This window comes from Cavia porcellus, unplaced genomic scaffold, assembly GCF_034190915.1.
Source record: "Cavia porcellus strain 051 isolate PalLab524CR breed Dunkin Hartley unplaced genomic scaffold, mCavPor4.1 scaffold_6, whole genome shotgun sequence".
Classification (NCBI taxonomy): domain Eukaryota; kingdom Metazoa; phylum Chordata; class Mammalia; order Rodentia; family Caviidae; genus Cavia; species Cavia porcellus.
The window spans coordinates 103623251-104733574 of NW_026947489.1; the positions used below are offsets into that span (position 1 = coordinate 103623251).

At 39.6% G+C, this 1110324-nt stretch overlaps 9 protein-coding genes, 2 long non-coding RNA genes, 1 other non-coding gene and 6 pseudogenes across 39 annotated transcripts; 10 read left to right on the forward strand and 8 right to left on the reverse strand.

The window, feature by feature from the left end:
- The first annotated feature begins 10357 nt into the window (after positions 1-10357).
- Sbf2 (SET binding factor 2) lies at positions 10358-507429 on the forward strand. Of its 7 annotated transcripts, none has more exons than XM_013148062.3 (41): positions 10358-10555; positions 123586-123671; positions 230813-230950; positions 251741-251863; positions 252974-253084; positions 254334-254439; positions 275719-275851; positions 277191-277299; positions 279242-279355; positions 281598-281675; positions 282755-282868; positions 283469-283597; positions 286457-286555; positions 304663-304867; positions 307665-307774; positions 308673-308822; positions 360985-361053; positions 393394-393564; positions 395377-395639; positions 416743-416915; positions 417853-417926; positions 419502-419694; positions 424037-424164; positions 425536-425711; positions 431588-431733; positions 435059-435272; positions 441356-441552; positions 443371-443511; positions 444374-444469; positions 452722-452906; positions 455735-455911; positions 458377-458478; positions 459462-459647; positions 492655-492781; positions 497100-497227; positions 498368-498601; positions 499615-499719; positions 501481-501674; positions 502219-502306; positions 504768-504899; positions 505769-507429. In XM_013148062.3, exons 1-41 carry the CDS (start codon positions 10501-10503, stop codon positions 505865-505867), a joined length of 5658 nt encoding a protein of 1885 aa, XP_013003516.2. In that variant the 5' UTR covers positions 10358-10500; the 3' UTR covers positions 505868-507429. The 7 variants fall into 7 exon arrangements, with proteins under 7 accessions (XP_013003516.2, XP_013003517.2, XP_013003518.2 ...); XM_013148063.3 differs by having other exon boundaries at positions 435077-435272; XM_013148064.3 differs by lacking the exon at positions 444374-444469.
- On the reverse strand, positions 29129-29425 carry LOC111755603 (eukaryotic translation initiation factor 1-like). Its single transcript, XM_063251917.1, has one exon. The coding sequence runs from the start codon at positions 29423-29425 to the stop codon at positions 29129-29131; it is 297 nt and encodes a 98-aa protein (XP_063107987.1).
- On the forward strand, positions 203852-230795 carry LOC134476593 (eukaryotic translation initiation factor 3 subunit E-like; annotated as a pseudogene).
- Positions 507430-523835: 16406 nt separating the features above from the next.
- On the reverse strand, positions 523836-598376 carry Swap70 (switching B cell complex subunit SWAP70). 12 transcript variants are annotated; one of them, XM_063251924.1, is made up of 15 exons: positions 598184-598375; positions 576405-576545; positions 556908-557081; positions 546746-546973; positions 543966-544112; positions 542734-542842; positions 539773-539954; positions 534551-534658; positions 533759-533925; positions 528814-529012; positions 528005-528101; positions 525985-527652; positions 525705-525784; positions 525018-525121; positions 523836-524558 (listed from the first exon to the last, which is right to left on the reverse strand). In XM_063251924.1, exons 1-12 carry the CDS (start codon positions 598280-598282, stop codon positions 527546-527548), a joined length of 1758 nt encoding a protein of 585 aa, XP_063107994.1. In that variant the 5' UTR covers positions 598283-598375; the 3' UTR covers positions 523836-524558; positions 525018-525121; positions 525705-525784; positions 525985-527545. The 12 variants fall into 12 exon arrangements, with proteins under 12 accessions (XP_063107994.1, XP_063107998.1, XP_063107996.1 ...); XM_063251928.1 differs by lacking the exon at positions 525705-525784 and having other exon boundaries at positions 523836-524229; XM_063251926.1 differs by lacking the exon at positions 525705-525784.
- A 27729-nt stretch (positions 598377-626105) lies between these two features.
- LOC100727653 (small ribosomal subunit protein eS8-like) lies at positions 626106-626725 on the forward strand (annotated as a pseudogene).
- Positions 626726-646181: 19456 nt separating this feature from the next.
- Positions 646182-658127, reverse strand: LOC100727098 (tripartite motif-containing protein 59-like; annotated as a pseudogene).
- A 26821-nt stretch (positions 658128-684948) lies between these two features.
- On the reverse strand, positions 684949-701070 carry Wee1 (WEE1 G2 checkpoint kinase). 2 transcript variants are annotated; one of them, XM_063251931.1, is made up of 11 exons: positions 700487-701070; positions 699077-699279; positions 698430-698490; positions 698086-698258; positions 697353-697474; positions 692037-692183; positions 690282-690377; positions 688975-689060; positions 687942-688112; positions 687715-687860; positions 684949-686248 (listed from the first exon to the last, which is right to left on the reverse strand). In XM_063251931.1, the coding sequence occupies exons 1-11, from the start codon at positions 701051-701053 to the stop codon at positions 686095-686097; spliced, it is 1926 nt and encodes a 641-aa protein (XP_063108001.1). In that variant the 5' UTR covers positions 701054-701070; the 3' UTR covers positions 684949-686094. The 2 variants fall into 2 exon arrangements, with proteins under 2 accessions (XP_063108001.1, XP_063108003.1); XM_063251933.1 differs by lacking the exon at positions 700487-701070 and adding an exon at positions 700260-700415.
- A 28269-nt stretch (positions 701071-729339) lies between these two features.
- Positions 729340-768574, reverse strand: Znf143 (zinc finger protein 143). Of its 4 annotated transcripts, none has more exons than XM_003465691.4 (16): positions 768461-768574; positions 759995-760113; positions 759325-759417; positions 757850-757933; positions 757266-757346; positions 755719-755915; positions 755191-755265; positions 749901-750020; positions 746670-746745; positions 746335-746460; positions 745109-745288; positions 741072-741299; positions 737951-738099; positions 735596-735757; positions 731386-731535; positions 729340-730361 (listed from the first exon to the last, which is right to left on the reverse strand). In XM_003465691.4, the coding sequence occupies exons 2-16, from the start codon at positions 760104-760106 to the stop codon at positions 730278-730280; spliced, it is 1917 nt and encodes a 638-aa protein (XP_003465739.1). In that variant the 5' UTR covers positions 760107-760113; positions 768461-768574; the 3' UTR covers positions 729340-730277. The 4 variants fall into 4 exon arrangements, with proteins under 4 accessions (XP_003465739.1, XP_005001906.1, XP_063108004.1 ...); XM_005001849.4 differs by having other exon boundaries at positions 757266-757349; XM_063251934.1 differs by lacking the exon at positions 768461-768574 and adding an exon at positions 758028-758094 and having other exon boundaries at positions 759995-760011.
- A 114-nt stretch (positions 768575-768688) lies between these two features.
- Positions 768689-785448, forward strand: LOC134476595 (uncharacterized). The gene is made up of 3 exons (XR_010048429.1): positions 768689-768808; positions 779525-779653; positions 781727-785448. It is a non-coding gene; the product is annotated as an uncharacterized LOC134476595 (long non-coding RNA).
- LOC101788839 (small ribosomal subunit protein eS27-like) lies at positions 768875-772778 on the forward strand (annotated as a pseudogene).
- A 2149-nt stretch (positions 785449-787597) lies between the features above and the next one.
- Positions 787598-847046, reverse strand: Ipo7 (importin 7). Its single transcript, XM_003465690.5, has 25 exons — positions 846798-847046; positions 834106-834187; positions 830309-830462; positions 828918-829076; positions 821555-821711; positions 819369-819458; positions 815241-815335; positions 815043-815127; positions 810104-810238; positions 809434-809533; positions 808566-808642; positions 807824-807940; positions 804387-804476; positions 803872-804037; positions 803447-803607; positions 800754-800882; positions 799059-799125; positions 798854-798979; positions 798424-798521; positions 796408-796503; positions 795817-796037; positions 795523-795728; positions 793702-793908; positions 790497-790613; positions 787598-789583 (listed from the first exon to the last, which is right to left on the reverse strand). Exons 1-25 carry the CDS (start codon positions 846879-846881, stop codon positions 789486-789488), a joined length of 3117 nt encoding a protein of 1038 aa, XP_003465738.1. The 5' UTR covers positions 846882-847046; the 3' UTR covers positions 787598-789485.
- On the reverse strand, positions 804107-804287 carry LOC111755616 (small nucleolar RNA SNORA23). Its single transcript, XR_002790181.1, has one exon. It is a non-coding gene; the product is annotated as a small nucleolar RNA SNORA23 (small nucleolar RNA).
- Positions 847047-857788: 10742 nt separating the features above from the next.
- Positions 857789-858580, reverse strand: LOC100725993 (large ribosomal subunit protein eL8-like; annotated as a pseudogene).
- Positions 858581-891119: 32539 nt separating this feature from the next.
- Positions 891120-914950, forward strand: Tmem41b (transmembrane protein 41B). Of its 2 annotated transcripts, XM_063251936.1 has the most exons (8): positions 891120-891250; positions 891373-891498; positions 898416-898533; positions 899871-899999; positions 904726-904819; positions 905742-905846; positions 909659-909797; positions 912225-914950. In XM_063251936.1, exons 2-8 carry the CDS (start codon positions 891378-891380, stop codon positions 912392-912394), a joined length of 876 nt encoding a protein of 291 aa, XP_063108006.1. In that variant the 5' UTR covers positions 891120-891250; positions 891373-891377; the 3' UTR covers positions 912395-914950. The 2 variants fall into 2 exon arrangements, with proteins under 2 accessions (XP_063108006.1, XP_063108005.1); XM_063251935.1 differs by lacking the exon at positions 891120-891250 and having other exon boundaries at positions 891269-891498.
- Positions 914951-962038: 47088 nt separating this feature from the next.
- LOC100725183 (serine/threonine-protein kinase PAK 1-like) lies at positions 962039-963418 on the forward strand (annotated as a pseudogene).
- Positions 963419-1020557: 57139 nt separating this feature from the next.
- Positions 1020558-1034046, forward strand: Dusp8 (dual specificity phosphatase 8). The gene is made up of 7 exons (XM_005001848.3): positions 1020558-1020696; positions 1024292-1024604; positions 1025832-1025970; positions 1029919-1030085; positions 1030492-1030651; positions 1030783-1030906; positions 1031014-1034046. Exons 2-7 carry the CDS (start codon positions 1024374-1024376, stop codon positions 1032020-1032022), a joined length of 1830 nt encoding a protein of 609 aa, XP_005001905.1. The 5' UTR covers positions 1020558-1020696; positions 1024292-1024373; the 3' UTR covers positions 1032023-1034046.
- Positions 1034047-1035001: 955 nt separating this feature from the next.
- Positions 1035002-1037920, forward strand: LOC134476297 (uncharacterized). The gene is made up of 2 exons (XR_010047873.1): positions 1035002-1035055; positions 1037740-1037920. It is a non-coding gene; the product is annotated as an uncharacterized LOC134476297 (long non-coding RNA).
- An 11241-nt stretch (positions 1037921-1049161) lies between these two features.
- On the forward strand, positions 1049162-1106971 carry Mob2 (MOB kinase activator 2). Of its 6 annotated transcripts, none has more exons than XR_010048435.1 (6): positions 1091483-1092997; positions 1096238-1096585; positions 1099481-1099641; positions 1099790-1099883; positions 1105412-1105532; positions 1106012-1106064. XR_010048435.1 is itself a non-coding variant. In XM_013148051.3 (6 exons), exons 1-6 carry the CDS (start codon positions 1092888-1092890, stop codon positions 1106317-1106319), a joined length of 1146 nt encoding a protein of 381 aa, XP_013003505.1. In that variant the 5' UTR covers positions 1092723-1092887; the 3' UTR covers positions 1106320-1106971. The 6 variants fall into 6 exon arrangements, 5 of the variants coding, with proteins under 5 accessions (XP_005001904.2, XP_063108024.1, XP_023419028.1 ...); XM_013148051.3 differs by having other exon boundaries at positions 1092723-1092997; positions 1105408-1105532; positions 1106012-1106971; XM_005001847.4 differs by lacking the exons at positions 1091483-1092997; positions 1096238-1096585 and adding an exon at positions 1049162-1049345 and having other exon boundaries at positions 1105408-1105532; positions 1106012-1106971.
- The last annotated feature ends 3353 nt before the right edge of the window (positions 1106972-1110324 follow it).

Here is a 1110324-nt window from a genome sequence, read left to right on the forward strand (position 1 = left end):
AGTGGGAGTACATCAGGAATCAAACTCCTCTTTGAGCTGCAGGCGGCTTCAAGAAGGAAAGCAATCCCAGGATTGCTGGGCTCCACTAAACTGCACTGACTAAGCCAGTGGCAGGAATTGTCAGACATTCCTAACTGGGACTCTGGGCACATCCACAATCCGCCTGCATGCTCATGGTCACTCTTGAATTTAAGTGCTTTGTCACTTGAAAACAATTTTTTCTTTACATGAAGTTGTGGATTGGCAGTTTAGGGGATCTTGCTGGAAAGCCTGCATCTTGGAAACTGTTGTTTATGGGTGAGCATGAGGAGGGGCCAGAGTGTTCCTCAAAGTGTCAAGGGGTTTAAGTAGAAAAAAGATAAACAGTTCCCCAAATCTGGCCATCTTTTTTTCTTTTCTTTTCTTTTCTTTTCTCTTCTTGTGGAATCAAATTGCCTTTTTTAATCATTGTAGATGGGGTTAAAAAAAAAAGTCACTAAATGAATGTGTTTTGGATTCAGTGGGCCTATCGAGAAGGAAACACCATAGTGGTTTTTTAACATTTTTTAATCTTTTTATTTTAAAGGGAATCATACAAAACAATAAAATGGAACCAAACAAAACAGTGAGAACTATATTGGATTTCAAAAACAAGGCAAAAGGAAATCCTCTATAGTTGTTATATTGCGTATTTTTATCCTCCAATTAGATGCTCAGACTACCGGCTTTAGGCCTGCAAAGTTAATCAAACAATACAAGCATTACAGTTTTTGTTTTGTTTTGTTTACTTCAGTAGTTATCATCTTGGCCTGTGTTCCTGTGAATCAACCAGTTGCTTATGGGTGCATGTGCGAGGGCGCTTGTTGTCTCCCACCCTAATGCTAGCCGGCTGACAAGAGGGGCTTGACCTTTTGGTTCTCCTTCCAGCCCACATGGCTGCCTCCGGCTCTCAAGAAGCGGGGTGGCTTCTCCGTTCTCTTGGCCTGCATGGCTGCTGCTGGTTTATGGGAGGGGTCTGCATGGGTGATTTGTTAACACTTTGGTTCATTTAGGTTCCAAGGATTATCAATTATCATTGAGCAAGAACAGTTCAAGAATGAAAGGAAAGAAGGAAAGAAGGAAGGAAGGAAGGAAGATTTTAAAACCTTCCTTGAAAGAAAAGAAAAGGGAATAAGAAAAGAAATTCTGGTTAATGAAGATGATTTTTTTTTCTTCTGTGTAACCAAGAATTTTAATACATTAAACCCCAACACTGTAATAAACATATATATCCTGATAATGCATATACAGGCATAAGTATACAAATACTAAAGTCTTGTTGAATAATGAAATTTCAATTTCTTCTTCACATTTCTGTTGAATTATATTCTAGGCTCTAAATATAAGATTTATTCTTAGCCATGTTTGGAGTTTTAAAAAATGTGTAGCAGTGGTTTCTCAGCTAATATTGTGGACACTGTCCCTAAATCTAATATGAGACATATTCAGAGTTTTCAGAAAAGTAATAAGGAGTGATAAACAATATTAATGATATTAATAAGAGTAACTAAAATGTGAGTAGCTAAGTATATTGTGTAATGTTCTCAGATGCCTCTTTTTTCAAAACAGGAAATTTTATAATGTGTTTATTGTTCAGGTAGTTCAAAGTCTGCTGTGTTTAGAGCTTGTTTACAAAGTTCTCTTGAAAAAAGTTTCAAGATGCATCCTGAAGTCATAAGATCAACTGATTTACAGAAAAGACAAAATCACTCTTGCAGATTTGGTCTGATAGACAGAAATAAAGCAGAATACATGGCCCAGGGCACTTTTTTGACAACTCAGAAGAACTAATAAAAACATAGATACTTCTCAGAAAATGAGCATGTACATAAAAGCCAATTAAAGAATAAAATAGACATACATTTCAGGAGATCAACCAAGTTAAAAACTCTGACACAGAATAAAGAGCACTTTTTATATCTCTAATTTCTATTTGGTTCAGAATAATGGAGTAGAGGGCCTGGGGATTTAGCTCAGTGGCATAAGCACCTGCCTTGCAAGCAGACGGTCATGAGTTTGATCCCCGGTACTGATAAAAAGAGAAAAAGAAAACAAATGTAAAAAAAAAGAGTAATGGAGTAGAAAAGACAGTTAACCTCTGTATTTACAACACAGTATTTTCTAGAGTGTCAGCATAAAGTGATGCTTTTGGTGTTTTTCTTTTTCCCTCATTTTCATTTTTGAGTTGATGGGAGTTGAACAACAGGGCCTCGTACATGCAACTCTCTCACTGAGCTATATCTTCACTCAGTGCTGCATTTCTGTGCTCCTGCACAGTCCTTGTATATGATAAAACCAAAGTTGAAGCTTACAGGTTAGTTTGTAGGACAAATGAAAGAGAACTCGGAGAAAGTAGTACACATAAAAACGTTGTTAAATACCAATAATAGAAGAAGATAAAATGACATCAAGAGAAATTATTTTCTTTGAGACAGGGTCTTGCTATGTAGTTCTGGCTGGCCTTGAAATCACTATGTATCCTAGGTTGCCCTTGAACTTACAGCAATCCTCTGCCTCAGCCCCAAGAGCTGGGATTACAAGTGTGTTCCACCACAGCTGGCTGGAAACATAATACTGATGGCACAATGGATGGCATTCATGAATAGGTGACGAGATGCTCAAGCATTTGATGTCATCCTTTACCAAAGAGAATGGTGTTAACGAGAGCATCTATCATGCTACCTACTTCCAAGAGTCTGTGCTTTACAAGTCTGTGCAAGGAAGCATATTTTTTCCTTTTTAATTGTTGTTCTTTTTAAAAAATATGGTACTGGGGACTGAACCCAAGACATTCATGATAATCTTTTTTTTTTGGAGACATAGTCTCACTAAGCTGTTAAGTTGCACAGACTGTGCTCAAACTTGTGATCCTCTTGCCTTGGCTTCGTAGAGTACTAGAATTATAGGCATGCAGCTCCATGCCTGGCTAAAGTAAAGCAATTCTTATGTATGGACCTGCATAATTTGAAGTCTATTCATTTTTTCACACATATTTTCTGTATTAGTCAGTTCTCTACTGCTAGGACAAAATATCTGACATACACAACTTAAAGGAAAAAGAGTCTGTTTTGACTTGTAGTTTCAGAGCTTTCAGTCCATGGTTCGCTGGCCCAGGGGCAGAAACATCATGGCAGAGGAAAACTGCTCACCTCATGGCAGGCTGGAAAGGGGCAGAGAGGAGAAGGCCAGGGCCCAAATATATCCCCCAAGGTCATGCCCACCATGACCCACCCAGATACCTAGAAATGTGCTTTCCTAATTTCCTAGGGGTCTCTCAAGCCAATCAAGATTAACTTCAGAATTTACTGATCATTATTGAACACTGTGCTAAATTCTGACTATATAGTAACCACAAATGTAAATGTCATTTTTGATATCTCAGTGAGCCTACAGCCTAGTGGAGTAGCCTGTGTGACAAATTCTCACAGAAATGCATATACCATGGTAAACTGTAGGAAGTGTTCCAGAGGAAAAGCAAGACTAAAGGCGCCTAATATTCCAAGTAGAAGGCGGTATGTACAAAGGCCTAATGACAAGAAGAAGGTTAGTACATCAGAAAAAATTAAAGGAGGTTCATACGGTCAGAATATACTACATAAAGAAGAATAGAGAGGTGAGATTAAAGAGATCGTCAGGGTCAGAGTAAACAGGACACTATGAAACACACTGAGATTTTCACTTTATTCATGGCGATATGGGAAGCTATTGACAAGTTTGAAGAGAGAAGCAGCATGATCTGATATATATTTTATTTATTTTTATTAGTCCATGTTTGCAGTATACAATGCTTACACTCCTTGTATGGAGTTGGTCCCTGTGCAGAATATCATACCTTTATTGTGCCTTTCTCCAAACCTGTCTCTCCCTTCTTGATCCCCTCCACAGTTGAGAAAGATCTTTTTCCAACCATTATTCTTTTCTTTGCTTATAATTTGGGCTTATCATGTAATAGAAGCTATGTGATATTTAAGCTTCTGTGTCTAATTTATTTCACTTAATGTTATTTCACTTAATGTTATAGTCTCAAGGTGCATGCATTTTCCTACAAGTTTATCTTGTTTGCAACAGAGTAATACTCCATAGTGTGATTAAAAATTTAAAGAGGCCCTGGGCTACATTCCCAGCCCTGGAAAGAGAGGAAAGAAAGAAAGAAAGCAAGAAAGAAAGAAAGAAAGAAAGAAATAATTTTGACTATCAAATGTGGTAGAGGAATTAGAGAAGAGCAAGAAGGGAAGCAGTGGTGGCACTCGGGAGAGTTTAGAGACGGCTAGAAACCCCATAATTTCTATTACATCCTCATTCCCATACATGCCCCACCGAAACCACACCAATGCAGCCAGCTTAATGGACACACACTCTGGGTATCAGGGCCTGTACTCTGAAGAGCCTGCACTTGGTTTAGTGTTCTGTTGAAGCTATTTTGAAATTCTTAATAATTTTTGAACAGGAGTCATATATATTCATTTTGCACTGGGCTCTGCAAATTATGTAGCCAGAAACCAAACATGAAGTCTAAGTAAAAGCAGCCTGTAAACTCTCCCAGTACCTATTTATACTGTAGCCGCTAATGTCAGGGGTACTTCAAATGCAGGTCAAGATTCAATCATTTATCTCATCACACACACAAAGGCAACTGTCAAACACTTCAGTCATCACTGAAGCCCTCTTTCCTGTACCCAGACTTACACCCAAGATAGGAACAGTGCATTTGCAATACAAATTTAATTTTAATGTAGGGTCAGCCTGCTTACTGTCTTTGAGTTTTAACCAGTATAGAAAGTAGGGAAACTAGCTAGGAGGCCACTGCAACAATCACTGTGGGAGGTGATGAAGGACCACTGTGGTGTGGTGGGATGGTGGAGAGAAGCAGACATGTGGGAGGAGGAAAAGCAGTAGGACTGACTGATGAATGTGGGACTGAGACATGAGCATCAAGGGTAGCAATCATTAAGTTTCTTGCTTAGGCAACCGAGTCCTTGGAAATGTGGCAGTGAGTTAGGAAACTTTCTACTACAGCCTTAGACTCTCTTGTTGTGAGTTAGTAGAAACAATCTGAAGAGGCCCTAGCCTTGGACATTTGATCAAGTCTCTCATACTCCTTCTTTGAACTGTAGTGGCTAACCACAGGAAGCACTTGGAATGACTGTGCAGATCAGCTGCTTACCTGATGGCAGCCCACTGCTTGAACAAGGGCTGATAAATCTGCTCACTACTAATCAGCTCCAGTTTGTCTTCTAAAGCAAAAAGGCAGGCATCTACTTTAGGTACATGTCAGTACTGTGCTGTTAGTCTTTCTCCCGTGCTGCTCCTGCCTGCCCTAAGTAAAACAAATCAGGGCTTGCTTGATTTCCTCACTCTTTTGATAAAAGATAACGGTGGTTATCTTGGGTATGGCTTGACCTTCTGCCAGCCTCAGGAATCAGGCTGCTTTACTTATCAGGATCTATCAGTTTCAGCAGCCTGGCAGCTACTGGCTGAAGAGAAAAGTGCAGCTTCAGTGTATGCTAAATATGTTCATGTGTATATACAAATACAGTACCTTTAAATATAAACCTGAGACAGGTGAAAATCCCTATGCCTTAAACATCTATTTGCAAATGGCTGGCAGTCTAAGACCTTAAAAAATGAAATAGTGCATATAGCCTTAGATGCTAGGCTTGAAAATAGCTACACACTGATTTTTCAAATAGAATACTTGTGCAGACTATAGTAGTAAATACCTATAATCTTGGCTAGTCAGGAGGCAGAATCAGGAAGATAGCAAATTCAAATCCAGCTTGGGCAAATTAGCAAGACCTTGTCTCGAATAAGAATGTATAGAAGGGCTCAAAAGGCTCTGGATGTAGCTCAGTGGTGGATTACCTGTGTAGTTTGAGCTAGATCCTGGGTTCAGTTCCCACTGTGTCTACACACACACACAAATTAAACCAACACATGCAAATAAAATTAAAACCAATACATTTAAAAAGTAAAATGGGCTGGGCACGGTAGTGCACACCTATAATCCCAGGCTGAGGCAGGAGGATCACTGTGATTTGGAGGCCATCCTGAGCCTGAGTAAAGTTAGCCTGAACTACATAGCAAGACCCTGTCACAAAAAAAAAAAAAAAAAAGTAAAATATACTTAGTGTGATGGTTTGCCTGTAATCCCAGAACTCTGGGATGCTATGACTGGAGGATTCCAAATTCATGTCCAGCTTGGGCAATTTAGTGATTGTCTTGGTTACTTTTCTGTCACTGGATGTATATTCTGTAGCCACAGTGTAAAGGAGGAGAGGTTTATTTTTGGCTCATGGTTTTTAGGGACCAAAGTATGTGGTTGACTGGCTCCAAGAGACAACATAATAAAAGGACGGCAGAGGAAAGGTGTTCAACTCATGGCAGACAGGAAGCAGAGAGAGAAGAGGGGCCAAGGACAAGAGCATAGCTTCCCAGGTCACACTGCCAGTGACTTGTCTTCCTAAGAGCACTTTCAGCTACTGAGATTGTGAGTTGATGAATCCACTGGTAAGTTCAGTGCCCCATGATCCAGTCACCTTCCAAACACATGGGACTTTGTGGGGATAGTTTAGATTTAAAGTATGGCAGTGACTAGGTGAGACCTTCATTCAAACTAAAAAATAAAAAAGAGCTAGGGCAAAGGTCCTTGAGTCATGATTTATAGCTAGATGTTGCCCCCAAGCCTCATGCAGAGGCAGGTTTTTTTTGCAAGGTGATCGGACTACTGGGTGCTATAGCTATCAAGATGTTAGGAGGCAGGTCCTGGCTGGAGGAGGAATGTGAGTGGGGTGACACCTGGAAAGATGGACTTCGTTTTCCTCCTTTTGCTCTCTGCTTTCTGGAAAATGTGATGTGAATAGCTTTCCTTTGTCCAGGCCCTTCTGCCATGTCACTGGTTTGGAACCAGCTGACTATAGACCTGTAAATGTGAACCTCTCCTTTAAGTTGTGACTGTTATGTATTGTGTCCCGGCCATGAAATAAACTGATTTAGCAGGTCTGAATTCATTCCTTAGCACCACCAAGTTAAAAAAAAAAATTGGGAAGCTTATCACCACAAAATTGACTCAAAATGGATCAAAGGCTTAAATACAAAAGCTAAAACTATGCAACACTTAGAAGAAAATATAGAAAAAAATCTTCATGATCTTAAATTTGGCAACAGTCTTAGATATGGCATCAAAATCACAGAAAAAAATTTAAAACATTGGACTTCATAAAAAAACTACAGTGAATCAAAGGATATTATTGAGAAAATGAAATGACAATCTAAAGAAATATCTGTGAAGTTTATATTTGATGGAGATCTAGTACTCAGTGGACAACAAAAAGTCAAATAAAACTGAGAACGCAGCTCAGTAGTGGAACATAGGAAGCCCTGGTTTCAATCAATTTGCAGCACAGAGAAAGAGAGTCAATAAAAAAAATGGACAGTGCTGGGGGTATAACTCAGTGGTAGAGCATTTTGTTAGCTTGCAGAATAGCTCAGGGTTAATCCCTAGTATGACAAAAGTGAAAAAAAAATTCACAGGCCTTGATTAGATATTTTTCCAAAGGAGATTTAAAAATAATTAGTATAAGGGGCTGGGGGCTTGGCTCAGTTCCATAAGTGCCTGCTTGGCAAACTTGGGTCGTGAGCACCAAAAAAACAACCCCCCCCCAAGAAAACTGGTATGTATATGAACAGATGCTCAATATTACTAGTTATTAGATAATGTACAAATAAAGACCACAATAAGACATTACTGCATATCTAAGATGGCTACAATGAAACAAAAATAACAGGAAAACAAGTATTAATAGAGATGTAGAGAAATAAGATCATTGTGCATTGCTATTGAGGTTGTAAAATGTTTCAGCCAGTGTGGAAAATAGTTTGGTGGTTCCTCAAAGCTAAACATAGATTTACCATATGATCCAGTAACCCTACTCCTAAGGATATCCCACAAAGAACTGAGAATAGATACTCAAACAAATATGTGTGTATGCATAGTAGCACTGTTCACAATGCAAAAAGGTGGGAAAAAAATCCCCAAGTGTCTATCAGTGGTGACATAAAATATGATTTATACGGGGAATACTATTCAGCAAAAAAAAGAGAAATGAACTACTGGTAGTTTTGTGTACTTTTCTAAGTAGTACTAATGCTACAATATGGATACAATTTGAAAACAATATCCTAGCTGGTCATGATGGTTCATGCCTTGTAATCTCAGCATTCTGGGAGGCTGAGACAGGAGGATCTCAAGCTTGAGGCCAGCCTTGTTAATTTAGCAACCTCAAAAGACTCTTTTTCAAACACACACACACACACACACGCTAAACGACAAAAACTCAAGACACAAAAAGTGATTGTCAAATATATATGGAATACCCGTAATAAATTATTACAGTAACGACAGCAAGTTGATTGTCAGGGCTGAAGGATGGATAAATGGGAATGACTATTTAATAGGCATGAAGTTTTCTTTTGGGTGATGAAAATGTTTTGTAACTAGGTATACATAGTAGTTGTGCAAAAGTAGTAAATGCCATTGAATGGCATACAGTACTTCATTTTATAATGTGAACATTTTACTCCAACAAAAAAAAAAAAAAGAAAAAATCAGGAAGGGACATAATTGCCTTAATAATTTTAAAGAATATCGTATGAAAATGGATTTTTGAGGGAGTAGTTTCAGAGAGCAGCATCAGGGGAAGTTAATAGTAGGACAAATAGGATAGTCTAACAAAGAAGAACAACAGGGTTGTTAAATCCTAACAGTGAAAGGAGCCTGGTGGTGAGCATGTAATCTTAGCATTTGGGAGGCTAAGGCAAGAGGATCACTGGGAGTTCAAGGCCAGCCTGGGCTACATAGTGAGACCTAGTTCAACAAAACAAAACAACTAAAAAACCATGAAATGGTTACCTGGCTACCTTGCAAGGAGGTTAGATTTTCTTTACTGAAGGTGATCGAAATGCTAATAAGCACCCAGAGAAGTTATGAAGAGGATTTCTACACGGGGTAAGATTTCTATATGGGTATGACGTGAGGTTTGTTTTCCGTTGTTGTTTATTTTCAGGATCAATTTATCTTTTCCCTACCTCTGGAATTAAACTGATTCAGTTTGCCTGTTAACAATTTACAAATGGTATCCTAAAGCACTGTATTCATTCAGTTTCCTTTCCTCCACCGCAGAGGAACCCTCTCAATCTGGTGAAGAAAGTGGCATAGAAAGGGGAACTAGGTTCTTTACAGCGACAGAGAGGCCAACCCACTGGACTTTCAGTTTAAGAGTTTCAATCAGTGCAGTTTCCGGCTTGTAGCAGGGGAAAGTGAGTAGTCACTAAAAATATCTAAGCTACTACTATATGCTACATTTTGCTAAGAACACATATATAAACGTTAAGGTTCAACCCCTCAGTTAATAGTGATTAAGGATGCGCAAACACGAAGGTGATTCCCAAACCACAGCGATTCTCAAAACTTCAGTGTCACACAAGCTAAATTCAAAATGAACAATAAGAGATGTAACAAAGAAGCAAGCGATCTGGATATTCTTTAGACTGAATGATGAGAGCTAGATTCATTTCATCTCGTGTGTGTGCAAGGAACTCAGAAGTCACCACCTGCTTGGCTGCCGGAGCCCCGGGACCGCTGTTTGGAAAGCCAGCGAGGCGGGCGGGGCTCCCCGGGGACAAGCCAGCCCGGTCCAGGAGGATCCCCGGGATGCCGCGTGCGCGCAGGAATCCAGCATTCCCGGGCGCTCGGGGGAAGCCCAGGCTGACCGCCCCCGACCCAAGCAGCCTTGAAATCCGAGGCGCCTCTTGGGGATTGCGCAAAGGCCTCTCCTCCCCCGCCTGCTTGGTGGCATGTTTCTAAAATTCCCATCTCCACATAAACAGGAAACGTGCAGCAAAAGCCCTGGCAGTGCAAATTCCTTGCTTCCAGCCGAGGGCGGGAGAATCTCATCTCTGGTCGCGGTGGTGGCAGTAAGCAGCGGAAAGAGCACTTTCCAAGCGATCCTTCCAAGTCCTTGCTCTCAAACCCAAAGATAAAAAATAAAAGATGCAGGCAAGGGACTGCAAGTCCCGTGTCTCCCTGCTTTAAGGGGGAAAAACACATAGCCAAAAGAACCGCGAAGCCACAGACTGGGGGCCTCATGAACCACCTTTAGTGGCTTCGTGGCGGCGGGTGGCGGGAACACGCCCAGCCACGCACTCCCAGCGTCCGCCTGCCCGCGCGCGCGCACGGCCAGCTCTGGGTGGGGGTGGGCTCGCCATAGCTCTGGGCCGCCAGGCCGGCGCGGGTGGGGGTGGGGGAGGAGCGGGCGCTAGGCGCCGCGCAGGCGCACAGCGCGCCCCGGTTGTCAAACATGGCTGAAGCGCCGCCGCTGCCGCTACGGCCGCTTCAGGGAAAATGCTGAGTCCTCTCGGGCTGGGTGGGCGGCGGCGGCGAGGGCGGCGACGGGGGCCCGCTTCCCGGGCGCGGGGGCGGCGACCATGGCCCGGCTGGCCGACTATTTCATTGTGGTAGGTTACGACCACGAGAAGCCAGGTAAGGGTGTGGGGCGGGCGCCGCCCCCGAGCCTGCCCGCCCCCGGCTGCTGTCCAGTGGGCTCCGCTGGGCCGGGCGTCGCGGCCGGGAGGCGGAGAGGCGCGGAGGGCCCGGCCCGGTGGTGGCGGATAGCGGGCCTTCGCGGCTGGGCCAAACGTCGCGGTGGGCGTGAGGGATCCGTGCGACGGAGCCGGTCGGGGACTGGAGGCCGCGTCTGCTGGGCGCGGGTTTAGTTGCGGGTTTAGCCGCGACCTTCGCCGGAGGCGTCCGGGAGCCGGTCAGCGCCCTGGTGCCGACGGAATTGGGCCCAGAACCGCAAGGCTAGGAGGGTGGTAGCCAACTGTGCTAAGTTCCCCGGAATTAACTTCTGCTCTGCATCCCGAGTGTGTAGCGAATGACGCAGGGGGCTGTCCTTTCCAAAAGGAAGTGCCGAGACTCGGGTGCTACCTCATCCCTGTGCCCTGGGGGCCTGGCGACCGCCCCACCAAATGGGCGTGCTACGGGGGAGAGGAAAGGATCCTTGCGCTTTTAAACATTTCTAGGAAATGAGCTCTGTTCTTTTAGGACAAACGTGACTGTCATTTTCAGGACAAAATGACCATCTTTTAAAAGTAAATCAACCTATTGACCGCCTAGGATCATCTTCCTTTCACTTCCATGAGCGTTTTGATTGCTCCCTTCATTCGTCCTAAATTTCCTTGACAAGAAATTTGCAGAATGCATTACTTTAAGTAATGGACTTCCACTTAAGCGAATTCAGGGTACATGCATGTGCGTTTTTGTGTTTGCATTCCTTTGTGTCACTACAAGCTAAGCATAATGTAGTAACACATAGAGCCCTGGAAGCCTTTTATTTCAGGGCAGTTCTAATCTCAAACTTGCAAGGAATTTTATTCAGCTTTGTGGTGCCTTCATTTTTCAGAGGAGATGCTGAGATTGTGTTTTGCTAATGTTTATGGACATCAGTAGTGTCAGAATACCATTGTTCTGCCTCCTCTTGGGCCTCTGCCTCTGCTGTGATTTCAAAGAACTTCTCTTCTTTAGTGAGAGACTTTAATAGCCTTTCAGTCTCTTAACAGTCATGTGTGATTGAGGTCAGTTGTTAAGAGCAGTATCAAAGTGGCTTCTGGCTCCAAAATTTTGTATTATTTTTTGGTAATTTTGCATAGTCCCGTGTCTCGTTCCTTCCAAGATTAAGCATAGTAAATCAGTTTTGTTTTTAACTTGTTTCATTTTTAGTGACATTGCTTTCCCCCTACTTTTAAACAATCACAAACTTGAAAGTTTCAAGTATGGTAAAAGAATTCACATTATCGGAACAATTTGATAGGAAGCTGCTGACCTGATACCGTCACCTCAGTATGTTTTAGTTTGCATTTTCCAAACAAGGTGGTTCTGCATAATCACAGTACAATCATTGAAATAGGAAATTCACTCAGATGTCTTCCATGTAGCTCAAGTTTTATTCATGTGCTGTTAATCTATTCATTGGCAAAGTGATGCAATTCAGAATGTGTGTTACATTTGTCATGTCTTAGTCTCCTTTAATCTGGAACAGTTCCTTCATCTTCTCTTGACTTTCATGAACTTGACAGTTTTGGCGATTACAGTTCTTATTTTATAGAAAGCCCTTCAATTTGGAGTGCCTCTTTTCCCTTGGGTCCATGCATACAGGTTTTGCACTTGGACTAACATGTTAGAGAAGAGATGATCACCACATTCTGTCTGGTGATGCACAATTTCACTTATTAATGATTTTCAGTCTGATTATTTGATATATAATCACTGTCTACTAGGTTTTTCAACAGTAAAATTAATTATTTTATAAGACACACTTAGAAACTATTTGAGTATCTTTTTCTTCAAAAATCTTTTGGTTCTTTTTGAGACAGGATCTGGCTGTGTAGTTCAGGCTGACCTTGAACTCACTGTGTAGTCCAGGCTGACTTTCAGTTTGTGGTGGTCCAGTTGCCTTAGCTTCCTCCTGAATGCTGGAATTATAGGTCTGTGCCACCATGCCTGACTAAATCATAGCTTTTTATGTTTGATTTTTTCCATTTAGCATCACATGAGATTTATTTACATTGTTTATATTGGCAGATGTTCCCTGTTTCCAACTTTTATTTTTTCTTTTTGGTGCTGGAGATTGAACCTAGGACTTCACTTAGGCTAAGAGTGTTCTCTACTACTGAACTACACTTTTCAGCCACAATTGTTTTTATTGTTGAGTTTGATGCAATTTGTATATCTGTTCATCAGTTGGTAGATATTTGAGTTTACAGTTTTTGGATATTATGAATAAAGTTGTTCTGAATGTTTACATTCTGATCTTTCAGTGTTCAAAAGTTTTCTTTAAAACCACGTTTATGGTATAATTTAGATAAGCATAATGTCATATTCATCATAAAGAATTGTACCTTTACATGTATATCTTAGTTCTTTCTTCTCCCATTTCACTCTCTTCCTTTCACACTTCTTCCCTTATTTACAAAGGTTTATTTCTATTTATCCTTTTTATTTTTTCAGCATTCATATATTTATCTATTTCCATTTCTTTTGGGTAAATACTTAGAAAAAAGAATTGCTGGGTCATGTAATTATATGTTTTACTTTATGTAAAATTACCAGACTATTTCCAAATTGACTATACCATTTTATATCCTCATTAGAATGAGAGTTAATCTTTTATTTGAAAACTTGTTTTCTTCATTGACTAATAATTGTATACATTTATGTTGTACTTTTTTTTTTGAACAGAGATGGATCCTTAAAGTCCCAGCTACTAGGAAATCTAAGGTGGGAGGATAGTTTGAGCCCAGGAAGTTGAAGACCAGTCTGGGGAACATAACCAGACCTCTGTCTCAGTTAGGAAATAAAAGCAAAACCAAAACCAAAAAACCAAACCTATTTCTAATTAATGGAAACGATTTTGAAATAAGTAATGATAAAGGAAGAATGTGGACCCACTTTGCTGAGAGAAAGAAAAGACTTTCATGAGAGGTGATGTTTAAACCAACTTTTATAGGATGAGTAAGTGTTTGCAGTGTGGAAAGGACAGTAAAAGGAGATTGTTAAAAATATGTGTGTGAATGTCTTGTTATGGGAATGGAGAGAAGTATAGTGCAGGTGGGAATTGAAGTAGGCTTTGATGCTTAATGGATTGGGATCAAATTATCAAAAGCTGTGTATTAAGCTATAAAACTTAGTCTTGTCTCTGTAGATAGCCCTGTTGAAAAATGGAAGTTCCTTTTTTTTTTTTGGTCTTGGTTTTTTTAGACAGTCTTGCTATGTAGTGTAGGCTGGTTTTGAACTTGATATGTAGCCCTATGCTAATTGGAAAGCCAATGTTTGAAAAATGCAGGAGCATTTACAGTGGAAATGGAAAGGAGATATTGTTGTTAGAGAAATTTAAAAGCTCAAATTAGCAAATTTTAGTGATAAATACATGTGAGGAGGTAAAGTAGGAAGAATATTTGAGGGTAACAAATTTTATAGAGCCTGAGTAACTGGGTTGGTAATGATGCTATAAATATAATTAGGGAATTTAGGAGAAGACATGAATTTAGGTGAGGGAAGGAAATGCTGGCTGTAGTTTTCAACATGTTAAAGATGACTGTAATTAAGGTAGAAATATCATTTAGGTGTTTTAAATATATGGGTTAGGTAGTAAAGACAGGTAAAGATTAGAGACTGTCTTGGTTACTTTTTTCTCGTTGCCGAGACAAAGTACCTGACGCCCAAAATGAAAGAAGGAGAGGTTTATTTACGTCACAGTTTGTGGAGGTTTCAGTCCATAATCAGCTGGCTCCAAGGCAAAGTGGCACTTGGCAGAGGGCAACAGTTCATGGTGATGGAAAACAGAGTAAACGGGGAGAAGCCTGGAGAGAAGACTCTTTCTGACTCTTATATTGTATGTAGGCCACACCTACTTGTGTGTTGCACTTACACCCATAATCCCAGCATCGGACCGTGAGTCATTCACAAGCTCTAGAAGCCTGCCTCCATAACCATATGAGGCTTTAGGGGGCATCCAGACTCAAACCATAACAGAGACTTAATTTGGCAAAAAATCAATAGCTAATGGATTGCAGATATGAAGAAAAGAATGACACTGTTTAAGAAATGTATAGAGTAAAAAGAGGTAATACCTAAGTTGAACCCAGAGAAAAATCATTATTCAAGAGGTAAGCTGTAACCGCCAGGAAACTGAATAGACATGGTCAGAGGTGTTGTAAGAGAATCAAGATAATATGATATCATGGAAGCCCTGGCAGTAGAGAATATTGGGGGAAAATAATAAATAATGTTGTGTGTTCTGAAGGTATGTATAATAAGGACCAGAAATGGGCTTACAGGTTTGATAATTAGGATAATGACTTTAGAACATTATACAATTTTCTCTTGCTGTATCCCTGGTGGATTGTGTCCAGGATCACCTGCCCACTCCCTAGCTCTAGGATACCAGAATTTTCAAATGTTTAAGTCATATGAATGTTGACTATTTATATATAACCTATGTATATCTTCCCATATACTTTGTTATCTCTAGATTACTTGTAATAACTAATACAGTGGGCTATGTGTGATAATTTCTGCCTGTTATCCCAGCACTGGTAGGACTTAGTGAGAGACAAAGATCACTAGTTTGGGTCCCAGCTGAGCAACTTAGTGAGAACCCTCTCTCAGGAAAATAAAAAGGGTCAGGTAGATCATTAGTAGAGCGCCTATGGGTCTATCCTCAGTACTACAAAACAACAAAACCAAAACTAAAACAAAATTCTGATACAATGTAAATGATATGTAAATAGTTGTTTGACAGGAAAAAGTCTGTGTTCAAAACAGTATAGGTAAAACATTTTTTTCCTGAGTGTCTCCAATCTGTGATTGGTGAAATTCATGAGTGCTGGTGAATATGGGACTAGTGATACTTAGGGCTGGTGGTAGAGAACTGACGGGAGCCAAAGTCCATTTGATGAATGCATTTCCAAGTCATATGCTGCATAAAGTTGTAGTACATTGTCTATGTCGTTTCTTTTTAGAAGCTCATAATAACTTGAAGCTCATGGCTTCTGGAGATTACAAAGAGGAGTTAGGAATGACATCAGAATTTTAAACCAGCAGCTCTGGGATACTTGTGACACTTGACCTGTAGGACACAGATGTTTAATAGAAAAGGATGTTTTTCTTTTAAAATTGCTTATTTGCCTTTGTGGGTTTGGGTTTTAAGAGTTCTATTTTATAATATTTTAAAAGATGGGAGAGGGAGACTGGGCTTGAAAACTTGATAGTCATTAGAGTAGACAGAGCTATGACATTGTGTAGGTGCCCTCAGAAAGTTGGTGTAGAGTTAGAGTGGATAACCAAGGTTCAGGCTTGGGGGAGATACCATGACTAAAAGCGTGGAAAAGAAAAGGAAAGACATAGAACAAAGATTTAGAGACATTTGGAGAGACCTTAGTTTTCTCCATAGCCATTCTTCTTTTCTTTTTTATGTTTTTTGAGACAGGATCTTGCTGTGTAGTTCAGGCTCGCCTTGAATTCATTATGTAGCTTAGGATGGCCTCAAACTTGAATCAGTCCTCTTGCCACAGCCTTCCTGAGTGCTGGGGTTAATGGCACCATATCTCGTGCCATTCCTTTCCTCCCATTTATTTATTTATTTGGTTTCTCACTTTGTAATCCAGGCTGGTCTTAAACTCACTATATAGCCCAGACTGGCCTTGACATTTTGAGTCTTCTGGTCTCAACCTCCATAGTGCTGGGATTATGGCTGTGGGCCACCAAACCCAACAGCCATTCCTTTTCTTGATGGTGATAATGATACAGGGTATATGGTATAGGGATGATATAGGACCTTCATATAATCCAAAGACTATAAGGGAAATATAACTCCTGACCTGCTAATCTCTGATATATGGAGTTTGTGTTCTCTAAAATTGAGAATGAGTTCTAGAAACAATGGCAATTAAAAGCAGAAAGTACTTATTGTGAGAAAGAAAGCTTCAAAGAAAAATAGAAGGGAGTCCTGAGTGTTTAGCCCCAGGGAATCCACTTCTCGAGGGATTTTTTATACAATAAAACTATGAGGTGAGGTGGGTATGAAGTGAGACAAAATTATAGTTAACTAATAGGAATAGAAGTGTAGTCACTTGGTAATATTAATTAAATGAGGATCAAATGGAGAAAGTAGGCATTCATGGGAAAACAAGGACTTTCCTCAAAGGGTTGAATTAGGAAGGTTTTGGTCTTCCATTCAAGGTGATTGATGCCTATGTAGAACATCAATTACTGCTGTTCATCCCTAGAGAAATTATGTGGGTGGTCATTCCTTTTTGTCCTGAGGCCTGGCCTTCAGTGAGTGTTGCCTCCACCCAAACTTGTCTTTTGTCTTCTGCAGTGACCTCTGAGAGCCCAACCCTGTCTGACTGGCTATAATATTTCTAAATTCCTTAGCTATCTATAATAATATCCCTTATCCCCACTATCCTTACTGTGGTTAGGGACGAATAGGTGGTTTTCAGTGAGCTGCTTTTAGTTGTATAGGAGTGACCAGAGTCAGTGGCCTTCTCCAGAGAACTAATCTAAGGAGCCTCAGATAGAAGTCATGTTGAAGTTTAGAAGTTATGAACTCCCTTCACAAGGTCTATTTAGTGAATCCCAGTAAAAGGAGTCTGACACATTTGTTGCTTCCTTCTGCATAATCACTTGGAGTTTGATAGAAGACTGGCATATTTGTTGTTGGTTCCATTTGCATGATCACTTGGAGTTTGGCAGCCTCTAGGCAAAATGAAGAAGTTTTTAAGAAATTAAAGTTTATATAATCAAATCATGAGCACTAGAATGGAAATGCAGATTTTGGAAAGAGCCACGTCCAGAAACTGCTTAAGGGACTGGAATAGCGACAGTAACTGACTGGCTCTTAAACCCTTTTACTGATAGAAGTTATCTATAAGTCTGATATTTCTTGTTATAAGTCCTTCTAGTTTTAGCTGTAAGAAGATGGAGAATTTGGTGGTTTTGATAGATATTTGTAGCTAAAGAACTCAGACCCTTGTTGAGCTTTTATCGCTTCTATTATATGTTGGCTGGCATTTAAGACACACATTAGAATGAGACTGGTGTTAATCAAAATTAGTCTCTTGTTAGCTGTCAGCATCAGTTAAGTCTCCTCAGGCATTACTTTTGGAACCATATATGGAAACTCTAAGCTTATCTGTCAGTGTCAGCCATCAGGATGGGTGACAGTCTTGCTTGACCATGTTGCTTTCTCTGAAAACGTGGAAGACTTTTCCCTCTTTGGTAAACCTCCTTTGATGCACTGTACATTGGTTGATTCTTGTCCTCTGGGGCCCAACAAACTCTCTGCTCAGGAGATTGGGTGACTCTCCAAAGTTGTAAAATCCAGTAGAAAAGGTTCCCTCATGTCCTGGGTCCTGGCTGACCTTGGAGGGCCAGGGCCAAAATATTGGCTGTCTGTTTGTCAAGTTACCTTTTTAGTTGTGGTTCCCAAACTTTAGTTGCTGAACATCCAGAAGAAAAGATCATTTATATATCAGTATTGAAGTGGGAGCAGTGAGGTTATTATAATCTCAATGTCAAGTACTTTTGAGATGTAGCCATACAACTGTTATTTTCTATCAGTCTTGGGTGTTGTGGTTGCTACATTGTGTCAACTGGAGAAGTTTAGAAATCTAACTAAGAGACTCAGCAGGAAGCCAGGATCCTTACTTTGTAAACATCCTGAGACTGTGCAAGAGAAGGATATCAAGGTGATTTGAATGCTGCCCCACTGTGTGTGTGTGTGTGTGTGTGTGTGTGTGTGTGTGTTATCCTCAATACAGTGTAAGTGAGAAGCTTGCTGCATGCTGAAAGTGTTGCCCTGGTGCCATGCTACTCTGCCTTGGAGCCAGCTGATTATGGACTGAGACCTCCACAAACTATGAGCTAAATAAGCCTTTTTCCTTAATATTTGGGTGTCAGGTGTTTCGTCTCAGCAACTAGAGAAAAGTAACCAAGACTGGGTCTTTTTGTTATTTTCGTTATTTATTTATTTGGTAGTTGAATTCCTGCAGAATGTTAATAGACAACAATTATAAAAGTTTTACAGAGAAAACTTGATAAATCAAGAGCCACACATAGTCAGCATAATAGTCATGATATTATCTTTGAAACATATTTAAGTGTGTATCTTAATATAGAATAGTCTTTTTAGTCAGTCATCTCTACCTAGTACACAAAAGAGTTCTTACCTAATTTGTTAGCCTTTAAATGGGATGTCATTGAAGAAGTGTTTGAGATTCTCAGTGCATGACCATCTTTAAGTGTAGTGACATGTATAAAATCACATAAGCTTTTTTTTTTTAAACTGTCATCTGACTGGTGGTCTCATGCTGGTTTGACCTACACATCTTAATACAAGTAACTAGAGCACAAGAGAAAGGTAGATATCTGAGTACAAAAAGATTAGCACCATCAACAGTCCCAGTTTTACATCATCTTAGAAGACCTGTAAACCTGGAAAGCCTGAAGTTACTTAGTATACTATGGGAGTAGCAAAATCCTGAATATCATAGCTGTATGGAAACTTTCCGTCTCTTTAGTTTTGTACCAAGAGCATATTTTAGTATTAAAAAACTTACCGTTTTTCCTACAGAAGACTTAACCTTTTGACGATGGTCAGTGTAAACATCAAAATAATATGTTTACCAATGATTATTAGGGTGTATCTTTTATATTAGTGTGTGTTTCCTAGGCTATGGAAAATGTTTGGGACCTATTAGTGAACAAACACTAGAAGAAAATATTTCTAGGCAGCTTCTCTTTTATTCATCAAAGAGGGTCTTGTTTAGCAATTTTCTTAAGCCTAAGGTGTTCCCATTTAATCATTTGAACAAATTTTTTCGTGACCTATGAGACCCAAATCAGAATAATGAACACATTATTCTTGATCAGTGAAAGACTCTCGTTATTATATATAGATTGTATTTGTAAAACCAGCCTTGACATTATGTTGATTACCTACCTGGTAACCTGGATGGAAGCATGTCCTTAAACTCTAGTGACATTTGTAAGCAAACTTAAGTTGTAGATAGTTACATTAAAATCTAAAAAGGCAAAAAGGATAATTTTTGAGCTCAAATGAAAACAGCTGTAAATATTGTAATCAGTCAGAAACTGAACAGACAGGCAGATAGGCTCATATATGATAACTGTTAATAGACCAGACAGAGTCCACTCAGATTTTTTTGGCCAAGTTGAATTATAATAATTTTCACAGTTTTTAAGTTTGTAATTATAAATAGACTAGTAAGAACTTTTTGTTGGTCAGTTATCAGAGATCTCTTGTTAATAATCAAAAAGGAATAAAAACCTTTTACACCTGTGAAAGCAAAGATAGTTTTTAAGATGGGCCCCAGGCTGATGGTTTATCTGACTGAAATATCATGTTCTATAGGCCTCCCGTTGTTTTAATAGCAGTGGTTGTTGGATAGTCACAGCTGATAACCAAAACTGCTGTTTTCATAGCCACAAGTAACTGTTTTCTATAAAGGGACAAACTGTTAAAAGTAATTTTGGGGGCTGGGGATTTAGCTCGGCGGCATAAGCGCCTGCCTTGCAAGCAGGCAGTCGTGAGTTCTATCCCTGGTACCGATAAAAAGGAAAAAGACAAAAAAAAAAAAATTTTTTTTAAACTATTTCCAGAGGGATGTGAAGCCCAGGTTTGGGTGTAGAAAGAGACTAGGTGGTACTCAAACGACGTATGGATTCAAAGCATTGGAGAAAGATGCCCTGTGTAGCTCCAAGCTGCCTTGCTACAGACATCTACCTGTGACAGTTTTTCCCATTTTGCCTATGACCCGTAGACCATACTTAGCTGTAGGTCTTTGTTTTTAGAGTTCAGTTAACATACTTCTGAGAATAGTGAGTGGCCTGGTAAGATGTGCTGGAGAGAAATCATGAGAGAGGCAGTCCTCTGGGTTCTTCCTATTTTTAATACTTCTTCTATTTTAAAACTGTTATTAAACTTCTAAGCTTCTCTAGGAGTGTTTTGTCTCATCAGTGAATTTATCTGTTGTAAAAATCAGCCAGTCCCATCCTTTAAAAATCTATCAGTATCATTCTTTAGAGGAAAGAGAAGTAAGAGGAATTAATTTTTATTTCTGCCTAAGGACTGAAAGGCAGATAAATTTGGATTAAAACTTTTACATTTATTCTTTAAGAGTTTTAGGATTAAATTTAGACCAGTTTTTTGAATATGACCCAGAGATACATGAAGGTCAGCTTCACTCTGGAAGGATCCCAGTGTGGGGAACCCACTATTCTGGAAACTTGATCCTGAAATCCAACAGCCACAAAAGAGAATTGCCTTGCACCAAACCCTATTGTAAACTGCATTATTTCTCAGGAGCAGGACGGTGGAAAAGGGACCAAAGAGTGACTCCAAGTATGGCACAAAAACTAAATCTTAACCAACTTAAGTATAAAAAGCACAGTAATATCAAGAGCTTTCCCAGGGTGGATCTCTAATCCTTAGCCAAATATTTCCAGAGGCAAAACCTAGCATTGACTCCAACTGTATTGCCAAGGAGAAAATCAAACCAATAATCAAAGAAGTGAATGGCTGCTTTGTAATCTTTTGAAAGAGAGAGAAAATGAAAGTGTCCCAATTATATTGTTTAGGGTTTATCGTTTTATTTTATTTTATTGAGACAGTGTCTTACACTGTAGTTCAAGCTGGCCTTGAACTCATTGTGTGGCCTACAACTCCCAGAAGTCCTCCTGTGTCCGCCACTTGATTGCTGGGATTATAGGCATGTGCTACCGTGCTCAGTTTATGGCTTACTTTTTAATAAATGACTGAATCAAAGGGTTCAAAAATGCCAGCCTGCAGAACAGCTCTATCACCTCTGGGAAGAGACAGACAAGTAATAGTCCAGAAGAAAACTTGGCCCTAGGACAAAGAAGTCTTTGGGACATTTTTGGCTTTCTATCTAGTCATCTAAAGTAATTTTCCTCTGTAGCAGTGCTGACTAGGCTCTACTTGAACCCACTCTGAAAGTATATGTCGCTGGATATCTGTAATACTGTCACAAAACTTGCAGATTAAAGTCTGTACCTATTCTCTCATTAGAAGTCAGTGATTTAAGTATGATATTACATCTCCCCAATCTAGTTCACAGGTTTCAGAAGTAAGTCCTCTAGAGACCTCAATGTACTTATCAGGCTTGTCTCAAAACTTCTAGATCTAGCTTGGTCTGGTTTAGGTCAGTGGGAGAAAAGGACACAAGAACACTGGTGGTTCCAAATTCCTCATTTACTTTCTGTAAGGGATGAACTTGATTCAGCTAAGGATGACTATCACCTTACAGAGGCTTTAATTATGGCTGGCCTAGAGACTATACTTTTGAAGCCTGAAGGCCGCGTAGGGGAAGCCTCAGACTCAGTGATAGTAGATGAGCCTTTGATTAAAGTTAACTTGGAAGCCTTGTGCTAGGTTTCAAAGGGTGAGGAAGAGTAGCCCCAGGCTCAGGGATAGTGGATGCCTTAAGGGACAGAGATGTCTTGTTTTCCTGTGACTTACATTTACATTTTGAATACAAGGAATATTTCTTAAAGCAAAGAAAGTCTGAAGGAAATTAATTCTAACCATTTTTTCTTATAGTAAAATTCTAGTTGCAAAGTAGCATCATAACTAATACTTCGCTCTGTGTTCCATTTTGACTTTGGGGCTGGATAGGTCATGTGTTGCAGAAAAATATTAAATGACTCTTTAACATGTAAAGGTGGACATTTTCCATTGTTTAAGAATACATTCCAAAAGAGTAAAATTTTGACATCAACTTCCCCATCTGAATGTACAAGAGGAAGAATTGGTGTCCCTTTAATTTCTGCTTGGTTTCTATATCCCCAAGATATCCTCCGAGGTAACCCACTCCAGAGCAGATGACCGCCATCTGGAGAGGGGCCAGAAGATAGGCTGGCTGGGTTGAACTAACTTACCTTTTGCCATCTTACGACTCTGTCTTTCCTGGGAACTCCAGTTGTTAACTCCAGTAGGTGTTTTTAAATGCACAGCTGTTGCAGTCATGTTTAGCACTAAATCTGCTTTCTAGTTTTTTGAAAGAGAGTGAGAGTAAATGCCAAGGAGCTAGTTGGAAATGGCGTGAAAATGAGATCACCTCTAGCGATAAATAGAGAAAAATCCCACCCTGGGAACTAGGGTGAAAAAGTCTCTAAAACATTCCTTTATCTACCTAATCACCTGGGCAGCCTTCTTTAGCAGTAAGACAAGGCTGTGCTTTTTTGGTTTCACTCTAAAATTTCTACATCTCTGAAGCTCATAGGTTAAATTTATGTCTATCACATAGCAACCATAGTTCACGTGTTCTGCAACACATGAAGGAAAAGAAAGGTTGACTAAAATCTTTTTCTTACTCTTAGTTAGCATATGCAAGACACAAATGTAACCTGTTTCCCTGTTAACTGCCCTCTTCTATTAAAAGCAAGTAGTTGTTTGCAAGCTTTCTTGGCCTGATTTCTGGAGGGAAGATGATCTAACAACAAGGTAGTTCTAAAGTTAACCCACATTGAGTTAACTAGCTGGCAGAGTGACCACTGTTAAAGTTCTACAAAAGATAGGTAAAAAGCCTTAGCTAAATATAGACTAGATTTCATAAGAAGACCCATTTTACAGAATTTTATATCAAAGTCCACTAGAGGGGGATCTAATATTACTCTTTTCTAGCACTGCTAACAAGTCAAGCAAGAAACACCAGTAAATTCAGCGAATAGTCCAAATACAACATATACAAAACAGGAATAAGATGTCCCATTAAAGAAGCATTGTAACCATGTTCTCAACTTAAACTTGTCATTTTAACAAAACTGCACGAGACAAAGCATAAACAATTATAAGCAGTTGACAAAGATATAACATAAAAACTTAAAGCATAAAAAATTTTGATCACATAAGTGAGTCATAATCTACAATCTATAAAACAAAAGCAAAGTCTTGCCTCCATCTACTTTTCTTGATGGGCTCTCCAAATGATATAGGGCATATGATACAGAGATGATACAGGACCTATATATAATCCAAATAGTATAAGGAAAATATAACTCCTGACCTTCTGGTTGTCTGATATATGGAATTCTCTAAAATTGACACTAAATTCTAGGAACAATCAAGGCTAGAAGTAGGAATTACTTATTTTGAGAAAGAAAGCTTTAAAAGGGAGAGAAGAGGGTCCTGAGTGGGTGGCCCGAGGGAATCTACTTCTCAAGGGAGTTTTATAGAGTAAAACCACAAGGTGAAAGAGGATAAGGTAGGACAGAATTATAGTTAACTAATAAGAGTACAACTATTAGTAATTTAGATAATAGTAATACAAGGGAAAATCTCAAGGTTGAGTATGAAGTAGGGCAAAATTATAGTTAACTAATAAAGGGTACAAGTACAACTGGTAATATTGATCTAATGGGAAATCACAAGGTAGGTATGAGGTGGAACAAAATTATAGTAAACTAATACAAGTAGAAGTGTAGTCACTTTGGTAATATTAATTAAATGGGGATCAAATGGGGAAGTAAATCACATACCAGTCACTCATGGACAATGAGGACTTTCCTCGAAGGGGCAAATTAGGGAGGGTTTGGTCTTCTACTCAAGGTGATTGATGTCTGTTTAGAACATCAATCACTGTTTTCATCCCTAGAGAAATTATGTGGGTAGTCATTCCTCCTTGTTCTGAGGCCTGACCTTCAGTGAGTGTTCCCTCCACCCAAAGTTGAATTCTGTCTTCTGAAGTGACCTCTGAGAGCCCAGCCCTGTCTGACTGCTTACCTATAATATTTCTAAATTCCTTGGCTATCTCTAATAATACAAACCCCTGAGTTTTGGCTAGTTATCACGCTTAACAGAAGAGAGATTTTTTTAATAGTGGGAATTAAACTCCAGAGAGATTGTTTTAAAATATAACTTGTGAGTACATTCTGGTCAGTTGGATTTAACTGGAATTGTTGAATACAATATCCCAAAAGTATTTTTAAAAGATGAGGATATACATTCCTAGCTTTTCTCTTTCTTAAGACTGGCATTCTGGTAACAAAGAGGGGAAGTTTCAACAGTCATCTTGAGCCAAGTAGGTATGGGTCCACACCATAGAGATAACAGAGCAGAAATTTAGAAAGATCCTAGGTGTCAGTTGACTTATAGTATGATTGTCATAGTAGAGTTGAATAGCTGGCCTCTGGATATATTTTTCAACATGAAAGGCGATAAGTCTGAGTTTCCCATTTTGTATAGCTAATGTAGATACAATGAAGAGGAGGTTAAGATCAGACTCTGGAGTCATAGAAAGCAAAGGAATGTATCTCACTGTCAGGTATGGCATGGGGAAATCAAGAGATGAGTCAGTGAAGAACTTTGTAATTGAAAATATAGATCATCTGTTGGCATTCAGTGTATGGATAAGGAAGAACCAGTAAAGGCGTCCTCCTCCCTTTGGTCCCAGTAGTTACTTGTGAATATGTAAACAGCTATTGTGTGGTAAATCCGGAACTAGTATGTTCAAATTGCAGAAGTAAGAGAAATGATGGGACATAGAGGCATCAAAATAAGACCATTTGTTTGAGTAATCTTATTTTGATAGGCAGGACTCTTATGGTTGGAAATCTTTGAATGTGTGCTTGTCAAAAATGAATGAATGAATCTAAGTGTTGTCTGATTCATTAGTGCTTCAATAAGACTTTTTAAAAAAATCAGTGCAAGGGATTAGTATAGGGCCTGCCTGGCATGTTCTAGGCAAGGACTATATTATTGAATGATGTTGCAGTCCTTGAAATAACTTTTTGAGGAGGAATTTTCTTTCCCAGTTATAGGTTAATTTATATATTATAGCTTATTGTGCTCAGTATGATGATTATCTCTTTAAAACTGCTATAGAGTGAGTTATTAATTAAATCATTTTGTTGGTAGACTACTATAATATTTTGCCATGGTATTATTTTATATATATATGAAGCGTATACCTGAACAACATACAAATATATTTTAAGAGATACAGTCTTGATATATTGTTCAGGCTGGCTTGATCTCCTAGGCTAAGGCAATCCTCCTGCCTTAGCTTTCTGAGTAGTTGAACTGCAGGCATGTACCACTGTGCCCAGCTAGAATAGTATTTCATTGAGGTCAAAATTGAGATAATTAAATATTGCAGTAATATCATATTTATTGCTGACCTCTAGAAATGGTTTAGATTATGAAATTATTTATTGAGTAAAGATTACTCAAGTGCATAGTTTTGTAATTTGCATTGTGAAAAAATAGCTTTTATAGTTTTATGGATATTTTACTTTTTCCTATACTTATCAATGTCTTCATTGTTGACTTTTTCAGAAGAATTTTTTTCAGTTATATCTCTATATTTCCATTGTTTACTTGAAAAAATAGTTTTGAGTAGTGAAGTATTTCATAACAACCATTTGAATGAATTTCAAAAAAAACTAGAGGTTTTTATTATAAATTCATTTCTAGATACTGATAATTCTGGAATATAGGAGTAAAATGATTGTTAACTAAGAAAAGAAAATGTATTAGTACTATTTTAGAAAAGTATCAGAAATAATCCTTATTAAAATGTCTTAATAAATAGTACTCTGTGATGTATTATAATACCTACAGGTTAACTCTCTAGCACTATGTATGCATTAATTTCTTAGGGAAGCCAAAACAAATGATCAGAAACTTATTGCCTTAAAACAATGCAAGCAGGCAGTCGTGAGTTCGATCCCTGGTACCGATAAAAAAGAAAAAGACAAAAAAAAAAATTAAAAAACAAACAAACAAAAAAAAAACAAGACACTCTCTGGTATCAGCAGGTGCCCTGCTGAAAGCTTTTGGGAACACTCATTACTTGTTTCTCCCAGATTTTGGTGTTCCTGGGGATTCCTTAAATTAATCTTTGTCTTCCTCTTAATGGCTTTTTTTTTTCTGTGTTTTTGTTAAAGTCTCCCTCTCTGGAGACATCACTGAATTTAGGATGATTTTAATCTTAATCCCCCCTCCCCATTAGGGATTGAATGCAGGACTTTTGCAGTGAGCCACATCTCCAGCCCTTTATTATTTTGGAATAGTCTTGCTAAGTTGCTAATTACTCCAGGTTGGGCTTTAACTTGGGATTCTCATGTCTCAGCATCCCAGATTGCTGGAATTGCAGACATGCATTACCATGTCTGATGTACCTCAATACTTTTTTAATTTAAAGAGAATTAAACCTAACAAAACAAAACAGAGGAAAGCCAATCAAAACAAGGTAGTGAAAGTGGTACAGAACTTTGAAGCAGGATAATAGGAAATCAACAGTGGCTACCATCCTATATCTTCTTATCTTCACAACAGTTGTCCATTCCACTAGACGTAGTAAAATCAAAACAAAACAGAACAAAACCAATTAAAACAAAACATTGAATGAAACAAAACAAATCAGAACAAAACAATGAGAATTGATACTGGATTTCAAAAACAAGACAGAAGGAAATTCCCCATATTTGCTATATAGCATACATTTACTGTCCTAGTAGGTGCTCAGACTATTGGCCTCAGGCCTGCAAAGTCAATCAAACAATACAAGCCTTTAATTATTTTTGTACCTCAATTGCCTGCCCTCTGAACTAGTCAGCCAGCTGATTACTTGATGGTGATGGCAGTGGGGAGTTCTTTATTCTAAGCCCCTGTGCCAGTTGACTTATGACACCTCAATATTTTTAACTAATTATATTTGCAGACACTCAATTTCTAAATAAGATCACATTTTGAGATGCCAGTGGACATCATTTTGGGGATAATATTAACCCACTACAAACACAAAGGCTTGTGAAGTGGTTTTTTTTTTGTTTTTTTTTAATACTGTGGATTGAACTCATGACCTCACGCTTGCCAGGCAGGCTATCATGCTACCGAGATAAATCCCTGTGTGAAGTTTTTATAATGTCAGGTATTTGTCAATATTAGGAACTTTGGACAGAACAGTGTTAAGTTATCTTATTTCCTTAGAAGTAAATTTGAGGTAGAAGATATATTCAAATGCCAAATATATTTTTAAAAATCATTACTAATACATCACAAGTTAAAATAACACTTGCTTTAAATACTTAGGTGAATATGTTATAGAAAATTAAGAGGATCTGGAAGTGTAAGCTCTGTATTGGTGATCGAACATGTTCTTGAGACTAACATACACACATACATTTCTTGGAAGACAGATAGTAATCTTGGAAGTAGTTTCAGAAAAGTAAGTGCTCTACCACTGAGCTGCATCACCAGTCTTTTAATTTTTTTAAAATTTTGAGACAGGATCTTATTAAGTGGTCCAGTTAAGCCTTGAACTGAACTGAACTGAGGAGGTCCTGCTTTAGCCTTCTGAGTACCCAAGATTACATTATACACCACCATATTTAGCTTATATGTGTTCTTTATTTGTAACTAGTTTACTGCCTATTCTTTCTGTATTATATTGTCAATAAATAATTTCTTGGGTCATGGTCTCATAGCCTACATTTTTTAGAGGCATTTGCTTTATAGGCACAGAACTATCAAATTAAATCTTTAGTTGATTTAAAAATTGAGTGTTTTTACAATACAGTATTTCATATCTCATTGAATCTTTATAGTAACAGTGAATTACTGTGGAATGTCCATAAAAGTTAAATAATTTGCCCATGTATTGAGGCCAGAAGAAGAAAACTGTTATGTAAAGGTGCTGATTATATCAAAGCAACTAAAACTGATTGTATTCTCCCTTGCCTCTCTTTCTTATACTTCATCTCTGGAGTTAAAATTCTTGACACTTTGGTTCCTAGTTATGAGAAAGTAGATACAGATATGCAAAAACAAAACACAATTTAAAAAACAGAAAGATATCCTGCTTTTGAAAATGTTTTTGTGTTGCAAAGTGTAGTTTTTTTTTTTTTTTGTACAATAAAACACTCCTGATTGTAGTTAAAAGCCATTTTCACCATGTCCTCAGTGTCTTTTAAACACTTTTCTTTTGGAGGAAGGGTGTCGTGGGAATCAAATTCAGGGCCCCATGCTTGCCAGACATGTGTTGTGGTACTGATCCCTGGCCCCTAAACAGTTTTAAACTGCAAAATGACCAATATTAAAAGGTCATTAGCTATAACCTGAGAAAAAATTTTTTCTAAGCTTTCTGAAATCAGTGCTTTGATTTTAACTGTGACCAAAACTTGAAGAAAAATTTCCAGTATTAAAACCTATAGCATGTTGTAACTTGTAGTACTATGAAAATTCCTTGAATTCAGAAACAGTAATTAAATAAATTATTTTACACACAATTTTTGTATGGCTCTTTGCCGTTTATTGGATGAAGGAGGTTATACCCAAGTGAACGTAGACCCTAAATGGTCCCATTACACTAGCTGCAAGGTTTTAAAACTGTAGTAAAAGGACAGAAGAGAAATTTTACTAATTTCATGGAGATTCTCACTTAAGTTTCAGTGAACCACACCAAGCACTTACAGCCCATTAACTTTCTTTAGCTGGTTGTTTGTAACCAGTCAAGTCTCTGTTAGGAATTGGTATATTGTTTGATACTGGTCACCTTGTTGCTGAATTACTTCTTTATATGCTGGATGCTCAGTTACAGTACTGTGGTAGGCACATTTCTTCTCAAACACCCTTTCTAGTTTCTTTTTATCATAATTACCAGCAGTCTCATGGACAGTAGTAAGAATATTCTTGCCATTTCTCTGTTGAATATGGATGTAATCCTCAGTGGCTGCAGGAAGCAGGTCATCACCCTTACTTGCGTCAGCAAAAGAGTTGAAAGAATAGAGGTTCTGGATAGTGGGCATAAGATACCATTCCTTTTCCTTGGTGAAAGCCTGCTGGGTAAGGCACTATGGGAGAAGGTAGACCAGAATTTAAAGGGTGAGCGGTAATGTTAGGAGGAGGCTGGAGTTCTCAGTGGTAGATTAGTGACCAGGGTCTATTTTATATACTCTTTAAGTGTCAGGAAGGGATCTGGAGATGGAGGTGAGAGAGAGCAGAGGGGAGATGGAATAAAAATTAAGGAATGTTAAGTATGTATACCTGCTCCCTAAGGTAAATGTAAACATGATGTACTACAAGCATGTACTAATAAAAAATAAACATTAAAAAAGAAATACTGCTCTTGAGTGGAGGAAATAAGGGAAAAAATATCAATTTAGGAAGTCTTCACCTGCTGGCAAGCATGAGGTCCTGAGTTTGTTTCCTGGTGCCTCTCCTCTTAAAAAAAAAAGTCTTGGAGGATATGGTGGTGCATGCCTGTAATCCCAGCACTCAGGAAGCTGAGTTGCTACAAATTTGAGGCCAGTCTGGAATGTATAGTGAGTTCAAAGGCTACCCTGAACCACATAGCAGACACTTTCCCAAAACACTGTTAAAAAAGTAACTCTTAAGTGTAATATATCATTTAAATTGGAGTCGGGTGTGGTTAGTGTGTGCCTGTAGTTCCAGCGCCCTGGGAGGCTGAAGCAGGAGGATCACAAATTTGAGCTAAGCCTTGGCAATTTAGTAACTTAGGTCCTGTCTCAAAATAAAAATTAAGAAGGACTAGAGCTGTGGTTTAGTCTGAAGGCCCTGGGGTTCTATCCTCAGTAGTGTGTTTGTGTGTATATATGTAGGTGTATGTATATGTATATATGTACACAAAACATTTGAATTTCATTTTTTGTTAAAATATTATTTTGAAATAATGAATGTGACCTTCAAGAACCAATTTTATAGAATAAAAGTTAATGAGAAATCATATAATTAAAAGCAATTTTAGGTTTGTAATACAAGTATGTTTTACCTTATAAATGAAAAGCATAGAAATTAAAATAATATTCAATCTTTCCAACAAATACAGTTTAGTTTTAATATTCTGTAAGTAAGAATCATGGGGAAATGGGTTTCATGCCCACCAAGATGGCCCTACAGAGAATTAGCCTCGTAGAGAATATCAGTCTTGGAACCTAGGGTGTTACCACTAAACACTTTGAGAGCCATGTCCTTTCACAGTTACAAGAACAAATCAGGTAACGTCTTATGAAAAGTTTTGCCTTTATTACTATAGGAAACAGATTGTCTTTGGTTTCAGATCCCAGTCTTCCCATGTGAAGGAAGGCCTCCACATGGGAAAGATTTTCTTAACCTAAGAGTTTCAGTTCTTCTCTTTCTCCGGTGATCTCATGAAGTACCACTTTTTCTTAACATTCTGGCCCTATTACCTCCCTCTAAAATAATTTTTTCCCTTTATTTTGTGAAATAGGCTGTACTGTTAAAGTAAGATTTCTACAGGTTAAAATCAGTGCAAAAGAATTAATGAAGCCAGAGAGTAACTTTTAAACCAGTGGTCTGGTTTGTAAGATATAATTTAGTTCTTTAGGCCTGTGGTCTCTTAAAGGGATATTGTTCTGCTTAGTTTTTAATCCTTCATTATATGATAAAAATCATCTTTCCTTTCAGCATCTCTCTTTAAGTCTTTAGGTGGGGGCTAAGCAGAGAATTCTTTCTTGTCAACTGTTACCAAAGTTTCTTGCCTTTTCCTAGTATTCTGCCCAAAGATTTGGGATGGATTTTTCTGGATGATTAGTATTAATACTATGCCTTAGGAAACATTCTATTCCTTACCCTTCACATCAGCACCAGCTTGTGTGAAATATTAGGAGTCAGCATGAAAGGAATATACACATGCAATGGTGTGGGATAGAACATCTTTATTTTTATATCTGTTTGCCACTCATGGTCCTGGCATTGATAAAATTTTGATGTAACCTGGCAACATGGTCATAACATTCATTTATAAATCAAAGCATAGCTAAATAGTCATTGTATTTCTTTGTTATCTTTAAAGGAAAAATAAATTCTGTAAAATTTTGCATTTGTATTTATTTTTAATGGATGCATTACAATCTTTCCTGTTTGATTTCGATGTGAAAAAATGATACCATTTTTATTATGCTAGACATCCTGAATGTTAGTTTGAAGCAGTTTAAAAAGAAACCGTGGTTCAAGTCCAAAAACACTAGATCCTGAACTGATTTAACTTGTACAATAACGTTGTAATGGTTTTTAAAATCTGTCCTTTTCATTTTACTCCTTTATATAACATGTCTATTTTTTCTACTATTGATTAAACAGAGTAAGTAATTCTGGAAGTATCTCATTCAAAAAAGAAAACGAAGTCTTCTCTTTTAAGTACATATCATGTAGAAGCTTATTCTAGGAACTGTTTTAAATGAATAAAGAAATAGTATGGTGAAATCATTGTGTTTACCAAGGGTTGTCTGTACTTGTGGGTCATATGGTTTGAAGTTACTGAAGAAATTTGTTATAAGGCTCAGGAAATTGTGTGAGTAGTTGGATGCTTGGCAAGTAAGGCTCAGCTATAGTGAACTACTTGCTGGTCTACTAAGAAGTAAAGATTGCTCACCTTAATTTTACAGGTACTACTCTCTTATTATTCTGTGCTTAAAAAAAAAATCACGGCACCCCAGTGAGTATAAAATATTGTACTTCTAACATTTTAACATGTATCTTTCTAGAGATTTTTGCAGGTATTTGTGTATGTATATATGCTTATAATTTACTTCTGTAAAACAGACTCATAGATCTTCAGCTGCCCTTCTGCCTCAACCCCCTGGACCTAGGAGGGTGTCAGATCTTCAGCCACCTTTCTGCTCAACCCCCTGGACCTAGGAAAATGGTGCATCTTTGCTGCCCTCCCTGCTCTATCCCTGGACCTAGGAGGGTGGCAGATCTTTGGCTGTCTTTTCCCCTTGATCCCTTGACCTAGAAGGGTGGCAGATCTTCAGCTGCCCTTCCCCCTCGATTCCCTGGGCCTAGTACTGCTGTGGATCTTCAGATATCCCTTCTCCTCCTCATCCTGGACCTTGGATTAACCTTGGTAGGCTGATGGGAGACTCAGTAACCCCTCATCCAAACAGGGGACCTCAGCTGGCTTGCATCAGTGTGATGAGTCTCCCCCTAAAATAGAGGACTTCAGTGGGTAAATAGCAGTAGTAGCGAGGTCTCCTCCAGTTATAGGACTTTGGTGAGCCTGAGAAGAGTGTGGGTGGGAGTCCTTTCTCCATACAGAGAACATCAGGTGAGTTGAGGAGAGTGCTGATAAGGCCTTTCCCAACCTGGAGGAAATCAGAAGGGCTTATGAGACACCCATTGACACAGTAGGGTCCCAGCCAAGGCAGACACTACAACCAGGTAGATCTGGTGGCCTGGAACAACCTGAAGACATAGTAACAGCAGGAATTAAGGGTTGACTTACATCAGTACTCCTACGCTAGTTAGCCTATAAAGAATATAGGACTCAGTGAACAGGCCCTCAGGAGGAATTCAGGTGACTGGCCTTCCTTTTCATTGTGGTACCCAGCAATTGGACAAATATCAACCACATAGTAGGACCCTAAGACACACACTACTGACAGTTGAGACTAATGGGATTGAAAGACCAAATGTTAGCCCAAAAGGAGAAAATGACAAAATGAAAAAGCAAAATGCAATCTCAGACATCTAGTCCATCAGGAACAAGTACAGGAGACATCGAAATAGGGGACATTAAAAGTCATACACCTGAAATTTCTAAAAATATAGCAGGTGAAATAAAAAAAATTCATAAGGTATAGAGGAAATCAGATTAGAAATAGTCTCTCATGTAAAGGCAGAAATGACAGCCTGAATAAAGGAGTTGCTCAGCATTGCTAGGGAAGACATAGATAAAAAAGTATAGGAGCATGGGAAAATGATGGAAACCTTGAATGAACAGTACAGAAAAGAAACAATGCGTGAAACAAATAGATATCCAAGAAATAAAAAATTCTGTTGAAAGCTGGTGAAACCATTTGAATGAAGCTGAAGATAGAATTTCAGACCTAGAAGACAGGATCACAGCTAGCAATCATAAAGGAAAGAACTTTTAAAAATAATAAGGCAACATGAAATGACAATTCAGCTTCAAGGTGATGCCAAGAGAAACAATATAAGACTAATAGAAGACAGTGAAGATGCAGGAGTCAATGCAAATGACACTAATAAACTATTCACAGAAGTAATAGCAGAAAATTTCCGAAACTTGGGGAAAGAACCTGATATACAGGTAAATGAGGCATATAGAATGCCAAACAGCCATAACCAAAATAAATCTACAACCAGACATATAAAAATTAAGATCCCGGATATACAGCCTAAAGACAGAATACTAAAAGCTGTTAAAGAAAAGACCCAACTCACCTATCAAGGAAAGCCCATCAGGATCATGGCAGACTTTTCAGCACAAACCTTTAAGTTAAGACATGGCGTGAAACACTTAATACCCTGAAAGAAAATAACTTTCAACTCAGACTGGTGTACCCTGAAAAACTTTCTTTGAAATTTAATGGAGAAATAAGATACTTGCATGACAAAGAACAACTGAAGAAATTCATGTCCACCAAACTACCCTAGAAAGAGTACTGAAAGACATATTAGACAGAAATAAAAGTGACTACAATTCCCAGAGCAACAACAGAAATCACCAGACAGGGTAGACAATTAAACAACAGGGAAAAGCAGAAAACTAACAGCAGGAAAATAACATGTCAAGCCAGTACATATCAGTTATATCCATCAATGTAAATGGCCTCAATTTACCTATTAAAAGAAACAGGTTGATAGAATGGATCAAGCAACAGGATCTCACAATATGCTGTATACAAGAAGCACATCTGACTCAAAAGGAAACTCGTAGACTAAAAGTCAAAGGATGGAAAAACAATATTCCATGTGACAAGAACCCAGAAAAAAGCAGGGGTAGCTATTTTATTTGCAGACAATGTGAAAAAGGATCAAAACGAAAAAAGATCAAAAGATATAAAGAAGGTCACCACATACTTGTCAAGGGAATAATTTAGGAAGAAGAATAACAATTATAAACATATATGCACCAAATACAGGAGCTATATAATCCTAATACTAGTAGATATGAAAAACCAAATAAGCAACAACACAATTATAATAGGGGACCTTAGTACCCCATTGTCACAAAGAGATAGATCAACTAGACAAAAAGTCAGCAACTAACAGAACTGAATCAAACCTGTGAGCAAATGGACTTAGTAGACATTTATATTCATCCAAACACATCAGAATACACATTGTTCTCATTGTTCTCACACTGTTCTCAGTGCATGGACATTCTCCAAAATAAACCATATATTAGCCCATAAAACATTCCTAAATAAATGTAAAGGGGTTGAAATTGTCCCATGCATATTATCTGACCATAGTGCACTGAAATTGGAAATTAATGGTGAAGGAAATTGCAAAACCTGCATAAATGGAAATTAAATAACAGCCTCTTGAACAACTAGTGGGTTACAGATGAAATTAAAGAAGAAATTAAGCAGTACCTATAATTTAATGAAAATGCAGATACAATGTTCTGAAACCTGTTGGGACTCAATGAAAGTGGTCCTAAGACGAAAATATATAGCAATAAATTGTCAAGAAAGCAAACAAGCACAAATAAACAACCTAATGCTACATCCCAAGTTTCTAGAAAAAGAAGAGCAAGTAAAACACAAAGATCATAGAAGAGAGGAAATTACAAAGGTCAGAGCAGAAATTAATGTAATTGAGACCAAAAAAACAATACAAAGAATTAAAGAGCTGATTTTTTGAGAGAATAAATAAAATTGATAAGCTTCTAGTGAATCTTATCAAGAAAAAGAAAAAACTCAAATTCATGCAATAAGGACTGAAAAGAGAGAAATTGCCACACATCCCATGGAAATTCAAAAGATCATGAATATTTACTTTGAAAATCTTTACTCACGCGGGTTGGAAAACAGAGGAAATAGACAGATTTCTACAAATGTATGAACTACCATGGCTCAAGCAAGAAGATATAATAATTTTGAATAACCCAATGTCAATATCAATCCACTAACGCAATATTAACCCAAATCTATTGAAATAAAAAATGTGATTAAAAACTTACCAACAAAAAAGCTCAGGTCCTGATGGATTCATGACTGAATTCTACAAGAAATTTAGAGAAGATTTAAAGCTAATATTTCTCAAACTCTTCAATGAAATTGAAAAGGAACCAATCCTCCCTAACTCATTCCTGGAAAAGCAAGTGTTACCCTGATACCAAAACCAGAGAAAGACTCAACCAAAAAGGAGAACTATATGCCAGTCTGACTAATGAACATTGATGAAAAGATTCTCAATAAAATACTGGCAAATGGACTGCAGCACATCAGCAAGAAGATTATACATCATGACCAAGTAGAATTTATCCCAGGAATACAGGGATGGCTTAACATACACAAATCAACAAATGTAATACACCACATCAACAGAGCCAAAGACAAAAATCACATGATCATCTCAATTGATGCAGAAAAAGTTTTTGATAAAGTCCAACACTTGTTCTGAGAAACTCAGAATAGATGCCGTCTACCTCAGTTTGATAAAGGCTATCTATGACAAATTAAGGAGCCAATATTAAATGGGCAAAATCTGAAAGCTTTCACTCTAAAATCAGGAACAGGTCAAGAAGATCCATTATCGCCACTCCTATTCAATATAGTTCTGGAAACATTAGCCGGAGAAATCGGACAAGAGAGATAAATAAAAGAAATAAGGATAGCAAATGAAGAAGTTAAATTATCACTATTTTCAGATGACATGACACTATACATAGAATGCCCCAGAACACTATTAGAATTAATAAACAAATTCATCAGTGTAGCTGGATACAAAGTCATCACTCAAAAATCAATACTATTCCTGTACACAACAAACTTACTGAGAGAGAAATTATGGAAATAACATGTTTCACAATAGCATCCAAAAAAATGAAATACTTTTCTATAAAAGCCTCAAGATCATCTTTTTATAGCTAAGTAATATTCCATTGCATAAAAATACATCTTTTTCAACCTAACCAAGTCAACCTAACCAAGAATGCAAAAGACCTATATGCTGAAAATTATACTACTATAAAAAAGGAGATTGAAGAGGATATTCAAAAATGGAAAGATATCCCTTGCTTTTTGTTAGGAAGAACCAACATTGTGAAAATGGCCGTACTCCCAAAACTGTTACACAGATTTAATACAATCCCATCAAAATATCATTAACATACCTTACAGATTTAGAGAAAACATTCCTAAAATTCATTTGGAAACAGAAGGAACATAAAATAGCCAAGGCAGTTCTGGGCAACAAAGACAAAGCAGGAGGCATTTCCATTCCTGACTTGAAATTGTACTACAAAGCTACAATGATAAAATCAGTATGGTACTGGCAAAGAATTAGACCCGAGGATCAGTGGAATATATTAGAAGATGCAAATTCAACTATAGGGCCACTCAGCCACCTTATGTTTGACAAAGGGGCTAAACATGTTCACTGGAAAAAGGAATACCAAATGGTGTTTGGAAAATGTTCCATTTTCCAAATGGTGTTGGAAAAATTGGCTTTCCACATGCCAGAGTCTATGACTACATCCATGTGGATCATCATACACTAAACTAAAGTCAAAATGGAATAAAGATCTAAATAGTAAAACAGAAACACTAAATCTACTGGAAGAAAAGATAGGTAGAAATCATGTAGACATAAGGGTAGGCAAAGAGTTCATGAACAAAACACAAACTGCAGTAGAATTACTTCAAAGAATCAACAACTGGGATCACATCTTATTAGAAAAGTTTTTGCACTTCAAAAGAAATCACCCACAAAGTGAAAAGAAAACCCATGGAATGGGAAAGAATTTTGACCAGCAGTCCCTCAGACAAAGGACTTATATCCAGAACATACAAAGAAATGAAAAAACAGGGACTCCAAATTCAAAGACTCACTGCAAAAATGGACATCTGACATGAATATGCATTTCTCAGATGAAGATAGAAAAATAGCAAACAAATGCATTTGCCATTTGAGAAATGCAAATTAAAACAGCATTGAAATTTCATCTTACTCCAGAAAAAATGGTTGCCGTCAAGAAATCAACCAATAACAAATGTTGGCAAGGCCGTGGGGGAAAAGAAATACTTTTCCACTGTTGGTGGAGTGTCAAATGTACAGCCACTGTGGAAGTCAGTATGGAGATTTCTCAAAAAACTAGGATTGGAAGTCCCATTCAGTCCAGCTATTCCCCTCGTGGAAATTTTCCCAGAAAATTTAAAAATGTTATGACACAGTGATATATATGCACCCATGTTTATAGCAGCACAATTTGTAATAGCTAAATCTTGGAAACAACCAAAATGCCCATCAACCACAGAGTGGATGAAAAAGATGTATTTTTATGCAATGGAATATTACTTAGCTATAAAAAGATGATCTTGAGGCTTTTATAGGTAAATGGAGGCAACTTGAGACTATACTCATGAGTGTAAAAAATTAATAATAATAGAAAACTGAAAGAGTAGTAAGATCCAAAATGTACAATAGATACTGTAATAATGGAAAGTGCTCAAAAGGGAAAAACAACTTTATATATACACATAATTGTATATATGTTTAAGTGTACAAGATACTACTGTTTTTGATGTTTCCTTGAAAAGATTGGTTTGTGCTGTCACTGATTGTTCATTTTTTATGCTTTGAATTTTAACTTTTAACAGCTACTTCAAGATAACATGTAATATGTTACTTAGTGATGATTTCTTAGTGTTACTTTTTGAAATTCTGTATTTCTATTTTTTTTTTAAGAAAACGTAAAACAGACTCATAACATCTGTTCACTTACACAATCTGTCTTTTTAAAACTTAACTGTATATTATGGCAACTTCCCACGTAACATTTATAAAGTATTTTTATTAGCTAAAATTTTCTTATTTTAATATAAGTTTAATGTGTTTATAATTATTAGCAATGAATCTATTATATGAGTTTTTTGTTTTTTTGACAGAAATTTTGTTGTTGGGCTGACTTGAACTCATTCTGTAGCCTGTGCTGGCCTTGAACTTGCAGCAATTTTCCTGCCTCAGCCTTCTGAGTGCTAGAATCAGAGGGGTCAGCCACCTCACCTGGTATGATGAGACATTTTGATTATTTTCTTTTTTTGTTTTTTGTTTTTTCGGTCTTTTTCCTTTTTATCGGTTCCAGGGATTGAACTCACGACTGCCTGCTTGCAAGGCAGGCGCTTATGCCGCTGAGCTAAATCCCCAGCCCCTGATTTTGATTATTTTCAGTGTTTTACATTTATAAGTAGTACTGTTCTACATCTTTTAATTTCTTGGGATACAAAAAGAAAGTAAAGTTTAGTACTAGTAAGAAAGACAGTAAAGTTTAGTACTAGTAAAGTTAAAAGCACAGGATGGAGTTGTGTTACTTGATTTCTGGTTTTACTTCTTGGTGGTTCTGGACTTAGATAAACTATTTAATTTTTCTGTGTCATAGTTTCTGTACCTGGAAGATGAAATAATAGTAGTGCTATCTGTCTCATAGTATTTGGCTGACGATTAACCTCTTTTTTATAGTACTGGGAGGTTAACTCAGAGGTACCCCACCACTGAGTTATAACTCTAGTCATGTTTTTCCTTTTTATTTTGAGACAGTAAATTATCTAGGTGGGACTCAAACTTGAGATCCCCTTGCCTTAGTCTCCCTAAGTGCTAGGATTACAGGTGTGTGCCACTGTGCCCAGTAAGTTAACACATATAAAGTATTTAAAACAAATGTTTGATATATAATTATAGTATAAGTTTTAATATAGTATTATATTATTATAGTATTATAGATATATAATTATAGTATAAGTTTTAATTCCTGGAAGTAGAGCTTCTAGAGCAAAAGAATATGCATATATGAATATATGCTAATTTCTTTTGAGCATTCTTTCCTAGGAACCATAACTTCTCTCCCTGCTGTCCTAGGGAAAGTGTCAGTTCTTGTTACTTCTAACCTTAAACTGGTCCAGTTAGAGCCATCTTTGGTTTCTACTCTACTTCTCCTTCTCTTTCTCCACCTCTTCTTCCTCTTCCTCCTTTTCCCTACTTTTCTTTCCCCACCTCTTTTGTTCTTGAACAAAGTCTGTGTCTTTCTACTGGCCTGACTAAGTTAGGATACTAAGTCAAGGCTCCTAAGGTATATTTTGCCTGCCATATTTAGAGAGACTGTGATGCAAAGATAGTCAAAAAGTAAAGGGAAACACAGACCTTTGGAAACATCATTTATGCCTCTGGTTCCAGCTGTTCCTGAAAGCCAGAAGAGTGTTTTTAACAGTATAAAGGTATTAGCTAAATTATCATACAAGAAGATTATGTCAACTTAGCAATATAAGAGTACAACAGTTTCCTTCAGGGAGATTTTAATTAGAGAAAGAAAGTTACTCTATAGGAGCTGCTGCTTAAGCAGGAACAGAGGAAACTGCATAGCTTCATGAAATGATGCTAAAGGGCAGTTCAGGGAAATCAGACTTTATACCTAATTCACATTATATCTCTGGAACAATACAGATTGCTACTGTCTTTTGTCTTTATTGTATCCTAGCAATATTTGAAACTGGGAATCTGAGTTCTGAAAATTTCAGAGTTTTATTCCCTTTTTTGTGTTTGTCTGATTTATTCAGAGTGAAAGAGATTCTTGAGGATATGGTCCAAATACATCCCAGTATTCTATGAGTAAAGATTGTTTTTTTTTTCAGACAAGGTCTCAATGCAGTACAGACAGTCCTTTAACTTACTGTGTAGCACAGGCTGGCCTCAAATGTGAGGTGACCCTTCTGCCTCAGCCTCCTGAGTGCTGGGATTACAGGTGTGTACTACCACACCTGGTTTGAGAAACTCTTGAAACTTAAAAAAAAGTGCTTTTGTCTGAGGAGACAGCTTAGTGGCACAGGCATCTGCCTGGTAAGTGTAAAGTAGTGAGTTGATTCTCAGTACAAAACCCCCCCAAAACAAATAAACAACAACCAAAATATCCCCCTTTTTTTGGGTACTAGGGATCAAATTCATGACCTAGTGCTTGTTAGGCAGACGCTTAGGCCACCGAGCTAAATCCCCAGCTTCAAAAAAAAACCCTTTTAAAAGTGTAGCATTTCGTACACTTATTTTGCCATAGAACTGTTTTATTGTAGGATATTTCACTAAATAGGGTTTGGGAAACTTGCATTAGAATATGGTAGAGATGTTTTCATTTTGTTTTTGAGGAGATAGGAAGTAGGATTAGTGTTAGAAAATGTAACTGATGATATAGTTAAATATGGTTCGATATGGTTATCGAAAACAAGGGCCATGGGGCTGTGAGAGAAGATGGTGGATTGAAAAATGTCAAGGTGAAGAGCCTTTCTGAGAGAAACAGCTCAGATGCTAGAATTTACCAACATGGAGAAAACTAGACAAAAGGAGAGGGATTCTCATGACACAGGAAGAAACTAAAGAAAAAGAAAAAAAAAAAAAAAGAAAAACATGGACAGAAGGCTGGAGCCAGATGCACTCTCACTGGAGTTGGTCTCACTCGCGGTTGTGGAGCTCTCATCAGAGTCAGCCCAACTTGTAGTTGTGGTGCTCTCACCAGAGCTGGTCAGACTCACTGTTGCACTGCTCTTGCTGGAGCCGCAGTTGCGCTGAAATTGAGGGTTGGCTAGCCCAACAGAGAACAGAGCTGGCGTGGAGACCTGCAGTAACCTGCAGTGAGTGCTCGGAATTTGGTCTTCCTGCGAGAGGGGGGATGATATATTGGACTTGGGCAGGACAGGCTGAACAAGGAACAACAGTGACTTCAGTTGGCTGCTTGCTACCTAGAGCAGAGTGGTGGGATCTGCTTGGGCCGGGTCATGTCCCTGGCTGGGACCCAGTAGCCAGGAATGAAATTGTCCCTGTAGTTGTCCCAAACCGGTTCCATCTGTGTGGCACACACTAACATGGTGAAGGCCTCTGCTGGTTGATTCAGAGGGCAGGGGCCAGCTTATACCACTCCTTCTTGTACCTCAGTGACCAACAGCAAACTGGAGAGGGCAGCAATCCCTAGCTAACACACTTCAGAAGAACAATAACCCAACACGGAAAGGGGCTGGGACCTCCATCATACACTTGTATGGAAGAAACCAGAAAAATGACAACAGAAAGAAGTAAGAAAAAGCCTCCAGCCCCAACCCAGGGAATATGGGGCCAGGAAAGAAGAGCTCAAGGGCAGCAAACATGCAATATCGGACACGGCATCAGCTGACATGAAGAATTATCTGTGTGACATTATAGACAAACTCAAAACTGAAATACTAATACAAGTAAAGCAAGATATAAGAAGATTAATAAAAGAAATGCTAAGCCCCTCTCAAGAAAAGGATGGAAGAATGGAGGAACACAAAAAAAGGAGAGAAACGTTTGATAAAGAATATAAAAAAACCCTGGAATACATGAAACACATTCAGAGAGATCACCAGGAAATTAAAAACTCCATTGAAAGCTGGCAAAATTGCCTGAAAGAAACTAGAAATAGTTTCCAACTTGAAGAGAGGTTTCCAATGTGTGATTGCAAAAGGAAAGATCTCTAAAAATAACAAGGAAACAGGCAGTAGCAATACAAAGACTAGAAGACAACAAGAGGATCTATAACTTAAGAATAAAAAATGAGTGAAGAAACGGGTAAACACAAAGAAAATATAAAGGCTCTTCACAGAAATAATTAAGGAAAACTTCCCAAGCATAGGAAAAGGAAATGATATTCAGCTATATGAGGCATACAGGGCTCCAGCCAGCTACAACCAAAACAGATCTACACCCAGACATATATTAATCAAGATCCCAGAAATATTACAAGAACAGAGTATTAAAAGCCATCAGAGAAAAGAAACATCACCTCTAAAGGAAAAGCCATCAAAATCACAACGGACTTCTTGACACAAACTATCAAATCAAGAAGAGCTTGGAGTGAAGTATTTCAAGCTCTGAAAGATATACCCTTCAACCCAGATTGATGTACCCTGCAAAACTGTCTCAAAATTAATAGAGAAACAAGATGCTTCTATGACAAGAATTGGGGGAGTGCGTGACCATCAATCCAACCCTACAAAAAATACTGAAGGACATTCTAGAGAGGACTAGATTTCAGAACAGTGGCAGAGAGGCCTCAACGAACGGGGCAGACAGTGGAATAGAGGAGAAAAGTAGACAACCAGTGGCAGAAAAATAGCATAGCAGGGATGAGGCAGAGAAGGTTGGCTATAATCTCTAACATAGATGGCCTTGATACACTAATAAAAAACACAGGCAGAGTGGATCAGGAGATAAGGTCCATCAAGATGCTCTGTATAGGAAATGTAATTAACTTGAAAGAGGGTTTATGGACCGAAAACCAAATATGAGAAAACAGTGCTCTGTGTGACCGGGAACCAGAGAGAAATAGGGGCAGCTCATCCAGCAGCTGCAGATAGGTTGGCAAAACAACACTTTTGTGCAGAGGAGAACTACTCAGCTATAATGAAGGAAAACCTGGAGGCTTTTGTAGGTAAAAGAATACAACTTAAGATCAAACCCAGGGGTGAAAGGGTTCAGAACCACTTAGGTAAATAGCGAGTTGCCCCCCTAATCTAAAAACTAAAGTAGTTGGTGGGACCCAAAATGTACAATGCACCCTGTGAAAGTGAAAGGGGAGGAATTGTCTAAAAAAGGAAGGCAGAGCACATTGTTAATAGTGTATCAGGTTTTAAAATCCACATTATTCTCATCACTCTGTTTAGTTTGATTATATTCTGTTCCAGGCTGTCTACTTGGACTAGATTTGAGGGCACAGACAGCTATTTCAAAAATAGCAGGATATACTGTGGTTACCATCCTTAACTTCCTATTAGCTTAATCTGAAGCCCTGTATATCTTACACTGTCTTATGACTGATCTTATTTGAATTTGGTTTGTTAAATCGCTGTTTTGTCTTGACTAATTTTATTCGTATCTGTTATGATTGATAGTATCAAGTCTAAGAGTATATGTAAATACTCTGCAGATGATACGATTCACTAGGATACCCACTCTGGTTTGACTATTACTTGCTTTTGAAGTCTTATAACGCCTCCAATGTTTGTTTAATATTATTAATATTAAACATTATTATGTACTGCTATGTTCAATTATACTATGCCTGATACAGACAATTCTATTGACGATAATAGACACCATAGTAACCATTGTGTATCACCTTGTATTATTGTCGTTTTATATGTCTTTTTAGTGGGATTTTTTAGGAATTTGTTTTGTTTTTCCCTCTAATACAGGAAGGATAGATATACATGTAGAGACTCATGCATGCATAGAACTTCTAAACAGTTTATGAGAACTGATGATACAATGTGCAATGAAATGAACATTTACTTTGAAGAAAAAGAAACACTAAGGTACTCAGTGCTGATTCCGTAGCATCATGATGTGAAATTCAGCAATACTATTATTCTTTGTTCAGAGTGATTTTAGTCTGTTTTGTTTCATTTAATTTCAACATACGTGAAGGTATGGACAGCTATTTTGAAGAGAATGAGAGACACTATAGCCATTGTTGACTTCCTTAATGTCTGGTCTTAAAGACCTAAAATTTTAGGCCTTCATCATCCTGTTCTGATCCATTTTATACTATGTTGTTTTGGATGAATTCACTGTATGTGAATTCATTCCATTCATTCATTCATTCATTCCAAACAACTGTTTGGAAGAAACAAGAGACAGTGTGATAGATAGTGAAGATCTCCAGTTGTTTTGCTTTGAAATCTGCGTCTTTTACATTATTTTCTTATGTTCTGTTTCGTTATGTTTAATTTTATCCTCTTTAAAATAAAAAGAATAAGGAAAACAAGGGCCATGGCATCACACTTATAGGGTCTGAATTAAACTTGTGCTGTTTATTAAATGTCATCTTGGGGGCTTCCGGGAGAACATGGCGGACAGATAACAGCAACTACCGGAGGCTCTCTGAAAACTAGGCTCAGAAGCCAGGTATGGTGCGGACTAAAGAGACATAAGCAGGTGGAGTTATGCTCTGCTGACTCAGGAACGAACTCGGCTGAGAGAAACCAACTTGGAATGCAGTCCTGGTGCTAAAACAGGAACAGAAAAGCCTCCCTGCTGAGGCTGGACCCCACGCCATTGGAAGCTGCGATTTGGGTTTCCCGCCGCGCGGCGGCTGGCTGCCTCTACATCGGCTCGGCAAGGAGAGAGACGCACGGAAACTCTGAGAACGGGAGTCTGCGAACGGAGTCGAAAACAGGACGGGCAGGGAGGCATGTTCTGACTTGTGGCGAGATGAGTGAGAGAAACTGACACTCCACCACAGTTTGACTCCAGCGGACTTTCTGGGCCCGGGCAGTCCTGCGGGAGCAGGGCGCGGTGGCGACTCCAGCCACACATTCCCCTCTCGGGCGGGATTGGTGAAAAGTGCCTGGCCTGCGTGACCCCGTAGGCTGGCCCAACCCAGATCCCAGAGCCCGAAGGTGGCCGGGAGGGGCGGGCCCCACGTAGGCTGCCTGGTGTGCAGCGGTGAGTGGGAACACCTAACCGGCGCAATTCGATCAGGCTGTGGCTGACAGGGAGAGAAGCTGGGCCTCTCATATAAGCTTGCATATATAAGGAACAGAGAATATGGGAAGAGGCAGCAACAAGAAAGGCTCCTCGGCCCCCAATTCTGAGAAACAGGCAATAGCAGACACCGCACCATTACACATAAGGCGCCATATAGAGAGCCTCATAGACCAATTCAGGAATGAAGTTATCAACGACCTGAAGCTAGAAGTATGCAAAATAGTTAGAGAAATGCTAAGCACCACCCAAGAAAAAACAGATGGTGGAATGGAAGAACAGAAAAAGAGGGGAGAATTGTTTGATGGAGAAAACAGGGAAAGCATACAATACGTGAAACAGGTTCAAAGGGACTACCAAGAAACTAAGAAGTCTATCGAAGACTGGCATAACAGCTTGAAAGAAACTAAGGACAGACTATCTGAACTGGAGGGCAGAATTGTAATATGGGAGAATGAAATGAAAAACTTCTTAAAAATAACAAAGAAACAAACAGCAATAATACAAAGACAAGAAGATGATAAGAGGATCCATAACTTAAGGATTAAGAACATAAAAGAAGAAGTAGGGACACAAACAAATGAACTACAAAAGCTACTCACAGAAATAATCCAGGAGAATTTTCCTAATTTAGCAAAAGGTAAAGATACTCAGATGTATGAGGCATACAGGACCCCAGCTACCTACAACCCAAACAGAGCAACACCCAGGCATATAATAATAAAAATTCCAGAAATTCAATACAAGAACAGAATATTAAAAGCTGTCAGAGACAAGAAACAGACCACTTACAAGGGAGCACCCATCAGAATTACAGCAGATTTCTCTGCACAAACCATCAAATCACGAAGAACGTGGGGGGAAATAATTCAAGCTTTGAAAGATAATAATCTCCAGCCAAGATTGAGATATCCTGCACAACTGTCCCTGGAAATTGATGGAAAAACAAGGTACTTCCAGGATAAAGAGGAACTGGGGGAATTTGCAACCACCAATTCAACTCTACAGAGAGTATTGCAGGATATTCTAAAAAAAGAAAAATACAAAGAATCCAGAAATAATGGAGGCCACAACGAATGGAGCAGAGAACAAAGTGAAGAAGACAAACTGACAGCTACTGACAGAATAAGAGCTCAACAGAAATGAGGCAGAGAAGATTGGATGATAGGAACAGCTATTTTGGAGAAAATGACATCTTAATAGGTAATACTGATTTAGTATCATCTTGTTTTGAAGTCTCATCTAGCTTTTGTCCTTCTGTCTCCAATGGTCCAAATAGGTTGTGTCTTACTTGATTTTATTATGTACGATAGTATAAGCAAAAACCTTTTAAAGACAAGGAGATTATACAGAAACCATTATTCATTTTCTGTTAGTCGATTCTAAATACTCTGTAATGCTGTCATTCTCTTAAATGGTTTTACATTGTTTTGATATACTTAATGCTACAGTATACGAAGTTGTACTCAAGGATTTCAAGGAAAGAGATAATATGGTAACTACTTTTAGGTCAGGATTATCTGGTGGTGAAACACTATTCTGCTTAAATGGTTATGTTTTGATCTGCGCTGTTTCGTTGTTATGCCCTCTTTTATCTCACTCTCCAGTCCATTATTTACTTTTTTATTTTTATCCTTTTAATTAAAGAAAAAAAATAGCAGGATATATTATAGTAACCCACTTTGACTTTCCATTACCTCAATTTAAAGCCCTGTATTACTCTCACCATCTGGTTTTTAACTGATGTTCCCCTATTCTGTTTTGCTGGATAGTATCAGGTTCGAAAATTTAGGCATCAGCTGTGAAGATAATGAGATTCATTATAACACCCATTCTCGTTGACTTTTATCTATTTTTGAAGACCTACAATGTCTCCAATGTTTTGGTTTTGTTGGTTTTATTCTTTACTGTTTTGTTCAATTGTATTGTAACTAACGATATAGGCAATTCTATTAGAGATAGCGGGAGGCAGTATGGTAACCATTGTTGATCACCTTGTATTATGTTTTCACATTATCTATTATGTCCACCCTTTTGACTTGACCGATTCTGTTCTGTTATGTCACATTTGGTTTTACTCTCTTCCAAAAAAGTAATAAGAACCATGGGAGCAATGAAACGCAAAATGTGTAATAGTCATTGTACAAAAGAGAGGAAAAGAAAGTGCTCTATACTATATAACTGCATGTATATTTAAGTGTATAAGATAGAAAATGATATCACAGAGTTTTATTGGATCATTGAACAGAACTGTTTGCAGTATCATTGATGGAATGTCCACTTTACAAGCTTTAATTTTGTGACTTGAACAATTATTTCTAAGATGACAATATGTAATCCATTAACTAGTGATTTCCTACTGTTCATTTTTTTTCTGCAAATCTGTATAACTTGTACCCTTTCTCTGCTTTTTTTTCTTTTCTCCTTAAATAAAATTAAAAAAAAAAAGAAAAAAAAATAAATGTCATCTTGGATTAACCTTTGTGGCCTTCAGTTTGTTGATCTATGGTTTCCTGTCAAATGCTCACCCCAGTGATTGACATGGTAAAAAATGATGATCAGTAAAATTACCTGGGTTTTTATCAGAAAATATTTAGGTATACCAATTGGGCTATCATTCTTTTAGAATAGGAAGTTACTATCTTATGTCTGAATATAGTTTTATCTAGTAAAATTGATGTGAAGACTTAGGAAAAATAACAAATAAATATGAGGTCAAATTGGAATCTTAATCCAGTGAAAACATTTTCATGGGAAAGAGAATATTAAAATTCTGCACCCAGGAGTAGAAATTACGAGGAGTAGTGTGAAATGAGGTCACTGTTCGAGATCTGCTATGTAGGAAGTGAAGGGAACAGCAGGGTAAGACTGTACTCTGAAGAGAATGGGCCAGATTTTTAAGCCTGCATTTACCTAAGGATACTTTGATTTATTAACATAATGTGTATGGATAGCCTATGCTTTGAGTGTGAGCTACAATCAGTCTGAAAAAATGCAGCTGTGAAGGATTGTATCAGTTATGCTTTTTGCCTCAAGTCCCTTTCCTTTTATTACAGTTACCAGGGATTAGTACTAGTTGTGTGTAGAAAAGCTTGTAAGTTACACATTGGATAAGCCCAACAACCCTAGTAGTTCTGTGTTACAAAATGATGAATTTATTCTGTATGGTCTCTTCTTTAAGGAATTTGAACATCAGGTAGCAGAAAAATCAGTAAATAGATATTATACTATAGTAGAAACAATGTAGTGGAGAGAGTAGTCATTGTTGAGAATAAAATATAACCAGTCATCATGGAAGCAGAATTGGGAAGCTAAATTATGATGAGGATTAACTAGGGTTTCTATGGGGATACTAATTTAACTTTATCTTGACTGGTACACCAGTTCTCAGGATACATCCTGATTGCATGACTGTCCTTGTGCTCTCATAACTTCTTCATTAAGTTTTCTTTTCCTTTTTTGTTTTTGAGTGGTACTAGAGAACAAAGCAATGGCTTTGCAGTTGCTAGATAACCACTATCACTGTGATACATCTCCAGATGTCACTAGGTTTTCTTGTGACATAAACTACATCAGAATATAGCCCTCCAATCAGAAGGAGCCCATCTTGTACACTGCTACTACTGTATAGCTATGTCCTTTAAATAAAGTGCAATGATTCATTTAGTTAACTGATGACAGGTGGTAGGAGCCAGGAATTTTTTTTTTTTTTTTTGGTGCCAGGGATCGAACTCACAACCTTGCACTTGCCAGGAAGGCACTTAAAATCCCTGTCCCTCTAGGAGCCAGAATTTTACATGGCCTTATTAACCAGGTAATGTGACTGAAGTTATGCTGCTTCCTTGTCTTGATGTAGTTGTCTTGGTATTGTGACAACTCTGTCTACAACTGTGTCTACAACTGTCATTCATTAGCTATGTATAGTCTTATAACTCTTAATTTTGTGGGACATATTATTCTTTTTATAATTTGAATTAGGCAGGCTTTTTCCCTTTTGTTTAGAAGAGACTTGGCAAAATGGACTATTATTTACAAGCATATAGAAATGAGAGAAAATACATGGTTTATCTGTGTTAACATTAAAATATTGATGCAGCTGACCTAGCAAGGCTGTTAGTACTCAGCATTACTCTGCCCTTCTGTCTATGAAAAATAAATGTCTGGAGGACAATAGATCTTGACATATATAACATTAATTTGTTTTGCTACTATTTTTTCTCCTTTTGTATGTTTCACATATTTACAACCATTTCCTCCAAAGAACTTGGCAAAAAAGACCTTTTAAAATTTTTTTTATTTTTAATTGACAAATATTAATTACAACATGATTGTTTTGAAATACATGTAAATTGTAGAATGGTTAAATTGAGCTAAAATACAGTATTTTTTTTAAAACTACAGATACCATGATATACAATAGACTTGCGAACTTTTTCTTCCCATATGAAGTTTTACATTTTGGCCAACATCTCCCCAATATCCCCCACTCCCAGCCTATGGTAACCACCCTGCTAATATTTTCTTTTATTAGTTTATCTTTTAAAAATTCTAAATATAAGTAGGATCATGTGATATTTCTCTTTTTGTGCTTGACTTAATGACCTCTGGTTGTTTTACTAATCTGCTAGGTGTCTGTGAATCCAGTCACATTCATAGTCATGATTAATGGTCACAATTCCAAAATGAACCCACTTGTGTATTCATCATTCAGTTCAGGAAATACTGACTGTATCAGTCTCCTGGAAGCTCTCATTATGATACATTCCAGTCATTCACCCTTTTACTTCTTCAAAAATACAAATTGTTCTTAGAATACTATACATTACTTTGCCTGTGTTTACAACTTTATGTGAATGGAGGAAGGTCGTAAGTATTCTTTTTGTCTTGTTTCTTTTTTTAACATTATGTTTTAAGATTTAGCCATAGTATATGTAGTTGTGGCTTATTTTCTTTGTGGTATTTCATTTTTTAAATAAATCACAGTTATCTATTGTAAATGTTGATGAATTGTTCCTAGTTCATTTTGTTGAGTTATACATAACGCTTAGTTTTTTCCTGGTAACCAGGCATTCAGTAAATATTTGTTGAATTTCAGAATGAAATGTCTCACATTTCTTAAAATTGCAACTGAGTTTTTTTCTTACTAATTTTCCTGGATCTTATTGTTTTTCTTTGCAGTTATAGCATCATTTAAAAAAGTCTATTGAAGTGTAGCATACAGGTTGACAAGTACACAAAGTATGTATCTTTTAGTGAATACTGTTGTCTACATGACTTTTTAAAAATGTAAATCTGTTTTTCTTTAACATATATGTAGGACTGAAATTGCTGGACTATGAAAGTTACATGTAATTCAGTTTGAATAGTTTCTTTTCCAAACTGATAATGTTTTATGTTCCTACCATCAGTGTTTACACATTCATAACAGGCTTTCATATTATCTGTACTCCTAATTTTATTCATGATACACACACATATATATGTGTTTATGTATATATGCATATTACATATGTACGTATGTATGTATGCATGTTTATGTGTGTAGTGTGTTTTTTTCGTGTGTGTGTCTGATATGGAGGTTAGAAACAAGGGTCTTGCGCATACTAGGCAAGCATTTTGCCACTAATTGCATCTCTAGCACTCATTGTGATTTCATTTTTTTGATTATTAGTAAGGTTGAAAATATATTTGTGTATCTTCTCTAAATTACCTGCTGAAGTCTCATGCTCATTTTCTCTTGGGATATCTTTTTGTTTTTTTATTGATTTCTGAGAATGAATTTTGTGTTTGAGATATAGTCCTTATTTCTGTCATAGATATCTTCTCTGTCTCTTGCATTATACAATTTATCTTTCCCTTCACGGGAATCTTTCCTTGTCCAAAAGGCATGAATGTATTTTTCAGTATTATTTCTAGAAGCTTTAGTTTTTTGTCCTTTATATTTAAGTACATGAACTACCTATAATTAGCTATATTTAGCTTCTTTAAATGATGTCAGGGGTTATGTTTCATTTTTCTATATAAATATTTGTGTTAGCTTTCCTGTCGCTGTGACATAGTACACTTTACGTACAATTTAAAGGAGGAGAAGTTTAATTTGGCCCATGATCTTAGGCGATCTGGTCCATTTTCAGCTGTCTTTAAGACAGAAACATGACAGCAGAATGGTATGGCAGAGCAGAAACATTTAATTCATGGTGGTCAGGAAGCAGGGCCGGGGAATAGCACCAGAAGGAAGGAGAGAGATGCCATATTTAGACCCCAAGGTCACACCTCTATAACCCACATACACATACACAGAAGTGTGTTTTCCCCCAGGCAGTTCCTTGTCAAATGACAAGGTTGGTCATTGCAGAAACATTATCATTTCAGCACTTGGATGAGAAAGAGACTTGGATAGGCCATAGTTTAGCATGCTTAAGATAAAGCTAATTGCATCAAGAGACAAAGAATTAAAACCAAATGGATGAGGAATTTTCTCTTACCTTATTTATGATGCTGAAGATAGAACCCAGGACCTCTTATGGGATGGCCATTAATCATGGCATGTCAGCTTGTCTGGTTTTAAGAAATGCCTAACAGACGAGTAATACACAGTTCTAGATGTGTCTGTGGAGATGACTGGCATGTAGATTAGCAAACTGAGGAAAAGAAGAACCATCCCAACGTCAGTAGCACTAACCATGTTGACTAGAGTGAAAAAGGGAAAGAAGGAACTTCATGTATTTTTCACGAGCTCCAGTTGATTTGAGTGGGTGCATCTTCTACTGCCAACTTGTTTGAACACTGTTTTCCAGTTTCTCTATCCTTCTAAAACAGACTCGTACCAGTGACTCTCTGTTGGGATTCTAGACTTCTGACTTTGGAATGCTGCTGCATCCTTGATCCTCCTGTTCTGCAGCTTCCACTTTCTTGGGCTGAGCAATTAATGGATCCTTTGGCTGTCCAGTGTGCAGATGGCCATTGTGAACTACTATGGTTTATATCTATACTGTTTCCTGCCAACAAAAGCTTCATATACTCATAGGCGGGGATATTGGGAGTGGCTGGGCCATGTATGTGATACTGGACTAATCTACTCATTGGTTTAACATAGTTCTGGGTATAGATGATGGATTTACTGAAGAGGGAAGACCCACTGGTTTTGAGTGGCACTAATAGGCTTGCAGCATGGATGGATTAAAAAAGGAATGCAGAAGGAAGGCTACTTTCTCATGATTGTTTTTCTGCTAGGCCTCTCTTCCATGCTACCTTGCTTTGGAATCAGCCATCTATGGACTGAAAGTTCTATAAAATGAGCTAAAATAAACCTTTTCTTCATTAACTTGTGGGTGTCATATTTTGTTCCAGCAACAATAACAATACTATAGACTCTCTTGCCTCTCCTTGTATAAGCCTACCTAATAAATCCCTTAGTATAATTATAACAATTCCATTCCCCTAAAGAACCCTAAACAATACAGATGATAGGCAGATGCTCAACCACTGAACTGTACTTCCAGTTCCCTTTATAAGTATTGCTTTTTTTTATTATTCTTCTGAAGGTAGTAAAATAGAACAAGAGTGAACAAAGCCAATTGAAACAGTAGTGAAATAGTTCAGAACTTCACAGCAGGTTACTGTGATAACAGTAATAGGTATCACAATATATCTTGATATCTTCACAATAGTTCTTTCAATCATGTATAGCAAAATAAAATGCACTACAGAATATTATAGATCTTATCAAAACAATATTGAATAGAGCAGGACCATTAATCAGAATTAAAGCAAAACAGTAGTAAAAATACTTGCCTTCCAAAAGATGGTGGAAAGAAATCCCCCTTATTTGCTATATTGCATATGGTCATCCTCCCAAGAGATGCTCAGACTTCTGGCTGGCTCCCATTTGCTAATGGGGGGCAGGGGAAGTGGGATGTTTGACTCTCAGCCTGTGCACCAACAGGCTTACTATTGCATAGCAGGGAAGCAGGCTGGTTGCTTGGTTTCCCAGCGCCCTAAGTTCCAACATGCTGCGAATCTCAGGAGACACTGATGGTTCTTACCCTGGAGAGGCTGCAGCCTGCCACACCACAGCCACTTACTAGGGAGGCGAGCTGGTTGCTTGGTTTCTCAGCACCCTAAGTTCTAACATGGTGCGAATCTCAGGAGATGCTGATGGTTCTTCCCCTGGGGCAGTTGCAGCCTGCCACACCACAGCTGCTTACCAGGGAGGCAAGCTGGTTGCTTGGTTTCCCAGTGTCCTAAATTCTAATATGGCACAGATCTCAGGAGATGCTGATGGTTCTTCCTCTGGGGTGGCTGCAGCCTGCCACACCACAACCACTTACCAGGTAGGCAAGCTATAAGTATTGTTTTAATACTTAACACAAAATTTCTCTTAGCTTAATTTTGAATATACAACAAAATATTGTTAATTATAGGTACATTGCTGTACAGTATATCTCTAGGACTTATTTATGTGTTGAACTATAAACTTGTGTTTCATGATTAGTACTTCTCTCGTTTCTCACACGGCCCCCACCTGTGGTTACCACCATTCTGTACTCTTTTTTTTTTTTTTTAAACCAGCTTAACTTTTTAAAAAAATTTTTAATTTTTGGTGCTGGGAATCAAACGCAGGATCTTGTGCTTGCCAGACAGGCCCTGTGCTCCTGAGCTATATTCCCAGCCCAAGCTTACCTGTTTTAGATTCTGCATGTCAGTGGTGTCATGTACTAGATTTGTCCTTCTGTCTGACTGATTTCTCTTACTATGATATCCTCTTCCCAATGTTGTCACAAATGGCAGGGTATCATTTATGGCTATACCACACAGAATGTACCTAAATTCATCTGATCTTAGAGTCTAAGAAGTGCTGGGTCTAATTAGTATTTGAATGTGAGACAAATGGAGATTTATTTATTTTTGCTGAATATAACATCCTATTGTATTTTCCATATTTTCTTTTTCCATTTGTCTGTCAGTAAGTTGCCTTTCATTTTGTTGAATGTTTCATTGGCTTTGCAGACATTTTTTAGTTTGATGTAAGCCTACCTGTGTATTTTTGCTTTTCACTGCCTGTGATTTTAATGTCATAGCCAAGACATTATTATTAAGGCTGATGTCAAGATTTTTCTTTACATTTTTTTCTAGGAGTTTTATGGTTTTAGGTCTCACATACATCATTAATCCATTTTTAGTAGATTTCTGTGTACAGTATAAAGCAAGGCTCCAATTTCATTTTTTTTTACATTTCATATATCCAGTTTCCTCAGCACTGTTTATGAAGAGATTGTCATTTCCCTATTGTATTTTCCTGGTACCCTTGTGAAAGATTGGTGGACTTTATGTGAGGGTTTATTTCTGGGCATTCTGTTTTGTTCCCTTTTTTGATCTCTCTCTCTCTCTCTCTCTCTCTCTCTCTCTCTCTCTCTCGGTACTAGAGATTGAACTCATGACCTTATGCTTTCCAGGCAGGCGCTTGTGCCACTGAATTAAATCCCTGGCGAAATGTCTCTTTTTACTAGTATCATACCTTTTGTTGGGGAGCAGTGCTGGGGACAAAACCCAGGACCTCACACTTGCTACTTTTTTCTTAATTTTAAAGAGGATAAAACCAAGCAAAATAAAACAGAATAAAGCCAATCAAAACAAAACAGTGTTAAGTGATAACAGGGTTTCAAAACAAGATAATAGAAAATCAATGGTTATCATAATGCCTCTCATCTTCAAAATAGCTGTCTATACCATCAGACATAGGAAAATCAAACAAAACAGAATAGAACCAGTAAAAATAAAACAGTGAATGCAGTACAGGACTTCAAAACAAGATAATAGTAAATCCAAAATAGCCATCATAATATATTTGTTATCTTTGAAATAGCTGCCCATGCCATCAGATGTAGCAAAATCAAACAAGACAAACAATAAAACCAAACCAAACAAAACAATGAAAATGATACAAGATTTTAAAGCAAAATAATAGAGAATTAATCTTCAGAAGGAGATACCCCATAGATGCTATACTGTGTATTGTTATCCTCTAAATAGATGATTAAATTGCCAGCTTTAGGCCTGCAAAGTCAATGAAATACTAAACAGTACAAGCATTAAGTTGTATTTTACTTCAATAGTTATCATCTCAGCTTGTGTTTCTCTGGATCAGCCAGTTGTTCATGGTGGGTGCAGAGAAGGAATGGGAATCTTCTTGGCTCTTCTTGTCTCCCAGTCTGTGCTCTGGGAGGGGCTGGTGTCTGGTTGTCCTCCCTGCAGCCCACTCATGGCCCTTCTATCTTTATTAGTGGGATTAGTGCCTTCATAAAGGTGGCCCTAGATATAAAGAACTCAGAAAAAAAATCAGTCCTCTCAGCTTTAAAGACCCAGTCCAAAAATGGGTGTTTGAGATGAACACACACTTCTCAGATGAAGAAGTACAAACAGCAAATAAATACGTGAAAAAACGTTCAACAGCCCTGATCATTCGAGAGATGCAAATTAAAACAACACTGAGATTCCAACCTTACCCCCAAAAGAATGGCTAGTATTAAGAAATCAATCAGTAACAAATGCTGGAGGGACTGTGGGGAAAAGGAACCTTTCTGCACTGTTTGTGGAAATGCAGACTGTGCATCACTGTGGAAATCAGTGTGGAGATTCCTCAAAAAACTAGGATTGAAGGTCCCATTCAACCCAGTTCTCCTTCTCGATATCTTTCCAAAAGAATTAAAGACATCATACCACAGTGATATTTGTGCACCCATGTTTATAGTAGTACAGTTTGTAATAGCCGGATCTTGGAAACAACTTAAATGACTATCGACTGAGGAGTGGATAAAAAAGATGTGATATTTCTATTCAATGCAATATTACTCAGCCATGAAGAATGATAAACTTGACACTTTTATAGGTAAATGGATGCACCTTAACATACTTATTAGTGAAATGAATAAGACATGCATGTATAAAAATTATATTGTTTCATTAGTGTGACAAGCTGAAAGAAAAAAATGTGTATATGTAAATAAAAAATAGTAAAGGGGCTGGGGATTTAGCTCAGTGGCATAAGTGCCTGCCTGGCAAGCACAATGTCATGAGTGTGATCCCCTGTACCAAAAAAAAAAAAAAAAAGTTAAGATAGTTAAAAAGCAGCAGCATAATGGTCTCCTTTGTCATCCATATAGTCTTCAGAAGCAAATCCAATGCCTCCCTTTACTGAACACCTCTGTAGGTTCTGCCTTCCCTTCTCCAAAGCAGTGACGCAGGTCACACTTGCCTTTAACCCATTGTGAGCCATTTTGAGTTGATTTTTGGATGTCTTAAATTTTTGATGTGCTATAAGGTTTGGGTTTTTTACATGTGAATATCCAGGTGTTCTAGTATATTTATTGAGGGTACAGTCCTTTCTTCACTTAATTGATTTTGCTTCTTTGCCCAAAATCAATTGTTCGTTATGTGATTATTGTGGGACTTCATATCGGTACTATGGTGGCTTGTCTGTTTTGACATCAATGCCTTTTTGTCATGATTGGTGTAACTTTGTAATAAGTCGTGGGATTGGGGTGGGTTGGAGCTCTAATTTTGTTCTTTTATCAAACTTGTTAAGACTATTGTGAGTCTTTTGCATTTTTACAGAAATATAAAAATCAAAATGTTAATTTTTATGAAAAATGGTGTTGGTATTTTGATGAGGGATTGTGTTTTCCAATCTTTATTATTTTCTTCTATTTGTTTGGTTTTATTCTGTCTTTTATTTCTAGTTTTTAAGGAAAGGTGAGGATATTTCGTAACTTTTTTTCTAATAAATGTACTTGGTGTTAAATAAAATAAAGGAGGCTCTAGAAAGCTACTTTACTCCTTCTAACCTGTGAGGATACAGCCTGATCTTGGACCCAGCCTCAGAACTATGACAAAAAGTTTCTTTTGTTAAAAATTACCCATTCTGCTAGATGTAGTGGGGATGCCTGTAATCCTAGAACTTTGGGAGGATGATGCAGGACCATCAGTGCAAGTTCAACTCCTGCCTGAGCAGTTTAGCTAGACCCTGTCTCCAAATAAAAAAGAGCCAGGGAATATTATTCAGTGCAAAGACCCTGGGTTCAATCCCTCCCCCTAAAAGTTTTTTATTGTAATGTATTTTGTTATAACAGTCCAGATGGACTAAGAAAGTAATCTGTTTCTTGATTTGTGTATGTGGAACTATCGTTGCATCCCCCCTGCCCTCCCGCTCTTGTCTTTGTCTCTGTCTGTCTCTCTATATTGGGGTTGAACCCAGGGCCTTTGCACTGAGCTACATGTACAGTCCTTTTTATTTTAAGACAAGTGTCACCCTAACTTGCTTAAATTGCCCAGGCTGGACCTGAACTTATGATCTTCCTCTCTTATTTCCCAGAATGTGCATATTTTTCAAAGATAACTGACTTGTAATTTTCTTTTCTATGGTGTCCTTATCTGGCTTTGGTATAAGCATTATACAGCCTTCATAAAAATAGGTTGAAAAGTGTTTCTTGTTTTTTGGGAGAGTTTAAGCCTATCTTTAAATGTCTGGGGGAATTCATCTGTTAAGTCATTCGGTCTGTTTTTTTCTGTACTGAGTTTTTCTTTTTTAAATTTATTTACTGATTTAGTTTTCTCATTTACTGTTGTTCTTTTCAGGTTTCCAAATGCTTCTTGAGTCTCAGTAGATTGTATATTTCTAAGAGTTTATTTCTTATACCTGAGTGTGGTGGTCCAAGCCTGTAATCCCAGCAATCAGAAGGCTGAGGCAGAAAGATCCCCATGAGTTTGAGGCCAATTTGGACTATATAGTAAGTTCAAGTCCAGCTTACACTACAGAGCAAGATCTTGCTCAAAAAAACAGATTTTATTTTTTAAAAGTTGTACAATTTGCTTATAATGCAATTGTTCATAATATTCTTTATTTTCATCTGTCTCACTCTTCTTTTCTTTTTTTTTTTTTTTTTTTTGTACCAAGGATCAAACTCATGGTCATGTGCTTGCAAGACAAGTGCTAATGCCGCTGAGCTAAATTCTCCACTCTTGTCTTGTCTGGTCTGGTCTTTTCTTTTTTCTCTTCTCTTCTCTTCTTTGTGTGATCAATCCTATGGCCTCATGCATGCTAAGGAAGTGCTCCTACCAGGTATATTGTGCTGTGCTTCTTGTGTAGTATTTTAACTTATGTAATTTTTTAGTTCTGGAGATCAAACCCAAATCCTTATGCATACTAGGCAAGTGCTCTACCACTGAGTGATATCCCCAACCCCTTCTAATATTTAAATTTCTGTAGCATTGATCATAATGTCTTCTGAAATCAGTGTATGATTTTATTTATTTGAATCAACTCTTTTTCTCTGTTTAGTCTCTTTGGTCAGTTTCATCTTTTAAAACTCTGAGTTTGATTTTTAAAATTGTCTTTCTTGTTTCTTTCCTATTATTTGGCTCTAATTTTTATTACTTTTTTCCTTCTGCTGACTTTGGGGTTAGGCCTTAAGTGTGTCATGTTAGATTGAGATCTTTCTTTTTTAAAAAAATTTAGATAATTATTATTAGCAATGATGTTTTTGCTGCATTTCATACATTTTATAATATTATGTTGTGACTTTTGTGTGACTTGAGATTATTTCCTGATATCCCATTTTTTTTTCCTTTGACTCCATGGTGTGTTCAAGAGTGAGGTAATTTTCAAATATTTGCAAATTTTTTCTCTCTTTGTTTTGTTACCAGTTTCTTGCTTCATCCCTCAGTACTTTGAAAAGATGCATAGGATGATTATACTATTACTAGATTTATTAATATTACTTTGTGACCTAACATTCCCCAGGAATCTGTCCTGGTAAATGCTGTGTAAATTTGAAAAGAAAGTGCATTGTACTGCTCTTTAATACAATATTTTATATGTGTTAGGTCAGTTTGGTCTACTATGTTCACATTTTCTGTTTTCTTTTTGATTTTCTATATGAAAGATGCATCCATTATTGTAAGTAGTGATTGAAGCCTATTTTTTGTAGCTACCTATTTCCTCTGTTGAATCTATTGGTATTTTCCTTATATATTTAGCTACTGTGATGTGTATGTGTGTGTGTGTGTGTGTGTGTATATATATATATATATATATATATATATATATATACATATATATGTAAATTCAACAATAAGCTATAACAATTATAGAATTTATCCATTTAGCATTATAAAATGATCTTTGTCTCTTTAGGCATTTTTTGAATTAAAGTCTATTTTGTCTGGTGTAAATATAGCCCTTTTATCCTCTTTTGCTTATGACCACCATGGAATATTTTTGCCCATACTTCACATTTAACATATAATGTATGTAACTTAGAGCCATGATGTATCTTTTCTAGATAGCATATAGTTGGATTTTTATTAAAGTCTTATCAGCCATTTGACATCTTTTGATACACTTGATGTGATAGGTAAAGACTGACTATTACCATTGTTTTTCTTTTAGGCTCATATTATAGTTCTTTTATTTATTGGGTCTACTTTTATTGTCTGTGCTTTAATGATCTTATGGGTATGTAACAGTATATTTTCTTCTTAAAATTAAAAAAAATTTAATTTTTTTTTAATTTTAAAGAAAGTAAAACTAAACGTAACAAAGCAGAATAAAGCAGATCAGAAGAAAACACTGTAAGTGACACGGATTTCAAAGCAAGATAACAGGAGATCTACAGTGGCTGCCATAATGTCACTTGTTTTCTTCTAAATAGTTGTCTATATCTTTTGCACAATGAATCTTCACGCACAATGAATTCATATAAAACACAATAGTATAAAACTGATCAGAACAGAGTAATGAAGGTATTACAGGCCTTCAAAACCAGACAATAGGAAGGTCAACAATGACTGCCATAATGTCTCTTGTTCTCTTCAAAATAGCTGTCCATACTTTCATGTATTTTGAAATTAAACAATGCAAAAGAGACTAAAGCCACTCTGAACAAAGAATAAAAGCAAAAACGAAGAGCAAAGATGGTGGATAGATAACAACTAGCTACAGAGGCTCTCTGAGATAGTCAACTTAGAATTGAACATAATACAGAGTGGGGAGCCCCAAACAGAGGGAGATGAATCCTCTTGTCCCAAGAAGAAATTAAGGTGAGAAGAACCAACCAAACATACAGTCTTGGTGCTATTATTGGAACAGCTAAAGGTTCAGTGTTCCCGCTGCAGTGGGTGACTTGCCAACCATTCGAGGTCCCACTGTGACTTGCTAAGGGCCTGCTGCGACTTGCTGAGCCGTCCGAGGTCCCGCTGCTTAGACTCACTGGAGGCACAGTTACACTGAGTTCGGGGATTGGAGAGCTGTATGGAGAGCTGAGTTAGCAGGGTGCCTACATTGACCTGTGGTGAGTGATGGGAGTGGAGCCATTCCATAGAAAGGGGGGCTCCAGTGGATGACATTCTGGGACCCAGCAGGACTAGCAAGTACAAAGGGCAGTAGTGACTTCAATCAGTTGTTCCCTTCCCGAATGGGATTGGTGGAGTGAGTTAGGCCTGGGTCTTGCAACCTGGCTGAGACCCAGTAGGTTATCCGAAATCAAGTCCCTGCAGCGGTGGCGCACACTAACCCAGTGAAGTCTCAAAAGTTTGACTGAACGGAGGGGAGGTGGCGCAAAGTAATACAGTGCAGGCCACAGCAACTTGACTGATCTGGAGGGGGGGGGCCAGCGTATGCTGTCCCTGTTTGCAACTCACTAGCACACGGCAGTGGGAAGTGTCATCTAGCCAGCATGCTTCAGAAGAATTGTAACCAACAAAGAAAGAAACTGGGGCCTCCTGGAAGAAGCAAAAAAGATGGGAAGAGGAAGCAACAACAAAAAGTTCCCAGGTCCCAACCCGAGAACATTGACCCAGGACAGGTAAATACAAAGGAGAATGAGAACAGCAAAGATGCAATATCAGACATGATGCCAGTTGACATAAAGAGATATATCAGGACCTCATAGATGAGTTCAAAAGTGAAATATTTAGCCAAGTAAAGCAAGATATAAAAAGATTAATAAAAGAGATACTAAGCACCCCTCAAGCAGACACAGATGGAAGAAGGGAGGAACTCAAACAAAGGAGAGAACCATTTGATGAAAAAATAATATAAAAAAAAATAATAGAATACATAAATAGAATACATAAATTAATAAAAAAATAGAATACATGAAGCAGATTCAAAGAGATTACCAGGAAATTAAAAACTCTGTGGAAAGATGCAAATCTGCTTGAAGGAAAGTAAGGATAGATTATCCACACTGAAGGACAATTTTGCAATGCGGGAGTATGAAAGGGAAAACTTTTTAAAAATAACAAGGAAACAAGCAGTAACATACAAAGGCTAGAAGACGACAAGAGGATCTATAACTTGAGAATAAAGAATGTGAATGAAGAAGCTGGGGCACAAACAAAGGAACTACAAAGGTTATTCACAGAAATAATTAAGGAAAACTTCACAAACATAGGAAAAGAAAATGATATTCTGATATATGGGGCATACAGAACTCCAGCCACCTACAACCAAAACAGAGCTACACTGAGGCATATAATAATCAAGACCTCAGAAATTCAATATAAGAACAGAATATTAATAGCTGTTAGAGACAAGAAACATATAACCTATAAAGGAAGGCCCATCAGAATAATGGCAGACTTCCCGACACAAACCATCAAGTCAAGAAGAGCCTGGAGGGAAATATTCCAGGTCCTGAAGGAAAATAATCTCCAGCCCAGATTGATATACCCTGCAACTCTGTCTCTAGAAATTAATGGAGAAACAACGTGCTTCCAAGATAAAGAAGAACTTGGGAAATTCATAACCACCAATCTACTTTACAAAACAGGGCATCCTAGAGAGAGAAAAGTATTAGGATGCCAGGAACAGTGCAGAGAGGACTTAATGAATGGAGCAGAAAACAGAATGAAGAAGATAAGCAGACAACTGATGGCAAAAAAGAGCATAACAGAAATGAGGCAGAGAAAATTTTATTCAAAACTGATACGATTGATAGTATCAAATCTGAGAGTATAGGCAACTATACTGAAGATGACAAGACTCTATGATACACATTCTGGTTTGATAACTGCCAGTTTTTGAAGTTTTATACTATATACAAAGTTGTGTTTTTATTAATACTGTTATGTACTGATATATTCAATTATACTATGTCTGATGATATAGCCAATTCTATTGGAGATAACAAGAGACAACACAGGAACCATGGTAGAACTCTTTGTGCAATGGTCTTCCATGTTGTTTTTGTTTTATGTGTTTATAGGAATATGTTTTGTTTTGCCTTGCTTTGTTTTGTTTCTCTAATATAGAAAGGATAGAAATACATGTTAAGACTCATGCATGTGTAGAATCTATAAAAAGTTTATGAGAACTGATCATATGACACATGATGAAATGACCAGATACTTTGAAGAAAAAGAGACACAAAAATACCCAGTGCTGACCCTGGAGTGTCATAATGTGACACTCAGCAATAGTATTATTCTTTGTTCAGGGTGATATTAGCCTTCTTGGGTTATTCAGTCTCAACATAGTTGAAGATATGGATAATTGCATGTATGTTTAAGTGTATAGGATTGATAACCATATTTCTAAGTTTTTGTTGGATAGTTGAACAGAACTGGTTGCAATCTCACTGTTAGAACCACCACTTTATATGTTCCACTTCAGTATCTTGAATGACTATTTGTAAGAGGACAATCTGTAATCATCAATTAGTGATTTCTTACCGTTTTTCTTTGAAATTATGTATTATTTCTACCTGTTTTCTGTTTTGTTTAGTCTTTCTTTAAATTAAATTTAAAAAAGACACTACAGTACTCAGTGCTGATTACAGAGTTTCATGATGCGAAATCCAGCAATACTATTTTTCTTTGTTCAGAAAGATTTTAACCTGTTTTAGTTAATTTAATCTAACCAGAAACGAAGATATGAGTAACTGCGTGTATGTTTAAGTGTATAGGATTGACAACCATGTTACTAAGTTTTTGTTGGACAGTTGACCAGAACTGTTTGCAGTCTAGCTGTTTGAATTCCCACTTTACATGTTCCATTTTTGTATCTTGCACAACTATTTGTAAAACAATGATATGTAAACATCAACTAGTGATTTCTTAATGCTTATTTTTTTTCCCTGAACATACGTATTGTTTCTACCTATTTTCTGTTTTGTTTAGTCTTTAAATAAAATTTAAAAAAAGAATAAAAGCATTACTGGATTTCATAGCATGATGATATGGAATGAGCAGTGGATACCATAATGTCTCTCTTTCTTCAAAGTAGCTGTTTATTTCATCATACATAATATAATCGATCTTGTAAACTGTTTAGGAGAAGTTCTATGCATGTATAAGCCTCTACATGTATACCTATTCTTTCTGTATTAGAGGGAAAAACAAAACAAAATAAAACAAAACAAAACAGATTACTAGAAAAACAAGAAACAAGAAGACAAATAAATAACAATAGCAAGGAACCCAAAACAGTGAGGATACAGGCCTTCAAAACAAGATAGTAGCAACATAACTAAGATTGTTATTTTACATAATGATTTTTAATAGTTCCTCCGATCATGAGACACAAACCTGCAAAATTGTTCCAATCCTAGGAATGTTCACTGTTTTGTTCCAAGAATTTATAGAATTTGTAGTGCAATCATCTTAGCTATCATGAGTGTTCATACAAATTTAGATATTTTTTCATTTCCCTTCCATTTTCTTTTTCCTAACATACTGTTTTTCCCCCTTTGAGCATATTCTTACCCTTTGACTGTATTTATTGAGATTTTGTATCTTATGTACTTATACCATTTCTTACACTGGGGAGACAATACAGTAGTTACACATATAAGTTTGATTTATTTCACTTACAAGTATGGTCTCATGTTGCATCCATTTGCTTATAAATATCTCAATGTGATCATTCTTTTTAGCTGAGTAGTACTCCATTGTATAAAAATAGCACATCTTTTTTATCCATTCCTCAGTTGGTGGGCATTTAGGTTGTTTCCAAGATCTTGCTATTACAAATTGTGCTGCTATAAACATGGGAGCACAAATATCACTGTGATATGATATTTTCAGTTCTTTTGGGAATATGCCCAGAAGTAGAATAATAGCTGGGTCAAATGGAATCTCCAATCCCACCCAGCTTTTTGAGGAATCTCCAGACTGACCTCCACAGTGGTTGCACCAGTCTACATGCCCAACATCAGTATAGAAGAGTTCCTTTTTTGCCCCAGCCTCTGCAGCATTTGTTGTTGGTAATTTTCTATTCTAGTCATTCTTTCTGGAGTGAGATGGAATCTCAGTGTGGTTTTAATTTGCATTTCTCTAATGACCAATGATGCTGAACATTTTTTTTGTGTATTTGTTTGCCATTTGTATTTCTTCACTTGAGAACTGTGTATTCATGTCAGATACCCATCTTTGGATTGGGTCTTTGAATTTTGGGGATCTGATTTTTAAAAATTCTTTATATGTTCTAGACAGAAGTCCTTTGTCTGAGGGACAGTTCACTAAGTTTTTTTTTCAAAATTTATGGATTTCCTTTTTACTGTGTTGGAGATTTCTTTTGACATGGAAAAACTTTTTTGTAAGACGCGATCTCAGTTACTGATTCTGGGTAGTATTTCTATGCTGTATGAGTTTTGTTCATGAATTCTCTACTTACCCTTAATGTCTTCAAGATTTCTATCTATTTGTCTTCCAGCAGATTTAGTGTTTCTGTTCTAATACTTAGATCTTTAATCCATTTTGACTTTAGTTTAGTACATGGTGAGAAGCATGGGTCTAGTTTTAGTTTTTGTCATATGGAGAGGCAATTTTTCCAGCACCGTTTATTGAAGAGACTATCTTTCTTTCAGTGGACATGTTTGGCCCCTTTATCAAAGATAAGGTGGCTGAGTGTGTTTGTAGTTGTACTTGTATCTTCTGATCTATTTCATTTATCTTCAGGTCTGTTTTTATTCCAGTACCATGCTGATTTTATTATAGTAGCTTTGTAGTATAACTTCAAGTCAGGGATTGTAATGGCTCCTGCCTTGCCCTTGTTGCTCAGAATTGCCTTCATTAGTCTAGGTCTTTTCTGGTTCCAGATGAATTTTAGGAATATTTTTCTAGATCTGTGAGGTATGCTAATGGCATTTTGATTAGGATTGCATTATATATGTATCACTATTTTGAGAGAATGGCCATCTTCACAGTATTTGTTCTTCTTATCTATGAACTTGGAATGTCTTTCTATTTTCTCAGGTCCTCTTCAATTTCTTTTTTTAGGGCATTGTAATTTTCCCCGAACAGATCTTTTACTTCTTTTGTTTGATTGATTCCTAAGTATTTCATTTTTTGGATGCTATTATGAAGGATGTAGCTTCTCTTATTTCTTTCTCAGTGAATTTGTTGTTAGTGTATAGGAATGCTATTTATTTTTGAGTGTTGACTTTGTATCCAGCTACATTACTAAGTTTATTTATTATACCTAGGAGTCTTTCAACATAGTTTTGGGGCTTTTCTACATAGATTATCATGTCATTTGCAAATAATGATAATTTAACTTCTTTTCCTATCCTTACTCCTTTTATTTCTCTCTTTTTATCTGTGTATTTCCTTTTAATTTTCCTCTTGAATTCTGTGGGTATTTTCCTTGTGATTTTTTTTTTTTTTGGATTGGTGCATACAACTTCTTAAATAACTATTAATTATTAACTGATAAAAAATTAACTTCAGTCACATTCAAACTATACTTTACTCTTGCCCCACATTTTGTTTGTTTATTGATGCCATGCTTCTTTTTATATTGTATATGTATATATGAATTGTGACCATAGTTTTTTTTTAATAATTTAAAGTCTATTAACTTTTATGGTAGGGTTCAAAATGTTTTATGTACCACAATTACAGCATACCTTGTTCTGTATTTGTTAATATATTTATGTTTACTGGTGAGATTTATACTTCCATATACTTTGGTATTGCTGGTTAGCATTCATTTATTTTAACTTGAAGAGTTCTTTAATGCCTCTTGTACTGCAGTTTATTTTCATGCATGATAAATTTCCTCAGTTTTTGTTTGATAAAATTTTTTAATTTTAAAGGGTAGTTTAATCCAGTGATGGTGATCTTTTAGAGGTTTCAGTGATATAAACAGCTCACTGTAGCATGTATACCATAGGTCACCACTGACTTAGTCAGTTATAGTGTTCTTTGGTAGTACTTTTTTCTTTCAGGACATTTATTGGGAGTTGATCAGGCTGCTGATCTCCTAAAATGATTATGTGGTGAAGGCATATATAAAAGAGACAATGTGATATTTTTGTGGGGTCCAAGAAGGTCAGAACTGTCCTGGAATTAAGACAAGGCTTCTCTGGACTGCTAGTATTTTTTGGGTCTTTAATAATTCAGGAGATGTGAAGTGGAGGACATATCTGAAGCAAAAATCCACAAAAATGAGCAGGCCTTGAGAAATCAGAAGAAAGACATTCTAGGCAGTTAATCTTGCTAATTAAAATAATTATCTTATCTCTAAGGTTGGCAATTTATTGCTCTTGAATTCTGAGATTCAGCTCCTGTAGCTGCAGTGTTATGTTGTCTTCAAAGACCCTGAATATGAGCTTTCCCTAACACAGCCAGAAAGTACTGTCAGTAACGTAACCCTTACACAGCCCAGTTCCCAACCGAAGTTAAATGTGTTATCCTGCTGTCTGCTTATCTGAAAGATTTCTGCTGGAAAATCCACTGATGGACATATGGGTGCTCTCTTGTATGTGACAAGTTACTTTTTGAATAGATAATTTAATTATAATGTGTTTTAGTATAGATTTCTTTAAGTTTTACTTTAAGAAAATTTCAGCCATCATTTAGGGAAGTTTTTATTTATTTTCCTTTTTCTTTTCCTTCTTTATCTCACAATTCATTTACTGGTTTACTTAATGGTGTCTCGTAAGTCCTGTAAGCATTCTTTACTCTTATTTATTCTTTTTTTCTTTCCTGATTGGATAATTTCATAAGACCTTTCTTTGAGTTTGCCATTTCTCATTTTGATCAAATGTGTCATTAAAACTTTATTGAAGTTTTCATTTCAATCATTGTATTCTTGAGCTTCATTATTATTATTTTTTTGTTTCTATTTCCATATTAAACTTGTTCACCTATTATTTTTCCTGGTTTTGTTTAATATTTTTGTATAGCATCTGTATTGTTACATGCTCCTGTACTTTCAAGATAATTGTTTTGCCTTTTTTTTTTTTTTTTTTTTTTTTTTTTTTTTTGCAGCTCATAGATTTCTATTCCTTCCCTTTATTCCAAGATTGAACCTAGAACCTGGTAGATCCTAAGCACATGTTGTACAAGTGGTCTGTATCCCAAGCCCTGATTTTCTATTTTTTCAGAATCGGTTACTGGTGCTTTTTTTTTTTCTGGTGATATTGTGATCCCCTTATTCTTTATGATCTTTTGTTTCTACCTGTCCATTTAAGGAACAGTTACTTTTTCATCTTTACAGAATGAATCTTTTATAGACCTGCCAGGTAAGAGATTTTGGATGGTCTTGCTGAAAGGTGCATAGTTGGGTTTGCTGCTAGGTCTGCAGAAAGGAGTTGGTGCCATGTAGGATTTGTGAGTAGACATATTTAGTGCTACAGTCTGTAAGAGGCAGGCTGTGTGCTGGGGTCTGCAGATGGTGATTTTTGTTTAGTGCCATGATTTGTATATGTGTGGGCCTGATGCCAAGTCTGTGGTGAAGTTGGATGTTTATTTCAGTGTTTCTATTCTCCATTGGGTACTTAGGTCTAAGGCTATCTTCTTGGCATTGTGCTGCAAAGACTGAATTCTGGACCTTTTCTGAACTTACTTTCGTTAGACTGAATTATTGTAAAACTTATTTTTCTGCTGTGAGATGAATGCTGGAACTGCCTGTTGTGCCATTTTGCTGATAATATATCTCTACTTCTTAGAAACTGAAAAGTTTCTTAAAGAGGTTTTAATAAATCATTCTTTCTAGGAAGTTGTCCATTTCATTTTGATTTCCAAATTTATTACCATCATTGTGTTGATGAAGTCTCTAAAATCTGTAATAATTTTTTTTTTTAAACTGAGGATTGAACCCAGTTGAAGTATATCCCCACCCCTTTTTTAATTTATTATTTTGAGGCAGCATGTGCTAACCCAGTTCGTTGCCAGGCTGGGCTTGACCTTGTGATTCTCCTACCTTAGCCTACCAGAGTGCTAGAATTATAGGTATGAACCACCATTCTCAGCTTTCTTTCTTTTTCATATATGCATTTAAAGGTATATATGTACTTCTGTGCACCATCTAGTCTGTGACATAGAAGTTTTTTTAATAATCCATTTTTATTATTGATTAAAACTGCTTAGTCTATGACACATAAGTTTAATAATCCACTTTTATTATTATTTTTAAAATTCTTATGTTTTTATTTTAAAATAAAAAAATAAAAACGATGATGTAGAATTTCAAAACAGTAATAGGAAATTAACAATGCTTACTATATTGGTATTGTTATTTTCAAAGTAGTTGTTCACATTACAAGATCTAGGCATGAAAAAATGATCAAATAATGAGACAATGAAATCACAAATTTTTTTGATGAATTAGCAGAGAAAAGAAAATATACATATTCTTTTTTCCATCTTTCTTTTCTCCTTTCTCTTATCCTAGCTGTCCCTTCCGTTTTTGGGTTTGGTTTTTTTTGGTACTGGGGTTTGAACTTGTGCTTGCCAGGCAGGCGCTTATGCTACTGAGCTAAATCCCCAGCCTGACTTTTATTATTGATTAAAATCTGGTGGCAAATAAAATCTCTTGACAAAATCTAGATATTAAAATTTGATTTGGGAAAAATAGAGTTGATTTTGGAAAAGGAAACAATACAGAAGAAATTTTGCTTCCCACCCCTTCAGAATTTACTATGATAGGATCTTACTTTGGTTGTGGGACAATACTTAGGATTGAACCCTGGACTTGCACATGCTAGGCAGGCTGTCTACCACTAAGATATATCCCCAGCTTTTTTAAACAAAAAAAAATTATTTGGAGATAGGATGTTGGTAAGTTGCGTAGGCTGGCTTTGAATTTGCAGTTACTGTTAGGCTCATGGACAGCTGAGATTACAGCTGTGTACCACCATGCTCAGAAGTAGTTTAAATTTGATTTTGAGATGGAGTCTCAATGTTGCCCAGGCTGACTTTGAACACATGTGCTCAAAATATCTTCCTACTTTCTTCTGTCAAGTAGCTGTGAATACAGGTGCATACTAGCATGCCTGTTGAAGCTTACATTTTAAACATTTGACATGGACATAAAACTGAATTATTATTGTGGTATGAACAAAGCAAAATGTATTTTTCGCCTCAAGATAGGGTCATGCTAGTGGCCCAGACAGATAGCAAGTGATCCTGCCGTTTGACCCTAGAATGAACACTTTAAAAATAATTAGTCTAACTGTGCTATACAGAAAATTCATCATATTAGGACATTGGTTTAGTAGAATAAATTCAGAAGTATATCTTTGATATCAGGATAATACTTTTACAAGGTCAAAATGAGTGATTAAAAATGCTACTTCAGACAATATCTAAAATTCTACTGCATCCCTTTTTGTTATTGTTGTTGTGCTGTGGGGGATTGAACTGAGGGCATTTCCACTGATGTATATCCTTGTGCCTTTTTACATTTTTATATTGAGACAGTCTTGCTAAGTTGGCCAGGTGAGGCTCAAACTTGTGATCTTCCACTTCAGCCTCCCAACTGATAGGATTATAGGTGTGTGCCACTGTACCTGGTTTTCATAAGTTTTTAATATAAAGAAATCATAGTACTAATATTTATATGTGAGAAGTGGATGTTAATGAAGTATAATTTTGTATGGATCTTTGATGAATAATGTTTATATGAAAATATTAAATCAGTGTGTCTGTTGTCTTTTTGTAGAAGGTATTGAGGTAGAGGTAGGTAAACGAGATTTATCAAGAAAAATCCCTGTGAAAAGTTAATGAAAGCAGGATAGAGCCAGGAGAGGGCTGGGAATTTAGTAGCACAGTGCCTGCCTGGTAAGTGCGAGGTCTTGAGTTCGATTCTCAGGACAAAAAAAAATAAAAAATAAAAAGAGCCAGGAGAGTTGCTTCAGCATCATGCACTTCTGAAAGTTTTAGCCAAGTCAGTAGGGAGTTGTCTAGTAAAGATTGCTTGTTTAAGGAGTCTGATGTAAGGCAGAATGACCAGGTCTTTGTACCTGAGCTGTGCTTAGTCATTGGTTGTGGGATGCTTGGGAAGGTTTTCGTTTTGGCTGGAAAACTGAGGTAGAATATAAAGGCTCTTATCAGCTAATTATCTTTCCTACAGCTTAATTATACATTCTTTCGAGCTCAGTGACTCATTTCTTTGACCAAGATACTGATCATTATTTTACTTGTTTTCAAAGAATTATCACTGGTTGTTCAAAATAATATGTAATTTTAGTAAAATGTCTTTGGCTAAGAGTTACACTACGGGGTTAAGGAAAATGACAACTTTAATTTTGAAAATCTTAAAAATCAGCATGATTATGAGATACGTATTACTCAAGAACATATAGCAAGAAAATGGTTTTTTAAAGGAAGAAAATGTTGGCTATGTAGTTCTTATACTTTAAGAAAGGGCTAGAGTAGCTCTTCTCTTATACTGTTGTGATGATTAGAACATGTTTCTGTACCTTGAAAATATCATGTTAAGTGAAATAACTCAGATACACAAATTTAAATACCACATGGTTTTTCTTATAAGAGAAATACAAAGTAGAAAAAGAACAAAATTAAAGCCAGATAATAGGATGTAAAGGGGATAGATTTTGTTCAATTGGAAAGAGAAACAAGAGATAGAGGGAAGAAGGAAGGGAGGAAAAAGAGGTAGAAAAAAGAAGAAAGATTGTCATGTACATGTGCCAACAAAGAATTTGTGCTACAAAGAATGTCATGATTATGTAATGGAAACATATAGTGATAAAAATTAAAAACTGAAAATAAGAGAACATAATGCTTATATGTATAAAATCTTTAATTAAACTATGTAAAAATGAAAAGAATTGACAGAAATGGCACAGTTACTACTTTGTAAGGTATAATTTAGGAGTTGAAATCCATGTATAAGTGTAAAACTTCCAGAGATGACATGATAATTTGACAGGTCAAAATGGGTCTTTGCACTTGAAGGGCTTGTGTGGACTATGTTTTCAACATTTTATATCAGACAGCACTTCTGACTCCAGGCAGCTAGTTCTGCCTAGATAGTAAATTTGTATTCTTGGTCACCCTGGGACTGTAGGGAATATAAGTAAAACAACACAAATTTGTCCCTCCCTACAAGACAAAATAATGTCTACCATAAAGCAGATGACTTTTCTGAAGGACTTCATATTCTTATAGATGTAACAGGTTTTAGTTTACAGAAATTTAAAAGTTGGCTTGCTATTTAAGAAATAAAGTTTTTTCCAAATGAAAGCATATTTTTCCTCTTGTAATAAAGGAAGTAGGTGCTCATTTTAAAAATTCAGAGAAATTAAAAATATATACAAGAAATTTAAAATGGATTTGGTGGTTTATGCTTGTAATCTCAGCTCTTTGTGGGACTGACGCAGGAGGATCACTATGACTTCAAGACCAGCCTGGGCTACATAGTCTAGGCCAGCCAGAACTGCATAGTGAGACACACCCGCCCCCCCCCCCCCCCCCCCCCCCCCCCCGGTCTCAGAAAACAAACAAACTTACCATTAGATGTATTTTTTTTTTTTTTTTTTGTACTGGGAATCAAGCCCAATGCTTTCATGTGGAGCTATGTAGCACCCTTTTTTAGACATAGAGTTTTGCTAAGTTGCCCCAGCTAGGCTACACCTTGCTATCTTCTTGCCTCAGCCTCCCAGATAGCTAGCATTACAGGTGTGCACTGCTACACTCAGCTGTACTTATAATTTTTTTTCTTGTTTTTTTGAGTTTTAATTCTTTTAGTGTTTTAGTGTGTGTGTGAGTGTGTATTTCCTGACTTCTGAAAAAATGCATGTATATCACTTGTGTAAAATCTGTTGTTCCTAATATATAGGTAGTATTTGCTGTTATGTGAGCTATTTTTCATTTAGTACGTTTTAGACATCCTTCTATGCTAATAAAGATGTTATTTTTAATTTCTGTATACTTTTTTCTTTAAATGAACAGTATTATTATTAGAATTTTTTGGAATGAGACTGCTAGCTTAAAAGGCATGAATATTTTAACTTTTGAAATATATTAGTAATTGGCTTCTATAAATTTTGCCAATTTGTCCTTCCAGCAGTAAGATATTAGGGGTATTTTGTTTTTGCATGGTGCTGGCGACTGAATCTAGGACCTTATGTATGCTAAGCTCATATTGTACCACTGAACTACATCACCACTCTCTTATTATTTTCTAAATATCTCAGGTATGGATACTACTACTTTAGGTTAACTTTTACCAACTTTATAATAATTTTAATTTACTATAAATATTTGCATCTAGAATGATGAAATATTTTTGGGAAGTAGTAGAATAGTTTCCGTTGGAATAGCTAGAAGTAAACTGTGCAGAAATTTTTAAGAACTTTCGTGGTGGGAGGGATGAACTTTTGACTACTTTTAATAGATTAAAGAAATGAGAGAAAAATCCAGCTTGCTGTTTCTTTAGGAATTTTAGTCATTGTCATCTAGGCCTTTTATAGATAATGAAAGAAATAAAAATAGAATACTTACTAGGAAATAAATTTCTATTTATAATACCACAGATATGACTTTTCTGACTATTTTCTAAGAACAGAGAGTACTCTGGATTTAGATGTTTACTATTTTCTCAAGAACTTTTTAATACCAGTTAGGCAATTGTTTTTTTTTTATATGAAATTGAATTTTACATCTTTTTTTCATTTGGCATAATTTTAATTCCATTTGGGTTTATTTTATAGAAATGGAAGTGTTTTTACTCTATTAATTGAAATTGTTAAGTATTACCAATAATATACCCACATCCCCTTACCCCAGGTGCTTATGCATGCTAGGCCAACTGAGCTACATTCCCTAGAACAAACTGATACATTTTAAGATATATTCCTATGGTAGGCTCATTTGGAAGATTGCCAGTGGTTTGTTTTTTGATTTATATATTTAAATGTTTTTCATCCTAATTCTGAGTAACATAGATTCTCAGGAATAGTAAAGAAAAATACTTTTGTGTTCTCTTTATTTTTAATGAAAATTTTATCTGAACATTTATTTGTTTTTTTAAAAATTTTTTTATTTTTAAGAAAGATTAAGATAAAAGAGGACATAATAAAACAGGTCAGAACAGAACAATTTAAGCAAAATAGTGCTTCACCACAAGACAACCCAACATAACAGTAGCTACCATAGTGTCTCTTTCCTTGAAATATTTGAGTATACCTTTGTACACTATGGTATCAAACATAAACAAGACAGTATAAAACCATTCAAGAGAATGAAAATATTACAAGCTATTCAGAGCCAACTAACAGAAAACAAACAGTGGTTACTGTATTATCTCCTTGTCCATAAAAAATTTTGTTTATACTATCACATATAATAAAATCCAATAAGATGCAACATGATAAAACCAATGGAGACAGAAGAACAAAAGCTTGGTAGGACTTCAAGACAAGATGATATTATATCAGCACTAGTTATTATGATGTCTTGTTTTCTTCAAAATAGCTGTTCATACCATCATAGACAATAAAATCAAACAACCCAGAATAAAACCATTCCACCTAATGAATGAGAACATTATAAGACTTTAAAGCAATATAATAGGGAATCATGATTACCACATACTTTTATGTATTCTTACTATTTCTTACACTAGGGAGACTATTCGGTATTTATACATGTGAGTTTGATTTATTTCACTTATGAGTATGTCTCAAGCTGCATCCATTTATTTATAAATATCTCAATGTGATCATTCTTTATAGCTGAGTAGTATTCCATTGTATAAAAATACCACAACTTTTTTTATCCATTCCTCAGTAGATGGAACCTTAGGTTGTTTCCAGGATCTGACTATTACAAATTGTGCTGCTATAAACATGAGTGCACAAATATCACTGTTGTATGATGTTTTCAGTTCTGGGAATATGCCCAGAAGTGGAATAGCTGGGTTGAATGGGACTTTCAATCCCAGCTCTTTGAGGTATCTCCAGACTGACCTCCATAGTGGTTGTACCATGAACATTTATTTGTTAAATCAAACTTCTCATACCTCCGCACTTTCAAGGTGCTAAACTAAGTTATTTAAAATGGAGCAGTATTTGAAATTTTTGAAAGTGTTTTTCTACTTTAGGTTTTCAGTTAATAAATAAAAATATATTTTTTAGTGCTATTGATATTCTTGTTTTATTTCCTATTAGGCAGCGTGGTAAGCCATGTACATATGGTCACTGTTCTAATAGATCTGTGGTAGGATTGGCATCTCTTAAAATAAAAGCAAAGCAAGACAAAACAAAAACACTACAATTACAATTTGCAACATTGAAGAGAAAAATAGTCCAGGGTTAGAGAAGAATGGAGAGATCTATTTTCAAGAAAGTGTCAGGATAGGCATTCTGAAGAAGTGATGTATAAACTAATATGCAGGGTTAGAAAGAACCAGCTATAGTTGTTAATTTATCCTGGAGTTTTTCCTACCTCCTGTAATGTTGATTGCACTTGCTCTCAAGCAAAAACTTGTGGATGGGAAATTCACTGAATACCACTTTCTTCCTAGTATTGATTCTCTCCAGTATTTATTTATTTTGCTGACTACTCTTCACTGGTTTTAGGTAGCTGAGTTATACTTTGTTCAGAATTTATAATTGTTATCTATGGAAAGATTAGTGGATGCTTATTTGTCCACAGCGGAAGCAAAACTCTCATTCCTTTTGTGTCACAAAATTCTATTGATGATTGTATGTATTTCCTAATGTCCATTATCAGCTTTGTAGAAATAGTAGTTTTGAATATTGTACATTGCCTGATTTGGAAAAGTCAGTTCCTGATCTTAATAGAGTGAACAGTCTAGTTGGGAAGATAGTCAGGTAAACGAAGATAGTAGTATAAGTCGAAGGAGACATACTAGGGGAATAAACAAAATTGCATGAAGGGCAAAGAGGAAGGGAAACTTAGTCTGATAGGGAAGAGATAGGATGAGAAATGCCTTTTAGAAGAGGACATTTCTGTGTTGTATCTATGAGAAATAAGGACATGTCAGATGAAGAAAGGAATAAAAGGCTTTTTGTGAAGAAGAGAAAGAGCATAAATAAACATCTATGGACCCTAAGAATGAAGTTTACAAGTACTCATTTTGGTGTGGCCGTAGCAGAGTGCGTATGTAGGGAAATACTGAATAGGAAGCCAGAGAGATTGGACCCATCTGAAAGGGCCTTGAATGTCATGCCAGGGACTTTGGACTTTATAAATAATGGGAAGCCATTGACATATTTTAAATGTCCGTGTGATATCATCGCATTCGTTTGTTAGAATGATGTTTTGGTAGCAGTCTATAAAAGAGGGAGAAATATAGGGGCTAGAAATACTAAGAAAGAGGTCAGGAATACCAAGTTGGTCACAAAAATTATTAAAACCAAGTGGCGTGGTGATAGAGAAAAGGAGATGAACCCAGGTGAGCATTTAAGAGTAGGAAAAATAGGTCTTGGTAATAGATTTATTGTATGTGTTGTGCTAATGATTGGAAATTATCCTTTCTTGCAGAGGTTGTTATAAAATATACTTATCATATCTCTAGGGCCCAGATTTTTATTTCACAAATATGAGGAAGAAGCAGCACATTTGGCCTCTGCTGGAGGCATTGCCTCTGATTTATAGGAATGAGCATTTTGAGTTTATAAAAGTGATACTTTAGCACTAAATAGAAGAAAACTAAAGTTGTCATTGGTTAATTTCTTTTTATTTTCTTACATGTTATCACTTGTTTTCTTCCATTTTATGTGTCCTAAGTATAAGATTTGTCATACTTAGTTTTTGTCTTTTTAAAAGCAAAACAGCAAATAAACAGAAAAGTATAAAAGGTTTTCCCTCCTAAAAAAATGAAAAGTCTGCCTTCTCTTGCTTGTCATCAGTTCTTCATTCCAGTGAGACCGCTTTTCAATCTGTTTTATTGGCAGACGCTTTTTAGAGGAATAACTATATTGAATAACTTTGGATGGTATCTGTTGGTTCTTCAAACTGAAAGATGGGGAATTTAGGAAATTTAAAACTTCCCTTCTGCCTTGTTACGTGTGTTAATATTGTTAGTTTAAAGAATATTTTATAACTTTAAATGATACTAAATTTCTTTTTAGTAGGAGTATGGGATGTTGAATCCAGGGTTTTTGTGCTAAGCTACATCCTCAGCCCTGTTTTAAAATTTTGAGATAGGGTCTCACTTAAGTTACCTAGGTCAGGCTCAAACTTGTGATCCCCCGGCTCAGCCTCCCAGAGTGTGATGAGATTACAAGTGCGGTGGACCATTCCTGGAAATTTCCTGTTTCAAATGTATAATATCTGTTGATTACCTATTACTAAGGATAAGGAAGTCAGTATACTACTTAGCTTTCTTTAACATACATATTATTTGTTGACTTTAAAAGTATTCATTTATTGATGTAATTTAAATGATTGCCTTTTCTTAAGATGAATTGTCTCTTTGTTATCTCTTTCTACATTTTAATCACTTAAAAGTTCATACTCTGTACTAATTATTCTACATTCCTTGGAGCAATCTATGATATATAATGGGAAAAAGTATTACTGAGTGCCATTAAAGGACCTATAAAACAAGGATAGGATTATTATTATGGTCTTTAAAGAAGGAATAGACACATTTTTCTTATTTCAGCTGACACAAATTGGTAAGAATATGTGAAGATTTTACTCAGTGTAAGGAAAAATAGTTTAAATAGTTTAGATCTTTCTAAAAATGAACCAATCTCTTAGTTCATTTTTGTCACCTTATTTATTTATTTATTTATTTATTTTATGTTTTAGAGCTCATAATTCTGCTGGAGATTACATAACTGTTTGAGCTTCCCAGGTTCAAGATTTTGAGTACGATATTATAGAAATGCAGGAAAGGAACCCTTGGTCTGGGTGTCAGAAAACGTTTCTAAAAGGACATAGTACTTGAACTGAGTCATGTAAAATTTGTAAGAGTTTACCTAGTGATGGAGAAAATAGGGATAAAAGTAGTCTATAAGAAAGGCAGAGGAGTTTGAATGGACCTGATTTGTTTAGTTGTTGAAATTAAAGTGCTTACAAGGACATAAGAGTTAGTAGGTTTGCAGTATTAGGAATTCAGGTATTATCTTGAATATGATGAGAAATAGGTTAGCTGTAGTAACACAGTACAAATTATAGCAGTATTGGGGGAAAATGATTTGATGTGGACAACTGTGAGGTCAGGGAGAACAATTAGGAAGATATTGCAATAAATGATAAGGATCCATTGTACTAGACATGGGAAAATGTTGCAGTTTAAAATCATAAGTACGTGCTTGTTATTGATGTGGGGAATTTTCCTTTTTGAAAAGCTAGATGATCATGCAAAGAAGTTCTCAGAAGGTGGCATTTACTGTAGTCTAGAACCCAGTTTCTAGTATTACAGGCCCTGGAAATTGTACTTTGTGTGTATGTGCCTTTTTCACTATGTAGTTCCGACTAGTTTGAACTCACTTTGTACCCCCAGGCTTGTCTTGAATTTGCAGTGATCCTCCTGCCTCAAACCTCCTCAGTGCCAGTATTATAGATCACCATGCCTGACCTGGAAACTGTAGTTTTGATGGGTTAAAACTTAAAACTTTGATGTTTTTTGGAGAGTACTAATTTTTTAAAATGACATTGAGTAATAATAACTTTAAGGATGAGAATGTTTAATAATCTTCCTGACCAGTATATTCTTTCCCTATTGGTTATTTTTGTTTTGGGCGTGATTTAGGCTTTACCCTTAAGATGCACTTTGGGTTACAACTGAGCAACCTGGAGAGAAATGCAGAGGGTGTGGGCTTGATTTTACAGGATTGTGAGAGAGCTGGGATGGTTGTAAGCTAGCACTTTGTGTAGCTGCTTCCCAATTTAGCACTAGCATTCTAATCTGGCAGACTCTATAGCAGCTTCCTTCCTTGCCAGCTTGCTGCAATGATGTTAGCAACTTTTGTGATTGTGGTTGAAGCAAAGTAGTTCTGTGGATTAGCATTTGTTTCTGGGAATTTAGTTACTCAGAGCCTGTCTCTTCATGTTTTTCAGTTATTATTGTGAGCATCTGATTCTTATATTAAGTTCCGTTTTCATTAAATTACTTGGAGTAGTTTCCAATCCTGAGCCAGTGCAGTAGTCATAATTACAAATGACAGGCTATACATCCTTAAGGGATGTGGAAGGGTCACTGGTAGTTGGTTTGTGGCACACAGTGGTAAAAGTGACTTTTCACCTATGGTCACCTGAAATGAAGTATTAGTTTAAGGCAGAGCTCTGGTGGACTGAGTGATGATACATTTTAGGAGATAGAGGATTATAAAGGTTATGGGAGGAATGTTTGTAATTCCACTGCAGAGTTTAAAGTAGTGATTCTCAATCTAGGGTGATTTTTACTCTCGAGGGCATATTTAGAAATGTTTGGTGACATTTTTGTTTATAGTGACTGGGTGAAGAAAGAAACTGCAGCTGGATCTCGTGGCCCCAGACCAAGGAAGCTTCTGCATAGGAATGCCCCTTTGTTCCAAAGTTGTGTAACTCAAACTGTTAATAGTGCCAAGTTTGAGAAACTGGTTTTAAAGGAAGTGACAATGTTAGTGTTTTTAAAACTTGACTGAAGTTATGGTTAAAGAACTAAGGAGGCATGATGCAGTGGCATACATCTGTCATACTAGCTGTGTGAGAGACTGAGGTAGGAGAATTACATCCTGTCTCAAAAAATAAAAAAGGTTGCATATGTAGTTCAATTTAGAGTGCTTAGAGTTTGATCCTCAGGACCACTAAAAACAAACAAAACACAAAGCTAAGTTTTTGTAATTGACTTAAAAGAATCTTTTATGTCTCATAACTGCAGAGCTGTCATAGCCTATAGTTTCATCGGATTTCTTAGGTGTTAGGTCATCAATTGGGAAAGAATGAGGTTCAAAGAATTGGAATAAGATTTAGAAGTATTTGGATGATTAGCTATTCTTAAACCATAAGCCCAAGGAGCCAACTTTACTGGTAAAAGACACATTTTATTTGTTAAAAGAATTATAAATGAATTTTACTAACTTACATTAGCAGAACCCCAGGAAGTACATATGAAATTGGCTTCTGAGAATGCTGGACAGTGAAAGGAGGAATCACTTATTTCAGGCTGAATTTATTAAGATGGCTTCATCTATAGGAGATTTCAGAGTGGAAGCAGCTGTTTGCTTGTTTAGAGGTCAGGATCATGAGTTTTGTATTGAGCTACAGGTGAATAAAATTGAGCTTCTAGATTTGGGAGCTGGGGTAGATTTATTATATGCAGCTGGCTACATTATTCTTTATTATGTCCCTAAGACAGATGTTCTCTACTACCTTTAAGAAAATACAGTTGTGAAGTGAATGTTGGGATTCTTAAAAAAAGTCTTCTCTGTCCTTGGTATGAATATGAGAGATGCTACATTAAACAAGATCCCTACATTCAGTGGAATCTTGGAATGGCAGAGACTAGTGTACCAAAATGTAAGCATTAGAAACAAGGTGGCATGGTTGGCATATTAAACAAATTGATTCCTACAGCTGACATGGAAGAGCAATTTATTAAGATCCTAACCTGGATTATGGAACTATAACAAATAAATAAAAACAAAATACTTCAGTTTCAATGATCATAGGATTAATTTTATGTCACCATAATATAATTGCCCAATCCCCATAACTTTATCATTTCAGAGATCTAGAACTCTGAAGAAAGAGGGGACAGGTAGTGATATCACAAGTAGGTACAATTAATTTTCTTCATAGCTTTCTGTAAATGATGAACCTTTTGGCTATTTTTAAGCATAACTGAGCATAAAGGAAAGGACTGTACTCAAACCTTCCAGGGATTATTGGAATATAAGGTAATGATTAACTCCTGCTGATTTAAGGTACCATTGTGTTTTACCAGGCAGGTTGGGTACTTGTGAGAATCAGATGTGGACTGAAGGACTGACTTGAAGTTATTTTACAGTGGGCTTAGTGAATCCGTGAATTCATCCTGTGGTTGTTTCTTAGTACGTATTTGGAATAAATGTATTCAACAGCTGGGAGAATTCTTCAATTCATGTTTATGAATGGAGGGCCATTGTGGTGGGGAGGACCCAGTGTAACTTTTGGGGAGGTATTTCTTTAAATTTAAATTTAAATTTTTATTTTGAAGAGGATGAAACCAAGGAAAATAAAACAGAACAAAGCCAATCAAAACAAACCAGTGTAAGTGACACAGGACTCCAAAACAGTACTAAATCAACAATGCTTACCATGATGCCTCTTACTGTCCTCAAAATAGCTGCATATAGATTCAGACATAGTGAAAATCAAACAGCAGAACAGAATAGAACCAACAAAAACAAAACAATGAATGCAATAAAGAACTTCAAAACAAGACAACAGTACATCCAAAATGGCTACCATAATATATCTTGCTTTCTTTGAACTAGCTGCTCTTGCCATCAGATAAAACAAAACCAAACCAAACAAAACAGAACAAACTCCAACTCAGCAAAGCAATAAAAATGACACAGGGCTTCAAAACAAGACAACAGGCGGAATTAACAATGGCTATCACTCTCATAAGGGTCCTCATAAGGATCCTCTGAATAAACGATCAGACCACTGGCTCTAGACCTGCAAGGTCAGTGAAACACCAAAATGCCACAAGCATCAAATTGCATTTCACTTCAATGGATATCATTACAGTCTGTGTTTCTCTGGATCATCTGGTCACTTATGTGGGGGTTGGGGGTGGGGATTGGTTCTTTTTGTTTGCCAGCCCACGTGCCAGAAGGGACTGGGGTCTGGCTATCCCCCTGTTGCTCACACTGGTTCACAGTGAGGGCTTGCTTCTTGGTGAGGCTTTGTTCTCTCTCTCGCTGCAGTCCATGAATGGCACTGACTCATGGGGAAAGGTATGGATCTGGCTGTCCCTACTCTGGCAGTGGCCCACACATGGCACTGGTTTGAAGGGAGGGCTTGCCTCTTGGTGAGGCTTTGTTCTCTCTCCCTGCAGTCTGTAAATTGTACTGATTCATGGAGAAAAGCTTGGGTCTGGCTGTCCCTACTCTCGTGGTTGCCTGTGCGTGGTGCTGGTTCACAGGGAGGGATTGCTTCTTGGTGAAACCTTGTTCTCTACCCCGAAGTCCATGAATCTGTTTTGTTTTTAATTTGCCAAAAATAATTTAATCATTTTTTTTTACGTTTTTTTATTTAAGGAGAAAAAAAAAAGCAGAAAAAGGGTTCAAGTTACACAGAATTTCAGAAAAAAAAATAAATAGGAAATCACTAGTTAATGGATTACATATTGTCATCTTAGAAATATTTGTTCAACTTATAAGATTAAAGCATATAAAGTGGACATTCAAACAGCGAGACTGCAAACAGTTCTGTTCAATGATCCAACAAAACTCAGTAATATCATTGTCTATCTTACACACTTAAATTTACATGTAGTTATACCATTTAGAGCACTTTCTTTTCCTTTCTTTTGTACGATGACTATTACACATTTTGGGTTTTATTGCTCCCACAGTTCTTACTGCTTTTTTTGGAAGAGAGTAAAACCAAATGTGACTTAACAGAACAGAATCCGTTAAATCAAAAGGGTGGACATAATAGAAAATGTAAAAACATAATACAAGGTGATCAACAATAGTTACCATAATGTCTCCCACTATCTCAAATAGAGTTGCCTATATCATCAGTTATAATAAAATTGAACAAAACAGTAAAGAATGAAACCAACAAGACCAAAACATTGGAGACATTACAGGTCTTCAAAAGTAGATAATAGTCAACCAGTAAGGGCGTCATAATGAATCCCACTATCTTCACAGCTGTTGCCTAAATTTTCGAACCTGGTACTATCAAGCAAAGCAGAATAGAGGAATGTCAGTCAAAACAAGATGGTGAGAGCAATACAGGGCTTCAAATCAAGTTAATAGAATATCAAAGTGGGTTACTATAATATATCCTGCTTTTTTAAAATTTATTTTTCCTTTAAAAGGATAAAAATAAAAAAGTAAATAATAAAATGGAGATTGAGATAAAAGAGGGCTTAACAACTAAACAGTGCAGATCAATACATAACCATTTAAGCAAATTAGTGTTTCACCACAAGATAATCCTGACATAAAAGTAGTTACCATATTGTCTCTTTCCTTGAGATCTTTGAGTATAACTTCGTATACTGTAGCATCAAATATATCAACACAATGTATAACCATTCAAGAGAATGACAGTATTACAGGGTATTTAGAATCAACTAACAGATAATGAACTATAATCTGTATAACTCCTTGTCTATAAAAGTTTTTGTTTATACTATCACATATAATAAAATCCAATAAGATACAACATGTTAAGACCTATGGAGACAGAAGAACAAAAGCTTGATGGGACTTCAAAACAAGATGATACCAAATCAGCACTACCTATTATGATGTCGTTTTCTCCAAGATAGCTGTTCCTATCATCCAATCTTCTCTGCCTCATTTCTGTTGAGATCTTTTTCTGTCATTAGTTGTCAGCTTGTCTTCTTCATTTTGTTTTCTGTTCCATTCATTGTGGCCTCTCTGCCACTATTTCTGGATTCTTTGTATTTTTCTTTTTTAGAATATCCTGCAGTATTCTCTGTAGAGTTGAATTGGTGGTTGCATACTCCCCTAGTTTCTCTTTATCCTGAAAGCACCTTGTTTTTCCATCAATTTCCAAGGATAGTTGTGCAGGATATCTCAATTTTGGCTGGAGGTTATTATCTTTCAAAGCTTGAATTATTTCCCCCCATGCTCTTCGTGATTTGATGATTTGTGCCGAGAAGTCTGCTGTAATTCTGATGGGTATTCCCTTGTAAGTGATTTGTTTCTTTTCTCTGACAGCTTTTAATATTCTGTTCTTACATTGGATTTCTGGAATTTTGATTATTATATGCCTGGGTGTAGCCCTATTTGGGTTGTAGGTAGCTAGAGTCCTGTATGCCTCATATATCTGAGTATCTTTACCGTTTGCTAAATTAGGGAAATTCTCTTGGATTATTTCTGTGAATAGCTTTTGTAGTCCATTTGTTTGTGTCCCCACTTCTCTTATGTTCTTAATTCTTAAGTTATAGATCCTCTTATTATCTTCTAGTTTTTGTATTATTGCTGTTTGTTTTTTTGTTATTTTTAAGAAGTTTTTCATTTAATGCTCCCATATTACAAATCTGCCCTCCAGTTCAGATAATCTGTCCTTAGTTTCTTTCAAGCTGTTATGCCAGTTTTCGATAGAGTTTTTAGTTTCCTGGTAATCTCTTTGAACCTGCTTCATGTATTCCATGTGTTCCCTATTTTCTCCATCAAATAATTCTCTCCCCTCTTTTTCTGTTCTTCCATCCCACCATCTGCTTTTTCTTGGGTGGTGCTTAGCATTTCTCTGACTATTCTGCTTATGTCTTGCTTCAGGTCATTAATAACTTCATTCCTGAACTCGTCTATGAGGCTCTGGAGATAGCCTTTTATGTCTATTGGTGGCATGTTTGCTATTACCTGTTTCTCAGGATTGGGGGCCGAGGAGCCTTTCTTGTTGCTCCCTCTTCCCATATTCTTTGTTCTTTATATATGCAAGCATATATAGGAGGCCCAGCTTCCCTCCCTGTCGGCCACAGTCTGACTCAATTGCGCCAGCTAGGTGTTCCCGCCCACTGCAGTGCACCAGGGAGTTACAGATCAGGCAGTCTATGCGGGCCCGCCCCTCCAGGTCAACCTACTGAAAGGCCTCACCGCTAGGGTGCACCTTCAGGCTCTGGGATCTGGGTTGTGCAAGCCTACTGGGTCTCAGCGAGCAGCGTCACATAGGCTAGGCACTGCTCACCAATCCCACTTGAGAGGGGGATGTGTGACTGAAGTCACTACAGCTCCCTGTTTTAGCACATCTGCCTGGTCCCAGAATGTCCTCTGTTGGCGCCTCCTAGACCGTGGGAGAATCCCAGTTTCCCTCACTCACCGGAGGTCGATGCACTGCTCCCCACCCACCCAGCTCTTAACTCCGTTCACCGGTTCCTGTTCTCAGCGCTTTCGCACGTCTCTCTCCCTGCCAAGCCGATTCAGATGCAGCCGCAGCAGCAAGAAACCCAAATTGCGGCTTTCAATGGCGCGGGCTCCAGCTTCCACACTCAGGCTTTATCTGTTCCTGTTATAGCACCAGGATTGCATTCCCAGTTGGTATCTCTCAGCCCAGTTCGTTCTTGGGTCAGCAGGGTATATCTCCTCTTGGTTAGGATTCCTCCCTCTGCACCATTCCTGGATTCTAAGCTGGGTCTTGGAGAGAGCCTGCATAGCTGCTGCTATCTGTCCGCCATGTTCTGGAAGTCAAAATAATTTAATCTTGAGGCTTGAAAGTTTCAGGTTGCATGTAAATGTCTTGTTTGCCTGTTTAGAAGATAGATTTTGGGGAGGATTCAACATAGCTGAATAGATGAGGAGCCACATTAGAGTTACTCAGAGAAAAATCATCTAAAAGCACAGTAATTGGAAGAAATGGAGGGACATACCTCCTGAAATCATTTGGAAGTAAGTGATTTGTAGATCAAACAAAATATAGGACTTTATAGAATGGCAAAGTAGCCTACATAGCTGCCTGTGTGAACTCTGCCTACATGGAGAGCAGGAACCACCATTCTGGAAAGTCACAAAACAAAAACAAACAACAACAACCACAACCAAACAAAGGACTGCAGTAGTGTGGCAAATCCAAGCTTCACAGGATAAATTTGGGGTAAAAGACCCCTTGCCTTTTTTACATTACTCCAAACAGAAGATGAGAGATGCTACATTAAACAGGATCCCTACATTTAGTGGAATCTTGGAATGGCAGAGACTAGTATACCAAAATGATAGCAGATTTAACTACCACACACAAGAGTGAATGACCAGGAAGCTGTCCCCTTCCCATGGGTTGCTAGTTTGTTTTTTACTTTTGTTCTGTGCCATAGCAGGTAACTGGAATTTTTAGCCATAAGATTAGGCAATATGGCAGTGGCAACGAAGGTAGTAAGCGCAACAGCACCACCCCTCTTATTCTGCTTCCAGTGGTGTGTAAAAGAGATGCAGCCTACAAGCAAATGAAAATACAAATACAACTTACCGGAATCTGTGGGATGAAATGAAAGCCATCCTCGGAGGAAAATTTATTCCACTGAGTTCCCACATCAGGAAAACAGAATGAATACAATAAATAACCTGATGTTACTCCTCAAACATCTAGAAAAAGAAGAGCAAGTCAAGCCCAAAGCCAAAAGAAGAGAGGAAATTATAAATCAATGCAATAGAGACTAAGAAAACAATCCAAAGAATCAATGAATCAAAGAGTTGATTCTTTGAAAGAATAAATAAAATTGATAAGCCCCTAGCCAACCTTATTAAAAAAAGGTAAGAAAAAGCTCAAATTCGTGCAATAAGAAATGAAAAAGGCGAAATCACTACAGACTCTATAGAAATACAGAAGATCATCAACACCTATTTCGAAAGCCTCTACTCTCAAAGGTTTGATAACACAGAAGAAATAGACAGATTCCTAGAAACATATGAAGTACCAAAGCTAGGTCAAGAAGATGTAAAACGCTCAATAACCCAATTTCTATTAATGAAGTTGAAAATGTAATTAAGTCCTTACCTACAAAGAAGAGCCCAGGCCCAGACGGATTCACTGCAGAATTCTACAAGAAATACAAAGAAGACTTAATGCTGACACTCCTCAAACTCTAGAGTGAAATTGAAAAGGAAGCAATCCTTCTTAAGTCATTCCTGGAAGCAAAAATTACTCTGGTACCAAAACCTGAGAAAGATCCAACTAAAAAAGAGAACTATAGACCAATCTCCCTAATGAACACAGAAGCCAAAATCCTCAATAAAATATTGGCAAATAGAATGCAGCAAATCATCAAGAAGATTATACACCATGACCATTGGGATTCATTTCAGGCGTGTAGGGATGGTTCAACATACGTAAATCAATAAATGCAATCCACCATATCAATAAAGCCAGGAGTAAGAATCACATGATCATTTCTATAGATGCAGAAAAAGTTTTCGATAAGGTCCAACATTCATTCATGATGAGAACTTTACAGAAAATTGAAATAGATGGTCTTTACCTCAATATAGTAAAAACCATCTACAACAAACCAACAGCCAGTATCATACTAAATGACCAAAAATTGAAAGCCTTTACTTTAAAATCAGGCATAAGACAAGGATGTCCTTTATCACCACTCCTATTTAATACAGTACTGGAAGTACTAGCCAGAGCAGTTAGACAAGAGAGAGAAATAAAAAGGGTAAAGACAGGAAAAGAAGAAGTTAAATTATTGTTTGCAGATGGCATGATACTCTACATAGAAGACCCCCAAAACTCCATTGAGAGATTCCTAGATATAATGAATAAATTCAGTAATGTAGCTGGATACAAAATCAATACTCAGAAATCAGTAGCATTCCTATACACTAACAAAATCATAGAGAAATAAGAGAAGCCACACCCTTCACACTTGCAACCAAAAAATGAAATATTTAGGAATTACTCTCACAAAAAGAGTGAAAGACATATACAGGGAAAATTATAATACACTGAAAAAAGAAATTGAAGATGATCTCAGAAAATGGAAAGACATCCCTTGCTCATGGATAGGAAGAATAAATATTGTGAAATTGGCCATTCTCCCAAAACTCTTATACAGATTCAATGCAATCCCAATAAAAACACCATCAACATACTTCATAGATCTAGAGAAATCACTACTAAAATTCATCTGGAGTGAGAAGAGACCTAGAATAGCAAAGACAGTTCTAAGCAGCAAAGGCAAGGCAGGGGGCATCACAATCCCTGACCTGAAGTTATACTACAAAGCAACCGTAGTAAAATCAACATGGTAATGGAATCAAAACAGATCTGAAGATCAATGGAATAGATTAGATGATACAACCACAACTACAAACACACTCAACCACCTTATCTTTGATAAAGGAGCCAAGCAGGTTCACTGGAAGGACAGTTTCTTTAAAAAATCGTGTTGGAAAACCTGGCTGTCCATATGCCAAAAACTAAAACTAGACCCCATGCCTGTCACCATGTAATAAATTAAAATCTAAATGGATCAAAGATCTGAATATTAAAACAAACACCAAATCTATTGGAAGACAAATTGGGTAAAAACCTTGAAGACATAGACATAGGTAGAGAATTCATGAACAGGATTCAAACCGCATGGAAAATACTTCCTGGAATCAATAGCTGGGATCATATCTTATTAAAAAGTTTCTGCATGCAAAAGAAATCTCCAGCATAGTGAAAAGAAAACCCACAAACTGGGAAAAATTCTTTGTGAACTGTCCCTCAGACAAAGGACATACAAAGAATTAAAAAAAATCAGACCCCCAAAGTTCAAAGATCCAATTCAAAAATGGGCATCTGAGATGAATACACACCTCTCAGATGAAGAAATGCAAATGGCAAATAAATACTGGGATTTAGGTCAGCAGCATAAGTGCCTGCCTTGCAAGCAGGTAGTTCTGAGTTCGATCCCTGGTACCGATGAAAAGGAAAAAGACAAAAAAAAAAATAAATGTTCATCATCATTACTCCTTAGAGAAATGCAAATTAAAACCACACTGTGATTCCATCTCACTCCTGAAAGAATGGCCAGGATCAAGAAAACCACCACCAACAAATGCTGGAGAAGCTTTTGGGAAAAAGGAACTCTTGCACTGTTGGTTGGAGTGTAGACTCCATTGTGGAGGTCAGTCTGGAGATTTCTCAAAAAGCTGGGATTGGAATACCCATTTGACCCAGCTATTCCACTTCTAGGCATATTCCCAGAAGAACTGAAAGCATCACACCACAGTGATATATATACACTCATGTGTATAGCAGCACAATTTGTAATTGCCAGATCTTGGAAACAACCTAAGTGTCCATCAACTGAGGAATCGATAGAAATAGATGGTAGTACAATGGAGTACTACTCAGCTATAAAGAAGGATCACATTGAGATATTTATAAATCAATGGAAGCACCTTGAGGCCATACTCATAAGTGAAATAAATCAAACTCACATGTATGAATACCAAATAGTTTCCCTACTGTAAGAAATGATTCAAATATATAAAAGTATGTTGTAATCATGATTTCCCATTATGTGGCTTTGAAGCCTTATAAAGATTTCACTCATTAATTGGAATGTTTTTATTCTGGGCTGTTTGATATTATTGTCTGTGATGATATGAACAGCTATTTTTTTTTGTCTTTTTCCTTTTTATCAGCTCACGACTGCCTGCTTGCAAGCATGTGCTTATGCTGCTGAGCTAAATCCCCAGCCTCTTGAACAGCTATTTTGATGAAAATTAGACATCATAATAGTTAGTGCTGATTTAATATCATCTTGTTTTGAAGTCCCACCAAACTATTGTTCTTCTGTCTCCATTGGTTTTAGCATGTTGTATCTTACTGGATTTTATTATATGTGATAGTATAAACAAAAATTTTTATAGGCAAAGAGATAATACAGAAACCATTGTTTGTTTTGCATTAGCTGGTTTTGAATACCCTGTAATACTTTCATCCTCTTGAATGGGTTCACACTGCCTTGATATGTTTGATGCTCTGGTATACAAAGTTATACTCAAATATTTCAAAGAAAGAGACACTATGGTAACTACTATTAAGTCGGGTTATCTTGTGGTGAAACACTGTGTTCCTGAAATTTTTCTGCTTTGGCCTGTATTGTTATGTTGTTATGTCCTCTTTTATCTCAATGTCCCTTTTTAAAAAAAAATATTTATTTATTATTTTTTAAATTAAGGGAAAATCAAAAAAATAGTAGGATATATTATAGTAACTTTTTTGATTTCCTATTAACTTGATTTTAAGCCCTGTATTGCTCCCACCGTCTTGTTTTGACTGATTTTACTCTGTTCTCTTCTGTTTGATAATATCAAGTCTGAAGGTATAGGTAACTACTTTGAACGCAATAAGATTCACTATGACGCCCGTTATGGTTTGACTGTTATCTTCTTTTGAAGTCCTGTAAATCTCCATGTTTAGGTTTTACTGGTCTTGCTCTGTACTGTTTTGTTCAATTTTATTATACCTAATGATACAGGAAATTCTTTTTAAGGTAGCAAGAGGCATTATGGTAACCATTATTGATTACCTTGTATTCTGTTTTTATATCATGTACTGTGTTCATCCTTTGTTTTGACTGACTGCTTTGTTTCGTCATATTTGGTTTTATTCTCTTCCAAAAAAAAGTAATAAGAACTATGGGAGTAATAAAACCCAAAACATGTAAACGTTATTGTAAAAAAGTGAGAAAAAGAAAGTGCTCTAAAGGATACGACTGCCAAGTGTGTTTAGGTGTGTAAGATAGATGGCCATATTACTAAGTTTTTGTTGGATCATTGAACACAACTGTTTGCAGTCTCACTGTTTGAATGCCCACTTTGTATGCTTTAATCCTGTAACTTGAACAACTATTTCTAAGATGACAATATGTAATCTATTAACTAGTGATTTCTGTTTTTTTGAAATTCTGTATTACTTGTACCGTTACACTGTTTTGTTTTTTTTCCCCTTTAAATAAAATTTAAAAAAAGAGAGAGAAATGCAGCCTTAAGCTGAGCAGAGAAATGACTCACCCTGCAGTACTGACCCTACCCTGCTCCTAGCTATAAGATGAGAGAGATGCACCAGTGGGAGTGGATTTGCAGACTGTGCAAAGGCTGGAATGGGCTATGTACTGACTGGAAGCAGCCTCAGGCTTTCTCTGTCTGAGGGCCCACAGCAACTGGGAGAGCAATATAGAGACAAACAGGATAAGGCCGTTTGAGTAGGTGGGTGGCTGAGGAACATACAGAAACTTGCTGGCTGAAGATTTTGGCCCCAGCCCCAAAATCTAGAGGTCAAAATCAGCTCTACACCCAGTACTAATCCTACTACAGACTTGGCGGGCCTACACAGTACAGATTCTGGCTCTGATTTGGACACTACCACAGTACTGAAGGCATCAGAGGAATTTAATTACGGTGGTGGTGTTGTTTTCTTGTTTGATTTTCCTTTTTCTGTCTTTTTAATTGTTTAGGGTTTTACTTTTTTGTTTTCTTTTTTTCCTCTTTCAACTGTCTTTATTTTGATATTTTCATGTGAGTGAACATTTTCTCTAGACTTTCTGATTTGCTTTGCTTCACTATTCTTCTGCTGTCTCCCTCATTCTTTCTTTCCTGTCCTTTTCTTCAGTTTCCCAGAGATTAGGTGATCATCCTTTGTCTGCCTTGTATATCCCAATCAAAATACCTTTGGTATACTTCACAGAACTAGAGAAAATATTCCTGAAATTTATTTAGAAAACCAAGAGAGACATGGAATAGCAAAATAATTCTGGGCAACAAGGGAAAGGCAGGGTGCATTATTATCCCTATCTTGAAATAATACTACAGAGCTAGTGTGATAAAAATAGTATGGTACTTGCAAAAAGCAGACCCAAAGAGCAGTACAACAGATTAGAAGATGCAGAAACATCTCTAAACACACTCAGCCACCTTATTTTTGACAAAGGGGTTGAACACCTTCACAGTGAGAAAGATAGCCTCTTTAATAAATGGTGTTGAATTAAAGAATGGGAAAAAACTTTAGCCACCTGTCCCTCAAAGAACATATTAAGAATCAAAAAGCATCAGGCCCCCAAAGTCAAAGACCCAGTCCAAAATTGGGCATCTGAGATGAATATGCACTTCTCAGAAGAAGAAATACAAATGGCAAATAAGTACATGAAGAAATGTTCAACATCACTGGCCATTTGAGAAAATGCAAATTAAAATAACACTGAGATTTCCTCTCACTCCAGAAAGAATGGCTGTCATCAAGAAAATAGCCAAAAACAAATGTTGGTGTTGCTGTGGGGAAAAAAGGAATCTTTCTTCACTGTTGTTGGGAGTGTAGACTAGTACAAATTCTGTGGAGATTGACAGAACTGTGGGGGACCGTCACCGGCTGAAAAGATAAGAAGTATGAAATATAAATGACCTTTATTTTGAGAAGGTGGGTAGAGACACCCCCGACCCCCTGGGGCGCAGCATCTCCACCCCAGCGTCGGTCATCTCTGCGTGGAACCAGTGGAGTGAGGCACATAAGTAGCCTCGGCTTGGGGTGGAACCTAAGGGGGCATTAGGGATGCACATGTAGCTCATTGGTCTTTGTTTGGCCCCATAGGTAAATTCCTAGAGGTGGGGGAGACGGAACTCCTTGGCTTTACGGGCTACAGTGTCCAGCCTGGGCCAAAACCCTTTCAGAGATCAGTGTGGAGATTCCTTAAAAAACTAGAAAACTAGAGGTCCGATTCAATCTAGCTATTCCCCTTCTGGGTATTTTCCCAGAAGAATTGAAATCATCCCACAGCGATATATGTGCACCTATGCTTATAGCAGCACAATTTATAATAGCTAAATCTTGGATACAACCCAGATGCCTTTCAACCATGGAACAGATAAAAAAGGTGTAGTATTTTAATACAATGGAGTATTACTCAGCTATAAACAAAGATAAACTTGAGGCTTTTATAGGTAAATGGATGTAACCTTGAGACCATACTCATAAGTGAAATAAATCATACTGGCATGTGTAAATATTGTATTGTCTCCCTAGTGTAAAAAAACTGAAAGAGTAATTAAGATCCAAAATGTACAATAGATGTGAAAATGAAAGGGAAAGAAATTGTTCAAAAAGAAAGAACAACTGGGATAGAGGAAAGGAGAAAAGAAAGAAAAGATTATATGTGTGTATGTGCATATATACAGGATAGATAACTATACTGCTAATCTCTGTTAATTCATCAAAAAGAAGAGTTTTTGTTTTCATTATTTGATTTTTTTTTTTTTTTTTTTTTTGGTACCAGGGATTGAATTCACAGCCTTGTGATGCCAGGCAGGCACTAGTGCCACTGAACTAATCCCCAGCCCCGTTGTTTGATTGTTTGATCATTTTTTTCATGCCTAAATCTTATGATCTGAATAACTACTTTTATTATAACAATATGCACTATCCTAGCTTGTGTTAATTTTCTATTTTTTGATATTCTGTATCATTTTTATCCTTTTTAAAATATTTTATTTTTAGAGAGAATAAAACCAAACAAAGTAAAACAGAATAAAGCCAATCCAAACAAAGACAGTGTGACACAGGATTTCAAGACAAGATAATAGGAAATTAACAGTGGTTACCATGATGTCTCTTGTCTTCAAAATACCTGCCCATACCTTCAGACATAATAAAATCCAACAAAACAGAAACAGAACAGAGCCAATAAAAACAAAGCAATGAATGCAGTACAGATCACCAAAATAAGATAATAGTAAATCGAAAATGGCTAAGATAATGTATCTTATTTTTGAAATAACTGCCCATGCCATTAAATACAACAAAATCAAACAAGATAAACAGAGCAAAACTCCACCAAACAAAACCAGAATGATATAGCATTTTGAAACAAAGTAATAGGGAATTTTCAATGGCCACCATCTTCAGAAGGAGATCTCCCATCTCCCATATATGTTACATTGTTATCTTCTGAATAGACGATCAGATTACTTGCTTTAGGCCTGCAAAGTCAGTGAAATGCTAAACACTACAAGCATTAGGTTGTATTTTACCTCATTAGCTATCATTGAAGCCTGTGTTTCTCTGATCAGCCGTTTGCTTTTGGGGTGAGGTGGGAGTGTTGGCTCGTTTCCATGCCCGTCCACCATGCCCGTCCACCGGTCCGGGCTGGAACCCTGCTCTCTCCTAATCAGCCCACGGATGGTGCTTACTCCAGGAGGTCTTAGCTTCTTTTTGACTTCCTGTTCTCCTTCCCTACAGTTCGCAAATGACACAGATTCATAGGAGAGGGCCGGTGTCTGGCTCTCCTCAGTCAGCCTGTGCATGGCCCTTTTGTTTGTTTGTTTTTTTTAAAAAATAAATGGTGCTGGAAAAATTAGCTTTTCATATGCCAAAAATTGAAACAACAGATATGTGTCTCAGCATGCACTAAGCTAAAATCAAAATGGATCAGAGATTTCATGATTAAAACAGAATCACTTTATCTGCTGAAGAGTGAGTAGGTAGAACTGTTGAAGACATAGATGTAGGCAAAGACTGTGAATCAAACACCAGTCATATAGGAAATATTACAAAGGATCAACAATTGGAATCTCATTTTATTTAAAATGTTTTTGCACAGTAAGAGAAACCACCAATAGAATGAAGAGACAGCTGACAGAGTGGGGAAAAAGTTTTGCCAGCTGCTCCTCAGACAAAGGACTAATACCTATCGAATATGAACTGAAAAAAATTAGATCCCCCAAATTTAAAGACCCAACTCAAAAATGGTCATTTGTGATGAATATATACTTCTCAGATGAGGAAGTCCAAATAGCAAATAAATATTTTTAATGATATTTTTTTTGTTGTTTTTTTCCTTTTTATCGGTAACAGGGATCGAACTCACGACTGCCTGCTTGCAAGGCAGGTGCTTATGCCACTGAGCTAAATCCCCAGCCCCGCAAATAAATATTTTAAAAAATGATCTACATCACTGCTTATTCAAGGATGCAGATTAAAACAATATTGAGAGTCCGTCTCACCCAAGAAAGAATGGCTGTTACCAAGAAATAAACCAATAACAAATGTTGGTGGTGCTAAGGGGGTAAAAGAATCCTTCTCCCACTGATGGTGGGATTGTATACTTGTGTTAGCACTGTGGAAATTCATTAAAAAATTATTTAATTTTTAAAAAAAAATATATCAACCAATAAAAAATGCTCCTGGATCTGTAGGGAAAAAGAAACCCTTTACAACTGTTGGTTAGAGAGTAGACTAGTACAAACACTGTGGAAATCAGTGTGGAGATTCCTCAAAAAATTAGGATTAGAGGTCCCATTCAACCCAGGTATTCCCCTTCTGTGTATCTTCCCAGAAGGATTGAAAAACATCACACCACAGTGACATATGTGAAACCATAAGGTTCAAAATTTACAATAGTCACTGTGAAATGGGAGGGAATTGTTCAATAAAAAGAAGAAACTAAGGGGAAAAGAGAAAGGATAGAAGGGAAAAGAAAAAAATGCTAGTTATACCATTAGTGTCACTTAGTTCACTGAATAGGAAAGGTTGTGCTAATATTGATTGAAGAAATTTTTATGCCCATATTTTGTACTTGAGTGACTAAAGATAATGATGTGTAATTTATCAGCAATTGTTACTTTTTCATTATTTTGTTGTGAAAATTTGTTTTACCTTTTCTTCTTAATGTTATCAAATAAAGTAATTAAAAAAGAAAAAGAAATGAGTGTGGAGATTCTTCAAAAAACTATGACTGATATTCCATTTGATCCAGCTATTTTTCTTCTTGGTATCTTCCTGAAAGAATTAAAAGCATCATACCACCATGCTTTATGCACATCCATGTTTATAGTGGCACAGTTTGCAATAGCTTGAAAACAGCCCCAGTTTTCATCAACTGATAATAGAGATGTGGTTTGTTTATTCAGTGGAATACTACTCAGCCACAAAGAAGGGTAAACTTGAGACATTTCTAGGTAAATGGATGCACCTTCAGGCTATACCAAATAAATTGGACACATAAGTTCAAATATTGTATGGTTTCTCTGGTGTGAGATACCAAAAGGTTAAATAAGGACCAAAATGTGTAATAGATATTATGAAATATGAAGAAAATGTTCTAATGGGAAGGAGACTAGGGAGGGTGGAGGAAGAAAGAAGGGACAAAAATGGGAAAAGAATAAAATGGAAATAAAGGTTTTGTAAATAAGGAGGGAAAGACTGGTTAAAGGGAAAGGAAGGGGAAATGGGGAAAAAAAAAGAATCAAGATATATTGTGTTCTGGTGTAAATTCTCTATAATGAATGTGATCATTATGTAGATCCAAATTGTACCAATAAACTTAATTTAAAAATTGAAGATAGATTTCATAAAATGATTGTTATAAACTTTTTCTCCCGTTCCTGTCTTATTTAGTGTTCTACATGTGGTTACCTTGCTAGACAGAGGCCTAGCACACAGTAATTAGATACTGACTTATAAAATGCCTCAGATGTCTAATTTACTTGAAACATCAGAAATAGCCAACAGTCAAGTACATTGCCACTATATTGGCTCTACAACTAGATCAGCTTTTTAGTTCTTTGCCATAATTTATTTATAGGGAATCTTTTTCTATCTTACTATCCTATCCTGGTCCTCTTGTATAGTAATGGTATCCTGGTAATTGACAGGACTTTGTGATAGAAAATAGTAGGCCAAATCATTTGGAAAACACAGGTAATGGCAGAGTCTGAAACCCATCAAAAATTGAAGAATGTGACACTTCAGTTAGGTTTTTGGAATTATAGTATTTTAGGATATGTTGACATGTACTTACTGATGTAGATAGTAAGCTACAGCATTGTGTATTCCTTGGTGCCCAAAAGATGGTAATAATGTGTGGATTCCTTTTGGTTTAAAGTTAACATATAGTACATTCAATGCATTTCCCTATCTCTTTATTAAGTAATCCACAAAGTTTCATTTAGGTTGCTGTATCTAACTTGTAGCAGGCCCTGACATGAGAATCACTGTAACCCCTTCTTTTTGGACTGAACTGTATATTCTTTCAAAAAGGCTACTGGCTTGCTATTAAATTTGATAGAGAACAAATGCCCAAATACTAGCTACCAGTGATATGAGTTATTTGTGGGATTGTGCAAAATGCAGATACTGGAAGAACATGTATGTTGAACAAAAAGAAGGTCTTTCTTTACTGCTATCCTTATAGCCTTACACACAGAGCTTTGTTCTGGGGGAGTTCTGAATATGCCAGACTGTTCTGTACAATGCATTGGCACTTATTAGAAGACTCTGGTAGACACTGGTAATGACCTTATAATATCTATTCTTTTCTCCTTGTTTATAAGCAAATTTTTTTTTTTTTTTTTAAGGAGCACCACAATTGTTATTTAACTAAGAGTCTTCATTGCCATAGAGTATAGTTGTGTGACTAGGTATTGATCAGTGATGCATAAACAAAATTGTTCTTCCTGGAATTTTTTTTTGTGAAATAATCAATCTGTCTTCTAATTTCTGTTTGAAACATTTGTGATTTTTTTTGACCTTTGGCAAACATAGTAAACAGTGAGAACTAAGAACCAAACTTTGTTGTAGTGAGATGATAAACCTGATGAAACTGGATTCCTTGAAACCTTAAGTTTGCTATTAGTCCTAAGTGAAAGTATGTATAGCTACTGATATTTTAGTTTTTTTGCATATGCTGCTGAATGTAATCTGAAGTGACACACTGAATTCCTTGATGAAAAAACGTACCATTCTTTGAGTTGGGTAATGGAGCAGGGAGGAAATACAGGTTTTGCAGATATGATGAAAAATACTTGGTTGTCATGATTAATTTGCCCTTTGGAGAAATAGGAGTGTAGATGGTTTTGGGAGCTTGAGAAACACTGTTTCATTTGTTAGGAAAAGGCACTGGTTATTTTTAGAAGATAGAAACCTTAAGGAAAAAAAAAACCCCTACAGTAAACTCTTTTATAACCAGCTTTATAATTTTAGTCACTTAAGCTCTAATTCATTTTGTAGTATGGAATATTTGACTTTTGAGGAGAATAGAGTAGAACTCTTACAGCCTAAACTGTCCTTGCTGTTCTATTCCAAGTTGGAGGTAAGGGATTAGAAATAGGAGAAAGATTTGTGGAGGGGACAGCATTGTAGGCAGAGGACAAATTTATGTTAAACTACCTGGAAAGAAGAAATTTGTCATGTTTATCTAAAAAGAAAGGCATAAAAATTCCCCAGGTTTCTGAGGAGCCTTTAACATTTTGAAGTTATTATTTCCTCTTTATTGACTAGGGATCATTTGATAGGGACACATTAAATGAGTTTTAAGGTAAAATGTATGTGTATTATGCCCAGGTGCACTGAGTAACAGCAGTAACAATCTTTTGTTTAAGGAAGATAAACATGGTGGTTTTTGCTCTTATTCAGTTAATAACTTTTCCCTTGATTTAACAGTGTTCTGTTGTAATTTTTTTTATTTTTTTGTGTCTGGGTCTCACTATGTTGTGCAGGCTGGTCTTGAACACACTGTGTAGCCTAGGTTACAGTGATCTTCCTGCCTCAGCCTCCTGAGTACTGGGATCACTTCAAAATTTTTATGCTATAATTAAGCATCTACTATTTAATAATTTATCTTCAATAGGAAAGTAACTTAAGTAACATAATAAAAGTGCTTAAGTCGTAGTATAAAATTTCTTTGTACTTTCAATTCTTTTATAAAGAATGTTTTATAGATACTATAAATATATTCATATTAAGGCTGTAAGAAATTTGTGTGACAGTTTAATGTATTTTTTGTTGAATTGTCAGTTAATTTTGTTGGGAGATTTCGTTCAGCAGCATAAGTGCCTGAGGTCGGAAGAGTGAGGTCGTGAGTTTGATCCTTGGTAGAAAAAAAAAAGAATGACTATTTTGTTACATGATAGTAACATATTTCTGAATACTTCAATAGGCAAAGATACTGCAGAAATTTTCATAAAACAGCAGTTGCTTTCTTTATCCTGTTTTTTTTGCGTATGCTTTTTTATCCTGTTTTTGTTCCCCTTTCTGTAATATTTGTGTTCTAGTGTTATATAAACTAGCACGACTTTGAGATAGCCACTTGGTTTTGGGATGGTGCATGCACTAGCGCCTTGTGTGTGATAAGCATGTACTCTACTATTGAGTCACATCCTTACTTCTTAGTTTGGTTTAAGATGAAATTAACCTATCTAAAAAGATGTCTGTTCTACATGATGCAAAGGAAGTCTTTAGGCAGTAACCTGATGCTTTTTTTCAGAAGGCAAGTTGTCGAGATTTAATTTAAATTGTTACTTTAAACTGATGCAGTTTTCCTTTGAAAGTAATCTTGTCTGAGAGAAAATTTAATCTGCTTGTCAGCAAACACAGTTTTGTACCCCCTTGTGGTAGATATGTAGATTTCACATTTCCTTGTGATTTATCATGGATAGAAATTTAGAGCCGAAGTTGGTAAATTCATGTTGCAAGTGGGAGAACTGGGCTCAGGGAAGTTAGAGGATTTGTTTAAGGCCACATTAGTTTAAGCAGAGCTAAGACAAGCTTCAGATTTTCTTATCAAATAATACTTTTTAAAACATGATACAAGAGTAAATATGTATACCAGGTATAATGTATGATACTTGTAATCCCAATACTCTGGGAGAGTGAGGCAGATAGATTACAGATTTGAGCGCAACCCATGCAGTTTAGCAGTTTAGGGAGAGCCTGTTTCAAAATTAAGAATTAGAAAGGGCTAGAAGTTTAGCTTAGTGCAAAGGCCTAACTGTCCTCCATAGATTCATGTGTTAGAAACTTGGGCCCCAATGTAGCAGTGTTGAAAAGGACCTCTGGAAATGACCAGAGCAGAGCTTCCATAAACGGATTAATCCATGACTAGATTATCATGTTATAATGGAGTGGTACGGCAATCTTTCTGGCTCACTTAGTCTCATCATACGATGCTCTCCATCACATTACAATGCAACAAGAAAATTCTCATCTTGCCAGAACCATAATCTTAGACTTCTTAGGCTCCAGAACAATGGGTTAAATAAGCCACTATTTTTAATAAATTATTCAATCTGTGCTATTCAATTAGTGACAGAAAACTAACTAAAACACGTATCTTTACTGAGGTTTTGTTTTTTGGTTTTTGTTGTTGCTGTTTCCAGTACTACAGATTGGCCTTGATTGGTCTCAGGGACTCTGTACTGAGGTACATCCTACATTGGAAGCCCATTTTTCATTTTGAAACAAAGTTTCACGTTCATGTTTAGACCAGCTTTGACTTTGGGATCCTCTTGCCTTAACTTTCCAGAGTTCTGAGATTAGAGGTCTGAACCATCACACCGAGCTAAATTTATTTCTTTATGTGTAAAATGGAGACTAATTTTTAATGTAATAGATTGTTAACCATCAATACATCTTAAGTAGTAATTATACAACATTGGTTGCATATGGACCTGAGGGTGTCAATCTTAGGCAAATAGAAAAATATAGTACTAGGGAATCTTGGATTTTGAAGATATTTCAGCATTCAGAAGGACTTCCTAATAATTGGAAATAGTGATTTCATTTTCACTCACAATAGGTGTTAAAACGGTAGGTAGGTGGTATTCAGACATCAGAAATAGTCAGACACTAAATTGTTACAATTTCTGTTTTAATAGATATGATTTCTAAAATTCACAATGACAATGATTTATTTACGTTTTCATATTTTTGTTCTTAATTTTTGACACTTCAGTATTGCTTCTGTTCAAACAATTTCCTTTAGCTGGTCTGTAAAGATAGGTTTTTTAGTGACAGATTCTTTGGGGTTTTTGTTTTTGTTTTTCTCTTGGTGTATCTTCTTTATTCTTGAAGGACAGTTTTTTCTTATAGTACTTGAAAAATGTTCACCTTTTGGCCTCTCTGGTTTCTGATGAGTAACTTGCTATTATTTGAATTGGAATTCTTTATGTAAAAGCGGTTTATCTCTGGTCTCTGTCAAGATTTCTTCTCTGGTTTTCAGATGTTTAATAATATGTCTTCTTATAGATTTCATTGCATCTTTCTAATTTAATATTTACTAATCTTTTTGAAGATATAGTTTTGTTTTTTGATATGTAGAGATGTTTCAGTCATTATTTCTTGAATACTCAATCTTATGCTCCTATCTCTTTTCTAGGGCTTTAGTGATATAAATATTAAGTTTTTGTTAAAGACATATGGCTTCTCAGGTTCTGTTCTCTATGTTTTAGTTTTTTTTTTCTAATGTTCAAATAAATTCTCTTGATCTCTTTATAGTTTCATTAATTGTATCCTGTGCCATCTTTGCTAGACTATCGGAACTATTCAGTGAAATTTGAAGTTTGATTTTTTTTTTTTTAGTTTTTGTGATTTCTATTTGGCTTATAACTTCTATTTTCTGATATTTACTATTTTGTTCATTTCAAGAAAATTTTTAATTATTGATATTTTTTAATAGCTATGTAAAGTCCTTGTCAGATAATTCTTTCATCTGATTCATGTCTGTGTTGGCATCAGTTGGTTATCTTTTCTCATTCAAACTGTAATCTTTGCGGGGCCAGGGAACTAGCTCAAAGGCATGAGCGCCTGCCTGGCAAGTGCTAGGTCGTGAGTTCGATCCCCAGTACCAAAAAAAAAAAAAAAAAAAAAAAAAAAAAAAAAAAAAGAAGAAAGAAAAACAAAGCTGTAATTTTTCTGATTCTTGGTTGATGAGTGATATTTTTAATGCCCTATTATATTTTGGCTATCATATTTGTCATTATGTTTAGATTTAGCATGTAGAGTTTGGCAAATTTTGTGGGGCCTTATTCTAATAGCAGGTCAATTTCAGAGCTTTTGAAATGTTATTTTGGTAACTTCTTGGTTTAACTGATGCCATACAAGTGCTGCTGAGGTGGCAACAGGTACTTTCCAGGCTGTATTGTCCCATTTTTTGCTTTAAGGGTGGTAAGAATCTCAGGCCCACAGGGACAAAGAGGTTTCACTGAACTAGACTGCTTTTTGTAGATCAGTCCTCATTTCTGGTACTGTTCCATTCCCCTGATACACTTGTAGAAGTACATGAAAGATTCTGATCCATAGGAGCACAGGGGTCCCTGGCCTGCTTGCCGTGGTAAGAGTCACTCTTTCTGGTGTCTTCCTAGCTGCCCAGTGTCACTGAGTTGGTGAGCAGGATTGTCACACCCATGGGAACAATGGGTGAGTCACTTGTTATGCAGGGATCTTTTTGTTAATGCAGTTATCCTTTGGTTGGATAGAAAAGCTTTATGCCTGTGGAGATAAAGGCTTTTCAAGGCAGGCCATTACTGTGACAGTGTCTCTGTTGCTGATGCTGCCTGGTTACACTGATTCCTTTCTGTGGGAACGGGGTCTCAACCCCAGTGGTAAAGCTAAGTGTATCTCCTGGCTATGTGTTATCCATAGATTCCCTTGTCCATGGTTGGGGCTTATCTTGTACTCTATATGGAGCTTTAGTTTGATCTGGGGTAGCAGTCAACGTACTTGGACTGCCTTCTTTTGTTTAAGTGGGATTGGATACACCAGGTCTGGTTTGATTTCTGCTGTGGATGGCAATGCATAAGATGTCTTACCCATGTGTTGTTTCTCCATTTCTGGAGTTCCCAACCAGTTTATGTACCTCTTGCCACCTTTCAAAATTCTCTTTTGGTTTTCTGTTGTGTTGTTTGTAGTTTTATACTTGCATTGAGTAGGGAAGAGCAAGAAGAAATGTGGCTACACTATGTTATATGGACTAGAGGCATGACATTTAAAAAATCCTTTTGAGACATAATTCACACACAGTCATCTCATCCTGTTAAAATTTTTTCTTTAAAACTTATTTTTAAAAATTTTTATGGGTATATGTTTGCAGTATATAATGATTACATTCATTGTGGGGAGTTGGTACATGTAGAATTGCACGTTAATACTTCTTTTGTCCTCTTCTTTTCCCTTTCCCTCCATCTCTTGATCCCCTTCCCAGATAGAAAGATCTATCTCCCAACTTCCTGTATCACCTTTTATTTTGTTCTTTATTTATATTTTTGAGTTCTCATATAAGAGAAACCATGCAATGTTTAAGCTTGTGTGTCTGATTTATTTCACTTAACCTTACGGGCTCTAGATGCATCCATTTTCTTACAAATGACTCAAGTTTTTTTTCCATCTTTATGGCAGAGTGTACTCTATTGTGTATAAATATCATGTCTTTATCCATTCATCTATATACAGGCTATTTTCAAGATTTAGCTGTTATGCATTATGCTGCTACAAAGAGAGATTTGCACGTTATCACTGTACTACGGAATCTTTAAATCTTTCAAGAAGAGTCCTAGAAGGGGAATAACTGGAACTTTAGTTTTAGTTTTTTGAGGAATCTTCATACTGATTTCTATTATGATTGTACTAGTTTATATGCCCACCAATGATGTAGAAAGTTTCCTTTTAGCTTGTAGCCTCGACAGTATTTTTTGTTTGATTTCTTGGGAAGACTGTACAGCAACAGAGATTTTTTGAGTGGGAATACCAGGTATCAAACTCAGGACCTGGCACTTGCCAGGCAGGTATTTATGCCACTGAACTATATCCCTGGTCCTGTTATTTGATTTCTTGATGATAGTCATTCTTTCTAGAGTAAGTAAGACTCTTTCTAGAATCTCAGTGTTATTTTAATTTACATTTCTTTAATGGCTAGTGACGTTGCACATTATTGTCCATTTGTACTTCTTCTGAGAACTATTTCAGTTGCCCATTTTTTCATTGGGTCTTTTGTTATAGAGGGTCTAATTTTTTTGAGTTCTTTATATATATATATTCTGGATATTAGTTATGTCTGAGGAATAGGTAGCAATATTTTTCCCCATTCTATAACTTGTCTTTTCACTCTGTTGGTTGTTTCCTTTGCTATGCAGAAGCCTTTTAATTTGATTTGATCCCATTTTTGATTCTTGGTACTATTTCCTATGCTGTAGGAGTTCTGTTCAGAAAGTACTTGCCTGTGCCTGTAACTTCAAGAGTTTTAACTATTTTATCTTTCAGAAGATTGTTTCTGCTTTAACATTTAGTTTTTGATTCATTTTGATTTTGCTTTAGGACATAGTGGAGGTATATAGGTATAAATTCCATCTTTTGTGTGTGGATAGCCAGTTTTCCCAGTACCATATGTTGAAGAGGCTGCATTTCCTCCAGTATATGATTTTGGCACTCTTGTTAACGGTCAGATAGTTGAATGCATTTGGGATTATGTCTATATTGTCCCTTCTGCACCACTGAGGCACATGTCTGTTTTCATGCCAGTGCAATTGTTTTTATCACTGTAGCTTTGTTATATCACTTCACATCCAGGATTGTGGTATCTCATGTTTTGCTGCTGTTACCCAAGTTCACTTTTATTATTTTGAGTCTTTTCTGATTCTATGTGGATTTTCGGATTGTTTTCTCCAGTTCTGTGAAGAATTCTGTTGGTATATGGATTGTGATTGCATTAAATCTGTATACCAGATCTGCACACCAGTTTTGGTAGTATTGCTATCCAGGAACAGGGCATATCTTTCCATTTTCTTTCCTTCTTTTTCTGTGGTAATATGAGTTGAGCTCCAGACCTTGTACTTGCCAGGCAGGTGCTTATGCCACTGAGCTATATCACCGGCCCCAAAATGTGTAATAATGGTGAAGGAAAAGACAGATAGATCAACAGAGCAGAATAGAGAAGCAGTACATACATTGCCAACTAACCTTTTTGGGGGTGCTAGGGATTGAACCCAGGGCCTTGCACATGCTAAACACATGCTCTGCCACTGAACTATATCCTTCACCAAAAAGGCATATTGAGTCTGCTTGAGATCAAAGGGCAACATAGTGAGCCCATGTTTCTTTTTTTTTTTTTTGGTACTGGCAATCAAACTTACAACCTTACTGAGCTATATCCCCAACCCTTCCATTTTCTAATGTCCTAATCAGTCCCCTTTTTCCAAGAACTGTAATTGTAATAATTGTAGAGGTCTTTCACTTCCTTGGTTAAGTTAATTCCTAGTATTTAATTTTTCTTGGTGCTATTGCAAGTGGTATTTTTTCCCAATGTTTTTCTCAGTTTATTATTGTTATATGGGAACACTAGTTTGGTGTGTTGATTTTATATCCTAATAGATTGCTAAATTTGATTATTAGGAATCTTGGTGCAATGATTTGAGTCTTCTATGTAGAGGATCATGTCATCTCAAAGTTATGGTAATTTAACTTTTTCATTTTCTCTACACATGCTTTTTATTTCTTTTTCTTGCTTTACTGCTCTTGCTGATGCTGAACAGGAGAGGTGATCCCATCTATGAAGAGAAGTCTTCTGTCACTGTTACCTTTATTCCTCTGTACATAATGTGTTTGTTTTTCAGCTGTTTTAAAAATGTTTTTCTTGCCGGGAGTATAGCTTAGCGGCATAGTGCCTGCCTGTTAAGTGCAGGTTGTAAGTTCAATCCTTAGTGCCAAAAAAAGGAGAAAGTTTTTCTTTATATTTGAGTAACTTGATGTATCTTGATTAGTTTTAGTTAAATTTTAAAAATCAAATTTCTCAGATATGACCATTAATTATTCAAATAGTCTAACCCTCTAGAACTTCTGTTACATGCATATTAGGATTTTATAAACACAGTCTGTTCCTCTGTGTGAGCTCTTTTCTTTCCATGTGGTTCATTCTTGATGTCAGGTGATTATCTTACACTGAATCATACTCAGTACTCAGTTGAGTTGGGGAGACCCTTTGCACACCTGTGGACTTCTCTCTGCTTGTTATTTTCTCTTCTCTTTGGTATTCTGCTCTATGACTTTTAACTTCCTTGAATTTCCTGAATTCTTAGCTCATTTACTTCAGCTCAGACTGCTAAACTTTATCTGGATTCTTTCTCCTTGAACTATAGTTTGGAGTTCAACTGAATATCTTACCAAGAAGTAATTTGGGGTAATTATAGGATTCAGATCATTTGTTTCTTTTTTGTCAAGGTCCATTAGCCTCAACTCCCTCTCTGGTGTCTGAACCATTTGCTTTATGTATCTTGTATATTTTTAAAGTTGTTGCAGATTAAAGGGTACATTTAGTCTATGTAACTTTGTCTGGATAGGAAAAATTTGCTGAGGTAATAATTTTAGACTATTTTACTGTATAGCCATTTGGAAAAATCAGTGATTTTGATTGAGGGAATTAGTGTGATGAACTTTGATTTTGCAGAACTTATTTCCATACCATTAGAAACTTGAGCAGACTCAGAGTGAAGTGAAATAGGACGCAGAGATGATGAAGCTGCTGCTCTCATCCAGGTGAAACAGGAGAATTTGAATTACATATTAAATTGATTGTGACTGATGCTGGAGATGGGAGCACATTAAGTGGCTACTTGGAGGACAAGCCGAATAGGATTTTCTTATAATAAATTTTGATATACAACTTTAGATTTCACAGCGTTAAACCACTGCCAATTATTCGTTCTTCATTACTGTTAAAGAAGGAATTTTAATTCCGTAAGGTGATACATTATTAACTTTATGAAAATGTTAGATCAATAAATTTTAGTTTCTATTCTTTTCTTTTTTTCTTATTGTTGACATTTATTCTTTTATGTTGAAGTTACACATTATTAATGAATTGTGAATTTATAGAGAATAAAAATCACTACTGTGGTTTATTATTTTCAATAGCATATCTCATTCTCTGTATTATGTTCAGTTTTAAAATGCATTTTTACTGTGCAAAGTCTGTGAGCTCTTTGCTAAGTTTAATTTTGGAAAGAATAGTTTGTGTATGCAAATAAACTTTGTGAATAATAGAAGGTGATACTGGAAAATCAGAGAATTGTATTACATTCCTATCTACATTTTAAAAATAACCACAGAAAGACTTGTTTCATTTGAAATAGACTTCATTAAATGCTAAATGGTACAAATGGGAAAGCATTTTGTGGAGTGATTTCCTGAGTGCTTTCTTGTCAGTGAATGAATGATTTTTTCTTTTCCTTGTCCTTGGAAATTGGTATTTATTTGATACAGTTAAATCTACTTATTTTGGTGAGCTTTGATTTTCTGGTAATTGTGACATTAAAATACAAATATTCTGGTGAATAAGAAAAATTTTTAAAAAGTTGTTATTTGCTTAAAGTAGAGTTTATAATCAAGGATGTGAAACTGGAATCTTACAAATTGAATGTGGTTTTCATCTTTTGTGTATGCACAAGTAAAATTGAATTTCTTTTGATTAGCATCTGCTTTTTAAGTTAATTCTGTGTGCCCAAAAGGTCAGAAATCTGGTTTTCTTTTTTTAAAATTTTATTTTAAAGAGGGTAAAATTAAATAGAACAAAACAGAACAAACAGATCATAAGAAAGAATGTAATAGACATAGATTTCAAAGCAAGGCAACCAGAGATCTTCACTGTCTATCACATTGTCTCTTGTTTTCCTTCCAAATAGTTGTCCATATCTTCGCATACAATGAATTCATACAAAGCGAAATAGTATAAAACTGATCAGAACAGGATGATGAAGACATTTTAGGTCTTTAAGACCAGACAGTAAGGAAGTCAACAATGGCTGCTATAATCTCTCATTCTCTTCAAAATAGCTGTCCATACATTCACATATGTTGAAATTAAACAAAACAAAACAAACTAAAATCACGCTGAAAAAAGAATAATAGTATTGCTGTATTTCATATCATGATGCTACAGAATCAGCACTGGATACCTTAGAGTCTCTTTTTCTTCAAAGTAGCTGTTCATTTCATCATGCATTCTATAATCGATTGTCACAAATTGTTTAGAAGTACTATGCATGCATGAGTCTCTACATGTATACCTAGTCTTTCTGTATTAGAGGGAAAAACAAAACAAGACAAGACAAAAAAAGTCTTAGAAAAACATGAAATGAAAAAGACATATAAACAACAATACTAAAGAGCCCAGGACACTGACAATATAGGTCTTCAAAATAAGGTGGTATGAGCGTAAGTAGGGTTGTTATTTTACATAATGATCTTCAAGAGTTCCTCAGATTACCATACAATAATATGCACAATTGTTCCAATCCTATGAATGTTAACTGTTTTGTTCCAAGAACTTACGGAATTTGTAGCACAATCATCTTAGCCCTACTAAGTGTGTTTATATAATTTTATATTTTTTCTTTTGCCTCATTTTCCCTGAGATATTATTTTCTCCTCTTTAAGCAAATTATTGTCCTTTCACTGTGTTTATTTTTTGTATCTTATGTACTCTTACCATTTCTTACACTAGGGTGACTATATGGTATTTACACATGTGAGTTTGATTTATTTCACTTATGAGTATAATCTCAAGTTGTATCTATTTACTTAGGAATATCTCAATGTGATCATTTTTTTTGCAGAGTAGTATTCCATTATATAAAAATAGCACATCTTTTTTATGCATTCCTTAGTTGATGAGCATTTAGGTTGTTTCCAAGATCTGGCTATTACAAATTGTGCTGCTATAAACATGGGTGCACATATATCACTGTGGTATGATGTTGTCACCTCTTTCAGGAATATGCCCAGAAGTGGAATTGCTGGGTCAAATGGGATCTCCAATTCCAGCTTTTTGAGGGATCTCCAGACTGACCTCCACAATGGTTACACCAGTCTACCCTCCCACCAACAATGCAGAAGAGTTCCTTTATTGCCACAGCCTCTCCAGCATTTGTTGTTGATCGTTTTCTTTATCCTGGCCATTTTTTCTGGAGTGAGATGGAACCTCAGTGTTGTGTTAATTTGCATTTCTCTAATGACCAATGATGCTGAACATTTTTTTGTGTATTTATTTAGCATTTGTATTTCTTCATCTGAGGATTGTGTATTCATGTCAGATGCCCTATTTTGGATTGGGTTTTGAATTTTGGGGATCTGATTTTGTTTTAATTCTTTGTATACTCTAGACAGAAGTCCTTTGGCTAAGGGACTGTTCACTAAGATTTTTTCCCCCAATTTGTGGGTTTTCTTTTACTCTGCTGGAGATTTCTTTTGACATGCAGAAACCCTTTTATAGGACACAATCCCAGTGGTTAATTCTGGGAAGTATTTCCCATGTAGTTTGATTCTTGTTCATGAATTATCTACCTACCCCAATGTCTTCAAGCTTTCTACCTACTTTGTCTTCCAACAAATTTAGTATTTCTATTTTAATATTTAGATCTTTGATCCATTTTGACTTCAGTTTACTTGCATGGGTCTAGTTTTAGTTTTCGGCATATGGAAAGCCAATTTCTCCAGCACCATTTATTGAAGAGACTATCTTTCTTCCAGTGGACATGTTTGGCTCCTTTATCAAAGATAAGGTGGCTGAGTGTGTTTGTAGTTGTATCTCCTAATCTATGTCATTGATCTTCAGGTCTGTTTTTATTCCAGTACCATGCTGATTTTATTACAGTAGCTTTGTAGTATAACTTCAAGTCAGGGATTGGGATGCCTCCTGCCTTGCCTTGTTGCTTAGAATTGCCTTTGCTATTCTAGGTCTCTTGTGATTCCAGATGAATTTTAGGAGTTATTTCTCTAGATCTGTGAGGTATCCTAGTGGCATTTTGATTGGGATTGCATTATATATGTATTACAATTTTGAGAGAATGGCCATTTTCACAATATTTGTTCTTCCTGTCCATGAACTTGGAATGTCTTTCTGTTTTGTGAGGTCCTCTTCAGTTTCTTTTTTCAGGATATTATAATTTTCCCCAAAGATCTTTTGCTACTTTTGTTTGATTCTTAAGTATTTCATTTTGTTGGATGCTATTGTAAAGAGTGTGGCTTCTCTTATTTCTCTCTCAGTGGTTTTGTTGTTAATTATAGGATTGCTATTTTTTGAGAGTTGACTTTGTATCCAGCTACATTACTGAATTTTTTATTATGCCTAGGAGTCTTTCAGTGGAGTTTTGATGGTCTTCTATGTAGAGTATCCTGTCATCTGCAAATAATGATAATTTAGCTTCTTCTTTTCCTATCCTTCTTTTATTTCTCGCTTGTCTAATTGGTCTGGCTAGTATTTCCAGCACTATATTGAATATGAGTGGTGATAATGGACATTCTTGTCTTCTTCCTGGTTTTAGGTTAAAGGCTTTCAGTTTTTGGCCATTTGATATGATGCTGGCTGTTGGTTTGTCATGGATGGCTTTTATCATATTAAGGTAAAGACCATGTATTCCAATTTTCTGTAAGGTTTTCATCATGATTAAGTGTTGGACCTTATCCAAAGCTTTTTCTGCATCTACAGAAATGATAATGTGGTTTTTATTTTTGGCTCTGTTGATATGGTAGATTACATTTATTGGTTTGCATATGTTGAACCATCCCTGCATTCCTTGGTTGAATCCCACTTGGTCATGGTGTATAATCTTCTTGATGATTTGCTGCATTCTGTTTGCTAAAATTTTATTGAGAATTTTTGCATCTATGTTCATTAGGGAGATTGGCCTAAAGTTCTCTTTTTTAGTTGGCTCTTTCTCAGGTTTTGGTATTAGAGTAATGTTTGCTTCCTGGAATGAGTTAGGGAGGATTGTTTCCCTTTCAGTTTCACTGAAGAGTTTGAGGAGTGCCCGCATTAAATCTTATTTGAATTTCTTGTACAATTCTGCAGTGAATCCATCTGGGACCTGGGCTTTTCTTTGTTGGTAGGGATTTTAATTACATTTTGAATTAATTGAAATTGGGTCATTCAAAAAGAAGAAGAGAAATTGGGTTATTCAGCAGTTTTACATCTTCTTGACCCAGCTTTGATACTTTATATGTTTCTAGGAATCTGTCCATTTCTTCTGATTTATCAAGCCTATGAGAGTACAGGTTTTCAAAATAGGTATTGATGATCTTCTGTATTTCCACAAGGTCTGTAGTGATTTCACCCTTTTCATTCCTTATTGCATGAATTTGAGTTTTCTCTTTACTTTTTAAAATAAGGTTGGCTAGAGGTCTGTCAATTTTATTTATTCTTTCAAAGAACCAGCTCTTTGGTTCATTGATTCTTTGTATTGTTTTCTTAATTTCTATTGCATTGATTTCTGCTCTAACTGTTATAATTTTCTTCCTTGTTTTGGCTTTGGGCTTGTCTTGCTCTTCTTTTTCTAGATTTTGAGGTATAGATCAGGTTGTTTATTTGTGTTCATTCTGTTTTTTTGATTTGGGAGTTCACTGCAATAGATTTTCCTGTTGAGGACTGCTTTCATTGCGTCCCACAGGTTCCGGTAAGATGTATTTGTATTTTCGTTTGCCTGTAAATATTGTTTAATTTGTTCTTTAATTTCCTCTGTGACCACTGATTGCTCAAGAGTGTATTATTAATTTTCCGTATGTTTGTGGGGTTTTTTCAGTTTCTTTTGTCATTAATTTCTTGTTTCATGGTGCTATGATTTGATAACATGCATGGGATAATTTTTATTCTTCTGCATTTACTTCAGCATGTTCTGTAGGCTGGTATACGGTCTATTTTAGAGAATGTTCCATGTGCTGCTGAGAAGAATGTATATTCTGATGTTGTTGGATGGAACACTGTGTATATGTCTACTAAGGCCATTTGTTCACAGATGTGATTCAGTTCTGTTATTTCTTTGCTGATTTTCTGTCTAGTTGATCTGTCCCTGTATCAATAGGGTGTAAGGTCTCCTGTTATAATTGTGTTATTGCTTATTGGTTTTTCATTTCTGTCAGTACTTGTTTTGTATAGCTGGGTGCTCCCGAATTTGGTGCATATAAGATTGTTATCTCTTCCTCTTGAAGTTTTCCCCTAACTAGTACATAGTGGCCTTTTCTATCTCTTTGGATCATACTTGGTTTAAAGTTTACATTGTCTGCAAACAGAATAGCTACTCCTGCTTTTTTCTGGGTTCCTGTTGCATGGAGTATTGTTTACCATTCTTTGACTTCCAGTCTATGAGTTTCTTTTTGGGCTGGATGGGTTTCCTGTATACAGCATATGGTTGGATGTTGTTTCTTGATCCATTCTTCCAGTCTGTTTCTTTTAATTAGTGAATTGAGACCATTTACATTAATGGTTATAACTGATATTTATTGGTTTACTTTTGACATGTTATTTTCTGCTGTTGATTCTTTATCTTTCCACTCTGTTTGTTTGCTTTGCTTAGTGTTTTTTTGCTATGTCTGTCTAGAATGTCTTTCAATATTCTTTGCAGGGTTGGTTTCGTGGTCATGAAATTCTTCAGCTGTTCTTTGTCATGGAAGTATCTTATTTCTCATCCATTTTGAAGGATAGTTTTGCAAGGTACATCAGTCTGGGTTGGAAGTCGTTTACTTTTAGGATCTGAAATACTTTACTCCATGCTCTTCTTGACTGTATTGTTTGTGTTGAGAAGTCTGTGTGATTCTGATAGGCTTTCCTACTGTTTCTTCTCTCTAGCAGCTTTTAATATTCTATTCTTATGTTGGATTTCTGGGATGTTGATTATTTTATGTCTGGGCATAATTTTATTTTGGTTATGGTTATTTGGAGTTATACATACTTCACTGATCTGTATGTCAGTTTCCATTCTCATGTTTGGGAAATTTTCAGCTATTACTTCTGTAAACAGCCTCTTGATATTATTTGTGTTGTCACCTTCCTTTTCATTTATACCTATCCATCTTATGTTGTTTTTCTATTTCTTTCTTTTTTTTCTTTCTTTTTATCGGTACCAGGGATCGAACTCACGACCACCTCCTTGCAAGGCAGGTACTTATGCCGCTGAGCTAAATCCCCAGCCCCTCATCTTACGTTGTTTTTCTTTGTACCATCTTGCAGTTGATGAATTGTTATTTCCTGGTTTCTTGTTTTTTTTTTTAAAAGATCTTTCATTTCCTGTTCATAAGCTGCAATCTTGTCTTCGATGTCTGAAATTCTATCTTTACTTTCATTGAGGCAGTTTTGCCAACTTTGATAGAGTTTTTGATTTCCTGTATATCTGTTTGAATCTGCTTCATTCATTCTGTTTTTTTCTTATATTGTTCATTCAGAGTATCCATCTTTTTGCCTTGTACCTCTTATTTTTTAACTGTGTCTTCTTTAGATGTGTTTAGCATTTCTTTCATTACATTTATCATTTCTTCTATTACTTGGGAGACTATTTCTGATTTGAGTTCTTTTATTGCTTCCCAGAGTTGTTTCTTTATTTCAATTGATATCATTTCAGGAAGTTCAGATGTATGGTTTATATTATTTTGTTCTTTTGTTTTGTCATTTTCCTATATTTCCAGGTTTTGAGCGATGTTTCAAAGCTTCCCCCCGGGTACTGGGAATCACCTGGCCCACTTTTGGCTCCCGGGGCTGACTGCTGGCAGCTATTATCCATTTGCTGGGTGTAGGCCAGTTGGGCCTGTGGGGACTCCAGTGTGTCCTCCAGTGATTTCAAGTGTGGTCTTGTGTGGTCTTACTGCTTGGGAACAAAGTTCCAAAGCTTGTCTGTGCGCCGGAATTCAACCTGAGTGCGGGTTCAAGGTCTAGGACTGGGTTCTGATCCTTACTAGCTGCTTGGAGTTTACTGGGCATGGCCCAGTTAGGTCCTTGGGTACTTGCCTTGTGTCGTAAGGTGAAGAAATCTGTTTTTCTAGAAATGTACTTTTGCTTCAGTAGTTACCTCTGAGGTATAGATCTCAATAACATGAGAAGAAGTAGTGTAAGGTATCATGCTGATATTTTGGAATAGAATGGAACAGAAGAACTGGAACCAGTGTCTATAATAATACATGTAGCATGTTTTAACCATAGATTTTTCTCCAGTGGAAAACCAAAAATTTTAATCATACTTATGCTAATATAAGTGAAGATTTTTGGCAAAATATTTTCTAAAGGCACTTCTTGAGTGATACTTACTATAATAAAGATAATTGCGTTTCCCTCAATTTTTGCTTTATCACAAATGTTTTCTTGAGGACTTATCAGTATCTATTAAACTGTTAATAAAATGGTTATGTTTTATGGTACATATACCTTAACTAAAAATAAGTTAATAAAAATTGAGTGATGTGTGTATTGAAGTGACTAAATAAATTTAATAGGGATATAATCTTTTTTTTCTCCAGATTTCTCACTTTATTTCAGAGAAAAAAGAATAAAACAAAATTTCAAAACACAATAGTATGGGGACAACAATGGAACATACACTGTGCATTGGCATAACAGGACTATAAAATGGGTCTGAAAAATCTTTTGTATAGGTACAATATAACATCAAATGTGCTTTAATACATGTGCTACCAAAATGAGCATCATCAAGGATGTTTTTTTAAAAATAATTTACATATCTCATTTTAAAGTACCTGCAATAAATAAGAATCCAGGGCTGTGGATTTAGCTCAGTACCAAAAAAATAATAGGAATCCTGTGATCACTAAAAGGCCTAATGCAAAACGCAGCTTCCCTGTTGGTAGCACTAGTTGTTCAGAGCAATAGATTCTCTTGGGGATTTTGTTAGTCATGCTGTCTTTTTTATCTCAAGTATTATATTCAATCTTGAGTCTCTTACTAATGTATATTTTATGCATATATTACATTTTTCCTTATACAAACTATGAAATAGGTAATAATATGTTTATTTTATATATTGGGGTAAAACAAAGCATAGAGAAATAATGCAATTTTCCTAGGGTCATATAGCAAGTAATGGTGGAAATGGATCTAGAGCCTAAATCTATGTTTCTTTTTTTGGTGTGTGTGTGGGGCAGAGTCTAGCTGTGTAGCTCAGGCTGACCTTGAATTCCTTATGTTGTCCAGTCTGGCCTCAAACTCACGGTGATCCTTCAACCTCGGCTTCCCAAGTGTTAAGATTACCAGGTGTGTGCAACCACATCTAGCTAAATCCATGATTCATATAAAAATATCTAGTAGGATCCTTGGCACAAATTGAAATAGTTAGAGTTGAAAAAGAGACTGAAGGACTGGGAGAGGCATAGAGAATGAGGGAGGAGAAAAGATTTGTTTTGGCTGTCATGTAGAAGTGGGACTGAATTATTCCTATTTAGCTCTAAGGCCATTTCCAAACTTCAGCTATTATGAATTGTACTGCTATGGAACTTTAGTACAATGACTTTAATTCTTTTGGGGAGATACTTAGAAGGGGAATAGCTGGGTCGAATGGCATATCTAGTTTTAGTTTTTTGAGGAATCTCCATACTGATTTCCATATTGGCTATACTAGTTTACATTCTTACCAACATTGTGGAATGTTCCCCCACACCCAGCATTTGGTTTTATTTGATTTCTTGATTATTTACATTTTTTGGGTCTTTTTTTTTTTGTTGTCATTTGTTTTCTTTTTTCTTTTTTTGAGATAGGGTCTTATTTATGCAGTTCGGATTGGTCTTTAACTCACTATGTAGTCCAGGCTGGCCTGGAACGTACAGCCATACCCCTGTCTCAGCCTCCAAAATGCTGGAATTAGAGACATGGGAACATTATGCCTGGCTAATTTAGTGGCCAGAGATGTTGAACATTTTTTAAATTATTTTTATTTATTCACATATTTTCATTTATTTATTGGCTGTTTGTATTTTCTTCCACGATACGTCTGTTAACCCACTTTTTAATTGGGTTTTTAATTTTGTGGGATCTAATTTTTCTGAGTTCTTTATATTTTCTAGATGTTAGTCCTCTGTCTGAAGAATATCTGTCTGAGGAAAATTGTTCCCATTCTGTTGTTTGTCTCTTCACTCTGTTGGTTGTTTCCTGTGTTTTGCAGGAGTTTTTTTTATTTATATGATCTCATTTTTTTTTTTTTTTGATTCTTGGTATATTCCTTGTACAATTGGGGTTCTGTTCAGAATGTCCTTGCCTATGCCTATGACTTCAAAGAGTCCTACCTATTTTATTTTCCAGCAGATTGTATGTGTCTGTTTTAACATTTAGATCTTTGATCCTTTTTTATTTTAATTTAATACATAGTGAGAGATACAGATCTAAACTCAATCTTGTGTGTATGGATGGTCAGTTTTCCCAGCACCATTTATTAAGGAGGCTATCTTTCCTCCAGTGTATGTATTTGGTTTCTTTATCAAAAATCAGATAACTGAATGGGCCTGGGGTTGTTTCTGCATCTTTATTCTGTTCCATTAATGCACATGTCCACATTGTGCTCGTAACATTATTTTTTTTACTAATCGCTTTAGCTTTGCAATACAGTTTCAAATCCATATCATCCTGTCTCACACTTTGTTACCCAGGTTTGCTTTTGCTATTCTAGTCTCTTCTTTTGTATGAATGTTAGGATTGTTTTCCTTAGTTCTGTGAGAGCAGCTGTTGGTACTTTGATTGTGATTACATTGAATCTGTGTATCAGTTTTGGAATTACATCCATTTGGACTCTATTGGTTCCGCTTATCCAGAAATAGGAATATCTTTGTGATGCCCTTCTCCTTTTTCCGAGTACTGTAATTTCAGTTGTGGAGATCTTTCACTTCCTTGGTTAGGTTAATTTCCAAATGTTTAATTTTTCTTGATGCTATTGTGACTAGTACTGTTTTTCTAAAATCATTTCTCAGAGTATTCATTATTGATATATAGGAACATTATTGATTTTGTTTTTTGTAGGGGGAGTTCCAGGAATCAAACTCATGACCTTATACTTGCCAGGCAGGCACTTGTGCTGCTGAAGTATATCCTTGACCCACATTGTTGATTTTTGTATATTGATTTTGTATCCTGCTGCACTACTAAATTTGGTTATCCTGTTAGTCTTTTGGTGGAATCTTTCGCTCTTCTAAGAGAATTGTGACCAGCAAATAATAAGTCACATTCTTTTTCTACAGCACTTGAAACATGCTTTTCTTGTCTGTTAATATGATTGATTTATTTACTAATACTAATTTATTGACTTCTGTAGCATTATATAGTTCAGCAAGATAGTGTAAATCCTTTTCTTAAGTCTTTATAATATAGCTATTAACCAGCGGTTCAAGATCATATTGCTTGCCTTTCCGCAAGAAATACGGGTAGCCATTTATTTTAGTGGAAAGAAAAAAGTTTATTTATAGGTAGCTCAGAAGTAGATGAAGATGCCTCTTGGTAAAAAGGAAAAAATGTATTCAAAGCTCTGAAAGGCATGAAGGTGCCTCTTACTACCTCAGATCTCCATCTCTCCTTGTCTAGGTGTGCAAGGGTTTTGTTTAAAGGAAGGAACGGGAGGAATACAGTGAAGCAACAGATAAGGAAGATTCCTGTGCTGTTTCATCCTCCAGGCTTTCGCAGATTCTTCTTTTTCTTCTGGAAATGAAACTGAACCCCCCCCCCCCCAAACTCCTGGAGCCCCAAATTACTCAAAGTACTGCCAATGTTCACTATTTCCTACAGTTTCCAGAGGATGCAAAACAGCAGTTTCCTTGTAGGCCCCACTCCACTTCCCACCCCTGTGGCTGTTCTGACACAGAGACGGCCCAGAAGCCTTTGGAAACCATGAAGCCCTAGAGAAATGTTAGCTAGCATGGATGGGCCACTGCTTCCTCCTCCCAAGTGGGAGCAAAGGTATATTCCTTTCAGACAGATAAGTGCTTGTTTTCTGGTCATGGTGTAAGTTTTCTGTTTGTTTATCTGAGCTGAGGAAGGGAGGGAGTGGCAGCTAATGCTTTCAGCATGAGGAGGTTGGAGAAACAGCCTGTCTGTCTCTAAAAGAAAACAATTTTATGTGTGCACATGTGTTACTGGGGATTGAACACTGGGCTTTTGCACTAAGGTACATGTCCTGTGGCTCCCACCTCCTTTTTTCTTTGATTTCCCATGCCTCAGCTTCCCACATACACCATGCCTGGCTGTTAAGAAAAAAATTAGTTTTTAAAGATTTATTTTACCCTCTTGGTTACATAGGGGTATACAGGACTCCATCAATTTTAGTCTTTCCTATAGAAATTTTGTTCTAATTTCAGCTGCTATTTTCAAATTGACCATTCTGCTTTCTAGTGAAAATTTATTGGCTCTTTTGGTCTGTCTTCTGTTCTCAAGCTGTTTTCATTATTTTCTTCTTGTTCCTATGCTAATATTTTGCATACTTCGTAGAAACTTGCAGTTGTTCTCCAATTGCAGAATTTTGGAAGTTTTCCACCTAGTTTTGTTATAAATGCTGTCCATAAGTATTTAGTTATGTTGTCTTTTTTTCAAAATTGTGGTAAAAACTAACAAAATGATGATTTTTAACTATGGTACAATACTGTTAATTATATATATTGTCATGCAGTAGTTCTCTAGATATTTTTTAATCTTACAAAATTGAAGCATACTGAACTACCCTCCCCTAGCTTGGCTTATCACTGTTCTTTCTAAGAGCTTGACTCTCATGGAATCATTCAATGTTTGTCTTTTTGTGACTGGCTTATTTCACGTATCAAGATGAAGTCCAGTTCCATCTGTGCTTCTTCAAATGATAGTATTTCTTTCCTTTTTAAGGGTGAATAAGTGTCTTTGCTGATGGACATTTAGGTTAACCACATGTTCCCTTTGTGGATAATGCTACAGTGAACAAGAGTGTGCAGATACTTTTGTGAGATCTTGCTTTCAGTGAATGTTTGGAGGTATACTCAGTTAAGATTTTAGTTTTTTCAATACCTTCTGTGCTATTTTCTGTTGTGGCTGTGCCTCTTAATATTCCTATCAGAATTATACAGTGGTTCCAATTTTGCCACATCCTTGTTAATACTTGTTATTTGTCTTGTTTTAGAAAGTAGAAAACCTATTGCATTTGAGGCAATATCTTACTGTGTTTTAATTTGCATTTCACTATTGATTAGTGACGTCAAACATCTTTTGCTTGTGCTTTTTGGTCATTTGTGTATTTTTTTTTTAAGAAATGTCTTTTCAAGTCCCTTGTAAGAAATGTCTTTTCAAGTCCCTTGTCCATTTTAAAAGTTGTTTATTTTTGTTGTTGACATGTTGATATTCTTTATATATTCTGAATATTAACTTCTTATCCAATTATAGTTTATGTGATACATAGCTTGTTACATAAATACATATTGACAGGTAGTGTCATCTAGCCGTCCAAGGACAAATCAATCTATGTTTATTCTTTTCTCCCTAGAGACATGAAGATGGGATAATAACTAAGAACAGGCAAACAGGGTTTAGAAATCTTTGGTGCAAGTAGGAGGACATTCTAAATGGTTTATTGTGCTAGATTATATATTCATTAGCTTACAAAGCTACATGAAAGGTCAGTGATAATGAAAGGGAACTATTGTATTTCTGTAACATTCCTATTCAAAGGTTTCTGCTAGTATCCTTTTACATTAATAGCATTAAAGAGAAATCTGCCTCTGCCTGTAATAATAATATATTTAGTCTGTTGTTTAGTTTGTATTTGAAAATGTGTTAACCAGCAAGGAAGTCCATACTTAACGTCCCACAATTCTTGAATTTCTTGGCAGTATTATAAGTGGGTTGAATATAATGTTTGCTAAATGTATAAATTATTTGCAGAATAAAGTCACTGTGAGAAGAAGTCATTGTTTACTTTTAGATAGCTGTGAATTACTTCTTAAACCTAGACAGAATGTCTTTTTCAGAAGATTTTGATTTTAGATACTCTTTTTCATTATTTCATTTTGGCTCTCAAAAGCCTACATTTCTTATATTAGACTTTAAAAGATGCTGCTATTACATTCAAAATATAAGAAATTTTTTTGTTACGGAATTTGGAATTTCTTAGTTTTTCTGTCTCTGATTTTTTTTTTTAATAAGGCTTTTTTTTTTTTTTTTTTTGGTCTTTTTCATTTTTATCGGTCCCAGGGATTGAACTCATGACCGCCTGCTTGCAAGGCAGGTGCTTATGCCACTGAGCTAAATCCCCAGCCCCCTGTCTCTGATATTTGAAGAAAGTTCTCCTGTATCTCTTACTTTCCTCTAGATTTTTTTCTGACTAAATCTTCTTTTTATGAAACTTTCCATACTCAGTTTGAAAATGGTTAATTTATGAAGGTGCTTTTACTGTTTGGCCTACTTTGGTTTTTGATGACAGGGAATACAGGCCCATTCTAGGTTAAGTAAGAGAGAGAGAGTTGTACGTATAGCTCAAATATTTGCTGACAGATACTATAATATTGCCTGAATTTATTGGAAATAAATCCTGAATAGCTACATTGGCTTTTCTTATGACATTTCTGTTCATTTCTGCATGTCTCTATTGTTCTGTTTCTATGGACAAATCTTTGCCTTCTTAGAATATCTCCTGTTTTATGAGTTTAGTTTTACATGTGACCCCCCTATGGTTGCCTGGGTTCTCTTCAGCATATGTTGGTATACTTTTTAATTATTTTTTTCTAATAGAAGTTCCTTGGTATAGGAATATATATAGGATATCTCTTAAGAGTAGCTCACCCTGGTCATGTCTTTTGCCAGTTTATAATGCCCTTACAAATCTAATAGTCTCATTCATTTATTCAGTAAGTAGTTTATTAAGTACCTATTATAAACCTGACATTATTGTAGGTAGGTAGTTTATCACTGAACAAAGCAAGCCAAATCTCTGGTATCATTCTGGTGAGACAGCCAAGTAACTGTAATCGTTGAATGAATTACTTAATAATTTCTCTGGTAAAAAAAAAGGTGGTATGATCATGAGCTCCTAAACATGCTTCTTGCCCTTCAATAAAAGAGAATGGAGGCAGTTGGACATCATAAGAAAAGTCTGGTATACATAACCACTGATTTAGTTGTTTCTATCATCAGCTTGATAGAAAAAGATGATGTAGTGAATGATGTACCAAGTAGCCTTTCTTAAAATTTGAAATAGTTTCTACATCTGCATTCTAAGAATATTAATTCTTGTCACTTGGTATAATACCATGTATGCAGTTTTGGATAAAACAGAATATTCTTTTTTTCTTTCTTTCTAATTCCTATTCATTCTTTAGTTTCTTTTCAGTTGTTTTTTTTTTTCCCTTATAGTTACTGGAAACTCCACACTTATATCATAGTATTTAACAACTCCAGAAAATATTGTTTGGCTTCACTGGGGTCATTTGTTGAGGCTAAAATAGCATGACTGACTAGGGTAGCCCAGCAGCCTTACAGTGACCTCTACAAAAGTGAATTACCAAAGAAGAGAGGGAGAAGTATCTGATGGAGCAAGCATTATCTGACCTTTTCTGAATTTGGTTTGGGCAGTTTGTCTACCATCCACATACAGTCTTTTCATAGAAAGCCATTTACAATATATTGTTACTCCATAAGGGTCCACTCCTCTTTAAAAAAATAAACAACTCCATTTGGTCATCATACTTCTTAATGCTTTGATAGATCGGGTATGAGAATAGGAGAAGAAAAGAAAGGCACAAAAGTGCTAATAATTTCCATTCCATAATTTCCTCAGAAGTTGTTAACTTACTTGGGAGGCAGAGGCAACAGAATCACAAATTTGAGGCCAGCCTGTGCAAGATCCTGTCTCAATACGAAAGGAGTGGGAATATAGCTCAATCAGAAAGCAGTCTCCTCCCCTTAAAAGTTGCTAACTTTAGCTGTTTATACATTCATTATTTGAAAACCAAGTTATTACAGGCCTTTTTATTTCTTCGTGATACTGGGGATTGAACCCAGGGCCTTTCACTGAGTTGCATCTTTTAGCTCTCTGTTTTTGTTTAATTTTTTATTGAGACAATTTCTGGCTAAGTTGCTATGTTGCTTGAGATGGGCTTGAACTTGCAGTCTTCCTGCCTTAGCCTCCTAGCTTGCAGGAATAAGTGTGTGTTACCATGCCTGATTTACATTTTGTGATAGTAAAGCATCATTTACCATTTTGACTTTGTCTTTTCTAATTTGCATTTTCAAGTAACATTGTGACAATCTTATCACATGTAAATCATATTTCATATGCATTGACAAATGTATTAGTATTTCAAACTATGTCATCATGCTACTGAAATACTATGTATCATGAAATCAGTAAATAATATGTTACTTCTGGAGAACCTTTGAAAGTTATGCTTCTTCTAAGGAGATACTTTTCACTCTTAAATGGCAGTAATTAAAATGATTGATTGATTGTGTTCAGTGTTGGGTATTAAACCTGGGACCTGCACATTCTAGACAGTTATTCTACCACAGAACTACATCCTCCTTCCCAAAGAAACTAGTTTTAAAAATAATGATTAATAGTACTGATGTTGTGAAATATGCCAGTCTAACTCTTACAGATAGAATATAAATAAAATTGTTAGTATCTTTCAGCTGGGTCCTTTATATTTTTGTACCATGAATTATTAATATTTTACATTTTTTGATTATATAGTTGTATATCTAAGAGCATTTTCTAAGGAAAAATGAGATCAGGAAAATATTTATAAACAAGATGTTTATTGTACCATTGTTACAATAGTGAGAAGTTAGAAAATGTTTGTTGAAAACAGCATGAGCCTTAACAAATTCTTAAGTAAACAAATCAGCATATAAAGCCAGATTTAAGGCATGTTATATAGTGCATGATTATAATCACAGCTACTAAGAAGGTTGAGCAGAAGGATAGAAGTTTGAGACTAGTCTGGGCAACTTAATGAAACCTTGTCTTAAAACACAACCCAACCCAACACTCCAACACATCACAACAAAACAATCCCAAGGGTGGGGATGTAGCTTAGTGGTAGAATACTTGACTAGCATGCTCTGGGTTCACTCTTAGCACCAGCAAAACAACAACAAAAGAAAAACAAAATAAAACAAAAACCCACAAACCTAAAAAACTAGCTTCCTTATTAATTCCTTAGTAAAATATATATAGATCTAAGAAAACCTAGGATGAAATAGTCCAAAATGTTAATAGTGATCTCCATGTATGGGATTATGAGAGATTTCCTCTTTATATGTTTATGTGCTTGACATTTTTTCTGGAATTAATATTTACTGCTTTTATTATTAGTAGAAATTAATATAAAGTATTTCTTTAGCCTAAAATGCATTAGATTCGATTTTTAGAATTGAATAAACAATATGGGATACCAGATGAGATAAATAATATGAATTTCTCTCTTTACAAAGGCATAGAGATATACATTTAAAGCAATTTCTCTTACTATTAATGACTTTATGAAAATGAAAGTCCGAGTACTACATACTACAGTATATGACAAAAATTAATTATGCTGTGTACTTCGAGATACAAAGACGGATACTAAAAGAAAGCAAGCATGCTGCCATTTCTTCTAGAAAATTTTTTGTCATCTTCTTTACTAAGCTAAATTAGGTTCTCTTCTATCATTGTCATTACCATGATACATTGACATCATTTCCTTATCAGTTCATAGTGTCAGTTCATTATCCCTCTGCCAGAGAGGCTGATGCTTGAGGTGGTTTTTAAAGAATGATGAACCACATTTAGTTTAGTTGACTTTTAATAAAGTCCTTCATCCCTCTATAATGAGGAATAGATAAGGAACTATTGTACTGCAGTGGTTATTAATTTTAATTGAGATTATTTTTTCCAATGGATTTTGGTTATGAGTCAGTGAAATTAATAATATGCATTCATTTTCTAAAGGTAAAAATTTGGCTATAAAATGATAACACTGTGGGTGAAGAGGGAGGAAAATTTGAATTCACAGGGATGAGATAGATCATAGTGGGTGAATTTTTAAAAATATGTAACAAGTGGAATCAGTTTTGTTAAGGCTTACATTAGTTACACAATCAAAATGTTGCTGCATTTACTTGTGAGCAAGTTGGAAGAGCATACAGAGTAAGCACATGAAACTTTGTAAGAAGTAGTTAGGAAGTAGAAGTTGGGGGTGTGGTTCAGTGGTGGAGTGCTTATTTAGCATGCTCAAGGCCCTAAGTTCAGTGCTCAGCACGGCCAAAAATAAAAACAAAACACCTTAAATCTAACATGTACTTTCCATACCCAGCGTACTCACATATTATGTCCTTGAAATTTCATATAAGTTGATCTGATCTTTGATTTAACAAGCTAATTTTTTAAGGACAGTGGTTTTCAACCCAGAGGACATTCACCAATGTCTGGAGACATTCTCGTTTGTAACAGTTTGTTGGTGGTAGTGGTGCGGTCTACTGAGCTCTAGTGAGCTGAGGTTGGGGGTGCTGCTAAACATATTACAGCACACAAGTCAGTACTGCTCCCAGCCATAGTAAATAACAATGCATTAAGTAGCCCCAAATTGCATTAGTACTGGAGTTAAGAAACTTTACCTAGACTATGGTCAAGGTCCTAGGTCAGCCTGAGAAATTTTATTTAACTCATAACAACTTACAAACCATCACTAAGCTTAATGCTAACCATGTCATTTCACTGATCATTTACAATTACTTAGTCTTCTTAGAAAAGCACTTTTAAAATTTCAGTTTGGAATAGTGAGGTTACTTTTCTTATTAGGACACAGACAGTAGTAATTTCCATGATGTGGCAGAGATACAGATTTTAATGTGTTTTTCTGTTTTCCTTAGTATGTGTCAACCAGTTTTTAATAGTTTATAGAATAGGAAATGCCTGCTATTTAAGTATTGTATTTAGAATATTTTTATATCCTTTAAAACTTAAAAATATTTAACTCATCTATTTATTCTAGTATTTATTTAGAAATAAGCAGTAGTATAGTTAGTATTAAGATTTTTTTAGTATCTTGTAACTGGTTCATTTGATTTTATTAACAGGGTCAGGAGAAGGTTTGGGGAAAATAATCCAGAGATTTCCACAGAAGGACTGGGATGATACACCTTTTCCACAAGGTATTGAGTTGGTAAGTTGATACTGTATTACTGCTCTTTTATAATGATATTTTCTTTTTATATTATTTATGTTTATATTACATTTCCTCTTAAATAATTGATTTAACTGCAGTATATTACTAGAAATAATTGTTTTTCCTTCTGCTAGAACTCTAGATAAAGTAACCTTTGAATATATTGAGTTTGGAATGCCTGTTGTGCTGGGGGTTTTCCCATTTAAAATTCCCTCTAACATTAAAGATGAAATTTAGCGGGGGCCAGGGATATAATACAGTGGTACAAGCACCTGCCTAGCAAGCACAAGGTTGTGAGTTCAATCTCCAGTACTCCCCCTGCCCAGAAAAAAAAAACAAGATGAAATTTAGGATTTTATGATCCAGAACCAAAAATTCTGCTGATTGTTTAGTAAAAATCGTAACCTAACTAGCTTGAGGGAGTGTGTATCACTAAACAAACATTGATAGTATTTTTTGCTGAGAATTTCTAGGTTATTGTTTGAATGAAAATAAAATAGAAAACTAAACAAAAAAACCCCCAAGTTTGTTTAATGGTGGTCACAGTTTGATTTTGACATCACAAATCTGAATTTTTCTCTTTTCTGCTGCAAGCTCTATGAATCGCACCATTACTATGATGCAGTTTAACTCCTCCCATTCTGATCAGCCATTTTAAAGGAATTTAAATTGTTGAATGTAATTTATGAAATCCGGGACAGTCTTTCTGTTGGCAGATCCATTGTGGTGAAATAAAGGACTAAGAAGGTGCTCGGTGGAGTATATTTTTGTTGTATGACTCTAAAATTTGGTTCTTCAAATACATAGGATGAGGGTGTTACAAGTGTGTTTCTATATTGTATACACATACACATAAACAGTTTTTTTCAAAGTAGTTCTTTGAAAGAGCATTTGGTATAATGTCACAGAGTACAGGCTCTCTGGAGACAACTGTCTGGATCAAAATCTCAGTTACATGGTATATAACTTGACAAATACCTAAATTTTTTGAACAGCAGAGTCTTCATCTATAAAATAAGGATAGTAGCAGTAGTAATCTCATAGTGTTGTTGTAAAGAAAATGGAAAATAATGCACATAAAATGCATAGGGCAATATATTCATGTAGTAAGTGCTCAACAAATGAAGTAGATGGTTGTTTATTATTATTATTGCTCTTCGTTTAATGTCTTTCAGCCCTTTATTCAGAGGAAAAATTTTTCATTCTCTTGTTAGTATGGATCATTAGTATTAGGAATAAAACTGATGTTGAAGAGTGTAAATTTTCTTATCCTAGCTAATGACGGTCCTATTCTGCTTTACTGAGAATAAGAGAGACATTGCTGAGTACTTAAATTTGATTCTTAGAATCTAACCGTGTAAAGAATGTTGTGAGTTTGTGGGCCCATGGAGAGGGAAAATCTTGAATTTTAGCAGTAAAAATGGAGACTGTCAGGATCTAATGAGAAGTGGCTTTTTGGAGAGCCACTTACATTCCTTTCTTTTCTCCCCCATGTATCTTTACATATCAGTAATTAGCCTTATGATATGAGTAATTAGACATTTTTATTATAAGAACTTTTAAACTATTTTCAGTATTCCTCTTAGTGGTGGTCAAAAGGGGAAAGCTTTAGTGGTAGGGACCTATTACAAGTCTCTGGGTTTCTACTTTCCTTGACATCGAGTGTAAGGGAATATAATACTACATCAGTTGGACAGTATGAATAGTGAACCAGTTTCATAAGTTTCAAGAACACAGACGATATCAAAGCAAAGAGAAATAATGGACTGGCATAATCGTTTTACTAGAATTTAGACATTTTTCTGTTTTGAAAGACAAGTAAACTGATGCCTATGATGCCTTCAATGTTTTTCTAGTAGCAGAGGAGAGACATGGATTGATTTTTTTCATATATTGATTTTACTGTTTAATAAGTAAAATTTTTTTTTTTTGCATGACAGACACAGTCATGTTCAAGCATTGTTGGTGTCAAGTAACAGGTGAGGTGTGTACCACTGGATTAGTGAGACAGGTATCAAGAGGTAGACAACTTTTTCTCACCTAATACTTACCTAGATTACATCTTGGATGATTGTTAGAAGTTCAGAATTTGTGTTCTTGATTAATATTAAAGAATATATGATCTGTTGGATTGTTTGAAATTTTCTTTAAAGTTTTCCATAATTGATAGCAATTCTAATTACTTAATGGCTATTGTGCTTTGTCAAATATAAGATAAATTTCTTTCACATGCTAATTTTTGTTCTTTTAAAATTATTGTCCTATTCTTGCATGTATTAGAGATACGTAATTATTATGTATATAAACGTCAATAACTTGAGTAACAGACATATTATTTGATCTTGAGTAATTTCTATACCTTCACGACTAAAGATGGAAATAATAAAATTTTAGTCTAAATGAAGGTGATCTAGTTCAATCTCTAAGTGGTTTGTGGATTCCAGGACAGTAGTGACCCTTTTCTGATGATGTAGTAGAAAAAAATTATATCCTTTCCAAGTATTTAAAATTAAAGTTAGTACCTAACAGTTGTATGATGTTGATAGTTTATGATAAACTCTCATAAATTAGGTGATCGATGATAGTCACCTTCCAATGTTGGTATACTCTGGACTAATCCTTCCTTCACAATGGACCCTTGAGGGATATCCAAATTCTATTTAGTTGATAGCATTGAATAGAGACCTACTTTCCTTGCCTTATCTGAGGATACATATGCATCAGAAAATAATAGTAAATTGAAATTATTTTATATTGCCATCTTTTCACTCAGGGAACATGTGTTTGATGCACTTAAATTTTGAATGAAAGATCATTTGTTCAACCTGAACACTTAAGTTTCTAATTTGTGCAGAATGGTTTTAGGCATTCATTTACTAATCAAATCTCAAATTTAATTTTTAGAGGATACTGAATTTATTCTTTCCATTTTTACATAAAGCAAGTGTGTTCTTATTCTTCTGTTTAGAAATAGTGAACTTTAATTTGGTTATATTTTAAAAATAAAAATATGAAAATAAGCTAAACCAAACATAATGACTACTTTTCCAATTCTGGGATATTTCTGTCTTTTCCTTGTGCATTTTCAGCATACATGGAAACCACAGACAGTCATATAAATAAAGTTGCAGTTAATTTTAGTGACAGTGTTTCAAAGAAAATTAAAGAATTGTTTTCCACAGGTATTTATGGCTAGAAATCTATTTATTATTATGGGAACAAATGTTTTTATTGGTTAGGTCTTAGACATTAGCAAAATAGTGTTGTTTTGGTGCTAGCTCCTTTTTAAATTTTAGCCCATCCCAGAAGTGAATCTTTATATCATGATCAGAAAATACATAATAATACCAAGAATATAATATAATATGACCGCAGTGAGGCATTTGTTATCTCATTTTCTAAGTAAGCTACTATACTGTGATAAGTAAATTTTGTGCCTTGTAGAAGAGGAAGAAACATTGATAGAATTTCAAAATTTGAAGTTCTTTAGTTATTTATACACTAATGATTTTACGGTCTTTTCTATGAACCCCGTGTTCAATAAGTGTAGACTGTAGAGAAGTGGTGGGAGGGAAGCTTATAGTTAACATTCTGCAGATGAAAATAGAAGTAACTTCATTTTAAGATGCTGTTTGAAAGCAGAGGTGTAAGTATAAGTGCCACATAATACTTTAATTCTTTAAGCTATTTAGAGTGTGATAACTATAACAAGTAAGATACCCATATTCCATTGACCTATATGTAAATACTATTTGGTCAAGCAATTTAGTGTGGAATGGATAACAGAGAATTTTGTTTCCTCTTAGTAGAGAAATATGTGTAAAAGGAGGATGAGAAGGGTGGTGAACGTATTTTATGGCAGAATTCAAATACACAAAGATTCTAATAGTTTAGAGTAATGGACAACTTATCAAAAAGATGAAATGAAATAGATAAACATAAAAGTTAATACAGGTGACTGTAAAAAGACAGCTGTGTGTAAGTCACTATTTAAAATAAAAATAGGTTGATAATAGGCCAGCAAGCCATATTTGAGAAATATGAGAAAACAGATTAAAGTAAATCAAAGATACTTATGAAAAATATAGGTAGCATTTAAAACCTAGTGCTGTGGTAGGATGCTAGGTGATGAGTTTAGTGTTAAAGATGATTCAAATCTTGATATGAAGAATGTGTGAGAGGACATAACACTAAGACATAATTTTTTAAGATAGAGGATACAAAAAGGATTTTGAAAGTCATGTGTATAGCAAAGCAAAGCAAATGATATAGTAAGGTTAAAGTTAGAAAGTAGTGATTGTGCATAGGTCAACTTTAGTTTGCCACATTCAGACTGTTGTTTCTTGGGTAATACTGCATGACAAGGCACTTGATAGAATATAGAAGGTGCATTGGGAGAAGTAGATCGTTTGTCTGTCTCTCAGAAAGATAATAACCAATCTTTGTGATAAGCTTTTCATTCCTCCATGCTCACTGGAATGGTTTTCTTTCCTTCTACTAGGATTTCAGTTCAATTCTATTTAATGTGCATTTATACTCTCGGTTCTGCCAGAATCTTACTCCTAACTGTCTACTGATCTTAGAACCACCTTTAGATAAGACTTCCTTGCAATGTTGATTGAGGTTCTGCTATACTTGGTGGCAGAGGCCATGGAGAACTTCCAGGGGAAGATGGAGAACAACATAGGTCTCACCCACTATAAATCTATATTGTTTGCTAACAGCCTGGTTTTCATTCTCTAATGGAACCATATAACCATTTATTTCTTATACAATTTTGCATCATGTCATCCTATAACTTATACTGTACTTTTAAAATTCTAGTTCTTTTTCACTCCTATTCTTCCATTTCCACTAATATCATTTCCATTGTGTCCAAAGTCTAGGCTAAAAAAACTTTTTTAAAATCTTAGTTATTATAAAGTGTTTCAAATGATCCTTTTGTTATCTTTATTTATCTACAAGCTGGATGTGGTATAAACAATATGGGACTGGAAAGTTAGGCAAAGGTAATTTAGTATTTCTGATAATACTTCTCTTACAGGACTGTTACCACATGACAATATTTTAATACATCATAATGTTGTTATTCATTGTCATCCACTCTCATCTCACATAGTCATTGTGCCCACATTTCAGGGTTCTTCTCTGGAATAGTTTTTGTTCTCTTAATTCTGAAATCATATAGTTGAAGAGGTTTTTTTGTTTTGTTTTGTTCCATTTTCTCTTTAACTACATGAAGGCTGATTAATGGCAGTAAGGTAGATGAATGTAGGTTTGATAGGCTCAAAACATTGTCCTGAGCTGTGGTTTACAGTGCAGATATGGCCAAGTCCAACCATACCACACACAACCAGTCCGCAAAATGGCACAAAAATGGCATCAAGAAAACCCAGTTGCAAAGGTAAGAATCTCTGAAGGGGTTAGATCCCAAGTTCCTGAGGAATACGCATTTTGCCAAGAAGCACAAGAAAAGCTTCAAGAAATTGCAGGCAAACAATGGTCATGAGTGCATGTAGAGGCTATCAAGACCCTCCTCAAGCCCAAGGAGGTCAAACCCAAAAACCTAAGGAGAGTGAATTGGAAGCTCACTTGACTTGCCTATATTGCCCACCCCAAGCTGTGGAAGCATATCCATGCTTGTGTTGCCAAGGGTCACAGGTTTGCCAGCCAAACGCCCAGGCTCCAGCCAAGGCCCAGGTCAGATTGCTGTTCCAACTTCTGTATTAGCTCAGGCTCCCAAAGGTCCCCAGCCCAGACCTGTGTGAAGGCTCCACAGTAGTGGCTCCTATCTGCCAATGTGAGGACAGAAGGACTGGTGTGACCCATGGGTTGCCATTTGTAGGGGCGGCTGATGTCTTCCTCTGCTCTTCCCACAAATGAACCCGAGGCGGTTTCTGTTTAAAAACAAAAAACAAAAAAACCCCATTGTCCTCAGGGTTATTTTAAACATTCAACAGGCAGAGGCTTAAGAGACCATATGGAAGATGGTAAAAATGAGTTGTGAGGGATATACCTGCAGGCAGTGTATATCACTTCTACCTGTATGTTATTAATCAGAAGTCTGTCACATAGTCACAGTTTACTATGTGGGAAGTTGGCAGATAAAGCCTAGATATGTGCTTACAAGAAAACAGATTTAGTGAAGAAATAGCTTCACTCTGCTGTAGTTTAACTGATTCCAAAGATCTTTTCTATATCTTTTTGACATCATTAGTTTAGTCTGTGTGGTATAAAAATAAACAAATGTTTGGTCTCTGTCTGTGTTTTCTGGCACAGAACTCCTAAAACTGTTGGAATTTACTGTCTTGTGTATGCTAGTGGGATGGCTCATGGCTTGAGAGAATGTAGATAGCTCCAGGAGGGGATGATCACAATGGAAACCAACTATGTGATTACATGATTGGAACTTTAAGTCCTACTGAAAGGAGAAATGGGGCTAGATACTGTGTTTAGTTTCCAGTGGCTGATGATTTAATCAGTTTTGACTATCTGTGAAACCTACTTAAAATCCCCTGAAAGATAAGTTCATAATGCTTCAAATTGGTGAATACATTGATGTCCTATAAAGTTGACACACCCAGAGAGGGTATGGGAGACTGCACCATCATACCTTCCATCATACTTTTTGTCCTATGAGTCTCTTTTACTTACTGTTCCTGAGCTGCATTTATTCTAATAAACCAGTTAATATAAGTATTTTTCTGAGTTCTCTGGACCACTGTACCAAATTGTCAAACCTGAGGAAAGGGATCATGAGATCTCCTGAATTTCTAGGCAGAAGTTTGTGAGTAACCTAGCTGCTACATTTATTGCTGGAATTTAAGAACCTCAAAAGTGGGAGCTGTCCTTTGGGTCTGAGTCCTTGATCTATGAGGTCTGTCCTACTTTTGGGAAATTACCATCAGAATTGAGTTGAATTTATTAGAGACATAGTTGGTGTCAGAATTGGTAGGGGTTGGAAAAACCATACTTTTGGTGTCAGAAAATGTGATACATCTTCATTATTTTATATATTTTCTTAATTTCAGCTCTAGTTACTTTTCATCTTCCATTTTTCTCTCTGTAAGGTTCAAGTTTTTTATTTTTTTTCAGTTTTGGTGTTTTGTTTTCTCTGGAAAAAGGTTTCTAGTATTCTGTATTGGAATCCTAATTATACCTTTGGTTATTCTTTTCTGTACTTACTGTAATCTATTTGTACTGTCTGCATGTCTCAGAGCTAATCAATATTTTGATTGTTTTGATAACATTAGGTTTCCAATGTGAGGTGAATTTTGGTAACAGCCTGGAAAGTTAAATAAAAATTTTGTCCAATTTCACTTCTAGTAGTTTTTCTATGTTTAAGCAGAAGCTAGGATATTATTTTAACAAATGCTTTTGAGAATGAAACTTTAACTGGAATAAACTGACTTATGGCTATTTATATATGTATGTATGTATGTATGTATGTATATATGTATGTATGATGCTTCTTATGGTAAAAACTGGGAACTACATAGATATTGTTAGGGGACTGGGTGAATTAGTGCTATCACAGCCATTCATCAAAAAGTACTACTACTGTTAGAAAAGATGAGATAGAAGACAGTATGTTGGCAAATGGCTAACAAGCATATGCAGTGACACTAACATCGCTAATCATTAGGAGATGCAAATCAAAACCAGAAGATGCTACCATATGTCTAAATATGAATGCTGTCAAAATAAGCAGAAATTGGAATACTTTGACACTATTAGTGAGAATGTAAAACAGTGCAGCTGTTGTGGAAAGCAGTATGTAAGTCTTCAAAAAATCGAAAAAAAAGCTGGGCATAGTAGCACAAACCTGTAATCCTAGCGCTTCAGAGGCTGAGGCAGCAGGATCACTGAGAGTTTGAGGCAAGCCTGGGCTACAAAAGTGAGTTAGTTCAAGGCCAGCCTGAACTGTATCTGTGTCAAAAAGACACACACACACACACACACACACACACATACACCATCAAAACACCCAAAATATGACTGAAAATATTTCTCTCAAAAAGCAGTATGTCATTATACAAAAACCAAACCAAACCAAAACACATACACAGCAAAAAGACTTTGTTTCATAGATTCTCTTGAATCTGTGCACTTTCTGGATGTCACTTGAACCTTCTATATTTTGCTATTTATGTTTAGTGAGGCAGAGGTCACTAGATGGAATAAGGTTAAATAGGACAACTAGTTGCAGTTCAGCTAGGAATGCAGTGCCAAGTTTCTCCAAGCATTACCTCTTCTGCCTGATGTCAGATATTCTACAGTTAGAATTTTGAGTATATTCAAATCTTTGAGGTGACTTTGATATAAGACTTCTTCATTGAAATTTTGATTGGTGTAGATGGTAGTCAACTTTAAATATTAAAAACTTTATATCATGTGAAAGACTTTGTAATATGGAAGAGAATACTGAACTATGATTTTATTATATATGGATGTGTGTTTATAATACAGCTAGCTTATCAAAGGCAACAGCTTTTCAGAGAAAACAGGAACTCTCTAGGTCAGTGATGGGTAACCTTTTGGAACTTTTAGTGATAACCAACAGCCGCCTGTGGCATGTGTGCCATAGGTTCATCACCACTGCTCTACGTCATATAATCTATTTTCAAAATTATTTAAAAATAGTAATTTTTCAGGGTATGATGGTGTACACCTGTAATTCTAGCACTCAGGAGGCTGAGGCAGGATGATCGGTATGAGTTCAAGGCCTGCCTGGTATACATAGTAAATTCAGTGCCAGCCTGAATGACTTTATAAGACTCTGGCTCAAAAAATGAAAAAACAAAACAATAAATGTATTTTTGTACTATTTAACTCTCTTCCTTCATTCTTGGTCTAATAAAGTTCTTTATTGATTCAGACTATAAAAATACTCGTGTTGTTCTTTCAAGATCAATGTGGAACTCTCCTAGTTATTTTTTAATCGTTTCTTTATAATCTAGCCTAACTTAAAATGTCTTAAAGCTGCAAGGATAAGTTGCAAATATGCCAATTTTAAAAAATGAAGTATTTGGTGGCCTCTAGTGGTACTTATATGTCTGTAATACTTAACGTGTCACCAATATACAAAATTTCACAGTAAGAGAATTATTAAGGTTATAAAATAAATATATTTATTGAAGAAAAGTTTTTATTTCTTAAGAACTAAAAATTTATTAATCAGATTTATCAGTGGTGTGGCCACGTTACTAAAATATCAGATAATCACTATTAGATTTCTCTTACTTGCAAGAAATGCCTTGAAATTATACACCTGTATCTTACTTGGAAGTATTTCTGTCTGTACTTAATGTTTAGTAATAGTTTACTAGTTGTATTGCACTGAGATATATTTTGAAGAATCATGGGGAAGATTTCTGACATTTTAAATATAATAGCCTAAAACAAGGTTAATGCAAATAAATAGCCAGGGTTGGTGGCACGTGCCTGAAATACCAGCACTCAGGAGGCTGAGGCAAACTTCAGTTGCTTGAAGTTTGAGGCCAGCCTGGGCTATAAAGTGAGGCTAAGGCCAGCCTAAACTGTGTAGTGAAACCCTGTCTCAAAAAGACCAAAAACAAAAAATATATGTATATACATTTATAAATACATAGTTCTTAGTAGGGTTTATTTTTTTAAACAGTTAATTCTAACTTAAAGATACTTTAAGTTAGGCCAGTGCTTGTCTGGAATCTGAACTATATATGGAAATTTAGAGATACAATTTTAAAAATTAGGGACATTTGTATTTGTGTAAAATCAATATTTGGAAAGCCAAAATGAAAAATGGTAGTTTTAGGAAAGTTGAATTTAAGTGTTTAAATTTATCTCTATTAATTGTAGAAATTAGAAATTAAAATCTGCAGAAATTCAGCAGCTTTCTGAGTGTCGTTATTATTAGTTACTAATAAAACACTGTCATTTGATTTTATTGAAGATTTTCTAAAACTAAAATAAAATACAATACTGTATTAGATTGGACAGGCCGATTTTTTCCCTGTTAATTCTTTTGGAATATTAATAGGATAAGCCTTAAAAGTCTAAATAGGAAGATTTAAGTAGTGTTAGAAAGACATTAATAGGAAAGTGTTTTAACATAGAAATTAGAAGTCCTAATGATATAAATCTTTGGTATTTAAGGAGTTGGTAGATGTTATTTCTTTCAAAAATAGTCCTGCATCTGTCTTATCTGTGGACTTTGATTATGATGTCTTCCATGCTCTAGTGAAAAAGTTAGATTTTACTATTGGATTCATTACTCAATGAAAGATTTCACTAGGTAGTATAATCTTCAGAATTTTTTTCCAGTTTAGTTCTGTGTACTTAAGGAAAAGGAATAAGCTTGTTTAAAACTTGGATAAATAATGCTATATATTTGTGAATTAATTGTGATTTCCATTACTTGAGGTGTCTTTCCTCAGACAATCACTACTTTTCCTAAGATTTCTAACCTCTGATAAGATGAAATAGAACTCTGGATTGTGGTTTTACATGTTTTACTTTTTGATAGCCAGAGAGAAGAAACATGCTAGGTAGTCATATCTTTTACTCATTCTACAGGTAGAGAATTTCATTTTTTGATTTTTTTTGTCTTTTTCTTTTTTATTGGTATCAGGGATTGAACTCACGACTGCCTGCTTGCAAGGCAGGTGCTTATGCCGCTGAACTAAATCCCCAGCCCAGAGAATTTCATTTTTTTAGTACTAGGTACTGAACCCAGCATCTTTGCACTGAGCTGTATCCCTTTCCCTTAGCTACATGTTATTGTTTATTTATTTTATTCTGAGACAGGGTCTTGCTAAATCACTAAGATGCTCACACTGGGCTCAAACTTGTGATTTTCCTGCTTTAGCTTCCCAGAGTGTACCATGCCTGGCTAAAGATTCTTTGGTTTTGTGTGTGGGATGTGTGTGTATGTCTTTTAATTTTTGAGAAAGGCTTTTGCAATGTAGTTTAGGTTGACGTCAATCTCACTATGTAGCCCAGGTTGGCCTCATATTTGTGGGGAATCTTCCCAACCTCCTAAGTGCTGGGAGTATAGGCATGCATCACTGTGCCCATCTTAGAGATTCTTTTAGATTGTTTTTGGCTACTTTAAAATTTGTGGAAACTATAGTACTTGATTTCACATGAATATTTACTTGGATTAATATTATTCTGCCTATGTATTGTCTGTAATTTTATGTCACCAATAACCTGTTGACCTGTGGGTAACAGTGACACCTGTGAATAAAATGAACACATCATTCCAGCATTATTATGCATTGAAAAAATGGTAAAAGTGAAGTTCAGAAACTAATGACTTCCATATATCATATTTTCTTTTTAAAAAAGATCATCAACAAGCTGGATTTTAATTACTTAAAGTAAATTTTTTTGTACTTTAGTCATTTGTCCAAAATTTTACTTTAAAATTTATAGCTATTTGGAATATTTAGCTGTGATTTAATGCCAGTTCCTTTAACACATTTGAGTATGTACTATGTACCAAGATAAAGAGATAGCTATGAACAGGATATAATCCTTTTCTTCATAGAACTTAAATATCTAATGGGAGAAACTGGCACTAATTATAATAAATAAGTAAAGTATATGGTATGTGATGAGTGATAAGTACTATAAAAATAATCAAACAATAATAGGTAGAATAAGGCTTATTCATTTGTAAATAAATGGGGCAGCTAGATTTCTTTTGCTGTTTGCCAGATACAATCCAAAGAAAGCAGATGAACTAGGTAAAATTTCATGTAGCAGTTTACATAATTTTTATTATCAGGCAGACTGAAACCAGTTTCTTTTAACCATATCAAATTACTAAAGAACATATTAATATGAATTACATGAAATTCATAAATCATAGACATCAATCTCTTGGCTTAAACTTGACATTATACATTCAATATGTGACCTATACTAGAAATTTTTTTCCTCTTTAACTGTTAGAAAATAGGTATTTTAAAATTTATTTTATTTATTTATTTTTTAAGATACTGGAGATCAAACTCATGACCTCACACTTGCCAGGCAGGTGCTTGTACTGCTGAGCTAAATCCCTGGTCTCTAATAAATTTATCTTTTTAATACAAATCATAGATCCCTTTAGTACAAGTCATATATAGGTTAATATAATTGCTTCATATATAAAATATAGAAGCATAAAGGTTAGCATAAGGTTAATGTGTTCCTTAAGATCATAGTACTTAATGATTTTCTTTTACTTCTTTTTTTCCCTCTGCTTGACAAGGATTTGTATTAAAAAATTGACTGTAAGAGTATGATGCAGTCACTGGTTATTGTTAGACATTTCTCTAAAAGTTCTTCCTATAATAGAGTATGACCTTGATTTAAAATCTTAATGGAGATAATGATAAAAATGTGATTATTTAAAAAAAAAAAAGAAAAGAAAATGTGTTTATTAAGGTCCAGAAGGAATCTTAAAGAATAGGTCATGAAATTTCACCCTTCCTTTTTTTGGTTAATAAATCATTTAGATACATGATAATCAAATGATTATCTAGTTTTGGTCAATATTAAATACTTGCAAAAAATTTCAACCTTAACTGTTTTTGTAGTGCCTGTTATATTCCTTTCAGTGTGTGGGAGACTGAGGCAAGATGACTGCAGATTGAATCCCACCTGAGCAATTTAGCAAGACCTTGTCTCAAAAAAAAAGATAACACTGTCTACCTGAAGTACTGTATAGCAATCTGGGAAGCCAACTGTTCATATGAGATGTGTTCAAGGTTGTTCTAAGGCTTCCAGTGACTCTTTGATTCAGGATGGATTGTAGTGTTTGAATGCTGAGAGCAGATAAACTGTGACAGCTGAGTGTGGAATTTGAGTGATGTCCTGTGACACTTGGCCATAAATTTGTTGAGATAGTGAGATCTTTGACTATGAATAGCCTTGTGATTTGTGTGATATGCTGTGTTATGTCATTTATATTATGTGAAATGAAAAAGGTTGGAGAGCACTGTGATTTATTTTATACTGTGGGCTGTTGTTAAGCTTCTTGGTGCCTGTTTCTGTTTGGTTATCCCTATTTGGTAAAGTCAGTCTTAACTATGTCAGGAATACTCAGTGGAACCAAGATAGATTAAAGGAAGTTTTGTGCTCCCTTGATGATTATGATAATTGAACTGAGAATAACTCATCAAGTGTGGTAGGTATTAAAAGTCATTTGGTCCAACTATTTTCCTTTCTCTTAGATTTTATTTCCAGTGCTAAAATCTTAAAGGATCTTAATTTTTGTAAGAAATGTGCTTGATTCTTTTTTACAAGTTCCATTTCATTTCAAAGCTTTGCTTATCCAGCTTGTGTTTGGTATATATCTGGAAGAGAAAATATGTGTAGACTAGAATAGTGAACTAAAATTAGTAATAATCATTTATAGGGAAATGTAAAATGCTTTATTGTAGTTATGTTTCTAAAACTATGATGTAATTACTTGTAGTTCATGTGAAAAAGACCTGGATGTTTTATTAATGAAGAGCTATTAGGTTTTTGAAAAGCTGTGTAGGCTTTGGCTATGGAATGACCTGGTGACAGTAGGAGTAGACGTGGACTAGGGTTTGGTTGGATGGCTACATGAGTGTGGAATGCATTGAAGGACCAAAAGTTATCTCTCACGTTGAAATTGATATGACTGGAGGAGTAGCAATACTTTAATAGAGTACTGAGAAGGTACAAATAATTTCAACACTGTCCAGTTTGGCTCTCTGAATGAATTTCAGGTGATTTAGATCATTGACTCAAGAACTGGACTTCTTCACTTTTCCTTCTGGCTTCTCCTCTCAGTAGCTTTGTGGCCTTGGATAGATTATTTAAGGATGTGTGCCTCTTTTCATTAGTCTAAAAGAAATAAAATGGTATCTAGGGATATAGCTCAGTGACACAGTGCCTGCTTGGCAAGTGTGAGGTTTTTAGTTCAGTACTAAGAAAACAAAAAAAGCAAAGCAAAGAAAAAAAGATGGTATCTAATGTGTGAGGGTCTGGGTTTAATTCCCAGCACTTCCAAGAGAAAACTACCTCATAATGTTAATAGGATCATTGTGAATAGTAAATTAATTAATATACAGAAAACCCTTAGAATTATTCTTGATATATAGTAGCATGATTAATGTTAGCTATTATTACTATTACTGCTGTTATTGAGGCATGCTTTTCAAAATAGTGCTGTGATTTCCATATAAAATCTAATGATATAAAAGTTTTTTTTGTTTGTCCCCCCTCCCCTCGCTAGCATACTCTGGGAGCATGAGGGACGAGGAACACTACAAGTTTAAGTTTCTGAGCCCAACTTGGGCAACTTGATAACCTAAGAAGAGACCATGTTTCAAACTAAAAAAGTAGCTTAGGATGAATGAATGTCTTGGGTTAAATCCCCAGCAATGTACCCAGTCCCCCTGCCTTTACCTGACTTTTCAAATGTATAGAAACATAGAAGAGATGTTTGAAATGTTTTATTACTGTGATTAAAATTCTTTTTTTGATTAATTATACAGTGGCATATTAAAAATATTTATTTCCCACTGCTGTTACCCTCGTCTAGATACTATATCATAGTTTAAGTGCTAAGCTCTAATTTTTCTTTTCATTTTTTCCCTAATAATCTTCAGTTCATAATGTTAGCTTTGCTCTTCAAAGTATTTATCTGGTCGTTTGGACTATCCTACATGTTTTATGGTCATTGCTACCCTCATACATTTCTTTGTGTTCTCTTGAAATCTATAGTAAGCAGTTTGCTTTCTCAGAGCCTAAAGACTCATCTGAAAAAGCATCCCTTCTTTGAGTTTTCTTAAGCTGATAAAATTCAACAGAACAAGACAGAATAAATCCAACCAAAACCAAGCAGTGAAATTGGTACAGAACTTCAAAGCAATAGGAAAATGGCAATGACTACCATCGTATATCTTGTAATCTTAGCAATAGTTGTCCATTACATGAGATATAACAAAATCAAACCAAAGCAAAATAGAATAAAACCAATCAAAACAGAATATTAAATAAAGTAAAAACAATTAATTGGAACAAACAAAACAGAACAATGTTGGATTTCAAAAACAAGATAGAAGGAAATCTCCCATACTTGCTGTATTGTGCAATGTTAACCTTTCTATAGATGCTTGGACTGTTAGCCCCAGGCCTGCAAAGTCAATCAAATAATACAAGCATTCATTTGCTTTTGTTCCTCAGTTGCTGTCACCTCAGCCTGTCCTCCAAACCAGCCAGTTGTTTATGGTGGGGAGGGAGAACAGGCTCACAGGAGGTGCTATCTGACTTTTTTCTTCCTGGGCACCTGCATGACTTGTGAGGCTTACCAGAAAGACTGGCTAGTTGGCTTGTTGGTGGCTCCTTCCAGTCTCAGCATGGCCAATTCTTGGGAGGTGCTATCTGACTTTTCTTTTTCTGAGCCCTGCATGACTTGCCCCTTCTTTTGAGTTTTCTTCGCTTATCCCCATTTAAACAAGCTGTGTATACTCATTTCTGTTATTGATTGAAAAATTTTAATAAGCATATGTAAACTGTATGCCAAATAAGGATGATAGAATTTGGAGCAGCTGGAATTCAAGGATGATGATGTCACTGTTATTTTGGTTCTGATAATTTACCTACCAAACTTGTGACAGCGATGAAAAGAGGGAGGAAGAGAAGTAGGAAGGAAGAAAAGAATTTAAAAGTTTCCTTAAAATAATGTTTCTCAACTGATACTTTTTTTTATTTGAAGAGAAAATAGTGCCATTTTAGATACTGTTCTAACCAGTTGCAAGGAAGAGCCTTACATGGTTTTAAACCCTGAGTTTTGTTTAAAAGATGCAACAGAGAAATTGCATTGAATCTGTTGATTATTTTGGTTAGTGTGGTTATTTCGACAATATTCATTTAGTCCATTAGCCTAAGAAATCTTCCATTATTTGAATTTATTTTACCAGTGTTTTATAATTTTTCAATGATAAGATCTTTTATCTACTTGGTGGGGTTTATTCCTAAATACTGTATTATTCTTGGTACTGTCACATATGGAATTATACCCTTCATTTAGTTTTGGATAGTTTGTTAGTATGTAGAACACAGATGACTTTTATATGGTCCTTTTATTATTATTATTTATTTTTGTACACTAGAGAGGCAATACGATATTTACAAATGTGAGTGATTTATTTCATTTATGAGTATAGTCTCAAGTTGCCTCCACTTACCTATAAAAGCTCATCTTTTATATCCTGATCATCATCTTTATATCAAGATCATCTTTATATCCTGCAATTTTATTGAATATGTCTAACATAGTTCCAGCAGATTTCTGGTGGAGCTTTTAGTGTTTCCTGTTACATAAAATTATGTCATCTACAAACTGACAATTTTACTTTTTATTTCCAATTTATGTGCCTTTTATATCTTTTTCTTGACTGATCTTCTAGCTAGGACTTCCAGTCCTTGAATAGAAGTAGTGAGTGTGGACTTGGTTGTGGTGATCTTATTCGTTTCAGCTTTCATCATTGACTATTGTGTTAGTGATGGGCTTGACAGACATGGTTTTATTATATTGAAGTATATTCCCTTATTTTATTGAAATGCATTCCTTTTATACCTAGTTTGTTTGAAGATTTTTATCATTAAAGTTAAGATATCAGATTTTGCCAAGTGATTTTTGTGTATCTATTGAAATGATCATATATATTTATCCTTCATCTGTTAACATGATGTGTCAGATTTATTGATATGTATCTGTTGAGTCATTGTAGCACCCCCACAATGAATCCCATAGGAACGTTATATGATCTTTGTAATGTGAATTGTTTGCTAGCATTTTGTCGAATAATTTGTATCTATGTACAACAGAAATACTGTTTTTATCTGATGTTGGCATGAGAGTAATGCTGACCTTATAAAATGAATTTGAAACATTTTCCTCCTCTTAAACTTGGAAGTGTTTAAAAATGATTGATATTAAAATGTTGGTAGATGCCCTAGGAGGTTTGGTTCAGTAGAAGAACATTTGCTTCACTTGTGTGAGGCCTGGTTCAATCCCCAGTGTATCACCAAAGGAAGAAAAAAATATTTTTGGAATTTACCAGTGAAGCCATCTGGTTCTAGGTTTATCTTTGCTTGGAAATTTTTTGTTAACTGATACAGTCTTCTTGCTTGTCATTTATCTGCTTAGGTCTTCTGTTTCTTCATGATTTAATTCCTATGTTTTTAGGGATTTGTACATGTCTTTCAAGTTATTCAGTTTGTTTATAGATAGTTTATAGTGTTCTCATGACCACTATAATGTCTGCTTTTTTTATTTCAGATTTTGAATCTCCTGACTTTTTTGTTTAGCTAATGACTTGCTTATTTTGTTAACCTTTTTGAAACAGTAGCTTAATTTCATTGGATTTTTTTGTTCCATTAATTTGTATTTCATTTATTTCTGCTCTAATATTATTTCCTCCCTTCTGCTGGTTTTGAGCTTTTTCCCCCCTCTAATTCTTTGAGGGATAGAGTTGTTTATTTTGATTTTTTTCTTAATGTAGGCATTTATTATTATAAACTTCCTTTTTACAATTGATTTTGATATATGTACTAAGTGTAGGTATGTTGTGTTTTCATTGTCATTTGAATTAATTTAGTAATGTCATGTTCCTGTTCAATAATTTTTTCCACTTTCTTTGAAGTTTTACTTTTACTGTCTTCTCATTTGAAGAACCAGTCCTTATTACTGATTGCCTCTGGTGAGAAACTAATTATTTAGGATGAAGATTTGGAGGCTCTGGTATTGATTCTTTTTTTTCAGGTTTATTGATATAATTTAGATATACTGATCATATTCTTTATGGGGGATCTGTAGCTATATATGATATATCGTGATTCCTTTTTTTGCAAGTTCCTCCCTTCCCTTCAACTCCTCTTCTTCTCCTTATTTATAAAGCTTTGTTACCATTTTACTCTACTTTTTTTCCCTTCCTTTCCTCCATTCCCCTCCCTACTTCTTTTCTTTTGAATAATTTCTTCCCATTTTGCAATATCTGTTGTACATTTTCGGTGTTATTTACTCTTTCAGTTTCTCATACCAGGGAGACAATGTATTGTATTTCTCTTAAGAATATGGTGTCAAGGTGCATCCATTTGCCTAGCAATGTCTTAAGTTTATCCTGCTTAATGGCTGAGTATTATTCCATTGTATAAAAAAATCTCTTATCCATTTCTTAGGCATTTGATTATTTCCAAGATTTAGCTATTGTAAACTGTACTGCTATAAACATAGGTGTGCATACGTTTATGTGGTATGTTCATAATTCTTCCGGAAAGATACCCAGATGGGAATAGCTGAGTCAAATGAAACCTTTAATCCTAGCTTTTTTGAGGAATCTCCACACTGATTTTTCACAGTGTTTTTACCAGTCTGCATGCCTACCAACAGCAGAGAAGCCCCCCCCCCCCCCCCCCCCCCGGTCTCACCAGCATTTGTTATAGATTGATTTCATGATGATTGCCCTTCTTTCTGGAGTGAGATGGAGTCTCAGTGTTATTTGAATTTGTACCTCTTGAATGACCACTGATGTTGAACATTTTTTCATATATTTATTTGTAATTTGTATTTCTGCATTTGACAAGTGTGTGCTCATCTCAGATGCCCTTTTTTGGATTGGATCTTTAAATTTGAGGAGCCTGATATTTTTAATTCTTTATATGTTTTAGATATTAGTCGTTTGTCTGAAAGTCAAGTGACTAACATTTTTTCCTACTCTGTGGGTCATTTTACTTTATTGGTGATTTCTTTGGCTGTGCAAGGTTTTTTAATAGGATGAGATCTCAGTTGATTCTTTGTAGTATTTCCTCTGCAATTGGGCTTTTGTTCATGAAGTCTTTGCCTATACATGTGTCTTCAAGAGTTCTGTGTATTCTCTTTTCCAGCAGATTTAATGTTTCTGGTTTAATATTTAGGTCTTTGATGCTTTCTGATTCTAAGTTTTAGTGCTTGGCATGTGGAAAATCAGTTTTTTCTAAAGGCTATGTTTCTTCCAGTAAACGTGTTTGGCTCCTTTGTCAAAGATAAGATGACGGAGTGAATTTGGAGTTTCTTCATCTTCTAATCTGTTGCAGTGATCTGGTATACTCCCCCCCCCCAATGCCATACTGTTTTTATCACAGTAGCTTTGTAGTATAATTTCAAGTCAGGGATTGTGATGTCCCCTGCCTTGCCATTGTTGTCCAGAATTATTTTTGTTATTCTAGGCCTCTTCTGGTTTCAAATGAATTTTAGGAATGTTTTCTCTATGTCTGTCAGGTATACTAATAGCATTTTGATTGAGACTGGATTAAATCTGTGTTCCAATTTTGTGGGCATGACCATTCTCACTACATTGGTTCTTCCCATCCAAGAGTCAGGGATATCTTTCCATTTTCTAATACCTTCTTCAATCTCCTTTTTCTTAGACTAATTTAATTTTCAATGTATAGATCTTGTACTTCTTTTGTTAGACTGATTTCTAAGAATTTCATTCTTTTGGATACTAATGTGAGAGGTGTAGTTTCCACTAATTTATCTCTCAGTGAGTTTGTAGATTGCATACAGGAATACTATTGATTTTTGAGTGTAGACTCTTTATCCAGCTACTCTATGAAGTTTGGTTATTAAATCTAGAATTTTTCTGTTGGACTTTTTGGGGTCTTCTATGTAGAGTATCATGTCATCTGCAGATAATGATAATTTAACTTCTTTTTTCCCCTGTCCTTATTCCTTTTATTTCTTTTTCTTGTTTGATTGCTTTAATGTTTCCAGAACTATATTTAACAGGAGTGATGATAGTGGACATCCTGATCTTGTTCTCAATTTTAGTGTGACCTGATTTCAGTTTTTGAGCATTTAGTGTGATGTTAGCTATTGGTTTATCATGAATGGCTTTTATCAGATTGAGATAAAAAGCATCTATTCCAATTTTCTGTAAGATTTTTAATATGAACTTTGTGAAATGCTTTTTTCTGTGTTTATTAAGAGGTGCATGTCTTTGGATTTGTTGATATGGTGTATTGATTTGCATATGTTGAGCCATCCCTGCATACCTGGTATGAATCTACTTGCTTATGGTGTATAATCTTTCTGATGATTTGCTGGTTTCTGTTTGCCAGTATCTTTTTGAGAATGTTTACATCTATGTTCATTAGGGAGTTGGTCCTGTAGTTTTCTTTTTTGGTAGGTCCTTCTTTGGTTTTGATATTAAAAGTAATACTTGCTTCCAAGAATGATTTGGGGAGTATTGCTTCTTTTTACATTTCATTAAACAATTTCAACATTAGTAGATTAGATCCTCTCTAAACTTTTTGTGGAATTCTGCACTGAATCCATCAGGACTTGGGCTTTTCTTTGTTGGTAAGTTTTTAATTACATTTTCAACTTCATTGAATGATATTGAGTTACTTTGAATTTTTATATCTTCTTGATTCAACATTATGGGTGTCCACTTTTTCTTACTGTGCTTGTCTCTGTGGGGAGCTTTCCCAGTTGCTATGGCACCCTCTGGTAGGAAAAGCCCAGAGTTGCTTCCAGACCTGTGTACAATTTGTTTCTTCGGAACCTTGTACAGCTTCATGTTTTCCACATCATTGACTCTTCTTACACTCTGGTCATTGGCAGGGAAAGTGACCTTGTCTCACTGCAGGCCTAGGCTGCTTGCCTGCTTATGCCACTGGGCCAAGGCTGCTCTCCTGGTAGTTTAAAGGGAATTTTAAAACTTAGAGCCAGACACTATACTAACAGCACGAAAGGCAGGCCCTTCCCATTTAGACTCAGCTAGCTTTGAGATTCCAAGGCTAGCTCCAACTTGCAAAATAAGTGTAACTCAGCCATAAAATGCATCTTGTTATGCTAACTTGCTTCAAGGACAAACTGATTTTTGTGGCTCTGATTTAAAGAAACTCCCAACTAAACTTGACCAAAATAGATCTGCCTAACAACATATGACCCAGTGTATGTAACCAATATCTGCTGTCTGCCTTTTGTACTTCCTGTATAAAGTATATATAAGTGTTTGTTTAACCCCAGGATGAGGCTGGTGATTTGGAACTCAGTTTCCCCCAGCCATAATAAAGAGTTGCCTTCCAATTCTTTAGTGCCTGTGTGTCTTCCATCCAGTTCAGTCTTGCAGGGTTTCACTGTGTATCTCAGGCTGACCTTGATCTCACAGTGATCTTACGTTAGCTTCCTGAGTACTAGGGTTTATAGGCATTTGCCACCATGCCCAGCTCTTATTTGTAACTGTTATATAATGTAGAAACACCAGTAGGAATGAAAAACTAAAATTATGAAGGTATTTTAAAAGTTACAAGATATTTTAGAATAAGAAGGAGTTGAAAATATTACAAGTATTATAGCAAGCCAGTTCAGGCTTGTTGCAATCTGGAGGTGTTTATCTTTGTAATCCTAGGGAAAAGTTATTGGAATTCTAGTAAGTAAATTGTAATCTACCACTTCCAGTGCAACCCATGGTGAGAATAAAGACACAGAGATATATCTATAGTTGTGGGGAGCCAAAGGGATTCTGTCTTGGTTACTTTTCTCTCATTGCTGGGACAAAACACCTGACACCTAAAATGTTGGCTTACAGTTTTTGGAGGTTTCAGTCCATACTCATCTGGCTCCAAGGCACAGTGGCATGGCTGAGGGTCAACTGTTCATGGCAGCTTGGCAGATACCAGAAGGGACCAGAGAAAAAGGGCAAAAGAGAAAAAGCATGCTTCCTTTCTTTATATTGTATGCCACCTACCCATCCCTGGGCAGGTGCAGCATCCACATTGCCAATCCCAGTGCTAGAGAGGGAACCAATCACAAATGGTAGATTTAACCACCTACATGACTACATGAGGCTTTGGAGGTACATCCAAACATTAACCATAACAGATCCTAAATTCAGTTGAAACAATGGCTAACTGGAACAGAGGCCATGACCCAATGCTGAACCCAGGTTTTATTGATTTGTGAAGAATGGAGTGACTTGGGGTTAGGTCACTGTGAGAATGGTGAGAAGTATGTGAGTGTTGTGAGCTGGGCTAGGTAAGAAGCACAATAGCATCTGTACAATACTCAGAGAGGTATGCAGAAAGAGTACCAGATTCCAGGATGAGATAGCCTCTAAGTTTGGAGGAATCTGCTTAACACAATTTGAGGAAATATTCTGTGATTTTGGTCAGTTGCCTTAGCTTTGATGTCTATCCTTCCTGCCCTAGGATGTCAGGGACTTTTTCTTGAGGCTTAGTCCTGGCTAACAGCATGGAGTCTCTCTCAGCCTAGTTCATGCTTCATAGGAAGCTATAGGCAGGGCATCACTGTCCTGTTGCAATGTTTCTAAAGCTATACACATCAGCTCCTCAACCAGACCCATTTGCGTTGCCTAAAGCCAGTTGAGGGGCTAAAGTATTATCCTAGCCTGCTCTGTATGTGTTAGTACATGGAATTAGGGCAAGATTGAGCCAAAATAGAGACAAATGGTCTTTTTTTCAAGGAGAGCTTTTTGTCCCAGTGGTCCTCCACAAAGTTTGAAAGTTTGTTATATAATCACATTTGTCTATCTGAGCCAAATATATTTACAGTTATGTTATATAAGTATGTAATTGTATACATTTATAATATATAACTGTATGGATATGTATCTGAAACTTTAATATTAAAACATAGGGAGTTGCTAGTCTATAAATGTAAATACTATATTTTCGCATCATCTTTAAGTCCTCCTTGTAAAAAACAAATGTATGAAAATTATTTGAATTTCTGTTACAATTTTCCTTGAAAACAAGAACACTTACACTTTCACAGTCTCAAAGCTCATTTATTTCACCTTCTTTTAAGGTATCATGACAGAATAACACTCTTGTTACAAAATTTAATGTCTAGAGTAACTGTCCGCTGAAAGAAAACATGCACTTTGAATACTAAGATAACATCTAGAGATTCAAATTACATCTTTTTTTTTTAAGGAACATACATTGTTCAGCATTTGATCAAAAATAATGAGACATTCGATAAGACAATATGATTGAAAAAAAATAATGTGAACACTTACATAGGATTCAGCAAATGGCATTGTCATATATGGCTTTGCTTAATCTGCTTAAAGCATTTAGTATTTTGGCAGAAAATTGGAAACTTACTTGTTTCTTTGTTGTTGTTTTTGTGTGTGTGGTACTGGAAATGAACTCAGGACCTTCCCCCGAGCTAACTCAAATGCTTAAGAAAAAAAAATTGTTTTTTAAATTTTTGAGATGGGGTCTCACTAAGTTGCTAATTACTCAGATTTGGCTTCAATGTGTGGTACTCCTGCCTCAGTCTTCTGAGCAACTAGGATTACAGATTTGTACCACCACACTGAGCCAAAAGTTGAAAATTTACAATTTATAAAATAAACTAAATTAAATTCAAGAACTGAAAAAAGTTAGAGTAACTGAAATTAGTAATTTAGCAGATTGATTTAGAAACATATTAGATATTGTTGAAGAAAGAATTAATGATCTGAAAGTAGGGAGAAAATATCCAAATTATTTCATGGGGAGGAAAAAAGGGAAAGAAACACAAAATAGATAAAACAAACTTGTATATAAAAGATCCTGAGGAATCTCCAGGCAGAACTAATGAAGTCTGGAAAGTTGCAGGATACAAGATAAATGTGAGAAAATGAATTTTTTGGTATATATTAACACTAAACTGTTAGAATTTAAATTTAGTAAATATAAGACATAAAATATGCAAAAACAACTTTGAAAAGAACAAAATTGGAACTTACTAATTTATTTGAAAAATCATTATAAAACTTTTAAAAATTATTAGCATTACACATAGTTCTCACAAATAGAGTTCTCAGGTCAGTTTTTACTAAATATTAAAGTAAATCAATGACCGAATTTCACTGTGCTATAAAACATAATGAACTGAGCTCAGTGCCATGTGTGGGCCACTGGAGGGACAGCCAGACCCCAGCCTTTTCCCATTAGTCTGTGCCATTTGTGGACTGCAGGGAAAGAGAACAAGAAGTCACCAAGAACCAAGCCCTCCCTATGGATCAGCACCATGTTTAGGCTGCCAGGGGAACAGCTAGCCCCCAGCCCCTTCTGGGTCGTGAGCTGAGTAACAAGAAGAGGCAGCCCTTACCCCCACCACTCATAAGTGACCAGCTGATCTGGAGGCTGCAATGATAACTATTGAGGTGAAATGCAATTCGATGCTTGTGTTTTGGTGTTTCACTGACCTTGCAGGTCTAGGGATAGTGGTCTGATCATTTATTCAGAGGATGGTGGTATGCAGTATGGCATTTAGGGAGGATCTCCTTGTGCAGGTGTAGCCATTCCCTATTTTCTTGTTTTGAAGCCTTGTATCATTTTCTGTTTTGTTGGGTTGAGGTATATTATGGTGTAGCCATTTTGGATTTACTGTTTTGTTTTGAAGTCCTTTATTGCATTCATTGTTTTGTTTTTTCTGTTCTGTTCTGTTCGATTTTTACTATGTCTGAAGGTATCTGCAGCTATTTTGAGGACAGAAAGAGGCATCTTGGTAACTTTTGTTGATTCCGTATTATTTTAGAGTCCTGTGTCACTTAGACTGGTTTGTTTTGATTGACTTTGTTCTGCTTTATTTTGGTTTTATTCTCTTTAAAATAAAAATAATAAACTGCAAAACTAAAAATAGTTTATTGACTACTATCTATAAAATTGTTTAGTAAAGATGATATATAATACTGTAACAGTGAGGGTTAGTTGAAAAACAAAATTAAAAGGGATATAATAAAAGTCACATATAGTGATAATAGATGGATCTAAATATAAAAAGGAGGAGAGGCCCCAGAATGCTGCCATGGGCTACCACTCAGCCTGGAATGCCTGTGATGCCGCCATGGATCTGCGCCTCATCCTGGAACGCCTGTGACACCCCAGAATGCTGCCGAAGGCCCACGCCACATGTCCCCCGCCCCCCACCACTGGACCTTGTACGTGGTTGATCTTTGGCTGCAGTGCCTTCTTTCAGAACCTTAGACTACAGCAGATTACCATGCTGGCTCAGTGGGAGACTCAGGAATCCCTCACCCCAACAGAAGACTTCAGCAGGCTCCAGTCAGTGTGGTGAGTTTGCTCCTAAAATAGAGGTCTGCGGTGGGTAAGTAGGAGCAGTAGTAAAGCTCCCTCTAAGACCTTGGTGAAGCTGGCAAGATAGTGGGTGATCCCCTCCTCCACACAGAGAACATCAGATAGGTTAAGAAGCGTGCCAATAAGGACTCCCCCAAATTGGAGAAAATTAAAAGAGCTTTTGAGACACCCAGTGGCACATTGGGGCCTCAGCCTACCCAAACACTATAGACAGGGAGATCTGGTGACCTGCAATAACCTAAAGACATACAACAGCAGGAACTAAGAGTTGACCTAAATCAATACTCCTAGACTAGTTAGCCCAGGAAGAATATAGGACTCACCCAACAGGCCCTGCAGGAAGAATTCAGGTGACTGGCTTTCCCCTTCACTATGATACCCAGCAATTAGACAAATATCAATCACACAGTAAGACCCTAAGATTCAATCTACAGATGAGACTATTGAGGGATTGAAAGACTAAACATTTGCCCAAAAGGTGAAAATGACAAAAAGACAAAATATATCTCAAACATCCAGACATTCAGGAGCAAGTACAGACAATGTTGAAATAGAGGATTTTAAAAGTCATGTCCCAGAAATCTCCGAAAAGATAGTAAATCAAGTAAAGAAACAAATTCATGAGGAAATCAAATTAGAAATAGTTTCCTATGTCAAAACAGAAATAACAACCTTAGTAAAGGAGTTACTCAGCATTCCCAGAGAAGAAACAGATAAAAAAAATACAGGAACATGGGAAATTGATCGAAACCTTGAATGAATAATATAGAAAACAAGCAGAATCTATGAATCAAATTCAAAGAGATATGCAAGAAACAAAAAATTCTATTGAAAACTGGAAAAACTGTTTAAATGAAGCTGAGGATAGAGTTTTGGATCTTGAGGATAGGTTCACAGTTAGTGATCATGAAAGAGTAGAACTTTTAAAAGCAAAGCAGCATGAAATGACAATACAACCGCTTCAGGATAATGCTAAGAGAAACAATTTAAGACCAATAGGCATCAGTGAAGATGCAGGAATCAATGTAAATGACATAGGTAAACTATTCACAGTAGTAGTGGAAGAAAATTTCCCAAACATGGGGAAAAATCTGATATACAGACAAGTGAAACATACAGAATGCCAGTTACAAGCAACATAAACCTACACCCAGATTTATAATAATTAGAATCCCAGGCATACAGTATAAAACAGAATACTAAAAGCTGTTAGAGAAAAGACACAACTCACCTGTCAAACAAAGTTATTAGAATCATGGCAGACTTTGCAGCACAAACTTTCAAGGTAAGACGAGCTTGGAGTGCAGTATTCCAAGCCCTGAAAGAAAACAACTTTCAGCCCAGACTGATGTTCCCAGAAAAACTGTCTTTCAAATTTAATGGAGAAACAAGATACTTCCATGATAAAAAACAGCTGAAGAAATTCATGTCCACCAAACCAAACCTAGAATGAGTATTCAGAGACATACTAGATAGAGACAAAAATGACCACAATTTCCAGAACAACACCAGAAAAACACCACCAGGCAGGACAAGCAATTAAACAAGGGAGAAAAGCAGAAAACAAACAACAGGAACATAACATGACAAAGTTGAGCCAGTATGTATCAGTTATATACATAAATGTAAATAGCCTCAATTCACCTATCAAGAGAAATAGGTTGACAGAATGGATCAAGCAACAGGATCCCACAATATGCTGTATATAAGAAACATGGATGACTCAAAAGGAAACTCACAGACTAAAAGTCTCAAAGGATAGAAAACAATATTCCATACAACAGGAACCTAAAATAAAGCAGAGGTAGCTATTCTGCTGTAGACAATGTGAACTTCAAACCTAAGATGAGTAAAAGAGATAAAGAAGGTCACTACATACTTGTTAGTGGAAAACTTCAAAAAGAAGAACTAACAATTATAAATATATATGCACTAAACAGGAGCACCCAACTATATAAGACAAATACTAATGGACATGAAAAACCAAATACACAAGAACACAATTATAATAGGAGACATTGTCACATAGAGATAAATCAATTAAACAAAAAGTCAGCAAAGAAATAATAGAACTGAATCATACCTGTGAGCAAATGGACTTAGTAGACATTTACAGAATGTTCCTCCCAACCAGATCAGAATATGGAACATTCTCGAAAATAGACCATATATTAACCCATAAATTATTCTTCAGTTAATGGTAAAGGGTTTGAAATTATCCCATGCATAATATCTGATCATAGTGTACTGAAATTGGAAATTAATGGCAAAACAAATTATAAAACCTGCATAAATACGTGGATATTAAATAACATTCTGAACAATCAGTGGGCTACAGGTGAAATTAAAGAAGAAACAAAGCAATACTTGCAATTCATTGAAAATGTGGACACAACATACCATAATCTGGGGGACACAATGAAAGTAGTCCTAAGAGGAAATATGTAGCAATAAATAGTCACATCAAGAAGACAGAATGAGCACAAACAACCTGATGCTACATCTCAAGCTTCTAGAAACAGAAGAACTAGTCAAACCCAAAGCTCATAGAAGAGAGGAAATTGTAATGATCAGAGCAGAAATTAATGCAGTTGAAACTAAAAAAAAAAGTACAAAGAATTAACAAATCAAAGAGCTGGTTTTTTGAGAGAATAAACAAAATTGATAAACCTCTAGCCCAACCTTATAAAGAAAAAAAAAAAAAAGAAAGAAAGAAAGAAAGAAAAAACTCAAATCCATGCAATATGGCCTAAAAAGAAATAACTGCATAGACCATGGAAATTCAAAAGCTCATGAATACCTACTTTGAAAATCTCTCTTTACATAGGGAGAAAACACAGAGGAGATCGACAGATTTCTAGAAACATATGAACTACCAAAGCTCAATCAAGAAAATATAACAATTTGCCATCTTTGACTTTTGAATAACCCAATATCAGCTACTGAAATTGAAAATGTGATTAAAAACTTACCAACAAATAAAGCCCAGGACCTGATGGATTCATGGCTGAATTCTACAAGAAATTTAGAGAAGATTTGATGCCGAGACTCCTTAAACTCTTCAATGAAATTGAAAGAGAAGCAGTCCTCCCTAACTCATTCCTGGAGGCAAGTATTACTCTGATACCAAAACCAGAGAAAGACCCAACCAAAAAGGAGAACTATAGGCCAATCTCACTAATGAACATTGATGCAAAGATTCTTAATAAAATACTGCCAAATAGGATTCAGCAAATCATCAAGATTATATACCATGACCAAATGGGATTTATTCCAGGAATATGCAATCAGTAAATGCAATACACCACAGCAAAAGAATCAAAAACAAAAAATCACATGATCATCTCAATAGATGCAGAACACTTGTTCATGATAAAAACTCTACAGAAACTTGGAATAGATGATATCTACCTCAATTTCATAAAGACCATCTATGACAAGCCATCAGCCAGTATTATACTAAATGGTCAAAAACTGAAAACATTCACTCTAAAATCAGGAACAAGACAAGGATGTCCACTGTCACCTCTCCTATTCAATACAGCTCTGGAAATATTAGGGCAGTCAGACAAGAGAGAGAAGAAAAAGGAATAAAGATAGGAAAGGAAGAAGTAAATTTATCATTATTTGCATATGACATCATACTTTATATAGAAGACCCACAAAACTCCATAGAGGTAATAAATTCAGCAGTATAGCTGGATATAAAGTCAACACTCAAAAATCAGTTGCATTCCTGTACACAAACGGAAAACTCAAAGAGAGAGAAATTATGGAAATATTGTCTTTCACAATAGCATCTAAAAAAATGAAATACATAGGAATCAACCTGACCAAGAATGTAAAAGACCTGTATGCTGAAAAGTATACTACTCAAACAAAGGAGATTGAGGAGAATATTAGAAAATGGAAGGATATTCCTTGCTCTTGGTTAAAAAGACCCAACATTATGAAAATGGCTATACTTCCAAAACTGTTGTACAGATTTAGTGCAGTCCCATCAAAATACCATTAACATACCTGACAGATATAGAGAAAACACTCCTAAAATTCATTTGGAAACAGGAGAGACCTGAAATAGCAAAGGCAGTTTATGGGCAACAAAGGGAAAGTAGGAGGCATCTCAATTCCTGACTTTAAATTATACTACAAAGCCACAGTGATAAAATCAGCAGGGTATTGGCAAAGAAATAAATGTCACAACTACAAAGACAATAAGCCACCTTATATTTGACAAAGGGGCTAAACATGTTCACTGGAGAAAGGATAGCCTCTTTAATAAATGGTTTGGAAAAACTGGCTTTCCATATGTTGAAGACTGAAACTAGACCCATGACTATCATCATGCACTAAACTAAAGTCAAAATGGATCAAAGATTAAATATTAAAATAGAAACACTAAATCTATTGGAAGACAAGATAGGTAGAAAACTTGGAGACATAAGCATAAGCAGAGAATTCATGAACAAAACACAAACCGCATGGCAGATACTTTAGGGAATCAACAGCTGGGATAACATCCATTAAAAAAGTTTTTGCACTTTAAAAGAAATCACCAACAAAATGAAAAAAAAAATCCACAGAATGGGAAAGAATTTTAGCTGAGAATCCCTCAGACAGGGGACTTATATCCAGAGTATATAAAGAATTGAAAAACATCAACTCCCCAAATTCAAAGACTCTTTTCAAAAATGGGCATCTGAGATGAACACACATTTCTCAGATGAAGATATACAAATGGCAAATAATTACATGAAGAAATGTTCACCATCACTGATCATTTGAGAAATGCAAAATAAAACAGCTCTGAGATTTTATCTCACTATGGAAAGAATGGCTGTCATCAAGAAAAGAACTGAAAATAAATGTTGGTGAGGCTGTGGGGCAAAAGGAACGTTTCTCCACCGCTGATGGTAGTGTAGACTGGTGCAGTCACTATGGAAATCTCCTCAACAAATTAAGATTAGAGGTTCCATTCAACTCAGCTATTTCTCTCCTGCATATTTTCCCAAAAAATTTGAAAAGATCATGCCACAGTGATATATGTGACCCATGTTTATAAAAGCACAATTTGTAATAGCTACATCTTCGAAATAACCAAAATGACCATCAACTGCAGAGTGGATGAAAAAGATGTGGTACTTTTATACAATGGAATATTACTCAACCATAAAAAGGATGATCTTGAGGCCTTTACAGGTAAGTGGATGCAACTTAAGACTATCCTCATAAATGAAATAAATGTCACATTTGTAAATATCATGTCTCTCTAGTGTAAAAAATTATAAAAACTGAAAGGGTAATAAGATTCAAAATACATAACAGATACTGTAAAAATGAAAAAGAAGGAAAGTGCTCTAAAGGGTGTAACTATATGGACATTCAAGTGTATAATATAGATGGCCGTGTTACTAAGTTTCCATTAGGTCACTGAACCAGAGTGGTTTGTACTGCCAATGTTTGAGTGTACAGTTTTTATGCTGTGATTTTGTAACTTGAACAGCTATTTCTAAGAGGACAACATGTAACTTATCAACTAGTAAACTTCTTAATGTTTTTCTTTGAAATTCTGTATTGTACCCTTTTGTCTTGTTTTTTTCCTTTTCTTTAAATAAATAAGGAGGAATTAAACATAAAAGTTTCTTCTGTGATATGCAGAGCTGTGCAGTCCATAATTTAATATTTAATGCAATTAAATTATGAAACAGTACAGTGAATATCATCAAGTAATTATATTTCTTTTAAACAATCTAAATATTTCTCTTCGTGGTAATTGATACACATTTATGCTTTAAGTTAAAATGTTAGAGGTGCTTGTCATTTTTTTAACATTCCCTGGTGTAGCCAACTTGTTTAAAAACCAATTTTCTGTTGTATTATTTGTGATCTAAATGAAATTTTATATGAATGGAATTATTGTTATACCTAAGAAAATAACAATGTTTGGATACCACTTTGCTCTTTTCCAAGTGGTTTTCATTGTGGCATTTCACTGATTTCATCAACATTGGGAGGATTGAAGAGCCCAGGCCCAGACAGATTCACTGCAGAATTCTACAAGAAATACAAACAAGACCTAATACCGACACTCCTCAAACTCTTCAATGAAATTGAAAGGGAAGCAATCCTTCCCAAGTCATTCCTGGAAGCAAATATTACTGTAGTACCAAAATCTGGGAAAGACCCAACCGAAAAAGAGAACTACAGACCAATCTCCCTAATGAACACAGATGCAAAAATCCTCAATAAAATACTGGCAAATAGGATGCAGCCAATCATCAAGAAGATTATACACCATGACCAAGTGGGATTCATCCCAGGCATGCAGGGATGGTTCAACATACGTAAATCAATAAATGTAGTCCACCATATCAATAAAGCCAAAAGTAAGAATCACATGATCATTTCGATAGATGCAGAAAAAGCCTTCGATAAGGTCCAGCATTCATTCATGATAAGAACTTTACAGAAAATTGGAATAGGTGGTCTTTACCTCAATATAATAAAGGCTGTCTACAACAAACCAACAGCCAATATCATACTAAATGGCCCAAAATTGAAAGCCTTTATGTTAAAATCAGGCACAAGACAAGGATGTCCTTTATCACCTCTCCTATTTAATATAGTACTGGAAGTACTAGCCAGAGCAATTAGACAAGAGAGAGAAATAAAAGGGGTAAAGATAGGAAAAGAAGAAGTTAAATTGTCATTATTTGCAGATGACATGATACTCTACATAGAAGACCCCCTAAACTCCATTGAAAGACTCTTAGATACAATAAATAAATTCAGTAATGTGGCTGGATACAAAATCAACACTCAGAAATCAATAGCATTCCTATACACGAACAACAAAATCACAGAGAGAGAAATAAGAGAAGCCACACTCTTCACATTAGCAAGCAAAAAAATGAAATATTTAGGAATTACTCTTACGAAAGAAGTGAAAGACCTATACAGGGAAAATTATAATACACTGAAAGAAGAAACTGAAGATGATCTCAGAAAATGGAAAAACATCCCATGTTCATGGATAGGAAGAATAAACATTGTGAAGATTGCCATTCTCCCAAAACTGTTATACAAATTCAATGCAATCCCAATAAAAATACCATCAACATACCTTACAGATCTAGAGAAATCACTCCTAAGATTCATCTGGAACCAGAAGAGACCTAGAATATCAAAGGCAATTCTAAGCAGCAAAGACAAAGCAGGAGGCATCACAATCCCCGATTTGAAGTTATACTATAAAGCAACAGTAGTAAAATCAACATGGTACTGGTATCAAAATCGAGCAGAGGATCAATGAAGTAGATTAGAAGATACAACCACAACTACAAACACACTCAACCACCTTATCTTCGATAAAGGAGCCAAGCAGGTTCACTGGAAAAACGACAGTCTTTTTAATAAATGATGTTGGAAAAACTGGCTCTCTATTTGCCGAAAACTAAAACTCGACCCAAGCCTATCACCATGTACTAAATTAAAATATAAATGGATTAAAGATCTGAATATTAAAACAGAAACACTAAATCTATTGGAAGACAAATTAGGTAGAAACCTTGAAGACATAGGGGTAGGTAGAGAATTCATGAACAGGACTCAGACTGCACGGGAAATACTTCCCAGAATCAATAACTGGGACCACTTCTTATTAAAAAGTATCTGCATGTCAAAAGAAATCTCCAGCATAGTGAAAAGAAAACCCACAAATTGGGAAAAGATCTTAGTGAACTCCCCCCTCAGACAAAGGACTTTTGTCTAAAATATGTAAAGAATTAAAAAAACTCAGACCCCCAAAATTCAAAGAGCCAATCCAAAAATGGGCATCTGAGATGAATACACACTTCTCAGAGGAAGAAATACAAATGGCAAATAAATACATGAAAAGATGTTCATCATCATTGGTTATTAGGGAAATGCAAATTAAAACCACACTGAGATTCCATCTCACTCCTGAAAGGATGGCCAGGATCAAGAAAACCAACAACAACAAGTGCTGGAGAGGCTGTGGGGAAAAAGGAACTCTCTTACACTGTTGGTGGGAGGGTAGACTGGTACAACCTTTGTGGAGGTCAGTCTGGAGATTTCTCAAAAAGCTGGGATTGGAAGTCCCATTTATTCCAGCTATTCCACTTCTAGGCATCTTCCCAGAAGAACTGAAAGCTTATCATACCAAAGTGATACATGCGCATCTATGTTTGTAGCAGCACAATTTGTAATTGCCAGATCTTGGAAACAACCCAAATGTCCATCAACTGAGGAATGGATAAAAAAGCTGTGGTACTTGTATATAGTGGAGTACTATTCAGCTATAAAGAAGGATCACATTGAGATATTTATCAATAAATGGGCACAGATTGAAACCATACTCATAAGTGAACTAAATCAAACTCACATCTGTGAATTCCAAATAGTTTGCCTAGTATAGGAAATGGATCAAATATATAAAAATATGTGTTAATCATGATTCCCCATTATATGGCCTTGAAGCCTTATAAAATTTTCACTCATTAATTGGAATGGCTTTATTCTGGGCTGTTTGATATTATGGCCTGTGATGCAATGAACAGCTACTTTGAAGAAAATAAGACATAATAATAGCTAGTGCCAATTTAATACCATCTTGTCTTAAAGCTGCACCCAACTATGGCTGTTCTGTCTCCATTGATTTTGTCATGTTGTAACTTGCTGGATTTTATCGTATATGGTTGTATAAACAAAAATTGTTATAGGCAAAGAGATAATATAGAAACCATTGATCATTTTTCCTGTTAGCTGGTTCTAAATACTCTACAATGCTTTCATCCACTTGAATGGTGTTACACAGTCTTGATATTTTGATGCTATAGCGTATGAAGTTATATTCAAATACTTCAAAGAAAAAGACACTATGGTAACTACTATTAAGTCGGGTTATTTGGTGGTGAAGCACTAGGTTGCTGAAAGTGTCACGCTTTAACCTGTATTGTTATGTTGTTATGCCCCCTTTTATCTCATCCTCCCCCTTATTCATTAAAAAATTATTTAATTTAAAAAAATATCAACCAATAAAAAATGCTGCTGGGTCTGTAGGGAAAAAGAAACCCTTTACAACTGTTGGTTAGAGAGTAGACTAGTACAAACACTGTGGAAATCAGTGTGGAGATTCCTCAAAAAATGAGGATTAAGGTCCCATTCAACCCAGGTATTCCCCTTCTGTGTATCTTCCCAGAAGGTTGAAAAACATCACACCACAGTGACATATGTGCATCCATAAGGTTCAAAATATACAATAGTCACTGTGAAATGGGAGGAAACTGTTCAATAAAAAGAAGAAACTAAGATAGGGGAAAAGAGAAAGGATAGAAGGGAAAAGAAAAAAATGCAAGTTAGTTATACCATTAGTGTCACTTAGTTCACTGAATAGGAAAGGTTGTGCTAATATTGATTGAAGAAATTTTTATGCCCATATTTTGTACTTGAGTGACTAAAGATAATGATGTGTAATTTATCAACAATTGTTACCTTTTTATTATTTTGTTGTGAAAATTTGTTTTACCTTTTCTTCTTAATATTAACAAAGTAAAAAAAAAACATTGGGAGGATAGTAGTCCTAGTTAAAGATATTAATCAATATATGAAATCTTATGGCCTTACTACCTAATGGATGGAAAAAGAAGCATGAGTGATAGCTAAGTAAGCAAAGAAATGTCAGGAAATTTTCTGTTCAGCATGATAGAACTTTTGTAGAACTAGATTACTTGAACTGTACATAGACATTTTTAGAGTTGTAAAGTATGGTGCATATATCTATGCATATTGAATATAAACATTTTCAAATGTTACTGAGTCTTTGAAAATTAGAGGTCATCTATTTTAGAATATAAGATTTGATGATAACATACAAATAAATATGCTTCCTTCTAGGAGAAATGCATGTCAGCCTTCAACTAGAAGGTTAGGAGGAACACTTTTATCTAGGAATCCTAGAAGAAATGCTGACTGGTATTTCTGTAATGAGTTCAGTCCAATTCCAGAGGGTTTATGTCACACATGATTATTAATTTTAATATGTTGGGTAATTGCTGTGTCCTGTCTTTATCTTTATTTGGTCATTTAACCTTCTATTTCATGCTTGTTCTTGTTTTTTACCTAGCAGCTGACATTTTTATGCAAATTCAGGGACACACACACACCCTGAATATCTCTGTGTCATGACTGCTGTATTTGAACAGTGTTTTTCTTTGAAGTATTTAAGTATCAACTGTTTTATCCCTTTGCAAAATGGGGAATATTTATTTAAGGTAGAGTTGGAATACATGATTATTTCTAGGTGAAACATTTCCACCTGAGCAGCTTAAAAACTAGCTTTTATAGTCTGTTTCTAGTCAATAAAATATATTTAATATATTTATTTGAACAAGATAGAATAATGTAGTAGAAACTGAATTTTACTCTTTGAAGCAGGTTTTCAAATGTTTTAGTCAATTTAAAATAAGTCGAAACATTAAATTACCAGAGTTACATCCAAGTACCTCCACTTCCATCAATAATCCTACTCTCCAGAAAGAGCTAATCTTAATATTTGATCTTGATCTCTTCTACATTGATAATTTGGGCAGGCAATGAAAATGATATTCTGCCTCTGAAAAGATGTAAGAATTTTCTGTCGTAACTTTGAGCCTGTCATGCTAGTCTGCATTAATCTTACAGAATAGTTATTAAGTGTTCATAGTTTTATTACGCCCATATAGTTATGCCAGAGGTATAATATAATTACAGACCTAAAATAGCTAAGTAACTTATTGAATGTGTTTATTTGGTATTCCTCACTTATGTGCTAAAGGTGGTCTACTTGTAATGATAGTTTGGTTTTACACGAGATACGAGTACACAGTTTTTATTCAAGGGTGGGCACGAGACAGAGAATGAATAGTTATTTTTCTGTAACCTTTTTCCCTTTTCCATGGCAAACTTTCTGTATCATATTTCTTAGTGTATTTTGTATTGTTGTAACAAAATAAAGGAGGCTTTGTATTTTATAAAGAAAAAATGATTTTTTAAATTATTTAATATTGGAGGTGGAGTCTCACTATGTTGCCCAGGCTAGTATTTTTTTTGTCCTGTATCTCTGATTGTTATTATTTTTTAATTTTAAAAAGCAAAACAGAAAAAGGATAGAAATGATACAGAATTTCAAAAAAGCCCCAGGAAATTAACACTAGTTAATACATTGCATATTGTTATCTTAGGATAATTGCGTGTTGTTCTCTTAGTTGTTCAGGTTACAAGATTTAGGCATGAAAAAAATGATCAAACAAACCACAAACTGTTCTTTTGGATAAACTAACAGATTAGTAGTATAGTTTTCTATCTTGAATTTATATACATATATAATATATATATATATATTTACCTATATACATGAAATTTTTTCCCTTCTTTCTTTTCTCCTTTCCCCTATCCTAGTTGTTCTTTCCTTTTGAGCATTTTTTCTTTCTTTCTTTCTTTCTTTCTTTCTTTCTTTCTTTCTTTCTTTCTTTCTTTCTCTTTCACTAAGGATTGAACTCACAACCATGCATTTGCCAGGCACTTTCCCTTTCATTATCACAATATCTGTTGTACATTTTGCATCTTTTTACTCTTCCAGTTTTTTTTTACACTAGAGAAACAATGCAATACATGTGATTTTGATTTATTTTACTTATGAGTGTGATCCTAGGTTCCCTCCGTGTACTTATAAAAGCCTCAAGATTATCCTTTATAGCTACCAGATTTCAGTGATCTTCCTGTTTTACCTTCCCAAGTCTTGGGACTATATGTTGAATGGTAATGATCCCCCTTCAGGGTTTATTTAGATTTATGGTTGGAGGCCTAGAACATCGCTTGGAATACCACATCTGGTGAGGATCCATGTTACATTGTGTGGTAGAAGAAGGTGTGAGAGGAATGAGCAGTGTATGTGGAACAGAAGTAGTTGTTCAGGTTACAATATTTAGACATGAAAAAATGATCAAACAATATTAATATGTAAACTGACATTTTATATTAATATTTTTTGGTGTCTTTGGAAACGGCACTCTCAATTACTTATAGTGTTTTAAGGCCGCATACTAAGTATTCAACATATTGTCATCTCTACTACCTCTTCACTTGAAGTAAATGTGTTTAGTCCTGTAGGAATCTGAAGTTTAGAACATTTATGACTATTTGGTTCTTATTTTATTATTTTATTTTGATACACTAATATTGTAGGAAGCAAAAACAAAGTTTGTCTCATTCATTGTTACATATTAGTAGTGACTAATATCGTTTGTAGTAGTTGTGGAATAAATACTGAACACAGGTATCAGTGACATTGGCATAGATCACTATGCTAGATGCTGTAAATGGATGTACAGAATTTTAAGTTCTTTTATCTAGAAATTCTCAATCAAATAAAAGATTATATTATTGAGAACAACTATAAAATACTAACAGTAAATTGGGAGAATATATGTTTGCCTAGGAGGAATTTGTGAAGACTTGGGCATAAAACTGTACCATGGTTGTGAGGTAGGTTGTGGTGGTTTTAAAAAAATGTCCCTAAATTTAACACTTTTCTCATCAAGGTACATACAGCTTTCTTCTTTCCTTGAATTGGGATGACCTCATATTTAATTGGGACAACAGAAAATGGACTTCAGAGACTAGTTCAGAAACTGTAATCCAGCTGTCCCTCTTTCTCTTAGACCAGTGGTGATAAACCTTTGGCACACATGCTGCAGCAGACTGTTTATATCACTGAAAGTTCTAAAAAGTTTGCCATCACTATAGACTATTTGAATCCTTAAGCCACAATATAAAAAGTCTGACTTTTCCAGAGCTACTATCTCTGAGGAAATCCAGCAGTGCAGAACCTCAGGGTTGACACTTGAGTTGACAGTCATAGTCTTTGAACCTTCTATTCCAAATGCCAGGCATGTGAGTAAACAAACATTCAGATGATTCAGCTCCCTAGCCGTTGATTCATCTCCAGTGTCTTAAATTATAGAAGCCCCAGACATAGCAGAACAAATATAGCCTTTTTCTGAATTCCTAACCCATAGATTCCATGAACATGATAAAATAGAACTTAATTTAAACTATAATATACCAAAAAGAAAAGATATTTACAAAGCATTGGCAGAAGTCTTGAGTAGGATGCTCAGTTGTTTGACAGTACTATATTTTTAATTTGGGAAGACTTCAGGTTATCACAGAGGAAAGGCCTGCAAAGGGTATAGGGTCCAATTGTTTATAATAACCCTTTATATTTAATTATACCTTTTTTTCTATGTACCATGAGAAGATAAAGATGATTTTGAGTGTAGAAGAACATATAGAAAATATCTTTATGTAACTTTTACTTTTTATATGATCCCAACTTCCTGGAACATATTCAGAGTGCTTTTTGCCTTATGTTTATCACACGTGTACTTTCTGCCAGGTTTTTCTTGGAAAGTGAGTCCAGCTTTGTATTCATTTCATGCTGTAAGAAGACTTCACAATATAATTCTCTTAAGTACTGAAAAATACAAAGCAATTTAATATTTCTAAATTTCTGGCTGGTATGGAAATTAATTTACAAGTAAGTGGTATTATCATTTGCTTTTTTGCAATACTTTGTTACAGAGTTGCTATTCTAGATCAGTCTTTTGCTAAGGGAAATGTCTAAAATGTTCAGAAATAGTAAAGTTTATATCTGTGACACAGATTACCTTTTTGCAAATGTTAACTTCAGTATGTGCTTCCTTTTCAGAATTTCAGTATTTGAAATAAATCTATGCTGATATTTATAGGAGCGATCTTCTAAGAAAAGACACAGAGCTGCAGGCTTAAAAGCTTAAAGATTATAACTCTTTACTTCCTATTCTTATTAACCTGAATATTAATATCTAGTGTTCTAAGTCAGATTTGAACACTTCAAGGCTCAGAATCTCTGTAGCAAAATTTCTTGATGAATACAAGTTTTATATAGGATTGATTTGACTAATTTTTAAGGTTACATTTGAGATGACTTATTAGTTAGGAATCTTGTTGAAAAACAGTGTAAGTACTCTACTAAGCTATGTTTTTTGATAGGATTTCCTATTCTGCACTTGCAGGTGTGAGGACAGCTATGATACTGGTTACCAGAAAACATTATTATAAGCCTCCTCTTAATGTAAAACATGATACTGCAACCATTGCATAGGCTCTATGATTTTATTTACAGATGTAGATTTAAGTCTGATTTTGGTAAAAAGAAATTATTTTTGTGTTTGCCGTATAATAAAGATGTGCACATCTCTGGACTAAATTTATTTGCTTGCCTTCAAATAAAATTATGTGAATAGGAAGGAAAAACAAATTGATTTTCTGTACTAACAGTATTTTTGACAACAGATATATTGGAAACATTTCCTATATCAATCTATTTCCAAATCTGGACCTGGACTACTTTTTCTGCAATTCAGTTTCTTTTTTCCTCCCAAATCCATTTTATTTTAAGGATAAAAAGAAAAACATAAAAAAAGGAAGAAGAAAAAAAGACAGAACTGCAACAAAATTTCAAAACACATCAATTAGGATGGAATTCAGTTTAATTCTGGCATTATCTACCTGGGGTTAGCACAAAACGTTAAGAGCACACTACTGTCCCATACTACTGTCCTTCTCCCTCTTCAGATGTCTGTTATGACTCCAAGTTGTTGCCTGTACTTCTCACCAACTGGCTATTAAGTGCTGTCTCACAAGAGTAAATTAGGCCTCATTCCTTGAGGCTTCCATGACACTCTCTCCAAGTTTAATAACACTGTAGAATGACTTGCTATCTTAGTTACTTTTCTTGTTGCTGAGACAAACTATTCAACATCTAAAGTTAAAAGAGGAATGGTTTATTGTAGCTCACAGTTTGCCAAGGTTTCAGTTCATAGTTGGCTGGCTTCAAGGCAGGGTGGCATGACAGGGACATCACAGAGGAGAGACAGTTCATGGCAGGCAGAAGAAAGCAAGGAATCAGCAAGTGATGGCAATAGTCTTCTTTCTGTCCCTTATATTCTATCCAGGCTACACATTTTTAGCGTGGGTAGCACTCACTTTCAAAGTGGGCCTTCCCATTATCCATACCTAGAACTATGCCAGAGCACTCGCTGCACTAATTTAATAATCACCCACCCTTAATCCCAGCATCATACACTTAATCCTAGCACCACACTCTCTAGATCCAACCACTTCTGAAAAACCCCACCTATGACCACATGAGGCTTTAGGGGGGCCATCTAGACAGAAGCCATAACAATCATAGAACTCAGGGAAACTATAGGAAATGATTTATTAGGTACAATTCAGGGACAGCTAAATGCAAAAGATACATTGGGTCATGTGTGGGGGAGGGCCATGGATTTACTGTGCCCCTTCCAGGACCTTCATATGTTCAATCCAATTCTTTCATCTGTAATTTTGTGGTACTTGTAGAGGTTTCTTTATATAGGCATGATTGGTTAAATGGGTATAGGGCAGCAATGGTAAATCTTTTATAGCTTTTAGTGATACAAACAGCCCTCACTACCACTGCTGTAGGATAACTCAGTGGTAGAGTGCTTGCCTAGCATCCATGATGTTCTGGCTTCAATCCCTAGCACTACATATTCAGTCCATTGCTGAATCATTGGCAGTAGTGGTTAACTCAACCTCCAGCTTCTTTCACTTCTTGAGAGAGAGGTCAGAGGGTAGTTCTAAAATTTCCTTTACTATACTATTGTTGCTTCTTCTGATGAACAGCTCCCATCCTAAGGCTGGGCAGGATCTTTTTGCACTGCCTGCCACCACTCCATTGTATACCACCCCTACCACTACCCCTAGCATAGAAAAAGACATTTAAAGATTCATGAGTTTCAAAAACTGAAGTTAGAGACTAAATACTGGGAAATATGATGCTGCTATCAGGGAATTAAAAGGGTTTTTGAGGCTTTGTGCCAATAAATGGGGACAAGTTCAGTTATTCTGTATAGTAGTATCACGTTAAAATTCAACTTTAACCTCCTACATTCAACATGTTCAAGGGCCTTTGTACATGGATACCACTTCTCTTTAGAGTTTCTGGGATAATCATAGAAGACTTACACTTCTGTTAACTTGGGCCCATAGGGTAGAAATAAAATGATCTGAAATTCCAAGGGTTAGAAGAGCTAAGTGTCAAGTTAAAGACTACACTACCATCTCAGAAAATTACAAGACTTTCGGGAGCTTTGTGTCTGGAATCAGGAGCAGAGACCCAATATATATTTCATATATCACAGATACATAGGCTAGTGCAACAAAATAGCAAGTCTTGAAATAAACTCATAAAATTATAGCAACCTGATTTTTGACAAAAGTGCAACAGGAATTCAGTGAAAAGAAAGTGTTTATAAGAAATTAAGCCAGAACAAAATTCTGCCCCATAGACACTGGCTTGAACTTAGTTTAGCAGTTTGTATAAAAATGACTCAAGATGAATCTTAGATTGAAGCTTAAAATGTAAAATATAAAACTTATGGAATAAAACATAGAACATGTTTGGACATGAACACTTGGTGAACATTCTTAGACATAACAAAAAATGCATGCTCCAAAAAGAAAAATCGGTAAGCTACAACTCACTAAAATTAATGTTTTACTATGCTAAATATCCTGTAATAAGAACAAAAGACTGAGATAAAATATTAGCGAACCACTTATTTGACAGGATACTTACAAGATAGAATATTAAAAACTAAATTTCAAGCAAAGTACTAAAACAGTGTTTAGAAAATGACATCACTGTCTCTCAGACATTTATTACTTTCCTGTGGCAAAAAATTCAAGGTTCTTCTTTTTTTAGATTTTTTTTAATTTTAAAGAGAACTAAAGAAAACAATGAAACAAAGCAAATCAGAACAGGAAAATGCAAGCAACACAGCACTTTACAACAAAACAACTGGTCATCAACAGTAGCTAACATAATGTCTCTTTTCTTTGAAATAGTTGAGCATACCTTCACACAATAATATCAAACATAACAATATAGTAAAAAAACATTCAAAAGAATGAAAGCATTACAGGACCTCAAAACCAAATAATAGGAAATGAACAATGGCTGCTATAATACTTCATTTTCCTCAAAAAATTTGTCTATAACATCACATATAATAAAATCAAATAAAACAACAGGATGGAACCAATCAAAACAGAAGAACAAAAGCACGGTAGGACTTCAAAACACGATAATAAATCAGCAATAGTTACCATAATGTCTTGGTTTCTTCAAATTAGCGTTCATACCATCTCATATAATAAAATCAAAACAAAATAAAATCAGACCAATGAATGAAAGCATTATAAGACTTCAAAACCATATAATAGGAAACCATGATTACCATATTTCCCATTATATTCAAAATAGCTGCCCTTACCATCTGAAAGCATAAAATCTAACAAAAGACAAACCTAATAAAATTATGTAAACAATGTAAGAGTTCAAGATAAGACAATAAGAAATTGACAGTAGTTTACACCTTTCCTTCCCTTTGTTCTTTTTTTAAAAATTTTATTTAAAGAAAGACTAAACAAAACAAAATGGGTAGAAATAATACATACTTTCAAAGAAAGAATAAACTAAGAAATCACTAGTTGATATTTACATATTGTCCTCTTACAAATAGTTATTCAAAGATACAAAAGTGGAGCATATACAGTGGGGTTTCAAACAGTGAGACTGCAACCAGTTCTGTTCAACAAAAAAATCACTCTGAGCAAAGAATAATAGTATTGCTGGGTTTCACATTATGATACTCCTGGATCAGCACTGGGAACTGTAGTGTCTTTTTCTTCAAAGTATTTGCTCATTTCATCATGTGTCATAAGATGAGTTCTCATAAACTGTTTATTGGTTCTGTGCATGCATGAGTCTTAACATGCATTTCTATCCTTTCTGTATTAGAGGGAGGAACAAAACAAAGCAAGACAAAACAAAATATATTCCTGTAAACACATGAAATGAAAAAGACATAAGATTGCTGTACAAGGACGAATTCCTAGAAAAACATGAAATGAAAAAGACATATAAGACCACAATATTAGATGATCTACAGTAGTTACTATGCTTTCTCTTGTTATTTTCAGTAGAATTGTCTACATCATCAGATATAATATAATTGAACATAGCATTACATAGCTATTTTAATAAAAATATAACTTTGGAGACATTGTAGATCTTTGAAAGCAGTTAATAATTAAACCGGAATGGGTATCTTTTATATCTTGTCATCTTCAGAGTAGTTGCCTCTACTCTTAGACTTGATACTATCAAGCATACCAAATTCGAATAAAAACAGTCAAGGCAAAACAGTGGTCTAACAAACCAGCTTCAAATAAGATCGGTCATAGTAAGATAGTGTAAGTAATACAGGGTTTTAGTTTAAGTTAATAGGAAATTAAGGATACTTCCCATGGTATAACCTGCTATTTTTGGGATAGCTATCTGTGCCCTCAAATCTCATATGAGTAGACAGACCGGAACAAAATATAATCAAACTAAACAGAGCGATAAGACTTCTATGGCTTTTAAATTCTGATACACATTTAACCATGTCCTCTGCCTTCCTTTTTTAGGCAATTCCTCAACCTTCCCCCTTCTCAGGATGCTTTCTATATTTTGGGTCCCACTAGCTCCTTTAGTTTTAAGATTAGGGGTCAACCCTTTATCTATCTGAGTGTTGCTGAACCTTTTTACCCCTGAGCTTGATCCTGAGCTGTACTCCTTTACTTACTAAAGCCACAAGGTTTTCCTTCCTTGCAGCTGTGTAGTTCTACACTGCCCAAAAGTGTCATAGCTTTCCAATCTATCTGCAGCTGCTGAATGAGTTGTCCCTATTTTTCTCTGTTTTCCTGCCACATATAGCATTGTTTTCTCATCTTTGACTTTCAATTTATTAACCCTCTTTTGGGTTGAGTGTATTTCCTATTTAGAGCATCTCGATGGAACCTGCCTCCTAATCTACTCTGCCTATATTTCTTTTTGTTAGTGTATCAAAACTATCTATATTTAAGATTACAGCCTAACTTCTCTGCCTCATCTCTGCTATTCTATTTTTCTGCTATTATTTGTCCACTGTCTGCCCTGTTCATTGAGGCCTCTCTGCCACTATTGCTGGAATCCTGGTTTTTTTTTTTTTCTCTTTCTCTGGAATATCCTTTAGTATTTTTTGTAGGATTGGATTGGTGGCCATGAACTCCAAGAGTTCCTCCTTGCCTTGGAGGAAATATCTTATTTCTCCATTCTTTTTTTTTTTTTTTTTTTTTTTTTGTCTTTCTGAGATAGGGTCTGACTATGCAGTTCAGGCTGGCCTTGAGCTCATTTTGTAGCCCAGGCTGGTCTCAAACTTACAACGATCCTCTTGCCTCAGCCTCCCGAGTGCTGGGATTACAGGCATGAAACATCACACCCGGCTTATTTTTCCATTAATTTTGAGAGAGATTTTTTTCTGGGTTAATCAATCTGGGTTGGAGGTCATTTTCTTTCAGGGCTTGGACTATTTCCCCCAGGCTCTTCTCAATTTGAAGTTTGTGTTGATAAGTCTGTCATTATTTTGGTGATTTTTCCTTTGTAGATCATCTGCTTTTCTCTGGCTGCTTTTAGTGTTCTATTCTTGTGGTGGATTTTTGGGATCTTGATTTTTATATGTCTGGGTGTAAATCTGTTTTGGCTGTAGGTGGCTGAAGTTCTGTTTGCCTCATTTATCTGGATATCATTTCTTTTTCCCATGCTTGGGAAGTTTCCCTTAATTATTTCTGTGAATAGTCTTTGTAATTAATTTGTGTTACTCTTGTTTCTTTGCTCATGCTTTTTATTCTTAAGTTATAGATCCTCTTGTTTTCTAGCCTTTGAATTGTTTCTTCCTGGTTCCTTGTTATTTTTAGGAGACCCTTTCTTTTACGATCACACATTATAAATCTTCAAGTTACAAAAGGCTAACTTTAGTTTCTGTCAAGGCATTTTGCCAGCTTTCAATGGAGTTTTTTGTTTTCTGGTAATCTCTTTGGATCTGTTTCATGTATTCTAGGTTTGGTTTATATTCTTCATCAAAGGTTTCTCTTCCTTTTCTGGGTTCCTCCATTCTTCCATCTGTGTCTTCTTGGGAGGGGCTTAGCATTTCTTTAATTAATCTTTTCATATCTTGCCTCACTTGGATTAGAATTTCAGTTTTAAGTTCATCTTTAAGGTCACAAAGGTATTTCTTTATGTCCGCTGATGTGTCTAATATTGCATGACTGCTGCACTGGTGCTCTTCTGTATTTACCTCTCCTGGGCTTATACTCCCAGGGTCAGCATCTGGAGGTTTTTTTTTTTTCTATCTCTTGTCATGTTTCTGGTTTCTTTAGACAGGTGTGTTGTGGAGGTCCCTGACCCTCTCCGTATTGCTTACAGTTTTTCTGATGCGTGCTGACTGGGGTTTTGCTGCCCTCTCTAATTTGCTGGTATCTGAGGTGTATGCAGGGATGATGCAGGCTAGCCTATAGTCTCTGAGCCAGTCACCCTGTAAGTGCCTTCAGCAACTTAGCCTGTGCTTTGTGGAGGTCACAGGGTCGGGACAGTTTTGTCCCTGGCTATTGGGTCCCATGCAGAGGCGTGGCTCAGCCCAAGCAGACCCCACCAATCCTTTCTGGGCCCGGGGTACCTGGCTGACGCCACCGCGGTGCCAGGCTCTGCCCCGCTCCAAGATGTCCTCCAGCCAGCGACAGCCATGTGGGACCCACTCTGCAGCACTCACCGGGAATCAGTGTAGTTCTCCATCTTGTCTCTATTCCATGCTGCACTGCGTCCTCCTACCAAAGGCCTGGGACTCACCAATTCCCGTTATTGGTGGCCGTGACTTCAGCGTGGTCTTGAGTTGCCGAACTCCATGGTGCTCATAGCACAGCACAGACCAGTCTCAGTAAGCGCATCGGGCTCCAGCCCTCCACTCATGTTTTTCTTTCCTCTTCCTATTTTTCTTTTTACTTCAGTTTCCTCCTGGGTTCGTGAGAATCCCTCTCTGCTCATCCAGCCCTCTCCATGTTGTCTAATTCCAGCGTCTGAGCTGATTAGTTTTTCCAGAGAAGCTGTCCACCCCGGGACCTAGCAAGCCACCATCTTCTCTAATCTCCTCAAGATTCTTTTTAAAAATTTTTTATTTTAAAAAGATTAAACAAAATCAAAACAGAAACAAAAAAACCAAAAGTAATATAGCAAAATTCTTTTTTTCCTTTAAAAAGTATACATGTACATTAGTACAACTTATATTTACTATATTGACAAACACACCAGAACTTATTTCTTTCTCCTCTTTAAGTTAGTACTCAATGCACAAAATATGCATATATTGAAACAGCACACGTACTCCCATAAGTGTGTACAATTTTGTGCCACTTAGTAATATATAAAAGCTAGTAAAATTTAAAGGACATGTGGAGGAATTTTGTCAAAAAAGATATAGGGATCAGAAATGAAAAGATTTTCACCATTTCTCCATTTTCAGGAAAATGGAGATTGAGTCTATAGTAAGTTTTCACTACATACCTCTTTTATGTTAGCAAGGATGAAGAGGTAGTGAGTCTCTCAGACATTGCTGCTAGAATTGTAAAATAGTATTGTCACTCTTGAGAGCAGTTTGACAATTTCTTAAAATAAATGTTGCCAATTCTTTCTGCCAAATAGGGTCTTTTTTCTCTCTCAGAATTGTGGAATAAATAACAAGCCTGTCACCATCTGAGCAGTAAAGACTTTTATTTTTGGCAAGGAAGAGATAAACTTGCATATCAACCTCACCTCCTCTTGGAGGTTTAGAGATTGTAGAAATAGTATAGGGTAAAAGAAATGAGAAGGAGGGGTAGGCAAACAAAAGGGAGGAATAGTCATACCTTTCTGGGTGTTGGAAGTTAGGTGACTTGTATTTAATTGCTTTCAAGAAAATTAAGGGAGGATCTAATTAGGTTGTGAGCACCTGCCTTACTCATAATTTAATTTCTTAGTTTCCTCAGTGCTTCGCTATGCATTTAATAAATACCTTTCGATTCCTTTGAAGAGAGGAAGGAATTTGAATATAGATAACAATACTGGTTTTTCAAGCGTTTATATCTTCTAGAAAATAGCAAAAGAGCAAGAATATTTCATGGGAAAACATGACTTTTTGCCCTGTCGTCAATTTGTTTGGATACTATTTGCATTGGCTAGGTTGAAAAAAGAATCCCTATTTTGTTAGCTGAATCACATTAGGTATGAAAGCAAGCAGGAAAGTAAACATTTATTCATAAAAAATAATAGCAAATACAATTTGCAAGATAACACAGCTATTTCCCCTATGTATTTTAAGCTGATGAAATGTTTACAACTCTCTGAACTCACTACCTTTTGTGTTGTTGTACATTTTCTCCTATAGGTTGATTTTATAAATAATAAAATTTCTCAAATATACCATTTAAAATTTTTCATTCTAAACAACAGTGTTATAGTATTATTTAATGCCATAGTCATCAGAGTCTTTAACCAGTGTGTGATGTAGAACTACAGATTTTTTTTTCTTTATCTGGAATGTGTTCTTGGGATTTGAATATGTTGTAAAACAGATTGGTATTCTGTGGTGACCTTCATCAAACTGAAACCTCTGCTTTTAAAGTTCAAGAAGGGAGAGTCACTCTATTTTTTTCTCCTTCCTTCCTTCCTTCCTTTCTTTCTTTCCTTCCTTCCTTTCTTTTCTTTTTTTTTTATTTAAAGAAAAGGAAACGAAAAAAAAAATACATGGAGATTAAAAAAAAAGGGTAGAAATAATACTAAATTACAGACAAACAAAAGGTAAGAAATTGCCAGTTGATAAGTTACAAATTGTCATCTTCGAAATGGCTGTTCAGGTTATAGAATTAAAGTATATAGAATGACATTCAAAAAAATGACCCTACAAACCATTCTGCTCTATGGCCGAACAAAAACTCCGTAATATGATTATCAGTCCCACCTATTTGTTTTACATCTCTAAGAGGATAAGGTTAACCATATCAAAACAGAACAGAACATTTAAAAAAAATAAAAAACAATTTAAAGAAATACAGATTTCAAAGCAAGTCCACTGGAGATCTACCTTATCTAACTGTCTCTAGCTTCTTACAAATAGTTGTCCCTAACTTCACCCACTTTCTATACTTATTGCATATTATAGAACTAATCAAATCATTACAGGATGATGGAGTCTTTTTAGGTCCTCAAGTTCCAAATTAGGGAAGACAATACCAACTACCATCGCATCTCTCATTCTCTTTGTGATAGCCGTCCCCATCTCTGCATATGCTGAAGTTGAGCTGAAGAAACCAGTCCAGAGTCATTTTAATCAGCAAGCAATAGATTGCTAGAATTTATATTATAATGCTACAAAATAAGCCTCGGGTTTTTCAGGTCTCTTCTTCAGAGTATTTGTTCCTATCCTCTCTGTATTATAGGGAAAACCAAGTCATAACAAGACAACGAAACAATTTCCTAGATAAACATGCAATGGATAGGACTTATAAAACTATAATATAAATGATCTTCCGTAGCTACTATGTTTTCTCTTGTTATTTTCAATAGATTTGTTGACAACACTGGCTTATTATAGTTAAACATACTATCACCTATTTTTATAAAAACTTATCTTTGACTGCATTGTAGTATTTGAGAGCTGTTACTGATTCATACCAGTATGGATATCCTTTACATCTTGTCATGCTCAGAGTAGTTTCCTCTACTTTTAGGGTTGATTCTAACACGCATACCGATTTCAAATAGGATCAGTCAAGGGCAACCAATAGTCTTATGATTCAGATACAATTAAGATCAGTCATAGTAAGACAATGTAAGTAATACAGAATTTCAGCCTGAGTCAATAGGAAAGTAAGGATAGTTACCGTGGTATAACCTGCTATTTTTGGTTCTAGAGGTCTGTGTCCTCAAATCTGATATGAGTGGACAGACCAGAACAAATTTAATTCAATCTAAATATGGCACTAGGACTACTGTGTCTTTTAAATCGTTATACACCATTAGCAATGACCTCTGCTTTTTTTTTTTTTAAATATAGTTTCAGAGCTGTCTCTACTAAAGACTAGCTTACCGTCTCTGCCTCATGTCTGCTACTCCACTTTTCTGCTATAATTTGTCCACCTTATTCCCTCATTCCATGGTCTGCCCCATTCACTGAGGCTTCTCTGCCACTGTAGCTGTAATCCTGATATCTCTTCCTCTCTTTCTCTGTAATGTCCTTCAGCGCTCTCTGTAGGGTTGGATTGGTGGCCACGAACTCCCACAGTTCCTCCTTGTCTTGAAAGTATCTTATTTCTTCATTAATTTTTAGAGAGAGTTTTGACGGATATATGAACTTAGGTTGCATATTTTTTTCCTTCAGGACTTGGAATATTTCTCCCCACTCCCTTCTTGACTTAAGAGTTTGTGTTGATAAGTCTGCTGTTATTTTGATAGATTTCCCGTTATAGGTAACCTGCATCCTTTCTCTGGCTGCTTTTAATATTCTGTTTTTTTGGTGGATTTCTGGGATCTCGATTATTATATGCCTAGGCGTAGATCTGTTTTGGTTGTAGGTAGCTGGCGTTCTGTATGCTTCTTTTATCTGGATATCATTTCTTTTTGCTATACATGGGAAATTTTGCTTTAATATCTCTGTGAATATTTTTTGTATTTCATTTTTGGATGTTCCTGCTTCCTCACTCACATTCTTTATCCTTAGGTTATGTATCTTTTTATCATCTTCCAGTTTTAGAATTGCTTCTTTCTGGTTCCTTGTTATTTTTAAGAGGCTTTTTCTTTCACGTTCATAAGCCCTAAATCTCTCTTCAAGTTTCAGAAGGTTGTCTTTAGTTTCTGTCAAGGCATTTTGCCAATATTCAATGGAGTTCTTAGTTTCCTGATATTCTCTTTGGATCTGTTTCATGTATTCTAAGTTATGCTTAAATTCTTCTTCAGATGCTTCTCTTTCTTTTCTGATTTCCTCAGTTCTTCCATCTGTGTTCTCTTGGGCGGGGCTTGTCGTTTCTTTAATTAATCTCTTTATATCTTGCCTCACTTGGATCAGGAGTACATCTTTAAATTCCTCTATGAGATCATGTAAGTACTTTTTAATTTCGGCTGATGCTGTGTCGAGTAGAGGATGGTTACTGTGCTTGTTCTCTTCAGTGTTTAGTTCTCTTGGGTTTAATTTCTCCTGTTGAACAGCTGGAGATTTTTTTTTATTTTTATCTCTTGTCATGTTTCTGGTTTCTTTCAGACTGTCCTGGAGTTCTCTGGCCCTCTCCGAATTGCTTAGGGCCTTTCAGAAGTGTGCTGGCTTGAGTTTTTGCTGTCCTCCCCAATTTGCTGTTATCTGGGGTAGGCTGGGATGTAGGGGCGGTACAGTCTAGTCTCTAGCCTCTGTGTCAGTTAGTTCATAAATTAGGCTGTACTTTCTGGTTGTCACTGAGTTGTGACTATTTTGTATCTGCTTATTGGGCCCCAAGCAGAGGCTTGGTTTAGCCCCAGTAGCTCCTGCCAGTTCTCTTTGAATCAGAAGCAGCTGAGTAATGGCACAGGATTCTGCCCAGGTCCCAGCCGTTCTCTTCCAAACCTCTCTGTGATAGGAGCACCAGAAAAGCAGATCTGCCCAAAACCAAGATGGCTCCCACTAAGTTCTCTGTGTGGAGCTGAAGCCAGCAAGTAATCAGGCTCTGCCAGGACTCAAGATGTCTTCCACCAGTCCTCCCTACAGGGGGATCCGGTGATGTCACCAAGCTGCGGTTTCTGCCGCCAGGCTAATATGTCTGCACCAGACTCTGTGTTATTGATTTCCCCGTGGTGGCGGGCCAGCTGTTCTCTGGCCAAACCCAGCAGCCGCGGGGTTTTCTGTACTCACCAGAGTCCGGTGCAAGTCCTCGTTCCGGGACCGCCGCACACCAAACTGTCCACTTTTCCCCCACTCGCGGCTCAGCGCTGACCAGTCAGATTTCTGTGCACCGTTTAGATTTGAATCGCCAGAGCTTTGTACATCCGCTCTGGTGCAGCGGTGCAGAACTGGCTGCTACTTGGAGTCTCGATCTGGGTCTCAGTTTCCCGCGGTCCCCAAAAGCAACTCAGCTTTTCGTGCTGGGTCCACGAGTCTGTTTGTTGATTTAAGGGCGCGGGATTTGCAGCCTCCGGTCTCAGCACGACTTTAAATCCTCCAGCTGTACTGTCTTGGTTAATAAGAATCGCTATCGATTTGTCTGGTCCTCTCCATGCTGTCTTTTTTTAGCTTTGAGTTTGAATTCTCTGGAGAGACTCTTCGCTCGATCCCCTAGCTCGCCGCCATTTTCAGCACTCTCCCTTTCTTTTCTTTTCTTTCTCCCGCTATCTCTGTCTATCTCTATCTGTCTCTCTGTGTCTCGTCTCGTCTCATCCCATCCTGTCCCATCCCTTCACTTCGCTTCCCAACAATCTGACACAATGGTGAAGTTTAAAAGCGGTTATTAGCCAAGTGGTCAAGGTTAACATTATCAATAATAAGGCATGTTGAGAAATTCTACCACCTTCTACTATATAATGGAAAGGTCACTCTCTTCATCTCCAGAGGATACTTGCTAAAACCTGTAAATGAGTCTACTCATGAGAACTCATCACAAACCCAAATTTTGGGAAAATGCAACATTCTGAAGAGTGCTTTTTAAAATTGTCAAATTTGTGGGGCAAAAAAAGAAAAACTGAAAACTGTCACAGAACAGAGGAAATTAAAGAGCTATGATACTAGATGCACTAAAGGTACCAAATCTATAGACGGTGTTAATGTTAGAGAAAGCAGAGTGAGTTAAAATATTCAGGAACTCTATTATATTTATAACTTTCTCATAAGTTTAATTATTCTGAGATAAAAAAATTATATAAATAATTAAAAGAGTTGTAAAGATCTGTCACAGAAAAAGGGCAGCCAGCCCATGAGATTTTTATCTGCTTGGTGTTCTTTTGAATGTAGCTCATTAACAAGCAATTGAAAAATTTTAAATTGCTAGAACTATTTTAAAATATTGAAAATAGGATTGGAAGTGTAGCTCTGTGTAGATGGTGTCTAGCATGTGTAAGTCTCGATTCAATCCACAGCACTGCCAAAGAAAAACCACAAAATTTTGAAATATAGAGCAACACAGTTATTATACAGAGGAGCATTACTTTAATGCACAGTCTAAAAAGACAGCAAAAAGAGAAAATGTAAATATAAAGGTCTTTTGCAAATATTAGAAAATTGAATCTATGTTTAAAGTTACATGCTATGCAATTTTTATTCTGAAATTATAGCAAATTTCACTGTAATGAGATAGGTAAGTATAATTGCATATTCAAAGAGTGAAACTACATGAACACAATATTTATAACAGAATTTAAAAAGTTTTTTAAACCTCTGGAAGATATAAAAGAGTGTATATATGTATTTTGTTTTTATAATGTGCAGATAGAGGTAGCTTTCTTCATTTAATGAAGAAGCCCAGATTTAAGGGATGGGAGAAGATTGGTTTAATCTGCAAATAAATACTGATTTGATGGCTAATTTTCAAATGTTGGAAGCACATTTGTCATACAAATACAGATCAGTCATGCATCAACAGCTCATTCAAAGTGTAATTAATGCAGGAACAAGTACGATTAATGCAAGAACCAGTAAAATAATAAAGCTAGGTATCAGAGTGTTTAAAAAATAGACTTATTACCTTTATTTGGATAGACATTTTAGTTTAGTTTAGTTTTAGTTTTTGATATTGGGAATTGAACTCAGGACTTCATGCTTGCCAGGCAGGTGCTGTGCTGCTGTGCTAAATCCTCGAACCTGGAAAGGCATTTTAAAAAGAATACCTACCATCAAAATGTTAAAATGGTGTTTTACTATTTAAAAAAAAAATGTGCCACCATGCCTGGCTTAGTCAAATTTTGAATTAAAAATAATTATTTTTTTAATTACTTTTGTGCTGAAGATTGAATCCTTGGCCTCAATCATACTAAGCAAGTTCTCTATCACTGAGTTATGCCAGTTATAATTTTTTAAAAAAAATTGAAATAATTGTGAATGAATATTTTGCCTATCAGATTGGCCAAATTGTAAAATGTTTCTAACTGTTAGTAACTGTGGTAGGGATATTCACATTTTATGGTGAGATTCTAATTTGTTACAAATGTGTTCATTGTTGTTTCTTGTCAGAACAAAATACTTAAAACCTTTTCAAATATTTGGGATCAAGGTAAAGTAAGGAAAGGAAAAGAGTTTTATTTGGAAAACTATCTAATTTTTTTTGTTAAGTGAGAAACACAAGATGTGGACAGTTAGAAGTTTGTATTAAAAATTATGTATGTGTATTTATAGCCAACTTTGAACATAAGAAAATTTGCTATGTTAGTATGATAAGAAAAATTTTGTATCTTTTTTATTGAAATGATTATAAATTTGATATTTTTCTTTTCTTTTTTTTTTTTTTTTTTTTTTTTTTTTTGGTACTGGGGATCGAACTCACAACTGTGCGCTTGCAAGGTAGGCGCTTATGCTACTAAGCTAAATCCCCGGTCCCAAATTTGATATTTTTCAATAATTTTGTCATGTTAAATACAAAAACTTAAGTTCTTCATTCTCTTAGAAGATTTCCAATTGTAGGACATTAAGAAACTATGCAGATAATAGAGAAATACTTAATTTTTCCCTACTGCGATAGTTCAGGTTATTTAAAGTATGTTTCTGAAAGTGGTGATATTAGGAGGTAATGAATCCTTTAACTTGTAGGCCTAGTATTTTGTTCTTGGGGACTTGCCCTTTAGGAGAGTTGATTGAACCCTATTGCTTTCTCTCATTCCCTTTTTATTTCCTGCCATGAGATAAGGCAGGAGTAAATGCTGTTCCATGCATTCCCTGCCATAATGCCCTACCACAGGCTCTGAAGAAATGGGGCCAACCAATCATGGACAGAGCCTCTGAAACTATGGACCAAAATATATCCTTTCTTTTAAAATTGATTATCTCAGGTATTTGATAAAGGAATGAGAGCTAATACATCTACTATCAGAAAAGAGGTTGTACAAAAATAGTTTTATTGTATAATATCTTAAAGTGTCTACAATAAACTGCTTAGGAGCAACAAATATTTTTCCTCAAATAAATTGCAAACATTTGTGAGCTGGACTCCACCCTCATACCCCATACCCTCTGTACTGGGCTTTCTTCACACTGAGCTTCATGAAAACCCTTTTTAATTTTAATTATGATATAGGATCTTGCTAAGTTGCCCAGCCTGGACTCAGACTTGCCATCCTCTTGCATCAGCCTCTCAGAATGCTGGGATTACAGATTTGCACTATGCCTAGCTTCACAACTGCCCTCTTACTCCCATTTCTTTTCATCAGATTCTTCCTCCCTAACTTTCAAAGATGAGAATACATGGATGTAGATTTTTACTATTTTGTGACATTACTACTGATACATCTTTGAATTCGACAGGGAAAATGGCAGTTCTTTAAAATGGAGTTAGGGAGTTGGAATGCTGGGACTAGACACTGTGAATAAAGCTAGAGAAATGAGCTGCTTATGTGGTGAATCTTAAAGAGTCCAGTTTCTGGCAGGTAGGAGAAGAAAGATGTAGGCAAGGTAGGGGTCTGTATTTGTGTATAAGTGCGAAACTATACACCTTAGAAGCTATGTGCTTTTAAGTACATACTAACATAATTTAACTTTTGTTTGATGACTAAAGCTATAAAGTATCAGTTTTCATCATGTGCTGTAATAAGTGATGGTTTCAAGTAAAATGTATGCAGATATGAAGGGCTTAGTCTACTGTGCTTGTTGAAGCTTCAATGTTCCTACCTTTAACATTAATGTAGATGTGTTTGTTTTATATTGGAAAGTCACTTAACTGAATTTTCTAGAATTTTGTATAAAAATGATAATGTCTAATAGTGAAAAATGGTTCTTCTATGAGAAAAAATGAAGTGCCTTTTAATAAGTATTTGTGATAGCTAATTTTATTCCTTTCCTGTTTGTTTGGCCTACTAGTGTTATGCCATATAATTGAAGGTGCTGTATAAGAGAGATGTTATAATGCTGTCATGATTCAAATATTTAGCAGGTGTTCAAGGCCTGCTCTTAAGTTCTAGCTCTTTACTCTAAATTGCACAAGAAATATAGTTTATTCTGCAGGTCTCTAAGTAAGTATTTGGTTTGTATTCTTGTATCAATGCTGATTATTTTGTTTAATAAAATGTAAAAAACTTGAGCAGTGTGTCATGACACACATTTGTAATTCTAGCACTTGGGAGGCTAAGGCAGGAGGATTGCTGCAAAGTAGAGGCCAGCACGAGCCACATCATCAGTTTAAAGCCAGCTTTAGCCATAACAAGAACCTGTCTCGAGAAATAAAGCAAAAAAAAATTTTTTTTTAAATGTGAAACTTAGGTGAAATAGGAGTCAATTATTAGTTATCTTTAAAACTGGCTTTGAAGGGCTGAGGGTTTAGCTCAGCCGCATAAGTGTCTGCTTGGCAAACATGAGGTCGTGAGTTCAATACCTGGTACCAAAAACAAAAGCAAAAACAAAAACTGACTTTGAGAGTACAAGCTCTGTCTTGTAGACTAAGGTATAAAGCTTTCCCCCTCCTCATTACCTTGTGAGGGAAAATACCTTTTCTTTTCTGAGCAGTGTTAAGATTGTGTGTGTAAATATTTCTAGGAAGAATCAGAAATTTTTTCAAATTCTCTTTTCTTAACTGATTCAGATTGAAAGAGGAGCAGAAGTAGAGGAGGTTTCAAAGTAGAAAGCAGGTTGAGGCTAAGGTGAAAGAAAACCACTCTTCCCTGAACATTTGTCTTTTCTCTTGATTAAATTCCACCTATTATGTGCACATGATCTTCACTTCTAAGTGCTAACTCCATAACTTTTAACTTCATGATATTATTTGGATGTTGTGTAGCATAACTAGTTATTAGAGAAATGCAAGCTGAAAACACGGAGATACCATCTCACAAGATACATTTGAACCTATGCTCATTGCATTGCAGTATTATTCATGATAGCTAAGGTGTGGAAGCAACCTAGATGTACATCAGTGGATGAATGGAAAATGTGGCATATAAGTATAATGAAATATTTTCTTACTTTAAAAATGAAAAAAAATTTTATGACTACATGCAGTATGATTACATTATTATGAGAAGTTGGTACATTTTAATTCTTTTTTCATCTCCTATCTCTCCCATTCCTTTCTGCTCATTCCATCTCTTGGTTCTCTAAAAATGGAAGGAAATCTTGATATGCTACAAGGGCAAACTTTGAGACCATTATGAGAAATAAGGCAATCACAAAAGACAAATACTGAAAGATTTTACCTGTAAGAGGACAGAAACAGAAAATGGAATGGGGTTGCTAGGAACTAGGGGGAGGATTAAATGGAAAGATGTCCAGTGAATATAATTTTATCTTTGCAACACAAAACGGTTTAGGGATCTGTTGTACAACAATATGAACCTAGTTAATAAATTCTATTGAACTGTACACTTAACATGTTTAAATGATGTATTTTATCTTACGAGTTTTTACTATATTAAAAAATTTTAAAATGCTGATACTTAGACCTAATTGCCAGTTGTCTGGTTTATATGATTTGAGATGGAATCCTGGCCCTAAATAATCTAAAAAGCCTCTTGGCAATGCCAGAGATACCTGTAATCCCAACTACCCTTGAGGCCGAGGAAAGAGGATTGCAAGTTTGAGGCCAAACAGCAATTTTATCAAGCCTCTGTCTCCAAAATTAAAAAATATCTGCCTGCCTGCCTATGTATGTATGTATGTATGTATCTACCTATCTATCTATCGATGTAGCTTGGTGATCCCTGAGTTCAATATCAAGGACTGCAAAGAAGGGGGAAAAAAATCCTCCAAGGTGACTCCACAGGATAATCAGGGTTGATAACCACTGAATAAACAAGAAACTATTAGGCAAAGCAGTAGATAGATCATTTTACATGATTCATCAAATAATTTCATCACAGGAGATTGGCTAACATACTGTTAAACTCTACTACTTTAGCTGTCAGAATTGAAATTAGAGAACCTTTTAATTAAAAATTGAAGATATTTGCGAAAACAAATTTCTAAGTTTTCTTATGAAAAGTTTTCATTAGTATTTGCCAAATAACAGCACTTACTTGGCTCAAAAATTTTAAATCTACTTTTAACTTGTAGAGGCATATATAAGTGCACATTTATGTAAGTTAAATGTTTGCCTTTATTTGAAAAATAGTTCATTTTAACTATAATTGTGCCTTTTCCTATATATCTCCATTGTTTTTGTCTGTATAGATCTCTAGATTCTTTCAGTATTTTTCTAAATGAAATAAATCTTTAGATGAATATCCCTTATCAAAAATCTTTGAAACTAGAAGAGTTTCAGATCTTAATTTTTCAGCTTTTAGAATATTTGCATGCATTTTATGTGTTGGGTATCCTCAGTCCAAAAAACTCAAAATTCAAAATGCTTCAAAACCATTTTTGAGTTTTGCATTTTTAAATTAGGAATGTGCAATCTGTGCTAATATTTACACATGGGAATCATAAATGGTAAATGTATTAAAAGACAGGAGCAGGAAAAAGCAAAACAGTTTTTGTTATATAAAGTTTCAGAATACATGGTACAAATCAGAGTCTTGGGCAAATGTGATACTTATTCGGTAAAATATATCAATAATACAATTTTAAAAAATTTTTGAATCCAGACTTTCCATCTTAAATATATGAGCATATGCAAATATTTCTTAAGAAAGTTATTTAGTCCTAAGTATCTACTGGGAGGATATGAACTTGGAAGAGCAGACTGTTCTTTTTTTAGTAGTCTTTTTTCCTTCAGTTGCGACTTTAATAGAGGGAGACCTCCCCCACTCCACCTCCCATGCTCTGCAGGTACTCAGCAGTAGACAGTAGAGATTTATTAAATTAACTCTGGTGAATTTAGATATACAAGTTGTACAACTGTTTATAATGTTTTAGTGCTTTTATAAAATATCTGTTGAAATTTTGGAAATAAAATTTTTTTTTTTGGTCTTTTTCGTTTTTATCGGTACCAGGGATCGAACTCACGACTGCCTGCTTGCAAGGCAGGCGCGTATGCCAATGAGCTAAATCCCCAGCCCCCTGGAAATAAATTTTAACTTGTGGCGTTATTTTTGATTTTGGACAAAACAGTTAATTTTATTTTAAAATGAAAAATGAGAAAGTGATAGTAAAATTTCTTTTATTTGACTATCACATGATAGTAGAAAGACAGGATATACTATATAACCAAATATTTATTATAGAATTAAAGAAAAGTCTTTGTAAATATTTTATCCCTACATGTTAGAAACATACACTTTCTGACACGTTGTGATCATGTTTTAAGGTTTGATAAAAAGTTAGAACTAAGAATCATTAAGGATAAATTGAGTAATATTTCTTTTAAAGTTTTTATAAAGATTAGTATCTTGTTGAAGGGGAACATGCTTCTAAGTCTTGTCTTGCCTGACACTTGACTTTCTGCATTTTTTTTTTGTTGTTGTACTTTAGTCCCTGTTGTAATCTGGAATGCAAAAAGAACTTCCCGGAAGGACATAAGTCTTAGTTTAAAAATGTACATGTAGGAACAGAGTCATCAGTCAGTGACTAAGGATAGCTGAACTCAGTTTGCTGATGTCTTTCAGTGAGTTCAACATTTGGCATTCAGTATCTAGGATTGTGAGTGAGGTAAAAAGCAAGGTGAACTCTAGTAATGAATCAAGGCTGGAAACTAAGGAGACTTTGTTTGTGTCTTTAACGTATTTTGTAGTAAGATCAGTTGGTTCAGTGAATAATCAAGTTGTAGTAACCTGAGGAATTGCACATTGCTTTTGAGATGCAGAATGACATTATTGAAAGTGCCAAAATTCTTTTCATTTATCATGAATTCCAGAAGGAGAACTTTTGACCAGAAGTATCACATTCTCTGTGTGTGTGTCTGTGTCTATCTGTCTTTTAAACTAAACCCTCTTCATTCTTTAGGGAATATAGCATTCCAGTTTTACTTGAAATCCCAGATAGAATCATACTGCATGGTTATAATCAGAGGGAAAAATGTGTAAATAGCACCCAAGAGAGACTCTTAAGGCTGTTTTATCAAGTTTAAATACATCTTTGTGTAACTAATGCCCCCCCCACCACCACCACCATGACCACAGCTAGTTTATTTTGGGACATCACTTCAAAGTTCATAAGCTTTTAGTATAATTAAGAAAGTGGAATGTCAGCAGGTTAAAATGAGAGAAGCAGAACTGTGTAATGGGCCTTTTTTATGATTTTAATTTTTCTATTAAACTGAAAAGCAAGTAGAATAAGGGGTTTGACAGGTATCAATAATATGAAGATAAAGATCACTTAACTGGAGTTTTAATTAGTTTAAATTACTTAGCTTTTTGATTCAAGTTATAATCTCAATCCCTAATGGCTATTATTGTCCTTTTTTTTTTTTAATCCCCTTTCTTTTTGGGAATCAAACTCAGTACCTCACTCTTGTCAGGCAGGCAACAACCCCAACCTTTTTCTTCCTAATAAAACTTCTCTCTTCTAATGTAGAAGAGATATATAATGTTTTCCATATTCTCAAAGCTTTTAAGATCTGTTAAGAAAAGCTGATAATTTTGAAAGAGATAGGTACCGTTAGTAATTTACGTAATAGTGTTTCTAGCTATAATAGCCACTCACAAATGAAGTAGATTAAAAACTTAAATTGAGTTTGAAGGGTGGTTAGGATTTTTTCACTAGGAAGAGTCTTGGGAGTTGAATGGACTAAAAGCAGAGTTGTAAGAAAAATGGAGACTTGTTTAAAGAAAATGATCTAGCTGAAGCAAAGAGCTAAGTGGGAGAGAAGTGGTAAAAAGGATGGGACTTAAAATTATAGTAGTTATTAAAGGACCTTGAAAATTGAATAGGAGTTTTTATTTGAAGTAGGAGACAATCAGAAGCCATTATAAATTTTTGAATAAGAAAATAACAGGACAAAAGCAGTATTTTAGAAAGTTAATAAGTGCTTTTGGGGGAAAGTTTGGAAGAGAGTATCTTGAATTTTTTCTGATGTATCAGTGCTTTCCTGGCATTGTAATTCATCAACCAGTCCTTAAAGATTTCATATTTTCCACTGTATTTAATTGCATTACCTGGTTATGACAATCAACTTTATAGTCTTTGTCTTTCAGAGTAACATTACTGCATATAATCATTTCTAGACAAGTAGGGGTTAAATGAGTTAAAATCCATTCATAGTTGACATTACAAGTGCTGATACTTTAACCAAATTAATGTCCAGATGAACAGGTAGCTTTATATGCACAATTATGTTTGTAGTGGTGTCATTTTCTACATGATCACAAGATTTCTTTTAACATAAATTGGAAAATCTATCCTGACTGTAGAAATCACTAGTAAGTGAAAGATACGTTTTAAATTGAGTTTTCATAATGACTTTTACAGTGTGTCTAATAGGAATCTCAATTAGTATCATATTACTACTTACTAGATTGGTAAAATAGGTAAGAAATGTTACCTGATCTAATTCCAAAAATTAGTAGGAAACAAAACAAAAAGTTACCAATAAAAGGAAATCAAGTATGTATATACCTAATGAACAGTTAGAAGAAAAGTTTATTTCTGTGTATATGCAAGACCCATTAGCTTTGGATTTCTGATTTTTATGTCTACAATGGGAGTAGTAAACCCTGTATCTTTCTGCTTTTATGGTTTTGAAAAAAGACATGGGTTTTAAGTTTACTTCAAGGATATGTAAACTCATTTCCCAAATGTATTTAATATCATTAGACCACTATGGTTTGAATGTGTGTTCAAAGTTAAGTAAGATAGAAACTGGATTCCCAGTGCTATGTGGTGGGAAGTGAGGCCTAAATGGGAGACATTTGAGTCATGAGACACTGTCCTCATTAATGGATTAATTCAAGTATTGATAGGTCTTTATGCTGCAAGTGGGTTTGCCTTCTCTCACTTCCTTTCTCTTTAACCCTCACTCTCTGCCCTTTCTGGCTTCTACCATGTGATGATGGCAAAAAGGCCTTTGCCAGAAGTTGACCTGTCAGTGTTGGCATTCTCAGCCTCTAACTTTGAGAAATAAATTTCCCTTTATTAGAAATTATTTGGCCTTTGGTATTATTGTAGTAACAGAAAACAGACCTAAGACCTACCTTAAAATACATAGCAATTTATTGTACTCTGTTATAAGAAAGGTAGTTTGAGGAAAAGATTAGGAAGATTAGGGTTGCTAGTACCTGAGCTAGTTATATATTTGTATGGTATGATTTGAATTTATTGTTGAGAAAAACATCTAAACAAAACATCTAAAAATACTATATATACTTGTTTATGAGCAATGCATTTTATGACAAAATCATTTATATTATAGCTAGAAATAGTATAAAATAAATGAAAACTCTGTATGTAAATAGTTCATACATGCTCATGAACCTCTCCCATCTCCCTGGATTGGAACCATAAGTGCATCTCTCCTGTGTGTTTTCATGGCTCCAGGCATATAAAGATTCCACAGAATAAAATAGTCTGTGCTGAAAGTTGTACACATTAAATTCAGGATAAAGTGGCACAACATGCATGAAAATGAATACCACAAGAACTAGAGATAAGATGAAACCCTTAAGACTGTAAACCAAATTTGTTTAACATGATTATAAACAACACAGATATAAAGAAAAATATCTAGGAATTGTTAACATGGAAGACAGAATGAGAGGATCCAATTTATAGCTTTTAAATTCAGAGAACAGAGATGAATACCTGAAAGAGGATAAAGGCTGTAAGCTTGCTAAACTATGGGCTTTCAGAGTGAGAATACATAAGGAGTTCCAAACAAGGTAAAATGAAAAATAAATCTGTAATTAGTACTACGTAACATTGAGGACTTACTATGTGTCAACATGTTCTGAGTATTTTACATATAGTGCCTCATTTAATTTCTTCACTAATCCATTAAGGAAGATACTGTTTCCATTGCTGCTTCAAAATCAAGGGAGCAAAGGCCTAGAAAAATGGAATTAGTTATTTAAGGTCACACAACTGATAAAAGATACAGCCAGTATTTAAAGTTGGCAGATTTTCCTGACAAAATTGATAAAAAAAAAAAAAAAAAAAAAAGAGGCACACACTAATAATGTTAGGACTCAGAAAATAGCTCAGTGGCACAGTGCCTGCCTGGCAAGTGCAAAGTTCTGAATTTGATTTCTGGTACCTGCCCCTGCCCCACCAAAACCTAGATGAAAGAAGTATTTCTTCGTTTCTCTTCTCCTTCATAAATTTACAAATTTAACTCATTTTTCCTGTTCTTCATATTGTTTTCAACGTATATACTATGTAGGTTTTGTTTTAATAAAGAACATTCTCATAAGTTATTCTGTAACATGCTTTATTATTTAAATAACTGTCATATTTAAATGATTTTTCTTTCACTGATCATATATTCTCTATTTTTTTGTGTGTGTGTGTTTTTTTTATCTGATGGTAAGATTTTGATTGTTTTCATTTCATGAGTATAAATAAAGGAAAAGACAAATGTGTTTTAAAAATCAAGAATTCAATTGTGTCAAGTATGAAATGTGACATTTTAGTTCATGGCAGACCTCATTCATGCTTTTTTTCTTTTTTTTGAGACAGAGCTCCCTATGTAGTTCAGTTCATGTTGGCTTTGGAGTCACTATGTAGGCCAGGCTGGCCTTGAACTTGTGGTGATCCTCTAGCCTCAGCCTCCTGAGTACTGGGATTACAGGCATACACTGTCATGTTTGGCTCATACTTTAGGACTGTGGACTTTTTGTCTTTCTGCAATTTAAAGTAATTTTTATGTTATTAAAATTTGACATTTAAATAGAAAATGTTGTCCTTGATAGATTTTATTTTTAAACTGGGGACTGAATCCAGGCAGTGTAGAGCTACACTTCTAAGCGCCCCCCTACCCTGCCCTTTTTTTTGAGACAGGGTCTTCTTTGAGTTGCCCAGGGTAGCCTCCAACTTTCTGTTCCCTTGCTTCATTTTAGTAGCAATAATGGGATTATAGACATGTACCATTGCACCTGGTTAAAATGTTGCTATTCATAACATATTTCCTACTTGGAAAAGTTTCTTCTTTTAGTTTAGAATTTGAACTTTCAGAGTAATCATAATTTCTGTGAAATCATCTAAAATCATATTGGGTTAAAATTAAAATAAGTAATTAAATTTAAATTTTTCATTTTTATTCCAGGATACAATTTTAAGATTCTTACTAAGTTCTTGAAAACATTAATTGTATAAAAATTTAAATTACTTTGATGTGTTTTATGTGTATATATTTTACTTATATAATTTCTGGTGACCCATAACCTTTTTCATATGCATTAAGCAATTATATAAAATAAGTATTCAAACTACACCTGCTTGCCACTATCGTAACTCAACAGTGTGTGCGCACATTTTTTTTTCCTGGATAAAATTAAACATTTCAACAAATATCCATTTTTCTATTGAAACTTTCATTAATATTTAAATAGGACTGGCCAAGCATTTGAAATATCTCTTGTAGAGTTCAAATGAAATATATTTATCAAAAGAAACCATTTGGTTGTCGTTTGCTGTACTGGGGATTGAATTTAGAGCCTTGCACATGCTAGGCAAGTGCTCGGCCACTGAGCGACATCCCCAGCTAGAAGAACTGTTTTGGTTTTAAAAATCTTATAGAGATTTTGATTTTTGTAATACTAAATTTCTAACTTTTGAACTTGTGTCATTGGTATTTTAGATAATTTCAAAGCTTTGAGACCATGCAACTAGATCCAGGTATATTACTTAACTAACTTGATGAAATTTCCTGTGTTCATTGTAGACCTGTTTTTTCTTTGTGTATCTTAGATCTTGAAGTCATGGCCTTTACTTAGAAGTAAGGATGTATTTTTCCTCTTTAGTTTCTATTTAATATGAAGATAAAAAATGTTTAAAACAGTTTTGTTTAATTAATATGGCCACAGAAAACTGGTGGATTAGAAATGTTAAATAGATTTTGATTTATCAGTTAAAGTTCACTGAAAATGAAGCAACTACGTACATAGTTTGATTTATTTCAGTGATTCCTTTAGACTAGTGTAAGATTCAAGATTTGTAGAGTTTCCTTTTTGTTATTTCCATCTACTGTATTTTTAAGTGGCTTCAAATAAAGACAGTGCAAAAGTATTTTATTTTTCCTTGTATTTATAAAAATCATCTGGAAGAATAAATTCACATCTGGTTCATGGATTTCCTCCATGGAGATTATCCAAATTCAGTGTCAAGATTAGAGTTTGTACTCATGGGTTTGTTGAATCTTGTGTGGAATTTGAACTATTTTGTTTGGAAGTTGTTGGGGAAACAATTGATTCAGATGTTTGTGTTAAATTCTAATTTTAGATGTATTTCCCTCTCATTAAAAATAAAAATGTTTTGTACTTCATAATATAATCAAAGCAAATGTAAACATTGTTTACATTTGACAAGATGTTTTAAATAACCATTTTCAAAGACAATTTTATGAAAAAGATTAAGTTGTTTAAATTATCAAGTTATGATCATTGGTAATCATAATCATTGTTAGAAATGAACTTCTAGTATATAGTGTTGTATAATCTGAATCGCAGTCACAATTTGTTGACTCCATTTAGAAGCAGCAACAGTTCTAAATGTCTACTCAAATGAAATGGGTAAGTTTGGATTCTCACAGTATAACAGTGTATGCATCAAGTGCCTCCCTTCGCCTCACAATGACTAACAAATGTATTTGTGTCTGAATGGAGTCCCTGGAGTAGCATAAAGTAGAAGCATTTATGGTCAGAGTCCAAGAAGCATATGAACTAAAAATAATATTGTCAAACTTTTATGAATTATTTGTCATGTGCGTTGAGATTGCCAAATCAAGCTGCTAGTCATGTGAGTTAAACTTGATACAGTGGAACAAATGGTGTTGCTTAATAAATCTCCCACATTAAAGATATTTAATCTTTTTCAGAGTCTGTTTTTTGGTCCTTTAATATGTAATACATTTTCTACATAATAACATAAAATTTATTCATAGATAAATCTATATCTATGTTCTATAAACTTTTAATTTTAAGCTTTTTGTCAATTAGAAAAATGCATTTTGCATATGTATCGAATTTAGTATTTTCTGAACAGGACAGCAGGAATTTTTATGTTTCACAGATTTTCCAGGATTATATGTTAGGTATTATAAGAGTCCTATCTAGAAGGGACCAGCCTTTGAGGATTCCTGCTTCTTTCTTTCATCTTCATTTCTTCTAGTGTTTCCTCTCCCTTTAGTCATTTCTTGGTAAAATTTTGTTCTTGTTAAATGAGAACTGAGGTGGAAACATTAATTTATTTGATTACACGTTTGCTAGTGTTTCAGTCCAATGTGTCAAACTGGTATGTGTTTCCCCTTAAATATATGCATACATGCATGTGGTACTAGGTGTTGAACCCAGGGCATTCACAAGAACTACACCCCACATCATTTTTATTGTTTTATTTTGAGATGGAATTCACATTCAGTTGTCCAGGCTAGGCTTCAACATGAGTCCTCATACCTTAACCTCCCAGAGTTTTGGAATTGCAAATGTGTACCACCTTGTGCAATTTAAATATTATGTATTATTTTGCAACTATCTTGCATCTCTTTCTCACCTTACTTTGGTCTGTGAAGCAACAGAATTGCTTGGTTCTGTAAATACCACATGAAAGTTAACACAGGGAACTTTGTGAGTTAGTAGTTCATTGGCTTATTATACTAGTATTTATTGAGGATTTATGTGGAAGATAGTATTGTTAAAATGTCTGATTTATCTTCCTTTCCATTTAGGTGGGAAAATTCATTCTTCCACAGGTTCCATCATTCATTAAATTTATACTTCAGTTTGTTTTGGTATTCTTTCCAGTTCTACGCAGTTTTAAATCCTATTCTTGCTTGAAATTTGGATCACTTTCTTAGGCCAGTATTGTTTCATGGATAATTAAATATGGGAGATCATGGTGTTCTTATTGCAAAGTATATATTTGAATAACTTTTAATATGTTTATATCTGTGAAGACACTACCAAAATAATGGATATCTTCCTCTCTCATGCTCCTTTGTAATTCATTTTTCTAATCTTTGTCTATCTCCAAAGACCACTGATTTGTGTTCTATTACTAGAGATTTGTAATTGGTTGGCTGGTGCTCCCTGGAATGAAAATCTATGAGGTTGTGATCTTATTTGGGGGAAAAAAAGGATTTTTGAAAATGTAATTAAGTTTAGGATCTCAAAATGAGATCATTTTGGTTTAGGACCTTAAGTCTAACGACAAGTGTGCTTTGAAAAGAAGAGAGGACATAAGAAAAGATGGTTTGGTAGAAGTAGATGATTTGAATGATGGCACTTAAAAGCTAAAGAATGCCAGGTATTGCTAGCAGTCTCCAGAAGGTAAGAAAGAAACATAGAGTCTCTTCTTCAGAGACTTCCGAATGAGCCATCCCTGCCAACAACTTGCTTTTGGAATTCTAACCTTTAGGATGAATTTCTATATTTATAAGCCACTAATTTTGTGGTAATTTGTTACAGCATCCCTGTGTCACTGACAAATGGTCAATTTGCCTTTCTTAGAATTTCATCACATCAAATATATTCTTTTTATGTGAATTCATTCATTATAAGTGTTTTGAGATCCATCTTTGTCATTGCATGGTTTAGTAATTTTGTTACTGAATAGTAGTAGTTCATTGTGTGTATAACATAAGATACCTACATAACAACATTTACCTGTTGTTAAACATTGGACTATTTACAAGTTGGCTACTGGTATAAAGTTATTGTGAAGACTCATGTCAAGACTTTTCATGGGCATATGATTTCATTTCTCTTGGATAAAAAACTGGAAATTGAATGGACATGTTCAATTAAGGTGTATATTTAGCTTTTAAAAGAAACTCCCATCTAGGTGTGGCGATACATGCCTATAATCTTAGCACTGGGAAGCTCAAGGAAGAATTTAAAGTTCAGGACCAGCCTGGGCAATTTAGCCACTTAAGGAGGCCTGTCTCAAAGTAATAAAAGATCTGAGGATATAGCTTGGTGTGAAAGCCCTGGGTTCAATCCTCAGTCTTTAAAAACAAAAACTGCCAAAGTATTTTTAAAGTGTACCATACCATTTTAGAGTTACTTTGGTATTATCTGTGTGTTCCTTTGCTCCCACATCCTAGAGTTCTTGGTAGGATCAATCTTTTTTATTTTAACCATTGGATTAATTATGTAGTAGAATCTAATTGTAGGCTTAACTTTCATTTCTCTAATGAATTATAATATGCCCCTGTTTTAGTTTATTTCTGCGTGTAAAATGATATGAATTGAAGTTCATCTTTTACCTGTATAAATCAAATTACTCCAGATGATTTATTTAAAAGACTATTTTTGTTCCATTGAATTTGCTTTTGTATATGTGTCAAAAATTAGCTATATATATGAACTTGTATCGGAACTATCCTTTTCCATTCATCTCTTTGTTTGTCTTGACATCAGTGCTTTATTATCTTAAATATTGTATCTTTGTAACGGCTCTCAAAATCAGTTCATGTTAAATTGCCAATTTAACACTTTTTTTTCTCTAGAGTTGTTTTAGCTAGTCTAAATCTTTTAATTTCTATATAAATTTATCATCTATTTCTCAGTCTCTAAAATATGAAAACCTGATGGAATTTTAAGAGTTGTTGACTCTGTAGTCCATAGTGGGAGGGGCTGACAGTATACATCTGTTGTCAGATTATCTGTAATCTGTGTTGGCACTAATACAGAGTAGTATATAGAAATACTTTTTGTCTTTCTATATTTATCTTGTATCTTAAAGTTTGTTCGTATTGGCTTTTTTCATACTAATATCATATTTTCATACTAATCCAGAGATGCTCAAACTATATCATTTTTGTCAGCTGATTTTATAAATAAAGTTTAATTTCAGGAGTTATGGTCATTACTTACTGTATTTTTTGTGAATGCTTTCCGTTTTCAGTGGCAGAATTGAGTAGTTGTGACAGAGATCATGTGGCATCTAGCCTAACATATTTATCATTTACATCTTGTATAAAATGTGTACTGACCCTACCTTACATGATCATCTAGTCCATGAATAAAGATCATTTACTTTCTTGTTTGCATGTCTTTTATTTCTTCTTTTTTTATTTTAAAAACAAAAAAGGATAAAAAGATAGTGAATTTTTTTAAAAAGTAGGTAATTAACAATAGGTAATATATTACATATTATTATCTTAGAAGTAGTTGTTCAGATTACAAGGTTTAAGCTTGAAAAAATGATCAAAGCACAAACTATTCTTTTTGATGAATTTACGGAGATTAGTAGTATAGTTATCTGTCATACACACATACAAACACACACATACACACACACATATATGTATACCTATGTATATATAATCTTTTCCCTTCTTTCTTTTCTCCTTTCCCTCTCCCAGTTGTTCTTTCCTTTTGAGCACTTTCTTTCCCTTTCATTTTCACAATATTTGCTGTACATTTTGGATCTTATTACTCTTTCAATTTTTTTTTAACACTAGGGAGACAATATAGTATTTACACACACAAGTTTATTTCATTTATGAGTTGGTCTTGAGTTGCATCCATTTACTGATAAAAGCCTCAAGTTTATCCTCCTTTATAGCTGAGTGATACTCCATTGTATAAAAATGCCACATCTTTTTTATCAATTCCAAAATTTAGCTATTACAAATTGTGCTGCTATAAATATAGGTCCATTTCTTTTCTTATTATCCTATTTACTTTACTCACTGATGGGACATGATACCTGACACCCTCATTAAAGGAGGAGAAATTTATTTAGGCTTGCATTTTAAGTCAGTAGTTGATTGATTCCAAGGCACAATGCATGGTAGGAGGGACTGGAAGGAAAGCTGCTCATGTCATGGTGGCCAGAAAGCAGAGAGATACAGAAAGAGCTGAGAAGGTAGGTATACCCAGGGCCATGCACTCCCTCCTCCCAACAACAACATGATCCTTCTCCAACCATGCCCTGCCTCCTAATAGCACATTCATCACTGAATATATTTCCCTCCCATACCCCATGATCCAATCACCTTCCAAAAGGTCTGCCGCTGAGTGTATGAGAATTTGGGGTCATTCTTAATACAACCCTAGAGCTCTTGCCATTGTTGTAAAACACTTCTTTTAACAGAAGTTACTTCTGAGGGTTTGCAAATGCTAACCCCCCTGCCCTATTTTCCTATTATTTATCCTTTTATAAAAGAGATATGAAGGACTACAATATTCAGAAGCAACTGTGCATATGGCAAATACTAGGCAATGATCACCTGTGCTGTAGAATAACTATAGGCTCCAAATAGGTATGAGAAGGACCTTAAAACTATACCTCAGACTGACTCACGTCACAGAGACAGCCTAAAACAATGAGAAATACTGCATAGGCACAACAGTAAAAACCATATAAACTCCATGGAAAAGAAACTGATTTCTAGAATTACCACACTTGCTAGATTCAGATGTTTGTTTAATAAGCAAACCAAACCAACCCCCCACCCCCCGCTAGCCTCCCAAAAAGACATGAGAAAATATGGCCTATTTAAAGGGAAAACATGAAAAACTTTTCTTGGAAAAGGTGTAATGACATAAAGATATTAAAACAACTGTTAAAGATGTTCAAATAATTAAAGGACAAGATGGAAAATGTCACAAACACCATCAAGGTTAACTGAATTCAGTAGATGCTTGATCAGAGACCTCTAATTGCTCTCATGAAGTATCTATAAGTTTGCTATTTTATAAATGTGTTCTTACATTAGAATTATGCTCCAACGCTTGCAAATCAGGCTTTTCATTTCATGAATTGGTCTACTTGAAAAATAATTTAAAATTTTTTTTAAAAAAACAAGTCCTAAATGTACAGAAATTGAGCAGTGAGCATTTCATGGGTAAAACTCACCTGTTGCTGCTTTGGAGCTCCTGTACCTACCTTGTCGGTTCGTCTGCCAAGTGGGTGAATGTACAGATGGATTTTTGCTTTTCCTAGGTGTGGCTGCTATGAGTCACATCCACATTCCATTACAGTAACATACTTGTTCATCTAAAAGAAGAGTGATGTGAGTGTATTTTACCCTCTGTGATACACAAATCTGTTAAATTAAGCAGTCAGTGGGTAAAAATCCCAGGTTGACATTTTTGCACCTGTGCAGACACCTTGCTATTCTTATTCTTCATACGAAATAGATAAACACAAAGATTGCTTCCTATATCCCCCAGGCATGCCATTGAGATGCATAGTAAGCTACTCATATGCTAAAGTACAGATTTACAGTGGAAAAGTGTGAGATGAGTTATAACTCAATGTTATGCCCTGGTGGAATTTCTTAAAAAAGTTGAAAGGATAGAAAACTATATTCAAAAAGCTGAAAGGATAGAAAAAGTTATTCATGTGAATAGTGACTCAAAGTGAGTAAAAGTAGCTAAACTAATACTTGACAAAGTAGACTTTAAATGAAATTGTTATGAAACAAGGATGTATATTAAAAGTTTTAATATTGCAATTTATGATATAAACATTTATATACTTACTAGACCATCAAAATACACTATTCAAAACTGGTAGAATTAAATAGAAAAATAGTTCTACAATAATGATTGTAGACTTTTTTTTCTTTGATACTAAATATTGAATGCAGGGCCCTCACATTGAGCTACAACCCGAGTCTCTTTTTATTTTATATTATGAGACAGAGCCTTACTAACTTGCAAAGTTTTCCAGGGTGGGCTTGAATTTGGAATTCTCCCGTCCCAGCCTTTCCCACTACTGGGATTACTGCTATGTATCAACCATGGCTTGAATGGCCCACTTTTAATAAGGGTAGATTAACTAGAAAGAAGATAAGTAAAACACAGTAAACTAACTCAGTCCAACAGATGCAGAGAACACTGCAACATTAAAAACACACATTGTTCTTAGATTCTCACAGAATATTTTTATTTTAAACCTTTGTTTATAGTCTTTACTTGATAATGAATCAGGTAGCATTTAGAAAGATACAATTTTCTGCCTTTAGAAAATTTGTAGCTTCTTTTAAGTATTTACATAAATATAGAAAGATTGGTTTATGAAAGCTTCCTTTGTTCTTGAATCATTGTGGCATGGTTTATCTGCAATTACTAAATGTTAGGACATTTGTTCTTGGTCAGTTTACTTTTGAGGTAGTTCATTATTAAAATAAAATAATGATAGATCAAAATAAAGATAATATTTATTTGTCCAGATATTTGCTTCTGATGTTAATTTGATACCTTTTTTGTTAGCCTTTCTGTAGTGCCCAATTATTAATATTGGGGCTGATCTCTGATGATATGTGTCACATACTGAAAGAGTCAGCGATGACCACTCTATTTATTAAAGGGATATTCTGTCTTAAAGACATAAAGAGAAGAAAGGCACTTAGAGAAGTCCAAAAGATAGTTTGAAAAAAACTACTTGTTACAGTTGAACTGATACCATTGGGAACTGGGCTGATAGGCTAAGGTAGATAGGCTTGAGAACACTTGCGAAGAGTACAAAAAACATGCTTTTACATTCAGTGGCTGCAAGGCTGTAGCCTCTAACCAAATCATGCATACACTGTCTGCAGTTCTTAGTTGATCTGTCAGAATGGTCACATCTATAGCCTGGATGTGAAATACTTCATATATACATTTTTAGTGTTAACGCATACTGCCTTCTCAAGATCAAGGCTGGGCCTGCTGACCAACACCTGTAATCTCTCAGCACTCACAAGGCTGAGGCAGGAGGATCATTGTGAGTTCAAGGTCAGCCTGGGCTACATAGTAAGTACAAGGTCAGTCTGAACTACATAGTAAAACTATGTAGTTCAAAAGAACAACAAAAACGACTATTTTGAGGTTATTTTCAACTTTGTAATACTATAGTGTAAGTCTAGCATTAGATAACTGTAACAACTTGTTTTTAATCTTTGTGGCCATAACTTTGTTTTCTAAGATAAGAACTTGCATGTTTTTTTAATCTTCATGCAACTTTCTTTTACACCTTTATTTAATAAAAATGATTACTATGGAATCTGTTTTATCAAATGTAACATGTGCTGATTTTCTTAGTCTTATTTTATTGCATCTAACAGAAATTGACTTTTCAAAATGTTTGTGAAGGTCACTGATGTACCTTTTATTTGGGGCATAAATGCAGGATACTATACTCGAGAAGAGCTGAATTGGGATTAACATCTGTTTTTTAAAATGATTTCTGTGTTTGATGTCTTAAGTTCATAATGTTTATATTTTCTGTAGATGTTTAACACTCAGATCTTATTTCAGGAATGGTTTCAGTTCTGATACAGACTGTTTTCCTTCATTGCCAATGTTTTCTTGCCATTTAAATGGGTGTAATAATTTAAAACTGATACTATTGTACTGCTTAATTGCAGTTCTCTTTATTTTTCAACTAGCTATTACTATGCTGTTTGTTTGTTTATATATTTGGTTTCTCCTTGCTGGCCTTGAACTCATGGCAAAACTTCCGTCGTTGTCTACTGAAGGGATTACAGCTATGCTGTTTAAAAATTGGAGTTCATAGGCAAATCAAGCATCGGGAACTTATAATAGGATTACTGTTTTTGGATGGATGGTAAATCTTGAAAGGCTTGTTAATGACGCTAATCTTCCCCTCTACACCTGTCCCCATTCCCATTCCTGAAAAATATTATATGTTAATAATGCAAATGTCTGCATAGATTTTTAGTGCAGAAAAATTTTTTGACACATACAGCTACATACGTATAGATTCATGTGCACAACCATTAGTAGGCAGTTGAATTTAATTGTTAAACATATGTGCATATAGGTTCAGGATGATTCTAGGACTTATTTTGAATGAAAAGTTGCAATATTTATAAGAGCTTTTAGGAAACCAATAATTACCTTTAGAAGCTTATGGTAGATCAAATAATATTGTTTGTATTCATAAAATAATATAGGTGTTTTGTTTTGAGGTATAGGGTATTAAAACTAAGTCCTTATACATGGTAGGCAAGTGCTCTATCATAAGTATCGCATCCCAATCTCTTCAATATTTTTTAATTTTTATGGTATATGGCCGTTAAAATACTGTATGCATTTTTAAATTTCTGTTATTAAAATAATATTGTTAGTATTTACTTATTGTTCCATAATTTATCAAGATTTCAGTCTATGACAAAATATTACAGGTTAATATTACTGTACTGTTACTAAGTATTACTGAATACTTACTGATATTTTGATGTAACTCAGTCTATGACAAAATATTGCAGGTTAGTATTACTATACTATTACTAAGTATTAGTGAATACTTACTGATATTTTGATGTAACTTTTTCCTACTTGGAAAAAAATACTCAATACCATTGTTTTCAAAAGTCGTAATTTGATGAGCAAACTAGAGTTCCATATACTTGTTTATTCGCTTTATGAACACTAGAAAGATATCTAATGTATGTTAATTATTATATTTAGTTCTAATATGTAGCATATGCAAGAATTTATTTCCAGAGTTAACACTTAGACAAAAATCTTGTATTACCAAACTTAAGTTTGATAAAGCATCTCTAATATTATAATTATCTGTATAAAGATATTAAATTAAGTTTTGTCTTTTTTATAACAATTGGAAATTTATTAAACAGTTGCCTTAATTATCTGCCATAGTGATGCCAGTGTCCACTCATGGCTCATTAATGATGGATATAATCTGCTTAACAATCTTAGGACAGTGCAAGTCAGAGTGCCTCCTGCATTCTCATGTGGTTACAATCCCATGTCCCTTCACCACAAGGTGCTTTTTTTGGTAGTGATTTCCCTACTAAGATAAGGATGCAAATAAGTCCTTTTACTTTGAGATTCTTTTCCTTTGGACCTCTGTGATGGTTACTTTTCCCGTGTTGCTCGGGCAAAATATCTGAGACCTAAAATTAAGGAAGGAACGGTTTATTTAGCTCAGAGTTTGTGGAGGTTTCAGCCGGTAATCAGCTGGCTCCACAGCAGGGTGGCATGACACAGAGGCAATACTTCAAGGGTGCAGCAGGAGCAGGAAGAACAAAAGATGAAGGGGAGAGCAAACCTGTTTTCCTCCCCCATATTATAAGCAGGCAACTCCCAACCCAAGGTTGGGTGTAGCACTCACACTGTCTCTCTGCTCTCCTCTTGTACATGCTCAGTGAGGCCCTTGGCACCCTACTGAATCATTTGATTGAACTTCTCAAGTTGACACAATGAACAATATCCTAGGGCCATAAGGGCCTGTACTCTATACCCTAGGGTGCAAAACTGTTGAGTTACTTAGTTAAGCTTTTAGACTTTTCAAGTTGACAGTGTATCAACCATTACAGACCTGTCAAATCACCACACATCTTTTCCAGGAATTTCACTGTATGAGTTGGCTTTGTGACCAACTTGTTCCTTGGCAGGAATAAATAGTAGTGAGTCAGGAGCAGATGGTGATAGAGAAGTCCATTGTATCCATAATCATGTCTCCCTCCAGAAAAACTAAATCTGGTGCTGAAGATTTGGCTTAGTGGTGCAGCATCTGCCTGGCAGGTATGAGGTCCTGAGTTTGATTCCTAGTAAACTTCTCCACCCAAAAAAAAGAGAGAGAGAGAGAGAGAGAGAGAGAGAGAGAGAGAGAGAGAGAGAGAGGAAGAAAGAAAGAGGAAAGAAAAACTAGATGTTATTATTTTAAAGCATTGGTTGCTTTGTTTTATTTTGTATTTTTGAGACAGGATCTTGCTGTGTAGTTCAGGCTGGTGTCAAGTCATACTTTGAATCATTTTCCTCTATAGTTGAATTTGAAATTTTAAATTTCACATTTCCTAAAATACAGGTTATAAGGATTAAATTTTATTGAACAAGAAAGTTAAACTTTTATTTGGTTTGGGCCAGTACCCTGTGGATCTCTTGCAATAAGAGAAATGGAAGCAAAATCTAAAATCTTCCTAGAAATCTGAGGGCTAAAATTTCATAACTGACAATTTTGTTGATCTTAAGTAATTTCATGCTTCATTTAATGTATCTTCTTCTGCAGCAAACCACAAAAATATGCAGTAGGTCACTTAGAAAGTATAGAATTATCCTGATATAAAAGCAGCAAGTAATTTTTGAAAACCTGCCATTTCTACAACATTCATATTTTTTATAGAGAGGAAAAAGATAATCCTTCTCTGCCACAATCTCCCCACTAAAGTTATCTGTGTTATAAATATTGAATAATAATAATTGTTAGCATATAGTATATATACGAGGCAGTATTCATGAGTGCTTAACTTATTTGGGAACATTTGTTGGGTCTTTACACTTTTCTTTATGTACAGAATTATACAGAGCCGTATCGATAATTTCTGTTTTCTCAGCAGTTGAAATAACATACTTGTTAATAAGAAATGAAATACAGCTTGTGGCTTTGTGTTAGTCACTTTCTCAGTGGTACCTAGAACTTAAAGGAGAAGAGGATTTGTTTGGCTTATGGGTTTAGTCCAGAGTTAGCTGGCTCCAAGGCAGAGAAGTAGGATGGCAGAGAAGTATAATGGAGTAAAGGGTGCTCAACCCATGGCAATCAGAAAGTAGAACTGAGGACAGAGTCACAACTTAACTCTACCAAGGCTGTATCTCTGCATGTGAGACTTTTAGAGGATGTTATAGAGCTGACCCATGACATTCCATCCCTGGGCTCCAGAAGATTCATGTCTGTTTCATTTTGTCAAATCCGTTTAATTCATTGCTAAGAGTTGCCTGCCTGAAAAGTTCAGCATTGCTGAAGAGTCCAAGTCTAAAATCTCCTCTATTGTATGTTTATCACGATTACCTGTCTCTAGAATTCTATCCATTAAACATTAACTCCACATTTTCCTTACCCTATCCCCTGATACCTACCATTTTATTTTCTGTCTTTATGTTTATGACTGTTCTAGGAACCTTATATAAGTGTAGTCATACAGTGTTTGTTCTTTTGTATCTGTCTTATTTTACTTAGCATAATGCATTCAAGTTATAACACGTATCAGGATTTCATATCATTTCAATAGTATTTTTATTGTGTGTTTATGCCAAAGCTGCTTTGTCTATTTATCTATTGATGGACATTTTGGTTGTGTCTACTTTTCATCTATTCTGAATAATACTGCTGTGAATTTTCGTATAGTCACTGGAGGTTTTGGTTTTGTTTTGCCTTTGCATTGCTAAGGATCAAACCTGGAGACCTGTACATGGTAGGGATATGGTCCATCACTGTGATACACCACTAACTTGTATTTGTTGAGTTTATTTCTGAATACTTTTTCCAATTTCTTCCCCCTCCTTCCCTGTTTAATATAATTATTTTAAAAACATGTTTACAATGACAATTACACATTTTGGGTTCTATTACTCCCACAGTTCTTATTACTTTTTTTTGAAGAGAATAAAACCAAATGTAATATAACAAAACAAAGTCAGTCAAATCAAAAGGATGGACATAGTACATAATGTAAAAACAGAATACAAGGTGATCAATAATGGTTACCGTAATGCCTCTTGCTATCTTAAAAAGAATTGCCTATATCATCAGTTATATAAAATTGAACAAAACAGTAAAGAACAAAACCAATAAAACCAAAACATTGGAGACATTACAAGACTTCAAGAGAAGATAATAGTCAAACCAGAATGGGCATCATAGTGAATCTTATTGTCTTCAGAGTTGTTGCCTATACTCTCAAACTTGGTACTATCAAGCAAAACAGAACAGAGGAAAATCATTCAAAACAAGATGGTGAGAGCGATACAGGGTTTCAAATCAAGTTAATAGGAAATCAAAGTGGGTTACTATAATATATCCTGTTATTCATGTTATTTCTTTCAAGGAATATTAGATAAAAGTTTTATGGATACCCATGGAAGTGATTTTAATTAAATTACTTCAATAACAATAAACCAGGAAATAAAGGAGATGTGGTCAAGGTGGGCCTTAAACGATCTGTAGTACTTTGGTGGTAGTTGGAGAATGAGGCAGTTGAAGAAGAAACATTTTGAAAGACACAGAATCAAGCAACAATGAACATTGCCTTGGCATGTAAGTTGTTTAGACTAAGAAAAGTATCATGAAAAATAAGCTATTTTGAAAATAAGTTATGAAAGTCTTGTGTGGAAGTGTGCTGGATATTGGTATGGGAGTCAAACTCAGGGCCTCCCACTTGCCAGGCAGATGCTGTGCACTGAGCTATATCTTCAGCTGGTTGCTGAGTACTGAGTCCAGGGCCTTCACACTGAGTTACATCCCCCAACCCACTCACCCCTACTTTTTTTTGAGACAAGTTATCACTATAATTGAAGTTCCTTGCCCAGGCTGAGATTGATTTTGTGATCCTCCGGCCTCAGTATTTTTTATAAAAGAGTCTCTTATGGGGCTGGGGATTTAGCTCAGCGGCATAAGCACCTGCCTTGCAAGCAGGCTGTCATGAGTTCAATCCCCAGTACCGGAAAAAAAAAAAAAAAAATTTACTGTTTTAGATGACCAAGTATTTCAAGCGTTCACACATTTATTTTTATATATTGTTCCACATTTCCACTTTTTAATGTACAGTTTGATTTGGGGCATCTTTGTAACTTGAAAGGTATCCTTTCCATAATTAAGGAAATGATTATATATCCATCATCTTCTAAAACTCCTTTTATCTTTTCTTTGCCTTGTATTTGCAAACTGTCTATTGTTATAGGTCAGTTTATATTTTCCATAGTAATATGCATAGAATCATGCAATATATTTTTTGAGGGGAAGATCTGGTGTCTGTCACTCAATGATTTTATTTTGAGATTTGTATTTGTTGTTACATGTAGGAATAAATCATTTCTTTGATTACTGAGTGGTATCCCATTTTATAGGTCACTGTATTTTGTTTATTCAGTTCACTTATGGATGTATATTCGATTGTTTGCATCATTGTTTCTTATGGGTAACATCCTAAAAGTTGAATGACTGGATCACAGTTACCTTTTTAAGAAAACTGTTTAAGTGTTCTCAAACACACATTACTAATTTATATTCATGGTATTCTTTCATATCCTAACACTTGGCAGAGCCATTCTTTTGATTTTAGCTGTTCTAATGGAAATCTGTTGGTAACTTATTGTGGTAGTTCACTATCTGAAATATGCTTTAGTAAAATATCTGTTCAAATATTTTATCCATTTTAAAAACTGAATCATTTTCTTGTTATTGAATTATAAAAAAAGTTCATTACATAAGACCTACATATATATATATATATATATATATATTTTTTTTTTTTTTGCTTTTTTTTGTTTTTATCAGTACCAGGGATCGAACTCACGACTGCCTGCTTGAAAGGCAGGTGCTTATGCCACTGAGCTAAATCCCCAGCCCCTAATATATATATATATATATATATATATATATATATATATATATATATATAAAATTGTTAAACTTGTGGTTTGTCTTTTCATTCTTTTTACACTTTATTATTTTTCAGTTTTTAATTTTCATTACTACATGTTTGCATTGCATGATAATTATATTACTTGTGTGGGGTTGGTACATATGTATAACACATCTCAATTCTTCTTCTCAAGTCTTTGCCTTCCTCTTCCTCCTTACTCTCTTCATCTCTTCAGCCCTTTCCCATTTGAACAAAATCAGTCTCCTTGCTTCACATTATTTATTTTTCATTTTGCTCCTTATTTGCATTTTTGGCTTCTCATATAAAAGAGAAACTAGAATTTAAGCTTTTATGTCTAATTTATTTCACTTAGTTTTTTCTCAAGGTTTGTCCATTATTCTACAAATGACTCAAGTTTATATTTGTGGCAGAGTAGTATTCAACAGTATGTAAATGCTATGCTTTCTTTATCTATTCATGTGTTGATAGACATATAGGGCACTTCCAGGATTCAGGTGTTGTGACTTATGCTGCTGTGTGTGTATACATCTGTCACTCTCATATGATGTCTTTACTTCTGTTGGAAAGATACCTAAACGGAGAATAGTTGGATTGAATGGAATTTCTAACTTTATGTTTTTTGTGGAATTTCCATACTGATTTGGATAATGGTTGTACTAGTTTGCATTTCTATCAACAGTATAGAAAGGTGCTTTTTTTCTTGCAGCTTCACCAGCATTTATTTTTATTTAAGTTTTTGATGATTGTCATTCTTTCTGGAGTAAGATGAAATCTCAGTTGTTTCAGTGTGCATTTCTCTAATTGTCAGAAATGTTTAACATTTTTTCATGTATTTATTAGCCATTTGTAATTTTTCTTCTGAGAAGTGTCAAGCCATTTCAGTTCCCCATTTTTTACTGGGTCTTCTGCCTTAGGGATCTAAGTTTTTTGAGTTCTTTATATATCCTAGATGTTAGTCTTCTGTACAAAGAATAGTAGCACAAGTTTTTTCCATTCTGAAATTTGTCTCTTTGCTGGTTTTTTTCTTTGCTGTGCAGAAGCCTTTTAATTTTAAATGATTCTCATTTGTTTATTCTTAATGCTGTTTTTTGGGCCATTGGGGTTCTGTTCAGAAAACACTTTCCTACTCCTATATCTACAAGGGTTTGGCCTATTTTGCCTTGGAGCAGTTTAAGTATTTCTGTTTTAACATTTAGATCTTTGATCCATTTTGATTTTATTTTAGTATATGATGGAGAGATACAGTGTGGATTCAATCTTCTGCATGTGAATAACCAATGTGTTTGTTAAAGAAGCTATCTTTCCCCAGCATAGACTTTCAGACCCCTTTCCAAGAACAGCTAGCTTAATTGACTGGAGTTTTTTCTGCCTTTTCTGTTCTGTTCCACTGATACACATATCTGTTTTTGTGCCATTACTCTCTCTCTCTCTCTCTCTCTCTGTGTGTGTGTGTGTGTGTGTGTGTGTGTGTGTGTGTGTGTGTGTTTATCACTGCGGCTTTTAATATACTTCAAATTTAGAGTTGTGATAACTTTTGTTTTGCTTTTTTTTTTTTTTAACCTAGGATTGCTTTTGTTGTTCTAGGTCTTCTGGTTCTATGTGATTCTTTTCTCTTGTTCTCTGAGGACTGCTGTGGGTACTTTGATTGTGACTGCATTAAATCTGTGTTCATCAGTTTTGTGTGTGTGTGTGTGTGTGTGTGTGAGTTTTAGAAGTATGGCCATTTTGACTCAATTGGTTCTACCTATCTGGTAATAACAGGATATTTTTCTGTGTTCAAATGTCTTCAGTCTCCTTTTTCACAGTAATACACTTTTCACTGTAGATGTCTTTTACTTCCTTGTTTAGATTAATTCCTAAGTAGTTACTTTTTCTTAATACTATTGTGAATGACATCATTTTCTTAATTTTTTTCTTGATGAATTTGTTATTGATACACAGCAACATTAGTGCTTTTTGTGTGTGTGTTGGTTGTGTATCCTGCTGTGTTTCTGAATTTGGTTAGTAATTCCAGGAATCTTTCAGTGGAACTTTTTGGGTCTTCTATATTAGAGGACTATGTCATCTAGAAATATGGAAATATGATTTCTTCTTTTCCTATACATGTCCTTTTCATTTGTTTCTTTTGCCAAATTATCTACCTAATATTTCAACTATATTCTGAACAGAATTGGTGATAGTGAATATCTTTGTCTTGTTCCTGTTTTTTGAGGAAAAACTTTTGGTTTTCCCCTATTAATATGTTTGCCATTAGTTTGTCATAATTGGTTTTATCAGATTGAGATAAGGTCCTTTTGTACCTGTTTTCTTCAGGTTTTTTTTTTTTTTATCATGAATGGCTGTTGGATTTTGTCAAAGGCTTTTTTCTGTGTCAGATAAGATGGGCATATGTTTTTTGTCCTTGCTTCTGTTTATGTGATGTATCAGATTAATTGGTTTATACATAATGAATCATCCTTGCATCTCTGGGAAAAGTCTACTTGGTCATTATGTGTGATCTTTTTTTTTTTTTTATGTGTGATCTTTTTGATGATTTGTTACATTCTGTGTGCCAGTGTCTTATTTAGGATATTTGTGTCTATGTTAATTAAAGAGGTTGGGATGCAGGTTTCTTTTTTGATTTGATTTGATTTGGGAATCTGTTAGTGTGAGCTGTAAGCAGTGATTTGTAGAGTACTCCTTCCCTTTGGATTTCATTAAAGAATTTGAGGAAAATTGGCCCTTGGATATTCCGTGAAGTTCTTGTAAATTCAGCTGTGAGTCCATCAGGACCTAAACTGTTCTTAGTTGGTAGGTTTTTTATTACCACAATTTCAGTGCCTGTTATTTTGTTATTTAGGGTTTTATACTTTCTTGGTTCAGTTTTGGTAATTCCTATGTATCTAGGAATCTACCCATTTCTTCTGAATTTCCAGTCTATTGGCATACAAGTTTGAAATAGTTGCAAGTAATCTTCTGAATTTTGATTTCACATTTTTCATTCCTAATTGCATTGATTTGGGTCCTTTTGGTAAGATTGGCTATGAGATTGTTTATTTTTTTCATGTTTTCAAAAAATAGCTCGATTGTATTGTTTTTAGTCTTTATTTCATTGTGTTCTGCTCTGATTTTTATAATTTCCTCTCTTGAACTAGCTTTGAATTCAATTGTTCTTGGTTTTCTAGAGCCTCAAGGAGCACAATTGTTTATTTGGGCTTGCTTTGTTTTTCTGATGTGGGCATTCATAGGTATAAACTTCACTCTTTCCACTAAGGACTTACTTTCATTGAGTCCCAAAGTTCTAGTATGTTGTACTAGTATTATTGTTTAATTCTGGGATATGTCTTATTTTTGTCCTTGTCTTGTTCTGTGTCCTATTGATTATTTAATAGTGTGTTGTTTAATTTCCATGAATTTGCATAATTTCTTTGATTTTGTTTTACCATTGAGTTCTAGTTTCATTGTGCTATTGTCTTATACTATGGATGGTATAATTTTGATTCTTCACTGACTTGTCTGTGGTCTAATTCTATGTTTTATTAAGCAAAGTGTATATTCCGTTGTTGTATGGAACACTTTGTAAATGTCTATTGAGTCCATTTGTTTAAAGGTTTTGTTCAGATCTGATACTTCTCTGCTGAGTTTTTTGTCTAGCTGATGTTTGTGCCATTGGGGTATTGAGATCCTCAATGCTAATCGTGTTTAGGTAATTTTTTGTGTCTAGTAGAACTTGTTTTATTAGGTTGAGTATGCCATTTTTGATACATATATGTTAATAATTTTTGTCTTCCTGTTAATTGTTCCCCTAACCAATACATTGTGACCTTCTTTGCCTTTCCTGATCAGTTTTGACTTGAGTTCACTTTGTCTAGATTGTTTCTGGGTTCTTGTTGCATAAAATACTGTTTTCCACCTATTAGATACAGATAAGTGGACTGTTACTCGGTTTGAGCACCATCTAAGACTCAAAATATCAAAATGTTCTTGATAAATAAATGTTCTTGCTTATTGGGAATTGGTTGCTTTGTCTCTTGAACATGACCCATCTTTACCTTAGGAAATATTCAAGGTACTAGAACTTGTGTCATATCTCCCTCATAGAGTCTGTTTTTAAAGCTTGTTTATATTATCTCATATAACGCCAGAGTGGTTGGCATAGAAACAGCAAGCCTCTCCTAAGGCTACGCATAAACCACCTTTTTTATGAATAATAGGTCTAGACCCCTACAGTTTTGGAGAACTATTTCCTTCAGAGACTCTAGGGATTATTTCAGTTTGGATACAGAATGTTTTAGTGTTGTCAAATCTTTGTCTATTAAGGCACTTAGTTCTCGATAGTTTTAGTCACCAATTATTAAGCTTGTAGTTTCCAATGCTGTGGCTACAGAGAGACCTAGTCCCATTAAAACTGGTATTAACATAAGGACTGCTCGAGCTGTCCTAACGAGGTCAGATTCTAAATTTAAGTGTTTTCTTCCACTAGTGCCACAATATCAGTAAACTTGGGGAAGTACATGTACAAGAATACATAGTTTAGTATGCCTAGTAAAAATATCAAGCATGACACAAGGAGTTAAACCTGAAGTACAAGCAAACCAAGATCCTCTAGGAGCTTCCAGGTGTTGACCCAGCATGTAAGAGACATTAGTTATTAGAACAGAATCAGAATATAAGTTTGCCTAGAGGCTAGACAACACTAGAACATTCTGTATCCAAACTGGAAGACTCCATGAGGGAGAGCAGCAACGATAAATTGACCAGAATTGGTTTCAACATCTGTTCTCACTGTCCCCTTGGCTGACTACCCTGCTCTCCGCTCTAACAGGACCAACAGTTCTCTTTTTACTTGCCATAACCATCATGCCATACATTAGTGCCTTCTAAACCATATCCAGGACCGACTTCAAGCTGTTAAAATGTTTATACTTAGGCAAGAAAGATATAACCAGTTACCTACATATGATTATGCAACAAAGTCAAAGATTTAACTCAAATGACCAAAAGCAGTGGGGAATATTATAAGCTAAAAAACCCAAAATGTGCTGTACTTACTATAACTTGTTCTTTTCCTGTAAAACTTGCGTAATTGTCAATAAGTTGCAACCTTGTAACATACCCACCATGTAACCCCTCCCTACCTCCCTGGTTCCTGTAACTGCTTGTTCCATCTCCCTGGTTCCTTTTATGGGGACAAACTGATCTTAAGACCCTGAGTCCTCCCCTTGTAGCTTGCTACTTTATAACTCCCTGCACCCCCTGCCTGGGGTACACTTTCCTGGCTGCTTTTCTAGGACAATGTCTCCGCTGAGCTCAGCTAATAAAGGGCCTTTTTAAAATTTTTGGAGTCTGTCATTTTTCTGCCCATATCACCACCCTTGGATTTTTAGTGTATGTATTTTCTTTTGGATTAAATGTATGTTGTGTATACAGCATATTATTGTATTTTGTTTCTTGATCCATTTTCCAAGTTTTATTGATTGGGCAGTTGGTACCATTAACATTTAGAGTTATTTTGAAAGGTGTTGACTTATTTTTGACAATGCATTATTTTCCTGTTGCTGAGTTCTTTGCCTTGCCTTCTACTTCACTTTTCACCCAGCTTCATGTATTCATTCTGTTGGACCTTTTGGCATTGTTAATTCTGTTGTCCCTTTCAAGGATATCCTTGAGAAAGTTTTGGGGTGCTTACTTGATCGTCACAAATTTCTTTGGACAGTCTTTATCATAAGTATTATTTTTCAGGGTATGTCAGTCTTGGTTAGAAGTTATTTTCTTTCAGAGCTTGAAACACTTCACTTCAGCCTTTCATAGCCTTTATGGTTTGTGCAGAGAAGTCTGTTGTAATTCTAATGGATTTACTTTTATAAGTGATTCTTTGCTTTTCTCTAACAGCTTATAAGATTCTTTTCTTGAATATGAAGTGTTGTGGAAAGATTATTTTCTTAGGGTGGCTTTTGGAGTTATATATGTCTCACTTATTTGTATGTTAAAATTTACCCATATTTGGGAGGCTTTCTGGTGTTATTTCTATAAACAGATTTTCTTATGTCATTTGTGTGGTCTTATGATTTTTCACTAATTCCAATTAATCTTAGTCTTCCTGTGTCACCTAGCAAGTATTTATCCATTTTTTTTATCTTCCTTTATTGTTTTTAAGGTACTGTTCAGTAATTTGTCACCTGTATTTGCTCTTTGTTGTAGTTCTTACACTGCCTTTATGTTGGTCATGTCTGCTGCCTATATTTTTAATAGAATTTTTAATCTGAATTTCTATTTAGTACCTTTATTTTTAAATGAATTTTAACTTTTCTGTGCTTGACATTCATGTTTTCTGTTGTTTTGTTCAGTTCAGGTAGCTTTTTATTAATGACTTCCTTAGACTCATAGATTATTAGAACCATTATTTGTTTGGTGTACTTTCCTTATAGTTATCAAGCACCTTATTAATCTTTTTTTGTAATCTCCTCTGTTACCTTTTGAATAATTCATTTTTGGGGCTTTTGAGTTCCTCCTCCTTCATGCTCCATGGATCAGGTCTGTGGGAGTTGGGAGTTTTGAGAAGCATTTTGTTGTCTTATGTTTCTATTTGTTTTTCTTCTGAAGTTTGTGAGTATGATGGAAGGCTTTGTTGGTACTATGGGGATTTCTTTATTTAATTTCTGCTTTTTAGCAGTATTCTCTGGGTGTGAATAACTGTAGACTTGGCCTCTGAGTATCTAACTACCTCCCTTTATACTAGTGAGGAGGTTGCAATGTATTTGACTTGATACCCAGTTCTCTGGGAATGGCTTGTAGTGTCGTCAGTGATACAAAGGCAGGCAACCCAGATATTGATGTATATAGATGATGTAGGGCGATAGAAACTCCCACTCGCTAGATGTCTGGTATGAGTTCGTGTCCTCTAAAATCAAATAATGAGTTCTAGGAATAACAGAAGTTAATTGCAGGATCTATTTCTTGGGGAAGGAAAGATTCCAAGAGAGACAGTAGAGGTCCCAAATGGGTTGCTGAGGACCCTGTTTTTCAAGGGAGTTTTACAGAGCAAAATCATGAGGTGTTTAAGGTGGGAATGTCTATAATCAACTAGTAAGGTTACAAGTATAGTCACTTAGGTACCACTGATCCAGTGAGAAATCACAAGTAAGTCAGGCATGAGGTGGGACAAAATTATGGTCAACTAAAAAGGTTATGGGTATAATTGTTAAGTAAAATGGATTAAATGGGGAAGCATATCATGCAGCAAGCATACTTGTAAGTGAACATGGTCCTTTCCTGGGTGGAGTGGGTTAGTGGTTCTTCCTGGCCCCCTACCCAAGGTGATTAATACCTATTTAGGTTATCAGTCTCACTCCTAGGGAAAATAATGTGGATATAGTCATTCTGTCCTTTGTCTTAAGGTCTGGCCTTTAAAGAATGCACCACAGTTACAGTTACAGTGTGTTCTTATCGTTGGCACTGACTCGAGGGTTTATAGCTGTCTGACTGCCTATAATATTTCTACCCAACTTAGTTGCCTACAATATTAAGAAAACTGGTTAATAGCAATCACTATGTCACTTTGGCTATACTAATAAAATCAACAATAATAGTAGCTTCAGAGACAAATTAGATATTGACATACCCTAAGAACCAATAATATACCAGTCATAACTGTATAAAAGAGATCTATAATTAGTATATAAACTCTAAGACAAACCAAATACTGATCTATCTATAGTAAATATCTAATAAATGAAACAACTTTACTTCCAGCAACAATAGAACAGCATTCAATGCTAAAAGCTTAAGAGTTAACTCTGTTAAGATTTTTAAAACTTAATAGTTATACCAGTAAAGACAGAGGGGTTGGGAAACCAGAGAATGAGAAAAGTAAAACTGGAAATATTGGCCAGTGAAAGATAAGAAGGAGAGAAAATTGAGTAAGGGGTCCATCATATTGAGAAGTAAAAAGGAACTGAATAGTATTTAATAATAGTATCAGTAAAAAAGAATTAAGAAAAAGAAAAAACAAAAACAGCAAAGTGAAGGAAACATCTTGAATAGAAAAAAGACTAAACAACAAAAATACTAGTGAAGGGAAAAGCAAGGAAAAAACTGACTCAATGAAAAAACCTATTTCTGTGTTTTTCAATGAGCAGCTGTAGGCACTAAATGATTTATAAATATTAGAGAACAGAGCTATATCCTCAGTCCAGAAGGACAGTTGTGGCAGGAGGATCATTCATTGAAGGTCAGGCATCCCTGGGATGAACAGCAGAGCCTGATATTCTAAATCAAGCCCAAGATCCTGAGTTTGATTTCTGGTATCACCCCCCAACAAATAAATAAGTATACTTCAATCACCGTGGGTGGGGGACCAAAACCTCCTGCTCATTCCTTCCCAGAAAAATCCTTGTTCCTTCCAAGTAAGCTTGCTACTCCATTTTATCCCAAATTTAATCAATATTACTGAAGCAACTAAGCAACTTTACTTGTAATCTTATTGGTTCACCATAGTTTTGTCCCACCTCATACCACTTTGTGATTTCCCATTGGATCAATATTAGCGAAGTGATTGTACTTGCAGTCTTACTAGTTGACTATAGTTTTGTCCCACCTTGAACCTACCTCACCTCTAGGCTTTGCTCAATAAATCACTCTTGAAAAGTGGCAAACACCAAGCCCCACCTCTTATGGCCTTAATCTGAAGCTATCTTTCTCTCCATAAACTTTCTACACTTAGCAAACTTCCTAGAATTTATGCCTCAATTTTAGAGAACATGAACTCAGCATTTCTAACATTTAGCAGGTTAGAAATTATAATATTTTCCTCAGATTGTTTGGAGATCCATATATCATCCCTATAATTATATGCCCTATTATCAGTTTCTGCAGTCTTATAATCCAGCAAGTCATGAGTTTCTCCTTAGGCTGTTCTTGGGGTCAGTGCTACAGGCAGATCTCTTATTTCTCCCTGGAGCTTTCTTGTTGACAAAAATGCTTGAGCCATAATTTTTACAATATACAAAAATTAGGTCAAGGGCTCGGGGTTTAGCTCAGCAGCGAACACAAGGTCCTGATTTCAATCCCCGGCGCGCGCGCACACACACACACACACACACACACACACACACACAAATTAGGTTAAGATGGATTCTAGAACTAAATATAAACATGAAGACTGGGATGAATTGGTCTTGCCACTGCTGCCCAGTGTCAAGGGGAAACAATAACTAACTAGCTTTGAATTTGTGGGTGCCATGGCCAAAGGATAGAATTCACCAGTACAAAGTCAGCCAGGGGCAAGTGCAGCATGTGGTTAGGGGAGGCTCCTTCTCTGACTGGCTGGGGTAGGGTTAGGAATAGGGGACATTGGATCTTGGATCCTATCTTTTCATTTTTATGACAGTGCCTACGTGTGGAAGCTTTTTGTTTTGAAATCCACTTTATCAGTAGTGTGTGTGTGTGGGTGTGTGTGTGTGCGCGTTCTTGGTATACTATCTCCACTTTGCTTTTTATCCAAGGTCAAAAGATTTTCTTTTATGTCTTCTAGTAGCTTTATAGTCATAGTGTTTATATTTAGTTTCAGAATCTGCCTTAACCTAATTTTTGTATAGTGCAAAAATTATGGCTCAGGCATTTTTTTCAACAAGAATATCTGATTGAGAAACAATCTGGTGCTTTTTTTTTTTTGAACAAATACTAATTTTCTACTGAATTGCCTTTGTGAAAACCAAGTATTTGTAGAAATTCACATATATTCTGGATTCTTCTATCCTGTTCCATAAATCATTGTGTATTTTAGCCAGCATCACTTTCTTTTGCTTACTGTACTTCTATACTATCATTTGTTGAGCCCTTTATTTCTTAATGATTGTAAATTTCTGTGTACATACCTTTTATATATTTTGTTAGGTTATTCTTTAAACATTTATATTTTCTGTTGTGTTTGTAAGTAAATATCTTAATTATTAGAGTTTTACAGTCTTACTAAGCTCAGTTATTCTAGTTTTTTTTTGTTTGTTTGTTTGTTTGTTTCCTAGATTCTTCGAATTTTCTTTGTGGGAAATCTTGTCACCTGAAAAGAGATAGTTTTGTTTGTTCAAAGCTGCGTGTGTCTTACTCCATTTTTTTCTATCTTTCTCTTATTATACATCCACCACAAGACTGAGTAGTAGTGATTAAGATTGAAATTTTTGCTTGTCCCACATTTCAGGGCAACAGCATTCATATTTTCTTGTTAATTTGATACTAATTTTGGATTGATATACATTTTTAAATTTGGGGAGATTTCCTTCTAGTTTTAGTTTTCTAGTGGAGTTTTAATCATAAATAGGTGTCAGATTTTTTTTGAGTATTTTTTTGTCTATGTTAAACTGATCATTTAGTACAGTTCTTTGGTCTCTGAATATGGTGAATTATACTTTCAATTTCCAAACATTGAACCAGTCTGGCCTTTTTTGGATGTCTATTTGGAGATTATTGCTAGTTATAATTTGTTGATATTATGTTGGAAAATTATCATCTGTGTCTATGAAAGATTCTGTATTCTCGTGAAGTTTTCTTATAACTTCTTTTTCTGGTGTTGGCCTCAGGCTAAGCTTATAACTCAGAGATACAGGATCATTTAGATTACTTATTAGTATCAATGTTTTTCAAAGTGATAGAACTGTGTGGGGACCAGCGGCAGCTGAAAAGATTAGAAGTATGAAATATAAATGACCTTTATTTTAAGAATGCAAGGAGAGACACGTCTGGGGCATGGCATATCACACCCCCCCCCAGTGGTCTCTCCGTGGAACACATGGAGTGGGGCATTTAAGTAGCCTAGGTTTGGGGTGGAACCTGAGTGGACATTAGGGATGCACAAGTAGCCCATTGGTATTCTTTTGGCACCATAGGTAAATTCCTAGGGATGGGGAGAGATGGAACTCCTTGGTTCCACCTGAGGCTTTTCCAGCTACAGTGTCCGGCCTGGGCCAAAACTCTTTCAGAAAGAATTTTTCCTTTTAATCTGAGTTGTTGAGTTTATGAACATGAAGCTCTGTTATTTTAATGTTCATAGGATTTGTATTTACATCTTTCTTTTTATTCCAGATATAATTTGTATTTTCTGTTTTTTCCCTTTTTCCGGTGGCTTGTAAATTTCATTGAACTTTTGATATTTAAAAAAAAATTCTTTGTTGTTTTTCTGGGTTAGTTTATTTTTGGTTGTTACCTCTTTGGTCTTTTTTTACTTGTCAGCTTCTGCTTTTGATTCATACTTTACTGGATATGTGAGAAACTTTCAGAAAATCTGTAGAATTTTTTTTTTTCCTTTTTGAGAACTTCTCTTTGGTCCATAGCTTTGCAAATTCTACCTGCCTTGACATTCTGGATTGTAGTTGTTTGTTGATTGGTTTGTTTTAGTGTGGTATTGAAGATAGCATCTAAAGCATTGCACATAGTAAACATGTATACTCCCATTAAGCTATACATTTAGGGCCTTCCCTTGTTTTCTCTGTATCTCTGTTGTCTTTTCAATCCAGGAAGTCTTTTAAACTTTATTCCTTTTTGAACTGTGGCCTTTATACTCAGTGTAGAAAACTGAAGCAATCATTGTGCTCATTTATTTTATTTCCCATCTCCCATGGACCTGATGTACAGTGTCTTGAAAACTGTTACTTTATATATTTTGTCTAGTTTTTTAAAATCTGTTTCTGTCAGAATATTATATCTGTTCCCATTACTCTCATGTTTGTCAGAAATATTGCACTATGTGCTTTCCAATTTTTTTTAATCTGGTCTCTATTCAAATGGTAAAATCTTTTTTTTTTTTTTTTTTTTGTCTTTTTCATTTTTATCGGTACCGGGGATTGAACTCACGACTGCCTGCTTGCAAGGCAGGCGCTTATGCCGCTGAGCTAAATCCCCAGCCCTTTAAATGGTAAAATCTTGAAAGAACACAACTTGTGTTACTTTTTAATTCCTAATGTTGTGATTAGTTTACTTATTCAGAATTTGGTACTTTAGTTGCATCTATTTGCGCTCAATGGAAGGAGATAAAAGGAAATAGTTGTGGGGGGAGAGCAACCCCTCCCCCCAGCACCATGAGCAGGCAGCCACTGCGGTAGGAACAGCCAGACCCCAGCCTCATCTGCTGCGCAGGCTGACAAACAAAGCACCATCTCCCCACCCCCACAAAGCGACCAGCTAATCTGGAGAAACACAGACTGAGAAGATAACTATTTAGGTGAAAGGCAGTTATTTTGGTGTTGCACTGACCTCATAGGTTTAGAACCAGTAGTTTGATCATCTGTTCAGAGGATAGTGGTATGGCATCTAGACAGGATCTTCTTCTGGTACCCATTGTTGATTCTCTATTGTCTTGTTTTGAAGTTCTGTATTGTTTTCATTGTTTTGTTGGATTGGGTTTGATTCTCTTTTGTTTTGTTTGCTTTTGTTATATCTGATGGCACGAGGAGCTATTTGAAAGGTAGCAAGACATATTATGATAGCCATTTTGAATTTACTATTGGCTTGTTTGAAGTCCTTTATTACAGTTATTGTTTGGTTTTTACTATTTCTATTCTATTTTGTTCTGTTTGATTTTTACTATATCCAAAGGTATCTGCAGCTATTTAAAAAACAACAAAAGGTATTATGGTAACTATTGTTGATTCTGTAAGGTTTTGAAGTCCTGTGTCACTTAACACTGGTTTATTTTGATTGGTTTTATTCTGCTTTACTTTCCTTGGTTTTATCCTCATTAAAATAAAAATTCATAAAAAGGAAATAGTAAATAAAGTTACTAGTTGATTGAATGTCTTCCTTGTCAAATAAATGTTCTCTAGTGCGGTAGTATAATTTTATTCTCATCTGACAATTATGATTCCTTTTTTAAAATTTATTTTTTGAAACGCTGAGAATTAAATTCAGACAATTCTGATTCTTACAGCCAGATTAGTAGAGCTACATATCTTTCCTTCCGCTAGCCATCAGTGATGCAACTAGACGGTTTAGCCTTAGTTTTGCGATAATGTGTTAATTTGAAATACTGTTAAGATGTTGAGGTAGGGAGAAACCTATAGGAAGATCACAGATTAAGAAACGATCGATTTCTCTGGCAAGATGGCTGAGTACGACCTGACCATGGGCATCGCCCACTTTCTGGACTGGCACCTGGTCTTCCCCATCCTGGAGTTTCTCTTTGTGAGAGAGATATACAATGAGAAAGAATTATTACAAGGGAAGTTGGACCTTCTTAGTGATACCAACATGATTGACTTTGTGATTGATCTGTACAAAATCCTTTATTCTGATGATATTCCTCATGCTTTGAGAGAAAAAAGAACCACAGTTGTTGCACAACTGAAACAACTTCAGGCAGAAACAGAACCAATCTTGAAAATGTTTGAAGATCCAGAAACTACGAGGCAAATGCAGTCAACCAGGGATGCTTGGATGCTACTTGACTACTGGCAGATAAGCATGGGGTTAGGCAGGAATATTTAGATATACTCTACAGGTATGCAAAATTCCAATATGAATGTGGAAATTACTCAGGAGCAACAGAATACCTTTACTTTTTTAGAATGTTGGTTCCAGCAACTGACAGAAATGCTTTGAGTTCCCTCTGGGGAAAACTGGCCTCTGAAATCTTAATGCAGAATTGGGATGTGGCCATGGAACACATTACTTGCTTAAAAGAGACCATAGATAACAATTCTGTGAGTTCTCCACTCCAGTCCCTTCAGCAGCGAACATGGCTCATCTACTGGTCTCTGTTTTCTTCAGTCACCCCAGAGGCCAAGATAATATTGATCACTTCCTTTACCAGCCACAGTACCTTAATGCAATTCAGACAATGTATCCACATATTCTCTGCTGCCACACCACTGCAGTTATAACAAATAAAGATGCTTGAAAGCATCGACAGGTGCTAAAAGAGCTAGTAAAAAGTATTCAACAGGAGTCTTACACATTTAAGGACCCAATTACAGAATTTGTTGAATGCTTGGATGTTAACTTTGACTTTGATGGGGCTCGGAAGAAGCCAAGGGAGTGAGAATCAACGCTTGTGCATGATTTCTTCTTGGTGGCTTTCCTTGAGGATTTCATTGAAAATGCTCCATCTCTTCACATTCGAGACCAGTGTATCTGCATTAATATGCTGGTAGATAAATTGAACATGACTTCAGAAAAGGCAGAAAGATGGATTGCGAATTTAATTAGAAAGGCCAGACTGGATGCCAAGATTGATTCTAAATTAGGTCACGTGGTAATGGGTAACCATACAGTCTCACCCTATCAGCAAGTGATTGAAAAGACTAAAAGCCTCTCTTTTGTTTTTTTTTACAAGTAATACAAAATTTAAAAAATAAACAGTAAGAAATCACTAGTTAATAGATTACATATTCTCTTCTTAGAAATAGTTGTTCAAGTTACAAAATTGAAGCATATAAAGTAGACTTTCAAACAGTGAGAGTGCAAACAGTTTTGTTCAATGAGCCAAAAAACACTCAGTAATATGATTATCTATCTTATACACTTAAACATATATGCAGTTATAACCTTTAGAGCACTTTCTTTTCTTTTCTTTTGTACAATGACAATTACAATTTTGGGTTTTATTACTCCCACATTTCTTATTACTTTTTTTGAAGAAAGTAAAACCAAATGCGACATAGCAGAACAGAGTCAGTCAAATCAAAAGGATGGACATAATAGATAATGTAAAAACAAAATATAAGGTGATCAACAATGGTTACCATACTGCCTCTTGCTATTTTAAGAAGAATTGCCAGTTATAATAAAACTGAGCTAAACAGTAAAGAATAAAACCAAAGCATTGAAGACATTACAGGACTTTAAAAGAAAATAATAATCAACCGGAATGGACATCATAATGAATCTTATTGTCTTCACAGTTTTGCCTATACTTTCGAGCTTGGTACTATCAAGCAAAGCAGAATAGAGGAAAATCAGTCAAAACAAGATGGTGAGGGCAATACAGGATTTCAAATCAAGTTAATAGAAAATCAAAGTAGGTTACTATAATGTATCCTGCTATTTTTTATTATTCCCTTAATTAAAAAGATAAAGAGAAAACAGTAAATTTTTAAAAAGGGGATTCAGATAAAAGAGGGCATAACAACAGAATAGCGCAGGTCAAAACATAACCATTTAAAATAGTGTTTCACCACAAGATATCCTGACATAAAAATAGTTACCATAGTGTCTCTTTCCTTGAAATCTTTGAGTATAACTTCGTATACTGTAGCACCAAACATCAAGACTCTATAAAACCATTCAAGTGAATGACATTATTACAGGGTATTCAGAACCAGTTAACAGAAAATGAACAATGGTTTCTGTATAATCTCCTTGTCTATAAAAGTTTTTGCTTATATTATCACATATAATAAAATCCAATAAGATACAACCTTTTAAGACCGATGAAGACAGAAGAATACAAGTTTGATGGGACTTCAAAACAAGATGATACTAAATCAGCACTAGCTATTATGATGTCTTGTTTTCTCCAAAATAGCTGTTCCTACCATCCGATCTTCTCCGCCTCATTTCTGTTGAGCTCTTTTTCTGTTTTTTGTTGTCAGTTGGTCTTCTTCATTTCGTTTTCTGCTCCATTCCTTGTGGCCTCTCTGCCACTATTTCTGGAATCTTGGTATTTTCCTTTTTTAGACTATCCTACAGTATTCTCTGTAGAGTTGAATTGGTGGTTGCAAATTCCCCTAGTTCCTCTTTATCCTGGAAGCACCTTATTTTTCCATCAATTTCCAGGGATAATTGTGCAGGATATATCAATCTTGGCTGGAGGTTATTATCTTTCAAAGCTTGAAGTATTTCTCCCCGCGCTCTTCATGATTTGATGGTTTGTGCCCAGAAGTCTGCTGTAATTCTGATGGGTGTTCCCTTGTAAGTGATCTGTTTCTTGTCTCTGATGGCTTTTAATATTCTGTTCTTATATTGGATTTCTGGAATTTTGATTATTATATACCTGTGTGTAGCTCTGTTTCGGTTGTAGGTGGCTGGAGTCCTGTATGCTTAATACATCTGAGTATCTTTACCTTTTTCCATATTAGGGAAATTCTCTTGGATTATTTCTGTGAATAGCTTTTATAGTCCATTTGTTTGTGTCCCCACTTCTTCTTTTATTTTCTTAATTCTTAAGTTATAGATCCTCTTATCATCTTCTATCCTTTGTATTGTTGCTGTTTGTTTTTTTTTTGTTGTTATTTTTAAGAAGTTTTTCATTTCATGCTCCCATATTACAAATCTGCCCTCCAGTTCAGATAATCTATCCTTAGTTTCTTTCAAGCTGTTATGCCAGTTTTCTATAGAGTTTTTAGTTTCCTGGTAATCTCTTTGAACCTGCTTCACGTATTCTATGTTTTCTCTATTTTCTCCATCAAACAATTCTCCCCTTTTTTTCTGTTCTTCCATTCCATCTGTTTTTTCTTGGGCAGTGCTTAGCATTTCTCTAACTATTCTGCTTATGTCTTGCTTTAGGTCATTAATAACTTCATTCCTGAACTCGTCTATGAGGCTCTGGAGACAGAGCTTTATGTCTGTTAACACCATGTCTGCTATTGCCTGTTTCTCAGGATTGGGGGCCGAGGACCCTTTCTTGTTGCTTCCTCTTCCCATATTCTTTTTTCCTTATATACAAACATATATAGGATGCCTAGCTTCCTTCCCTGTCAGACACAGTCTCTTTGAATTGCGCCAGCTAGATGTTCCCGCCCACCGCAGCGCACCAGGGAGATACGGACCAGGCAGCCTATGCCGGACCCGCCCCTCCAGGTCAACCTACCGAAGGCTTCACCGCTAGGGCGCACCTCCAGGCTGCTGGGACCTGGGTTGGGCTAGCCTACTGGGTCTCAGCCAGCAGTGTTATGCAGGACAAGCACTCCCCACCAATCCCACTTGAGAGGGGGGATATGTGACTGAAGTCACTGCAGCATCTCGTTCCGAGTAGTCTGCCCAGTCCGAGTATGTCCTCCACGGAAGCCTCCTTCTCTATGGAAGGGTCCCCGATCCGCTCGCTCACCGCAGGTCGATGCAGGGCATCCGGCCAGTCCCACTCCCAACTCCATTCAACACTTCCCACTCTCAGAGCTTTCGCGCCTCTCTCCCCATCATGCTGACTGGGACACAGCAGCTGCAAGAAATTCAAATCGCAGCTTCCAGTGGCGTGGGGTCCAGCTTCTGCACTGAGACCTTATCTGTTCCTGCTGTATCACCGGGATTGCGTTTCCAGTTGATTTCTCTTAATTTAGTTCATTCCTGGGTCGGCAAAGAATATCCCCCCTTGCCTAGGACTTCCTGCCCAGCACCATTCCTGCATTTCAAGTGCGGTTTCTCAGAGAGCCTCCGAAGCTGCTGGTATCTATCCGCTATGTTCTCCTGGAAGTCCCCTAAAAGCCTCTCTTTTAGAAGCCAGATGTTGGCCATGAATATTGAAAAGAAGCTTAATCAGAATAGTAGGGCAGAGGCTCCTAACTGGGCAACATAGGATTCTGGCTTATACTGAGGAACTGTAAAAAAACATGGAAAAAATATAAAATAATAAAATCATTATGTAAAGGGTAATATACATTTTAGAAGCAATTACTATTCAGGGTAAAATTTGGAGAATTTGAATAAAATTGGCTGTGATTCATTTTAAAAAAAAAATCGATTACAAATGTCCAGTTTTATCATCAATCTGAAGATTGATTTTTCTTATGCATGCAAGGCTAGCATTCTTATTACTGAGCTTATATCTGTATGATTTTGAATTTTGATTTATTGGCTCAGAGTGGAGTTATTGTTCTGCTGTTGTTCTCTTTCCCTCTCTGCTTGTTTGTGTCTTTGAATATTTACTTTTTCAATTTGACATTCCCCTCCTTTCCTTGTACCCAGTTCAGAACCAAGTCTTATTTCAGAATCCAGTAATTTTTATCATCATTTATAGTATATTACAGATATGTCAGATCCTTTAGCAGAAACAGTAAGTACTTTGATTTAGTTTCTCAGTGGGTTAATGTCAGCTGCCTCTACTTCTTAGGAAGACAGTTTGCTAAAAAACCTAGATGAAGGTTGACCTCTGTGTATATATTTTATAACCCACTTCCTCCCTCCCCCTTTGGGTTTTTAAAGAAGAGGTCTTGCCATATAGTTCAGGCTGGCCTTGAGTTCACTATGTCACCAAAGTTGGCCTTAGACTTAGAGAGTGATCTTCCTTCCTCAGCCTCCCCAGTGCTGGAATTACAGGCGTACACTACCACACCCAGCCTATAGCCCACTTTCTTAAACCAGTTCAGTGTTAGAGACAAGGGCTGGTGTTTTACTGAGCTCTGTCATTTCTGTCTAACATCTATAATCAAGAAGCATGAGTCTTTAACCAAATTTCCTTTTATTGGTCTTTAGAGATGTTTACTTTGCATTTGAACCTAGCTATTTTTTTCTTTTACTTTTTTCTTTTTTTGTACTAGGTCTCAAACCCAGAGCCTTGTTATAATGCTACACAAGTATTTTACCACGCCAGCTGTATCTTTTTATATATATATTTTTTTCATGTTTTATTAGTTCTGGTTATATATTTTATGTATAGTCAGTGGTTGATATTTGACTGTCATGTCAGTCTTTTAAAGTTTTTATTTGTGTTAGTACATTTTTATACTTCATAATGATTACATTTATCAAGGAGAAGTGGTACATGTACAATAATTCATCCCCTCCTCTATTTTCTCTGTCTCCATCTCTTGGTCCCTTTCTCTTTTTCAAAAGATCTATCACATGCCACCCTCACTTAAAAGCATATTCCTAGAATAGTAGAATTCAGATGCAAAGAAGACTCAAGATTATAAATCTCATATTCTTTTCTTGGTTCTCTGGAATAAATACTGCATAAGTGATATTTTTTATAGAGTATTGCTAACTCTTGATGGCTTGGTTTCATTTTAAATTTTATAACTTTTCTATGAATTTATGTACTCCAAGTCTAGTAAGCCTTGTGGTATCTTTAAAATTATTAGCCAAGTCATCTGTGGTTCTTAAGCCTAGGTGAACCTGCACACATTACTTAACCTGCTTACATTTCAGTTTTCTCCTTTATAAAACACATATAATACATACTTTTATCAGCTTTAGGATTGTGGTAGACATTGTAGAAGATAATGGAGTTCAACAAAGCTTTATTTAGTATCTATTTGGAGAGAGACATTATTAGTTATAGAGAAATGAAAATTAATTTATGATACAGTGGTATAGACACAGCCATTTTACAGTAAGTTATAATGCAACGTGGACTCTGATAAATTCTCAAATACGTGTATCAGTTACTTTCTTATTGCTGGGACACAACCCGACAAATATCAATTAAAGGAAGAAAGGTTAATTTTGGGTCACAGTTTGTAAGTTTTCAGTTTATAGTCTACTTACTGCAAAGAAAAGTGGCATGGCAGAGGGGGGTGGCATCACAGAGCCAGCCATAGCTGCAACCAGAGTCATAGCCCTCCCTTCCATTCTGTCCCATCCAGGCTACAAATCTTTTGGGTGGGCCACCCATACCATCTTGGCCTTTCCATTATCTACACTCAGAACTATGCTAAATGTATCAGTGGACTAATCTAGTTATCATACTCCTAGTCCACGTTTACACATACCCTAGATCCAACCACCTCCGAAAAGCCCCAACTGTGAGCACGTAAGGCTTGGTGGGGGACATCTTGATACAAACCATAAAAATATACACAGTGAATTAAGACAACATTGTCCCCAGAAAGAGCAATTTATACTCTAGGAAATGAGCAAAGATTTTACTGAAAGAACCATTCTTTGACCTAAAACTGAGATAGTGACAATGTGCTATAACACATTGCTAGTGACAATTGCTATAATACACGTGAGGTGTGTTATTACTTTAATCTACCAAAGTTTTCAGATATATAAGTGAATATGATTAGAAACCACTTAGCTATTTTTTTAATTTGCTGCGTAGATCTAACCTTGCTATTAAATTTTCATTCTACTTGGTTTTGATGTTTCTTTCTAGGCAGACACTTGTAGGACAGCAGTCTTTCTGTTTTCGGGTTTCAAGTGAATTAATTGTTGCTTTTTCAAGGAAAAAGTTTTCTCTTCATGTTTTGTTTTTCATAATTTAATTATTGAAAAGAAGAATTTTTTCCTTTAGGCTACTTTTCAAGTACTGTTACCTCTGAAGTTCCAAGGAACCACCCACTTTGCTATTATCCAGATACATTCAGACTGAGCTTTGGCAGCAGAACATTTTGTTCTCTTTGTTGTATTCTTTTCAAGGGACAAAGATAAATAGATAACCATCTCTTGTTGTTTCTAACAATAATATTTAGCAACGAGTGAATATTCTGCAAGTACCTTCTCATAACAGGCTGCGTTAAGTAAATAAGCAGTAAATATTCTGGTGACTGGTAGATGTTAGAATTTAAAGTTAGCAAAAGTCCATATCAGAATAAAACATTATTTTTCTGTTTTGATAAATAATACTCATCTTGTGTAGACAGGTTTTATCAAAAAATAGCCTTAGCATTTCATACCAAACATTTTTATGAAGCTCATGAGAACTAAAACTAACAAATAATGAACCGCTTGAATAATATTTCATTAGTTTTCTTTAGCTATGTATTTTGATTTACTTCCAAATCACAAGTTATACTGTATACTGTGTTTTGAAGACTGATAGCTATTGTGCACTATTCCAATAAATTAACATTTACAATAAAAGTAAAACTTACCTTATTTTTTGCCATTGAATTCTCAGCTATGGCTTGAATTGGTACCCAGAAATTTGTTTTCATTTGATCCTTGGCTGCCAAAGGATAATTTTGTATATGGGTGATACTCTAATGTAAAATGTCATTCCCTTTGGAAACTTTATAGTCTCTAAGCAATATAACCATTTCTAAAATCATCCTATAGCTACTATATATCATGTACATGTTTCAAGTCTGTATTTTCTTCAATTATTTTGTGTTTAGGTAGTAATCATTTATCATTGAAATTGCCAGAAATACCAGACCCTAAACTCCTACGGGGCAGGAATTTTGTCATTTTTACTGTATTTTCAGTTCCTGAAAGAGTTATTGACACATAGTATTGTTCAATAAACTAATTGACTTAATTGCTATTAGCCTTATGGTGATCATCAGTACTTTCAGTTGCTTATATAAATATTGACATGTTGGTCTTGTATGTCTCTTACAAAGAATGACCCTCTGGTTCCCTCTTCTACTCAACCCATTATGCCTCAGGCTAAAGGTTTCCTCTGTTCGGTTCATCAACTGTCTCCTATTTTTTAAATAATATTAACAATAGCAATAACAATGAAGATAATACCAATTCCTTGTACACTCAGTACCAGCTGGGTAACTAATCGTAATAGGTTTAGTATGTAATAGGTTTAATATGTCCCAGGTACTATGTTAACCAATTTACTAGCATGTCTTTATTTAATGTTGATAGTAAAAGTATGTGACATTTGTACTGAAGAAAAATTTAAGTTCAGAGAAATTAGGTAACTTTGCAAAACACCTTCTTCATGAATCTTTTTCAGTATACCTGATAAATTGCTATCTTAACTTTTGGGTTTAATACATTCATGAAGGGCTACTCATTCTTTTTTAAAAGAGAATAAAACCAAGGAAAGTAAAGCAGAACAAAACCAATCAAAATAAACCAGTATAAGTGATACAGGACTTCAAAACCTTACAAAATCAACAGTAGTTACCATAATACCTTGCCTTTAAAGTAGCTGCAGATACCTCGGGACAGAGTAAAAATTGAACATAACAGAACAGAATAAAAACAAAACAATGAATGCAATAAAGGACTTCAAAACAAGCCAATAGTAAATCCAAAATGGCTACCCAACATGTTTTGCTATCTTTTAAATAGCTGCTTATGCCATCAGATTTAACATAATCAGACAAAACAAAAGAGAATAAAACCCAACCCAACAAAACAGTGAAAATGAAATGTTTTCCAGGCATAGATCGCTTCCTGGTGAGACCTTGTTCTCTCCCTCCACAGTCCACAAATGGCTCAGACTCACAGAGAGAGGTTTGGGTCTGGCTGTCCCTACTCCAGCAGCAGCCTGTGCATGATGCTAGTTTCCAAGCAAAGATCACCTACCTCCTTGTGAGGCCTGATTCTCTCCCCTCACACTCCACAAATGGCACTGACTCACAGAGGAAGTCTGGCTGTCTCAACTCTGGCAGTGGCCCATGTATAGCTGGTTTCTAGGCAGGGATCACCTTCTGGTGAGACCTTGTTCTCTGCCCTAACAGTCCGTGAATGGCATTGACTGACAGAGAGAGACTTGGGTCTGGCTATCCCCACTCTGGTAGCGGCCCAGGGCTACTCATTCTTTAGGAAATATTTAATTTTATAGGTTCACAACTTTCATTATTGAGTTTCTTCTAGGATTGTGGATGTGGGCTCAGTGTTAAAATTTTTTCTGTAACTTGTAAACTACTATATCTTAATAGAACTCTTCCAAAGATAGCCAAGATAGAACAAATGGGTCCTTATGCATAGTCTATTCTTACGCACGTTGGTTATATGTACTAAGAGTAACGATACACACACACACATTTTCTTGGCTATAAGCAAAAAATTTCTTTTTAAATGGTAAACTTGTATTTAGAAAGAAAATATGTGATATTTTAAAGAAACCTAGAGATCTTATTGGACATTTCATATTATAACTATTGTTCTAAATATACATGTATACCTAGTAAACAGAGAGGTAATAGAACTCAGTGCAAATGTATTTCAGTGAGCCCAAATAAAGCCATATAAATTACAGATTAAAAGTAAGTGAAAGAGATGGTAGTGTGAGGAAAAATATATAGCTGTCATAAGCTCAAAGAGTGAAACCTGCAGAATGAAAATAAGCATCGTAAGTCATATGTAACAGTTCTATAAAATATGAAGACTGTTATTTTTTTGTCTTTCTTCCTTTGCCAATTTAGATTATTGCCATTGTCAATAAGCTGTGTTTTTATGAACCCATCATTTCTTACAGTTGGGCCTTTGTAATTGATTTAGATAGTATTTTGTATTGATTTAGATAGTTTTCAACATCTGTGTTTTTAGTATTTATCATATGTCATGGTTAGTGCTAACAAGTATCATATGAGGCACAGTTATATAAGTAGGTTTGTCTCATCCTGTTTATTTTCATAAAAACAGTACTAAAACATCGCAGTACAAACCAGTGAATTCACAGGCACTCATAATTTAGCTACAATAATCATTTATTCTGAGTTAGTCTTCTTCATCTGTAACACTCAATAGCCTCATACCTTCCCAACTTGACTGTTGTGATATAAGTCACAGATGTTATATGCATTGAACTATACGAAGTTATATCCAATCATTTGGACATAAAAAATGATGATTTCATATAATTTAACTTAATAAAATGTTACTTGTAAATATTTGAAAAACATAAGGTACTTTTTTGAAACATAATTACAATATCATTATCATACCTAAAGATAATTCATTAGTATTACCTAACATTCATAATTTTCATAAATTCATATTTGTATATGTCTAGGTGTAAGTTGCTTTTTTACTGTCTTTCCATAATTGGTTTATCATCCAAACAAGGACCACATGTGCATTTAGTTGATAGGTCTCTTAATCTGTAGTTTCTTCTTTCTTTGATTTTCATCGTAAGCCATTTTTTAAAAAGAGGTTAAAAGAAAAGAAAAGAATAAAAACAAAATAATAAAAATGACATAGGATTTCCAAACAAGCTGAAGGGAAATTAACAGTAGTTACTGTATTACATATTGTTATCTTCAAAATAGTTGCTCAGATTACAAGATACGAAAATGTAAAACAAATCAAACAATATAAGCAACTACAATTTCTTTCCATGACTAATAGAATTAGTAATACAGTTATCTTAACTATCTTGTGTGTGTGTCTGTATATAAATATATTTTTCCCACTTTCCTTATTTTCTCTTTCTCCCTATCCCAGTTGTTCTTTCTTTTTGAGCAGTTTCTTTCTCTTTCACAACATCTATTGTACCTTTTGGATCTTATTTACTCTTTAGTTTCTTACACAATGGAGACAATATGATGTTTACACATGTGAGAATCTATTTCACTTATGAGTATGGTTTCTAGTTGCATCCATTTACCTATAAAAGCTTCGAATTTATCTTCTTTCTGGCTTTTAAATTGTTTCCTTAATTTTAATAAATTAAAAATTTAGTAATTTAAAATTAAATTACTTTAATTCAACTTTGTGAAGAATATAGAAAGCAAATGTAACTCAGTATATGTGAAAGCCTATTTTACTTCATTCACTCTAAGCACTTTCACGTTCAAATAAACCCAACAAAGGAGAGATTATTGATTTTTGTATTATAATGTGGTCACAGTTTCTCAAATCACATTATATATAGACCTTTGGAGGGGTCAATTGACAAGAGTCCACTGAATTTTATGTTGAGAACATGGTAATGGAATTAGGAGTGGAAAAGCCCCAGATGATAGCATTGTTTATATTTGTTATCCAGGAAATTGATAAAATTCCATTGTTCATAATTTACCAGAAAGGAAGAGGTATTATGTCAGAACTCACCTTGTTTCCTCCATGTAAGCACTAAATTTTAAATTAATTCTTAAAACCAAGTAATTCTTTGAACTCTTCACTAATTCCATAGTTTTAAAAGTTTATTTAGAATTATTTTTGAGCCATTATACTTGATTTTGACTCAAAAGAGTGAGCTTGAAATGAGCACATTTGGCTCATTCTTAAAGATTTTGAAATGTCAACCATCTGTACCTTTTAGAGTTTTCAGTGATAACAGATAGCTTGCTTGTTAGACCATAGATATGTGTTCCAGCACTGCTTTGTATTGTTTATTTTTATTTTGAGACAGTGTCTCATTTTGTAGTTTAAACTGGCTTTGAATTCACTAAGTGCCCCAGGGTGGCCTTAAATTTACAACTATCCTCTCGCCCTAGCCTCCTGAGTGCTGACATTACAGACATGTGCCAACACACCCGGGTCCCTCTGTACTGTTTAAAACTTAAACTTTTCATTAAATATACAAAGCTTTGATGATTCATTGTTTTTTTTAGAAGCCATTTATAAAATTTTGATTTTAGTAACTACAGTTTTAACAGATACCTGCTTTAAAGACTTTGTGATATACATGAAATAGTATATATTAAAAAATCAAAACAGTATTTTTATGTGGTAAAACATTGGTAAGTACTGAATCTAGATAGGGAAAGATGGGCTTTATTGTTGTATTTAAATTAAGCCTTAAGGTTTATACACACGTATATGTAAATGGATGCAACAGTATTTGGAAAGGAACCAGTTAAGTTGTTGAAAAAAACTAGTAGAGGTGAATTTGCAGGGTAGAGTGGTAGGATTATTTTACAATATGCACACAAAGAGTGAAATGCAGAAGAGTACAGATCTGTCTACACACTAGAGACCCAAAGAATCCAGCAGAGGGCCTTGATCCCACTGCAGTGTCCTACACAAGTCCTACTGAAGACCTAGAGCCTAGGCAGTGTGCCCCATGAGTCCAAATGGAGGTGTAGAGCCCACGACAATGTCTCATTGAAGTCTGTATCAAGGATCTGCAGTGGGAAGGCCCACAGGTCAGTGGTGGAAGCTACAAAGTCTGGGGCCAGGGGTTGAAGGATCTGTGTCAGCAGGCTGAGGTATCTGCCCCTGAGCCAGGAAGCAATGCTCAAGGTAAGGAACAGATCTCTTTCAAAGAGAACCACAGCCATCCTCAGCAACAGTGAGAACCCCAGCTGTCCAGTGATAACAGCTGAGTTCATACCAGGAAAGACAGCATGACAGGCTTCTCCAGGAGATCAACAACACCATCTTCTCCTCCAGTTCTCCTTTTATACTAGTGGCAACAATCCTCAGACAGGCCTTCCATACCCAGCACCACACTGATTCAATTCAGCTGGGTGTTACAAGTTGACCATTAGTTAATCCACTACAGTGTACATTCCAAAATGTCTCTAAGAAAATACTGTAACATGTGCAAAGGGGTTATATAATTCCATGATAATTTCATCATCTGTTTAAAAATTGAAATGTCTTAACCAACCAACAATAGGAAATTGACTTATAATACTTTATATGATGGATAGTAGTCATTAAAAAGAATGTTGTTAAAATATGTAAGTACATGAGAAATTTACATGTTATAGAAAGTGAAGAAAGAATTTATACTTGTATATATGATATGTCTTCTTTTATAAAGTAAAAAAAAAAAATACAGAGGGCTAGGGATGTGGCTCCATTGGAAGAAGAGCACTTACCTAGCACATGGAAGGCTCTTGAGTTTGAGCTCAGCATTGGAAAAATCACCCCCCCCCCATGCTTGGTTGCAAGGAAATGTGAACTGTTAAAAGATTTATTTCCTATTCATGATCCAGATTTGGTATATATCTGTAATCTTAGCACTCAGGAGGTTGAGATAGGTTTCCATGAGTTCAAGGCCAACTGGGCTAGATAATGAACTTCAAGCCAGCCTGAACTACACAGCAAGACCCTGTCTCAAAAAATATTAGTTCATTCTCATATTATTTAATTTTTCCCATGAATTAATATGAACAGAAAATAATGCCCATATGGCAATTTGTAACAATAATTCAGCAGTGAAAGTACATAGTTCTTAAAAAGGCAGAGACTTGGATTCTAGTCCTGTCAGTGTGAGAAACTAGCTATGTGAACTTAACATCTCAGTCTTAGTCTCATTGTTGGTAAAATGGGTTTTGTGAAATATCATTATATACACTGTGTAATGTTTCACAAATAAGTTATTTTTGTATTTGTAAACATATGGATGGCCTGTCCATAAGTGACCCGCTTCATATTATTTGGCAGTTAAGAAAGAAGCAAATAAACAGTTGAAACCATACACCTTTAAAGTATCATTTGCTAAGTTATGACAAAGTGTTAAAGAAAACTGAAAATAAACAAAGACAGCATCCTGAAAAAAGAATGGCTCTTCTCAGACATGTTCTAAAATGTTTATGGGCATGATCTGTGTGAAATGATGAGGTCAAGGTAGAGGGAAGTCATCAAAAATACAAGCTGTTGTATATATTCTTGTGTATGTATGAAAACCTTGTCAGCTTATGTTATTCTGTCATTGATAAAGTCATTCCAAAAGGATATTTTCTCAGTGACTTGAAGAAAGGAGGGCAAAATATAAATCCATCAATTATAGTAATGAATTCTAAACATTTTAAGTTTTGCACCTGTGACAGCATTTTTTTTCCTGTTTGCCAATGCAGACACTGGTGTGAACAAAATTTTGATTTTTATCCTGTTTGTTTCATGCTTATCACTGAGCTGTTTTTTGGTGGCTATCCTGTCCCCAGCTGTCTAAACATTCTCTCATTTTTGTCAGAAATGGGAATTATAGTGTGTACTCCTTCATTGTTTATTATCTCTTCAATACACTTCTAGTTAAAAACTGAAATGACTGAACCAGCTAGTATTACTAAATTTGAAATCTAAATCCTGTGGAAAACACTGTCCAGTAAGTGGTTGCATCATACTCTGATACACAGATTCTGTTGTTTAATTTATATTGCAGTGAATTTGAGAAGTATGCATTTTAACTTCAAGTTAGGACCATTTCTTTCTGTGTATTGCAAAACAGTTTCATTAACTCGCTTGTGGGAACTACTGTTTAATTTGTATATATTTGTGCATTAGTGTATATGTTTGAGAATATAGAACTCAAATTTTCTTATAAGATATGATAGTAATGGTTTTTTAAATGTAAAACATAAAATAATTCCCATTTATAATGTGATTTTATGTATAGAATAAGTTAACTTTCTTGGCAACATTTTTGTGAAAATTTAGTAAAACATTATCTCATCAGGATAACCATGAATTACCATTACCCTTGTAGCTGTAGTCACAGTGAGCTGAGTTTTGAAGCTTACTGAATCTGAAAAACGAGTCTTGGAATTTCCCAAAAGTTTCAGGTTAGTGCTTCTTTAAAATCACAGAATTCCTATTAAAATGTAAACTGAATGAAATGAAGCTTTTTAAGAAACTAAAGTCTTTTTTAAAAATTTTATTTAAAGGAGAAAAAAACCAAAACAGTATAAGGGTACAAGTAATACAGAATTTCAAAAAAAAGTAGTAAGAAATCACTAGTTAATAGATTACATATTGTCATCTTAGAAATAGTTATTCAAGTTATAGGATTAAAGCATACAAAGTGGGCATTCAAACAGTGAGACTGCAAACAGTTGTGTTCAAAGATCCAACAAAAACTCAGTAATATGGTTATCTATCTTATACACTTTTTTTACGTTGGCTAAAATTGGCATACCATATCAGGTAGACATTTTGAAAGATAGAAACATTTAGTATCTCAGCTATTAAGGAATGTTTTCTATTACATTTTAAAATGTGACGATTTTTTTTTTTGTCTCATTTAGTTTTGTCAGCCCGCGGGGTGGCAGCTATCCAGAGAGAGGAAGCAGCCGACGTTCTTTGTGGTAGTACTAACGGATATTGACTCGGATCGACATTATTGTTCATGCCTAACCTTCTACGAGGCGGAGATTAATCTTCAGGTAAAAACCAAAAGAACAAAAAAACTTTGGTAGCCAAAGTGTAGTCATAGAGATAGCATTTAGGACTCTTTTATGCCATACTCGTTAAAAGCTACAAGTTTGAGTTTCCCAGGCTACTTTAAAAACCATAAAGAATTTTTTATGTGAGGCTAGCCTGAACTACATAATGAGATCCTGTTTCCACAAATTAATTAAATTAAAATTTAAAAAGTAAAAAATAACCATAATACAAATATTTCTGAGAATAGGATACCTTCAAGTTTGTTTATTAAGAGTAGTTTTCTCCTGTGAACCTGGATTTTTTCCCTTCAAGTTTTTCCCCCAGGGGATCATTCATAGAACATTTAATAAGACTGTTTATAAATCATTTACTATAATGCTTGACATTATTGAAGCGCCTAAAGTGTGTGTGTGTGTGTGTGTGTGTGCGCGCGCGCGCGTGTACGCGTGTGCGTGTGCGTGTGCGTGTGTGCGTGCGTGCGTGCGTGTGTGTGTGTGTGTGTGTGTGTGTGTGTGTGTTTTCCTGACATTAGAGGGGGGGCATTGAACCAGTGTGTCTGTATGCATTGAGGTGTGTCCTTCAGGTTTATATTTCGGTGTATTTGTTTGTTTTTAAATTTTTGAAATAGGGTCTTGTTGAATCCCCAAGTTGCCCAGGATGAGCTCAAACTTGTGACCCTCCATACATCACCGTGCCTGGCTAAGTAAATGTTAACTCATTCTTATTAGCGATGGTATTATCCACATGATTGATTTATAATTCACAGGCTAGAACTATAGAAATTCAAAATATTTGCTCATTCAGAGTATTGGTTTAGGTTTTTAGATTCAGACCAACTAGATCTGTTTTCTTTAAGCAGAAAGGATTTATGACAAAATATTGGGCAACTGATGGAGTTTTAGGGACAGAGCTTCAGGGATAAGGTGTAAACTGGAATTTGGTTTTAAGTACAAGGAATAGTCTGGTTTGGGACTGCTCCATAGAAACTACATTCCTTTCATCTTTTACCACTTGGTGCTTTTGGTGCTGCATATAACTTACATTATAGTTGCTCTAGAAAATCCCATCCCCTATGTGTGGTCACCAACTTATACTGCTGACTTCTGCCTCTAAGTCTCAAATGGGTGCTTCCTTGTTGAATTGCTTGCAGAACCTACCTTCATGAAAGGAACTCAGAAAAAAAAAGTGTAGGATCTTTGTTGGTGGTGATAGTTGTTTTGACTTTCAGGTTCTGTAGTACATGAAGGAAGCTATAAAGGGGTTTCGAGGACGTTAGGTAAAGTAGTTTGCATTATTTGCTATAGCTTCTGCTACAAGCAGATAAATTAGTATTATCACTGAGAGAAATGACTGACTTGCTTTCTGAAATGGCTTTATAGAGAGCATTTGTAGTTTTGATTATCTTCATTAAACTATGAAATCTGAATTTTCTGGATGCAGAAACCTGATTTTTCAAAACAGAAGGAAACAAATATCATCTCCTGACACACACTTACATTAGACTTCTGTGTTAAAAGCAGCATACTAATTCACTGACAGTGAACTATTAAAAGGGTATAGAGAATGAAATATGCCATATCTGCACCATCAGTGTATTCTTTCTCAAATCTTTGTGGGAAGCCATATCAAAATATGAAGGATTTTAAATTATGGAATGCAACTAAAAGTATTTGATGTGAAATATTTAATGAATATCAGCATATTAAAATTTAAGATTACATTGTCAATAGTCTGTGAATATAACCTCTTAACATTCTAGTGTTCAGATGGATATACTGAAAACTAGTTGTTAAATTCATTTTTTGAATTCAGTCTAAATAAGTTGGAAATTCTCTAGCTTATGTGCTACTCTCATTTCTATGTTGATATTTAGAGTTTAAAATAATGGTGAAATGCAGTGTATTTTTAATTTTTGTGTTCTTCACATTTTCCTTGAAGTGTCTAACAAAGCTAACTGATAAGTATTCCCTTCACTATCCTCTCTTTTTCCCTCCAGATAAAGAGACAGGTAGTACATTAAGACATTATCACAGGTGTTTATAAAGAGGTTCTAGAAAATCTTGGGTATTTTCCAAACATTTTTATTTGTAAATGATTGTAAATTTACAGAAAAAGTGAATTTATAGAATTATCCAAGTTATGTATCCTTTATCCTTATTCAGTGTTAATCTTTTGTCCCACTGATTTATTGAGATGTTTCTCCTTTCTCCTTTTCCCTCTTTCTTTCCTTCCTTTCTTTCATCTCTTATCTTTTTCTCTTTTCTGAGTACATATGTACATACACATGCACATCCACGTAGATTTTTTTCTGAACTATTTGAGAGAAAGTTATGTTTCATATCCCATTACCCTAAATTCTTTAGTGTACTGTCTTAGAAACTTACTCATTGATGTGGCAAAATACCCAACACTTCCCAGCTTGAAGGAGGTGAGGCTTATTTTTGATTTAAAGTTTATGGAGGTTTCAATCCGAAAGACAGCTGACTTCAGGGGCATAGCAGAGGAAAGTTTCTTATTGCATGGCATCTAGGAAGCAGAGAAAGCAAAGAGAAGAGCTAGAGAGAGATAAACCTTTCCAGGCCCTGCCCTAGTGACCTGCCTTTTCTGAACAGACATTACCTCCTACTGGCAGGTGAGTTATAAGCTCCATAATACAATCACTTTTCAGCCGCCATCCCCTCCATGAGAGCATGAGTGACTTGGGGGGACATCTAGATATAAATCATAATATATATATTTTAAATGACCATATAAGGTGCAACTATCAATCTCAGGCAATTTACCATTATTAATACAATACTTTAGCCTACTGTATATATTTTTATTTTGTCATTTGATTTCCTCCCTCCTACCTTCCCTCCCCTTTTCTGAGACTGCATCTCACTCGTTGTTCAGTCTGTCCTCTTTGGCTTAAGCAGTCCTGTGTTAGCCTCCTAAGCAGCTGTTTCTACATTTGCACACCGTGCATGGCCTAATAATCTTCTTTGTAATTCCTCCCCTCTTTTCCTCCAAGACAAGCCCAGCACGTATCACATATATTATATTTAATTATAATTTCTCTTTTGTATTGTTTCATCTGAAATAGTCACTTAGCTTTTCTTTGTCTTATGCATTGACATTTTTGAGAAATATAATCTGCTGTATCCCCTCCTAATGAAATATTTTTATTTTGTGATTTTTGACATCTCTCATTAGGTTCAGGTTGCCCACCAAAAGTTGGGTTACTACTTAAGTGTGTGTTCTCTCTGAGGATTCATACCTGGAAGTACAGAGTGTCTGTTTATTCTCACTGATGATATTATGGAAACCTGGCCTAGTGATTGTCAGATTTCTCTACTATATAGTTGTTATTTTTTCACTTGCAAATAATAAGTGATCTGTAGGAAGATACGATGCATATACAGTAACCCTGTTACTCATCACTCATCCTCCCTTAGATATAGCATTTTGGTGATACATTCTGGGCCAGTTTTGATTATGATGATTATAAAATTATTATTTTCCAACTCTATGCTCATTCTGCCTTTACTTGTCAACAGTTAACATTTTGTCATAAGCAAGAATTCTCTCCTACCTGTCTGAGCCATGAACCAGTCTTTTTTCAATAGTGTATACTTCATTAATGGTTTTCATGACTTTAATGCACATGTTATCCCATATTTGACAGTTGGACATCTCTCAGACTAGTTTCTGTATTTTTTAAAATAAGCCCCCCCACTTTTGGTACCGGGTATCAAACTCATGACCTCATGCTTGCCAGGCAGGCGCTTATGCCACTGAGCTAAATACTTGGCCCGCGTTCTTTTTAATTTTTTGTTCTAATACTGTAATTTATCCAGACTCATTGTTTTTCAGCCTCCGCCATAATTTTAGCCATTTCTTTAGGGAGCCTTGACTCCTTTGAATAGAGAAAGATTTTCAAATATTTCAAATCAAAGTCATTTTTCTTTTTAGCTCAGGTATTGTACCACTTGTCCTTTTAAATGGACAAAAATATTATAGTTTAGTTTTTACCAAATATAAAGTTCAAAATTTTAAAAGTTGTTTCATATGAGTTTTTTCAAGATTGTTAAGATATATATTTATAAGTTGCAAGAACTGGAGCTTCTATATAATTGTGCTTAGGAACTAGCCAAAGTTGCAAGCCCAGTTTTCTATGAAGAAGCCAAAAAATTAGTCCTTTTGAGTTTGATCCAAATGTTGATACAAATTGTGAGGTAGAATTTGAAAAAAAAAAAAAAAGAAAAACCCAAAAGATACTCTTTTCTAGATCATCAGTAAGGTTTTTCTCATTTTTGGCATCAACTGTTTAGCCATGTCCTTTTTAAAAAATGTGTTTTTCTTTTGATTTTGGATCATATCATCAGTTCAAAATAGATCTTTTAATTCTCACATGGTGTGAGTTATTTCATATCCAATATCCTGTGACTCATTATTTGGAAATCTAAAGAATAGGAACTTAGGGACACACACCATCTAAAGCATAATTGTGCAAGTTTAAAAATGTTAGCTCAGTTACTTTTTTCAGGATGCAGTAACATGGTCAGTAATTGCATGCCAAGTTTGGCATTGATCATAAGCAGCTTTGTCATTAACCTTTTGGTGACATGTTTCCAGAATTATTCAACTAGGCAATGTGATCCTAGTTGTCTTTTTAAGTAATTAGTAGAGTATGACCAATTTGACATTGACATTCATGTTTTATGTAAAATGTGATAGACCATTCTAAATTTTTTTAGTTTTGTATCTTTTAAAAATTTTAATGTAATTATATACCTATTTCTGAACCAGTGATGATTATTTTCTAAGTGAACATGTTTGCCATATCAGCACACATATTGCTGTCAAAGAGAGTGAGAAAGGGAAATGAAAGAGGATGATTTGCAAAGGTAAGAAGAGAAAGAAAGAAAGGAGAGACATAGACTGTGTGATAGGCTTCTGCATCCCAGTGGGTTTAAATTTTAGTACAGAAAGCTAATCCAGAACTTACAAAAAAATACTCCTTAATACTGTGTGCTAAAAGTATTACTCACTGAAATAGATAACTAAAGGTTGAGCAACTGGAATAAGAGTTTTAAAAAACTTGGCTGACTGTATTAAAAATAAGACCTAAGACTAAGAAGAAAAAGAAAAGAGGCAATGTGGGCAAAACTATAAATAGATTTAAAAAATTTTTAGAGTTTATGATAAATGTTTATATTCTGTGTACTTTACAAAAATTTTATACTATTTTATTCCACTTTACCTAATCCACGTTTATTTTATTTTATTCTCACAAAAATACCATTTGATAGGTTTTAACATTTCCATTTTAAAGATGAGATTAAAAGACTTACCCAGGAATATTTAGGTGCTAAGTCAAAGAGCTTGAGTATAGCTATTTCTACAGACCAATCACTAAAGCATACACTATAATACTGCAGAAAAATATATCATTATGTTGTTGGTTCATAAATAAAATCTATTATGCATACAGAAAAGACAGTTGAGAAGTAGATCCAGATAATTGTATAAGAAAACAATATCCAACAATGGAAACATTACAAATCATTGGTATCTGTAGATTTCTGCAGATGTTATTTAAACAATTAGCTATTTGAGAAAATAATACATTTAAATATTCATTAATATGCAGTTATTTATGGCCAACCAACAAACCAACTAGCCAGCTTTCCTGGTAAGCCACACAAGCCATGCAGGGCCCAGGAGGAGAAAAGTCAGATAAGGAGGCCTCCTGAGAATTGGCCTTGTTGGGACTGGGAGGAGCTGACCAACAAGCCAACTAGCCAGCCTTTCTGGTAAGCATGCAAGCCATGTGGGCCCCAGAAAGAGAAAAGTCCGATAGCACCTCTTGTGAGCCTTGTGGCATGTGGGCTGAGAATCACCAAGTCCTCCTATGTGCCCACCTCCCCATTGGCTTTGGGTGGCCAGCTGCTTTGGAGGATAGGCTGAGTTAATGGCAACTGAGGTACAAAAAGCAACTGAATGTTTGTATTGTTTGATTGATTTTGCAAGCCTGGGGCCAGTAGTGTTAGCATCTGTAGAAGGATAACAGTGTACTATATAGCAAATATGGAGGAATTACTTCTATCCTGTTTTGATATCCAGTATTGTTCTCACCATTTTGTTTTGCTTTATTAAATATTCTGTTTTGATTGGTTTTATTCTGTTTTGTTTGGGTTTGATTTTGCTATATCTGTTGGAATGGACAACTGTTGTTAAGATAACAAGATATACTTTAATAGCCATTGTTGTTTTCCTATTGTCCTGCTTTGAAGTTTTGTACCAATTTCACTGCTTTGTTCTGATTGGATTTATTGTTTTGTTGGGTTTTATTATCTTTTTTTAAATTTTCTAACAGTATATTTCTTTTTTTTTTAAAATTTCATTTAAAAGGAAAAGGAGAAAAAACAAAACAAAATAAAGTGGTGTAAGGGTACAAGTAATATAGAACTACAAATAAAAAAAAGTAAGAAATCACCAGTTAATAGATTACACATTATTATCGTAGAGATAGTTGCTCAAGTCACAGTATCTAAGCATACAAAGTGGACATTCAAACAGTGAGACTGCAAACAGTTGTATTCAATGATCCAACCAAAAACATTAATATGGTCAGCTATTTAACACCCCTAAACACATTTGCAGTTGCATCCTTTAGAGCACTTTTTTTCCCTCTCGTTTTTACAACAAAATGTACACATTTTGGGTTTTATTACTCCTTAGTTCTTATTACTTTTTTTTTGGAATAGAATAAAGTCAAATATGGCAAAACAAATCTGTCAGTCAAAACCAAGGACAGACATAGTACATGATGTAAAAACAGAGTACAAAGTTATCAACAATGGTTACCATAATGCCTCTTGCTTCCTTAAAAAGAATTGTCTATCTTATTAGGTATTATAAAGTTGAACAAAACAGTAGAGAACAAGACCAATAAAACTTAAACATTGTAAACATTACAGGACTTCCAAAGGAGACAATAGTCAAACCAGAATACGCATCTTAGTGAATCTTACTGCCTTCAAAGTAGTTGCCAATACCCTCAAACTTCATACTATCATACAGAACGGAACAGAGTCTAATCAGTCAAAACAAGATAGTGGGAATATTACAGGACTTCAAGTTAATAGGAAATCAAAAAAAGTTACTATAATATATCCTGCTAATTTTTAAATTTTACCCTTAATTAAAAAACCATAAAAAATAACTAAATAATTTTTTTAATGAATAAGCGAGAGATTGAGATAAAAGAGGACATAACAATATAACAATATAGGTCAAAGCATGACTGTTTCAGCAACCTGGTGCTTCACCACCAAATAACCCGACTTAATAGTAGTTACCATAGTGTCTGTCTTTTTCCTTGAAATATTTGAATATAACTTCATATACTATAGCTTCAAATATTTTCATATCAAGAAGCCCAGAATAAAGCCATTCCAATTAATAAGTGAAAACTATATAAGGCTTCAAGGCCACAAAATGGGGAATCATGATTACCACATACTTTTATATATTTGAATCATTACTTACATTATGGAAACTATTTGGTATTCACACATGTGAGATTGATTTCTTTCATTTATGAGTATGGTCTCAAGCTGCACCCATTTATTGATAAATAACTCAATGTGATCGTTCTTTATGGCTGAGTAATACTTCATTGTATAGAAATACCACAACTTTTTTATCCATTCCTCAGTTGTTTCCAAGATCTGGTGATTACAAATTGTGCTGCTATAAACAGAGGTGCACATATATCACTGTGGTATGATGCTTTCAGTTCTTCTGGGAATATGCCTAGAAGTAGAATAGCTGGAATAAATGAGAATTCCAATCCTAGCTTTTTGAGAAATCTCCAGACTGACCTCCACAAAGGTTGAACCAGTCTACACTCCCACCAACAGTGTAGGAGAGTTCCTTTTCCCCACAGCCTCTCCAGCATTTGTTGTCATTGGTTTTCTTGATCCTGGCCATTCTTTCAGGAGTGAGATGGAATCTCAGTGTTTTAATTTTCATTTCTCTAATGACCAATGATGATGAACATTTTTTCATGTATTTATTTGCCATTTGTATTTCTTCATCTGAGAAGTGCGTATTCATCTCAGATGCCCATTTGATCTTTGAATTTTGGGAGTCTGAGTTTTTTAAATTCTTTATATGTTTTAGACGAGTCCCTTGTCTGAGAGGGAATTCACTAAAATCTTTTCCCAGTTGTGGGTTTTCTTTTCACTATGCTGGAGATTTCTTTTGACATGCAGAAACTTTTTAATAAGAAGTGGTCTCAGTTATTGATTCTGGGAAGTATTTCCCGTGCGGTTTGAGTCCTGTTCATGAATTCTCTATCTACCCCTATGTCTTCAAGGTTTCTAACCAATTTGTCTTCCAATAGATTTAGTGTTTCTGTTTTAATATTCAGATCTTTGACCCATTTAGATTTTAATTTAGTACATGGTGATAGGCATGGGTCTAGCTTTAGTTTTCGGCAAATGGAGAGCCAGTTTTTCCAGCACCATTTATTAAAGAGACTGTTGTTCTTCCAGTGAACCTGTTTGGCTCCTTTATCAAAGATAAGGTGGTTGAGTGTGTTTGTAGTTGTGGTTGTATCTTCAAATCTATTACATTGATCTTCGTCTCTGTTTTGATTCCAGTAACATGTTGACTTTACTACTGTTGCTTTGTAGTATAACTTGAAGTCAGGGATTGTGATACCTCCTGCCTTGCCTTTGCTGCTTAGAATTGCCTTTGATATTCTAGGTCTCTTCTGGTTCCAGATAAATTTTATGAGTGATTTCTCTAGATTTATAAGGTATGTTGATGGTATTTTTATTGGGATTGCATTGAATCTGTATAACAGTTTTGGGAGAATGGCCATTTTCACAACGTTTGTTCTTCCTATCCATGAACAAGGGATGTTTTTCCATTTTCTGAGGTGATCTTCAATTTCTTTTTTCAGTGTATTATAATTTTCCCTGTATAGCTCTTTCACTTTCGTAAGAGTAATTCCTAAATATTTCATTTTTTTGCTTTCTAGTGTGAAGAGTATGGTTTCTCTTATTTCCCTCTCTGTGATTTTGTTGTTAGTGGATGGGAATGTTGTCGATTTCTGAGTATTGATTTTGTATCCAGCTACATTACTGAATTTATCGTATCTAAGAGTCTTTCAATGGAGTTTAGGGGGTCTTCTATGTAGAGTATCATGTCATCTGCAAACAATGATAATTTAACTTCTTCTTTTCCTATCTTTACCCTTTTTATTTTTCTCTCTTGTCTAATTGCTCTGGGTAGTACTTCCAGTACTATATTAAATAGGAGAGGTGATAAAGGACATCCTTGTCTTGTGCCTAATTTTAAAGTAAAGGCTTTCAATTTTTGGCCATTTAGTATGATGCTGGCTGTTGGTTTGTCATAAATGGCCTTTATTATATTGAGGTAAAGACCATCTATTCCAATTTTCTGTAAAGTTCTTATCATGAATGAATGTTGCACCTTATTGAAGGCTTTTTCTGCATCTATAGAAATGACATGTGATTCTTACTTTTGGCTTTATTGATATAGTGGATTACATTTATTGATTTACGTATGTTGAACCATCCCTACATGCCTGAGATGAATCCCAATGGTCATGGTGTATAATCTTCTTGATGATTTGCTGCATCCTATTTGCCAATATTTTATTGAGGATTTTGGCATCTGGGTTCGTTAGGGGGATCGGTCTATAGTTCTCATTTTTAGTTGCGTCTTTCTCAGGTTTTGGTACTAGAGTAATATTTGCTTCCAGGAATGACTTAGGAAGGATTGTTTCCCTTTCAATTTCATTGAATAGTTTGAGGAGTGTCGGCATTAGGTCTTCTTTGTATTTCTTGTAGAATTCTGCAGTGAATCCATCTGGGCCTGGGCTCTTCTTTGTAGGTAAGGACTTAATTACATTTTCAATTTCATTAACAGAGATTGGGTTATTCAGCAGTTTTACATCCTCTTGATCTAGCTTTGGTACTTCGTATGTTTCTAAGAATCTGTCTATTTCTTCTGTGTTATCAAACCTTTGAGAGTAGAGGTTTTCGAAATAGGTGTTGATGATCTTCTATATTTCTGTAGAGTCTGTAGTGATTTCACCTTTTTCATTTCTTATAGCATGAATTTGGGCTTTTTCTTCCCTTTTTTTTAATATGGTTGGCTAGGCCCTATCGATTTTATTTATTCGTTTACAGAACCAACTCTTTGATTCGTTGATTCTTTGTATTGTTTTCTTAGTCTCTATTGCATTGATTTCTGCTCTGATTTTTATAATTTCCTCTCTTCTTTTGGCTTTGGGCTTGACTTGCTCTTCTTTTTCCAGCTGTTTGAGGTGTAGCATCAAGTTATTTATTTGTATTCGTTCTGATTTCCTGATGTGGGAACTCAGTGCAATAAAGTTTCCTCTGAGGACGGCTTTCATTGCATCCCACAAATTCCAGTATCTGCATTTTCATTTTCTTTTAGGTATTGTTTAATTTCTTCTTTAATTTCTTCTGTGACCCACTGATTACAGAAGAGTGTGTTATTCAGTTTCCATGTGTTTGCGGGATTTTTGCAGTATCTTTTATCATTAATTTCTAATTTCAGAGCACTATGATCCGGTAACATGCAAGGGATGATTTCAACTCTTTTGCATTTGTTTAAATATGTTCTGTGAGCTAATATATGGTCTATTTTAGAGAATGATCCATGTACTGCTGAGAAGAATGTGTATTCCGATGTTGTTGGGTGGAACATTCTGTATGTCTATCAAACCCATTTGTTCGCAGGTGTGATTCAGTTCTCTTATTTCTTTGCTCATTTTCTGTATGGTTGATCTGTCCCTTGGTGTCAATGGCATATTAAAGTCTCCTGTTACAATTGTGTTACTGATAATTTGAGTTTTCATTTCTGTTAATAGTTGTTTTATATAACTGGGTGCTCTGGAGTTTGGTGCATATATATTTAAGATAGTTATCTCTTCCTCTTGGAGTTTTCCCCTAACAAGTATGTAGTGACCTTCTTTGTCCTTTATGGTCATTGTTGGTTTAAAGTTCACGTTATCTGCAAACAGAATGGCTACTCCTGCTTTTTTTTGGATTCCTGCTGCATGAAGTATTGTTTTCCATCCTTTGACTTTCAGTCTGTGAGTATCCTTCTGGGTTAGGTGGGTTTCCTGTAAACAGCATATGGTTGGATTTTGTTTCATGATCCATTCTGCTAGTCTGTTTCTTTTGATTGGTGCATTGAGACCATTTACATTAATGATTATAACTGTTAAGTGCTGGTTTATTGTTGACATGTTATCTCTCTGCTGTTGCCTCTTTATATTTTGTTCTGTTTAATTATCTGCTTTGCTTAGTGTTTTTTTTTCCTTTGTGTATCTAAACTGTCTTTCAATATTTTTTGCAGGGTTGGCTTGGTGTTCCTGAAGTTCTTCAGCTGTTCTTTGTCATGGAAGTATCGTATTTCACCATCAATTTTGAATGATAGTTTTGCAGGGTACATCAGTCTAGGTTGGAAATCATTTTGCTTTAGGATCTGGAATTCTTCACTTCATGCTCTTCTTAACTTTATTGTTTGTGCTGAGAAGTCTGCTGTGATTCTGATAGGTTTTCCTTTATAAGTGATCTGTCTTCTCTCTGACAGCTTTTAATAATCTGTTCTTGTGTTGGATTTCTGGGATGGTGATTATTATATGTCTGGTTGTAGTTTTTTTTTTTTTTTTTGGCTATGACTATTTGGAGTTCTATATTCTTCACTGATCCTGATGTCGGTTTCTGATCTCATGCTGGGAAATTTTCAGCTATTACTTCTCTAAATATCCTCTTGACATCCTTTATGTTGTCCCCTTCTTTTTCATTAATCCCTATCAATCTTATGTTATTTTTTTTGCATCATCTTGCAGTTGTTGAATTGTTATTTCCTGACCCCTTGTTATTTTTAGAAGATCTTTCCTTTCCTGTTCACTAGCTGCAATCCTGTCTTCAAGGTCTGAAATTCTATCTTCACTTTCATTGAGGCAGTTTTTCCAACTTGCAGTGTAGTTTTTTATTTCCTGTATATCTCTGTGCATCTGCATTATGTATTCTGTTTGTTTCTTATATTGCTCATCTAGGGATTCTATCTTTTTGTTTAGTTCCTCCAATTTTTTAACTGTGTTTTCTTTAGATGTATTTAGAATCTCTTTCTTTTTTTTTTATCATTTCTTCTTTTACCTGGTAGATTATTTCAAGTTTTGAATTCCTTTAAAGCTTCCTGGAGTTGCTTGTTAATTTCAGTAGCTATTATGTCCGATATTTGAGGTGAATGGCATATATTTTCTTCTATATATATTGCTCCTAGGGTTTCTTGAGATGGACTGCAGGTTTGTGGTTGTAATTTGGTCTTTTGTTTTGTCATTTTCCTATATTTCTGTGTTTCAAGTATTCTTTGAAAGCTTCCTCAGGGTCTTTTGGAATCTACTTCTATGTTCCCAGCTCCTGGGACTCTGGCACCCAGTTCCCCCAAGCCACTGGGCCTGTAGAACCAATGGCCCTCTTCTTCCTGTTTAGAACTCCATAGTTCCAGATAAGCTGGGCTCCAGGGACACTGTGCGCCCACCTCCTTGTTGGAAGCTCCACAGTTCTCCAAGTCCAGCCAGAATGGGGAGGCAAATGTAGATGCCTCAAACCCACTTATGCCCTTCACTGCGGCGGGAAACCTGGAGGGTCCCAAACAGTCTGAGCTTGGGGCAGAGTGCAGTGGTGCCGCGGGGCCTCTGGAACTTGGGTTTTATTATCTTTAAAATAAAATTTAAAAATTAGTGTGTAATCATTTTGAAATTATTAAGGAATTATTAGGATAATTACAAAATTATTTCTCTATGATCTGTAGGTTAAAAAAACTTGGAGCAGTAAAAAAATCGTATGCAAAACATTTACTATATTTATCCAAAATACAACCTAATCATTTCTCTTTTTCCTTAGTTTTCAAAGCATATTGTGCTTGCTATAGAAAATGTAAAATGTTTATATGGAAAAGTGAAATTAAAGAAAAAATAATTAGTTTTTTTATGGTAAAGATTTTTTAAAACTAAAATGGCTGTACACTAATCTACCACTTTAAATCATTCTCCTGATGGCATTTATTTTCTATTTTTTCAATATGATGAGTAAGACTGTTATGAATATCTTGTTAAGAAAATCTTTGTTTCCCCCAAGAGGTTTAGTCAATGATTACTTACCTTTAGTCAATGATAATGTATTAAACCAGAAATTATGAATAGCAAAATGTAAATACTTGGTTTGCCATTAATATAATCAACATTATACTTGGTCACATTCTAGAGACTAATTTTTGGAACTTACTCAACAGAGTCTAGCATAAGTAGTATTAATAAAGACACAGAAAAAAGTCGGAGACTTGCATATTTTGAATTTATTGTGTAGTTTATTTGATGAGTTATAATATATGCAAATACCCACATGTGATTCTTGTTATACTAAGAATACTAAAGGTTGTGCTATTACCACAGTGTTCTGTCTTCACTCTTCTTTTATTATTATTTGTTTATTTATTCTTTTGGTTTTTCTTGCAACAAGGTCTCACTGTGTCACTGTGCAGGCTGGCCTTAAATTTTTTTATGTAGCCCAGATTGGCCTCAAACTCACAGCAATCCTGCCTCATTCTCCTGAGTGCTGGGATTATAGGGATGCACTGTCATGCTCTACTTCACAACTTTTTAAAAATAGGAACTGGCCAGCAGACAGGATATTGAATTTTAACAGTTTACTTGATAATCTTCATGTGAGTTTATCATTTCCTGATGAAATCTTCATTTTATCAGGAAAAACTATCACTAAATTATGATTAATTAATGGTTATGATTACTTACTCCATAAGTTACATGAGAATTTAATACAACAGGAGAAACTTTGAGAGTTAGTTTCCTAGGTCCTTCAATCTGAAATGATTTTTCTTAAATTTTAACAATTTCAGATTAGGAAAGACTTAACTAGTATGAACTGTATATTGCTATTGCTATTTTATTTAAACACAAAAAAGATTATTGATAAAAGGAAAAAAGTTTTAAACATCTTTTCAGAGTGACAATTTGACATCTGAGATATTTCTCTTAGCTATTTGGCACTGAGAGTCGAACTCAGGACCTCATGCTTGCCAGGTAGGCACTTGTTCTCCTGAGCTATATCCTTGGCTGTCTCTTGGCTGTTTGAACCAATACCTATGTTTTGTCAAGGCTATATAAGAGTACAACAAGTAGAAAGAAAATTAGTCTATATTAGAAGACTTGGTTTATAATCACACCCGCGCCTTTAATGAGCCTTAGTAAGTCATTTTAGGGGATAGGGATTTATTAGTTCAGTGGCAAAGTGCCTGCCTAACAAATGCAAGAGCCTGAGTTTCATTTCCTGCATCAACACTCCCCCACCAAAAAAAAAAAGTCATTTAAGGGCTCTGGGCATGATTGTAAAGTGAAAAAGTAGGTAGGTTTCAAATTTTTTCTACTACTGTATTGTTTTTACTATTCTGGAATGTTAATTGTATTTTACTTTAGGTTCTTATTTTAATGGTATTACTAGTAAGTAGACTTTAAAATTTGCATCTAAATTATAATTCACAGAGTACTATTCCAAATTATCTTCTGAATAAGGTTCAGGTTTTTAGGTTAGTGTGCTTGTAGAATTTATTGCATAGCATTTGTTTATAACTAAGTGTTCTATTTCTTTATTGAATGCTTGACTATGCCATGTTACATCATCATTAAACAAGGTTTTGGCATATGTTCCTTAAGAAAGCAAAGCTGAAATCTTGATCATTGTAACCTCATTATTGTAAACTTCTCCATCTGAAATTTAGGAAAATATATTTTATTTAACTAAAGGACTAGTGAATTGAAGTTTTGATGCTCTTACAGCTCACCAAACAATATATTATAATGATCCATCTTAGAAAAATAATTTTGCATTTTGTTTTTAGTTTTTTTCACTGGTTTTATTAACTAGCGTGATGACTGATGTTGACTGTCAACTTGATTGACTTGTGGGCTGCCTAGGAAATTAGTAAAGCATATTTCTGAGTGTGTTTGGGTGGGCCACGGAGGTGTGACCTTATGAACTGTGTCTGGTGCCTGGCCTCTTCCCTGTGGGTCTTTCTTTTTTGCTCCTGCTTCTTGGCTGTCATGAGATAAGACAGCTTTCTTCTGCCGTGCCCTCCTGCCAGCCAATCATAGACTGAAACCTCTGAAGCCATGAGCCAAAATAAACCTTTTCTCTTTCAAGTTATTTGTATTAGGTATTTTGTCCTAGCAACAGAAAGGTGACTAAAACAGATAGTGAAAAAGAACTTTAAAAAAATTCATTGCCTGTGGTAGTTCTCAAAATAATATTCTTGAATTCATATGACACTAATTTTGAGGTAATTAATCTTGTTAGAAAATAAATGTGAATTTTATCTGTTTTCCCATCTCACAAAAATGTATTATCTTTTCTTTAAAAATGATTAGCATATTATTCAATATTCTGTTTTGATAAGTTCTATAGTGTTCTATATTTCATCTCATTTTGATATACGTGATTGAAAGAACAACTATTATAAAGATAACAAAATATACTATGATACCTATTACTGTTATCCCGGTAACCTGCTGTGAAGTTCTGTACCAATTTCACTGTACGATCTTAGTTGGCTTTATTCTGACTTGTTCTGTTGTATACTTTCAAAATTAAAAAAAAAAGATAAGCATAATAATATTTCTCCTAATTTCTGTATAGTCCATTTTAAACATCTTTGTTTATGTATTGATATATTTTTATGTCAGTGCATTTATAATTACCTTCAAGTGGCTTTTATAGCCATTCTTTCTAAATGTTTGAACTTCTTGTCATCTTTTTGTTGTTGTTGTTATTTCTGTTTTTGTTTGTTTTTTTGAGACAGTCTCACTGTGCAGTTCAGGCTGGCCTTGAATTCACTTTGTAGCCCAGGCTGGCCTCAAATTGTCAGCGGTTTTCCTGTCTCAACTTCCCAAGTACTGGGATAGGCTTACCACGACCTCTAGCTCTTTATTATCTTATTTTTAAAAGAAATGGAACTCCCATTTATTGAGCCTTTCATATGTGTGCATTGCCTCAATTACTTTGCATTCTTTTGTTCTCGTTCATGTTTTTTCACTAATTTTCCTAATCTCAATAAGTGGCATTACATGCTATCCATTCAGGTGTCCACATTCTAGACATCAGCAAATCCTGTTGACTGTCCTTCTAAAATAAATCTTTAGTCATCTCATCGATGTCCCTTCCTGTTACCATTCTGACAATCCAGACAAGCCATATGTCTTGTCTGAACAACCAGTCTTCCTTTCTACTTTTGCCCCCTTACAAATCACTCAGCATCAGAATGATCTTTCAGAAACAGAATTAAAAGCCAGACACCATAGTATATATTTCTAATCCCAGCACGCAGGAAACTGAAGCAGTAGAGTTGAAAGTTTGAGGCCACATAGCAAGACCCTTTCTCAAAAACTAAAAAGGAAACTATTGTCCTTGCTTAAAACTCTTTAACGAATTCTCCTGGCATTTAGAATAAAAACCCTTGCTTTGGTTTCAAGGTTGTAGACAATCCAGTCAGAACCTATTATTCCAGGATCTTCTGCAATAATTTGTCCCCATCTACTTAGATTTTGTGTGGTCTGACTGATTTTTTGTTTCATAAACTGTACCAAGCTCCTTCCTGACATAAGCCCTTTGCATTTCCCTCTGTGTTTGTCTGATAAGGTTTGTTTTGGTTTATTTTTCCTAGATGTCAACTGTAGCATCAGCTATGGCCTTTCTTGATTTCCTTGCCTCTTTTATTCCTCTACTCAATTTTTCTCCTCCTTTTTTCCTTACCTTCTCTTTCTCCTCCACTCTGCCTCCCTCCTCTTCCCTACAAAACAAAACAAAACAAAACAGCTTGGGATATAGTTGAGTGCAAAGGCTCTGTGTTCAATCCCCAGTAGAGAAAAGAAATCAGAATTTTGTAAGTCTTATTAAATCTAAAACTTTGATTTGATTTGATCTAAAAAAAGGATGCCTTATCATTTTACTCATAACTATTTTAGCAAGCCTGTCATCAAGGTGGTGTAGGCTTGCAATCCCGGCACTCTGGAGGTTGAGTCAGGAGGATTGTCATGAGTCTGAAGCCAGCCTGGTCTACATAGTGAGTTCAGAGCCAGCTTGGACTACGTAGTAAGACCCTTACTCAAAAAAAATCAGAAAAAAAGAAAATAAAAAAACATTTTAGCATATAGCATATATCTCTAACTGATAAAGGGTCTTGTTTACATTACTACTCTGCTATTGTAATGGTTAACAGGATCAATTTTAATTTTGAGTAATTCTTTAATGCCATCAAAATATATAGTCTGTATTCCATTTATTTATTTAGAGACATGGTCTCACTATGCAGGTCAGGCTGGCCTTGATTTTACTATATAGCCTGGGCTGCCCTTGAATTCATGGGCATCTTCCTGCCTCATCTTCCTAAGTGCTGGGATTACTCATGCCTGGCCCAAAGAACAGCTTTTAACAAAGATCAATACATTCCTTTTAATATTTTGGTGAAAGTAGTTTAATGGTCATTTATTTGAGATGGTTATCTACTTACTCAAGCTGTCTCTTAATAATACTGTGGAACATTTATCCCAGTCTCATAGTAATGTGGATAGATTTATCTCTCCAAGAATTTAAATAATTCTTTTGTCATTTTGAATCTATTAGTGATCCACAAGTAATATGACTCATGTGTGGAAATCTTTAATGAATTCGTATTTATTACATTTTTATTATTTCTAAGGATTCCAGAATCCTGCCTAATTTGTTTTTACTTTATAGCAAATGAAAATCTCAAGAGTACATGCATAATTTCCTTTGAATATATGCATTCCATGTGTAACTAATAATTGGTTGTATTACACTGTAGTAGGACCTAAAGAGGCTCTAAAGGAAATAAAAAATATAGTTCTTGCCCTTTATGACTGGGGCCAGGGGTGTCCTTTGGTAAAGTACCCAGAAAACCATTCCAAGAAAATTTAGGTCTGCATTTATGCAGGAAACAGATACTAAGTATCAGCTATGTTTCCAACCCTTGTTTTAGGAACTGGAAAATAATCATTGAACCAAAGACAGAAATGCTAGACTTCATGGAGCATAGTCTAGTGAGAGAAACATAAATCAAAAAAACCAAGGTTAGTAAGATGTATAACACGTTACATAATGACAAGTGATGTGAAGATAAACAGCAGGGAAAGAAAATAAGGAGTGTTAGGCCATTACAGCTTCAAGTAGAGTGGTCAGCAGAGAGTTATTAGAGTGAGATGTTTGAAGAGCTACAGAAGATGAGAGACATATTTGTTATGGGACATATCTGTGGAAAGAGGATTCCAAAGCAAACAAGTCTATAAACCTGTAGATGGGAGCATGCCTAGCATGTTTGAAGAGCAGCAAGGGAACAAAGTAGAGCCCAGGAAAAATAAGGGAGGGAGACTATTGTAATAATCCTACTAAGAGATTATGGTAGCCTCCAGTATTGTGGTAACAGTGGAGGTGGTGAGAAATCAGAACTTGATGACAGTTGTATATTGTTTTGTACATTGTCAGTGAGTATGTCTAGGGCAGTGATGGCAAACGTTTTTAGAACTTTCAGTGTTATAAACAGCCCGCTATGCACCTGAGCAGTAGGTTTACCACTGGTCCAGCAGTTTCCCTAAAGAAGAGATGGAGACATCAGTGTACTTTATCCACAGGGTAGATTATGGGTTCTCTGACTTCTGCCATGGCAAAAGTCAAGACAAGTTAATAAGAGGTGTAAAGAGGTTTATTAAAAAGAAATACACACTCAAGATGGGGGGCTGTGTAATGTAAACTTTCAATTGAAACATGATGATCCAGAATTTGGGTTTTTATGTGGCCTTGGGAGTACCCTCAAAATAGGTGGCACAGAATATGTAGTCTTACTTTCACACCACCATCCTTTTCGTTGGCTAGGTTTTAATGTAAACCATTTACATGTGTTTTAAATTTACAGATATGCTGCCTACTTAATAATGCTGCTTCCTTGAAATTGGAGATTTGTGGGATGAAAAGCACAGGCCCATGTCATAGTTGCTAAACAAGGACCCTCAATTTATAGACTTCTTGTATCTTTAAAACCATTTAGGGGGGAGTGAGTTTTCTGCAGGGAAAAAAGGCGTTGTACACTTGGGTAATTTTTATGTACCAAAATTCAACTTTAAAATTACAAGTTTTTGTCTCCTTTCTATTTATTTTTATTTTTTTCTATTCTACTTCAAATATAAGCCACGAAAGTCAGAGAAGTTAGAATTTTTGTATATGTTTATTCCATTTATGAGGAGTTAGAACAACTGTAAGGAGCAGGATTTAGGGGAAAAAACACCTAGAACTGTGTTTTGCATATATTAATGCCTATTAGTAATTGGAAATATCAATCAGACAGCTAGATGCAGCATTTTGTAGAATTTGGTAGAAAGTTTGGCAGAAGAAATCATTATAAGCAAGCGTGGTATATTGTTAAACAATGCTAGAAAGGAGGAGAAAGAAAAAATTAAGAACAAAAGTCTTTAGGGAGGAAGATGTTTTAAGTTGGACCTTTTAATTAGTGAAAGGAAAGCCAAAGAGATTCTAATCAGGAAATTTTCCTAGAATCTTAGAATATCCTGAAATAAATCTGAATGCTTTTTTAAAAAACCTTTTCCATTTTTTCTCTCTTGAAACTCTCACAGTATATCATAGAATCTTGCCCAACAGTAGTTGCACATGAAAGAGTATCTCATTACCTAATTCAAGAAGACTTTGAACTTTTGACAGTGTTTCATTACCTAGTTCTGGCTGATCTTAAACTTTCATTCTTCCTAAATCAACATCTCTTTCTGGGATTACAACCGTATACCATCACTGATGGCTTTTCAGTTTATTAACCAGTATTTGGTTGTGGAAACTTAGGTGTTTTTTTAAGTGTCTCAGTCTCTCTGTCTCTGCCTATCTGTGTCTGCCTGTCTGCATGCCTGCCTGTCTGTCGGTCTATATCTCTTTCTCTAAATTCTTCCTGAAACCATTTTCTTGCCATTTATTATTGTGCATTTCAAGTACATCCTGAAACTCCCTTCTGTATGTGAAAATGTTCTTCCTTCTCAAAATACCAGCACTGTTGCTTATGAGCAAAGCAATTTAGAACTGATTGTGTTTTGCTTCTAAGAGCATTGAGCATTCTACAAGTCTTAGAATCTTCATTTGACAGATTGGGCCAAACAGAAAAACAAACCCAAAAAATTATTACCTCATTTCTAAAACAGATTTTTCTTATCTCTTGAAAACTGACTTTACATTTATGTGTCATTTTTAATTGTTGTGGTTACTACTTAAAATAATTTTAACATGTCATGTTAAACCTTAAAGCCACTGGCACATGGAATTTCAGCTAATAGGGTAGCAGAGGCAGAATATCCTTGAGCCCAGGAGTTCAAGACCAGCATGGCTACATAACCAAGACTCTTTAAAAGTGAGGAAGAGAAGGAAGGGAAGAAGAGATGCAGGGTACATTTTTTAGTAATTTAAAGAACTTTTAAAAAATGAAACAAGTATTCTTTGCTTCATAATTTCTTTGCTTAATTTTTGCAAAATATGCTTTAATCAATTTTGGATTTTTGTAAGTTACCTGAAAAGTATGTGACATGTATTTCTTTTGTGAATTATGAACATAGGAAATTCTGTTGATTGCAGTGTTGCTTTCTCTAGGGAACAAAGAAGGAAGAGATTGAAGGTGAAGAGGAAGTGTCTGGTTTAATTCAACCTGCAGAAGTGTTTGCTCCCAAAAGCCTGGTGTTGGTATCCAGATTAGATTATCCAGAAGTATTTAGGGTAAAGAACGCATAGTGATCATTATTAAATTATTGTGTGACTCTGTTTTGAATGAACAATTATAGGTCCTTTGCATTAAAAATATCATTAAATTGGTTTAACAACTGATTGATAAAATTCTCATGAGCAGAAGAAATAAATTCATGTTGGTGAAAGGAATATCTGAATCAGTTAACGTGACTCTTTGCACCTCTAAAGATGTAGTGTTTATCCTTAGATCAGTCCCACATTAATTAAATACAAAAGTTATAAATCCTAAAGAAATAATTTGATTACCTATAGCAAATTTAAAATGTATTAGTAATTACAACCTTATACATGTTTATTCAATTTATGAGTTGGTGGATCAAAGCAAGTAGGATTACTTGAGATTTCAGACAATCCTGATCATACTGTTGCCACATATTGTTAAAATATTGTTTACTTTGTATTTTTTTTTTATATATACTGGAAATTTTCAAATTTAAGAAAAAAATTACTAGTAATTTATGAAAAACCTTTCCAGGCAGTGAGATAATATAGCCTAGGAAATAAAAGTGTCACGATTTTAGTGACAGTGGATAACTGTTTTAACAGTTACCAATTTTCAAAGTCACGAATTTCAAAGAACTGAAAGAACAATAAAGATTGAATTTTATCTTGTTTACCATGTGCCTTCTGCTTTTAATCTTATTATCATCTCTGTTTTACTACCTTGTGTTATTCACGTTAGATTTTCCATTGAGTAAATTATAAGAATCATAAAATAAGATCAAACATCTAATTTTTATAATCTTGAAATTTAGAGTTTTGCAGAGTAAGTTGAAATAATAAGGCAAAACGGGAAAGCAAAAATAGTTTAGATCTGCATGTTGATTAGAGTAGTTATCTGGGCACAGACAACTGTTTAACAAATTAGGGGCTTTCTGTTTTCTAAAAAGCATCTCAGAAACTCATTAGGAAGTCCTGGTCCTCAAAGAAAATTTAATAAATTTAATATTTGCTGCTTAACATTTGTTCCATGTTCACTGTAGAATATGTTGAAAGAGAAATTTTCCAGGAGCAGATATCATGCCAATTTATTTTTAGTGCTTTTTCCATAAAATAACTACATGTATCTTCTCTTTGCAGGCTTGCCTAGGTCTGATCTATACTGTGTATGTGGACAGTCTGAATGTCTCCTTGGAAAGCCTCATTGCAAACCTTTGTGCCTGCCTTGTCCCAGCAGCTGGAGGGTCTCAGGTAAACACAATAGAGATTTAGGTGGAGAATGACCACTCTTTCTCTACAGTAAATTGATGAGAAAGGAGAGAACAGAATTCTTTTTGTTTTGTTTTAAAGAGTTAGCCATTGTTCCTGTAGTTTATCTTCTAGACACCTAAGATTCCATTCTTTTCTTGGGTTGTAAAGTTAATTTTAACACAGGATTCACCTTTCATATAGCATAATTAGAAGTCACATTTTGTGTAACTTGAACTCTGTATTTTGTGAACGTTTACTTTTTCAGACTGAACTTTTAAATGGGCTCTTCCTGCTTTGCTTACAGCTGTATATAGTTATACCTCATTTTTATTAACTTAAAATAAAAGAATTGACGAAAATTACAAGACAACAGTAAGAAAACTCAACAGTTTTTTTGAAACATTGTGTTCATTTCTCAATAGATTCCTTTATTTTGTAGATGTAAAGATTTTTACATTTGCCTTTGAAATAGAAAACTAAGAATCTTAGCTGCTATCATGTGTTTTTGATTTCTAGAGCAATCATTCTTTAAAAGAAATGAACGTGGGCTTACAGGGTAATTGATTGGTAGGGTGTGTAGTTAGCACTCACAAAGCTGTAAGTCTAATCCCCAGCATCAAAAACAAACCCGGCACTTTTCCTTTAAATCATAAAAATAGATGATTATTTATTTTCCTTATTTTTATCTAATATTGAAGAAAAGGAAAGCTCCCTAAAGGTCACATTATCTTCAGTCTGACAGATATGTTACATACAATAAAATGGACATACATTTTCATTGCCCTTTATATTTTTAACTGTCCTCTTGCTTTTTTAGTTTTTTCTCTTTTTTAAAATTATGTATCCCCTTCAAATAGTCTTTCTCTTAAATTTTTACCTCCTTTTCCCCCTGTTATCAGGTTTCTCATCTTTGCTACTTGGCAAAATATTAAATGAGGATATATTCAAAATTGGGTCTAAACTTTAAAGAAGCAGAATTGTCATATAAACCTTTACTAGAGCTACTGAATTTAACTCTTTATTATTTTTTAGTCAAATTGTGAATGATTTTTTTTTGTTTCATCTCTAAATTTTCAACCATTTTTGGTTGTATACAAAGTTACTTGAATGTTTTGGGTTATATATTATTGCCCTTTACCTCTGTTAATTGGCTCTCATGTGGTCATTTGCTCTAAAATTCAACTTCAAAGGGAGTTTTATCTTAATGTCTGAAATCACTTCCTACGTGTACATTTCTCCTATTCTTCAGAAGCTGTTTTCCTTGGGTGCAGGAGACAGACAGCTGATTCAGACTCCTTTGCATGATAGTCTTCCTGTCACAGGCACTAGTGTGGCTCTTCTGTTCCAGCAGTTGGGTATGTCTTTTCTCCCATTTTCAATGCCTTCTTATTAAAATCTATTAAAAATTAAAAATTTATTAGTTGGTATAAATCAGAAAATATAAAATCATTTTATCTCTCCCAACTTGGGGAGTATAGGGAGCAGGTAAGAATGGAGTTTGCTGCCCAAGTTCCAGTTGTTGAGTAGAAGGGCATCTGAAGGACAAATTTTTGTGTCTCCTCATTGGGAGTATGACAGTAAACTGTGCAGATTTGGGTATCTGGTGGTAACTGAGAATAAAGAAATGTATGAGTAGGGAGACACTTGCTATGGCCAGAAAAGTTTAATGTGGTAGTAAAAAAAAGCATACAACCTGGACGTGATAGACTCTTTCCATTTATCCCAGCACTTGTAATCCCAGCACTTGGGAGGCTGAGGCAGGAGGATTCCCTATGTGTTCAAGGTCAGCCTGGGCTACATAGTGAGACCTTGTCTCAAAAAACAAACAAAAAAACTAAAAAGGACCACAATTTGAAGCTGATCCTTCAGGAAAGAGAAGTATATTTCAGAGGGCTCTTTGTATATTGGCAAAGAGTCTGAGAAATTAGAACTATTATTTTTTTAATAAGAGTATGAAATGGTATGGCACATTGCAATACAGTTTAACAGTTTTGTTTTAAGTTAAGCAAACCATGTAACCCAGCCATTCTACTCATAGGTATTTACCGAAGGAAAATAATAGATGTGTTTTTTACACGAATGTCCATATTCATTTCACTTATATAATAAAAAGTTGGAAACATGCTCAGTGTTTATCAGTGATAATGGATAACTGATAATGGAAATGAATTTAAAAATCTGGTTTTTCTGTACAATGGAATAAATGATGCAAAGGAAATGAATTGCATTGATACATACAATAAAATGGAAACAATTATGTTAAAGAAAAAACACCAGACAAAAAAGAATGTATACTCTGTGATTTAATTTTACTAAATTCTAAAAATGCTGTCTGATGGGACTTACAAATGAAGCAAGGCCCCTTCCCAACACTGGTGCCTCACAGGCCCTGTGAGAGAGGAGAGAAACTCCACCCATCTCTGCTTCAGACACCTGTACCTCATGTGCCCCTGTAGTGAGAAGGAAGTTTTCACCACACCTCCACTGTCAACACCAGGACCTTATAGACTCAGTGGAAGAGGAGAAAGGTCCCATTCAGCCCCTACCCCTGACACCAGCACCTTGTGTACCTTGCAGGTGAGAAGAGAGTGTGCCCTCCCTCCCCTAGTCATAGGCAGTATACCTATGTACCCTGTACCCTGCAATATAGGGTATCAGAGGGGACAGGCAAAGATTGATCTCATACAGGAAGAGACCAACACTTAGCAGTAGAGTTTTGTTCCAGGACTAAAATGTTACCCTGCCACAGAAGCTGGGTGAGAGATAGCTGTGGCAGACAGGTTTGGAGAGGGTAAAAGCTAGACAGAGATCTGCTGAGATCCTCTCAGAAGCTCTTCTCAGGCCAGGAAGATCATAGGGCAGGTATTCTATGATGGAATGCCATGTGTGGTTACTGTAGTCTTTAAAAAGGGTGTATATATCTGAAGGAGTTGGAGTTTGGCCTAACTGGTGTGCTTAAACTTTTGAAGATGCCTATCTGCAACAGAAACTAGCTATCTAATTTACTATAGGTCACTATAATAAATAGACGGTAGCGTAAGTGTATACACTAAAAGAATTGACCTTTATGCTCTTGTTAAGGATGGTTTCATGAGTGTTTCTTAGAATTTGTTAGTATCTAGTTCATATTTGATATCATTGTAGTCATGGACTTAACTGCTATTGCCAAGATGGCATAACTGGTGCTGTTAGTTTTATCTATATGCCAATATTTGGATTGTCTGAAAGTGATAAACAGTATTGAAGTTTATTCTTTAAGATTGGGCACTGGACTGAAAAAGCTGCAAACCCCAGCACAAAAAAAAAAAAAAAAAAAAAAAAACCTAACAAAAAATAGAAATACAAGAAAACAGAAGTGCCTCCAAAAACTCCTGACTTCCCCAATGCTGATCCAGGAGGTATTAAGGGGGTGGAAATCATAAGCTATAAAGTAGCAATGTCTAACAGAATATCAATGGAGGTAACAGTTCAATAAGGTCCTCAGCAGGCTCAGAGAAAATAGTAACTAAACAAAGAACGACCCATATGAAACAAATGAGCAATAAATCTAGAGAAGACTCTAGTGGAGTTAAAGAGATAACAGAAAATGAACAATGCCTTCTATAATACCTCATTTTCCATGAAAAATTTGTTTATGCTATCATACATATTAAAATCCAATGAGACACAGCATGATAGAACCAATGAAAATAGAAGAATAAAAGCATGGTAGGACTTCAAAGCAAGATGATATTAAATCAGCAATGGCTGCTATAATGTCTTGTTTTCTTCAAAGTAGCTATTCATACCATCACGCATAATAAAATTAAACAAAACAGAATAAAACCATTCCAACCAATGAATGAAAACATTATAAGGCTTCAAAGCAATATAATAGGGAACCATAATTACTATAAAATCTTATGTACTCTTATTATTTCTTACACAAGGGAGACTATACAGTATTTATACATGTGAATTTGATTTATTTCACTTATAAGTATGGCCTCAAGTTACCTCCATTTATTTATACACATCTCAATGTGATCATTCTTTGTAGCTGAATAGTACTTCCATACATAGCTGGATCGAATGGGACTTTCAATCCCAGCTTTTTGAGGAATCTCCAGACTGATCTCCACAGTGGTTGCACCAGTCTACATTCCCACCAACAGTGCAGGAGAGTTACTTTTTCCTCACAGCCTGTCCAGCACTTGTTGTTGGTAGTTTTCTTGATCCTGGCCATTCTTTCTGGAGTGGGATGGAATCTCAGTGTTGTTTTAAATTTGCATTTCTCTAATGACCAATGATGAACATTTTTTCATGTATTTTATTTGCCATTTGTATTTCTTCATCTGAGAACTATATATTCATCTCAGATGCCCATTTTTGGATTGGGTCTTTGAATTTTGGACCCAATCTGATTTTTTTTAATTCTTTATATGTTTTAGACAATAGTCCTTTGTCTGAGGGATAGTTCTCTTAAGATTTTTTCCCAGGTTGTGGGTTTTCTTTTCACTATGCTGGAGATTTCTTTGTACATGCAGAAACTTTTTAATAAGGCATGATCCCAGTTATTGATTCTGGGAAGCATTTTGATTATGAACACATTATGAAGTGTTCATATCTTTGATCGATTTAGATTTTAGTTTAGTACATGGTGATAGGCATGGGTTTAGTTTTAGTTTTCGGCATATGGAGAGCCAGTTTTTCCAGCACCATTTATTAAAGAGACTGTTGTTCTTCCAGGGAACATGTTTGGCCCCTTTATCAAAGATAAGGTGGTTGAGTCTGTTGGTCGTTTGCGGATGTATCTTCTAATTAAGAATAGGTCCATTTTTTAAAAAATAATAAATAGAAATCCGAGAGGTTAAAAGTACATATGGAAATCTACACAGTAAAAGTGACCAACAGGAGTATGCGTGTCAGACCTAGAAAACTGGGCTGTGATTAGTGATCAGTTAATGAGAGACACCTTAGAAACAATAGAACATGAAAAATAGACCTAACAGCTGTTAGATGACTCAAAGACTAATGTAAGTATAATTCAAAGCAATGAAAACTCAGAACATAGCACATAAACAGGACATAAAAAACCTGTTTCCAAAAATAATCATAGAAAACATTCCAAACATGGAAAGAGAATTTAATATACAGATAAGTGAGGCATATCGAACCAGAATACCTTCATCATAAAAAAGCACTCTGCCATACAATAATTAAAGTAAGAAACGTTCAATCCAAGAACAGAATCTTGAAACTTTATGTAGAGAAAAGCAACAAGTCACCTATAAAGGAAAACCTCTCAGAATTACAATAGACTTCATGAAAGGAAATTATGGAGATTAGAGCAGAAATAAATAGGGACTTACAAAACAATGCAAAGAAAAAGTGAGTTGAAGAGCTGGTTCTTTAAAAGAATAAACAAAATAGATATTTAACTAATGTTACCAAAAAACGAAAAGAAAAAACACCAGGCACTACAAGTGGAAGTGAAAAAGATGAAATCACAACAAATACTCTTGGAAATCAGAAAATTATTAGCAACCACTTCACAAATCTGTATGTCAAAAATTGAAGAACTCTGCAGAAACAGAGATTCCTAGAATACATTAATTATCAAAACTGAACCAAGAAGACTTAAAAATCTTGAATAATCCAATAATAGGCGATGAAATTGAAGCAATAATCTGCCAGCTAAGAAATGTTCAGGACCTGATGTGCTCATTGCTGAATTAAACAAGATCTTAAGGGAAAATCTAACACCATTACTTTGCAAAGTCTTTAATGAAATCAAGGGGGAAGGAGTACTCCCAACATCAGTCCTGGAAGCTAGCATTATCCTAATACCAAAGCCAAACATAGATCCAACCAAAAAAAAGAGAACTCTAGGTTGTTCTTTCTAATCAATATAAATGCAAAAATCCTCAACAAGATACTGGCAAACAGAATACAACAACTCATCAAAAAACTTACATATCATTACCAAGTAAACTTTATCCCAGGGATGCAAGGATGGTCAAACATACACAAATCAACAAAATAACGTATCACTAAAAGATTCTTAGACTTAACAAACTCAGGCCAAGGGTTTAGCTCAGCAACATAAGCGCCTGCCTGGGAAGCACAGGGTTGTGAGTTTAAGCCCTGGTACCAAAACAAATAGGTGTGTGTGTGTGTGTGTGTGTGTGTGTGTATGTATATGTATATATATAATCAACAGTGTCCTAAGATGATAAATACTCAAAAATCAATAGCATTCTTGTGAATTAATAATGAAATTACTGAGAAAGAAATTAAGAAAATGGTAGCATTCATGGTAGCATCCAAAAATTAGAATCTTAGGAATTAACCTAACTAAGAAAGTAAAAGACCTCTACCATTACAGTTATATCACTCTGAAAAAGGAAATTGAGCAGGGCATATACCTTCTTAGTCTTATTAACATTTGGCCCATTCTTTTTAGGATCATGTATGTGGTTTAGTGACCATTGTTATTCTATAATTGTTTTGTTATGAAAGTTCCTTTTGTGTTTAGATTCAGTTGTGGGGTTTTTTTGGTGATACCTGGGATTGAACTCACAACCTCATGCTTGCAGGGCAGGCACTTATGGCACTGAGCTAAGTCACCAGCTCCTTTTGTATTTAGAATAAGAATATTTTTATTAATATCTACTTGTCTATATTAATATCTACTTGTACTGCATTAAAATTAAAAATAAATATATAACTAAGTGACAGCAAATTTACAAGCCAAAAAAAATGCAGTTTGTATGGTGACCAGAAACAGGTCACTGATTGCTTGTGGATGACAGATTACAAGGGACTTGAAACTTTTTGGATAATTTGTGTTCAGAATTTTAATAGTAGTGATAGCTTTTTAGGTATCTATGTCTCTAGAAGTATATCATATTTTACAAAAATTTTAAAAATACTCAAAAACTTGTACATGACTGTTCACAGATGCATTAATACATAATTGACAACTCAAAAGGCAAAAAAGAATAGATAAATAAACAAATTGTATAGTATGTTTATATCCATATAATGGAAAATTATTCAGCCATTAAAAAGGAGTACTGTATTTCAAATACTTTAATATAGATAAATCTTGAAAATATGTTAAGTGGAAAAATCTAGACATAAAAGATCACATGTGTGATTCTGTTTATATGAAAGGTTCATAACAAGTAAATCTGTACAGACAGAAAGTAGACTAGTTACCATGGGGTGAACTAAGGGAAAATTGGAAGTGACAGATAATAGGCACAGGGTAATGAAAATTTTGGGAGTTGATGCTAATAATGGTTGCCTGCCCTACTGCATATACTAAAAAACATTGAATCAAACACTTTAAAACAGTGAATTTTGTATCATATGAATCATATTTCAGTAAATAAGAAACTATTAGGGCCTAACCTAGAGGCATCTTAAAGAGACTTTGATTTAAGATGATAAGAATTCTTAAAAAATTATAATTAAAATTGATTGAAACCCAGAAAATACATTGATTCCTGAATTCATAATATTAGACTGTAAAAGAATATGGCAGAGTACCAATTTATTGTCTTAAAAACTTACCAGTAAAGGAAAAAGAATCAGGATAATACATGTAGTAGATGGGAGGAATCGTTTCTTTCTAGAAATATTCTAATTAATAAATGGAAAGGAAAAGATTTTCAAGCTTGAACAACTGAAGCTCTAAGCACCAACAGCTGTGATCTCTAAGTATCACAAGAAAAAAATAAAACAGTGGGGGCTAGCTAGCTTGCTACACAATACCTATAATTTTATCAGTCTTATGACAGATAAAGCAGAAGATAGAGCTCATTAAATTACACCAAGAGAATATAATTATCAAAATACAGGTTTTAGAAACTATTATTCAAATATCCCAAGTCCTTTACAAGCATATAAATTATAAAGAAAGAACATGAGAGGAAGAATCTCTACATTGAAATAGATTTAAAAGACATACAGGTTTTTAGTAGCATGAGATTGAACTATAGTATATATAGTAATGTGAGAATGTACCTGTCGACGCTGGAATTCAGTAAAGTGATTAATGTTAAAGTCAGGGTGTTTACTTGTGTTAGTAAAGAATGATTGGGGACATAACTTGTTGACATAGATGGTGTTTATAACAATTCATTAAGCCATATATTTGTCTTGTGTAGTTTTCTATATCTGTATTTTATATTTCAGTAAAAAGATTTGTTAAAGATTTTTAACTTATAAAACTATTTCATTCTAATCTGTGTAGCTATTTTTTTCTTTTAAAAAAACTTACAAATGCAATGGTTTGAGCAAATTAGGAATTTTATCCTCAACAATAAAAAAATCTTGGAGTAGGCATTTTAGGATTGATGTATATTGGCTTCACTTTCATTAAGATAGAATGGAAAGTCTATCCTATGAAGTTGTTTTCTTTCTCCACTCCTCCCCTTGGTATTTATAGTGCCTTTTCCTCCAGACTGTAAGCTGCAAAAACTACTATGTTATCTTATTCTATGTTCTGTATGTCTGTCACAGTGCCTCAGCCACTGAAGTCACCAATAGTTATTGAATAAATGAATGAATATACTCATTTTGAAATGGTAATTATATCTCACTATAAGATTTTCAGGGGCTGGGGCTTTAGCTCAATGGTGTAAATGCCTGCTTGGCAAATGCGAGGTGAGTTCAATCCCCAGCACCAAAAAAAAAAAAAAAGCTTTTCAGTGTACAAAATGATACAAGATGGTTGGTCATTTGAAGATCGGATTTTATTATTTTACTCTATTATTTTGAGCTTCATTTTCCTTGGCTTCCATATTCTAAATGTGTTGTTTGGGGAACAATAAGGAAAAGGTAAGGAAAGTAGAAAGAAAGATGCACTACTCTGCACAGAGTTACATTTTCAAAAGCATATGGTGGTAATAATTCTGTCTAGAAGTATTTGTTTATCAGAAGTCATTTTGGTTAAACTTACTGAAGCTTCCCAATATTACAGTTCACTATTAATTTTTACTGCATGGGTTGGGGGCAGGATGGTGGTAGTTGATTTTACAAAGCATGGAGAGGAAGCAGGTAAGATTGTAAGATTCTTTTGTAACCCTCACTAGTTTTCCTGTGAAAGGTCTAATGTAATGAATGATAGCATTTCCTTTGTTCTTCTTTCTGAAAATTAGGATAATGATTTGTTTTTCACAGTTTAAAAACTTTGTGTTTTCCTGAAATGGTTATGTGGACTAAATGCCATTGGATCCTCACTCGCAGTAATTTCTTGTTAATCATCTTCATTTCTCTTTGTTTCTTTTTTCTCATTGCAGCCTACATGGAATATTTTTGTTTACTCAAGATTTGTTTTTTTAAGTTCAGTAAAACGCAGTTGTTTTTGTTAGTAGGATTCTATTCACAAGAACTGGTTTTTATGGCCCTACAGGTATCTAATCCATACCTGTTTAATATGGAAATCCCACTCTGACCCAAATAATCTTGTAAAATTCTCTTGATATTTTTTCATATCTACTCATCCTTAGTTTGAATTTTATTGAGAAACATACCAGTTTTAGAATACTTATTGCTGAATTTTCACGGTATATACTTTATCATTGCAAAAGTCTTTGACTAAAATGATCTGAGCCTTCAGCTCCATAGCTAAGCATTATTCTTGCACCATCTGTTTATACTTTTTATATGCATACTTTCTTTTTTATTATACATACTTAACTGCTTTTTCATTAGATACCATAGGGTAAATAATTCTTCACTGATTCTTTACAAGATACTACATGTAAGTTTTTTAAAATCATTAAAATAGCTAACTTTTTTCAGTTTATCTTCAAACTTTGTACTTGTTTTATACATTAAAAAATCCTTAAAATGTTGATTGTAAAGTCACATTACTATTCTGATATTCTAATGGAAAATCTTTGACATTTTCACTTTTGTCTTCTCCTGAAAAGTCTTGTATTTATAATACTATATAATTATTCTTTAAGTGATGTGAACTTTGTAGGAATATTTTAAAATATTAGGTTCCCAAAATAGATGAAAAATGCCAACAGTAAAAAGGCTTTAAGAGGTAAAAAAAATTACTTATTTTAAAGGCAATATCTTTCAGAAACATGTTGGTTGGTAACTTTATAAACCATCAAATTAATGTCACTTGTATTTTTTTTTTTGGTCATTTTTCATTAAGTGGACAAAATCTCTTACCTTCAACCATGTTCCTATCTTCATTTAGTTTTCTGAAGGTGGCATTATTTAGTCTTATTTTGACTTAGAATGGGAAAAAACAAAATACTCATTTTCTTTTTCAATACTATATGGTTTTAAAAGATAGTTTTAGAATTTGACTAAAGAATAACTTATACTATTTTTTATTTTAAAGAGAATAAAGCAAAACAGAACAGAACAATGCACCCAACACAGGACTTCACAACAAGACATCAGGATATCAACAGTGACAACCATAATGTCTCTTATTTTCTTCAAAATACTTGTCTATTCCTTCACACACAATAATATCAAACATAAGAAGATAGTATAAAACCAATCAAAAGAATAAGAATTTATACTATTACTATGAATGGTATTTTGTGTCCTAGATGGAAAAGAAGAAAACAGGAAATACAGTTTTTACTATATCTGTGATTATTTTTGACAGTTTGAATATCAGCTGTATTCTCAGGCAATTTGAAACAGAGTAAATCTTCTCACTAGTTCATTATGGAGTACTTTTCTAAAGAAGGTCCTTATAATATGTAGTCTACTTCAGAGACATAAGGATCTATAAGGAAGAAGATTGTTTAGCTTAATTTCTTATAGTAAATAATGTCTACAATAAAGTCTTCATCCTGCTCACCTTCTGATATCACCTTCTGATATAAGTATATATTTGATTAAATATTTATAAAGTTATTACTATATGCTAGGTGCTGTACTAGTCACTAGGGACATAAAGATAAAAAAAATCATAGTTCTTGGTGCAGAAGTATTTTTAGTCTAGTGAAGAAACAGGTATGTTTTCAAAATTATAGTGGAAAGCAATCAGTTCAGCACAGTTACAATAAGCAAACTTTTGATAGCTAGAAAAGTAGAAGCACATTCCAGGAAAAAAAAAAGGTATATATGTACCATTACAGGAAGTCATGAAAAGCCATTAGTGGGATAGTAAGATGTTTGGTGAACCCTCAGCCAACAGCTGAAGGAAGAAGTCAGAATGATACTATTTATTTCTAGTCTGGGGATGTAGCTCAAGGGTAGAGCACTTGGATAGCATGTGCAAGGCCCTGAATTTGGTACTCAGCATAAATTTTTAAAAAGCAAAAAACAAGAAGAAAACCTTGGCTATTTTTCATTTCACAGTTAAAGAGTAAGCATTTATGCTAATCCTGTAAAGGAGTCATTTTATAAATACCGAAAACAGACAGTTGTGGATTCTTTGTTGACAAAAACATATATGAAATATTAGTTACTACATAATTTGGGGATACTTCAGAAAGATCCTATTTAAAACTATCCTTCCCACTTCCCTTTCATGCTTCAGTCGTACCATTAAATAGATCTTTGTATTGAATTATCTTTTGTTGAAAACAAATGATCTGAGGCAAGATAGACATTACAGTGTTTTCAATGTCATTTAGTTCTCATCTAAAATTTTAGTTGGCTTCTTAATCACTGGGGCAGTTAAATTGGATTGTCAGTTTGATTGGCTTGAGAGTTGCTTAAAAGATTAGTAAAGCACACTTCTGGATAGTCATGTAGGTGTGTCCTAGAGTCCTTTCCTCTCAGGTGCACTTTTCTGGCTCTGCTTTCTGACCACCATAAACTATATAGCTTTGTTTGCCACACTCTTCCACCATGATGTTTCTACCTTGGGGCCAGCCAATCATGGCCTGTGTCCTCTGGAACCAGGAGACAAATTAAACTGTCCTCTTTAATTTCCGGTTGTTGGATATTGTGTTCCAGTGACAGGAAGTTGACCGATACAAGCACTTTAGAGATTATTTTTTTATAAAATGTAGCTTCTAATGGTGGCAGGATAAATAGCCCTGTTTTTCTGTGCTCCATATGACATGGTACATGTCTACATTATGTCGTTCTTTATTTATTTGGAAATCTGCCACCTTCACTGAACTGTTAGCTCTTAAGAACATAACTCAAATTTCTTTTTATCGATCCCTAGAAATATATGTATATATCTCAGTAGTTCATTAGTGACTTAATAATGGAAGAAGGAAGAAAAGGGAAAAAGAAAGGAAAATTTCTAATTAAAAGAATTATTTTTGCTAAGTTTATGCCCTCTCTTTTGTTTCTTATACAGTCTTTATCCTTCTCCAATGTTTGCTACTTAACTCCTAAGTCTCTTTTGCTTCCTGGTTCTTAAGTTTAGACTTAAAGTTAGATAAAAACCTGGTTAATCAGAACAAGCATAAACTGGAAATGTGAGCCAATTTAATGTGATTATCCTAGACCCAGAAAGAAAACCAGTTACTATTCAAGAAGGAAGAAAATGTGCCATATATTTTTATAGTTTTGGTTGAGGTGGCCTTTTATGGATTCCTATTTGGATATACACAATTTTAGTTTTGAATTCTTCGTGGTCTTGTGTATTTGGTAATTGACTTCTTATATTTAGAGGTTCCCATATTGCTAAGCTCTATTTATTTGTGCATAAAATATATTTAATTCATGTTATATTCAAGCCTATGTTTGTAACCCCTAAAAATATGCTCTTTTCATTTATTCAACTCAGCCAAACTTCTTTTTTTTTTTAAACTTAGGAGATTTGCCATGTCTAACATGTAGAAATAACAGGCTAAATTTGTAAATACCAAATATTATATCTCAGTGATAATTATGAAACCATATGTAAAACTTTAATCTGTGAAAGTAGATATTATCTTCATTCAGTCCTGTATTGCAGTACTTGAAACAATAGGTACTGAATAAATGTTGATTGAATGAGTGAGAAATATCCATTTTCATACTTCTCCATCATGGATAAAACAGAGCTATAATAAATTGTGTAAGGCTCCAAAATATATCATGTCTTCACAGCATGATCTGTTCTTCAGTTTACCCATTTGAAAACTGAAATTTGTGCAACATATGATTATTAGTCAGTAAAAGGGAGAATTCTGGAGAAAAGGATTTTTTTTCAAAACAAGAAGCAAATACACGTTAATGTTTGAGGCAATGAATTTTAGAACATTAACCCTTCCAGAAAACTGAGATCAGGAAGCATTTTTTTCAGAATGTTTCATTCTTTGAATAATCGATAGGACGTGTATATACTATTGTAGTGAAATCAGTAGTAATTATCACTGGGATATTTTTCATTTTTCTCTAAAATTGTGCAACTTTGAGTAGATATTGGGTGATAGAAGACAAGAAAATAATTCAAGTTTTTATAGAAAGCTGGATATGACTTAAGACATTCAAAGAAATTGAATTGCTAAATAACAGTACAACTGTGAACACAGCAATAAACATAGCTATTTAAGAATAAAAGTCATTAGTATAAGTTCTTAAAATTTAAGATTGCTAATTATGTAAAACAAAGCATATGATATTTAAGAACGCAGAATTTAAGTAATACCTTGTTTAGGTATGGGAAAATTGTTTATTTGCATTACTACTTTTGGACTAATGTAAAATTCACTTTTACACTAGAATATTGTCCTAAACTTATTTCTAGGTTATGAAACATATATCGTATCCTCTTTTAGTAAATATAACACATTTTTCCCCTTTGATAATATAAACTAATTGTTATGGTTTGGATCCAAGATGTCCTCTGTGTGCTGAATAAAGGCTGATGAGCTTTTGAGAAATGATTGGACCAAATGAATTAGTCCAATGATGAATTCAAAACTCAGTGATCTTATTAAGAAATGGAACCTAACTGGATGGAGCAGATCAATGGAGGCATGATGTCATGGTTACTTTTACTTTTCTCTCATTATTAAGACAAAATATTTGACTTCCAACATGAAGGAAAGAAAGGTTTATTTCTTACAGTTTTGGGAAATTTCAGTTCATTCTCAGTTGGTTCCAAGGCAGGGTATAATTCTATTTATAACATATCCAAAAAAAAGTGAGTGTAGTTTAAAGAAATTAAAGATTTGTGTTCATTCATAGATTGTAAAACTTGATACTGTAAAGATATCAGTACAACCCAATGGAATTCAATGCATTCCCTAATAAAATTACAATGTTCTTTCTTTTCTAGAAATAGAGACAGCTGACCCTTAAATTCATACAGAATTTTAAGGTACTCTAAATAGCAAAAGTAATCTTGAAAGGACATAATTTGAGGTTTCACTTTTTCTGACTTTAGAGCTTAACAAAGTTTTATTAAGCAAACAGTGTGAGCTAGACATATAGCTCAGTGGAACAGCACTTGTCAGGCACATGCAAGGCTTTAGGTTTTAACCCAACACACACACACACACACACACACACACACACACACACACACACACAGACTCCTCAGACATCTATATCAATGGTCAGAGAGTCACCATTCAATAGAAAAAAGCACTTTCATTCAAGAAGTGTAATGCAAATCTGGATACCCACAATAAAAAGAATAAAGTTGTATCATTACCTTATACTATGTACAAAAAATTGATTCAAAGTGCACTAATGTCCTAAATATAGAGTTGAAATCATAAAATTCTTTTAGAAAAAAGAAGGAGGCACATTTTCCTGATCTTGGATTTACAATTGATTCTTAGATATGCCACTAACAGCATGAACAAAAAGAAGATACATTATATCTCACTGAAATTAAAAACTTTTGTGTATCACAAGATACTAAGAAAGTAAAAAAAATCACTTGTTAAATAGGACAAAATATTTGTAAATCAGATCTAAAAAATGGTTTACTATGCAGAATATATGCTATCCTTAGAATTCAACAATAGAAGTACAGGTAGCTATTAAAATTTTGATAAATTGTCCATTAAAATACATATTTTCAAAGAAGAAACACAAATGCCCAATAATCATGTGAAGAGATGCTCAAGTTTACCTGTCATTAGGGAAGTGTAAATCAAAATTACAGTGAATGGGCTGGGGATGTAAGCTCAGTGGTACGCAAAAGCACTAGGCTCTAGGGTTTAATCCCTAGCACTACAAAACCAACACTAGTATAAAACCAACAATGAAGTACTCAGTAGGGTAAGTAATGTTAAAAAAAAATTAAAGAAAATAGCTATGCTATTGAGAATGTGGAAAAAATGAAACTCTCACACATTCAGGGAACAAAATATTTTGGCCACTGTATGAAGCAGTGAATTAAAGATTAAATGTAGAATTACCATATAACCTTTCCATTCTTAGGTATATACCCAAATTGAAAATATGTACTCTAAACATTTAGCTGAGTGTGGAGATGCACACCTGAAATTCTAGTGCTTGGGAAGATTAAGCAGAGGATCAAAATTTCACTACGTAAGTTCCAGAGCAGCCTGGACTACCTAGCGAGATACTTTCAGAGCAACAAGATAAAAAGAATGCATGCATATATATTTATTTTTAAAAAGTTACAATAGCCAAAGAGGAATGTGCTTATACACAGAGTACAGCGTGCGTGCGTGCGTGTGTGTGTGTGATGCAGTACATACAGAGTCTGCAAAAAGAAAAGTATATGTATTTCAGGAAAAGGAAAAACTAGTATAAATATTTTAATACTAAATTTATTGAGACATCAAGATCAATACAAGTCACCTTTGTCCTCTACAATTACGTGGCACTCAAAGTGGTGGCCAGTAGCTTCCACACCTTTATTAGTGTGACAAATTGCTGCTTGGGTAGCCTTTGTTATTGAGATTGCTGCATGTACATTTTCAAGTTTTTTTTTCTTAAAGCCAGCAGTGCAGTGGGTTTTCTGTGATATACAACACCCTATAGGATCCCCCCTATGCAGGTAACACCGTCTGTTGAAAGCACGTTGTACTATTTTTCTTTTCTTGAAGTATTAATGTCTTTTTTAGTGCAGTCTATATATACACACATATACTAAAAAATACAGTATATATGCATATAATACTGAATACTTTTCAGTCGTAAAGAGGAATCATGTACTGTCCTGTAAATTTTATAAGAAGAATGGACTTTGAAAAAAATACATGAAATGAAAAAAGGTCAAATATTGTATGATTCCATTTATATGAAATTTCCAAAACAAGTATATCTATGTAGAAAGAATACAGATTGGTGATTACTAGGAACAGTGTGTGAGGAGAATGGAGAGCAACTATTTACTAGATCTAGGCTTTCTTTCTGAAATGATGAAAATGTTTTGGAACTAGAGATAGTCATTTTACATCATCACACATGTACTAACACCACTGAATTGTTCATCTTAAAGTAGTTAATTTTGTGTTATATGAATATTATTTCAACAATTTTTTTGTGTACCAGAAATCGAACTCAGGATCTTGTACTTCCCAGGCAGGTGCTGTGCCAATTGAGCTATATTCTGGGCTTCACTAATTGTTGTTTTAAAAAGAAAAGCTATGGAAATGCTTCATATTGAAAGGAAAAAGACAAAAAAAATAGGATTAAGAATGTATGAAAACTAAATGGGATGTCTGATACTAGATTTTTTTTTGTCTTTTTCCTTTTTATTGGTACTGGGGATCGAACTCACGACTGCCTGCTTGCAAGGCAGGTGCTTATGCCGCTGAGCTAAATCCCCAGCCCCAGATGTCTGATACTAGAACGAATCCTGACTGGAGGAATAAGGCTCACAAGGAATATTATTTGAGTCAGCTGACAAAATTGGAATACTGTAAATTAGATTTTAAGTATTCCATTGGTGCTAAAGTTGCTGAAGGTGATTACTGTGGGTATGTAAGAGAATATATTCTTAGGAAGATGAACAGAAGTGTTTACAGGTAAACGTGAAGACATGTACAACCTACACTCAAATGGCTCAGAAAAAGATCGCATTATTTGTGGGGACAGAGAGTGCACACTCAAGAATGCTCTAGCATGTGTATATAATTATTGAAGCAGATGAAATAATCTTAACAGATTAATTAAAATATATTGGCTATATGATTTTTCTATGTAGTTTTTTCATTTGTTTTGTTTTGCTTTTTTTGGTACTGGGAATTGAACTCACCATCTCGTACTTGCCAGGTAGGTGCTTCTGCCACTGAGCTAAATCCCCGGCTCATGTGTAGTTTTATTTTGTTTTGTTTTTTAAGATACTATGTAGTTCAGGCTGGTCTTAAACTCACTATGTAGCCTAGGCTGACCCTGAACTTGTGACAGTCTTGCCTCAGCCTCCTAAGTACTGGGATTATAGGCATGTGCCACCATGACCAGCTCCATGTACTATTCTTATACATGTTACTTTTCTATAAATTATTCCACAGAATAATGTTTTAAAAAATCAGTACACTTAATGTTTAAATGTTTAAAAATCAATATACTTATGACTTAGCTTATTAAAATAGCATCATAAGTATGAAGTAACTTGTCTATGATTGCTTTCTCAGAGATAATGTTAGTCTCAAGCATATCTTTATACTTTGCATATTTACATTAATGTAAGCCATAAACAGCTGTGGTTTGCATGGTTCAAACATTATATAGTGCTCCTGTACTAAGCACTCATTATGTACTATAGTTTCCTCAGTCAGTATTACATTTGTTAAATACTTGAAAATTGTATTTAAATTTCTTTAATGCTTAGTTTTGTCAATTTTGAATAATAAAATTTAACTTTTTGTCAACACTTGCCACCTTCAATCACTACCATAATTTCATAGTATTATTTTACTATAATTCATTTTATTTTTAGGATGAATGCTTTTTTCTATTACTTCAGTAATGTGTCACTTTATATTTGTCTCTTGTGCTGCAAATACAAGGATATTTCTGTGGTAAACGCCAGGTCATGAAATGTCTAGAATCGATGCAGTAGCTAAGGTATAAGGTATATGCATCTTAACTTTATTTATATTCCTCACAGTAATATTTATAATAGTTCCTTTTCTCCCCCAATCTCATAGAAATACGATTGTCAGGCTTAAATTTTGACTGTTGTGATAGTTGAAAATCATGTCATTGATTTATTAGTTTAAACTTCGTTACTAGAAAGGTTGGGGATGTATGTAGCTTAGTGGTAGTTCACTTGCCTAGTAGGTACGGGGATTCAATCCCCAGTACCACACACAAAAAATATTGCTACAGATATTGGAACCTCTTTTTCATATGTATATCATCTCCTGTTTTGTTTACTCAAATACAAATTATAATTTCATATTCAGTTTATGGACTTAAACATTATTTCACATTTATACACTTTTCCATTTGTATACTTTGTAGGTAGTATCTTCATCTGAGACTTTCTTTAAATTATGTTTTTACACAGAAATTTAAAATTTAAGAGAATTGAATTTTTCAATTTTTCATTTAGGATTTATATATTTTTTTCTATTGGAATTCATAAATTTATATTCCTTGAGATTAAATTTTAAAGTAAGTATATTAAATTGAGAAATAATAATCGTATACATTTATAGGACACAATATAACATTTATATGTGTATGTATCTACAAATTGGAGTGGTTAAATGAAACAACTTATCACCTCACTTCCCATTTTTTTGGTGAGACTTTTGAAGTTTACTTTGACTTAATTTCAAACATGCAGCTGGGTGTGGTGGCATAACCCTGGCTGTGGTGGCACTCAGGAGGCTGAGGCGGGAAGATCGTGAGTTCGAGACCAGCGTGGGCTACAAAATGAACTCAAAGCTGGTCTGAACTGCATAACAAGACCCTGTCTCAAAAAGACCATAATAAAAGTAATTCGAAACATACAGTACATTTTGTTGACTATAGCCACACAGTACAATAAGTCTATAAAATGTATTTCTCTTAACTGAAAATTTTTATCCTCTAATCAGCAGCTTTCTATTTGTGTATCACCTACTATAAAAAAAAAAGTTCTATTCAGACAGCTTGCCAGTTCCAATGAAGTATTCTTGAGTGTCAACTGACTAGATACTAAACAGCCAGGAGGATACAGTAGTGACTAAGGCTCCACTATAGTCTTTGAGATACTAACATTTTGTTGATAAGGACATCAAGCAGAGAGAACATGGGGAAAAGAAACAGAGATAGTAAAAAAAAATTCTGAGAGCTTGGTATGTAAGTTCCATGTTGATTACATAGTGGAGTTAGAAAGATGTGGTTGCCAGGTGTCTTGGTTACTTTTCTCTTGTTGCTGAGACAAAGTATTTGAGGCCCAAAATGAAGGAAGGAAAAGTTTACCTAGCTTACAGTTTTTGCAGGTTTCAGTCCATACTCAGCTGGATCCAAGGCAGGGTAATATGGCTAAGGGGCAGCCATATATGGCTGCCACTAGGGACAAAAGCAAAAAGGGAAAAATGGAAAGGCACACTCCTTCCTTATATGTCAGTTACCCGTTCCTAGGCGGGTACATGATACACCCCTCCAATTCCAGAGCTAGACAGCAAACAAATCCCAAGTGCTAGACTCAACCACCTTGGAAAGATCCACCCCCGCATAACCACATGAGGCTCTGGGGGGCTGTTTAAACACAAACCATAACACCAGGTCTGGTGGTGCACGCCTGTAATCCCAACATTCAGGAGGTCAAGGCAAGAGGATCACTGCAAATTTGAGGCCAGCCTGGGCTACAATGTCAGTTCAAGGCTAGCCTGAACTGCATAGTGAAACTCTTGTCTCAAAAAGACCCCCCAAAATCTGGTTGTCTGGTTTTGAAGTCTTATAATACATTCATTCTTCTTAATGGTTTTATACTGTTTTATTATGTTTGATACTGTTGTGTATGAAGGTATGGTCAACTATTTCGAAGAAAACAAGGGACATTATGGTGTCCTGTTGTCTTGTGAAGTACTGTATTGTTGCATTGTTCTGTTCTGATTTGCTTTGTTCTGTTTTTTGTTGTTGTTGTTGTTGTTGTTGTTTTATTCTCTTAAAATTGAAAAAAAAAGGAAAAAAAACAAAAAAGGAGAGAGATGTGGTTAAGATCATTGGAGGCCTAGACTTTATGTGTTTTCTAACATTTTGGTATAGACTTTATGTTTTCTAACATTTTGAGCATCAGAGCCGTAACTTCAAAAGAAATTAATGGTAATAACTACAATAATAAAAGTAATAATTATAATATCAGTTAATGTAGATTGATTGTTTTACCATGGTATTATGCTAAAATTTATCACTTACCTCATTTTCTCTTCATAGCAATGTTCTAAAAATAGGCCTTTGAGATTTTTTTTTTTCATTTCATTTTACTGAACACAACTCAGGGAAATTACTAATAAAACAAGTTAAAGCAACACCTCCTCTCAAGTGTTACTTCTGTGGAACAGAATTCATTTGCAGATTGTTGCCCAAAAGAATTGAAAGATGTAGAGGAGTTTGTGGAGGTAAAAATGACAATCAGATTTTTCTTTTATGTCTACCATTCTAGAAACTAGAGGATTGATTTGAAGGGAATAGGGACTGAGTTGAGAAGAGCAATTATGAGGCTATTGTATTAGTCTAAATGAAAGTTTAAAAATCTAAACCACAGGTTCTGGTGTTTTTCATGGAATAAATTGTCATGATAAAAAGGAATAGTCCAACTAATAATGGACTTAGAAATTTGTGCATGTCATAGTAAGGGATGAGGAATAATAAAGAGGGATACAGGAAATATTGTGGCTTGAGAAAACAAAAGGGACTCTTAATTTAATGGATCTGTGTGACTAACGTTGAAGAAATAGAATAAAGATCATTTGAGTTAGTAATAAAAAATGTAATTATTTAATTTCAATTTGGTAAATATGTACAGTGTATCTTCTAGTGTTGTCACTAAAATATTATCAGAAAAGAGTTCAATAAGAGAGCTTTTAAATTCTACATAAGCAGAAGGAATAAAAGAAGCAAGAGAATTTTTTTAAAAATTAGAGGTAGAACCAGTAAAATTGTAAAATAGGTTGCTATTTATGTAGTGTCTAAATCATGTAGATATGTAGTGTAATTCAGTTAAATTATTTAAAAAACCAAGTTTGTCAAACTAGATTTTAAAAAAATACATTGGGGCTGGGAATGTTGCTCAGTGGTAGAACACTTACCTAGCATATGTGAGGTCCCAGGTTCCATCCTTCGTACCACAAAACAAAAATTTTTACAAGAAATTGAGAAAGAATAAAATAAAAAAAAAAGATATATAAGGCAGATTACAAAAACAAATCTGGTATGATCATATTATCATGTGTGTCTTAAGAACAGGAATATATTCTGAGAAATGCTCTGTTAAACAATGTCATCATTGTATAAACATCAAGTATACATATTTATAGAAACATAAGAGATGTAAATGGTATAGCCCACTTAATACCTATTGTATGTAGTGGAGAAAGAAAGACTAATATCCTGTTGCACCTAGGACCATGATACACCAAGCAATGTGAGAGTAAATCAAGAATGAGAGAAGATGGTACAATCAGGAGACATAGTAAATAAAGCATTTACAAGGTTGTTGTCAGCATAACATAGCCTGTTTTATATGTATATGGACCTACTACAGAGCCTTTTTTTATTCTTGGCCCCAACCAAAACTAGCACCTTTCCAAGACACTTGGCCAGAGTAAAACACCTAAGTAAGGAACATACAGCCTCGAAAATCCAAACAGGTTCACTAGGGATTGTGCCTTTGATTTTGACTATAGGAAAGCCAGATGCAACAACTTCTCTTTCACCTTAGAAAAGATAATTTTGAAGAAAAATGCAGTGAGCCAATGTTGATATAAATATAAGAGGAAGCCTCAAATTAGAACACATCATCAAATAGCATTATTCAAGTCAACATACAATTTTCATGTGATGCATTATAAAGCCAAAATATCACATATAAAGTATTTTTTATAAAAGAGTTTCTTATGGGGCTGGGGATTTAGCTCAGCGGCATAAGCGCCTGCCTTGCAAGTAGGCAGTCGTGAGTTCGATCCCTGTACCAATAAAAAGGAAAAAGGCAAAAAACAAAACAAAACAAAACAAAGAGTCTCTTATGCACGTATGTATCAGGAGTACATTCTAAGGTAATAAGTACAATATAAATACACAAACCAGTTACATAGGAATTACTATCAAGTATTATGTACTGTACACAATCATGATTGCTGTATTTTTATTCAGATGACAGCTGAGTAGGTTGTCAGCAGCATCATCACAATCATGTAAGGCATTTTACAACAGTCTTAGGAGAGGTATACTATAGACTTCACTATAATCTTTTGGCACCACAGTTGTCTATGTAGTTCATAATTGACATAAATGTCATTATAAAGTAGACTTTAAAGGAGAAGAAAGTTAGAAGAGTGCCAGCATTTAGACCAGAACTTAAGTACACACTTTAGAATGAAGTTGAAAAGAAAATAATTGTATATTTCCAAGCAACAAATATGTTCATTGAATGTTACACTAATTTAAAGTTGAAGGCAAAACTGAAAGTTTGAGGAAATGGCTATCTGTAGGTTATGGAGAATTATAGTTTAGCCAAATATTTCCCCTAAATATTGGCTTTTTATTTACCTGTCATTGTAAGTTTATGAATGTTAGCAACACAAATACAATTAAACGTACTTGGTCTACCTTTGTTCTTATGATTTCAGGAATTCAAAATGTCCTCAGCCTGTTTTGTGCAGTTCTCACAGAAAATAAGGTTCTCTTCCATTCTGCAAGTTTCCAGAGACTTAGTGATGCCTGTAGAGCCCTGGAATCTTTAATGTTTCCTCTAAAATATAGGTGAGATTTTTAATTGGTTATTTACGTATACCCAAATTATCCTTCCTTATTGATAAGTCCAAGTGTCCTGGCACAGTGATTTTGAGGGCATAGCTTACAAAGTTATGTCATTACAAGTTGTGATTTTAATAAAATCTCAGATTTTGGAACTTTTCCAAGTTGTCCATTATGATGTGTTGATTAATTTAGTGAAAATAATTTTATTTATTTATTGAAAATAATTTAATCTGAATTGTCAGCAACACTTAATTCCCTTTGAATACACTCAGCAAATATTTAGTTTTTTGATATTAAAGGATTATTTTTTAGAGTTATAGGGATATTAAGGCTCCATTAATAAAAAACTTATTTAGATTCTCTGTTGAAATATTTTTGTATAAATGATATAGTATCTTGAGTTGTTTAAAATAATATAATAGAGAACAAAAATGGGTAGAAATACATGTGTAATTATGCACTCATGATTGTCAAAACTGAATTAGCTACCTGGGGCTTCATTATAATTTTTTTTCATTTCTGTTTATTTTAGTAAATTTTTTCACAAAATAAAAAGTGAAAAACAAAAAATCTGATACCTGATAGTGATAAGTACAATATTTTCATCTAATATACTGCTTAATCAATGTGAGAACCATGACATAGGAAATTGAACTTCATATAAATTTAAATAAAATTTTAGATTACCTCTAGAATTTCTTATTAAAAAGTTTAAAAATACATCTTTCAGATAAAACTGAATGTTCTTGACTTTATTTTTGCCATTTCTATTGAAAGAATACACATCAATTACTATAAGAAAGTGGAACCATGCATTGGTGGTTCATCTCTGTAATTCCAGCACTCAAAGAGTCTGAGGCAGGAGGATTACCACAAGGTCCAGCCTGGGCTACACAGTGAGTTCAAGGCCAGCCTAAACTGTGCAGCAAGACTGTACCTCAAAAAAACAAATAAAAAGAAAAGAAAATGATGCTTGAAAGATTATAAAAATCATTACTTGGTCTTGAAAAAGAAGGTTCCATTAGTGTTAATCACTAATTTCAAGTTTTTGCTTAAGGAGAAATGTTCTCAAACTATATTAAAAGACCAAAAGATACTGCTTACTTAAGGGAAAGAAGCAATAAGGGGCTTAACCTGGGTCCCATTTATATTGTGTCTTGTGTTTCATTGTATCTTGAACATGAAAAAAATTTTTTAAGTGTTCCTTTCAAACTTTGAATATTAATCATAAACATATTGATAATTTCTAAACATAATCTACACACAGCATGAAGATGAAAATATATATGTTTATATTGTGAAAAAATAAATATATTTGATACATATTTTTTGTTATTTCCAGCTATCCTTATATTCCCATTCTTCCAGCTCAGCTACTAGAAGTTCTAAGTTCTCCAACACCTTTCATTATTGGAGTACATTCTGTCTTTAAAACTGATGTCCACGAACTTGTAAGTATTCATCTTTAAAATTTTCAGTTACTAAGTCTAGAAATTTCTTGTATTTTTTTGAATACTATAATATTTCAACTGTTACCATTTTCAGATCGGTTACATTTCTAATGGAAAAGATTGATTGGAAGTAAAACATCACTGAAAAGTCTAATATATATATGAATTTATTGTAAGTAGGGAATTATAGTAAATAGGGAGATTTTTAAAAACTCGTTAATATTTTAAGACTATCCCTTTTGGCACAGTAAGCTTATCTCTCTGCAGTCTTTATCCTTGTGTATGATATAACAAGGTAATAATCCATGAATTAAATTTTTATTTGTACTCATCAGTGCTTAAATTTATTCATTTGAAAGTATAATCTGTCTTAATTACTGAATGGCTAATAACTAACAAAGCGAGAGTATCTGAAGAAGATAGAGCACAAGTTTGATATGAGTCCCCACCAAATAGTTTTTTATTCCTAATTCCATATGAATAGAAATATTAGAAAAGGAAAAATTCAGGAATAATGTGTTTGGTTCTGGGTATCATATTTTAAAATGGATTTTAACAAAATAAAGTATTTCAGAGAAGGACATGAGGATTGGCAAGAGTTTAAAAACTATGTTATGTAATGAATGCCCTCAAGAAATTTTCTCAGATGATAATTGATTATTGTTGAGAAAAAGTACAAAATAGAATCAGTGGGTGTAACGAATATAGAAACATTTCTGTTCAGTATAAATGTTTCCAACTATTATAGCTGCTCACCTGTTTGAGTGGGTTTTCTAACGTGAGTTGAAAAATCTACTCACAGGTGTTGTAAGTAGATCATAAGGAATAGATATCATGATGATTTTAAAGCAGTACAAGAAAAATCCTTCACTGAAAAGATAAGGGCATATGATATTTTGATCCAAAAAGACTCTAATTTTACTTCTATTTTAGTTTTTCAGATGCTTCCAAAACGTTAAGCTTTAATGATGTATGTACAATTATAATCAAATCAGAGATGTCATTTAAACAGCAGATTATAACAGATTATTAAACAGCATAGTTATGAGTAGGATCTTAATTGTATATAATATTCTTCTTAACCTTACATGTCGATAGCTAGTTTCTGCTAAACTTTTTCATTACATATAAAAATAAGTAGAAATGAAACATATTTGGTATAGCCTACTAATTAGTATTAGAAACACACTAATATATTTGTATATAGTTTTATTATCATTAAATATAAATATTTGCTGTGGATAGGACAAAACAAGTGTTGCCAAATAAGTTTTCTTAAATTTTAATGAATAAAAAATGAGAACTATAATCACATTATCAGTGTAAAAATTTAGTCTTGCTTTTTTCTTTCATATTTTTGTTATTTTTAAGTATACTCTTGTAAAAAGGTTAAAAATTGGGTTTTCTGTGCATCTAAACAGTACTCTTTTATGTACTAATTTTTTCACTTGTTAACTATTGTAATATTAATTCATTTAAGATGTGACTAGAATACAGTAATAAGCACCTAAAATACAGTGAATGACACAGCAAAAAATGGAATTTTGTATAACATATATCAGTCTATAGAAATGTTCCAATATGTCAGGCTAGGTTCCTCTATGAAATCATTCAAGGTTGATGCTTCCTTCTTGTTGCTCTATCAGAATCCCCTCAGGTATTGTCACCATCTAAATGTTTAAGGCTGGGCTGCTACCAGTTTGTAGTTTCAGCCCATGAAAAGAAAAAGAACATGAGAGAGCCTTATAACATCCCTTGTCTTGAAGGGCTGGAGTACAGACATCACTTCTCTTCCAACTGGCAGAAATGTAGTCATATGAAACACCTAATAAGAGTTTCTTCCACAGTTGATTCTTTGCCTTTTTAATTAACTAGCCAATTTAATTTGTTTAACAAGAAATGTCTTTATCAATTATTGGTTAATTTTTACCATCTTTTTCAGTTAGATGTAATCATAGCAGATTTGGATGGAGGCACTATTAAAATTCCTGAATGTATTCACCTGTCTTCCCTCCCAGAACCACTTCTACGTCAGACTCAAGCAGCTCTTTCTTTGGTATGAAGAATTATCTGTCCTTCCTTGATTCAGTTCTGAAACTAACAATTGGAATTAAAAATTATCAGTGTGCTTAATTTTAAAAGAGCATTATATATTTGAAACATAAACATCTTATAGTACTGAGAATAAAATTCTTTGCCAGGTAATTATCTAAGTGGTGTACTTAGAATCCTAACTGAACATTTGTTCTCCATGTATTCCTTCTTTCAGCATTTTACTCAGTAACTGCTATGTACCACTATTGTGCTAGCTATTAGAAATAGACCTGTGAACATAAAACAGAACTGTCCCTTAGAAACCCTGATTCTTCCAAAAAGTCCCTGCTTCTGTTCTGTAATGTCCATCTTGGCATTGGCAAATGCTGTGATATTGTCTTGTCAGTGTTTTCAGGTTAGTACAAAAAGATTTGACTTACTGTAATATTAACTGGCCAGTATTCCATGCAGTCATGTTCTAAAAATTGTGGCCTGAGTTTTTCAGATTGAAACAAATTGAATTTGGTTATGTTACCTTAGTTCATTTTTAAAAACATTATTTTACTGATAGCCCCTTAGATGCTCAATTATCTATCATCAAAAAATCAAACCTTAGAACTTCTGCATTTCTTTTTAAAATGTTAGTAAAATTAAGCTAGGTGTGGTAGTACATTCCTGTAATCCTAGCACTTGAGAGGCTGAGGCAGGAAGATTGCCACAAGTTCAAGGCTACCTTGGGCTGGCTACACGGTGAGTTCAGCCTGAACTACCTAGTGAGACTCTGTCTCAAAAAAAAAAAAAAAAAAAAAAAAAAAGTAGAAATAAGGCCTTTGTATTTTTCTAAATAATAATCCAATCAGAGAATTTAAAAATGTTTTTTAGGGGGTTTGTTTTCCTTAAATAGAAGCTGAGAAGTCTAGGATGGCCAAGAAGTGTTTTTATTCACAGAATACTGTCAGTTTTATATTAGTCTTTATGTTATTACAGTGGTTATCCATTAAGGGGAGCATTCAGAGAAAACTGACTTTTTGTAATATATTTGTAACCTGGGATATAAGGGCAGATAATACTCACATTCAGGGTGAGCCTTCCCATTATCCATATCCAGCACCATACCAAACCAATCAGTGAACTAATTTAGTAACCTACATTCTAGATCCAGTTACCTCTGAAAAACCCCACCTATGACCAAATGAGGCTTTGGGGCAACATCTAGATACAAACCACAATATAAACTAATTGAGGGAAAAATACTAGTGCAGGACTCAGTCTGTATTCTGCTGCTTGATATTATTAAGCCAATCATATCCCATCTCTAAGCCTGTTTTTTGATCATTTATGTATAGGATTAGTGATTTATACAGAGGTGAATATGTGACTTTTGCTATATGAGGCCTGATGGTGATTTTGGATGGAATATGATAAATCTTTTTTGTTTTCGTTTAATGATTATGGATTTATTATAATGTATATTTAAAATAGTACCTAAACTTTTGATTTTTAAATATAATATCATCTAAGAAAATACTCGATTTGAAAAGCTGAGTTGATTTAAAGACAATTTTAAAAAAACTAACCATATAATTATATAGATGACATGGATATGGACATAGCTGAGAAGATATCTGAGTGATTTAAAAAATTGTTTCTAGAAATCTTATTAAATCATCTGTGATTGCTTAATAGGGATATTAGTGGTTATTAGGAAATTAAGTACCAAAATTCTTATATTTCATCTATTATATTATAGCAGTTATCACATTACATTATACTTTTCCCCTTGTGGACTGTACAGTTCAAAGCATGTTCCTTCTCTCCTCCATATCTTAGTTTGTTTCTAATTATACTAGAAAACATAAAAACAAATACTCATATCTATTTTTTTAAAAAAATAAACTTTATGGACATGTCTGCCCCAGATTATTCCCTTCTCAGTGGTCACTACAGTTTTACAGTTTACCAAATATTTTTTGAGAGCTTTCCATTCATAGGATTATCTGTGTCTGTGTGTGTGTGTGTGTGTGTGTGTGTGTGTGTTTGAGGCTTATTTTCACTTTTTCTGTGACTGCTTTTCACTTAATATTTTTTGTCTTGATCTTTCCACAATAGTGTATACAGAGCTACCTCACCTTACTAAATTGCATTTCATAGAGGAAATTATGATATATTTTATGTACTAACATTTCAGTGTAATGCCCCAAACAGATTAAAGAGTGAATTTGCTGATATTTGGATATCTTACATTAAAAACTTCTTTACTTCAGATTTTACACCCCGATTTGGAAGTGGCAGATCATGCTTTCCCTCCTCCACGAACAGCTTTGTCCCACTCAAAAATGCTGGTAAGAAGTTTAATATTTAAATTTGATACTTTAGAAAACAGCAACAGTTTTATTCATAGAGTTGTTAAAGAAGTGAGTGAAGTTATAGTTACATGGACATCATAATAAAAATTATGCCCCAAATTAGAAATTAGAAATGTCCCTGACTCTCCTTATATTCTACTCAAGGAGTCACCACAGGCCAGTGCACTGGCCAGGAGAAGAGTAGAACTATAGCTGTTGGCTGAAGAGCTAAGAGTAAGTACAGGACAGAAATCTATGGCCTGAAAACTGCCAAGTGTCACATATATGCCAAGCAAGGACTTTAAAGGAGGAATCTTACAAAAATGGAAACAGTGAGTGTTGATTATTGGAGAGAATCAAGTTTGAAGAGTGAACAAAAAGAATTTACAAAAAGGGTTAATGAGTAACAGAGATCTCTTTTTAACTTTTCCCAGTGTAGTTCTTAGAGGTAAAATGTATGACTAGTGTGACTCTCATAGAGCTAACCTCCTTTGACAACTATTTTAACTATTCTTGGCCTTTATTTCCAATCCCTTCTCAATAAGGGATTGGCTCAATAAATCTGACTTTCCTTACATTTTTGAAACTATGATTCTATTAAAACCTCAATTGTCAAAATTTTTAAATTATACATTATTAAAATAAGAATAGATTTTTGTAAGTCAGATAAATTTTGGAAGAATTTTGTAAGCTTTTAAGGTCTCTTTTGAAGGTACTTTTTTCTTTTATATTGTTACTATAATTCTTTTGGTGGTTTAAATATCAAAGAACTTGGGATATGTGCCCTTTGAAACATGATAAAAGAAAAGAGACTGTGTTACTTACTCCCCAGAAGAAAACTGGATGTACTAGAAGCAAATTTTCTTTGGTCCAGTATGAAGCCCTGTTTAGCAACCTAACCTGTGCAATAGTAAAATGGACTAGAAGCCCACTACTCATGGTTACCACAAATGACACAAATGTGTAGTAAGCAGAAAGAGACAGTCTTTATAGCTTTTCCCCCCATCTTTTTGACTTGATATTTCATTTTTAAGGAATTAAATTACCAAGTGTGGGTTTTTTTCTTATATTTTCAGGATAAAGAAGTCCGAGCAGTTTTCCTTAGATTGTTTGCACAACTTTTCCAAGGGTATAGATCATGCCTACAACTTATAAGAATTCATGCAGAGCCAGTAATACATTTTCACAAAGTAAGATACAGTTCTATGTTTTATTTATCCAACAAGTAGAGTCTAATTTAGTAAAACTACTGCATTGTTTTTTTCTAGTCATATTTCAGCCTTAATTTTTGTGTGTTGAAGATGATAGGTTTTGTTGTGTTGTTTTGTTTTTGTGGTAGTGGGAATTGTTTTCTGGTACTGGGTATTCTATCCACAGGAACACCCTCAGCTCCTTTTTTTTATTGTATTTTGAGACAGAGTCTCATTAAACTATCCAGGCTTGTCTCAAACTTTTGATACTTCTGCCTTAGCCTCCCCAGTAGCTGAAATTACAGGCGGGCACCATCATACCCAATGATAGTTTTTAATAATACTATGGAACTGATAATACTTTCTTTAAAGTAGTTTAATAGAATTTTAAAACTTCTCTTAAAGTTGTTAATTTATGCTTTCTTCTTCCTACTGAATAAACAGATTCAGTTTTATTTCTAAAAGATATACTATTTCAGGATGCCAGTAGTTATACATAAAAGCATTTATGTAGACGTCTGTTATATTTTTGTTTTGACCATACACCCATTACCAAATTATAAATAATAAATTACCATTTTACATTTTCTTTCTTTACAGACAGCTTTCTTGGGGCAGCGTGGTTTGATTGAAAATGATTTCCTCACTAAAGTACTCAATGGAATGGCATTTGCAGGTTTTGTTTCAGAAAGAGGTCCTCCCTATAGAACCTGTGATCTCTTTGATGAGGTATAGTTCCTATAAAATAAATGCATTATTTATAGATATAGTTAGAGTAGTAGTTAAAAGTAGATAGGTGTTATTTTTAATATTTACCTAAAATTTTATAAATTAAATATCCAAATATTTATTATGTTAATCAAATATACTTATAGGGTATCTCAGAAGTATGTAAAAATTTTAAACGATGAATTTTAAATATTTGGTTAAAATATGACAGATGCTATATGTCAAACTCATTTTTTAAGGCAATAATAAGTGATTTCTTTATTAATCTGTGAGGGAGAAAGGTCTAATTTTGATACATAGACAGGTGACTTCAAATTGCAGTATATTTAATCCATCAGTATCATAAAACCAAAGTTTGACTTTATGGCATTCTTACTAACCAATATTCAACATTTGTCTAGCTCCCTTAGGAGATAGGAAATATATAGAAGACAGATTTAGTTTCTAAATACTAAGGAACTGGCCATTACAACAGAGACACAAGGCCAGTATGACTCACAAAAAGGATACATTTTTATATTTTTTTCTTTTGTTAAAAGCACCTTTGCATTTATTATTTATGTTCACAGCAGTACATTTTGGGATATAAAATAATGAAGATTATTTCTTTTTCTGAAATGAGCATTGTATTAGAACCAATAAATCTAAAAGTTCCTAGAAGTCAATAAAAAACAGTACCCAAGTTAATGGATAATATATTAGTGGTCATATTTTGGTACTAGTGATTTTATTTGAAAACATATGAGTAGAAAACATATGAGTCAAAGTCTTAGAAATGCTCGCTCCAGAGGAGAAAGATCTTTTATCATTTTTAATGATAGATAAGAATTATAGAAGAGGGTTGTGTTTTAGTTGTAAGAAGACCTGAACCAAACGCTGTAGTTCAGTGATCACTAACCTTTTAGAGCTTTCAGTGATACAAATAGCCTGTTACAGTACACATGCCATAGGTTTACCACCACTGCTTTAGTTGAAGTATGTGACGAGATTATCCTGAGAAACACAGTTCTTTCTAGCCAATTATTAAACATTAATTCTCTGTTGAGAATATGATTATACATTGATTATACTAACATCAGCTTTTGGATTCTAAACTGATTGATACATAATGATGTTTTAAGAGTTTTAACTTAGATGCTCTCCAAGATCCTTTGTAGTTCTTACAGTGTGTTAGTCTCTATAACTTTATTGTTAGTAAAATTGGTTTAGTCCCTTATTTCTTTTCTATTCAATTTTTTCCTCATTCATTCCTTATAGCAGCTTCATCACAACTAAAAAATCAGATTGATTATTTGCAGAAAATTTGCTTTCCTCTGCCTTTATTTGTTCCCTTGCCATCGAATATCTTGCCTCTACCCTTTAACTCAACCATGATCCTCTGTTCTTCATATTCAGATCTTATCTAAGCCTACTTCAGAGTTTCTAAAACAAGTTAACTTTGAGAGCTACTTGACTGCATTAATCTCTGACTTTATAGGAAGCTATTTTATTTTATTTTATTTTTTGGTATCAAGAACCAAACTTAGGACCTTGTGTTTATCAGGGAGGCACTGTGCCACTGAGCTATATCCCTGACCTAAGGCAGTTTATTTTTTATCATTCATATAGATATATGTGTATATATATATATATATTATGATTATATCCTTTAGATTAGAAATAATAATAAAGACTCTAAGATTCTAAGGGGATCTCCCCTTGGTGTTTATCCAGTTCTGTGTTCTACATGCAGTGGTGGTGGTGGTTTTTGGTGTCTTACTATGTGGTTGCTTGAAAGCCAGTAAGTCATATATATATGTTAGTGCAAGGCATCAGACCTGAGTAATTTCTGGTTTTACTCTTTAGCCTTTTATGTGGAAATATGCTTTTGTAGGAAAATAATATTTGCTCTGGGGAAAGGGATACCTATTTAGGGCAACCTACCCCATGGAACCTTTGGAGGGTGTTAAGAAGCAGCTTACATTGTTTTTTTTGGTTTTTTGGTTTGTTTGTTTTTGTTTTTATTTTTGTTTTCACCTCACACTCATCAAGTAGGCATCTAAGATGCCTGTATGGAATGCTTCTGTATGGAAGTCTCTTAGTCCCTGGCCTAAAATAAGAGAAATTATGGTTTTATATAGCTCTCTGTTCCAATGAATGTATTAGTTCCTAGAAGGAAGAATCTTTATTGTTCCTTTTCTTTTTTGTCTTCCCTACATTTATCCTCCGGCTTTTCCTATCAGCACTGTTCTCTGTCCTATGTGTACAAATTCGTATGGTTCTCCCAGTAATCAATAAGCAATGGAGGATAGATATGTGTATATATGTATAGATATACATGTACATATATATATACATATATATGTATATATATATGTATGTGTGCATATATATGTGTGTGTGTGTATGTATATGGAGAGGGTTATTTTATTGTTGTCTTATTTTAGGGGTAAGAAAACTGAAGCACAGGAGTTTAAAGTAATGTATTCCCGTTTAAGTACCAATGTCAACAGAGCTAGGACTGGAGTCTGAGCAATCTGACATGAGCATTTGGTTCATGTTTTGTCTGTTCAAGAACTATTTGAAGACTTTCTGAGTTTCTCTGAGTAAGAGAATCCTCTGAATGCGACCTGTAGAAATTTCTGAGTTCCAGAAATAGGGCTGTTAATCATCAAGGAGGGACCAGCAAGAATGTAAGAATTTAGTAGGCCTCTGTTACCCTAAAATAGAGGTGAAGCCCAGTAAAAATCTGAAATATTTTGTTTTAAAATACTATCTATTTTAAGTGGGTTTTGGTTTGCAAATTACATAGAATTATCATAATTTTTTAATTCAGTGTATTTTGGAGTTGATATTTTGCCATTTGATTCTTTTTCCAAGTTGGTAGCTTTTGAAGTAGAAAGAATTAAAGTTGAAGAAAATAACCCATTGAAGATGATAAAGCACATCAGAGAACTTGCTGAGCAACTATTCAAAAATGTAAGTGTATTTGTTTAAACATTTATTAATTTAAAAAGTGTTAATCAAATGTTTCATTTGTATAACTAAAATCTTCATTTTTTGTGATAATCTTTTTGCTTTGGATTATAAATTATAATATAATATAACTAGTGTAATCTCTAGCCTCCCAAATTCTAGTGTCTGCATGAGAGCACACTTAGCTACTTACCTGCCTTGTCGCTATGATTCTCAATGTATACTTATAAAGAAATACTCATTGCACAAAAATAAGAATATTAAAATAGACCAAGACAAATTTTTATAAAATCTCCATTCCAGGGCATTAAGATCACTCGGACATACATGTTACTATTATACATAAAATGATTTTTAAGTTTGTTTTGCAGATATAGTAGTACATAAATATTTGCTACCCTATGTAATTTAACACTTTAAAGTTAGAGAAAAAAATTAAAGGACTTAGATTTTCTTACAGATGTTTCTGATTGTGCCTTGGAGGTATTTTATTGCTAAGCATTGAACTAAATAGGTATTAAAATCTATAACCTTTTGGGAATTAAATTCCCAAAGTTCAAACATAGGAATAGCCATTCCACATTTTACAGGGTCTACATCCTTTCATTTTTGTAGAAAGTTAACCTTATTACCCCAGTAAACTTAATCTGTAGTGAGGGTATTTGTACTCCTTACTAACCATTAATAAAGGTTTTTTTTCCATTCTAGAGAAGAAGTAAATTATTGTGACTATCTGTAGTTTCAGAGTAATAAAATATTAGATGTAAACCACTTAAGACTATTATGATGAAATAAAGGCTCTAATCCAAAGCATAATCTCATCCTAGGATTTGTTTGTTTACTTATCAGTCTGTTCTTGTGATTTGAAGTAAGTAACATTAAACTTTCCAATGTACACTTCTCTGGGTCTTGACAAATGCATAGTATTATCTAACCATAAGCACTATAATAAGTATATGGGAATTTTCTGTCACTCCTTAATAACTGTTCATAATCGTGTCTTCTCACTATCTCAAACATTTCATAACCACTGACCTGTTTTCTGTCTCTAAAGTTTTGTTGTTTCTTAATATCATCATACAGATTTTTGAGTTTGGATTCTTCACTGAAATATAATGTGTTTTGCATTTATGTGTGTTGTTTCATATATTAACTGTTTTTCCTTTTTATTGCTGAGTAGTATTCCACTTTATAGATGTATTAAAGATTTATTTATCTGATGACAAAAGATAAATTTGGCAATTATGAATGAAATCATTCTAAACATTCACCCAGGCTTTTGAGTGAATTTAAGTTTTCATTTGCCTTAAATAAGTACTTGGGAGTAGAATGCTGGCATATGTGATAACACATTTAACTTCTTGAGAAACTGCAAAACAATTTTTCTAAGTGTCTAGCATTTTGCATTCCCACCAGCAGTCTGAAAGTTCTATTTGCTCCACATCTTTACCTCCATTTGAAATTGTCAGTTGTTTGTTGTATTTGACTAGAATAGGTATAACTTGTAGTCTAAATTTACATTTATTTCAGCAGGTGAATGAGAATACACGTATTTTAATTCCATTCTATGCTGCCTTGGTACTTGTTACAAAAGTATTTATGTTAGAATAGGAAACCTGCTGGAGATTTTAATTAGAGTAGTGGGCCTCAAAGGGACAGTCCTCCTCTATTCACACCATGAAAGTTCACAGTGTCTGGGGACATTTTTACTTGTCACCACTAAAGGGAATATGCTTTCATCTAAATTACAGAGACTAAGGATGATTTCTAAACGTTATACAATGTGTAAAACACACCAGCCTTAAGAAAGACAAATAATCATCGAGCCCAAATGTCCATAGTGAAGAGGTTAAGAAATAAAACCTGGATGAAAGAAGTTAGCACATGCAATAGGAAAGTCATCCACCAAATTTATTTATATTGAGCATGAGATATTAATTAGGTGAGCACTTAAAGACCTGTGAGTTTGGAAAATTGAGAGTATTTCATTTCCATCAATATTGTATATACTGTGAAGTAAAACATTGTTTTGCTAATATTGGAAGATTTACTCTCTAGGAACTGTATTATCTTCCACTATATATGAAAAGATACATATAATGTACTATTTATATAGCTCTAGGTTTACTTTGTGCATTTTAAATAACTTTAAATATCTGAATTAATCTTTTTTAAAATTTTATTTAAAAGGAAAAAGAGAAAAAACAAAAACAAAACAAAATGGTGTAAGGGTACAAGTAATATAGAACTACAAAAAAAAAAAAACAGTAAGAAATCACCAGTTAATAGATTACATATTATCATCTTAGAGATAGTTGCTCAAGTCACAGTATCAAAGCATACAAAATAGAAACTCAGTGAGACTGCAAACAGTTGTATTCAATGATCCAACCAAAAACATTAATATGGTCAGCTATTTAACACCCCTAAACATTTTTGCTGTTGTATCCTTTAGAGCACTTTTTTTCTCTCTCTTTTTTACAACAAAATTTATACATTTTGGGTTTTATTGCTCCTTAGTTCTTATTACTTTTTTTGGGGGGGGGAGAATAAAGTCAAATATGGCAAAACAAAGCTGTCAGTCAAAACCAAGGATAGACATAGCACATGATATAAAACAGAGTACAAGGTTATCAACAATGATTATCAACAATGTCTCTTGTTTCCTTAAAAAGAATTGTCTATCTCATTAGACATTATAAAGTTGAACAAAACAGTAGAGAACAAGACCAATAAAACTAAAACATTGTAAACATTACAGGACTTCCAAAGGTGACAATATTGAAATCAGAATGGGCATCTTAGTGAATCTTATTGCCTTCAAAGTAGTTGCCTATACCCTCAAACTTGATACTATCCTACGGAATGGAACAGAGTCTAATCAGTCAAAACAAGATAGGGGGAGTATTACAGGACTTCAAAACAAGTTAATAGGAAATCGAAAAAAGTAACTATTAAATATCCTGCTAATTTTTTAAATTTTTCCCCTTATTAAAAAAACCATAAAAAATAACTAAATAATTTTTTTAATGAATAAGGGAGAGATTGAGATAAAACAGGACATAACAATATAACCATACAGGTCAAAGCATGACTGTTTCAGCAACCTAGTGCTTCGACACCAAATAACCCGACTTAATAGTAGTTACCATAGTGTCTGTCTTTTTCCTTGAAATATTTGAGTAAAACTTCATATACTACAGCTTCAAATATTTCCATATCAAGAAGCCCAGAATAAAGCCTTTCCAATTAATAAGTGAATACTTTATAAGGCTTCAAGGCCACATAATGGGGAATCATTATTACCAGATATTTTTATATATTTGAATCATTACTTACATTAGGGAAACTATTTGGTATTCACACATGCGAGATTGATTTCTTTCACTTATGATTATGGTCTCAAGCTGCGCCCACTTATTGATAAATATCTCAATGTGATCCTTTATGGCTGAGTAATACTCCATTGTATAGAAATACAACTTTTTTATCCATTCCTCAGTTGATGAACACTTGGGTTGTTTCCAAGATCTGGCGATTACAAATTGTGCTGCTATAAACATAGCTTCACATGTATCACTGTGGTATGATGCTTTCAGTTCTTCTGGGAATATGCCTAGAAGTGGAATAGCTGGAATAAATGGGACTTCCAATCCCAGCTTTTTGAGAAATCTCCAGACTGGCCTACACAAAGGTTGTACCAGTCTACACTCCCACCAACAGTGTAGGAGAGTTCCTTTTTCCCCACAGCCTCTCCAGCATTTGTTGTCATTGGTTTTCTTGATCCTGGCCATTCTTTCAGGAGTGAGACGGTATCTCAGTGTGATTTTAATCTGCATTTCTCTAATGACCAATGATGATGAACATTTTTTCATGTATTTATTTGCCATTTGTATTTCTTCATCTGAGAAGTGCGTATTCATCTCAGATGCCCATTTTTGGATTGGATCTTTGAATTTTAGGGGTCTAAGTTTTTTTTTAATTCTTTATATGTTTTAGACAAGAGTCCCTTGTCTGAGAGAGTTCACTAAAATCTTTTCCTAGTTTGTGGGTTTTCTTTTCACTATGCTGGAGATTTCTTTTGACATGCAGAACTTTTTAGTAAGAAGTGGTCCCAGTTATTGATTCTGGGAAGTATTTCCCATGCGTTTTGAGTCCTGCTCATGAATTCTCTACCTACCCCTATGTCTTCAAGGTTTCTATCCAATTTGTCTTCCAATAGATTTAGTGTTTCTGTTTTAATATTCAGATCTTTGACCCATTTAGATTTTAATTTATATGGTGATAGACATGGGTCTAGCTTTAGTTTTCGGCAAATGGAGAGCCAGTTTTTCCAGCACCATTTATTAAAGAGACTGTCGTTCTTCCAGTGAACCTGCTTAGCTCCTTTATCAAAGATAAGGTGGTTGAGTGTGTTTGTAGTTGTGGCTGTATCTTCTAATCTATTCCATTGCTCTTCGGCTCTGTTTTGATTCCAGTAACATGTTGACTTTACTACTGTTGCTTTGTAGTATAACTTGAAGTCAGGGATTGTGATGCCTCCTGCCTTGCCTTTGCTGCTTAGAATTGCCTTTGCTATTCTAGGTCTCTTCTGGTTCCAGATGAATTTTAGGAGTGATTTCTCTAGATCTATAAGGTATGTTGATGGTACTTTTATTGGGATTGCATTGAATCTGTATAACAGTTTTGGGAGAATGGCCATTTTCACAACGTTTGTTCTTCCTATCCATGAACAAGGGATGTTTTTCCATTTTCTGAGATCATCTTCAATTTGTTTTTTCAGTTTATTATAATTTTCCTTGTATAGGTCTTTATTTTTCTGCTTGCTAATGTGAAGAGTGTGGTTTCTCTTATTTCCCTCTCTGTGATTTTGTTGTTTGTGTATAGGAATGCTATTGATTTCTGAGTATTGATTTTGTATCCAGCTACATTACTGAATTTACTTATTGTATCTAAGAGTCTTTCAATGGAGTTTAGGGAGTCTTCTATGTAGAGTATCATGTCATCTGCAAACAATGATAATTTAACTTCTTCTTTTCCTATCTTTACCCCTTTTATTTCTCTCTCTTGTCTAATTGCTCTGGCTAGTACTTCCAGTACTATATTAAATAGGAGTGGTGATAAAGGACATCCTTGTCTTGTGCCTGATTTTAAAGTAAAGGCTTTCAATTTTTGGCCATTTAGTATGATGCTGGCTGTTGGTTTGTCATAAATGGCCTTTATTATATTGAGGTAAAGACCATCTATTCCAATTCTCTGTAAAGTTCTTATCATGAATGAATGTTGGACCTTATCAAAAACTTTTTCTGCATCTATAGAAATGATCATGTGATTCTTACTTTTGGCTTCATTGATATGGTGGATTACATTTATTGATTTACGTATGTTGAACCATCCTTGCATTCCTGGGATGAATCCCACTTGGTCATGGTGTATAATCTTCTTGATGATTAGCTGCATCCTATTTGCCAATATTTTATTGAGGATTTTTGCATCTGTGTTTATTAGGGAGATCGGTCTGTAGTTCTCATTTTTAGTTGCGTCTTTCTCGGGTTTTGGTATTAGAGTAATATTTGCTTCCAGGAATGACTTAGGAAGGATTGTTTCCCTTTCAATTTCATTGAATAGTTTGAGGAGTGTCGGCATTAGGTCTTCTTTGTATTTCTTGTAGAATTCTGCAGTGAATCCATCTGGGCCTGGGCTCTTCTTTGTAGGTAAGGACTTAATTACATTTTCAATTTTATTAACAGAGATTGGGTAATTCAACAGTTTTACATCCTCTTGATCTAGCTTTGGTACTTCGTATGTTTCTAAGAATCTGTCTATTTTTTCTGTGTTACCAAACCTTTGAGAGTAGAGGTTTTCGAAATAGGTGTTGATGATCTTCTGTATTTCTATTGGGTCTGTAGTGATTTCACCTTTTTCATTTCTTATGGCATGAATTTGAGCTTTTTCTTCCCTTTTTTAAACCAACTCTTTGATTCGTTGTGATTGTTTTCTTAGTGTGTATTGCATTGATTTCTGCTCTGAGTTTTATAATTTCCTCTCTTCTTTTGGCTTTGGGCTTGACTTGCTCTTCTTTTTCTAGTTGTTTGAGGTGTAGCATCAAGTTTTTTTTTGTATTCGTTCTGTTTTCCTGATGTGGAAACTCAGTGCAATAAATTTTCTCTGAGGACGACTTTCATTGCATCCCACAAATTCCGGTAAGTTGTATCTGCATTTTCATTTTCTTTTAGGTATTGTTTAATTTCTTCTTTAATTTCTTCTGTGACCCACTGATTACTCAAGAGTGTGTTATTCAGTTCCATGTGTTTGCGGGATTTTTGCAGTATCTTTTATCATTAATTTCTAATTTCAGAGCGCTATGATCTGATAACATGCAAGGGATGATTTCAACTCTTTTGCATTTGTTTAAATATGTTCTGTGAGCTAATATATGGTCTATTTTAGAGAATGATCCAGGTACTTCTGAGAAGAATGTGTATTCTGATGTTGTTGGGTGGAACATTCTGTATATGTGTATCAAATCCATTTGTTCGCAGGTGTGATTCAGTTCTGTTATTTCTTTGATCATTTTTTGTCTGGTTGATCTGTCCCTTGGTGTCAATGGCATATTAAAGTCTCCTGTTACAATTGTGTTACTGATAATTTGAGTTTTCATTTCTCTTAATAGTTGTTTTATGTAACTGGATGCTCTGGAGTTTGGTGCATATATATTTAAGATAGTTATCTCTTCCTCTTGGAGTTTTCCCCTAACAAGTATGTAGTGACCTTCTTTGTCCTTTATGGTCATTGTTGGTTTAAAGTTCACGTTATCTGCAAACAGAATGGCTACTCCTGCTTTTTTTTGGATTCCTGCTGCATGAAGTATTGTTTTCCATCCTTTGACTTTCAATCTGTGAGTATCCTTCTGGGTTAGGTGGGTTTCCTGTAAACAGCATATGGTTGGATTTTGTTTCATGATCCATTCTGCTAGTCTGTTTCTTTTGATTGGTGCATTGAGGCCATTTACATTAATGGTTATTACTGTTAAATGCTGGTTAATTGTAGGAAGGTTATCTCTCTGCTGTTGCATCTTTATCTTTCTGCTCTGTTTAATTATCTGCTGTGCTTAGTGGTTTTTTCCTTTGTGTATCTAAACTGTCTTTCAGTATTTTTTGCAGGGTTGGCTTGGTGTTCCTGAAGTTCTTCAGCTGTTCTTTGTCATGGAAGTATCGTATTTCACCATCAATTTTGAATGATAGTTTTGCAGGGTACATCAGTCTAGGTTGGAAATCATTTTGCTTTAGGATCTGGAATACTTCACTCCATGCTCTTCTTGACTTTATTGTTTGTGCTGAGAAGTCTGCTGTGATTCTGATAGGTTTTCCTTTATAAGTGATCTGTCTTTTCTCTCTGACAGCTTTTAATAATCTGTTCTTGTGTTGGATTTCTAGGATGGTGATTATTATATGTCTGGGTGTAGTTTTATTTTGGTTATGACTATTTGGAGTTCTAAATGCTTCACTGATCCTGATGTCGGTTTCTGATCTCATGCTTGGGAAATTTTCAACTATTACTTCTCTAAATATCCTCTTGACATCCTTTATGTTGTCTCCTTCTTTTTCATTAATCCCTATCATTCTTACGTTATTTTTCTTTGCATCGTCTTGCAGTTGTTGAATTGTTGTTTCCTGATTCCTTGTTATTTTTCAAAGATCTTTCCTTTCCTGTTCACTAGCTGCAATCCTGCCTTCAAGGTCTGAAATTCTATCTTCACTTTCATTGAGGCGGTTTTTACAACTTTCAGTGGAGTTTTTTGTTTCCTGTATATCTCTGTGCATTTGCATTATGTGTTCTGTTTGTTTCTTATATTGCTCGTCTAGGGATTCTATCTTTTTGTTTTGTTCCTCCAATTTTTTAACTGTGTTTTCTTTAGATATATTCAGAATCTCTTTCATTTCTTTTATCATTTCTCCTTTTACCTGGGAGATTATTTCAAGTTTGAATTTCTTTAAAGCTTCCTGGAGTTGCTTGTTAATTTCAGTAGCTATTGTGTCCAATATTTGAGGTGAATGGCATATATTTTCTTCTATATACATCCCTCCTAGGATTTCTTGAGATGGGCTGGAGGTTGCGGTTGTAATTTAGTCTTTTGTTTTGTCATTTTCCTATATTTCTGTGTTTCAAGTGAAAGCTTCCTCAGGGTCTGTTGGAAATCCCCTTCTATGTTTGTAGCTCCTGAGACTCTGGCACCCCGTTACCCCAGTTCTGCACTGGGCCTGCACAACCAATGGCCCTCTTCTGCCTATTTAGAACTCTGTAGTTCCAGATAAGCTGGGCTTGAGGGACACTGTGCGCCCCCCTGCTTATTCGAAGCTCCACAGCTCTCCAAGCGCAGCCGGGATAGGGAGGCGGATGTAGAGGCCTCAAACCCACCTCTCCACTTCACTGCACCCGGAAGCGTGGAGGGACCCGAACAGTCTGGGCTTTGGGCAGAGTGCGCTGAGCACTCACCACAGGCCATGGGGCCTCTGGAACCTGCGATGCTCCCCTGCCCGCTGAGACATCCACAGACCTCCAGACACACGGGGAGGCGGATGCAGGCCCCCCCCCCACAGATCTGCCCAGCCCCTCCTCTGCACACCGATGGCAAGGTGTGGGAGTCCCAAACAGGCTGGTCTCCGGGCATAGCATGCGCCTGCCTACTTGTTGGAAGCTCCACAGTTCTCCAAGTGCAGCCGGGATGTGGAGGCAGATGTAGAGGCCTCAAATCCACTTCTCCCCTGAATTAATCTTGATAACCATTAATAAGATCACATTGCTTTGTCACTTTTAAGACTGATGTGCAGAAAAAAATTTTCTTTTTCTTCATTGTGACTATTGCCTACTTTGCATTTCCATTGGGAATTGAACTGCTTTGCTTTGCTTTTTTGCTTCACTTTGCTTTGCTTTTATTTGAAGTGTATTCTCAACCTTGCATTCTATAAGCCATTAACATATTCTTTAGCCTTCCCAAGGGGAAGAACAAAGAGAAAATTCCATGTTTCTAGACTAGCTGACATGTGTCATTGTTTTAACTGACAAAATCATTGAATATCCCATTACTATACTGTACTTTCAAATCAGGATTGAAAATCATTATCCAAATTCAAAATTCATTGTTTAAGATAAGACATTTTGGTAGACTTCTTGCATTGTTCATTTTGGTTGTCTAGGCAAAAGTGTTGCCATGTTCACTGTTAAGTGTTTAACTGTCTAACTCATTGGCTATTAGTCTGAATTTGCATTTCTCTGGAAGCAGAGATGAAAATTTGGCTGTTGCTCATACTGTTAAAAAAATAGATTTGGTTGTGAAATTCAGTAATAAAGCTGCAGTTTTTAATGAACTCACTAACATACAAAGGAGCACTCCAAACTCATTTGGAGAAAAGTAAGAGGAGATTTTAAAAACACAGTTTGTAGGGATATGATAAACCCTAACCTGATCCCCCTCTATTGCTGCTGTTGTAATGAAAGTTCTTATGGGATGAAATTAGGTTTAACATGGCAAGTGTGGTGTTTTACATTCATTCTACTGCCATTAGGGGGCAGCAGTACACAAACACAGCAGCCAAGAAACCAAATACTGGATTTAAGTATGAGTCTTTTTGAATTTTCTAAACAAAGCTGCAATTATCATTACTTAGTAAATTTAACCCATAGTCTATGTTTTGCTGTAGAATTTCTATATAACGACAGATAGACTAAACTTTTAACATTTTTATTCAAACAGTGCTTTCGTTAATTTGAATTATGTATAGGTTGCATTTCCAGTACTTTTTGCTTTTCTTTTCTTTTTTTTTTTTTTTTTTTTTTTGTTTTTTTTTTTTTTTGAGCTAGTGTCTCACTATGGAGTTCAATCTGGCCTTGAATTCATTGAACAGCCCAGGCTGACCTTGAACTCACAGCAGTCATCCTACCTTAGTTTCCTAAGTGCTGGAATTACAAGCATATACCATCACACCTAGCTAGGTTTACAATATTTCTAATTGCTTATGGGAAAATTAATAAACAATACTATCATATTTTATGTAATAAGTTACTTATAGTTAAACCCTTACTGGGTGCTACCTCTAGCACTATTACTAGTAGCAGTAGTAGTATTAGTAGTGTTAGTAGTACTAATACTCTTATTATAAAAATACAAGTACCTAGTGATATCTTTCCCCACAAGACCGGGGAAAAGGAATGGTTGCAGTTCAACAAAAACGGTACTGTAGCAGAGAATACATAGTGAGTATTTTTCAAATAAAACAGTCTAAACATTTGAAAAGTCTAGATTTATTATGGCAAGGTATAGTGTATGTGTATGATCATCTTTTAAGAGTTTTCCTGTAGCAACATGCAACATCTTCACAGACCCTTATGACATAGATACTGTGATTAGCTTCAGTACAGATAAAAGAACTAAAATGCAAAGTGGTGAGTGAATTGACAGTGTACCAAGTCACACAGTTAGTAAGTGGCCAGGCTTGAGCCTGTGGAGCATAACATTAGTTTTGTCATAAAGGCACATAAATGTTCTTTAGAATATTTCTATTGGTGAAGTATTAGTTTTTATGAGTTTTATGAGTGAGTACTTAACAGTAAACAAATCACAAAAATATTGTTTATAAAACATCAAAACTTTCAATGTCAACTATGTTCTGGTGAATAAAATCTAAAAAAGAACAACACAGATTGTTACGTGAGCTACAATGAAAATACCAATAATACTTTATAAAAAAAATATTTACTTCAGTTATCATACCAACAGCAGTCTGTACACATGACAACAGCATATGCAATACACATTTATCAACATACTGACAACACATGCTTTTTGCTTCCCTGGCCTTTTTGTAGGACATACTTGACATCTCAGTGGTCTTGCTATTTTGTCCGGAGGTTCTTATTATGTTATGCAGTGTGTAGTTATATGAACTCAGTGAAAATACCAATAAAATTCTACTAGAAAATAAACTTTGCTTCAATTGTCACACTCAAGGCAATCTTCATACATTACAGCTACATAATCCAGTGTCACACTGGCAGCACATGTGCTTAGCTTTCCCTTTTTATGTGGCAATCTTGTCACCTTTCTTTTCTTTCTGTTTTTTCAGGACCTTCCTACTGTATTGTACAATGTACACTTAGCAGTGGTATAAGGTATCACAATAAAATATCCAATATGTAATGAGTGCTTAGAATAGGCATCAGTGTTTTCACATCAGCTGTTTACTTGCTTGCAAAACCTAAAAGCTAAATATCAAAAATAAAACCTATGTGCACTACAGTGTGAACCAAACAAAAGTCAACCACAGAAATAATCTTTCCTCCAACTGTCATACCCAAGGCGGTCATCACACATGACAACTGCATGTTCCATACACAAGCACGACTCACACTGACATGTATGTTTTGTTTTCCTGTCCTTTCTTGTAGGGTACACTTGACATTTTTTTGTTGTTGTTTTTCTTTTGTTGTTGTCATAGTAGGTTATTGTGATGCTGCACCTGCCTGGTTATCTATCAGCTCACCAGTGTGCTCCACAATTTTTTTGTCTAAGTCCCCAGGGAAGAAACATTTTGTTTTTCCTCTGATATAAATGATCTCTTTTGAGTTCCAGTCCCAGTCTGCTAAGAAAATTTCTCCATAATATTTTGCACTTGTTATTTTCTTTGTAAACTATGAAACTATTTATGCCATATATGTTTAGGATCAAGTAAAACATAACCATTGGCCAATGCTTTTTGTTTCCAGTGACATCATGGGTGCTGTGTAACTCATCAACAATGTCAACTCCATCTTTGGGTTTGTTGTAGAAAGTTTCCATCTCAGGCTTCTGTTTTGTTGAGGTTTCCCTATCAATATTTCCCCATTATGGTGAAATATTAACATCAGCAGTAACAGTTTTTCTTTGCCATATAGGAGGACAATGTTACATCTTTCTGAAATCCAAAGATAATACCATACAATTCTCTGTTTTGGAATTAGAACATTTCATTTGGAATTTCTGCTTTGTTCTGTGTACATTTCCTAGCTTGGTCAACTTGTGTTCTGTTAGCAAATGTAGTATCAATAGGAAACCAGTAAACCAGTTGTTAGTGTCACATTCCAGTAAGTTTGGGATATGGGAGCAACAAGTCTGTTTACAACATCACTCCATTTATTTGAATAAGGACCCAATGACTGAATTCTAGGATAAATGTCTAAATTTAAAACATAATAAGTCTTTGCATCTACAAGGGCATAAATTTTTATGCCACATTTTGACCCATCCCTTTTGCATAAGTCTTTTACATTCCTGCAGTTACCATGAATAATCTGCTAAGTATAGTGGACCTATGAATGGTTGCAGTTCAGCCGTTTGTATTTCACAGCATTTTATAGCATTTTGTCTGTTGCCATTTCCAACACTGAATGGCAGTACTGACATTCTATCCAATACATTTCACCCTTGCAAAGACCCTTACTATATTTTCAGACCTAGTTCTAACAATGGATTATTCCATTTGGTTGTATGGCCATTTTGCAACATTTTGACTAGTCAAATATGTGCTTGCATTTCGGGTTTTTTTTTTTCATCATCTGAAACAAGGAGATCTGTATTCCTTGCATCATTATTAATTCATTCTTGCTGCATTTCACTGTCTTTGTGACACTGTCACAGGGTTGATGTCAAAATCATCATTTACTGTTAGTGTTTTTCGGCACAATAAAGAGCAAAAATATAAAAGTAAAAAGTGGCCTTTATTATACCAAGGATGTAGACAGGGACCCACAACCAAAGGCAGTCTGGCTTCTTAATGACCAGAACTTGGAGTATGGGATATACATATACCCTCTGACCAGAGGTGATGCTTAGGGTGGACATTGATGACTCGCAAGGAGCTGATTGGAAGTTTTTTCTCATGCACTGGGGCAAGGAAAAAGGAAGTTATAAAGGGGAAGGAGGAAGTGACCTCAGGGTAAACATCCCAGATTCAGCCTCCCACCCCTATAATGTCCTGTAACTTATTCTAGGGCAAAACTCTATCAATCATCAATCACCCACCCACTCTACTCTTTTGTAATGAAAGCATGTATTTTATCATAATAGATTATCTTAATCATGGGTACAGGAGTAATCTAATGATTCACTTTTGACCTCTTCCAAAACTTGCAGATCTGGTTTTTTGTGTGCTGTTGTACTAAGCTGCGCCACTTCTACCAGCAAAGCCAAAAGAAAACTTTTTTTAACAAATCCTGGAGTGGTGTGGGTCTCTTAGACCCTCTGTGATATGCAAGTAAGCATACACAAAATCAGTTAGATGGAGCACAATGTGGGTAAAAATACCATTTTGCCACTTTTGCACATGTGTGTACACCTTGCCTTTTGTCACACCAAAGTAGCTAAACACATAGATTGACTCCTGTATCCCTCAGGAAAGATACTGAGATGCAACAGCTACTATTAAGCTAAAGAACAAATTTACAGTAGAAAAGTAAGGGAGGGGACCACTGAATGCAGTGTTGTGTTCCATGGCAAAGGTATCCTGAAGTCAGATCATGAAGTATAGTACTTTAGTATACTACAGCTCTCACTGAATTATGTAACCTTTTCCTCTGAATTGTTATGCTACTGTACTTTTTTTTTTTTTTTTTTTTTTTTGTCTTTTTCCTTTTTATCGGTACTGGGGATCAAACTCACGACTGCCTACTTGCAAGGCAGGTGCTTATGCCGCTGAGCTAAATCCCCAGCCCCTCTACTGTACTTTTTTTAAAACACATTTTCACATCTAGTCTTGTTTCTGACCATTCTGTTCCATTTGTATTTTTAATCCTTCACTCATACCAATCATTATACTATATTAATTTTTAAAGATTTTCTAAGATTCGACATCAGACTACTTTCTGCACAAAGCAATCTCAGACACTATAGACAAGTGATGTTTATAAGTCAGAGGTTTATTTTTTAACTATTTTATTTTATTCTGTTTTAGTACATGTTTATAATATACAGTCATTACATTCACTGTGGGGTTTTGGTTTATGTACATAACACACTTCAGTTCTCTTTCTTTTCTCCTTTAGTCTGTCTTATTTTTTGAGCATCAGATTCATTTAGCATATATACAGATTAAAGGCCAAGGAACATATAATACATGTATGACATTTGTACTAAGTCAAATTGTCTGTCCTTTATTTTGTACTTCATAGATTTTTTTTCATGCAACAGAACTATGTAATATGCTTGAGTCTGAGTTATTTCACTTGACATGGTTTCACAGTGCATCCATTTTCCTATGAATGACTCAAGTTTACACTTCTGGTAGAGTAACTCCATTGTGTGTAAATAGCACATTTTCTTTATCCATTCATCTGTTGATGGACGTACAGGCTGTTTTCAGGACTTAGTATTGTAAATTGTGTTGCTATAGACATTGTGGTATGATACGTTTAGCTCCTTTGGGAAGATACCTAGAATAGTAATAGCTGAGTCAAATGAAATTTCCATTTTTAGCTTTGAGGAAAAATTTCCAAACTGATTTGTATAGTGGCTATATCAGTTTGCAGTTCCCAGCATTTCTTATTGGTTCATTTCTTAAGGATGACCATTCTTTCTGGAGTGGGATAGAGTTTCAGTGTTGTTTTAATTTTCATTTCTTGAATGGCCAGTGATGCTGAACATTCTTTATGTGTTTATTTGCCATATTGTATTTCTTCATCTGGTAAGTGTCCATTCATTTTAGATACCCATTTTTTAATTGAATCTTTAAGTTGGGGGGGGTCTAACTTTTTTAGTACTTGCTATACCCTGGATATTAGTCCTTTGAAGAGTATCTGGCAAATTTTTTTTCCATTCTGTAGGTTGTCTCTTCACTCTGTTTGTAGTGTTCTTTGCTATGCAGAAGCTTTTTAATTTGACATGATTTCATTTGTTGATTCTTGGTATTATTTCTTGTGCAGTCAATGTTTTGTTCAGATTTTGCCAACTGTGTCTTCAAGAGTTCTACCTACTTTGTCTTCCAAAAGATTGAGTGTTTCTGTGGTCATGTTTGGATCTTCATCCATTTTGATTTTAGCTTAGTATGTGGTGAGACATATAGGTCTAGATTGATCTTCAATGTGTGCATAACCAGTTTTCTTGATGCCATTTCTTAAAGATTCTATCTTTCCTCCAGTGAAGGGATTACCCCTTTGTCAAAGATAAGGTGACTGAGTGTGCCTGAAGTTATTTCTGTATCTTCCATTCTGTCCCACTGATCCACAAGTCTGGTTTTGTTTGTTTGTTTGGGGGTGTTTTTGGCAATACAGTACCATGCTGTTTTTATCACCATAGCTTTGTGATACAAATTCATATCTGGGACTGTGATGCCCCCTCCCTTTCCCATGTTGCCCATAATTCTTTTTGTTATTGTAGGTCTCTTCTGTTTCCACATGAATTTTAAGGTTGCTTTCTGTAGTTCTCATTTTTTATTTTATTTTATTTTATTTTATTTTATTTAAAAGAGAAATAAAATAAAAAAGGAAACAAAAGGGACAAACCAACAACAAACCCAAAACAGTAACAATGTAGACTTTCAAAACAACATGATAGGGTTTTCTCCAGTTCTATAAGACATGTTACTGTTACTTTGGGATTACATTAAATCTCTGTAATAGTTTTGGAAATATAGTCACTTTAACTGTATTAATTCTTCCTATCCAGGAACAGGGAGTATCTTTCCATTGTCTAATAGCCCCTTCAAGTCACCTTTTTCAGAACACCATAGTTTTCATTTTAGGGCTTTTCTTTTACTTAGTTAGATTGATTCCTAATTGTTTCATTTTTCTTAATGCTATTGTGAAAGGTATTATTTCTCTACTTTCCCTTTCAGTGAGTTTGTTACTGGTGTATAGACATGCTATTGACTTTTGAGTGTATTGGCTTTGTATCCTGCTACACTATTGAATCTGGAATTTTAGAAGTTTTTTTTTTTTTTTCAGTGTGTGCTTTAGAACAAGTGTCCTGTTAGAGTTGACATATGAATTTATTTTCCCTGTCTTTGCTAGTAATATGGGGAAAAAACAAAGCATGTATGAAGGCTACTTTGATAAGAACAATTTTTTAAAATTTGACTTCACCTCAGAAACTCATCAATTATGATAAATTTCAGTGTATGTTATAGAGACACTTATTTGTCCAGCATCACATTGATGTGTAGAAGCAGAACCCAGGATTTTTGATGCTTAAAGCAGTCTTATTTACATCATATTACTGAGATATTTTAACTATTTCATGTCTGAGCCTAGCTTTCCTTTTTCAGGCCACATAACCAAAAAAAAAAAAAAAAAAAGAAAAAGAAATGTGGGGAATATTTATAATAATTAATGATAGCTGGACATTTTTGTCAGGAGAATGTATGGAGTAGTACTGAGCTTAATCTATACCAAAAATGACAGTTTCAGTGGTATAAGGAATTTTCTGGTTGCAAAAGATAATAAATATTAGGATTGGTTGAAGAATGATTGTAAATAAGCCTTCCCTAATTAAAAAAAAAAAGTACAGAATGAATAGATTCCCCTCTACCTGTAGTATTTGAAGTTAGAATCTTACTTAATGGGGTACCAGGTAAAAGTTCATGCCAGCTCTAAGAGTCTTTAAAAGTATTAGCTAATAGGAGTTGGTGTATACATCAGTGGTAGCAAGTATGAGGCCATGGATTCAAATCTCAGCACCAAAATATATAAATGAAAAACAAACAAGTGAAAATATTTTAATTAAATCATTTAGTACAGGTAGTTATACTATTACAATATTAGTGTGTATTCAACATTATGTTCTACTCATTAGAATGAAGTGGAAAAGAATTCAGAGTGCCTGCTCTATGCCACGCTGTTTGTAGATGTTATCAGTGTACTGCAGAGAACAAAAATATTCTGTGTGTATGCGTTTGTGTTGGGGATATGTTTGTGTTGATAGTTTTAATTCAGTGAAATATCTGACCCCATGAAGCTTCATTTTAGTGAGAAGATAGACAGTAACTGTGTTAAATAAAATCATAATACTAATACATAAGAGCGTTGTAAGTACATATATAAGAAAAATATAATAAGGATAAGGAATATGTTGGGAAGAGAGTATAAATTCGGATAGAGTGGCCAGAAAAATGGCATTCGAGTAAAGAAACACAAATTCAAGAGAGAATTGGCATTCCAGGTAGAGGAACTAGGTAAGTGTAAAAGCTGTGAGACAGGAAAAAAAAGACCTGTTTGGGAAAAAATGAAGAAAGTAGTTTGCCAAGGGAACTGATAATTTGGTGTTAGAGGCATTAAAGAAGGCTCAAAGTAGGCCACATGTAGTGGTGCACATGTGTAATTACCTGAGGCAAAGGGATCCCAGGATGGGGGAAGCCTGGGAAACTTAGTGACTTAGCAAGATTCTGTCTCAAAATAAAAAAATTTTTAAAAGACAGGGTTTGGGATATAGTTCAATACAGAAGCACTGGGTTCAATTGCCAGTATCCCCCAACACATACACATGCACATGATGACTCAAAGCTTTTCACATAATTGATAGAGGAAAAATTAAATATGCTGTTTAATAAAGCGGGGAAGACTGAAGAAAACAGCTTTAGAGATGGGTTAAAATAAAGAGCTCTGTCTTAGACTAAAATCGACAATAAATACAAGCAGAAATTGGTTGTGTGGATAGTTGACTATGTAGGCAGAATTCAGGAGAAAGCTCAAGAAGAAATAACTATATATGAATCATTGGTGGTTTTGTGGTTAACAGATAGGAGAATAGATATGATTTCCAAGGAATTTGTTAATAAAAAACAGATCCAAGGACTGAAACCTGTGATATTCGTATAGTCGAAAGACTAGAGAAATTAGAAATATACAAAGATGTAGCTAGAAAACCTAGATACCAGGTGGAGAAAGTTTATGGGGGAAGATAAGTGACCAACTATCTGAGTTATTGCTCATAAATCATGGGGAAAAAAAGATTCTGGTACTCTCATTTTGGCATATTTATGAATGTATGTGTAAATACTTTGCCGTCTGATTTCAATATGTGCCCCCTTGAGTCTTTGTGAGTTACTTTAATTTTTTAATAATTTTATCTATGTCTGATACTGTAGGAGAATCCAAACCCACATATGGCATTTCAGAAAGTTCCACGCCCAACAGAAGGATCGCACTTGCGTGTTCACATTCTCCCTTTTCCAAAGATTAATGAAGCTCTGGTTCAGGAATTAATACAGGAAAATTTTGCCAAGAATCAGAATGCACCTCCTGCTACGCGGATGGAGAAGAAATGTATTGTGCCAGCAGGTCCACCTGTTGGTATGTATTTGTTTGTCTGTCTGTTTTATAAGTAAACTTTTTATCAAGCTATAACAGAAATACAGGTATACAATTTGATGAATTTTCACAAACTGAACAAACTCATATAATTTAGAATCATTGTCAATCAGAAGCTCTGTTCCACTCACTGTCACTCACAAAGAATGATCATTAACCCCACTGCTACCACTATAAAATCTTTTCTTTGTTGTGATACAACTCACATACCATAAATTCTTCCATGTAAGTATGTATATTTCCAGAGTTGTTCAACCAGTATCACGTTTCAGAACATTTCAATAAGCCAAATAGAAATTCTATATCTGTTATTAACAATAACTTCCTGTTTACTACCAAAACCTTCTCCCTACATTTAGACAGTAATCTACTTTCTTTTTTTATGACTGAATAATATGGATATTTACCACATTTTTTGTCCATTTATCAGATCATAGATGTTTGGGATAGTTCAAGTTTTGGGCTATTACAGATAATACTGATGTGAGCATTAATTTTCAGTTTTTCATGTGGACATTATATTTTCATTTCATTAGGAACATACCTATGAGTAGAATTGCTGGGTTGATAGTAATTAATTTGTATCTGATGTATTGAGGAACTGTCAAACTTTTCAAGAGCTGCTATATCATTTAGCATTGTATAACGATACTTAACAATGTATAAGGATGTATAAGCAATGTACAGTGTATAAGGATATATAAGTAATGTATAAGGATGCTGACTTTTTCCACAGTCACTGATGTCCAATAGACATCTTCCTATGTTTATTGTACATTAAATATCTTCATTAAATAAATATTTGTCTTAACTTTAAATTGGAGTATTTGTCTTTTTATTATTGAGTTACTACAGTTCTCTGTGTATTCTACATTCAAGGTCCTTATCAGATATATGATTTACAAGTATTTTCTCTCATTTTGTGGGTTGTCTTTCTTTACTGATCTTTCTTTCTACCTACTGGGGAGATGTGTTAAAGTCTCCTATTATAATAGCTGAGTTTTCTCTTTCCCATTTTAGTTCTATCCCTGTTTTTCTTGATATGTTTTACAGTTGATTTATATGTACAAGTATTATAGCATCCTCTCGTGATTAATCCATTTATCATTGCAAAATATGAATTAGATTATATCCTCCAAAGGCAAATTATAATTCTCAGGTAACAAACATGCTCTTTAGAAGAAAATGTGTTTTCCAATAGCTAAAGAAAATTTTAAGTTCCGCTAAATAGGTTTAAAAATTTATAAACAGAATCACGTTGCTCACAAAAAAAGTATGTGGTATTATTTGGAAACTATAAGAAAGTTTTCTATGTGATACAGATAGATTGCTATTTCAGTACATGCCACTGAGCTACATGTGTATAAAGCACCAGAGCCCACAATTAACAGGGGCATTTCAGACAGCAAACCCGTGTGATATAATCAGTTTAACCATTATAGTCATGTAGAAAATTAATGTTACATGATTAGAAATTATTTAAAGAAAACTGTTAAAATCCAAGTAAGGACCATAATATAGTTCATTGTATTATATCAGTTGATTTCCTGAGTCTGATAAGGCACTACAGTTATATAAGATGTCATCATGGGAGAAATGGGCAATATGTATATAGATCCTTTTTGTACTCTATTTGCAGCTTTCTGTGAGCTTATGATTATTTCAGTGATTTAAAAAGTTTAAAACATTTTTTGATGAATATTAGTATACTAATGAAATTAAAGAGATGCTAATGAATAAAATAATAGGGCATATAAAGAGCCTTGACAGTGATTAATCTCAGCTCATTTATACATATGAAACAGTACTTTAAAATTGTATATTTTTTTTACAACAGTTGCTTTCATTTGTATCCTTCCAGTATTCTTTAAATAAATTAAATTTGTTTAGGTAACTATAACCTGTATCATAGGCTAGAATTTTCCAACTCACTTAATGCTGAAGATTGCAGTTTTTTGAATTTTCATATGAAATTCATTTATATTATCTAGAACAATTCAAAGAACAAGAGTTGGAAGAGAAAAAATTCATTATGTTCTATTGTAATGAGTGTTCTGAAAATTGAACACTAGGCATTGAAGGATTAAGTGGAAAATGGTATTAAATTTGCTGAATTAAAAAAGCACTGAAATGTAATTTTTTTTTTTTTTTTTTTGTCTTTTTCACTTTTATCGGTACCAGGGATCGAACTCACGACTGCCTGCTTACAAGGCAGGCGCTTAGGCCGCTGAGCTAAATCCCCAGCCCCTGAAATGTAACTTTTGTAAGCCAGTGTAGCAATTCATTGGTTATGATCATTCTTCTTTTAGTACTATTTCTTGCCTTCAAGGTTCTTCCATTCCAATTTGTAGTGTTTAATTTGGTGGGGGGAAGATATAGTTTCTTCTTTGTAATGTCTTAGAAATAATTTCTATTTCTTTCAGTGGTCTTCTCACATATGATTATTGTTTTATTTTTATTGTTACCCCATACCCATATCATGTTTGTTTATAAGTAGCTTTTTATCGTGTTTAATGAAATTTTATTTTATAGTGAATAAATTTGTATAATCTAAGCATATCATTAGACTATCATGTGACATTATTCTTTGACTAGTCTGATAGTTAAAAATTAGAAAATGTAATCAAAATAATGACATGGAATTCCTTCAGTACCTTCTAAAAAAGGAAAAAATAAATTATGAATGTTGGTCATGTCAATAGTCCTAAAATAATAATTATCCTTGCTTCTGTAATTGGCAGAGAAGTTTATTTGTGTTTTCTTTACATTCTTTTACTAGTTTCAATAATGGATAAAGTGACAACAGTTTTCAACAGTGCACAGAGACTGGAAGTTGTCAGGAACTGTATCTCATTCATATTTGATAAGAAAACTTTGGAGACTGAAAAGGTAATAAAATGCCATCTTTTCCAAGTAAACATTTAATCATTTCCATTTTAGATTCATTTGCTGATGTTGCCAACTTCTCTAAATTCTGTCCATTACCCTAATAAAATATCCTTTCATTGCTCAGTCACTTTAAATGAATATAATCTTAAGATTTATGTTGTAGTCTAAGCCAAATTATGTAGCCACAAGAGAAATATACAAATTATGGTAATATTTTTCCCTTGAACTTTAAAACCTAATTGTTCTTTAAACCCTAATTTGACTTATTACTTAGAAATTTAATATTTAAATGTAATTTCATTTATTGCAAAGAATCTAGATTGTGTCATAGATTATAAAAACTGGTATTAAACTTACATATCTCCTTAAATTTTCTTACTTCATTGAAACTTGCTGAATATAATACAGCCTTCCCTTACTAGTTTACTATGTCATAGTTTTAAACATTTGCTTCAGGGAGTGCTAAGACATGTACAGGTGTTTACCCTTATAGTAAATGACTCTTGCCTATATAGGATTTGCCCTCCTTCTCTACCTTCTTTCCTTTTATTTCTATTTTTTTTATGATGGAAATGTAGACTTTCTTTTGCTTCTCTTTCAGCTTTTACATGGTAATGTTTTGTTAAGCTAAGGAAAAAAGCAAATTTAATGTTTTGTTTTTTTTTCATTTTACCATATAAGCTAGTTCTACTTACCTTTCATCATGGCTTACAAATAAGAATAATCACAAATATATTTCTTAATAGTGTTAATAGCAAATTACTTCTTCCCTAGTGATTTAATTTTACTAGTAACTTCATTAAATAGTTGACATAATTAATTTGAGTATTCATTGTTGTTGTTTCAGTTTTTTTCCCCAGTGGTACGTTTTGGTCACTTGTAAATCTCTTGTCCTCAGACCCTTCCTGCTGCATTGAGGGCTCTTAAAGGAAAGGCAGCAAGACAGTGTCTCACAGATGAACTGGGTTTACACGTCCAGCAAAACCGGGCGATATTGGACCATCAACAATTTGATTACATAATAAGGATGATGAATTGTACTCTACAGGTAATTTTTAGCCCTTTCAGATTACTCACCATGTTTAAGAATACTTTTATTTTTCCAGGATCTTTAGTAGTAACCAACATTTTAAGTTCTTAAGGCTTGTCACAGCTTATAGAATGAAGACCAAGTATCCATACTGTTTTCCTTAGAAATGTTTACTCATTTCTTTTCATAAATATTGTTTTCCATTCTTTTGTTGTTTTCTCTTGAAAAATAGTAGGTTGTTTTGTTAGTTTTATAAGATAGCTTTTTGAAAAGTTATTTTTAAAGCACTAAGTCATAAATTTATGGTCACAACAGCCCTTTTCAGACAATTGTTAGTTGTGCTAAAGCCAGTGAGCAATTAATGGTGGATAATTCAAATGATGAATGAATTTATTATTTACCAAAGAATTTGTAAGTATAAAGTACAACAGAATTTTCTGTTGGTTTTGTTTTTTAAAATGTGTGTGATTTATAGAGATACGTATCAAAAAAATAATAAAGACCTGAATTAGGTGAAGCAGTTAATCTGATTTTCTTATTAGTTTTTCTAAGATACTAGCATCCTTTTCTCTACAACTGATGCAAAAATCCTTTTGGAAGAAAAAAAATACTTAAATACTGAAAATTCAAAAACTAAATATGGGATTCTAAATAAATAAAATGCATGTAAAGTAACATTATATTAAAAAGGAAAAATTACAGGATATACTAGTAAAATTTGTAGGTGAAAGAAAGCTTAAATAAATAAGAAAATATACCATGTTCTGGATTGATAACTTCATATAATAAAGGTGCCAGTCCTCCCCAAAATAATCTAAAGAGGCAGTATAATTCCTATGCCAAGTAGAAACGCAAAGGTATTATAATTGCCAGCATACTGCTAGAAAATAACAACCAAAGAATGAAAATTTACCTTATTAGTAATCAAAAAAGTTGTTTAAGATTATAATAATTAAGACAGTGTGAAGTTTATATTACTCAAATTACCAATAGAATCATGATCTACAAAACAGATACTATACATGTAGTATAGTACTTGTACTTGTGACTTATGGCAGAGTTAGTACCTTAGACCAGTGACAATACGATGAGCAATTCAATAAATAGTGGTGAATGTCTGGGTAACCACATACAGTGAAACAAGTTCACAAAGACTGGTTGTAACTCAAGGTGATTAGAAGTCAAGACTATTTTCCCTTAAGAAATAATGGAAATATCCATAGTGTATTCCAAACCTCCCAAAGCACTCCCTAACTAATCTTTTCATGATAAGAGGGTTGCACAGTGTACATAATTTAGTAGAGATACCAATAATTTTCCTAGTGTATTCACCAAAAAATTATAAAATATGCATTAGGTTACCAGAAACACCAGTTTCATAATGTGCTCATTAGCACCATTCAAGTTGACGTCTTTAGCTTGCAGGAAGGGAGAATGAAATGAAAGGTGGTTATTGTTTGGAAGGAGAGTTCCCTTCCATAAAAATATCAGTAAACCAGTTGTGGTGGCATACACCTGTAATCCCAGCACTGTGGAGGCTGAGGAAAAAGATAGTTGTAAGTTCAAGACCAGCCTGGACTACAAAGTGAGCTCAAGGCCAGCCTGAACTGCATAGTGAGACCCTGTCTCAAACAAAACAAAACAACAACAAAAAGAAAGAAAGGAAGGGCTGGGGATTTAGCTCAGAGGTATCAGTGCCTGCCTGGAAAGTGTGAGGTCATAAGTTTGATCCCTGGTACCCCCACCCCCCAAAAAAAAAGGGAATCTGGATCTCTGGTGTCATTTCTGTCCTGGCGAGAGTCTATAGTCCACTACTACCTGCTTCTGGCTCACTAGATCTTAACCTTTTCAGAACTAAAAACTGTTCTAAGGTTGCCTGTTTTGGTCTTTTTAACACTATTCTGTGGTATGACACGACATTGTCATTAAGCAAGTAAATGCAGCAATTAATTTTTTCTCTGGGTGGATCTTCTCTATGAAGGCTTGTGGTTCCATTTTTTCAGAATTTCCTTTATTTTAGAGAAGTTTGTTGCATTGGTTGTTGAGGCTCCCCTTCCTCTTTAGGAAGCTCCTCAGCTGCCATTCTATGTTGCTCAGCCAGAAGTTGCTAAAGTTCCTCTGAGACAAGTTCTCTGAATGTCTCTTAATATCATCATTGTCAATCTGCAAGGCTATAGATTCTACTATAGTGATAGCGTCATCAATCACAGGATCATTTGAAGGTGCAAACTCCTCCACATAGCCTTGAAAAGTCTCTCTCCTCTATAATTTTAAACCATACTTTCTTCCAAACAGACCTGATTGTCCATAGTATATTCTAAACCTCTGAAAGCACCCCCTAACTAATCTTTTCATGATAAGAGGTTTGTACAGTGTATAGGGACATTGACCCAGGATTTCTCAATTAAACCCACATAGGAAAAGATGTTGAAATGTTCCTTTTGGAACTTTTTAAGGGTTAAATCTGTACCTGAGACTATCTAAAAGCACTTTAGGAACAGCTCTTTGGTATATACTTTCTTAAAGTTACTTGTAACCTCCTGGTCCATACACTACAATAGAGGAGTTGTATTAGGTGGGAGGAACTTGACTGATAGCTATCAGAATTCCTCAGCCAATTCTTTTTCTAAATCTCATGGATGAACAGGAACATTTTCCATGATGAGGAGAGTCTTGAGTGGTAAACCTTAATCTTGTATTTATTAATAGTACGACAGAAAACTTCCCTGCTCCACTCAAGAAAAAGTACTTTTTGTTACCCAGGTTTTTGCATTAGATCTCCAGTAGATCCCTAGTCTATGCATGACCTTATGTTTTCTGAACGTTCTCAAAGTGATACACCAAGAGAGGCTTTTTCTTGAGGTTTCCATTAACATTGGCACATAGAAGTAAGGTTAGACTGTTCTTCTTAGGCTTGTGCCCTGGTATTTTCTACTCTTTATAAGTAATGTATGTTATCATGGGCATTTTCTTCCAGAAAAGGACAGTTTCATCACAGATAAAAATCTGATGAGAGTAAAAGCCATTTCTCTGTGTCATCATTTTGAAGTAGGATGATTTTCATCAGCCTTTTATCATTACTGGCTGCTTTACCATGCCCAATTACTCTGTGAACCCAGTTCTTGCTTTAAAATTGTGAAAATACCCCCTTAGTGGCACAAAATGGTTCACTCATTGATGGGTTAGCCTTTATAAGATCTGTATTTCTAGCCCTGGCTTTTTCACATATTACAAACTGAAGCTACCAGCATATACCTTTTGCTTACTCATACTAATAATAGCTTTTCTATCTTGTTTGACATTGTAGTTTGTAACTTACTAATTTGAGTAACGTAGTTAGCAACACTAGCTTCCTTATATAAATGCTTTCTCTTGTAAGATTATCAAGATGATGAATTTCATATTAGCAAGATCAATCGCATAAACTTTCTTATTTCTCTACAGTTTCCTTCTTTTTGATTCTGATTGCTTTTTTTTAACCTTTCCTTCCTTCCTTAATTTCTTTTCTAGCTTTTTTTGAGGCCATTTTGATAGCAGTAATTATAGTGATTATATAAAGTACTGACCAAATCTCATCTACAGTCACATGCATCTGGGCTGACTGATGCTTACAGATACTTACGTACACTATTCTGGCATCGCAAGTCTGTTTATAAGCACACAAGTTACAACCACAATGCCATACCTGGCATTCAGGTTGAAATTCACGAATTTGGTTTCAGAAGCAAAATATAACCCCAGACCTCCAACCCACCAAGGACAAGTCCAGGGAACAATGAGATAGAGGAAATAAGAAACAACACACCTAAATTTTCTGAAGTAAAAAAAAAGAAGAAGAAGAAGAAACCATGCATGAGATGAATGAGGCTATAGAGAAAATCAGATCAGAAATAATGTCTCTAGTTAAAACTAAAAAGAAGATGACAATCAATATGAAAGCTATGGATATAGCTCAGAAGCATAATGCCTGCCTGGCAAGCACAAGGTCATGAGTGCACTCTCCAGTACCAAAAAAAAAAGAAGATGAAGAAGGAGGAGGAGGAGGAAGGTGGAAAAGGGAAGAGGAGGAGGGGAGGGGGAGGAGGAGAACTTGCTCAGTGACTCATTTAAATCTTCTTGAAATCTGAGCAGACACAGATTAAAAAAAAATAGAAGAGCTTAGGAAAATGATGGAAACTATAAATGTCCGACATAGAAAAGAAATGGAGCACATGAATCAGATTCAAACAGATATCCGCTGAAAGTAGTTGCAACCTAATGAACCAAGGTGAGGATAGAATATCAGATCTAGAAGAAAGGTTATGATCACAAAAAGAAAGATTTCATAAAAATACTGAGGAACTATGAAAGTCAATCTAAAAACTGTGAGACAATGTAAAGAAGAACAGCACAACATCAGTCAGAGTCAGTGGTAAAGCAGGCAACAGCACAAAACTACATAAACATATGGAGAATAACACCCTCCTGAACAACGATTGGGTTACAGATGAAATTAAAGAAGAAATAAGACAGTTTCTACAATTAAACCACAATGCCAATACCAGAATCAATACCAGCATCAGGATGGGTCTAAGCTATACCCACAGCCCTTCATATTGATCATCATCTTTTTTTTAGTTTTAATAGTAAAGCTGTCTTATGAGGAAATGTATAGCAGTGAAGTCTCACAACAGGAAAATCGAGTGAGCTCAAATAACAACCTAACGTTGAGCCTCAGACTTCTAGAAGAAGAGGAAATCAAGTCCAAAGCTCTTTTAGGACATACTTTTCTGTTAAGTGTCTAAGACAGAGGTAAAGTGAGATCTGTGTTAATTAAAAATAACTCTTGCTGTCTATCAAGGTCAGTTAAGTCTCTTCAGGTATTATTTTGGAGCTATACATAGAGCCTTTCTGTTCCTCTGTCAATGTCAGCATCAGGATGGATCATAGACTTACTTGACCATATTGTTTCTTGTTAAAGCATAGAAGACTTTTCCTTCTTGGTGAGCCTCCTTTGGCACACTGTATACTTGTTGATTCTTATCTCTGGGGTCATTGTAATTTGTGACTTACTAATTTGAGTAACATAGTTGGCAACACTAGCTTCCTTACACAAATACTTTCTCTGTAAGATCATCAAGATGGTGAATTTCATCATGCTGTACATATTAGCAAGATCAATCACACAAACTATCATATTTCTCCACAATTTTCTTCTTTTTGATTCTGATTGCTTTTTTTAACCTTCCCTTCGTTCCTTAGTTTCTTTTCTAGCTTTTTCTGGATGTTGGGTGACTCACCAAACTGATAGCATCTCATGGAAAAAGTTTCTTCATATTCTGGGTCCTTGTTGACCTTGAAGGGCCAAGCCCAAAATATTAGCCCAGTTACCTTTCTATTTCCAGTCTCTAAACTGTAGTTACAGAACACTCAGAAGAAATGATCAGTGACATTAGTATTGCAGTGGGGCCAATGAGTTCAACTATTATAATTTCATATGACTATCAATCATTTTGAAATACAAAGTATAGCCAGAGGACTATTATTTCTTATCAACCATGGTTGTTTTCTAGTTCTATCTCTGAAGAATGTTTCCAGATAGCATTTATATATGTTACAATTTGAGATTGAGTCACACATTGTATTTCAGCATGACAATCATGATGACATTATTTTTGTATTACACTTAAATGTCCATCTTAGAATACAATAGCCTTTTAAGTCAAACATTTCCAATTGATCAAAAGACATTAAAGACAAAGAAACTCTCACCTTATTTGTTATCTTTCAACTGGATGCCATCCAAGAAGAATGCACCTATTTATAAATGTATCTTAGAAGTGTGTAGTATCTAGCCTTAATTTTTAGTGTGTTACATTACTTGTTACTGCTGCATGCCTGAGCATTTCTAAGTGTAGTGATACATACATAAATACACATCATAGAGGTTTAAAAACTTATCATTTGACTGGTGGTTTCATGTTGGTTTAATATATACCTCTTATCACAAGTAACTGGAACACAAGAGAAAGGCAGATATCTAACTCTATAAAAAGGTTAGCACCATAAACAATCTCAGTTTTACATCATCTTAGAAGACCTATATACCCAGAAAGCATGAAATTAATTAGTATATCATGAGATCAGCAATCATGAGTGTCATAGCTATATGGAAATCTTTGTCCCTTAAATTAGTTTTGTACCTAGAGCATCTTTTAATAAAAAAAAAAAAAAACACTGTTTTACCCACAGAAGATTTAATCTTTTGACAATGGCCAATGTAAACATATCACAATAATACATTTAGCAATGGTTTCCCTAAGCCTAAGGTGTTCCCACTTAATCACTTTAACAAATTTTTGATGGCCTATGAGAATCAGTTTATAAAAATTAACACATTAGTCTTGAACAATGAAACACTCTCAAATTATTGTATGTAGAGAACAGTATACTTTGTTTTTGTGAAACCAGTCTTGACATCATCTTGATTAGCTCATAACCTGAGTGGAAGCATGTCCTTACCTCTAGTAACATCTATGAGCAAACTTAAATTGTAGACAGTTATATTAAAACTCCAAAAAGGCAAAAAGAAAAAAATTATTAAGTTCAACCAAAAGCAGTATATTGTAACCAGTCATAAACTGAATAGACAGACAGGCAGGCACCCATAGGACAATTGGTAATAGACCAGTGTACACTCATATGTATTTGGCCTAGTGAAATTATGATAACTTTTATAACTTTTTTATCGGTACTGGGGATCAAACTCATGACCACATACCTGCAAGGCAGGCACTTATGCTGCTGAGCTAAATCTCCAGCCACATTTATAGCTTTTGTAAGTTTGTAATTCTAAATAAGAGTAGTGAGAACTTTTGTAGGTCAGTTAACAGAGATCTCTTGTGATAAGAATCAAAAGAAATAAAAACTTTTATACCTGTGAAAGCAAAGACCATTTTTAAGATCAGAGTTAGGCTGATGGCTTATCTGATTGTAATACCCAGCTGTACAGTCCCCTTGTTGCAGCTTTGATAGCCACAGTTGTTTAATTGTCATAACAGCCCAAATTAACGTTTTGTTAGTCCCATGTAACTATTCTCTATTAAGGGACAGGCTGTTAAAGATAATTTTAACTTATTTTGGTGGAGTGAACAATCTGTGTTTGGTATAGAAAGACACTTAAGTGGCACTCTTTGGAGCCAAATATGAATTCAAAGCAGTGGAGGGAAAGTCCTGCCAAGCCTCCAACCGCCCTCCTCCAGGCATCTATTTATGGCAGTTTTTCCCATTTGCCTATGATCCTTGGACCTTACTTAGCTATTGGCCTTCCTTTTGAGAGCCTCAGTTAGCATATCTCCAGGAATAATCGCCAGCCTGGGAAGATGTTTTGGAGAGAAATCATAACATCCGAGGTAGTCTTCTGGGCTCTGGGGCCATTACTATTTTTTAATATTTGTTCTCTTTTAAAACTATTATTAAACTCATCAGATTCCATAGGAAAGTTTTGTTCTTTTAATAAACTTGTCAGTGTTATAAAAGTCAGTCTGTCCTGTGCTGGAAAAAGCAGTCAGCATCATTCTTGAGGAGGTAAAAGATGAGAGCAGTCCTTGAGTTTTGGCTAAACACTACAAAGCAGATAAACTTGAACTAAAACTTCTACATTTATTACTTGAGAGTTTCAGAATTAAATATAGACCAGTTTTTGAATATGACCCTAAGAAAAATGAAAGTGACTTTTATTCTTAAAAGGTTTCAGCAAGTGGAAATTCACCATTCTGGAAACTTGGTCTTGAAATTCAGCAGCCATCGAGGGAGAATTGCATTGGAGCAAACACTGTTGTAAACTGTGTTATTTCTCAGGAGCAGTGCATCTGAGAAGGGATAGGAGAGTGAATACAAGTGTGACACAAGAATTAAATCCTAACTATCTCAGGTATAGAAAGACAATTAAGATCAGGAGCTTTCCAGGGTGGATCTCTAATCCTTACAAAACATATTTCCAGAGTCGATACTCCAGCTGCGTGCCAAAGAGAAAATTGAACCATAATCAAAGAACCTCAATGGCTATTTTTTAACCATAAAGAGAGGAAAAGAGAAAATGAAAAGGTTCCAACTGTATCATTTAGGGTTTACTTTGTAATAAATGACTTGGAATCAAAAAGTTCTATAATTCCAGTCTGCAAAAGAGATTTATCATATCTGGGGACAGACAGGTAATAATCCATACCTGTCTTAGTTAGCATGCAAAGTCTTAGTCTTAGTTAGCATATGAAGAAATATTGGCCCTAGGACAAGGAGGTCTTTAAGATATTTTGGGTTCTCTATCCAGTCACCTGGGTAACTTCCCTCTACAGCAGTACTGGCTAGGTTCTGTTTAAGCCCACTCTGAAAATATGTATCCTCGTGTGTGTTATATACTTAAGAAACTCACAGATTGAAGTCTGTACGCATTGTTTCTGATTAGAAGTCAATGTTTAAGTGTAACATTACATCTTTTCAATGTAGTTTCTAGATATGAGTAAGTCCTTTGAAGATCTTAATGCACTTAACAGTGTCATCTGAAAACTTTCCTAGATCTTGCCTGATCTGTTTTAGGTCACTGAGAGAAGACACATGAACATGGGTAGTTCTAAACTCCCCATTTAATCCCTGCAAGGGATATTGTCCTTGAGAAGCGTGAAGAAAATTAAGGATGGATATAACCCCAAAGAGGCTTCAATTATGGATGGCCTAGAAGCTTCACCACCAAGACTCAATTGACAACTAAGGGAAGCCTCAGACCCAGTAATAATGGGTGAGGTGTTGATTAAAGTTGTTTTAGAAACCTCATATTCATGTTCCAAAGGTCAAGGAAGATAGTGTTGGGCTCAGAAATAGTTCCTTAAGAACTAGAAGTTTCTGGTCTTCCATGACTTACATTTAATAATTTGAACACAAGGATTATTTTTTAGTGCAAAGAAAGTCTGAACATGAGGCAATTTTGACCTCTGACAGTACAATTCCAGTTGTGAAACAGCATCATAATCACTACTTTCTTCTGCATTCTGGTATGGCTCTAAAAGACAGGCAGGCCATTCATGGGTGCACAAAAATATCAAACAGCTCTTTTTCAACATGTAAGAGTTGAGCATTTTCCGTGCCTAAGAGTACATTCCAAAAGATTAAGAGATTTTGACACTAAGTCTCCTATTTCCAAAACACTAAAGGAAAGAATTTATGTCCCTTTAATTTCTATTTGATTTCTATACCCTTGGGGTATGCCTTGGGTCATCTCTTGAGTCAGCTCCAACTCAGTGCATGTGGATGCCATGGGAGAGAGACCAGAAGATAAAATTTGGCCAGCCTATCCATTCTTATACTGGTGCATATTTTTATATCTGTTGGAAACTCAAAATACTCCAGTAGGTAGTTTTAAAAGCCTAAATTACAGTTGAGTTCAGATGTAACAGTCATGTTTAAAGCAGAAAGCATTTCTTAGCACTAAACTACTGTTTTCCTGTTCTTTACGAGAGTGAAGTCAACCACCGAAAAGCAAGTTGGAGTACTTGTCTGCCTGTAGAGATAACCTTCAGGTAAAAATGGCTGAGAGAAAAGTCTCACACTGGTCCCTATGGCAAAGAAGTCTTTAAGGCATTCCTGTTAACTACCTAATCACCTAGACAACATTTTCTACCATCAAGACAAGGTTACACTTTTTTAATCCATTTTAAGAATTCAGTATCTCTGAAGCTCACAGATGAAACATATCTATCACCTAGCAATCACAGTTCACATGTTAGGGCACATTTGTCAGTCTCCTATGCACACATGAAAGAAGAAACTTTCTTACTCTTAGGTAGCATATGCAAGGCACAAATATAAATTGCTTTTCCTGATAGCTTTTTTCCATGAAAGGCAAACAGTCATAAACAGTCGTAAGTTACCTCAGTTTAGCCTTCTGGAGGGTAGGGGGACCTGTAATCAAGGAGTTTTAACTCCCAATGAGTTAGAGAAAAATTAGGGTTTCTAATTTATTAGTGGAGAGGAAAATCCAGGCCTGTACCATAACTCTTAATGGACACTTTAAGAAAAGACTCTAAGAGCATCATTTCAGGTCTTTCTGAGTCAGAGGATACCAGATGATCATTGAAAAGGTTGAGAATTGCAGATGTGGACAGTAGATAAATGGAATTTTCTGTTGGTTATCCAGCTGAGCTCTCAGTACTCAGTGTTCATTGAGGAACCTTCAGGTGTCCACCAGAGAGTTGCCCTAGCCAGGCAACTGAGCCTCAGCAACTGAGTTTATTTTACTTTACATAACCAGAGATCTGTCTTTAAAAAGGAATCCAGCTTTGGATCAATGTTCCTTTGGCCATTACACTCCATTTGGGATTTAAAACCTAATCCCAAAGTGAGCATCTGACATAAATATACACTTCTTAGATGGAAGAAGTACAAATGGCAAATAAAATATGAAAAAATGTTCAACATTGCTGGTCATTTGAGAGATGCAAATTAAGATAACACTGAGATTCCATCTAACTCCAGAAAGAATGGCTATTATAAAGAAATGAGCCAATAACATGCTGGCAGGACTGTAGGGAAAAAGAAACCTTTCTCCACTGTGTTGGGAGTGTAGACTGATACAACCACAGTGGAAATCAGTGTGGAAATTCCTTTAAAAACTAGGTACTGGAAGTTCCATTTGACCCAGCTGTCCCCTTCTTGGCATCTTCTCTAAAGAATTAAAAGCATCATGTCACAGTGATACATGCACACCCATGTTTATAGCAGCACACTGTGTTAATAGCTAAATCTTGGAAACTGCTCAAATACCCATCAATGAATAGATAAAGAAGGTGTGTGTGGGGGGGGTTATATAATGGAGTACTACTCAGTCATAAAGAAGATACACTTGAGACATTTCTAGATACACAAATGCAACTTGAGACCATACTCTTTAAGTGAAATAAATCAGACATACATATGTAAATATCACATTATTTCTTTGGTGTAAGAAACTGAAAATGTATACATAAGTACCAAAATGTAAACTAGATATTGTGAAGTAGAAGAAAGTATTTAAATGAAAAGGGGAAGCTAGGTGTGGTGGTGCATACCTGTAATCACAGCACTGGGGAAGCTGAGGCCAGAGGATCATCATGAGTTCGAGGCTACTCTAGATGGACTGCATAGTGAGACCCTATCTCAAGAAAACAAATAAAACCAAATGAGAATGGGAACTAGAGAGCTGGGAATGGGAAAGGAAGGAAGGGAAAAGAAGATGAAAAAAGTGTAAAATGGAACCAGTGCTTTTGTAAATAGGGAGTGGAAGGAAGATAAGGAGAATGGGGAAAAACAATCAAGATATATCATGTACAGGTGCAGATTCCCTATGATGAATGTGATCATTATATATGTATATATCTAAGTTGTACCAATAATCTCAGTTAAAAAGTAAAAATAAAATTGTAGAAAACTTGAAATAGCTCATATGCCAACTGGCATTAGAATTGGATAAATTGTTTTCTTGCAATGATTTTATTTAGTAGAAATAAGAAATGAATCTCAGTTACAAAGGATGATGTGGGTGAATCTTAAGAAAATTTTGTGCAAAAATAAAGAACTAATTACAATGTAGTTCAAATTATCTAGGTTAGGGATTTAGCTCAGCAGTTCAAGTGCTTGCCTGGTAAGCATGAGGTCATGAGTTTGATCCTTGGTACTCCCCCAAAAAAAACTTATCTAAAACTCAAAAGCATATATTCAGGAATATTTAACTTAATGATATAAAAATATACTAAAATAAAACCAAGATAATAAGAAAATAAATTTATTTCTGGACTATTGAGAAGGCTAGTGAACCTTGAGATTTCCAAAGGTGATGATACTTCATTGTTTTTAAAACTATGTGTGTAGATGTTTAAAAATCATTATTCTTTAGTATCTTTTATGTATTTTATTCTTAGGGTATTGCTATTAGATTTTTTAGCAAGCCATATTGTCTCAACTTCAAAATATGTATTTTCAAAAATTCTTAATAGCTATAATGATTCAGTCTAGCACCAAAAATATAATCTTATAATATACACTTTGTACTTTGTGGAAAAAAACAACAAAGCAGATGGTTCACCATACCTGTACATACATTCTTCCTTCAGAGTATAAGACAGTGTAATAAAGAAAAGGATAGATTTGAGTCAATTCATGGGAACATGAATGCACTTTGAGACCATAATGCTAAGTGTAGTATATCAGACATAGGTTAAATATCATATGGTTTCCCTTATTTAGAAACCAAAAGTGTAAATAATTTAAAGAGCAAACTACGATGGTAGAAAGCAGGGAGACAGATTTTATGGGAAGGAAACAGAAGGGAAGAGGATGAGTAAGTAAAAAGGATCGAGATTTAGTATATTTATATACCAGTTCCCCAGAATGAACGTATTCATTATGTACTGCAGATTTATAGAAATAAAAAAGACACTTATGATCATTTAACGTGTCAAAAATTCAGAACTATTCAGTATTTACTACTGTATTTGGATATGGATTAATTTTATTATGGTAATCCTCTTTATAATACTGCTCAGCTTCTTAAGAGCAACAATTGTAGTAGTAGAATGCATTTTCTTACCATAAAATGTAAGTATGTAAGGTATTGTATATGCTAATTAGCTCAATGTAATCATTTTTCAATGTATATGTATTTCAAAATATGCTGTTCATAATAAATATACATACAATTTTTTCTCAGTTAAAGAAATTAGAGAAAATGGACAATATGAACACCTTCACAGACAGCTCACAATAAATAGTATGTGAATTGTCAATAAGTTTATGAATTGTCAGTAGCCACAGAGAAAAGTACTCAGTACTAATCATCAGGGGAATGCAAATTAAAATAACCACGAGACATGCGTAACTGTCAGAATGACTAAAAGGGCTAACAATGCTAAGTACCGGCAGAATTGTAAAGTAAAGATTCTCACACTTGTTTTTGAGCATGTAAAATGGTACAGTCACTTTGACAAAAAATCTAAGATTCCTGTATAACTTATGCCTATTCCAGGAGCCAGCAGCTTCAACTCTTGGGTCTTACCCAAAAAAAAATGAAAACATATGTCCCCAAACAGCTTCTGAAAAATAACCACAGAAACTTTATTCATAATAGCCTAAAACTAGAAGTAGCCCAGGTATCTATCAAGTATCAGGTTTTCAAAATAATTCTTTTTAAAAAGTAAAACTAGAGGTTCCATTTGACCCAGTTATTACCCTTCTATGTATCTACCCAGAAGAGCTGAAATCACCTTACCACAGTGATACATGCATACATATTGATGGCAGTGCAGTATACACTAGCTAAATCTTGGAAATAACCCATATGCCCATCAACAGATGAATGGATAAAGAAATTGTGGTGTTTATGTATAATTGAATACTTCTCTGCCCTAAGAAAAGATAAACTTGAGATACTTTTAGGTAAACAAATGCATCTTGAAATCATAACCCTATGTGAAATAAAACAAACACACAAGTTTAAATATCACATTGTTTCTCTTGTGTGAGAAACCCAAAGAAAAGAATGAGCAAAATAGAGGGCAGATATTGGGAAGCAAGAAGAACTTGTTCAAGTAGAAATGGAAACAAGAGATGGGGTGGGTGGTTAAAGGAAAAAAAGAATTCAAAGAAAAAACTGGGAAGTGGAACTTTGTAAATAACAAGATAGATGGGTTAGAGGGAGGAGAAGGGAAAGGATTTATTAAAAAAAAAAGAATTGAGATGTGTTAGGTACATGTACAAGTCCCCCATGATCAATGTGTTCATTGTGTACTACAGACATAGATATAAACAGCATAACAATTCTTCTATATCCTACAGTGTAGGATACAGTGTAAAACTGTTCAGCAGTGAAAACAAATAGTGATACATACAACTCAGGGATACATCTCAACAGTATTAAGACATATTTATCACAACTTGCTAAATGTGTGTTTAAGTGTAAGGTATATAAATTGTATAGCAAGAGAAAAGCCTATAAACAAATATTGCATGCTACTTACATGCATGCTGGCATTTTACAGAGAAGTATAACTAGTGTCAGTTAATTTGAAATGCACTAAACATAAGATGGATTAATGAATAGACTGGTGCACAGATGAAGGATAAAGCAAGCATTGTAAAATCTAATTGCTGCTTATATAAAAGTTTAGTGTAAAATTCTTTCAACTTTGATGTATATTTGAAATTTTTTTCAAAGTAAAATAAGATGAATTATATCTTCATATAGTTTTTATTTTTGTAGTGAAAACACTTAGCATCCACTCTAATTTTGAAATAATATTAATATCATCACTAATAAACCATTCCAGTGAATATATCCTTCCAAATATCATTTTGTATCAACAAATACATGCATTTTATTCTGTTATTTAAAATACATGTATAAATTTGAATATTCTAAGAATAAATTAATAAAAATTCAGTGAATGGGTTGAACATCAGACAAGAAACAATGAAAGGAAAACAGTGAATTGCAAAACAAATCTAAAGTAGTTATATACTAGAACAGAGAAAGATAAAGTAAAAATATGGTATGGAAATTAAATACATGGAGGACATAATAAGATGGCTTAACACAGTACTCTTCTAAGTACTAATCTGTGAGGCAAAGACCTTTGCCAGAATGTAACTCAGTGAGCTACTTTATTCATGGAGAAAGTGTCAATATGGAAAAGGCAGGAAAATGTAAGCTTACACAAAACAGTGTGCTTAATATAACTTTAGCTAGCAGTGGCAATGGCCAGTATCTCTAAATATATCCAAGCCTCCTGCTTTGTTAAAGAGATTTTAGAATCTCACGACTGACTTTGCTTTTTTAAAATTTAATTTGCTGTATAACTTCCTTTAGGCTTCTTAGACTAACAGTTTAGAATAATAGGAAATCACATAGAAGTTTAAAAGTATAAGGGAAAAAATCCTTCTCAAACCTCAATCTTCCACATTAGATTAATTAACAATCTCGAAGTTTTAAAGGATATTCAAGTACTTTTGAAAGCCAGTGTACATGAGGTAGTATATTTAGGTGTATCATTAAGAATATGTTAATCAGTAAAACACATGCTGTTTAATCAGGATATGTATTTACTCCTTTCCTCTCTTCTATTTTCAAACATTTACCAACTTCTGTCACATATTAGTGTCTCTAGTAGGTACTGAACATACTGAGATGAGAAGATATAATCCTGGTTCTCAAAAAGTTGACAATCTAGAAGAAAAGACTCATCCATACACCAGCATTTATGATGTCATAGAATAGGCACTGACAGAGATAGTATATGAAAAGTACTACAAAAGATGGGGCAACTGGATTGCCATGAGTTCAGGACCTGACAGCAAGACCCTGTCTCAAAACAAACAAACAAAAAAACCTGTTTAGTTCAGTTCTTCTCAAATAGCCCTTAACCAAATAACTGGTGAAATTCATAGATTTAATGAGAACTTTTCAGTTCTTATTTGCCCCACAGTATGAGTATTTAATGATGACCATTGCCCTCTGTGTAAAACTTTCTTTCCTTGTGTTTGATTTTATCATTTCTCTTTTTGATAGCTACTATAGAAATGCTCTATCATATGTGGCTGCTTATGCATTTATTTTTAAGAAAGAAAGTTTCTCACAGACCTAGGAAATTTAAGTGTAGTTGAGAGAAATTTTGTCTTGCTGCAAATCAGTTTGTATGAATGCCAAATACATATTGAGAATGCCGACAGGCATTCTCCTCCTTTCCAGTTCCCCCTCCAGAAACTGGCAGTCTGTCCTCAAGATTAGGGATTGGAAGATTATTTTCTGAGAAATATGACCAACATAAGAGAAAGGAACTTTATTAAAGATACTGAGATTAGGAGGTTCTCAATAGAAAACCTCTGCCAGGTAGTATTCTAAAAAACCTCTGAGTCAGCAGGCTTTATCTATGAACACATTGTTTGCTTTTGCCATTTTTTGGTTTAGTTCTCCTTGTAACAGATGACCTGAACGAAGAGGTCTTTTAAACAAAGTTACTGCTTCCTCATCATTGTTCCCCAATTCTGCTTCTGTTTTCTGCTTCTCCTTGAAAGAACCATCCACTCAGAATCTATAATGTCTTGTCTTCTTCCTTCTTGAGTACCTATATCATATGGACTGCATCAGATAGCCTGATCCTTCTTTTGACTCTATTGGGTCGGCCATAATTATTATTCTCCTTTAATAAAAAGGCTTACAGAAATTTATTTTCCTGAATTACACAGCTAGGAAGTTGAAAAAGTGAGTTCTGAATCTTTTTTTAACTATACTCTTTTAGATGACTTATGCTTTGTTCTTCAAAAAATGTCTTAATAGGTGCTTTACAACTAGATTTAAGTCTAGATCAGAACCTGTTTCCAGGACATTTGTGGATCTTTATTTTTATTTCTTCAAGTAAAAGTTGCTATTGAAATCCCAGAACTTGTGAATAAAGACAGATCTTTTTATATCTCATTATTATATATCCAACATCCTCACATGCACAACACTTCACATGTAGAAAATATTCAGATATTGTTTGAATACATGAATGATTGCATATCAGGAAAGCAATAATTATTAAAATAAGAGTATACTTTTCTAGGCAGGCGTGGTGATGCACATCTGTAATCCCAGCACACTGAAAGGCTAAGGCAGGGGGATAACAAGTTTAAGCCCAGGCAGGGAAGTTCAATGAGACCCTGTCTCAAAATAAAAAACTTTGAAAGAGCTGGGGATGTAGGTCATTGTGAAGGCCCTGAATTCAGTCCCTATTTTGCCAAAAAAAGAAGTCTGTTTTCTTTTATTTTTTTTTTCTTCTTCTTTTTGGTATGAGGAATCAAACTCATAACCTTGCACTTGCCAGGCAGGCACTTATGCCACTGAGCTATATGCCCAGCCCAAGAAGTCTGTTTTCTTAAGTTACTTACTAGGAACTAACTTTAGCTATCAACTGAGTTTAATTTCAGATTTAGGATAAATTCATTAAAATTAGCTATTCTAGTGACCGTAAAAGCTTAGTTCAGCTGGGCGTGGTGGCACACACCTGTAATCCCAGCATTTGAAGGGTGAGGCAGGAGGATTGCCATTAGTTCAGGACCTGACAGCAAGACCCTGTCTCAAAACAAACAAACAAAAAAACCTGTTTAGTTCAGTTCTTCTCAAATAGCCCTTAACCAAATAACTGGTGAAATTCATAGATTTAACGAGAACTTTTCAGTTCTTATTTGCCCCACAGTATGAGTATTTAATGATGACCAATGCCCTCTGTGTAAAACTTTCTTTCCTTGTGTTTGATTTTATCATTTCTCTTGTTTTTTGATTTCTCTTTAATCTATTTTTCACTTTGTGGTAGTGTTTTCCTTCCTTCTTGCACCCTGCAAATGGTGTTTTTAATTTGCATCTTTAGATTGATTTTCCCTTAGTCTAAGACTCTCCCTACTCATCTGCATTGCCCTCTCCTGCATATGCCTTCCAAATCTATATCTCAAGTCCAAATCTATGTCCTAAAGTCCAGAACTGAATATCTTGCTTGTTACTGTCTTTACTTGGATGTCCCAGAAAAAGTTTACAAGTCCACATCTTCCATATTCTTTTCCTCCTTGTTTGTTTCTACCACTTAAAACCTCTTCTTCCTGACTCTCTAGTTCAATAAATGGCACCAATAAATAAGCAAAAATATAGAAATAGTCTGTCTCTTTATCTTAACCCCAAATCCAATTAGTTGCAGAGTGCTATAGATTATACTTTCTGAATGTTAAACATACTCATCCATTTTAAAATACAATTGTGCAACCATTTATTATCTCCATAAGACATTTATTGTGGGGAATTGCTACATGTACATAATACATCTTAATTTGTTTCTCATATTCCTCCCCTCTCTCTATCTATTGGTCCCTTGCCTGCTGCAAAAGATCTATCTCCCTGGTTCCTTTTATATGTCTTTTATTTTGCTTTTAATTATACTTGGATTTTTTAATACAAGAAACCATGCAGCAGTTAAGGTTGTAAGTCTAATTTTAACCATTCTTAAATTCCAACACTTTGGTATAAGTCATCAATATTTCTTATCTCTATTATTTTTGGTTTTGGGTAGCAGGAATCAAACTCAGGACCTTGCATTTGCCAGGCAGGCACTGTGCCTGCTGAGCTAAGTCCCCTGGTGTTACTGCTGTTCTTAAACCAACTTTCTTAATTAGGTATCATACCTCCATATTGACCCATCCTCCTCATACATCTGTTCTCCTTGCTTCCTCAAAGTGGAATTTGTATAATTGAAGTAAGATACTGTCATTTTCCAATTTAAAATCCTTCCTCTTTGCCCTCAGATTAAAGTATTAAAGATCTTATCTTGGCCTGTGCCTACCACAGCCTCCTCATCTCTCACTGCTCTCAATCCTCAGTTCTTAAATATGTAATTACCTTAGTTTGAAGCACTAATGCTTCCCTTTCTGCTTTCTATTCCCACTTTCTCAATGCTGCCTTCCACTCAGCCAACTCCTACTTACCCTTCCTCTCAGTTTAGATGTCACTTCTTCCTAGAAGCCTTCCTCACTTAGCAGTTATGGATTGTGTGCTCCCACTTTAACTTGCACTTCTCTCATTCTCTACAGCATGATCAAGCAGTAGTATTTAGCCACATTTGCCTTTATTATCTGTTGCCCCCTGTGTGTCTGGCATAAAGTCGTGTCTTAGTAAAAATTTGATGACTGAAGAAATGGATAAGTAAATACAATATAAATAACTTCTTACATTAGCATTTCATTCAGTTCCTACAAAGAGTTCCCATCCCGACATAGACTAGTAAGTTTTATCTCTTTCTTGGCTATAGTCTTATTCACAACCTGAGCTAGCCTGGCTCACCTTTGTGTCTGTGCATAATAGTCTTTAGAGAATATGGATGCATAATTTGGTAATTTATCTCTGCTTGAAAATAAAATTCACATGCAGCCAGTCAATACTGGACATCTGTGTCATCGACACATTTAAAGTACAAACATTCATACTTTTATTTTCATTAATATATCTGGAGCACATATATTCATACCTTGCTGCATTGGTTTCACCATGGCAGGGCTCAGGCATCCGTGGTTTTAAGGTTTCATTGCATCCATTTTCCTTTGCTATCACTGAATAGCACAGAGTGAGGAATTTATAAAGACTAAGTATTTATGTAGCTTAAATTTCTTTTTCGTTTCTATCGGTACCAGGGATTGAACTCAGGACTGCCTGCTTGCAAGGCAGGCGCTTATGCCACTAAGCTGAATCCCCAGCCCCTTATGTAGCTTAAATTTCTGAAAAATGAAAAATTCATGATGTAGGAAACTACATTTAGTTCTTGACTGAACCCCATCATAAGGTACTATGGACTGTCCTAGCTCAGTTCTCTCTTATAAAACCATACCCTTTATATTCCATCGAATGACAGCCCACTCTAGTAGCCTCTTTACTCTTAGTTACCTCCCAAAGTCTCACCTCCAAATACCGTTGTCAAATTAAACTTCCAGTACCTCACAGTGGGGATTAAATTTAACATGAGTTTAAGTAAGGACATTGAAACGATAGCACACAGGTAGATTCAAGATGTAGCTACCTAGAATTAAAAAATCAGTGTCTTTTTATCTGGAATAATTTTCAGAACTTTTCACAAATTTTTAAAATGTTTATTTCTAAGCCACACTTTCTAAGATTCTGACTCGGTAAGTCTAGAAAGGGGTAGATCAAAACTAACATTTGAAACTTTTCAACAATGAAGTAGACAGCTTAGTAGAAATTCAATCTCCATTGCATATGATGTTCCATTAAACACTGTAGTCATTCGTCAGGAAAATGGAAGATTTGCATGTTGTCAAGGAAGTTGGACCTGATTTTTGTTATGATTTCTGCTACCTTTGAATTCTGTGGCTTAATAGGAACAATGCTAGCTCTCTCCATTTTATAATATATTATCATCTTTGCTCTATGCAGGGTCTCTTCTTTATGTTATTTATTTTTATCATCATTATATTTTCAATCTCATTTCAGTCTGGTGAATATATTATTTTATACAGAAGTATACCCTTAAAATGTTTATTGAATATGTACTTTTTAATTTATACAAATGATATTTTACATCATTATGTTTATTTTGTCACTCAGCATTATGCTTTTTGTATTTTATGAGGTTAGTGTAAGTCTGATTCTAGAAATACATAAATACAATAAAAAGAAAAAGTACTTCCATTATTTTCTTGAATGTAAATGTAGGACTCTTAAATAAAATATTGGCTAATTGAATCTTGTAGTGCATTTGAAGTGAAACATTATGATGTAATGGAATTTATCTCAGAATCCTTTCATTGTAATTCACTATATTAATAAAGGAGAAAAATTGTAATATTTCAGTGAGTAAAGAAAAGGCTTAACAAACTATTTGTGGAAAAGTTCTTGAACTATGATTAGAGGAGAGCATCTGTACTGTAATACATACAGTAAGCCTTGTAGTTAATGAAGAAATTTTATATGCATTCCTATAAGATTGGAGGAAAAGATGCTTATTGTTATTAATACTGTTAACATTATTATAAGAAGAAAAAAGAAATGAGATCTAAGGATTAGAAGAAAATGAGAAAAATCATTATGTTCAGATGATCTTATCTTTTACCTAAAGGATCAAATTGAGCAAACTATGAACTAATAATTTAAGTCTGTTAGATTTCTAAATACAAGATCAGTCTGTAAAAATGAGAAGTATTTCTTTTTACCCTCTCCCAAAAAAACCGTAAACTTTTAAAAAAAAAAGTCTTCATCCCACTTTCCCTTCTTTCCCTCCCTTGTGTTTTCATCTGTTCCCCTTTCCTCCTTGCTCCTTTCCTTTCTTCTTGGTGGGTCCAGGCACCACTAAGCAAGCTCAGGAAGGGCAGTAATGGCTGCCAAAAAGAAACTGAGCCCTATTCTTGCATACAAAGTGTTTAAATGAGGTGGCTTAGATAGGTCATAATCAAAAGACTTTCCAAATAAATTGATAATATTGGTAGCCACTATTTTCACTGATAGAAAGGAAGGTAAAAATTTGGAAATGGGAAAAGCTAGAATGCATGTTAAGATGAAATTAAAGCTAAATGGTACAAACTCATAATTATCAGTATATTATATTAGATACTAAAACACAGAAATGTGTATATACCTATTACATGTGTTACTAAATCAGTTATTTTTGTGACTGGCTTATTTTATTTAGCATAATGTCCTCAGCGTTCATTTGTGTCATAACATGATTCAGAATATCTTTACTTTTAAGGCAAAATAATGTATTATGGCCATGATACATTTTGTTTGTTCATTCATCACACCTTGGGTTCCTTTTACCTTTTATAAATAATGTAATGGACTTAAATATACAAATAGCTCTTTTGAGTCCATGCATTCAGTTCTCCTGAGTAGCTACCTAGAATTCCTAGGTCATATAGTAATTCTGTTTTTAATTGTTTTCCAATTTTTATGTCTGTAGTTTTAATTTTATGAGGAGTTGGCACATGTATATAAATAAATTCCTTTTTCATCCCTTTCTCTCCACCTCCATCTTTTTGTCCCCTTCCCATTTGCAAAACTTCTGTCTCCCTATTTTGTATTAGCTGTCTTTTATTTTGTGCCTTTTTTAATATTTTGAGTTTCTAATATAAGAGAATCCATGTAGTATTAAAGCTGTGTGTGTGACTTGTCGCAACACTGTGGTCTCCAGGTCATCCATTATCCTTTAAATGGCTAGAGTGTGTTCTTGGCTGACTAGTACTTTGCTGTGGATAAATACTGCACTTTCTTTATCCATTTACCCATTTTGTCTTCTAGTAGCTTAAGTGTGTCTATATCTACATTTAGATCTTTGATCTAATTTTATTTTAGTATGTGGTAGAAAGAGGCATGTATATACCCAGTTTTCCTTTCCTCCAGCATGTTTTTTGGCCCCTTTGTCAAAAATCAGATAGCCAGGTATGCGTAAGGTTGTTTCTGCATCCTCAGTTCTGTTCCATTGATCTGTATGCTCTGTTTTTGTGCTATTAACATGCAGTTTTTTCACTGTAGCTTTGCAATAAATTTAAAATCTGGGATTCTGATACCTTCTGCCTTGCCGTTTTGCTTAGAATTGCTTTGGCTGCTCTGGGTCTTCTGTGTTTCTATCTAAGATTACTTTTTCTACTTTTGTGAAGAATGTCAAAGGCATTTTGATAGGGCTGCATTGAATTTGTAGATTGCTCCTGGCAATATGGCCATTTTGACAGTATTAAATCTATCAATTCTTGAATATGAGATATTTTCATCATCTATTGTCTTTTTCAATTTCTTCAGTGTTCTGAAATTTTCATTGTAGAGGTCTTTCACCTCTTTGATTAAATTGCTATCTAGGTATTTTATGTGATTTTATTTGAGGCTACTGTGAATGGAATTGTTCTGATTTTTTTCTGAGGTATTCCATTATTAGTGTAAAGTTCCTACTTTTCTAATGTTGATTCAATAACCTGAAACATTATTAGTACATTTCTAACTACTGCGTTAGCAGCAGTCAATAAATTTTGATGTGATATTCTTTTCATTTTTATCCATTTTTAAATACTTTCTCATTTCCTTTTTGATTTGAGTCCTAGGATTTTTTAGATTTATTTCATATGTTTTCATATCTTTATATATCTTCCACAGATTTTTCGTGTTAATACAATACTTTCTAATTTGATTCTGTCATGATCAGAGAATTTTTTATGACTTGAATCTTCTTAAATTTATCGATGTTTCTATAATTCAGTATATCATCTATATTCCTTATACATGTGAAAAGAACATGTATTCTAGTATAAGAATTTCTGTAGGTAAAGCATCATGGATTTTTAAGTAGAGCCACGATTTGATTCATTTTTTTAATTCTGCTTAAGATCTTTATTCTTTCCAGTGGTCATTGTTTAGAAAATAAATAAAAAAATATTTAAAAATGAAATTTTCATGTTTCTCAAGTGCACTTCAGTTTTCAGGGGTCATCAATGGAAAAAAAAGTCTATAAAATTTTGTAACATCCACAGAGGAATCAAATACAATTTTCCCAAATATTTTCTACTAATTAAGCATAGAAATGATCAATTTCAATATGAAAAAAAAAATAGGGCTGGAGATTCAGCTCAGGGGTGTAAGCACCTGCCTGGAAGGTATGAGTAAGGTCCTGAGATCAATCCCTGGTAACAAAAAATAAAAGAATACTAAGAGAATAAAACATTTTTATAAATACAATTTAAGCCAGATTATAGGAGTAACTCAGTTTAATATCAAGGTCGAATGAAAAGATCACATCTCATTCTGAATCTGCCAATTTCTGATACACTTTGAAGCTCAGACTGTTATTTTCTTTCTGTTATCTATGACTATGACTAATTTTATGGAAATCACTTTATTAATATAGTTCCAAACCTTCTTCTTTAACATGATTATGTTGACATTTTTAGTTGTTCTGTAGGAAGCTTAGTGCCCCAGTTGGATTTTTATCTGTCATAAACTTGCTAAACAATGTTCAAAAAAATAGCAACCACAGCCCAAGGAAAAGGCAGTTGAGGGGAGAAAAGACAGGAAACATCACAGTCTGTGAAATTTTGAGGCTCTAAGAACCAGAGTAACGGTGAGCTACAGTCTAATGCAGCATTACTTTTTATAACATGTAGACTGATATGGACAGCTTGATATGTGAGTAGTCCAAACTGAGTTGTGCTGTTAATGTACAATGCACATCAAATTTTGAGAACTTTATGTGACCTAGGGAATGTGAAATCTCAATATTGATTTTAATTTGAAATGTTCATATTGTATGTGCATTGGGTTAGATAAACTTTTATTACATTTAGTTTTACCTATTTCTTTTTATGAGTTTTTAAATAGGGTTACTAGACAATTTTAAATTCCATAAATATCTTAGATTATTCTGTATTTCAGTCAGACACTGTTATTCTAGCATCCTGTGCTAGAAACTCAGCTGAAGACAGTGGTCTTGCTTCATTTTACCTTCAGTTCCAGGCCTTAATTTGTCTTGTAGTTGTTAATTATTGTTTGTTTCAAAATTGTTTTTACAGTTTAAGAAATTACTTTCCTATCAGAAATACACTGGAAAATTGTTTAGCCAAGATTTTACCTATTGTACTATTGCCATGACCTTTTTTTTTGGTACCAGGGATTGAACTCATGACCGTGCACCTGCAAGGCAGGTGCTTATGCTGAGGAGCTAAGTCCTTGGCCCTGCCATGGCCTTTTGATACATCTCTTTAGAGATGAAGTAATGTTATTTTTATGGACAATATAGTCTGTTATGAACACATATCAGATCTAACATTGTGTGCTATAAACTTGATGCAACTAGTTTCTGGATTCTACCCTTATAGCCAGAGTATTTTCAAAAGCTATAATAGAATAAATAAATAAATAAAATACATTCTCTTTCTTAGTAATATTTTGATTGAAATAAGTTGAAATAAGTAAAATGTCAAAAAAGTATAGACAAGAAATAAAGGTCATTAGAGATCGAGTCCAAAGTCTTTCTGAAGGAAAAAAGTAAGGCCCACAGAGGTGAATTCATTTGTTCATGACCACAGCAATAGAACATAACATACTAGGGATAAAAATACCATTTCTATTAATGTTCAGTTTTGTGCTTTTTTTAGAATACTGCTGAAGATCTTTAGACAATAATACTATTCAGTCCATAATAAGTATCATTTCTTCATACTTACTGAAAGGAAAATATTCATATAAACTCTACTGATGTTGGAACTTTTATTGAGGCAAAACAGTGTTTCACTTGAAACAAAAATCAGTACATCTTGATTCTAATGTATTGTGTAAGAGCTGATGTACATTATAATCAGAGTTTTAAAAATAATGATCATTGTATGTACATGGCTGGAGTTGTGCATACATGTAGATTGGTTATTATGTTTAAGCTGTTTATGTTTTTTAAACAACTAAAGTGATATGCATAACAGCCATTAACTAATGGCATATGGAGTTGGAAAGGAAAAGAATTAAGTCCAGATAGCCTATACGTCTTCCAGTCTAGCTCAAATGCTTCACATTCATAGTACCTTTCCTGATTGCTATGATGGAATCACTCACACCCTCCCTCTTCTACACTTCCAAAACACACTTCTTTACTTTTAGTGTGGCATGCTGAAACACATTTTTGCATTAGCTATCACTGGCCCTGCCAGTGTGTTACTTCCAGTAGCTTATAAATTCCTACAAGATGAAATGTAGACATTTTGTAGGTATATTATCCTTTTCTATTAGAGAAAAAAATAAAAACATACAAGAATAAATGAAGTAATATCAGCTTATATCTTTGAAACATTTAAAATTTAGTCTTAAGAATTTGGGACAAGATTATTTTAACCAGAGATTCAATATGGCTGAATAGAGGAAGAGCCACATTGCACTTAGAAGAAATCATCTAGTAACACAGGTAACTGGAGGAAAGGGCGGGACATACATTTGGATGCCAAAGTTGATCTGAAATAAGCTTTTATATTAAACAAAAATATTTGAGTAGGACTTTATGAAACAGTGAAGCAGCCTACAGGGCTGGTTATGGGAACTCCCCCTCTGCATGCAGCAAAACCTGCCATTTTGAGAACTAGCCAAATAAGTGATGGACTGCAAGACTGTGGCAGACCCAACAACACAGGATAAATTTGAGATACTTTTTTTGCCCTCCTCCAAACAGAGGACATTGCAACCTGACAGGAAATTTTGCCAGCACCCACAAAGGTGAGTGACCAGAAAGCTGCTTTCTCCCCAATAAGCTGCTAGTTTTTTTATGTTTTTGTTTTTCTTCTTTTTGTCCTGCATCACAGCAGCTAACTGAAACTTCTAGGGACAACAAGGTTAGGGACCACAGCAGCAATGGTGAAGGTACAAAGTGGAACAGCTCCAGCCCTTCTAACCTGGTCCCAGCTGTGTGAGAGGAGAAAAACGCAGTGGAGAGGACCAGACAAAGTTGTGAAAGAGCCAGGCAGGGCCAACTATATAAGGGACTGGAAGTTCCTGGTGCTTTCTCTGAGGGTGCCACAGCAAGTGGGAGAACAATACAGAGAAAAATAGGTTAAGAGTCATGGGTGGGCCACTAAGAGACATACAGAAATTTGCTTTCCTGAAGACTGACCCGTGGTACCCACCTCCAGAAGCCAAGATCAGCCCTGGACCCGGCACTAATTCTGCTGCAGTCTTAGTTGGATTACCCACCAGAAACGTGGGCTCTGAGTTAGACACTACCATAGAAGAGAGAACATCAGAGGAATTTTACTGGGTTTTTCTTTTTGTTATTGTTTGTTCATTCCTTTTTTTCAGTCTTTTTTTTTAGTTGTTTAGGTTTTTACTTTTATTATTTCATCTTTTTTTCTCCAGTTGTATTTCTTGATTTTTTATATTTCCATATAATTAAACATTGTCTCTAGTCTTTTTAGTTCACTTCAATATTCTTTTGCTTTGTCCTTCATTTTTTTCTGTCATTTTCTTCAGTTTCCCAAAGCTTGGGTCATTATCTTTCATCTTTCAAGCTTGCTTTCACTCATTTCTATTCATTTATTTTCCCCATCTTTCTTAAACTTTCACATACACATAAGGTAAAACTACTCTACTAAGGGGAAAATGACAGCATATTAATAGTCCTGGTTTATATTAGATTTTGTAAAATAACTGTAGATCATGGATCTATGGTTATAGGTACTAAATTGATAGTTATCACAGTTTCATGCTGTTATTATTGCAAATTATACTACTTTAGCCAGGGTGTCATACTATTCTAAGTTGTTGTTCTCCCTTGTATAACAACACTGTGATTGGGGCATAATCATCTCCAGAGTCCTGTACCAAAGAACTGGAAGCTGAGTAGAGATAGCAACTTCTCCCCTTAATAAATTGGAAAGGTAGGATCTTGGGACAAAAACAAAGGCCAAAGAGCCAGATAAACCTAGAATACATCCCTGAGGAATAGACATTTCCTAAAGAAGGCTCAATACTAGAAATAAAGCTACTACCATAAGCAGTTTATAAGCATCAACACAGAAAACAAGTTAAAATTTGAAAAAATTGAAAATGGAGTCAGCCATTCACAAACTGCAGGGGGAGAGAACCAGGCCTCACAAGGAGGTGTGATCCCTGCCATGTGCAGGCCATTGCCACAGTGGGATAGCCAGACTCAAGCGGCTCTCTGTGAGTTAGTACCATTTGCAGACTGTAGAGGGCAAGAACCAAGCCTCTCCAAGAGGTGATCCTTACCTGGAAATGAAGGCTCTGCGTGAGTCACTGCCCAAGTGGAGACAGCCAGACCCAAGCCTCTCTGTGAGTCAGCACCATTTGTGGACTACAGAGGGAGAGAACTAGGCCTTACAAGGAGGTGATCTCTGCCTGGAAACCAGCTCTATGCATGGACCACTGTCATGGTTGGGACAGCCAGCCCCAAGCCTCTCTCTGTGAGTCAGGGTCATTTGAAGACTGTGGAAGAAGAGAACTAGGCCTCACAAGAAAGTACTCTGCACCTGTAAACCAGCACCATGCACTGGCTGCTCCCAGAGTGGGGATAGCCAGACCCAAGCCTCTGTCTGTGAGTCTGTACCCTTCGTGGACTGCAAAGGGAGAGAGCAAGGCATCACCTGGAAGTGATCTCCACCTGGAAATCATATGATTTTCATTGTTTTGTAGGATTGGGTTTTATTCTCTTTTGTTTTATTTGATTATGTTAAATCTGATGGCATGAGCAGCTATTTAAAAGATAGCAAGACAGGGAGATTAGAGAAGATGGTGGCTTGCTTGGTCCCTGGGTGGAGAGCCTCTCTGGAAAAACAGCTCAGACACTGGTATTTGACAACATGGAGAGGGCTGGATGAGCAGAGAGGGACTCTCATGAACCCAAGAGGAAACTGAAGTAAAAAGAAAAATAGGAAGAGGAAAGAAAAACACAAGTGGAGGGCTGGAACCCGATGTGCTCACTGAGACTGGTCCGTGCTGTGCTATGAGCACCATGGAGTTGGGCGACTCAAGATTGCGCTGAAGTCACGGCCACCAATAACGGGAATTGGTGAGTCACAGGCCTTTGGTAGGAGGACGCAGTGCAGCATGGAATACAGACAAGATGGAGAACTACATTGATTCCCAGCAAATGCTGCAGATTAGGTCCCACATGGTTGTCGCTGGCTGGAGGACATCTTGGAGTTAGGCAGAGCCCGGCGCCGTGGTGGCATCAGTCAGCCGCCCCAGGCCCAGAGAGGATTGGTGGGATCTGCTTGGCTGAGGCACGCCTCTGGATGGGACCCAATAGCCGGGGACAAAACTGTCCCGACCCTGTTACCTCCGCAAAGCACAGGCTAAGTTCCTGAAGGCACTTGCGGGGTGACTGGCTCAGAGACTAGAGGCTAGCCTGCATCATCCCTGCATGCACCTCAGATAACAGCAAACTAGAGAGGGCAGCAAAACCCCAGTCAGCACGCATCAGAAAAACCGTAAGCAATACGGAGAGGGTCAGGGACCTCCACAACACACCTGTCTAAAGAAACCAGAAACATGACAAGAGATAGAAAAAAAAAAAAAACCTCCAGATGCTGACCCTGGGAGTATAAGCCCAGGAGAGGTAAATACAGAAGAGCACCAGTGCAGCAGTCATGCAATATTAGACACATCAGCGGATATAAAGAAATACCTTTGTGACCTTAAAGATAAACTTAAAACTGAAATTCTAATCCAGGTGAGGCAAGATATGAAAAGATTAATTAAAGAAATGCTAAGCCCCTCCCAAGAAGACACAGATGGAAGAATGGAGGAACCCAGAAAAGGAAGAGAAACCTTTGATGAAGAATATAAACCAAACCTAGAATACATGAAACAGATCCAAAGAGATTACCAGGAAACTAAAAACTCCACTGAAAGCTGGCAAAATGCCTTGACAGAAACTAAAGTTAGCCTTTTGTAACTTGAAGAAAGATTTATAATGTGTGATCGTAAAAGAAAAGATCTCCTAAAAATAACAAGGAACCAGGAAGAAACAATTCAAAGGCTAGAAGACGACAAGAGGATCTATAACTTAAGAATAAAAAGCATGAGCAAAGAAACAAGAGTAACACAAATTAATTACAAAGACTATTCCCAGAAATAATTAAGGGAAACTTCCCAAGCATGGGAAAAAGAAATGATATCCAGATAAATGAGGCAAACAGAACTCCAGCCACCTACAGCCAAAACAGATCTACACCCAGACATATAATAATCAAGATCCCAGAAATCCACCACAAGAATAGAACACTAAAAGCAGCCAGAGAAAAGAAGCAGATGACCTACAAAGGAAAAATCACCAAAATAATGACAGACTTATCAACACAAACTTCAAATCCAGAAGAGCCTGGGGGGAAATAGTCCAAGCCTTGAAAGAAAATGCTCTCCAACTCAGATTGATTAACCCAGAAAACTCTGTCTCAAAATTAATGGAGAAATAAGATATTTCCAAGACAAGGAGGAACTGTGGGAGTTCATGGCCACCAATTCAACACTACAAAAAATACTGAAGGACATTCCAGGGAGAGAGGAAAAAAAAAATACCAGGATTTGAGTAACAATGGCAGAGAGGCCTCAGTGAACGGGGTAGACAATGGAATGAAGGAGTAAAGTAGACAAATAAAAGCAAAAAAATAGAATAGCAGAGATGAGGCAGAAAAGGAATTCTTCCTTGTACAGCGGTCTTATATGTCTTTTTCATTTCATGTGTTTCTAGGAATATGTTTTGTTTTGTCTTGCTTTGTTTTGTTCCTCCCTCTAATACAGAAAGGATAGAAATACATATTAAGACTCATGCATGTGTAGAACCAATAAACAGTTTATGAGAACTGATCTTTTGACACATGATGAAATGAACAAATACTTTGAAGAAAAAGAGACACTACAGTACCAAGTGCTGATCCAGAAGTGTCATAATGTGAAACCCAGCAATACTATTATTCTTTGCTCAGAGTGATTTTTTGTTGAACAGAACTGGTTGCAATCTCCCTGTTTGAAACCCCACTGTATACGCTCCACTTTTGTATCTTTGAATAACTATTTGTAAGAGGACAATATGTAAATATCAACTAGTGATTTCATACTGTTTATTCTTGCTTTGAAAGTATGTACTATTTCTACCCATTTTCTGTTTCGTTTAGTCTTTCTTTAAATAAAATTAAAAGAGCAAAGGGAGGGAAAAGTGTAAACTACTGTCAATTTTTATTTTCTTATCTTCAACTCTTGCATTGTTACAGTTTTATTAGGTTTGTCTTTGTTCTGTCTTTTGTTAGATTTTATCCTTTCAGATGGTAAGGGCAGCTATTTTGAATATAATTGGGAAATATGGCAATCATGGTTTCCTATTCTGTTGTTTTGAAGTCTTATAATGTTTTCATTCATTGGTCTGATTTTATTTTGTTTTGTTTGATTTTATTATGTGAGGTAGTATGAACACTAATTTGAAGAAACCAAGACATATGGTAACTATTGCTGATTTACGATCATCTTTTTTGAAGTCCTACCATGCTTTTGTTCTTCTGTTTTGATTGGTTCTTTCCTGTTGTGTTTTATTTGATTTTATTATGTGTGATGTTATAGGCAAATTTTTTTGAGGAAAATGAGTTATTATAGCAGCCATTGTTCATTTCCTGTTATTTGGTTTTGAAGTCCTGTGATGCTTTCATTCTTTTAAATGTTTTTTTTACTATATTGTTATGTTTGATATTATTGTGTGTGAAGGTATGCTCAACTATTTCAAAGAAAAGAGACATTATGTTAGCTGCTGTTGATGACCAGTTGTTTTGTTTTGAAGTGCTGTGTTGCTTGCATTTTCCTGTTCTGATTTGCTTTGTTTCATTCTGTTTTCTTTTGTTCTCTTTAAAATAAAAATAAATAGAAGATAGCAAGACATATTACAGTAACCGTTTTGGATTTACTGTTGGCTTCTTTTGAAGTCTTTTATTGCATTCATTATTTTGCTTTTATTGTTTCTATTCTATTCTGTTCTGTTTGATTTTTACTATGTCTAAAGGTATCTGCAGCTATTTTGAAGACAATGAAAGGCATTATAGTAACTATGCTAATTTCATAAGATTTTGAAGTCCTGTATCAATTATACTGGTTTATTTTGATTAGTTTTATTCTGCTTTGTTTTCCTTGGTTTTGCCCTCTTTAAAATAAAATTTTAAAAATTGGCCAAAAAATGGAAGTTATATCACAAAAGAAAAAAAATAGAATATGGCACAAAAGCAAAATCCTAGCACAGATTTCCAGCCCACCAAAGACAAGTCCAGGGGACAGTGTCATAGAGGAAATCAGTTGCCACCCACCTGAATTTTCTGAAATGTTAGCATCAGAAGAAAAGAGAGAGAGAGAGAGAGATTAATGAGGCTATAGAAAAAAATCAGAACAGAAATAATGTCTCAGGTTTAAAAAAATGACAAAATGAAGGAATTAGTTACTCTGTAGCAGACATAGATTTTTTAAAAAAAAGAGATAGAGAAGCTTCAGATAATGATAGAAACTGTGAATGCCCAATGTAGGAAAGAAATGGAATCCATGAAACAGATTCAAACAGATACTCAGTATATTAAAAATTCATTGAAAGTATATGCAACCAAGTGAACCAAGGTGAGGACAGAATATCAATTCTAGAAAACAGGATTGTAGTTAGTGATCATTAAAGAAAAGATTTCTTAATCATAGGAAGGAACCTTGAAGAATCAATTGAACAGTTACAAAAGATGATACAGAGAAGAGCAATGTAGAATTCATCAGAGTCACTGAAAAAGCAGGGTAAGTGATTTTAAAACCTTTTCACAAAAGTAATGCCAGAAAATTTCCCCAACATGAAAAAAGAATTGGAAAGTTATGTGAGGTATATGCAACTCCAATTAGTCATGGTAAAAAAAAAAAAAAATCTACACCAATACATATAGTAGCCCGGATTCCAGAAATTCAACACAAAACAGAGTATTAAAATTTGTTAGAGGAGGAAAAAATCACATACAAAGGAAAGCCTGTCAGAATTATAGTGTACTTCTCAACAGAAACTCGCAAGTCAAGGACAGCTTAGAGTAAAATATTTCAAGTCCTGAAAGTATAAATCCTCCAACCCAGATTGATATATCCTGCAAAACTATCTTTCAAAATCGATGCAGAAGTAAGATATTTCCATGACAAAAACACCTAAAGAAATTCATGACCATTCGACCAGCCCCATAATGTTCTGAAGCATATTATAGAAAGAGATAAATAAGACTACAATCCTAAGAACACCAGTAGAAACAATCTATTAGGAATGACAAACAGTTAAACAGTGGGGAAAGAAAGGGAAGCAACAGGAAAACAATATGACAAGGATAAAGTCACTGTATACCAGCTATTGCCATATATGTAAATGGTCTCAATTCACCAATTAAAAGAAACAGACTGGCAGAATGAATGAACGAACAAACTCCAACAATATACTGCATGCAAGAAAAGTATGTAACTCAAGAAATTCATAGCAAGTCAAAGGATGGAAAATAATTCTTCGTCCAACAGAAACCCAAAAAAAAGTAGGAGTGGCTTTTCTGTTTGCAGACAAAGTGAACTTCAAGCCAGACTGATCAAGAAAGACAAAGAATGTCACTATATACTTGTTAAGGGTAAACTCCAAGATGAAGAGCTAACAGTCATAAAGGTGTATGTACCAAATACTGCTGCACCCAATTGTATTAAACAAATATTAAAAGACATGAAAAATCAAATAATCGCTAACACAGTTGTAATGGGGAACCTCAATACCCCACTCTCACAAATAGATAGACCCATTAGACAAAAAAGTAACAAAAAATATCAGAACTGAACCAAGTTTTTGAACAAATGTAACTGGTAGACATCCGCAGAGTGTTCTCACATTATCAGAATACATCCTTCTCAGCTGCATGTGGGATGTTCTCAAAAATAGCCTACATAGTACATCATAGAAGATGCTTAAGTAAAGGCAAAGGAACTGAAATTGTCCCATACATGTTATCAGACCATAGTGCAATGAAATTAGAAATCAATGGCAAAAGAAACCACAAAAAATACGTAAACATGTGGAAATTAGATAACACCCTCATGAACAACCAACCAGTGGGTCAAGGTGTAATTAAAGAAGAAATCAGACCGTTTCTACAATTAAAGAACAATGCTGATACAATACACCAGAACTTATGGGATGCAGTGAAAGCATGAGGAAAATTTATAGCAGTAAATTCCCACGTGCAAAAAACAGAATGAGCAGGGGGCTGGGGATTTAGCTCAGCGGCATAAGCGCCTGCCTTGCAAACAGGCAGTCATGAGTTTTGATCCCTGGTACCGATAAAAAGGAAAAAGACAAAAAAAAAAAAAAAAAAAACAGAATGAGCTCAAATAAATAGCCTAACGTTGAACATCAAACTTCTAAAAAAGAGCAACACAAGACCAAAGCTCATACAAGGGAGCAAATTATAAAGATTACAGCAGAAATTAATGCAATTGAGGGTAAGAAAACTATCATACAAGGGAGCAAATTATAAAGATTACAGCAGAAATTAATGCAATTGAGAGTAAGAAAACTATGAGGTCCAGTGTAGCTCTTGAAACTCTGGAGGGAGTACAGTAGGAGATGAAGAAAACAAGAGTCCAGATGCAGAAAGCTGAGATCAAGTGGAGCCCTTCTCCTAATGGGAGAAAGGAGCTGCCCAACACTTGCATTGCATTTATTTATACAATCAGCATATAAATACATTCATGAAGAGTTTAAGGGGAGGGTAAAATCTGAGACAGGAAGCATATCTAATCTATAGCACAAAGGTATTCGTTGATGGCTTCAGGGGGACAAAAGGAAACTATATTATTTCAAGTGAAGGTCAAGTCACTGTGTGCATCAGATCTGTAAGCTGTGCACACTTCTCATGGTGTCCTGCCAAATTCATGAGAAGCAGTGGTCTGGTCCTAGATTCTTGAGGTACAGACATTTGCCCCCAACAGAATACAATACAACGAATCAATACAAAGAATTCAATACAAAGAATCAGTGAATCAAAGAGCTTGTTTTTTTTAAAGATTAAATAAAATGGAAAACTCTTAACCAACCTTAGCAAAAAGAAAAGTAAAGAAAACAACCTTATCAAAAAGAAAAGAGAACACTCAAATTAATGCAGTTAGGAATGAAAAGGGAGAAATCACAATAATCCTGCAGAAATCTAGAAGATCATCAATAGCTACTTTGACAATCTTTGTTCTAATAAGATAGAAAATACTAAAAATGGACAAATTCCTAGACACATACAAATTACCAAGGCAGAATTAAGAAGATACAAAGATCCTAAATAACTCAATATCAGTTCATGAATTGATGATGCAATTAAAAGCCTACCAACAGAGAAAAGGCCAGGCATGATAGATACACAGCTGAGTTCTACAAGAAATTTAAAGAGACTCTACTGCCATTACTCTTCAATCTCTTTAATGAAACTGAAAGGGAAACAGTATTCCCAGACTCATTCCTGTAAACAAGCATTATCCTCATCCCCAAATCAAAGAAGGATCCAACCAAAAAAGAGATAGAATCTCCCTAACAAACGTTGATGTAAAAATCCTCAGTGCGATACTAGCAAACAAAATGCAACAAATCATCAAGAATGTCAGACACCATAAAAAAATAGATTCATCCAAGGGATGAAGGGATGGTTCCACATATGCAGATAAATAAATGCAATGCACCATATCAAGAGAGTCAAGGACAAAAAACATATGATCATCTCAGTAGATGTAGCAAAAGTATTCCACAAAGTCCAACACCCATTCATGATTATAAATTCTGTAGACAATTAGAATAGTAGATGACCTTTATCTCAATTTGATGAAAGGTATCTATGACAAACCAACAGCCAATCTTCTGGAAGAGAAGATAAGATAGAACTCTTGAAGACATAGGTGTAGGCCAAGACTTTATGAACAAAGCCCTGATAACATAGGAAATAAAGAATCAACAATTTGGATCTCATCTTATTAAAAGGCTTTTGCACAGACCAAAAAAAACTTGAGTGAAGAAAGAACCCTTTTTGTCAGCTGTTACTCAAAGCACCAATATCTAAAATATAAAAGGAACTGAAAAAAATAGGACTTGCCAAATTTAGAAACCCATCCAAAAATGGGCATCTGAGATGAATCCCCATTTGTCAGATGAAAAAGTAGAAGTGGCAATAAACATATGAAAAAAATATTCAACATCACTGGTCACTTGAGAGATTCAAATTTAAAAAACACTGAGATGCCCTTTAACTCCAGAATAAATGAATATTTTGAAGAAATCAACCAATAGCAAATGCTGGTGAGGACTGTTAGTGGTGTTGTGGAGTGATACAACTACAGCAGAAAACAGGGTGGAGAGTCCTTAAAAAACTAAAACTGGAGGTTCCATTTGACCCAGTTCTTCCCCTTATTGGGATTGTCTCTAAAGTATTAAAACCTCATGCCAAATAATGTATGTATACCCATGTTGATAGTGGTACAGTTTGTAATAGCGAAATCTTAAAAAACAGCCCAAATGCCCATCAAGCAATGAATGAATAAAGAAAATGTGAGGGTTTTTTAATACAATAGAGTACTAGTCTGCCATAAGAAGGATGTACTTGAGATACCTTGAGACCATAGTCTTAAGTGAAATAAATCAGACACACATATTATCAAGGCTTTCGACATAATAGAGAAATGTTCTAGTCTGATTAGCATGATGCTTAGAATATCAGTGTAATTTTCTGTATGATATTCAGATGGTCTCATTTTCTTGAAACTGAATTTTAGCTGGGCCTGGTGGTACATGCCTGTAATCCCAGCTCTCAGTAGGCTGAAATAGGAAGATCATTCCAAGTTCGAGACCAGCCTGGGCTATGAAATGAGCTCAAGGCAAGCCTGAACCTTGCCTCAAAAATAAAAAAATAAAAATAAACTGAATTTTAATTGAAAAAATATTTAATCAACACTTCTGTGAGGCAAAATTGTCTGTGTTTACCAGTGTACACTTCATACAAATACAGACTGTTTCTGATCCTTTTCTCTGACAGATAGAAAAATTTTACCAAATCAGTGGTTGCATGCAACACACCTGAGACAATAGTAATCTGCTCTAGCAAAGATTAACAGAACTCTGCCATAATTGCAGCTGGCGCCCCTGCTTGTTTGAATTTGTGGTAATCTACTTTCAACTTTCAGGATCTATCTGGTTTGCACAGGCACCAGACTAGAAAAATCACTAAGTCAGGAACGTCACTCCTACATCTTTTGGATCCATAAAAATAGCACTAATTGTCACTACAAGCGAATCCATATGAAACGGATACTAAGATTTCATGCCAAATACTGGGGGGTTGTTAGTACATTGTATTTGAAAGAAGAAATAATTACAAATTACTTTATGTTAACAAATACTGAAGTTAACGATTTTAGCTGTGTACAATTTGTTTTCCAAGTATCTCATTTCCAGGTCGCAAGAGAGGCTGTATTTTGCTGCCAGTTTTTACTCCAATATTTAATCTCCTAATTTCTGCATTTTAATATTGTTGAATTTATCTTTCTAAGATTCTATTTTTTTGTATCTTAGTAGTCTCTTAACTTACAGTCATGATTACAAATACAGTTAATGTTTAAATTTATAAAATGTATTGCAGAAAGACAAACACTGCTATTAATCTCCCTCAAAATACTTCCCCTCACTTCAAACATACTGATTTCATTATTCTTGTCACCTGAAGCAGTTCTAGAAGCTCTCTTTTGTGAGCATCGTTAGGTGCGTTTTCATGGCTACCTAAATGCCTTAAATCGATTCAAAATGTTCACCTTACACAGTCATTTAGACTTTGGGAAACAGCTAGAAGTTGCACAGTGCCAGATGCAGTGAATAAAGTAGATGACAACACACTGTAAATTTTTATAAGCTTGCCTTTCTGTTGGAAGGCAATTAGCAGCATCACCATAGTTTTGATCACACCTCCTAAAGACAGGATAATGTGTTGTTTATTGTAGTAAATTTTTAATATACACGTAGTGTAGTTTTCAATCAGCTCTTGTATGATCATTTATCCTTAATCTCCTAGAATTATACTTGCTATCTCTCTCCTTCCCTTTTTTCTTTTTCCTCAGCAGTAAGGAATGAACACAGCACTTACACTACATTCCCACCCTTTTTCACTTTTCTTTGACATAGGATATTGCTGAGTCACTAAGCTGGCTGGGCATAGCTTGAAGTTGGAATTTTCCTGTCTTAGCCTCCCAAAGTACATCAGCAAAGCAAGCTGATTTTTGTATGTATTTTGAAGTGGGAGTCTAATTTCATTCCTTTCCACTCAGCACCATTTTTTAAAATCACTATCATTTTTTCTTTAGTCTACCTTTTCACATCTGTCAGGATTACTATATTTTAGTCGGCAGTCCTAGATTAAGACATTTTGCCTATAATTAATTAGTTTCTGAAATATAGCTACTGTTAAGATAACTTCTTTAAAAGAATCCACAGGGTATAGGTGGTTTCAACTTAACTTCTCAGTGTGATTTGTGTATTTTTGCCATAAAAGCCTCAAGATATCTTTTTTGTAAGCTGGGTTTTAATGCCTTTCTTTAAAAGTGAAAAGAAAAAAAGAGAGAGCATAGGAAAAATTATAAAACTAACAGAAATAAAGCATGAGCCCTCTCTTTGAGTAGGCTGTTTTTAGTATGTTCTAGAAACTACAAGGGATTAATAATGATGTTTTCCTTTGGTGACCAAAATCAGTTTTTTTGAATCAGTGAAATTTTGAAACAAGTTTACATATTGATGCTATGTATATTATAAAGTGAAAGCTAGTTTGATTTACTGCTGCAGCTAACTTTAGTTGATCAAATAAGTAAAACTGTTTAGTGAATATATTAAAATAAGTATGCTGGTGAATTTTACTAAACTGTTAAGAAAAAGATGATACATCATGAACCATTGGGACTTTTCTCAGGATTGTAAGTTTGATTTAACAGTTGAAAATTAGTTCATCATATTAACAGACTAAGAACGCAAAACTATAAGATTATCTCTATAGACATTAAAAAGCATATGACATCCTGTTCATGATCAAAAAATACAGACTAGCAGGAAACTTTCTTAACCTGAAATTTCATAAATGAAATGTATAAAGAATTATAGTTATATCATAGCTAATGGATAACTACAGTTATATCTAATGGAGAAAGACTGATTGCTTTCCTTATAATATATGAGCAGAAAAATGATGAGGTCTATTTTCATGATTTTTATAATACTTTAATGGACTCTGTAGCCAGTATAACAGTGCAATACAAAGATATTAAATGGATAAGATTGGAAAAGAAAAACATCTCTAAGGAAATTATTTTTTGAAAATCTTTTAAGTTCACACACATACACACAAAAAAACTTCTAGAGATCAAAAACAGAACAAAATTTTTAAAGCCAAGTATATTTATTTTTTAATTTTTATTTTAAAGAGAATAAAATCAAGCAAAATAAAACAAAATGAAACTAATCAAAGTGTAAGTGATACAGGACAAGATAGTAGGAAGTCAACAATGATTACCATTTTGTCTCTTGTCTTCAAAATAGATGCCCATGGGGCTGGGGATTTTGCTTAGTGGCATAAGCACCTGCCTTGCAAGCAGGCAGTCATGAGTTCAATCCCTGGTACTGATAAAAAAACAAAAAATAAAGGACTTCCAGGAGAACATGGTGGATAGATAACAGCAGCTATGGAGGCTCTCTGATTTAGCCAGCTTAGAATCCAGGAATGGTGTGTCAGGAGTCCCAAGCAAGGGGAGATATACCCTGCTGACCCAGGAATGAACTAAGCTTAGAGAAACCAACTGGAAATGCAATCCCGGTGCTATAACTGGAACAGATAAAATCTCAGTGCTGAAGCTGGAACCCGGGCCTCTGGAAGCCGCAATTTGAATTTGCTGCTGCGTCTGAATCAGCACAGCTGGGACAAAGAGACGAAACCTCTGAGAGCGGGAATCGGCGAACGGAGTTGAGAGCAGGACTGGCAGGGAGCCCTGCATCGACCTGCGGTGAGAGAAACAAGGACCCTTCCATAGATTAGGAGGCTCCAACAGAGGACATTCTGGGACCGGGCAGACTAGCCCGAACAGGATGCTGCAGTGACTTTAGTTGCATATTCCCCTCTCAAGCGAGATTGGTGGGGAGCACTTGGCCTGGGTGATGCTGCAAACTAAGACCCAGTAGGCTAGCCCAAACCAGGTCCCAGGGCCTGGCGGTGCACCCTAGCAGTGAAGCCTTCAGTAGGTTGACTGACCTGGAGGGCCAGGTCCAGCAGAGGCTGCCCAGGTCTGTGTCTCCCTGGTACACTACTGTGGGCGGGAACACCTAGCCGGTGAAATTCAAACAAACTGTACCTGACAGAGAAACTGGGCCTCCTATATACACTTGTATGGAAGGAACAAAAAGTATGGGAAGAGGGAGCAACAAGAAAAGGTCCTCGGCCCCCAATACTGAGAACACTGATCGAGGAAAGGTAAATGCAAAGGAGAATGAGGACAGAAAACATGCAATATCAGACACAGCACCAATAGACATAAAGCGTTATCTCCAGAACCTCATAGAAGAGTTCAAAAGTGAAGTATTTAATGAACTAAAGCAAGATGTAAGTAGAATAGTTAGAGAAATGCTAAGCACCGCCCAAGAAAAAACAGATGGTAGAATGGAAGAACAGAAAAAAAGGGGAGAATTGTTTGATGGAGAAAATAGAAAAAACATAGAATACGTGAAGCAGGTTCAAAGAGATTACCAGGAAACTAAAAACTCTATTGAAAGCTGGTATAACAGCTTGAAAGAAACTAAGGATAGATTATCTGAACTGGAGGACAGATTTGTAATGTGGGAGCATGAAATGAAAAACTTCTTAAAAAATAACAATAAAGCAAACAGCAATAATACAAAGGATTCAAGATCATAAGAGGATCTATAACTTAAGAATTAAGAACGTAAAAGAAGAAGTAGGGACACAAACAAATGAACTACAAAGGCTATTCACAGAAATAATCCAGGAGAATTTCCCTAATTTAGCAAAAGGTAAAGATACTGAGATATATCAGGCATACAGGACCCCAGTCACCTACAACCCAAACAGAATAACACCCAGGCATATAATAATCAAAATTCCAGAAATCCAATATAAGAACAGAATATTAAAAGCCATCAGAGACAAGAAACACATTACTTACAAGGGAACACCCATCAGAATTACAGCAGACTTCTTGGCACAAACCATCAAATCACGAAGAACGTGGAAGAAAATAATTCAAGCTTTGAAAGATAATAACCTCCAGCCAAGATTGATGTATCCTGCACAACTGTCCCAAGAAATAGATGGAAAAACAAGGTGCTTCCAGGATAAAGAGGAACTAGGGGAGTTTGCAACCACCAATTCAACTCTACAGAGAATAGTGCAGGACATTCTAAAAAAAGAAAAATACCAAGATTCCAGAAACAGTGGCAGAGAGGCCACAATGAATGGAGCAGAAAGCAAAATGAAGAAGACAAACTGACAACTAATAACAGAAAAAGAGCTCAACAGAAATGAGGCAGAGAAAATTGGATGGTAGGAACAGCTATTTTGGAGAAAATAAGACATCATCATAGCTAGTGCTGATTTAATATCATCCTGTTTTGACATCAAGCTTTTGTTCTTCTGTCTCCATTGGTCTTAACATGTTGTATCTTATTGGATTTTATTATATGTGATAATAGAAACAAAAAATTCTATAGACAAGGAGATTATATAGAAACCATTGTTCATTTTCTGTTAGTTGGTTCTAAATACCCTGTAATACTGTCATTCTCTTGAATGGTTTTACCTTGTCTTGATATGTTTGATGCTACAGGATACAAATTTATACTCAAAGATTTCAAGGAAAGAGACACTATGGTAACTACTTTTATGTCGGGATATCTTGTGGTAAAACACTATTTTGCTTAAATGGTTATGTTTTGACCTATGTTGTTTTGTTGTTATGTCCTCTTTTATCTCAATCTCCCTTTTTTATTATTTACTTTTGTATTTTTATCTTTTTAATTAAGGGAAAAATAAAAATAGCAGGATATATTATAGTAACCCACTTTGATTTCCTATTAACTTGATTTGAAACCCTGTATTGCTCTCACCATCTTGTTTTGACTGATTTTCCTCTATTCTGTATTGCTTGATACTACCAAGTTCGAGAGTATAGGCAACAACTGTGAAGACAATATGATTCATTATGATGCCCATCCTGGTTGACTATTAATCTTCTTTTGAAGTCTTGTAATGTCTCCAATGTTTTGGCTTTATTGGTTTTGTTCTTTACTGTTTTGTTCAATTTTATTATAACTGATGATATAGGCAATTCTTTTTAAGATAGCAAGAGGCATTATGGTAACCAGTGCTGATCACCTTGTATTTTGTTTTTACAGTATGTATTATGTCTATCCTTTTGATTTGACTGACTCTGTTTTGTTATGTCACATTTGGTTTTATTCTCTTCAAAAAAAGTAATAAGAACTGTGGGAGTAATAAAACCCAAAATGTGTAATAGTCATTGTACAAAAGAGAGGTAAAGGAAGTACTCTAAAGGATACACTGCATGTATATTGAAATGTATAAGATAGATAACCATATTACTGAGTTTTGTTGGATCATTGAACAGAACTGTTTGCAATATCACTGTTTGAATGTCCACTTTATATGCTTTAATTTTGTAACTTGAATAACTATTTCTAAGATGACAATATGTAATCTATTAACTAGTGATTTTTTTTTTTTTTGAAATTCTGTATAACTTGTAGCCTTTTTGGGTTTTTTTCCTCTTTAAATAAAATATATTTAAAAAAATAGATGTCCATAATTTGAGACATAGTAAAAATAAACAAAGCAGAATAGAATAGAGCTAACAAAAACAAAACAATGAACACAATATAGGACTTCAAAACAAAATAATAGTAAATTCAAATGGCTACCATAATATATCTTATCTTTGAAGTAACTGCCCATGCCATTGGATATAAGAAAAAGACAAAACAGAATAAAACCCAGCCCAACTAAACAAAGTGATACAAGACTTTAAAGCAAGATAATAGAGAATTAATAATGGCTACCACCTTTAGAAGGAGATTCCCCCCAAAATGCTACATTGTATGTTGTTATCCTCTGAATAGATGATCCAACAACCAGCTTTAGGCCTGCAAAGTCAGTGGAACACTAAACACTAAAAGCATTAAGTAGTATTTTACCTCAGAAGCTATCATCACAGCCTATGTTTCTCTGGATCAGCTGGTCGCTTATTGCAGGTTGGAGTAGGGAGCGGCTTGGCTCTTCTTGTCTCCCAACCCGCATGCTAGAAAAGGCTGGCATCTAGATCTCTCCCCCCCACAATGGGCTCACACATGGGGCTGACTGGCAGGGAGGGCTTGGCTTCTTTTTGCCCTCTTGTTCTCCTCCCCCACAGTCCACAATGGCACCAACTCACGGGAAAAGACTAGTGTCTGGATCTCTCCCCATCGGCCCACACGTGGGGCCGACTCACAGGAAGGGCTTGGCTTCTTGTTAGTTTCTTGTTCTCGTCCCCGCAGTCTGTAAATGGCACTGACTCAGGGGAAAAGGTTGGCATGTGTATCTCCCCACATCAGTCCACCCAAGTGTAAATCTATACACCAGTAATAGCTTTTAGAAAAACGATTTACTGTAGCACCAATAAATGAAATGTTTAGAGATAGATTTACATACAAGCCTTGTACAGCAGTATAGAACACCGCTGAGAGAAAGAGACAAATAAGTGAAAAGATTTATGTGATGTTCATAGTAAAAAGACTCAAAATTGTTCCAGTGTGAGTTCTCCACGAATCAGTGTATATTCTCTGTAATTCCAGGCAAAATCCCAACAGGCTTTTTGCAGAAATTGGTAAGCTGATTTCAGATTTTATGTGCAAATACACAAAGTATGGAATACCCAAAATAATTTTGAAAAATAAATTGGAAGACTGATTTATAAAATGAGTTTGCCACAATAATCAAAGTGTGATTTGGACATAATAAATGAAAGAGTAAATGAATGAATTAATAAATAAGGTGAACAGAACAGGAGACAAGTAATAGAACTACATATATAGAGATAATTTTTTTTTTTTTTACAAATATGCCCTGGTAATTCAGTGAAGAAAGCATAGGACTTTTTAGCAAATTTTTCAGGAACAGTGGATTATCCACATAGAACACATGAACTCTTAATACTACTTACAATAATTAACTCAGATTGTAAACCTAAATACAAGAGCTTATGTTAAAATTTTTTTTGAGACAGAATCTCACTGTGTAGAGCAGAATGGCCTTGAACTCACTTATGTAGCTCAGGATGGCCTTGAATTTACAGGGATCCTTCTGCCTCAGCTTCCAAATGCTGGGATTATAAGCATGCATTGCTACACCCAGTGCTATAATAAAACAGGAGGAAATCTTTGTAAAGGGAGTAAGGCAGACATTTCAAAGCATACAGATAAATAATGACATTAGGCATTATCAAAATTAGAAATTTTTGCTCTACAAAAGATAACTGAAAATTTTAAATGCAGCCATATATTACAAGAAAATACCAGCAAGACATAGATGATAAAAGACTTAAATCTAAAAATATATATTCTTGTAACTCGGTCATGAAACAAGTCATTTGATATTTTTAAAATGGATAAAAGCATTGCACAATAATTTTAAAGAAGTTCCACTACCCACCTTTTGAAATAGCTAAAATTAAAAACACTAAAATACCAAGTGCTGGCAAGAATGCACAGATACTAGAACTAAACAGGACAGCCCATATAAAAATGTTTGGCAATTTCTTATAAACACAATTTCTTATAAACACATACCATGTGACTCAGAAGTCTCATTCTTAGTTATTTACCTCATAAGAGATGAAAACTTATGTTAACACAAAAATATGTACATTAATGTTAATATCAGCTGTATTTATAATTGCCAAAACCTGGAAACAATCCATATGTTTTTCAGTAGACATATGGATTGTTCAGTAGATGAATATTTAGCAATTAAAAATACCACAGTAGGGGGGCTGGAGGTTTAGCTCAGCAGCATAAGCGCCTGCCTTGCAAGCAGGCAGTCGTGAGTTCGATCCCCGGCACCGATAAAAAGGAAAAAGACAAAAAAAAAAAAAAATACTACAGTAGGACTAACTCCCCAAAGACATTGTCCTGAGTAAAATAAGACACTTTCAAAAGGTTATAGATCTATATTTGTGCTAAAATTCATAGAACTTTACAACCAAACCACAAGTTAATTTTGCTTTTATTTTTTAAAATACAATTTTAAAAGTATTTTTCCTTGGAACTCTGGAGACAATATTATCTATCATTTTCTGTCATTCAGCACTGTTGAGCTTTGGTTTTTAGACTGATTATTATTTCTTTGTGGGTAAATTGATTTTTGTCTTCCTTGTCTAACAGTGTTTAGAATTGTTTTATTATTCCTAGTTTAATGAAATTTCATCTCAGGCTAGACTTTTCTCATTTGTCTTTCATGACTCTCCTGGCCTCTCTGCATCCAAGACTAGATTTTTTTTTCATTATCTTTTATTTACTCCCTTATACTTTCTCTGTTCCCTATTTCCAATACTTCTGCTAGACCTATTTCGAAGCTTTAATCTTCTTTCTATGTTTCCTTTTGTATGTTCCATAATATAGAGGTAAATTTTTTAAAAATCATGAGGAATTATTTTCTGTCCCCTGCATTGCATTTTAATTTTTTCAGTTTTTTTACATTGGCTCATATTGTAATACATAATGATTACATTCCTGGTGAGGTGTTGGTACATGTATACATCACATCTCAATTCTTTTTTTCATGCCACTCCCTTTCTTCCTTCACCCTTTGTTCCATCTTTTGGTCCCCTTCCATTTTGCAGTCACATTTTTAAAACTTCAATTGGTTTTTATAGATGAACTATAGTTTCAAATTCTTGAGGATATTATTTATAGTTTACTAGAATATTTCTTATGCCTATATGTCTACAGATGCCATGGTTAAGTAATTCAGTATCTTAATGCCTTTGAGAGACAAGAAAACAAGAGAGTTTTAAAGCAAAGCTCTACAGAAAGACTAGCTGGGTTCAAATTCTAGGTGTGCCATTTGTAGCTGTGTATTCTTAGGCAAGTAATTTAACTTCATAGGCTCAGTTCCTTAGTTCAAAAAACGGGACATAATTATAGTATCTGTGCATCAAAATACTAGAAGATTGAGTAAATTAGTAAGTTTGTACTTAGAATATATCTGATACTTAGTAAGTACTCAAGCTATTATTTCTGTATGCCAGATGTAGAGCTCTAGTTTCCAGGCAAATAAAGCTGAAACATTGTCACATAAAGGCCTTAAAACAAAGGTCAGTATTTGTAAAGCCTAGCATTTATCTTCTGTCTCAATGGGGCTGGGATGAATAACCATACAAATCAAAACTATAATGCATTCTCTATGACTCTATGTTTATTTAGCCTTGAAATATAACCTGATACTAAAAATGTAGTAAAAATTATTTTGCCTGTTTTACGCTTAGCATTGTACTTGGAAAAAGTCGAGGAAATACAAGAGCATGCACATAGAAGGAAAAAACATAAATAAATGACAGTCCTTTTAGGAATATTAATGTGATGGAAGTAAGTATGATGTGGAACAGAAAATGATAAATAATCTGAGTGACTAGAATTTCAGCTTACAGCAGGGAGACCAGGGGTCCACACTATGAATGTGCATCCACACCCAGACAGGTCACAAACCTGGGAGAGTAATTGGTCTTTATCCTTTAAAGTCAGAGCATAGGTAAGATTTTTGAACCAGAGAGTGACATGATATAAAGAAGTATTTTTGTTTTGAATTTTTGTTTGTATGTAGAAGATACAAGTGTTTTCAATGTTTCGGACAAGTTAAAACATTTTTTCTGACTTGTGTCTAAACTCTAAAGGAAAGTCAGTTTTGTAACATATTGTATCTTTCATTCTCATTTTTTCTTTAATGTTTAAATATGTAACTTCTTGAGAGATTCCAAAGTTCTATGAAATAGGAATGTTGGCTATGACAGTTCAAAGGTATGTAGGTTAAAAGTATGAAGTTCTTGAGGATAATGAGAAAGATTGCCAGGCTCACTCTTCAATTGTACCAGGAAAATTAAAGGTAAATTACATAGCAAAGTTCAAAATAAAACTTGTGTACTCAAGTTTTTGCAAGTTTATAAATTGCCTGGTATGTTTGTAACTACAGTGTAGCCAAAGCACAGGGGACTTCAGGATGTGTATTTATGGACTGATTCCCCAACAGATAACTGCAGTGTTCTGGAATGCAATTGCTATGTCACTAGTTGTAGTCTTGCTGTTTTAGAATTTTTCCATCCTTCAACCTAATTAAGTTAAAATGTCTCTAATGTGATTTACAAAGAATTTCATATTTATATTTTGCAATCAGCATTTGACTAGTGCACAGGTTTTAGACATGCACTACAATGTGTAAACATTTCGTAAGATAATAAATAGCTCTTTCCTGCCGAAATGTTTTATGGTTGCCTAGTCCCTACTAATTGGTCATGGCCTGAAATCCCCTATTGTTTAATATTTTTAATTTGTGGGAAATTTTTATAAATGAGTCTGTGGGGCTTCATATCACAGCTGTTGTCATTTAAAGTTTGGACTGCATCATTACAAATGAAGCCCTGCTGTGAAATCAAAGTCAAAAGGCATCTTGGCATTCCAACCATTTCCTTGGAAGATTATAGCTCAAGACTGTTGAACTTTATTGCTTTGGGCCTCATGACAGTTTTCAGAAACATCCAAGGCATTTCTGCTAAAGAAATTCAGATGTGCTAGGACACAAATGACATTCTTGCACATAGAAGTGTCCTAAGGGGTCAAAGTATAAGTCAAAAGAAAAAAGTTACTCCTTTTGCTACATCCTAGGATTATTTTATAAAATCTATGGAGATGGTAAACACCATCATGACATGACATCATGTGGAAGGAGGTATGGAGTTTTTCTACATAGCCTGACTGTCTTTTACAGTAAAAACTTAGCCATGACTCCACTCTAAAGTATTGACTTCTTTCAAAATCATCTTTGTTTATTTCTTCCTTTCTTTTTTTTTTTTTTTTTTTTTTTTTTGGTGGGGGCTTGGTGTGGTGCTGGTGCTAGATGGCCTGAAATTGGCTAGGCAAGTGCCAAAGTCATTTTCCAGTTGATTTTGTCATTCTTTTTGAGAAGAGTTCACATTGATTCACATTTCTCTTCTCCCTCTCCCCTCCTGTTTCTTAACACACATGCCTGAGGGAAAAACATCACTCAAGTACAGGAGTTCTAATTGTCAGTCTTTATATCCAAAACTCGTGTTTTTTTTTTAAGTTAAACATCACTTGATCCAACTTAATGGCTATATAAATAGTAACCCAGTTCCAGTAAAGGTCCCCCAAAGAGACCTCATGAAAAAACATAATCGTTCTTCAGATTTAAGGATGTGTCCCATTCAGCCGTGAATTTATCTGAGCCCTTTAAAATGTGTTCTTATTTGTCATCTGTTTTCCCTTTTAGGAGTATCCTGAGTTTGTTAGCTGCAACATATATGACATATAATAGATACCTGCTAAGTAGTCATTGAATGAATGAAAATTGTTATTCAGAAGAATAATTACTGTCAACATTCATTTTCTAAACCTAAGACCTACCAGTATTATTTGCGCCTATTGATCTTTTGGCTTTGAAATATTCTGAAAAAGCATAATTCATTCAGTAGTTTGCCATAAATATTGTTACTACCTCTTATTTGGGGCAATAAAAATGTCATATCAGGAATGGTGGCATGTATCTGTAGTTTCAGCTACTCAAGAGGCTGAGGTAAGAGGATTACTTATCCCAAAAATTTGAGACTGGACAGCAGAGTGAAGCCCTGCCTTAAAGCAAAAATGCTGTCAAATTGCTTCTATAGTTTAGTAAGGAGGCTGATCAGTAACTACCATAGATAATAATAATGTGGTCTGCTAAGCACTTCCTAGCTTTAATGATAGTGGTTATTTAGTATTATATGCCAGATACAATTTTAAGTACTTTTTATGCACTGTTAATTTCGAACAATTGCATTGTGGTCTGACAACTGTGTCTCTGTGACATTAATCTTTGCAATGTATCAGTACTTATTTTATTGCCCATTAAATTAATACATATAGTTGTGGGCAGCATTAGAATACAGTTTTCGGGGGCTGGAGATTTAGCTCAGCGGCATAAGCGCCTGCCTTGCAAGCAGGCAGTCGTGAGTTCGATCCCTGGTACCTAAAAAGACAAAAAAAAAAAAAAAAAAATACGGTTTTCATTGAATCAAGGAAATGTTTTGCATATGTATAGATGTTCATTAGTACTAGCTTTTGAAAGCATGTCTAAATTTTCTGCAAGATTTGTTTCCTGTTTGGCTTGTCAGTGATTGACAGAATGTTAAATTTTTTCAGTTCAATTGTCAATTTTTCATGTATCAATTTTGCTTTATTTTGAGGTTACTTTTTAAAATTATTATATTTTTCTAGTAAGTTGAGTTATTTACCATATGGAATACTACTTTTTATCTCCATGAATGCTTTTGCCTTAAAGATTGTTTGGCTGTTTTTTTGTTTTGTTTTGTTTTGTTTTATCGGTACTGAGGATCAAACTCACAACCACGTGCTTGCAAGGCAGGCGTTCATGTCACTGAGCTAAATCCCCAGCCCCATTTGTCTGTTTCTTAATATAAATACCTCAACTTATTTTGGTGTTTGCCTGCTATATCTTTCCAATCTGCATACTTTTTATATCTTAAGGCAGTGATAGATTGACTGATCGATTGATTGATTGATTGTTGGTAGCTGAAATTGAACTCAGGACCTTGTACTTGCCAGGCAAGTACTGTGCCACTGAACTATGTCCTTAGTCCAGAGATAGATCTTTTTAAACAACAGGTAAATTGTGGTTTTTGATTCAATGATATTCTTTGTTTTTTAATCCAGACTATTTGGCCCATTTGTGCTATTATATTTATGTTTATTTCTGCCATCATAGTTTGTTTTTTTCCAGTTGTTTTATTTTTCTTGATTTTGTTTGGTTTGTTTGTTTGTTTGTTTGTTTGGAACAGTGTCTTGCCATGTAGTTTGGACTGCCCTTGAACTCACTGTGGATCATAAGCCGGCCTCCGACACAAGGGTTCTCCCGCTTCAGCTTCCCAAGTGCTGAGATTACAGGCGTGTGCCACCACATCCAGTTTGATTATATCTTAATTTTATTTAGTACCCTAAGAAGTCATTACCTTTATTTATGTTAGTTAGTACATGGTTTAGCTGGATGTAATAATGCATTCCTGTAGTCGCAGCACTTCACTGCTTAATTCCAAGAATTAGAGACCAGTATAAGCAACATAAATTAGACACATTAAAAAAAAAACTTGGGAAATTTTATTTGGAAATACTGCTACCAAATTTCCCTCATAGAGTCACAGTTAAAGCTCTGAGAAGTCCTACAGTTTAAAAGATAAAATGAGGTAGAAAAATTTGCTTAATTTTGTTTACTCAGTTTTTCCCGAGTTAACAGCTATCAGTACCCTAAAGAACTAGTTATGTAACTAGTATTTGCAAAACAATTTGAGGAGCTGGTGGACCCAAATTTCTTTCTCTCTATAGGTTACATTTCCTGATATCATCAGGGACCGTGGTATTTGATACAAATTCTACATATTTTCTTTTTATGGAAATGAGATGTTTCTAAGTCTTAACCCTGTCTTACAAATGGAAACCATCTTGACTACCAGGTATATCTGAGAGAGTATTTTGCGGGCACTGTTTCTTTTTCATCTCTGTCCTCCACTGACTGTTCACTGTAGTGTGCTTGAGTTTGGTCTAATTTTCAGAGAATCAAAGGACTGGATAAAATCTTAGTATTCATCTGATTCTACCCCATTAAGATTCATAAATTGGCCATTTCAAGCCAATAACTGCTCTAGTGGGTATTTTTATTGCCTTCCTTTCATTTTTACTGTACTCACCTTCATCACGTCAGAAGCCACCAGTGATCACTTATATTCTTGGTTTTTTCCTTCAGTCATATATTTAATGAATTTCCTCTGAAACATTAAAAACCGTTGCTCTTTCTCCTCTGGACATCTGTAATATCGCACTTTCCTAATTCTCCTACTGCATGTTGATTTTCCATTATACCTTCTACATAAATATGTATCTTTCCAAAATATCTATCCTTAACTCCTTTTTCTCATTAATTACTCTCTTTACATTTATTCCTTTATTCATTTATTTATCCAATAAACATTAATCAATGTATGAATTAATCATAAGTGTTACATATAGTATAGTATAGGAACTCTGGCCTAACTCATAATTATTTCTTTAAATTGAGTCAGAAAATATGAGCTGTACAACAGTGATTTTTTTTTTTTTTTTTGCAGAGGTTTCTCTTATTTTTCTTGTTTCATTCTCTGGTGTCATATGTTCTATTTATTCTAAAACTGTTGTATAGAACAATGCATAAAATTTAATTGAGAATTCTTTTAACAAATCATATCAAATGTACCCATGCAAATGGCTACCAGCAGCTATGGCTTATAGAAGAAAATTGCTTTTATCTTTAGGGCAGTACTACACCTTCCCCATCCTTATGGCTCACCCGGTAGTAGTTTTGAAACAATCTGTAGTGTATTCTCATTTTGCCTTCTGACTGTTACTATTTTCCAGAGTTCTTGTCCCTAATACCAGGTCCCTTATTCAGCTGTAAACTTCCTACTCTTCTCTTGATCAGACTTTCTTCCCATCTTTACTCTCTCATACCCCAAAATTATTGCTGCAAACTCCAATATACTCATATCTCCCACTTCTGGAAGGGCATGAAAGCAGTTCGGTACAAAAGACAGTGTCCAGAGGGAAAATAATGACACTGATGAGTAGATAAATCTAGAGACCAGTCGTCACTGTGGCTAACTTCTAGGCTTCTTTTCTCTCATCTGGAAAGTAGAGAAATTGTACTAGACTAACTCTGTGCATTTAAAATCAGTTCATTCCAACTTGATAACCAATGAATGATAAATTTGTGTTTTAATGGAAATAGCTACATTATTTAAGGTTGAGGCTTTAATCATTGTACTTTACCTTCTAGGGAGGGTGTCAGTTGTAGATTTTGCTACCTTTGGACACTGTTCCAAGTACTGGCTTCCCAAAGGCTCATTTTATGTCCTACTAACAGAGGAAGGACTGGTTAATCTAAATACATAAACATCCATCTAGCATGATATCACTGAGTTTCATCTATGTTACAACATCTGTCAGAATGTCCTTCCTTTTTAAGATTGAATAATACTCCTGTATGTGTGCATGTGTATGTACCATATGCAGTAGGTGAGTGTTCATATGTGTGTACCAGTTTCCTTTCAGTTGTTTTCAGTTCTTTAGTCAGAAGTAAAAATTCTAAAACATAAATTAATTCCATTTTTTTTGTATATTCTGTTTGCTAATTCCATATAGTGCTCTGGTTGTTTGTTTACTTCTGTTTAAGGAACCACCATACTTTTTCTCACAGCAGCTGTACCACTTTGCATTCACGCCAAGATTTCCGTTGTGCTGTTCCTCAGCATTTCACCCAGTAGATTTAAGCATCAGTGATATTTCTCATCAATAACAAGGTATCTTTTTAGATAAAGACAAAATACCCTCCAATTAACTGTAAAATGCATCTCAATCTTCACAATGTTAAAATGTGAAGAAAAAAACTTAGTGAAATAAAGTAGGTAAATCTAAAGCCCCCTAAATTAAAAAAATATATACAAAAAAGGTAGCTATTCTATAATAATGCATGAAAATGATACTCTTCTCAAATGAATGTTTACTTCATTTCCAAAAGAATGTGCTGCAGGAACAGTTGCCCATACTCTCTCCCCAACCCCCAGATTTATCTAACTCTGCCTTTGTGGAAAAAAAGTTAAAAACCTCATAGTACAATAAACAGTTACCCAAGATTTTCATTTCTATACGTATGTGATTTCTGTTAAATGTCCTAATAATGTTCATTTGTCTTTGTTTCATTTAAGGATTGTTCAAGTTTGGAAGAATATAACATTGCTGCAGCATTACTCCCTTTGACCAGTGCTTTCTATAGGGTAAGTTTCATTGGTCTCTGTATAAGCTAGTTATGATTTATATGAATGTATTCATGGAACTATATTAATCTTGTCCTCTTAGTATAACTGAAATGTGTCTGTGGTTATATTTAATATAATATTTTATTGTGTAAGACATTTAATATACAATGCTAAAGCTGGGTGTGGTGGCTCATGCCTATAATCCAAGCATTTGGGAAGCTGAGGCAAGAGAATCCTTGGGAGTTCAAGACTAGCCTGGGCTACAAAGTGAGCCCAAGACCAAATGGCACTGCATAGCTAGACCTGTCTCAAAAAGACAAAAAAAAAAAAAAAAATATATATATATATATATATATATACACACACACACATACATACACACACACAATGCTAAATAATCTAATGCAGCACCCCCACTCATTCTACCCTAATTTATTTTCCTTATAATTATGTTATAAAGTAATTTATTTACATATTTAAGAAAGTAAATTTCTTGAGACTGTATTCCTTGCTGCTATATCCTAGAACCACACAATAAATATTTATTAAATTGAGTGAGTGACATCCATACAGATGGAGCAGAGTTTAACATCACTGGTGGTAGTTGTGTACCTTCTGAGAATTCTGTGGACTTTTCAAAGTGAGTTTTAAAATTCAGTCATTTATTACAGTGCTCCTCTCCATGTCTTTTCATAAATATATTAGTTCGATAATTCCAACAAATTCTCCTTATTGACACTGTATAAAGAATTAGATAACCCCACTATGAATAATGCATTTAATATATCCTTTTGAGATGTGCAATAGAAAATAATAATAGTAAATAAACCTGTAGCAACAGACTGATTCACTATTTAGCCACATGAACAGTCAGCTTCAGGAAGTAATAAGTTAGCAAGTTTGGTCAAATGCCTTGCTGCTCCTCTGCATTATCAAACTCAAAAATACCAATTTATGCTTAGGAGTAGGTTTATGTTTTTGAGTCTTTGTTTTTGTCTTTTTTTTTTTTTTTTTTTTTTTGGTTTATTTTGGTATGATTTGGGGGGACAGAGTGGAGGGAAAGGGGGTGTAAAAATAATTAAAACATGTTTTATGTGTGTACCAGTTCCCCACAGTGAATGTAGTCATTATATACTGCACACATGTGCTAATAAAAATAAAGTTTAAAAAAAAAAGAAGACCACTTGTTAGAATAATTATAAAACTGATGTCATTGCATTCATTAAAGAGAACCAGGACTGGCAGTAGGAAACTGCCTGCTAGGGTGCTGTTAAGGCTTCACTGAGAAGCCACCTACCAGGGTGGTATTTAAACTTCTAAGATACCAGTGACAATAGGAAACCAAGTGGAGTGCTGCCAAGATTTCATAGATAAAATAAGCATCTCTAGGTGTCCTGTACCACTACCAGGTATATGCCACAGGAACAAAAAGGTAAAAGCACACCAGAACCAGGAAGAGAAGCCAATTTGTACTGCAGTGTCCCTGAAGCAACTTTTACTGACAAAGTTTAATGTTATGCCTGCTGGCAAAAAGTGTTTATAAGGTCCAGTTCTTATATCACAAAGCAGAGCAAAGAGAACGATTTGGAAGACTCACTGCATTAATAACATACACAGGACTAGAGAAAATGGGTAATACTGAGTGTTAGATATTTTCTGAATTTATATTCCTTGTGCATACTGGATTTCTAGTTCAGGAAGAAGATACAATTTTCATTTTTCTGGCCACAAATTTCAGATGTCTACCTATGATTAAATCTTGGGAGTTGCTCAACATTACTTCAAAAACAAATACTTTATAATATTTTGAATAACTATCTTTTCAATGCAATTAAAATTTATTGATCATCTCAATCTAAAACACTATGATGCCCAGCAACATCATGGGTAACAACATTAATACCATATTCACATGGTTCTAGGGAAGTTAAATTAGTAATCTGTCTAGTACAAATGTTTTTTTAAAAAAATAAATGTGTCCACAGAGCTACCAACCATATGGGCATTTGGTTAAATAAAAATTGTGTATGATATATATGTTATAGAATGGTATAAAGTACAAAGTATAAATTCCCTTCCCCAACTCCACCCTATTTCCTCCAGATAGGAAGAGGAATTACACATTATTGCCATCCAGTAGAGATAAAACATACCTTTTTTTTCTTCTTTTAAGAAAAAGAATCAAGCGAGGCATGATGGCTCATGCCTGTAATACCAGCACTTCGAGAGGCAAAGATAGGAAGATCACATATTCAAGCCCAGCTGGGCAACCTAATGACCTGATGAGAACCTGTCACAAAATAATAAAAATGACTTTGGAGTATAGTTCAGTGGGAAGGCTCTGAGTTCATTATTCAATCCCCAGTACCATAGAAGGGAGGGAGAGAAAAATAAATTATGTCAGAAGTGATCTATAACAGATGTAATCTATGTACAATAAAAATACTTTAATTCCTGGTGAATTCAAGATGCTACAAAGACATTGTGACATGTGCCCATGAAAGAGGTAAGAACATGTATCTTAAAGGTCTGGCTAAATTTAGTGAAGAGTAAGGAAAGAATGAAAAGATACAAACAATACAGGCAGGGAAAACACTATGAAACTCTGGGAATTATTAACTGGAGATAGAAGCAGGAGGAAAAGGTAGTTTCTGGCCCAGTGAATCACCTCATGTGCCCTGTTAAAGAAGTCAAATATGTAAACAAACATTTTACTTCTTTCCATGATTTTTTATTTCTTTTGAGATCGGGTCTCACTGTGTAGTTCAGGCTGGCCTTGAGCTTACTAGCTCAGGCTGGCCTCAAACTCCTGTTGATCCTCCTACCCTCAGCCTCCCAAGGGCTGGGATGTTCCATGAGTTTTTTAAAAAATATTTTAATAAGCCAGTAGCACAGAGATGATTTGAAAGAACATTGCTTGCTTATAATTACAAAATTAAATTAAACCCCTTTTATGGGAAAAATTTATTTCAACAAAGTCTCTGGCTGACTTCTTAATGTAAAATTTTGTATTTGGCATTGTGGGGATCACATTTATGTATAAGACTTGGTTTCTGCTGTCCCTTAGTTAATTATCTAGTCTAATAGCAGATTTGAAAATGGGAAAAGAGGAAAACAAACTCAGTGTTGTACTAAGAAGTACACTGACCTTTTTGGTTTTTTTGATGGGTGTTTGTTTTGGAAGGAAAGGTTTAGTTAGCTCACAGTTTGTGGAGGTTTCAGTCCATAATCAGCTGGCTCCTGGGCAGGGTGGCATGGCACTGAGGCAACACTTCAAGGCAGCAACCATAGCAAAGATCAGCCAGAACAGAAGAGGGGAAATAACAAGCCTCTTTTCCCTACGCTGCTGCAACCAGGGCTGGTGCAACATTCACATCACCTCTGGGCCCTCTTCTTGCACAAGTTGAGGATATTTACAAAGTAAGGAACCTGGATCCCTGCTGAGTCCCTTAGTTCAATTTTTAAACTTGTCAAGTTAACAGAAATTGTTTTGTCTTTTTGAGACAGGGTTTCACTGTGCAGTTCAGGCTGGGCTTGAACTTACTTTATAACTCAGGCTGTCCTAAACTCACAGGGATCCTCCTGCTTCAGCCTCTTGAGTGCTGGGATTATGTGCATGTGCTACACAACTAGCTACCTATATTTTTAAAGGGGAGTAGCTAGTAAGACTTTACCCTTGTAACATCTATGTCGCTACTATGGATATGATAAACTCTGAGGAACAAACTAGCTGCCTCTTCTAATCACTTGCCAACAGATCATGTGTTGAGTGCCTACTATGTATGAGACTGCAAGAGTGGAGATGATAATTATGGTAGTGATAGTAAATGCATAGTGAGTACTTCCTATGTGCCAGATACATAAAGCCTTTGTGTCCAAATGCATAAACTTCACAATCTGTATGTTATTGTGTAATCTGCATATTATTGTCTCTTTTTTATATTTGAGGAAACAGAGTCGATAAATTTAAGTAACTTGCCAAGGTACACAACTAGTAAATAGGAGAAGACAGGATTCAAGCCTGACAGTACAACATACTTCAATGGATGTTCTAGAATATTCCTCTCCCCAGTGACAACCACTAGCTAGTAATAAAAGTCCAAATATATAAGCTAGAATATAAAGTATTTTATCAAATGCATAACTAAACATAGGAAAATAAGAGAACCCTGCACTGGTGGGAAAAAAGTAAAAGTCTGACTCTTAAGGTAGTGTCCTGGGGCTGGCTGAAGTTGCAGACAGCAGTCTACAAAAGGAAAAGCCTTCAGCAGTGGTAGGGAGACTAAAATTTGTAAATATACCTATAAATGCAAATTAAAGAAACAATCTCTAAATCACAGTAATTTCTTGCCTTTGACTTTGTTTATCCTCTGAAATGTATCATTCTCATTTTATTAATCTCTTTCATTAATTATTAAGCAGTGTTGACACCAAATATAGTCTAGCAGATGAGGACACATCAATGAGAAAACAAGGATTTCTTAGGTTCATGGAACTCACATTCTGTGATGAGAGAAATCATTGCAATAAGTAAGGCAACATGTGTCTTCTGCACATCACTTAATCACATTTTTACCCTCTTACCAGTCTCCCTGCCTTTTTCTTTGCCCCCTTTCATTCTGTTATCAACACAGCTGCCAAAGTTAGACTTACAAAACAAAAGTCAACACTTGTTATTCCTTTGCTCAAAATCCTCTACTTGTTTCTCATCCTATTCAGAACCTCTTCTCTAAACTAGCCATGGTTTTGTCCTGCAGGTAGCTCATTTCCCTACATAAATATCCCTTTCTCAGTGAGGCCTATTTAGATGAGCCCATGAAAAAATGTTGCCAGCACTCTTACCTCCAACTTCCCTCCTGGCTTCTGGGGTGTGTGTGTGTGTGTGTGTGTGTGTGTGTGTGTGCGCACACACGTGTATTTGTACACACATGTACAAGTCACATCTTTCACCTTATTTCTGTTTATTTTATTTGTCTTGCTAATAGCAGTTAGTCTAAGGAGTAAACATTAGAGTCAACTATCTGGAATTTCATAGCTCTCGCTTTGGGCATGTTATTTCACTTCTCTCTGCTACAATATCTTAAAATAAGGATGATAATAGTACCTGTAGGGTTATTATGAAGACTAACTATGATAGCACATGTATTTATTGCCTAGCACATAGTAAGTCTTCAGTAAATGTTAATAGCTGCTGTTGATATTTTTGTTGTTGTAATTGCTGTTTATCTCCCTTGCCTCCTTTCTTTCTGTTGTCTAGCTTAGCTCAATTCCTCCATAAAGGCTGTCTTACTCTCTCATTGCTGAGACTTAATACCCAACACCTAAGGTTAAAGGAGAAGAGATTTATTTTGGCTCACGGTTTATACAGATTTCAGTCCATGGTCAGCAGGGAAGCATGGCAGAAGAGAAAAAGTTCATGGCATGGCAGCCGGGAAGTAGAGAGGGGTCAAGGGAGGAGGTGGGGCCTATACCCTTCAGGCCATGCCACACCTTTTCCTACCAGGCTTTTCCTCCTAACATCACACCCAGCTATAAACTCATCAGTGGACTAATCTACTGATGAGTGTTACATTTAGCTATAAACTCTGGGCTAACCCACTGATGAGTATCATACTCTCATGATCCAATCATCTCTCCAAAGTACCACCTATGAATGAGCATGAAGCTTTGGGCGGATATCTAGATACAGATCATAATAAATGTTATAAAAATAATAAAAGCTACTTAGAAGACTTATGACTGGGTATACTATTCGGCACAAGAACCAACAGTCAAACAGTTGGGGTGCCAGAGTCTCCTTTTGGAGATGGGTTTTGGTTTCTTTTTGTCCAGAGCAAATTGGTCAAGTCAAGCACAAACAGTAGCAACGTTTATTAAAGGTAGGAAAAGAAACAGGCTCTGCAGAGTGAGTTTGGGTCAAGTAAAAGCAAGAAAAGAAATACAACCTACAGTTTGAGGGCAAACCACCATGCAAGTGCAAACACAGTGGCCAAAAACTCAATGTGTACTGTCATTTCTGTACCACCCACTCCCCAAGCTAATCTCAGGTCTGAGCCATCCTTTGGAAAACCTGCTGCATTTCTCAAGAGAAGTCCTTGTGTGTGGCTTTGGGAACTGTTCTTCACATCTGTTCAGGGGCCTAATCTCCTGCCCTAATCTCCTGTTTCAAATAAACTGTTCATTCCATATGGGCTCTGTTCTGATTTTGTTTGCCCCCCACTGCTGCTTTTTTTTATAGTACATATTTGATACATAACGAATACATTCATTGTGGGGAATTGGTTCTTATACATATCTTAATCCTTCATACTTCCTGTTTCCTTTCTCTCACTCCTTCTCCCTCCCTCCCTAGCTCCCCTTCCCATCCACATAAGCTTTACCTCCTTGTCACCCATCATCTGTCTTTTACTTTGCTCTTTAAATTTTTATATTTTAGGGCTGAGGGTTTAGCTGAGAGGCACAAGCACCTGCCTGGCAAGTGCGAGGTCATAAATTCAATCCCCAGTACCAAAAAAATTATATTTGGGGTTTCTTATATAAGAGATACAGATGACTCAAATTTATCTTTCTTTATGACTAAATAGTACTCCATTTGTTACCAGGTTCTGGGGTACTGGAACTCCTAGAGATTCTTTCTAGGTTCTTTTTGTCATGATCAAGAAATTAGGCAAAATAAGTGCAAAAGTAAGTGAAGTTTTAATCGTGTACTACTACACATTTTCTTTATCTCTTCACCTGTTGATGGGCCCATAGGGTTCTTCCAAGACTTAGCTATCAAGAGTTGTGGTGCTATAAACATGGATATGCATGTATCACTGTGATATCTTTGGGGAAGATATCCAGAAGAGGTGTAGCTAGGTCAGATGCAGTTTGTGTTTTATTGTGAGGAATCTCCATCTGATTTCTATAGTGATTCTACTAGTTTTCATTCCTACCAACAATGTAGAAGGGTTACTTTTCCTCTTGCAGCTTTGCCAGCATTTGTTGTCTTTTGATTTCTTGGTGATAGCCATTCTGGAATTTTGATGGTAGTGACAAATCAGTAATGGGTAGAGGGATGTAAAAGACTGGAAGGGATGTTGGGGTTCTGCAAGCAAAGGGAAAATAAAGGGTCGCATACACTAGCAAAATGACTGCTGCCCAGCCAGCCTAAAGCAAGTAGGCTTTTCTTGAGATAAAGAACAAAGAAACCTCAAATTGCCGTGCTCAGTTTATATAACTTGTTTACTTCTTGACCTTACTGGACCTTATGTTTTTACCTTGAGTTGGGGGGGATGTTTCAAGGCCTGCACTTTTCCCATAACATTGTCAACCAGATGTGCCCAGGACAAAATGAGTCACTGTGGCCTCTCTACAAAGCGGGTGACGAAGTGAGTGGTAGAGTGCTTGCTTAAAATGTGTGAAGCCCTGGGTCAGATCTCCAGCACCTTAATCAGTTAAATGGAAGCTGTAATTTTTGCATTGCTCTTGGGTCAAGAGAACTTTCATGATGTCTACCCCTCCACCTGCTCATTTTGCCCTTTCATGTACATACTCCTTAGTCTACTTGTCAGTTGTACATTCCCTACTGCAAGGTCACATACTGATTACTTGAGCAGAAAGTAAACAAAACTCTCTCCAAAGTTATCACAGCAAATAGATGTGCTTTGGGTAGAAGGAATCTAATAAAAAATTTATTCAGTCTGACATAGTATTAAAAATAGGCAAAAAAAAAAGGGCGCACAAAGGAAATAATAGTTTTAAAAATGAAAACTTAGCTTTGGGACACAAGTACAGAATAATTTGTTTTTTCTCTCTCTCCTCTCAGAACACAGTAAGTCTGGGCATTTCTCTTGCAGCTGCCAAAGGACTTAGCTATTCTCTTTTAACTTGTATGTCTCTTTTACTTGGGAATAGGCCACCTTTTCACCTATAAATTAGACTGTCCTGTGTACATAGGCCATTGGTTTGGGCTATGGGAAGCCATCCCCCTCTCCTCTGATTTTTACAACCTAAAACACAAGGATTCCCAGTCTCAAATTATAGCACAGCTAGTTTTTCTCAGGGCCCACACGCTACTCTTGAGTACATCCTAAAATTATTATTAGGTAATAAACCCTTCTCCTGCCTTTTACTATATATCCTGAAAATTATTTTTCTTTTTGACAAGAGTCAGCAAACCTGCAAGCACTCTATGTTTAGGGTGGGTTAAATTCTTCCACTCAGCTTTGGAAATCTCTCAGGCCCAGCCTGGTATCATTTTCTCTCCTTCCAGTTTTCTTTAAAAAGGTTACTAACTTAAAGAAGTCAAAAAAAAATCAATATAAAGGATTTAAGTGGAAACTGTACTGCAGCAAAAAAGAACACTTTTTCATGTTAAAGAAACATCTGCTATTTAGTTTCAGTCATTTTTTATGAGGCAAAAGATGTGGATATAGTGTTGTAAGGCATTCTAATTTCCAAAAGATGACACGTCTACATTTAATAGATTTCCTAGATTATTAATAATAAAATTCTAAATAACTACAGACTGCCAGTTTGTAGCTTAAACTTTGTGCATCTGTCCACAAAACAATGAATATTTCAGAACTTGAACTTCAGTGATAAGTGTTATCAGAGTTTTGGGATGCCATGAGCTCCTTTTAGAGATCTTTTCTAGGCTTTTGTTGTGCTGAACAAAAAATAGCTCAAGACAATCACAAAAGGTAGCAAAGTTTTATGTTTATTTAAGATAGAAAAAGAAGTTTGCTCTGCTGAGTAAGGCCAATTAAAAGTAAGAAGAGAAATACACACTGTGCAAAGCAAGCCACTGAAAGAGCTCATGGTGGCAGCCAGGTTAATGATGGAGGTCTTTTGTATCCCCTACTCTTCAGGATGACATCAGATGTAGGCCATCGTATCAAAAAAACTATTTGGTCTTGCACTAGAAGAATTAAAGGTAGGTTTTTTTGGTTTTGGTTTTTTGGCGTTTTGTTTTGTTTTGTTTTGTTTTTGAATTGGTCCAGGTGCTGGGCTTGGGAACTATTTTTCAGTACATATGTTCTGGATCTCCATGATTCACTGGTGATTCCCACTTGCCCAGTTGACTGGCCATACCCTAATCTCCTGCCTCAGGAGGTCCAAATAAAAGTGTAAATTTGAGAAGTTTCTGCAGAGAGATGATTACTAAATAAGGTGGAAGAAAAGAGAAAAAGAGTTCAGATCAGAAAGTTGGAAAAAGCTACAGAATGACAACAAAAAACAAAGACAAAGAATGAAACAGTACAAGAAAATCACATGAACAAGATTAGGTAAAGTTGCAAAATTCCTACTTTGGAATAAAAGTTAAAATTGCAAATTTAAGGGTGCTGTCTTTCTGTGGCTTATATAGTGCCATTACAAATTAACTGTTCATTTATTTTGTGAGAAAACAGTGAGGAAGAAAATAAAATTATAAGCTCAAGTGAGGCTCTAGTTTATTCCACAGTAGCATAGAATTTTGTTTATTCTGTTTGTCCTTTCAAGGATATTTTCTTTTTAGAAGATTGTGAGAGATAAAAAGACTCCTTGACAAAAAGAATGATGCCCTATCCTCCCCAATTCTGAGATAGTAGGATGTGAGGGCAAATGAATCCCTGAACTCATCCCATCCACTAGAAGGACACTCAAGAAAGGGAAGTAAGGGTTCCTTTGTGAAGCAGGTTCTATTCTAATTTAGCCTCCTCTGTGCTATTCTTGACATCCTCACTTCTGTTGCACAAGAATTACAGGATAGTCAAAAAAAATTCCAATGTAGTTTTAAAAATTAAACTTTTACAACAAAATAATTTAAGACTTTTTCTTTCATGAGTTTATGGATAGAACCCGGGACCTTGTACATACTTGACAGGTCCTCTACATTGAACTACATCTCCAGCCTAAGAAATAAAATTTTTGATCATATATTTTTATATTCTAGGGAAAAAAATAAAACTTCTCCAAAAAGATTCTCTTCCTACTTTGCTATCATCATGTATAAACTGCAATGTAATATATTTATGTCCCCCCAAATTGAAAACAGAGCCAGCAAACCTTAGTGTGGTTTTCTCAAAACTATAAGATCTTTGCTGCTTTTGCCCATTGTCTTACCTATTATAAAACTTGGAAAAGAAAAAACAGGCAGGTTATATAGGACATTCAATGATGCAGCACTTACCTTGCAAGTACAGGGCCCTGGAATCAATACTCAGCACCAAAAAAATTTTTAAAAGATAATAGACTAAACAGGATTTTATCCATGGAAAACACTAAAATTGAAGAAAAATGCTGGACAATGCAGATTTCAAAAAAATTTTTTTTTGTTTTTCCTTTTTGGTTTTTTATTTGTTCATTTTTGGTACCAAGACTCTAACTCAAGACCTGTGCTTGCCAGGCAGGCACCGTGCCACTGAATTGTATCTCTAACTCTGTGTTTTTGAGACAGGGTCTTGCTATGTAGTTCAAACTGATTTTGAACTCACTATGTAGCTCAGACTGGCCTCAAACTCATGGCTATCCTCCCTTGCCTCACCCTCTCAAGTGCTCGAATTACAAGTATGCACCATTATGCCCAGCCAGATTTAATATTTTTAATACTTTAATATTTTTAAAGAATGCAATTTAAAGTATAGGAGTCACTCATCAGGAGTATTACATTGTGTTCAGTTATGGGAAATAATTACACTATTTGAATGTCTAGGTCTCAAAAAAGCTTCAGACTATACATTTACCAACTTAGAACAATTCAATGAAATGTTCAGAATATGTTTACGTGATTGAATGTATAAATTGTTTTCTTAGGGTTTTTTTTTTCCAGAATATTAATTTGAACAACTGGAGAAAAGTGAGTAAGTCTTAATTTAGTTCAGAAAACACAAGGGGAAATTTACAAGTGGAAAGTCAGGAACTGAGCACAGACTGCAGTGTCTCCCACATCTTGAGCTGATAGGACCCTTCTAATCTAGAATACTGGTCAGCATAAGTATTTTGTACATTCACAGCCCTGTAACAATAGCTTGTCTTATCATTGTGTACCAGGAAAACTAAAATCTACATAAGAACCACTACTCAAACTATAGGTCAGAAGCAGATTAAGAAAGTCAGTTTCCAACCAAAGGACAGTGATATATCAGGAATTCCTAACCCTGATCCACTTTTTTTTTCTTTTACATATTTTAAACCAAAAGTAAGATTTAATTTGAGGACAAGTTAAAACTGCATTAAATAGTTTGAAACTCACTTGCATTTTTCAGTGGTCAAAAATCAATAAACTAAAGTCTAGGTAATTGGCTTTTCAGTCCTTTATAGTAATCAAGCACAAAAGGTTTGTCACAAAAAAGGTTTGTTGAATTGATTATCCAGCATTCAATATAAAAGATCAGGCCTTTTGATTATCTATGTGAGCCCTAATCTTTCTACCTAAATCTGGACATGCTGCCCAATAGAATCACCTAGCATGCTTTTCAAGACAAACAGATGCAAAGCACCCATCAAAAAAGCAGTTGAAAGCAAAATCTTTGGTGTTAAGACCTGGACATTAGTGTCTTAAAGGTTCCATAAATGCTAGACTCAGAAGGATTTAAAGATCTTAAAACTCTGAGAGTGAGAGTCTGTCATTCAATCTTATGTAGATGCTGATGAGGTCTAATATAGTTTAATGACATCCTTCACCAGCAGAAACTGATTATGGCAGTGCTGTCCAGCTGAGGGGAGGGGAGAGCATTAGAGCCCAAAAATAGTTTGATGCCCTTTTTTCTTTAGATCTTCAAGTTTAGAATTCTAAAAAGTACATTAATGAAAAATGAGGATTATTTATTTAGAATCCTTTGGTAGACTGAATGAGAAACCTCAGATAATTTGGCCTAAGCATTTCAAGAATTTATGATTTAGTAGAATTAAGTTGGAAAAAGAGAATTTATAAAATATAATAGTTATTGTAACACTTCCTTGTGCTAGGTAATGCACTGTGCACTTTATATAAACTAATGCAATGTCTTCCCAACCTTAGCCTTGAGTTCAGAACCTCTGTTTCTAATCACCAATCAATTGATGTGATTAGTGAGAGATAATCAAGGGGTTGGTTTTGGGGAGTTTTTTGTTTTTTGTTTTTTGTTTGTTTGTTTGGTCTTTTTGAAACCAAGGTCTCACTATGCAATTCAGGCTGGCCTTGAGCTCACTTTATAGCCAGGCTGGTCTTGAACTTTCAAGGATCCTCCTGCCTCAGCCTCCCAAGTGCTGGGATTACAGGCATGCACCATTACACCTGGCTAATGTAGTTGTTTTTAAACCACTAGTTTTCACTGTTTTTATTCATCAGTAGAAAAAATTACTGTCACCTAGTAAGTGCCAAGGAAATGCAAGCTGGTGTCTATGTTGTCAGTATGTAGACTTCTGTTGTCTAGTGGTGAGTCTAGAAATAATCAGCAGAGAGCTAGTATGGGTACTTGGGCAAGGGAACCAGATTGAATTGATATTTTATTAATTTTACGTGGCTAATTTTAAAAGAATTACTGATTAGGGAAAATTTCTTTGTTGGTTTTTTTGAGATAAGAGTCTCTAGCCTCAAACTCATAGTGATCCTCCTGCCTCAGCTTCCTGAATGGTAGGATTACAGGTGTATGCCACCACACACAGCAGTATAAGCACTGTATTAGAAGTTTCAGAAAACCAAAACACTATATATTTGGAAGTACTGATCAACAGTCCTATACCAAATTGCTTCAACGTATTATAAATACCTATATAAGTTACACAATTGTATACCTTTTGTGACTCAGGATATTATGTCATCATTAATAAATTCCTTGTAATTATAATCAAGTTTTATTAGCTTCATTCCAATGCTTATAACTTTTGTTGGAGCTTTTCTATAAAATAATAAAAGAAACTATTAAAAGCCCTCAAGATTACCAAGTAACAAAGAGGTTTGTTTTTATTCAAGTAATTTCTAGGATACTTTTCCTGAAATGTCCTTTGGCTGTTATTTATGTTTTGCTCTCTCTCTCTCTCAAATTAAGGAGACATTTGTATTAGACTACAGTTCTTGTCCATTTGCTAAGTAATTGATTTCCCAATTGCATGTTTGATGACTTGACTCGTGTTGTCAAAGATCTGTGGTATTACAAAGAAAGCTGTGGAAAAACGCATCTTTGCTTTATTATTTTTCTTATAAAAACAAATACACTGGTTTTAATTGGGGGATATGGAGTGAGTTGTAGAGACCATACTTGGCCAAAGCTAATATTTGCTTTCTTTCCATCCCAGAAAGTTAACTTCTGGGAAGCGCATTACAGCTGACATCTCGGGGTGCTCCATGCCAAAGTGTTATCACATGAGAAATCAGTCCAATAGTAGTGGAATTTGAATCATCTTACTGGATTGAGTTAATATATTACCTGCACAATATCACCTTACTTAGAATTAATAAACTTTAAATTGTTAAGCTTAACTCCCTGTAGTTAAGGGAAATAAAATACTATGTAACTAAAACAACCATATACTCAATTTCAGTGGCATGATGTCAGGGTTGAAAACCTTGCACGTTTACATTTTAGAATTACCAGTAAAGTGAAAAACACATCTTTGTTGCCTCAAAACCTATTCATGGTTATTTTCATTTATCCTTAGGTGTCAGTGCTGTGCAAAGAACCCTCTGTCCAAATGCAAATCTTATCTTAATCATTGTTTTAGTTCATTTGTATGTTTTACCTGTCATTTAATTTTTCTTCTTGCTGTATGGAATATTGAGATTCCCTATCCAAAAGTACTTTAGTAATGCTTATTTACTATGTTTTTAAAAAGTAAAGGAACATTAGACTCAGTGTTTGTGTTTCACATATGTATACTCCTAAAACCACTACCAATCCCGTATGTTTTTGTTTTTCATAGTAAATGACAAGTACTTGCCAAAGGCTTCTAAAGGCAGTAAAATAGGTAAAGCACACATCTTTTTGAGATATTTCCTATCCTTCCACTTAAACTTAAAATATCATACTTGTTGCAACACAAGTCATTGTTAAAAACGTCAAAAGTAGCAGAATTTCATAGGAGGCTATTTGATACCTCCTTTTATGATACCATCAGTCTACTTAGTCATTAGTTGTGAAAATATGATAGGAAGGGTAATTTGGAATATCATATGAAACTGTCTAGACTAATATTCTCTAGTTATTAAGGAGTACATGCTGCTAAACTCTTGAACAAGGCAGTGTCATGATTGTGTTTCAAAAACTTATAGCAGAGGAGAGGCCATTAGTAGGCTAGCATAACAAAAGCAAAGATTTTATTACAACTTGTCCCTAAAGAGAATTTTATAGATTATTCTTCTAGCTTAATTTTGCTTAGGTAGCACTGTTCCTTTTATATTAGTCAGCACTGTTAACATTTTTGAGAAGTCATAGACTTATTAGGAATTTGTGGAGGAGCTGCGGAATTACAGAAGAAATTACTACAGCAGAAAATGAATTATGTGGCACTATAAATACTCAACTCAGTGACTCAGCAAATTCCCTTTATGTCTAACATGCAAACGTTTTGTAGCTAACTCATGAGATCTGATTTTAATTTCTGCAGTATTACATAGTCCCTATTTGTCACTAGTAGATTTTTCACATAATATGAAAGACGTAATGACAAAGACTACTTTTAGGAACAGATTTAAGTTTTAGAGAAACAAAAGCACAGAAAACCCACAGAAGTGTTTCAGTGTTGATGGTGAAGGATTTTCAGGGGGAAAAAAATGAGAAAACCGTTTGGAATACCTGAGAAATTAGCTGGTTTTATTATACCTTTGAGTGACATTTCTAGCTAATGAAAGTAGATTTAGAATTGTAAATTTAGAAACAAATCTCTAGCAAATATGTAACTCTTGAGAATCTAACAGGCATTCTTTATGCCTCCAATACCTATAGGAATTAAAAAATTAAGTCATACATCTCTTCAGATGAATATAAATTACATAGATTTCTTTGGTTGGGGATGTAGCTCAATGGTAAAGTACGTATTTAGTATATATGAGGCCCTGAGTTTGATCTGCAGCATCACTCCCAAAAAGGAAACTACTTAAATTCAAAAATCGTATTTAAAACCCAAACTACATGTAAATATATCAAAAGAGAAAGAATTTTGTGGCAGGTCACTTACCACTTCGTATTAGAATATCAGTCTACTCAGTCGTTAGCATTATTGCTCCAGTACAATGCTTAACATGAGACAGGCAGTTTTTTCAATTGATACCAAGATTGAAAGATGCAGTCTCTGCCTTTAAAAGCTGTTGAGAGAGATTATATGTATATAATTTTTATGTCTAATAATTAACAGTTTAGGGGCTAGGGATTTAGTTCAGCAGCACAAGCACCTGTGCCTGGCAAGCACGAGGTCGTAAGTTTGATCCCCAATATCCCCCCAAAATTAATAGTTTAGTATTTAGTTTTTAACCATACAAAACTGTTGGCATTTTAATAAATATTTATTATCTTAAGGGCCATGCAAAAATAGGAAAAATACAGGAATTTGTTTCATATAACTTTTTTATAAACAGTATAGTACTATTTTTTAAAAAAGCCTTTGTACCTTGGTCATTTTTGTTTCAGTATAACCACTAACACTGTTTATTATTATTACATTGTATGACATTAGCAACTAAAATCTATTAAATGCTATGATCTTATATTACCCTTAGAAAGATTCTAACATGGCATTTCAGCACATTCTTGAGGAAACATAGTTTAAATGTCATTTAAAAAAAAAACAATATAATGATTGTTACAGAAGTATAGAAAAATTATACAAAAGATAGTGTCTTAATCTGCTCAGGCTACCATAAAAAAATACTATAAACTGGGTGACTAAAACAATAGAAATTTATTTTCTTATAGTTCTAGAGGCTAAAAATCCAAGGTCAAAGTTCTAGTCATTTCTGTTTATGATGAAGCCTCCTTTACTGTGTCAAACATACCTGTTTTATCTCCCTTACATCACCTTCCCTCAGTGCACACAGAGAGAGAGCATGAGTGAGAGAGATACACAGACACAAACAGAAAGTGAGCAAGCTTCAAAGCTCTCTGGTTTCTAAGAACAATAATCCCATTGGGTCATATCCCTACTCTTATGACCTCATTAACTTTATTTTATTTTATTTTATTTTATTTTTAGAATTTTTTTTAATTTAAGGAGAAAAAGAAAAAAAACAAAAAGGGTACAAGTTATACAGAATTTCAGAAAAAATAAACAGTAGGAAATCACTAGTTAATAGATTACATATTGTTATCTTAGAAATAGTTGTTCAAGTTACAAAATTAAAGCATATAAAGTGGACTTTCAAACAGTGAGACTGGAAACAGTTCTGTTCAATGATTCAATAAAACTCAGTAATATGGTTATCTTTCTTATACACTTAAATATATATGCAGTTATATTCTTTAGAGCACTTTCTTTTCCTTTCTTTTGTACAATGACAATTACACATTTTGGGTTTTATTACTCCCACAGTTCTTATTACTTTTTTTTTGAAGAGAGTAAAACCAAATGTGACATAACAGAACAGAGTCAGTCAAATCAAAAGGATGGACATAATAGATAATGTAAAAACAAAATACTAGGTGATCAACAATGGTTACCATACTACCTCTTGCTATCTTAAAAAGAATTGCCTATATCATCAGTTATAATAAAATTGAACAACACAGTAAAGAATAAAACCAAAACATTGGAGACATTACAGGACTTTAAAAGAAGATAATAGTCAACCGGAATGGGTGTCATAATGAATCTTATTGTCTTCACAGTTTTGCCTATACTTTCGAACTTGGTACTATCAAGCAAAACAGAATAGAGGAAAATCAGTCAAAGCAAGATGGTGAGGGCTATACAGGGTTTCAAATCAAGTTAATAGAAAATCAAAGTAGGTTACTATAATGTATCCTGCTTTTTTTTATTTTTCCCTTAATTACAAAGATTTTAAATAGTAAATAATTTTTAAAAAGGAGATTGCGATAAAAGAGGACATAACAACAGAACAGCGCAGGTCAAAGCATAATCATTTAAGCAAAATAGTGTTTCGCCACAAGATATCCTGACATAAAAGCACTTACCATAGTGTCTCTTTCCTTGAAATCTTTGAGTATAACTTCGTATACTGTAGCACCAAACATATCAAGACAATGTAAAACCATTCAAGAGAATGACAGTATTACAGGGTATTTAGAACCAACTATCAGAAAATGAACAATGGTTTCTACATAATCTCCTGGTCTATAAAAGTTTTTGCTTATCACATATAATAAAATCCAATAAGATACAATGTGTTAAGACTGTTGGAGACAGAAGAATAAAACCTTGATCAGCACTAGCTATTATAATGTCTTGTTTTCTCCAAAATAGCTGTTCCTACCATCCAATCTCTGTCTCATTTCTGTTGAGATCTTTTTCTGTCGTTCGTAGTGAGTTTGTCTTCTTCATTTCACTTTCTGCTCCATTCATTGTGGCCTCTCTGCCACTGTTTGTGAAGTCTTGGTATTTTCCTTTTTTAGACTATCTTGCAGTATTCTCTGTAGAGTTGAATTGGTGGTTGCAAATTCCCCTAGTTCCTCTTTATCCTGGAAGCACCTTGTTTTTCCATCTATTTCTAGGGACAGTTGTGCAGGATATATCAATCTTGGCTGGAGGTTATTTTCTTTCAAAGCTTGAATTATTTTCCCCCACGCTCTTTGTGATTTGATGGTTTGTGCCGAGAAGTCTGCTGTAATTCTGATGGGTGTTCCGTTGTAAGTAATGTGTTTCTTGTCTCTGATGGCTTTTAATATTCTGTTCTTATATTGGATTTCTGGAATTTTGATTATTATATGCCTGTGTGTAGCTCTGTTTGGGTTGTAGGTGGCTGGGGTCCTGTATGCCTCATACATATGAGTATCTTTACCTTTGGCTAAATTAGGGAAATTCTCTTGGATTATTTCTGTGAATAGCTTTTGTAGTCCATTTGTTTGTGTCCCTACTTCTTCTTTTATGTTCTTAATTCTTAAGTTATAGATCCTCTTATCATCTTCTAGCCTTTGTATTATTGTTGTTTGTTTTCTTGTTATTTTTAAGAAGTTTTTCACTTCATGCTCCCAAATTACAAATCTGCCCTCCAATTCAGATAATCTATCCTTAGTTTCTTTCAAGCTGTTATGCCAGCTTTCGATGGAGTTTTTAGTTTCCTGGTAATCTCTTTGGACCTGCTTCACGTATTCTATGTTTTTTCTATTTTCTCCATCAAACAATTCTCCCCTTTTTTTCTGTTCTTCCATTCCACCATCTGTTTTTTCTTGGGCAGTGCTTAGCATTTCTCTAACTATTCTACTTATATCTTGCTTTATTTCATTAAGTACTTCATTTTTTTTGTCTTTTTCCTTTTTATTGGTACTGGGGATCGAACTCACATCTGCCTGCTTTCAAGGCAGGTGCTTATGCCACTAAGCTAAACCCCCAGCCCCTAAATACTTCATTTTTAAACTTGTCTATGAGGCTCTGGAGATATCGCTTTTATATCTATTGGTGCCATGTCTGATATTGCATGTTTTCTGTCTTCCTTTGCGTTTCCCTTTCCTGCATCAGTGTTCTCAGGATTGGGGACTGAGGACCCTTTCTTGTTGCTTCGTCAGACAGGCCACAATGAATTGAGCAGAAACTTTTTGTTCCTTCCATACAAGCATATGTAGGAGGCCCAATTTTTTTCTGTTTTTTGGTTACAGTTTGTTTGAATTGCCCCGGCTAGGTGTTCCCGCCCACTGCAGTGTACTAGGGAGACACAGACCTGGGCAGCCTCTGCTGGGCCTGCCCCTCCAGGTCAACCTACGGAAGGCTCACCGATAGGGTGCACCTCCAGGCGCTGAGACCTGGTTTGGGCTAGCCTACTGGGTGTTTGTCAGCGGTGTCATGCAGGTCAGGCACTCCCCATCAATCCCACTTGAGAGGAGGATATGCCACTAATGGCACTGCAGTGTCCTATTCCGGCAAGTCTGCCCAGTCCCAGTATGTCCTTTGCTGGCACCTCCTACTCTATGAAAGGGTCCCCATCCGCTCACTCTCCACAAGTCAATGTAGGGCTGCCTGCTAGTCCCACTCTCAACTCCATTCGCAGATTCCCACTCTCAGAGCTTTCACTTGTCTCTCTTCCTGCCCAGCAGATTTGGACGCAGCAGTGGCAGCAGGAAATTCAAATCACAGCTTCCAATGGCACGGGTTCTAGCTTCCACACTGAGATTTTATCTGTTCCTGTTATAGCACCAGGATTGGATTTCCAGTTAGTTTCTCTTAGCTTAGTTCATTCCTGGATCGGCAGGATGTATCTCCCCTTGCTTAGGACTCCTCGTACTGCACCATTCCTGGATTTTAAGCAGGGTATCTCAGAGAGCCTCCATAGCTGCTGCTATCTATCCGCCATGTTCTTCCGGAAGTTGACCTCATTAACTTTAATTACTTCTGTACTCCAAATACATTGGAAGTAAAGTCTTCAACATATAAATTTGTAAGGGCACACAAAGATTCAGCCCATAAAAGAGGAAATACAAAGAAGAAACAAACAGATAATAGCACAAAACCTTCCTTTTATTGAACTAAGAGAAACTAGTAGTAGGGCTGGGGGTTTAGCTCAGTGTCACAAGTACCTGCTTGGCAAACATGAAGTTGTGAGTTTGATCTCCAGTACCAAAAAAACAGAGAGAACCTGGTAGTAGAAATAAAGCATATTAGCATGTATATTAAAATATTGTATTTTTGAAACATCAAAGTAATTTGGGGAATTACTTGAATGTCCCCTTGTTGAGAATAACTACTTCAAAGATAATGATACATAGTGTACTAACTATTGCTATTCTCCTATATTCTTATGAAGTTTTGTTTTATTTTTTTCGTAAAATAAAGATAGGAAATTAGAAATAACCAGAGAAATGGACATTTTGCCTTTTTGAGACAGTCTTACTATGCAGTTCAGACTGGGCTTGAGCTCACTTTGTAACCCAGGCTGGTCTCAAACTCACAATTCTCCCACCTCAACCTCAAGTGCTGCTATTATAGGCCTGAGCCACCCCCCACACACACACAATCCCTCCTCCTGGGTGAAATAGGCATTTTGAAAAAAGCAGGATTTGAATAAGCTCTAAAAGAATGGATAAGATTTAAATCACCAGAGATTAGAAAGAGGAATTTCAAGTGGAATAAACAGTTTAACTGATGTCATGAGATTGAAAAAATAGAAAATTGTTCAGCCCACAGCATTCAGCTCTCGCACCAGTATCGTCTCTAAGAATGAATAGTACCAAGGAAGTCAAGAAACAGAGAATGTGATCATATTATTTAGTACCTTGTAAAATGTCCATTTCTGACTGTAGCACTCTACTAACTAGGGGTCTGATCTTGGTTATGTTTCTTTATTTCTATCTAGCTCAGTATCCCCATGTGTCAATTTTAAAAAATTGTCTCTAATTTTGTTCCAATATTGCTGCTTCTATGCTTCAAGAAAACTAAGTTTTAAGAAGTTTTACATGTATATACCTGTATGCTTTCATATTGTGCTATAACCAGCAGATCCGCAATTTTTGCAAGTATTAGATAATAGGCAGGAAAACCTACTGCCATTTATGTAACTTGCATTTGAGTTTCTTCCTCCACTCCGTGAGTTGAGAACTTTACTCAGCATGTTCCAAGTACCCAAATGTGAACTCTTAGGAAAGGTTAATCACGGAAAATGTGTGCTTATTCAACCTTGTTCAGTCCCTTTTCCAACTTCACTGGCTTTCAAACTTTGTCTTACTTTTGACTTCCAGTTTCCCTCTTAACTGCTCTTTCTCAACAACCTTGACTCCTATCATACTCCATTATGAATAGCTTTGTAGAGTTTTCTCCCAACTTGCAGTAATATTTGTTTTTAATAGGAACTTGGCATTAAACTATGGAAGTGAATACAAATAGTAAAATTCTAGACATTAGTAAATAGAAGATAGTGAGGAAAAATAAAAGAGGTAGATTTTGTAGTTTTTTGGGTTTTTTTGGTTTTTTTTGTTTTTTTTTAATCCTCAGAAGTAGGAAATAACCCTGTGGAGCTAAAAAAATCAACTCCTATCCTAGAACAGTTTAATGTACCTTTATAGTTTTTATTCTTAGCACTGGACTTGTCTTGCTTATTTTTAACCAGATAATTATTACTGTTAATTTATTTTCTAGAATTTTAGGTATAATTGTTGGCTTACTCATCCAAACACTTGGACAACTTTGAATAAGTCTGTATAACTCAAAATATGATAATTCTTTTTCCTGGGATATGGCTTTGAGCTAAACAGCTTGTTCCTCGTGTTGGAAGCTCAAGTTGTTTTGTTTTGTTTGTTTGTTTGTTTGTTTGTTATTTTTATTTTTGTTCAGAGACAAAGTCTTGTTCTGTATTCCAAATTGGCCTTGAACTCACAATCTAACCCAGATTGGCCTCAAACTCACAGCAATCCTCCTATCTCAGCCTTCCCAGTGCTGGAATTATAGGCATGTAGTACCACGCCTAGCTAGAGGCTCAATTTTAATGCCTTTCCAAAATAAATAAACAGAATTCAATTTTAAGAACTGTTTTTCTCAAAAATAAAGTATTTCTCAAGAAATAGATTTTTCTTCCCTTGCTATATATAGTCACCTTACAATACTGTTTTTTCTTCTTAAAAGTAAGTTGATTTATTTCTATCAGATATACATACTAGTGAAGATGGGGGTTTTTTCATAGTAAATTTAACTGGGAGCTTAGGTGACTCCTCTGAGAACGTTCTGAAGCTCAGAAATGTTACTAAGCCCAAAGCCAGTATTTATTGCTCTGTGGCCTCCACTTCATTGTCTGCCACAGCTTCAAAATAAAGCCTTTAGAAAATGTAGGCACTGAAATAACAGTTACAGTTTAAATGCATCCACAGTTGACTATGCCATAGATACAAACTACAACTTAAGTATTTGGTCATTGACATATCTTAAGTTACTAAGTCAAAGCATTAATGAAATTTGGGCCCCAAGATACTGATTTTGGGTTTTTGTTGTTGTTGTTGAGTTTTTTGGTACCGGGAATCAAAGATGTTGATCTTTTTTGTTTATAGGAAATCCTTTTGAGATCTTGCTTTTTGTAACTGATAGTTTTTTTTAATTCTTTGGAAAAGTTTATTAGATGGAAACTAAGGAAGGAAGAAATGTGTTACCAAATTATGATTCAGTTGTGCTATGGTTTCTGGCTTATCTAGTAAGAAGTAGGAAATAACATAAGAACTGTTAAAAACTAAAAGACTCCCTTAAAATCAGAGGTTTTTAGGCATTTTTTGTTTTTATTAGTACATATTTATAGTACATGATTACATTCATCATGGGGAGCTAGTACATATACATAATATAGCTTAATTCTTTTTACTTCACCATCTCTTCTTCCTCCACCCCCCCAAAATCAGAGCTTGCTAACCATGTTTTTCCTCCAAGCTCTCCTTGTTGTTAGAATATTCTTGTAGATGGTAAATATCTCATCTCTACACGTTCAGTATTTGAACAATAAGATTTAATCACACAGGAAAAAAAAATATACTTTTCTATGAGATTGACTATTCTCATTTTTATGCCAATATAGTAGTACAGCACATTTGGAGCTAGACGATTACAGCCATATTTTCAAGTACCTGCCTTCCTGACTGCTCAGGCAAATTTCTAAAACTGTTACCCAGAAGGTACTTCCATATTCCAGAGATATCCATGATGTCCCATGGGCTTTCTGCTATTGTACTCTGTTCTTATACAATTATGTAACTGTCTCCATTACTTCCTTGAGTCCCTGGATGCTGCTGCTGTTTACTGAATACATACTAAGTGCCATGTGCTATACTGAGATATTGGACCTTCCAACCATCATAGGATAGAGCTATAAAAGTTCGCAACAGTACAACAAAATCTTCTTAGCTTTGCTTACGCAGTCTACCATCTGAATTGTTAAGACTGTGGTGAATGACTGCAAATATCATTTATGACCATGAGCTAATATTTTTATACTGTACTAATTATCTCCTTAAACCTTTATGACAAATTACATAAATTACTTTTTAATAAATGTTTCAGCTCACTGAAAAGACTCCCCAAATCCTACAAAGGTGGTTTTTCTTTCATCTCAGATAAAGTGATATCCAATATTGTTTGGTATCAACAAACCCATTTTTAGAGTGCCCACTCTATTATTTTTATCCAGGCACAATATTAGTACAGAAATGAGTCGCTTTAGCATATATACTGTTTTGCATAAAATAACCTCTTTGCTACTCCATCTCTGGAATCTGCCTATCCAATGAGGTTTAAGCACTGGAACCAGTAGTTACCAATCCTTCTTTCATCCTTTTTATTTTACTGCCTTTTTATAAATATTTACCCTCTAACTAGTTTTAAGATAACTTACTTACAATACTGCATTACTCCAAAAAGAATTGAGTACATACAAAAAAAACAAAGAGAGGAAAGTGTATGACATCTACTTTGAACAATAAAGGCTTAGAGAACAGCCTTTTGTGAGTCAAATTTCAATTAAATAGATAACTTTTTAGAAATGTATTGGAAGAGGTAAGAGATTGAGGCCGAGTTAAAGAATTTCTTATCACCAAAACTTTATAATACTGTAACATAATTAATTTGATTTTTTAAATTAATCTAAATTTTAACCCTGAACATTTCTTGTTTTTTTTAATCTATTTTCTATTTTTTTTTCATTTCTTTTGGTACCAGGAATCAAACTGAGAGCCTTGTGCTTGCTAGACAGATGCTATGCCACTGAGCTGCATCTCCAGCCCTAAATCTCAAATGTTTCATTTCAAACCACATAGCTAGAAGTCTTATTTTGTACTGCTTTCTTGACTTGTTAGGTATTATGAAGATAAAATCAGCCAGACGTTCTCTGTGAGGATTTTTTTTAGGACTTTCAGTCTGTAGATTCTTTCATTCAGAAAGTAAGCAGTAGATTGGTCTTTTAATTTGAAAATCCAGGCCATTCGGTTCTGGAAAAATTGAAATATTCTCATTTCATTTATTTGATTATTTTATCCTCTTAGTTTTCTGTTTGTCTTTCTGGAACTCCTATTAGTTATTAATAAGACTAACACTCTAACTGTTCCAAACATTTCATTGTGAAATTTTTCAGAAAAATTCAAGACATTTTACAATCTATATCCATATACCTACCATTTAGTTGTACATTAATATTGTTTCTATCTTGCCTTTATACATATCTATTCATCCATTGGTCTGTCTTATTTTTTACATGTCACAGTAATTATAAATACCATATGATAATTTCAGTACTTCAAAATTTATATCATTTACTAGAGTTTATAACTAGAATATAATAAAATTTGTGTTCTCTTCTCTTGAGGTGAAATTTATGTAAAGTAAATGTTAAAAGCTACTAACAATCAAGTTAGCAAACATTACCAAAATCAAGATAGCAAATATAAACATAACCGCCAAAGAGTTGCTTGTGCCCTACTTTATGTTTTCCCCCATCTGAAGCTTCTGCTTCCCTCCACCAGTTCCCAAGTAACAGCTGATCTGCCTTCTGTCACTACAGAACAGTTTGAACTTTCTAGAATTATATAAATGTAATTATGAAGTATTGTGATCTCTGAAGTACGTCTAGGCCCTACTAAGTGGCACTGAAACCATTAATCAAAAGTTGATGGTTAAGCTGTGTGATAATATTCATGTACCAGTGTTTGTTATAGCAAAAGTTAGAAATAACCCAAATATTCATCAACTGAAATAAGGAATTACTATACATTCAAACAGTGGAATTCCATATAGATAATTGTACAGTGATTGAAAAATTAGATTCTCTAGCCAAACTGCCTGGGTTTGAATCTCAGCTATGGCTGTGCCACTTTTTATTAATGTTCTTATAGGCAAGGTACTTAATTTATTTGTGTCTCAGTTTCCTTGGTTTTAAATAGAGAAAAGCCAGGTTTGGTGGCCACTGTACATCTGAGCTTTTTAGAACTTGAGGCAGGAGAAGCACTTGAACCCATGAGTCTGAGACCAATCTGAGCAACATAGCAAAAAGTTCATCTCAAAAGGGGGACCAGGTGAGGAGTGATTGTGTTTATCTCTGTGAGTCATAAAATTGCTGTGGGAATTAAGAGTTGATAAATAGTCATAGTGAAGAAATCCTCAGCAATTTAGATAATCTCTGCATTCTTAATTATTCTTTAATACCATTACATGTTTGTGAAATGAATCCTCCCTGTTAACTTTCTCTCCTGAAATCTACTTTGTCTCTGAACTACCTAATTGGAAACTTTGGCCTGGGGAACGAACATGTCTTGCCAGGCAAGATTCAGGCAGTGTCTTCAAGCTTATGTTCTTAAACTTTTTCCTATGACCATCTCCTCTGGTCCCTCAGATGATTGTGTCCATTTAACTGTCTTTGAATCTGGTCTGTTGTTTGGTGAGCCCCATGAGTTTATTCTCCATATCCTGTCCCACGCTGGGTTTCCTTTGAAAACTTTGTGGAAAATGAGTGGCATTGCTTAATCTAGTACTTTCAGAACTATTTTTTCTAGGTAAGGAAAGAAATCAACACATTCTTAAAAGTCTCATAAAAGTGCATGGCAAAATATCACTTGTTTCTTTAGGAAGGAATCATAAAAGTTATTATGAAGGGGCTGGGGATTTAGCTCAGCGGCATAAGCGCCTGCCTTGCGAGCAGGCAGTCGTGAGTTCGATCCCTGGTACCGATAAAAAGGAAAAAGACCAAAAAAAAAAAAAAAGTTATTATGAAATGTAAAATAAATATCATTGCCAGAATTGGAGGGAAAAAGAGATACCATTTGACCACAGCAGTCCCTACTACAGCAATCAGTGTGGATTGAATCTCATCTTGGTGCAAAATAAAAGATCAGAAAACTAGCCTATGGCAGTTTGAGAAACTATTTTGGGAAGTTTTTGCTTCCAACCAGAGGAGTAATTAGAATCCTGAGATAGTTTTATCCACACATGATTATTTTCTGTTTACTAAAACTGCTGCTATTATCACAGGTTATACTGAATCTGAAACCCTAGAAAGTCTTCATTATGTCTTTCTTTCCATAATTACATTGCAGTTTCATTTTGTGGAATACCTTAATTTTTATATACAGTGTAACAGAAAACCTTATTGCTGTTCCTATTTCACCTACCCATCTTGCTGTGTGACCTTAGACAAATCTATTCTTCTATAGCATCTATCAAATGAACAATGAAGACATCATTATTTGTCTTACCACCTACTTAATAGCCCAACTAGACTGCAGAGCTCTCCATTTTTGCAATTTCTATGTAAAACCGTGATGAAATCCAGGTGAAATAAGATGTTCCTGCCCTCTTCTGGTTCTGAGAGCACTCCTACCCATCCAAATGGAGGGTTCCTCTTATTCATAACTGAGCACATACTAAGAAACCAGAAAGAAAAGAAGACAAATTTCATGTTCAAAAACAGTGTTTTAAATGTTTGTGTATTAAAGATTTCTTATGTATATATCACTTATAGCTGTCTTGCCACCAAAAATATTTATCCTATTCTTTCTATAATTCCCACCTAATAAACAGATTCACTTTGTTTTGTTCAGTTTTTCTGCATTGGAATATATATGGTCCCTTTTGTAGGAAAGTTTTTGCATATTTTCGTTTGTGAATAAACAGGAAGATAATGTCAACTGGTATGTGTCAAGGAAAAGAATATGCAGCATTAGTGAAAAAAAGTTGAAGGAGAAAGTCATGGCTTCATCACACCCTCAGATTCTTGTAGAACTCTGTCAAATTTTAATGAGATTTATAATTAATTAGGGATTTTTGGTGTATAGATTATCCTAAAATGATTTATGAGAAACTGAGAAGGATTTATTAAGAATTCAGTTTTTCTCAACTCATCTGTATTAGCTTCAGGACTCTAAAATTTTTAGAACTGCTATTCATTATGTTTGCTCTGCATTTATAACATGCAGTACCACCTCTGACTATACTCATGAGAAAGGCAGTTGAGAAATAGCCCTTTTTTAAAACACCTTTCAACATAGGCCTGTGTAGTGCTTCTGACATAATTATTACTCCTTAGAAAGAAGGACTAAAATGAAAAGAGAACAATGTGTAATCTACATCCCAACTATCTTTATGCAAAGTATAGAAGGAACAAGTGATTCACAATGCATGTAACTTCTGCTCCCACATAGAACCATTTTTATCCATGATTTCTCATAGATAATAGAAACTTAAGGCTTAAATGAGCAGAAGAGAGTTCAAAACCAGCAGGGAACCTTATGTACTTTCCATCAGGGAACTCCTCATTTTTTGCTTTTAGGTCAGTGATGGAGAACCTTTTGGAGTGATACAAAAAGCCCACTGCAGCACAGGTGACATAGGCTCACTCCAACTGTTGTAGGTCATCCCTAACTTATAGCCATTTAACAGGTAGAAATAGGGTCATAGCTAGTTACTCAGCAGCAGTTCTCAGCCCTTTATTGAAAGAGACTTATACTTTCACCTAGCATACACAGCATACAAACACCTTTACAGACTAAAGTCATAGCTATCTTTCTGCTAAAAAGTACTGTATTTCATAGTATGCCTGGTAACTATTCTAGCTTTAGGTTTAGTATACATATATTAACTATATAATATTTATCAAGTATCTTATACATTTGTTGCATGTCCCTAAGAAATGAACTGACTTTTCTTTCATAGTTGTTATGTGTATAATTTTAATAATAATCTTCAGTCTCTGACATTTGAAGAAAATTCAGCTTACTAAATTTTTTCAAAAGAAAACTTAATCACTAACTTTAGTTCTACCCACAAAAAACAAATAAACTCAATTCCAAAAAATAAAATGGGCTGAGAAAGGTCTATCTTTTGAAAATTTTACCTGCTATTTACTGAGAAATAATGAAGTAAAAATTTTTAAGCATTCTTAATTTTAGAAATAAAAGCAGTGGCTGTGGAAGATAACTCAAGTCATTAACTGAAATTTGACAATGTGATTTATCTCTAAAATTTTAAAATGCATTGTTCCATAAAGTCTTATAGGATATTTCATGGTAAAATAAATACTAACTTTTGAGAGACAAAATTCTAAGGGTAGGGGAACACAGCAATACTAACTTATAATTTATTTTCTGGTTTGTTTTTAGTTCTTTTTTGGAAGATAAAACAGCAGGAACCAAGCAAACTTTGGATCTGAAACCTACTCAGACCTATTTCTACCACTTATATAATTTCTAGGCAGCCTTAGGCAATTGCTTAAACTTCCACAAAACTTTTCTTTTCCTTAATTTTTAAGATATTAATGTTCATCTTTTTTATGGAATTGATGTTTTTTAATTTTTTTTTTAAAAAGAATACAAGGAAAATAGAACAAAGCAAATCAGAACAGAACAATGCAAGCAACACAGGACTTCACAACAATACAACAGGATGTCAACAGTGGCTAACATGATGTCTCTTGTTTTCTTTGAAATAATTGACCATACCTTCACACACAACAATATCAAACATAACAAAATAGTATAAAACCAATCAAAAGAATGAAAGCATTACAGGACTTCAAAACTAGATAACAGGAAATGAACAATGGCTACTATAGTATCTCACTTTCCTCAAAAAATGTTGTGTTACTGTCACACATAATAAAATGAAATACAACACAACAGATTAGAACCAATCAAAACAAAAGCATGATAGGACTTCAAAACAAGATGATAGAAAGTCAGCAATGGCTACCATAATATCTCGTTTTCTTCACAATAACTGTTCATACTATCACACATAAAAAAAATCAAACAAAAGAGTAAAACCAGTTAAATGAATGAATTATAAGATTTCAAAACAATATAATAGGAAACCAACTATGATTACCATAATACATCCCATTATGTTCAAAATAGCTGCCCATACTATCAGACAAAGTAAAATCTAACAAAACAAGATAGAACAAAGCCAAACCTAACAAAATTGTGAAAACAATATAAGAATTCAAGACAAAACAATAAGAAATTAACAGTAGTTACACCTTTCCCTCACAGGTGTTTCCTCCCCTATCATTCTTCCAATAACTATTTTCCTTCTGTTTCTTATGCTAGGGTTCACTCATATGCTTTCACTCATATATTTCACCCATGAACATGATCTCCAGTTGCATCCCTTTACCTTACAAGACCCTCAAGATTATTCTACTTTATAGCTAGGTTGCTTTCCACTGCATGAAATAACATATCTTTATTCATTCTGCAGTGATGAGCAAGTTACTCTCCTTTTTTCCTCTGGTCTCCTGCCATGTGGAACAATTGTTTTCTCTTCTTTGATTTTCAGTCTCTGAATTTCCTTTCCAGTTAAATGTGTTTCTTGTATACAGTATATCAGTGGATCTTGTTTCTTGATCCACTCTCCCTGTGTTTCTTTTCATTGCTAATGTGAGGCCATCTACATAACCAGCATACATTGGTTGTCTCTGCCATGCTATCCTCCTGTTGCTGGCCCTCCACTTTTCCCCTTCACTGACAATTGCCTATCTCGTTTGATGATCCTCCTCTGCTGCTGTTCCTGGAACCATGGTCATCTTTATCTCTCTCTAGAATATTATTTAACACTGTCTGTAGGGTTGGCTTGGTAGTCATAATTTCCTTCAGTTGTTCTTTATCATGGAAGTATCTTATTTTTCCACTAATTTTGAAAGATAGTTTTTCAGGGTAGATCAATCTGGGTTGGAAGTTTTTTTCTTTAAGGATTTGAAACACTTCACTCCAAACTCTTCTTAACTAGATGGTTTGTGCTGATAAGTCTGCTGTGATTCTGATTGGTTTTCCTTTATAGGGGATCTGTTTCTTTTCTCTAACAGCTTTTAATATTCTGTTCTTATGCTGAATTTATGGCTTCTTAATTATTATACATCTGGGGGTACATTTACTTTCGTTATGGCTAGTTGGAGTCCTATATGCCTCACTTACCTGTATGCCAGATCCATTTCCCATGTTTGGGAAGTTTTCTGATATTAATTCTGTAAATACCCTTTTGATTTCATTTGGGTTGATCCCTGCTTCTTTACTGATACCTGTCACTCTAAAATTGTGCTTCTTTGCATCATCTTGCAGCCATTGACTTGTTATTTCCTGATTCCTTATTTTTAAGAGAGCTTTCCTTTCATAATTGCTAGTTGCAATCCTGTCCTCAAGGTTTGAAAATCTATCTTCAGTCTCTTTCAAGCAGTTTTGCCAGCTTTCAATTGACTTTAATTTAATCTGTTCTGTGCATTGTAATTCCTTTCTATATTTATTCAAGGTTTCCATCATTTTCCTATGCTCCTCTTTTTTAATCTATGTCTTCTTTAGATATACTAAGCAATTTTTTCATTATGTTTGTGATTTCTTCTTTTACCTGAAACATTACTTCTAATTTGATTGCTTTTACAATCTCACGAAGTACTTCGGTTGTATCCTCTCAGAGATTCTGGGTGTGTGACTTCCATTTTATTCCATAACTGTATCTCCCAAACTTGTCCTACGTGGGCTGGAGGTCTGAGAATGCCTTTTGCTCCTTCGTCTTGGGTTCCTCACAATAAGCTAGTTTTGCGGCTCTGGGCACTTCCCATGATGGCTGCCCCTCCTAATGGGACAGGTACCTGTGTTCCTCTGACCCCAAATGTACAGGAAGAGGAAGGTACCAGGACTTGGGGCAGGCTTCTCTAGACTGTGCAGCTACACTGGGGCTTCCTCATTGATCAGGGGCGCATGGAGGCGGGGCTGCTTTTCTTAGCCTGTGTGTCTACAATAGGACTCCTACAATGGTGGCAGGCACACAGGGATGTGTTTATCTGATTCTTCTGGTGGGTGATGGCTGCCCAAAGGTGCCCAAGGGCCTCCACTGGTGGCCTGTAGGTGCACAGGGCTTACCTGGCTTCCTGTCCCTGCTCCTACTGGCTGCCCAGGAAGGAAGCTTCTTGTTGCAGCGCCCAGCAGGTGGAGGTGGATCCGTCTGACTCTCTCTGCCCACAATGGCTGCCAATAGGAAGGAGCCTTCCAATGGCAGCACCTGGCAGGTGGAGGCAGAGCTGCCTGGTTCTCTGTGCCCACACTGGCTGCCCACAGGAAGTGGTCTTCTGGTGGTGGCAGCCAGCAGACAGAGGCAGATCTTCTAGCTCTCTCTGCCCACACTGACTGTCTACCTTCTGGTGGCAGCACCTGGCAAACAGATGGATCTGCTGATTCTCTCTGCCTGTGCTGGCTGCCCGCAAGGAAACCGCCTTCTGGTGGTGGCACCTGGCAGACAGAGGCAGATCTGCTGGCTCTCTCTGCCCACACTGGCTATCCATAGGAAGGTGCCTTCCTGTGGCGGGGCCTCTTAATGCTCATCTTGTAAGACTTCAGTATTAATTATATATACAAAAATATATATGACGTATCTACCAAGTGCCTACAGTTTGTTTTCCTTCCTTCTGTTAAATATCTCGTAAGTTTATTCTTACTCAGACCCCCTGAAGAAAGTCCAAGAAGAATTTGGTTTGTGGTTTCCTTCCCATACCTAAATCTGGTTACCACAAAATGCTCTTGAAGCCCAGAAAAGTCTTCCTGTGTGTATGTGACAGTAGCCATGGTGGGGAGGTAATGAGCTAGAAGTAGTGGCAAGCAAGTGGCACATGTGCTGCTTTATCACTGAAAGCTTGAAAAGGTTTGCCGTCGCTGGGTTAGGGTGAGGAATAGGGCAGGTGTAATTCCTTCAGCCATAAGCTCAACATTTGCTCTTATTTATTTATAAAGCTGAAGTATAAGTTCACTGACATTGCCAGGGTTTTTTATGTACTCTAAAATCAAATCAAATAAATTATAAATTATTAGGAGTTTTATGTTTAGATCTTAATGAATTTTATTGTATGTCCTAATTATGACTGTTACAATGCCTACTGTATGTGTACAGTACAGTGCTAGGTACTTTTTATATATTCTCCAATTCACGAAGTAATATTTTTGACTCCTAAGCTGTTGCTAAAATGCCCATTTTGATATTATAACTGAGACACTAAAGGATTTGATGGCAAGCCCAAGATTGCCAGTTAAAAATGAGTAAGATATTACCCGGGCATGGTGGCTCACACCTGTGATTACAGCACTCAGGAGGCCGAGGCAGGAGGATTGTTACAAGTTGCAGACCAGCCTGGGCTACAAAGTGAGCTCAAGGCCAGCCTGGACTGCATAGTGAGACCCTGTCTCAAAAAGACAAAAAAAAAAATAATGAGTAAGATGCTGATCACTAAGAGTTGAGAGAAATCCTTTAATCACTTGTATGACTTTATGAACTGTCATAACTCTGCCAGCCCAATGGTGATAGATATTTGTACTCTCACAGAAACTTGCTCCTGGAGTCAACCAGTTTGCTTACACCTGCGTACAGGATCATCCCATTTGGACAAATCAGCAGTTTTGGGAAACAACTTTTTACAGTGCAGTGCAAGAACAAGTCCGCTCCTTGTATCTTTCAACAAAAGAAGACAATCATGCTCCATATCTAAAACACAAGGTAAGAGAAAAGAAAAATCCTTGTGTAAGACTAGGATTCTTCTCACTGTAAAGAAAGCTTTTCCAGATACAGGTGAATCTAACCCTTCCCACTAGTATATTTGAGTTTAATTTAGGGAACCCAAAGGTAAATATTTTTCTTTTGTTGCTTTCTGACATTATATTTTTCTGTAATAACTTCTTAATACAGTTCATTTCCACTAGAATTATTTCATTATATTTAATAAGTAACAATTCCTGGGAAACAGTTAATAGAAAACTGAACATAAGGAACAAACCTAAAAGTATAGCTAGGTGCAAGTATCATGCAACTTACTTCCTTAAAGAAATACTAATTGACTCTAGGGCAGAGGATGATATAGCTCAGTGCCATAGAGTACTTACCTAGCATGTGCAAGGATCCAAGTTAAGGAAAGAGAAGATAATTAACTTTAAAATAGTTGTAGCTGGGCATGGTAGTGCACGCCTATAGTCCCAGCACTTGGGAGGCTGAGGCAAAAAGACCACTGTGAGTTCAAGGCTAATGTTGAACCGGGCTACAAAGTGAGTTTAAGGCCAGCCCGAACTGCATAGCGAAACCGTCTCAAAAAGACCAAAAAAAAAAGAGAGAGAAAGAAAGAAAGAACAAAAGAAAAAGAAAAATTCAGTAGATCTGCTCCAAAGTATGCAGGCAATAGATATAGCTCTTTCTGTTTATATTTTAATAGCATTTTTTAAAGAAATATTTAAAATCAAAAGAATTATTCTTAGTTTAAAAATATTCTAACGTAGTAAAATGTCATTTACTAGCTGTTTGATCTTAGACAAGATATGTTACCTCTTTGTTCTGTTGCATCATTGCTAAAATAAATGAATAGATACGATTATTATAAGATTTTAATTTCTCACATGTAAAAGCTCATTACAGAGTACCTAGGTAATATTAAATAAAAGGTGTTGAAAATGATCACCCTCATGAATTAAACTTAAAACAGCCTAAAAGACTAATTATTGGTACTGACAAGTAATTTTTAATTGTGTGCTAAGTGAATACATCATTGATAAGCCTTTCCATGATCTTCCATTTTAAATTGTTTTATGTAAGATAAATGATCCTAAACATCTACAAAAACACCGTCAAATATTTTTATGCTTTATATTATTTTAAACATATTATTATGTGATAAGAACAAGACCCTTAATAACATGCAGCATTAATATCTGTCTGATATTCTAAATTGTTATTGTACAGACAAGTATAACTTGTTTGCTTAATTTAAATATACCAAATGTACTTGACTAAGAGGTAACTTGTAGCAGAGTAAAAATTATTAGACTGAAGTCATACTGCAGAAGTAATTGTGCTGTCAATCTGTTTTTGATAGTTTCTTAAGAAACTATAATGCTAACATCCTATATCTCAAGAACATTCATAAAGCAATCCTGTGGCAAACTCTGTGTCCTCCATTCTAAAGAAGTCTGTATTTGAGTCCTGTCTAGGTACAAATATGACATAGGTATTCCAGTTCTTCACATGGTTCTACTGAAAACTTATTGAACTGGGGAGTGTAGGGAACCAACTAGGTTTTTGCTTTATGGTGCTCGTTAGATTTTTTTTTAATGTGTTTTCATTTTTGGTGATACAAGTACTTCATGTTTTCATGATTCTCAATATAATCAATTTTAATATATTTACCCTATAGTATATGCTAATAAAATATGCAGAAACATAGAATATTCCTAAGAGAGCACCTATACTTTAAAAATCATCCATGTTTTTGAAGTTTATTTGAGTGATGGGTTCTCTCCTTTGTCTTGTGTTTCCTTTTTTCAGGATAAGCTTTCTGATGACCAGTATCAAGAGAAGACCGCCATGGACCTGGCGGCTGAGCAGCTTCGCCTTTGGCCCACTCTGAACAAATCAACTCAGCAAGAATTGGTGCAACATGAAGAAAGCACTGTCTTCAGTCAGGCCATTCACTTTGCAAATCTTATGGTCAACTTACTGGTTCCACTAGACACAAGTAAAAACAAGCTCCTGAGAGCGTCAGCACCAGGTGACTGGGAGAGTGGAAGCAACAGCATTGTCACAAACAGGTACAGAAATGTGGGTACATGAGACCCTCTTCCTACAGTTTCAGGACCAGAGTTTTGGCTTAGCAAAAAATGCAAAACATTTTGGGCTAAAATTGCTGTACATATTTCAAAAATTAACCATTTTCTCCATCTTCATTTTTGCACAGCTCTTCTGTATTAAAAGACCTTCATTTCATCCCACTATTCTTAACTTCTTCCCATGTATTTTCTCTTTCATGACCTAATTTTCCAGAAGTCTCACCTACTACTGCTCCATCCCTTGAGTCACATTCTGCTAAAGCAATTTATAGAAAGCATTCTGAAAAAGTTGTAGTGAACTCTTATCTTGCCAGTGTTTCGTATGCCTCCTTTTCCTCAGCTTATTTTTGGAATTTAGCTAATCATGTCCTCAATGATGCCTTCTTCTCTGTGCACCAATGACTTCCTTCCTGTTTCACTGAGATAAAATCCAGAGTCTTTACCATGACCCACAAAGCCCAACATGATCTGTGTCCTGGCAGTGGCTTTGACCTGGTTTTCTATCATTTTCCATCAACCGTCATGTTCCAACTGCTAATGCCTTCTCATATATACGCCAAGCACAATCCTGCCTCAGTGCTTTTGTACTTGTTATTGCCTCAATCTGGAATACTCTGAAATACTCAAAGGATCATTCTCTTACTTGATTGAGGTTTCTTTGTTTCTTTTTACTTTTATTTATATTAAAACAGCTTTTTAATTATGTAGTTTTATTGGTACATTTTAGATACATATAACAATAACATTCATCATATGAAATTTGTACCTGTACATATGTCTTGATTCTTTTTCCCCTTTTCCTCCCTTCCCCTTCAATTCCTCTTCCCCTCCTTATTTACAAAAGGATTGATTCCATTTTTTTCTTTTTATTATCATTGTTTCCTTTTTCATAAAGGCTGATCACTTCTTGTTTTTTTTTTTTTATCGGTACCAGGGATCGAACTCTTGACCACCGGCTTGCAAGGCAAGTGCTTATGCCGCTGAGCTAAATCCCCAGCCTTCTCTACCTTTTTCCTCCCTTCTCACTAGTTCCCTTTCCCATTTTCTTCCTATTTCACAATATCTGTTACACATTTTACCCCTTAGGTTCCCTTTCTTTTTCTCACAGCAAGGAGACTATACAATATTTACATGTGTCCAATTTATTTCACTTAAGAGCATGGTCTCAAAGTGCATCCATTTACTTAAAAATATCTCAGACTTAGCCTTCTTTATGGCAGGGTAGTACTCCACTGTATTAAAAAAAACCCACATCTTCTTTATCCATTCATTGGTTGATGGGCATTTGGGCTGTTTCCAACATTTAGCTTTTACATATTTTGCCGCTATAAACATGGGTATGGTACGATGCTTTGAATTCTTCAGAGAAGATACCAAGAAGGAAAAGAGCTGGGTCAAATGGAGCCTCTACTTTTAATTTTTTGAGGAATCACCACACTAATTTCCACAGTGGTTGCACCAGTCTACACTCTACCAACAACAGAGAAAGGTTCCTTTTTCCCCACAGTCTCACCAGCATTTGTTATTGGTTGATTTCTTCATAATAGCCAGCCCCTCTGGAGTGAAATAGAATCTCAGTGTTGTTTTAATTTGCAACTCTTGAATGATGTAATGTTGAACATGCTTTATATATATTTATTATTAATTTGTACATCTTTATCTGAGAAGTGTGGATTCATCCCATGCCTATTACATTGGGGAGGGGTCTGATTTTTTTTCAGATCTTTATGTATTCTAGATATTAGTCCTTTGTCTGAGGAACAACTGATAAAAATTTTTTTTCCATGCTGTGGGTTGTCTCTTCAATCTGTTAGTGGTTTCTCTTTCTGTTCAAAAACTTTTTATTAAGATGAGTCCCAATTGTTGACTCTTTGTTATATTTTCTGTGTGATCATGGTTTTGTTTGTAAAGTCTTTGCCTACACCTGTGTCTTGAAGATTTCTACCTATTCTCTCTTCTAACAGGTTTAGTGTTTTGGGTTTAATACTAAGATCTTTGATCCATTTTGATTTTAGTTTACTGCATGATGAGACACATGGGTCTAATTTTATTCTGTGGTATGTGGAAAGCTGTTTTTTCCAGAACTGTTTATTGACACAATTATCTTTCTTCCAGTGAAAATGTTTGGCCCCTTTGTTAAAGATATAGTGACTGAATATGTTTGGACTTGTTTCTGCATCTTCTAGTCCGTTCCATTGATCTGTGATCTCTTTTTGGCACTAACATGCTGTTTTTATCACACTAACTCTGTAGTACCATTTCAGATCAGACATTGTGTTACTCTCTCCCTTGCTTTTGTTGCCCAGGATTGCTTTGCTATTCTAGATCTCTTCTGGCTCAAAATGAATTTTAGGATTGTTTTCGCTAATTCTGTGAGGTATGCTATTGGTATTTGATTGAGATCACATTAAATCTATGTAACAATTTTGGGAATATGGCCATTTTCGTTCTGTTGGTTCCTCTTACCCAAGAACAAGAGATATCTCCATTTTCTGTTATCCTCTTCAGGCTCCTTTTCCAGAATTCTGTAGATTTCAATGTAGAGATCTTTTACTTTGTTAGACTGATTCTTTACTTCCTTTGTTAGATTGATTCCTCAGTATTTCATTTTTTGGGTGCTATCATGAAAAGTGTGATTTTCCCTAATTTCTCTCTCAATGAGTTTATTTTTCTACAAGAATACTACTGATTTTTGAGTGTGGACTTTGTATCCAGCTAAGTAACTGAATTTGGTTATTAAGCCTATAAGTCTTTAGTGAAGTTTTGAGAGTCTTCTATATAGAATATCATGTCATTTGAAAGTAGTAATAATTTAACTTTTTCGTTTCCTGTCTTTATTCCTTGTATTTCTTTCTGTTGTCTAATTACTCTGGATAATGTTTCTAGAATGATACTCAAGAGGTGTGGGTATAGTGAACAACGTCTTTTTTTTTTTTTTTAACATCTTTGTCTTGTTCCTGATTTTAGAGTGAAAGCTTTCAGGTTTTGACCACTTACTATAATGTTGGCTGTTAGTTTGTCCTAGATGCCTTTTATCAAATTGAGATAGACCAGCTATTCCAATTTTCTATAGAGTTTATAATCATGAATGGGTGTTGGACTTTGTGGAATTCTTTTGCTGCATCTACTGAGATGATCATATGGTTTTTGTCCTTAATTCTCTTGATATGGTGCATTACATTTATTGATTTGCATATGTAGAACCATCCCTTTATCTTTGGGATAAATGTACTTTGTTATGGTGTATAGTGTTCTTGATGATTTGCTGCATTGTTTGCTAGTATTTTATTGAGGATTTTTACATCAGTATTTGTTAGAGAGATTGATCTGTATCTATCTTTTTTGGTTGAATCCTTCTCTGGTTTTGGGATGAGGGTAATGATTGTTTTCAGGAGTGAGTCTGGGACTACTGTTTCCCTTTCAGTTTCATTAAAGAGACTGAGGAGTAATGGCAGTAGATCCTCTCTAAATTTCTTGTACCACTCAGCTGTGTATCCATCAGGACCAGGGCTTTTTGTTGGTAGGCTTTTAATTACATCATCAATTTCATGAATTGATACTGGGTTATTTAGGATCTTTATGTCTTCTTTTTTATTTTAAAGGGTATAAAACAAAACAAAACAGTGGTAAATCCATAATAGGTACTATATTGCATATCATTATTCTCTAAGTAGTTGCTCAGAGGACTGGCTTTAGGCTTGCAAAGTCAGTCAAATAATACAAATGTTAAGTTGTTTCTTTACTTCACTTGTTACCATCTCAGCCTGTGTTCCTCTGAATCAGCTCCTAACTTACAAGGAGTTGAGGAGGGGAGGTGGCAGTTCTTCTCTCCCAGCCCATGTGCTGGCTGTCCCCATCACCCGGTGGTGGGGGAGAGGGGAATGGCCTCCTTCATGTTTCTCCCCAGCCAGCAAGGCCACTGTTGGCACACAGAGTGCTGCCTACCTTCCTTCTTGTTTCTCCTTGGCCAGCAGAGCTACCACTGGCCTATATCTTCTTCCTTTTTTTAATTTAAAGAAAAAAATAAAAAAGGGTTGAAATAATACAGAATTTCAAAAAATATTAACAGCAAGAGATCACTAGTTGACAAATTACATATTGTCTTCTTAGAAATATTGTCTTCTTAGAAATGTTCAAGTTACAAAATCAAAGTAGATAGATATGCTCAAACATTGACAGTGCAAACCATTTTGTTCAATGATCCAATGAAAACTTAGTAATATAGTCCATCTATCTTACACACTTAAACATACATACAGTTATATCCTTTAGATCACTTTCCTTCCCTTTCATTTTTACAATATCTGTTATACATTTTGGCTCTTATTACTCTTTCAGTTTTTATTATTATTTTTTACACTAGAGAGACAACGTGATATTTATAAATGTGAGTCTTATTTATTTCACTTACGAAGATAGTCTCAAGTTGCCTTCATTTACCTATAAAGGTCTCAAGAACATCTTTTTATAGCTGAGTAATATTCCATTGTATTAAAATACCACATCTTTTTCATCTACTCTGCAGTTGATGGACATTTCAATAGTTTCCAGATTTAGCTATCACAAATTGTGCTGCTATAAAATGGGTGCACATATATTGCTGTGACATGACCTTTTCAGTTTTTCTGGGAAAATACCCAAGAGGGGAATAGCTGGATTGAATCGAACTTCTATCTTAGTGTTTTGAGGTATCTCCATAATGATTTACATAGTGAGTATAACAGCCTGCACTCCCACCAACAGTGGAGAAGTGTTCTTTTTTCCACACAGCCTCACCATTTTTTATCAGTTGATTTCTTGATGGCAGGTATTCTTTCCACAGTGAGAAGAAATCTCAATGCTGTTTTAATTTGCATTTCTCAAATCATGAGTAATGGTGAGCATTTCTTCATGTGTTTATTTACCATTTGTGTATCTTCATCTGAGAAATGTGTGTTTATCTCAGATATCCATTTTTGGAAGGGTCTTTGAATTTGAGGGGCTTGATGTTTTTTAGTTCTTTATATATTCTGGATTTAAGTCCTTTGTTGAGGGATTGCCAGCTATTCTTTCCCATTCTGTGGGTTTTCACTTTGTTGGTGATTTCCTTTGAAGTGCAAAAACATTTTAATAAAATGAGATCCCAGTTGTTGATTCTTTGAAGTATTTCCTGTACGGTGCATTTTGTTCATGAATTCTCTGAATTCTTCCTACTTTTGTGTCTCCAAGATTTCTGCCTACACTGTCTTCCAATAGATTTAGTGTTTCTGTTTTAATATTTAGATCTTTGATCCATTTTGACCTTAGTTTAGTGTATGGTGATAGGCATGAATCTAGTTTCAGTCTTCAGCATGGGGAAAGCCAATGGTTCCAACACCATTTATTAAAGAGGCTATCCTTTCTCCAGTGAAAATGTTTAGCTGCTTTGTCAAATATAACGTGGGTAATTGCCTTTATAGTTGTGTTTGCGTCTTCTAATCTGTTCCACTGATCGTCAGATCTATTTCTTTGCCATTACCATGCTGATTTTTTCACTATAGCATTGTAGTATAGTTTCAAGTCAGGAATTGAGATGCCTCCTGCCTTGCCCTATATCTTCTTGATTCATATTTAGTAATTTGTATGTATCTAGGAATCTGTCCATTTCCTTTGTGTTTTCCATCTTATTAGAACAAAGATTATCAAAGTAGCTATTGATGATCTTCTAGAATTCTGCAGGATTGTTTGATTTCACTCTTTTCATTCCTAACTGCATCAATTTGAGTGTTCTCTTTTCTTTTTGATAAGGTTGAGTGTTTTCTTTACTTTTCTTTTTGATAAGGTTGGTTAAGGGTTTTCCATTTATTTAATCTTTAAAAAAAAAACAGCTCTTTGATTCACTGATTCTTTGTATTGTTTTCTGTTAGGGGCAAATCTGTCTGTACCTCAAGTATCTAGGACCAGACCACTGCTTCTCATGAGTTTGGCAAGGCACCATGAGAGGTGTGCACAGCTTACAGATCTGATGCACACAGTGACTTGACCTTCACTTGAGATAATATACACAGTTTCCTTTTGTTGCCCTGAAGCCATCAAGGAATACCTTTGTGCTATAGATTAGATATGCTTCCTGTCTCGGATTGTACCCTCCCCTTAAACTCTTCATGAATGTATTCATATGCTGATTGTATAAATAAATGCAATCCAAGTGTTGGGCAGCTCCTTTCTCCCATCAGGAGAAGGGCTCCACCTGACCTCAGTTTTCTGTGTCTTTTTTTTTTTTTTAAAGAGATTAAGACAAAAGAAGACATAAAGGGGATCAGATTAGAACAATGCAAAGTAACACAGCATTTTACCACAAAACAACCCAAAATTAAAAGTAACTACCATAGTGTCTTTTTCTTTGAAATAGTTGAGCATAGCTTCATATATGATAGTATCAAACATAACAAAACAGTATAAAACCATTCAAGAAAATGAAAGCATTATAGGGCTTTCAGAACCAAATAGCAGAGAATGACAATATTATCTCATTTTTCATAGGATATTTGTTTATACTATCACACATAATAGTATCCAATAAGATACAACATGATAGAACCAAAGGAAACAGAAAAACAGAAGCATAGTAGGACTTCAGAGTAAGATGATACTAAATCAGCACAGGCTATTCTAATGTCTTGTTTTCTTTAAATAGTTGTTTATATTTTTAAAAAAATTTTATTTAAGGAGAAAAAGAAAACAGGAAAAGGGTACAAGTTACACAGAATTTCAGAAAGTAGGAAATCGCTAGTTAATAGATTACATATTGTTAACTTAGAAATAGTTGTTCAAGTTACAGAATTAAAGCATATAAAGTGGACCTTCAAACAGTGAGACTGGAAACAGTTCTGTTCAATGATCCAACAAAACTCAGTAATATGGTTATCTATCTTATACACTTAAATATATATGCAGTTATATCCTTCAGAGCACTTTTTTTTTCCTTTCTTTTGTACAATGACAATTACACATTTTGGGTTTTATTACTCCCACAGTTTTTATTACTTTTTTTTGAAGAGAGTAAAACCAGATGTAACATAGCAGAACAGAGTCAGTCAAATCAAAAGGATGGACATAATAGATAATGTAAAAACAAAATACAAGGTGATCAACAATGGTTACCATACTGCCTCTTGCTATCTTAAAAAGAATTGCATATATCATCAGTTATAATAAAATTGAACAAAACAGTAAAGAATAAAACTAAAACATTGGAGACATTACAGGACTTTAAAAGAAGATAATAGTCAACCAAAATGGGCGTCATAAGGAATCTTATTGTCTTCACAGTTGTTGCCTATACTTTCAAACTTGGTACTATCAAGCAAGGCAGAATAGGGGAAAATCAGTCAAAGCAACATGGTGAGGCCAATACAGGAATTCAAATGAAGTTAATAGGAAATCAAAGTGGGTTACTATAATGTATCCTGCTATTTTTTTTTATTTTTCCCTTAATTAAAAAAATAAAAATAAAAAAGTAAATAATTAAAAAAAGGAGATTGAGATAAAAGAGGGCAAAACAACAAAACAGCGCAGGTCAAAGCATAACCATTTAAGCAAAATAGTGTTTCACCACAAGATATCCTGACATAAAAGTACTTACCATAGTGTCTCTTTCCTTGAAATCTTTGAGTATAACTTCATATCCTGTAGCACCAAACATATCAAGACAATGTAAAACCATTCAAGAGAATTACAGGGTATTTAGAACCATTCAAGAGTATTACAGGGTATTTAGAACCAACTATCAGAAAATGAACAATGGTTTCTGTATAATCTCCTTGTCTGTAAAAGTTTTTGTTTATATTATCACATATAATAAAATCCAATAAGATGCAACATGTTAAGACCGATGGAGACAGACAAATAAAAACTTGATGGGACTTCAAAACAAGATGATACTAAATCAGCACTAGCTATTATAATGTCTTGTTTTCTCCAAAATAGCTGTTCCTACCATCCAATCTTCAATGCCTCATTTCTGTTAAGATCTTTTTCTGTCGTTCGTTGTCAGTTTGTCTTCTTCATTTCACTTTCTGCTCCATTCATTGTGGCCTCTCTGCCACTGTTTGTGAAGTCTTGGTATTTTCCTTTTTTAGACTATCCTGCAGTATTCTCTGTAGAGTTGAATTGGTGGTTGCAAATTCCCCTACTTCCTCTTTGTCCTGGAAGCACCTTGCTTTTCCATCAATTTCTAGGGACAGTTGTGCAGGATACATCAATGTTGGCTAGAGGTTATTATCTTTCAAAGCTTGAATTGTTTCCCCCCACGCTCTTCATGATTTGATGGTTTGTGCCAAGAAGTCTGCTGTAATTCTGATGAGTGTTCCCTTGTAAGTAATCTGTTTCTTGTTTCTGACGGCTTTTAATATTCTGTTCTTATATTGGATTTCTGGAATTTTGATTATTATATGCCTGTGTGTAGCTCTGTTTGGGTTGTAGGTGGCTGGGGTCCTGTATGCCTCATACATCTGAGTATCTTTCCTTTGGCTAAATTAGGGAAATTCTCTTGGATTATTTCTGTGAATAGCTTTTGTAGTCCATTTGTTTGTGTCCCTACTTCTTCTTTTATGTTCTTAATTCTTAAGTTATAGATCCTCTTATCATCTTTCTAGCCTTTGTATTATTGTTGTTTGTTTTCTTGTTATTTTTAAGAAGTTTTTCACGGGGCTAGGGATTTAGCTCAGTGGCATAAGCACCTGCCTTGCAAGCAGGCAGTCGTGAGTTCGATCCCTGGTACCGATAAAAATGAAAAAGACAAAAAAAAGAGAAGTTTTTCACTTCATGCTCCCAAATTACAAATTTACCCTCCAAGTCACATAATCTATCCTTAGTTTCTTTCAAGCTGTTATGCCAGCTTTCGATGGAGTTTTTAGTTTCCTGGTAATCTCTTTGGACCTGCTTCACGTATTCTATGTTTTCTCTATTTTCTCCATCAAACAATTCTCCCCTTTTTTTCTGTTCTTCCATTCCACCATCTGTTTTTTCTTGGGCAGTGCTTAGCATTTCTCTAACTATTCTACTTATATCTTGCTTTATTTCATTACATACTTCATTTTTAAACTTGTCTATGAGGCTCTGGAGATACTGCTTTATGTCTATTGGTGCCATGTCTGATATTGCATGTTTTCTGTCTTCCTTTGCGTTTACCTTTCCTGGATCAGTGTTCTCAGGATTGGGGACTGAGGACCCTTTCTTGTTGCTTCCTCTTCCCATACTTTTTGTTCCTTCTATACAAGCGAATATAGGAGGCCCAGTTTTTTTTCTCTTTGTCTGTTACAGTTTGTTTGAATTGCACCAGCTAGGTGTTCCCGCCCACTGCAGTGTACTAGGGAGACACAGACCTAGGCAGCCTCTGCTGGGCCCACCCTCCAGGTCCACCTAGTGAAGGCTTCACTGCTAGTGTGCACCTCCAGGTGCTGGGACCTGGCTTGAGCTAGCCTACTGGGTCTTAGTCAGCAGCATCACGCAGTCCAGGCACTCCCCACCAATCCCGCTTGAGAGGGGAATATGCGACTAATGTTACTGCAGTGTCTTGTTCTGGCAAGTCTGCCCGGTCCCAGTATGTCCTTTGCTGAAGCCACTTACTCTATGGAAGGGTCCCCCTTCCGCTCACTCACTGCAGGTTGATGCAGGGCTCCCTGCCAGTCCCGCTCTCAGCTCCGTTTGCTGATTCCCACTCTCAGAGTTTTCACGAGTCTCTCTCCCTGCCATGCCGATTTGGATGCAACAGCGGCAGCAGGAAATTCAAATTGCGGCAGTGGCGCAGATTCCAGCTTCAGCGCTGATTTTATCTGTTCCGGTTATAGCATCAGAATTGCATTTCCAGTTGGTTTCTCTCAGCTTAGTTTGTTCCTGTTGTCGGCAGGGTATATCTCCCCTTGCTTAGTACTCCTCACACCACACCATTCCTGGATTCTAAGCGGGGTATCTCAGAGAACCTCCATAGCTGCTGCTATCTATCCGCCATGTTCTCCCAGAAGTCCTATCCTACACATTTCTGGAGCCAAAAAGTTATTAACAAATGGATCACCAGTCTTTAGGGAATATATGCTTTTAGGAATATTAAAATCCTGAAGAGCAGAGTGGCAATTTGTGACAAGGGAACTATAGGGCAAGGGGAACTTAGAGTGTGAAGTCTTGAGGTATCCCTGCCTCATCAGAAGGAAATGTTTAATTGAATTAGGAATTTGGTTCCATTTCAGCAATAATTGTCACCCCCATGCTTGGCAATATGATCACTTTCAGAATTCAGGATTTTTATGAGTCTGAATAAGTAGCAAACTTGTCTTGGAGAATTGATGTTTGCTTTTCTTTCATCTTTACTCTGTTGCAGAACATTACTATCATTTAAATGTAATGTCTTCACTTTACACAGTAACTGTGCTCCTTTTGTGTTCACATATTGGGTTTCTCAGCTATTCCCCTTCTGGGTATCTGCCCAAAAGAATAAAAATCATCATACCGCAGTGAAATATGTGCACTCATGTTTATAGCAGCACAGTTTGTGGTAGCCAGATCTTGGATGGAATGCATGACCTCGAGCTTGCCTGGGAGGCGCTTACTGCTGAGCTAAAACCCTGGACCACATTTTTTACTTTTTATCTTTGAAATAAAATGGGTTTGGGGGAAAAAACAAGGGCTGAGTAAAGCCCTTCAGTGCAAATACCCATCAGACAAGCTGAGGTCAACATTCCAGAAGACAGCCAGCTCCAGAAGTCTCCACGATCTTTCAGTGGGGATCCCCAGTTACAGGGTGGGGTTTTTTTCACTAGCTGTTTATACTTTCACAGATAACAAAATCAAACAATCTAGGATAAAACCATTCCAACTAATGAATGCAGACATTATAAGGCTTCATAGCAATGTAATGGGGAATCACGATTACTATAAACTCTTATGTCACTCTTACCATTTCTTACACTAGGGAGACTATATGGTATTTATACATGTGAGTTTGATTTATTTTGCTTATGAGTATGGTCTCAAGTTGACTCTATTTATTTGTAAATATATCAATGTGGTCATTCTTTATAGCTGAGTAGTACTCTATTGTATAAGAATACCACAACTTTTTTATCCTTCCTCAGTTGATGGACACTTAGGTTGTTTCCAAGATCTGGCTATTACAAATTGTGCTGCTGTAAACATGGGTGCACATATATCACTGTGGTATTTTTTCAGTTCTTCTGGGAATATGCCTAGAAGTAGAATAGCTGGGTCAAATGGAACTTCCAATCTCAGCTTTTTGAGGAATTTCTAGACTGACCTCCACAGTGGTTACACTAGTCTACACTCCCAGCAACAGTGCAGGAGACTTCCCTTTTCCCCGTAGACTCTCCAGCATTTGTTGTTGGTAGTTTTCTAGATCCTGGCCATTTTTCTGGAGACAGAGGAAATCTCCATGTGGTTTTAATTTGCATTTCCCTAATGACTAATGATGCTGAACCTTTTTTCATGTATTTATTTGCCATTTGTATTTCTTCATCTGAGAACTGTGTATTCATCTCAGATGTTCATTTTTGGATTGGGTCTTTGAATTTCGGGAGTCTGATTTTTTTAAAATTCTTTATGTGTTTTAGACAAAAGTCCTTTGTCTGAGAGACTGTTCACTAAGATTTTTTCCCAATTTATGGGGTTTCTTTAACAAGATTTCTTTCAACATGCAGAAACTCTTTAATAAGACATGATTCCAGTTCTTCTGGGAGGTATTTCCTATGCAGTGTGATTCTTTTTCATGAATTCTCTACCTACCCCTATATCTTCAAGATTTTTACTTACTTAGCCTTCCAATAGATTTAGTTTTAATATTTAGATCTTTGATCCATTTTGACTTTAGTACATGGTGATAGGCATGGGTCTAGTTTTAATTTTTGGCATTTGGCGAGCCAATTTTTCCAGCACCATTTTTTTTATTTAAAGAAAGAATAAACAAAACAGAAAAAAGGTAGAAATAATACACAATTTCAAAGAAAAAATAAACAGTAAGAAATCACTAGTTGATAATTACATATTGTCCTCTTACAAATAGTTGTTCAAGTTACAAAAGTGAAGCATACAAAGTGGACATTGAAACAACGAGACTGCAGATAGTTCTGTTCAACTATCCAACAAAAAATAGTATCAAACAGCCCTATACACTTAAACATACAGGCAGTTATCCATATCTTCATGTTTGTTAAAAGTAAACAAACCAAAGCAGGCTAAAATCACTCTGAATAAAGAATAATAGTATTGCTGGATTTCACATCATGACACTATGGGATCAGCACAGGGTACTGTAGTGTCTCTTTTTCTTCAAAGTAGTTGTTCATTTCATCATGTGTTATAAGATCAGTTCTCATGAACTGTTTATAGGTTCTATGCATGTATGAGTCTCTACATGTATTTCTTCCCTTTCTATATTAGAGGGAGAAACAAAACAAAGCAAGACAAAACAAAACATATTCCTATAAACCCATGAAACAAAAAAGTCATATAAAACCACAGTTCAAGGTGTTTTACAGTGGTTACTGTATTGTCTCTTGTTATCCTCAATAGAATTTTCTATATCATCGGCATAGTATGATTGAATATAGCAGTACATAATAATATTAATAAAAACAAAACATTGTAGATAGCATAAAACTTCAAAAGCAGGTAATAATCAAACCAGAATGGGTATCGAAGTGAATCTTGTCATTTTCAGTTGTAGTTGCCTATACTCTCAGACTTGATACTATCAATCATAACAGTTTTGAATAAAATCCATTGATACCAAACAGCAATCTAACAAACCAGATTCAACTAAGATCAGTCATGGTATAACAGTATAAATTATACTGTTCAGATTAAGGGCTTCAGACTAAGGGCTTCAGATTAAGTCAATAGGGAATGAAGGATGATTACTGTACTGTATCCTGCTATTTTTGGGATAGCTGTGCCCTCAGATCTAGTGCAAGTAGACAAACTGTGGCAAAATATAATCTGTCTAAACAGAGTGGTGTGAGTAATGTGGGTTTTAAGTCCTAATACACTATTAACAATATCCTCTGCCTTCCTTTTTTAGACTATTCCTCCCCTTTCACTCCCACAGGGCACACTGTGCATTTTTGGGTCCCACCAACTCCCTCAGTTTTCAGATTGAGGGGGAAACTGCTATTTACCTAAGTGGTTCTGAACCTTCTCCCTCCTGGACTTGATCTCAAGTTGTATTCCTTTACCTACAGAATCTGTCTTTCCAACCTATCTGCAGGTGCTGGTCGAGTTGCCCCTATTACTGTCTGGCTCCCAGTCACATAGAGCATTATTTTCTCATATTTGATTTTCAGCCTATAAACCCTTTTTCAGGTTAATTATATTTCCTATATAGAGCATCTTGGTGGACCATGCCTCCTGATCTACTCTGCTAGTGTTTCTTTTTTTCTTTTTCTTTTAGTGTATCAAGGCCATCTATATTAGAGATTATAGCCAACCTTCTCTGCTTCATTTCTGTTGTGCTATTTTTCTGCTATTAGTTGTCTGCTTTTCTCCTTCATTCCACTTTCTGCTCCATTCATTGAGGCCTCTCTGCCACTGTTTCTGAAATCCTAGTACTTTTTTCCCTCTCCAGAATGTCCTTCAGTATTCTCTGTAGGGTTGGATTGGTGGTTGTGAATTCCCCCAGTTCCTCTTTGTCTTGGAAGGATCTTGTTTCTCCATTAATTTCTAGAGACAGTTTTTCAGGTACAACAATCTGGGCTGGAGGTTATTTTCTTTCAGGACTTGGAATACTTCTCTCCAACCTCTTCTTGATTTGATTGTCTGTGTCAAGAAGTGATTTTGATGGGTTTTCCTTTATAGGTGATCTGTTTCTTTTCTCTGATGGCTTTTAATATTCTGTTCTTCTATTGAATTTCTGGGATCTTGATTATTATATGTCTGAGTGTAGCTCTGTTTTGGTTGTAGGTGGCTGGAGTTCTGTATGCCTCATACATATGAATATGATTTCATTTTCCTATGCTTGGGAAGTTTTCCCTAATTATTTCTGTGAATAGCCTTTGCATTTCCTTTGTTTTTACTCCTGCTTCTTCATTCACATTCTTTATTCCTAAGATATAGATCCTCTTGTCATCTTCTAGCCTTTGTATTGTTATTGCCTGTTTCCTTGTTATTTGTAAGAGATTTTTTCCTTTCAGGATCACACATTACAAACCTGTCTTCAAGTTTTGATCTATTCTTAGATTCTTTCAAGCAGTTTTGCTGGCTTTGAATAGAGTTTTTTATTTCCTGACAATCTCTTTGAACCTCCGTGATATATTCTAGGTTTTTTTTATATTCTATATCGGACGTTTCTTTCCTTTTTTGTGTTCCTCCATTCTTCCATCTGTGTCTCCTTGAGAGGTGTTTAGCATTTCTTTTATTAATCTACTTATATCTTGCTTTACTTGATTAAATATTTCACTTTTGAGCTCGTCTATGAGGTCCTAAAGATATCTCTTTATGTCCACTGACGCTGAGTCTGATATTGCATGTTTGCTGCCCTCAGTCTCTTTTTGTATTTACCTCTCCTGGATCAGTATTCTCAGGGCTGGTGGCTGTGGACTTTTTCTTGTTTCTTTCTCTTGTCATGTTTTTGGTTTCTTCCAAACAGGTATATAGAGGAGGTCCCAGCTCCTTTCCTTGTTGGTTATGGTTCTTCTGAAACACACTGGCTAGAGTTTTCTGACCTCTCCAGTTTGGTATTGGTCACTGAGATGCAAGCAGGGGCAGTGTATGCTGGCCCCTCCCCTCCAGGTCAGTCAACCTGCAGGGGCCTTCACTGTGTGGTGTGCGTCAAGCATAAGGAATTGGTTTGGGGCAGCCTATTGGGTCCTGGCCAGTGGCGTAACTCAGGCCAAGCATATCCCACCAGTCTGGTCTGGGAAGGGAACAACTACTGAAGTCACTGCTGTTCCTTGTTTCTGCCTGTCCTGCCTGATTCCAACATGTTGTCCAGTTGGTTGCCCCTTTCCCATGCAAGGGTCTTATTCCCAGCTCTCACCACGGATAATGCAGGTCCCTTGCCAGCTCCATTCTTCGTTGGGCTCACTGACCTCTGACTTCAGCACAACCACGATTCCAGCAAGTTGCAGCAGCAGGAGTTTGGGCGGTTTGGCGAGTCATGGCCACACGAGTTCAGGCACTGACTGTGTGAGGGGATCATGGCTACTAATCTTAGCTGCTCCAGTGGTAGCCCTAGGACTGCATGTTTGACAAGTTCTTATCCCTTTAGTTTCTTCCTGGGTCCAGAGGATCCATCTTCCTCTGTCTGGACCTCCCCACAATGTTTTATTCCAGCATCTGAGTTGTCTGTCTCAGGGAACCTCTGTATTCTGATATTTATCTATCCTCCATCTTTCCACTGAATCCCAGCACCATTTATTAAAGAGACTATGGTTTTCCAGTGAACATGTTTGGCGCCTTTAACAAAGATAAGGTGGTTGTGTTTGTAGTTGTAGGTGTATCTTCTAACCTATTCCATTGATCTTCATGTCTGTTTTTATTCCAGTACCATGTTTTTATTACAGTAGCTTTGTAGTACAATTTCAAGTCAGGGATTGTGATGCCTCTTGCCTTGCCTTTGCTGTTTAGAATTGCCTTTGCTATTCTGCATCTCTTCTGTTTCCACATGAATTTTAGGAGTGATTTTTCTAGCTCTCTGAGGTATCTAGTGGTATTTTGATTGAGATTGCACTGAATCTGTATAACAATTTTGGGAGAATGGCCATTTTCACAATATTCATTCTTCCTACCTATGAACAAAGGATGTCCTTCCTTTTTCTGAGGTCCTCTTCAATTTCTTTTTTCAGGGTATTACAATTTCCCTAAATAGATCTTTTACTTCTTTTGTTAGATTGATTCCCTAAGTATTTCATTTTGTTTGACGCTATTGTAAAGGGTGTGGCTTTTTTTATTTCTCTCTCAGTGATTTTGTTGTTAGTATATAGGAATGCTATTGATTTTTGAGTGTTGGCTTTGTATCCAGCTACATTACTGAATTTATTTATTATATCTAGGAGTCTTTCAATGAAGTTTTGGGGGTTTTCTATGTAGAATATCATATCATCTGAAAATAATGATAAGTTAACTTCCTCTTTTCCTATCTTACTCCTTTTACTTTTCTCTCTTGTCTAATTGCCATAGCTAGTATTTCCAGTACTGTGTTGCATAGGAGCAGTGATAATGAACATCCTTGTCTTGTGCCTGATTTTAAGGTAAAGGCATTCAGTTTTTGGCCATTTAACGTGATGCTGGCTGTTGATTTGTTATAGATGACCTTTATCATATTGAAGTCAAGACCATCTATTCCTGGGCTGGGGATTTAGCTCAGTGGCATAAGCACCTGCCTTGCAAGCAGGCAGTCGTGAGTTCGATAAAAAGGAAAAAGACAAAAAAAAAATTACAAAAAAGACCATCCAATTCTCTGTATCGTTCTTATCATGAATGAATGTTGAACCTTATCAAAAGCTTTTTCTGCGTCTATAGAAATGATCATGTGATTCTTATTTTTGGCTTTATTAATATGGTGGATGACATGTATTGATTTACGTATGTTGAACCATCCCTGACTTCCTGGGATGAATCCCACTTAGTCATGGTGTATAATCTTATTGATGATTTTCTGCATCCTGTTTTCCAAAATTTTATTGAGAATTTTTGCATCTATGTTCATTAGGAAGATTGGCCCGTAGTTCTCTTTTTTAGTTGAGTCTTTCTCAGGTTTTGGTATTACGAGTAATATTTGCTTCAAGGAATGATGTAGAAAGAATTGCTTCCCTTTCAATTTCACTGAAGTTTGAGGAGTGTTCACATTAAGTCTTCTTTGAATTCCTTGAAGAATTCCTCAGTGAATCGGTCTGGGCCTGCGCTCTTCTTTGTTGGTAAGGACTTAATTACATTCTCCATTTCATTAATTAAAATTGGGTTATTCAGCATTTTTACATCTTCTTGACCCAGCTTTGGTACTTAATATGTTTCTAGGAATCTGTCCATTTCTTGTGTGTTATCAAACCTATAAGAGTAGAGGCTTTCGAAATAGGTATTGATGATCTTCTGTATTTCCACAGGGTCTGTACTGATCTCACCCTTTTCATTCTTTATTGCATGAATTTGAGTTTTTTTCTTTCCCTTTTTAATAAGGTTGACTAGAGGCTTACCAATTTTATTTATTCTTTCAAAGAATCAACTGTTTGATTCATTGATTCTGTTTATTGTTTTCTTAGTTTCTGTTGTATTGATTTCTGCTCTGATCATTATAATTTCCTCCCTTCTTTTGACTTTGGGCTTGACTTACTCTTCTTTTTCTAGATGTTTGAGTTGTAGCATCAGGTTGTTTGTGTTCGTTCTCTTTTTCTAATGTGGGATTTCACTGCAATAAACTTGCCTCTGAGGATTGCTTTCATTGTGTCCTCCAGATTCCAGTAAGTTGTATTTGTGCCTTCATTTGCTTGTAGATATCATTTAATTTATTCTTGAATTTCCTCTGTGGCCCACTGATTTCTCAGGAGTGTATTTTTCAATTTCCATGTGTTTGTGGGGTTTTTGCAGTTCCTTGTGTCATTAATTTATAGTTTTATGGCGCTATGATCTGATAACATGCATGGGATAATTTTGCATTTACTTAAGTATGTTCTGTGGGCTATTATATCGTCTATTTTAGAGAATGTCCCATGTACTGCTGAGAAGAATATACATTCTGATGTTGTTGGTAGAACACTATACATCTATCAAGTCCTTTTGTTCACAGGTGTGATTCAGTTCTGTTATTTCTTTGCTGATTTTCTGTCTGGTTGATCTGTCCCTTTGTGTCAATGGCGTGTTAAGGTCTCCTCTTATAATCGTTTATATGATTTTTTGTTTCTCTTAATACTTGCTTTGTATAGTTGGGTGCTCCCAAATTGGGTGCATATATGTTTAAGATTGTTATCTCTTCCTCTTGAAGTTTTCCCCTAACTAGTATGTAGTTACCTACTTTCTCTTTTCAGACCATTCTTGGTTTGAAGTTCACATTGTCTGCAAAGAGAATAGCTACCCCTACTTTTTGGGGGGTTCCTTTGCATGAACATTATTTTCCATTGTTTGACTTTTGGTCTCTGAGTTTCTTTTTGGGTTAGATTTATTTCTTGTAGACAGCATATGGTTGGATATTATTTCTTAATCCATTATGCCAGTCTGTTTCTTTTAATTGGTGAATTTAGGCCATTTACATTAATGTTTATAACTGTTATATATTGGTTTGTTTTTGACATGTTACTTTTCTGCTGTTTCATCTTTACCTTTCCACACTATTTAATTGTCTGCCTTGCTTAGTGATTTTTTTTCCTATGTGTATCTAGAATGTCTTTCAGTATTCTTTGCAGGGTTGGTTTGGTGATCATGAAGTTCTTCAGCTGTTCTTTATCATGTAAGTATTATTTCTCCATCATTTTGAAGGACAGTTTTTTAGGGTACATCAGTGTGGGTTGAAAGTCATTTTCCTTTAGGATCTGAAATACTTCATTCCATGCTTTTCTTGACTTCATTGTTTGTGTTGAGAAATCTGCTGTAATTCTGATAGGTTTTCCTTTATAGGTGATCTGTCTTTTCTCTCTGACAACTTTTAATATTCTATTCTTATGTTGGATTTCTGGGATGGTGATTATTATGTGTCTGAGTACAGTTTTATTTTGGTTGTGGTGAATTTGAGTTCCATATGCTTCACTGATCCATATGTCAGTTTCTATTCTCAGGTTTGGGTAATTTTCAACTATTACTTCTGTAAATAGCCTCTTGATATCATTTAAGTTGTCCCCTTCTTTTTCATTTATCTCTGTCAATCTTATGTTGTTTTTCTTTGCATCGTCTTGCAACTGCTGAATTATTTCCTGATTCCTTGTTTTTTGTCAAAGATCTTTCCTTTCCTGTGCACTAGCTTCAGTCATGTCTTTGAGGTCTGAAATTCTATCTTTACTTTCTTTGAGGTAGTTTTGCCACCTTTCAATGGAATTTTTATTTCCTCTATATCTCTTTGAATCTGCTTTATGCATTCTGTTTGTTTCTTATATTGTTCAATCAGGGTTTCCATCTTTTTGCATTGTTCCTCTAATTTTTTATCTGTGTCTTCTTTAGATTGTTCAGCAGCTCTTTAATTACCTTTATTGTTTCTTCTTTTACATGGGACATTATTTCTGATTTGAGTTCTTTTATAGCTTCCCAGAGTTGTTTCTTTATTTCAGTTTATATCATTTCAGGCATTTCATGTGTATGGCTTATATTTTCTTCTATGTACATGGCTTCTAGATTCTGTTGGGGTTGGCTAGAGGTTTGAGATTGCATTTTCTTTTTTTGTCTTGTCATTTTTCTGTATTTCTGAGTTTTGAGCAGTGTTCCAAAGCTTCTCCCAGGTGTGTTGGAAATCACCTCATGCGTCCTTGGCTCCTGGAATTCACGCAGCCTCAGCTCCCCAGATTGAAATAAGGTCGCTAGGCATGCTCCAAGCAGGCCAGTGGAACCTCTGGTGCCACCTCTAGGGTTCAGAAAGCTGGGTCTCTCTTTTGGGTTTTTATTGGTGAATTCTATAACATTCTGATAATCTTCTAGCTCTTATGAATTCTTTTCAGACTCTTTTAAGCGCTCCTTTTCTCTGTCCTCTGCCAAAGGTCATCATACTTTTTATCAGAAAGCTCATTTAGCTTAGGGCTAAATCATTGGCCTGAACCTTTTAATCCTCCTGTTTTAGACTTGTATTTTTTTCAAGAACAGCTCAGAGCTTCTAGTCTTCCATGCTAGATAACTTGGAGTCAGCCATTTGCACATATACAAAATAACTTCTTTCATCTTTATAAAGCTCTTCTTTCTTCCTGCATGGTTTCTTTTTCATCTTTTAGTTATTTTATGTGACCAACATTGCTTAAACTCTTATTAGTTAAAGCCATAAGTATTACAATCATCTCTTAATGGCTTTTTTTTTTTTTTGGCTCCTTTCTTTCTGTAGTTATCTTCTGACTGCCAAAAGAATCTTCCAAAAATGATGCTTTCACATTCTTTTACTACCCTTAGTCCCACAAGACTGTTTTGTCAATTCTGGACTCATCTACTTAATTTTTAAGAACTTTCTTAATCTGTTATCATCTTTGTCTCCCACTGCTAATCAGGCTAATCACCATTATAACTGTAAATAACCATATTTTTGTTTCATTTAAAGTTGTCAGTATAGATTATCATCCTCTCCTAAAGTCTGTGTAGTAAGTGACTAAGGCATCTAAGTTCTTTAATGGCTTAGGATGCGATAGCCATATACTCTGCTTAATTATATGTTAGTACTCACTGAGGTAAATGATTGGCTATGGAAGAAAGAGGAGTAGGTTAGAACAGACAAATGATTCTTTGCTGTTGTAAGCAACCAATTTGTTGAATAGTGGGAGCTGAAATAAGAAGCACAAGTAACTCAGGGACATAAGCTCCTGCTTGGCAAGCATGAGGTCATGAGTTTGATCCTGGTACCTTAAAAAAAAAAAAAGAAACACAAGTAGAGATTAAGCTTTCACATATGCCTCATTTCAAATGTATTTTTCTCTCTTGCATAATTTTATCACCTACGGAAAAATTATGGAATCATTGTGGCCCAAAGGGTTGTGATTCAGAGAGACATAGTGGCAAGAAAAAGTATCATAGGGTAGTTTGGCCCTTCCATATAGAAGAATATGCAAGTCACTAAAAAAATTTATCTTACTCTTCCTACCACAGTTAATGTTCTTCAGTTGCCAGAGATAGACATTCACTTTGTCTGATCTGTGCAGTAATTCCTTGGAGAGATAAATTATTTTTGAAGGTTCAGGTAGTAGATACTAAGTAAGAGTCCTTTTTATTTTCTGCAGTTGCTGAGTACTTTTGTGAGAATGACAGAGGTCTTCTTTAAAGGATCTGACAGTAGTTTACAAACATAGAATATGTTTCATCACTGTTATTTATAAAAGAGTCTTGTAGTTAAATATGTCCCACCTACTTAAGTGTACATCTGTTTAAGCAAATTTCAGTTCTGTTATGATACAGTAGTCATTGGTTCCATTTGAATGCTGACTGTAATTCCTTTCTTTGACTTTCTTAGTATCGCAGGAAGTGTAGCTGAGAGCTATGATACAGAGAGTGGGTTTGAAGATTCAGAGAATAATGACATTGCCAATTCTGTTGTGAGGTTCATTACCCGATTTATTGACAAGGTTTGTACAGAAAGTAGTGTTACTCAAGATCACATCAAGAGCCTTCATTGTATGATACCAGGTAATCACTTTGTAAATATTAGAGAATCAGAATATTAATAAAAATTGAGTTTCCCAGCATAAGACCTGTAATACCTGTATTACCATGCCATGGTAATTGCCATGTAGTTTAGTCATGCTATTTATTTTCTGATTTGTTATTTTAAATATTTTTAAATTGTGGTAACATACCATATATAACACAAAATTAGCCATCTGGGGATTGAACCCAGGGACATGCTACCATGGAGCTACCTCCCCAGTCTTTTTTGGTGTTTTGTATTGTTTTTGAGATAGGATCTCACTAATTTGCGCAGGATGGCCTTGAATTTACAGTTCTCCTGATTTAACCTCTAGTTATCTGAAATTACCAGCATTCGCCACCACACCTAGCTGTTTTAACCATTTTTAAGTATACAATTCAGTGGCATTAATTATATTCACAATATTGTACAAGCATCACCACTATTTCCTAAACTTTTTCATTACCCTAAATAGATATTCTGTAACCATTAGGTAATAACTCCTGTTTCATTACTCCCAAGCCCCTAGAGACATATAATCTACTTTCTATCTCTATGAATTTGCCTGTTGTAGGTATATAAGTAGAATCATAAATATTTCAACTTTTATGTTTGATTTATTTCATTTAACATAATGTTGTCAAGATTCATCCTTGTATCAGAATTTAAGTTGTTTATCCATTTATGTGTTGATGGACCCTTGTGCTGTTTCCACCTTTTGGGTATTGTTAATAATGTTACTCTGAATATTCACATATAAATATCTGAGTACTTGTTTTCAGTTCTTTGTTGTATATAGGTAGGAGTGAAATTTCTGGGTTATATGGTTATATTTTAAGTTTTTTAAGAACAGCCAAATTTAGATTAGCTTTTAATTCTATAATATCTGGAATTTGTTTTATAATCTTTTATTTTGGATACTCTCACCCATCCTAGGAATTGTAGCTATGCACATTGAGACTCTAGAGGCAGTGCATCGTGAGAGTAGAAGACTTCCACCTATACAGAAGGTAATTGTTTTAGACTACATGCTTTCAGGGTATAGCATCTCTTCTCAAACATAGCAATGGTAGTTCTATTATACTCTAGAAAGTACCTTTTCCTAATCTTTTACAAATGCAATTTAATAGTACATTAAACTTCTAAGAGAGTTTGTTGTATAGAAACTTATAAAAAGGAAACTGAAATGTGAGCAGTATACTTTCTTGGATTCAACAAAAGAGCACCAACAATCTCGTGATGAGTTTACTTTTATAGGCAGGGCATAAATTATGAATAATTGTAACTTACAAGGCCAACCCAAGATTTTATGTTATGGCTACTTTCCAAAACAAAAGTAAGACAATTACTATAAATACACTAGATTCTTGAATCTGGCCCATACATAAAAGTAGCTGGGGACTCTATTAAAAAATTCAGAGTCCTGAACCCTGCCTCAGGCTCCTGAATCAGAATACCCTGGGGCCTGGCTTAGAAATCTATATTTTTCTTCTCCTCACTCTCCTACTTCTGGTGCTGGTAATCCAACCCAGGGCCTTATATATTCTAAGGCATGTATTGTACCACTGAGTCACATTATCAGCCCTTAGAAATCTTTTTAACATGCCTCTCAAATGGTTATTTTGCTGCTAATACATGGACTAGGGTTCAAAACCCTCTTAGCTATGAAAAAAAGCTATTAAGAACAAGTTCAAGGGCTAGGGATATAGCTCAGTGGTATAAGCACCTGCCTTTGGCAGGTGCAAGCTCCTGAGTTTGATTCCTGGTAAAAAAGAAAAAATAAATAAATTCAAAGGAAAATTCAGAAGCTTCCTAGAAACAGCAAAAAGAATAGTGCTGATTTATATGGTTTTTATTGTTAATAAACAATATATTAGATCTTTGGGAAAAATGTATTTTTTTCCTTGACCTAACCTCTTCCAAGGAAGGTATGATATGATTCTTCATATAAGGGATACTTAATCATAACTTCAAGATGTATAAAGTATAAATGTTTATTACCTGGTCAAGAAAGATCATTTTGAAACTCGTCCATTTTTTTCAGCTTTACAAATGTAATAATGATCTTTGTATAAAATTCTAACATAAAAGAAATACACATTGAACAAAGTAAAAAGCCCCCCTTCTAGTCCTCACTATCCACAATACCCCCGTTAACAATTTGGTCATATTCATACTGCTTTTTTATTTTTCCAAAAATAGGATCATAGTGTACATACCAGTTTGTAATTTTCTTTATAACTTTGTAGTATATTCTGGGAATCTATGTATGTTAATACTACAGATTTATGACATTTTTGTAAAGGTTGGAAAATAATGTACTGAATAGAAATTTCAAACATTTGCATATTTCTCACTGGTTTTTTTTGGTTTTTTTTAACAATAATTTTACTGTTAACAAACAATGCTGCAAAAAACTTTTCAAATTTGGAAACTTCATTTGTTCCTCTTCCCAAATTTGTTTTGTCACTTGCCTACCTAGGAAGTCTAGTTTATGGTTTTTAGGAATAAATGAAAATATAACTTTGGTCTAAGTGTTTGAAACCCTACAAGGGTTGTCTTTAAGATACTTTCTCTTTTGTTAGCCCAAGATTCTGAGACCTGCTCTACTGCCAGGAGAAGAAATTATATGTGAAGGTCTTCGAGTGCTGCTAGATCCTGATGGCAGAGAAGAAGCCACTGGAGGTCTTGGAGGCCCTCAGCTCCTTCCAGCAGAAGGAGCTTTGTTCCTCACCACATACAGAATTCTCTTCAGAGGGACACCTCATGACCAGCTAGGTAGGATAATATAGCATGAACATGAACATCTGTGTAGCACATGAAGTTTTTGTTCAGTCTATGCAGTGATTGCAAGTGATTTCAAGTCCAGAATAAGCTTTGGCCATACAAGTATTTGGGAGAATAGAAGATACCTTTACTAGTGACAATTTATGTCATAGATTTTTTTTTTCTTTTTTTTCTTTTTTTTTTTTTTTTTTTGTCTTTTTCTTTTTTATTGGTACCAGGGATCCATCTCACGACCGCCTGCTTGCAAGGCAGGTACTTATGCCACTGAGCTAAATCCCCAGCCCCAATGTCATAGATTTTTATTTGAAAAACAAAAGCTGTATTCTAATCAATAATCAAGGCTTTATTTTTTGGTTTGTTTGTTTTTTGTTTTTTTGTCTTTTTCGTTTTTATCGGTACCAGGGGTCGAACTCACGACTGCCTGCTTGCAGGGCAGGCGCTTATGCCGCTGAGCTAAATCCCCAGCCCCAATCAAGGCTTTATTGACTGAAACAATCATAATTGCATTAGGTAATATCACAGTATCTAGCTCCATAATCTCTTGATTTACCCCAGCTTTCTGAGTCCTACGGTTAACTATAAAGCTAAAGTCTTACAGACACATGATTTTCTGAAAGGATAGGCTAAGTATCACACGATTATACAGCACTAATAAACTAGTTAACCTCTTACCCCATTTTAGCTAATCCTGCTTCCTTCTTAGCAGACAACTTGTCTTTCAATAAATTTATAACTTCCGTTTTTGTTGTCTACTACTCTATATAGCCTTCTATATTAGGAAAGAACAGCATGCTGTGTCCAGAAGTAATCTGCATTATCTTCTTTAAATTAATCTCTCTATAAAATATTTTGTTAGTTGGAAAAATACATAAAATCTGGGGCAAAACCATTGAACTCAAAGTCAAAAAAAGTTCCTATTTAGATTGCTAGTGTCATGACAGCACAAGTCGCATAATTTCTCTACAGTTCATTTTCCTCTTTATAAAATTAGAAAAATGGGCTTTTATTGGTGATAATTCAGTGGTTCTCAGCCTTAGCTGCATATTTGAATTATCTGGGAAACTTTTTAAAAATGCTAATTTCTAAGCCCAGCCCTCAAACAATTGAATTAGAATATTAAGCAGGAAGAATAGGGAGCCCAGGGCATCTGATATTTCTTTTTCTTTTAATTTTAAAAAGAATAAAACAGAATAAAGCTAATCAAAACAGAATAATGACAGTGATACAGAACTTCAAGATAATAGGAAATCAATAATGGCTACCATGTTGTCTGTTGTTTTCTTCAAAATAGTTGCCCGTACCATCAGGCATAATACAATCAAACAAAACAAAACAGAATAAAACCTATCAAAACAAAAGAATATTTTAAAGAGAATAAAACCAATCAAAACAGTGAAAGTGACAGAGGATTTCAAAACAGGATAATAGAAAATCAACAATGGCTACCATACTGCCTCATGTTATCTTCAAAATTGCTGCTCATACCATCAGACATAATAAAATAAAACAAAACAGAACAAAATAAATAAAACAGACCATTGAATAAAAGAAAGCAGTAAAATATAACAAAACAAACCAGTAAGAGCAGTGTTGAATTTCAAAAACAAGACAGAAGAAAATCCCCCATATTTGCTAGATTGCATTTTGTTATCCTGTTAATAGAAGTTCAGATTACTGGCCTTCTGCCTACAAAGTCAATCAAACAATACAAGCATTAAGTTGTTTTGGTCCCTCAGTTGCTGTCAACTCAGGCTGTCCTCCGAATCAGCTGGTTGCTTAAGCAGGGAGATGTTAGTGTCTCCCACCCCTCACACCAGCTGGCTCACAGAAAGGGTGAATCTACTTCTTGTTACACCTTCCATGCCTAGCATGTCTTCTCCTGACTCACAGGAAGAGCAAATTGGCTTGTTTCTCCTTCCAGATCCTGCATGCCTTGTGCTGACTCACAGGAAGAGCAAATTGGCTTCGCCTTTGTATGTTTCTTGAGGCTCATAAGTGATTCAGTGAATCCTGAGGATTGAGAACTATTCAACTAATGATCATTAAAGTTCCTCTTCCTCTAAAATTATTAATTCAATAGTATTTGATAAGTACATGCTATATTTATTTTGTTAGACAATAGAATTCAGATATAAAAAATTTACGAATTTTAAAATCTTACCTTGATCACTTCTTTCCAAAGAACTTCGGGGTTAATGTGTTGACATATGAATTTGGAAGGATACAATTCAACCAATATAATAACATGTATTATTTGATTTATCCAGCAATATTATGAGATACGTTCATTCACTTATCTGAAACTTTCCCTTTGTCCTTAAATCTTAACAGTTATATTATTATTAAATTGGATAAATTTAAGATGGTTTTAGTATATTGGTTGTAAAAAATTGCTTACCATAGAGTAAGCAAAAACTTAAAATTCATTAAAAATAAATTCATAGGAATAGTTGTGCTCATTTTTGAAAAATGAAAAATGGAGTAAAATTTTTCAGCCTACTTGGTGTATTGCTGTACATAAATTACATTTGTATTTAAAAGCAAATTTTAAAAGAAATTAAATGCAGATTGTGTTTCCCTTATCCAAAATGTTTATAACCAAAAGTGTTTCAGATTTTGGAATTTTTGCATTTTGGAAGATTTGCATATGCTTTATTATTTAAGCATCAGGGGTTGTAAGGAGAACAATTAAAATCAGGACATGGAAACTTCAGGAAACCTACCCACAACACCAAAGACATAGAATATTCAACCAAGGGCCTACATCCCACAGCAATGTCCTACATGAGTCCAGATGAAGACCCAGAGCTCATGACAGTGTTCAAGTCCACCTGGAGGTCTAGAGCCTACCAGAAGGACTCACGCCACTCTCTTTTATGGATCTGTGCTGGGAAAGCCAAAAGGTTAGCGGTGGAAGCTAGAAAGTCTATGCCAATGTGGTGAAGGAGCTGTGCTAGTACGTTGAGGGTTCTGCGCTAGAGGCAAGAAGTCACACTCAAAACAAAGACCAGGGCTGTCCTGAAAAGCACTACAGCCATCCTCAGTGACATGATGTCCTGAGCTCTTCTGATGATAAGTACCATCGAGTACATGTCAGGAAGCCAGCGTGAGGAGTTCATCTTGGAGATTAAGCGGCACACATCTTCCCCTCCAGAGCCAGGAAGCAATCCTTGATGTGAAGACCAGAGCTTCTCCAGGAGAACCAGCGGCCCAAACGACAACATGTAGAAGAACCCACAATGCCTCAAACACCTCAGAGCCTTCCTTCTCCTTCTCCTCATCTCTATTTATTCTGGCAACTTGGCTCAGATGAAACATCTACGCTCAGCACCATGGTGATTTAATTCCACTGGTGTTAAGTTGACCACCAGTTTTTAATCTGTAACACATCTTTTAATCTAAAACTCCAAATCCACAATGATCCAAAATCCAAAACCTTTAGAACACCAACTTGAATTTCAGATTTTCAAATTAGGGTTACATACTTTTTTGTCATAGACTTTTGTTATGACAAGAAATACACATTTGGGACATATAAACATGAGATGATTGTGTGGTCATTTTAAATTGTTATAATTTATTTCTTTTAAAGAAAACAAAGCCAGGCTTAGTATGAATTCTCATTATTCTCTTATTTTTTCGTTTCACAGTTTGAGTTAGCTTCATATTTTAGAAAAGGTATTTTTGTCATAGAAAAATCTTTTTCTTTTTAAATTTTTAATTTAAAATCTGTCCTTCAATACATAGAAATCTGATGGTCCTACACATGTTATATAAGCATCCTAGAATTTAAATCTTCTACAATCCTGACTGCTTCACCTCTGAATATAAGCTTTATATAGGAAAATTAGTCAGTTTAAGGATAGACATATCCAGCAAATGAGGAGTTCTGATGATAATAAATGAATAAATACATAAGATAAATTTTAACCTCTCTGGTTTACTAGAAGGCCTTAAGTGAATCATTCTTTATTCATCTAGCACATAGAGATTGTCTCCTTTTCTGAAATACTTAATTTCTTGAATACGCTGTTCTCTAAAGCCTAGGAGCTAATCACACATTATTGTATTTACTATGTGCCTATGAGGAACAAGAAAGGTTGTGTGTGTGTGCTACTTTTTTCTAGGCTTATCTTCATAACTGCAGGTAGTAGATATTTTTTCTTTGATTCTGGGAAAGAATTCTATCTTAGGATTCAATTGCCATGCAGTTAAATTAATGAGGGAGATTCTGGAATCAAGGCATTTTCTCTCTGCAGATGTACTACTTTATCAGAGACTCTAGATGTGAGTTATAAAGTGCTAGTGCTGACTGAGTCCTGTTTTCCTACAGTTGGTGAACAGACAGTTGTGCGGAGCTTCCCTGTTGCCTCCATCACCAAAGAGAAGAAGATCACAATGCAAAACCAGCTACAGCAGAACATGCAAGAAGGATTGCAGATTACATCAGCATCTTTTCAGGTATAGCTTGAGGATCATTTATCTATAATGCTTAAAACGAGAAGTATTTCAGATTAGACGTTTTTCAAATTTTAGAATATTTCCACAGACTTAACCAATTGTGCATCTGTAATTCAAAAATGTAAAATCCAAATCACTGCAAAATCCAAACTTTTGAGCACTGAAGTTTTGAATTTCAGAGTATTTGTTGGATTTCAGATATGATCAACTCATTGAGAAAGGAAAGCTCTCTCCTACTATTAAAAAGTTTTCCACAAATCTAATGATTTTGTGATTATTTTCTGTGGTCATGAAGTCAGAAGTTAGAAAATGAGTATCAGAGTATCTAGGAGGGTAATCTTCAACTGAGTAAACTCATAAATAGTTTTGGATTTAAGTTCACTTCATGAACTCCTTAGCCAACTCAGAGTACCAGTGGATTGTCTATCAATACTTAGAAACTCAGACACATAGTGGCTCTCACTCTCTGCCAAATTAAACTTCAGTTCCTGTGTAATAAAACCTTTTAGATAAAAAGCATCTCTTTTCACATCTGCTTCAGAAACAAATACTTATGGCTTTTCTGTAGAAAAGAAGTACATCGAGAACTAATGTCCTTTAGTACTAATTGAATAGCCCTTGATAAATTGAGAGTTTTTTTCAGGGATCACTGAACTTATCACAACTCGTAAAGTTACTGATGCCAACCAGACTCTAAAAGAAGCATCCTATTCTTAGTTCACAGTCTATAATATGTTGCTTTTCTTGTCTCTAACTTCTCAGAGTTCCAAGAATTCCAATTCTTGTCCCATTCTTTCTACTCAAGGAGCCTTCCTTAGTATTCGTGTGCTAATTTTATGAAATGTGAGGTTAGTGCTCTTTAGACTCCAGACTTTCTTCATTAATCTAGATGCCAAAGAACCCCACATTTAAATATTTTCTGTGTCTATTGGTTAGGATTATAGTCCACCTGATAGGTTTTTTTTTCCTAGAATTGTTGTGTCTCTGGCTAAGAAGTGACCTTATTAGTCCCAATTTCTGATCTACGGCCAACAATTGAGAAATGGAAAGAGCATGCTTGCCACATCAGCTACTACAAATTAATTCTCTATCCTATCATAGCAAAAATAGTCATCACAGAAAAGAAGCTCAACACACTGTGATTGTTTCTTGCCAACAACCATCTATGGCAAGTAAACCTTTTTGAGCCTCACTTTTTCACTTTTAAAACTTTTTAAGATTGTATTGCATGTTATACAAAGTCCCTACATTCTTCAAAATCTTTCCTTTTAGATTGTAATTTTCCCTGGGTTTTTTGTTTTTAATAATTTGTGGGAGAGTTATCTGGAAACTCTTAATGCTTCTGATGTAATTAATCTCTTTTGTTTCTAGTTGATTAAAGTAGCATTTGATGAAGAAGTCAGTCCTGAAGCAGTAGAGATCTTTAAGAAGCAGCTAATGAAGTTCCGTTATCCTCAGTCCATTTTCAGCACCTTTGCTTTTGCTGCAGGACAAACTGCCCCACAAATAATTCTACCCAAACAAAAGGAAAAAAACACTTCTTTTCGGTAAGAATAAAAACCAGTCTCTTAATTTCAACCCTTCCATGTTTGGTTGTCAGAGAAATTTGCCTTTGTGTCAAGGTATAAATGATTGTTCCTTTTGTTTGTCATTCTGTTGAGACCATTGGCCCAATACCATAAGAACAGTGGCATTAATGTATGTAATAAGTTTCAAAATCTGAAAGCCCTAAGAAGATTTGATTAGGTCCATCCCTGATTATACATGTTTTTAAACTACTTTCTCTATTTTCCTTATTAATCTCTTTCTAGCTGGGACCTCTAATTGCCTTTCATCAATCCCCTCAGCTTTTATTAATATCCAGACCAAGTGGACAATTTTGCTGTGTGCCTGAATAGGAGTCTTTATTTTCTTATTTTTTCTGTCTTTTTATTTTGAATAATTCTAAATGTATAGAAAATTTATCCTAGTCAAATAATTCCTATATGTACATTACTCATGTTAATCAGTGGTTATTAATTTGGTCATTATTTTTATCATTCTTTGTCTCTCTCTCTCTTTCTTATATATGATTATAATTTCTGAGTCATTTAGATTTAGCCCCTTAGTCATTTAGCTCCTTTATCTTTAAACATCAATACACATTTTCTAAAAGCAAAACATTATGTAACTATAGTACAGTAATATAAAAACTAGGAAATTGGACTGATATAAAAGTTTCATCTAACCCAGAGTCCATTCATATTTTATTGATGATTACAGTTACTTTTTTTTTTCCTGGTCCATGATCAGGCATTTCATTTAATTGTCATATGAGTCTGTATTCTGATGTTAGCTTCTAGGGATTTATGTTGAAACTCTTAAATTTCAGCTACTACAAAATAACGGTTCTTTTACATTTTTTCCATCAATGATTAAATAAAAAGACTACCATTTCAGTTCATTCACCTTTAATCACCTAGAATGTGGGGATCTGCCTATACAAATTATATTATCAGAAATAGTTTTGCTAACTTTGTGCCTGAAAGTGGAGTAGATTGGGGATTATAGAAGATTTGAGGTTCCAGACAGTATCTCATTTGCCAGTTGCACAACTAGCACATGTATTACTTGGAAATGAAGGGGCCTTGAATATCAAGCTATGATATACCAAAGCATGAACAGTGTTCTTGGGATTAATGACAGTGAGGAAAGCATCTCAGAGGAGCCTGTGATATTTGTTGTTCTAGCCTCAATACAAGATATAAAATTTAATATAGTGTTTTAGGTGTAGAAACTATCATAAATGCATGAATTTATATTATTTTCAGGAAAACATATCAGTACCAAGCAAGTTGTGTATCAGCTGTGTGTGTGTGTGTGTGTGTATGAAAGAGAGAGAGAGAGATTTAAAAATTTTAAGAATTACCTTGAGTGTGTGAAAAGAACGATTAGAGTTCTACCTGGGAACATTTTTCAAAACTACATTGAGTTTAAATTATCCCTGAAATGATTTACAGTAGTTTAAACTTAGGAAATATCTGTATTTTAGAATTCCTAGCAGTTCTAAAATATACTCTGTGCCCTTCAGGCTTGTGCTGCAGATTACTAAAGATGGCCTGGCAATAAAAGAATCCGTACCACTTTCCACAGAACAGTAAGAAAACACAGAAAGAATTCTTTGTGTTAGAAAAGAAAATAGTCAGGAAGTTTTTATTTAAAATCGTCACTTCTATCAGATTAATAAAAAAACTAGCTTCTTTGTCTAATTCTCTGGACAAAAACACTATGTCCCTAGATTTTCTATCAGTGAGGAAAACTATCTGAATAAAGTATTTTTGAGTCCAAGTAATTTACGTCCCAGTTTCCCATTAATTCAAACTGGTTCTCAAAACAAACAAACAAGAAAAAAACCTCCTGTTTCTGGGATTTTTTTGTGTTTTGGGGGGTTTTTATTTTGTCTTAGAAGGGGGAGTATTCTTTTTCTATACATTAGAAAATTTAGGGGCCAGGGATGTGGCACAGTGCCTACCTGGCAAGCAGAAGGTCTTGAGTTCAATTCCTAGTACCACAAAAAAAGAAAAAAATTTACAGCTAATTTGAGGCAAGACTCCACATACATACACTTAAACTGCTTAAGAAATACGTCAAGATTTTAAAAAAGAAAAACTTGAACAGAAGATGGTGGTAGCTGGCAGTGCTCTCACCAGAGCAGGTCCCACTGTGCTAGAAACACTGTTGGAACCCGGAGATGCATGGGCACAGTGAAGCTGGTGGTGGGCAAGCCTGAAGGCCTTAGTGAGGAGATGTAAGGGCAAAAGAGAGCAGCAAATCAGAGAACTGTACTGGCTGGCATATCTGAACTCGCGTAGCTGCGACTCAGTGAACTCATCGCTTTGACTTGCCAGAGCCACAGTTGCACTGGGTTGCGGGCATACTGAGATCGAGGATCTGTGAGACCAACAGAAAGTGGAGTTGGTAGGGGACCTACATTGACTTGAGGTGAGTGTCAGGAATAAAACCTTTCCACAGGAAAGAGAATGACATCTTGGAACCGGGCAGGACTGGCAGACACAAGGTACTGCAGAGACTTCAGTCAGTTTTCCCTTCTCAGACGGGATTGGTAAGATGTCCTTGGCCTGAGTCACACCCCTGGCTGGGAACCAGTAGGGTGTCCCAGACCAATTCCCTATGCACTGTGCACACTAAGGTTCGGTGAAGGCCTTGGCCAGGCTGGCTGACCTGGAGGTGAGGGGCCAGCATGCAGTCTCTATTTGCACCTCAATAGCACACTGGAATAGGCAGGGTCACCTAGCCAGTGCACTTCAGAAGGATCAGAATAAAAAAAAGGGGGGGGGGGGCGGGGTCTGCTTTATATGCCTGTATGGAAGAAACAAAAAAAATGAAAAGAGGAAACAATACAAAAAAGCCCCCAGCCCCCAACCCTGAGAACATTGGTAAATACAAAAGAGATTAAGGACAGCACACATGCAATATCAAACACAGCATCAGTGGACATAAAGAAATATCTTTGGGACCTCATAGACAAGTTCAAAAGTGAAATATTTAACCAAATAAAACAAGATATAAGTAGATTAATAAAAAAAAATGCTAAACACCTCTCAAGAAGACACAGATGGAAGAATGGAACACAAACAAAGGAGAGAACCATTTGATGAAGAATATAAAGAAAATATAGAATACATGAAGCAGATTCAAAGAGATTACCAGGAAATTAAAAACTCCATTGAAAGCTGGAAAAACTGCTTGAAAGAAACTAAGGATAGCCGGGTGTGGTGGCTCATGCCTGTTATCCTAGCACTCAGGAGGCTGAGGCAGGAGGATCATTGCAAGTTCGAGACCAGCCTAGGCTACAAAGTGAGCCCAAGAACAGCCTGAACTGCACAGCAAGACCCTGTCTCAAAAAGACAAAAAAAAAAAAAAAAAAAGAAAGAAAGAAAAAAGAAACTAGGGATAGATTATCCAAACTGGAGGACAGTTTTGCAATGTGGGATTATGAAAGGGAAACTTTTTAAAATAACAAGGAAACAAGCAGTAACAATACAAAGGCTAGAAGATGACAAGAGGATCTATAACTTGAGAATAAAGAATGTGAATGAAGAAGCAGGGGTACAAACAAAGGAACTACAAAGGCTATTTACAGAAATAATTAAGGAAAACTTCCCAAACATAGGAAAAGGAAATGATATACTGATATATGAAGCATACAGAACTCCAGCCACCTACAACCAAAACAGAGCCACACCCAGGCATATAATAAGATCCCAGAAATTCAATATAAGACAGAATATTAAAAGCTGTTAGAGATAAGAAACAGATCACCTATAAAAGAAGGCCCATCAGAATTGCAGCAGACTTCTCAACACAGACCATCAAGTCAAGAAGAGGTTGGAACAAAATGTTCCAAGCCCTGAAAGAAAATAACCTCCAGCCCAGATTGATGTACCCTGATAAACTGTCTCTAGAAATTAATGGAGAAACAAGATCCTTCCAAGACAAAGAGGAACTGGGGAAATTCGTGACAACCAATCCAACTCTACAGAGAATACTGCAGGGCACTCTAGAGAGAGAGAAAAGTACCAAGATTCCAGGAACAGTGGCAGAGAAGCCTCAATGAATGGAACAAAAAGTAGAATGAAGAAGACAAGCAGACAACTAATGCAAAGAGCATAACAGAAATGAGGCAGAGAGGGTTGGTTATAATCTCTAACATAGATGGCCTTGATATACTAAATTTAAAAAAAGACAGAATCAGTAAATTTAAAAAAAAAAAGAATAGATTAGGAGATAGGGTCCACTGAGATGCTCTTTATAGAAAATATAACCTGAAAAAAGGTATATGGACTGAAAATCAAATGTGGGAAAACAATGTCCTATGGGACAGGGAGCCAGAGAGCAACTAGACCAGTATTTGTGGATAGGTTGGAAAGACAGGCTTTAATAGGTAAAGGAATATAATTAGAGATCAAGTCCAGGAGGAAGAAGGTTTGGAACCATTTAGGTAAATAGCAGGTTGTCCCCCGCAATTTACAACCAAGGGTCTAGGTGAGACTCAGAAATACACAATGCATCCTGAAGTGAAAGGGGAGGAATGGTCTTTAAAAAGATGGCAGAAGATATTGTTATAATAGTGTATCAAGAATTAAAACCCATTTATTCATACCACTCTGCTTAGATAGTTTTTATTCTGTCCCAGTTTATCTACTTGCATTAGATTTGAGGGCACAGACAGGTATCCCAAAAACACCAGGATATAGCACAGTAATCATCTCTAATTTCCTATTAACTTAATTTGGATCCCTGTATGACTTATACTGGTTTATCATGACTGATCTTAGTTAAATCAGGTTTGTTTCATTGCTGTTTGGTATCAATAGATTTTATTCAAAACTGATACAATTGATAGTATCAAGTCTGAGAGTTTAGGCAATTACGCTGAAGATGACAAGACTCACTGAAAGGATGGAAATACATGTTAAGACTCATGCATGCGTAGAACCTATAAACAGTTTATGAGAACTGATCTTATGACACATGATGAAATGAACAAATACTTTGAAGAAAAAAAGACACTACAGTACCAAGTGCTGATCCAGGAGTGTCATAATTTGGAACCCAGCAATACTATTATTCTTTGCTCAGAGTGATTTTAGCCTGCTTGGGTTTTTTCAATCTCAACATAAATGAAGATATGGATAGCTGCATGTATAAGTGTATAGGATTGATAATCATATTACTAAGTTTTTGTTGAACAGAACTGGTTGCAGTCTCACTGTTTGAATCCCCAGTTTGTGTGCTCCACTTTTGTTTCTTGAATAACTATTTGTAAGAGGACAATATGTAAATATCAACTAGTGATTTTTTTACTGTTTATTCTTTCTTTGAAAGTATGGATTATTTCTACCCATTTTCTGTTTTGTTTAGTCTTTCTTTAAGTAAAATTTTTAAAAAAGAAAAATAAATAAGTCAAGCAGGAGATTTAGCTCAGTGGCATAAGCCTGCCTGGCAAGCGTGAGGTCATGAGTTCAATCCCTGGTACAAAAAAAAAAGAAAGGGGGAGGGGAGGGGAGAGAGGAGAGGACAGGACAGGAGAGGAGAGGGGAGGGGAGGAGAGTTTAAAACAGTGTTCTGATGATATGGAGAGTTATAGGAAATTAATGTACTGCCACAAAAAGTGATCTAACAAAGGAGAGGCTTAAGGAAAGTATATACAGTACTATGATGTATACCAGTGGTGGCAAAACTATGGCAAGTGTTCCACTGCAGGCTGTTTGTGTCATTGTAAGCTCTTAAAGGTTTACCATCACTGGTAAATACTGTACTTGTGACTTGTGGGAATGGAAACAAAAAGTAGAGCTATATAGATAGTTATCAGTGATACTTTCATGTTAAAGTGATATACCTTTGGTTTTATGACTTGCAGCACCTTCTCGAAAACAATCGTGAAAGGTGCCAAAAGAGCAGGGAAAATGACAATTGGGCGACAATATTTGTTGAAGAGGAGGACAGGAACAATTATGGAAGAGAGAGTAAATCGTCCTGGATGGAATGAAGATGATGACATATCTGGTATGTGAGAATTCACTTTTCATGATTCAATTTTATTCTTCTAAGAGTAAGAAAAGAAGACATAGTTGTACTTAAACCCTTTGTTATTGTTGTCTTCAGCTTTTTAGGGAGCTGTTTGATTTTGTTAAGGTAGGGCCTTGCTATATAGTCCAGACTGGCTTCAAACTCACAGCAATCCTCCTACCTCAGTCTCCCTAATGTTGGGATTACAGGCATGTGCTTCTACCCCTAGCTGTACTTGAATATTGATGTACGAAAGCCAGTCTCTCAAAAAAGTTTGTAAGTGTTTACAGCTTCTTAGGACTGGGAAAATGTTATTTTTCTACTACTCTGTTAAGTAGATAAAAGTCTGTTAAACTCACATTGACCATTGTATGTGGGTTTTTTTTTTTTTTGATCTCTGCTTCCCATTGTCCTTATTTATCTTACTACAAATTTCAGTGAGTGACTAATGAGGAATGCTGAACTCCAAACAATCCTGGTTTTTGTCGTTGCTATGAAATATTCAAAACTTTTAAAAAATAAGCAGAACAACACTATTTGAAGAACTTTTCTAGGTAGGTCTTATTAAAAAGAGAAAGAAGGAAACTCCACGAGAAATTTATACCCTTGTACCTTACTATAACAGTATAAAAGTAAAGGAGGGGCTGGGGATTTAGCTCAGTGGCATAAGCGCCTGCCTTGCAAGCAGGCAGTCGTGAGTTTCATCCCTGGTACTGATAGAAAGGAAAAAGACAAAAAAAAAGTAAAGGAGTAAGGACTAAGGACACTGACTATTCAAAGATGAAGTTTGGGGTTTCTGGTAAGAGCACTAAGGGTCCTCATAAACAAAATAGGGAACCTAAGGGGAAAGAATTCTTAAATGCTAAGAAAAAGACATAAATATTTAAAACAATAGAATTTAGGCAGCTGAAAATACTTCTCAGGAAAATAAGACAAAAAAACAAGTTAGCAAAATGCCTTATTAAATTTCTTTTTCTATGCTTTAGCCCATTATTTAGTTACGTTATGAAATTAACACTACAAAGAATGTGATATAATGTGAGATAGAAAGCTATTATACCCTTTACTTTATCTAGGTCCTAGATTTAGTCACTAGTGGTTATACAACTACTAGCTATGACAGCCACAACACCATTTTAAAAGAAACCTCATCCCAAAAAAAAAAAAGGGGGGCTGGAGATTTAGCTCAGCGGCGTAAGCACCTGCCTTGCAAGCAGGCAGTTGTGAGTTCACTCCCTGGTACCGATAAAAAGGAAAAAGACAAAAAAAAAAAGAAACCTCATCTTCAGTGAGGGCACTGGCTAAAGGTCTCCGTTTTGGTGCACCAGTGTAAAGAACCAATGTGGTTTTGTGTGTATGTAGCATGCCCTGTGCAATAAGAAATACATACTGAGTTAAGTACATACTGAGTTGAGTACAGACTGAATTCTGTGGGCAATGAAAAGACCCACCATGCCATTTCTGAAGTGACCATTTGTTGAAAACCTGACCTCCTCACAGTCACAAATAAAGCTCCATAAAATTACTACTTCCTATTTTACTGACTCTGCTAATTTGAAGTTTTATGATGTTAGGAAATAAAAGCATTCTCTGTAGCTGGGCACAGTGACATGTACACCCATGCCACTTAGGAAGCTAAAGCACAAGGATCTTTCCAACTTCTCAATTCAAAGCTAGCCTGGGGAACCCAGCAAGACCCAATCTCAAAAAAAGAAAAAAAAAAAAACTATGAGAGACTAAATTATATACTGTTCTTTGTACTTTACAAATAAAAGATGGCATAAAACTACGCCTACAAATTATGTTACTTTGTGAAGCCCACAGATTAAAATACAAAGACATTTGTAGGGATAGCTGTTGTGTGTTGGTTTGTTGTTGTTGTTGTTGTTTTTAATTTTAATGGAAGAGAGTCCTATCTTTACCTTGTATATTAGTTCTTTGAGTACATTTCCAAAGGCTTAAAAGTTAGACTTGACTTCTGTCACATTAAAATAAATTAAAAAGTAAACTAGGACAGTTTTTCACATGAGATTGTTTTGTTTTGTTTTATTGATCTTTTGGAGACAGGGTCTTGCTATACAGTTCAAGTTGGCCTTGAAACCACTTCATAGCCAAGACTGGTTTTGAACTTGTGATGATCCTCCTGCCTCTTTAGTGCTGAGATTACAGGTGTGCACCACCACACCCCACTAAATTCTTGATTATTGAGTAAAGTCGTCCACATCCAAAATCTAAAGAAATCAATAACCTGTAATTCCAAAACTATGAGGAAGTTTTTCCATATATACCACATCCTCCAACAAACATATTTCTAAAAAAAAATGTGTAACTTTCATATCAGTCTTTTTTTAAGAGTCTTTTTCCTCATTGAGCTTCTAGTTAATCTAAAAATTTTCTTATAAAAATGTATGCTCTGAATGTAAGCTAAAAGCTAGATAATGAACTTCTGTAGTGATTATGTGAAAGATAAACTTTAGTTAAGGGTGGTGGTGCACACCTGTAATCCCAGCACTTGGGAGACTGAAGCAGGAGAATTGCCATGAGTCCAAAGCCAGCCTGGGCTACATAGTTTAAGGCCAGCATGAACTACATAATGAGGCCTCATCTCTAAACAAACAAACAAACAAACAAATTTTAACTGAGCATGGTGGTATACACATGTAATCTCAGCACTGAAAAACTGAGGCAGCAAGATCACAAGTTTGGGCCCAGCCTCACCACTTAGCAAATCTCAAGATTTAAAAAGGACTGGAGATACAGCTCAGGGCAAAGGCTCTTACCCAGCAGGCCAGGGATATAGCTCAGTGGCATAAATACCTGCCTGGCACGTGCAAGGTCCTGAGTTCAGTTTCTAGTACAAAAAATGAAAATCCAAGGCCTGTGTGCCCACAAGGAAGGAAGGAAGGAAAGAAGGAAGGAAGGAAGGAAGGAAGAGAAAAGAGAAAGAAAGAGAGAAAGAAAATTTTCTTGACAAGTTAGCCTCTGAGTGTTTGAAATGCTTTTATAAGAATCTTATATTGAAATCACTGAATTATGGCATTAATGAAGAAGCCTGATTGGTACACGAAATTATCAAAAATTCAGGTAATACATTCAAAATTATACTAATAAATTACTTAAGTGGTATTGTTTCTTGGCATTTTATATTGAGTTACTGATACTCATGTCCTGACTGTCGACTGCTGTTTTATGATTCTTTATAGAAGTTTCCACTTAGTTTGTAGTACATGTAATACTTGTGATATCATGTAATACCCTAAGATAAACATTCTGTTCAAAAGAAAATTTAACCCTTTATTTTGAGCTAACCACTTCTGTACAGCTCTCTCCATCATTACAGTTTCAGATGATAGTGAACTCCCCACAAGTACACTGAAGGCCTCAGAGAAGTCTACAATGGAACAGTTGGTGGAAAAAGCTTGTTTCAGAGACTATCAGCGATTAGGTTTGGGAACCATAAGTGGCACCTCATCCCGTTCGAAACCAGAATGTTTCCGAATCACTGCTTCCAACAGGATGTATTCTCTGTGCCGGAGGTAAGTGTCAGTGGGCTGCAAAAAGGGACAGTTTCTTCCATTTAAGTTTTTTATTGGTACTGGGGATCAAACTCACGACCACATGCTTGCAAGGCAGGCACTTATGCCGCTGAGCTAAATCCCCAGCCCCTCCATTTAAGTTTTTAACAGGCTGTTTATAATCTTTAGCCCAGGGAGAAATACAAATTCCAAAAAAGAGGAATAAGATCTCCAGGAGTATATGTATTTAAGAGATACTTTTTATGTGGCATAACCAACTATCTCATTGGCATTCTGAAGATACCAGCTGTATCACTGAAAATTGTCTGTATTAGGTCAGACGGTAAAATGCAAAAGTGCTTGTCTCCTTAAAGAATTTCCTTTGTCTTTTTCTTCCCAGGTTGCTTCTTTTCTAGTATGCATGATGTTTAATTTAAAGAATAGGATTTGCTCAGGCAGATGGGAGAGATGAAGATCTGCTGTCAGCCAGGGATCCACAAGCTTTTCTGTATAGGACCATGTAATAAATATGTCCAATTTGTGAGCTGTAGAGTCTCTTTATTGCATCTACTTATCTCTGCCACAAAAGTAGCCTTAGGAAAGGAAAGGAATAGGGGAACTTCGGCATGTAGGCTATAATTTACTGTCCCAAGTATAGGCAAGGTTTCTTATGCTGCCTAATTGGAATATTTACTCAGAATATTATTTAAAGAAAATAAATGGGGGGCTGGGGATTTAGCTCAGCAGCATAAGCGCCTGCCTTGCAAGCAGGCAAGTCGTGAGTTCGATCCCTGGTACCAATAAAAACAAAAAAAACAAAAAAAAAAAAAGAAAAGAAATGAACACATTTTGTTTTTTCTCTCCTTGTCACCTCTTGCTGTTTTCCAAATAGAGTAAGCTCTATTTTAGTATTTATTATATGTAAATATAGATTTTCTAAAGCTACATTCCACAGTCCATAGGTTTGATCATTTTCATTTTCAGATAAGTTGTTTTCTTTACATTTATAAATTTTACATTTTACACTTATAAATTCTTGCTTTAATTAATTAGCTCCAAAAATGCTTTATAAGTTGTAAATTTTATTCATATTTTAAACAGTTGTCTTAATGTTACTATTAGTTTCCAACCTGTTGCTCCTGAAGAACTATAGATATGTCATTTTCAGTGACAATTTAAGTTTACAAAGAGAAATAAGTTGGAAATATAGTTTGAGACTGTGGATAAGTAAACATTTTCCATGAAGTACTGAAAAATCAATCCTCTAAAATGCAGTAATTTTTCAGGAATTTTCTGTTCTCACTAGATTTTCTTTGTGGATAAGTATAAGTGATATTATTAGGGGGTGAAGTCCTGTAGGTTGGAAAGCTAGTTATCAAATTATACTGTCAATAAGAAAACCAACCTCATTTTTTAGTCAGTTGTAAATAAAGTAAAATATTAGTAAATGATTTTTTTTGTCTTTTTTCGTTTTTATCAGTACCAGGGATCGAACTCACAACTGCCTGCTTGCAAGGCAGGCGCTTATGCCACTGAGCTAAATCCCCAGCCCCTAGTAAATGATTTTTAACACTTGTTATAATGTGTTTATGTTGATGTAAAATAATATATATCCGTCAAATTATTGGAAGGAGGTAAAATAATAAATTCAGAAGAAGGAAAGAGGGCCACAGAACACAAAAAACAACTAGATTATAAATAGTAAAATGGATTTAAATTCAAATGTATCAGTAATTATATTACTTATACACTAACTAAATATCCTAATTTTAAAAAAAGATTATCAGGATGTGTATGTTTTAAGCTTTACACTACTTTCAAGAGACATATCTAATATATAAAAATACAAAAAAATGGGGCTGGGATTTAGCTCAGCGGCAGAAACACCTGCCTTGCAAGCAGGCAGTCGTGAGTTCGATCCCCGGTACCGATAAAAAAGAAAAAAGAAAAAAAATACAAAAAAATAAAAAAGGATAAAAAATACACCATGCAAAACTAAAAGCATAAAGAAAAAGCTGTTTTCACCAATATAAATGTCAAAGTAGATTTTAAAATAAAAAGAATTACTAGCATACAGAAGTATGACAACAGATTCATTTCATACTCAGAAACTCAATACCAAGTAGAATTTGTTAGAAAAATACATAATGCTCTTGACATTTGAAAGATAACATGAGGATGTGTTCTAAGTAGTAGAGTGCTTGCCTGGCATGCCCAAAGTCCTGGTTTGATCCACAAGAAAGAAGGAAAGGAAAGAAAAAGAGAAGAATGGAGAGAGGGGAAAGAAATCAGTGTAAGCACCACATTAGTAATTAAAAAGAAACATATATTAATGTTTTTATATATCCTACTTTTATAAAATATAGTTTTATAAAATGTAATATACATTTATGATTTTTTTAAAAAAGGACTCATACCAAAATTAGGAGTAAAGGGATAGCTCCTAATGTAGAATGTATCTTACAAGTCTTGCATTAAAATTACTTAATGTGGGGGCTGGGGATTTAGCTCAGCGGCATAAGCTCCTGCCTTGCAAGCAGATAGTCGTGAGTTCGATTCCCGGTACCGATAAAAAAGAAAAATACCAAAAAAAAAATTACTTAATGTTCATATTAATGAAAGATTTTTCTCTAAGAGCAGAACAATACAAGAATGCCTCTTATCACCACTTATATTCAGTGATGGATTTGAAGTCTTAGACAACACAAAAGAACTAAAAGAAAAGCCAGGCATGATGACACATGTCTGTAATCCCAGCTACTCCAGAGCTGAGGTAGGATTACAAGTTCAAGACTAGGCCAGACAATTTAACCAGACTCTGTCTCAAAATTAAATAAAGGGCTAGGAATGTAGGTCAGTGTTAGAACACTTCCCTAGCATGCACAAGGTCCTGTATTTGCTCCAAGTACTGCAAAAGGGGTGGGGCTGGAAAAGTAAAAAGGATTAAGATTGAAAAGGGAAAAATAAAATGTCAGTATTCACAGATGACCTGAATGTACATTTAGAAAATCTTAAGTAAATTCTGTCAGTCACTGATATAGTTACATATATTCCAAAACCAAACTATTACAAAATCAAATTTTTAAAAATGATGCTGTTTACTTTCTGTGATACTATTTACAAAATTTAATGTGTAAGAAACATTAAAAACAAAAGAATAAATCTAATGAAAGACATGCAAGACCTCTATATGAACACTCAAAACAATATTGAAGATCATTAAATGTCTAAATAATAGCTGTTTCATATTCTTAGATTAGAATACTCAAAATTCTAATAACTGGAACTTCTGAAAACATGTTCAGCTTGGGGCTGGGGATTTAGCTCAGCGGCATAAGCACCTGCCTTGCAAGCAGGCGGTCGTGAGTTCGATCCCTGGTACCGATAAAAAGTTAAAAAAAAAAAAAAAAAAAAAACATGTTCAGCTTTACTTGTTGGTCTTCAAATGAACAGAAATTAAAATCCCAGTGAAACCACTGTATACCTGCCCAAGTGGCCAAAAATTAAGCTGACAATACAAAGTGCTGGTGAGAATGTTTGGCAAATAGACTGTCATTAATTGCTAATGGGAATACAAATTTGGTTAACACCTTCAAAAAGTTGTCTGGAAGTGTCTACTAAGCATTTAAACATCTCCTGAGTATATTTATAACTTGCTACCTAAAAATCCTACTCTTTAAATGGGAAAGAATTTCAAACAGATACACACATTGGTCACAAAAGACATCTTAATGTTCAGAGCAACATTATTGTTACTATTATTACTGGTTGTCTTTGGTAGTTCTGGGGCTTGAACCCAGGATCTCACATGCTAAGCATATGTTCTGCAATGGAGCTGCACTCCCAACCTTTATTTGGTTTTTTTTTTATCAGTACCAGGGATCAAACTCATGACCACACACTTGCAAGGCAGGTGCTTATGCCGCTGAGCTAAATCCCCAGCCCCCACCTCAACCTTCAATAGTAATTTTTTTGTACCAAGAATCAAACAAAGAACCTTGTGCTTCCAGGCAGGCATTGTGCCACTGAGCTACATCCCTCTCCCCTGTAATAGTACTCTTAATAAGCAAAAGCTAGAAACTATTCAGAATTATTATTTATCACAGAAGGATAAATAAATGGTAATTTAATCACATAGTGACACAATATACTTCTTTAAAATGAACCAACTACAGCCATGCACAGTAACACGGATAGATCTTAAAAATATATAGAGCAAAAGAAGCCTGACAAAAAAGAATAAATTTTGTTGGTTTCTTTTATCTAGAATTCAAAAATAGGGAAAATGTATCTGTATTGTTATCAACCAGGAGTGGTAATCTCTAAAGAGAGAAAGTAGTAATTGGGGGGACACACAAGAGAATCTTCTTGGATGCTAGTAATGGATCTTTTCCTGATGCAGGTTATGTTTTGAACATTTTCATGTGAGTTACTCTTCGATACAAGTTTCCACAGCTGCTTCTAAGGACTGGTCAACCTCTTGAGGCTTACTATGGAGCCTGGAGCTTAAGGCTGTGCAGGCAATGGGATAGGGTGGTGGCAGGGTAGTTGGTGTCTCTCATGAGTCAGTGATTCTGTACTGAGAGCAGCCTCTGTTGGTCCTCAGGCTCAACACTACTTGCCCCAGCACCCAGGGCTATCCAGCTGATACTAAGCCCGTGTGTAGGAGCAGGAAAGCCTAAGATTCTGTGTAGCATAGTGCACCTATGGTACTCGAGTCAGTGAAAGGAGACAGCCCCTGTCAGGAGGCTGGCAGTGAAAGAGGATAGGGGTTCTTTCCTCGATACTGAAGCAGCAGCCGGAGCCGTTTCACCTCACAGCCTTGCCTACACATAATATCACTGTGTCTAGAAAAGTTGGGGAAAAAGAAATAGTAGTATGGCATTAGAAATAAAGGATCCTAAATGGAACTGTATTTCCAGACTTCATGAATAATTATATCTGTACCCTTTCCCTCCTTTCAGCACTGCTTTATGTAAAAATAAGAGATTAGAATTTCTGGAAATGGATAGTGATGATGATTGTTCAACATTATGAATATAGTTAATGCCACTTAAGTGTTCATTTTAAAAATGAATACATGGTAAATTTTATAGTAAGTATACTTTACCACAGTAAGAAAAAATTGCCAGAAAATGATGCTGGTTAGTAGTTGGGAACTTACAGATTTCCTTTAGTGTAACATTTCTAAATAAAGAAATGACTGAATTCTGACTTATTTTCTTTTACTTAGTAATCTATAAAACAAGCTACTCTTACATTTTTTTATTTTCCCAGCATTATATCCCATAACTTTAGGATTAATCTTTTGAAGATAAACATCAATATATGGTATTAATAAAATATAAATATAAATATTTATAAATATAAAATATTAATAAAATATAAATTCATTTTGACATTTTAACATTTTGTTCTTAAGCAAAAAGTCATTTGGTTTTGACTTTTAACCCTTTCACCATCTCCCACAGTCTAACATGGATGTGCTTTGTTCTCTGTTGTTTTAGTACTCTATGAGTTGTTGACAATTTGACTCACCATTTTCATAAAGTTGACACTAATCCAGTAATCTTACAATCTTTAAGTCAAAGAAAAATAATGCATTAAGACAAGATAAACAGTTCCACAGAAGCCTTTTAAATAATTAAATGTAATATGTTTATTTTCTAAGCTTGGTTATTTAGCAAAATAAATAACCAAATATTTGGTTAATTAACCTTTGATCATTTTAAATTAGCAAAAATTAACCATCTCACTTAAAGTGACTCAAAAAACACTGCACAATGGTTGATGGGTTAACTATTTCCACCTTTTCTCCTGAGGATCTAAGGAGTTGCAATAAAGTTCCATATTTAAAATATATTCCTTACCCCTCAACCAATGTGCTTCTGAGTCTTAGAAAATTTCTGTGATGTTGTGCAATTCATATCCTTATATTCTCTCTCCCTCTTTCCCGCCTCTCTTTTTTTCCTGCTTTTTTCTCTCCTCTGCTGTCTTCCCGTTTCCTCTCCTTCTCCTTCTCCTTTTCCTTCTCTTCCTACTTCTTTCCTCCTTTCTTTCCCTTTTCCCCCAATCGTTCCCTTTCTTCCTTCATGTCTCTGAAGCTATCCTGGCCTTTTAGTCATACCTCAAGCTGTACAGGACAGTAGTTTACCAAGAGTAGCCCGCTGCTATCGACACAATCGCTTGCCTGTTGTATGTTGGAAGAACTCAAGAAGTGGTACTTTGCTCCTTCGATCTGGAGGATTCCATGGGAAGGGCGTTGTTGGTCTTTTCAAATCTCAGAACTCCCCTCAGGCAGGTAAGCATCTTTGTAGCACAATTATGACTCTTTTCACTTTAGACTATTCCCATAAATATGCTGGGTATGGTGACACACACCCATAGTCTTAGCTACTTTGGAGACTAAGGCTAGAATATTGCTTTAGCCCAGGAATTTGGGCATAACCTGTTCAACATAGTGAGACCTTGTCTTTTAAAAAGCCTTCCTTATGGCTGAGTAGTATTCCACTGTATAAAAATATAACCTTGAGCTGGGTGTGGTGGCTCACACCTGTAATCCTAATACTCAGGCTAAAATCAGAGGGATTGCTGTTGAGTTTGAGGCCAGCCTGAGCAACATAGCGAAATGAAGGCCAACCTCCTCTACATACTGAGATCCTGTCTCAAAAATGCCAGAAAGTGAGGCAGGATGGTGCACGCCTGTCATGCCAGTTCTCAGAAGGCCAAAGCAAGATTGCTGTGAGTTTGAGGTCAGCCTGGACTATGTAAGTGAGTTCATGGCCAACATGAACTGCACATTCAGACCCTTTCTCAATTTTTTAAAAAAAAGTCTTCCTAGAAAATAAAATGTAAACTCTGGAAATGCCAGTTGTGCCCTTTCATCAAGCCTTTTCAACATACACCTTGTTTAAACAAGAATTACATTTCATAGTGTGGAGGTCTACCTTGAGTTTGACATTTTACTTAATACATCTGGTCTACACTTCAGCTTTCATAGATATTAGTATAATGAAGTATTTAGCTATATCTCCAGCAAATCAAGTGAAAATTAGATTGTACTAATATTTTCCCTAAGAAACATTGATATGTTAAATAGCCTCAGAGGAAGTAGAGATTCTGTCCCATGTTATAAGAGATGTGAGTCTACCCATGTGCCTCTAAAGTATCCAAGCCAATTTCCTTGCTTCTCTTTTGCTACACACAGGCATGTTCAGATTCCTACCAACTTCGATTTGCTGTCAGAATTGTTTCCATTCTGTGCTTATTTTTTGCCCCTGTTTTAGGAGTACAAGGGAACCCTGGTGTGGTGGTACACACCTGTAAACCCAGCATTTGGGAGGGGCTGAGGCAGGAGAATTGTTGCAAGTTTGAGACCATCTTGGGCTAAAAGGGAGCTCGAGACCAAACTGACCTACATAGCGAGACCCTGTCTCAAAAAAAGAAAGAAAGAAAAACAAAGGAGTATTAGAGAATCTTAGCAGTAATTTTGGTTTTTGTTTTATTTTGTTTTCCTAGTACCGGGAATCAAACTCATGACCTTGCACTTGCCAGGTTGATGCTTATGCTACTGAGCTAAATCCCTAGCCTCATAATTTTCTACCTTTTCCCTTTCTTCCTCCACTTTTCCTCTACTCTTCCCTCAATAAATCTCGATAAGCTCATGTTTCCTATTAGGCCAAATGTGACACAGTAGAAGAAAGCTTCTGGTATTGAGAAAGTCCCACCTCCACCCATTCTGGGATGCCAGGAAAATCTACTGTCCTCTGCTCCTGGTAACATGGGTAGGATGTTGGGGGAGATCATCAAAGAGATACTGTGAATCTTCTTGTTGAGTCTCTTCTATAATGAGAAGCCATGTGGTTTAAAGGTGACCAGGGCTGGTTTTCTAGACCAGGGATCTTCTCAGAGAATGATGAAAGCAGTCAATAGGTAGATGTGGTAAAACCAACATTTTAGGATTATTCACTTCATTGATTGGGGCTTTAAATAGGGGCTGGCTTCTCTGTTTGGGTGTGCTAACATGAGACTGAATAGAGAAAGTATAAAGAACTGTATATGTCGAAGCTTGTTTTGGTAAAAAGGCAGGTTCTTTTATTCAGTGTCTCTTCCTTTGTAGCTCCTACCTCCTCTTTAGAATCCTCCAGTAGCATAGAACAAGAAAAGTACTTGCAAGCCTTACTGAACGCAGTTTCTGTCCATCAAAAACTCAGAAGCAACAACACCCTTACTGTCAGGCCAGCACTTGCTCTGTCTCCAGGTAAGACTCAATAACACTTTCCTTTTGACAGCTCTTCCAAAAGGCCCTTCCCAACCCTGGATTGGTCTCCTTAGTTGTTTGTATATCCCTTTAACAAGATTCTTTAATAGTCTTACCTTACCTAGAAATCAAAGCACCATTATCAATGTCTGGTCAATATTTAGAAATGTAATTATTTCCTTTTCAAAACAGTAATAGGAGAGGCAATAGGGAACATAAAGTCACCCCATTTTACCCCAAAAGCTGTCTTACATGAATTTTAATATATTATGAAGTTGTATGTATAAGTTGAACATCTGTTTATATTAAATGTATATTTGTTAAAATCATCTTGTACAATTGTGAAATTCTCAAAATAGCCTTTTCTGTAGCCTTTTATAATTTTGCAGCACAGTTTGTTTTCTCTAGATTTGGATGAAGCCATTAAGACTTGTACTAATATTCTATTTCAGTCATCATGTGATGGAACCCCAAAGGGTTCATGTAGAGGTAACCCTAATGTGTTAGACACAGGAGCATGTGACTTGACAAGTTGGTCTCTTTGGCTCTATCAGCTATTTGAGTAGTTCAACATAAGCAAAGAGTGGCTTTTCTTGTAATGTAACACCATGCATGCCTTGCTTCATTTATCATTAAATTCTCTGATTGTACTTGCCAAACCTAACTCTGTAATCTTGCAAATGTGTGTTATCTCTGATGAAATAATAACATTGCCTTGTTATCTCTAATAAAGCTTTGGGTACTTAAAAAGCACAATGTTTGGCAGCAATTAGACATGCTACACATGAAGATAACTTTTTGTCATTTGAGTAATGTTAACCCAAACGACATGGTTTTTGTTCTTCTTTTTGGCTGACTTTAGGGACTGAAAGGAGGACTTCAAGAATGTCCACTGTGCTTAAGCAGGTAGTGCCAGGACATTTGGATGTAAACCCATCCAATAGCTTTGCTCGAGGAGGTTAGTAAGATTGATTTTATAAATAAGCACTGATAACAAGCTTAAAAGCAAAAAAAAAAAAAAAAAAAAAAAACGTTTTTCCAGGTAGTGAATATTTTTAAATCAACCAATTATGATTTACATTGTTCTTAATTACCCTTCACTAAATGAATTATCAAACTTATTGGCATAGTGACAGAAGAGTTTAGCTGGATGGGACAATAGATAAATTATTGCTATCTTACATATTGATGCGTTTGGGAGCACTAAGGTATGAAGGGAACATGTCTAAATGGTGTATCAGCCCTGAGAGCACACCGTGATTTTCCAGGTTCACAGGATGGAAATAATTGTGTTAGCTTTATGTTACTATGACAAAATACCTGAGGGGAATAACTTATGTAAAGAGAAAAGATTTACTAGCTCGTGGTTTAAGAAGTTTTAGTCCTTGGTCACTTGGCCTTATTGCCTTTAGGCCTGTGATGAGGCAGAACATCATGTGGGTGGGAAGTATGTGGTACCCATGGCAGCCAGGAAGCAAACAAAAAGTGAAAGGGGCCAGGATCCCAGTGTCCCCTTCAAGGGCACATCCTTCCATGACCACTCTCTTCCTTCCACTGGCCCTACCTCCCTAAGTTTCCACTACTTCCCAATAGCAACACAACCTAGGGACCAAGTTTTCAATACTTGGCTCAGCCTTGAGGGGAGGGGTATTTAAGATCCAGACCACAGCATCCAATCATAGAAGTATTAACAACTAAGGAAAAGTACATACCCAAAGCTATGCTTCCAAAGCCTTTGTTTTTACTCCTGTTTTCTGAAACACTAGTTTGGAAGGTAAGATAGAATGACATTCAGATTTCTCTTGATATACAGGAAGACTAACAAGTGGCTATTTTTTGCTTCAAAAGGTTAACTTGAAGTTTATCTGAGATTCTCTCTGCAGAAGAAATTCCAGATTCTTGCTTCACAGTGGCATCACTGCACTCTTCCTCTCTCTCTCATCCTTATACTTTTAAATTCCCTTGAACTTGGTGCTGCTCGGCAATGGAAAACTCTTTTCTTCCTTACAGTAATCCTTTGCATATACAAGCAACTCTATTTGTTAGTCAATTCTTTCCCATCTACCACTATATAACTTTTACATATTAACTCTAGCTCTGTCCTCTGACGTTAGAAAGTAAGTGCAATTTTTGTTACAGCTAATCTCACATTTTATCTCTAAAAACTTTAGTTAACTCTGTCTTCAATTCAGATGATGTAGTCCATTTGCCATCCACATCACTCAGGACTGTCCACAGAATTGAATATATAATTCTAGTTATTCGTCCAGCCTAATATTACGTTAGTTATAGGCCCATCACAGAGTTAGCCCAGGCTGAGATTAATATCATCTGAAATCCCCATCTCTTCTTTAGTGTGCTGTTGTTCTTAATATACTGGCCTCGTGGGTTGTTACTGGACCTAAGTATTTGACTACTGTGTTCTCTACCTATAAAATTTCATCTTTTAGAATGTTCTTTAGATGTGGACTGTTCCAGATTTTTTGGTTCCCAATTCTGTTGACCAGTGTATTAACTGTTTTTGCAAGCCCCTGGGTCATCCATAGATTTGATCATTGTCTTCATGTGCTGTGTTGCTTTAAAATACTGAATAACCTGAATTGAACACAGAGGCCTAATAACAAAATAATATAAACCTCTCCAAAAACAGTTTTGAGTCTAAATAACTACTTCCACTACTGAAACTCAACTGGCCCATATTTCTAAATCCATGCTAATCTTTTTAATCCAAGATTGTCAAATTTGCAGATTGTTACCTGTATCACAATAGACTTTATGACTATTTTGACAAAATTTGAATCAATACCTTTTCCTAAGTAATCATAAATCATAAATATAGATAATCCATACTAGAATTTGTCTCAGAAACAACATAAAAGCTCTATTTCACAAAATTTACTTTTTTTCCTTTTTAGAAACTATGTACAAAGGTCCTGGTAGTCATATTACTTTTTTTTTTTTTTTCTTGGTGTCATTAGAAATTTTTGCAGTTGTAGAAACTAAAGAGATTTCAATTTTTTTTGAGTCATCATGCCATTTAATCTGTTAGGTCTTGTGATCATATTAATTTCTAAGGGCTTCCATGGTAGAGTGCCACAAATTGGGTGTCTTAAATAGTAGTCTCATAATTCTGAAGATTAGAGGTCCTAGATCAAGCTGTTAGAAGTTTTCTCTCCTGAGAAATGTGAGAATCTGTTCCATGATTCTCTGTTAGCTTCTGTAGGCTGACTAGCAAACAAGCCTTTGACATTCTTTGGCTTAAGAAAGCATCACTTGGGGCTGGGATTTAGCTCAGCGGCATAAGTACCTGCCTTGCAAGCAGGCGGTCGTGAGTTCGATCCCCAATACCAATAAAAATGAAAAAGACCAAAAAAAAAAAAAAAAAAAGAAAGCATCACTGGAATTTCTGTCTTCATCTCCACAGGGCTTTCCCTCTGCATATATCTTCAAATTTTTCCTTTTTAGAAGGACCCCAGTCTTCAGTGATAGGACTTCACTCTACTCCAATATAGCCTTAACCAAATTACATTTGTAACAATCCTGCTTCCAGATAAGGTTATATTCTGAGTTAATATAGATTAGTACTTCAATACACGAGTTTTGGGGGACATAATTCATATATACTCCTTTCTTGAATTTTTTATAGTGCTACTGTTTTGTAAGTTTAAGACATAAACCTCATTCTATCATTTCATTCTTTTTGATCAGTAGTAACAGTAACTAATTATATAAGATAGTAATATCGGGATGATATAGAACCTCCTAATAATATAAGGGAAGTGTAACTCCCAACCTGCTAGATGTCAGATAGGAGTTTGTGTTCTCTAAAATCAAAGAATGAATGCTAAGAACAACAGAGAATAAGAGCAGAATATATTTGGGGGGAAAAGAAAACTTCCTTCTAAGAGAGACAGAAGGGATCCCAAGTGGGTTGCCCAGTGAATTTGAACTGAAAGATGATATAGTGATTTCTCTTCTGGTATTTCTCTTGTTCAGAACTCTCGTCGCTGGGGAGGTAGCTTAGTGGTAGAGGGCTTACCTAGCAGATCAGCCGTGGCAAGACTAGGTACAGACACTTTCCAGGCCACACAAGCAGTTCTTTTACTTGTACCCATGTTCAAATATAGGTCTCTTCATTCTTCCAAAGAACTGGGTACCACTTCTCCAGAAATTTCTAATTTATTCTTTATAGCAAGAGTCTTTTCCCTTAACATTCTTCTGTATCTCTTCTATTTTAAATATTTTTTAATTCCTTTCATTATACAACCTTGCCTTCCTATCATACAACCTTGATTTTTGTTTTTCTTTTTATATGTTTTCACCATGCACCTCTTCTGCTCTGATGAGCCAGAGTTGGCCATGCTAATGAGCTTCACTCTTCAACTCTGCATTCATCATGCACATTGCTGAGTTGACGTGAGAGGAGGTAACTTCTGCCTTACACAAGACCTTTTCAAACCTAGCCTGGGCAATTTAATGATTTCTTGTCTAGATAGATAGATAGATAGATAGATAGATAAGCGGGCATTGTAGCTCAATGAAAAGGACCCCTGAGTTCAGTTTTCCTTTCATTTAAAATTAAAATAGCTTTTTAGCCCTGTGGAGAAAACACATACATACACTTATAACTTGAAGAAATTACATTGTTGAGTAGAGTGAGGAGAAAACCGATACTGCCTCTTAAATATCAAAAATACAATGAAGTAGCTGTCACACAGAGGCAGCTTTTTAATTTTCCATCTTTTATATTTTCATGACCTCCAAGTTCCTCTACATGTATTATTTTATTCTTGAAGTTACCTCCAAGATAGGTATATTAAGAAAGAGAAATTAAGTGACTTTGTTGATGTCACATAGAAACTAGCCCCATACCTGCACCTGAAGTTAGTTCAGTATTGTACCATTTACTGCATCGTGTACTGAATACATCTTGGATCTCAACAACAGGTTAAGCGTAATGTCACACTGATAATAAGATACCCCATCCTCACATCCAACCTAAGTATCCCATTTCTTTCACTCCTTTATTTGATCTAAACAAAGTAGAGGGAAAAAACACTAGTGCTTAGGAAACACTTATAATCTGAACAATAAGTGTTCCCATGGAGGAGTGAACCACATCATTTATCTAACTCACAATAATAAATACATTTTATATTTGTATGTGTACAAACGTACTCACTGTATTACTAAGCCACAGTATAAAATGCATATATACTAAAAGTTTTCTTGAAACAATATTCTTCTATACCTCATGTAGTACACATGATGTTTTCAATAGTAATCTATCTGACTTTTTTTAAAAAAACTCTGATTTGACCTGCTAAAATGACTTCACACACTTCTAGGGAAATCCTTCAGTTTAAAAAAAGAGTATTCTAGTCTTTTGCTAGTGTTAAATGCTTAGGATATCTAAGAATCACTCAGGAAATCCAGTTGCCCTTACTACCACCAATGCAGTAGTAAAATTCCTTTGGTCAAATGACCTCCAGATGGGATTCAGGTTCTCAAAGGTCCCTACTGGCCCCATATCTCTACAGACCATTTTTATTACTGCTTTTCTATCCAGCAGTAAGACTTGACAGTTTTTCATTAACGACTCTGTATTTGAGGACATACTTAATGTTTTTAATATCTCTTTTCACTCTTACAGTATAAATAATTGCATTGACAAAGACTTATAACAGCTCACAATGTATTCATTTCCAAAAAGAAAATAATCAATATATGTTTTGAGTGCCTATGTGTTTGATTCTCAAGATGGATACAAGATTGACTAGCTCTAAAATAATAATAATAATAATAATAACTAGATCTTTTTTTATGTTTATGAGCCCACAGTTCTGTAGACTGAGTGTGCACATAATCACAATGCAATGTGATCAGAGTTCAAATAGAGCTCCCTATTTTCTCCTCACTCTACTCTGGACAGTTAGAAATTCAGAAAGTTAACATTCACGTTGATTGCACTGGTAAGTTTTTAGATTACTGGGACAAAATATCTGATACCCATAAATTAGAAGAGGAGAGGTTTCTTCTGCTGCATAACTTCAAGGGTTTCAGTCCATGATAAGCTGGCTCCAGAGAAGGAGTGACCTGATAGGGTGTTAAAGAAAAGCTGCTTGGGGGGCTGGAGGTTTAACTCAGCGGCATAAGCGCCTGCCTTGCAAGCAGGCAGTCGTGAGTTCGATCCCCAGTACCGATAAAAAGGAAAAAGGAAAGAGACAAAAAAAAAAAAAAAAGAAAAGCTGCTTGAGCATAGCACCCTGGAAGTAGAGAGTAAGGAAAGAGCACCAAAGAAAGGAGCCAAGAACCAGGTGTGCTCATGTTCCCATGATTCCCCTCCTTCAACTAGACCCCACCTCTTAATATCTATGAATTTATCAATAGGTTAACCAGTCAAGCTAACATGACAATCAAGATTAACTGGCATATGAATCTTAAGGGATAAGGAGTTTCCCTGGTTAAAAAAAAAAAATGAGAGAAATTATTCCAGGCAGAGACTAACAAAGTGTGATGTGTCCAGGGAAGTTTCTTAGACTCTGGAGCTTTACTCTAATTATCTGAGTATCCCACATACCAGTAGGAAAGCAGTCACTCAGCACACAGAAGGCCTTATGCCTTTACCATGTAGTCCCAGAAACTTGTTTTACAGTGGCATTCTCTGTATGCCATTAGGCAGCTTCTGTGCAATGCTTTTTATTACTTTCTTTGATCATTAAAGCCATGAATACTCTTAATTTCCTGCTTCCAAAGGAGGGAAGTAGGAGTGAAAATCACTTCTAATGACTTTTCTTTTATCTCAGTATGTCACGCTTTATGCAATTTTGCAATGCACAGTTTAATAATATTGCTATTACATTTAGTTACTGGGATGGGATTGTTGTTTAATGGTAAAACACTTGCCTGGCATATGTGAGACCCTCTTGTTTCAGTCCCCAATAATGCAAAAAAATAAATAAATAAGTAAAAGAAAGAAATACATGTGATGCTAAATGAACTCATTTCCCTTAATTTACTTGAATAATTCTTTCGCTCAGAAATGATGTGGCTACTTAGCATTTTTGTTATTACTAGGTAAAATTTGCCATAGTCATAAACAATTTCTTTCTAATTGAAAAAATGTTACTCAAATTACAAAAGCATTATCTCTAATTCCACTTACCATTTTGGTACAAGTAGGGATTTTAAGAGAAGTCATTACTTCAGTCATCACAAGCTGGCTATCTTATTAGTATTATTAAACATTGTCACAGGATCATGAATTTGTATGGCTTATATTTATTTAGAGAAAATAAATACAATTTGTAAATAAGAAGAGAAGAAAGATTGTGTGGCAATACTTAATGCTCTGCTGCAAAAGTATGCCCTTAGTTATTCCAAATGGTTGCTAGCGCTTTCTTGATGATCTTGCTCAGAGAACAAATGTGTTGTACAACATGTAGCATTTGCCAGTCAGTCTTCAATACTAGGGCTAGTGTATTCCTAACATCTACACACACACACCTCAAATCCCTTAATTTTATTATATAAGCTTATTTCTGACTGAATGACAACCTTCAAAAGCTTGTTCCATTTGGTATAATTTTTTAATGGCACCCTCTGCTGTGCTGTTCGTTTCATTGTGCTTACAGTGTGAATAAACAGGTGCTGAAATGTCATTTCACAGGCACTCGGTTCATCTTTTTGTGACTGTCCAGCTTTCTGTTTGTTAATTAAATCTCCTAGTTTAATTATATTTACATTTTCTCTCTGTATTAACTTAATCTGAAAAATTAAATAGCCTATTCTTCTCTTACTCAACCTGCTCTGATGTTTGCTGCTGTATACATTTCATTTCTCCTCTGTCTTTAATCTTACCTACCAGTGCATGGGTACAGAGATAAATGTTTTACTCAGTCAAATCCCAATCTTCAGCTAAGGGAAGAGTCCATAATCAAGGTACCGTATTAAGTGTCCTAATGTGTCACTCCTTTAAATCATCTTCATTTGAAAGTATGTTACAAGTGACTTTTTTACGTTTGTCAAATTATATCCTTTATCCTTATCCATATTCTGAATTTCCTGTGCTTCCATTTACAAATAAATAACTTGTCATAATATCTAAGAAAAGCATATGGTTTATATATAAAAGTACACTTATTTTAGACAGAAAATGAAGCCTTTTCTTAAGTTGGCCCCCTACCCCCATAAATGCTGATAAAGAAGCAGATTTGATACTACCATAGAGACTTCATCACCTAGAAACATATCTTGATTTCATTAGGCAATGATTAAACTTCTCAAACAGCTTTTTTATACCTGGAGAAGAAAACCTGCTTTAGGGAAGCCCTCCACCCTGTAACCTTGCCACTGGTATGAACTCCATAGTCCACAGGCATTTCTGAGAGAATTTGTTGTCTTGAAGGTGCTAAAGGGCTAGTCAAATTTGAGTCAAATTATCTATGCCTGTGGGTTGGTTGTTTAATATTTAATGATTTCAGTTGCATATAGAAATGCTTGATTTTTCTAGTATAAATAAGATCAACTTACATCACAAGATTCTTCTAGCTATTTAGGTGGCTTTTTTTCTTAGAAAACATCTGCTTCTGACTACCTTTTAAATAAAGACTCCTAAGATTCAGTGAAATACATATTACTAAATTTATAGTTTCTTGTTATTTTTCATGGTTACTAGGAAAAGTTATGCGTAACCTTTACTTAAAGTTATACTATTGGCATGATATATTTTAAGTTCTAACTCCGGTTTTTAGTTTTACATTTAGTAAGTTTCTACTTTCTATCTTTAAATAGATTAACTAAGAAGGCAGAAAAATGTTCCTTATTTATTTCTTGAAGTGCTGAGAAATTGAATTACTCAGTGTTCTAATTTCCTGGCTTTATTACTGCTTCCTGCCTGCATTTTTTTTGTGTGTCAGTGCCATCCTTTCATTTATGATTTTAATATATACTTATAAATACTGAACATTTAAAAATGGGATATTATTGACTTCCTAGGTCTTTCTGATTCAAAGATTGATTTTGAAATGCTGTGTTAAATAATGCTTATATTAAACAAGTAGATGGCAATGACAGTTGTGATCCATGATCACTTGAGTTAATTAACTCATTATTACCTCTAAAACTGTAGCTCCATAGCATGCATTTTTTTTCTTTATTCATGGCATTCCTACATCAGTGTCTCACTCAATTCTTTTGACTTTTGTGAAGGTGTATGGGCAAGTCTTCGCTCCAGCACTCGCTTAATCAGCTCTCCAACATCTTTCATTGATGTTGGCGCCCGGCTTGCAGGCAAGGACCACTCAGCCTCCTTTGGTAATAGCACCTACCTACAAAACCAGCTCTTGAAGCGCCAAGCAGTCCTTTATGTATTTGGTGAAAAGTCCCAACTAAGGGTAAGATGTTTTTCTCCCGCTTAGAAACCTTAAGGCTATACTAAGGCAGTTTTCTCAGAAATTTTTTATAGTGTGATTCTTAACCTGAAGTTAATAATCTTAAAAAACAATGTTAGCATTCTTTATAATGTATCTATATATAGACATAGGGGCATACTTACCAGCCTGGAAAATAAATATTTATTCATAATCTTAAAAATCTACATAAACAGCAGGAGTATTAAGTACAAAAAAAAAGAAATAAAGTTTATTCAGGCTGTGTTTCCCACCATCTTGATTCAGTTTCCACAGGTATCTGTGCCCATGGTAAAACATGATTTTGTGGTTGTAAGCTGGTGAATACAGAAAGCTACAGCGAAGTAGGAAGGGAAAGATAGGAAGACTGTGGCACCACATGTGGAAGCCAAGAAAGGCTGAAAGTTTTCTAACTAACATTTTTCCAACTTTTCAAGGCTATATCTGTAGAGAGACATGTATCGTGAGAATTTCAGAAAATCAAAATGTTATATTCTAATCAACTTTATTCTTACTATTACTATACTAAAAAGCTTCAACATACTAAATTCTCATAAATTGTAAAAGTGAATCTCCAAAAGCAGCAGTAGTGCCCTGAGTTTATTTTCCAAGTTACACATTAGAAAATAAACTGTATTACTACTGACAAACATGTATGAAATGAAAATATTTCTCAATTCAGAAATCCCCTCAACATTTACCACTAGGAATCTAGATAGACCTCTGGCTGAACTGTACAGGAGAGACTCTCGGCAAGGTACTCTCAGCAGGATCTCACATGCCAATGACTGAGTCATCTCTTCTGTGCACACTGGTATTGCAGCCCTGTCCTGATGTCTGAGCTGTTGCAATTATTGAATCAACAACTATTAGGGGAGAGGGCATTAAACCACTGCACACGTGTCTTCTGATACAACAGACCATTTTATGTCCAGAAAATAGCTAGAGCTTTTTTCAAGAGCAGTGCAAGTTTGCCTGCACATGCTCTGAGTCATTCTCTGAGATTTGAGCCTAGAATGCTTACCTCTGCTGTTCCTTTCAACCATCAGTCCTCAGGTTAGCTACATGATTGTGCATATTTGAATAAGAAAGATCACTTGGGACCCTTCCTTAATTCAAATGTGTCTATAGAGTATAGCTTCTTATCTGTCTGATATGTGCCATATTCTAGCTAACATTGTGCAGTCCAGCTGCAAGTCCATATATTTGTGTCCCAACATCAGAGGCATAAAGGAAAGCCACTAAGTGTCAGTGACTTGTCTAAAGAATCTTAAATTTGGCCTCCTTTCCTTTTTAAACTCATAATAATTAATAGTAACAAAATTCTTACAACCAACTGTTTCTTAACAGTATGTTTAATAACTCTTGGCTTATAAGATAGGTCCAACTAGCTCATGAATAGTTAAAACATAGAAAGGAATCTTTGTTTCCTGAAAACAGATTTTTTTTTGTCTGTTATAAATTGCAAAAAATAAACAAAGGAATTTATGTATACTGTTAGATTCTTTATAACCCTAACAAGCCCTAACATCATAATTCTATGTTATATAGTAGTCGTCATAATTATATGTCACTATTTACTGTCCAATAGTATTGGGTGCTTAGATTTCTTTATTTCTGTACGGAAAATTGCAATCACAGTTCCAAGTATGTAAGGTTTGAGGAGGTATTTAAGGTATAATTCACTAGGATTCTTTCCCTGTATTTTAGATTATTTCTTTAGAATATCTTCTTATAAATGTCATAAAGACAAATGTCTTAAGACAAAAAAATTTTTTTCCCTGATACATATAAGAAATGTTGTTTTTTAAAAAAATAATGTATGAGTTTTTTGTTTTCTTTGTGGTAAAATACATATTAAAAATTTACAATCATAATCATGTTATGTAACAATTTAGTATTATTAAGTACATTCACACTGTTGTAAAACTAATCTGCAGAAAGCAGTTTTATCTTTGAAAAGCAGCTGATCCAGCAGATTAACTCAAGAATATGAAGAAAGTGAAAAGAAACTGAGAAAATTAATTCATTCTTTGACATGAGAAGTTAGAGGAGTTTTGAATCTTCTTCAGAACTAGGCAACTAGATTATCAAAATGAAATACGACTGGACCAGTGTAACATTCTTCAATTACAGTTACAACAGCTTTCTAATTTTCCCTTTTTTTTAACTTTTTTTATTTTTATTTTTTTGGTGCCAGGGCTTGAATTCACAACCTCGCACTTGGCAGGCAGGTGCTTGTGCCGCTGAGCTAAATCCTCAGCCCTGTATGCAATTTTTATTACTGATTTTTAAAAAGTAACCAAAACATTTAGTAGTTTGGGTAGTGAGATGGTAATTTTTACTTTTCTCAATGTTCATCTCTACATTTTTCTATTTACAATGAACACGTTTTACCTGCCTAATCAACAAATGTATGTAGTATGTATGTCTACAAAATATAATCCATATAGTTGTGGAACTCCAATAATATATTACCATTTAACCACAATGTGCATATTGTAAAGGCTAATTTTATGAAGTGTGGCAGTATAAGCTGCACCAAATTCTAGCCTACTGGTAGTCTCCTTAGGTTCTTAGAATGACAGCATTCCTCAGATTAGTAACATGCCTCTAGAAAAGAAAGGCACACCACTAGACCTTACAGCCTGCTGACACATGAGCCGTATAAGATTGACTATATTGACCCATTGCAGCCCGTCCAACTATTTGGTCTCATTAACTGTATATACCATTAACCATTGCCCTGTTGAAAACTTTGCTTTTTCACCAACGTACTTCATATGCCTAATTTTCTGCATCTTTGTCCTCAGAGTTTCAAGATAGAATTTGCTTTAAATTGTGAGTTTGTTCCTGTTGAATTTCATGAAATCCGACAAGTGAAAGCCAGTTTTAAAAAGCTGATGAGGGCTTGTATCCCAAGCACCATCCCTACTGACTCAGAAGTGACCTTCCTGAAGGCCCTCGGGGACTCTGAGTGGTTCCCACAGGTAATGTCTCAAGAAGTTTATCCTATAACTTTGAAAAGAGGCCTAGCAGAAATACAGAATCAGCGCAGTATTTGAGAAAAAAGTTATTCCCCTGCATTTTACATTCTCCCCCATTGTTGTGTATGCCATCTGTAAAGGTCTTTCAGTTTTAGAAAGTGATACAGTGAAAGAGGTGATAAGGTAGAATTCTTGATGACTGGGTTTTTATCTCTATATAATTGAAAGTTTGGTGTCTGTTAGATGCTAATGAGAAAATTATTTTGTGTGAAAATTTTTATGTACAATAAATTTAATCAGCATGTGTTTATAGAGCTCCAGCTCTGTTGTCAAAACAATAAGGATCTAGGATAAAAGGAATACAATTTTTGTATGACTCTAAGAGCCTTTGTGTGTCTGTTTCTCACCTTCCGTTTATCTTTGCCTGTTCCATGTCTCTAGATTTTAGCTTCACGCCCCCACCACCACCACCACCACCACACACACCAAAAAGCACATTGGATACCTCAAACCTATGTAAGGTTTGGAGAAAACTGTATGGTCAACCTTAGGATATTTTTAATTGCGCTTCTATTGAAAAATTAAGAGGAAATAGGTATGCCGGTACACATTTCTTCCAAACCACAGAAAGAAAGTTATTTATGATATGCATACTTTAGACACTGATGCAGACTTTTGGCCAACAGCATCTGTGTAATATAACCTTCAGCTTTGCCTTTTGGTCCCTGATGCTGTGTTCATTATTCCTTCTAACCCCAAGAATTTCCAGATTTTTAGTCCATTGCATTCATCTACCTCTTCCATGTACCCAGCCTCTGTTAAGGAGAAAAAAGGGATGTTTCACCATAGAATATAGGACTAAAAGGCATAGGTACCAAGAAACAATGTCATACCCAGGACAGTGACTGTTCTCAAGATTCTTAAACTATGAAGAAACACAGCTACATATGGAATTGGTTATAACTACATTACCAGAATATGTGCTTTACTCCTAAGGCAGTTTAGAATACTCTGAGTATCCGTAGAATGAACTGACCAGTACTTACCTCTATCCCTAGAGTATGAGCCCCAAGCATATACTGTCCCTATCACTCAACTATTGTCTCTCTGTGTTTCTGATATATTCTGACCTCTCCTCTTTGCTTGCTGGACAAGTGAATCTGTACCCAGCAGTTGGAGACAATGGAGAATATCCTACTTGGGATAACATTAAAAGTTACCAAAATGTAGCAAATGCTAAGCCTAAAAGAATTCAGGTCCAGGAATAACAGTTTTAAAGGAACAGCTAGAGAGGAGCTTCCACTGATAGATAGGATATCTATCTTGCTCCTGTGCTTAAAATAACCTATTTAAATGTGATTTTTTTCTAGTTCAGAGTTAAATTTATATGCTCAAAATATTTTTAAAAACTAGACTCATACACTTGGTTTTGAAGTCCATGTGCTGGGTTTATACCCTAATTAATCACTCACTAGAGACTTTGAGCCAACTGCCTGACTTAAGAGCTGAACACAAATATAAATACACAGTAACAAATAGGAATACCACTTCTTGACATACAATTCATGTAATATCCTTTTAAATTTAAATTAAATATAAATACCCTTTTAAAGGTGATAGTGTAGTGAGGCATGATGGTACCACCTATAATCCAAGCACTCAGGAGGCTGAAGCAGGAGGATCACTGCAAGTTCGAGGCCAACCTAGGCTACAAAATGAGTTCAAAGCCAGCCTGAACTGCAGTGAAACCCTGTCTCAAAAAAACAAGGTAGGGCTGAGGATTTGGCTCAGCGGCCTAAGTGCCTGCCTGGCAAGCATGAGGTCATGAGGTCAAACCCTGGTACCAAAAATAAATAAAGAAAATAAAGAAAAAGTAAAAAACAAAAGAAAAAATAAATAAAGTATACTGTGCAAACAGGAATAGTAGTTTATACTTGCAATCCCAGTGCTTCAGGGGCTGAGAAAGGATCACAAGTTCCAGGCCAGTCTGTATCACATAGTGAGACCCTATCAAGAAAACTTGTAAAAAATTAAAGTATACAATGCATTGCATTTTTACATATTCACAAAGTTATACAAATGTCATACTAATTCTAAGAAAATTAGTAAGAATATCTGAAATAGAATATACTACATCATGGAAAAACAAATTTTAAATCCAGTAACTATATTGAGGAGGCCATTTAAAATCCTCTTTTCTATTTTATGGGATTTTAACTCTACTTCTTTGGAGAATCATGTAAGATCATTTTTTATTTCATTATATGTCATTTGAAAACATTGTTTTAAAATGTATATATCTGCCTTTCAAATGTGTTATTGTTTAATCTTGATTTGACAAGAACTTTAAGTATTTAAAACATTGTGTGATTCTATTTACAAGTGCTTCATCATTAACTTGTTTGATTATCCAGGATTGCTGCCTGTCCTCTGTCTAATCATGACTTCCTGTCTCATTCATCTCTTAGCTTCATAGGATAATGCAGCTGGCTGTCGTGGTAGCAGAAGTCCTTGAGAATGGTTCCTCAGTCTTGGTCTGTTTGGAAGAAGGCTGGGATATCACTGCACAAGTAAACTGTTACATGCATTTTCAGATATTTTGGTTTTTATTTGTGTTTGCTTTTATTTTTTTTTTTTTTTTAGCTCTGTGGACAAATTTTTTGTATAATGAGTAGTATGTTTATGAATAGAGAAAGTTCTATGAAACTCTGTTCCCTGAGCTGTCAGCCCCTGCAAAGCCTGGAGCTCTGGCTCAGGGCATTAGGTTCCCACATATACAGATGTACCATGTAAGCTTGCAGATAGAGCTCTTTATCAGCAGTGTTGGACATGGACTGTCCTTGCTGGGTTTTCTCTCTTTTCCTGGCTCTAAATCCCTCCTTTATGCACTTCAAAATGAAAAAGGATAATATGAATACAAACTGCATTAACACATTAATCTACACCTGCCAAAAAGTAGACTACATTTGAACTAATCCCCTGACTTCATTAATCAAGCTAGGAAAAGGCCACAGTGAGCAAACTAGCCAGTTGAGGACTGAAAATACTAACTCCCTGAAAGAAAAAACTTGTAGCCAAAATGAATTTTAGTTTTTACTGGAAAGTTTGCCGAATCCATTTGATTGACATCCTGGAATAGTTAGTGAACACATTTACTGTCCAGGTAACTTTACTTGCAAATTAGCCATCATTTAAAAGAAATGTTTTTGGGCTGGAGGTTTAGCTCAGCAGCATAAGTGCCTCCTTGGCAAACCCAAGGTCGTGAGTTCAATCTCCGGCACCAAAAAATAAATAAATAAATAAATAAAGGAAATGTTTTTGCCAGGCCTGGTGGTACATGCCTGTAATTGCAGCACTCTGAAGGCTGAAGCAGGAGGACTGTGGCAAGTTTGAGACCAGCCTAGGTTACAAACTGAACTCAAGGCCAGCCCAAACCACATAGTAAGCCCTGTCTCAAAAGGACCAAAAAATAAAAAATAAGGAAATGTTTTTATCTAAGCAGCAGAACCTTTTCAGGACTGGAATTAATGAAGTATCTCCTGTTTTGCCTTAGGTGACCTCTTTAGTTCAATTACTCAGCGATCCCTTTTATAGGACACTTGAAGGCTTCCGAATGTTGGTTGAAAAAGAATGGCTCTCTTTTGGTCACAAATTCAGTCAGCGGAGTAGCTTGACCTTCAACTCTCAGGGTAGTGGTTTTGCTCCAGTCTTCTTACAATTCTTAGACTGTGTACACCAGGTAAGTACAAAAGTTGTAAATTTATTGCTCTGAAGGAAAGAAAATTATTATCATTTACTGAGCAATGCAGTACCAAACCAGGTACCTTTTTGTCATAACTTAGTTGTAGAATCTTATCATTAGAATCCCGGAAATGTAGATGAAAAGAACCAGTGCTTTTTTTTTTTTTTTTTTTTTTTTTTTTAATTTAAGAGGAAAAAGGGAAAAACACAAAACAAACCAAAGGGGGGGGAAAAAAAAAAAAAACAACAAAAAAGAAGAGAAAGATTTGTGCTGTTGCTGTTGGGACAATTGAATGCAAATGTCTTGTGTTAAGAGTGATGATTTGGGGATGGCAATGCTCAGTGTGTGTTCCATTGTTGTTCTTGATTGTTGTGTTTTGAAATTTTATTTTTTTATTTGGTTTTATTTTTCTCTCTGCAATAAAATGGATCTGAAAAAAAAAAAAAAGAAAAGAAAAGAACCAGTGCTTTTCTGAATGTAGGACAATTGGGCTGGACCCCAAGTAAGGCAGTTAGGACTCTAATTTCCCAAGGAAAAGGACCAGACACAGACTTGTTCCCAAGATTTGAACTAGGGTAAAACAGCAAAAATCTCCAGGTATTGGAACAACCTGGAAGCTAGAACATGATTTATCCAGTTTGGGAGGGCCCTACATAAACCTGGGAATGCAGTAGATAGAGCCTAATTCTTACAGAAATAACCAGCCCCAGCCAAGCAAGCTTGTGAGGTTGAAATTACCATCTTAGTTCTACGTCTAACTGGGACTAACCAAGAGGCTAGCAGGTATATAATCTAGTCAGATCCAGTGAGGGTACTCTAGACCACCTCTGTCTTCATCTCAGACACATCAGTTAACAGACCTTTCTTGGTATGGTTTTGCTAATGTTTGAACTTGAGAATTAGATGGCTCTGGGCTTTCAAGTTGATGACTAAATTGGCATAGGAAAAGCAAGGTTGACATTTCCAGCTTTGTTTCATCTCCACTACAACTGTGGGCTATAGATGAACAGATTCTGGCATGTCAGAATAACAATGAGCCTCTTTGAAATACATGAGTTTCAAGAATAATTTGAAAGAAAGGTGGAACTGTTTTCAGAACCAAAAATAGAACTGGGTCTTCCAAAAAAGTCAAGTAGGCATGTGACTGTTTTGTTTTGTTTTTGTTCTATTAATCACTTGAATTTTAAAATAACAGTTCAGTTGAACTGTATTGTGTATCACGTAATTCACTTGTTATTTTTGACACAGAGGTCTTACTTTGGAGTCCAGTCTGGGCTTGAGCTCACTGCATAGCCCAGACTGGCTTTGAATTCCCAGAGATCCTCTTGCCTCAGCTGAGCTTGCAGGCATGTGCCACCATGCCCAGCATAGTTCACATATTTGAAATGTATAATTCAATAGATTTTAGTATATTCAGAGTTGTACAACAATTATCACAAATTAGAACATTTTAGAATCTTTGTATATAAAATATTCATATCATCCCCCCAAAGAATTCCATATTGATTAGCAGTAAGTTTTCATTCATCTCCCCACCATACACACACACACACACACACACACACACACACACACACAAAGCTGTGCTTGTGATTACTTCAGTTTTCTTGTTAAAAGAGCTGTACATATGCAAAAAATTCCATATCATTAGCAGTGATTATTCATTCCCTGCACACGTGCTCATGTGCACACACACACACACACACACACACACACACACACACATATACACACTCAGGAGGCTGTGTTTGTGATTGCTTCAATTTATTTGTCAAAAGACGTTTGAATAATTTCAGTCCATCTTTCTGAGCAGCAGCTGAAAGCACTGATCACAGGACTCATCTTACACTTTCAAAGTCTTTGCAGCTAAGAGTATATTCTCTTTAAAATATTAGACTTCCTGTTTATACTCCTTTTGACAGACAAGTGAAGGAAAAGATTAGAGACAGTTGTCTCTGAAACAGAAAACTTTGCCAAGGCTAGGGAAAGGAGCAAGAACCTCTTCTTGCTTCTATATAGAGGAAAGCATGTGAGTTCTTCATGAAAGCACTTATTTTGCTTATTTATTTCCTATACCTACATACCATCACTACTAAAAATAATTAACATATATTTACTTGCATTGTTCTGAGCACTATATATTATTTTATTTTATAATCTTAAGTAATCTTTAAACTTTTTCATAACCTCACTCATTTGTATTCCTAATGAGCCATGTACTGACTTACTTGGCACCTGAAAAATTAGCAAGGATATTTATTTGTATGTGTCTGTTACCTTCTACTTAGACTAAGAGTATTGGGAACAGAAACTGTTATACTAGTCTTCATGTTTCTAGTAGATAACAAGGTTAATTTGTCTCTAAATATAATATATATTCAATATGTATGTATTAATAATTAATGAATGAAACTTTGAATGACCCCAAGTCTTATTCATAATTTCACCAACCTTAATCAAGGCCGATTAGAGTATCCTCCTGAATAGGATTGCTGGGAATCTGCTGAGAGCTCAAGTACAGTGCTTTTATTCCACTTTGTAAAAATCTTTAGGACAAACAAACAAAATCCTTTAGAAGTTCTACATTTCCTGAAAAATTCTTTGGCATATCCAGTTTGAATATAACATTCATTGCCTTGCCAAGATTTCCCTTGAAAGGTTCTAATTTAATCCTCTTTACTGGAGGCCTTTATTTTATCTTGGTAAGAGTATACAACCAAGCTGGGCCTGGTAGTACACATCTGTAATTCCAGCACTCAGGAAGCTAAGGCCAGAGGATCCCTGTGAATTCAAGACCAACTTGGGCTACATAGTGAGACGTTGTCTCAAAAATAAACACACACACACACACAGCCAGCTTTCATTCCTGCACTGAGATCATATCACTGATAATTCATTTGAACACCGAATAGAGTAGTTGACTTTCTTTTAGAGTCTTTGTGTATTTAAAAAAAAAAGGGGGGTATCAGTAATTGTTAAAATCATAATTCCCATTATGAGCTGTTTATAGCCAAAGAGCATGTGGAAACAGAACCCAAAGGAGGCATCATCAGAATCACATCTTGCACATAAATCTGATTCTGAGGCATAAATCCATAGAGAGGAATGCCAGGTGGAATCCTCCATGCAGAATCATTTTAATAAGAATTATACTAAACCCATTTTTGGCCTTTTGAAAATGAGTTAAATTGAACATAGGCTGTTTGTCTTGTGGGGGTTAATCAATATGCTTGCAATACCTAACAATTACATTCATCTTGGACAATTGGTCCACATACATAGCACATCTTAATCATTTTTACTTCACCTCCCTGCCTCTCCTTCCTCTTTATCCCCAGACCCCGGGACAAAGTCTACCTCCCTATTTCCTAATGTGTATCATTTTTATTTTGCTCTTTAAATTGTACATATTATAGGTTTCTCATAATTGAGAAGCCATACCTCTGTCTGATTTCTCCTAGAATTTGGTCTCAAGGTACATCTATTTTCCTATGATTGGCTCAAATTTTAATCCTTTATGACAGAGTAGTACTCCACTGCATACTACTGTACCATATTTTCTTTATTCATTTGTCTGTTAATGAACCTATAGGCTGCTTTCAGGATTTAGCAGTTATGAGTTGTACTGCTGTAAACATGAATATGCATGTGTTGCTGTAGTATGTCTTTAATACTTTAGGAAGATACCTAGATGAGGTATAGCAGGGTCAAAAGGAATTTGTGTTTTTATTTTTTGAGGAATCTCCATACTGATCTCCATAATGATTATACTAGTTTACATTCCCACTAACAATGTAAAAGAATTTGCTTTTCCTCACAACCTCATCAGTATTGTTTCATGATTTCTTGACGATAGCCATTCTTTCTGGAGTGAAATGGAATCTCAGGATTGTGATTTGCATTTCTCTAATAGCCAAAGATGCTCAACATTTTTTCAAGTACGCATTGACCATCTGTACTTCTTTGGAAAAGCTTCTATTCATTTCAACTGCCCATTTTTTGATTGAGCCTTTTGTTTAGGAGGGTCTAATTTTTTATGAGTTCTTTATATTTTTTAAATACTGATCATCTGAGTAGTAGCTGGCAAAACTTTTTTCTCACTGTCAGTTGTTTACTTTGTTGCACAGAAGCTTTTTAATTGGATATAATCCCATTTGTTGATGCTTTGCATTGTTTTTAGTACAATTGTGGTTCTGTTTGGAGAGATCATGTCTATGCTAATGTGTTCAAGAGTTTTACTTATTTTATCATTCATTGGATTAGTGTTTATGTTTTATTATTTAAGTCTTTTATCCATTTTGATTAGATTTTAGAATAGGATGAGAAATAACAGGTCTAGAATCATTCTTCTGCATGTGGATAGCCAGTTATCCCAGCACCATTAGTTGAAAAGGCTATCTTTTTTCCAGTGTTAACTTTTTACCTACTTGTCAAAGATTAGATGGTTGAATATGCTGGGATTGTTTCTGCATCCTCAGTTCTGTTCCATTGATCTACTTGTCTGTTTTTGTGCCAGTACTATGTAGTTTTTGTCTTTTATCATGGTAGCTTTGTAATATAACTTGAAATCTGGGATTGTGATGCTTCCTTCTTTGTTCTTGATGCTCAGGATTGCTTTAGTATTCTGGGTCTCTTCTGGTTCCACATAAATTTTAGTACTTTTTCTAATTCTGTGAAGAATGTAATAATTTGACTGGAATTACATTAAATCTATGTATCACTTTGATACATCAACCATTTTAATAATATTGGTTCTGCCTACCCAGGAACAAGGGATATCTTTCCATTTCTTTATGTCCTCTTTTTTTCAGAGTACTATAGTTTTTATTATAGAGGTCTTTCACTTCCTTGGTTAGGTTAATATCTAGCTATTTAAATTTTTTTGAAGTACTGTGAATGGAATTATTTCTGTGATTTATTTTTCTATGAATTCATTGTTATATAGAAATACCATTTTTTTCGTATTTATTTTGTATTATGCTAATTTGGCACTAACAGTCTTCTGGTAGGGTTTTAGGTCTTCTGTGTAAAGGAGCATGTCATTTATAAGTAAAGCTAGTTTGTCTTTTTCCCTTCTTGTATGTTTCCTTTTTATTTCTATTGTTTGCCTGATTGCTCTTGCCAAAGTTTTAAGTATTATCCAGACACTCCTCATTTAATGACCAAGTTCCATTCCCATGACTGGGTTGTTAAATTAATTGGTTGCTAAATGAGGAATTGTATATCACCCAGTACAATATTCAGAACAGCCAAGAGTGGTGATGCACATCTGTAATCCAGCACTCTGGAGGCCAAGGTAAAAGGATTGCTGTGAGTTCATGAGCCTGAATTACATTGCAAGACCTTGTCTCAAAAAAAAAAAAAAAAAAAAAAAAAAAAAGAAATGGTCAAATGAAATTCCATCTTGATGACTTTGCTTTTTTTTTTTATTTTTTTGTGGGGTGGTTGGAGGTTTTGGTTTTGTTTTTGCCTTAACTCTTACATGCAATACTGCAACATATAACAGCATAAAACTACAATACCATACAGTGCCATAGGCAAGCATTACTATACTGCATAAACAAGATATACCATACCAAAAAAAGACATAGAAGCTCTATAAACAAGATGTATGGAACTGTACAAAAAAAGATAGATTGTAAGTCCAAACAGCATATCTCGGCAATAAGTCCAACAGCTGTTAGTCAGGTTGGTCACTGTTAAACAAGAAATACTTATCTTGAACAGGAATGGTGACAGTTGATACCCTTTCCTTGTTTCTGATTTTAAAGGAAATACTTTCATTTTTTCTCATTTAGTATGAGAGTAGTAGTGAGTTTGTCATAAATGGTTTTTATAAGTTTGAAGTAAGGTCCTTCTATATGTATAAGAATGTCAGCATTCTTATTAATGGATATTGATTTTGTCAGGCTTTTTCTGCATCTTTTGAGATGATCAGTGACTTTTGTCCTTCTTTCTGTTTATGTCATGTATTATTACATTTATTGATTTATATATGTTGAGCTATTCTTCAATCTCTAGAATAACTTGATTGTGATGATCTTTTTAATAATTTGTTACTTTTACTAGCAAGCATCTTGCTGAGAATTTTCACATCCTTGTTCATTAAGGGAATTGCTTCCTTGCTTGCCTTTTTTAGGTGTTGGCAGGTTTTGGTATTGGGACAGTGCTAACTTCCAGAAATAAATTTGGCATGTTTATTCCTTTCAATTTCATGGAAGAAAAAACACATCCAAAGATCAGTGGAATAGGTTAGAAGATGCAGAAACAACTCCAGACACACTGAGTCCCCTTATCTTCTACAAAGGTACAAAACACATTCATTGGAAGAAAGCCTCTTTAATAAATGGTGCTGGAAACACTGGCTCTACACATGTCAGAGATTAATACTGGACCCATATCTTTCACAATACAGTAAGCTAAAATTAGAATGGATCAAAGATCTTAATATTAAAACACAAGCATTAAATCTGCCAGAAGATAGAGTAGGCAAAACTCTTGAAGACATAAATGTAGGCAAAGATTTTATGAACAAAACTCCAATTGCACAGGAACTATCACAAAGAATCAATAACTGGGGGCTCAACCTATTGAAACACTTCTGCACAGCAAGAGAAATCACCAACAGAATGAAGAGACAACCTACAATGTGGGAAAATGTTTAACAGCTCAGACAAAGGATTATTATCAAGGACATATAAAGAGCTAAAAAGACAAAAAAATAGCCCTCCCAGATTTAAAGACCCAACCCAAAAATGGACATCTGAGATGAATATATACTTCTCAGATGAAGAAATACAAACAACAAATAAATATGTGAAAAAATGTTCAGCACCACTGATCATCCAAGAGATGCAAATCAATTTCATGGAAGAGTTTGAGGAGTATTATATTATTATGAGATTGTCCTTGAATTTGTGGTAAAATTCTGTAGTAAATCCACTGGGTCCTGAGCATTTCTTCATGGGTAGGACTTTTATTACTCCATTTCATTGTCTGTTATTGGTCTATTCAGATGTTTTATATTATCCTGGTTCTTTTCTTGTCTTTTTGAGACAAAGTCTCACTATGCAGTTCAGGCTGGCCTTGTTTTGTAGCCCAGGCTGGTCTCAAATTTGCAACAACCTCCTACCTCAGTCTCCCAAGTGCTGGGATTACAGGTGTGCACCACCAATCCCAGCTCTTGGTTCATTTTTGACAGTCCGTGTGTGTCCATGAATTTATCCATTCCTTTTAGGTTTTCTAATTTATTAAAATATGTTTTAAAAATAATTTTGTATAGTCCTCTTGATTTTTGGCAGTGTTAGTTGTGACTGTATCTTTTAATTTCTGATTATATTGATAGGGTTTGTTTTCTCCTTTTTTGTACGTTTGGCTAGGGATTTGCCTGTCTTGTTTATCTTTTCAAAGAACTCTTATTCATTGATATTTTGTATTTTTTTGCCTCAATTTCATTAATTCTTATTCTGATTTTTATAAGTTCTTTCCTTCTGCTGCTTTGGAATTATAATGATCTTATAATGTATCATTAGGTTATTTATTTGGGATCACTATTCTTTAATGTATGCATCTGTAGCAGTAAACTTTCCTCTCAGAACTGCTTTTATTGTATTCCATAGGTTTTGATGCATTGTAATTACATTATCATTTGATTTTGTGATTTTGTATTTCCTCCTTGACTTCTGTGATCTATTGATTATTCAATGATGTATTCTTTAATATCCATATGTTTTCATAGTTTCTGTGATTTTCATAGTTTCTGTGATTTTCATCAACTATAATCCAACAGCATGCAACTCTTTTATTTATTTAAACATGTTTATGAAGGAACTGTACATGCATGATTATCCCATTGGCCAGCTTATACTGTGCCTTCTGAAGCATCCCTACATACATAGAAAATGTCCATATTTTCAGTTTCACATATTTTTATGCTAAGATTAATTTAAATTTGTGACTTACTTTATATCATGTTGGGATAATACCTTCAGATTTCACAAGGTAAAATAGAATTTTAAAATGAGTAAGTTTGACTTCTCCATTTGCAAACAAGGAGCTAAGATCCTAAAGATAACTATACCCACAAAAAACAACTATAAAACAAAGATACAAGGAAAGGAGACTTTTCCACAAGTGTTATTGGAATAACTGAATATCTTCATGGAAAAGTATGAATCGGGCTGGGGATTTCGCTCAGCGGCATAAGCACCTGCCTTGCAAGCAGGCAGTCGCGAGTTCGATCCCCGGTACCGATAAAAAAAGAAAAAGACAAAAAAAAATTTAAAAAAAAAAAAGAAAAGTATGAATCATAATTCTTATCTCACATCATTCACAAAAATTTGAGGTGAATCATTGTCCTACAGAAAAATGTTCTTCAAACAGAAAATAAATGATAGCCTGGGCCCAGAGCATGCCCGGGTTGAAACCCAGTACACAGGGAAGCCTTGGAACTTCCCTCCCAGGCAGTAAGACCACACTCTGGGTCTGATATCACAGGAGGTCACACAGGAGTCCCCAAGGGCCTAAATGGTCTACACCCAGCAAACTCCAAGCAGCTAGTTGTTACCTGCTGTCTGCCCCAGGAGCCAAAATGGGCCAGGTAATTCTCAGCACATGGGAAAAACCTTGAAACATCATTCAAAACCCAGAAATACAGGAAACTGATAAAACAAAAGAGCAAAATGCAATCTCAAACTTCCAGCCTAACCCAAGCAAGCCTAGGAGACATGGACACAGAAGAAAATGTAAGCCATACACCTGAAATGCCTGAAATGATATCAACTGAAGTAAAGAAACAACTCCAGGAAGCTTTAAAAGAATTCAAATCAGAAATAGTTTCCCAGGTAGAAGAAGGAATGGTAAATGTAATGAAAGAAATGCTGAACACATCTAAAGAAGATATCATTAAAAAATTAGAGGAATAATGCAAAAAGATGGAAACTGAATGAAGAATATAAGAAACAAACAGAATGCATGAAGCAGATTCAAAGAGATATACAGGAAATCAAAAATTCCATCAAAAGTTGGCAAAACCACCTAAATGAAAGTGAAGATAGACATTCAGACCTCAAAGACATGATTGCAGCTAGTGCACAGGAAAATAAAGTTCTTTTAAAAATAAAAAGGAACCAGGAAATAACAATTCAACAATTACAAGATGATGCAAAGAAAAACAACAAAAGATTGATAGGTATAAATGAAAAGGAAGGTGACAATACAAATGATATCAAGAGGCTATTTACAGGAGTAATAGCTGAAAATTTCCCAAACATGAAAATGGAAACTGACATATGGATCAGTGAAGCATACAGAACTCCAGATAACCATAACCAAAGTAAAACTATGCCCAGACATATAATAATTAACATCCCAGAAATCCAGCATAAGAACAGAATATTAAAAGCTACTACAGAGAAGAGACAGATCACCTATAAAGGAAAGCCTATCAGAATCACAGAGACTTCTCAACACAGTGAAGTCAAGAAGAACATGGAGTGAAGTATTTCAGATCCTAAAGGAAAATGATTTCCAACCCAGACTGATGTACCCTGCAAAACTGTCTTTCAAAGTGAATGGAAAAATAAGATACTTCCACAACAAAGAACAGCTGAAGAACTTTGATCATCAAACCAACCCTGCAAAGAATACTGAAAGACATTCTAGACAGACATAGGGAAAAAAACACTAAGCAAGGCAAACAATTAAACAGAGTAGAAAGGTAAAAAATCAACAGCAGAAAGATAACATATCAAAAATAGACCAGTATATATCAGTTACAACCATTAATGTAAGTGGCCTCAATTCACTAATTAAAAGAAACAGACTGGAAGAATAGATCAAGAAACAACATCCAACCATATGCTGCATACAGGAAACCCATCCAGCCCAAAAGGAAGCTCATAGACTGAAAGTCAAAGGATGGAAAACAATACTCCATGCAACAGGAGCCCAAAAAAAAGCAGGGGTAGCAATTCTGTTTGCAGACAATATGAACTTCAAGCCAAGAATGATCCAAAGAGATAAAGAATGCCACTACCTACTATTTAGGGGAAAACTTCAAGAGAAAGAGATAACAGTCTTAAACATATATGCACCTAATTTGGGAGCACCCAACTATACAAAACAAGTATTAACAGAAATGAAAAATCAAATAAGCAATAACACAATTATAACAGGAGACCTTAACATGCCATGATACAAAGGGACAGATCAACCAGACAGAAAATCAGCAAAGAAATAACAGAACTGAATCACACCTGTGTACAAATGGCCTTAGTAGATGTAGAAGTGTTCCACCCAACAACATCAGAATATACATTCTTCTCAGCAGCACATGGGACATTGAATGAAATAGGCCATATACTAGCCCACAGAACATGCTGAAGTAAATGCAAAAGAATTTAAATTATCCCATGCATGTTATCAGATCATAGCACCATAAAACTATAACTTAATGACAAAAGAAACTGCAAAAAACCCACAAACATATGAAAACTGAATAATACACTCCTGGGCAGTCAGTGAGTCACAGAGGAAGTCAAAGAAAAAATTAAACAATATTTACAGGCAAACGAAAATACAAATACATCTTACTGGAATCTGTGGGATACAATAAAAGCAGTCCTCAGAGGAGAATTTATTGCAGTGAACTGCTACATCAGGAAAAGAGAACGAACACAAACAACCTGATGCTACACTTCAGGCATCTAGAAAATGAAGAGCAAGTCAAGCCCAAAGCCAAAAGAAGGGAGGAAATTATAAAGGTCAGAGCAGAAATCAATGCAGTAGAAACTAAGAAAACAATACAGAGAATCAGTGAATCAAAGAGTTGGTTCTTTGAAACGATAAATAAAATTGACAGAACCCTAGCCAACCTTATTTTAAAAAGGAAAGAAAAAACTCAAATTCATTCAATGAGGAATGAAAAGGATGAAATCACTACAGACCCTCTGGAAATACAGAAGATCATCAATACCTATTTTGAAAATCTCTACTTTCATAGGCTTGAAAACACAGAAGAAATGGACAGATTCCTAGAAACATATGAAGTACCAAAGCTGGATCAAGAAGTTGTAAAACTGCTGAATAACGCAATTTCAATTAATGAAATTGAAAATGTAATTAAATCCCTACCAACAAAGAAAAGCCCAGGCCCAGACAGATTCACTGTGGAATTCTACAAGAAATTCAAAGAAGATTTAATGCGGACACTCCTCAAAGTCTTCAGTGAAACTGAAAGGGAAGCAATTCTCCCTGACTCATTCTTGGAGGCAAACATTACTCTAATACCAAAACCTGAGAAAGAGCCAACCAAAAAAGAGAATTATAGGCCAGTCTCCCTAATGAACATAGATGCAAAAATTCTCAATAAAATTTTGGCAAACAGAATGCAGCAAATTATGAAGAAGATTATACACCATAACCAAATAGGATTCATCCCAGGAAGGCAGGATGGTTCAACATATGCAAATCAATAAATGTAATCCACCATATCAACAGAGCCAAAAATAAGAACACATGGTCATTTCTATAGATTCATAAAAAGCTTTGGATAAGGTCCAACTCTTAATCATGATGAAAACCTTACAGAAAATTGGAATAGATGACCTTTACCTCAGTAAGACAAAAGCCATCTATGTCAAACCAACAGCCAGCATCATATTAAATGGCCATAAACTGAAAGCTTTTTTCCTAGAATCAGGCACAAGACAAGGATGTCCATTATCACCACTCCTATTCAACATAGTGCTAGAAATAACTAGCCAAAGCAATTAGAGAAGAGAAAGAAATAAAAGGAGTAAGGATAGAAAAAGAAGTTACATTATCATTATTTGCAGATGACAAGATGCTCTATATAGCAGACCACCAAAACTCCATTGAAAGACTCCTAGATATAATAAATAAGTTCAGTAATGTAGCTGGATACAAAGTCAACACTCAAAAATCAATAGCATTCCTATACACTAACAACAAAACCACTGAGAGAGAAATAAGAGAAGCTACACCCTTTATTTTTTTTATTTTTTGGTACCGGGGATTGAACTTACAACCTTGCGCTTGCCAGACAGGTGCTTAAGCCACTGAGCAAAATCCCCAGCCCAAAGCCACACCCTTTATAATAGCATCCAACAAAATGAAATACTTATGAATTAATCTAACAAAAGAAGCAAAACATCTATTCAGGGAAAATTATAATGCCCTGAAAAAAGAAATTGAAGAGGACTTCAGAAAATGGAAAGACATCCCTTGTTCATGGATAGGAAGAACAAACGTGAAAATGGCTGTTCTCCCAAAATTGCTACACAGATTTAGTTCAATCCCAATCAAAATACTACTAGCCTACCTCTCAGATTTAGAGAAATCACTCCTAAAACTCATCTGGAACCAGAAGAGACCCAGAATAGCAAAGGCAATTCTAAGCAGCAAAGGCAAGGCAGGAAGCATCACAATCCCTGACTTGAAGTTACACTACAAAGCTACCATAACAAAATCAGCATGGTACTGGAATAAAAAGAAACTGAAGATCAATGGAATAGATTTGAAGCTAGAACTACAAGGGCTGGGGATTTAGCTCAGTGGCGTAAGCACCTGCCTGGAAAGCACAAGGTCATGAGTTTGATCCCCAGTACAAAAAAAAAAAAGATACAACTACAAACACACTCAGCCTCCTTATATTTGATAAAGAGGTCAAACACATCCACTGGAAGACAGTCTCTTAAATAAATGATGCTGGAAATATTGGCTGTCCATATGCCGAAAACTAAAACTAGACCAATGCCTATCACCAGGTACTAAAGTAAAGACTAAATGGGTCAAAGATCTAAATATTAAAACAGAAACTCTAAATTTGTTGGAAGACAAGGTAGGTAGAAATCTTCAATACATAGGGATAGGTAGAGAATTCATGAACAAGAATCAAATTGCACACAAAATACTTCACAGAATCAATAACTGGGATCATTAAAGAGCTTTTGCATGTCAGAAGAAATCTCCAGCATAGTCAAAAGAAAACCTACAAATTGGGAAAAATTCTTAGTGAGCTGTCCTCAGACAAAGGACTTCTGTCTAGAACATATAAAGAATTTTTTAAAAATCAGATCACTAAAATTCAAAGACACATTCCAAAAACGGGCATCTGATATGAACACATAGTTCTCAGATGAAGAAATACAAGAAATAAATACATGAAAAAATGTTCAGCATCATTGGTCATTAGAGAAATGCAAATTAAAACAGCACTGAGGTTCCATCTCACTCCAGAAAGAATGGCCAAGATAAAGAAAACTACCAACAACAAATGTTGGAGAGGCTGCCACGGAAAGGGAATTCTTCTGCACTGTTGATGGGAGTGTAGACTGGTGCAACCACTGTGGAGATCAGTCTGGAGGTTCCTCAAATACCTGGGTTTGGAAGTCCCATTTGACCAAGCTATCCCACTTCTGGGCATATTCCCAGAAGAGCTGAAAACATCATACCACAGTGCACCCATGTTTATAGCAACACAATTTGTAATAGCCAGATCTTGGAAACAACCTCAATGCCCATCAACTTAGGAATGGATAAAAGTGATGTAGTATTTTTATACAGTGGAGTACTACTCTGCTATAAAGAATGATCACATTGAGATATTTATAAGTAAATGGATGCAACTCGAGACCATACTCGTAAGTGAAATAAACTCATGTGTAAATACCATATAGTCTCCCTAGTGTAAGAAATGGTAAGAGTATATATGATACAAAAACTCAATAAATATAGTGAAAGGATAAGAATCTGCTTAAAGTGGAAAAAATAATATCTCAGGGAAAATGAGGAAAAAGAAAAAGGAAGGGAAAAGAAAAAATGTCTAAAATTATATAAACATACTTAGGATAGCTAAGATGATTGCACTACAAACTATAAGTTCTTGGAACAAAATAATTAACATTCATAGGGTTGAAATAATTGTGCTTATGATTGTATGGTGATCTGAGGAACTCTTGAAGATCATTATGTAAAATAACAACCCTAGTTATGCTCGTACCACCTTGTTTTGAAGGCCTATATTGTCAGTGTTCTGGGCTCTTTGCTATTGTTTACATCTTTTCATTTTGTGTTTTCCTAGGAATTTGTTTTGTTTTGCCTTATTCTGTTTTTCCCTCTAATACAGGAAGGATAGGTATACATGTAGACACTCATGCATACGTAGAACTTCTGAAAAGTTTATGAGAATTGATAATATAATGCAAGATGAAATGAACAGCTACTTTGAAGGAAAAGAGACACTAAGGTATCCAGTGCTGATTCCATAGCGTCATGATGTGAAATCCAGCAATACTATTATTCTTTGTTCAGAGTGATTTTAGTCTGTTTTGTTTTGTTTAATTTCAACCTGATTTGTTCTTGTAACTGTGAAAAGACAACATGGCTCTTAAAGTGTGGAGTGGTAACATCCTAGATTCCAAGACTGAAGTACAATATTTTGTTTTCTACGAGGCTAATTCTCTGTAGGGCCATCTTGGTGGTCATGAAACCCACTTCCCCATGATTCTTACTTACAAAATATTAAAGCTAACCTGTATTTGTTGGAAAGATCGAATATTTTTAATTTCTATGCTTTTCATTTGTAAGGTAAAACATAGACTTGTATTACAAAGCTAAAATTGCTTTTAATTATATGGCTTTTCATTAACTTTTATTCTTTTTTTTTTTTTTTTTTTTTTTGTCTTTTTCCTTTTTATCGGTACCGGGGATTGAACTCATGACTGCCTGCTTACAAGGCAGGCGCTTATGCCACTGAGCTAAACCCCCAGCCCCTATTAACTTTTATTCTATAAAATTGCTTCTTGAAGGCCACACTCATTATTTCAAAATAATATTTTAACAAAAAATGAAATTCAAATGTTTTATGTACATATATATACATATACAAACACACTACTGAGGATAGAACCCCAGGGCCTTCAGACTAAGCCATAGCTCTAGCCCTTCTTAATTTTTATTTTGAGACAGGACCTAGGTTACTAAATTGCCAAGGCTGAGGTCAAGCTTGTGATCCTCCTGCTTCAGCCTCCCAGGGTGCTAGAACTACAGGCACACTAACCACACCTGGCTCCAGTTTAAATGATATATTACAATTAGAGTTACTTTTTTAAATGTTTTGGAAAAGGTCTCACTATGTGGTTCAGGCTAGCCTTTGAACTCACTATAAACACAATTGAGACAGTTACAAATGGGGGAGCATAAAGGGTTATAACATGAAGTAAGGTTTCTACATTTGGTTGAAACTATCAAAATGTCAGCAACAGTGGACTTATATAAGATGTATAATGTCATAATCCCTGTAATCCCAGCACTTATGAGGCTGAAGAAGGAGGATCATTGTAAGTTTAAGACCAGCGTTGGCTACAAGATGAGTTCAAGAGGGGCTGGGGATTTAGCTCAGCAGCATAAGCACCTGCCTTGCAAGCAGGCAGTCGCGAGTTCGATCCCTGGTACCAATAAAAATGAAAAAAACAAAAATCAAAACAAAAAAAAAAAAAAGAAGAAGAAGAGTTCAAGGCCAGTCTGAACTACATAGTGAGATCCTGTCTCAAAAAGACCAAAAAAAAAAAAAAAAAGATATATAATGTAATACAGCAAGCCCTTGGTCATTGTGGAGATTCACTCAGAAATACAATAGACAAGTCTAACGGAATTCTAAAATATGTTAAAATAATGCACATAAGGACTGGGGATTTAGCTCAGAGGCATAAGCACCTGGCTGGCAAGTGCAAAGTCATGAGTGCAATCCCCAGTGCCAAAAAAAAAAAGTAATGCATACAAGGCAAACCAAAAAAGAAAGAACAAACAATACAAAAAATAAAACGGCACAATCATACCCTACCATTAATTATATTCAATGTAACACTGTTCAGTGTTACATATTTACATGGTATGTAAAACATATCATGATATGCTGTTCATGAGAGACTCATTTGAAATGTAACTGTACTGTTCAAAGCAGCTTTATTTACAATAACCAAAAGGGGAAAGGAGCCCTATAATAGGTGAATGGCTATACCAACCAATACATCTATACTATGGAATAATACAATAAAAAGATATGAGCTATTAATGCATGCAATAACTTGAATAAATCTCAAGATCATTATATTGAATGGGGTAAGCAGTCTCCAAAGGATAACACAGTATTATGATTCCATTTATAGAATATTCTCAAAATGAAAAGATCAAAGAATACATTACTGGTGACCAGGAGTTCAGCAAGAGGAAGGTGGTATGAAAACAACCCACAGGTTGAATAGATGAACAAATTCTGAAGTATTCATATAGTGGAATATTCAGCAAACAGACAGAATGGAATATTAATATATACAGCATGATAAATCTTATGCTTAGTGTCCTTCAGAAAAAGACTGCATGTTATATAAATTCATTTAAATGAAATTTGCTTAAAAAGCAAACCCAGGGGCTGGGGATTTAGCTTAGCGGCATAATGCCTGCCTTGCAAGCAGGCAGTTGTGAGTTCGATCCCCGGTACGGATAAAAAGGAAAAAGACAAAAAAAAAAAAAAAAAAAAAGCAAAACCATAGTGACTGAAATTCGACCTGTGGTCATCTAGGACCTGTGTTTGGGGGGAAGAGGATTTACTGCAAAAGGCATAAGTAAAATTAGGATCAGAAAACTTTTCTGTATTGTAATTATTGTGAGAGTTACTCAGCTATGACACATTGTTCAAAATTAATCAAACTAGATGCCTAAAATAAATTTTGTGTAAAGTGTACCTCCATAAATCTGAAAATTATATTATACTAGTAAACCCCAGATCTCAATAAATTACAGATTCAGAAAAAGCAACTATCTAGTTTCTCCAGAGAATAATTTATCAATCTGGTATCCAAAAAGTACTTTCTGGAAACAGGACACAAACTAGGTCTAGGAAGATCCCAATTTAATATGTAGAGTCCTACATTTTTCCATGCTAAGTCTATTGCTAACCCATTTGTTCCTAGGATTCCCAAGTTTGGAGGTTTGACAATTTGGTTTTTCAGGCTAGGAGACACCTCTGTTCTCCTGCTGTAAAGAGGATAAATCATAGGACAGCCCAGGGTAGGAAAGGACCCTGGGGTCTAGCAACTGCCCCGTTTTACCCCTGTTTCACCCCCGTACTATTCAGTCCATGAGCCTCTATGTCCTTATCCTTTCTAGTTTACAGGGCAAATTCTCAAATGCCTTCCTCCTGCATGCATCTCAAAACTGCTTCTCTTCTGTCATTTTGCTATTCTTCCTTCTGTTTTCCATGTTTCAAAATTCAGCCAACTTGTTTTTGCCTGTTACTATGTCCTCCTCCCAATCTCCCCATTTCCTTTTGGATATTTTACCTTTTAAAATTATTTTCCTTTAATAGAAGGTGGATTTCAGAGAACTGAGCTTATACAGCCGAATTTGACTTGTTTAAATATACTACAAAATAGGTTCAGTCCCTGTGTTCAAACTTGTAGAATTCTGCATACCTAAATATTGGAGTCAACAGAGAATCCACGCACAATCAGGAAGAGATAGAAGTGCTAGTATAAGACATAATGTCCTTGCAAATGGGAATGTCTTTGTGTCCTGAGTGTAATAACCCTTATTTGGAACATAATACTAATATTTTATTGTTGAGCATTGTCCAGGTGTGTGAGAATTGTAGAAGCTGATATCTAATGAAAGTTCAATTGTTTGTAAGTGCTTTAGGAACTGGAGAAAATAATGTTCATAGCCTAATGGTCTGTTAAGTATTATTTCAGTTCCAGCTCTACCATGTTAAGATTTATTAAAATTATTACAGTTTTTTAAATTTAACTTACTATTTCAACCTGAGTGCAGACATGTCATGACAGAGGGACCATATGACCTTAATTATATTTCTTTAAGGATGTGTGGCTGTAATAGGTATCAGCTTTTATGAAACAAATTATTTTGTGCTGAAGGGGAATTGTTTATTCATTAGAAAACAGGAATTTAAGAAGTCTATAGTTAGCAAATAATGCTTCTGACTTGCTGATTTAATTATAAGGTAGCATTTCATCATCTCCTACATACTGAGTTTAAGCATTACAAAATGCCTTCTTTGAACGCCTTTTGGTGAACATTGTTGCTTTACATGATTCTGGCTTTTGCCAAATAATTCAAATTAGTGCTATTCCCAGTCTCTCAGGGATAAAATAGAGCTAGGTCCAACAACATTTTAAAAATAAGTTCAAAATTACACAGCAGCAAGTGAAGCCTTCTATAGATGAAATGTGTTCTCTGCTTGTTAACCATTTCTAACATGCTGAATGCCAAAAAGCAGTCCATGGACATATGCCTGGACTTGTCCATTAGTACTAATAAAATTACAGTGAAAACAGATGAAACACTAGTCTTAAATTAGAACTGCCTCATCATATAAAAAGCCATTGTTTATGCCAGTATATCCAGGTGTCAGATGAATTGTAAATGCTAGATCACTGTTTCATAATAGTAACATCTGGCAGATTTTCCTTGCTTCTAAAAGAAACTGGCTTAGCTCAAATGATACCATTACAGAATGCTTCCCTTTTAAAAGTAATTGAGCCAAAAGTACAAACAAATTTTTAACCAATTTATTTTTAAAATACAATACCAAGGGGGAAATATGTATAGTGTGAATGAAAACACAAAGAATAAGAAAGCATTCCTTCATTTGAGCCTTAGAGTAGATCTTTGAGAACATCCTGAAGCATATTTTTTCATTTTTCACACTTAAAATAAAGTAACAATTTTGACTTTGCCTTCAAAGTTTATTCATATTGTAAATTTGATCTCTCTAGTCTGTCTTTCACTGTGATTCTCCTCATGTTTATTATATGCAATACTTTGCAAGATCTTTCTCCAAAGACAAAAAACTGCCTTTTAAGATGAACCTTGCTTGTAAGCTCATGTGTAAGTAGCTAAACTGCCCCACAGAAGTTTAGTTCTCTAAGATCTATTTACATATTCGTGTTAGCAAAGTAACTGCAGCCGATGAGTGCATGGTGTATTCAAGAATTCCTGGGCTGGGGATTTAGCTCACGGCATAAGCGCCTGCCTTGCAAGCAGGCAGTCGTGAGTTTGATTCCCAGTACCAATAAAAAGGAAAAAAGACAAAAAAAAAAAAAAAAAAAAGAATTCCTGGCATCTGTACAATTCCCATTCAATTGAAAACTGGCAAAAATTTACATAGCCCTAGCTGTTTTGCAACAAAACAATTTTGGATTGTCTTTTAATATTTGAGCCCATATAATATGCAATGATTTTTAAATCCTATATAAAAGAATTGACATAGTTCAATTAAACTTAATGTTTAATCTGTGAAATAACTAAATTTAATTTTAGCTACTTATTTTTCTTTAATGTGTCTAACTATAGCCAGTCTTTCACTATTGGTACCGTTTTATATGGTGTCCTTTATAGTTTAATATCTGTAATACCTGGAAGCAAAAGTCAGCTTTATTATATTTTATTCCTAAAATGTTCATCTGTCCTGGAATTTGAATCATAGCTTATTTTTATGGACCTTTTAAATTTTATAAAAAACTTAATGGCACAAGGGCAAAAAATAAAACCCTATAAATTTGTGTTTCTCCAAATTCCATTTCAAATTTAATTCTTATAAGTAAGTGCAGTTGGCAGTTTTCACTCTATAATGGAAACTAAAACTAAAATACCTCACAGTTTAGTTTTTTAAATCTGTATTTTTTACCTTCAGGAAAATGAATGCAAAATTATTTTGAACAACAGAACTGAGATTTGTCCCTGAGAGAGGCCTAAAAACTCTGCTTATCAGCATACTTAGGTAAATGCTCATATAGAATTAATTTACTGGCTGAGATGCCTGTCATTCCTAATTCTATGTAAATATGATAAGGTTACATTTTTTTGAAGCTAGGCCCCCAAAGTCTTGTGGTCAACAATGAAGAAAACTAACAAAACCAAAAGCTGTTCTTTGAGAAGATCAATAAAATTGATGAGGGTCTAGCAGACTGAAATAAGATACAAGTTACCAATATAAGAAATGAGAAAAATTACATCACAACTCTATGCCAATACCTATGAATAAACCTATGTCTGTAAAGAAAATTGAAATAAAATCCTTTCACAGTGAAAAATTCATACCCATGTAATTTTACTGATACACTCTACCTAGCAAGCAAGGAATAATAGCAATTCTTCAGAAATTCTTCCCCAAAATGGAAGCAAAGGGAATGCTTCACAATCAATCTATAAGCCTACATTAATCTAGCCTAACAAAAAACAGTAAAAGAAAACTGTTGATCAGAATCCATGATGATCATAGATTCAAATTCTTTAAACAAAATTTTAGCAAATCCAATCTAACAGTATATAAAAAGAATAATATGTCCCAGTGTTATAGTATGAGTTTGGATGTCCCCTCAAAGCCTCATGCAGGCATGGGAGCAGGCTTCTAGAATTTCTGACTGATTTATGGTCCAATGCTGAGATTATACTGTACTTGTGACTTATATACAATATAAGGGAAACGACGAGTCTCTGCTCTCGGCTCTCCTTTTTTTTTTTTTTTTTTTTTTTTTTTTTGTTACTGGGGATCAAACTCATGACCTCACGCTTGCCTGGCAGGTGCTTATCCCACTGAGCTAAAGACCTGGCCCTCTCCTCCCTTTTTGTTCTTGTTGTTTTTGCTGTCTTCCACCACCATAAACTGTCGCTCCTCTGCTTTGTGCCACCCTGCCTTGGAGCCAGCTGATTATGGGTTGAAACCTTCACAAACTGTGAGCTAAATAAGCCTTTCATTCCTTCATTTTGAGTGTTGAATAGCAACAGCAGCAAAAGAAAAGTAAGTAAGAGAGAAGTAACCAACACATCCAGTCAAGTGAGGTTTATCCCAGGAATGCAATGGTAGTTTTGTAATCAAAATCAATCCTATTCCTTAAAAAAAATTCTTCAGGGAACTAGGAATAGAAAGGAACTCCTCAAACAATATTTTTCAAAACCTACAGCTAACATACACAATAGGAAAAGACTGAATGCTTTCTTGCCCTCCTTCCCCACCCCCTAAAGTCAGAAATAAGGTACTGATATCTGCTTCACCACTTTTATTCTGCATTGTACAGAAGTTCCTAACCATCCAATAAGGCAAGAAACATAATAATAAAAGATACCCACATTGAAATGGAAATTGTATTATTTTTATTCATAACAACTGCCTGTGAAGTCTGCTCCCCCTCAAAAAAAGAACTATTTTAAGATAGCAAGAGGCATTATGGTAAACATTGTTGATCATCTTGTATTTTTTTTTACATTATGTATTATATCCATCCTTTTGATTTGACTGACTCTGTCCTATTATGTTACATTTGGCTTTACTCTCTTCAAAAAAAAGTAGTAAGAACAGTGGGAGTAATAAAACCCAAAATGTGTAATTGTCGTTGTACAAAAGAGAGGAAAAGAAAGTGCTCTAAAGGACATAACTGCATGTATATTTAAGTGTATAAGATAGGTAACCATATTACCGAGTTTTATTGGATCATTGAACAGAACTGTTTGCAGTCTCACTGTTTGAATGTCCACTCTATGTGCTTTAATTTTGTAACTTGAACAACTATTTCTAAGATGATAATATGTAATCTATTAACTAGTGATTTCCTACTGTGTATTTTTTCTGAAATTCTGTATAACTTGTACCCTTTTTCTGTTTTTTTTTCTTTTTTCTCCTTAAATAAAATTAAAACAAAAAATAAAGAACTGTTGAAATCAGTGACTATACCAAAGCTATAAAATACTGCATCAGTATATAAAAATCAGTTTTGTTTTACCTATCAGCAACAAGGCACTGGGAAATTTGAAATTTAAAAATCAGTACCACTTACAGTGAAGCACCAGAAACAATGCAGTATAGCAGAGTATGTTAAGGATCTGAACAGTGAAAACTATAAAACATCCCTGTGAGAAACTGAAAATACTTAAGTAAAGTAAAAGCTTTTTCTTAAGTTGGAAATACAACATTTTGAAATGTCAGTTCTCCAGTGGGTTTAAAGAGACAGTGCAATAAACCCAGAAATCGGCAGGCAAATTCCAAAATCCATATGGAAATACAAAGAACCTAGAATAGCCAGACAGCTTTAGAACAGAATAAAATTGGAGAGCTGCGGATTTAGCTCAGTAGGCCCAAGTGCCTGCGTGGAAAACACATGGTCATGAGTTCGATACCTGGTACCCAAAAAAAAAGAATAAAATTGGAGAATTAGCACTGCCTAATTTCAGGTGTTTATAAATCTTCAGTAATAAATAGTTTGATTACTGGTATAAAGACATAAATAGATCAATCGAACAGTTTCCAGAAAGAAGCCCACCTATGTATGATATATATACAGATTTACAAAGATGTAGATGCTTGAGCTAGGTGTGGTTGTACACTCCTGTAATCCCAGCAGTTGAGATGCTGAGGCAGGAGAATCATTGTTATTTCAAGACCAGCCTGGGCTACAAAGTGAGCCCAAGGCCAACCTTAACTGCATAGCAAGACCCTGTCTCCAAAAAAAAAAAAAAAAAAGAAAGAAAGAAAGAAAAAAAAATACATTTTCAATAATTGGTACCTGAACATCTAGAAAGAAAGAAAGCAAAAAAAAAAAAAAAAAGGTACTTTAATCCATACCTAGCACTAATATAAAATTCTAGAAATAAAAAGAAATTTTTGTGATTTTGAGTTAAGCAGATATCTTAAGAGTCACCATCAAAAAGCATGACCCAGAAATTAATAAATTAAGACTTTGTCAAAATTAAAAACTACTGGGGCTGGGGATTTAGCTCAGTGGCATAAGCGCCTGCCTTGCAAGCAGGCAGTCATGAGTTCGATCCCTGGTACCGATAAAAATGAGAAAGACAAAAAAAAAAAAAAACTTCTGGTCTTCAAAAGTCAATCTTATATCTGGCACATATAAATAAATGAAAATGCTAAGGAAACAAGCTACTCAATTTTTAATGAGTAAAATATTTGGACTGACTTCATAAAAATATACAAATAGCAAATAAGCACATGAAAAGGTAGCCAACATTGTTCTTCATTAGTAAATACAAGGTAAAATCACAATGAGAGAACACTATACACTGGTTTTATTGACTGATTTTTTTTTAAGCTGGCCACAGTTTTTTTGTTTTTTGTTTTTTTTAATTTTATTTAACAAGAAAAAGAGAAAAAACAAAACAAAGCGGTGTAAGGGTACAGGTAATACAGAACTACAAAAAAAAAAAAAGTAAAAATATCCAGTTAATAGATTACATATTATCATCTTAGAGATAGTTGCTCAACTCACAGTATCAAAGCATATAAAGTGGACATTCAAACAGTGAGACTGCAAACAGTTTTGTTCAATGATCCAACCAAAAACATTAATATGGTCAGCTATTTAACACCCCTAAACACACTTGCTGTTGTATCTTTTAGAGCACTTTTTTTCCTTCTCTTTTTTTACAACAAAATTTACACATTTTGGGTTTTATTACTTCTTAGTTCTTATTACTTTTGGGGGGGGGATAAAGTCAAATATGGCAAAACAAAGCTGTCAGTCAAAACCAAGGATAGACATAGCACATGATGTAAAAACAGAGTACAAGGTTATCAACAATGGTTACCATAATGTCTCTTGTTTCCTTAAAAAGAATTGTCTATCTCATTAGGTATTATAAAGTTGAGCAAAACAGTAGAGAACAAGACCAATAAAACTAAAGCATTGTAAACATTACAGGACTTCCAAAGGAGACAATAGTCAAACCAGAATGGGCATCTTAGTGAATCTTAATACCTTCAAAGTAGTTGCCTATACCCTCAAACTTGATACTGTCCTACACAATGGAACAGAGTCTAATCAGTCAAAACAAGATAGTGGGAGTATTACAGGACTTCAAAACAAGTTAATAGGAAATCAAAAATAGTTACTATTATATATCCTGCTAATTTTTTTAATTTTTCCCCTTAATTAAAAAAAACATAAAAATAACTAAATAATTTTTTTAATGACTAAGGGAGAGATTGAGATAAAACAGGACATAACAATATAACAATATAGGTCAAAGCATGACTGTTTCAGCAACCTAGTACTTCACCACCAAATAACCCGACTTAATAGTAGTTACCATAGTGTCTGTCTTTTTCCTTGAAATATTTGAATATAACTTCATATACTATAGCTTCAAATATTTCCATATCAAGAAGACCAGAATAAAGCCTTTCCAATTAATAAGTGAAAACTTTATAAGGCTTCAAGGCCACATAATGGGGAATCATGATTACCACATATTTTTATATATTTGAATCATTTCTTAACATTAGGGAAACTATTCAGTATTCACACATGCGAGATTGATTTCTTTCACTTATGAGTATGGTCTCAAGCGGCGCCCATTTCTTGATAAATATCTCAATGTGATCCTTCTTTATGGCTGAGTAATACTCCATTGTATAGAAATACCACAACTTTTTTATCCATTCCTCAGTGGATGGACACTTGGGTTGTTTCCAAGATCTGGCGATTACAAATTGTGCTGCTATAAACATAGGTGCACATATATCACTGTGGTATGATGCTTTCAATTCTTCTGGGAATATGCCTAGAAGTGGAATAGCTGGAATAAATGGGACTTCCAATCCCAGCTTTTTGAGGAATCTCCAGACTGACCTCCACAAAGGTTGTACCAGTCTACACTCCCACCAACAGTGTAGGAGAGTTCCTTTTTTCCCACAGCCTCTCCAGCATTTGTTGTTGTTGGTTTTCTTGATCCTGGCCATTCTTTCAGGAGTGAGATGGTATCTCAGTGTGGTTTTAATTTGCATTTCTCTAATGACGAATGATGATGAACATTTTTTCATGTATTTATTTGCCATTTGTATTTCTTCATCTGAGAAGTGCGTATTCATCTCAGATGCCCATTTTTGGATTGGATCTTTGAATTTTGGGGGTCTGAGTTTTTTTTAATTCTTTATATGTTTTAGACAAGAGTCCCTTGTCTGAGAGAGAGTTCACTAAAATCTTTTCCCAATTTGTGGGTTTTCTTTTCACAATGCTGGACATTTCTTTTGACATGCAGAAACTTTTTAATAAGAAGTGGTCCCAGTTATTGATTCTGGGAAGTATTTCCCGTGCGTTTTGAGTACTGTTCATGAATTCTCTACCTACTCCTATGTCTTCAAGGTTTCTACCCAATTTGTCTTCCAATAGATTTAGTGTTTCTGTTTTAATATTCAGGTCTTTGACCCATTTAGATTTTAATTTAGTACATGGTGATAGACATGGGTCTAGCTTTAGTTTTCAGCAAATGGAGAGCCAGTTTTTCCAGCACCATTTATTAAAGAGACTGTCGTTCTTCCAGTGAACCTGCTTGGCTCCTTTATCAAAGATAAGGTGGTTGAGTGTGTTTGTGGTTGTGGTTGTATCTTCTAATCTATTCCACTGATCTTCCGCTCTGTTTTGGTTCCAATACCATGTTGATTTTACTACTGTTGCTTTGTAGTATAACTTCAAGTCAGGGATTGTGATGCCTCCTGCCTTGCCTTTGCTGCTTAGAATTGCCTTTGCTATTCTAGGTCTCTTCTGGTTCCAGATGAATTTTAGGAGTGATTTCTCTAGATCTATAAGGTATGTTGATGGTATTTTTATTGGGATTGCATTGAATCTGTATAACAGTTTTTGGAGAATGGCCATTTTCACAATGTTTGTTCTTCCTATCCACGAGCAAGGTATGTCTTTCCATTTTCTGAGATCATCTTAAATTTCTTTTTTCAGTGTATTATAATTTTCCTTGTATAGGTCTTTCACTTCTTTCATAAGAGTAATTCCTAAATATTTCATTTTTTTGCTTGCTAATGTGAAGAGTGTGGTTTCTCTTATTTCCCTCTCTTGATTTTGTTGTTCGTGTATAGGAATGCTATTGATTTCTGAGTATTGATTTTGTATCCAGCTACATTACTGAATTTATTTACTGTATCTAAGAGTCTTTCAATGGAGTTTAGGGAGTCTTCTATGTAGAGTATCATGTCATCTGAAAACAATGATAATTTAACTTCTTCTTTTCCTATATTTACCCCTTTTATTTCTCACTCTTGCCTAATTGCTCTGGCTAGTACTTCCAGTATATATTAAATAGGAGTGGTGATAAAGGACATGCTTGTCTTGTGCCTGATTTTAAAGTAAAGGCTTTCAATTTTTGGCCATTTAGTATGATGCTGGCTGTTGGTTTGTCATAAATGGCCTTTATTATATTGAGGTAAAGACCATCTATTCCAATTTTCTGTAAAGTTCTTATCATGAATGAATATTGGACCTTATTGAAGGCTTTTTCTGCATCTATAGAAATGGTCATGTGATTCTTACTTTTGGCTTTATTGATATGGTGGATTACATTTATTGATTTACGTATATTGAACCATCCTTGCATTCCTGGGATGAATCCCACTTGGTCATGATGTATAATCTTCTTGATAATTTGCTGCATCCTATTTGCCAATATTTTATTGAGGATTTTTGCATCTGTGTTCATTAGGGAGATCGGTCTATAGTTCTTTTTTTTACTTGGGTCTTTCTCAGGTTTTGGTACTAGATTAATATTTGCTTCCAGGAATGACTTAGGAAGGATTGCTTCCCTTTCAATTTCATTGAATAGTTTGAAGAGTGTCGGCATTAGGTCTTCTTTGTATTTCTTGTAGAATTCTGCAGTGAATCCATCTGGGCCTGGGCTCTTCTTTGTAGGTAAGGACTTAATTACATTTTCAATTTCATTAACAGAGATTGGGTTATTCATCCTCTTGATCATCCTCTTGGGTTTTTACATCCTCTTGATCTAGCTTTGGTACTTCATATGTTTCTAAGAATCTGTTCTATTTCTTCTGTGTTATCAAACCTTTGAGAGTAGAGGTTTTTGAAATAGGTGTTGATGATCTTCTGTATTTCTAGTGGGTCTGTAGTGATTTCACCTTTTTCATTTCTTATTGCATGAATTTGAGCTTTTCTTCCCTTTTTTTAATAAGATTGGCTAGGGGCTTATCGATTTTATTTATTCTTACAAAGAACCAACTCTTTGATTCGTTGATTCTTTGTATTGTTTTCTTAGTCTGTATTGCATTGATTTCTGCTCTGATTTTTATAATTTCCTCTCTTCTTTTGGCTTTGGGCTTGACTTGCTCTTCTTTTTCTAGCTGTTTGAGGTGTAGCATCAACTTACTTATTTGTATTTGTTCTGATTTCCTGATGTGGGAACTCAGTGCAATAAATTTTCCTCTGAGGACGGCTTTCATTGCATCCCACAAATTCCGGTAAGTTGTATCTGCATTTTCATTTTCTTTTAGGTATTGTTTAATTTCTTCTTTAATTTCTTCTGTGACCCACTGATTACTCAGGAGTGTGTTATTCAGTTTCCATGTGTTTGCGGGATTTTTGCAGTATCTTTTATCATTAATTTCTAATTCCAGAGCGCTATGATCTGATAACATGCAAGGGATGATTTAAACTCTTTTGCATTTGTTTAAATATGTTCTGTGAGCTAATATATGGTCTATTTTAGAGAAGGATCCATGTACTTCTGAGAAGAATGTGTATTCTGATGTTGTTGGGTGGAACATTCTGTATATGTGTATCAAATCCATTTGTTCGCAGGTGTGATTCAGTTCTCTTATTTCTTTGCTCATTTTCTGTCTGGTTGATCTGTCCCTTGGTGTCAATGGTGTATTAAGGTCTCCTGTTATGATTGTGTTACTGATAATTTGAGTTTTCATTTCTGTTAATAGTTGTTTTATATAACTGGGTGCTGTGGAGTTTGGTGCACATATATTTAAGATAGTTATCTCTTCCTCTTGGAGTTTTCCCCTCACGAGTATGTAGTGACCTTCTTTGTCCTTTATGGTCATTGTTGGTTTAAAGTTCACGTTGTCTGCAAACAGAATGGCTACTCCTGCTTTTTTTTGGATTCCTGCTGCATGAAGTGTTGTTTTCCATCCTTTGACTTTCAGTATGTGAGTATCCTTCTGGGTTAGGTGGGTTTCCTGTAAGCAGCATATGGTTGGATTTTGTTTCTTGATCCATTCTGCTAGTCTGTTTCTTTTGATTGGTGCATTGAGACCATTTACATTAATGGTTATTACTGTTAAATGCTGGTTTATTGTTGACATGTTATCTCTCTGCTGTTGCATCTTTATCTTTCTGTTCTGTTTAATTATCTGCTTTGCTTAGTGTTTTTTTCCTTTGTGTATCTAAACTGTCTTTCAATATTTTTTGCAGGGTTGGTTTGGTGTTCATGAAGTTCTTCAGCTGTTCTTTGTCATGGAAGTATCGTATTTCACCATCAATTTTGAATGATAGTTTTTCAGGATACATCAGTCTAGGTTGGAAATCGTTTTGCTTTAGGATCTGGAATACTTCACTCCATGCTCTTCTTGACTTTATTGTTTGTGCTGAGAAGTCTGCTGTGATTCTGATAGGTTTTCCTTTATAAGTGATCTGTCTTTTCTCTCTGACAGCTTTTAATAATCTGTTCTTGTGTTGGATTTCTGGGATGGTGATTATTATATGTCTGGGTGTAGTTTTATTTTGGTTATGACTATTTGTAGTTCTATATGCTTCACTGATCCTGATGTCAGTTTCTGATCTCATGCTTAGGAATTTTCAGCTATTACTTCTCTAAATATCCTCTTGACATCCTTTATGTTGTCTCCTTCTTTTTCATTAATCCCTATCATTCTTATGTTATTTTTCTTTGCATCATCTTGCAGTTGTTGAATTGTTGTTTCCTGATTCCTTGTTATTTTTAAAAGATCTTTCCTTTCCTGTTCACTAGCTGCAATCCTGTCTTCAAGGTCTGAAATTCTATCTTCACTTTCATTGAGGCGGTTTTTACAACTTTCAGTGGAGTTTTTTATTTCCTGTATATCTCTGTGCATCTGCATTATGTATTTTGTTTGTTTCTTATATTGCTCATCTAGGGATTCTATCTTTTTGTTTAGTTCCTCCAATTTTTTAACTGTGTTTTCTTTAGATGTATTTAGAATCCCTTTCATTTCTTTTATCATTTCTTCTTTTACCTGGGAGATTATTTCAAGTTTGCATTTCTTTAAAGCTTCCTGGAGTTGCTTGTTAATTTCAGTAGCTATTGTGTCCGATATTTGAGGTGAATGGCATATATTTTCTTCTATATACATTGCTCCTAGGGTTTCTTGAGATGGGCTGGAGGTTTGAGGTTGTAATTTGTTCTTTCGTTTTGTCATTTTCCTATATTTCTGTGTTTCAAGTGTTATTTGAAAGCTTCTTCAATGTCTGTTGGAAATCCCCTTCTATGTTTGCAGCTCCTGAGACTCTGGCACCCCATTACCCTAAGCCACTGGGCCTGTAGAACCAATGGCCCTCTTCTGCCTGTTTAGAACTCCGTAGTTCCAGATAAACTGGGCTTCAGGGACACTATGCACCCACCTCAAACCCACTTATCCACTTCACTGCACCCGGAAGCCTGGAGGGACCCAAACAGTCTGGGCTTTGGGCAGAGTGCACTGAGCACTTACCACAGGCCGCGGGGCCTCTGGAACCTGCGATGCTCCCCTGCTTGCTGAGATATCCACAGTCCTCCAGACACACGGGGAGGTGGATGCAGGTGCCCCAGATCCGCCCAGCCCCTCCTCTGCACACCGATGGTGAGGTGCAAGAGTCCCAAATAGCGACCCCAATTTTTTCAAGAAATTCCCAAACACTACTGTTGGGAATAAAAAAATTGTACAGCCATTTTGGAAAACAGTTTGGCCATTTTTCTTAAAAACTTAAATATACACTAATCATATACATTCAGTCATTCCCCTGGATGGAGAAATGGAGAAAGTGATTTTTCTTGCTTACTAGAATCTAATCATCAGATTTTTGTTTTGTAAATTCAATCAGCTGTTCACTTCTTCTATTATGGTCAAAAAATACTTCAGAAAATTCATTATATTTCTTAATGTCACATTCCAAATATGGTATTTAATCAACCCAGCCTTCAGGTCCAAATCACTTATTTTTTCCATTAAACATTTTCATGTGTTTGTTTCTTACACTGTTGCTAAAGAGTAAAAAGTTAATCTGTACTTTCTCTTCTACTTCTAGTAGGTCTGATCACTACTTGGAGGTTGATTTTTTTTTTTTAACCTTGATAGCTATTAGCTAGCTGTCTACTGTGACACATACACAGGAATGCATACACTAGTGCACACAAGCACTCACACCTCAGTGCTCTCTAAGCACCAATTTTGCCTCCAGCAAGGTGATTACCAGAGGCCTCAGGAAAGTCTTATGTCTCTGACCTAACTGCAAAGGGCAGAGTTTGTGGTGAGGCCAATCATTCGTTAACAGTGGGCAGTGAAAGTAATTTTCCACTCGCATAGGAGTTTTACTTTTAGTCCTAACATACGATCACCCTAAAATGCCTGTAAGTTCAGCTTAAGGTCATATTCATTTTCATTTTCATCTTACTTTACCTCAGAAGTGAATTTTTAAAATTATATTCTTGAACATATTAAATATCAGAATAATCTAGGAAAGACAGATATGTATGAGCCAAGTGATTTTTGTGGAGAACAGATAAGTAAAATGTGGACAGGGCAGCTGTTGCCTGGGTCAGTAGAAAGCATTCTGAATTCTTCCCCTGTTAACAGTGAACCAAGAGCAGGACTGTGACAGCTGAAGGTGTATTTCAAGGACTGTTAGGGTCCATCCATGTTGGCCTGTCCCCATCACTATCCAGCTAGCCTCTGGCTTCATTATTACCCTTCATCTCATGTATACTAACTTCTTGCAATGGTGCTGTTGACTCCAAAGTAGACAGAACTAGAAAACGTTATGGCATTAAAAGATAGTGAAGTGGGAAACTTGAGGTCTGAATACTGCTTAAGAAAGGAACCAACACACCAGAGAACTAGGCCAGTGCACAGTCTAACCCAGAACTACCTTTTGGTATGCATACAAGGGGTGAGTAGAAAATGTGTTGAATGCTTAATTTTTTAAATTTATTACAGTAAAAGACATTGCCATTAATTCCCATAAAAACATTCCCCTTATTTCAAACACAGTTAGCCCATCATTCCTGGCAACGTGTCTTTTACTCATGTGTATCAATAGAGGCTAGCATTTGAATGAGAATTGGTGTATTAAGGGACACAACAGTTGAGACTAAGAGCAAGGAAAGAAAAGAAATTTTTAAAATTTATTTTCTATTATAGAAACAGAAGTTACTAGTTTTAATAACCATTAAGATAAACTCATATTATACCCAGTGTGATGCTCTAAAATAATGTTGAACCTCCAACTTCCAGATTAACTTGTTTTATTTAACTATAACTATCAACAATTCAAATATATTTGGTCCTATAATTAGTTGTTCATATACCATAATCACAGGAAACCCATGGTATCTAATGCCTTCATTTTCACTGATGTGTAAACTCATACTTAATACAAATGCTTACAATTTTAACAACATAGAGGATTGAACAGAACCTAGCAGTTCAGAGCCCTGTCAGGGAAACAGCACCACTGAATGTAGGCCCATTGCATATATTTCATTCTCTTTTAATGCATCTTCTTAAATTCTGTTTTATTTTTGCATTACTTACAAGTTAAAATTTTAATTCACCAGAAAAAACCCTAGGAAAATATTGTAGGAAAAAACACTGAAATCATCACAGAAAGTAAGACAATAAAGTTGGACAAATCAGTGACAGCCAAATTACAACTTAAATTTCCACTGGTCTTTTGGACAATGAACATGTTACACACATACTTGCTCATTTTCCATAGCTAAATTAACATGGAGGAAAACCGACTTTTAACCTGTCTGTAGTGTTCATTTGAAATAGTTTTCAAGCAAGTACATTTTGTTTGGAACTTAGCCAAATAAAATTCATAACTGGTCACAAGCAATTGTTTGAGCAGTGCAGTGGAGAGATTGCCGGGTGCACTGGGGAGTGTCACGAGGTCATCAGCCTACCATCTGGCAATATAGGGTGGCTCCACAGAGTCTGCATGCAGCTTGTCTAAAGTGTGCTATAGACATATAGTGCTATAGACATATAGACCTTGCCCTCCCCTTTGTCTCCCATACTATCCCCTCATCCTTACTCTTGTGTCCAGGGACCTTGCTGCCTAATTTCCTATTGAAAAATGGGGTTAACAAGCATGTGTTCTCCCTTTCCTTCAGAATTTGAACGTATCTTTATCTACTCCATCCCCCATATTTCCAAAGGTGTTTTCCATGTTTGAGTCCTAGCCTCATTTGTTCTCAATTTTCTAGGGACTTACTCTCCTGATTAGCTCTTTCTCTAAACTATGTGCTCTCTCTGTTGGTTCCTTCTGGTTTGCTGCAGATATGCACATATTCTGTTGTCTAGAAAATGTCTTTCAGTATCCCCTTAAGCCACCATATTGTCTTCCCAATTTTATCATTGTCAAACTTCTGTAAGTACAGTTTTTCTTGTTGTGTTTCACACTACTGTACCATAGATGCTTGGAAAGCAAGAACCATAATTTAAGTTAATCTACTGTCAGGTGTTTCTCACAGTATCATATAGTGAATGGCACACAGATCTTGGAACCAGTGTTCAGATTTGGGCTGAGTATTTTCTGTTGAATGACATTGGGTAAATAATTTTGCTGATCCTAAACCTTATCAAATGTGAAATGAGAGTAATAATGTCTGTCTTAGAATGCTATAGAAATTAAATTATATTTATAGAAACCTTAATAGGATGTTTGACACAATTAAGTGCTCAGAAATCTGGTTCCCTTCAAAGCTCTACTCATGTTAGAGATTTGGGTACTTGGTTTTTTGTTTGTTTGTTTGTTTTCTCTTAATTTGTTTCTTTAAGAACAGGTTTCTTCCCTTTTCAAGTATTTGTTGAGTGACCAAATAGTCTCTTGCATATATCAGATCAGCATTCAGTGACATGGCATTTATTTTTATTCTGTTTGATTTTTACTCTTTTCTTTATATGTTTCAGATTCATAACCAGTATCCTGCAGAATTTGAATTCAATCTTTATTACTTAAAGTTCTTGGCCTTCCATTATGTATCCAATCGCTTTAAAACTTTTCTCCTGGATTCAGACTATGAAAGACTAGAGCATGGTATGTATTTATATGTCCTCATTCCATCTTTTTTGTTTTACATTTTTAATGAAATTTACTTATTTTTTTAATTCACAGGCTCCCCATATAATACAGCCCCCTCTCAAACTCTCAGTGATCTTTCTGCCTTAGCCTCCTGAGTTCTGGGATTACGGACACATGTCACCGTGCCCAGCAATTCTGTGTAATTTTTATGACATGTTTGGATGAGCAATATCACTACTGCCGACTGAGACAAGCTCGGAGTTAGGATTTTATATCAAACTACAAATGCAGAGTAGATACAAATAACTGCTCAGACACTGACATTTTGTGCTGTGTCTGTGCTGTGTTATCTCTTATGGATAGCACATAGTCATTCCGTAGCACCTTGGTAAAGTTAGACCTGTTTACTATTTTGATAGCTATAAGTGAAATCACAGTTTTAGAAGTCTTATTTAACTTAGTGTACTCCCTGGTACACTCTGCTAGGGAGGGTACCAGTCATTGGAGGCAGTTTGAATAGCAGTTAATGCCATGAACCATTAGCACTTTGGTATATACTTTGGGAGAATCCGGTACTTCTCCTGGCCTTAGCTTCTTCATCTTTAAAATGAAGGCAGTGTATCCCACCTGCTAGAACCACAATGAACATTTCAGGAAATTATATATGTTTTGGGGTTTTTTTTTTTTTTTTTTTTTTTTGGTCTTTTTGAGACATGGTCTCACTATGCAGTTTAGGCTGGCCTTGGGTTCACTTTGTAGCCCAGCTGATCTTGAACTTACAAACAATTCTCCTGCCTGAGCCTCCCAAGCGCGGGGATTACAGGAATGCCCCACCTTGCCCAATTAATAATAAATTTCTTACTACAATCACTAACACATAGTAAGCACTTGAAAATTTTATTTTTAAAAAATTTGAAATGAAAAAAAAAACAGTGGTACAAAATCTCAAAACAAGATTGTAGGAGAGTAATAATGGTTAGTATATTATATACTGTTATCTTCAAAGTTATTGCTCATATTGCAAGACACAGGCATGAAAAATTGATCAAACAATATAGGCATAAAACTTTCTTTTCAATAACTAATAGCAATTAGTAATATAACTATCTTAACTGTTTTGTGTATATTTATTAGACATTACTATCATAATTTTTAGTATGAGTAATAGTTGTAAAGAATAGATTCTGAACACATTAACAAACATGTAACTTGAAAATTATATTTGTATATTTCCTAATTTACAAATGGATAAATTTATTTTCATTGTCTTTTATCAAAAGAAAATACACCAAAATATCAAGAGTGAAAAAAACAGTACATTCTGAAAGTCCCTATGAAAACATTTCTCAAGGGAATTTGGATTCATTCTTTTGTTGCCATGGAGTAAGGAAAATGCATGATTATTTTTGTTAAGAAGACAAGCAAACAAAAAAATAAAATAATCATTTAGTACATTATTTATACCAGAGTATTCATAAAGAGGTCTAAACTTTTTAGTGACAAGCAAATACTGGTGTTCCCAGCTGAAAATCAAATCAGAAAATACTGCTTTTCAAGTCATGCTATTGCAGCTGTCTGGCATGATATTTCATACTTTTGGTAAAGGGAACACTGGTCAGATCATCCCATCCTGTTTATACTTTCAGACCTTTATTAACTCAAGGAATTGTCATTCCTCATCTACATTCAGAAACAAGTTCTCAAGCACTGTGTGCTAGGAAGGTATTAAGCAGACCTGGTTACAGCTGCCTCTGGCCGGGTCTAAAGCAGACTAATCCGTGTGACTGAGGAATCACATTGTCCCTGAAAGGAACAGCATATGCAAATATTGGTGTGAATAGGTGTCTCCCTGGAGCAGTTTTCTGGTTTTGTTTTTGATTTTCAGTAGAGCAGTTTGTTTTGCTAAATTAAACTGATCAGCAGATTACCTTAGAGATTGCAGATGTGGTTCTTATTGGACATTGGGATCTCTTGGAGAACTTTTTAAAACTTTCAACCTCCAGACTGCATCCAAATCTACAATGTTGGTTATAGGCATCAGCAGCTTTCTGAAGCTCCCTTGGTAATTCCACTGTGTTGTCAAGGCTGAGAACCACCCATTCTCCAGTAAAGGAGAGCAAGAAATTAAGTCAGATGGTGTACTGAATAAAGTACTTTATCTTTCTGAACTTGTCTCCTCATCTAAAAAACTAGTTATTTTCCCGGCCTGTCACACAGCAAAAAATGAAATAAAACATGAATACTTTGGTATATATCAAAAGAGTATCATGGTTTTTTGAAAATGTGATTATTTCCATCCTTATCGTAAACATGTTTTCATAAAGTACAGGACATACGTTTAGAATTGTAGAATGTCGTTGCCAAAGAGTCCTTGGAGATCATCTACCCAGCCTCCTCCCTGGACAGATGGACTACCAAGGGCCACTCCACCTAATTAGAAAGCCTGTTTTTGTGTCTTTTGTCCAGACACAGGACTCAAATCCATTCCTGTTGTGTTTGGGTAGACACACTAGTTATGAAGTCTACACAGTGAAATATCATTTACAACAGCTGTGATAAAGACCTCTATCTGCCAAAATCAACAGCTGTAAAGTAAAAAATCTCAACCACTGTTTTAGAGTACATCAGTCACAATTTTAAAAATTTCATCAGAAAAGTAAACATCATGAATTCTCCTGTGTCCTGAAAAAATAATATGTTATTATGTACTGGATTATAAGACTGTAATTTGATAGGATTTAACATTAGCTGATGATTCAAATTGTATGTAGGGTGTTCCCTAAATTTGTATGTACCCTAAGATAGCAATCTGAATATTGTAAGAAAAATCCGTTGGACTTTGCGCCAGTCAACAGGCATCACCAATATGACAGGAAGGGGTTATGTGAGGAAAGGAGGACTAGATCTTGTACTGTCCTTTCTGGTTTCAGCTCATTCTCCTTCTGTCTATAAAGGTGTCCAGAGCCTAGTCCTCCTGGGGCTGATACCACACAGCCATCCTGTGTAATCCATACCTCGTCCAAAGAGGAGCAACAAGTGAGGGGATTTTAAAAGTCCATCCCAAGCCCTAGGGCAGTCTCAATTTCAAATATTGGCCTCACTTGGAGAACTCTTAAAATGACTAATAGCTGAGACCTATCCCCGGAGATTCTGATGTAATTGGTGTGAGGTGAGATCTGGTCAGTGGGATTTTTTTAAGTGTTTAGTTTTTTGAATGTATAATCTAGATTGAGAACCACTGAACCCTGCAAGGAAGAAAACATTAGTCTTGATCCCACATTTTGGGCTTGAAACATTCTTTTCTCACACACTGGTAATAATATCCTTGTTGACTTTGGACTGAGGTATTTCATTCAAGTGAGCTAGTACTGCTGAGAGAGACAACCCTTCCTGGATTTTTACAGAATCCTGTCTCTCCTGACTCATCTTCCTCCCCACTAAAAACAAAGAGGCCCAGGCCTGGTGGGGCACACCTGAAATCTCAGCTTCTTAGAGACTGAGGCAGGAGGATCACAAGTTCAAGGTTAGCCTAGGCAATTTAGCAAGATCCTGTCTCAACATAAATTGGAAAAAAGAGCTGGGATGTAGCCCAGTGATGCAGAAAACAAACAAGGTGGGGTCATAATGAGCAATCAAGTGACTGTTTGAAAAATACAAAGACAGGGCTGGGGATTTAGCTCAGCAGCATAAGCGCCTGCCTTGCAAGCAGGCAGTCGTGAGTTTGATCCCCAGTACTGATAAAAAGGAAAAAGACCAAAAAAAAAAAAAAAAAAAGAAAGAAAGAAAAATACAAAGATGGTGTCAGAAAAATCCCTGAAATACCTTGCTAAACTCCGCTTTGTTTTAATTTCCCCCAGAACATGGTATATACTTTTCTGTCATGCAGAATCTCTTTGACAATGAATTGTGGTATACACTACTAAACAAAAAATTTTAAATGGTTCGTAAGAGTCAACAACGTAAACAAGAAACATAAAATCATGTATTTATCACATCACCTCTTAAATCCTTCCATTTTTTTCCCTGAAAAATGTGTAGAATGTCTCTTGGCAGGGACTTATGGCTCTTGAGGTAGATGCAAGCCATAAGAGTGGGAGGAAGTCAGGATGTATTGCTAACTGCCTAGAAAAGCTTACTGATGTTTTCCTTCCACTTTGACTTGTTTCCACGTAGCTGTGAAGTTCATTCCTGTCTTTAGTTTGTAGTTATTTCCTAAGATTTCTGCATAGAATCATAAGAAGTATTTCACCTTTTCATCTGCTGTATGCCTCATACTTCTAAGCAGAATATTAATTTATTAACTTGCATTTTGTTGAAATTTTTTTATTTACAGGAACTTTATTTGAGGATAAAGGAGACAAGCATGCCAAGAAAGGAATTTGTATCTGGGAGTGTATTGATAAAATGCATAAGAGGAGTCCCATTTTCTTTAATTATTTATATTCACCAACGGAAATAGAGGTAGAGTAAGAAGCTTTTCACTTTCTGAATATTTTGTGTGAAAGTTTTCCTTACTTTTATTATACATAAGCTATTTAAGTTTTGTTTAGTAGAATTTGACTAAATTTCATATCAAAAGCTTTTAAAAGTCCAAGATACTTGGGTTATAATGGAGATGAAGACTATTCACTAAATTCTTATAGCAAAAATTAGAAGCTGGCCACTAAAACCCAGAAGATATAATGTCAAGAAAATTGAAGCAAGGCAGCTTTTCCTAGAACAAAGAGCTAATAAAACTTGAAATCACATCAGGTAGTTATAAGTTGCAAAATCTACAACTCTTTAGAAAATTTTTTCTATAAGTTCTTCTGTGCAACATTCAGGAATGTACTTGTGTGGAAAGCAGATATGTTTGCAGCCTCAGTCAAGAAGTTTAGTGTATCTTGGGGGGAAACAGTGCTCTTTCATGTGCATCTCCATGACATAGGCCCTGAGATAGAACAGGTGGGTTTGATAAGCAATAGTACCTTTATTTAGGGGCAAAAGTGGCCCCTCCCCCTGGGTCCCATGCATTGGAACCCCACTCTGGTCTTCCCATAGCTGCACCCTCCTCAGAAGGCAAGGAGTACAAGAAACTGAAGGCATGTGCTTATATACCTCTCCTCACCTAAACCATGCTCTGGGTACCTTGAAACTTTCTCCAAATTCAAGCCACTCACCAGGCTATCTCTCTGTCTGCCTCCCAAAGTGGTGTATGTACCCTTAGGCCAAAGGATAGCAAGATATTTGGCAGGCAGTAGACCGTTTGGCTTCGTGGTCTAAGCTATACACAATATTCATACAAGGCCAGGGTGGAGGGAGGAGGAAGTTAAACCATAGACTGAGAGCTAGGGCAGTTCCCCCAGGGTTACCAATTCCTAGATTAGAATTCTGAGGAATCTTAAGAATGTTTTTATTTGAACCTGGCCTTCCTAGTCATTAGGAGGTTATATTCATCAAAGTAAGAGGATAGAACATATTTTATTTAATACTTTATCTTGATCTATAACTTCTAAATATTTAAATGGATGGTGTTTGAACCCAAATTCATATACTAGCCCTGGACCCTGAAAATGATAGGACTTGGCCTATCAGTAAGCTTTCAGAATTTTCTCTAAACAGGCCTTGAAGCCCAGTGTAAATATCTCCAGCCTCAAGAAGTGGGATTATTACGTACAGGAGACCCTGTCTTCAGGGCCTTCTTATGACTGGATGATGCTGGCTCCAAAGCACTTGCCTTCTGAAGAGTCTAATCTAGCTGGAGGAGCTGGGCCCCACAGCAGGAGAAAGACGGTGTGGCCATGCTATGATGATGTCAACTGTACTCAGCCCGATGCTCTCACCAACCTTTTCAGTGTAAGTCAATTATGTGTGGAGACACACTCTGGACATCTTGGCTCCAGGGAACATAGATATCCCTAGGATACTCAGCTAAGACTGGCTTACAAACTTCAGGGCACACTTGTCCTTATCCTAGGTTAGTGTTACAGGTGGCACTTCTGGAATCTACAGAAACCGGGTTTGTTCCTATATGTGGGCACCAGGTTTAACTAACGGAAAAGAGAAACAGTTGAAACAATGGAGTGGTTTACTCCTTCCAGCAGCTTCTCAGTGTTTAGCTGTCCAAGCTGTCCAAGCAGCCTGAGTCAGGCCTGGGCTATGGCTTTCATGGGTACTTTACTTCCTCTGGTCAGAAGTGTGGGTAACTGATGGCCTGATGGGACTACTGCCAGCCACCTTGTGCTAGGAATATTCTGGACCAAAGCCATTCTGGCAGTAGCAGCCTGAGGAACAGTTGTGAGCCCTGCTGTGGGCCAGACAGTTCCTGAAGAGTCCTATCCCTCTGGTTTTCTGGCCAGGAAAAGTATGCTGTAGTGATGGCACTATCCCAGATACCTGCCAGAAGGGAAATCCATCTCCTTGGGCATTTCTTGGTTCATTCTTTCCACATCTGGTTTGAGTTACCAGAGTCGAAGAGCTTCTCTCAAGGGTAGAGTTCTCATCTACCTCAGCCATTAGGGTTGGAATACAGGCCAAATGCCTGACCTTTGCTTTGGCCATCAGATTTCCCATGGGCTGTCTGAGGGTGAAGGTGTTTGGGCCATATATTTCATCCCTTACTGTTTAACCCAGTCTGTAAGAAAAGCCCGATTATGGGTCGCGTTCATCTTTGCTGTAGTGCTTCACAACACTACATGCTCCCACCACTGTTGCTGGGTGGGAGACCTCTCATGTCTGCCACTTTCTTCATTTGCCCTCTTGCTGTGCTGCTTCTGTGGGCCCAACACACAGGAAACATGACTCTGGGGCACATCCTGACTTCTGTGATATACTGATCTACTGGAAAATTACTCTTCATTTTATTGCAGGAAATTGAAAAATTGGAGCATAAATTGAACCAAACTCCTGAGAAATGGCAGCAGCTGTGGGAAAAGGTAACCATGGACCTTAAGGAAGAGCCAAGAGCAGACCATGTGAGTTGGTACCATCCCCAGGAGTTACCTCTGAACTTTTGAGGGTGCTAGGTCAGATAGGGCCCACTGCCCAGGTCACAGGACCAGGGTGAGTTTATGACCAGAGGGACACATGGGAAGGGAGGGATCACGTCCCAGGGGTCCCAGGCTGAAAGTTCCAAATGCCCAAATACTTCTTGAATGCCTCACTTTGCCACAGTGACATAATTTATGTTTTAGGGCACTGAATCCAGAGAAATTACTAGGTTCTTTTCTATCTCAGTGCCTCTGTGGTTTCAGCTGATTTTCTACCACATAAGGGAGGAGGGAATGCCAAGGCCCTGTTTGTTCCAGAAAAAATAAAAGTATTTTAAAATGACAAAATATGCTACTTTCTGTTGCTCCTACTCCCTTTGTTGTTTCTGATTTAAGAAGTATTTATCTGCTTCTCATGGCCCATTTCCTGTTTCTGACTTAAGAAACATTTATCAAACACATAACATGTGAAATGAACTGTGCCTAGTGGCAGATATACTTTACATCCTCTGCAGCACACAGTAAGGGAATCGGGTCCCATCTCATGCATGAGAGAACACCACAGAGCTCTCACAGCTGGTAGGTGGTAGCATCATCATTTGAACCCATATCAAATTGGCTGCAAACACATCAGAAGGGAAATTAAAATAGATGAGTGTCTTGACAAGCATTTCAGAAAGGAGAGGTCGAGAGTGAGAATGAACCTTTGTGGACAAGGGATCATCCAGCCTCTGTCCCTTGTGTTCAGTGACAGTTCAGCTGCTTTTATCACGCAGGATGCAGGTAGGTATTGCCTCTGTGCTTCTTTCCCCTAGAAAAAAATAAAAATTTTTAAATTATTTTTCTGGCTGTGAAAGTAATGGAGATTTGGCCCAGTGTGATGGCACATACCTGTAATCATAGCACTCAGGAAGTTGAGGCAGGAGGATCATCATGAGTCTGAGGCCAGCCTGGGCTACATAGTGAGTTCAATGCCAGCTTGAACTATATAGTGAGACCTTCTTTCCAAAAAAATGTAGATGTATATTATAAAATATAAGGTAATACAGGCTAGGGATTTAGCTCAGTGGCTCAAGCGCTTGCCTGGTAAGCACAAGGTCATGAGTTCGATCCCCAGTACAAAAATATATATATATATATGTATATATATATATATATATATGTATATATATATATATATATACATACACATATATATATGTATATAGTTATAAAACCAATGAAAGTCATCCATAATTTATAACCAAAAATAAACCACTGTGTTGCCAAACTTGTTTCATCATGAATTTACTGTACATAACTGTTTTTAACTTGGCCTTTTTACTTAATGTTAACATACATGTCCTTTTTGCCACTGTGTATGAATCAGTATTAGCATGTGTAACTGTCTAGAACTCTATCATACAAAAGTAACAAATTTTTTACTAGCTGCCTAATAATGGATATTTAGGTTGTTTCTAGTTTTCTAGTTTTTATTATGAACAACTCCAGGATAAATATCCTTGTATAAATATCTTTGCCCATCAGTCTGGTTTTTTTTTCCCCCTTGAGATAAATTTGTATTCATGAAATTACCAGATCAATTTCTTTCTTTGCTTTTTTTTTTTTTTATGTGTGTGTGTGTGTGCTGGAAATCAAACTCAGGACCTTGCACTTGCCAGGCAGGCACTGTGCCACTGATATCCCCAACCCTGTATCAGGTCTGTTTCTTAAAGTTTTTCCTATCTCCTGTTCTGTCCTTTCTAGTTCCAGAGGCATCCCTTAGGATCCCCAGGAATTGTGTCTGCCAACCTACCTTCCTATCAGAAGAGACCCGCACTGCACCTGCCAGACACCAGCATGAATGAGGAACAGAACACCACCGTCTCACCATCCAACGGAGTGGAGCGCAGGGCAGCCACACTCTACAGCCTGTACACATCCAAGAATGATGAGAACAGGTGATGTAGTTCTATAAAGAGTGAAAAAATTTCAACAGTATAGCTAAAAAGAGTATCAACAGGGTATAGTCATTTATGGTTGATTCGTGATTGTTATTATCTCAAGTCTGCTTTTGCATATATACTTTTGAAGGCATGTATATATTAATCAGCAGTTTTGCAATGGCAAACATTAGAAATCCAGCTTGTGCCAGCCAAAGCAAAAAGGAATTCACTCACAAAAAACTAGTACAGCCAATGGATACTGATTTCTCACAGTGTCTTCATGCTTCTGTTCCTAACTTCCCTTCAGTTTTTCCTTCTGTTTCATCAATCTCAACAAAAGATGGCCCCTAACAGCTGTCCCTGCCCTCACAAATGTGGTAATCCCTGTGGAAAAAAAGCTGTTTCTCCCAAAGTTCTAGTAGCAAAACTCCAGGGAAAACTCAGGCTTTTTTTTTTTTCCTTCTAGAGTAAAAATAGACTTGACAAAAATAACAGGCATCCCTTTACAGCGTTTTTAAAATGAAAACTAAAGTACCTGTTCTGTTGTGATTTCTTCTAGGTCCTTTGAGGGAACACTTTACAAAAGAGGGGCTCTGCTGAAAGGCTGGAAACCCCGTTGGTTTGTTTTGGATGTAACAAAACATCAGGTAATACTGTTAAAGCCTAAAGAAATTACTTCCATTGACTCAGGCCTATTATGTGGCTGGCCTGGCCATTATGTGGCTGTCAGCAGATAGACTTATTCCTCAGGTACAGACTGTTGTCCTAGGGCCTCTTTCAAGGTCCCAGATGTCTCTGACCCTGGGCAGTAGACTTCAGACAAAGTTCCAAAGTATCCTCTCCCTGTCTTGTGCAGATAGAGGTGGTGACAGTTGAATCCCAAGTGCTCAGAGCCATGGGACTCTTTTTAGTACTAGAACCATTTCTGCTGCCTGATCTCATACCCAGGTCAGGAAGCACACAAGGGCTTGAGCCCATTATGTGCATACCACATGCTCATCTAAGCATGTGCCTGGGAGCACTCCCCAGACTGCAGGGGCCCTTCATCCTTGCATTTGTGACTGAAGGCATTAGTTTTCAGCAAATGTTTATTGCACCACACCAGTATAGTGCTCATCACTATGCAGGCTACTAAAGAAGGTTACCCTCAAAAGATGGCTGCAGCAGCAAAGGTAAAGGATATACAAGAAGGCGATACTCCTATCTAAACTTTGATCTCTCATTGGGCAGGTAGTACACTAAACCTTGCTGAGCATGTTAAGAAATCTTTTACCCTGCATTCATTCTTAGCTATTGCTCTCGCAGCTCAAGAGTATCCTTAGTATGATGATCTTTGCTCTACTAGTCTCAGAAAGTGATTTTTACCCAAACCTCACTCCTCTTCACCTTTTGCCAGTGAGAGTCATGTGGTCTTGTTCTAACCACAAGAAAGTGAGTTGGAAGCCAAGGATTTGCCTACTAATTCCCCATGCATTCATCTGTGCAGAGGAGGCTTCTGGGAAATTTCTGGACTCTCCCTGTATGATACACTGATGGGACCTGCATCCAGAGAACTCCTCCAGAGGAAGACTATTAGGAGGCCACCTTTTCCTCTGCTCTAGGGATTTTATAAAGGTCACAGAGACTGTGGGAGGATTTTGAGAATTTATTTTCAAATCTACAAACGAAATCCCTTTTAGGGAGCTTTACTCTAAAATAATAGTCTCTCTGAAATCATTGAGCCTCCACTGTGCAGAAACATTCCATTAAACCACTAAATGTAACATGGGAGAATGCCATAATTTTGCTATAATTTAAAATTACATCAAATTATAGTTATATTCTTACCAATCTTTGGGATTTCTTTAACATGAGAGAGACACAGTTTTTCCATTTATCCCTCTTTATACCAACCCTGTGGGGAGACACAAAAGTTTAAGGCTAGAGCTGCAATGATAAAGACACAAGACACTTCCAGCACTCGGGGAGACTGAGGCAGGAGGATCGCTGCGAGTTCGAGACTAGCCTAAGCTACAAAGTGAGCTCAAGGCCAGCCTGAACTGCATAAAGAGACCCTGCCTCAAAAAGACAAAAAAAAAAAAAAAAAAAAAAAAGACGCATTCCTGTCATGTATAAGACGTTGAAGTTCAAATTGAGTCAATAAGGCTTTTCAGAAAACTACTTTTTAAATATTTTTTGTTTTCTCTTATTACAAAAGTAACACATGATTATTATGCCAGGTTTTATAATGATCTAAAAGTCCCCCCTGTTTCAAATGTTAAGCTTCTCTTTTGTCTATCAGTACATAATGGAGGTCTTCCATGCTCTTTTGGGAAAGCCATTTTATTGATAGACTGTGGTTGAATTAACCGTGGTTTCACTGAAAGACAGCTACTTAGCTAATGAATATAGTTCTGAAGGAAACCCCTTGGTTTATTATTTTTGTGGAACAACTTTCTAGAGAAAGAAAGAATGTTTTATCAGGCACAAACTTTTCTTTTTCTGTGGTGCTGAGAATTGAACCCAAGGCCTTGCATGTGTTAAGTGTGTACTTGTTCACTGAGCTGTATCTCCAGCCCACAAATATATTAATTTTAGTTTTGATACTGCTGAATTGTTTTCCAAAGGGGTTTCTAACAAATTATGGTCCCAGTATCAGCATTTGCCAGACCCTGATGCCTTACTAATACCAGCAATTTTTAATATTTCTCAATCTAACTGAAAAGTAAAATCTCATTAATTTCATTTACTTTACTTTCAGTGAGCCCAGTCATCTTTCCAAATGTTTATAGGTTATTTTCCTCTAGATTACTTATCTTCCTTCTTACCAGTTTCTAGGAATTTTATATGTGCCTTAAGGATATATTTTATGGTGTTGACTAATCTTCTATATGTAATTCATCTACTCAGATTTCAAAACTCCATAGTCTTTTCCTCAATTCCTTCTAGCCACGTCTCTCTCTCTTTCCTGGAGGTTGGTAGTGTTACTGATGTTTTATGTATTCTTCCAGGCATTGTTTAGCATACATAAGCAAGATACAAAGGAAAGTTATCAAATACAGTTTGGAAAGTCATGCTGTCTTCCCTTTTCGTGTCTCTTGTATCCTATCTATATCCTTTTGGTCCTAGCTGCGATATTATGACTCGGGTGAAGACACAAGCTGCAAAGGCCACATTGATCTGGCTGAAGTAGAAATGGTCATCCCTGCTGGCCCAAGCATGGGTGCCCCAAAGCACACAAGTGACAAGGCTTTCTTTGATGTAAGTTTGTCTTCTCCTTTGCTGATTCTGCCCATATTTGATTCAGTCCTGCCCTGAGCAGTGGTAGGTGGCAGACCTTGGCTATGGCAGATGCTCCGGAACAGAAAGTCAGCAGTCTGGTCCCCAGCCTTGATCTTGCGTAGATGTCCATGTACCCAAGAACTATGCGTGGAAACTGCTGAACTCCTTGTAAAGTGCTGTTAGTTACCTCAGTCACCAGCTGCTTTCGGGAATAGTGCTGCTTCCTCCATATCCAGTAATCTTCCTGCCCGACCTTCCACAAATAGCCATCGTTGGCCACGCCTAATCATTGTGTACTCTAACATCTGCAGCAGCCCTGAGGTGGACCTTGGAGCATTCTATGAGTCACACAATAGAAAGAGATTTATCTAGTCCTTAGAGTCAAGCAGGTCTTCATAAAGAGCAGAGGTTGTATTCCTTGGCTCTGGACTCCCATTATGGCCCTGACTAAAGAAAGAGGACACAAAGGCCAACAACATGGAGCTAATAAAAATCAGGGTTTTCTTAAAAAGCTTCCTCACCTACACTGCACTGGTGTCCATGCAGGAGAGGCCAAGGCTCCAGCCATTACCGATCCTTCCCTCTAGCCAGAGGCAGCACCCAGGAAGATGCCCTTCTTTCCTTGTGTCCTTTTCACTGTGAGTCCCCTTCTGTTCACACCCACTGTGGCTTTAGAAACTGGAAACATCAAGTGACTATAAAGGCAATGACAGTATGGTAGTAGAGAAAAAGAAAAGAGAGGTTCTGGGGTGGCATAGAAAGAAAAGTCACAGGTTTATATGCCATTTGTTCCAAGCCATCAGCAGCCTTGCACTTCATCTCTGGTTCTCTGTCACTTGGTTTCATAGCTCAAGACCAGCAAACGTGTGTATAACTTCTGTGCCCAAGATGGGCAGAGTGCTCAGCAATGGATGGACAGGATCCAGAACTGTATCTCTGATGCCTGACACCATGTATAACTCAAGCAGAAGAGGCATTGGAACTCATATTGCCCGACAGAAAAAGAGTATGGAACCTTGTGGAACAGACAACAAATCATCACAAGGCCTAAGAATCTTTTGCTTATTTACCCAGTCCCCTCTTGCAGCGGTTGCTACATCTCCTTAACCTGGCGGGGAGGGTACTGGTCAGAGCCCCAGCCCTTCCCATATCTTGCACTGAATTATTCTAATGGGATCTTAGGTTGGGGATCTGAAGAATGCTCCTGAACCTGTGTCATCCATCCCCTAGCCAAAATGGCCCCCAGCTGCTTCCATGCTCCGACATGAAGGTCCAGTTTGTTCTCCAAGGTCATAATGTCCTTGGGGAGCTTTTTAGAAAGCAAAAATCAGAAGCCTCCAAAGATCTTCTTACATCCTACACAGAATGGGTTTCCCATCAGAGGAGCCTGCTCTGACCTTTGGGATGCTCAGTTCTCTGGTGCTGCCAAAAAGTGCTTCCTTGGCCCCTACTCTGCCGTTCACAACAAGAAATATCACCGCATGGTAGCAAGTAAAGAGGGAATGCACAAGATTATTCTGGTGGAGAAAGCTTACCCAGGGAATGATGCAACAACCAGGCCAAAGCAGGAGCACACTGCTTCCAAACCCTGATTCCTCTAAACCAGGGGTGCTCAAGGACACAGGCCCTTCTGTTCCTGGGTGTTCTTCTGTGCCCTGAAAGCTTGTTACACAAAATAACTTGCAAAAAGCATTAACCTACACAACACTTGCACTGAACTGCTAATTAAGTAAAGATGTTAGAAAAACTGAAGCCAGCTACTTCTGACCACACACCTTTGACTAGGTCTCACTGTGGCATGGCTGAGTACCCAAATAACACTGCGACACATGAGAAGTAAAAACTGCTCTTAGATTCTCCTTCCTTTTGATAACCTTGTGTTTGTTTAGCCTAAGACTTGAGGACGCTCTTCACCCACGAAGAACAGAAAAGCCTGTCTGCCACAGTTGCTGGCAACAGCCAGGGCCCTAGATGGCTAGATTGTTGTGTTCATTTTGAGATGTTAATATGTCAAATACCAAACTAATATTTCAAAAATATGTATATATGATTTCTATATCCTTGTTTTTCAGATAACCTGCTTATAATTTAATATAAAGTTAAACTGATCGAGTCATAAGAGTTCAGTAATGAAAGTTCCCTTTTTAAAAATATAAACTACTTTGTAGATTAAAAATAAGCCAGATTTTAAATTTATCTACACATTAGGGAATAGAATTGTGTTAATATATAAGAAATTGGGGAATAACAAAAATCAAGGGCTTTTTCTATCATATTCATTTTATAAATTTGTCACTTGTGAAAATGGTTTTTGCACATTATTTGTATTTTTCTTTGTATATGAAAATTTTTTGTACTTTGTAAAATATGGAGCCCACTGTACTTTCAGCTATTGGAGACTATACACAGTGCTTCTTTTGTAACTGGATTCTTTTAACTTTCAAGAAGGCATTACCTACCTGCCTTACATTCACTAACCACCTTGAATTAAATTTCTTAAGAAAATCCATCCCTCGTGACTGTGAAGTAAAGCTCTTTGTGCAGCACAGAGCCCTCAAGAGGGTCATGTCTGGGATTCGCACTCAGGATAGGGGATGAAACGAAGCAGAGCTCACTCTCAGCCCTGCTAATGTCACAGCTGCCTTTGCTGAGGAAATAACAGGCATGAGCTTCTAGGCTTTAGACACACTTCTGCAGAGTTTAGGAAGATCCAAGACTGAGGTTCTCACCCTGCTGCCCCCAGTAAGCTGTGTTGAGAAGGTCGTTCTCACCTCGTCTGGGTCACCTCTTCGTACTACCTATGTACGTTTATTTGTGTGCATTTTAGGCATGAAACATTAAAGTCTTGTTCAGTAGCAAACTTTACTGCATCACGGAATTGTCAAACAGCACAGACACATGATCAGTGATTTCCATTCTAGACAGCACTTCCCGTGGCTCAGCCCTTGGAGCTGACTCTGTCTCCAGCAGGGATACAGGGATACAAGTTCTCATCTCAGGGCTTGACCTCAAAGGAGCTGTCTCTAAGCCAGGCACCAGTGTCCTCCTCCTTGAGCCTCAGGTTTCCTTAGTCTGAAAGGCTCATGTGACGCAGCCAAGGAGTTCCAGGCATCCTCCTTAGGACCAGCCTTAGGACCTGCCCTTATGCCTTGGAGTATGCCTGAAATTCAGTCAAGAGGGAAAGAGCTGGATTGGAGCTGAGCAGGAGCTGAATTTACTGTCTCAGTGTCTGGATGCTCCACATTTCTCAGGTCATAGGTAAAGGGAACGACACTGGGTTCCAAGAAAGACAGACAAGGTTGGCCTGCAAAAACCTTTTGCAGGCCCCTCCCTATCCTGGCTCCTGTGATAAAGCCTTTCTACATCTGGGCTCATGAACAATGCAAAACAATGCACGGTCACACTGTGGCACAAGTCCTTTATCCCACCTCCCAAACCACCTACCCTACAGCCTCCACTCCTGAGCTGGAGTTTAAACTGCTAGTGGCATGGCAGATTTGCATCTCAGTCAAAACTGACATTTCAAGCATACTTCATCATGACTTCTTATAAAAGTTATTGAGTAACCTCACCATCCCATAAAGAACCTCTGAAAGATCTCAAGCTGATAGCCAGGAAATTGCCCTTAGCCGTGGCAAGAAAGCGTATTAAGTAATGAATAGAACAGTATTGATGAAGAGAGCATTCACATGAGTGCTGTTGGAAACAGCAGTGCAAGCTACATATAGTATCTTTTCTTAAAGATAAAATGAATTTTATTTTTAATGGAATACATTATTTAATTCAGTGGTTCCAAAATACCATTGCAGTAAGTAATCAGCACAAAAAACATTACTAAAGAAATATTTTAAGTTCTAAAAATCCAGTGTGTATTTCACATATAGAAAACATCAGAGTTTGGACTAACGTGCAAACTTTTTCTTCAGACATTACTGAAATGCAAGTTGGGGTATTACCAAGTGTATGTCATTTCTCCACCCAGATGAATATTCAGTGGTGCAGTTCAGGGAGTTACACATACACCCCACCTATGGAGGGAGCTCTATCCCACAAGACCACCTCGGTTCAGGTACCTGTTACACGGGCTCCCAGTACTTCTGACCAGCCAGTTATAAATCTAGAGGTTCCACAACCCTGCTCCTTAGGTTCAGTAATTTGCTAGAGCAAGGTACAGAACTCAGGAGAGCACTGTTTCCCAATCATTATTAATAAGGGCTACTGCTCAGTAACAGCCAGACGAGATACGCATAGAGCACGATGTGGGGGCCATGGCACTCCACCGTCCCAGTACCTCGAGCCAGAAGCTCTCCAAATCTCACTGTTTGAGAGTTTTTGTAACCCAGTCTCCATTAACCTACAGGCCCCTGAAGACAAGAAGGGCCAAAAGTGTGCACCCTGTGTTCCTTGTTTGGTCTTTCTGGTGGCCAGCCCATCTCTTGAAGCCATCTGGAGCCTTACTCTGAATTACCATTTAGTATGGGCTCGGGTGTGGCTGAAACAAGCAGATTATGAATAATAAGGTATGACACAGGAAATTCCAAGAGTCTCAGCAACTGTGTGCCAGGAACTCAGAACAAACCAAACCCGTTCTTTCCTGTGCCGCATATTTGCATATAGCCATAGTCCGCTGCTGACTTACTGAACATGCAGATGGAGCTCAAGTAGCCTGCAGTGGGAAGCGCTGGGAAGCAAGAGACCTGCATTCTGGGGCTGGTGCCCTTAAAAAATTCACCATGTGACCTCAAAACAGGCCCCTAACTCTTCTAGGCTTTACCTTATAACACAAAGGCCCCAGGAACTGAGGATGTAGCTTGGTGGTAGAGCAGAGAAGCCCTGCTTTCAATTCACAAAACACACAAAAAATAAAAAATCTGGATGATGTCATTTTACCTTGGCAAGGACTCAGGTTTCAAATTGAGATGTGAAGGATTTTCTGATTAAAAAACCAACTCACCTTAATCAGTTCTTCTCAAATGGTAATCCACTCATGAGTCATCTGTTAAAATGAAGGTCTTAGGAGCTGAGCTGGAGGCAGCTCTGCAACAGAGAGGTGCTAAGCACATACAAGGCCCTGTGTTCAGTCCATGTCACCCAAATATAAATAAATAAAACTGGGTATTCCTGACTGAGTAGCTGTGGGGTGGGGCATGTCCTGTATTTCTAGGAAGCCAGTTGACACTTTTTCTGCTGATCCTGGAAACACACTGGCAGTAACAGGTGTTAGTCTCTATCCTCTGAGAAGCAGGAACCAATGAGAAGAATACCAGGAGACTAGAAGAGCCAAGAGACCACAAGGCAGACGTGCCCCTGCCCATCCTCAGGGAGGCGGATATATTCTGGGCTGCCTTTCCCTAACCACAGAGCCGCCATCAGCACCGTGTCCCAGGGACGTGAAGAATGCCTGACCCTCAGGCGTGGAACTCACACAGCACAGTACTTGCCTAGGGAATATTGCAATAGCAGGGGTCCTGTTGAACCATGATTTACAGCTGCCACTGGGGCACCTTAGGGTCATTACCTGCAAAGACTGAGACAAGAAGAGTTGTCACAGTGTCACAAGTTGACCTTGATGAGCAGTGCCCATGCAGCTGCCTCATCCCCAAGTTGCTCTCCTCAAGGAGCTGTATCTAGCAGGGCTCAGCATTGGCTTCTCCATTGGACACTCAGGCAGAGAATACAGATTTGCACTGGGATGTGGGAGTTGCCTTTTTATCCTTTTGAGACAGGGTCTCTTTATGCAGTTTAGGCTGGCCTCAAGCTCACATTGTGGCCGAGGCTGGTCTTGAAGTCACAACAATCCTCCTGCCTCAGCCTCCCAAGTGCCCATGTATGGTTTTCTGCCACTCCATTCATACATGAACCTTCTGCTGACCCCGGTGTGGCCAATGACAAGGGCTGGTTAATGTCAACTGTGCAAGTCATTTTGCTCACTTGCTTACTCTGTGTTGGATCCTTTCTGGTGAGTATTAATATGTGGCACAAAAACCTTCACACATCATGTGCCCTCCTACATGCCCATGTCCAATCACACACCTCGGCTCTGCTCTCCCTACTCACTCCTGTTCATTTCTAGTCCTCCGGGCTGCTGACCGAACACAGGTCACCAGTCACTGTCTCAGAAACTCAACTCATAGAAAAAAAGATTTGGCTCACAGAGGTTTCACCCCCCTGAGCTACTGGCCACTGCTATTGGTGAGAGAGTGGCCTGGGCCGGGGACTTGCTGGTCCTTTCAGTGCCCTAAGGACCTCCACTGGGCCCAGCCTCTTAAAGATTCTGCCACCTCCTGATAGTGCCTCCAAAGGGACAAAGCCCTTAACACACTAGGGGACCTTAAGGGCTAAACCACAGCAGCTACTCTCTGAAAGATGGGCTGTGATCATGCTTTTTTGTTTTCATTTTTTGAGACAGAATCTCACAATACGGTTCAAGCTGGCCTTGAATTCATTCTGTAGCCCACGCTGGCCTTGAACCTGCAGCAATCCTCCTGCCTCAGCCTCCACAGTGCTGGAGTTATAGTCATCCACCACCATGATCAGTTGTAATCACACTTTGAGCTCCAGCTGTTAATTGGTGTCACTTAAACCTTGTCTGTCAGTCCTTGGCCTAAGTCTCCCTTTCTCTAGTGAACAGTCACACAAAGAGCTGGCCAGACATCCCTTTGGGAAGGAACAGAAGCGTGAAAGCAGTTGGCATGATCAGTACCCGACTCTGCAGCGTGGTGGGTCCTGCCGCCTCAGGGCTGGGCCACCTCTTCAGCCAGAGGTTCCATCCAGGAAGATGAGCTCAGGTCTGGGAACTGAGTGAGGGATGGTGACTTTTCATCTAATCTGCCTCCAGCTCTTCCATTCCTGCCTTGTTTGGGGTTGTAAACACTAAGTGGGGCTTTACTGGTGGAGCTTGGCCCCCGGGACACTGGACTGGCCACCGAGCAGGCCACCCCCAGCCCACCCTGGGCCCTCAGCTTCCACTGCAGGCCTTGCACAGTCATCTTCAGCAGACTTTCCACGGCTCACCCGCCCTCCTTCCTTTCTTCTTTTCTCTCTCCCTATCTCTCGTCCTCTGTCTGTCTCTGTGTCTCTCCCTTTCTCGTCTGTCATCTTTTTTCAGCGCTGGGGTTGGAATCCAAGGCCTCGCACAAGGCAGGCTCTCCCAAAGCTGAGCTACACTCTTGCCATGGTTTTCTTTCTTCTCTACCACTTGCCAGGAAAATCAGATATTTTCTCTGCACTGTGTTGGCCACCAGACTTCCAAGCCACCCGAGCAGAGCACTTCCTCCCCCGGCTAGGGTGCTACATCTTGTGTCCCCAGAAAGTGCCCTGGAGTGCCTGGGTTGCTGCTCACCTTGGCCCCTAGCGTGCGCTCTCAGAACTTCAGGAAGACTCGCTCCCTGGCTCCTAGCATTTTCTTAGCTCAATCTCTCCCAAAACGGTATCAGGATCATCTGGAATTCGCCCTTGTTATTTTTGGCATCCAAAAGAGGAAGCAGAGGCAGAAGACCAGCAGGCACCTGTGGCCTTCAGAGTGAGGCCTCAGCAGAGCTCTCCACACAACACAGGGTGAGTGTCACTTGGAAAGGTGGCTGGTGCTGCAGTTCAGAGGGTCAGGGAGGCTGCAGTGACGGTGTGCTCAGGGGAATCCAACCAGACATCTTCATCCCAGTTCAGAGTTCCAGGTCCCTCCCTCTCCTGCTCCCCCAGGGGCCTTCACACAGCTACACAGCCTTAGTCCTTTTTTATTTTGAAATTCCCCAGGCTGGGTTCAAACTCTCAACTCTCCCAGAGTGCTGGGTTTGCAGGCCTACACTATCATGCCTGGCTGAGCTCTGCTTCTCTTAAGAGTAGAGCTGCCTTAGCCCCTGGCTGAGAGCAGCCCACGGCCACAGTGTGAGGAGGGTTGGTAGCAGAGCAGCCGGGCCTTTGGGCAGTAGCGACCCCACAGCTTGGCATCTGCAAACGGCACCTCCACAGCCCCCACCACGGCCCCCACCGTGCTTCTAGGTAGGGACTGAACTGGAGCTCCGGAACAAAAGGAACAAGAGTGTTGCCTTCTCTCCCTGAGGTCACTGTATGTGGAAACTTTCTGCTCTGTCATGAGATTTCTGGCCTTGGGTCACTATAAGTTCTCCAAGCCTCACTTTCTTCACTTACAAATGATGATAAAAATGGAAATGATCCCAGCTTAACAATGGTTTCATGTAATGATTTTTTACTTGATGACTGTGTGAAAATGATTCGAATTCCATAGAAATCATACTTCAAATTTTTAAATAGTTTCCCAGATTATGGGTATATCAGTGCTCCATCCTAGAGCTCACTGTGGGGTGGAGCTGCTCCCCAAACCAGTTCTCCACCCCCACCCACCACAGACTCCCTGATGCTCTGTACTGCTGCTGTTCGGAGTACCCTGGACCCAAATAAAGACAGTCACTGTGGCCCACCCCCCGCCCTTCAGGTGGTCGCCAGTGCAGACAGTGCAGACAGCAAGCTCACTGCCCATCCTGGAGTCAGAGAAGTCCCAGCCGGGGACACTTACACCAAGTATTGCAGACACAATGCAACAGAAGCGGTCAGAGTTGCCGAGGCTGTGGTGAGCATTTTAGAAAGATCCACAGAGTCAGGCATGTGCTAGGGAGGCTAGGAGCAGGGCTGGGAGCCAGCTAGGGGCTCTTCTGATTGTCCAGACCTGAGAAAGCAGCAGGTGGGTAGACATGGGGCTTCGCATGGCTTGAAGTCATGTGCAAGACTGACGGCCTAAGGCTGAGTGCACATCTGTAAACCTGGCACTCAGGAGGCTGAGACAAGAGGATTGCTGTGAGTTCGAGGCCATTGTGGGCTATAAAATGTGTTCAAGATCAGCGCGAACTGCATAGTGTAACTTTGTCTCAAAAAGGCAAAAAAAAAAAAAAAAAAAAAAAAAGATTGCGGGCTGAGTTTGTAGAGGTACAGTGGAGGAAAAGGGGAGAGAGGCACCTGACAATGGCCCCAGCCTCAGATGGGCAGGCAAGGACAGCCAGGTTCCAGTCCTGGCTTCCTGAGTGACCACATGGTCCTGAGGCCCAGGGAGTTGGTGGAGATTTTCTGAGATCAGATGACCTTGTCTGAGGTCACACAGCAGTGCGGAAGAAACTGGGATTTGAACTCAAGCTTGTCTGACTGCAGCCTGTGCTCCTCCTTCTCCTTGGCAGGCCAGGCTTGGTGCAGACCAGAGTTCAGGGGACCTGTGATCCTGTCTCACACCCAGCCTGACCAGGCCACTTGGAAGGCCATTCAAGGCCAGGCACACGATTCCACAGCCTCCCCTCCTGGGCCTGACCCAGGACACAGAGTTCCTGTTGGGGGAGGCGGCTCGCATGCAGAGAAGGGAGCCTGGAACCCAGCTGGTGCCCCCACCTCTGCACACCCTCTCCACATGGGGGCGCCCCCCACAGCCAGGGCATCTGAGAGACGGTGTCCCCTCTCTGGAACCAAGGGAGGACGAACCTGTCCCCTGCTGCACAGCTCAACCTTCCAGAAAATTCAGGCTTAGGGAAGAAAAAACAAACTGCTGATGGCTCAGGGCTTAGGACAGGTGCCATGTGACGCTGGTGAGGGCCTGGCGGCTGAGCCTCCCCTGTCAACGGTTTCTCCACCAAGGTTCCTGTGGTCCTCCTGCGTCTTCTCTGCAGCCGTTGGCCTCCTCCACACTTCAGCACAAAACAGATGCCTGGTCCCTGCAGACAGCCCCCAAGTTGCTGCGGATCCACCTCCTCATTCCCCACAGTCCCTCGAGGTCCGGTTTGGTGCAGCCCCAGCCAGAGGAATGTGAGCCATTCCCGGCATCTCCTCCCCTGCGGCCAGCAGAGAGAGGCTGGGGCCTCCAGGCCATTCTGACAGGAAATGAGCTGGGCCTGGCCTTCCCCATTACCAGCTGCTCTGCTGACCCTGACCCTGTGTTTTCTGAAACTGGATACTGCACATTTCAGAGCTTCTTCCCCATGCCCCAGGAGGCCTGGCTGAGCGGCCTCTTCCCCTCCATGGGGAGACCAAGCCCGTGTGCAGAGAGGCTGCAGCTGGGCGGCTGGTTGAAGGGACACTAACGGGAAGTGCCATGGTCCAAGAAGAGGTGGTGGTGATTTGATTAGAGTGACAGGGGAAAGGTTCTGAGAACCAGAGGTGACGCTGTACAGGGGTTAAGGTGGAGAGATACTGGCAAGGGTTTGATCATGAGGCAGGGGACAGAGGTGTCAAAGGGCTGCCAAGGTTTCTGAGGCACAGGGCTGGGTGGGTAGCCGAGCCTCACCCTGAGCTGGTGAACACTAAGGGTTGCCCAGGACCCAGGCAGAGCACGCAGACCGGGAGCATGCAGAGGAGTCTGGGTGCAGGGGCCAGACCGGTGGCCCGGAGCAGGAGGAGCTGCATAACCACCACTACCGAGCAGAAAGGAAGTAGTGTCATTACTGCTGAGGACTGGGACAGAACCGCCAAGCCGGAGAGTATGCAGGAAGAGGGCGGCGGGGAGTGGCTGCCCGGCCATGCTGATGTTTGATGGCCACATAATGGAGGATGACCTGGCACTGAGGGGACAGAAGGACACGATGCCAGTGAGGAGTGGAGATGAATGGTTATGAAGGGAAACTTCAGAGCCAGAGCGCTGGGTGCTGCAGGGAACCAGCATGAGGAGGGCTGGCCATGCACTGTGCAGACTGGGAGTCCTGGTGACGAGGTTGCTGACTGAGCAGAGCAAGGGGAAGCTAAGTTTAGCAGCTGGGAGGTGGGAGGTGGAAAGCAGGACCACAGTGCTGCCCAGCTGGAAGAATTTCAATGCTGGAGCAGCGGGAGGGCTGGGCAGCTGCTGGGGGCCACGAGGGGTTGTGTTTGCCTTTTCAGAGTAGTGAGATTTGTTCCAGTGTTAACCGGGCCCCTGCTGGGTGAGAGGTCTACAATACCTGAGGCAAGGAAGCAACACAAAAACATTTCTAAGAAAGCAACTTGGCAGGCAATGGCTGAGCTGGGAGAGCACACAACCCACTGGCGCCCCGGGAACCTCTGAGACACTGCAACACCTCCGTCCCTCAGCCTCCGTGGCCAAACCCTCAGCCTCCTGCCTAACCCTTACATTTGGTAAGCTCAGCATTCACCTGATACGCACGCATCCATTCATCTAAAAAGCCACCAGCTAACTGTGCACTCCTTGGGCCAATTCAGCCACAGCTGAGTGGATCCAGGCATTCCTCGCAACTCTAGAGGCTGCAAGGCTGTGCTCAGGATGCCAGCAGGTTGGGCTCCTGGGACCCAGCCACCCCACTAGTATTCGCCTCCTGCACTCAGGTTACCCCACATCCAGGCACCTACCCACCACCCCACAGCCCACTCACAGGAGGAAGGAATATGGGATGACAACCCGTCACCCAAAATGCTTGGGAAGAAAAACACTTCAAATTCTAGATTTTTTCAGATTTTGGAATATTTGTATATATCTGATGATACATGGAGAGATGGAACTCACGTCTAAACAAAAATTTGTTTCTTACACACCTTACACATACTAACGGTGATTGTAGGCAATGTTTTTAGAGTTCTTGTGCTTTGACTGAAATTTATCCTGAGGTGAAATGTGGAATTTTCCTCTAGTGGTAACATGTTAATACTCAAAAAATTTGGATTTTGGAGCATTTTGGATTTCAGATTTTTAAATTAGGGATGTTTAATCTGTATTTAATCTCTAGTACTCGATACATCCTTTCCTGAAATAAATGGACACAAACTCTTCTTTCTGCATAAAGCTTCAGGATCATGTCCATGTGCAGTAAGTAACAGGGGCGTGGTGTAGGGGCCAAGAAGTACTTTTTGGTTTTCTTCATGATTGCTCCAAATGCTTTGCAGCTGGCCTGGCTACAGTAGATATCCACAGCCACTCCAGTAAATATTTGCTCTGCCTTTGAATGTGGACCTGTCTCAGAAGACACCATCCCCGAGTCCCTCTGCAGCTCTGCTCACTCACGTCCTCCAGGGGCCCCTGCCTTAATGATGATCAAACAGAAAGTCTGACACTGCACATGCACAAGCTGACATTTTTCCTTTATAAACTGACAATTTAACACCCTTCCTTGGTGGGCCAGCCTGTGTGCTGTTCCCCCATTGCACTGCAGCCAAGTCTGACAATGGCATGTTTTTGCCATTCATGATTGAATACAGCATACTGAGCTAGTCTACTCTGAGCTCATCACACCAAAGGCCACTGGTGCCAAAAGTGTCCAGCAGCCAGGGCTAGGGACCCTGAAGGTATCTGCACAGAGAATGGTGGAGAATCACTGGCGCCTGCCATCTGTGGTAGCCAGGAAAGGTTTTGACACCAGCCAGTGGCTGGTTTCTCCAAGCAGCAAGGAGGACCACCAACACTATAGGAGCTGCTGGCTGCTGGCACTCAGGATTCAGAAGGAGGTGAAGCTGTGCGATGCCACTCGTACTTGTCCCCCACTCACTGGAGCAAGGCCACCTCACCTACGGGTGCTCATGTGACACAGCCACACTGGCTGTTGAGTCAGGGGTTCTACACAGAGAAAAATTACGACCAGGATATGGAGTTTATATTATTTTTATAATGGTCACCGGGAGTTAACACAGGAAAATGCAGGAAATCTACCCACAACACCAAACTCATAGACTATTTAGTCAAGAGCCTAAACCCCACAGCAATGTTCCACATGAGTCCAAATAAAAATCCAGAGCTCAGGACAATGCCTCCCATGAGTCCACCTGGAGATCCAGAGCCCACAAGGACTCACGCCAGTCTCTTTTATGATTCGTGCCGGGAAGTCCCAAAGGTCAGTGGTGGAAGCCAGAAAGTCCATGCCAGCGGGGTGAAGGAGCTGTGCTGGTGGGATGAGGGTTCTATGCTGGAGCCGAGAAGTCACACTCACAACAAAGACCAGGGCTGTCCTGAAAGGCACCACAGCCATCCTCAGCGACACGGAGGCCACAAGCTCCTCCAACAACAAGCACAGTCAGGTACGTGCCAGGAAGCAGTGTGATGAGTTCTTCCTGAAGACTAAGCGGCACATGTCTTCCCCTCAGAGCCAGGAAGCAATGCTCGATGTGAGGACCAAAGCTTTTCCAGGAGAACCAACAGCTCAGACAGCAACTCATAGGAGAACCCACAATGCCTCCTTAACGCCTCAACCCTCTACACCTCCCTTCTTCTCCACCTATTTATCCTGGCAACTTTTCTCAGGTGGAGCATCTTCGATCAATGGCTAAGGTAATCCAGCTGGCATTAAGTTGACCACCAATTCTTAATCCATAACACTGGCCTTACAGATGTCCCTCAAGCCTGCCAAGAGAGCTGGGCACGGTGGTGCAACCTTAATCCCAGCACACTAGGAGGCAAAAGCAGGAGGCAAATTTGAATTCAGCCTGGGCAATTTAGGGATTCAGTGAGATCCTGCCCCAAAATAAAGACTCTGAGCATGTAGCTCAGTGTAAGAGCTCTGAGTTCAATCCCCAGTACTGCAACAACAACAGAAACCAACAATATCACTGCCAAGAAAGTTCCCACTGCACCTGCCATCCTCCTTCTAGAACATTCTTCCACCAGACGTCTCCATGTCAGCCTCACTCTCTTCAGATCTCTGCTCACAGAGCCTGATGGAGGCACAAATTGGCATAAGTACAGTCATGGAAGGAATGAGTGGCTGAGAGGGTAGCCACAGGCCATGGGGACAAAGGAGCTGAGAGGAGCAGGCTCACAGGAGAGGGCAGAGGTCCTCCAGAAATGGGGTGGACCTGCTAGCCCTGGTCCCCAGTGCCGATGTAAGCTGCATGTCCTTGAGGGTCGGTGCTGCCTGCAAGGTGGCCCTGCCTGCCTGCAGTCATCCTCCTCTCTTTAAAACAGGAGCTCCTTTTGTTTCTTGCAGCCGAGAGCCTTCCTCAGGCAATGTCCTCCCGCTGTCCACCCTCCACCTCTCCACACAGCTGACCTCGGTCTGCAGACCACAGAGCGCCTGGCCTCTCCTCCCTGCCAGGCCCTCATCCTAGGGCCCGCCATCATCTAAAGTCACCTGAGAGCCCGTCTCTCAGGATGCCTGTGGCACCAGGACAGTCTCCAGTGCCAGGCAGAGCAAGAGGCCTTCATGTTAATCAGTGGGGACTTCTGGGAGGATCTAGAACAAAAGTGTTCAAAGATCTGTGTTTTATAAAGATGACCCTGGCAGTGATGCCTAGGTTGGACAGGGGGCAATTCTCAAAGCAGCAAGAGCAGCTGCGGTGACATCAGTCACCGTATCAGTCAGAGGACTTAGGACAGACACATGGCAACCTAACCCAGAGCACTCACCAGAGAGCCACCTGGGAGCAAGCACAGGCCATCCCTGCCCCAGAAAGACGGCCCAGCAGCAGCCTCGTGTTGTAACCTCCAGGCTTGCCCCCTTTCATTTGGTCCCGTGCCCAAGCTGTCCAGAGCAGAGGTTCTCAGGAGGCCGAACCAGAAGGGTCTTCTCTGGGTCATCAGCTGTGACCTCTGCCCTGCAGTCTGAGCACCTTAAGCAAGTGACATTTGCAGAGCACAGTCCAGCACCAACTCCAATCGCCCTAGCCCAGCCCCAGCCACAGAAAGCTGGGGCCTCTTGGAATTTAACTCCTCAGCTGGGGAAGGCACAGTGTGAGGACCCTGGCTCCCAGGAGGCCCACAGAGACTGTATTTGGAGCAGGACAACTCCCTGTGGGCCTGGAACTGAGGACCACGGTGTAGCGCTGCCCCGACTGCCCCAACTGATTTTATTGTGTCGAAGCAGCTTGGCTGTCCAAGCTCGCGCTTGTGTGCTCCTTCACCTGAAGTCTCATTTCCGCATTGCACAAACCCTAGGACTCCTCGAGGGACGTGACAAGCACACGGGTTGGACACAGGCCCATGAGCTCTTCCCGATGCTGCCTTAGGCTCCTTCAGGGCAACTGGGCAGTGACTCAGCAGAGTCATATCTGGGGGTACCCTGGGGATGAGTGGACACACCCGCGCCCAGGGGTGGGAAGTGGCTGTGACTCTGCCGTGGGTGGTGACCAGGTGCCCCCAGGCCAGCTGTGACTTTGCAGCCTGGCTTGCTTGCCAAGCCTAACAGCCAGTGCTGGGCACTAATACTCAGGGACGCACAGGCTCAGTCCCGAGCCACCAACCTCCAGTAAGTGGCCAGAGGCGGAGTCCGGGCCCAGTGACATTTGCTGCTGTCCCCTGCCTCTGTCCCCTCCACCGCAGACAGGCACAGGCCCCGCCTGCCTGCTGGCCTCTCTGGTCCTGCCAGCTGGAGGCCTCCGTGGCCCTGCATTCTGGCCGTCTCTGCCTTTATCTGTCCCCAGTCTATCTTTGTCTGCTTGCCCAGTCAGCCTGTCTGCAGGGAGGCTGCACAAGCGCCGAGGTGCTGACAGAGGAGGTTGCGGGGAGGACACTCTTCGTCCCTGCTCGAGCCTTATCGAGAAAACTGAAGTCCCCGAGTCTGGAATTTCGCCCCAGATGATCTTGCTGCTTCTCTGGGGCCTCCGCGGGGACAGCCGGGGTCAGAGGTGTCAGGAAACAGCCGTGGCGGCGGGCGGCTTCTCCTCCTCCCCAGCGCGGCTCGCCACCGAGGAGACCGGGAGGGCGGGACACCCTAGGGGCCCGCGGAACAGGGCCGCCGCCCATGCCTCGGGCTCGGTCCTGCGGCTTCGCGGTGCCCACCTGGCAGCGGCCTGGCTCCAACCGCGCCAGCTCTCGGGCCCGGACGATGCGAGGCCATTGCGCATGCGCGGCTTTCCTCGGGAGAGCGCGGGTCACCCCCACCTGGCCATGGACACCCCACCCCCCCACCCCCCACCCCCGCCGCAGCGCCCCAGGGCTGCAAGAACAGCGGCGCGGCGCACGCCGGCCCCCTAGCGGCCATCCAGGGCTCGGCTCACCTCCTGGCCCCGGGCATGGTGGTGCGTCCTGAGCTTGGCCCAGTGAGAGCACGGCGCAGGGCTCCGTGCTTTTTGCACGTTTGCCTTTTGTCAGTTGGGTAGTAGTACTTTGCGGCGAGAAAAAAACTACCAAAGTTATATGTATCAATTGGAGGAGAAGGCGGGGCGTGGTGGCACACACCTGTAATCCCAGCACTCAGGAGACTGAGGCAGGAAGATCTCCCATGAGTTCGAGGCCAGCTGGGACAAAATAGTGAGTTCAAGGCCAGCCTGAACTACATAGCGAGACCCTGTCTCAAAACAACAAAAAAAAAAAAAAAAAAAGAAAGAAAGAAAGAAAGAAAGAAAAGAAAAGAAAAGAAAGGGGAATAAAAGGACAAGAGAGGGCAAATCCATCTGTGGACGAGGACTCTGGACTTCTGATTAGTGCCAAGACTGCCAAGGTGCCCAGAAGCAAAGCAGACTCAAGGCACAGGATCATGGTCTGTCTTTCACAGACGCTGGGATTAGTTTCTTCCAAAAGGAAGGGAAGGGTGGGGTAGATGCCAGATAGACCAGAAATTCTTCAGAGGAGAGCAACTGCACAGCTGTCTCCTGCAAGTTCCCATGGGGTCCCAGGGACAGCACCCTGGAAGCATCTGAGAAGGCATTTCTTTCCAAAAGGGGGTCATTCACATGCCAGCTTCCTCTAAGGGCCCACTTGATGCGGTGTGCTTGGAAGAATGTGATGAGGAGGCCACCATTGCCTTGCAGCGCTGGATTCGAGTTCTAGGCTGTGTGATGGGATCTTGGCCCTCAGTGCTGAGGTGGCCGCAAAGGAAGCAGAGCACGAAAAGCTCTGCCACCGAGGACCTCACAGGCTCCCAGAGCAGGGAGCAAGGCCAGAGGCCTCCAGGGTCTCCAGGAAGGTGACAATCACAGGGCTTTGCTGGCACCTTCCAAGGGAGGTAGGACTAAGGAGGGGAGGGGGGCGAGGCAAGGCTGGACCACTGGCCACGCCTCAGATAGATTCAGACCCTCACCAAGGACTTGGTTCCACAGGACACCCTGGAAAGGGCAGAGCTGCCTATGAGCACACAGCACACTGCAGGGTATTTCCCTAGCTCGCCAGTGATCCTGCATGACCCGCCTCAAAGGCACCTGCTGGGTCTTCTCAGAATCTCCCAGGCCACTGGCCAGAATCCCCGCCGGGCACCAGCAGAGAGGGAAAGTCCCTCCACATGGTTCCAGAGAAAATGACCACACAGCAGGTGGGGCGGGAGTGTTCAGGGAGTAGTACAGCCTGAGCAGGTTGTGCATTCCTGCCCCAGGAAGCAGGAGGTGGGACACCTCGTGCCTGCAGGTATGACCTGTGTGGTCTGGGGTCTGAGACCTGTGTCCCCCACAGTGAGGTGGAGCCACAACCGGGGCCAGGTCTGACTCTGCAGCCAGGCTGCCTCCAGCCTAATGCTCTAGAGAGTCACTGTCCCGTGGCCACCTTGTCTTAGTTACTGTCATTGCTGAGACAAAATACCTGACACCCAAAATTAAGGGAGGAAGCACCCAAGACAGAGTGAGTGGCTGAGGGCCATTCACAGTGGAAGAAGACAGCAAAAGCAACAAGAGCAAAAGGGAGGTGCAGGCCTCTTGTCCTCCCTTGAATTGTATGCAGGCCACCTGCTGCTAATCCCAGCAACAATGAGCCAATCACAAACTCTAGATCCAGCCCCTCCCACAAGCCTGCCCCTGCTTGACCTCGTGAGGCTTTTGGGGGACATCCAGACACAAACCAGAACACCACCTTCCTGCTTGCCACATGGGAGCAGAGGGCCACAGAGCCTTGATAGTCGCCCACCACTTTTGACACTTTTCTTGGACAGGCTGTGTGCTCCCCACAAAGAAGGATTTCAGGCAGAGTCAGTTGGGCAGCCTGGGATGGTGACTCTGCTGTCCCACTGGAGAACAGGTGAGCCCTGGCACCCTGATCTGGCCCAAGGTAGATAGTGCCTCCCAGAGAGAGTGGCCCAGGATGTCCCTGCTTGAGAGCAGAGAAAAGGCACAGATAGGAAAGAGGGAGGATGCAGCAGCTGCATGGAACAGGGTTCAAGCAAGCGCCCTTTGCCCATTCCTGCAGCCCGCGTTCCTGTAAGTGCCCAGCCCCAAGGCCAGGGCCTCATCTGCGTGTCAGAAAGCAGAAGACGGTGCAAAGTCGAACACAGGGTTGGAATTCCATGTCCACCACAAAGGTAGCCACTGACCAGGGCCACGGCTTAGCAACCTCAGAGGGCTAGCAGGAACAGAGCGCAGGCCTGGGAGGTCAGGCCTGCCCTGCATGTGGGGCGCGCCTGAACAGGATGACTCACTGGTGACAGTGGACACACAGAAAGGAGACGTCTGCCACCCCATGCAGAGACTAGACAAACAGCAGCCTAGAAGACCTGAGGAATTCCAGCGTGGATCCAGCACACAGGGCTCTCTGCGAGGGAAAGGCTCAAGGGACCCAGGGAGCCGCCACAGAGAAACTGGATCTTGACAGAGGTCACGGCACCCATACCACACCGGGGGGTCCCCCTAAAATTCATTGTCCAACCAACTACCACCCACCCTGAGTAACCACCTGCTTACTTCTAAGAAGTAAGCAGCCTTTGGAGTTCTGGAAGGCAACAGAAAGGGAACCGTGTAGTCTGCGTGCTCTTCTGTCTGGCTGCTTCCAGCTGGGGCTGTCTCGGGCTCTGTCCACGCTGCTCCCTCTCCCTAACTCATTCCTTTCAGTTAAGCCCTGCAGCCCCTATTGGAAAGCACCACAATTTTTCTTCCGGCGTCTGCTGGTGGAGATCTGGGTCATTTCCGCTTTGGGGCCACTCCTGAGGTAGCGCTACCATCTTTGGTGGGCATCAGGCCTCATTTCTCTTGGGTGCACTGGTGGGCTGCAGCGTGGGTGTCTGTCTTTAGAGTAACTATTGCTGAATAGACTCAAAATTGAGGGGGAACTTTTACATTCTCAAACTGAATTTTTTAAAAAAATGGAGCAGGACCGAAAATAAAACGATGTCCTTTATTCCCTGAAAGACTGGTGCTTTCAGTACACCTGGGGAACGCGCTGCCACCCAACCCGAAGGCTCTGCTCCCTGACCCTTGCCCCACTTGGGCGACTGTGCCCGCCGCCCTGCCCTGCAGTGCACTCAGCATTTGCCGGTTGGAACAAGCAGGGCGCCCGGGGCACAGCAGCCCTGCGTGCGATCCATGCGTTCTCTTCTCGCTGCTGGCAGTGGTGCGGCCAGATCCACCAGCAGGGTCCCACCCAGGGGCAGGGGTTTTGTCAAGCGGGCTCCTACATGCCACGCCGCACAAGCTGGTCACAGAGAGACTTTGGAAAGTAGCCGAAGGAACTCCTTGCCGCCCTATTGAGAGGGCACCACAACCTTGATACCTGGGAGGAAGAGGCAGGAGGGTCCTGAGTTTAAAACCAACACACTGTCTCAAAACAAATAAAAACAAAAACAAAACCCCCAGACAGTACCCAGAGTTCCTGGCCTGTGCTCAGGCTGGCTCTCTGTCCCCTCCAGCCGGGCTCCACTGACGCCAGGTCAGCCTGCTCTGCCTTAAACCCCAGCTCTGCGGTTGGGCTGTAACAACGCCACGGCCTGGCTGCTTGATAGATAAACCAGATTCACCCCGTCCCAGAGCTCACTGCCGTGATCCATTCGCGCGTCCATTGCTGCAGGAACAGCCTGTGGCCGTCACCGCCCAACGCGTGGCCTGGGGGGAAGCAGTGACTTGGGGTCACTCCGGCCAGAGCAGGCTCCTCCAGGGAAGAATCCCGCCCGCCCGCCCCGGGAAGCCGCGGTGCGCTGGGAAGCAGGCCGAGGGGTCTGTAATCGCATCCGCGCCCGGTGAACTCCGAGGGGCGCTCCTCGGGAACCCCGACGCCCAGGCCCGGGCTGCTGGGCCACAGGAGCGGCCCCCGCGGCCCCCGCGCGGCAGGGAGGCCTTGCAGCCTGCAGCCCGGATGCTCCCGCTTTCACTTGAGAAACAAAGACTCCAGGCACTGCCAAAGGCTCCCTGGAGGGCAAAACACCCCAGCAGCGCCCCCACTGACCCCCCAAGCACCACAGGGCCTCTGTCCTGTGGAGCGGAGCGGAGCCCGTGGCTTCCCCACCCAGCCACGCGGCACCCCCAGGAGGCTCGGGCTCTAACCCAAAGAACCCCACTGCTTACTCTGGAAAGCGCAGGTAAGAGGATTTGGAGGTAGCAGCAGCAATGAGGAGAAATCTTCTTGGAAAGTTCCTGTTTGTTGAAGTGACAATCAGTCGCAGCTTCCCCTGCAATGAATCAGACGCCAGACCGACCAGAGGCCAAGATCACATCCCGGGGTCCGAGTCCCCACTGCACCTCACGCCCTCAGGAAGTAACCCAGAGCCTGGCCTGTTCCACATGGAAAGCACACGCACACAAGGTTTCACCCCACTGTTTTATTAAGCCAACAGTTTAAAATATACGATGTTCTGATGTTTATAATTTTCTTACTGGGTCTAGTTTACTTAAAAAAAAATACAAAGTATTTTAATGTCTTAGAAAATTAGCAAAAACTTAAAGTTAAGCATATCGTATTATACAATGTTTAGATGAGAATGTTTGAAAATTATATTTTGGTCCCTCAATCTAGCAAATCACAAAAACACATTTTTGAACTTTTCAAGCATAATTCCTGGCGGAATTATGGGGATCCGATCCTATCTTGAGTTACTGGGAAAAGGGGTCTGATCGTGACAACATTCAGACACTCCTAAAATTTGCTGTACAGTAAGTACAAAAGGGACCAGAGGTCTACAAGTACTGTACTCTGACAACGACACCATTTTAAATATTTTGAGGAATCCAGTTAGTATCAAAATGTCATCTCACCACAGATCATTTCTGTGCTGTCTTTTCCATCTGTTTTTGAAAACATTTTGCCCCCTGGAGATGGTGTCACTGAAGCCAGGCTGTAAAACCAGAGCTACCAAGCACTTAACAGACCGCTCTGATGGCCACAGGCATGGCGGTCAAGCAGGCGGCAGGGAGGCCAGGCTGTCAGCCGAGGGGGGGGGGGAGTGGAGGAGGGGGAGGGGGGAGGGGGAGGGGGAGGGGGGTCCCAAGGGACACACTGCAGGGTGCACCCTGTGGACAGGGAAGCCTTCCATACCCTTGACCTCCCGCCAACTTGCTTCCACAAGACATTGCTGGCTTCTTCCCATGTTTTCCTCCTCCTTCCGAAGGACCAAGAAGTGCCCTGGTTTGACAAAGAAGTTTCATCCTCAGCTGGTCTAACAGATCTGCCAGCTACTGAATAAAATAATACTGATAAATGGCTGGTCAGAAACCAACACCCCAAATTCACTGTTAAATCTGAAAGATACATGATAAAAGATATTTCAGATAAAAATCTAAACTTTACAACAGCAACTATGAGAACATCAAACATTTAACAAGTAAAAACCTTAAGACACATTTCTAAAGACTATTTCACTGGCAAATAATTTCCAGTCATAAAGCTGAAGATTTATGGAATTACATTCCAGTTTCCTCCCATGTAAATAAATACCTACCCTAAAATCTCTAACACCAGACAGTGTAGACGCGTAGCTCACCGCTTTCCTGCGAGGCTCCCACCCTGTGTCAGGACTTACGGACAGGACTGGCGCCTGTCTGCTGAATTCTGCCTTTTGTGTAACCCTGGAATCACCCCGTATTTCTGTACAACTTTAAGCATCACTGCTGTCCATGAAGTTACTGCTGCATACGCGTAACTGGCATTGGAAGGCTTCATTTCATATTACTTCAATCCAAAGATACATGAGAACTACCCCAATACTTCTTTCAAACCAGATGCACAGAAACCCTGATTCCAATTTCCCTGGATGCTTGTTTTTACTGGGTCTTTCTTCCCCGGCACCCCAGGGAAAGCAGAAACACTGCCGCACTGTTGAGTGCTGGCTCCTCCACCTAGGGTACAGTGACAACCTCCACACACGTCAGTGTCCCACTGCCCTCGAGCAGAGAAGCTGCTTTAGAAATTATCCAAACAACTTTTATTTCAATCTGGCTTCTTCCTACTACTAAACACCGTCCTCTCACCACGTGGCACAGCCCGGGAGCGCATTCTCACTAAGAGAAGACCTGAGAGAGTCAGGCTGAGTTTGGGCCATGGGATGTCTTCTTTGAGAGGAGGGGACGGAAACCAGGACCACACGCCAAGTGCATGACAGCTGGGGCAAGAAATATGCAGACGGCCGTGAGCAGACGGCCAGCAGACGAAGGGGAAAGAGGAACTCCAGGACTTCCCCCAGCACGCCCACCCAAAGGCCTTCCGCACCACACAGTGGGTGCAGGAGGGGATGGGGACACGGACAGGCCGCCATGTCGTCAGAGGAGGAAAGGAGCGGCTGGGAGGGCCCAGGTCACAGGGCTGCTGACCGGCCCAGCAGCAACTCGGCCTCACTCTGGAGAGAAGCTGAGCTACAGGGAATCTTCAGAGCCCAAGGAATCATACATAGGAAGAGGACAGGAAGTGCCAGGCGACACTGTCGTCGTTCTTCTCAGGGAAACCCTTGGTTGGCAGGTAAACAAGGCCTCCTCAGGGCCACAGCCCCAGGGAGGCGGAGGGGAGCAGAGTTCGAAGCAGCAAAGCCAGTTCCTTGGTCATCAGCGGAAAGCTCTGGCCACACTCGCATCTACACTGTGGACAATGGGACAGACTGGCTGGCTCACTCCGTGGTCTTCTTCCCTTTCCAGTTCTTCTCTCTCTCCTCCAGCTCTGCCTGGGTGAAGGCCGCGGGGCCCCAGTTAGTGATGAGGTGAGGGCTCTTGGAACCTAGGAGACAGAGAGCCCTGAACTCAGCAGGTCCCTGCCAGAAGTCCGACTGCTTTTCAAATACAGCATCTGGAAGAAGCAGGGGAGGGCCTGGGGCCACTTAGCGACTAGGAGGCCAGCTGCTCAGCAGGTCATCCTGGACAGATCAGCTCCTGAGTGTCAGCACTTGAAAGGTTGTTTAAGCACAATTCAAGTACATAAAGCAAAAATAAATTTAAAAATAAACATATGCCAGGGATACAGCTCAGCGGTACAGCCCCTGTCTGGCGAGTACGAGGCCCTGTGTTCCATTCCTGATACCAAAAATAAATAAATCAAAACAAACATATGATTGCTCCAAAGAATCTATTACCTGGTTCTATCAATCTAATCAATCCCTCATGATGGGCCACTTTGTCCTTCCAGCTCTTCGTCATGCTAGCTGCCATCTCCAGCTTCTTCTTAACTCCCTGGAACAGAATGGGTTTTGGTTCAGGTATTTTAAGGACCGAGTAACAAAGATGGCCACTTTCTAACTGCTTTTTCAGTGGCTCACTAAATCCTCCCCGCCCTTCCAAAATGTAGGAAGCACTACTGCTCCACTGACAGCAGGAGGAGCTGGGGTGCAGAGAGGTTCAGAGCCTGCCTGCAGCCACACAGCAGGAAGCAGTAGGGCCAGGACTGACCCACAGTCCCAAAGCACGTCCTTCTGTCACATTCAGAGCTGCAGAAGACCCTGCGTGCAGTTATGTTTTCCTGCCTCACAGTTCCAGATCCACCGCCCCCCGAAACTGGTCCCTACTGTCATTGTTCCTCACCAGCTGGCACCAAGCAAGCTCTGTCAGTGTTGGGTGCCGAAAAGCACAAGCCGGAGGGCTTCTCTCCAGGTGCCACTTAGGGTATCCACGGTGATCACCCCCGGGGGCTTCCGGGACACCTCCTTGGGGACAGTGTCCGCTGAGAAGCAGAGGTAGCTTGCCAGGGATGGCTCTGGGCCCAGGACCTTGGCCACTCCCCTGCCACCTGGACCCTCCAAGGTCCTTGGGATCAGACACCGTATACCTCACTCCTACAAACACTTGCTCTGCCTCCTTTCCTACAGCCTCCTGCTGGCAGCCAGGTGCCTGTTCTAGGATGCCCGGTGTGTCTCAGGGTGATCCAGGGCACTCAGGGCCCACCCACCTCATACTGCTCCAGTGCCTGCTTCCGCTCAAGCTCGAGCTGCGCCAGCTGCGCCATGGCCTCCTGCAGCGCCCGCTCCTTCTCAGTGCGCTCGTGCTCCAGCTCCTGCTTCTCCGCCTCCGTGCTGGCGATGGCCTGCTGCTGCACCAGGTGCCACTTCTCCAGCTCCGCCCTCTTAGAAGACTCTTCCTCCAGCAGCCTGCAATGAGGCAGAGGCTCGGGGTCACATCCTGCATGGCCAGGCGAGGAATGCAGTTCAGAGAAGAGCATTCGCGTCACCTAGAGCCTTCCATCTTACACAGAGAGAAGTGGGGGGCAGAAACACTCAACTCGCAAAGCTGCTAAGTGGCCCACATGTCCTGCACCAAGGTCTTTCAGTTCTACCCTGTTTTGAGGGTGGGAATATTTTTGAGAGAGGAAATATTTATACCAACCTGAATGTGTGCCATGAACTGTTAGTCAGGGGTGTCCTCTCCATTAACCCCTCAGTAAACTTAGGCACCACTTAGGTGCCCCACACTTTTAGAAACAGAGAAACCGAGACACAAAGGTTAAGTGACCTATGCTAGCTTGTTTCACCTGCCAGGTGGTGGGGCCAATCCTGAAATGTGTCTGGTTGCTACGATATCAAAACCCTTCACCACCTAATAAGGACTTACTACCAAGGAAAAAGCTGACATAGTAATAAAGACAAGGGGAGAAAAAGCTGACACAAAGGGGAACAACAGGTTATTTACTGAGCAATTGCTAGGTGCCAGGCACTGAACCTCATTACTGCTAATCCCCCGGTGATCCCGTGCCGTGTGAGCGCACGTCAGCGCTGAGGCAATGGAAATCCACGAGGTTGTGAGTAGGGCGCGCAGGTCATGTGGGTCTCAGCCCCGTCTGCCCGACTCTAGAATGTTATCTGCACTAACTAGCTGCTTATCCAACAGCGCGAGTGTGTACATCAACACGCCACGCCTAGGCCTGCGCTACAGCGCAGGTGCTGTGGGCGGAACTCAGTCCTGATTCACGAGCAAGGAAGCCAAGTCCCAGGCAGGTGAGCTGCGAGGACCCACAGGAAAAGAAACACAGCAGCAAAGGCGGCCAAGAACCAGAGTTACAACTCACAAGCATCCCCGGCTCCTGTGCCCAGGCCCTGCACACGCAGGGGCACTCAGACATGGCTCCAACCCTACGTGACAGCATGCCACCGTGAATGAGGCACAAAGGGCTTGCTTTTCACTCTGGCAGAAAAGTTGGCAGGGGGGCCGCAGAGGAGAGGCAGTGCCTGGGCGGCTGGGCCTGGGTCCCCTTCGTGTTCCCGCACTGTGCCACAGCAGGGACACTGGTCGGTTAGAAGTGCTCACATACACCCCAGATGCATGGACACAGGGACAGTAAGAGCTGAGACCAGCTGAGGAGAGGGCCTGTGGCTCTGGGGTGACTGAACCAAAGCATCAGAGACAGTGGAGAATGGATCTTGCTGATGATGGCAACATCCAGTGATAGCCAGGCCTCATGGGTCCCCATAGCTGGCCAGGCCTACAGGCTGGACTGCTCACCCTCCTGATGCCTCTTGTCCAGGGCCTCCCACCAGACTGTGGAAGCAGGGAGCTATTTAAGAACTTTCTAGTAAACTATTTTAATGCTGTAAGTAATTCAAGGTGGCTTCTGTGGCTTGCAAACAAACCCAAGTGAAGACCTCAGTGGCTCACCTTCTTTCTGTTTCTCACCTTCCTCATTTATTTAAAAACAAACAAACAAACCAAAAAGCCAGGTGCAGTGGTGCATGTCTGTAATCCCAGTACTTGGAGGCTGAGGCAGGAGGATTGCTGTGAGTTTGCGGCCAGCCTGGGTTATAAAGTGAGTTCAAGAGCAGCATGAGCCATACAGTGAAAAACTCTGCCTCAGAAAAGACCAAAAATAAATAAATAAAATTTTAAAAATAAATAAAAAAAGAGTAAGTGCATAGCGGCAGATTCCCAGTCACAGCTACATGGGAGGCTGAGGCAGGAGGACTGCTTGAGCCAGCCTGGGTAACATAGTAAGACCTGTTTAAAAAAAAAAAAACAGACAGACCCTCTCTGCCCAACACGGAGGTATATTCAATGGGATAACCCATGTAAAGTGCTTACATACCCACCTGGCAGCAGGGCAGAGTAAATAGCAGCTCAGAGCTTTACAGCAGGACTATCTATCGCTTTATTTGCACTGGACACAGAACACTGGTTAAAGCTGCCTCACAGTGTGTGAGGGTTTTGGCAACCAGGTTACAAGGCAGTGAAACCCCAAATCTTTTCAAACAAATCCCTGTTAAGCCAAGGCTCCTGGATGCGGTACTCATTCTTTGGATATTTTAAACTATCTTCATGGCCTAATGCTATCATTCTAGTTTGCCGGTGTCTTTTTGAATGCTTAATGCATTTCAAAATTCTACCCATCTCCCATTTGCCAAGGAGATGAGGAAAGAAAGCAGCGTGCTGCCCAGAGCCCTGGAGCCCCGGCCTGGGCGCTTCTCCCTCACAGCCCTGTGAAGCCAGCAGTCACCTTCACCTCACAGACAACGAACTGAAGGCTCAAAGGAGCAAAATGCTTTTGGAAAGCTACATGGCCAGAAAACTCCAGGAGTCAGGCACCCGGACCTCCCTCCAGAAGCCCAGTAACTTGAGGGCATGAACAGCGTCACATCGCACAGCAGAGGCTGTGGGTCCCTGGGGCCCCAAGGAGTTGCACCTAGGTCCACCCACTCATTTGGGAAATTTTCCTTACACAGTCACCGTGCCCGGCATATAAAAAATAATAACAACTTAAATTTTAATGAAAAATAACTACCAGAACAGATGACTCAAAGTTTTTGCATTTAAACCACTACTATAAACTCTTATCTCTGGAGAAACTTATGGCGCTGACAGAGAAAAAAACCACAGACACCACGGTACAACCATCCCAAGATCTGTGAGTGCTTTAGGAGAGGTCTGAGATTTCCCTGCAAGCCCTCTGCGTTTACCTGAGCCTGCTTTCCTCTCCACTGCAGCAACCCACCCCCGGGAAGACTTGAGGCTGCCCTGAGGAGCAGGGAGCAGGTGCCTCTGCCAATGAGGACTTTGGGAAAAAGACAATTTGCCACACTTCCTAATTATCACTAGTTGGGGCAAATTTATCCATTTCAAGTTCTAAAAGCTAATCATTTCTGAGTGAAAAAAATGGCTCTGAGCCTGTTGTGGTGGTGCATGCTTGTAATTCCACCATCTGGGAGGCTGAGGCAAAAGGATCACTGAGAATTCGAGGTCAGCCTGGGGTACAAAGTGAATTCAAGGTCACCCTGATGCATAGTGAGACTCCGTCTCAAAAAGCCATCAAAAAATAGAAATACCTTATCTCTGTCTGATGAAAGCCCTTTATGACAAACTTACTGCCAACATCATATTAAAATGGAGAAAAGTTGAAAGCTTTCCCTCTATGGGACACTAGAATTAAATAACTAAATTGAACAACATAGTAAAATTCAAAATAAACACACAGAAATCAACCACATTCTTGTACATCAATCATGACTCACTGAAAAAGAAATTAGGGAGAAAAATACCATTCCCAATAGCATCAAGAAAAATTACTTAGAAACTAACCTAACATCAGTATTCTGAAAAAGGAGATCAAAGAGGACATCAGAATCATGGAAAGAAGTGTGTTATGGCTTGTATCTAGATGCCCCCACAGCCTCGTGTGGTCACGGGCGGGGCTTTTCAGAGGCGGCTGGGAGTCAGGCTGCCGTCCCAGGTGTGGGAGGACCCATGAGGGCGGCTGTGGGGGGACATAAAGGCAGGCCTTCGCTGCTGCTGCTGCTCCACTGGTTTGCTGCCTCCTGCCTGCCTGCCCTGCTTCACCGTGAGCTGTCTCCCCCACAGTGTCCCCTCAGCCATGCCACCCTTCCCCGGAGCAAGCTGACCTTGGACTGAAACCTTTACAGACTGTGAACCAAACCTGTCCTCCTTTTAACTTTGGTGTTGGGCATTTTGTCTTAGTAACAAGAAAAGACAATATCCCTGTTCCTGGATAGGCAGAATCAATATAGACAACGCGGCCATACTTCCAAAACTGATACACAGATTTAATACAATCCCAATCAAAATACCAACAGCATTCTCCACCGAACGGGAGAAAGCATCCTATAATTCGCATGGAACTGGAAGTGGCCCAGAATATTAAAAAGTAATTCTGGACATCACCAGGAAGGCATCACAAAGCCAGATCTGAAGTTATATTATAAAGCTATAGCGATTAAAAAAAAAATACAAATTTACAAACAAACAGAAAACAGCATGGTACTATCACCTCTCCTCTTTAGGCCCCCAAACCCGCTGCCCCCTGGCCTGAATCTGTCCCCAACACCACCCTAAGGACTCAGAGCCTCTCTGGTCTGGTACAGGGTGAAGAAGTCAACTCAGGTCCCGGATACACCTCCTAGGACTGTGGTCCCCAACCTTTCTGGCCCCAGGGAGTGGTGTGACAGACGAGAGCTTTTCTGCAGAGAGGGGTGAGGGTGATGCTGACAGGTGAGGATCAGCTTTGTAAGGGGCAGGCACACAGAGTTCTCCGCAGGTCCCTGCTCCTGAGACCACAGCACAGCCCTGCCCAAATGGGTGGAGCTCAGGCGGTGTATCAGGCCAACACACAGGAAGCATAGCTCAGTCACTCGCCAATCACTCCACGCTAGGCTGCCCTGTTCCCAGTGGGCACTGACCAGTACCAGACCACATAGCCCAGGGCTGGAAGCCCATGACAGAATACGACTGCCCAGTGTGAGAAGAAACACCGAGCCAGACAGGCGTCCGGGGTCTCTCCAGCACTCAGCCATTGCCAGGGCCCAGACCCTCCTCCCCCAGCTGGCAGCGCTGGTCCTCAAAGAAGCCATCACCCCAGGGTAAGAATGCAAAGCAAAGTGTGCAAACTGCTCTGGCACCTGGCCTGCAGCTTGCGCACCATCTCTTCATCCTGCCGGGCCTGGCGCTCGTCCTCCAGGGCTTCCTGCAGCTTCAGGTACATGGCCTCCAGTTCCCGCACGCGCTGCAGGTACTGCTCCAGCTCAGAGGACTTCTGTGCAACCTGCTCTTCCATCTGCTGTCTGATCTGAGGGTGCAAAACAGTCATGTTAACGTGGAACCAGGGAGAGCCCCACACTGCCCGCTGCCTGCTGCCCACTGTCCGCTGCCCAGGCCACAGCCTGTTGTGTGACAGCCCTGTCCTCCACTCCTGGAGTGCAGATGGAACACACACCCAGGCCAGCAGTGAAAGCATCTGAGGAAACGAACCACAACCTTTGTCCCTGCTCTGGTCTATTTTCCGTCCTTTACACTCTACAAGTTGATTCAAGAAAAAAGTGTCCCCTGCAGGATTTCTCTGGAAGTCACATTCTGCCTCAAAGCCACCTCTTTATCATTCATTACCTCTAAAAGGAATGAACAAGTCTTTGCCAGTCACAGCAGCCCACATTAAACCAGGGGAAGGGCAGCATGACCTGCAAGAGACTCCTCCACCCTGCCAGGCATGATGGCACACACCTGTAATCCTAGTAGTTGGCAAGTTGAGGCAGGGGGACCTTTGCAAGTTCAAGACCAGCTTGGGCTACAAAGTGAGCTCAAGGCCAGTCTGAACTGCATAGTGAGACCATCTGGAAAAAAAAAAAAAAGAGAGAGAGAGAGAGAGAGAGAGAGAAAGACGCTGCTTCTGGCCCAGCAGGCCACACAGTGCTCACCAGCTTCTCACGCTCTAGCTCCGAGCTGAACCTGGCCTGCAGTTCCACTTGAGTCTGTAGGCGTTTCTTTTCCTCTTCAGCTGCACGGGATGCTGCTTCCTCCAGTTTCTACCCAATCAAAAGCCCAGACCCAAAAAGTGAGACTGTTACAGTGATGTACATTAGAGAGGAAAATGGACAAACCTAAACCCATGAGAGAAGCAGAAGATCCACAATGGAGAACATTTCTCTAAGAAAATCTACTGGGGTAGGGTGTCCCTTATTGATAAAGCACTTGCCTAGGGTACACAAGGCCCAGGATTGAATCCCCAGCTCTAACCAAGGAAAAGAGGTAAGAGACAGAGAGACAGAGACACAAAGCCAGAGAGACAGAGAGACAGACAAAGAAAAGAGAGAGACAGAGAGGAGGAGGGAGGGAGGGACCAGACCAGCCCCCAGTAAGCATGGTGTATTCCCCCTCCTTGCTCACAGCATTCATGAAAAGGACACTTCCCTCCAGGTAGATGCAACCAAGAACAAGGGCTTCCCCTGCCCTGAGCTCACTCCCAGGGCTATGCTAACTCTCAGCAGAGCAACTGCCAGTATTTCTCACTTCCCAACTCCATGCTACTGAAACTCTACTCCAGGCAAGTGGGGGTGAATGCTGGGGTTCTCATCCTCCAATAGCCTCCACTCACAGGTGAGCTGAAAAGCCTGGGTCTGAACACCCCTGTCCCAGCTTGTTCTGTGGGAAAGCAGCCCACACAGGCAGAGGGGCTGGGGTGCAGCTCAGTGGTAGAGCACTTGCCTAGGTCTTGGGGTCCAGCACTGTGGGGTGCAGGGGTTGGACACAAAGGGCACTGTCACAAACAATGTAGACTTGAATCATAAGGAACTAACGGAAGGCTGGCAGCTCCACAGGAACAAGAAAACCACAGACCAGCCAGAATTCTGACAGAAACTGGGAAGGAGAAAGCTGGGCAGCAGAGCCCTCGTGTGGCAGGAACGAATGTGAAGACCTGGCCTTGTGACATGTGGGCTTGACTCTGATGCCATCAGGCTACGTGGGGCAATGCAGGTTCCAGGTTACTGTGGGAAACACAAAGTGATCACTCTGAAATTTGTAAAGTCTAGCAGCTGGGCAAGATGTTAACAGAGGCAGGCAGGCAGCCTAACAGAGAGAAAGGCATCCAAAGGGAATTCTGCTAAAATCAGGGTCTCCAGGGTGGCAGGGCTCTGAGAAGCACAATCAGAGGTTTGACACCACCAGGAAACAGCCCAGAGACAGCCCAGCTGAATCGCCAAGCACATATGCAAACTACAACATGCACTTGGGGGGACAGAATCAGTACTAAGAGCTGCTGCAAAGTGTTTTCTAAAATACCCAGTTTTCAGTAAAAATTCTGAAACATTAAAACACACACAGGAAAGTACGGCCTGCACTGTGTCAGGAGGAGGGCCACAGAAACTGCCTTTGAACAGGCATGGGAAAATGATCAGATATCAAAGCAGTTTTATGAAAATGTGCAAAGCAAGCACCTGCCTCGCAAGTGCAAGGTACTGAGTCTGATTCCTGTACCAAAAAAAAAAGATTAAAATGTTCAAAGAACTAAAGGAAGCCATGCTTACATAACGGGAGCCAGGTGTGGTGGTGCACGCCTGTCATCCCAGCACTCAGCAGGCTGAGGCAAGAAGATGGTTGCAAGTTCAAGACCAGCCTGGGTTACAAAGTGAGTGCAAGGCCAGCTTGAATGGCATAGTGAGACTCTGTCTCCAAAAGGGAAAAAAAAGTAGTAAGTATGGTTTTGTAAGCTGGTAGGTAGACACTGAGGCTTTCTAGGTGGGTGGGGCAGATCACACTGTAGTCTGTGACTTTACAACACAATGTCAAGCTGCCCCTTTGTCTATGAGCTACCAGATGTGGTCACTGCCTAGATCCATTATGAGGAACAGTGAAGGTGTGATTCTTACGCTGTTTTATTAGCTGGAATATGCTACACAGTTTGTCCTGAACTATTTTGTTACCCAGTGACTGATTTTGTGTGACCTGTTCCCTTTACATACTAGTTTTCAAAGTGTTTGGCATGCGCTCATCCTCTAATGTGGGCTTTAAAAATTAAGTCAAGTCTTTTGAGATGAGTATCATTTTTGTGGCTATGATTTTATAGTGTTTAATTTCAATCAGTACGGAAAACTAAGAAAACTCTTCTGGTACATAAGCTGGCATTTTTTTGTAGATTAAATCTTTTTCTGTAAATAAAACATTCAATAAAGTACTATTCTTTAAAATTAGAAAAAAGTAACAGAAAGAATGACAGTATCCTAGCAAATAAAGAACATCATGAAAGACACAAAATTTTAAAAAGAACCAAATAGAGATTCTGCAGTCAAGGAGTATATAACTGAAACAAAAATTACTACAAACTTAATAGTACATTTGGGCTACCAGCGGACTAATGAAAACAGAGCCACAGAAACTATGCAATGAGGCATAATAAAAGAATGAGGAAAAATGAACAGGGCCCCCAGAAAGGTGGGACACTATTCTACACCCCAGCATCTGTGTAAGGGAAGGATTAGATGGAGAATGGGGAGGGAAAGGATAGAAAACAATTCTAAAGAAATGACAACATTTCACAACTAAGAAGTGCGATGGGTAAACACAGAGTACCACACCCAGTATACACTGAGACTTGTCAATGACAGAAACAAAACAAGTTTTTTCCTCTCTTTTTATTTTGGTGCTGGGAATTGAACTCAGGACCTTGCACTTGCCAGGCAGGCGATTATGTTCTCTCCTCAGCCCCGACAAAACAATTCTTGAAGGCAGCAAACAAGAAAACTGATTTACTGCAGATTCCAAGTAAACTTGACAGCTGACTTCTCAACAGCAATAGGAAACTAGTTCTGGCCAAAATATTGTAAATACAGGAGAAGCGTGGCGTCTCTGGCATGGACGCCTAACCGGCAAACCCTACGACACTTTTTCTTCTGGTCATAATGGTGCCTGTGCCGCTGCCCTGGATTTCCTGAGTGTAGATGTACAAACACTCAGGACTCCTGCTTCTACCTCTGACAGCTTATTCCAAGGGGTCTCCAGAACCCACGTAACATGGATAAAATATCATGCATCCAAAACAAATTCCCTGTAACACTGTTAAAATAACTCAAAGCTAGGCACGGTGGAGCACAACCATGATCCTAGTACTCAAAAGGCTCAGGCAGGAGGACTGCCATGAATTTGAGGCCAGGCTGAACTATACAGCAAGACCCTGTCTCAAAAAAACATAAATACACAAATGGACGGACCCACACACACCAACACCCCAATGGTCATCAATAGGGAATTGGTACAGCCATGCAATAGGGTACAAAACCACAGAACAGCCAAAATAAAGAAATAAAGGAAGCTGTTGTTCTTACACTGATTTAGAAAAATCTCAAAAAGTAAGAGCAGATCAGTGAAATTATTACATGCTTTCTTGGGAACAGAGAATAGATCAGTGGTTCCCAGAGCTTAGGAATGATGGGAAAGTCTGAACACAAAGGTGAAGCATAACTGAACTGCATTTGCAGTTGTTACAGGAATCCAAGCACATGTAAAAACGAATCACAAAACAATACACAGACTGTAAATCTTACTGTCTGTTTTTTACATGCAAAAGGAAACAAGGCATCTAAGATAGTGGCAATCTATCTTAACTACTTACAAATCTAAATATTTAAGTACAGATGACCACAAATTGCATATTTTTTGTTAATTTTTACAAGAAAATATAATAGGAAATAGAAAAATGACAATTTTATGCAATTTATTCAGCGTAAGAACTGCCTGGTTGAAATGACATCAGCCCACGTGACACCTGGGATGGTCAGCATGTAACCAAGTGATACCTGGGTAAACTCGTTAGGTGGCTAACCTGGGCAGGAGTTTCATCAGTATTAACTATGTGATTCTTTTTATACACATACTTCATGCTTTTCTCTGCAGGCACAACCTATTTTCATAGTTTCAACAAATTACAAAAAGGCATCGAGCACAGCACCTTGCCCCATCTCCACCCTGTAACATTCATTCGTGATGCATGCACAGAGGATAGGAAGCAGCAATGCAGGTGCCAGGCTAGCTCGTCAAGGGCGATTTAAAGAAAATGTTCTATAGCAGAAGGAGGCAAGATGCAAGAATGATTTGGGAACATGAGCAAGTGAAGAGTGCTTTTGGAAAAATACCTGGATTAGCTGGGCATGGTGGTGCACACCTGTAATCCCAGCACTCAGGAGGCTGAGGCAGGAGGATTGTTGCAACTTTGAGACCAGCCTGTGCCTGCTGGGCCCGCCTGAACTGCACAGCAAGACTCTGTCTCAAAAAGAAAGAAAAGAAAAGAAAAGAAAAAGAAAAAGAAGAAGGAAAAGGAAATGCAAAACTACCAGGATGGACAGGAGTGTGTCTAAAACCGTATGCCTCTGTGGTTCCCAAAATTATAAAAGTACTTCTTGAAATATTTGAGTCTATCCAGAGGAAGTTCAGCACAGTGCTGCAAAAGGGGACCCTATCAGGAATGTGGGGCCTCAGATTATGAGCCCCCAACATTCCAGGGAAAAGGTGCTAGAAGACACAGAAAGGTCGCTAAGCTTGTGGTTCACACACGTGCACTGATTCATAGCAGACAGGCGTACCCAGAGGTGTTCAAATAAAGACCCTGAGCATGTGTGAGGACTCCTGTCACTGCTGTAACCAGGAAACAAGATTTCCCAGGGATCACTGACTCTTACGCACTGAGCTACTTGATCACTGAATCTTGAGACAGAAGGAGAAGCTGACCAGACCGTAACTTTGACTAAACAGTAACGAAAACTCACAGTCTGTATTCCTCATGATACATATGGGAGCTGGGGCGGGGGCACCTTAAGACCAGCAGCCCCTGGTCCTGGTACCCAAAAGCAGCCTTGACAACATTCTCAGGGATGAAACTTCTGCCTTTCTCAGACAAATGTTCAAATGTGCTCATTACTCTTATAAATTTGCCTCTCCAGTCAATCAGACCTTTTCACGGCTCTGAGATCCTCCCACTGTCATGGCTGGGAAACCACGACGCTTCAAGAGTGATCATGCTTCACCAAAACCTCTCCCCAAAGGTGCACTAGACTGGTGTCCGCAGATCCAAGGCCCAGACTACAGCAGCCCTGGCCCGTGCGCTGGATTGGGGACTCCCCCTACCCCCGCAGCCCCACCTGGCACCCACCTTCCTCACGGTCTCCAGCTCCTGCTGCTTGTTTTCATTGGCAGCCTGCAGCTCCTTCATCTGCCGCTCCAGCTCCTCTTGCTCCGCCAGCAGCTTCCTCCGGAGTTCTTTCCGCCGCTGGCGGGCTTCTTTGTGCGGTGGAGGACTGCCCAGCTTCAACAGATGGAGGGTAGAATGAATGGCTGTGCATGGCAGAGGAGAAAAATGGGAAATACACTTTATTCTTCGAATGCCTACCATGCAAATGACACAGAAAGAGGAAAACCAGAGTGTGAAGTCCCAGTGTGGGCTCAGACTCTGCAAGTGAGCAGCCATGGAACCCTGGGCAAACATGTTTCCTCTTCTCCAAAATCAGAGCTCTGCCCTTTAAAGTCTTTTCCAACTCCCAAATTCCTTAGCTGGACATCTGCACTTATAAAGATGCTTAATTTGTACTATATGCATTTTGAAAATTTATGACAACACTCTCAAGTCCCTTCTCTATCTATCTTGTCAGAAAGTGTAGCCTTGGACAGGAGTTTAGCTCAGTGGCTCAAGAGCCTGCCTGGTAAAAATGAGGTATTGAGTTCAATCCCCGGTACCAACAAAAAAATGAACAAATAAAAGTTCAGCCTTTTAGGATACAGAGGCCGCCAGGCCCACACCACCAGCTCTGCTCCACATGACTTAATACATACATTATTTTACACGCATATCCTTAGTATCATTACCTAATTTTCACAAAAATCTGATTTTCCTTGTAATTACTATACTCTGTAATTACTGTACTTAAAATTAACTAATGTTACTCATTGTTCAAATTTAAAAACAAAAAGATACTGAGGAAAAGTCTCTGTTCCCCCCCCGTACTGAGTTTCCTGCCCCCTTAGCAACTTATGCCAACAGTTCCATGTACATCTTTCCTAAGAAAATTTTAAACAGCTGTGCCTCTCTCTCTCTTTCTGTCTACACACACACACACACACATTTTCTCCACTTTATTTTGACACAAATGTTGGCACAGTCCACTCTTCCAAGCCTCAGTTTCTTGCCTTACTTTACCTTGAGGAATCCATATTGGCACACAGAGTACCATACCTGAGCACTGTACAGTAGCTACTTCACTGTGCATATCACATCTACTGTATTCAATCATTTCCCAATTAACAGACAGGCAAATTGTCCAGACTCTATTGCAAAAATTTCTGCAATGTATATTATTTTGAAAATGTGCAAGTGTATCTGTCACTATTAAATTTTTAACACTCACAGGAACCCTGAGTGGTAGGTACTATTACTACCCTCATTCCTACAGATGAGAATCAGAGTGTAATTTCATCTATGTTGAAGAGTACAATATGCAGAACCCTTTCAGGCTTACACTAGTCTCCTATGCAGCTGGGTGTGTTGGTGCACACCTATCATCCTAGCACTGAAAAGACTGGCAGGAGATAAGCTCGAGCTCAGCCTGGACCACGTAGCCCAAGTCCCAGACCCCTCTCTCCTCACCCTCAGTTATTAACCTAGAACAAAGCAATACTTTGGTTTAAAAGTTATTAATTCAAAAGTGTGTGGGTGTTTGTTGTTGTTGTTTTAGAGACAAGTTCTCAATATGTAGTGCAGGCTGGACTTGAACTTACTTACGTAGCCCAGACCTCAAACTCATGCGATCCTCCTGCTCATCCTAAGTGTTGGGATTCCAAGTGTGTGCCACCATGTCCAGCATGTCTGTGTTTTTGAAATTATGATTTGAGTTATTTTTCTGTATTAAGGATTGAACCCAAAGGCTCATGGATGCTAGGCAAGCATTCTGCCACTATGCTACATACCCAGACCTTTATTTTGAGATAGGATCTTGCTAAATTGTCCAGGCTGGCCTCAAATTTGCAATCTTCCTGTCTCAGCATAACAAGCAGCAAGGACTTAAAGGTGTCTGCCACTCTGCCTGCTGGTTGACATTACTGATTTCTTATGGAAATAAACTTAGAAATATTAAATAGAAATATTAAAAACTACTGAACAGTCATGCACGCTGGTACACACCTGTAATCCCAGCACTTGGGAAGCTGAGACAGGAAGATCACCACAAGCTTGAAACCAGCCTGAGCTACAAAGTGAGCTCAAGGCCAGCCTGAACTGCTCATGAGACCCTGTCTCACAGAAACAATAGATAAATAATTAAACAAATAAATAAATCTACCTAATCCCTCTTTGATTTTACATAATACCAAAAACTCAACACTTAACGTTTGACGAATATCACCTTGGGGCTGGGGATTTAGCTCAGCAGCATAAGTGCCTGCCTTGCAAGCAGGCAGTCCTGAGTTTGATCCCCAGTACCGGTAAAAACGAAAAAGACAAAAAAAAAAAAAAAAAAAAAAAAAAAAAAAGAATATCACCTTAACATTCTTCATTGTATTCAAGAGGAAAGGCCATACTCTTTAAATAATAGCAAGAAATAAAACCTAGTATCTCCTATCATAGTTTTCTCACAAGTCCATTATGTAAATTAACTGAGGAAAAATTTGAGAACTCAGCCAGGCCTGCTGGCACAAACCTATAACCCCAGCACTCTGGGGAGGCTGAGGCAGGAGGATGGCAAGTTTGACCCTCACCCCTGACAATTTAGCAACACCCTATATCACAGTTTTAAAAAATAAGGGCTGGAAATTTAGCTCAATGGCATAAGCGCCTCCCTGGCAAGCGCAAGATCGTAAGTTTGATCCCCAGCACAACCTCCCACCCTTTTTTTTTAAATGAAAAAGGGCTGGGGTTGTAGCTCACCACAAAAGTCCTGGTTCAAGTCCCAGTACTAAAAAATAAAATTGAGAACTCATACTAATTTGTTTTTCTTTTAGCTATTATGTCACATGTATAAATAACTAGACAATAAGGAAACAATGCTTTTAGCATCTTTCTCAAAATTCAAAAGTAAAACATTAGCAGAAATTTTATCATGGCAAGTAATACAAATTGCCTTACCCTGAATCCATTCTTGTTTCTTCTTCTTATCCGAAGCACTAATTTCAAAGGTCTTATCAAGACATTTTATTAGAAAAAGGCATTTCTTTCCATCTTTGTCAGGCAGGGACTAAACAGAAAGCAAAGTGCTTTAAAATTTTTATTCTTAAGTATCTAAATTAAATTCAATCTAAAAAAATTTATACAAATCTTACTGAAACTCAGTGTTGGTGAAAAGTAGCCTGTAAATGCAAATTGCCAGTCATCTAAGGCCGCTGCCCAGGCGATAGCAATGCCCAGGCAACTGACAGTGACACTGACCCGACTGGTCTGCCCCATCTGAGAGCTAAGAGCACCTGGAGGGCTACACTCACCCGTGGAGTGCAGGATGCCATGCCTGGGCTTACCTGAGCACAGTGATTTCTGCACCTGCCTGCATCCTCTGCAGAGCTCTGGAAATTCCACCCACAGCACTGACCCCCAACGATATGCAAGGTTTCTAAGCAGGGGTAACACTTACCCCTGGTACCCTGGCCTCCTCTTCCTGTGCCACAGATACTGCTGCTGGCACCTGTGGTCTTGTCTGATGTTCTTATGAGTACAAGGTGTGGCCTGTGTTACTCTTGTGGGTCTCTGCTTGGTTGAATCTAAGCAGATCCTGTTTGTGGGCACTGCATACCTCAAAATATTGATCTATACCATTTCCTTCCTCAAAATGCACTTCAGTTTAAGTGACAACACAGGTACTTAAATGTTCTTCAACAAACACAGGCACAGGGAGATTTTATATACAAATCAGAAATTTGAAATCTCAAACAAACTGATGTGTTTAAGGACTTCATTTTTCTATAGAATTAGAAGCCATGAGTAAAAGTATCCTGAAAGTCAAAGTATTCAAATATGACACTCAATCTATTTTTATTTATTGTACTTAAAATGCCCCAGCTATTTCAGTGTATTCAAGATTTCAAACACCGTATTACTAGACATTTATTTTTTTGCTTTATGTTCTGTTTTATAACTATTTTATTCAATAAATTCCTTAAATGTCCAAATAAATTAGAACTAATCTCTACACAAATAAAAGATACAAATAAATCGTATTAGAAAAAAGTTGTCCTGCATCTTTAATTTTTAGTCAGCAGCATGAATTTGGGGATCACTTGCAGGCCCCGAGGGTGGAGGCTGAGAAGCGGCTGCAGCAGCAGGGGGCAGCACCAGCTAAGCTCGCTGGGGCAGAACAGGCGCCTTACCTCCACGCAGCAGTTCTCATCCAGGACGATGTCCCCTTTCTTATCGTTCAGATCCTCGCTCACATAGTACGAAATCAGGTTGGGTTTTAGGACAAACCAGCGTTCAGTCCAGTTTTTCCGTCGATGGCCTTTCTTCATCATGTAACCCTATGAAACAGTATCTGAGTAAATGTCTGTCTTTTATTTGTGAGAGTCATTTTTGTTCCTTGTAGATCTCCACTGCGGGTCTCCTTTACTGTGTGCTATATGATCCTAAATACATGAAGGTTGTGATCAGGAACCCTTTCAGGAAGGATGAAAGCCAGGGCCATGACACCTAATCCAACCCACACAAGCACGTGTGGACCCAAGTTCGCATACAGTCTCAGACATCTCAGAGATCACTCCCTGCTCTGTGTGTAGGCAGATAAAAGAGTGCTTCAATGTCAGAGCTTTGTCTTTCTGAAGTATTTACAGGTAAAATAAAATGTCTTGGATTTGGTGCAAAACAATACAGCAGAAGCACATAAGCGGGTGCAGGAGGCTTAGCCACGGATGGTCGTATTTTATTTCTAAAAAAGACTTCCTGTCAGTGATTACTGGAAAATGAAAACCTTTAGTAGAGTAAATCAATGAAAATGCTGGCCAAGTCTACCTTCTTCAGGATTTCAGCCCTCCGGTACTAACCTACGTTTCCACCTGAGCACTCTCTGTTCCAGACAGGAGCTCTGCTCCAGAAGAGCAGAAAAGACCTGCACCGGGAGTCTGAAAACTGGCTTCTAAAGTCATCCTCCATGGCCTTCTTCTCCTTCCACACTCAGAGATGCACAATTCACTTTCACAAAATTGCAGACTAGGATAAAGTCCTTCAGGGTGTACAAAGACTTTACTATTAAATCTACAGGTGCTGACAGCATATGGTCAATTTTACAAATCATTCTATGTATAATATTAACTTGGCTGAAAGTTTTGTTTAATATACTAAGTTCTAATCATATAGCTTGTTTAGTTTCTTAATTCTCAGACATTTAAAGCAAACTCTATCTCATACTGCAGTTCATCTGTACTTCTATTAAATCTGTCATCCTATCTGGCCAAGGAGTCTTCAGATGGAGACCAGGTCTCATACCTCTTTGTAACATAAAAAACAAGTTAAGTTATGCCTCAATGCCTTATGTAAGTTATACCTTATGCACATTATGCCTCAATGAATGTTTTCTGATGGACTCCATCAACAAAGAAAAGGAACAAATGACATTACTGAACAAGAGAGGAACCAAGGAAATGCAGCAAAGTCATTATTCAATATCATAATGTAAAAAGTTTGAAAGATTCACTAAAAACACATAAATTCTATTTAACAAGCATTAAGCTTCAGTAGATATATTATCAGCAGTATATCACATTTATGCTGGGTACTCAGAGAACGAAAGTAATAATTTAATAACATGCTACTTTTCTACATGGAAGTATGTTTTTCTAAAATAGTATTTTTTAATCTTACAAAAATAATATAAAATTTCCAGGTGAGGTGGTACACAACTATAATGTAAACACCTGGTAGTGATGAGCAGGAGGATCACAAATTCAAGGCCAGCTGGGGCTCCATAGTGAGTCTGAGGCCAGCCTGGACTACACATAAAGATCCTGGCTCAAAAACAACCTCAAAAAAAACCCCCAAAAACATATATATATATATATATATATATATATATATATAATATGTAAATCTCATGTAGAAAGTCTAGTAATACAGAAAAGGAATATAAAAATAAAATTCATTGAAATCCCACAGTCCGGAGGCCATCGCTGCGAGCACCTGGAGAGCGCCCTTGCTGACGGCTCTACACACACATATCCTGCTCTTTGAAAAAGATCCAGGTAGCTACTGGCCTGCAACCAGTCCTTTTCACTGACAATATGCCATGAGTGTCCTTCTAGATTAATGAATATAGACATGCAGTGATAAGAAAGTACTTCTTAAAAAACAGTTTGGAAATGTGATTAAACAGTCCCTTAAAAATAGTCAAAATAGTCTCAATTTTTAACTGCACTTCAAAACTTTAAAATACAAGCCCAGGGCTGGGTACTAGCTCAGTAGTAGAGAGCTTACCTAGCATGGGTGAGGCCCTGGGTTCAAAACTCAGCACTGCAAAAAGCAAAACAAAAGATAAATTTAAAAAATTAAAAATGAAAGCCTGTGTTTTCATAGGAAAGGAAAAGGAATAACAAAAGGAGAGAACGCCTGAACTGCATAGCAAGACCCTGTCTCAAAAAGACAGTAAGAAGTGGAGGGGATGACGCAAGACTTTTATAAAGAAGGAAGGGAAAGGGAATTAAAGGGAGGGAAGGGGAATGAAAAAAAAGAATCAAGATTTTTTTTTTTGGTACTGGGGATCGAACTTACCACCTTGTGCTTGCCAGGCAGGTGCTTGTGCCACTGAGCTAAATCCCCAGGAAGATGTATTATGTACAGGTACAAATTCCTATGATAAATGTGATGGTATGTATATCAAAAGTGCACCAATACAATTAATTTTTTTACAATGAAAGTCTAGTAAAAGATTGTAGAGGACTGCAAGTTTATCAGCAGCACAAGCACCTGCCTGGCAAGTTCAAGGTCATGAGTTCGAACCTCAGTACCAAAATTTTTTTTAAAAATTGTGGAAATAAGAAAATTCACTCTTGTTCTAGCCAGTTTAAGGCTGTAAGTGACTGATACCATCTTCATAGCAAAAATATTGTTTTATTTCAAACCTCAAATTCTAAAGAGGAAAAATACAATGTTACAGGACTCTTACCTGTTTTAAAACATCTAGTATAAGCTCATTAAAGACTTCATTAATTGCCATGGACACTGTCTGCCGGTCCATGCCCTTGCTAAACTGTCCATTTCCAATCAGCTCAATGAGCTCCCATGCGGACAGGCCTTCTTTACTACCATCAAAGTTGACTTTATAATCTTCAAATTGTTCTTTCTGCCAACCTCCTCCCATAACTTCTGTAAGTTTCTTAAGTAGGTATTCAATCTGTAAAAATTTTAAGAAAATTACTTTCCAGTTCAAAAAAAATTTAATACAGGTTCAAAAATATGAACACAGATATGCATTTATGTTATTTATACTGATATGGTCAACTCAGGAAATACTCTTACCGTTCCAAAAGTGTGCTTCTTTAAAGAATCTCCTTTTATCAAGGAGAAGGGAATGAAAAAAATGCCAATGGTTTTGCACATGCCTAGAATAAGTAAAAGAATCAAAACCAATAACCTTCTAATAGTATAATATATTTGTATACAGAACAAAGCAAACTGCAAATATAAAAGCTAATGCTGTTATCTGATTCCTCTGTTGGACAGTTTGATATACTTGGAACATTAATCTTACTGAAATAACATACGAGTGCTAGATTAAACATCTCAAAGTATGATGTGCAAGTTACTCTCCAGCCTACAAATTTCCTACATAAACCAATTACTGAGTTTTTGTTTGTTTGCTTTTTGAATTAGGGTCTTGCTATGTGGTTCAGGCTGCCCTTGGGCCAGGCTGGTCTCAAACTTGTAAGGATCCTCTTGCCTCAACCTCCCAGGTGCTGGGATTACAGGGCCAGGAGTGCACCACCATGACCAGCTCTTACTGCTCTTGTCTCCATTAGAATACCAACAGTGTTGTAAACAACGGTTGAATTTTCAGTCTGAGCTGGAAAGGCTCACTAAATCCTGAAACATCATGCCTTTATTCTAAATTAGAAAATGCTGCTGTTGAAATAATAGCAGTTAAGCAAAACAGAGGCAGTAACACTGAGTGGGAAGTTAATGTCTTATTTACTAAAAATATCTGGGAAACAGAGGCTGTGAATTTAGCTCAGTGGTATAAGCGACTGCCTTGCAAGTGCACTGTCATGAGTTCGATCCCTGGCACCAAAAAAAAAAAAAAAACCTGGGAATCCTATAGTGCTCTCAAACTCAGCATGTTAAAAAAACAAATAAGGAGAAAAAAGAAAGAATTGAATATTCATATAAGTGGGCCTGACAGAGGTGTGTTTCAAATTTTTAAAAAATTACTAAAATGTAGGTATGTTTCCTGAATTTGTGGCTCACTTTTTACGGAAATTATTAGTGCAAAGTCCAAGTTTTTTTTAAAGCCATTTCCCACATAAACTGTAGTGTAGGCAAGTACACAGTCAGACTGTAACTCCGTAACTGAGGGATGCTTACACTCTGTGTTTGGCTCATCTTCCATGGAAGCGCCAATGAATACAATATTCCTGCCGCGAATATTTTAAATGTTGAAATAAAAATAAGAAATGTGAAAAAAACAAAAATTAATAAATTATCTCTACTTTCCAAATGTTTTCCCTTCTACAATGGTTTCAGTTGGGGGAAACAGCACTCATGTATTTCCCTATGCTAAGACTATTGTTCTCTGCCCTTCAGATCAAACCACTGACAAAAACCTGTGGATGTGACTTCCCTGAGATGAGTGTTACGCAGCCCGTGGGTTATGGCTCACTATGAAACCAACATAATGGGTAGTGACCACAAGTTTCTGGAATGGAATGACAAATATTCAAGTTCAATTACAAAAGACAAATACTGTTTTGTGATAAATTTTGCATTGTGTGTGCTAGGTCCTGAAATAAAATGTTTATTTATCTTCCTATGGGTTGCAATCAAGAGAAAATTAAAAACATCATCCCAAAAGTGCTTAAAGCTGTCCGCCCATCTGCCCTGGTGCGGGCGACCCTCTTGGTACTCTTGCCTCCAGTGCTGGCCCCTTTTACCTCCATTCCGACAAAGGGCATTTTCAAAACACGATTTGAGCCTGTACTTCCCTAAAGCCTTTTCTAACTCCCTGTTCCTCCAAAGATCAAGAGTACGTTCTCTGCGCCCCTGCAAAATTATCCACTGGCCTATACCACCTCACCACCTGTATCACAGATTAGGGGTTGCAAGCTTTTGCTATGAAAGGCTGAAGAATAAATATTTGGACTCTGTTTATTTCTAGTACATATTCTTTTTTTAAAAAAAAGCCTTTAGAAATCAAAAAACTATTCTTAGCACAGCGGCTGTACAAAAATAGGCTGTGGGCTGGATTTAGCCACGGACTGTAAGTGGTTTTCCCATTTAACACACTGGCTCTCTGCTTCTCCCACACTACTCATCCGTTTAACCTTTTCCCATTTTTCCACCTAGCGACTCCTACACCCTTTAGGACACTCCTACTCAGAAACGAAGGCTCTCAGACCCCAGCAGAGACCTCAGGGAGAAGCTGCATTGAAAGAAGCTGCAGGCACCTGAAGCAGCTGCACCCACACCGGGTCCGAGGAGCCCTGCTGAGTGAGCCTCCCCACCAGCTCTAACCTGGGGCCCGCACTCTAGCAGCCTTCTTAGTCAATGCACTCAGCATCTTGAACGTGACCTGAAATTACGCTTTCAGTCCTTTGCTTGTCTACCATCCTCTGAACTCCTTCCAGGGAGGACCGTATCCCACTCATCTTTAAATTCCCAGAGTTCAGCATGGTAGATGAAACACAGCAGCGCTCAGTGAGTATCTGCTAACCAAAATGAATCTAGTCTCAAGTTTTTCATCTATGAAAGGGCATGACAATCTGCATCATACAGAACTACTATAGGGATACGAAGGAAAACTGTGATTCGCATAATGCTTGGTGTGTCATAGGTACTCCCATTAATGTTACCAATACATGCAACATTATTCACTTAAAACTGCATTTATGAAATAACAGTGAAGAATAACACAAAATTAAGTTTACTCATGGTTTCTACTGCACAAAGGTTGTCTAAATATTTTGACTAACATTTCTCTAAAAAAGCACAGAAAGAGCAAGTTTTATTACAAATAGGATTGAGTTATTTTTTTTCCTTATGTGTATTTCCATTAATTTGGCTATAGCACTTTTGTTTTGTTTTTTGGTGGGTTTTGGTTTGTTTTTTGTTTTTGTCTTTTTGAGACTGAGTTTCACTTATGCAATTCAAGCTGGCTTTGAACTCACTTTGTAGCGCAGGCTGGCGTCAAACTTGCAGCAATCCTCCTGCCTCAGCCTCCCAAGGTCATAGCATTGTGTGTGACATAATATATTTTAACAGAATAAGAATGGAAACACATATATCCAAAGAAATGTACACTCACAATATATCAAAATTTTAGAAAGAATAGTTCTGTGACTTACTTCAATGAGAAACATTATTCTATACCCTAAAAAGCATACATCGGATTAAAAAAAAAAGCATATGTAGGTACTTGAAAATCTTTATTTGTGGGAAAAACATACTTAGGTTTTCCTCTTGTTAAGACATCTTAGTTATTATAGTATTGTTTTGGCTCTTAAACAGAAGTAAAAAAATAAAGAGTAGAAGAGACAAAAGGGAAATGGTTCAAAAGATGAGAGGGGAAAGCAAAGAGAGAAGTGGAAAACGGGTCAGAAAACATAAGAGAAAGAAAAATATTAAAATCAAGACACTGAAGAGACTAAAAAAAGTTAAAAGAAAGCCGGGTGTGGTGGCGCACGCGTGTAACCTCAGCACTCAGTAGCCTGAGGCAAGAGGATGACTGCAAGTTTGAGACCAGCCTGCGCTGTAACGTGAGCTCAAGGCCAGCCTGAACTGCATAGTGAGACCCTGTCTCCAAAAAAAAAAAAAGTCAAAAGGCACTAACATAAATAATTTCTCACGCGCCAGTAACATGAAGTTCAAGCTCCCTAAGGACAGCAAAAAGAAGGGCCCCAGTTATGTGGTTACAGTCTGGGTACGAGCAGCACAGGCACAAGGAGAAGTGTCAGTGGCGAGGCCGAAGCACACGTGTGTGTCCATGTGTACACACTGCAAAGGGTGTGGCAAGATGGCATGGCCCACTGCCCACGTGCACAAGGCAGGAAACAGCCGTGGCCCTGCCTCTGAACGCAGTCAGGCCCCTCACACCACCCTTCAGTTCCCTCTTCAGCATCAGGTGATCTGTTCGTGATTCAGAAAGTGCCTGTTAGTCACCAGCTCAGCTCGCCACAGCTTCCCAGGTACATCCTGAGCCTGCTGAAGGTGCCCCAAATCCTTGTAAGGCTGCCGTGCCCAGCACGATCTGCTCAGCATTTAGCTGTGATGGACAGCTGACGAATCTAGGTGCATTTCTTGTTGACTTTCAAAACAGTCATACATTTATCATAACCCAGTAACTCAAGGTCTTTTTGATTCACTGTAATGTGGCAACCAAGGACAAACATTACCATTCACCACTATTCAGTTACACCACTATTCAGTATAAATCATACGCCACCCCGTAGTCTCCTGGGGCCCACATCAATTCTAAGAGCCCATTCAGTTTCAGGAAGCAGCTTACTTCCTCCTTCCAAGCAAGCTGCACCAAAAATAACCAAGAATAAACCTGCAAGCTCCATGTGATTTTCTAGGCCTTCAGCTCAAAGATTTGTTACATTAACAAATATGCCTCTCTCATCATTAAGAGGGGCATTCATTGGTTTAATAACAATTCAGGTTTTATTTCATTTACAGTCTCTTAAAAGTACTTGAGGTTTGGGCTGGGGATTTAGCTCAGCGGCATAAGCGCCTGCCTTGCAAGCAGGCAGTCGTGAGTTCGATCCCTGGTACCGAAAAAGACAAAAAAAAAAAAAAAAAAAAAAAAAAAAAAAACTACTTGAGGTTTGATTTTTTTTTTTTTTTTTTTTTTTTTTTTTTTTTTCTATATCAAGGCAATTCTTCTAAGTCCACAGGCAACACATCCTGTTTTGTTCCTGGTTCTGTGGGAAATGAAAATTATGTAAGAACTACTTTACAGACACATATTTCCAGGAATATCATCTGAAGAAAATTACAGAAGCAACTCAACTGGAAACATACTATTTCTTGAAATCTGTGTAATAAAAACATCTTAACTTCATCATGTAAGTCATTTAAGTATTTACTTAACATCCTGAACACTATTTTCTGGGTGACAGAAAATTGAATCGAATGCAAATTTATTATCTGTATCACTTAATGTAATATTCATTCAACTGCCACAGTTACATCTCATATAGTAAATAACTGAAGTTTAGTCTTTCTTAAACACTCTGGTCTTAAAAACTGCAAATTGTCATTATGGCAGGCGGCTTACAGAAAACATAAAAATTACTTTAAATTTTAAGGCCTAAAAAACTGTTGAGAGGATTTCAAGTTACAAAGGTATACACTCAAGACAAATTAAGATATTATTTTTCAAAATCCACCTTTTTTTTGGTTTTTTTCCTTTTTATTGGTACCAGGGATTGAACTCACGACTGCCTGCTTGCAAAGCAGGCGCTTATGCCGCTGAGCTAAATCTCCAGCCCCTCAAAATCTACTTTTTAAATGAATATTTTTATATTACAGGTTTATTAAAAGCTGTAAATGTAGAACTAGTTTGTTATGGATTAAAAACTGGTGGTCAACTTAACACCAGCTGGATTAAATCAGCATGGTGCTGAGCACAGATGTTCCGCCTGAGGAAAGTTGTCAGCACAGAGACATGGAGAAGCAGAAGCGAGGCCTTGTGGGTTTTCCTACGTGTTGCTGTTTGAGCCACTGGTTCTCCTGGAAGAGCTCAGCATGACTAGTTTCCCCAGTGTGAGTTCGACCATTGTCACTGGAGGAGGTGGGGAGCTTTGTGAGAGAATTCATTTTGGGGGAGCTCTGGTCCTTACATCAAGCATCACTTCCTGGTCCAGAGGGGAAGATGTGTGCTGTTTAACCCCCAGGAGAAACTCATCATGCTGGCTTTCTCGCATGTACTCAACTGTGCTTAACGTCGGAGGAGCTCAGGACCTCCATTTTGCTGAGGATGGCCACAGTGCTTTTCAGGGCAGCCCTGGTCTTTATTATAAGCATGCCTTCTCGGCTCCAGTGTACCTACCAGCACAGCTCGTTCACCTTACTGGCATAGACTTTCTAGCTTCCACGGCTGACCTTTGGGTCTTCCCAGAACAGATCCATAAAAGATATTGGCATAAGTCCTTCTCATGGGCTCTAGACCTCCAGTTGGACTTGTGAGAGGCACTGTCATGGGCTCTAGGTCTTCATCTGGACTCATGCAGGACAATGCTGTGGGATCCAGGCCCTTAGGTGTATATTCTGTGTCTTTAGTGTTGTGACTTCTGCAGTTTCTTGTGTTAAACTCTGGATGACCATCAATAAATATTATTATAAATTCTGTGCCCTGAATCTAATTGTTTTCCTCTCAACCCCTGACATCATAGTTCAAATAGTTTTTTTTAAACACTATAAAATTATTTTGAAAAGAAGTAAAATCTAACAAGATGTGTCTTCCACAATACAGTGCAAACTTGGGTGACATGCCAGATGTCACGCCAAGCACTCAGTGAGCATGAGTCCACATGCTAAACCTCAGGAGGCTGGTTCAGCAGCCAAGCAACCCCAAGGCTCACTCTAATTCTACTTCTAAGGGGAAGAAATGCTGAGGCAGCTAGGCCATCACAGCACAAAGTAAGTCCAAACAGTAACAGGACAAGGGAGGCCGCCTCCTATGCTAATGAATCGAAGAAAGGGCGTTCTTTTCTCCACAGCCTCTGAAACAGGACCAAAACCCACATGCCAGCCTGCAGAGGGAAGGTCGGCAGCCTGCCTGTCCAAGCAGCCTGCACTCTGGGCTGCATGGATGAGTCAGAGTCACGATGCACATCAAGGCCCACGTGGGTCCCATTCTTCAGTCCATCTGGGACAGAAATCTTGGGTTTCTTGGGCAGAGTGGTCAGGAAGTCAATGCTGACTGGTTCCCTTTATGGCAGAAGCTCAGTAATGACTTAAAGCCCATGACAAGTTCCCCACCAAGCAAGTGCTGCCACACTGAGGGATAAATTAAGTCTCCCTGCTAATCACTAATTCGGCAGTCAGGACAAGGTCACTTTCAAATTCACCATGAATGTTTTAGTGATAGATAAAAACAAAACACCGAAGATAAGGGGCCTAGTCCACTTCCAGTTTCAAAAACCACAAATAAATTTGAAATACTGAATGCAACTACAAAATGTCTTGCAAAAAGATGCTGGAAATCTTATTTACATAGTCCTTCCAAGCATGAGCCACTATTTAAAAACCCCACTGGTATGTGTTTTCTATATTCACCACCACCACCCCTTTTTTGGCAGTACTGGGAAGTGAACCTAGGACCTCTGCATTGAGCTATATCCCCAACCATTTTTAAAATTCTGACACTTTCCTAAATTGATCAGGGTGGATTCGAACTTGAAATCTTTCTGCCTCGGCCTCTTGGAGTGGTAGGATGACAGATGAGTGCCACCATACCTGGCTTTCATTTCCTTCTATATGTCTTTGTACTAAGCTAGACAGTTTTCCTGGACAAAAATTCCATAACATGTCTTTCTTTTTTATTTCCCCTTTAACACACATGAATACATAATACAACACTAAGAAGCTGCTCCTACTACTACTATAAAATTGCCTTCTGATCATTAATGATCACCTAATTGTTAAGCCCAAGGGCACCTTCTTACCAGCATCTCATTTTCTGTAGCAGGTAATGCCAGTAACCCCCTTGCTGAGACTTGCAGATTTCTGTTTGTTCGGCACCCATAACTCAACACCATCCCGGCTCTCTGCCCGCCTCCCAGCTTGCTCAGGTCAGCTTCCTCTACCAAACCCACTTCCTCCCACTACAGAGACAGTCCCAAGGTTCTGTCCTTGGCTCTCCAACTCCCACTTCAGTCTCTTCCTTCCTATCAAACCTACTCATGTTCTCTCTCATCCAGAAGTCTTCTCCTCTGGCTTCTCCATTACTCAAAACCCGTCTACCCTCTAATGCCAGTACAAGTTCCATCTTTTCCACAAACAGGACAGCCAACCCAACGACTACTTCCTAGGCATTCTTTTTTTTTTTTTTTTTGCCTTTTTGTCTTTTTTATCAGTACCGGGGATCGAACTCACGACCGCCTGCTTGCAAGGCAGGTGCTTATGCCACTGAGCTAAATCCCCAGCCCCCGAGGCATTCTTTTTATACAGTTCTCAGAAGAACGTCAGGAAGAAGATACCGACATGAGCCTTATTTTGCAGTTGAGAAAACCGAAGTGTAAGTAAATTCGCCAAATGTCACACCATAGTGGACAGTGATGGAGCCAGAATCCAAACCCAGGACATCTGACCCCAGAGCCTATCTCCTAACCAAGGTGTAACGAATTACAACCCACCAGTCAAACCTGGCTCATTGCTTGCTTTTATTATACCCATGATCTAAAACTAGTTTCTAAATTTTTACATGTTAGAGAAAAACATCAAAATCATATTTCATGACTCATGAAAATTACATTAAATTCAAATTTCAGCATCTATCAATGAAAGCTCTACTGAGACACAGTTATATACTGTCTGTGACCGTTTCCACACACTGCCAGCTGTGTATTTCTGACAGACAGCACGGCCCTGAAAGCCCACAAAGTCTCAAATATTTACTGCCTGGCACCTGGTGACTTAAAAGTTTAAGAATTTTCTTTTAACTACATTGTAGTGCTCCTCTTTAAAAGAATTCTCTGCTCCCTTACTTCCTATGCTGGAAACAATCTGCATCTCTCTTAGAACAGGTGGTCTGTTTTGCTTTACGTTACACCTAACTTCTATTTTTCCTCAGTACACAGTAATTTCCTTGAAGACATCCCCTTGGTGCCTCATTTATTGCTGGCAGCCAATAAATGTTGGATGATTTTAAATAAAATATTAAAGTGTACATCTTTAAACAGATTTCAGCTGTTCCACTAACATAGTCACCAGACTCCATACTGGCAGGACAGGAAAAGTAGGCACCCACAATCACTTCTGTCAGATGAATGAACTGGTACAGCCTTTCTGAAAGGCAACTGTGCCTTGCTCATTTAATATCTTAAATGTACATTTCCTAGGATTCAGAAATCCACGGCGGGACATTTCTTAAGGAAATACGCAGAGCAGTATGCAAACATGTATGCAGTACAAGTGTTAGAGGAGTCCACACACGTACTGAGTGCATATATTACAACCAATCACGGGACCAAGTCCTTTTAAATGAAGAACCTCACAACTCTTAGTACAAACACTATGATTAGCCTTACTTCATAGGCAAGGAAATTAAAACTGGAGAGTTTAAATAGTCTGTCCAAGGTTAAGGGGTTTCAGATGACTTTTTTAAGTGGGAAAACTACAACTGATTTTAATTTTTTACATTATTACTCTTTTCCAAATTTTACACTGTAATGAGAAGGAGTTACAAGTGTAACAATTTAGGGCAGTAAGACTGCACAGAAACCTTCTACTTTTTCCCTCTTTGGGATCTTAAAGAAAATACCCAGAACAAAACAAACGGTTCTCACTTTTCATCTACTTATTTTTTGTGTGTGTGTGTACTTTTAAAAGTCCAGTAAAAGTTCACCACTCTACACTCTAAAACAAAAATGGTATTGACCCCATTAAACAGCCTTGAGAACATTCTGGATTTTATGTGTTGGCTGCATGATTCTGCCATTTTTTTCCTTCAATACTGGGGATTAAACCAGGGTTTTTGCACTGAGCTACCTCCTTAGCCTTTTTTGTATTTCATTCTGAGACACAGTCTCACCAACTTGCCCAGGTTGGGCTCAAACTTGGAATTCACCTGCCTCATCTGTCAGAGTGCTAAGATTACAGATGTGTGCTACTACAGCTAGGTCAGTTTTTATGGTTTGTGACTCATAATAAATAAAGCTCTTAGGACATGAAAATGGATTTGTTTATAATCAAATCAATTTAGAGAAGTGGGCTCCCGCTGCACAAATCAAGTGTGGGGCTTTTCTAGATTCAGGCTGCTTTGTCTCTTACCCAAAAACACCAGACAAGGATCTCCTGCCACATCTACACTGAATCAGCACAAACGGTCCAGCCAGTTCTATTCGTTGCCAATATGATCATGTGACAAACTCTCTAGAGCCATGCCTTACCTCTTCCGGCACAATAATTAATGGGTACTTGTCCTCAGATAAAAAGTTGAAAATAACCCATATTTTAAATGCATCTTCTTCTACAATGAGCAGAGGACTCTTCGTGAGATTTTTTTTGACACAAAGGGTCCAACACATCCTATTGAATTCAATCTTGTCAAAGTTGTCTTGGACCTAAAAAAGAATGAGAAAAACTCCAATGAATCAACCCAAAACAAGAAGTAGATAAGCCAAGTAAAATAGAAGCAGAAGAAGTCTTCAGGCTGCCACATGAGTCAATCCAATTAACCAACAGCCAAACCCCGTTTGCTCTGGTGCTGCACTTCAGCACACAACTAAGAACATTGTATTAGCCTGACACTGATGCAGCATTGGTCCACATTTGTAACTGGCCAGACACTGACCTGTCAAATAGCTACTTTTTCATGAGCACACGGTATCTTCCCAAAGGGCCTACCAATGCTGGTTCCCAGATGGAGCAGTGTACACTACAAATGTCTTTGCCTCACCTGTACAATATGGTCAAAGAAGATACCTTCTTCAAGGAAAACTATTTCGCTGAAATTCTAAAAAGACAGTTTTGCCATTCATTTGTTCAGTATCTACTCTTTTTTTGTCAAGACAAGGTCTTGACATGTGGTACAGGTTAGCCTTGAACTCATAATAATCCTCCTGCCTCAGCCTCCTGAATGCTGAGATTACAGGTATGCACCACCATGCATGGCTGGGGCTGGTATTTTTGATCTCTAGTATTCAAGGCTGATTATTCTCCAGTTAGGTCTTATTTTCAGAGAGACACAGTATAGGATCGTGTGACGAGTATTATAACAGAGATAAGCAGACGATTCTGTAGGAACACTGAGGGGCTAATCAAATCTTAAGATATGGATGAACATTTACAGAAAGAATGGCATGGCAACAGAGCTAAACCCTAAACAACTTTCAAGAGTCAGGAACAGGGGGCTGGGGATTTAGCTCAGCGGCATAACCGCCTGCCTTGCAAGCAGGCAGTCGTGAGTTCGATCCCTGGAACCGGTAAAAAGGAAAAACACACACACACACACACACACACACACACACACACACACACGAGTCAGGAACAGTATCTGAAAGTATTTCTTTAAAATCAAGAACAAGACAAAAATATCTACTTGCACCACTCCTGTTTAATACACTAGTTGAAATTCTAGCTGGAGCAATTAGATAGAAAAAAAGAAAAGCGATTCAACTAGGGAAGTAAAAAGTCAAATTATCCTTATTTGCAGACGATATGATCCTATAGTTAGAAGTCCCTAAAGATTCCATCAAAAAATTTTTAGAACTGATAAATCCAGCAAAACATCAGACACACACACACACACACACAAAATTGGAGGAAAAAAATCCCAGTAGAAGATGCAAAGAATTAATATTATTAAAATGGACATATTAACTGGAGATGACCTACAAATTCAATGCAATCCTCATCAAAATTCCAATGACATTCTTCACAGAATTAGAAAAAAGCAAACTTAAAATTCTTATAGAAACACAGAAGACCCAGAAAGAATGCCAAAGCAATCTTGAGAAAAATGGGCAAGACTGGAAGTATTACAATACCCAGTTTCAAATAAGACTTCAAGCCACAGAACAGAAACACCCTGGGACTGGCACAAAAATAGATACACAGACCAATTGGATAAGCAGGGACACAGCAACAGACCCCTGCAACCATAGCCACCGATTTTGGACAAAAGGACCAAAACCATACATTGAACAAAAGACATTTGCTGAGCACACTGAGTACTCATATGGAGAAGACTGAAACTGGATTAGTATCTCTCATACTGCACAAAAACTCAATTTTTTTTTTTTTGTCTTTTTCGTTTTTATCGGTACCAGGGATCAAACTCACGACTGCTTGCTTGCAAGGCAGGCGCTTATGCCGCTGAGCTAAATCCCCAGCCCCACAAAAACTCAACTTAAAATGAATGAAAGATGCAGGAGTAAAACGCCAAACCTTGGAAATGCTACAAGAAAACGGGAGAAATAACTGAGCTCACAGGCACAGGCAACATTTCCTAAACTGGACTCAACAGCACAGGAAATAACAGCAAAAATCAACAAACAGGACTAGATCAAATTAAAGTTCCTTGCTGGGCATAGTGGCACGCAGCTGTAATCCCAGCACTTGGGAGGCTGAGGCAGGAGGATCATTATGAGTTCAAAACCAGCCAAAACCAAAACCAAAACCAAAGTGAGCTCAAGGCCAGCCTGGACTGTACAGTGAGACCCTGTCTCAAAAAGTAAAAAAAAAAAAAATTTTTTTTGAAAAATTAAAGTTTCTGCATGGCAAGGAAACAACCGATGCAGCAATGAGATCATCTACAAATTCATCTACAAATGAGAGAAAATCTTCCCCAGCCACTCTTCCAATAAAGGGTAACATCTGGAACATACAAAGAGCTAAAGAAAAACAAAACAAAACAAAAAATAGCCCAGTCAATAAATGGGCAAATGAATTAAACAGACAGACAAAAGGAGTACAGATGGGCCAGGGATATAGCTCAGCAGTATAAGTGCCTGCTTGGCCAGTGCAAGGTCCTGAGTTCAATTCTCAATACCAAAAAAAAAAAAAAAAAAAAAAAAAAAAAGGAAGTGCAGATGTCCAGTAAGTATATGAAAAATGTTCAACATCTTTAGCCATTAGAAAAATGTAAAACAAAACTATTAAAAAAAATCATCAAAAATATAAAAATAGTAAATCCTTCCACACTGCAGGTGGGAAGGTACATTAGTACAACTATTGTGGATGTTTCCTCAAAAAAAACTAAAAACAGAACTACCACATGACTCAGCTATCCCACTCCTTGACATACACCCAAAGGAAGTAAAGTCCAGGATACCTGCATGCCTGTGTTTATTGAGGTACAATTCACAATAGCTGAGATATGGAAACAATGGATGAATGGATAAGAAAATGTGGCATATACACACAATGAGAATTACTCACAAAGAATGAAATTATGTCATGTGTAGGAAAACGGACCTAGTAAGCATGCTAAACAAAATAAGCCAGACTCAGACAAGTAGCACATATTCCCCCAAATATATGACATTTCTTTTAAAAAAGCATTAAAGTGAAGGGCACTGTTATTGGAAAAGAAGAAAGCAATGAGGGAGAGGGGTGTCTGAAGGGGTACAAGAGAAGAGCTCCAACCACAATAGGTAACACACACATATAAAAGTACTACACTGAAACCCACCAAGCATGGTGGTATGTATGCTTGTAATCCCAGCCTCAGGAGGCTGAGGCAGGAGGATCACGGTGAGTTCAAGGCCAATCTGAACTGCATAACAAAACTTTGTCTTCAAAAAACAACTAAGTAAAAATAAAACAAAAAAATAAATTTTAAAAACCACTATAATGAAACTCAATTATTTCATGAAATTAATAGGCACTAATACATAATATTTTTAAACAGTCAAAAAGATTAAGAATGGGACCCAGTGTGTTCGAGACAGTAAAGACAATGAGAAAGCCTAATGGTGGAAACAGCTATAGTCACTTCGGAGAACTTACAGAAAGATGGGAATGGGGCACTTGATACTGGAGGGTGGCACAGTCAAGTACAAGGAATCGAAACCACCATGGGTACCTCCAAATGGAAAAGACATTTATTGGAAAAACAACACATCACCAACCACATGGATCTAAATGACTGGAAAATCAAGGCCCAGAAAATAGGTCAATACCCAATTACAGTGAAGGCCGGAAGTGCGGCTAAGTGCACTCGCAGAACAGTCTGATGGGAGCCGCTACCAGGACACTGAGGATGCCACCACTGTGAAGCCACTCATGGCAGTGAGTCTTGAAGAGCTTGGGTCACATCCTGTGTTCTAGATGCCAATGGGGCAGGGAAAATGAGGATATGGACTTTTCAGTTTCTCACTGTGAGACAGGTCCTGTTCCCCATCAAGACTGGAATTTCCCAATATAAAAAGAATTTGAAAGCTGAGCTGACCAAAAATGGCAAATGTCCACTACATGGGCTATAACAGGAGATGAGGTAAGAAAGTAGATGAAGAACATGAAAAGCCTGTCCGTGTTGAAGGAGTCAAGCCTTTATCCTGAATGTTGAGCTGGACGCAGTAGCAATCTGCACTTTGAAAGCCATGTTCTGAGACAGCATGGAAAGAGTCCTAGAGGAGGCAAGAGTAGGGAGCAGGGCAAACTGAGCGACACGCTGGGGAGCTGCAAACCAAGTGCTAGGTGCACCCTAAGAGACAAATCACTAGCTGGCTGCAGGAGGATGTTTTTCTTGAACTCTAACTAGAATCTGTGGGCAGCAAAACAGTCGCCCTGGCACAGGAAGATATCCTCCATGCTCTGCTTTCAGCACCTTCAGTCTGGCCCATTCCCACAACTGATTCCACGAAAGAAAAGCCCCGGCAGCCCCTTTATACATCCATCATTCACTTGGCCCTAACACTATTTACTGAGACTTACTATATGCTAGGCATTTATACACAGTGTCTCACTCAAACTTTGCATTAGTCCTATAAGGTTAAATACTGATTGTATTCTATAGAGTAATAAGAAAAGGTCTGGAAAACTTTGAGTAGTTTTACCAAGTTCACATGGCTGATAAAACATAAAAGCCAGAGTCAATGGAAGTTCAAATTCCAACTCTCTTCACTCACCAAACTGCCTGTGGAACTCAGCAGACTGAGACTAAGTGATGGAGGCTATCTATGCAGAACTAGTTTCAAAGGCTGTTCCCACCAGCGCTACCCAAACCCTGAAACACACTAAGTGGAAGATATGCCACACAGGGGAAATGACGTGTGCACAAAAGCTTAGTCTTTGAGGAACAAGAAGCAATTCTATGTGGATTGTGTGATGAGTCAGGATTCCTGCAGAGAAACAGCTAAGTATAGCTAGAAAAATGAACAAGGACCAAATAGCACAGGGTAGTTAATAATTTGAAGGCACAGGCTACAGGGAAACAACAGCTGGGGTACAGAAAACAAGAAGGTCATGTGCAGCCCAGGCTAGTACTGTGTGGAAAAGATAGCATGTGAAGTGGACCTTAAAATACAATGGCAAATACAAGGAAAGGCACTTCAAGAAACAGCAGAGGAAATGACATGAAAAAGGCATGGTGGTAGTGGCAGCCTACACTTGGAAACAGTGAGGAGCCAGGCTGGTCGGACATGAACACAGGAAAACAGTAAGCCAAGAACTAGAGGCAAGCTAAGATCAGATTTATGCTCTGCTTGGCAACTGACTTTATTCTAAATACGAGAGAAAACCAGAAAAAATTGTGAATAGAGTGATGATTAGCTATTTCAAGAAAATTATACTGATAGAACTATATAAGGTACATTTCAGTAAGAAGGACAGCGCAGAAGGGAAAAAAAAGGATCAGAAGATTCTGCAGTGCCACCAGGCGAAACGCATCCAAGACCTCAGCGGGGTCTATTGATCGGAAGAGACAGAAGACATGAAGACAAAACAGGTGAGGTTTTCAGGACTAGGTACCTAGTTCAAGGTCTTCACACAACAAGGGAGAAGAAAAGATACAGTATTCAGTTACAAACATCTTCAAATTGAAGCTGTGATTAGACATTTTATTTCTCAGCTTTCTTGTCACTCAAAGTACCTGACACCCACAACTGAAAGAGGAAAGGTCTATTTTGGTTCGTGGTTTCAGAAGTTTCATGAATGAATGGATTTAATCCATTAATGAATATAACATCAATCACCTTCCAAAAGCCCTATACTTTAGATATAAACATTAGCATACATTTAGATAAAGCTGTCAAGATAATCAAGGAAGTAGCCGAATCGAAAAAGAAAATGAACACTCAAAAGTTAGTTGAGGGAGAAAAAAAATGCCAGAGTAGTGATCAGCAGCAAAATTCAGCTTCCTCTGAAGCCAGAACCCAGTGTTTGGAAAATAACAATGTGGCAAAGACAATGCAAAACAAAAGAGTAGATCCCAAGAAATCAGAAAAGTACTGAAGAGAAAATCAGAAGCTACCAGAAGCTGGAGAAATAGACCATGGGACAGAGAAAAGCACAAAGCAACCTGGAAGTTTACCCCAACTCCCAGGAAGGGGAACCTGCCTATGCAGACACAAAGTAACCCTCCAGGGCTGGGTGCTCAGGGCAACGTGGTGAACCAGGTCAGAGAAGGAGGCCTCAGGAGGAGCCCGTGGCTACTGTCAACTGCAAAAGCAGAATGTGGTTTTGCTCTGAAGTAACTCCTTCCACATGGCGAGCAACAGCTGGACAGGGAAACTAGTGCAGTGCCCACCATATTGCCAGAAATTGCTTAACCACAGACTATTTCAGGAAGGAGGTGATTACTTAAGACAGACTCTGATAATACCTTCACGCCGGGGTTCCCATACAACCTTCCCACAGTGACTAGATGAGAGACAGCCCTGGAAGATAGTCACCAAGAGGGTGCAGACTGCCTCAGCCAGCACAGAGCTCAGGTTTGATGTGCTTTCCCATCTACCAGCAGGAGCAAGGTCGGGGCTTGGCTTGGACGCTTGCCACAACCTGTGGTAAAACAGTGGGGGTGCTGGAACAGTCTGTGAGTGCACCTCACAAATCCACAGCTCATAAAGCCAGGCAGAGAAAATCATGACAGAACTTAAAAGGAACCCAGGCATTCTAAACTATTTTGAACTCATTTTTCTCTTCTTTTGCCTCTTTTTCTTCACTGGTTTATTGAGGTTCAGGGAATTTTTTTTCTTTTCCTTCTTTTTTTCTCTCTTTTCCTTTTAATTTTTTTTTATTCTCTCAATGCTTTTTTTTCTTCTTTTATTTTTTCTTTCCTTTTTTTGTTGTTTTGTTTTGTTTTTTGAGACTCTCAAGGGGCTCCAGTTTTATTTTTGATGGTACAGGCACTGGTATTTATCAATGAAACGCTAAGGGCCTGAGCGGGTGAGCAGCTGGTCTGCGATCCCGAAGCTGGACACGGCAGTATTTGAACCTGGCTCTGCCTAACGCCTGGGCCCTATTTGTCATGGCACCACAGGGGGAGTCACCAGGTGGGGGGTAAAGGGCCTGTTCCTGCGGCCAGGCCACCACGCGGGTTAGAAGTCACTCACTGTACTCCTCCAGCCTCATTAGGAGCCGAAGTAAGAAGGGTAGAAGGTGGCGCCAAAGACCAAGGACATGAAGCCGCGGGAAATGAGCGCGGGGCACCCCACTCGGGGCACCTCACTCCAGCCGGCGTGGAGTGAAGGGGTGGCTTTCCTATTCTTCTTTTTCTGTTATTTATTCATTAATATCCTACTACTCCAAAAGAATCCTTTGTCTCACTTTTCTCTCATCTTTCATTGTTTAAATTTTTCTTTCATTCTCCTGTTCCATTTCACACATATTTACCAGTGTAACCCTTAAGCTTATTAATCTTTAGATAGTTAACTGTTACTACTGTTGAATTCCATACTATTGTAAATAGAGGTAAAGTTGTTACATTAAGTAGGTACTTACTCTATGTCAGTATATGATTTCTCTTAGTGTTTACTCTGTAAGTCTGTGGTACAAACTCATTCTTATGGTTTGTCAGTATCAGTTTCTCTTAGACAATATTATTGCTGCTGATGTACTTGCTACTGCCAGGGTGGCACACTGTCATTGCTGCTGTCAATAGGTTTCCTCATTATGCCCATGTCTGGACTACCTTTGTGTTATTAACAACACTGTGCCCCATTCCCATTTTCAGAGAACTGGATGCTGGACTAGTTACACTGCATTCTCCATTCCCAAACTAATGGAAGCAGCTGCATCTTGGGACAGAGACAAAAGACTATAATTAGCCACCCCCACGGTGCATCTCCGAAAGGCAGACACTAATTAGAGATCTCCCAACTAATGATACACTCTTTCTACTACAGGTGCTTGCAAACATCAGCACAAAACAAAACAATCAAAAACAAACAAAAAAGACACAGGAAAACACAAAGCAAAAGAAGGCCTCCCCAACCCCAACTCCCAAAATCAATCCACGGGGCACAGATGGGGAGGAAAGCAAAAGCCACATCTGAAATATTCCAAAGGTTAACGGAGGAATTAAGAAGTAAATGAATAAATTGCTCAGAAAACATATCATCAGCCAGGCATGGTGGCACATGCCTGAAATCCCAGCTCTCAAGAGGCTGAGGCAGAAGAATCAACATGAGTTCAAGGCCAGCGTGGCCTACACAGTGATTTCAGGATCTTCCTGAACTACAGAGTAAAACCCTGCCAAATAAATAAATAAGATATAAACAAACAGATAGTGGATGGGATAAAACCAGGGAATTTACAAAAGATGCTAATGAAAAGCTGAGCTACACAAAATTACATAAAACATAAATGACCCACTTAGCAAAGAATTAGAGTTCATGAAAAGGTTCTAAAGAAAACCCAGAAGACTAAAACTTACATTGAACATAAGGGTAGTAGAAGCAAACAATATAAGGACAGAACATTGAAAGTAGAAGACCCTTGTTATCAGACACCAGTTATTCAGATACCTTAAAAACAACACGATAGCAAAGAACAGGAAAAATGTACTCCATAGCTGTTACAGGATGCAAACAAGACTAATCTAAGATTGACTAGAATTAATGAAAAAATATCCCCTGTTCCTGGACAGGCAGAGCCAATAGTACCAAAACAGTCATACTTCCAAAACAGTTACAAATGCAGATGTCTTGTGCTCTGGTGAATGATTGGGGGATGACAATGCACAATGCATGCACCATTGTTGCCTCCTGATTGATGTGCTTTGAAATTTTGTTGTTTTTTCCCTTCTTTTTTTTTCTTTTTATCCTTGAATAAGATGGATTTGAAAAAAATTGATATACAGATTTAATATAATTCCAATCAAAATACCAATGGCATTCCTCACAAAACTAGAGAAACAATACTATAATTGATATGGAAGCAGAAGAAACTCATAATAACAAATTATCAAGTTCATATTATTAGAACATAATGCACTGAAACTAGAAATCAAGGATAAAAGAAACCACAAAAATTATAAAATACCCTCTTGAATACTCAGTGGGTCACAGAAGGAATCAGTTCCTAGAATCACATGATGATGCGGTACAACATGCTGAAACATGGGACACAATAAAAGTAATGCTAAGAGGGAAGATTAAAGCTATGAATCCCCACATCAGAAAAATGGAGTGAGTTCAAACAAATAACTTGATGATGCACCTCGAGGTCATAAAAAAAAAGAACAATCCAAATCCAAGACAAATATAAGTAAGGAAATTATATAGATCAGAACAGAAATTAATGAAATGGAGACTAGCACCACAAAGAATCAATAAAACAAAGAGTTGGTTCTCTGAAAGAATAAAAAAAATAAACATAAAGAATAAACTTAGCAGGGCAACCCGCTCAGGACCCCCTTCTACCTCTCCTCACACAGAAGCTTTCTTTCTCTCAATAAATATATTCTACTCTTCATATAAAAAAAAAAAAAAGAATAAACTTAGCCCAATCTTGTAGTGGCATACACCTGTGATCTCAGCCCTTGGGAGGCCAAGGCTGGAGGACCAGTGGTTCAAGGTCAGCCTGAACTGCATAGCAAGACTGTCCAAAACCAAACAACAAAAAACGAAACAATGACAGATTGCCAGAGCAATTAGGCAAGACAAAGAAATGAAATGGACATGCACAGAAAAGGAAGAAGTTATCATTATTTGCAGATGATTTAATCCTCTACACAGAAGACCAAAAAGCTTCTACCCAGATTCCTAGAATTTATAACCAAATTCAGTAGTATAATAGAACACAAAGTCAAAAAACAAAAATCAATAGTATTCCTATTAAGCAATAAACTCAAGGAAATTAGAAAAATAATACCTTCACAATAATATCAACAAAAATAAAATACTTACGTATTAACCTGACCAAGAAAGTGAAAGAAGACCTCTATAACAAAAAGTAGAACACTCTGAAAAAGGAAAATGAAGAGAGAAAACTTCTAGAAACTGTAACGTCAATGATTTCTTGGATATGACACCAAAAACACAAGGAACAAGAGCAAATATGACAAACGGAAGTGAGGTAGGATAAAAGAAATAAAAGGTAGAAAGAAGACAAATCATAACAAACACTTGTACTTTTAAGAAGACTTCCCCAGCTAGACCTTAGCCAAAGTGACCCAAGTGATCCCTATCAGCATTCTTTTGGCTAAATTTAGTTTCTTTCTCTATCAAACTCATTACACCCAAAATTCCTCAAGAATAATGAAAGTCCACATATTAGCTTAATTGAGAAAGTAAAGAACAGGAGTCTGATCCTAAAATAAACAGGTTGAGAGAATTCAAAGAATGTTTAAGCTATCTATTCAAAAACAAAAAAGCAAGCAAGAAAGAAAAAGAAATACAACCCTGAGCCCATACCTGTAGAATGTACTATTGACATAGGGGAAATTTAACTCCCAACCTGCCAGGTATCACATGTACTGAGTTCATTCACATCCCCTGACACCGAAGAATGAATTCTAAAGAGTGGTAGAGGTTAAAGGTAAGAAAGATTACTGAGAAATAACTTCTGAGAGACAAAAGGAGTCCCAAAAGTGGTTTGTCAGGGGTGCTTTATACAGCGAAGTCACAATGTTGTTACAACGTGAGTCAAACTACAATCGACCAACAGCATTACATATAATCATTTAGCTAACATTGATAACCATTCAGCTAACACTGACCCAGGAGGGGAGGGAGGCATGTAGCAAGGGTACATGGAAGGGCAATTTTGAGAAAGTATAAGACCCAAAACAATGAAGAAGGGAAAATGAGAAGGCTCTTATATAGGATACCTACATTCCTAACCCCAAACTCTTTCCAGAGCCCAAGTCCTATATTACTATGGCTCACACTAAATCATGGATTCCTTGAAATAGAGGGCCATAGTTTATTCACTTCTGCCTAGCATGCAGGGTTTGTTTGCTTGTTCACTCACTGAACCACTTGTGAGGGTTTACGAGGCACCAGTCTTGTGCTGACAGTGGACAACATGCTTAATTGGACACCAAACAATACAGCAAGACCCAGCAGTGTCCAAGTTGCAAACCACCATGTAAGTGCCACAGAGGAAAAGCTCAGGATGCTGTGAGAACACGTGAGAACACGTAACACTGTGCTTAGCCCCAGGAAGGGCAGGTGCCCTGAGGAAGTGACAACCATGCCAAAACCCGGGGATGAACAAAAACTGGCTGCATTTCCTAGATAGAGGAGACCAAGGCAGAGGGAGCGCCACATCTGAAAGCTGTAAGGCAGGAAGAGCCTGGGTAATCTGAGGAACAGAGACAAAGACAAAGCACGTGAGCAACCCCAATGTCCACCAATGACTGACTGTGTGGACCAAAAGTGGCACATCTGTAACAGAATACTTGGCCGTAAAAAGGAAGCACTGTCACATGCGACTACACGGATGAACCCTGAAAATACACTGAGTTGAAGAAGCCAGACACAAAACGCTGCACATCACATGACTCTGTTAATATTAAGTGTCCAGTTAGGCAACTCCATAGACAGAAAGTAGAGCTGTGCTTGCACAGAACAGTGAGGGAGAACACTGCAAATGGACGCAGGGTTTGGGGTGAAGTAGGGGTGCAAATCTTCTAAAACGGACTATGGTGAGACTTCACACAAAACAGGGACTATACTAAAAGCCACTAAATTATAGTTTGTGCTAAACAAGTCAATTATATGGTGTGTGAGTCATATGTCAAAGAAGCTGTAAATTTTTAAAGCACTGTTTCTTTAAACTGTAGGACTCTTTCTGCAGTATTGGGGAGTGAACCTAGAGCCTCTACACTGAGCTATAGTCTCAGCCCTTTTATTCATTTTCTCATTTTGAAATAAGATCTTGTAAGTCACTAAGTTGTTCAGTCTCCATTTTTTATTTGTTTGTTTTGTGTTTTTTGAGACCGGTCTCACTATGCAGTTCAGGCTGGCCTCGAACTCACAGTGATCCTTCTGCCTCAGCCTCCTTAGGGCAGGGATTACAGGCTTGTGCCACCACGACAAGCTCAAAGCCCTTTTATTGACACAGAAATGTATAATCCTCCCAGTATTCAGGAGGCTGAGGCAGGAGGATTGCCATGAGTTTGAGGCAAGTCTGGGCTACACAGTGAGTTCATGGCCAGTCTGAACTATATAGCAAGACCCTATCTCAAAAATAAAAAAGAAAAGAAATGTATAATCGTCTACTGCTTCACAAATATTATGAAAATGTAGAGTATAAATTATTGTGCTAGATTAAAACTGTAACTTTCAACAGGTTGCAGTTGGTGCGTATCTGTAATTCTAGCTGTTCAGAAAGCTGAGGCAGGAAGTTCACAAGTTCAAGGCCAATCTGGGTAACACAGCAAGACTCATTAAAAAAAAAAAAAAAAAAAAAAAAAACCTAGTATGAAAGATAAAATAGCACAGGGTAAAGAGCTGTAAGAAATAAATTGTAGGGGCTGGGGATTTAGCTCAGTGGCATAAGTGCTGCCTTGCAAGTGTGCAGTTGTGAGTTCGATCCCTGATACCGATAAAAATGAAAAAGACAAAAAAAAAAATTGTAAAAGCACAGGTCTGAGTGCATTAGCATGATACCACTTTGTATTTAGTGTCGGTTGTTAGCTCCTTCCTCCACTCTCGGCTTATACTGCAGTGTGTTTTCACATGTACTTTAAAAATGTTTGCAGTGCACAATGAACACACTCATCATGTGGAGCTGATACATGTACATGACATAGCTTAACTCTTTTTATCTCTCCTTCCCCTCTCCCAATATCTCTTGTCCTCTTCCCATTTGCCAAAGACCTATCTCCCGATTTCCTATTCCCTATATTTTATTTTGCTCTTTGATTTATTTAAACTTTGAGGTTTTGGGGAGTTTTTCTTGTTTTGTTTTTTAAGATAGGATCTTGCTATGCAGTTCAGGCTGGCTTTGAGCTCACTTTGTAGCCCAGGTTGATCTTAAACTTGCAATAATCCTCCTGCTTCAGCTTCAAGGGCTGGGATTATAGACATGTACCACCACATCCTGCTTCTTTGGGTTTTTCATATAAAAGAAACAACGTAAATTCTGTGTAATGTGCCTGATTTATGTCACTCACCATTATGGATTCAATGTATACCCATTTTCCTACAAATAACTCAGATTTATCCTTCTTTACAGCACAGCAGTACCCCTTTGTGCATAAATATCACATTTTCTTTATCTTTTCATCTGCTGGACATACAGGCTGCTTCTGAGTTTTATCTTTTATGAATTATGCTGCTATAAACATGAGTACATGTGGATCACTATAATATGATGTCTGTCTTTAATTCTTTGGGGAAGATACCTAGCAGGGGAACAGCAGGGTTGAATAGAATTTCTACTTTGAAATTTTTGCAAAATCTCCATACTGATTTCCATAATGGCTGCACTAGTCTATACTCCCACCAACAGTGTAGAGCGGTTTCTTTTGTCCTCCAACCCCTCTAGCATGTTATCATTTGATTTCTTGATGACGACATTCTTTATGGAGTACGACAGAATCTCAGTATGGTTTTAACTTCCATTTCTCTGATGACCAGTGAGGCTGACCTTTTTTTTTCATGTATTTTCATGTGTTTTTCACTTCTTCTGAAAAGGGTCTGTTCATTTCAGTTACTCATTCTTTGAGTGGGTCTTTTATTCTGAAGGAGTCTAATTCTTTGTGTTCTTTGCAAATAAAGTTTTAAAGCTGTGGGGTACTCATCCAACTATCAGAAGGAACTTGAAACCACATTTTACACAAGACATGTAACTGTCACATGAGCAGCAAGCATGTTGAGAATGTATACACACAAAAGGGAAAAAAGCAAACATGAAGATGAGAAAAACAATGCAGAGGAGACAATACAATGACCTGAAATGTTTTTCTCCTGCGTGCACATATGCTTCAAAAAACAACAAAACTAGAAAGGGGCTGGGGATTTAGCTCAGTGGCATAAGCACCCGTCTGGCAAGTGCGAGGTCATGAGTTTGATCCCTGGTCCAAAAAAACCAAAATTTTAATTTGAATAGTTACTGGTTTTAACCATATACTTCACACCAAGCCTTACTATGCAGAATTAGTGAAAAGAACTGCTCTGGTCTGGTTCTAGATGTCCCCCTAAACCTCAGGCAGTTACGGGGGCTTTTTCTGGAGGCAGCTGAATCTAGAGCTTGTGACTCACTCATAGTGCAATGCTGGGATGAAAGCTGGGCGACTGCTGGATCAGTCCACTGACTGGATCAGCCCGCCATAATCCCAGCAGTCTGGATCAGACAAAGAGGCAGAAAGAGGTTTCCTGCTTTTTACTTTTGCTGCTTTTGCTGTCTTCTGCCATCATGACTCTTTGACCCCCTGCAGCGTATCACCCTACTTGGAGCCAGCTGATCAGGGACTAAAACCTCTACAAACTGTGAGCTAAATAAACCTTTCCTTCCTTAACTTTGGGTGTTGGGTAGTTTGTCTCAGCAATGACACAAAAGTAACTAAGACAAGAGCTAACAGAGATCTGAACCAACAAGCCTAATTGACTTCTAAACCTCACAAAGGAATTAGCCTCATACACATGCTGAAGGAGGCCCTGTTTTTGATGCAGTTATTGGGACTAAAGAGTAAAAATTATTCTTGACTTTCTTTAATTGTCCCTATCAGATAATCCAGGCACAGTCTTGCTGCCAAAAAGCAGTAGAAAGGAGACACAGGAGCAAGGGGACACCCAGGCAAAGGCAAAAGAGCCCTAAAACAACCTGGAGAAAAACTGACAGACACTCAGAAACACTGGACACTAACAGAAAAGGCCCATCTTAAAACACTTGAGACAGTCTAACATTACCAGAATGTTTCTAAAGCAGCGCTACATTCACCTTGCATCAATACTTCCCGTATGTCTGCAAATAACTGGGGGGTGGGGGACAGAGTCATTCTGAAAGAGGTCATTAGCCCCGGAAGAGATAAAGAATGCTGCTGGAGAAGTTAAGTGGTTTAGGTTGATACTACCTAGCCCTTATTAGGTGGACCTCGGTAGGTTCCATCTGGGTGGAGTCAGACGCAGGTAACGCCAGGGCCACCTCAGAGGATGAGCAAGGGGACTGACTGAGGCAGGATAAAGACTGCTTAATCAGTGTTTCATATTTTGCTTGCAAAACTAGTAACAATCTCTTTATGATTTTTTTCAACCAAATTTCAAAAAAGCACTAATCCATGCTGTTTAAACCCACACCAGGGAAATCTTGGCTGCTTTACTTGGATTGTACAGCTGGCAAAAATCCCACTCCAGGTGGCTCTTCGGGGACAGACAAGGGCCCAATGTGTCCCCAAGTCCTCACTCACACCGTGAATCATTTTTCTCTACATTCAGTGGCTCAGTCTGGACTTTTTGGATTCTGCTGTATTTTCTCCCCCATAAACAAACCTTTAAAATATCAAGATACTCAACGAACATTTTAAAACATAAAGCTCAAGAGGTTTAAAAAACTGTTAAACCAAGGGGAAGAAAATGAAGGAGCAGAATACAGTACTTCAGGATGCAAAGCCAGAGACCGTTCTCCACTGCCTGGGAACATGCAAATTCTAGTATCAAAAACAAAGCAATTTCCAGATTCTTGAGAATTTCGCAGCGTGCTCTGCAATATTTTAGTAACAGATAATCCTGCTTACTGTCTATGATTTTTGAAGATTAAACACACACACATAGCAGATGATTGCTGAATATAAGACATATTTACTTACAACTACAGATCACAATGAGCTACCTAATAAAGAACCAAACAGCAGCAGCAAAAACCTTCCAGAAAATAGTCCAGCATCATACTGAGAAGTTTTGCGACCTCACAAATCAGTTTCTGTACAGTTTGATAAATCATTTTTTAGGGTTTCTTTCTTTTTTCCAGTTTTTTGAGACAAGGTCTCACTACACAGCCCACGCTAGCCTTGAACCTATAGCAATCCTCCTGCCTCAGCCTCCCCAGTGCTAAGATGAAAGGCATTGCACCATCAAGTCTGATTTGATAAATCACTTTACTGAAATACGATTCTCATGTCATAAAATTCACCTTTGTTGCCAGGCGTGATGGCGCACGCCTGTAATCCCAGTACTCTGGAGGCTGAGGCAGGAGGATCATTGCAAATTCGAGACCAGCCTGGGCTACGAAGTGAGCTCAAGGCCAGCCTGAACTGTGTAGTGAGACCATCTCAAAAACAAACAAACAAAAAAATCACCCTTGTAAAGGGTACAATTTGATAGGATCTAATAGACATCTTTAAAACTTCACAACCATCACCACTATCAAAAACATTTTTATCATCCCCAAAAGAAAGTCCAGGCCAGCTACTCAGCATTTCAACCTCCCAAAGCCCCCAGTAACCTCTAGTCGCCTTTTTATGGCTTTACCTTTGCCTATTTGGGACATCTCACACAAACAGAATCATACATTATGGAGCTTGTGTGAGTTTGGTTAAACTTTACACTTTACTACATGTAGCTTACCTGTTTTTCATAACAAAGCATGGCCATACAACATGGTGATTACAGTTAATATAATGTAGTACACATGTACTTAAATTGCTAAGAGTAGCTTTTAAGTATTCTCACTACAAATAAATGGTAAGTATGTGAGGTAACGCACACATTACCTTGATCTGGCCATCCCACAGTGTACACTCATTTCAAAATATCACTTTATACACCTAAATTTATATAATTTTATGTGCCAAATTAAAAATATATACATGAAACAAGGGGGAAAAGCACATTTAAAGTAACTGTAATGTCTCTGGCAGGGAATATTTTTAAAAAGCATGGTGGCTCACACCTGTAATCCCAACACTTGGGAGACTGAGGCAGCAGGATCACCATGAGCTACACAGTGAGTTCAACACCTGCCTGAATGACATGGAGAAACCCTGTCTCAAAACGCAAAACAAAACAAAAAGCGTTTATTAACATATAAAACAGCACGCATACAAATTGGGAAACTGTACTGTGAGGCTGATGAGGAATAACAGATATAGACACAAAGAGTACTCTAGGGTGGGAGGCAAGGCAGAAGGATCATCACTAGTTCAACATAGTTTGCTTTTTGTTTGAGGTGTGTGTGTGTGTGTGTGTGTGTGTGTGTGTGTGTATTCTTTCTCCTTTTTGTTTTGGTTTGTAGTGCAGACTGGCCTTGAATCAAAATCCTGGTGATCCTTCTTCCTCAAATGCTGCTTCCTCCTCCTCTACCACCTCCTCCTCCTCCTCCTCCTTTTTTTGTATCAGGAATCAAACTCAAGATCTCGAGCTTGCCAGGCAGGCACTATGAGGCTAATCTTTAACCTGACCCTGCCTCAGCTTCTGAGTGCTAGGATTAGAGGTATGTACCACTAGTGTGGGCTACAGTGAGTTCAAGGCCACAATGAACTACACAGTAAGACCCTGTCTCAAAGAAAAGAAAAACTACCATACAAATGAACACAGTATTGATGTGTTCAATACTGATGTGATACTGATCTTTGCTGCAAATTTTCTGAAAAATGTAGCCTCTTATGATTCTTTTTCTCTTTTTCCCCTCCTGTGATTTTTATAAAGAACCCTGAGCCAGGTGAGATGGCACCTATAATTCTAGCACTCAGAGAGGCTGAAACCTAAGGGTCATAAGTTTGTACCCAAACTGTGCAATGTAGCAAGACTCTGTTTCAAAATAAAAAATAAAAACTGGTTGGTGATACAGAGTATCACACAGTGAATGAAAACGCCCTGGACTCAATTATCATAACAGAGGAGAGGAAAGGGGAGGAGAGGGGAGGGGAGGGGAGGGGAGGGGAGGGCAGGGGAGGGGAGGGGAGGGGAGGGAGGGGAGGGGAGAGGAGGAGAAGAGAGGAGAGGAAAGAAAGAAAGAAAGAAAGAAAGAAAGAAAGAAAGAAAGAAAGAAAGATGAAGAGGAGAGAGAGAGAGAGAGAGAGAGCAAGCAAGCAGGAAGGAAGAAAAGAAGTCCTGACCAACATTTTGTTATAGTAGTTTCCAAATAACTAAATTAAATTATTATTAAAATGTTAATCACAATACATTGCTTTCATTAAAAAAAAAAAAAACTAGGACTGGGGATATAGCTCAGCCACACAGTATCTGCCTGGCAAGTGCAAAATCCTGAGTTTGATTCCCAGTACCAAAAAAAAAAAAAAAAAAAAAAAATCACTAGCCGGGTATGGTTAGGCACACCTGTAATCCCAGAACTCAGGAGGCTGAGGCAAGAGAATTATTGTGAGTTCATGGCCAGAAAGGCCAGCCTGCACTACATACTGAGATCCTGTCACACACACACAAAAAAAAGTTAAGCTAAATTTAATTAAATAAATTCACTAAATTTCACTTTCCCAGTATTACAGAAAAGATACTTTTAAAACTTTTTAATTTACACACATACAAATAACAATAAAAATTGAAGAAATCACAAAAAAATATATACATAGTTGTGAAAATTGGTTTTTTAAAGGTATTTTACTTTCAATGTAAAAATACACAGGTGTGCTAGTACACACCTGTAATCCCAGCACTCAGGAGGCTGAGGCAACAGCATTGCTGAGTCTGCGGTGAGCCTGAGCTACACAGTGAGTTCAAGTCAGTCTGCAACACAGAGAGAGTCTGTATCAAAAACAAGTATCACCAACACCAAGCATATTGGCATACACAGTAATTCTAGCACTCGATACTTAGAAAGGAGGAAAGAAACTTCCCAATGGATCTAAACTACAGTTAGACAACAGTGAGCTCAGCTGTGCTGAGCAGGGTGAACACAGATAGAGCTAAGGAAGTTCAAGAAGCTGGAAAAGGGGATTTTTAATGTTTTCATCATAAAGCAATGAAAAGTGATCGAGAAGATTGCTTTAACCTGACTTAAGCATTAAACAACATATACACGCACAGAAATACCACACAGTACCCCATACATCTGTATAATTGTTATGTTTTCTTATGTATCACCTACATTCACACATATGTAAATTTTTAATAAGCACAACATGGGAGCAAATTCAGTAAGTTTTATTTAGCTTCTAAACATGATCGGTTTTTACATCTTTACTCAGAATATAACTTAGAGGCGGCATCCAAGCAGTACCTTCAAAGTCTGAGCTGAAAAGCCTGAGGGATAATTTCTAAATAATAAACATAACTGTCATCTCCCTTAGTATTTACACTAACTCCATCACAGGCACCCCGTAACAGTCACTGCCAGTACCCAGGGAACTACATTTTTAAAAATGAAAACAGCAGCCTGAGAAGGGACACACAGAAGTTAACAAAACACCCTCAGTCCCAAAGAACACAGCAAGGTAGACACCAATCCGGGAGGGAGGGATGGAGGCATGCTCCGGAAGCACCCTCAGTCCCTCCACTCTTGCGCATCCTTGCTCTGCTGATGCCTCGAGCCTTGGCTCTGGCACCCACCAGACAAATGCAAATCAAACAAGGCTGAAGAACAGAGCGTTAGGGTCATACCTTTTCCAGAATGAACTTGTTTAAATATGGCATGTAGCCCTGATTGGAGACGGGCCCTTCGTCATCATCCCTGAAGTGCTCTTCAAGGGCCACAGGGTCGTGAGGAACCTTCAGCACCGTGCACAGGTTATGGGAAAGGACCTAGGGAGAGAGAAAGAGCCGTGTAAAGGCATCCACTCACTAACACAGGACACGTCCACTGTGGGAGCGTGACACACTGCTCTGCCTCGGGATGCCGGGGAGGCGGAGGGCAGATTCGTGGCGTGAAGGGCTAAGCACTGCTCCCGCCAGCCCCTACTTGCTGCCCAGGAGCCTCAAGTGCCTTCCCCAGTTTGGGTTCCCTTCCAGCAAGTTCCTATTATGCACTGCCATGAGCTGGGCTCCATGCAAGGTCTGCAAATATAATACACCTCCCAGTTGTTTAGTAACTGGGCCACATTAGGGGATACTGCTCAGTGGCACAGTGCCTGCCTGGCAAGTGCAAGGTCCTGGGTTCAACTCCTGGCACAAGGAAGGAAGGAAGGAAGGAAGGAAGGAAGGAAGGAACGAACGAACGAACGAAGGGGCAAGAGAATGTGTTTCAAATTCAGTCGTTCCCCAAAGTATATCAGGGTCAGCTAATTAGAGCCTCTCTAGTGAATGAGCCAGGCATTGTCAGCACCACATGGCACTGCAGACAAGGCGGTGACCTGCACAACCTTCACCATCTCTAGGTTTCAGGCTGCTCATTTACTAAGCAGAAAGGATGGGATTAATGTATGAATACAGCAAATATTAATTAACAATCACTAAATGTCCAAACATCTCTATAGTTCTATGACTACAGTTTAAATGTCAACATGAGTATAAAAGAACATAGACATACAAAAGAAATCAAGAGTCTGGGTTAGAAACAGCAAAAACTATCTGAGGTACAGTGGTTACAAGAATAGGACAGGGAGGAAGGTGGAAAAATGAAGGTTGCATTTAATCAGTGCACACTGGACGCATGTTCGAAAATACCACACTGAGTCCCATAAGACGTACAATTAATAAAAAAACCTTAGGAACCAACAAAATAGTTTAAAATACTTTACAGAAAATCTATATCCTATAGCTTAGGTATACAAAGGACCACTACTGGCCTTGCAGTATAAGTGCCCACTTTCATATACAGGCAGCAGAATCCCCAGTTTGAGTTATCTCAGTACTAACAACATTTTTAAAGCAATACTCAAGTCTCCTGCATTTCATCTGTGCATGATGAACGGGTCAGATTACATAGGTAAGGCTGCACTGTCACCAACGGCCATCTTCATAAACGTCAAACCTCAGCTTAAAATGTCCCCTATTTTTCTTGGTCCAAGGATTTAACTACTTAAGGAGCTACAGTCATCTCAGTATACACTTTCAATTTCATTAAGCAAGTCACTTCTTCTGCATACATGTGTTTCAGTTAGGATATTTTTAAGATTTAAACTTTTTAATCTATAAAAAGAACATTTGCATAACTTTTTTCTAAATCAATTTTGTTTCTCAAAGCATCATGTATTTGGAGATTCTTTTGTGTACGCTCTACTGGTTTTAAAGAAGTCACTAAAGCAAAGGAAGCAAATTTACCACTGGTTATAAATGCAGTGATGAAAACTTTTACCAGCCTTACAAAGCAGGCTGTGTTTGTCAAGCATACCTTATGTTTGCATCATGGAAAGACCACAGTGAGAAGTTTGCTGAAGAATTTTGCATTACAGTCAGCAAAATCTTAAATAGATTTTTTTCTCTCTTTGCCTGGTAGGACTTGTAGTACTAACCCAAAGAGGTTTTGTGAGGATTAATTTCAGAACTGTAAAGTGCTTATAAGCTGTAAAGTACTACGGAAATGTAAGTTTTAGAGAAATGAAAAGCATATTTCACAGACAAGACTCAAAGGTCATTCATATTTTAAAATCATCTGGGACTTTACTGTGTAAAAATTCCCAACCTCTGATTAAATTATAAAACATCATAAAATGTTAAGCCACGAGGAAGTTACTATGCACTGATCTGAAAAGATCTCCAAGATAAATTAGATAAATTACATGAAAAAAACAAGGTACATAAGAGTATATAACACCTGCCATCTTTTGTGTAAAAGGAAAAGAAGAAACTGTGGCGGGATACGTAAAAAACAAGTAACTGGCCGTGTGTGCTGGCGCACTGTAATGGAGCATGCAGGAGGCTGAGCAGGGGCACTGCTGTGAGTTCAAAGCCAACTTGAGCTACTTAGTTCAAGGCCAGCCTGAACTACCTAAACCCTGTCTCAAAACAAACAAAGCAGAAACTGATTTCTTCAGGGGGAAGGGCTGCAGTTGATGAGAGCCCAGGGAGAGAGGACAACTTCTTTTTTACTGCATTAACCTTTTTAAAGCTTTTTTGGAGGGAAAACAATCTATTTTAAAATGGCCTATTTTAAAAATTTACTAAAAACTGCACACAGTACATTTTTAACCAGCCAGCCAGAGATTACACAGCTAAATCTACTTATGCTCAGTCTGCTCTCTTCCTTCTGCATCAACCCGCTCCCTGGAGATGAGATGTAAGAGGGACACAGGCTCCTCAGGGGCCTGGGGAATGGAGGGTGCGCTCAGAGGGCAAGAAGAGAGTTTAGAAGAGGACAGCAGTGGGTGTCACTTCGGAAAGGAGGAGAAATCAACCCAGCACCTAACGGATAAACAAGGGCAGTTTTAGGACAGGAACGCTGGCAACCAGAAGTCGACCAGACAGGGAAGCAGATAAAGTGAAAAGATAAGATAAAGTCCTCAAGAAACAGATAGAGAACATCAATCTCCCCTACCTATCCTCTGCCGGGGGGCTTCGCAGGTCCTCCAACTAAAGTCCTGGCAGGGGCCTCAAATAGCATACTGCCATTCTTCTCATCTCATGAACAGGTAAGTACTGGCACAGAGAGATTAAATGTACTTTAAAAAACAACTAAGGTTACTGAGCAGAACTGAGACCAGAACCTAGCTTTTATGACAGCTGGTTCAGGGCTCTCCACTGTATTCAGTTGTTTGACGTCAGCAATCCTACGCGAAGTGCTTAGTTTGATTCCGTAACCCTATTTAGGGTTACGATTTGAACTCCAGACTTCAGCATTGGACACTCTTGCCAGGCATGGTGGCACACGCCTGTAATCCCAGCACCTGGGAGGCTGAGGCAGAACTGCTGGAAATCCCAGGCCAGCCTCGGCTACACAGGGAGCTCCTGTCTCAAACAAAAAGAACACTCTTGTTAAATACAGGAATGGCTGCATTCAGTGATATTTTCTTGACCACCTTAAACGACATGAGGGAGCAGTGCATTAACTGCTTGCTTGCCTGGTGTCAGTACCCTCATCAAAAAAATGAGCAGCTGGGTTCTTACACAGAACTTCAGGGGATTAAAACACCCAACTCTGTTAACTGTCAACCCAATTCATTTTATGAATTCAGCAAAAACAATAATGTAGATTAGTACTTCAGCTTTTAATTTTCATTTTTAGTATGGCCCCAAAAAGAAAGTAGCTGTCAAACAAAAAGCAACACACTACAACAAAAGAAAATGTGTTTCTCTATGATTCCATCTCACCCCAGAAAAAATGGTTATTATCAAGAAAACAGCTAATAACAAATGCTGGAGGGGCTGTGGGGAAAAGGAACCCTTCTCCATTGTTGGTAGGAGTGCAGACTGGTGCAACCACTGTGCAAATCAGTCCGGGGATTCATCAAAAAACTAGGATTTAAAAAAAACAAACTAGGATTAGTGGTGCAATTTGACCCACCAATATCAGTCTGTGTATCCTCATAGAAAAATTAAAAACATCAAGAATTGGGGCTGGGGATTTAGCTCAGCGGCATAAGCGCCTGCCAGGCAGTCGTGAGTTCGATCTCTGGTACGGATAAAAAGGAAAAAGACAAAAAAAAAAAATCAAGAATTCAAAACATCACACCATGGTGATACATGCACAGACATTCATAGCAGCACAGTTTGCAGTAGCTAAATCTTGGTAACAATTCTAATGTCCATCAACTGAACAACAGATTAAAAAAAAGTACGCTTTTTTTTACATAATGGAGTATTACTGTACAATAAAAAAGGATAACCCTAGCCAGGGATTTAGCTCAGTGGCACAAGCGCCTGCCTGGCAAGCACAAGGTCATGAATTCGATCCCCTGTACCAAAAAATAAAACAAAACAAAACTCACAAATAAAAAGAGTAGGAAAATGCTTTATTTGATATTTAAAACTGTTTACCAGCAATTTTTAAAAATCCTAGACAGTATCTCAAGTTTTTAAACATAAAAAATAATAGCTGGGCATGGTGGTGCACACTTATAATCCCAGCACTCAGGAGACTGAGGCTGGAGGATTGTTGTGAGGTGGACCAGCCTGGGCTACAAAGTGAGCTCAAGGCCAGCCTGAACTGCATAGTGAGATGACTCTGCCTCAAAAAAAAAAAAAAAAAAAGACAAAAATAAATAAATCATACAGCCAGGTAGGGTGGTACACAATCAAAATATGCAGAAGATTGATAGAGAGAGGCTGTGAGTTTGAGGTCAGCCTTGGTTACAAAGCAAGACTCTGCCTCAAAAAAAAGGAAGAAGAAAAGAAGAAGTAGCAGCAGCACCCACTACCGCCACCATTCTGAAGGCCAGAACATTAGCGGGCAAGTTTGTAAACTTGCACAACAACCTGTGCTTTTTAGACTAAAGCCACACTATCAACTTGTTTTAGTCTCTAAACTGCTGTTTTACAGATGAAGAGGCTAAATCAGAGATTAGAAGGTATAATCTAGCCAGGTGTGATGTAGGACTCCTATAACCCTAACACTCAGAAGGCTGAGACAGGAGGATCGCCATGAGTTTGAGGTCAGCCTGGGTTACATACTGAGTTCAAGGCCAGCCTGAACTACAGGGAGACCTTTTCTCAAAAAGAAGAACAATGGTCTCAACTCGAAGTATTATGAACCTGTAGTCAGAGCACAAACCTCTCACTATCATATCCTTTCCCCTCGCCACCTTCCCTCTCTTTCTGGGAAAACAGACGCCCCTGCCTAGCAAGGCTGGGAGTACACACACGCTCATGTTGTTTCTAAGCTGCAGGGATGGGCCAGGTTCCCCCAGGGGACCCATGGCCACGAGGAAAACTCACACCTGAAACATGAGGCCACCTGCTCTGTGCAAGCTGTCCCCCTGCACCCTGAAAAACAAACTGAGACAAAAGCAATCAGAAAGGAAAGGACTGACCCCAAATGACTCTAATCAGGGTGTTTGTGAGTTTCCAGAAAACCCTGCATGTACCCCACTTCCAATGCCTGCCCTCCAAAGGCCATTCTTTTAGCACCCACATGACTGCTAAGCAACTTTGCTCTCATTCCCTGATGGGAGAAATAAAGTAGTTACACAGTAAACGACCCCTGCCCAGGCCAGGATGCCCTCTCCCCTTGCTGGGGTAGAGGGTGAGGGTGGGATCTGGCTGTCCCCGCTGTGCAGCCTTGCGATGAGGTTACTACCAGCTGTCAGAGCCCTGCTCCTGCCCTGCTGCTCTTCAGTGGTTTGCCACTTACCCTTTGCCACTTTGCCCTACTACCCTGAATGTGAAATCACCAATGGAGACAGTGTTTTACACAGACAAGCGCTTGACGTTCACTCTCTCCCTCCCGAAGATGTAGAGAGCCTAAAAGGTTCACACGTCCTTTTCCTCTACAGGATGTGCATGTGGATCGGGCAAGGCGGGCACTGCAGAAAAGAGGGGTGGGGAGCTCTATTCCAACAGGCTTATCGGAACCACACAATTACAGAATTGTAATTCATAATGACAACCTTTGAAAATTCCTGTACCACTTATAAAACTTCAAGCTAATGGTGAATTACTGGAAAATTCTTCCAAACAATGAGCCAGAATGACCAATTTCCTACCAGCAGCACATTGTCTACCAGAAGCCCTGCCCCTTCCCACAGGGGTCAGGGTACTGTTACTTCCGCTTGTCACTGTTTCTGTGCCTCCTGCTTTCTCTTAAATATTTTTACTCTATGCAAACTTCAAACTGTTGTCGCTGCCTGCTCTCAATCCCTGAGTACAGTCACGCAGCACTCGAGACACAAGTAAATTTCAGTCCTGTTCACTTTTATGCCCTTGTCTAAAAGTCATCAAAAGCCTACAGAAGTAGAAGCCGGGGCGGTATCTGAGCTCCACAATGAAACCTTCCCACCACCCACCTTACTTCACCTTCCCAGCCTTATTTTTCCTATCCCTCTGCACCAAGCGTAGAAATCCAGCTTAACAAGCTTACTGAGCCCCCAAAACAACCCCCCCTCCTCCTCCCTCTGAGGCCCTGAGCAAGGTGTACCCCACCTCAGTGTCTACCAAAATAAATGCTATCCTCTCCTGAATCCTTCACACTCTGCCTCAGGAGCCATGTGTGCCTGCAGTGTAGCCACATGGGAGCTTCCTCCCACAAGAATGCACATTTCTGAGAGGAAGGCCATGCCTCACCCACCACTGCTTGCCCACAACAGCCAGCCATGGTAGTTTAATAACGACGACAATCTCTGAAAATAGCCTCCTCCTTTCTCCTTATTGCCATTTAAAAACACAGGCCTAGCTGGGTGTGAGGGCGCAGGCCTGTAATCCCTGTACTCCAAGAAGCTGAGGCAAATAGATCACAGACTCAAGCCCAGCCTGGACAACTTGGCAATTTAGGGAGAACCTGTCTAAATGTAAAAGTAAAGGGCCAGGAGGAAGGAGGGGGCAACATATACAAAAGAATTAAGGTGGGTTACATACATGCACCAACATCCCACAATAAACGTAGTCATTATGTACTGCAAACATGTACTAATAAAAATAAAAATTTTTTAAAATCCGAAAGCCATTAAAAAAATTAAACGGTTAGGGTGTAGCTTAGTACAGATGCCCTGGTTTCAATCTCTAGTAACAGCAAAAAAAGACCGGGGCCTGGAACTTGGCCTGGGTCACAGAGTAATTAGGGACCAGATCTCAAGCCTCATCTGTCCCTGTGATGTCCTGGGCTGGAAACATGTCCCCTCTGCCCAACCACATTCTTCCAGAAGGGATCAATGTTTTGGAGCTTCAGGAAACCTTCACAAGCCAATCCTTCACAAAGAACTCCTATTCACCATTTAATCCATTCAGTTCTACATACTGGTGATACCTTCACACCTAAGCCCAACTCAGTGAGGCAGGGAACCACTTCCTATTTCTCCTCTGTGCTTCACAGTGACGAGCACAGGACTCAGGGAGGACAAAAACAGATTAAGGCACAGGATTTACTTCAAAAGCATCTGTCAAGATGCTGTCTATGTAACATGAACTCAGTGAATGTCACTGGTTCATTCAGTGAATGTCACTGAATTACTGTTAGTAAAAAAAATCTTTTGGTTGTGTGCGTCTGTAGTGTACCAGGAATCAAACTCAGGACCTTGTACTTGCCAGGCAGACACTGTACACTAAGCTATATCCCTGGCCTACTAAGTTATCTTTGATAATTCCTCAATTTAGTCCTCTTCAGAAATTAGGTTCTGGTAAAAAGCACTGGTAAACATAAAGATTTTTAAATTCATCTTTAAGATGCACTGTGTTGTAAGCCTGTAACCCAAGTGATTCAAAAGTTGAAGCAGGAGGATCACAAATTCAAGGCCAGCCTGGGAAACACAGTGAGACTATATCTCAGAATAAAAGAAAATAAAGGGCTAGGGATGTAGTTCAGTGGCGGAGCACTCCTGGGTTCACTTCCTAGTATTGGAGAAAAAAAAAAAGATGATAATAATGAAGACACTATAAATTGAAAAAGTTATTGCCTCCAATATTTAAACCACTCAGAAATTAATAAGAAAAAGATCACATAATAGAAAAGCAGACAATGGGCATGAATTGAAAATTCACTAAAGTGCCAGGCATGGTAGCTCACGCCTATAATCCCAGCACTCTGGAGGCTGAGGCAGGAGGATCGTTACAAGTTTGAGACCAGCCTAGGCTACAAAATGAGCTCAAGGCAGCCTGAACTGCACTGAGACCCTGTCTCAAAAAGACAAAAAAAAAAAAAAAAAAAAAAAAAAAGGAAGAAAATTTACTAAAGAAACTGAAGACTAATGAATACAGACTGTCTTGCAAGTTCAGGATGGGATTTCTGGGACCTGTAAGTTTTAGACTGTATTTTTAGATGGAAGCATAAAGTCATCTGCTGGGTACGATTACTGATATGCCTCTGTCTTACCATTTCTCTACTAAAAACTCTATTTAAATGTGGCTTGTTACTGTACCACATTTTACAAAGAAATCATACTTCAAGAGTTCCAAGGTATACCTATTATAGGAAACTTGTCCTCTGAATGAATTTCTTGGGCTATGTAGAATTTCATGTGTTGCAGTCTTGTATACCTTATAAAAAATTAAATTCCACTCTTTTTCACTTCAAAAAATAAACACAGGAAAAACACTTAACCTCCTACTAACCAAAAGGATGCAAATTTTTTAAAACTTGCTTTTTGCCTGGGCAACATATAGTCAGTAATTGAGTAAACAGATACAGGCTAGTAAAGACAGTACCCAACACTGAGCAAGTATTCTCAACCTCACAACTGCTGGTATTTTGGGCTAAATGATCATTTGTTTGGGGAGAAGGGAGGTGTTCTACACATTGTAGGATTCCGAGCAGCATCCCCCTGGCTAAAAACATCTCAAAAAGCGTAAGAAAGAAAATAGTGCTGGGCATGTAATCCTAGCACTAAGGAGGCTGAAGCAAGATGAATGTCAGAGTGTAAGGCCAGCCTGGGCTACACAGTGCGTTCAAGACCAGCCTGGACTACAAAGACCCTGTGTCAAAAAATAAGAATTAAAAACATGGTAAGATAAAGCATGACACATTAACACAGTGAAATAGTTCACAAACTATATAAAGGACAGTCTCTGCATTTATGATTGATACAGAAAGATGTCCCTAACACAGTACATAAGAAAACAGCACACGAAACACAGTTCTACTTCTATGAAAAGATGGTATGTCTGTGTACCAGCACATTTGTGGGGGATGTTGGGAGGGATGTGTTAGGAAAAATTAGTCCCTGAAAATTTAACTGCCCCCGTATTTATTGTTAGAATTTCAATCTTTGCCTCTGTAGTGATTCTTTGAATATTCTATTGTATGTTCATTATGATCAGAAAAAAATCAAATAGAGCTGGGCATGGTGGCACATGCCTGTAATCCCAGTGGTCAGGAGGCTGAGGCAGGAGGATTGCTGAAAGTTCAAGGCCAGCCTAGGCTACATAGTGAGTCCAAGATCAGCCTGAACTATAAAGGGAGCCTGTGTCTTAAAAAAAAAAAAAAAAAAAATCAACTACATTTGGGCATTTACTATGATCTAAATGTATTCCTCAAAATTCACGTGTTGAAACATAATCACCAATGTGATGATATTACAAGGTGGGGGCTTTGGGAACCCTGCCAGCCGGCCTGCCTTCTTCCTTCCATCCCTTTCTCCCTTCTTCAGTGCTAGGACTCAAACCCAGGGTCTCACACATGGTAGACAAGTGCTCTAGCAGTGAGCACACTCTCAGCCCCTAGGAGCCATCTTCTAAACAGACAGAGGTCCTCAGAGTCAACACATATTCAGTCTGCTAGGACTTTGATCCTGGACTCTCCAGACTCCAGAAAGATGAGAGATACCTTTCTATTGTTTATAAGCTACTCAATATGTGATATTATAATAAAAGAATCAGACTAAGATAGGATTTCTGCTAGAGACCACCATTAAATCTATAAAATGTGAAGAGATTATTGAAAAACCACAAAGTTAACAGAACTAACTCAAGATATCCACAATGAAGTATGCCTTACCAGGCTTCTTGAACTAATGGGCAATAAAGTCCTCCAAACTGAGACAACTTCCTTAGATTTCAGCCCCCACCCCATGAAAGTGTATCACAAACAAATATCTTTAGGACAAACGATCTGTGAGAGACTGAACTCAGGAAAACTTCCTTCTCTACTGCTCATCCCACTGTGTAAGTTCTATGAAAAGAACTGTATTTTATCTGTCTAATACCAAAAACCTAATAATTAAACCTGGTTAGGTAGATGTTCAATATATAACCAATTTAAATTGTTTCAAGATTTGTTTTTCTCTTCTGTACCATTTTTACCTAGATTTCAGTCTTTGAATTTCTTTCACTACACTACTATGTTACCAGAAAGAACTTTTAATTGGACTTTCTAATTCAGATCACTTTCAAAGTAAAGCACTGGGCCTCCATTAAATACTAACAATACCAAAAATAGTCAATTATAACTCATAGTACCTGACACCTAATAAAGCAATCCAGCAGTTCCTCAAAATCAAATATAGACTTCTGAGAAAAGGACACAATAAAAACAAATATGTAGCCAGGTGTGGCGACACATAACTATAATTCTAGTACTCTGGGAGGCTGAACCAGGAGGATGGAAAGTATGAGCCCAGTCTGTGCAACTCAAGCAATCTAGCAAGACCTTCTCGCAAAATAGGGCTAGCTGGGGAAAAGTACTAAGGAAAAAGGAAAAAAAAGTACTAAGGGAAAAAAAAATTAACAAATCTATGAGATAGAGAGTATGCTGTACTAAAAAAGAACAAAATTAGGCAGCTACCTTCTCCAATAGAATATCTGAAGCCTCGGTGTACACTCAAGGTGCTGAGCAAGATTTCAAGTCTGAGATTTACCTCAGCTGTGCTATCTTTGTATCGCCTGACGCCTTATGGCTCCTAAAATTGGCTTCCATCCCTAACAATCTGAAATTGCTTTGTAAAAGGAGCTGGTACCCAAGAGATCCTAAGAAAGGAACTGTCGCCCAGCTTAACAGCCTCCAGCCCCCTCTGGCACCTGCTCAGCCAAGGACTAAGCATGGCCTCTCCCTGATGTGAGGCTCTCCTGAAAGCCCCAGGGCAGAGCTCCTGGTGCGCCAACTCTGCGGTATGGTTTGCGAGCTCCTTTCCCCACTCTGCCTGTTCTCCCACTTCACCCCAGCACAGGCTCCCCCCAGGGACCCTTTTCCCTCCGAGTGAGTCTCAGTGTCCGCTTGCTGGAGAACCTAACCTGGCACAGACCCTCCGGCCTAGTCATTCTCTCAAGCTTCCAGCACTTGGCAGCCTGGACCATGCATTGCTTTAAGTCCTCTTTGGTCCCCTGACATAATTAGTTTCTAAGTTCTTCAAAAACGCCTCTGTGGGTGAGGGTGCCCTCACCCTTCACCCTCCCTGCCTGAATATTTCCCAAAGCCTAGTTTTCAGCCCTCAGACCTTCCTCCTTAAACTCTTCTTAGAAAGTGCAACCAACTCTATTCTAATGACCTTCATTTTCTTTCTGATCTTGACCTCTGAAATGAGCACTAGAGATTTCCATCACAATCTGCCTTACATCCGATACATACACCAAGGAGAACTCCTCATCTCTCTCTCCCCCAAAGCAGGTTGTCAGCCTGATTCTGACTTTAAGGGGTACTACCCACCCCTGAACAACAGAAGTATGAAATCCCTCTCTCTCCTCTCCCTCTCTCTGTTTTTCCTCCTCCTCTATCTAATTCAGCTCCAAACATTATCAACTCCTCTCTCTACTGCATGTGCTGTTTTGTAGGCAGTGCGGTATGTTTTTTGTCACAGAATGTCTAACAAAAAAATGTTTGATAGGTAGAAGCATTCAAATTCATGTAACATCTGTAGATTAATTTTCTTCAACAGAGGCATTTGGTAGGAAGTGAACAGGAGAATTTCTGTTGTCACACATGAAAGTTACAACGTGCCAAGACCCCTCAGCGGATGCCTGAAGCCACCGATAATACCAAGCCTGTAAAGACTGTGTTCCTGCCTGTACATATCTACCTATGTAAAAATTTAATTTAATCTATAAATTAGGCATAGTAGGAGATTAATAACAAGACAATATAACAACATACCACAGTGCAAGTCTCCATCTGATGCTGGACCACAGTTAACTAAAACTACACCAAGTAAAGCCAAAGATAAAAGGGACTAACGTACATCTTATTATTTCCACATTTAACAGATGATCTTAAAATGCAAGAAGCAAAGCTAATTTCTGAAAGTCATCCACATACAAGGCCTCAGAATTCCAGTCAAGCTCAACCTATTAACTGTCCCAATACCAAGCAGCATTTCTCAGACCATCATCGAGTCCTGAATAGGCTGCCCACCAACCAGCTCCTGCTCTTAACTCAGTGCGTCTGGCTTAGCATCTGCTACCCTGTGAACAGGAATGGCCTGCCGGGAAGGGCACAGCACGCCCCTTCAGAAGGGCCTAGCCAGGGAAACAATGGCTTCAACATCATCCGGATGAAGAGCTCGCATACTAACTGGAGGCCCCCCTGGCTGACCACCTGCGAATCCACTCTCCTGGTCCACATGAAATGCTGCCAAGCTAATTGTGCCTGAGGAAAACAAAGTATAGGCAGCACAGTAAAGTCTTTAGTTTTCCAATATTAGGGAGCTCTAGTCTCTAATCATAAGATCTCTGTATGTGAAACTCAAGAATGGAGATTTCTTCCTAAATACCTTTTCCTTAGTTGCTGAAAACTGACAGTTTCACACTGACAAAGACTTGGAGTCAAAAATGAAACATGAAGTAGTACAACTGCCCGTGGTCCCAGCTACTCAAGAGGCCTAGGCAAGAAGATCACTTGAGCCCAGGAATTCAGCTCTAGCCTGGGCAATACGGTTAGGCCTCAAAAAAAGTTGGGTATGGTGGTACAAGCATGTAATCCAGCCCCAGCACTCAGGAGGCTGAGACAGAGGAGTGCTGTGAGTCCAAGGCCAACCTGAACTACAAAGACCCTGTTTCAGGAAGAAAACAAAAAGAGGCCTTATGGAAAAATGTCACATAAAACTCCAGGTTTTGTAAAATTAATATTCACTAATAAAATTATTTAAAGGAAAATGTGAGATGAGAAAAACAAAGGAGAAGGAAGAGCAAAAAAAAAAAAATGTTTTATGAAACACAGTGTGAGGAAGCCAAAGCACACCGAGGCACAGGGCAGCCCTACGCTCACGCTGCGCGATGGAGCAGGGACCGGAGGAGGGGCTGAGGGGCAAGCGGCGTGAAAGCCGAGATGGGCCCGCCGATGACCGATGACCGAGGGACGGTAGGGATGACGCCTGCTCCCGAGAGAGGGCACACTGACACGTGTAGAAAGCCCACCAAATGCCTCTTCCGCCTCTAGCTCCTCCATCTCCGGCATTGTGCTCAGACCCCAAAGAAACACAAGGAGGGGCTCAGGAGGCTAAGAGGTCTGAATCAAGATCAGAACTGCCCAGCTGACCAAGACAGAAGGCCACCACCAGATAATGTGCCTGTGGCTTACGTGTTACCTTCACCAGGGCCAAACAGCTTATGTGTAGCCAAGCACGAGGGCACATCTCTACAATGCCAGCCCTGGAGGGAGGCAAGATGATCCCAAGTTTGAGCCCCGTGTGGGCAACTTAACAACTCAGAAGACTCTGTCTCAAAATTTTAAAAATGAATAAATAAAAAATAAAAAAAGAGCTGGGAATGTGGTTCAGTGCAAAAGGCCTTGGGTTCAATTCCTAATATGGGGGGGGCGGGGTTTACATGTTTGTCCAAAAAAAAAATCCCAAATTTCCAAATTATCTCACTAAAAGGTTTCTAAAAAGAAATAACCCAGAATTTATTATCATCTTTTTTTTTTTTTTTTAATTTTGAGACAGGGTCTTGCTCTGGTTTCAGGCAAACCTTGGACTCATGGAAATCTTCCTGCCTCAGCCTCCTGAGTGCTGGGTTTACAGGCATGTGCCACCACGCCAGGCAACCATTTTAAAATTTTAAAAATCTGTTATTCTCTTCCAAAAGCTGCCTCCACAGTTTTTTTTGTGTGTGTGTGAAATACGAAAAATACAAAGACTTTAATATTTTAATAGGCTCATCCACGATCCCCATACCCCAAATCTGTTTGTTTTTTACTTTGTTTTGTCTTTAATTAGACTTCTTGTTCCTCAACAGGAACAACTTTCACCACACGAGTTAACAGAAATATAACACAAAAGATTAGGGAGAGAAAACTATCTGCCAAGTTCATGAGAATTAACCACACCTGTGTACACTGTGTTTCACACAATAAAGGCAAACTGCTTCCTTTACATTTTCAGCTGAAGGCTGACCTGGCTCAATTACTTTTGTAACTAGCAAGGTTAAAACTTCTGAGACTAACTGCCCACATGGGAACAGAACACAAGATATTATTCACATGATATTCAAACCAGTCGCAAGGTGAAGAAAAAACGTTTAGCTGAAAATTTATCACCAAAATACAATGAACACAAACTACCCATTGTTCCTCTAAGAACCGGTTTCATTTAGATCCTCAGAATTGTAAGCTCTTTTACTTCAAAAAGGTACAGTTCTTTAAAAAAGAAAAAAAAAAGTAAATAAAGCGGTTTCTAAAGACAACAGCATAAAAATGCAAAGGTTATTTCAAGACATTTCCAGCACAGACGTGTAATTCACACTGCAACCATAATTGCAAAGTGAAGTTATAACACAGGTTCAAAAACACCACTAAAGTTTGCTATATTTAACAGGAAAACACTGTGACAATACCTGTTAGTTTTAAGGTACACTCGATCTCTGGAAGGAACATGAGAAACTGAAAATAATAGTTACCTCACAGGGCAGGCACCAGCATAAGCTATGAGTGGAAGAACTCGTAGTCTCACTTTTATTTTTTCCCTAAGTACTGTGGATTGAACCCCAGGCCTTCCCCAAGCTTTATCTCTAATCCTCTTTGGGTTTTTCCTGGCTCTTTTTAAAACTTTTTATTTTCCTTTTTTGGTACTGGGAATTGAACTCATGACCTCAGGTTTGCCAGGCAGGTGCTGTGCCACTGAGTATATCTCTGGTCCTTCTTTTTTAATTTTGAGACAGGGTCTCACTAAACTGCTTAGGCTGTGCTCAAACTTGCAATCCTCCTGCCTCAGCCTCCCCGAGTGCTGGAATTACTGGCATGTGCCACCACAACTGCCTAAAACTTCACTTTCATAAATACCCTTTTAATGAATTTTATACCCTGTGTATACATGAACTATTCAAAAATTCTCTTTATGTATTTGATTAAATTATAATCTTCATTATCGTATCTTCTTAAAACTCCATGATCTGGGGCTGGGGATTTAGCTCAGCGGCATAAGCACCTGCCTTGCAAGCAGGCGGTCATGAGTTTGATCCCTGGTACCGATAAAAAAAAAAGAAAAACGACAAAAAAAAATTAAAAAAAAAAAAAAAAAAAAACTCCATGATCTTCTAAGTAACACTGGAGATTTTGTATCTTTCGGCAAGGTTACCTACATGCTAAATAATGTGAAGATAATTTTTAAATATGAGTAGAAAAAATTATTGCCTCTAATTCAAATAATGTACCCATTCAGATTTCTGCAAACTTATACCATAAACCAAATGTAACAAAGACTAGTTCGGGTGGTCTATTAATAAGGTCCACAATGAATGTCTCTCATTAAAAAATAATTAATATAGATAAACGAAGAGCACAAACCAAAGCCAAATCAAGAGAAAAACTAGTAAATAACATTTCTAACATTTAATTTAACTATATTTACTCAGCTACATACACACACCTAGCAATTTCCTATTAAGCTGCAGTCAATTGCAACAGTTTCCAATGGTCTATGAATTATCAGCACAACAGGATGACACAACTGAACTATTCAACTCCTCCTAATGAAGGGACAAGTAGAGGACACAGGTAGAGATGGGGTTTTGGGGGTTACTTTCCCCAGATAATAGGTAATCTACTGCTTCAGTAATTCAAAAAGTGAAGTAAACCTCTAGACAATTAGAAAGAGCTTAACTTAAACAGTCATATTATTTAGGGCCCCTGGGTATTCTAATCTACTAGGCAGGGAAACATCAAAATAATACAACAATTGTAACAATGAGCTGGGCTTCTAGTATCCAGCTGCAAATGAGGCCAGCAGAGTCAATGGCGTTCCTTGCTGCAGCGCACAGCTGAGTGCGAGACTGAATGGCTAGGGCAGGAGCCCGAAGGCCAAAGCCCCAGCCTGAGACAGAGGGCTTCCCTCTGGAGTGAGGAAACTGCCCAGGAAAGGACCAAGGAGACCCCAGGGAACTGAGGAGGAAGAGGAGGGAAAAGTCAAGGTGAGGAAAAGGACGCACAGGTGGTCTCCCTTTTTTTGAGGGAAGGGGGTACTTTAATCTTCACCTCACGCCTGTTTGAAAAAGGGAACATCGTATGTCCAGACAACCACTGAACATGTGCTTGTATCACAGTTTTCTAGGTTACAGGTAGTTTTTAAAAACTCTTTTCTACCGGGGCTGGTGGTGCACACCTGTAATCCCAGCACTCGGGACGCTGAGGCCGGAGGACTGGAGGACTGCTGTGAGCTTGAGGCCTGGGCTCCATAGTGAGTTCAAGGCCAGGCTGTACTACGTAGGGAGACCCTGTTTTTTACGTTTTGGTGGGTTTTGTTTTTGTTTTGTCATTTTGAGACAGAGTCTCCCTATGCAGTTCAGGCTGGCCTTGAGCTCACTTTGTAGCCCAGGTTGGTCTCCCAACTCATCACAATCCTCCTGACTCAGCCTCCTGAGTGTTGGGATTACAGGGCTGTGCCACCACACCCCACAGTGAAACCCTGTTTAAAAAACAAAACCAAAAAACCACAAACAAAAAACTCTTTTCAAGGCCAAGCATGGAGGTGTACACCTATAATCCCAGAACTGGGAGATGGAGGCAGAAAAGCAGGAGGATCCCTCAAGTCTGAGCCAGCCTGGGTTACATAATGAGTCCAAGCCACCCTGAACTACATAAGCAAGATCCTCTCTCAAAAACAAAAACAGGGGGTTGGGGATTTAGCTCAGTGGCACAGCACTTGCCTGAGGTAAGCCTGAGGTCCTGAGTTCTATTCCTGATACCAAAAAAACAGTGGTACACATCTATAATCCCAGCACTTGGGAAGCTGAGGCAGGAGAATCATTGTGAATTCAAGACCAACCTGGGTTACAAAGTGAGCTCAAGGTCAGCCTGAAGTACATAGTGAGACCCTGTCTCATAACGACAAAAAAAAGATCTTTATTACGTTATCAAAGTTTCCTTTGGATTAAGTTTTAAAACTTAATTCAAAGGGGGTGCCGAGCTACACACTGGACTAGAGTCTGGCGTGGAGCGTCCTCCGTCCTGGGAAATTGGCTGTGGCAGGTCTAGTAAGGCACAGCAGTGAGCACACACCCTTGAAGCAAGCAGGGCGGCCCCTCACTGCAATCTATTGGAAATCAGCCTACACCAAAGATTTGTTTAGAAAGAAAAAAAAACTTAGTAACTTTTGTTTCATCCATAAATATGCTATTAATTAACCGTAACAACCCAGGCTCAGTGGCAGACAATTGAAATCCGAGCACTTGGGAGGCTAAAGCGGGAGGACTGCCTCGAATTCAGTTGAGGCCGACCTGAGCTACGTAGTGAGTTTGAGGCCAGTCTGGACTACATGGCAAGGCTCTATCTCAAAAAAAATTTTTTAAAGAAGAAAAAAGGGGAAAAACAGTTTCAAAAGCTAGCAGAGAAAGACAATGAACATTTAAAAATATATCAGATGTAAAATATACAAGCTTTGTATATACTGGGGGTCCTAAAGATAATAAATACATATTTATCCTAAGATGATGCCAAGACTCAAAAGTTCTTTTTTGAGAATAAATATGTAGTTTAGAGCCTGTGGAAGAAGAAAACAAATTTATTATTCTATAATGTCCAAAATAGGTACAGATAGCAATAATAGTGCTCGCTTCACATACATACATATGGCAATAACAATAAATTAACTCTCAAAGGTAACGGACGATGTTTTCCCTAAAACTCTTCTTCCTCAGCCCCAATGTTGCTCCAAAGTGGTTTCTATCCCTGGTTTCCAGTCCCTGGTTTTTCTCCTTCCTCTCATCACCTACCCTAGCCAGTCCCCAAGACTGTCAAGGGCTTTCTTCTCTTTTCCCAAGCCTCAACTACCAGATTCTTTGCCATGCTTTCCAAAGACAATCATCTCCAGCTGAACATCCACCCATCAAAGACCTAAAAAAAACCTCTCCATCTCCTAAACTAAGTGCACCATAGCTTCTCTAAATAGCTCCTTCTCTCAACTTCCCAACTCCTACTAAAGGCCACTACTATTCATTTGGTCAACCAAGTTGAAGTTCCATCCTTTTTTGGGTTTTTGTTTTTCTGGATTTTTTGTTTGTTTTGTGTTTTTCCCCACTTTGGTTTTTAAAACAGGGCCTCACTATGTAGCCCAGACTGCCCTTAAACTTCAGGCAATCCTCCTGCCTCAGCCTCCCAAATGATGGAATTACAGGTGAACACCACCACACCAGGCTAAGAGCTGCTTGTTTATTTTGCTTTGCTTTGCTTTGTTTTGTGGTACCAAAGATGGAACTCATGAGCTCACTCTTGCCAGGCAAGTGCAAGTGCTCATGCTGCTCAGCTAAATCCCCAGCCCTTAGAGGCTGCTTCTTAACCCACCACTCACTCCCTTTCCATCTTCCTGCCTCGAGCCCCTGCTACCTCTCTCACCTGGCTTCCTAATTCCCATCTGCCCAGTCCTTGCCAGCCTGCACACACACTTCCCAAGTGACCTGCTAAAGCGCCATTTTCATCAGCATCATACTCAGAAAACTTAGGAGCCCCAGTCATCTACTTCACAATCAAAGCCTTCCTTCCTTGCGTTAACTCCAATCCATTCCTACAGCTGTCACCAGTAAGGACTCTTTCATACACCCACAGGACACACACGCAGTCTATATGCCAACCAAAATAATTATCACAGCAGTCACCATAAACGCTAATCAAGCCCTCTCTTGCAATAGTTCACAGGACTAACAGCAGTCAATAAATATCCACTGCACAACTGAATTAACAGAACGGGCCTAACCTCTCCTGTTATACATTGTGATCACCTTCTTTCTTCCCTTGGAGGTTCCGTCACAGATGCTTTTCTCAGGAAGTAATCCCACCAGTGAGAAGTAATTGCCTCTTCCTCTAAAATCTCATAGCCCTATATCTTTCACACTCAGCATCTTGTCTTCTACCCAACAATATTTACACTTCACTTTTTTTAAGGACAATTAGGTGAGTAATACAATCTGTATCTAGAGAGAGAATGCTTTCCGGAATGGTTTACTCCCTTGATTTCTCTCCTAAAACTTAAACTTCTTGAAGGCAAAAATTCCTGTTTCTTTTTTCCAGGTTTCACTACTACCTCATCACCTTTGGTACTGAGTAACGTCAACACACGAAATGTCCATTATATGTTAAGTAAATGTATCCTTTCTGTGTCAAAACCACGGTGGCATAAGCCCAGCTACTTGGAAAAGAGGCACAAATTCCACGCCATCCTGGGCCACTTGGCAATCCCTCTCTCAAAGTAAAGATTAAAAAGGTCTGACAACATAGCTCAGCACTCCCTGGGTTTGATCCCCAGTATAAAAGTAGTTTTAAAAGGTAAGTCTCAAATATTTTAGACCACTGCTGCTTCAAAATCAATTATATGGGGGATTAGCTCAATGGCATAATCGCTTGCCTAGCATGCACAAGGCCCTGAGTTCAATCTCCACTACAAAAACAAAAAACAAAAAATAATTTAATTACATGGTTCAATTCTCAGTGCAAATAGGGAGAGAGAGAGAGAGAGAGAGAGAGAGAATATATATTCTCTAAAGATCTAATAATTCTTATGGGACTAAAAGACCTAACCTTTTTATTAAATTAGCATTGTATTTTAATATTTTACCTAGAATGGTAAACCAGACATGGAGGAGTACACATCCATAGTCCTAGCATTCTGGGAGGTTGAAACAAGAGAATAACAAGGTTGAGGCCAGCCTGGACAATTTAGCAATTTAAAAAGAGCTTCTCTTAAAATTAAAAAAAAATTTTTTTTTAAAGGGCTGGGGATGTAGCTCAGTGATACAGTGCCCCTGAATTCCATTTTCAATAACACAAAATAAATACATCAACATGGTACCTTATATAAAGTTAAAACAAAAGATTACTGTTTGAGTGAAACAACAAATTAGGACAAAAATTCTACTGCTAGCGTTGGAACATCGAAGTTAAGAGTCAAACCCAAAAAAGAAGAAACTCAAAAATTTTTAAATATATTTAACTCTGTAAACATTGGCAAAATGAACATAACTGAATTAATTCCAAAGTCTCTATCCACATGACTTTGTGGCTAAAAGTTAGGGACGGGGACTGCGTTTCGTGCCAAACCTGCTGTCTAAATTTCATCAGGCACCAGTCGTGGTGGTTCGTGCCTGCTGTTTCAGATACATGGAAAGCTGAAGCAGGAGGATCACCTGAGCTTAAAAGTTTGAGGCAGTCTTGCCAGCCAAGCACTGGACATTTTTCCACTTTGCAGCCCAATTTTAAATGGAGCACAACAAAACAACAGAAAAACACTCCATTTATGTCATCAATTGAAAAAGAAAAAAAATGAAGAAACACTGGCTAGGAAGTGTGAAAAATCTACCAAGCATGCTGGTGTACACCTGTTAAGTAAAGCCAGCACTCAAGAGGCTGAGGGGGGAAGATCACTGAGAATCCACGGCCAGCCTGGGCTATACACGGCCAGCCTGGGCTATAAAGTTTGTTACAGACCAGTCTAAACTACATAGTGAGACCCTGTCTCAAAGTAAAGAAAGCAAGCAGGCAGGCAGGAGAGGGGAGAGTTTCACATGTGTTAAAACTTGGAGAATGGTACACTATGCTAACTTTTCAAAATCAAATTAAAAGCAAAATTTTAAAAATACATGGGTTTGTCCATCTACTTTTCCAGACTTATTCTAAGAATGAGGAAAAGAGAAACAAACAACAGGAAGGCCAGGGTGAATGCCAGGTCCTACGAGGCATAAATGCCCCTACTCAAAAGAACTTCCTGATTACCGCACAAAATACACAAAGAAAACCCAATCTTTAGAAATGCATTCCCAGAAAGGGCTAAGAAAACCATTTAGATCCAAAATGTGTATTTCTGAAAAATACCCGTAAATGGCTCTTTTTGTCTGGTTCTATATTTTAACACTTTCAAGAAGCTGCCAATTTCTCGTGGCCGAGCGCCACTTTCCTCACTTGGGCTTCTTGGAGCCACAAGCACCCCTTTATGTATACGTTATGCTCCGGTTTCCTGGCGGAGTCTGGGCAGCCACTGAAAAATAACCACTCTTCAGAAGCAGTTGCTTTTGCGGGGTCCCACAAAGGTCAGCGCTCCTCACCCGGAACCAAGGTCCTGGCTCACATTTCCAGACCCGAGGTCGCGGGGCGGCGCGGGCGGCCCAGGTCCGAGGTCCCAGGTCCCCCAGGGGCGCAGACGGGGGCCGGGCGGGGGTGTCTCGCCCTCCTTCCACCCCTCCCGGGTGTGGGGCTGCAGGTGGCTCTGCCCGGGGCCTCTGGGAGTGAGTCCCTTCTTCTGCTAGAGAAGGGAAAACTCTGGAAAGGCCGTCGGGGGAGCCATCCACCTTCTCGGACTCCCCAACTCCGCGGCCCCTCGCGTCACCCGGAGCCGGACTTGGCCCCCGACACCCACCCTGGCCTCCCCGCGACCTCGGCCCGCTCACGCCCGGCCAAGGACGCGCTCCAAAGCCAGGAGGAAGCGGCCCCCTCCCGCTCCCGGCCCGCCTCTCGCTCCGGTCACGGCCCGCGGCCCCCGGCGACAGGCGGGCGAGGGTCCGGGGTGCTGGGCGCCCACCTTGAGCTGGGACTTGGAGACCTTGCCGCTGTGGTCCAGATCGAGCGCGGTGAAGGCGTGCCAGATGGCCTTGAGCAGCTCGTCCTTCAAGCCCCCCATGGTCGCGCGCGGTCGCAACTGCGTGAGGCGGCCCCGCCTGCTCCGCCAGCCCTCAGCGCCTCGGCACCGCTCGGGCGCCCCCGCGGTGCGCCCGGGGAGTCACCTGACTGCGGCCGGCCCGACCGCCCGCCCCGCCTCCGAGGTGGGCGTTCCCGCCAGACCACGCCCCCTGGCGGGCGCGCCCTCTTCCAGCCTGCGCTGGCCCTGCCTGGCTTTCTGTCTAGGCTGCTACCCCAACCTCTCTCAATGGTTCCCAGACCGACTGAGCGTCTTTGCACTGCCTGCGTATATCCCTAATAAATGCGAGACACCCTGTCTCACCCCGGCTAGAACCCCGCGGTGAAAAAGGAGACCGAAGGAAGAGGCAGAGGGGAGGGGCAGACAAGGACGTGTGCTGATGCCTACTCTGCAGTATCTCAGGGAGCCTGCAGACTGAAGGTGGGTTAGGATAACGACAAGGAAGTTTGCTTTCTAACGGCAGCCGCTGAGCACTGCTCACATCTTACAAGGGTCTGGGTGGGGAAGTGCTGCTGGCTCGGTGTCTCTGTGCTTGCACGGTAGGAAATCTGGGAGGACTCCAGCGAATCACTCCACTCACTTTACTAATCAGAATGGGTGGGCCATTTCAAAGAATTTATTCCAGTTTACAAATTTTCTCCTGACAGTAGCTGTTCAATTCGTTTCTGTTAACCAGAAGTTCTTTTAACCAGATAGTTGAACCAGATGTTTCAGAAGTGCTCTTCTTGCACTACCAGCGTCCTAGGATCACTTGGGTGACTCCGATCCTATTGAGTTACCACGCACAGTGCCTTCCTGTCCCAGTCTGGATCAAATCTGGACAATATGGAAAGAAGAACAAATACAAAGAGTTAAGCCTGTTTCTGTTTTCCTCTTTAAAAGTGTCTTATTGGAATGAAGGCGAAAAGTAGATGAACAACGACAGAAAACTAGCATGGCAGAGATGAGGCAGAGAAAGTTGGCCATAATCGCTAATGGATGGCCTCAATACACCAATAAAAAGAAACACAGGCAGAGTGAGTCAGGAGATAGAGTCCATCAAGATGCTCTATATAAGAAATATAATTAACCTGAAAGAGGGTTTATGGACTGAAAGCTGGAGGATTGCAAATTGGAACCCAGCCTGGGCAATTTAGGGAAACCCTGTCTCAAATTTTTTTAAAAGTTGTTTTATTTTAAAAGAAGGAGGATTCAGAAAGAACAGGAAAAAGAAGAGCTATATTAGTGGGTCTGAGATCAACCCTGCTGGGGCAGAAGAAAGGATGGCCCGCCAAAACAGCAGGGGTAGAAGCAGAGACTCTTCTTGCCCTGCCAGAATCCAGTTTCTGTTATCTTCCTCAACTCCAGGCCAAGTCTGTCGCCAGTAAAAACACAGGCTCACCTCTAGTTTCTCCCCTCTAACTCAGCTTACTTTAGGTAGTGACAAGAGATCCTCCTACTTCTCAAGGTTCATTTTAACCACTAGATAACACTTCTTCTCTCTCAGGATCTGAAAGCATCAAATATATTCCAAAATTCTTTTTTTAATCACACAGTAGGGCATCAGTGAGCTAAATCCCCAGCCCCAGATCACAAGTTCATTAATAAGAGAGGTAGCAATGAGTTCCCTTCCGTTCTCATGGGTTCCAGTTGCTCTTGGATTCTGCTTTGTCTTTGCTCTCCTCCAGTTCAATTCATCTTTCTGTCTGGCTGATAATCCTGATTGTCACTGGGGTTTGAAGTGCTGGAGTCTCCTGCCAGAGGTAGTTTCCAGGTTCATCACATCCAGAACAAGGAATTGGTGAAGAAGAGTGCAAAAGTAGCAAGGTTTTTTTTTATCAGTACTGAGGATCAAACTCACAACCACGTGCTTGCAAGGCAGGTACTTATGCCACTGAACTAAATCCCTAGCGCCCTGAGCTAAATCCCCAGCCCCAAGTAGCAAGGTTTTAAGTTTAAAGGGCAATGTGCTCTTCAGAGTAAATTTAGGTCAAGTAAAAGTAGGAGAAATTACACTCTACACAGCTTGAGAGTGAACCACTGTGCAGAGAAAATATGGTGAGCCAAGGTGGTGGTGCACACTTGTTTATCCCAGAACTTGAGAAGCTGAAGCAGGATTACCATCGGTTTGAGGCCAGTTTGGGCTACCTAGTGAGTTCAAGGCCAGCCTGGATTACATAGAAAGACCTGTCTAAAAAACAATAATAATATTAATAATAATAATGGAGAGAATACAGTGGTCCAGAGCTCAACAGCAACTCTCCTTTGTTTCTCCTGCTTCTCAGGTTGGGTAAGATCTAGGCTATCCTATGGAAAATTTGCTCAAATTCTTCTGAAAAGAACTGAAGACAGGGCTGGAGATAGAGCTTAGTGATACAGCGCATACCTGGCAAGCACCCAGTAGTGAGTTCAATTCTTGATACCAAAAAAAAAAAAAACAAACCTGAAGGCAGCACTCCTGGTTCCATGTGCAGGCTTTAGGCAAGTTCTGTGCGTGTGTCCGAGGACTTTGTAACTGACAGTTCACTTCAGCTTCCCCAGCCTGTCCGCTGTGCCCTAATCTCCTGCCTCACCATGCCCTGTGAACCTCAGTCCATTACTAGCTGCGAACAGGCTCGAATGGTCTTCCTTGGGGACTTTCCTTTGTAATCCCTAAATTAATGACTATTCTCTAACCATCCAGCTGTCTCCTTTTTGACCTTTTTACACTGTCTTCACCAGCAAAAGCTAGCAGTGCCACAAGTGTAGCCAGGAAGGACAGCGAAGGAGTTATTATAAAGGTTGGTGTTATGGGTTGAAGTGTCCCCAAAAATTTCTGTTGAAGTCCTAATTCCCAATGCTTCAGAATATAATCTCTAGAGATAGAGTCTTCACAGACATAATTCAGTTAAAATGAGGTCATTAGGATGGGTCCTAATCCAGTATGTTCTTCTAAAAGGGAGAGTTTGAACACAAATATACACACAGTAACCACACCATGTGAGCTGGGCACATCTGTGATCCCAATACTCAGAATGCTGAAGCAGGATGATTTCAAGGCCAGCCTGGGGCTATATAGTGTGTTCACAGTCAGTCTAAACAAAATAGGGAGACACTGTCTCAAAAATCAATACAGAACACCGTTTGAACACAAAGACAAAGATCAGGGTGATGAGTCTGCAGTGAAGCAACACTGAAGTGTGCAGGTAAACCACCAGGAGTTAGGAGGGGGGAACAGACTTCCCCTCATAGCGCTTAGATAGAACCATCCCACCACCCACTTGGTCTTAGACTTCTAGCCTCCAAAACTGGGAGACCATAAGTTACTGCTGTGTAAGCCACCCAGTTGCATTGTTTAAGGTACCCAGTTTGTGATACTTTGGTGTAGCACCTGTTATGGTATGGATCTCGAATGTCCCCAAGAGTCACATATTGAAGGCCTGGTCTGCAGTTGATGATGTTAGGGAAGGTGTTAGAACTTTGGGAGATAGCGCCTGGTTGCAGGAAGTTGAGCTTTAGGGGAATGTCCTAGAAGGGTGTATTTTGTCCTTGGCTCGTCAGTGTCTGTCTTTCTCTATCTCTGTCTGTCTCTTTCTTTCTCTCTCTCTGTGCCTGAATGGCAGATGTGGGAGTGGTTGAGCTTAGCAGCTGCTGATGATATCTTCATTCCTGCCAGTAGCCCGCAGCTTTCTTGGGGAGGCCAGGAAACTTCGGGTCTCAGGATTTAAGCAGAGCCAGGGGAAAGTCAGGCCAGGTGAGACCATAGGCTACTTGGCAGCCAAAATTACAGCCAGTGGTGGTGGTGCACCAGTAACCCCAGCACTCTGGGAGGCAGAAGCAGGAGGATAGAAAGTTTGAGCCCAGCCTGGGCAACTTTGTGAGAACTTGTATCAAAGTGAAAAATAAAGGAGAGGTAGCTCAGTGAGACTGCCCCAGCGTCCTTCCCCAGTACCACAAAAGAAAGAAAGAAAAAAGAAAAGTTCCACTGATGAACACAACATTCCTTCTCAGCCTCATGTGGTTCTTATAAGAGGGGATAAGACAATGATGGCCATGGAAGCACCACATACTTAGCCCCTCCGGATGGGAAGAAAGGAAGTGATGAACCTGAAAAGGAAAGAATAATAACAGTAATGTGTTCTGATGCCAAACAGGATAGCTGTTTCCAGGCCTTAGGGCTGGGTGTGCTCAAGGTACAAAAGCAGCTAATTTGGCTTCCAGGCATCCTTCACTGGAGTTTGGGCTGAACCCAGAGTTGCACACCAGGGCCCAATCTAATGACCTTTCACTGGGACTGAGGTCATTGAACCAGGTGGGCCAGGTGAAGGTGAGGGGCCACACTGATGCTCACACTCGGAAACCTGAGGGCAGCAGTGGGCCATCAGCAGAAGCTCATCTAGGGAAGCTGCAGGTGGGAATCACATGGTGCCAGTTCCAGGAGGTCTGCGGGGAGGGAGGACATTGCAGAGGAGCTGTGTGTGCAGAAGGCTGGAATCAGAGAGGAGAGAGGATGTGAGTGATGAAAGAGGAGGGATAGACAATGATGTCTGAGTTACTTTTTTCATTGCTGAGACAAAATATTCAATACCTACAAGTTAAGAAAGGAAAGATTGGGCTGGGGATTTTGCTCAGTGGCATAAGCACCTGCTTGGCAAGTGTGAGGTTGTGAGTTCAATCTCCAGCACCCCCATGCCCCCAAAGAAAGAGATGAAAGGTTTATTCACAGTTTGTAAAAGGTTCAGTCCATAATCATCTGGCTCCAACGCTGGGTAGCACATGGCAGCGGGTAACAGGTCAAGTGGCAAGACAGCAAAAGCAACCAGAGACAGCAGAAGACACTAGGTTTGTTCTGTCTCATATATTGTATCCAGTCTACTGGGATTAAGGGGGTGCCGACCTTTATCCCAGTACTAAACCACAAATCAATCATATACTCTAGATTAAGCCATCTGGGGCAGGTAGTGGGAGAACCTTATGATGGCGTGAGGCTTTGGAGGGGCATCTAGACACAAACCATAACAAATAGGGTGTTAGGCTGGTAAAATAGCTCATCGGCACAGTGCCTGCCGGCAAGCCAAGGTCATGAGTTTGATCCCCAGTACCAAAAAAAGAAAGAAACAAAGAATTTATATGGGGAGGGTATTTTGTTTTGCTTGTGGTACTAGGAATTGAACCCAGAGATACTTTACTGCTAAGCTGCACCCCTATGCCTTTTTAAAAAAATTTATATTGACACAGAATCTCACAAAATTGCTCAGACTGGTGGAAAACATGTATTCCTCCTGCCTCACTCTCCCAAGTACTTATGGGCCATATAAAAGTGCTTTGAGAAACTTTCTTTCTTATTACAGCATCTCACCAAGTAGTTTAAGCTGAACTTGAATTCACTATATAGCCCCAGGCTGGCCTCAGATTTGTTGCAATTATTATGCCTCAATCTACTAAGTGCTGGATTACCATACCTCCAGCAAAATTCTTCAATCTTTGCAGTCAGAAAGATTACCCAAAAGAGTTTTTCTTAAGAGGTATCAAATCCACAGTGTGTGGTGGCTTACACTTTTATATATATATATATATATATATATATATATATATATATATATGTAGAAGACATGGAAATAGGAAGGGAAAAGCAAAATGATCTACATTCACAGATTATATGCTCTTTTATGTAGAAAAAAAAACAAAAATTCTACCAAAACACCATTACACTAATAAATGTATTCAGTAAGATTGCAGAATTAAAGTCAAACACAAAAACCAGCTGCATTTTTTCACTAACAATAAATATTCCCAAAGGAAAATTATGAAAACAATTCCATTTACAATATTAAAAAAGAATAAAATTACTTAGATGTTAATTTAACCAACAAGGTAAAATATTTGTCAGTGAAAACTGCAAAACAGCTGAAGGAAATCAAAGAAGACAAATGGATGGAAAGTCATAGTATTTCCACAGCTTGGAAGATTTACCTCATTAAGAGATACATACCATCAGAACAATCCACAGATTCAATGCAACCACTATGAAAATCCTAGTGGCACAGTTTACAGAAATACAAAAATCTATCCTAAAATTCACATGGAATGTCAAAGGATCCTGAATAACCAAAATAATCTTGCAAAAGAACAAATCTCAGCACCTCATACTTTCTGATTTCACAAGTATCACAAAGCTATGGAAAGAACAAAGAACCCAGAAGCAAATCTTCATGTATTTAGTCAAAGGATTTCCAACAAGGATGCCAAGACTATTCAATGGGGAGCTTTCCAAATTTGGTGATGGGGAAACTGTTTACCAATAAAAGACTTTTACCTAACACTATACATAAGAATGAACCCAAAATGGATAAAAGACCCTATGTAAGAACTTAAAGTAGGCCAGGCATGGTGGCACATGATGGAATTCCAGTACTCAAGATGGTGAGGCAGGAGGATCACAAATTTGTGGCTGGTTTGCTAGAGAGAGTCCCAAGTCAGTTCAGAGTGCAAAGCAAGACCCTATTAAAACAAACAAACAAACAAATGCAAATTTAAAATTATAAACCCTTGGAAGAAAACATAGAGCAAAAAGCTTAACAACATTATATTTGGAAATGTTTTCTTATATATGACACCAAAGGCACAGACAAAAAAATTAAAAAGACCAATTCATAGGGCTTGGGGGTATAACTCTAGAATAATTGTCTACCAAATATGTGGCCCTGGGATAAGTCCTCAGTGCCAGAAAAAAAAAAAAAAAAAAAGGATTTTAACTCAACCCTGGCTTGGTGGCACATACCTGTAATCTAAGACTCAGGGGGCTTGAGGAAGAAAGATCACAAACCCATGAAATTTAGTTAAAAAAAGAAAAAGCTGCGGGGGAGAGGCAGGATATATAGCATAGCTCAAAGACTATAAGTTCAAGCCCTAGAACTAGAAGAAAAAGAAAATTAAAAAGACAAGACTAATAGGGTAAAAAGTTGTATCCTGCCAGGTGTGGTGGCACATGCCTGTAACCCCTGCTCTCAGGAGGCCAAGGCAGGAGGATTGATGTGAGGTCAAGGCCAGCATGGGCAACACAGTGAGTTCAAGGTCAGCCTGCACTACTAAAAATAAAGAGAAGAAAAGAAAAAGAAAAGAAAAGTTCTCTCCTATCTGATAGGGGTTTAATATTCAGAATATGTAGGAAACTCAGATCTTAAAAAAAAAAGCTTGGAATAGTGTTACATACTCAGGAGGCTGAGGCAGAGAGTTTGCCACAAGTTTGAGCCTAGCCTGAGCTACACAGTAAGTTCAAGGCCAGCCTGGACTGCATAGCAAAACAAATAAGAAATTTAAAAATGGACAAACAAACAAAAGACTTAAATAGGTGTTTTTCTAAAGAACATGTCCAAACATCCAATAACCATTTATAAAGATGCTCATCACTAATTGTTGGGAAATGCACATCAAGACTGTGATGGAAGCCAGAAATGGTGGCTCATGCCTGTACTCCCAGCACTCAGGAGGCTGTGGCAGGAGAATTGTTGCAAGTTCGAGACCAGCCTGGGTTACAAAGTGAGCTCAAGGCCAGCCTGAACTGCATAGTGAGACTCTGTCTCAAAAAGACAAAAAAAAAAAAAGGGGGCTGGGGACTTAGCTCAGCAGCATAAGCACCTACCTTGCAAGCAAGCGGTTGTGAGTTCGATTCCCGGTACCGATAAAAATGAAAAACACACACACAAAAAAAGTTAAAAATGTAATCACCATGTGATCCAGCAATGTCTGGGTACACACGCAAAAGAAATGGAAATGAGGTCTCAACGGTACAACTGCACACTGGCTTATAACAGCAGCATCTGCCATGACTAAAAGACAGAAGCAAACCAAGCATCCCTTGATAAGCAAACTGTTATCTATCCGTACAGTGGGATGATTCTGAGCTTGAAAAAGGAAGGAAACAATGATGCACACTGCCTCATGGAGAGATATTGAGGTCACTGTGCTGAGTAAAAGAAGCCAGTTATAGAAAGATAAATACCATGTAACTCTGCTTATATAGGGTACTCAGTGTAACATAAATCACAGACAGAAAATAGGTTGATGAACCAGGTGTGAAGGCACACTACTATAATCCCAGCATTCAGGAGGCTGAGGCAGGAGGATCATTGCAAGTTCAAGACCATCCTAGGCTACAAAGTGAGCGGAAGGCTAGCCTGAACTGCCTAGCGTGACCCTGCTCAAAAAAGACAAAGGAAAAAAATAGATTAATGTTTGTCAGGAATGGCAGGGAGCAGAAAATGGGAAATTATTGTTTAATAGGTATAGAGTCTTAATTTTAATACATGAAATTAGAATGTGGTGAGGATTGAGCAATGTTATAAGTGCATTTAATATCAATGTACACTTAAAATGCTTGAGATGGTAACTTAATAAAAGTTTCTCTCTCTCTCTCTTTTTTTTTTTTGTACTGGGATTGAACTCACAACCTTGCACTTGCCAGGCAGGCACTTATACCGCTGAGCTAAATCCCCAGCCTTTTAAGAAAAGTGTCTAATCACAATAAAAATTATTGGGAAAATAAAAGGCCAGGCTGACCTTCAAATGCAGTGTGCAAGGACCAGACATAGAGAAGGGGGAACCAAACCACAGATCCAGACCCAAGGAGGGAGGCAGAGCCATAGGCAGTGCCTGAGATTTGCACACATCCTGTGCTCAGACAGAAGTGTGACCAGAGGGCTTGTGAGTCACTAGCTCAGCTGTGCATACCTGGGGACCGGTGCATGGGACCAGCCAAAATGAGACTAGGTATGTGTATAGGGCAGAACCCCAGGAAACTCCAAAATTCAAGGAGTGGCTTAAAGGGAATCCCATGAAAGCCTAAGAAAGCACAGCCAGAAGGTGCACACGGTGGCACATGCCTGGAAGGTCTGGAAGGCTAAGGCAGTAGGATCGCAAGTTCAAGCCCAACCTAGGCAATTTATTGACTTCATAAAACCCTTTTTCGAAAATGACAGATACAAAAAGGGCTGTGTATGAGGCTCAGTGAGAAGGTCCTTCCCCAGTACAGCAAAAATAAAAAGTAAAAAGTACAACCAGAGACATCACTCAGTGGAGAGCAGAGCCTCACATGCACAAGACCCTGGGGTTGATGCCCAGCACTGCAAAAGATAAACAAACAAACAATAACAACAACCACAAACCACAACCACCACCCCGCCCCACCCTACTGTGGGAGAGCAATTTTATTCAAGCAACGCACATTCAGATGTGAATGACCTGGGCTTCTCAACCTCCAAGCATCCTCGAATGCCAGTCTATACACACATGAAATGTCGGCCTGCTTAACCTGGGAATGGTCAAAAAAAGCTTCAGCCGAGGCCACTTCCCCCAGCCCAGGAAGGGAAGCAGATGAGCCAATTCAGTGGTGCTCTCGGGGCTCCCTACTTCTTCTCATGGAGAAGCCCAAGGTTTGAGTGTGAGAGAAACCTGTGATTGAGAGCCACGTTTACAGAGAAATGCCAGGCACATTCCAGGTCCTGAGTGAGAGGAGCACCGGCCTCTGATATTTAGATCAGCTTCAGGCTAAAATCCCTCTTGCCTCTGCCCTTTATTATCTCTTATTAACGCTCAGGGAATGAACAACCTTGGGCCTCAGACTGCGTGTGCAAGAACTTGGTGGGAAAAACTTTTTTTTTTTTTTTTTTTTGAGGCAAGGTCTTGCTGTATATTCAGGCTGATCTTAAACTCACTGTGTAGCCAAGGTTGGCCTTGAACCTGCAGCAATCCTCCTGTCTCAGCCTCCCCTGTGATTTTTCCCATCATTTACTGCTTGTTTTATGCTTTCCTTTCTCCCTACTACGAATACTTCTGGAGGTCTTATGCCTATTAGGCTTTGCACAAGGCCCCAGGATCCAACAGGAAGCAGCCTCCTCCCCTTAGGCACTTAGGGGTTGCCAGGACCTCGTCCCTTCTACTGGTAGCCTCAAGGGGTTCTGCCACATTGGTGTTGCCTATTACTGTTCCACAGCTGCCCAACACATTTTCAAAGTAGATTCCTGTGCTTTCCCATCCTTTCTCCATCTTTCTCATCTCTTAACTTTTTTTTTTTTGTACCAGGGATTGAACTCACGACCTTGCCCTTACTAGGCAACCACGTAAGCCACTGAGCTAAGTCCCCATCCCCCATTCTCTAACTTTTAACCTTCAGTAAATCCATACCAGGAAGCAAAGGACTGGGTCTGCCAAGCCAGCTTTTTGTCTGGCTTTGTGACACTTTATGACACTTGAACTTCCACAACATTTTGGAACAGGCTGTCAGACCCTACTGCTGTTTGTGTCTAGCTGCCCCCCCCAAAGCCTCACACGGTCACAGGTGGGACTTTTCAGAGGTGGCTGGATCTAGAATGTATGATGCTGCAGTTAAAATTGTGATGCTGGGATTATAGGAGTAGAGTTACTAAATTAGCCCACTGGTTGGTTTGGTGTGGTTCTGGGTGTGGATGAGGGGAAGGCCTGGGTATGGGTGACATCACCCAACATCAGGCATCCCGGAAGGAATGACAGCAAGAGGCAGGATTGCTGCCTGCTGCCCTTCCGCGGACTGTTTCTCCTCTGCAATGCCACTTTGCCATGTCATCTGTCTTGTAATCAACTATGAACTGAAACAGCTACAAACTGTGAGCCAAAATAAACCTGTCCTCCTTTAACTCGTGGTGTCAGGTAGTTTGTCTCAGCAATGAAAAAAGTAAGGCAGATCCTTTGTTTTCTTTTATTCTTTTTTGGTGGGAGCAGTACTGGAGATTGAACCCAGGACCTTCCCACTGAGCTATACCTCCAGCCCTTTTTTTGTGATGTTAAACTTTGAGGCATGGTCTCACTAAGATTCTGTGTTGCCCAAAGTGGGCTCCAATTTGTGGTCATCCTGCCTCAGCCTCACCAAGTACTAGGATTATAAAGGTGTGACACCAAGTTCAGCTCCAGACCCTCTTCTTATCTCTTAATTATGTGTCAATCACAATGATTTGTTTTTCTAGTTCTTGGCTTCTACTTTTTTACATAAACCTTTGGTTCACAGTTTCTTGTCTAGACTTTTGGTTCCACTGTCCCTATGAAAACTCATGTTGAGAAGATGTCGCTCAGTGGTAAAGCATTTGCCTAGTATGCATAAGAGCTGGGTTCAATCCCCAGGACCAGGATAAGTGAATAAATACAATAGTAACTGGGCATGGTGGTGCACTCTGTAATCCCAACACTCTAGGAAGCTGAGACAGAAAGATCAAAACTGGAGCTCAGCCTGGGCAACTCAGCAACTCAGCGAGACCATGACTCAAAATAAAGAATAAATAGGCTGGGGATTTAGCTCAGCGGCATAAGCACCTGCCTTGCAAGCCGGGATCATGAGTTTGACCCATGGTACCGATAAAAAAAAAAAAAGAAAGAATAAATAAAGGATGAAAATGTAACTCAATGTGAAGTTTCGAGGTTCAATTGCCAGTTCCTCAAAAACCACCAAACAAAACTCACATTGAAATTTAATTCCCATTTTGAAGAACTAGGAAAATAAAAACTTAATCTGACTCTAGAATATAAAGGAAGGGCCTTTGGAAGGTAATAAAGATGAAATGAGACCGTAAGACTGCTTTTTTCTCCTATTATCTATGTTTTATTTTTCTCTTTACCTATATTTTGGGTTTATAATATAAGAGAAACCATGCAATATTTAAGCTGTGTCTCTGATTTATTTCTCTACACAATATGATCTCAAAGTGCATCTGTTTTCCTACACATGACTCAGGTTTATTCTTCTTTATGGGAGAACAGTACTCCATGTGTATACATATATTCTGCATCTTCTTTGTCCATTCATTTGTTGATGGGTATCTAAGACACTTCCAAGAATTAGTTACTTTGGGCTGGGGATTTAGCTCAGTGCCATGAGCACCTGCCTTACAAGCACATGGTTGTGAATTTGATCCCTGGTACCAAAAATAAAAGAATTAACTACTTTGAATTTTACTGCTGTAAACATGGTTATGCATGTGATAGGATTACTTTTTTTCAGTAAGATATCTAGAAGGGGAATAAATGGATCAAATGGACAACAACGTGCTCAGAACTTTCTGTCTCTGTCTCTCTTGGACAGCTTTCTTTGTCCCAATAAATATTCTGCTCTTTAAAAAATAAATAAGTCAAATAGACCTTTTTTTTAGATTTTGTTGTTGTTGTTTGTTTTGTTTGTTTTGTTTTGAAATGAGGTCTTCTATGTATTCCAGGCTAGCCTTGAACCAACTATACAGCCCAGGCTAGCCTGAACTCCCAGAAACCCTCCCGCTTGAGCCCCTAAAGTTCTGGGATTAGCTGTGCACACAAACACCCAGCATTTCAGTTTTTTATGGAATCCCAAGACTGATTTCCCTAATGGCTGTAGTAGTTTACATTCCCACCAACAATGAAGAAATGTTTCTACACACAGACACACACAACCTGAAGCCTTGCCAGGACTTCCTGTTACCTGATTTCTTTCTTCTCTGTCTCTGTCTCTCTCTCTTTCTCTCTCTCCCTTGTTGTTTTTTGACATAGGGCTTCACTATGTAGCCCAGGGTGGCCTTGAACTTGCAGTGATCCATAATCCTCCTGCTTTATTTACCTGAGGGCTAGAATTAGAGGCACACCCACCCACACCCAGCTATGTTATCATTTTAGTTTTTGATGATAGCCATTCTTTCCAGAGTAAGATAGAATCTCAGCATTGTTTTGTTTTGCCTTTCTCTAGATGTTGAATGTTTTTTCCTGTCCACACCAAAAAGTCCTTGCTCACTTGGTAGATAGGGAAGGCAATCAGATCTTAGATCTTTGCTAGATAAAGGCAGCAAGGAAAAGGTGCAAATGCTTAATACCAGCAGGCACTTTCAGACCCAGCTGTTTGAGCACAACTCAAACAGGCCCTGGCTTTCTCACTATGGGAGGTGGGGATCACATCCTGAGTTTGAACTTCTCAGGCATCTCTTTCTAGCCTGCTCCCTGTCCACAGCTGTCCCCTATGACCATCTCTCACCCAGTCACTGTGGGAAGGTAACACTGGAAGCCTTGAAGTGGTTTTTTCATTGTTCTGAGCCCCAGACTTAATAGTCAAGCCATTCCCCAAACAGCACCTGATCAAGCGCTCTGCTGACATGTCAACGCCTGTTTGAGTTCTCTCAGGCCATTGGCTGCCTTGGGGAAGGAGTTCCCTTGGAGCAAAACACCTTACTGTTTTTGTACTTCACAGGGTTCATGGGATCCATTTGCCATTTCTCCCTCCATCTCCCAGCTCTGGCCACATACCCTGCTTCTGAGAATCCAGGTTCCCCTGCCTGTGAACCATAGGAACAGGAAGAGTGTCAAAATTGTTTCCTTATTTTCTCTGTGTTGTGGACTATCTTTCTGACATCTCCATAGATTCAAATTTTCCTATCAGTTCCTCCCTGATTCTCTGTGATCTATTTTTTTTTTTTGCCTTTTGAGACAAGATCTCATTATACAGTTCAAGCTGGCTTGAGCTAACTTTGTAACCCAGGATGGTTTTGAACTCATAACAATCCTCCTGCCTCAGCCTCCTGTGTTCTGCCCCATATGGGACACTGTAGCCAGTGGGAAGCTTGGAGGTGGAACCAAGGGGCTCTATCTTCCCCACCCCTAGGAATTTACCTGTGGCGCCAAATGAATACCGGTGGGCTACCTGTGCATCATTAATGCCCCTTAGGCACCACCCCAAACCTAAACTACATGTGTGTCCCTACACCATGTGTCTGGTGGAGAGAATGCCAGCCCCCGGAGGGCCCGGGGGTCTCTCCCCACATTCTTAAAATAAAGATCTTTTATATTTCATGCTTCTTATCTTTTCAGCTGCACCAAAATTCTATCACTGAGATTACAGGTGTGAGCCACCACTCAGCTTCATTCTTCACCAAATTGTTATCCTTCCACATCTGGATTCTGGATCTTGGAGAAGCTGAATTTTGCCACCAATTACCACTCCACCATTTTCTGCCTCTCTACCTAGGCTGTGGCTCTTTAAGCAGAGGAGAGGCCTCAGCTGGGATGTCTGGTCCCATAACAGATGTAGCCTCCCGGGCTTGAACTTTCCACTCTTCACAACTGTGAACTAAACAGTCCTTCTTCTTCATAAATCATCCAGATTGTGGTATTCCACTGTAACCGCAGAAAGTGGCACCAGGTGTGCCTGTAATCCCAGCACTGTGCAGGCTGAGGCAAAAGGGTCACCATTAGTTTGAGGCCAGCTCGGCTACATAAATGAGTTTAGGGTCAACCTGCACTACATAGTGAGACCCTGCCTTAAAAAAAATGGCCTAAGCCCTCATTACACAGAGAAAAATAGATATCCATACTTTATGCACAAATATGCTTAACAGAAGAAACAAATCAGCCCAAAATATTTAGTTTAAAATTAGTAAGAATTTAAATATATCCTACTTACCATTTTATAATTATTACTTAACTTTTTTATTTTGAGAGAAGTTCTCATTAATTTAGGCTGGGTATTAACTCAAAGTCTTCCTGCTTCACCTCCCAAGAGCTGGAATTATAGACATGTTCTACTACATCCAATTATAAGTACCTTTTTATATTTTTATCAACTTTTCACTTGGACTCCCTGGGCTTTTAAATGTGTTATAATTTGCTGAGTGCATGGTATTGCATACCCATAATTATAGCACTTTGGGAGACTGAGGCAGGAAGGTGTGAAATTGGAGCCCAGTCAGGGAAACTTACTGATTTGGTAATTTAGTGAGACCTTGTTTAAATGGATGAATGAATGAATGGGAGGGTTGGGAATGTAGCTCAGTGTGCAGGTCCTGGGTTTAACCCCCAGTACCACCAAAAAAAAAAAAAAAAAAAAAGGTATGGATGTGGCTAAGAATGTACTTAATTGCAAAGGCCTTGGGTTCAATCTTTAGTACAGAAATAAAAAACAAAAAATGATTACATGTGACTGGTGGGTACCTTCTGCACTTGGCTCCATAGTTCAATCAATATACTATTCCATTTTTCTCTTTTTTCTTTTCAGACAGGGTCTTGCTATGTTGCCCCGTTGGGTCTGAATTTGCAATCTTCCTGCTTCCTAAAATGCTGGATTTATAGGCCTGTACTATCAACCTCGCTATTTCAATTTTTTGTTGTTGTTAGTTTGTTTTGGTATGGGGGGTGTTGTTTTTTGTTTGGGCGGGGTTGTTTTGTTTTGTTTTGGTCTTTTTGTTTTGTTTCAGGGCCTTTTGTTTGGTTTTTGTTTCCATTGTTTTTTGTGAGTTTTTTTTTTTTTTTTTTTTTTTTTTTTGTCTTTTTGAAACAAGGTTTCACTGACTTGAACTCACTTTCTAGCCCAGGCTGATTTTAAACTCACAGTAATCCTACTACTTCAGTCTCCTGAGTGTTGAGATTACAGGTATGCACCACCACACCCAGCCAGTATTTTTATCTTTGTTTTTGAGACAGGATCTCAGTATGCTCTTGAGATGGGCCTCGTACGCACAATTACCCTGCCTCAGCCTCCTGAGTGCTGGGAATACAGGCATGCATCACAACATCCTGCTGTTTATTTCTTGTTAGGGCACAGTAGAGTCCAAACTCTGAATGACTGGTATGCAAATCAACTAGACAATGGGTATGAAGCCATTGCTCCCAGGTGACAGACTTGAAGAATATTTAATTTGGTTTTTTAAAGCCATCATTTGCATTACAACTTTCTATTTTTATCCAAGCCTATGTTATTTTCTAACATAAAAATTTACATAATCTCCTTTATTATATGCTTCTTTAATTTTTTTTTCTCTTTTTGCGACGGGATCTCGATACGCAGTTTGGGCTCACTTTGTAACCCAAACGGATCTCCAACTCGAAAGGATCCTCCTGCCTATGCCTCAGCCTCCCGAGTGCTGAGATTACAGGAGTACGCCATGACGCCTGGTCACTTCTTTAATTCCTAACCCTTCATCGAATTTGTCGTTGTAGTATCTTGTCTTTTATAATTTTTTTTCTTTTTTTGTATCCGAAATCAAACTCAGGGCCTTGTGCTTGCCAGGCAGACATTTATACCACTGAGCTATATCCCTGGCCTGTCTTTTATAATCTTTATTTGAATTTTCTACCATCTTCCATAATTCTCCTCACTGATATGAATTGGTTTGCATTCATTTTTGGTCTGAAATAAATTTAGGGCTAACCCATAAGATGTATTCAAGTTAACTATGTGTGTTATACTGGCTATTTATAGGTAACCTGTGTTCCGCTTCAATTTTAACCTTTTTATTAAGAATCTAGGTGTAAGTATGAAATAAATGAGTGTCTTAGTATTATAATAAAGTAAAGTTGATAAGCCAGGAATGGTGGTGCATGCCTGCAATCTAACCTTGAGAGGCTAAGACAGGAGGATCACAAATTTAAAGCCAGCCTGAACAATTTTATAAGAACACATCTCAAAACAAAAATTTAAAAGTCTGGCCAGGCATGGTGGTGTATGCCTGTAATGCCAGCACTGGAGAGGGTGAGGCAGAAGAATTAATGCAAGTCCAAGGCCAGCCTGAGCTACAAAGTGGGTTCAAATCCAGCCTGAATTGCACAGTGAAACCCTGTCTCAAATCTCAAAAAGACATACACACATTGGGGGCTGGGGATTTAGCTCAGCGGCATAAGCGCCTGCCTTGCAAGCAGGCAGTCGTGAGTTCTATCCCTGGTACCAATAAAAAGGAAAAAGACAAAAAAAAAAAAAAAAAAAAGACATACACACAAAAAAAGGGGGGGATGGAGGGAATGATATAGCTGAGGTGCAGCACCTGCCTGACAAGCACAGGTTCTGAGTTTGATTCTGGGGACATAGGTTCAACTGCCAATCCTGAGAAAAAGGAAACCACTGGATGTGATGGCACACACCTGTAACCCCAGCACTTAGGAGGCTGAGGCAAGAGGCTCCCTGTCAGTTGTGGCCAGTCTGGGCTACATGGCAAGCCTGAACTATAGAGTAAGACCCTGCCTCAGAAAAAGAAATTGATAACCAAAAAATACCTGACACTCATATTGACTCCATGAGTTGCCATTGTGTTTGTGTTAATCAGATGGCACAATCTGCACACAAAACAGTTTGCATAGACAGTAGGAGGTTGGCATTTCACAGTCAGATGGCAGGAGAGACAGAGGAAAGTGGGAAATACACTGGATGGCTGCGGAGTGGTAACTCGGCAGCACCCACATGGCAGGGCCTCTGAGGGTCACCAGCAAAAGGGACAGGACATCCACCAATCCCTAAGTCCCAGAAGGGAGGCCATGCCTGCGTGTTCACGGTTGGATTCTGGAGCCTGGTATAAAGCCTGATCCAGAGAAGATGATCCATACAAACTGATAGAGGGAAGGAAAGAAAAGGGTGGATTCCTAACAATGTATATTAAATCCCCAGGCATCCGAGACAATTGAGTCAAAATATAGCAAAAGCAGTCGAATCAATTATATAATATGAACGAAGCAAAACTTTCCAAATATGTAATTTTGGGAAATTCCCAGTGAGCTGCATAGATATGACAAGTACCACAAATACAGCAAATAAAATTGCATAATATAAAGGGCCTGGCCTGCACATTGCATGTGACTCCTGCAGTATGAAAACCAGAATTAACAAATACATGCAACAGAAAGTAAGCTGGTAGCTACCTAGGGGTGGAAGGGAAAGGGTCACAGCAAGTGATAGCTGAGGGGCTTTTTACCAGGCTAATAACATTGCCCTCAAATTATTGATTGTGGTATAATGTACAATTCTGAATACAGTATTATTATTGTTGTTGTTGTTGCTATTGTTATTTGTAGTTTTGGAACAGGGTCTTGTTATGCAATTCAGACTGGTCTTGAGCTCACACTGAAGCCCCAGCTGGTCTGGAATTCACAACAATACTCCTGTCTCAGCCTCCCAAGTGTTAGAAATATAGGCATATGCCAACATGTCTCCCTTACAGTATTTATTATTGTTTAGAACTTTTGTGTGGTCCTAGAAATTGGACCCAGTGCCTTTACACTAAGCTACATCTCAGCCTCTTCTAATTTCTTTATTTTGAGACAGACCTTGCTAAGTCACTAAATTGCCCTGGCTGTGATTGCCTGCCTCAGCCTCCTAGAGTGCTTAAATTATTGGCATGCACCACAATGCTCAACTAGTTTGAATCTTTTCTTAAGCAGAAATTTTTTTCCTACCCTCTCTGCATTTCTTGTTTCCTTTCTTATTATCTTTTATTTTGTTCTTTATTTATATTGTGGGTTTCTCATGAAAGAGAAACCATGTGCTATTTAAGCTCCTATGTCTTATTTATTTCACTTAACATCATGGTCTCAAGGTGAATCCATTTTCCTACAAAGGACTCAAGTTCATTTTTCTTTATGGCAGAATAGTACTCCATTATATGTAAATACATTTTCTTTGTTCATTTGTTGATGCACTCTCAAGATTTAACTATCAATAAGAATTATGCTGCTGAGCAAAGATGGCGGACCGATAACAACTGGCTACAGAGGCTCCCTGAGATAGTCAACTTAGAATTCAACATAATATGGAGGGGGGAGCCCCAAATAGAGGAAGACGAATTCTCTCATCCCAAGAAGAAATTAAGATGACTTGCCGACCATCCGAGGTCCCACTACGACTTGCCAGGACCCACCACTGACTTGCTGAAGTCCCACTACAAATTGCCAAGCCGTCCAACGTCCTGCCACTTCAACTCACTGGAGGCACAGTTACATTGAGTTTGGGGGTCAGCGAGCTGAATGGAGAGCTGAGTTGGCAGGGTGCCTACATGGACCTATGGTGAGTGATGGGAGTAGAGCCATTCCATAAATAGGGGGGGGCTCTGGTGGATAACATTCTGGGATCAGGCAGAACTGGCAAGTACAAGGGGCAGCAGTGACTTCAGTCAATTGTTCCCTTCCCAAACAGGATTGATAGAGTAAGCTAGGCCTAGGTCACGTGACCTGGCTGAGACCCAACAGGTTATCTGAAATAAAATCCCCACAGTGGTGGCGCACACTAACCACACTAACCCAGTGAAGCCTCAGAAGTTTGACTGATCCAGAGGGGAGGCAGCACAAAGTAATACACTGCAGGCCACAGAAGCTTGACTGATCTGGAGGGGAGGGGCCAGCATACACTGTCCCTGTCTGCAACTTACTAGCACATGGCAGTGTGAAGGGTCATCTAGCCAGCATGCTTCACAAGAATTGTAACCAAAAAAGAAACTGGGGCCTCCTGGAAGAAGCAAAAAAGATGGGAAAAGGAAGCAACAACAAAAGGTCCCCAGGTCCCAACCCTGAGAACGTTAACCCAGAACAGGTAAATACAAAGGAGAATGAGAACAGCAAACATGCAATATCAGACACAGCGCCAGTGGACTTAAAGAGATACATTCGAGACCTCATAGATGAGTTCAAAAGTGAAATATTTAGCCAAATAAAGCAAGATATAAGAAGATTAATAAAAGAGATACTAAGCATCCCTCAAGCAGACATAGATGGAAGAAGGGAGGAACTCAAACAAAAGAGACAACCATTTGGTGAAGAATATAAAAAAAATATAGACTACATGAAGCAGATTCAAAGAGACAACAGGAAATTAAAAATTCTACGGAAAGATGGCAAATCAGCTTGAAAGAAATTAAGGATAGGTGGCAGACTGCAGCCCTTCCAGAGGGATAACCAGCAACAGCTCCTGAGATCCACACCATGTTAGAACTTAGGACGCTGTGAAACCAAACAACCAGCCTGCCTCCCTGCTAAACAATAGTGAACCTACTGATGCATGGCCTAGAGTCAAATATCCCACTTTCCCTACACCCCCCCCCACAGCCCATTAGCAAATGGGAACCAGAAATCTGAGCGTCTCCTGGGAGGCTGACCATAGCAAATAAGGGAGACTTCCTTCTACCATCTCTTTGAAGGCAAATATTTTTATTACTGTTTAGCTCTTTTCTGATTGATGAGACTGCTCTATTCAATATTCTGTTTTGATAAGTTCTATAGTGTTCTATATTTCGTCTCAATTTGATATACATGATTGAAAGAACAACTATTATAAAGATAATAAAATATACTGTGATACCTATTACTGTTATCCCGGTAACCTGCTGTGAAGTTCTGTACAAATTTCACTGTATGATCTTAATTGGCTTTATTCTGTCTTGTTCTGTTGTATACTTTCAAAATAAAATTTTTAAAAAAAGCAACTAAGGATAGATTATCCAAACTGGAGGACAATTTTCCAATGTGGTAGTATGAAAGGGAAAACCTTTTATTTATTTATTTTTTAACATTCATCCTGAATATGGATGGACAACCTTTTAAAAATAACAAGGAAACAAGCAGTAACAATACAAAGGCTAGAAGACAACAAAAGGATCTATAACTTGAGAATAAAGAATGTGAATGAAGAAGCCAGGGTACAAACAAAGGAACTACAAAGGTTATTTACAGAAATAATTAAGGAAAACTTCCCAAACATAGGAAAAGGAAATGATATACTGATATATGAGGCATACAGAACTCCAGCCACCTACAACCAAAACAGAGCTACACCCAGGCATATAATAATCAAGATCCCAGAAATTCAATATAAGAATATTAAAAGCTGTTAGAGACAAGAAACAGATAACCTACAGAGGAAGGCCCAGCAGAATAATGGCAGATTTCTCAACACAAAACATCAAGTCAAGAAGGGCCTAGAGTGAAATATTCCAAACCCTGAAAGAAAATAACCTCCATCCCAGATTGCTATACCCTGATAAACTGTCTCTAGAAATTAATGGAGAAACAAAATGCTTCTAAGACAAAGAGGAACTTGGGAAATTCACAATCACCAATCTAACTCTACAGAGAATACTGCAGGGCATTCTAGAGAGAGAGAGAAAAGTACCAGGACTCCAGGAACAGTGGCAGAGAGGCCTCAATGAATGGGGCAGAAAACAGAATGAAGAAGATAAGCAGACAACTGATGGCAAAAAAGAGCATAACAGAAATGAGGCAGATAAGATTTTATTCAAAACTGGTATGATTGATAGTATCAAGTCTGAGAGTATAAGCAAATACACTGAAGATGACAAGACTCTACGATACACATTCTGGTTTGATAACTGCCAGTTTTTGAAGTTCTATGCTATATACAAAGTTGTGTTTTTATTAATACTGTTATATACTGATAAATTTAATTATACTATGTCTGATGATATAGCCAATCTATTGGTGATAACAAGAAACAACACAGGAACCATGGGAGAACTCTTTGTACAACAGTGTTACATGTTTATTTCATTTCATGTTTTTATAGGAATATGTTTTGTTTTGCCTTGCTTTGTTTTATTTCTCCCTCTAATATAGAAATGATAGAAATACATGTTAAGACTCATGCATGTGATGAATCCATAAAAAGTTTATGAGAACTGATCATATGACACATGATGAAATGAACAGATACTTTGAAGAAAAAGAGACACTAAAATACCCAGTGCTGACCCTGCAGTGTCGTGATGTGAAACCCAGCAATAGTGTTATTCTTTGTTCAGAGTGATATTAGCCTGCTTGTGTTTTATTCAATCTCAACATAATTGAAGATATGGATAACTGCATGTATGTTTAAGTGTATAGGACTGATAACCATATTTCTAAGATTTTGTTGGATAGTTGAACAGAACTGGTTACAATCTCACTGTTTGAATCCCCACCTTATATTCTCCACTTTAGTATCTTAAATAACTATTTGTAAGAAGACAATCTGTAATCGTCAACTAGTGATTTCTTACTTTTTTTAAATTATGTATCATTTCTACCTGTTTTCTGTTTTGTTTAGTCTTTCTTTAAATTAAATTTTAAAAAAGACACTACAGTACCAAGGGCTGATCACAGAGCGCCATGATGTGAAATCCAGGAATACTATTATTCTTTGTTCAGAATGATTTTAACCTGCTTTAGTTTGTTTAATCTAAACATAAATGAAGATATGTATAACTGCATATATGTTTAAGCATATAGGATTGACAACTATCTTACTATGTTTTTGTTGGGACAGTTCAACTGTTTGCAGTCTCACTGTTTGAATTCCCACTTTACATTCCATTTTATACAACTACTTATAAAATACAACTATCTATAAAACAACAATATGTAAACATCAACTAGTGATTTCTTACTCTTTATTTTTTTTCTTTGAATGTATGTATTATTTCTACCTATTTTCTGTTTTGTTTAGTCTTTCTTTAAATAAAATTTTAAAAAGAGAATTGTGCTGCTAATAAATCTGTGAAAAAATGTTCAACATCATTGGTCATTCGAGAGATGCAAATTAAAACAACACTGAGATTCCACCTCATCCTGGAAAGAATGGCTATTATCAAGAAATCAACCAATATAGGGGAAAACTTCAAAAGGGAGAGATAACTATTTTAAATATATATGCACCAAATTCCAGAGCACCCAGTTATATAAAATAAGTATTAACAGGAATGAAAAACCAAATTAGCAGTAATACAATTATAATAGGAGATCTTAACACACCATTGACACCAAGTGACAGATCAACCATACAGAAAATCAGCAAAGAAATAAAAGAACTGAATCACACCTGTGAACAAATGGACTTGATAGATATATACAAAGTATTCCACCCAACAACAACAGAATACACATTCTTGGGGCTGGGGATTTAGCTCATCAGCATAAGCGCCTGCCTTGCAAGCAGGTAGTCGTAAGTTTGATCCCTGGTACCGATAAAAAAGGAAAAAGACAAAAAATAAAAAAATAAAAAGAATACACATTCTTCTCAGCAGTACATGGGTCATTCTCTAAAGTAGACCATATATTAACTCACAGAACATATTTAAATAAGTGCAAAAGGGTTGAAATTATCCCTTGTATGCTATCGGATCATAGCACTATGAAATTAGAAATTAATGATAAAAGGTACTGCAAAAATCCCACAAACACATGGAAACTGAATAACACACTCTTGAGTAATCAGTGGTCACAGAGAAAATTAAAGAAGAAATTAAACAATATCTACACACAAATGAAAACACAAATACAACTTACCGGAATCTGTGGGATGCAATGAAAGTTGTCCTCAGAGGAAAATTTATTGCACTGAGTTCCCACATCAGGAAAATAGAACAAATACAAATAAATAACCTGATGTTACACCTCAGACATCTAGAAAAAGAAGAGCAAGTCAAGCCCAAAGCCAAAAGAAGAGAGAAAATTATAAAAATCAGAGCAGAAATCAATGCAATAGAGACTAAGAAAACAATCCAAAGAATCAATGAATCAAAGAGTTGGTTCTTTGAAAGAATAAATAAAATTGATAAGCCCCTAGCCAGCCTTATTTTAAAAAGGGAAGAAGAAGCTCAAATTCATGCAATCGGGAACGAAAAATTCAAAATCACTACAGACCCTATAGATATATAGAAGATCATCAGCACCTATTTCAAAAGCCTCTACTCTCAAAGGTGTGATAACACAGAAGAATTAGACAGATGCCCAGAAGCATATGAAGTACCAAAGCTAGGGCAAGAAGATGTAAAACTGCTGAATAACCCAATTTCTATTAATGAAATTGAAAATGTAATTAAGTCCTTACCTACAAAGAAGAGCCCAGGCCCAGATGGATTCACTGCAGAATTCTACAAGAAATACAAAGAAGACCTAATGCCGACACTCTTCAAACTATTCAATGAAATTGAAAGGGAAGCAATCCTTCCTAAGTCATTCCTGGAAGCAAATATTACTCTAGCACCAAAACCTGAGAAAGACCCAACTGAAAAAGAGAACTATAGACCGATCTCCCTAATGAACACAGAAGCCAAAATTCTCAATAAAATATTGGCAAATAGGATGCAGCAAATCATCAAGAAGATTATACACCATTACCAAGTGGGATTCATCCCAGGCATGGAGGGATGGTTCAACATACGTAAATCAATAAATGTAATCCACCATATCAATAAAGCCAAAAGTAAGAATCACATGATCATTTCTATAGATGTAGAAAAAGCTTTTGATATGGTCCAACATTCATTTATGATAAGAACCTCGCAGAAAATTGGAATAGATGGTCTTTACCTCAATATAATAAAGGCCGTCTATGACAAACCAACAGCCAGTATCATACTAAATGGCCAAAAATTGAAGGCCTTTACTTTAAAATCAGGCACAAGACCAGGATGTCCCTTATCACTGCTCCTATTTAATATCATACTGGAAATACTACCCAGAGCAATTAGACAAGAGAGAGAAATAAAAGGCGTAAAGATAGGAAAAGAGGAAGTTAAATTATCATTATTTGCAGATGACATGATACTCTATATAGAAGACCCCCAAAACTCCATTGAAAGACTCCTAGATATAATAAATAAATTCAGCACTGTGGCTGGATGCAAAATCAATACTCAAAAATCAATAGTATTCCTACACACTAACAACAAAATCACTGAGAGAGAAATAAGAGAAGCCACACCCTTCACACTAGCAACCCAAAAAAATGAAATATTTAGGAATTACTCTCACGAAAGAAGTGAAAGACCTATACAGGGAAAATTATTATACACTGAAAAATGAAATTGAAGATGATCTCAGAAAATGGAAAGACATCCCTTGCTCATGCATAGGAAGAATAAATATTGTGAAAATGGCCATTCTCCCAAAACTCTTATACAGATTCAATGCAATCCTGATAAAAATATCATCAACATACCTAATAGATCTAGAGAAATCACTCCTAAAATTCATCTGGAGCGAGAAGAGACCTAGAATAGCAAGGACAGTTCTAAGCAGCAAAGGCAAGGCAGGAGGCATCACAATCCCTGACTTGAAGTTATACTACAAAGCAACTGTAGTAAAATCAACATGGTATTGGAACCAAAACAGAGCCGAAGATCAGTGGAATAGATTAGAAGGTACAATCACAACTACAAACACACTCAACCACCTTATCTTTGATAAAGGAGCCAAACATGTTCAATGGAAGAAAGACAGTCTGTTTAATAAATGGTGTTGGAAAAATTCGCTCTCCATATGCCAAAAAGTAAAGCTAGACCCATGCCTATCACCATGTACTGAAATAAAATCTAAATGGATCAAAGATCTAAATATTAAAATAGAAACACTAAATCTATTGGAAGTCAAATTGGGTAAAAACCTTGAAGACATAGGAGTAGGTAGAGAATTCATGAACAGGACTCAAACCGCACGGGAAATACTTCCCAGAGTCAATAAATGGGATCACCTCTTATTAAAAAGTTTCTGCATGTCAAAAGAAATCTCCAGCACAGTGAAAAGAAAAGAAAAGAAAAGAAAACAAACTGGGAAAAAATCTTAGTGAACAGCCCCTCAGACAAAGGACTTCTGTCTAAAACATGTAAAGAATTTTTTAAAAAATCAGACTCCCAAAATTCAAAGACCCAATCCAAAAGTGGGCATCTGAGATGAATACACAATTCTCAGATGAAGAAATACAAATGACAAATAAATACATGAAAAAATGTTCATCATCATTGGTCATTAAAGAAATGCAAATTAAAAACCACACTGAGATTTTATCTCACTCCTGAAAGAATGGCCAAGATCAAAAAACCACCAACAACAAATGCTGGAGAGGCTGTGGGGAAAAAGGAACTCTCCTGCACTGTTGGTGGGAGTGTAGACTGCAACCATTGTGGAGGTCAGTCTGGAGATTTCTCAGAAAGCTGGGATTGGAAGCCCCATTTGACCCAGCTATTCCACTTCTAGGCATACTCCCAGAAGAACTGAAAGCATCATACCACAGTGATATATGTGCACCCATGTTTATAACAGCACAATTTGTAATAGTCAGAACTTGGAAACAACCTAAGTGTCCATCAACTGAGGAATGGATAAAAAAGTTGTGGTATTTTTATACAACGGAGTACTACTCAGCTATAAAGAATGATCACATTGAGATATTTTAAATAAATGGATGCAGCTTGAGACCATATTCATAAGTGAAATAAATCAAACTCACATGTATAAATACTGAATAGTTTCCCTAGTGTAAGAAATGATAACAATATATAAAAGTATGTGGTACTCATGCTTACCAATCATATTGGTTTGAAGCCATATAATGTTTTCACTCATTAATTGGAATTGTTTTAATCTGGGTTGTTCGATTTTATTGCCTGTGGTAGTGCGAATAGCTGTTTTGAAAACAAGACATCATAATAGCTAGTGCTGATTTAATATCATCTTGTTTTGAAGTCCCATCAAGCTGTTGTCCACCTGTTTCCATTGGTTTTAACATGTTGTATCTTATTATATTTTACTATATGCGGTAGTATAAACAAAATTTTTTATAGGCAAAGAGTTATTATAGAAACCGTTGTTTGTTTTCTGTTAGCTGGTTATAAATACCCTGTAATTCTTTCATTGTCTTGAATGGCTTCACACCGTCTTGATATATTTAGTATACGAAGTTATGCTCAAATGATTCAAGGAAAGAGACACTATGGTGACTACTGTTATGTCAGGTTATCTGGTGGTGAAACACAATGATGCTTAAATTGTTCGGTTCTGACCTGTGTTGTTCTGTTACTATGTCCTCTTTTATCTCAATCTCCACCCCCCTTTTTAAATTAATTTATTTTTTTCTTATTTTTTTAATTAAGGGAAAACAAAATTTAAAAATAACGGGATATATTATAGTAACTTTTTTGTTTTCCTATCAACCTGATTTGAACCCCAGTATCGCTCTCCCCATCTTGTTCTGACTGACTTTACTATATTCTGTTTTGTTTGATAGTGTCAAGTTTGAGGGTATAGGCAACCACTTTGAAGGCAATAAGATTTACTATGATGCCCATTATGGTTTGACTATTATCTTCTTTTGAAGTCCTGTAAGGTCTCCAATGTAGGTTTTATTGGTCTTGTTCTGTACTGTTTTGTTCAATTCTATTATACCTGATGATATAGGCAATTCTTTTTAAGATAGCAAGAGGCATAATGGTAACGGTTGTTGATCACCCGGTGTTCTGTTTTTGCATCGTGTACTATGTCCGTCCTTCTGTTCTGACTCTGTTTTGCTTTGTCACATTTGGTTTTTTTTTTTTTTTTTCTTTTTTTTCTCGTCAGAAAAAAAAGTTATAAGAACTGTTGGAGTAATAAAACCCAAAAAGTTTAATTGTATTGTAAAAAAGAGAGGAAAAGGAAATGGTCTAAAGGATATATCTGCATGTATATTTAAGTTTGTAGGATAGAAAACCGTATTACTGAGTTTTTGTTGGATCACTGAACAGAACTGTCTGCAATCTCACTGTATAAATGTCCACTTTGTATGCTTTAATTTTGTAATTTGGACAACTGTTTCTAAGATGACAATATGTAATTTATTAACTAGTGATTTCTTACTGTGTATATTTTTCTTGAAATTCTGTATGACTTGTACCCTTTTACTGCTTTGTGGTTTTTTTTCTCTTTAAATAAAAAAAAAGAAATCAACCAATAACAAATGCTGGAGAGGCTCTAGGGAAAAGAAACCCTTCTCTACTGTTGGTGGGAGTGTAGACTGGTGCAACCATTGTGGAAATCAGTGTGGAGATTCCTCAAAAAACGAACTAGAGGTCCCAGTTGACTCAGCAATTCCCCTTCTGGGTATCTTCCGAAAAGGATTGACAACATCACACCATAGCCATATGTATATACTCATGTTCATAACAGCACCATTTTCCAGATCTTAGAAACAACCTAAATGCCCATCGACTGAGGAGTGGATAAAAAAGATTTTTATACAATGGAGTACTACCCTGCCATAAAGAAGGATAAACTGGAAAATTTTATACGACTTTCCAGTTGGAACCAAGTGATGGGCATTTCTCAGGACAACTGGCACAATCACTGCAAGACTGGGGAAAAGAAAGTCCCCCCAAAAGAAGCGGAAGTATGAGCTGGGTTGCCCAGCTGCCAACACTAAGATCGGCCCCTGTGGAGATATACACAATGCAAATTCCAGGAGGCAATAAGTACCGCGCCCTGACGCTGGATGTGGGAAACTTCTCCTGGGGCTTTTTATATTTGAAAAACAAGGACAAGCACCTACTAATGAGCTGGTCCGCACCAAGACCTGTGAAGAACTGCATTGCACCCACTGACAGCGCACTAAATGGACAGTGAGTGGGATGAATCCCACTGCGCACTGTCCCTGGGCCACAAGAAGGGGGCCAGGCTGACTCCTGAAGAGGAAAAGATTTTAAACAAAAAACAATCAAAGAAGTATGATGAAGGGAAAAAGAATGCCAAAGACAGCAGTCTTCTGGAGGATCAGGTCCAACAGGGCAGCTTCTCGTCTGTATTGCACCAAGACCAGGCCAGTGTGGCCGAGCAGGTGGCTATGTGCTGGAGGGCACGGAGCTGGAGTGTTAGCCGAGGAAAATCAGGGTCTGCAAAGGCAAATCACTTTCCCTCCTGGCTTACCTCATGAAATAAAGGTATTTATTGTTCTATGTTAAAGAAAGAAGAAGAAAATTTTATAGGTAAGTGGATGCAACTTGAGACCATACACACAAGTGAAATAAATCAGACGCACACGTGTAAACATCATATTGTTTCACTAGTGTGAGAAGCTGAAAGAAAGAACAGATGTATATGTGTATGTGTACATAAAAAATAGTTAAGATAGTTACACTAATTTCTCTGGAGTCTGCCGAAGAGAGATACTTGTGCTGGTACTGTTCGGACATTGGAATGCAGATGTCTTGTGCTCTGAGCGAATGATGTGGGGATGACAGTGCACAGTGTATGTACCACTGCTGCCCCAATTGACGTGTTTTGAAATTTGGTTTTCTTTTTTTCTTTCTTTCTTTTCTCTTTGAAATAAAATGGATGGGGGGAGAGAGAAGTGTGCTGCTATAACTATAAACACGGGTAAGTATGTATCACAGTAACATGATGACTTTAACTCTTGTAGGAAGATACCAAGGCGGAAAATAGTGGAGATAAATGGGATTTCTTGTTTTAGTCTGTGAGGACTCCCCGTACGGTTTCTGTACTGGTTGTACCAGTTTACAAACTGACCATCAGTGAAGCAGAGCTCCTTTTTTTCTTGCCCTCTGCCCCAGGTTCACCAGCATTTGTTGTTACATGACTTCTTGCCAATATCCCTTCTCCCTGGAGTGAGATGGGATCTCAGGATTTTTTAATTTGCATTTCCCTAAGGCCAGAGGTTTGGAATGCTTTTCCATATATTTTATTAGACATTTGTACTTCTTATGCTGATAAATGTCGGTTCATTTCAGTTGCCCATTTTTGGATTGGGTTTTTTATCTTAGGGGCTGTCTAATTTTTTGGGATCTTTATGTATTCTAGGTGTTAGTCCTCTGTGCAAAGAAATAATTGGCAAATGTTTTTCCCATTCTGTAGCTGTCTGTTCACTCTGTTGGTTGTTTCCTTTGTTGTGCAGGAGCTTTTTAATTTGATATTTTCCCATTTTTTGACTCTTGTTGTTGTCTCGTATGCAATTGGTGTTCTGGAAAGTCCTTGCCTATAATTATGTTTCTAAGAGTTTTACCTAGTTTATCTTCCTGCAGATTGTTTCTGTTTTATTATTTAGATCTTTGATTTTTTTTTTTTTTTTTTTTTTTTTTTTTGCGAGAGGTGGGGAGATTGTACCGGGGATCGAACTCACAACCTCGTGCTTGCCAGGCAGGCACTTGTGCTCCAGCCCCTTTGATCTATTTTAATTTCATTTTAGTACATGGTAAGAAATATAGGTCTCAATTCAATCTTCTGCATATGTAGCCAGTTTTCCCAGCAACATTTGTTGAAGATGCTGCATCAAAGGGGTTTGGCTCCTTTGCCAAAGATAACACAGCTGAGTGTGCCTGGAGTTCTGTGTCCTCTGTTCTGTTTCACTGACCCATGTCTCTCTCTCTCTCCCAATACCACGCTGTTTTTTTTTAAATCACAATAGCTTTGTAGTATAACTTGAAGTCTGGGATTGTGAGATCTCCCACTTTGCTTTTGTTATCATTTTTTCAGGATTATTTTTTCCAGTAACGTGAGCAATGTTGTTGGAATTTTGATTGAGACTGCATGAAATTTGCATGTCAATGTTGGAAGTACACTCATTTAGATGATTGGTTTTACATATCTTTCCGTTGTCTAATGTCCTCTTTGATCTTCTTTTTCTGACTACTGCAGTTTTCATTGTAGACATATTTTTCAATTCCTTGGTTAAGTTAATTCCTAGGTCTTTGAATTTTTCTTGATATTATGAAAGGTGTTATTCCCTAATTTCTTTCTTGGTGAATTTATTATTGGCATACAGAGTCATTACTGATTTTTGTGCATTAATACCTTTCCTCCTACATTACTGAAACTGGTTATTAATTCTAGGAGTCTTTTTTGTGAAACTTTGTATCATGTCATCCACAAATAATGATCATTTGACTTCTTCCTTTCCTGTCTGCCCCTTTTCTTTCTTTCTCTTGCCTGATTGCTCTAACTAATGTTTCAAAAACTCTGTTTACAGTGATAGTGGGTATCCTCCCCTTGTTCTTTAGTGGGAAAGCTTTCAGTGTTTCTCCCATTTAAAATAATGCTAGAGTCAGGCATGGTTGTTTACACATGTAATCCCAGCACTCAGGAGGCTGAGGCAGGAGGTTCCCTGCAAATTCAAGGCCAGCCTGGGCTACAAAGTGAATTCAAGGCCAGCCGGAACTACATAGCAAGATTCTGTCTCAAAAATACAAAAAATAAGGGCTGGGGATTTAGCTCAGCGGCATAAGCACCGCCTTGCAGGCAGGTGGTCGTGGGTTCGATTCCCAGTACCGATAAAAAGATTTAAAAAAAAAAAAAAGACACACAAAAAAATACAAAATTAATAAATAGGGCCAGGAGGGATTTAGCTCAGCAGCTCAAGTACTGGTAAGCACAATGTCCTGAGTTTGATCCCCAATACCAAAAAATAAATAAATAAAATGATATTGGCCATTGGCTTGTCATAAATGGCTTTTATCAGATTAAAAAGAGGTCCTTCTATACCTATTTCATTCAGGATTTTTATCACAAATGGATGTTGAATTTTGTCAAAGGCATTTTGTGTTATCAATGGAGATGATTATGTGCTTTTTGCCCTTGCTTCCATTTATGTGATGTGTTATGTTTATTGATCTGCATATGTTGAACCATGCCTGCATCCTTGGGATGAACACTACTTGCTCATGATGCAAGATTTTTTGATGATTTGCATTCTGTTTTCCAGTGTGTTTTGAAGATTTTTGTGTCAAAGTTCATGAAAGAAATTGGCCTGTATTTCTCTTTTAGTTGGGTCCTTTTCTGGTTTTAAAATCAGGATAGTCAGTAGCTTATTATAATAATAGTTATTATTATTATCTTATTTCTTCAGTCTCATTGCCATATATGTATCACTCAGGGCTCTTATATCTTATTGGTTCAGATATGGAAGTTCATATGTGTTTAAAAATCTATCCATTTCTCTTAAAGTCAGCATTTTAGTAGAGTACAAGTTCTCAAAATAGTTATTAATAACCTGGATTTTGACAAACACTATTGTGATTTCAACCTTTTCATTTCTCATGGCATTGATCTGGGTTCTTTCTTTCCTCTTGAAAGATTGGCTAGTGGTTTATCTATTTCATTTATTCTTTTAAAGAACCAGTTCTGGAGTGAGGAGAGGAAGGGGGAAAAAGAATTGACACACATTATGTACATGTACCAATTCCCCACAGTGAATGTAATCATTATGCACTGCAAACATGTAGTAATAAAAATTAAAGAAAAAAGAATCACCTCTGGGGCTAGGGATTTAGCTCAGCGGCATAAGTGCCTGTCTTGCAAGCAGGCAGTCGTGAGTTCGATCCCCGGTACTGGAAAAAAAGGAAAAAAGACAAAAAAAAAAAAAAAGAATCACCTCTTTGGGCCAAGGATTTAGCTCAGTGGCACAAGTGCCTGCCTAGCATGCGTGAGGTCATGAGTTCAATCCCTGGTACCAAAAAAAAAAAGTCGCCTCTTTGACTCATTGGTTCTTTGTATTGCTTGTTTAGTATCAATTTCATTAACTTTTGCCCTTTATAGTTTTCTTTCTTCTTCTAGCTTTGAATTTACTTTCTTCTTGTTTTTCTATGATCTTGTGGCACATGATTAGGTTGTTTGTTTGAACTGTCTCTGTATTACTAATGTGAGCATTCACAGCTATAAACTTCTAAGAGGGACTGCTTTCACTGTGTCATACAGGTTCTGTCATGTTAGACTGACATTATTGCTTGATTCTAGGAAGTGTCTAATTTCTTCTTTGATTTTTGTGACCTATTGATTATCCAAGAGGGAATCATTTATTTTCAATGTGTCACATGATTTCCGTGGTGCTTTTTGTCATTGATTTCCAGTTTCACTGCACAATGATCTGAGAGTATGCATGGGATAATTTCAGTTCTTTCCTACTTACACATGTTTAATGGACTAGTGTGTGGTCGATTTTGAAGCAAATCGCATGTGCTGCTGGAAAAAAATGTGTGTTTTGTTGTTAGGTGAGTCGCTATATAAATATTTGTGAAGTCCGTTTGTTTGAAAGCTAGATGAGCTGAAAAAAAATAATACAAAACATGAATGACCAGTTTAGAAACTGGTTCAACTCTGTATTTCTTTGTTGATTTCTTATCTTTTTTTTTTTTTATCAGTACCAGGGATCAAAGTCACAACACCTACTTGCAAGGCAGGTGCTTAATCCCCAGCCCCATTTCTTATCTTGATCTGTTTAAGACAATAAGGTATTGAGGTGTCCTATTATAATTGTGTTGCTGTTTATCTGATTTTTTATGTCTAATAGTGTTTATTTTATGGAGTTAGGTGCTTCATTTTTTGGTACATATATGTTTACAATTGTCATTCCTTCCTGTTAAATTGTATTCCCTTAACTAGTATGTAATGACCTTCTTTGCTTCTCTTGATCAGTTTTGGCTTGAAATCCACTTTGTCTGAAATTAGGAATGATAGTCCTGCTTTTTCTAGGTTCCAGCTACATGAAATATTGTTTCCACTTTTTTTTTTTTTTTTTTTTTTTTGGTATTGGAGATCAAACTCATGACCTCGTGCTTGCTTGCTAGGCAGGTGCTTACACCGCTGAGCTCAGTCCTTCGCCCTTCCATTTTTTAAAATTTGTGTATTTCTCAGATTAAATGTTTCTTATATATAGCATATTGTTGGGTTTTGTTTCTTATCCATTCTGCCAACCCATGTCTTCTGATTGGAGAACTGAGACCATTCACACTGAGAGCTACTACTTAGGAGCTGGGGATTTAGCTCATGGTGCAGCGCCTGTCTCAAAAATGTGAGGTCCTGGATTCAATTCCCAGTACCAAAAAAAAAAAGTTGCTGCTTAAAGATACTGACTTACCTGGCAAGCGCAAGATCCTGAGTTTGATGCCTGGTATCAAAAAAGTACTGACTTATCCTGCCATTGCACTGTTTTTCTCTTTCTCTCTCCCTTGCTTAACTGCTCACTCTGCCTGGCAAATTCATTTTATGAGATTTTTTTTTGGCATCTTTGGCTTCATTTTCTCTTTCTAGTGTGTCCTTCAGAATTTTTTGCAGTGCTACTTCGGTGGTCATGAATTTTTTGAGGAGCTCTTTGTCATGGAAATATCTTATTTCTCCATTAATTTTTTGCCATTAATTTTGAAAGAAAGCTTTAGGGGGCTGGGGATTTAGCTCAGGGGCATAAGCACCTGCCTTGCAAGCAGGTGGTGGTGAGTTCGATTCCCAGTACCGATTAAAAAAAAAAAAAAGAAAAGAAAGTTTTGTAGGATATACAAGATAGGAAGGAAGGGCTGGGGATTTAGCTCAGTGGTATAAGTGCCTGCTCAGCAAGTGCAAGGTTGCAAGTTCAATCCCTGGTACCAAAAAAAGATGGGAAGGAAGCTGTTGTCTTATAAAACTTATTTATTTACTTATATTTGGTATCTTACAGAATTTAAAACACTCCAATCTCTCCTCACCTTTAAGGCTTGTGTTAAGTGCTCTGCTATAATTTGTTTGTTTGTTTGTTTTGTTTTGTTTGTCTTTTTCATTTTTATTGGTACCAGGGATCGAACTCATGACCACCTGCTTGCAAGGCAGGTGCTTATGCCGCTGAGCTAAATCCCCAGCCCTCTGCTATAATTCTAATGGGTTTACCTTTATAAGTTATTTGTTGCTTTCCTTTAACAGTTTTTAAGGTTCTGTTCCTGTGTTGGACTTCTGATATTTTGACTATGATGTTATATGGAAAGGATCTCTTTGGTTATGACTATTTGGGGTTCTACATGCATCACTTATCCATATGTTTGTCTCTCCTAATATCTGGCAAATTTTATGCTATCATTCTGCTAGGAGACTTTTTTGCCCTTTGTGTTGTCTTCTGATTTTTTTCACCAATTCCAATTAATCTTAGATTAGTCTTAGTCATCCTGCAAATGTTGAGTCCATTTTACATATCCTCTTGTTTTTTAAGGTATCTCTGAGTAACTGGCCTTTGGAAGTAGCTGTCTTCTAAGTTTACTATTCTGTACTCACATTGGTCACTTCTGCGGCCCATACTTTCAATATAATTTTTAATCTCCTGAATTTCTGTTTTTAAACTTTTCATGAACTCTACTTTTCTAATGTTTTGTATTATTTTTGTTCAGTTCATCTAGCTTTTTATTAGTGTTCTCAGTAAGCTTCTCTTTGGCTTCATTGGCTAAGAGTCTCAATAGTCAATATGGGGAACCCAGCCAAGAGTCCCGATTGCCTGACTCTAGAATGCTTCAAGAAAAATACAAAACAGAGCCAAGTATTCCTTCAATGGCTGAAAGTCAATGTCTTTGGATCCATCTTCTCCACTCCCAAAGCATCCACTATTTATTAGCTGTATACTATGATGGGTGGGGCTAGCAAAGGATTACAATTCATGGAAGACTTTGACTCCAAAAGGCATAGATAATCCTGTGTTTAGAAGTATCTTGACCTGAGTATAATCTTGTGATGACTCAAGAACCATAGATGATCCCATGCCAGTCAATGGGAAATCCCAGATGGGTGGTTCCAACAATCACAGTCCTTCCTTTCATCCCACAGGGAAATACGCAAAACCAGTCACTGTGAATTTATGGACTCCAACACTTCCCAACTGTTTGGATTATTACCTCCATTATCAGGTTAGTTATATTTTCTGTGAGCCTGCTTAGCATCTCATTGATGTGTTTTTAATCTCTTCCATTATCCTTTCAAATAATTCGGCTATGTGGCTTTTGCTTTGCTACCCTTAATGCCCATGGATTAGTTTTGGGGGAGTTAGGAGTTTGGGAGGCATTTTTTTTACTTTCTTATTTGATTGATTTTTTTGTGTGTGCTGATTTTTGCAAGTATGGAAAGACTCTGTTAACAGTATGTTGATACATGGACATAACACATCTTAATTCTTTGTGCTTCCCCTCTCCTGACCCTCCGTCTTCTTCTAACATTTTAAACAAAAGTTGTAGAAATTGGGCCAGGAATTTAGCTCAGTTGCATAAATGCCTGCCTAGCAAGCATGAGGTCATGAGTTTGATCCCGAGTACCACCAAAAAAAAAAAAAAGTAGAAATCTAATCTACTCATTTTTGTGAAGAACTCATCACAGCAGATCTGTCATCACTTTTATACATAAAAGTGAGACCTTTGTGCTCCGTCCTTACAAATGAACATGATACATATACAAATACAAGTATTAGGTTCTTCACTGAGCATTATTCAATATTATATAAACCCAAAATAATCAAATTTGCAAAGTATTCACATAAACTTAAAAGGACATGGGTTTTCAGCAAAGGAGAACTTTAAGAATTTCAGCAGTGTCCTTGGCAATCAGACATTCAGCTGAAGTCCCAACTGTTATGGGTGTGTGGAACAATGAGTGTCCAGACATAGAGGAGGAGGCACATTCAGCCAGAGCTGATCCTGACCTACACAGCTGGCCACCTGCTGGACACACTCCGGAACTTGGAATCAGGACTGGGCCACTTGATCACAGTCATCATGAAGTACAAGCAAGCCAAGCAGAACATCAGGTGGCAGACGAAGCAGCTGTATTGCAGTTCTCTTACTCTCATTGTCCGCTGAAGCTGTCTGTCTTGTTCAATGCTGGCTCCAGTGGCCATGGTATCACCGTGAATCATGCCATCACTCCCCAAGAGGATAAGCGTCTTTACTTGGCTATTGTTGGAAGGCAAAATATAAAAGACAGAGTAAAGGCAAACAATCCCAAACATTCTTGTCTACAGAGAGTGCTTGTTCTTTGATGGTGGAGCAAAGGAAGGAGCAGCCACTGAATTTACAGGATCCATGGTTGGCACAGCTGTGTGTAGAATGAGGCCCAGCAGATTGGGGTTGCAGAATGAGCATGCTCATTGGTCTTGGTTGACCGTGTGAGGTACAGGCTGTAGAGAGCAATGACAGAGAACTACAGGAGGCTGGAGCGAGGGTGGTGTGCCTGGATTTTTGAGTGGATTGATTTTATAGAAACCACAATGCAAAGGATCAGATCAATACTGCTGAAGAACTTGCCATGCAGTCCTCTGGCTTGGTGTAATATGTGTAGAGCAGCCCAATAGAGACAGCTGGCAAGATATGAAACAAGCTTCTAGACAGCAAACACTTGGGTTTCCTTATTCCACATGATTTATTCATAACTCCTGTCAAGATAAGTCTACCAAGAGCACCAGTTAGATGAGGATAAAGCAAATAGCCACTAACTAGGCCAAGACACAATAGCCCCCAAGGATGGAGAAAGATCCAACCATGGCTGTTGGGAGCCGCGGTCGAGCCCGGTCGCCTTACTTGGCGGACGTGAGGCCTGTAGGAAAGAGCAAAGCCTGAGCTAGCTTACCCCTCCCATCGAGTGTGCTAAGATGGCGCTTATTTCCTGCTTGGTAAACAACCCGCCCTGTAAGATCTCCTGCTTCCTGCTTGGTAAACAACCCGCCCTGTAAGATCTCCTGCTTCACAACCCGCCCTGTAAGATAGTCTGCCTAGCAACAACTGATGTTAGCCAATCAGCCCGCATCGCGCGCTTTGAACTGATTGGCCACTGTAACCCTATAAAAGTGAGTGCCTCTCCCGCCACGAAAAAAGAAGCAGAAGAAGCAGAAGAAGCAGAAGAAGCACGCAAGGAGCCGCGGAGAGTGGACCGGTAGAGGCTTCGGGACAGACTGTAGGGAGAAGCACGCAAGGAGCCGCGGAGAGCGGACCGGTAGAGGCTTCGGGACAGACTGTAGGGAGAAGCACGCAAGGAGCCGCGGGGAGCGGACCAACAGAGGCTTCGGCCGGGAGGATTCCCGGGGCAGGCTGTACGGAGAAGGAAAATAAAAGAAAAGGTTGTCCACTGCCAGACTTTGTTGTGTGTCCTTCCTGCCGGCCGGGAGTGACACCGACACATGGCACCAATGATGGCTGCCATTTTAAAGAACTAAAATCCATTGTGTACCACTATGCTGGAATTTTTTCTTGTTTTTACTTTTAACAAAAGCAAAAAGAAAACAAATAAAAACACAATTAAGGCAAAGTTAATCCAATGTACAATGTTCCAACCAACCAGCACATCACAATTTTATCTGCCTTTAAAATAGCCACCTGGATTTTAAATCTCCCTTCACAAAATCCAAGAATCTTCTTCACTTCAGCTTCCATTCTTTCTGCATGATATAGGACATGGCAGCCCAAGAGGACAATAAAACCATACATGAGTTGAGTCACAGTGGAATTCTTACTGTTAAGACAGCAATTACATAGCAAGTGCAATGCACCCCACAGAGGCAAGGAACCCAGCTGGGGAGGGAAAAGATGCTCTGCACAGCCCCCATGGTAATGGACATGGCTGATCCAGAGGTTTCTTTCATAGTGATAACTGACAGATGAGGTGTTGCCCAAGAAATATGATCTAACTTGCATCTTAAATGTGTCCCAAAGCTCATGTTGTGAAGACTGATTCCCCAGTGCATAGTGTTGAAGGGAGGGGCCTTCAGGAGTTTACAGGATCATCAAGGTTCTGACTTAATTAATGGATTAATCCATTTATGGAATCATCAATTGAATAGGCTACTGGGATATAGTAGAAACTTTATAAGGTGGGACCTAGTTTCAAGAAGTAGGTCATTGGAGCATGCCCATGAAGGTGTACTTTGTCCTTGGTGTCTGTCTTTCTCTCTTTCTTTCTACCGCCTTCTCTCCCTCTTTCTTGTTCCTTACACAATCCCCATCATTCTGCCTTATCCCAGTTCCAGAAACAGCAGTCAAATGACCCATCGACTTGAATCTCTGAAACCAGAACCATAAGTCAAATGTTTCCTCCTACAAGTTTATTTTCTCAGGTATTTTACCACAGCAATGGAAAGCTGACCAACATAATATACTAAAAACCATTGAGCTGTATACTTTAAATGGAGGAGTGTGATATGTGAATTTAATGTTAATTATTAGCCTGTTAAAAAAGGATAGGGAGTGGAAAAAAAGGATAGGGAGGGATCTTGAAACAAGCTAGTTTAATTCAGATGTCTCCAAGTCCCCTGAGATTTCTCCAGGCAAGAATCAGCTATAAATAAATGACAACTTTGGTCAATATAAAATAATATTTTTTGAAATAATATTACTTTTTAAAAATTTTTTATGATTGCAGTATATAATGATTCCATTCATCACAGGGATTGGTACACGTATATAACACATCTTAATTCTTCTACATGCCCCTTCCCTGCTACCCTCCCCCAAGATTACTTTAATTTGGAACCTAGTAATATTATGACAAGTATTAATAGAAAAGTAATAAAACAAATATTAATTATAAGAATATTAATCAGGTGTGGTGATGCATACCTTTAATCTCAGCACTTCAGAGGCTGAAGAAGGAGGATCTCAATGAGTTCAAGCCTACTAGAGGGTTGAGGGCCAGTCTAAACAGAATAAATAAGACACTGTCTTAAAAAAAACTAAAATCCAAAACAAACAAAGAATATATCTTAAGCCCTTGGTTTTAATATTTTGAAACTAGATTTAAGTATAGTCATAGGCTTTGTGATTATTTTATTTTTATTTCATTTTGTGTTTTGCCTATTTGGTGTGTCATAGTTATTGCAATTTGGATTAAGAAAATCTAATTAAGTTTGTGTAGTGACCCAATCATCTTCCCACCCCTGGGTAAGCAGTGAAAGTCCACTGCACAGTCCCTTCCCTGGTCCACTTGATCCAGAAATGGTCATGTAACACGCTTTTGGCCAACCCTCTCCTGTCCCACAAAAGGGAAACGAGTATCACCCCTCCCTGAATTGTGATGTCTGAGGGTGGCGGTGGTGCTAGAGCAGCCACGTTGCTTCCTGCTAAGGATGATGCCACACAGAGGTGGGAAAACCAAGCGACTGCCACAAAGTGGAACCTGGGCACAGGAGCACCACGCCAAGAGGCCCCTTCCCCTGGTTCCCACTGTGACACCAAACATTTCCTGATGGTTAAGTCATGCTGAGTCAGATTTCATATTATTTTTCCAAAAGAAAAAAATCCAAAAGAAAGATAATTAATAATCAGAATTTAAACATAAAAATGTGGCTCAAGAAATTTTTTTTTCACAAATTATGCTGCTATAAAGAAATTTTTATTCTCTAAGTTGTATTTGGTGAGCACATAAATTGGATAAATTGAGCATTAATTATACTCACTCTATTGTGGAAGCTGTAGAGAAACTCCTTTTGTCCTCATAGAATTCCCCTAGACTTTAAAGAATCTAGAAATAATGCAGAGAAACAAATTTGAAACAGGGATCCATCTCCTCAGTCCTCAGAGGGATCCACTGCCAACGTGAGAAACGTCTTTGAGCCTCCCTCGGTGGTGCTCTCCAGTAATCCCAGCACCTGGGAGGCTGAGGGAGGAGGCTCATCAAGAGTTCGAGGCCAGCCCAGGGTATACAATGAGACTTTGTTTCAAAAAACCTAAATAAAAAAATAAAGAAAACCTGAGATAAAGTAAATTGCAGGAGTCACTGGCCTGCTGATATCCTGTCTCATAGAGGAGGAGGGCAGAGCCCAAAGGGACAGAGCCCTCTGCTGTGCCCTCTCAGTGCCCAGAGCAGCAAAGGACTCCAGATTCAGCCGAGTTTAGGAGGCTGTAGGAAATCAAGGTGGCATCTAAAAGAAGGCTCTCCAATGATCTGGATGATGGTGCCAAGAGAGAATGAAGTTCAGGGTTGCCACATCTCCCATTTTTCAAGAAATGCCAGTGTAAGAAATGTGGACAGCTCAAGAAATGCTGACCCCCGCCACTTTGATCAGAGACCCTGCACCTGGGATTCAGACTCTCAGTCCCCTTGCTGCTAGCAACCACCAAGCCTGCGCATCCCCAAGCCTCATTGGGGCAGCCCCAGCCACCCGTGCCCTCTCCTGGCAAAGCACCCAACATCTCTCACTGACTCCCCCTGCCCATGACCCTACATAGACCCCACAGCCCGTTCACAGCCAGCAGCTGGCCTGGCTCTATTGCCAGAGCATCCCGCTCAGGTTTGTTCTGCAGCGATAAACCTGGCCTATTGAGCACCTACCTCTCTTTCTGTCCTTTTTCCTAATAGCTAAAATTTTGAATCATAAGAATCTATCAGTTTTTAGACTTGGACAACCAGCCCAACTTCAAAAGCAAAAACACATAATACCACTGGGCCAAACAGAGAACATCTATAGGTTCTCGGTGTGGGTGTTCCAGATTGTATCGTCAACAGCAGGCTCACAGCAGGTGGCACAGGAGATGCCTGGAGGCTGGCAGTCGGCTGTGTGCAACCATGCTGGTTGACATTTCCCTCCAGAGGAGCTTTGCCGACCCAGATTTCTGGGCCACATGGCGGGATGTACAACATGCGGTTTGTGCTGACAGCCAGCAAGAGGGTCAGCTGCAAAAGGCCTCCAAAGAGCTGAGAGAAAAGGGCCCGATCGTGTGCCCTGCTGAAATGCTCAAGACCCTGACTCAGAGTTTTCATCTCCTCTGCCAGGGTCAAGCTGTACTCCCCATCATTAATGAGCCACCAACAGGACCAGTTACACTAGTGTCCTCTGCTGGGTTCCTAAGTTTCATACATTGGCCCAGTCACTCTCTTGCAAGTAGATAATCAGAGAATTAAGACTGCTGGTCCCAAGAGCACTTGGAGCTATAGGGAGACCCACACCAAAAAATGACAAAGAACTGTTAAACTATTTTTCAGAATGTTTACTTGATCAGTGTCATAGTTACTTTTCTCTCAGTGCTGAGACAAAATACACAACACCCAAGGTTAAAAGAAGAAAGGTTTATTTAGCTCACAGTTTGTGGAGGTTTCAGTCCCTAATCAGCTGACTCCACGGCAGGGTGGCACATGGCAGAGAATAACAGTTCATGGTGTGCAGAAGACAGCAAAAGCAACAGGAGCAAAAAGGGAAGAGTGCAAGAGAAGACTCTTTCTGTCCATTACATTGTGTGTAGACCACCCACCCTAAGGTGGGTAGAGTCCATACCCATAATCCCAGCATTAGACAGTGAATCAGTCACAAACTATAGATTCAGCTACCTCTGAAAAGCACTCCCCATGACTGCATGAGGTTTTGGGGGGACATCCAGACACAAACCATAACAAATAGGGTTTTCCAACAGGCAGTCCTGAGTTCAATTCCTGGTACCGATAAAAAAAAGAAAAAGAAAAAAAAAAACAAAAAACAAAAAACAAAAAACAAATAGGGTTTTCCTTATGCAGTTCAGGCTAGACTTAAACTCACTATACATCCCAGGCTGCCCTGGAACTCACAATAATACCCTTGCCTCACTCTCCACAGTGCTAGCACTACAGGTATGATCCATCATACCTGCTTTAATTCTTTAAATGATATTCAGGGTTTTTTTTTTCTTGTTGCTAAAGGTTAAACGTAGGGTCTCATGCATGCTAAGTATGTGTTCTACTGCTGAGCTATACCCCTCACCTCTATTTACATATTTAAAAGAATATTAAGAACCACATAAAAAATCAGACATTTCAAGGCCTGGGATACAGTTGAATGGCCCACAGCCTGTCTGGCAAGCATAAGGCTCTGAGTTTGATTCCTGGCACCAAAAATCAGACATTTCATAGGAATTTTTTTTTTTTGTCTTTTTGAGATGGGTCTCTATGCAATTCAGGCTGGCCTTGAGCTACTTTGTAGCCTAGGCTGGTCTTGAAATCACAATGATCCTCTTGCCTCAACTTCCCAAGTGCTGGGATCACAGGAGTGAGCCACCACGCCCGACTATTTCATAGGCATTTATATTGCACAATAAAATAGGCAAACATATATTTTTGTAAACAGACACACTGAGTTATACTAACAATAGGTGAATATTTAACCACTGGCGTACACAGACTGTGTCCATAAAGAACCAGACCAGAAGGTGAAAAGTATAAACACAGATCCAGTGGTGCTTCTTGCATGCAGCTAGCTTGATAAACTTCTCTCATCTGAGATACTCTGACAAAACCAATCAGAAACTGCAATAGGACACCACCACATGTGTGGTCACCCAGCCTTTCACAAATGCGATGTATGAGAAGGACACCAATTCATTTACTGAGGAAGTTCCAACATTCCCATGTCCACGCACGATGCTTACACACAAAGGCACCAGTGTGATAACCTACTACTTTCACCCAGCCAAAGAATGCATAAGACTAATTGGAACTTTCTGAAAGTCTTTACACATTTCAGACTTCTAGAATGGGAAATAATGCAAAGATGAAATACACAGCATATAAACTGTAAACACAAATTTAAATAGTGGGAAAAACTAAAACAAGACAAACAAAAACTACAAAGAAAATTCAACATATGGGAAACTTATCCAAGTATCGTAATCCCTTTTTCAGTTTTCCTCACAATCCAAAAAGTTATATTTTTAATGCCATTGAGACGTTATTGGAATCCCTGCAAATTAATTCCAATCTACCACCCCTAATGCAACCCACGGCGAGAGTAAAACAGCAAGACATATTCCAAGTTAAGGGTAGCCAAGGGGTCCTAAATCCAATCCCTGTATGGATGTGCGGACAAAGGCCCTGATCCTAGGCTTCTCCCAAAATTTATTATCTTGTGAAGAAACGAAGTGGCTCAGGGATGAGTGACAGTGAGGATGGTGGGGAGTTAAGCGAGTAATTTGAGCTGGCTTGGCCAGGTAGGGAAAGAAACATATTTACAAAATGCAGAGATAAAGATATGCAAAAAGAACAATTTGCATAATTTAATTAAAGCAGCAACTAAATTGTTTTAGGAGGCTGTTGCTTGGATTTCTGATATGTAAATTTTTGTGCCTGGGAAGTCATAGCCTCTTTACCTTGAGACTCATACCCTGTGGACATTCCTAGAGCTAACGGCTCTAACTTCCCTCTCATATCTTTTACTGAGAGGAGTATGGGAGGAAACAGGAGACTGTCTGACGGCTTTAGAGATTACATATCAGTACCTCGGCTAGCCTTATTTGCAATGCTTAGAGCCAATTGAAGAGAAAAGGAAATACAGTAGTCAGCTCTGTATATATATCAGTGTAAGGAAATAAGTCTCCATATAATCAAAGTTGCAGCAATTGTTCTGTATTCAAGGGGAGTCACTGGAGTTTCCTCCCACAGAAAAGAATATTTAAAAGAACTTTAAAAATAAAAAATTAAAAAATAGAGCTGGTTGGCCAGGTGTGGTGGTGACACCAGTAGCCCCTCAATAGGAGGCTGAGGCAGGCAGATGGTGGCAAGTTCAAGAACAGCCTGGGCTACACAGTGAGCCCAAAGACAGTCTGACCTGCATAGCGAGACCCTGTCGCAAAAAGACCAAAAAATCAATAACATAACAAACAAAAAGCCAGCCTCCTTCCACAAGGCCTTGCTGTAGGTGTCCACATGCGGAAAGGGACCCAAAGGTAGGGATGTGTTACCCAAAGGAGCTGCGGGCACACCGCTAGACCCAAAGCAGAACCAGTACCGAGAAGAGCAGCCCGATTCTCGCCGCGGGAGGAGCGCACAGGGCCTGAAGTCCAGGCTCATGTGCCTTGCCATGAAGAAGCATGGAGGCACTGTGCCATCTAGGAAGGGAAGGGAAGCGGTTCGTCCTGAGCAGCGTCCGGAGTCTGCCGAGTGCCAGACCCGGTACTCAGATTTTTCCTTGGTGACCCTGGCTGTAATGGTCCCCACCCACAGATACTGTCTTTGATGACAAGCGCCAAGACATTGTTTCCAGCAATGACTCTGAATTTAGTTATGTGTTTGTCCTTCCTCTTATACCTAGACTTTGGAATTTCCTTCTCTAATAAAACGAGTGTTGGTCCCGATAGGACCCAGGTTCCTAAAATAGCATTGTTCCCACAATTTAGGAAAAGACAGTTTGAAGCCAGACATGTGATGTCAGTGACTAAGGGGGATGGAATAGAATTGCAAACTTGAGGCCTGACCCCATTTCAAAATAAAAAATCCAAAGGGCTGGGAATATAGCTCAGTGCAAAGGATCCCCAGTGTCACCAGCACCACCACCAGCACCAAAAAAATAAATAAAAGTTGGATGTTACCTCAGTGGTAGACTGCTTGCTTTATATGTGAGAGGCCTGGCTTTGATTCCCCAATACAATAAAAAAGAGAGGCAAGTTAAAAACCAGTGTGGGCCAGCTATGGTAGCACACTCCTATAAGCCCTCAGCACTGAGGAGGCAGAGACAGGAGGATCACTGCAAGTTCAAGGCCAGCCTGGGCCAGCCTACACAGTGGGTTCAAGGCCAGTGCATATTATGTAGCAAAATCCCGTGTCAAAACACAGAACAAACAACTACAACAAAACACCACTAGTGTGGTTTCCAACTTACCATGTGTGACTAAAAAGCATCCCTAGTACAAAACCAGGCCCAGTTTGGCTCTGGAGTAAGGGACCCAGGTGACTATTTCAAGAGGTAGCCTGATGTGTCTTTCATTCCCTTCTGGTCTTTGCTTCTCCAACATGAGTTGTTCCCAGTAGCTGCAGCCTTGAGAGTTCACCCCAAAGAGAAGGGTAGGAACAGACACTCGGGAGCTGGGTTCCTGAGTTTGGCTGAAGCAAGATCTGGTTTCTTTCATGAAACAGACTTCCTAGAATCTGGACTTCTAGAAAGCAGGAAGGAGCCCAAATTTGCCTGGCTGGTCAGTGCCTCTGGGAAATTATGTCATTTTATCTGTACTTTCCTAAAGCCCACCCACTTTAATGAAAGCAGGAAGAACAAAATAAGCCAGAAATCAAACAAATGCAAAGTAAATAACCTAATAAAAAACAGGATGTTTAAAGGTCTTAGCTTAGGTCAACAAACACGCAATGATACCTTCCCACTCCATCCACACAGGCCAGGAGCCAGACTGGCTCCCATGACCGCAGGAAAGGGTGAAATTTCCGGATCCTTCTGAGACTTTGGTCCTGGGTGACCAGAACTCGGGCTGCCATGGGTTTTTTAAATTCCCTGAGCTGTGCTGTGATCATTTCTGAGAACCTTCTCTTTTCCAGATGCTAACTTACAAGGGACAGAATGTTCCAGAGATGCCTTAACACAGGCCGTGCTCACAGTTCAGGGTGAAGTGGGGGAGATGGAGATCCAATCAGTGATCTCTGGATCAAGAGAGGCTGTAAAGAGCCAGGGCAAGACCTGACCAAATCACTCCCACTGAGGACCAGAGGGGACTTTCTGAAGTCAGTTTCCTCGTACGACCTCATGTGCACATGTGTGAGAGACATCTGCAGTCATTATTTTATTTTTTGTTGCTGTCATTTTTGAGTTTTATACTTGTGTATTTCTCTGTTCTTCATTTCTTTCTTCAGCCTCCCAAGTGCTAGGATGACAGATGTGTGCTCCCACACCTGGCTTACAGTCATTATTTTAGAGACGGAAATGCCACAGGAGAAACTAAAGACTCAAAAACTGAATCCCAATCTAAAAGAAAGGCTCAAAGGAGAAGCAGTTCATGAGAGGAAATCAAGAGTTGTTTTTCGTTGTTGGTTTTTTTTGTTGTTGTTATTGTTATTTTGTTTTGAGACAAAATTTCACTGTGTGGCTCAGGATGGCCTTGAACTCACTTATGTAGTCCAGGATGGCCTCAAACTACAGTGATCCTCCCGCCTCAGCCTCCAGAGTGCTGGGATTACAGGCATGCACCACCACACCAGTGTTATTTAATTACTCCTATTCCAACCTTGTGAGTAGCTAAAACTACACATGCATGCCCCAGCACCCAGCTAAGAGGTTTGTCTTTTTTCTTTTTTTTTTTTTTTTTTTTTTTTGGTGTTTTTGAGAGAGGTCTTGCTATGCAGTTCAGACCGGGTTTGAGCTCATTTTGTAGCCCAGGCTGGTCTTGAACTCACAATCCTCCTACCTCAGCCTCCTGAGTACTGAGATCATAGATGTGCGCCACCATGCCCAGCTTAAGAGTTTTATTTCTAGTACACTAAATTTAAGATATTTATACACATGGATATAGAATTATAAAATTGGCATGTGGGACTGAGTATGGAAGACAGAATGACAACTAGGTTAGAAATAAAAATTTGGGGTCTGGGGGTTTAGCTCAGTGGCACAAGTACCTGCTTAGCAAGTGCAAAATCATGAGTTTGATCCTTGGTACAAAGAAGGAGAAGGAGGAGGAGGAGGAGGAAGAGGAGAAAGAAGGGAAGAAGAAGAGGAAGAAGAAGAAGAAAAAGGAGAAGAAGAGGAGGAAGAAGAAAACTTTAGAAGTGGAGCTGGGTGCACTGATGCAGGGCTATAATCCAGAATGCTGAGATAATTCACGTGCTTTAGCCTGGCTTAAGAGTGCTGTCTGAAAAGCAGTTTTGTCAAAAGCTGACCAAGGGGGCTGGGGGTTTAGCTCAGCGGCATAAGCGCCCGCCTTGCAAGCAGGCAGTCATGAGTTTGATCCCCCGTACTGATAAAAAAAGACAAAAAAAAAAAAAAAAAAAGCTGACTAAAAGTCAAATAAGGCCAGCACAAAGAAATGCACATTGGATCTGGCAATTTGGAGTGAAGGCTGAGTGTGGCACTCGGAAGGCTGAGGCAGGAACATTGCCACAGATGCAAGGCCAACCTGGACCACACAGTGAGTTCAAGGCTCTGTCTCAAACAAAAAGACCAAAGCAAAACCAAAACACATAGTGAGTTTAAGACCAGTCTGAACATAGTGACACCCTGTCTCAGCCACCTCTCAAAAAGAGATTGTCAGTGACATACATATCGTGGTTTCAGCAGTGGGTTAGGACAGAAGCCAGGAGTAAGGAGATTGAAATCTCCTTACACCTTTGCCCCATACACCAGCCATGACATTTAAAATATAAAAACAACCTTTTGAGGGGGGTCTCACTATGTAGTATACGCTGTCCTTGAACTCACTGTGAAGTCCAAAGAGGCCTCAAACTTGTGACCTTCCTGTTTTAGCCTTCTGAATGCTAGGATTACAGGAAGTTGCTATGACACCTAGTTTTAAAATGATTTTTTTTTTTAAAAGAAAGGGACTTTTTAACTGGGTGTGGTGGCTCATACCTGTAATTCCAAGAAGCTGAAGCAGGAGGATCACCATGAGTTTGAGCCTGGGCTACATAGTGATTTTAAGGACAGCCTGAACTATAAAATAAAGCAAGACGCTATCTCTAAATAAATAAATAAATAAAAACTGACTTTTTAAAAAAAAAGAGCTGTATTATTCTTAATCGGTACCAGGAATCAAACTCACAACCACATGCTTGCAAAGCAGGTGCTTATGCCGCTGAGCTAAATCCCCAGCCCCAAGAGCTGGATTCTTACAAATCCTCCATGAACCAGAAATGGGCCAAAAACATGATAAAAAGGTGGAGCTAAAGTCTCAGACTCTATGAGCTCTGAGTCTGGAAGTTGGGTACTGGCAGCTGAGTGAAAGGTTCAGCCCCTGCAGCGGCCCAGGGCTCTGCACACCAGGGAAGCTGAAGCCACAGCTTGGTCCCTGAGCTCACCTTGAGCAGCCTATGAAGAAAAGAGACCAGAAAGAGATCAAAGAGTGCCAGTCTGTGAACCACAGCTTTCTTACAGATTAAAGAAGTGAGAACCAGACAACACCTTGCTACCAGATCTGTCCAGCTGTCAGGCTCACCAGACTAGACCCACCACATTCCGCATAACCAGAGGAAGATAATCGGATTCTAAACCCTGGCTCCAGTTTGAGGCCCAAAAGCCAGACAGAGGCATCCTGGGAAGGAGGAGGAGAAAGTGAGAAAGAGAGAAACTAAACAAATACTTTCTCATGCAGAAAAGAACACTGATAAACCCAGCTTTTTTGGAGTATGATGTAGGATGGCAAGTTCAAGGACAGCCTGGCAAGGTAGCAAGATGTTGTCTCAAAATAAAAGAAAAGCTAGACATGGTGGGGTATTCCTGTGATCCTAGCACGCTGAGAGACTGAGGCAAAATGACCACAAGTTTGAGACTAGCCTGGGCAATTTAGCAAGAACTAATAAAAAGTAAAAAGGCTGGGCATTGGGAATGCTTGTAATCCCAGCACTCAGGAGACTGAGGCAGGAGAACTGTTACAAGTTCGAGACCAGCCTGGGTTACAAAGTGAGCTCAAGGCTGCCTGAACTACACAGTGAGATCCTGTCTCAAAAAGTCAAAAAAAAGGGGCTGGGGATTTAGCTCAGCGGCATAAGCACCTGCCTTGCAAGCAAGCAGTCGTGAGTTCCATCCCTGGTACCGATAAAAACAAAAAAGACAAAAAAAAAAAAAAAAAAAAAGGCCAGGCATGGTGGCTCAGGCCTATAATCCCAGCACTCAGGAGGTTGAGGCAGGAGGATCATTGTGAGTTCAAGACCAGCCTTGGCTACAAAGTTAACTCAAGGCCAGCCTTAACTGCATAGAGACATCCTATCTCAAAAAAAAAATAAATAAATAAATAAAAAATAAAAAAAGAAATAAGTGCTTGTGTCAAAAAGAAAGAAAGAAAGAAAAAGAAATTAACCAGTATCCAGGCATTATGGCACCGCCTGTAATCCCAACATGTGAGATACTGAGGCAAGAGTATCATGAATTCATAATAGATTCAAAGCCATCCTCAAAGAGCAAAAGTAGATACAAATAAAGAAGTTATTTAACCAGAAATTTCCCCTGGGATTTTGTAAGAATATGAAATGGCTTGTTGTTGTTGATTGGGTTTTTTGGTTTTTTTTTTTTTTTTTTTTTGAGGCAGCATCTCACTGTAGTGCAGGCTGGGTTCAAACTCACTTATGTAGCCCAGGCTGGCCTTGAACACACAGTGATCTTCCTGTGTCAGCCTCCAATTGCTGGGATTACAGGTGTGTACCACCACACCCCATAAGAATACAAAAGGTTTTGGACTGGGGCTATAGCTCAGTGGCACAGCGCCTGCCTGGCAAGCACGAGGTTCTGAGTTCAATTCTTGGTTTTAAAAAATTTATGTATAAAAGATTTTGGTGTGTTGAAGATGTTCAGAAAGAAACATATAACTTCCATTTCAAAACGGAATTTTTTTTTTTTTTTTTTTTTTTTGTCTTTTTGAGGCAAGGTCTTGCTGTGCAGTTCAGGCTGGCCTTGAGCTCACTTTGTAGCCCAGGCTGGTCTCGAACTCACAACGATCCTCCTGCCTCAGCCTCCCGAGTGCTGGGATTACAGGCATGAGCCACCACGCCCGGCTTCAAAATGGAATTTCTAAGCAAAAATAGGAAGAAATGAAAATATGAAAAAAAAAAAAAACAAGAAATTCTTGAAATACAAAATGCTTGAATTAAAATTTAAAATGCCATCAAGAGGAAACACTAGATTGAATACCCTCAAAAGGTGAATTCGATTCTACAGTGAAAACTTCTGAACTGGAATATAAAAAAACAAAAATTAAAAATTGTAATTCTGCCTAGTGTAGTGATACACATCTATAATCCCAGTACTCAAGAGGCTGAGGCAGAAATATTGCCAAAAATTTGAGGCCAGTCTAAACTACCTAGTAAATTCAAGGCCAGCCTGAACTATAAAGTAAGACACAATCTCAAAAACAAAAACAGTAACAATACCAATAAAAAAAGATCAAAAAGTTGCAAGTCTGAGCTGGGGAATAAGTTTAGTGGTAGAGCAATTACCTAGCACGCTCAGGGCCTTAGATTCCCTCCCCAGAATCACAAAAATGAACCAAAAAATCCAGCTGTGGTAGTGCATATTCATAATCCCATCACTGCCTTTGGCAGGCAGAGGCAAGCAGATAGCAAATTCAAACCCATCCTGGGCAATTTAGTGATTTAGCCAGACTTGAAACCTAGGGATGTAGCTCAGTGTAGGTTCAATTTCCAATACTACAGCAAAAAATAAGCAAACTAGGGCTGGGGTTACAGCTCAGTGGCACAGATCTGCACCATCACTGAACATGAAATAAGCTCTAACACATGGACTTCTTCACACTGTAACATCTGAAATCTGATACATATTATAATCAACCGGTGGAATGCATGCATAACTATTTTTAAGTGGTGGTGCTGGCGATTGAAAACAAGGCCTTTACACTGAGCTGCATCCTTAGCCTTTTTCTGTTTTTTATTTTGAGATAGGGTCTCACTGTATCATTAAGTTGCCCAGGATGGATTTCGAACTCATGATCCTCCCTGCTTCAGCCTCCTAGAGTGCAAGGATTATAGGTGTGGATCACCACACTCACCTTTAACTGTAAATATTCTTTTTAGCTTAGTTTTCCCTTTGAAATTTTAAAATTGTTTCTGTTATACTAAGATGCTAAAAAATTAAAATAATTGATTAAAAGATAATTAGCAAAAATAGTTAAAAGGATAGTTATTAGCAGTACTGTCATTCCGTACTGAGCTTGTCACCCTACTAACCAAGCACCAACCACATAGTTATAGATTAACTGACCACATCGTTATGCTGTTCTGTACACATCACCCTCCCAAGTAACCTGTGTGCTATGTCAACCTTTGTTCCCCCTTGTAAGAGACAAATGATATTGTGTCAACTATTGTTCCCTTTATGAGAGACAAATGTTCCTAGAATTGGCAGACCAAGGGCTATAAATTGGCTAAGTGCTCTCACTGCTTTAATTCTTTCAATATAAGGAGCATAGTCTTGATTAATCATCAACATCACAGAGCTGTTATTAAAATCAAAATTTTGTTTTTCTCTTCTATCAATATGCTCCTCAAAATACCAGAGAACAACTAACTTGTTTACCACCCTGTATCATTTCCTCTGAGAATGAGAATTTTGTTCTTCTAGCTTTTCAATAAGATGAGTAATATCTGTCAATTATGTGTCCGTTAACTGTTTCAGCAGTTTCTGAGATGTGTCTTTTTCTTTCAGACAGGGTCTTTGAAGGTCATCTATAGGATGACCATGATATTGACCTACAGTAAGGCAATGACCACAAACTAATTTTTTACGTGGTAGACAATAAAAATTTAATGGTTGCCTATAATATTCAGGGGGGAAAGCAACTAGATAGTCTTCTTGCTGGTAGTTTTCAGTAACAGCCCTTACTTCAAAATTAACAGGTAAAGATTCAATTGAAGCAAACCCAGTTGGAATGATTTCAATAATACTTCTGCAATTAGGACACTGAATGAAATTGTTACAGGCCTCTCTATATATAAATTACCAGATGCCTGAAGAACGTTTCCCAAACAACTGACACAAAATGTATAAGAGCATGGCAGTACATGAGGATCTTTAAAAATACTGTAACAAATGGAACAGGGTAACTGGCCCTCAAAACTGCATTTCTGCAAGGAAGTGGGCAACAAGGTAAAGCCTCTGCTCGGAAGTGGAGCGCCATCCCAAGATACAAAAGGCAGTGAATCCTTTCAAATTTTTGTCCAAGTTTTCTTGCCTTTTCTTCTCCTTTTCCTTTTTTTCTTTTTTCTTTCCAGTACTAGGGACTGAGCCCCAGGGCTTGCACACGCTAGGTAAGAGCTCTGCCGTCAGACACATCCCCAACACTTGAATTTTGTATCAACACAAGGTCTCACTAAGCAGCCCTGGCTTGCTCTGTGTCTTGCTGCTTTAAACGCAAACCTCGTAAGGACAGGAGCCTTCGCGGATTGGTCACTGTCTCCATGCTGGATTCCCAGCATGGCACAGCTACTGGTGCCGTGTGCGCATGCGCTTGACCCTATTTCCTGCCCAGCGTGTGTCACTTCCTGGAACACCATATTTGGTTTTATCCAGGATCTCTATAAAATCAGGGACCAAAGGACAGCACTGACTAAAGGGTAAACCTTGATGTGGTATTTGCTATTCAGCGAATACCCACTCCCTTTTGCAAAGAGCAAAAGAAACAAGGAGCTAGAAACCCAGTGAGTAGAGACTGGAGAAGGCTGGGGGGCTGGAGAGATGCGGGGGGAGGATTCAGGGCATCCAAGATGGAAAGTTCCCCTCTCCTGACCGTGGGTCCTCACTGAAGCGTGGAAGTGAGGTTTTCTCTTGAAAACGAGAGGCGAGCAGGCCGGGGAGGTTGAGAAGAGAGGACATAGGGCGTGGGAAAGACCAAGGAACGTCCCAAGGGAAATGGGAAGGGACCGTCCGACAGTCACTAAAAGTCCGTTAGAGTCTGTAATCTTGACACTAAATGAAAGCAGTCAGCTGGGTTGGCTGATTTTCCCTGCGCAGCACCCAGCTCCTTGACCGCAGTGCTGGGAAGTTGGGGTGCTGTAATCGAGGAGTGAGGTCCTTCGACAGCATCGGTCACCAACAAGTGGTGAGAAATGCACATCCTCAGGTCCCATCCCAGACTCCTGAGTCAGAAAATAGAAGTAAAGGCATGTGCAGCCTGGCTAACAGCAATGGAGTGGTGGGGCAAGGTATTAAAGTACAGCGATGGATGGCAATTTAGCTCAGCTGCATAAGCACCTACCTGGCCATCGCGAAGTCATGAGTTCGATCCCCGGTACCCGGTGCAAAAAAAAAAAAAAAAAAAAAAAAAAGTACAGCGATGTCCAAATCATCCTAGCTGGGTTACAAATCGCCACAGGCTTGCAGAAGAAAACAACGCCTTTTTACGGAATCCCAGTTCTGGAGGTCAGAGGTCCACAGCCAGTAAGGCTCAGGCGGGCGTGTGTTGGAGCCTCATGCTGCTGAAATCAGTGTGTCTGCGGGACTGCAGTCCTTTCTGGAGATCCTGGAGATAAACCTGCTTCTAAGCTGATTTGCTGTGTTAGCAGAATCCAGTCCCTGGTGGTTGTAGAGCTGAGGTTTCCTTGTTGACTATCAGTCAGGAGCTTCTAGGAGCAGCTGCTTTTTATTTTATTTTATTTTGAGCCCAGGCGGGGCTCAAACTTTCAAATTCTCCTGCCTCAACCTCCCAAGTGTGCTAGAATTATAGGTGTGCACCACCACACCAGGCTTCTAGAAGCTTTGCAAATCCTACCTTCCTAACCTTTGTATCTTCCAGCCACCATGCATGGAGCTCTGAAACCCTAGGGGTGGTCTTTCGTGCCACCCCTTAGATCACATCTCTGCTTTACTCCTTTACTGCATCTCCCCAACTCTAGCCAGAGAAAGCTGTTTGGTTTTATTTAAGAGCATAAGTGATTAGATTGGGCCACCTGGATAATCCAGCATAGTCCACCTATTTAAAGTCTATAACCTTTTTTTTAATAACCTTAATTACATCTCCAAAGTCCATTTTGCTGGCCAAGGTAATAGACTCCTGGTTTCCTAAGATTACGGTGTGGACTTCTTGGGGACCTTTATTCAGTGTCCCACAACATAGAGCAGTAGGAAGCAGGTGAGCTACAGAAGCAGAAGGTTTCAAAGGTGGTAAAGGTTTTGGTGGTGAGGTCCAGGTGTGTCCACAGGAAGGGCTGCAGAAGATGGGCTCAGTGGCTATAGGTGGATAAACAGAAATGTGTGTTAGGGCATCATCCCCTGACACTGGAATTGCTAACAGTCATCATGCAGCTGGAGTGGGGAAGAGAGGCTGTGAGCCAGAAGTTCCAGTTCTCATCAGAAGGCTTGAACCTCACTGAGTGGCAGTTACTAGGAGCTTTGTTACCAGGTGCGTCCTGGAGCCTGCTTTGCCCATCCTGACCCATTACCAGTGCATTAGTGCTAGCACTGTAGGCAGTGAGGAGCTAAAAGTGTCTGTGGTTGGGCATTGAAGTCCCTTCTCTGTACTTGGTAAGTGCTCTACCACTGAGCCACACTTCCAGCCTAGAGCTGTGTTTTATGCCGTGTGTGTGTGTGTGTGTGTGTGTGTGTGTGTGTTTTAAATTTTATTTGGAATGTAGTAAAAATTCAGCAGAACAAGACAGAACAAAGCCAACCAAGACAATGCAGTGACACTGGTACAGAACTTCACAGCAGGATACTGGGATAGTAGTAATAGATACTATAGTACATCTTGTTATCTTCACAATAGTTGTCCAGTCAATTAGGTATAGTGAAATCAAACCAATAACAGAACATTATAAAAGCAATTGAAGGAGAATATTGAATAGAGCAAAACCATCAAAACAGATATAATAGTGAAAATAACCTTTGCCTTCAAACAGATGATAGAAGTAAATCCCCATTATTTGCTATATTGCTATATCTCAAGAGATATTGAAACCTCTGTCTTCAGCTGCTGACGGTGGATGGGGTGGTGTTGGGGAGATGTTTGATTCTCAGCCCAAGCGCTGGTGGGCTTATGGGAACAGCTGACTGGTTCATTTCCTGGCCCGCGCCAAGGGCGCTGAGAGGGCGGGCAAATGCGTGGGTTTTTTATTTATTTATTTATTTTTAATTGGTACTGGGGATCGAACTCATGACTGCCTGCTTGCAAGGCAGGTACTTATGCCGCTGAGCTAAATCCCCAGCCCTGTGTGCTTGTTTTAAACAAGCTCTTGTCATATAGCCCCAGCTGGCCTCCACCTAGGAGCAATCCTACTGCCTCGGCTTCCCAATTACTAGGCTTATAGATGTGCACGTCACACCCACCTATATTTTGAAATAGTGATCCATCTTGGGTAATTAAACTGGAAAATCAAGGAGCATGCAGGAACGGACAGTTTGAAAGGATCCATTTAAAGGGATCTCTGATATTCCTGTGCTCTTGCCTCTGTCCACACGATGGCTGCTGTCCATTCCCATCACCTCTTTCACAACCTGTTTCTCTTTACAAAAGCAAGGTGTATCTCTCACCGATGCTGAATTTTACGTTGCAGATCTACCAAAGATGGGGCCCAGGGGAAATATATAGAAAGATATAGAGAGAGACATATAGAGATAGCTATATATATATTTTTGGTCCTGGAGAGTGAACTCATAACCTCGCACTTCACAGGCAGGAACTTACACCACTGAGCTGAATCCGTGGCCCAGGGGCCGGGGATACAGCTCAGTAGCACAGAACTTGCCTGGCAAGTGGAAGGTCCTGAGTTTGATTCCTAGAACAAACAAACAAAAAAACCAAAGACATTTTTAAAAATCCTCTCTCTAACTAGCCAGGCGTGGTGGCTCACGCCTATAATCCCAGCACTCGGGAGGCTGAGGCAGGAGAATTGTTTGGAGTTCGACCAGCCTGGGCTCAAGGCCAGCCTGAACTGCCTAAGGAGACCCTGTCTCAAAAAAAAAAAAAAAAAAAAAAAATCCTCTCTCTAAGCAGGGCACTATATTTAGTAGGCTTCACACCTTTTCCTGTCTTGTATTGCTGTTGAGTTTGAATCACCACACTGAAGACTGGGTGGCTTGACGCATGTCTTGACCCTGGCTGTCTTACAGAGTGAGACTGAGAAAGAATGGCCAGCTTTATTCCTTCCTCCAACTCCAGACTGCTGTGACGCAGTGCATTGTTGGAGAGATGGGACGGAGGAGAGCAGAACAAAGACTGGTAGGAAATGCTGAGTCCAGTGTTCCTTATCATCCAGAGACCACCCCGGCCAGGGCTCTCTGCTCATCTAGATGTTTAATTGTGAACTGGAATGCAGACCAGAGATGTGGAGGCTCAGTTTGTTTACTGACATTTGACAAGTGAAGGCTGATGGGCTGATCCATTACGCGATAGGGCGGATCACCAGTTTGGTTGTTTGGCTCACATCTTCCTACACAGAGAATTCTGCAGCTCAAGATTTTGACAAATTATAATTTAATCCCATAGTAAGATAAAGCATTTTAGTCTCAAAAATGTACACAGACAAGGCATATTAAAACTAATATTTTTATGTTTCCATTTCTGAGTATATTGGACTAAGGAAGCTGTTGCTATGAAGTAGTCCTAATGTTTTAAATCTTGGTCAGACCTTTCTTGATGTGCTTTCCAGAAACTGATGAAACAGTCTAAGCCAACAAATAATTTTGAAAATGAAGTTGTTTTGAACAAAACTGAAAGTGATATATTATCAGTTGATAAGCTATTCAAGTGAACTTTTTTAAAAAATTAACTTTTGGGGGCTGGGGATTTAGCTCAGCGGCATAAGCACTTGCTTGCATGTGTGTGGGTCATGAGTTTGATCCCTGGTACCCATGAAAAAGAAAAGGACAAAAAAAAATTAACTTTTGATAATAGTCTGCTGTGATTTGTTTGTTTGTTTGTTTTGTTTCTAGGACTAGAATTCTTTTTAAGCCTAGAACAGTCCCACCAAGCTACACCAGCACTGCCACTTTTTTAGTTTTTAATTTTGAGACAGGATCTTGGTAAGTCACTAAGTTTACCAGGCTGGGTTTGAACTTGGGGTCCTCCTGCCTCAACCTTCCCATAGTGCTAGGATTACAGGTGTGTGCCACTATACCTGGCTATTGCTGAATTCAGTTAACAGCAAGAGTGAGACTAGAAAGTAGGAGACCGAGCCGGGCGTGGTGGCTCATGCCTGTAATCCCCGCACTCAAGAGGCTGAGGTGGGAGGATCCTTGTGAGTTCAAGACCAGCCTGGGCTACAAAGTGAGCACAAGGCCAGCCTGAACTGCATAGCGAGACCCCATCTCAAAAAAGACAAGAAAAGAAAGTAGGAGACCAATCTGGAATTTTTGCTATAATGCGTTCATTTTTCTTTTGTCTTTTTTGGGGGAGAGGTGCAGGTGCTGAGGGTTGAGTCTCTCTGAGCTGCACTTGCAGCCCGGCTATTTGTGACAGGCACTGGTCCTGGCTCCGGCTGTAAACAGTAACCATGCCCTGCTTTCACAGTGTTTCCAGACCAGGAGAAAGCAGTGAGGCTCAAACCCAAGCAACAGCCTGCAGGGCAGAGGTGGGGGAGACCAGTGTTTTCTGGTTTATTTAAGCAACTCTGTACTCACCAGGCCTACCCTGAACTAAGCACCATCTGAGTCATTCATTTTCTGAGGCTGAAACCAAGACACTGTTTTGTTTCATTTTATAAGATCAGAAGTAACCTGGCTCAGTCTGGAGGCCAGGAGTGTCAGAGCCAGGCCCTAGTATTTGCTCTTTGCCTGGCCAGAGCCTTCACAGCATCCTATTGTGGTGGTAAGTGCCTCATAGTAAGATGATGCCTAAGCTGCTGGCTTATTCCACCCTAAAGCCACTGCTGCCAGAAGAAGCTAATTCACCCTTCCTAAGAGTTGGCAGAGGCCACGCTGGGCCTGTAACAAAAGGCCAGTTTGCCTTTCCTGTGAGCCAACTGGCGTGAGGGCTGACAAGAGCACCACCCTAACACGCACCCAGTCCCCCATGAGCAACCCACTGATCTGGAGGATGGGCTGAGGTGCCCAAACAACTTACACTTTTATTGACTTTGCAGACCTAAGGCTGGTATTCTGAGCATCTAGTAAGAGGATAACAATATGCAATATAGCAAATAAGGGGCATTTCCTTCTCTTGTTTTTGAAATCCAGCACTGTTTGTACTGTTTTGTTCTGTTTTATTGTTTTATTTTATTCAGTGTTCTCTTTTGGTTGGTTTTATTCTATTCTGTTTTGTTCCATTTTATTATATCTGATGGTATGGGCAGCTATTTTGAAGAAAACAAGAAACATTATGGTAGCCATTGTTAATTTCTTATTATCTTGTTTTGAAGTCTGGTAGCACTTTCATTGTTCTGTTCTGATTGACTTTATTCTGTTTTGTTTGGTTTTATTCTCTTTAAAATAAAATTAAATAAATAAATAAATGAGTAAATGAAGCCAGTGCTGCCAGTGCAGGCCACACCCTCTGACCTCACCTGAAGTCTAATCACTGGCCTTTGAACCCACCAGTATATGATCTTGGGGACACATTCAAAGTATTACAGGCAGCCGAGTTAGATAACAAAATAAGTCAGAGCTGGCCTAGGCTCTCAAGATGTCAATGAAAAATAAAGACATCAGAATTGTGGCTGGAGGCGCATCTGAAGAAGGCCAGGCCTCAAGACAGAGATGCAATGGCCAGGCCTACACTGCTTCTCTAACAGCAAAGACTTGAAATGGTCCTGTGATTGGCATCATCTGATCCAGTAAAGTCCAGATAGGTATCAGTCATCCAGGACCCATCCCTTCCCCAAAATTCTTTTGTTCTTTCCATGCACCCTTGTTATGGGCCTCACTTCCCGACTGGATCAGCATTAGCTAGGCAGCTATAGCCTATTGTAATCTTATTTTACTCTGTCTCACACTGTACTCATGTTGTGACTGTTGTATAAATCACTCCTGACAAAGGGCCCTGGTGCTCACTCATTTGGAACCCCTCCTGGAAATCCAGGAGCTATTCTTCTTCCTCTTATTTCCAATAAAACTCTAATTTTGTCCTTTAGTATGCAACTTCTGCAGATTGGGAGTTGATCATAGCTCTCCTATATCAAAACCATCCCACCCTTTGTCTCAGTGTTTGTAGAGACCTGCATATTTGAAACCCTCGTGGTTAATTCAGAGGAAGTTCAGGGTTTGGTTGGTTTGGGTTTTTTGTTTGTTTGGTTTTGTTTTTTGAGATAAGATCTCATTATGTAATTCAGGATGGCCTCAAATTTGCAGCAATCATCCTGCCTCAGCCTCCCTAGTGCTGGCTTGTGCCCCAATACCTGCCTAGTAAAACCTTTAATTGACCTAACTTGTGAGTCTTCCTGGTACCCTCCAACCATCTGACACACCCTGTCCAAGACCTGGGTTCACCCCATTGGTGGGGAATGAAGGGCAGATTGAGCTGGGCTGCTGAGCACTTCCCCTTCCCACTTTGGACACATGGGGCTCCTCCTCTCACACACCTGGATATTTTGCCCCTTCTCACAGTTACTTTGGACACAACCTGTAATTTCAACACTCAGGAGGCTGAAGCAGGAGGCTGCTATGAGTTTGAGGCTAGAATGGGCCTGGGCAGTAAACTCAAGGCCAACCTGGACTACACAGCAAGACCTCATCTCAAAAAGCAAAAATCCCATCTTCACAGACCTCTCCAAAGTCAATTTTGACTGCCCTAAATTTCAAACTCATATTCCAAATGCTACTTCATTTATTCACTGGCTCTCAGATAGGCATCTGTCTTCCATTTAACTAAGCTCTCCAAAGCTAAATTCCTAATCCCCTATCTCCCTCCACAAAACTCAAATTAATAAATGGCATGCTGGCAGGCTGAGGCAGAAAGATCAGAAGTTCGAGTCCAGCCTGGACAGTTTAGAGAGACCCTATCATAAATTTAAAAAAATAAAAAACTGGGCTGGGGATGCAGCTTAGTACGAAGGTCTTGTGTTCAATCCCCAGTACCACCCACAAAAATGAACCAACAACAACAAAAACTCTCAAAAAACTCAAGAGCAGTTCCATTCTAGGTAAACCTAGAAGTCATTTTTGATCCTTCCTTTCAAAACTTCCTATTCATACCACTCACAGATCCTGCTGTTCCCTCAGGCCTAGCCCCAGGCCACCTGTCCCATCTTCACTCTGTACCTGCTGCAAAGCTTGCAGCACCTGTGCCTGGATCACCATGGCAACCTCCCAAGGCAGCCCGCTCCTGCCATAACCAAGTGAATTCTTTCTTTCTTTCTTTCTTTCTTTCTTTTTTTTTTTTTTTTTTTTTTTTTGAGACAAGGCTTTGCTGTGTACTTCAGACTGGTCTTAAACTCATTATATAGCCCAGGCTGGCCTTGAACACACAGTGATTCTCCTGCCTCAGCCTCCTGAGTGCTAGGATGAAGGCATGCACCACTACACCTGGTTTGCAAATCAGTTCTTTCAAGCGTCAAGTCAAAGCATCTCATTGCTCCACACAACCCTTGTTTTCCTTCTCCTTCTTCCTCTTCCTCCTCCCCATCCTTCCCTCTCCTACTTCATCTGCATTTGGTACTGTGGATTGAACCCAGGGCCTTCACACCAAACTAAGTCCTCAACCTTCCCTTTTTTGAAGCAGCATCTTTCTGAGGTGTCCAGATTGGCCTTCAATTTTCAATCCTCCTGCCTCAGCCTCTGGGAAGACAGGGATTACAGGTGTGTACCTCTGGTCACAGCTACTCTCAGAAGCCTTTTAGTGGCTTCTGTCTTCATCTGAGAACAGAAGCCAGATCGCCCCTGCACACGTGCCTCTCCTTAAAGTCTGGGCCCCTGCAGCCATGCAGGTCTCCCCCTCCTGCCAGCAGCCCCCATGCAGGAGCCTATCCCTGTGTTCCCCCCACCCAGCAAACACTGCGCCAGGCTTGCAAAGGGCCCTTCCCTTCCTCCTCACATAGGCCTCAGCAGAAGTTGTCTTCCCAGAAGGCATTCCAGAGCAAAGTTCATTCAGTCCCCCTGACCCGAGAGTCCCTGCTGCAGCAGGCACAATGTCTTGTTCACTTCTGGATCCTTGGCACTTGGGCCAGTGCCTGGCACATAACTGACACTCACTAAATCCTCGCTGAAGGAATTCGTGAAGCTGGAGAACTCACCTGACACCAGAAACTGCCCTGGAAAAAGAAGGCTTCCCTGCAAACTCTGAACACACAATTCATGACACACTATCACCACCATACACATGTGCAAGCATATACGCACGTGTATACAAACACACACATACACACCTGGAGCCCATGCAAAGACACAACCAAGGGAAATGATGCAGTGTGCCTTCCTATAGGGTAGAAAACATAGGCACACACCGGTAATCCCAGTACTCCGGGAGGCTGACGCACGAGGAGCACATGTTCTGTCTCTGAGTGAGCAATTTAGTGACTTACCAAAATTTTAAAAAGGTTTGGGGATGCACCTCAGTGGAAAGGCCTTGGGTTCAATTCCTAGCCATCCAAAAAGAAAAGTATACAGCCAGCCCCTAAAAACAGCCAAATGCTTAGACGTCTTATAGAAATAAATGAATTGTAAAAAGACCCCTCTTGTTATACAGCTACTGAACTGCTGGAATCACAGCAATGCAAAGTGTGCACAGAAAAACTGGTCTTAAAAACAAAAGTAGTACTGCATAAGGTCTCACACACCTATAATCCCAGCACTCAGGAGGCTGAGGCAGGAAGAGCGATGCACACGCAAGGCCAGCCTGGACTACACAGAGACCCTGTCTCAAAACAAGCAAAAAACTACCAGAGAAATTCTGCTAACTTGTTAGGCCTACCAATGAAATTACAAGTGGCTTTGTAATCTTTTTGTTCCTGTTATTATTGTTCACAATTAAAACAAGACCTTGTATTTTTTTTCCATAAAAGGAACACAGTTTAGCTCTGTCCACACACCAGCAGAGGAAAATCCCAACCAGTGAAGTCAGCATGGAGTTCTGCTAGGGACTCTTGCCCAGGCGGGGAAGGGTCAGACCAGGCCCAGCGGAGCCGCTGGGAGGGAGGCCGAAACCTGGTGGTCAGTGAGGCATGGAGGGTTTGCATGAGTAATGGGGGAAAACCCACCAGAGAGTTATTTCTGTCTCCACCAGAGAAATGCAGAAGTACATCTGCAGCACCTAACTTGGCTTTAAAAGGAAACCAACGATGCCCTGGAGTTTTTGTGGGGCAGGAAGTGCTGGGCTTTCTGTAAGGAGTGAGGTCAAGTTTGGCTTTAGCTGCCCTTTCAGAAGAACCAAACACTCGACTAGGTGGCCCAATTGCAGGGTGCCAGTTGGGCTCAGCATTAGGGAGAGTTTTGAACCCATAAACCCGCTAGCATGGGTTATAGACCAGCATTACCTATGCAAGCTAAGGCTGTGAACTCTTTGGCAGTCGTAAAAGTTATTAGACCCTCTTTCCAGAGAAACTGCACATCAGCACAAAAAGATGAGGCAGTTTCAGCCAGGGATGATGGCACGAGCCTGTAATCCCAGCACTCGGGAGGCTGAGGCTGGAGGAGTTTAGGGAAGAGCGTGAGGCCAGTTGGGCCATCCTGAATCACATGGGCTGGGGTGGGGCTCCTGCTCAGGGCCAATGAGCATATTAAAGTGTGGTGAAGCTCTATAGCAAACCTGTCTTCCTAGTGCTGGAGAACGCCCTTGCCAGGATCCTGGGCCCTGGCCGGGCCTTTGGAGAAGGGTGTTTTGTTTGTGTAGTGCTGGGAACTGGACTCAGGGCCTTCGATTGTGGTATTGCGCTACATCTCAGCCTTTTCACTTTTCTTTCTTTTTCTTTGTTATATTGATTGTCCCAGGCTTTTCACTTTTGTTTCTTTTTCGTTGAAAGTCTCTCCCCCCCCCTACTGGAGATTGAACTCACGACCTCAGGCTTGCAAAGCAGTCACTTAGGCTGCTGAGCCAAATCCCCAGCCCCTTTTCTTCTTTTTCTTTCTTTCTTCCTTCGGTGAGATAGGGTCTAAACCACTAAACTGCGCAGGTTGGGCTCCAGATTGCAATTCTCCTTCCTCAGGCCCCCCAGAGTCCTGGGATTACAGGCATGTGTAACCACAGGGCTCACTTGAACATTTTTTTCCCCAAACAAAAAGCAAATGCTGTCAGGCACGATGGTTTATGCCTGTAATCCCAGCATTTGGGAGGCTGAGGCAGGAGGATCGCTGCGAGTTCGAGACCAGCCTTGGCTACGAAGCGAGCTCAAAGCCGGCCTAAACTGCATAGAGAGACCCTGTTTCTTTTTCTTTCTTTCTTTCTTTTTTTTTTTTTTTTAACCCCATCTATTCTTTGGGAAGAGAGACCCTGTTTCAAAAAGACAAAAAAAAAAAAAAAAAAAAAAAAAAAAGCAGATGCTGCCGCCGCTGGTCGCTTCACTTGTATTTAAGTTTTATTTCCCGCTGATGACCGGGATTTCCAGACAGGAATTGTCAGTGCCTGCCCATACTGCCACCACCGTGATTCTGGGGCCACGTGCAGCCGCTTTGTCGCTCAGGCGAGCGCCCGGGTGGAGCCAGCAAGACCAAACCTGGGTGCCCCCTCCCTGCATCGCGGCTATCCCCGGACTGGCCTGGCTACGAGCGCCCCCTGCTGGGCGCCACCCGCACGCCGGGATCAGGCGCTCCCAACCTGAGCGCGTTGGGCGGTGCGACTGCGTCTCCTGAAGTGGCCGGTAGGTGGCGGGGCTGGGGCATCCTGGTGTCCCCAGGACCGCGCTCCACGTCCTCAGCCTTTTTTTTTTTTTTTTTTTTTGGGGGGGGGGGTACCGGGAATTGAACTCAAGACTTCCTGCTTACAAAGCAGGCGTTTATGCCGCTGAGCTAAAGCCCCTCAGCTTTTGTTTTGTTTGAGTTTTTTTTTTTGTGTGTGTGTGTGGGGGGGGTTGGTCTTTTTGAGACAGGGCCTCACTATGCAGTTGCGGCTGACCTTGAGCTCACTTTGGAGCCCAGGCTGCTCTCGCACTCCCAGTGATCCTCATGCCTCAGCCTCCCGAATGCACGCCCGACTGTGAACCTGATTTCCATTTTGTCTAACAGACCTGGCTGCCTGTGCCCGAGGCTGGAGGCTGGCTCAGCACGTGACTCAGCCTCTGCACGGCCCTTGAATGCCTAAAAAACTGTGCTGCTCCTATTTGCACCGAGTGTCACAACACTACCTCCAGGGTGGCCCGGTGGGAGCATCTCTGTGTCGTGGGGAGACTGCAGGAGGATGCGGGGATGGGCATCTGGCGCCTGGGCGAGTGCCTGCGGTCCATAGAGGCGACAGGCAGGACCTTGAGAGTCGCCTGAGCCCCGGACAGAAGGAGCGCGTTGGAGAAGGCGAGTGATGCAGCTGCCGCAGGCGCGGGGCCCCGTCGCCGTCCCCTGCGCCGCAAAAATAATAACCACAAAGTGGGCCAGAGTCGCCCTGCGGTGCCAAAGCGACTCCTCCACCGGCTGAAAGGACTGAGCCCGCGATATGAGCAACCCGATGGCTTTGTCCCAGGCTGTCCAGGTGTTGGGGACCCAGGCCGCCGGCAAGGGGCACAGTGTTTCTTGGTCACCGCCGGCCTGGGCCTGAGGCCCGAGGCCCCAGCCCAAAATAGAAGCTGAAATCAGCTGGAAGGAATGAGGAACAAAGCTGCAGGAAATGATTCGAGGCACCCTAAAGAAAGAGCCCCAAGCGCGACAGCAGGAAGGGCGAACTACACCAGGACCCGCTGTAAATGAACGAAAATTTGGAGGAAAAAATGTTGTGTCACATAATATACCAGAATAAACTACAAAAAGATGAAAATGGTGAATAATTTTAGAGATGCCACAGAGACACTGCATCAAATAGGATAAAGCTGCTCCGTTTATAACAATGGAAGTACTGAACAGGTAGTAGTCAACATTCATAATTACAACAACTGGCCTGGTTCACACCTGCAATCCAAGCTTCTTGGAAGGCTGAGGCAGGAGGGTCACAAGTTTGAGACCAGCCTGAGCAACTCAATGAGTTCTGACAAAATTTTAAAAAAAATTTTTTTTAAAGGATAAGGATTCAGCTCACTTTGAACACTTGCCTAACAAGGGCTTTCTAAATAGAACCCCAGTAACACAAGAAATAATACTGAGAATCCACAAATGAGATCCTATCAAATAAAAAACCTTCTGCACATGAAAGGAAACAATCAACAGAGTGAACAGAAAACCTACATAATGGGGAAAAAGCTTTTCTGGGTATTCTTTGGACAGAGGACTGATATCTAGAATATATAAAGAATTTAAAAATTAGACACCCCACATAAAAGGCCCAGTCAAGACATGAGCAGCCAAGATCAATAGACACTTTGAAGAAATACAGATGGTGGGGGGAGGGGGGCCCGCTGGGGATTTAGTTCAGCGGCATAAGCGCCTGCCTTGCAAGCAGGCAGTCATGGGTTCAATCCCTGGTACCGATAAAAACGAAAAAGACAAAAAAAAGAAAGAAAAAAAAGAAATATAGATGGCCAGTAAGTACATTTAAAAATGTTTAACATCATTGACCATTAGAGAAATGCAAATTAAAACAACATTGAGATCCCATCTGACTCCAGAAAGAATGTCCATCATCAACAAATTGAATAAATTTGGCATTGTGCCACATGCTTGTAATCCCAGCACTTGGAAGGCTGAGGCAGGAGGTTCTCTATGAGTTTGAGGCCAGCCTAGACTGCATAGTGAGACCTTGCCTCATTGAGAATTTTTGCATCAGTGTTCATTAGGGAGATTGGCCTGTAATTCTCTTTCTTAGCTGGGACCTTCTCTGGTTTTGGAATCAGAGTAATGTTTGCTTCCTGGAATGAATTTGAGGGTATTGCTTCCCTTTCAATTTCATTGAAGAGTTTGAGAGGTAATGATGTTAAGTCTTAACTAAATTTCTTGTAGAATTCAGCAGTGAACCCATCAGGGCCTGGGCTTTTCTTCATTGATAGGTTTTTAATTGCATTTTAAATTTCATTTACTGATACTGGGTTATTTAGGATTTTTATATCTTCTTATTCAGCTTTGGTAATTCATGTATGTCTAAGAATCTGTTCATTTCTTCTCTATTTTCCATCTTATTGGATTACAAGTGTTCAAAGTAAGTATAGATGATTTTCTGGATTTCTACAGGGTCTGTTGTAATTTCACCCTTTTAATTCCTGATTGCCTAGGTTTGAGTTTTTTCTTCCCTTTTTTTGATAAGGTTAGCCAAGGGTTTGTTAATTTTATTTAATCTTTCAAAGAACCAACTCTTTGATTCATTGATTCTTTGTATTGTTTTTTTTTTATTTTATTTAAGGATAAAAAGAAAAAAAACCGAAAAAGGGTACAAGATATACAGAATTTCAGAAAGAATAAACAGTAGAGAATCACTAGTTAATAGATTACATATTGTTATCTTAGAAATAGTTGTTCAAGTTACAAAATTAAAGTATATAAAGTGGACTTTCAAACAGTGAGACTGCAAACAGTTCTGTCCAATGATCCAACAAAACTCAGTAATTGGTTATCTATCCTATACCCTTAAATATATATGTAGTTATATCCTTTAGAGCACTTTCTTTTCCTTTCTTTTGCACAATGACAATTACACATTTTGGGTTTTATTACTCCCACAGTTCTTATTACTTGTTTTTGAAGTGAGTAAAACCAAATGTTACATAACAGAACAGAGTCAGTCAAATCAAAAGGGTGGACATAATAATGTAAAAACAAAATACAAGGTGATCAACAATGGTTACCATACTGCCTCTTGCTATTTTTTTTTTTTTTTTTGGCTTTTTCTTTTTTATCTGTACCGGGGATCGAACTCAGGACTGCCTGCTTGAAAGCAAGCGCTTATGCCACTGAGCTAAATCCCCAGCCCGCCTCTTGCTATCTTAAAAAGAATTGCCTATATCATCAGTTATAATAAAATTGAGCAAAACAGTAAAGAATAAAACCAAAACATTGGAGACATTACAGGACTTTAAAAGAAGATAATAGTCAACCAGAATGGGCGTCATAATAAATCTTGTCTTCACAGTTGTTGCCTATACTTTCGAACTTGGTACTATCAAGCAAAACAGAATAGAGGAAAATCAGTCAAAACAAGATGGTGAGAGCTATACAGGGTTTCAAATCAAGTTAATAGGGAATCAAAGTGGGTTACTATAATATAACCTGCTATTTTTAATTTATTTTTCCCTTAATTAAAAGGATAAAAATGAAAACATAACTAATAAAAAAGGAGATTGAAATAAAAGAGGGCATAACAACAAAACAGCGCAGGTCAAAACATAACCATTTAAGCAAAATAGTGTTTCACCACAAGATATCCTGACACAAAAGTAGTTACCATAGTGTCTTTTTCCTTGAAATCTTTGAGTATAACTTCATATACTGTAGCACCAAACATATCAAGACAAGGTAAAACCATTCAAGAGAATGACAGTATTATAGGGTATTTAGAACCAACTATCAGAAAATGAACAATGGTTTCTGTATAATCTCCTTGTCTATAAAAGTTTTTGCTTGTATTATCACATATAATAAAATCCAATAATATACAACCTGTTAAGACCGATGGAGATAGAAGAATAAAAGCTTGATGGGACTTCAAAACAAGATGATACTAAATCAGCATGCAATTTTGCTATTATAATGTCTTGTTTTCTCTAAAATAGCTGTTCCTACCATCCAATCCTCTTTGCCTCACTTCTGTTGAGATCTTTTTCTGTCATTTGTTGTCAGTTTGTCTTCTTCATTTTGCTTTCTGCTCCATTCATTGTGGCCTCTCTGCCACTGTTTCTGGAATCTTGGTATTTTCTTTTTAGAATATCCTGTGGTATTCTCTGTAGAGTTGAATTGGTGGTTGCAAATTCCCCTAGTTCCTCTTTATCCTGGAAGCACCTTGTTTTTCCATCTATTTCTAGGGACAGTTGTGCAGGATATATCAATCTTGGTTGGAGGTTCTTATCTTTCAAAGCTTGAATTATTTCCCCCCACGCTCTTTGTGATTTGATGGTTTGTGCCGAGAAGTCTGCTGTAATTCTGATGGGTGTTCCCTTGTAAGTGATCTGTTTCTTGTCTCTGACAGCTTTTCATATTCTGTTCTTATATTGGATTTCTGGAATTTTGATTATTATATGCCTGGGTGTAGTTCTGTTTGGGTCATAGGTGGCTGGGGTCCTGTATGCCTCATACATCTGAGTATATTTACCTTTTGCTAAATTAGGGAAATTCTCTTGGATTATTTCTGTGAATAGCTTTTGTAGGCCATCTGTTTGTGTTCATACTTCTTCTTTTATGTTCTTAATTCTTAAGTTATAGATCCTCTTATAATCTTCTAGCCTTTGTATTATTGCTGTTTGTTTTCTTGTTATTTTTAAGAAGTTTTTCATTTCATGCTCCCACATTACAAATCTGCCCTCCAGTTCAGATAACCTATCCTTAGTTTCTTTCAAGCTGTTATGCCAGCTTTCGATAGTTTTTAGTTTCCTAGTAATCTCTTTGAATCTGCTTCACGTATTCTATGTTTTCTCTATTTTCTCCATCAAACAATTCTCCCCTTTTGTTCTGTTCTTCCATTCCATCATCTGTTTTTTCTTGGGCGGGGCTTAGCATTTCTCTAATTATTCTACTTATATCTTGCTTTATTTCGTTAAATACTTCTCTTTTGAACTCGTCTATGAGGCTCTGGAGATATTGCTTTATGTCTATAGGTGCCGTGTCTGATATTGCATGTTTTCTTTCCTCATTCTCCTTTGCATTCACCTTTCCTGGAGCAGTGTTCTCGGGATTGGGGACTGAGGACCCTTTCTTGTTGCTTCCTCTTCCCATACTTTTTGTTCCTTCCATACAAGCAAATATAAGAGGCCCAGTTTTTTTTTCTCTTTGTCTGTTACAGTTTGTTTGAATTGTGCTGGCTAGGTGTTCCCGCCCACTGCAGTGTACTAGGGAGACACAGACCTGGGCAGCCTCTGCTGGGCCTGCCCCTCCAGGTCAACCTACTGAATGCTTCACTGCTAGGGTGCACCTCCAGGTGCTGGGGCCTGGTTTGGGCTAGCCTACTGGGTCTTAGTCAGTGGCATCACCCAGGCCAGGCACTCAACACCAATCCTGCTTGAGAGGGGAATATGTGATTAAAGTTACTGCAGCGTCCACCATCCTGTTCTGGAAAGTCTGCCTGGTCCCAGTAAGTCCTTTGCTGAAGCCTCCTACTCTATGGAAGGGTCCCTGTTCCGCCTGCTCACCGCAGGTCAATGGCGGTCTCCCTGCCAGTCCCGTTCTCAACTCCGTTCACTGATTCCCACTCTCAGAGTTTTCGCACGTCTCTCTCCCTGCCATGCCGATTTGGAAGCAGCAGTGACAGCAAGAAATTCAAATCGCGGCTTCTAATGGCTCAGTTTCCAGCTTCGGCGATGAGATTTTATCTGTTCCTGTTACTGCACCGGGATTGCGTTTCCAGTTGGTTTCTCTTAGCTTAATTCGTTCCTGGGTCAGCAGGGTATATCTCCCCTTGCTTAGGACTCCTCGCACCGCCCCATTCCTGGATTCTAAGCGGGGTATCTCAGAGAGCCTCTGTAGCTGTTGCTATCTATCCATCATGTTCTCCCGGAAGCTCTTTGTATTGTTTTTTTAGTCTTCAGCATGTTAATTTCTGCACTGATCTTTATAATTTCCTCCCTTGTAGGAGCTCTTGGCTTAGCCTACTCTTCTTTTTCTAGAAGTTTAAGGTTCAACGTTAAGTTGTTGCTCTGTTTTCCTGACATGGGAATTTACTACATTAAATTACCCTCTTAAGACTGCTTTCCGGCTGGGGATTTAGCTCAGCGGCTCAAGCACTTGCCTGGTAAGCATGAGGTCATGAGTTCAATCCCTGGTATCAGGAAAAAAAAAAAAAGACTGCTTTCATTGTGTCTCACAAGTTCTGGTATGGTCCTTGCAAGTGTGTGGTCATGAGTTCACTCCCCAGTACCAATAAAAAAGGAAAAAAGACAAAAAACAAAAACAAAAACAAGTTCTGGTATGTTGCACTATTATTACTAAACTTTAAAAACTGTCTAATTTTGGGGCTGGGAATTTAGCTCAGCAGCATAAGCTCCTGCCTTACAAGCAGGCAGTCATGAGTTCGATCCCTGGTACCGATAAAAACGAAAAAGAAAAAAAAAACTGTCTAATTTCTTCTTTAATTTCACCTGTGACCCATTCATTATTCAATAAGGTGCTATTTAATTTCCACATGTTGATTAAGTTCTTGTGGTTTCCTTTGGCATGGATTTCCAGTTTCATTGCCCTGTGATCTGATAGTATGCATGGCATAATTTCAATTTCTTTACATTTACTTAAGCATTTCTATGAGCCAGTGGTCTATGGTCTATTTTGGAGAATGTCCCATGTGCAGCTAAGAAGAATGTGTATTCTGATGTTGTGGGGTGGAACACTCCATGGACATCTATTAAGTCCATTTGCTCAAAAGTTTGATTTAGTTCTAAATATTTTATTACTGATTTTTTTTGTCTAGTTGATGTGTCTTTTGTGACAGCAGGGTATTTATGACCGGTGTCTTAGTTACATTATGCTCATCGCTGACACAAAATACCTGAAGCCCAAAGTTGGGAAAGGAAAGGTTTATTTCTTACAGTTTTTGGAGGTTTCAGTCCACACTCAGTTGTCTCCAAGACAGGCAGGCATGGCTGGGCTGCAGTTCATGGCAGCCGCCAGCAGCAAACTCAAACCAGCAAAGAGAAAAACATACCTTCTTCCTGCCATTACATCACATCCTGGCTCCACCCCTATGTGGGTGGAGCACTGACACCATCAATCCAAGCACTATACAATGAACCATCACATATGAACAATGCAAACTCATGAGGCCTGGGGGACACAAACATAAACCATGACATTCCACCCCTGGCCCCCAGGACTCATGTACATCCTTTATACAAAAGACATTTAGTCCACCTCCAAGAGTTGCCAAAGTCCTAACAGCTTCAACATTGCTGAAAAGTCCAAGTTCCAAGTCTCCTCCAAGATCTATGGCAAACTCTTAACTGTAAGTCCCTGTACAAAAGAAACAAGGTTAAACATTTCTGAAATGCAAAGGCACAAGATAAATATTACCTTCCAAAAGTTAAAAACAGGAGAATAGAAAGCATTTGAAACAAAGCAATTCCAACATCCAGCAGGGCAAACATTAAGTCCTAGAGTTCTACACTCAGCATCTGAAGCAATCTGGTTGCAAGTTCCAAAAACCTTGGGTGATTCCACCCCCAGGGCACTTCCAGTGATTTCAACTCATGCAGCTTTTCTCTTAAATCCTCTCTGCTCGCTTTTTGCAGTTTTCCTTGGATCACCCACGTTCCTGGCTTTTCCAAACTTCTGGGGTCTCCACTGTACCTTCAGCTTCACACTTACATCTTCACAAATTGCCCTCTCAGGGGCACACTGCTTGGCCAGCCAGGCCCTTTGCAATCGAGGTGGAAGCCTTCTTACCCTCAGAATTTGTGCATTTTCCTTGCACCTAAAATCAGCACCTTGTGGATGCCGCCAAGGTTTGCTGCTAGCTGAAGCAGTAGCCAGGCTTTTCTCTCTCTTGGCTGTAGGGGTCAGTTGCCTGGATCGCAGGGCTCTGTTTACCTGATTGTGATGAAAAGCTTCTCTATGTTGCCGCCTTTCTGGAAACTCATGTGGCCTCTGTCGCCATTCTGGAGCATGGCACTCTGTAGATTTTTCCTCTGAGCAAAATTTTTCATCTTTGCTGTGAGGCTGCACAGGATGGGGACTTGCTTCCTGGGATGCCCCGGGGCCATCTTTCTTATCTCTCTGTTTCTCCTCAGGAATCAAAATCTCAACTCTGTCTTTACAATCCACACCCTTCCTGGAACCTTCCTTCAGGCCAAACTCACAGCATTGGAAATTATCCTGCTGGGCTCTTTGCTCCTGATTTGAAACATAAAGCTGGCTAAAAGCCCCCAACAATAGCCATGCCACAGCCTCAATGTTCGATTGCTTTTTAATTTCCTTTTCAAGATTAATCAGTCCATTGCCCTTTGTGTCAGTCTCAGGCAAAGTCTCTGGGCAGGAGCAAAATGCAGACAAACTTTCTGCCAAGCCATAACACACATCATGTGGAGTCCAACGACCAATGCAGTCCTTTCCAGCAGAAACCTCCCAAGCCTGGTCTTTAGCATGAGGCTTTCTCTCATCAGCCTTCTGGTCTCCTGAGCTCTGACCAGAATCTCCTCTACAGAACAGCCTAAGCTGCTCCAGCTCTATGCATCCAGGGGACATGTCCAAACCTTTCCAAACTCCGCCCACAAGCCATTTCCAAAGCCTCTTGAAAAACATGGCCAGGTATAGTCACTGCAAACGACCCCACTCCTCGGTACCAAATTTCTGTCTTTAGTTAATTTATGCTCGTCGCTGAGACAAAATACCTGAAGCCCAAAGTTGGGAAAGGAAAGGTTTATTTCTTACAGTTTTTGGAGGTTTCAGTCCACACTCAGTTGTCTCCAAGATAGGCAGGCATGGCTGGGCTGCAGTTCATGGCGGCCGCCAACAGCAAACTCAAACCAGCAAAGAGAAAAACACACCTTCTTCCTGCCATTACATCACATCCTGGCTCCACCCCTATGTGGGTGGAGCACTGACACCATCAATCCAAGCACTAGACAATGAACCATCATGAATGAACAATGCAAACTCATGAGTCCTGGGGGACACAGACATAAACCATGACAACCGGGTAGTAGACAAGCTTAGCAGGCCTGCCCCAAGACCAGACTCACGGGGCTCCCACGGCAGTTTCTACAGGGCTGTGCCCAGGTGGGGGTTGCTGAAGAAAGCTGGCAGCAGTTCTGGTTCCCGGCTTATCTGGCCTGACTTCAAGATGGCTCCTGGCCGATCTCTCCCTTTCATGGGGAAACCAAGTACTCTGCACTTACCACCAACCAGCACAGTCCTCCCCTCCATGGCCAAGTCTTTCCTAGAGGCCTCTGGGGTCACCAGCTGCCACTGTCACCGTGAGCATGTGTCCTGTCCCCAGGTTCCCCCAGCTCCCCTCATGCAGTGAGTGCAGCTCCAGGCAAAGGCACCACCAGCTACTGCCTTCTTGGTTGAAGTTTTTCTTTTTTCTCTCTCTGTGGGCTTCAATTTAAACTTCAGATTCTTCCTGGATCCAAGGGACCCACTACTTTCCTTCTTGTCTTCTCACAGTAGTATATTTCCATGTCTAGATGATGTCTCTCATAAACACTGTTTTCTCTGCACTTACTACTACGCCATCTTCCCAGAAGTCCAAGACCTTCCTTGTCTCAAAAAACAAAAATTAAAGAAAGAGAAAACGAAATCAAATAATAACAACTGTTGAATGCTGACAAGTTTGCAGGGAAAAAGAAACCCTTCCCTATTGTTGGTGGGAGCGTACAACCATTATGGGCTCAGAACGGAGACTCCTCAAAAGACAAACTAGAAACTCTTGTTGACTCAGCTATTCCTCTTCCAGGTACCCTCCTGAAAGAGTTAAAGGCATTATATTACCGTGATACATGCTTACCCATGTTTACAGCAGCACCACTCATGATAGCCACATCTTGGAAGTAACCCAAAGCCCATCAGCAAACGAATGGAAAAAGAAATGTGCCATTTATACATAATGCAATACCAGTCTGCCATAGAGAAAGGTACTCTTGAGGCATTTGTAAGTAAATGGATATACTTTGAGATGATACTGTTCAGTGAAATCAGATATATAAATTTAAATATTACATGGCTTCTCCTGTATGAGAAACCCAAAGTATAAATAAAGAGCCAAATAAAAGATAGATAATAGTAGAAAGATCCTTTTCAGATAAGAAGGGAAACAAAAGACGGAAAGAAGAGGAGGGAATGAAGGGAAAAGGGGTATTTTGTTGTTGTTGTTGTCTTTTTTAGACAGGGTCTCACTATGCAGTTCAGGCTGGCCTTGGGCTCACTTTGTAACCCAGGTTGGTCTCAAACTCCCAGTGATCCTCCTGCCTCAGCCTCCCGAGTGCTGGGATTACAGGAGTGCACCACGGTTCCCGACTGGAAAAGGAGTATTTTTAGAAAGTGAGAAGTGAAGAAAAAAATGGAAATAGAGCATTTGCAAATGAGAACAAGAATAGGAAAGAGCAGGAAGGGATGGGAGGGCGGGAGAAACAAGAATGAAGAAATGTTATGCACATACACAAACAAATCTCAACGCAATCCTTGTGTACTGCACACATGTGCTAGTAAAAAAATTGTTTAAAAGAACACTTGCCTAACATATGCAAGGCCCTGGGTCCAGTATCCAGGACCACCACAAAATAAATGAAATAAAAGCCACATGTGGTGTCGTACATTGGTAATCCCAACACTGAAGGAGGCTGAGGCAGGAGGTTTACACTTTTGAGTCCCTTCCGAGCAACTTAACAAGATTCAGTCTGAAAATAAAAATAGCAGGAGATGTAGCTCAGTGGGAGAGCATCTTTGCATTTAACTCCCAGTACTGCAAATAGATACAGGTAGATAGAGATAAAGATATGAATGGGACAATATTTTTAAGATAATAGAAGATAGGGGCTGGGGATTTAGCTCAGTGGCTAAGCGCCTGCCTTGCAAGCAGGCAGTCGTGAGTTCGATCCCTGTTACCGATAAAAACGAAAAAGACAAAAAAAAAAGATAATAGAAGATAAGGAAAATGTCTTCACCAAATAACAAGCAAAGTACTTCCAATGTATAAAGACTTGTCTAAATGTATAAAAACACCAGGCATAGTGGTACATTCTTTTTTTGTTTGTTTTTTTAGTGGTACATTCTTATAATCCCGGCACCCAGGAGGCCGAGCCAGGAAGATCACGGTGAGTTCAAGCCCAGCCTGGACTACATAGCGAGACCCTGTCTAAAACAAGGAATAAAGAAAAAACAAACCATGGACATATTACCTTACCTCTGTTAATGTGATAAAATGTTTTTAAATTATTATACAATGCATACTATTAACAAAGCAATAGGGCTGAGTGTGGCATACACAAGGCCCTAGGTTCAAGTTCCTGTAACAGAGAGAGAGAGAGACAGAGAGAGAGAGAGAGAGAGAGAGAGAGAGTAAACCTGTATGCCCTGAGGGTACGGTTCTGTGTTGTGTTCACTTTTGTGTCCTGGAAACTCAGATAGGTAGGCATTTGGTAAATATTCACTGAACATGAGAGGAGGGACTCTCAGCCAATACCTGTGTGATAAAGATCAGAGACAAGAGGAACCATTCTCGAGAGATCACTGAGTGTCAGGTGTGACGTACAGAAGGTTCTCCAAAATACACACAAGTCTGAGAGCTTGAGACCTGCTGGAGGCCAGGTATTTTCTGGCTGAGCTTGGTCTCAGAACCCCTGAGTCCTCAGTGGGCCAAAACTCCAGACGGTACCACACTGGGCCCAGACGCCAAGTGGTGGAGCTAACGGGACACAGGGAAGCCCAAGCTACATCTCCCACAGGTGGGACACTGTCTTTGAGCTGGGTCACTGTACTCCTGGTTTGGATGTGGACCTCTTGGTTGTCAACTCCACATTTATACCATCAGCTTCTCTGGTCCTTCAGGCTTGGACCAGATGCTACCACCAGCTTTCCTGGGTTGCAGATGGCAGGTCATGGGGCTTTTTGTCACTGGAGCAAACTCCGATTATAAACCTTCTCTCTGGTGCTGCGTTTCAGTTGATCATAGACCACATGCGCAATGGAACCATCGTAGCCACCTTAGTTTGTGCAAATACACTCCATGTGTATGTTTGTCCAATGACCACACCACTCCAGGACACTTTTCTCAGAATGTATCCGTGCCATTCAGCAAAGCATGACCCCATGTATCCATATGTAGCCTATTGGTGCTGTGAAGCAGGCTGCGGAAACCGTCGCAGGTTTTTTAGCAATGAATCCTTAAGCTACCCTATTCCTGTAGATGACCGGGTTCGAGCTGTTCGAGCCAGTGGCTGTCAGCCTACCCTAAAGCAATTCCTGTGGGCAGAGAAAAGGGAAGACGCAGGGAAGGGCACCTTCCACTGGGCTGGCTGAGGGGTTTCTCCAAGTGACTCAGGTGGACACTGCTAAGGCTGGAAATCAGGTCAGTTCTGCTTGAAGACTGCAGCTTTTCCACAAAGCAAAGGGTGTGGGAGTCACGGAGAGCGGCCAGCCATGGGAGCCGTGACAAAGATGTATCTACCCAGGATGCGGCAGACGTGCAGGAGACCAGTGTGTACTTCCTTTCTGCCTCAGGGCTAATCACCTGTCACCCATCCCCTCCCAGGGCCAGGCCCTGTGCTGAACTTCCCCGGGGAACCTGGAGGACATCAGGCTGCCCTGCAGTCCACACAGCCTGGAGGCCCCTTCTGTCACAATGTCCTTGTGCCTGATAGGTTAATCCCACAGCCCCTCCAGCACGTGTGCTCACTGCCAGAGCCTACTTCCTGGGCGACAAGGATGGCAGGGCCCTCCCCGCCCCCATAGCCTCATGCCCATTACTCTTCCTGGAGGCTCCTTTTTTGGTACAGTTGCCATCTGCCCACTTCCGCAGAAGTCACTGAGGACTCTGGGGCTCAGCTCACGGGACTCCCAAGGAAAGTATTGCCAGCATCCTGGACACTGGGGTCCTTGTGATGGCATGTTCTATGTCTTAAAGTCTCTGATGATTTTTGCCCTTCTTTGGCTCGGGCCAGTCATGTCTCTGCCCACACACTAAGGCTCGTGCTCACCTAGAAGTACTACTGTACTCACCAAACCCTGTTCTCCAAACAGCCTGCTGTGCTTGGAGCTCTCTCTTCCTTACCCACTACATCTGTGTCCTTCTCCTTCCTTGTTGTCACCAGGTACTTCCAGGTAGCGTGGGGAACCCCCCGTTCTCCTGGGGACCATGCTGCTAAGTCTCCCACCCCCTGACATCTGGATTGTCTCTGAAGCCACCCTCTCCAGTGTCTCCAGAGACCTCCTTGTTGCTCGAAGACCCCGTGGTGCCTAGTTTTTTCTTTGTCTTCTTCTCTATGCTGACCATTTGCTCGGTCTTGAAATTCCTTCCCTGGGGGCTGCTGGGACAGCAGTCATTCCTCATTTTCTTCTCTTTCCTTACATACTCCATTTGTATCATCCTTATGAATTCCGTTTCCCCTGTCAGCTCCATAAATGTTGCCACCCCCAGGGCTCTGTCCTGAGTTAACTTCTGTCATTTTACAAATTGTTGGATTGTCTCACTCACACCAAAGGTTTCAACAGTCCCGCAGTGCCCAAATCTAAATCTGGAGCCTTGGCATATAGCTGAGTGTCCCTTGGATGTTGCTGCCCAAGGACCCCTCAGGGTGGGCACTTACTCTCAACATGTTCACAACTGAACTTTCTGGAAGGCAGGCTTCCGACACAGAGTCAGACAGAAGGGTGTGAAAGAGCTGTCATTGGGGATTGGAGGGACCTGGGTTTTAGTTCAGTGGCATAAGCACCTGCCTGGCAAGCGTGAGGTCATGAGTTTGACCCCCAATACCAAAAAAAAAAAAAAAAAAGATTGGGGATTGGAGGATCCAGTCAAAGGGTGAAGGCCTGGTGCTCACTGTAGTCTTCTGTACAAGCCCATATAAGGAGACCAAAGAGTCTACACTGGAAACTAGGAAATGACATCTAAGATGATGGTGGAGCAGTAAGCAGCAGAGAAAAGAGCGTCCCTGAGAGTCATTGTCCTGATGCTGGAACAGAGCATCATGAGGAAGACAAGGAGGAGGGCAGTGGGTCCACTGGACTCAGGAAAAATCTGAGGTGCAAATTGAAGCCCACAGAGAGAGTGAAGAGAAAAACTTCAATGAAAGAGGAGTAGCCAGTGGCACCTTCTCCCTGAGATGGGACTCAGTGTGTGAGAGGAACTATTCAAACTTGGGGACACACAGTCATGGTGACAGTGATGGCTGTCAACCGCAGAGGCCTCTGCAGAGAGACACAGCAGTGGAGGGGAGCGGCATAGAGGACTGCACTGGCTGGCAGTGAGTGCCGAGGGCTCGGTCCTCCTGCAGGAGAAAGCCATTAGCCTAGAGTCGTCTTGCAGCCCGGCTGGCTGAGCCAAGAACCCAGAACTGCTGCCAGCTTCATCTAGCAGCTCCTGGCTGGGCCACAGAAACTGCTTGAGCGGCAGCAATCCCAATGTGTCTGGTCTCAGGGCAGGTCTGCTGAGATTATCCACTACTCTGCCAGAAAGCTCCTGCTGGCTTGCTGGGACAGATTGGCATGATTTAGGATTCTGTCTCCACAGGCTGTCTACTGTAAAACCTGAGAGACTCCTGGAAGTGGATTGTTTGCTTTTCTTTCTTTTTTCTCTTTCTCCTTCATTGTTTTTATATGAGTGGAACATGGTTCGTAGCCACTTTGTGGTTCCAGTTCTGTTCTTCCTTTTATTTGTTCCATCTCTCTTTTCTTTCAGCCTTCTGCAGCAGTTTCCCAAAGTTGGCACAACCCCTCTTTGTCCTCTTTTATGGTTTGCGTCTGGATGTCCCTCCAGAGCCTCATGCAGTCATAGAAGCAGGCTTCTCGAGTTTGTGAATGACTCATGTCAGTTCTGGGGTTATGGGTGAGAGTGGGTGTGTCCCACATGCAATATAAGGGACAGAGTCTTCTCTGCACGTTCTTTCCCCTTTGGCCCTTTTGCTCTTCCCACTTTGGTATCTGCTACAGCCCTGTGAACTGTTGTCTCTGCCATGTGCCACTCTGCCTTGGAGCCAGCTGATTATGGACTGAAATCTCCACAAACTGTGACCTAAATAAACCTTTCCTTCCTTAATTTGGGGTGCTGGGTATTTTGTCTCAGCAATGAGAGAAACATAAACCAAGACACCCTTCAACCAAGTAATTAGAGATTACTTCTAATCCTTTTCTTCTATTTCTCTGCTTTCTCCTTAATCCATTTTAAATTTATCCCCTGAGAGCAAAACTGACACATTAAGGATTTATGTACTGCGCATACTTTTCTGATTTGGTTTACATTTTGTTATATAATCACAAATCTAGCTCATAGGTTAAAAGTTGCAAATTAAGGGTTAACTCAGTTTGTCATTTTCCAGGCTGCTTGATGCTATTCTTACCACTATAGCCAAAACTGACATAATTGTTCTAAACAGCTCTTGGTCCTAGCATTCCATGACTGAGATTGACTAAGGGTCACAGAAAACACTGTGGTACAGTGCCGAAGAACCAAGGACCAGGCCAAATAAGCAACAACTTCTCATCTCCAACAAACGGAAGCAGTAAGGTCTTCAAAACAAACTGAAAACCCAAAACCAGCTATACCTGGAAGATACCTCAGAGAAGTAGTCATCACTTAAGTGTCCTAAATACTAGCAATAAAGCAACCCACCATAGGCAACTTACAAGCATCACCCCAGGAATGAAACTAAACAGAAAAAAAAATGAGAAGACACTTAAGCAGCCCAGACATCAAGTTCACGTAAGACAAATCTATGGGACAATGAGGTGGGACAATCTGATATCCCCCCATCAGGCCTCTGTAAAAGGGTTAACAGCAACGCAATTGGATAAGGCTCTGGAAAAAGTGAAATCAGAAATAATCTCTCAGATAATTACAGAGATTACCAAAATACCCACCATGCTTAGTGACAGAGCTGACAGAGACAAAAAAAAATAGACAAGCTTAAGAAAATTATGAAAGCTCAGGGCCTGGGGATTTAGCTCAGCAGCATAAGCACCTGCCTTGCAAGCAGGCAGTCATGAGTACTGATTTAAAAAAAAAAAATTGCTAGCAAAATTGAGCTTTTTGTTGTGTAATCTGAATTCCCCTTTGTCTTCACTAAAACATCATACCCTTTGTGACATAGCAGGGTATAATTAAGGCCAATGGATGCTGCCTCACCCCCAGTAGGAAAAAGAAACTCAGATGGTGTTATGGTTTTATTTCATTTTATTTTGTCTTTTTGAGACAGGGTCTCACTATGCAGTTCAGGCTGGCCTTGAGCTCACTTTGTAGTCCAGGCTGGTCTCGAACTTGAAACGGTCCTCCTGCCTCAGCTCTTGAATGCTGGGATTACAGGCTTGCACCATCATGCCTGGTTCTGGTTTGCGTTTAGATGTCCCCCCAGAGCTTCACGAAGTTATAAGGGCCTTTCGAAGGTGGCTGAATCTAGTGCTTGTGGTTGGTTCGTTGTTCAGCACTAGGATTGGTGGTGTGAGTGCTGACCCACCAGGAGCAGGTAGCTAGCATACAATATAAGGGAGGAAAAAGAGGCATGCTTTTCCCATTTTTGCCCTTATCACTCTTACCGCTGGCAGCTTCCTTGAACAGCTGCCCCTTAGCCATGCCACCCTGCCTTGGAGCCAGCTGAGTATCGACTGAAACTTCCCAAAAATGTAAGCTAAATAAGCCTTTTCTTCCTTAATTTTGGGTGTCAGGTATTTTGTCCCAGCAACAAGAAAAAAGTAAGACCAATGATACTCATTATTACCGATTTAGCTGTTTTAAAATGTCCAGAATATTTCCTTTTATTCAGCAAGTCAGCATATGAAAAATCATTTATAACAGTTTTCTCTGTAAAGTGTTATGCTGTGAATTTTCCTGCCGGGGATGAGTTCAAAAGAAAGCGCTTTGCATGGCCTTGGCCCACGCTCACCTCAAATTTCCAGTAGCCTGTGCCCATGCGTTTATCTACATGTTTGGAAGTGGCTTTCTCCTCATTGCAGATATTGTTTAGTATAAGAGAATCTCACATAAAGCTGAAAATAGATGTTCTTCCTTGGAGGACACTTGGGAGGGAGCCTAGGTTTCTGGAGGCAGGCACCAGGTCTCATACCACCAGGTCTCATGTGAGCAGGATGAGATTTTCCTGGAAAGGGAGACACTAGTTCTGACCACACAGCTTGCAAAACTGATCAGGAGGAAAAACAGGCCTCCACAACTCCTCTTGGGTCTTCCTGAGCTGGAGGAATGAAGAATAGTCTGAGGCTCAGGATGAATAAAACTCCAAGCCATATTAATTTAACCTACTTGGGTTGTTATCTGTATAAGAAAAGGACTGTGTGTGCGCGTATTGGTGTGTTACTAGGGATTAAGTGTAGGGCCTTTGCATTGAGCTATATGCTCAGCACTTTTTGATTTTTTTTTTTTTTGTCTTTTTTCTTTTTTTATCGGTACCAGGGATCAAACTCGACCACCTGCTTGCAAGGCAGGAGCTTATGCCTCTGAGCTAAATCCCCAACACCTCTTTTTGATTTTTTTGAGAGGGTTTCTAGAAGTCACTAAATTGCCCAGGCTTGCTGAGGGCATGCCTGTAATCCTAGCATTCGGAAGGCTTGGCTTGAGGCAGGAAGATCATTACAAGTTTGAGACCAGCCTGGGCTACAAAGTGAGCTCAAGGCCAGCCTGAACTACATAGCAAAACTCTGTCTCAAAATGATCAAAAAAAAAGTAGATTCCAGGAAAAACTCTCTTGGCCCAGCCCAGATCATATAAGTGCCCCTGGATTGAAGGGAGTGGTTTTCCATGTCAGAAATCTGGTGGGTATCACAGACATGACCTTTGGACAAATCTTTACAAGCCAGATGTCTTGCCCAGCATATGTATTGACTACATGTGTTGATAAATTTTTTTTTTCTTTTCTTCTTTCATTTTTCTTTCTTTCTCTTATTTGGCACTGGGTTGAACCCAGGATCTTTGCTCTGAGCTACATCCCCAGGCCTTTTTTTTTTTTTTTTTTTTTTTTTTTTTTGAGACAGGTTTACTGAGTCAGTAAGTTACCCAGACTACTCTCAAAATTGTCATTCTCTCCCCAGCCTTCCAGAGTGCTAGGATGACAGACATGTGCAACCATGCCCCACATAACTTCAGGTATTTTTAAAGTTTATTACAGAATAATGCTCATTGTTTAAGATGCAGAAAGTTCAAAAAACAAATCTCCCATAGTCTCAGCAAATGTCATTGTTAGCCTTCTGTTTTTTCACTGAATGTCTTAAAAAGACCCACAGACACCATTTCGCTGATGTTCTCACTTTATTGTAACATATACATTTCTCAAAGCCATAAAAACTCCCTTCAACAGTGTTCTCACTAGCTGTGTAGTATGTTCTGAAAGATTGCTAACTACTTCCTTCAGAAGGGAAGAAGCCAGTGAGTGACAGGGCAGCTGTCCTCAGGTCCCTGTGGCACTCTGCAGTGCTGGAGACTCAATCCAACTTCAAAAGGACCCTCGTGCTGGTCCCCTCCGCCCCGCCCCTTCCTGCATTCCCCAGAACACTTCCAAACTTGGCTCATACCCCTCCTTTCTTCTCTTCCCTGGGCCCAGAGGGCTGCATTAGGCTGTGCTTCAGGTCAGCAGGTCTGAATCTTGATACTAACCTGGGAAATTCATGTATAAATTGGGATCCTTACCCCCCAGAGTTCTTATAAAGCCTAAATATCATTACACTTGGGTTTTTTTTGTTTTTTGTTTTTTTTGGTACTAGGAATTAAACTCACAACCTTGTGCTTGCTAGGCAGGTGCTGACTGCTGAGCTATAATCCCCAGCCCTGTCATTACATTTGTAAAACAGTTTGCACCTAATGACACTTTTCACTCAAGACCTTACGGGGGGGGGGGGGGGATTATAAATCATTTCCTATTGGCCAACTTGCTGAATAAAAGGAAACGTTCTGGACATTTTAACGCAGCTAAACTGGTAATAATGAGCACATTTGTAAAACATTTGGCACATAAATGACATCAAACAAAATTCTTAAAACTCCCACGTGGCTCTAGCCTTCTCTTTCCCCATTATTAAGACCTGGTGTGCGCCAGGCAGGCGTTTATGCCGCTGAGCTAAATCCCCATCCCTTCTTTCCCTGTTCTCCAGCTGTGTTTCTCAGAAATGACAAGTACTTGCTGTCTCTATTTGTTGACTCCTGAATATTACAACCCATGGCCAGCTGCCCTCCATTAGTCCTGCTCATCAATTCTGTCCTAGTAAACTCTTCGTGCATCCCCTAATCCTGTTACTCAATGAGTTTCTCCTTTAAACTTCTCTCTTGGTGCCCATGTGTAATTAATTCCCCCATTTCCCTAATTTTCACATTGCTCCACGCTACTCTTGGTCCTTGAAATAGAATTTGTCTTCAGTTTTCATGCTAGGAGCAGCCTAATTCTTTCCAGTAAGATCTCAGGAGAAATTCTGGTTTGGTTCTCAATAACCTGAGTTTCTATAACCCAGCAATTGAATCCCCTTGAGCCTCCTTCGTCTCCCCTCACAGATTTCCTCTCCTAGATAATGATCCTAAATCAAGTCATTTTATATTGAACCTGTATTTGGCATTGGCATGATGGATGGGTAAGCAGAAATTGAAAATCCAGCCATGAATCAGCTCAATAGCCTAAGAATGTCAGAACTCAAAACATACATGCTCTTCAAAATTTTTATTTACGACACAAAGGGAAACATGTGCTACGATAGTTTGTCCTTTGAGGTATTTTTCTTCAAGTGGTAGACCGGCCAAAGTTTCTGAAGACTCTTGGTTGAATGCAGTTTGGACAGAGCATACTGTCTTCTGGAATATCTTCCCAGGGCATACATAGATATTTTTTCCTTTTGAGACCTCTGAACTGTATTAAAAAGTAGGGACATCTGCCACAAAGGAGAAAAAAAAAAAAAGTTCAATGATGTTCATGCAGGTGCCTCGCAGTTTTTGGAAGCGAAAGGTTGGGAGACAACTTCAATGTCTTTCTTGCTCTTCCACTTTTATAAAATTCTACTTGGCTGAGCTCTGAGATACTTCCCTAAATAAAACTAAGTTTGCAAGAGTAACTTCTAGGGATGGGGATTTAGCTCAGTGGCATAAGCACCTGCCTTGCAAGTGTGTGGTCTTGAGTTCAATCCCTGGTACCAATTTAAAAAAAAAAGAGTAACTTCTAGATTTAGTCACTCTGCAATATCAGTTTTTGGTGTTATATAATTAAAAGGTTTCAGCTTAAGAAACACTAAATGAAGCAATTTCTTTCAAATTTCTAGTTCCAGGTTTGTTTCACAATATCCAAAACATTTCTAAAATGTTTGATCTACCCTTTGTTGACTGCTTTAAATGACTTCAAGATGTTCATTAATGGGGCTGGGGATTTAGCTCAGCGACATAAGCGCCTGCCTTGCGAGTGTGTGGTTGTGAGTTCGATCCCCGGAACCAATTTAAAAAAAAAGAAAAAGACAAAAAAAAGAAAAGTTCACTTAAAAAAAAAAAAAAAAAAAAAAAAAAAAGCTGGGCATGGTGAGGATGCTTGTAAGGCCTGGAGGCTGAAACAGGATTGCGAGTTTGAGGCCAGCTTGGGCAATTTAGTGAGACTTTTCCTCAAAATAAAACTGGGAGCCAAACAGTGGCACATGACTGTAATCCTGTATTAACCCTTTGGGAGGTTAAGGTAGGAAGTTTACAAGTTCAAGCCCAGCCTGGGCAATTTATGGAGACCCTATCTAAAAATAAAATAGGGGCTGGGGATTTAGCTCAGCAGCATAAACGCCTGTCTTGCAAACAGGCAGTCGTGAGTTCGATCCCCGGTACCGATAAAAAGGAAAAAGACAAAAAAATAAAAAATAAAAATAAAAAATGGCTAGCGATATAGCTCAATGCAAAGGCTTTAGGCTCAATACCCTGTATTTTAAAAAATTTCTCAAAAAGGCCTTAAAGATGAAGGAATTTATTTCACTGATCAGCTAAAGTTAGGGAGATGAATTTGGGAGGAGGAAAAACTGGTGCCAGAATACTGCTGTTGAATTAGGAGACAAACGGTGTGTCAGTCCATGGCTACAATTCCAGCACTAGAGGAAGCTGAAGCAGGAAGATTACAAGTTTCAGCCTAGCCAGAACAAATTAGTGAAACCTTGTCTTAAAAAGAGAGGATGTAGGGGCTGGAGTTTTAGCTCAGCGGCATAAGCGCCTGCCTTGCAAGCAGGCAGTCGTGAGTTCGATCCTCAGTACCAATAAAAAGAAAAAGACAAAAATAAAAAAAAAAGAGAGGATGTAGGTCTCAGTGCAAAGACCTGGGATTCAACTCTAGTAACAGGGAGAAAAAAATTAGAGATAGCCTGAAGCACTGAAGTTATTAACCAAACCCAGTTAATTTCATCACCTCTGGAACAAAGCAGAATGAAAGTCAAAGCTTGAGAATTCACTGTTCAAGAGGCAATTAATTAGTTCATTAAAGGGCTATTCCTATTGAGTTCATGGCATGATAAAGCACGTTGTGTTTTTTTGGGTTTTTTTTTGTCTTTTTTGTTTTTATCAGTACCGGGGATCGAATTCACAACTGCCTGCTTGCAAGGCAGGCGCTTATGCGGCTGAGCTAAATCCCCAGCCACTAAAGCACGTTTTAATTTAGTCAAATGTAATATATAATTCTTCCTACCTACATGTTTTTGTTTTTTTGGTACCAGGAATCAAACTCACACTTGTCCGGGAGATGCCCGCTGAGCCAAATCCCCGGCTCCTACCTACCAGTTTTTGACTTAAGCTAGCTTTCCAAAAAAAGTATATTTTTACCAAGGTAAAGGTCTAACGGTAATAAACCTCTGCGTTTTATTTTCTAAAATTATCCAAAGCATCAATTTTTGCACTTATTTCTCCAGATGTTATGCCAACAAGTTCTCATAAAAGTATTTGAAGCTCAATGTTCCCATTTAATGAAATCTCAGCCAGTCTAAATCATCTCCAACCTACCATCATCTTCCCAAGACACTTATGTTACTTGGAACTATTATTCTGCCTTGCCCAAACCCTCTAAAATAGCACTTACATTTTACTGACATTGTAGGCCTCTTCCATCTCATCTAAGTTCCTAGTGAACAAAGACTATTTTACTGATAGTCTTTGGCCTACCAGTTAGAACATCTGTGGTACCAAACAGAAGTATCTCACGTTGAATATGGGCCAACTCTCTTATCAGCTTTCATGATTTCTCTTTGAACACCGAATATCAGACTTTTTTCTCAAGGCTGTGAAAAATTTACTACAAATCTTAATGAAAAACACCTGAATTTTTGTTTGAAGCTAGTGCACTAGAAAAATGCATCTTAGTGAGAGCAATTACATCCTATGCAGATTATCATACTTTCCATACTTTGTCCTTAATAGCTATAGAAATACATAACTACACTCATCCAGCTTTTTAGTTTCTCTCACCAATAGACACTAGCTTTTATTGTAATTCACCTGCCTGCACAAATTTCTTACATCTTAAAAAAAAAAAAAAAAAAGGCTTAGATCGTTTCAAAAAAAGGTGGGAGTGGGGATAGATGTAGCTCACTGTGAAGGCCCTGGTTCAATTCTCAGTACCATCACAGCCAAAAAATAGGGGCAGAAACAGAACCTAATAAAGATACTGATGATAGGTTTATACCCTCTACCATCTCCATACTCATGTCTCCTATACTCAAAAGTCTTCACTGTTTACTCTGGTTCTGTCAGAGAAATAACAAAAAGCTCTATTACTTTAGTTTCTACTCTTGGTTCTTAAAAGCCAACCTAGTTTTCTGAGTTACATTGTTCATTTCAAATCTCTTTTGTGACTCAGTTCAAATTAGAAAATCATGAATTGCATCCATTTTATTCATTAGATAGCTGTTATATATTTCATAACCAGTTTAGAGTTACATACCACATCTCTAGCACAACAGATGCATAATATGCAATGTAATATAAAAATGTTTTCAATAATAGAATCATTCAAAGTTGATAAAACTTTTCTTTGTCATTTTTCTGAGACAGCACCTCTTGCTACGGAGAGGTCAGGCTGGCCCATCCTCAGCAGTTCTTCTACTTTGGCTTCCTGAGTGCTGGGACTAGAGGAATGTGTACCACCACAGTTGACAAATACTTTCAAAAACACCAAATCTAATTAATGTGGACTAAAGCCCATCATTAAGTAGCCAGTAACTTTTGTATTTCACTTTTGCATTTAGTACTTCATTTACATTATACTCTGTAGTTTATAATGTAGTGAATACAGAATAGTCGAAAACAGGCACCATAATAAGAGTTAGACAATAAAGGTAAGCTCAGAGTGACTTTTAATATGCCAATCAATGTTAATAAGACACAAGTCAAGCAGACAAGTGCAAACATGTTTTAAGCCAAAACTAAGACATTTTTTTTTTTTTGCAAAATATATTAGCCAGTATTATCAGTCATGGCTAATAACAGATAAAATATATTTTGAAAAACCTGCAACAGTCACAAGTCATTCTGGCATTTCAAACAGCTATGTACAGTATTACCAAGATCAGTTTATATACAAAAATAATGAAGAGAAATCAGGCAAAATATTTAAAAACAGACTAACCATACAATTAAGTACAAAACTTGGGAGGAAGGAGGAGACATTTTTAAAAAGTCAAGGACATTATCAGAAAATTACAAAACCAGTAATAATTATACTACATTAATACAGCATTCCAAATGGGAAGAGGTGCATTTTTTTCAATGTACTAGCTTCAAAGAGCTAAGAGAAAAAAAGGCAAACAGCTGCTTTTCAAGAGCAGCTATATATTACATAATTGTTTCAAAAGAAAGTCTATTAACAATGATGATTGTTTAATGCTACAATTTTACAGCAAAGACAAAACTAAAATAGCAGCAAATTCACAAGGCAATACTTCCACAGAATTATCATTCTATGGTTCATGCAATGCCTACAAAGTGCTCCCAGTTGGATATACAAGTACAATTCACAATTAAAAAAAAAATTCTAAAAATAAAAAACTCCAGAAATATATGATTGACACACAGGTGCATCAGAGGCTAAGTCTTTTAGCATTTCCCTTTTCTGAAGGGAGTATGTCTATAATAAAGCCCTTGAGTCCTTTATACAGGTCACTACAGGAAAAGACACTTTTTATTACAATGCAACAAACAATAACTGTAAGCAGCACACCACCACAGTGGTTAACCCTGCAAAGGCTTGGTGTAACATCCAACAGTGACTGACATCTTACAGAACATGGACTGCTAAGATTCGACAAAGCCTGATACAGCAACGGTCAAAATACAGCTTTCAACTGTAATTCACAAATAAAAACCCTAGAAGGTACTTCAGTAAAACTACTGAGACCAACCAAGAAATTGCAAAGTAGACTCTAGCAGTGATTTCAACCTAGCTTCCTCTTGTCACATTTTTTTGGGGGGAGGTGGGAAATGAGTTCAGTATATAGTAAGGCTGACAGAGCGGTTCATTTTCTTTCCAATAAGTCGAGAGGTTCTATTACTCTGGGTGGTAGATCTAGTGGCCATCCGGTCAGTGAACAGGGCTCTTTCCTCAGCCGCAGCTTTTGCCATTTGAGCTTTCTTGAGTTCTCTGAGAACATGAAAATAAGAAAGACTTTTAACTCTCTATATTAATCCTAGGAAGAAATTCTGAGGGGCCAAACACACAGTATATTATCAACTGGGAGATATTCACATTTCCATTATTATTCTAAGATACAACTGAGGAAACCAAAAATACAACCTGAAATTTTAGCTGCTAGTCAACTAAAATTTGTGTTTTATTCCATGCTTTTATTTAAAAAATTACATTCACATTAATACAAGGAGATAGTTAATAAAGGACATTAGTATAGGGTCAGCAGTATAATTCAGCGGCATAGCACTTCCCTGACAAGTAGGAGGTCCTGAGTTTGATTTCCATTACAAAAAAAAGTTAGGACAAGTAATGACTTTGGGTCTTAAAAAATAAATTTCATGACCTGACATGGTGGTGCAGGCAGAGGCTAAGGCAGGAGGATCACTGCGAGTTCGAGACCAGCCTGGGCTACAAAATGAGCTCAAGGCCAGCCTGAATGGCACAGCGAGACACACACACAATCATAGGGCCAGGCGGATAACTCAGCACCATAGTGCCTGCCTCCCAAGCTTAAGATTCTGAGTTCAATTCCCAGTACAAAAACCAAACAAATGAATCACAGAAAACTAACTTACAAAAGAAAAAAATCTAATTTACATAGGTGATAAAAAGAAAATGTGGGGGACTGGAGGTTTAGCTCAGCGGCAAAAGCACCTGCCTTGCAAGCAGGCAGTCATGAGTTTGATCCCCGGCACCGACAAAGACAAAAAAAAAAAAGTCCGTATTTTTATAAACTATTGGATTATCAAGCTAATAACATATAAACCTTTTATGGCTGGGGATATGACTCAGTGGCACCACACACCTCCCTGGCAAGTCTGAGGTTAAGAGTTTCATTCCCAGTAGCAAAAATAAATAAAATAAAATAAAATAATTTTATTAGCATAAAATTCTTGCAATTTAAACATTAAACCTGAATATTTAACATCAAACCTTCTGAAGTAATTTTTACGAGTAGGAAGTAAACCAATTAGAAATGTGTTGTGAATGACAAAATACTGATACTTTTCCCTTTTTCAAGAAACTTTTTTCTTTTTGGTGGTACTGAGAATTGAACCCAGGAAAATTACAACTTAGCTACAACCCAAGTCTTTTAAAACTCAGTTTCCATTCTGAGACAGTCTCGCTGACTTGCCTAGACAGACTTGAATTTATAATCCTCCTGTCTCTGCCTCCTTGGTGCTGCAATTAGAGGTGTGTGCCACCACACTTGGCTTAGTCTTAACATTTTACAAGTTTATAATTTCAAAGCTTAGTGACAGCACAGACTTAACAGTTCAAATATTAAGGCAAAAGTTCCTGAATTTTCATTGTGAAATAACACAAACAACCAAATCCTTTGTTGACAGAAAGCCTTTAAATTGTCTCATTAAAATTTGAGAATAAAAAAGTAAAAAAACAAAACAACCCTCACTTACTTTTGCAAAAGTGAATTTTTGAACTTTTCAGCATTCAATTCTATTCGTAATTGTTCAGCACTCTTTCTAGATGCAGACAACAATACTGAATGCTTTACCAGTGCCATTGCTGATGGTCTTCTCTCTGGATCTGGATGAATCATAACCTTAGAGAAGTAAAATTAAAGACATAATTTAGTAAAATAATGAACTGTGTCAATGAAGTGCTTTAGATATAAAATGCTCACTTTTAGCAACTCTGTAAATTCCTGGGAAAGCACTTGTGGAATCCGAGGTAATCTTCCCTGTCTGATTTCATGCCACTGCTCTCCATTTCTGGGAAGAGGTTCAGCACCAGCAGCACAAACTACCGTGAGGGCAAGGGCAAAAATATCCGCTTTTGGCAGATGGGTATAATTCTGAAAAAGATTTAAAAACCATTTTAAAGAGAGAATGTAAAAATGGTCAAAACAAGAATACAATTCGGGGCTGGGGAATTTAGCTCAGCGGCATAAGCACCCGCCCTGCAAGCAGGCGGTCGTGAGTTCGATCCTGGACACCAATTAAAACAAACAAAAATATATATAAATAAGAATACAATTCAATGATAATTTAGGTGAGAAATAGACTAAATTTAAACATTCAGTGTCACATTTAAATTAAGGATCTATTCAGACAACAAGCTGATGAATTTAGGGAGTTCTTTAACATTAACCCAGTTGAATCTTCTGAAAAAATTCCTATCCCTCTAGGGATTAGTATGCAAACACAAAACATTCCTGAGTGAGCTCACCAAATTACAAATACATATATATCTAAGAAAGCAGACATAGATGCCAGCAAAGAGTGCATATAATACTGTTTTTTCTTCATAATCTTTGAGACCATGTACCATAATTTAATCATACTGTTCCCATTTTGCTTGTATATTAGTATTTCTATAAGAGACACATAAAAGTGAAAATTCTGAGTAATAACTTTAAAATATTAATAGGTTCTGATACTTTGATTTCCAAATATGCTATTCAATTTTAAAATTCCACAAATATTTGGAACTGTTCTTGTTCTGTACAATGCCATTACAAATCTCTGCCTTCACTTTGTTAAACTGTAATCCTCACAGGTGATGGTTTAGAATTATGTCTACTAGTTATTAAATTATTAATATATTTGAATATATAGTTTATCAACTGATAAACAATACAGAGAATAAAGTAATACTCTTTCACAGTGGTCTGCTTGTACCCTAAGAAAAATCTATTACTAAAGAAGAACAATTACCTCCTGTAAAACTTCATTTGCAAGAAAACGACTATCACCCTCTTCGACTTGTGGACTAGAGATTCTTGTTACATGCCCAAGATCACCTAAAAGTATTGAAAAAGCATACAGTCAAGAATTAAAACCTGGGGCTGGGGATTTAGTTCAGCGGCATAAGCGCCTGCCTTGCAAGCAGGCAGTCGTGAGTTCGATCCCTGGTACCAATAAAAACGAAAAAGACAAAAAAAAAAAAAAAGAATTAAAACCTACTGGCGTGGTGGTACACACCTGTAATCCCAGTGCTCAGGGAGGCTAAGGCAGGAGAATTACGAGTTGAAGGCCAGCTTGGGCTACAAAGTGAGTTAGTTCAAGGCCAGCCTGAACTGCACAGGGAAACAAACCATCTCAAAGAGGGGGGAAAAATTAAAACCAGGTAATTATGGCTTTCCTCATGATAGTCTACCCTGTTTTCTTCAGGGTGTTCATTTATCTTGCTTTCTCCTCTTTTACTTTGCCCAAGCTCACTCTGCAGAGCCAGTTTCAACCTACTCTTCATTTTTACTTTTTCAGATAAATTAGGCCAGGGATAGCTCAATGGCACAGTGCTTTCTTGGTAAGGTCATGAGTTTGATTCCTGGTTACTGTCCCCAAAAACTTTTGCCACTGCTAAAAACACAGAATGAAAACCAAAGCGGGGTGTGGTGGCATATGCCTATATGCCCATTACATGGGAGTGTGAGGGAGGAGGATTACTGCAAGTTTAAGGCCTGCCTGGGCTACATAATGAGTTCAAGACCAGCCAGAATGGGAAACTGTCTCAAAAAACAACAGTAACAAAAAAGAATTAAAACCAGCCAAGTATGGCAGCATAAACATGTAGCTCCCAACATTTTGGTTGACTGACATAGAGGATTCTAACCTGGGCAACTTAGTGAGATCCAATCTCCAAATAAAAAATTTTAAAAAGATTTCTTTTAAATTAAAAGAATTTTGAAAAAAGCTAAGAGCAGGCCAGGTATTTAGCTCAGCAGCGTAAGGACCTGCCTGGCAAGCTAAGGTTATGAGTACAATCCCTGGTACCAAAAAAGAAAAAAAAAGCAGCTAGGAGCTAGGACATAGCTCAGTGGTAGTGGCTGTGGGTTCATTCCCCAGTACTACAAAAAGAAAACAGAAACAAAGGTTTGGAACGTAGATCAGTAGCAGAACACTTGCCTAGCATGCATGAGGCCTGGGGTTCAATCTTCCAGCACCAAATTAATCAATCTTTCTTGATTTTAATCTAACATTCTAGTTATCTTTTCTTCTTCTTTTTTACCTTTCTCTCTTACCTATTTTAAACATAACTCTGTTGGATACCCAGTCATCCTCATCTCCTTCTTCAGAGGCAGCATTCGGGATGGAAGTTCGAGATATGAAAATATTACCTGTTAAATAGTTAAATTACATAAGCCTAACTATTAACAGTATTAACTAATTTACAAAGTCAAACATCAAAATCATTCAGAAAGTCTTTCTAAATACAATGTCTCATGTTTTACCTTGAACTCAAAGAATGTCAGGCAATAAGGACTAGGTTATATTTCCTGAGAATATATTCTCTATATATTTAACAAGTTATTAATTTACAAATAAAAAAATCTACACAATTCAGAATTAACAATATTAAACAAATTCCCATAAATCAAAACCTAACTCCAAAACAACAACAAAAAATCCTATGAAATTTAACTTAAAGCTATCAATCCTTAGTTACTAACTGCAGGAATTATAATACAGAAGGAATAAGCCAGATGATACAACAAAATAACAAAAAAGTCAGAATAAAAGACATCTTGATTTTTTCATTTTGTTTTTGTTCTCTGTACTGGGAATCAAACTCAGAACCCTGCACTTTCCAGGCAGGTGCTTGTACCACTGAGCTATATCCTCAGCCCTGAAAAAACATCTTGTAAGACAAGTCTGTATCATTTTTCGTACATGTTGTGGCACATGGCTGTACTCCCAGCACTATGGGAGGCTGAAGAAAACCAGGCAATTAAGAGACCTGGCAAGATGAGGTCCCTGAATTTAGAAAACAAATAGAAACTTAAAATGACAACAGGTATGGTGGCATATACCTGTAATCCCAGCACATAGGAAGCTCAAGAAGCTGGAGATTAGCCTGCAAGATCAAGGTCAGCCTAGGCTACATAGTGAGTTCCAGGAGAGGCTGAATTACAATGCAAGATTGTGTTTCCACAAAATTAAAAGAAATTTTAAAAATGATCTGGAGATAACTCAGTGTAAAGGGTTCAATCTCTAGTAACACACACACACACACACACACACACACACACACACACACGAGTAAAACCTACTAAAAAATGGACCTAACCAGACGCAACTGGTCTCAACAAATCAACTATTAAAGACACATGGGGCTGGGGATTTAGTTATGGACTCAACAAATCAACTATTAAAGACACATGGGGCTGGGGATTTAGCTCAGCGGCATAAGCGCCTGCCTTGTAAAGCAGGCAGTCGTGAGTTCGATCCCCGGTATCGATAAAAAGGAAAAAGAAAAAAAAAAAAAAAAAGACACATGTCTGTCATCTAAGCACTTGGGAGGCTGTGGCATTTGAGTTTGAGGCCAGCCTGGGCTACATACTAAGTTTAAGACCAGCCTGATCTACAAAGTGAGACCTTATTGCAAAAAAGAACAACAAAACAAAACAAAAAAACAATGAAATAAAGTTTAGAAAAAGAAAGATCCCAATAAGAGAAATTTTAAATACGGCCTAGTTTAATAGAGGTTTGTAGTTCAAGAGTCCTTTAAAAAAAAAAAAAAAAAAAAAAAAAAGAGTCCTACTTTAAGAACTATTAAAAAAAAAAAAAGAACACTATTCAGTTGCTATAAAATACAGCCAAAAATTCCCAGCTTTTATTATGTCAGATTTCAGGGCAAACAGACAAATGGAAGGCATAAAACAAGACTGGTAAGTGGGTCAAAGACTTCAAAACAGTGAAAAAACATACTTTTGTTAAAATGAAATGACTTATTCTCTATAACCCCAAAGAACATAGGTCAGAGGATTTATACTTACTAGGTTTTATATCCATGTGAACCAAAGACATTGAATGAATATATCTTAAACCCCGACCAACTTGTAAAAGGAGATCCTTCAAATCCACTTCTTTAAAGTAACTCATGATTCTGTAGTTTTCACTTATAGCATCAGCTAAACTTCCACCTAACAAACACAGCAAAAATTAATTTTGTTTCTGGAATAGTTTCTCTTTCTTCCCTCTTTATTGAATGATCTTCATCTCAACAAAAAAAAAAGTAACAATTTACAGAACTCTTTCAACCTGTTTGTGAAATCAAATATTCATTTATTTTCTTAATATACACTCATAAGGATAAAAATACAATTTTAAAATCTCTCTCACCCTTAAACTCCAACAACTTACCTGTGCACTTCCCCAGTATTATCAGTTTCTTATGTGTTTGGAGTCAGGGGTGGAAAGGATGGGATGTCCGGGTCATACTGAAGACTGAATCCCAAAGGGCTTTACATGGAGCTACATCACAAGCTTTTTTTCCCTTTAAGACAGGATTTCACTAAGTCACTTGCTCAGCCTAAGCTCAAACCTTTAATCCTTCTGCCTCAGTCTTGTAGACTGCTGGCATTATAGACAGTATATGCTCTTCTGTTGCTTTTGGAAATAGTCTTGCTATGTAGGCTAGCTGGCCTCAAACCTGTGTTCCACCTGTCTCAGCCTCCCAAGTGCTGGGATTACACATGTGTACCACCACATTCATCCTTCCTGTGTATTCTTTTCAATGACACTTTTTTTTGGTCTTTTTCCTTTTTATCGGTACGGGGGATCGAACTCACGACTGCCTGCTTGCAAGGCAGGCACTTATGCCGCTGAGCTAAACCTCCAGCCCCAACATTTTTTTTTTTTAGTCTCACTATGTAGCTCAACCTGGCCTTGAACTTGCTATGTAGCCCAGGTTAGTCTCAAAAAAATTTTTTTTCCTTGAGACAGGGTCTTCCTATGTAGTTCGGGCTGGCCTTAAACTCACTTAAGATAGCCCAGGCTAGCCTTGAACTGATGGCAATCCTCCTGCCCCAGCCTCCCAGGAGTGCTGAGATTACAGGCGTGCACTACCATACCCAGCTCAATAACTAAGGCTATGATTAGGATGTGAAATGTCCCCCCAAACACTTACTGTTCTATTACGTGCTGTCCAGAGGTAGGGCTTTTGGAAGGTGTCTGGATCAAGAGGACTCTAAATGATTCCTAATCTGATGGCATATTGAGTCTTATGGCCATACTATCCCCAAAACGCCCAATCTTGTCTGACAGCATATTGAAAGGGATGAAAACCTGGGAGGTGAGCATTAGTTGAAGGGCACAGCTAATGGGAGTATGACCTTTGGGACTGTATCTTGCCCCTCCCAAAAGGCCTACCTCTAAAATGGTCCATTTTTCTCTGGCTCTCTCTGCTCGCTGGCCATTTGACTTTTTGCTTGTTGTGAAACAAGTCTTACTACGTACCCTGGAATGGCCTTAAACTCTAGGAAGCTGTCCTGCCTCTGATGTGCTGAATTACAGGTTTGAGTCACCATATCCAGCTTGCTTGCTTATTTATTTATTTAGTCTTCTTTGAGACAGGGTCTTGCTATGCAGTTAACTCACTTTGTAGCCCAGACTGGTCTTGAACTAACAAGGATCCTTCTGCTTCAACCTCCGGAGTTTTGGGATCAAAGGTGTGTGCCACCACACCAGCTATCACACCCAGCATGGTGGTGGTACACACCTCTAATTCCTGCATGAGATGTTAAAGCAAAAGGATCACCACAAATTCAAGGCCAGCCTGGGCCACACAATTCATCCACTAAGTCTGAAATACACAAAAAACAGCCAGATGTGGTGGGACATGCCTGTGATCCCAGCACTTGGGAGACTGAAGCAGGAGGACTGCCCCTTCCCGATTTGAACTACAAAGGAAGACCCTGTAGTTTACATCAGAAAAGACAAACCAAACTCTGCTCTGACATGTCCTCTGCCACAAAGTACTTACTCCCTTACCACAGGCCCAGAAACACTATGCCCAAGCAACCATGAACTGAAATTTCTGATACCATGAGCCAAAATAAATCTCTCCTTTAAACTGCTTTCCTCAGGTATTTTATTATAGCAGTGGAAAGCTGACTAACATTAATAGCATTATGTTCACTATCTTAAAAGTATTATTAGGGGGCTGGGGATTTAGCTCAGCGGCATAAGCGCCTGCTTTACAAGCAGGCAGTCATGAGTTCGATCCCTGGTACCAGTAAAAAGAAAGAAGACAAAAAAAAAAAAAAAAAAGCATTATTGTATACCAAAATACAAAGAAAAATTTCAACCAACAAAAATTCCTGTGTTTAAGGAATGGTAATGTACTAACCACCCTCAATTAATGAACATTTAAATTTTATTTCTAAGTCTATTTTTTTTTCTTTCTTGTTTCTATCAGTACCAGGGATAGAACTCACGACTGCCTGCTTGCAAGCAGGCACTTATGCCACTGAGATCCCCGCCCCCCCCCCCTTTTTTTGATTTTTCAAGGTCCTTTTTTTTTTCTTTTATGACAGACTCTCACTTTTGCAGTGTAGGCTAGCCTTAACTATGTAACCCAGTCTGGCCTCAAATTCCTGGCAATCCTCCTGCCTCATTCTTCTAAGTGCTGGGATTACAGGCATGCACAGCCATGCCCAGCTCCTTCCAAATTTTTGTTGTTGCATTACATGGCCTGACAGATATCATTAGTTACTTCTCTAGCACCGAGTATCTGTTCGAACCAAAGTTGCTACGTAAAAGAGAATTTTCATTTGCAATGTATGTATATCCTAAAACACATGTGCATTATCCCCCACGTAAGTCTATTATCAACATGAAAGAATCTTTCCCTATACCCTTCATAATGGTCTACGTTTTTTTTCTTTTTTTATACAGTCTGGCTTTATAGCTCAAACTGCCATTGAACTCTTGGCAATCCTCTTGCCTCAGTCTCCTAAGTGCTGAGATAACAAGTCTGCACCACTATGACTGACTTGGTTTACAAATTCTATAGTCAAAACCAGTATTTTAGTACAGTTTTAATTTATACTACACTATATATAAGAATATTAACCTTTTTACTAGGGATATGGCTTAGTGGAAGAGCATTTGGCTGGTATGCATTAAAACCCTGGGTTCAATTTCCATCAGAAAGGACAAGCAATCAGAACCAATCATAAGTTCATACTCTGTATCAAAAGAAATGAGTTGTTTAAAAAAAATCTTGGGGGCTGGGAATTTAGTTTAGTGATGTAATCACCTGCCTGACAAACGCAAGGTCATGAGTTTGATCCCTGACACCAAAAAAAAAAAATTGGGTGGTTGGGGGAAGGATATCTGTCTAAAGCTTAGTATCAAGATCAGAAAAAAAAAAAAAAAGAGAGAAAGAAAAGAAAAAAAAAAAATCAGAGCCAGGATAGTAATATCAGGAAGGTCAGTGAATATGAAGAAAGAAGTCTTACAATTTGAATAAGACTAAATAATAAGCCAAGTATATGGTACAGCATGACTATAATCCCAGCACTGGGACAGCTGAGGGAGAAGGACTGCTGAGGAATTTAAGACTAGCCTGGACTACAAAGTGAACTCAAGGCCAACCTGGGGGGAAAAAAAAAGACTAAATAATAAAATACACACACAAAAAAAATAAATAAATAAAAAATAAAATAAAATACACAGTTTTAAAAATTAAAAACCAAGAGCTGGACGGCCTGGGGTTTAGCTCAGCAGCACAATGTAAGGTTATAAAGGTTATAAATTCAATCCATAATACAAAAAAAAAAAAAAAAACAGGGCCTGGGAGTATACTGACATAAGATGAGAAAACAAAGACACTAAAAGATGACAAACAATGAATAAAGACATATGGTCAAACTGTTCTAAATTAAATCCACTAACTAAAAAGGATGAAGACAGAACAGTCTACAAGATCACGGGAGACAGCATTTTGATGCTAGATTAGAAACATTTCAAGAACCGTAAAGCAAACTAGCAGTAATGCCGTACACTCATCACTCGAAGTATTTTCAAGTGTATTGAACTAATAGCATAATGAGTTTAAAGATGAGAAATGGATCCTTTATTTTTGTTTTATCCTTTATAAATATGGAGAACCTGAATACCCTATCTATAGTTTTATTGAGAAGCTATGAGGTTGCTATAATATTTAAAAATAATAAACCCATGTTATTTTCAGTGTTTACTAAACTCTAAATTCTCTAATAGTCATAGAAATAACCAAACAAAACAATTACAAATACTCAGGAGGCTAAAGCAAGAGCATCACAAGTTTAAGGCAACCCAGTTGGCAAGTTTGCCAGACTGTCTCCAAGTAAAATTTATTAAGAGCTGGCATGATTTTTTTTTTTTTTTTTTTGCTTTTTGAAATAGGATCTTGCGATGCAGTTCAGGCTGGCCTTGGGCTCATTTTGTAGCCCAGGCTGGTCCCAAACTTGCAAGGATCCTACTGCCTTAGCCCCTCAAGTGCTGTAATTACAGGAGTGTGCCACCAAGCCCAGGCAGGGCTGGCAGGACTCTTAGTCTTGACTATTTTGATTAGCGTGCACAAGGCCCTGACCTTAATACTCAGTACTGCCCGAAGAAAAAGAAAGAAAGGTTAAGTCAGGCTTCTTTTCCACTTTTGCCTTTCACTATGGAATGATGTATCATGAAGATCCTAACCAGATGCTAATATGCTCTTAGAATTTGTAGTCTCCAAAACTGTGAGCCAAATAAATATCTGTTCATTATAAATTAGTCAATCTGAGACACTACCGTATAGCAACAGAAAACAGAATTAAAATATGGTGGGGTTTTTTTTTGGCTTATTTGTTTCTTGAAAAAGGGTCAAGTTATGTAGTTTAGGCTGGCCAAGAACTCAGTAATCTTCCTACCTCAGCTTCCCAAATGCTAGGATTACAGTCATGAGCCACATCTGACTGATTCAGACAACCGTAACTATTATGCACCTCATATATTATGCTAGGCGTTAGGGACACCAGAATGTACATAGCAGGGCCACCATGCTCTAAGGAAGCTCGGTATAATTTGAGTAACAGGCACATAAAGAGTATACAAAATTCTACCACTAAGCTATGTATTAGGTGCTTCAGAAGACACAAAGACTTAAAACATCTGCACTTAGAATTCATGCCAGGTGTCTGATCTCTAAATTTCTAAGAGGAGACAGAGCCAGAGAGACATGCACATTAGCAGATAAAGAAAGAAGAGACAACCAAAAAATTTGAGATAATGTCACTTTGTTGCTCATTTTCTGAGTCTCACAAGTTTATATACACTGTATTACTCACCATTACAATACTCATTCTGTATAAGCATATGATCATCTTCTGCCCAGGCAGAGAAATAGCGAACCACATGAGAATGCTGTCCAAGCACTGCATGAGCATATACCTCTCTCAAAGCATTCTGCCTAAGGAAAATGAGATTAATATAATGATAAATCATTTTTATTCAAGAACAAACTGAATTGCCAAGCATGATAGCACACGCCTGTAATCCTAGCACTAGGGGAACCGGAGACAGAAGGATCACTGAGAGTTCTGGATTATAGGCTGGGTTACAAAATGAGTTTAAGAGCAGCCCAGAATACACAGCCAGTAAGACAGCGTTTCAAAGCAAGACTTTCCAGGCACCACACCTGTAATACCACCACTCAGGAGGGTAGAGGCAGGAAGAACACCTTGAATTCCAGGTAGGCATGGGTTACACATTAAGTTCAAACTGCAATGAGACCCTGACTCAAAAAAACTAAATGAACAAAAATGGTCAAGAGGAAGAAAACTTACTGGCCCAAGGACTCAGGAAAAATTAAACTGTTTTTTCCTGTAAATTCACAGATCCTGACCAGAATTTTAGGTTAGGCTCTAAGATCAAACTTCACATTCATATTACTTATCAAATCTAATTTTTAAAAAACCATTAACATCTCAATAAAAATTTAAATCCAGTATGATCAGCTAAAAGCTTAATGTTTATAACACCATTAGGAACCAAAAAATGACAAAAATGTTTAATACATACTCATCAACAGAACCAGCCAATGGCTTTTTTGATCGCTTAATGGCATAAATGCATCCATCCAGCCTCTTCACACACTTAAATACAGAACCAAATTCCCCAGAGCCAATTTTCTCCAGTTCATGAAATTCTGTCGTATATCTTGACTTCATATTGCTTTCAGTAATTGTAATTCTCTGTAATGAAAGAGAATCCATATATAATACAAAGACAGGAACATGATTTTTGCTACAGTAATGCTCTGCATAACATTTTAAAGTCCTTGTACCTTATATGACAGGACACATATTAGAATGTTAGGAGGTAGAAAACGAAACTTCAGGCATAGAAAAACAAAAACTATTTACCTTAGCAGGTCTTGTTTCATCTTCAAACTCATAATCACTGACTTCCATGTCTTCACAGGAACTGAAAAAAATAGTACATATTTTTTCATCAATATATCTAACATGAACAAACTTCAGATCCAAAAGTATCTGTTAAGCCTGAATTTCAATGAATGAAATTTTAATAGAAAAAAGCAAAAGCAAACCGGGCATGGTGGTGCACACCTGTAATGCCAGCACCTGAGAGGCTGAGGCAGAAATGTTGCAAGTTCAAGACCAGCATGGGCTACAAAGTAAGCTCAAGGTCAGCCTGAACTGCAAAGGGAGACCCTGTCTCAAAAGTATACAAAAAGAAATAAAAGATATAGCATTTAATTTTGCAATCAAAGATTCAATCCAGTTGATGAAAAAGTTCTGTTAAACAAATTAAAGCCTTACTAAACAACCTGCTTGTCTCATTTTTGACACCAAATTTCCTAGGATCTAGATTTTTATTCCTTCCTTTCACACACTACTTTCCTACTGCTTACTTCCCACCTATCTCCTGAGAAATAAAGAGAAAAAATTTCAGAGTACAGACTATACCATTCAGTAGAAACTCAATTTTGTTAAATATACCAAACTAATCATAGGCTATGGGGGGACGAAACTATTAATACATAACTTACTCATTCCAGTATGCTCTCTTTCTCCCTCGACATTGTCCTGAGGAATGAAGCAACACAGAATCCGGGGTAAAAGGATTGATATTCACTTGTGGAGTCTGTCGTATGTCATACTCTCTTTTTCCTGATTTTTCTGAGTCCATGAAAAGAGAACCACGAAGTTTAACAGAGCTGGAATCAATTCCTCGAGCTTTGGAAAGCAAACTCTAAAAAAAGGAAAAATAAAATTTTTAGGAACCAGATCCTGCCCGGAGAGAGTCAGCCTTCTCCATCTAACCTTTAGCAGTCCTTTAAAGTGGCTGAATGCGCACATCAAAGCAACATAAGGGCTGGGTACTAACTTAGTGACAGAGCCACCACCTAGCAAGGGGGAGGTCCTATGCAGAATCCAAAAAACCGCAAATCCAGCACACAATCCTTTGTTATATTTCACACAAAATAGAATGGCTAATGTAGAAAGCAGAAGCTGGATACTACCTTTGTGAAAAAGGTAGCTAAGTAGTCCTCTAGTCCTAAAATGAACATTTATGCTAAAACTAAGCTCTTCTGAAAATAGTAAACAGTCCCACAAAAGTCCCCCTTCCCTCCTTCTAAACAGGGCTTTGAAAACCACCACTGCAGGACTCTTCCCCTGGCTCGCAGGAGGCTTGCCTTGGGCAAGTCTGCTAATAAACAGCAAGGCTGCAAAGCACAACGCCCTGATGCTGTGACTAACGCTGAAATCACCAGGATCTCGCCTTTCCCACATTAACCTCGGGAAGTGTCCACGTTTAATGGGCTGTGGCTTCTCAAAGCTTTAGGAGCGGAGATCTGTACACTCGCTGACCATTTCCACACACAGGTGCTCAATATCTACTTCTTTAAGACAAAACAGCACGATGTTCCTAATCTTTCACGTAGCCAACCAAACCTGGGCTCTGCAAACCTGCTGGCAGGAACAGTCGTAGACCCGACATTTCGTCCCAAGGTGACTTGGATACGCGAAGTTACTCCTAGGTCTCTCGGGTTCTACGTGCTGGAAAGCCAGCTCGGCCTCTCCCTCCACACCACTTTTCCAACAGAGGCCACAGAACCCGAATCGGCGAGCGCAGGGGAATTTTTTATTATGACTTTTTTTTTTTTAACCAAACACCTTCTGCACCAGGCCGCCCAAATTACAGGCCCGATCGCTGCATCTCAAAGGTACCTTCTGGCCAGGGAGTAACAAGTAGCGAGGCCGCCCGGCGCCAGCATCCGCGCCCAGAGCCTCACTCGGGGGCACCGACGTTCCTGGGCGCGGCACCCCGCCACCTGGATAACGCGGGCCACCCCTTTGTAAGGCAAAGACGTTCCGGACTAGGCCATTGTTCGGTTACATAATCTTAACGGACGCCCGCTGGGCAGAGCTAGGAAAGGGGGGGCGCTCAGGCTCACCTTGGGCGTGTGCGGGGTGTCGAAGAGCCTCAGCTTGCGAAAGGTCTTGTGCGGCGGGGTGCCCGGCTGCTCCGGCCGCGGAGAGCCGGGCCCCTCGCCCCCCAGCCCGCCGCTGCGCAGCGGGGAGAAAGCGCTGCCCAGGAAGTAGGCGGCGGCCGGCGACTTGACCGGCGACGACGAACCGAAACCCTCCTCCTCCCACGAGTCGCCCTCGGCGCCACCGCCCGCCGCATCCCTGTCGGCGCCGGGGCTGGCGCCCTCCAGCAGCATGTCCTCCTCCTCCAGTTCCCCAGGGCTGCCAGGCGCCTGGCCGGGCGAGCGGCGGCTCTCGGGCCCGGGGTCCGTGGGACTCTGCGCTGGCGGCAGCGGCGAGTCGGGCTCCTGGAAGGCCGAGTCCTCGCCAGTGCTGTGGCCGCTGCCCTCCTCCTCCTCCTCCTCTTCCTCCTCCTCCTCTTCTTCCTCTTCCTCACAGTCGCTGCACGGCGAGAAGATCAGCTTCTGCCGCAAGCTGCAGGCGGCCCTCGCGCGACGGGAAGGCGGCGGCTGCTGCCGGCTGAGGAAGCTCATGTTGGAGCCGGAGCCGGAGCCGGAGGCACGGCCGAGCGGCTAGCAGGGACGGCCAGCAGAGTCCCGGACGCGGCCGGCCCAGGGGGCGGGTCCGCCACGTGCGGCTAGGCGCGCCGGGCTGTAAGGCTCCGGGCCTGCGCAGGAGAGGCGGCGGCGGCGGCGACTCGGGAAACGCGCCGGGCTGCAGGACACCGCGGCGGCAGCGGCGGCACGCACTGTCCCGCACAAGCTGGACGGTACAGGAGCCGAGGCTGGGGGCTCTCGAGGTCCAGCCGCAAGTTCGGGCTCCGCGGCTTCCCGCGACCGTTAACCACGTGAGGACGCAGCCCACCAATCCCCGCCCAGCTCGGGGTTTGAAAAAAAAAGAGGGCGCGACGTACCCCGCGGAGGCGGGACCGGCTACGCGATTTTGGCGCGAAACTGCCGGCTCCGCCCTCTGCTCGGCGCACCGCCCAGCTGGGGTCGGGGGCGGTGCCGCGGGCGGGAGGCTGATTTTGGCTGCTTGGCCGCAGCCCTGGGGGTGGGAGCGGGCTCGGTTTAGCCTGTTCAGCAGAGAACGACTCCTCACCGTTCCACTGGCCTCCTGGCGTCTAAAACGGAGCGGACAGCCGGGTAGCGCCTCTGCGTCCTTGCGAGCCGGAAGCTGCCGGGGACCGCGTGGCTCCCAAGCGACGTCGCAGCAGCCTCCCCCAGCCGGGCGGCCCTGGGGCGCCGTGGGCATGGCGGCGCGGTCACGTTCCAGAGTTGAGATTGGGGCGCGCAATGCTGACCCTGCCTCAGAACCCTTGCGAGATCTCGGTTACCTCCCGTGGTGACTCCACGGCAGGCGTTCCGGTCCCCAGGCATGCCTTCTCAAGCCCTTGTTGCCTTCTGCATCATGTTGAACAGAAGCAGTACCAGAACCAAGTGCCCACCTCGCCACCCCTGTGTTTGCCAGCATGCAGCAAAATCCACTGGCCTTTTGCAAAAAGCACCTTTGGCGGGGGTCGGGGGCGGGCCTGCCGTGTCAAACCGTGTTGGAATCATCTGTTACACATTCAAATTTCCACCCATTTTTCTGTTATAAATAACTCTGCGATGTATATTCTTGTTTTTTTGTATTCCTTAGGAAAACTTATTGCAGAAGTACCTGGTCGAAGGATTTAAAGTGCCTAACTCCTCTAGAAAGAAATTGCATTCTCTAATTTGCATTAGGTTTGAACACATTTGTGAATTCTGGATGTCAGAGAGTATGTATTTCATGTTTATTAATATGGGTTTGTTTGCTTTATTGTTTTGTGCCAGGAATCGACTTCAGGACCTTGCTGTGGATTTGGTTTGATTCCATTACTGGACTGGGTAGTCATGAGTTTAATAGCCATTTACATTTCTGTTTCCTTTATGGTAGTATTTTGTGCTTAGTGCTGACACTTTTCCAAGGCTAAAGTCAAGCCCAATTTTTTAAATAAAAAACATAACATGGTATTTAACACCACGTGGAGAATTTCCTTACATCACAATTGATAATACAGTGAAGGGTTAGACATTCACTAACTGATGTAAAAACATGTTTGTTTTGTTTTTTGTCTCAGGGTCTCACTATGTAGTTCAGGCTGGCCTTGAGCTCACTTTGTAGCCCAGGCTGGTCTCGAACTTGCAACAATCCTCCTGCCTCATCCTCCAGAGTGCTGGGATTACAGGCATGCGCCACTATATGTTGGCTTGTGGTTTTTGTTTTTGTTTTTGTCTTTTTTGAGATGGGGTCTCGCTATGCAGTTCAGGCTGGCCTTGAGCTCACTTTGTAGCCCAGGCTGGTCTTGAACTCACAAGGATCCTCTCACCTCAGCCTCCTGAGTGCTGGGATTACAAGCCTGAGCCACCACTCCAGGCTGTGTGGCTTGTGTTTCTTGGTTTTTTTTTTTGTGTGTGTGTGTGTGTGGCTGTTTTGTTTTGTATGGGGACCCAGATTGAAGACTGCTAAATTTCAAAGGACCAAAACTCTACATATGGACAGTTAAGGAGAGGCTTTCTCTGACCCCAGTTGCCAAAGCCAAGGAGTGGTTGCTAGCATCCTCCTGCTAACACCTCTCCTGTCATGTCTCATGACAAAATTCTTTAATACGGACAGTTAACATTTTCTCAATTTTATGTGAATAAATAACCTTTAAAAATTGTTGGGTTTTTATTTATCCATAACATGAGTTATACACAAAGTATGACTTGTAGGTAAATGAGTCCCTTAGATTCCTGGCTCCGGCTCAACTTTTGTTACCGTTCCCTTTCTATAAGGATTCTACTTACTCCAATGTTAACCATGCAATTACACCACCCCCATGCATACAACAGGGTCACTCTTTCACAACATCCTGCTTTATTGCCTTAACCAGGTTATAGCGGTCTCAATGTTACTTCTTACTATCCCTTTCTAGAAAAAATTAGGTAGGGCATTCTGGATAGGAACTTAGTTCTCTATTTTGTTTATTGCAGTGTTTTGATAATAGCTTAGGTGTTTACTATCTTGTGACTGATTTAAAAAAAAAAAAACTTACTTAAAATGTTTGATGAAGGCCGGATGTGGTAGCATACACTTGTTATAATTCCAACATTTTGCATAGCTTTGGAAACCCTGTCTCAAAAAGACCAAAAAAAAAAAAAAAAAAAAAGTAGCTTCTGGGATAATTCTAGGAAAATCCAGCCATCTTTAAAACAGAAATACAAAAGAAATCAAAAACCTAGGCCCTGCCTCTTCCAACTAAGCATATGGCAGGCATGATGTTACAGCATCATCCTTAACCTAACCGAAACCCAAAATGACTGTTCTGATTTTTTAAACTTCATGCTCCACTGAGAACAGTACACACTGTACTGGAAAGAAGAATCACACCCACTCGCCCCAGGACAGACTTCTGGCTCCTTTCCACACCCAACATTTGTCATGTTGCTAAGCAATTTTGCAGACTCCACATGCTTCTGGTACTTGCTGTAATAACTGAGTAAAAATCTTGCTTCTGGTTATGGTGAGAACAAACTTAACCTGTTTGTCCTCTTGGACCCATGGACATGGTAAGTACGGTAAAAGCCTTTAATGTTATTGTCAGCCAGTTCACCTTCCTTGGCTACAGTGTAAACAAGATTCTTGCCCTAAAGATTTACAAACCAGATTCCTAAATCACCTGGTATACATAACATGGATATGTGTGCATATTCCTGTCTACGCAGGCTTTGCTGTCCGAATGAAATCCTTCAAAACTAAGAACTGAGGTTTCTTTGTGATATATATACAATCTGTAGGAATGTCTCATAAGTCTAGTGGGTCTTTACCCACAGCCAAATTTTTCCTAGTTTTTGCTTTTGATCTGAAGGAGTAATCAGTTCATCTCTAAAGGATCTAGTCTACTAGATTTGGGGGGGTGGGGTGCTAGGAATTGGACTCATGACCTCACACTCCCAGGCAAGTGCTATGCCACTGAGCTATGTCCTCGGCCCAGTTAATATGCTACAAAAGTTCCATTATTAGCTGGGCATGGTGGTGCATGCCTGTAATCCCAGCACTGAGGAGGCGGAGGCAGGAAGATCACTGCAAGACCAGCCTGGGGTAGTGAGTTGGCAGCTAGCCTGAATCACAGAGGGAGACACTGTCTCAAAAGAAGTTACAAGAAAAGTTCAACCATCTTTCTGCATCTTTCTTATTATCACTACTTTTCCCCTTCTGCTTGTTCTTTCAACAAACCTGAATTTATATTAACCCTCCAACTGTAACCAACTGCCAGCTGGCCCCAGGAATCTTAAGTCTCAGAGTAGAACAGGTAAACTAGCAATGCTTCTGTTTGACTTCTCAGGTATAATGTCACTTGTCTCAATACCCCCTGATGGATGCAGTTGTCTGAGCATTTTGTCACCTGTTGACCAGCTTATGCTGTGAATACAGTGTAAACAAATCCAATTCTTCCTTAGTTCAGCATGTTAGGTGTGAAACCAGTTTCCTCTCACAGATAGTGTTCAATAAATAATAGTGTGTTTTGATTTGGCACTGTTGTTTAAGACTAATCTGTACTTTGCTGTTTTTGTTTTTGTTTTGAGACAAAGTCTTGCTTTCAAGCTGGCCTTGAACTCACTACTGTAGTCCAGGCAAACCTCAGACTTGTTCATGGTTTTAAAGTCAGTAAATACATTTGGCTTCTAATGGTCTCAAAGTAAGTTTCCTTAAGTGGATAGATAGTTCACTTGTACACAATCTGCTAACATACTCAAATTACAGCAGTGCTGGGCACAGTGACATACACCTATAATCCCAACATTCCGGGAGACTGAGATAGGAGGATGGCAAGTTCAAACCCAGCCTGGACAGCTTAGTCACTAAATGAGCTCCTATTCCAAAATTAAAAAAAAAAAAAAAAAAAAAAAGGCGGGGATCTGGAAATGCAGCTTACTTTGAAGACCGTGGGTTCAGTCTCCAGCACAAATCAATCAATTACAGCCAGACAGTGATACATGCCTGTAATCCCAGCACTCTGCAGGTGGATTGTTGCAATTTTGAGGCCATCTTGGGCTACAAATTGAGCTCAAGTCCAGCCTGAACTGCATAGCAAAAAGAACCCCCCCCCCAAAAGCAGTCAGTCAGGGCTGGGCATGGTAGCACATCACTGTAATCCTAGCACTCCAAAGGCTGAGGCAGGAGGATTCTGGCAAATTCAAGACTAACCTAAACTACAAAGTGAGACCCTAAAACCAAGAAATAAAAACAAACCAAGAAATTTAAAAAATCAGAAAAAAAAAAATCAGAGCAGGGATAGTATCAGTTGTATAAGCACTTGAGAAACATAGATTCTATACAAAAACTTTGGGTATCTATGATTCTCATTCTGTTTTGGATCCTAAGCTAAGAGAGATCATGCTAATATGTTTAAAAGTTATGTTTAGGGCTTCGAATGCAGCTCAGTAGTAGAGTATTTCCCTGGGTTCCATCTCCATCTCCATTTCCAGCAACACACACACACACACACACACACACACACACACACACACACCAGGCCATACAATAAAACTTCCACTGTAACCAGCCATGCAATCAAAGGGAGCCCTCAGGCCTGCTCTCAATTATCTTAGTAGCGCTCAGCCTTCGGCCCTCGTCTTGAAAGACTGGAATCTACTGCAGTCAAACAACCATACTAACTGCAAGACCTTTCTCAAGAGGAAGTTCTGCTGACATCATTGCTAGGTAAAAAAAAGAGTTCTCAAAAAAAAAAAAAAAAAGTTCTCAACCAGCCTATCAAATCTATTGCTCTTTACCAGTAGATTTGCTGCTAGTAAAACATTCTTCCAACTGACTAGTTTAAGTCCTTTCTATTGGGATTGAGTCATGTAGGGCCCATTTTCCTCCAATATTCTTTTTCTTTTTTCTTTATAGAGGCAGAAAAGACTGCTTTTCTCTGTATTCTAATAAGTTGCAGTGACTAAAAATGTCATTTCACAGAAATGTCCTAAACAGAGAAACCCCTGAGTGCCCAACAGAATGTAGGCGCTCAAAACACATTGAGGTCATTGATTAACTGGGATTGTGACACACCCCTGGATGGCCAAGAGGACGGACTGCCAGTTGTTTGCTGGCCACACTGTGGTTATTTAAACCAACTTGTGGAGATTACTGCAGCACAAAAGCTGTAATGACTCTTCTCCACTGATCAAGGGTCCCTAAGGGAAGAGAAAAAGCCAGCCAGCCCATGCTGGTCTTTTGTTAGCAACAGGACTTGTATGGGTATCACTGTGTTTTGATGAGTCAGTTGGAGTCAATTTGAAAGTTCTGTGAAAGGCCACATTCAGCTCAGACATGACTGAGAGATGAGCTCATCCAGGGGTGAGTTGGGGGGAGAGTGTCCAACAGTGGGATAGGAGGGCCAGTGGGTAGCATACATATGAAGGTGAAAGAAACACACTGGTTTCTTTTTTTTTTTTTTTTCATTTTTTATTGGTACTGGGGATCAAACTCACAACCGCCTGCTTGCAAGGCAGGTGCTTATGCCACTGAGCAAAATCCCCAGCCCCAACACACTGGTTTCTAAAGGCAGAAATCATCTCCACTCAGCAGTTGTCTATTGAGTGTCCACCATGTTCAAGAGCCCCCTGCAGCCTACCAACCACACATGACCTTAATCAGGTCAGAACTGAAAAATGTCCTAAGTGCTACAAGGGTGCTTCAGACCTGGGAGAGGGAACGGGGTTATAGTGCCAGCTAATAAGACAGGCACTGAGTCAGAGGCATTTGTGTTGTTTTATCTTTACAAAATCTCTTCAAAAAGGATGCTTTTATTCATATTTTACAGAAGAAAATATACACTATGGAGTTGGGGATATAGTCAGTCATAGAGCTTCCCCTTAATGTGCACAAGGCCCTGGGTTAGATCCTCAGCTTGAAAAGAGAAAAAAAGGAAGAGAGGAAGGAAGAAAGGAAAGAAGGAAGGAAGAAAGAAAGCCAGCCAGTTTTTAAAAATGCCTACATACACAACTGATAGAACTGTGGGGGACCGGCGGCAGCTGAAAAGATAAGTATGAAATATAAATGACTTTTATTTTGAGAATGTGGGGAGAGACACCCCAACCCCAACCCCCTGGGGTGCAGCATCTCTACCCCGGGGCCAACACGTGGAGTGAGGCACATAAGTAGCCTCGGCTTGGGGTGGAACCTAAGGTGCCATTAGGGATGCACAGGTAGCCCATTGGTCTTTGTTTGGTGCCAGAGATAGATTCCTAGGGGAGGGGGAGATAGGAGCTCCTTGGCTTTACCGGCTACAGTGTCTGGCCTGGGCCAAAACTCTTTCATATCCCATCTTATGATTATTATTATGAAAAGGGGCGAAGATTTCTCTCTTTAACTACTTCCTGCTGGCAGAGGGCACTGAACTGGAGCCTAGGGGAGTCGATGGGATGAAGGTTGATGCCCAAGTAGACGCTGGTGCCAGGTGTTTTGGCCAGGACAACTTCACTGATGAATGCACATATGTTACACTGGAAAAACAAAGAGACAAGATGTTATGAGGAGACATGGCACTGTCATATTTAAGGACCCAGGTGAGGTAAAGGGAAAGTTGCCTTTGATTTAGACATGTCATTATATCAGGACCATGCTGAGGTAGAAACGGGTATAAACGTAAAACGTAAAAAATTAGGAATCAAAGTGGATAACAAAACATGACAACCTGTGAGTCGTGGCCGTGAGACCTTGGTAAGGCAGAGATGAGTAGGAAAAGGATGGTCAGATCGAGGGCCTGAGTGGTGCAAAACCAGAATGACAGTCTAGCAACTTTGATTGCTGTTGAGGTTACCAAGAATATCAGGTAGGTCTGTGTCGCTGCAACCTGGTTGTAGTCCTTGGAATGATTTGCTGTAACAGAGCTTTAGCAAGTATATCAGCAGTTTCCCTGGTTGTGGGAAAGGCTTTCATGTATCCTGAAAAAGTATAAACAAAGTGAGAAGACAAAATGTATTTGTCAGTCTTGACCAGGGTTGCCTGAGAAATTGGTGAACAAGAAAGGAAGGAGGTGGTCTTATATCACTGAGAAGAGATTTACTAGCAATAACAGGTGTAAGCTGTTGAGGCCTCGGTGTGTCTAAGTCAGCCTGTATAAAAGACATTTTAAGATTTAGGACTGGGACCTGCACGAAATAGGCCCTGTTTTTAAATGGCACAGGTTGACCCTCAATACTCTGTCATAGAGATTGAGGACTTACTATAGCAACCTGAAAACTCAGGAAGAACTCTGTATATATGGCCTCTATGTCCACAAATATAGAGAATGTCTTACCTGAGAGTTTTAGTGTGACTTGGACTCTGAGACAGACACCCACAAAGGGGGCTCCTGAACCCCTCTCAGTCTTCGGCAGCAATTTTTGTCGGCAACAAATTTGGCAATGTTGGCATTTTAGGATGGCTTACCCACTCTCTGGTGACCAAGACAGTCCAGCAGCCCTGGAGTAAGGTCTCAAAGAACACCAGGATGGGGCACTCTCTCTTGCCCAATGTCTTCTGCTGCATTTGAGTGTGGTCCGTGGGGTGGGGGCAGGCAGTTCCACCTTGTGTAGATTTGCTATCTGAGAACTTCAAGTGTCATAAGTAAAAATATGAAAAGCCATATTAAGGTCTCTGTGGAGTTTGAAGGTCAAGTTTTGCCTTTTTGTTTGGGATTTGGACTACAGTAGAGTTAAGTAAGTATGCAGGAGTTTAATATTGGCATTTCAGATCAGAGAGCAGGCTTTATCTGGATGGCATATTGCTTTTTTCTAGGATGTCCCGTGGAATTAACAAAAAAGGCTTTAGTCTGCCCTCCCCCTTTTGGAGTATAATCTCATTTTAATGGAAACATTTTGCAGTAAAGATTTACCAATCTTATGAATAAATCTATCAAAACTGATCTAATACTGTCAAATTGTGAACACATTTACTTCTTTTGAAACCTGTTATTTGTAGTACTATGAACCAAGATAAATAAAATAAAACTTTTAACAAAACCCTTGTCTTGGAACAGAGCTAGTGGTTCCCGGCAAAAAGGAATTTATAAGGATCTGAAAGGAAACCTTTGTCATGGCTGGAACACACACACACAAAAGGCAGCAGAAACAATCTGAACTTAACATCTGAAAACTCGAATACAGTGTCAGATCAGCAATGAGTTTATGTATTGTGACTGTCTGTAGCGGCAGACAGAGCGCGCCTGTAGAGAGAGCATACTCGCGCTTGGGGGCAGGGGCTGGGATCTCTCTGGCTCACAGTCTGTAGGTGGAACATGCAGAGTGGGCGGGGTAAGCACCAGGACGCAGCGCACAGGGGCGGCCTGGACTGCTCCCGGAAACATGCAAGGTGGAGGCAAGTGTTGACAGGCTCACGGCGGCAGTGGTGGTGGCAGCAGCTGGCTGGCGGCCGTGGCGGGGCTGGGAGGTGCCCCAACACAGCCCGAAGCTGGGGCTGCTCCTGGACGCAGGTGGCCAGTAGCCGATCTGGAAGCTGAATTGCCACGTGGAGAAGCCGCTCACAGGGTGCGCGTCTTAGGGCACAGCATTAAATCCGAACTGCGGACCTGGCCACATTAGAGTTGAAACACCATGTGTGAAGTTGGGGGAGGGGACGTGAAAGCCCAAAAACTGTCCAAAGCCCAAAGCAGTTTCGTGTGTATCCCTCAACACTGTTTTGGGCTCATTTCCCACTCGGTGGGGAATGGATTGGCGCACACAGGAAACAAAGGGATGCTGGCACTGCAGCGGGGGGCGGGGGGAGGAAATGGCAAGGAGACAAAGGGATGGGGAGGCTGGTGAGAAAGGACACATTCCCAAAACAAGGGCTTAAAGATAGAGAGTTTTATAAGCTTGTCGGCAGTGTGATAAGCCATAGATAGGTATGGTTTGGGGGGGTGCAGGATGTGGTCCTTGAGATAAATCCGGTGTGGAGTCTAGCCCACGGGGTTAGAACCAGATGAGGCAACAGACCGTGGTCTGTCAAGATTAAAGCCGTCACTTTGCACTTCAGACCGATCGGTTGGTTATATGGCTCCAAAACTCCTAATAATTGGCCATCACCAATATTATGAGTGGATTAAGTAACAGCTATGCCGTGAGAACTTAAAAAGCTCTGAGGAATGTTACGGTCTCTCAGTGTGGGCGGTCCAGGGTGGACACAGGTTGCCCAGAAAGACCCTGCCTTGGGGTCTCTGCCCGTGAGAACTTAAAAAGCTCTGAAGTACATGAGGGTCTCTCAGTGTGGGTGGCCCGGAGTAGACACAGGTTGCCCAGAAAGATCCTGCCTTGGGCCATCTTAAAGACGTGAGAGCATCACGGGAACCCACAGAAAGAGGGAGAAAACCTGCCTGGGGCCTGGCCTAGTGGCAATCTCTGGGAGTTGCTCACCTGTGGTAAATTGGTTCGGTGGTGTTTGCGAACCAGCAGCAACAAGCTTACAGCTCCTGAGTGTAAAAGTGAGGAATTAATGCAGGATGCAGTCCAGTCCTGGTCCTGAACGGCATGGGACTCAAACTGGGAACCAGCGCCAGGAGTCTCTCATCTGCCGTTCCCGGTCAGGGAACCATGTGCTAGAACTGTGGGGGACCGGTGGCAGCTGAAATGATAAGAAGAAGTGTGAAATATAAATGACCAGGGGCTGGGGATTTAGCTCAGTGGCATAAGCACCTGCCTTGCAAACAGGCGGTCATGAGTTCAATCCCCGGTACCGATTAAAAAAAAAAAAAAATATATATATATATATATATATATATAAATGACCTTTATTTTGAGAATGCGGGGAGAGACACCCCCAACCCCCTGGCGTGTAGCATCTCCACCCCGGGGTCAGCTATCTCTCCTCTCCATGGAACACATGGAGTGAGGCACATAAGTAGCCTCAGCTTGGGGTGGAACCTAAGCGGGCATCAGGGATGCACAGGTAGCCCACTGATCTTTGTTCGGCACCAGAGGTAGATTCCTAGGGGAGGGGGAGATAGGAGCTCCTTGGCTTTACCAGCTACAGTGTCCGGCCTGGGCCAAAACCCTTTCAGCAATCACAGAGCAAGCATTGCTGAGAGAATTTTCCTGATACTTCACTGCTGCCTGGCGAAAAGCCTGGTTCCTCCTACTCCAGCTAAGATCAAGGAGCACTAATTGGGAGGCTGAAGAAGGCAGAGTCCCCCACACCCCACTTCCCATCCCCCACCCCACCCCCAATCCTCACCCCAGTCACTGGGCCAAGCTAATTAGCCCTGAGCCACAGGGTGCTTAGTGCTGGAATGTGCAAAGCGGATCTGCAGGGAGTTAGCCTGGCACCCTTTTTTTGTTTCACCAAAATACCCAAATGAATCTTGAATTCTAAGATAAAGAAGAAAGATACAAAGACTGATATCCTGTGTCCTGGAGGTTTTGTGTTCTTATGTACTATTGGGGTGAGTGGGTAGGAATTGGTACAGTCTTTTTGTTTTGTTTTGCTTTGTTTTTGTTTTTGAGACACTTTGTAGCCCAGGCTGGTTTCAAACTTGCAATGATCTTCCTGCCTCAGCCTCTGGATTGCTGGGATTACAGGCATGTGCCACCACACCCAACTACTGGTACAGTTTGGTAGTTTTTTAAAATTTTATTTATTTATGTATTGGTTCTGGGGATTGAACTCACGACCTCACTACCTCACACTTGCCAGGCAAGTGCTTATGCCACTGAACTAAATCCCTGGTCCCTGGTACAGTTTTTAAAAGATTGTTTTGGTGATTTTTGTCACAATTTAAATGTTCATGCTCTTTGATTTAGCAACCCAACTGAAACATTTGTATACATTTACAAACATAAATATATAAAAGAGGGGCTGGGGATTTAGCTCAGCGGCATAAGTGCCTGCCTTGCAAGCAGACAGTCGTGAGTTCAATCCCTGGTACCGATTAAAAAAAAAATTTAAAAAAAATTAAAATAAATATATAAAAGAATATTTATTGGGGCTGAGGATTTAGCTCAGTGGCGTAACCACCTGCCTTGCAAGCAGGCAGGCGGTCATGAGTTCGATCCCCGGTACTAGTGTGTTACTAGTTCATTCAATAAATACTAATTGGGATTCTTCTAGGGTCTAACACTCTTCTGAGGACTAGGAATAGATCAGATTCCTTACTTCCATAAAATTTGAGGGGTCCAGTGGAGACAGACGATACATAAGTAAACAGCCGTTTTATAGTAGCTGGGTGTGGTGGTACATGCTTGTATTCCCAGCCACTTGGGAAGCTAAGGTAGCAAGATCAAAAGTTTGAGGCCAACCTAGGCACCTTAATAAGACCCTGTCTTTAAAAAAAGAAATGTCATGTAGTGATAAATGCTGTTATTAAAAAAAAGGCAGCGTAAGGCGCTGAAAAATGGTGAGATGTTAACACATTCATGCAATCCCAACACTTTGGAAGACTGAGGCCAGAGAACCACATGGACAAACCCAACCTGGGTAACAGTAACTTAATGAGACCCTGTCTCAAAATAAAAAATAAAAAAGGGCTGGGGATGCAGCTCAAAGTGAAGACCCTGAGTGTAATTCCCAGTCCCAGAAGGAGGAGGAACAGGAAGGAAAGGACGGAGAGGTAAGGGCAAGGAATACTGTTGGAGGAGGTGACACTTGAACAGAACCTAAATGAATTGAGAAAATCAGACAGAATGGAGATCTGGGGACACTTTAATTGTTTATACTAGTGAAATTTAGCGTTGATTTTTTTTTTTTTTTTTTGTCTTTTTCTTTTTTACCGGTACCGGGGATCAAACTCACGACTGCCTGCTTGCAAGGCAGGTGCTTATGCCGCTGAACTAAACCTCCAGCCCCTGATTTTAATACCAAACATTGCAGCCACTTAAATATCCCTGACATGCTAAGTAACTACAGTTTGCAAAATAATGAACCAGAGCAACATGTACAAAATGAAAAGATGTCCATTGTATAATGAAAAGGATGCATAATGACTTTTTTAAAAAGAAAGAAAAATTAACCTAAAGCATATATATTTACTACAGGAAAACGTGTAGAAGTGTACAAAATTGTCCAAAGTCCTGACTTCCACCACCTGGAATGAGAGAACAGGCAGTGTAGTTTCCCAGCTTCCTTTGCTTCTATCTTTGAAATAATATTATGAAAACAATGGATTGCTTGAAAAGTTTGAAAGAAGTTGCTGGTTCACCTACTGAGGGTTACAATAACCCTTCCAGAATAACATTAAGAGGGGCTGGGATTTAGCTCAATGGTATAAGTGCCTGCCTTGCAAGTGCACGATCATGAATTTGATCCCCAGTACCAAAAAATGAAAAAGCAGAATAATGTTAAGTAATAAAGGTGATGAAGGTTTGGTCTTTCTGCTGACTTTAATGGGGATATGAAGAATGATATTGGCTGATAAGGTTTACTTATGAACATGCACAGGATTTTATTGGTGCCAGGCTAAAGAAATATCCCTCCAAATACAGTGGCACACAAAGGCTGAGGCAGAAGGATCATAAGATCAAGGTCAGCCTACGCTACTTAGCCAGACTCTGTCTCAAAATTTAAAAAGGCAGGGGACATTTGGGATATGGTTCAGTGGTAGAGCACCCTTGGGCTCAATCCCCAGACCTGGGGAGAAAAAAAATTAAAAAAAAAAAAAAAACGAACAACAAATAAAAAACCCCAAAATTATCCTATCCCTTCTGTCATTCAGGATAATCATGAGGAATGAATAGTAAATAATATAAAAGTTTACTATCTCTATTATTCTGGTTTTCTTCTCATTGTCCTTATTTATATGGCAAATTGGATTGATTTCTTTATATTGTGCTATTGCAGACAGCTAAATTAATTATAAATATTACAGACAGGTAGATAGAGCTGGGCCCTCAGAACTGTAGCAGGAGGTGGGTGAGTCAGGCTTCAAAACAGAGAAGAATGGCTCCGCCCACAGAGCTCCCCTGGGGAGGAGCAGAATGACAGATATTCTACACAGGCACCCATCACCAGGGTGAGGCTATAACCTCCCTCACTCCTGGTTCGGTGCCTGTATGCTGCTACCTGATTTGTTTCCCCTAGTGATCCGTATTACAAAGTGGCTGTATTGTTGTAATGTTACTGGTTCACCATAGTTTTGCCCTCCCTCACACCACTTTGTGACTATACTTGCAGGCTTATTAGCTGACTACAGATCTTACCCCACCCTGAACCCCCCTCACTGTGTGGTATGGTTTTGTTCAATAAAACACCCTTGAGTGGGTTGGTGGGCAACTCACTTTCTGGGAGGGTTCCTTCTGTTTTAGACATGAGCTATCTTTCTTTCAATAAATTCTTCCTTCTTTCAACCTCCGATGTTCCTAAAATTCTGAACTTGGAGTTTCGGACATTCAGCAGGTTGGGAGTTATATTTCCGTCATACTGTTTGCAGGTCCATATATCATCCCTGTGTCACACATCCATGTCAACACCACTCTTTCCTTCTTGAAATAAAATGTAGCTGCTCCAGTTGTTGTCAAAAGATACTGCAAAAGTATGTTATTTTCAGGCATGTTGCAATTACATTCATAAATGACAAGTAGGGGGCCAGAGGTTTAGCTCAGCAGCACAAGTGCCTGCCTGGCAAGCACAGGTCCTGAGTTTGAGCCGGGCTGTGGGGTGGGGGGACAAGCAGGTCATAGTTCTTCTTGATGTTGCTCTTGTAAGATTTGGCCTGAAACGCTGAGGTGTTTTTCTTGTTCTCTCTTTTTTAAAATCTTTGTCTCCCACACACTCTTGTTTTTTTTAAGTGATGGGTTCTTGCTACATTGCCCAGGCTGCTCTTAAATTCCTGTGTTCAGGTGACTTTCCTGCCTCAGCCTCCTGAGTAGCAGGGTAACAGGCACACATAAACTTTCTCAGCTTTGTTTACTCCTGTCTTGGGCTGGGGATTTAGCTCAGCGGCATAAGCATCTGCCTTGCAAGCAGGCAGTTGTGAGTTCGATCCCTGGTACTGATAAAAAACGAAAAAGACAAAAAAAAAAAAAAATGTTTACTCCTGTCTTATTTGTTTGTTTATTTGAACAGAAATATTCATTGAGAGAAAGAATGCTTCTGTCTGAGAGACACCCAGAAAGGGTCCTGATTGGGTTGCCTTACTTCTTTCTGTCTTTAAAATAATACTATGAAAACAATTGATTCCCTGAAAAGTTTGAAAGAAGTTCTTCATTTGTCTACTTCGGGTTAGAATACCTTTTTTTCTTTTTAGTACTGGCTCTCTAACTCAGGACCTTGTGCGTTAGAGTAGCTTTTGACAGCTTTTTTTTTTTTTTTCTTTTTTTGAGACCAGGTCTGTCTGTGTGTTTTAGGTGGCCTTGAACTCACTAGCCCAAATTGGCCTTGAAGTTGGCAGTGCGCCTACCTCAGCTTCCCAAGTGCTGGGATTACAGGCAAGTGTCACCACACCCTTCTCCTTAACAGCTTATTGTTCAGGTTTTTCTTCTTGTTCCTAGTCCCTATTGATCATTTATATTTCATTGAGAACTACGTATTTCACTGTGATTTTAATTTGTATTAGCATAGGACTGGGCAAAGTATCCTTTTGTAGTTGTCATCATTTCCTCTGTATTGATGGTTATAAGCCTTTCTCATTCAGAATTTGTGGAGTTTTTTTTTTTTTAATTTTTTTTGTAGTCAGGGGATTGAACTCAGTGACTAACATATTAGACAAACATCCTACCACTGTTGAATTATACCCCTCATCCCCTTTCTCTCATGGCCTCACATATAGAGACCCTCCTGTCTCTGCCTCAGCCTCTTAAGTGCCCTTTTAAAATAATTTTTTTCTTTTTTGGTACCAGGGATCAAATGGCCCTCTTTTTTTTTTTTGTCTTTTTCCTTTTTATCGGTACCATACCGAGGATCGAACTCACGACTGCCTGCTTGCAAGGCTGGCGCTTATGCCGCTGAGCTAAATCCCTAGCCCGGCCCTCTTTTTTTAAATTTTTGTTCCCTTTCTTAAAAAAGAATTTGGGGCTGAGGATCTAGTGAAAGGTTTTTGCCCCAGTATAAATTACTGTAGAATTATGGTGGTGGTCTAACATGGCAGAAGGCCAAAGTGGAAATGCTTACCGCTTCCTGCTTCTTCAGCCCTAATTACAACTTCCTTTCCTGTTTGCATGCAAAGAAAATTCCAATCAATTCCTCACACATCATCAGTGTCCGCCTCATGTGCCACTTGTGAACAGAGGTCATATAACCCTCTGCCTCTGTGTACTGAGTCGAGGGAGACAGCCCAACCGCCATGGGTTGTGTGCTCCTTTCTACATCCTCAGTAAATGCATTCTTTACTTTTTTACTTTTCACTTCTCTATTGTGCCAAAAAACTCTCAGCATCCAACTCAGCAGCACAAGTGCCTGCCTGACAAGTGCATGGTCCTAAGTTCGATTTCCATGCCAAAAAAAAACAAACGAAGAAAATAAATTGTTAGCTCATGGTTTGTCAATTTTGTTTCTTGCTTCTTCCCTTCTCAAAGAATGAGATTTAGATGTACTCATTAATTATACCATTGCCAACTTTGAAATAATTCAAAATGGCCCCCTGTATTTCTTAGCTTATGGTCACTTCTGTGGCAAAGGCTTCACTGTAACCTTTCCTTCAGTTACCATGTTACTCTGTCCTGTCTCCCTCCAAGTAGCGTGGGACAACCCAGCTAACCAGGACTCTCTGTCTTTTTCATGATCCATAAGTTAATCATAGACAAAAGTCCCTTTTGCCATAGAAGAGCCACAGCTTCTAGGCCTACTGGTGTAACCTGGGGGAGGTGCCCAGCCAGGACCAGGCCATCCTGAGAGCTTCCGGACTGACCGAGACTAGGCAGACCCCACACAACTGGGAGGCAGGAGCAGCCACAGGCAGGCTGCTCCAAGGATTGTTGGCCTTTGCTGTTAGGAGCACTGCTCAGTCCTGGGAACATATCTTCAGGACACATCAGGAAAAGATTGCTGCCGCCTTACAGGAAAATGAACTTTAAATCTGATTCCCTGTCCTTTGCAAGGTCATCAGCTTTTTTTTTTTTTTTTTTTCAGTGCTGGGGTGTCGATGTCCGCTCCCGGCCGGCAGGAAGGACACACGACAAAGTCTGGTAGTGGACAACCTTTTCTTTTTATTTTCCTTCTCCGTACAGCCTGCCCTGGGATCGCTCCCAGCCGAAGCCTCCTCTGGTCCGCTCCCCGCGGCTCCTTCCGGGCTTCGCTCCGAAGCCTCTACCGGTCCGCTCTCCGCGGCTCCTTCTGGGCTTCTACTTCCGGGCTTCTACCTGGCTTCTTCTTCCGCCCAGGGGTGGCACCGGTATATATACGGGTACAGTGTCCAATCATGTTAAAGTAAGCAAGGCAAGCTGATTGGCTAACATCATCAGTTGCCAGGCAGACTATATTGTTGAGCGGGTTGTTTACGCGGTAAGCAGGAAACTAACATATTCGATGGGAGGGGTAATCTACCCCAGGCTCCGCTCTTCACCACAGGCCGCACGTCCGCCGCGCAAGGCGAGCTATCACAGACGCGGCTCCCAACACTGGGGCTCTAACCCAGGGCCTTATGTGTATACAAGGCAAGAGCTTTTACCACTGAGCCACATTCCCAGCCCCTGTTATCAATCTTTTGGGATTGGGAGAGGTGCTAGGAACTAAATCCAGCGCCCTGCACATCCTAAACACATAGTCTACCTGAAGCCAACTTTTTTGATATTTTCCAATTTGAAAGGTGAAAATGGAATCTTGATACAGATTTTCTCCTAATTTTATTATCTTATTTTATTTTTGATGAGACAAGGTCATGCTATGTAGTTCACGCTGACCTTAAACTCACAATGTAACTTAGCCTGGCCTTGAACTTGCAGTGATCCTCTTGCCTCAGCCTCCTGAGTGCTAGGGTTACAGTCACCTACCACTACGACCTGCAGAGCTTTTTTATTTTACTCCTAAATGGTACTGAGGATTAAAGCAAAGGTCTTATGCATGCCAAACAAGTGCTCTATCACTGAACTGAATCCCTGGCCCCTTTGGTGAGATAGGTCTATAATCCCAGTGTTTGGGAGGCTGAGGCAGGAGGACTGCAAATTCAAGTTCAGCCTAAGCAATTTAGCAAGACAGTGTCTCAAAATAAAAAGTAGAAAGGGGGCTGGAGATGTGGCTCAGTGCAAAGACCTTGGGTTCAATCTAGCAGCAAAAGAAAAATATATTGAGACAGGGTCTCCCTAATTTGCTTGTTCCTGTGCGAGCCTCAAATTTTTGATCCTCCTACTGGGTAAGGCAGCATATGCCTGTAACTCCAGAATTCAGCAGGCAGAGGCAGGAGAATCACTATGAGTTTGAAGCCAGCCTGGGCTATAGAGTGAGTTCAAGGTCAGTCTGAACTGCATGGTAAGGCCTGTCTCAAAAAACAAAACAAAACAGACTTTTAATCTGCCTAAATAACTGACCTGACTACAGACATGTACAGTGGCCCCATGTCAGAAAGGTGTTTATTTATCTATTTATTTGTTGGTACTGGGGATCAAACTCACAACTGTGCACTTGCCAGGTAGGTGCTTATATCACTGAGCTAAATCCCAGGCCCTGCTTTTCATATATTTAAAACATCACTTCTGTTCTTCTCCTGTGACTTACTTGTCCTTCTAGGAACCTGTGACAGCAGACTCACCAAAAGCAGTCAGGCCAAAACAGGGTGTCGGGAGACACACAGCTTGGAGGTGATGGAGAATGAGGGGTCCTAGCAGGTGTTGAGAGGACTGAGCCCCTGACCCCAGGCTGGGGCTTCCGCGGCAAGGGGAACCCTTTGGGTTCTGCTAGAAGAACCACAACCAGAGCAAGTCTGGATTCAGGGGTCAGAGTACAATCAGAGCTCAGAAACCAGATCAGAGCTACTCACTAACCTGGGCCCACAGGCAGGACAGCAAGGGGCATCCATCCCAAACGTTGCTGTTCTTGGACATGGAATAGGGGCTTTTGACACTTCTGTCATTATGACAGAATACTGCAGGCTGGAACTTACAAAGAAAAGCTTTCTTTACACAGTTCTGGAGGCTGGGATGTCCAGTTTGGGGGTCCGCTTCTCCCTGCTTTTAATACACCGGGGGAATCACATGGCAAGAGGATGCTTGAGAAAGAGGCAGAGGAGGCATAGTGGTGGCAACCTGTTAGAGATGAGTGCCCAAACTACAACCCAAAACCCACTTATTTATCACAAGGTGCCACCCCTGCAATCCTGAGGCTTTAGTTTAGAAAAAAATCAACTCATTCATTAAAAGAAAAACACAGTAACAGAACTCTCAATGATGCAAACTGCCCCCTGCACTTGCATGCCATAGGTTGGCACCACTAAACTGAGGATAGGGGCTGAATTTATCTTTTAATGTTGTTTTTTTTTTTTTTATTTTGGTTTTTTGAACAGGGTCTTGCTGTATAGCCCTAGCTGTGTGCCTTTTTCTTGTTAATTTGCCAACTGCCAGTTTATTTAAACAGATGGAGTTAGTGAATCTTCCGAGGAAAAAAGGGAAGTTCTTTTTGCCCTCAGTGGCTGTTTGAGAAGAGACTGTCTACATCAAGGCATAGCTGGTTCACGTGTACCAGAAGCAAGAGAGGGCAGCAGGTGATGTGGCCATGGACTGCCCTTCAATCCCATTGCTCTCCTGGGGGCCGACCCCAGGGGCCACACCACAGCAGTAGGAGCCAGTTCCTTTCTTCTCAGCTTGGAAAAATCCGCAAAGTTCTGGTATAGGGCCCATGATAGAGGACCTTCAAATAATCCAAGTAACATAAAGGAAATATAACTCCTGACCTGCTAGGTGTCTCATATGCCGAGTTCCTGTACTCTAAAATTAAAGAATGAATTCCAGGGACAATGGAGGTTAAGAAGAGGAAGTATTATTTATTTATTTTTGTCTTTTTGAGACAGGGTGTCCCTAGGCAGTTCAGGCCGGCCTTAAACTCACTTTGCAGTCTAGGCTGGTCTCAAACTTGCAATGATACTTCTGCCTCAGCCTCTCCTGAATGATGGAGTTACAGATGTGTACCATTACGCCTGGCTAGGAAGTATTTATTGAGAGACAGTTTCTAAGAGGGACAGAAGGGGGTCCCAAGTGCGTCGGTGGCATAGGGAACTCCTTTCTCAAAGGAGTTTATATTAGTAAAACCCCATGGTGAGGGAGTCAGGCGGGACAAAGCTACAGTCAGCTAATAAGATTACAAATACAGTCACTTAGGTAATGTGGATCCAATGGGAAATCACTGTGAGGTGGAACAAAACTATGGTCAGCCAATGACTACAACTAGTCGCTTAGGTAATATTGATTAAATGGGGATCAAATGGGGGAGCAAGTCGCATAGCAAGTATATATGGACAGAACAAGGGCTTTCAGGGAAGGAATGGGCTAGGGAGGTTTTGATCCCCCACCCAAGGAAACTGATGTCTATTAGAGTATCAATGACTACTGTTCCTCCCCAGGGAGGTATGTAGGTGGAGTTGTTTTTCTTTGTTTTAAAGTCTGACTTTCTTTCTTTTTTTTTTTTTTACTGGGGATTGAACTCCTGAAGCCTGACTTTCACCGAATGCACCTGAAGCCACAGTTCACTTTTCTCATGGGCCCAGCCTTGTCCAACTGCCTAGAGGATTCTTAAGTAACTTAAGTAATTCTTAAGTAACTTAAGTAATTCTTAAGCAACTTAAATAACTAAGAGTTCCACCAGCCTCACAAGGAACAGGCTCATGTTTATGCAAAAATAAAATTGACCATTTTTCTGTTGCTGATGCTTTTCTGGTTACAAAAACTTGAAGCAAATTCAGGATGGTAGAAGGAGGCCTAAGACAATGGGGAAACTGCTGCTCAGTTTTATAGGTGTGAAACCTCCAGCAATTCGAGAAGCAGCTCCCCAGCGGGACCTACGGCCCTCCCAGTGCCCTCTGTAGAGCGGAGTCAGGTCACCGATTTGAAGCAAAGTTTCCTATTTAAGATAAAGGGAATGCCCTGAGGTAGGGTGATTTTACTTCCTTCTCTTTCCCACAGAAATTGCAGAATCTGTGTGACAGGTCCTGGACTGAATCTGCAACCCGAATTAGAGCCTCTCTCATGTCCCCTTCTGAGGCTGGGGACTTTGGGGCAGATCAGTGAAGATGCTTGAAAGCCATTAGAAGCTCTGAGGTTCCCTCTGCAGCAGCAAGGCCAACAAGGGAATAGCTGGAGATCTGCATGAGACAGAAGCTCATTTACTTTCGCCTGAATGCAAAAAAATGTGCTGAAAATACTTTTGCTGCTTGGGATTTAGCTCAGTGGCTTAAGTGCCTGCCTGGCAAGCGCAAGGTCGTGAGTTTGATCCCTGGCACAAATTTAAAAAAAAATGCTTTTGCCAGATAATTTTCATTAAAATCATTATTTATCTCGAAGTTGGAGTGTTCTCTCTTATGGTGACTTTCTGTCCTTCCATTTCAACCATGCTCTGGAAGCAAAATGAAATTCCCTTGTGGAGAGCTGAGAACTCTCTCTAGACTTCTTAAACCTGGTGAGATTACTATGGCAGAGGAAGCAACCTGAGGCGCCCCTGCCCAGCTACGAGGCCCCTAGAAGTTACACGAAGTTTAGAGTGCCAGCCTCCAGAAAGAGCTCACACCTGAAAAGGAGAGTGCATATTCCCAAACTCAAGTTAAACACCTGCAGCAGGAAGACAAGCACATTGCTCAGCAGGACAGGGGACATAATTTGTGGGGCTCCATCAAATCAAAGTGGAAGGAAAAGGGGCTGGGGATTTAGCTCAGTGGCTTAAGCTCCTGCCTGGCAAGTGTGAGGTTGTACCCCCTACCCCAGTACAAAAAAAAAAAAGGCAGAAAAAGGAGCTGGTGAAGTGTTTACCTACTGTGGGCAAGCCCTCTGGCTTCAATCCCCAGTGCTCCAAACAAACAACAACAAAAAGCAGGGCAAGATGATTTTAGAGTTGCACATAAAGACAAATATTGTATGGTAGAAATTGCCCGAGTAGTCAGTTCAGAGAGAGACAGAAAATAGGGCTGTGGTTGCCAGGGGCTGAGAGGAAAGGGAATTAATTACTGCCTTAGTGGATGTAGAGCTTCAGATTAGGATGGTGAAAAGTTCTGGAACTGGATGGTGGTGATGATTACACAACAAGGTGAATGTACTCAATGCCACTGAGCTATCCACTAAAAAATTAAAATCTGAGCCAGGCATGGTAGTCCATACCTATAATCTCAGCACCAGGAAGGCTGAGGCAGGAGGACTGCAAGATAGAGGCCAGCTTGGGCTACACAGTGATATTATAAACAGCTAAATTACGTAGAAATATTATAGAGAGAGGATCAGGATCTCAAAGAAACCAGTGTAGAAGATAAGAACAAATTAGAACTGTGAGTGGAAGTACACTGAAGACTAGGGTTCAAGACGAAGATGGAATGACTACACTTACACACTTCCTTGAGGGATAAACAATAGTGACTGATAATCTAAATAGGCATCAGTCCCGTGAGTGGGGGACCAAGACCTGCTTGACCTGTCCCTTCTAGGAAAGGTCTTTGTTCTTTCCACGCAAACTTGCTTCCACTTTGGATCAATACATGACTATACTTTTTTTTGTCTTTTTTGAGACGCGGTCTCGCTATGCAGTTCAGGCTGGCCTTGAGCTCACTTTGTAGCCCAGGCTGGTCTCGAACTCGCAACAATCCTCCCTCCTCAGCTGCCCGAGTGCTGGGATTACAGGCATGAGCCACCACACCCGGTGCTACATGGTTATACTTATATAATCTTGTTGTGTCTCACCTTATAACCACCTTGTGATTTTGCCCTAGAAAACTTACTTTGAGGGCTAGGGATTTAGCTCAGTGGCATAAGCACCTGCCTTGCAAGCAGGCAGTCGTGAGTTCGATCCCTGGTACTGAAAAAGACAAAAAAAAAAAAAAAAAAAAAAAAGACCTTACTTTGAGAAACAGGCTCTTGTGAGCAATCCACTTTGCAGGCTCCCTCCTGTCTCTCTTTTTTTTAAAATCAGTACTGGGGACTGAACTCACAGCCACACGCTTGCAAGGCAGGTACTTATGCCACTGAGCTAAATCCCCAGCCCTCTCTCCTTTCTCTCTCTCTTAGGCAAGAGCTGTCTTTCCATTAGTAAATATTTCCTACTCTTAATCTCCTTTAGTCTTTGGAATTCATTCTTTGATTCTGGAGAACATGAACTCAGCATATCAGACATCTAGCAGGTTGGAGGTTATAATACTTCCCTAAGTTCCTAATAACATTAAGACCCTGTCTTGAAACCAAAATGAGGGACCAGGGGTTTAGTTCAACGGCATAAGTGACTGCTTGGCAAATGCAAGGTTGTGAGTGCAATCCCTGGTACTAAAAATAACACAAAACACAAAAAAACAAAACCAAAACAAGTAAAAATTGTATAAAATGATCTGTAGCTCAGTGGTGGACCACTTACCTAGCATGCATGAGGCCCCAGACTTCATCCCCAACATTAAAAAGAAACTTAAAATAATAAATTTTGTGTCACGTATATTTACCACACAAGGTAAGCATGAGCTATTTCTTTTGCTCCCCCTCAGTATCTTGACTAGTGATCAAGGTTTTGTTATTTAATGTTATTCTAAGAAAAATCAAACATTAAATTTTTAGCATGAATTTCACCTACATCTTTATACTCTTGTGTTAGTTCCTTACTGTGACAAAAATACCTGAATGTTTTTTCTTGCTCAGTTTGGGGGTTCCAGTTAAAGTCAGTTGCCTGTTATCTTTGGCTGTGTGGTGAGGCAACTTGTTCTGGGGAGAGCTCGGGTTGGAGGAAGCAGTTTACTTGGGCACAGCTGAAAGCAAAGAGAGGGAGAGGTGGGGCCCCACATACCCACAAGGCCACGCCTCAATGACCTCACTTCCTTCCACTGGCTCCCACCCCTAAAGCACCCACAGCCTCCCAGCGGCTTTGTCCACAGGCTAAAGACCAAGCTTTCAACACATGGGCCTTGGTGGGGGGCGCATTCGAGACCCAAACTATAGCAGTATTTAACTCATGCTTGGAATCATGGAAGCTGGGGGTGCTTTCCTAGCATACATGAGCCCTTCTGGATTCAAAGAAGAAAGGTCGATCCAAACAGACTCACTGAACTGACACAATTTAAAGTTCCAGGTGACTCCTGGAGGAGGCACACACAAGCAGAGAGAGGGAAGCTTGGAAGGAGAAGAGGACTCAAGATTCCTCAAGTATCTTTAGGTCTCAGAGCTAGAAAGGCCTCCTCAGAGAAGGCGTGGGCTATAGGCCGAAGTTCCCAGAAGTGCCAGGGCTTGGGGATGGCCCCCGCCACGCCCCACCCATAGGACATTAGCACGCACGGCAGCTGCAGTTGTGCAAGAAGCACCTGGCACACACTGCATTGTTGCATGGGATTTCACAACCACAAATTCAAAGGTGAATTTATTAAACATTTCAGTGTGGTGGGGCATACATGTACTCTTAGCAGTCTAGGAGGCTGAGGGAAGAGGACTGCAAGTTCAAGCCCAGCCTGGATAATTCAGGGACTTAACGAAAATGTGTGAGGGACAAACCATGAAGGGCTCAGGAAGACAGAGAAGTCAGTTTGTCCTTCCTGTGAGCCAAGTGGCGTCCAGGCTTAGAATCAAGAAGCACCTCTTACCCCTCTCCCTTGATAAGCAACCAGGTGATTCAGAGGATAGGCTGAGTTGATAGCAACCAAGGTACAAAAACAACTAAATACTTGTATTGTTTGACTGACTTTGAAGGCCTAAGGCCAGTAGTCTGAGCATCTACTAGGAGGATAAGAATACGCAGGATAGCAAATATGGGGATTTCCTTTTGGCTTATCTTTGAAATCCAGTATTGTTCTGTTTGTTTTGTTCCAATTTTTTTTTTTTTGTTTCTTGTCTTTTTGTGACAGGGTCTTGCTATGCAGTTCAGGCTGGGCTTGAGCTCACTCTGTAGCCCAGGCAGGTCTCGAATTCGGTTTTGTTCTGATTTATAGTTTTTTTTTTATTCAATGTTCTGGGGTTTTTTTTTTTTTTTTTTTGTATTTTTGTCTTTTTCCTTTTTATCGGTACCAGGGATTGAACTCACGACTACCTGCTTGCAAGGCAGGTGCTTATGCCACTGAGCTAAATCCCCAGCCCCCCCCCCTTTTTTTTTTGCCTTTTTCCTTTTTATTGGTACTAGGGATCGAACTCACGACTGCCCCCTTGCAAGGCAGGCGCTTATGCTGCTGAGCTAAATCCCCAGCCCCCAATGTTCTGTTTTGATTGGTTTTATCCTGTTTTGTGTTACTTGATTTTACTATGTCCGATGGTATGGACAACTATTTTGAAAATAAGAAGATATATTATGGTAGCCATTATTGATTTCTTATTACTGTTTTGAAGTTCTGTACCACTTTCACTGTTTTGTTTTATTGTTTTATTTTGTTAGGTTTTGCTCTCTTTAAAAAGAAAAGGTGCTGGGGGTTTAGCTCAGCAGGCATAAGTGCCTGCTTGGCATACTCGAGGTCATGAGTTCAATCCCTGGTACCACCACCACCACCACCACCAGCAACAACAACAAACAAATTAAAAAGAAAAGGTGCAGTCCAGAGACTGAGACAGGAGGATCACTGTGGGTTTGAGGCCAGCCTGCACTACACAATAAGACCTTGCCTCCAAATAAATAGAAAAGGTGTGTGTGTGTGGGCGGGGGTGTTGGAACTGTAGCTCAGTACTATTGCCCTACCTTAAACCCTACTACCATAAAAAGAAAAAAAATCAATGCAGGTACAGCGATGCATGCCTGTAATCTCAGCCGAGGGAGAAAAGGAAGTTCAACTTAGTGAGACCTTGTCTCAGAATTAAAAAAGGACTGGGGCTGTAGCTCAAGGGCTTCCTGGGTTGAACCCTCAATGCCGTCAAAGAGAGGGGAGGCGCTGGGTGTAGTTCAGCAGTAGAGTGTTTGGAATTCCATCTCCAGCATACAGAGACAGATAGAGAGAGGCACATGTCACACACACACACACACACACACACACACACACACACACACACACACACAGGAATTTCAGGATGACGATGATAGTACAGGGCCCTTCCATTTCAGGATCTTACTCAAATTGTACTGATCCCACACCCAGGAAACTAGGTTTGTTCCTGGGTGGGGGAAGAGAGGGTGTCTGGAGTATTCCTTAAAAGGTCCTCACACTTCCAGAAATCTGAGAAAACCTCCCAGTGGAGGAGGCAGAGGCAACTGTCTCCCTGGCGACAGGGACAGCTGTCCCCTTCCTTCCCATCTCCCTGATCACTGCGGAGCAGTCTGTGGTCTTCTCTGGGTCAGGAGATCCTGTACTGTATGTTCCTAGGGTTGATAAATGGAATCCCATCAACCTCAGCACAGAACAGTTACCTAGTTGCTCACTTAGACCAGGGCGAGCATGCAGGAGACCAGAGGAAGGCAGATTGGCCCTGAGGCTGGAGGCCGGCTTGGGAGGTGGGGAAGGAGGTCCCTGGCCTTTCCTGCCAGTTGCCCCCTGTAGAACAACATAGGACAGAGGTGGTCTTCTTCCTCTATTCCCTAAGTTCTTATAGGGGGCATAGATTGAGGGTGACGTGTATTTTCTTGGTAGAGTTCTCAAGCTGTGTCTGGGCTAACACAGATGTTTTGCTTAGACTGAGAGCTTTGCTTTGAGCATTGTCTGGATCATATTAAGGATTATGCTCCCCAGCTGCTCATATGAACTCTTGTTGCATTGAGTACCTTTCTGGGAATATTCAACTTGGAAGGACCCCCTTTCATGTCCTGTGCTGCGCAGAGCCCAGGGCAGCTTCCCCCACAGCACAACAGATGGTCTTCCCCTGGGGTGGCACATGATGCCACCTTGATAGATGGGTGAGGGACAAGCTGCAGTGCCTTGTGCCCTTTTTTTGACTGCTAGTGGGCTTTTCTTTTTCTTGTTACTGGGGATTGCACTCAAGGTCTTATACATGCTAGGCAGGTGCTCTATCACTGAACCTTTAAAAGAAAGCAAGCTGTGGTAGCGCATGCCTATAATCCTAGGATTTGGGAGGCTGAGGCAGGAAGATTGCTGCGAATTCAAGGCCAGCTTGGGCTACATAGTGAGTTCAAGGCTAGCCTCAAATAATAGTAAGACCCTGTTTTGAAAAAAAATAAGCCAATTTTTTCTTCTAATTTTGAGACAGGTCTTGCTAAGTTGCCGAGGTTGGCCTCAAACTTATGATCGCGGCTCAGTCTCCTGCGTACTTGGGATCAAAGGCATGTGCCATGGTGCCTGGCTTTTCTTTTTTTGTTTAGCTCAGGGAGAAGTAGGCTCACCAGAACTGAGGTCAGTCCTGTCCAAGCTATTGGATATTGGGGCAAGGATGGGAGAGAAACACCTTGGAATTCCAGTGAAGACAGACAGAAGGGGCCTGGCAAGGCTGACCAGCTAGGTTTTAGTCCTAGGAATCAAGCACGATAGCTTGGGTCATATGGAGCTGCTCTGAATTACGTGCTAGGACCCTCAGTGGAAAGTGGAGTACCATGTGATTCTGTGGATTCTGGTCAGTCTTGCCACACCAGCCCCTTTGACACTCAGCAGGCCTCAGCTGGGAATTCTGTGTATTTAGGTTTGGTTTGGTTGAAGATAAGGTCTTGCATGTTGCACAAGCTGGCCTTGAATTTACAATGCTCCTCCTACCTCAGCCTCCCTCTGTACATGTTTATATGTCTATCAAGAGTAAAGACAGGATCTGTGAGTAACTAGGATTTATTCTAGTGTTATATATTTATAAAGGGCTCTGCAGAAAAACAACCAATCCTCTGCCCGACCCAAAAGGGTAATTTTTTTTCCTTTTTATGGTATTATTGAGCTTTGTGCCTGCTGCTAAGAAAGCTAGTGAGTTACATCCTTAGCTTTTTATTTTTTTTTGAGACAGGGTTCTGCTAAATTGCCCAGGCTGGCCTTGAACTTGTGATCCTCCTTCCTTAGCCTCCCAAGAGGCTGGAATGACAGGTTCGCTCCACTGCACCTGGAGGTGTCTCATTTCACATGACTAAGTCATGACCCTTTCAGCAAGAGCTCAAAGCACCTGGTCAAAGATAACACTTACTTTCAATAAAGCAGCACATCTCATACCCCTCTGTATGGTAAAGCCTGAAATGAACAATGGCCACTTTTCAGGGCCCTGGCAACCAAAGCTGGGTGAAGGACGGGGCAGGAGGGGCTGCTGCAGGACAATCTTTTACCCCTCCCCTCACTATCCCCCTTTAACCTTGGTGGCCTCTGTGCTGAATTTCTGACATTAGAAAATTAGAAAATGGTATTCAAGGGGCTGGGGATTTAGCTCAGCGGCATAAGTACCTGCCTTGCAAGTGTGTAGTAGTGAGTTTGATCCCAGGTACCAATAAAAAAAGAAAAAGACAAAAACAAAACCAAAAAAATGGTATTCAAGTGCTCAGGTTATTAGGCAAGTGCAAAACTCGACAAAGTTCAATTTGATAATCTCTGATACAGATTATCACAGGAGGTGGCAGCTGTGGAGCAGTGAAAAACTGGGCTTGGCATCAGAAAGCCTGAGGTCTTCCAAGGTTGGCTCAGCCACAAGGCCTAGTGAGACAAGAGTCTCAGTCTCACTGGAGACTCTGTTTTCTTAGGGAAAAAGCGGGGCTATCTCACAAGGCTGCTGGGGCCACCTGGAAATCACAGAAGCCACGGCAAAGTGCTTGCCAGCGTGCCTCACGCACTGTGCGTCCTTGTCGAGTGCTGCGGGCGGTGATGTCAGATGCTGGCACTCCCACCCCACCCCGCTCCGATTTAATCAAACAAATATAAAGATAACATTTTAAAAGTTGCTGTATTCAAAATTAATAAACTTTAGGGTAAATAAGCTTTAAAACGAAAGTACATAAGCAAAAATAAATAAATTTACACCAACCCCGCTAACCTAATTTTCAGAGTAAAGCCATTTCCCATTACAGCACTGTTATCCCAGGTACCAATCTGTGGTCAAACTTCGACAGTTCATTATTTAAAAACAAAACAAAACAAAACAAAACAAAACAGTAGAAACAACAACAAAAAATCAGAACCAAACAAAACTGAACACTAAGTGAGATCTTTAACAAAACCCTAGATTTAACATTTTTTAATTTTAAATAACAAAACTTTGTAGTTTTATACATAATCCAATGCAATGCTAATATAGTTAGCATTTCAGCTTGAGGAGCTGGTATGTAACATGGAAACTATAAACAAATAGTCTTCAAACCATGAGATACAAATAAAAATGGGCAAGTACACAGTAGAACAAAACCCAAAGACACTACTAACAGGGGAAATACCTGAAGGCTTTACATCCTTTACTGTCCATGATGGCTTTTGGAATTATGATTGTTTGATATGTAGAACCTTCCACATTTTAGATACAGCCTTTATTTTTTCACAGTAAGTTAAAAAATCCATAATAAGATTCTGTACAGACTTCACTGGTCTTGCAAGTAGTCTCTAGGAGTTTGCAATCTGATAAAAGGGTAACATGACAATTTACTGTATTGCCCTAATTTCATACTTTCTTGTACACAATGAATCACTTTGGGAATCTATTCCAAGGGTTAAACACACAAAGTGTCAAGAATAAAATGTTTCCCACTCTTGCATAAAAATGTGTACAGTGTATCAGGAATGGAAAACTGGTTTTCCTGGGCTCGGGCTTCAGAGATTTCTGCTGCCACATCAAAGGTTCCTCTCGCTTTATTGCTCTATTGTTCTGAGGATTAATCATCCAACCCTGGCGTTTCTCCTTGTTGAATCCTAGATGCTATCCTGATGGCTTCTTCCAGAGATGGCTGTTCTCCAAGCTGAAACAGGAACACACATCAAACAAAACAATTCCAAAACCACAATCAAGATAAGCTCAAGAAATGTTATGTGCTAGAAATAAAACTTCTCTCTGGTTACCATAGGGTGGTTAAAAAATATTATGCTGATTCAACCATTAAGGGCACAAAGCCAAACTTTCACAGGGGTTTTAGGGTTCTGATAAATCCTTCATACATGCAAGGGACAAAAGAGGATCGCCTTGGCTGGTGGAGGCGGACAGCTTCCTGAACCCTGCCTTAGCCCTATTCCATAAACTAAATGAAACTGACCAATGGCTAAGATGTTCCTGAATGTGTTCTAACCTTCTGTCAAGTACACACATGGAAAGCAAACTGTGAAAGGAGAAGAGAACTGTATCTAGCATCTAGGACTGTGGATTACCTGCCTGGATCCAGTGGCTGCCCAGAGAATGGCACCCTTCTAGTTCTTCCAAATTCTCCCACTTAATTAATTGATTAGTTTATTGAGACAGGGTCTCACTATGTAGGTCAGGTTAGCTTTGAACTTACTATGTAGCCCAAACCGGCCTTGAACTTACAGAAACCCTCCTGTCTGAGCCTCCCTAGTGCTAAGATTACAGGTGTGCGTCACTACACCTGGCTTCCCTACTTTAAAACAGGGCTGTGCAGGGATTCCCAGAGGATTAATGTATAGTATGTGTTTATACTATGGTCATCTCCAAGGAGTAGCTCTTAAGTGCTTTACAGAATTCAGCTTAATTAGACTTTTTAGACAGGAAAGCCCACCAGATGGGCATATACAGGTAGACATGCCTGAAGACTCTCTGTCTTACAGTAAATTCCCCTAAGAACATGCAGAAGTAGTAAAGAACGGTGAAGATCTTTGAGATCACTCCGTTGTACAAATTTCCTTAAGTCTCATGGGTACCCAGATTATTTAGTGCCTCTGCCTCCTGCAGAGGTCATATACCAAGCCCAGCACATCAGGTTGAGAGCCACACGGCAGCACTACCCACTGAGAACAGCTTTCCCTTGTCCTTACCTGAACTGCAATCTGGGTGCCATTGGAGGTGGCCACTAGGGTCAGGGGCCTGGTTTCTGTGGTGACTAAGTGATGGCTGTGTTGCTGCTGGTGCCCCATCTCTGAGGAGGCCGTGTGGAACGCTGCTAGGTCTTGAGCCACAATCGCAACCTTAAGCAAAAACCAAACACATGTGCAGAATTAAATCTGTGACTCAAACAGGTTAAAGGCCACTTCATGCAGAGGCTGCCTTCCCGTTCATAAGGGACTACTTCCTTCAGCACCACCTTGCGTGCTGGGGATGTGCCAGGTTCTGCTGCTGCAGAAGGGCAGCTTTGGATGTCACAGTGTGGACAACTCACACGATGAAGGGGTACTTACTCTGAGTGTGGGTCAGGGGTAAAATACAGACTATTTTCTCCTATTTACTTGCTGCCTTTAAAACTAGACCTCTAGTTAATTAACAAGAAGTAGAAAGACTAGTGGTACTACTGATAAACACCTCTTATTTTCCATCTCAGACTCAAGGCAGCCTTTCCATATTCCTACTGGAAGCCTCTAGCCAGATGATCTAACCAGTGTCTCTGTGATTCTTACTTCACAAATGTAGAGAACACAGAAAATGACACGCAATACTTCTGTCACATGATCCTCTGACATTTGGGGCAGGAGGTGAGCTCAGTTTAGAGAACTTGCTTAGCCTGGCCAGTGGTCTGATCTTCAGCATTGCAAAATGAATGAGTAAGAACATAACTTGCTCCAAGGCTGGGTGTGGTGTTGCACGCCTGTAATCCAGCACTCAGGAGGCTGAGATACAAGGTTCAAAGTGAGTTGAGGCTAGCCTGAACTGCAGAGCAAAGCCTTCTCTCAAAAAGACCAAAGAAAGAAAATAAAACAAAGAAAACAAAAGAAAGAAAAACAAAACAAAACAAAAACCAAAACAAAAAAATTGCTTCAGCCAAATTTAGACAATAAAAACTTAAATTATTGTTTTACTTGGCCAATAATGTATTAAAAATATCTGATTTTTTTTTGGTTTTTTTCATTTTCATCGGTACCAGGGATTGAACTCACAACTGCCTGCTTGCAAGGCAGGTGCTTGTGCTGCTGAGCTAAATCCCCAGCCCCAAATATTTGATTTTTAAGCTAATAGATATTTGGTTTGGGTCAATTCCATTAATGTTCCACAATTTAGCAATAAAACTAGATTTCCAGCAATAGCAAAACAGTTTACATGCCTTGTGAAAATAACAATTATAAACTCTTGAAAAAAGAAAAAGTAACTATCTGAAAGCACTGGAGAACAAGGAAAAGCAGGAGGAAAACTAGATTATCAACAGGAGGGAGCTGTCAGGCATGGTGGTACAGGCTCCTAATCTTAGTACTCAAGAGGCTGAGGCAGGGAGATTGTGAGTTCAAGGCAGCCTGAACTCTATCCTGTCTCAAAACAAAAAACCCGGGGCTGGGGATTTAGCTCAGTGGCATAAGCGTCTGATTGCAAGCAGGCAGTCGTGAGTTTGATCCCTGGTACCGATAAAAAGGAAAAAGACAAAAAAAAACAAAAAAACAAAACACAAAAAACCCAAATCACACCAAACCAACAAACAGCAACAACAAAATAACCAAAAGGCAGACACAGTGGTTATATCTTTGAATAAAACCTCCACTGATGGTGCTACCCAGGCCTGGCACATAGGGCAACTTAGTTTATCAGATTATGGAGTCCAAAGCTGCTGGAAGGGAGATATGAGGGATATGCAAGAAAGGAAAGAACAAGATGAGGGAGCTTCCTCAAATCCTTAAGATCCATAAACAACAAACATTTAGTTTCCAATGAAGCTGCAGTAAACAGCAGCTGGAAGGCTGAGAAGATGAGTGATTTCAGTTCCACTCAGCACAAGAAATATTTGGAGCCCTCTCCTACTTGGGAGGGTTGGTAAACACCTTCGGCTTTACACAGAAACCCTAAGTAAAGGCCATTCTTTGGGAGTAAAGATTGTTATCAGCACTGAAGCCCTAAGACTCAGTGACAAAACTAAAACAGACATGCCTGAAAGTTCAAACTGCAGACTCCACAGGTAATTTAAGTGCCTGAATAAAAAGAAAAAAAAAAAAAAAAAAAAAAAAGTATGTTCAGAAAAACATAACGAAACTCAAGAGTCTCTATTAATGTATTGCTCTTTCATTGAACAGTGAGAACTGCTGACTTTATCACTGTGTAAAAATGGTTCTTAAATATATCAATCTAGGGGGCTGGGGATTTAGCTCAGCGGCATAAGCACCTGCCTTGCAAGCAGGCAGTCATGAGTTTGATCCCCGGTACCGATAAAAAGGAAAAAGACCAAAAAAAAAAAAAAAAAAAAAAAAAAAAAAAATATATATATATATATATATATATATATATATATATATATATATGTCAATCTATGTCACTTAGGGAAAGCAAACATTTAAACTACAATGAATATATGAAATTGGCAAAAATCAAATTATGAAGGAGAACATGTACTCTCAGAGCCTGTAGGTAGGCATGTAGATTGAAACAACTGTAAAATAAAAGTTTAGCAACATTTTTCACAAATCTCTATATCTGTCTGTCTGTCTGTCTGTCTGTCTGTCTATCTATCTATCTATATCTTTGCACCAACAATCTTACTCTTGGAATTTATGGCATGTTTCTTAAATACGCAAAATTAGATGTGCGCAGGGTTGTGTGTGGCTTGAAACAGCAAAAGATTTTAAGTAAATTATGGCACATGCAAATAGTGTGATATAATGTAGCTTTATGTTGATATACACCTTTTTTTTTTTGGATAGTGGTGCCGGGAATTAAAACCAGATAAAGCTTCCTATATATGAAACAAGTATTTCAAGATATGTGATTAAGTTTAAAAAATAAGATGTAGTTGGGAATGGTGATGCATGCCTATAATTCTAGCACTCAGGAACTGAGGCAGGAGATCATCATGAGTTCAATGCCAGCCTGAACTACACAGTGAAATTCTGTCTCAAAGACCAAACAAAAGCCAGGTGTGGTGGTACACCCCTGTAACCCCAGCACTCGGGAGGCTGAGGCAGGAGGATCCTTGCAAATTCTAGACCAACTTGGCCTACAAAGTGAGCCCAAGGCCAGTCTGAATCACATGAGACCCTGTCTCAAAAAGAAAAAAAAAATAAAAAAGCTTTGTGTTCAATCCATTAGAAAGAAAGTTTAAAAAAAAGAAGAAGAAAGAAAAAAGAAAGAATTTACGTTGAACTAGGATGATGAAAGAGGTCTTGAGGACATCTCAAGAATTAGCAAGACCCCACTCATAAAAGGCTCAAGGGTGTAAACTGCATTTAAGAACAAAGCCTCAGAGACCCCTGCTATAGAAGGACTTTTGAAATTAGTTTAGCAGGACTCACTCCACCATGCTCAGCCATGCAGGCACTCAGATGGTACTATAGCCGAGGTCCAAGGGAACTTGCTTTTTGCTTGAGCTGGTGGTAGACCTTGGCATCATTATGTGATGCTAGTTTTACTGGCATGCAGACTCCAAGAGTTGTAGTACATTAGGTGGGATTATGAATTTACTATTATCTTTATCTATGATTTAAGGAGATATGTTTCCGTGTGACACACAGCAGGGGTAAACTGTGACCATTAACCAGGATATGTCACTTTTACTAAATTAAGAAACAATGAGTAGATTAGTGGCACACTCTCCTAGGTATATTTGAGACAGTCATAGAGGCATGTTCTTGGGTACTATGTATGCTCCCCTATTTTGCTCCTTGGCCATTCATAAACTAAGCAAATCTGCTCAACTACACCCTTTTGCCATAATGTTCCTGCCTTGGTGTTGGCTGACTGTACAGTGAATTCCCTTAAAAGAGCCTAATTAAACCTCTTGTCCTTAGATTGTGAATCAGAGATGGGAAAGAAAGCTGACTAATTTACTAGGCAAGGAGTCTACCTCTCAGCTGCATACCAGCTCTTCTTTTCTTTTCTTTCTTTCTTTCTTTCTTTTTTTTGGTGCTACTGAGGATGGAACCCAGGGCCTTCAGTACTGAGTTAAATCTGCAGCCCTTTATATTTTGAGACTAGCCCTTGTAAAGTCACTTGCCCAGGCTGGGTCTGAACTTGGAATGCTCCTGCCTCAGCTTCCTGAGTGCTAGGACTGCAGGCCTGTACCACCAGGCCTAGCTTCTGACAGATACATTTACTGATATAACAGATAAGAGTAATTACCTGCTGCCCTTCTGTACCCTCGGCAGTGACCATTGCAACAGAATGTGTTCCTGCTGAGGAGATGACTGCATCATGAGCAGGGACTGTGATTGGTGTGCCATCCTGTGTTACCATTGTGATGGTATTGCCAATGGCCTGCATGTCAGCTTGAGATATATTCACCTGTAATATAGGGCATTTAACAAGTCAGTTAATTAATATCTGGGCCCAATCATTGTTTACTCTAGGACAAAATAATTATTTTATAATCCAGTGACCTCAGTCATTAGACAAATCAGTGTTTCTTAGATGCATCTTCTTTCCATCTACACTGCTAACTTAGACCTTTATTTTTCTCTTGTCTAAATGTCTGCAGTGTAAATTCTCTACAGGTAGCCAGTCTAACCCTTCCCTAATCTTATTATCCCCTTCACTACTAAGATGCCTTTCTAAAATAAAGCAAAAGGTTGCCCATGGTGGTGTATCCCTATAATTTCAGCACTTGGAGAGGCTGAGGCAGGAGGATCGCCATGAGTTTGAGGCTAGCCTGGGCTGTACAGAGTTCATGGGCAGCCTAAACTACACAGCAACATGCTATCTAAAGAATAAAAAAATAAAATAGCCAGGCCTGGTGGTGCATACCTGTAACCCCAGCACTTGGGAGGCTGAGGCAGGAAGATGGCTTCAAGTTCAAGAGCAGCCTGGGCTACAAAGTGAGCTGAAGGCCAGCTTCAACTGCACAGTGAGACTTTGGCTCAAAAAGACAAAAATAAATAAATAAAATTAAATAATAATAATAATAATAATAAAAAGCAAGGGTGGCTGAGGTAGGATTGCAAATTCAAGCTCAGCTTGAAAAAATTTAACAACTTAGTAAGATTGTGTCTCAAAAAATAAAAAAAGGGGTAGGGATATACTTCATTGTGAAGGTTCTCTGTTCAATCCCCAGTAGCACAAAAGAAAAAAAATTAAAAAATATAATAATCCAAGTTTTACTATGCTTTCTGTTTAAATTCCCAAGAGTTTCCTATTACCTGTACAGTAGTTCAAACTTTCTACATGCCATTCCTGACCTTTCATGATCCAGCCTTTACCGATTTTCCCACCCTGACTCACTTTTTACTTCTAAATCTGCATCTTAGGCTTCAGCCGTAAGTAAGTATTTGCAACCCCAGACAGTGTCACAGACTTCTAGATTTTTGTGGCTTTGCCTTCCCTCATTCTCTGCCTGGGCCTCCATCAGGAAGGACTGACAACCAGCTCTCTCCTCCAGGCGGCCACAGCATGTTGCATAACCCTCAGTTACATACCCTCCGTATGAGAAATCATCCTTCACTTTAGAGATGTCTGTCTCCCACAGACAGAGGGTATACTGTGTCCAAAATGCCCAGCATGGGGTAAATGATCAATACATGTCTGTTGTTTGGTTGACTAAAGGAAATCTAATTTTTTTTTCAAGACAGGGTCTTGCTGTGTAATTCAGGCTGGCCTTCAATTCACGATGGAGCTCGGGTTGGCTTTGAATTTGCAGTGATCCTCCTGCCTCAGCTTCCTGAGTGCTGGCATTACAAGTATGTACCAGCATGCCTGGCTTGGAATTCTGATTTTTGAACGACATGGGAAGGTTAAATCCAGAAAAAATACAGTAATTGGGAAGGGGAAAAACAGTACTTATGGATACATGAAGAATTAGAATTATTCTGTATGGTCAGAAGAGAGCCATAATGAATACACAGGTGGTTCTCTATAAACACTTAAGTTTTCCAGCAGTTAAACAGGCTAACAGGTTGTCTCATGGGGAAGAGGGCAGTTTACTGGCAACTGAACATGTGGCTTTCATAATCAGCTACCTCCTTAACTTCTTTTAACTTTCTATTTTTGGATAGGTTCTCACTAAGTTGTTAAATTGCCCAGGTTGGGCTCAACCTTGCAATATTCTTGCCTCAGCTCCCAGAGTGCTGTGACTACAGGTGGATTCATTACATTTTCAAGTCCTCAATCTCCCTGTGATTCTAACCTTCAGAATTTCTCTTTTGAACAACATCAATTAATACCATTTGGACTCCACAGAGATCCGAACATTCTTTCTCTCCTACTATCTATCACAGCATGTATTCTCAGCAGACTACTGAAAACCCTGTATCAATCTGCCACTGCTCCCAGGCTGATACCCAGACTTCAAGCCTTAATATTCAAGGCTTTCCCCAATGGGGACTCACTTTGCTCTTCAGGCCTACTTTCAGAGAATATAGTTTTTTTTTTTGGTACTGGGAATCGAACTCATGACCTTCTGCTTACCAGACAGGCACTGTGCCACTGAGCTATATCCCAAGTCCTCAGAGAAATATTTTTGTTTGGCTTTAAGTTCATACTTACATGCTGAGTCCCATCCTGCGATATGAGTGTCACCTGCTGACTCAACCCAGACTGGGTTACTGTGGCCACTTGTGTAGAAACAACATCATCTCCTTCTACACCTGTAACATATGTGATCTGGGACCCTTTAAGAACATCGTCACCTTGACCTGTTTAAAACAAATGAATTATTTATTTGTCCAACTAATCAGAGTGCAGAGAACATTTTAAACATTAGAAAATTATAAAACATGTGTGTATTGTATTGCAAATCATGAAGGTGGCTTCCAGGACCTTCTTCCCATTCCCCCACCTCCACTTCTGCAAAGCCAAACCAAATCAAATTAAACTAAAGCTTTCCCAAGTGTTCTTATTTTGGGAGGCCTCTTTTTTTCCCGAGTTGGAAGAGTTAAATGATTCTGTGGAAATGTGCAGGGGGAAGGGAGGGAAGAGACTGCTCAGAAGACCTGCAAATAACCCTTTACAATACAGCAAGTATGCACTAAGTTCTAGCAGTCCCTTAAGCCATAAAAGTGATAAAACAATCTCATGAATGCTAACAGCAAACTGTAATGGTCGGTAAACATCATCCACTTAGTCTTCAACACAAGTGATTGATGGCAAGTTAACAGTACACAATGACATCATTGTGTAAAGACAGTATAATGGCTTATTATCTGGAGTGTGGTTAATCATTTAATATCTGTCAGAACAGGAGCTCTCCTTCTCCACTTCTTTTATAAAGAACCAGTAAGTAAACAGCAGTTTCAACAGTCATTACTGCTATATTTGGCAACCAGGAAAGTTACTGATCTCTCTCTTTTCTAACATTTTCCATTTACCACCAAGCAAGAAAGACAGTACAGTTTTTCCTCCTTTAAAGAAGCACTTAATACACTAATCTGAGAGTGCTCCTCAGCTGCGGTTGGTGCCTGAATTCACACAGCTATGGTCATGCAAGTGTAACGCCCACAGCAGGCATTGTTTCACAGCCTTTTCTTCTGTTCCATGGCTGTTTATATATCGTTATAAACAAAATCCAGGGATCTTATGAGAAAGAAAGAACACACAGAAAAAAACAATTCTATTAGAAAAACAATTGTAGTTTAGTTATTTAAAAAAAAATATATATATATTTTATTTTAATCAATACGGGGGATCGAACTGACGACCACGCACTTGCAAGGCAGGTGCTTATGCTGCTGAGCTAAATCCCCAGCCCCAAAATATATATTATTGCTGGGTGTGGTGGCTCATGCCTGTAATCCCAGCACTCGGGAGACTGAAGCAGGAGGATTGCTGTGAGTTCGAGACCAGCCTAGGCTACAAAGTGAGCTCAAGGCCAGCCTGAACTGCATAGAGAGGCCCTGTTTCAAACACACAAACACAAAATATATATATGTGTATATATATATATGTATTTATATTTTATAGAATATGAAAACTTTCAATTTCTTTCTTTCTTTTTTTTTTTTTTTTAATCAGTGCTGGGATCGAACTCATGACCACATGCTTGCAAGGCAGGTGCTTATGTCTCTGAGCTAAATCCCCAGCCCGAAAACTTTCAATTTCTGAACTATAACGTGTAAGGATGAGATTAAGGAAGTTTTAAAGAGGAAGAGTTTTATCAACTACCCTGGACATCATTAAAGCTTTCTAACTTAAGGGCTGGGGATTTAGCTCAGCGGCATAAGCACCTGCCTTGCAGGCAGGCAGTTGTGAGTTCGATCCCCGGTACTGATAAAAAGGAAAAAAGACAAAAATAAAATAAAATAAAATAAAGCTTTCTAACTTAAAGGATGCAGCAGCTGTAACATACATTTCTTTCCTCTTAGCAATTTTCAAGAATCTAGTGTATTATTAACCATAGTTACTTGCAGTAAATCCCCACAACCGACTCCTCTGATCTAACTGAACTGTGTGCCCTTTGACCAGTATACCCCACACTGCAACATGCCTTATAGCCAACCATGCGCACCTGCAGGATTTTGATTGGAAAATCATCTAATACTCAAGATTGAAGGAATTGTTCTCATAGTACTATCTGAAAAACACCTGACAGGAAAAATTAGGAATACAGTAGGAGATGATCTGAGGAACAAGTTATCTATTCATTTCCCTATTCTCCAACCAACTTTGTTTTTTTTTTTTTTTTTTTTTGGTACTGGGGGTCGAACTCATGACCATGTGCTTGCAAGGCAGGCGCTTATGCCGCTGAGCTAAATCCCCAGCCCCCATCAACTTCGTTTTTTACACCTAAATGTTTCTGAATGCTTTAATCAGTTGAAAAGAGCAGTCGTCTTCTAATTTTTTTTTTTTTTTTTTTTGAGATAAGGTCTTGCTGTGTAATGTAGGCTGGGATTGAACTTGCTTCTGTAGCTCAGGCTGGCCTCAAACTCACAGTGATCCTCCTGCCCTCAGCTTCCTGAGTCCTGGGATTACACACATGTGTCACCAATGACTGGGTTAATTTTCAAGTTATAATCTGTGTTTTGTATAACCTATTTTTTAATGCCTAATTATTTAACTAAAATCACTGAATGTAATTCTCTAAAATAAGTTTTCAAAGAGCTCATTCTTACTGAAATGAGTGATCTGGTCTCTTATAATACACCCAGAAGCACCTGAATCAATGACGCTATTTGGAGCAGTGCTCTTCTCTTATGATTACGACCAACATCTTCAATAAATGCAAACCATGGCTGCCTCTACCTCTCTCTCCAGACTCCCCTTACAGCCTGTCCCCAACGAGGCTGCCATGCTAGCCAGACTTCTCTCAGGATCTCCCGTTCATCTGCCTCTCTCCTGTCTCATGGCTCTATGTGTGTGCCATTCTCTCTATTTGGAGGTTTTCTTGTCTTTGGTCCCTGCTTTCTTTCCCTCATCCTCTGCTTTGTTCCTGGTCAAACCCCACTCACCCTCTGAAAACCACTTCCTTGGGGTTGGGGAGCCACGTGAGACCACATTCTCCTCGGGTACAGCCCATAGCACCAGTAGCTTGCTTTGAATGCACTTACCTCAGGTATAACATTGTATATTTGTGCATAATTGTATGACTGAAACTTTATGATTTGGGAAAACGACATGAATCTTAAGTCAGTGCTTCTCAGATCTAGAAACATGTAATGGAGGAACACCTCACCTGGAGGAGGCTCGAAGAAGGCTTCTTGCTCCTCCTCGATGGGCTCTGTGTCGTTGTGCGCCGTCCGCTTGTGCATGGCCAGTGTGGAGATCTGCTTGTATGTTTTCCCGCAGTGGTTACAGTTGTACGGTTTGGAGTGAGTGTGAACAACATGGTGTTTGTATAAACTGGAATACTCTGTAAACCTTTTGTCGCACCCAGGAACTGTACAAACATATGGCTTTTCCCCTAAGGATGGCACAAAAAAGTCATGTTTTACGTAAGCAGGTAAAATTATTCCATTCTTTTGGTGAGGGACCTATGAAAAATTAAAAAAAATTTTTTTGTTGTTTTTGTCTTTTTGAGACAGGGTCTTGCTATGCATTTCAGGCTGGCCTTAGCTCTCACTTTGTAGCTCAGGCTAGTCTTGAACTTTCAGTGATCTCCTGCCTCAGCCTCCCAAGTGCTAGGATTATAGGTATGTACCACCACGCCCAGAAAAATTAAAAAAATTTTTTTTCGTTTTTATCGGTACCAGGGACTGAACTCAGGACTGCCTGCTTGCAAGGCAGGCGCTTATGCCGCTGAGCTAAATCCCCAGCCCCCAAAATTAAATATTTTTTTTTTTTGTCTTTTTCATTTTTACCGGTACCAGGGATCGAACTCACGACCGCCTGCTTACAAGGCAGGTGCTTATGCCACTGAGCTAAATCCCCAGCCCCAAAATTAAATATTTTTGAGCTAGGGTTTCACTATGTAGTTCAGACTGGCCTTGAACTCACTTAGTAGCCCAAGCTGGCCTCAAACTCACAGCAATCCTCCTGCCTCAGTCTCCCAAGTGTTGAGATTATAGGCATGCATGGCCGTACCTTGCCTTCACTTGACCTCTTACATTCAATTACAAACAAAGCAGGCAATATAAATTGGAGGTATTAGTGTGAACTCCCAATTTCTAAAATATACATATGCACACGTGCACACACATGCATGTCTAGTTAATTCTCACTTTAAATATTCTTCAGGTAACACAATCTTTTTCCATGGTACCAAATATAATAACACCACCTACAGACAGACATCTCAGGTGAAAGTAAGTTTGACATGAAATAACTGGAAATGGCTTTCTGACTTCTTCTTGGTCTCCATTTTCAAAGTGGACAGAATAAAACTCTTATCTTGAAAAACAAATTCTTATCTTGGTAAGACGGCTGTGGTGGAGATGTGGTGAGGTAAAGGGAAATGCCAGCTTATTCCACACAGGAAAATGACAGCCAATTTAAACTTGGAAAATCAGCCCAACTAATATTTTGAGGCTGCCGCAGAAACCCTAACTTGTTCCTTCTGACCTGATCAAACTTTGTATAGATGGACTCTATTTCACAATTCTGGATTCTTTTTTGAGGGATAAGGTGGTTTTGGGGTGCCCAAATCAAACTTAGGGCCTTGTACCTGGTAGGCAAGTGCTCTACCACTGAACTACAACCCAGTCCTATTTCCAAATCTTCCAAGGCATAATAACATAGGCAGTTACTGTATTAATTACATAACTGCTAGCCAATCTTTTCTTCTAGCTCACATCTACCTCTTAAGTCAGAACACTTAATAGCTTATTACAGATCCCTCTACTTCAGTGATTCTCAATGATGTCACATGCAAAAGATCTTACAAGTGCTTAATATATCCTGATGCCTAGGCCTCAAACCAGTACAATTACATCAGAATCTGTGTAGACAGGAACTGGGGAAATAGCCTTTTGTTTTGAGACACGTGTGCCACACAGCTCTGGTGACCTTAGGTTCACTATGGGCCAGGTTGGCCTTGAGCTTGAGGCCATCCTCCTGCCATAGCCTCCAGAGGGCTGGGATTACAGGAGCCTGCCACCACAACCAAGCCTGGCTTTTCTCCCTCTCTGTCCCCTCTCCTCCCCCCCTTCTCTCTCCTTTCCTTCCTTCCTTCTTTTCTTTCTTTTTTTCCTCCTTCCTTCCTTCTTCTTTTTTTTTTTTTAAACAGGGTCTCACCATCTAGTTCAGACTAGCCTTGAACTCACTGTGTAGCCCAGGCTGCAATTTAATTCCTGAGATTACAGGCAGGCGCTACCATACCAGACTCCAATTAGTCAACTTTTAAAAAGTAAATCCAATGTGTAGCCTCAGTATTTCTCTACCTAAATGTCCTCAAGAGAACAGCATGACCAGACTTAGTGTATGTATCTTTCTTATTGGAAGTTAATTTACCTATAAGATGTATTGAACGGCAAACTTTCTCATGAGTATTTCATTACTTTAAAGGGGAAGAAGAATGTTTTCTCTGCCCATGCAAAAACCGTAGCCTTTCCAGGCATTGTGGCACATGCCTGTAATGCTAGCAACTTGAGATAACAGAATCACAAGTTCCAAGCTGGTCTGGGCAACCCAGTGCGAGACCCTGTCTCAAAAAATAAACAGGGTTGGGAAGGTAGCTCAAAGGTAGAGTGAGTGCCACAGGGTATGACACTGGATATCACAAAAACAAAATCATCTCGCTAATTTCTCTGAATATCATATAAAAGGCTCTGAGACCCCTATATCATAATCCACCAGGAATGCCTGCAGCACTTACAATATCACTTATCTAATGACTGAACATGCAGCAAACTCATAATATGTTTACGTATAATGCACAATAACATAGGACAGGATCAGAGTGGAATTTTTCTTTTCATACTGCAGATGTATACTATAAATTAAAAATGGTATCTTAGAGATAATAAAGTAGTACGAATTTTATTAGCAAAATACAACTTTTCTTCTAAGATATAACTTTCTTTTCTAGAGCTCTTAAAAAGATTTTCACAGGTTTTCCCAAATATTGTAACCTAATGCTAGGAAGATAACAGCAATAATGTGCTGTTACTCACTTACACAATGTAAGCATGAAGTAATACTGTATCAGAAACATGACTTCGGTGTCTCCTGTTCTTTCACTTAGACTCTCAATTTAATTTTTCTTTCATGGAAATAATGTGTGTACAAGCAGATTTACTGAGGTGGTTTTTTTCATTGGTTATAATTTTTTTTTTTTTTTTTGGTGCTGGGGATTGAACCCAGGGCCTTGCTATAGCCCCAATATTCTCATCCACTTTTGGGGGGAAATTTTGTTGTTTTGGTAAATTAAGACGGTCTAGAACTTGTAATCCCTCTGCTCTAGCCTCCAAAATGGCTAGGAATATAGGCATGAGCCACATCACCCAGCTGGATCATAAATTTTAAGTGAAAACTTTGCAAATCTTACTAACATACACGCAGATGGTAAGCATTTCAGTGGTTCTCAGAAGCCTACAATTCCAAACAAACACTATTATCCTCCTTTTCCAACTTGCTCTTTCCTATCTAAATTAATTTGAGCTAGGATACCTCTTTTTTATTTTCATCCCTAACTTGCCCCATAAGCTCAAGTTCAATTATAGAAACTCTTAGCGCACACACACACACACACACACACACACACACACACACAAAAGGGGGGGTGACTCTTTGGCACAACTCACAGCCCCTCTGACTTCCCCTCATATGCTCTTCTGAATGCAGTCTGTGCTCCAGTTCTATGGTATCACCCAACGTCACACTTTATCGTATCTTTGTGCCTTCACCCATGCCACTGTGCTCCTGTAAGAACACTCTTCTACTTGGCAAACCTGGGATTCAGTCTAGAAGTCAAACTCCCTACAAAAGCTTTCCTGGCATGCTTCTCCCATGCAGGGGGCAATGCAACCTCCCTCTCTGCCCCATAGCATTCCCTAATAGGAGATACTCTGTAGCAACTGTGCTTCCTGTCTTTCTTGAACTCAACTGCCCTTCACAACATCTCATTTGTCTGTATTTCTTGTGACTGGCAGGGAACCCACATTAGATGCCTGGTAATTATTCGATGAATAAATAAATATTAACCTGAAATTTTTAAAGTTGTTTGACTTCTTTCATCATGCCAAGTAATAGGGACAAAAAATTAGCTGGAAACAATTTTTGAAAAAGGCAGAAGTGAAATGGAGCCTTGAAAGATAAGAGATCAAAGATGGTTACCTGTGTGTATCCTCACATGGTTTTTATAGTTGGTTGCACTGGCAAATGCCCTGCCACATCCTGGTTCTGTGCAGTAATAAGGTCTTTCTCCTGTGTGTGTCCTAACGTGCACTTTTCTGATATTTGATGTCGTAAAGGACCGACCACAACCTTCAAAGGGACACTTAAAAGGTCTTTCTCCTGAAAATACAAAGGCAAATAAATTAAACAGTGCAAAACTATGTAGAAAACTGAAATATTTTATCTTTCAATTCTGCCTAGGATCATGCTCAAGACTCTAATCTTCTTGTGCTGAGATTCCCTTTCATGCTTCTTCTACTCCAAATTTAAATTTGTGTAAGAAAACCTGAATGACATTCAAAACTCACTACTGATTACATGAGTCTCTCAAGCATACTGAAAACATTTTCTGGCCAGGTGTGATGGTACACACCTGTAATTCCAGCACCCGGGAGGCTGAGGCAGGACTGTTGTGAGTTTGAGGCTAACCCAGGCTACACAGTGAGTTCAAGGCAGCCTGAACTGCATAGCAAGACCTTGTCTCAAAAAGACAAAAAAAAAAAAAAAAAAAAAAAAAAAATGCTGCGGGGGAGAGAGGAAGAATAAAGCACCATTTAAGAAGAGAAGGTGGGGAAATTTAATGAGGAGAGAAGATAACTGCAGAAGTAAGGAGATGTTCTTTCTGTGTACGTATTAGGTGCTCAGTTATTTTCTTTAGCAATAGCTGAGAGCAGCAGAGGCAATTATTAAATTGAAAAATAACAGGATGCCTGGAGTACTGTCTCAGTTCTGCTACTGGGGAAACATGTAATCCTTGGTAAATAGGCCAGTTTATATAATTTCTAAAAACTGAGAGGGTTGGTGGTCTAGAACCATTGCTTATGTTTCTAGGGAGTCTAAAAATTTCCTCAAATTCTCATTATTCATTCTTTGTGAGTCCAACAGAGCTCTGGAAGAGTCAGGAAGAAACAGACTTGTGCAGTTTGGGGATTTAGCTCAGCAGCATAAACACCTGCTTGGCAAGCACAAGGTTGTGAGTTAGATCCCCATTACAAAAAAAAAAAAAAAGAAAGAAAGAAGAAACAGCAGTACGCATGCAACTCCACCAGTTAAGAGATGCCCCTAATTCTGTTAATTTGAGACTCTTTTAGCAACTACTTCCTCAAATTTCCTTTCAGCAGATTAAGAATTCTTCCCAGAGATGGCCATTCTGCTCACATTAGTACCTGTATGAGTTCTGATATGTTTCTGTAGGTCTCCTGAAGTTTTGAAAGATTTAGTACAATTATCTTCTGAACATCGATATGGCTTTTCTCCTGTATGAGTTCTGAAATGACTTTTTAATCCATAACCTTTAAGAAAAATTTAAAAGAAATTTGATTATATGATATACCTCTACAGACATTCATTGAGCTTAAGTTTTAGAAAAATATAGCAGATACCAAGGACAAAGTATTAAGGGACAGTTATGGACCAGACAATGAGGACTCAGTTCCTGCTTCTGACCAGTCTCTGCTTGACTCCCCACTGGAACCAAGAAAAAGAAAATTTATGTTTTTACCTGTTGCAAATGCTTTCCCACAGCCTGCATGCTCACACTGATAAGGCCGGTCTCCTGTGTGTGACCTCTCGTGGACCTGTTATTAAAAACACCAGCATGATTCTATTTCCTTTATGTATTCGTCAGGTATGGTCTCAACTTCAGACTTATTCTTTTGTGCCTCACTGCTGAATGGTTTTGTTGTATGCTTTACTCATTTATTTTTGGTACTGGGAATCGAGCTCAGGATCTTATGTTTGCCAGGTAAGTGCTGTGCCACTGAGCTATATCCCTGGCCCAACGTGAAGAAATTTGTTTTTTGTTCCTGAAATTGAACACAGGACCCTCAGGACTCTGAACTTATCAAGCAGATGCCTATGCCACTGAGCTACATTCCTAGCCCTTGTATGCCTTTTTAAAAACACAACTTTTTCATGAAAACTACAGCCTAGAAATTCTCAATACAGACCTAAGTTTATGTATTTATATGTTAAGTAGTATTCATTTTAAATGGAGAAAAGGAACACTTGAGGTCTGAGTTTTTCTAAAAGGTCAAAGGTCAATCACCATACCAAGTCAATCAACATACCAAGGTCACACCAACAAGAAATGCAAGTGAGGGCCAGGGATTTAGCTCAGTGGTGTAAGCACCTGCCTGGCGAGCCAAGGTCCTGAGTTCGGTACCGCAAAAAAATAAAAAAAAAAGAAATGCAGATGATATATTCAATTTCAGTGTATGTAAAGATAAGGACAGCTACTGGGCGTGGTGGCTCATGCCTGTAATCCCAGCACTCGGGAGGCTGAGGCAGGAGGATCCTTGTGAGTTAGAGACCAGCCTGGGCTACAAAATGAACTCAAGGCCAGCCTGAACTGCATAATGAGACCCTGTCTCAAAAAGACAAAAAAAAAAAAAAAAAAAAAAAAAAAAAAAAAAAAAAAAAAAAAAGATAAGGACAGCTATTATAAAGAGAATGAGGGCATTATGGCAGTCACTATTGACTTCCCTAATGTCAGGTCTTGAAGACCTAAAAAGTCTTCATCATCCTGTTATGATTAGATTAGTACTACAATGTTCAGTATGTATTCAATGCGTGTGAAGATGGCAACAACTATTTGGAAGAAAACTAGAGACAATAAGACAGTGAAGATCTCCAATGGACTTACTTTGAAATTCGTGCTTCTTAAAATTGTTTCCTTAAGATTTGTTTTGTTCTGTTTTGTTATGTTTAATCTCACCCTCTTTAAGATATGGGAAATTCTTTTTTTTTTTTTTTTTTGTCTTTTTCCTTTTTAGTGGTACCGGGGATCGAACTCACGACTGCCTGCTTGCAAGGCAGGCGCTTATGCTGCTGAGCTAAATCCCCAGCCCCATGGGCAATTCTTTTTAAGATAGCAAGAGGCATTATGGTAAACATTGTTGATCACCTTGTATTTTGTTTTTACATCATAAAAACAAAATGTTTTAACTGACTCCATTTTGTTTTAACTGACTCCATTTTTTGTCACATTTGTTTTTATTCTCTTCAAACAAAGTAATAAGAACTGTAGGAGTAATAAAACCTAAAATGTATAATTGTTATTATACAAAAGAGAGGAAAAGAAAGTGCTCTAAAGGATATAACTGCATGCATGGTTTTTTTTTTTTTTTTGGAGTTTTTTTTTTTTTTTTGGAGTTAATTGTTATTATACAAAAGAGAGGAAAAGAAAGTGCTCTAAAGGATATAACTGCATGCATGTTTTTTTTTTTTTTTTCTTTTTTGGAGTTTTTCCTTTTTATCGGTACCGAGGATCAAACTCATGACTGCCTGACTGAAAGGCAGGCGCTTATGCGGCTGAGCTAAACCCCCAGCCCCGCATGCATGTTTAATTGTGTAAGACAGACAACCATACTACTAAGTTTTTGTTGGATCATTGAACAGAACTGTTTGCAATCTCACTGTTTGAATGTCTACTTTGTATGCTTTAATTTTGTAATCTGAACAGTGACTTCTAAGATGACAATATGTAATCTATCAACTAGTGATTTGTTACTATTTGGTTTTGTTTTTTGAAATTCTGTATTACTTCCATCCTTTTTTCTGTTTTGCTTTGCTCTTTAAATAAAATTCTTTAAAATTAAAAAAAAAAAAAAAAAGAAAGAAATGCAGGTGGGCTCCTGGGTCACTACTTCAAATACACTAAGTGCATACTGCCTGTCCTACTGAAAGCTACTAAATGAATCTTAGCTATTATTCTGAAGAGTCATGACATAGTCTGTTGTGTTTTGCTGCAATTAAAATACCTAGCTAAGATATCTGAAAGAACAAACTAACACCAACTTTTGCTAGGTTCCTGCAAATCACTGACAACAGAGCAATAACATCATTTTTTTTTTTCTTTTTTCTTTTTATCGGTACTGGGATCGAACTCACGACCACCTGCTTGCAAGGCAGGTGCTTATGCCGCTGAACTAAATCCCCAGCCCCACAATGACATCTTTTATATAAGTACATAAATCTTGTGTTTGGCTAAAAGCATTTAGATATACAAAGTCACTACTATATGATAGAGAGACCCTGGATATTAAGGTCATTAGAAAAAACATGGTTCAAGCCCTCAGAGAACTGTGCTTCTGCCTGTCTAGGGCTCCATGTCAGAACTACCTTCTGCCCACCATGAACTGTTTCTCCTTTGCAATACCTGTCTGTCAACCACACTAGCATGAAACACTACGTAAGTGGAGAAAGCAGTAGTGTGTGACTGCTACCACATGTCTTGATGGAAATTACTGTCCTAAGTTGTTATGACTTGCATTCAGAAGTCCCCCAAAAGCCTTATGTGGACATGGGTGGGGCTTTTCAGAGGTGGCTAGATCTAGAATGTGTGATGCTGTGATTGATTCATGGTGCAATGCTAGGATGAAGGGCACTAGGATTAAGGAAGTGAGTGCTGCCCGCCCTGAGTAGCCTGGATGAAATGTAAGGTACAGAAAGAGCACGGTTGTCTCTCGCTTGCTTGTTGGCCTGCTTGCTTACTTTGCCACCTTCTGCTCCCCATGAACTGTTTCTCCTTTGCAATACCTGTCTGCCAACCACACTGCCTTCAAGCCAGGTGATTATGGACTCAAGCTTCTACAAACTGTGAGCTGAATAAATCTTTTTCCTTTTAACTGGGTGTCAGACATTTCATCTCAGCAATAAGAGAAAAATAATGTAAGAAGACACAAGGCATAATTATTCTCATAACTATATATAACATTTGTCTTCTGGGTACCTTTAGATGGTGAGCTGTTGTATATAATTTTCCACATCCATCATATTCACATCGAAACGCCTTTTCTCCACTCTGTTGAGATTTAGCGGTTACTCTTGTTGCATGTCCTTGTAGGACAATCTAGAGAAAGTAAAAAAGGGTAATTTAGGTTATTTACATAGAAAGAAAACAGGAAATTACTATTTACTTTTCTTTTTTCTGTCTTTTTTTTTTTTTTTGGTCTTTTTGAGAAAGGTCCTTGCTATGTGATTCAGGTAGCCTTTGATTCAGGTTAGCCTTGCACTCACTATGTAGCCCAGGCTGGTCTCAAACTCACAATTTTTCTGCCTTAGCCTCCCAAGTGCTGAGATCACAGGTGTGTGCCACCAAGCCAGGCCGTGTTTTGCTTTTTGAGATAGGTTCTCATGTTGTATTCCAGGCTGTCTTAAAAGAAATTAGAAAAAAAGAGGATTTGCAATCCTCTTTTCTCGGCCTCCTAATAGTGAGATTATAGGTGTGCATCACCTGCCACGCCTGATGATATGTTTGTTTGGATGTTTGTAGTTATGCTTGTAAGGATATACCTCCTAAAAGCAACGTCAAAAGCATTTTTAATTTCAAAAGCAACAAAAAAGAAGGTATTAGATACAAGATATGACGGTATCCCAGCTACGGGGAGTTTGTAGCAAGATCACAAATTTGAGGTCTACCCAAGCAATTTACTGAGACCCTGTCTGAAAATAAAAGGGTGAGTGTGGTGTACATTTCTGTAATCCCAGTCCTTCATAAGCCTCAGGCAAGAAGATCACAAATTCAAGCCCAGCCTACAAAACTTTAGCAACTTAGTGAGGTCCTATCTTAACTAACTAGCTAACTAGCTAGCTAAATGGGCTGGGGATGTAGTTCAGAGTGAAGGTCCTGGGTTCAAACCCCAGTACTGCAAAAAAATTAAAAAAAGATATCTGATTACCACATCATCTCTTGCCTGGATCACTCTAACAACTGCCAAATTCAGAGTCACAATGATTAAACTGACATTTTAGTTAAGTCAGAGCATCTCCTTTCTCTGCTTAAAACCTTTTTTTTTTTGTATTTTTAATGTTAGAGATTGAGTTCAGGGCATTATGCATCCTAGGTAAGTGCTCTATCAAGTTATATCCCCAGTCCTTTTTATTTTGTGATTTAGTTTAAATTGCCCAAACTGGCCCTAAACTTACAATCATTCTGCCTCAGTCTCCTGAACAGGCAGTACAGGTGTGTGCATCACCACACTGCTCAGACTTATAATATGCAGAATGTTTACATAAAAATGGAAATCTTCCCTTTTACAGGAAATGTTTACAAAGTGTTTTTTTTTTTTTAAACTGGGAATGGAACTCACGATCTCGTGCTTGCCGGCAGGCACTGTGCTGCTGAGCTGTATCCTTGGCTATAAAGCTCTTTTTTCCCCATTGGGCTAACATTTACATTGTGAATCTCAAATACATGCTTGATGCTACTTAGAATATGCTTTCTAAAGCTGGAGATTTAGCTCGGCGGCATAAGCGCTTGCCTGGCGAGCACCAGGTCGTGAGTTCAATTCCCGGTACCAAAAAAAAAAAAAAAAAAAAAAGAATATGCTTTTTATCTACTACCTTCCACCCTCTTTCTACCTCCATAACTCTCTACCACTCCTTATCATGGCAGGGATTCTGAAATAATAGTTAACAAATGATTGGTTAAATATTCAACTTTATTAAAAAAAAAGACCAAAACAAAAACATGGTCCCTGCCACATTAAGGCTCTCATTCAAACTCATAAGCTGTCGAGGTTAATGAATGGTTATATTAGACTAGAATAGCTGTGCTGCACCTGGGGGTATGATGGCTAGGATTGCTTGAGTTTACAAGTTTGAGACGAGCCTGGGCAACATAGTAAAATCCTGTGTCAAAAAAAGATCCTCAGGGCTGGAGATTTAGCTCAGTGGCATAAGCGCCTGCCTTGCAAGCAGGCAGTCGAGAGTTGGATCCCCGGTAATGATAAAAAGGAAAAAAAAAAAAAAGATCCTCACTCTACCCTGCCCTGCCCTGCAAAAAGAAGAGTACAGGCTAGAAAGGGGCAGTTTAGCTCAGTGGTACAGTGTTTCCCTAGCATGTTCAAAGCCCTCAGTTCAATTCCCAGCACTACCAAAAGAAAAAAAAAATCATCATAATAATTGCGATCATAGGAATATTTCCAAACTTTGAATGGGGAAAATGCAAAATGGAGAGAGCTGTAGGTTATAGCAAGTTTGTATGTCCAATACCTAGAAGTACCCTTTATATCTTTTGCCTATTTGGATTTTGGATCCTGTCCATTTTTTACCCCAAATTATCCTTGCACAGGGGCTATGCTAATCTTCAGTTTTAGTATAAGTGCTGCTGAAGTAAAATGAGAACTACCCCCAATTATCTATCTGTAGGGTCACCTGTAGACTCTCAAACTAAGACTCTACTTTTTTCAGACACAATTCAAACCTTTGATTCTAATAGTAATTCTTCTGCTTGGACAGTTCTTCCTACCCCTCTTCTAAAACTTGTCAATTTCTAAGAGGTTGAGGCAGGAAAATCACTGAGTTCAAGGTCAGCTTGAACTACATTGTGAGAGCCTGTCTCAAAACAAAACCCTTCAAATTTCACCACTTTAAAAAATATGGCGCATACTTTGTGATTTTTTTCTTTTAAATTTATTATAATAAAAAACACATTGTTACTAACTCCTCCAAAATACTCCCCCCTCGCTCTGAAGACCCTTATCCCACTCTTCCTGCCATTTTCAGAAGTGCTTCTGAAAGTGCTCTTTCACATCTTCAGTTGCAGTGTTGTGACTGCCTTGATGTCCTGAATGAATTTGAAATGTTTACCTTTCACAGTGAGTTTGATTCTGGAGGAAACCAGAAGTTACATGGTACCAGATCCATAACTAGGTGGGTTGAAAACACAGTAAGGCCGCATGAGTGTGCCGCTCTGCGATAGCATTCACTCACCAGGACTTCTAGAACCGCTTCAGCAAGTGGCAGGAATTATGGGATAAATGTGTGTGAAGCAAGGGGAAATACTTGACGGGGGTTAATGGCAATGTGTCTTTAAAATCTAGGTCTTCACAGTATATTTCACTCATATCTCATATGTAGATTCAGCATAAGTGCCTGTTTGGCAAGTGTGAGGTTATGAGTTCGAGCCCCGATTTCCAGTAAAAAAAAACCAAAAAACAAGAAACAACTTGATATATTATCACAAGAATAAGGTTCAGCTGGGTGTGGTGGCTCACACCTGAATCCCAGCACTGTGGGAGGATCATTGCAAGTTCAAGACCAGCCTGGGCTACAAAGTGAGCTCAAGGTCAGCCTGAACTGCATAGCAAGACCCTGTCTCAAAAAGAAGACAAAAACAAAAAAAAAAGCCTTTACATGAGAACTATGTGAAAAATATTAGAGTGAAGAGACGTCAGTTTAGTAGTATGACTAACATCTTCATATTACAGATCAAACAATTCTAAACTATGAACCTCACAATTTAAAAAAAAACCTTGACTTTAGAAACAAGACCACAGGCCAGGCATGGTGGTATACTCCTGTAATCCAGCACTTGGGAAACTGAGGCAGGAGAATTACCACAAACCTGAGGCCAGCCTGGGCTACAGAGTGAGATCCTGTCTCAAAGAAATAAAACTAAGGCCCTTAATTTCTCCTTCACGTGGGGGGTTTAGCTCAGTGGCATAAGTGCCTGCCTGACAAGCGCAAGGTCGTGAGTTCAATTCCCAGCACCAAAAACCCCCCAAATTTCCTCTTCACCATTTTTCCTGCTTTTCTTTCCCTTCGTATTAGAGGCCCTCTTTCCTTTCACCTTTTTCACTGTTTATGGTGCTACCACCCTACTATCTTTAATAAGTATAGCTACTTATTACATAGTGAAAAGGAAAAAACAAAGAAAGACCATGAAAAACATCTACTGCATTAGCAGGTAGAAACAGCTAGCAACTCCTTCTGGAAATAAAGGAATGCCAAGGGACAAGATCCAGTGCTACAGGTTCTGCTTATTTAGTGTAACACTTTGAGATAAGGTGTTTTTGTTCTTTTCAATACCACATCCTGGGCCTTCAACTTCAAATATCATAAATAATCAATTGTTTCAGAGAATAATTTTTGTTATTGTTGCTGCTTTGCCTTGAAACAAGGTCTCACTATGTAGTTCAGACTGGCCTACAACTCAATGGTAATCCTCCTGCCTCAGCCTCCTGAGTGCCATGATAACGGACATGTTCTATATCATGCCTGCCTCAGAGAGTCATTTTAGGAGCCAGCTTTCATGAAGAGAAAGAATGACTCATTAAAGGAAGCCACATATAGAATTTTAAATTTTCTAACAGCCTCATTGAAAAGGGAAAACAAAACTGGTAAAATTAATTTTAGTAATTATTTTGACCCAACATTTGTAGTATGTCCAAGATACTATTAGCCCAACATGTAATAAATATAAGACTTGCAAAAAATCCATCTCCTTGTTTCCTACTGTATTTTATTTTCCTCTTCAAATTCTAGTCTCAAGCTGAATCCACTTTCCTACAGATGACTCAGGTTTAGCTTAATTCATAACAGAGGACTACCCATTGAGTATAAATGCCACATCTTCTTTATCCAGGTTCTGCTGAGTTGCCCAAGCTACTTGAATTTACAATCCTCCTGGCTTCAGCCTCCAGAGTACTAGGATTACAGGTGCATACCACTATGTTAAATTCTTAACAAAACCTTTTTGTTTTGGTACTGAGACTTGAATTCTGGACCCTGCGCTTGCCAGGCAGGTGCTTATGTCGCTGAGCTATATCCCCAGGTGAATGCAAATGTTTAAAAGTACTGGTGCTCTAGGGTGTTACTTAGGTTAACCAGCAGCAGACTAGAAGCAGGTGAGCATTTGAATCAAGGAAGTCAATCCATGGGGCATCTGCAGCCTGGGACACAGTCTTTGCTTCAAAGACTACAAACAGCTTGGTCAGCAGGAACAAGAACAAATAGTGAGGCTGGACTTTCTCTCCAGAATTCGAAAGCAAAATACAGAACGAATCAGCTGGAAGTAGAAGAAACTAAAAGATATAAAAAGCAAAGTAGCAAGAGTTATTGACAGAAATGCTTGAGTCCTAGAAAAAGGACCCACAAACCACCATGAATGGGGCAATCAGAAGTACCCTGGACCCTAAAAACTGCCCTGGACTCTAGAACACAAGCTTCGCCTGGATGTCTGGCATCTTTCGATGTACACTGGTCCACAATGAAGGTACCTCAGGACCTTTACATACCTGCATTTTTTTCTCTTGCTCGTTGTCTCCAATCATTCCAGTACCAGTTACACTTTCACTTCCATCAATGGATACCTACAGGAATAAAATAAAGCTTAACAAAAAGTTTGGTTGCTGGGTATGGAGGCACACGCCTGTAATGCCAGCACTGGGTAGGCTGAGACAGAAGGACCGCTATGAGTTCGAGGCCAGCCTGGGCTACATAGTGAGTGCAAGGTCAGCCTGAAATGCATAGTGAGATCTTGTTTCCAAAAAAAAAAAGAAGTTTTTATTTATGTTTTTTTTTTTTAGTACCAAGGATCAAACAACTCATGACCTCACACTTGCCACTGAGCTAAATACCCCAGTTCTAAGCATACTTTTTATTTGCTTTTCATGAAAAGTAAAGAAGCTGTATTTGAGACTTTTTAAATTTTTTTGAACAGTCCTGGGGATCAAGTTCAGGGCCTTCTACATTTCGGGCAAGTGCTCTACCACTGAGCTACAGCCCCACCCCTGGGACAGTTGTAACACTATAAAATGACATACCTTCGCTGCATACTGCTCCAAAGCACTGATGGTGTCAGGGTCAATGGTAGCATCCCCAGTATGCAGCCCTGCCACTGTCCCATCAGCCTGAATTGCCAGGATGGTGTCAGACTGTGGGACTTGCACTGCGTGGTGGATATAGGCTGTGGTACCATCTTCCAGCTGGACCGCCTGTAATGCACTCTGGTCATAACTATCTGAGGGAGTGGAAGAGAAGGGGATTAAATTAAAGGTAAAGTTTTCCAGCATGTTCTGATAAATTCATTAATGGTAAAAGCAGTTGCATATTTAAAAGGCAGTGGATTTTTTTGTCTTTTTAGGCAGTCTTGCTATGCAGTTCAGGCTAGCCTTGGGCTCACTTTGTAGCCCAGGCTAGTCTCAAACTTGCAAACAATTCTCCTGCCTTGGCCTCCCAAGTGCTGGGATTATAGAAGTGCAACACCACACCTAGCTGAGAATGAATTTCCTGAGTAGTTAACTCTCTGCTTTATCAATCCTGTAAGGCAGGTATACTTATCACCCTCATTGTACAAATGAGAACCTGAGGTGCAGAGAAATACTATCATTTTCTTTAGGACCAGGAAACTTTTTGGTTATTTGTTTTGTTTTCTTATTGACACAGGGTTTCACTATGCAGTTCAGGCTGGCCTCACACTCACTTTGTAGCTGAGGCTGGTCTCCAATTCCCAGCAATCCTCTTGTTTCAGCCTCCAAAATGATGGGATTATAGGCATGCACCACTACTTCTGGCATTGAACCAAGAAAGTTTAAAAACTTAACAAATGAGCTGGACACAGTGGTGTGTGACTGTAATTTCAGTTATGCAGGAGGCTGAGGCAGTAGCATCACAAATTTAAGTCCAACTTGAGCAATTTAGTAAGCCCCCTATCTCAAAATAAGTTTTTTTAAAAAAGGGCTGGAAGGGTAGCTCAGAACTCTGGGTTCATGAGGTCAGGTTTCGTGGTGCACTCCTGTAATCCCAGCACTTGGGAGACTGAGGCAAGAGGACTGCCATAAATTCAAGATCAGCCTGGGCTACCTAGTGAGTTTGAGGCCAGTCTGAACTGCACAGTGTCTCAACAACAACAACAAAAAACCCTAAAAACTCTTTGAGTTCAATCTCCAGTACTACAAAAGACAAAAAAAAAACAAAAAACAAAAAACAAAAAACAATCTCCAGGTAAGGTATTATTATATTCAGGAGAATCCAGGGCAGTGATTGAGGCAGCCAGATGAGCCCTTGTCTCAAAAAGTAAAAAAATAAACACCCAACAAATAACAGTCAAAATCACTCTGCAAGGAAACCAGGAGTTGAAGACATATCCATATGACTACATGGTTCATGGTGCTTGCCATGCCAAACTGCTCCTGGATAGCTCAAAGTATTACACAGCTTCTCCTTAGGCTGTGCCCAAATTGGCCACCTCTTACTTCGAAAACACACACAATTCTTTCACGTGACAGGGGTGCAGTAGCTAAAGGCAGGTCTCACTCTCCCCACACTCCCGCTTCTCCATTGTTTGCCATGTATTTCCAGAGTCCCATACCTTTGGAGGCATGGTGAATAAATGCTGTAGTTCCGTCTTCCAACTGCACTGCTTGACCATCCTCCAGACGCAAACTGTCCCCTGCTCAAGAGTGATGTTTACATTTAGATCTCATGTTTGCCACTCCAATTCACTCTGCACCATCAGACTCAACAGCCTATAAGACAGGCTACACTTGCTGTATGAGTCTTTCAATTGTTCTGTAATTTCAGAATGCTGCTTTAGGAAGTGCTCAAAGGTAAAAAGAATCAGAATACCTGTTTTAGGAATATACACAAGGGATGAGAGTTGGAACAAGATAAAAAAAGAGGAAAATGAATGATACATAGGATTTGGCTCAATGACAGATACATTCACTGAGGACCTCTGCCTGCGGATCTTCAGAGGGCAGCACGGGAATTTGTCTTCCACTATATCTGAGAGAAAGTCTTGGCTAAGTTCAAATGCTCTTTAGAGCCTCTCGTGGCATCCCCTGTTCTCCCGCTTCAGAAGACCAGGTAGAGGTAGTAAGAATGAGCAGATGGCAGCAAATACCGAAGTCTAAGGGTCAGGAGTACTTCCTATGTTGTATCTTAAATACTTACTACTTTTAGGTATGGGTACGTGCTGAACATAAGCAGCGGAACCATCTTCCAATTGAATGACCTGCCCATCAATGAGTTTTCCATCTAGAACAAATGATTCAAGCCAGTACATTAGTACAAAAAGACTTACAGCTTTATACAATTTCAAAATAGTATCAACTATAAAAACATATACTACTTAAGCTCATGTTTGTTCATCTTGATTCTTCCCTCAGCGTTCTGAGGCAATAACACATCCAGTGATCCTACAGAAAGCAGAAAATCCTCCCTCAGCCATCATTCCTCCCCTCCAGTTTCAATCAGATGAATTTAAGAGGAAGAGTGGCTCATCATGGCAAGCTACACACGTCAATCCTCTATATACCTTTCAGAGCCATTTAGATCAGTGACCCTGACCATGGGAAAATAGAACAGCTATGCCAGTGTATGTGACAGACGCATCAGTGCCCAGGAAGCCAGCTGTCCTCCTCACCCCTGGGGCTCTACTGACCCCCATGTGCTCGGGTTTCCATAAAAACAAGGAGTTTAAGGTGGTGTATGCCTGTAACCCCAGCATTTCAGAGGCTGGGCAGGAGGATTGCCATGAATTTGAGGCCAGCCTGAGCTACATAATGAGTTCAAGCCAGCCTGAACTACAAACAAAAAACCCAAAACAAAAACAAAAACAAAAAAACCACGCCTCCTTAGGGGCTGGGGTTTAGCTCTGCGGCATAAGCACCTGCCTTGCAAGCAGGCAGTTGTGAGTTCAATCCCCAGTACCGATAAAAATGAAAAAGACCAAAACAAAACAACAACAACCAACAACAAAACACGCCTCCTTCCCCCACCAAAAACAAAAAACAAGCTTAGAATAGGGCTATCTCCTGGAGCAAAGTAAACACTAATTCAAAGATAATGATATTTAAGCAAAACCAAATATTTTTACTTTTTTGTTTTATAATAACACTAAATAATAACTTTAAGTAAAAAGAATAAGAAAGGTCTTACTAGAAATAAGCCAGGAACACATTCACTCTCTTCTCCCTATTTCTTCCCTGAGACAGGGTCTCACTATGTAGCTCAGACTGTAGCTCAGACTCAAACTCATTGCAATCCTCTTGCCTCATCCTCTCAAGTGCTAAGATTACAGGTATGCACCACACCTATCTTCCCCAACAAATTTTCTTTTTTCTTTTTTTTGTCTTTTTATCGGTACCGGGGATCGAACTCACGACTGCCTGCTTGCAAGGCAGGCGCTTATGCCGCTGAGCTAAATCCCCAGCCCCTTCCCCAACAAATTTTGATACCCTAATCTAGAGAATTTTCCAAATCTCTCAAAGGGTATCAAAATTATCAAAATAAAATTCAAGTTAAATTGAAATAATTTCAATATAGCATCTTTAAGAGAGATTGGAAAAGGAGGTACATTGTCAGGGGCTCCAGCTTCAAGGCCATAAATCACTGGTATCCACTGACCAGCTGTGTGAGGCACGTACCTTTCGAATTGTGCTGTATGTAAGCAGTGGAGCCGTCAGCGAGTGTCACCGCTTGCAAGCTCACACCTTCCATATTTTCTAAATTGTCACCATCTATTATAAAACAAAATTAGTTCCTTTAGATAACTGCAGTATGGATATGCTGATTACGTTTTTCTTTCTTTTTTTAAGCCTATTTTATTGTTACACTTAACATTAATTTTGTGACTATGTCCCATCCTACTTTTCACATTTTTAATTTTAGTGACTTTTTTTTTCTTGGTACTAGGAATCAAACTCACAACGTCATGCCTGCCAGGCAGGTGCTGGGCTGCTGAGCTATATCCCTGGCCATCTGATTACATTTTAAAAAGTGAACATTAGGTAAAAGGCATATGCTTAACTCTTAGAATTTATAAAAAATACTTCCCTGTCCTACTATACCATGAATTCATATCAAACTACAAAAACTCACAGAAAGGCTCAGGTTTCTGGCGCTGCTAACTAAATGAAGTACAGAGAAGTAAATAGTGTTTCAATTTTTTCCCTAAGATAAATGGTATTTCCAAACCCACGAGATCCCTTCAGCGCCAGGAATACAGCTCAGTGATACACCTGCCTGGCAAGTGTGAGGCCCCAAGTTTAAAATTCCCAGTACCAAAAAAAGATCCCTTCAAATGTGACTGCTTACCTGCCACTGTCACTGCCTCTGTGAGGCATAAGGTTACGTGCTGAGCCTCCATTCCTCCTCCGGGAAACTCTGTCATTCCCTGGGAATCTCGATTTATTTGGGCTAACAACATTTTCTACCTGGAAGAAAAACATAGGTAACTGAGAACAAAGAATGATGCATGGAAATAAAATCAACTAATATTTATGGACCAAGGGTATAAATAGGTTTTTTCTTTTTCTTTTTTTTTCAAGGATACCAGGAATCAAACTCAGGACTTCATGCTTACCTGCAGATGTTACACCACTGAGATAAATTCCCAGTCCCTGGAAATAGTTCTTTGGTTTTTTCTTTTTGAGACAGGGTCTCAGTTGGGCATGGTGGTGCATGCCTGTAATCCTAGCACTCAGGAGGCTGAGGCAGAGGGATCACTGCAAGTTTGAGACCAGCCTGGGCTGCAAAGTGACCTCAAGTTCAGCCCAAACTGCATAGTGAGATCCTACCTCAAAAAGACAAAATAAATAGACAGTAGTTTTGGGTTTTGTTTTTTTTTTTTTTTTTTTTTTTTGGTCTTTTTTGAGATGTGGTTTCACTATGCAGTTCAGGCTGGCTTTGAGCTCACTTTGTAGCCCAGGCTGGTCTTGAACTGGTAATGATCCTCCCACCTCAGCCTCCTGAGTGCTGGGATTACAGGTGTGAGCTACCATGCCTGGTTAGACAGTAGGTTTTTTTTTTTAAAGCCAGTCAAATTTAGCAGTGTGTGGGGGGTAATACCAAATTTAGTGACACTAATGTTAGTAAGTTCTGATAACCCACTGCCATCGGACCAGCCTAGACAGTAGTTTTTAAAGGATGAAATGCCACATAAAATGCAGGATGAGTATTAAAATAAATTACAAAAACAAAATAAAAATCTTTTGAACTTCAAGAAAATCGCATTAACAAAATGGTTTAATTACAGACCAGTTTGCCAGGTATGCCCTAGTTGGTTCTCAGCAACACAAGGGAGTTTGAGGAATGGAAGCAGCAGAAAGAAGAAAGAAGAAAGACAAAGTAGACCTTGTCCTAAAACAATGTTGAACAGGACAACATACACATACATATGTATACTTCTTGTCAGAAGTAAATGTGCAGGTCTCATAATTACAAAACAAAACACTTTTCAGACCCAATAACTGATCTGCTACTGTTAAGTGAAACAGCTCTGAAGGGGCTACAATCTTGGGATCTTTTTCAGGCATGGTGGTATATACCTGTGACTGTAGCACTCTGGAGGCTGAGGCGGGAAGATCACTCTACCACGGAGCTACATCCGAAACCCTGACCTCTGCAATTCCTATCTTTCCTTCCAAAGGTTCTCAGGGATCTCTTCTGCAAAGAACAGTTCTGAGATGGGACAAAAGGGCTCGACACTTCCCAAGAGGGACTTTGCTCAAGTACACTGCAGCCAGCATGGCTACACCGGGCCTCCCTGACAGTTTCAGGAGATATTTCTTTCTTCCACTGCTCCACAGCCCTCAGTCAGGTCAAGGAGGGGCCTTCCACATCCCATAAGCATCCTATATCAGCAGCTGTCACAGATCACTTGGGGTTAGTCAGTGTCTGGTGCTCCTTTATGCTGCAGCATAACTCTAATAAAGGCTCCTCCAGATACCATACTCCTATTATATCAGCTGTGTCTTGCTTATATAATCCAGGCTGGCCTTTAACCCTCCTGCCTCAGCCTCCCAGGTACTAGGATTACAGATGTGTGCACCACATTCAGCTAGCATTTAAAAAAAAATTATACATTGGGCACATATTTTGCCATTGACATTTTTTTAATTGATTGAGCTTGGTGGTGAAGGCCTGTAATCTCAGCATTCAGGAGGCTGAGGTAGGAGGATCACTGAGGCTAGTTAAGGCCACATAGTAAGCTCAAGACCAGTCTGAAATGGTGAGACCCTGTCTCAAAAAAATGTTTTTTAATTAAAATGTTTTTTCAGAAGCAGAGTAGATTATACCCTTTAACCCCCAAAATTAATATTGTTGGATTAAAATATGAGCAGTTAAATGGTTATTATAATTTGTTGTCATCGCTTTTTTTGGTTTTCCTGTGCTGCTTTGAACATGCTAGTACCAGTAAGCGACATCGCCATCTCCTGCTGTCATTTTATTTGTTTAGGTACTGGGAACTGAATCCAAAACCTCACTATTCTCTAGCCTTTTTGTTTGTTTGTTGTTTGTTTTTGAGACAGGGTCTTGCTATGTAGCCCAACTCAGCTTGGCAGCTTAGCAAAACCCTGTCCCAAAATTAAGGTCTTTTTTCCAAAATTAAATTTTAAAATGGGCTACAAAGGGGCTGGGGATTTAGCTCAGCGGCATAAGTGCCTGCCTTGCAAGCGCCTGGTCGTGCGTTTGATCCCTGGTACCAATAAATAAATAAATAAATACCAATAAATAAATAAATAAATTTTAAAAATGGGCTACAAATATAGTTCAGTGCCAGAGCACTTGCCTGACATGTAAAAGGCCTGGGCTCAATTCCCAGTACCAAGATATATACTTTAAATGTTTTAATTTAACTATGAAAATAGGTATTTGTTTGCCAAACACTGACAAAAGGTCAAAGTTTTTACTCTGAAAATTTCTCTGTAGAACTGTTCAATACCACCTTTTAACAACAATTCCAAGTATGACTTATTCTAGTTTGGCTTGTTTTAAAATAGAGCAAAAGCTTAAGACCCATGCAAAGGAATCTCTGGACAGAATGCTTTCAGCTTTAAAAATTTCTTTACTCTAATATTTTATAATTGTACTGTTTACAGAACTAAGTCTAGCTGCACAATTTGACATTTAGGCTGCTTTCCAATCTGGCCTATAATTACTTACAACTTCACCAACCGCTATTATCCTTTAGATTTTTACCTTTACCATGGGCAACTACTAAAAGAAACACACACACACGATTTTGTAAGTATGCTTATGTGTGTGGTGGTGGACACTTGTAATCCCAGCATTCCGACAGGCTGAGGCAAAAGGACCACATGTTCAAGTACAGCCCAAGCAACTCAGTGACTTAGGGAACTGTTTTAAAAATAAAATAAAAGTATCAGAGCTGGTAATAACAGATCATTGTGAAGGCCTTAGGTTCCAACTCCAGTACCACAAAGGGGATGGGAGGTGGGGGGGGGTTGATATTTGCAGAATATGGCTGTTGCACACAACCGTCTTATGGGACTTTGGATTCCTGAAGTCATGTAATAAATATCTAATGAGTTCATCAAAACTCATGTTACAGAGTGCTTTATAATCATCCTCCTTCATTATGTCTGCATGGTTGCCTTGATTTCTCAGAACACATCTAATTCTTCCTTTTATACCTATATAGAGTTTGATGACACCTGCTATCTATGACAGGTGATGGTCAGTACTGGGGATGTGGCTCAGTGGCAGTAGATCACCTGCCTAGCATGTGCAACACCCTGGGTTTGATTCCCAGCACTGCAAAACAAATAAAATAGGCGATATTTATTCCTACCCTCTTAGTCTCTCTTTATCCCCTTCTTAGCTCTTATCTGAATTAATTGAAGACTTAATAGTATGAGGGATCCTTGTTTGTGGGTTCACCCCTGAATTCTCAGTACCTACGAGAAGACCTGGCATATGATACAAGCTTCTTAAATATTTGATGAACAAACAACTACTGCCCTGATATAAGATTAAAGGTTCTACTTTTTTAAATTCCAATTTCCAAGCCTCATTTTGTACAATATTCTGCTGTATGTATCAGATATAAACTACCATTACTTGAAGTTATCTCAACTTCTTATGACCATTATATCCACACTGTATAAATATTTCATTTTCAATACAGGTCTGAATATATTTATAATTAATCTAAAGATATGCATAAATAATATAATAACATACATGATATCCCATTTTATGTACAGTACTCAAAATATTATTTTAGGGATCACAGATTTTCTTCTGTACTGGAGTTTGAACCCAGAGCTTTTGTACCGAGTTACATCCCTAATCCTTTTGAGATAGGAGTCTTATTAAAATGCCCAAGCTGGGCTCAGACTTTCTTCCCGGTATAGCCTTCAGAGTGCTGTAGTCACAGGTGTGTGCCACTGTGCCCAGCTGATACCATACAATGTTAGATTAAAGAGAGAGCACTTGGTAGGTTACTGAAAATTCTGTAAGGGTACTGAAAAACCTCGGTTGAGAGAATGAGCTTCTGAGCTAATCACAGGTTCATGTTTCAGTGTAATAGCTGGACAAATTACTCTTAACTTTAGCTAACTAACCTGCAAAATAGGGTTACTTCTAGTTAACTATTTAGGTTTGTAATGAAGATAAGAGCATGTTTATATGCAAAACATGTGACAAGCCGCCAAATTCAGTGCGTAATCAGTGGTAGTTAAGTACTGCATAAATGAGATTGGAAATTTATTTAGGTTTTTGGAGAAAAGGTCCTGCTGGCCTTGAACTCATGATGTAGGCCCAAGCTGGCCTCAAACTCAAGAGATCCTCCTGTTTCAGCCTCCTGAGTGTTTGGATTACAAATCACCACACCTAGACTGGTTTTTAAAAAATGCAGCTATGCTGGGCGTGGTTACAGGCTCCGGCCTGTAATCCCAGCACTCAGGGAGCTGAGGCAGGAGGATCCCTGGGAGTTGGAGATTAGCCTGGGCTACAAAGTGAGCTCAAGGCCAGCCTGAACTGTACAGAGAGACCCTGTCTCAAAAAAAAAAAAAAAAAAAAAAAGAGGGGCTAGGGATTTAGCTCAGCGGCAAGCGCGTGGTTGTGAGTTCGATACCCGGTACCAAAAAAAAAAAAAAAAAAAAAAAAAAAAAAAGAAATGCAGCTAGAACCTAAATATTTGTATGCATTAATGGGTATTTGCAGAGTACAGAGCTCCCACGGAGGCACAGTTTTTTTTTTTTTTTTTTTTTTTTTTGGAGGCACAGTTTTAAAATAAGATTAAAGAGAAGACAGTATGGACACAGAGTGTTCATTACTTTCAAAAAATATTCTAAATATTTTCAGTTTAAATCTGCCTTTTAAAGCAAAACTACTTCAACTGACAATACAATAAATAAAATACTACCTGGTTTAGGCCCTTTCTTAAAATGCAACATAAAAAGGAGGAATGTCACATGCAACTCAATTCTTTTAAGAATAACTCCATTGGGGCTAGAGATTTAGCTCAGCGGCATAAGCGTCTGCCTTGCAAGCAGGCGGTCATGAGTTCGATCCCTGGTAACGATAAAAATGAAAAAGACAAAAAAAAAAAAAAAAAGAGTAACTCCATCCTAGAACAAAGCCAGGAGCAAAGACTCAAAACTAGGTCAAACCTCAGATTTAAACACACTTTTTGAAAAAAAAACCAAAAAACAAAAAACAAAACACACTTCTCCCCAAAATTCCCAAAACAAAAACATTAAATAAAAATCTCAAAATTAAAGCCAAGTAAGGTGCTGCATCCCTGAATGCCCAGCATTCTGAAAGGCTTAAACACTCTAGTTGAGCTCGGCCTGCACAATATAGTGATTTAACAAGACCCTGACTTAACAAGTAAAAAAGACTGAGGATGTAGCTCAGTATGAAGGTGAAGGATTCAACACCCCCCCACACACAAAAAACCTCTCAAACTAAGTAATGATGAAAATCTCAAAGTCCGGCATAGTAGTGCATGCCTGTAATCCCAGCACTTTGGAGGCCAGAGGATTGCTGTGAGTTCAAGGCCAATCTCAACTGTATAATGAAACCCTGCCTCAGAGAGAAAAAGAAAACAAACAACAACAACAACAAAAGACCTTAAGACTCAGAAAGTTTTCCTCAAATGATTGTAAACTGTATATATACTGCTAAATAAGGAATAACAGCTAAAGTAATAAATTACTTTTCTCCAATGCAACTAGATCATTTTTCTACAAAGAATACAAATGAACTTTTACTTCTAGCAAGGCCCAATGCTCAGCAAAGGGCTTTGATCATTTTGCAATTCATTTATCTGATTATGGGACTTAAAAAATGCTCAACATCATTAGCCATCAGAGAAACAAATCAAATCCACAGACTGAGAAGTGGTGCCCAAGATGTGGAAAAAGCGGAGCCCTAACACTTCAGAAACAGTTTGATAGTTCTTTAAAAGGTTAACAAGCTGGTTGTGGTGGCCCACCCCTGTAATACCAGCACTCAGGAGGCTGAGGTAGGAGGATCGCTTTGAGTATGAGGCCAGCCTGGGCTACCGAATGAGTTTAATGTCAGCCTGAACTACATAGTAAGATCTTGTCTCAAAAAACTAAATAAATTTTTAAAAGGTTGAACACGTCGGGGCTGGGGATTTAGCTCAGGGGCATAAGCGCCTGCCTTGTAAAGCAGGCAGTCGTGAGTTCAATCCCCAGTACCGATAAAAAGGAAAAAGACAAAAAAAAAAAAAGGTTGAACACATCAAAAAAAAAAAGGTTGAACACATCAATATAATCTAGCAGTTTCACTCCTATGTATAGGATACTCAAAAGAAATATAAAACTGGTCTGCAAATTTCCATAAAAGCATGATGCAATACAGCCAAAACATGAAAACAACCTAAATATCCATCAACAGATGAATGGATAAAATATGCTGTCATATGATATAATTTGGCAGTAGAAAGCAATTAAGATGACATAAGATGAATTAATCTGGCAAACAATATGCTAAGCAAAAGTCTGTCTCTCTCTCTCTCTCACACACACACACACAAATCATATATGATCCTAATTGCTTGAAATGTCCAGAATAGACAAATCTATAGATGGGGGGTGGTGGTGGTGAGAGGAAATGGGGAGAAATTAGCAATGGGTACAGTTTCTGAGATAATAAGTCCTAAGACTAACTGTTGTTATTCAAAAGTGGGGCTGATTTTACATAAAAGAAATGTATAGCCAAGAGTGATAGTGCAAATCCCAGCACTGAGAGGAGGCTGAGGCAGGACGATCACTGTGAGCTGAGGCCAGTCTGGGTTACAAAATGAGACCGTGTCTCCAAAAAAAACCCCAAACAGAACAAAACCTTAAAAATTAAAAAATATAACAGCTGGGTGTAGTGGCACACACCTATAATCCCAGCACTTGGCAGGCTGAGGCAGGAGGATCTTTGCGAGTTTGACACCAGTCTTGGCTACAAAATGAGTTCAGAGCCTGCCTAAATTGTGCGATATCCTGTCTCAAAAGGCCACAAAGAAAAAAAAGAAAAAAGAAAAAGCTAAAAAAATTAAATATAAATGCACAACGGATTAAAACTCTTCAAATTAAACACTTTAAAATGGTTAATTATGGGCTGGGGATTTAGCTCAGCAGCATAAAGCGCCTGCATTGCAAGCAAGCAGTCGTGAGTTTGATCCCTGGTACCGATAAAAAGGAAAAAGACAAAAAAAAAAGAAAAAAGAAAAAAGAAAAAAAGTGGTTAATTATAATGTCTGTGAAAAAAAGTTGTTTTTAAAAAATAGAGAGGAAATATTTGCTGGCAGCCAATTCAAAAGTCTAAACTGTCAAAACATGCCACAGTAAAACTACGTACTCGTTTTACTGGTGCTTTGAGAGATCTCTTCATTACACTGTTTTACTGAACACCTAACAATGAGTAAGCCATCACTTATTCAGCAAAGTATTAAATACTATACCGCTTCTAACTATAGCAAAACCCAAGTACCTACTGTATCTTCTAGTAAGATCAAGGACCAGCTGTAATCTACAATTTCTCATTACATTCCCATTTCACTATGCCAGCTGATTTGGACACTTCGTAAACAAAGGCGGAAGCTGATTTTAAACAATGGGCTAGCAATGATACTCTTACTATTTTATTTAAAATTTCGTTATAACGTGGGGGGAGATGTTAAAAAAGGAAGGGAAAAATATTGGCTCAATTTCGCAATAAAACATTGCAAAGAACTGTAACGATTTGTTCATGCTTGATCAAAACTGGAAAAAGAGGGTAACGATAAATTGTAACTTTTTAACATTCACTACTAGGCCTCAGCAACCTTTAAAAATCAGTCCTGCAGCCCGCGCCCCAGCAGGGCCCAGAGCGGGAGCCGTGGGCCGGGCGTCTCAGCTCGAGCAGGTACTCCGCGGCGCGTCCGGGGACGCGCTCCGCGCGGAGGTCAGGCCAGACACGCCGCCAGGTTCCCGAGGGCTCCACCCTCCCCCTAGATCTCCCTCCCCTCGGCGGTCCCCTAAGGGGAACAGGCGGGGCGCGGCGACGGGGTGGGGGGTGCGTCCTCAGCGAGAAAGGCTCCGCCGCCCTAGACTGGCGGCCGCGGGTTATTAATAAACTCCGCTTTGCCTAGGCGCGGCTACCAAAGCAGTCGTAGGATCGGCAAAGGCCTACGACCAAGGCTGAGAAGCAGAAGCCAGAGCCCGGGCCCAAGCGGCCCCGCGCCGCCGCGCTGAGGGCGGCGGCCGGGCGGAGAATAATGCACACTGGGTAAAAACACATTTATATACGAACCTCCGAGAAAATTTTCCAACAATTCCTCCGTCCGACCACCATGCACCAGGACAGGAAACAGCCGCCCGGCCCCCAGGCCCAGCAACATGCATAGCGTGTTTGAAGCCCGCCCCCAGCCTCCATTGGGTTATCTTCACGTCACTCAAGCGACGCTTCTTGCCAGCCATTGGTCCAAATTTAGCCTCCGGTAAGGAAACCGCCTTTCATCACGCCCCTCCTGGTGACGTCATACGACCCTGGCCTTCTGGTTAGCGCCTGAGTGGCTATCGCAAAGGGAGGACTCAAAGTTCCTGTGTATGACTGGTTGACAGAACCGCTCATCCCTAATCGACACCATCTCACTGACAAGTGAGTTATGCTGATTCTGGGGCTCCAGCAGGAGGCGCCATTTTGTATCGAGGGAGGGAGGCTGCTCCTTGTGATTACCCGGGAGGGAGCAAGGGTGGCGGGCGCCATTTTCCCCACAGGGGCGAAGAGGCGGCCTTGGATCTCCCGGTGGGCTTCCCAGAGCGCATTCTGGATACTAACGGGCTTTGCCCTAGCCATTGCCGAGCGTTGTCCCATCGGGAGGGGAGAGTAAGGACAAGCAGGGCACAACAGGAGACCTACCCGCCCCCTCGGGGCTCTGTGTGCCGGCCGAGGCGCGTGGCCCTGGGCGAGGCCTCCGCTTTCCCGAAGGCTGCTGTGTGCCGAGGTCTGGCCTCCGAGCCAGCCTACGATTCTCCGACTGCCGGGGACATCCCGGGGCGGCCGGAGGCCTTGGGCTCCGCTGGGACACTGCGGATGCTTTGCTGCATTCATGGACTCCTCGGCTTAGTTGAAGTCGACTCAAAGGGTGTCGCTGCGTTCTTTTGTACGTTTTTTGCCTTTTCTCTGTTTCGAGGACTAGAAGAGTCAAAGGGGTGGGAAAGGCAGAGTCGGGCCTCCTGGATTTGTTAAGAATGGGGACATCTTAGTTATGGCCTGTGTGGAAATGTTGCTTGTAGGGCTCATCCCAGGCCTTTCCTGAATCACTGGAAACAGTCATTCGAGGAGTTGTTCAGTAAATACCCATTTACTTCGGCGACCTCGCCGAGCAGGAAAGACAGCGTGTGGACAGTTTCAGTGTGGTTTTTATTTTTTATTTACTTTTATTATTTTTTTATCGGTACCGAGGATCGAACTCACGACTGCCTGCTTGCAAGGCAGGTGCTTATGCCGCTGAGCTAAATCCCCAGCCCCATCAGTGTGGTTTTTAAACGGGGCGTACCAGGAGTGGATTCGAGTTACCACAGGAATGAGGACGCTCGCTCGCTGTAACAGATCTGGGGCCTGCTCAACGAAAACAGAATCGGAGGATGTTTGATTTTGTTTTTTACTTTTCAGATGATTATGAAATGGATAGAAGGAGAAATAAAAAAGATGTTAAAGATAGCCCTTAGGGCCGGTGGTATAGCTCAGCTGCACAGCTCCTGCCTGGTAAGCACCAAGTCGTGAGTTCAACTCCTGGTACAAAAGCAAAGAGAAAAAGAGAAAGCCCTTAAATAGGCTTGATGCATGCTTGTAATCTTAGCCATGTAGGGTACTGGGGCAGGAGGACCAGAAGTTTGGGGCCAGTCTGGGCAGTTCAGCGACTTAGCCAATGTCTCACATTAAAAACAACGAACCTAAAAAAAGATTTTCAGTTTCACAGAACACATGAACCCAGAGTTAAACTCATTTAGTCAGCCACCCAGCACAGCTTTCACATGGAAAGTAAGGTACTGTGAGTGTTCCAGTTGTTAGAGTATAACTAGAAAATACTGTTTTGTCCTGAGTTTGGAGTTTGGTTCCTGGTACAAAAAAGAAAAGAAAAGAAAATACTGTTTTAGGGGCTGGGGATTTAGCTCAGCAGCATAAGCGCCTGCCTTGCAAGCAGGCAGTCATGAGTTCGATCCCTGGTACCGATAAAAAGGAAAAAGACAAAAAAAAAAAAAAAAAAAGAAAGAAAAAGAAAATACTGTTTTAAATAAAACAGTCCTGGGAGTTGAACCCAGGGTCTTGGCCCTAAGCTGGATTCCCTGGGCTCCGCCCCCACCTTGTTTTTCGAATTTTGAGACCTGGTCTTCCTAGGTAACTAGGCTGGATTCAAATTGGGTTTTTCTGCCTCAGCTTCCCAGAGTACTTGGCATATATGTGGTTGCCACGGTGCCTAGCTGCTTTTAGGAGTACATACTTTGAGAAATGTTCTGTGATTAAATTACTTAAAATGTTTTCAAATCTTGGCCCTAGTCTCAGTTACGTGTTAATAGAACTTGAGGCATAATTCTTTACCTAGCGTTTTTTAAGTGGCCAAGTGCATCATTTCCTTCATTTTAGGCTGATTTATAGTACATCCAGTATGAAAGTAATTTTTCTAACTCTAGCCTTGCATCCCATTAACTTCATGTGCCCCATTTTTGAAAGTACTGCCCACTTATGTCAAAAGAACGAATTCCCAGGTTTACTAGTTGTGGTTAATGTGTGTCAGGCTTTGTCAGCCGCAGATTGTGAGGAAAACCCAAACGCTTCATGTATGTATAGTAAATCTCTAAAACCTCTAAAGAGCCCATGTGTCTTGTATCTACAATACTGGGCAAGTGAGCCAGGACCTGGCATATTCTAGGCAAGTACTCTACTACCTTGACACGCTTAGATGCCTCCACAAGATTCTTTCATTTTTTGGCTTCTGATTACATTTCCTTAAATCAAAGTAGAGCATTGCAGACAAAAGGAAAACAATATTTTGTCAGTATGTATAGTTGCCTACTGCATAGACCAGAAATGAAATCACTATTCTTGAGTTTATTTTTGTGGAGAAACTTTATTTTTTTATTTTTTTGAGACAGGTTCTGGCTGTGCAGTTCAGGCTGTTCTTGAATTCACAGTGATTCAGGTGCTGGGATTACAGATAGATATCTTCGCATGCATCAGAAACATTTTGAGATGGTGAGAATGCAGGTAGTTTTTGCTGTTGTTATTTTTTGCTTTTAAAGAGATTAAGCTTGGGGCTGGAGATTTAGCTCAGCAGCATATGTACCTGCCTTGCAAGCAGGGGGTCGTGAGTTTGATCCCCAGTACTGATTAAAAAAAAAAAGAGCTTAAGCTCATGTCCCCAGTAGGGAACATGACTGATAATAATTTAATTTAAAAAGATGTAAAGCCAGGTAGTTGTGGTGGTGTACTGCAATCCCAGCAGTCTGAGAGGCTGAAGAAGAACTGCAAGTTCAAGCCCAGCCTACTTATCAATTTAGTGATACTCCTCTGTCTTTGGGGAAAAAAAAAAAAAAGCCTCCACGTGAAACCGCTGGGCTGAATCCCTGATACCACAAAAAATTTTTTAAAATTTAAGTGTTGGACATGGTCATCCATTCCTATAAATCCCATCTACTCTGAAGGCTGAGACAGGAAAATCACAAGTTGGAGGCCACCCTGGGCAATTTAACAAAGAATAAAAGGATTCTGATATAGTTCAGTAGTAGAATTCCTTTGGTTTTAGTCCCTAGTATGGGTGTGATATCACATAGCTGTTATTCCAGCACCTGAGAGGCTGAGGCAGGAGAATCTTCACAAGTTGGGAGGCCTACCTGAACTACTTCGTGAGGCTCTGTCTCAAAAAAAAGAAAAACCTTTCTGTGGGTAATGACTTCCCCATGAGAACATGCCTCTCACAAAAGATCTTCATCCCTTTCTGGAAAATGAGAATAGGAAATGGGAAGAAGCATCTGGTGCAGAGCCCCAGTTCTTACTCCATGGATGTGAAGTGCTTAGGATGTTTTAAAATCACCATGGTCTTTATCCTTGCATGAGGAATACTCATGTGTATTGGCTGCTCCATGGCATTCTGTCAACAGAAGGAAAGGTCAGGCTTACCAAGAAATGTTCCTTCAGGAAGAAGTACCGGCAGGAACCTGAATCAAGATGAGTGAGAAGTCGTCCTAATAAACAAATTTTGAATTCAAACAAACACCTCTAAGTGCTATAAGATTTTTGGAGAAAAGTCGTGTCTTAGATATGCATTACATTGTGTTACAGAGTTGAAATGTTTTCAGAAAAAGCATTTTAAAGTTTTTCTCTTTTGTAGTAAAGTTTGTCTGATAGGTAATGATATTTGGAAAGCAAGTTAATGGTAAAACAAAATACAGTATTGAGAATATAAACAATGCCTACCACTAAGAGTGTCAAGTATGTATAGTTGCCTACTGCATAGACCAGGAATGAAATCACTATTCTTGAGTTTATTTTTGTGGAGAAACTTTATGATGGAAAATGTGTCTGATTAAAATTATTCTTAATTTATATTAAATGGACAACAGTTCAATTTTTTGTTTGTTTTTGTCTTTTGGTACTTGGAATCAAATTTACAACCTTGTACTTGCCAGGCAGGTGCAGGATAATAAACATTTCATGTGACCCAAACAAATTGAAACTTTTAAGTAAACTTTGGAGAAAGGGTCTCACATATTCCAGGGTGACCTCAGACTCACTGTGTTACCCAGGCTGGCTTTGAACTTCTAATGATTCTCCCGTTGAGCCTTCCAAATGGTGGAATTACAAATGTAAAAGATTATAAAAAAAAAAAAAATCACCTTTTACAAGTGTATACTTTAGCCTGGCGTGCTGGTACATGCCGTTAATTCCAGTACTTGGGCTGAGGTAGACAATCCCTGTAAGTTCAAGTGTCTCAAAAACAAAAAGTGATCAGTGATCTTTAACAAACCAGTACAATCATCACCACTGTCTAATCCAAGACATTTTTTATCACTTCCAAAAGAAGACCCATCCCATTAGTAGTCACTCATTCCCTGGCAGCTGCAATTCTGCTTTCTGTCTGTATTTACCTATTTGGCATTTCATATTAATGGTATTTTTTTGATACTAACAGTTAAAATTTTATTCTACCTTAAATTTTCAATTCTTAAAACTATCATTCCCTTTTCCCTATTAATGGAATTTTGATGTCTGGCTTTTTTGAGCATCATTTTTTTGGAAACTTTTTGAGAGCATTGTTCAAGGTTTGTTCACATAGGCTATTTATTTATTTATTTTTTACATAGGCTAATAACTTCCTTTTTTACAGTGCTGGAGATTGAACCCAGGGGTGCTCTACTAATTTATATCACTAGCCCTTTTAAAAAAACATTTTAAGACAGGCATGGTGGTGCACACCTATAATCCTGGTACTCAAGAGACTGAGGCAAGAGGATCACCACAAGTTTGAAGCCAACCAGAGCTACAAAGTGAGTTCAAGGCCAGCTTAAAATGCATAGTGAAATCCTGTCTCAAACAAACTTTTTTTTTTTTTGAGACAGGATCTTACTATGCAGTTCAGGCTGACTTTGAGCTCACCTTGTATCTTAGGCTGATCTTGAATTTGCAGTGATCCATCCTGCCTCAGCCTCAAAATGCTGGGATTATAGGCGTGTGCCACTAGGCCCAACTGGCCTTAAAATTTTGATCTTCCTACTTCACCCTACCAAATAGTTGGATTATTGGGCTGGGGATTTAGCTCTGCAGCATAAGCACCTGCCTTGCAAGCAGGCGGTCGTGAGTTCAATCCCTGGTACTGATAAAAAAAAGTTGGATTGCAGGTGACATCATTCTGCCTGACCAGTTCATTAGCTGTAAGCTGAAAATTTGATTGTGTGCATATAGCACACTTGTTTCACTTGTTTATCAATTTGAAACCAGAAGATAGAAGAACAATAGGCAGTGTCTTAGTTACTTCTCTCATTGCCGAGACAAAATACCTGACACTCAAAGTTAAAGGACAAAAGGTTAATTTACTTGTTTTCTTGGTACTGGGAATCAAACTCCCGGCCTCACATTTGCCAGGCAGGCGCTTATGCGGTTGAGCTAAATCCCCAGCTCCTAGCTCATAGTTTGTAGAGGTTTCAGTTCATCATTGGCTGGGTCCAGGCAGGGTAGTACATGAGAGACTGCAGAGGAGAAACAATTCATAGCAGGGAGAAGACAGCTCAAGCAACAACAAGAGGAAGACAAGCCTCTTTCTGTCCCCTATATTGTATTCAGGCTACTGGGATTGAGGCAGTGCCAAACCAGTTGGGACTGATTTAGTAATCATCCAGCCTTGATCCTAGCACCTTTAACCCTAGCATTGCACTAAAAATCGATCATACACACTAAATTCAGCCACTTCTGAAAAAGCCCACCTATGACTGCATGAGACTTTGGTGGGACATGTAGACACAAACTTTAACAGGCAGTTAAGACAAGAGATTGAGTAAACTGAAACAAGTTCCAGAAAGTTGGAGTGTAAGAAAAGGAAGTCTGTCCTCCTGAGGTCAGGCATCTAAAAGTGGAAACCACATGGTTTCAAGGGACGGGCCTAGGTAAACTGAGGTAAGTTCTAAAAAGTTGGAGTGCAAGAAAAGTCTGTTCCCTGATGTCAGAGGCCTAGTCAAAAGGACAAAGAATGTGAGGTCTGGCCATTCTGTCACCATACTTGCCTTTCCACAGAGAAGCGCCTATTTTGGGTGCCAAAAGTGTTACCTGTTTTTCCTTTATCCATTGTGTGTCAGGATTAGTAACTGTGAAGAAAATAAACTTAATTTGGGGCTGGGGATTTAGCTCAGCGGCATAAGCACCTGCTTTGCAAGCAGGCGGTCATGAGTTCGATCCCCGGTACAGATAAAAAAATTAATTTATAAAACATAACTCTCAGGCTGGGCATGGTGGCACACACCTGTGATCCCAGCACTTGGGAGACTGAGGCAGAAGGATCGCTGCAGGCTCCAGGCCAACTTGGACTATATACTGAGTACAAGGCCAGCCTGAAACTGCAAAGCAAGATCCTATCTCAAAAACAGCTCTCTAAATCTCCTAAAAGACCCCAGTTTGTAAGAAACTTGAATACCCTGCTGAACAGTTGATAGCTACTAGAGAGGTCAAAGCAGGAGGCAGGCTTCCCAGCAGCCTCCTGTTCATCCCAAGTTGTCCTCCAAACTCCCACTCAGGGCAGTGGGAATGCTGGTCAGGCAGGGCACTGGATCTGTTTTCTGAGGCAAATATCTGGACATTAAGAACGGTGAAAGGGGCTGAGGATTTAGCTCCATGGCATAAGCGCCTGCCTTGCAAACACGAGGTTGTGAGTTCGATCTCTGGTAGCAATGAAAAAAAAAAAAAACTGGTGAAAGTCAGTGTGACAGTCATGAGGCTCAGGCTGGGGCTGCTCTGCAGTGAGTACTCAGGTCCTCTGATGGAAACCACGTCCCAGAGCCCAATGGGTATCCAGCAGAGAAACTTCCACTTGCTCTGCACTTCTCTGTAAGGTGAAAGGTAAACCCAGGGCTCTCTAGGTCTCCCTTTTTTAGGGTGACCTGAGACTTCTCCATCAGAGCCCTCTTGCTATCCTCCAGTAAGATTTGAACTACAGTTCTGGGCTTTTCTCACTACTAATGGCTGACCTCTTGAGGTATGATTTGATAGACTTACTGAGCAGGTTAGGACCCCAGCCCATAAACTGGGCTCCACTGGACCCTGGTGCCTGGGCCCTCACCCCCACTCCCATACCTGACAAATGGTGCCCTGGGGAAGGTATGTTGCAACTAAGGATAAGACTGACAGTCCCTTAAGCCTGGGTCACCTTATGACACTGGAAATGAGTCTACCTCAGAGATCCAATCTCTGAGATACCTGTCTCTTCAACCACGAATGTCCTGGTGGGCTTGCCTTCTAAGTTTTGGTCAGGTTTTGTTTTGTAGAAGCTGACACTGGTTCCATTCTGATACATACCATAGTCATCAGTTCCTAAGAGAAAAACTCTTGTCTCTCTGGACAGTGACTGCCATCTTTGCCCCTCCGTACTGGAGGCTGGACTGAGGGATATGTTTGTGAGGGCCTTTCATGACCCCTCAGCAGGGAGGTAGAGGAGAGAGAGCAACAGAAGTGTAAAGGAGGACTTTTTCTTTTCCACTTGTCTTACAGATGGAGAATCTTAGTCTCAGGCTTTTCCAGTTATCTCCCCATAGGGCTACATCCTTACAAATTGGGAACTATAGCCAGGTGTGGTAGTATATGTCTGTAGTCCCAGCACTCAGAGGCAAGAGGAGCATCATGAGTTCAAGGCCACATGGGCTACATAGTTGACTTAAGGCAGTCTGAACTACACAGTGAGACCCTGTTTCAAAAAAAAAAAAAAAAAAAAATTGGCCAGGAGTTTAGCTTAGTGGCATAAGGATTAGGGTTGTGAGTTCGATCCCCGGTGTCACACACAAAAAATTGATTAACAGTTGGACCTTAAAAGAAAGCACCTAAAAAAAAAAAAAAAAAGTAGAATGTGCTTATAGGGGCTGGGGATTTAGCTCAGGGGCATAAGCACCTGCCTTGCAAGTGTGTAGTCATGAGTTCAATCCCTGGTACTGATTAACAAAAAAAAAAAAAAAGAAAAAAAGCACCTAATCTGTACTCACACATGGTGTGGCTATTGCTTGGGTAATGAAGAAGGGTTGATGGAGGGGAATATAAATTATAATATGGTCCTTCAACTAGACTTATTTGCAAAAGGCAGATAAATGGTCCTAAGTGCCTGTGTGCAGGCTGTCTTTGCTTTGTGAGACAATCCTGACCCATGCAGGTCAAGTAACATACTTGAGTCAAGTAACTACTGACAACCCTTATCCCTTCAGCTCCAGGGGGCCCCCACCTCCAAATCTGAAGAGCCCTCCTGTCCTTGTCCCTTCCCCTCTCTGAAGGAACTTCCTCAAGAGACTGAATGTTTCCTCTGTCTTGGGCTCCCCGTGCAGGAATGGGAGCACTCTGCTTCTTTCCACATGATAAGAGCATGGCCAGAAGGACCCCAGGACCTCTTCCTCCGGGAGAACTCTGACAGATCAGGGCAGACCTGGCCAAGTTTTCAGAGGACCCCGATAGATAGCTAGAAGCGTTCAGAGAACTGGCCTATAATTTTAATCTTGTGGAGGTAAATGATGCTCCTATTACCTTGTGCTATTTTTTTGAAACAGGGTCTTCCTATGTAGCCCAGGCTGATCTCACAGCAACCTTCCTGCCTTAGCCTCCAGAGCGCTTGGATTACAGATATGCACAATGCTTGGCCTGCCTGGCCTGCAGTGCTTTTGTTCCATACTCTCTCCACTTCACAAAGAGACATCTCTAAGAAAAGTATAGGCATTTGGGAGTGAAGATACACTGCCTTACAAGCAGCAGAAACTCATTACTGGCTGAGAGCTCTAGCAGTTCCTCTGGAAAAGCCCATATGGGACCCTATGGACCAAAGGAGAGTGGGATTTTGGAGACAGACATTTCCTGGCCTGAAAATTAGAGGACCTCTGAAGGACCTGTGTGAACTGCTAAAGCAGTGGTGGTAAATCTGTGGTTGGTTGTATCACTGAAAGCTCTAAAAGGTTTGCCATCACTTTTTTGAACAATTTCATACTGTATGTGGTAACCCAGAAAAAGACAGAGTCCCTCAGCCTTCTCTGAAGCACTTAGTTCTTTGCTTAAACAGTCTTGTTACCCAAAGGCTGGCCAGCCTGTCTTCAGGCAGTTGCTGCTGTTGCCTGGCTCAGGCCAGAGCTGCCACACTTACTGTAGTGATACACTCTCCTCATCACATCTTTGCTTCTCACGGAGGCATCAGACCCGCCTTCCTCTCAACCCTGCTACCTTTCCCCTAGAAGAACAAGGGAAGTTAGCTCATCATTGTACCTAAGTGGTACTGGAAACATACTGCAAGGGCAACTTGAAAGGCCACCCATTAAAAATATCCAGACTGGACACTTCACAGACGGACATCTGCTCCTTCATAGAACAAGGCGAGCGACGGGTAGCATATGCAGTGGCGTCCTAACGAAAGTCACAGAGAGCTCATGCCTTTCCCTGGAAACAAGTACTCAGCTAGCAAAACTAGTTGCTCTCACACTATATGGAGGAAAGAGGACTAATACTCAAAGTATGCCTTTCTGGCCTTCATGCCCATGCTGCCATCTGGGAAAAAAATGAAATTTCCTCACAGGCACAGAATTTTCAATAAAATATCACCAAGAAATTGACCACTTGCTAAGTGTAGCAGTCCTCCATATATATATATATATATATATATATATATATATATATAGAGAGAGAGAGAGAGAGAGAGAGAGAGACACACACACAGAGAGACAGAGAGACAGAGAGACAGAGAGAGAGAGAGAAGTATCCATTGTAAAGGGCACTAAAGGGAGCTGATGAAATAGAAGTTCCCAGGCATGGTGGTGCATGTCTGTAATCCTAGCATTTGGGAGGCTGAGGCAGGAGGATTATAGCAAGTTCAAGGCCATCCTTGACTACATAGTTCAAGACCAGCCTGACCTACACAGTGAGATCCTGTCTTAAAAAAAATAGCAGAAGATAATAGGATGGCTGACATGGCAACTGGAGCAGCAACATGTAAGCCTTTCCTGGAGGCCAATTTAAGTCCCTTATTTTGAAAACACTCCCTACTGAGACTAAGCCCTAATACTCTCAGAGGTTCTGCCCAGTTCAAAAACAAACAAAAAACCAAAAAAGGAAAATTCCTTCTGACAGCTAGCTAATGAAAGGTCCTGAAGGCCTTTCACCAATCCTCCAGAACGACAATGCCCATCCTTCCAGGCTAGTTTACTCGAGGAATCTCAGCAGACCTGCGTATACAGTATCACCTACACTGCCTGGAGGCCCCAGTCTTCAAGAGAAGTAGAGGACCAATGAGAGTTCAGAAACTATCTCTGCAAAGTAACCCAGGAAACTGGGCTTCTCTGGACCACCCTCTTACCAACTGCCCTGCTTGGAACAAGGAACTCCCTCACAACGTTTGGGCCTCAGCCCATGTGCCATACTATATAAGGAGGCACTTACTAATGTAATGACTTCTTACTAGATCCAGAACTAACTGCCCACATGAAACCGCTCTGTCTCACTTCCAGAGGGCCCTCCAAAAGAGCATAAGGCCCAACTGAGAGAGGATCACACTGTCTTTTTAAACTAGAGGGTCTGGACTTAGTATAATTTTTGCTTACCTCCATTCTGCATGGGAGCTAGCTAATGCAGTAATTCTTTCCACTCCTTCAGCAGTTAAAGTCTCCAGACATCATTCCTGGGTCCACTACTTTTCCTAAAACCATGGTCAGTGAACCTGAAAAAGTCTCACTGGAAGGGCCAGCAAGAGGAGCACTGCTTGTGAGATACTCCTGCAAACTGGTAAAAAACTTAAAATTTCTTTAAGAAAACACCATCTTCTTCTCTAAAAGATAAATAATGATCAATAGAGCCATGACTTACCCCCTATTCTGGTTAAATGTCCTGCTAGGAATCATTCTGATTTTCCTCTAGTACCTCTTAACTTGTGAGCTCCGAGGGGGGTGGAGTCAAATGAAGGAGCTCCTTGTGCCTAGTTCACATACCTAAGAGGACAGTACTACTTGTGTATCTAAATGAGAGAAAGCTAACTGTCCTATAAACAACACAGACACAGTCAAGACAGCACCAGGTTCCCTTTCAGGCCCTCACAGGGCCTGGGTCCAGCTGCTCCGAGTATGGACCACAATTAATACATTGGCAATCCAAGGGATTATAGGCCCCTATGCTGCCGTCAGTCCCTCTGCTTCAGTGTCCTTCTAACATCTATTTTTGCTTGACCTTGTTAAAGGTTCCCTTTGCTCTCTATTCCAGTCAAACTGATAACCCCAAAAGAACAAAAAAGGATGGTGCAGTTTAGCCCCTTACTGATGGGATAGGAGATAACAGTGGGGACTGATGCAGTCAGTGAGTCTCATATCCCTTACTTACTTCAAACATGGAGTTTGCTGAGTCTACAACAAATGGCACAGAACCTAACAGCCCTCCAAAACCAAACACATTCACTTACAGCAGTGGCTGTATAAAACCAGAGGGGGTTAGATCTCCTCACTCCTACAAAAGGGGACTATCTCTGTTGCTAAAACAAAAATGATTTTATGCCAACCATTATAAAGCAATAAGGGATGTAATCCAAAAACTGATTTGGCTCTAAGATCTGCTAAAAATTATCTAGGCTATGGGGATCCTGGTTCAGGATCTGGAATTTTGGTTACTTTGCCTGGTGGGACTCTTGACAATGCCTTTTTTTTTTTTTTCTTTGTACTGGGACTTGAACTCAGGACCTCATGCTTGCCAGACAGATGCTGCTGCACCACTGAGCTATATCCCCTGCCCCCCTCTTTTGTTGTTGTTGCCTTTTGGCTTGCTTTGTCTTTTTAAGACAGGGTCTCACTGTGTGGTTCAGACTGGCCTTGAGCTCACTGTAGACCAGGCTGGTCTCAAACTTACAACAATCCTCCTGCATGAGTTTCCTGAGTGCTGGGATTATAGGTATGTGCCACTATGCCTAGCTCCTTTTGAACTGTCTTAAAGCTACAGATAATAGTGCAAACAGACCCACTGATATAGGCTCTTCCTGGTTTCTACTGAGGGCCCTTAGACCTCATAGTGGTAGACCGACTGCCACCCTGTTAACATCCCCTCAGCCAAAAGCAGCCAAAATGAGTAAGGGCCCTCAATGCTAACAGCAGTTAGGGACACCACTGTTGAGGGGGTATTGAGACTAGGAAATAAACCGAAACATGGGCTTAGAGAAACTGAAATAAGCCCTAAAAAGTTGGAAAGTAAGAAAAATCTGTCCTAGCATGGCATGGTGGCTTATTCCTGTAATCCAAGCATTTAGGAGGCTGACGCAGGAGGATGGCCCTGAGTTGAGGTCAACTTGGGTTACAGAGTGAGCAAAGCCTGCACTACACAGTAAGATCCCACATCTAAACAAAGAAAAAAAGAAAAGTCTGCTTTTTCAACATCAAAGGCCTAGCCCAAAGTGGCAAGCACAGTTTCATTTTTACTCCAAAGTCTACATGTAAAGCCCTGAATTTAGCCCCTCCATGACATCCTGCCTTGGAGCCTCTATCAGGCAGTGAGAGCTTTCCTTTGTTCTAATAAACCACATCCAGTTCTTTTCCTAGACTTTATTTTGTGTTGCCCTCAAAGCAAACACCTGGAGGGATGAAAAATTGGTAACAGATACTGGTATTTGTTTAGATCTTGGGCTATTAGGAATAATGTCACTATGCAGATTTTTATGCACTTCTTTTATTTGAAACAAGCTGGCTTTTAATTCATGATCCCCTTGCTTTGGCTTCCTAAGTGCTAGAATTACAGGCATATGCCATCACACCCAGCTTTTTTCCCAAATTATACTGTAACACCACTCTCAACTTTTCAACTTCAAATTCTTTTCCATAACAGGTGACCATTTTGCACCTCATCAGAAGTCCCAAGCTTGATTCCTGATGCTGAGAAAAAAAAAAAATGTAAAAGGTTTTGGTTTCTCCTAATCTTTGTTTACACTCATAATTTTGTTTCTGGTGTGGGTGTGCTGGATATCAAACCCAGGGCCTCATAAATGTAAGCCAAGTGTTTTACCACTGAATTAGGTTGCTGGCAATTGTCCTTAAAAAAAAACAAAAGAACTTTATATATACGTACATGTGTATATGCATACACATATGTACACACATATATACATACATACACACATATATATGTATATATCGATTCTGATTTGTGTATCTTTGGAAAAATGTGTACTCAGATTGCTTTTTCTCCCCTTCGAGTACTGGGGACTGAACCCAGGGCATCCCACAAGCTTTTACATTTTCTGGATACTAGCACCCTAGACAGGTACACAATTTTGCGTTATTTCTTGATTGTCATCTTTCCATTTTCTTTTGTCTTTTTCCTTTTTATCGGTACTGGGGATGGAACTCACGACTGCCTGCTTGTAAGGCAGGCGCTTATGCCGCTGAGCTAAATCCCCAGCCCCTCATCTTTCCATTTTCTTAACACTGTCCTTTGCAGTACAAAATTTAATTTGTTTTTTTTTTTATATATTTTTTTCTTTTTATCGGTACCGGGGATCGAACTCACGACCGCCTGCTTGCAAGGCAGGTGCTTACGCTGCTGAGCTAAATCCCCAGCCCCCAAAATTTAATATTTTTATACAGTTTATGTGTTTTACATTTAGATCTCTGACGCAGTTTAAATGTGAACACAGGTGTCTCTCCATTTATGTACTTCACTCAACAGTGCTTTCTAGTTTTCATTGAGTTTTACACTTCTTTTGTATTTACTCATAAGTACTTTTATTTTTTGAGACAGGGTCTTGCTAGGCAGTTCAAGGTGGCCTCAAATTCAGTGATCCCCCTGCCTCAGCTCCAGAGTCCTGAGATTACAGGTGCCTACCACCACCCAGTTATTTGAGACAGGGTCTGTGTGCAGGCTGGCCTCAAACTCACAGCAATCCTTATGTATCAGCCTCTCAGTCCTGGGGTTACAGGCATGTGCCACCTTACCTGGCCTGGCCCTGTAAATGGTATTTTAATTTCATTTTATTGCTATGTATTATCTTGACTTTTTTGTATTGACCTTGTATCTTGTAACCTTGAGGCCATTTTGTGTTGTTTCTTAAACAGTCATCTGTGAAGTTTTACTTTTCCAATCTTACTTAGAAAACGTTTGTTGGCATTTCAATGGGCCCCCTTATCCTGTGGCTTCAAGCCACCAGAACATACCCTCCCCACAACACCCTTAATCTTTTCAGCTATTCTGCTTACGAAATTGGCTTTCACGATGACAGGCTGCTTTGGGAGCTTCCTCTTTCCAAGAACTTTATAGTAGCCCTAGGTTTTAAAAAAAAAATCTTAAAAATACTATGTGTGGCAGGTTATCAATTCCTGTGGGACTGAGGAAAGCCTGTCAACCTAAACTTTCTAGGACTCTGCTGGGCCAGGCACTAACCTCCACCAGCAGATTCTCTGAGAATCCTAGCACAGTAGAACAAATGGGGTATCAGGATGTAACTAGTCTTAGCAAAGCACACAACTCTCTCTCCTAGTCACCCACCACTCCATAAGAAAGCACAATCACATTCCCAGCAAATACCTTAAGTCTTGACTATCAATATTGCTTAGAAGGCATTAATTAGATCAGGAACTGAGATTCAGGGCTACCCAATAATTTCCTAGGATTTAGGTCTTGTTTATGACTACACCTCCATATTCACAGGAGATAAAATTGACCAGAATCCTCAGACAAAAAAAAAGTCTGTTTTCTGAGGAAATCTCTTCAGGTAATGTAGGACCCCAAATAACAAACATTACAATTTTATTGTATAAGGACCATGAGCTACACTTCAAGATCAAAGTCAGTTATAGCTCGTTAGGAAATGTAAACCTGTTAAAATCAGGGCAATGACATTAGGAACTGATTACCAGTTGGATGGATGCTTGGTGGAAATATAGTGACATAATGGGAGTAGAATACTATTTTCCAAAGATTTTGCCAGAAACAAACCAATTAGTGGATCACTATACTCTTTAAGTTTTCACTTGAGAGGGAAAACTTGAGAGGACGAGACAGGCAGGAGAGTGAGGAATAGTTCCATTTATGTCTAATTCACTTACCAATCATACTACACCAATGACAGGAGCTACTGCAGCCTTGTTTTTGGTGGCATTGACTTGTGTCTGCTCACTGACCAATGCACAATTAAGGCTGGCAGTCGAGCAGAAGCTCTGGTTTAAGTGGTAATGCCTCATACCAACCTCCCCAAAGCACCTGGGTGGTATTTTTCAAAGTTGATCCTGTGGTGATGCGCGCTTCCAGCCTTATGCTGGCTTCCAGGGTGCTTCAAGTACTTGCCATAGCCATGGCCATGGCTCAGATGGCCCTAAAGCTTCCAGATCATCCTTATTCTACATGGCATGTCAGTGGTTGTGATGAATTCTTTTCCAATCTTTTTTTGTCTTTTTCCTTTTTATCAGTACCAGGGATGGAACTCACAACTGCCTGCTTGCAAGGCAGGCTCTTATGCCGCTGAGCTAAATCCCCAGCCCCCTTCTTTTCCAATCTTGATTCCCTTTTGTTTTAGCCTGATTATCTTGGACAGAACTTTATATGCAATGTTGACTAGCAGCAATAGAGTTTTCTGTTCTTGAAGTGTGGTGAAAAGTACCCTTTTTTGTTTCAGAGGCTTTTTTTTTTGGTACCAGTAATTAAATTCACCACCTCATGGTTGCCACGCAGGTGCCCAAGCCGCTGAGCTAAATCCCAGGCCCTACTTTTTTGTTTTAAAGATTCATGTATTTTTAAAAATTGGTACCAGGGATCCAACTCAGGACCACGTGCTTGCAAGGCAGGCGCTTACGTGGCTGTAAAGATACATTTTTAAAGCTCTTACCATTTCTAAATTGGGAATGTACTTATATCAGTGAGATACCAAGTTTATTTGAGACATAATTTTGCTATTTAATTCATGCTGGCCTCACAGTAATCCTCCTGCCTCAGCCTCTGGAAGTGCTAGGATTACAGGAGTGCAGCACCACATCCAGCAAGTTTAAGTAACAAATACCAGTGCACACAAGGAAGCACAATCTGTTAACTGCATAAGTGAATTACTGTTGGTGATTTAAAAATGTGGAAGGGATAATAAGCCCTCACACAGCCATCAGGCTAAAATGATTCCTACTGCTAATTTTGGTCTGAATCTCCAAATCAACTTAAAGCTTTAATTATGTTTATGACTGTCTTCTCCAGCTTGTTGGGTCTTTTTAAAGGTAACTTTTACCTACCTCCAACAGATATAACAGTATTATCACCAAGAGCATTTTTAGCAAGTTTTCTTTACAATGAGCTTCAAAGTACAAAATACTATTGCAAAGGTGACAGCCTAAGGATAAAAGCTGGAATTCAGTTAAGACACTGATAAACGGTCAGATAATTATGCCAAAAATTTAATGTATAAATGAGCTTAAAAAATACAGTCGTGGCTGGGGATTTAGCTCAGCGGCATAAGCACCTGCCTTGCAAGCAGGCAGGCGGTCGTGAGTTCGATCCCTGGTACTGATAAAAACGAAAAAGACAAAAAAAAAAAAAAAAAAAAAAAAAAAAGAAAGAAAGAAAAAGAAAAATACAGTCAATGCTGCTTCCAAGTGCTATCCAATAGGACAAACCATGCACTAAATTTTTCTAACAGTATAAGAAAAGCTTCAACTATGGTTTTCTTCAAAGCATTCTGACAAATTTGAACATGAAGGCAATGCTAAACTTACTACATCTTATAACTCTAACAGTTTGTCACTGAGTTGCACAGTTCTACAACTTAAAACTGCAGTGTTTTAAACCCACTTATGCCAAAGATTGAAATTTTTGTTTTTGGATGGAATTCATGTTACCTAGAAAAATTTAAGGAACAAGAATTTGTATTACACTTTTTTTTTCTTTTTTTATCGGTTTCCGGGGATCGAACTCACGACCACCTGCTTGCAAGGCAGGTGCTTATGCCGCTGAGCTAAATCCGCAGCCCAAGAAACAAGAATTTGAAGAGAAAATTTTTATTGTGCTCCATTGTTTATGGATCCCCAAAATGAAACATTTGACATAAATGGGTCATGAAATGCCATTATAGCTGGGTGTGGTGGTGCATGTCTACAATCTCAGCACCTGGATTGTTTCAAGTTTGAGGCCAGCCAAAAAAAGCAAGCCATTATGTTGGGATCTGTGAGGTTATGATTTTTTTGTCTTTTTCCTTTTCTTTGGTACCAGGGATTGAACTCACAACTGCCTGCTTGCAAGACAGGCACTTATGCCGCTGAGCTAAATCCCCAACCCTGAGGTTATGATCTTAAGATTTCTGAATGGAAATCATCCAATTCTCATGTGAAAACCCATCAATCCTTTGTTCCTTTTGGTGGTGGTGGTACCAGGTTTGCACCCAAGTCCTTAAAACTTGCCATACCAGCATTTTACTACTGAACTACTCCCTTGCACCTACATTTTTTTGATATCAATGAATTGTGTGAACCAGATTCGTGCCTAGGGACACTGTGGAGAATTTTGAAGATTATAAGGGTTTATTTGTAGTGATGTATGTGAAACCTAGCCCTCATCATGATACTCTTCAGTGTCAGGTATCACTTTTGATGTGGCAATTTCTGTCAAATAAAAATAGGGTATCTCATTTGCCTTATTCACTTATATGTGGTACAGTGTGACTTCTGGCTCTTCTCCAAAATCAAAATGACCATGAAAAGCAAAAGCTTTAAATTCTGGACATTAATGCAGTCATAAGAATGCCATACCCAGGAGATAAAAATTTCCATTCATTTTACAATCTCAGAATGCCTATTATACTTCAGTGTGTGCTCATTCAAAGGAAATATTTGTCTAATTCTTAATGACTTTTTTCTTCATGCCTGCTTCAGGGAACTAAATAGCAGCCTATGTAGTTTGGCTACCCTTATTCCATCCTCTGGTGTCTTCCACAGCTATACATAGGAGCCACTATTGTCAATAAGGTACATGTAAAATAAGATTATGGAGTGGTAAAACCTGTGCAAAGGCTATATATGGAAAACAGAAAGAAAAAAGTAAAGTCTAATTAGAAGACAGTGTTATAAATACTTTTGAAAAGTTTATAGAAGCCTTGCCATTCCTATCTAGCAATTCTAACATGCTCGATTTACGATCTGTAAGGAACTAATTGGATGGACATGTGGCACTTGGTTGCAATCCCAGCTACTCTGGAGGCTAAGGCACAGAGAAGACAATATCAAAGCCAGTTTAGCCAATTTAGTAAGACTTTGTCTCAGGACTTAAAAAATAGAGGGCTGAGGATAGAGTTCAGCACTCTTTGGGTTCAATCTTCAATACTACAAAACCAAACAACTCCAGAACTGTAATGTGATATTAAATTTAAAGAAGCCGTGGAAACTGAGCTACACAATAGAGACCACACTTCAACTCATTAAAAGGTTTGTATCTAAGTTAAAGTGTGTTGAATGGAGATTAGTTGGATTACTCTACAAATAACACAATGAGACTTGTTCTTAAAGGCATGCCAATACCTTTTAAACAACCTCAGCAAATGAGAATTTTCATCCTGTGTATGGGAACAACTAAAACCTTTATTAGATATGGTTTTTGAATAACAATTGTGAAAATTGGAAATATCAATTCAAAGAGCAGTGAAGTCTGAAATTTAAAAAAGTAGACTATTATGGGACAAAAAAAAGGAAGACAAGAATCTCACTATTCAATAGCTCCCCTCTGTACGCAATGTTGCATATATACAACTACTCCATTTTATTGATTTTATATTATAATGAAATTCCTTTAAGCAACCTAGGGTACACAGTTGGTATCCAGCATGGGCATGAGGGTGGGGAGTAGAAACACTTGATTAACAGTTTTTACCCATACATTTTAGACAGTTTTTTCTTTTTGCTGAAATTTTAGTAATAAATTCATAAATTGGGAAATACTTTCATTCCTACAGTGTTAAAATAGAAAACTAAACACTGCCAACAATAGTGGCTTAAGTACTGGTATACAAGAAAAACACAACACCAACAAGTTTTCTTAATTATGCATTTTAAATATCAATATGTGCATTTCATTTTTACAGTTATAAATTTTCTAATCTGTTTTAGACAACAGCATGTAATAGTTTTGAATCAATTGAAATGTTGCTTTCAATTCAAAATATTGTGAATACATGTATATAAAAAATAACCCATGTATGACTCATCTGATAGATGTTTAAAGACCAATAAAGGCTTATTTTTGAACATGCAGTTAGGAAGAGAGGGAAGCAAGCCAACCTCTCTACACTGTCTTGCTGCTGGCTTGGTTTTGCAGTGGTATCAGTAGTGGTTTTGGGAAGGAACCACGTGCCTTCAGCCCATATAGTTAAGATCAGATACCACAATCATCAAGAGGGTAGAGGACACAGGGAAAGGAGAGCCGGCAGGTGTTAAATGTCAAATTTTAAGTGTGCATCTTGCACTTTTTCTTGGTGCAGGATAAAAACAGGCCAATGAAAGGGAAAATTATATATAATTAGGAACAAAACTGCAATTGAATCAAGACATAATAGCCAAATTGTTTTTTTTTAATAGACTGCATATGTAGATGTTTAGCCATACTCTTAAGATCAACTCTTTAAAAGAGCAGAACTTTATATCCAATTTACATACTTTAAATACCACCTTTCTTATTTGGTACACTAAGGTCTTCTATCCAAATATCCACTTGTACACTGAGAGCTTTAATAAAAAAACAGGACACAGAGGGATTGCCATTTTTAGCAGCAATGAAATATCACTAACCCCTTTTTACATACCGAATTCAAGTCACTATCAGAGGTGAGTGCACCACAAAGTCACTAGGTACAAAATTGCCAGTTCATGTTTAAATAACTTGAAATTATCCCTGCTCCCACCCCATTAATCCCTTTTATAAACAGCAAACATTTTTGCTTTTATACATAGGCTAGCAGGCTTGTTTCAATATGAAAGTGCTAATTCATTTACAGATTTTTAAATCAGTCATGTAGTGCTACAATAAATGTCCAATAATCTACATAGGAATAATCCTTGATGAATGAAAGTGATGAAGACAGAATAAGGCTATCAGATTACCTTATCTTATTTACATGTAAAGGATACCCAATGGTAAGGAGACAAATTGGACAAATACTCATAGGTGTAAAAATTACATCTACCTCTGAGCTTTATACTGTAAATGAGACATTTTAAATAGTCCTGTAGCCCATGTCTATTTTTTTCCTCAGAAAAAGAAAAGCTGCCTTCATGACATCCCCTCTTGTTTCAGATTTTCCACAGTGTCACTTGAAGCTTCAGTCAGGATCTTACTTTCTTCAAAACAAAAAACCCCAAAAAACAAACAAACAAAAAAAAAAAGAAAAAAAAAAAAAAAAAAACAAAAAAAAAAAACAACCCACTAGTTACCCACCCCCATCCCTCTGGGTTTCTTGTCCAGTGCCAGGTTGCATGATCAGGTCCCAACTCCTGGGTTTCTTTCTTATTTTTTGTCCATCTATTGATCAATTAGTTTAGAGCAGGTAACATGAACCAGTTCTGGAACCACTACAAGGAGGAACACAAGCTCTTCACTACAACCACACAGCAGGAAAGAAAGTGGTAACTCAATTCATCCCCGGTGCCGGGCCTCCAAAATTGAAAGAACTTGGCACAACTGGAGCACTGAATTTGTATCCTCCATGCTTCTCAATCATTTTGGATTCTAGAGAATAAATAAGCAAAACAGAGTATTCAATTGTCCTACTATGTTGGCTGGTGGGGAGGACCTGATAATATTTAACAAACCCATAACCTAACCAAGAGTAGCCAGAACATATAGGAGCAAGAGGGCATGCACTATGTAAAGATCATCTTTCTTATATGCTAGACTTCTTAGCCAATTTTCATTTTTCACTGCTAAGAAGAAAATGAATCTTTAAAAACCCCATTTTAAGTCAACTGTATCAGTAATGGCTTACCTAAAATAGGAACAAAAATGTTAACAAATCAAATGCACATAAATACAAAATGCTATGCCTTATTTTTAGAGTCTGCCAGTGGCCTTCACATTGAGCCATATCCCATCCGTTTTTATAGAGACAGGGTCACACTAAGTTATTAACTGCCCAAGCTGAAGTTAATTTAAACTTGTGATTCCCTTGAATCAGCTTTTCAAAGTGCTGGAATACCAGATGTGCATCACCATGCCCAACTAAGACCTTCTTTGACTGGGATTATAAAGCTGGTTGTATTGTTACGTTGTGTGTAAATAAAGTGTGTCTTTTTAACACAGTTCTGTATTATCAAACCATCATCATGAGTTTAAGCAGTGCTGCGGAGCATGGTGGCACATGGCTGTAATCCCAGCACTAGTCAGGCTAAGGTGGAACTGCTGCCTTTATCTCAAAGAGAGAGAGAGAGAGAGAGAGAGAGAAAGAGAGAGAGAGAGAGAGAGAGAGAGAGAAGAGAGAGAGAGAGAGAGAGAGAGAGAGAGAAAGAGAGTTTAAACAATCTTAATGTACCACTCTATCACCGAGGTAACAGTCAACCTATGTACCTTTATAATCCCAACATAAGATTCCAAGCCATATAAAGCCATCAGTTACATCAAGGAGAGGCTGTGGTTAACTACATACCATGAGCTGCTCTTCTTTGATCAGCCAGAGTTGCTATGTCCTGTAACTGTTTTCTTTGTTCTTCATTAAGACCATGAGTCAGAGCCTGATACCACACAGGATTACGATTCTGAATAGCTATCAAAATAAAACAAGGGGAAAAGAGCAATAATAAAACACTAGTAGCTATTTTCTATTCTGTTCTCCTTTCTTTGCTTCTGATCCATTTTGTTTGCAACAACTTCAAAAGTTAGCTTGTTTGTGATGCAAAACATACAGAAATAACAATTAACTATATAGTTTATCTTTGTGCTTAAAAAAATTGTCTTCACTGTCTAAATCACTTCTTACATGGTATGACTATAATAAAAGTACTAGCTTGAAGATGATCAAAGCTACTCTGGGTAGAATTTCCAAACCCTTACATTTAAGCTTTAGGCAGATGCAGGGAAAGTGTGAACCGTACAAAAGAAATGCCTCTTGTCTTGCTTTGGATACTCAATGACTTTTCTTTATCACATTTTGAGGTGGCGTGTGTAACTTAATGGTAGCACACTTTCCTAACAAATGCAAGGCCCTGGGTTCAATCCCAGGGAAAGAAATTTTTCTTTCCCTATACGGTTATTCCGCAGAAAGGTAGCCTTGAAATCTGAAATTAAAGTTGCATCGGTTACTTTCATGTGTGTTTATTTTACTGGGAGTTGAACCCAGGGCCCTTTACAATGAGTCACATCTCTAGTTCATCTCCATTTTTAATTCTGAAAGTCTTGTTAAGTTACTAAGCTGCCGAGGCTGGGTTCAACCTTGTGAAACTTCTGCCTCAGTCTTTCAGGGTGCTGGGATTAAATCACGTATTGCCATATACTGCTTAATATTTTAATTTATTTTTTTAATTTTTGGGACTAAATCACGGCCAAAATTTTTGTCTTGCCTTTGTTGAGGCAGGGTCTCAGTATGCAGTTTAAGCTGCCCTCAAAATCCTGACAATCATCTTGCCTCAGCCTTGAGTGTTGGGATTACAGGCGTGAGCTGCCTTGACCAGTGTCCACAGTCAAATTTAATCTGTGAAAAATGAACTTTCCCCAAAATTTAAAATAGAACTCAAAAACAATCAGGTGTTAAAAATTCATAATGTTTGCTGGGCATGGTGGTACCTGAAATCCCAGTATTCAGGAAGCTGAGGTAGGAGGATAGCCAACAAGTTTGAGGCCAGCCTGAGCTATAGAGTGAGTTCAGGGCCAGCCTGAACTATGTAATGAACACTCTTTCAAAAAACAAAAACAGTTTCACAATGTTTAATGAAAAACATGCCCTAGGATGTGGTACCTCATAATTCTAAGTACTTAGGAAGTAGAGGCAGAGGGACTGCAATTTTGAGCCCAGCCTATACAATATATTTGTAAAGAGGGCTGGGAATTAGCTCAGCAGTCTCTGGATTTAATCCCTATTACTGTACCCCCCCACTCCAAAAAACAAAACAAAACCCTCTTCACGTGTATTAAGTAAGCTGCTATATATAAAATGGTGCTAAGTCTGGTCATGTATTTCCCTATTTTATTTTATTTATATTTCCCTATTTTACATACATTTGTATGTAAATTGGAGAACATTCTCTGTAAAGAAGTTTTACCACAAAGCAATGTCAAGAATGTAAACTGATTGTCTTCATGTACTAGGTGCTACATAGTTTGGGGGTACAAATTTGGCATTCAGTCACATGATTATTTCTGTTTAACTGAAAGTATCCATAGGCTTTGTATTAATGTCAGTCCCTTCAGGGACTGACATTATATGTATATCTAAAATTTACAAACACATGGACAAAGCTGGTACCTCAATCAATCCTTGTTGCCACATAGCTCAGAAACCACTCTCTGCCATTCTGCAACCTTGCATCAACACTACTTTACCACGCTCTTAGAAGAATAAAATCTTGGTCATCAGAAAACCTATTTTACATCAAAGTTCCTATTTGATACGACAAATTACAGTGGTTAACTGAGACAAGGTTGTCAAGCATAGTGGCAGTTTTACAAGATGGACAGTGGGGCAGACATTATACTTTGAAATACAAATAAACAGTGATAACCAGAGGGCATGCCTGTAAACCCAGCATTCAAGAGGCTGAGACCAAAGGACTGCTGTGAGTTAAAAGCCAGTCTGGACTACACAGTGAGTTCAAGGCCAGCCTCAATTACATAGTTAACAGCCTGTCTCAAAAACAAACAAAATCCAAAACCCGAAGTGCCAACTTATATTCTGAAACCATTCTCTGTGACAGAACCAGAAGTCTATGACTACTCACATATAAATGATCTCAAAATTGGCTGTTGGAAGGTAAAATTTTTATTATTTCAAAGGTGTTAATTTAGTTAGTTAATACGTTTTAAGACATAGGGGAATGAATGAATTGGTTACATTTTAAGACACAGGGAAAAACATATTTTAGGACATAGGGGATGTAAGAAAAAAAAAGACAAGCTTTCCAAAACCGAAATGTTACCAATAGTCACAGTGTCTAACAGGTTAAGTGTAAGACCATATATATGTATAAAAACATTTAATCGAATGAATTTATTATTGTCTGCACCTTGAAAAAGTAGGCAAAGTAATGGGGCTAGGGATTTAGCTCAGCGGTATAAGTGCCTGCCTTGCAAGCAGGCAGTCATGAGTTCGAAAAATACCAAAAAATACAAAAAAAAAAAAAAAAAAAAAAAAAAAAAAAAAAAAACCTAGGCAAAGTATTACAAAGTATTGGTAATATGGCCATTGAGTTTCTGAGTATACTTTACTCATCCTATTATTTTTAATAGTTTTTTTTTTTTTTTTAGACAGGGACTTGGTATGTAGGTCATGACCTGTCTTGAACTCATAATGATCCTCCTGCTTTAGCCTTACCAGTATGGGCATTATAGGTGTGCATCACCACAACTGACTTAAGTTTTTTAATTTTAAAAGATGGATTTTACGGGGCTGTGGATTTAGCTCAGTGGCATAAACGCCTGCCTTGCAAGCAGGCAGTCGTGGATTTGATCCCCGGTACTGATAAAAAGGGAAAAGACAAAAAAAAAAAAAAAAGAAAAGATGGATTTTAGGAAAACAGTATAGTTCAAAAATAAGTGGCAATTCCTCTTTCCTCTTTCCCTCTGTAGATTATCAGTCTTTCCAAGAACAATCATGTATATTTGTTTTTCTGCATACAACGTTTTTTTCCCTGTTTACTTACTTTGAAATATAGCTTTAAATATCTGATACTCATCAACAGGGTTGTCTTCATCATCGATGATTGTGGAATAGCCTTCCAGAGCAGTTTCCTCAGCATCATCTTCTTCCCAATCTTCATCATCTCCATCTTCACCTGCTTGCTTAGCCAAAATCTCCAAGTATTCTTGACCATCTTCATCAATATCATCTTCATCGCTTCCCAATTCCTCTGCCATCACATAAAACGATACTTTTTTCATACTGACAAAGTTACTCAACAAAGTAACAATTATCTGAGATATTCCTAGAACTGGTATTTTAAGCATACATTAAGCAATAAATTGAAATAAAAATTTTCATAGACATCTAAGAAAAGTCACACATGGACTAGTTTCTTTGGCTTTGTTTTTGAGACAAGGTCTTGCAAGTAGTTCGGGCTGACCTTGAACCTGTTATGTACCCCAGACTGGACTCAAATTCATGGCAATCCTCCTGACTCCTTCTCTCAAACTGTGGGATACGAGGTGTGTGCTGCCACACATGGCACAATGTGAAGTATTCTTAAAACATTTGAAGTTGGATCTACATTGAGATTTGGCCTTGGTATGCTCTGGGCTATGTGGTATATTCCAAACTAAATACTGGTGACCAGAAAAAAAGAAGAAAAAAGTTTAAACACAGGTGACAAATAAAATATAGCACCTTACATCTATAGAACTTTTTGTGACAGCTTTTCTTAAAGGCTAAGTTAGTAAATGATTAAAAAAAGACAAAAATGACAATAGTTATCTTATTTTGAAACCACTACAATAATCTTTCATAACACTGACTCAATTTATACTTTTGTAGGCTACAGTGTCCACATGTGAAATGTATTAGCCAACACCTAAATGACTATTTATTTTTGTTTTTTTGGTACCAGGGATTGAACTCACAACCTTACACTTGTCAGGCAGGTGCTTACACCACTGAGTTAAATTCTTAGCCTCAATAACTTCCATTTTGTAGCACAAGCATGTTTAGGTTTTAGAACTGACATATGACAGAATGGTTATTTGCAATAAATTCAGACATTAAAAAGTATAAATGTTTTATCTGAGCACTATCTGTATTTCATTCTGCTTTTTTTTCTAAGGTTGGGTTTTGCTGTGTTGCTCAGGCTGTGGCAAACTTGTGAAGTGATCCTCTTACCTTCCTTGTTAAGTAGGTAAAATACTGGCACGTGCCACGGTGCCCAAATTATAAAATACCATGTACCAAGCAGTATGGTAAGTCCTTCAAATATTCTTCCCATTTTATTATTCATGTACGATGTTTTTTTTTTTTTTCCAGACAGGGTCTTGCTATGCAGTTGATGCTAGCGTTGAACTCACTGCAATCCTCCTGCCTCAGCCTCCTGAGTGCTGGGATTACAGATGTGTTCCACCACAGCTGGCTGCATGTACTTCTGACTGTACTAGTTTAAAAGACAATGGTAAACCACTGTATTATCTCCCTTATAACTAACTGTTCCTCAGCTGTTTTTTTTTTTTTTGGTACCAGAAATTGAACTCATGACTTTGTGCTTGCTAGGCAGGTGCTGTGTGCCACTGAGGTATATGCCTGGTCCTTCCTCAACTGTTAAAGAAGTTGCTTTTCTTTCTTAAAGAAACTCAGCACTTGAATCTTCTGTAGTAAACAAGCCCAGTGATGCATCTAACTCATTTTTTGCTTCTAGAACAGAAAATTTCTAAAGAAAAAGAACGATTCCTTATTCACCTTTGTATGTGTAGACTATAAAACAAGTCCAATTCCAATGATGTACTAACTTATGTTTCAGCTTCTTTTATCACAAATTCCTTACCAGTTTCATCATCATCCTCAGCTTCATCATCGTCATCACTGTCATTCTCATGTTCTGCATGGCAGGCATACGCTCTTTTTAATCCATTAAACAAAAGGATAAAAGCTGGTAAAATCTGTCCAGAAACCTGATTTAAAACTTGTGGTATTTGTTCCATATCAATAAGAGCACAGAGACCCAGAACACACATTTTCCTATCATGAAGCCTAAAATAAAATAAAATAAAATAAAATAAGATTTTCTATCTTTTTAAAATAAGCAATTCTTTACAAAGGTCTAATTTACGTCACTTACCCCAAGAAACAGTCAACATCATTAAGCCATTGTGTAATAAAATGATTTGTAACTGGTTCAACATTATTAGGGAAGCGAAGATTTTCTAATGTATTGAGTAACAGGTGAGGATTATAATACAAAGCTGCAATTGCAACTTGCAGGCACATCGTTCGAAGTTCACTTGTCTTAACCTCTCTTGTCAATCTCTCTAAAGCTGCTTCCACGAATAAGGGAATGCACTGTAAAGAAAGATTGTAGGGTAATCCAAGATTGTAACTGATGGAATTCTAACTGTTTTACCCATATTAACTTACCTATTGGCTCAATAAACCCGTTTGGCCCATTAGATAACTCACGTTTATTATGTTATTTTGCTGGTAAATCTAATTATAGACAAAGTCTTCACTGAGTTATTAAGTGTAAAACCTTACCCCAATGATTAACTATGGATTCCCAATGTTTAGGAATCTCTTTTGGAAGCCTCAAATATGAATCGTTACACATTAGCATTGGGCTGAGAATGAAGCCAATACTAGATAGTCCTTGGCATGCAGGAAACCCTGGGTTCAACCCCCAGCTCCCCCCAGCCCCAAAGTCAGCCTCACCGACCTGGTCAATGCCACGCCCTTTGCATTGTAGGATGATGACCTCTAACAATTTTGCAGCATGACATTCTGCATCTTCCCCTGCAACTCCTGTAAGAACCTAAACAACACAGAATATAAACTGCTACAAGCCTTCTTGAAATCTTTATATTACAGAAACAATTTCTCTTCATTTTATATAGGTTCTGAGTATTACTTAAAGCAGTGGTAGTGAACCTTTTAGAACTCTCAATGGTGAATAGCCAGCTGCGACATGTGTGCCATAGGTTCACTGACTTAAGGTATTCCAGCAAAGTTCAATGAACAAATTTGACTACAGTACCTTTAAGTATCTGGAGCTTGCCTTTCTCCTACAGTCTAGTGCTGGGAATCCTGGTCTGTGTGATCAAAATCACTTAATCCTGAAGTGCCATTTTGGACTGTAGTAGGTTGACAACCACTAACTTCCCATACAAAGGTGAAAGCTAAAACACCTAACCTTTCTCAGGGATATCTGGCTCAACTTCAAAAATCTAAAATATTGTTGTCCCTAGGAAAACTTTGTAATTTCCTCTTAAAACATCTATGTATCAAGTTGGAGTGGAGGGAAAGGAAAAAGGAAGCAACAGCCAGTTGAGAGCAAATGCTTGCCTACAAGCCTTATACAAGAAATAAAAGAACTCTGGCTTGACATGCTAGTTTACAACAGAAAACTATAAAAATAAGAGTAAGTCGCTAAAACAGCAAAGTAGATTAACCTCTCTCTGTGTTCAACAATACTAACATCAAGTTTACTAGCAGTAAATAAGTAAGTGTCAAAAGGAAGATATTAGTGAGGAACTTATGGAGCAAAATCTTTTTTAAACTAGTAACAATCCTCCTGCCTCAGCCTCCTAAGTGCTGATATAACAGTTGTGTGCCACCACACCTGGCTCACCCACCACCCTTTTCTAATGAGACAGAATCTCACTATGTTGTCCAGGCTGGCACTGAACTCCTGGGCTCAAGCCATCCTATTGCTCAGTCACCCCAGCAGCTGAGTCAGAAGGCATATCCATCACACCTGGCAGCAAAACCATTTTTAATGGTCTCCTACCTCTCAATAAATACTGCAAAAAATTCTAACACTGTACCACTGCCAATTACATTAACAGACACCAATTCAAATGCTTGTCTCTCAAACTGAGTAGTAGGGGAAAATTATCTAGACATGGTGGCTCACTCCTATAAATCCCAGTACTCTGGAGGCTGAGGCAGGAAGATTTCCCAGTTCAAGGCCAGCCTGGGCTACACAGTAAGACTATCTCAAGAAAACAAACAAAACATGTAAGGGTGGGTGGGTGGGGTGGATTTGTCCCTAATCCTATTATATGAATATATTTGGCTTGTTTGTTTTTTGAGATAATAGTCTCACTATATAGTCCAGGCTAGCCTTTTACTTCGAGTGATCCTCCTAGTACAGTCTCCAGAGTGTTTGGATTACAAGCAAGCACTACCAAACCTAACTATGAATAGTATTGTTTTTGGCTGGGCACAGTGGCAAACACATGTAATCCTAGCACTTCGGAGGCTAAGGCAGGAGGATATCTCTAAGTTTGAACCCAGTTTCTGGCACATAGTGAATTCAACACCATCCTGAACTACATATAGTCTCAAAAAACGAAAAACTGAGATCTTAGAAACTTTTGTTTTTCTAAATTATTATTGTGTACCTTTCCTCAAACAGCGATTTCCAGCCATTTCCTTTATAAGGTATCTCTATCTATTCCTCATCCTTTAATGTTTTGATTCTATCTTTTGGTTTCAGAGAACTAGATTAAACTCTAGGTACTAAAACCCCAAACACTTACAACTCCAAGTAAATACCAGAAGGCAGACAGAGAGACATGTATCACTGTGGTACACAGAAACTAAAGTTTGTGTTGGTTTGTTTATAACTTTTAAAGGCCTTGATTCTGTCAGGCCCATGTGAATCTCAGGTATCTTCATCATTTTATAGCAGAAACTTAGTAAAATCTAGTAACATTTAAAAATAACCTACCTTTTTACACATACTGTATATCATTTCAAGATACTTGGTATCAGATAGAAGTGTATCTGTGTCGACTGTTACATAATTATGCAGAAGAGGCATCATGTCTGTATTAAAAAAAAGATACATCTTCATTGATATAAAAGCTTCATTTTCTTAGATAATGGCAGTTTATGAGGTCATTTTGTCTTTGACATTCACTTTTAAGACGTATTCATTTTTAATGCAGCAATATAAGCCTATTAAAACAAATTCCTCTGAATTTAGTAAAGATTATACACATATATTTACAAAGTTACATGTTAACTGTGTCAGAATACATAAAATAAATCAATGGCATGTGTTACTTTTGCATTAAAAAGTGTATGTTCAGGAGTTATGATACAAATGAATCAAAACTGGAGAAGTCCTTGATACTTTGCATGCTGATCTGACTTACCTGTAAAGTAATCAAAGCCATCTTGCTGAAAGACCTCAAATACAAGGGGCAGCAGCTGCCACATCTGTGGAGACACTTGTTGACATGTCAAACTATGTGCCAATGAGAAGATTTCCTCATAGAATTCTTAAAAAGAAAACAGAATCATCAGGAAAATGCTTACTCATGCCAGAATACTAAATTCTTAGCACAATCAGAAGTATACCTAAGACATGCTGTTGCAAAACAGTGCCAATGACTTGTAAGCAGATTCCCTCAAGCTGCTGAGTTATCTAAAAGAAAAGAAACGAAATCATATGGAATTGTAGCACATTGAGTTAATTACTTATTACATAGTGAACCACAGAATGTGAATGCAGGGGCCAAGTAAATCAAGATAAATGGGAAATTTCTCAATTGTAGCTCAAATCTGTGAAGGTCTTCAGGATGTTAAAGGAGTAAATATAGGGAGAAGATTTTACCTGCCAATCAAATAGAAACACACACTTCAAATACATAGCACATGAAACACAGCACATAGTACATTTTTCAACTGCAAAATATTTTATCTGTTAATCATAAAGCAGCTATAGAACTTTTCATGGCTTCTGCTTATTTCTAATTATAATAGAGTTCTAAAAATAATGCACTGAAAAAAATCTTACAAGGCAACTTTGCAGTATCCAAAAACATATGGCCAATAATATCGTGGTTTATGGATGGAAAATATACAAACTACCATTATGAACAATTTCAGTCAAATTAACACCAGGATTATGATAGTGGGTACTTCTAGGGAAAGAAAGGAACTAGGGGGCTGGGGATTTAGCTCAGTGGTGTAAGCACCTGCCTGGGCAAGTGTGAGGTCGTGAGATTGATACCTGGTACCAAAAACAAAACAAAACAACAAAAACACAAAACAACACAAAAAAACTCTTGAAAAGAAACTAGAAAGTGGTTAGGAAGTAGTCCTTTGAAGGATTTCATTGCATCCATCTGAACTTATTGGGGTGGGGGTGGAGTGGAGGAGCACTTGTACAGCAAGCATTGAGCCTTGTGTTCAGCCCCCAGAAGCACATACACAAGAAATGATCTGAAGGTGTTTTCTACTGGATATGAAATCTATAAGAAATAAAGAAAAATGAAGCCAGTCATAGTGATATATGCTTATAATCCTAGCAATCTAGGAGGCTGATGCAGTAAAATTCAAACCTACCCAGCACAATTTGGCAATCTAGTGAGACCCTGACTCAATATAAAAAATTTGCTGGGGCTGCAGCTCAGGGTGATGGCCCTGGGTTCAATATCCATTACTGGATGAATGAACAGAAGGAAGGAAAACTTAGGTTATTAGGTAGTATTACAGTAGTTATAGTTTTCTCTGTTCTATATTCTTTTCTACAGGCATTAAATTCAATTTTTAAAAATTTTGTGAGCATAATTCTTTTTTTTTCTAAAGGAACAGGAAATAAAACCCACAAAGATGATGGTGATGGTTTGGTGATGGCTGAATGTAGTAAACTAGTACTAGTAAACTGTACATATGTAAGCATAATTTAAAGTGATAAACCTGTTATTCTGCCAAATGTTGTAAACAAAAAGTTTTTACATGAAAACCAGCAATAACAAAATATGCCTTCCAGAGGATCACTGCACTTCCAGATTTGAGAAACAGGTGATTAAAGAGCCACAATCTGAGCGCAACTATAAAGAGACGGTAAAACAGATATGTGCCTAATCCTTTCGCTAGCAAATGAAAACCATGAATTTATAATGAAGCAAATGAAAATAATTGAAAATGACAAAATCAAAATGAGTGAGATGATCAGGCAGTTATCTAAGTCAGAGCCCTGCAAAAATCAATGTAAAAACGACATTCTGTGAAACCTGTGAAACACTGAATCACTTTTTTTTTTTTTACCTCTTTATGATCTTCAACTACGCTAAGAAGCGTGTCAATTGTATTAAGAATTCCCATGGCTGTAACTGCTTTGTCATCATTTCCTTCTTCATCTGGCCCTGTCTGGATTACTTGATTGAATGTCATTGCCTATGGTCAAGGGAATACAAATTGATTTGTCACCAAAGACTTAATGTATTCTATTTTTGTTTGTTTTTTTTGAGATGGTGTCTATGTTGTTTAGGCTGGCTTTGAACTCAGTAATACTCCTGCTTCAGCCTTTAGTGTTGGGATTTCAAATCTGCAGTATCATGCCCAGCAAGATTTTTAAAACTTTAAATAAGTAAAAATGTGCACAGTATCGCTAGCTTCTCCAAATTAATTAATAATATCTGGGATGTTCTAATCAAATGATCTTTCTCTGCCACTCACTGGGAGACCTCAAATAAGTGAGTACTTGATTTCTTTCTTGATCTTTCTCCTTTATTCTTTTCTTTTTTTGAGGCAAGGTTTTGCTGTGTAGTTCAGTCAGGCCTTGAACTCACTTTGTAGCCTATGCTGGCTTCAAACTCCCCACAATCCTGCTTTAGCCTCTGAGTGCTGAGATTACAGATGGTGAATCATCACACCTGGTTTGATCTTTCTCCTGATATGTACATTTGGGGGATTTTAGATTTCACAAAATACTGTGAGAATTAAATGACTCAAGTCACAGAATGCATTTAATACCATGCATAATCTATGCATGGTAGAACATGTCTAATCTCAGCACTCAAAAGGCTGAGACAGGATTATTAAATTAGAGGCAAAGCTGAGCTAACAATACTACACTAGATAGAAAAAAGTCCTATCTAAAAAAAAAAAAACAAAACAAAAAAACCCACCACCACCACCAAAAAAAAAAAAAAAAAAAAAAAACCACCAACTAGTGTGAATATTTTCACTAATATCAGTGCCTAAAAATAGGAGTACAGTGGTGAATATCTCATTGTTTCAGCTAATCTGGAGCCCCAGGCAGGCATGATCACTTGAGCTCAGGATTTCATGACTATCCTGGGAAACATAATTAGGTTCCGTTTCTGATAAGTCAGAATTAACAGGAAAACTACTGGGACAGTACCCAGATACAGGTTCATTTAATCACCAAGCAGGCTGTTGATTTATTTTATAAAACTGCTTCTGAACACTTACAGTCTCAGCACTCCAGAGGCTGAAGGCCAAGGATCACCTTAAGTCTGAGGCCAGCCTGGCCAACATACTGAGTTCAAGGTCAGCCTGTACTGCATGACAACCCTCTTTCAAGACAACATAGCCAGGTGTGGTGGCATATCCCTGTAACTCCAGTATTCAGGAGGCGGAGGCAAGAAGACTCCAGTAAATCTGAGGCCAGCTTGGGCCACCTAAGTGAGTTCAAAATCAGCCTACACTTTCTTAGTAAGACCTTGTCTCAGTATCGAAATGAAATGTAACAAAACAAAACAAAACTAGAGGTAGGACTAGAGATCTCGTTTGACCCAGCTAGCTATTCCCCCTTTTTGGTATCTTCCTGAAAGAATTAAAAGCAACACAGCAGGATATGCACATACATGTTTACAGTGGCAGTTTGTAACAGCCAAACTTGGAAACTACCCCAATGTCCATCAACTGGTGAATGGATTAAAAAGGTTTTTTTATACAACAGGGAATACTCCTCTACCATAAAGGATAGCTTGACATTTTTTTTTTTTTTTGTCTTTTCTTTTTTATCGGTACCGGGGATTGAACTCACGACTGCCTGCTTGCAAGGCAGGCGCTTATGCCGCTGAACTAAACCTCCAGCCCCAGCTTGACATATTTCTAAGATGCGCCTTGAGACCATATTCTTAAGTGATATAAATCAGACAAATATGTGTACTCTATTCTGCTGTTAAGAATCTGATGAAATTATAAGGACCAAAATGTTGTATTAATAGGTAATGTAAAATAGGAGGAAAATGTATGGATGCAGAGAGGAACAGGGAAGGAAGGGAGCAGGAAGGTAGGGAAAAAATGAGGCAACAGGGAGAGCATGGAAGCAGGGCTTGTGTGGATGGGGTGGGAAGGGGAAGGGAGAGGAGGTGAATGGGAGGAAGGAAAGAGACAGGTTATGAATGGGTGTAGGTTCTCTAAAATGAATGTGATCACTATTATGCCTGAAATGTACCAGTAAAATTTGATTGAAAGTAACAAAACAAAACACCACCAAAAAAACCCACCAAACAAAAAATCTGAATTGATTATTTAGGGAACTACACAGACTCCTGAATAAGTTAAGAAATACACTGTAAAGATTCAAGTATGAATCCCAACTCCAGCACTTCTAGCGTAGGCAAATTATTTATCTTATATTTTCTTGTAAAATACTGTGTCAATAATCCTCACATAAGATACTATGACAATTAAATGAGATAAATATCTGTCAAGGAGTTTATAACACTAGATGCTATGTGGTAGGCTCTGTGAAATATCTGCTTTATACGAAGTCAAGGCATTTGTGGCTCATTATCTGTAAATAGTCTGTGTACCAAATTAAAATGTCTGCCAGGCATGATGCTACATTAGGAGGCTGAGGCAGGACTGGAGGGAATTTGAGACCAGGCTAGGCTACATAATGAGTCCACGGGAGACCCAGTTTCACTCCCAAAACACCCCCCAAAATAAAATATTTGCAAAAATCATAGGTTTAAACCACATACCAAATGTTGTGTCATTTCTACTGCAATAGGAGTAACCTCTTCACTATATTCACAAATCATTTTCTGAATTACATTGGTAAGATCATCATTTTCTGTTTCTCGTATAATATGAAGAAGAGCCTGCATAACAGGTCTGATAAATGGTGTTATGTATTCTTTAGCTGAAAGAGAAAAGAAATATATTTTGGCACCCTAAACTTTTTAAAAAAACTTTACATAGCATATATTAAAAAACATTTTTTTAAAAAAAAGTACACTGCAGGTGAGTTTGTCAGTGGTAGAGTGCTTAATTGGTAAGGCCACAGATTCAATCTCAGTACCACACACACAGTACAAAGTACTATCACATAAACAGGAAGCATGCCAACTTTCTGATTATTCCCCATACAATCATGTGTAAAGACATTAACATATAAATTCGTCACCTTTTTCTTGATTGCTGATTAACACTTGGAGTGCAATGGCAGCTTCCACTTTCACTGGCATTTCTCTATCATCAATCAGACATCTTCTTGTCAACTCTAATGCTGTTTGTAGGTTCTGATCACTTTTGAACTTCACTTCACAAAAATAGTGAAGTACCCAGCAAGCCTTTTTGAAAAACACAGTGACTTTAGATATCTTATAATAAACTCGCCAAACTAATTTCTTCTCAGAATTCTTTGTCTGGGAATTTGGAGGCTGGCCAGTGGTAGATGTGTCCAAAAGAACAACACTAGACCAGTACTATGATCCCAAGTTATTCTCTGGCTGCATGTTTGTGTGGATAGCAAGATCTGAATGCAAAACACAAACAGATACTGCTACCAGACACAGACTGAAACTATGCACACATTACAGTAGCCATGTCAAGATTCACATTAAACAAAGCCTTAAATGAAAATTTCAGTAATTTATTATGCAAAATAAATATATAAAGTAACACAGCTTTAGAACATACCCTTGCTCTCATGTAGCCTAGTTCACTGCTGAAGAGAGGAAACACATGATTCTGTAACATATATTCCATCTGATCTTTATAGATCTTTTTCTGTAAATAGAAACAATTTTTTTGACAGTTGTAAGTAGAACTGTTTGAATTTCTAATTTACTACTCATGGCACATATTTATTATTATTCTTTGAATGCTAAGACCTACAATACATTTTTTCCAAATTACTTGATTAGAAAATAATTATAGCAAATTTAAAAAGAAATGGTGGGCCAGGTATTTAGCTGAGTGGCTAGCATCTGCCTGGCCAAGTACAAGGTCCTGAGTTTGATTCCCAGAAACAAAAAAGGGAAAAAGCAATAGGACCTGATTAATGGAAGTGTGATTAATTTTGTTTTTCAGTACTCAAGATTGAACCCAGGGAGCCTTGAGCTATATCTTTACCCCTCTTGAAACAGGACCTGGCTGAATTGCCCAAACAAGACTTGAACTTGAGATCTTCCTACATCATTCTCCTGAGTAGCTGGGATTACAGGCTTATACCACCACACCTGGTTGAAGTGTTAAATTTTACTCTTTACCTTATAAATTTTTTTTCTTACGACTATATTGAAAAACCTCATTGTGAAGTTTCTAACTAGATGAACTTTCTAAATTGCACATTTATAGGCGGGGCATGGTGGTACATGCCTGCAATGCCAGCACTCAGGAGGCTGAGGCAGGGGGATTCCAAGAGTTTGAGGCCAGCCTGAACTTCCTAGTGAAACCCTTGTCTCAAAAAGACTAAAAACAAAAACAAAAACAACCAAAAAACAGACACATTGCTGCTGGGAATATAGCTCAACATCATAAAGCACTTGCCTGGTTCAATTACCTGTACCAAAAAACCAACGAAAAAGAAAAATAAGTTAAACACTAAAAACATTATAGTTGTTCTTTATTCATCATCTTCGCCCCATTTTGCACTATGCAAATTCTAAAAAAATTCAAAACACAATAATTAGAGTAACAACAGTTAATACAACAGTTGTGTATTATTATCTTTAAATTATTCACTCAGGGCACAAGGTATCTGTATTTAATTGTCCAAGTATTAGCACAAACCATTCTTTTCAATAAACTAAGAGAAGTAAGTATTATATAACTATCTTAACTATCATTTATATACACAAACATTTCCTTCAGCTTCTCACATCAGGGAGACAATACAATGGCTTACACATGCAAGTTTGATTTATTTCATTTATGTGTGACTTACCTACTTGTATTCATTTACCTATAAATGTTGCATGTTTACCCTTCTTTTATGGTTGAGTAGTACTCCATGGTATAAAAATACCAACTTTTTAAATCCATTTTTTGGTTGAGGGATATTTAGGTTATTTGTAAGATCCAGCTATTACAAATCATGCTGCTATAAACATGGGTGCACATATATCACTGTAGCATGATATTTTAAATTTTTCTGGGAAGGGGCTGGGGATTTAGCTCAATGGCATAAGCCCCTGCCTTCCAAGCAGGTGGTCATGAGTTCAATCCCCGGTACCGATAAAAAAAAAAAATTTTTTTTCTGGGAAGATACCCAGAAGGGGAATACTTGAGTAAAATGGGACCAGCAAGCTTTTTTTTTTTGTCTTTTTGAGACAGGGTCTCGCTATGCAGCTCAGGCTGGCCTTGAGCTCACTTTGTAGCCCAGAATAGTCTCAAACTCACAACAATCCTCCCCGCTCAACCTCCCGAGTGCTGGGATTACAGGCGTGAGCCAGCACGACCGGCTCAATCTTAGTTTTTTTTTGAGGACTCTACACACTGGTTGCACCAGTCTGCGTTCCCACCAACAGTGGAGAAGAGTTCCTTTTACATCATAGTCCCTTTGGCATTTGTTATTAGTCTTGAATGACCAGTAATGTTGAACATTTTTTCACGTATTTATTTGCTGTTTGTATTTCCTTCATCCAAAGTCCATTTCTGGACTGGGTCTTTAAATTTGGGAGATCTATTTTCTTGAATTCTTTATATGTTATTGATAGTAATCCTTTGTCTGAGGAACAGCTGGCAAACATTTTCTCCCACATTGTGGGTTGTCTCTTTACTCTGTTCGCGGTTTCTCTAATCCCCAATCCCCCAAAAGCTTTTTAATAAGATGGAGATCCCAGCTGTTAATTCTTTGTGATAGTTCCTGTGTGACTGAGGTCTTATTCATAAAGTCTTTGTCTATACCAATGTCTTCACAAACTTCACATATTCTATCTTCCAGTAATTTGTGTTTTAATATTTGGATCTTTCATCCATTCCAAATTTACTTTAGTTCATGATGAAAGATATGGGTCCAATTTTAATCTTCAGCATGTGCAGAGCCAGTTTTTTCAGTACCATTTATTAAAGAGGCTATCATAAAAGCTAAATCGTATCAACTGATTTAAGATATCAATGCAGCCACAACAACATAACTAAAAACATCCATGAAAGAGAATTTCCAGAATTAGTTCAGAAAGTCAGAAGAAAAATAGCACTGTTCATAAGGGCCAAAAAGTAGAAAGAAAGCAAATGTCCATTAACTGATGTGTGGATAAGAAAAATATGGTGTATCAATTTAATATTATTTGATAATAAAAAAGAATAAGCAAGGTATTGTTACATGCAGGAAGATCAAAAATTAGTACAGCCTGGGCAACTTAACAAGATCTTGTCTCAAAATACAGAAAAAATGACTGGGAGCTGGGAATGCAGTCAGATAGAAGAACTCTGGGGTTCAATCCCCAGTGTTGAAATTGGGGTAAATACTGATATACTATGACATGACAAACCTTGGGAGCAGCATACCACAAAGAAATCACTCACAAAGGACCATAAATTGTAATGTAACACTGTCCATCCTCCTGCCTGAGGACTGAATCCAGGTCTTCAACTGAGTTGTATTTTTTGGGATGGGGTGTTGACAAATGACAATTCTAAGTATCCAAGGGCTGGAAGGTTTCAGCGCAGTGACTACTATGTCCAGTGTTTCTTTTTTGGGGTGATGAAAATATTTTGCAATTTGATAGCAACAAGGATTGGACAGTTCTGTGACTATCTAAAAACCACCAAGTTGCAGACTTTAAATGGAGAAATTGCACTGCATGCACATATTTATAAAAGAAGAAATATTGGCCAGTGCATGCTTTAATCCCAGCACTTAGGAGGCTGAGGCAAGAGGGTCCTTGAAAGTTTTGAGACCATGCTGGACTACAGGGTGAGCTCAATTAAAACCAGTCTGAACTGTATAGCAAGACCCTGTCTCAAAAAGGAAATAGTTGGGGTTGGGGATTTAGCTCAGCAGCATAAGCGCCTGCCTTGCAAGCAGGCAGTCGTGAGTTCGAGCACTGGTACCGATAAAAAGGAAAAAGACAAAAAAAAAAAAAAAAAAAGGAAACAGGAGGAGGAAGACGAGAAAGAGAAAAAAATACCTTCAGAAGTATTTCAGCTAAAGAGCCAATCATATGCAAGGCTCCATCTTTTTTTCGAGGATCAGCATTTGGTTCTGTAAGAATCTGGTAACAAAATCCCATAGTCTTCTGTAGTACCTAAATTAGAAGATTGGTAACACTTCATAAATATCCTAATACTATGCAAAACAAGTTAACAAAAATAAAGTGACTCACATGACTAACATTTAAAACTGAGTGTTTTATGTTTGTACTATGAGTCAAATTCAGGATATGTAATTATATTTACACGTGAGTGTTCTCTCTTTTTTTTGTTTTTTTGAGACAGAGTCTCGATATGCAGTTCAGGCTGGCCTTGAGCTTGCAATGATCCTCCTGCCTCAGCCTCCTAAGTGCTGGGATTACAGGCATGAGCCACCACGCCCAGCTCACATGTGAATATTTTCAAAAGATCAGTTTCATGTTGAACATTATGAAAGGAAGGCTGCAGGTATTTAAAAGTAGTAAAAACATTGAATATTTTCCTAATTGCTAATTATATAGAAGTATTTAAAATGCAAATGAATGCAATTATTTTGATAACTGCTGTTTTCAAGCCAAAATATTAGAATGTACCATCCCACATCCTTGGTGGAAATGTCAAAAAAACAAACAAAAAGTCAAGCAACCAACCAAAAATCTAAATTTTTGGTTATCTAAATTTGAATATCTAAACAAATTTTAAATAATATTTTAAGAGTCATCTGCACATTAAATAGCTTACCTCTTTCCTCTTACTACAGGCTGTAAACAGAAGTGTCTGGGCAGCAGTGGTAGGAGAAATGAAATCTTCAAAGACATCTAAAGAACAAATTTAAAATTAACAGAAAATAGAAATTTTAGTTACTTCAGGGCTGGGGATTTAGCTCAGCGGCATAAGCACCGGCCTTGCAAGCAGGCGGTCGTGAGTTCGATCTTGGTACCGATAAAAATGAAAAAGACAAAAAAAAAAAAAAAAAACAAAAGAAATTTTAGTTACTTCATAAAACATTTCCTTCATGTCTAATTACAAATTATGTGTTTAAAAAGGACATTTAAAAGTTTGCTGTTATAAATAAAACGCTACCACTGTAAGAATTTTCACAATTGGATTACAAAAGTACAAATTACAAAAAGCACAGATTTTGGTAGGAAGGACTGATGCCCAACATTAGCCACATCACAATGCTTTGTTTCATCAAGGGACTCTAAGTGACTCCAGCTTCTCCTATGCATCTCTGCAGTTCTCATATATATCATTATAACTACCATGGGATCCAAAAGAATAGTTTAGGGTTGGCATGTTAAAGTGAAATCATGACTAGTAGTTTTGGCTAATGACTAATGACTAATATGTCAGAAGCATGTCCAATTATCAAAATTTACAACACTATTATAACTTACGTCTGCTAAAAAATTAAGAGATTGTAATAAAATACTATGATTAATAAATGGCCTAAAAAAAGTCTAAACAAGGAATAACTTACATTAAAACAATGAAGACATTCTTTTGACTACACCAAAGATGAGGTCTTAACATTCTTTAGGTTGACTACACACACCACTCTCATCTTAACCACTGACATTTTATCTCTAAAGTGAAAATTCCTTACCAAACTTCATGCGTATATATTCGTAAGGATCTTCTTGCCAAAGTTCCTCATCAGCATCTGTGTAGCACATCAATGGAAAAATAACATCTTGGATAATGCCCTGCAATTTAAAAGTTAAAGTAACAGCCTTCAGTTTTCAAATGTGAACTGTCAAATCTCCTTTAAGAACTAAGATAAAAATAACTCTATTATATATATTTTAAAGCTTAATACTAAACTTAAGTAATGTGCTAAAAGGATTCCTAGATCAACTATAAAAGCCTTACCTTTTCTATAAGAAATTATAAGCCCATTATAAAAGCCACACTAGTAAAATAAAATCTTTTGCTTATTTCCAAATTATGACTAAAATATCAAATAATCCAATAGCAAGACTGTTTAAAGTAAGTTTTAGACTAAAGCTAAGCTAAATATTTATCAAACACCACTTTTAACTTCATGAAAGCGCTGTAACTCATTTGCTATACTATCAAAGCAATCACCAAAACTAACCTAACACAATAACAAAACACAACTTTTAAATCTTTATGGCAATTAACATTATATTTATAAAAAAACCATTTCGGTACCGGGGATCGAACTCACGACTGCCTGCTTTACAAGGCAAGCGCTTATGCCGCTGAGCTAAATTCCCAGCCCCCCAAAAAACCATTTCATAGAGAATTATTACTTGTATGTGAGGTTTCAGATTCTTCCAAGTAAGTGCATGGGAAACTCCTTGATTAATGTAATTTAATGTTTGCTGTAAAACTCGAGGAGCCATATATTGCTTCTCCTTGTACTGATATAACACCTTCAGTAAAACCTTTAGGGGAGAAAAAATGTTATTACAAACCAAAACTCAAATAGAAATTCTAACCACTTATAAACCAATAAAAACATTTGGTATTCACTGCTACAAAATAACCATCACAATTTTTTAATAGTCTGACAGCACACTATCATGTTAGTCAGCTTCTAGGAAAACTTTGCACACTTACTTCATGTTTTAGATCACTGATTCTGAGTGTGATCCACAGACCTCTCTGGTGTTTCCGGACCTCTTATAAGTCCTATCATGTCAAAGCTTTTTCATCGTAAGGTCAAGATGTTACTTGCCTTTCAAAAGTGGTTTGAGGCTTGAACTCAGGTTTGTTTTGATCTCACTATGTAGCCTAGACTGGCTCTAAAGCACAACTCTGTTGTCTCAGTCTCCTAAGTGTTGAGATTTCAGGAAACTTTCAACCTTCTCTGAGTATTCAGAATTAGGATTTTGACATTTGCATAAATGGTTCTAAAACTGCTTGATGTCTAATATGAATCAAGAAAGGGGCACTAAGTCACAAACTTACACAGCAAGTTTTCCTTAAAAATATCCTTAATAAGTCAGAAAAAAAATTGTAACTATTAAATTACTGAAGAAGAACACGGAGTCCCCATGCTAAATACCAAAGTGGATAAAGAAAGCATCTGTGAGACTGACAAGCTGAAATACTTCTAAGCTGAAATATTCATTTATTCCATGAAAAACTATTTTATATTTCAAAGAACTAAGAGACAAATTATAGTTATTTAGATGTGTGCACATGGCAGGTATTTTTCTAAAATGAACAAACAAATCCAATACATCAAAGAAAATACATAACAACATGTTTCTGGTGTTAAAATTTAAACTTCCAAGCAAATATTAAGACTTCTAGAAAAGTGGAATCCACTACCATCAGCTTGACAGCCTTGCAACTTTAAAAGTTTTTTTGAGACAGGGTTTACTATGTAGGTAGTTCAGGCTGGCCTTGAAGTTGCAGCAGTCCTTTCGCCGCAGTCTCTGGACTACTGGGATTACAGGTATGTGGCACCATGCCTAACTAATTTTCCAATACTTAACTAAAGTTTTGTACTAACAAAAACAAGTCATTTCTTCTGCAGTAAAGTTAAGGAAAAAAAAAAAACAAAAACCCATACAAGTCATTTCAAAATGTCAGGTCCAGGATATCACAAAATCATGGATAAATGTAATAGAGAGCCAAAGTGTGATAAATACCACTGAGTGATAATGTAATAGAATGTACATATATGTTCACTGTTACAGTTCTAAGTTGCACATTGTAATTAACCTTTGCTTCTTTTTTGGAGACAAAAATCACCCTAAATTGCCCAGAATGGCCTTAAATTTGTTACATTTCGGCTTCCAACACCCAAGTATCGTAATGAGATTATCACACCTAGGTTTAACAAAACCTGACTTCTAAAACACAAAATAATGAAGAATTTCCAGTTAGGCACAGCAGCATACACCTGTAATTCCAGCTATTCAGAAGAGTCCTAAATTCAGGGCCAGCCTAGGCAACGTTATTTCAAAATAAAAAAGGCTGAGAGTACAAGCCAAAGGGCAAGGTGGTAGCACATCCCTGTACTCCCAGCATGCCAGAGGCAAAGGCAAGAGGATCTCTGGGGTACCTCGGAGGTTTGGCTGGTCCCAAGGGGAGGTGGCGCAAAGTAATACAGTAGTGCAGGCCACAGCAGCTTGACTGATCTGGGAGGGGCCGGCATGCGCTGTCCCTGTCTGTAACTCACTAGTACACTGCAGTGTGAAGGGTCATCTAGGCAGCGCACTTCAAAGAATTGTAATCAACAAAGAAAGAAACTGGGGCCTCCTGGAAGAAGCAAAAAAGATGGGAAAAGGAAGCAACAACAAAAAGTCCCCAGATCCCAACCCCAAGAACACTGACCCAGGACAGGTAAATACAAAGGAGAATGACAACAGCAAACGTCCGTATCAGACACAGCACCAGATAAAGACATATTCGGGATCTCATTGACAAGTTCAAAAGTGAAATATTTAGCCAAATAAAGCAAGATATAAGAAGATTAATAAGAGATACTAAGCACCCCTCAAGCAAGCATCCTAGACAGTAGAAGGCAGGAACTCAAACACACGAGAGAACCATTTGGTGAAGAATAAAAAAAAAAAAAAAAGAATACATGAAGCAGATTCAAAGAGATCACTAGGAAATTAAATACTCTATGGAAAGATGGCAAATCAGCTTGAAAGAAACTAAGGATAGATTATCCAAACTGGAGAACAATTTTGCAATGTGGGAGTATGAAAGGGAAAACTTTTTAAAACTAACAAGGAAACAAGCAGTAACAATACAAAGACTAGAAGATGACAAAAGGATCTATAACTTCAGAATAAATAATGTAAATGAAGAAGCTGGGATACAAACAAAGGAACTACAAAGGTTATTCATAGAAATAATTAAGGAAAACTTTCCAAATATAGGAAAAGGAAGTGATATTAAAAGCTGTTAGAGACAAGAAACAGATAACCTACAGAGGAAGGCCCATCAGAATAACAGCAGACTTCTCAACACAAACCATCAAGTCAAGAAGAGCCTGGAGCAAAATATTCCAAGCCCTGAAAAAAAAATAACCTCCATGCCAGATTGACATACCCTGATAAACTGTCTCTAGAAATTAATGAAGAAACAAGATTCTTCCAAGAGAAAGAGGAACTTGGGAAATTTGCAACCACCAATTCAACTCTACCAAGAATACTCCAGGGCATTCTAGAGAGAGAGAAAAGTACTAGGATTCCAGGAACAGTGGCAGAGAGGCCTCAATGAATGGAGCAGAAAACAGAATGAAGAAGATAAGCAGACAAGTGATGGCAAAAAGCATAACAGAAATCAGGCAGAGAAGATTGTATTCAAAACCGATATGATTGATAGTATCAAGTCTGAGAGTATAAGCAAATACACTGAAGATGACAAGACTCTATGATACACATTCTGGTTTGATAACTGCCAGTTTTTGAAGTTCTATGCTATATACAAAGTTGTGTTTTTATTAATGTTATTTACTAATATATTCAATTATACTATGTCTGATAATATAGCCAATTCTATTGGAGATAACAAGAGACAATACAGGAACCATGGTTCACGTTTTGTACAGCGGTCTTATCTTGTTTCATGTATTTATAGGAATGTTTTGTTTTGTCATGCTTTGTTTTGTTTCTCCCTTTAATATAGAAAGGATAGAAATACATGTGAAGACTCATGCAAGTGTAGAATCTATAAAAAGTTTATGAGAACTGATCATGTAACACATGATGAAATGAACAGATACTTTGAAGAGAGAGAGACACTAAAATACCCAGCGCTGATCCTGGAGTGTCATAATGTGAAACCAAACAATAGTATTATTCTTTCTTCAGAGTGATATTAGCCTGCTTGGGTTTATTCAACCTCAACATAATTCAAGATATGGATAACAGCATGTGTGTTTAAGTGTATAGGATTGATAACCATATTTATAAGTTTTTGTCTGACAGTTGAACAGAACTGGTTGCAATCTCACTGTTTGAATCCCCACTTTATAAGCTCCACTATAGTATCTTGAATAACTATTTATAAGAAGACAATCTGTAATCATCAACTAGTGATTTCTTACTGTTTATTTTTTTCTTTGAAATTATGTATTATTTCTACCCATTTTCTGTTTTCTTTAGTCTTTCTTTAAATTAAATTAAAAAAAAAAGAAAGACACTACAGTACCCAGTGCTGATCACTGAGTGTCATGATGTGAAATCCAGCAATACTATTATTCTTTGTTCAGAATGCTTTAGTTTGTTTAATCTAAACATAAATGAAGATATGGATAACTGCATGTATGTTTAAGTGTATAGGATTGACAACCATGTTACTAAGTTTTCGTTGGACAGTTGAACAGAACTGTTTGTGGCCTCGCTGTTTGAATTCCCACTTTACATGTTCCATTTTTGTATCTTGAACAACTACTTGTAAAACGACAATAAGTAAACATCAATTAGTGATTTCTTACTGTTTATTTTTTTCTCTGAATGTATGTTTATTTCTACCTATTTTCTGTTTTGTTTAGTCTTTCTTTAAAAGACTGAACATAGAATCAGCTAGTAAGTATCCATGTGTCTCTTAGCAAGCTACACATTAAGGCTATTTTTCATTCTGGAAAAGTTTGACCAGGTTGGCCACGAATTCCTAGATTCAAGTGATCTTTCTCCCTCAATTGCCCAAGAAGCTGGAACTATAGCCGTGTACCACTATGCCCTATGTAACTATTATATTTTGTTTTTCTAACATCAAATTTGCTAAGTACTACTTGTTATAACCTAGGTAAATGAAAGCCTGGTGAGATTTCATAAACCAGTCATAGTGGTGCACACTTATAAGCCCAGCACTTGGCAGGCTGAGGCAGAAGAGACTGCCTCAAGTTCAAAAACAGCCTGGGCTCCATGTGAGTTCAAGGTCAGCATGGAATACATAGCGAGACCCTTAAGAGTTATAAAGTCTTGAGACCAAAAATGTTTTAGAATTGATAAAGGGTACAAACACATACTCTGTCTTTTTAAGACAGTGTTTCACTATGTAGCTCAAGGTGGCCTTGAGCTCACTTTGTAGCCCAGGCTCGTCTTTAACTTGCTATGATCCTCCTGCCTCAGTCTCCAGAGTCCTGGGATTACAGACATGCTGCCACCATGCCCAGCCAAACGTGTACTCTAGATGAAAAAGAAACTAGCATTAAACAAGACAGACATTATTAACTTTCAAGCAACACATTTATACTCAGAAAAACTATCACAGACTTACTTGCTGGACACCAACAGCAAATGCCTTCAGAAATACTTCAGCAAATTCATTATACTCCTTGGAAACATTGCCAGGGCTTCCATATCTAATAGAACATCAAAATGCCCATTATTTCTTTCTGAAATTTTGTACTTGTGCTTATAGAAGCAAAACCTTTGATAAACTAAACACAAATCACCATATATGGAAAAGACATACCTTTCAAAAAGCCTGGCTAATATATGTAAAGCCCACTTCTTACATTTCCACCATGGTAATTCAGGTCTATCATCTTCTTCAACTTGAAGCGTTTCCTTTAAGAAGACATTTATTTAATGATAGTAAGAGATGATACACTTTAGATGGAACTACCTGAAATGAAAATGGACTCGAAATGCACACACTTTAATGTTGAACTTTTATATTATAAAGTTAAAATTTGGGAGAGTACTGACCTTTACTTAAATCTAAGAGGCATCCTTACTGTCTTTTTTAAAGCCAGTCAAATTTAGCAGTGTGTGGGGGGGTGGTATACCAACTTTAGTGGCACTAATGTTAGTAAGTTCTGATAACCCACTGCCATCGGACCAGCCTTACTGTCTTACTACTTGGTTATAAAGGATATACTTTTTAAACCTTTATGTAAGACAATTAAAACTAAACATTTTATTTATTTATTTATTTTTGGTCTTTTTCATTTTTATCGGTACCAGGGATCGAACTCACGACTGCCTGCTTGCAAGGCAGCCGCTGAGCTAAATCCCCAGCTCCAAAACTAAACATTTTAGACAAGATCTAAATAATGAAGTCATAACCATGACAAGAATAGCTTAGTCAAAACCAGAATTGTTTACAATTTGTAAAAGCTGTAAGCGTTCACTTTAGAATCTAGTTTCAGACACATTTGTAAATGCACCAGTATATTTGTATCACTGCTCATTACCATGCTATAGATGTTAAGTTAGCACAAGTGAGAATATAAAACAATTGAAACTCAAGAACAATTGAAACTATAGCCACTTTAAAAATCACTTCACTCAAAACTGAAAGAATTAAAAGCGTCATACCACAGTGATACATACAAACTTGTGTTTACAGTGTCACAATTTGTAATAGGTAAACAGCCCAAATGCCAATCTACTGGAGAATGGGTACAGACGATGTGTATTTAAAAATACACACACACACACACAAAATGGAGTGCTATTCTGCCATAAAGAAGGGTAAGTTTGAGATATTTCTTGGTAAATGGATGTAACTTGAGATCATACTCTTAAGTGAATACTGCATTATTTCTCTTATATGATAAACTGAGACCAAACTGTATAATAGGTATTGTAAAATAGGAAGAAAATGTTCAGATGGGAAAGGAAACTTGGCAGGGATGGGGAGAAAAAAAAAAGGGAAAAATAGAAACAAGCTTTTATAAATAAGGAGGGGAGGGTTGGGAATACAGCTCAGTTGGCCTAAGCTCCTGCTTGAGGTCCTGAATTTGACTCCAAGTACACTCCTTCCCAAATAAAGCAGAAGAGGGGTTGAAAGGAGGGCAGGAAAATGAGGAAAAAAAGAATCAAGTTGTTATCATGTACAGGTACAAATTCCCTATGATGAACGTGCTCACCTAAAATGTATCAAGAAACTTAATCAATAAAAAATTGTATGATTACTTAAAAAAATACCCCCCCATACAAAAACTCTAGAAAATCATGTGAGTGCCTACCAACATGGGATACATCATAAATTGTGGAATACCTTTGTGTGGTATACTCAAATGGACACTACTCGGCACCAAAAGAAAGGAACTACCATTATACAATACCCATTATACAACATGAACAAATATTTTAACTATATATGACACAAAAAAATACATATATTAGCTAAAAATATTAAGCAAAAAAAGCTAGAAATGAAAGCTTATTTACAAACACTGTGTTGGGGACTAGATCCAGGTCTGCACACATGACAAACAAGCATTCTTAACCCTGAGGCATACCCCTGGCCCATGAACAAACATTCTCTGATGTTGATTACAGTACATGGGTGCACATGATTATATAGTCCACAGAATCATTCCCTTTAAATCTCTGTATGTTACTGAATATAAATTATACTACACAAGGCATAGAGTAGGTATGAGAACTTTTACTTTGTTTTTTTTTTTTTTTTTTTTTTTGAGACAGGGTTTTGCTATGTAGTTCAGGCTGGCCTGGAAAGCAACAATTTATTCCTGCCTCTGTCTCCTAAGTGCTGGAATTACAGGTGTGTGCCATGGCTGCTCAGAGACATATATCTTGAACTCATCCTGAGCCTAGGCTGGACCTCAACATGTCACCTCTTGCCTCAACCTCCTTATTGGAATTAAAGGTATTTGCTGTAAAGCTCAGATAAAAGTGTATTTTATACTTACTAAATGTGTAAAGAAAAATACATGCTAAACTAGTTTTCAATGGAGTTGGGAAGGACTGTTCGTTGAACTTCTAGCCTGAAAATAAAAAAAGGGGGTGGAACAGTAAGATGTGAGCTCAACATGTACCAAGCTCTGGATTCAATTCCCAGTACTAGAAAAAAATACTGAAATACAAAATCAGTAGGTCTCAACTACTCTGTAGTGTGTTCAGTGCCATCCTGAACTGTATAGTGAGACCTTGTCTCAAAAAAAAGTAAATTACACAATTTTCCTATATTTATATTTTAAATAAAATTCAGAAGAATTGAGGATTAAATATGAAAGGTGCATAATAGCATTTAAAACCTATTAACTATTCAAAAACTTTGAAAATCCACTACCCTCTTAGAAAAGCAGTATCACATAAAGAAACATGATAATTTTAAAAACTGTGATTATATATAAAGAAGTCTCATGGGCTAGGAATGTACTAAAAACCTGTCAGTTGCATCAAGTTGGTAAATTTTATGGTACGAAAGTTGCGTCTCAAGTCATAAAAAACAGTATACCAGGCGTGGTAGTGCACGCCTGTAATCAGCACTCAGGAGGACTGTTGTGAATTCAGGGCCAATCTGGTTACACAGTGGGACTCTGTCTCAACAAACAAACAACAAAACAAGACAAAAACTCAAAAAGCAGTAACTTGTAATTCAAGTTCTTCCTCTATTTATGGGCATCTAACAAATTATTAGATTGAAATTTAGCCATAAACTTTTTCTTTTTTTTTTATTAAAAAAAAATTAAAAGGAGATTTAGATAAAAGAGGACATAACAACATAATAACACAGGTCAGAACAGAACAAGTTAAGCAACATAGTATTTCACCACAAGATAACCCGACATAATAGTAGCTACCATAGTGTCTCTTTCCTTGAAATATTTGAGTATAACTTCGTATATTATAGCATCAAACACAAAATGACAGTGTAAAACCATTCAAGAGAATGAGAGTATTACAGGGTATTTAGAACCAACTAACAGAAAACGAACAATGGTTTCTATATTATCTCCTTGTCTATAAAAAATTTTGTTTGGGGCTGGGGATTTAGCTCAGCGGCATAAGCACCTGCCTTGCAAGCAGGCAGTCGTGAGTTTGATCCCCAGTATCGATAAAAAGGAAAAAGACAAAAAAGAAAAAAAAAATTTTTTTTGTTTATACTATCACATATAATAAAATCCAGTAAGATACAACATGATAAACAGAGACAGAAGAACAAAAGCTTCACGGGACTTCAAAACAAGATGATATTAAATCAGCACTAGCTATTAAATTGTCTTGTTTTCTTCAAAATAACTGTTCATATCATCACAGACAATAAAATCAAACAACCCAGAATAAAACCATTCCAATTAATGAATGAAAACATTATAAGGCTTCAAAGCAGTACAATGGGGAATCATGATTACTACATACTTTTATGTATTCTTACCATTTTTTATACTAGGGAAACTATTCGGTATTTATACATGTGAATTTGATTTATTTCACTTATGAGTATGGTCTCAAGCTGCGCCCATTTATTTATAAATATCTCAATGTGATCATTCTTTATAGCTGAGTAGTACTGCATTGTATAAAAATACCACAACTTTTTTTTATCCATTCCTCAGCTGATTGACACCATAAACTCTTAATTTAGTTAAGAACGAGAAAGTTAAACAGAATTGGAATGAAATAAACATATACACATAAGTATCAAACTAAAAATCCTTCAAAGCTTTTTATTTAGTATTTATATAAAGAAATAAAACTATATATCTAGAAAATCTAGAAAAATTTAAATCTAGAAAAATTATAGAAGCTCATAAAGTATATTATAGGAAATAATAGTCAAAAATCCTACAAAGATCATTAAATATTCAAGTTTTGTAATATAAAAGAACACACAGAAACTTACATTAGGTACATCCCTGTTCACAACAGTCTTCAAAATTTCTACCCATTCTGTCAGGTTCTGTTGATTTATCAGCTCCAGTGGTAATGTATACTAAATAAAAATCAAGAATTAGTATTTTAAATTATCATTTCCTTTTATTTTTCACAATAACCTATCAAAAGTATTTCACTCAATCCCTATTTCCACATCAGTACACTGGCCAGTTTCTTTGGCTGGATATTTATCTCAGTAAACAATGGTAGTGACCACTGACATTCCTGTCTTACTGTCAATTTTCTGGGACTGTATCTTATTTTCACCTTAAGGTATAATATTTACTATAGATTTCTTAAGAAAAAATAAAAAACTTATTTTTTAAATCAAGTTAAGGAAACTGCCATTCTGGGATTCTAACAGTTGTTTTCTTTTTATAAGAGCAGGAATGGTTATTAAACTGCTAAGAGCTTTCATCCACCATACCAAATTTTAACAAATGCTTTATCTATCATTAAAAGTCTCTCTCTTTACCTACTCTAAGAGTTAAACATAGAGCATAGTGGCCTGTAAACCCAGCATTTTAAAGACTGAGGCAGGAGGCCGGCCTAAGCTTTATATTGCGTTCAATGCCAGAGCCTCATCTATACAGCAAGACTCTGTCTCAAAAATCAAAAGCAAACAAAAAAGACTTAATCATAAAATGTATTTTTTTCATTGTTAATCCAGATATGTTCTGCTATCAATAGGCCGATAAAAATCAATATCCTGGGCTGGGGATTTAGCCCAGCAGTGTAAGCACCTGCCTGGCAAGCATGAGGTCACGAGTTCGATCCCTGGTACCAAAAAAAGGGAAAAAAAAACCCCAACAATCCATTTAGGACTTAAGGACATCTATTTTTTACAAGTGGATAGAATTGTATCTTGATGTCACGATGTGCTACTCTCAAGAAATATTTAGGAAGGTAAGTATTTCATCTTGTAACAGGGCTCAACAGAGATCAATCTAAAAATTTTGATTTTACCATTTAGGAAAAAATGTGATTATTCAAATCACAGAAGAATATACAAGAAATATCCAATAGAATATTATATTACCTTTAGATTTAGATAATAAGGGATCTTTAAAGATATGCAAAAATCCACCAAATTTAGGGGATGTTGTAAGATTTTAAAAGTAATAGCATACTATAAAGATCTTGGCCAATGACAATTCTATGGCTTTATGGTACAAAAATAATGGAATCTGAATTAAAAAGGTCAGTTTTATAAATTATAGGCCTCAACTGAGAATAGAGTGAACCGCTTCCTATTGGCTTTCTTTTATCCTGGAAAAGATTAACAACAATATATAAAAATGATAAAGGTTATACTGTGTACCAACAAAGCCTAGAGAATCAGTATATTTTTGTCAAGTTTAGGAATGGGTTTTGCTATTTATTGGAATAGCATGTGTACTTGGAATACGAGAGTAAGTCTTAGCTTTAATTATAATCAAATAACTCATTTCCAAATTTATGAATTTTATTTTCTTTTGGAGATGGTGTCTTCCTATGCTGCAAAGGCCAGTCTCAGCAATCTTTCTGCCTCAGCTTCCCAAGTGCTTGAGGCTATAGGTGTGCACCCCAACACCCAGCTAGACACATCAACTAAGGTGAAAGAGGTATAAGAAAATTTTACTAATTTTTGCTGGGCATGGTGGTACATGTGTGCTACTTGGCGCCTGAGATAGAAACATACTTGAACCAAAGTGTTCAGCACCAGTGTGGACAATAGAACAAGACCTTGTTTCAAAAAAGAAGAAAATTTTACAAATTTTATCGAACAGTTTAAATAACTTGAGATTGCCCATTTACAACTTAGGGTTATTTATGTATTTAGGGAGCTATGCTTCTTAAGACTTGTTTTATTTGGTGTTTTTTTTTCTTCTTCTTCTTTTTTGTGACAGGGTCTCAGTACCCAGTTCAGGATGACCTTAGATTCATGATGATCCTCCCACCTTAGCCTCCCAAGGGCTGGGATTACATATGTACCACCATACCTGATTTTTAATTTTAGGGGGTGGGGAGAGTGGGGGTGGGTGGGTACTGGGGTTTGAACTCCTTACCTTATACTTGCCTGGTAGGCGCTGTGCTGCTGAGCTAAACCCCTGGCCCTGGCTTTTAATTTTTAATAAGATCTTTATATACTAAATCTGTTTTTTAAAAAATTACCTGAACAAGAGCATAGAAGATCTTGAATATCTGTTTCTGGATGAGAACAGATTGATCAGACTGATCCGAAAGAAGCTGGATAAAACGATCCTTTAGAACTGGCAGAAAATGTTGCATTGCTGCTACCAAAGGACTCCGCTCCTCTGGTTTCTTATACCTATGGGCAGGAATATAAACTAATTCTGTAAGAATTTATTTCTACATTTATATACCCATAAAAACTATCTGTTCACACAAATGTAAGTACTTTCTAATCAATTTAGGGAAAATAAAAACTGCTCTGGAACAAATCCACAAAGCAACTTGAATAAAAGCTCAAATAACAAAATACCTAATTTTTTATTGAACACTTATTATGATGTCAATAATGTTCAAGATTCTTACCAGTACTTTTACATACAGTTGAAGAAGTTGTGTCACTGATGCATGTATGAACCTTACACAGTGAAAAGATTGTTTTGGCCTCTTAACCACTTAACTATGCAATCTTTTGCTTTTTTGAGATAGAATCTTGCTATGTATTTCAGGCTGGCCATGAATTCACTGTGTACCCAGGCTGACCTCTAACTTGCAGCAATCCTCCTGCCTTAGCCTCAGGTCCTTATTACAACACACACTACCACACATCCAAACCAAGCAGTCTTTAACTGTGAATATCGACACAAATACAGAAGTATAATAATCTGGCCTTTAAGCAGTAGCAGAAGCTGAATAAATAAAATCAATTATACATTATCGTCTTTAATCTACGTAACAAAAGCATTATTGCAGATATGGCATTTATGAAAGTATTTTATCTCTAAAAGCATTATAAACTGGCATGGTGGTGCACACCTGAAATCTCAGTACTTGGGAGGCTAACGCCGGAGAAGCACCACAAGTTCAAGCCAACCTAGACTACCTAGTAGGTTCGAGGCCAGCCTAAACTACAGAGAGACCTTGTCTCATGAACAAACAAATTAACAAAAATAATAGCATTATAAACCAGAAGTTCTAATGTAACCCACCTGGCCAAAAACAAAACAACAAAAAACATTACAATAACAGTCTGTTTACAATCTTCATTTACCCTATTTAAGATCAATAGTCACATATTTTACAGTATGCTGCTATAGAAAATTTCAACAGATATGTTACCAGTATGTATTATATGAACCTTATTATCTTTCTAAGATCCAAAAAATTCTAAATTCTGTTTATTCTAAGCATGGATAAAGAACTGACCTGGGGTATTTCTATTAGTGAAAGGTTTGTTGATTTAAAAAATCAAATTTATAAGTTCCAAATATAGAAACTAACTTCCAGCTTTCATTATAAGAGGTTAAAAGGCAGACTAATCATAAACACAGGTTTCTGGTCATAGAAATTATGTTTTTCCTGTCGTGAGTTCGATTCCCAGTACCATGCCCCCCAAAATCAGTGTTAACAGTCACAACTTGTTTTTCGAAACATTACTTAGAGCTTGTGAGGCAGTCGCTTGTGTTGCTGAGCTACATCGCTGGCTTGCTAAGTACATTTTAAAAAGATACAGGGTAGATTCTCTTAGAATTCTTTTTTTCCTGCTGGGGTGAGGTGGGAACCAACATAAATTGCTAGTAATAAAAAAATACTAAAGATCACAAATTCACATACCACAACATCTCAGTCCTTTCTCTAAAAAAAATAAATAGGGATAAGAATATAGCTCAGGGCAAAAGCCCTGGATTCTCAATCCTCTAGAAAGCAGAGGTGAATAGGGGTGGAATGGGGCAAAGGATGGTAGAGACAGACACTGGGCTAGGGAAGTGGCTCAGTGGGAGATCATTTTACTCAGAATACACAAAACCGTAGATTTGATCATTAGGACCAAAAAGCAAAAATTTTCACACTAATAGTGATTGATAAGGCTATTAGCACAATCGACCAACAAATCACCTAAAGAAATAACTAACACACATTTTTAAGGGATTCCTATACCTTTAAGTCAACAGAACAATAGGAATTTATATAACTTTAGTATCAACAAAATTCTCTTGAACAGGGCTGGAGATTTAGCTCAGTGGGCCTAAGTGCCTGCCTAGTTAGCATGAAGCCCTGAGTTCAATCCCTAGTACCAAAAAAGAAAAAGAAAAAAACATTCCCTTTAACAATAAAGGTCAGAATTATATTATGTAGCTCTTTGTACTACTATCAAGAGGGTTTCAACATTGACTGTTAAGAATTCCTTCTGGCGGGGCTGGGGATTTAGCTCAGCAGCATAAGTGCCTGCCTTGCAAGCAGGCAGTCGTGAGTTTGATCCCTGGTACCGATAAAAAAGAAAAAGACAAAAAAATGTAAAAAGAAAAATTCCGATTCTTCCGGGAGAACATGGCGGACAGATAGCAGCAGCTATGGAGGCTCTCTGAAAGAACCAGCTTGGAATTCAGGAATGGTGCGGAGTAAGGAGTCGTGAGCAGGTGGAGATATGCCCTGCTGACCCAAGAACGAACTGGGCTGAGAGAAACCAATTTGGAGTGCAATCCTGGTGCTATAACAGGAACAGAAAAGCCTCAGTGTGGAAGCTGGAGCCCGCGCCATTGGAAGCCGCAATTTGGGTTTCCTGCTGCGCGGTGGCTGCGTCTACATCGGCCCGGCAGGGAGAGAGATTCGCTCTGAGAACGGGAATCGGCGAACGGAGTTGCGGTGAGGTGAGTGAGAGAAACTGACACTCTTCCCACGGTTTGGGAGACTCCAACAGAGGACATTCTGGGACTGGGCAGACTTGCGGGAGCGGGGTGCTGCGGCGACTTCAGCCACGTACCCCCCTCTCAAGCCGGATTGGTGAGAAGTGCCTAGCCTACGTGACGCTGCTGGCTGAGACCCACTGGGCTAGCACAACCCAGATCCCAGAGCCTGAGGGTGACCTGGAGGGCCCGGCCCTGCATAGGCGGCCTGATCTGCAACTTCCTGGTGTGCTGCAGTGGGCGGGAATCCCTAGCCAGCGCAATTCAATCAGACTGTGGCTGACAGGGAAGGAAGCTGGGCCTCCTATATACACTTGCATATATAAGGAACAAAGAATATGGGACGAGGGAGCAACAACAAGAAAGGCCCTTTGGCCCCCAATCCTGAGAAACAGGCAATAGCGGACACCGCACCAATAGACATAAAGCGCCATCTAGAGGCCGCATAGATCAGTTCAGGAATGAAGTTATTAATGACCTGAAGCTAGAAATAAGCAGAATAGTTAGAGAAATGCTAAGCACCACCCAAGAAAAAACAGATGGTGGAATGGAAGATCAGAAAAAGAGGGGAGAATTGTTTGATGGAGAAAATAGAGAAAGCATAGAATATGTGAAGCAGGTTCAAAGAGACTACCAGGAAACTAAAAACTCTATCGAAAACTGGCATAACAGCTTGAAAGAAACTAAGGACAGACTATCTGAACTGGAGGGCAGATTAGTAATATGGGAGAATGAAATTAAAAACTTCTTAAAAGTAACAAAGAAACAAACAGCAATAATACAAAGACAAGAAGATGATAAGAGGATCCATAACTTAAGAATTAAGAACATAAAAGAAGAAGTAGGGACCAAACAAATGAACTACAAAAGCTACTCACAGAAATAATCCAGGAGAATTTTCCTAATTTAGCAAAAGGTAAAGATACTCAGTTGTATGAAGCATACAGGACCCCAGCCACCTACAACCCAAACAGAGCAACACCCAGACATATAATAATTAAAATTCCAGAAATTCAATACAAGAACAGAATATTAAAAGCTGTCAGAGACAAGAAACAGATCACTTACAAGGGAACACCCATCAGAATTACAGCAGATTTCTCTGCACAAACCATCAAATCACGAAGAGCGTGGGGGGAAATAATTCAAGCTTTGAAAGATAATAATCTCCAGCCAAGATTGATATATCCTGCACAACTATCCCTGGAAATTGATGGAAAAACAAGGTGCTTCCAGGATAAAGAGGAACTAGGGGAATATGCAACCACCAATTCAACTCTACAGAGAATACGATAGGATATTCTAAAAAAGAAAAATACAAAGAATCCAGAAATAGTGGCAGAGAGGCCACAATGAATGGAGCAGAAAACAAAATGAAGAAGACAAACTGACAACTAATGACAGAAAAAGAGCTCAACAGGAATGAGGCAGAGAAGATTGAATGATAGGAACAGCTATTTTGGAGAAAATGACGTCTTAATAGGTAATACTGATTTAGTATCATCTTGTTTTGAAGTTTCATCAAGCTTTTGTTCTTCTGTCTCCATTGGTCTAAACAGGTTGTATCTTATTGGATTTTATTATGTATGATAGTATACGCAAAAACTTTTAAAGATAAGGAGATTATACAGAAACCTTTGTTCATTTTCTGTTGGTTGATTCTAAATACCCTGTAATGCTGTCATTCTCTTAAATGGTTTTACATTGTTTTGATATATTTGATGCTACAGTATACGAAGTTATACTCAAAGATTTCAAGTAAAGAGACAATATGGTAACTACTTTTATGTCAGGATTATCTTGTGGTGAAACACTATTCTGCTTAAATGGTTATGTTTTGATCTGCGCTGTTTTGCTGTTATGCCCTCTTTTATCTCAATCTCCACTTCTTTATATACTTTTTTATTTTTATCCTTTTAATTAAGGGAAAAATAAATAAAAAATAGCAGGATATATTATAGTAACCCACTGTGACTTTCCATTATCTTGATTTAAAGCCCTCTACTACTCTCACCATCTTGTTTTTGACTGATGTCCCCCTATTCTGTTTTGCTTGATGGTACCAGGTTCGAAAGTTTAAGCAACAGCTGTGAAGATAGTGAGATTCATTATAACGCCCATTCTCATTGACTATTATCTACTTTTGAAGACCTATAATGTCTCCAATGTTTTGGTTTTGTCAGTTTTATTCTTTAGTGTTTTGTTCAATTTTATTATAACTGATGATATAGGCAATTCTATTAGAGATAGCGGGAAGCATTATGGTAACCATTGTTGATCACCTTGTATTATGCTTTTACATTATCTATTGTGTCCACCCTTTTGATTTGATTGACTCTGTTCTGTTATGTCACATTTGGTTCTACTCCCTTCCAAAAAAGTAATAAGAACTGTGGGAGCAACAAAACCCAAAATGGGTAATTGTCATTGTACAAAAGAGAGGAAAAGAAAGTGCTCTAAATGATATAACTGCATGTATATATAAGTGTATAAGATACATAATGATATCACTGAGTTTTGTTGGATCATTGAACAGAACTGTTTGCAGTCTCACTGTTGGAATGTCCACTTTACAAGCTTTAATTTTGTGACTTGAACAATTATTTCTAAGATGACAATATGTAATCCATTAACTAGTTATTTCCTACTATTTATTTTTTTCTGTAAATCTGTATAACTTGTACCCTTTCTCTGCTTTTTTTTTTCTCCTTAAATAAAATTTTAAAAAAAATTCCTTCTGCCTCCCCTCAATACATTCAATAGACAGGGATTGAATAGTAATAATCTAATGTGTAAATAATTTATACAACCAAACATACTACTAGTCCACAGCCTTGAAAATTTCTGAAAGCATGAAGTGATACTAAACTACCCCCAAACTCCAACAGTTTCCTAGTATCTAAAAGATCACATGGAGATTTCTCATTGTTATTCAAAGGCCTCTTTACAATGGTCTCAATGAACTAGTCCAAACTATTATCCACAACCTGTCATTAGAAAATATGCATATCACCGATTTCCTTATTACCCACCTGTTCTTTGTTTATACTATTCAGTATGGCATAATAAATAACATAGTCCCCTCTTCAAATATTTTTCCTGTGTCCCTTCAAGAGACAAGCATTTATTTCTTGATGGTTTATTCTTTAAAGGCCACCAAATTTCAATTTCTTCATCAATTTGCTTAAAACTGCTTCAGTCCACACGGATCCCTTGTGAATCCCTTGTTCTCCACAACCAAACGTTGACTAAAAACTAACTGGAATCCAGTAGTGTAGGGAGTAAAAACTAACTGGAATCCAGTAGTGTAGGGAGCAATCTCCTATGTCTCCCACTTACAAAATTCCTCTCCTGTTTAATTATAGAACAGGACAGACTTGAACTTCCTCAGTGACACTACAGCTTAGTGTCAGTCTCTCTGATTTCTTCAGTCACTCACTTACCAGAACTACAACAACTGGCACTCTGACAGAGGATGGAGCAAAGCTGGAACATTCCTTAGCAGGAAGATGGGTAGCTGGTGGGAACACAAAAAAACACCAGTACCAATGCGGTAAATGATTTGTTTCTCTCCTGCTAAGAACAGCAGCAGTAGTTCATCAGCTACTTTGAAATGGGATCCAAAAAGGGTAAGAGGGCTCACAATGGCATTTGTGTAGCTGTTAGAACTAGAACTAAAGTCACCACCACAATATGAAGTCTTCCTCAGGAAGGCTGAGAGAGGAGAATCCAAAGTTCAAATCCTGCCTTCGTAACTTGTCAAGACTCAGTTTCAAAATAAAAAATAAAAAGGCCTGGGAATGTAGCTTAGTAGTACAGGGCCCCTGGATTTGACCCATAATACCATACTCAAAAAGTCTTCATGCCTTCCTCATAATTTTCTCTTACCAAGGCTTTGAAATACCTTACCACTTTCATTACTGGCACCACACACTTAAAGGAAAATCTCTTTAACTTACGGCTTAGTGCTACACCACAAATTCAAGAGTTCAATTTTTCCTGATCCCTAAACCCATGTCTAAAATGATCCCTTGGCGTAATCTCTTATGGATACTAACTACTTACATAAACTATAATCTGCTCAAACATGCAACGAATGAAATATGAGAACATGAATCCATCACAATGCATTGAATCAATATACGCAATTCAACATTAAGAATTAGATACTGGCAAGCAGGCGGTTGTGAGTTCGATCCCTGGTACCGATAAAAAATAAAAAATAAAATTAAAAAAAAAGAGGGAGAAGAATTAGATACTGGTTCATAAATTTAACAAGAACCCAAAATAAGCTAAAAATTGACAGAAACAACAAAGAGCTCTAATGCTCAATGTACACTGATCACCCTTCACCATTTTTTAAACTTAAAAAAGCTCACCTGAAGCCTTATCAGCACCTACTGAGGAATATATCTTTACAAATAACTTAATTTGTGAATAGGTAAAGACAGAAATAGTGTATAAGTGAAAATCAATACAGAAAACTGTAGAATCTAGAATGGTATCAATGTGAAAAAGAGTATTACTCCAAAAGCAAAATAAATAAAATCAAGACACCAGTCTCATTATCTATGCTAAATGTAATTTTATATGTTCAAATTGGCTTAAGTATTAAACTTTTCCTACTTCTCAAAGTACCAAAGGAACTGAGAGACACTTACTCATAATTTTTCACAAGCTGATAAAGACAAAGGAGAATTCCTAGCCAACAAGCACTGTTGTCAGACTGGAGATAAAAGCCAATCTTGTCCACAATGGCAGTCCAACGGCTTGGATAATCATGCTTGATGATGTGATGAATACATGTAGTAAGCTGCACCCTGAAAGTCAAAACTGAATAGTAAGCAGGAAGAAATACAGCATCAGGGATGGAGATACAGCTCAGTGGCCCAATGCCTGCTTAGCAAGCACAAGGCCTTGAGTAGGATTTCTGGTATGAGAAAAGCCCTTTAAAAAAGGAAAACATGGGGCCAGGGATTTAGCTCAGTGGCACAAGAGCCTGCCTGACAAGCGTGAGGTGGAGTTTGAACCTCCGTACCACAAACAAAGAAACAAACAAAAAAAAAAACCAAACCACACAGTACCACCTACACAAATTTTGCTAACACATACTGGAAAATGGGCTGACTAGAGAAAAATCTGACTTTAAGTAATCTAGATGTATATAATCCAGATGTATATAAAATGCAGATAATCGAACAAGAGTCATTCAGCAACCTTTCTTATTGATCTGAAAGAATCTAGCTAGGCATGGTGGCATTATGCCTGTAATCCCAGTACTCTGGTGAGGCTGATGCCAGAGGATGGCAAGTTTGACCCTAGCCCAAGTAACTTAGCAAGGACTGTCACAAAATTTTTAAAAAAGCTAGGAATGTAGTCCCTCAGTTCCTTCTCCAGTATCACCAAAATAAAAATAATAAATAAATAAATAAATAAATCTCAAAAAAATACATTACAAATGTGGGGTTGTTTTTATATTTTATCCTCAAAATGAACAAATTTCATTTAAGAACATCAACTAAACTTATTTTTAAAATCTTGCAAAATCCTGTAAATATAATAGTGTTCAAGGCTAAGGAGGAGGGTAGCCCAGTGGTAGATTTCTTCTTGCTTAGCATGTGTGAAGTCCTGGATTTTTATCTCCAGTGCCTCAACAAACCAAAATGAACTTGCAAATATAACTATACAATATAAAGTATATGACAGCATTCCCTAGACTGGTGATGAACCTATGGCACATGTGCTACAATAGGCTGTTTATATCACTGAAAGCTCTCAAAGATTCACCATTACTGCCTGAGTCGTCTTTACTTTTTATCTAATCACAGTGTTTCACAATTATATGAAGTTTGTTTCTGGTTTTACAAATACAAAATTCAAATCTAGTAAGAAAATGAATCAAAAACACAGTTTTCTTTAACTACATTTGTTGGGTTAGCTTTCTGCTACAAAAATGACAGGCTTGTGTACTAAGGAAAGACAAAAAAATACAAAGATGGAAACATCTGAAAATTACCTTTAACAATGAATAAGCTTTAAAAATCTACATTACCTGATGAGTTCAGGAGAGTGGATAATAGCTTCTACAATATTTTCTCGAATGCAATGTCGATCTTCCTCTGGTATAGTGTAAGGAGATATATCCCCTGGTGCCGTTTCCCGATCAGGCCAATACTGTGTTATCATATTTTTCAAATAGATAACACCTAAAATATAATCAGTTTTACAAAGGATTTACTGTGAAAGCACTGTGATTATCCCAAGTGTTCAGATCAACTGTTTCTTTCAGATTCCTATTTCTAAGCCTTTGTTTTATACAAAATACTACACTCAATTATTTCAAGTTAGACAAAACATGAATTTAACACTCAGTTATGGCAATCACCCACAAAATCACTAAACACATAACCTAAGAGAACTCTCCACTTTGTTTGCTTGCTTGTTTCTTTAAGGCAGAGTTTTACTATGCAATTCAGGCTGGGCTTGAATTGGCCATTTTCCTGCCTCAGTCTTCCAAGTCCTGGGATCACTGATGTACACCACTCTATCCAGCCTCACGCTTCTTACAGGAAAACTAAATTAACTTTATAAAAATTTTATTTTATTTTTGGACTTCTTGAGACAGGGTTTTATGCAGTTCAAGCTGGCCTTGAGCTTGCAAGGATCCTCCTGCCTCAGCCTCCCAAATGCTAGGATTACAAGTGTGCACCATCACGCCCAGCTTCAAAATGGTTTTATAAACCAAAATTAAAGACAAAAATCACCTCACATTAATAATTTCTACAACTGGGCTGGGATTCGCTGGTACTGATTTGAAAAAAAAAAAAATTTCTACAACTACTCTCAGGCAAGTGTGTGTGTATGTATATAGCTCACTATAAAAAAAAATCATACTATCAAGGATCCTAAATCTATAAATTTAAGTTATTTCAATCACATAGCACTTAATGTTATTTTATGGGAGAAACTGCTATGTTCATATCATAAATTACTTTTTCTATCAGCTATCATACTGTTACCTTTTCAAACTTCTGAAAGACAAAATTATCAAACTGATGTACAAAAATCTACACTGTTAACAAAGTTTTTTAATCCTAGCCCTCTTGAGTATACAGACCACAAAAAGTCTAAGATGTAGTCCAATGGAGAATTATTCAAAATTAATTAATTCCTAAATTCTATAAAATGCAGGTTCTTCTCCTATATAATTTTTTTCATTATTTTTCTTTTTTCAAATTTGGCAGTTCTAAAGATTAAATCCAGGGCCTTACTAAAGTAAGTGCACTACCAACTAAGCTACACTCAGTCCCCCCCTCCCCCCGCCTTTTTTTTGGTCTTTTTCCTTTTTATCAGTACCGGGGATTGAATCCACGACTGCCTGCTTGCAAGGCAGGCGCTTATGCAGCTGAGCTAAATCCCCAGCCCCAGCCCTTTCTTTTTTTTTTATTTTTAAAATAAGGTCTCCTTAGTCTGGCTTTGTAGTGCACACCTACAATCCCTGGACTTGGGAGGCTGAAGCAAGAGGACTGCTGGGAGTTCAAGGCCACCCTGAACTACAGTGAAACTCTTTGACAAAACAAAACAAAAAAACAGGGTCTCCCCCTGGGTGTGATGGCGCATTCCTGTAACTCCTGCACTTGGGAAATTGAGGCAAGCAGACCCTTGCAAGGATCCCTGCAAGTTCGAGACCAGCCGGGGCCACAATATAGATGGCCAGACTGAACCACATATTAGAAACCCTATCTCAAAAAGACAAAAACAAAACAAAGTAAACATACAAACAAAAAACTACAAGGTCTCCCTAAACTGTCCTGGCTGCCCTCAAGGTACAATCCTTGTGCCTCAGTCTCCCAAAATGATAGGATTACAGGCTTGCACCACCACATCTGGTTGAGTGTTACCTGAAGTCACACACACATTTGAATAAGGATGATTTACAGAATAAGCATTTATATATTTTAGTTTGCCTTATCTTGGAAATTAAATTAGTACCTCATCTTATATTGTTTTAAAAGACTAGCATTAAAATACCCTCCCACAAAAGTTTTAAAGCCAGGTATGGCGGCACAAGCCTGAAATCCCAACACACGGGAAGCTGAGGCAAGAGGAGCGTTGCTAGTCTGAGGCCAGCCTAAACTGCATCTGAGTATAATCCCAAAAAAGATGCATAGGGAAATCTTGTCTCAGAAAATAACAAAATAAATACACAAACAAACAAAAATGAAAATTTTACAACAAAACTAAACCTACCAAAAAAGATTAATTCAATATATGAGACTAACATATTCGTTTACTTTATAATTTTGTTTTTGATTCTTTTGAGAAAGGATCTTGCTAAGCAATTCAGGCTGGCTTTTAATTCACTATGTAGCTCAGGCTGGCCTTGAACTTGCAGCAAATCTGCCTCAATCTCCTGAGTGTTGAGATTACAGTATGTGTCATCATGTCTACTACCTAAATTGGATTCTTTATTTCTCAAACAGAATGAAGACAAAATTAAGGACTGTTAACAGTCCTTCTATGTCAAGACATAGCCTAAGTATTTCTTTCCATCATAGTGAATAAAGCAATGGGAAATGCGCTCATTTGTTTTGAGTTTTTTACTCCAAAAAAGCATGAAACTTAAAACTATACTGTAAGAATTCATCATTCAATCTATAGCCCTAGAATGCTTGAGCACTAATGAACCAATCATCCAAACTCTAGCAAATACATTGCCATGCACTAAATATCATTCTATTATTTTAAGAGTATAATTTATTTCTAATTGCCTGCTTAACCACTGCAGTCTCCAGAATAGTGACAGGTAAGAGCACATGCTCAACAAACACTGAATAAAAACCGACTGGAAATTAATACAATCGAAATCCTCAAGAAAATTCTCAAAGACATATCATGACCCTTTGACCCTTCAGCACATGACATGGAAAGAATTTAGGACTGTGGAGCCTTGGACAACTTTGCCTTTGTCATCCATACTTCCAAAAGTAACTAATGTTAGTTGTTTTGCATGTATATCTGAGTTTGGATGTGTATGAAACATACTTGCTTTTTTGGGATTATACTCAGATGCCAAGCTTGAGTTCTACCACTAAGTCATATCCTCAGCCCAAATTCCATCCTTTTCAGTTTTGTACACACTAAAACAATTTCATTTTCTTTATTTCTTTTTCTGGTACCAGGAATCAAACTCAGGACCTTATACTTGTCAGGCAGGCACTTAGGCCACTGAGCTAAATCCCAGCCCTGTAATTTCACTTTCTGACACACATTACATCTCTAGAATGTGTTAAAACTTGCCAAAATGCCAAACACTTTCAATTTCTTAATAAAAATTTGGGATATAAAGGCAAAAGTCTAATCTAACAAAAACTTTCAGAGAATGAGATTTAAATAATCAAATGACTATTTCCTACTGAATTATAAATGAAAAAAATTTAGTGCTTGACCTTGACCCAGTAAAATTACTGTATCATACTTGTACAAAGGTGTTCCCTGTTATGCTAATTGTAAAAAATTTACCCCAGGCTGGCTTCAAATTCAGTGATCCTCCTGCCTCAGCCTCTCCTGAGTGCTTGGATTACAGGCATAGGCCACCATACACAGCTGATAATACATAGGATTTGTTAATAAAATCTACAAATTTTTGTAGGTTAAACATGAAATTATTCCTCTAAATTCTGTCACAAAACATCAAAATACTTGCTGTTTGTTGTAAACACTGAAGGCACATGGAATCTGGGAGAAAAACCACTGAAAGTCTAGCTCACGATAATTGTGTTAGTCAGTTTACAAACCTTTAAAACCATACCTTTACATGCACTCAAGAAAATAATTCAGGAAACTTGCCTGCCTGTCTTACAGGTAAATCCAGTTGTTCTGACATAGTAATCTGGAGCAGTGTTGAAACAAAATTCAGGGATTTGTGTGCCTACAAACAATAATAACAAAAATTACGTTTTAAATTATTTCTGTAAGTTAAATATATTTTAAAATAACAGATCTCATGAAACTTCAATAGGCTTTCGCTGCTTTGGTTTACACAAAGGGTCTTTGTAACTTCGTTTCAGTCTTATTTTCTACTACTATCATTATTGAACTTGAACAAATAAATTCTTACATGCTTCCATTTGTCTGTACTTTCCATTTTTCCCACCTAGCACACTGCTAGTGGTAGTTCAAAAAGTATTTTCATAGCAACCTATTTCTCTTTTAGTAATAATTATTTCCCCATATACATATTCAACTGACCAGCGAGATGCTTACCAAATCAATAAAAGTGAACAGTGAGGTGTGGTTTCCAAGGTACCTAATGTTTACCTCCTGATGAAAACTGCCTGTATCCCAATGATCACTTTTCTGCACACAATGTATTTCAATAAAGTGAAAAAAATCGTTTTAATAAAAGTAATTATATGATAATTTAACAAGTGTACAAATAGCAAGCAGCAGACAGAAAAGAAGCGTATCACTCATGTTACTAGCAGGTACCGGCATATGGTAGAAAGTGCTCCCTACACGTCTTTTGTTCTCCAAATTGTTATGGACTTGGATCACTTTCATCAACAATACAAAAGTACATAATGATTCCTAAATTCTTATTTGTTTTCATGTTATAAAATAATCAAAAATTTCCGGAGTGTGATGGCATAGTCTGAAGTGTTACTCAGGAAACTGAGGCAGGAGGAACACTTCAAGTACAAGGCCAGCCTGAACTACATACTGGGGCCCAGTCTCAAAAAACCATAAAGGAAAAAAACAAAAACAAACAAACAAAATTTAAGTTGGATCCTTCTTGTATGTTTTAGCAGTTTCATTACCCTCCATCCCCCAAATAATCACCATATAATGTCAATTTCTTTCAGTCTAACATTTTCTGTACAAGGTCTCAAAGATAATCTGATTCTTTAGTCCTATTTTATAAGATCTTTTCTCTAAATTATTCTGCAAAAACTTACAGAATTTTCTTTTTGAATAAAAAAATTTACCCCACATTAGAATCCACAATGATACTTTATTCAGTCAATCCAAAAAGATTATTTATTTAGGTATTTTTGATGCAGGACATTAAGCTAGGCGCTTATTCAGAGTACGGGGCTAAATAAAACACCAAGCTCCATTACTTAATATACTACCGTAAAGGAACACAATATAATGAAACAGGCAATTACACTAACATATCCTTAAAGAAATAGTGATCAATATGGAACAATCCAAAGGGATCGCCTAATATAGTTGAAAACATAAAATCTATGAGGAAAGAATTAGGTGAAATACAAGAAAGAAAAACTGAATCAGATCTCAACACATTAAAGCCCTATCACTTCCCAAGCCTTTCTCATCATTCACTCATTACACTTCGCTGATTCCTTTTCTCTGGTCCTTATTGATTTCCCGTCCTATTTAATTTAGTAATGCTAGAACTCACCAGGACTTCATTATAGGCCACTAGTGGCAAAACTATGGCATGTGTACTGCAATGGGCTGTTTTATCACCAAAGGCATTAAAAGGTTTGACATAACGTTTATGGTCATGTGGCACCACACCTGACAACAATCTTTTAAAATTGTAGTTTTATTCCCCTTAATCAAACTTTTTAACAGTTTTCTATATAACATCCAGTACCATGAAGTTATCTTGTCCCTATTTCTTCTGCATCATCTTAAACTTTCTTACATCCAGCCTTATTTTATATTCTTTCAACAATAAAGAAAGATATCAACAGATTTCAAGGTCTCTTATGCTCTAACTTTCTACTTACAACATTAGTCTGACACACTTCACTAGGTCACTGACTCACAACTCCCCATTTTTTGGGTTTCCTCTTGAATATTATTTCCTAACAGAAGCCTTTCCTACTTCATTATTCAAGGCTTCTTGTTACTCATTGTTTTTTCTTCACAACACATACTACGTATTTGTAATTACTGTATCTGTAATCTGGTTTTGTCTGTTTCTCCTATTAGACCTTAAGCACCACTCAGTAGAGACTATACTATTTGTATATCCAAACAATTTGTTGGATGAACTAAAAGAATCAACAAATGTGAGTAAACAAATACATAATTAAAAAATAATATTGACACTAACTTAAAACAAATGATGATATAAATTATAATGAAGTATTTATAAATACCCAAGCAGGCACCTTTGTATGGGAGGTAAATATCTTTGTAAAAAGACCTTTGCCAATCAAAACAAACACACAAGAAATGTGCACACTTGATAATGAATGCATGTGGTTGTGTCTAATATGAATGTTTATAATTCAGTACGTCATGCATTGCAACAGACATACTTGGTGCATTTGTGTGAAATAAACATTTTCTGAATTTTAGTGCCGACAATTTTTTGCCACTTTTTTTGTGCACATCATTCTTTGGGGGGGGGGGTGGGAATCAGGGATTGAACTCATGACCTCATGCTTGCCAAGCAGGCGCTTATGCCACTGAGCTAAATCCTCAGCCCCTGCAACATCATTCTTAACTATCATCATTTTTGCTACCATTCCTGTCTTGTAAGTCTTCAATTCCACTTGAGGGCTCGGGATGTAGCTGAGTGGTAGTGCACTTGCACAGCAAGTGTAAGGCACTGAGTTCAATCCTCAGTACCACCAAAAACAAGACAATAAAACAAAACAAAACAAAACAAAACAAAACAAAACAAAACAGTTAAACACTAGATGCCAGGAATGGTAGCCCATGCCTATAACACCAATACGCAGGAGAGGCTGAGGTAGGAAGGTCGCCAAGAAGTCCAGGACAGTGAGTTCAATACCACCCTGAATTACATAGTTGAGATTCTGTTTCAAAAACAAAACAAAAAATCCCTACTTGATTTAATGGAAAATTTGTGAGGCCTGGCCTGCAGGAACTCATGACTTGGATAAAGAATTCATGGGATAAAACCAGGAATGGTGGTACATACCCGTAATCCCAGCACTCAGGAGGCTGAGGCTGGAGGATCATTACAAGTTCAAGACCAGCCTGGGCTACAAAAGAAGCCGAAAGCCAGACTGAACTGCATAGTGAGACCCTGCCTCAAAAAGAGAAAAATCAATCAATCAATCAATCAATCATGGGATAAAATCACTGATAGCTGTGTAGCCAATGCACTGTGAGAATACATGGACAAGAAGTGCTGCTGCACATGCTAGGTAAAGACCACTAAATATGGATTTTCTTTGGAGAAGGAGTGATGAAAATGTTCTAAAGATTGTGAAGATAACTGAATATACTAAAAACTACTAAATGGTATACTTTCAAAACTGCGAAATACTGAAAATAAGCATTTATTTGCTTTATTAACATTATTCATTATGTTCAAAACATGCAACTATATTTTTCAAAAGTTCAAGAGCAAAAAAGTGGCCTTTTGACAATTGAGCTAGATTAGAAGTAACAAAGAATTTTTCTATAGGTGGAAACAGCACAAACTCAACCTAAGACATCTATTTGCCTCATACAAATTTCTGCCTTGCTGAAATTCCTAAACCAGAAAGCCATGCATTCTCTCAAAGCAAGTAATAAAAGCCCAGAATAATAATAATGGCCCATACCTCTAATCCAAACTACTAGGAAAACTAAGACAAGAGGACCACTAGCAAAGCCAGCATGGCAACTGAGTGAGACTCTGTTCCATAGCTAAAAGTGCTGCTGGGCACTTCAGGGGCTGAGACAGGAGGGTCGCCTTGAGTTCAACACCAGCCTGAAATGCATATTGTGACTCTGACTCAAAAAAGGCGGGGTGGAGACACAAAACAAAAACCAAAACCAAAAATCCAGCACTACAAGTGGTGCTGGGGATATAGCCTAGCACTGAGAGTTCAATCCCTAGTACCAAACCAAAACACTAAAAAAAAAAAAAAAAAAGCAATGTTAAGAGTAAGGAATGCATGCTGAATATCAGATTTAAGAACTTCAGGAAAATTAAAACACAAAGTAAATTAGCCATGACCCAAGGAGGGGGATGAACTATACAAACTGTTACTAGCAATATTACTAGATGACAGAGATGTCCTGCAAGTATTAAGATGATGATTGTATTGATGTACTAAAAAAAAAAAATCATTGTCAGAAGAGCCTTTATGGTATGCAAAATATATTTAACAAAATTGTTTACAAATGGGAAGCAAGGGGCAAGGGATTCAGCTCAGCAGCACAAGCACCTGCTCTAAGTGCAAGTGAGACAAGTGACAAGTGAGAGTTCATAAATTCAACCTCTGATATCCAAAAAATAAAAATAAAAATGGGAAGCAATCAGATACCGTGGCACACACCAGCACTTGGGAGGCTGAGGCAGGAAGACAGCCACGAGATCAAAGCCAGCCTAAATTACTAGTGAGGCACTGTGTCTCAGTAAACAAAAAACAAAACAAAACAGAACTCCAAAACAAAACAAAAGAAATAGAAGGAAATGCCAGGTGCAGTAGAACACTGATCTTAGCTATTCAGAAGACTGAGGCAAGAGGATAGCAAATTTGAGGCCTACATAAGCAAGTTAGCAAGATCCTACTTCCAAACAAAACAAAATGAAAAAAATGTTAAGGGCTGTAATGTACCTCAGTGGCAGAGCACTGTGCAAAGCCTCTGGGTTTAATACCCAGTACAACCAAGGAGGGGCAGAATGAAGGAAAGGGCACAGACCTGTATAATTATAAAACACACACCAAATAGAAGCCATGCATTATTTTAGAAAATAAAACATTCCTTCAGGCACTGACTGACCTCTAAGAGCTTTCCAGAATTCGTAAGTACAGTACCCTGTCACATGTTTAAAAAAAGCTCACAACACAAAATTTTATGGTAATTTTAAAAAATGACCTTAAGTGCAACATTAGCATCAATCTTTATCATAAAACAAATCTGGGCAGTAATGAGATTCTTGCCAGTTGGGCAAACACTGACAAGGACAGTCAATGTCATCCTCTGAAAATACTATAGTTTTTATTATTTATTTACTTATTCTGTTATGTGAGTCAAAGTACAAATGTAACTTCAGGATGCTGGCACTAATTATAGGCCCAGCCCCTCTTCAAAGTCTCAGATCCTGGCAGTCAGAGAACCAGTGGACTGAAACAAGTAAGTCATTATATACCATTTATTAGGGCATACATACACATATAAAACTCCTAATGCCACTCAAGTTTAAACACTGTTAGTCATAAGATAAAGCCACCTTTCCGATTTTGTATTTTCTCATTTATCTGGTATCTATTTACGAATTAATTCATCATCAATTCCACTCATCAAAATTCAACAGTCTCAACTCCCACTTCCTATCTCCTTTAACTCCACTCTTTATTCAGTTCTTACAATTACCAGATACAATGAAGGAAAAAGATCACTTTAAGATTATGTTAATAAAGATTATGCTGAAAGATAAATTATAATTGAACAAAGCAATTAAATATCAAGTTTGACCCTAAATGATTTAAACGCAGAGATGAGAAGATTTTAAGTAGGAAAAGTAATGAGTTGTTATAAGAGTTTATTAGAACTCCAGGTAGTGTCACATGTCCACGTAGTGTCATGTAGTATCACATGTCTCAGTCTGGGGGACTGAGGCAGGAGAAATACAAACTTCAACCCAGTCTGAGCAATTTAGGGAGACCTTGTCTCAATATAAAAATAAGTAACAGCTGAGGATGTAGCTCAATGGAAAGGCCCTGGGTTCAATCCAAAACAAAAACAAAAGCCCACAATTATGATGAATAAAAAAATATTATAACAGGCAAAAGTATTATGACTGAAAAACCTACCCCCCTCAATTACTAATCCAGAAGCACTTCCCACTTTGCTTACTATGTGCTCCAAACAGGCCTACTTAATGCTATGGAAGGGACAGAAACACATAACCACACCAGTATTTCCCGGATTACACTAACTTTTAGTTTACAATCTAAATCCTACTGGTGTGCTAGCATTTTACTTGCTAGCCCTATAATCAGAAATTGCTTCCCCTACTCCATAAAGTCTTCAGTTTGCTTTAATCTCTCAGAAATGTCAACACTCCTTTTCCTTTTCTAATACTTAAATACTGCAAAAGTAATTCAGGCTCTTTAGCAGAAAACTTAAAAGATATTCATGTAAAAAAAAATTAAACCACATCTACCCTTCTTACTTGAAATTTTCTTTTCTAGGTTTCTCTCCTGCTTTTATGGCTCAATCTCTGTCTCTGTCTCTCTTCTGGAGACAGGGTCTTGCTATGCTGGTCACTTTGTAGCCGGTGCTGGTCTCCAACTCAAATCCTTCTGCCTTGGCCTCCAGAGTGCTGGGATTATAGGTGGGCACTGCCACTCACGGCATAGTTATTTTTCTGCTTTCTGAAAGTACCCAAAACGGCATGGCCCAAAATTTAGCCCTCTAGTTCAACCCAAACCTCTGACCTACATTCTTTTTCCTTTGTATTACAACTTTCTGGCCAGACATGGAGATGAATGCCTGTAATTCCAGCACTTGAGAGGTTAAGGCAGGAGGACTGCACTGAGTTCAAGGCCAGCCTGGGCTATGCAGTGAGACCCTCTCTCAAAAAAACAAAACAAAAACAAAAACAACAACACCAAACTTACTTTAAATTAGACTTACCAATGTATTACAGTAAATGAAATTTCATGTTCATTCACTACACCTAAAGATTGCTTTCTTAATAATATTGATCCAGTATTATTTTTCAGTTTATTTATTTATTTATTTATTTATTTATTTATTGAGACTTGGTCTCACTATTTGTAGTTCAAGCTGGCCTGAAACTCTCAAGAAATTCTCCAGCCTCGGTCTCCCAAGTGCTTGGATTACAAGTATGTGCCACTCTGCCCAGCGACCTTACATCTTCAACATGCTGTCACTAAACTTCCTGTCTAGTAGCCAAAGTATTCAGAGACTCTCCCTTTCCCAAATCTGAACAGTATCTACTTCTAAACATTCCTGGTTAAAGAATGTTACACACTCAAACTACAGACAACTCTGATTTTCCAAAACCATAAACTATATCCTCAAATAGTCTGCATAATTTTCTAGACACACCAAACTGCCCTACAGATATGCCATTATTTTGCACTTTTCCAAACCTATCATCTTAAGATTTCAGCAAAACTTCTGATTTTTCTTTTTGAGGAGTCTTACTTTGTAGTTCAGGCTTGACCTTGAAGTGATCCTGATCCTTCTGCCTCAGCCACCAAGTGCTAGGATTGCCTCACCACGCCCTGTAACTCATTAGTGGAGCACTTTTCCACTGATCTACATTACAGCAATTGGGAAATCCTTTAATAAAAGAAATATCGAAGTAAACCAGGCATGGTAGTGTAATCCCAGCACTCTGGAGGCTGAGAAAGGAGGAGTACCCATTGGAGTCCAGCCTGAGCTACACATACATAGTGAGTTGAAGGCCAGCCTAAACTACAAAGCAAGATCCTAGAAGGAAAAGAGGAGATGAGGGGAGGGGGTAGACCAGGGGAAGAGGAAGAAAAAAGAAAATGAAGGGGGGGGGGGTGGGAGAGAAAGTCACACACCTAATAATCTCAACAGTGATGGGGCTATTTGACTTTAACCTACATAGCACATTAAGTTTAGGACCTGGGGGCATAAGTAACATCCCCCAAATGACACCTAGGTTAAGCCTTCTAAATTCTATGTAGCCCATTTTTCTTAGCTAAAGTATAAAAGGAAGACTTTTGATGCAGTTATCACATCAGACTCAAAGTCAGAGATTTAATAGCTAATAATTCCAGGTCTTTGAAAAAATAGATTTTGATCTAAAGATCTTATTTCTACTAGAGATAAATTAGTTCAAAAAAGTTTTACAGTAACAGTTTCAAATTACTTATTTGAAATACTCAAAAATGTAAAAGAGAATATAAGATTGACTTTGAAAAGATGTGGCTCACCAGTATCACAAAAGATTAAAGAAAGGTAACATAAACTGTAAATAAAATAGGTACAGTTTTCTGGAGAAAATGGTATTTCTGATCAGCTTAAAGAGATTTTAGGTTTTGGTGGCCCCGACCTGTAGTCCCAGCATGCAGCAGATTGACACAATATCACCTCAAGTTGGAGGCCTGCCTGTATTTACATAGCAAGACTCTCTTTCCAAAAGAAAAACAAAGATACCACACACTTATTCTGGTGCTTAATAACAGACACGCAAAGGAAAACTCTAGTTACAAAGAGATGAGAACTTAACTATATTTAAGCAGTATGAGCGAAGGCTTGTATATAGGAAGATTTCCACTTACAAGCTAAGGGATGGTTGTTTCATGGTAATCTGTACACTTCTCAAATGTCTTATTCTTCTCTTACAAATGAATAAACAATTATTTCGGGGTGGGGCGGAAAAAAAATAAACAAGAATTTCTGAGTATGTGTGTACCTATGTGTAGGAAAGGACAGTTTTCATATTCTGAAGACCAAACAGAACATAAGCTCTCATAATTCACTGAGTTAATACCAAATGACACGTTATAGACCACAAAGTACTTTAAAGGAAATGACAAATCACTGTAACACAAATCTATTTTAAAACTTCAAAAATGAGTATTCTCAATATTTTATTTTCCAAGTTGTTTCTTCATTCAACAAATATTAGGAGCCTATTATATGACAGGGACTATGCCTACAATTTTCATCTGACAATATTTCTACCTACCTACTAACAATCTAAGTGTTCTGCTGAAATGTACACTAAGCTAGCAGACTGAGATAGACTTAAACCAAACACTTTCCTAATTTTAGATACCATTTCTATTTTCATTATTTAGAAAAGCACAGTGACACCTGGAGATTTCACATCTTCAACAAAATGCATAAAGAAAATATAGGGGAGGGAAGGGGTCCCGCATCTGGTGCATATGTATTCAACATGTACAGATTGCCATTATTTCCTAAACCATACAGTGTCACAACTATTCATGTGACATTTACGTTGTACAAAGTATAGAGGAGCTGGGGGTGTAACACAGTGTTACAATGAAGCAGGAGACCCCAAGTTTCATCTCGAGCATTAAAAAAGAGAGGAAAGTATAGGGAGATAATATTTAGGTTATATGCAAATACTACCCCATTTTATATGAGAGCCCTGTGTAGCCTCCAGGGTCCTGAAACCAATCCTCTATAGATACCTAGAGGATTTATACAGAACTTTTCCTTAAAAATAATAATAATAAAAAAATCAATATCTAAAGGGCTTTTAGTTATTTCCAAAACCACTTATACCTTTTAATTGTTTACATTAAAAAGCAAAGTTTACTACATGAAGATATTTACAAATAAGATGCAGTAATAAGTTACAAAATTAAAATCTTTTTAAAACGAAGTCTTGGGCTGAGAATACAGCTCAGCAGCAGGACACCTGCCTGGCAAATGTGAGGCCGAGAGTTTGAATTCCAGTACCTCCCCAGCAAAAAAGACAGTCTTGCTGAATAGTTCAGGCTGGAGTTCATTATGCAGCCCAGGTTGGCCTCAAACTCATGGTGATCCTCCTTCTGCCTTAGTCTCCCAGGTGCTGGAATTACAGGTGTGCACCACCACATCAGAATGCATTCCAAAATTATAATGGTGGTTCAAAAAGTAAAAAAGGGTATTGAATTATATAACATATTACAGAATAAATCAGCAGAAAACTAAGTCAGACATAGTTTAAAAATATCTACCACTCTCATAAATGGGAAGGGGAAGAAGGTTAAAGGCAGGGTAGGAAAATGAGGAAAAAACCCCAGGTAATATCATGTATAGGCACAAATTCTCTGATGAATGTGATCATTATGTACATTTAAAACGTCAATAAAATCTAATTAAAAAAAGAAAGAAAATGTCTACCAAAACACAGTGGCCAGACTTGGTGGTGCATGCCTGTAATCCAAGCGCTTGGGAGGTTGAGGCAGGAATATAACTGAGATTGAAGCCTAAACTACATAGTAAGATCCTGTCTCAAAAAACTGGGAAAAAGAAAAAAATATTATAAATCAGTGCAAACAAGTGGAGACAGGGAGTGTGTGATTGTCAGGGAACTCTTCAGGATTATGGAGATGTTTAAACAGAGATTTAAGAAAGAGAACAAGTCAGGAAGGAACTGTATTAAAAGAAGTCCCAAGCAGATGTAATAGTTAAGTACAAAGACTCTGTGGCCAGGATTCTGTTTTGTTTTGAAACGGTCTACACCATATTTCAAAAGCATTTGCTATTTTTACATCAGTATTACTTCATTTAATGAAGAGATTCATTCAAATGTCAATTTTTTCTTTCACTAAATGATTCAAAATCCAACTGCAATGGAACAAAACGTACAAAATGACCACCTAATCTTCTCAAAAGCAAAGCCTCCCAAAAATAAAATGTGACTTCCTCATTACTATATTCAACCTTCTACAAACTCATCTGGAACCTATTTCCTAAATCAGAGTTTTGTTAAGAAAAGAAAATCAAGATTTTGTCACACACACACACACACACACACACAGAAAAAACTAAGGAGGAAGGAAACAATGTATTAAAATGAAATAAAAAGTGGTGATAATATAGGGCATGGTGGCAAATGCCTTTAATGCCAGTACTTGGAAGGCTGAGGCAGGAGCTCAAGGCCAGCCAAATGCGTGGTGAAGCCCTGTCTCAAGAAACAAAACCAAACTCAACCCTGTCTCTAAGATGTTAGAATATATAACTAGACCAGCAGTACCTGCTTGTAGAATAAATAAATTTTAAATTTGTAGGTAGTATGGTTTTTCCAATTTTGGAGAAAGACTCAACTTTTTCAAGTATTAATTTTTAAAATGATTGCATGTGAGTATATGCACTATTTTAGAGCAGCCATGGTAGAAACCACTATGCCTAAACTTTTAGGCTTTTACCTGAATTACTGTACTATTTCACAAGCAAAGTAATATTCAACGAAATTTGTGTCCAAAACAAACGGTGACAGCTCAAAGTAGGAATTTGTTTCAACTCACTGCTAGTATCTAGTATCCTCCCAAGGTGCTCTGAGAATTTAAGTATGCAAACATCATTTAGTATACTGATTATCATTTACAAATCTTTTTATTTTGAAATAATTCTAAACTTAATCCATCTTAAGTGGTCTTGGAATGAAAGTTCCTTGAGGTCAGGGAACTATATATTATACAGACGTATGGACCGATATTGTGTATTAGTATTTGTTTTTGTTTTGTTTTGGTAGTGGGAATTGAACCCAGGGCCTCAAGCTTGCCAGGAAGGCGTTGTGCCGCTGAGCTAAAACCCACAACCTGTTTTTGTTTTTTGAGACACGATTTCCCTTTGTAGTTCAGACTGGCTTTGAAATCACTATGTAGCACAGTCTGGCTTAGAACTCACAGTGATTCTCCTGCCTCCGCCTGTCAAGTGCAGAGATTACAGGTGCTATATTGATGTTGATCACTCAGTAGTATTACCACTGCTGATAACCCAATAAATACCAGTTAACTGGAACAGGAACTTAATTTCTTTAAACTGGGGCTTCTTTAAAAAATATACAGTTGACCTCACTACTAATCGGCCGATTCAGGAATATACCCAAATACAGCATTAATTGCCTTAAAGTTACAATGACTCTAACTACACAAATTTAGAAGCAAAGAGTGATGATGAAAATAGTACAATAAAATGCTCATATAATAAAGTTATTTTTGCAGGGTGCTCCTCAAAATGTATGCGAAAAGAAACCAATCCTCAGCAAATGCAGTACCTGAAATGATCGGAAGCTTAGCACGTTTCAAGGCACTCGTGTACTTACACTATTTCACTTGACCCATCACAGCAACCCGTGTCCTAATTTTATGAATGGGAAAAATTCATGATCAAGAGGTTAAGCAACTTACCCAAGGTCACTCCAGAAACCAGTTGGTGTAGCTATACCTAGAACAGCGCTCTTCACCTGACCCTTTCCACTACATCACCCCGCCTCCCAACAGTGGCATTGGGACAGTAGAAAAGCAGGGATCAGACTCTACTATAACCCGCACTACCCCTTCCCCTCCCAGGGAGGCGCAGGCTGTTCTCGGAAAGCGTTCCTTAGCAGCTCGCCGGCCAGAAGGAAGTTGTGTGTCCGACAGGCAGGCCACTGATCAGCCTAGCGAAGTGACAAGGCTGACAGGCGCACCCGCCGCGGACCAGTCTGCATTCCAAGAAGCCCCTCCAAAGCTGGCGCCGGCAAGACTGGTCTTCGAAACGTATGATACACCTCCCAATGAGTTTCGCCCCCTCCAGGTCCCGAGGAACCAGCTGGGAGGGAGCCAAAGGGTGAGCGGCAGGCCACCCGAGCCGACCATGTGTCCAGCCCGTTACGCCTGCCTCGCCCCGACCGGGCAGAGGCCCAGCTCAGGACACGACGCAAAGGAAGCCTTTGCGGCAGCCACCACAACCACGCCACACCGAGGCGCCCCGGCGTGGCACGGCCGTCAGGTCTCCGCCCCACCCGTTCAACAGGGCCCTCTGGCGAAGCCAGTCCACGACTCTGGCCACGCCGAGAGGACTCGGCCTGCCACATCCCTCCCGCCTGCCGCCGCCGCCGCCGCCGCCACCTGGAGCGTTCTTACTTCATTGAGCTGGCGCTCTGCGGCCTCGCGCAGGGCTGGGTCCATGGTGCCCCGCAGGGCCTCGATAATGGTGTTAGGGTCCATCGCGGCGCGGACTCGGTCAAACCCGGGGCACGGGTACTAGTGGGCTAGAAATAGCGCCAGTCACTGCGCACATGGACCCGCCGCACTCCGCAGCGGCTACCGGCGCGAAAGGAAAGAGAAGCGCCAAGGCCCCGGATAGAACCTCTTCGCCTCGGCGTGGAGGCGGGAGATGCTGCGGACACTTCCTGTCTGCGTGGCCGCGGAGCACATTGGGAGATGTAGTCGGCAGTCGGCACTGTCCTAGTTCACGTGGCTGGCTCTCACAGTTATGCTGCTCAAAAAGGAAAAACATGCAAGCATTCAAACATGGCAAAAAAATGAAGACAATCAATTACGAAAATTCCTTATAACATGGCTAAATGGATTGAATGCAAAGTAGCTGTGTAGTTGAAGGACACGTTTTAAAAACTAATTTGAGTCATATTTCTAAATGACGTAAAATGTAAGTTTCGAGGCCAGCCAGAACTATATTGTGAGACCTGTCTCAAAAAAAAAAAAAAAAAAAAAGGCTGGGAATTTAGTTCAGCGGCATAAGTGCCTGCCTTGCACGCAGGCAGTCGTGAGTTCGATCCCCGGTACCGAAAAAGACAAAAAAAAAAAAAAAAAAAAAAAAAAAAAAAAGCATAAAGAATACATGTATTCAGGGGGTGTGGTGCCACATACCTGCAATTCCAGCACCTGGGAGGCTGAGACAAGAGGAGCACTGCAAGTTCGAGGCCAGCCTGGGGTACAGCGTGAATTCAAGGCTAGGCTGTCTCAAAAAACCAAAAACTGGGGCTGGGGATTTAGCTCAGCGGCATAAACGCCTGCCTCACAAGCAGGCAGTCCTGGGTTTGATCCCTGGTAACGAGAAAGAAAAACAAAAACAAACAAAAAAAAAAACCACACACACACCAAAAATAAATTTAAAAATTTACTTTTATACATAATAAACGTATTTTTTTCATATATATATATATATATATTCTTTAACTTAGTAATCCCATTTATGAGGCTTCTTTTTGTTTTTTTTTAGTACTAGAAATCAAACAACCTCACAATCTCACACTTGTCAGGTAGGCACTTAAGGCACTGAGCAAAATCCCCAGCACAGTGATACAAATTTCTGTCTCTCCCCCACTCCTCAGTCTGAAGGCCTTAAACAACAAACATGATGATTTATTCACCTTTGCATTCTCCCTTCCACAAAGCTTGAATGTCTAGCAGTTCAATAAAGATTTTAGTAAACGAATGAAGGAAAGAGTTAATGAACTAATAATCACTTCAAGTGGGTGAGCCACAATTGGAAGCTTGGGCTTTATTTTCATACTTCTCTCTCTGTGTGTGTCTCTCTCTGTCTCTGTCTCTGTTTCTGTCTCTGTCTCTCTCTCTTTTCTTTTTTTTTTGAGATAGGGTCCCCCGTTTTAGTGCAGGCTGTCCTTGAACTCACTTATGTAGCCCAGGTTGACCTCGAACTCCTGGATCCTTCTGCCTCAGCCTACCAAGTGCTAGAATTATACTTGTACACCATCATGCTGAGCAAATTTTATTCATTTTTGCAGTGTTGGGGTTTGAATACAACCCTTCACATTTGCCACTGAGTTATATTCTTAGTCCTTTTTTATTTTGAGACAAGATCTCACTAAATTGTTCAACCTGACCTCAAAATTGCAATATTGCTACCTCAGCCTTCTGAGTAGCCAGGACTACAAGAATGTACCATTCTTACCTTTACCTAATTTCTAATTTAAAAATCTGTTAACAATTTGATAACTATTATCTTTAGATATGACTCAGGTAAAATTAACATTTAACAACACTAAATGCTTTGATCCATAAACATGGTATATATGTATATATATATAGCTTTTTTTCTTTTTTTGATACTGGGAATTGAACTCAGGGCCTTGAGCTTGTCAGGCAGCTGCTGAGCTACATTTATAACTTTTAAAATTACTTTTAGTACCAGGTATAGTGTCACATGCCTGTAATCCCAAGCACTGATGAGTGTGATAGGAGGATGGCCAGTCTGGGCTACAAAGTGAGTTCAAGGCCAGCCTGAACTGTCTCAAAAAGACCAAAAATTTTTTTTCTCTTAGTAATATTGTTAGTTTTTACTACATGGACATTACATATATTTTATTATGTATTACTAAACATTTCACACTTTTTATGCTATTTCTAGTAATATTTTGAATTTTCATTTTCCAACTATTAGTTGCTTAGACCTAGGAAAATAATTTTTTTCAGTGTTGGATATCAAACCTAGTGCTTCTCACATCCTACATAAATGCTCTACCACTGAATTAAATCCCTAGCCAGGCCAACAATTAATTTGTTTTTCTGTGTTTGTATAGTTTCTAAGTTTTGTTTTGCTTTTGCAATGCTGAATTTTGAAATCGGGGCCTTGTACATTCTGGCAAACATTCTACCACTGAGTCAAACCCTTAACCTGCCAATAGGTAATTTTATTTTGAATCCTGCAATCATATTAAAATAGCTTACTTGGAGACTAAGGCAGGAAAATTGTTGCAGTTACGAGACCAGCCTGGAATACAAAGTGAGCTCAAGGCCAGCCTGAATTGCATAGGGAGAGCCTGTCTCAAAAAGACAAAAACAAAACAAAGCAAACAAAAAATAAAATAGCTTACTGATTTTAGTACCTCTCCCCACCATGTCCGTTAGAAATTTCAATGTATACCATCCGGACTTCCACAAACAAAAACAGTTTTACATTGTGTATGCTTATATAAGCATGCCCTGGGAATTGAATCTGGGACCTTGGACATGCTAAGGACACACTCAACCACTGAACTACACTCCCCCACCTTCTTTATATTATTTTAAATAAAACAAGATCTTATTATATAGTGCAGGCTGGCTTTGAGCTTGCTTATGTATCCCAGGCTGGTCTCAAACTCATGGAGATCCTCCTGCCTCAGCCTCCTGAATGGTAAGATTACAGCTCACCATGCCCAACCATTTTTACATTCTTAATCATAGATTTTTTTTTTATTCTTTCTTTTTTTGTCTTTTTTGAGACAGAGTCTCACTATGCAGTTCAGGCTGGCCTCAAGCTCACTTTGTAGCCCAGGCTGATGTCAAACTCGCAATGATACTCCTGCCTCAGCCTCCCGAGTGCTGGGATTATAGGCATGAGCCATCACACCCGGCTCTTATATTCTTTTATAAGGTGAAACTTTCCTATTATATTTAATGCACTTTAAGACCAGTCTCTTAAGTGAAATCAAATGGACACACATGTAAATACTACGTTGTTTCTCTGGTGTAAGAAACTGAAAGTGTAAATAAGGATCAAAATGTATAATAGGTACTGTGAAATAGGTAGAAAATGTTCAAATGGGGGTGGGGGAAGGGAAAAGTTAACAACAAAAAAGAAAACATGGAAGCAAAGTTTTTGTAAATCAGAGTAGATGACAGATTGAAAGGAGGATAGGTGAATGACAAAAAAGAAACAAGTAATATCATGTACAGGTACAAATTCTCTATGATGAACGTGATCATTATGTATACCGAAAATGTACCCATAAAATCTGACTGGGAAAAAAAAGGTGAGTGGGTGGTAAAAGAAAGGAACGTGTTAAAGAGGACAGGGCCATGCATCTCTTTTGGATAGAAAATAGAGAACTATCTTCTCTTTTAAAAAAGTCTACTCAAAACCCATCAGATTGTACACGTCACTGATTATAAATTTTGCCTACAGAAGGTTGTTTTTTTCTGACAAGACTTGAGAGACACGAAATACAGCTTGGAGGTGTGGTTAAACATACATGTATACACAAATACAAGACATGCACAGCATATATATGACAGGAAAATTTGAATACTGATTGAATATTTGCTGATATTGACTTGCTGAGAAACTTTACTTCTGATAATTGTTTTTTGGTTATATTAAAAATGGAGAGGGCTGGGTATATAACTCAGTGGCACAGCACCTGCCTGGCAGGTGTGAGGTCCTGAGTTCAATTCCCAGTACCAATAAATAAATAAAGTGAGAAAAGCATGGCATGGTGGCACATGCCTGTAATCCCAGAACTGAAGGGGCTGAAGCAGGAGGATTGTTGAGAGTTTGAGACCAGCCTGGGCTACAAAGTGAGCTCAAGGCCAGCCTGAACTGCATAATGTCTCAAAAAGATAAAAGATAAGTAAATAAAAACAAATGAATTAATTAAAATAAGTAAAAGTAGAGAAAAACTTTTCCTCCTTTAAAGACATACTTGCTGATAAACTAATATAATGCATAGTGTTTGCTTTCCTCACCCCCAGGACCTCAGACCGAGCTACATTCCTAGTCCTGTTTTTTATTTTGAGACAAGATCTTGTTAAATCACTGAATAATCCAGACTGGGTTTGAATTTATGATCTTTCTGCCCCAGCTTCCCAGAATGCTGAGATTATTGGTAGGCACCACTACATCTGACAGTACTTGCTTTAAAATAATTGAAATACAGGGTGGTGGTGGGGATATTAAAGAAACAAGTTTAGCTGAATTTTGATAACTACTGAAGCTGGATTAAGGCTTGTTTATACTGTATTGTTATTATTCCTTTAATTTTTGGTAACAAGGATTGAACTCACAACCTCGCATATAAAAGGAAGGCGCTTATGCCACTGAGCTAAACCCCTGGCCTTGTTTTTGCTAATTTTTAAAAGAATATTTGTATCTGTGTTCAGGAGAAATATTAGTATATTAGTGGTTAGTATTTTTCTCTTCCAAATGGCTTTGTCTAGTTATAGTATACAATGTCACCCTTATAATATAGGCTCTTTACTCTTTTTTTCTGAAATAATTTGTGAAGAACTGATTATATCTTCATTGATATTTGGTAAAATTTAGTAAAGCCATTCAAGGCTTGAAGATTTATCTTTGGGAAGAATTTAATTATACATTTAACTTTTAATGGATACGGAACTGCTGTATTTAAATTGTCTACTTTTTCTTAAGCCAGTTTGGCAGTCTATCAAGGAATTGATCTACTTCATCTAAGATGTCAAGTATATTGAAATATACAGTATTATTGGTTCACATAAATGTAACATTACTGGCTCATAATACTGTATTTGCATAGAACTCTTTTAATGCCTACCAATGTCTTCTTCTCTCTTAAACTTTTTTTTTGAAATGGGGTCTTGCTATGTAGCGTAAGACTGATCTTAAGCTTACTATGTAGCCCGGGTTGGCCTCAAATCACAGTGATCCTCCTGCTTTAGCCTCCTGAATGCTGGGATTCTCATTCTTGATATTAGTAATTTCTTCATATTTTGTTACATCTTGTCAGGTCTGGTAAATTTTTAATTAAATGCCAACATTTGGTGTCCAACAGCATGACTTTTATGTGGGTAAGTTTTTTCATCTTCTTTTTAATGAATGCTGTACTTTGTTTTAATTGTGAATAAAATTGTTTGATGTCCAGTATGATACTTTTAGGTAATGTATAAACTTTTTAAAATGTGATTTTATTATTATTTACTATAGGTCTATTTGACTTTACAAATAAGATGCAGCCTTTGGGGCTTTCTGTGATTCTCCAAGTACACTAGTTGGTGGGATCTGTAGCAGTCCAGCCCTGTCAGGGTGCTGCAAGCTGCCCTTTTTTCCACCATATAAAAGCATCATAACCAGCAAAGATGTGATTTCTGTGTGGAGCTCTTTCCCAGGTTGCAGGAACACTACCTGTTACTCCTGCCCACCTCAGCCAGCTACACTTCAGACCTTCCCGAGTCAGGGAGCTCATGTTGCTCTATGGGAGCCGCTTCCTGTCCTGCAATCTACAGTGAACTCTGGGAAAAAAAACTAGGGACATTTCAGGATTTACCTCATCTGTTTTCTTCTCTCAGGCATCATAACTCTAGTCTGTTTCTTTTCTGGTGTCTAAAAGAAGTTGTTTCATGTTTTTTGTCCAGTTTCTAGATACTGATAGCAGGAGCTGCTTCCTGCTACTCTACCATGGTTGGAAGCAGAAAAATCTTTTTAGTTGCTATAAAAAGATATTCTTAATCTATCTTTTTTTCTCCCTTCCTTCCTTTCTGGTCCTGGGGATTAAATCCCAGGTCTCGTATACTCTTAAATTCTCTACCACTGAACTACATACCCAGCTGAATATTCTTTTTATCACCAGAAATACTCAGAGTTACCAGAGTAACTGTGAAGATCAAGAGATATTGTACATCAGATTTATTCTTTTAACTCCAAAGGAAAAGTTTCCTTTTCCTTCCTACTCATTATGTGTTCAAGATATGCTACTTGCTCCTCTGTAGCAGAAAGCCAGCACAACAGGAAAATTCAAAGGGAAAAAGGTCAGAATACTTGGGCGGTAGCTCTGGTTCCAAGCCCTGGGAAACACTAGCCTGAGTTCAGAACAGCCCATTTGTGAGAGGGAGGCCTGTTGTCAGACTTGCAGTCCTCCTGCTTCCTGGGAGTTGAGAGAGACCGCAAAGGTTCAGATACAGCTTGAATGTGTCCCCTAAAGGCTTATGCCCTGCAAATTTGGCCCCAGTGTGGCAGTTTTTTGTCTTTTTCATTTTTATTGGTACCAGGGATTGAACTCACGACCGCACACTTGCAAGGCAGGCGCTTACGCCGCTGAGCTAAATCCCCAGCCTCAAGTGTGGCAGTTTTGAAGTGGTAGAACCCTAATATGTGGGAGTCTAGAGAGAGGTAATTAGAATACCAGATGTACCACCCTCAAGCGAGGGTGGTAGTTCTCATGGGGCCAGGTTAGTTATCATGAGAGTATGCTGATATAAATTGAGGCCACCACACTGCTTGACCTCTTCTGTACATGGCTGGTACCTTTTCCCTTTCTTCACTGTGGTGTGATATAGCCTAGGGGGTCCTCAGCGAGGACACCAGTACCATGTTCATTTGATGTTCTAACCACAATATTGTGAGCTAAATAAACTTTTTTACAGTCTCAGGTATTTTGTTATAGCAACAGAAAATAAACTAATAGTAACTGGGGGCATTGGTAGACTTGTAATCCCAGCTACTCAGGGGGCTGACACAGGAGGATCACAAATTTGAGGCCAGCCTGGACAACATAGCAAGGCCCCTGCAGTCTCAAATAGGATGGCAGGGGCTAATGATTTAGTTCAGTGCTGCTTGGGTTCAGTATCAGTACTGAAATAAATTAGTGACTGTTGGGTGTGGTGGCGTAAGCCTAATGCTTGGGAGGCTGAGGCAAGAGGATTGCTGTGAGTTTGGGGTCAGCCTGGGATATATAGTGAGTTCAAGGCCAGCCTGAACTACATAGCAAGACCTTGTTCTCAAAAAAAAAAAAAAAAAAAAAAAAAAAAAAAAAAAAAAGAGAGAGAGAGAGAGAAAGAGAGAAGAAAAGAAAGAAACCAAACAAAATGTGGGCAAAAATTCTGAACAGATATGCACATGGTGCTATAATTTGAATGTTTGTGCCCTCCAAAATTAATGTTATTTATTTATTAATTTTTTGGTTCTAGGGATCAAACTCACGACTTTATGCTTGCTAGGTAGGCACTTGTGCCACTGAGCTAAATCCCCAACCCAATAAGTGTTATTTTTGTCACCATCTTTATTATTTGAGCCAGAGAATCCTTGAGCTTTTTGTTTTGTTTTGTTTTTGAGACAAGGTCTCATTGTGTAGTCCAGGCTGGCTTTAAATTCACTATGTGCGTAGCCCAGGCTTGAGGCAATTCTCCTGCCTCCTCCCCAGTGCTGGGATTGCAATCTTGCACCATCATGCCTATTCAGAGTGCTGAGGCAGAAGGATCAGAAATTCAATCCAGTCCAGCGAATTTAGTGAGAACCTGTCTCAAACTAACTAGTGAATCATTCGTATTTTAGAAAGATCACTTCAGTAGTAATATAAAGACTAACTTGGAAAGAGCAGTGCAAGGGCAGATAATACCATGTAAGTATTGCAAGAGAGCTGGAGGTCAATGTTTCAGGAAGTAAAGTTCATCAGTCCTTCATATCCCACTCATGTACCTCTGCTAGCTCTGGAGTGACCAATCCATGCAACCTGAAACCAACTTCATACAAATGCAAGTTGACAGCTCCTCATTTACCTTTCATTTCCTGCTAAGACTTTTCCAATATCGGTCTTGGGATTCCTGTGGCTGCCTGCTTGGGTATTTGTACACATGTGACCTGGCAGTGTCAGACAGGTTTAAGCCATCTGAGAATACCCTGGAACAAATCAGGAATAACCAGGTAAAAGTTTCTGTCTCTTTCCTTAGATGGACAGTTGTGAGATGCTTTTCTTTCTTTACTTTTTATTTTATTTTATTTGTTTATTTATTTACAGGGTCCCACTATGCAGTTCAAAATGGCCTTGAACTCACTATGTATCCCAGGCTGGCCTTGAACTTTGATCTTTCTTATGAGGACCTCTACACCTGTCTACAGGTGGGACAGTAAAAATTCCTGACCTGCACTGGATCACCTTGACTAAAAAGTCTCTTCTGTGGCCTGGTGTGGTAGTGCATATGTATAATCCCAGCTATTCAGAGTGCTGAGGCAGAAGGATCAGAAATTCAATCCAGTCCAGCGAACTTTAGTGAGACCCTGTCTCAAACTAACTAAATAAAACAGGGCGAGATGGGCATGGTGGCCCACTCTTTTTTTTTTGGTGGCCCACTCTTGTAATCCTTGGGAGGCTGAGGCAGAAGGATAGTTTTGAGTTCCAGACCAACCTGGGCTACAAAGTGAGCTCAAGGCCAGCCTGAACTGCACAGCGAGACTTTGTCTCAAAAAGACAATCAATCAATCAGGGCGGGGATGTAGTTCACTACTTCCTGGCTACAATTCTCAGTATCATAAAAACAAATAAGCAAATTATAAGGACAGCATTGCTTCAAAGCTTCAGCAGAATACTGAGTTCAAGTCAGACCCCAAAGAAAGTGAGAGCCTGACAGCTGGGATAAAGATATTTGGGTAGACGTGTACGAGAATCTTGAACCTCTGGATTCTTCTAAACCCTCTAGATTAGTCAAAGCAGTTCCTTCTCCTAGCTGGAAGAAAGACACTTCCTTCTAAAGATCTAACCTCAAGCATATCCCTCACAGGATGTTTTGTTTTTTGAGACAGATTCTTATGGTGAAATTCAGGCCAGCCTTGAACTCACTATGTAGTCCAGGCTGGCCTCAGACTCACCGAAGTCCTCCTGCCTCAGTCTCCCAAGTGCTCAGATCACAGGTAAATGCCATCCCATCCGGCTGTCAAAAGATGATTCTTGTCTTTAAATTCTACCTCTTCCACTTTTCATTCCCTCCAGGCTCATACTGATAATTCTGGTGAGTTCTCTGCATAGCCCAAGAAGGGAAATATCTTTCTTGTTCCAAAAGAAAGTAGATTACACACCAAAAGAATTATGGGATGTGGCTAATATGTCCCAGCAGATGCTGAAGGAATGCATCTTGAGGGTGTTAGAGAAGGCAAACAGAGTACAAGTTTACAGGGCTGAACTTATTAACAAGTACATGTCTGTGGCTCAGATTCAGTCTACTGACAAGAATACATCTGGAACTGGTCCTAATAACCTTCTAGGGGTATTTTTGGAACTTGGACATGAAGACCATATCAATACAGCTTCTATAAATTATTGTTTGGCTATGGCTCTGTGGAAAGAAAGGACCAAAACCATTTTGTCATCTTTTTGAGACAGGGTTTTACTATGCAGTTCAGGCTGATCTTTAATTCACTTTGTAGCCCAGGTTGGCCTTGAACATGCAGTGATCCTCCTGTCAGCCTCCCAAATGCTAGAATTACAAATGTACAGCACCAAACAAGGCCGGATTTTGTTTTGTGATAAACAGTAAGCATCACAAAGGAAAAACACACAATTCAGGTAAGCAGGATTTGTCATAGGGATACCAACCAGACTGTCTTGTCCATCCAAGTGTTTAAACAATGGGTCTATTAATGAATGAGTCATGATAGTAGAGACAGAGGCTAAGTATAACTGTGGTAGACTGACAACTAGTGGCCAATTTATAATACCCAGCTGAACTGGGTGTGGTGTTGGATGTAAAAGGCCCACTTGAGGATTGTTGCCAACAACAAGATCTGTTACAAAGGAGGTTGTATTCTATTATACCATCCAAATATTCACTAGCAACAAGCCTAAAGACCCAGTCTCTGTAGCTTCATACAATAGGTACCAAATTTTAGCTGATTGTTTGAAGAACATTTTGAGTACAATGCCTGGCACCTACTAGCCATCTAATAGATACAAGTTGGATAGATGAATGAATAGCAGCAATTGAAAGTATGCCTAGGATAGAACAATGAAAGAGCAAAAGTTTAGTGTTTGTTTTACTAGAACCAGACCTAGGACTTGGACTAGTTTTCAGTTTGAAGAATTGTCAAGCAGACTGACTTCAAGGCAAGCACTTAGATCACATCCAAACAAAGCAACAAAGAATAAATAAGCAAATGTGTACATAGTGACAGAAGCTGAGAAGAAAGGGGAATAGCTTCTTGACTTTCTTCTTTTCCTGTCATGGTTTGTCCCACTGCCCTAAGTAAGTCCAAGTTTCTAAATATAAAACTTGGTTCAAAAGATCTTGTGACATTATATCTATTTTCAGCTTTATCCATTTTCTCTTTATGAAATTACTGATCTGATTAAGGACTTATACTTTGAGTGTATTTTCAAATGGTGGGGAGAATTGGCAAGAAAATTTTCTAACCTTCTAGCCTTTGATAACCACAGTAGATGTGCCTGGTATTACTCAGTCCACAGCCATTCTTCAATAGCAAAAAGATAATAATATTGATTATAAGTATTTTTTTTTAGTACTGAGGATTGAAACTAGAGTCTCTTACATGCAAGTACTCTATCACTAAGCTACATCCCCAACCCAGTAAACAGGTACTCCCCACCCCCGCACTGGATTAAGGACAATTCATTATTTCAAAAGAACAGTTAGCATAATTTAGTAGCAAGTTCTTTATGAGCTTTTGCCTTTTCCATCTTGGCAATATGAGCCACAGACTTTGGACTAGGATGTTGCCTCCCCAGTGACAGGGATCTCATTATATGTGTCATTGTCATTAGTTCTGACAGCTTCCATCAGCTTAGCCAGAGTGCCTTTCTTTTTCAAGTTAACTTGCACAAAGGGAACAGAGGTGCACATCTTCCTGTAGATGCTCCAGCCTGGCCTTCCCCTGGATGATACAGTAAGGGACACATGTCTTGCAACCCAGGGCAGGTTGGAACAAAACCAGCTCAGGGGGGTCCACATCATATGAGATCATGATAACTGAGTCTTCCTGTTCTCTATTAGGGTAGTAACAGCGTTAAAACTCCTCTGAGGATTGGTGGTCTCTAAGTGGGGATGATCCTTTGCCAGCAGTTTTCTTCCCAGCCTGGACCTATTGCCTCTGTTTCTTCTCTTGCTTGATCACTGACCTGTGCTTGTGGACAAGATTAAAGCAGCTGAGTAGCTGTTTAGTGGTCAAAGGCCTGGGGGAAACGGTTAATCACAGGAGGCACCTTCAGCCCCTTATACAGGGTAAGCCCTTTGCCAGTGCAGCTGGATGTGGCACAGCCATTTGACAAAGTGTGTGAGCTCCCTCTTGGATTGGCTGTACTGTCCAATGCCAAATTTCCTTGCCTTATTCTCAAACAGGGGATTTACTACCTTCTTGGCCTTCTGCTTACAATGGCAGGGCTCAGGGTCAAGTTCTGTTCCTTGGCCTTCCTCCCTTTCAACATTTTGTGAGGCTGATAGAAAAAGCAAAAGGAATTGTTTCCCAAGTAAATAGTTTTTGAGTTCCAACTACATTCTTTTTTTAAAAATTTTTATTTAAAGAAAGACTAAACAAAACAGAAAATAGGTAGAAATAGCACATACGTTTAGAGAAAAAATTAAACAGTAAGAAATCACTAGTTGATGTTGTCGTTTTACAAATAGCTGTTCAAGGTACAAAAATGGAACACGTAAAGTGGGGATTCAAACAGAGAGACTGCAAAAAGTTCTGTTCAACTGTCCAACAAAAACTTAATAACGTGGTTGTCAATCCTATACACTTAAACATACATGCAGTTATCCATATCTTCATTTATGTTTAGATTAAACAAACTAAAGCAGGTTAAAATCATTCTGAACAAAGAATAATAGTATTGCTGGATTTCACATCATGACACTCAGTGATCAGCACTGAGTACTGTAGTGTCTTCTTTTGAAAACTGAATTTAAGGAAAGACTAAACAAAACAGAAAATGGGTAGAAATAATACATAATTTCAAAGAAAAAAATAAACAGTAAGAAATCACTAGTTGATGATTACAGATTGTCTTCTTACAAATAGTTATTCAAGATACTAAAGTGGAGCATATAAAGTGGGCATTCAAACAGTGAGATTGCAACCAGTTCTGTTCAACTATCCAACAAACTCTTAGAAATATGGTTATCAGTCCTATACACTTAAACATACATGCAGTTACCCATATCTTCAATTATGTTGACATTGAATAAACTCAAGCAGGCTAATATCACTCTGAACAAAGAATAACACTATTTCTGGGTTTCACATTATGACACTCCAGGATCAGCACTGGGTATTTTAGTGCCTCTTTTTCTTCAAAGTATCTGTTCATTTCATCAATTGTCATAAGATCAGTTAGTCTTAACATGTATTTCTTTTTTTTTTTTAAATTTTGAAAGTAGTAAAAATGCAACAGAACAAGACAGAACAAAGCCAATCGAGACAATGCAGTGACATTGGTACAGGATTTCACAGTAGGATACTGGGATAGTAGTAGTAAGTACTATGGTATATCTCTTTAACTTAACAATAGTTGTCCAGTCAACTAGGTATTGTAAAATCAAACCAAAAATAGAACAAAACCAATTGAGAATACTGAATAGAGCAAAAGAAACATAACAAAACAGTGAAAACAACCTATGCCTTCAAACAAAAGATAGAAGGAAATCCCCCATATTTGCTATACTGCATGTGCTCATCCTCACAAGAGATGTTGAAACATCTATCCCCAGTGGCTAAGGGGGGAGGGGGCAGGTGGGAGAAGGGTGCTTGATTTTCAGCCCACGTGTCAGTAGGCTCACAGGTAATGGTTCTCCTCCAGGCCCAAGCTGCAGGTGCTTACCAAGAGGGTGGGTGAATAAGCTGCCTGAGTCCCTCCATGGCCAGATCTCCGGAGTTGATTCTCTTCCTGGCCCGTGCTGCAGGTGCTCACCAAAAGGGCGGGTGAATAAGCTGCCTGAGTCCCTCCATGGCCGGGTCTCTGGAGCTCTCTCCAACTACATTCTTAAGCCTCACAAATATGATCTTACTGAATTCTCACAAAAATGTATGACATTTTATTGTTATCTCCATTTTCAGGTGGAAAAATTCTGACTGGAAGCGTAAAATAGTTTCTTTAAATTGCTGTTAATAAACAGTGGCACTTGGATATCAAATTGCTCAATGAAAATCTGAATGTGACTCAGATACAACTCTGAATCCCATTTCTGTTAAACTCTTGGCAAAGTCTTTTTAGGTTTTTAGATGTGTGTCGCAAACAGTTACAGTATCAAAGAAAGATTATTGTCTCCAAGTGGGATAAAATATCAAAAGAATATTTGGAGATATGACACCAATACTTGAAAAATAAGGTTTCCTGAGATGCAATGGTTGACATCCACTTTTCCTTAGAGGGTTCTGCCATTTTGTCAAGTCAGAATGGTCGCTGATGGAGTACACATGTGGACAATCAGAAAAAAAAGGAAGAAGCAAATTATTTTTTCAAAAACAGAGAAGAGGGGGAGAGGAACTTCAGTTCATAAGCAACCTACAAACAATGGGAGAATCATTCAGTAGTTCAGCTTATGTGGTGAGCACAAGGCAGTTATTTAAAACAGGTGTCTTGAAGTCTGTGAGACATGGATCGATACTTATATAATGTCACCTGAAAATAGAACAACAAAATGGCAGTTCAAATATAGCTACATAAAAATGTTTCTGATAAATAAAAATGTAGGGAGAGAAGCAAACGTTAATTGTGGCTTTTGGTTTAGAAACTTAATAAACTGTTTTACTTTTCTTCCAGAAAACTATGTAGCTATAGTATAGCTTTTGGGGGAAGGCCTAAAAAAGAAAGATGAACAAAAATAATATGGCGTTATTTCATAAAAATGAATTCTAGCCTACGTAATGTTAGGAGCAAGAAGAAACTTGAAACTGAGGCCTGTTCACCTCTACCAAGCTTTTCAGAGGCCTATGGGCAAGTTCCCTCTGCAAAGCTTCTAGTATTTTGTTAGTGTATGTGCTACCAAAGCCCAGGGTTTTGTTAGACTTTCATTTTGTATTGTATCTTGAAATTCTGGACGGTTAGTCCTCTCATTTATCTTGAAATTCTGGACAATGAGTCTGTTTTAATTATTATTTACTACGTTTTTAAACTGATTTAGACAGGTCCCTTTTAACATTTTAATCTTTATCAGTACATGTTTGCAGTACATTGTGATTACATTCATGGTGAGGTTAGGCATGATCGCAGATCATTCTTGGTTTTAGAGGCACTGCAGTCTGTAGAGAGATAGCTTCCTTCCGCGGAAACCTGCACACAGTATTTGTCACTTGGCGCCACGTCAGGAATTTCAAGTTCCCGGATCTGATCCCAGGGGCAATCGCTGTAGCCCCATCGGTCCTGGCAGGGCGGGAAGGAATCGACAGCCCAGATCGCAGCGGCACCAGCCCCAGAGCGCGTTCCGTGCTCCCTGCCGCGTGGCCCGCGTGGCCCGCGTGGCTGGCGTTGACTCAGCTTTCCGGTCCCCGCCGTCACCGTCGCCGTCACCAGCAGTTCCCGGCAGCCCTGAGAGCTCAGCAATGTGGAGCCGCCGCGTGGGCGCCCCTCCGCGTCCCGGCGGTGACGCGGCCGCCCCCCCCCCCGGGTGGGGGTCCGGGTTCTGCCAAGCCCCGGTGCTGAGGTCTGCAAGCTTCCTTGGTGCCTGGGGAGCCGAGGCCTCAGCGTGGCAAACTCTCCTCACCCCACCGTGCAGCCTTGGGAGCTCACGCGCGCCTGGCCGCCCTGGAACCCCACAGGGTCTCTTAATGTGGCTCAATGTCACTTTCCACATGGAAGGAAGAAGGAATGACTGTGTGCCCTGCGTGGTTGTGCCGGCAGAGCCTGCTATGCGGCAGGAACTCAATGAATCTCAACTCTTACCCCTTTTGAAATGCCTTGAGTGGGGTCACTGCAACCATTTTGAACATTTCACTGCAGATTTTCTAACTGGTTTTGCCTCATTCCCATCCAGCCATCTGACAGTAACCAGTACCTTGCTTAGCACAGTGAGCCCTTCAAGCCATTCCTGTGCATCAGAGAACTAAGTACTTTGTCGTATTTAGTTTAAATGGAAAATCATTACGGTATTTATTTATTTAACTTATTTATGTATTTATTTTGGTACTGGGAATCAAACTCACCACCTCACGATTGCCAGGCAGGCTTTTGTGCCGCTGAGCTGTATCCCCAGCTCTCCTTATGGTATTTAAAGCACTGTCTCACAGTCTGTTCATTCAAATGCCCATTCCTCCCGCAATATTTGTGCTACTGTGCACCTCTCATGGTATGGGAGACAGCTTTGCCCTCCAAGAGTTCTAGCTGAGGAAGAGAAAAGCACATTCTCATATAATTATAATATTATGTAATCAGTGTTCTGTTCAAGAGGGAGAAACTCAGTGAATAGATGGGGCAAGGAAAAGGCTGTCCAGAGGAGGAATTTGGTAGACTAATAGGCTGCAAGCAGCCTTAGCCTCTGTTGCCCATTGCCAGGTTCCACATTGCTGTCAGTGTTCTGCTTGCTGTAGGACCTGAAAATCACCATAGTGCTCTGCCTTGTTGCTGCTAAAGATTTGTGAAACATCTGACCCCATCCCTTAATAATCTTGAGTCCAGAAATACCATGGAAAATAAAATTTGATTTTAAAAATGAGTATCAGGCTGGGTATGGTGACACATGCCTGTAATCCCAGCACTTGAAGGCTGAGGCAGAAGGATCACTGGGAGCTTAAGGCCAGCTTGGGATATAAAGTGAGTGGAAGTCTAGCCTGAATTCCATAAAGAAAACTTGTTCCCACAAAAAAGAAAAGAAAAGAAAAAGGAAAGGAAAGGAAAGGAAAGGAAAGGAAAGGAAAGGAAAGGAAAGGAAAGGAAAGGAAGAGAAGAGAAGAGAAGAGAGGAGAAGAGAGGAAGAGCACTTGTCTAGCACCTGCAAGGCCCTTGGTTCATACTCAGCATTGCAAATAAAAAAGAACGTCACCCAGTGAAACATGGATTGTGGGAGAGACTAATGGCTCCTTAAGGAAAAAAATCTTGTACTAAGGAAGGAGTTCTCCCACAGTGGGTCACCAGGCCTGAATGCTAAAGAAGACTGAGGATTCTATAAAGCTGTGCTTGAAGCTGACTCAGCCCCCCTGGGTATTCTGCAAGTCCTTAGGAGAGGGCTGTGTACTAAAACAGAGTTGCTCGTCATTTTTCAGTGCTGTAAGGAGCTGTGTGTTGGTTGTGTGTGGAGGTGCACACCTGTAATCTCACTGCTGAGCCTGAAGTAAAAGGATCACAAGTGTGAGCCTGCCCTGGCAGTTTAGTGATTTGGTAAGAGCTTGTTCTGAAGTAAAAATTACAAGAATTGGGGATGTAGCTCAGTGTGAAAGCCTTGGATCCAGATCCTACGGCCAGGACTAGGGAAGCTGCCTGTGAGAAAGGCACAAGTGTGTCCACAGGCCACGGAGAGATGGCCAAGGAAGCCTGACAGTTGACAGTGACCTAGTACATACCCCAAGGGAGTCTCAGCAGTCAAGGACACCTCAGAGACACTCTGTAGACGGCTCAGGTAACACTGAGCTGGGAACATACAGGAAAAGTGGATACCAGATCAGAGGTAGCAAGAGTAGCAGTTCCAGGGACTGTGATTAAAATTTACTTTAATTCATTTTTGTTTTTCTGAATTTAAAAAATTTCTGTGAACTTTTAAAAAATATAGTTATGCTTAGTCATATTTTGCTATGGTGTCCAGGCTGGCACTGAATTTCTGGACTCAGGCAATTCTCCTGCCTCAGCCTGTCAAGTAGCTGGGATTATAGGTGACTGCCACTGTGCCCAGCTAACATATTTTACTCTAAATATCAGAAGAAATTTTTTCTTTTTCTTCAAGTTTAAAAACAAAACAACAAGTCATTTTTTCTTAAAGTTATTACCCTGTGTTGATGTCGATGAAATAAAATGGGTTCCCTTATTTACTAGAGATTTAGAAGAAAGGAAACATAGTCTACTTTTTTATTCATCTATGAAAATTATACATATTAACCAAAGTCAACATTGATTATGTGAATAAAAATTGTGATTTAACTACAGTACTTTGGGGAATTAGGTAAGGAGAAATGGCAATGAGTATGTGGTAAATCTATAAGGTTGCCTTGTCCTCACTTGTTGAAACAGAAAGACAGGAGGTCATGTTTAACAGGGATACATCAGGAAATGGCATAAGCAATCATTTTAATATAGGGAAGTATGGTGGATGAACGAGTGGTCAACTCCTAACACCCAGCTGAACTGAATCAGCGTGGTACTGGGCACGGACAGCCACCCGAGGAAGGCTGCCAGAAACATAAGAGGAGAAAACTAGAGGGGAAGATGGTGTGCTGTCGATTCTCCTGGAGAATTCTTGTCACACTATCTTTCCTGATACGAACTTGGCTGTTCTCATCATTGGAGGAGCTCAGGTCTCCATTGTGCTGAGGTTGGCTATAGTTCTTTTTGGGGAGCTCTAATCTTTACCTTGAGTGTCACTTCCTGGCTCCAGGGCAGATCAGCCTGCTGGTACAGATCCTTCATTCCACTGGCACAGAAGTTCTAGCTTCCACTGCTGACCTGTGGGCTTTCCAAGCACAGATCCTTGATACAGACTTGCATGAGACATTGTCATGGACTCTAGATCTTCTGCTGGACTTGTATAAACACTGCCATGGGATCCAGCCCCTCAGCTGCATTCTTTATATCTCTAGTGTGTGTACAGATCTCCTGTACTCTTCCACATTTGACTTTTTGGGTAATATAAAATAATCCTATAAATTGTGTGTCTATATTAAAGCTATCTGCTTGTAAGCCTTACTACAACAGGAGGGAAATGCTCAAAGCAACAGTGAAAAAAAGTGAGAAATAACTTGCCCTTTGGCTATGAAGATGAATAAGACAGAAAAAAATTTTTTGATACTGAGAATGGAACTCAGGACCTCATACTTGCCAGGCAGGTGCTGTACCACTGAGCTAAATCCCTAGCCCCAGAAAATTATTTTTCACTATGCATTTTTTTTTCTTCTACTAAAGCTAGAACCCAGGAGTGCTATACCATGCAGCTATATTCCCAGTTCTTTATTTTTTATTCTCAGACAGAATCTCATTAAACCACTAAACTGTCCACTGGGTTGGAATTGGTGACACTCCTGCCTCAACTTCCCAGAGTCTGGGATTACAGGTGTGTACACCTGGCTTCACTATACATTTTTAAGTGCTATTAAAAATATTTTTAATCTTATGCTTTTTGTTGTTGCTGCTGCTTTTGTGTGTGTGTGTGTGTGTGTGTGTGTGTGTGTGTGTGTGTGAGTGTGTGTGTGTGTTTTGAGGCAGGGTCTTGTTATGTAATCCACTTGGTTTCAAACTCAGCAATCTCCCTGTCTCAGCTTCCTGAGTGGGGACTGCTATACCTAACTAACTTCATGCATTTCTTTGTGTTGGTAAAAATAAAAGGGTACAGGGGCCGGAGATTTAGCTCAGCAGCCTAAGTGCCTGCCTGGCAAATGTGAGGTGAGTTTGATCCCTATTACCAAAAATAAATAAATAAATAAATAAATAAATAAATAAGGCTGGGAATTTAGCTCAGTAGCCTAAGTGCTTGCCTGGCAAGTGCAAGGTTGTGAGTTCGATCCCTGGTACCAAGTATATATATATATATAAAGGTACAAATATATTTCCCAGTAATTTCCTTTTTGTATATGTATCCTATAATTACAGATGTGGCAAACATTTGTACACAATATTCATTGCAAAATTATACAGAAGTGAGCCGGGTGTGGTGGCTCATGTCTGTAATACCAGCCCTTGGGAGGCGGAGGCAGGAGGATTGCTGTGAGTTCAAGACGAGCCTGGGCTACAAAAGTGAGCTCAAGGTCTGCCCAAACTGCATAGAGAGACCCTGTCTCAAAAAGAAAAAAATATTACATACAAGTAAAAAAACAAAAACAGAAACAAAAAACTGGCAACAAGGTAAATGTCTAAAAATGTAATATTTTTAAAAAATGTGATGCACTCATGTGGTGATCTTAAAATGTCATTTTTTAGAATTACTTAATTTCATATTGGAGATAGAGGAGGAGAAAGGAAGTACAAAGGACCAAGATGTAATATGCATATGTAAAAAATCCCACAATGAATGTTATTTATCAATCTATCTACTGATTTATTTATTTATTATTTTTTTGAGACAGAGTCTCACTATGTAGTTCAGGTTGATATTGAACTCACTGTGTAGTTCAGGCTGGCCTCAAACTCGTAGTGATCCTCCATGCCTGGCTCAAAAAGAGAACTTTTTTTTTTTTGGTCTTTTTGAGACAGGGTCTCACTATGCGGTTCAGCTAGCATTGGGCTTGCTTGTAGCCTAGGCTGGTCTCAAACTTGCAGTGCCTCAGCTCCCAAGTGCTGGAATTATACGAGTGAACCACCATCCCTGGCTAAGGGGAAAAAATTTAAAATTAAAAAATAAAATAAAAAAAATTAGTGAAAAACCTGTAATATGAAATAGGGAAGAGGGGGAAAGAAAAGAAGGAACAAGGAAAAAAATAGAAGGAAAAAAACAGAAGGATAAAAATGGAAACAAAGTTTTTGTAAATAAGGAGGGAAAGAGGGGTTAAAGGAAGAGGAGGGGAATGGGGAAAAAAGAACACATACCATGTGCAGATACAAATTCCCTCTGATAAATGTAATCATTGTATATATCCAATAAAATAAAAACAAGTAAATAGACTGGAAGGAAATCCATCAGAATATTCATGCTGTTTATCTGGGAATTAGGATTATAAAATCAAGAATTTGCTAGTGGCTTCTCTAGGAAGCAGACGCTGAATCAGAGTTAGGGGAATACTACCTATGAAGGGAGAAGGGAGGAAGTAGACTGAATGGACAGAGTGTCAGCCAGAAGCCAGACTTTCTGTGCCCTTTCTGTTAGAATTTCAGTTTTGCAAGATGCAAAGTGTCCTGGAGACTGGTTAGACAACAGTGTGCATGCAGGAGCTGGACCTGGTGGTGCTTGCCTACAATCCCAGCTCTCTGAGAGGCTGATGGAGAGGAATGGTAAATTCAAGCCCGCCTGAAGTGATTTAGCAATTTAACAAAAGACTCTGTCTCAAAAAAAAAATACATATACACTACTGTACATTTAAAAATGGTTAAAATAGGAATTGGGTGTAGTGGCTGTGCCTGTAATCCTAGCACTTGGAAGGCAAAGCGAGGATGATTGCCACAAATTAGAGGCTAGTCTGGGCTGCATAGTGAGTTCAAGACAGCCTGGACTACATAGTAAGACCCTATCTCAATACAAAACAAAACCAAATAACCCCCGAAAATGTTAATATAGCACATTTTGTTGTTTTTACCTAACTACAATTCAAAATTTTAGTAACCAGATGAGGTGTCACATGCCTTTTAGCCCAGCATTTCTGGAGCCTAAGGCAGGAGGATTGCAAATTTGAGCCCATCCTGGGTAATTTAGTGACTTAGCAAGACCCTGTCTCAGAATAAAAAATAAAAAGGGCTAGAGAGTTAGCTCAATGTAAAGGCCTTGGGTTCAATCCTCAGTGCCACCAAAAATAAAAAGCAAAGATATAAATAAAAAGGTTTCAGACATGGACAAATATGACCAACAGGTACAAGAATCTTAGCCACTGAGCTAAAGTTTAGGGGTCTTCCAGTCTCCGGGAATGGGAGTTGAAAGGAGCAGACTGGCCTTCCGTCATGGGAGATCGGGAGACTGGGAAGGCAGTCAGATTGGATGTGAGACACTAGGCCGGAGCATATACACTGGCTCTGGAGTCCAAGGCAGGGTTGGGTCTCAAGAACGGGGCTAAAGGTCATTTATCTGATAGAACCAGGACATAAACTCACGTTGTCCACACCCTTGACAGAAACCCCCAGAGGGAGACCTGAGGTGCCTTGGCTGCTGGACAGAGTTGTATCCAGTGACTAGACCAAGACAGCCTGTGGGTGGCCTTGAATGCTGCAGGGTAGGGAAGGGAGAGGGCTGGAGCTGGCCCTGCAACTTGTCTAACAAACTTGAAAACTTTGGATGCGTGTGTCCTCTCACTGGAATATGTAAGCCAATAAAAATGAAATTAAAAACATTTTCAGCTAGAATGTATTAAGAAAAGAAAAGAAAAGAAAAGAAAAGAAAAGAGAAATAGAATAAATTCAGTTGGAACTGTGTTAACTGTGATTTTCCTGGGCCAGGGATTTAGCTCAGCAGCATGAGTGCTTACCTCGTAAGCATGAGGTTGTAAATTCAATCTCCCGTACCAAAAAAAAGAGAGAGAGAGAGAGATTTTCTTCTTCTGTCAGCTGTGGAGCTTAGAACAATATGTACAAGTACTTCCATACTGTAAAGAGACGAATCTGACTGTTTCTGCAGGACTATTTCACTCTCAAGTCAGGTCTCCAGGGTCTAGAGATACAGCTCAGGGATACAGTGCTTGTCTAGCAAGCATGAAGTCTTGAGTTTGAGTCCCAGTTCCAACAAAACAAAACAAAACAAAACACCCCCCAAAACCAACCAACGAACCAACCAAACAAAACCATGACAGGGCTGGAACCTGTGTATCATCCACTTTCTGTTGAGAAAAGAAAATCAAGGTGAGGAGCTGGCTGGGTGGCACATGCTTGTAATTCTACACTGGGAAGCCAAGGCAGGAAGGCTGCAAGTTCAAGGCTAGCCTGGGCTATATACCAAGACCCTATCTCAAAAAACAAATGCAACAAGGAAAAAAAAGCAAGCAGAGGTTTGAAAAGTGAGGATTTCTTTGAAGAGAAGAGCCAGAGGGTGTGATTTTCTTACTCCCTGGGTCAAGGGAGTGGAAGAAGTGCTTTGTGATGAGTGGGAAGTAGGATAGACTACAAAGAAAGCGTTCTTGAGACATTCAGGGACAGAGTCCCCTGATGGAGTAGGGAGACTGATGCCTGACCTCCCTAGAGAGCTTGGTAAGATGCTGACTAGAGGGGGCTGGGGATTTAGCTCAGAGGCATAAGCACCTGCCTTGCAAGTGTGTGGTCATGAGTTCGATCCCCAGTACTAGGGAAAAAAAAAAAAAATAGAAAAGATGCTGACTAGAGAACAGCTGGGAGGAAGTCAGGCATGGTGATGCACACCTGTATCCCAGCACCTGAAACTGGGACAGGAGGATTGCCCAGTGTTTTGAGGCCAGCTGGGCCTCAAAACTTGTAAGTTCAAGGCTTCAAATCAAAACTGATAAGTTCAAGGCCATCCTAGACTACACAGGGAGGCCCTGTCTCAAACACTCAGACCAATAATAAATGAGACTGGGAAGAAGAGATCTGAGATTGAACTCATGGCCTTGTACTTGCCAGACAGGTGCTTGTGCTGCTGAGCTATATCCCCTGGCCATTTTTTTTTTTAATTAGTTTTTGACACAAGGTCTTGCTACATAGTCCAGGCTTTAAACTTACTATGTAACCCAGGCTAGCCTCAAACTCATAACAATCCTCCTGTCTCAGCATCCTGAGTGCTGGGATTACAAGAATGTGTCACCATGCCCAGCAAGTGAATCTAAAAGGTAGCAGTTTAGTAACAATAAAATTGTTCTTTCCTTCAGTAAAAACCTGAGTTCTCTCTCTCTCTCTCTCTCTCTCTCTCTCTCTCTCTCTCTCTCTCTCTCTCTCTCTCTTTTTGATACGGGGGATCTAACTCATGACCTCCCACCTGCCAGGCAGGTGCTTATGCCACTGGGCTAAATCCCCAGCCCCATTTTTGTCTCTACCACAAACAAACTGCAGTTGTGGAAACCACTTGATCTCTCTTGGACTCTTTTCTGTTTGATAGAAGGAAAAATTAGCTAAGGGCACTGGTATATGCCTGTAATCTCAGCTGCTCAGGAGGCTGAAGCAGGAGGATCACAAATTTGAGACCATCCTGGGCAATTTAGTTTGACCTTATTTTAAATTTAAATTTGAAAGCCAGGTATGAGAGTGCATAGCTAAAATTCCAGCACTCAGGAGACTGAGGCAGAGGGATCCTGCAAAGTTTGAGGCCAGCACAGGATACATAATGAGTTTAAGGCCAACCTGAATATCAGAGCAAGAGCCTCTCTAAAAAACAAAAACCAAAACCAAAGTCTCAAAAATCCAACAACAACAAAAACTACTAAAAGATAAATAAATAAAATTCGAGTACAAGAAAGCAGGAGTGATGTGGATGTAGTTTTGTGCAAGAGTGCTTGCCTAGCATGTGTGAGGCTCTCGTTCAATGCTCAGGAATTTAAAAAAGGAAAAGAAGGCTACACATGAAGTATTCTGAAGAGTATGTCTGTGACTTTCTAATTGTCTGGGTGTATTCTGCTGAGCTCTGTGGTGGATTGGGATGGATTAGTCTGGAATGCACACATTTCGCATTACTAAACCTAGAAATTCAGGTTTCAAGTGTGTGTGGGGGAGCATTCTCCCTTCTTCACCTCCTCTTTTTTAATGGGATAAATTACTTAGAGAGATACATTTTAGAGATAAGTTATAGTTAGCTAAATTTCTCAGAAGAGAAAGCTACCCACAGTACCCCCACACGACACATTCATTACTAATTACGTTTTGATGTTTTTCTTTCTGACATTGCCCACCTCTCCTCAGGTTTGCCCCAATTGCAATCATGAGCACATACATTTTGTGTAATTTTAAAAATTAGTTTGTGGCACCAGGGATTGAACCTGGGGCCTTGTGCAAGCTAGGCAAGGGCTCTCTAACCTATATTTTGTGTTCCTATGGTACATTAGTGCAGTAAATTGTGCTTAACCCAGATGAGTGAAAGTCTGGGGCGCTTCCAACCATTGCACAACAAAATCAGGCAAGGAACACACTGACTTGGATAGAACGGTCTTTGGGATACACAGCTACTCTGACGCAGCCTCTCTTCCTCTTTAGTCCATTTCCTTTCCCCCTTTCGGTAACAACAGAAACTCAGATTGAAGCACCTGACCTGCATGGTGAGCTATACTGGGGCTCCTTCTAAGTGAGAAATGCTGGATAGTGCATTCAACAAACACTATAGCACATAAAGAAAACCAGTATCACAGTCTGTGGAGCTGGGCATGGTGGTACATGCCTGTAATACCAGTGCTCTAGAGACTGTGGCAGAGGTGAAAAGGTTTTGGCCCAGACAGGACACTGTAGCCAGGAAAGCCTCAACCAGAACCTCCCCCACCCCTAGAGATTTACCTGTGACTCTATCTCCCCCCACCCTTAAGAATCTGCCCCTGGCACCAAATGTGTGCCAATGAGATACCTGTGCATCTCTAATGGCCCTAGGGCACTACCCTAAGCTTAGGCTACTTATATACCCCCCACGCCACATGTCCACCAGAGAGATCGCCGGACTCCAGTGGTCGGGGGGTGTCGGTTATCTCTCTCTGTGTTCTCAGAATAAAGGCCTCTTTTGTTTTATACTTCACATCTTTTGGAAATAATCCTGTCATTAGGTTCCATGACTCGGTTGGCAGGTGATCGACTCCTGGGACACACCCAGTTTGAGTCCCAATGGAGTCCACAGCCGATTTGCGAACCAGATTACATCCTGCCGCTTTTCTCTCCCAGGATCTGCTTAACTTGTCGCTGCCCACCTGCACTCAACACTGGCCAATTAATTTCAGGTGAGCACTTTCCAGAGAATTCTTGGTGCTGGGCTCTGCCCCAGGTGAGTTTTCTCCCCATTCGAGTGGATCTATGATGCTTTCACGTCCTTAAGACAGCCAGGGCAGGGTCTTTCTGGGCAAGCCTGTGTCCACAAATCTCTTGTCCTTTGGGTTCGGATAGCCCAAGGCAGCTTTTGGGCCGTCCACACTGGGAGGTCCTCACTTCCCTTAGAGCTTTGTGCTCTCATGGGCAGAACTGTTACTGACCCCACATGGACTCCACTCATAAATCTCTCAGTGACGACTGGAATATATGAGTTTTTGGAACCTTAGCCACTGTGTGGCGCCACAGAATGAGTGACAGCTTGTCCTTCAGGCCACAGCTCATTTCTTACCTGAATCAGTTATGGTAAATACGTTCTCTAACTCCCAAAAGATGCCTCTACAATGCCTAATTTCCGATCTACATACTCTTAAGATTAAAAGTACCATAAAAACTAAACAATTAACTTTTTACTGCCAGGAGGTCTGGCCAACCTATCCACTTAGCGGCAACCGTTGGCCTAGGGAAGGGACATTTGACCCCTATCTTCTCAAAAAACCTCTAAGATTTTTGCCGGGCCGGTGACAGGTTGATAGAACTACCACACATTGAGGCCTTCCTTGTTCTGAGAACACGCCCATCTCTCATTAAGTCCTGTACTCCCACCCAAATACTTTTAGCTAGCTCTGCCACGACCCAAACTGTTTCCTCGTGCCCTCAGGATATGCTTGACGATGTTCCTCTGGTCTTTTCTCAGCTGCCGCCTGCCTACCCCCAAACTCGTTCTTTGCCGTTACCTCCTGCCGTGGTTCTGCCCTCCCCTCCCCCTATCCCTGATTCTCTTGGCAGCTCTGGTCCCTCTGCGCTGCAGTTACCTTCTGCTGTGTGATCGTTTCCCTCTCCGCCTCCCGGGACCCATAGCTCTCCCAGTAGCTCTACTCTGCCCTCTACAGTATTTTCGCCGCCCGCCCACAATACTCGATCTTGTTCATTTTGCCCTTCCGGGAAGTCGCGTGAGTGTTCCAGCTTGCGCCAGGAATAGTAGCCATGCTGCAACCCTCCACCACGTGACAGGGCGCTGCCATCTTGGGACGTATCTTACGGTCATTGGGCGCCCCCTTGTGGCTCCTCTTGTGATGGCGTCTGTGTGCCATCTGCCTGTGTTTCCTCATCCCAGGGTAACCGGCAGCCGCTCTGTGGCCGCTCTATAGATAATTGCTCACACACGTCTAAAGGACAGATGGCTGCCCAATGGCCCTCTACTCCACAATCTTCTCTTCAAGCTCTGCTACCACTTCGGGAGCAAGCTGGCCCTGAGGGACTGGTTAATATACATGTGCCTTTCTCCCTTTCTGATCTATCTCAGATTACCCATAAATTAGGTAGCTTCTCTGTTGACCCACAGAATTATATCAGGCAATTTCAATTTATTACTAATTGTTTTGATTTACATTTTAAGGATGTTTATGTGATTCTAAATACCACTCTCAGCTCACAAGAGTGAAATCAGCTATGGCAAGCAGCTGGAGAAGAAGCTGACCACAGACATAAGGCAAACACCACTGATAACGACCCTGGGCTGTAGCTGTGCCAGAACAAGATCCTAACTGGGACTATCAGAATGGACGAGGTTCAACAAAATTACATAAGATGATTGAGTGTCTGATTGTGGGCCTTAATAAGATTGCTCACAAACAGACTAACTATATCAAATTTTTAGAACAGGTCCAGGAGGCTAATGAAAACCTAGCTATGCTCCTAAATTGGCTTTCTAATCCTCGCACTCCGTGAGCAGTTCCAGCTTCGCTCGCTGCGTTGGGCCACCTCCCAGCCCTCCCTCCCCCGTGCGCCGTCGTCACTGCCGCCTTACATGTTTCTGGGGGCAGTCCCAGCCCGCCCCTGCGCGCTATGTCCCGATGCTTACCCCACCCCCACGCTGGGCGTGCTTGGCCAGTGCACAGCAAAGCAGCAGCTCAGCGGCTCCGCTCAGACATGCTTTTTTTTACAATTTGGCTCCGCTCAAGAGATACTAATTTTTTTTATTACAATTCTCAAACCATTTAATCAAGCTTATTGGCTACTTGATAATTTTACCAGCCTTGTTTATCAATCAAAGCCTTTACCAATCTCCTGTTTAACAACTAGGGTTATAAATTCCTTTTGCTGGAAACCACTAGCTCTTTTCCAAGACAAGGGTTTTATTAAAAAATTTTAATGTTGTCTGAAAAACAAAATTTTATTTGTCTTGGTTCATAGTACTGCAAATAACAGGTTTCAAAATAATTAAATGTCTTCAGAATTTGACAGTATTTGATCAGTTTTGATAGATTTATTCATAAGATTGGTAAACCTTTACTGCAAAATGTTTCCATTAAAATGAGATTATACTCCAAAAGGGGGAGGGCAGACTAAAGCCTTTTTTGTTAAATATGTAATTTCATGCAACACCCAAAAGTGATATGCCATCCAGATAAAGCCTGCTCTCTGATCTAAAATGCCAATATTAAACTCCTACATATTTACTTAAGTCTACTGTAGTCCAAATCCCAAACAAAAAGGCAAAACCTGACCTTCAAACTCCACAGGGACCTTAATATGGCTTTTCATATTTTTACTTATGACACTTGGAGTTCTGAGACAGGTAAACCTACACAAAGTGGAGCTACTTGCCCCTCCCCCATGGACCATGCTCAAATGCAGCAGAAGACATTGGGCAAAAAAATGCCCCATTCTGGCATTCTTTGAGACTTACTCCAGGGCTGCTGGACTGTCTTAGCCACCAGAGAGTGGGTAAGCCATCCTAAAATGCCAACACTGCCAGATTCGTCGCCGACAGAAAATTGCTGCCGAAGATTGAGGGGGTTCAGGGCAACAACAGCCTCCTTTAAGGTGTCCGTCTCAGGGTCCAAGTTGCACTAAAACTCTCAGGTAGGATATTCTCTATATTTGTGGACATAGAGGCCATATATACAGAGTTCTTCCTGAGTTTTCAGGCTGCTATAGTAAGTCCTCAATCTCTATGACAGGGTATTGAGGGTCAACCTATGCCATTTATAAACAGGGCCTATTTCATGCAGGTCCCAGTCCTAGATCTTAAAATGTCTTTTATACAGGCTGACTTAGACATACTGAGGCCTCAACAGCTTACACCTGTTATTGCTAGTAAACCTCTGCTCAGTGATATATGACCACCTCCTTCCTTTCTTATTCACCAATTTCTCAGGCAACCCTGGTCAAGACTGACAAATACATTTTGTCTTCTCACTTTGTTTATACTTTTTCAGGATACATAAAAGCCTTTCCCACAACCAGGGAAACTGCTGATATACTTGCTAAAGTTCTGTTACAGTAAATCATTCCAAAAACTACAACCAGGTTACAGCAACCCATACCTACCTGATATTCTTGGCAACCTCAATAGTGATCGGAGTTGCTAGACTGCCATTCTGGTTTCACATCACTCAAGCCCTAGATCTAACCATCTTGTTTCCTACTCATCTCTGCCTTACCAAGGCCTCATAGCCACGACTAACAGGCTAAGTCATGTTTTGTTATCCACTTTGGTTCCTAATTTCTTACATTCTATTAATGATCATTTTTACAGCAGGACTCTTGACAGTCTTTCCTAAAGACTCCCACATCATGCGTTAAGATCATCTTCATAATGTTCTATGTGATGACTGTCGTAGTTCTTTCTATCCTCAGCTGTCTGGTTAAACGTGACATCCCTGAAAGCCTAAGCCTTTATCTTATCTATACTGGTACAGCCACCACCTTTCCTACTTCCCCTATTTTTTCTAGCTCCTGGACCGGAGACAAGTTTTACATATCCACCCTCTTAACTTTTATGCTTTCAGATGGGGGAGTAATCACCTCTCATAACATCACTCCTCCTAACCTCACACTTATTTTTCAGAATTCTACCTCACCGTGACAATGATCCTACCTCAACGTCATCCTGATATAATGACATGTCTAAATCAAAGGCACCTTTCCCTCTACCTCACCTGGGTCCTTAAATATGACAGTGCCATGTCTCCTCATAACATCATGTCTCTTTGTTTTTCCAGTCTAACATACGTGCATTCACTAGTGAAGTTGTCCTGGCTAAAACACCTGACACCAGCTTCTATCTGGACACAACCGTCATCCCATCGACTCCCCTAGACCTCAGTACAGTGCCCTCTGCCAGCAGGAAGTAGTTAAAGAGAGAAATCTTCATCCATTTTCATTATAATCATAATACGGGATATGAAAAGGTTTTGGCCCAGACAGGACACTGTAGCCAGGAAAGCCTCAACCAGAACATCCCCTGCCCCTAGAGATTTACCTGTGACTCCCCCCACCCTTAAGAATCTGCCCCTGGTGCCAAATGTGTGCCAATAAGATACCTGTGCATCTCTAATGGCCCTAGGGCACTCTCCTAAGCTTAGGCTACTTATATACCCCCCATGCCACGTGTCCACCAGAGAGATCGCCGGACTCTAGTGGTCAGGGGGTGTCGATTATCTCTCTCTGTGTTCTCAGAATAAAGGCCTCTTTTGTTTTATACTTCACATCTTTTGGAAATAATCCTATCAAGAGGATCACTGTGAGTTCAAGGCCAGCCTGGGTTGCATAGCAAGACCCTGTTTCAAAGCACCCCACCCCCAGCCTCATAAAGCCTGTGGAGTGGTGTGACTCATCCCCTCTGTGTCTAAATCCCTGTGGCCTCAATCCTACTGATAGGAACACACCCAAGTCTAGCCCCAGCAAGAGCAAGCTTTTTGGAGAAGTCTCTGTCTATCTTCACCCAGGTATATAGTTGGGGATGCTTCAGATTGAGAGTTGGGAGGCTGGCCCTTAAACCGTTGGGGAAGTTTAAAGAGTGAGGTGGGAGGAAGCACTCAGTCACCAGGGCTAGAGAAGCCAGAAGGCAGGGCTTGGTTCATAGAGACCTCAGAGATGCAGGGGATGAAGTTTTTTTTTAGAGAGGATCTTGCTATGTAGCCCAGGCTGGCCTCAAATTTATAATCCTCCTGCTTCAGCCTCTGAACTGCTGGGATTACAGGTGTGCATCACCATTTCTGGCTCCAAAAATCTTAGATAATTCACAGCAAGGATGTGAAATCCTCAAACTTATGTTTGAAGGGACTGCATGAAGAATGATTTGAACAGAGCAAAACTAAAACAGAGATCACAAGATATTGTAATTGTTCGGCTCAAGCCATTAAAGTTTCTAAAAAAGCATAGAAATTCATCATTAGATGAGGAAGGGGAAGATAGATGTTCACAGCAAAATACCTTTTTGTGGGGTTGCCTTTATTTATTTATTTATTTATTTATTTTTGAGTCAGGGTCTCTCTATGCAGTTCAGGCTGGCCTTGAGCTCACTTTGTAGCTTAGGCTAGTCTCGAACTTGCCACGATTCCTCCTCCCAGCAATATTTTTTTTTTTAATATATACTGCTGAGCTAAATCCTCAGCCCTCTGTGGGGCTGCCTTTTTTAGGCATTAAATATTTTTTCTTTGAGATAGGATCTCACTATGTAGTTCAGGCTGGCCTTGCACTCACCTGTATAGCCCAGGCTGGTCTTGAGCTAACAGCAATCCTCTGCCTCAGCCTCCCAAGTGCTAGGATTACAGGTGTGTCCCACCATGCCCAGCAAACTTTTTTTTTTAAATGAATGTTTATATTTTTTCTGATTACAAAGGCAGCCTTATTCATAAAAACCCAAACAATTCAGAAATATTTATGTGGGAAGTAAAAGTCCCGCATATGCCTACCCACCAGAGGCAACAGGTTTTACAGTAAAATACCTTTCTTGTAGTGGGAAATCCTGCTCTAAACCAAACAAAGCACTTGAAATGCCTCACACCCAGTTCTCAAAAGAACACACAAGGCTCAGGTGCCCTGAGGAGTAAGTGACGAAAGATTATTCAGGGAAGAAAGGGTGTGCGGAAATAACTGGATGAAAAAGATCCAGTGCGAGAGGAGCTCACTAATTTTCCAACACATTTTCTAATCTGAGGTTTGTTCCGCCTGAAGCAATTCTGGGTGTTTGGCTAAGTGGGTGATCAGTGTTTTTTTTTTTTTTTTTTTGTGGAATAACAGTTCTGGAGTTTCACTATTGGTTAACTCCACATTTTGCAGTTTCCTTTTGAAAGCATAAAGTCTTTTCCAGAGTATTTCTGTTCCTAGCAGGCTTCTTATCATAGAACATGGTAACAGGAAATAATCCTCATTTTTTGTGCCCTTTTTTTTTTTATTGGTACTGGGGATCAAACTCACGACCGCATGCTTGCAAGGCAGGCGCTTGAGCTAAATCCCCAGCCCACCCCGCTTTTTTTTTAAAAGACAGGGTCTTGCTATGTAGTGCAGGCTGCTCTATGTAATCCAGACTGACCTTGAATTTGTGGTGATCCTCTTACCTCACCTGCCGAGTGCTGGAATTTATAGGCGTGTGCCACCACATTTGACTTTTATGCCCATTTGTATGTAGCAAATGAGAATCATACCTGTCTTGCCTCCTCAGGCAATAAGGATATTGAGTACTTTCTTTTTGGTCATTTAATTTTGAAATTATATAGGAAAAAATCTAGGCTTGAGTCCTTTGAAAGAAAATAATTGCCAAGAATGGTGGTGCATATCTATAATCCTAGCACTCAGGAGGCTGAGGCAGGAGAATTGTTGTGAGTTCAAGGTCAGCCTGTGTTACTTGATAATGAGATCAAGGACAGCCTGAACTGCAGGGTGAGACTCTGTTGCAAAAACAAACAAACAAAAAGGAAATGCTATTGCTTTGCCCCTCAAAAGCCTGACAAAGGGAGTTAGCTCCAGGGACACCAGCTCTGAAGAGAAAGCTGTCAGGATTTGCCTTTCCTGTGTTTCCGCTGTTCAGCTGTTCATTCTGTTTGTGTGCCAACCTCACTGTCTCCTACTGTGCTATCCTTTTCTCCACTCAGTAATGAGCGGTAGCTAGTTGATCTGATACAAACAGCTATGAAATCATAGACTGCGTAGGTCCCTTTCCACGGTAACAGTCAGAAAACGTGTGGAGAAGACTGACATGGTTGAGCCGTGGGTCACAGCCCCTTCCTGTTATGCCACTTAGTTTTCATGATAATCCAAAGAGGTAGGTCCATTTCAGTCTCCACTGGGCACAGGAGGGAAATGAGGCCCAGGGAAATTGATTTATCTCTCAGACACTGGCAAAGCTCAGCTCCTGGTCAGTCACTCCCTGGTCCCCCATCCCATGAGAGGTTAAGATCCCTTAGTCAGCCAGTTACACAAAGCTTAGTACAGCTCAGACACACCAGATCACATAATGTATCAGTCCAGAGCTCCTTTTCTGCTTGTTTACGTTATCAATCTCTCAAGACTTGAATTCCAAGAAGTCCTAGTTTATTCAAAGCAGACACTTTAAAAGTAAGGCCCATGCAGGGGCCAAAGGGCAAATACCAAGAATTCAGAGAAACTGGGTGTTTTGGCACATTCCTGTAATGCCAGCGTTTGGGAAGCTGAGGCAGGAGAATCACTGTGAGTTTGTGGCTACCCTGGGTTACAAGGTGAGTTCAAGATCAACTTGAACTACATAGAAGGACACTATCTCAAACAAAACAAAACAAAACAAAAATCAAGACAAAAATGTTGGGGGCTGGGGATTTAGCTCAGTGGCATAGCGCCTGCCTTGCAAGCAGGCAGTCATGGGTTTGATTCCTAGTACCGATAAAAAGGAAAAAGACAAAAAAAAAAATGTTAAGAGGGCATCTCCTCTTTCTGCTATTGCCCCTTTTTAGTTTTTTCTTTCTTCTTCTTTTCTTTCTTTCTTTCTTTCTTTCTTTCTTTCTTTCTTTCTTTCTTTCTGCCTTTCTTAGATTATACTGATCTGGTCAATGATCTCTGTAGATTTTACAGTTTGTTTTATAATTCAATTTGGACATTTTGATTAGCTAAATTGTTGCAGTACACTGCTCTTCAATTCTCAAAATCACAGTTTTCCAGGTGAGAAAATAAAATACATGCGTAGCAACACCCCAAATGAGACAGTAAGCAGTACTTGTTCTCATAGAGTCATGAAGCCACAGACACGAATACTGTGTGCTGACAGGCTGCGTCAAGTTTTTCACAAAGGCTTAATGGAGGGATTACATGTGAGTTGACTTTTAAAACGTTTGCTACATTTTCTTTTGAGACAGGGTCTCTGTATGTAGTCCAGTCTGGCCTTGAATTTGTGACTCTCCTGCCTCAGCCTCCCAAGTGCTGGGACTGTACTTGCTTGGCAACATGTGATTTGATTTTGGAATAGGTGAATAGCACAGATAGGACAAAGAAGGGAGAAGAACATTCCCAGAGGACACCATCAGCAAGTCATGGAAGTATAAAAAGACAAGGCTGAAGGAAGGTGCATAAATATGGGGGTAGGGTGGGATTTAGGGGAGGAAGTAAGAATGAGGTAGGAGGAAGTTATCAACAAAGGAGTCTACGGGAGAGGAAAAGAGCACTGGGGAAGGAAACATATAGGATGGCTGGAAAAACAGAAGAAGGTGTGGCTGGGGCTAGAAAAGCAATTTGAGGCCAGAGTGGCAAAATGAAATTCTGTCAGGGGGTCAGCTGTGGTGGTGCATGCCTGTGATCCCAGCACTGGGAAAAGGCTGAGGCAGGAGGATCTCTGGGAATTCAAGGTCAGCTTGAACTATAATGTAGGCCCCTGTCTCAAAGACAAATCTGTTTGGAACACATTTGCTGATGCCCCAAGAAAGCAAAAATTAGGGCCCAAAACTATGGGAGTAGAGGGTTATGCATTAATTAGGGTAGAGGAAGATGTGAGGACAACGAGGAGCAGAATCACAGAGGTCGCTGGCATAAGGCAAGCAGGGGATAGAAAACAGTGAAGAGGACTGGGAAAGAGCTGCCAGAGACACATGACAGTGGCGGAATCACAGAGGCCAAAGAGGAAGAGAGTCAAGAAGGCAAATAAGAACAGAAATTGATAAAGCTTACTGTGCTTGAAAATGAGAAATTGATAATCTTTGAATATTTTCAGTAGAGATGTTTTCTACATCTCTCACAAAGTGCCTATACAGCAAAGGCTATTCTTCCTTCCTAATTGGATGAGGAGTCTTTGGGTTGCAAGGAAGAGAAATTAAATTAGTGCAAAGTAAAGATACCTCAGCAAAGCTCCTCATGAGCCACATGCATTGTAGGGAAATGGGATCCATAATCCTGACTCTGAGAGTCCTTTTGTAGAGAAAGTTGGGGGACAGGTAGGAAAAGATCAAGGGCTCCAGTGAGGTCTGGCAAATAAAGAGTTCAGTCCTTGCTAGAGAGAAAGGCTAAGAAAAACAGAGAGTTGATAAAAAGTCTTGACTCAGCACTGAGGTGTGGTACACACCTGTAATCCCAGCCCTGGGGAGGCTGAGACAGGAGGATTGCTGAGAGTACCAGCCAGCCAGTCTGGGCTACATAGTGTGTTCAAGGCCAGCCTGAATTATGTAGCAAGACCTTCTCTCTTTCTCTCATTCTCTCATTCTCTCTCTCTCTCTCTCTCTCTCTCTCTCTCTCACACACACACACACACACACACACACACACACACAGACATGCACACCCAATCAGTTCTCAAGGAGGAATCTTTCTTGCCACGTAACAAAAAGGGACTGAAAACAAAGATTCCCAAGTTCCAGCTCCAGACTCTACCTTTCTCTGATAATATAGCTATTTCCTTACTTCTCTCCTATTTTCCAATAAAGTGATTTTGTGTCTCCTGTTGAACTAATACTTTTTTGTTATAGGTTTTTTTTAACCCTAGATAAAAATTCACCCTCATGAGACTTTCTCACCATCTCTTATCTGTGCCTTGTTATTTTAGCTTCTCACACTAGTGAGATAATATGATATTTACATATGTGTGTCTTATTTATTTTGCTAGTGAGTATGGTCTCAAGTTGCATCCATATAGCTATAGACGTCTCCAGTTTATTGTTCTTTATGGCCAAGTAGTACTCCATTCTACAAAAATACCACATCTTTTTCATCCATTCCTCAGTTGATGGGCATTTAGGTTGTTTCCAAGATCATCTGGCTATTACAATGTGTGCTGCTATAAACATGGTGCGTATATATCTATATCTATATCTATCTATCTATCTATCTATCTATCTATCTATCTATCTATCTACATACATACATATATATGATGTTTTTAATTCTCTTGGGAAGATACCCAGAAGGGGAATAGCAGGGCCAAATGGGACCTCTAGTCTCAGATTTCTAAGAAATCTCCTCACTGATTTCCACAGTGGTTATACCAGTCTGCATTCCCACCATCAATGAAGAAGGGGTCCTTTGTCCCCACAGCCCCTCCAGCACTTGTTATTGCATTTCTTCATAGTAGCCATTCTTTCTTGGGTGAGGTGGAACCTCAGTGTTGTTTTAATTTGCATCTCTCAAATGACCAGTGATGTTGAACATTTTTTCACAGATTTATTTGCTGTTCCTGTTTCTTCATCTGAGAAGTATGTATTCATCTCAGATGAATTTTTTGATTGGGTCTTTAAATCTGATATGACTGATGTTTTTGAGTTGTTTACATGTTCTTGATAGTAATCCTTTGTCTGAGGTACAGCTGTCAAACATTTTCTCTCACTTTGTAGGTTGTCTCTTCACTCTGTTGGTTTCTCTTGCTGTGCAAAAGCTTGTCAGTAGGGTGAGTTCCCATTTGTTGATTCTTTGTGATAGTTGCTGTGAAACTGGGTTTTGTTCGTAAGATCTTTGTCTACACCTATGTCTTCAAGAGTTTTACCTATTTTATCTTCCATCAGGTTTAATGTTTGTTTTAATATTAAGATCTTTGATCCATTCTGATTTTAGTTTAGTACATGGTGAAAGATATAGGTCTAGTTTTAATCTTCAGGGTGATTATTTAAGAGGCTATCTTTCTTCCAATGAATGTGTTTGGCACCTTTGTCAAAGATAAGGAGTTGTTTCTATATCTTCTAATCTGTTCCAGTGATCTTTGGGTCTGTTTTTTGTCAGTACCACGCTGTTTTAATTACAGCAGCTTTGTAGTATAATTTCAATTTGGGGGTTGTGGTACTTTCTGTATTGTCTTTGTTGCCTGGGATTGTCTTTGCTATCTAGGTCTCTTCTGATTTGAGATGAATTTTAGTATTGTTTTCTCTAATTCTGTGAGATATGTTGTTGTAATTTTGATTGGGATTGCATTGAATCTGTATAACAGTTTTAGAAGAATGGCCATTTTCACTATATTGGTTTTTTCCTACACATAGCCCTTGGGTTCTTAAGAGGCATAAATAAATGCCTAATGCAAGGAATTGAGCCTGAGTTAACTGGAGAAATAGACTGTTGTTTTTTTTTTCACCTTACTCCCATTCTTCTATTTCTATTTTATTTGCTACTGGACCCAAATCCAAAACTACTTATAACTTACCCAGTGAGTATTTCAAATAGTTTTCGTCAAGTATAGTGTTAGCTGTCAGCTGGCTCTATTTTGAATACATACGAAAAAAACAAGATTGGTTTATTCTAGGTTTATTCATGAAAACATTGTATAATGGTTATCTTGGGGGAGTAAGATGAGATAGCAATATATACAGGGATTCTTAATTTTTACCTTTTGACCTTCTTGTAATAGTTTTTTTAAAAAAATTTTTTTCAGTACCAGGAATCAAACTCATAACCTTGTGTTTGCCAGGAAGGCACTTGTGTCACTGAGCTAAATCCCTAGCCCTTGTAATAGTTTTCTTCAGAATTTTAAAAATTCAACAAAATTCTCTGTGCAGCAGTTCATTTGAGACATGCTTTCTGAGCAAGGTAAATCTTTTTGAAGTTACATTCCAATAAAATGAATAAATCCACACAAATGCACCTATAATATAATCAGGTTGTCCTGTGGAAAACTAATTAAAAAAATAAAGCTATTCTATTAAAACCATTCTCATATTCTGTTTTATTCAGATAATCTGGACTATTTAGAGACCAGGATTCATTTGTTTTGCAACACTGGGGAAAGAACTGGAGATTTTTCATAGAGCTACATCCCTATCCCTTTTTAAATTTTTTATATTTTGAGACAGGATCTTGTCAAATCACCCAGACTGCACTCAAACTTGTGATCCTCCTGCCTCAGGCTCCTGGAGTGCTGGATAACAGGAATGTACTGTATCAGCAAACTGAGAGCAGGATTCTTCAATGGCCTAGGAAAATAGCAGCATCCAGAGAAATGGTCCAAAGGGCCAAGCCTGAAAATCTGAACAGTCTGGACTCTGGTCCAGCCCTCTCCACCCAGCACAAATGAAAAGGCATCAAAAGTTGGGTGTGGCGGCACACATCTGTAATCCTAGCACTTTGGAGGCTGAGGCAGGAGGATCACTAGGAGATCACTAGCAAATTCAAGAGCAGTTTGGATTACATAGGAGACCCTGTCTCAGAAAACAAAAACAAAAAACAAAACAAAACAGAAAAGGCATCACAGCTGTCTGTATTTTTTGGCACACAAGTGATATCAGTCTAGAGAGTTTGGCCTGTGAGAGAGCTCAGGTCTCTCTCACAGAGTTTAAGAACAGAGCTCATGGGTATCTAAAGGTGCTGATGCCACAGGGCCTGGATCCCTCTGGCCTCTGCTCTGCTGGCAGGAGCCTGAACACAGGGACCAAAGACTTTGTCCTACATGCTGAATCGGGACCTTGGATTTTGAGGAAATTTTAGGACAATATCTCTTTCTCTGGTTCCCTGAACAAAGGGTCTTCTTTTTCTTTCTCTGAACTGTTTTTGTCTCCACTTCAGATTCAGCTTTCCTTACCTGGCAGGCACAGCCACAGAGAGGTTATACTAAATCCATCTAGGTAAAGAAGTAAAACTTGCTAGGTGTTGTGAATGTCAGAACTTGGGAAGCTGAGGCAGGAAGATCACCATAAGTTCGAGGTCAGCCTGGGCTACATAATGAGACCCTGTCTCAAAAAAAAATTGACTTATAGAAGTAAAATGCAATTTGGTATCAAATTAAAGGAGCATTACAGAAATGTATGTGTTCCAATGTGACAGACATTTAGAATTATCTATTGCTTTAATTCTTTTAGTCTATGTAGGTAGGTCACACAAATTCTTTTCAAAAACTTCAGAAAATACAACAAATCATTGGTACATTATTTTTAGTTCCTCTGATCTAATGTTGCCAAGTTTGTTGTTATGATCGGTTGACTATATTACATGCACAGCAAAGAATTTTAAAAGTAAACTCTCATTTTTCTTCTGTGTACTTCTCCATTGGGCATGGCAATTTCTTTGTGGAAAGACATTTCTAAGTAAAATGCGATTTCTTTAATAAATATGTTTATTAGACTCCATCTTTTTTTCAGTTTTAGTAACAATCTGTCAAGGAATGAATCTTTCGTTTTCATTGAGAATTAATTCATATCATAGTATTTTGAAAGGTAAAATTTGGTATAGTCACAAAATAGTGCAACCATCACTACTATCTAATTTCACATTATTTTATCACCACCCAAAAGAGAAATCCTGTACCTACTAGTGCTCCCTTTCCATTGATAGTCTCACCCCACCCCAGAGGCTGGCAAGTAGTAACTTTCCGTTTCTAACTTTTCTACGTGGACAATTCACAGCAATGGAATCATACGCTTAATCATATTTTCTACCTGATTTCTTTTACTTAACATATTGTTTTTGTTGTTGTAGAATGTATTAGTGAGAATGTTTACTCATGTTTGACTGAATAATATTCCAGTACATGGATGCACCACATTTTAACTATCTGTCCATCAGCTGATGATCAATTGGTTGCTTCCACTTTAAAAAATATTGTAGGCTAGGGATGTAGCTCAGGAGCCATAAGTGCCTGCCTGGCAAGCGCAAGGTCCTGAGTTCAATTCTTGGTACCAAAAAAATTTATTGGTGTCTATTAGTTTTACTAAATATTGGCATTCAATGAATATATTTATTTTTAAAATATATTTTTATTTATCCATCACTCTTATTGCCCTTCCTTATACCTTCTCTCCCTCTTAGTCTCTTCCTCATGTCTAATAATAATAGTCTCCTACTTTCTTTCAAAAATTTTATTTGTTTTTGGTTTATTTATTTATTTATTTGGAGACAGGGTCTCTCTATGTAGTCCAGGTAGCCTTGAGCTCTCCATGTAGTCCAGGGTGGTTCACATTCACAGCAATCCTCCTACCTCTGGGGATTTAGCTCAGCGGCATAAGCGCCTGCCTTGCAAGCAAGCAGTCATGAGTTCAATCTCCGGTACCGATAAGAAGGAAAAAGGCCAAAAAAAAATTTTTTTTTTTGGTACCAGAGATTGAACTCACAACCTTGTGGTTGCAAGGCAATGTTTAAATTTCTTTGACTGGGGGCTGGGGATTTAGCTCAGAGGCATAAGCACCTACCTTGCAACCATGTGATTGGAGTTCAATCCCTGGTACTGATTTAAAAAAAAATTTCTTTGACAAGTATCTGTTCAATTCATTTGCCTTTTTATTGATTGGGTTATTTGACTTCTTGGAATTAATTTTTTTAGTTTGTTATATAGGTTAGCTATTAAACTTCTGTGGGATGAGTATCTGGCAAAGATTTTCTCCCATTCTGTGTCTCTTCACTCAGTTGTTTCTCTTGCTGTGAATATACTTGTGAGTGTGTGTGTGTGTTACACATGAGTGTGTTACTGGGGATTGAATCCAGGGTCTTATTTAGCTCTACATCCTGCCTTCTTGTGTGTGCGTGTGTGTCCTTTTCCTAAACTCTTGCTAAGCTACTAAATTGCCCAGGGAGGGCTCTAATTTTCAGTCTTCCTGTGTCAGCCTCCTAGAGTGCTGGGTTTACAGGCATGCACTACCAAACCTAGAAGAACTATTTTATTTGATGTAGCTCCATTTGTTGATTTTTGCTATTCTTTCTTATGCTAGTGGAGTCCTAGAAAAGAAGCCTTTATCTATGTTTATGGCTTCAAGGATTTCTCCTATGTTTTTGTCTAGTAGTTTCAAAGTTCCAGGTCTTATAACTGGGTCATTGGCCCATTTTGAATTGATTTTTGTTCAGGGTGAGAAATTGCATTGTAGTTTCTGTTTTTTTTTGTTTTTTGTTTTTTATCTTTTTGAGACAGGTTCTTGCTGTGCCGTTCAGACTGGCCTTGGGCCCACTTTGTAGCCCAGGCTGGTCTTGAATTTGCAATGACCTGCCTGTCTCAGCCTCCCAAGTGCTGGGATTACAGGAGTTCACCATCACACCAAGTTTAATTTCTGTTTTCTACATATGATTATCCAAGCTTCCCAGTACCATTTTAAAATAGCTTTCTTTCTTTCCTTTCTTTTTTTCTTTTTTTTTTTTTTGAGACAGCATCTCACTATATAATTCAGATTGGTTTTGAACTCATGATGTAGCCTTGCCTGGCCTCGAGCTCACAGCAATCCTCCTGTTTCATCCTCAAGTACTGAAATGCACCACCATGCTCGGCAGGCTGAGGCTGTGTTTTCTAAAATGTTTATTTTTTTGGCTCCTTTGTCAAGAATGAGATAACTGTAGTTGTGTGGGTTTATTTCAGTGTTTTCTATTCCATTGGTCCATGTGTTTATTTTTGTGCCGGTACCAGCTGGTTTTGTTATTAGGGTTTGTAGTACAACTTAAAATCAGGTGTTATAATGCCTCCAGCCGTGCTCTTGTTGCTTAGGATAGCTTTGAGTATTCTGAGTCTTTTAATTTGTTTTTTGTAGCTCTGTGAACTTCATTGGAATTTTTATGTGGATTGCATTGATTGATTCTATAGATCACTTCTGGTAATATAACTATTTTAACAATATTAATTCTGCCAATCCAAAACACAGGCTGCCTTTACATCTTCCAGTGTCGTCTTTAATTTCTTTCTTCAGTGGTCTATGATGTTCATTGTAGGGATTTGTCTGCTTAGTGAACTTCGTCCTAGGGATTTTTGTTTTTGGAAGTTATTGTAAATGAAATTGTTTTCCTGATTTCAAAAATTTAAAAAATGTTTGAATACAGAGTTTCATTCAATTGCTCAGGTTGTCCTTGAATTTTTTTCGTTTTTGGGGGATGGGGTTTAAAACAGGGTCTTGTTACGCAGCTCAGGCTGGAGTTGAGCTCATTTTTTGTAGTCCAGGCTGGTCTCAAACATTCAAGGATTCTCCTTCCTCAGCATCTCGAATGCTGGGATTATGGGTGTATGGCACCATGCCCAGCTCTTTTTATTTTGAGACAGGGTCTTGCTAAAATGCAATTGCAGGTGTGAATTACTGTGCTGGCCACCCTAAAGCTTTTGGAGAGAACATAATCTTGTTGAAATCAGAGGCCTACTGAAACTGATGTTAAACTTGTGCTATAAAAGATTTATTTTAAAAAAGTAATTCACGGGGGCTGGGGATTTAGCTCAGCGGCATAACCGCCTGCCTTGCAAGTGCACGGTCATGAGTTCAATCCCCGGTACCAATTAAAAAAAAAAAAAGAAATGGAAAAAAGTAATTCACTGGAGCCAGGAATAATGGTACACTGGGGAGGTTGGGGATGGATAGTCAGTTTCCATTCCAGCCTGGGCAATTTAATGACTTGGTGAAAACCCTTCGGAAATAAAAGAGGGTATGGGAAAGGTGGAGAAGGTGAGAGAAGGTGTGACTGTATGTGTGGTGGATGCAAGAGATAAATTCCAAGCTCTTGCATATGGTAAGCAAAGAACTGCAAAGCAGACACTGGCTCCTGAAGAAAAAGCAGCTATATTTATTGATGGTGATGCACAGAGAAATAGGGCTGGGTGACAGGAACAACAGGCCTGCAGATCAGCTTTGGAGGGGGAAGAGAGAGAGAGAGAGAGAGAGAGAGAGAGAGAGAGAGAGAGAGAGACAGACAGACAAAGAGAGAGAGAGAGAGAGAGGCAGCATGAGCTTTGGTCCAGGCTTACACAGGATTATACAGGATGCTCCTAGGATGGGGCTGGAGCTAAAGGAAGGAGGGCAATGAATTCCTTCCTCACTCCAATACTGTATCCATATTACAACCATTTTTCCTTAGTCTTGATTTTCAGACTGTTTTTCACATTTTCACTATTATACTAATATATATTATTAGGAACAGTGATGTATATTTATTTCCATGAAAGTTTCCTGGAAATGTAATTGCTCAGATAGAAAAAACATGAATATTGTTGTATATACTGCCAGGGAATTCTCCATTATTAGGTATAATTTTGATGCTGTTATATATCCATTAAAGTTTTTTTTAAAGGGATTGGGAGCATATCTTCATGGTAGTATGACAGATAGCCAAATTAGGCAGAGTTTGACGGGCATTTAGATGAGGCCAGGCCCCAAACAGAGTCAGAAAGAGGCAACAAACCAGGCCTGTGCTGATAGAAACAAAATTTGAGATACAGTGCCTGAGAGTCTCCCCACAGATAAACAACAGCTCAAGCTGTACTGTAACTAGCACCATTTGGCCTATTAAACCTGAAAAATACAACAAACACATAAGAACAACAGAATACATGCATAAATAGCTGGCCGGGGCGCCCCCACTCCTATCCCTTCCAGAAATGTTTTTGTTTTTCTCAGTGCTCTGCACCTTTGCTACATACATTGCTTTCCTATTAAATCAATTGACCCAAGGTAACCTGTGGTGTAATTTTACTGTATAAAACCTTCCTAGCCATGTGGTGGCATGGGCACAGGTGGCACTAGGGTGGGAGCTAGGGGCCTAGGCTGAGGCAGCCTGAACTATATAGCAAGACCTGGTAACAAACAAAACCCCCTCCTTCAAAAAAGTCTGCAAAAGGGGCCTAAGCAGCAACCCACTTTGGGGGCCCCTCCTGTGTATCAGGGGTTTCTCTTATTAAAATGTTTCCTACTCTTAACTTCCTTTGTCCTCAATTCCATTAAAGCAAACTCAACACATCTAACAGATTGGAAGCTATTTCCCTGTAACAGAGTATGTGTTTTGCATTCACGGGTTGGATCCCCAGCATCAAATAAATACCTAATCTTTTTTTTTTTGACAGTGTAGTTCAGGCTGGCCTTTAACTCACTATGTAGCCCAGATGGACCTTGAATTCACAGTAACTCTCCTGCCTCAGCCTCCCAAGACTGGGATAACAGGCATGTGCCCACTCCCATTGTAAGTACCTGAATTTTAAAAAGACCCTATGTCCATACATTCACTAATTCAACTACGTGGAGAGTCTGATCTAAGGGAGTAGAAAATTCATCTGTTGCTGGGCCTGGTGGTACACAGCTGGATGCCACGGCAGGAGGATCACAAATTCTAGGCCAGCCTGGGGGATTTTGGAAGATCTTTTCTAGAAATTTCAAAAAAAAAGAGTATTTTTTTGGAGGGGTTGATACAGGGATCTCTCTGTGTAGTTCAGGCCAGTCTGGAACTCAGCGATTCTATCTTAGTCTTCCAGGTACTGGGATGATACGCATGTCAAAATACAGATTTTTACTTTTTGGGGTACCAGGGATTGAATTTAAGACTTCGGGCTTGCCAGGCAGTTGTTTGTGCTGCTCCTAAGCTACACCCCTGGCCCCGAAATAAAAATTTTTAAATGGGTTGGGGATGTAGCTCAGTATGCAAGCCCCGAATGTAATCCCCAACACCGCAAAACGAAAATAAAACAAACAAACAAAATAACCAAGTTGGTTCACCGAAAGGAAAAGCTAAGTGTGTGAGGTGGGACAGAGATGATGCCAGGGGAAAGCACTTGGTTGTGAACAAGTATACCTAGGTTCTAAACCTTTTTTTTTTTTTTTTTGAGACAGAGTCTCACTATATTCACCAAGCTGGCTTCGAACTCACAGCAATGCTCCTGTCTCAGCTTCCAGAGTGCTGTGATTACAGGCGTGCGCCACCATGCGGGCTCTAAACCCATTTCTGCCACACCGCAACCTTCACAGGTTGTACCTTCAGCTTGAGCCTTCGTTTTCTCAAATTTAGGTGGGTATGGCTCAGGTTTTACGTTTTCCAACCATCTTCAAAGGAAGCATTCTGTATCCCCTTTAGATCTAGCAGCAGCTTGTGGATTGACTAGTTTACAACGAGCGAGGTGAATGGTCAGCCGCAAAATGCAAAAGTAATCACTCCAAGGCACTTCCGGGCGTCGCGTAGCCGACAGTTTGAAGTCCTTGGAAACGCACTTCCGGATATGAAAACCGAGCTTTACACTAGTCACAGCCGAGTGACTCGGCACAGCCACTGCGCATGCTTGCCGCAGACGCGAGGGGCGGGGCACTAGATAAGGTGGGCGGGACCCTGGATGGTAGGCGTGGTCTCTGGCTAGTTCCGCGGTGACTGGGTGGGCCGGAGCGCGCGAGGCTCTAGGGCGGGGCTAGGGCGGTGCTGGCGCGACGCAGGGTGGGGGCTCGTCCGAGTGGGCGCTGCGGGTTTCTGCTGAGCGTCATTGTGTCGTCGTGGCTGAGGTCGCCTCAGGTGAGAAGATCGCGCCGGAAGTGGCTCTGGTTCGGGCCCCTTAATTGTTGTAAGGCATCTGCGTCCGGCTTTGTTGTCAGGGGCCCGCGGCATCACCCAGCTTTGTTTCTCTTCCCTTGCAGTAGCCATGGCGAAAGGCAGAGTTGCCGAGCAATCTCCGACCGGCGCCCTCCACACGAACCTGGTGAGGGACGGGATGGCGGGGACGCGGGGGCCCGCGTCAGCGGGGAGTGGAGCTCACCTGAAGGGTGAGTATGCGCGGAAGGGCTCCGGAGGGGGAGGACACCGGCGGGTCGCGGGGTTGCGGGGAAGGAGGGACCTGCTGGCGCCCGGACCGGAGCAAGGCAATGGGGTCCTCGGACGTAGGCCCCCGCACGCCGCAGGCCAGAGGCCTGGTGGGCCAGTGGCAAATGGTTTTTACATTGAATTCAGTTAAAAGAAATGACAGCTGGCTGCTTGTACTCGGGGAGATTGTAAGGTTGATAACGAAGCTAGACAGGTCGAGAAGAAACTTTAGCATTCGTTGTGTTGTTACAGATGATGAAACTGAAGCCTCGGGTAGGGCCCATTGCCTGTATAGGTGTACAGTAGTTAAGAGCAAGGGCTTGATTGGTACCACGTCCAGATGACAGGGAGCACCTGCATTTGAGTCCCATCTTTGTGTTTTACTTGGAATCTTGGACTTGTTAACTTTCTAAAGCTCAGTGTCTGAACTTAAAAATGAGGGCGATACTAGTATCTGGTTAGTCAGCTGATGCTTGCATTAAATGAAATAATTCACGTTAATACTGATAACCTTATAACTTAAGAGGATTCATTTTAAAGGACCCTCCCCCCCTTTAAGGGGAAAAGTATGCCTAGAAACTAATTATCTTGATTCCATCTTGGCATGAAATTGCTTATTTTCTGCAGTCGAAATGATTGAGGTCTCAGTGGGTTCCCCCCCCCCCCCCCCTTTTTGCCTTTTCTACAGGGTTTCGCCATGCACTTAGGGCTGGCCTTGAACTCAGAGGCAGTCGTCCTGCCCCAGCTGCTAAGTGTTGGGATTACGGGCGTGCACCACTACGCCTGATCAATGTTTTAAAAATTCCTAAAGAAATTATCCCACCGATTGTGGTGGCACAAGTCTGTAATCCCAACACTCCAGAGGCTGAGGCAGGATTGCCATGAGGAATTGAAGACCAGCCTAGGCTACATAGTGAGTTCAAGGTCAGCCTGAATTACCTAGTGTATCCCTGTCTCAAAAAACTGACAACGCCCCCAAACAAACCAACAAACAAACACACCCTTAGTTCCCGGGTTGGTAGTACACATCAGTATTGTCAGCACTTGGGAAGCTGAGGCAGAAAGAATGCTGTGAATTCAAAGCCAGCCAGAACTACACAGTGAGACGGTGTGTTTAAAAAAAGAAAACAAAACTGTACAAAGAAAAAAAAACTTTAGAAATGAATTGTTGCTAGAGCATAAATCTGCCCTGAATTAAATCCTCTAAATTGAAAACTACCTCTGAGAGTGATAGTAATCTTAGGTCTGGGTCTCAAAAAGTGTTTTCCAAGTAGGGCAGTTCTAAAGATTGTCATTTGGTTTGAGATAGTTGTCAGTTATTTATTAATTCTTTTTAACCTATAGCTAATCAAACCTTGAAACTTCCAAAGTATCATTTATAATGATTTATCATTAGAACAGCACATTCAACACATTGATTCTTTTTGTGTGTGTGGTGCTAGGGATTGAACATGAGGCCTTTCCACTGAGCTATATTCCCAGCCTTTTCCTGATCTCCTGAGGTTAATTTTTTATTAGTTTCCTTTTTATACATAGTATTTTTAATTATCTCTCCTACATTTTAAAACTTTAAAAAAGTTTTTTTTTTAGAACTTTTAAAAAATTTGTGATAAAGTCTTACTAAGTATTAAGTTGCCCAAGCTGGGCTTGAACTTGTGATCCTCTTGTTTCAGGCCCCCAGAGTGCTGAGGTTACAGTCATGTTAGCATGCCCAGGTCACTCTTAACTGTTTTTTCGATGCTGTCAAGTGACTTATAGAGCACATCTGTAAGGTGTGAAGACTTTGCCTTCTTGTAGAAATAGTGTTCTTCAGTAAGTAGGAGAGGAGTTGCTGGGCTAGGGGAAGCAGTGAACTTAGAGGTTAGTGTAATCCTTTTGTGGATGTCAGTAGAGAGATTAATTTGTCATGAATGAAGGGTTTCTGTTGGCTGGCAGTAAGAGATAAGGTTGCCTATTCTGATGGTATCAGATTATATTAAACTAGGGAGCTTTTGATCCAGCCTGCTGATTAATGATTACCTTTTTTTTTCTTTCCTTTTTCTTTTCTCCCTCCTTTGACTTTCTCTAACTCACGTTAGAAATTCTATATAGCTAGGCCTGGTAGCCCATGCCTGTAAATAAGGGAGTGGGGAGGAAGGCTGAGGCAGGAGGATCATTATGCTTTCTGAGGCCAGCCTGTGCTGCATAGTGAGTTCAAGTCCAGTCTGACTTCATAGTGAGACCCTGTACCCCCTAAAAGAAAAAAAATATCCTGTATAGGGCTTCAGATATAGCTCAGAGGTAAAGCATTTGTCTAACATGTGGGTTCAATTATTTCTTTAAATTTAAATTTAAATTTTACATGTTTGAGGTACAAAATGATTACATTCATCATGGGGATTGGTACATCCTGGTCCTCTCCTTCAATTCTTTCTTTTTTTGGGGGGGGGGTGGCATAAGGTTTGAATCCAGGGTTTTATACATGCCAGGCAAGTACTCTTACCACTGAGCTACATCTTCAACCCCTCAATTATTTCCTGACACCTTTCATTTATATAGATTTTTGTGTGTAGATTATAATGTAAAATCTTTAATGTGGAACAGAAAAATTTGAGAACACTACTGTTTTTCCTTTCTGATTTATTTATTTATTAGTGGTACTGAGGATCAAATCCAATGGTACTCTTAACCTCAAATCCAATGGTACTCCCCCTGGGCTGCATCGTTAAGTGTTTTCATTTTTTCTCATGGGTCTTGCTAATTTCCTCCAGCTGGCCTCCAATTTGCAATCCTCTTGTCTCAACCTGTTGACTAGCTGGGATTATAGGTTTGTACTATCGTGCCCAGCTATCAGGAACCACTATGGTTTGGCTTTTCTTTTTGTTTTGGTATCAGGGTTTGAACTCATGACCTCATGCTTGCCAGGCACGCACTGTGCTTCGGAGCTATATCTTCAGCCCAGGAGCTGTATCTTCAGCCCAGTCTTGAAATTGCTTTTACTGCTTTTAAAAGGCAGTGTGATTCAAACTGGAATCTTTTGTCTTAAATTCCTGTTCTGGATTCTGCCATGCTAATTTGCTTCAGCAGGTGATTCCTTAAGCGTTCACAGTGAGTACCGTGCTTACTCACTTAGAGGAAAAAGAAAGCTCTCATTACTAAGAAAAGAGATCTAAGTAAAACTGGCAATGGGACATTAACCAAGATACTTAGTATGATTTGTTGATGCCAGTCTCAACACAAATTTTATGTATTAGGCTTTTTGTGTTTTGCCTGTAGTATGTAGAAAATTCAATTGAAACCTTTGCTGAAAGAGAATTTGTTGGTTCATGTAACTTAAAAATCAGTAAGGTAAGATCTAGTGGCATCAGGCTGGAATCAGGGGCTCAGTGCTATCTCAGCATCAGGCTTTTTTTATGTCTTGGTTTGCTTACTTGATGTCAGCTTTACTGTATGTTTAGTTTTTCTTGAATTCCAGGCAAACTAAGGGCTTTTTTGTTAGTTTTGAGAATCTTTGTCCTAGTACAGTGATAGCGACCCTTTTAGAGCTTTCAATGACACAAACAGCTCACTGAGGCATAGATTGTCTACCACTATCCTTGAATTATCAAAGTCTTGGTATTCACTGACTGGATTATTGCACATCAGATGGTCATCTTTGAGCCTTTCACTGTTGTCAGAGGGTGAGAAAAACCTAACTGACTGGGTCTGATTCATGTTATATACCCAGAAAAGCAATTGGGAATGAGCTGTTGGTTTTCACAGTGATATAGATCGCTAGTGATTTCCCTTTGTGTTGGTATATAAATAAAGAAAATGAACCTGTTTGTGATGAAATACCTAGGGCTACTGATTTATTAAGAGAAAATTTAAGGTACAGTTTATCAGGTTTAAGGGAATGATACCTTAGTGGTCTCTGATGAGGCCCACACACAGGTTGTGAATGTCAGTGCTTGTGGGGCAGAAGTCACATCTTGAGTTAGGAAGTAGGTAGGACTAAATGGGGCCAAAATCAGGCTTTCATGCTGTCTCTGACAAGAACTATCATGGAGACCCCCAGTGACCCAGGACCTCCTATTAGGTGTAACTTTCCTGAGGTTGACCTGAGGCGTTCAGTCACAGTGAACCCTGAGGGACACTCAAGTATATTCAAAATACAGCAGGAAAAAACGGAAAGCAAAAAAGGAAAGAATAAAGATTTTATCAAAGATGCTGCCTCAGATTATACATGAAGTCAGGCTGCATTTAGAAGGAAAAGAAATGAATCAAGTATTAAAATTTAAAATGTCCAAGGTAGAGTAGTTCCAGGCAATGTGAGAACTTAGTGTGTAGCCTTGGAAGTGGGTGGCTAAATTTGAGCAGAAATGAATGTCTATGAGACTGAGTGGATCCTATAAATGAATGGTGAGATCTTTTAGGGTTATGGAGAAGCTTATTATCAGCTTGGTGTTGGTCCTCAGTAAAGAGGAGATGCACCTGAAAGTGGGTAGGTGCTTGTGAGTGAACATGTGGATTTAGAGATCGAGTTCTTATATGAGTTTGACAGTGCTGCTTCTGCTTCCTATAAATGTGCTTTCTGTGTTTGTAACTTTTTTTTTTTGTCTTTTTGAGACGGGGTCAGTGCAGGCTGGCCTTGAGCTCACTTTGGAGCCCAGGCTAGTCTGGAACTCGATTCCCGAGTGCTGGAATTACAGGTGTGAGCCACCATGCCCGGTTTGTGTTTGTAACTTTTAAAAAATCTTTTTAGCTACTTTAACATAATTGGTGTTATTGATTACCATTTTCAAGTTAGTGAGTTTTTTTTTAAACTTTAAAGCCCTTGAAATAGTTTATGTCAATGATAATATTTTGTGACTTTAAAGGTTTCCTTGTTCTGTAGTCTTATGTCTTCAAGAGAAACAGGTCTTTCCTTCATGGTGGGGTCAACTAGATTAGAAAACACTCAATGTTGAGAACAAGTGGACTGGATAGCCAGTAAGAGTAATTCCTAAGATACTGTAGATACCGTGCCATTTTGCTTTCTGAAAGATTTTTTTTTTACATGGATGTAGCAAGAATGAAGACAGTACTAGAGGATTGTTAGGGTTAATTTCTGTTTTTCTCAGGTTGGATTTATTTGTATTAGAGAAAAATTACTTGTAAGAAGAGACACAAAAGATATTGGGGGAAAGAGATTTTAAAGAGCAAGATCTAGAGAGAGATGTGTTAGCATTTAATGAAAAGATATGGGGCAAAGCGGGGAGAGGTAATTCCATGAACAGATTTTGAGGTAGATACTGGGGAGCTCACTAAAGTAGGAGGCAGTGTCACTGATTGTGGGCAGAAGGAAGACTTGAAGCAATTTATTTATTGGAGACAGTCTAGCCTTGAAGTCAAGTCTCTTGAGTGCTGGGGTTACAGATGTGCATCACTAGGTAGGGATAGAAAAATATTACTGTTTATCAATGAGCACCTTGATGGAAGCTAGGAAAATGTGACCATGTAGGTTGAGAGAGCACAGTTCTGACTTTCTCTCAACAGTACCAAGAGAAGAGTTTAAACAGCAGATACATGGATAATTCAGAGTAGGAATTAGTATGCTACAAGATTTGCAAGTTAATGAAGTATGAATATGAGTAGTTATAATGCTGAAAGTTTATGCATCTAATGCCACCATAAGAAGGAGAATTATAAACGTGTATACCTCAAATTTAGATGTAAATTTTAAAAACAAGATTTAGAACTTTTTTATATCATGTACAAAGTACAGATTCTCTATAATGAATGTGATCATTAAAGTGTTTTTTTTTTTTTTTTTTTTTTTTTTTGAGACAGGGTCTCACTATGCAGTTCAGGCTGGAATTGAGCTCACTTTGTAGCCCAGGCTGGTCTTGAATTCACAGTGATCCTCCTGCCCCAGCTTCCCAAGTGCTGGGATTACAGATGTACACCACCATGCCTGGCAATATGATCATTATGTATATGTAAAATGTACCAATAAAATCTGATTTAAAAAAGATTGAGAATTTTTATATCTGTTCAGAAATATAAATGAATTATATACCATCCCCTGAGTTTATTAGAATTATATGGTGAGAGTGTTGAGTTGTAATCACCAACATTCACTTTTTACTAGTTTGTATGAGAGGAAGGAGATCCTCAAAATTGAATGTCACTCAGGGTTTTCTTTGCATTTTTTTCAGTTGTTTTCTTGTGGTACTGTTGAACACTGCTTGAAAAACTTTGCTTAACTTTAGAGAGTGGAAAAAATAGTTATCAAGTTAAACCTAGAGATTAGTTTTGTTTTGATATCCATATATTTCACCATCCAACTAACTGCAAGACAACAAGTAACTATTAGATAAACACACACTCAAGGAAAACTCGCGATAGTTAATGTTCTACAGTTCAGTTAAACATTATATGGTTAATGTTTCTCCTGTCTAATTTTAAGAGTGGTGAGTTTATAATTTGATGAAAAATCATTTAATTTTAAATCTGACATGCTAAATGCCTTATTTAATTTTTGCATTTTTTTATCGGTACTGGGGATCGAACTCACAACTTCCTGCTTGCAAGGCGGGCGCTTATGCTGCTGAGCTAAATCCCCAGCCCCACCTTATTTAATTTTTAAAAACAACATTGTCTGTTGAAACCCCACTTAGCTACATATAGTACCGGTAGAAAGCTCATTTTTCCTCCATCTTTTAATATTCAGCTAAGTTTCTACCTACTCTGTGAACCTTGGTTTCATTACTCCAACCCAGTAATCTTGCTTTCCTGTAAACCAAGTTCTGTTTAACTCTGCTATTCCTTGGTGGCGGTTCTTGAGTTACTTGTTAGCTTGAAATACTGTTTTCCTTTATATTTACTTTATTTGTATTTACATGTGTTTTAATCATATATCCTTTTTTCTCCTTTCTAGAAAAAGCCCAGGCAGAAGCTGGGTCAGCAAGAATGTCACTGCTTATATTGGTGTCCATTTTCCTGTCCGCAGCTTTTGTTATGTTTTTGGTATATAAAAATTTTCCTCAGCTTAGTGAGTAAGTATACAAGAAGAAAAAAACTGGAAATGTCTGGGTGTTTAGGAGCTGAAAGTGAATTTTTAAAAAAGTGAATTAAAAACTAAGCAGTAGAATGTTGTGATGATTATGTATTGGCTTTCATGGCTTGTAGCAAGTCCATATCAGTACTATGTTTAAATATTGTTTTTAGCTTTGCCTATTGACTTTTTTTATGCAGACTTTTCTAGTATTGCTTCTCTAATAAGGCTGTGACTCCAAAAACTTTGTTTTGTTGAAATAGGGTCTTGCTATGTAGTCCAGGCTGATTTTAAACTCAGGCTTGTCTTGAACTTAGAGCAATTCTGCGTGAGCCTTCCAATGCTGGGATTACAGTCATTTGCCATCGGGCCTGGTGGGAGTCTTTAATTTTTAAATTTTATAAATGAGTAACTAGTTTACCAGCTTTATTTTCCTCCTGAGACACCTCCTCACTACTTATCCCTGACTGACCTTGAACTTTCTGTCTTCCTGCCTCAGCCTTGCCAATGCTGAAGAGTACAGGTATGTGCCAGCATACCTGGCAACCCGCTGTTTAGGACTTTTAAAAGCAACATTCACCTGCATGGTGATACGCACCTATAGGCATAGCTACTCAGGAGAATCTGAGATAGGAAGATTGCTTAGCTCATCAGTTCAAGTTCAGCCTGGGCAATATGGCAAGACCTGTTTCAATAAAAAAATAAGTAAAAAAGGTACATTAAATCATTGTTCTGCAGAGTAAAAATAAGAAGACAAATGAGCATCATATATCTTAAATATAAAAAGATGATTAATTAAGCCTTTCATCAGCAAAAACTCGTTGGTTCAAAACAAGATACCCAGTTTAAATTAAAATTAATAGAAAAGGGAAAATATTTTAAATTGTTGTCTGAACTTTCAGCTGGGATAGTCCAGAAGAGGTGTGTATGAACTATGAATTCATTAAAATTTAATTAATTTTTATTATAAATGATTAACTTTTGCTTATCATGAGCATTATCCAAAATGATGTCAAATACGTTTTTACTATACTAACACCAGTGGTTCATTTCTTAATATTTCATTAAAAGTTCAAGCCAATATTGGAGTAAATGCTTTTAACTTTCAGTTTGGATTATTCTGAACTTTCACATGTAGATTATATATCTCAGGAAGTTACTGAAAGCATTAACAAATACTTTATAGACTTTTGAACTTAAACATTTTTAAGTTGACCTTACCATATTACAGATAAAGACTTCAAATCATTTTGGATAAAACTCTATATTTTGAACTTGATTTTTCTTTTATCATAGCAAAATTCTTAAATTGTTTTCATTTTGATTTTATTTCTTTAGAGAAGAAAGAATGAATATGAAGGTTCCCAGAGATATGGATGATGCCAAGGCTCTAGGAAAAGTCTTATCCAAATATAAAGACACCTTTTATGTACAAGTACTTGTAGCTTATTTTGCTACATATATTTTGTATCCTTTTAATTGAAAAATATTTTCTAGTTTTGTTAAAGAAAAGATTTAAAGGGGCTGTTGCTTAGTCATACAAAACTTTTTGTTTTAAAATTTATTAATGCAGTGTTACGATATTAGATAAAAAAATGAAAAACTAAAATTGCAAAAATTCTTACTTTTTTTTTGTTTTTTGCTTTTGGTTCTGGTAATGGAACTCAGGACCTTGTGCTTGCCAGGCATGCACTTGTGCCACTGAGCTAAATCCCTAGCCCCAAAAATTCTTAATTTAATCTTATCTCCTCGATTTACTTTTATTTTGGAATATCTGCTGTCATTGTTTTTGTTTTGTATTGTATTTATTTCACTTATTAGATATTTTATTTTCCTCTATCATTTAGTATATTTAACTATTTTTAAAAGATTGTTATTTATATCATTAGTTAATTTGAATTACTAGTTATCTCTTTTAAGACTTTTTCCTTAGTTTTTGAGGTTTAATTGTTTTTATTTAGTTTAATTAATTAATTAATTAATTGGTGTTGGGGATTGAACTCATGACCTCACGCTTACCAGGCAGGCACTTATGCCACTGATCTAAATCACCAGCCCTTTGTTTTTATTTTTTTGCTTTTATAGATGCTATTTTATGACTGTCCTTCAATAGTAATTTTTTTTTTTTTTGTATTTTTGAGACAGGGTCTCGCTATGCACTTCAGGCTGGCCTTGAACTCACTTTGTAGCCTTGGTTGGCCTCAAACTTGTGGCAGTCTTTTTGTCTCAGTCTTTTTGGGAGTACAGGCATGCATCACTACACTTGGCCATCCTTTAGTAGTTCTTGATATATGTATGTATGTGTATGTGTACTGGGGATTGAACTCAGGGTATTCATACTGAACTACAATCAATGTCCTTGTTTGTTTGTTTAAATTTTTAATTTTGTGACAGGGCCTTACTAAGTTGCTTGGCCAGACTAGAACTTTTGATCTCCCTACCTCAACAGAATGTCACCACATCTAGCGCAGCTTCTTTCTTTTGTATTATTTTCAGCTTGCTTTTATTGTTTTTGGTTGGGTTTTTTTTTTTTTTTTTAAACCGGGGATTGAACTCGATCTCACGCTTGCCAGGTGAATGCTTACATCGCTGAGCTACATCTCCAGCAAATTGCCTATATTGTTGATGACTAATCTTCTAGTTTGTAGACTTTATCTTTCTTTATGGCTTTTTGTATCTTTTTTTGGTAATGGGAACTGAACCCTTACGATCTTGTGCTTGCCAGGCAGGTGCTTGTGCCACTGAGCTACAGCCTCAGCATATCTTTTTTTCTTATCCAACATATTTTCCAGATCTTGGTTAAAAGACATTAATTGCTGATATTGTGAAAATAATCATTATCTTTTTAAAATCAGCTTTTAGGCTGGGTATGTGTTGTATGCTTATGATTGTAGTACTTAGAAGGCTATGGAAGGAGGATTGCCATGAACAAGTTGGAAGCCAGTCTGTCAAATGACAGAAGAGTAATTACAAATATTGGAAGTGAGTTTATTAGTATAACGTGTATTTTATTTGAAATCATAAGTAAATATTGGTTAATATTGTCAATTTAAATTATATATTATTACTATTTACTCAATAAATAATATAATGATATCCTATATATTATAGATTTTTATGATTTGAAGCTTGGTTGGTTTTTTTTGGTCTTTTTGAGCCAGGGTTTCATTATGCTGTTCAGGTTGGCCTTAAACTCACTTTATAGCCCAGGCTGGCCTCAAACTTGTAGCAGTCTTTCTGCCTCAGCCTCCCAAATACCACCATGCCTACCTTTTATGATAACTTGTTAAATTCAAATTTTCTTAAAATGTTTTGTCTGCACTTTTGAATTTAAATTATAAATGTTGAAACTTGGTGAGGAAAGGGAAGTACTTTGTCTTAGGGCACATAACAATGTTTTGGCTTTACTAGTAATGGCTGATTAATAGATAAGCTATGTTTAACTTTTAAAGTTTCTTGCAGGTACACTAGAAAAAGTAAAAAGGAACACCTGTAATCAATTTAATACATACTTGAAGCAATATACCAAATACCTTATCATTTCAAAATATAATTAGTAAGCTGGCCATGGTAGTGCATGCCAGGCAGGCCAGCACTTGGGAAGCCAAGGCTCCAGGATTGTGAGTTTGAGGCCAGCCTGGCTCTATTGAGAGACAAGTGCCACTGAATTCAACTGTGCAAGCACTCATACCTCTTGAGTAAGCGTTAGTTTTAAGTTCTTTTTTTTTTTTTTTCTTTTCAAATCCATTTTATTTCAAAGAGAGAATAAAAAGAAAAAAACCACCAAGAAAGCCAAGTTTCAAAGCACATCAATCAGGGGGCAACAATAGTGTATATATATTGTACATTGTCATCCCCAAATCATTCACCCAAAGGATAAGACATCTGCATTCAGTTGTTCCAATAATACCAGCACAAACTTTTCTTTAGTGTCAAGTTCTTTTGAATTCTTTTATGTTATATTCCTTTTTTAAAACTAGCTTTCATTCATTTAATCAATATGCTAAGGACTAATTTCTCCTGCTTTGAGTATTCAAAAGCAGAGCAACTGTTTCGAACTGAAATAACAAGAAAGACTAGGTAGAGATCCAGCTCAGCCTAGACCCTGAGCTTCTCAGAGAGGGCGTGTTAGGATGTGATCTGCAGTCCCGTTTAGCTGCATCAGAGAGGGGAGGGCTGAGAAGTAAGTCTAAGGCCGGCAGCTGTCCTCCCATTGCAGAGGACTTTGAATATCAAGCTAAGGGATTTAGAGTACTTATTTGGTACTGAATTGTCATTGAAGACTTTTGAGCAGATGACATTAAAAGGGTCATTTTGTGGGCATAGATAGTGGTATATACTTGCTGTCTCAATTACTTTCTTGTTTCTTGTTGCTGAGACATAATACCTGAAATGTATAAGTTAAAGAAGGAGAGGTTTATTTATTTTATTTTTTATTTTTGGTCTTTTTGAGACAGTTTCACAGATCAGGCTGCTCTTGAACTGACTTTGTAGCCAGACTGGTCTCAGCCCCCTCAGTGTTGGGATTATAGGCATGTGCTACCATGCCTGACCTGGAGAGGTTTATTTTGAGTTATAGTTTGCAGAGGTTTCAGTCTATAGTTGATGGGGTGGCAAGTCAGCATGGCAGAAAGCAGGAAGCAGAGAGAGATGGGAAGATGTACACTGTTGCAGGTCAGGCCTTCAGTAACCCTGCTTTTCCCACCAGGCTTTACCTCCCAGCATCACACCCAGCTGTGAACCTGTCAGTAGACTAACCTAGTATCATACCCCATGGTCCAGTTACCACCTCAAAATCCCACCTGTAAGTACATGAGGCTTTGAGGGGACATCTGGATCAAAGCTGTAACACCTATAATTCTGTTTAGGTATTTGAATGTTTGAAACATACACAAAAGTAGAGAAATTCTTTTTGTTGTTTGTTTGTATTTATTTTTTGTCTTTTGAGACAGGGCTTTACTATGTATGTAGTTTAGGATGGCCTTGAACTCACTTTGTAGCACAGGCTGGCCAGTATCCTAAGAGCTGTGATTACAGGTGCACACTGCTATGTACAATTGTTTTTGTTTTTTGAGAAAGATTCTGTCTCCTGTCTCAGCTTCCTAAGTGCTAGAATTAAAGATGTGCACCACCGTGATTGGCATCCTTAATCCTTTTTTAAATGCTTAATTAATTAATGTAAGTTTCATAGTTAAATGTAAAATGATTATTATATCTTATAAATTTGTACAGAAATCATGTTTTCTGAGAATAATTAGGAATAAATCAATGCACTAGAGAATTCTATGTGTTATTTAAAAGATGACTGAGAATTTGTTTTTGCCACATTGCCCAATTCCTTTTCATCTGGTACATGCTGGATATTTGTCTTTATCTTCTTTTAGTAGAATTTTATTAGCATTGTACTTATTTACTATGTATATATAAAAATGTGTATGTGTGTGTGTGTGTGTGTGTGAGTGTGTGTGTGTGTGTATTTGTCTTTGTCTTTTTGAGACAGGGTCTTACTGTGCAGTTTAGGCTGGCCTTGAGCTCACTTTGTAGCCCAGGCTGGTCTTGAACTTGAAACGATCCTCCTGCCTCAGTCTCCCAGGTGCTGGGATTTTAGGTATGCACCACATATATTGTATTTTGTATTATTGTAAATGATCACCTTAGGGTTGAAGGCATTGCAGCTAAAGAATCTTATTTTTTAAACACATTTGTATATGAGTTTACTTTATCTTTTGAACATCCCAAACTCCCCAAAAAATCAAAAATGCAGAATACTCCAAAATCCAAAACAAGTAAAAATACTACATAAGATTAGCTTCAGGTTGTATGTGTAAGGTATGAAACTTTCTTGACTCAAGACCTTAGACTTCATTCTTATCTCAAACATATTACGTATGTGCTACATATACTCTAAAACCTGAGAAATCCACAATCCAAAGTACTTATAGTCCCAAGCATTTGGAATAGGAGATACTCAGCAAGTACTGAAACATGGGCATGATCTCATTAACATGATGATTTCTGTGTTTATACATTTTTTTTTATACCGGATGTCAAACTCAGGATCTTGCGCTTGCCAGGAAGGTGCTTATGCTGCTGAGCTGTATCCCTGGCCCTATACTTTTTTTCTGAAATGTTGAGTTTGTCATCTTAAAATTTCACTTGATTATGTTTTAATCCTTAACTTAGAAGTTAACAGCTTACAAACATTTGCTATTCCAGGCTCTATATTTCTCAGCATCCTTTCAGGGTTCCTGTATCCCTTTCCACTAGCCTTGTTTCTTGTTTGTTTGGTAAGTAAATAAAATGAATTGGAAGACTGGGAAAAACATCTCTAATAGAATGAGGAGAACAATACTGTCATCCTAATAAATGTGTTAAAGAGCAGTTGATGTTCCAGTTATATCTGTTAAGTTCCTCAGTGAGAAGGTGACGTTTGTTGTTCTCTCCAAAACGGGTGTTATAACCATAAGTGTGTTTAGAAGCTATCTTAGCCTTTTTTTCCTGTTGTATTTTTATTTTGTTTTGTGTTGTGAGACAAGGTCTGGTTATCTAGTTCAGACTGGCCTTGTACTCACTCGGTAGCCCAGGAAGGCCTTGAACCTGCAGCAGCAGTCCTGCCTCTTTAGTGCTGGGATTACAGGTGTAATTACCATGCCTGACTCCTATTGTGTTTCTTTTCTTTTTCCCCTGAGATAGGGTCTCCCTATGTAGTTCAGGCTATTCTTGAACTCAGTATGTAGTGCAGACTTGCCTCAAACCTGCAGCAATCCTCCTGCCTCAGCCTTCCAAGAGCTGGAATTACAGGGATGTGCCACCATGCCTGGCTCCTATTGTGTTTTGTAACCTGGACAATCTGAGAGCTTTGATGGGCACAATGAATTAAGTCTCAGAGTTGAGGTAGTGTTTTTAGGCAGAGCATTATTTTAAAAACTTTGCTTCTGAAGTTGTATTCTTATGCTAAAAAATAGCAGTAATTATTTGGATATAGTCTCTTAAGTTTAATTGCAAATGCCAGTTTGTTTTAGTTGGTGTTATTTGAATTACAGTCTGGTCTAAGAAAGGACTACATTAAATGAGTTCTTTGCACAAGAGATGTTCTGGAGAGCATCCTCCCAAACCCCAAGAAGTATTCTAGTTGAGCTTTTCTTGGAGATACCTTCATGTGATTAAGATGGGAAAATAAAAGTACTCATGGCTTCTGTTGTTTTCCAGTGTTCCGGACTTGGTGCCTCATTCTGCTATATGCTCTCCTATTTAGTCGGGCGACCAGTTGTATACAAATACCTAACAGAGAAAGCAGTCAAATGGTCACAGCAGGTAAATACATGTTATTATCGTTTGTTTGGCTTTTTGAGAGAGTCTTGCTGTGTTGCCCATGCTGGCCTCAAACTCCTGGACTCCTGAAATCTAGAACTACAGATTTATACCACTGCATGAGGCTTACTTTTTAAATTATGTAATAGTGCTTTGATTGATTAATTGGGAGGTCAGTGTATAGTCCATGTGTAAATTTAATACTAATTTACATTTACATAAATTTATATAAAGATAATGCAGATAATTAAACTTTATAAAATTCACTGAGATAAAAACAATTATGTTTTGATCAAAATAGCATTTGTATGTACAAAACTGATTGTTAATATGTTTTGTCTTTGTTGTTTTTGAAACATGGTCTTGCTATGTCCGGCTTGGTTTGGAATTTGCTATGAGCACAGGCTGGCTTCAAACTTAGCGATCCTCAGACCTCAGTCTCTGAAGTGCTAGCATTACAGATGTGTACCACCATTGCCTGGTGCAATGTAAATAATTTTAAATGTAGATTTTCATTTTTTGTTTTCTCTTTTTTTCCCCCTTATATGCTAAGGACCATCTATCATTTGTCTAAAGCACACTACCACTGAGTTACATCCCAGGTCCTTCTGTAATGATAACTTTGGTTCTTTATCTTAGTAAATTCAGTCAGTATAAAAAGCAGTATTACTCTGAAGGCATCCACATAATTGGAAAGTTGGTCTGTTATGTGGTATGTTGATCAACACACTTGATGGGTGTGTGAACCAGCTCTTCTGATGCACCCTCGGGGGAGTGACTGTGCTGTGTCCCAGAGTCTAGCAAAGCCCTGCAGTGATAGATACAAGCCAGGTGCAGAATGAGCTGAGGAGTGTTATAACTCGGGCCCCGGTATAAAATCCAAGGAAGCAAGAGACCGAAAATTTAGGTAGCAAAGGCTTTATTTCCAGGCCTGGAGACGAGTCTCTGGGAGCCAATTTGGAGACTGTGTGCCAGAGACTGAAGGGAGGGCTTTAAAAAGGGGCTGGAGGAAAAGTGGTGGCGGGGAGAAACAAAGAAACCTGTAGAGCCATCAAACTTGTTGACCCGAGTCTGGAAACTGTATTGCTGTCCACTTAGCTCTGACAATCTCGGGAGTTCCTGGTGTTTCTCAAATTACTCCCATCCTACAGACTGACATTATCTTGGAGTGGCACATCTGCAGCAATATTTGGAGAAGTTAATTATGCCAGGACAGCTCGTTTTCGCTAGTGGGTGTGAAGGGGTCAAGAGTTACAAGAAGCTGAAACTTAGTTTTACAAAGATCTGATATCTAGCTCATTTGATGCATACAGAACAAAAGGAAAGCACCGATTGGGGTTTGGGCCATAGTATTTCCCGGTAATTTCTTTGAAGCTAAACAGTTCTTAAAATTGGGGCAGGCTCATTTTATGACAGATCATCACCGGGTTGGGAAGAGGTAACCAGAAACCCAAATTCTTTATGGCCTAGATAGATAGGTGAGGGGAGAGGGAGGCAATAAGGCACCATACAGAACAGAAAACGGTGGTTATGTGTCAAGGTCAGGTAAAGGGTTAAACTCATACACAAATCTCTCTGCACACAAGCAAGTTACTTCAAACAAGTGTAAATTAGCGGGCCATCCTAGTTTTCTTTAGCTCTTTAGCGGAGAATAGAGGCGCCTAACAGTGATTAACAACCCTTGTTAGCTTGTTTTAGCACAACTTCTGTAGTTTGTAGAGGGCAACAATGGTTAACATATCAATTAGGTGAGATTCTTGCAGTTCTTTACAGAGGAGAGTATTGCTCAACATATCAATTAGGTCATTTAACATATCAGTTAGGGAAAAAGGATAAAAAAAACACATTTAGTAAGCCACGTTGCAGGTTTGCTATAATACACATATAATGAAGCTATTTTCTTAGAGTACAACAAGGAGCACTGCTGGGAGAAACTGAAGAAACAGATCTCACAGGACTTTCAGAGATTATTCTGTTCTACAAATTAGGAAATTAAGAGAAATTTAGTATTTTGCCCTAAATCATGACTTAGCATGGTCTAGAATCTCAGATCAGTTCATGTCTAGACTAGTGCTCTTTTCATTTTACTGCATATGTACAGAATGGTAAAATAGTTCTACCTGTGAGTTTTTCTAAGAAAAATGGATTGGGCAGTGAGCATATTAGATATTTAAAGGGTATAAATTAAAATCAGTACTTAAATACTTTAATTGGCAAAATGTTTCCACAGCATGGAGGTGTACACCTATAATCCCAACACTTGAGAGGCTGAGGCAGGAGTACTGTGAGTTTGAGGCCAGCCTGGGTGTTTTTTTGAGTGCCTCAAAAAAAAATGTCATCAACAATGAATAAACCATTTTGTGTGATATATGTATTATAGCATAAAATAAGATTATCTAAAGTTTTAAAAAATTGGGAGCCAGAAGCTGGGAGTATTGCTGAGTAGTAGAGGGTTTGCCTGGCAGGTGGGAGGTGCAGAGTTCATGTCCTGAACCGCTGCACACACACAGACACACATTGGGTGTGAAATTTGTTTTTTTGGTTGAGTGACTTGTTATACTAGAAAGATAAAGGACATTAAAAAGTTGGCTGATTGAATTCCTTCTACCTTTTTCCTTTTCTTCTTTCTTTTGTTCTTTATATGTGGTACTGGGAATGAAATCCTTGCCCTTCACATTGATCAATATCCCTGGCCCATTTTTAAACGTTTAATTATAAGGCAGGTTCTTGCTAAATAGCACTAAGTTTTGCCCAGACTGGGCTCAAATTTGCAGTCCTCCACTTGGCACAGATTGCAGGTGTGTACCACCACCTTTAGCTTAAATGTGTTTTTTGTTTTTGTTTTTGAGATAGGATCTCACTATATAATTCAGGCTGGCCTTGAACTCACTGTGTAGCCCAGACTGGCCTTAATATCAAGTGATCTTCCTGCCTTAGCCTCCAGAGTACTGGGATTATAGGCATGAACCACCATAACTGGCTTGTGTGTTTCTTAAATGTAGTTTTATGTAAAATTAATTTGGCATTTTAGGTGTTAAGTAGCATCATTGAACCATCATTAGATTGGTAACAGAGCCATTTTTAGTAGTATATTGTTGACCAACAGTGATGGGAAGCTTTTCAGAGATTGATCTTTCTTTCTTTTTTTTTTTTGATGGGGGCTGGTTTGGGCCCTGTCTTGCTATGTACTCCAAGCTGGCCTTGAACTCACAGTGATCCTCCTGCCTCAGAGCCTCTTGAGTGCTGGAATTTCAGGCATGTCCACCACACCTGGCTAGAGAGCTTTCAATGATGCAAGCAATCCACTGTGGCATGTGTACCATATAGGGTCGCCATCACTATATGAGCAGTTTTTAAAAACCTCATTTATCTCTGCTAATGATTTAACAAATAGTTTGTTATTTTCAAATTCGTTTTTAAATCATTGATATTATAACCAAAGGAAAAAGATGCTGGGTGTAGTGGTGCATGCCTGTATCCTAGCACTCAGAAGGCTGAGATAGGAGGTTCACCTCAAGTTCAAGGCCAGCCTCTGCTGTGTAGCAAGGCCCCATCTCAAAGAAACAAAATACTGTAAAGCAAAAATTATTCATACTGGATAAATTCTGAAATATCAGAGCCAGATGTGATGGTGCATACCTATAATCCCAGTACTTGGAGGGTGAAGCAGGAAGATCACCATGAGTTTGATGCCAGATTCTGTCTCCAAAAAAAAAAAAAGTCTTTTAAGTATCAGGGATGAGAAATTGAATATTAAGTAACATTTTCAGGATTGGCTTTGTCTGATCCTAATAATATTCTTTTTCTTATGACAGGTTGAACGTCATAGAGAACATCTTATTAACTACATTATATTTTTGAGGATAACACCGTTTCTACCTAATTGGTTTATTAATATTACATCTCCTGTGATAAATGTGCCATTGAAAGTTTTTTTTATTGGCACTTTTCTAGGTAAGGTCTTTGGGTTGTGCTGTCAGGGCTCATTGTGTAACACCCAGCAGCATCTAGCTGGCCTGGGTCCCCTGCCCTGTGTGGATGGTGTGGGACTTGGGCACAAAACCTGACCTGCATCAGTAGACACTCAGCAATATCTGCATTGTGTTAAGTATTTTTCTGTTACCTCTTAAAGAGGAAGACTTACTGTTGGATACTGTTGTAATAATACAGGATTAAATGGAACTTTTTTCCCAGTGCTGGGGATGGAAGCTGTGGGCTTGTGTGTGCCATGCGAGTGCTCTGCCAATGCACGGTGTCCCCAGTCCTCAGAACTTTTTAGTTCCAATCGTTCCCTCAAGTGGAGAGAAGAAAAATTAAGTTGCTGTTTTTAAATTTTTTTCCTTTGTCTTCTAATTAATTATGAAATACATCAGAATTGATCCCTGTTTTCATTTTATTGAAATGAGCATTTATTGTGTGCATATGTATTACCAAGAGTACAGAGAAAGCAGAGTCAGCATTTGGTGGTGGTTTTGGTTTTTCTTGGCGGGGAGGGGAGTATTTTTGAGTCAGAGTCTTGCTATGTAGTTCAGGCTGGCCTTGAACTCCTTGCAGTCCTCCTGCCTCAGCCTCCCAAGTGCCACCATCCCTGGCCAGAGTCAGCATTCTTGCTTTCAAGGCACTGACACATGATTTTGAAATTAATCAGTGTACATGATGATTAATTTTTATGTTTTATGATTTTTTTTTTTTTTTTTTGTCTTTTTGAAATAGGGTTTCACCATGCAGTTCAGGCTGGCTGTGAACTCCTTTTGTAGCTCACACTAGCCTTAAACTCCCAGGTATTCTCTTTGCTCAGCTCCCCAAATGCTGGGATTACACCACCACATCTATCTCTTATTTCATGAATTCTGTTTTGTTTTTTTTTTTTTTTTTGTATAACAAAAGGTTTATTTGGGGAGAAAAGATGGTAAAGAAAGGGTATAGACAGCTACCATGAGGTGGTAGGCTTATTATATATGTGTAATTTTTGGTGAGTGGTATTATTTTTCTATGCTAGGGATTGATTCTGGGGCCTTTGCACTGAGCTCCATCTCCAGAAACCCCCCTCCCTGCCTTTTAGAAAATATTTTGAGCTGGGTTTGGTGGTGCATGCCTCTTATCTGGGCATTTGGGAGGCTGAGACAGGAGAATTGCTATGGCTTGGAGGCCAGTGTGAAGTACATAGACCCTGTCTCAAAAACCTAAAAAAAAAAAACAAAACAAAAAACCAAAGTTGAGACAGAATCTCACTAAATTACTAAATTTGCCTAATTTAGACTCAGACTTTGGTTTTCCTGTCTGACTTCCTAAGAATGCTGTGTTTATAGATGTACACCCCTGTCCTGGCTGAATTCTTGTGGTTCTTTAGTAAATGCTTTGTTTCTTTCCAATTTAAATTGAATGATTGAGATACAAAGAGCAGATTTTTCATGTGTTGAATTAGATAATTAGGTTTAAAGCTGGTTGTGGTGGCTTAGTAGTTTAAGGAAATATGATAGTCAATTTTATTAGCATGAGGGCCATGGCTATAGTTCAGCAGCTAGAACAAGGTCATGAGTTAAAAATTTTTTTAACCAGTATGTGTATTGTTTTTTCTATCCTTATCGGTAGAAATTGTGTTTTCCAACTTGATTTTTAATGAAATTTTTAGTGTCATTCCTTAAGTACTTTTTTTTTGGTACTGGGGATCAAACTCACAACCTCATGCTTGCCAGGCAGGCACTTACACCACTGAGCTAAATCTCCAGCCCCCGTAAGTACTTCTTTTATTAACCTCTTGTTCTTATATTTGATAATCTTTTTGTTTCAGTGTATCTTCTATCATTCAGCCACACTTTTTTTCTTTTAATGCGGGTGTGTTCTAGGCCATTTGTGGCGAACCTATGGCACACATACCACAGCAGGCATGCAGTGCTCTCAGCCTGCGAGCCAAGTTGCCCCAGCACTGCCCCAGCGACCAAGCACGGGGTGTTCAGGGTTAACTGCAGTGTTGGCACTTTGTGATAAATAAGTGGGTTTTGAGTTGCTGTTTGGGCACTTGGTCTCTAAAAGGTCCCATCACTGTTCGAGACAATTATTCAATATCTTTTTTTTTAATCAATGCTAGAGTTTGAATCCCTAGCCTACCACTGAGCTATATACTCTCAATACACAGTCTTCTGAACAGTTAGACTGTTCGCAGATTTTTTTGAAAGACTTAAATGTTGTGAATTGTTTTCTGAATACTTTTTTTTAGTTTTCAAACTCCATATCCTTAAGCAATGATTAGGAGCTTTAAATTCTTAATTGTCTCTTACCCAAAATTGCAGTAGCTGTGTTCTTATAAGAAATTTTATGCACACAGAAATTTCTGATTCTTAAAAACAGTTTGGTTTTCACTGTTTTTCTGTTTTATTTTAGGTGTTGCACCTCCCTCTTTTGTAGCAATTAAGGCAGGAACAACGTTGTACCAGCTGACAACAGCAGGGGAAGCTGTTTCCTGGAACTCAGTATTTATTCTGATGGTTTTGGCTGTTCTTTCTATTCTTCCAGCCATCTTCCAAAAAAAGCTAAAGCAGAAGTTTGAGTGAAAAAAATCTCTGAGTTTTAAATATCCTGTCATCATCGTCATCGTCATCATCATCATCTCAGGATTAGTGGATTCGTCCATTTACGGTTTTTCTCTTTTTTATTTTTTCCAGTGGTGGGGATCAAACCCAGGGCCTTGCGCATGCTAGGCAAGTTTTCTACCACTGAGCCATATGCCCAACCCTCTTGGTTTGTGTTTTGAAGTCATTACTTCTGTAATTGAAATAAGGAATTTATGAATAAAATTTTTCATTAGTTAAAATAATATATTTAAGTGGCAAGGGGAAGTAAAAGTGGAAATTCATATACTGCAAAAAGTACTGTCATTAAAGGGAGCTACAGGTAGAAAATTAGTGGCGTACAAAATTCTTGGTCCAACTGAGACTTTCAATGTAATATTTTTCTTTCATGTCTTATAACTACAATAGAGAGTGGTACAGTTCTTACTAATGTTAGCCTTCTTTCAGGGCATGTAAGTGGGTTAACTAAAGCTTAAACAAGATTTACATCCGTTCTCTTTCAAGTAATAAATTTGTTTGGAGTTTGCATTTTCATTAACCACAACACTGGGAAAAGGTATCAAGTTATCTACTTGTGAATTTTACTTCTGTCTTAAGTTTTTATCATGGATTATTCTGGTAATTTAAGTTCTAGTGGTTTCTGTTTTCATTTTTTCTAGTTCATATATAAAATGAATATTACATGATAACTTATTGATGTTGATAATTTGTATTCAGATAATATTTTGTTACAATGTGTCTGATAAAAGAGGATTTAAAGAACAGAAACTCAAAGCATATTGTTTTTAGACATTAGAATAATTATATTTTCAAACAAAAATGGGCAGCATGACACAGTGGATAAATATATTTTATTTCTTACAGTGACTAAAAATTTACCTCAGTGTGGTCATTAGGGAATGTGTTATGTAATTATCCTTTTTATACATGATATATCTATAAGAATGTTTTATTTCTGTTGGTGACTTTCTTTGGGGCTGCTTTTGATTAGTGCAGTTTTCCTCTTGTAGACTTTATTTTTCTAACTCACACACTAGAATTAACTTCTCACATGGTAACAATTATCTTTAAATAGTCCTGGAAAAACCAAACCACTATTTGCTGCTTAGTTAATGGTAATATCCTTGATTCTTTGATCTGGGACAGGGCCAATCAGTCAGTTTTAACCAGGCATGGTGGTACATACCTGTACTCTCAGCACTTGGGAGGTTGAGGCAGGAGGATCATCATGAATTCAAGGACAGCCATGGGCTACATGGTGAGCTCAAGGGCAGCTGAAGTGCATGCCAATACTCTGTGTCAAAAACAGTATGAAAAAGTAATAAAAGCGAATACAGTACTCTGTCACTTTTCTTTTACCCCAAGCTTGTCATTATGTGGAAAAGTCTCTTAGCTATGTGGGAAATCCTTTTGTGTGTTCATTGTGAAGAGTATGATCATCCTCACAGCCTGATTCTACTACAGAATGTGGACTGATTCATTTTTTCATTTTTTTTTTTTTCTTTTTCGTTTTTATCAGTACCGGGGATCAAACTCAACGACTGCCTGCTTGCAAAGCAGGCGCTTAGGCCGCTGAGCTAAATCCCTAGCCCCGATTCATTTTTTCTATTACAGTATTAAACAGATTTATTGTAAATACAAAGAAAATACATTGGGTTAATATAGTAGTCTTATGTCACTTGGACTTTCATGTAAAATTATTTGTAGTAAGGTTTTATTCCTTATTCACTAGAGGCTGAGTGGTAAAGCTTTTATTATTTTTACAGATGAATTTAAAACAGCCTTTTGGGACAAAGCTCACCTAACATTACTGTGTAAAATGTAATTGAGTCAGTTTTTTTAAAATCAAACTTTGATAAATAAAAGTAAGAGCTTGGACTCAGGAGAACCCTCACTATTCACTCTGGTGTGCGTATGTAGTACTTACTCTATTTTCAGAGTAATCACTCTGTCTTTTGATAGATTCTTTTCGTTTGCTAATTTCTCCTCTGGTTAGAAAATTGTAGCTGCCACTGTAGGTGGGATGTGTTTTCTTCTCCCAGCAAACAGCTGCTCTCTGCAGGCTCATCATTGACGGTCAGGAAACCTGCAGCAGACTGGTCCCTGAACATAGCTGGTGGCCTGTATTTGTGGAGTCACAGACTGGCCCTAGGCCAGGAGTAATTTCAAGCTTCAATCACCATCACCACTCCTGCCTCCCACCCCATTTTGGTGCTGGAGGCCTTGGTGTGCTAAGCATGCAGTAGTGGTGAACCTATGGCACACGTGTCACAGCAGGCTGTTACCATTGAAAACCTAGAAGGTTTGTTGTCACTATCCTAGGCTCGCAGTCACACATGAAAGATGGGTACTTAGGGATGGCTGTGAAAGCACGCCAGCTGCTGTGGGAGGCAAGTGGGCTGACTAGGAAGCCACCACTAAGAAAGAGAAACAGTTCCCTGAATGTTCTCTGTGGACTTCTGTTGCCTTGAGTGTTAATATATCTGAGACTTATTAAATGCAAACTAAAATGTAATAAATTTTACTAAGAAACTTAAATGGTATACTTGGGACTTATTTCTTGGAGGTATTTATATGTTTAAAACTTCATTAAAAGTATATTTTCTTGAAATTCCAGTGCACATTTTTGCCACTAATAATAAAAATCTTATGTAAATTTTTTTGGGGTACTGGGAATCGAACTCAGAACCTAGCACTTGCCAAGCAGGTGCTTATGCCACTGAGCTATATCCTGGACCTTGTAGTTCCCCCCCCCCCCCCCCAGTGCTAAGTTTCAAGTCCAGGGCTTTGTCCATGGTAGGCAAGCATTCTTCCACCTAGTTACAACCCCAGCCTGACTTTTAATTTAAAAACTAATGCTGAGTGTGGTAGCATTTGCATGTCATCTCAGCACTTGGAAGGCTGAGGCAGGAGCACAGTGAGTTCAAGGTCCTGTCTCAAAAGTAGCAGCTGCCAGGTGGTACATGCCTGTAACCCAATATAAATTTACTTAATAAATGAAACTAAAAGGTGAAATGTTGGGACAGCTGAGTGTGGTGGCACACACCTGTAATCCCAGCACTTGGGAGACAAATGACTAGAGGATTGCCATGAGTTCAAGACCAGTTTGGGCTACATGGTGAATTCAAGGCCAGCCTGTACTGTATAGTGAGACTCTGCCTCAAGAAATTTGGGACTGAAAGATGGAGAATATGCTATGTGTTAAAATTCATAAACAAGTTTTCATATGAGCACAGTCTTTCTCCCCATCCTCCTTTGGGATTTTGGGAATTGAACTCAAGACCTTGGTACTGAGTCACATCCCCTGCCCTTTCTATTTCTTTTGAGGTGCCATTACTAAGTCACTGCTAAGTTGCCTGGACTGGATTTGAATTTATGATCCTCTTGCATCAGTCTCCCAAAGAGCGGGGGTTGCTGGTGTGTGTTACCACACCCAGCTAGGTCTTTGTTTCTGTTCTGGCTAAGAATTGAGTTGCTGGGTACTACGGCAGTTGTATGTTTGGATTTTTAGACAAATTGCCAGACGTATGTTGAAGCTAAAGCAGAAAGATCACAAGTTCAATGTCAGCCTTGACTATGAAGTGGGTCTATCCAATTTTGAGGGCTGGAGTTAGGTGTCATGGTACACACCTGTGAACAATTCTCACAGGAAGATCACTGTGAGTTCAAGGCCTGCTGAACTACAATGGCAACATCCTATCTTAAAAACACCGCAAATAACACAAATTGCCAGCTGAGTGTTGTGCTGTATTCCTGTAGCCATTTAGGTAGTTCAAGCCCACCCCAGGCAATTTAGTGACTTAGACTCAATGTGATGCTCCTGGGTTCAATCTCTGTTAACACAAAACAAAAATAGGTTCAGTACTGCGTTGCTCCATTTATTTAACACAGAAACGACAACATAGGAAGGGAGCTGATTGCTTGCCAGGGGCTCAGAAGTGGTGAAAGGAGGGATCTAAGACAATGTAAGGGATTCTTGTGATGGAACTTGAATTTGTCTATTATGTGTGTACGTTTTGTGGTACTATTTTTTGGTGGTTTTGTTTTGAGACAGTTTCACTGTGTAGTTCAGGTTGCCCTTGAGTTCACTGTATAGCACAGCCTGGCCTCAGATCTCATGAGCTTAAGGGTGTGTGCCACCACACCTGGCCTTGAGGTATTAAGGTTTGAACTCAAGGACCTTTTACCACTGAACTGCGTCACTAACAAACCCTCCTTTTAAAAGAGGGCCTTACCCACACTGTGATCCTCCTGCTTCAGCTTCCCAGAGTGCTGGGATTACAAGTGTCTACCATGACACCTGACTCACAGCCGATATAATTTGAAAGGCAGTCTCATTGTCAAGGCTGACCTTGAACTTGTGATCTTCTTGCTTTAGCTTCCTGACTAGTTCAAATTATAGGGCTATACCACTGTGCCCCACTGTTTGGTTTAATGAAAAATCGAGTCTGGTAACTTTATAAAGAAATGAGGTTTATTTTGGCTCATTATTTTGGAAATTCAAGTCTAAGGGGCCACATCTGAGATGGCCTTGCTTTGCTGAGTTCTGGGGTGGTGCAGGGCATCAGCTGGGGTGGTCACCTGCAAATTTGCCACTTGGTCACCCTCTTTATAGAGTTCATGGGAATCACATGGGATCTCTCTGTGTTATTATTTCCTAACAATTCTGTATAAATCTACAGGAACCTCATGATGAAAAGTTTAAACATATTACCAAATTAGTATGGAAAGCTGTAAGTAGAACCAATCAGGTGCAAAATGTTAAAGGGTAAATAGAGTTGAAATCAAAGAACAAAAAATAGAATAACAAAATTACTTTAAAAGCTGTTATATTTCTCCCCCAGCCCCCGAGAAAGAGTCTAGCTATGTAGTTCAGTTGGAGCCAGGGAAATGCATTAGAGAAACTGCAAGGTAACAAGGCACCTCTTCCTCTCCCAAGTGCAGATATTTAAACATGCTCTGTGTGTGTGTGTGTGTGTGTGTGTGTATGTGTGTGCTGAGACTGTGTAGCTGTAGCTGACCTAGTGGCAGTCCTGTTTGCCAGGATTATAGTTGAGTGCCACCATACGCAGCTACATTCTAACATTTTCACGGATTGGTTCATTCTTCAAGTTTTTCCAGAGGATAGCTAGGTTCATTGCATGAGGGCAAGGCATTTTGATCCTCAAGTCCAATGAGAATAAAGCAGTAAGTATATAATGATACAGAATGTAAATTTATATCACTTGTGAACATTGATACAAATACCCTAACATGTCTAAAGTCAGCTCTTAAGGAAACATCAGGAGTGTATATCAATACCTCAGGGGAGACTCACCATTAGAAAAACGTGTCTGTTCAGAGGAGAGGCATCATTTTTAAATAGAAACAGGAACAATTTTGAAGCTGGGCATGGTGGTGAGTACCTGTGATCTAACCAGGAGGATTACTGAGAGTTTGAAGTCAGCCTGGGCTACATGGATCGTTAAAGACACAGCCAGGCCCTCTCTCAAAAATAATTTTGTTTTGGATAGGATTGAACATCTATACAAGTACATGATTAAAAAGTCAATAATAGAGAGGAACCTAATTTGATAAATGGCTTACCTGATACGTATAATAGATTTTTTTAAATTGGTGAAATCAACTTGTTTACCAAAATATCAAGGCATGTTTACCAACGACAGCCAGGAGACCGAAGGAGAGCAATTCCAGGATGCTCAGTAGCAGGGACACGGCCCAGGGCAGGACACACATGACAGCTGGGTGTGCCTGTGGCGGTGGCAGTGGTACCAGAATGGTAAGAAGATGGGCAGGCAGCATTTGGTGCTCAGACCTGTGGTGTAGTGAATGACGGCCGTGTTGCTACAGTGTGAGAAGCTGATGGCAGACAGCATCACCTCCAAGGAATGGAGCAACAGGAAGTGGGTGGCCGCCGAGCTGAGGCTGTAGATGGAGCAAGCGTCACTGTGCTTGTGGAATCCCACCAGCCAGAGCACAGCAGCTTTTGCCTGCCCCCTGCTCTCAGGCTGGACATCAACTCTGGGACCTGTAAGTAAACTTGGTCACTGTGCTCCTTGTCTCCACTCCCCCAGGCCTGCAAATCCTCGCCCCCCATCCTGCTCCAACTGGGCATTGAACTCAGGGCCTCAGTCATGCTCGGCAAGCCCTCTATCCTTAGGCTACACCACCAGCCCCACAAATGTCATTCTTTTTTTTTTTTTTTTTTTTTAATTAAGGAGAAAAAAAAAGGGTACAAGTTATACAGAATTTCAGAAAAAATAAACAGTAGGAAATCACAAGTTAATTACATATTGTCATCTTAGAAATAGTTGTTGAAGTTACAAAATTAAAGCATATAGAGGGGACTTTCAAACAGTGAGATTGCAAACAGTTTTGTTCAATGATCCAACAAAACTCAGAAATATGGTTATCTATCTTATAGACTTAAATATATATGCAGTTATATCTTTTAGAGAACTTTCTTTTCCTTTCTTTTGTACAATGACAATTACACATTTTGGGTTTTATTACTCCCACAGTTCTTATTACTTTTTTTTTTTTGAAGAAAGTAAAACCAAATGTGATATACCAGGACAGAGTCAGTCAAATCAAAAGGATGGACATAATACATAATGTAAAAACAAAATACAAGGTGATCAACAATGGTTACCATTAATGCCTCTTGCTAGCTTAAAAAGAATTGCCTATATCGTCAGTTATAATAAAATTGAACAAAACAGTAAAGAATAAGACCAATAAAACCAAAACATTGGAGACATTAGAGGACTTCAAAAGAAGATAATAGTCAACCAGAATTGGCGTCACAATGGATCTTATTGTCTTCATAGTTGTTGCCTAGACTTTCAAACTTGGTACTATCTAGCATAACAGAATAGAGGAAAATCAGTCAAAACAAGATGGTGAGAGCAATACAGAGTTTCAAATCAAGTTAATAGGAAATCAAAGTGGGTTACTATAATATATCCTGCTATTTTTTATAAAAGGATAAAAATGAAAAAGTAGATAATAAAAAGATTGAGATAAAAAAGTGGGCATAACAACAAAACAGTGCAGGTCAAAACCTAGCCATTTAAGCAAAATAGTGTTCCACAAGATAATGTAGTTACCATAGTGTCTCTTCCCTTAAAATCTTTGGGTATAACTTCGTATACTGTAGCATCAAACATATCAAGACAATGTAAAAACATTCAAGAGAATGACAGTATTACAGGGTATTTAGAATCAACTAACAGAAAGTGAACAATGGTTTCTGTATAATCTCCTTGTCTATAAAAGTTTTTGTTTATATTATCACATATAATAAAATCCAATAAGATACAACATGTTAAAACCGATGGAGACAGAAGAACAAAAGCTTGATGGGACTTCAAAACAAGAGGATATTAAATCAGCATTACCTATTATGATGTCTTGTTTTCTCCAAAATGGCTGTTCCTACCATCCAACCTTCTCTGCCTCATTTCTGTTGAGCTTTTTTTCTGTCACTAGTTGTCAGTTTGTCCTCTTCATTTTGCTTTCTGCTCCATTAATTGTGGCCGCTCTGCCACTGTTTCTGGAATCTTGGTATTTTTCATTTTTAGAATATCCTGCAGTAATCTCTGTAGAGTTGAATTGGTGGTTGCAAATTCCCCTAGTTCCTCTTTATGCTGGAAGCACCTTGTTTTTCCATCAATTTCTAGGGACAGTTGTGCAGGATATATCAATCTTGGCTGGAGGTTATTATCTTTCAAAGCCTGAATTATTTCCCCCCACGCTCTTCGTGATTTGATGGCTTGTGCCGAGAAGCCTGCTGTAATTCTGATGGGTGTTCCCTTGTAAGTGATCTGTTGCTTGTCTCTGATGGCTTTTAATGTTCTGTTCTTATATTGGATTTCTGGAATTTTGATTATTATATGTCTGGGTGTAGCTCTCTTTGGGTTGTAGGTGGCTGGGGTCCTGTATGCCTCATACATCTGAGTATCTTTACCTTTTGCTAAATTAGGGAAATTCTCCTGGATTATTTCTGTGAATAGCTTTTGTAGTTCATTTGTTTGAGTCCCTGCTTCTTCTTTTATGTTCTTAATTCTTAAGTTATAGATCCTCTTGTTATCTTCTAGTCTTTGTATTATTGCTGTTTGTTTTCTTAAGTTTTTCATTTCATGCTCCACCTTACAAATCTGTCCTCCAGTTCTGATGATCTATCCTTAGTTTCTTTCAAGCTGTTATGCCAGCTTTCAATAGAGTTTTTAGTTTCCTGGTAATTTCTGTGAGCCTGCTTCACGTATTCTATGTTTTCTCTATTTTCTCCATCAAACAATTCTCCCCTTTTTTTCTGTTCTTCCATTCCACCATCTTTTTTCTTGGGCGGTGCTTAGCATTTCTCTAACTATTCTGCTTATTTCTTGCTTTATTTCATTAAATACTTCATTTTTGAACTCGTCTATGAGGCTCCGGAGATACCGTTTTATATCTGTAGGTGCCGTGTCTGATATTGCATGTTTTCTGTCTTCATTCTCTTTTGCATTTACCTTTCCTGGATCAGTGTTCTCAGGATTGGGGACTGAGGACCCTTTCTTGTTGCTCTCTTTTCCCATACTTTTTGTTCCTTCCATACAAGCGTATGTAGGAGGCTCAGTTTTTTTTTTTTTTTCTCTTTGTCTGTTGCAGTTTGTTTGAATCCCCCGGCTAGGTGTTCCCGCCCACTGCAGTGTACTAGGGAGACACAGACCTGGGCAGCCTCTGCTGGGCCTGACCCTCCAGGTCAACCTACTGAATGCTTCACTGCTAGGGTGCACCGCCAGGTGCAGGGACCTGATTTGGGCTAGCCTACAGGATCTTAGTCCGTGGCTTCACCAGGCCAAGCGCTCCCCACCACTCCCGCTTGAGAGGGGAATATGCGACTAAAGTCACTGCAGGGCTGTGTTCCGGCTAGTCTGCCCGTTCCCAGAATGTCCACTGTTGGAGCCTCCTAGTCTATGAAAGGGTCCCCATTTCTCTCACTCACTGCAGGTCAATGCAGGGCTCCCTGCCAGTCCCGCTCTCAATGCCGTTTGGGCCGATTCCCGCTCTCAGAGCTTTTGCACGCCTCTCTCCCTGCCATGTGGATTGGGACACAGTATCGGCAGCAGGAAATTCAAATCGCAGCTTCCAATGGCGCGGGATCCAGCTTCCGCACTGAGATTTTATCTGTTCCTGTTATAGCATCTGGATTGCATTACCAGTTGGTTTTTCTCAGCTTGCTTTGTTCCTGGGTCGGCAAGGTACATCTCCCCTCGCGTAGGACTCCTCACACGGCACCGCTCCTGGATTCTAAGCTGGTAATGTCAGAGAGCCTCCGTGGCTGCTGTTATTTGTCCGCCATGTTCTCCCAGAAGTCCACAAATGTCATTCTTGATGGAAAACTTTAGAGCCATTCTCTTTATAATGGGAGACTAAGTATTCCTGCTATCATATGATGGCCTGCCAGTAGTTTGCAGAAAAATGTGAGGTGCAAAGATTTGTAGAGAAAAAATCTGCATTATTTTCAGTTGACAGAACCACCTACTTAAAAACACACCTACAGCAGAATAAACAAAACTAAACCCACGTATTCGCAGGACTGCTGGATGTGACTTTACAGCCTGTCAAGAAAAAGTAGGAGTCCCCATCTTCCCAGACAGTCTGTGCAACCCCATCCTTTACCACAAGGTGGCTCCTCTGCGGAACCTCACTGCCGCTAATAGAGTAAAAAGTTCTCAATGGTGTTAGATTTTCTTTACTCTTCTGTCTTCTGTCTTTCAAATAACCATGAACTCTTTGAGGACAGGAACCAGGATTGCCAACGAGAGAGAAAGGTGAACAGCCAGCTACTGGGATTGCTTGAGAAAATGAAGGATAAAAGCCCTGGGAGGGAGAAAAGAGGGAAGGGTTGGTAACTGTGCACTTCAGGGAACAGAAACTGGGCCTAGGGCTTTTCCACTCAGTGGTGCAAGACTGGATCTGAAACTAGTAGGGTCACATGAGCACACAGGGCCTGGTGGTGCAGGCCTGTAATCCTAGCATCTGGGCAGTTGAAGCAAGCACTGTGAGGAGCTCCTCTGCGAGGAGCACTGCGAGTTTGAGACCAGAGTCGGATACACAGTGACTTAAAGGGCAGCCTGAACCAAATAGCGAGAAGCTGTCTCCAAACCAAACCAACCTGACAAGACAAAACAAAATAAAATAAAACAAAACATAACATGGGGACCCCCACCACCATAGCACAGAAGAATAGGATGCAAGGTACTCCAGCAGCCACTGCTGTTCTCTGGCCGGAAGAGGAGCCTGCTTGGACCTTTGTTTCTGAAGCTCCATCTCATTGACAAGGCTGGCGATGGGCATCAGTATCTCTGTAACCTTAGCACTCATGACTGCGAGTGGCACAGTAGCAGGAACATGGTCTCTGGGATTTTTTTCCTCATAGAAACCTCTTGCAAGTGTATCTTCTTTGTGGAATCTATGTTGCACGCAGGACTGTTAATTTTTAAGAATTTATAACTTTCTAGCCTCTGCAACACAGAAAAGAATAATTGAAAGCATGCACACAGCTCAGTGCAAAACAAAATTGCAGAGCCCTCATTCAAAAGCCAAGAAAGTACTATTAAAGATTCCAAAGGATAAAGGTTTTCCCTTTTTTTTTTTTTTTTTTTTTTTTTTTTGGTACCAGGCATCAAATTCAGGACCTCACACTTGCCAGGCAGGTGCTTATGTCACTGACCTAAATCTCCAGCCCCTTTCTTTGTTGACTTGTCCTGATGTTTTTATTTTCTACTAAATGTTGTAAGTAAAGAAAAATTAAAATCATAAATGATTAGCTGGACATTTTGAGGGGTGGGTGCTGAGATAGAGTGTCATGTATGCCAGGCTGGTCTGGAATTCACTATATGTATCAGGCTGGTCAATTCCCCTGCCTCAACCTCCCAAGTACAGGTGATTACAGGTGAGCACCACCACACCTGGCTGAATTTTACTTTCATCTTTATACTTCATAATGCCTGTTCTAAATGCAAATGTGAATCTACATTGTAGAATCACTAAAAATTATGCACTTTTTTTGTAACTTAAAAATTTTTTTTGGTGCTTTAAAACAGGGTCTCACTTTGTACTTTAGGCCGACCTTGAACTCACTACATATCCCAGGCTGGCCTTGAATTTGTGGTGATCTTCCCTGCCTCAGTCTCCTGAATGTGGGAGTATAGGCATGTGTCACTACAGCCAGCTCTGGTTTGTAAGGGTTTGTTTTGTTTTTTGCCAGTTCAGGCTGGCCTTGAATTCTCTTTTAGTTAGCGAGGCTGGTCTCAAACTCACAACAATCTTCCTGCCTCAGTGTCCTTGAGTGCTGGGATTATGGGCAGGTCCATCACACCCAGCACTGGTTTGGTGTTTCTGAGACAGAGTCTTGCTTTGCAGGCCAGACTGGCATCGAACTCACCATCCTCGTGCCTCAAGCTCCTGAGTGCTGGGATTTCTAGTACCATCACACCTGAGCCTTATTTCACCTCTTGATATGCACACCTTCTACCAGTGTTCTCTAGCTTTATCTTAATGATAAATAAGGAAGTATTACAACCTAAAGGAAATATGAACTGCTCTATTTTTCTTTCCTGTATGTCATCATTTTTTAGCAAATAATCACGCAATACAGGAAGTCACCCAAATAAAAAGTAGTTGATAGACACTATGGACTTCCTGTGTTAGGAGCAAGTTCTAGTGTTAATGCATGGAAACCAGGGCTTTGTGCATGTCAGGCAAGTACCCTGCCACTAGCTGCCTCCTTCACCTGGAGGATAGCATTCCTCTCAGGTATTCAGCCCTCCTGCTTGTGCAGTGGCAGACATGGGCTCTCATTTGCCCTGGCTTCCAGTCTCTCTGAGCTTAGAAATAACATACATGCGTAAGAATTCTTACTTTATGGAATACTGCAAGCCTTACACGGGAATGAAAGCACAAGGAAAGCCAGACATGCAGATGTGACAGTGTTAGCTTGCAATCATGCCTTTTTGTCCCATCAAACATCACTTATGAAATACAAATTCAAAAATAAAATTATTTAGAATCTTAAAATAACAACATATTCTGGAGGTGGTGGTGCATATCAATAATCTCAGCACGTGGAAGGATGAGACAAGAGGATTGCTGGGAGTTTGAGGACAGCTTGGAATACATGGTAGGTTTAGGGCTAGACTGAACTACATAGCATGTGCTCCGCTCGGCAGCACATATGCTAAAATTGAAGTACACAGCAAGACCCTGACACATGAGAACAAAAACAAAAACAAAAGATAACAACCGCAGAAAGTGTGGGACACTTTCTGAGTGCAGGGCTGTGTGTCTGAATGGAGTGAAGACAGAGATGGGCTTATAAGGAGAAAGGATCGATTGTTGGGGGACAACTGACCAAATCCAGTATGCGGCACTCGTGACCAGATGGGCAAGGCTGGACACTGAGACAGGTGAGAGAAAATGGGGCTGAGGACAGAGGAAGTCATGTGACAAATGTGCTTAGGCTGCTGACTTTCAAGTTCTGCAAGTCTTGTTCACCAGCCGCATGCGGAGCAGTGCAGAGAAGGTGCAGCCCTACACTAGCTTGTGGAGTGATTCAGAGCAAACTAGAAAAAGATCCCCCTTTCTCCAGATATTATGCTTTAGAAATGTGAGTAAGACATGATGCTGCCCAGCAGGCAATGTCAGAAGACAGGGAGAAGAAGAAACAGGGAGTGGAAAAGGGACAGGGAGAGGGAGAGAGAGAGCATGAGTTTACTCTAATCTACATATACTTACCTTCAATGGTTTACACACATTCAAGGACTGCCTGTGCTGTGCATTGTAGTTTAAAGGATGGGGAAGCATGCATCTAAACTTCCAAAATGAAATAATAGTCTGTCTCCAAAGGTGGATAAAAGGAGCCGGGGGGGGAGGGGGGGCTGGGGGTTTAGCTCAGCGGCATAAACACCTGCCTTGCAAGCAGGCGGTGGTGAGTTCGATCCCCAGTACTGATAAAAAGGAAAAAGACAAAAAAAAAAAAAAAAAAAAAAAAGGAGCCGGGTATATAGCTCAGTGGCACAAGTGCCTTCTTGGCAAGTTCATGGTCTTAAGTTTAATTCCTGATACAAACAACAACCCTCAAAGGTAGGTAAAAGAAAAGAGCTGGATAGGGCTGGGGATTTAGCTCAGTGGCATAAGCGCCTGCCTTGTAAGCGGGCAGTCATGAGTTCGATCCCCGGTACCGATAAAAAGGAAAAAGACCAAAAAAAAAAAAAAAAAAAAGAAAAGAGCTGGAATAAAAAAGAGAACCACTGTACAGGCAAGTAGGTATGTAGCCTGCGTGGAGGGCTCATTTTACTAACGTTTCAGAGGAATGTGGGAGCCATCACTGGGGACCCTGACCACAGGAGCCCCAGGAGCTGGGTCTGCTGGCCCTTCCTGGGTCACTCATTCATTGCCAATTACTCTTGTGAAAAGCACATTGTGTGTGATCCAGAGAGAGGTATCTACAAGTGAAGCACAAATCCTGATCTAACTCTGTATTCAGAGTTTCTGAAGTGTTTTTGTCATGAACATGTGTTGGACTTTATTGAAAGCTTTTTCTGCATCTATTGAGATGACCATGGTTTTTTTTTTTTTCCTTTTTTTTCTCTTATTTCTCTCTCTGTGATTTTCTTGTTAGTGTAGAGGAATGCTATTGATTTTTAAGTATTGATTTTGCATCCAGCCACAGTGCTGAATTTTTTATTATATCTTTCAATGGAGTTTTGGGGGTCTTCTATGTAGAGTATCATGTCATCTGCAAACAATGATAATTTAACTTCTTTCCTATCTTACCCCTTTTATTTTTCTCTCTTGTATAGTTGCTCTGGATAGTATTTCCAGTATGATACAAATAGGAGCGGTGATAGGGGACATCCTTGTCTTGTGCCTGATTTTAAAGTAAAGGCCTTCAATTTTTGGCCATTTATGATACTGGCTGTTGGTTTGTCATAGATGGCCTTTAGTATATTGAGGTAAAGACCATCTATTCCAATTTTCTGCAAGGTTCTTTCATAAATGAATGTTGGACCTTATCAGAAGCTTTTTCTGCATCTATAGAAATGATCAGGTGATTATTACTTTTGTTTTTGTTGATGTGGTGGATTACATATATTGATTTATGTATGTTGAACCATCCTTGCATTCCTGGGATGAATCCCACTTGGTCATGGTGTATAATCTTCTTGATGATTTGCTGCATCTTATTTGCCAATATTTTATTGAGGATTTTTGCATCTGTGTTCATTAGGGAGATTGGTCTGTAGTTCTCTTTTTCAGTTGGGTCCTCCTCAGGTTTTGGTACTAGAGTAGTGTTTGCTTCCAGGAATGACTTAGGAAGGATTGCTTCCCTTTCAATTTCATTGAAGAGTTGCGGAGTGTTGGCACTAAGTCTTCTTTATATTTCTTGTAGAATTCTGCAGTGAATCCGTCTGGGCCTGGGCTCTTCTTTGTAGGTAAGGACTTAATTATGTTTTCGATTTCATTAATAGAAATTGGGTTATTCAGCAGTTTTACATCCTCTTGATCTAGCTTTGGTACTTCATATGTGTCTAGGAATCTGTCTGTTGCTTCTGTGTTATCAAACCTTTGACAGAAGAGGTTTTTGAAATAGGTGTTGATGATCTTCTGTATTTCTATACGGTCTGTAGTGATTTCACCTTTTTCATTCCTGATTGCATGAATTTGAGTTTTTTCTTCCCTTGTTTTAATAAGGTTGGCTAGGGGCTGTCAATTTTATTTATTCTTTCAAAGAACCAACTCTTTGATTCATTGATTTTTTGGATTGTTTTCTTAGTCTCTATTGTATTGATTTCTGCTCTGATATTTATAATTTCCTCTCTTCTTTTGACTTTGGGTTTGACTTGCTCTTGCTTTTCCTAGATGTTTGAGGTGTAACATCAGGTTATGTATTTGTATTCATTCTGTCTTCCTGATGTGTGAACTCAGTGCAGTAAATTTTCCTCTGAGGACAGCTTCTTGCATCCCACAGATTCTGGTAAGTTGTATTTGTGTTTTCATTTGTTTGTAGGTATTGTTTAATTTCTTCTTTTATTTCCTCTGTGACCCACTGAGTTACTCAAGAGTGTGTTATTCAGTTTCCATGTGTTTGTGGGGGTTTTGCGGTATGTTTAATCATTAATTTCTAAGTTCATAGCGCTATGATCTGATACCATGCAAGGGATAATTTCAACTCTTTTGCATTTATTTAATATGTTCTATGAGTTAATATGTGGTCTATTTTAGAGAGTGACCCATGTACTGCTGGGAAGAATGTGTATTCTGTTGTTGTTGGGTGGAATAATCTGTATATGTCTATCAAGCCCATTTGTTCACAGGTGTGATTCAGTTATTTCTTTGCAGATTTTCTGTCTGGTTGATCTGTCCATTGGTGTCACTGGTGTGTTAAGATCTCCTGTTATAATTATATTACTGCTAACTTAGTTTTTTATTTCTGTTAATATTTGTTTATATAACTGGGTGCTCTGGAATTTGCTGCATATATATATATATATTTGAGACAGGGTCTCGCTATGCAGTTCAGGCTGTCCTTGAGCTCACTTTGTAGCTCAGGCTGGTCTTGAACTCGCAACAATCCTCCTGCCTCAACCTCTCGAGTGCTGGAATTACAGGCATGAGCCACCACGTCCAGTTGTTGCATATATATTTAAGATAGTTATTTCTTCCTCTTGAAGTTTTCCCCTAACAAGTATTTAGTGACCTTCTTTATCTCTTCTCATCATTATTGGTTTGAAGTTGATATTGTTTACAAACAGAATAGCTACCCCCGCTTTTTTGGGGGGTTCCTGTTTTATGAAGTATTGTTTTCCATCCTTTGACTTTCAGTCTGTGAGTATCCTTTTGGGTTAGATGGGTTTCTTGTAGACAGCATATGGTTGGATTTTGTTTCTTGATCCATTCTACCAGTCTGTTTCTTTTAATTGGTGCTTTGAGACCATTTACATTAATAGTTATAACTGTTGTATATTGGTTTATTGTTGACATGTTATCTTGTTGCTGTTGCATCTTTATCTTTCTGTTCTATTTAATTGTCTGCTTTGTTTAGTGGTTTTTTCCTTAGTGTGTCTAAACTATCTTTCAGTATTCTTTGCAGGCTTGGCGTGGTGATCATGAAGTACTTCAGCTGTTTTTGTTATGGAAGTATCTTATTTCTCCTTCAATTTTGAAGGGCAGTTTTGCAGGGCAGTTTTTCAATCTAAGTTGAAAATCATTTTCCTTTAGGATCTGAAATACTTCACTCCATGTTTTTCTTGACTTACTATTTGTGCTGAGAAGTCTGCTGTGATTCTGATAGGTTTTCCTTTATAGGTGATCTGTCTTTTCTCTCTGGCAGCTTTCAATATTCTATTCTTTTGTTTGATTTCTGGGATGATGATTATTGTATGTCTAGGTGTAGTTTTATTTTGGTTATGGCTATTTGGAGTTCTATATGCTTCATTTATCTTGATATCAGTTTCTAATCTCATGTTTCGGAAATTTTCAGCTATTACTTCTCTAAATATCCTCTTGACCTCCTTTATGTTGTCCCCTTGTTTTTCATTTATCCCTGTCAACCTTATGTTGTTTTTCTTTGTGTCATCTTGCAGGTGTTGAATTGTTATTTCCTGGTTTCTTGTTATTTTTAAAATATCTTTCCTTGCCTATTCACTGGCTGTAATCTTGTCTTCAAAGTCTGAAATTCTATCTTCACATTCATTGAGGCAGTTTTTACAACTTTCAATGGAATTTTTGATTTACGGTATATCTCTTTACATCTGCTTCATATATTCTTTTTGTTTCTTATATTGTTCATCCAGGAATTCTATCTTTTTGTTTAGTTCCTCCAACTTTTAAACTGTGTTTTCTTTAGATACATTCAGTATCTCCTTCATTTCTTTTATCATTTCTTCTTTTACCTGAGAGATTATTTCTAGTTTGAATTCCTTTAAAGCTTCCCAGAGTTGCTTCTTTATTTTGGTTACTATTATTTCAGGTATTCCAGGCATAGGGCATGTATTTTCTTCTATGTACATGGCTCCTTAGCTTTCTTGGGATGGGCTAGATATTTGAGATTTCATTTTGGTCTTTCGTTTTGTTGTTTTCCTATATTTCCGTGTTTCAAGTGTTGTTCCAAAGCTTCTGCTGACGTGTTGGAAATTGTCTTCTATGTCCTGGCCTCCTGGGACTTCTCTGGTAGTGTAGCTCCCTCCTTGGTCAGCAAGGCCCCCAGATTATAAGAAGGTTGCCAGGTAGACCTAAAGCCTCCTCAAGGTACACAGCTCCCCCCTCTGGCAGCAAAACTCCCCTGAGGGAAAAAGGCCACCTGGTATGGTCCAGGCAATCCTAAATCCTGCTAAACCCAGTCTAGAGAAATGTAAATTAAAATCACACTGAGATTTCATTTCACTCCTGAAAGAATGGCTAAGATCAAGAAAACCACCAACAACAAATGCTGGAGAGGCTGCAGGGAAAAAGGAACTCTCCTGCACTGTTGGTGGGAGTGTAGACTGGTGCAACCATTGTGGAAGTCAGTCTGGAAATTTCTCAGAAAGCTGGGATTGGAAGCCCTATTTGACCCAGCTATTCCACTTCTAGGCATATTCCCAGAAGAACTGAAAGCATCATACCACAGTGATATATGTGCACCCATGTTTATAGCAGCACAATTTGTAATAGCCATATCTTGGAAACAACCTGAGTGTCCATCAAATGAGGAATGGATAAAAAAGTTGTGGTATTTTTATACAATGGAGTACTACTCAGCTATAAAGAATGATCACATTGAGATATTTATAAATAAATGGACGCAGCATGAGACCATACTCATAAGTGAAATAAATCAAACTCACATGTATAAATACCAAATTTTCCCTAGTGTAAGAAATGATAAGAATACATAAAAGTATGTGGTAATCATGATTTCCAAGCTTATTGGTTTGAAGACATATATAGTGTTTTCACTCATTAATTGGAATGGTTTTAATCTGGGTTGTTCGATTTTATTGTCTGTGATAGTATGAAAAATTTTTTGAAGAAAATAAGACACCATATTAGCTAGTGCTGATTTAATATCATCTTGTTTTGAAGTCCCATCAAGCTGTTGTTCATCTGTTTCCATTGGTTTTAACATGTTGTATCTTATTATATTTTAATATGTGTGATAGTATAAATAAAAACTTTTATAGGCAAAGAGATAATACAGAAACCGTTGTTCGTTTTCTGTTAGCTGGATCTAAATACCCTATAATACTTTCATTCTCTTGAATGGTTTCACACTGTCTTGATATGTTTGATGCTATAATATATGAAGTTATATTCAAATATTTCAAGGAAAGAGACACTATGGTAACTACTATTATGTCAGGTTATCTGGTGGTGAAGCACTATGATGCTCAAGTTGTTCTATTCTGACCTGTGTTGTTCTATTGTTATGTCCTCTTTTATCTCAATCTCTCCTTTTTTAAAAAAAATAATTTATTTTTTCTTATTTTTTTAATTAAGGGAAAAAGAAATTTAAAAATAGTGGGATATATTATAGTAACTTTTTTGTTTTCCTGTTAACCTGATTTGAACCCCTTTGACTGATTTTATCCTATTCTGTTTTGTTTGATAGTATCAAGTTTGAGGGTATAGGCAACTACTTTGAAGGAAATAGGATTTACTATGATGCCCATTCTGGTTTGACCATTACCTTCTTTTGAAGTCCTGTAAGGTCCCCAATATTTAGGTTTTATTGGTTTTGTTCTGTACTGTTTTGTTCAATTCTGTTATACCTGATGATATAGGCAACTCTTTTTAAGATAGCAAGAGGCATAATGGTAACCATTGTTGATCACCTGGTGTTCTGTTTTTACATCATGTACTATGTCCATCCTTCTGTTCTGACTCTGTTTTGCTTTGTCACATTTGGTTTTTTTCTCTTCAAAAAATGTAATAAGAACTGTGGAAGTAATAAAATCCAAAATACGTAATTGTTATTGTAAAAAAGAGAGGAAAAGAAAGTGCTCTAAATTATATAACTTCATGTATATTTAGGTGTGTAAGATAGAAAACCATATTACTAAGTTTTTGTTGGATCATTGAACAGAACTGTTTGCAATCTCACTGTTTGAATGTCGACTTTGTACGCTTTAATTTTGTAGTTTGAACAACTATTTCTAAAAGGACAGTATGTAATCTATTAACTAGTGATTTCTTAATGTGTATTTTTTCTTGAAATTCTGTATTATTTGTACCCTTTCACTGTTTTGTTTTGTTTTTTTCCTCTTTAAATAAAAAAAAGGTTTGAAATTCTATCCTCAGATTCAGTTAAAAGGTTTTGCCAGCTTTCAATAGAATTTTTTTGTTCCTTAAATGTCTCTTTGAGTTTGTTTCATGGATTCTGCTTGGTTTATATATTGTTCATTCAAGGTTTCAATGTTTCCCATGTTCCTGTACTTTTTATCTATGTCTTCTCTAGCTGCACTGAGTAACTCCTTGACTAAGGTTGTTATTTCTGTCTTTACATGAGAGATTACTTCTAACTGGGTTTCCTCTATAGCCTCAGGGATTTGTTTTTTTATTTCACTTGCAACCTTTTCAGAGATTTCTGGTGTGTGCCTTTTGAAGTCCTCTATTTCAATTTCTCCTCTACTTGCTCCTGATAGATTAGATATTTGAGATTGCATTTTGCTTTTTCGTTTTTCCATTTTCCCCTTTCAGGTTAATATTTGGTCTTTCAATCCCACTAGTCTCAACTGCTGGTAGTGTGTATCATACGGTCTTACTGTAAGGTTGATATTTATCCAATTGCTGGGTCTCATAATGGAGAAGTGGGCCAGTCACCTGAACTCCCCCTGCATGGCATGTTGGGTGAGGCCTATATTCTTCCTAGGCCGACAAGTCTAGAAGTATTGATGGAAATCAACCCTGAGTTCCTGTTGTTGTTATATCTTCAGGTTATTCAGAGTCACCAGATCTCCCTGTTTATACTGTTTGTCTCGACTTGGACCCTACTGTGTCAATGGGTGTCTCATAGGCCCTTTTAATTTTCTCCAGGTTGGGGGAGGCCTTATTGGCACCATCCTCAACCTACCTGATGTTCTCTGTGTGGAGGAAGGACTCATCTACACTCTTGCCAAACTTGCTAAGAGCCTCCTTCTGGAGGGGTTTGCTATTGCTCTTGTTTACCCACTGAAGGGGGTATTCCTATTTTAGGGGCAAACTCAACTCACTGATGGAAGCCTGCTGAGTTCTTCTGTTATATGAGGGATTACTGAGTCTCCCCACAATACGCACGGTTAATCCACTGCAGTCCAAGGTTCTGGGGGGGGGGAGTGGGAGCTGAGAGATCAACAGCAATACTAGGTCCAGGATGTGGGACATCCAACAGCAGTGATGAGACTACGGGGGCACAGGAGAGGCCCAGCTCTGGCCTGGCCCTGCACACACCACTGGTTGGTGTCCCTGGGTCCCCAGGTGTCTGGCTGGGATGGCAAGGATGTGGGAGGGGCCTGGCTCTGGCCTGCCCTGCACATGCTGCTGGCTGGAGTTCCTGGGTCCTGAGGTGGGTGGTTGGGGTGGTGAGGGTTGCAGGGGGCCAGGCTCTGGCCCAGCCCTGTGCCCACCACTGGATGGAGTTCCTGGGTCCCGAAGTGGGCAGCCGGGGGGCAAGGAAAGGACCCAGCTCTAGCCTGGCCTTGTGTTTGCTGCTGGCTCAAGATGTGTTATTCTTATACAATGGAGTGCTACGCAGCTATAAAGAAAGACCACTTGAGAGTTTTATAAGTAAATGGATGTGACTTGACACCATACTCCTAAGTGAAACAAATCAAATTCACATGTGTAAATACCATATAGTCTCCCTAGTATAAGAAACTGAAATAGTAAATAAGATACAAAATCTGTAATAAGTATTGTAAAAAAGGCAAGAAACTGCTCAAAGAGGAAAAAGTCACTCAGAGCAAGAGAATAGAAGGAAGAGGAATGAAATAAGATATAAATTTGTATATATACACTTAAGATTACTGAGATGATTGTACTACTAGTTCTATTAGTTCTTGGAACAAAACAGATAACTTCCCTAGGATTAGACCAATTTTGCATGACTATATCTGGTAATTTGAACAAGACTTATGGAGATAACTATGCAAAACAACAAAAACTGTTATATTCCTGCCACCTTGTTTTGAAAGCCTTCATTATTATTGTTTTGGGTTCTTAGATATAGTTATTTATTTTTTGTCTTGTTTCTTCCTCTAATACAGAAAGGATAGATGTACACATATATGCCTAGAACATCACTTAAAGAGTTTACAAGAATTGATTTTAGTATGTGTGATAGTATGAACAGCTACATGAGGAAAACAAGACATCATGGTAGCCATGGATGATTTTCCATCATTTTGATTCAAAAGCCAATAATGCTTTTATTCTTGATTCTGGTTGGTTTCAGTCTGTTTTCAATTATTTGATTCCAATATGTATGAAGATATGGGCAGCTATTTTGAAGAAAGCAAGAGACATTATGGTAGCCATTATTTATTTCCTAGTGTCTGGTCTTGAAAGGCCTTATTCTTCTGTTTTGATTACTTTTATACTATTTTGAATTGTATTAACTTATTGTGTGTGAAGATATGGACAACTATTTTGAAGAAAACAAGAGACATTATGGTAGTCATTGCTGATTTCTTGCTGTCTTTTTCTGAAATCCTGTGTTATTTGCATTGTTTTATTCTGCTCAATTTTGTTCTGTTTTGCTTTATTCTCTTTAAAATAAAATAAATACAAACAAAACAGAATAAGACAAATCAAAACAAAACAATAAAAATGACATGAGAATTAAAACAAAATAATAGTGAATTAACAATGGTTACCACATTCCTTTTTAGATGTTTCCTGTTCTTTCATGTTTACACTGTCTATTGTACATTTTCTTTTTTTTTTTTTTTTTTTTTTTTTTTTGTCTTTTTCCTTTTTATCGGTACCAGGGATCGAACTCACAACTGCCTGCTTGCAAGTCAGGCGCTTATGCCGCTGAGCTAAATCCCCAGCCCCTTATTGTACATTTTCAATCACACTAACTCCATCAGTTTTTTATACTACAGAGACAATATGATGTTCACCTATGTGAGTCCAAAACATTTCCCTAACACCAGGATCACAAGGTGCATCCATTTATCTACAAAGGGCTTGTGATTATCCTTCTTTATAGATGAGTAGCTTTTCATTGTATAAAAATGATGTATCTCTGTTTTTCCATTCTACAGTTGATGGACAAGCTATTCCTACTTTTCTCTGATTTGCTGTCACAGTCAGCATTATACTCTCTCCTTTGACTTTAAAGTATGAATTTCCCTTTGAGTTAATATGTTTCTTGTATACCGCATATTGAAGAATCTTGTTTCTTGATCCACTCTGCCTGTGTTTCTTTTCATTGGTGAAATCAGGCATCTACATTAATGGTTAGGGCCAACATGCACTGGTTCACCCATGCCATGCTTTTTCCCTGCCATTGGCTCCATACTTTTCTCCTCCATTTAATTGTATGCCCCACTCAGTGATCATACTTTGCTGTTGTTCCTGGGACTGTGATCATTTTTGTCTCTCTCTAGAATATCCTTTAGTATTCTTTGTATGGTTGGTTTCATAGTCATGAATTCCTTTAGTTGTTCTTTGTCATGGAAATATCTTGTTTCTCCATTAATTTGGAAAGATAGTTTTGCAGGTGACATCAATCTGGGTTGGAAGTTGCTTTCTTTCTGGACTTGAAAAACACTTCACTCCAATCTCTTCTTGAGTTGATGGTTTGTGTTGAGAAGTCTGTCATGATTCTGATGGGTTTTCCTTTACAGCTGATCTGTTTCTGTACTCTAACAGCCTTTAACATTCTGTTCTTCTGCTGAATTTCTATTATCTTGACTATTATGTGTCTGGGTGTAGATTTATTTTGGTTATGGCTAGTTGGAGTTCCATATGCCTCACTTATCTGTATGTCAGATCCTTTTCCTGTGCTTTGGAAGTTCTCCACCACCACGTCTGTAGATAGACTCTTTATGGCATTTGTGTTGATTCTTGTTCCCTCACTGTCATCTATCATTCCTACATTGTTTCCCCCATGTTGTCTTGCAGTCATTGAACTGTTACATCCTGGTTCCTTGTTATTTTTAAGAAATCTTTCCTTTCATGATCACCAGCTACCAACCTACCCTCTAGGTCTGACAATCCTATTGCCAGCCTCCATTGGAGTCTTTAATTTCTTGAATATCATTTTGAGTCTGTCCCATGCATTCCAATTCTTCTCTATATTGCTAATTCATAGTATCTGTCCTTCTATGCACCTCTTTTTAAAATCTATGTCTTTTTTAGATATGCTCAGCAAACTTTTTATTGTATTTGTCATTTCTTCTTTTACCTGAGATATTATTTCTGATCTGATTTCTTTTATATCCTCATTGTTATGGTTTGATAACTAGTGGTCAACTTAACGCCAGCTGGATTACATCAGCATGCATTGAGAGAAGATGATCCACCTGAGAAAGGTTGCCAGGATAAATAGGTGGAGAAGAAGAGAGGTGTGGAGAGGGATTGAGGCGTTATGGAGGCATTGTTAGTTCTCCTACAAGTTGCTGTCTGAGCTGTTGGTTCTCCTGGAGAAGCTTTGGTCTTCACATCGAGCATTGCTTCCTGGCTCTGGAGGGGAAGACATGTGCTGCCTGGTCTTCAGGATGAACTCATCATGCTGCTTCCTGGCATGTTCCCGACTGTGCTTGTCGTCGGAGGAGCTCGGGGCCTCCGTGTCACTGAGGACAGCTGTGGTTCCTTTCAGGACAGCCCCGCTCTTTGTTGTGAGTGTGATTTCTCGGCTCCAGTGTAGAACCCTCATCCCACTAGCACAGCTCCTTCATCCTGCTGGCATGGACTTTCTGGCTTCCACCGCTGACCCTTGGGTCTTCCCGGCATGAATTTGTAAAAGAGACTGGCGTGAGCCCTTGTGGGCCCTGGATTTCCAGTTGGACTCATGGAGGCATTGTCCTGAGCTCTGGGTTTTTATCTGGACTCATGTGGGACATTGCCGTGGGGTTTAGGCTCTTGACTTAAATAATCTATGTCGTTGGTGTTGCGGATGGATTTCCTGCATTTTCCTGTGTTAACTTTCAGTGACCATTATAAAAATATTATAAACTCCATGTCCTGACCTGAATTGTTCTCTGTGTACAACCCCAGACTACAACACTCATGAAGTAGTTTGTTTACTTCAGTTGCCATCATTTCAGAAAATTCAGGTGTGTGATCTTTGCTTTCTGCAATGTCCATGTCTCCTGGACGTGTTCTGTTTGGGGTGGGAAATGGAGATCATCTCTTGCTTTTTCATCTTTATATTTTCCTTGGTTTCTCCAGACTAGCAGGTTGTGGGGTCCCAGGCAGTTCTCACATTGGCTAACCATTCACATTGCAGGGAAATGTGTCAGGCAGGTGGGTTTCTCCTAACCTAGGTTCCTTAGGAGGCAATGGGCTATGGGGCTGGCTTCTCTAGACACTCACAGCTTCTCCAGTGTGTGGCTGGCTAGTTGTCCTAACTCACACTGGTTCTCCACCAAAGAGTCCTGATGGCAGCGAGCATGCACTTGGGGACTGGGCTGACTGCTTCTCGCCACCCATGCTGGCTACCCATGGAGCCACATACTTACATTCTTACATGCTGTGCTCACTGGTGCATGCATAGTTATCTATGGTTATATAATTGTTTCCCACTGTGTACCTACAATGATAACTGGGAGTCATGTCCTCAAAGGTGTCGAGAAGCATTCTAACATTCCCCAGACTTTGAGCATTTTAGAGCATCTTATGGTTTGTATTTGGATGTGGCCTCCACCAAAGCCTCTTGAGGTCATAGGGTGTGGACCTTTCAATGGTGATTGAATCTAGAGTTTGTGATTGGATCATTGTCTAATGCTGGAATTGACAATATGAGCAACACAGTTGCCATGGGTGAGTAGCTTACATTAAATATACAGAAAGAAAAGATGCTTGCTTTTCCCTTTTTGCCCCTTTCACTCTTGTTTCTTTTGGGAACTGCTTCCACCATAAACTGCTGCTCCTCTCCCTGCCTTGGAGCCAGCTGATTATGGACTGAAAGTATCCACAAAATGTGAGTTAATCAAACCCTGTATCCCCTAATATTTTTTGAGACAGGATCTCACTATGCAGTTCAGGTTGGCCTTAAACTCACTTTGTAGCACAGATTGATCTCTAACTCACAACTATCCTCCTGCCTCAACCTCCAGAGTGCTGGGATTACAGTCATGAGCCACCATGCATGACCTCCTTTTTTTAAAATATCGAGTATTTTGTCCTAACAAAGGACGCAAAAGAAACTAACACAGGGCAGTTTCCACAAAAGATTCAATATCTAGTATATATGGTGCTAATAAAGGCTTTCAATGGCCACCAAACCATGGTGGGAGAATACAGAATGGCTATGTGAACACTGGAGAGTCTGAAGAAAGTTGCAAACATCTGGAGCACTCTGCAAAGTCCAGTGCAAGTCAGTATCAGAAAACAGAAGACTCTGTGCCTGAAGACTGAAGGAAATGCACCATTGTCCAAAGCAACGGTGAAGACCAGATATCTTCCAGATTAATAAGAGGCAGATTACCTTACTTCCTTTTCTTTTCTACCCAGGCTTTTACAAGCTACAATCTTTGTGCCACCAACATCTAGGGCAGGTCTTCCCTCTGCATATTCACATTACCCATGCCAATCATCTACACACACATAGCACTGTGCTCCACTGATCTGACAGACATCTCTTCATTCATTCAACTTGACATAACAACTATCACAATTATATTTTAATACAGACTCATTAACTTTATTTAGCAGTAGCAAAGTTTTATGAAAGGTAAAAAAAGAAATCAGCTCTTCAGAGTGAGTTTGGATCAAACCATTAAAAGTACACCCTACAGAGGGAGGGTGGGCCATAGTGCAAAAGAGAACACAGTGGCCAAAACCTCAGTGTGGACATCAGTTTTTTTTTTATCATGGATACCTCATGCTGGTGTCAGGTGTAGCCCATCCATCAAAAACATGCTTCACCAGAGGACATCAGCAGCTTGCAGAAGCATTGGCCACCCCTCAATCCATCCAGAGGACTTAGATTGGTCAGTATGAGCATCAGTAACACTTTCAACCATTTAGAGGGCCTCAGGAGGTACAGAAGAATGCAAGTGAGTCCCCACCCACCCAGAAGTCCTCAGAAGGTCAGGAGTGACCTTTCCTCCCACCCAGAGTTCTTTGATGGGCAGGTGAGAGTGCAAGTGATCACTTCTTTCCCACAGAGGACCCAGCATGGACAATCAAGAGTGCTGGTGAGATCTGCTCCCACCCAATGGAACCCAATTGAGATCCCTGGTGACCAAGTAGGGCTCCAGGTGAGTTGTGTACCATAAACAGGTGGTTCCAGTGGCCAGAAAAAGTGTCAAGCTTCAGTGAGTACATAAGATAAGGGTAGGCTCACATCAATACTACTAAGTTGGTCAACCCAAGAAAAATCCAGGACTCACCCAACTGGCCCTAGAGGAAGAGTTCAGGTGGCTGACCCCTCCCTTGCATTGTAGGAACTGGCAACTGGGTGAACATCAGCCACATAGTAAGACTCTAAGACAAATGATGGACAGTCAAAACAAGCAGGCTTGAAAAACCAAAATAGGAACCAAAATATAAAAATGACAAAATGAAAACACAAACTGCAATTGCAGATCCCAGGCCATTTGGAAAACAAGTATAGGACATGTCAACATAGAAAATATTGGGAGACACACACCTGCAATTTTTGAAAAGATAGCAAGAAAAGTAAACAAACAAATCCATCTGGCTATAGAGGAACTCAGATCAAAATAATGTGTCAGATAAAAAAAATCCCAACCTTAATGAAGGAATGCTCAGTATACCTAGAGAAGACATAAACAAGATACAGGAGCACAGCAAAATGATGTAAAACTTGAATGAATAATATAGGAAAGAGATAGAATCTGTGAGGGCTGGGGATATAGCTCAGTGGTAGAATGCTTGCCTAGCGTGCATGAGGCTCTGAGTTCAATCCCCAGTTACCACAAAAAAAAAAAAAGATTGAAAGAAATAGAATGCATGAAATGAATTCAAAGAGATATCCAGTAAAAGTAAGATTTCACTGAAATCTAGTAAAACCTCTTCAAAAAAAACAAAGACAGACTTTCAAAAACAACCAAACCTTTAAGACAGGATTGCAGCTAGTGATCACATGAGAAAGAATTCTTAGAAATAAAAAAGGACTATGAAATAACAATTAAACAGCTTCAAGACTATACAAACAAAACAATCTCAGACTTATAGGTGTCAGTGCAAATTCACGAGTTAAGGCAAGTGATATAAAAAAAAAACTATTTGCAGAAGTAGTAACAGAAATTTCCCAAGCAGGGGAACACAATCTCATATTCAAATGAGGCATATAGAACTCTAAACAACCATAACCAAAATAAATCTACGCAGACACATATAGTGATCAAAATTCCATAAAAACAGACTATGGAAAGCTGTCAGAGAAAAGTAACAAATCACCTATCAAGGAAAGCTCATTAGAATCATGGCTAACTTCTTAATATAAACTCTAACTCAAGAAGAAGGAAAAGTGAAGTATTTGAAGCCCTTCAAGAAAAACCTTCAACCCAGATCGAGGTACTCTGCAAAACTATCTTTCAAAAATGAATGGAAAAATAAGATATACTTCCATGACAAAAGCAACTGAAAAATTCATGTTCACCAAACTAACCCTAGAAAGAGTACTGAAATGACCAAAATTTTTTTAAATGATCACAATTCCCAAAACAACAACATAAAGAAATGAATAGAAAGGGAAAGTAATTAAATAGAGGGAAAAAGTAGGGACAGGAAACAGGAAAATAATATGATAAAGAGAATCCAATATATATCAGGCAGAACCATCTATGTAAATGATCTCAATTCATCAAGTAAAAGAAATGGATTGGCTTAATGGATCAAGAAAAAAGATCCAACAATATCCTGTGTACAAGAAACACAATTCCTTAAAAAGAAACTCATAGCCTGAAAGTTAAAGGATAGAAAATCATATTCCATACAATAGTAACCCAGAAAAAAACAGAGGTAACTGTTCTGTTTGCAGACATTGTAACTTCCAAATGAAAATGATCAATAGAGATAAAGAAGGTCATTACATATTGTTAGCAGAAAACTTCAAGAGAAAATGATAACAATCTTACATACATATGCACCAACTTTGAGCGCACCCATCTATATAATACTAATAGACGTGAAAAATCAAATATGCAACAACATATTGTAACAAGGGACCTTAATACTCCATTGTTACAAAGAGATAGGTCAACTTGACAGAAAGTCAGCAAAGAAATGACCAAACTGAATCAAACCTTTGAACAAATGGACTTAATACATGTCCACAGGATATTCCACCCAAAAACATCAGCGTACACACTCTTCTCAGTACACATGGAGCATTCTCTAAAATGGTGTTGGGGATTTAGCTCAGCAATGTAAGCAGCTGCCTGGCAAGCGCAAGGTCATGAGTTTGATCACCAGTACGAAAAAATAAAATAAAATAAACCACATACTGGCCCATAGAACATAGTTCAGTAAATGGAAGGAAACCGAAACTATTCCATGCATGTTATCTGTACATAGTGCACTGAAATTAGAAATTAATGGCAAAACAAACTGCAAAATCTGTGTAAACACATGGAAATTAAATTAAACACACACACTTAAACAACAAATGAATCACAGATGAAATTAAAGAAAATTTTAAATAATATCTATGATTAAATGGAAATGCAGATATAATATATTGGAACCTATGGGACTCAAGGAATGCAGTTGTAAAGAGGGAAATGTATGACAGTGAATTCTTACATCAGGAAAACAGAATAAGCACAAATAAACAACCTGATGCTGAACTTCAAACTTCTAGAAAAAGAAGAGCAAGTCTAGACCCAAACTTATAGAAGGGAGGAAATTGTAAAGGTCAGAGCAGAAATTAACATACTTAAGACTAAGAAAATAATACAAAGAATAAATGAATCAAAGAGTTGATTCTTTGAAAGAAAAAACAAGATTGGTAAATCCTTATGCAACCTTATTTAAAAAAGAAAGAAAAAGCTCAAATTGATGAGGTCAGGAATGAAAGGGGTGAAATTACTACAGATCCTGTGAAAGTCAGAAGATCATCAACAGCTACTTTGAAAATCTTCATTTTCATAGGCTGGAAAACTCAGAAGAAATATATAGATTCATAGAAATATATGAATTACTAAAACTGAATCAATAAGTTATAAAAATTTTTGAATAACCCAGTATCAGTTACTGAAATTGAAAATATAATCAAAAACTTACCAACAAAGAAAAGCCCAGGTCCTGATGGATTCATGGCTGAATACTACAAAAAATTTAGAGAAGATTTAACACTGACACTCCTCAAACTCCTTAATAAAATCAAAAGGAAAGCAATTGTTCCTAATTCTTTTTTGGAGGTAAGTATTACTCTGGCAACAAAACCAGAGATAGACCCAACACAAAAGGAGATCTAAGGCCAATCTCCCTAATGAACATAGATCCAAAAATTCTCAATCAAATGCTAGCAAATAGAATGCAGAAAATCATCAAGAATATACACCACGAGCAAGTGGGATTCACCTCAGGAATCCTAGAATGAATCAACATAATCAACAATTGTAATACACCACAGCAACAGAGCCAAAGGTGCAAATCACATAATCATCTCAATAGATGCAAAAAAAGCTTTTCACAAAGTCCAACATACATTCATGATAAAAACCCCTAAAGCTAATCAGAATAGAAGATCTCTACCTCAATTTGTTAAAAGTCATCTATAATATACCAACAGCCAACGTTAGAATAAATGGATAAAAACTGAAAGCTTTTCCTCTAAAATCAGGAACAAGACAAGGATGTCCACTATTACAACTATTCAACATAGCTCTGGAAACATTAGCTAAACAATTAGATGAGACAGAAATAAAAGGATAGGAAAGGAAGAGGTTAAATTATCATTATTTGCAGATGACATGATACTCCACATAAAAGACCCCAAAACTCCACCAAGACACTACTAGACTTAATAAGCAAATTCAGCAGTGTACCTGAATACAACACCAACTCTCAGAAATCAATAACATTATTGTACACAAACAACAAAGACCGGTGTAGTGAAGGAGACTCCAAGGACTCAGCTCTCATGTAAGAACAAAGGGTTTTTTTTTTAAGTTATACAGATTTACAGAAAAAAAAAATGAACAGTAGGAAATCACTAGTTAATGGATTACATATTGTCATCTTAGAAATAATTGTTCAAGTCACAAAATTAAAGCTTGTAAAGTGGACATTCCATCAATGATACTGCAAACAGTTCTGTTCAATGATCCAATAAAACTCTATGATATCATTTTCTATCTTATACACTTAAATATACATGCAGTTATATAGTTTAGAGCACTTTCTTTTCCTCTCTTTTGTACAATGACTATTACACATTTTGGGTTTCATTGCTCCCACGGTTCTTATTACTTTTTTGGACGAGAGTAAAACCAAATGTGACTTTAACATAGTATAACCGAATCGGTCAAGTCAAAAGGGTGGACATAACAGATAATGTAAAAACATAATACAAGGTGATCAACAATGGTTACCATAATGCCTCCCGCTATCTCTAATAGAATTGCCTATATCGTTAGTTATAATACAATTGAACAAAACAGTAAAGAATAAAACCAACAAAACCAAAACATTGGAGATATTGTAGGTCTTCAAAAGTAGATAAAAGTCAACGAGAATAGTCGTTATAATGAATCTCATTATCTTAACAGCTGATGCCTAAACTTTCAAACCTGATACTATCCAGCAAAACAGAATAGGGGAACATCAGTTAAAAACCAGATGGTGAGAGTAATACAGGGCTTTAAGTCGAGGTAATGGAAAGTCAAAGTGGGTTACTATAATATATCCTGCTATTTTTTTTCCTTTAATTAAAAGGATAAAAATAAAAAAGTAAATAATGGAGTGGAGATTGAGATAAAAGAGGGCATAACAACAAAACAGTGCAGATCAAAACATAACCATTTAAGCAGAATAGTGTTTCACCACCAGATAATCCTGACCTAAAAGTAGTTACCATATTGTCTCTTTCCTTGAAATCCTTGAGTACAACTTCGTATACTGTAGCATTAAGTATATCAAAACAATGTAAAACCATTTAAGAGAATGACAGCATTACAGAGTATTTAGAATCGACTATCAGAAAATGAACAATGGTTTCTGTATAATCTCCTTGTCTTTAAAAGGTTTTTGCTTATACTATCGTACATAATAAAATCCAATAAGATACAACCTATTTAGACCATTGGAGACAGAAGGACAAAAGCTAGATGAGACTTCAAAACAAGATGATACTAAATCAGTATTACCTATTAAGACGTCATTTTCTCCAAAATAGCTGTTCCTATCATCCAATCTTCTCTGCCTCATTTCTGTTGAGCTCTTATTCTGTCAGTAGCTGTCAGTTTGTCTTCTTCATTTTGTTCTCTGCTCCATTCGTTGTGGCCTCCCCGCCACTATTTCTGGATTCTTTGTATTTTTCTTTTTTTAGAATATCCTGCAATACTCTCTGTAGAGTTGAATTGGTGGTTGCAAATTCCCCCAGTTCCTCTTTATCCTGGAAGCACCTCATTTTTCCATCTATTTCCAGGGACAGTTGTGCAGGATATCTCAATCTTGGCTGGAGATTATTATCTTTCAAAGCTTGAATTATTTCCCCCCACGCTCTTCGTGATTTGATGGTTTGTGCAGAGAAATCTGCTGTAATTCTGATGAGTGTTCCCTTGTAAGTGGTCTGTTTCTTGTCTCTGACAGCTTTTAATATTCTGTTCTTGTATTGAATTTCTGGAATTTTTATTATTATATGCCTGGGTGTTGCTCTGTTTGGGTTGTAGGTAGCTGGGGTCCTGTATGCCTCATACATCTGAGTGTCTTTACCTTTTGCTAAATTAGGAAAATTCTCCTGGATTATTTCTGTGAGTAGCTTTTGTAGTTCACTTGTTTGTGTCCCTACTTCTTCTTTTATGTTCTTAATCCTTAAGTTATGGATCCTCTTATCATCTTCTTGTCTTTGTATTATTGCTGTTTGTTTCTTTGTTATTTTTAAGAAGTTTTTCATTTCATTCTCCCAAATTACAAGTCTGCCCTCCAGTTCAGATAATCTGTCTTTAGTTTCTTTCAAGCTGTTATGCCAGTCTTGGATAGACTTCTTAGTTTCTTGGTAGTCCCTTTGAACCTGCTTCACATATTCTATGCTTTCCCTGTTTTCTCCATCAAACAATTCTCCCCTCTTTTTCTGTTCTTCCATTCCACCATCTGTTTTTTCCTGGGTGGTGCTTAGCATTTCTCTAACTATTCTGCATACTTCTAGCTTCAGGTCATTGATAACTTCATTCCTGAATTGGTCTATGAGGCTCTCTATATGGCGTTTTATGTCTATTGGTGTGGTGTCTGCTATTGCCTGTTTCTCAGAATTGGGGGCCGAGGAGCCTTTCTTGTTGCTGCCTCTTCCCATATTCTCTGTTCCTTATATATGCAAGCTTATATGAGAGGCCCAGCTTCTCTCCCTGTCAGCCACAGCCTGATCGAATTGCGCTGGTTAGGTGTTCCCACTCACAGCTGCGCACCAGGCAGCCTACGCGGGGCCCACCCCTCCTGGCCACCGTCAGGCTCTGGGATCTGGGTTGGGCTAGCCTACTGGGTCCGCCGGCAGCGTCACGCAGGCCAGGCACTTTTCACCAATCCCGCCCGAGAGGGGAATGTGTGGCTGGAGTCGCCACCGCGCCCTGCTCCTGCAGGACTCCTTGGGCCCAGAAAGTCCGCTGGAGTCAAACTGTGGTGGAGTGTCAGTTTCTCTCACTCACCTTGCCACAAGTCAGTTCATGCCTCCCTGCCCGTCCTGTTTTCGACTCCGTTCGCAGACTCCCATTCTCAGAGCTTCGGCGCATCTCTCTCCTTGCCGAGCCAAGCCGATGTAGAGGCAGCCAGCCGCTGGGCGGCGGGAAACCCAAATCGCGGCTTCAAATGGAGGGGGGTCCAGCCTCCACACCGAGGCTTTTCTGTTCCTGTTTTAGCACCAGGACTGCATTCCAAGTTGGTTTCTCTCAGCCCAGTTCATTCCTGAGTCAGCAGAGCATAACTCAACCTGCTTATGTCTCTTTAGTCTGCACCATTCCTGGCTTCTGAGCCTAGTTTTTCAGAGAGCCTCCAGTAGTTGCTGTTATCTGTCCACCATGTTCTCCCGGAAGTCTAAAGGGGTTTTTTATTATTCCGTGCGCACGGGGTCCTCCAAACAGGTGGGAATGGAGAACCCCGAGTGTAGGTGAGGCAGGTGCTTTTAAGGAGAAAAAACCGCAAAGCAAGCGTTTTTTTTTTTTTTTTTTCTTTACAGAAGCCAATCTTAGCAGTTAGAGCGGGATAGTCAGCGGTCTGTCTATTTGTGGTTGGTTAGTTCATAAGGGATGACCAGCGGGTCAGAGTTGATTAACTATCTTGTTCTGCACAGCCTGTCTTTAGGACACCTGGTTTCTATATGGTTCGGGTTTGACATACTTTACAACCCTGATTAGCGTAATCGGCAGGCTTTATCTCTTAGTTCCCTGGCACAGCGCAGCCCGAGCATATCACAGTTGCAGATGTTTTCTTTTTGATCCTCCCTTGGGGCTGAGTTTGGACTAAGTCATGAGGCCCAGTGCTGTTTCTAGCTGAGAAACAGCATCTTGTTTTTAACCTTTAAATTTCTGGTCCTTCATTCCCCCCTTTTGTTGTATGATACCTCTAGTCCTAGAGGTTAGTCATAGCTAATGGAGTATATTGTTGTCTAAGGACCATTATTTTTACCTGAGAGACCTGGGAGCTAATAAACTGGGTTATGCGATTTATAATGCAGGGGGCTATGGCCATGATTATAAGGAAGGCATCTAGGGGTCCCAGAAGGGGAATAATATAAGGAGAAAGGGATTCCCAGAGGGAGAACATTTTGGTTTCCCCTTGGGGAGGCTCTTGGGACTTAATTCTTTCTCTTAGTTTTTTCATAGCATCTCTGACAATGCCAGTATGGTTGGTATAGAAGCAGCATTGTTCTTTAAGCACAGCACAAAGACCTCCTTCTTTTAAGAATAGAAGGTCCAAGCCCCTTCGGTTTTGTAGCACCACTTCTGACAAGGAAGTTAAGGATTTTTCTAATGCAGTCATAGAGGCCTCTAGGGCTTGTAGGTCTTGGTTAATGGCTGTGAGAAGTTGCTGGAGGGAGTTGTGCCCAGTAATAAGGGCTGCTGTACCTGTTCCTACCCCTCCTGCCACTCCGAGTCCCAGCAATACTGCTAGAGTCAGGGAAACCAGTTCTCGCTTGCTTTGAGTTGGGTGTTTCATGAGGGGGACCATGTCTGGCGGGAGGTAGGTGATGTGAGGCATGAGATCTACAATGATACAAGAATCATTAGTTGTAAGGAGAACATTAGTGGATACACAAGAGATGAGGCCAGAGGTACATAACCAGAAAGTTCCTCGGGGAGGGATGAGATACTGATTATTGGGGAGATGACCATTGCATGTGAGGCAGAGGTGATGTAGGCTAGACGGCCAGTTGTTGAAGGGTCCCACATAGGTCCCCCGGCTGGTGAGTTTGGAGAGGGAGAATGTGTGGAACACCAGTTCCCAACTGTATTGGTTGGAGCTAGTCGTGAGTGTATAGGAGGCGTTTAGGGCAATCCCGTCGTAATAGGGAGGATTAGCACTTAGACATAGCCAGGATTGGGCAAGGTCTGGATGAGTGTAGTTGAGAGCATTATGGGCTCCTAGTATTAGTTCAAGAAGAGGATTGGGAGTGGCATAGATGGTGGGGGCATGTGTAGGCTTTAAGTCGGAAGGGTCAGCAAGATGTCCGGTGGGGGTAAGATATGGAGCCGTGGTAACTACTGTATTTAAGGTAGTTGTTGTGGGCTTAGGGGGAGAAGCCTTTATATTGGTTATTGGGGTTGGAGGTGGCTCAGGTGGTCTTTCTTTTTTAATCAGGAAGAATCCCCCAGCGTCGGTTCCAGTTTGGTAATATCTAAATCCCCAAGTTTTTCCTGTCACCCAAGAAGACTCTTGGGGAGTGAGGACCGTGAGCCGCAGACTTACACAGTTTGTATGGCACTTTGGAGGCTCTAAATAAAGCCCCAAGAGTGTCGGCTGGTTGGTTTTATAAAGACTAATATGTTGATGTTTTATTGGGGGGTTCTATGCTGTGGCCACGGTCTCACATCCCCAATAAGTGCAATAATAGTGACCTGGGTAATTACAATAAGTTTTTCCCTCTACAGAGGCTGGGCATAAGTATACTCCAAATGTGTCTAGGCAAGGGTTAATGAGAGGGACAAGGTCACAGGAATAGAAATCGAAAGTGGGGCTGCCTGACCCTGTCCATCTCTTAACAACCTGTTGGTTATCCCACCTGATTCAGGACCAAACCCAAGGGTGGTGTTGGTTGGCGGTGGAGAAGTTTCTCCATAGGAGAATGTTTAAAAGGAGAAGAGTAATCATCTGGCCTCTGTCTATCTGTATGTAGCAATGGGCAAACAGTTAAGGTAAAGAAATAAGGCCGTAAATCCAAAGTACAACAAAATATAACAAACTTTGAAAGACAAGTTAGCGTCGAGTGGGGCTGTTTCCCACAAAGCAATAGCAAACAGGCATACCAAGAGGATAAATGCAATCAGGAATCCCAGGGGGTAGCAGAACATATCAGGGGTCCAGGGAATCGGCGCGGTGCAGCTTGATTTTTAGGGGATTACCAGTCTGTTTTAACATCCAACAGTTGTTGTCTGGTGGCGGAGCAGGCTTTAGATGCGACGCATGGATCCAAGGAGCGATGCCGTCGACCTTCACCACAGTGGGTGTAGTCAGCAGTACTTGATAGGGTCCTTTCCAGCGAGGCTGTAAGGTTTCAGCTTGGTGGCGGCGAACCAGCACGAAGTCCCCTACTTGATAGGAGTGTGGCGTTGGAGATTCGCCGGGGGCATAAGCCGATGACAGCTGCTTCCAGAGGATCTTTTGTAGGCGATCAAGGGTGACGAGCCTATCAGACAGAAAAGTAAGTAATATTCAGAGCCATTTGTTCGGGGAGAGAGGTCTCGGATAGGAGGAGGAGCACCAAAGAGGACTTCAAAAGGGGTTAGATTAGGTGGCTTAGTCGATGGAGTGTTTCGAGCACAGAAAAGAGCAAAGGGCAGGAGCATTGTCCAATCCTTTAAGCCAGTCTTAAAGACTAATTTAGTTAAGGTCTCCTTAATTGTTCTATTCATTCTTCTACCTGTCCTGAACTCTGGGGCCTATAAGCACAATGTAACTTCCAATCAATCCCCAGTATGTTGGCCAGCCCTTGACTTACCTTAGCCACAAATGCCAGCCCATTATCTGACCCGATCACCTTAGGTAGTCCAAAGCGGGGGAAGATTTTTTCCATTAGCTTTTTAGTAACTGTGGTGGCTGTCTCTTTTTTAGCGGGGTAGGCTTCAGTCCATCTGGAAAAAGTGTCAACAAAAACAAGCAAGAACCTGTATCCCGTACTTGGCAGGCCTGATTTCAGTAAAGTCAACTTCCCAGTATTGCCCAGGCCTTGTACCCCGCAGCCTTTTTCCCAGAGCTAACTTGGTGGGGTGGGCATTAGTTAACTGGCATGCCTTACAGCTAGTCACTACTTGAGTGGCGATTTTATGAATACTCGAAGGAGTTATCCCCAGATAATTCTGATGTTGAGCCAGCAAGCACAGTTTTTTTATCCCCAAGTAAGTGAGCTGGTGAGCCTGTTGAAGGTAAGTGGTCAGGTCTGGTTCATCGGGTTGCTTTCCCAATTGAACTTTTTCTTCAGGAAGGGTACTGAGTGTTAGAACTCGTGTGTCGCTCATGGCAGCTGATCTTGCAGCTTGATCAGCTAAGTTATTTCCTTTAGTAATAGGGTCTGTCCCCCTTTGATGGCTATTACAATGTATTATGGCTACTTTTCGCAGCAGCATAACTGCGTCTAACAACTGGAAGATTTCTTGTTTATGTTTTATCTCCTTCCCTGCAGAGGTCAAAAGCCCCCGTTGTCGATACATGGCCCCATGGATGTGGGCTGTTGCAAAAGCATATCGACTGTCTGTGTAGATGTTTACTCGTTTTCCCTTAGCAAGCTCTAAGGCCTTGGTGAGGGCAATCAGCTCGGCCCTCTGGGCCGAGGAGCCCTCTTTGAGTCCAGTTGCCCAAAACTATATTAGAGCAATCATTCACCGTGGCTCCCGCAACTCACTTACCTTGTAGGAGGAAGCTACTCCCATCAGTGAAGTATGTCACCTCAGCATCCGGCAATGGTTGGTCTGTCAAGTCTGATCGGACTCCGGTTTCCTCCGCTAGGATATCTTGACAAGTATGTAATATCGGTTCTGAGGTTTCTTCTGGCAGTAGAGTTGCTGGGTTGAGGGCTGTTGGGGGCCCGAAGGTTATCCTGTCCTTGTTTAGCAAAAGGCTTTGGTAATGAGTGATTCGGGCGTTAGAGAGCCACCTGCCTGGGGGCTGTCAAATAACACTCTCAAGGGTGTGTGGGGAAATGATAGTTAGCTTTTGGCCCAAAGTCAATTTATCCGCATCCTTAGTGAGCAAGGTGGCTTCTGCAATGGCCCTTAGGCATGGCGGCCATCCATTTGCCACCGCATCTAGTCTCTTTGAAAGGTAGGCCACTGGTTGTTTCCATGGCCCGACAGTCTGGGTTAATACTGCTCGGGCTATTCCCTTTCTCTCTTCTATGAAGAGAGTAAAAGGCTTATCTGTGTTGGGAAGGGCCAGAGCAGGAGCTGACAAGAGAGCCCGTTTGATGGCATCAAAGGCTTGTTGGTGACTCTCTTCCCATATGAAGGGAGAGTTCCCTTTTAGGAGTGGATATAGGGGAGCCGCCAGAGACGCAAAACCCGGAATCCGTAATCGACAAAACCTAGCAGTTCCAAGGAACTCATGTAACTGCTTTTGAGTCTTGGGTGGGGGAATCTGAGTCACCGTATGTTTGCGTGCCTCAGTGAGCCACCTTTTACCTCTCTTTAGAGTGTAGCCCAGAAAGATTACCTCTTTTTTGCAGATTTGGGCCTTTTTAGCTGACGCTCGATATCCCAAAGCAGCCAACTCATGTAACAACGCTCGAGTTCCGTTTTTGCATTCAGGTTCCGAGTCTGCTGCCAGTAGTAAATCATCAACGTACTGCAGGAGAGTGAGGTTAGGATGTTGGGTCCGGAAAGGCAGCAAGTCCTTGTGGAGGGCCTCATCAAAGATGGTCGGACTATTCTTGAATCCTTGAGGAAGACGTGTCCAAGTCAGCTGTCCAATAACCCCTGTATCTGGGTCAGTCCATTCAAATGCGAACAGGGGTTGGCTGTCCTTGTGTAGAGGTAGACAGAAGAAAGCATCTTTTAAATCAAAACAGTATACCAAGTCTTGGATGGGGTTAGGCCACTGAGTAAGTTGTATGGGTTTGGCACCGTAGGGTGAATATCCTCCACCCTGCTGTTAATTTCTCTTAGGTCTTGGACCGGTCTGTAATCGTCCATCCCAGGCTTTTTGACCGGGAGCAATGGGGAGTTCCACGCAGATCTGCAGGGAGTTAGCACCTTTAAGTCTAAAAGTCTCTGTATGTGTTTTTTAATTCCTCGGTGGGCTTCCTTGCTGATGGGATATTGTCTGACTCGGACGGGGGTGGCAGTGGCTTTTAAAGTAACCACCACAGGTGGTTGTTGGTTCACCAGTCCGAGCCCAGCCATTTCTGCCCAAGACTCTTTGAAATCAGTCAGCCACTCTCGGGGAACGGATTGAGATTCTAATTTATCAGAGTTAATATTCATCTTCTATTTTTAGAGACAATATTGTAATCATGGGCTGCCCAATCTTTTGGTTACTGAAAGTCACTTGTGGCCCATGGGGTTCAAAGGAGATCTTAGCCCCTAGTTTGGTTAATAAGTCTCTTCCTAGTAGAGGAGCAGGGCATTCGGGGATCACCAGGAAGGAGTGCTTTACTTTTCCTTTGCCTAAATCCACAGTATGCTCAGTTGTCCAAGAGCGGTACTGGCTTCCATTCGCCCCTTGGACCAATGACTTTTTGGATGAGAACGACCCTAAAGGGGCTTGCAGGGCCAAATAAATGGCTCCTGGGTTGATCTCAAAGTCCACAGGGGTCCCCTCCACATTAAAAGTTACCCTGAGCTCGGGGAGGGGATTCAAGCTCCGAGTTCCCTAATCTTCTTCATCTAAGGCAAGCATAGGAACTCGCTGGGAGGAAAGCTTTGTCTTTTCTTTCTTTCCTTTCCTCTGTTTAAGCTTTTTACAGTCTCTCATAAAATGTCCTTTTTCTTTACTGTACGCGCATTGATCAGGGTCTAGTGGGGGCCAGCCGGGCTTTTTCTTATCTGTCTCTGGCTTATTAACTATGGCGGCCAACACTTTTGCTAATTCTTTATTTTGTCTCTTATCTCTTGCTTGCTCTTTTTCCTCCTCTGTTTCTCTCTTATAGTACACTTTCTCAGCTTCCTTAACTAAATCTCTTAGAGAGAGATTTTGTAGTCCATCTAGCCTCTGGAGCTTACGCCTGATATCAGGGGCCGATTGGCCGATAAAGGTCATGGCCACTGAGCCTTGGTGTCCCTCGTCTTGAAGGTCAAATGGAGTGTATCGGCGATAAGCCTCAATCAACCGTTCTAAAAACACCGAGGGAGTCTCAGTGGGTCCCTGAACCACTTCTCTTACCTTAGCCAAATTAGTGGGGCGTCTTGCAGCCGCCCGGAGACCCGCCATCAGAGTCTGGTGATAGATGGACAGATGCTGCCTACCTTCTGGGGAGTTTGGGTCCCATTTAGGTTGCTTTAAAAGAAACAAATCATCAATTTGATCTGGAAGCTGAGTAGGTCTCCCGTCTATTCCGGGGACGCTTTTCCTCGCCTCCAGCAAGATGCAGTCTCTTTCTTCAGTGGTGAAAAGGACTCCCAGCAACTGCTGGCAATCATCCCAAGTAGGCTGGTGTGAGAACATTAGAGAATCCATTAATCCTGTTAACTTAGAGGGGTCATCAGAGAAGGAAGGGTTGTTATTTTTCCAATTATACAAGTCAGAGGAAGAAAACGGCCAGTACTGTAGGGTAGGCATTTCACCCTCCTCAGTACCATCATTAATCATGGGTCTGCAGGGTCGGAGAGGGAGGGTTACAACAGGATTTCCCTCCCGACAGAGTGTATGCTTACTTCGAGTCCCGTGAGCGGGCCCCTTACCTCCCAGTGGACTCATCCAGACCCCCGGGGGAGGTAGGGGGCTAGCAGTCGAACATGTTGCTCCAGAGGAGGAGGATGGGCTGCATTGAGGTGTCAGCGGAAGCGGAAGGTGGATAAGGGGGAGGATGAGGACATGGAGGATCAGGGTCAGTTTCAAGGAGAAAGAGATCAGGTTGTGAATCTGGTAAGACAGGCGGAGCTGAAAGTGTTTTCACAGGCAGGAGTTTAGAAGTATTCGGCTTGCTGGGGGGGGGGGGAGGAAAGGCTTTACCCAAGATGGGGGGTCCTCACACAGATCCTGCCAAACCAGAATATAGGATATTTGATCTGGGTGGCCGTGTCTACCGGGGCGGAAGATTATATCCTTAACGGCCAGGATCAGGGGAAGGTGGAAAGTCCCTTCCGGAGGCCATCCGACTGAAAAGGTGGGCCATTCTGAGGAGCAGAAGGTCTGCCATTTGCCCTTCTTAACCTGGAGAGAAAGATCGTGAGCTCGCTCCCGAACCTCCGGCCAATGGTCCAAGGTGTGGGAAAGACGGGTCGAAGTTGTCTTTCCCATCTTATCCTAAAAGAAAAAGAGGAGTTACGACAAACAGGGAAGACGTAGACAAACACAAAGAGTTACCACTCACGAGCCGGCGACACACACACACACACACACACACACACACACACACACACACTAAAGCCACTAGGTGGTGGGAACAGACCGGTGAAGAAACCCGCTGCAAAGTAGCCACCGAATGACTACGCAGAGCGGTAGGAGCGACCCACCTAACTCAGCAGGAGCGACCTGCCTACAGGCTTTCCACGAAGGAACTTCGGGGCGTCCCCTGAAAGGAACAGACTGCCCTTGAAATCAGAACCAAAGGAACAATACGAACGGTTCAGGGCAGTAAAAGAGGGGAGAGAAAACGAATGATCCATCGTAAAATGAAAGTAAACAAGAATCGGCCACACTACTTACCCCAGAGAGGTGCCGTTGGGGTCTCCCTCTGCGAGGAGGTCTGATCTCGGTCTGATCTGGCTGGGACCTCCAAATGTAAGACCAGTGTCATGAAGGAGACTCCAAGGACTCAGCTCTCATGTAAGAACAAAGGGGTTTTTTATTATTGCGTGCGCACGGGGTCCTCCAAACAGGTGGGAATGGAGAACCCCGAGTGTAGGTGAGGCAGGTGCTTTTAAGGGGGAAAAAACCTCAAAGCAAGCGTTTTTTTTTTTTTTGTTTTTGTTTTTTTGTTTTTTACAGAAGCCAATCATAGCAGTTAGAGCGGGATAGTCGGCGGTCTGTCTATTTGTGGTTGGTTAGTTCATAAGGGATGACCAGCGGGTCAGAGTTGATTAACTATCTTGTTCTGCACAGCTTATCTTTAGGACACCTGGTTTCTGTATGGTTCGGGTTTGACATACTTTACAACCCTGATTAGCGTAATCGGCAGGCTTTATCTCTGAGTTCCCTGGCACACGCAGCCCGAGCATATCACAGTTGCAGATGTTTTCTTTTTGATCCTCCCTCGGGGCTGAGTTTGGACTAAGTCATGAGGCCCAGTGCTGTTTCTAGCTGAGAAACAGCATCTTGTTTTTAACCTTTAAATTTCACAAACTCATTGAGAGAGAAATTAGAGACATAATGCCTTTAACAATGGCATCCAAAAAATGAAATACTTAAGAATCAAGCTAAATAAGGTTGTGAAAGATCTATATATTGAAAACTACAGTACTCTGAAAAAGAGGATTGAAGAGAATATTAAAAAATGGGAGAATATCACTTTCTTTTGGGTAGAAAGAACCAACTTTGGGACAATGGCCATACTCCAAAAACTGTTATACAGATTTAATGCAATTCCAAGCAAAACACCATTAGCATACCTCACAGAAAGACAACATTCCTAACATTCACTTGGAAACTTAAGATCTCTAGAATAACAAAGGTCATCCTGAGCAACAAAGGCAAGGCAGGAGGCATCACAACCCCAGACTGAAATTACACTACAAAGCCACTGTGATAAAATCAAAACATGGTACTGGCAAAGAACAGACCTGAAGATCAATGGAACAGATTAGAAGATGCAGACACAACCACAAAGACACTCAGTCACCTTATTTTTGACAAAGGGGCCATACATATTCACTGGAAGAAAGGTAACTTCTTGAAAAAATGATCCTGAGATAATTGGCTTTCTACATTCAGAAGACTAAAACTATAGACCCATGTCTATCACCACACATGAAAGTAAAGTCAGAATGGATCAAAGATTGAAATATTAAAACAGAAACAATAAATAAACTGGAAGACAAGGTAGGTAGAAATCTTGAAGACAAAGGAGTAGGGAAAAAATTTATGAACAAAATACAAACAGCACCAGAAGTACTTCAAAGAACCAATGACAGTGATCTTATCTTATTAAAAAGTTTTTGCACATCAAAAGAAATCACCAACAGCATGAAAAGAAAACTCACAGAATGTGAAAAAATATAGCCAACTATCCCTTGGATAGAGCACTTCTATCTAGAACATGTAAAGAATTGAAGAAAATCAGGAACTCAAATTCAATGACCCAATCCAAAAATGGACATCTGAGAGGAACATATTTTCCAGATAAAGAAACACAAATGGCAAATAAGTATAAGAAAAAATAGTCAACATTATTAGTCATTTGAGAAATGCAAATTAAAACAACACTGAGATTTCATCTCACTCCAGAAAGAATGGCTATCATCAATAAATCAAACAATGACAAATGCTGGAGGGGCTGTGGGGTAAAAGAAACCCTCTCCACTCTTTGTGGAAGTGTAGCTGGTACAACCACTGTAGAAATCAGTGTAGATATCCTCAAAACACTTGTATTGGAGGTCCCATTCAATACAGTTATTTCCTTTTTGGGTATTTACCCAGAAGAATTAAAAATATCATGCCACAGCAATATATGTGCACCCATATTTACAGCAGCATAATTTGTAATGGCTAAATCTTGGAAACAACCCAAAGGCTTATCAACCACAGAATGCCTGAAAAAGATGTGGTATTTTTATACTATGAAGTCTTACTCAGCCATAAACAGGGTAAACTAGAGGCTTTCATAGATAGATAGACGCAGTTTGAGACCATACTCATAGGTGAAACAAATCAGATTCACACATGTAAATACCATATTGTCTCTCTAGTGTAAAAACTGACAGAGTAAATAAGATAAAAATGTATATGTTTTGAAATATATATATACAAATATATGTGATAGATAACTATACAACTAATCTTTGTTAGTTTATCAAAAAGAAAAGTTTATCCTCTCATTATTTGATTGTTTGATCATTTTGTACCTATATCTTATAATCTGAATAACGACTCTAAAGATAACAATACATAATACACTAACCAGTGTTAATCTCCAGTTATTTTGCCCTAAAATTCTGTACCATTGTTGTTATTCTTTTTGTTTTGTTTTTCAAATAAAAAAAAATAAAAGATGGAAAGATAGCAAACAACTAAAACAATCAAAGATTAAAGGTATCAAAGATAGCCACAACTAAAACAAAAGAAATCTTGCTCCAATTCTCATGAGAAGTCCACATGCAAGGATGTGGGAACTGTCCTGCACATGCGTCTTAGGATCCTGTAATTAACAAGCCATGGCAGTTTTCCAAGCCACCTTTGCCACACTTTCATCTCCTCTCTCATCTCCCCCTGAGAGACACAGCCTCATAACTCTTCATGGAGTGCTGAGGGAGTGGAGGTCTCTGTTTTGTATACCATCTTTCACCTGGAAGGGGCTGTAGACCCTACATACAGCACAGTGTGCATTCTCCAACCACCTTGGGGTATTATGGTTCCCTGACTGGCTTGAAGAGAAAAACAGAAGATAAAAAGAGGGGAATTAGTGACTGTGAAGCTGTCTTTTTATGGGAGAAATAAAATAACTTTACCATTATGTTGGGGACAGAGAACTCAAGTATGAGGAGCAGATTAGATTTCTGTGCTGCTTGTTGAGGAAAGAGTGAGGTTAGATGAATTAGCCAGAGCCTGAGAGCCACAGCCTTCACAACATTACCCACATAATGGAACTATTACACATGAGAACCTCAACACAGGTTCCCATTTAAACCTTGGTGAGTTAGGGTCTTTAGTGACTCTACTTATCTGCTCCAAGAGTGATAATGGAACCTTGCTCTCTGAAAAGGAGCCTCAGGTCTTTGGGGTCTTTGGAAATAACTTTTTTTAGTCCTGTAAAAAAATTCCAGTGATCATTTCCCATGTGAGTTTTTTATACCTTGTAACTGTGTCCCTGATGAAGGACCAGAATGATTCTTCTAGAAATGGGAATAAACCTAAGGACTAGAATGGCTATAGGGCTGCCCTTCTTGCCTCCCTATCAGACTTTTGGTTTCTGAAGGGAACTTTAGATATGTCTCTTTGTGACTCTTTGCAATGAATTACAGCCACCTACTTAGGAAAATACATTACCTTTAGGAGCTGTACAATTACTTGCTTGTATTTTGAGTCAACAAGTTCCTTCTTGCCAGATGGCTTCATGGACTTACAGCAACAAAAATGCATTTTGGAGTCTATATTTGGAGCTTCTTGTCTTTTTCTAATATCAGTGCCCAAGTGAGAGGGAGCTCCACTTTTTGAGCAGAGGTCCCTAGTGGAAGTGTGCCCAGCGACCTGTTGGGAACTCACAACCTGCCTCTAAATGCTCTTGGACAAAGCTACTTTCACCAGTGAACCACACTTACTAAGGGTCTTGGAGGCGCAGGTTACTGGTGTCCTGCCTGATTGAATAGGTTGGAGAGATCACTTATTCACAAGAGTGACTCACTTCTTAGCCTGTATGCAACAAAGATGCAGGATTAGAAGGTGTTCAAGTTTTATAATAATTTAGGGGTGTTAAAGAGCATGGCTTGATACTTGACAAGCCATTCTCCTATTAGCCACAAGTAATCTTTGCTCTAAAAGATTTCTTTCACTTGGAGGGCACTCTGTAGTTCTTGTCTATGTCCTAAAGTTAGTTTTGCAGCTTCCATTGTTAGCATAGCAGTAGTTGCTAGTGCTTTCAGAAAGGATGGGCATCCAGCTCTCTCCTCAACTGACATTTGAAAAATATGCCACTGGGAAGAGTTATTATCCTAGACTTTGAGTCAAGATGGCCAGAGCAATTCTCCTTCTGACGTGCAGAAAAGGATGGGCTTTATTGAGTCACATATTTTATCATATGCAGCAGGATGCATGGTTCACTAATTAGGTCTTGCAGACTCTCAACAGGTAAAATCTATTTTGACCACTGCCAGAGATTCAAAACTACTCTCAAATTTGCTATTAAAATCCTTCTTTCTTAGGAAAAAAACAGGGCACCGTGAGATGATTAGAAACCCTTGGTCAAACACTGGTCTTTAAAGTGACATGTCAGAGCAGGGACAAAAATTATCTCTTTTGGAGTCCACAGGACCCCAACTGTGGCTATAGATTAAGATGGGGGCTTTTTTAGAAAGGTAACTCAAAACAGAGTGAATTAACTAAATCAGCTCATCCATGACATCCAGCATTATGCAGAGTTCCACATAGATGATGGTAATACCCATTGACAAGAACATTGCAGGTTCCCTTGGGCATCTTCAGGGAAGGAAATGAGGGTTCAGTCTGGCCTTGACCCTTCTTGGGAGCATGAACATGCAGCCCACAAGTGCCATGTGTCAGGCACATGGGCTTCATTAGTCTCAGAACAGAACCCAGACAGTGGCTTGGCCGAATGTCCACAAGAGGCCAAACAAACAACAATTTCTCATCTCCAACAAACTAAGAGGTAAGATTTTCCAACAGACTCAAAAACCAAAAACTAGCTAGACATGGAAGAAACCTTAAAGAAGTAATCACCACTTAAGGGTCCTAGCTACTACCAATAAAGCAACCCACCATAGGTAACTTACAAGCATCAGCCCAGGAATTAAACTTTAAAAAGGGAGAGAAGAAAATGAAGAGACACTTAACCAAAATGCAACTCCAGACATTCAGTTTAACAAAGGAAAATCAGCAGGCAGTGAGGTAGGAGAATCTGAAAGAACCCCATCAGGCCTCTCTGAAGTAGAAAAACAAAGCAATTCAATGAGGCTCTGGAGAAAATGAAACCAGAAACAATGTCTCAGATACCTACAAAGATTACCAAAATACACACCATGCTTAGTGACATTAGAGCTGAAACGGACAAAGAAAAAAAAAAGTAGACAAGCTTAAGAAAATTATGGAAGATCGGTAAAGGAAACAAATGAATTCCATAATGAAGAGCCAAGCAGATAGCCAGGAGAATAAAACATCCACTGAAAGTATCAAATCAGATTAGGCCAATGTGAGGGCAGGATCTCAGATATTGAAGACAAAATTGCAGTTAGTGACCAGGAAAAGAAGGATTTCTCAAAGTTAGCAAGGGACCATGAGAGATCAATCCAGCAGCTGCCACATGAGACAAAGAAGAATAACTTAAGATTGATTCGAATCAATGAACAAGCAGGAAATACCATAAGTGACATCAAAAAATGTCAGAGACAGCATGACAGAAACCTTTCCTGGTAGTGAAATCGAATTTGACATGCAGATAAGCAAGGCATATAGGGTTCCAATTAGCAATGATTAAGAAAAATGACAACCAAGCATATCATACTCAAGATTCCAGAAATTCAACATAAGAATAGATTCTTAAAAGCTACTAAGGGAAAGAGACAAATTACCTATCAAGGGAAGCCCATCAGTATCACAACTGACTGCTTAGCATAAACTCACAAGTCAAGGAGAACTTGGAGTATAGTAATACAAGTTCTAAAAGAAACCAACTTTCAAGCCAGATTGATGCACACCACAAACACATCTTTCAAAACTAATGGAGAAATAAGATACTTTCATGACAAAATAACTATGAAGAAATTCGTAACTAACACAGCAGAACTAAAAAATTTTTTGAAGAACATACTAGAAAGAGATAATAAGGACTATAACTCCATGAACTCCAACAGAAAGAATTCAACAGGTAAGGTAAACAGCAAGACAAAAAGAGAGAAAAGGAAAGAGCCAACAACAGGAAAACAGCATGACAGGATTAGTCAATACATATCAATTATAACTATCAATGTCAGTGGTCTCAATTCACCAATCAAAAGACACAAATTGACAGAATGAATCCAGAAACAAGATCCAACAATAGGCTGCATACAAGAAATGCGTTTAATTCACAAAGAAATTCATAGACTGAAAGTCAAAGGATGCAAAACTATACTCTAAATGCAGAAATACAGGGATGCAAAAAAAAAAAAAGGAGTAGCAAATCCATTTGCAGACAAAGTGAATTTCAAGCCAAGACTGATTAAGAGAGATAAAGAAGGTCACCATACTCTCAAAAAGGGAACAATCCAAGAGGAAGAGATAACAATCATAAATATATACACAACAAATGCTAGTGCACTCAACTATGTAATACAAACTATATAATACTAACAGGCATGAAAAAATCAAATAATACAACTGTATTGGGAGATCTCAGTATCCCACTGTCACAAAAAGACAGATCAAACAGACCAAAAAACCAATAATGAAATATTAGAACTAAATCAAACTTTTGAACAAATGGACTTAGTAGATTTCTATAGAGCATTCGATCCCACATCAGAATACACATTCTTCTCAGCTGAACCTGGGGCACTCTGCAAAACAGATGATATATTGATTGATAGAACATGCTGAAGTAAATGCAAAGGAACAGAAATTGTCCCCTGCATACTTTCAGACTACAGTAAAATGAAATTGGAAATCCATGCCAAAGGAAACTATAAAAACATCATAAATACATGAAAATTAAATAGCACCCTACTAAATGGGTCATAGATAAGATTAAAGAACAAATTAGACAGTTTTCACAGTTGTATGACAATGACAATACAACATACTGGAACTTGTGGGGCACAATGAAAGCATCCTTGAGAGAAAACTTTATAGCAGTGAATATCCATAGCATGAAAACAGAGAAAATGTACATAAACAACTTAATGATGAACCCCAAACTTCTAAAAAAAGAAGAGCAGGTTAAACCAAAATCTCATATGAGGGAAGAAATTATAAAGATCAGAGCAGAAATTAACACACAGGGTACTAAAAATACAATACAAAGAATCAATGAATCAAAGAGTTGGCTCTTTGAAAGATTAAATGAAATTGACAAACCTTTACCCAACCTTATCAAAAAAAAGGAAAGAAAAGACTCAAAGTCATACAATTAAAAATGAAAAGGGTGAAATCACAAGAGACTCTGCAGAAATCCAGAAAATCATCTATACCTACTTTGAAAACTTGTATTCTAATAAGATGGAAAATACAGAAAAAAGAACAAATTCCTAGATACATATGAATTACCAAAGCTGTATCAAGAAGGTATAAAAATCCTAAATAACCCAGTATCAAACCAATAAAATAAAAAATGTAATGAAAAACCTGTCAGCAAAAAAGCTCAGACCCTGATGGATTCAATGCTGAATTCTACAAGAAATTTAGAGAAGACCTAACATCACTAATTCTCAAACTCTTTAATGAAATCGAATGGAAAGTAATACTTCCAAATTCATTCCTGTTAACAAACATTACCATGATACCAAAACCAAAGAAGGAGCCAACTAAGAAAATGAATTACAGGCCAATGTCTCTAATGAATATTGATGCAAAAATCCTCATAAGATACTGGCAAACAGGGCCAGGGATTTAGCTCAGTAGCATAAGCACCTGCCTGGAAAGCACGAGGTCTTGGGTTTGATCCCCAGTACAAAATAAGAAAAAAGAAAGATATTGACAAACAGATTGCAGTAAATTGTCAAGCAGATTGTACACCATGATCTCGTGGAATTCATCCCAGGAATGCAGGGATGGCTCAGCATATATAAATCCATAAATGTAATACACCATATTAACAGAGCCAAGGACAAAGATTGTAAGCTCATCTCAATAGATGCAGAAAAAGCCTTTGGTAAAGTCAACCATCTAGGTTGAGCTCTGCTGGGTTGCTATTGTGCTACAACTGGGTGGTGGCCATGCTGCTGGAGTCAGCCAAAGTGAATCCAGCCAAACTGGTAGACTCCTGGCTTTGTGGAAAGCCAGGTGAGTGGGGAGAGGCATGGCTCTGGGATGGAAACAATCTCCAGAGCTGCTGGGACTGGCTCCCTGCACCCGTAACTGCTTCTGGTGGTGGTGACAATGTCTAACAATGAACTGGACATTCAAGACAAAAGCCCAACCCTTCCCATGAGAAACACCAGAGTGGTGCCAGAGCACAGGGCCTGCTTGTTTCAGACACCAAATGTCACTAAGACAGAGCAGAAGAAAAACCCACAGGTTGTTCTGTGTGTTTTAGAATTTTACAACTCGAAGACCTCAAACAACCACACATACATGAACTTTACAGATAAATCAGCAGAGGACTGTAATTCTGCTAACACTTTGAATGTGAAGACTGTTTCTGAGACTCCTGCAGTGCTAACAGTTTCAGAAGATGAAGATGATGATGATGATGCTACTCCGCCTCCAGTGATTGCTCCACACCCAGAGCACACAAAATCTGTGTATACACAGTGTGTGATTGAACCATTTCCTGTTACTCCAACTCTGGAGTTGGAGTAGTTACATCTCCTATTTCACCCACTGAGTGTAACACCATTCTGCCAGATGCTTTGACCCAGAATACTAAGAAACAGAAGAAGCCCAAAATGTCTGATGAGATCTTGGAAAACTTATGGAGCATAGTGAGCGTGGGTGAGCCTAGGAAGAAATATACACAATTTGAGAAAGTTGAGCAAGGTTCTTCAGGCACATGTACACTGCCATGGATACAGCCACAGGTTAGGAGGTGACAATTAAGCAGAGGAGTCTTCAGCAGCAGCCTAAGAAAGAGCTCATTATTAATGAGATCCTAGTCATGAGTGAGAAAGCAAAAATCCAAATATTGTGAACTACTTGGACAGTTAACTTGTGGGAGATGAGCTGTGGGAATACTTGGCTGGAGGTTCTTTGACAGATGTGGTGAAAAAAACTGTATGGATGAAGGCCAGATTGCTGTCATGTGCCATGAGTCTGCAAGCTCTGGAGTTTCTGCACTCCAACCAAGTCATTCATGGAGACACCGAGAGTGATAATATTCCGTTGGGTATGGATGGCTCTGTCAAGCTAACTGATTTTGGATTCTGTGCATAAATCACTTCAGAGCAGAGCCAACAGAGCACCATGGTGGGAACTCCATCTTGGATGGCACCAGAGGTTGTGATGAGGAAGGCGTATGGGCCCAAGGTTGACATCTGGTCCCTAGGCATCATGACCAATAAAATGATTGAAGAGAGCCACCATACTCCAATGTAAACCCACTGATAGCCTTGTATCTCATTGTCACCAATGGGATCCCAGAGCTTCCCTGGAGAAGCTATCTTCTGAGACTTTTTGAACTGTGGTCTTTAAATGGATGTGGAAGAGAGAGGTTCATCAAAAGTGCTGTTTCAGCATCACTTCCTGAAGATTGCCAAGCCCCTCTTCAGCCTCACACCCCTGATTGCTGCAACAAAGGAGGAAACCAAGAACAATCACTAAAACCATGCTCAGCTCGGTCTCATGGTGCCAAGCTTTCTGCGAAATAAATGCTCATTTCAGAAATTCCAGCCCCTGACACCTTCTTCTTGCCCTGCTTCTCTCTTCTCCTGATCAAGGATTCTCAGGACTTTGATGTTTGGAACCATGTATTTAGCACTGGAGAGAACTCAAATGAGCGACTAATCCAGTGATCACTATTGCTAAATAAGGAAGTTTCTTCCAACTTGTGAATGTGAGATTGTTTTACAACCAAGGATTTACAATGAATAAATCTTGGGCCTCTATTTCTACATAGGAAAATCTCAAACATCTCTGCTCCCCTCCTCACAATCCAGTCTTGAAAATACAAATTTAATGTTTGGTAATATTTTTAAAAAACAATGTTAAGCTTCCATTCATGATAAAATCCTACAGAAAATTAGAATAGACTATCTTTATCTTACTCTGATAATAACCACGTATCACAAACAAATGACCAACATCATACTAAAGGGCAAAAACTAAAAGCTTTCTAAAATCAGGAACAAGACAAGGATGTCCACTATCATTACTCTGACTTCATATTGTTCTGGAAACATTATTCAGAGCAATTAAACAAGAAAGATAAGTAAAGGAATAAGGATAGGAAAGGAAGAAATTAAATTATCATTAATTTCAGATGACATGACACTCTATATTGAAAACACCAAAAACTCCATCAAAAGATTATTAGAGCTAATAATCAAATTTAGAAGTATAGCTGATACAAACTCAGATCTCAAAAAGCAATAGCATTCTTGTACACCAACAACAAACTCACTGAGAGAAATTATGAAAATAACAAATTTCACAGGCATCCAAAAAATGAAATACTTAGAAATATGTCTAACAAAGGATATAAAAGAAAAAACTACATAACCTGAAAAAGGAGAATGCAGATATTAGAAACTGTAGAGATATCCCATGCTCCTGGTTAAGAAGAAACAATATGTTGAAAATGGTCATACTTCAAAAACTATTATACAGATTCAGTGCAACCCCAATCAAAATTCCAATAGCATATCTCCCAGAATTAGAGAAGAAAATAGTAAAATTTGTCTGGAACCAGAAGAGGTCTAGAATAGCAATAAACCCTGGGCAATAAAGAGCAGACACTGGGCATCACAATCCTTGGTTTGAAATTATATTATAAAGCTACTGTAATGAAAACAGCATGGTACTGGCAAAAAGGAGGAAGATGAATAGAACAGGTTAAAAGATGCAGAAATAACTCCAGACACACTAAGCCACTTTATCTTTTTTTTTTTAATTTTATCTAAAGAGAAAAAGAAAAAAACAGAAACAGGGTACAAGTAATACAGAATTTCAAAAAAATAAACAGTAAGAAATCACTAGTTAATAGATTACAGATTACCATCTTAGAAATAGTTGCTCAAGTTATAAATTAAAGCATAGAAAGTGGACATTCAAACAGTGAGACTGCAAACAGTTCTATTCAATGATCCAACAAAAACTCAGTAATATGATTATCTATGTTACCCACCTAAATACACATGCAGTTATATTCCTTAGAGCACTCTCTTTTCCTCTCTTTTTCACAATAACAATTACACATTTTGGGTCTTCTTACTCCCACAGGTCTTATTACTTTTTTTGAAGAGAATAAAAACAAATGTGACAAAACAAAACAGAGTCAGTCAAATCAAAAGGATGGACATAGTACATTATGTAAAAACAGAATATAAGGTGATCAACAATGGTTACCATAATGCCTCTTGCTATCTTAAAAAGAATTGCCTATATCATCAGGTATGATAAAATTGAACAAAACAGTAGAGAACAAAACCAAGAAAACTGAAACATTGGAGACATTACAGGTCTTCAAAAGAAGATAACAGTCAAACCAGAATGGACATCATAGTGAATCTCATTGTCTTCAAAGTGGTTGCCTATACCCTCTCAAACTTGATACTAGCAAGCAAAACAGAATAGAGTAAAATCAGTCAAAACAAGATGATGAGAGCAATACAGGGCTTCAAATCAAGTTAACAGAAAGTCCAAATGGCTTCCGGGAGAACATGGCGGACAGACAACAGCAACTACCAGAGGCTCTCTGAAAGGCTCGGCTCAGAGGCCAGGAATGATGCGGACTAAGGAGACATGAACCGGTAGAGATATGCTCTGCTGACTCAGGAACGAACTGGGCTGAGAGAAACCAACTTAGAATACAGTCCTGGCGCTAAAATAGGAACAGAAAAGACTCGGTGTGGAGGCTCGACCCCGCGCCATTGGAAACCGCGATTTGGGTTTCTCGCCGCCCGGCGGCTGGCTGCGTCCACAGCGGCTTGGCAAGGAGAGACGCCCAGAGCTCTGGGAATGGGAGTCTGTGAACGGAGTCGAAAACAGGACGGACAAGGAGGCGTACACGAAAACTGACTGGTGGCGAGGTGAGTGAGAGAAACTGACCCCCTACCACAGTCTGACTCCAGCGGAGGACTTTCTGGGCTCGGGCAGTCCTGTAAGAGCAGGGTGCGGTGGCAACTCCAGCCACACATTCCCCTCTCGGATGGGATTGGTGAAAAGTGCCTGGCCTATGTGACGCTGCGGGTGGATTCAGTAGGCTGGCCTAACCCAGATCCCAGAGCCTGATGGTGGCCCGGAGGAGCGACTGACTCCCGCGTAGGCTGCCTCCTCGCAACTCCCTGGTGCGCAGCGGTGGGCGGGAACACCTAGCCAGCGCAATTTGATCAAGCTGTGGCTGACAGGCAGGGAAGCCGGGCCTCCTATGTAAGCTTGCATTTTATAAGGAACAGAAAATATGGGGAAGGGAAGCAACAAGAAAGGCTCCTCGGCCCCCAATTCTGAGAAACAGGCAATAGTGGACACCACACCAATATACATTAAGCGCCATATAGAGAGCCTCATAGACCAATTCAGGAATGAAGTTATCAGCGACCTGAAGCTAGAAGTATGCAGAATAGTTAGAGAAATGCTAAGCACCACCCAGGAAAAAACAGATGGTGGAATGGAAGAACAGAAAAAGAGGGGAGAATTGCTTGATGGAGAAAACAGAGAAAGCATTGAGTATGTGAAGCAGGTTCAAAGGGACTATCAAGAAATTAAGAAGTCTATCCAAGACTGGCATAACAGCTTGAAAGAAACTAAGGACAGACTATCTGAACTGGAGGGCAGACTTGTAATATGGGAGAATGAAATGAAAAACTTCTTTAAAATAACAAAGAAACAAACAGCAATAATACAAAGACAAGAAGATGATAAGAGGATCCATAACTTAAGGATTAAGAACATAAAAGAAGAAGTAGGGACACAAACAAGTGAACTACAAAAGCTACTCACAGAAATAATCCAGGAGAATTTTCCTAATTTAGCAAAAGGTAAAGATACTCAGATGTATGAGGCATACAGGACCCCAGCTACCTACAACCCTAACAGAGAAACACCCAGGCATATAATAATAAAAATTCCAGAAATTCAATACAAGAACAGAATATTAAAAGCTGTAAGAGACAAGAAACAGACCACTTACAAGGGAACACCCATCAGAATTACAGCAGATTTCTCTTCACAAACCATCAAATCACGAAGAGCATGGGGAGAAATAATTCAAGCTTTGAAAGATAATAATCTCCAGCCAAGATTGAGATATCATGCACAACTCTCCCTGGAAATTGATGGAAAAATGAGGTGCTTCCAGGATAAAGAGGAACTGGGGGAATTTGCAACCACCAATTCAACCCTACAGAAAGTATTGCAGGATATTCTAAAAAAAGAAAAATACAAAGAACCCAGAAATAGTGGCGGGGAGGCCACAATGAATGGAGCAGAGAACAAAATGAAGAAGACAAACTGACAGCTACTGACAGAATAAGAGCTCAACAGAAATGAGACAGAGAAGATTGGATGATAGGAACAGCTATTTTGGAGAAAATGACATCTTAATAGGTAATGCTGATTTAGTACCATCTTGTTTTGAAGTCTCATCTAGCTTTTGTTCTTCTGTCTCCAATGGTCTAAACAGGTTGTATCTTATTGGATTTTATTATGTATGATAGTATAAGCAAAAACCTTTTAAAGACAAGGAGAATATACAGAAACCATTGTTCATTTTCTGTTAGTCGATTCTAAATACTCTATAATGCTGTCATTCTCTTAAATGGTTTTACATTGTTTTGATATACTTAATGCTACAGTATACGAAGTTGTACTCAAGGACTTCAAGGAAAGAGTCTATATGGTAACTACTTTTGGGTCGGAATTATCTGGTGGTGAAACACTATTCTGCTTAAATGGTTATGTTTTGATCTGCCCTGTTTCACTGTTATGCCCTCTTTTTTCTCAATCTCCACTCCATTATTTACTTTTTTATTTTTATCCGTTTAATTAAAGGGAAAAAAAACAGGATATAATATAGTAACCCACTTTGACTTTCTATTATCTCGATTTGAAGCCCTGTATTACTCTCACCATCTTGTTTTTGACTGAGGTTCCTCTATTCTGTTTTGCTGGATAGTATCAGGTTCGAAAGTTTAGGCATCAGCTGTGAAGATAATGAGATTCATTATAACGCCCATTCTTGTTGACTTTTATCTACTTTTGAAGACCTACAATGTCTCCAGTGTTTTGGTTTTGTCGGTTTTGTTCTTTACTGTTTTGTTCAATTGTATTACAACTAATGATATAGGCAATTCTATTAGAGATAGCGGGAGGCATTATGGTAACCATTGTTGATCACCTTGTATTATGTTTTTAAATTATCTATTATGTCCACCCTTTTGACTTGACCGATTCTGTTCTGTTATGTCACATTTGGTTTTACTCTCTTCCAAAAAAGCAATAAGAACCATGGGAGCAATGAAACCCAAAATGTGTAATAGTCATTGTACAAAAGAGAGGAAAAGAAAGTGCTCTAAACTATATAACTGCATGTATATTTAAGTGTATAAGATAGAAAATGATATCACAGAGGTTTTTTTTGTTTTGTTTTGTAGTTCTGTATTACGTGTACCCTTACCAAAAAAAAAAAAAAAAAAAAAAAAGAACAAATAGCAGAGGACTTACACATTTAAAGACATTCTGGAAAAGACAGTGATTTTCATACCTTGAAATACAAGATAAGCCACAGCCAGCTATTGCTCTAGGTATTAATCTATCTGCTGCAGCTTCTCTACTTGACAGACAAGACCAGCTGTCTCTTGATTGGTGGAAGAGAGTTGAGAACGGCCAAACTACTACATTGCCATTTCATGGTAAGGGAGATGGATTTTCCTATGACTTCCAAACCTCTCAAAATATCCCCAAGGTCCAGACAGACTGTTTCCCAGTCTTTCAAGTCCTTTCAACCTGTGGAGAAGATGGCTACAGGTAGTCAGGGTGAGGTTAGAGATCACTTATCAGTGATTTCTCAGGGCTCTCCCTGATCATCAGGTTCTGTTTTCACAGCTGCAATAAGAACACTCAACTCAGTGTTCTGCTATCTATACCAGTTTTTGCCAGCTTGGGAGGTCTCAAGAGATATTTTGCAAATTAGATCTCCAGGTCAAAAAACACACAGGTGAGGGCCAGGGATTTAGCTCAGTGGCATATGCACCTGCCTGGAAAGAGCAAGGTTGTGAATTCAATCCCCAGTACCAACAAAACAAAACACAAAGACCCACATGTGCAAGATATCAACTACAGTAGGCATCAGGGAGCAGAACAGAGCACAAAAGACACCTGCGTCTCTATTACATAATTCTTATACATGTTGCTCTCATATCTTTACATTCTTACATGCTGTACTTCCTGATGAATGCATAGTTAGCATTAGCTAAGTTATGATGGTATAATTGTGCCCCATTGCACACCTGTTCTGACAGTGGGGTCATGTCCTCAAAGCTGTCTAAAAATATCCTTACAGATCCCACGCTTTGAGCACATTAAAGCAGTACTCCACAAACAGATTCAACATGTACAAGTATTTAATAAGGAGGATTTAATGGCCAAAATATTGCCAAAATATGATGGAAGAATGCAGAATGGCTGCATAAACACTAGAGAGCCCAAAGAGTGACCTAAACATCTGCAGCTCACTACAGTGCTCAGGGCAAGTCAGTTTCAGAAAAGAGAAGACTCTGTACCTGAAGACTGAAGGAAATGGAGACAAATTCCCAAATGCAATGGTGAACACCAGAGGTCTTCCAGGGTAGCAAAGGGCAGACCTCCTTCTTTCCCTTTTATTCCACCCAGGCTACAAGCTACAAGCTTGGCTCCACCCACATTTGGGCACATCTTCCCTCCTCAGCCTACTTGTAGTCCCATCCAATCATCCACAGCCCATCCACATTTACTGTCCTCCTCTGATCTGATAGACATTTCTTCATCCATTCAAGTTGACAGCACAATTAACTATCACAATAGTATTTTAATGCACACTCACCAATTTTATTTAATGGTAGCAAAGTTTTATAAAGGGTAAGAAAATAAACAGGCTCTGAAGAGTGAGTTTGGCCCAAGTTACACGGGGAAAATTACACCTTACAGGAGAGTGGGCCACAGTGCAAGAGAGAACACAGCAGCCAAATTCTCAATGTGGGCTTCCTTTTTGTATCACTGATGTCTCAGACTGAGGTCAGGTCTATCCCAACCCACCAAAACCTGCTCCAGTTCTCACAAGGAGTCCACATACAGGGCTCTGGGAACTGTCCTGCACATGTATACTGGGATCCTGTAATTAACCAGTCATACTTACTTCCCCAGCCAGCTTTGCCACATCCTAATCTCCTTTTTCATTTCCCCCAAGAGACACAAACCCCCTAATTATTTAAGGAGGCTGAGAAAGTGGAGATCTCTGTTTTGTGTAGCTTCTTCTTTCTGAAAGAGGTTATATACTCTATGTACTGTGTTCTACAAATACCTTGGGGTGTTGTGACACTACGGCTGGGTTGAAGAAAAAATCTGTTACAAAACAATGCATAGAGAATGTTGAGCTGTCTTTTGATGAGAGAGAGAAAGTAATTACATTGGCGATATAGAACACAAATAGGAGTAGGTTAGATTTCCATGCTTCTTGTGAAGGAAAGAGTGAGGTTTGATGATTTTCCCAGAGCCTGAGAGCCACAGCCATTACCCACATAAACATGAGAACCTCAATAAAGGTACCCATTTAACCTGTGGTGAATTAGGGTCATTAGTGACTCTACTTATATGCTTCAAGAATACTAATGGAACCTTGCTTTCTGAAGAGGAGCCTCAAGTCTTCTGGAGGTTCTCAGTAATAGCTTTAATTTTAATCCTGTAAAAATTCTAGTGACTGTTTCCTAGATGGGATTTTTATAACTTGTCATGGCATCCCTTGATGAAGGACCAAAATGATTCCTCTAGAAAGAAGAATAAAACTAGGGACTTGAACAGTTGTTGGATTACCCTTCTTGCCTCCTTATCAGACTTTTGGTTTCCCAAGAAGACTTTAGACATTGCCTTACAATGAATGACAGCAAACCTGCTTGGAAAGATATATTAGCATTAAGAGTTGTAGAATTCTTTCCTGTGCATTATAGATTGCTTTTCATCAAAAGAAAGCTCCTTCATCAAAAGCTCCTTCTTCACAGATTACTTCAAGATTTATAGTGTAAAAAATGGATCTTTGGAGTCTGTATAAAAATATACCTTCTTGTCTTTTCCTAATTTCAATACAAAAGTAAGAGACATGAACTCCACTTTCTGAGCAGAGGTTCCTAGGGGAAGTGGGCCCCAGTGACCATTGTGAACTGACAACTGTATAACCTGCCTGTCAGTGCTCTTGGAAAAAGCTACTTTCATCAGTGAACTTCATTTCCTTAGGGCCTTGTAGGGGCACATTATGGATGTCCTGAATAAGTCTGAGACATCACTTGTTCATAAAAATGACTAACTTCTCAACATGTACGTGAAAAAGATGTAGGATGAGAAGCAGCACAAGTTTTATAATTTCAAGTGTGTGAAAGAGCATGACCTGATACTTGAAAAGCCATTCTCATATTAACCACAAGTAATCTGTGCTATAAAACGTCACTCTGACCTGATGGAGAGTCACACAGCTTGTAGTTTCTTTCCTGAAGTTAGTTTTGTAGTTTCCACTGTCTGCATAGCAGTAGTTGCTAGTGCTTTCAGAAAGGATGGGCATGCAACATTCCCTCCATATGACTTTTTAAAATTATACCATTGGGCAGAGATCTTATCCTAGCCTTTGGGTCATGATGGCCAAAGCAATTCTTTCTTCTGACATTTAGAACAAGAAGGATTTTTTAAGTCAGGAATTTTATTGTAGCATGCAGTGGGATCCAATTGTTCACTAATTAGGTTAGGGAGACATGCTGTACTCATAACTGGTAAAATTCATTTTGACCTATGCCAGAATTTGAGAATTACTCTAATTTTTTTTTGGTAAATCTTCTTTAGCAAGGAAGTAGGGCACTGTGAGATGATTAGGAACTCATGGTTAAACACAGGCCTTCAAAGTGGCAGGTCAGAGCAAGAGTAAAAATTTCTGTGAAGGAGACCCCTTGACCCCAACTGTGGCTACAGATACAGAGGAAGATTTGCCAAAAATGTAACCCAAAGCAGAATGAAGTATTCAAGTTGGCTTAATTATGCTGTCCAGCATTCCACGGTATTCCTCACAGGAGTTGGGAATATCCATGTACAAGAGCATTGCTGGTTCCCTTGGGCCTCTTCAGAGAGGGAAAGGAGGGTTATGCTTGGCCTAGACTCTCCCTGGGAGCAGGCACAGCAGCTCTCCAGTGCCAAGGGCCAGGCTCATGGGCTGCCTCACACTCAGAGCAGGACCCAGGCAGTGGCTGGGTCCAATGTCCTTGGGTTTTCCCTTAGGTGATTTGGGTAAATTTTAAACCTTGCCAATTCCAATAGCCATAATTATAGCTTTTTTTCTTTTGAGCCTCCTCCAGTTCCTGACTGCTGAGCATAGAAAAGGCCATGTTCAGCATTGGGGTTGCACGTGTCTGGGTCCCCTCTAAAGTGTCTTCGCTAAACAGATGGGAGAGACCCATATCTGCAGCTGGTATAGTAACAGATTCTCCAGCTGATCTTGACTTTTATCCACAAAGAGTGATTAAAAAGCAGGAAAGAAAAGAAAGAAAAGCAGAGAGAACCTTGGGGTTGTTGTTTTTGGTGCAGTTGAGAGACAAAGAGAAAAACATATTTAAGTAAAATCCTTTGTTCTGGGCACAGGAGGGTTGCTGAAGACTGCAAAGACCCACAAAAATGGGATGCTTGGAAACAGCCTTTATAGAGTTGGGTTGGGGATGGAGTGCTTTGGTAGTGGAGCCTTGGGATTGGAGAGGGCTCAATGCATGTGCAGAAAGTGAGCAGGATATTTATTTTTGGAACTAGAAGGAGAACACAGAATTTACTTTTGGAGAGATAAGTTACTACTGTGGCCCAGTACCAAGTTGGGTGGATGTCATGTTAGTAATAGCTCAGCTCCATGGTAGAAGAAGCTATCATCCTCAACTTTTTATTTTCTGGATAAACAGGGTCAGTGGTCACTTTAGGCTGCTTCCTGCTGGGGAGGGAGGTTTTGGTGGGGGGCTCTTACAGTTGTCAGGATGATGCTGAATCCCATGTACAAACTGTTTCCCAGGGTCTCAGCCAGGTCAAGAAGCTCTCTGTTGGTGAAGGCCCATATTCTGGATTGAGGAAATCTTGAAAAAAAGTTTAAAAGACAGAGAACTATAACAATATGATGAGTAGTATGAGAGACCCCATTAAGGGAAAGACATAGAGGCCTAGCCCCTCAGAGAAGACTAGATGGAAAAACAATCACCACTCTCCCACTTCGCACCATGACCTCAGGTTTATCACATTCAAATCAGTGAGAAATAGGAGAACAATGACTGTCCCAGTGTTGGTGGGAGAGACTATCTAAAGTATGACAGTGAAGATGAGAAGTTGGTAGGCTTGGAAAGAAGGAGAAGGTAAGTGTCTCTGAGGAGAGGTTTTGATGCAAAGGTGACAGTTATGAGTGACCTAATGAATAGTATTTTTCAGAGAAGGATGAGTAGTGACTGGAGTAAGGAGATTGAATAGAGCTTGAATGCCTACATGAAAGTAGTTGTGTAGATTGGTGATAATGTCTAAGGCTTATTGATTTGGGAGGAGGAGTTTTGATCCTTAGGAAATTTGTGAGGATCAATGTCACATGCTGTGTAGCTAGAGCATAGGATGGAGAACAGAGGAGAATATCATCTGTATATTGGAGAAGAGTGTTAGGTTTAAGATTGAGAGCCATGAAGTCAGCAGCAAGAGCTTGGCTAAAGAGGTAGGGATTATCTCTGAAGCCCTAAGGCAGAACTGTTTATGTGAACTGTGTAGATCAGAGGGTGCCTGGATCTGTCTATGCTAAGGCAAATAAATCTTAGCAATCAGAGTGTAAGGTAATAGTAAAAATGCATTTTTAAGGTCTAATACAGAAACATAAGAGGTGCATGGAGGAATATGAAACACTATACTGTAAGGGTTTAGAACCACCAGGTGAATTGGCATTACCTCATTGATAACAGCTCTGAGATCTTGGACTAGACAGTAGGAGCTATTGGATTTAAGGACAGGGAGAATAGATGTGTCTTGATTACTTTTTCGCTTTGCTGAAACAAAATACCCAATGCCCAAAATGAAGGAAGGAAAATTTTATTTAGCTCACATTTTGTGAAGTTTTCAGTCCATAATCAGCTGGTCCCAAGACAGGGTGGTATGGCACTGGGGCAACACTTCAAGGCAGCAGAAGACAGCAAAAGCAGCTAGAGCAAAAAGAGGGGGATGCAATCCCCTTTTCCTCCCTTGTATTGTACACAGGCCACACACCCCTCCGGAGAGGGTGTAGCATTCACAAAATCTCTTTGTCGCCGTCTTGCACAGGATGAGGATATTTATAAAGCAAGAACCCTGACTCACTGATGAGTCTCTTAGTTAAAACTTCCAACCTTCTCAAGCTAGCACAATATATCAGCCATAACCAGGGGTGTTGTAAGGTGAGTGGGTGACCTTGAGAAACCTATTGTTTAATAAGTGGTAGATTATAGATTTGAGCTCCCACTGATGTTTAGGGTATTGGGGAACACAGGGGAAAACTGAGGGATCTTTGAGGTGAATTGACACTGGAGTAGCATGGGTTGCCTGGGTAAGATTGGAGGTGTCCCAGACTATAGGGTCAACAAGGGAGGAGGGAAAAGGAGTGCTGAGGTAGCGGCCCATGACAATTGAGTTTGGAGTATGAGAGCCATGGAGAGAGAGAAAGTACAAGAGAAATTGAGTTTTTGGAGAAGGTCTCCACCTAAAAGGGGCACAGAAGAGATATAACAAGAAAGTTGTGTCTAAAGAAAAGGACTTGGAATTTACAAGAAGTAGGTCCTTACTGGAGAGATTGGGTAGGTTGGCCATCAACCCCCACTATGGAAACTGTAGACCAAGAACATCTGCCTGAAAACTCAGGTAGAACACTGTAGATGGGTCCTGTGTTGATGAGATGACAGAAGATTTTAGCTAAGATATGTAGAAGACTCAGGACTCTGAGAGAGATACCTCGATGGGGGCCATGGCCCTGAGCCCCGTTAGTCCTCTTCAGTGGCAGTTCCAACCAGATCAGCCAGTGATGAGTCAGGAGGTGGCAGGGTCCTATCCTGCAAGGGCAGGGAAGGTGATGACTTACCCACTCTCTGGTGGAGAGGGCAGTCACACTTTCAGTGACCCTCTTGGTTGCAGATGAGACATAATTCCACACATGGCTGCAGGTTAGGGAAGGCTTGTGTCCAGCATCCTTTTCTTTTCTTTTTTTAATTTAAAGGAAAAAAACCAGTATAAGGACACAAGTAATACAGAATTTCAAAAAAAGGTTAAAATCACTGGTTAATAGATTACACATAGTCATCTTAGAAATAGTTGTTCAAGTTATAGGATTAAAGCATACAAAGTAGACATTCAAACAGTGAGACTGCAAACAGTTGTGTTCAGTGATCCAACCAAAAATTAGTAATATTTTACACAGCTATTTTACACAGCTAAACACACTTGCAGTTGTATCCTTTTGAGCACGATTTTTTCCTCTCTTTTTTTACAACAACATTTACACATTTTGGGTTTTATTACTCCCATAGTTCTTATTACTTTTGTTGGAAGAGAATAAAACCAAATATGACAAAACAAAGCAGTCAGTCAAAACAAAAGATGGACATAGCACATGATGTAAAAAACAGAATACAAGGTAATCAACAATGGTACTGTAATGCCTCTTGCTACCTTAAAAAGAATTGCCTATATCATTAAGTATAACAAAACTGAACAAAACAGTACAGAACAAGACCAATAAAACCTAAACATTGGAGACATTACAAGACTTCAAAAGAAGATAATAGTCAAACCAGAATGGGCATCATAGTGAATCTTATTGCCTTCAAAGTAGTTGCCTATACCCTCAAAATTGATATTATCAATCAGAACACAACAGAATAAAATCAGCCAAAGCAAGATGGTGGGAGCAATACAGGGCCTCAAATCAAGTTAATAGGAAATCAAAAAAAGTTATTATAATATATCCTGCTAATTTTTTATTTTTCCCTTAATTAAAAAATAATAAAAATAAATATTTTTTTTAAAAATGGGGAGATTGAGGTAAAAGAGGACATAACAACATAACAGTACAGGTCAAAGTATAACAATTTCAGCAACCTAGTGCTTCACCACAAGATAACCTGACTTACTAGTAGTTACCATAATGTCTCTTTCCTTGAAATATTTGAGTATAACTTCATATACTATGGCTTCAAACATATCAAGGCAGTGTGAAACCATTCAAGAGGATGAAAGTATTACAGGGTATTTAGAACCAGCTAACAACAATGGTTTCTATATTATCTCTTTCTCTATAAAAATTTTTCTTTATACTATCACATATAATAAAATCTAGTAAGATACAACATGATAAAACAAATGGAGACAGAGCAACAACAGTTTGGTAGGACTTCAAAACAATATGATATTAAATCAGCACTAGCTTATTATGATGTCTTGTTTTCTTCAAAATAGGTGTTCATATCATCACAGGCAATAATATCAAACAGCCCAGAATAAAGCCATTCCCATTAATGAGTGAAAACTTTATAAGGCTTCAAAGCCACATAATACAGAATCATGATTTCTTTTTATACAAAATATACTTTTATATATTTGAATAATTTCTTACAATAGGGAAACTATTTGGTATTCATACATGTGAGTTTGATTTATTTCACTTATGAGCATGGTCTCAAGCTGCGTCCATTTATTTATAAATATCTCAATGTGATACTTCTTTATAGCTGACTAGTACTCCATTGTATAAAAATACCACAACTTTTTCATCCATTCCTCAGTTGATGGACACTTAGGGTGTTTCCAATATCTGGCTATTACAAATTGTGCTGCTATAAACATGGGTGCACATATATCACTGTGGTATGATGATTTCAGTTCTTTTGGGAATATGCCTAGAAATAGGATAGCTGGAACATATGGGACTTCCAAGCCCAGCTTCTTGAGAAATCTCCAGACTGACCTCCACAATGGTAGCACCAGTCTACACTCCCCCCAACAGTGCAGGAGAGTTCCTTTTTCCCCACAGCCTCTCCAGCATTTGTTGTTGATGGTTTTCTTGATCCTGCCCATTCTTTCTGGAGTGAGATGGAATCTCAGTGTGGTTTTAATTTGCATTTCTCTAATGACTAATGATGATGAACAGTTTTTCATGTATTTATTTGCCATTTGTATTTCTTCATCTGAGAAGTGTGTATTCATCTCAGATGCCCATTTATGGATTGGGTCTTTGAATTTTGGGGGTCTGATTTTTTAAAATTCTTTATATATTTTAGACAGAAGCCTTGTGTCTGAAGGACAGTTCACTAAGATTATTTTCCGAGTGTGTGGGTTTTCTTTTCACTATGCTGGAGATTTCTCTTGACACGTAAAAACTTTTTAATAAGAGGTAGTTCCAGTTATTGATTCTGGAAAAGAGTTCCTGTGCAGTTTGAGTCCTGTTCCCATGAATTCTCTACCTACCCTATGTCCTCAAGGTTTCTACCCAATTTGTCTTCCAATAGATTTAGTGTTTCTGTTTTAATATTCAGATCTTTGATCCATTTAGATTTTAATTTAGTACATGATGATAGGTATGGATCTAGTTTTAGTTTTTGGCATATGGAGAGCCAGGTTTTTCCAACACCATTTATTAAAGAGACTGTCATTCTTCCAGTGAACCTGTTTGACTCGTTTATCAAAGATAAGGTGGTTGAGTGTGTTTGTAGTTGTGGTTGTATCTTCTGCTCTGTTCCATTGGTCTTCGGCTCTGTTTTGATTCCAGTACCATGTTGATTTTACTACAGTTGCTTTGTAGTATAACTTCAAGTCAGGGATTGTGATGCCTCCTGCCTTGCCTTTGCTGCTTAGAACTGTCTTTGCTATTCTAGGTCTCTTCTCACTCCAGATGAATTTTAGGAGTGATTTCTCTAGATCTATGAGGTATTTGATGGTATTTTTATTGGGATTGCTTTGAATCTGTATAAGAGTTTTGGGAGAATGGCCATTTTCACAATATTTATTCTTCTTATCCATGAGCAAAGGATGTCTTTCCATTTAATGAGATTTTCAATTTCTATTTTCAGTGTATTATAATTTTCCCTGTATAGGTCTTTCTTCCATAAGAGTAATTCCTAAATATTTCATTTTTTTGATTGCTAGTGTGAAGGGTGTGGCTTCTCTTATTTCTCTGTCAGTGATTTTGTTGTTAGTGTAGAGGAATGCTATTGATTTTTGAGTATTGATTTTTGTATCCACCTACGTTACTGAATTTATTTATTATATCTAAGAGTCTTTCAATGGAGTTTAGGGGGTCTTCTATGTAGAGTATCATGTTATCTGCAAACAATGATAATTAAACTTCTTCTTTTCCTATCTTTACCCCTTTTATTTGTCTCTCTTGTCTAATTGCTCTGGCTAGTATATCCAGTACTATATTAAATAGGAGTTGTGATAAAGGACAGCCTTGTCTTGGGCCTGAATTTAAAGTAAAGGCCTTCAATTTTTGACCATTCAGTATGACACTACCTGTTGTTTTGTTATTATATTGAAGTAAAGACCATCTATTCCAATTTTCTGCAAGGTTCTTATCATAAATATATGTTGGGCCTTATCAAAGCTTTTTTTGCATCTATAGAAATGATCATGTGATTCTCACTTTCGGCTTTATTGATATGGTGAATAACATTTATTGATTTACATATGTTGAACCACCCCTCCATGCCTGGGATGAATCCCACTTGGTCATGGTGTGTAATCTTCTTGATGGTTTGCTGCATCCTATTTGCCAATATTTTATTGAGGATTTTTGCATCTGTGTTCATTAGGGAGACTGGTCTGTAGTTCCCTTTTTTAGTTGAGTCTTTTCAGGTTTTGGTACTAGAGTAATATTTGCTTCCAGGAATGACTTAGGAAGGATCACTTCCCTTTCAATTTCATTGAAGAGTTTGAGGATTGTAGGCAGTAGTTCTTCTTTGTGTTTCTTGTAGAATTCTGCAGTGAATCCATTTGGGCCTGGGCTCTTCTTTGTAGGTAAGGACTTAATTACGTTTTTAGTTTCATTCATAGAAATTGGGTTATTCAGCAGTTTTACATCTTCTTGACCTAGCTTTGGTACTTCATATGTTTCTGGGCATCTGTCTATTTCTTCTGTGTTATCAAACCTTTGAGAGTAGAGGTTTTCAAAATAGGTGTTGATGATCTTCTGTATTTCTATTGGGTCTGTAGTGATTTCACCTTTTTCTTTTCTTATTGCATCAATTTGAGCTTTTCTTCCCCCTTTTTAATAAGGTTGGCTAGGGGCTTATCAGTTTTATTTATTCTTTCAAAGAACCAACTCTTTGATTCGTTGATTCTTTGGATTGTTTTCTTAGTCTCTATTGCATTGATTTCTGCTCTGATTTTTATAATTTCCTCTCTTCTTTTGACTTTGGGTTTCACTTGCTCTTGTTTTTCTAGATGTTTGAGGTGTAACATCAAGTTATGTATTTGTATTCATTCTGTTTTCCTGATGTGTGAACTCAGTGCAATAAATTTTCCTCTGAGGACAGCTTCCTGCATCCCACAGATTCTGGTAAGTTGTATTTGTGTTTTCATTTGTTTGTAGGTATTGTTTAATTTCTTCTTTAATTTCTTCTGTGACCCACTGATTGCTCAAGAGTGTGTTATCAGTTTCCATGTGTTTGTGGGATTTTTGCAGTACCTTTACAATAGGGATTACACATTTTGGGTCTTATTACTCCTACAGTTTTTATTTCTTTTGACACTAGAGACACATTGTGATATTTACAAATATGGTTGTTATTCTTTTCACTTAAGAGGATAGTCTTCAGTTGCCTCCATTTACCTAAAATACCTCAAGATCACCTTTTTAATATCTCAGTAATGTTCCATTGTATAAAATTATGGCATCTTTTTCATCCACTCTGCACTTGACGGGCATTTTGGTTGTTTCCAAGATTTAGCTATTACAAATTGTGCTGCTGTGAATATGGGTGCACATATATTATTGTGACATATATTACTGCCAAGATGTTCCAGTGCATCCAGAAGCCACGAGGGTCCCAAATCTCCAGTATCCTTTTCTGCCACACTTGAAGCATGAGAAGAATTGGGTTTTATATTTTCCTACAGTTTGTATTTTCTTTTGTTCCCTGAGTCCTGCAGCCAGAAGTTGGCCTTGGAGTTTATCCTGAAGTGCAACATTTTCAAGATTGTCCTGTTTTTGCTGTTCTCCTATATTGTTAAAGACATGGAAAGCTGCATCTAAGAGATCTCCCTTGGGGTATTGAGGACCAAGCTCTGCCTTTTTTGAATTTAGCCTGAATGTCTGCTGCTGCTTGAGAAATAAAATGGGAGTTTAATCTTTTGTTGAGGGCACAGGGTGAGAGCATGAACAATATAAAGATCTTTGTAGATTGAATAATAGGACTGAATAATGAATTTAAGCTCTTTGATATAACTACATGGGTCAGTAACAAAGGATTTTAAATGCAGGGAAATATGGCAGAGATTGGAGAGGGAAAAAGGGACATGAATGTGGATTGAGCATTTGGTACTTGTCACCTCCCAAAGGGGAAGGAGAGAGAGGTTGAGGAAAACACCGTGTCAAAGGTGGTTGGGACAGTGATAATGAGGGCTATGCGTGGGAAGGGTCACCAGATGGCAGAAAGAGGGAGGAGTGAGATCCGGTGTGGTGTGGCATGGTGTGGTGGTGGAGAAAATGGTGATGGTGGAGTGGAGGAAAAGCCGCAAGGGGTGAAAAGAAGGTAGCAATGAAGGTGTCATGGGGGAGGTGAGAGGTAGAGGCAGCAGAGAACAAGGAGAGATCTGTGGGTATGGTGTTGGGAGTGGAAGAGATATTGTTAGGTAAGGGTTTGGACAGTGTGGAGAAGGCCAAAAGTGTTTGGGCTGCCCCATATGCCTGAATGAGGGAAAAATTCTTATAGATAAAGTATCTCTACTCATTTTCCAGTTTATATTAAGTTTAAGCCATTTGGCAATAAAAAGAGTGTTGTTTTGTTTGAAGGTCGGTCTCCAGGATACCAAGAATGTCTGAATGGCTTAGTAGGAGTCTAAGCAGAATGTCTTTTTGGGGGTGGAACATAATGTGTCCTGTGGTGACTGAAATAGAGGTGAACCAAAGGCCTCAAAGGATGTGTCATAATTCCTGAGAAGAATCTCAGGAAAGTAAGTGAGAGTGATGCCTCCAACACCTGTCTCTGCCAGTCATCATTGGGGAATCATCAGGAGGACCTGAAGGGATCAGAACATTGTCCTGAAGGCCGTGCAAGTGGGGAGTCATGATGTGGTCCCACAGTTTATGAGACAGGAACCCTAAGAGGCGTGCTGGCTCACCTGTGAGAACCCAGGAGAATTGAGGTGGGTCGCTGATGGATGGAGTTTAGTAACAGCAACAGATGAGATGAGGAAAAACAGAGAGGTGGTGCATTGGTGGGAATAACTCAGACCAGGGAAGGCCCCCAGGAGCTGCATGCCCCAACTGCTCTGAGTCCTGATGGCACCAAAATGTTAGGATTTGGGGGGCATTTAAGAGACAAAGAGAAAGGAAAAGCCTTTATTGTGGGTACAGGAAGGCTTCTGGAGTCTACAAAGACCCTCAAAAAGGATGAGTTGGGGAATGGCCATTATGGAGTTGGACTGGGGGTGGAGCGCTTGGGTGGCATGGAGCCCTGGAATTGGAGAGGACTACACACACATGCAATGGGGACCAGGAGGTTTATTTTTGGAACTAGAATGAGAACACAGAAGTTATTTCTCATGGCCCGGTGTCAAGCTGAGCAGATGTCATGTTAGAGATAGCCAAGCCCCAGTCTGGCAGAATCTATCAGACATGGCCTATGGGACTCCTAAGGCTGAGAAAAACACAGTCCAAGAACTTCCTCTGCCCACCTGCCCTGTGGTGGGACACTCCAGGAGGACATTCCTGGGGCATGGGAACACTGTGATCCCAGCTTAGAGGCCACAGTATGAGAAGGGAAAACACCCTGGCTGGTTAAGCCAAATATGTTACTGGATGTTGGGCTCTGGTGGTTCCCTCTTCAGGTACTTTCCAGATTCTTTCTGTTTTGAACAAAGAGTTGGTCAAGAGGACAAAGTTTTACTAAAGTTAGGGTGAAAACCAGGCTCTAGAGAAGAGGAAAAGTAGGAAAAGAACCATGAGTGCTGCCACCATACCAGAGAGACCCAGGGACCTGACTGAACATTATTGCTCCTGTGAAGAGGTGAGAATACATGTTTCCTACTGAGAAGAAGAAGGAGAAGGAGAAGGAGAAGGAGAAGGAGAAGGAGGAGAAGAAAAAGAAGAAGAAGAAGAAGAAGAAGAAGAAGAAGAAGAAGAAGAAGAAGAAGAAGAAGAAGAAGAAGAAGAAGAAGAAGAAAACAGAAGATCCACAGGTGATCCAGAAGTTGGAGGTTTCCAGGCAAGAGCTATAACCAAGACTAGCATATGAAAGAAAATAGAGAAAATTGACAATAAAGAAAAAAGAACTTTCATTTTCAAAAGTGAGAATTCAAACACTCATGGCACACTCTGATGAGGAAAAGTGTCAGGTCTCTAACTGGGATCTCATTGTGGCTGGGGTGCTTAGCATTTTAATGAGACTCAGTCTCAAATTTGAAAAGTAGGGGTCTAGGGATGTACCTCAGGACAAGCCACTGTGTTCAATTTCCAGTGCTGAAAAATTAAAGACAGGAAGCAGCCTAAGAAGCAGGAAGGGAGCATTGAGGGAGAGAGTGGGGAGTGAACACCGCACCCCTGGACAAATCAACCATCCAATACCTGAGCCTGAACTCAAGCAGAGGTCTGCAAACTGTTTCCCTCCCAATTCACAGGTGACGATAAGGAGAGTGGGTGATGTGAATAAGAATCCAAGATCTTCACCCATTCTGGTGAAAAGGGTGGAGCCCAGTGTGGTGCTTAGCTGCCTTTCCAGGCCTCCTGAGTCACGTCACACCTTGTGTCTTACACTTGAAAACCTGCCAGTGCCCTCTGCATTACTGCACTTAGGAGTCCTGATTTTCTGCTCTTAGTAAAGCCTTCAGGAAAAGCCCAAGGGTGATGTGCTGGCCAGCAGCTTTTACAGTACCTGGGCGATGCTGTGGGCCAGCACACCAAGGTGGACAGGAGAGCCCTGCCTGAGCCTGCAGGGCAGCAGTTAGGAGACCTCAGGCTTACCAGAGGGTTCCTCCCAGCCTCCGGCTTCTCAGAAACAAAGTGGGGCCCTCCCAGTGCCCTGCTGACTGCTCTGCTTTTCTTTCTCCACTCCTGTGTGTATTTTAACTCCAAGTTCACTGCTCATCCATCGTTGTTTCTTGGTCCGTGTTTGCAGTGCACAGTGGTTACATTCATGGTGGGTAAAGGGCACAGGCACGGGATACATCATACTTTTTCTACTTCCACTTCCTGTGCACTCCATCCCCCTCCTTCTATCTCTTCCTTACACTCTGCTGCTTTCCTTTTATTTTGAAATATCCATAATTTCATGGAGGTTTAAATACATATTTTTCATTTTCAAACATGCACAGACATGTGACTTACAGACAGTACCACTCTTATTAGGCTGCAGAGACACAGTGCCTGGCTCCTGGGGTAACAGCTAAATCCAGAAGAACCAGGCTTCAGTGTCTGCTGCAGAGCTCAGGCGCAGGGCACATCTCACAGGTGACACCTGCCACATGGACAGAGCAGGGCTGCATAAGGTTCTGCACTGCAACTACTCACTGAAGAAGGAGAAGGCCTCCGGTTGTCACAGAGCTTTGGAGGACTCGTGGGGCTGGTGTGGCTTCAGGATCCGTGGGAACTGCAGACCCAAGGAGGTCCAAGCTGCTGGCTGACTCTGCTGCTATTGTCAGCATTCACAGACACCTGTCCTTGTAAGACCGGCCAGGCTGCGATTCACTGTCCTTCCACTCACCAGACAATCAGGCTCCAGGGCAGAAGCCTTCACTGAGAACCATACAATCATCTTTTCCTTTCTTCTCTTTACAAACCAGGAGAAGGGCTTGGCAGAGGCCACTACTTGTCTGGGGAGAAAGAGTTAGGCTCTTAGCTGAGTTCCAACTTCAAGGCACCTCAACTGAGTGAGTGGGGAGAGTCTTTCACCAGAGAAAAGCAGAACTCAGTGGAGTGTTGGTGATTCCCTCAGGTCTTAGCTTTCTTGCTCAGATTTCAACTTCATGGGATGCCCCAGAAGAGGAGTGCAAGAGACTTACCCCACAGATTCCAAACCGTCTCGTCTGCAGCAGGGCAGAGTGTGGGTGCTCTGAGAGCCCAAAGCCACTTTCTCTTCTCCGGGCCCTTTGCTAAATATTATACGCAGTCATATCCTTTAGAGCACTTTCTTTTCCTTTCTTTTGTACAATGAAAACTACACATTTTGGGTTTTATTACTCTCACAGTTCTTATTAATTTTTTAAGAGTAAAAGAGAGTAAAACCAAGTGTGACATAACAGAACAGCGTCAGTCAAATCAAAAGGATGGACGTAATAGATAATGTAAAAACAAAATACAAGCTGATCAACAATGGTTACCATACTTCCTCTTGCTATCTTAAAAAGAATTGCCTATGTCATCAGTTATAATAAAATTGAACAAAACAGTAAAGAATAAAACCAAAACATTGGAGACATTACAGGACTTTAAAAGAAGATAATAGTCAACCAGAATGGGCATCATAATGAATCTTATTGTCTTCACAGTTGTTGCCTATACTTTCGAACTTGGTACTATCAAGCAAAGCAGAATAGAGGAAAATCAGTCAAAACAAGATAGTGAGGGCAATACAGGGTTTCAAATCAAGTTAATAGGAAATCAAAGTGGGTTACTATAACATATCCTGTTATTTTTATTTATTTTCCCTTAATTAAAAAGATAAAAAAGTAAATAGTTTTAAAAAGGAGATTGAGATAAAAGAGGGCAAAACAACAAAACAGCGCAGGTCAAAGCATAACCATTTAAGCAAAATAGTGTTTCACCACAAGATATCTTGATATAAAAGTAGTTACCATCCATTGTTGATCACCTTGTATTATGTTTTCACATTATCTATTATGTACACCCTTTTGACTTGACTGATTCTGTTCTGTTATGTCACATCTGGTTTTACTCTCTTCCAAAAAAGTAATAAGAACCGTGGGAGCAATGAAACCCAAAATGTGTAATAGTCATTGTACAAAAGAGAGGAAAAGAAAGTGCTCTAAACTATATAACTGCATGTATATTTAAGTGTACAAGATAGAAAATGATATCACAGAGTTTTATTGGATCATTGAACAGAACTGTTTGCAGTATCATTGATGGAATGTCCACTTTACAAGCTTTAATTTTGTGACTTGAACAATTATTTCTAAGATGACAATATGTAATCCATTAACTAGTGATTTCCTACTGTTCATTTTTTTTCTGCAAATCTGTATAACTTGTACCCTTTCTCTGCTTTTTTTTCTTTTCTCCTTAAATAAAATTTTAAAAAAAAGTAGTTACCATAGTGTCTCTTTCCTTGAAATCTTTGAGTATAACTTCGTATACTGTAGCACCAAACATATCAAGACAATGTAAAACCATTCAAGAGAATGACAGTATTACAGGGTATTTAGAACCAACTATCAGAAAATGAACTATAGGTTCTGTATAATCTCCTTGTCTATAAAAGTTTTTGCTTATATTATCACATATAATAAAATCCAGTAAGATACAACCTGTTAAGACTGATGGAGACAGAAGAATAAAAGCTTGATGGGCCTTCAAAACAAGATGATACTAAATCAGCACTAGCTATTATGATGTCTTGTTTTCTCCAAAATAGCTGTTCCTACCATCTGATCTTCTCTGCCTCATCTCTGTTGAGCTCTTTTTCTGTCATTAGTTGTCAGTTTGTCTTCTTCATTTCGCTTTCTGCTCCATTCATTGTGGCCTCTCTGCCACTGTTTCTGGGACATTGGTATTTTCCTTTTTTAGAATATCCTGCAGTATTCTCTGTAGAGTTGAATTGGTGGTTGCAAATTCCCCTAGTTCCTCTTTATCCTGGAAGCACCTTGTTTTCCCATCAATTTCTAGGAACATGTTGTGCAGGATATATCAATCTTGGCTGGAGGTTATTATTTTTCAAAGCTTGAATTATTTTGCCCCACTCTCTTCATGATTTGATGGTTTGTGCTGAGAAGTCTGCTGTAATTCTGATGGGTGTTCCCTTGTAAGTGATCTGTTTCTTGTCTCTGATGGCTTTTAATATTCTGTTCTTATATTGGATTTCTGGAATTTTGTTTATATGCCTGAGTGTAGCTCTGTTTGTGTTGTAGGCGGCTGGGGTCCTGTATGCCTCATACATCTGAGTATCTACACCTTTTGCTAAATTAGAGAAGTTCTCTTGGATTATTTCTGTGAATAGCTTTTGTAGGCCATTTGTTTGTGTCCTTACTTCTTCTTTTATGTTCTTAATTCTTAAGTTATAGATCCTGTTATCATCTTCTAGTCTTTGTATTATTGCTGTTTGTTTCCTTGTTATTTTTAGGAAGTTTTTTCATTTCATGCTCCCACATTACAAATCTGCCCTCTAGTTCAGACAATCTATCCTTAGTTTCTTTCAAGCCATTATACCAGCTTTTGATAGAGTTTTTAGCTTCCTGGTAATCTCTTTGAACCTGCTTCACGTCTTCTATGTTTTCTCTATTTTCTCCATCAAACAATTCTCCCCTTTTTTTCTGTTCTTCCATTCCACCATCTGTTTTTTCTTGGGCACTGCTTAGCATTTCCCTAACTATTCTACTTATATCTTGCTTTATTTCATTAAATACTTCACTTTTGAACTCGTCTATGAGGCTCCAGAGATATTGCTTTATGTCTATTGGTGCTGTGTCTGATATTGCATGTTTTCTGTCCTCATTCTCCTTTGCGTTTCCCTTTCCTGGATCAGTGTTCTCAGGATTGGGGACTGAGGGCCCTTTCTTGTTGCTCTTCTTCCCATAATTTTTGTTCCTTCCATACAGGCATATATGGAGGCCCAGTTTCTTTCTTTGTCGGTGACAGTTTGTTTGAATCCACTGGCTAGGTGTTCCTGCCCACTGCAGTATAATAGGGAGACACAGACCTCTGCTGGGCCCGCCCCTCCAAGTCAACCTACCAAAGGCTTCACTACTAGGGTGCACCTTCAGGCGCTGGGACCTGGCTTGGGCTAGCCTACTGGGTCTCAGTCAGCGGTGTCACCCAGGCCAAGCACTCTGCACCAATCCCCCTTGAGAGGGGAATATGTGACTAAAGTCACTGCTGTGTCATGTTCTGGCTAGTCTGCCCGGTCCCAGTATGTCCCCTGCTGGAGTCTCCTACTCTATGGAAGGGTCCCCGTTCCTCTCACTCACCGCAGGTCGATGCAGGGCTCCCCACCAGTCCTGCTCTCAAACTCCATTCACCGATTCCCACTCTCAGAGCTTTCGCGTCTCTCTCCCTGCCATGCCAATTTGGACGCAGCAGCGGCAGCAGGAAATTCAAATCGTGGCTTCCAGTGGCGCAGGTCCCAGCTTCCAACACTGAGATTTTATCTGTTCCTGTTATAGCACTGGGATTGCATTTCCAGTTGGTTTCTCTCAACTTAGTTTGTTCCTGGTCAGCAGGGTTTATCCCCCTTGCTTAGGACTCCTCGTACTGCACCATTCCTGGATTCTAAGTGGGGTATCTCAGAAAGCCTCTGTACCTGCTGTTATCTATCCACCATGTTCTCCTGGAAGCCAAAGAAGATAATTTCTACATTCCACAAAATCTTCAATGCAATCAAAAGACAAGAAATTCTTCCTAAGTCCTTACTGGAAGCAAATATTACTCCAGTACCAAAACCTGAGAAAGACCCAACAAAAAAGAGAACTATAGGCCAATATCCCTAATGAACACAGATGCAAAAATCCTTAATAAAATATTGGTAAGTAGGATGCAGAAAATCATCAAGATGATTATACATCATAAACAAGTGGGATTCATTCCAGGATGTAGGGATGGTTCAACATACATAAATCAATAAACGTAATCCACCATATCAATAAGGCCAAAAGAAAGAATCACATGATCATTTCTATAGATGCAGACAAATCTTTTGATAAGGTCCAGCACTCATTCATGATAAGAACCTTACAGAAAATTGGAATAGATGGTAATAACTTCAATATGATAAAGGCCATCTATGACAAACTAGCAGCCAGCATCATATTAAATGGTCAAAAACTGAAAGCCTTTACCTTAAAATCAGGCAAAAACAAGGATGTCGCTTATCACCACTCAGATTCACCATAGTACAGTAAATAGTAGCGAGAGCAATTAAACAAGAGAGAGAAATAAAAGGAGTAAAGATAGGAAAAGAGGAAGTTAAATTATCATTATTTACAGATGACATGATACTCTACATAAAAGATTCCCAAAACTCTATTGAAAGACTCCTAGATACAATAAATTCCACAAAATAGCTGGATACAAAGTCAATACTCAACAATCAATAACATTCATATACACTAACAAAAAAGTCACTGAGAGAGAAATAAGAGAAACCACAACCTTCACACTAGCATCCAAAAAATGAAATACTTAGGAATTAATCTCATGAAAGAAGTAAAAGATCAATACAGGGAAAATTATAATGCCCTGAAAAAGAAATCAAAGAGGATCACAGAAAATAGAAACACATCCCTTGTTCATGGACAGAAAGAATACATATTGTGAAGACAGCCATTCTCCCAAAACTGTTATACAGATTCAAGGCAATACCAATGAAAATACCATTAACATGTCTCCTAGATGTAGAGAAACCACTCCTACAATTTATCAGGAATTAGAAGAGACCTAGAATAGCAAAGGGAATTCTAAGCAGCAAAGGCAAGGAAGAAGGCATCACAATCCCTGACTTGAAGTTTTATACAAAGCTACTGTAATAAAATCAACATGGTACTGGAATAAAAGCAGATTTGAAGATCAATGGAATAGATTAGAAGACACAGCCACAACTACAAACACTCAACCACCTTATCTTTGATAAAGGGGCCAAATATGTTTACTGGAAGAAAGATAGTCTCTTTAATAAATGATGCTGGTAACACTGGCCCTCCATATGCAGAAAACTAAATCTAGACCCATTCCTATCACCATGTAATAAATGAACATCTAAATGGATCAAAGATCTAAATATTAAAGCAAAAACACTATGTTGGGAGACAAATTAGGTAAAAATCTTGAAGACAATAGGGGTAGGTAGAGATTTCATGAACAGGACTCAAACCGCCCGGGAAATACTTCCCAAAATCAATAACTGGGATTGTGTCTTATTAAAGAGTTTCTGCATGTTGAAAGAAATCTCCAGCATAGTAAAAGTAAAATTGACAAGGTGGAGAAATAAAATCTTAGTGAACTGTCCCTTAGAAGAAGGCTTCTGCAAATATTACTCTAGCACCACAACCTGAGAAGGACCCAACTGAAAAATAGAACTACAGACCAGTCTCCCTAATGAACACAGATGCAAAAATTCTCAATAAGATATTGGCAAATAAGATGCAGCAAATCATCAAGATCATACACCATGACCAAGTGGGATTCATCCCAGGCATGCAGGGATGGATCAGTATACACAAATCAATAAATGTAATACACCATATCAATAGAGCCAAAAGTAAGAATCACATGATCATTTCTATAGTTGCAGAAAAAGTTTTTGATAGGTCCAACATTCATTTATGATAAGAACCTTGCAGAAAATTGGAATAGAATAGATGGTCTTTACCTCAATATAATAAAGGCCGTCGGGGCTGGGGATTTAACTCAGCGGCATAAGCACCTGCCTTGCAAGCAGGCAGTCATGAGTTCGGTCCCCGGTACCGATAAAAAAGAAAAAAAAAGTGTAAAAAAATATAATAAAGGCCGTTTATGACAAACCAACAGCCAGTATCACACTAAATGGCCAAAAATTGAAAGCCTTTACTTTAAAATCAGGCACAAGACAAGGATGTCCCTTATCACCACTCCTCTTTAATATAGTACTGGCAATACTAGCCAGAGCAGTTAGAAAAGAGAGAGAAATAAAAGGCATAAAGATAGGAAAAGAAGAAGTTAAATTATCATTATTTGCAGATAACATGACACTCTATAGAGAAGATCCCCAAAACTCCATTGAAAGACTCCTAGATATAATAAATAAATTCAATAATGTAGCTGGATATAAAATCAATACTCAAAAATCAGTAGCATTCCTGTACACTAACAACAAAGTCACAGAGGGAGAAATAAGAGAAGCCACACCCTTCACACTAGCAACCAAAAAAATGAAATATTTAGGAATTACTCTCACAAAAGAAGTGAAAGACCTACACAGGGAAAATTATAATACACTGAAAAAGGAAATTGAAGATGATCTCAGAAAATGGAAAAATATTCCTTGCTCATGGATAGGAAGAATAAATATTATGAAAATGGTCATTCTCCCAAAACTTTTATACAGATTCAATGCAATCCCAATAAAAATATATGAATATACCTCATAGAACTCAAGAAATCACTCCTAAAATTCATCTGGCATGAGAAGAGACCTAGAATAGCAAGGACAGTTCTAAGCAGCAAAGGCAAGACAGGAGGCATCACAATCCCTGACTTGAAGTTATACTACAAGGCAACTGTAGTAAAATCAGCATTCTACTGGAACCAAAACAGAGCTGAAGATCAGTGGAATAGATTAGAAGATACAACCACAACTACAAATACACTCAACCACCTTATCTTTGATAAAGGGGCCAAACATGTTCACTGGAAGAACGACATTCTCTTTAATAAATGGTGTTGGAAAAACAGGCTCTCCATATGCCAAAAACTAAAACTAGACCCATGCCTATCACCATGTACTAAAACAAAATCTAAATAGATCAAAGATCTAAATATTAAAACAGAAACACTAAATCTATTGGAAGACAAATTGGGTAAAAACCTTGAAGACACAGGAGTAGGTAGAGAATTCATGAACAGGACTCAAACCGCCCGGGAAATACTTCCCAGAGTCAATAATTGGGATCACCTCTTATTAAAAAGTTTCTGTACGTCAAGAGAAATCTCCAGCATAGTGAAAAGAAAACCCACAAACTGGGAAAAAAATCTTAGTGAACTGCCCCTCAGACAATGGACTTCTCTAAAGACAAAGGACTCTCTAAAACATATAAAAAATTTTTAAAATTCAGACCCCCAAAATTCAAAGACCCAATCCAAAAATTGGCATCTGAGATGAAAAAACAATTTTCAGATGAAGAAATACAAATGGCAAATAAATGTATGAAAAAATGTTCATCATCATTAGTCATTAGAGAAATGCAAATTAAAACCACATTGAGATTTCATCTCACTCCTGAAAGAATGGCCAAGATCAAGAAAACCACCAACAACAAATGCTGGAGAGGCTGTGGGGGAAAAGGAACTCTCCTGCACTGTTCGTGGGAGTGTAGACTAGTGCAACCATTGTGGAGCTCAGTCTGGAGATCTCTCAGAAAGCTGGGTCTGGAAGCCCCATTTGTTCCAGCTAATCCACTTCTAGGCATATTCCCAGGAGAACTGAAAACATCATACATACCACAGTCATATATGTGGACCCATGTTTATAGCAGCACAATTAGTAATAGCCATATCTTGGAAACACCCTAAGTGTCCATCAACTGAGGAATGGATGAAAAAGTTGTGGTATTTTTATACAATGGAGTACTAGTCAGCTATAAAGAAGTATCACATTGAGATATTTATAAATAAATGGACGCAGCTTGAGACCATACTCATAAGTGAAATAAATCAAACTCACATGTATAAATACCAAATAGTTTCCCTACTATAAGAAATGATAAGAATACATAAAAGTATGTGATAATCATGATTACCAATCATATTGGTTTAAAGCCATATAATGTTTTCACTCATTGATTGCAATGGTTTTAACCTGGGTTGTTCGATTTTAGTATCTGTGATAGTATGAATAGCTATTTTGAAGAAAATAATGCAACATAAAAGCTAGTGCTGATCTAATATCTTGTTTTGAAGTCCCATCAAGGTGTTGTACATCGGTTTCCACTGGTTTTAACATGTTGTAACTTACTATATTTTACTATATGCAATAGTATAAACAAAAATTTTTATAGGCAAAGAGATAATATAGAAACCATTGTTCGCTTTCTGTTAGCTGGTTCTAAATACCCTGTAATTCTTTCATTCTCTTGAATGGCTTCACACTGTCTTGATATGGTTGATGCTATAGTGTACGAAGTTGTACTCAAACAATTCAAGGAAAGAGGCAGTATGGTGACTACTATTATGTTAGATTCTCTGGTGGTGAAACACAGTAATGCTTAAATTGTTCTATTCTGACCTGTGTTGTTCTGTTACAATGTCCTCTTTTATCTCAATCTCCCCCCGCCTTTTTTAATTAATCTATTTTTTTAAAAATTTTTTTCAATTAAGGGAAAACTAAATTAAAAAATAGCGGGATATATTATAGTGGGCTTTTTTGTTTTCCTATTAACCTGAGTTGAACCTCAGTATCGCTCTCCCCATCTTGTTCTGTCTGATTTTACTATATTCTATTTTGTTTGATAGTGTCGTTTGAGGGTATAGGCAACCACTTTGAAGGCAAGATTTGCTATGATGCCCATTATGGTTTGACTATTATATTCTTTTGAAATCCTGTAAGGTCTCCAGTGTAGGTTTTATTGGTCTTGTTCTGTACTGTTTTGATCAATTCTATTATATCTTATGATATAGTCAATTCATTTTAAAAATAGCAAGAGGTACAATGGTAACCACTTTTGATCACCTGGTATTCTATTTTTGCATCATGTACTATGCCCACCCTTCTGTTCTAACTGACTCTGTTTTGCTTAGTCACATTTGGTTTTATTTTCTTCAAGGAAAAGTAATAAGAACTGTGGGAGTAATAAAATCCAAAAAGTGTAATTGTTATTGTAAAAAAAAGAGGAAAGGAAGGTGGTCTAAGGGATATAACCACAGGTATGTTTGAGTGTGTAGGATGGAAAACCATATTACTGAGCTTTTGTTGGATCATTGAATGGAACTGTCTGCAATCTCACTGTACGAATGTCCACTTTATATGTTTTAATTTTGTAATTTGGACAACTGCTTCTAAGATGATAATACGTAACCTATTAATTAGTGATTTCTTACTGTATATTTTTTTCTTGAAATTCTGTATTACTTGTACCCTTTTACTGCTTTGTTTTTTTAATTTCCTTTCTTTCTTCTCTTTAAATAAAAAAAAGACAAAGGCTTCTGTCTAAAACATATAAAGAATTTAAAAAATCAGACCCCCAAAATTCAAACAGCCAATCCAAAAATGGGCATCTGAGATGAATACACACTTCTCAGATGAAGAAATACAAATGGCAAATAAATACATGAAAAAATGTTCATCATTAGTCATTAGAGAAATGGAAATTGAAACCACATTGAGATTCCATCTCACTCCTGAAAGAATGGCCAGGATCAGGAAAACTACCAACAACAAATGCTGAAGAGGCTGTGGGGAAAAAGGAACTCTCCTGTACTGTTGGTTGGAGTGTAGAATGGTGCAACCATTGTGGAGGTCAGTCTGGAGATTTCTCAAAAAGCTGGGCTTGGAAGTCCCATTTGTTCCAGCTATCCCACTTCTAGGCATATTCCCAGAAGAACTGAAAGCATCATACCACAGTGATATATGTGCACCCATGTTTATAGCAGCACAATTTGTAATAGCCAGATCTTGGAAACAACCCGAGTGTCCATCAACTGAGAAATGGATAAAAAAGTTGTTGTATTTTTACACAATAGAGTACTACTCAGCTATAAAGAATGATAACATTGAGATATTTATAAATAAATGGACGCAGCTTGAGACCATACTCATAAGTGAAATAAATCAAACTCACAAATAGTTTCCCTAGTGTTAAGAAATGGTAATAATACATAAAAGTATGCAGTAAACATGATTCCCCATTATATTACTTTGAAGCGTTATAATGTTTTCATTAGTTGGAATGGTTCTATTCTGGGTTGTTTGATTTTATTATCTGTGATGGTATGAACAGTTATTTTGAAGAAAACAAGACAATATAGTAGCTAGTGCGCATATAGTATCATCTTATTTTGAAGTCCCACAAAGATTTTGTTCTTCTGTCTCCATTGGTTTATCATGTTGTATCTTATTGGATTTTATTATATGTGATAGTATAAACAAAATTTTTTATAGACAAGGAGATAATATAGAAACCATTGTTCATTTTCTGTTAGTTGGTTTAACCATGTAATACTTTCATTCTCTTGAATGGTTTAACACTGTCATGTTGTGTTTGATGCCATAATACACAAAGTTATACTCAAATATTTCAAGGAAAGAGACACTATGGTAGCTACTGTTATGTCGGGTTATCTTGTGGTGAAACACTATGTTGTTTAAATTGTCCTGTTCTGACCTGTGTTATTATGTTATTATGCTCTTTTATCTTAATCTCCCTATTTCTTTTAATTTTTTTCATAAAAAATACTTTGGTGATACTGAGGATAGAAGACAGGGCCTTGTGTGTGCTAGGCATGAACTCCACCACTGAGCCAAATGCCTTACGCTTAAAGCTTTATTAACTTGGACAACACAGTGCATTCTTGAATACAGACCCTTGGTCCCTTGCCTTGGGGGACAGATCCTGTTTCCTGGGGAATCCCACAGCACAGGGTGGGCAGTGCAGTTGCCTGAGGGAGGCTGAGACAGGGAGGTTTCCATAAAGGAAAGACAGATGATGCTCTGTCTCACAACACATGGACTCCACCTCCGAGAGGATTCTGTCCCCAGTACAAAAGGTGAGCTCTGTAGGGTTCAGAAGGCAAGGTGGGTGGTGACTCTGTGACACTGGGAAGGGAGACCTCTCATGAGGTCCTCGGAGGACCCACAGGGCAGAACATGGGTGGATTTGAATACTTAATCCAGTGGCCACCTTTCACATGCCATGATAAATACATGGAAAAAGCAGTTGGCATAGCTGCTTATTGGCCTGCATGGAAGCAAGAAAATCCTCACCACAGCAAGAAAAGCTCAGTGATTTATGACAGGGCAGCAGCCAGGATGGCTCTGCTCAGACAGGGATGGAAGCCAGACCCCCGCTGTCCCAAACACACAGGGAGGTTCAAGGCACCGAATGTTGCAGCGTGAAAGGCCGGCCTTGCAGATGCTGGAAGCTGCTGGCCTGAAACAGTTGGACTCAGAAACGCAGAGAAGCTGTTCCACTGAACCACCCTGGAGAAGTCACTGCCTGGGGTTCAAGCAGAAAACAGGACACTTGTGTGCCCTCAGGACAACACCCTCTAGAGGGCAGTGATGAGGTCACCAGGGATGTTTCCAGACAGGCTCCTAGCCCAGGGCTTGGCGAGCTGCTGCACAGGGACCGTCCCTCCCAGACTTGTTGCTGTGGCTGGTGGTGAGGTGATGACAGGTGAAGGAACAGGACTGGGAATTTAGTGACAAGGATGAGTCAGGGTGATGGCATGTAGACAGGAAATGGACACTGGGTGCTTCCTGCTGGCCAGCATGGGCTGTGGGTGTCTGCCCCTTTGCCCTTTCGGTGTCTCTGAGGACGTGGGGTCTTCTAGACCAGTGTCTCTGCAGCATATCCTGTAGGGGTAGTGGCAAGCTGGAATGAAGCAGGGGTGCAAGTGTATGGGGCTGAGGGGTGTAGTGGGCACAGGGAGCACGAGGGAGTTGGGCGGGGCATGGGGTGGCGGGATACAGGGAGACCTGGTGTGCCACTGAGGCTGTGGCTGTCCCTTCAGGTCCGCGACTCTGTGGGAGTTAATGCTTCCCTGCTGGGACCCTAGGCTCTGATTTGCATCACCACCTTAGGGCTCAAGGCCGAGCTAACGTGGTCATCCTAGTTGTATGCAGAGGTCTCCCTGACCTGGCTTTGTTCAGTCCTGGGATCAAAGAGGTATCAGAAGTTCATCCTCCTGTTCTACACACTTCTCTACTTGCTGCCTCGGGGCCTCAGTAGTCCCTGAACTTAGGAAGTGCCCTGTGAGGAAATCTGGCTGAGGGTTTCATAGCCTCACCTGTCCAGCTTGTCGCTTTGGCTTGAAGGGACCATTGTCTGGATCTTTCACCCTGAATCTACAGACGTCCAAAGAAGTCTTCAGCTGTCATCACGAGGCCATCTCTGAGCAGCTCTGCCAACCTTAATTTTAGTTCCTTGGCTCCCTGAGCTCCCAGCCCTCTCTGATGATCATCTTAATAATCACTTGGCTTGTCTAAGGGGGACCAGCAGCCTCACCTGCTCCTGCCCAGTGCCTTTTGTCTGAGAAAGACTAACTCAGAGAGCCCATAAGCTTGTATGAGCAGTGTGTTGGATCAGTTATACATGGAAAACCCTTTGTGGGGAGAACCATTTGCCATATTTACTTGAGCTTTTGTTAGAATGATTCCCTGGTGTTGTGGTTTAGATCTAAAATGTCTTGCTAAAGTCTCATTTTGGAGGCAGGGCCTGATCAGAATGGACTAGATATTGGGGTGTAACTCGAAGGTGAATGCTAACATGATTCTGAATGGCAAGCCAGGGACATTTCTTTTGGGGACAATGATTCCATTGGTTGTCTGACTAGAGGACATGTATGTTATACTCTGAAAATTTGCCTGTGCCCTGTGCTCCTGAGATTTTTGCAGGAGAGTGAAATTAAAGGCAGTGGACTAATTAATCTGACAGAGGAAATTTCTAGGCAACTCAATATTTAGGCTCAATGTTGCATGAGCACTGCTGGGTGCTTTTAGTCTGATGTGTGGATGACAATCAGGATTTTCATCCACAGATTAGGCTGTAAGGGTCCTAACTGGCAACATTGTGGGGCATGGGGCTGCCAAAGCTCTTTGGAGAGCACATCTCATCAAAACCTGCCCTGGTACTGGATGCACAGCTGTGGGATTTAATGCCTGCCCTGCTGGGTTTTAGTCCTGCTTGGCCTACTTTCTGTTTCTGTTTATTTCTTGCTTTTAGGATGGGAATATTTTTTCCTGTGCTACTATTGTATGAGTCGGGAATATTTTATCTTCTTTTTTATTTTTATAGGAGCTTACACCTAAGCGTTTGCCTTCAGACTGGAACAGACTATGGATTTGGACTTTTCAGCAGCGCGGGAACCATGGTGACTCTTAGAGATGGACGGAATACATGTTAGTGAGATGGGCATGAGTCTTTTGGGGCCTGGGGACAGAATTTATGGTTTAGTTATTTTTTTATTTTAAAGAGGGTAAAACTAAACATAACAAAAGAGAACAAAGTAGATCAGAAGAAAACAATGTAAGTGACACAGATTTCAAAGCAAGATAATAGGAGATCTACCATGGCTACTGTAATGTCTTTTGTTTTCTTCCAAATAGTTGTCCATATCTTCACACCCAATGAATTTATACAAAACAAAATATTATTAAACTGACCAGAACAGAATGATGAAAGGTTCAAAACCAGACGATAGGAATATCAGCAATGGCTGCCATAATGTCTCTTTTTCTCCTTCTAATTAGCTGTCCATACCTTCATCTATGTTGAAATTAAATAATACAAAACAGACTAACACCACTCTGAACAAAGAATAATAGCATTACTGGATTTCACAGCATGACGAAAGTGGCTGTTCATTTCATCACACATAATATAATCAATTCTTGTATTCTGTTTAGGAGAAGTTCTATGTGTGTATAAGCCTCTAAATGTATACCTATCTTTTCTGTATTAGAGGGAAAAACCAGCCAAAACAAAACAAATTACTAGAAAAACACAAAACAAAAAAGACAAATAAATAACAATAGCAAAGAGCCCAAAACAATGATGATATAAGCCTTCAAAACAAGGTGGTAGAAGCATAACTAGGATTGTTATTTTACATAATATTCTTCAAGGGTTCCTCAGATCACCAGATTCTAACATGCAAAATTGTTCCAATCCTATGAATGTGAGTTGTTTTGTTCCAAGAACTTATGGAATTTGTAGCACAATCATCTTAACTATCCTAAGTGTGATTATATAATTTTAGATATTTTTTCTTTTCCTTTTTTTATTTTTCCTCCTTTTCCCTGAGAGATTATTTTTTCTTTTTGAGCAGATTATTATCCTTTCACTGTATTTATTGAAGATTTTCTATCTTACATACTCTTACCATTTCTTACACTAGAGAAACTATAATATTTACACATGCCAGTTTGATTTATTTCACTTATAATCTCATTTATTTCTTTTTTTTATTTAAAGAAAAGGAAACAAAAAAATACATGGAGATAAAAAAAGGGTAGAAATAATACAAAATTAGAGAAAAACAAAGAGTAAGAAGTCGCTGGTTAATAAGTTACATATTGTCATCTTAGAAACAGCTGTTCAGGTTACAAAATTAAAGTATTTAGAATGACATTCAAAAAGTGACACTACAAACAGTTCTGCTCAATGACCGAACAAAAGCTCAGTAATACGGTTATCAGTCCTACACATTTGTTTTACATCTCAGAGAGGGTAAAATTAAACATATCAAAACAGAACAAAACAGTTAAAAACAATTTAAAGAAATACAGATTTCAAAGCAAGTCCACTGGAGATCTTCACTGTCTATCTAACTGTCTCTAGTTTCTTACAAATAGTTGTCCCCATCTTTACCCACTTTATATACTTATTGCATATTATAGAACTAATCAAATCATTACAGGATGATGAAGGCTTTTTAGGTCTTCAAGATCCAACATTAGGGAAGACAATAATAACTACCATCGCATCTCTCATTCTCTTCGTGGTAGCCATCCCCATCTCTACATATGCTGAAATTGAACTCAAGAGACCAGATCAATGTCATTCTAATTAGCGAACAATAGTATTGCTAGAATTTATATCATAATGCTACAAAATTAGCCTCGGGTTTCTTAGCATCTCTTCTTCAGAGTATCTGTTCATTACATCTTGCATTATATAATCTGTTCCCGTAAATAATTTAAAAAAAAACTTATGTGTACAAAAAAAAAAAACTTCATGTGTGAATTTCTACATATATATCTATCCTCTCTGTATTATAGGGAAAACCAAGTTGCAACAAGATAGCAAAACAAATTCCTAGAAAAACATGCAATGGATAAGACCACAATATAGGTGATCTTCCGTAGTTACTATGTTTTCTCTTGTTATTTTCAATAGATTTGTCCACAACACTGGCTTAATATAGTTAAATATAGTATTATCTATTTTTATAAAAACTCAACTTTGAAAGCATCGTAGGATTTGAGAGCTGTTAATAGTTAATACCAGTATGGATATCCTTTACATCTTGTCATCTTCAGAGTAGTTGCCTCTACTTTTAGGGTTGATACTAACAAGCATACCAAATTCAAATAAAATCAGCCAAGGCCAACCCATGGTCTTATGATTCAGATTCAATTAAGATCAGTCATAGTAAGACAATGTAAATAATACAGGATTTCAGTTTAAGTTAATAGGAAAGTAAGGATAGTTACTGTGGTATAACCTGCTATTTTTGGGTCAGATGTCTGTGCCCTCAAATCTGAGATGAGTGGACAGACCAGAACAAATTAAATTCAAACTAAATATGGCGATAAGACTACTGTGTCTTTTAAATCCTGATACACTATTATGACCTCTGCCTTTTTTAATAGTGTTTCAGAGCTGTCTATACTAAAGACTATAGCTTACTGTCTCTGTCTCAAGTCTGCTACTCCACTTTTCTACTATAATTTGTCCACCTTATTCCCTCATTCCACTGTCTGCCCCATTTATTGAGGCCTCTCTGCCACTGTTGCTGGAATCCTGGTATCCCTTCCTCTCTTTCTCTGTAATGTCCTTCAGCACTCTCTGTAGGGTTGGACTGGTGGCCACGAACTCCCACAGTTCCTCCTTGTCTTGGAAGCATCTTATTTCTCCATTAATTTTGAGAGAGAGTTTTGATGGGTATATGAACCTTGGTTGCATATTATTTTCTTTCAAGACTTGGAATATTTTCCCCATTCCCTTCTTGACTTAAGAGTTTGTGTTGATAAGTCTGTTGTTATTTTGATAATTTTCCCATTGTAGGTAATCTGCTTCTTTTCTCTGGCTGCTTTTAATATTCTGTTCTTTTGGTGGATTTCTGGAATCTTGATTATTATATGTCTAGGCGTAGATCTGTTTTGGTTGTAGGTAGCTGGTGTTCTGTATGCCTGTTTTATCTGGATATCATTTCTTTTTGCTATACATGGGAAATTTTGCTTTAATATATCTGTGAATATTCTTTGTATTTCATTTTTGGTTGCTCCTGCTTCCTCACTCACATTCTTTATTCTTAAGTTATGTATCTTTTTGTCATCTTCTAGTCTTTGAATTGTTTCTTTCTGGTTCCTTGTTATTTTTAAGAGGCTTTTTCTTTCATGATCATATGTCATAAATCTCTCTTCAAGTTTCAGAAGGCTGTCTTTAGTTTCTGTCAGGATATTTTGCCAGTGTCCAATGGAGTTTTTAGTTTCCTGGTAATCTCTTTGGATCTGTTTAATGTATTCTAAGTTATGTTTAAATTCTTCTTCAGAAGTTTCTCTTTCTTTTCTGATTTCCTCAGTTCTTCCATCTGTGTTCTCTTGGGCGGGGCTTGTCATTTCTTTAATTAATCTCTTTATATCTTGCCTCACTTGGATCAGGAGTACAGCTTTAAATTCATCTATGAGGTCATGGAGGTATTTCTTAATTTCGGCTGATGCTGTGTCCAGTATTGGATGGTTACTGTGTTTGTTCTCTTCAGTGTTTACTTCTCCTGGGCTTATTTTCTCATGTTGGGAAGCTGGAGATTTTTTTTATTTTTATCTCTTGTCATGTTTCTGGATTCTTTCAGACTGGAGTGCCCTGGGGGTCTCTGGCCCTCTCCGTATTGCTTAGGGCCTTTCAGAAGCATCTAGACCTCTCTGTGACAGGAGCACCAGGACAGCAGGTCTGCCCAATTCCAAGATGTCTTCCACTAGTTCTCTGTATGATGCTGTACCCAACATGGCATCAGGCTCTGCCCAATTTCAAGATGTCCTCCACCAGACCTCTCTACAGGGTGGCTCGGTGATGCCACCGAGCTGCAGGTTCTGCCCAACTCTAAGATGTCTTCCGCCAGACTCTCTGTGTTATTGATGTTCCTGTGGTGGCAGGCTCTGCCTAGTTCCAAGATGTTCTCTGGCCAACCTCAGTGGCCGCGGGACCCAGTCCCCACTACTCACCAGGGCTTGGTGCAGGTCCTACTGCACATCACGCCACTCACCCTCACTGTGCTCCCAGCACAGCGTGGAATTAGAAAACTGCACAGCATTCAGCTTCAGAGCTCTAGAGCCTTTCACAATCTCCTCTGGTGCAGCGGGGCAGTCCTGGCTGCTTCTCGGGGTCCCGGGTCTCAATTTCCAGCAGTCACCAAAAGCCAACACAACTTTTCCTGTTGGGTCCTCAGATCAGTTTGCTGCATTAAAGGCGCAGGTTTTGCAGCCTCCCGTTATCAGCCTTCGTGGTCTCAGCACGACTTTAAATCCTCCAGCCGCGATGTCTTGGTTAATAAGAATCATTATCCGTTCATCTGGCCTTCTCCATGTTGTCATATTCTAGCATCTAATATGATTTCTCCGGAGAGACTCTCTGCCGGATCCCCTAGCAAGCCGCCATTTTAGGACCCTCCTCCACTTATCAATCTCATTTATTTCACTTATGATCTCAAGTGGCATCCATTTACTTATAAAGATCTCAATGTGATCATTCTTTATAGCTGAGTAATACTCCATTGTATAAAAATACCACATCTTTTTTACTCATTCCTCAGTTGATGGGCATTTAGGTTTTTTCCAAGATCTGACTGGCTATTACAAATTGTGCTGCTATAAACATGAGTTCACATATATCACTATGATATGATCTTTTCAATTCTTCTGGGAATATGCCCAGAAGTAGAATAGCTGGGTCAAATGGGACTTCCAATCCCAGCTTTTTGAGGAACCTCCAGACTGACCTCCACAGTAGTTGTACCAGTCTGCACTCCCACCAACAGTGCAGGAGAGTTCATTTTCCCCCTGCAGCTTCTCCAGCATTTGTTGTTGGTAGTTTTCTTGATCCTGGCCATTCTTTCCAGAGTGAGATAGAGTCTCAGTTTGGTTTTAATTTGCACTTCTCTAATGACCAATGATGCTGAACATTTTTTCATGTATTTATTTGCCTTTTATATGTCTTCATCTGAGAAGTGTGTATTCATCTCAAATGCCCATTTTTGGATTGGATCTTTGAATTTTGGGAGTTTGATTTTTTAAAATTCTATATATGTTTTAGAAGTTCTTTGTCTGAGGAAGAGTTCACTAAGATTTTTTTCCTAGCTTGTGGGTTTTGTTTTCACTATGCTGGAGATTTCTTTTGACATGCAGAAAATTTTTTAGTAAGAGGCAATCCCAGTTATTGATTCTGGGAAGTATTTCCCGTGTGGTTTGAGTCTCTATCTACCTCATGTCTTCAAGTTTTTATCCGATTTGTCTTCCAATAGATTTAGTGTTTGTGTTTTAATATTCAGATCTTTGATCCATTTAGATTTTAATTTAGTACATGATGATAGGCATGGGTCTAGTTTTATTTCTCGGCATATGGACAGCCAGTTTTTCCAACACCATTTATTAAAGAGACTGTCATTCTTCCAGTGAACCTGTTTGGCTCCTTTATCAAAGATAAGGTGTTTGAGTGTGTTTAGTTGTGGTTGTATCTTCTAATCTATTCCATTGATCTTTGGCTCTGTTTTGATTCCAGTACCATGTTGATTTTACTACAGTTGCTTTTTTAGTATAACTTCAAGTCAGGGATTGTGATGCCTCCTGCCTTGCCTTTATTGCTTAGAGCTGCCTGTCCTATTCTAGGTCTCTTCTCACTGCAGATGAATTTTAGGACTGATTTCTCTAGATCTATGAGGTATGTTGATGATATTTTTATTGGGATTGCATTGAATCTGTATAAGAGTTTTAGGAGAATGGCCATTTTCACAATATTTATTCTTCCTACCCATGAGCAAAGGATGTCTTTCCATTTTCTGAGATCATCTTCAATTTCTTTTTTCATTGTATTATAATTTTCTCTGTATTGGTCTTTCACTTCTTTCATGAGAATAATTACTAAATATTCATTTTTTTGTTGCTAGTGTAAAGGGTGTGGCTTCTCTTGTTTCTCTCTCTGTGATTTTGTTGTTAGTGTATACAAATGCTATTGAGTTTTGAGTATTGATTTTGTATCCAGCTACATTAGCGAATTTATTTATTGTATCTAAAAGTCTATCAATGGAGTTTTGGGGGTCTTCGATTTTTTTTTTGTCTTTTTCTTTTTTTATTGGTACTGGGGATCGAACTCACGACTGCCTGCTTGCAAGGCAGGTGCTTATGCCGCTGAGCTAAATCCCCAGCCCCTGGGGGTCTTCTATATAGAGTATCATGTCATCTGCAAAAAATCATAATTTAACTTCTTCTTTTCCTATCTTTACCTCTTTTATTTCTCTCTTGTCTAATTGCTCTGGTGAGTATTTCCAGTACTATATTAAACCAGAGTGGTGATAAAGGACATTCTTGTCTTGTGCCTGATTTTAAAGTAAAAGCCTTCAATTTACATACTGGCTGTTGGTTTGTCATTGATGGCCTTTATTATATTGAGGTAAAGCCCATCTATTCCAATTTTCTGTAAAGTTCTTATCATGAATGAATGTTGGACCATATTAAAAGCTTTTTCTGTATCTATAGAAATGATCATGTGATTGTTACTTTTGGTTTTATTGATATGGTGGATTACATTTATTGATTTACGTATGTTGAACCATCCTTGCATTCCTGGGATGAATCCCACTTGGTCATGGTGTATAACCATCTTGATGATTTGCTGCATCCTATTTGCCAATATTTTATTGAGGATTTTTGCATCTGTGTTCATTAGGGAGATTGATCTATAATTCTCTTTTTTATTGGGTCTTTCTCAGGTTTTGGTACTAGTGTAATGTTTGCTTCCAGGAATGACTTAGGGAGGATTGCTTCCCTTTCAATTTCATTGAAGAGTTTGAGGAATGTCGGCATTAAGTCTTCTTTGTACTTCTTGTACAGTTCCACAGTGAATCTGTCTGGGCCTGGGCTCTTCTTTGTAGATAAGGACTTAATTACATTATCAAATTCATTAATAGAAATTGGGCTATTTAGCAGTTTTACATCTTCTTTAGCTTTGGTACTTCATATGTTTCTAGGAATCTGTCTATTTCTTCTGTGTTATCAAACCTTGTAGAGGTTTTCAAAATAGGTGTTGATGGTCTTCCGTATGTTGCGTGAAGTATTGTTTTGTATTCTTTGACTTTCAGTCTGTGAGTATCCTTTTGTGTTAGATGGGTTTCTTGTAGACAGCATATGGTTGGATTTTGTTTCTTGATCCATTCTGCCAGCCTGTTTCTTTTAATTGATGCTTTGATACCATTTACATTAATGGTTATAACTCTTATATGTTGGTTTATTGTTGACTTGTTATCTTTCTGCTGTTGCATTTTTATCTTTCTGTTCTGTTTGTCTGCTTTGCTTAGTGGTTTTTTTAAGTGTATCTAAACTGTCTTTCAATATTTTTTGCAGGCTTGGCTTGGTGAAGTTCTCCAGCTGTTCTTTGTCATGGAAGGATCTTACTTCACCATCAATTTTGTAGGACAGTTTTTCAGAGTATTTTGCAAAGACCCAATAAAAAAGAGAATTATAGATCAATCTCCCTAATGAACACAGATGCTCCATTTTCTTCTTGACTTTGTGCTGAGAAGTCTGCTGTGATTCTGATAGGTTTTTCCTTTATAAATGATCTGTCTTTTCTCTCTGACAGCTTTTAATATTCTATTCTTATGTTGGATTTCTGGGGTCATGATTATTATATGTCTAGGTATAGTTTTATTTTTGTTATGACTATTTGGAATTCTATATGCTTCACTGATCCTGATGTCAGTTTCTGTTCTCATGTTTGGGAAATTTTCAGGTATTACTTCTCTAAATATCCTCTTGACTTCTTTTATGTTGTCCCTTCCTTTTCATTTATTCCTGTCAATCTTATGTTGTTTTTCTTTGCATCATCCTGCACTGTTGAATTGTTATTTCCTGATTCCTTGTTATTTTTAAAAGATCTTTCCTTTTCTGTTCACTAGCTGCAATCCTGTCTCCCAAGTCTGATATTCTATCTTCACTTTCATTGAGGCAGTTTTTACAACTTTCAATGGAATTTTTGATTTCCTGTGTATCTCTTTGCATCTGCTTTATGTATTCTATTTGTTTGTTATATTGTTCATCCAGGGATTCTAACTTTTTGTTTAGTTCCTCCAGTTTTTTTAACTGTGTCTGCTTCAGGTATGTTCAGCATCTCTTTCATTACTTTTATCATTTCATCTTTTACCTGGGAGATTATTTCTCATTTGAATTCTTTTAAAGCTTCTTGGAGTTGTTTCTTTATTTCAGTTGCTATTATTTCAGATATTTCAGGTGTATGGCATATATTTTCTCCTATGTACATTGCTCCTAAGGTTTCTTGGGATGGGCTAGAGGTTTGAGACTGCATTTTGGTCCTTCACTTTGTCATTTTCCTATATTTCTATGCTTCAAGTGTTGTTTCAAGGCTTCCCCTGGATTTGTTGGAAATCATCTCCCATGCCCTAGGCTCCTGGGATGAATACAAGTTGCTGAGCCTGGTCCATTTAGGCCGTCAGGCCCTCCTGTGCTGCCTTCAGTGTTTCAGGTAGCTGGGCAGGCACCTAACCACTGTGGATGGTGTGTTGAAGCTCTCCCCAGGCGAAGACCATTGCCCTGGAACTCACTTCACCTACTCTCAAATCTTGTAATTAATGAAGGTCACTTGGCATAAAATAGTTCATCCACAAAACTTCCCGAGGCTAGTCTAGTGTGCCTGGGTTCTGGATGGGTCCTTGAGTTCTGGAAGAGATGATCTTAAAGTCTCCCGGGGTTTAGGGGTAGCACAAATTTACCTCCACTACCACTGAGTTTCCCGGTTTGGGAGAAGGTCACTGGATGTGTCCTGGGCAGGCCTGGAACCTGCCAAGTGAAGCATAGTGTGACTGGCTCTGGGTGGGTCCTTGAGCTCCAGAAGAGATGTTCTTAGAATCACCGTGGGGCTCTGGATAATGTGCAGATTTACCCCAACCAGCTGTTTCCCCGTTTGGGAGGTCACTGGGCCTGTCCTGGGCAGGCCTGAAACCTGCCAAGCACAGCCTAGTGTGGCTGGGCTCTGGGAAGGTCCTTGAGCTCCAGAAGAGATGTTCTTAGAGTCTACCTGATGCTTGGGAAGGCTCGATTCACTCCAGCTGTCAGCTGAGTTTCTGGTTTGGAGAAGGTCACTGGGCATGTCTTGGGCAGGCCCTAAAGCCTGCCAAGCACAGCCCAGTGTGGCTGGGCTCTGGGCGGGTCTTTGAGCTCCGGAAGAGATGTTCTTAGAGTCTCCCCGGGGCTCTGGATAGCGTGCAGACTTACCCCAGACAGTTGTTTCCACCAAAATATTTTTTTTTGGTCTTTTTCGTTTTTATGGGTACCAGGGATCAAACTCACGACTCCCTGCTTGCAAGGCAGGCACTTATGCCGCTGAGCTAAATCCCCAGCACCCCAAAATATTTTTTAAAATAAAGCTTTGTGAAGTTTTTCAGGTGTCATAATATTGTTCAGGCCTCTTCATGTCATTCTAGAAAAGTTTCTGTTATGGTTGTGTCTGGATGTCCCTCAAAACCTCATGCAGCTGGGACTGAAATCTCTACAGTGAGCTAAATAAATCTTTTCTCTCTTTAATTTGGGGCATCAGGTATTTTGTTTCAGCAACAAGAAAAGTAGCTAAGACAGTTTCAAAGATAAAAACAGTGCTTGTGTATAAGTACATCAAATCTATTGAGGAAAAATATGTCATTTTATTACTACATGGCTCAGTCTAGCTAATCAAACATAATCTTGTTTTACAGTATGACACTCATATAAATTTTATGATTGTTGTGCTGTAGTTATTGAAAGTTTCTCAAGAGCTCCCCTGCATCCTCAATGCCGAGTTTTCACTCTGAAGCGAAACTGGGATATGGCTCCATCACTGTGTGTAGCAGCTGGTGATTGATTGTTTTCTGTGCATGTTTGCAAATTGAAATGTATCACAATTTAAAAACCAGGAAATAACATAATGTGAAATGTGTCTCAACAGCATATTAAAGGATCCCACACACTGTGATGTTTTTAGTAGCCAAAATATAATAGCCTAATATTTAAAAATATAAGGTTGGGTGCCTCAGGAAGAAGACAGGAAGGAAGGAAGTGGGTCCCCTGGACCCAGGAAGAATCTAAAGTACAAACTGAAGCTCACAGTGAGAGTGAAAAGAAAAACTTCAGCAAAGAAAAATGCAGCAGCCAGTGGCACCTTCTTCCTGAGATGGGATGCACTGCGCGAGAAAAGCTGTTTGAACCTGGAGACACATGGTCACAGTAACAGTGACAGCTGGTAACCCTGGACACGTCTGCAGAGAAATGGCAGTGGAAAGGAACAGCAGACATGGAGGACTGCACTGACTGTGGTCTTCAGTCTTTTATACCGGTTTCCTCATGTTGGCAGGAATCCCCCTTTGTCCAAAATTGAGTGCGGAGGATTCTGTCCTCCAGTGGGAGAGAGCAATTAGCTGGGCCCAATTCTGGAGATGGGCCAGCTGAGCTCAGAACCCAGAACTGCTGCCAGCTGTATCTAGCAGCTCCCACCTGGCATAGACCCATGAAGACTGCTCGGACTGTGGCAAGCCCGGTGAGTCTGGTCTCAGGGCTACCTGCTGGGCTTACCCACCACTCCACCAAAAGGCTGCTGCTGGCTTGCTGGGATAGAATGGCTCAATTTGAGCCATCTCCATAGGCTGTCTACTGGTGAACCCAGAGAATCCTGGAAGTGGCTTTGTTTTTTCTTTTTCATTTTTTTGTTCCTTTGTTTTTTATTTTTTGCTTTGTTTTTTTTTCTTTTCTCTTTCTCCTTCAATGTTCATATATGAGTATAAAAGTGGTTCCTCGGTTCTTTGTGGTTCTGTTCTGTTCCTTTTATCTCTTTCATCTTTCTTTTCCTTCAGTCTTCTACACCAGTTTCCCCAAGTTGGCAGGATTCCCCCTTTGTCCTCCAACCTTACTTGTAATCTCTTTCTCTTCTTCCACTTCTCTATTTTCTCTTTAATCCATTTTAAATTTTAACTCCCGAGGGCAAAATTGATACATTAAGGACTTACATTACATATAGTTCTCTGGTTTGTTTTACATTCTGTTAGATAATCATAAATCTAGTTCATATAGTTAAAAGTTGCAGATTAAGGGTTTGTCATTTTCTAGGCTGTGTTTGATGCTATTGGTACCACTATAACAAAAATTGACATAAATGTTCCAAACAGCTGTTGGTCCTGATATTCCATGAGTGAGATTGATGAAGGGTCACAGAAAATACTGTGACACAGTGCCAAAGAACCAGGGCCGGGGCCAAACAAGCAACAACTTCTTATCTCCAACAAACTGAGCAGGCAAGATCTTCAAAATCTAAAGTTTAAAATCCAAAAACCAGTTACACCTGGAAGATACCTCAGAGAAATACTCATCATCTAAGGGTCCTAAATACTAGCAATAAAGCAATCCACTGTAGGTAACTTAGAAGCATCACCCCATGAAGTAAACTAAAAAAAAGAAAAGAAATGAGAAGACACTTAAACAAGATGCAACACCAGACACCCAGTTCACCAAAGACAAACCCAAGGGGCAATGAGGTGAGAAAATCCAAAAGCACCCCATCAGGTCTCTCTGAAGTGGAAACAACAAGCAATTGAAAGAGGGTCTGGAAAAATGAAATCAGAAATGATCTCTCAGATGACTAAAGAGATTACCAAAATATACAACATTCTTAGCAGCATTAGAGCAGTCACAGACAAAAAATAGATAAGCTTAAGAAAATTATGGAAGAGCAGCATAGGAAAGAAATGGAATCGATAAAGCAGATTCAAGCAGACATCCAGGAAAATAAAAATTCCATTGGAAGTATTCAAAGAAAATTATGCTAATGTGAGTACAGGATCTCAGATATTAAAGATAGGCTTGCAGTTAGTGATCAGGTAAAGATTTCTCAAAACTAGCAAGGGACCATGAGAAACCAATCCAGCAGTCACTAGATGAGACAAAGAAGAATAACTTATGAGTGATTAGAGTCAATGAAAAAGCAGGAGACATCACAAATGACATTTAAAAATGTTCACAGATATGACAGAAAACTTTCTTGGTAGAGAAAAAGAATTTGACACACAGATAAATGAGGAATATAGAATTCTAATTAGCAATGATCAAAAACATCTATAGTTATATATATCATAATCAAGATTCCAGAAATTCAACACAAGAATAGAATCCTAAATACTGTTAGAGAAAAGAAACAAATCATCTGTAAAGGAATCAGAATTACATCATCAGAATTACAGGTGACTTTTCAGCACAAACTCTCAAGTCAACAAGAACTTGGAGTGAAGTACTTTAAGTTCCAAAGGAAAATAAATTTTTTTTTATTTAAAGAAAAGGAAACAAAAGAATACATGGAGATAAAAAGGGTAGAAATAATACAAACTTACAGAAAAACAAATGGTAAGAAATTGCTGGTTGATAAGTTACACATTGTCATCTTAGAAATAGCTGTTCATGTTATAGAATTAAAGTATTTAGAATGACATTCAAAAAGTGACACTACAAACCGTTCTGCTCTATGATCGAACAAAAGCTCAGTAATACGGTTATCAGTCCTACACATTTGTTTTACATCTCAAAGAGGGTAAGATTAAACATATCAAAACAGAACAAAGCAGTTAAAAAAACAATTTAAAGAAATACAGATTTCAAAGCAAGCCCACTGGAGATCTTCATTGTCTATCTAACTGTCTCTAGTTTCTTACAAATAGTTGTCCCCATCTTTACCCACTTTATATACTTATTGCATATTATAGAACTAATCAAATCATTGGAGGCTCTTTAGGTCCTCAAGTTGCAAATTAGGGAAGAAAATAGTAACTACCATCGCATCTCTCATTCTCTTCGTGGTAGCCGTCCCCATCTCTACATATGCTGAAATTGAACTCAAGAAACCAGTCCAATGTCATTCTAATCAGTGAACAATAGTATTGCTAGAATTTCTATCATAATGCTACAAAATTAGCCTCGGGTTTCTTAGCGTCTCTTCCTCAGAGTATCTGTTCATTACATCTTGCATTATATAATCTGTTCCCGTAAATAATTTTTTTAAAAAGACCCATGTGTGAATTTCTACATATATATCTATCCTCTCTGCATTATAGGGAATACCAAGTCATAGCAAGACAGCAAAACAATTTCCTAGAAAAACATGCAATGGATAAGACATATAAGACCACAATATAGATGATCTTTCATAGTTACTATGTTTTCTCTTCTTATTTTCAATAGATTTGACCACAACATGGCTTATTCTAGTTAAATATAGTATCACCTATTTTTATAAAAACTTAACTTTGACAGCATTGTAGGATTTGAGAGCTGTTACTAATTAATACCAGTATGGATATCCTTTACATCTTGTCATCCTCAGAGTAGTTGCCTCTACTTTTAGGGTTGATACTAACAAGCATACGAATTTCAAATAAAATCAGCCAAGGCCAACCCATGGTCTTATGATTCAGATTCAATTAAGATCAGTCATAGTAAGACAATGTAAGTATTGCAGGATTTCAGTTTAAGTTAATAGGAAAGTAAGGATAGTTACCATGGTATAACATGCTATTTTGGGGTCAAGATTTCTGTGCCCTCAAATCTGACATGAGTGGACAGACCAGTATAAAATAAATTCAAACTAAATATGTCAATAAGACTACTATGTCTTTTAAATCCTTATACATCATTAACAATGACCTCTGCCTTTTTCTTTTTTTTATAGAGTTTCAGAGCTGTCTATACTAAAGACTATAGCTTACTGTCTCTGCCTCATGTCTGCTACTCCACTTTTCTGCTATAATTTGTCCACCTTATTCCCTCATTGCACTGTCTGCCCCATTCACTGAGGCCTCTCTGCCACTGTTGCTGGAATCCTGGTGTCTCTTCCTCTCTTTCTCTGTAATGTCCTTCAGCACTCTCTGTAGGGTTGGACTGGTGGCCATGAACTCCCACAGTTCCTCCTTGTCTTGAAAGTATCTTATTTCTTCATTAATTTTGAGAGAGAGTTTTGACAGGTATATGAGCTTCGGTTGCATATTATTTTCTTTCAGGACTTGGAATATTTCTCCCCACTCCCTTCTTAAGAGATGGTGTTGATAAGTCTGCTGTTATTTTGATAGTTTTCTCATTGTAGGTAATCTGCATCTTTTCTCTGGCTGCTTTTAATATTCTGTTCTTTTGGTGGATTTCTGGAATCTTGATTATTATATGTCTAGGCATAGATCTGTTTTGGTTGTAAGTAGCTGGTGTTCTGTATGCCTGTTTTATCTGGATATCATTTCTTTTTGCTATACATGGGAAATTTTGCTTTAATATATCTGTGAATATTCTTTGTATTTCATTTTTGGTTGCTCCTGCTTCCTCACTCACATTCTTTATTCTTAAGTTATGTATCTTTTTGTCATCTTCTAGGTTTTGAATTGCTTCTTTCTGGTTCCTTGTTATTTTTAAGAGGCTTTTTCTTTCATGATCATATGTCATAAATCTCTCTTCAAGTTTCAGAAGGCTGTCTTTAGTTTCTGTCAAGGCATTTTGCCAGTGTTCAATGGAGTTTTTAGTTTCCTGGTATTCTCTTTGAATCTGTTTTATGCATTCTAAGTTGTGTTTAAATTCTTCTTCAGAAGTTTCTCTTTCTTTTCTGATTTCCTCAGTTCTTCCATCTGTGTTCTCTTGGGCGGGGCTTGTCATTTCTTTAATTAATCTCTTTATATCTTGCCTCACTTGAATCAGGAGTACAGCTTTAAATTCTTCTATGAGATCATGAACGTACTTTTTAATTTTGGCTGATGCTGTGTCGAGCAATGGATGGTTACTGTGCTTGTTCTCTTCAGTGTTTACTTCTCCTGGGCTTATTTTCTCATGTTGGGCAGCTGGAGATTTTTTTTTATTTTTATCTCTTGTCATGTTTCTGGTTTCTTTCAGACTGTCCTGGGGTTCTCTGGTCCTCTCCGAATTCCTTAGGGCCTTTCAGAAGCATGCTGACTTGAGTATTTGCTGTCCTCCCCAATTTCCTGTTATCTGGGGTAGGCTGGGATGCAGGGGCAGTACAGGCTAGTCTCCAGCCTCTGCGCCAGTCAATCTGTAAATTAGGCTGTACTTTCTGGATGCCACTGAGTTGTGACTATTTTGTATCTGTTATTGGGCCCCAAGCAGAGGCTTGGTTTAGCTCCAATAGCTCCTGCTGGTTCTCTTTGTACCAGAAGCAGCTGACTAATGTCACTATGGCACAGGGTTCTGCCCAAATCCCAGCTGTTCTCTTCCAGACCTCTCTGTGACAAGAGCACCAGAACAGCAGATCTGCCCAAATCCAAGATGGCTCCCACTAGTTCTCTGTATGATGCTGAAGCCAACACGGTACTCAGGTTCTGCCCAATTTCAAGATGCCTTCCACCAGCCCTCCCTACAGGGGGACTCAGTGATGTCACTGAGCTGTAGTTTCTGCCCAACTCTAAGATGGCTGCCACCAGACTCTGTGTTATTGATGTCCCCATGGTGGCGGGCACTGCCCAGTTCCAAGATGTTCTCTGGCCAATCCCAGCAGCCGCGGGTTCCCCAGTACTCACCAGGGTCCATGCCGCCCACCTTTCCCACACTCCCGGCACAGCGCAGAATGGTCAGAAATCCACGCAGCGTGTACTCCCAGCACAGTGCAGAACGGTCAGAAATCCACACAGCGTGCACTCCCGGCACAGCGCAGAACCAGAAAATAACTTTCAACCCAGATTGATATATTCCACAAAGCTATCTTTTAAAATTGATAGAGAAATAAGATACTTCTGTGAGAAAAAATATCTGAGAAATTTTATGACCACAAAACCAGCAAAATATTCTGAAGGACAGTCTAGAAAGATATAATAAGGACTACAGTTCCATGAACCACAACATAAGGAATCCATCAGGGAAGCAAAAAACTAAAGAGAAAGGGGAAAAAGCAAGGGAGCAAACAACAGGAAAATAACATGACAAGGATTAGTCATACTATCAGATATAACCATCAATGTTAATGGCCTCAGTTCACCAGTTAAAACACACAGACTTGGCAGAATGGATACACAAGCAAGATCCGACAATATGCTGCATACAAGAAACACAATTGAAAAAGAATTCATAGACTGAAAATCAAAGGATGGAAAAAGAATATTCCACGTGACAGGAGCCCAGAAAAAAACAAAGGTTAGCTATTCTATTTGCACACAAAGAGAATTTCAAGTCATGCCTGATTAAGAGAAATAAAGACAGTCACTACATTCTTGTAAAGGGAACAAAAGGGGAAGAGATAACAATCATAAATATATATGCAAAAAATATCAGTGTACTCAACTATATACAACAATTACTAACAGACATGAAAAATCAAAAAAGCTCTAATACAATTGTATTGGGAGACCTCAGTACCTCACTCACAAAAAGACAGACCAACTAAACAAAAACTCAATAATGAAATATTAGAACTAAATCAAACATTTGAACAAATGAACTTACTAGATGCCTATAGAGTGTTCTACTCCACAACATCAGAATACACATTCTTCTCAGCTGCACACAGGACTTTCTCCAAAACAGACCATTTACTGGCTCATAGACCATGCTTGAGTAAATGCAGAGGAATAGAAATTGTCCCATGCATACTATTAGACCACAGTGCAATGAAATTGGAAATCCGTGGCAAAAGGAAGCTACAAGAACTTCGTGAAGACATGGAAATTAAATAGCACCCTTCTGAACAACCAATGGGACATGGATAAAATTAAAGAAGCAATTAGACAGTTTTGACAGTGGAATTATAATAGCACTACAACATACTGGAACTTGTGGGACACAATGAAAGCAGTCTTCAGAGGAAAATTCATAGCAGCAAATTACCATATCAGGAAAACATAGCGAGCACAGATAAACAACTTAATGACAAACCTCAAAAATCTAAAAAGAGAACTTTAAGCTAAGCCAAAAGCTCATATGAAGGAACAAACTATGAAGATCAGAGCAGAAATGGAAACTGGAAACTAATAAACAATATAAAAAACTAATAAAACCATATACAAATCAATGAATTGAAGAGTTGGTTCTTTGAAAGATTAAATAAAATTGACAAAACTTTAGCCAACCTTATCAAATAAAGGACAGAAAAGACTCAAATCCATGCAATTAGGACTGAATAGGATACAATCACAACAGACCGTACAGAAATTCAAATCATCAATACCTTTTTTGAAAACTTTTGTTCTAATAAGATGGAAAATACAGAGGAAATGGGCAGATTCCTAGATACATATAAATTACCAAAGCTGAATCTAGAAGATATATAAATCCTACATAACCCAATATCAATGGAAATTGAAGATGTAATTAAAAACCTCTCAACAAAGAAAAGCCCAGGCCCTGAGTAATTCACTGCTGAATTCTGCAAGAAATTTAGAGAACATTTAACACCACTACTTCTCAGATTCTTTAATGGAATTGAAAGAGAAGAAATACTTCCAAATTCATTCCTAGAAGCAAGCATTACCATGTTACCAAAACCAGACAAGGGCTCAACTAAGAAAGAGAATTACAAACCAATTTCTCTAATGAACATTGATGCAAAAATCCTCAATAAGATTCTGGCAGACAAACTGCAGCAAATCGCCAAGAAGATTATACACCATAATCAAGAGGAATTCATCCCAGGAATGCAGGAATGGCTTGACATACATAAATCCATAAATACAATATACCATATTAACAGAACCAAGAATAAAAATCATATGATCATGACAATAGGTGCAGAAAAAAGTTTTTGACAAAGTCTAGCACCCATTCATGATTTTAAAAACCCTATAGAAAATTGGGATACATTACCTTTATCTCAACCTGATAAAGGTCACCTATGTAAAAGCATAATATCATAATAAGTGGACAAAAACTGAAAACTTTCTCTCTAAAATCAGGAACAGAACAAGGATGTCCACTGTCTTCACTCTAATTCAACATAGTCCTGGAAACTTTAGCTGGGGCAGAGACAAGAAATAAATAAAAGGGATAAAGATAGGAAAGGAAGAAGCTAAACTATGGTTAATTGTGGATGACATAATACTCTACATAGAAGACCAAAAAAACTCCACCAGAAGACTTCTAGATTTAATAAGCAAATTCAGTAATGTAGCTGGATACAAAGTCAACATTCAAAAATCAATAGCCTTCCTGTACATGAATAACAAAATCACTGAGAGAGAAATCAGGGAAACAATAACTTTTATGACAGCATCTGAAAAACTACCTAAGAATCAATCTAACAAAGGATGTAAAAGACCTCTACATTGGAAAACTACAGTATGCTGAAAAAGGAGATTGAAGAAGATATTAGAAAATGGAGAGATATCTCATGCTCTTGGGTAGGAAGAAACAATATAGTGAAAATGGCCACACTTCCAAAACTGTTATACAGATTCAATGAAGTCCCAATTAAAATTCTAACAGTATATCTCACAGACAATCCTAAAATTCATCTGGAACCAGAAGAGACCTATATAGCAAAGGCAATCCTAGGTAACAAAGATAAGACAGGGGGCATCACAATCCCTGATTTGAAATTATACTATAAAGTTACTGTGATAAAAAAATAGTGTGGTACAGGCCCAAAGATCAATGGAACAGATTAGAAGATGCAGAAATAACTCCAGACACACTAAGCTACTTTATCTTTGCCAAAGGTGCTAATCACATTCACTGGAAGAAAAATGACCTCTTTAATAATTTGGGAAAACTGGCTCTACACATGCCAAAGATTAAAACTTGACCCATATCTTTCACCATGTACTAAGCTAAAATCAGAATGGATCAAAGATCTCAATATTAAAACAGAAACATTAAATCTGCTGGAAGATAGAATAGATAAAACTCTTGAAGACATTGGTATAGGCAAAGATTTTGTGAACAAAACACAGATTGCACAGGAACTATCACAAAAAATCAATAACTGGGATCTCTCTCTATTGAAAAGCTTTTGCACAGCAAGAAAAACCAGCAACAGAGTGAAGAGTCATCCCACAACATGGGATAAAATGTTTGCCAGCTGTTCCTCCGACAATGGATTACATCGAGAATATATAAAGAACTTTAAAAAAAATCAGTCCTCCCAGATTCAAAGACGCAATCCAAAAGTGGGCATCTGAGATGATGAGTACACACTTCGCAGATGAAGAAACACAGGGGCTGGGGATTTAGCTCAGTGGCATAAGCACCTGCCTTGCAAGCAGGCAGTCATGAGTTCGATCCCCAGTACCGGAAAAAAGAAAAAAAAGAGATGAAGAAATGCAAACAGCATATAAATATGTAGAAAAATGTTCAACCTCACTGATCGTTCAAGAGGTGCAAATTAAAACAACACTGAGATTCCATCTGGCCCCAGAAAGAATGGCTACTATCAAGAAATTAGGTAATAACAAATGCTGGGGGGGGGGACTTTGGGAAAAATAACCCATCTCCACTGTTGATGGGAATGCAGACTGGTGCAACCACTGTAGAAATCAGTATGGAGATTCCTCAAAAAACCAGGAATAGAGGTCCCATTCTACCAAGCTCTTCCTATTCTGGGTATTTTCCCAAAAACATCATACCACAGCAATATATGTGCACCCATGTTTATAGCAGCACAATTTGTACTAGCTAGATCTTGGAAACAATTTAAAGCCCATCCACTGAGAAATGGATAAAAAGATGTGATATTTTTATACAATAGAGTACTACTCAGTCAAAAACAAGGATAAACTAGAGACTTTTTTGGGTAAATGGATGCAACTTGAGACCATACTCATAAGTGAAATAAATAAGACATGCACGTATAAACATATTGTCTCACTAGTGTGAGAAGCTGAAACAACATATGTATATGTGTATGTACATGTATATAAAAAACTAGTTAAGATAGTTATACTACTGATTTGTCTGAGTTCACTAAAATGAAAGATTTGTGCTGATATTGTTCAGACAATTGAATACAGATTTCTTGTGTTCTGGGTGAATGATTTGCAGTTGACAATGTGCAATATAGGCACCACTGTTGACTGACGTATATTGAAATTTAGTTTTATTTTTTCTTCTTTTCTCCTTGAAATAGCTTTGAATGCATGGTGGTACACACCTGTAATCCCAGCTACTTGTGAGGCTGAGTCAAGAGGAACACATATTTGAGCCTCACCTGGGCAAGGGTATTCATCCAATTCTCGTCAGTGACAGAATACCTAAGAAAAACCACTCAGGGAAAAGAAAGATTGATTTGAGCTCACACCTGCAGAGGGCTCAGTCCATAGTTAGCTGGCATCAGGGCAGAACCAACTGGGAAGAGAACAGCTCCCCCCAGGGGTCAGCCAGGAAGCAGAGAAGGGAAGAGGCAGAGAGGAGGTAGCCAAGGGCCAAACGTGTCCCCAGCCACACTCCAGAGACCCCGGGCTCAGCTAGATCCCAACTTCTACATCTCCATCAGCCCCAATAGTGCCATGGAACCGTGCCAAACCCTGCCTCTGAACCCCTGAGACGCTGCAAGCACATTTTAGGTCTGAACCATAGCACCATCTTAACCACATTCTGTTTCAAAAATAAAAATACAGACATCATACTCCCTGAGTTCAGTCCCCGTTACTCCCCTCCCCGCCAAAAAAGAAAAGAAAAAGACAGAACTGGTTTAAATACCGCCGTATCATTCACAACCAGGTTGTGGAAAAGCAGCAACACAGCAAGTCTCGAATACGGCCCCCAGCGTGGAGGGAGTCAGGTGCACGGGACAGGCTTCGGCTTCCCTGGGCTCCGGCGTGGCGATTGGCAGGGCAGGCTGTAAGAAGCCAGGGCCTTGCTACGAGGCATGGTCCCCCGGTACGTACCGTTGCCAGGCGTCATCTACCTGAATGATGGGTGCCCAGGGCCTGCACGGAAAGGCAATGTCAGCACCCAATGGGCACAGAGGCTCAGTTCCAAAGAACACGGAGGTGGAGGTAGTGAGGACTCCTCCAAAATTCGAGAGTGCCTGGCTCCACTGAACTGCCACTTTTGTGTAATATGACAAGTGTCACGGCAAGTGATTCTGACCACCATAAAACTCATAGGGCTGGATACAGTTTGGAGTAGAGAGCCTGCCCAGCCTGCACACGGCTCCAGGTCCCGCCCCGGCTAATGAGAGTAAAGCAAGAGCAGTAACTGTCAACACAGAAACAAGGGGAAGCCGTCTGCTTGAACCTGCAGCAGGCATCCGGCCAACTGGACGCACCCGCAAGAAGGCTATCTGGTGCCTCAGCTACAGGGAAGAACCCGGCCTCCCGCAGCGGTAGCCTGCGGACACCAGAGGGCGCGCGCGGACCGTCCACGCCTGACGCGTGCCACAGAGCAGACAGCAGCCCTGCAAGCGCTCGGCCACTGCATTGGATGCCCGCACCTGTGCGTGGAGGGGACGGGGCCACGCTGGCCACCTGGGCCCTGGAATAATGGGCTCTATTGGGTGCTGAGTGGGGGAGACCCAGGGCCACCCTCCTGCTGGTGCAGAGCCCAAGAGAAGGCAGAAGGAATGACCACACCCGGGGCTCAAGCCGGCAAGAGGAAGAACCAAGACGCCCCCCTCTCCAGGCGAAGCCCCTCACGCCCCCACAGGGCAGGGCCTCTCCTTTCTGCAGCCTCAGGCCATCCCACCTACTTTGAAGACACCCAGGGCCCAGCTGACCTGGCTGAACTGGGTGCCTGAGCCTCCACTCAGCTTGGAGCAGAGACAGAGGAAAAACCTGACCCCAGTACCAGCTACAGGTGGCCCTGTGGTCCAGGGCTTCCTTCCAGGGGGACCCTCTGACCTTGTGCTAGCTTTGAGCCAGGAACACACTTTGCCCTCTGCCCACTCAAGAGCCCCAATTCGACCGGCAACCCCTCCCATTCTCAATGGAACCCCGACCCTGAGCGCCCCCTGGCCCAGGAGGGAACCCCCGCCCAAGCCTAGGGGAGCCTAGAAACTCTTGGCTAGGGACCACTGTGAGAGTGCCCACCTGGGGCACCTCTAGTTGCATGTAGGATCTCTCCATGCACCCCAAACACTATCAAAGTCTGGAGGTAAGGGGAGGCTTGTCCTTTATCTGGGATGTGTGTCCTCGGTGGGCGCTCAGGGAACGTTCAAGAAGCGCCAGATAAAGGACGCTGCTGCCCCTGGGCAAATCCAGACCGCATCCCAGACACCAAGAGCCCGCTCTCCACCTGACCCCTCCCAAGCCAGTACGCTGTGCAGTCCAGGTCTGTAGGCCCCTCCTCCCTCCCACCCTGAGTCTGGCCCCTATCAGAGTGTCTGCCAGGCTGTGTCCCTCGGGGTGGGGTGAAACCCCCGGAGTGGGTGAGTGTCAGATACCAGGCCTCTAGTAGGTGGAGACCTAAACAAGGCAGCTTCTCACTTCGGGTCTGGAGAGTAGGACACCCGGGCAAGGAGGGATGTGCGGGGTAGGGAGGGGTATCCTGGTGGCTGGGGGCGCCCGAGACGCCGTTGGGACTGGAGGCCTCCTGCTAAAGGTCACGGAGAGTGGACAGGGCCATCCTGCCGCCTGGGACGCAGCTCCTCCCTCGCACAGTGGCGCTGGGCTTCCCCTGCAGCTTGGCGGGCGGGTAGATGCGCCCGTCCCTGTGGGAGCCCGGGCAGTCTGGCCCCAGCAGCACGGTTCTCTCCACACCGGACACCCAGTCTTCTGGCAGGCGGGGGGGGGGGGGGGACCGCTGCGCGGACAAGATGAGAGGGGGACACTGACGCCAGCTCGAGCTACGGCAGACCGGCACCACAGGACAGCTAGAGACTCGGGACATGCCCGCAGGTCTACGCGGAGCTAGGGGCGCAGATCCCAAATCACACGGAGTTCGGGGCTGCGAAGTCCTCCCAGGTGGGTGCGAGTGGTTCCCGACGCCGCACGGCCCCTTTAAGAGATGGTGTCCGCCTGAGCGGCTCCGCCCCCCAACCGCCACCTTTCTCTGGCATCCGCGACGTCAGCCGCCCCGGGCCGCGTACGCTGATTGGCTGCGGGTGACGTCAGGGACCTTTTTTCTCCCGGATGACTTCATCCCCCTGCGCCCCGCCCTCCGCCCCGGGCTGTCACTCGCGGTTCCGCGGCGGCCCCGGCTCCGCGACCCCGCCCGCCGGACCCGACCCGCGCCCGCCGAGCCGAGCCGAGCCGGGCCTCACGCCGGCCGCGCCCGCCGAGCCGCGGGCTGGGATGCGCGCCGCGAGAGCGCGTGCCCGCCCGCCGTGCGCGTGCCCCGGCCCCAGCGAGCGCTCCCCGAGGCGGCGACGACGGCGACGGCGACGCGGCCCGCGCGCCCCCCCGGCCCGGTCCCCGGCCTCGCGGGCCCCCGGCGGGCCCATGGGCGGCGCGGCGGCGCGGGTGCCCTGAGCACGGCGCGGGTCCCGGGTGCGCGCCCGCGGCGAGCGGCAGCCAGGTGAGGGGGCGCTTCGTCCGCCTCCGTCCCCGCCCTGGCCCGAGCCGCTGCGGGTCGAGGCAGGGATGCGCGGACGCGGTGCCAAGCGCGGTGGCCTTGCTGCAGAGGGTGCGGATCCTGGGTGCGGCGCAGGCGGGGCTGCAGGAGGGGGTGCAGGAGAAGAGATTGCGGGGGCTGCAGGACGAGGAGGCTTCATGCGGCCAGGGTAAAGGGTCCTCGGACTCCGGGACCTGCGTTTGCAGTGCGCGGCCCAGGGGGCCGCAGTGCCGCCTGCACCGGCTCAGAGGCGGAGCTTTTCCTGGCCGGCAGCACCTGCGCTGGCAGAGACCCTGTGCGGGCAGCTGGAGGCACATCCTGCAGTCAGCCTGCTGCGGTTGTCCTTGGCCTCAGCTCTGGGGAGGTTCTGGGCCTGGCCACCTGGGACTGAGCTCTGTGACAGACTCTGGCCCTGCCAAGCCGGCAGTGTCAGGGATTCCTCCTGCGCAGGCTTCTCTGTCCTGGGGCCTGGAGTTGGAGGCCCTGAAGTGCTGCCCCTAGAAGAACAGAAACAGCCAAACTCAGGCCACCTCTCCCTGACCTACGGGGTCACTGACCACCAGAACCATGGGCCGTTCAGTGTATAACTGGGGACAGTGACCAGAGGAGGCACTGGGCCTTCCAGTGTGCACTGGGGACAGTAGCCAGAGGAAACCCTGGGCTTCCCAGTGCCCTGTGTAGGGACAGTGACCAAAGAGTGCCCTGGCATGCCCTGTGTTCAACTGGGGACAGTGACCACAGAAGGCTCTAAGCTCTCTGGAGGGCCAGGTAGGTGAGGTTGAAGCAGCCTCCCACTCTGCTCCCAAGAACACACGCCAACCCTCCCACAGCAGGCCTGGCCTGCAGCACGGTCCTTGCCTGGGCGGGCTCCACTTGGCCTTGACATTGGACCTTGAGGCCAGTGACGTCCATTCCGCTCACCCCAGGGAGTTGAGGGGTGCAGAGGCTGAGCTGTGGGATGGCCCTGGTGACTGAGGGCTGGATGTCAGCTGTTGGCCCTCCAGTTATTTCCTGAGGTTGTGTAGGTGTGCAGAGCCTCCTCTGGTCACCATCCATGTGCTTGGCCTCACAGTCCTGGCAGCCACTGTGGGGTAGAGAGTTCTCCGCTCAGTGGACACTGAGTGGGAGTGGGAGTCATGGGGTGGAATGCTGCCTGGGAGATGGGCCTTAGGCCTGGGGCTGTAGCTGGTCAGGCACGTGTTCAGGGACAGGAATGTGCTGGGTGGAGACCTTGGTGTGGGAGCCCAGTGGGGTGGCTGCTCTCCAGGGAGTTGCCCTGGGGCACACGTGCTAGCTTGCTTGTGAGTGTGTGTGCACATCATGGCTCTCTGGTCCAGGTGTGTGCATACACCTTGGCGTGTAAGTAACTGCATATAGGACTGAGGCAGGAGAGGGTAGGGATTGTCTGTCTTATGTGCAGAGCATTTGCAGAGGGTTGTGTTCCCATACATGCAGAGCAGCTGGCCATGTGTGAGGCCAGGGGAGCTACCCTCTGACCTTAGGCTTGGGAGCTGCTCCCTCCTTGGCCCAGAGCTTCTGATGAGGGGGTCTTGCCCCCAGCAATCAGGCCTGGGGTGGGAGGGCTGTGTAGGAGGTTGGCCAGGCCTGGCCTGCTCTATCCACGCACCTGTCCACAGCTAACCTGATGTTGCTGCCACCTCTAGCACTCTACCAGCGCTGGGTTCTGGTCCCTGGGAGAGCAGGTAGGGGAGGGGGCTTCCTGTGGGGGTGAGAGTGGGCGAGGAGGGGTGACCTGTCCACTGCAGAGCAGCCACTCGCTAATTCTATGGCTGCTACAGGAACAAGCTGTTGCCTGGCACCTCTGCTGTTGCCATGGTTACCACGGAGGTGCTAACTTGCTAATGAGTCCCCCTTGGCTGCAAATAACAATACTACAGCAGTTAATAGGGCCAAGCTTCAGCTGTGAGGATACCCAGGGAGCAGGGGTGGGGACCTAGTACCACCCTCCAGCCCTCACCCCCTCCTCCCCACCCACCTCAGCCTCATGCTTATCTAAGGGTGAGCACCTGTAGCCCAGCGACCCCAGGCAGCCTATGGTGGCAAGCCATGGGGCTCAGCACCCAGACACCACCCCGCCATGGTTCTCCAGGATTCTGGGCCCTTGAGGTTCTGCCCATTGTGCAGGTGGCATGGTAGCTGTGGTCTTTCCTTCCCGTGTATGAGGTTCAGACTAGAACTTGGGGAGTGAAACTCCCCAAGAGAATGCAGCAGAGACTAATCAGGATCCCTGGGGGACAGGGATCTTCTCAGAGAGCCAGAACCGTCCTCCTTAGCCAAAGAGCCCCACTCAGTGGACTGGGTATCCCCATGGCAGGATGGCCCTTAGCTGCTGACTTCGCCTGTGGAGGGCTTGGGGAGAGGCTGGGGCACAGCGTCCTTGAGAGCACGGTGCGCCTGTCCCCCAGATACAGCACCCCAGAGCCAGGTTCCAGGGGCAGCGCCAGGCAAGGCCCAGCAAACTGAGGCGGAAGATGGGTGGCCTGTCCTGCAGTGCCTGCAGGGGGCCAGCAGGTACCACCTACTCTGCTCTTCCTGCAACCTCTGCCCAGGTCTGGGAACTGACCTGGAGGGCCCACAGACTGGAAGCAGCTGCTGTCTGTCACAGAGGCCGTGTTTATGATGGTACTCCCAAGGCTAAGAGTGCGGACTTACTGGAGGTCCCCTCTGCCATAGGTGTTGGAGTGTACCTCTAACTGGGGGGGGGGGGGTGGTCAATTGAAAACAATGGCAAAGGCCATTGTTGGGGGGGGGTCTTGCCAGCATTACTAGAGCCCCAGGTTCTATCCATCCTCGTTGTGTGACCTCAGGTTGGTCCCATCTCTCTCCTCCACCTCAGTTTCCCCACTTTCAGAGCAAACTTAACAGCATGATGCTTCCCTCCTGGGGCTGAGGGACCTGCAGCCTGGCAGGTGGCAGGTGGTGGGTGGCAGGGGCCAGGTCCTCACCTCCTGCATACGGCCCTCAGTCTCCAGAGCCCTGCTGAGGTCCACTGAGATGGGGTGCACACCAGCGGCCACTCTTCTACCCTTGTACAGCACAGGCGTACAAAGCCCCAGCCATGGGACAGGCTGGCAGCCATAGTAAAGAACTACAAGACCAAGTCCCAGCACCAGAGCCTGCAGCCCAGAGTCCCCCGCTTACAGAGTCTGGGTTATCAGCCTAGGAATTTGGCCCTAGAGATGGGGCCACAGGACTGGCTGTGCTCACGGTGCCAGCTGGGCAGGGTAGAGGACTTAGAAGGAGCAAGGAACAAGCTCTGGACCCCGATTGTTCAGGGTTAGGGGGCAGGGACAAGGCAGGAGCCTCCACTGGAGCCTGCTCCAGTGGTACATGGCCCACTAAGGGATCTGAGAGCCACTTGCCCTGGCCCACCTGTCCTCCTCTGCCTCTGTGTGACCTGGTATCCCAATGTGCTGGACAGGGCTTTCCTGGAGACCCCACCTTCGAGACTATGGCCACCCAGGGGAGGAGTGGTCCTGGGGTTTGCATGAGCACTCTGTGTGCCAACGTGCTGAACCCCTCCCTGCCTCTCCCTCAGGTCAGGCGCCATGTACTAGTGCACTGCGAGCACCACGAGGCCACACCCTCCTCACCCCCAGGGTCACTGCCACCGCCCCACCATGGCTGGGGACCGGCTCCCAAGGAAGGTGATGGATGCCAGGAAGCTGGCCAGCCTGCTGCGGGGTGGGCCCGGGGGGCCCCTGGTCATCGACAGCCGCTCTTTCGTGGAGTACAACAGCTGGCATGTGCTCAGCTCCGTCAACATCTGCTGCTCCAAGCTGGTGAAGCGGCGGCTGCAGCAGGGCAAGGTGACCATCACCGAGCTCATCCAGCCTGCCACACTCAGCCAGGTACCCACACTCCACTCCTCATGCGGCCTTCCCGGGCACCCTCTCACCACTGAAGTCAAAAGCTGAGTGCCAGGCGGGGGCCTAGGGCTTCTTAGGGTCCTACAGGACAGGCCCTCCCTGAGGCCCCTGTACTCTCTTCAGTCTCCGGCTCCTCCTGTGGAAGCCATGGGCACCCAATGTGTGAGGAGGTTTGATGGAGTACAGAGGCAGGGGTGGGGAAGGGGCACAAGGCAAGAGGGACAATACGGGGACAGGACAGCTGGGTCTGGCTGCTTTCATTGCTGTGGGTACCCCAGGCCTCACGCTGAGCTGGCCATACCCTCAGTATCCTAGTTATGCCTCAATCCCCTGGGAATTCTCTCTGTGGCCCCAGGAATGTCCTTCCAGGGAGGGACAGCCCACTGCTGCTCAGGACCCCCAGACCCAGCTCCTGGGGAGGAACAGCTGGGCTGTGACCTCCCCTGCCCGCCACCCTTGAGTACAGACAGGTGGGATACTCTCTCTCGGGGAGTCCCTGTTCCCAGGCCAGCCCCAGCAGGGAAATCCGTGATTAATCACCCCTAGCCAGGGCGCCGGTCCTCCTAGAATGTGCTCTCATTGGCTGCCAGTGACATCATCCAGCCCCGGACTGGCGGCTCAGCCGGGTTAAAGGCTGAGTGTGCTTCAGGGTGGAGACATCCACCTGCCTGATCTGGCCCGGGGTGGGGGAGGGGACAGCAGGCACCCAGCTTCCAGTGCTGCCACCAGCTTGGTGGGGGCAGTGGAGGTGAGAGAAGGATCCTGCTCTGGTCCTCAGTTTCTCCACAGGGATGGCAGCCTGGGGGAGGGGTATGCTGGGTCAGTGGTCCTGCAGGGACAGCCCAGGCCCAAGGCTGCGCCAGCTCCCAGCCCCTGCCTTGTGAGGGCCGATTTCCTTGTGCTCCACAGCCCTGGGAGAAAACCCAAGTGCCTCAGGACCCCAGCATGCACCTGGGTCTCCCCAATGGACGCCCCCCTCAGCGAGCCCCAGCACCCCCGCATCTGTCCAGCCACCTGTAGCTGTGGGCACACTCCGTGGGGCAGGTGGAGGAGATGCACAGTGGGTCACCTGCCCTCTTCTTAGGTGGCAGGTGGCAGCAGCCCCTCCCTGCCATCCTCTTATGGCCTACCTCCTGCTTAGAGGTGGCTGCAGGGCAGGGGCACTCAGTGGTGGCTGCAGCACCCTGAGCTCTACCTGACGGTCCCCAGGTGGAGGCTGTGGAGCCACAGGACGTGGTGGTGTATGACCAGAGCACGCGAGATGCCAGTGTGCTGGCCGCAGACAGCTTCCTGTCCATCCTGCTCAGCAAGCTGGATGGCTGCTTCGACAGTGTGGCCATCCTCACAGGTGAGCCAGCCCCCCCTGTGCGCCAGGCTGGGGGTGTCTGAGGAGGGCAGCACAGTGGGAGGATCTCTGGCTCTGGGGGGCCCAGGCCTCACACTAGAGGACCCCAGCACCAGGCCCCATCCCACCCCTGCAGTGAAAAGGAAGGCAAGGAAAACCCAAGGACAGCTCGCAGTGCAGAGGGACATGAGGGGTACAGGGGAGAGGCAGAGCCTTGGGCTGAGCCTGAGCTGGTCCCACACCAGGGGCTCCCCTGGGCCGAGGATGCAGGTTGCCTAGCAACAGGCATCTTGACCAGGACTGCTGCCAGGGACTTCGGAGAAGGAACACTGGGGAGGGGAACCCCACATACACTCACACTGACACGTAGTGAGCTCAGTTGTGCACACTCACTCCCATGTACATATACTCATGTACCCATGCACACACAGCTCACACCCATGTACAGTCATGTACCCTTTCACACACATCTGCTTCACCTTGGGCACACTCTCCCTCACATGCACACTCACACTTGTGCACATGCTCTACACATCCATACACCCATGCACAACCTTGTATACTCATCGCACACTCACACCCATGCATAGTCATATATCCTTTTATGTAAACTCACATTGATTTCACCTTCATGCTCCTTCATTAGTATCTACGCTCATGCACTCACACTGGTGCACACATACCGTTTCGCATGTATTCACACATATACTCACCCTCACGTGCTCACTCACACTCATGCACACTCAGGTACTCATTTGTGCACACACATTTACATTCACAATCATGTACTTACACACTCACACCATTCCACATACGTATTGTACCCAGCATCCACACTCACATACACTCTCAAGTAGTCACACTCATGCACATACACACGCTCATTCGTGCACTATCACACACAGAGGCAGTGGCTAAGAAGGCATCAGTGGAGTTCCTGCTCCGGGAGACAGCAGATGGAACTGGCTGTCCCAGACACCCAGGCTCTCCTGCCCAGCATCTGGGTCACATCCCCTGCCACCTGGCTTCTGAACCACGGGTAGACGAGAAGGGTGTAGTGTGGAGGGGTGAATCCCATCTTGTGGCCAATAGAGCAACCTGTACCCCTGCCACCTTGCTATTCTTGCTGTGGCAAGGTGGAAGGCCCCAGCCAGGCCCCAGCCTGGCCATCAGACACTGCTGTCCAGGGGCACAGTGACCTCCAGTCCGCCTGCAAAGCAGACATCCAGGACCTGCAGGCTGCTCTAGCCGGGCTGTAGGGCAGATCCCGAAGTAGCAATGCAGCCCCACCCTGGGGATGTGATAGAGCTGGGTGGCCTGTGGGCATCTGTGATCAGCAGCTGTTGCAGGGCGGGGTGCATGCACATGACCGCTGGGATCTGCATGGCCCTGGGCCTCCCTGGCTGGGATCCACAACATGAAGTATGGATGAACTCTGGAGCAGAGGCCACAGCGGGTAATTGGCCTTCTTACCCTAAGAGTGAGCACTGGGGTTGGGGGGGGTTCATGGGTCATGGGCGTAGCAGGACTTCTGCCAGGGCCCAGCACCCGTAGCCAGGAGTGGAGGCCAAGGCCCTTCCTTGTGGAAGTCCACAGGGTCAAGGCAGCCTCTCTCTAACCATTGGGCTAGAAGGCCTGCCACATTGGGCACAAAGATAGGGACGGCGTGGGTGCACTCACCCAGCACCATACAGATGTTCACCTGGGACCCAGCTGTGTCCTCTATGGGCAGCCTCCGCTCTGTCCATGATATCCAGACAAAGAAGAGTCTTTGTCTCCACTCTTCTAAAGGCCCAGCCAGGAAAATGTCATGGTCCCCATAGTACCCCAAACCCCATGAAGGACAGCCCCTTGCCCTTGCCCACTAACCCATCACCCTGCTGTACTCAGCAGAGTACAGCCCTGCTCTGAGCTGGCCCTGCCTTGAACAGTGGGAAGGCACGTAGAGTGGGCCACCCATGACGGAGGGCTTCTCCAGGGTCACACACAGTGGGTGCTAGCTCCTAGGGACAGGAGGGTGGCCCTTCCTCGGTGGGGCCGCGAGATGGGACAGTGGAGGGAAGGGACTCCTCTGTCACAGGAAGTGGCCTTGCTGCTGCACCCTGTGCCCCTGCCCATCCTGTCCTCCTGTCCAGAGGGGGACTTCTTCAAGTGGCAACTGGCCATCACCCCATGATGTGTGGAACTGTGGGAATGCAGGCTGGAGAAGTCACACTGCTGCTGTAGGTTGAGCACCATAGCCCAGACCTGCAGCCATGGGCCCAGGCAGGCAGGCAGCTGTGATCCATCTGCAGAGCACTCCTCAGAGGCACAGAGAGGAGGGGCATGTGGCCTCTGTGAGCCTGAGAGCATCCAGGTCCATGACTTGACTGGAAAGGTGTTTTGGGGTAGCCTGGCCAAGAGTGCAGGGTGCCATGTACAAATATAGGATTTCCTTGGTGCACCCCCAATCCCCGAAATAGAGCAAGGGTAGTGGGGTCCAGTAGAAAGGTGTCCCTGGGGGTCCTAGAGAGTAGGGTGCCTCTCTTGTTCTGACAGCCAGAGCCAGGGTGCTGAGCTGCTTGGGCCTGCCCGGTACCTGGGAGGCTTCCCTAGGTGTCCTGGAGAAGGTTGTGCACCCACTCTGCATGGCACGTGCTCATCCCCCCCAGTCCCCTGGGGAAGGACCAGCTCAAGCTACAGAGGAGAAGGGCTAAGACAGTCAAGAGGAAAACAAGAGGAGGAAGGGTCGGAGACAGCCTGCCCCACGCCCCTGAACTGACCCCAGACTGCACCATCTAGAGTTCCCCGCAGGCCCGGCAGCCAACTAGCCACCGTGCTAGTGGGACACCTGTAAGCAGTCGCATGGCTGGTGCCAACGCCACCTACTTCTCACCACCTAGCCCACAGGTTCCCAGGGAAGGGACCAGACCTCCCCTGAGACTGTTGCCTTCACTTCTCTGCCTGGAGCCCTCCCACCCCATGGTCCCCAGAATCTGGCACAGGGAGCCTGCATGGTACATGCTAGGAGGGGTTTCCTCACTCTGGGGCCTGAGCCAGGGACAGAGGCAGCGGCACCAGCCTCCCCTGTCCTGGGTCCCTGGCAGTGGCCTCCTCCTGAGGGCCGAAGTAGACGGAGGCTATAGCCAGCAGCCGGCCCACAGGGGCTTGCCACCTGGGGGTGTGCAGGAGCAGCACTGGTGCTGCCCGGGGACCTATGCCGCTCTGCCAAGAGCCAGAGCTGTGTCGCCATGGCCAAGCCCATGCCTGTGGTCCAGTCTTGTCCTTGCTGAACCTGGCAGCCATACTGTGTAGACACAAGATGAGGAACTGAGGCCACAGCCCAGTTTGGTCGAGGTCCCCGAGTCAGATGTGCCAGGGACTCGAGCTTGGTCTCTGCAGCCAGTGGCAGAGAGGCTCTTCCCCAGTCATCTTCCTTCTGCTGGGTGGAGAGGAGCCATGACCTGACCGAAGATGCGACTGTAGGCCCTGCCCATTCTGCAGTGAGGTCGTGCCTCGGGCTAGGAGGGCCCTCTGGGAGTTTGCCTCTTGGGCCTGGCCCCTGAGCCCAGGCTGGGGCTCTCAGCCAAGTGCAGGGAGGCAGGGATTGCATGAGTGGCAGGGCGGTGGCAGCCAGGCCAGGGCTGGGTGTGCAGGGGAGGGGAGGAAGCCCCACGTAGGTCTGGACCAGCCACTGCCACCTCAGCCCACTCTTAGAGGCATCAGAGCAGTGTCCTCAGTGGGGCCAGCCCCAATTAGCAAGGGGAGGAATATGGGCACAGGCACCGGCTGCAGTGGGCATCAGCACGTGCCCCGTGTGGTATGAGTGGCCTGCCAGCAGGAAGCAGGTGCTTGGCCAGCCGGCTGGGCTGGTCCACTGGGTGCGGCGGAGCAGGCAGCAGATGCTGTGCCCTGGCCTCATTTGCCCAGCTGGCCAGCCGGCCTGATGCACTTCCTTGCCTCCTCCCGCAGGGGGCTTCGCCACTTTCTCCTCCTGCTTCCCCAGCCTCTGCGAGGGCAAGCCCAGTGCGCTGCCACCCATGAGCCTCTCCCAGCCCTGCCTGCCCATGCCCAGTGTGGGCCTGACCCGCATCCTGCCTCACCTCTACCTGGGCTCTCAGAAGGATGTCCTCAACAAGGTATGTGCACAGCAGGGCTCTGGCTGACAGGCCCAGGGGCCCCAGGATGGTGGCCTGGCAGGAGAGGGAGATGGAGGGAAAGAGGAAAAGACCCCGGCCCCACCACAGAGGGTGTGGGGGAGGGGCTGGCCTGCTGGGCACTGGCATGTCAAACTGCTGATGTCACCCAGCAGCCAGCTCTGAGAGAATCTGTGTTTTTAAAATGGTGATGAGGAAGAATGAAGCCACTGCCCAGGCCCAGGCAGCCTTCACATTCTTGAGAGCCCAGGCCAGCTTCAGGCGGGAGGCCATCTGCCTGCCAGTCACTCAGGGCTGGCTCTGGGCACCAACTCCCACACATCCCCAAACTCTGATGTCCTTCCTGGCCTCCACCAGCCCCTTCCAAGCTGTCCTCCCACCCCTCTAGGATCTGATGACCCAAAACGGCATAAGCTATGTCCTCAATGCCAGCAACTCCTGCCCCAAGCCAGACTTCATCTGCGAGAGCCACTTCATGCGCATCCCCATCAATGACAACTACTGTGAAAAGCTGCTGCCCTGGCTGGACAAGTCCATTGAGTTCATAGGTGAGGGGAGGGAAGGGGAGGCGTGGCCCAGGGGCAGGGCTTGCAAAGGACACTGGACTGCAGGGGTGACCAGGTATGGGAGGTGGGGTCTGCCCCCCACCCTCACGGGTCCCCTTGGTCCCCCTGCTCAGATAAAGCCAAGCTGTCCAGCTGCCAAGTCATCGTCCACTGTCTCGCCGGCATCTCCCGCTCCGCTGCCATTGCCATTGCCTATATCATGAAGACCATGGGCATGTCCTCAGATGACGCCTACAGGTACCTGCATGTGCCCGTCCCCACCAGCGGGTGGGGCGGATCGTGAGTGCAGGGGCTGCAGGCAGCCTGGCTGCCCAACCCCTACCCACACAGCCACTCCCACCCAGGTTTGTGAAAGACCGGCGCCCATCCATCTCGCCCAATTTCAACTTCCTGGGCCAGCTGCTGGAGTACGAGCGGAGCCTGAAACTGCTGGCCGCCCTGCAGGGCGATACTGCCCACCCAGGGACCCCCAACTCCCTCCCAGGCCCCACAGCAGGGGTACCACTGCCAAGGCTGCCACCACCTACCTCAGAAAGCGCTGCCACTGGGAGCACAGCAGTCACTGCAGCCAGGGAGTGCGGCACATACGGGGAGACCCCAGCTGCCACCCCAGCCACCAGTGCCCTTCAGCAGGGCCTGCGCGGCCTGCACCTGTCCTCCGACCGCCTGCAGGACACCAGTCGCCTCAAGCGCTCCTTCTCCCTGGACGTCAAGTCAGCCTACGCCCCCAGCCAGCGGCCTGAGCATCCCGGGCTGCCCGACTCTGGCGAGATTCCCAAGCTGTGCAAGCTAGACAGTCCCTCAGGGGCTACGCTGGGCCTCCCCTCACCAGGCACTGACAGCCCAGGTGCCACTACAGAGACGCGCCCCCGGCCCCGCCGGAGGCACCGGCCTCCCACCAGCTCCCCAGCCCGCTCTCCAGGGGTGCACAGCCTAGGCCTGAACTTCAGCGATGCAGGGCGCCAGACTCCACGTCATGGCCTCTCTGCCCTGTCCACACCTGCGCTGCCTGGCCTAGGTCAGCCAGCCAGCCCAGGGGTCTGGGTGCCACCACTAGACTCCCCAGGGACGCCGTCACCTGATGCGCCCTGGTGCTTCAGCACTGAGGTTGCACAGGGGCCCTTCGGCCTGGCAGGTGTGCCCGGGCCTGGCAGTAGTGGCGGCAGTGGCACCAGGGACATGCGCGTCGGCTGGCCTGAGGAGCCGGCCCCCGACTCCCAGTTCAAAAGATGCAGCTGCCAGATGGAGTTCGAGGAGGGCATGGCTGAGGGACGCGTGTGTGGTGAGGAGCTGGCTGCCCTGAGCAAGCAGGCCAGCTTCCCGGGCAGTGTGGAGGTCATCGAGGTCTCCTGACCCCAGGGGCCCAGTCCCTGGCCACTGCCTCACACCTCAGGCAGCAGCCAGCCCAGGATAAATATAGGTTATGTGTAATACAAAGGAAGGTAAACGGTTTTACTGCGATTTTTACCAAGAAGTAAATATTTCAATTTTTTATTTATTTAAGCAGTTCATGCTGGCAATGATTTGGCAACCATGTGGGTGGCCCTGGACGCTCTGTTTTTACTGTCTGGTATTTAAACGGAAACACTCATCTCTAAGCAATAGGAGGTCACCTTCCGTCACTGTCGCTGAGCTGCAGTGCCAAGCCTGGGACCTCCCTGCGCCTCCCGACCCTGAAACACTGCTGATGTTGCAAAGAGACTGCCCGGCTTTTGTGCACTTTTTACGTAAGAAAAAGGGGCAAAAAGGAAAAAAAAAAAACTTCTTTGCCACAAACTGAGCCGCAGAACCTCCATCCCTCTCCATCCACCTGTCTCCTTCCCTCCACAGCTCCAGCAGTGGCCTCCTCTCCCTTGGGCTCTGTACCAAAGCCATAGATGAGGGAAGCTGTCCACAGGAGCAGGGGCCCCACCAGCTCAGAGGACAGTTCTTGGTGGAATGGGGACACCCTTGCTCCCTGTCACCCAGGGCTATCCCCTGGCAGGTGTTGACCAGCACTAGCTCCTGAGTTGGAGGACCTGGGACCCCAGGGCAAGGATGGGCAGAGTGCTCCCCCCACCCTGTGCCAGGTCCAGAGAGGCCTTGTAGATGCAGTGCTCTCCTCTTCTCTCCTTCGGGGGTGTCTCCAGGGAAGCCTGCAGGAAAGAAGACTGGTCTGGCGTCTGCATGGATCAGACAGGAGCCCTGGTCTGGATCCAAGGGATGGCTCGTGGTCTGCAGAGTCGCCCCCAAGGCCTGCCTTGTACTTGCCAAGGTCCTGGACTTCTGGGGTTGGGGTCCTTGGCTTCAGAGAGCTGCTCCCCTGACAGGTACTAGAGAAGCCCCCTCGTCTGCCTGGCCCCCCCAGGGCCTCTGAGGAGAGAACCCTCTGTGTACCTCTTTCCTTTCCCAGGCACTGGCCCACACATTTTTAGGGTAATGTGCCAGCCCCCACCCTCTGGGGCATTTTTGGCCCAGGAGGCCAGCATGGGGGTACAGGTAGGGGGAGCCTCAGCCACCTTGCTCTACACGCTCTTGGGTCACTGGGCCTGAAGCTTTGGGAGTAAGGGCAGCCTCTCATGTCCTGGAGTCCAAGGGTTGCCCAGCACCTCAGAAAAGCTCATAGGCTTGGCAGGAGTGCCCAGTAGGGCTGGCTCTTGCATGGTGCCCTTCTGCCCACTGCCCACCCCCACCACTGTGTCTCTCTGTTCTTTTGACCCTGCCCTATGTCCCTATCATCCCTCCTTCAAGCAAAGTCCCATTCCCATGCCTTTCTTCCCCCATGCCCTGTCCCCAAGAAAATAAGCTATCACTGTTGTATTTGCAATCTATGGATTAGAGGTTTAAGTATTTATTATTATTGGTTAATTATTATTATTATTAATTATGTAAATTTGCCTCCTGTCTGTTGCTTTGGGTTTCTGAGGTGACCCTGGGTATGGAGGATGTACTGCCCACATCGCCCACCCCTCTGCTGTCCAGGAGACAGTGGTCAGGGGCTGCTGGCTGGGCCCCTGCCCTCCCCTGGCGGGGGCGTGTAAGGCCCTGAGGTCTCATTCCGTCTCTGTCCCCACTTTCCTGACACTGTTACCCCAGAGTTAGCAGCCAGGGCAGGGAGACGGTCCCAAGTGTGCTGGGACCAGTACAAGGTAGGCACAAGGGCCCTCAAATCTTCGATGCTGCCTGGCCTTGAGGTTCTCCCAGAATGGGCCTGGCCCCTCCTGTTATTTGCTAGAAAGTCCAGTGGAGGAGGGCACCCACACACAAGGCCCTGTGCCTGTGGACCCAAGGAGCCGACTGCCCCTGGGAGCCCTGCCCCTGCAGGCCGCACTTCCTGTTCCTTCCTTTTGTATTTGGAAACCATGTGTTGTAATAAATCTCAAGACATGTTTTCCCCACGCCTCTGCTGCCTTTATTTGGGCTGGGTGGGTAAGGATGGAATGAGGGGCTGGGGGGCTCTGAAGGCACCCTGAGGCCAGGAGCCTAGGGGTGGGGCCTGGAAACTGAGAGAGAGCAGGCCAGTGACAGGAGACAGTCTGGTACTTGTGGCCCCTTTCTGTGTCCTTCCTGCTGTGACTGTGGAATTGGCTTGGAGCTGATGACTGGAACTCAGCTTGCCCAGCCACACCCCTCCAGACCTGGGGTGTCAGTGCCTCACAACAACTTTTCCAGCAGAAATGGGGTCTGGTAGATGGTATTTGCAGTACACAAGGGTCAAAAGCTCACCAGTGGCCAGAGTAGTGGCACATGCCTGTAATTCTAGCACTTGGTAGGCTGGGGCAGGATCCCTGCAAGTTCAAGGCCATGGACGTAGTAGTGAAACCATCCTCAGGCAAAAGTGCTCGCCAGTGTCACCCAGGGGGCCCGTGCGACTCCAGGGGCTGTGGGCAAGGCAGGTCCCAGAATTCGAGCCCCTCCACATGTGCTCAGAGCCACAGCCCTGCTGAAGGACGGACTTCTGGGCATGGCTTTTCTGGGTGGCATCCACGTCAGCCTGGTGACCCTATGGCATGAGTGCCCGGTACAGACTGGGTCAGCAGTCTCACTGCCATGCCTGGCGAGGCAGTGGGCTCTCAGAGACCTTCTGCTTCCCAAGCAGGTATGGGGGACCCAGCAGTGACACTGGCTGGCCAGTGCAGTGCACGGGGCATGTGTGGCACCTGTCCGTGTGTTTCTGACTAGAAGAGGACTTGAGAGAAAGGGCTGTGGCCAGAGGGGTATGCAAGTCCTGCATCCTCCAGTCCTCAGCTGAAAGTCCTGCAAGCTAGAAGCAGCTCTGACTCAGGCGAGGCTATTTTTAGCTCAAGAACATCTATTTATAACCCTAACAGCCCCTGGGAGCCAATAAAGCCTAGGACTGCAGAAGGAGAAGCATGGCTTTCCCACGCAAGGAGCACCTATACCTGGGTGAGCATGACAAGGTGCCCCACCCTGGACAACCCTGCCCACATACCGACTCAAGACCCTGGGGACAGTGAGACTCTGCCAGGCGCACCAGGAGCCAAGCGAGCTGGGCTGGCCTAGCATCACTCCACACTTCCCAGGCCCCGACGGCAGGAGGATACATGGAGGCAGGCAGGTTGAGTGCCGAGGCACATAACTGTAATCCCTGTAGCTCAGGAGACTGGGCCAGCAGGATGGAATTTGAGAAAATTCAAGAGAATTTTCAGAGAAAAAGAGAAAATAATTTTTAAAAGATGGACAAATAGCTCACTGGGGTCCACCCCCAGTACAGTAAATCCCTGATTTGGGGACGTTCCAGTTGTGAACTTACACAGAGACAAAAACCTTGCATTTGGTTTTTTCTTTTTCCTTTTTATGCTTTACACTGTGTTTTTGTGTCAAAGGTGTATAACACGCACTTTTTCAGACTTACAAAGGAATCCAATTTACGATGATCCGAACTTTCAAATGTTCCTCTGGAACAGAACTCACAAGCCAGAGACTTACTGCACTGTAAACAAAATTCTTTACATAAAAAAGGAAGGCACAAGAGCAGATAAACAGGCGGTGTGGTAGACAGGTGGGTGGCTGAAAGCTCACTGGGAGGGAGGGACTGGAGGTGCCGGGGGAGCCTTGCTGCAGGCAGTTTAGACGCGCCTCATTTACCATCCGGTTCCTGCCCAGCTTCCATTCCTGCAACCGGGTCATTGTACAGCGCAGTCCTTTACACCACTCAGAACAAAGGGACGGCAAAGGAAATCCCAAGCTTGATGACTGCTTCTCTTTGCATAACTCTTACATGGGCTGCTGTGATGCGTAACAGAACACAGACCTACAGCACCGTGCTGCACAGCAGCCGGCAGACTGCAGCACTGGTGAACACTGCATAAAAAGACCTTGAGGTGCCCTCAACAAGGGGTACAGAACTGCACAAAAGAAACGAAGGCAGCCAGCGAGTCAGAGTCCAGCAGTGGCGGTGCGTGTAGCAGGCAGGTGCTCAAGCCAGGATGACCTGCAGAGCCCTTCTGGGGCGGGAGATCCAAAAGTGGCTGCAAGCCATCACTCACTCAGTTCTGCAGAAAAACCCTTCCCAAATCGGGCACAACCAGAAAGCACCAGCTTTGCTGCCTCTGGGGAGAGCCGAGAACTCGCAGGCCTGCAATGGGGTGGCCTAGACCTGCGTGGGCCTGAGGGGTGCAGGAGGTGAAAGGCAGCGGGGCTAAGCCGCGTGGTCTGCTCTCAGCCTGCAGCCACACAGTGCCTTTTCCTGCCTTGGGTTGGCCTCAGCCTGCTCTGCAGTGTGTGCTTCTTTTCTTTTCATTCCCTTTATAAATGTGAAACCTCACCACCTTTTGTGCTCGTGTCAGCTCTCCCACCAGGACAGAAAGAACCTAGAAGCCACCTTTAGAGGGAGACTCCAGTGCCCCGAACTCACTCACACTCCTGCTAGTCGGCTTCATATAAGCACTGGTGTTCACCCGGATCTCGCCTTGTGGTGTGGCAGAGCCTGTTCCCGTGTGGCAGGGAGACCCTTCATGTGTGAGCACAGAAGCCACAGACCTGCAGCCTTGAGTCCCTGTGGCACCCAGCTCAGAGCCCTCCTCACTGGATGAGGACAGCTGGGGCCAAGCTGGGCTCTCCAGTGCCCGGGCACAGGTCCCGGTCTTGCTGAGAGAAATGCTCGGTGGCACATCTGAATGACACGCCAGGTGGCCACGTCAGAGTTTCACAGAAAGTGCTTCCTGGCTCAGCAGAGTCTGAACAATGGGCCTGCACAGGGCTGTCCCAGTCTTCCAGAAAGGTGTAGGGGACCCATGGGCCTGGACAGGTGGGCAGTGAGCAGGGGTGTCCTCAGCAGTGCCCAGTCAGCCTGGGCCTGTGAGCCAACCTCCCAGAGAAATAAGACTACCAGCGGAGGGCAGGGCACAGGCCAGGCCTCTGGGCTCCAGGAATCCAGGGCCACAAACCCAGAGTCACTCCTCGAGGGAGAGGCAGCCACATGACAGCTCCATGCTGGGGTGCCCCGTGGATGGGACAGCCCCACTCCTGGCCAGGCAGGAGGGAAGAGGTGCACCCATGAGCCAGTACCAGAGCAGAGAGGAGAGTCTGACTGTCCTCTCCTCTGTCAGTGCCCCCCAGCACCCCTCCAAAACAGGGTAGCGCTTCGTCAAACCCCGCAGTGCCTGTGTGTCAGGGGATGGGGTCCCAGGCGGTCCTGACACTGAGATCAGGAGCCTCACCCACCTTATCCAGTTAGCAGGTGTGCTGACTCTGCTCATGGAAAATGAATTCTCAGGACTAGTCAGGAGCAGGTAGGGGAAGAGTTTATTAAGCAGAAATTCAAAAGTATGAAGTAGAAGGAAGAATGAAGGCTCGAGAGAAAGAAGCACTTATTTTTTCAGAAGCATGGATCATTCATGTTTCTCTTGGGTAGAGGAAAAGGTGGCCCATTTTTGTTTGTTTTTGACAGGATCTCTCTATGTACTCCAAGCAGGCCTTGAACTTGCAGTGATCAGATCCTCCTGCCTCAGCCAGGGAGTGCTGGGATTATTGGCATGCAGCACCATGCTGACTTGGCTGCTTTTTGTTTTTTAAAGTAGATAATTTAAACATTCTTTGAATTCTCTTCACCTGATGCTTTATCTTAGGTGCAGAGTCTTGCTCTTTGCTCTCTCAGTGATGGATTTAGAGTATGCCTGAGGCACTTGGGGTGTGCAGGTCTGGAAGGAAGGAGCCTTGATGCACCCTGGGAATGCTGAGGTCCCTTGTGGTGGTGAGTAACTTTGGCAGGGCCTGAGTCACCGTTTTCCTAAAGTTTTGATCTCCTCATCCCCTTTCACCTATCTGTTGTCTCCTTTCCTCCATTTCCTGTGAGCTGTCAACCTCTCCCGAGCTGCCTGGCTCCTGGCTGCTAGTGTTGCCCGTTGGGTGCCCCAGGTGCAGTGGTCAGAATAAGGGAGAATCTGAGCCACAACCAGCACCCCAGCTACATATCTCCCCTCAACTAGAGCAGTGGGGTACCCCTGCGGTGGCCAGGGAGAGAGGGTAGTGCAGAGCAAAGGTGGAAGGCGCCTCCTCCTTCCCAGCTGGACCTCAGCAGGCTGGTGGCACTCCAGGCAGGGGTGGCAGACTGCTGACTCAAGGCAGACAAGCTATAAATAGTTGAGGGGGTGTAGGAAATAGGATGGGGAAGGGGTAGAGATGTCTGGCCTCACCCATCAGGTGCAGAGGGGCATCGGGACCTCTTGGCTCTGCGCCCCAGCTCTGGTGCTGGCTTCACCTCTGACTGGGCCTACACCTGGTTCAGGTATGCAAACACCTGTCCTTTGGGGTGACACCAGACCTGCAGGGTGACCAGTACCTGGCCCTGAAGTCAGCTGCACCTTGCATGCAACCCCAGCTGGCCTGACACACTGCAGGAGCTGGAGCAATGCACAGGCCAGGCACCCACATTGCCATTCCCCGTTTCTCCCCAGCCTCACCAGCCAGCAGAAAGGTCAGTCACTGCCATAGTCCCTCAGCCAGCTGTCTCTCTAGCCAGCTTTTCTCCTTGACCTCATCTGGAGGTGCAGAGCTGTCTAGGAGGGCACACTTCCAGCTCCTGCAGACCCACCACTCTTTCCTGGGAGGCCACTGGACTGGCCATGTGCCTACTCCTCAGCCACCGTGCAGGACTCACATAGTATCCCCCTGGAGATGGTGGCATGAGGAACCCTACCCCAGGATGCCCGTGTGCATTGGCACCACTGTCACAAAGCCCCCTGTAGTAGGTGAGTTGGACTCTGGACATTGCTCTCCAAATTCTGGAGGCCAGAATCTGAGACCCTGTGTGGACAGAGCAGGTTCCTGCTGAGGGCCTCAAGGGAAAGTGTGTTCCCAAGGTGACCTCTCCCTAGTTACATCTGTAGTGACACTCATTCAGCATAAGGCTACATTCTGAGGCCATGGGAGATAGGGTACCAGCACATGACTGTGGGTGATATGACCCCACTTACCAGTGGAAGGAGGGCTGCACACATGTGAACTCTGGGGCCAACATCAGGAAGCCCCAGGACCCCAGGCACTGCTCAAGCAAAATCCTTGAGAGGCTACCTGCATGAGGCTAATTGGGAAGAGCATCCGGGCTGGGATTCACCCAGAGATCTGTTATGTTAGTCACTTCCACATCCCTTGGACAAAATATCCCAGCCCCAAACAGCAGGACAGGTGGGTTTGGCTCATGGTTTCTAGGGGTTCAGTCCATGGTCAGTGGGCTCCAAGACAGAAGCGGTGTGGTGGAAGAGCCTGGTGAAGAGGAGTTGCTCAACAACTACCAGGAAGAGGGAGGTGGACAAAGACAAGGACACAGTGACCTCCTCCACAGTCAGCTGTGAACTCATTAATGGGTGAATTATGATGAACCCCCATGATCCAATCACCTTCCAAAAACATAAGATTGTGGGGCACACTTCAGATCTAAACCATAATACCCACAGAGCTGAATAAGGTAGAGCCCAGGAATATGTATTTCCAATATGTATTTCCCCAGGGAGACCACTGTACCTATTGAGGGGGATTCTTGGCCCTGGGGAGTCCAGGCTTTCATGGTGGCTATCATTGGATGGAGGGAACGAGGCTCAGCACAACTGGGCAACTGGGAGAAGGGTTGCATCTTCTAGCTTTCCTCAGACCCTGTCTTCCACTGCCACCTAGCAGGGGCCATGTCTGGGACCCTCAGCCCATCCTGCCTCGCCAGCCTTAAGAACACAGTAGCCTTGGGTGGCTTGGCACCCTTCTCTATTCTGGTACCCAGAACTGAAACATTCAGTTAGTAGGCCACCAGCAAGGGATAGGGGACAACTCCTCCTTAGAGGGCCCCTGAGGCAGCAGGTGAGGAGACAGAAGCTTCATGGTCACCCATTGGGCTGTCTTCTTCTCATTTCCCTTGGACACCATCCAAACTAGAGAGGGTTGGGGACCCTGGGACCTGCTAAGCTATCAGGAGAAGGCCCAACCTCTCCAGCAATGCCCAGCTGCATCCAGAGCTAGGCTGGCTAGCATCTCCTTAAGGCCCTGTCTCTGCATTCCAACCCTAGCCACCTTGCCACTGGGCCATCCACTGCATCTTCACGCTCCTGCCCTAGCAGGGCACCAGGCTCTCACCTGCACAGCCAGCTCTCCTGCCCTGGAGCTGGCTCTGGGTTTTGTCTGCTGGTAGACTGGGACTCAGTACCATTCACAAGGTGCCCCTGGAGAAAGTTAGAGCTGGACCTCAGCATCCCCACCCAGGGACAGAAGCAGGCTTGGCAGCCTCTCTCAAACCCAGAGTCCAGAAGATGGTGCCAGCCCCAGCTGTACCACCTTGGGCAGCTTGCCCTTGCAGAGCCTCAGTTTCTCATCCATAAAACTGGAGTCTGGCAGGGAGGGGGCTGGGAGGCCCCTGATTTACTTTCCTGGCCCCGCCCTCTCAGGTGCCAGAGTCTGCACAGGACTCTAGCTTTCCTCAGAGCACTTCTAGCTCCAGGAACCCCAGGGCAGTTCAAGCCCCAGTGGTCCCTGTGAGACCTGTAGTTATGGGCCCAGGGTATAAGACCAAGAGGACTGGGAGGGCTGCCTGGGGGAAAGGGAACTGGAGAAGCTCTGAGGGCCAAGCAGAAGCGTTCCAGACAGGAGTGGTGCATGTAGGAGTGCCTGTTCTCAGGTTGCATGGGCTTCTTTGACCTGACATCTGCCAGGCCTGGCACTCTATGGGCAGCAGCATGGCCACACCAACTCCTGAGGAGCCTGGGTACTGTCCAAGGATGCACAGAGCAAACAAGTATGTTCATGCCCTAGAAAGGCCTGCACTCGGGGCTGGCACTACAGACAGAAGGGGTGGTGGCCACCAGGTAGGGTGTCTGGAGGGGTGGCAGGGTCCCCAGGGGCACAGGACATTTCACTCTGCCTTTCTGAGCCCTCTCCATCCAGGACCCAGTCTGGGTCTCCACCTGGCTGTGCCGGGCTCCAGAGAGTTCCTTTATGCTGCGAGGGTGAAGGGCACACAGCAGTTCCTCCAGGTATGTCCCCCTGGGGAAGTGCCCCTCACCTTCTGCTGGAGCTGCAAGACCCATACCCTCTCCAGAGACTGCTCTATCCCACCCCACCTGGCCTAAGATACCTGGTGCTGTGAAGCCTGACAATGTGGGCACCACTTTTCCTGGACATTCCCCCAGGAATGGAGGATATGCACCCCATACTGCCATTCTGCCAACTTGCCCTCTCTTCTAGAAGGAGAGCCCCAAGGAGACCTCTGTAGGAGGGAGAGAGATGATGAGCATGGTGTAAGGGCGCCCTCTGCTGGCATTCTGTCCCCATCTGGACTTTGGGCCAACACAAGTCTCAGAACCAGATAGGAGAACAGGCTATAGTGGGAGGCGAGAGGCACTGTCTCTGCTTGGACAAGATTCACTCTCATGCCTCAAAAACACCTGTTAGCCAAGCTCTGGCCAGGCTTGGGTCCAGGTCCTGCCCTCACACAGACACACAGTCACTGACATCCTCGCTGCAGCAAACCAGATGCTCAGAACTCAGATCTGAGCCCAGAGCACAGATGGGCAACGCTGCCTGTGCCCATCTTCTGTGAATGGCGAGGTCTCAGAAGTCCTAAGCAGCACTATATGCAGGCTATCAGAACCTCAACCGCCCTTCACTGAGGTACACGGGATGTCCACCTGCAGCCTGCTCACTCAAATCAGTAGGATGCCAGGAACCTGAAGGGTGGGTAGCAACAAGGTCATCTTTGGTTCCACTGCCTACAAATGGCTTAAACTATCGCCAGACACCAGAGCTGGCTGGTGACAAGTGACACCCAGCTTAGTCCACTCTCAGCCAGGACTCTGCAGCCTCAGGAGGCTCACTGGAACCCCAGGGGACATGGGCTGAACTGTGCTTACTCCTGACCCCTGCATCTGGGAGTATGATTTGTTTGGGAACAGGGTCTTTGCATATGTGGACCTGTTAGCATGGGGTCATCCTGGGGAGCGATAGTGACAAGAGTCCCCATAGGAAAGAAGTTTGGACACAGACACAGAAAAACTGCATGAACAGAGGCAGAGGTTGGAGCTTTGCACGGACACCTGGGACCGTGGAGGAACACCAAAGACACCAGGAGCCACCAGGAGCAGGAGAGAAGCAAGAGCAGGCCCCTCTGTGACACTTGGCCTTAGACTTCTGGCCTTCAAGACAGTAAAGGGCCCATTTCTGCTGTTTGAAGCGAACCTGCTTGTCGTCACATGTGACAGCAGCGCCAGGAGACTTGTGCAGCCCCTGCTGGTCATTCAGTTTGCATAGGGGTTATGTCTAGGCAGCATCTTGGGCCTAGTGGGGTAGGCACAGCCTCTTACACTGGAGCCACACTCTCTCGCGGGAAGGCAGCCCAAGCCAGCTTTTCCAAAGCAGAGGCACCTGTCCTCAGTGCACACTGGCTGGCAGGAGCCTGGCGGGCCATCCCAGCCCTCCCAGGATTCTATATGGGAGGGGACCAGCCTGAATGGAACAAGTGGCAGCTCCGGATGTGGTGACACAACAGGTGGTGACAGGCCTGGAGGCAGGTGCACTGGCTTGCCACCTCCCAGCATGCACCGCAGGTGAAGTGACTTGATCTTGCTTGCAAGGCAGGGCTGCCAAGGGCTGCCAAAAGGAACCTGCCATGGCTCACACAGAAAGTGAAACCTGGGCCTGGAAACAGCTCTGGGGGAATTGATCTGGGTAATGATCCCTACCTGGGCTCCCATCACCCTGGAGCACCAGCATCCTCCCGCTGTGCTAAGCCAAACACATGATGGGGATTTCCTTCTCTTTGCTGACGCTCAAAATGGGGGTATCCTCCTGCCCTCGTGGTGGCCACCTCAACTGTCCTCCCAGGCCTGGGGGAGGCAGAAATCATGGGAGGAGAGGAGGAGATAGTGCTGCAGGCCCAGCTCCCCACCAGCTCCCTGAGTGACCTCAGATAAGTCCCAGCCCTCAAGAAGTCTCAGTCTCCACACTGGACAGTCACCACCTGGACCTTCATAAGGATGACAGGAGGACAGCCAAGGTCTGGGAAGGAAGGGCCATAAGCCACAGCAGCCTCAGGGGACCAGCTTCCTCTCTTAGAGCCCTGGACTCTCCATGAGGGCTAGGGGGTACAGGACCTCTCTGCTCCCCAGCAGATGCAGCAGCTGTGGGTACCCATGGCCTCACTGGAGACAATCCCTAGAGCCAGCCCAAGCTCCCAGGATGAGAGGGAGCCATTGTCCCAGCAATGGCTGGGGGAAGGGTGTGTGTGTGTCACAAGCCCCACTCTGTGCTCCCCCCACCCACAGGACAGCAGGGATGGAGGATGCTGTGCACCCTGCCCTGACCATGTCCCCACCTGGCTGTCAAGGTAAGAGCAGGGACAATGGGAAGGTAGCAAGTGGACACCAGGGAAGGACAGAGGGGTCAGGCCAGAATTTTGAGAGGGAAGGGAGCAGTGGCAGTGCTCAGCCTGGTTTCTGACCAGAGTGGCCTGGAGTCACCTTTGCCCCAGAACCTGGAGGTCCATCCCTCCCCACCATACTGGGGACAGCGACCTCAGGTTTTCCTTGCATCCAGCCTTCTCAGTTCTCCCAGTCTGAAGTGGAGCACAGTTGGCAACACCAGGCCCCTGACTTTCTGGCCAGGGACCCCCCAAACTGGGCAGATGAAGCAAGGCTCAGGCCCTGGGCCTCTTAGCTCCAGGGTTGCTGTCACAAACTGCCACCAACTAAGTGGCTTAAAGGAAAACAGTCTTCAGTGTCCTCAGGCTGGCTCCTCCAGAGAGCAGGGAGGAGACATGCTCCAGGTCACTCCATGCCTTCCGATGGCTGTGTCCACGGACATGAGCATGTTGGCTTAAAGCTGAGTGGAGAACACTCTGGTTCCACCTCCTGCCACAGCACCGCGGCCACACTTCCTCCCCAAAGGAGCTCAGAGCTTGGCACCCTCCCTGCCAACAGCTGCCTCACAGTTTCCCTCCTAACATCCTCTGTGCAGAGACATGGGCAGGGGGTGATTCCCAGCAGGCCAGCACCAGGTGGGAGGCAGCAGAAGAACAAACATGAAAAAATGGCTGGCAACACTGGCCATTTGAGAAACACAAAACAACACTGAGATTCCATCTCACCCCAGAGAGAATGGCCATCATTGAGACATCAAATAACAAATGTTGGCAAGGCTATGGGAGAGGGAACCTTTCTTCATTGTGGGAGAGAGCGCAGGCTGCTACGACCGCTACAGAAATCGGTGGAATTCCTAATGGAAAAACTAAAACTAGAAACTCTGACTGACTCAGCTATTCTCCTAGTAACTTCCTGGAAGAGTTACTCTTACCTGCACACCCGGGTTACAGCAGCACAATGCACAACAGCTAAATCTGGGAGGCAGCCTCCATGCTCATCAACAGATGAATGGATAAAGGGAACGTAATATGGAGCCAGGGATACAGCTAAATAGCACAGTGCCCACCTGACAAGCACAAGGTCCTGAGTTCGATTCCCAGCACCTCAAAAGAAATGTATTCACACACTACTACTTCATCATAAAGAAAGATAAACTTGAGTCATTCATAGAAAAGTAGATGTGCCTTAAGCAACATTAAGTAAAACAGACACACAAGCTTAAGTTTTGCATAGCCTCTCTTCTATAAGAAACCCAAACTGTAAATAAATTACAAAGCAAAACAAAAAATAGATCATAGGAAACAGAGTTTTTGCAAATGGGAAGAGAACCAAGTGATGGGAGGAGGGGTATTAAGGGGAAAGAAGAGGACAAAAGAATTAAATGTGTGAAGTATATGTACCAACTCCACACGATGAGTCTACTTATTATGAAGTGCAAACACAGACTAATCAAAAATGAAATCAAGCATGGTAACACACACCTGCAATCCCAGCACTTGGGAAGCTGAGGCGGGATGATTATCAGGTTGAAGCCAACCTGGGCTACATAGTAAATTCAAGGCTATCCTGAACTACTTAGCAAAAGCTTGTCTCTAAAAAAAGTCAATAAATTAATTCAATTAAAAGTAAAAGAAACTCTGGCAGAGCAGAGCTTTCTGTATTTGAGCTCCTGCTCAGTGACTGACCAGTATAGCCGACAGCTCTTGGGCGTGATGCTCAAATACGCCACACAGCCTAACTAGAGTCAGCAGGCTGGTGTCTGAGGCTGAGCACCCGACTAGCACGATGGAGGCCATCCCCCATGGTGGAGAGTGGTGGCAGGAGCAGAGCTCTTGCTCTCGGCTTGCTCTTTTTATAACCCCATCCCGACAGCAAACTCAGTCCCACAAGAGTTACCATAATTGCTTTTGAAGTCATAGCTCCTGAAGGTCCATATCACCTTCCAACATGGCAACACTTCAGGACTGAGTTTCCAACACTTGGATTCTTGGGAAACCCAAACCCCAGCAGTCAGGTGGGTCCCTGCTCTGGCCCAGCCCAATATACAGCAAACATCTGGAGCCACCCCGGCAGCCTCCATGGACTTCTGTGGGAGCGCATGGCTCAGATACTGTCTGCCACAGTGTAGCCCAACAGACAGACAGGCTCAGAGCACCCGCTGCTCCTACCATCCCACTACAGGGGCCACATCTCCTGACAGGGACTGGAGCCAGGACCTATGATAAGCATGAGGTCTCATGCACTTGCCAAAGGGATGTGCCCAGGAGAACTTACAGACCTGTTGCCTGGGGGACCCAGGGTTCTGGGAATACCAAGACTTCACCGCCAAAGTGAAAGCTGCATGTCACATGTGGACATCTGGCCACTGGAATAAAGACCTCCACGACGATAGGTATACCAACTAGACAATTGCGTTTAACTTCAAGTTCCAGGAAGGGCAAAGAAGAGTGATTCAATCAAGGCTATTCTTAAGCAAAATAAGGGCAGAGTAAGAAGTTTAGGACTGCTGTGGAGGTTGCAGAGTTTTGTAGGAGCCCCAGTTCTTCCTGTCATTCTGCTCTGACTTCCTTTCCTGCCTTAGGCTCCAAGATGGTATCTAGTTCCTGCCATCATTTTCCCATTCTTTCTGGGAAGTGGGAGACTGGAGCAGGATTGAAGCTGGGGAGAACTTCCACCCAGAAGCTTCCATTCCATCATGTGGCTACCCTGACTACAAGGGAAAGTGACTGCTCAGCATGGTGCTACTGAAACAGATGAGGAGGATGAGGGAAGAGAAAAGTAGGTGTAGCGGATTGGTAACTGGTGGTCAACTTGAACACCAGCTGAACTGAATCAGCGTGGTGCTGAACATGGATGCCCCATCTGAGGACTGTGGCAAGCATAACAAGGAGACATGGGGAGGAAGAGAAGCATTGTGGGTGCTCCAAAGTGTTGTTTTTGTTGGATCCATTGGTTCTCCTGGAGGAGCTTGTCATGCTGGCTCCCCTGATATAAACTTAGCTGTTATCATTGGAAGAGTTCAGGTCCTTGTTGCTGAGAATGGCTGCAGTTCACTCTTAGGGAGCTCTGGTCCTTACTTTGAGCATTGCTTCCTGGTTCTGGAGGGGAAGATGTGTGCTATTTAATCTCTAGGAGGTTTGTCATCCTGGCTTCCTGATATGAACTCTGCTGTTATCATCATCAGAGCAGCTCAGGACCTCATTGTCACTGAGGATGGCTGTGGTACTTTTGAAGAGAACCCTGATCCTTATTTTGAGTGTTGCTTCTTGGTTCCTGTGCAGAACCCTTAACCTACTAGCTCAGATCCTTCATGCCATTGGCATAGACTTTCTAGCTTCTACCTGACATCTAGGCCTTCCCAGTGTAGATCTATAAAAGACTTGTATGAGTCATTGTCATGGGCTCTAGGTTTTCAGCTAAACTCATGCAGGTTATTGCCATGTATCCAGGCTCTTGGCTGGATTTTCTAGGTCTTTGGTGGATAAACAGATTTCCTGCACTTCTTTTATTTGACACTGAGTGACTAGCATAAAATATGACTATAAATTATGTGTCCTGTATGTAATCATTCTCCTTGTCACCACTAACTACAGCAGTAGAGAAGGCAGGTGAAAAAGAAGGAGGAAATGGGCAGCATCTCATAATCTTACATCATTGCTCACCAAGCAGGGCTGTTCTCATCTAGATCGCCAGAGACTCATGAATACACAACCTCAGCACATGTCCCAGAGAAAGGTGCGGCTGAGCCTATGCTGCACACAGTTCTGTCACATGGCACGTAGAGCCGGCCAGGCTAGTTTGGACTGGATGAAACAGAAGAGCCCCCAGGTTTTGGACCAAAGCAATGCCCTCTTCAGTAATGCATCATAGTTCTTGGAGACATGTTTATAGTCACGCACTGTGTAACAACATTTTTGTCACTACATGACAGTGATTCCATAGGATTATAATGGAGGGACTGAGTGTGTAGCTTAGTGGTAAAGTACTTGCCTAGGATGCATAAGGCTCTGAGATTGATCCCCAGCACTGGGCAGGGGAAGGGGGAGATCATAATGGGGCTGAAAAATCCCTAACGTCTACTATGTCACAGTAGTCACAATATCTTGCCTAATGCATTACTCACAAGTTTGTGGTGAGGCTGGTATAAACAAACTTGCTCAGATACACAAATATCATTGCATTATAATTGCCTACACTCTTCAGTAGAACAGGTTTGTAGCCAAAGAGCAACAGGCTATGGCAAGGGGCCCAAACCACAGGCTACAGCGTGTAGGTTTGTGTAGGCCCATACTATGATGTTCACACACCTGAGAGATGGCCCAAAGCAGTAGTTCTCAGAACATATCCCCATTGTTAAGTGAAGCTCCAGTCCCCCTAGTAGGAACTGAAAGACACAAGCAGGTTGCACAAAAACTAATCTAGGTAAACAGCTAACATGGTGGCTGCCAACAGCAGGGAGGATCACCAAGGACTGACACTCCACAGTAACAATGCCTTGGGCCACTGTGAGGTAGCAGCATCAGGCAGGGACAGGGACGGTCACCACTGTGATCATGTGGGCACTGTAGGAATACACACGGGCAAATATCTGCATGCTCTTCCTGAGATCTCTATATTAGATGAAGTTTTCTCCCTTTACCTTCATATTTCCTCAGCATTTCATCTCTGGTGGTTGGTGGTGAAGTTTGCCTCGATCAGCTATGAGCTCACTTCTAGCCATAAGGAGGGATGATGAGCCCCCAGCATCTAGGCAAAGGCTGGAGAACCAGGAGTGGGTTCTTAAGCAAAGGTGAGCACAGTGTTAAGTGCATTCCACTTGCATTATGAAGGACAGCTGGCCTGAAAGCTGTCTGAGTCCAGTGGCTGGGTTGCTCTACCACGGATGCTCTCCTCTGCTCATGACTATGCTGCTAGGGGCATCTTCCCAGAGAGGGAGGGAGGAATGAGGACTTGGCCCTTTACAGGCCATCACTGAGCTTCTGATGCCAGTCAGGCTCTGGGAGGAAACAGCTGGCAGGACAGATCCCCAGGGAACATGGGGAGCCCCGAGGGCTAGAGAGTAAGATGTGGGGAACAGCCAGGAGCCACAGGTATAGCTCATGGAGCAATGAGCCAGTCCAGAGTAAAGGGGACTTGAGGGGGACAAACATACATGTAGGGGACACTTGGGGTGACAAGGGCACAGCCTGCAGAGCAAGGGGTCAACTGAAGAGTTGGTGCTATGGGGACTAGTTCTAGTACAGGAACTAGGTGGGGCCAGAGGGCGGGGCGTCACAGGTACAGCCGAAGGGCACGTGGAGAGGGGTCAGCCAGGACACAAAGGACAGTCTGAAGGCGCAGGGGCAGCGGGACATGGGTCATAATCAGGATGCAGGTACACTAGGTCAAGGTCATGCCGGGGCAAGCAGCACTCCCAGAGAGGATGGGGGTTCTCTGGCACATTCTGGGACCTAGGGCACAATCAGGTCTGGGACACATGGGATGCGGGGGACGCTGGGACCGGACGGGTATGCCTGGCTCCTGGACACTCGAGTTGGGTACACAAGGCACTCTCGGTGTTCCAGACGTTCCGAGGTCCGATGCTGGGGCGCGGGTTACAGGCCAACTTCCCGCCTGCCGCAGCCAAGAAGAGAGAGACAGGTCAGGCTCCACCAGGGTTGGAACCCAGCCATGGGTCGGGCGAGGCCGCAAGGGTCGCCGGGACTACGCATCCCAGCAGTCCGCGCGCGCGTCACTTCCGGCGGCAGGCGGGAGCGAACGAGTGTTTACTTCCGGCCGCTGGCGGAGCTGAGGCCGAGTAGGCGCGGGTCCCGCGCAGCCATGGACTGGCTCATGGGGTGAGTCGCCGGGGCAGTGTGCGGGCGCGGCGGGCCAGGGCGCGGGCGGCGGCGGGCTCCCAGGGGGCGGTGACCCGCAGCAGGGGCTAAAGACGTGGTGCGGGGCGGGCGAAGGCCCAGTCCCGCGAGGCCGTGTCCCCTTGCTGCGGAGTGATGAGCGGGGATCAGTCGGCCTTCATTCCGGGGCCCGCGAAAGTTATTCTGCTTGAAGAGACTTTTAAAACTACTTTCGAGGAGGGCTGAGGGCGGGCGCCACGGTCCCGGCTCCGCTGAGGAATCAGTTTACACCGCGGTGGAGTTCGGCTGCAAGGGCTTGGTTGGATGCGGAGTCCAGAATGGGGGTGGCGCGACGGACACGAGTTCAGCGTTCGGGCCCCCTGAGGTGGGCACTGTTGGTGCCCCCAGGCTCTGGAGCCCCCGGCCCACCCCTGGGGCACGGGATCCACCGGACCGCGAAGCGTGCAGCGTGGGGGCGAATCAGCAAGTGACTCCAGGAGTCAGAGTGCGAGACTCAGGGCGGTGTGGGCAGCGCAGGAACCTTGGAGAGGCAGCTCTACCATCCCATTTCTGTTTACTAGCAGTATGCATCTCCCTAGAGCTGCTTTTCAAAGTCAGCCGCTGGAAGAAAATCGTGGAATGTGCAATACAGTATTGTGGAAGGGTAAACTGAGATAAAGGCTGGCATATGCTTGTCTTGCAGTAACTGTTGGCACCTGTCAGTACAGGGGGACATCTTGTACCGTATCTCCGAAGTCCACAGGCTCCAAGAGTGCATGGCACACAACCTGTGTTCATCCTATTTAGAGTCAGATGCTTGCTCTCTGTATTTACTCAGAGGAACGCGGTGAAGACCGCCTGCCTTCAAGTGACTGTGTTTTGAAATAGTTGCATTCACAAGGCTTCATGGCAGGAGGACCTGCTTGATCAGCGGTGCTGCTGAGGAAGCTGTCCATTGCGGTGTGTGTGTGTGTGTGTGTGTGTGTCCATAAGGAGCAGATGCTTTGGGCCTGGAGACTGACCAGCAGTCTTTGAGCTGACCGAGGTCTGTGCTTTATGGGTTTTGCGTTGTTATCATCATAAATGTGCAGATGCTAACCATCCTCAGGCTTCCAAGGGGTTGGTTCTTGTGACTCTTGTCAGGTGTGTCACAAGTACCCTACTCAGCTCAGTTGAGTCCTCATCTCCTGCCTCAGACTGGGAACCATCCAGGTGCTGGTGGAAGGGGCAGTGAGATGTTGGTGCTTCGGAGGCCCCTGGGAAGGACTGGAGTATTCATTGCTGCCTGTTTATGAAAAAAGAAGGTTGCAGTTCCAAAAGTGCAATAGAAATTTTTAAACAGGAATTCAGATGCAGTGTGGTTATCTCTGTACCCATGTGTTTTTAAATTTAGTGAGTGGGGCTGGGGATATAACTCAGCGGCACAGCGCACGTGTGGCATGAGGTTATATATTTTAAAAAACTTAGTGGCACAGTGGTCGTTGGAAATCTGAAATTCTTAGTCCTTGAATACAGTCTCTTTTCTCAAGTGATATATTTTAGCCATCAAGTATAGTTCCTTCTTAAGAGTTTGGTTTCAGGCTGGTGTCCCGAATTGATTGTATCCAAATGGCCCAGGTAGTCGTCCGTCTATCTTCCCCCTGCTTGTTTCACATCTAATAGAGAGTTAGAAAGAGGCAGCTGCAGAGCAGGTGAGTCTCAGGACCACCACCACCCCCTCAATCTGGCCCACTGTATGCAGTGCTTATCTCATTGGGCTCTTTTCAGAAGAGACGGAGAGGAGTCAGCTTGAGCAAAGAAGCAGTTCCTGTCCAAAGGCCTCTGTGCGCTCAGTGCTGGGGCTTTCATCTGCCATCATCCTGTAACTGATTTTTAGACTGGGAAAATTGGAAAAGGTATTATTCTTTACTCTTAATATTTTTCTTAATTTCAAACCATTCAGTTTTAACTAGGTGGTAGTTTGGAATACAGTTCTCTTGAGATTTAAAAAAAAAAATTTTTTTTAAAAACCAGAGGGTTTCTTTTCATTAGTCGGATGGCAAAGCATGGGCTTAAGGGTAGCATCTAGCAGCTCTCACTGCCCTTCTTTTCCTCATTCTGACCAGACTAGTGGTCTGCAGACATGCAAGTGAAAACCGCATCGTCCTTTTCACTGGGGGTAATGAGTCGGGCCTGCTGAGCATAGAGCAGCCTTTCTTTCATGCTCCAGCTGCCCCGACAAAGGGAGGCCCTGCAGGGAAACGTGCCCTAGCAAGCCAGAGCAGGACTTGGCATTAGGACTTGGTGGTGGACCTTGCTGGCACTTTGTTGGAGAGTACAGAGGTGTGGCTCTCAGCAGCCTCTCTGCCTGTGTGTTTCCTGTGCTTGGCGTGGCCTTGAGCTTGCTGTTGAAGTATTGTATAGTTAGACATCTTCCTTCCTTCTTCTTTTTTTTTTTTTTTTCTTTCCTTACAAAAACTAAGTTCTAAATTTCAAAGGGTTACCACCCCTCATATAGTCAACCTCTGTTCTGTTCTGTGCAGCCAAGGACAGGGCACCACCCAAGAGGAGGCTGCACCTGCATCTGCGAAAGGGAAGGACTCTTCTGTGTGCTGATTGGTATGTCAGAAGATACTTTCGTCTCCTTTGCTGGCAGCAGTAGGTATTTCCAAGCAGAGAGAAGTGCAGCTTAAGTTATAGCCAACAGAAAGCAGGTTCCAGAAGCACCCAAACACCTGGGAATCAGAAGAGGAAATACACTTCTCCCCTCTGACTGCTGTCCACATACCAGCCTTCCTGCCAGGTCCTCTACCCCCAGCAGTGCCAACTCAGCTACCAGGGCACCTTTTCTGGGCAGTCTTAGCTCTTCTTTCAGAGCTGCAGGTACCTTCAAGTGGCCCTCTCCTGTTAAGTCTCAGGCTTCTGGAGTGGTGGGCAAGGTGGCTTTTAGAGGTCTCAACTGCTTGTGAAAGGCAGCATCCTGTGTGGGCCATGTAATGCCTCATGCAGCAGAAGGTTGTGACTCTTACTCAGCTGACAAGTATTTGCTAGACAGCCCCAGGCCTTCCAGCCTGTCTGGAGCTGCCTTTAGCAGCCTTTTGCTGTGAGTGGGAAAGTCCTGTGTGCAGGTATCTGCAGTGTAGATGGCTTTGTTTTCCCCTTTGTTTTGTTCCCGAGAGGGTGTTTCCGGTGACTGGCACAGGGCTGGACTTGCCAGTGCCTGGGCTTTGTTTTTGCAGCTCCATGAGCTATCATTTACATCATTATCATTACACAAAGTTGGTTGTTTCAACTGTCCAATTAAATAATTTTTAGTGAAATTAGAGGCCTTCACTGCAGATTAATTTTGGAATATTGCCATCGACTTAGAACCTCTGGGTCCATGCAGTCACCTCACCCCTGCCTGAGGCAACACCAGTCCACTTTTGGACTCTGTGGATTTCTGGTTTTGGCATTTCATACAATTGGAGTCCTGCTGTCCGATCTTTGGCAGATTCAGTAAGTAATGCACACACTAGCAGTTCTATCCTAGACAGCAGTGATGTGGAGATCGGCACATTCATTTCCCTGTTCAGCCATGGATGGCCACTAGGTTGTGTCCCTTCTCTGTAATTATTGCTGATGCTGTCATGACCCAGCCTTCTCACCCCCCCCCAATACTAGAGTTGGAATTTAGGAATTTTACACTACTGAGTTTCGTTCTTAGCCCTCTTTACTCTTGAGGGAGGGTCTCACTAAGGATCTTACCCAGATTGGGCTTGAATTTGTGATCCTCTTGCCTCAGCCTCTTCAAATGCTGGGGTTACAGGTGTACCATCATGCCCTGCTATGACCCCGTTTCTTCTGACAGTGCACCAGGCTTCTTCCTCAGCCAGGATGTCTAGGGTCCTGAGTTCTCTGGCTGCCCCACTGGCTGCATGCTGGGGCTAAAATATTTCAAGATCAAGGCATCCTTTGGGTCTCAGGTTGGCAGGAGAGGTTAAGGACAAGTGCCCTGGAAGCCTGCGTGGGGGGGGGGGCAGTGTGACGTACATTAGCAGGTGTCAGCATTTTCTGAGGAGAAAAAGGGGACCCTGGAAGTGGGAATAGTCCTTATGAGGCACAGAGGCGGGGTCAAAGAGCTATTGCTGCCCCAGCTCTCCAGGGTCGCCCTGTTACAGGGCATGATTTAGCCTCTTTCCATGGTGGCTCCCCCAGTTGGTCTTTGGGACAGGTTTGTGGAACTGCTTAGGGGGATGTTGCATTCAGAGTCCCTTTAAAATCAGTTCTGGGTGCCACATGTGCCAGGATACCCTCAGCAGCAAGTCTTTTCTTTTTGTCCTGTGTCCCACAGGAGGCCTGTAACCAGGCCTGTAACCTCTAAGCTGCAAGATACGATCCCAGTAGAGGGGGTGCAGGAATCCTCTGCTGGGTTGGGCTGGCAGGCAGCAGGGCTGGCTTCCTAGCACAGGTATATTTGGCAATGCAGTGGGAGGCCTGTTTTTGCTCTGCTGAGTGCCTGTAACATCCAGCTGTTGCCCAGGGTTGTCCACCATGTACCTGCTCAGCACGCCTCTTCCAAGGCCTTAGGAAGCTAGTGCATGGGCTGTGTGCCAGTCTTGCATCTGAGTGTGCTAGGATAGGTACCGGGTAAGGCTGTGCTCATCTGCAGTCTCTCCTTGCAGGGAGTGTGACCTCCGCTGTGGTCATTTGTGTGGAAGCATAGGTCTGGAGGCCTTCTCAGTCTGACACCTGTGTCAGTGATCTTTTAGCCCAGTGTTTCTTGCATTGTCCTGATAATAGCCACAGAAACAGAAGCACCAAACTCCACTTCTGTGTCGGCCTAAATGTGCTGTGGACCCTGAGCAAGGCTCAGGCCTAGGAGCTAGTAGGATGGGCCAGGCAGACCCTGGATGGCTCCCTCTGTTGCTACCAGTGGTGACCAGTGCTGGGACTAAGCTTCAGGGAGCAGGGGTTTCTTGTGTCCACCACCTCGGGCAGATCCGCCTGTCTTGGTGGAAGGCTTCCCATTCTTTCCTGCCTCGTGTTTGTTTTTCCTTCTGCACTGGTTTCTGTGTCTGGGGCAAGTCCCCTGGCATTCACTGCAGCTCTGTGGGACAGTGCCTGGGAATGCAAAAGTAGGACAATTGAATCAGAAACAAAGTGGAATTTTCAAGGGAGAAGAAAGGTTGGCACAGTGTCCAGGCCATGTGTGACCATGGCCCTACTTGGAGTAGACCCCACATCACATGTTGCTCTTTCCTGGTTTCGTTCTCTTCAAAACTTTCCCCTGCCGGTGTGCACAACCACCTGAGCTGCCATGTTGGTCCAGTCTTCCCTGTTGGTGGACGTGTCCCCCGGGTAGCAGGGTGATGCAGTTAAGTCCACAGCATGCATCAGAATGCTGTGTGTGCACTGGGTGGCTGTGCTGTTGGGCAGTGCTCTTGAGCATTGTGTTTGGAAGGCAGGGCGCATCCAGAGTATATGGCTTGACCTAGTGGAGCCAGTGAAACGGAAGGCTGGGAAGTAGAAACAGACTAGGTCTGGCTTTGCCAGTGGTCTTTCCAGTTAGGGGCTTTCCTTTCGGTTGCCCTTTTAGCAGCACCCCTTTCTTGGGCTGGCATAAGGAACACAGCCTCAGGGGCCCTTGAGGGGTTCGACCTGCAGCATCTGAATCTGTCAAGTTCCTGACCCCACCCTACTGGGCTGTGTCCCTAGTCTGTGGAAAGGCCTGACAGTGCCAGGTGGAACCAGATGCCTGTGCTGGCCTGGCCCTGGAAGTGAGCCCGGGAGCGTAAAATTAGCTCGGGTGTGGCAAACAGTCACTCAGTGTCCATGTTGGATCTAGCTATGTGTAACTCTGGCAGGACCCCCACCCACCTCCATGTCCTCTACTGCACTTCTGATTCACCTACCTTTCTGCCTCATAACCTTTTCTTTTGGTGTCCCTTTTGATAAGGTAGTTCCCATATGCAGTGGTGTTGAGAGGTGCAAAGATATGAATCAGAAAATGTGGTTGAATTCAGGAGGTGCTGGGAGCCTGCACTGTAGTGAGCACTGTAACATTCCAGGTAGTTTCCTGCTGCTGAGGGGTGGGTTGAGGTGGGGAGCTGTTTTACCAGCGGTCCTGGGCAGGCCAATGGTGAGGCTGGCCTGGTGAGGTGCCAGGCAGGGGGAGGTGAGCGCCCTGTGGCAACTCCTGCCTCCCCTGGCCCCCACGCACCTCCACGCCCTCCTGAGTTTGCTGTCCCCTGTTTTGTAGTCATGTGTGGTCTTTTCTTAGGATTTTTAGTTTATTACTTTTGATGAGTAAATTGTCCCAAATTTAGCTAGCAGGAGTGTGTGAATTTGCTCCTGTGTCAGCTGAGTAAGAAGAGTGGGCAGGAACCATCTGCCTTGCTTTCTGACCTCTTGATAGCCACAGAGAGGGGGAAGTATGAGGGCGATGGGGCCTGAAGACAGGTGAGGTGGGGTGGCAGGGAGCACAGGTAAGCGTCCTATTGTAGGGTTATGGCCAAGGGCAGATTGGTGTTATGTTTTGGTAACAACGAAAACAAATGCATGTATCAGTGGCATCAATAACCGGTTTTTAATGTCAGGAAATGCAATGTGAACTACAATAAATCAACCAAAGAAATCCAGTAATGTCCCATTGGAAATATTAGGAACTCACAGTTTTGTACACCTGTCCCTTGGTGTCCTCAGGGTTTGATTCTAGGACCCCTCAGATACCAACATCCTTGGGGGCCCAAGTGCTTTCATAAGATGGCATAGTGTTTATACAGAACTCCTGGGTACAGTAAGTCATCTTTGGATCTCCTTGTAGCCAGTACAATGCTGCTGCTGTGTAAATAGTTGCTGGACTGCACAGTTTAGGGACAAAGGATAAGGAAAAGTCCTGTTGCATATTCAGTGCAGACACAGTGTTTTCCTGAATATTTTTGGTCCTCTGTTGGTTGGATCCCCAGATAAATTCCCGGGAACAAAGGGATGATGTGTGTGCATTTCCTGGGTGGTACTGCACACTTGGCATGTGTATGTGGGGCAGTACTGGTCACCTGCCTCTGCTTGTGACCCACCATGGCTGCCCGGCAGTGGATCTCCCCAGGAGTCCTCTTGCTGGTGGCTGTCAGAGCAGTGGCTGTCTGGACAGAGCTTGTCCATGGCTGCCTGTGTCTCCTACCAGCGGTGACAGGCAGTTCAGGAAGGCTTCAGGTGTGTGTCCCCTGACTGGGTTGAGGGAAGTCTGCTCAGCTGCTGCTACTGATGACTTCCTGGAACCTCCTGTCTCATTCACCTCCTGTCCATCACCTCTTCTGTTCCACTCCCAGGTCCCTCCTGTGTGACCTCCAGCAGTGGTTGGAATGGGAAACCTGAGCGGTCTTTGCTCTGTGCCTGTCTTGTTGCAGGCTCACCACTGTGGTGCCTCAGTTTCCCCCAGGGGCCCTCTATTTGGAGTCATGTCCTTAGTCTACGGAGAATTCTTAGACTTTGTGCTCTCGGGGTCTCTTTACACTCTGAAAAAATGCTGGATGTCCATGGTTATAGCTTTCAGTGTTTACCATTTTAAGATTAAATAGGAGGTGGGGTGGTGCACCCCTGTAATTTCAGCTACCTAGGAGGCTGAGTCAGGGTTGCACATTTGAGACCAGTTTGTGCAGCCAGGTGATACCCTGTCTCAAAATGTTAAAAGTGAGAAGGGCTGGGGATATAGCTCAGGACTCCTCGGGGTTCAGTCCTCAGACTACATTAATCAAAAAGCCTGAAATCTTTACTTCATTTGAAAAGAAATGAGAACCTAGTATTATGATAATACCATGCTTAGTTTAAAAAGTACCTGTTTTCCGGAGTAAAAAGTGATGAGAAGAGTGGCATTCTGTGTTACCAGTCGCCAGTCTCTGGCCAGATGCTGAAGCTGGTTCCACATGGCTTCTGTTGTCATTTGTGCTTCATGGGGCTTGTGTGGAGCTCTGCACTGTACCTGTGACAGGGAGGGACAGAGGCGAGGCAAGTAGGCCTGTGTGTTGCTGTGTAGAGTGCTGGATGGCCAAAGGGCCTTCCACGCTGAGCCACTTTCTGTTATATAGGGGTCACAGCCACCTGGATTCAAGCCAGGAGTGGGAGGAAAAGTCTGCCTGGTGGGGGGCACACAAGTACAGTGGGGTACTGCCAGCAGCCCCATTTGTGGACAGTGGACCCAGTAGGGATGCTAGGTCAACTGGTCCTGGGATCCCAGCACCCCTGGAGTGATGATGCTGGATCTCAGCTTTCCTTCTGGGTGGCAGGTGAGGCCTGTCGGGGTGAAGGGCCAAGAGGCTGACTGCTCTGCAAGGGCCGTGTAAGGAGTGGGGCCAAAGCCAGGCAGTCTGGTTTGACTCTGTCTTCAAGGCGCTCTATGTCTTTGTGGTATGACTGCAAACTGGCCTGCATGCTGTCACAGAAATATTCAGGTGTCGATGCTCCTGGTAGCAGGTAAGGGAGCGCACAGGCCCCACTGTGAGGCTGAGTGGCATGCTCTAACCCTGGCTCACTCTTCCCCTGTCCCTTCCAGCATGGACCGGACTGCACCTCACTCACCCAGAGCCCTGTGGTAAGCCTGCTGCAGACTAACTGGCTCCTCAGCATGGCAGCGTCTCTGTCTGTGCCAGCCTCTGCTCCATCCCACCTCACCTGGGAGCTCCTCTGCCTTCCTCTTGGCCTCTGACTGCTGGGGAGAGTGTGGCTGTTTGACCTTTCTGCCCTATGCATATTTCCTTCTACTGTTTTCCATACCTTCAGTAGTTATTGAGGCTGGATCTGTGCCCAGCAGCACCAGGGCACAGCATTGAAGCCCATGTTTGGATGCCATGTGCAGTATCCTCCTGTCCATGATGTCTTCTTCTTCTTTTTTTTTTTTTTTTTTTGTCTTTTTCCTTCTTATCGTTACCGGGGATCGAACTCATGACTGCCTGCTTGCAAGGCAGGCGCTTATGCCGCTGAGCTAAATCCCCAGTCCCTTCATGATGTCTTCTAAAAGGAGCCCTCTCACATTATGGTGGGCCGCATGCCTATATGGAGGTGCCCACAGAGATCACAGAAGTCTGAGCTGGGAGCCCTGAGGGTAACTCCAGTCCTGCGTGGAGGGTGGAGATGGAATCACCTCCAGCTGCTTGGGAAGGTGGATGTGAGGTGATGGTTTCCTTGGGAGGTCAAGCATTCCTGTTGAGACAAACCCTTCCCTGGTGGTCCTTGGTGCCAAGAGAGGCTGTGCCTGACAGTATCCTTATTGTGTGTGGCTTCCTCACCTGCCAAACGATGTGCCTCCGAGGACAGAGATTGAGGTGCCCACTTTGCTCCCCGAGGCCTGGTGTGCGGACACACTCAGAACCCACTGTTGGACTCAGCGTTTGTTTGCCCAGTACCTGCGGAGCACTGAGGGTGCATTTTGTAGTGCCTGCAGGGCAGTGCTGGCAGAGACGAGGTTCCTGCTATTGTGGAGCTTGGTGTTGCACACCCCCATGGAAGTGTGAAGCACAGGAAAACAGAAAATAAAAGGCAAATTGTCATTTCCACCACCCTGACAGTTATTCTGAACTTTAAACTAAAGCCATGACATGCCCTCTGTGGACTCTTCAGAGCCAGTATACAGCCACAGAATGTGAGATTCTCAGGGCCACCTCTGGATGTGCCCAAACCTACTTCTTGTTTCATTGGGTATTTAGGGAATGCCTCCAGGCAATGCGCTGCCCACAGTTGGCATTTCCATGTGTGGAATTCTATCAGGGCCGCCCACATTCCCAGTGGCAGCTCTGGCACACACCTTCCCATTCACTGCTGGCCATGCACATAATTCTGTGTTGAGACCCTGGCTAATTGGCAGCCAGGAACAGTCCACGTCTCTGTGCAGTGGGTCGGCACCCTTGTACCCTAGGCCTTGAGGTTTTCTTCTGTGATCCATCTGCTTGATTTTTACCCACTTTGCCTTGACTTGGTCACATTTCCATGAGGCAGACATAATTCTCTGCATTTTAAGGGTACATTATGAGTCTTGAGTATTCACATTAGCTGCAAGCCAGTTAGAGGCAGATAAAAGCCAAAGCAGACAGGGTAGGCCTGAGGACCAGTTCTCCACCACTCCCCTTTCCAGGCTGTATTTGAGGGGAGTATTGGGGCCTAGGCCAGAGGGTGCGTACTAAGGGTGTGGGGACAGCAGAGCAGGAGCTGTAGCATTCCTGGCATCTGCTAGGCCCTGTGCACCCCCTTCCTTGGCTGAAACTGACTGCTAAGTTCTTCCATTGGGAAGGCACTTGGCACTGCTCAGCTACCAGGGAACCTCCTTGGAGCTGAGGCTTCGGGGCATGCTGCAGAGGCAGCAGGTGCAAGGCAGTGCCCCAAGAATGCTTGCCCCCAAGACCACAAGGTGAGGTGGGAAGCCTTGGGTGAGATCCAGGTCCTCTGGGAAGCTCAGGGGACATTAGGGGCTCTGAAACAATCCTGAGTACCTGACTGTACTCTGTGGCTCCTATCCCTACCAGAGGGGCAGAGCCACCTCTTCCCTGTCCTTCTGATTTCATGCTTCTCCTAGCTGTTGGAGGCATGGTTGAACAAGAGGATGGACAAAAGAACTCAGAGGCTTGGGATAGTGGTGCACGGGTACCCTGCTGGATGCCTGCCTGTGCATCTGCCTGGTATGTCTAGAAGTGGCTTTCTTCTCATTTATCATCCTGTGACATTCCTCCTGTGGGGCTCTGGAGTGTAAGACTGAGTCTGCCCCAAGGATGCTGGACATCTTCCTCTTGGAAGATTTGAAGAGCCCTAGATCTGCGTCTCCTGTGGGCAAACCTGTCTCCCGTGACAGCAGCACTCCCTGCAGATGCCCTTCTTACACCGTCCTCCCCCTAGAAGATGCGCTTCTGCTTCAGAGTGCACCACTCCCACAGGCTTCTCTCTTGCGGGGGCAGGGAGTGTTGCTGGGTAGGTCTCACCCTGGCAGTATTTGCTACTGCCCCAACTCCTCCAGCATGTGAGGCAGTGCTGCCCTGAAGCATGGGAGAACCTGTCTCCTTTCGCACCATGTGTCCTGGGGACGCTGACTGCAGCGTTTCTCATTCCTCTGGAGTGGAGACCAAGGATCTGTCTGGAGGTGGCACTGACAGCAGGAGGGTCAGAGCACCTCTCATCATCACAGGGCCAAAGTTCCTGTGTCTCCCTACCAGGTAGCTCTGATTTGAGCATGATACCTTCCCGCTGGCTTGAACCGGGGTGGTATGTGTGTGACTGCCTCATGAGGTGGCATGACACAGCCTTGTGAAAATGTGTGAAAGCCCTTTTCCAGTGCCTTCACCTTTGCCACAGGAAACCTCCACCTTGACTGAGGCAGTGCTGGCATCTTGTTCATAGGAAGTCAGTGTCATCTTGCAGGGCTGTGCTGCACAAGTGTGCTTCCTTTAAACCACGTGCACCGCTGCTGTCTGCTGTCTGCTGTCTCTGGCCCGCAGGCCTTCTGCTCTAACTTCACTGCAGGAACAGTGCATACAGGGGAGGGGATGGTGGTGTGGGTGCAGCTCTGCTCTGCTTCCTGGATACTGCAGTTCAAGTAGCAGCATTCGTGATTTGCTGCTCCTTAGACCTGGACTGTCACCAGGAACAGAGTAAGGCCATTCATCCCCAGCTGTGTCCCCTGTTCCTGAATGGCACTGTCTGCAGGCAGCCTGCACCCTAATGAACCTGGTGCCCAATGGCAGCCTTCGTGGAGTTCACATCCTGCTCATTTGATTCTGGTGGGCTCTTCTAGGCCTGAAACACTAGGGTGAACCTGGAGGCCCTGAGGAGTCTGCACAACAGGCCTGTCCCCTCTAGGTGCCTGTGTAGTGTCACTCTAAGGTGTAGGTCTCATCCATCTCAGCAGGCTTCCCTCTGCCCCAGGACCCTTGGCCCACACAGATGAGGGCTGCCCAAAGCAAGGACACGCAGGAGCACAGGCTGTCAAAGGGGGATTGAGTGGCTTAGCTGCATCACGTGGCCAGTCCTTGGGCAGGGAGCACATCATGGAATGACACTCAAACAGAAGGGCTGGTAGGAGAGTCTCTTGTGTCTTGCACATGTCCTGGTTAAGTGAGGCTAGCACATAATGGTCAAGCACTTCCTGTCCTGTTTGTCCCACAGAGTAGGCTGCAGTCTCCCATCTGCCAGAGGAGTGATATCAGGCTTTGTGTCAGGTCTTGATGTCTGTGACTGTCCCTGCTGTGATTGCTGTGGAGCTGCAGTTGTGTTGGGGCAGGGAGGTTGTGGAGGCCTTGGTGGCTTGCGTCTGTGGTGCTGAGAAGGCAAAATGACGTTTGAGGCTACCTTTCACACTGCTTGTCAGTTCTGTAGACAACAGGACTGGGATCTGGCTGGCTGTGTGCCCACAGTTGCAGGAGGGTGTGGAGACAGCTGCCTTCTGAGGCTACTGCCTCATTCCTCCTGGGACAGAACCACCCCTTGGGCTCCTTTAGAACTCCTCGCACTGCTTAATGATTCCAAAGTTGGGAAGCTGTGGTCTGAGTTTCTTCCAGTGCTCTATTTTTGGCTGATGGTGGGGCCACGGTGCACCCCCACCTGTCCTCAGGTGCAGAAGTGCCTTGGTACATAAATGCTTCTGTTTACAGACGGTTCAGTTCTTAAACAGGCATTCAGCAAAATTTTGTCTCCATTCACAAACTCTGCATCAGATGACAAATACAACCTGGTTCATCTTCTCCAAAAGCGTGAACAAACTAAGTTTGAAAACAAGACACTATGGTATGTGGTAGTACATTGTTGACCCTGTTGTCATTGGAGTCACAAGGTCATCCTAGGGCGGGTAGGGAATGGTGGAGATTCCTTAGCCCTGCCTTTCTGAGCATCGATTTTCCTGCCATGTATACCTACAAGAGTGCTGCTGTTGAGCTTCTTGTTTTCTGGTGCTGGGGCTTGGATCAGGGCCTTAGATGTGCTCAGCAAGCATTCTTCCAGCAAGCCACATCCCTGCACTGTAGCTTCCTGTCATTTCTGACACACAAAATAAGGTGCCTCCTACGTGACATTTGTGAGGCACTGGGGCAGAGACCAAACTGTTCAAGATGACAACCCTGGATGTGGGACAGTCCTTGGTGAGAGAGCTAGGCTTGCAGAGTAGCCTGTGTGAGTAGGTGTGTGAGTAGCCCAGAGTAGCCTGGGTTCTGGCATTGGGGGTTCACACAGAAGCCCTTCAGACCCACAGTTCCACGGCTGGTGACCTTGCAGGCACCGTACAGGCAGCTAAGGCCTTGCCTTGTCCTTTGGTAGCCGGCATGCCCCAGTCTGTGCTCAGTTTGGGTAGCCCTCATCTGTGTGCCTGACTCCTGCATGAGGACCCAGTGTGGTGCTCTGGCCATCTCAGGTCCCTTGTGCCAGGAGTCTCAGGGCTGACAAAGTATCCTGGTTGTCTGAAGTCTGGTCTAGCTTTCCCTATCTCTCTTGGAGTTCCCAGGGAAAGTGCAGAGCTGGCTGCACTACTGACCTGGGCTATAGGATGGTTTTGGGAGCTGAGCACCCCTCTGCCCTTGGTGACATCAGGAGGGACATTAGTGCTGGACAAGGATCTGTCTAGCAGCTCTGCTAGCCCTTCTCCAAGTTGGTGTGAGTTCCGAGTATCACACTCATCTGAGCTGATTCAGAGAACAGCGAGCCCACTGCCTGCCGGCCACACACCCTTTCTTGTGGGTGCAAATGTGCAGACACTGAGCTAGACTATAGTGAGTCTCGGGGACCTAACACCCCAGCAATGTGTTCCTGACCACGTGGCATTTAAACAGAATCAAAGAGAGAGCTCCTTGCATTTAGAGACAAGGAAGCACGTTTCCAGCTGGTAGAGTGAAGAGCTTATTATGAGAGTGAGAAGTGCCTTTCCCTGAGGGAGAACACAGATATTCAGATATTGAAGACTTAGGGTGGGTACATGTGGGCCAGAGAGTAGCTTGCACCTGCCCGAGGTATGCAAGCCAGCAAGCAGAGCTCTGACTCACTGCCACAGTGGTGGTAGCAGCGGCACTGGGGAGGCAGAGGAGGAAGGTGGGAGCTGGGGAGGCGGGGCAGGAAGCAGAGCTTCAGCAGAGAATTGTGAGGCCCAAGGCGGAGTCTTTGAAAACAGGAATAAAGTGCAAAATCCTCAGTGAGGCTGATCAAGATAGGAAAAAACAAATGCTGCAGCCAGCCAGTCCTTAATGAGTTATGCCAGGCCAACTGTATGTCCACATTGGAAGCTGGGCCCAGCCCTTGTGCCATGGAAAGAAAATTCAGCCAGGTGGGATGCAGGATCAGGTGTCTGAGATGGCCCTGGCTTTGCCTGGCTTCTGAGCACTGCAGATGTGCTGTGTACAAATGGCACTGGGCTTCAGAAAGTAATGTAAAACGTCCTCTTAGTAGTCGTGACATTGGTTGCACACTGAAAAAAACATTTTAGATTTTGGGCTAGAAAAATAAAAATTTTCCTTTCCGATGTGTGTATTGAAAGTTTGAAATTACACCCATGGCTCAAGTTACGGCTTGTGTTAACGTTTTCCTTAGAGAACGCTGTCCTAGGTGTTGACCCTTTGCTTGGGAAAAGTTTCTTTAAAGGAGACCAGAAAGTGCTACACTTGAAAGAAAAAGTGACTAGTGTTGTCTACATGAAAGTTAAGCACCTTTGTCCTTCAAAAGAAACCCCTCAGCCAGTATGGTGGTGTATGCTTATAATCCTGACACTGGAGAGGCTGAGACAGGAGGGTCGCAAACTTGAGGCCCGCCTACTACATAGTAAGACCCTGTCTTAAAAAACAGAACTAAACACAGACCTGCCTTTGAAGTGAGAGACAGCTCCAGGGGCTTTAGATTCATGCTTTCCCAGCAGCTAGAGGCCAGAGAGACAGCTGGCTCCCAGGAGAGCGAGTAGGGGTTTGGGCAGGTGCCTGGCCTATATCTGAGAGGTAGTACGAGCTGCCCTGAGCGTAGGCAGAGCTGGTGGAAACTCCAGCTGCACCCCATGTCCTGTCACTGGTGTGAGCATGCAACCATCCTCCTTGGTCACCCGTCATATTTCTCATCTGGCGTGGCTCCTCCCGTGCATCAGGCTCCTGCCCACCCAGCCTCCCCACCCCTTCTCTTCGTTCTGTCTAATTTTGGTCTTGCTCCTAAGCTGCTGCCATGGGAGTCATGCTGCCCATCCTTTGGTGGGCACTCTGGACAGAGCCCTTCTATGCAGTTCTGCTGCCTTGAGTTGGGTGCACAGGGCGCTGTGCATTCATAGTCCTCCAACGTCATCCTGGTCTGTTCTTCTGGTGTTCAGTGTCCCCGCTTTCTTTGCTCCCTGCCCTTGGTGCCTGGTGTCTTCTGTCTGCCTCAGGCCTGCAGCACCTGATCCCAGAAGGCCTGCCATGCTGCTTACTCACAGCCCTTTGGGGGTACTTTTCTTGTGGCGAGCTCTCTGGCAATTTTTCCCAGCCCTCTTGGCTTCTCAGTGCAGTTGGGAAGTTGATTGGCGAGTTGCGGTTACATTGCTTCATCATTTCTTCTTTGTGAGTGTGGAAACACACCCCCTTGTCCACCCCCCCCCAGCCTTCTCTCTGAGTGTGAAGGCTCCCCTGTTTGTTCGCCCTAGTGTGGAGTGGAACCTACCTGTGTGTACATGCCTGGGTGCTACCCTACCAGAGGATGTCACACAGGGGTCAGAGCCTTGTCCTGCTCACAGACTTTGATAAGGCTTTGGCTCACTTCAGATATGAGGCAGAGGAAGATGGAGGAGGTGGAGGTGGGTATCATATCCAGGTCAGGAGAAACAGCTCCTATGTCTGGGTGGGTGCGCAATGGGGGTGACCTCGTGGGACTGAGTGCAGAGCCTGGCTGAGGGGATGGAGGGGAGAGGGTAGCCAGCACCTAGCCCTGCACGTCTGAGCGGTGACCTGAGGGCGGAGGACACAGTTGTCCCCTGCGGTTCCACACACCACTGTTGGAGACTAGCCTCTTCCTGTGACAAGACAGAGACTCGGGTAGAAAGGGGAAGGGCTGCTCGAGGAGCGGACAGCTGACCACTCACTGTCAGGGCACAGTGAGGGAGAGCGGGTGGCTGCTGAGCACGTTTGTTGCATCCTGTGCTGCTTTTGGAATGGTCTCTAAAACAGTCTTTGTTAACGAGATCGGTTTTCCATTCTGGTTGACTCAGTGGCACCTGTTCCACATTGTCTGAGGAAACCTCGGGTTTCCTTTGCTTCTCTTTTGAATCACAGCTCTCACCCTGACAGTTGCATTAAGCTCTTTCCAGCCACTGAAGTTAAAAGTGCTGAAGCCTAGTCTAGGCCCTGCCTTTGTCCCAGGTGCGCTTCCTTCTGGCATTTCTCCCTGAGCTCCTGGTTTGGAGGGAATATCTTGTAAACTCTGCTGTTATGTGCATGCATCCCCAGGGCCCACACTGACCCTCGTAATACCCCCGAGGTACAGCAAGTTCAAATGCCTCACAGGCCAGAGCATTCATCCTCCTGACCCTGTCCTGCCAGTGCTGTACTCTGTCTTTTCGGCTGTCTGGGGTTCAGCCAGAAGCCATTGCCAGAAGCAATGACCCTTTTGCTTCTGTTCTGCTGCGTATTGGCTTTCTCTGTACAGTTGCTTGTGACGTCTCTTCTTGGGAGGTACAGGCCTTCCCCTGGGAGGCAGGACCGAGGTTTTGTGTCCCAGCATCTCACAGGGCTAGCACCCTGCGGATTTGTGCTTGGTTCAGTAGGGGTGGGGAAGCTATAGACCCTTTTGCTGTCTTTATCCAGCTTCCAGCTGGGCCTTCCCATACATGCAGCTTGCTTGTCCAGGGCGTCAGGCAGGACAGGTCTGCTGGGCTGTGGTCTCTCCTTGAAGACCCCCCCGCCCTACCCCAAGGTGTCTGGGGCAGCCAGACCAGCTCAGAGATTGTAGAGTCCTGATTCTGCCTTCTTTGTGTGTCATTTGCACGGGTGTGCGGAGCTACAGAAGCGGCTTTGGGGAGTTTGAAGGACCTGCAGTGTTTGGGAGTGACTGAAGCCCTGGGTCATCAGAGCAGCCACTTTGTGAAGGGAATTGTGGCCTGTAGCAGACATGATGTGCAAGGGCACTGCAGCACATGGACCTCCCTGCTGGCACTGTATTCACCTGTCCTGGGTCACAAGGCTGGGAAAGGAGGCAGACTCCCTGCCTTAGGTGACTGCAAGCTTCAACTGCCTTCTCCCCCACACCCCCAGAGTCTCTTCACACAAAGTGATGGCACAGACCCAGTGGGTGTCATGGCCAGAATGCAGCCAGTGCCCTCCTGACATTGTCTGCATGTTCTTTGCAGGGCCCTATTGGCTTCCGAGGTCAAGGTTATGTCTGGCAAGCTGGTGAGCCCTTTGCTTCACTGAGATATCCCGGGACCCTGGGCCATTGGTGTCATCGTCTGAGGTCTTAATGTCCTGAGTTGTCTGTAATTCCCTTGCCTTTCCTGGGTGGGCTAAGATTTCCCTTCCCTGCCTTCTCCCCTCCCTTGACCCAAGACCCATTCCATTTTCCTCTGTGCCCTGCCCTTCCTGTGGGCCCCTATCTCAAAATGGGCCTGTGTGCAGCTGAAGCTCAGAAGGATACCACTGTGCCCACATGTCAGGCCCCACGTGACAGACATGGATGTATGTCCCATCAATGGGTCAGCACCTGCCTCTGTGAGTTTTCTCTGGAGCTGGTTTGAGTGTGTGTCCTCGACCCCAGTTCCCCTCTGAGATAATGGAGGCTTCAGGGAGGCCTAGAGTCAGGATTCACACCAGGTCCACCTGACTAGACAGGCCCTGTCTTGGGCTCTGTCCACCGGGAGTCTTGTGGTTCCGTCTGTGTACCTGTGGGTATGGATGAGCACCACTGCAGAGGGTAATGGCTGCCCCCAGATTTGGGTCCATCTGTGTACACCAGCAGAAGCAGGCTCTTCAGTTGTCACTGCTGGAAACGTGGAGGGTGTGGCCTTGTATGGTGTCAACATGGTGCCTCAATGGGAGGCTGGAAAGGCTGTGAGGAAGAAGAAAGTGGCTGTGACCTCATGCTGGAGGCTGGCTCTTGAACAGTGTGCTGGAGGAAGGGGTTCTGTGGTTCCAGAGAGCCTGTGACCCCTGCCTGCCTCCTCTTTGTGGCAGCTGCTCCAGGGAGAGCCACCCCAAACAGTGGGGGCTTGTCCTTGAGAAGGGGGTGGGGAGCATCATTCTGCCCAGCTCAACACTGTTCACCTTCCTCTGCCACCTGAGTGGCCGAAAGCTCAGATTCTCTTGGAAACTGTTTTGACGTATATCTCCGAAAGAGAGGGAGTCTTTTTTTGATGTAGCCACAATAAATTTTATGCCCAAAGCAGTAAAATTTCCTTAACTACAGCAAAGTTCAGTTGGTGTTTGCATTTTCCCAAAGATATCTGTCCCTCCGTTGCTCAGTGTGTGTTTTCCTCCTTCCTGTGTCTCCCAGTTTATTTGGTCAAGACCCAGGTAAATTAAGCTCATGGATCTAGTTGGTGAGAGCAGCTGCCCAGCTGCTTCTGAACTGTGGGCTCATTCTCTCCTCATGCCATTCAGCTGAAGAAACCAGGTCATGCTGTCACCAACGTCCATCTGTGCTGTGCTGGTCACCACATGTTGCTCACCCTGGACTTCCCATGGCTCAATCTCATCTTGGCAAGACCTCGACTCATGCACAGGTGTGATGTGACTGCTTCCTCACTTGCAAGATGGCTGTCTGTGCCGTGAGTGCCACAGAGATCCACAGGTCACAAGCCTGCCACTGGTGGTAACACACCTTCATCACCTGCCTTGTTAGCTGGAAGACATCCACAGAGAGAATGGCCTGTGGGCTGTGTGGTCACCCCAGGAGTCAGTGTAGGTGCGAGGACCTCGCTTCCTCCCCAGCTCTCAGAATGGGGGTGTCGAGCCCTGCTGTCGACAGAGGTGACTGCTGAAGGCTGAGCTAGACACGGAGCAGTCTTTAGGCAGTAGTGCAGCCCAACTGTCAAGCATTAACTTCTGAGGCTGCCCCTGCATAGATGAGCATATCGTCCCATTGTGGGTTCTCAGATGCCGAGCCCTATAACACTGCTCTGGAGTTCCTGGCTGTGACAGCGATGTCCGGGCTCCAGGTGCTCGTTTCTAGGCCTGGTCAGCAAGCAGCAGTGCTTGGAAAGGCTGATCACTGGGGCCTCACCCCCACCTCTGTCTTCCTTGGGAAATGACTGTTCAGGGCCTTTGTCCATTGTCCTTCATCCTTGAGGCCCATGTGTTCCTTTTGTATTTTGGTTATTAACTCCATTTTGGACACGTGGTTTGAAGATACTTTCTCTGTCTTGCAGTTGCCTTGGCGTCTCCTTTGTGCCCTGGGCCCCTGGCTCTTGGTTTGCTTGGGCTTTCCCCATTATGCTGTTGTCCTCTCCTACCCTTGCACTTCCAGGCACCTCTCACTCGCTTGCTGTCTGCTCATCTCCACCCCTTTCTCCCAGCTCTCCTCACCTTTCCACCTTGGAGCTGATTGAAGTACAGGGGATGAGCCTGGTGCCTGGCCTGCCTCTGTGCCCTGGCCAGCGTGCTCCTTACAGCCTCGGGCAGATCAGGTCCCTCCATTCTAGGAGGACATGGTTTTGAGTAGAATGCAGCAGATAGCTGGTGGGAGGCCCAGGCCTGTCCTCTAACGCTCCCTGGACGTGGGAGGGAGATGGGGGTGTGGCCGAGCTGAGGAGGCACTCCTGAAGCAGCTCGCCTTAGAGGAAAGGAGGGAGAGGGGCCAGCCTGAGACAGGGCTGAAGAGTGAGACGGGCTTGCGGGTGTGGCCAAAAAGCTTCCCTCAAACCACTGTGGTACTGCAGGGGCTCGGGCAGCTCCCATCACGTATCTGTCTCTCCTTCTATGCTGCTCACATGAGCAGGGGGAGGTGTACAAGGGTCTGGACCCACCTTACCAGTGCTGAGGCTTGGTGGGGGCCAGCTCTCGGTCTGCCTGGCCACACTCACCCGCCCTGGCGCTCTGGTCAGGTCTAAGACATTGTGAAGGAGTGGCAGATTTCCCTCTGGTGAGGAGGAGGGAGAGGTGGCCACCAGGCCTTGCAGAAGCAGGTGGGATAGGGCATTCGTTTGTGAGAAGCTGGCAGAGGTCCGAGTAAGTTTAGAAGTTTTAAAGTGAACCTGCAGTGGTGTGGAGCACCAGGAGGAGCTGCCACCCAGGCAGGGACCAAGCTGCAGGGCAGGTAGAGGAGGCGCAGGGAGGAGGCGTGTGCCATATGCATGGTGGGTAGGGTTTTGGGAGGGTAAGGAGGGTGCAGAGAGTGCAATGTGACTCCAGAAAGGAGCTTATTGCTGTGTGGGTGTGGCCTTCTGTGTGTGCCACCCGGTGGACAGGGTGGGTATTGTTCTGTCCCTGCAGCTCAAAAAGTCCTCTTCTCTGCGACTGCTCAGGGCAGGACTGACCCTGTGAGTCTCCACTTCACCTTAGGCTCCCAGTATTGTTACCTGATGCCATGCACTCACAAGCCTTTGGTCTGGGTTTTGCTGCCATTCCAAGACTGCCCAGGGCATCCGGGGCAAGCATAAGGTCTCAGGGAAGTGCTGTGCTTTCTGGCTCTGATCCTCTGGCATCAGCATTCCCACAGCACAGGGCGGGGAAGTGAGGTACATCATGGACTGGACCTAGGCCCAGGGTTCCCAAGTGGTGCTCTTCTCCAGAGCATTCTGTGCCCATGGTAGTGCCCCCAAGGGGTCAGGGCGGCTCCCGAGGAGTGGCTGGACCACCTCCTGCTTCCTTGGAGCCCCATCAGGAGCTCCATTCTGTGAGGAGTGAGTAGCGCTTGCAGGCCTGGGCCAGGGTAGTTGCGAGGGACTCACAGGAGGGGACAAGGCTGGATGCCAGGCAAAGTGGTTGTGCAGGTGGGGCCTTTCCCCACCAGGGGGTGCTGTGGACCCTCAGGAGGCGCACCTGCTGCTGATGCTGCTCTAGTCAGATCTGTGAGAGGCTGGGGATGCTTCACAGCAGCAGCACATCCCTGCCCGATACAAGGCTGGACGGGCCTGTGATGTACTGCTCTGCCCTGAGACCTGCCCCCCCTGTGATCTCTGAGCCAGCAGCAGAGAGAAGCCCTGTGCCAATGCTGGGTAGCACACACACACACTGCTCAGTGGTAAAGAAGATATTTCACTGTTTTGATTGGACCTCTTCTGGAGTTCATTTGAAGGGTTCCAGGCAGCCAGTTGCCACTCTGCAGTCCCAAAGTGATCAGGATGACTCTGGGCCAGGATGGCTCTGTGGCCTTGCTGGTTCTCATGCAGCTCAGGGCTGCGGGGAGCAGGCACGTACTTTCCAGCTCTTTGTCTGGCTGTCACTGGACAGCACTTGGGTGTCTTTGCTCAGGTGAGCACCTTGAAGAAGGTTTGGCATTCTGCCCCATGATTGACATGTTCAAGTCCCTCATGAAGATGGCGCCCACATCCCAAGAGGGTCCGTGCCCCAGCTTGTGGTATCTGTGCTTATCCTGTCCTGGCCTGCCAAAAGCCACACGAACCAAGATGGGAAAGGATGCAGCAGTCAGCTAACTGGGAAGGAGAGTGGCAACACAGCACGTGGAGCGCAGGCACAGCCAAGCCTGAGCCAGCAGAGGCTGTGTCCACACAGTGCCTAGGTGGTGCGGGGCTCGGCCTCTGGCTGGAGCGGGGCTCTGAAGGTGTAAGCAGCAGCATCCTCTGCTGTTTGACTTTAGCAGTGTCGTGGTCCCCTCATACCACATGGTGTCACTGCCAAGCAGGTAAAGCATCAGGATGTCTCATACCCATAACTTGGAGGTTTCCCGACCCACCATCCTGACCACTGCGTCACTCTCCAGACTTCGAGAGAAGGAAGGGTTGCTCACACCCCTCCCCATTTGCTCTGCAGGGAAGCCCTGAACACAAAGCTGCTATGCATGGTGCCAGCTGGCAACCTGTGGGGCTGGGATCCCCAGATGTTTTGAGGAATGCCTGCATAGGAAGGAGGCCAAAACAGCCAAGGAGGCAGCCAGCCTACCCCCCAAACAAAGTAGAAACACCTTTGGTCTGCTCAGAGCCTTCTGACTGCACAGCCACTGCCAAGAGCAAAGGCCAAGCCATGAGGGGAAATATAGAGCACTAGGCAGAGGGCTGGACTGAGACCCTGCAGGGGAAGCAGGCAGCTTTGCAGCAGGCCAGGCGCGGAGCCAGATGTCAGGCATGTAGTCCTGCCCATGGAGATGGGAAGATCAGTGTGTCGGGCCAGTGTTTCCAGAGAGGAGGCAGTGAGGGCACGCGGCTGCTCTCCAGGCCGGCAGAGGGCATTCTCCGTGGAAGGTCTATGGTGACCCTTCTGCACCCTAGTCCACACTAGACAGATCACCCAGCGCTAACACAACTGAGGGAGGACCTTAATCCTGGGCACAGGAGGAAAGAAACGATGCAGATAATTTCCACAAATGGAAACAAACCAAAAACCAGATCACCTCCAGTGTATAAGAATCAGAATGTGCCAGGGTTTTAACTCAGCAACATAAGTGCCTGCTTGGCAAACGTGAGGTCGTGAGTTCAGTCCCCGGCACCAAAAAAAAAAAAAAAAAAAAAAAAAAAAGAATCAGAATTCCAGTTCTAACCTAGAAACTAAAAAATAGTCTTCGAAATGCTATCTAAAAAGAATTTCCAGCACGTCAGTTGTATGTGAGGATGGGACTCAAAGTGTTTTCTAAAATGCCAGGTCTGGAAAAAGAAAAGTGCTTCCCAGAAGCTCCTTTAGGTAACTCTGTCAGCAGTTAGTGTGGCGAGACAAGGGGTCTAAGGCATGCAGGAAGAGACTCCTGTGGGCAGCGGGCTGGGGCAGGCAACCCAGCTGGCAGGCCAGGGAGACTCAGAGATGAGACTTCCTTTCCAGTTAGGGCTGAGAAGCTGCCTGGAAGATGCTGAGGGCAGGGCTTGTTTGGGAGGGAGGTCTCAGCCATCACCCTCTGTATTAGGGCTGTCCTTATAGTTCTAGTTCTCCTGTGAGTGCGACCTGATCCCAGGTTTCAGAGAGGCCACAGTAACTTTGCCACATGCTTCCTACAGACACATGCAGATGACCACCTGCAGGGTGAGAGAGAGAGACAGAGACAGAGACAGAGAGAGTGTTGCTCTCTTTCATCTGTGTTTTGTCATTTTTCCCCTTTGTATTTATAATGCCTACTTTTAAAAGGAGTTTCGATGGAGGCAAAGCGTGAAAAATGGAAAGAAATTCACCCATAGTCTGTGTTCTGTCACAAGCAAAGCTTTGGTAATTTAAGTCACCTTGACAAGTGGGTCCAGGAACTCCTGAGGGGACAGATTGCACCTGGCATTCCCTCTGCCTTGTCTTCCCAGTGACCTGGCACATCTGTCCAACAATCTCTCATCCCTATTCTGGCCAGGCTCTGCCAGCAGCTCCTCTGGACAAAGACAGTCACTGTGCCTGTTCTGGAACAGACACACAGTGTCTGTGTGTGCTCATGGCCAGAAGTGGCCATGCTGTCTGTCCAGCAGGACTTGGTTCTTTTTGCTTGCAGAATCTTGTCTGTTGCAGAGATTCTATGACTGTCCTCTTTGCTCTCCAGCTCTGGGCTTTTGAGTGTATAGTTTTCAGCCACTATGGAGCTCCTTGGATTACTTGGTGAGGAACAGGTGGTGGACAGTGAAGAAATTGTTGGGTGGCGTGGTAAGTGGCTATTCAACTTTTTAAGAGACCACCAAAAGCTTTGCTGTCTGTAATCTTTAAAGTCTCTGTGACAGAGGAATTAAATTTTATTTTCAATTTAAAACTAAGATTCTTAAACTGGAAACCTGAAAAAAGAATTGGCACTTTTTTTCTAGGTCCTATCCTGTGTATCTCTCCCCAGAATTAAAATAGTGTGTTTCTTTTGATTATAATGATGATGTATTTTCATAGGAGAAATTCCACAAATTCGTGCACATGTCGGGAAAGTAAAATCCTGTCAAATCTCATCATTGCCCAGTATCCACTGTTAGCATGCATTTTCACATGAAAAATCCCAGTAATTATAAAGAAAATCTACCTCAAGCCTTGACCCCTAGGAGCTCTCGGATCACACTGTAGAGCCTCAGCATGTCGTAGCCCTGGCCCTGACCTCGAGTTGACCCCTAGGAGCTCTCGGATCACACTGTAGAGCCTCAGCATGTCGTAGCCCTGGCCCTGACCTCGAGTTTTAACCTTGGTGATGCCTTTCCAGAAGCGGCGCTTCCAAGCCAGAGCATTCATGACAGTTAACTCCCCAGGCAGGGCGCCTTCATAATTTGCACTGTGGAGTATCTTGCAGTGTGGAGCATTCTGTGAGGCAGCCTTGGGCCTGGCATTCCTAGCCTGGTGTACTGGAAGGAGGCAAGAGCCATTATCTTAGTTCTTTCTGAATTAGGGATGTTGACTGTCTTTTCTTCTGAGTGTTAACCATTTGTCACTTTTTCCTCCTGTGATGATCTCTTCCCTGGCCATTAGTGCTTTGTTTGTGGTGGAGTGGTCATTTCCTTGGTGTCCAAACCTGTGTTATCCAGCTGTTCCCACTGACGCTACAGAACTTGGGGAATGGGGGATGGGCTCCTAGGTGATGTGAGCAGACTGGCAGACTTCAAAGGAACAATAGGTCACTTTCTGGCTGATGAGGCAGAGACCAGGGTGCAAAGAAGGCAGTGAGGGGCACTCAGAGACCCTTGGGAGCTGGAGAGTAGTCACAGCAAGGTGAGGCCACTGTGCTGCACCCTGGTCCAGCGCAGCAGGGTGTTGAGGGTGAACCTCGGGAGGTGATTGGTTGGAGCAGTTCATGTTGCTGTTGTGGGAGTGGGTTTGTCACAGAGGCAGGCTTAGCCTCACCTGACTGCTCTTGCCCTCTTGTCCTTTGGCCTTCGCTGGGGGCTGATGCCTTGTGAGCCCTCACCGGGTGCCCATCCTCTGACCTCTAGCGCCATCTCTGTGTACTAGGAATTATTGAGTTCCAGGTACTCCTTTCAGGATTGGCAGGAGGTACACTGTGGCAGCCCTTGGTGAGTGACTCAGCTGGGTGGCCATCAGATAAGCTGCCAGGACTGGCGAGGCTGCAGGGCTGGGTTCTCTCCCTTGTGTGCATAGTCGCGCAGTCCTCTTGGTTCTGCAGGCCAGCGAGCCCACTTGTCCTCTCAGCCCCTTACCCCTCAAGGGACCAAAGGATAAGCCAAGGCACCATCACTCCCTTCTCTCTGTCTCCCTTGGAATGTGGGTTGCTGCCTCATCTGACACCTTCCCCAGCTTCAAGGACAGAAATGGCACTTATAATTAGGAAGGAATCTGTGCAGAGGAGGCTGCCTGCTTGAACACCTTCCAGCAGCAGCAGGTGGCCATTGGGAGCCCAGCCCCTGGGTTGTGTCAGGGTGGCCAGTCCATGTTCACTTCTAGAACAGCCAGGGTAGGGGAGCAGGGGATCCAAAATGCCAGACGCTGACTGTGGCCGTGTCTGTGTTAAGGTTGTAGATCTGCACCTTCATGGCAGTTTGTGTTCCAGTGTGACTGTGGTGGAACAGGCCATATGCTTGCATGTGAGCTGGAAGCCCTGTGCCCCGGGGCAGGCTGCCCTCCCCAGCCTGGGACAGGTGGTGGTCCTGCTTTCCAGGGGAGTCAGAGGGGAAGCTCTCCACCTCTCCTCTGGTGACCCTCCATGCAGAGCACTCGGCAGTTTCCTTCTGGGGTTTTATAATGAAAGGCTGTTTCTTGCTCAGATTTCAGCATTTTTCAGAAACCCACTGGTTTCCAGTTTTTTGGTTAGAATACCTTCGATAAGGCTACTGTAGGCACTCCATTGTGGATCGTTCAGGAAGGGACCGGATGGGATGGGTCTCACCCAACAGCCAGTAGCCACTGGCTAGGTAGGCTGGCTCTGGCCAGCTCCACACTACCCGACCTTATCCTCACAGCCTTTGCCTCCCTCCCTGTGAGCTCCCAGCCACCTTCCTGTAGGACTGGCCTGGGCTAAATTTTGCAACTGAGGTTTTTATACCAGCCACACAGGGTGGGGCAGGTTGGCACGGCCCACGATCACCGTTTCCTGGCTGCAGGAGCACAGGGTGCCTGTGGCTTGGGGGAGCAGGGCTGGGGTAGATGACAGGCAGCAAGCACAGAAGAATGGCCTTTGGGATCTGTAGGCACTGTGCTCTGCCCCCTGAAGCCCTGGAAATGGGCCCCCCCCCCCTCAAGGCTTCCTCTCCCTGTAGGGGTGTCAGTAGGGAAGAGTGCTGCGCCCTGGATGATCTCACCCTCTTGTCAGGCCGAGGTGAGATGCCTGGATCCACCTAAAGGGGCTCCAGCTGCCCCATTTAGTCCTTTGGTGTTTGGCATTCTGTGAACTTGAAGCAGGACCTTTGCACGGGACCCCTGGCCTGGGGTGAGCTGCAGCACACCCCTCCCATGCTCCCCCTGCTGGCAGCTCCTCCCACCTCCCAGTGCCCTTGCCTCATGAGTTCTTTGTCATCTCACCTTGAGGAGGGGTCCCGCTGACTCCCTGTAGCCCTGGCTCTGTGGTGGGGTGTATTGTTTGGGTGTGCATGGCATGCAAGAGCTCTGCTGGGTCAGCTGTCAGGGTGGAGGTGCTTTGCCTCACCTCCTGCCTCTTTCCACCTTCCTGCCTTGCCAGTGGGCTCCCCTTTCTTCTTGGGACAGGTAGTCTGCTTACTTAGCAGAGCACTGTGGGTTTATAAAATAGAGCCCGTTAAGGCCCAGGCTGCTGGTGTGTCCTGACAGGTGCATAGCAGTGGGACTATGTTGTGACCACAGCGTGGAGTGTACAGTCGCCCGTGCCCTCTGAGGCTGGGCAGTGCCTGCCTCTGTGGGAATTTTGAGCACAGTGATGCTGCATGCCTGGGTTCTGAGGAGGCCTCCTGCCTTCAACACCAGGTGCTGCTATCAGCGCCTCACCACTGAGGTCGATGAGAAGAGTCTCTTAGGGTGAGGAGGTACTGGCTCACCCTTTTAGCACTGGTGGGCTTAGATGGTTTTCAGCACAGGCAGGCGTGTGTGTTTGGCTTTGGCCTGGAAGAGGCTGACCTGCTGGGCTACAGGGGGTGGAGGCCATAGCAGTACCTATGCGAGGTATGGACCCTCCAACCTGAAGGATGAGGCTCTGAGGGCCCATGGCATCCCACCCTGCTGCGGTCCCTGATTCTTAGCATCTGGAGATGTGGCCCCCTCTCCCTGTGGCGTTTCCCATAGCCATGCCTCTATCTTGAGTAAGTGTCTATTAAAGTATTTTGTCTGCTTTTTAACCATATTTGTCTTGTTGATTTTGGCACTTCATCTGTTGTGGAGTCAGGGCTTTTATTAGGTATATGATTTGCAAATAAGTTCTTATAGGGTTTTTTGTATGTTTTTATTTCAGTAAAATGAAAGGAAACAGTGATTATAAGACAGTAGGAAATCTACAATAGTTATTATATTGCGTATTGTTGTCCTCGAAATAGTTGCTCAGACCACCAGCTTTAGGGGGCACAGAGGCAGGGGCTTAGCTGCCTTGCAGGTTCTTCTCATCTGCACTTTGGCTGGCTCACAGGCAGAAATTAAAGTTCTTGTAGTTGGTGGCTCATAGTTTCTTAATGGTGTCTTTTGAAGGACATGTGCTCTTAGTTCCGTTGGAGCCACTTTTTTTTCTGTGTAGGCTGTGCTTTGGTGGCTTTCTCCTTTATGAAGAGGACTGAGTTCATGGCGTCACTGTTCCTGGGCTGAGTTCCTGCCTACCCTTTGTACCCTTTCTGTCTGTCTGCAGTTGGCTCCCAGAATTGGGCGTGAGTGTTTGAGTCTATTTCTGTCTTTTTACTAGGGCAAGCAGGAATGAAAGGTGAAGCCAGCGGAAAAGGGAGACAGTTCTTACATCACCCACCGCCTCTGCACTTGAAATTGTGTCTGGCTGTGTACAACTCATGTTTGAGGCTTCCGTGTCCTGTCTCTGAAACTGCCTTTTTGCACCCTCTGGGTCCAGAAATGTTGAAGCTTCCAGGCCATGTAGGGGCTTTGTTGTTTGCATGTATGGAATCAGGGTTTATACAGCAATTCAGAAACTTGGTACTTCGGCCAGGCATAATGGCACACACCTGTAATGCCAGCACTTAGAAGGCTGAGGCAAGAGGATCATCATGAGATCAAGGCCGGTGTGGGCTACATTGTAAGTTCAAGGTCAGGACTACATGGGGAGGCCCTATCTCAATAAACCAGAGAGAGACAGACAGACAGACAGAGACAGAAGAAGCTTGGTGCCTCTTGTGCCAGGTTTGCATAAATGAGAGCAGATCAACAAAAGCCACACCATCTTGGCTGGGAAGGCGGCCAGTAACCTATTTAGTACTGCCAATGAAGATCTGAAGTGCCTCAGAAGGGATGTCAGAAGCCCCAACCTGACATCCCTCCCTGTTTGTCCACTTTGTTCGTCGGATGACTGTAGGTGCAGAGAAGGGAAATGTGTGAGCCCTGTGTCCTGACAGCCCCGTGGGGTCAGGTGATAGGGGGTCGTGCCAGCAGCTCCACACAGGTGGCTATGGTTCAAGGGCAGTAACACACTCGCAGTCGTGATAGAGCTCATCCTAGCCCTGGCAGGAGAAGCCTGTGTGTCAGCTTGTCCAGGCCTCAGAGCTGAGTGACACGGGTCAGGGGCACAGAGTAGAGGGACATGGATGCACATGGATAGCACGCTCGCAGCCCCACACACAGCCTTGTACTGTGGAGCCTCACTGTGTGGCCATGTGGTCCACAGATGCTTTGTGTGTGGCCCACGTTGTAAGGTAGGGTGGAGCACATGTGCTAGAAAGCTCCCTTGTACACTTAAGGCTCCTGTTTGTTGTGTTTCTGGATAGTGATGACCACCCCATGCTAGAGGCACTGGGGCCATCATCATGTGTGAGGACCCTTCATTTATCACCGTGGGTTCACGAATGTGTGGAGTGAGTGTGAATAGAATCTGCTCTGATTATCTAATGGGGTGGGAGGTTCCCCTGAGGTAATTAACTAAAGGGGGAGGGTGTTGTGTTTAGGGCTCTGAGCTGCATAGGCTTCATACTTTGGGCTCCTCCCAGGTGTCAGCTCTATACCAGCTGTGCAGGTTCACCGCAACATCATCAGCAAGGCTGAGTTCCCATCTTCCAGAGTTTGCATTCCAGGACCTGAATCTGGAGCCCTCCAGCTATGCCTTTCAGCTTTATTTGGCGGTTTGTTTCTTCCAGGTCTGGAGGCACCACTAGCGCTGCTGTGCCAAGACCTTGGTCAAGCATCCCCTGTGGTACTAAGGTTGGGATCTGCTAGGCCCACAGCAGTACTGCTCCCTGCCCCCTGCTCCCTGCTCGAAATGGACTTGGTCCATGCTGGACAGACCTTCTCATTTGCCTGTGGGGCTCGTCCCTTGCAGCCCTGCTGAGACCTGCTTCGGGCGCCCTGGTTTCAGGCATTGTGTGTTCTGAAGTGCATGTCCATGTTTCCTTGAGAGAGGAAGCAGAGGAGAGTATGTTCTTTAAAGCTCATGTATGAATTGAGCATCCTTTTGGCTGTTTTCAGTTTTAAGTATATCTGGTCTGTCAAATGGTGAGCTCAAGAGGAAGACAGCTTTGAGCTCGAATCCTGGAGTCCTCTCCTGAGTCCCCAGGTATGGGTGAGGCCCACCCCAGCAACCCATGGGCACTGTACTGCCCTGTGTAGTTGGCTGTTCCCAGGAGGCAGCTTCCCTTCTTATGGTTTCAGCCTGCTGTCTGTACAGTCATAGCGGGAGGGGCTCTAGAGTCTGCCTGGTACACTAGTGCTGGGTGCCAGCACTGAGGGCCGGCCTGTGGGCATCCTCTTCTCACCCAGTCTGCCTTTAAGTTGCCTCTGGTCAAGAAGCAGAGGATGCCACTCAGCCCACTGGGTATGAAAGCCTCCAGCCTGCAGCATGGCAGGTAGTGGGAAGGGTCTTCTGGACAGGAGTGACGACAGCCTTGGTTGTCTTGCATAGGCACGCTGCTGCCTCAGCCCCACTGTACTCCCAGACCATCTGTGCATCCTAAAGGAGGCTGTCAAGTGGAGTGTAGGGTCCCTCTGCCTTATGTCCTATAGGCTGAGCCCCCAGGAACAACTGGGCAGGGTGGACACTCCCATGGGCAAATGTTGCTAGGATCCTCCTGGGGGTCCTCAGGAAACCTCCATCTCCTAGCCGAAAGAGTACAGCCCATCATGATCAGATTTTGTGTTGTTTTTTGTTTGTTTGGTTGGCTGGTTGATTTTTTTGAGACAGGGTCTCACTATATAGTTCAGGCTGACCTTGAGCTCACTGTGTAGACCAAGCTGGCCTCAAGCTCCTGGTGATCCTCCTGCCTCAGCCTAATGAGTGCTGGGATTTCAGGTGTAAAACACCATATCTGGCATGTCGTGAGTTTTGACCTCAAGGGCTACTGAGAAAGGTCTGTAGGCCTTACGTAAAGTGAGCAAAAGAAAGACCACCCTACTTCCACCGGCTGCCCTGAGCTCCTGGGCTCCAGGGCTGCATCAGGCAGACTCTAGAGCTAGCTCCTCCTCCTGCAGGACTCCTGCTCCTTGCCTGGGAAGTGCCTCCTTTTCTGAAGATACTGCTAACTCATGAGGAAAGGAGAGCTGCAGGCTGAGTAGGCACTTCATGCTGGCAGCAGCAGCCGCTCTGGATTTCTTCCTGAGTGCCCCCTCAGGCATGTGGCATGGGTGTCCTGCCACGCCCTGCCCCACCTCTGCAATGGGAAGCTTTGGAACCAGTGGGCCAACTTACTGGACTGTTGAGCTTGTACCTGGCGGGCAGTAAGGCCCTGAGGTGGCTGGTCTGTCACCCCAGGGTGGGCTGGTATCTTGGGGTCCTGTCCAATCTGTAATTGCTCCAAGCACACAGGCTGCATGCTGGCAAGAGTGTGAGGGCACCTGTGCTCCCAGAGAGACTCCTGCATCATGGAGACACTGATGCTGATTTGTCCGCTGCTGTAACACTACGGTCACCAAAGCTAGGAAGGTGCTATCTGGGGCATCCCTCAGCAAACAGTGCCTGGGGCTGCCTGTGTTTGAAGCCAGGACTCTGGGACTGAGCAGGTATCATGGAAGGTGACCGACAGTGGCTCCTCAGTGTGGTTGTCTGGGAAGCCTGGGCAGAAGGCAGAGGGTTTGACTCCAGCCCCATTGGACTCCTATCCAGACTCCTATCTCCTTTCCAGATCTGTCTGCCTCTGTGCCCACCCTGCTAGCCTCCCACCCTTCAGGGCCTTCCATGGCCTCGGATGCAGTCCCAGCCTACCCGAGGCCCTGCCTCAAACCAGTATCCAGGTTGTCTTCCTTTGTTTTGCACGACCCCCACTCCAGGCCCTTCTTCCTCCCAGCCTGAGCCCACAACCTCAGGCATCTGTCACAGGTCCTGCCCTGACCTCTCTCTGGGGCCTGTAGGGTTAGATGCTCAGTATTTGTGGGGGCACTGCACAGCCGTGGGTGGGGCTGCAGAAGGCTCTTGAGAAGGAAGAATGGGTGACTCAGGCAGAAGGTGGAGGCCAGATTAGAGTGCCCATAGCACTGCGTACCAGTGACACGAGTCTCCTCCTTGCAGACCAAGGAGTGTAGTAGCTGTAGCTGGCCCCACCCTAGCCAGTGCCTACTCAGCACACTCAGGATGCTGGTGCCCCTGCTGGGTAAGGGCATGCTCCCCTGGTTGCCCTGTACTGCAGGGTGGCTGTTAGCTCCTGGAAGATCTCTGGGAGTTCCAGATGCCAGACTTTCACTTTAGGAGTCATGCCTGATGAGAGTAAAGGTGGGGGACAGGCTGAGGCAGGGCATCTCCCCCACAGTAACTAGCAGGACCCTAAATTGAGGGATCTGGAAACCCCAGTGCAGCTACTTCTGTGTCCTGGCTGACAGCAGAGCTATCAGGCCTCTCTTCTTTTGTGGTCCTCTCTTCACTCCTGGTTGTGGGGGCAGAGGAGAGGTAGGGCTATGGAAGGGATCTTTTCCTCTGCTTGGCCTGACCCACATATCTGTGAGGTGGGCAGACTGGGGTCCCAGAACCCTTGTCCTCTTTTCCAGTGTGACCACCCCAAAAGACATGTTTGTGCTCTCCTGTTGACTTGACTTTCTTCCTCACAAATGTCCCTTTGGTTCCTACATGTGCTGGACACAGTCTCAAGGTGTGTGACAGAGCGCTGAGGAAGTGGCACAGACCCTTGACCCCATGAGCAAGCTGGCTCTCATAGGGAAGTGGAGAGCTGCCACAGCAGGATGACAGGCAGGCTGGGTGGGCACACAGCCACCCTTAGCTCCATTGCTCTGTTTTTGATCAGTTGTTCAGAGCATTTACCATGGGCTGTGTCCCCTTCCCAGGGATTTTGCATGTGTGTGCAGGACTTTGTCTCACTTCTGTACTCAGACCAATACCTCATATGAGATCCAGGTTTGCCACAAGACCTGTGGTGGGGTGAGGAACTAGGAGGAGGAAGAGGGAGCGGACATGAGCTGGGCACTGAACAACTCCCTGCCTCTGCTGCTCATCACAGTACTGTTGCTAACTAATCAGTGTCCAGCGTTAACCTAGCCACTGGATGCTGAGCCAGCCAGGCCTGCCTGAGGAAATCTGAGTTTGTGCACAGGGAGCCAGGTTTGGCAGAGAAGAGGACTTGGGATTCCCTTGTCCATGCCTTGGCCTTCCCTCAGTGTGGCATGCACTGTGGGGTCAGAGGCAGATCGCAGGAGTAGGAGCCACCCTAGGGAGATGTTTGTGGCTGTTTGCTTGCGGTACGTCAGGCAGCTGTTGTAGGTGAGGCCAGGAAAGTGGTTAGGTCTGCGGCTCTTAGGGCCTGGTCTGTGCCCAATCTAGGCTGTCTCTGCAGCAGGTCAGATCCTGCTTCCCACAGACTTGCCACATCCCCACACCTTGCTGCAGCCATGGGGCATGCCCAGAGTCCCAGGGAGGCCAGGCACATGGCTTCCAGAGACCAGCTTTCTCCAGATGCCTGCATTGAAGAACCAGTTTGAGGAAGGTAGTCCCTTCTAGTGGGTCAGTATGGGCAGTATGAGTCCCTGGGGAGCCTCCACTTGCCACATGGAGATCACTGCATGGGAGTGCCCAGCCCTAGTCAGTGTTTTATGTGTTACCAACCTTAGGTGCCAAGGTCAGGTGAGCAGCAAGAGTGGTTCTGTAAATCATGTAGGTGTGAGTGTGGAGTGTGGAATGACAGGTGGTGCAGTACGTGTGCCTCTCCACACCCGAGTCTACCTGGTAACCTCCAGCAAATGTCCACAGGTTTCAGGGTGGAGCAGCAGCCCGGGTCCACCTCCATCTGAAATGGCAGAGCACTGGACAAATCTGGGCAAGGATGGCTCCCAAGACACTGACTGTCCCAGCTGCAGCTGAGCTGTGGCACTGCCAGGACTTCTGGGGACAAAACATAGGGTGGCTCAGGCCCCAGGATAGAGAAGAATATGCTGAAAGCGAGAAGACTGGTGCTTGCTCATTTGCTTAGTTGCTGTCCACCCATAGCTTACCTGTGCCTTCAAAGCTGTCTGCTGGTCGTGATGCTGATTATGCTGTTTCATTCCATCGTCAGCACTGTCCCCTCATGTAGGTGTTGGGAGTAAGAGTGCCCTGGGGCTGTGTCCCCTAACAGGGCAAACACACTGGTCCTGTGGAGAAGGGTAGGACAGCACAGGTGGGTTAGGGAGGACTTCTTGGGAGACTGCTCAGGAGCAGGAACCTGAGATCCTCTTTGGTGAGAGAGGCCAGCTCCTGGGCATGCAGAGTCCTGTTTCTGTTTGCTTACCCAATGGCAACGGTGCAGAGGTGCTGGAATGCTTTGCTGTGCAGTTGAACCCCCGCTGCATTTCTTGCCATCCTCTGTCCAGTCACCCTGCTGCAGCTGTAGGTCGGCCTAGCTCCCTCTCCACCTCGCCAGGTCTTCCCGAGCACAGCCCCCTCTGGACAGCAGGCAGTGCGCAGCCTGGAGGACACACACACACCTATGCACTGCTCCTTGGATGGACAGTGTGGGCAGAGGGGAGGGTGTGCACAGATAGAGGTGTCCATTGTGACTGCTGAAGAGTCTCAAACATAGGGTCCCAGCAGTTGAGCCTGTCTTCTCTACCTGGAAGTTTCTTGTAGTTGTAAAGCACTGCCTACAGTCTTCAGTAGTTGTAACAGCTTAGTTTTTCAGCATATACGCATGCTTTGGAAGTGGGTTTTGTTGGGATGTCTTTGTTATTTGCTGAGGATATTAGGTGTCCTACTCTCTCGTGTGCTCCGCACCTAGCAGGTGCTCAGGAAGAGGGAGGCAGTATGAGGTTGATTCCTCTGCTGTCCTTGCTGGATGCACTGGGCAGGGAGGAAGTTGGGAAGGGGTTAAATGTACTGCTGAGGTTGGTTACTCTGCCTGAGGTCACCTTTGGTCAGCATTCTTAGCCACCAGGTATATGTGCCCAGCAGCACAGACCGAGGTCTGGTTCCCATGGACAGGAAGAATGTCCTGTGGTCACAAGGGCTCTCTGAGCCACCTCCTCTGGAATGAGTTCTGATTTTTGCACTCTCAATCGCAGGGGGTCTGCTGGTTTCCGAACAGGGGCACTGGGAGCTCTGTGGGCTCAACATCAGCTTTCCCTTGCTTGCGAGCCCCCAGGGACACTGGTAATGGTGGGTGTATCCCTCAAGCCAGGTACAGAGACCAAGAGCCTAAGCTTCAGCAGCTGTACCTCATAGAACCTACCCCATGAGAGTTTTGTGACCCCAGAAGTGCTGTACTGCATTTATTGCTGGGAATGATCATGTTTCTGACACAGCAGATGTTGCAGTACTGACCCCCACCCCCGCCATCATTCTTGGAGTTATATCATAAACTTCGAGCTTCAGTAGCCCTGGCTTCTTAGAGGACTAGAAGACTAAGGGAGGCCTGTCAGTCCTCCGCAGATGCTCCACACTGTGAATTCCCTCCAGAGGCTGTGCTCTCCACTGGAGGTAAAGGAGGGGGTGTGCGGGTGAGCAGTCTAGGGACACACTGCCTCCCATCCAACGTGCATAGAGCTTCCCTAGCACATCACAGACTGAACGTGTGCTATTTCACCTGTGAATGTTTCCTCCTGAGTACGAAGGGCAGATTTCTCATTAACACACCACAGTGATGCTTTGGCTGAAATGGAGTGTCTGGTCTTAGGTCCTCCTCTAGTCTCACTTGCAACTCATTCCAGTGTACATGAAAATAATATTCATGCTCTGCAGTCAGCAGACAGACTGCATGAGTCTATTTTTAGCTTTGTATTCTGGAGTAGTTAAAAACTAGCAAGTTGCACTGAGCACAAAGAACACAGTGACCGTCAGCTGGCCTCCCCAGTGGCCATGGGTTTATAACTGCAGTGCAGGGTGGAGCAGAAAGCAGCGTTGGCACAGTGCTGTCAGCCAGACTGTAGGCCTCACCTGCTTTCCTCTCAGTCCATGGTCTCACCCTTTTGTTTTCTTATATGCATGCCTGTGGACTGGACCAGGTTGCTCTTCCTGTGTGTGGATTTTGTGGGTTTTCAGCACCCCATTGCTAGCTAGATCTGGACTTGGAGTTGTCTGTGTTCAGGTTCTTTTCACCTGGAGGCAAGACAGCTCTGGCTGGGGACATCCCTCCTTCTGGATATGTGACAGTTGGAGATGATCTTCAGGGTGTGCAGTTGCCCTGGCCTCTGCTTAGAGTCATGTGGTATTAGCAGGGCCATTGTAGGGGCTGACCTTTCCAAGACCTTGCCTCCCAGCACTGTCACACCGCGGTTTTGGGCTGTAGCTTAGCAGTTGGGGCAGTTCAGGCACTGAGTCCATCGTGGTGGTGCTGGTGGGAAGTGTTGCAGAGGGCTGATGCATTCATGGTGCTTTCCGTAGGTGGGACCTGGTGTGCATGCCAGTGCTGCCACTGTCTGGCCCTGTGGCTTTACTTGTTACTTTGGGGTGGGTGGTTTCAGGCTGCAGCTTCAAGTCTGTCCTTTTCTTCAGTTATCTGTCACTTTTTCCCCAAATGTTCACTCTCTTTCTTTCTGCATATAATCTTGTAGTTTCTTAAGAGCTGGAAGATGGTGTACAGATCTTAAGTGTAGATCAGGTCAGTTTCACAAATGTGAATTTGCCTGTAGCCACACCAGTCAAGATGTAGCATACACTGTCACCCCAGCAGTTCCTACTAAATGCCCCCCTGCCACCTCCTGTCCCAAGAGGCAGCTGCTGTTGTGATTTTCATCGAAGGCTGGTTGGGTATGGCCACTGTTGAGCATCAGACAAGCAGAATAGTGTGGGCTTTGCTCTTATTCACGGCATCTCTCGTCCACTGTCTGCAGGGTTACACCATGGTGGTTTTGTACTTTTGCTGATCCGTGGTCCACTGTGTGAATATTCTGCAGCTTATTTAGACATCCTCTTTCATGGGCTCTTGGGTTGTTTCCAGTTCTATGAATAACACTGCTATGGCAAACAGAAACACTGAAACAACACCCAGGAATTCATTTTAAGTCAACAGATACTGATCAGAATCATTGCCAAAGTATCAGGCCTTGATCTCTGGTGGTCTAGGGCTTATATGGGAGAAGCAAGCAGGAAGTACAGAGACAGAATGGCTTTATCGATTGGGGTCAGTTTGTACAATGTGCCTCATAGTGCATCATAGCTGTTCGCCGCAGTATATATCAATGCGTGTTATAGTTCTGCATCCTTGTGACCAACCATTTCTAAAGAACAGAAGCCATTGAAACAGGAACTGTTACCTGGGCGGCTAAGAAACTGAAGTGTACTGGCCAGGAATGCTGTTTCCTGTTGCAGCAGTGCTGTGAACAGCCTTGTACATATGTATGTGAACAGATACTCTTGTTTTCTCTTGGGTGAGTAGCATGGTATTACTCATTGGTGCATAGATGTGTTGCTCACCTTAAAAGCTGTATCAGTGTGGTGAGGTGCTCAGGTTTTCCTGCCTCTCTCAGGTTCCAGTGTTTGACACCTCCTAGCATGAGCCACTGTTTGGGTCTCAGGTAGCATCTCCTGATGGGCAGAACCTGTGTGTCCCCAGCAGCCAGCCAAGCAGAGCACTTTCTACTCAGGAAAACCTCTTCAGACTTCTGGCCTCCCGAAAAGGGAGGCGTAGGAGTCTGTCAGACCCACGCAGTCTGTGACCTGCCTGTTCATTTTGAATAGGGGTGGTTGTGTGTGTGTGAGGGAGAGAGATTGTGTTGATGAAATGTATTTAATCTAGCTTTCTTCTTTTCAGTTGGTGCTGTTTAGAGCCCAGGGACCGGTGCCTGTTTTTAACTTGGCAAAGCTCCTATTCCTGCACTTCATTGTAGACACTGTAATTTTCTTTCATGTTTTGGGGTCTGACTCATCTGGTGTGAGGTAGTACTCTTGGGTGTTTGTTCCTCCTTACAGATACTCTGTTTGCTCAGCCTCATAATTATGGGTACCGTGCTTTCCCCATCCAGGGTTTTCTGTCTTTGTTGGGATCTAGTTGAGCATGTAAGCATCCTCTGTCTGGGAACTTCATTCTGTTCCTGTTGGTGTTAGTGACAGGGTTTTGAACACTGTAGTTGTAAATAGGTATTGAAATGAGCGCTTGGCCATTTTGTAAGAATAGTTCAATAAATGATTCCATTTGCATTTCCATGTGCATTTCAGAGTCCTGTTCATTTCTAAAAAATAAATTGTGGGGCCAGAGATTTAGCTCAGTCGCATAAGTGCCTGCCTGGCAAGCATGAGGTTGTGAGTTCAATTCCTGGTACCAAAATAAAATAAAATAATGTGCTAAGCTTTTGGGTGGGCCTGTATCGAATTAGGAAGATTGACATCGTAACAAGATTGAGTCTTCCAACCTATGGCCAGCATAATGTTCTTCATTGTTTATGCTTTTAATTATGCTCAGCATTGACTTTTTTTACTTTTTCATGAGAAACTTTGTACAATTTCAGAACTATTGCTACATTTAAAATTCTGTTATAAGCTGGGCATGGTGCTATACACCTATAATCCTAGCATTTGAGAGGCTGAGGCAGAAAGATCTCTCTGAGCTCAAGGCCAGCCTGGGCTACACAGTAAGTCCAGGCCAGCCTGAACTACAGAGCAAGACCTTGTCTCAAAAAAAAAATTGTAAATAAAAATTTTATAAACTTTCTTTTCCATTTGTCTGTGATAACGAGGAATAACCCTTACTTCCTCCTGACCTGCTGGCCATGGGTGCCGTGCTGTGTGCTCAGCAGCTCTGCCGAGCGGGCGCGCTCTTCTCGGACGTCCTGGCTACCAGGGCGGGTTACTGTCAGACAGGACCGTTTCCTTCCTGCTGTGATACAGTTCTGTCTCCACTCAGTGCAGACCAGTGCTGAACAGTGAGAGTCCTGACTGTTCCTGACCTTAGGGGAAAGCTTCACTGTCGCCACTGACACTTGGTGTGAGCTTTGTGTTTTTCTGGAGATGCCCTTTACCAGTTGAGAACACATTCTTTTCTGCTTCTAATTTGCTGAGCATTTGTGCAAATATTTTTCCGAATAGTCTTTCTACATGTAATTAAGATGATTGTATTTTTTTGTTTTATTCTATTAGGGCAGTGAATTACATTGAGTGATTTCCAAATGTTAGCTAATGCTAGTGTTTTTTTTATTTCTGGGATGAACCTCTCTCAGTTATATTTCCATTTTGATATATTGCTGAAGGCAGTTTGTTAATATTATGTCATGAAATTTTGTATCTGTGTTTTGAAAGACACTGGTCTGTGACACTCCTGGTGTTTTTGTCTTTTTGAGACAGGATCTTGCTATGCAGTTCAGGCTGGCCTTGAGTTCACTGTGTAGCAGAGGCTGGTCTCAAATTTGCAATGATCCTCCTGCCTCAGCCTCCTTAGTGCTAGGATTACAGGCGTGCACCACCATACCTGGTGATACTCCTGTTCTTGGGGCAGCAGGGCAATGTAGGCCCTCCTTTTTTCTGTTGTTTGGGTAACTTCTCATTCTGAAAGAGCATGTCTTATTTTTTAAATGTCTGCAGAATTTGTAATTTCCTTTTTCATATCCGACTTTGGGAATTTCTGTCTCCCTCTAGTACTTTTTCCTCTCTTTTTTGATTCACTGGAAAATTTATCCATTTTCTTAATACTTTCAAGGCCAACCTGGCAGTTAATTAATTATTCATTATTGTTCATTTTAATTTCATTGATTTCTGTTATTTCCTCTCACCTATTATTCTTCTTAAGGTGGATGTGTAGATCACTGATTTTAACTCTTCTGTTCAAATATAAACAGTTAAAGTTTCTAATTTCTGCTTTAGTTGCAGTGTATAAATTTTAGTAGAATGTTTTTCTTTTAATCTTTTCTTAGCATTATTTAATATGTTAATCCTATCGCATAAGATTTCATTTCAGACTTTTTTCTCTTAGTTGTAGAAATTTCTTTTTATTGTTTTTTGGAGTTTCTATATCTTTTTCAGGAGTCCTGATCTTTTTCCATGTTGTATCCATACTTTCCTCCAAATCTTTGAGTATATCTATTTTCATTGCTTTTGAAATTTTTGTTGCTTCTAGCATCTTTTGTTTTATCTAGGATTTAATATCTCTTTTAACGTGACTATACAGTGAAGTTACTTTTTTGAGAAGAAACTTAACTTTTTATAGCCACCGCCACAACCCAAATACGGAGCATGGGCAGTCAACCACCTCCCCTCATCACTCACTGGCACCAACCAATGGGTCTGTCCCTAGCACCAAGCCTTCTGTTCCTGGGGGTCTGGTATATGCAGTCACAGCTTTGTGGCCTTTTGAACTGGCTTCTTTCCCTCAGGATGATATTGTTCTGTCAGTATTTGTTTCCTTCCACTGCTGTATAGTGCTCCACCATACAAGCTGTGGTAGCTGTGCACTCACCACCTATGCAGTGCTGGGCATCATGATGGAGCTAGGCTTTGTATGGCTGTCTGTTGTATTTTTCTGTTTGCATTTGCCCAGGACACAGGTGGCTGTGGCAGTAGAACAGTGGACCTGGCCTTCAGGGTGCCGACAGACTGCCTGCTGGAGTGGCTGTGCCATGTGCACTCCTTCCAGCATCTGAGGAGAGGCTCAGATGTCCAGGTCCTAGCCAGCACTTGATGAAGCACCTGATGAGGCCGTCCTGACAGGTGTGGCTGTGGTCCGAACAGTGCATGTGTCCCCCAAGCATTCGGTGTTGAAGCTTAATGCCCAGGGAGAGGTATTAAGAGAATGAAAGCTTCATCTGACCCTGATGTTCAGAAGCAGGGCTCTTGGGAAGTGATTAGGGTTAAAGCCATAAGGGCAGAGCCCCATGGTTGAGTCCTAGTGGCCTGAGAAGAGGGGGAAAAGCCAGTCGGATTGGGCACAGCCTTGAAGTCTGGCACTCCGCAAGTGCATAAGACAGGTCACCAGTGCCAACCTTTGCACCTCCAGAACTGTGAGCCAGGGTAGCATAGTTGTGACGCACAGGGGCCTGCTGCGGTACAGAGTGGTCTCTAGGACAGCCTCAATGCCCTCTGCTGTGCTACCTCCACCTGCTGCTTCTGTCCACATGCCCACCCCCACAGCATAGCCAGAGGGACCCTGAGGAGATCGGTGGACCTGGCTATCAGCACTCTGAGGCTGTCCTTCAGAGGACCTCCCATCCTATCCCCACCTAGAGCCTTCGAGGCACAGTGTCTCCCACGCCTCAACCAGCTTGCGCTCTGGCCATACACATTTCTCCACCTTGCCCAGCTGGCTCCTCACCTCACCCTATTTCCCCTCTGTGTCACTGCCCTGATACGCTTTCTCTTACCACCCTTTCCGGATTGCTGCTGTAATGTCGCTCATGGCAGTATCACAGTGTGATTTGTGGATTTCTGTGTTCTTTTTTGTTTGTTTTTCATTGTACTGGGGTTTGAACTGAGACAGACAGTAGACCACTGAGCTAGACCCTTTTTGTTGTTGTTGTTGTTATTGTTTTGTTTTTGCTAGATCTTTGTTTAAAAAGATTCCTTTTTTTTCTTTTTATTTCTGCTCTTGTTTGCATTGATGTTTGGCTTCTGTTTTCAGGTTGCATTTTTCTGTCTCCTAGCCCATGAGTTGACTTTCATACACTACATATTACACTGGCACAGCTGCTCAGTCTCCACCCGTGGGCCTTCCTGGAAGTGCCATGCCTGCTGCAGGCCAATGGGACTCTCTTTTGGAGCTTCTTTAGGGAAGGACTAGAGAAACCCCTGTTTCCAGCTGCTGTTCAGGCCCCTCTGTTTCCAGGTTGAATGCTGCCCTTTCTAGTCCCTGACTCCTGTTCCCTCTAGAGTCTCAGTGCATGCTTCCTACAGTTATTCTTTGCCAGCGCTAGCCTTGTGGTGACTTGCCCTGCATCCCCTCAGCTACTCACAGGTGTGGCTACAGCCCTTCTCTGTTGTTCTGCCCCTTGAATTGTCCCACCCTACAAATTCCAGCAGCCTGACCACACCAGCTGTGGAACCCTCTGCCCCACCCTGTGCAGTACCCTCCTCTGAGGCAGCTGTGTTCCCAGGGTTGCCCTTGGCAGTGGAAGGAGTCAAGGCCAGTACCCATCTTTCTGTGGTGGTGAAAGCAGGCGCTCATTCTTTTACTCCTCCAAAAATCCATCCTTTCCTTTTTCCACTTTACTAGGCATTGGTTTTGTGTCCTTTCTAAAGTTCAGACTGCCTCCTCATTTCTGTTTCTTATTTTGAGTTCTTTAACTCTTTTAAGTCATTGTTTCTGTGATTTTCTAATTCTGATAGATTGGGCTACTGTTCCTATCTGTTTCATGCATGTGTTTTAATCATTACAGGGTGTCACCATCCTCTTTGTTCTCTCTTAGGACACTGTTCCTGTGTACAGCTAAGCAGCCAACCTCCCTGCACCTGTGTGGGGAGCCGCAGCAGGGGCCTGGGGTGGGGGACTCCTTCCTAGAGGGCTCTGCACAGAGGCGAGCAGGTGTTAAATGAATAGGTGTGCCTGCAGGCATAACTCTGTGCTCTGAGGCTGAGAGGGCCTGAGGTCACCTATACCCTCAGCACCCAAGTCCTCATTTTTAATACTCCCTACGGAGCCAACCAGGACTCCTTGAAGAAGCAGCTGATTCCTTGGCTGGGGCAGGGAGTGCTCCAGACGAACTTTGGACTTTCTGTGTGGAAGGGTCCAGATTTGGCCATGTAGCAACAGGGCTCCCCACCAGGAACCAGAGCTGGTGAATCAGATTAGCAGAGTAAAGTTATATTTAATTTCAACTCAAAGTATGACATAAATACCTGCGATTCTACACTGATACAAGTGAGTCAATCAGTTAATAAATGGAAGAAAATTCCAAATAAATCATTTAAATGCTGCACCCTCAAGTTGGTGAGAACTTGAGAACTCTCCACCCCTTGTGCATGACTGCACAGCAAGACTTTCCTCCTGAGAAGGGACAAGTCACTGTAGCTGGAAACCGGACACACCCAGACGGAGATGGGGCACGGCACCTGTGTGTTCCCTTGATGGGAGGTAGTATGGAGGCACTTGGCCTTTGGTGTTCCTCCCAAACCACAGCCCCAGTCCAACCCTGAGAGAAACACCAGTCAAAACCCAGTTCAGGGGCCGCACAGTGCACCCTTGGAACCACCCAGATGTCTAGTCATGGAGAGCAAGAAACTGTCGCAGCCAAGAGGAACCCCAGGCCCACATCTATGTTCAGTGGGGTCCAGAATGGGGTCTAGGATGGAAAAAGGACAGGAGGAAAAACCAAAGCTTTCTTCCCTGTGTGTAGATATAAGCCGGACTGGAGCCCTTGTGCATGGGTGCTTCTGGGAACATTCCTCTGCTTCTTTCCCTGCTTCTGCCCACCTTATGCCTGCTGCAGAGGACTTTGTGGGAAGGACTGAGGGAAGGGCCAGATCTCTAGATTGCAGGAAGACTGGACAGTGTTCCAAATGTACCGTGGGAGCTTCTGCCAATTCCTTGCACATGCTGTAGCTGCTGTGGGCCCAGACCCATGCATGTGGTGGGAGTGTCTCCCTCTAGGAGTTTGCTCTTGGTGCTTGGTGATCAGCTGTAAGCAGAGCAGCCATGAGGAAGTGTTTCTGATGTTTCTGTTTAGCACTGGCCTGTGGTGGCAGTGGTCCCACCTGGCAGACCTGCCCAGGGCAAGTATAGGGCCTTCTCAGTGCTCCAGGAGCCAGTCAAGCCTTTGTGCAGACACCTGGAGAAGTAACAGCCTGTGTCCACACTGCCTGTCTGTCCTGGTATGAGGGTGCTTGCTGGGAGGGACCCCAGCTTGCCTCCTGGTTTCCTGTACTGAGATGAGGCCAGGGCTGCCATCTGTCTCCTCGATGCGAAACTCAGGGCCTCTCTGGCAGGCTCTTCCCAGGTCCCTCCTCCTGGCCCTGCTCAGCAGCCCTGCTCAGCAGCTCCGCCCAGCAGCTCTGCATAGCAATTCTGCCACTCCTGAGTCTGGCCAGTTCCGGGCCCTGTTCTGTGGAGGGAGCAGCTGTTTTTCTCTGCAGTCGTCCTCATTGGCCCAGATTGAGGGCGGAGGGCACTTCCGAGCAAGGGAGCCAGGGACGGAACCGAGCAGCCGGCCTGGGCTGGCCCCTACTCACCAGCTCAGCAGTACCCCCATCATGTTTGGGGATCACTGTGGTCTCCCCACAGACAGAGCTCTGCTCGGCCAGCCCCCTAAAACTGGATTCTGCTACAAAATGGTGCTTCAGGCAGTCAGCAAAGTACTCAGGTAACATCCTAGCTGCCTCCAGGGAAAACAGCACTGGTCAGCTCTGGGCTAGATGGCTGATGCAGCCTACAGGCCTCAAAGCCCCAGGGGGTCTATGCACTGCCCAGGAGAAGCCAGAGCTGGTCTGGAACTTTGTTTGCCTACTGAGCTTCTCCTTAACCACCTGCACTTGCTGTTGTCCTAGAAGAGAGCCTTGCTCTGAACCCCAGGAGGGAACCCTGAACTCACTGAACCCCAATGGCTGGTGTGGTCTTTCTGGCTCATTGTCTTTCACTGGCATAGGGTCATACCTGGCGCTGGAGGCCCTTCACCACCAGCAGGCGGGGCTTTGATGCTCTGAGGTAGTGGTGGCCCTTATCCAGAGAGGTAATGTGGGGTGCCCCCAGATCCCCACTGCCAGCTAATCGCTATAGAGGCAGTTGCCAAAACTGCTGTTCCTGACAGTTTTCTGGCCTGTTTTTCTGATCTGCATGGTACCTCTAGCTTGGTGTATATATGTACTTGAAAACACACGTGTTGGTGCATGTCACCTAGTTGTGAGTGGGTGTGGCATGTATATATGGCGTTAGGGTATTGATGCATGTGTACATTAGCATATGAATGCTGGCATGTGAGTGGCACATATGGGTAGGTGCATGAGTTCTGGACAGGCCTTTGATGTCTGGACCCTGGACAGGGTCACTTAGCCTGTGTGTTCTGGGTGGTGGTCTTTCCCTTCAGCACAGGAATCTGCCTGTCATCTCAGGGTGTCTCACCCCCGAGTATTTGTACTTGCTTTTCCAATATTCCTTTGCAGCCCCTGCCTCACCTGGCTTTTGGTGAGGCAGTGAGTGGGACCTTGCCAGGGAGTCCTGGGGTCCCTTTCCTGTGCGCCTAGTCATCACAAGGTGCCTCTCATTCCATCTTTGTCTTCCTGGACAAACTGCCCACAGCACAACCTCCTGTGCATGTGGCTGGGTGGGCTTCAGACAAAGTCCAGGTGGAAACCAGGGAGCCAGCTGTCTGGTTCTGGCACGAAGGCATTAGATTTTGGGGACGTGTGGGTGGGCAGGTGACATCCCACTCTAATCTGGGACAGTACTGACTTCGATGGTATGCGTGTGTGCACAAATATGCGTCTGTACACCTATGGTAGGTAAAGGTGGCACCGACCTGCAGGCATTCCCTAACTCAGAGGCTGCCCACTAAGGTGGGGAGGTCTCCCTGGACAGGTGCTGTAGCTGGGCCTTAGAGATGGGGGGCTACAGGACTACCTGACTTGCATGGGCCTTTGGCTCTGAGCTGTTGTCCCTTTCCCTGCCATCTGGACATTTTCCAGCAAAGTGCATCTCCTAGTGTGTTGGGGGCTCGAGAGGCTGGTGAAAGTGTGCCTGGTCTGTGGGGCCACAGTTAGGACAACCACACCCGTACATCCCTCTCCACAGTGCCTGGGCAGCTGAGCCTGCACCATGCAGAGGTGCTGAGGGATGGGTGGGAGACGCAGTGAGGACACCATCCAGACAGGGACTACCGGTTTTAGAAATGCAGTTTAGGCTACATGGAGACTCGGGCCTCACTTCCGTTCACAGAGCTGGCAGTGGGAGACACCTCCCCAGCGTGTCCACTCTGCTGTCCTTGTTGAGTAGTGGTTGGCAGATAGGAGGAAGACTGGGAGTACTCAGCCAGGGAGCAGGGTCCTGCTGAGCCCATGTCCTGTCCTTGAAGGAGGTGCTGGCCAGTGGTGGGAAAGAGGTCGTGTGAGCCTCAGCTTGGGTTGGGGCTGAGCAGTGCCCAGCCAGCTGGCTGGGAAATGTGCAGGTCCTCTTCACTCAGGCCGGGGCTGAGGACTTGTGTGTCTGAGCATTTTGTACCACCCCTACTCCACATGTTACGCTGGCCACTCTTTTCTTGGGGTGCTGTGTTGTGAGTGGTACCTCATGGAACTACTCCCTGCCAGCCCTAGTCTTTAGTCTCTCCAGGGTCCTGCTTCTGCCTCCGCAGCCACACCACCCTGCTAAGGGCAGCTGCCCCTGCCTTGTGCCCCCTACCCAACTCAACAGATGCCACAAAGATTTGCTGTGTTTTAGCCAAGCATGGTGGCTGATGCATGTTCTCCAGCACCCAGGAGGCTGAGGCAGGAGGATCATTGCAAGTTTAAGACCAGCCTGGGCTACAAAGTGAGTTCAAGGCCACCCTAAACTGCATAGCGAGACCTTGTTTCAAAAAGAAAAAGAAAAAAAAAACAAACTATTTTTAAATTCCATTTTTAAAATCCACAAGCTTCCATTGTTCCTTGGCCACTAGGAATGTCAGGCAGGGCACCCTTGTGGTAGCAGAGATCAACTTGCATCTGATGCCATGGAGGCTGATGGACACCACCTCACAGGGTGTGGCTGACTGGAACGAGGTGTGGCTTTTGACAGGCCTTAAAGGACTGAGTAAGTTTGCCATGTGGGGCCTCTGATGGAGTTTCTGTCTGTCCATTATGGCAGTGAAGGTATCAGGACCAGCGATGAGGTGTGCAGTCAGACAAGTGTGGTGGGGGCAGGACAAGAGGGATCCTAGTAGGAACTGGTCGTCTCACACAGGTGGTGGCTACCCTACAGAGCCCAAGCTCAGTCCAGCTGGTGGGCAGGGGCTTGGGCTGGGGGCTTCCTTCATCCCAGGAAGTTGTAGCAGTGTTATGGGTGGGCTGAAGCCTGGCACTGCTGCCCTAGGCCCATTAGAGTAGTCTCTGTTCTCCCTCTGTTCCAGGTATCACAGTGAACCATGTGGGAAGCCCACGGAGTCACTGCTTGGCAGGATAGCCAGGCCACCAAGGCCATGGCCTGGGCGGGCCTCTGGGCCCAGGGTAAAAGAATCCGTTTCATAACAGGTAGTCCAAAGGTGGCCTTAAGGATGGAGGCCCTTGGCAGGTAGATTTGGACAGGTTCAACAGAGTTGATGTCCTAGCTGAGCCCCTCCAGGGACGGAAAACAGCATGGTTTGAAATCTTTTATTGTTTATCTCCATCATGTCTCCAAGTCCTTCCGGAAGTAGCATTGGGCCGAGTGTATGTGTGTGTGTGTGTGTGTGTGTGTGCACCTCAGTCGTTCCCTGTGGGACTCAGCAAGAGAAAGTTCTGAGACTAGGAGTCCACAGCATCTTAGTCTGGCACCAAGATTGTTTCGAAGTGCAGGGACCCCAGGCTGTCCCTGGTTTATGAAGTCAGAGCGAATCTGGAGGAGGGGCTCCATGTGCACCTGCCTGTTTGTTCCAAAGCGGTGCTGCCCACAGAAGGAAGCAAGACACCAGTACCCAGCCCAGGACCCCGTGGTGTCACAGAGGGAGCCAGAGTGGGAAGTCGGCCTCAGTCTGGAAAGCTCCACTTGCGGGTGCATGGCAGAACTGTTCACAGGGCAGTTCCCCTGGGCAGGCCCCGAGAGCAAGACCCAAGGGCCGGGGGGTGCCTGGTTCCTCGAGGAGGCTTTGCCTGCTGCTCACAGAGCATGAAGTGGATCAGAAGCTGGTCTGGGATCCTGGTGCGCCCTCCCCCCTCTTGCAGTCTGCCCTGCCATGCAGTATGGCCCCTCCGGAGGAAGACTGGGCTCAGCCCATGTGGCTGTCCAGGTGGGTCTGAACCCAAAATGGGGGTTCTGCCTGGTGGTGAGGGCCAAGTCCAAGACCCCAGGCAGCACCTGCCCTGTGGATGTGGGGTTTGGGCCTGTCTCACAATGCCCAGGGTTGGATTACAGGCTGGCCTGGGCTTTCCAGCAGAGTGGTACTTGAATTCTGCACACACCAAACCCAATACCGGAGCTCAGAGAAGTGCTGGGAGCAGGAAATGGACATATCCCAAGGAATCTGTAGAGCTCCTCCCGAAGACTGCTGGGCCAGGCCATTGCCACAGACCCAGAGTGTTGGCGGCCATGTATCCATGCCTGTGCTTCAGCCACAGAGGACTCCAGGTGCCTTGTCCCAGAGCTTGCTGTATGTTTGGGCACTCTGGGCTCGGGCTGGGCCCTGATCTGTCCTCTGCCTGGCACTGGCCACTCTTGGCCCAGCAGCAGAGACCAAACATACATCGCCTTTTAAGGCCAGTATCTACTGTGAGAAGCTGAAAGAGAAACATTTCCCTGGCATTGAGGGTGCATTTTTTTCCCCTCTGTCTCTTAAATAAACTATCAGCAACCTTTCAAAACACAGACAGGAAAAAAAAGAGGACATGGTCAGAGTTACAAAGACCTTTCAACCCACCCCCCTCACCCCCTGCCTGTGGCTGGTGAAGGACAGAGACATGGCCGGAGCAGGCTGCCTTTCTGGTACCTTGCAGCTTGGCTGGCCTCGGTGTTCTTGGGCCAGCAGGACCACGGGCCCAGCCTGGGCACTATCTCTCACTGTCTGACCACTCGGAAGAAGGCACGCAAGGTTTGGGCTGCCTCCATTTTAGGGTTACTAACTCCTCGACAGGGACTGAGCCCAGGGCCAAGGCTACCTCCTGCCAGCCCCTGGCTACAGCCCAGCCAGGAAAAGGCCATGGCTGCAGTGATCATGCCTCTGGCATCTTTTCCCATGGGCATTCTCTGTGCAGCCAGGCGGGTGCTCCTGGAAAGGCCTTCCGGGAGTTGGGGCCCCTCCTCATGCGGTCAGCATCTTCCCTTACTCCCTGACCTACTTTCCTGGACAGAGGCCCTGTCTCCTCAAGTGGGCACCCACACTAGGGCATGCTGAGGGCCTGCCCTGGATCTTACTGTAGGGGCAGTACTCCCTCCTTACGAGTGTCTAACAAGGGTGACTCATACTGGTCAGTGCTGGCTTACACCCGGTTTTATAAAAGTCATGATGTTTACTGCTAAGGAATTCAGGGGTTCTGGTGAGCGCAGGAGATTAAGCCACGCTGTACAAAAGGCTCACTGCTGCCCCTGGGATCCTCAGAGGCCATAAGGCTCCCCTTCCCCCAGCATCTTCATGCTCCCTTTGGGGTCCCCTGAGTCATGCCTAGTGGAGCCCAGCTTGGCCACCAAGCTCCCTATGGAGGCTTCCAGTCAGTCACCCCTCTGCTCCTGGGTGCACATGTGGCCATGAGACAGGTGGAGACATTGTGAGAACATTGTCTAGGCTGGGTAGCACTCCCAGAAGGCCCAGGCCAAGCCTCTCGCTGACAGGCTCCAAGGCTTCCTCTGCCCTGCCACTTAGAAACTCACTTAGCAGACAAGCAGCAGGCGTGAGGCCCCGACGCTAGGGGGCAGCTGACCTGGAGGAAGTGGCCACAGCACATATTGCTCAGTGACCTCAGTGCCTGACAGCTGCTCTGTTCAGGTGAAAACCAGACATGTAGTTACTTACTTGTTTATTTGTTTTTTCTTTTTGTTTAACTGCACTGGGGATTGAACCCAGCTTCACAATGAGCTACATCCCAGCCCATTTTTTAGTTTTATTATTTTTTAAAATTTTAAGACAAGGTCTTGCTCAGTTGCCCAGATTGGATTCAAATTGACAGACTTTCACCTCAGCACCCAGAGTGGCAGGGTTACAGGTATGTGTCACCAGCCCCGGCAGTGAAAACAAAACACTTTACAGATATTCATTAAGCATAGCTTGCCAAGCCACTGCATGTTAATACAACGACACGGTTTTTTGGAAAAGAACTGTTTTTCAAACAAGAGCCAAGCTTATTGAGCCTGTGGTCCTTCCTCTGGCAAAGCTGGGTTCTCACACCACCCTGCCTCACGGTATATTCAGTGGAAAGGTTGGGGTGCTGCACGGTGTCTCAGTCTCCTGTGCACCTTCTCTGGGACTCATGTGGAATATGCATAAGAGCACCCTGACCTGCCAACTGGTACTCAGAGGTCATCTGCAAGGCCTGAAGAGCTGGTGCCTGCATGGTCTCCCTGGTGACGTGGGACAGCTCAGTACTGGAGGACCTAACTGGTCCTCTGCCTCCCAGGCCAGCCTTGACCCCAGGGTATCCAGGTGGTATTTTGGGGCTTTTGTCACACTGGCAACCTTTGGGGCCAGCTGTCCTGAGGAGATGATCTGCCAGTGTGCAATGGGGTGATGCAGTGAGTTCCTGGTGTTTGGGGGAGAGGACATGCAGGCTCAAGGAGCTCTGCTCAGGGCTCAAGAAAACAGCCTTCTGAGGGAGGCTCACATTGTAGAGTTTGGGATCCTCTGCCAAGCTGAGCGATGCCCACCCTGCTGCCAGCCTGGCAGCCCTGCATTGAGAACAGTCCTGTGTTGAGGCTTATTATATCAACCAGGACAGATGAACAGTTAAGTCACATAGGTGCCAGCATGACCACCACCTGCCTACGTGGGCCCAGATTGCAGCAAGCTAGAGGCCTCATTTCCCTACAGGCTGCCCCACAGCTTCCTGCCTGGAGCAGCTTAACCCTGGCAGAGGAGCAGTTCCCTCCAGGGGCTTGGGCAGCCCCCATTCACCTGTGCCACCATGCGGTTAATCACAGCAGGGCACTCCTTGAGGCCCAGCACATGGTGACCATTCAATCCCTTCTCTCTTGGCAGGAAATCTAAAGCAAAGCCCAATGGCAAGAAGCCTGCTGGGGAAGAGAAGAAGGTGTACCTGGAGCCAGAGCATACTAAATCCAGGATCACCGACTTTGAGTTCAAGGAGCTGGTGATGCTGCCCCGGGAGATTGACCTCAATGAGTGGCTGGCCAGTAACAGTGAGTGGGCTGGTGGGGAGGACCCTAAGGCTCCCACCCCTGTCCCCATCCTGAGGACCCCAGCCTCTGCCCAGTAGCCTGATATGGAGAGAGGCAGACTTGAGTGGAAGCAGGGTGTTTCAAACCTGGCCCTTTCCTTCTCTTCCAGCAACAACATTTTTCCACCACATCAACCTGCAGTATAGCACAATCTCAGAATTTTGCACAGGAGAGACATGTCAGACGATGGCCGTGTGCAACACGTGAGTAGCGCCCTGCTCATACCGCCCTGGGAGGGGCGGGATGGTCTTTGATCAGCCTTGCTGCTAGGCTCTCTGAGGCCCAGACTGCAGGCTTACCTAGAGTCGGGCAGAGCTTGGGGCTGGGCATTTCTCTATGTATCCGCCTGTCTATCGGGTTGGCAGCCTGGTCTTCAGGCTCCCTGCTTGGGCACAGAGCTCTGAGGAGCTAGCAGGAGGCTGACAGGCATGGATGTTTCTGAAAAGGATGCCCAGGTATGGTTCCATGAGGCTGCAGGGCAACACAGGGAAGCACTCCTCTGTACCAGCTGCTTTCCAGACTTACGTGTGCTGGGAGGAATGGCATGGCTGATGCAAGCAGGCACATTTTCATAGGGGCCGAGGTGCCTTCCTGATGGCTGCCTGACAGACTTGGTGCTGGCAGCTCCCACAGGGATACTCATTTCAGCACTGGACACCCTACCTGTGTTGTGGGTAGGAGAATGCAGATGGTATGGCTTGCTCCCCATGCTGTGCTGGTGTGGCACACGCAGAGGGCCATGTCTCCCAAGGGTTAGCCTGGCGGGCTGCAGCCAAGCTTCTCTCCTTGCATCAGACACACAGGACAGGGCCAGATGCAGACACATGAACACGTATGTGCATGCACCATCCCGAAAGGGTGATGTCAGTGCCTCCTTCCTTGGGCTGTCCAGAGCAGAGCTTGGCTTTGTGTGGGGACCTCGGCTCCCAGGCCAGGAGCCTGGAAGGCCACCTCTGGAAACAAGACAGGCCCCACCTCCATCCTGTCAATACCCAGAGACAACTCAGAAAGATCAGTGCTGGAATCCAAGGGGGCGAGAGAGGATGGGACTAAGATCAGAACAGGGCAGAAGTCAGTGTGGAGCCCTGCCATGGGGACAGACATGCTCTGCAAAGCTTGCACTGGGCAGAGAAAAGGCCCTTAGCATGGTAGGGACACTGTAGCCCACAGAGCTCCACCCATCACAAGTGTTGACAAAGCAAAGGTTGCCCAAATCCACATCCATGAGAGACCATGATCTGCAATGAAGGAGAAGTGACAAAGGTAAATGAAGTGTGTCGTCTCCCCAGACCTCAGTAAGAGCCGTCAAGAGTCCTCCAGGGAGCATTCGTGGAGCAGGAGCCACAGAAACAGCAGGAGCACAGGCTCCCGTGAAGCTCAGCTGGCAGAATCAGGCAGGCCTCAGAAGGAAGAGCAAAAGCCAGGACTGGCCGGAGGGTCTACAGTGTGTGAGGGCCATGGCAGAAGGGGAGTGGCCACACAGGAATGGGGAATCGAGTGTGAAAGCCAAGTATGTGCTTTGTACCCCTTTGAGCAACCTCTGAAACTGGAGAAAGAGATACAGAATTTTAACAGGTAAATTAAAATGGAGTACTAATAAAAATTCAGGTAGTTCAAGAAAAAGCTAGAAGGAAGTACAAGAGGTGGAAAGCAGAGGGAATGAGCAAAGGCAAATAAGGGTAAATCTAAAATCCAAACAGATCAAAAGTTACAGTAAACATGCATGGTGCAGACACAATTAGAAGACAGTGTTTATGAGAATGGTTTCTTAGGAAGAAGTTTTTATGGGGCCAATTATGTGGTTTCTACAAGAAACTCACTTAGCTATACAGGCTGCTGAAACAAAATGCCTTAGACAGTGGCTTCAAAACCACAGAAGTGAGGCTGGAATTCCAGGTCCAGGAGGGGCAGTCAGGGCTGGCGTCCAGTGGAGGCCAGGCCTTCCACGAGGTGCTCTCTGGGCGTTGTCACAGGCAGATTGCTCTTCCCAGGAGCTCCACCTCGGACCCCATCTCCTTGGGATGTGAGATTTACCCTCAGTGTCTGTGGACACAGACACTCAAGTACTAGCATCACTTTAAATGCCATAAGGAAGAGACAAGCCAAGAAGACAGTTGGAAGGAGACTGAAGTGAGCGGGTTCCCACAGCCAAGGCACAAGAGGAGGCTCAAGGCAGAGAGCGTGCCTGTGCTAGAAAAGGTCTGACTCGCCAGGCAGAGCACAAAGCTGTGCAAGCCATATGTGGGGCTCTCTGGGAAAACCGAGCTGCGACCAGGCGACACTGCCACACCCCCAGGCGGAGGGGTGCAGCAGGCCATTCAGCCTCAGCAGAAGAGTACATGTTTTTGTCAAAGTCGAGAGGAGTGTTCACCAAAATAGATCACACTGTAGCTCATGGAGGAGCCCTTACCGTTTTTAAAGAACTGAAGCTACTGTGTAAGTTACCTGATTGCATGGGAGTTCAACTGGAGCTCAGTCTTGGGAAACTAGGCACTGGGAGTCAGCACAGTCCTGAGTAATTTGTTGTCAGAAAGTCTCAAGAAAAATTAGAAGCTATTTTAAAATAAACACATATGAAATTACAGTCAGAATTGTGAGTGTAACAAATTTCCCTTCTTAGAGGGAAATTTATAGATGTTTGTTTTATAAACATCTCAAATCAATGATGGTAAGTTTCCATCTTAAAAAAGAAATCAACCAAAATTGAGCAAAACAAAGGAAGTAAGTCTTAAAAGTGATTTCTGAAAACAGTAGGGAAGTCAAACCAAAATTTGCTTGTCTAAAAGTATCGATAAAATCAGTGAACCTTTAGCAAGACATAAAGATAAAAAGACCATGCAGATGACAGATATAAAGAATGAGAACATAGCTATAAACTCAGCACATGTTAAAAAGATGGTAAGGAAACATCTTCTAAAGCCCTCTATGCATATAAATTACATAGCTTATTCCAGTGGGCCAATAATAGTTTGGAAAACAAAAGTTCAAGTTTAGTGGTACCCTGGGGAGCAAAAGAAACAAAAAGCATCCAATTTAGAAAAGAAGAAATAAAACTGTTGCTATTTATACAGAACATGATTGTGAAAGTCTCAAGGACTCAAGCAATAAAAACATAAAGCCAGGTCAGCATGCCAGAAAAAATAGTTTTCATACTACTAGTGGACAGCTGGAAGCCTGAGCCAGTAAAGCAGTGCCGTTTCTGGTAGCTCTAACCAGTGAGACACTTAGGTGTAAGCTTAGCATCCACAGGGTCCGTGCCTGGAAATCCTACGGCAGTGAGGCAGGAACTCAGCAGCGTAAGTGGCAAGGGTGCAGTGGGCCAGTGGATGGGGAGACGCAGCGTACAGGAGGGTAAGTCCTGTAGGCGGAGCAGGTCTGTTGTGTTAGTGCAGTTCCCATCAGAGTCCCATCAGGGTTTTATGATTCTGGTCCAGCTGGTTCTAACTCACGTGGAAGGGCACAGTAGCTGGGAAAGCTACCAGGATTTTTGTGAGTTTTATTTTTAATTTATAAGAACCCATTAGGTGGGGCTGGGGATTTAGCTCAGCAGCATAAGCACCTGCCTTGCAAGCAGGCAATCGTGAGTTCGATCCCTGGTACCGATAAAAACGAAAAAAACAAAAACCAAGAACCCATTAGGTGATAATTTTAAAAGCAGAGTTTCCATCAGATAAAAACTTAAAATCATGATACAAATACGTATAAGAAACCTAAATCTTAAGGCAGAAGAAAACAGAGGCAGCATGTGTGCTGCAGACTGGAACATGAGAATTTTAAGAGATCCGTGTGGTACTCAGATGTATTCGTACTGTTAGGAATATCACCCATCAGGAGGAGAATTCTGAAACAAGAATGAAAGAGTCCACGAGTTTAAGGTTTGATGTAAAACCCCAGCGATTAGAACAGTGTGTACTGGGGCTGGGGATTTAGCTCAGCGGCATAAGCACCTACCGTGCAGGCAGGTGGTCATGAGTTCGATCCCTGGTCCCAATTTTAAAAAGAACAGTATGGTACTGGCCAGGGGACAGGCAGACTGAGTCTGGGGCAGGTTCTGAAGACTCACAGATGCGGCCTTGTGAGTTTTGACAAGGGTGTCAGGGAAACTCAGTAGGAAAAGGGCAGTGTTTTCAGGAAGCACCTGTGTAAGCCCCAGCCAGGCGTGCGCTGGCACCCTGTGCAGAAAATGATGTGTGGAGGCTCAGGAGAGAATCTGCACAGCCAGGCGTAAGCAGAGTTTTGTGAAACTGGAAAAGAATCAAGCGGACTTTGTAAAGATTTAGAACTTCTGGTCTGAGCAGAACACTGCTAAGAGAAAGGAGAGACAAACAGAAGAATGGAAAAACATCTTGCAGATCATAAGTGGCTCAAGGCACTGGTATCCAGCACACTTAAAATCTTCTGTACACCAGTGGTGTCCAGAAGATGGAGAGCGCTCTTGCTGCACTGTGGGACCAGAATGCTCGAAAAGAACTCTCACATGCACTAACAGCATCCAGGTTATGAACCAAAGTCTCAGGGCACCGCGGGGGCACCAAGTGTTCACACACTGCCAGGATCAGGACACCCGAGGCACCCTCAGCACACCTGTGGGAAGACCCCCCAGTTGCAGTGGGTAAAGGACTTGGAGTCGGCTCCCCCAGTGATCATCAGGATGTAAGGAAGGTGCTAGTAGCTGGGGCAGGGAGGGCAATGGTGCTGGAAGGCCCCGCCACCCCCGTGTGTATAAACCCCAGGATGCCGAGGACATGCAGCCCAGGCATCGGTGACACTACTACTCCACACGGGTCTGCAGGGCTTGCTGAGATGAAGCCCATCCTTGCTGGGACTCATGTCCCCTTCCTGGTGTCTGCCCTTAGAAATCTTTCCCACAAAGAAAGCTAGCATCCAGCCAGGAATTTAACTATGACATAAGTGCCTGCCTTACAAGTGCTCAGTCGTGAGTTCAATCCCCAGTACAAAAAAAAGAAAAGAGAAAACTAGCATCCATACAGACCCACACAAGGGTGTGTGATAGCTGCCCCTTAACCAGAGAGAAGTAGGTGTTGCTCAGTAGCACGGTGGTGAACGGGCTGTGTCTCGGGGTCAGACATCTGAGAGGGCCTGGTGATGCAGCAGCTCCCAGAGCACGTGCCACTGGGGACACTGCATGAGTCCTTCAATGGCGGGTTTTGAGGAGACACCTGGAGTGTGGGCAGCAGGCAGTGTGCCATGGGCAACCCGAACTCTTCTGTGTGCAGTGTGGCTATGATTATGGTCACGTCTATGTGATCAGCTAGTTAAAATTCTAAGCTTTCCACCCAGTGTGTCATCCTCTGATCCTGGCCTCTTAGGGCTGGCTGCCCCCTGCATGGGTGTTTAGGGAGCCAGAGGCCAGACTGCAGGTGCCCCACTGGACCCCATGGGCAGGTGCAAGTTCCAGCAGAAGTGGGTCCTCCCAAAGCACCCCAGTAAATGCCAGGCAGAGAAGCACCCATGTGACAGGAACCAAGATGGGCACAGTCCAGCTTCTCAGGGCAAGGTTCACAGCCAGCCTGGACCACAGAGTTAGAAGGAAAAGTGCAGTAGACCCCAGCCCAGGCAGAAGGAGAGTAGAGGCAGAGGGGCATGTTGGCTTCCATACACAGGCCGAGGCTGCCCGTTCTCTTCAAGCACTCTTCCAAGGGGCGCCCTGGCACAGCATTGCTGTGGGAGGTGGCTGCAGGCACCGACTGGCCTCCATCCCCACAGACAGTACTACTGGCATGACGAGAGGGGGAAGAAGGTCAAGTGCACAGCCCCCCAGTATGTCGACTTTGTCATGAGCTCTGTGCAGAAACTGGTGACCGATGAAGATGTGTTCCCCACAAAATACGGTATGTCTCAAAGCCGGAACCTCAGCCCTGCCTGAGTGGGGCTGGCAGGTGCTCATCCTGTGGGCTGGAGGGTATCTGGGTGGGATGTGAGGGGGAGCAGCTGGGTGACCCTACTGAGCACGTGGGACTGGGGCTGTGGCCTGGGGAGGGACCTGGGTCTGTGACAGGCCGCACACAGCCTCCCCAGTGGCTCTGCAGGGAGACTGTCGCAGTTGCAGTCCACCCTCCTCGGTGCCCTCAGGCCTGGGCAGTGCCAGGAGTTCCAAGCAAGCCCTGCGCTGCCAGGGAGCCCACACAGGAGCCCTGGAGACCCAGCACCAGCCTGGCACTGTGGACCCTGCTGGGCCAGACTGTAGGAGACCGCAGCAGCCAGGCTGGGCACCCCTTGAGTTCCCAGTGGGCACAAAGGCTGTGCACTTGGCCGTGGGCTGCGGGTTGGAGCTGGGCCCCCTAGCCTGTGACGCGCTGCCTCCCCCCAGGCCGAGAGTTTCCCAGCTCCTTCGAGGCCCTGGTGAAGAAGATCTGCAGGCACCTGTTCCATGTGCTGGGCCACATCTACTGGGCCCACTTCAAGGAGACGTTGGCTCTGGAGCTGCATGGACACTTGAACACACTGTACGCCCACTTCATCCTCTTCACCAGGGAGTTCAGCCTGCTCGACCCCAAAGAGACTGCTGTCATGGACGACCTCACTGAGGTGCTGTGCAGCAGCCCCAGCGGGGGCAGCGGCAGAGATGGGGCTGGCAGTGGGGCATCAGGTGCACAGAACCATGTGAAGGAGAGATGAGTCCCGGGCCGGACAGGTGCCCATGTGCAAAGAGACCACCGCGTGTCTGCGTGTGCGCACACACTCAGGCGCAACGGCAGTGAAGGCCAGAGCCTTGGGCCGCCCCACCATGGGCTCCATAGGCGTGCCGGGCCACAGTGTGCTTCCTGGCTTTACTGTTGGATGGATGAGTGCTGTTTGTAGCAGCAAGCCTGGGATTCATTCATTCATTCAACAAACATTTATTGGACCGACATTTGCGTTTTCTTATGTGGGGTTTTCCCTTGGGTCTTCGGTGTGGCCCCTGCCCTCCCACAGTGCCCTCCCTGGGGCCCCGTCACTTTGGGAGACACACTGCTTAGGAGGTGGGCCTCTGAGGGGTTTGACCTGCAAACCAGGTTATCAGGACCCTCCCATGGCCATGCCTGGATCCTGGCTCTTCATGGCTCTGAGTGGGGCAGAGGTGACCCATCAGGGCCCACACCTGCTGCTTGTTCCTGTCACCCCTTTCTGCTGCCTCCCAAAGCCCAGTCAGGGCCTGTAGGGCCCAGAGACTGGGCTGAAGCTGGACCAGGTTGGGCCGGGGCTCCTCGTGGAGATGCAGCAGGCGGCAGAGGCAGAGACCGCTTTAGTTCATCTGTTCAGTCGTAATAAACAGAATTCTCTCAGGTCAGAGCATTGTGTGTGTCCTCAGCTTGGCTCTTTCCTGCTGGCAGGAAAGGGTGGGGGCAGGGCGTTGCCGTGCCTGGCACCTCTTCGTGCAGACGGGCTGCAGCCTGGCTGAGCTGACTGTGTGGCCAGGAGGTCCAGAGTTTGGCATGCAGCAGATGTTGCAGGAGAAATGAGCTTGGAGCCCAAGGGGAGGACTGAGTGGGCCTGGTCACCGTGCCAGGTGTGGAGATGGGGACCACCACCCCGAGGCTGGGCCCCTTCTGCTGTCTGCCGCCCCTCCAGGGCCTGTCCTGCCAGCCTGCTCTGCGGGCCTCCACAGCAGCCTTTTGCTCTGCCTGCTACTGAGGCTCTCCAGGAAGTCCCAGGTATCCCAAGTCCATGTGGCCTGGCACTGTCTTCCTGACCCTGGGTGCACCATGGTAGCTCGGCGAACTGTAAGCTCCAGGTGACCAGCCCAATGATAGGCCTGCAGGGCCAGTCCATGGGACAGAGCCCACAGGGCAGTGTCCGAGATACAGTGTGAACCCCCACTCCAGGTGCTGCCCACCACCCAGCTCTGTCCCACTCAGACCCTTTAAGTGGAGGCCTCGGGATGCTCATTGAACCTGACCCCAGGCAGTGCTAGCTGCAGATGCTGGGGACCTGAGGGCAAGGCAGGGGCTGGCCTGGCCAGAGGGTCCTCTTTGGTCAGCCCCAGGGTAGGGGCAGGGCCCGAGCAGGGTGGGAGACACAGGCAGGCAGTTGAGCTCTGCTGCTGGCCAGGCAGGCACTGAGGTGCCTCAAGGATGCAGCTTCCTGGACGGAGCTGCTAGTTGGTGTCTGTCTGTCAGGTGATGTGGCACAGAAGTTCGTTGGAAGATGTCAGCATGCTCACTGGCCTCACAGGAGTAGCAGGGCCCTGGGCCCACAGGATGGCAGCACCTGTGCAGTCCCCCAGTAGAGTCCACCCAGGCGGAAGGGTGCAGCAGGGTGAGGGCTTGCGGGGTCCTGGGCCACGGGCCCCAGGGGACCAGTCTGCATGCCTCTGAGGGCAATAAGACACTGTCCACTGCATGGCTCTTTGTTACAGGGAAACCTCCTGGCCTGCTTCTGTTTCCCTGCCCGATGAGGAGTTCGCTGCCGGAGGCTTGGTGGGGGCACAGAGCTGCACTCTTCCTCCTAGTCGGTGGAGCAGAGCCCCGCCTCCGGCCACACCTCAACCCCTAGGGCTGCACGAAAACTGAGTCCTGGCCAGCTGACCTTGAGGTGGGGGTTAGCCTTGGGCACCCAAGTGGGCCAAAGTGCCCTTGGAGGAGCCCTTCACCGGGAAAGGGAACAGAAAGGAGATAAGTTGCGCAGCGGAAGGCACTGTGGCCAGCTTACACCTTGCTGTGGATCCCTGACTCTCAGAAATACAAGGTAACAAACAGTATCTGCCTAAGCCAGGAAGTCTGTCTGGTGAGCGCAGCGGCGCTGGGCGCTGGGAGTGAGGAACCACAAGCCGTGCTTCGGGCAGGTGCTGCACACCCCGGCAGCCAGTGGCCCTTACTGCCCCGCAGCACAGAAGCAGAAGGGTTGCGGCTGTGAGCTGACTGAAGGCTGCAAGCACACTCTGTGGGCAGGAGCTCAATGTGTCCTCAGGGTCAGGGCCGCCCTGGTGCCCGGCCCAGGCTGTGGAGCAGAGTCTGAGCGTGGAACAGGCAGGTACGAGTGAGGTGAGGCAGTGCTGTGAGTGGAGGAGTTGAGGGTGAGGCTTTGGCCAGCATCACGTACCAGGAGGGCTCCTGGAAGAGAAGGGGTGATTTTGTCACCACTGTCCCACCGGATTGCTGTGTGTCCACCGGTGCATGCTGCCGCAGATGGGCAGCTGTGGGTCTCCTAGACTGCGCTATGGAGGAGGGAGACAGGCGAGATGAAACAGGCCCCTAGCTCCTGCAGGAGGAAGCAGGCTGGTGAAGTGGCCCAGCCACGAACACTGGCCCATGAGGTACAAGTGCAGGGGCAAACCACAGAGGGTCTGGCCTGCTGCTGTGGCCAGGTGGCTCTCAACCTCTGCCCACAGGATCGTGGTGGGGACAGGCTGCCTGGGTCTGCATGCCGAGCTCCTCCCGCACCCTGCCGTTAGGGAGCTGGGGATGACGGGGGAGGGGGGTGAAACAGGCCTGCAGAGGGTGCATCAGCAAGTGAAATGATGCCCCTCACACACCTGAGGCTGGACAGGGCCGACACAGCCTTGGGTGTGGGGCTCATCGTGGCGGCAGGGCCTGGAGTAGAGTCAGGGTGGAATGGGGAGAGCCAGGGCCAGTGGCGCAGATGGAGGAGGGGCTCCTGGGTGGGGCACCCCAGAAGTGGGTGCCTTCTGGGGCCCGAGAAAACAGGCCTGCAAGTTCCTGCATCTCCATCCAGTGAGACGAAGGACATCCAAGTGTGGCTACTTACCACAGCAGCAGCAGGGAGCTGAGACATCTGAGATACGGGTCTTCCTGCAGTCTAATATGACCGGTGAAAGCACAGTGCTGCACACCTGGTCCAGGGCGGGGCCCTGCAGGGACACTGTCCCTCACCTCCGTCAGTCTGAGGCACCTCTGCCTGGATACCACTGGTTCTCCCTTTCCTGCCATCCGCTGGCTGCCTGCTGCCCTCTACCCATCATTTCACAGTGGTGGCCAGGAGCCGCCTGGAGCTGAGGGAGGGAAAACAGGGAGAGGGCAGCAAGGGGGAGGATATGCAGCCAGAGGAGCCGTCAGCGAGAGCTGGCCCTTCTGTTGAGCAGCTTGACATGGGACAAGGCCAGCTCCATGGCACCCACTCTGCAGCTGGCAGCAGGACTCACTCATCTCCCTAGGGGTTCTGCTGCTCTCATGGGAGAGAGGCAGCACTGTGTGCCCACCCTGCTGCCTACCTGCGGGCTCCCCCCACCCCAGGTGTGCCAGCACGTTAGCTGAGCGCTGGGATGTAGACTAGCAAGTGCGTGCTGCCAGGCTCCTGGGCACTCCTCAGCTTCTCCATGGACCAGGGACGGAGGCAGCCGGCTGGTGCTCAGGCTTAGTGCATTCCTGTTTCTGTCCATACTGACAAGTCTGGGACAAGCTTGCTTCAGCTTCTACCACTTGGAACCAAGTGCGTGGGATCCGCAGCAGGACCGAGGACGAGGCCCTTCCTGGTTACAGGGCCATGCCAGGTGCAGGTGAGGCACTCCAGGCCTGCTGCCCACTGGCCATTGGGGTGATGGCAGAGGGTACACTCAGAGGTGGGGTACTGGCCATGTGGAGGCCACTCATAGGAGAGCAGGTACATGACCAGAGGTCAAGAGGACTTCTGCCTGCAGCCAGAAGCTAGAACCACAGGGCCCATAATGTGCCTGGCTGGGCCCCA

What these genes read in the sequence shown, in the direction of transcription:
- Dusp8 (XM_005001848.3), top strand. Translation starts at nt 1,024,374, where the DNA reads ATGGCTGGGGACCGGCTCCCAAGGAAGGTGATGGATGCCAGGAAGCTG. An exon ending in AGCCTGCCACACTCAGCCAG is followed by an intron (nt 1,024,605 to 1,025,831) that starts GTACCCACACTC and finishes GACGGTCCCCAG; the next exon opens with GTGGAGGCTGTGGAGCCACA. An exon ending in TCCTCAGATGACGCCTACAG is followed by an intron (nt 1,030,907 to 1,031,013) that starts GTACCTGCATGT and finishes ACTCCCACCCAG; the next exon opens with GTTTGTGAAAGACCGGCGCC.
- Mob2 (XM_013148051.3), top strand. Translation starts at nt 1,092,888, where the DNA reads ATGTTTGGGGATCACTGTGGTCTCCCCACAGACAGAGCTCTGCTCGGC. An exon ending in GCAGTCAGCAAAGTACTCAG is followed by an intron (nt 1,092,998 to 1,096,237) that starts GTAACATCCTAG and finishes TTTGTTCCAAAG; the next exon opens with CGGTGCTGCCCACAGAAGGA. An exon ending in CAGCCCATGTGGCTGTCCAG is followed by an intron (nt 1,096,586 to 1,099,480) that starts GTGGGTCTGAAC and finishes CTCTCTTGGCAG; the next exon opens with GAAATCTAAAGCAAAGCCCA.
- Ipo7 (XM_003465690.5), bottom strand. Translation starts at nt 846,881, where the DNA reads ATGGACCCTAACACCATTATCGAGGCCCTGCGGGGCACCATGGACCCA. An exon ending in CACTCTCCTGAACTCATCAG is followed by an intron (nt 829,077 to 830,308) that starts GTAATGTAGATT and finishes TTTGACTTTCAG; the next exon opens with GGTGCAGCTTACTACATGTA. An exon ending in TTTGCAACAGCATGTCTTAG is followed by an intron (nt 798,980 to 799,058) that starts GTATACTTCTGA and finishes TTTCTTTTTAAG; the next exon opens with AATTCTATGAGGAAATCTTC.
- Sbf2 (XM_013148062.3), top strand. Translation starts at nt 10,501, where the DNA reads ATGGCCCGGCTGGCCGACTATTTCATTGTGGTAGGTTACGACCACGAG. An exon ending in TGTCCCACTCAAAAATGCTG is followed by an intron (nt 281,676 to 282,754) that starts GTAAGAAGTTTA and finishes TTATATTTTCAG; the next exon opens with GATAAAGAAGTCCGAGCAGT. An exon ending in AGCACTTGCTCTGTCTCCAG is followed by an intron (nt 443,512 to 444,373) that starts GTAAGACTCAAT and finishes GGCTGACTTTAG; the next exon opens with GGACTGAAAGGAGGACTTCA.
- LOC111755603 (XM_063251917.1), bottom strand. Translation starts at nt 29,425, where the DNA reads ATGCCCACTATCCAGAACCTCTATTCTTTCAACTCTTTTGCTGACGCA.
- Znf143 (XM_005001849.4), bottom strand. Translation starts at nt 760,106, where the DNA reads ATGTTGTTAGCCCAAATAAATCGAGATTCCCAGGGAATGACAGAGTTT. An exon ending in ACATATCAGAACTCATACAG is followed by an intron (nt 745,289 to 746,334) that starts GTACTAATGTGA and finishes TTGTATTTTCAG; the next exon opens with GAGAAAGACCTTTTAAGTGT. An exon ending in GCACCCAGATTGCAGTTCAG is followed by an intron (nt 730,362 to 731,385) that starts GTAAGGACAAGG and finishes TTCCTGTTTCAG; the next exon opens with CTTGGAGAACAGCCATCTCT.
- Wee1 (XM_063251931.1), bottom strand. Translation starts at nt 701,053, where the DNA reads ATGAGCTTCCTCAGCCGGCAGCAGCCGCCGCCTTCCCGTCGCGCGAGG. An exon ending in CAGAGTTATGTTTAAAATAG is followed by an intron (nt 689,061 to 690,281) that starts GTAAGAGAGAAA and finishes CAATACTTTTAG; the next exon opens with GTGATCTTGGGCATGTAACA. An exon ending in CAAATGAAGTTTTACAGGAG is followed by an intron (nt 688,113 to 688,974) that starts GTAATTGTTCTT and finishes AATCTTTTTCAG; the next exon opens with AATTATACCCATCTGCCAAA.
- Swap70 (XM_063251928.1), bottom strand. Translation starts at nt 598,282, where the DNA reads ATGGGGGGCTTGAAGGACGAGCTGCTCAAGGCCATCTGGCACGCCTTC. An exon ending in ATGAGAACTGCTGCGTGGAG is followed by an intron (nt 542,843 to 543,965) that starts GTAAGGCGCCTG and finishes CTTTCTGTTTAG; the next exon opens with TCCCTGCCTGACAAAGATGG. An exon ending in GATTAGATTGATAGAACCAG is followed by an intron (nt 527,653 to 528,004) that starts GTAATAGATTCT and finishes TCTGTCTCCTAG; the next exon opens with GTTCCAAGAGCCCTCACCTC.
- Tmem41b (XM_063251936.1), top strand. Translation starts at nt 891,378, where the DNA reads ATGGCGAAAGGCAGAGTTGCCGAGCAATCTCCGACCGGCGCCCTCCAC. An exon ending in CCTTGTTTCTTGTTTGTTTG is followed by an intron (nt 904,820 to 905,741) that starts GTAAGTAAATAA and finishes GTTGTTTTCCAG; the next exon opens with TGTTCCGGACTTGGTGCCTC. An exon ending in CAGTCAAATGGTCACAGCAG is followed by an intron (nt 905,847 to 909,658) that starts GTAAATACATGT and finishes TTCTTATGACAG; the next exon opens with GTTGAACGTCATAGAGAACA.